Below are 1153433 nucleotides of genomic sequence, written 5' to 3'. Positions count from 1 at the left end.
ACCGCCTAGAGGGGTGAGATAGGGAGGGTGGGAGGGAGGAGATCTGGGAATATATGTATAGCTGATTCACTTTGTTATAAAGCAGAAACTAACACACCATTGTAAAGCAATTATACTGCAATAAAGATGTTAAAAAAGAAAAAGAAAAAGAAAGCGCGGTTAAAAAAAAAAAAAAAAAAAAAATTTGCTGAAGATCCTGGGCCACGAATTCCAAGTTCAGCCGCAGCAGCGCCTGGTCAAATTAGCAATGAAGTTGGTTAGAGCCTGGCCCAGAAGCGTCATCTGTCTAAAGCTGTAGGCAGAGTGATGGGCTCTGATAAGTGTGAATTGCATTTCTTTATTTTTTTAATTATGCTTTAACTTCAAGAGGGCTTGCCAGGCAGCCGTGTCTCATCTAGAATCAATGTCGGGGGGTAGGGGCCCCCAAAGATTATAAAACAGGCACCTCACAACACAGAGGAAACATTTGTACCTGATTTGATTCCAACATGTTAGCAAGCTGTCACTCGCTGGTCACACTGCTCCATCCAAGAGACACACTGTCTAATGACACGAAACTCAAACGTAGTGGCTTGGCCCTGCAAGAGAGCATCCTGGCAAGAGGCAGTGAGATTGTTTCTCTACGTTAGGTGTATGTGAGCTCAGGAAGCCCAGATGTTGCCGGTGATAGCAACGCCCGCCCGTGAATAGGGAGGGAGATTGAAGATGTTGAGAGAAACTAGCTTCTTCCTATTAACCCAGGAACGCGAGCAAGTCGAGTTGGGTCCCTGAAGCAAGTTGCTATCAGCTTCTCACCATACTTTGAATATGAATTGATTTAACTTTGTATCTCCATTTAATGGAGCCAAGAAAGATCTGTATCTGTTCACTTACAGACCTGCTCTCTGGGGGTCTGATACAGGAAATGCTTTCATATCATAGAAAAGCCTAGCGCCGAAAACGGTCTACCCAGAATTAAACAGCTTGAAACACATAATATACATCAATACCCACTCCAGACTCTCAGTAGCTACCACATCCTGTCTATAGACTAACATCTTCCCTCTCTGCTAACTGTGAACACTCACTATCAGTGCTCATATAGCTACTACTGTAGTTATCATGCGTTCGCAGGGAGGGGCTGGTGTAAGGAAATGTGTAGCAAAAAGATTAAATGTGTGAATGAAACAGGCCTGGCTTCAAATCCATTGCCTGTCGGGTGACCTTTGGCAGTGTCTGTATCTTCAGTAAGCTTTGGTTTCTCCCATCTGTAAACTGGGAATTAATAACACGCATGCCCTACTGTTGTGAGGGCTTCACTTATAGGCGAAGCACTTACCACAGTGCTTGATGTTCCGTCAATGTTGGCTCAGTCGTCATGAACAGCACTTCTCTGTGCCTTTACTGTAGTATCCCCACTGTGTCTTCATGGAGTAAGCAGTTAAGAAAGCAGTAGGGATAGGATACAACAATGCATGGGAAGGAGCCCAAAAGTCCAGAAAGAGAGGCCGGGGTACTAGGCCTCACGCGTTAAGCCAGGTGTCTGGGCCCTTCCTCTGATTTCACTCTTGCAGGAGGAGCTCTTTGGAACACCTGGATTCTGTTCCTTTAAGAAGGGAGAACCCAAGGAGCAAGTGTAAAGCAGGGAGGGCGGTAGAAATGGCCCAGGGTGGATCTGACTGCCAACTGCAGGAACGTGGGTGTAATAGACAGGAGAGCCACGTGTGTTTCATTGCATGCCACGTCTGGGGTCCATACTTCCTCTCTCTGGTTCTAGCTGGGCAGTGGCAACTGCATTCATTCATTCGTCCCGAAACATTTATGCAGTGCCTACTGTGAGCTGGCTGTAGCACACGCCCCCTCCCCTCTTCCGTGGGAGCCCCTGGGGCAGCAGGGATGAGAAGTGACTTGCAGAGGGGCGGTTGACAGCCTGAGGAGCTCTAGACCTCTACTGCCTTTTTGACTGCATGAGGCTTCGCTGTTTTCTACCTTGGGACACCCTCCTGGTGTTTCTACCAATATTTTTGGCTTATTTTTCTACACCATGCTTTGTTCATAGCTTCCCAAGGAGATCAATGTAAGAATAGAAGCCCTGTACTTCAAATGGTAGTTTAAATTCCTTTGTAACACAGTGTAATTACATAAAAGGAAGCAGTCAGGTATCAAACTGTGTGGATACACACAAATGACTCCCTCATAAGTGTTAATATTTCCAACAATGGAAGACATTTAGTTAAATCAAATGAAGATGGCAACTCATTAAAATTTGATTTCCCCTCCTATCCTTTTTCATCTTTTAATCCTCCATATACGGCACAGCCTGTTCAGTTAAACAGCACTCATTAATTAAACCTCACCTTCTGCTAGCTGTATCTATACTTTTATTTATTAGGACAACCTTTAGATGCTTATAATCTAATTTAGTTGGATTACTGCTTGGACATCTCTAAGTAAGAAAACTGTGGGGTTTTTCAGGTGGAATTACTGGCTAGAGGAGGATGCGGGAGAAACCAAGTTCTCCCCTGGCAGGAGCTGGCAGACAGGCCTCTCCTCTGCTGGGGGGGGGGGGGGGGGGTGGCGCTTAACCTAGATTTGGATAATAAGGGCACCATGCATTCAGTATCTTTGTTGACTATAGGAAGGGGGGGAGGGCCAAATCTATAGAAGAAGATGTAGATTCAAACACCCCTACGTGGGTGAGGCAAGCCCAGTATAAGTAAGTGCATTAAATAGGGTGTAAAATGGTAAGGATTGGAAACAATCTGGAAACTAAAGGCCCTATCTGTGGAGGGCAGACACAACCCGCCACTGGCTGAATGTTGCCATGTAGAAATGCAAGCCTAGTTTTGCCAAATTCTCCACTTCTTCAGTAGAAGCCAGAGATCCAGATTGGTACGCATACTCTCCCAACGTTTAAATGTTGGCAAGCAACTCAAAATTTATGCAAATGCTGTACAAGCCATTCAGACAAGACTGGGGGCCAAACGAGACACCCATCGACTGGGGGCCAAACGAGACACCCATCTGTGGCCACTGACATCTCCAGTGAAAGCTGAGTGCTGAATGAGGAAACATCATTTGCCTGGAGTGAGACTTGCATAGCTTTGGCTACTTTTCTTTGATACCCCACCTCTCCTGGTGACTGGTTTAAGCTGGTGGGAGTCTCATTATCCTGATACAACGGTGATACTTTGCACTTACATGGTGAATTTTTCTCCAAGGAGCTCAAAGACTTTGTGTTGCCTCAGTCAACCTCACAACAAGCCTGTGAGGCCAGCGGGAGGCTCTTGCCCCCCAATACACAGTGAACAGCATCAGGAAGGATTTGACACGAGGCAGCCAGGTCGACTCATTGGTTTCAATCCACGGTCTACACAATTGGCAAATACAGCATTCAGGAAGCATGGGCAGGGTTTCCAGTACTGCCTCCTCTGCTGCCCTTTTTGGCTTCTATTCCTTGCATCTGCTCCAGTTGACAGCTCAGCCCCAGATCTCAACAGTACAGGCCAACTGAGCCAGTAACTTATTCCTGTGCCGTGCGTGTGAGTGCGTACACGTCTGTGTGTGCATGCATGTGTGTGCACCCATCTGACTTCGCAGCAGGCCCAGCATGGTACATCCGCACCCATTACGACATGTCTCTGCATTGGTCATTGGTCTAATGCCATGCTCTGAAATGCTACCTTTGCAAGTGCTCAAGACCTTGAAACTCCAGATAGGTATCTTCAGGAATCTGGATACCTGTATTTTACTAACCGTGCCTGAATAATTCATGCTGCTTGAGGTCCCTATGTCCCTTTCTCTTCCTCAGTCTGATAGAATTACGATGGTAGAGGAGAAGTCTTTCCCTTACAGAGCTGGCACGTGTGCCCTCTCTGTGGCCACGGTGGATTAGTGGGAAGAGCCGTGTAAAACAGGCGCAAGGGCTAGAGCAGTGCAGTAAAGGGCCAGGAACGAGGATCTTCCCTGAGTTGCCTTGGGGAGAACAGCCAGGAAGTAACACTGACCATCAGTGATTGGAGCTCTGTCACTGCCGTCACTTCCCCTCCATGACTGGGCTCAAGGGCTTTCCTACACAGTCCCCCTGCCCAGCCCCTTCCCCTCGGCTTCTTGGGCATATGTGCTGTCTGTCTTGCTCTCCTCAGGGGAATTCCTTCCATGGGCTTTGCAGGCGTGACCCAGAAGGAAGACTCCAGTACAGCAGAGTGTAAACCTGTTGATCTTTACCCCAGGACAGCAGAGCATGAGTCTCCTGCATTTTCTAGATTACCGTGCTCTTCCCTCCAAGCTGTCTCAGATCAGGCTGCTGATTCCCGGGAACACTTCCCAGCGTGATATTCTACTAACAGTCATTCACATTCTCTGCATGCGAGCATGCCATAAACATCCTTCAGAGGAAGATGCAAAAATGAGAGAAACACCTGGCCATGTTCAAATGCATGTGTTGGGGAGAAAACTCAACTTATTGACATTGGAACGACAAAGGCTGTCCTACCCACCCAGCTTGCCATCTGATCCTGCAAATCAGGACACTCTTCATTAGAGTCAGAGGAAACTGCCTTTACCAGGGATGCAAACTTTCAAGGTCTGCGGGAAAGCAATGGAAATCCTTCCTCAATCTAGTCTGAGCCACAATGGATTGAGCCTCCTGAATCAACCATAATGTTTCAGCTCGTCCAGTAGATCAAAACCAATATTGAATACGTTTAAAGTACGTAGATTAAAAGAACGATTTCTTCATATATGTGAGTATAGCTGAGTATATAAAGAAATGGCTTTTCTGCTGCCTTGGGAGAAATCGACTTGTGCTTTCCATGTGGCCGTTCAGAATGGAAGCTTTCAAAGGTCCGCCGGGGCTGCTCTTTGTCTCCATACATTACGCTTCTCAAAATATTCAATATCATACCAACAAATCATCATTTGTATTTTTAGAACAGATAAGCAAACATACATTTGGGGGAGTTCAAGGGGCACCATGTTGGGGACTCCTCTGTCATAATGGCCTCAGGGTGACATTCTAGAAAGTCAAAAAAGCCAAGGTAGCCACTGGCATCTCAGTGCTGCCAAATCTGGTAAAGCCCAAAGTGCCCACGGTACGGTGTGTAAAATGCCAGGGCAGGTGACGCTCACCGTAGATCTGCCGGCAAATTCAAGCCCACCTGGCTGAACTGGCCTCCGGGTTAAATTTACTCCTGAAGGCAGACACCGAAATTCAAGGGAAGTGCAAGAGGCCAGATGCACTGGTCAGCAGGGAGTTCGGCCACTGCAGTTTCAGCTCGCAGCCCCACTCAGGTTTCGGAAGAAACTGAAGTGAAATTCCAGGTTGAGTTAAATACCTGGCAGGACCACAGGTCGGTTTCAGTGCATCTAACTGACCTCAGCTTCCTGGGATGCCTTTACCTTGACATGTAAATTTCCGCATCCATCGCCAGTGAGATTGGGTTACACTAAGCAATGCAACCTTAAAATATTTTCTGAGCAGTAAAAGCAAACGATGGCAGTGTTATAAAATCCCGCCTTTTAGCAGACATGAAAATGTTACAGGCACTGATTGCAGCGAGGTAAAAAGCCACAGGCCAAGACTGAGGGGAAGGAGGCAGAGCCCCTGGAAACAGCCTGAGGCTGACACGGGAAGACAGGAGTTAAAGCCAGCTGGGAATGGCTTCAGAAGCTAGAAGTGCACATTGCTGGGGATTTTGCTTTTCATTTGTTTTTCTTCCCAGGCTGGGGCTTCACCCCTTTCTATTAAAACCCTGACAGTGGCTCCCAAGAAAGATGACCTCTGGCAGGACCAATTCCTTTGGTTTGGCCAATCCTGCCACCCAGCAGCAAAAATACTACCCAGAAAGAGCCTGAATGATCCCCTGCCCTGAGCAGGAATACAGAATGTGCTCTGTAAGTGCTAGCTGGCTTGAGATTCCCTGGGTATGACCCTCTGAGCCATTTCAGAGAGAGAGAAAAAGAGAAAGTACGTCAGATCTGAGGAGAAAAGCTGGAGAGGAAAAGAGTGAAGAGCCACTGTGAGTTGGCTTCAAAAATCCTGTGTTTCTTCTTTGTTATACAGCAGCAACTAACACAACAATTAAAGCCATTATACTCCAATAAAGATGTTTAAAAACATGTTATAATGTTAAAAAAAAAAAAATACTGGGTTTCCTAGCTGCCCAAACAGCCCACTGGTTACAAAGTCAAGAGCTGGATTGGAAGAAGGAATAGCAAAGGGAATAACCAACACTGAGTAAATGCAGGCTTCCTCCTGAGTTGGGAACATGAGGGCTTGAACAAAGGATGTGCGGGCCTGTAACCTAGTGCATGACACAGAACCACCCCCAGTGGAGTGCAAAATGTTCCTTGGGAGGGTGTGAAAACATCTTACTCTTTATTGTATAAAACAGATTCATGGGGAAGGAAACAGTAACCAAAACTGTTAGGAAATATTCATCTGGTGGAAGAGATGATCAACTGATTCGTTTCAGAGCTTCAATAGAAGTGGCCTCAAGTATCTTTCCTGAAGACACACTATGGCTTAGGAAGCTGTCTTCCAGTTCACATTTCTGTCTTTATCACCCCTTGCCGCAGGCTGACTCAGGCTTACACCAAGTCGGTCTGGGCTGAAATAAGGAGACAGGACAAATAATTGACGTCGTATATGTTTTGAATTTACGGATTGACCGACTTCCCCTTTCGGATAATAATAGCTGATAGTTATTGAGTATTGACCATAAAACCTGCCAGTCCTGGTGCCAAATTCTTAACGTCTTGACCTTCTCTCGTCAAATCTTCACTTCAGTTTTGCGAGGTGGAAACTGTTGTCATCAGCATCGTCCAGGTGAGAAAACCGGCTCAGAGAGGTTCAACAATCAGTGGAAGTCTTAACTGGCAGGGACAGGGGGAGGTGAGCTCTAAATCCAGGTTGACTTGACAGAGACCAGGTGTAACCAGTACACTGTTTTGATCAGCTGCTTTGACCCCAGGTAATTACAACAAGAGGGTTACTATGGAGGCCAGCGATGAAATCAGAGTATATATGGGCACCAGGGAGCCACCCTCACCTACTGGTAAGGTCACCACCTGCAGAAGCATCTGTTTGGTGATGGAGAATGACCCCCCCATTAGTATGCTTTGGGGTTCTCTGCTTTACCAGTGCCCCCTGGCCAAAGAGTGCCCTAACTTATCTCAGATTTCGAAAATGACTTACTGCCCCTCAGCATAGGCGTCCTTGACCAACTCCCCTAAATTTAAGTTGACTTTCTGTCAGAGTTCACATTGCTACCAACTTTTCATTAAACTAATTATTCAAAACAATTCAGAGTTAGCGTCCTCACAGCAACTGTAACTCTGCCGTGACTATATTAAGGTGTAAATCGAACAGCATGTTTTGCAATGAAGTTAATTTTATATTCACCAGAGAACTGAGTTATAGTTGCTGTGGGAACCATCATTTCAAATCTCTTGACTTTCGTGCATTTAAATTCTCAACCACAGCGTTGCACACTGTAGCATATTTTGCATGGACGCTTAATTTGCTTCGCACCGTGGCCTGTCTACCCTGACCTTGGGCGTCTTGTCAGAGACTAGCATAGCAGCCTTCTGGTTTTCCCGTCCTTCTTTCTTATCCTGGTACCTATGACACAGCACGGAGAAATCACCAAGCAACCAAAATGGTTCCCACTTTATCTTTAAAATGTTTTGGAGAGGTAACTTTCCTTCGAAGCACAGTCAGGGAGAGGTACCAAGTCTCGGGCAATGTCGACTAAAGCAGGCGATGCCATTGCATTTGTGTGGAGCCAGGATTCTCATCCAAGGGTAATTTTGGCCCTGCGCTGTGTTATTCAGTACCCACAGGGTGACCTCTGAAAGCTCCAAGACCTTGCAAGTACCATTAATCATGCCGGCATACACAGCCATACATGAGAACTTATTGGAGCTCCGGAAAAGCTAAACAACGTTTCCCAGAGCCCCATAAAACCCAAGCATCTCTAAATCAAGACGCATGGCAGGGCCTCTCTAAAAGGGACATTCAGCAGAACTGGAATAGAACTCGGGCTAAGTCCTGGTGGTATGGAATAGGTAACATGTGCCAGGGTAGAGGCAGAGGCTTGTGTGGGAGGGCTAGCGGAGCAAGTGAAGCTCTGAGATGGTTAGAGACGCGAGCGTTCCATCTACAAGGATTATCGATTTTTGTAGCTTTATTGGAAAAATCAGTCATGCTTTCTGCCTCCCGGGGATTGCTCGGCTGCAATTTGGGAGTGTGTATGTGTGGAAACTCGGCAGGTTAAGCAGCTGAGTAGCCGCTCCCATTCACCATTCAATTATCCATTTAGCGAAAATGTGACAGCAGAAGCATACTGCTGTTTTGCATGTTTAAAATGTATTTGAAAGGAGGGATTTTTTGTTTCTCTGTAAATGAGAGGATTTCCGAGAGGAAGCTCTTGCCTTCCTAAGGGCACACTCGTTATGCAAAACTGAAGAATAGCACCTAACAATAGCATGGGCTATTGTTGGAATTCTATACTCTCACAAGTCTCCTCATTCCTCCTACGGATGGAGACTTCTTGCAAAATTGGTAGATTAAAAACCCTATCATGACCAGCGACCTGCCCCCTAAGTCCTTGATCAGCTAAAATACGCTTTAAGAAAAGGACTAGAACACTACATGCGAGTAGAGTTTCAAAGCACAGGATACGGTCAGGACGACAGGGTTCCCCGCGTCACAGGGACGGGGATTGGTGAATGATGAAGGTGCTGGTTTCGTGAGTAAGGGCGGGGTGGGAGACACCATGCCAGCCAGAGGAGAGAAAGGTGAAAAGCGGAGGGGAGATTGCAGTGTTTTTATTGTTTCTGTACCAGGCAGAAAGTAAAGAAAATAAGACGAAATATGGTTACTGTATGAGGTCATTTGATACGCAGTGTTCTGAGAGCACGCCTTCAGAGGATATGGAGAGATTGTTTGGTAGGGAAAGCTCGATAGCTTAGTAAATAAATATAAATATAGATAGATAAATAGATATTGGATAAGTGATGGGTGGATAGGTAGATGATAGATAGAGATAGCTTTAGTGTGTTTGAGTGCCACAATTCAGATGCGTCAAGCTGACCTATAGAGATAAACAGAATGCAAAGGGATTTAAAGTCCAGGATTAATAATCTGGGAGGATGCTTGGGGGTGGTCCAAGGAGGCCTTAATGCCAAGAAGAACTAGACAAAGCTGGCAGAATACATGCAGCCTGTGGTCTGAAGTCATTATGTTAAGAAAGTCAGGAAGTTCGTTTGCTGGAGCTATTCCACGTTAGACTGCCAACCCTGACTATAGGGACAGAGCCTGGGAGACCCCGTGCTTCTCTGATCTCCTCCACCCATGCTGCCCTTTCCCTTCACTCTGTTTGTTGTCGTTAATAAGGAAAAGCAACTTGGAGAGGAGGGCAGAATCCCGTGTCCTCAACCCCATTTGTTCACTGATTCTCAGCTGAGGACTCAAATGTATTTGCATAACCGGAGTGCTGCATTATGGACGAAGTATTTTATCCTCTGCTTTTGTGTCTCAGAAGTCTTTTCTTTTGGAGGGTATGTGTAGGGAACCCTAAATCCATAGAGAATTAGCCTTGCCACACAGAGCCGTGGTAGCAGGGCACCCCTGCAGCCTGCCTGAGCCACCACGACAGTTACCAAGACCATCCCTATGGCCTCCTCCTGGCCAGCTTCCCAGATCCCGCCCTTGCCCCATCCCTGTGTGTTCTCCTTGCACAAAGGGACCCTTTAAAACTTCAAGTCACATCGGGCCACTCCTCTGCTCAAAATATCCCCAGAGCTCTTGTTACTCAGAATAAAGCCACCATCCTCAGAGTAAACTGCGAGGTTCTGCATATATCTGTCCCCACCCCCCATTACCCTGTCCCCACATTGTCCCCTTGTTCACTCTGCTCCAGTCACACTAGCCACCTTGCTGTCCTTCCAACACCCCAAGCACTCTCTGCCTCAGGGCCTTTGCACCTACAGTTTCCTCTGCCTGGATTCCTGTCCCCCCAGACACTGGCATGACTCTCTCCCTCCCCTCCTTTAGGGTTTTCACTCAAACATCACCCCATCAGCGAGGACTTCCCGGACCACCCCATACATGCCAGCAATCCCCCTCACACACCACCCCCATCGCAGTTCCCCTCCCTGTTTTATTCCCCCCCTAGCGATTATCACCATCTGACATGCCATATTAATTTCTTATTTGTTTACTATGAGTCTCCCCCAGTAGAATGTAAGACCTTTAAGAGCGAGACTTTGTCTCTTTTGTTTACCACTATATGTTCTGTGTCTAGAAAGTACCTGACATTTGGTAGATACTCAGCAGATATTTACCGAATGAATGAAAGAATAAGCTCATGAATTTACTCTGGAAGCTGACACATTATAACAACTCCGTACATGCTGGATGTTGCATTGGGATTTCTCCCTTAGAAGTCCTTTCACTTCCTGATTTCCACACGCTAGACCCATCAAGGGCGTGGGGTAGAGCTGGAGACAAAGGGCAACCCTCTTGACTGGGGACCACCAAGCCACTCAGGCAGGACATCATGGGGTGGCTTCACCCAGCAGGATCCTGTCCGCTTCTCATCTGATTAACAGAGTGGGTCAAGCTGCAGACTGACACCTCACACTACCCTAAACCACCTATAAACTCAAAATGGTCATTAATTAATCCACAGTGAGGAAAACCCACATCTCCTTCTCAGTGTATTGTCTCCCTCAAGAGAAATCTATATGGGAAAGGAAGGTAAGATCAGAAGATCACCCGGGAAGCAGAGTCAAAGCAAGGGGTGTGTTATTCTGATGCCAACCCTGTCCCTGTAGAATCCTCCCTGGTTAGAGGGAAGCGAAGTGCATGGGCCCAGAGTTGGACGGGCCTGGGTGCAAACCCTCAGGCTACCACTTTCACTGATTATGACCCTGGGAAAGTTCATTAACCCTCTGAGCTTCAGATTTTTCAGCCACAGATGATGATAGTAATTTGTACTTTATATGCTCCTTGAAAAGCTTCAATGAAGTAATGAGGTTGTGAAGTGCAGAGCACCGGGACCCGCACTCGCCAGTGGCAAGTGGTGTCCCTTTATATTCCCCCCAGTCAAGCAGGACGCACTCACTGCTGAGTTGACCCTGACTCTCTACTGCTCCACGGGGCTCCCCTTCCACGCCCTGGGCAGACCACCCCTCTGTGTTAACATACTTTTTTGAGCCTGAATGAGATTTCTCAGCCCTGGGACCCTTTACGGTTTCACCTCACATGCCTCTTGCATTCAAGGAGGATTCCGAAGATAACGTGTCACATCATGTGCCCATCTTACTCATGTAACTTTCAGGAAGTTATCTCACTTTTCTCATTTCCATTTCCTCCTCTTGGGAGGGCACCTTCCTGGGGTCTTTGCTCTACTGACTGCGCTGATCCTGGTGTAAACAGTAGCGGACACTCCCTTGCCATCACCAATTCAAGTGCCAATCAGAGGCTCTCCCAAGCCGTACGGGACCCTTCTGCTACTATTTGAGGTTACTTTTTTTTCTTTTTTGTTTTCTTCAAGGTTACTTTTAACAACAACACTAATAATAATGGCTATCAGTTCTGGATCATTTACTATCATATTACTATTTACATATGGTTTACACATCATGCGTATTTTTGCATTAACACCTATTAACACTCATGCTAAGTATGATAAGTAATATGATATGTATCCTCTCTTTTAAATCCCAACAACCCTCTAGGATAGGTACCCTTCTTGCCCTAGTTTCATAGATGAAGAAACTAAGGAATAAAGAGCTTATAATTTTTGCCTAAGATTATACAGCCAAGGGATAGGGCTGGATTCAGAGCCCACTGCCTTCACCACGCTACTGCCACATGGTTACCGGGCTGACCTGGTACTTTGGCCCAAGGAGGCCACAGATACTGCTGGAGGGCCCAACGTCCTCAAACAAGTAACCCAGTATAAAAGTCTGTGCCCTCTCCCTTGCTCTTGGGGGGGTGTTCGCCTCCATGACCACCAGTGAAAAGAGCCCAGCCCTCACTCGCTGACCTTGATAATGACAGTTATCCCAGGTGGCATACGACTGAGGGATTTCCTGGGGCTCAGGACTTTCAGGGCTAAAACCCAGACGGTCCCAGGCAAACGGGGACAGTCGGTCCCCCTAGTTGAGAGCAGAGACTCTGGAGCCCGACCTCACATCCTGGCTCCACCACTAACCAGCTCTGCCACTTTGGTCAAGTTACTTAACTTTTCTGTGCCTCCATTCCCTCTTCTGTAAAATGGGAATAATACTAGGGCCTACACCATAGGGTTGTTGTAACCGTTAAGTTAATGCAAGAGAGGCATATAAAAGAGTGCCAAGGCACACAGAAATGTCTAGTTGAGGAATTGCTATTATTGTTGTCATTCTCTTAAAAGCTTCCTAAAATCCAGAGTTACAGTCCTGGGGCAGGTTCTTTGTCTAGCCCTTTTAACATCTATAGGAAACAAACATTTAGTGATTTCCTTACATTTTCTAAAGTTGGGCTGCAAACAGCAAAAGAATATACAGGGCAATTTATCATCAGCCTGATCTTAACAGCAGTTAAAAGGGAGCCATGAGCCTGCGGTAAGTAACCAGTCCGTGCCCACAGGCCTTTTAGGTGTTATTTGTATTTTTACCAGCCTCCTGTGGCTATAGGGATGCTCAGTGGGTGTAGAAATTGGATGGTTAAAAATAACGAAAAAGAGATCAAAGCCCGTGCCTTTGTTCCTATCTCCATACCAGGGAGGTACCACGTTCATTATTTGCTGGACAGCTGTGGGAGTAAGCAACCCGAGCTACAGTAACTTGATTATCCTCCAAGAACCAAATTAAACCATTGGGCTTTCTGATTATTGTCATCCCTGCCTTTGTGGAACTCTTGTTACCCTCTTCATCTACCAACGTGCCTCTGTCCTCCCTCGCTGGCTGCTCTATCCTGTCTCTCTCAGTCAGGAGGGATCAGTTTATTCCAAGGTGAAAGGCAGGGACTCCTCCAGCACTCCTCCACCGCCTCTGGCATCAGCTCAGTTTTAGACCCTGTACTGGAACCACCTGTCTCTTTTGCTTGGGGAGGTGTCATCCATCCAGGGGCTTGGGGTGTGACCCGCAGGAATCTTCTCCCTTTGCCTGGCTGCCGAATCAAGGGCCCAGTGAAGCAGCAGAGGCACCACATGGTTTATTTATGCATTCATTCAACAAACAGCTTTCATGCCAGGTGCTGGGAAAACAGCCTGTACAACAGAGTCAGAGTCTTTTGCACTCGGGAGGCTTGGAGGCTCCCGGGAAGATGAGCGTTGAGGCTTCTCAACCTCAGCTGCACAGAGGAACCACTTGGGGAGCTCAAGAAATCAAAATACTGATGCCTGGGTCTCATCCTCAGAGATTCTGATTTAATTGGGGGTGCAGCCTGGCGTCCGGATTTTTCAAGGCTCCCAGGCGATTCTAACGCGCAGCCTAGTGGAGACCCACTGCTCTAAACAAAAGAGGAATCAGAATGATGGTGAGTGCTTCAGAAGGAGTAGGTGGTGCTGTGAAGTCATGTGATGGAGGGCGAACCCTGAGCTGCAAGTCAGAGAGCCTTCCCTGAGCGACCGCCGGCTCAGACAAGGATAAATGGCTTTGCCAAGTGAGTGCGGGGAGCGGAGTTTAGGGAGAGGGATCTGCAAAAGTGCAAAAGGAGGAGGATCCAGACTGTGTTCTAGAACAGAGGAGGGCAGCGTGGCCAAGGTCAGAGAGCAGAGACTCAAGTGACAGGAGATGAGAAGGGGAGAAATGGACAGGTTCCTATCAGGCAGGGCCTTGGAAGCCCTTTTAAGGAGTTAGGACTTAAGCCTGAAAGCAGTGGTTCTCACCCAACAGCCATCGGAACCTGCTGGAGGGCTTGTTAAAATGCAGGTTGCCTGGCCCCATCCCCCCAGAGGTCCTGAATGGTGGGTCTGGGATGGAACCTGAGAATGTGCATTTCTAATGAGATCCCAGGTGATGCTGCTGCTTCTGGTGCCAGAACCACACTTTGAGAAGCGGTGCTGTGATCTAAAGCGACGGGAGAAACTCCTGGCACATCGGCAGCGGGTTTCAGCGTGGCCCCAGTTGCTGTGGGCCTTGGCAACCTGCTGATATGTGCGCATCACTACCCATGCCATCCTCCTCTGATTGGGTGAAGTGGGATAAAGAAAGGTGTTGTTCCAGGGGAAGGAAGCAGGCTCCCCTCAAGGAAAGCAAGGCTTGTGTTGGACCCCAGTACTAGCGGGTGATAATGACTCAGTCCCAATTCACTAAGCAATTGACATGGGATTTCCCTCCCAAGAAGAGCTATTCCCAGTTACTGCCGCCTAAACTCTGTTTCCTCCCCTCATGATTTCTACTTTTTTTTTTTAATTTATTTTATTTATTTTTTGGCCGTGTTGGGTCTTCGTTGCTGCGTGCAGGCTTTCTCTAGCTGCAGTGAGCGGGGGCTACTCTTCGTTGCCGTGCGCAGGCTTCTCATTGCGGTGGCTTCTCTTTGTTGTGGAGCACGGGCTGTAGGCGCACGGGCTTCAGTAGTTGTGGCACGCAGGCTCAGTAGTTGTGGCTCGCGGGCTCTAGAGCACAGGCTCGGTAGTTGTGGCGCACGGGCTTAGTTGCTCCACGGCATGTGGGATCTTTCCGGACCAGGGCTCGAACCCGTGTCCCCTGCATTGGCAGGTGGATTCTCATCCACTGCGCCACCAGGCAAGTCCATGATTTCTACTTTTAAAAAAATTGTGTTAATAAGAGTTCGAAGCATCCAAACAGTACAAAATAAGATGCATTTCGTTTTCTGAGCCCAAGGCTGAGCCCGCTGCCTTCCTTTTCCCATACTGACAGAAATGATGCTGATCAATGAGAATCGTGGCGCGTCCACGAAACATGCAGCACTGACACCTGGATCCAAACTTACGTCACCTCGCGGAAGCCCTGCCGTTTCTGTTGCTGCCGGGGTGGAGGGGCATGACTTCTGCCTTATGAGCAAAAGAGGAACGTTAGACCATGGAAAGGATCACTGCCCTTCCCAGCCCTCCCCCTCCCCCTCCCCCCCCACCCCTAGGCAAACCCTTAAAGACATACACACGCTGTTGAAACGAAGAGGAACATCTGCCTCTGGATTTTTCCACAACTTCTCTGACAAAGCAGGGGCAGTTGTTCAAGCTCAGGTTCACGGCTGAGCGTCCATTGCCAGTTTGTGCCTCTTCACCACTCCTTCCTGCTCACAGAGATGAGCTAGAGGACGAGCCTTGCTGTTTTCTGGGGCCAGAATGCTTCTTTGGCAGTCAGTCTTCTCAAATTAGTTGGAGTTTGCCCCGGAGTGTCTCGAAACACCAGATTAATTTTTGAGCGTTTGTCACTGCTGTTTAGTAGAAACGGCCACCAGAGCCCCAGTGATCCCCAACACCTCAGCTGTGTGCAAGTCTAAAGAGTTCTGGAGTGCAGCGGCAGACTCTATTACATATTTCCAGTGTGTGTCCGTTCCTCAGTTCCAACAGTACGCAGCTCTGAGAAAACAGTCGTGTTTAAAACAGTTGGGGGAGGGGGGTTCCCTCATTAAGTTAACAAGCAAAAGTACAATGCCTCCCGAAAGGAAGTCATCACTTATTTCACCTTCAGCTCTCTTGCCCTTCAGAGCCACCCTCAGCATCAGTGGGTTTTCTGAAAACACTTCTAGTGACGTTACTAGATGCTTGGGTGGTGGGCAAAGGGGAGTGAGGATTTCCTAGAATGTGATGCAGTCACACACTCAGGACACCCCAGAAGCCTCCATTTCTTAATTTCAAACAGGCTAGGCTCTTGTTTGTTTGTTTTTTTCCTGATCTGGAGGTGAGGCAAGAAAAAGTGGCCTGCACTTCAAACTGTGCCCCCCCCCAAAAAAAAGCCTGCTGCTAATTATAATATTTGTAATATCAAAAATTATATCAGCATGAACAACTATAAGTACTACACTCTATTGAGCATTTACAATGTGCTCAAGCTCAATGTGCTCAATCCTTGCCTTTATCATTTCATTTTACCCCTCTGACATCTGTATAGAGTAAGTATTACCATCATCCCTCTTCATTCATTCACTCAGCAAACGTTGATTGCGTGTCTGTCATGCGCCAGCTATTTTTCTAGACACTGAGGAAACCTCAGTGAACAAGAGATGCAAAAACCCTAGCCCTCGTGCAGGTTGCATTCTGTTGGGAAGGACACGACATAAGATTTATTAGCAAGATATATAGTTTTACAGACGGGGGTGAAAGGTGAAGCTACCAGCTCAAGGTCACACAGACAACAAGAGGCAGATCTAGGGTTTTTGGGGGTTTTTTTTTTTGCAGACCTAGGTTTTAATCTCAGACCTCTGACTCCGAACTGGGTTAAGGTTTTCCCCTTGGTTCAGAAAAGCCTTCCTACAAGGGTGTAGTCCAGGCTGCAGTAGCTCTCCCAATGCTCTCTTGAACCGAGCACGGACGTCTCCCTTCTCTGGCTTTCCTTGTCATCTGTCTGTGTTGGCATGCAGCCTGTTCTGTGTTTTCACTTGCATTCCCGTCTGGGTGTTGCCCTCTCTGCTTTTCTAAGGTGCGCCTGATGTTGAATGTTAAAATCCTCCTTCTCTTTCCACATCCTTTCTACCGTATTAGCCACTTATTTCTACCTCTCAAGTGCTGCACATGGCAGAACGTTTCCGGATGCTTTTTTAGAAAAGCCTTTTATGGCAAGTATAGCTTTCTTCAAGTACATTTATGCTCCCCTTTTTACTGTGCCGTAGACATTATTTTGCTCATGCCTAATTTTGGTTGGGGCAGAAAGCCTGCCTATCTGGTAACTGTGTCGATGGATTTTTTTTTTTGCCCCAGTCTTTGGAATCTTGTGTGTAGAAAATTCTTGGAAACTATTCCATCTTCACTCTGCCAAAGGCATTAGAGATGCTAATTTCGGTCAAAAGTCATTCGTTCATCCCTCCCCTGACTCTGTGTTGAGTACTGGCAATCCAAGAGTATACAAGATAGACGTGGTCCCTGCCCTGACAGGTTTACGTCATAACAGAAATGCCCAGAGCAGTTGTACACTGCACAGTTCTAGGGGCCCCATTCAAATGGCAGTGAATGACGATGTGTACCTTTATTACGACAATTTTCCTGCAGGTGACAAAAAAATGTCTTAAAGGAAGGACTGCTACAAGGGCTAGCGAGCATCAGGGAGTTGCCAGACAGTTGGGATTCAGTGTGGTGGATGGGATAGGATAGGGTAGGATAAAGGTACCAGGACAGGTGGCGCTAGCCTTGATTTGGGAGCTTTGGAAAGGCTCCCTGGAGATGACTTGGGCGAAGGATGGGTTGAAGTTAGGCAGATAAGGAAAGGCCGAATGGCTTCAGTCTGAACAAAGCCTAAAGTGATATTGAGTTAGGCTGATGTGTTGACAACCAGTTCATGTAAGATCTGGAAGCCAGGGTAGGGACTTCAGACTCTGCCCCAGGGTCAATGGAAAGCTCTAGCAGTATTTTCAGCAATGTCCAGAACAGAGAGAAATGGATGGTGGTGCAAGACCGGAGGCAGGGAGACCAGTTAGATGGCTTTGACCAGAGTCTAAACCAGAGATGAGGATGGCTTAGGTTAACGTAGTAACAGTAGGGGTAGGAGTGGAGAGCAGATTCTAGAGATATTTAGGAAGAGCAGGTAGGGCTTCTTATAGTAAAGAGGAAAATTAGGCAGGACTTGGTTTCTGACCGGATACATGAGATGAGAGAGGAGGTGGGGGAGGGTAATTAACAGTGACTCCAAGGTTTCCGGCTCGGCCAGTGGGGTGTACATGCAGGTGCCACTCGTTGATCAAGGAATCAGAGTTTGGGAGGGGAAGAAAGATCAAGACACTGAATTCTGCTGAGTTTGAGATGCTTGTGAGTGAACAGATGGAGATGCTGAAATGCAAGCTGGAGTCCAGGTCCAGAGATCAGGGAGAGAGCTGAAAATTCAGGAGTCCTCTGTGTGCTTGGCTCTTGTTTTGTTTTGAATCCCAAATTTCTGCATCAGCTCTAATTTTTGTTAAGACAAAAAGCCTGCCTACCTGGTAACTGTGCCAACAGATATATTTCTCCTAGTGGTTGGAATTCTGTGTGTAGAAAAGTCTTGGAAACTATTCCATTTCCACTCTGCCAAAAGTATGGCAAGTGCGAGAGAACCATCCCACGATATCACTGTTGCCCTTGAAAGTTCTCTCTGTGAAGAAGACTTAGATCTTTGAGAAGGAAGTCCCACTAGCTTCTCACCACTCTCAGAAGAGTCTATGGATGAGAGCCAGGCTGAAATGATACTGGCACCACCCGATTGTTTTCCATTCATTTAAGCACCTACTATGTGCCTGACACTAGGGCAGGCGCTGGGATGCAACAGCAAACAGGGAGATCTCAGCTCTCATGCAGCTTTAGATCAAGGGCAGGCTTTCTCAAGCTCAGCACTTACTGACACTCGGGGCTGTATCATTCTTTGTTGTGGGGACTGTCCTAGGCATTTTAAGATGCTGAACATCCTTCCTCTACCCACCAGGTGTCAGTAGCATCCTCCCCTAGATGGGATCATCAAAAGTGTCTCCAGACATGGCCGCATGTCCCCTGGAGGGAGGGATGGGGGACAGAATTGCCTCAGTTGAGAATCTCTAGTCTAGGGTCACGATAGAACCTGAAGTCTCCAACAGCCAGCTCGCCACCTGCACAGAATCAAACAGCTGTGCCTAAGGCCTCCTGTATCGGTGGTCTCGGAGATAGGCACTCAGGGAGGGGGCAGGGCTAGCTAGCCTGAAATCCAGAAGGCTCCATGCAGGAGACCTCATGGATCCCAAAGTATGAGCCCATAAGCCCAATTCAACACCCGTTACAGATTCCTCTCCAGAGAATAGCCACTACCTGATACCCATTTGCCCTCCAGACTAATTACTTGCTACCTTTTGTTTTCCCTTAAGTGGAGGCTGGCTTTGCACTTTAGAAACACAACAGAATCACCTCCTCAGAAGGCCACCAGCAGAAGGAACTTGTGCTGGGGGGTAGCTTGGGGTTGCCTAGCAACGCCACGCATTCACCAAGGCTGCTTTCTTCCTCTTCGAGCTAAAAAACAAAGTCCCGTCCATTAATTCCCAGCTGCCCCAGAACTTCTCAGAAATTTGCGAGCTTCCCACTGTTCGTGTTTTCATCTTCCTCACGCGATGTGGAGAAAACCCACGACTGTGGTCTGTTTATCTCGCTTCAGTGGGTCAGGGGAGAAGGGGGGGAATCGAGAGAGAAAGAGAAGGGGGAAAAAAGCCTTGTTCAATCTAGGAGCGTGCACATTTTGAGTGCGTATCTCTGACTGACATGCTAGTATAGTGTTCTTCGCAAATTTGACTTTTATGTAGTGGACGTGGGTTTCCTACACAGTGAGGCTTCTGTTGAGACTTTGTGCATGATTTTATTCAAACATGAGACCTCAAAGTAGGTAAATAGCAAAGCACATATAATAGATACTGTGCCAGGTGAATGCTGGTAGGTCTCTCATGTAGTGTATTCTGTGTGATCCATTCCCTAAAACTTACTGGTAGAAACTGTAAAGCTGGGGGTGGCTGGAGGTTGAAGATGCTCTCTTTTCCTCGAGAATTTGTGAAATGTCCCTTGGGCTTTTCCTACTGAGTTGCATTTTGCTCCTGCAGAAATATTTGTGGCATTTCTCTGACACCCACTGGGGCTGGCCTCTCTTCCCAGCGCTCTCTCTCAAAGTGTAAAGGGCGAGAGTCACAGGTATTCCAGGTAGGGCTGTGGTCACCTCCTTGGTAAGGAAGGAATGGAAATGTGACTCTTTTTGTGAGGATAGGTGTGGGGACAAGTTAAGTCTTTTTTCAGATATGCAAACACTGATGATTTGCTCACATCCTGGATTTAGTGCCAGGTTCTTCAACTAAAGAAAAGATTCGCTGGTAATCATCTCCTCAGTCCTCCTCTCAAGACAGCTCGTCTTCCTTACAGAGACTTCTGCATGTAGCACGTCTCCTCTGTTGCTTACCTTGTTCTCCCAGGTCCTAACCCATGCATACCACATTCTGGAAAGGATGGGAGGGAATAAGCATTGAGGAGTGAAACTCCTTAAAGAAGTAAATTTCAACTCAATTTCAAACCCTCCAGCCCTTTCTTCTTAGGAGGAGTCCTTTAAATTCCCACCGCTGCCACTTGCACAAATTAGGTTTATTCGCGTTCTTGTAAGGGGTACTCGAGGGAAGAGAGGAAGGCTGCCAGGTGACGGCCTCTGGAACGCTGGAGAGAGAAGTAGGGGGAGATGCACACTTTCGATTCAGAAGATGTGGGCCACAAAGGTTTCAAATCAATTACCTCCATCAATTACAAAGTGCTCCCTCCTGCCATGGCCCAAGCTACCCTGCTCTTTGTGTAGTTTAAAAATAGATATAGAAAGAGATGGAGATAGAGATGGTAGCAGATGTCAAGACAGAGTGAGAGAGAGAGAGAGAGAGAGAGAGAGAGAGATTCAGGAGAGTTATTTTCTGAGGACAATTAAATTAATGGTCTTAAACGTAGTAGGGAAACATACCTAGGTTGCACAATGCCGTAAATTTCCTCGAAGTCATTGCCTTGAACAGTACACTTAAAACGGGTGAATTTTATGGTATGTAAATTACACCTCAGTAAAGCCGTTATAGGGAAGAAAAATAAAAACGTATCTAGGAATTCTTGCCAGCAAGTAGGTTTTGTGAGTGTGGCCACATCCTACCAATCCTGTGCTTCTCTCTACATCTTATAAATGGCGACAGAGGCTCTGCCACAGAGACTCCCCATCTCACTATAGTGCCCCCAGCTCTTTCTCTTCTTTCCTCATCCAGGCTCTCTTTGCCCACGCTTAGGTCAGGAGAGTAATAGCTGCAATTGTTTTGGGTGCTGGAACAATTAGGGAATGAGGTAGGCTGCTGATTTCACACACACACACACACACACACACACACACACCCAAAAGGAAAAGAAAACCACAAAATAGGAATCACTCGAACCCCACTGCCGTCCCCCACGGGCATGAGCATCCCTCTCTCTTTTCCCGATTCATGGCACTCAGCACCTACTCTTTCCCCAGCCTTCCGATCCTGCAGTATTTTAAAATCATGCCATAAATAGGTTGCATGATTGGCAGCCAACATTTTTAAGTGCCCCTTAAAGCCAAATACTACAAAAATATGAAAATAGCCCAGCAGAACCGTCCAGCTCTTGGTCATAAGAAGCTCGTGCTAATCGCATGTAAGTTTAGCTTTAAAATTCTGAAAGATGGAGGGCACTCTGCCTCCACTCTGGGTTGATAGGGAATTTTCTCTCTTCTGCAGAAGGCTCTTCTGAAAACAGAAAGAAAGAAAAGATTTTTCTTGAGGTAGCATCCATCCGGAGCCAGCGGGCTGGAAATAATGGCCTAGCTAGGTGTGTTGTAAGCTCAGGGCTAGTTTAGCTTTCCGGAATGTTCCCCACTTTGGGAAGGTTGCCTCAGACCCCTACGCACAGGTCAGTGTCCTTGGGGATCTTCTGCATCTGGGCCCCTGCTAACGTCTTGCAACCGCATGCGTCGCCTGCTTCCCCGACTCTTCCCAAGGCAGGTCCGGGCCCCACTCCGCGGCTGGCCCAGCGGCTGCCCTGTGGCCTTGCTCCCCCTTTGCATGGCTCCCCTGCTGCCCCAGCGCGGCCTCACGTTCCTCCTTCTCATTCTCTCCATTTCTCCAACCAGATGGCTGCCCCGATTTGTGCAACGGCAACGGGAGATGCACACTGGGTCAGAACAGCTGGCAGTGTGTCTGCCAGACCGGCTGGAGAGGGCCTGGATGCAACGTTGCCATGGAAACCTCCTGTGCGGATACCAAGGATAATGAGGGAGGTGAGCAAGCGTCTTCTAACTCCCAGCCCCTCAAGAGCAGAGCATTGTTTATAGATGGTCATCATGAGTCCTTTATCCTGAAAGACCTCCCCTCAGCTATTGTCAAATGTTGTTGTAACATTTCCTTTGAAGCAAGCGCAGCAGAGAACGGGCATCCTCAGGCCAACGGGGACTCCTGGAGACGTGGGCTGGAGGCACTGGGATTGGATGCTGGCTCTGGTTTCTCAAGTACGCGTTGCCACAGAAAGGTGGCCGGGCCCTGGCTTTGCCTTTGGGTGACCGTCCCTGCCGGGCCTTCCAGGGCAGGGAGTTACAAACGAATCTGTGCTGGTGATGACAATATGTGCTCACCCTGAGCGGAGAGGTGGTGAGCAGTGCATCCCTTCATCCTTCCAGCCCTTTGAGATGTTACTTTTACAAATGAGGAAGCCAAGGAAGGCCTAGAGAGCAATTAAGTAACTTTTTAAAGATAACTTCGTCACCAATAGTAAAATCATGACCCAAACCCAGCTCTGCCTCCAAAGTCCGTGTTCTACCCAGTGGTTGGCAAACCACAGCCCTCGGGCCGAATCCGACCCGTCGCCCGGTTTTGTACCGGCCTGCGAGCAAAAGATGGTTTTTACATTTTTAACGGTTGGGGGGAATAAAACCTAAAGAAGGAGAATATTTCACCACACATGAAAACTATGTGGAATTCAAATTTCAGTGTCCATAGGTAGAGTTTTGGTGGAGCACAGACACGACTATTCATTTATGTTAGTCCTGCCTTCACCCTGAAAGGCAATGTTGGTTAGTTGGCCGAGACGAAGCCTAAAATGTTCACTCTCTGACCCCTTGCAGGAAGTTTGCTAACCTCTGTTCTGTACGCCTAGCTGAATTTTCCTGTGTTGTTTCCTGGTGGAGTGCTAAGATTCTGGGGCTAAGTGGGGGTGCAGTAGCAATATGGACCACCTGATTTCCTGAGAACACAGATTCATGCTCCCGTAACATTAGTACCAGCTTGTCATCCACCCCTACCAAAAGGACTAACTGGTCAGAATCCCCTCAGGGCAGAAGGTATTTCAGGGTATAAGAGGGTATGAGTCTGGTTATCTAACAAAAATATGTATTGTCTTGTATGTGCCAGTCCCTGGGCTCTGGGACTGTCAGCCCCTGCCCTCATGGCCCCAAGGGGTCAGTAAGCTTCACTGATGTCCAGAGTGAGGTGCAGTCCATTGGGTTAAGGCTGAAAGTATCAGACAGACTATTTTTCTTTTTCTTCATCCTCCTGATAGACATTTTACACTTTCCATAACCCATGATTGCAGTTGTAACGTGTCTACAATTTGTAAGTCAACAAATGTGCATGCGCTGATAGGAGTACACCAGTCAAAAAAAAGTTTATAGATTGATGCAGTTTACAGAGCTCCCATTCACTCATTTACCTTCCTGAAACAGAGCCAAAATAGAAGCCACTTTAATTCATTTTTGAATAAAGTGAGCCGTAACTCCATATACATTTTTTTCCCCAAGAGAGACGGTCAAAATTGCACTAGTTTTCCTGGTAATGTTCACTGTTTTTGCTTCCGGTCCCTGGTGGTTTCACCAAGCGAAGCGGTTGTTTACAGATCCACTCCTTCCTCTTCCAGAAAGAAGCTGCTGTCCTAGCTTTCTTCCCTGTCGCTGGCGTCAGCAGCTGAAAGCTTAGCAAACAGGCTGGAACGGTGCGCCCAGGGGAGGGGGACTAAGTCTCCCGCAATGTGCCCTGTACCACCCACTTCCCTCTCCACCAGCCCCCACCCTGATCCCAGCTCCCACCAGGAGAAAACCAAATTCCTGAAGTGGTGGGGCTGGAGAAGGAACCCTGCAAGTCCCCAGCCTGAGGACGGCCCAAGGAGCACAGTTCAGGGCCCCTCCTGGCAGGCAGAGGCAAGAGGTACCCGGAGAGGCAGGGCACAAAAGCAAATGAGGCAGTGATTATGCTAAAGACAATAATGGCCTTGTTATGGGAACTATTAAAGCAACCTCCCAAGGAAGTAATTAACCACCAAGAAAAAAGGGTTCTGCACTGTGTTTATAAAAAGAAACTCCCAGTTAATTCAGAGTTGCTTGTGTCAGGTGAGAGGGGTAGGCATGGATTCTGTCTCACCTGCTGTATGTAAGCAATTCACAATTAACTGAGGTCTTTTTTTGGAGGAGATTCCTCTGTGCAGAGTATCCTTTTTTATGGTTAATTACTTCCCTAGGAGGTGTGCTCAGCACTTTGCTGTTTATTGATAAATATTAAAGTTGTTCCTCATCAACTGCAGATCCAATCCTGTAGCATGCTAATTGCATCACTGTTTTGTTTGTTTGGGGGTTGGGGGGGGGGGGTGGAAGTTCTGCCCCAAGCTCTGTCCTGCTTTTCCAGTTCTCTGAAGAGCTGTGTGGGTCTCTAAACGTAGCAGTGGGTGGGTAAGAGCAGCCGCCCAGGCCTGGGGAGCAGCTGCAGTGAACACATTTGTTGTAAACCTCATGAATGGGGAAAATAATAGAGCGCCCTTCCAAAGTGAGCTGGAAGAGGCAAATCATTTTTCCATCTAGGAATGCTCTCCATTTTTTAAAAATCTCAAGTTTAAAGTGATAGTCTTTTTTTTTATATTTTAAACTGATATAAATATAGATATAAATATGGATATAGATATTCGAAGCCCATAACAGCCTTTTTCAACCTGAGTTCCTCCGTGAGAGAAAGAAACTCTAATGCCTACAGACGCTAGTAGTTCCAAAATGTTAGCTTACAGCAAAACCACCTGGAGGGCTTGATTACACACAGATTGCTAAACTCTACCCCGGTTGATTCCGAAGGTCTGGGGTAGGATGCAAGAATTTGTATCTCTTGTAAATTTCCAGAGGATGCTGATGCCGGTTCTCTTTGAGAGCCACTGACCTAAGCCAGCCATTATGTGGAATGAATGAACTTCTCTCCGATGCATCTAGAATGGTACTAAGTACCTTCCTTGGGAAACTTGGGAGATTTTTCACTGAACTACTTTCTGGATTTTCTGGTACTTAGCCGAGCAACCCTGTTGAAAAAATATCCCCCCAAAACAATTTATGGATTCCTACCTTCTTACTCCCATGGCTTTCAAATTCTCCCAACACCGCCAGCCATATGACCACCAACTTAAACTCAGGAAGCATTGGCTGCTTCTGAAGGGACAAACTTCACCTACCATGGCCCCTGCGAAGTAGTAGAAACGGTTCGGACAGACGTGCCGGGGAGCAAGACTGTCTTTTTAATAGTGAGAGATCTTTACTTGAACTGCTCACCCCAATTTGAAAAAGGAGAGACTCAAAGAAATATTTTTGCTACAGAAGGCAAATACGAGCTCATTAAAGTCTGAGAATACACACAACATGTAGATCAAGTGACAGGCGGATAATATTTCATTATCACCACCAAGACAGGTGTGAGATTTAGTTCATCACAGCCAGGGGTAGGAGAAAGGGTGTACATTTTCTCTCAAAGTGGAAACCTCGAGGTGGGGAGGCGTTGGTAGGCTCTCTGGCCTGGAAAGACAGTCCTTATTCCTTCCCTCCACCCTTTTATCACCCAGAACTTGGCGTCAGGAGCCCCAGCCCTCTGTCTATAGAAGCCCAAGGCTCCCATCATTGTGAGCCAGCCTGGGAGCCCGTCTGAAGCTCCCATGGAATCCTATCAGATGCTGTCTCCAGTCTGTTGGCAGAGGCCCGGAGGTGGAGGGGTGGGAGATGGCCCTTCCGAAGCTGAGCTTATCCACGAGTCGCCATGCCCCATGTCCTTCCTGGCCACACTAGGGAGTTGTATTTGTTTCCCTCTGTTCTGTTTCAACACAGCTCTGAAAGTTAGATGCTTTGCTCCTTCTCATGTCATTTCCCTGATTGCTGAATAGGTGACACTGTAGCATCATATAGTTAAGAGCCTGGGCTCGGGGCTCAGTCTCTGTAGCCCACTTCTGCACGTCAGTTTACCCCTCAAAGTCTCAGTTTTGTCGTCTGTAAAACTGGCGTGGCAATGCCACCTCCGTGAACAGGGGTGAAGTTTCACTGAGAAAATGTGTGTGATATGTTTTACAAGGTGCCCGGCTCATAGGATACCCTCCTGTGTTGGCCGTTGCTAGCTTTAATGTTATTAGTATTGTTGCTGTTATTGTCTAGAATGGATGCTGAATCCACAGAGATGGCGCCTAACCCATAATTTTCCCACAGGACAGAACCACTGAGATTCTAACCAGTGCTCATCAGACTTCAGTGTTGCGTGGCCACACTGGAGAGCTTGTTTAAAATTGAGATTTGTAGGCCTTTGAGATTCTGATTCATTAAGTCAGATATGGAATCTAGGAGTCTGCATTTTTATCAAGCACTCCAGAGGATTCTGACACAAGTGGTCTGCTGACCACATCTGGAGAAAAACTAGTTCAAATGATGGTTTCCCCTGGGTGGGCTGACCCAGCCCAATGTCATGGTGCCTATTCCCAGACCTCTACCCCTAGAATTTCCAGAACACAAGAGGAGTGAAGTGAAGAAAGGGGAATTTTACTTCAAGTAGAAAGAAGTAATTGGAAAAATATAAACACATTTTCCTGTTTAGTTTCTGAGCAAATAACTTTAGTGTGTTTTAGAAGTGCTCTCCATTCCTGGCCGGAGAGGTGGCCAATGTTTGTCTCAAAATTTTAAAATCCTTTAACTCCCTGTCATTAGGGTGTGACTCTATCCATCCATCCATCCATCCATCAGCCATTCATTCATGTTTTAACAAACATTCGTTGAGGGTTTACTAAATGTTAGACATTAGTAACATTAGGCCTTTGGAAATACGAAGACAGACATGACACAAAGTGTCCGCAAAGAGAGCTCACTGAATCCATCTGAAAAGACAAGGTGTATAAACATGGTGGTATTATTATTACAATCCAGTGTGTGAGGGCAGACGGGGTAGGAAGGGACTGTCCCGGAGCATGGGTGTTGGCTGCAGGACAGGAAAGAAAGCCCGTCGCAATCCTAAAGCCCAGGGTCTTCAGCCTTTCTCCTTGTCTCCCCCAGTTCCACGATCTGTGTGATCAGGAGCCCCTGGTAGGGGGTGTTCCATCCACCAGCAGCATCGGCATTTCTCTCTCTAAATTAAGGACTTCAGTCAGGCTGCTCTTCAGAACGGAATTTCCCAGCCCACCTTCATCTGTGAAGCTTGATTCCTTGTTTTGCTCCAAAGGAGGCTGCCTTGGGTTAAGAGATGTGGATGCTGGCCTGAGCTCAGGGCACTCCAGCCAGGTCTAAATGAGGAGAAATAACACTGGAGTCTGTCCAAAAGCACTTGGAACAGACGAAACCCACTCCTCACCGACCATTGCCTCCCCCTCTCTCCCCATCCCATAACCATCCAAATTGGCTTGACATGATTCAGGGATGCTCTCCCGGCATTTATCTCAATTGGTAATTAATAACTCACCTTGTCTGTGCGTTTAGCAGAGCCAAGCTCGGGACTTCAGGGACTCTGCAAGAGTTATGGTTCACAGGTCCAAATAGTCCCATTTCTTCATCTAGTGAGTGGGAAAGCTTGGTGAACCCATTGTAAATGCCTTGATTAATGTGTGCAAATCATGTTGATGGATGGGTTGGGTGGGGGACAGCTGAAAAGTGCAACATTGCTCTATTAATTGGGTTGGATAAGGATTCCCCTTGCAGTCCAAAGACCTTGTGGGAAATGTAACTGGAGCCATAAATGATTAGCTCCGAGAGAGGAAGGCAATATATCTAATGCTTAGAAGGAAAACTTGACCTAGAGGCCACTGCCACCTGGCCAGGCACTGGGGCTCTCTTCTTTGGGAGGGAAGCAGAACTAGCTGCAACTGAACTCCTAGAGGACCACATGGCGACAGGGGGCTGTTATTATTATTCAGGATCTTCCGGTTGAAATGAGATCTTTGATTTCCTAGGCACATTGGATTAGAGAATCTTCTGTTTAGGAGACTGAGAATTGGGGGTTCAGTTTTCTTTTATTCTATTGAGGTTTAAAAAAAAAAGATAGAATCCATTCTCCATTGCATATAAAAGCTATCCTCGGGCTTCCCTGGTGGTGCAGTGGTTGAGGGTCCGCCTGCCGATGCAGGGGACGCGAGTTCGTGCCCCGGTCCGGGAAGATCCCACATGCCGCGGAGCGGCTGGGCCCGTGAGCCGTGGCCGATGAGCCTGCGCGTCTGGAGCCTGTGCTCCGCAGCGGGAGAGGAGGCCACAACAGTGAGAGGCCCGCGTACCGCAAAAAAAAAAAAAAAAAAAAAAAAAAAAAAAGCTATCCTCAGTAAGATTCCAAGAGCGCTGTGCTGGGCTTCAGAGCCACCTCGATCACGGGAACAGGCAACCAGCGGTATCTCTCTGCTGCTCCTCTTGCCCATGTCCTCCGTGCCTCCACACAGCAGCCAGAGGGTTAGTTTTACATTGTAAGTCAGATGATGTCGTGCCCTCTAAGGGCCTCTCCTGTAGCTAGAATCAAAATCAAATGTTTCACCTTGGCCTAGAGGGCCTGCTAGGATGGGTCCCCGCCTTCTCTCTCACTGTGTCCCCGACAGCCTCTGTAGCAGCTCTGCTTCATCCACTCTGGCCAGCCTTCCCATCCTTGTACAAGCTAAGCTTCATCCTCCCTAAGAGCCTTTGCTGGTCCAGGGCCAGCAATACTCTGACCTGGGCATTTTGCACGACTGGCTTCTTCTACTCATTCTTAGGTCTCAGCTCAAAGGCCCCAAAGAGGCCTATCTTGACCTGGAAGTTTCACTTCTCTCTCCCATCACCCTCTGTTGTTTCCTTCACAGCAAAGGTCACGCCCCTAAATTACCCCTTCTTTCTTCTATTTCATCTGTTTCTTCACACCAGAAGTGCAAGGTCTATGAGTCTACCTCTTCATAGTTTTTCCATTTCCCAGATAAGGTACCTCAAGAAGGTCATATTCAAAACAGGCCTTTCCGCTAACCACTACAACATACTGCTTTTCTACCTTAAAGCCAGCATCACATTTCTTCTACAAGACTAATGAAATTTGGAAGTTGTTTCTGAAGGAGGTTCAAATAAGTACAGAATGCGTGCTGTCGCAAAAAGGTCTTCGGAAAAATCACCTCCAAGGTAAAACTTTCCCATAGTAAGAAACTTTCCCCTTTCACAGTAAATTTATTTGACCGTGGAATTTGTCGTTCATGAGTTTACCTAACGTAGCACCTTCAGTCTTTTCGAATCAAATCTTTAATAGTTTAAATGGTTATTAAGTGTCTCTTAAGGGATTATATATTTTTCCCTGATTAGATAACAAATCAAATATTCATCATAAAATTGTAATTAAAATGCATAATCTGCAAAAAAGAGTTAATAATTTAAATCACTGAGGACTTATTTGAGGGAATTAAAGGATCAAAACACAGGTTTAACTGGTGGCAGAGAGGTAACATTTGTATCATTCTGTTGGCTTCCTCTCTTTTTGCCTTGGCCAGAGAAACCATCTAGATGGCAGAGATTACCCTCTTGGTTTCTGTGACCAGCGTCTGAATGAAGGTTCAAGGGCCTGGGTGCCATGATTAGCTCTGTGGCTCCCACAGTCCTCCCCTCAGTCCAGACCAGTTGCTCCCTACAAAGGATGACCTTGCTGTCTGGGGGACATGGTCAGTGTCTGACATTTTATGAGTCACAACAAGGAGAAAGAGAGGAGGTGCTGCCGGCATCTAGTGGGTGGAGGCCAGGGATGCCGCTAAACGTCCTGTGTGCACAGGACAGCCTCACCACAAAGAATGGTCCAGCCCAAAATGTCAGTCATGCCAGGGCTGACACATCTGATGTAGACACTAGCATCTCCCAGGAACGTACCGGAGGAGCTGGACGGTACCAACACAGGGAGTGTCCTTTGGTTCGATGTCAAAGGCCCGATGCATGGAGCACGTATTAGAGGCCAGGCCGGTGCTCAGACGTTACCAAACTGCCCAAATAAATCATGGCAATAGCCCATGAGAGCCCTGAGAGCCTCTTATTATCCTTTACATAGAAGCAGAAACTAAGGGCCGGAGAAGTGAAGTGGCTTACCCAGGTCCCCCAGCTAGAATGTAGCCAAGTCAGGGTTCAGGAAGCAGGTTAAGAGCCCTCCTTGTAGGCCCCTCGCAGCACCTGAGTTTCGTGTCCGGGATCAGAGCAGGGCAGACCTCCTTAACACCCTCAGCCCCTCAGCAGCACGAATTCTGCAGCATTCTGAAAAATAGCCTTGGTGTTAGCTTCCCCCCCCCCCCCCCCCCCCCGCCGCCTCCCCGTTTTGGATCTGGAGTGCATTTTTGCCACAAAGTACTTCTGCAATGGAATGCCGGCATGCCGGCGGGGGGGGGGGGGGGGGGGGGGGGAGGCAGCGGGGGAAAGTGGAGCAGTTGGACTTTAAATAGCTAGGCGTTCTCCACACTGCAGCGAGAACAGCTGCCCCAAAGCCTGTGCTCTTTTCTTTGACTTTCCATCTTCTCAGCCACGAGCTCTGGGGGATTGGAGAGGGGCCAGAATTATGCGGCCAAATGTGAATCCAAAGAAAACTGCAAGGTGTCCCCCAAAGCTCTGTGCCCAGTGCTTCCGTATCTCTCCACACACAGCAAAATCCAAGCCTCTTCCAGGGAATTCCCTCCCTTTTCAATCCTCAAGGTATTTCATCCTTGATCTGCCCAGCCAGTACTACCAGCAGTACCCATGGGTAGGGCCACGCACTGAGGGACGCTATGTCTTCATGAGATAGGAAGATCACGGAGCCCAGGAATGTCAGATACAGAAAGGCTGAAATATGCAGTCTTCAGCAGCTGCAAAACCCAGAGAGGGAAAGTAACTTCTTTAAGGCCACGTAGCAGGGTGGGGCAGATAGGAGCCAGAGGCTTAGTTTCCTGGCTTTAAATCCAGTACATGCTTCCCCCAAAGGGACCCAGTCACTATTCAGAGAACAGGTGCCTGGCATTGCTGGTTTGAGCCAAGATCTATCTGAGACCCACTAGGATGAACGGAGGAACCTCACACCTGAGAGTGAGCGCCTTCTTTAATTTGGCACCCCAGGTGGGCCTCCCTCGCCAGCTCCTGTCCCTGCCCTGCACAGACCTCTTCTCATTGATGGTGATGATGGCAAACACCTCCCCCACAAACAAGCCACACTCTTGGACAGAACCCCCCAAATCATTTAGTCATTCAACAAATATACACCGAGCCTCTCCTCTGCAGGAATGAACGAGACACGGAGACCCGCAAAGAATCCCCAGTCTCATGGTGGGTGAGGCATACGTGAAACCAGTCACTGCAAAGCTGTATCCTAAGTGTCCATGATAGACATAAGACCAAGGGGTGATGGCAGACCAGCAGAGGGACATTGAAGGCTTCCAGAGCCGGTAAAGCTTGAATTTTGAAAGCTACAGAGGAATTAGATTAGGCAAGAGAGAAGGGCATTGTGGGCAAAGAAAATGGCAAAGGCACAGAGGCCAGAGGCAGCAGAGCACATGTGGGGACATCTGAGAAGGCTCAGGGTGTGCAGAGTGGAGGAGGGAGAGGTTGGGGAAGCAGGTCTGGACAGACAGAGACAGGTCGTGTGTGCCAGGCTGGGCAGAGTGCACTTTACCCCAAGTATTGGCTTTACCTCCCTCCACTTAGCATCTTGGTCCCCAGAATCGCAACGACCCCTCTTCCTTCAAACTGATGTGTCTACTTGGATTATTCCTGAACACACATGCTCAGAGCAGGGAAGAAAGAAGGGCCTTTCCTTATGTTTCCTCATTGCCCCGTGGCAGGAGGAAGCAGCCTGGCAGGGTGGTAACGAGGCTTTGGGGTCAGGAAGCTTTGGTTCACGTCCTGGCCCCTCCACTGCTCCACAGTGTGAGCCGAAGCAAGTCATTCTCTCTCCCTCTCTCTGAGCCTCAGTTTTGTCCTCCGTAAAGTGGGGCTAATGACGGTTCCTACCTTATAGGACACTGTGAGGCATAGATGAGTTTATACGTGCAAAACACTTAGCACAGTGCTTCTGGTAGGTCAGTGGGCATCAGAGTCACCGGAAGGCATGAGCCTCTCCCCCAGTTTCTCGTCCGATAGGTCTGGTATGGGGCCCGCTGACGTGCATTTCTAGCGAATACCCAGATGATGCTGACACTTTGAGAACCACTGACTTGGCACAATATGTCCCCTTTAGAGGGGAGCTCGAGAGCCTGCAGTGAGTGATGTCTCCAGGCGTGGTGGCCCTGGGCTGCCTGATGGGGAGACAAGCCCAGATGGTCTGCTTCTCAAGGCAGTGGCGACTTGATTGGCATATGGACGCTGCAGACATCCCTGGGCTCACATCTCTGTGGCAGGTTCCCTGGCTCTCTCTCCTGCCACGTTTGTCCCTGCGTGTTGCCGCACAGATCTGTGGACGCACCCCTGTCTGGCCCCTCCAATCCCTATTCTTAATTATGAAGGCCCTGGTTTCTTAATGTCTTCCCACCTCCACCCAGATCATGCCACCAGCTTTGCTAGGCTGGGCTACTGTTCCTGCAGCTGCCAGTCTATCCCACACAGAGCCCTCAGAAGAATTCTTTCAAGAGTCAGGTCATATCACGCCTCTTCTGGTATTTTCCCAGGGTGTCTCATCTCCCGTAGAATGGCGTCCAGGTGCAACGTTGGCCATTGCTTTGCATCAGCAGATGCCTGCTTCCGTCTGATCTCATTTTGTCCTTCTATTCCTCTCCCTCCACTGGGCCAGCATCCACCATCCTGTTCTTCCCATAGCTCACAAAATACAGCCCAACCCTGGCCGTTTGCACCTGCTGTTCCCTCTGCCCAGAATGCTTTTCCCTCAGATGTTTCCGTGACTTGTTTCCTCATTTCATTTAGGTTTCTACCCAAACATGACTTCTTCAGAGATGCCATCCCTGGCTCCCCTCCAACCCTCTCCAACCCTTTGCCCTGCTTGACTTTTCTTCAAAGCACTATCACTCCTGCAAAGTCTATTATACATTTATTTGTTCATTGTGTCCCCTCTCGAATCTAGACCCACAACCTCAGGGTCCCTGTCTGTCTTGGTCAATTCCTTATTTAATGAATTGAAGAATGAAAGCTTTAATGAGAAGTATCTAGGATAAAAAGCAGTTGTCATTCAGTAGATTATTTTAGGATGAAAGAAACACATGCATACAGACAGTGACACCCAAGTCACTGTATATCACTGACACCATTTTCTCAATGCCAAGAAAATCCAAATGTACGATACACTGTTTGTTTCACTAAGACGTGAACACGTGATTCTGCTGCTTTTCACCTCTGTAGCCGGCTTTGCTCACCCAGTGTATCGGCTTCCTGTGGGCTGATGGCAGTAGGTAGGCAAGCTCCCTCCTCCAAGACAGGAGGAAAGGCAGGGGCGGCCAGGGATGGCTGTTGAGTGAGCCCAGACGTCCCACACGATGGCTTGCTTGGCCAGATGTGGAATAGTGAGGAAGCCAGAGTAAACAAATGGTTACTCTCCGCTGAATGCTTTTGCATAAAGCTTATTTAGTCTTTCACAACAGCTCTATTATGCTGATATGATTATTATTTCCATTTTACCGATGAGGAAGCTGAGGCTCAGAGAGGTAAAGTAACTAGCCCAAAGCCACACAGACAACGTGTTGCCGACCTCCAGATGCTGTGTTCATAACTGGCAATACAATACCAGCTCCTAGTACCGACGCAGCAGAGGGGATGTGAAGATTAAATGAGAAAATCTCTAGGGAGCGTTCAGCAGAGTGCCTGGAGTGTAGTAATGGCCGTGTTTAGGAAATTCATACTTCTGATTTCCCTAGTCTAGCAGGAAGTTTGTAGATAGCTGAGTCTGGTCCTTCTCCCAGTTGCAGGGCTGTGGGTATTTGTCTATTCTTCACACTGGTCATCAAAGCTGCTAATTCTCTCAGCTTTGGGGCCGGTCCTCCCACCTCCCCCCGCAAGAGACGGGATCTCTCCTCAGGCGGAAAGTCCCTGTTCCGGCTTGTTGCTCAGAGGTGTCGGTGGTGACAGCCCCTTTCCTTTCTGAGGGGCCCAGCAGGTCACTGCCTGGCACCCCCCCAGGCTGCCACCCCCGGCCGGGCCTGGACTCCCCGGCCATCGGCTCACTTCTGTCTGACCTGTCAGTGGGCTCTTGGAAATGGTGGTTGATGAGGTCAACAGGCGTGTGGGGTGGAGCAGACTGGGCTGGGAGAGGCCAGAAACAGCAGGGCAAGGGCGAGCATGTGGGGAAATCAGTGGCTGAGATCAGAGGCCCCTGCTCTCTGTTGCCACTGGTTTTTTGTAACAGGAAAGGGGGGAAGACAGCTGCAGGCAGGGTAGAAAGCCCCTGGGGATAAAAACATGGCCCTGGGCTAACAAGGGTGAGACTGTGCCAGAGAGGCCTGTCAGGGATGTCCAAGGTGAAAACTTTCTGATCAAGTGAGATCATTATTCCTTAAGCCTGTATCTGGGTTGTGGAGAAGCAGCAGTGGGAGGGGGTGGGGAAGAAGGGAGAGAGAGAGAGAGAGAGAGAGAGAGAGAGAGAGAGAGAGAGAGAGAGAGAGAGAGAGAGAGAAAGAGAGAGAGAGAGAGAGAGAGAGAAAGACCAAAAGAAATAGCAACTAGAAAAAAAATGTTTTCTGAAGGCTTGGCCTTTCCTTCCCCACATTCTGCAACATTCACAGGGAACCTTGATATGGCTGTGATCACTCACAGCCTCCTATGAAGAATGGAGGGTAGAAACCAAGAGTGTAGGCTTTGGAGGTGGACAGAGTAGGGGTGAATCACTCCTCCATCATTGACTTGCTGTGTGATTGTGGGCAAGGCCCTTAACCTCTCTGAGCCTAAGTTTCTTTATCTGCGAAGTAGAGATCACAGAAGCCTCCTCAAAGGGTTCTTGTGAGCCTTACTGGATGGTGTCTGGATAAGGTTGCATGATGCAGGCTGAGAAAGCACAGAGGAGCTTAAGCTGCTGGTGAGGGGGACAGCCCTGTGGTGGTCCACCCAAGTCAGAAGTGTAAGCTGGTAAACTTAGGAGCTGGGGCAGAGGGCAACGAAAACATTCTGTGTCCCAGTTTTCCAAAAAATAAATCGCCCTTCAGTATGTCTTTAAATTGTCCCTCTTCTGTTTGATGTAGTCCTGCCTTAACTAAAAGAGCTTGGTGCAGGCCCTAAGCATGTCTTAGGGGCAGGTACAACAAACAGCTCCTGTGTATCGGCCACTCGGAATGTTTAACGGTAACAGACCTATCATGGCAGCTGCATGTAGGATGTAACGTTGGAGTGCAGCAAACTGGGTTCAGAACCCAGCCCCACCATACAAAAGCTGCACGGTCTTAGGCGAGGTATTTAACCTCTCCCTATATCTGCGGTTCTTCATCTGTAAACAGCAGGGCTAATGATGCCTAGAGTTCTGGTGGTGATTTAGTGAGAGGATGCATGTAAAGCACTTAGCATGGTGCCTGGCACTTAGTAAGCTTTTCCTAAATGCCAACTATCGACGCTCATAACACATGGTTGCCATTAACACTTCATGGTCGTGCTGACCCCCCCGGGATCCTGTCACCTAGCACAGGACCCCTATGCTGAAATGCATTGGTTTGGGGGAGGCTCTGGGAGCCCAAGGACAGAGGCTCTGAGCTGATGTGCTAGTAGTGATGACATGGTTTGCATTGGGCCTGATCCTGCATTTTATGAGACAGTCAAGCCTGGCGCCGCCACTTGTGACCGTTGAATAGATGAAGGTTTGGCTGGTCCTTCCTGGGATAGAACCCCCAAACCTAGAGCTCTGTGTTCTCATGAAGTGCTCCCCAACCAGTAAGGCTGATTGCAGGGAGACTGTTGCAGGGAGATGCTGCAAGCCAAACGGGGTCCTTGGTCAGGAAGTGCTGCACACTCCATTGCAACAGTAAAGGGTCCTAATGCATATTCACTCATCAAGGGCGCTGAGAACTCCTGGTGTGATTAAACCAGTTGAACTGTGTTTAACCAGCATCTCCCAGACTGCATTTGACCACAGACCCTCCTGTCCCACCTCCCTTTCTATTTCAGGGAACCCCGATTAACATCCCCAGGAGGCGTAATTTGGAAAAGCTGGTTTAATTCCTGAGGGTCAGTTGTGCTGCTGTGGATATCTGAAAGGTGTTTCAATAATTCAGAGCAGGGGGTCTCGAGCTTTAGTGAACTAAGGAATCGTTGGGGCCTTTTCATTAAAATGCAGATTCCTAGTTTCCGCCCTCAGGAATTCAGTAGGTGTGGGTGACAACCGGGATCAGTATTTTAACATCACTGAGGTGATTCCAGGACAAGAAATCAGGGAGCACAACTTGACCAGTAGTGGTTTAGTGCCTGACTTATAGAAGTACGGTGCTCAGAACACCGGCGTCAGCATCACCTAGGAGCCTGTAAGAAATGCAGGCTCTCAAGCCCCAGTCTAGGACTACAGAATTAGAAGCTACAGTTTAACAAGTTCCCCAGGTGATTCTGATGCTGGTTAGAATTTGAGAAGCATTGGTTTTAAAGGGTTTGGTTAATAGTGTTTTGTTTTTTGTCCGTTTGTTTCATTTCTGATGAAGAACCATTCCAAAAAAAACAACAACAACAACTAGACACACACTTCAAGATCATTGTCATAAAATTTCTACCATCCTTTATCCCCACCCCCATTCATGTGGGGTCGACCAGATGCCCCAGTAGCTTCGAGGTAAAGCCAGAGTCATATCAAAGAGAGGTCTTACCTGGATCATATCCCTGCCTTCAGTAACAGTGCCTGGGTTGTCCTAGGAAGCCTTTGCTTTCTTTCCCACATCCATCCTGAGGACTAGGAAAGCCAGCAAAGCATCTCTCAGGGAGGCCTCCACTCTGCCAGATCTCTGGTTGGACATGATGGATCTTCCATTGCTAAGTTATAGGAAAAGCTGGAAGGTGCTTTGGGGGCAAGGATCCCGGGGCTTGGAATTCACAGACTGACAAAAAGAGTTGACAAGAAGCAAGAGGAAAACTTCCAACAGGGCTTCCAGAAGGAGTGCAAATACAATTTTACTTCTTGCAATGTTTAAGGATGGCGGTTGCCCTGTGGAGGGAGAGGCAAGATGCCTGCTGAAAGACAGTCCATCAGGCAGCCAGGGTATCAATGGCAGGTGAAACCTTCCAAATGAGCACACTGTCAGCCAATCTATTGCTTTAAAAGGTTGGCAATGCGGGAGACCTAACAGCGGCAATGAAGAACTAATCTCATATTGCCAGGTTAAATCAAGTCAGCCTTGCCCATTCCTTTCACTTCTTAGTTACATCAAGCCAGAATACTTTCAATTATCCCTCACTTCCAACTTGTCAGCAGGCATTGGGTAAAATGCAAATAGAACAGTGCCTTTCCCTGGTGGAGAGCAGGAAGTATCATCGAGAATAGCCTCCCTTTATTGAGTTCTTCCTCTGTGTTAAATGCAGTGCCTTCATCTTCTCATTTCACGGGGCCCGTCTTAGCATCTCCGTGCTCTCTGGTGACGTAGGTGCTATTAAGTCCATTCTATAGCTGGGAACACTGAGTCACAGGAGGTCAATCACTTGCCAAATTTACATAGCTAATGAATGATAGAACAGGTTTTAAAACCAGACCATTCTGACTCTAAAACCTGTATTATTATGTTATTTGTCTAACTAGGATAGGAGCCCAGTGGTTCCCTGAGCTTTGGAGTGCCCACCTTAAAATTTTCTAAGTGCTGTTCCAGTGGCAGGGACTGGCCAGGATCAGCAATGCTGTCTGGGAAGAGCACCCTCACCCGGACTAGGACCCCCATGAGCCCTGGGCCCTGTTTCTCCCTTTCAGGGTGCTCTCTGACCCTCTGCCTCTCCTCACCTCCACCCCCATGCATGTAGGGTTGACCAGATACCCTAAGGTGTTGGAAGATTTGCAGCTCTGAGCTATCTCAGGGTCCAATGCCTAGCCTCAATTCTAGAGGGCAGACTGGCAAGGCGATTGCTCCTGCTGGCTGAAGGAGTGTATGTTTTGCAAGCTTATGTAAGATCAGGCTGCCAGAATAATGCTGGTATGCTGATTTGGGAAACTCAAATTGTTTATATAGATAGGGGCCGGGCAGAAAAATATCAGCCAGGAGCCCCCCACACTTTCCTCACGGTCCTGCAGGAGCTCACCTTAAAACAAAATAACTCCCGAGACAAAACAAATGCTATGGTCGCCATATTTCTTCTTTACTCAAGAACCCCTTTATGCTGCTGGCTAAAATTCAGGAGCCTTCGGCTTTTGTCAGCCCTCCGAGAAGGGTGCTCTCCAGCGCCCCCTGCTCCCTCTTCATTTCCATCACAAAGAGCAGACAGCGCAGGACTCTCCCTTTTTGCCCCAGCTTGTTGCCTCCTGCCTTCTCGCCACTGCTTCATTGATTTCCCCAGCTCCCCACTGTTAACCGATCTCCCAAATAGCCCTAGGGGGACTTCCCTGGTGGCGCAGTGGTAAAGAATCCGCCTGCCAATGCAGGGGACACAGGTTCAATCCCTGGTCCGGGAAGAGCCCACATGCCGCGGAGCAACGCAGCCCGTGCGCCACAACTACTGAGCCTGCGCTCTAGAGCCCACAAGCCATAGCTACTGAGCCCACGTGCCACAACTACTGAAGCCCACACACCTAGAGCCCGTGCTCAGCAACAAGAGAAGCCACCGCAATGAGAAGCCCACTCACCGCAACGAAGCGTAGCCCCTGCTCGCCGCAACTAGAGAAAGCCCGCACACAGCAACGAAGACCCAACGCAGCAAAAAATAAAGAAAGAAATAAACTTATTTAAAATAGATATATATATAGCCCTAGGGTATATGGCATTCACCACCTTAACTCCCTGTATTTTTCCTGGGAAAATGACAATTTGGCAAGTACCTCACTCTGGGTGCGAAACAGACAAATATGATGCCAAGAAGACTCACAAAGAAGAAAAGAAGTAGAAATGACTGAGACACTTAGTAGGTTACTAGGTGCTCACAACTGTTCTCAGGACCTTATGTGGATTATCTTCTTTAGTCCTCCCAGTGCTCCTTGAAGCACCATCATCACCATCACCATCACCATCACCATCACCATCACCATCACCATCAGCATCCTCATCCTCACCATCATGCCTGCTTTGTACATAAGGGGAACAGGGCACAGAGAGGGTGATTATCTTGCCTAAAGTCAGTCTGTTAGCAAATACATAAAGTGCATCAACTTAAGTATACACCTTGATGAATTTTTATACACATATTCACCAGTGAAGCCAAGTGAATAAGATGAAGATCTAGAAAATTCCCAGAGCCTGAAAAGTCCCCTATATTCTTTTCCAGCTAATACCTCCCCGTTAAGGTGACCACAATTTCTAACTTTCTACTGTAATTCATGAACTTTGCCTGTTCTCGAGCATCCTATGCATGAAAGACTATGTAGTCGTCAAAGCCCATGTTTTACCCGGTCCACCCTACGGCCTCCTGACCCACTGAGTCGGGAAGGTAGATTTGGTGGTTGGTAGCCCCTCTCAGCAAACCATGGTCTGGGAAAAGTGGGGCTCATTTTTCAAATCAGAGCTGCTGCCTAGTTCCCAAACGAGTGCTGCATGCAGACGCTAGCAGCGCTATCCATGGCGCCTGCAGTGAATTGTGGGAGTCGATTTGTGCCACCCTGTCACAAAATAAAACTAAGAAAAGTAAATTTGGATCTTCCTCTGAAGCCTTTACCGCCCAAGGAAACCGGAGAGCTCATGCAGGTTGTAGAGGGAGTCACTTGCATACCAAGCTGCAGGGAACAAAAGGCACCCAAAACTGACCCAAATGCTTCCATCTGGATTCTCCCAAAGCTGCCCAGTGTACGAAGATCAAAGAGGAAATAAATGAAATAAACCTCCTCTCATTCCTGGAGACTTTGCTTCCGTGTAGGAGTGAGGCATGGACTCAGGCAGCCTTCCCGAGGCAGAAAAGCTGTGCATGTTTCAGCCAACTCGGAAATATTCAGATGTTTGCTGTGGCGTCTCTGTAACCTCTCTGTTCACCCGTGACCCCCTTCCCCCGAGTGTAGCATCGCTACACTAGTAGGTGTTCAATTAAGGCTTTGAGGTTAAATCTCTTGACTGTTTAGGAGCTCCTTAAAAAGTCTTGCAGGGCTTCCCTGGTGGCGCAGTGGTTGAGAGTCCTCCTGCCGATGCAGGGGACGCGGGTTCGTGCCCCGGTCGGGGAAGATCCCACATGCCGCGGAGCGGCTGGGCCCGTGAGCCATGGCCGCTGAGCCTGCGCGTCCGGAGCCTGTGCTCCGCAACGGGAGAGGCCGCCCAGAAGTACAACCTTGTGCCAGCAGTAAACAGCTGAAAGGGGCTTTGAGTCTCACAGGTAGATAGTATGGTCCTCAGCAGCCTGCCTTGCAGGGAATGAATTCCCAGGCATGTTGTTTCTCATGTTGATTCCTTTTCAGTTGTTCATCTCAAACAGCCACACACTCCCCCAGCTGTAGGAGCAGACAGGCCTTCAGAAGTGATTAAATCTCATGGCTGCTCACACTTTCCCAGCCTGATGGGTGTCCACTGCCCTGTCTTCAGCCTCCCTTTGGGAAGGAAACATCTCCTCCTTCCAATAATGAAGAAGACAAGGGTGACGATCTCATGGGTTGCCTTTTCCTACTTTTTCTCCAAAGCTGCCGTTCCGCCTCTTGGCTAACTTACTCGGCTTCTCTGAGCCTCAGTTTCCAGCTCTGTAGGATGGGTGATACCGTGATGCGGGGGGTGATATACAGTTGAGTGGGTGCTTGCTACACCAGGCACTCCTCCAAGTCCTGAATATGTAACAACTGCTTTCATCCTCCCAACAGCACCTTCTAATGTTATCATCTTCTTCATTTTGTTCATAAGGAAACTGAGGCACGGAGCAGTTAATCGTCCAAGGTCAGCAGATTGGTAGTCGCTGATCTGAGATTCAAACCCAGATACCCTGATCCAGAGTCTGCAGCTTAAGGGTTATATGATTCTGCTTTGTAAGGTTACCATGAGGATTTAAATCAAGAATAGATGTAAATCCTGTGCAATATATAGCATTTATTATTACCACCCATTATTATTATCTTATCACTATTTGAAAACATAGCATTCTTGCCAAGATGCAACCTACCTATAGCACATACCAGTGAATGGCTCTAATCAGGGGACATTCATTTCATTTATGTTTATGTCCAGTTTTTATAAATTGAAAAAGTGGAAAACTTCAGGGAGTTTCTGGTTATAGTAATACCTACTGTTCATTGAACACATACTGTATGCCAGACTGATACTGTATCTGTCGACTCCCTATCACAGAACCCTATGATATATGCATTGTTGTCACTCAGGTTTTTGTTTTTTGTTTTTTTTTGCGGTACGCGGGCCTCTCACTGTTGTGGCCTCTCCCATTGCGGAGCACAGGCTCCAGACACGCAGGCTCAGCGGCCATGACGCGTGGGCCCAGCCGCTCCGCGGCATGTGGGATCTTCCCGGACCGGGACACGAACCAGTGTCCCCTGCATCGGCAGGCGGACTCTCAACCACTGCGCCACCAGGGAAGCCCATCACTCCGTTTTAAAGGCAAAGAAATTGAGTTTCAGCCAGGTTGATTATCTTTCTAAGCTCACACAGCCAGGGCTTAGAGGATTCCACAGGCCAGGCTCTTACCCCTGACGCTGTATAGATTTTTTGGCTTTTTACCTTGGGAATTCCAATCCAAAGGCTTCAATGTAGCCTTAACCTGATTTCTGCGTCACGTTGCCAGAACTGTTATGAAAGATTCTCTGATTTTCTTTATCAAAAGCAAGACAAAGAATGCCTAACCTACCGTTCCCAGAAAGTTTCTGCACGTCCATATTTCTCTGAAGTGGCCATTACAATTAGCATATGACGTACGTGTGTGGAACACAGCCAGAGCTATGACTTAGCGTGCGTTCTAACAGAAAGCACCTAGATGATAGGCGGCGGCCACATCTCACAGAGTGGAGTAAATGAGGATGTTTATTAAGCAGATGCAGGGCACCACTGTGAGCCCTTGAGGAAGGCCTGGGTCACTTTCCCATAACCGCTGAGGCAGAATGGGGCCCTTTTCGAAGACTCTGCAAACCTCTCTCACCAGGAAAAAAAACCAAGCAGACAAACAAATAAGGAGGTGGATAAATAAAAAAATAAATCGTCCAGTGTCGTAGGGGGGCTGTGCCGCTTTCATGCCCCTGTTGAATGGAGACATTGGCAGCCTCTCAGGTCCTGAACTGGCAATTCAGAACAGTTTGATGGCTTGCTTGATTGTTTGCGAGATAACTGCAAGATTGTCAGTGACAGGGTAATTTACTGAAGATTGCCAGGTCAGACTCCATGCGAGGGGCTTGCTGGCATAAAGATGCGCTTCTCATGACTGACAGGCCACGGGGAGATTGGAGTGCCAGTTTCAAGTTCACAGTGTTGTCTGCAAGTGTTCGGCGGCAGCAGGCCATAATCACGAAACATGATGAGGTCATTACAGGCGTAACGTATGCTCACACTTAGTAATGGATAGAACCCCAAATGCGCCATCTCTGGAGCAGGTAAATGTAAATATGTAGGAGGAAATCATTTCTATCCTTTCTATCCCCTCTTTGTTAGCATTTGCCATCTGCTATTGCTGATGTGTTTGTAGGACATCTCCTGCCAGACGGGCCCTTGAATAAAAAGCCTGGGGTCAACAAAACAGTGGGGAGATTTGAGGTCCATGCTTTTGAAGCAGTCACAGTCACAGAAGGAGTAGCAGACTAGAGGGGGTTGGGAGAGGACAACGTTCAGTGCTTAATAGGCAAGACTGTCTATAATTCATTATTCGCCCCTGATGTGAGGCCCTCAAGCTGGTTGTATGGAAAGGGGTTGGGGGCGGGAGGTGGCACATTCCCAGCTTCAGGAGGAAAAGGCCACCAGAGATGGATGGAACTCCTCATGGGACGAGGCCGGTGGCCTTAAAGAACTCTGTAGAGCTAATAACAGTGGCTTTCTTCTCACCTGAGAAGTTTCTGCAGCGGCTGGATGAAGCACTGCCAGCATGTCTCAGCAGGATATTTTTAAATCTGAAGCAGGCATTCCGTGGTGGATTCCTTCTGTCTAATGAAGGCGCTCCATGGAAGGTGATGGTAGAGGCAGAATACTCTGCCTTTTTTATTTTCTATTCTTTTCTTTTTCTTATTCTGCCAAGGGCCCCGGGAGCCACTGGATGATCTGAACGTGGGTCTGACATGGTACCTCAGCATCATTCTGCTGCTGAGATACACTTCTCCAGCACCGTTTCTTGGGTCTGAGATTTGCGGGCCCCTGGGGGGCACCCGATTCAACCAGCACATCAGGCTGAGGTGCTCAGAGCCATGACTTTGAAAGTCTCTAAATTTCAGGCATGCATGCCTGCTCACCCTCCTGTGTCTGCGTTTCCAGAAAACTTTGTAAATCTAAACGTGTTACGAGGCACACGAGCAACATTTGCCCACGTGGAAGATGAGAGGCTAGTTTTAGTCATTGAAAGCTGAGCGGAACACACAACCTCCTAATTTGTTTGTTTGCTAAAAAGAAAGTAGTGCATTAAAATCATTGTACATTAATTGCTAAGTTACAGTGGAACTTTGGTGAAATTAAGTATGTCAATTTCATTAGTGGAACCAAACGTAAAGGGTAATGCCAAAAAAGTACGCTGTAGTAAATTTAAAGCACACAGCCAGGCCTCTGATTCAGTGTTCCAGTTCAAGTGTTTGTCAAGTCACAGCCCAGGGTTGGAGTGCATGTTTCTGTGATGCTAATTATGGCCCCAAAATGCCTCGCTATCAAATCAGGGAGTTACATGCAAGCAAGTTACTCTCCAAGCTCCTACGCTGTGTATTCAATCAATTCCCAGCAGAGTGAAGAAGGGTTGGCTAACTAATCCATTCTAATAGGAATTCTAAGGAGCAAACACTGCCCTAAACACCCTCATCCCCAGCCCTAACAGACATGTGAGGAATGGGAAACAGTCATTTACTCATTCAACAAACATTTGTTGAGTGCCTGATTCCATGGTTGGCACTAAGCGAGGCATGAATATAAAAACGAATACGACACTGTTCTTTTCAAAGAGCTCATTTTCCAGACAGGAAGGCAAGCATACGGAGACAATTAATTCTAGTACAAGCAAGTTGGCTTTAACAGCGGTCTCTAGTATGTCTTGTGCATTAGAATCACCTGAGAATCATGTTTAAAGTGCAGACTCCAGGACCTGCTCCTGGAAGCTGTGCCTGGGGAGCTCTGGGGTAGGCCCTTGATTCTCCCTACAGGATTGTGATGCAAAACCATTCTCTGAGAATCTCTGATTCAGGGACACACAGAACGGGAATACCTAAGCTAGCTCGGGCAACATCAGGAAGGCTTCCTGGAGGAGGCCACAGTCTGGGTCTTAAAGGATGAGTCATAATCTGTTTCCTCCACTATACTGTCAGCTCCTTAAGGACAGACACCATCATTCTTTGTTCTCTGTTTTATTTCCCGAACAGGGATGACACTCAAATGTTTGTTGAAGGGTAGATGAATAGGAATCAGCTCGGGAAAGAGGCGGAGGGGCAGGAATCTAGGCAAATAAATCAGAATGTTCAGAGTCCTGCAGGTATGGGGAAGGTAGTTTCAGGAGCACTTGGGGAAACTAATGGCTTAGTTTGTGGGTGCTCAAGCTAAAGCCATTTCTCCACATTTCCTGGAAAGTGTCAAACTCATCACCCTGGTTCTCCCACTAGTCAGCAGTACCCTCCCTGGCTTAGAGGGAGAAGGGACGGAATGCGTTTCTCCATTGAAGCAAGATTTAAGGAATCCCATGCGTTTTGACGACTCGCACACCCATTAGCACGGGCCCCTGAGATCTGGCAACAGGTAGTTCTTTTGCGCAATGTCGTTGAAGAGCACCATGTTTGTTTTTATTGCCAACCACTCAAATAATACTTGCTCATGACAGAAAAAGTAGAAATTCCAGAAAAATACAAGAAAGAAAAAGAGAGAAACACACTAATCTACTACCTGGGGATAACCATTTGTCCGCATTCTCAGTTATTTCCTTTCAGTCTTGTACTTCCTGTGAGTATATAGTGGAATTATCCTAGGCTTGCTGTGTGAAACCTGCCAATTCAGACCGTTGGGGAGGGTTGAGGCTGCTCGGGACAAGGTGTTAGCCTCTCAAAGCAGCTTTGTGCCATGATATCTGCTGACCCCTGGCTCTGTCTCTGCCCTTCCAGATGGCCTGGTGGACTGCCTGGACCCTGACTGCTGCCTGCAGTCAGCCTGTCAGAACAGCCTGCTCTGCCGGGGGTCCCGGGACCCCCTGGACATCATTAAGCAGGGCCAGACAGACTCACCCGCAGTGAAGTCCTTCTACGACCGCATCAAGCTCCTGGCCGGCAAAGACAGCACCCACATCATTCCTGGAGACAACCCCTTCAACAGCAGGTAGGCGCCCTTCTGTCCCCGCAGGTGGCTGAGGTCGCTGCTTCCCCTTCCTGTCCAAGCAGGAGGAAGTGCTCCTGGTTTTTCTGTGGGCCTAGTTGGCCTGGAAACTACCCCATGGGAGCAGCTCCCTGCTCTGGTTCATAGAAGGCCCTTTCCTCGCTGTGGGTCAAGCGCCAGAGCAGAGTCCTGGTCCCTCTATGGGATTTGGCCACCTGCAACCCAGAACCTGCTTAGAGACACCTGTTGATTGCCTGGTTTCTAGATCATTTTTACGATCTATTATTTTATGACATTATTGTTACAGTAAATCTCCTTTTAGAATACCTCTCCTTGTGGCTCTTATTTGATCATCCCTGAAATATTTCATTCAACAGAGTATTTTCTAAAAGCAGTTCTAAACTTAATAACACAACTTAGCATTTGCGGCATCTTAGAGTCAAGATGATGCCAGTGGCTAGAATTTACTGAACGCCTGTGATGAGCTAGAGACTTGAAGCAGATTGGCTGTAATCCTCACAGTCACCCACCCCATCAGCGGCATCTGCTAATTGCCGAGTTTGTGCTAGACATTGTGCCGGTGCGTGTCCCCTTCTCATTCCAAAATGGCGGGGGGTAGGGGTGGGATGGGGGTTTCTCTTGAGTTTCCATTTGCTCTCAGTCGCTAATGTGAGGCTTATGAGTATTCTAGAGGCAAATTCTGGATTTATTTTGCAATCAGCTTGGCCTCTCCTCTCCCTCCCACCACCGCCAGGGCAGGTTAGACGTGTACCCCTGGAGAACAAAGCAAGGGGAAGAGTTGGCTTTGAGATACCCCCCGGCCCGTTCTGTCTTCTAGGCACTGTTTCTGATTCTGAGGGCGGAAGGAAGGCTAGGAGAGGCAGGGATGTTCTGCAGGCCTGCCTGCACACCTCTGATCTCACTCTGGGTCGGACTGGGTCCAGATAACGCTGGTGTCCGCAGATGTGAGGCTGGTGGGTGTGATCTTCTTGGGGGCACCCCTTCTCATGGAGAAATAAGAACTGGGAACCTCTAGGAACTAGGAACTTGTCCCTGCCCCCTTACCCCTCTGACAGCCCTCTTCATGCCGTCTTTCTCTTAGTTTTCTTCATCCTCACTTAGGTCTGGGCAGACCCTGAAGCAACTCGGGAAATAACACTGCTTAAGCAGACTTCTCGCTGGCGAAGGAAATACCAGACTTTACTTCTTAGAGGAGCCCTTACCCTTATAAGTGATTGTCTTGGAGCCTCCCTCATTAGACTTTGGGGAGGAAACATCATCAGGCCATGACTGAGACTCCGCTCCTCCCTGGGAGAGCCTGGCGAGGGTGGGACGGGGAAGTGGTGGGTAATGGTACAGCCAATTAATTCTACAGCCCCTTAGAACTCTCTGGGAAGCTGTGCAGCCCCAATTCCCGGCAGCTCTTTGACTATGAGGGTTCTTAATGAGGTCACCGTGGGCCAGCAACTTTAGCCTCTGCCTGTTCTGGTTTTACTAAAAATAAAATAGAAAAGAAAAAAATAATCTCAGCCCTTGTCTATTTCAGCCACCCCCACCCCCGCAACACCCTCTAGCTGTGTCATGTTAGGCAAGTTATTTAACCTCAAACTTTATTTTCTTGATTGTTAAAATTAAATCAATACGTACAGATTATACTACACACAGTAATATTATTTTAATATGAGTAACCCTCAAAAAAATAAACCACAGATCTCGGAACAAAAATATATTTTCTCTGCTTATTAAATCCCGGTTCTGGGACGGGGATTGTGTAGGTATGTTTCTTTTTAATTATGAACATAATTCCCATTGCCAGAGACTCATGACAGGCCCTTGCACTAGTCCATGCGCATTTCGGTGAGGTCTGCGTACAGTTTGCTTAGACTGTAAGGGCATCTTTCAAAGGCTCGTGCTCTGTTTCAGTCGGCTTCCTATTAACATTTTATTATTTCTACCCTAAATCCAGTAATTTCCTCATCTCCTCTTCATATTCTTTCTTCACTTGTGCCTTGAAAATCAGTCTTCTCCTCCTCACCAGTAGTTACCACTCCCAGAAGGCACCCTGAGTTAGAGGCAAGATGTAGGGAGCAGGCAGGGGCTCCGGAATATTTGGTAGACTATACCAGCCCCAGAGATCTGGGCAAAAGAAGCTTGCTTTAGAGAAAGCTCCACGCTCCAGCATGTCGGCTTGGATCCATAATTCAGAAATGCAAAATGTTACTCCAAGACATAGGTTGAAGTTCACCAAGCATGTGAATTTCAGTGCATTATCCTCTGACAAATAATGAAAGACAAAGCTAGGAGTAAAGAAGAGCTGAATTCAAGACTGCTAAGAAGGCGTTTCCCCTAGATAATGGCATACAAAAATAACTAAAATGCCTGGACTCCACCACTATAATTTATAGAGCAGATCTCACTATCTAGATAATGTGATAATTGTTACACACCAATAATCATAAATAGAAACGAACTGATAGCATGTCTTAGCTGAATCTTTTCTGCGAATTGACTGCCTAGAGACGATAGGAAGCCAGCAGCAGTGAAGAATTAGGAAAACTGAGGGTAGAAATCACAGGCAACCCAGCTCCCCTTATTCCCATGGCACTCTGCAAAGTCTTATGCTACAGGAATGATTTGAAAGAAATAACAGTTGTATAAAAAAGTGGAGGGGAAAAAATACTCCACTGTGGGATGTATTCCCAATTTTGTTTTCTCATCACAAGCAGCTTGCACCTTGTGGTCATCAACACACATCACTGATTTTAAAACAGTGTCTAGGAAGGCCTGAAAGAAATCTTAGTCTGAGCTAAGATAAGGAAATGGAATTGAACGAAAGAATTATTTTCATAAATTAGTTTTCCATTTTCAAAAGACTGTATAGCATTGTGGTTGGAACCAGCTAAAAATGGAATTCATTTGATAGGCAGCCAGTAGCAGACAATTAGAGCTGTCAGTGGAACAGTCTAAACCCTCCTGAGATCACCAAGGGGTCGGAGTTGAACAGTTGGGGGGATTGCTAATAAAAAAGAGAGGCGCTTGGAGGAGAGCATCCCTCCAGTTTTGGGTTCACCTGGGAGTGCAGAAATAAGTGCGTTCCAAAAATCGAGCAGACTTGGACAAGATTCTGGCAAAGAACGGGTCAGCTTGATTACCTGGTCCAGAAAGTGGGAGTGTGTCCAAGAATCTGGACGCCTGAGAACCTCTCTGCCTTCTCCAAATTGCCCAGTGGCTTGAAGGCCAACAGTACAGCTGCAAACCTGCCTGGTAGGCTGGAAACTTAGTACAAAAATGGAACTCCTCATGAGCCCATTTCTCTATGAAGTCAGGAGAATTCAGGTGAAGGGAGGCGTGTGCATTCTCTCTGCGTGGATTTCGAGGAGACTATTGTGGCATCTCTGTTGCTTTATGGGATTTCCCAGAAGGAGCTGGTTGAATGCTGGCATCTTTGGGAAAGTTCTAATTACTGTGATCTGGAGAGGGGGGGGCTTTCTCTCATGGTGGCAAAAAGTTGAGAGGTATATACCACCTCCCCGCTCCCCTGCCCCAAATCCTGGTAGCAGGAATTTGATGGAAGAGAAATACATAGTTACATGGAATCCAGAATCCAAGATACTTCTACCAGAAAAAAAAAAAAAAAAAAAAAAATCTCTAATGTTCTCTTTTCCTCAGGATGGCACGGATTGTGAGAAATTTTGCTCTTAAAGGGCAACAGAAAAAATAATGTGTGTATATGTCCCAGCCTCATAGAAAACCTTTGTGTGCTCCCACCACCCAACCCCCCACTCCCTCTGTCATCCCAGCCTGGAGGAGAAGAGTAACAGTGCCTTCCTCCACGGCCAAGAAAGGAAATGAGTAGGCAGATGGGGAAGCTCTCACCCGAGGATAATACTCTCCGTGCCAGGCTAAGGCACAAACATGAGTGATGAGGGGCAGCCTGAAGCTCGGGCCAAGCAAAAGGCAAGTGATGTCAAGACACAGAGTGAGGCTGAGGGCCGAGGGAGTGTGCGCAGGGGACCCCATTGCCCAGCAGAATGACTGAAGATGCTGCCCGTGGATTTCACCCCAGACTGTTGCTCGGGGAACGCCAGCCTTGAGACATCCCTCTGGCCCACATCTCTCATGGAGATGTGATTGTGTGAAGCCAGAAGTTCATGTTTAAAGGTCTCGTCCTTGCCTTAGGGACCAGAGGAGGATGGGGGGGGGGGGTGGGCAATGGGGAAGGGGAACTCTACGACGCTCCCTTGTCCCCTTGTTCTCCTGCCTGGGGCTCAAAAGCTTGTGTTTCTCTTTCTCTCAGCTTGGTTTCTCTCATCCGAGGCCAAGTAGTAACTACAGATGGAACTCCCCTGATTGGTGTGAACGTGTCTTTTGTCAAGTATCCAAAATACGGCTACACCATTACCCGCCAAGATGGCACGTAAGTAGCTTTATGGGGCCCCACTTACTTAGGACTGAGGCTGCAAAGAGACAGATGGTGCTGTTGGCTTGGAACCACGTGCCTCTCCCTTGTGGACCGGGGGGAGACCCACCAGGCCAGATCTCTAGGGAGAATCCCCCCTATATATATATATATATATATATTTTAGTATGGTCTCAGAAATGGAAAATAACTAGAATGGCCAACCTCTCCAGGGCTGCCCACAGCAATGCTTTTTCCATGGCAGGTAAATGCTTTTCCGTGAGAGAGAGAGAGAGAGAGAGAGAGAGAGAGAGAGAGAGAGAGAGAGAGAGAGAGAGAGAGAGAGAGAGAGAGAGAGAGAGAGAGAGAGGGAGAGAGAGAGAGAGTGTGTGTGTGTGTGTGTGTGTGTGTGTGTGTGTGTGTGTGTGGCGGAGGCCAGAAGGAAGGGAGAGTAGCTCTTGGAACCTCACTCCTATTTTATTTTAAATCAAAGGCAGTGCGGGGTGACGAGGAGCCACATGCCACAGTGTCCTGTGGTGAACCCCTTCTGCTTTCATCTGTGGCTTTAGGAGTTGTGTTATTTTTGCTCCTGTTTTGAGGGGGTGGGATGTAATCAGAGAAGCCTAATTAGATACATTTAGCTGTCACCCTGCGGTGTGAAGGAGGCAACCTTTCCCTATTATCCTCTGATTGAAAACCCGCACCCATGCAGCCTCCACCAAGATGAAAGCTGTCGTTTCCTTAATCCGTTGGGCATGGACTTGAAATTTAAAGAAAAAGATAAAAAGAAGAAACGAAATCTGTGGGAAGGGGAAAACAACTCACCCACCCTAGCCTTAAAACACACACAGACACGCTATTGTATTCTATTCCAAATGAAAGAGGAGACGGTGGATGCAAATCTGATGCAACACTTTTTCTATAAAACTGGAACCTGGAAAATCATGAACGTATCATGTGCTGTGAATCTTGCCTTTCTCTGGTGAAGAATCTGGTCTTTTTTTCTAATGTCCTAAGGTAGCCTTGCGGGTAGTTTCAAAAATCACCAGCCCACAGTAGCCCTGCCCTCCTATTTTCACCCGTGAAACCAAATAGTCTCGGTATTCACCAGGCGCAGGCAATCCTAATTAGCTGAAAGCACTAGGACTGTGAAGGTGTACCATGCCGAGCTGCCTCGGTGCTTGTTCATTCTCAGAAGCCAGTGTTCTTGCGCTGTAAGTCCTGTGACGACACCAGAGGACATTTCTGAGTCCTCGGTCTGAGGTTCCTCACCACCTTATGCTGCCCGATCCCCCTCAGCTGCTTCCTGACTAATTATCGCCTAAATCCACTTCCCAGTTCATCTATCCAACCTCATGGATCAGTGATTCTTCAGCTTGTCCAGGTAGCAAAGCCCCGGAGGTCACAGGATGTGTTTGGAAATGCTCCGAGGAATCCCACAATCTGTTGTGTGGTGGTGTGTGCCACAGACATGGGTGGTTTGATGCTATCATCCCAACGAGGAACAATTTCACTTCAAAACATTTGACTCTCCTGTACCCTCTACAAAACCATCCCCGGGCATCCCTGGTGGTGCAGTGGTTAAGAATCTGCCTGCCCATGCAGGGGACACGGGTTTGAGCCCCGGTCTGGGAAGATCCCACATGCCGCAGAGCAACTGACCCCGTGCACCACAACTACTGAAGCCCTTGTGCCTAGAGCCCGTGCTCCACAACAAAGAGAAGCCACCACAATGAGAAGCCCGCGGGCTACAACCAAGAGTAGCCCCCGCTGGCCGCAACTAGAGAAAGCCCACGTGCAGCAACGAAGACACAATGCAGCCAAAAATAAATAAATTTAAAAAGAAAAAGCGTCCCCAGCAGCGTGCGTGTCCCAAAATAAAATATAAACAAACTAATAGAATAAACTCTTCCACCATGATATTTACCTTACTATTCATATGTTCCATGTTCACTCATTTTACGTCTATTGAAAAACACTAAAAGTGTTACCAAAATTCAGTGAAGCCAGTGAGTCCGTATATTTTCACTGAGTTTTTACTGTGATCCAGGAACTCTGCTAGTTGCTGGGGATTCTGAAGTGTATACAAGGGAGTACCACTGCCCTCAAAGAGTTGAGATCCCGGCGGAGGAGTAAAGCACAAAATCGAGAGACTTCTCTCCATTAACGTTCTTTTCCATTAATTGGGGAAGAACTACCTTTATTTTACTTCACTAGTAACGTACTTCCATCCAGCTCTGGAGGAAAACAGGAATATAGTTTAAGAACGATTGTCAAAAATATCAGAAATAGTAAGAACCATTTCATCCAAGTGCCAAGTAAATTTGTGTTTTGGAAAAAAGTATCAGAAACAAGGCAAAATGGATGAAGGGGGTTAAAAAGTCCACACTTCTAGTGATAAACAAGTCCTGGGATGTATGTATAACATGGTGACTGTAGTTACTATTACCACACTGTATATTTGAAAGTTGCTGAGACAGCGTAAAAGTTTTTAGCACAAGGAAAAAAAATTGTAACTAGGTGTGGTGATGAACGGATTTATGGTGGTGATCATCTCACAATATATACAAATGTTGAATTATGTTGTACACCTGAAACTAATACAATATTATATGTCAATTGTATCTCAAAAAACGTTAAGGTTCTGTGAAACCAACAGAAACAGTACAGGTCGATGAAAAGAAAGCTTTCATGAGCCCCTCCCTGTGTCCTAGAATCGAATCATTGTAACTCCACGATGTAGTGAAGACTCCTCTTAGCCTAGCACGATGCTAAATGCTTTACACCTGGGCAGGGGGGAGGAGGGGGACATACATTTTCTGTAAAGGGCCAGGTAGTATCTATTTTAGGCTTTGATGCCATATGCTTCCTGTTAAAACTACCAGGCTCTTCCACTGTAGGTCAGAAACAGCTGGAGAGGATAAGCCAATTAATGGGCGTGGCCGGGATTCCAATAAAACTTTTTACCAAAACAGGTCGTGGGCCGGCTTTAGCTCATGGGCCGAGTCGGCTGACCCCTACTTTGAATTCATCACCAAATTTCATCCTCTCAGCCACACCGGGACATTGGTACAATTATTTCCATTTCACAGATGAAAAAACGGGGACTGAGAGAGGGTTAGCAACTTGCCCACAGTCACACAACTAGTAAGTGGTAGAGTTTGGGTTCCCACGAAGCCCACGTTCTTCTCCTGCCTGCTCTGCCCCTCCCACTACTTTAAGCCTGGAGGTCAGAGCACCTACCTGGTCTGCAGGTGAGTTCACCCCTCTCAGTGAGCTCACTTACCCCCTCTCCAGGTTTGACCTGATCGCCAATGGCGGCGCCTCCTTGACCCTGCACTTTGAGCGAGCCCCGTTCATGAGCCAGGAGCGTACCGTGTGGCTGCCGTGGAATAGCTTTTACGCCATGGACACTCTGGTGATGAAGACAGAGGAGAACTCCATCCCCAGCTGCGACCTCAGTGGCTTTGTCCGGCCGGATCCAATCATCATCTCCTCCCCGCTGTCCACCTTCTTCAGCGCTGCCCCTGGGCAGAATCCCATCGTGCCTGAGACCCAGGTAGGAGCACCGGGTACCAGGGTGGGACTCTCAGTACTGCCCTGCCCCAAACTGGCTGGCTGACTTCCTCCCACCATCTCTCTCTGCCTGGATAAGCCAGAAACTAATATTAAGGGGAGGGGCAAAAAGTAAGAACGCAGTAGAATTTGTAGTCACTGGAGAGAAAACTGAATCTCTCCTGGACATTCCGGATGTTTCCAGACTTTAGCAGTCACTGGAGCTTTTAATAGAATAAAAACAATACACATATGTGCAACGCACCTGCAAATTGCTTTTTATTCCTGTTAGTCACAGAGATACGTGATAAGAGGCGCTTTAATGATCTACATCAGTGTTACGACAGAGGGCATATTACATTATTGCCTCCCTGTTGCTTTATAGCAATTGTCGGTGGAAGTTGCAGGTTCATATAATTACAGCCTCTTGTGGCCTCCTTGCATGCAACTAGCAATAAAGCCTGCTGTTCTTATTTACATCTTTTGCCAACAGTGTGGTTTTAAAAAGAAACACAACAGTGACCAAGAATAATTATTAATCCAAAAATCATAACCTCAGCCACTTTGCTCCGTAGTGCAGGATAAAGTTTTGGCTGTCGGGGGGTTTTTTTCTCTTCTCAGCCATGGAACGTGGTTCTTGCACTGCCCCGTAAGGCGTGGGGGTGGTAGCAGACAGGTAGCCTTGGGTTGCAAGCAGTCCAGCTGCCGGGGTGCCTTTGATGCAGTGTATCTAGCTTGCGTTTCCTCCCCAGGTTCTTCATGAAGAAATTGAGCTCCCTGGTTCCAACGTGAAGCTTCGCTACCTGAGCTCCAGGACCGCAGGCTACAAGTCGCTGCTGAAGATCACCATGACCCAGTCCACGGTGCCCCTGAACCTCATCAAGGTTCATCTGATGGTAGCTGTAGAGGGGCACCTCTTCCAGAAGTCATTCCAGGCCTCTCCCAACCTGGCCTACACCTTCATCTGGGATAAGACGGATGCCTATGGCCAAAGGGTCTACGGACTCTCTGACGCTGTTGGTATGTTTCAGTTTATTGATTCTTGGATTTAGGCATGCATTAAATCAACCTGTATTTATTGAGTTCCTAGTATGTGCCAAGAACTATTCTAGTAGCTAGGGAGGCAGTGGTCCATAAGCAGACAAGCGTCCTCTTCCGTGCACTTCCTATTCTACTGAGGGATCGAAATAATAAACACAGCCTGGACAAGAAAATATCAAGCAGCGTTAGGTGCTAATATGAAAATAAAAATGTGTTGTATACTGGGGAAAAGGGGCAACGGTGGGTGGGCGTTCAGGGAGGGTTCCTCAGCAGATGATGTTTAAACAGAGGCTTGAACGAAAAGGAGCCGTGTGAAAATCAGGAAAAGAGCATTCTTTTCCTGGCAGAAAAAGAGAAGAGGGAGGTGTTTTTGAAGGACAGACATAGGCCAGTGTGGCTGGAATGTAGTGGACAGGGAGACTATTTGAGATGGGGAGAGAGGTGGGCAGGGGCTCGATCATGTTCCAGAGAGAACACTCTCAGGTGGCACAGAACCAGAGAACCAGAAGACGGAGCTAGAGAGGGGCTGAAAGCCACATGCTATGTTTCAGGCTTTGCCTCTGAGGGGATCACGTGATTTCCCACTTGGGAAAGACCAACATAAGAGAAGGGTCGTATCGTTATCGGTCTTTGAAGAGTTGTGAGCTGTGGATTCATGTCAACCTACCCAGTGTATTTTCTTCCTTGTAGAAAGCTGTCTGGGATTCATTAAAATCCAGAATCCTGTATTTTCTTCACCAGTAGGCTTGTGGTTTTCAAGAACGGCAATAAGTTACCAAAATAAGAAACCAGCAAACTCAGAAATTTTCACTGTAATTGACAGCCAGTGTTCATCAGACACTCCCTTGCCGCAGAGCATTGTGCTTAATCCTTTGTCTTGGATTAATAACCCTAATTAATTATTATTAGGGTTATTAATCAATAACCCTATCAAGTAGACCCTCTCATAATCCCCATTGAGCAGATGGGACCTGAGGGAGAGGGTAAGCAAGTTGCCTAAAGTCACAGCCCTAGCAGGCTACACATGCTCAGAATATTGCCCTTGCGGTCTGCTTCGTCAATGGGTAGAGTTAATAACTTAAAGACAGTAGTAAGTTATCGGAGTAACGAGTGCATTTAAATATAAACAGTGGCTAATTTAATAAATATTATGTCAGGCTTTAGCCAATATCAAAATGATAGCCGACATCAAAAAGAAGACTGCATATCATAATGTACCGCATGGACTCCAGCTCCTACCATTATCAACACATCTTGTTTCCTCCTTACCTTCATCCACTCCTCCGCCTCCCATATTTTTCTGAAGCAAGTCCCAAACATCAGATCATTTCATCTGTAGTATATCAGAGTGTATCCTTAAAAAACACTTTAAAAGCATAACAACAATATCACGACAAAGAAACACAATAAGTTCTTAATATCGAATAGCCAGCCAGTCATTGTTCAATATTTCAGTTGCCTCATGAGTAGCATAAAATAAAGTAGTACTTTATTTGTTTGAATCAGAATCCAAGTAAGATCTACCTTTTGCAACAAATTTTTTCTTATTATACAGGTTTCAGGTTTACAGCATTATAATTCGACATCTGTATACACTACGAAGTAATCACCACCACAGCTGTAGTTAGTACCCATCACCATACAGCTGACCCCCTTCACCCATTTTGCCCACCCTCCAAACCCCTTTCCCTCTGGTAACCACTAATCTACTCTCTGTATCGCTGAGTTTGTTTTTGTTTTATTTTGTTTGTTCATTTGTTTTTTAGATTCCACGTATGGGTGAAATCATTCAGGATCTGTCTTTCTCCTTCTGACTTATTTCACTTAGAATAATACCTTCAAGGCCCATCCACATTGTCACAACTGGCAGGCTTTCATTCTTTTTACAGCTGAGTAGTATTCGATTATATATACTGCAATTTCTTTTTTTTTTTAACATCTTTATTGGGGTATAATTGCTTTACAATGGTGTGTTAGTTTCTGCTTTATAACAAAGTGAATCAGTTATACATATGTTCCCATATCTCTTCCCTCTTGCATCTCCCTCCCTCCCACCCTCCCTGTCCCTCCCCTCCAGGAGGTCACAAAGCACCGAGCAGATCTCCCTGTGCTATGCGGCTGCTTCCCACTAGCTAGCTACCTTACGTTTGGTAGTGTATATATGTCCATGCCCCTCCCTCGCTTCGCCACAGCTCACCCTTCCCACCTCCCCATATCCTCAAGTCCGTTCTCCAGTACATCTGTGTCTTTATTCCTGTCTTACCTCTAGGTTCTTCATGACATTTTTTTTTCTTAAATTCCATATATATGTGTTAGCATACGGTATTTGTCTTTCTCTTTCTGACTTACTTCACTCTGTATGACAGACTCTAGGTCCATCCACCTCAATACATATAGCTCAATTTCGTTTCTTTTTATGGCTGAGGAGTATATATGTGCCACATCTTCTTTATCCATTCATCTGCTGATGGGCACTTAGGTTGTTTCCATCTCCGGGCTATTGTAAATAGAGCTGCAATGAACATTGTGGTACATGACTCTTTTTGAATTATGGTTTTCTCAGGGTATATGCCCAGTAGTGGGATTGCTGGGTCATATGGTAGTTCTAGTTGTAGTTTTTTAAGGAACCTCCATACTGTTCTCCATAGTGGCTGTACCAATTCACATTCCCACCAGCAGTGCAGGAGTGTTCCCTTTTCTCCACACCCTCTCCAGCATTTATTGTTTCTAGATGTTTTGATGATGGCCATTCTGACTGGTGTGAGATGATATCTCATTGTAGTTTTGATTTGCATTTCCCTAATGATTAATGATGTTGAGCATTCTTTCATGTGTTTGTTGGCAGTCTGTATATCTTCTTTGGAGAAATGTCTATTTAGGTCTTCTGCCCATTTTTGGATTGGGTTGTTTGGTTTTTTGTTATTGAGCTGCATGAGCTGCTTGTAAATTTTGGAGATTAATCCTTTGTCAGTTGCTTCATTTGCAAATATTTTCTCCTATTCTGCGGGTTGTCTTTTGGTCTTGTTTATGGTTTCCTTTGCTGTGCAGAAGCTTTGAAGTTTCATTAGGTCCCATTTGTTAATTTTTGTTTTTATTTCCATTTCTCTGGGAGGTGGGTCAGAAAGGATCTTGCTGTGATTTATGTCATAGAGTGTTCTGCCTATGTTTTCCTCTAAGAGTTTGATAGTTTCTGGCCTTACATTTAGGTCTTTAATCCATTTTGAGCTTATTGTTGTGTATGGTGTTAGGGAGTGATCTAATCTCATACTTTTACATGTACCTGTGCAGTTTTCCCAGCACCACTTATTGAAGAGGCTGTCCTTTCTCCACTGTACATTCCTGCCTCCTTTATCAAAGATAAGGTAACCATATGTGCGTGGGTTTATCTCTGGGCTTTCTATACTGTTCCATTGATCTGTCTTTCTGTTTTTGTGCCAGTACCATACTGTCTTGATTACTCTACCTTTGTAGTATAGTCTACAGTCAGGGAGCCTGATTCCTCCAGCTCCATTTTTCGTTCTCAAGATTGCTTTGGCTATTCGGGGTCTTTTGTGTTTCCATACAAATTGTGAAATTTTTTGTTCTAGTTCTGTGAAAAATTCCAGTGGTAGTTTGATAGGGATTGCATTGAATCTGTAGATTGCTTTGGGTAGTAGAGTCATTTTCACAGTGTTGATTCTTCCAGTCCAAGAACATGGTATATCTCTCCATCTATTTGTATCATCTTTAATTTCTTTCATCAGTGTCTTATGATTTTCTGCATACAGGTCTTTTGTCTCCTTAGGTAGGTTTATTCCTAGATATTTTATTCTTTTTGTTGCAATGGCAAATGGGAGTGTTTTCTTGATTTCACTTTCAGATTTTCATCATTAGTGTATAGGAATGCCAGAGATTTCTGTGCATTAGTTTTGTATCCTGCAACTTTACCAAATTCATTGATTAGCTCTAGTAGTTTTCTGGTAGCATCTTTAGGATTGTCTATGTATAGTATCATGTCATCTGCAAACAGTGACAGCTTTACTTCTTTTCCGATTTGGATTCCTTTTATTTCCTTTTCTTCCCTGATTGCTGTGGCTAAAACTTCCAAAACTATGTAGAGTAAGAGTGGTGAGAGTGGGCAACCTTGTCTTGTTCCTGATCTTAGTGGAAATGCTTTCAGGTTTTCACCATTGAGGATGATGTTGGATGTGGGTTTGTCATATATGGCCTTTATTATGTTGAGGAAAGTTCCCTCTATGCCTACTTTCTGCAGGGTTTGTATCATAAATGGGTGTTGAATTTTGGCGAAAGCTTTTTCTGCATCTTTTGAGATGATCATATGGTTTTTCTCCTTCAGTTTGTTAATATGGTGTATCACATTGATTGATTTGCGTATATTGAAGAATCCTTGCATTCCTGGCATAAACCCCACTTGATCATGGTGTATGATCCTTTTAATGTGCTGTTGGATTCTGTTTGCTAGTATTTTGTTGAGGATTTTTGCATCTATGTTCATCAGTGATATTGGCCTGTAGTTTTCTTTCTTTGTGACATCCTTGTCTGGTTTTGGTGTCAAGGTGATGGTGGCCTCGTAGAATGAATCTGGGAGTGTTCCTGCCTCTGCTATATTTTGGAAGAGTTTGAGAAGGATAGGTGTTAGCTCTTCTCTAAATGTTTGATAGAATTCGCCTGTGAAGCCATCTGGTCCTGGGCTTTTGTGTGTTGGAAGATTTTTAATCACAGTTTCAATTTCAGTGCTTGTGATTGGTCTGTTCATATTTTCTGTTTCTTCCTGATTCAGTCTTGGCAGGTTGTGCATTTCTAAGAATTTGCCTATTTCTTCCAGGTTGTCCATTTTATTGGTAGAGAGATCCTCGTAGTAATCTCTCATGATCTTTTGTATTTCTGCAGTGTCAGTTGTTACTTCTCCTTTTTCATTTCTAATTGATTTGAGTCTTCTCCCTTTTTTTCTTGATGAGTCTGGCTAGTGGTTTATCTATTTTGTTTATCTTCTCAAAGAACCAGCTTTTAGTTTTATTGCTCTTTGGTATCGTTTCCTTCATTTCTTCTTCATTTATTTCTGATCTGATTTTCATGATTTCTTTCCTTCTGCTAACTTTGGGGTTTTTTTGTTCTTTCTCTAATTGCTTTAGGTGCAAGGTTACGTCGTTTATTCGAGATGTTTCCTGTTTCTTAATGTGGGCTTGTATTGCTATAAACTTCCCTCTTAGAACTGCTTTTGCTGCATCCCATAGGTTTTGGGTCGTCGTGTCTCCATTGTCATTTGTTTCTAGGTATTTTTTGATTTCCTCTTTGATTTCTTCAGTGATCACTTTGTTATTAAGTAGTGTATTGTTTAGCCTCCATGTGTTTGTATTTTTTACAGATCTTTTCCTGTAATTGATATCTAGTCTCATAGCGTTGTGGTCAGAAAAGACACTTGATACAATTTCAGTTTTCTTAAATTTACCAAGACTTGATTTGTGACCCAAGATATGACCTATCCTGGAGAATGTTCCATGAGCACTTAAGAAAAATGTGTATTCTGTTGTTTTTGGATGGAGTGTCCTATAAATATCAATTAAGTCCATCTTGTTTAATGTATCAATTAAAGCTTGTGTTCCCTTATTTATTTTCATTTTGAATGATCTGTCCATTGGTGAAAGTGGGGTGTTAAAGTCCCCTAGCATGAATGTGTTACTGTCGATTTCCCCTTTTATGGCTGTTAGTATTTGCCTTATGTATTGAGGTGCTCCTATGTTGGGTGCATAAATATTTACGATTGTTATATCTTCTTCTTGGATCGATCCCTTGATCATTCTGTAGTGTCCTTCTTTGTCTCTTCTAATAGTCTTTATTTTAAAGTCTCTTTTGTCTGATACGAGAATTGCTACTCCAGCTTTCTTTTGGTTTCCATTTGCATGAAATATCTTTTTCCATCCCCTTACTTTCAGTCTGTATGTGTCTCTAGGTCTGAAGTGAGTCTCTTGTAGACAGCATATATATGGGTCTTGTTTTTGTATCTGTTCAGCCAATCTGTGTCTTTTGGTGGGAGGATTTAGTCCATTTACATTTAAGGTAATTATCGATACGTATGTTCCTATTCCCATTTTCTAAATTGTTTTGGGTCCGTTATTGTAGGTCTTTTCCTTCTCTTGTGTTTCTTGCCTAGAGAAGTTCCTTTAGCATTTGTTGTAAAGCTGGTTTGGTGGTGTTGAACTCTCTCAGCTTTTGCTTGTCTATAAAGGTTTTAATTTCTCCATCAAATCTGAATGAGATCCTTGCTGGGTAGAGTAATCTTGGTTGCAGGTTTTTCTCCTTCATCACTTTAAATATGTCCTGGCAGTCCCTTCTGGCTTGCAGAGTTTCTGCTGAAAGATCAGCTCTTAACCTTATGGGGATTCCCTTGTGTGTTATTTGTTGGTTTTCCCTTGCTGCTTTTAATATGCTTTCTTTGTATTTAATTTTTGACAGTTTGATTAATATGTGTCTCGGCGTATTTCTCCTTGGATTTATCCTGTATGGGACTCTCTGTGCTTCCTGGACTTGATTAACTATTTCCTTTCCCATATTAGGGAAGTTTTCAACTATAATCTCGTCAAATATTTTCTCAGTCCCTTTCTTTTTCTCTTCTTCTTCTGGAACCCCTATAATTCGAATGTTGATGCGTTTAATGTTGTCCCAGAGGTCTCTGAGACTGTCCTCAGTTCTTTTCGTTCTTTTTTCTTTATTCTGCTCTGCAGTAGTTATTTCCACTATTTTATCTTCCAGGTCACTTATCCGTTCTTCTGCCTCAGTTATTCTGCTATTGATCCCATGTAGAGTATTTTTCATTTCATTTGCTGTGGTGTTCATCATTGTTTATTTCATCTTTAGTTCTTCTAGGTCCTTGTTAAATGTTTCTTGCATTTTGTCTATTCTATTTCCAAGATTTCGGATCATCTTTACTGTCATTATTCTGAATTCTTTTTCAGGTAGACTGCCTATTTCCTCTTCATTTGTTTGGTCTGGTGGGTTTTTATCTTGCTCCTTCATCTGCTGTGTGTTTTTCTGTCTTCTCATTTTGCTTACCTTACTGTGTTTGGGGTCTCCTTTTTGCAGGATGCAGGTTTGTAGTTCCCGTTGTTCTTGGTGTCTGTCCCCAGTGGCTAAGGCTGGTTCAGTGGGTTGTGTAGGCTTCCTGGTGGAGGGGACTAGTGCCTCTGTTCTGGTGGATGAGACTGAATCTTGTCTCTCTGGTGGGCAGGTCCACGTCTGGTGCTGTGTTTTGGGGTGTCTGTGGACTTATTATGATTTTAGGCAGCCTCTCTGCTAATGGGTGGGGTTGTGTTCCTGTTTTGCTAGTTGTTTGGTACAGGGTGTCCAGCACTGTAGCTTGCTGGGCGTTGAGTGAAGCTGGGAGCTGGCGTTGAGATAGAGGTCTCTGGGAGATTTTCGCCATTTGATATTATGTGGAGCTGGGCGGTCTCTTGTTGACCAGTGTCCTGAAGTTGGCTCTCCCACCTCAGAGGCACAGCACTGACTCCTGGCTGCAGCACCAAGAGCCTTTCATCCACACGGCTCAGAATAAAAGGGAGAAAAAGTAGAGAGAAAGAATTAGTAGAAGTAGGAAGGAAGGAAGGAAGGAAGGAAGGAAGGAAGGAAGGAAGGAAGAAAAGATAAAGTAAAATAAAGTTGTTAAAATAAAAAATAATTATTAAGAAAAAAATAAAAATGGACGGATAGAACCCTGGGACAAATGGTGGAAGCAAAGCTATGCAGACAAAATCTCACACAGAAGCCTACACATACACACTCACAAAAAGAGGAAAAGGGGAAAAAATCATAAATCTTGCTCTCAAAGGCCACCTCCTTAATTTGGGATGATCCGTTGTCTATTCAGGTATTCCACAGATGCAGGGTACATCACGTTGATTGTGCAGCTTTAATCCGCTGCTCCTGAGGCTGCCGGGAGAGATTTCCCTTTCTCTTCTTTGTTCTCACAGCTCCCAGGGGCTCAGCTTTAGATTTGGCCCCGCCTCTGCGTGTAGGTCGCCGGAGGGCGTCTGTTTTTCGATCTGACAGGATGGGGTTAAAGGAGCCGCTGATTCGGGGGCTCTGGCTCACTCAGGCCGGGGAGAGGGAGGGGCATGGAGTGCGGGGCGAGCCTGCCGCAGCAGAGGCCGGCATGACGTTGCACCAGCCTGAGGCGCGACGTGCGTTCTCCCGGGGAAGTTGTCCCTGGATCCCAGGAACCTGGCAGTGGCGGGCTGCACAGGCTCCCCGGAAGGGAGGTGTGGATAGTGACCTGTGCTCGCGCACAGGCTTCTTGGTGGCGGCAGCAGCAGTCTTAGCGTCTCCTGCCCGTCTCTGGGGTCCGTGCTTTTAGCCGCGGCTCGCGCCCATCTCTGGAGCTCCTTTGAGCAGCACTCTTAATCCCCTCTCCTCGCGCACCAGGAAACAAAGAGGGAAGAAAAAGTCTCTTGCCTCTTCGGCAGGTCCAGACTTTTCCCCGGACTCCCTCCCATCTAGCCGTGGTGCACTAACCCCCTGCAGGCTGTGTTCACGCTGCCAACCCCAGTCCTCTCGCTGCGCTCTGACCGAAGCCCGAGCCTCAGCTCGCAGCCCCGCCCGCTCCTGCGGGTGAGCAGACAAGCCTCTCAGGCTGGTGAGTGCCAGTCAGCACCGATCCTCTGTGCAGGAATCTGTCCGCTTTGCCCTCCACACCCCTGTTGCTGCGCTCTCCCCGCCACCACCCGCAGTCTCCACCCGCGAAGGGGCTTCCTAGTGTGTGGAAATCTTTCCTCCTTCACAGCTCCCTCCCATTGGTGCAGGTCCCATCCCTATTCTTTTGTCTCTGTTTTTTCTTTTTTTCTTTTGCCCTACCCAGGTACGTGGGGAGTTTCTTGCCTTTTGGGAGGTCTGAGGTCTTCTGCCAGCATTCAGTAGGTGTTCTGTAGGAGTTGTTCCACGTGTAGATATATTTCTGGTGTATCTGTGGGGAAGAAGGTGATCTCCGTGTCTTACTCTTCTGCCATCTTCCCCTCGTCCTCCCGCAATTTCTTTATTCATTCATCCATCAGTGGACAGTTAGGTTGTTTCTATATCTTAGCTATTGTAAATCATACTGCAGTGAACAGAGAGGTGTATATATTTTTTGAATTAATGTTTTGGTGTCCTCTGGATATATACCAAGAAAGGAATAGCTGGGTTCTCTTAAATTTTTTTATCTGTAGTTTTCCCTTTCATCACTAGCTCATTTTCCCCAGTTTTACTGAGAAATAATTGACTTATATCACTGTATAACTTTATGACATACAGCATGATAGTTGATTTACTTATATTGTGAAATGATTAGCACAATAGATTCAGCTAGCATTCATCTTCTCATAAAGAAACAATAAAAAAGACGAGAAAAAAGGAAAATTGTGATGAGAACTCATAGGATTTAGTCTTTCAACAACTTTCCTGTATATCATACAGCAGTGTTAACTCTAGTCATCATGTTGTACGTTATATCCCTAGTACTTATTTATCTTGTATCTAGAAGTTTGTACCTTTCCACCACCTTCATCCAGTTTCCCCTTTCCCCACTCTCTGCCTCTGGTAAACCTCAAGTTTGATATGTTTTTCTATGAGTTTGTTTTGTTTTTAGTTCCACATATAAGTGAGATCATACAGTGTTTGTCTTTCTCTGTCTGACTTATTTCACTTAGCATAATGCCCTCAAGTTCCATCATGTTGTTGCAAATGGTAGGATTTCCCATTTTTTATGGCTCAGTAATATTTCATTGTGTGTGTATATATATATACACATATATATACATACATATGTGTATTGTATGTATTTGTATATATATGTATACATATACATACATATATATATATATATATATATATATATATATACACACACACACACACACACATACTACAGTTTCTTTATTCATTCATCCATCAGTGGACACTTACATTGTTTCCATATCTTGAACATGCTGCTATGAACATGGGAGGGGATTATGCTGCTATGAACATGGGACATAGTGTTTCCATTTCTTCAGATACATTCTCAGAAGTAGAATTGCTGGATCATGTGGTACTTTAATTTTTAATTTTTCAGGAACCTCCATACTGTTTCCAGTCCCACCAACGTTGCACAGCGGTCTCCTTTACTCCACATCCTCACCAGCACTTGTTATCCCTTGTCTTTTTGATGGCCATTCTAATAGGCATGAGGTGTTATCTCATTGTGCTTTTCGTTTGCATTTCCCTAATAACCAGTGATGTTCAGCATTTTTTCATGTATCTGTTAGCCTTTTGTGTGTTTTCTTTGGAGAAATGTCTCTTCAGGTCCTTTGCCCATTTTTTAATTGGATTATTTGGGCTTTTTGCTATTGAGTTGTATGAGTTCTTTATGTGTTTTGGATATTAACTCCTTATCAGATCTGCTATTTGCAAATATTTTTCCCATTATATAGGTTGTTTTTTCACTTTTATGGTTTCTTGTGCAGAAGCTTTTTTTTAGTTTGATGTAGTCCCACTTGCTTATTTTCCATTTTGTTACTTGTGCTTTAGGTGTCATAGCCAAAAACTCATTACCAAGACCCATGTCAAAGAGCTTTATTCCTGTTTCCTTATAGTTTCAGGTCTTACATTTAAGTATTTAATCCATTTTAGGTTAATTTTTGTAAGTGGTATAGATATGGGTCCAGTTTCATTCTAGTACATGAGAATATGCAATTATCCTGGCACCATTTATTGAAAAGACTGTCTTCTTCCATTGAGTATTCTTGGCTGCTTTGTCAAATATTAGTTGACCATAGATGCATGGGTTTATTTCTGGGCTGTCAGCTCTATTCCAATTGTCTCTTTGTCTGTTTCTATGCCAGTACCATACTGTTTTGATGACTATGGCTTTATAATATAGCCTGAAACCAGGACGTATGATGCATCCTGCTTTTTTCTGCTTTCTCAGTATTTCTTTGGCTACTCGGAGTCTTTTGTGGTTCCATATAACTTTTAGGAGTGTTTTTTTCTACTTCCATAAAAAAATGCTATTGGAATCTTAATAGGAATTACATTGAATCTATAAATGGCTTTTGGTAGTATTGACATTTTAACACTCTTAATTCTTCCAGTCCATGTACACAAGATACCTTCCATTTATTTGTGTTTTCTTTGATTTCTTTCAATGTCTTGTAGTTTTCAGAGTACAGATCTTTCACCTCCTTGATTAAATGTATTCCTAAGTATTTTTTGATGCTATTATAAGTGGGATTTATTTATTTTATTTCTTATTCAGAAAATTCATTGTTGGTGTATAGAAATGCTACTGGTTTTTGTATGTTAATTTTGTAGCCTGCAACTTTACTGAATTTACTGATTAAGTCTTAACTTTTTTTTTTTTTTTGAGTCTTTAGGATTTTCTATATATAAAATCATGCCATTGGCAAATAGGGACAATTTTACTGCTTCTTTTCCAGTTCTGATACATCTTATTTATTTTTCTTCCTGATTATTCCAGTTAGGACTTCTAATACTATGTTGACTAGGAGTGGTGAGAATGGGCACTCCTGTCTTGTTCCTGATCTTAGAGGGAAAGCTTTCAACAGTTTTCCATTGAGTATGATGTTAGCTGTGGGCTTGTCATATATGGCCTTTATTTTGTTGAGTTGGGTTTTTTCTATGCCTATATTGTTAAGAGTTTTTATCATGATTGGATGTTGAGTATTGTCAAATGCTTTTTCTGCATCTCTTGAGATAATCATATGATTTTTTCTTTTATCTTATTAATTGGATTATCACATTGATTGATTTGCATATGTTGAACCATCCTTGCATCCCAGAGATAAATCCCACTGGATCATGGTGTATGATCATTTTAATATGCTGCTGAATTTGATTTGCTAGTATTTTATTGAGAATTTTTGCATCTGTACTTATCAGGGATACTGACCTGTAGTTTTCTTTTCTGATAGTGTCCTTTTCTGGTTTTGGTATCAGGGTAATGCTGGCCTTGAAAATGAGGTTGGGAAAGTGTTCCCTCCTCTTTGATTTTCTGGAAGAGTTTGAGAAGGATTGGTGTTGATTCTGCTTAAAATGTTTGGGAAAATTCACCAGTGAAGCCATCTGGTCCTAAGCTTTTCTTCATTGGGAGATTTTTGATTACTGATTCAATTTCTTGACTAGCAATTGGTCGTTCGGATTTTCTATTTCTTCCTGACTAGCAATTGGTCATTCAGATTTTCTATTTCTTCCTGATGCAGTTTTGGTAAGTTGTATGTCTTTAAGAATTTTTCCATTTCTTCTAGGTTGTTCAGTTTGTTGGTGTATAGTTATTCAGAGGAGCCTCTTATGATCCTTTGTATTTCTGTAGTATAAATTATTAAATAATATGGCCTTATTCATTCATAATTTTGTTTATTTGGGTCCTCTCTGTTTTTTCCCTAGGAAGTCTAATTAAGGGTTTCTCAATTTTGTTTATCTTTTTAAAGAACCAACTCTTTGTTTGGTTAACCTTTTCTATTGTTTCTCTCTTTTCTATTTTATTTATTTATGCTGCAATATTTATTATTTCCTTTATTCTGCTAACTTTGCGCTCAGTTTGTTCTTCTTTTTCTAGTTCCTTAAGGCACAAAATTAGATTGTTTATTTGGGATCTTCCTTAATGTAGGTGCTTATTGCTATGAACTTCCCTCTTAGAGCTGGCTTTTAATGCATCCCAGAAGTTCTGGTATTTGTGTTTCCATTTTAATTTGTCTCTTTTTATTTCCCCTTTAGTTTCTTCCTTAATCTATTGGTTATTCAGGAGAGTGTTCTTTAATTTCCATATATTTTTGAATTTTCCAGTTTTCCTCTTGTTATTGAGTTCTAGTTTCATGGCATTGTGGTCAGAGAAGATATTTGGTATGATTTTAATCTTCCTGAATTTGCTAAGACTTGTTTTGTGACCTAACATATGGTCTATCCTAGAAAATGTTCCATGTACACTTCTGCCATTGTTGGATAGAATGTTCTATGTATGTTTGTTAGGTCCATCGGGTCTATAGTGTTGTTGAAATCCTCTGTTTCCTTTATGACTTTCTGTCTGGATGATCTGTCCATTTTTGAGAGTGGGATATTCAAGTCCCCAACTTTATCCTATTATGGTTTATTTCTCCTTTTAGCTCTGCTAGTTTGTGCTTTATATATTTACATGCTCCACTGTTGGGTGCATAAATATTTAGAATTGTTATATCTTCTTGATGTATCTACCACTTTACCATTATATAATGGCCTTCTTTGTCTCTTTTTAACACTTTTAGTTTGAAGTCTATTTTGTCTGATATAAATATGGCTACCCCTGCTTTTTGGGGGGCATGGGATTACCATTTGCTTGAAAGTTCACAATGCCTTTTTCCATCCCTTCATTCTCAGTCCATCTGGGTCCTTATGGCTATAGTGAGTCTCTTATAGGCATCATAACATTGGCTCTTGTTGGTTTTATTCATTCAGCTGTTTCATGTCTTTTGATTGGAGAATTTAATCTGTTTACGTTTAAACTAATTAATGGTAGGGACTTAGTATTGTCATTTTATTCTTTGTTTTCTGGCCCTTTTGTGGTCCATTGTTCCTTCTTTCTTTTTCTGCTGTCTTTGGTATTAGTTACTTTGACTTTCTCTCATGTTCCTTTGTGTAATTACTATAGATTTTTACCTGTACTTGCTATGAATCCAGACGAGATCCACCTTGTGCAACTGGCTCATTTCTCTTCAATTATTTTAATCTATGGTTTCTCCTTCCATTTCAACCTCTTTTTTTAGGTTTTATGATTTATTTGTTGAAGAAACTGTATTGTTTGCCTGTAGCATTTCCCATAGTCTGGCTTGTTTTCTGATTGCACACCTGTGGCTGTTTAACATGTTCCTCTGTCCTATATCTCCTATAAATTGATAGTTGGACCTTGAGGCTTTCTAGGTTCAAGTTTGATATTTTATCTATACCAACTTTTTTGAGGTTTAACTGACATACAATGTATACAACATAATGATTTGATATTTGTATACATTGCAAAATGATGACTACAGTAGATCTAGTTAACATCTGTCACCATACATAGTTACAAATTTTTTTTTTCTGGTGGTGAGAACTTTTAAGATCTACTCTCTTAGCAACTTTCAAATATACAGTACGGCATTACTAATTATAGTTACCATGTTGTATATCACATCCCTGTGACTCATTTACTTTTTAACTGAAAGTTTGTATCTTTTGACTTTCTTCACCTGTTTGGTCCACCCAGCCCCTGCCTCTGGCAACCAACCACCAATCTGTTCCCTGTACAAGAGCTTGGCTTTTTGTTTTTTGCTTTGTTTGCTTTTATTTTTTTTAAATTCTGCTTATGATCATCTTTGTTTCATAAACACTTTAAAAACATTACTTAGATTTCTCCAAAAATTTTTTTAATTAATTTATTTATTTATTTTTGGCTGCGTTGGGTCTTCGTTGGTGCATGCGGGCTTTCTCTAGTTGTGGTGAGCGGGGGATACTCTTCATTGCAGTGCACAGGCTTCTCACCGTGGCAGCTTCTTTGTTGTGGAGCACGGGCTCTAGGCGCGCGGGCTTCAGTAGCTGTGGCTCACAGGCTCTAGAGCGCAGGCTCAGTAGTTGTGGTGCATGGGCTTAGTTGCTCTGTGGCATGTGAGATCTTCCCAGACCAGGGCTTGAGCCCATGTCCCCTGAAGTGGCAGGTGGATTCTTAACCAGTGTGCCACCAGGGAAGTCCCCAAAATTTACTATTTATCACAATAAAACATTGAGGCATTTAGAGCAAATGATATTCCTATTTACACAGATTTTTAGATCCACATATAGGTGAGATTATACAGTATTTGTCTTTCTTTATCTGACTTACTTCACTTAACGCAATGCCCTCGAAGTCTATTCATGTTGTCACAAATGGCAAGATTTCATTCTTTTGTACGGCTGAATAATATTTCATTGATTGTATATCACGTCATTTTTATCCATTCATCTGTCGATGGACACCTTGGTTGTTTCTCTATCTTAGCTATTGTAAGTAATGCTGCAACGAATATAGGGGTGCATATATCTTTTCACTGTTGATGTTTTTGTTTCCTCCAGATAGATACCAAGAAGTGGAATTGCTGGGTCCTATGGTAGTTTTATTTTTAAGTTTTTGAGAAACCTCCATACTGTTTTCCATAATGGCTGCACCAGTTTACATTCCCACCAACAGTGCACAAGGGTTCCTTTTCTCCACATCGTCTTTTTGATGATAGCCATTCTGACAGGGGTGAGGTGATATCTCATCATAGGTTTGATTTGCATTTCCCTGAAGATTAGTGATGCTGAGCATCTTTTCACATACCATTGGCCTTGTGTATGTCTTCTTTGGATAGATGTCTGTTCAGTTCCTTTGCCCATTTTTAAATTGCGTTCTTTGGTTTGTGGCTGTCAAGTGGTATGAGTTCTTTATATACTTTGGACATTAGCCCCTTATCCGATATATGATTTGCAAATATTTTCTCTCATTCAGTAGGTTTCCTTATCATTTTATGAATGGTTTCATTTGCTGTGCAGAAGCTTTTTAGTTTGATGTAGTCCCACTTGTTCCTTTCTGCTTTAGTTTCCTTTGCTTTGGGTGTCAAATTCAAAAAATCATTGCAATGACTGACGTTAAGGAGCTTATTGCCTATGTTTTCTTCTAGGAGTTCTATGGTTTTAGGTCTCATATGCAAGCTTTTAATCCATTTGAGTTCATTTTTGTGAGTGGCATAGAGTGGTACAATTTCTGTTTCTTTTTTTTTTTTCCTCATGTGGCTGTCCAGCTTTCCCAACCCATTTATTGAAGAGAGTGTCCTTTGCCCATTGTACATTCTTGGCTCCTTTGTCATAAATTAATAGACTATGTATGCTTGGGTTTACTTCTGGACTCTCTAATCTACTCCATTGATCTTTGTGTCTGTTTTCATGCCAGCACCATACTGTTTTGGTTACTATAGCCATGTAATATAGTTTGAAATCTGAGCGTGTGTTGCCTCTAGCTTTGTTCTTCTTCTCAAGATAGCTTTGACAGTTCAGGGTTTTGTGGTTCCATACAGGTTTTAGGAGTGTTTTTTTCTATTTCTGTGAAAAAATAGCATTGGAATTTTGATAGGGATTACATTGAATCTGTACTTTGCTTTGGGTAGTATGGACATTTTAACAATATTAATTCTTCTAATCCATGAGCATAGAGTATCTTTCCATTTATTTGTGTCTTCTCCAGTTTCTTTCATCACTTTCTTGTCATTTTCAGTGTACAGGTCTTTCACCTCCTTGGTTAAATTTATTCCTAAGTATTTTATTCTTTGATTTTTTTTTTTTTTTTAAGCAAGACAGCTTGATAGATGGTTCTGTCTTCTTCTGTCTGGAGGTGACTAATGTCAGCCTGTCTATTCTTTTGTGATTTCAGCAGCATTGATGCTCATTGCCTAGATTCATTAGGTCATTAGGGATTGCAAAATGATATTTTAATTCTGTCATTGCTTCTTCATTATTTACTAGCTAGAATACTTTTATATAGAGATACTTTCTCATTAACTACTTGGTTATTTGAGGTACAGTTCAAATAAGAAAGAAAGGATAAATGCTTGATTCTTTCCCTTTATTTACCAGTTTTCAACCTAATAAGTTGGCTCCCTCACATCCTCTACTGGTGGCAAATCAGTGTTTTTAAATACCATTATGAACTCACAGGATGAAATACCTCTAATATATCCATTGAAGTTATTATCTTTCCTCATAGTCAAATTGTCTCATCTTTGGTCAGTGGAAGCTTCTTCAAGCTGATTCGCAAATTCTTTCGACGTGGCCCTAGTAGATTGTATTTTCTTCCTTGCTATCTGGTGTGATCAAATCGCCTGGTCTTCTGTTGTTCATTTCTGGTTCCAGCCGTTTCTTCAAGGAGCCCTGATTCCTGTTAATGAGAAATAATATTTCAAGGCCACAAACCAGGCACTAGCACTTCTCTTTGCTACTGAGTTGGTCATTGTTTCTTGGAATTTTCAGAGGACAAGCCAGTACATCCATGGGTTTTTTTAAAAGATAAAATGTACCTCTCCTTCATTTCAACACTCCTGTATCTCAGGATTTAAAAAAAGCTGTGGAGAATCCCCAAAGGTGACACACATAGTTAAGAATTTAACGTAGAAGGAACAGCCGTAATAACAATGCCTCATGTTTCTAAAGCGGCGTTCCAATTAAAAATGTACGGCATCTCGGCGTTTTGTCGCCTCTATCCTCACGACATCTCTCTGAGAAACTGAGGCTTCACTTGCTCTGTTTTACACACGGGGGAGATGGAGCCACGAGGAAGTGTGAGCTGGAACAGAACTGGAACTAAAATCCTTCTTCTCCCACCCCTCTCTCCTATTTGTCCATGTGGCAAATGCAGGATTTTTATAGTTTTTGGATTCTGTTCCCCACTGAATTGCCATATAATTGGCAGGCGGTGTCCCCATGCCTGCCTCACTTGGAACTCTCTGGAGTCCTCAGTGAATGTACAAAGTGCCTCAGCTAACACAAGCTGTCACCTCCAGAATCCCCTTATAAATGAGCCACAGAGCTTCCATAGGTCTTTCTCCTAGTGAGTGAAAATAAATAACACAAAATATAGCGAATGCAGGCCGTGAACAGGCTAAGGGAAACGGTCTCCTGTCCATCTCTAAAGGAGCGCTGTATTCAGTTTCTAAATGATTCATCTCTTCCCTCCCCATCGCTGGGGTCATTTTTGAAAACCACCTGTTCATTGGAAGGTTCTTTCTATCCCCACAGACTATGACTGTGTAAGGTTTCAAGGTTGAGTTCAGCTTGAAATTTGAATTTAATATTGTATGGAATCACAAGGAGAAAAGCAATCAGCCTGCCTCGAGTGAGTTTTTTGAGCTGAATCTGTATTACCGTGAGCACAAGTTTCTCATTCCTGCTGGAGGGCTCTGGAGTAATCAAGGAAACTCTCTCATCTCCCACTCTGCCCCACCCCCTTTTATCTTTCAGTGTCTGTCGGGTTTGAATATGAGACCTGCCCCAGTCTCATCCTGTGGGAGAAAAGGACAGCCCTCCTTCAGGGATTTGAGCTGGACCCTTCCAACCTCGGGGGCTGGTCCCTGGACAAACATCACATCCTCAACGTTAAAAGTGGTATGTGAGCACATTTCCTTTTCCCAAATACGGCCTCTGGAACCTCCTCTCCGGCCTTGACATTTAAGTGGTAGCCCCCTCCCCTTCCCGTAGCTCTTTTTCATCAAATGACCAAAATACTCGTAAATGTCAAGGAATGTTGAGCTGTTTTTTTTCCAGACCATCCACCTTAGTGTACCTCACAGTTCTTCTTCAGTGATCTCTACAAATGTTATCTTACCCCGTACCATGGCCTTGGGGTTTCCCTATCCTATGACAGCTCTCTCAGCATCATGAGGAAGTTGGGGAGCTCCCCAAAGTTGCCGTTTCCTACTGTTTCTCTTCCCTCTGTCACCTCCCCTCATCCTCAGTAAGCCTATAGAAGTGTCCTCCCCAGAGGGCTGCAATAACTGCCCCCATTTACTGCCCCTGCCCCAGGAATCCTACACAAGGGCACTGGGGAGAACCAGTTCCTGACCCAGCAGCCCGCCATCATCACCAGCATCATGGGCAACGGCCGCCGCCGGAGCATTTCCTGTCCCAGCTGCAACGGCCTTGCTGAAGGCAACAAGCTGCTAGCCCCAGTAGCTCTGGCTGTTGGAGTCGATGGGAGCCTCTTCGTCGGTGACTTCAATTACATCCGGCGCATCTTTCCCTCCCGAAACGTGACCAGCATCTTGGAGTTACGGTAAGTGACTGCACAGAAAACCTTCTTTTGCTCTATTGCTCCCAGTGCTACGAAACTTCCTTGGGTAAATGGTGGCCACGTGTGGGGTTCTTCAGAGAATACAGATTCTGTGTGATGGGCTGAGGTTTAAAACCTAGGCCTGGAATCAGATGAGGACTAGGGGAAATGCTTTGTGTATCTATAGAACACTGCATGTGTATCTAGTACAGTGGTCGACACCTGCCTTACAGCAAAGGAGAAAGCCTTCGGTCAAGGTGCTGGGGGTGGGACCTGGGTAGCCGTGTTGTATAAAACCTTCACATTTGAATCTGATACACACCAAATAGTGAAAGGACCACTACTTTAAGCTGATGGTCCATTTCACGGGTTTCTAAAGTGGTACTTCTTAAAAATACAGATTCCTGGAGCCCACCCCCGGGGGCACTGGTTCAGTAAGTCTAGAGAAGGGCCGAGGCATCTCTTCTTTGACAGGCTCTGTAGAAGATTCTGACGCACATCAAAGTTTAAGAACCTCTGACATTCATTTATTAGTTCAGGCATTTATATTGAGCACCTCTGTGTGCTAGCTCACCATGAATTTTCTGGATATCTGTGCACATTTACTAGGATCTGACTTAGAAGTACTGCATAGGCCTTGCTAGGTAACTTCTGTCCAGCCCTGGGAGATTCCTCCTGGCCATTGCTAGCTACTGAGTCTGAAGTCCAGGTCTCTGTGCTGGACAAAAGCTCTTTGAAACTCTCTTTTCAGGAAAGTTGATTCTAGGCCCTCAAACCTAGAGAGGGATCTGTAAGTAGAGGGAGAAATGCAGTCTATAAATAAGGGAAATAATTCATTCAACAAGGCAAATATATACTGTGTGCGGAACTGTCTGGCGAAGGGAAAAAAAACCAAAACAAACAGAGGAACAAGCAAAGCCTCAGTTGTGTTTGTGGTCTGACAGGGCACTTCAGACTACATCATGTGGACAAATTAAAAATTTTTCAAGAAGCACTAAATGCCATAAGGAAACTCTAACGGAGTAAGAAATAGAACCGTGGTGGTGGGAAGGAGGGAGGAAGAAGCTTCGTAAGATAAAGTAGTCAGAGAAACCCCTCATCCTAGGTGATATTTGAGGTGGGACCTGAATGATGAGATCAGCCACCTGAAGACCTGGGGAAAGAGTATCCCAGGCAGAGAAAAGTTGTGCCAAAGCTCTAACATCAGCAAACAGCATATGCTTATTTAAGGGACTGATGGGAGTCCAGTATGGACTTCTGAGAGTGTCTCAGAGTGGGGCAGAGAGGTAGATAGGGGACCAGCGCTTCAGGGTCTGAATGACCATGTCGACACGTGTGAATCGTATTCTGCTTTTAAATTGCTTTTTTTTTTTTTTTTTTTTATTTATTTTTTAAATTGCTTTTATTGAAGTATAGTTGATTTACTGTGTTGTGTTCATTTCTGCTGTACAGCAGAGTGATTCAGTTATACATACATATGCATTCTTTTTCATTTTCTTTTCCATTATGTAATGCACAGCCATTGGAATTTGGAAGTAGGAAGGGGGGTGGAGCTGACATGATCTGATTTGCATTTTTTAAAGAGGACTCTGGCTATTGGGTGAAGAATGGACTGTCGGGGTGTAAGACTACAGTTGGGAGCTGTAGCAGTTGTCCAGGATTTGGGGGATGGTGAGATGGACTAGGGTGGCAGCAGGGGAGATGGGGAGCTTCCAACTGGAATATATTTTCGAAGTAAATCTGATAGGAATTGTGTTTATAGGGTGTAAAGAAAATGAGGGGAAAAAAGAGAGAGGAGAGAAGAATCAAGGGTGGTGCTGGGATTTTGACCTGAGCAGCCAAATGGGCGGTGGTGTTTTCTGAGGCAGCTTCAGCTGCCAACTGAAGGACTCAGAAGAAGGCACAGGGCGCACCTACATTCTGTGTCTCTGAGGCCCCTCCTGGGGGAGAGGTTAGCGCTCTGACCACCAGAAAGTGATGCTGAGTGTTCTGAGGAGCTGAGACCGTGCCGGGCACTGGGAGGGGTAAAAGGAGAGAAGAAAACCCAGCTTCCACCCAAGAAGGTTCCAGCCTCTGTGATCAGTGATCCAGGATGTGTTTACCAAGCATTAGGGTGGGTCAGGCCCGTGCTGGGCTCTGAGGGTCCAAAAGGGGATGAAACCCAGGCTCAAAGAGCACCCATTCGAGGGTGAGAGATGGGGACCTGGGCAAGAAAAGGCAACTCAAGCTGAGTGTTCTAGAAGAGCCAACAGCCAACCATCATGGAAACACAGAGGGGGAGGCCATGGGGTAGAGTAAGAGGGTGTAATCATTGAAAGGCGAACAGTGAGAGGAAGCAGGACGCAAAGTGGAAGAGGCTGGATGATCCTCAGTCCGTCCAAATGACAGTCAGACAAGCCACCCTCCTAGAGCTCCCCAGCTAGGTCCCTTTCCTAATACGTTTACTTCCTTTCTTACCCTAGTAAAGCATCTTCTTCGTAGGCATCCTCTGGGCAGTGGAGAGCCGTGAAAGCAGGCAGGGAAGGGGGTGGAGCTGGCGCTGGGCTTTTCCACATCTGGCCCTGGCTTCTTTGTCACCTCTCTTCCCGCTCAGAGCCACATCAGCCCTTGCCTGCCCATCCCCGCCTCCACACCTTGACTCACTCTACTTAAAATACCTTCTTTCTCTACCTCGTCTCCCTCATCAGTTCCATCTTTAAGTCTGGGCTCTTCCGTGAAGCCCAGTCTCCCCAGCAGAAATAATTCTCTCCCTCCCCTGGGCCATTTAACTCTAATTTTCCACAAAGGTGATACCATCGACTGCCTTGTTTTTTAGCTTTTTCTGCAAGTCTGTAGGGCCCCAGGGTATGAACTTCTGTAGAGCCGGCACCTTTGACATCTTTGTCCCTTGGTGCCCAGAGCGGTGCCTGGCCCACAGGAGGGGGTCAAGACATGTTGCTTGGGTTAAAGGGTACGAAGACCAGCATCCACCGTTTGGTTGGAGTTTGTCCCTGATTCCACGTCTCTGAAGTTGCAGGGGCCACCACATCAATGGTACAAGCTAAGGGCCCACGTGGTGACATTGAGGACAGCTGCGGAGAAGTGTAACCGTCAATTTCCCTTCACGGCTGTGTGATTTTTTTCCCCCCTTTTTTAACCGCCTTTGGACTTGCTCTTGTTTTATCAGCCAGGTATCCAGGCGATTAGAAGTTAAGCTTTAACAAGAACACTGGTTTGATTCCTCTTTTCTTCCCACTACATACCGGAAAACAAAGGGATGTCAATCCCCTCTCTTCAAAACAGTAACCAGCAAAGGGCGGGGAGGTGGGGGGCCATGGGCGGGCAGGGAGAGACCTGTCGTGCTTCTGTCTTTTCTCCATTGTGAGTTGGCAGCTGAACGATCCAGTTTTGGGAGTCGGTGCCCGTCCCTGTCTCACTTACCCAACCCAGAGCTGACCCTCCGAACCCGAATTTTATTTAAACGTTCACTCTCCTCCTTCCTTGCGTCTTCCTTTGCCTAACCAAAACATGCAGGGGCAGAGTTCTACGTGCTTGAAAAACTTCTGATGGTAGAAGGAGCCTTATTCCTAGGTAAACCGGTTATCACCTGGCAGCTCCAATTCCACTGGCATTCAAGACATTCTCAACACCCACCTCCCCAGAAAGCCTGATACCCCACCTCTAGGAGCCCATTTCCCTTCTCATAACTATCACCCTCTTCAGATGGTCCTTGGGAAACCCAGGCCCTGGGGAATAGAGTAAATCTGTCAGTCACTCACATCTTAGGTGAACTTCGGTCAGCGGGAAAGCTTTCCTTTCTCCCCCCATTTGAGACTATCTCAAGACGTGAACCCCAGTGTGAGGCAGTAAATGATGACGGACGGGACAGTGTCGCTCTGCCTTTTCTTAACTTGGTCCCTTTCCATAAACATAAGAATCTCACACTTTCCTTCATGTTTGAAATTCTAATTTTCTTTTCATTTTCCCATTATAAAATTATATTATGATATGAACTATGCTTTTTCCCAACTAAAACACTTCCCCATGCTGAGATTCTGACGGAGGTATTGGGGTAGGTCAGCAGCATCATTGCACCAGGGAGGATGTTTAGGGGAGGGAATGGTCTAGCCCAAATGTGTGAGTGCTAGAGAGGGAAGAGATGCAAGAAAAGTGGGAGCCTAGGAAGGCGGGCAAGGGCAGCAGAAGTTGAAAGTAAGCTTCCCCAAAGGCCGGCTTTGCCTGAGAGTACAGCTCCAACAGACCCTGCTTAATGCCAACGTAGAACATTAGGGAGGAGAATGAGATTGTAGTCAGAGAGGAATGCTTCCTCTGTGAGGTCAGGGTATAAACATGGAGGTCAGGAAACAAAATATAACACAGCACCTACCCAGAGTAACAATGACAACAATATTTCCATACAATTTTGGACAGTTCTTGGCACTGTGTTCAAAGCTCTTTCACCAAGGAGGTACCCAGGTTTCATGGGGCCTGAATCTTATGCAATTTTGGAATGAAACTATCATTTAGGAGAAGAAAAGAAACCAAAACAAATTGCAAATTTTGAAAGTCTGACAATTAGTGCAAACATCACAACATCCAGACAAATAACCTAAAATTTGTTGTTAATTAACTATTACACTTCCACGATATATGGCTTCTCCATTGAGCACGCCACTTTCTGTAATGATGCTAGGTGAGTTGGCACGATAGGGCAGGAGGATTGCTGAAAGCCGTGAGTAGCAGAATGGCCAGCAACCATCTAAAAGATGGTAGAAGGACCACGTATGAGCTGCATAAGCACATCCGCCTAAAACTGAACTATACGTATCTCCACTCACTTCTCTTGAGTTAGAACTAAAACATACAAACAAAAACTCTGGCCGCTCCAACTCCACCCTGTTCTGTGGCACAGAGGGATAGAATTGGAATGAAAAGAGACAACAGTCTCATCTTATTGCAGCTTTGTGATTCTGAGCAGAACGTGAGGGACTGGAACTCATCCAAGGCAGGTCTGGCAGCGCTAAGGGAAGCAGCCTATTCCTTCCTCCACTCAAGAACCCATTTTTCCAGCCCTTACTCTCTCCGGGGCTCTCTACTAAGAATCAGCCGTATGGAGATGAGTCAGTCATGTCCAGATTTACTTACTCGCTTCTGTTCACGATGAAGCTAGGAAGACAAGCACACACGCATAAATCACAAGACAGCCTGCCGAGAGCTCCCTGAGACGAGCGGAGAAGGCTTGGGGAGACCCTGAAGGCTTTGCAGGGGAGTCATTGAGACTCCACAGTGTGAAGAGCTAATCCTTCTCAATTCTCGAATCTGAGACACCACTTTTTCCTCAAAGGGTTGGTTTCTTTGAAGCCATGGACGCAAAGCCTAGGCCTGTCCCTTGTAAGTAGGGCACCTATGCCCTTCTGTTGGGTTGGCCCAAAAGTTCGTTTGGTTTTAAGAAAAATAAAAGACCTTTTTCAATTTCACCAAGGACTTTATCGAACAAAGGATTCATGAACTGAACGAACATTGTGGCCAACCCAGTACACAGACTGACTCACCGGTGCTCTTATTTGGGTTTGTTGCCTGCTAAACACCCACTCTGCTAATGGCCTTGGTCTGGAATAGCGGTGACCTCAGCCTTTCTCCAAAGTTCAGATCTACATGATCATTTGCACTCTGCAGTCTCAGTGACTTAGTCACCCCTGCCTTCTCCTTCCCCCAACACAGGTATTATATTAATCAACTTAAAGCAGATGTTCTTAGCAAAGAAGTAGGTCGGGTCTGCAGACCCAAATCCCACCCAGTCTTCTGACAAAATCTTGACTAAAAAAAAGTGGAATCGATATTGCAATAATTAAGAGCCAAATATGACTACCACTGGCGGCAGATAACATTTCACTTTCATTAAGCAATATAAAATAGATGCGAGAATTCCTGGCTGCCACCCTGACACACCAGGCTTTGCAGAATGAATCTTAAATTGCACTATGTCAGTCAGAGCTCAAGAGTTATCAGCATCATTTAATTAACTTTTTTTTTAATGTAAAAACTAACATGTTGGAATAAAATATAAAAATGTAATCCCTGTGCAAACCCACCACTAATGATGGCCCCCGGCAGAGACCTGAGCCGCACCCAGGCAGGAATCAGGGCATCAAACCCTCTTTGTTCCTTCCCTGAAGCCTCCTCCCTTGGCTGGAAGGTAAAGAGGGGTCAGGGGTTTCTTCCACGTTGGCCTAGGAGCCTCAGGAGTGGGGAGCACTTTTCTATTTAAGGCCCTGGCCTCTCTCCTCTTCTCCTTAATGCCCTTAAGATTCAGCCACTCTCCTGTTGAAACTGACGTGTATTTTTATTCTTAAAAGAAAACAGAAGCAACACTTTGACTAGTTTTCCGAAAAAGAATGTGAACTGGAGTCTTTGGCTCCAATTACGAGAGGATGGTAATCGCCTGTGAGTTTCACTAATGGGTGTTATCTGTAAGAAAGAATGCATACTTGGGGGCCCCCCCGCGTGCGAGGGAGATGGGGAGAGGGGAGGGGGCCAGGAGCAGAGCGAGGAAATGGTTGAGACTCTCAGGGTTCAACAGGGTGTTTGGCAAATGCAGTTGGCTGTGGGCAGGGCCGCGCGCTCTCTCTCTCGGGTGGGACAGACTCTGTAATGCACCAGTGGCAAGTAGGTGGCACAGGCATCACCACACCCAAGGCGGATGTTCCAAAGGCGTCACAGCACTCTTGACGGCTGAGCTTGAATTTGGCTTCAGGATCCTTCCCACTCCCGCCCTCCCAGCAGCCATTACCAATCGATAGGTGCTGGCACTCAAGAGGTAACCTGTGTGCCATCCCTTCATTAGCCTGTTTCGCCTGTTGCCACCTGTGTCACGTGACGCCACATTGCTGGTCAGAGAATTCAAGCTTTCTTGTCTAGATTCTCCAATGGCCGGGAGGAATCCAAGATCAGAGGAGCTTCCCAGATAATTGTGCTGGGAGCCGTCAGCTAGAAGGGGAAAAAAAAAGAAAAAGAGTGCCTTTTGGGGGGGGGCCCATTATATAAGAAACGAAAATGTTATGTTTGCTTTATCATCAGTTCTTCCGCTAACTGTTTGTTCTTTTTCCTTCTGTTTCCTTTCTCTAAAGAAATAAAGAGTTTAAACATAGGTAAGATGAAGAAGTCTTTCCCGTATAATTCGATATGGTTCGTTTGCTACCTTGTGTTTGCTTTCTGTTTTGTGCTTTCTTGTGTCATGTTGTACGTTTTTACGTACCAAACATAGTAACTTTTTATGTGCTAATTGTGTGTTGTGGATATGATAAGCTTTAGCAATTACGAAATTCAGTCAAAAAGGAACCAAATAAGCTGACAGTAATTAGAATTTCCGGAAGATGCAAGTGCAAGGTAATGAACCCTCAGCAAACTTTCATCCCGACTACTCAGTGCGGTCCATAATTGGGCTAAACATTTGAGGCAAACTTCTAGCTTTTGTAAATGCTGGACTGGGTTCACAAAAGCTTTAATGAACTGGAAACGGGTCAACAACTCATTTTCAAACTCCTTAATGATTATTTTTCCCCCCTGGATATATGGTCACTTTAAAAAAGAAAAACAAGTTAATTGCCAATCTGCTGGTCAGAATGAATCCAACAGTCAGATGCCTTGGAAATTGCCATGGAATTCAGTCACTTTGAAGTATTATGAAGGGTGTGAACCGAGTACTTTTTGTCTAAGTAGGCTTTGTCATGCTCTGAGATTATCGCCTAAACCGTATTGGTCCAATTCACATATATGTGCATGTTGCTCTGGGGAGCTTCCTGTTACAACGTTAGGAAAACTCCAGGTTGCACTAAAATAGAAGAAAAGTGACCTCCTTTTTATTTGGAAGAGGAGGAAAAAACAAAGCAATGTATTTTAATACTCAAGGGAATCCTCTTCCCTCCTTGAAATGAAGTTGGCAGAGGCTCCTGCGTGATGTTGGGTCAAAATTAGACAAAGAATAAAGCCGTACAAGATCATCAAAGTCAGTGCAAAAGCCTCGCGTAGGAGTCCTCTGCCTCCTCCATCTCAGGCACGCCCAAATTGGCTGGTTTTAGACACCCCCATTGGGCCAGATGTTTTCAAAGGCAGCAATGCCCCGGAAGGACACCCACTTCAAACTTCCACACTCCATCTGACCTTTGCCATAGCCCCAGTGTGAAAGCATGGCCATCCATCTCCCTGAGCTCCTCTGCAAGAATGTTGATTGAAATGAGTTATGAGACCCTGGGAAGAATGGGCTCCCGGCAAGAACTGACCCCACCCCCTCAACTGGCTGCTCTTCTGCCGGAGATTTTGAAAAGCCTCCTTGAATTGGGCTCCCTAGAGAGCCCAGAATGAATTATCTTGCTCACAGACAGGCACAGGTGTGCAGTGCCCTGATTCTTCGGATGATGGTACCAGCTCCTGTGTGGTCAGTGACAAAGCACAGCGTCTAATTAGAAAATGGCATGAATTTTTTCCCTTTCTGACCTAATTTGTTTTGCATGTATGGATAGTCTCTCAAGACTTAGTAGGCGAAAAAAGAAGGAAGGAAGGAAGGAAGGAAGGAAGGAAAGGAACCCAGGTAGCCTACTCTCCCAGACCCGTTATCTAGGCTGGAATTTTAGAAAGACCTTGATTCTCGTTGATATGCCTTAATAGCGACCTGAGGAGAGGCTGGAATTAAAGACGGTCTGGACGTACAAACTGTTCCTAAAAATGGCTTCCTTGTTCTTTTCTTCCTTAACTCAGGCAAGAGCCCAAATGGTGGTGTTTTCATTAGTAATTGACCAGCTACTGTCTACAGGACAGATGTATCCAACACTACCATCGCCCTCACCTTCCCTTCACCTTTCCCAGCTCCTCTCTTCCCATAATTCCAAACTACAGTTGAAAAATAACTGAAAAAAGGAAAAAAGAAAAGACCTGTGCTCATTTTAGGCATGTGGCGCCCAAACCTAGTCTCCCACACTAGGACAGAGAGGCGTCTGCTGCTTGCATCCTAGGGGCAGTGATGCTAATCACCAATGTGGGAGTAGCATGAGTACCCATTCTGGTCTCAGCCTCCAGCCAGGGACAGACAGTGCAGAGGGATGAGAGTGTAGGGTTTGAGCCCAAAGGGTTGTGAGTGATGCTCTGATTTGACTACTTTATTACCCCAGTAAGGTATCTAGGACCCATCGTGGCCAAAAGACTTCCCTAGGTTCGCCATCTGGGTCCAAGTTGAGTTTAGAGTTTCCTGTGTCTTAGTCCTGTGCCAAGCTTACAGATCTTACCCTGTCCTCGTCAGCAACACATAGGACAGCTGGACGCACGGCAGAGAAAGAGATCCAGGTCTCTGAGGCTTCTTGCTCTCCTAACTCATTTCCCCCACCCTGAGGGATCTCTCTCCTAGTGTGTCTTAGGGTCCTGGCAGATCCCGGGCCATGCCTGTGACCTCGCTGTTACCCAAGATTTGAAAACTACATCTCCTTCCTTTACCGTTCAGATTCTGGACGTGATATCGGCAAGATATCACATGTCATCACACAAGATACCAACTTTGTTCATATCCACACCGAGGAACAGTAGAGAAGATCTGAGGCTGAGGACTGGGGATGGCTCTGGGGAGCCGCCCATCACAAAGTTAGGAAAACGCCAGGTTGCCCCAGTATTCATGATCTAGTACTTTGGAGGCACTGAGGAAGCATCGATTAAGAAGAGGACGTCGTCCCGTGGAAGTGTTCCTCAGCCCCCCTTGCGAACATAGTAAACCCACGGGGTAAAGAAAGGAGGCTGGCACCCACAAAACACGAACACAAAAGCAGTATCAGAGTGAGATCTCTCGCAACGGCTAAATGAAGCAATGGTATTCTAGCATGAAGGGAAGCGATGAATTCTCTGGGAGCGTGAGGAGCTTAAGTCCAATTAGAAGCAGCTAAGAGCCATGATATGTTAGAACACTAACTTATTACGTTAGATTCTTTCCAGTTCACTAAAGTGGAAAGACAGCGGAGGTGGGTAGAGTCTTGCTGGGATTTCTGTCATCTCTTTGATCCAGGAGGCCAGCTGCATAGCCCCGTCTCATTCCTCTCTGTGCTTCTTCTCCTAAAGCAACAACCCAGCACACAAGTACTATCTGGCGGTGGACCCCGTGTCCGGCTCTCTCTACGTGTCTGATACCAACAGTCGGCGAATCTACCGAGTCAGGTCTCTGAGCGGAGCTAAAGACCTGGCTGGGAATTCAGAAGTCGTGGCAGGGACGGGAGAGCAATGCTTGCCCTTCGACGAAGCCCGCTGCGGGGATGGAGGCAAGGCTGTGGATGCCACCCTGATGAGCCCTCGAGGTAGAGTCTGCAGAGGAAGAAAGCCCTTCCCCAAAGGGAGCTTGCCACACGCGTGGCTCCCTCCCTGTTGGAACTGAACTAAGCCCAGGCCGTCCCAAACACAGCTTCCCCTAGAATAATTTAACTCGGCTAGATGGCTTTGGTGTGTGGGTGAATGTTTCTTAAAGAAACCGGATTTATTTATTTGAGGTACACTTCATCACCCGCAAATGTCTTTAGTTTACAAATGGAAAGTGGGGTGGATTGCTCCTGGAGATTGCTGGCTGCCGCCAGTCACAGAGAGTCAGAAGGAAACGTTCGCTCCGCAAGCCAGAGTGCCAGCTGTGTGGGCTGCAGACAGAAGAGAGCCCGGTAGGAGGGCCTCCAACCACTCCGCAGCTGTTCTGTTAGATAATAGTGTATCTAAAGTCAAGAGCACAGTACCTGACATTTTGCAAATGCCCCATAATGGTAGCAATTAAGAACGGGTATCATTTCCAAGGGCCTGGATTTGGGGGCGGGGTGGGGGGGGGGTGCAGTTCTTGGCCCTGACGGATCTCTGTTTGAAAAGGACTAACTGAAGGTTAAGGGCATGTTAAAAAAAAAATTAAAAAAAAGGAAAAAAAAAGAAGGTTAAGGACCCGTCATTTGGAGGTCCAATTCTTGTTAGCATTTTTAGCTATGCTGAAAGCACACAGCAGCATGAAATAAGGATGGGGAGCCTTGGGCTTGCGCACTGGGGTGAAAATGCAAAAGAAATAGAAGCTGCTGTCTGCCTCTTACCAAGGGAGTGCTAAGACCAGCATTCCCCCCCCCAGAGTATCGATGGAGTCAAGGCTTCATTGGGAACACTTCCTGGAGGATACATGTTGACTTAGGAGTTTGTGACTGCAAGGGTCGCTGTTCCCAGCCTCATTGTTGCAGTCAGTCGTGAAGGGTATTCAAGTAATTTACTACCGATAATTTTTTAAGCAGTGAACTTGGGAAATAACATCTTTTCTAAAAAGAGCAGATGCAAAATGATCTCCCCATTCCTTCATCTGCGGCCTCAGTTCATTTGCAGCCCAAGGTTCGTTCTTTGGCTGCGTGGTGAAACAGCCAGCGCCCCAGGAATTAGGCAGATCTGGCACAGTGCCCCCGAGAAAGGGCATCACCTTAAAAGATCGAGAGCCACAGCTGTCAGTGTGCTACTCCAGTCAGGTCCCCACTCCAAGAAGGGAATTCCCCGGTAGGGCGTCCCTACCCCCCAGCCCCATCCTGCCAGCCCTGCTCTTTGCCAAGAGACGCACTCCCACTGTTTGTCTTGCTCAGGTATTGCAGTTGACAAGAACGGGCTCATGTACTTTGTCGACGCCACCATGATCCGCAAGGTTGACCAGAATGGAATCATCTCCACCTTGCTGGGTTCCAATGACCTCACTGCTGTCCGGCCACTGAGCTGTGACTCCAGCATGGACGTGGCCCAGGTGGGTGTCTCTCTCTCTCTCTCTCTCTCTCACACACACACACACACACACACACCAGATCCCAGGTTTGTTTGCAGAAGGCTTCAGGTGAGCTAGACGGCAGGATGGAACGGGACATGTCAGATAGAAATGAGAGAGAAGTAGAAAAAGAGAATGGGAGAGGGAAATTCTGCCCAGAAGAGTGGAGCTGGTGACACACTCCAGCCTTGGCAGGTTATAGGGTAGGAGTTACTGTGTAATTACCTTTCTTCTTCGTCGTTATTGCAGGTTTGAGAATGTACCGTACAGTATTACGTGTCAATCAGAACTTCCCTGTTAATTTGCGCGTAGTAACTAAAGCACATCCCTCTGCGATGTTCCCCCGAGTGATAGTCTTTTAGTCCAGGTTCTTACCTGTTGGCAGAGAACAGAGGCTCACTCGAATGTACCACAGGAGAAGCGGGACTTTATACTTCTTTTCTTAAATTTTTATTGGCGTATAGTTGATTTACAGAAACGGGACTTGAATATAAGGGTCTTCCAACAACCTGGAGTCTATGTTTACTCTTCCAAAAGGGCCTTTTCCACCCTCGGTCAACTTCATTAATTTCAGCTCAAGTTCCTCAACTAACTGACCACTAGTTACTGAGGTTTTCATTTCAGATTCTGCAGAGAAGGGATGTGTTTGGTCCAGTACACTTTTTCAAGCAAACACTCAGGTTGTAGTTCGCTGGCCAGCCTGTGCATTGGCTGGCCTTGGGTCAGGGACACCTTCTAAACCGCGTGGCTCCTTGTCCTGAATCGGATAAAGATGCTAAATGAACCTAGCCTCCTCAGGGCCACAGCTTGGCGAGCAGAGTATGGGCTGCATCACACTAGCCCTCTGTGCTGTGAACCACCTAACTGTATGTGATGACTCTGACCCCGGTCCAATTACCTGGGGCTGTCAAGAGCATCATGGGTAGAACCGGTGACCTACTCTAGCCCTGACCTACTGTAGCCACAGCAAGTGATAGAGCAGGAGATGTCTGTTCCAAGTTACTTCTTCGCTATCGCGTACACCCAGCATGGGCAATGAGCCATTGGTTCCGTGATGGGCGCGTCTCGTACAGTGTGTTAGTAAAAAAAAAAAAAAAAAGTAAGCCTTTTCTCCCAGTTGCATAAAATCAGTAGAAGTGCCCTGCACAGTTAAACAACTGAGCACGCTAGAGGCTGTTCTTGAGTTTGGTGCCGTATCATCCACAGGTTCGCCTGGAATGGCCAACAGACCTTGCCATCAACCCCATGGACAACTCCCTGTACGTTCTAGAGAACAACGTCATCCTTCGCATCACCGAGAACCACCAAGTCAGCATCATTGCGGGACGCCCCATGCACTGCCAGGTTCCTGGCATTGACTACTCGCTCAGCAAACTAGCCATTCACTCTGCTCTGGAGTCAGCCAGTGCCATTGCCCTCTCTCACACTGGGGTCCTCTATATCACCGAGACAGACGAGAAGAAGATTAACCGTCTACGCCAGGTAACAACCAATGGGGAGATCTGCCTTTTAGCGGGGGCAGCCTCCGACTGTGACTGCAAAAACGATGTCAATTGCAACTGCTACGCAGGAGATGATGCCTATGCGACTGATGCCATCTTGAATTCCCCATCATCCTTAGCTGTAGCTCCCGATGGTACCGTCTACGTCGCAGACCTTGGAAATATTCGGATCAGGGCGGTCAGCAAGAACAAGCCCGTTCTGAATGCTTTCAACCAGTATGAGGCTGCATCCCCCGGAGAACAGGAGTTGTACGTCTTCAACGCCGATGGCATCCACCAGTACACTGTGAGCCTGGTGACAGGGGAGTACTTGTACAATTTCACGTATAGTGTTGACAGTGATGTCACTGAGTTGATTGACAATAATGGAAATTCCCTGAAGATCCGTCGGGACAGCAGTGGCATGCCCCGCCACCTGCTCATGCCTGACAACCAGATCATCACTCTCACAGTGGGCACCAGTGGAGGTCTCAAAGTCGTGTCCACGCAGAACTTGGAGCTTGGCCTCATGACCTATGATGGGAACACTGGCCTCCTAGCCACCAAGAGTGATGAAACCGGATGGACAACTTTCTATGAGTAAGTAGGTTTTTAAAGTAGTTCCTAACAGTACTCACCCTACCCTCGCCGGCGTCAGGACTGGCCGTCCGTGTAGCTTTTAGAATCGTTCAGTCGTGTTGTCTTCCTAACTTTAATGCCCCAGGATATTCCTGTCCCCTGACTCCTAAATGCTTTGCACTATTGGGTGTCTGGTATTGAACGTCCTCCCTTCAGGAGTTGGGAATGCCTGTTGCCTGCTTGCCATTCCGATTTCAGGATATTGGACACGCACAGCGCCTGAGACATCAGGTGTTGATTAACTTGGCTGATTATTCATGTTTGCCATGGGTGCGGAAATGAGAAACTAAAAGGCAGGATCCTGGTGGGGCTCCTGTCATTTGCCGATAGGTCCAGCAACACACTTGATTGCACAGACAGGTAGATAAACTCTGAATTTCCTCTTTAGCAGAAGCAGATCAATACAGATAAAGTGCTAGGTATATTAAAAGATGCGAGAGCTGGGCATATTTCCCCTACCAATTATCTCATACTTGATAGTCCCGCTGTTTGTTTTACCAAAAAGCTCTTTTCCCTCGCTCCTGCAGGCGGTTCTTGGTCCAGTTGCCTGCTGCTGCAGGTATTAACCAGTGGCACGCTGGTGGGAGGAAATTGCGAAGGCGTGATTCGCTGGCTGAGACGGGGATGGAATTTATAAGTATCTGGCTCTCCTTGATGGTGAAGGATCTGGCTAACCACTATACATTTGGAGTCGTTGCTTGCTTTCGGTCCAGGTGTTGCTGCCAGCTGAGAGTTTAGTGAGTTGGCAAGGTGTTGTCACAGAAGGAAAGAGGGACAGGGGAGAGAACAGAAGACCTCATTGTGGATCACTTTTACTTTCAGGGATGTGCACTTCCTGTTTGCATTCCAGAGGGTTTGGGAGCATGTAAAGGAGGCTGTTGCCACCTCCTGGAGATCGGCTGCACTGCAGAATTGCTTGCCCTTGTTCTCCTTGCTTCTTTGGGCCAAGCTGTCTTTCTCAGACTTCTGAAGCACCCTGATATCCTCCAGACGCTGGGACTTGTTCACACTTTACCAGCCAGTGACTCTGTCCCTGAAGGCGCCATCTAAGTGCCACCTTTAGCTCTCACACCACGTTAGGCTAAAGCTACACTTTAACCCAAACGCCTCCTAGATTCTCATCTTCTCTTCTGGAAGTTGCACCCGAAGACCCAGTGCACTTCAGAGAGAATTGGTGTCACCCTCAGGAGGCCAGTCTGAAGTAGGCCTGACTTAAGAAGCTGTAGTAACAAAGTTCATCCAGACTGAGGGGCATCCTGAGACAGGAACTCTAACTGGGAGAGTATTTTCCAGAAGGGGCCCCTAGCTGAATGAAAGCAAGGTTAAGGTTTTTTTGGTTTGTTTCTTTTTCTAATGTTCGTTCAGAAGTTACACGGAAGCATCATTTTTTTCTCTCGATATGAAGAGCTGCTTTTCTTTCCATACTGTTGAGTTGGTAAATGATCATACGTTCTCCGTTGCAGGGGTTCAGTGCGTCTGGCTTTCTTGGCCTCCTAAACAAGATGGTAATTTCTTTCCGTTTTGTGGTATGTTTTACACCTGGTCAGCAAGTTGGTCGTTTAAAAATCAGAGACAGGGCTTCCCTGGTGGCGCAGTGGTTGAGAGTCCGCCTGCCGATGCAGGGGACACGGGTTCGTGCCCCGGTCCGGGAAGATCCCACATGCCGCGGAGCGGCTGGGCCCGTGAGCCATGGCCGCTGAGCCTGTGCGTGCGGAGCCTGTGCTCCGCAAAGGGAGAGGCCACAGCAGTGAGAGGCCCGCGTACCGCCAAAAAAAAAAAAAAAAAAAAATCAGAGACAGACTCTACTTCCCGTGGGGACCGCAGTAGCCTTAGCGAAAACTTTAGAGAAAGGAGTTAACAGAGTGATGAACAAAACCACACAGAGGCCTTGAGGCTCTTAGAAAACAATCTGTCCTTCAGTGAGTGCTTGTAAGAACACCTGCCTTCTCCATAGTGCTTTATAGGTAGAGAGGCCTTTCGTCCGCCCACCCGTCACAACGACCTTCTAAGTACAGGTGTGATTATCCTCATTTTATGGATAAAGAAATTGAGGCTCAGAGACGTGAAGCCACCACCACCCCCGTCACCCCGCCCCTAAGGCCACAGAGAGTGTCAGTGGTGCAGCACGACGCAACTCCAGATCTCCAAGTCTCGCCTTCTTGGCGTCACACACCGGTGCCCTGAAGCGGGGCTGTGAGTAGAACTGGGAACTCCTGCCTTCAGAAAGTTCCAGGAAGCCCCAGCCTTGGAATTTAACTTTCCCCCGATGTAGGCCACTGGGTCCTGATAGAAGACGTAGCCTGGTGGGTATATCTCTGAGAGAACACGGGTTTTCACAGCCTTCCCCAGAAGACGGCACAGTATACCAGAAAGCTCCCGGATCTTGGGGTCAGGAAGACAAGGACATGAATGCCATATACTTACTTATTGACTTTGGACAAGTTACTTAACCTCTCTGAGCCTCAGTGTCCGTACATCTGTCAAGTGGGGATAATAATGCAAACCGTATAGGGGCACTGTGATAATTCACTGAGATGATACACTGATACTTTTAGAAATACTTTTAGCAAAGCACCTGGCATATAGAAATTCAACGAAGGGTAGATGCTAATGGCATTGAGAGAAGCAGTGGATTTGTCACACCTCTGTCTCCATCCCACCCCCTCAGATTCCAAACAACCAATTGCGTAGTGGATACAGGAGTCAGGTAGATGGAGATTCATTTTGGAGAAGCAGAATTGAAGAATGCAGTCTTCACGTTGGGTCTTCCCTTACTACTCCACTTTGAATTTATCCCGCTCTCTCCCCACGCCCCGGTACTTCTGCCCCGCCCCCAGCCCCTGCCAGGGCAGAGCCTGCCTTAGTAAACCTGGGGCCCAGAGGAACAGAAAACTCGTCACCCTCAAGGACAGGCCCTCCAGAAGAGAGAAACTGTAAAGGGCTATTCCAGTCCTGAGCAACTCCTCCCAACCGAGCAACTGGGGAAGGAGTGAATATCAGATCAGAGGGACGGAGGGAGGGATGGAAGTTGCCTTTCCATGGAGTAGGGTTCAAGAGTTACTTCCTAGAATAAGCAGGCACTGCAATTCAAGGAGCCTGGAGTGGGTCCCTTTAACTATTACCTTTCTCCCACCTGTTCTTTGTGTCGGGAAGTGCCTCACGGAGAGCTCAGCAGGAATGGAGCAGACATGGGAATGCCTTCTGGAGGTTCTGTGGTGTCTGCTAAGTTCTCGGACTGGGCGAGAGTGGCCTGTATTCCTGACAGTCACAGGACTGTACTTAAAATTACAACCACCACGACACGTGCTCTCTCTCTTCTCCCGCCTTGAGTTTAATCCTTTCCACTTGTCACCATCATACTCTATATATTTGTATTAATTTTTATTGGAGTACAGTTGCTTTACAACGTTGTGCTAGTTTCTGCTGTACAGCAAAGTGAATCAGCTATACGTGTACATATATTCCCTCTTTTATTGGATTTCCTTCCCATTTAGGTCACCACAGAGCACTGAGTCGAGTCCCCTGTGCTGTAAAGTAGGTTCTCATTAGTTCTCTCTTTTACACGTAGTAGCCATAGGGTGTGACATACACTACAGTTTAGACTTCAGTTTATTTTGACTCTCTCCATCTAGCTTGCACACATCATGATGGCAAGGATTTTCATCCATTTTGTTCTTAGCCGCATCCCCAGAGCCTTGAACGGTGCCTGACACATAGTAGGAAGTCAGTGAACAGACGTTGAAGAAATGAGTCAGACGCAGCCTCCAGCCCCACATGAGTCAAGGCAGGACTGGTTCCACTGGGTCACCGTGAGGTCCCATTACTGGAACTCATAACTCCTTGCCAGGATGTGCAGACTTATTTGCAGAGAGACCTGAATCTGGAGATACTCACTGCATGGGTATCGGAAGTGGAATCTCCCTTGAAAGTTACAGAAGACCTGTTTTCTCCCTCTGGCCCCTGAGAGTCTGGCCTGAACCCCAACCTGCTCTTCCCCAAAAGTAGACTCTCCAGTTCCTGCTGTTTATCTCACAATGAAGCGCAGCAATCTACACGTCGTAGGTGTCCAGGTAATACAGTAGATTGGAATTAAATCACTGCCTGGGGCTCCCAGAATACACTTCTCACATTGTCCCTGCTTGGCAGCAAGAGTTGGGGACACTAAGCACCCTATATCAATACACGTAGAATTGTTTAATTTTCTTATTTATTGAGGTAAAATGAACATATAACATTATATTAGTTTCAGGGGTACAACATAACGATTCGGTATTCGTATATATTGCGAAATGATCACCACAGTAGGTCTAGTTAACGTCTGTCACCATATAGTTACAAAAAATGTCTTACCTGTGATGAGAACTTTCAGGTTCCACTCTCTTAGCAACTTTCAGATAGGTAATACAGTATTATTAACTACAGTTACCATGCTGTATATTAGATCCCCATGACTTATTTATTTTTTTGCGGTACGCGGGCCTCTCACTGTTGCGGCCTCTCCCGTTGCGGTGCGCAGGCTCCGGACGCGCAGGCTCAGCGGCCATGGCTCACGGGCCCAGCCGCTCCGTGGCACGTGGGATCCTCCCGGACCGGGGCACGAACCCGTGTCCCCTGCATCGGCAGGCAGACTCTCAACCACTGCGGCACCAGGGAAGCCCACTTATTTATTTTAAAACTGAAAATCTGTACCTTTTAAAATTTATTTTATTGACGTCTAGGTGATTCTTAGTATGATAATCTCTAGTTCCATCCATGTTGCTATTTCATTTCTTTTTTTATGGCCGATTAGCATTCCACTGTATATATGTACCACATCTTCTTTATCCATTTCTCTGTTGATGGCCACTTAGGTTGCTTCCGTGTCTTGGCTATTGTGAATAGTGCTGTTTTGAACATAGGAGTGCATGTATAGTTTTGTCCGGCTGTACATCCAGGAGTGGGATTGCTGGATCATAGGGTAACTCTATTTTTAGATATGGTAACTCTATTTTTAGTTTTTTGAGGAACCTCCATACTGTTTTCCATAGCGGCTGTATCAATTTACATTCCCACCAACAGTGTAGGAGGGTTCCCTTTTCTCCACCCTCTCCAGCATTTCTTACTTGTAGACTTTTTAATGATGGCCGTTCTGACCGGCACCCCATTGGAGTTTTGATTTGCATTTCTCTAGTAATTAGCGACGATGAGCATCTTGTTATGTACCTGTTGGCCATCTGTGTGTCTTCTTTGGGAAAATGTCTACACAGATCCTCTGCTTATTTTACAATCAAATTATTTGCGTTTTTTGCTATTGAGTTGTATGAATTCTTTATATATTTTGGATATTCTTCCCTTATCAGATAGGTGATTTGCAAATACTTTCTCTCATTCAGTATAGTGCCTTATTATTTATTTATTTATTTTGTGGTACATGGGCCCCTCACTGTTGTGGCCTCTCCCACTGCGGAGCACAGGCTCCGGACGCGCAGGCTCAGCAGCCATGGCTCACGGGCCCAGCCGCTCCGCGGCATGTGGGATCTTCCCGGACCAGGGCACGAACCCGTGTCCCCTGCATCGGCAGGCGTACTCTCAACCACTGCGCCACCAGGGAAGCCCGTATAGTGCCTTATTTTGTGGATGATTTTCTTTGCTGGGCAAAAGCTTTTTAGTTTGATATAATCCCACTTGTTGGTTGTGCTTTTATTGCCTTTGCTTTTGTGTTAAATGCAAAAAAAAAAAAAAAAAAAATCACGAACACTAATGTCACAGAGCTTACCGCCTATATTTACTTCTAGGAGTTTTATGGTTTCAGGTCTTACAGTCAAGTTTATAATCCCTTTGGGTTAATTTTGTGAGTGGTATTTTGTGAGTGGCATAAGATAGTGTTTCATTCTTTTCCATGTGGCTGGCCAGTTTTCCCAGCACCACTTTTTGAAGAGACTGTTCTTTCCCCTCATTGTATATTCTAGGCTCCTTTGTTTGTCATAAGTTAATTGACCGCATGTGTGGGGTTATTCCTGGGCTCTCGATTCTGTTCCATTGGCCTGTGTGGCTGTTTTTTATTCCAGTGCCACACGAAATGAAATCAGGGAGCATGATGCCTCTGGCTTTGTTCTTTCTTGATTACTTTGGCTAGTAGGATATCTGTGCTTCCATACAAATTTTAGGAGTGTTTGTTCTATTTCTGTGAGGAATGCCATTGGAAGTTCGATTGATAGGGAATTGCTTTGAGTAATATGGACAGCTGAATTCTTCCACTCCATGAGCATGGAGTATCTTTTCATTTACTTGTGTATTCTTTGAGTTCTTCCATCAGTGTCTTATAACAGTGTACAGGCCTTTTGCCCCTTGGTTACCTTTATTCCTAGCTATCATTTTATTCTTTTCTTGATGCAATTCAGATTTTATATATTGATTTTGTATCCTGCAGCTTTTACTGAATTTATTTATTCCAACAGATTTTTGGGTGACGTTTTTAGGGTTTTCTCCACGTAATATGATGTCATATACAAATAATGACAGTTTAACTTCTGCCTTTCTAATTTGGATGCCTTTTTTTCCTTGCCTAATTGCTCTGGATAAGAAGACTTCCAGTACTATATTGAATACACTGGCAGCCTTTGTCTTGTTCCTGATCTTAGAGGAAAAACTGTCAGCTTTTTACCATTGCGTGTGATGTTAGCTGTGGGCTTTTATAGTAGGTTGAGGTATGTTCCCTCTATACCCACGTCCTTGAATTTTTTCTGCATGTATTCAGATGCTAATACGGTTTATTCCTTCATTTTGTTAATGTGGTATTTCACATTGATTGATTTGCCAATGTGAACCATCCTTGCATTCCCTAGAATAAATCCCACTTAATTATGGTGTATGAGCCTTTTAATGTACTGTTGAATTCGGTTTGCTAATATTTTGTTTGTTGAGGAGTCTTGCATTTATGTTTAGAGACATTGGCTTGTAACTGTCTTTTCTTGCACTGTCCCTAGCTGGTTTTGGTATCAGGGTACTGCTGGCTTTGTAAAATGACTTTGGAGTGTCCCCTCCCCTTTATTTTTTGGAAGTTTGAAAAGAATTGGTATTAACTCTTCTCTGAATGTTTAGCAGAATTCACCAGTGAAGCCAAGTGAGTCTGGACTTTTGTTTGTTTGGTGGGAGGTTTTTGATTCCCGATTCAATCTCCTTACTAGGAATTAGTCTGTTCAGATTTTATTTGTTCATTATTCAGTCCTTTGAGCATAAAGTTGCTGTTCTCACTAACTATCTTGGTTAAGTACCCCCCCTGCCTAAGGTGAAATGTATGTTTTCAGGTGTATCAGTGGGTAGTAGAAAAAAGCATCACCGTTTCTCAGGGCAGGCTGGAGTGTTGTTTTTTGGTTTTTTTGCGGTACGCGGGCCTCTCACTGTTGCGGCCTCTCCCGTTGCGGAGCACAGGCTCCGGACGCGCAGGCTCAGCGGCCATGGCTCACGGGCCCAGCCGCTCCGCGGCATGTGGGATCTTCCCGGACTGGGGCACGAACCCGTGTCCCCTGCATCGGCAGGCAGACTCTCAACCACTGCGCCACCAGGGAAGCCCCAAGGCTGGAGTTTTGATGATTGTGACGAGGAGCCTCAGCGTGCTGCACCATCTGGCCACCCCACCTGCCAGTTTCTCTTTCTCTGGCACCATGAGTCTGTCCCTTGTGTGTTGGGGAAGCCTTCAGTCCCAGGAACTGTGTTTCTAACCAGTGTGTCTGTTCTCCAGCTATGACCACGAGGGCCGCCTAACCAATGTGACACGCCCCACGGGGGTGGTGACCAGCCTACACCGGGAAATGGAGAAATCCATCACCATTGACATTGAGAACTCCAACCGTGATGATGATGTCACTGTCATTACCAACCTGTCTTCTGTGGAGGCCTCCTACACAGTGGTGCAAGGTAAGCCCCTCACCTACCACCACCCCTCAGCCCCAGACTCGGCCAGAGATAGGCGTGAGTTACCAAGCCTGGGAGGACTTCCAGAGCCCTCCCACCCCTCAGCTTGCTGTTTTAGTCCCTAGCAAACTAACTCTGCAAGAGGTCAATCTTGTAGAAAAGGACTTAATCAGATGCAGGAGAGTGTCATCTATACCAAACCAAATATCTGGAAATGTCTACATATTTATATTTATGTGAAAATGTCAGTTTTCATCCCTCTGTACTCTGCCCCCACCTCTCCATCACCAGCACGCAACACACACAGTTACCTTCTCAAAGGTGGTTTTAGTCTCTTGAGCCCACCCTTGTTTTTTGGTCCCATTCTGAGCCTCCCTTTCTTCCAAGGGTTTGTGTGACGAGTGGGTTGTTACAGTCACAGAGCCCTTTAGCGGTCTCTTGCCAAGACCTCAAAGGTTTCTGACCACCTCGTGGTTACTCTTGCTGTTCGACATGACGTACAGTCCCAAGTGCACAGGCTGGCAAGAAAAGGAATTGTGCAGGTAATGAAGATATAATGTCGGTGGGCTAGCCCATTGGCCGAGGATAAACGTGTCCTGGCGCTAGATAAAGGGTGTCATTGCTGGACTGTTTATCCCCCGACAGAGCCATGACTCTATTTCTGCTCTGCCAGATGATTAATGACGTAGATTTTGTCTTTCTGCACGAGGGCTGCAGTCGTGACAGGTGCACACTACCCCAAAAGCCAGGGCCTCAGAGGCCAGGCCAGCTGGACTCCTCTGCCCAAGTAGTCAGGAAGCATCGTATCTATAAAAGGAGTCTCCGACTCACATTTCCTACCTGGAACTTTTCGATAAAGGAAAAGGTCAGAAGTCTGATTGATTGACTAGTGTAGATTCCATTTGGGAAGACACACACGTTATCAGCCCCCACTGGCTCGGTCTCCCTCACGCTAGTTGAGTCTCTTTGGATTCCTCTGGCGTGGAGATGGCATCATGGAGTCAGCAGCAAACGCATGAGGGGCGGGAAGGTTGCTTTTTCTCTTTGTTTTCTCAAAGAATCTTTGCAGTGGAGCTGACCTATGGTAGACCATCAGCCTCAGGTTAGATGGTAGGCGAAAGGAGAAAAAGAATTTTTTTAAGTAGTTTTCCTTTAGTTTGTTCCATTTAAGCTAAAATATATATGTTAAAGATCGGGGATTTGATTGACACGAATTGTGTAGGCAAGAGGCGTCTTTAAATGTACTCTTCAGTGAGTAAAAGGAAAATGTCCCAGCATAATTATTTCTGGAGTGCCACATATTAATAATGTTTTTCTTTCTGTGGAGCAGTGGCCTCTCTGCTACTCACCTTAACATTGCGTGTGTGCTAATTGAAGGCAGCCGTACACTGACAGCTGCAAAGTACCATGGAAACCTATAAAAATAGGGGTTCTGTTCTCTCGTGACTAACACAGTGGATAATTTATTTCCCTCTCCCCGCCCCCACTTACATTTCTCCAGATCAAGTGCGGAACAGCTACCAGCTCTGCAACAACGGTACCCTGCGGGTGATGTACGCCAACGGGATGGGCGTCAGCTTCCACAGCGAGCCCCACGTCCTAGCGGGCACCATCACCCCCACCATCGGGCGCTGCAACATCTCGCTGCCCATGGAGAATGGCCTGAACTCCATCGAGTGGCGCCTAAGAAAGGAACAGATTAAAGGCAAAGTTACCATCTTTGGCAGGAAGCTCCGGGTAAGTCGTTCCACCCAACTTGTCCCCCACAAAGTGGTAGGGGACACCCCCTTTCCTCCAGAGCTGAGGCCATCTCCCAGTTCCCAAGCCTCCATTGCGCCTTTCTCTCTTCCCTGAGAGAGACACGTGAGCCACATCCTGCTGGGACTCAGACCTCGGAGAAAACGTTCTGCATTTCCTAGGACTAGAAAAGCTGGGGATTTACCTTAAGCTATAAGCAGAGATCCCTCTGGTCTTCTTTTCACACTCGCTAGCATCTTCTCTGTCAACTTTCGCTGTTTGCCCAACTCAACACATGAAGTGGTGCCCGTGGCTACTGTGTGGTTTCGGTGTGCTAAATACTGCAAGTTTTATAACGTGCTCTTTCCACTCAAGGAGTGGACAGTCCAGTAGAATGTATAAACCTCAGGATAATCCGATGGGTTAAGTGAGTAGAGAGAGGAACATCCAGGGCTTCGTGGGAATCACAGAGGAGGCGCTACTATCCAGCCTGCAGGCATCAGGGAAGGCTTCCTAAGAGGAAGTAACAAGCAAACTGCAGCAGGAAGCTTTAACCAACTCTAGCTTCCCCAGACTAGGTAGGTAACGTACCCACAAGTTACAGCTTTAAAAACCAATATATAACATTTATTGAGGACTTTTATGATGAGAGCACGACGTTAAATGCTTTACTTGTATTATCTTACTTTCAAGAGCCCTGGCGTGGGCTTCCCTGGTGGCACAGTGGTTGAGAGTCCGCCTGCCGATTCAGGGGACACGGGTTCGTGCCCCGGTCCGGGACGATCCCTCTTCCCACTTGCCACGGAGTGGCTAGGCGCGTGAGCCATGGGCGCTGGGCCTGCACATCCAGAGCCTGTGCTCTGCAACGGGAGAGGCCTGCATACCTCAAAAAAACAAAAAAACAGCCCTGTGGGAGTAGGTGTTATTATCTCCCTTTTTCAGATGAGGAAACAGAGGCTCTGGGACGCTAAATAACCGGTCCAAGGGTACAGCGTCTAGCAAACAAACAGCAAAGCCAGGACTCAGCCCCAGTTCTCTCTGTCTCACTTGCCTCACTTGCCAGGATTCCTAACCAGCAGGCCTCACAGCTTCCTGATTAGAGCAACAGTCATCCAGATAATCTGGTTCCTGCTCTGTTCACTTACGTGGCATCAAGAGGGACTGGTTCTTACCATCAGGCCCTCCCTCGCACTGGGGAGAATCCTCGGGATGTCGGTCAAAGTCAGCACCTATTTATTGAACACCTAACTAGGAGTCAGGCACTGTGCTATGCACTGGAGCTACATGGCACAACAGGGGCCGCAGATAAGTCAACTAACAGATAAAATCATTGCAGGGTGAGATACTCACCAGGAAGACGGTAAACAGCGCCATACGGCAGGGTTTAACGCACGCTTTGCTTTGGAATTCCTGAGATTAGAAGGCTCGCGCTCAACAAAACCTGGGTCGTAACTTCTGCCGTGTTATTGGATTGAAATCCAGCCAGCCCAGGCGACCTCCCTGCAGAGCCAGGCCACTCCATGTTAAGATTCCGCCCTTGCCTTTGTCTGGCTGGAGTTTAATTCTCCACGTTAGGTTATCAGCAGCCTCCCATGTTTTTCTTCCTCTGCTGGTATCTGCAAAGTTGCAAGCTGCAGTATCTTCCTAAAGACAAAAATGAAATGAGATTAGTAGCTAAATCCTTAATGACTGGATTTCAGGGCTGTATAATTGATTTTTGATACACTGCACCATAGAAGTTGATTAGAAATAGTAATCGTGCCTTTTCTCTGATAAATCAGCGATGAATTTTGACTAAAAGTTTTCAAAATAAAGATAAATGCAGCCCTAAAATAAAATGGCTATAATTCCCAACTCTGAATATTAAAAATCGTAATAATGGTACTCATGGTAATTAGCAGAAGTTAGGCACGCAAGTCTCATAACTGAATTTCTGCCAGGGTTAGATTTGCTGGCATCATGTTTATGCAAATCGAAACACAGCTTTATCTATCAACACCTCAACATTTAATTGTCTGGTGTTAGTTCCTGTAACAATAATCACATATCCATTTAGCTCTCTTAAATGAAAATCACTATGAGATTATAACAGGTTGAGTGGACTGAAAATGTAATTTGAAAATGAGGGAGAAAGCCTGGAATTTATTTGCATCTCATTTATTTTAATTCAATTCATAAATCGTTTAGTGAATGAAATAAAAGCAACTCCTGGAAATTGCCAGGGAGCAGGTGGGAGAAGGTAGGGAAAGTAGAGGGTCACACATGTGAGTCGTGTGACGTGAGCTACCCCAGAGGCCAGGATTTCAAGGGAAGGGGTATGTCATTGTATCAGTCAGGGGAGGGTGGGGAGGGTGGGGTGGGTGTGATCGGTTAACAAGTGTGAACAAATAAGGCCTGAAATCAGGGCTTAATGAGCAGGGCTAGACATGGCAGGCATCACTGCCATCCTTCCTGGTTGAGGACACAGTGGGGTGACTTCAACTTAACTGCAAGGAAGCCCAGGAAATGGTGTCTTTCTGCATGCCTAAGAAGACAACGAAAGGAGATTTGGTGACCACGTAGCAGGGCCCCTGCCATCCCGATCAGGGCTGAGGGTTGCTTCACAGAAGAGTTGGAATCAGTTCTACAGAGCAGTAGGAATTAGCCAGGCAAAGATATCAGCAAGGGGTGATCAGACGGAGTGTCGCCTGTAAAAAGGCAGAGAGGTCCAAAAGAAAAGGAGTGTCATTTCAGAAAACTAACTCAGTGTGGCCAGAGAGTTGGTCAGGGTTAGTCAGGGTGGCAAGGGAATGGAAGGGCATATTTTTTGCTAGGCTGGCATTTATCCTGAGGACAGTGGCGGGGCTGTTCCAGGGTTTGGTTAGCAGAGCGACGTGTTGGGATTTGTCGCGTTAGAAAGACCTCTCAGGCTTCCTCGGGTGCAGAGGAAGATAGATCAGACGGGGACAGGATAGGAGGAGAGGGGTAATCCAAACAAGAAACGAAATCATTAGCAGAGAAGACAGAGGGACATCTGAGAGCTACTTAGCACACACAATTAACAGGACTTGGCAGCCAGCAGGGTTGCTGGGTCATGCTCACCTTTTAAGGGGCCCCTTCCATGATCATGTAGACTGGGAAGCCAAGAAGCCCTCCAGACTTCAGGGGCTGGCCTGCCAGGCTCTGTGGAGGGAAGGGGCAGGGAACTGAACCCCAAGACAGAGATGTGAGATTCTGACAGCCCCAGTGCTGCCACTTGCAACGGGGAAGAAACTGAATGAACTTGCAGGTGCTACCACTGAACCAGCACCCCCCACCCCCACCCCACCCCCGTGGATAACAAGGGATTCGGAGAGCATCTCTGGTGTGGTAACTGAAGGTCTCGTGCATTGAGGCAAATCGCCTGACCTTTCCCAGGGACTGGCAAGCTCCCGGCAGCCTGGCCAGTTGAGTGCCGTGAGGGCTCGAGGCTCTGAGCATCCCTGGAGTTTACCGAAAATCTCGGTGAAGATATTACCATAGAACAGTACCCAGTGAAACTAGGTACCCCTTCTTCCAGCATTCCAGCCAAGGGCACCTCTCAGGTGAGGAACGCGTCAGCAGCTCTTACATAAAGGCTGGTGAAATGTAAAATGGTAGATGGATGGACCGTGGCCACCCGCTTCCACCAAAATCTTTGTGGCTTTGTTGCTTTGGCAAAATCTCGAGTGGTTGTCTGTGCCCAAACTCAAGGTAGGGAAGGTCTTCATTATGCCTCCCAAGGATTTCTCCAGGAATCTCACTTGAGAGAGCCCTCCTCCCTCAGGCCCTCACCACCCAGCACTCTTTCCTGTTTCCTCTGGCCTTCGAAAAACTCACAAAACTCTTACATCAGGGTACCTGTAAGCTCCATGAGCACGAGGACCATCTCACCGCTGTATCCCTGGTGACAAGTGCCACGGGATGGGCATTCAGACGGTGGGTGACAAAGGAAGGTATGATGACCATGCCCCCTTCTAAGGCGCCTCCTTGGAACAGGTTTAGTGCATAAATGCCTCCGTATCTGTCAGGGATCTTTCCACTGCAAGAGAGAGACAGGAAGTGCACTCAAATTAGCTCAATTAAAAAGGGCATGTGTTGTCTTGCCTCGCGGGCCCCTACCAGAGAGGAGCTAGCCTTAGCAGCTTCACCAGCTCAAATGATATCATCAGGTTGACATCCTTCTCTCGGCCCCCTTCCATCTCTTAGCAATGTTTCCCTTGACACTTTTAGCCTAATTTACCCCTACATTCGACTGGTGACCTCTTCACCCTGGGAGTCAGGCAGACTTGGCTAAAGATGACTCCGGGCTGATATACCAGTTCAGCTTAGTGACCCAGGGGGAAGAGGGAGCAATCCTTTACAGAATTAAAATCTAAAATCCCTTGGAAGAACTCTGAATGGCCTGCCACAGATAGAATGGCAGTCACACCCCAGGGCCAATCACTGGTCAGGCAGGTGGGGGGGGGTCTGTGATTGGCTGGGTCACACGTGGACACGTGTCTCGTGTGACGGACATCTCAGTAAAAACTCCTAGATGGGGAAACCTTAGAGAAAGGGGGTGCTACACCCACAGAATGGTTAAGTCACACTCATACACACCCAGGTATATTCTTCATCCTCCCTCCCTCCAAAGCCTAATCATAAAGCAAACTCCTGGTCCTGAGGACCTCTTAATGCATTAATACTCCTCCCCTCCAGCAAGACATTTTTCTAGACTTTTGGAAGAGAGAACTGTGAAACCACCTCCTCCTGTTAAGATTTAAAACTTCTGCTCTTTCCTAAGATGGGTTTAGTGCGTGATTCTCTCTGATAAGGCAGGCACATAACCACCCTCTAGGATATTCCCTGATTATGATTTACATAGCGATTGCAAAAGCAAGAAACAGCTACATGTGTAGGTAGCAGAACGAAAGGAAAATTGCTTCCCAGATAATCTTCCATCATGATACCAGTATTAGTGTTATTAGTATTCCAGGAAGTGGGAGTTAGTAATTTTGTTTGGGTTTCTGTATGATTAATATGACATTGCAATTACACGTTGGCTTGTGTTACTTTTACTTTTGTGGCAAATGACAGTGACGCGGGAACAAGGTGGGAGGCGGGTATGCATGTGTGCCTGTGAACACACACACGTGAACTCAGTTCTGCATGGAACCCACTCAGGTAGGTCTGTTAACATATGCAGTCATCACAAGAGCCTGAATTTCATGAGCCCTTCCTGCCACAGTGCATTCATTCTACACCAACCAACGTTTTATTTTTTCAAACACTTATTACGTTCCTGGCACTGTTCGAGGCACTGAGTGTTATGTTAGTGAACAGACAAGACACTGAATTCTGAGCAGTGCTTGTGCAGGCAGAACTTGCTATAAATGTAATATTAGCTTAAATAATATATAATTGGAAGGGTAAGCCTCTGCAAAATATATTCAACAATGTATCCCCCAAGCAAACGTTACTTTCGGATGACTTGCTTGCTGTTTTGATTGGTGTGATGGAAAAGTGGAAAGACCCTCATGGAGCTTTATGCTGTAGCAAGGGGAAACAGATAATAATCAAATAAGTTAGTTACAAATAGTGTAAAGAAATGGTGATGGGTGCTGTGGGGAAAAAAAAAATGGTTGAAATAACAGGGAGTGTCTGATTTAGGTTAAGGCCACTCTAGGAAGATGACATTTGGGCTGAGAACTGAATGAAGAGTAGGAAATTTTCAGGAATGGAATGGCAAGAAAGCCTTCTGTGCTAAGGTAGCAGCATGCGCAAAGGCCCTGAGGCAGAACATGAGCCAGTGTAGCTGGAGCAGACTAGCTGGGGGGGGGGGGGGGGTGGTGAGGTCAAGGGATTGGGGCCTGAGAGGATCTGAGAAGCACAGACGTCCTCCCCAGATGTACCCACTGTTGAACACAAAGAAGCATTCATCTGCAGGCTGGACTGCCTTCCCTGCTTCTGAGAGGCTAGGAGACACGCAACGTACTTCTACAAGTTCAGGCTGCAGGATGACAAGTCCCAGTCCGTTCAGTTCATCTGGGCTGAGGCTCCGTATCAGACACCCCTCCTCTCTGCCACAACCCTACCCATGGACCACCTGCCCCCACTGGAACTCTCCCACAGCATCGGAAGTGAGGCTCTCTGCCTGGGCAGGGCCTTTGCTCACCACCCAAGCTTTCACCTGCTGACTTCCCCCTCTGGAATATTCTCCCCGAGTCATCTCCTGCCCTCACCTGTGAAGTCTCATACTTTGGGCCCCACTGAGGCAGCAGTTCCTCTGGGAAACGGGCCTCATCCATCCAGTTCTGGCTCCATGTCCCTCCTCCGTTCCCATAGTGCCTTCCTCTATTTACTCATCACCACAGGAATGTTTTTCATTGTTGGTTCATGTGTCTTTTTCCTCCTCTGACCTGTAAGGTCATGAGGTCAGGGGCCCTAACTGTCCTGCTCTAGTTTAAATATTGATCACATTAACAAGCACAGAGTAGGTGCTCAGTCAATGCTGAATGAGTGGATGTGATTTTAAGTTGACATCATGAAAATCCTCTGCCTCCAACCTCTGTCTATTAAATTCCAGGTCTCGGGGGTTCCTCCCAGAATGACTCCAATTGCTCTTTAGAATGAAGGAAGAAGCCTTTCAGATACTTGGAAGTCACAAATGTCCTGCTCACATTTTCTCATCTCAGTTTTCTTTATTAGAGCTTAGATCATCAGAGCTGGCAGCGTGCTTATACTCGATCTAATTCAACCCCCTTACTCACAAATGTTTGAGCACCAAGCACGTTCCAAAATACTAGAGACACTAAGAAAAATAAGATAAAGTCTCTACCCACTAGGAGCTCACAGGCCATGACAGATAAGGAAACGGAGGCATGACCAGTAAAGGTTCTGCTTTGTAATGACAAAACCGATCGGTGTTAAAACTGCAACTCAGGACTTCCCTGGTGGCGCAGTGGTTGAGAATCTGCCTGCCGATGCAGGGGACACGGGTTCGAGCCCTGGTCTGGGAAGATCCCACATGCTGCGGAGCAACTAGGCCCGTGAGCCACAACTACTGAGCCTGCGCGTCTGGAGCCTGTGCTCCGCAGCAAGACAGGCAACGACCGTGAGAGGCCCGCGCACCGCGATGAAGAGCGGACCCCGCTTGCCGCAACTGGAGAAAGCCCTCGCACAGAAACAAATACTCAACGCAGCCAAAAATAAAAGTAAAATAAACAACCCAATGAACCGACATTTCAAAAACAAAAACAAAAACAAAAACCCCTGCAACTCAAATTCAGGTCTCCCCACCTTTCTACCTCACCGCCATCCAAAACAGCAAATCATCCAAAAATCATGTTTGCTTGGGGAATACATTATTTAATGTGTTTGCAGAGGCTTACCCTTCTAATTATGCATTATTTAAGCTGATATTAAATTTATAGCAAGTTGTTATGTCTGCTCCATCCCTGATCCCATCATAGCATGGAGTCTTGTATGGGAGCTGCTTTTTAAATCCCAGAGGACTGACCCAGAAAGGAAATGAAGATGTCATCTAGGCCAGGCTTTTCCTCTGGGCGGGTGAATAACTAAACTCTCCAAGCGGGGAGTTCTGCTTTTCGGCCTCGCCAGATGTGGACAATCTCTTGCCCTCCCTCACTCATCTTTTCTGGGTTTCCCAGACGTGACGTGGGATGGGCAAGGGATTCTGCTGTAAGTCCAACTGAGGTCTCTCCTGCTGTGCTACAGTGCCCTTTCCAGGAGGGGATCCAGCCCAGCGTTAACTTCCTCTTTCCAGTTTCTCGATTTGCCAGCTCCCAACATTGCCCCTCAAGCTAAGACAGAGTCGCCAGTTATAGGCCCAGCAGGGCCATTTTAATGACAGCGTTTCCTTTTCTCAGGGTTTTGTACAAGGCTCCTTGTGACAGGCGTGTGCCTGGAGAGATCAAAACGTTCTGGAGGGAGATTCCACATCGGGAAACTACTTCCCAGAGTCTGCCCTCTGCAAAAATAAAAACCATGCTAAATAGCTGAGTTTTATTAACTGGGGAAGCCAGGCTGAGGAGAATACCCAATAATTAAAAAGAATGGCTTCCTTACCAACACAAAATTGTATTAATTTAAAAACTGGTTTCTCTGTCACTGAATACCTACTGAGCTGGCTGGGAAGGGAATTGTGCTGATCCTGGCAGTGAAAATAATTCAGAATAACTTTTATGTTCTCCAGGAAGCCTGAAGGTTAATTTAAATATTTTTAGGTGGAATTCGGAATAAGAACAGTGTGGCTAAATGAAAGCCCGGGCACACTCTGAAGCCGGGGCCGGGTGCCTACGAAGAGATGAGCATGCCTGTCAGACCCTCCAAGATCTCGGACCCCATAGCCCAGGCACCTCCTCTTTACTGAAGGGACCCTCACAATTAAACGTATTTGACTAGATTATACGGCTGGCCTGAACTCCTTGACTCAGCTTCCAGCGAATTTATTATATTTAACTATTAGAAGGATCAGGCATTTTTATAGAAATCACGTATTTCAAAAGTTAACTCAGCGACATCACCAAGATGGGAACATAGGTCATCCCTGACTTTGCCCTCACAAGCACAGCAGCTAACAAGGATTCATGGACAGGAAACCACCAAGAGCGTCCTAGAACACAGGGTGAGGCTGAACCACACCCCACCACCCCCACCCCCCAACCCCCGCGCCTTGCACCACAGAGATCAAGACATGTGTATCAGAAGGGTAACAGGAGCACCTGCACGCTGACTGCATTGCCCCTCCCCCAGGCCAACACAGCTCCACTAGTGGGAAAAGAGAGCTCGTGGGCGACATCTGGGACCCCCCAGCACGGTGAGCTGCTTTGTGAGAGCGGCTACTCCTGTATCACCCCACAGGGACTGCAGGAGAATCTGCGGGGCTCAACCACTGGGAAGCTGATCCTGATGGAGAAAGAGGGAGGGGCTTGCAACAACCAGCGCTCAGATCTCGGTAGACCGAGTCCCTCCCTGCAGCGCCCGGGGAATCCCAGCCAGCAGCTTTGCTCAGCTGCAGAACCAAGTCAGTCTGAGCAGGGAACTTGGCAGGAGTTTTACCAGCCCTGGAGGCTGATCTGCCCACTTCCCCCTCCAAGGCATGGAAACCCAGTAATGCTCAAGCCAGGAGGCGGGCAGGCAGAGCTGATTGCCCCAGAGCAAAGTCAGTACCAGGCATGGAGGGTTCCCCTGATATGCCCAGACAGGGGGAGTTCATTCACAGCCCCATTGCTGCTAAGTGTAGCTCTCGGCCCCTTCCAACCAGAAAGCCTGTTCAGAAAATTTGGGAGGTGCCTGAAATGGACCCTCCTGCCCGACCCAGGCATGGGAGCGGATCATAGGCCTACCAGCTGCTGAGTGTGTCTCCCCACCCTGACTGGCCAGGGGGACTGGTGGGAACACGAAGAGGCTGTATATAGCACAGCAAGCTCAAACAGAGAGGTGGGCAGGCAGAGCTGATAGCCTGCAAAGCAAAGCCAGTGGCCCTATTTGGCCAGGGAACTTGGGGCAGAGGTTGGTTTGAATCAAGATCACAAACAAATAGCCTGACAAACCTTGGAGCTAGTTCTTGCACTTCACCCCAAGCAGGAAAACTAATTTGTAACCCCACTCATTGCTGACTATAGGCTTCAGCCCACCCGACCAAGGAACCTAACCACAGCCCATGGGAAGCTATGTAGCCCATCCATCTGCCCTACTTACAGTGGCACTTGAACAGAGAGCACAGTCTACGGCTTTTCCCATCTGCAGAGCAAAACCTGTAGCCCCCATCTGGAGAGGGAATTCAGTATACACTCTTCCCAAATTCAAGTCCTGAAACAAGCCGTGCAGACCCTGGATTCCATTCTGCTGCCCCACTAGGGCAGGGCAGATACCTACTGCTAAGTACAGTACAGCCCACTGGTCTAGTAAGCCTGACCAGAGAACCCAGGCAACTGCAGAGCCCATCCTACAGCCTCACTTCGGCAGGGAACCAAGACAAGAGTCCTATCCAACTGTTCTCAGTCAGCAGCACACCCTCCCACCCCTGCCCTCAGAGCTCAAGCAGTTGCCTCATCCAAAAATAGACCCTGATAGCAAAGCACCAGCTGCTCGAGGTCGTCATCAGCAGACAGTTGCAGAAACTAAAACTGAGCTAACTGGCGAGGAATTCTCTCTACCAAAGCAAACCTACAAAGTCTAGAAGAGAGACCACTTACTCAAATGCACAGATACCAATGTAAGGAATGAAAGCTCATGAAAAATCAGGGAAATATGATACCACCAAAGGAAACTAAGAGAACTTCAGTAACTGAGCCTACTTAAATGAATACCTGTGAACTGTCAGCCAAAGAATTCAAAATAGTCCTCTTGAAGAACTTTAGTGAACTGCAAGAACACACAGACAAATGAAATTAGGAAAACAATTCATGAACATGACAAGAAGTTGAACAAAAATAAAAACCATGAAAAAAATTCTAGAGCTGAAAAATACAATAACTAAACTGAAGAATTCAATTAAGAGCTTCAAAAGCAGACTCAATACAGAAGAAAAAAAAGTCAGCAATCTGGAAGACAGGACAGTTGAAATTATCCAGTCAGAGGAGCAAAAAAGAAAAACAGCGATGAAAGCCTTTGCACTTATGAGACACAAGTCCCCCACCCCCACACAAAAAAAAGAATATTTGCATTATGAGAATTCCAGAAGAGAAAGAGAAAGGAACAGAAAGGATACTTAAAGCAATAATGGCTGAAATCTTCCCAAACCAAAAAAGAGAAATGGACATCCAGATCAATGAGGCCCAAAGGACCCCAAATAGGCTGAACCCAAATAGGACTACACTGAGACACATTGCAATTAACATTGTCAAAAGTCAAAGATAAAGAAAGTTGAGAGCAGCAGGAGGAAAGACAGACATTACATACAAGGGAATCTCCATGAGACTATCAGCAGGTTTCTCAACAGAAACTTTTCAGGCCATGCGGGAATGGGATGATATATTCAAAATATTGAAAGGGAAAAAAAAAACTGTAAACCAAGAATTCTATACCCAGCAAAAGTGTCCTCATAAATGAAGGAAGGAAAAGACTCATGAGCAAACAAGAGCAAGGGAGTTCACCACCATTAGACCTGCCTTACCAAAATGGTAAGGGAGTTCTTTGAGTGGAAGTAAAAGGTCACTAATTAGCATCATAAAAACAGAAGAAAGTAGCATAAAACTCACTTTTAATGGTAAACATATAGTCAAAATTAGATTATGTAATATGGTAAGAGTAGTGTGAATTCACTTACAACTCTAGTTACAAGTTTAAAAAAATAATAATCATAACTACTATAATCTGTTCGTAGTTACACAGTATTAAAAATATGTAAACTATAACATCAATACCCAAAATGTGAGAAGTAAAAGTGTAAATTTTCAGAGTTATATTAAAGCTAAGTTGTTATCAGCTTAAAATAGAAAATGTTATCATTTTAAGATATTTTACGTAAGCCTCATGGTAACCACAAAGGGGAAAACCTGTAGTAATTACATGGAAGAACATGATAAAGAAGTCAGAGAACACTGGTACCAAAAGACATCAAAACACACACAAAAAAAAGACAGCAAGGGGAAATTCCCTGGCAGTCCAGTGGTTAGGACTCCACGCTTCCACTTCAGGGAGCCCAGGTTCGATCCCTGGTCAGGGAACTAAGATCCCACAAGCTGCACAGCGCAGCCAAAAAAAAAAAAAAGGGCAACAGGATATGAAAAGGGGAACAATGCATCTACAAGAAAGCCAGAAAATGATGAACAAAATGACAACAGTAAGTCCTTACTTATCAATAATTACTTCAATTGCAAACATTACATTCTCTAATTAAAAGACATAGAATGGCTGAATTGATTTAAAAGAAAAGATCCAACAATGTGCTGCCTTATATGATACCCACTTTAGCCTTAAAGACATGTATAGACTGAGAGTGAAAGGATGGAAAAGATATTTCAAACAGATAATAATCCCCAGAAAAGCAAGAGTAGCTATACTTATATGAAACAAAAGAGACTTTAAACTAAAAATGGTAAAAAGAAACAAAAAAGTTCATTATATACTGATAAAGAGGTCAATCCATTAAGATATAACAATTATAAATATTCATACACTCAACACTGAAGCATCTAAATATATAAAACAAAAACAGAGCTAAAAGGAGAAATAAACAGCAACACAAAAATAGTTGGGAACTTTAATATCCCCCTTTCAACAATGGATAGATCCTTCAGACACAGAATCAATAAGGAAACAGCAGATTTGAGCAATGCTATAGATAAAATAGACCTAACAGACATATACAGAACATGCTATCTGACAACAGCAGAAAACACAGTCTTCAAGCGCCCATGGAACAATTTCTAAGATAAACTATATGTTGGGCCACCAACATAGCAGATTAAAGAAGATTGTAATCATAACAAGTTTAAAGAAGATTGAAATCATAGCAAGTTTCTCCTCTGACCACAGTGGTATGAAACTAGAAATCAGTAACAGGAGGAAAACTAGAAAATTTACAAATACATGGAAATTTTAAAACACTCTCCTGAGCAACCAATGGATCAAAAACAAACTAAAGCGGAAATTTTAAAAGTATTTTGAGACAAATGAAAATGGAACTACAACATACCAAACCTTAATGGGATGCAGCAAAAGCAGTTCTAAGAGGGAAGTTCACAGCAACGAACACCTGCACTAAGAGGCAAGAAAGACTCCAAATAAACAACCTAACTCTGTGTCTTAAGGAACTAGAAAAAAGGAGAACAAGCTGAGCCCAAGGTTACCAGAAGGAAGGAAATAAAAGAGCAGAAATAAATAAAGAGAACAAGAAAACAATAGATGATATAAAACAAACTCACAGTTGGTTCTTTGAAAAGATCAACAAAACTGACAAACCCTTAGGTACACCAACCAAGGCAAAAAAGAGAAGGAACCCAGTCAACAAAATTATAAATGAAGGGCTTCCCTGGTGGTGCAGTGGTTAAGAATCCGCCTGACAGTGCAGGGGATTCGGGCCCTGGTTCAGGAAGATCCCACATGCTGCAGAGCAACTAAGCCCGTGTGCCACAACTACTGAGCCCACGTGCCACAACTAATGAAGCCCACGTTCCTAGAGTCCATGCTTCGCAACAAGAGAAGCCACCGCAATGAGAAGCCCACGCACCGCACCAAAGAGTAGCTCCCGCTCACTACAACTAGAGAAAGCCCTCGCACAGCAACGGAGACCCAACGCAGCCAAAAATAAAATAAATTTATTAAAAAAAAAATTATAAGTGAAGAAGGACACATTACAATTTATACTACAGAAATACAAAGGATCATAGGAGGCTCCTCTGAACAACTATACACCAACAAACTGAATAACCTAGAAGAAATGGAAATTTCTTAGAAACGTACAAGTTACCAAGACTGCATCAGGAAGAAATAGAAAATTTGAACAGACCAGTTACTAATAAGGAGACAATCAGTAACCAGAAACTGCCCAATGAAGATAAGCTCAGGATCAGCTGGCTTCACTGCTGAATTTTCCCAAACATTTTAAGAAGAATTAATACCAATCATTCTCAAACTCTTTCAAAAAAATAAAGAGGAGGGGAACACTCCCCCAAGCTTATTTTACAAAGCCAGCATTATCCCGATACCAAAAGCAGAAAAGAAAACTACAGACCAATATCCCTAATGAATATAGATGCAAAAATTCCCAATAAAATACTAGCAAACCAAATTCAGCAGCACCTTAAAAGGATCATTCACCATGACCTAGTGGGATTTACCCATAGGATGCAAGGATATTTCAACATATGCAAAATAGTCAGTGTGATACACCACATTAATAGAATGAAACAAAAAAATCATATGATTATGTCAATATATGCAGAAAACAAGCATTTGACAGAATTCAACACCTGTCTGTGATAAAAACGCTTAACAAATTAGGTATAGATAGAACATACCTCAACATAATAAAGGCTATATATAACAAGCCCATAGCTACATCATACTGAACAGTAAAAGGTTGAAAGCTTTTCTCCTAAGATCAGTATCAAGACAAGGGTGCCCACTCTCACCACTCCTATTCAACATAGTATTGAAAGTTCTAGCCAGAGCAGTCAGGCGAGAAAAATAAATAAAGAGTATCAGAATTGGAAAGGAAGAAGTAAAATTATCTCTATTTGCAGATGACATGATTTCATACATAGAAAATCCTAAATACTCTGCCAGAACACTGTTGGATATAATCAACAAATTTGGCAAAAGTGTAGGATACAAAATTAACAAACAGAACTCAGTAGTGTTTCTATACACTCAGAATGGATTATCTAAAAAAGAAATGAAGAGAATGATGCTATTTGCAATAGCATCAAAAACAATAAAATAGTTAGGACCAAATTTACCAAGGAGGTGAAAGATTTCTACTTTGAAAAATACAAGACACTGATAAAAGAAATCAAAGAAGACACAAATAAATGGAAAGGTGTCCCAGTTTCATTGAATGGAAGAATTAAGATTGTTAAAATGTCAAAACTACCAAAAGCCATCTCTAGATTCAATGCAATCCCTATTACGATTCCAAAGGCATTTTTTACAAAAGTAGAAAAAAAATTCTAAAATTTATATGGAACCATAACAGACCCCGATGACCAAAGAAATCCTAAGAAGGAAGAACAAAGCAGAAGGTATCACACTTCCTGGTTTCAAGCTAAACTGCTAAGCTACAGTCATCAAAACAGTATGGTACTGGCATAAAAGCAGACAGATAGACCAATGGAATAGAACTGAGAGCCCAGAAATAAATTCAAGCTTGTATGGTCAACTCTATTTGACAAGGGAGCCAAGAATACTCAATGGAGAAAAGATAATCTCTTCAATCAATGGTGCTGTGAAAATTGGATATTCACCTATAAAATAATGAACCTAGACCCCTGTCTTAGACCTCTCACAGACAGTAACTTGAAATTGGTTAAAGACTTAAATGTAAGACTTGAAATGATCAAACTCCTAGAGGAAAAAACAGGAAGAAGCTCCTTGATATGGGTCTTGGTAATGATTTTTTTGGATATGACACCTAAAGCACAATCAATAAAATCAAAAATAAACAAGTGAGAATTCGTCAACTATAAAGCTCTGCACAGCAAAAGAAACAATCGACAAAGTGAAATGACAATTACAAAATGGGGAAAAAATATTTGTGAACCATACATCTGATAAAGGATTAACATCTAAAATTTATTTTAAAAACCTCATACAATCCAATGGCAAAAAAAAAAAAAAAAATTAAAAATTGGATTGGGCAAAGGACCTGAATAGAAATTTTTTCAAAGAAGATATACAGATGGCCAACAGGTACATGAAAAGATGCTCAACATCACTAATCACTAGGGAGATGCAAATCAAGAACACAATGAGATATCACCTCACCACCACCACCACCCCCCATTAGAATGACCATCCTAAAAAGACAAGAGTTAACAAGTGCGGTGAGGATGTGGAGAAAAGGGAACTCTTGTGCACTGTTCGTGGGGTTGTAGATTGGTGCAGCCACTATGGAAAACAGTATGAAGGGTCCTCAAAAAATTAAAAATATAATAGAACTACTATATGATCCAGCAATTCTACTTTTGGGAATATGTCTGAAGGAAAAAACACAATGGATTTCTGTTTCCCCATGTTCATAGCAGCTATTTATAATAGCTAAAATATGGCAATATCCTAAGTGTCCATTGACAGTGAATGGATAAAGAAGTTGTGGTATATATATACAATGGAATGTTATTCAGTCATTAAAAAAATGAAGAAATTCTGCCATATGCAACAACATGGATGAATCTTGAGGGCACTCTGCTAAGTGAAATAAGTCAGACAGAGAAAGACCAATACTGTATGATCTCACTTACAGGTGTAATCCATAAAACAAACAAACAAAAATATCCCAAAACTTATAGTAAAAGAGATCAGATTTGTGGTTACCAGAGGCAGAGGTGGGGGAGGCAGAACTGGAGGAAGGTGATCAAAATGCACAAACTTCCAGTTCTAAGATAAATAAGTGCTAGGTATGTAACGTACAACATGATGACCATGGTTAACCCTGCCGTATTATGTGTGTGGAAGTTGTTAAAGAAAAGTATTACATAATGACAAAGGGGTAAATCCAACAACAGGATATAATATTTGTAAGTATTTATGCACCCAACATAGGATAACCTAAATATATAAAGCGAATATTAACAGATCTCAAGGGAGAAATAGACAGGAATAGAACAATAGTAGGAGACTTCATACCCCACTTACATCAATGGATAGATTATCCAGACAGAAAATCAATAAGGAAACGTTGGCCTTAAATGACATATAAGACCAGATAAATTTAACAGATATAAATAGAATGTTCCATCCAAAAACAACAGAATACACATCTCCTCAAGTGCACTGGGAACTTTCCCCAGGATAGATCATATTTGAGGCCACAATACAATTCTTAAAAAATGTACAAGGTTGAAATCATATCAAGCATCTTTTCTGACCACAATGGTTTGAAACTAGAAATAGAACTCAATTAGAAGAAGAAAACTAGAACATTCACAAGTATATGGAGATTAAGCAACATGTATAGATCAGTGAGTGAAACAAATCAAAAGAGAAATAAAAATATACCTTGAGACAAATGGAAATGGAAATACAACATAAACTTAAGGCAGACAGAAAAAGCAGTTCTAAGAGGGAAGTTCATAGTGGCAAATGTCTACCTGAAGAAACAAGAAAAATCATAAATACACAACCTAACTTTATACCTCAAACGAAGCCCAAAGTTAGCAGCAGGAAGGAATAATACAGATCAGAGCAAAAAAATGAACGAAACAGAGATTAAACAATAGCAAAAATTCAGTGAAACCAAGAGCTAGTTCTTTGAAAAGATAAACAAGATTGACAAACCTTTAGCTAGATTTAAGAAAAAAGAGAGGACTCAGATGAATAAAATCTGAAATGAAGAAGAAATTACAATCGATATCACAGAAATAAAATGATCATACTAGATTACTATGAACAATTATACACCAACAAATGGACAACATGGAAGAACTGGATAAATTTCTAGAAACATACAACATACAAAGACTGAATCAAGAAGAAAGAGACCATCTGAACAGACCAATTACTAGGAAGGAGATTGAATCAGTAATCAAAAACCTCCCACGAAACACAAGTCCAGGATCACATGGCTTCACTTGTGAAGTCTACTTAACATTTAAAGAAGAATTGATACCAGTCCTTCTAAAAAGAATGCTTCCAAACTCATTTAATAAGGCCAGCATTACCCTGAAACCAAAACCAGACAAGGACACTGCAAGAAATAAAATTACAGGCCAGTATCCCTGATGGAAATAGATGAAAAAATCCTCAACATAACATTAGCAAACTGAGTTCAACAATACATTTAAAGAATCATACATATGATCAAGTGAAATTTATTCCAAGGATGCAAGGATGGTTCAACATCGATAAATCAATGTGATACACATTTACAAAATAAAGGATAACAATCATATGACCATCTCAATAGATGTGAAAAGCATTTGTCAAATTCAACATCCATTTAGATAAAAACCTTCAGCAAAGTGAGTGTAGAGGGAACGTACCTCAACATAATAAAGGCCATATATAATAAGCTTATACCCAACATCATAGTCAATGGTGAAAGGCTGAAAGCTCTTCTTTTAAGATCAGGAACAAGACAAGTACACCCACTCTTGCCCCTTTTATTCAACACAACATTGGAAGTCCTAGCCACAGCAATGAAGCAAGAAAAATAAGTAAAAGGCATCCAAATGGGAAAGGAAGAAGTACAACTGTCACTATTTGTAGAAGCCATGAAATTATATATAAAATACCATAAAGACTACCAAAACAAAACAAAAAAAGAATTAAAAACTTCAGTCAAGTTGCCGGGTACAAAATTAATATACAGCAATCCGTTGCATTTCTATACACTAATAACAAATTATCAGAAAGAGAAATTAAGAACACAATCCCATTTACAATTGCATCAAAACGAACAAAATACCTTGGAATAAATTTAGCCAAGGAGGTAAAAAACCTGTACACTGAAAACTGTAAGACATTGATGAAAGAAACTGAAGGCGACACAAATAAATGGCAAGGTGTTCCGTGCTCACGAAGTGGGAGAATTAATATTGATAAAATGTCCATACTACCGAAAGCAATTTACAAATTCAATGCATTCCCTAACAAAATTCCAATGGCGTTTTTCACAGAAATAGAGCAGACATTTCTAAAATCTGTATGGAACCACAGATACCCAAATGGCCAAAGCAATCTTTAAAAAGAAGAACAGACCAGAAAAGTTGGGGCAAATAGGAGTGTATGGGCACCAAGAGTGTGGATGAATTCACCTAAGGGAAGAATGTTGGAGAAAAGAAGGAAGGAGCCGATGAGTGGGCCTTGAGAAAGACTGACGTTTGGGGATAGCCAGAGAAAGAGAAACTCACACAGGATACCAGGGGAGGTGAGACAGGAGACCAGGGTGTCAGACTCTCCAGCAGAGTCATGGAAGGGAATCACCATCGGTGCCCCAGCCCCAAGGAGCTAAGGATGCTACAGATGTGATAACGACCAAGAAGTAGTCACTGAAAGGAGCAGCAAGGAAATCGCTGGGGATTTACTGACAAACGTTTCTTCGCTTTGATGGAGTTGGAAGCCAAAATCAAGTAAAAGGAGGAGTGAGTGGGAGGTGAGGACCCAGACACAGCCAGTTCAAACAACTTGGCAAAAAGTGGCCTTGAAGGGGAAGCAAAAGATAGGACTGTCCTGGAGGTGGAGTCAAAGACGGTTCCTTTCCTTTTTAAAGCAAGAAACTAGAATGTGTTTAAGGTTTAAAGAAAGGAGCCAGCCCCAGGAGATTGAAGGAAACAGAGAATGCCTAATTCTCCCCTCTCTGGGGCACCTCCTGGAGCAAAGTGCCTGAGGATGTAGCAGGACCAGCCACCTGAGCTGAGGGACCACCTTTACACCTGAGGAGCCATCCGCAGACCCACCGAGTGAAAGGAAGGAGCTAGGCGGCGCGTCCCGAGCGTCATGGGCCACGGGCTCGCCTCCGAAGTGCAGCAGCTGCTCCACAACAAGTTCGTGGCCATCCTGGCGGACTTGGTCCAGAGGGCCGTGTACAAGGACCTGGTGCTCCTGCTGCAGAAGGACTGCCTGCTCACGCTTAGCCAGCTCAAGGCCAAGGGAGAGTACGGCTTCGAGCAGGACGAGCTGGTGCAGGGGGGCAAGCAGGGCCGCATGCATAACGGCACCCATACCGCGAGGTGCGCTTCTACTTCCTGACGCACGTGTACTCCTGACGCGCGACTACCTCGAAGCCATCCTGGAGTTGCTGCATTTGGGTGAGCACGACCCGAACCTGGTCATCATGAGCTCCTGCCTCTGAGGCCTCACCAGGTACGCAGAGGACTCCTGGCCAAACTACCTGCAGAACCTGGAGAGCCTATTTGGGCGCCTGTGCCAGGTGCTGCCCTAGTCGTGCCTCCTGGTTTGGAACACGGCCATGCCCGTGGGCGACAACATCACCAGTGGCTTCCTCCCACCGGAGCTCCGACCCGCAGCCTCCACCCTGAAAACCGACGTGATTGAAACCAACTTCTACAGCTCTGACGAGGCCCAAAAGCACGGCTCCGACAGAGTGCGCTGGAACAAGCGCGCGCACCAACAACTCTCCCAGCTTCTGCTGCCCCACATGGCCAACGCCTGGGGGGTGGAGCTGCCCCAGCACGACCCAGTGGGCAAGTGCATCAATGACGGCCCTGCCAGGGGAGGACCTGGCAAGAGACTTGAGAGGCAGCCCCCTCTCAAGGGGGGGCTGCAGAGATCAACCAGCCTTCCCTCCTCCCCAACCCCTGCCTCCACCTGGGTGCTGCCCCCTGCCCCCCACACCACCCACCCCAGTTCCCACTCCTGTCCCTACAACCCTGTCCCATCCCCTTTCACGAGGTGACACCCCCATTCCTAGTCTGTCCCCAAGATGCCCATTTTTCTTCAGACCATCCTTTCCAATCGAATCAATTCTCCTTAAACCATTTCCATTCAGATATTCCCCCAAACTACCCAGACAGAATTTGCCTTCAAAGTTGACTTTATGTTTAGTCCCCAGCTGCCTAGGCCTCCCTTCCCCCGACCCTGTTATCAGCAGCAGGCCCCTGTGGTCCACAGGGGTTTTCCCTGGCATCGTCCCTGTGGCCCCTATGTGCCCTGGAGAGGGCGGCCTAGAACTTCCAAGAGAAGGGCCCCAGCCTATGGAGAGCCAAGGCCTCAATAGACTGACTTGGAACTTCCTCCTCATGCACATGGACTGGACAGACCGTCTGCCTCTCCCCAAACAGACTGACCTTGTTAACTGAAGCCTTTGGTCCATCACTGTTATCAGTAATGGCAGGGGAGAGCAGTCTGACCCATTCTGTTGGCTGTGGCCTCTCGCTGCACTCTGGGGGTGGTGGGGGGTGACCAGCATCATTCCTGCCTTCCACTCCCTATTCTCTTTGTCTTTTTGTAAATATAAAATTGAAATTAAAAATTTGTTTCATTGGGGCTTCCCTGGTGGCGCAGTGGTTAAGAATCCGCCTGCCAATTCAGGGGACACGGGTTCAAGCCCTGGTCTGGGAAGATCCCACATGCCACGGAGCAACTAAGCGCGTGCACCACAACTACTGAGCCTGCACTCTAGAGCTCGTGAGCCACAACTACTGAGCCCGTGTGCCACAACTACTGAAGCCCGCATGCCTAGAGCTCATGCTGTGCAACAAGAGAAGCCACTGCAATGAGAAGCCTGCACACCAGATCGAAGAGTAGCCCCCACTCACCGCAACTAGAAAAAGCCCGCAAGCAGTAACAAAGACCCAACACACCAAAAATAAATAAATGAATTTTTTTTAATTGTTTCATTAAAAAAAAGAAGAAGAACAGCAAAGCTGAAGGCATCATGATCCCTGATTTCAAACTCTATTGCAAAGCTATAGTAATCAAAACAATATGGTACTGGAATAAAAATAGACACAAAGACCAAGGGAACAGAATTGAGAGCCCAGAAATAAACCCACACATGTATGGTCAATTAATTTACAACAAAGGAGCCAAGAATATAAAATGGAGAAAGGACACTCTCTTCAACAAGTGGTGCTGGGAAAACTTGACATCGCCATACAAAAGAATGGAACTGTACCACTATCTTATACCATGCACAAAAAGTAACTCAAATGGATTAAAAACTTGAACGTAAGACCTGGAACCATAAAACTCCAAGAAAAAGCGTAGGTTCCTTGACATTAGTCTCGACAGTGATTTTCTGGATTTGACATAAAAGCAAAGGCAATAAAAGTGAAAACCAATAAATGGGGCTATTAAAAAGCTTACACAAGCAAAGGAAACCATCCACAAAATGAAAAGGCAGCCTTTTCATTATAATGTTTTTTAATATTTACAAATCATATATCTGATAAGGGGTTAATATCTAAAATATAAAAAGAACTCATACAACTCAATAGCAAAAAAAATTTTTTTAAACCAATTCAACTAAGGGACTTCCCTGGTGGTGCAGTGCTTAAGAATCTGCCTGCCAATGCAGGGAACATGGGTTTGATCCCTGGTCTGGGAAGATCCCACATGCCGCAGAGCAACTAAGCCCATGTGGCACAACTACTGAGCCTGCGCTCTAGAACCTGTGAGCCACAACTGCTGAAGCCCATGCACACTAGAGCCCATGCACTGCAACTACTGAGCCCATGCACTGCAACTACTGAAGCCCATGCTCTCTGGGGCCCACATGCCGCAACTACTGAGCCCGTGTGCTGCAACTACTGAAGCCCGCACATCTAGAGCCCATGCTCCACAACAAGAGAAGCCACTGCAATGAGAAGCCCACACACCGCAATGAAGAGTAGCCCCTGCTCGCCACAACTAGAGAAAGCCCACACGCAGCAGCAAAGAGCCGACACAGGCAAAAAAAAAGAAAAAAGAAAAAACCCAATTCAACTTCGGGACTTCCCTGGTGGTACAACAGTAAAGAATCCACCTTCCAATGCAGAGGATGTGGGTTCGACCCCTGGTCGGGCAACTAAGACCACACGCCTCAACTAGAGAGCCCACGTGCCACAAACTACAGAGCCCACACACTCTAGAGCCTGCACACCACAACTGCAGAGCCCATATGCTCTGAAGCCTGTGCGCCACAACTAGAGAGCGAAAACCCACACGCCACATGTAGAGAGAAGCCCACACGACACAATGAAGAGCCCACGCGATGCAGTGAAAGATCCCACGTGCCACAACTAAGACCCAATGCAGCCAAAAATAAATAAATAAATAGATATACTAAAAAAAAAAAAAAATTCAACTAAAAAATAGGATCTGTGGGGCTTCCCTGGTGGCGCAGTGGTTGAGAGTCCGCCTGCCGATGCAGGGGACACGGGTTCGTGCCCCAGTCCGGGAAGATCCCACATGCCGCAGAGCGGCTGGGCCCGTGAGCCACGGCCACTGGGCCTGCGCGTCCAGAGCCTGTGCTCCGCAACGGGACAGGCCACAGCAGTGAGAGGCCTACGCACCGCAAAAAAAAAAAAAAAAATAGGATCTGTATAGACATGTTTCCAAAGAAGACGTACAGATAGCCAACAGATCCATGAAAAGGTGCTCAACATTACTGATCCCTAGGGATGTGCAAATCAAACCATAATGAGATATTATCTCACACCTGTTAGAATGGCTATTATCAAAAAGACAAATAACAAGTGTTGGGAAGGTTGTGGAGAAAAGGGAATCCTTGTGCACCGTTGGTGGGAATGTAAATTGGTGCGGCCACTATGGAAAACCGTATGGGGTATCCTCAAAAAATTAAAAAATAGAACTACCATATGAGCCAGCAATTCCATTTCTGGACATATAGATGAAGAAAATGAAAACACTAACTCAGAAAGATATACACCCCAGTGTTCACTGCAGCATTATTTACAATAGCCAAGACATGAAAGCGATGTAAGTGTCCATCAATGGATGGACGGGTAAAGAAGATGTGATATATATATAATATACATATACACACACACACAAACGGAATATTATTCTGCCAAAAAAAAAAGAATGAAATATTGCCATTTGTGATATGGATGAACCCTGAGGGCATTAAACTAAGTGAAATAAGTTGGACAGAGAAAGACAAATGCCGTATGATCTCACTTACATGTGGAATCTTTAAAAAGAAGGAAAAAAAAACAAGATCATAGGTACCGAGAACAGATTGGTGGTTGACAGATGTGAAGAGTGGGGATGGGCACAATGGAAAAAGAATCAAAAGGCACAAGTTTCCAGTTACAAAATAAATGAGTAATGGGGTTGCAATGTACATCGTGGCCCTTGTAGTTAATTCTGTATTGCGTATCTGAAAGTTGCTAAGAGAGTAGATCTTAAAAGTTCTCACAGAAAAAGAAATTCACAGCTACGTACGGTGACTAATGTTAACTAATCTTATTACGGTGATCATTTCACAATAGATAACAATATTGAATCACTATGTTGTACACCTGAAACTAATATAATATTGCATGTCAATTTTATCTGAACTTTCAAAATAAACATAAAAGTCATTGATTAAAAAAGTTGTGAGGGGCTTCCCTGGTGGCGCAGTGGTTGAGAGTCCGCCTGCCGATGCACGGGACATGGGTTCGTGCCCCGGTCCGGGAAGATCCCACATGCCGCAGAGCGGCTGGGCCCGTGAGCCATGGCCGCTGAGCCTGTGTGTCCGGAGCCTGTGCTCCGCAATGGGAGAGGCCACAACAGTGAAAGGCCTGCGTACCCCGGAAAAAAAAAAAAAAAAAAAGTTGTGAGGACAGTAAATCTTAAGTGTTTTTTCCTTTTTCTTTTTTCTTTCATATCTATATGAGATGATGAATGTTAATCAAACTTAACGTGGTAATCATTTCACCATATATGTAAGTCAACTTATTATGCTGTACACCTTAAACTTATGCAATGATGTATGTCAATTATTTCATTAAAATCGGGGGGGAAAGTTAGCTCAAATCAGCGCTATAACAAAATCCCATTCCCAGGGACATGATGAATTTAGAAATAAAATCCCACCCTAAATTATCAATGGCTAATGATTAGCACCTATTACTTTTTTTATGGTTGGTACACCTGGGCCAAGAGACCAAAGGCCTCGATAGCTTTAAGTAATAGTGACAAACCTAAATGGTAGCAGTCTGAGGTTGGGGACCCATCTTCTGTGCTTGCCCACTGTGCTGTTCTTTCTGCATTCTTAGCACCTGCACATACTAATATAGTTGTTTTAATGATAACCATGCTTGTATATTTGATTTACAAGTTAACATCTCCGATGAATACGTTATAGCACTATAAATACATGCAAACATACACATACGTACATACGCACACGATTATATTACGGATATATGATTTGTCTGTTGGTCTCCCCCAGGTAACTGAAGATAAGGCCTTATATCACACTAAGTGTATTTTAACCAATAGTATGCTTCGGAATCACCCAGCTCCTATTCCCTGGGGAGCTGATTCAGCAGCTGTGGAGTCAGCCCTGCAGCCATGCTTTAGAGAGCATCCTGTGTAGTTTAGAATTTCCTGTCTGTTGGCGAACCACTCGTCAGAGCGGGTGGTACAGCCTAGGGGTGAAGAGAGTGAGCTCAGGATTGGGACCCTGGCTCCACCACTTACTATTTGTGTAAGCTTGAGCAGGGCACTTAAACCTGTCTGTGCCTTGCATGTAAAATGGGGATAATAGTGCTTGCCTGGGAGCGTTGTGAGGATTAAACAAGATAAAACATGGGCAGCGCTGAGGACACACTAAGCCCATCGTAAGTTCTTGGGACGTGTTGCTTTGTTGGTGTTGCTCATCCTTGCGTTCCAGAGCAGGCACCATGCCTGAAGGAGCAGAGGTTTAACGTTCAATAAATAACAAATGCACTGGGGGTTGTATGCTATCAGCAAAGAGAAGCAAAAGGGGAAAGAATAAGCAAAGGGACAGAAGAACAGAAGCGTGGCCAAGGAGGTGGGATATGCATAGGCATGGTGGGAGAAATCCTGAAAATCCTTCCTCATTGTTGCCACAGTACTCATTCTGCCTCATAAAATGTTAACGAGGTCTTGAACTGAAACTCTTAAACACATAGGATTAAGAATCTTGGTGGCCTTCTGCTGTTGTCCCAAATGACGCAACCCAGTATGTCCAAACTTGTGTTTCCAGAGGAAGTGATCTTTCTGACGCCAGCTTGTGGTCTGCTCTGGAGCTCTAGACCATATCTTCAACATCTTCAGTGATTCTGACAGCATTAACTTTGGGGCCTGTTGAAAATATCCTACCACACTCACTCTTTGCTTTCTTGAGGATTCTTCCCAGTTACCGCAGGTTTGACCATACGATTCTTCCACTCGAAGCTGGATTGCGTTATAATCCCAAGAACTCACCACCTTTATTCTCTCTCCATGCCTCAGCATTTTTTTCCCCTAAATGTTTATCTCACATGTTCTGTCCCCTTTTTTCTGGGATGACTCCATGAAAACAGCAATGGTTTGGGGGACCAGGTGGTCCTGGGTTCAAATCCTGCCTCTGCCTCTGAGGGTAATTGCCCATATATAAAATAATTTCTACCTACATTGTGAGAATTAAACTGGGATCAGATATGTAAAGTACCTAGCACAGTACCTGTCAAAGCACCAAGGGTTTATCAGTTTAGATTAGTTTCAACTGCTGGTAACAGAAATGAGAAATAACAGTATCTTATACAAGATACAGGCTTATTATTTTTTATGCCCTAAAAGGAGTCTAGCGGGAAGCAATTCATGGCTGGTACAGATGACCTAGGTCATCTTGAAGACACCTAGGTTGACAGGGATCTAGACATTTTCTCTGGATGAACCATTATCTTTGAGGTTTAACATCCTCAATGTCACCCCATATTCACAAAGTGAATACTGGAGCGCCGGTGGTCACATCCACATTCCACCTAAGAAAAGAAGGAAAGTGGGAAGGACAAAAGGGTGTCTACTTCTTAGCTAAGTCTGCTTGCTTTAAGGTTCCCAGAAGACCCAGCCAACAACTACTACTTAAATCACTTTAGCCACCCCCGTCTCCAAAGGAAGCTGTGAAATGTAGTTCTTTACCTGGGTACAATGCTGCTCCCCAATATAACAGGTGCCTGTCGTGTTAGAATTATTCCTTGTCTCCTCCAAAGCCGCAGGGTGGAACCCTCTAGAGTCCCTTACAGTCTCTTCATCATTTGACACATCTCAGGGCACTCAATGCATGTACGATATATACCATGCAGAAAACAGTAAAGCTGGTTCATTAACTAGTCAAAGTCTGAAGACCTGAGTTCCAGACCAACCTAATACTTCATTGCTGTGTGACCTTGAGCAAGTGTATAACCTCTGTTGGAGGCTCAGTTTCCTCATTTGTGAGCATCAACTCAGACAGTGGATGCAAACTGCCTAACACAATGCCTAACACAGTAGCCCTCAGCACACGCCAAAGTTACTATTACTATCAACGTCATCATCACCATCATCATTATTATCGTTAAGTGCTATTGAAGTATTAGGGTGAAGTTAGCAGGTGTCAGACATGTCTCACATCCCTTCCTTCTGCATGTTTACACCTTCCCTCGCCTTCAGCAGTCACCCCAGGGATGTCTGGATTTACAGTCAATTACATTGAAAGAGCCTGGGCTGAGTTGGCCTCATTTCCTTCCCTTCCAGCCATCCACTCAGGGCTAGCTGAATCTCTAGAGTCCCTCTCCTTTCCCCCTACCCAGAGTCTAGTCTCTCAGCCCTGCCTTCTGAGACAGGCTCTCTTCTCTGATCAGATTGACTTCTAAATTAATATTAAATTACATCTGGATGTGTTCCATCATTCCTCTCAAATCTAAGTAAATCAGTTCCTCCCTTTGTTGGAATTCCCCAGGTCTGTTGAGATCACCCCACTGATGTCTTGCATTCTTGACAGTGGCGAGATTTTTCTCTAGATGGGAGAATTAAAGGAGTTCACATAGGAATAAGGCTTCGTATTCCCAGATCTTCGTACAATATGTATATCTGAGACCTTCTCCTCACCTTCCTAGGTACCTTTTTCTTAAGGTTTCGGAAGAAATCTCTGCACCTGCTCTTAAAGATCATTAGCTATTCATTAGCTGATAATGTGCCACAAAAGGGTTGTAAGTGTGCAAATATACAAATCCTCTTGCTTCCCAGGGTGGCCAGTTAGAACCCCAGGGGCCAGGGCTACTGTGTATGGCTCTGTAATTTGTGCACTGCCCAGGTTTTCCCGTTCACAGTCTCTACAACACGATGACACCCCTGTAACTGTGCAGTGCCCAGCCTACCTAACTGCTCATGGCAGCCATGCCCAGATCAGTCATCTCTGGCCATTAGCAGCCTTGCTCTATTCTAGTGCACCCTACAGAAATGACCACTTTCTATGTGTACTACGATGTGAAGGAGTTTAGAAAGCACTCCTCTTCAAGGGTATTTCTTCTTCCAGCGCACACACAGGCCCTGGCCACGCCAGCTGTGTCCTCCATAGAAGCCTGAGCTAACATGCCCTGGTGATGTCTTTCAAAGCAGGCCCGTTGTGTTTTCCTAGGTCCACGGAAGAAATCTCTTGTCCATTGACTATGACCGGAATATTCGGACAGAGAAGATCTACGATGATCACCGGAAGTTCACCCTGAGGATCATTTATGACCAGGTGGGCCGTCCCTTCCTCTGGCTCCCCAGCAGTGGGCTGGCGGCTGTCAATGTCTCCTATTTCTTCAATGGGCGCTTGGCTGGCCTTCAGCGCGGGGCCATGAGCGAGAGGACAGACATCGACAAGCAAGGCCGGATCGTGTCCCGCATGTTTGCCGACGGGAAAGTGTGGAGCTATTCCTACCTTGACAAGGTGGGTGGATGTGCTGCCCTCGCTCATCTGGGACTAGCTCGCTCTCTCTCATTCATGCTTCTCTGTTTAAGCTGACCTGACAGGCTTTGCCATAAGACATTGTAACATCTTTACTTTGACTCTACCAGGGCTCCCCATGCACTCTCACCCTCTGGGAGGGAGGAAGTCTGAAGGAAAATGTTATTCATAGCCCAGCACTGTTACCATTAAAAGCAAAAAAAAAAAAAAAAAAAAGTTCTAGACACTCAGTAATGGCAAAAAGGGTGGACTGTCTGATTTTTACCCCAAAATAACAGTGCTGTTGAAACGGACAGAATCATCCCACTGGCAGCACGGCTAATCACTCCTTATCACTAATCACTGGAAATGCAGTGATTCATTTCTGCCTTGCCCGAAATTGAGCCATCAGGGTAGGGAATTCTGCCTAAAACTCGAGCATGCGGACCAGCACCCTCCCCTACCTGGCCTATTGGCTGAACCAGCCATATGGATTCTTGCTATATATATTTTCCTGTGTCTGCAAGTGGCAGACTCAGGTCACCGCGTCAGAAAAGGTCCAGTTGTAGCAGCGGTAAAAAGGGATGCCTTCAGGTCACGAGTCAAGACTTTTAAAGGCGGCCCTGGTCATCTGGTCATCAGACAGGGCCTTGCTCAGCCTGGGCCTCTCATCTGGACTCACCTCCACACCAGCCCATTTCCGTTTCTTCCTTTCTTGCCTCCCCACGACAGTGGTCACTTGCAGATAGAGCTGTTACCTCCTCTGTAAAGGGGCTGCTGTCTCTTTGGTCCCTTCTGAATAGTGTTCTCATTACGCTACAGTAAGATGCTACAGTGGTTGACCAGGGGAGGCAAGAATCTCTCCACGGCTTCAAGTTTGAGGCCATTCTTTCCCCAAACAATCAATGCTTCTGGGTTACTTAATCTTTTCGGTAGCTTCTAAATGGAGGATGTGGTTTCTCCTTAGATTTAATCAGCGGTGTCCCAAAGACAGTATGTGTATCACACCTGTCCCCTGCTGGGCCAGCAGCAGTCATTTCTAACCAGTCTCAGGATTTCTTGTCATTGAGCCTGGAGGCAAACTCAGTGCCTCTCACCTCAGCCCTTCAAACCCCTTGCAACTCAAAGTTATGGTCCAAGCAACATCAGTATCACCTGGGAGTTTGTTCCAAAAGTAGGTTCTCAGGCCACCTCTCCACCACCCTCCCCCACCGAACTACTGAATCAGAATCTGCCTTTTAACCAGATCCCTGGGTATTTCGCATGCACGTTAAAGTTTGGGGAGGGAGCACTGTCCCAAGTAGCCACCATGATCCGTAGAGTAGCATGCCCGATGAAATCAATTTACCCATAATTTCCGGTCTAAATTTCCCCATCCTTCATGGCTTCTGAATTGCCATTTAGGGAAATGGAATAAATTCTGTCCATTTGAGCACTTGGTCCTAAATGGCCAACTCATGTGTTCCCTTCCCCTTTCCTTCCTCCAGTCCATGGTCCTCCTGCTTCAGAGTCAGCGTCAGTACATATTCGAGTACGACTCCTCTGAACGCCTCCACGCCGTCACCATGCCCAGTGTCGCCCGGCACAGCATGTCCACCCACACCTCCATTGGCTACATCCGCAACACTTACAACCCGCCTGAAAGCAACGCTTCGGTCATCTTTGACTACAGTGATGACGGCCGCATCCTCAAGACATCCTTTTTAGGCACTGGGCGCCAGGTATTCTACAAGTATGGGAAACTCTCCAAGCTATCGGAGATTGTCTATGACAGTACTGCCATCACTTTCGGGTATGATGAGACCACCGGTGTCTTAAAAATGGTCAGCCTCCAAAGTGGGGGCTTCTCCTGCACCATCAGGTACCGGAAGATTGGCCCACTTGTGGACAAGCAAATCTACAGGTTCTCTGAGGAAGGCATGGTCAACGCCAGGTTTGAATACACCTATCACGACAACAGCTTCCGGATCGCAAGCATCAAGCCGGTCATAAGTGAGACTCCCCTTCCTGTTGACCTCTACCGCTACGACGAGATTTCCGGCAAAGTGGAGCACTTCGGCAAGTTCGGAGTCATCTATTATGATATCAACCAGATCATCACCACGGCTGTGATGACCCTCAGCAAGCACTTTGACACCCACGGGCGGATCAAGGAAGTCCAGTACGAGATGTTCCGGTCCCTCATGTACTGGATGACGGTGCAGTATGACAGCATGGGCAGGGTAATCAAGAGGGAGCTGAAACTGGGGCCCTATGCCAACACCACGAAGTACACCTATGACTATGATGGGGATGGGCAGCTCCAGAGCGTGGCCGTCAATGACCGCCCGACCTGGCGCTACAGCTACGACCTCAATGGGAACCTCCACTTGCTGAACCCAGGGAACAGCGTGCGCCTCATGCCCTTGCGCTACGACCTCCGAGATCGGATAACCAGGCTCGGTGACGTGCAGTACAAAATTGACGACGATGGCTATCTGTGTCAGCGAGGGGCCGACATCTTTGAGTATAACTCCAAGGGCCTTCTAACGAGAGCCTACAACAAGGCCAATGGCTGGAGTGTCCAGTACCGCTATGACGGCGTGGGGCGGCGGGCTTCCTACAAGACCAACCTGGGCCACCACCTGCAATATTTCTACTCTGACCTCCACAACCCGACTCGCATCACCCATGTCTATAATCACTCCAACTCGGAGATAACCTCGCTCTACTATGACCTCCAAGGTCACCTCTTCGCCATGGAGAGCAGCAGTGGGGAGGAGTACTATGTTGCCTCAGATAACACAGGGACTCCCCTGGCTGTGTTCAGCATCAATGGTCTCATGGTCAAGCAGTTGCAGTACACCGCCTACGGGGAGATTTATCACGACTCCAACCCCGACTTCCAGATGGTCATCGGCTTCCATGGGGGACTCTACGATCCCCTGACCAAGCTGGTCCACTTCACGCAGCGTGATTATGACGTGCTGGCGGGACGATGGACCTCTCCAGACTACACCATGTGGAAAAACGTGGGCAAGGAGCCGGCCCCCTTTAACCTGTATATGTTCAAGAGCAACAATCCTCTCAGCAATGAGCTGGATTTGAAGAACTACGTGACAGGTGAGGACCTGGCCACCTCAGTTGGGCAGTGGCTCCCCGTGGGGTGGTGGTCCCAGTAGACTGCCGGGGATTTCAAAACGAGGTCTTATGTCCGATGCTAGGAGAATCCTGGAGGGCTGTGTGCGCCGGCAGGACAGGATCTAGAGCCGTCAAGTGACGGCAGTACAGAGCAGTCATCAGGTCTGTCTGAACATGTCCTGACCACTTTCAAGTCCATTCAACTGAAATACCTTTTACAAGAGCCCTTACTACCCCAAAAGAGGAAAGCGGCCTTATGAAGGGGGAGAGAATGGGACTCTGGTCTCAGAAGTACCTCATTCAGATTCCCTCTCTTCTATTTATAAGCTAAAGGACCTCGGGCTAGTTGTCCCGTATCTCTGAGCTGTAGTTTCCTTTTCTGCAAAAGGGCACTAACAAAATCATCTCACAGAGTGATCGTAAGAAGGAGATGAACTTATGTAGGTAAAGTCTAGGGCCTGGCACTTAGACCGAGGATGTTCACAAAAGGGTATCTGCTCACCAGATACGTCACCATCACTAGTGACGCAATGAATGAGAATAGGTACTGAAATGACTGTGACCCAGTTCCCGACCTCACGACCAGGCTGGTGAGATACTAATACAAATAACCAATGATAATGCAAAGCAGAATTAAGTCTGTGCTACCATATAAGTGTTTGTTCAGTTATTTATTCAACAAGCATTTATAGTGGGCCAGCATGCTACATTCTGGGGATACAATGATAAGCAAGACAAACACTCTTTTCTCAAAGTGGGGTGTGTGTGTGTGTGTGTGTGTGTGTGTGTGTGTGTGTAGCACACGTGCAGATGACTTCAGATTTGAAAATTCTGACATAGTACAGAAGAGCCCCGTGTCAAACTGGGCCTGAAGGACGAGGGGGATCTTGTTTGGCAGAAACGAGCTCAAGGCTGAAGAAAGACTATGAGCAGAAGTCAGAAGGGCAAAGGAAGCTTGGACATGGGTGTGGACGGAGGGGCCAAGGAGGGCAGATAATCTACTTCCTCATGATAAGTGAGAAATTGGTAAAAGGAAACATCCATCTGTTTCCATCCATCTCCATCCATCCACCTATTCACGGATATTTTCATCTAATACATAAGTACTAGAAATGCAGTGGAGGGCAAGATAGAGTCCCTATCTTCAGGGAGATAAGCAAGGAAATCTGGATGGATGGATGGATGGATGGATGGATGGGAGGAAAAATACCAACTTTCAGCAAGGAATCTGGAGCCATCTCACTTGTACATGCATTGTAGAGGAGTAACAATGGGGACCCCAATTCCAAGCCCCCCCCAAGTTCCAGGAAACTCTTAGCTCTTGGCCAATGGGCCAGGAAAGCATCAAGCCCAAGGGGTCCCGACCCTCAGGTGGCCAGGGATCACTTGTCCACCCCCAAGATTGGAAAGAAAGCAGCAGCTCCTTGGAACACAGGGCTGCCCTCAGTGCCCCATGCTGCGGAAAGAAATAGATGACCCTAAAGGTTAACTTGTGGTCCTGCTATGCCTCACTGACAAGTCCCAGAGCCTTTGAAGTTGAACCCAGCATCCTCCTACAACTGAAGCAGCTGCTACCTTTCGAGTGCAGGAGTTTTGGCCAAGCTAGTTCCCTCCTGGTCTCCCCAGTGTGCCTCATCAGGAGGCCCTGCCATGCTACTCTGCCAGGGCGTCCTCTCTTCCCCAGGGCTTGGCAGGGTTTGTGTCCCCCGCCAGTTCACTGCAGTTTCAAATTAAAGGACCTCTCGGGAAAGTACACACCCATATGTATATAGTTTCAAATAATGATAAAGCAGGGAAGATAAATGAAGTAGGGAAAGAGTTAGAGAGTGGTGGGAAGTGTCTTGTATCTTTAGGGCACTCACAGATAGGTGGCATTTGAGCAGAGGCCATTATGAAGTGAGGGAGGGAGAGGAAGGGCATTCCAGCCAAAGGAAACAATGTGAATGGGGAGGCAGCCCATGCCTATCTCAGCCATAGGAGGAGAAGGCCCTGCCCCGCAAGAATGCACTTCCCAGAGCCTGGCTTGGCACTGGATACCTTAGGGATGAACCAGCCAAAGGCAAGTAAAAAGAAAGCCCTCGGCGTGGGATGAACACAAGCCCACAGCTGCCAAGACCCAAACAAAACCATTCGCAGAGCACAGCGTGCCTCCCTGCCCCCCTCAGCTACTCTCCTGGTCCTCCTGAAAGGACAAAAAGAAATTCGAGTTTTCTGAATAGCAAGACGGCTTTCCTCATTCCAGGGCTTCATGGAGACTCAATAAACGGGCATCAAATCAAGTTGAACTAAGTCCAACAAAACGGAATCCAGAAGACATTAGAAAGAGTCTAAAATAAAAGGTAACATTAGAGAAGCTGCACGCACAGAGCTGATGTCTGCAGTCAAAGCAAAGTAAGAGGGGCTGCCGCTCAACGTGAGATGACCCCTGGAGACTGCAGCCCAGAAGAGAACACCAAGTCATGCTCCTCCATTCGGATGTTGGCGAATCTGTAAACCCATCTTTATGCGTCTTGATTTGCATCGTAGGAGATGAGCAGAGGGGTTGAACTTGCAGCTCACAATTGAAGAAGGGATTAAGATGGAGTCGGCAGGAGCACAGTGGACAGAACTACTGTCTCTCTGGTGCTCAAAAGAATCTTTGCTGTTTGGAGACAGAGCTCTCTGAATGCAAGAGACAGCTGCTGAGGCTGGAGGAGGCTGTGTCCTCCCCCAAAATGCTGGCACAAAGGACAGCAGCAGAGAATACCCGTTAGGAGCTCAAAGACATCTGGGCTGGACACAGCTGTATCTACCAAGGGTGGGTAAGGGAGGGCAAGAAGTGATTCCTTTCCCACTCACGGGCTCTAAAGCTGCACCCTTTTTACCAGTTATTGTTTAAGGTAATATATTGATGACTGATATATCTGTGATACGAAAGACACTAGAGGAAAGGATATAAAAGACAGACTGAGAGATACAGACCCTCTCCCCAAAAACCTGCAGTGCCCTGGGCTTTTCCAGTGACAGTGAGTCCCAGGAAACTCCTCAGTCCTGGGCAAACCAAGACCTGTGCTCAGGCCCAAGCCTGGCCCGTCCTCAAGCCGGTTCCTTCTGATGTTAGAACCTGAATACATCTCCAGACACCAATCCGGCCTTGCCAATCACTTGCTGTGTGACCCATACGAATGTCTTAACCTTTCTGAACCTTAGCTTCTTCACTGGCAGCACTGTGCCAGTCACAGCACTTACCCTGCAGTGCTGTGAAAAGTAAGTGAATCGTGACACATAAGGCACCTAGCCCTGGGCAAAGGCTTATCAATGCTAGGAATGCATTTGTTACTTGTAAGCAGCTATGCATCTGAAGACAGGGAGTTCGTACGTGAGGAGTGAAATTACCACCTTTGTGTAATTCTCTGGGGTTCCCAGGGGTCTCCAGCTCCACCCTGAAACAGATCCCAACTCTGCTCTGAGTGGCATTGCTTTGGCACATCTGAAACCCCAAATTTGGAGGTAAGCGAACCTCCCATATGTCACCCACGATGACTCGGGTTGGCTTCTCCCCGGCTGTCTCTGGGCTTACAGACCCCCAGGCACACATGAAAGTGAAGTCGGATTTTGTGGAGTTTGATTTCCCTAAGTGAGGAGGGAGGCCCAGCCTTCTTCTTGCTTTACTCTCTTCTCTCTCTGCACTTACCACCTAGGCTGCTCTGCTGACAGCGTGCGTTAGAAAGAGCGTGCGGGCTTCAGCTGCCCATGCTGTGAACAACATGGGGCGGGGGAGTGATGGGCTATTAGGAGGGGCCACATCGCCACTCCTACCTCAAGGACTTCCTCTAGGGAGGAAGGGAGGCTGTCACCAGAGACAGCCAGTGACTTTGAAAGGAGGAGGGGTGTTTGTGTGATGCCAGAAGCGCCTTCTGCAGGATGGAGGAGACAAGCAACTTGAAGAAACATTTTTCAGAAGAGAGTTAGACTTGGAAACCAAGTCATGTTAGAAACATAAAAAGATAGAACAGATAGATGACATGAACTATTACTGTTCATGGGAGCAGCCATTAAAATGTCTGGTCCCAAAGGCAGGGAGGGGGGTGTTAAACATCATCTCCTGGAGACTAGGGAGGGATCCCTGCAGGGGAGAGTCTGTTGAGGGCAAAGACCTCTCTCTTGCCTTTCTTGGGATTCCCTCCATATCCCTCGTGAAAGATGGGCTGAGTTTATATGTTGTTCAGATGAGGTATTAAATAACATGGAAACACAGATGGGAAAAGTTAGTTTCTCTTCAGTGATCTTTTTATTCTCCCAATTCGGCAGAGGAGAAAGCCTCCACTTGATGCTGGTGTGTATGTAACACCTCGTTAACACTTCTCATCTCCTTTTTTAACAGAGAGAGCAGGTCTAAGACTCCCCGGGGTAGCAGGTAACAAAATCGTGCTCCAGCTTAATTGCGTTGTTTTGTTTTAATTTTACAGTTATTTTCTGTTTGCATCAAGTGAGAGTGCTCTCCCACTTATGGTAGTGACATAAAGTTTCTTTTTTATAATGGATGTGCTTAAGTAGACAAAGCAAAACAAGTACAGGTGATCCCCGGATATGGCAAAACCACCACGATAGGTGATCATGACGGGTAACCACAAATACCCAGTTTGGTAACCGCACTGCACCGCGTTCACCACCTGCTTCGCACAGAGGTGCTCTGTGGACATATGATCATTGCTAGACTAAAGCGAGGCTTCTGTCTGCTTGATGCTGACACACTTTTTAAGGCAATTTCAAACCTGTATTCTTAAGTGACATTTTTTATTGACGTATAGTTGACTTACAGTATTACATTAGCTTCAGGGGTATAACGTAGTGATTCAATATTTTTATAGATTATGCACAAAAGTTATTACAGTACTACTGACTATATTCCCTGAGTTGTACATTACATCCCTGTGACGTATTTATAACTGGTAGTTGTAGCTTTTAACCCCCTTCACCTATTTATCCCATTTCCCAACCCACCTCCCCTCTGGCAACCACCTGTTTGTTCTCTGTATCCGAGTCTGTTTGTTTTGTTACATTTGTTCATTAGTTTTGTTTTTTAGAGTCCACATTTAAGTGAAAACATATGTTATTCGTCTTTCTGTAACTTCTTTCACTTAGAATCTCCTCCAGGTCCATCATGTTGTCACAAATGGCAAGATTTCACTCTTTTTTAGAGCTGAGTAATGTTCCATTATATATGTATATAACCACATCTTCTTTATCCATTCATCTGTCCATGGACACTTAGGTTCCATATGTTGGCTATTGTAAATAATGCTACGATGAACATGGGGTTGCATATATCTTTTCAAATTAGTGTTTTCTTTGGATAAATACCCAGGAATGGAATTGCTGGATCATATGGTAGTTGTATTTTTAATTTTTGAGGACCCTCCATACTATTTTCCATAGTGGCTACACCAATTCACATTCCCATCAACACTGCTCGAGAGGGCCCTTTTCTCCACATCTTCACCAACTCTTACTGTTTCTTGTCTTTTTGGTGACAGTGATTCTGACAGGTGTGTGGTACTATCTCACTGTGGCTTTTATTTGCATCTTTCTGATGATTATTGAGGTTAAATGACTCTTAAATGGGCTATCGCTAATACGTGTACTTGCCACGTCATTCAAGGAACTTGTTTGTGTCTAAGGCTGTTAAACACACTGTGGATTCCAGAATCCCTCTCATTAGAGGGTCTTCTAGGCCTGTATGTTTAGTAGTGAAGTCAGCATTAAACCCCTCATAGCAGTCCCAGGGCAGGAGGTGGGTAGACCTTACTCGCCCCTTCAGAAGCATCTTCTCAAGCAGGTACAGGTAGTTCCTCTGTCACACACACTACTCAGGGTGGCTTTTGCCACATATAGTCAGTGTTTGTTCATCCACTCCATGGATACTTATTGAGCACCTATTTTGTGCTAGGCCTGGGGAGACATCAGTGAATGAAACAGATTTTTTAACTCCGGGTCCTGATGGAGCTTACATTCTCGGTGAGGGAGACAGATAGTAAACAATAAATGTCATAAATGCCCAAATGAGACACATGTTCAAGTGTGGTAACTGTTTTGGGGATGGGGGATGAGTGGAGGAAGCGGACTTGGGGTTGCTGGGGGTGGGAACAGGCAGGGGTTAAACATGAAGTTGGCCTTATTGGAGGCAACGTCTGAGCAAGACTTGAAAAAGGGAAGAGTGAGGCAGCCAGAAGATACCTTCAGGGAAGCACACTCCAGGCAGAGGGCTTGCCTGTATAAAGGCTCCGAGATGAGTGTGCACCTGGCATGTTCAAGACACGGCACAGAGGCTGGAGCTGAGTGAGCAAGAGAGAGAGAGGAGAAGACGAGGTCAGAGAGATCACGGGCAAGGTCCTTAGAGACCATTAGAAGGACTTTCATATTTTCATTGAGAGAAATGGGGGATCGCTGGAGTGTTACAAGTAAAGGAATGGTAAGGGCCTTTTCCATGTCTAAAGGTATGTGGAGCACAGAAGTGAAAGCAGGGAGGCCAGTTAGAAATCAAGGCAAGAGATCACGGGCCAGGGCTGAGGTGGTGGAAATGGTGAGAAGTGGACACAGATTCTGGTCTATTTTAAAAGTGAAAGTAAAGGATTTAACCGTAGGACCCAGCAATTCCACACCTAGGTGTATACACAAGAGAACTGAAAAGAGGTTTTCAAACATCAGTTTGTACCATCATCAGAAAGTCTACAAATAATAAATGCTGGAGAGGGTGTGGAAAAAAGGGAACCATCCTACACCGTTGGCAGGGATGAAAACCGGTGTAACCACTATGGAGAACAATATGGAGGTTCCTAAAAAAACTAAAAATAGAACTACCATATAATCCAGCAATCCCACTCCTGGGCATATATCCAGAAAAGATGAAACTATAACTCAGAAAGATACATGCACCCCAACGTTCATAGCAGCACTATTTACAATAGCCAAGACATGGAAGCAACCTAAGCCCATCAACAGATGGATAAAGATGTGGCATATATATACAATGGAATATCACTCAGCCATAAAAAAGAATGAAATAATGCCATTTGCCCCAATATGAGTGGACCTAGAGATTATCATACTAAGTGAAAAAATCAGAGAAAGACAAATATTATATGATACTACTTACATGTAGAATCTAAAAAATAGTACAAATTAAGTTATTTAAAAACAGAAACAAACTCACAGACAGAGAAAAAAACTTATGGTTACCAAAGGGGATGGGAGGAGGGAGGGATAAATTAGGAGTTTGAGATTAACAGATACACACTACTATATATAAGAGATACACAAAAAGGACCTGCTGTATTGCACAGGGAACTATATTCAATATTTTGTAATCAGCTATAATGGAAAAGAGTTTGAAAAAGAATATATATGTAGAGCCCCTCGATTCCAGACAAGATGGCGGAGTAGAAGGACTTTCACTCACTTCTTCTCATGAAAACACCAAAATCACAACTAACCGCTGAACACCAAAATCACAACTGCTGAACAACCATCAACAAAAAAGGTATTTTACCTACCAAAGACAAAGAAGAAGTCACAATGAGACAGGAGAAGTGGTGCTTTCACTCTATAATCAAATCCCATACCTGCTGGATGGGCGACCCATGAACTGGAAAATATTTATATTGCAGAGGTTCTCCCACAGGAGTGACTTCTGAGCCCCATGTCAGGCTCCCCAGCCTGAGGATCTGGCAACAGGAGGAGCAGCCCCAGAGCATTTGACTTGGAAGGCCAGAGGAGCTTGAGTGCAGGAGCTCCACAGGACTGGAGGAAACAGAGACTCCACTCTTGGAGGATGCACACAAGATTTCACATGCACTGGGCCCAGCACAAAGCAGTGACTCCACAGGAGCCTGGGCTAGACCTACCTGCGGGTCTTGGAGGGTCTCCTGGGGAGGCGGCAGTTGGCTGGGGCTCACTGTGGGGGCAGGAACACTGGTGGTGGAGGTCCCAGGGAATATTGATTGGTGTGAGCTCTCCCAAAGGTCACCATTTTGGCACCGAGACCTGACCTCACCCAACAGTCTGCAGGCTCCAGTGCTGGGACACCTCAGGCCAAACAACCGGTGGGGTGGGGGAGAGAACACAGCCCCACCCATCAGCAGACAGGCTGCCTAAAGTTGTACTGAGCTCACAGCCACCTAAAAATATACCCCTTGACACAGCCCTGCCCACCAGAGGGACAAGCCCAGCTCCAACCACCAGTGTGCAGGCATCAGTCCCTCCCACCAGGAAGCCTACACAAGCCTCTGGACCAACCTCAGCCACCAGAGAGCAGACACCAGAAGAAGGAGGAACTACGAACCTGCAGCCTGCAGAAAGGAGACCACAAACACAGGAAGTCAGACAAAATGAGACAGCAGAGAAATATGTTTCAGACGAAGGAACAAGATAAAAACCCAGAAGAACAAGTAAATGAAGTGGAGATAGGCAATCTACCTGAAAAAGAATTCAGAGTAATGATAGTAAAGATGATCCAAGATCTTGGAAAAAGAATGGAGGCACAGACTGAGGAAATACAAAAAATGTTTAACAAAGACCTAGAAGATGTAAAGAACAAACAGATATGAACAATACAATAATTGAAATGAAAAATACACTAGAAGGAGTCAAAAGTAGAATAAATGAGGCAGAAGAACTAATAAGTGAGCTGGAAGAGAGTGCTGGAAATCATTGCCGTGGAATAGAATAAAGAAAAAAGAATAAAAAGAAATGAGAACAGTCTCAGAGACTTCTGGGACAACATTAAACACACCAACATTCATATTATAGAGGTCCCAGAAGGAGAAGAGAGAGAGAAAGGGCCCAAGAAAATATTTGAAGAGATTACAGCCAAAAACTCCCCTAACATGAGAAAGGAAACACTCGTTCAAGTCCAGGAAGTGCAGAGTCCCACACAAGATAAACCCAAGGAGGAACACGCCAAGGCGCATATTAATCAATGACAAAAATGAAAGACAAAGAAAAAATATTAAAAACAAGGGAAAAGCAACAAATAACATACAAGGGAATCCCCATAAGACTATCAGCTGATTTTTCAGCAGAAACTCTGCAGGCCAGAAGGGAGTGGCACAATATATTTAAAGTGATGAAAGGGAAAAACCAATGACCACAAATACTCTACCCAGCAAGGCTCTTGCTCAGATTCGATGGATAAAGTAAAAGGTTTACAGACAAGCAAAAGCTAAAAGAATTCAGCACCACCAAATCAGCTTTACAACAAATCCTAAAGGAACTTCTCTAGGCGGAAAAGAAGGCCACAACTAAAAACAAGAAAATTACAAATGGGAAAGCTCACCGGTAAAGGCAAACATAAAGTAAAGGTAGGAAATCATCCACATACAAATATGATATCAAAACCAGCAGTCGTGAGAAGAGCAGAGTACAAATACAGGATATTGTAAATGCATTGGAAATTAGAAGACCAGCAACTTAAAACAATCTTGTATACATACAGACTTCTATATCAAAACCTCATGGGAACTGTAAACCAAAAATCTACAATAGATACACACACACACACACACACACACACACACACACACAAAGCAATCCAAACACAATACTAAAGATAGTTATCAGATCACAAGAGAGAGAACAAAAGAGGAAGGGAAGAAAAAAGCCCTACAAAAGCAAATCCAAAACAATTAACAAAACGGCAATAAAAACATACATATCGAAAATTACCTTAAATGTAAATGGAGTAAATGCTCCACCCAAAAGACATAGACTGGCTCAGTGGATACAAAAACAAGACCTGGATATATGCTGTCTACAAGCGACCCACTTCAGATCTAGAGACACATACAGACTGAAAGTGAGGAGGTGGAAAAGGGTATTCCATGCAAATGGAAATCAAAAGAAAGCTGGAGTATCAATATCAGACAAAATAGACTTTAAAATAAAGACTGTTACGAGAGACAAAGAAGGACACTACATAATGATCAAGGGATCAATCCAAGAAGAAGATATAACAATTGTAAATATATATGCACCCAGCATAGGAGCACCTCAAAATATAAGGCAAATACTAACAGCCATAAAAGGAGAATCAACAGTAACACAATAATAGGGGGTGACTTTAACACCCCACTTCCATCAATGGACAGATCATCCAGACAGAAAATCAATAAGGAAACACAGGCCTTAAATGACACATTAGACCAGATGGACTTGATATTTATAGAACCTTCCATCTGAAAGCAGCAGAATACACATTCTTCTCAGGTACACACAGAACATTCTCCAGGATAGATCACATCTTGGGCCACAAAGCAAGCCTCAATAAATTTAAGAAAATTGAAATCATATCAAGCATCTTTTCCAGCCACAATGGCAAACATCCTAAAGAAAACTAGTAGAGCTCATCAATGAATTTGGTAAATTTGCAGAATACAAAATTAACACACAGAAATCTGTTGCATTCCTATACATTAACAATGAAAGATCAGAGAGAGAAATTAAGGAAACAATCCCATTTACCATCACTTCAAAAGGAATAAAATACCTAGGAATAAATCTACCTAAAGAGGCAAAAGACCTGTACTCTGAAAACTATAAGATGTTGATGAAAGAAATCAAAGATGACACAAACAGATGGAAAGATACACCATGTTCTTGGATTGGAAGAATGAATATTGTGAAAATGACTATACTACTCAAGGCAATCTACATATTCAATGCAATTCCTATCAAATTACCAATGGCATTTTTAGAGAACAAGAACAAAAATTTTTAAATTTGTATGGAAACACAAAAGACCCCCAAATAGCCAAAGCAGTCCTGAGAAAGAAAAACGGAGCTGGAGGAATCATATTCCCTGACCTCAAACTATACTACAAAGCTACAATAATCAGAACAGTATGGTACTGGCACAAAAACAGAACTATAAATCAATGGAACAGGATAGAAAGCCCAAATATAAACCCACGCACCTATGGTCAATCTCCAACAAAGGAGGCAAGAATAAACAATGGAGAAAAGACAGTCTCTTCAATAAGTGGTGCTGGGAAAACTGGACAGCTACATGTAAAAGAATAAAATTAGAACATTCTCTAACACCATACACAAAAATAAACTTTAAATGGTTCAAAGATCTAAATGTAAGGCCAGATACTATAAAAATCTTAGAGGAAAACATAGGCAGAACACTCTGAAATAAATCACAGCAAGATCTTTTTGGATCCACCTCCTAGAGTAATGAAAATAAAAACAAAAATAAAAGGGACCTAATTAAACTTAAAAAAGCTTTTGCACAACAAAGGAAACCATAAACAGAATGAAAAGACGACCTACAGAATGGGAGAAATTATTTACAAACGTAGTGACCAACAAGGGATTAATCTCCAAAATATACAAACAGCTCATGCAGCTCTATATCAAAGAAACAAACAACCCAATCAAAAACTGGGCAGAAGATCTAAATAGACATTTCTCCAAAGAAGACATACAGTGTGGTCAAAAAGCACATGAAAAGATGCTCAACATCACTAATTATTAGAGAAATGCAAATCAAAACTACAATGAGGTAATCACCTCACACAGGTCAGAATGGCCATCATCGAAAAGCCTACAAACAAAAAACGCTGGAGAAGGTGTGGAAAAAAGGGAACCCTCCTACATTGTTGGTGGGAATGTAAATTGGCACGACCACGAGGAGAACAGTATGGAGGTTCTTTAAAAAACTAAAAATAGAACTACCATATGCCCAGCAATCCCACTCCTGGGCATATACCCTGAGAAAACCATAACTTGAAAAGAGACACACACCCCAATGTTCATTGCAGCACTGTTTACAATAGCCAAGACATGGAAGTAACCTAAATGCCCATCAACAAAGGAATGGATAAAGAAGATGTGGTACATATATACAATGGAATATCACTCGGCCATTAAAAAGAATGAAGTAACGCCATTTGCAGCAACATGGATAGACCTAGAGATTATCATACTAAGTGAAGTAAGTCAGACAGAGAAAGACAAATATCATATGATATCACTTATATGTGGAATCTAAAAAAAAATGAACTTATTTGCAAAACAGACCCACAGACTTCGAAAGCAGACTTGTGGTTGCCAGGGGGAAATGTGGTGGGGAGGGATAAATTAGGAGTTTGGGATTAACATATACATACTACTATATATAAAATAATCAACAGGGACCTACTATATAGCACAGGGAACTCTACTCAATATTCTGGAATAACCTATATGGGAAAAGAATCTGAAAAAGAATGGATATATGTACATGTGTAACTGAATCAGTTAGCTGTACACTGGAAACTAACACATTGTAAATCAACTATACTCCAACATAAAATAAAAATTAAATAAAGAATATATATGTATGTATGTGTATAACTGAATCACTTTGCTGTACACCTGAAACGAATGCAACATTGTAAATCAACTACACTTCATTTTTTAAAATGCTATCCTAAAATAACAATAATAAAATCCTGACAGTGAATGAAGAAAAATCAAGATAAATTTGTCCATGAATATTCATAATAGCATCCATAATAGTAAAAAAAAAAAAGGTGTCAACAACTCAAATAACCATTAACTGATGAATGAATAAACAACATGGGGTATATCCAAAGAACAGAACGTTATTCAGCCATAAAAAGGAATGAAGTGCTGACATAGGCTACAACATGGATGAACCTTGAAAACATTGTGCTAAATGAAAGAAGCCAGACACGAAAGGCCACATATTATATGATTTCGAAATATCCAGAATAGGCAACTCCATTGAGACAGAAAGCAGTGTTGGTTTTCAGGGACTGAGGGTAAAGGAGAATGCAGAATGACTGCTAACAGGTATGCGGTTTCTTTGGGGGTGATGAACGTGTTCTGGAATTCAACAGAAATGAAGGTTGTACAATACTCTGAATGTACTGGAAGCCACTGCATTGTGTCCTTTAAAATGTTTAACATGATGAATTTTATGTTACCTGAAACTTACCTCAATTTTTTAAAAAAAGTAAAGGACTTACTGATGGTTTAGACATAGAGAGTGAGAAAAAGGAAGAGGTCAAGGATGGTAGCTGGAAGGATGGAGTTGCCGTAACCTGGGATGGAAAAGACTACGGCAACAGGTACGAGGGAGGAAGATGAGTTCAGTTTTGGATAGAAGTCTGAAGTGTAATTACATACACTAGTTTGGAATTGAGGGAGAGGTCCTGGATGGAGACATACATTTTGGAGTCAGCATCTGCATGTAAATGGTATTGAGGGCTCTGAGGGTGCATAAGATCACCGTGTTTGGAAGAGTAGATAGAATGCAAAAGAAGTTCACAGACTGAGTCTAGGACATCCTGATATTCAGAGTAGGGAGATGAGGAGGAACCAATGAGGGACAAGGGGTGGCCACAAAGGTGAGAGGGGGACAAGGGAGTGTGCTGTCGAGAAAGCCAAGACAAAGAGAGACACAGGAGTGTTCAAGTTGTCAGATAAATTCTGATAGGTCAAACAAGATGAGGACCACAGTCAGCATTGGACTTAGCAACACAGAGGTCATTTGTGACCTTGACGAGAGTTGTTTTAATGAGTATCTGGGAGCAAAGTCTGATTCAGAGGAGATGAATGGGAGTCAGTGAGTCTAGAAAATTATTTTGAGTTTGAGAAGTTCTTGTAAAGGGGTTGAGACACGGGTGGTGGCTAAAGGGAGAAGGACGGACAAGAGAGGGATTTTTTTTAAGGTGGATTTTTAGTGGCATGTTTGTACGCTGATGGGGTTCATCCATTGGAAGAGGGAGTAAATTGATGGAGAGAGAGAGTTGCTGGAGCGCTGCCCCTGAGTGGGCGAAAATGAACGTGAGCTGGTGCACAAGTGGAGGGTTGATTCCAACAGCTCATCTAGAGTAACAGGAGGAAGGCGGGAATATGGGTGCAGATGCTGGTAGGCTGATAGATATGATGAGGGTTTAGGGACATTCCCCTCTGGCCTCATCGGTTTTCTTAGACTAGAAATTAAGGTCATCTGCTAGAGCGCAGAAGGGAAAGCAGGTGTGGGAGGTTTTAGGCGAGATGAGAAGAGGTTAAATCATCCAGGAGAATGGGAGAAGGACTAAATGGAGGAAGGGGATGTAGTCAGATTGCCAGGGAGCAGGAAGGCACAATTGGGGTTCATTGACAGGAATTTAAAGTAACGCCAGTCAGTGTGGTTACATTCCTTTCTGCTGCCACATTCAGCTGCACAGGGATAAACCTGGAATAGGCAGAGCCTTCCATGATTTAACCAAAATTGTGATTTCACCAAGCAGGTGTGATGAAGGGGCAAGGAGCTGAGATAATACACAAGGGAATAATTCTAATGATTGCCCATGGAATGTGTGCTAGGTGAGAAGAGAAGAGAGACCAAGAAGCTGAGGGAGGGAAAAGAAGTTTAGGGTAGGTTGAAGGTCCTAAGGAGAGGAGAGGCTCGGGGAGTACGGGTGTCAGGTTACAAAAAGGAGTAAACTAGAGAGTCCAGGTGGTGATCAGAGGGTGATGTACATGAAATTGAGATAATGGGGGGATCAGAATTATTGACGATAACAAGGTCCAGAGGATGAGGAGGAGAGTTAGTAGGGGGAGGATCACCAAAAAAAGAAGAGGCCAGGCTGCTGGAAGGATCGACTGCTTGTCTAATGAAATTACTAAGAAGGAATTCAGGAACAGAGATGGAGAGAGTGACAGTGGAGCAGACTCGATCTTGAGCCCTAGCAAGGAAGGGCAGTCGTCCTCTGAGCACGCAGAGCTCTCTCTTGACCTCTCTTTGAAGCGTAGACACCTGAGGAAAGGGTCTCAGGAGCCAGATGACTGTCTGCGTTCCATACACTCAGTTAATCCCCTTTCTATAATGAGCCAGCCTCAGTGCAGCAGCAACCCGCCCCCCACCGAGGTCCTGCACAGTGTTAATCATCACGTCTGCATGTAGCCAGTCGTTGTGTCTCTAGCCTCTAAGCACATTGACTGGCCCGTAATAGATGCTCCCTTAAATACCTGCCAAATGAAGGAGTCCATAGTTATTGAGCAACCCACGTGCCAGGCACTATGATAAGCCCTTGAGATGGATTTTTTCCGTCAATCCTCACGACAGCCCAATGCGATTAGTACAGTTATTATCCCAATTCATATCTCAGGAACCTGAAGCTGAGAGAGGGTCAGGAACTTGCCCAAGGTCACACAGCAAGGGCATCGAAAGTAGATCTATCTTACTCCAGCACCGTCCTAAGTCACCACATGGGGAGGGCTGAGTGGGGGTCAACTGACCAAGTTTGGAAGGGCATCTACTTGCGAGAACCCAGGTAAGCAGCTCTGGGTCCGGGCCAGGAGACCTTCACAGGCTCTTGCCCCCCTCTCCTGCTGGACTCCATACACAACCCCCCATTTTATTTTGTTCTGTCTCCAAGATCCTCTCTGGCTTTCCATCCATCATGATTTCAGAAATCTTTATTTTCGTTTCCACCGTAGATGTGAAAAGCTGGCTGGTGATGTTTGGATTTCAGCTTAGCAACATAATTCCCGGCTTCCCAAGGGCCAAAATGTATTTCGTGCCTCCGCCCTATGAGTTGTCAGAGAGTCAAGCAAGTGAGAACGGACAGGTAAGTGGAGGTCCCCGGCAAGAATCCGATGACCGTCATCGTTCCCTTCGGCAAACAGAACCATGTTGGAGCCAAGGGCATGTCAGTAGCGGAGGAAAACATCGGAGCTGGGTATAAAAGGGGCGTGAAACGTGGTGACTTCGCAGGACAACGAATGTCAGTACTGTTACTTGTCTGGCGCAGCACGTATTTCTTCCCAACCTCAATTATTACCTTAATTGTGGTATCATTATCTGTTCCGTGTGTACCCTTGAGTCACTTCTTGATTAACCACAGCATTGAGAAATCTAGCAGCAACCCACCATCTGTGCTGCCTGTAAGATCATAACCCTTTTGGCTTTTATGGGACGTAATAAAACGGTGGTTTGCAGTTTCTGTCCCATTAAAGAACATTTTTATGCCTTACATAAAACCTCAGCGTTTTATGGCCCAAATGTATACAGATTGAGTTTTCCGAACATAATCTGTGCTTGGGTTTCTTGGTGATGACCGAGACGGTGGTTTCAATTTGGGGGCCGCTGAGACCTCGGCCACACCTGGACAGGGGATATCTGTGTTCAGATATCCCCAGCTACGGAACCTGTGCTCGGCACAATAAAAGTCTGAAAGATCTCACCTGCTCTGAATAATCGTCCAGACTGTATCACTAGAGAGAGACCAGAGGAGCTGCTGGGTAATTGAGAACAGCATTCTCACAGTTCTGCCCGTGGGGACCACTCGGGGGATGAATAGCCATCATTTCGCTCATTTATCTAAGTGCTGTTACCTCCCAAGCACAGCCTCTTCCATTATCCCAGCCTGTCCCCCAACCACCAATTGAGGTGAGCTGTAATTTGTGAGTAGAGAACTCAAGGCCAAGGAGATAATGGGGATTTCATCCCTCTGCAGAAGCAGGGCTAGGATCCAAAGCAAATGACTCAGAAAGCCCAGGGACGGTCCCTCTGGCCCACGAAGCCAGCATCTGTTATTCCGGTGCTTCTCAAGCATTCATACACACGCACACCAGCTAGAGTGTCTTGTTAAGCTGCAGCTTCTCACTCGGTGGGTCAGGAGGGAGGCCTGAGATCCTGCTTTTCTAACAGGCCGAGTCCTGGAGATGTCTCAGCTGCTAGCCATACTTTGAGTAGCCAGGTGCTAACCCAAGGAAGTTAATGAATAACCAGGGCACTGGCCTCAAAGAGAGGTAGGTCGCAGCAGCGGGGTTCACAGCTGCTCAGACAAACACCCTGCCCTTCAGGTCAGGATATTCCTGGGCCTGAAGTGTGTACGGCAGCTGCCGGATCATCAGCGGGCAGAGTGACTCTCTCTTCCGCAGTGATGGAGAGCCATGGTAAGTGGGTAGGCCTGGGTGCAGATACCAGCAATGCGGTACTCCTCTGTACCTCCATTTTTTAGTTAATGGCACAGTTACAAGGTGGAGAGGCCATAGCATCAGAGCACTGGAAACCTGCCAGTCTGTCCTAGTTCCAAAAGGTAGGACTATCTTAGCTCCTATCACGACAGATGCAAGACATATTCTTGCAGGAGAGTCCCAGCCTTCCTCTTTCTGACCCTTTGTCGCTGTGTTGCCCAGCCCGTACACACAGCGGCCCATACCACCTTCTCAGCTTTCTGTGTTTTCTTACGCCCACAGCTCATTACAGGTGTCCAGCAGACGACCGAGAGGCACAACCAGGCCTTCATGGCCCTCGAAGGGCAGGTCATCTCTAAGAAGCTTCACGCCAGCATCCGAGAGAAAGCAGGCCACTGGTTCGCCACCACCACGCCCATCATCGGCAAAGGCATCATGTTCGCCATCAAAGAGGGGCGGGTGACCACCGGCACGTCCAGCATCGCCAGCGAGGACAGCCGCAAGGTGGCGTCCGTGCTGAACAACGCCTACTACCTGGACAAGATGCACTACAGCATCGAGGGCAAGGACACCCACTACTTTGTGAAGATCGGCTCGGCCGACGGCGACCTGGTCACCCTGGGCACCACCATCGGCCGCAAGGTGCTGGAGAGCGGGGTGAACGTGACCGTGTCGCAGCCCACGCTGCTGGTCAACGGCAGGACTCGAAGGTTCACCAACATCGAGTTCCAGTACTCCACGCTGCTGCTCAGCATCCGCTACGGCCTCACCCCCGACACCCTGGACGAAGAGAAGGCCCGCATCCTGGACCAGGCCAGGCAGAGGGCCCTGGGCACCGCCTGGGCCAAGGAACAGCAGAAAGCCAGGGACGGCCGAGAGGGCAGCCGCCTGTGGACTGAGGGCGAGAAGCAGCAGCTTCTGAGCACGGGGCGTGTGCAGGGTTACGAAGGCTATTACGTGCTTCCCGTCGAGCAATACCCCGAGCTGGCAGACAGTAGCAGCAACATCCAGTTTTTAAGACAGAATGAGATGGGAAAGAGGTAACAAAATCATGTGCTGCCATTCCTCGTCTGGATGGCTCAGCGGGAGTCACTGTTCTCTCCTCTCCTAAGGAGATGAAGACCTAACAGGGGCACTGAGGCCGGGCTGCTTTAGGACACCAAGTGGCAAGAAAGCTCACATTTTTTGAGTTCAAACGCTACTGTCCACGCGAGAAGTCCCACCTCCCGAAGTAGACTAAAGCCCGGCTGCAAATTCCTGAGGAAAAACAAAACAGACAAATGAACGATCACACAACCATGTTCCGAGTTCCCCTAAAATATGACCCACTTGTTCTGGGTCTACACAGCAAAGAGATGGAAAGAGACGCAAAATGTCCAAAAGGAAGAACAGACACACGCACAACATGAAGAAAAAACAAAAAACAAAAAAACCCACACACATACACACAAACAAACACACCGACCGCAAAACAGAGACGTGAAGACGAGAAGGCCTCATCTTCTAATACCTCACTCATTCACACGTGAGCGACACACAGACGTCCATGAGGGCCAGCATTCCAGGACCAGTTGAGGACAACAATTCAGACTGCTGGTTGGACAGATACTACAGACGTTTTCCTTTTAACAAATACAGGTGCATTTAAACCACGACTTTGGGGGTGATTTGTGTGTAGCGACTGGGGGGGGGGGATAAAAGTGAAAGAGTGAGCACTGGAAATACTTTTTAAAGAAAAAAAATATATAAGAACACAAGAAAAGAAAGGAAATTGATATCAAAGCGAAATAATACCGTTCAGCACTTAACTCTCAGGTCCCGATCTAGTCTGGCCTGAGCTAATTTATTTGAGCGCAGAGTGTAAAATTTAATTCCAAGGGTGGCTATAATCACTACAGATAAATTTCATATTCTTTTGTCTTTGAAGATTCCATTGTGGACAGTAATACGCAGTTACAGGGTGTAGTCTGTTTAGATTCTGTAGTTCGTGGGTATCAGTGGCAGTAGAGGTGTGGGCATCGTGACACTCTTTTGCTAACGGGCACCACTTCAGATCACCCTGTACATACCTAAGCCTCAAGGCACAATCACTGTTTGAGATTTAAAATTATTAGTGTGTTTGTTTGGTCCAGAAACTGAGACAATCACATGACAGTCACCACGAGGAGAGAAAATAAAAAATTTTAAAAACCCACAAAAAGAAGAAAAAAAGTTTAAAAAAAAAAAACAAAAAAAATGTCTAATAAGAACTTTGGTACAGGAACTTTTTTGTAATATACATGTATGACTTGTTCATCGAGTTTTTATATTAATTTTAATTTGCTGCTAAGCAAAGACTAGGGACAGCAAAGATAATTTATGGCAAAGTGTTTAAATTGTTTATACATAAATAAAGTCTCTAAAACTCCTGTGGACACTGGTCTTCTGTGCAAATGCTTTGAGGTGAGGGCCAGGTCAAAGTTTCTGGAGGAAAGGGGAGCTTCTCAAGATGCTGAGGCAGAGACGGAATTGTGAACTTACGGAGGAGCTGCTGTTACAGGCACCCCCTGCTCCCCAAGCTGCTCTAAATTCTAGAGTGACCTCTCCCTACATCTGCAGCCCCCGCCCTTCACGGAGCAGAGACGGGAAGGAGAGTGTGGGCCTGGGGCTGGTGGGTGGCGAGGCCCGGATGGGTCCCTCCAGCATTCCCGGGACAGTCAGGCTTCTCCCTGATGCCATGTTCTAGTTCCAGAAGGTGCTGCCAGAAAACTGAAGGCAAACACTCTCCCCACATTAGAGGACGTGCCTGTAGTTTGTGTGGCTCTGTGTGTGCGTTCATATGTGTGTGTGTGTGTACTTTCTTCCAGACTGGATCACTTTACCCCAAAACTTGCACACTTGGAGCAGCCAAAGAAGGAAGAGCAGTTATGATCTGGATGAATTTTCCCCCACCAATCCTACAGTTAGAAGAGCAATATTATCGTTAATAGCTCATATTTATTGATGTGTACCGCATGCCAAGGACAGTGCTAAGTGCTCTACACACAATACTTTCATTTAATCCTCATCTTTCATCCATTCAACATTATTTTGAGAGCTTGCCATGTGCCAAGTCTTGTGCTAAGTTCTGGGGATAAAAGAGGTCAGTAGACATACATAGGGGCCCTCGCCTCATGAAACTTACAGTCAGGGATGCAGACAGACAATAGGCAAATAGTTACCCTAAGAAGTGAAAACGACAGGGATGTTCAGTGCCAAGGAGGAGAGATTTACAAAGCTGTGGATGCACATAACTGGGGAGGTGACCTAGACTGAGAATGTAAAGGAAGTCACAGAAGTTTGAAAGTTAAGGAGGAATTAACCAAATGGAAGGAAGAAAATGCATCCCAGACCCAGGGAGCAGCATATGCAAAGGGACTATAGTGGTCACATAGTAAGGCCAGAAAACAGAAGAGGTTGGCAAGGTTCAAAAGACCCACCGATTAAAGACTGATTTTTTTTTTCATTAAAAACAAGAGGGAGGGCTTCGCTGGTGTCGCAGTGGTTAAGAATCCACCTGCCAATGCAGGGGACACGGGTTCGATCCCTGGTCCGGGAAGATCCCACATGCCACGGAGCAACTAAGCCCGTGCGTCACAACTACTTAGCCTGCACTCTAGAGCCCGCGAGCCACTACTACCGAGCCCACGTGCCACAACTACTGAAGCCCAAGCACCTAGAGTCCATGCTCCGCAACAAGAGAAGCCACTGCAATGAGAAGCCCGCGCACCACAACGAAGAGTAGCCCCCGCTTGCCGCAACTAGAGAAAGCCACGCGCAGCAACGATGACCCAACACAGCCAAAAAAAAATTAATTTAAAAAAAAAAAGAAAGAGGGATTTTGTTTTAATTTCATCAACAAGTGCTCCTGATGCAGCGTGAACAGGCAGGGGAGCTGATGTGATCATCTGTGTGAGGTGACAAGGCTAGTGGCCATCGAGGAGGAAATAGAAGTAAATTGAGTGGATAGATTGCAAAGACGAGCTCCTAGTATCATTCGCTTTGCAAGTGGAGAAACTGAGGCCACTTATCACCGAGCTGGGAGGTGGTAGCATGATTCCAGCCCGGCTGCGGCTGATTTCCAAGCCTCCCCAGCAAGTCTGGGTGGCATGTCACCCCGAGCCCTTCAAGGGCTCTGAATCGCCACTGCCTTCCCATCCTCTAACCCGGCCAGGGGCGGCTTCCCCAGGTGGAAGGAGAGGGACAGAGAGACCAGGCTAGCCTGCTTTACACTCATTATCGGACCCCATGGGCCCTGTTGTCAGCAGAGCAAGCTGTGAGGGAGTTAAGCAAAGAGGAGAACAAAAATACGCCAGAGAACTTCCTTCTCAGAAGCACGTGTGAACACCCTTGTTTCCCTGTTTCCCTTCGGGAGGACAGGAAACAGGACACAGGTCCTCCTGTGTGCTTTAGCCCAGCTGCCTTGTTTAATTCAACTGGCGTCAGGACCTCTTGGATATGCGCCCACAGAACAGCCTCTAGCTGGTCATGAGGCCTACTTGAATCCTGGTTTGGTGGGAGCCACACGGGGACTAACCACGGTGTTGTCTCCCAGGATAGATGCAGCCAGGGGGGCTACCAAGACAGGGAGGGGATCGCAGGCAAGAAGGCAGTCGGAGAGGGGGGGGACTTCCCTGGTGGTGCAGTGGTTAAGAATCCGCCTGCCAATGCAGGGGACACGGGTTCAAGCCCGGGTCCGGGAAGATCCCACGTGCCGCGGAGCAACTAAGCCCCTGTGCCACAACTACTGAGCCTGCGCTCTAGAGCCCACGAGCCACAAGTACTGAAGCCAGCGCGCCTAGAGCCCACGCTCTGCGACAAGAGAAGCCACAGCGATGAGAGGCCCACGCACTGCGACTAGAGAAAGCCCGTGCGCAGCAATGAAGACCCAACGCAGCCATAAATAAATAAATAAATAAAAATGTAAAGCCTTGTGCTTCAAAGGATGGCAAGAAAGTGAAAAGACAACCCATATAATGGGAGGAAAAAAAGAAGGCAATGGGGAGCTTGCTCAGCCCAGAGCTTTTCTGCCTCCGCCAGCCTCTCGGCTGCCAGGTAGACCCAACGGCGTGGGCACACCGTGTGGCACACAGGCAATCACATATCACCAGTTTCCCTTGAACGTGAAACTCTCCTCTTTTATGCCAACCATCATTGAATTATCCATGAGTGTTCCGTTACACCCAGGCCAGCGCAGCCCCTCACAACACACACACACACACACACACACACACACACACACACACACACACACAAACTCATAATATGGGAGAAGGAAACGGTCTTGGGTAAAAAAAAATCCTCTCCTGCCTTTCCTCAGGCCAGCCCTACAATGACCAGGATGAAATGTTTGGCCTCTTCCTGAAGTATTTGCACAATAATAGACAATTCTGGAAAGGCCTTTCAGGGAATAAGATTACGTGTGCTCTGAAGACAGCCCGACAGGAACAAATCCTAACTTGACCACTCACGAAACACAGGGCTTGGGAAGGTTACATGTATTAATTAGGGTAAATAGCACTAGCTGCTTTAAGAAATAAGCCCAACAGGGTTCCCTGGTGGCGCAGTGGTTGAGAGTCCGCCTGCCGATGCAGGGGACACGGGTTCGTGCCCCAGTCCGGGAACATCCCACATGCCGCAGAGCGGCTAGGCCCATGAGCCATGGCCGCTGAGCCTGCGCGTCCGGAGCCTGTGCTCTGCAACGGGAGAGGCCACAACAGTGGGAGGCCCGCGTGCCGCAAAAAAAAAAGAGAGAAAGAAAGAAGCCCAACATAAATTAACACAGAAAAAGCTGAGTCCTTACTCATGCCGTAGTTCATTGTGGTCAGTGACGGCAACGGCTCTGCTCCAGCTGGGGGCCCCAGGCTCCTCACATCTTGTGGCTCTGCCTTCTTCTAGGTCCTCAGGATCTTTGAAGTCCTCTGCGTTCAACTGGTTGATGGAGAAGCAAGAGCACATGTGTAACTATTTTATTTTTAATGAGCCACACCTGGAAATATACTCATCCCCTCCACTCACATTCCGTGGGGAGTTCCATGGACCCACCTACTGCAAAAGAGACTAGAAAATGTCATCTATGAATCCAGGAAGAGGAGGGGACTAGGTGTTGGGGAGTCCCAGCAGTCCCTGCCACATAACTCAGCATCTACGAGCCTCCCTTTCGTCACCCATAAATGAGGGCTGATAAGAATGGGGCTGCTTTGATGATTAAATGAGGTTGCATATTTCACCGACACCTGGTAAGTCCCCAGTAAATGTTAGCGTTTATTATTTTTAAATCTTTGCTCCAGGGCTTCCCTGGTGGCGCAGTAGTTGAGAGTCCGCCTGCCGATGCAGGGGATACGGGTTTGTGCCCCGGTCTGGGAAGATCCCACATGCTGCTGGAGCGGCTGGGCCCGTGAGCCATGGCCGCTGAGCCTGCGCGTCCGGAGCCTGTGCTCCGCAACGGGAGAGGCCACAACAGTGAGAGGCCCGCGTGCCGCAAAAAAAAAAAAAAAAAAAAAAAAAAGAAGTCCTTCGATTAGCAAAGTGGAGAGAGGAAAGGAGCAGAGAGAACAGAGCCTGGGAGACGCAATAGCCCGCATGGAACTACCCAGATGAGGACGGAGGCACAGGATTAGGTTTAGGAGTGAAGACGAGGTTCTGTAACTCCCTCCGAGTTGGGGACAGTGTCTATACAGGGTAGTGCACCGAGGGAGGGTCCAGCCTCAGAAGCTCTGGGGGCGTCTCAGCAGGGGAAGTGCCATATACGCCGGCATTGCCTCTCCCCCCCCCCCACCCCGACGCAGGTAAATGGAGCAACGCCTCTGGAGAGGGCCTAAGGAGACGTCTAACCTAGGCTTACCTTCAGGAATCCTCTGATGGGCCCAAGTCGGGACTTGGCGGAAAAGTGCTCATCCACTTTGCTCACAGCCAAGCCCCACCGTCCATCCTGAGCCCTCCCTCCGACGCCCAAGCTGGCCCTCTGGCTGTGGGGCAGCCCTCGAAAAGCAAGTCTGCCCCCACTGGAGTCCTGCCAGAGACTGACTTCACCTGTTGCCCAAGCCCCTCCTTCCTAAGCCGTGGCTTCCTCCTGCTTCATGGTGGGCTTGTTGTTTGGCCACAAGGTGGCGGCCCTTCCCATGAAATCTTTCTGGAGCTGGGCCTGGGCGCCCCAGGCTGGTTTAGTGAAAATGTTGGGCAGCTCTGAGAGCCTGAGAAGTAAGAGAGCGCCAAGAGAGCCCTGGGCTCAGGGGAGAGTCCTGGGCCCTGAAAAGAGGTCCCTGGAATTGGTTCCTGGAAGCAAGATTGCAAAGAATATTCGCCCTGACTCGAATAACAGCCAGACTGGATTCTGAGCCCAGCTCCATCATGTATTTCCTGGGTAGATGTCCATACAAACCTTCCCCTTCCTGAGCCCCCCTTTTCTCGTGTGTAAAATAGGAGAAAAAAAAAAAAAAAACAACTTGCTTTATAGGATTGTTGGAAAAGACTAACAAAAATAACAAGTGCACAGTGCTTGCCAAGTGCCAAATTGGGATTGAAAGTTTTATTTTTTTACTCCGAATACTATAACGCAAAAATGATCCACTATTTTCCTCTAACAGCAGTTTTTTTACCATTTAAATTCCAGCTGCTCCCCTTTCTAGCTAAGCCTGAGTTCTTTACCTAACCTCTGAAGCCTCAGTTTCCTCCCCTGTGAAATGCATAGGATGATCCCATCTCACAGGGTTGCTGTAACAAACACCCAGTCTAGGGCCTGGCAAACGGGGATGGCTATTAATCCACCACTAGCTATTATTATTCTCAGCCTGTGAGGATGGAAGGTGAGGCCCCTGTCCCGAGATTGGCTGCACACAGTCCCAGTCCTGGAGCTTGACCTGTCAAATAGCAAAGGTCTTCAGGACCCACTCCATCCGTCCCCCACATAAACTACGTAAAGCGATAGGCGTTTGCTCGCTAGCAGACCCTGGGACAGGAGGAGAAGAAGAAGCAATGCCTGTACCCCAGTGGCCATCCTGCCAGAGAATGAAATAGGAGGCTCCTGCTGGGGTCCCTCACCTGAGTCCTCAGTTATGAGGGTAATGGAGGTAGGACGTGACCACCTGGCACCTGGCCAGCTGCAGAGCCCTCCCCAGGGCTCCAGGGGCCCCCGGCCTGAGCAGGACAGACCGCATCTCTCCTTACCTCACCCCACCCACCTTAGTCCTCCATAGGGGCGGCTACTTTCACAAAGCATTCCCCTCCATCCTTTCCCCTTCCTGACTGCTCCTCTGTCCTTTCCAGTGGCTCTCCACCCTTGTCCCCTTCCCCCTCTAAACCCAGCGGCAGCAGCCGTGCAAGTTATCAAACCCTTTCACCCAAATTAATTGATTTTCTTTGAATTTTACACCCAATCAGTGAGACAGTCAGGAGCAGATGAGAAACTGAGGCTTAGAGAGAGGAAGTGACCAGAGGAAGTCACACAACACAACAGACCCTTCCTAGTGGCTGGAAATTCCCCTCCTGTTCTCCATCTCCTACCTCGTTATTTCCAACGCCAGGCCCCTCCCTCGACAACCGCTTATCTTAGCGTTATCTCAGCCGACACAGGTGGATTTTATTCTAAGGCAGGAGGCATTGGCCAGAAAGATCCTGCCCCACTGGCTGTAAGTCAACCAGAGACACATCTATCATGTAGGTGACTGGAGGGGAGAGGAGATGAGAAGAGGGACACAGACTAGCTTTGCCCCCAGGCAGCATCACTGTATTAATCAGGATGCTTGTGATGGTAAGTGACAGAATCCGGACACAAAGCAAAAACTGGGAAGTCCAAAGGCATGACTGACTTCAGACATGGTTGGATCCAGGGGCTCAAATGATGTCTTTGCTCCACCTCCAGCTCCTCTTCCCTTGGGAAGTGGCTTTATTCCCAGATAGGTTTTCTCTACGTGTGGGAATGATGACTGCTAGCAGCCCTAAACCTACATCCTTGCAGCACCCATGGAAACAGCAGAGAGACCCTCCGTCTAACTCACAGAAGACCTTGAATTGGCCCAAATCCCATCAGAACTTGGGGGCCACACATTTTCAGCAACATGGATGCAGCTAGAGATTATTATACTAAGTGAAGTGAGTCAGAAAGAGAAAGACAAATACCATATGATATCACTTATATGTGGAATCTAAAATATGACACAAATGAACCTATCTATGAAACAGAAACAGAATTACAGACATAGAGAATAGACTGGTGGTTGCCAAGGAGAAGGTGGGTGGGAGAGGGATAGACTGGGAGTTTGGGATTAGCAGATGCAAACTATTATATATAGGATGGATAAACAACAAGGTCCTACGGTATAGCACAGGGAACTATATTCAATATCCTGTGATAAACCATAATGAAAAGAATATGAAAAAGAATGTACATATGTATAACTAACTTTGCTGTATAGCAGAAATTAACACAACATTGTAAATCAACTACACTTCAATAAAAAAAAAAGAACTTGGGGGCCATAAAGAGAGGGAAACGGTGGTTCCCCCAGGAAAGATAACTGCCTAGACAAAAACATGTTAGCTACTGATATATCCACTGAAATCATGCATCTGTCCATTCTGTCAACAAAGAGTGCCTACACATCTTAGGTGCTCGGTTGACTAAGTCAAGTGCTAGGGATACAAGGATGAATAAACACGGCCATCCAGGAGCAGTCTGGTGGGGAATACCAACCAGCAAATCAACAATAACAATGCAACACGGAAGTGCTGGGGAGAGAACCGTGCAAGGCATGACGGGAACACAGTGGGAGGAGCAGTTAATTCAGCTTTGACGGGGATTTGGAAGAAAGGACACAGACATGTGCACAAATAGTGCCCTGGGAAGATCTAGATTGAACCTTAATAGCCAAAAAGACATCCAGCCCATCAAGTCTTCCCACCAACGTTCTTCCCCTGCCCCACCCCCCAGCATGGGCCTTTCCCTTCCTCCAGGAAGGCAGGAAGCCTCTTCCCAACACCAGCCTGGAGAACTTGTCCCTGGGCAGAACTGAGGGGAGGGGGTGGCTGGGCATCCCCTGCTCCTTCACTCTGGGTCCTCACTCCCTCCCTCCACACATGGGGAGCAGGACCGCCCCTCAGTGTCAACCACGTTCTGTCGGCAGAGGTCATGCTGCCCATTGGACCAGCGCCTGCTCTACTGCAGGGGTTGTCCTTCTGGGCACCATGAACATGTGGGGTCAGGTGGCTCTGTCGTGGGCTGTGCTGTGCATGGTAGGATGTTTAGCGGCATCCCTGGCCTCTATGCACCAGAGCCCCCTGCCTGCATGTGACAACCCAAAATGTCTCCAGACATGGCCAACTGTCCTCTGGGGGGAAAAGCTGCCCTCAGTTGAGAACAGTTGCTCTAGTGCCTTCTCCCCCATCTCTCCTCCACCCCAGACTCCAGTCTTTGGAAGGGGGAAGCCTCCATCCCCTGGTTAGGCAGCCTAGTTCCCCCTAAGGAGACATTTATCAGTACTCACCCATGTTCATCCAAGGGATGAACCCCCCTCTCCAGGCCAGGGGTTCCAGAACAAAAGACTGGGTCTCCGCTCTGAGTCTCCTTCCGGGCTCCACCACCCAGGAGATACTACTCAGTAGCCGAGTTCATGTGCCAGGTGTGGAGGAGAGAATTGATTGCTCCCCACACCCGTCCCAGGTCCTCCCTCTGCTCCCCCAGACCCCCCTGAGGAGCTGCCCCTGCTGGGGGGAGGGGCGAGGGGGAGAGGCAGCAGCACTGAGCACTGCAGGTCTGTCTGACCGAGGTGACCCAAAAGAGAAAGTGACAAGTGGAGAGGAGCCCGGGACCTCTCAAGGGCCTTCCTTCGGGACCTGGGCAGGATGCCAGGGCCCGAGATGACAGGGTAATGTTTGATTTCCTCCTTCCTACACTGTCCCGGTGCTGGAGGTCATGCAGCCCCCTTGAAAAGGAACTTTTTTTTTTTAATAGATTTTATTTAGTTAGTTAGTTATGGCTGCGCTGGATCTTCGTTGCTGCTTGCGGGCTTTCTCCAGTTGCGGCGAGCGGGGGCTACTCTACATTGCGGTGCGCGGGCTTCTCACTGCGGTGTCTTTTCTTGTTGCAGAGCACAGGCTCTAGGCGCGCAGGCTTCAGTAGCTGTGGCACGTAGGCTCAATAGTTGTGGCTCACGGGCTCTAGAACACAGGCTCAGTAGTTGTGGCACACGGGCTTAGTTGCTCTGCGGCATGTGGGATCTTCCCAGACCAGGGATGGAACCCATGTCCCCTGCATTGGCAGGCGGATTCTTAACCACTGCGCCACCAGGGAAGCCCAGAAAAGGAACATCTTGATAGTGACTGATGCTGCCCAGTGTTCTCTGGGCAGGGCTGGGCATGCAGCCATGGCACCCATAGCATTTCTCGAGAGAATGTGAGTTGATGTCCATCTGCGCCCTACCTGTAAGGCTTCAAGGGCAGCTCGGAGGAGGGGAGTTCTCAGGAGCGCAAGTCTGTCAGGCTGTTTTCCTTCCTTTTTATTATTGTGGGAACCTCCACTGATTGGATGTGTCTTGACTCTTGCAGCACAGGGGGTGTACCGGGCATCCTGATGCCAGTGACATTGGGGCGAGGAAAGAGGATGGGCCAGGGAAAGGCATAACTTACTTAGTCCGCCCGGGTGGGTACCACAGACTGTGTTTTTGAGGAATGGGGTGTAAAACACAGGCTCTGCCCCAGGTGCTATGTCCTGCATGTGTGTGTATGTCGAATTGCAATGCACACTGTGTGTTTGCCCGTGTGCAGGGGAGCACACGGTGTATGCCCAGGTGAGTATTGGTTTGTACACTCAAGCACGATTCCCAGTGCAAGCAACATAGAAGAAGGACAAGTACGGCGGTGTTGGGTGTGTGCAAGACACACTGCAAGGGCATGGGAAGGACCACGCAGGTGCAGAGATGCTGAGCATGAATGAAGATATCACGGAGGCGCGTGTGGAGGGGTGACCTGCACTGGGCGGGGAATGCATGGGGTATGACTTGTGGAAATGTGAGAACAACGGAACATGCCGAGCAAGGTTGCGTGTCCAGGAGCAGCCGCACTGGTACTGCAGCAAGCGCTGAGGTGAGGTGTTTGTATCCCTCCGCACTACACACTCACGCTTCTCCCTGTGCCGAGGGGAGGCGGGAAGTTCCCACAGAGTCACACGCAGCGCGGGATATATACTATGTATATACAAGTACAGTAGAAAGGTCACTTTATCCTTCCTCCTTTGACCTTGTAGGATGGGACAATTGACAGTCTCTATGCCTGAGAGGCTATACAGTGAAATGGTTTTTAGCACAAACTCTGGAATCAGTGATTTGAGTTGGAACGCTGCTCTACCACGTACTCGCTACAAGCCTTCGACACATCTTAAACCTCCCTAAGACCCAGCTTCCTCATATGTGAAATGGGGAAAAATAATGCTCCATGCCTCCTGTGGAGGTCATGAGAATTCACTGAGGTCCAGGGGTAAAGCACTTACACAGAGATGGAACAGTCCTACATGCTGGCTCTTGTTAACCATAGGGTACGGACGCCAGCACTTAGCACCATCACAAAATGCCCAAGGGACAGAGAACCGGGGCCCTGCCAAAGGCTCTGCTATCGTACCGAGGGCAGAAGCATTGCCGTGGAGGTCCCTTTCCCCCTCACGGCAAGCCCACCCCTGCTGGAAGCCCTTGCGTTAACCTGCAGGAGATCTGGCAGAGGGGAAGAACTGACGACCAGCACATAAAGAACTGAGATTCCTCTTCCGAGGCACATCCTGTGGATGGGAAAGCATGGGGGAAACAGAATGGAGACCAAGTCGAAGCCATCGGACACTCCAAGCCGGCTCAGGCCCTCAGAACAGAGGGAAGCAGGATAGCCCTTCCCTACCAACTGCAGGCCTCAGCCCACGGCCTCAGGGTCTCAGTCCCTGGCCCCTCCCTGCTGCTACTGCACTCAGGGATGTACTAGATCCCGCTCCCAAGACGGATACATGTCCTTCCCAGCCCCGTGTTCAGTGACGTCACACTGGTAGTTTGACATGAGCCATAGAGGGGATGTCTACACCACGGACATTGACAAATTTCCATGAGACTGGGGTGGGGTTGGTGGTGGGATACAAAAAAGAATAAAGATGTCAAAGAGCCATTAAGAGGAGGAGAGAGAGGAGAAACCCAAGGGAGAAAAGCTTTCTCTGTTGACTTCAAAGATACGGGCACTTGGACACCCAAGGTCAAGAACTCAGGCCTGGCACCATTCTAAAATAAATAAACAATTAACTAATAATAATAACTGTGGTGGAAGCAGCAAGAGAACATTTTCTGTGTTCTTCCAAATTTACAGGGTGTGTTTAACCAGTTCACAATATCACAGTTTAGACCATGATGTGGACCACCCCCTGCAGCAAGTGCAGATCCCTGCCTTTAGCTCCCAGGCATTGGTTCTCCCTGTGCCTGGGAACGCTGCCCATGGACGCTTTGTAAAGCCCCCCTCTGAACGGAGCTGCCCAGGGCAAGGTCACACCGCCTACCCCCCGGGGGTGGTGGTGAGGTGGGAAGCCCACATCCAGGGACAGGTCCATAGAGGGCTACAAAGGTCTGGCTGCTCACCTGGGTAAGCGACATCTCTGAAGAGTTGTCCCAGCTCCAGAGCTCCCAGTGGGATTGGCTGAGGCCATTCCTGCTACAGCACTGCAGCCCAAGCCCCCCCTCTGCCCAATCCTGCCTCCCTCACTCCCTCCTGGGTGCTGTTCCTGACACACTAAGAAACAACCTGCACTCAAGTCTCCAGCCCAGAATCTTTTCCCCAGGGAACTCAACCTAAGACACCCCCTACCCATCTCCCTGTAAACAGACCACTGCCCAGGAGAACTACTGTCCAGTCCCATGTGGTTCTCTGCAGTGGGGGCATGTGCGTGGCTGTGGAAATGCCTGGGACCTGCAGAGCCAACGCAGGTGATTCCTCGGAAGAGGTGCCTCACCGTGTGTTTTGCTGGGGGATGGGGCAAGTAGGGGGAGAAGCATGATGGAGTGTGCATGTGTGTGTGCATGTGTGTGTGTGTGTGTGTACATGTGTGAGCTGCTGTTTGTTTTCCAGGCTGGCATCCCTGTTGAAGGGCACGGCAAGGGGAGGGGAGACAAAAGAAAGCCACCTGCTTGTTGAGTTTAGCAGCACCCAGGACCTCTGCGGCAATAGCCACCTGGCCTGCTGACGACACAGAGACCTAAGCGTGCAGGAACACACGCCTTCTCTACATCCAGGCACAAAACGCACACTGCCCCAAACACACAGCCCACATTCCGGGTCCTGGTTCTTGGCTGGAGATGGGAAGAACTCAGCCCAGCTCACCTTTAGTGCAAGAGGTGAAGCTGAAGAATCAGCCTCTGGGATCAGCTCCCGGTCACAGGTAAATCCCAGCCTCTGGCACATGTCACTGGCTTCTGCATAAGCCCATTCATTCATTCCCCCAAAGACTCGCTGCACTTACTCTTTGCCGTCCTGCTGGCTCAGAAGCCCCCTTCATCATGGGAGCCCCAGCTGACTCTTCTCAAGAGGTTGCTGCACAGATGGAGAGCTTCTCCAGCACCCGGACGAAGGGAGTTCCCGGCCTCCCTGCCGACAAGAGGGCTCTGTTGGACAAACTGCAGGCAGTGGACCTCGTCCATGTTGATGGTTCCAAGCAGAGGCAGAAGTTGCCCCCTGCCTTCCCCCATAATTCTGCTTCCCAATCCTGGCACTCACTGGTAGCCCATGGGTGAACCTTGCCCCTATTGAGGGCCAACCACGTTACTTGTTAACTTGCTGATTGGAAATGAATTCCTCTTCAGCGGCGCCGGAGCTGAGCTAAGGGTGAACACCTGTGGAGGGGAGGGCTTCTGAGTCCTTGCGCCCTTACAGTAACAGTAATTAGATTAATCTAGAACTTTACCAAGCACTCAGACGCGAGATCTCAGGTGCTGGTAGGATCTTCTGTATTCCCAGGGGTGAGGGGTGGTTATGTTACGCCAGCTACTCTGCAGCCTGGAATTTAATGTCAGGCAGGCCTGGGTCTGAATTCCCAGAGTTACTTACATTTTAAGGCTGGATGTGGGACGTGCCAGCTCGATGCCTGGTACAGGGTACGTGCTCAATCCACAGCCACTATCGATACTATTATCACTGCTGTCCCCCAGAGAAGCCACTGTTTACGAGGTGAGCCCCCTTGGAGGCTGTGTGTAGGGCAAACCCATCCTGTGCCTGCTCTCGTGCCATCCTCTGGTCCCTGGGTCCCATGTCAGAGGGCTGGCCAGTCTCTGAAGGCCCGTGCCCCCTGCCTTAAGAGCTGCCAGATGTGAGGGCTTCCCGGGCTGGACCTTATGTTTGATCACCAGGAAATGAAAACATACGATACCAGGAGACTGAGGCCAGGAAAGGCCCACGAATCCCTGTTAATTTCATGCAGGTGCTAGTCTTCAGCCTCCCAGGCAGCTTCAGTTATTGAGTTGGGTCGGGGGTGGACATCAGAGGGGCTGCAGTCCACTGGCAGCCGAGCTCTTAAAGGGACATCCAGAGAGCTGTCCCGGAAGATGAGCCAAAGAGTGTCTCCATCCTTCTTTTTTTTTTTTTTTTTTTTTTTTTTGGCGGTATGTGGGCCTCTCACTGCTGTGGTCTCTCCCACTGCGGAGCACAGGCTCCGGACGCACAGGCTCAGCGGCCATGGCTCACGGGCCCAGCCACTCCGCGGCATGTGGGACCTTCCCTGACCGGGGCACGAACCCGTGTCCCCTGCATCGGCAGGAGGACTCTCAACCACTGCGCCACCAGGGAAGCCCTTCCATCCTTCTTAATCTGGATCAGCTCAGACATGGCGACCCATGGTCACACCCAAACCCAGATTTCTCTTCTCTTATTTGGAATATGGTGGGCAAATTTCTCCCCTACCTTAGCTTGTTTTCCTTTATAAAGACTTTTACAATAAAAATGTTAAGCTGTGTGACATCTATCCAGAGCCCAGGCCATTCGGCTCACTAGGGGAGAGATGGATGTTCGCTGGGCTTTTTAGTTATAAAGCCACTCAAATCCTAATATCAGAAGTTCATAGAGAGGAATTTAACAGATCATCTAAAGCAGTTCAGTGCACATTGTTAGACAGCCTAGCAGTTGTCGCTGCTGCAGTTTAGCTAACATTTATCGAGGTGTATTCCACGCCATCTCATCTCAGAGATGAGAGTTGAATAAAACATAAAATACAGTTCCTTTTGTAAAAAAATTATTTACTGATTTTCAACAATATTGCCACATTTGCATTCTCTTCATCCCTCCCTCCCTCCCTCCGAAATGCTCAAATGGTTCCTGAACCATTTGAAGTAAGTTGTAGACATCGTGACACTTCACCCCTAAATGTTTCAGCTTCTATCTCCTGAGAACAAGGGTTATCCTCCTTCAATAACTACAATACCACCATCACTCCTGAGATAGTTAACACCAACAGGATAATACTGTCTAAAATGCATTCCGTATCCCCTTTTACCCCAGTGTCCCAGGAATGTTCTTTGTGGTTTGCTCTTTTTAAAGCAATCCAGGATATACTCATGGATCATGCACTGCATTTGGCTTCTTCCTAATGTTTTGATAGATGTAAAGAAAGAGATAGAGCTCTCAAAGACTTTTGAGAAAGAAACTTCAGATTCAAAATAAAAAGACAAATCCTTCCATAAGGACACTTGGATGCTGCATAATTCTCATTCCTCACCACAGATGGGCACATTATTTCTTAGAGGGGCATATGGACTCCTAATTATTCCAACAGTTTAATGCCATCTGCTCCCTACGAGCAGGAAAAGTGGTTACAAGGTGGTGTCAGGGAATCTTAGGCCCCTGATCAGGGTTTCGCCCATGTTCTCTAATGCAAATCCAGGTCAATCTGGGCGGGGACTGTTCTGGGTACTGGAAATGTGGGAAAGATGAAAAACAACCCGGTGGCGCTCGGGACTTCCCCGGTGGTCCAGTGGTTAAGGCTCCGTGCTCCCAATGCAGGGGGCCCAGGTTCGATCCCTGGTCAGAGAACTAGATCCCGCATGCACAACTAAAGATCCTGTATGCTGCAACTAAGACCCAGCGCAGCCAAATAAATATTAAAAAACAAAAAATATCCTGCTCTCACAGGGTTTATGGTCTAGCTGGGGAAGGGAAAAACAACAATGAGAGAGAGAGAAAGAGAGAGAAATAGGGAAATCAAATGACGAGGCTGGATTCCTAAAGGGTATAATAGATGGAAGGACATGTAACTCAACCTTGGACGGTGGAGAAGAGGTCCCATCTAAGCTACGAGCTGAAGAAGGAGAATTCGCCAGCTGAAGACAGAAGAGGGGTATCCTTAACAGGAGAAATAGGCTGTGTGAATGCCCAGAGGTGAGAAGAGGTGACCCAGGGCAAGTCACATACACAAGCTCAATTGTGTGGTGTGAGGGGAGAAGGCAAGGAATTGAGGCTCTGGGGGTGGGGGTGGGGGACACGAGGGCCCCCGTAAACTGGTCCTTACAATACATGGTAAGGTGCTGGACTTTATCCTAAGACCAGTGAAGCGCTATTGAGGGCCGGAACACGCCCAGATGTCCTGGCCCACTAGAATGATGGGGCAAGGGGGCAGAGGAAACGCAGTTGGGAAGCTGATGAGGAAGCAGGTGAGGAGTGGCCGCAGCTAAGACAGTGAAAGTGGAGACGGAGAGAGGGGAACAGACAGATTTTGTATTTTTTCAAACTATTTTTTTTTAAATGCAAGTATAGTTAATTTACAATGGTGTGCTAGTTTCAAGTGTACAGCAGAGTGATTCAGTTATACATACATATATTCTTTTTCAGATTCCTTTCCATTATAGGTTATTACAAAATATTGAATATAGTTCCCTGTGTATACAGTAGGTCCTTGTTGATTGTCTTTTTTTTAATCCTTCTTGGTTGTCTTTTTTTTTTTTAATTTTACTGGAGTATAGTTGATTTACAATATTGTGTTTGTTTCAGGTGTAAAGTGATTCAGTCATACATATACATATATTCATTTTTGTAGATTCTTTTCCCGTATAGGTTATCACAGAGATTATCTATGTTATATATAGAAGTGTGTATATGTTAATCCCATACTCCTAATTTATCCCTCCCCCCCTCCTTTCCCCTTTGGTAACCATAAGTTCGTTTTCTATGTCTGTGAGTCTATTTCTGTTCTGTAAATAAGTTCATTTGTATAATTTTTTTAGATTCCACACACAAGTGATATGACATTTGTCTTTCTCTGTCTGACTTACTTCACTAAATATGATAATCTCTATTACAGACGTAGAAAACAAATTTATGGTTACCAAGGAGTAAGGGGGGGAATAAATTGGGAGTTTGGGATTGACATATACACATTACTATATATAAAATAGATAACTAATAAGCACCTACTGTATATACAGCCTAGGGAACTCTATTCAATACCCTGTAATGGCCAATATGGGGAAAGAATCAAAAAAAGAGTGGATATATGTGTGTGTATAACTGATTCACTTTGCTGTACACCTGAAACGAATACAACATTGTAAATTAACTATACTCCAATAAATTTTTTAAAAAAATATGATCATCTCTAGGTCCATCCATGTTGCTGTGAATAGCATTATTTCATTCTTTTTATGGCTAAGTAATAGTCCATTGTCTATATGCACCACATCTTCTTTATCCATTCCTCTGTCAATGGACACTTAGGTTGTTTCCATGTCTTGGCTATTATAGATAGTGCTGCTATGAGCATTGGGGTGCATGTATCTTTTCAAATTAGAGTTTTCTCCAGATATATGCCCAGGAGTAGGATTGTTGGAGCATATGGTAGTTCTATTTTTAGTTTTTTAAGGAACCTCCACACTGTTTTCCATAGTCGCTGCACCAATTTACATATCCACCAACAGTGTAGGAGGGTTCCCTTTTCTCTACACCTTCTCCAGCATTTATTATTTGTAGAGTTTTTAATGATGGCCCTTCTGACTGGTGTGAGGTGATAACGGACACATATTTTGGAGATAGGATCCAAGGCTTTTGTAGTCAGAGTGTACACAGGGAGTAAAGAAAAGTGAGAATCTAGGATGAGACCCAAGTCTCTGTAATTAAAATATTTTAAAACAGGGATAGGCAAATTAAAACCTGAGGGCCAGTGGCCTGTTTTGGAAATAAAGTTTTATTGGCACACAGCCACACCATTTGTTAACAGATTGTCCAGGGCTGCTTTTAGCTACAACTGAGGAGGTGAGTCGTTTTGACAAAGACTGACCATATGGCCTGCAAAGCCAAAGTAATGAATGGCATGGTGATGAGTTCTCTGGGTTTTCTTTTTGCCTCACATATCCCAGACTGAGTGCTGGAGAAACCCACAAACGCCAATGGTCCCAACAAAAAGAAGTTCAACAAAAGCCTGCTCTCTCTAGCCAAGACCTAGCAAAGGGGTAGACTAGCAAATAAAAACTTTTAGACAATAACCACCCTACTCTAGCTAAATACCATGGAAAAAAAACTGTGGCCACACTTTCACCTACACAGGCAAAGGCCAAGTAGGGACTCTAAACTTCCACCCTCAAGAGACTGTGATGAGGGACTTCCCTGGTGGTCCAGTGGTTAAGATTCCACGATTTCACTGCAGGGGGCACAGGTTCAATCCGTGGTTGGAGAACTAAGATCCTACATGCTGTGCGATGAGGCCAAAAAAAAAAAAAAAAAGAGGCTGTGATGAGGTGCCCCAACACTCCCCTGGGATGGTGTCAGAGAAGGCCAGTGAGCAGTGTGGACTGCTCCCCCCACCCCAACCAGGTGTCAACAAGGCCAAGTGGGTAATTGGACTTTCACCTCCACCTGGCAATAATGAGATATGCCCCCTGCCCCATTCCCCTGCTGGAATGGTATCAGAGCAAACCAGCTAAAACTGGTTTACATAAGATCCAGAGTTTCAGAACATATAAAAATGTCCTGGTTTCAGTCAAAAATCATTCGTCATACCAAGAACCAGGAAGATCTCAAACCGAGTGAAAAAAGATAGTCAATAGATGCCCTCCCAGCAACAAAAGAAGAGGTTTAGAATTATCTAACAAAGATTTTAGAACAGCCATGATAAAAATGCTTCAATGAGCATTTATCAACACACTTGACAAAAATGGAGAAACAGAAAGCCTCAGCATGGAAACAGAAAATCTTAGCAAAGAAATCAATGACATAAAGGAGAACCAAATGGAAACATCTGAACTAAAAACAAAACATAACGACTGAAATGAAAACCTCAGTGGATGGGTTCAAGAGCAGAATGGAAGGGACAGAGGAAAGAACTGTGAGCTAGAAGATAGAACAATAGAAATGAGCTAATCTAAACAACAGAGAGAACATAGACTGAAAAAATTTTAAAAATTAGCAAGAGCCCCAGGGACCTGAAGGACTGTAACTAAAGATGAGAGTCCCAGGAGGAGAGGAGAAAGAGCGTAGACTGAAAAAGGACTCAGAAATAATGGCTGGAAACTTCCCAACTTTGACAGGAATCATCAGACCACAGATTTAAGAAGCTGAGTAAATGCCAAAGAAGATAAACCCCCTCAAATCCACATCGAGACACATAACACCTTCTGAAAACTAAAGATAGAGTAAGTAAAGTATCCAAACTTTACTAGGCTGTCTTGGACATTTACAGGCTTCTGCAGCTGAGGAACAGGGGCTGGGGAGCAGGGACTCCGTTTAGCCCAGATCAGGATGTCCATGACCGTGCAGGAAGCCATGCGATTGGGGTCAGAGAACCTTGCAAGATTGTAGGACATCACTGCTTAGCTTGGATCCCTCCATAAAAACAACCTCCTGCAGTTTACAGTGGAATGGAAACAGGGTTCTTTGGATGTGTTGAACACACCAAATCTTTCGGTCCTTTCTACCTGCTGCTCCCTTAGCCTGGAATGCCCATTCTTGGCCTGTTTACATTGCTGGCTACTTCAGGTTTCTGCTTAAATGTCAGTTTCTCAGAAGGGTCTTCTCCTCTGGGCCAGTCCCCACCCTAAGATATTTTGTCATAGCATGCTGTTTTCTTCTTGTTTTCAATCCCAACATGCAAATATTTATTTATTTGTTGACTTGTATATCTCCCCGACTAAACTGTCCTTGCCCTGAGACCAGAAACAACCCTGTGTCCTGAGGGCTTGACCCATTGTCTGGTACAGTTGACAGACAAGAGTATTGTTGAATAAATGAGTAAAGAGCTAAGGAGGTAAGGGACCACCTTTAAAAGAACCCCTGTGTTTCAGTGGCTGAGCTAGCACTTTACATACATCATCTCGCTTAGTTGTCACAAGTTGACAGTGAGGTGGGTATTGTCCTCTCATTTCACAGATGAGAAAACTGAGGCTCAAAATGGTACTGTCTCATACCCAAAGTCACACAGCAACCATGATGGAGAGCCCAATTTCACACACGGATTTTTTTTTTTCTGCCCGTGTATTTTCCACTACTCTACCCAGCCCCCATGTTAAGGCAAGTTATCTGGGTTTTAGCCCCAAACCCTACACCCTTCTTGATAGCATCTTATAAAACTCACTCAGTTTGCTCAACTAAAATTCTGACAATGAGGTATCAAACCGTGAGCAGAGGACAGGTAAAGAGCATTTCATTCCACCAGTCTCTAAGCAGTTGGGCTGGAGTTTAATTTAAGTGCCTGGGTACCATGGAGATGCAAGCTCTATAAGTACCCAAGAGAGGCTTCTTTCAGCCAGCCCACTGGTTACTGTGCTTCCACCCCCTCCCCTGCTTCCCACCAGGGCTCCTCGTCTGTGGTTGGGGTAGATGTGGAGGAAAGCAGTGCTTTGCAGGAACTCCCTCCCTCCGTTCACACCCTTTCTTTCTCCTCCACACCCGGACTCTCAAAACTGAGATTTCATCTTTACCTTCTCCTTCAGTGCATAATTCATTTCGTCGTTGGTGAAAGACACAACAGCTCCCAGTCCCCAGTACACAGAGGCCTCTTGGATGGGAGAGTGGAAACCTCTCCTGCCAGTCCCAGGGTAACCTCCTGCCCCAAAGAAATCCAGTTCAGTGAATGAATGGACCAGCAAGAAAAAGGCGGCATAGGGAGAAAAGTGCCCCTCCTTCCACAGAGACAGCTCAGCCTGTTAAATCCCCTGCTATCTAAGCCCCAGGTGGGCCTTGTTGACAGCATTGGTGGAGGTTGAGAACCAGGTTGGCCTATCTTCAGCTTGGAATTCAGAACCCACACCTCAACTCTGCCCTTTCATTGTAAACTCAGCTATGGCCTCAGCATGCCCTCTCCCACCTGCAACCACTCCAACAGATATGCAATCTGACTGAAAGCAGGAGTTCAAGACTAGTAGTCTCCTGGCTGCTCCTCCACCCCCTTCCAACCAGACTGTTTATAACCTGAAGTTCCTTCTTCATTGGCATTCTAGATCCTACACTGCCATGAATTCAGGAGCAAAAAACCAGTTGGGAGGAGCTGTGTTGGACTCTTGGCTCTATTATTTACCATGTCACTATAGAAAAGTCACTTCGCCTCTTGAGTCTCAGTTTACACATCTGTAAAATGGGACTAATGAGAACCAGGGCAATGAGTCATTATTCATAGAAACTCCATCGATTTGTCAAATGAGGTGACGGTGCTAGACTTATTTCGATGTATTTTCAAGCTCTGTATTAAACACTGAGGACCCAGAGATAAATAAGAAACCACCTCTTCTGTCTCAGCTCTCACATCACCAAGGTTTTCTGCACCCTAATTTTCCCTGGCTTAGGACATGGTTTCCCATCATTGAAAAAAAATAGTTCACTGGTGGCGCAGGGGTTAAGAATCCGTCTGCCAATGCAGGGGACACGGATTCGAGCCCTGATCCGGGAAGATCCCACATGCCGCAGAGCAACTAAGCCCGTGTGCCACAGCTACTGAGCCCGCGTGCCACAACTACTGAAGTCCGTGGGCCACAACTACTGAAGCCCGTGTGCCTAGAGTCCGTGCTCCTCAACAATAGAAGGCACCGCAATGAGAAGCCCGCGCACTGCAAGGAAGAGTAGCCCCCGCTCGTCGCAACTAGAGAAAGCCTGTGCGCAGCAACGAAGGCCCAACGCAGCCAAAATAAATAAATAAAATAAAATAAAATAAATAAATTTATTAAAAAAGAAAGAAAATAGTTCACGGGCCAAATTATGAACCACACATAAGGCACAACTAAAGTAAGGGGACGTTATCGGCTCAGTCACCTAAACGTAACTGTGCATCCTCCAGGATGCGTGGGAGGCAAAGCATGAGGTAGGGAGGAACAGTCATGGAGTCGGAAGAAAAATCTCCGCAGAGGTTTCCACAGCCCCCATTTCCTTGAAGAATGTCGATGCTAACAGGAAAGTACTGCTGGCATATCTGATTTTTTTTTTTTTAAAAAGCTAATTTCTCCTCCTCACCATCTTCATGAAATATGTTACCCTGCCTCTCTGATTCTCTGAGACACGTGTGTGTTCTCCTTTGCTGCCGCGGTGGGGGAAAGGATTTCAGTGGGTATCTTTGACAAAACAAGACAACCTGTTTTCAGGTTCAGGTGGGCGACCCGGTTGTGAAAGCAAACGAAGAAAGCCTTGTCCTGTGGTCCCTTCTGCTCGGCCCCAACTCAGCTCCAGAGCAGCCAGATGCAGCCCAGGAGGAAGGCCAGGAGGGGCCGGGCTTCTTGTCAGATTCCTGCAGTTCATTCACCTGTAGAATAATGTCCAGTTTGCCCTATCACATGGCTGAGCCGGTTTTACCTTTAATCCCTTTCACGTTGGTCCTCAGCCTCAAGGAATGCCTAGGGATGATTCACCCACCATCACATGGGGCAGGCAGTCATCTGTTTCATTACCTCACCCTGCTTGCAGCTTCTGGGAGATAACCCAGGATTCTTCTGCCACGGGGAGGTGGGGGGGTGGAGGTAAGGTGGACAGAGTAAGGCTTTAAGGAGTGGATTCCTGCTCTGGTCTCAATTTCCTGCTTCCCAGCCCAGGTCTAAAGATGTGCAGGAACAAGTCATGTGGAAATGCCAGGGCTAGGGCACCTGGGCTAAAAAGAAAGTTGGATTTGGTGGTCTAAAAGGGGTTTTCCCTTCACAACCAACATCAGCCGGTGGGAAGGCATGGTTGCAAAACAAGGCAAAAAAATGAAAGCAGCAATTACGAAGATTGTCACAAACAACCACACACAATTTTCAGGCGGGGAAAGGACATGGGCTTGTGTTTGGAAAAGAAAATACTTCATCAGTTTCACAGGGGTGTACACGGTGCTCCAAACGTACCACAGGGAGGCCCCTGAGATGACAGCCTACTGTGGAGTGCCAAGCCCTCTACACTTCTCATCTGTAGCCCTTATGACAAGCCCTACAGAGTCTATATTATTATGGTGACTTTCAGACCTAAGACTGGGACTTCAGTTAAGCAAGTTACTCAAGGTCACACAGCTAGAAGATAGGGAGGGTTTAAGACCCACACAGAGTGGTTCCAGAGCTTTTGCTTCTCAGCCAAATAACTATGAAACAAGCATCAAAAGGGACAAGCATGCATAAGCATCCATGATATTCCAGATCCAGACCGTGGGTAGGTCCAGGAGTTGCAGAGTAACTAAAAAAAAAAGAAAGAATAGGTTAATGGTGGAGAGCACGAGTACTGAAGTCAGGCCTAGGTTCACTTATTAGCTCTGTATCCCTGGTCAACAATATAGCATCTTGGAGCCTCAGTTTTCTCATCAGTGAAATGGGTATCATAAGTTGTATTCCTTATTCCAGAGTGGTGTTTGACACTTACATGAGATCCTGCGTGTGAGGCACCTAGCACCACGTTGACTTTAATTTTGAGCTATTGCCCTCATCACTAATGCGAGGATTTTATACATAGTGAAGTTGAGGCCCAAGCAGAGGCGGTGCAGAGGGCTATGGGAATCTCCCCATAAAAGGAGTGGGAATTCCTACTTCTAGGTGTTGTAAGGCCAGTCTGAGGCCCACATTTCTGGACTTTTGTGCATGGCATCTATGGAATGAGGGAGGGAGGGTAAGGCCAAATACTGAGCCCATGAGTCTGGCCTTAAGAAGTAACTGGCTTTGCAGAAGGCATTTGGAGGTGAGGAGCTGCCATGGTGGGGCTTCTCTAACAAAAGAAGATGAGACCACAAACATGGGATTCTCCCTTTTGCTCAGCACACCCTGGCCCATACAACACAGAATGCTGGCTCCTCTGGGAGACTGTGGGGCTCAGACAAAAGGATACACCACACTGGGCTTCATTCCTCCAGTTCACCTCCCCGCTATATATCCAGGGCAAAAAATGGTTAAAGACACAGTCAGAAGACATAGACAGCCAGTTGATCCTTAACTTTAATTAAGTAATTACAAATTTTTAATTTCTTAAGCAATATTGATTTTTAAATTTTCTTCTCATTTTTTTTCAACATGGAATTTTACTTTGCTTGCTTTCTTCTTTTTCGTAACCCCCTTCCCCCAAAGCTATAACATATCAAATAGTATCGCAGAGGAGAACGCAGGGGAAGCTGCCTGGGACAGGTTAAGTATTCAATTTAATGAACAACAACAATGTCATTACTATTACTTTTACAGAGTGCTTCCCTGACACCGCCTGGAAGTCCTCCGGGGTCGAGGAGGGTGGGGTAGATTGATAGCACTCCTAATTTTACGGTCCCGGGGAAAAGCCAGCTACATTTGCAAATACGAGGGGTGGGGGGATGGGTGAAACAACGTGGGGAGAAGAATAGAATAAGAGGGAGACAGATGGTGTGTGTGTTGGGGGAAGGGATCAGAGATCCTGGAAAACTTATGTTCCCCGATTTGCAAGAATGTTTCCATTTAACCACTTCTTGCCTGACTCCTGATTCTACATGAGAGAAGCGGGGAGTTGTAAGATTTGGTGCCACCTGTGCAAGAGCCTGGACCCTCGGAGTGGAGAGAGCCAGGAGCGTTGGGAAGCAGAGGGAGAGCGGGTCTTGCTCTAGCCTCCTGGGGCGCCAGTCTGGGTCAGGAACCCAGGTAAGGGGCGGGCTCCCATTCCTCCGGCAGGAGCAGCCGGCGGTTGGGACTGTCCCACGAGGGGGCGCGTCTCGGGCCCTAGGACCCGCCCTCGCTGCGCTGGGCGCGGGGAGGGGACGCGGGAACCCTGGCGCCCGGTGCTCCGCCTCCCGTTTCCGGGGCAGCGCGGTTACCTGCACCGCCCGAGCCGCACCTGGCGGAGGCAGAAGTCGCAAGCCGAGAGCGTTCGCTGAACGGCGGAGCTGAGAGGAGGGATAGCACCCGGCTGGGGGGAGGAAGAGGCGGCGGCGGGCGGCGGGCGGCGGCGTGGAGGCTGAAGGGCGCCGCGCGCCGCGAAGGAGGGCAGGCGGCAGCTGCGCTCGACTCGCTCTGCCACGCCGGCGGGGCGCGCACCCGGCCCCGCACCGCGCCGCTGCGGACGCACATGGCAGCGTGAGAGGGCCGGCGGCGGGAGGAGCGGGCGGCGCCGGGCCGGGGCCGCAGGGCCGCATGGACAGCGCCGCCACCCCGGCCGGCCCTCACTAGGGCCCCCAGTCCGCGGGCGCCACTCCCCAGATCATGGTGCCTCGGCGGCCGCCCGAGCCGAAAAGAGCCGGCCGGAGCCGTTGAGCCGGGGGCCCCCGCGGCGGCCGGGAGCTGCATGGGGGAGCGCGGGCCGCGCTCGGGAAGATGCCCCGGCCGGAGCTGCCCCTGCCGGACGGCTGGGAGGAGGCGCACGACTTCGACGGCAAGGTCTACTACATAGACCACACGAGCCGCACTACCAGCTGGATCGACCCGCGGGACAGGTAGGACCCCGAGAGGCCCCCTCCTGCCCCACGGGCCACCAGCCGGGATTGTGCAGGGGATGCCGAGGAGCTCGGCGAGCGTCTTCGGTTTCCCGCACCCCACACGCTCCACCTTCATCCCCTTCTGGACCGCCCGGGTGGGCTGCCGGGAGGAGGGGACGGCCAAGTGAGTTGGCCCAGGCTGCCGCCGCCGCCTTCCTCTGATGAGGACTCAGGCCCCAGGCGGCACCTGCCCGGAGTTTTGACCTTAAGCTCTAGCCCCGCCCCCCGCCCCCCGCTTCCCCTTAGTTGGGTCGGGCGGGGGCTGGGGGAGCAACCTAGCCGAGCGATGCTGGGGCTTCCCGGGAAGGCTTTCCCCAGCACGGGGTGGGGGAAGAGGGGGGATGGGGAAGCATCTGGTTTGGAGCGGGTGGCAGGCACCCAGGACTCAGTGGGAGACCGCTGGAGGAAGGACACTGCGTGCGTGCAGGGGAAGGCAGCCTGGAGTGTGGTTTTTGACAGGTGTCTCCGCGGCTCTGAGAGGAGCAGGGGAGCAGTCTGGGGGCCTGGAGGCCGAGAGAGGGAAGGAAAGGAAGGAGCCGGGGAGGTCTGATCGGGGAGACCGGTTCTCCAGGAATCTCACGGCAACTTGGAAGCTGTTAGGATGTAGATGGAGGTGAGAGGCCTCCGCAAAGCCCTGCCCATCCCTCTTTCTCCTCCCTCCCTTTCTCTGGGGACCGCGGCTTCTCAGCCCTGCACCAGCGCGTCCTGACCTTGGTGGGCACCAGGCCGGCTGGAGCACCGGATTTGTTTTTGCTGAGGCAGGTGGAGTGTGTGGCTCTTAGCTTCCAGACTTTCTCCTGGTTTGGACCGCTTGGCATTTCTTTGCACACACGCACCCCCCCTCCCCATGAATATCCTATGGGGAGGGGAGGACCACCCTCTGGGACCGCAGTCGCCTCCGTGGTCAAAGTGCCTCAGGAATGCGGAATTTTCACCTGGTCGCTGTGACCTTGGGTGTCAGTGCCTGTAAAGCAATGGAGGTGAATTGTTTGGACCCTTCATCCCGTGGGGTTGGGATGGAGGTTCCAGAAGTCCAGGATGGGGTGTGTAGCGAGGTGAAGGTTGAGAAAAAGCAGCAAGAAAATGTGAGCGGAGATTCCTCGTGGTTTCTGTGAGCACTTTGGTTCATTCATTCAACATTTACTGGGTACCTCCTCTGCGTTCAGTACCACGCTGAATGTCTCAATTTAATCCGGAAGAGAAATTTTTAACGCTGGAGAGCGTCCCGTGGGCAAGCTGCTTGTACCTCTGAGCCTCAGTTTCCCTATTTGTCAGACAAATGATTTGCTTGGAAGGGAAGGAGTAATAGTGGAACTCTTTTTTTAAAAAATTTATTTAATTTATTTTATTTTTGGCTGCGTTGGGTCTTTGTTGCTGCGCGCGGGCTTTCTCTAGTTGGCGCGAGCGGGGGATACCCTTCGTTGTGGTGCGCGGGCTTCTCATCGCAGTGGCTTCTCTTGTTGCGGAGCACGGGCTCTAGGCACGCGGGCTTCAGTAGTTGTGGTGCGTGGGCTCAGTACTTGTGGCTCGTGGGCTCTAGAGCGCAGGCTCAGTAGTTGTGGCGCACAGGCTTCGTTGCTCCGTGGCATGTAGGATCTTCTCCGACCACGGCTGGAACCCGTGTCCCCTGTATTGGTAGGCGGATTCTTAACCACTGCGCCACCAGAGAAGCCCAACAGTGGAACTCTTCAAAGTTGGAAGGGACATAGAAGAACAAGGCCCAACTCCCACTTTCAAACGTGAGACAAACTTTGAGGCCCGGAGGTGCGATTTGCTTGTATTTTGATCTTTCCACCCCTCTGCCTTATTTATGCCGAGTTCTTTACCGGCTCTGAAGTTCTAACCTCCACACTTGTGGTCCTACTCACTTTCCTTCCCCATGCTCCCCACAGGGTCAGTTGCCCCAGGGACTCTGTTGCTGTGTTGGTGAACTGGACAGTCCCTTGTCCTCTCCTAATACAGGCACAAGTTCAAGTTTCTGTGTCCTCCCATATTTTAGGTCCCAGCAGCTACCGAGTCCAGTGTGCTGTTAGCAGTTGAATGTCGAGGACACTGCTAACTCGGCCCAGGTCATGCATCTAGGAACTTCTCTGGGTTGCTGAGAGGATAACACAGCTGTAGAAAGCTTCTTAAACAACGGTCATTTTTTACCCTTGGAAGAGGGCAAGCAGTATAGCTTCTGTCGGATACTGACTTGACTAGAGCATAATTTCCCAAATTTTAGTATTATGTGGACCACGTTTTTTGCTATATCCACCTGTGTTATTGCTTACTTAATATTTGACTTTAAATCAACCCAATTTGAATTTTTTTAGCCACTTTCATAAAGGGGAAACTAGTAATATCTATTGCCCCCAATACTAGGGAACCTTTAAAAATACAGTGGGGGGGGAACCACAGTGCCATTATATTTGAGTTCACTCCTGGGGCCTGTCCACGGCTCCAGCAACAGGGCTGTGTAGCCTGTGTTTTTAGGCAGATTGGCAGGCATTAAAAACATATTGGCACTTCCTGGAGCTGCTGACTCTCTCCGCTTTGCAGGCCACTGGTTTGAATGCTGCATCTTTGTAGTGATATCTGCTGGTCATCCCACCTGCACTGGCCCGGGGTAGGGCCCCTGAGCTTGGGGCGCTGAGGGGTTCTGAGCTCACTATTGTGGTGAGCCAACTTTGAAAGTTTGGGGAAAGAGCTGAGCAGAGGGTATCCACTTCTGACTCCCTGGAATTCCCTCCTGCACACCCCAGAAGGGAGTTTTGCCTTCTTGTCCTACCTGTGTGGCCTCAGGCAAATCGCTTGACCTCTCTGAGGTGCAAGTGCTCCTTTGGTGAGAGAAGAAGGTTGATGAGATGTCTCTAAGCCCCCTGCCAGTTCTCAGATAGGATTTCGCTGATTCGGGCTTGACCTCGCCTTCTCCCTCCTGACTCCATGGCAGAATTGGGAGGGGGGACGGCAGGCAGGAGGGTGAGGGGACTGAGAGGAGGAGAACATTTAACAAGGCTGAAAAGCGCCAGGCTTCTTTGGGGTGGTGAGGTTAGGGGAGAGAAATTCTGCCAAGGCAGTTACATCTCTGCAGCTGGTTAATGCTATGAAACAAAATATCACATAAAAAATTAAGAAAAAAAAAAGATTCTGCTCCTTGAGTGTGTGTGTGTGTGTGTGTGTGTGCACGCGCGCCCATTTGTCTTGGTTTTTTTCCTTATCTGAATCAAGGAGATACACCTGTCCATTCCCCTGAATTTAAAAGAAGTAAATCAAATGGTCCTTCAGTCAGAAAAGTGATTTCTTAGCCGCAGAGAACAGAATAGCGTTTCGGGTTACCAACCCTGAAGAATGTCCTGGCACGTTCCTCTCTCTGGGCCTGAGCTGTTTTGTGTGCTGTCCGGCTTGGAGGCTGCTGGGGGTAGGGAATCCAGTTTTCAGCTTCCCCTTTCACTGGGGGGTTGCCAGCTCTCTCCCCTTCTCACCCAGGGGAAGACAGGGAGGCCGAAATTCCTGAGGATGGTTGTCCCAACAACCGGAGAGGGGCCAGTGGGCAGCTCGGGCCCTGCCTACTGGGCCAAAGGCTCCAACAGCACCACGGGCTCCTCCCGAGGCAAGGCTGGTCTGAGAAGGTGACAGGTCTGTGGGGAATCAGGTGCTGCATATCGGGTTGTGGAGCAGCGTGCCTTTAGCAGTGCTAAAGTGGGTGCTTCTGGGAGCTTCCAGCAAAGAGCCAGCATTCCGGGTATATTTAACTTAGAGGTATGCAACAACAAACACACTGATTGTTCTCCGAGGAAGAATGGATTGTTGGAACTGGCCCTGCTGGGGAAGGTTCCTGAAACCTAATTCCTGCTCATTGGGGGGTTTGTCTTCTGACCTTCTTCTAGGAACCACCTGGGAGCTCTGTGGGCACAGTTTCTGGGGCTGTGTGATCAGTGCTAGAGGCCCACGTGTCTGGGAGGCCATGTTGAGAGAACCCAGCAACTTCTCCCATGATTTGAGGAGGAATTTTTGCCAACGCTGTTATTTCAGGAGTGATTCATCGTGTAAGACGTTGGGTCTCCAGCAGGCAAAAGATCTTAATCTCCTTCTGGCTACAGACCCTTATAAGAATCTGACAAAGGTTAAGGATGTTTCCTGAAGACAAGCACGAACATGGCTTTTGGCACATAATTTCAGGGCGTTTGTAGACCCCGGGTTCATAACCCCTGCCAGAGATTAACTTAAAAACTGCTCGTCGCTCCCTGGATGCCCTCCTGTTTAGCTAGGTGGGACATAATGAGTGGGCATGTACTATATTCAAGTAGTCTGCTGAGAGCTTTCCACGGATAACTTCCTTTAATCCCCCTGACAACCCTGGGAATAGGTTATCTGCCTGAGAAACCCGAGCCTCAGGGGGGCTAAGTTGGGGGAAAGCCACTCAGCTTCTGAGGACCTGAGATGGGAATGCCAGGCATGCCGGCTCCAGAACCCAAATTTCTAACCACTCAGCTGCCTGGACTCCGTTGCTGAATTAAGACCTCTGCTCCACCGCCTAAGGAATTTGGCCTTGGGGCATGGAGCCAGCACAGGCATGATTTCAGTTACCTGCTGCCATTCTGGTGTCGCCAGGCCATGGCTATCCAGTGAGTGGTGTAGAAAATGGAAAGAGGTTGAGTCTTTGAATCCTGGCATCTCGGATCGGCTGGTTGCTGCCTGAGTGACCTTGGCAAGTTACATATTCTCTCTGAGCCTTGATTTTGTCTTCTCTAGGATGGGGTGATGCACATAAACTGTCAAGGACCATTATGAGCATAAAATAAGTTCAATCACGTGGGGCAGCTAGCACAGAACCTAACATACAGGAGACACTTGGAAATGCCAAAGCTTTTGGCTTTTACTAGGAAGTACTTAGGAAATACTTAAGTCAGATGGAGACTGAGTCTCCATCCAGCTCTGTAGCAGTTTGCAGCTGGGCTGGACCTTTCTGGTCATGTAATCCAGGCCTCTCATTTCACTGATGAAACAGACTCAGAGACTGGTGACTTGCCCAAGGTCACACAGCAAATGTCAACCTTGAGTGTCTAGTAGAGGTCTCCTTTCTTCTTTCTTTTATGTAAACTTTCCCCTAAAAATCAGACCCAGTTTCTTCTCATCCACGGTAATAATTTGAGAATATGTTATGCTTGTGGTTTATTCTTTGTAATCCTTTTTGACTATGCAGACCAGCAAGTTTCTTTCATAGCATTGCAATCAGTTCTGACTCGTGTCGTAGGAATGTGTTATATGTCGACCAGTTAAAGTACCAGCAATTGCAAGTGCATTACTGTTTTTATAATCAATTTAAATAGATTTAAGGTTATTGTCGGACTAATGTCACTTTCCACCAATTTACATTCTGACAAGCTTTCTTAAGTGGGAATTATAACCAGCCTGCCAGGGAATTTACCCAAAGCCTCTATTCTCCATGCTTCTGCCTTTTTTTTTTTTTTTTTTTTTTTTTGCAGTACGCAGGCCTCTCACTGTTGTGGCCTCTCACGTTGCGGAGCACAGGCTCCGGACGTGCAGGCTCAGCGGCCATGGTTCATGGGCCCAGCCGCTCCGCGGCATGTGGGATCTTCCCAGACCGGGGCATGAACCCAACCCGTGTCCCCTGCATCGGCAGGCGGACTCTCAACCACTGCGCCACCAGGGAAGCCCTGTGCTTCTGCTTTTAGTGATCCACTAATACCTTTAGCTTGGGCCTTTACAATTATTAGAGGACTTTTCTTCTCCTTCCAAGGCTTGAATTTATGATCTACACATTTCACGGGAGTCTGCAATGCACGGGAATATCTTACGTCATTCATTAAGAAAGAAATAAGGTTAAAAAGCACTAGTCTAGCTAACAGGAAGAAATAAGAGGCATTGGAACCCACAAATGAATAAAATAATAATAAATGCTAAGTCTCCTAATATGTATTCTGTGCTGCGCACCAAGTGCTTTATATTATGATCTCATTTAATCCTTTTGCCAATCATATACGGTAAGTACTGTTATTTTCTCCATCCTCAGATAAGGAAACAGCGATTTAGAAAGGTTAAGAATTTATATTTGCTCAAGGTCACCACCAGTAGGTGATGTACCCAGGATTGGGGCCCAGCTGGTTGAACTCCTGAATCCACACTCGAATTAGCTATTGCCATTTCAGGGCTCCAGATGCCCTGTTGACAGGCTGGGCTGGAAAGTTACCATTTACTCCTAAATTGAGGCGAGCCTGCTGTGGATCTCCGGGAAAGGTGTTTTGCCAAGGAGGCTTAATCAGAGAAGCCAATGAGATCCACATGGCAGCTTAGGAGACGATCGGGCACAAAGTCTACCTTCTGGGAGCAGCCAGCTAACCAGAGCTCTGGGAGGGAGGGAGGGAAGGAACAGAAGGAGGCAGAGAAACTCTGAAGGATGCGGTGTGTGGAGAGAGAGAGTTCAGAGTCGTTCCCGAGTCTCTCGGGTAAATGCTCCCAAAGGCCAGGGACTTAGTAGCCAAGGCAGCGCCTCCCTGTCACCACCCCTCCCGCTTTTGGCCTCGCCAAACTGACCTGATTCCCCACTCCCCTGGGATCCCTGGGAGCTGTGCAACACTGCCCTTTTGAAGAGAAGCGAATCAGGTTGCCTTGGTTACTGGGAAGGTCGGAACGCCCAGCTCAGGTGCACATAAGGAGAGACGAGGCTAGAATAAGTGGGAGTTGGCACATGGCCGGCATGCTGCTGCAGAACTCTCTGGATGCAGGAAGCCTCAGTCGGGTTTTGGCTGCATTTGCAGGGGGTGCCAACTTCACTGCAGTCAGCTGTCTGTGCCGAGTGTCTCCAGCCACGTCTGCCTCCAGGCTATGGGGATCTGCCCCTGGCTCAGCGAGGGGCCCTGGATAAGAGAAACCCACTCCTCTTGGAGAAATGGCCTGGGGTAGCATCTCCTAGTACTTCCACTTGGACAGGGCTGAGGGCTGGATCGGGGCAGAGTCTGGGTGAAAAATGCATGCCGTGCCTCTCCCAGCACAGAGGGGCCCGTGGGCCACACACCTTTAGGTGGAACAGGTAGAGGCTCTAGTTACTGCTACTGACAAGCTTCTCGGCTGCCCTGAATCCCTGTTTCAGAGTGAGATAAAAGAAGAGAACACTCAGAAACTGGATACAGTGGCGTTTTGTTATTTAACCTTCACCAGCGGGCCATTAAGCCTCCAGCTCCTGGGCAGACAAGCTCCTGCCAAAATAAAGGGGGGGCGTTCACTGTTGTTGTGTGGGGGGAACGCAGAACATTCTGTAAAGATGCTAGACAGGGGAGAGGGAGTGCAGAAGAGAGAGCAGGGAGGAGGGAAGAAAAGGACAAGTGCAGTGGGTTACCTCCACCCCCATTGCCTCTTCAATGCTTCTACCCATGACATCTCACCATTGGAGAGAAATGGGATCTTTCAGTTTCAAATGTCTGCCAGAGAAAAAGGACCGAGGCTTAGGTTCTCGTTCAATGGTCGGCCAGAAAAAAAAAAAAAAAAATGAAGCCGCATCAAGAGTCGGGACACCTTTGTTGGCTTTTTTCTTCCCCTGCTCCATTCATCAACTCTCTGGCAGCCAGGACACCAGGCCAACAGCAGCTGCTGACTTTCCCCAGCCGGCTGCCTGCTGTTGCCGGGCCTGGTTTGGTGGCAGCCAGACTGTCCCCACGCTGGCTTCCTCCCCGCCCAGTGGCGGTTACTTGTTTAATTTGTCTCTGGGATGCCCTTAGGATCCACTGACTGATACCTGACTTGGAAGGATGAAGTATCGAGATCCAGGCATCAGGTGTCTGCCAGGATGAGATGAGCCTGGGACAGCCTTCCAATCCTGCATCTGTCGTGGCTTTTCTTGGATAGTTAGGGCTCCCTGAGCATGGCGTTGTGTAGTCCAGGAATTTCTAAAGTTTTAAAAGTTTTTATGTTAAGTGAAAAAAGAAGCAAACCCAAAAACTGTTCCATGAAAAATATAAATACATGTGGATGAATTAAGGGGTTTTAAAAAATGTTTCACTGGAATGGAAGGGCTATACATGAATCATTTTCTAAAACAAAACTGTGGCACATTATTAGTATATTCACAATATACAGAAAATTGCAGAGAAACGTCTGCTAAATGGAACACGGCATTTACAGACCTTGGAAAGATAAATAAAAAGGGCAAGGTAGGTATAAGAAAAGACAAACACAAAGAAGTCTGGAATTTAATTATGAGTATTACTGCCATTATATATTACGCACATAATCACGTTTTATCTTTCCTCTGAGTTTGGACCTATAAGAGCCATGAGAAAACAATGTTTGGAGAGAGGGAGAACGCTTCACTGTGTTCAAATTTGCTTCTGACACAGTCATTAGGATTTTCAGTTAAATTTAGATGGACTGAATTATTTCATTTTTTTGTTCATTTACTGCCCAACCCTTCACACTTCCTAAATGTATATTTTTCCTAGTTTAAGAATCCCTTTCAAATAATGCATCTAATCAATCCTAATCTTTCTGGTTCTACTCCTTAAAAACAGTAATCCCCTGACCCCAAAAATTTTAATAAAAAATGACCATGTGATCTCTCTTTTCCATTACATATAACACCTATCCTTTAGGTAAGATTGATGCCCAAAGCAGATGACCTAACACTCTGTTTTGAGGTCCAGCCCTTGGGTTTCTAAAACACCATTCGAAGGAGTTATCTGCAGTTTACATATGATTTCAATATCACAGCTAGAAATAGCAGCTCCAAAGCACATGTTCTACTGACTAATTTGGTGGGGCATAGCATGAATGACCTTTGGATACAACGAGGTGGTATCAGGATCATTCATTAATTTCAAAATGTATTTACTGAGGCCTTTTAAGCTCAAGGAGTTTACAGTGTGTCGAGGTGAAGAGACAAGTAAATATGCAATTATAACACAGTGTGATAGTGGTCATAATAGAGGCATGAACTTACTTAACCTGGAGAATTAGGGAAGGCTTCCTGGGAGAGGTGGCCCTCAAGCCCAGTCTTTTTTTTTTTTTTTGATAAATTTATTTATTTATTTTTATTTGTTTATTTTTGGCTGCACTGGGTCTCCGTTGTTATGCACGGGCTTTCTCTAGTTGCGGCGAGCAGGGGCTACTCTTTGTTGCAGCGCACCAGCTTCTCACTGCGGTGTCTTTTCTTGTTGCGGAGCACGGGCTCTAGGCACGCGGGCTTCAGTAGTTGGGGCACGCGGGCTCAGTAGCTGTGGCTCACGGGCTCTAGAGTGCAGGCTCAGTAGTTGTGGCGCACGGACTTAGCTGCTCCGTGGCATACGGGATCTTCCAGGACCAGGGCTCGAACCCGTGTCCCCTGCACTGGCAGGCAGATTCTTAGCCACTGTGCCACCAGGGAAGCCCTCAAGCCCAGTCTTGAAGGGTAAGCAGGACTTAGCCAAATTAATGAATGTTCTGGGAAAGGAAGCATCAGGTGCAAAAGCAAGGTGGCATGAGAGTGCATGAACCCTTCGGGAAGCTGCAAGTTGATCATCTGACTAGCATAAAATGCTTGTCAGAATGGCAGAAGATGAGGCTTTGTCTTCTCCCTGCTCACCAATAACCCATACTTCTCTTGCTGAAGTCTGTGCCTTCAAAACATTTGTAATAATATATTGTAAACTCTGTGAATCCAGATTGCAACCAATTCCAATCACTCGATTTGCAGGAAATGCACTCAGTTTCCACGTCACATAGGTCATGATTTCCGCTGGTTGAGATGCAACGAGCAGGATGCCATGTGGACGATAATGTCCTAGAGCTGCAACAAAGGCTCTGAACATATCCACATTTCTCTGTACCACGTCGAGGTAGGACTGAGAACTACCCAGAGAGTTGACTGTGAAGATCACCACCTTTGCTGAAATTGCTAATGTGCAGGCAATTCCCAGTTCTCCACCGCCAACCGCGGTAATTTTATTGACTGTTTTATTCTCATGATTTGCCCAGTTCTTTGAATTTATATCTGAGACACCTTCAGTGATTTTTGCAATATAGGCCAACAAGTCTGCCTGCTGTGCTGCATCAGATGATGATAGAGAATACAGGGGAAGTTCTTCTTGTAACTTGGCAATCATTTCTTTAATTCATCCAACAATGACAGATTTAGGCCTGATACATCACAGGAATAGTGCCAGTGAAATTCAGCAGGTTTTTCTGGGAACTATCTTTGAAAACATAGGTATCCATGGAATATCTGAAATGTGGGAAAAACATATTTACAGTCTTCAGTTCTTCCATAGTTAGATCCCTGAACTTGTACTTGCCAAGCAGTCACCTCACACCCTCACTGTTGAGCTCCATCTCCAGCCAGGACCACGAGTCGGGTTCTAGTCCAGGAATTTCTCACACATGCATTTGTATCACTAACAGTGACAACCATAACTGGCCTCTGGTGATCACGATGCTAATAGTTATATTTAGTCATCTTTATCCAGTAGCTCGCGTGGGCCAAACACAGTTTGTTGCTCATGGTATTTTTATGGCATTTTGCAGATGAGGAAACTGAGGTTAAGAACAGCCAAGTGACAAACTCAAGGTCATAGAGGTAGAAAGGGGCAGAGTTGGAATCTGAATCTAGGTCCATCTGGTTTCAAAGCCTTACTCTTTTTGCACCACTGCAGTCTTTTTCAGTGAATTTGGAGAGAGGAAGGGAAGAGGGGAAGGGAGCAAAGGAAAAGGGACCTTTGTAACTACAGAGAAACTACATCTATGAGCATATATACCTTGCTCACTGTGGAGGAAAATGTTTGTGTGGTTCCAGCCGAACTTTGGTTTGACATACCACACTGTTCCCTGCAGTAGATAAGGCCTTCCTAACGATCTCCAGAGGACACCAAGTCCCATCTCTGTCATTTACATATAGTAAGTCACCTTGAACAAGTCCCTTCTCTACTGTGTAAAACACAGGTAAGCGTAGGACCTACCTACCCCAGAGGGTTGTGGGGAGATGAAAGGACCTCAGACATGGTGGGTCTTACCCAGTGCCTGGTACACACCAGGCTTTCAGATGGGAGCTGTGACTAGTTAGGCTAGTTTAGCCTTCTTTGCCTTGGTAGAGAAACGAGAACCATTGTCCCTTCCTTGCCAACTCAAGTTTTTTCCTGCTGAAGCAGGGCTCACCTGAGCCGCCTTGACACCAGGGTTTGCAAACCACCTTGGGGCACTCATTGTGTAAATAAACCAATAAATTCTTTTCCCCCTAGTCTTATCAGAGGCAAGCCCTCGTTTGGAATTTCTGAAGTAAAGTGACTCTTGCCAGGGAGCTGGCACCAGGGCAGTGTGTGAAGCAGGGATAATGAGTTGCAGTGGTCATGGCTGAGTGAAAACGGCTACTGTGGGAACTGGAGGTCTCTGGAATCCATTGGTGACTGCTCTGATATCCTGGCCCTTCACTCGTGCTTCCCTGTGCCCTGTTGGAGAGCTGTTTGAGAACCTGCTGATTTTAGCATGGAGGTGGTGCAGAAGGGCCTTGGTGTTTATCGTGTCCCACCCAGCCAGGGGTTGGCCATTCATTCAGCAGGTATTTATTGAGTGCCTACTGGGCTTCAGGCTCCGTTGCCCTAACCAAGGATGAGAGCAAAGTCCCTGCTGCAATGGGGTGTACCCTCGGGCCAGGGAGATGGGCAAACAGATAAATTACATTCTGACTGGGGGCTTGGTATTTGCTAGAATTCTTTGACCCATCTTAGGAAGCTGGAGGGATGGCCCTGTCTAGGACACCTGTTGGTAGTTGCTGTGTGAACTTGGGCTTTGGATCTGAGAGACCTTTGCGCCTTCCCTACGGTGTTACCCAGAGCCTGTTAGGATGAGCTGGGCACCGGGCTAAGTGCTGGGAATGCAAGGGTGACATAAGACAGTCTCCAACTCATATCATTTACTACAAATTAGTGAGAGACAGTCATCAAACTGTGCAAATAGAAATGCCAGGCTCTCTGAACCTTGGTTTATTTCCTCTCCTGTTTCATCTGGACTCAACTTAGAAATATTTATTGACTGCCTGTAAACGAATAGAGTGTCTGTAATATGCCAGACATTGTTCCAGCACTGGGGATTTGGCAGTGATTAAGCCGTCAAAAATCCTGTCCTCACGGAGCTTACATTCTAGAGCAGTGATTCTCAAGCTTGGGGAAGCATCAGAATCACCTGGAGGATTTGTTAAGCCGGGTCCCACTCCCTCACTCCCACCCACACACCCAGTCTGTGTCAGTAGGGCTGCCGTGGGCTTGGAAGTAGGGCTTGGAAGTTGGTGTTTCCAGTGCATACTGCTGCTGCTTTGTGCCCTGTTGCTTTGCAGACCGCTAACAGTTGATTTATTGAATCCTCGCAATAACCTGGGAGGATTGGGGGTTAGGGTGGGGTAGGGGAGTCGGGGGGAGCCCTCTCATCGCTGTTTTACAGACAGGGAACTGAAGAAGGCAGGTGAGGCAACTTGGCCCTCCCTCTTATGCTAAGCAAGCTACAGGAAGTGACTTCAGAAGCAAGCACTGTTTAACTGCCTCGCCGTGATCGCTATGAGCAATTTTGTTCTAGTTCTTTTGCTGACCCAGAGCCTGACTGGTGGCAACATCCAGTCGGGTCTGCCCCCGCATTGTAAAATGAAGGATGGGGAAGCAGGAGGTCTGAGCAGATCCCAGAAGCCAGAAGGAACTTCTCTTTACATTAGAATGTGTGGAGTTATGTATCCATGGTCACCGAGAGGAACAGAGGGCACGGGTCTTCCCTGTTTCTCCCTGATGCTGAGCCAGGAGACCTGTGCCGAGTCTGCTCTTCAGGAAGGGGTACTGGGCTCCTTCCCCCCTAACCCAGTCTTACTTCGAGTCTAGGAAGTGCAGATGAGGTGTGGCGAAGAGGCAAGGCTCTCCTCTCAGAATCCTCACAACAGCCCTCTAGGGAGGCCTTGTTCCCCTTGACCATGACTTGGATTGTACATCCTCAGCCTTGTCACTGGCTGGTTCTCTGACCTTGTTTAAGCTACTTAAAGCCTTCTGAGCCTCAGTTTCTTCACTGGCAAAATGGGAATAAATTAGAAGCTACCTTGTAAGCCACAATGAAATTCGAGGTCTCTCATCATATTTAAGTTCCACTGTCTGGACTGTTCTAATGACAGAGATTAAGGCCTCCTTGATAGCTTCATCTATAGTTCTGTAGTTTCTGCTCAGTTCAGATATTTTGAGCACCAGAATTTTTTTGGACATAAACCTCTTTCTTCTCATTTCTCTGGAAAAATGGATCATACTTAAGCAGATACCCATCTTCCCAGACAACAAAGACTTTTGCTAGACGGGACTACTAAGCGGTATCTTAATAGCTCAAAAAATTTCAAACCAGCCTGAGTAGTTTATTTCCACTGCTGATATAAAACAAATATTTGCTGGCCGCAGGTGGAGGACCCTGGGTGTTTCTTCAGCCTCCTGACTGGTCACCAGGCCTGAGTGGTTCTCAAAATGTGGTCCCAAACCAGGACATCAGCTTCACCTGGGAAGCTGTTAGACCTGCAGACTCTCCTGTCCCACCTCAGACCTACTAATCAGACACTCTGGGGGGTGGAGCCTTGAGAGCTGTCTTTTAAGGAGCATCCCAGGTGACTCTGCTGCCCCCTCAAGTCTGGGAACTACTGGCCAAATGTTTGCAGCTAGAATGACGTGAGGTATTCTGTGAGTGGTCGCAGGCAAAAACTGGCCAGGTTTGAAGAGCCTTCCAAGCACAGGTCGATGCAGCCTGTTGAAATGGTCTTCACTGGCTTGAGAACATTTTATGATCAATCCCCAGACCCTTATTGTCCAAGCGGGACCTCCGCACTTCTTTAACCAGGCCTCACCATCACTTAACATCTTTGCATCAAGATTCAGCTCACAAATGAAGTATAAAAAGGCCTTCCCCTTCTCCCTCGCCTGGGCTCCATGACACCTTATGCTGTAGTAGGACAGCGTGACTACCCGCATCCTCTCCGTTCTTGTTAATAGGCAGCTCAGTGGCTGGCACACAGTAGGACTGCACCAAGCCAGGAAATGGCTGCTCCCCAATTGGGAGTTTTGGATTCTGTTTGTGGCCCTTCCTCATAGCAGCAAGTCCCTTGGCCTTCCTGAGCCCTAGTCTTCATTGCTCTATGACGGGGGGAATAATGACCCTTGGTCTCCTTTCCACAATGGAGTATAGGAGTCTGTGTCTGGATGTCCGGGACAATAGGATCAGTCAGTGATTCTCAAGTTCAGTTGCACATCGGACTCAGCAGAGGGGGAGTGCTAAAAACACCTATGCCCGCCCCACTCCCAGAGAATCTGGTTTCATTGGTCTGGGGTCTGGCCTGGGCATGGGATTTCTAGAATCTCCCCAGTTGACTCTGGAATACAGCCACATTGGAGAACACGACTGTAGGTAAATACATCCCTTCCTCAAAATGCTTGTAGAGTTTGAATGAGATTATGCTAAAGTACCTTGTAAAGCGCTTTAAAATTTAAGAGTTACACAGTTCCACATGGAAAACTGAAGATGATTCAGGAAGTATTAAAAAATAGCTATGGGGGGGGGAGAAGGAGATATTTCAGGGATGTCAGGCACCTTGCAGTTTGGTAATTTCCCCTCTTCTAGATCTGTCTTGCTATTTCTTTCCTGATGTGTTAAGTATCAAATTGATTTGGGCTCATCTTTGCCTTAATGTGAAAATCTTTTAACTTGCATTGCAGGAGTAAATGCCTTTAAATAAATTGGTCTAAGCTACTTTGGAGTTGTAGGCCTGGGGGGTGGGCAGCTGCTGTCTGTCCCCAGCAGATCTTGGTCTGGATTTCGTGCACACGTCTGAGTCCTCGAGACTCCAAGGGAGTGGGGAATGCAGATGTTGTCACCATGTAGATCGTGGCCGGTGGATAAGAACTCATCATAGCCAACACTTGCTGAGACTCTAGATAGTGCAAAGATCTGAGCCGAGTGCTTTGAGTGCATTTTCCAATTTAATTCTCCTAGCAACCGTGCGAGGTGAGAACCGTTACCATCTCCATTCTGCTGCTGGGGAAACTGAGGCTCAGGCAGTTGAGAACTTGCCAGTGATGGCACAGCTAATAAGTGGCAGAACTGGGATGCCACTTTCTCTGCCGCCACAATGCACCCTGAAGGCCAGGCCAGGCTAGGCTGTCAAGTAGAGCAATACTGAATTTGTTCTGGTAATTCAGACCATAGCTCCTTTCACTACTGTGATTCCTTGAGTAGCAACTTCACTCAGTTGCTCGGGGTCTGTCTGGATAGCTAGACCTTTCTGTTTGCTCTGCTCCTATTTTCGGAGATGTCCCTCTCTCAGCGAGCACGGTGAGCGAGCTCTTTTTCTGAGTACAGTCAGTTTTTCAAAATTCCTCCAAGGATCACTTTCCTAGACCACATTCCCCTGTCCTGGTGGTGATGAGCATCTTTGTTTCACCCTCCTTACAGACTCTTGTGCTCAAGGTAGCCCCATCTCTTGTTACTTTGGCATGAAAGACTTAGCAGGAATCAAATTCCCTTCGGACGCTTTGGTGTCTGAATGGCATGTGGGCTTGGACGGCAGCATTCTTGCTTGCCCAGTAGCACATCCTTCAGGACGTTTGTTTGGGTTCACTTCAGATCATCTCAGATCTGAAGTGGCTCTAGCCGTGCACAAATTACCTTCCACTTCTGTTGCGTGTTGGGTAGAATCGAAAACAAAGAATGCCATTACCTTTGTGTGTTTGGTTCCTGGTGGGAACTGTGCTAAGACGAGGGTTCAGCAGTGACCAAAGACAGACATCATTCCTCATAGAGCTTACGGACACATAATAAGAACATGAACAAAAGACTTACGGATTAGGAAGATAAAGAGGATGCTGTATTAGAAAATAACAGGTCTTGTAAATGACACCAAAGATCCAGCTATGGAATTTAAAAGTTCTGTAGTCAGACACGCTGTTTGCTTTTACCTCTAAGTAGGATCCGTCTGTAGTGATCACTGCTCTACCTCTTCAACCAGGTTTTCTTAATTCAAGTCAGGAGATCCTGGCACTCACTGTAGTGGCGACAAGTGTATTTTCTTTTTTTTCGCTTTTTTTTTTTGAATGAAAGATTCTTTAACTTCTGTAGTGCTTCACAATTTTCAAAAGTTTCACACACGTGATTTCATACAATCTCATAATAACCCCCCCCTTTTTTTTTTAATCCCCTACCCCTGTATTGTGCCTTTCCCCTTCCCTCTCCCCACTGGTAACCTGTAGTTTGTTCTCTATGTCTGTTGAGTCTGTTTCTTTCTGTTTTATTCCCTGGTTTGATGTATTTTTTTGATTCCACATATAAGTGATAGCATACAGCATTTGTCTTTCTCTGTCTGACATACTTCACTTAGCATAATGCCCTCCAAGTCCAGCCATGTTGCTGCAAATGGCAAAATGTCATTCTTTTTTATGGCCAAGTAGTATTCCACTGTACATGTAGACCATATTTTCTTTATCCATTCCTCTGTTGATGGATACTTAGGTTGCCATACCTTGGCAATTGTAAATAGCGCTGCTATGAACACTGGGAAGCAGTGCTTTTTCTTTCTTTTTTTAAAAAATAAATTTATTTATTTATTTTTGGCTGCATTGGGTCTTCGTTGCTGCGTACCCGGGCTTTCTCTAGTTGCGGCGAGCGGGGACTACTCTTCGTTGTGGTGCGCGGGCTTCTCATTGCGGTGGCTTCTCTTGTTGCAGAGCACAGGCTGTAGGCGCGCAGGCTCAGTAGTTGTGGCGCACGAGCTTAGTTGCTCCGCAGCATGTGGGATCTTCCCGGACCAGGGCTCAAACCCGTGTTTCCTGCATTGGTAGGCGGATTCTTAACCACTGTGCCAACAGGGAAGTCCCAACAGTGTTTTTTTCTTAACTTTGGCCAAGGAGCTCTGTTCTTCCCCCAAGGCAGCATGATTGGTCAACCACATGCATCTGAATTTCCTAAGAGAGTTACTCAAATGCAGATTCCAAGGCCTGGCTCTGGTCAACATAATCAGAATTTCTGGATTATGTGAAACCCAGACTCCTTTGTAAAAAGAACCACTGAGTGATTTTGCTACCGTCCTAGGTTTGAGAAGTACTGATCAAGGAATAGACTTGTTTCCAAGTGCAAATCCTTCTAGAGACTCGACAGGACTAGAATCCCTTCAGCCTCTTCCACAACCTGGCCTACTTATTTATTGGTCCTCACCTCAGAAACATCTCTTCCTTTCTTCAGGCATCCATGGGTTTCTAGAGTGTGCTCAGGTGCTCTCTCCCCAGGAGTAAGCCTTCAGTCCTACCCCCTGCTCCTCTCTCTGAGGGACACAGAGGGGTTCCATACCCACCCCCCTCACCCCCCATTCCCGCCATACCCTCCATTCTCCTCCTCCCACCCCCATTCTCTGAGCAAAGTTCCAGGAGTGTCACCAGGAGACCTGTGGCGGCATCTTCCTTGACCTCCCTGTAGTGTCTAACCGTATTGCCAGCTCTCCTCCTTTCCTGGCAGTCATTCTTATCCAGGAGAGTAAGGTGTTGTGCAGTCTCCTCCCTAGTGGCGGCCTGTGTCGCCAGGCCTTCGACCACCTGCTCTGCACTGAAACCTCAGGTGCTTATTTCCAGTTTCCAGCTGGACATCACTTCTCTGTCCAGGCGAGCACTGCAAACTACCACAAATCTAAAACTGAATCCAGTCCGGGTCTCAAACCAACATCTTTGCCCATCTGTGTACGTTGAAGCCCCGCCTCCCTCACTGGCCACGTTGGGTACCACTTGCTCCACGAGGCCTTCCCTCATCTGTCATCTCCCGCGCCACTCTGGCTGGAGGGTATCTACTTTAAGCCAGGCCTGTTCTGGTCAAAAGCAACAGAGGCCCACGTGACATGGCTCTAGGAAAGAGAGGCTGCTGTGAGGTCAGAGATTTCACAGGAATCTAAGGATGGGCATAGCGGCCCCCACTACCGGGATGGCAGGAGCTGCAGCTGGAGGCCGTGAAGAACAGCGGTCTCCACGTACGTCCCTCTGTTCCCTCCTGTCGGCCCGCTCATGTCATGGTTTCTGCTACCTCTGAAACCTACAGACAGACTACAACAAATCTGAAATTTGTTCATACGTTCGTAAACCACGTTATGAATTAGTTCTGCCTTGAACTTGCTGTGTGACCCTGGGCAAGCTACTTAATCTCTGTGAGCCTCAGTTTCCTCACTCTATACAAATAAGACGAAGAAGAATAATAGCCAAGATTTTATTGGGTGCCAAGCCCTGCTCTAAGTGTTTTATATTAGCTCAATTAACAGTCACACTAACTTTCTGAGGGAGGTACTGTTACTATCCTCACTTATAGATGAGGAAGTGGAGGCACAGAGAGGCTAAGTAATTTGCCCAAGGTCACACAGCTAGAATGTGGCAAAGCCAAGATTCAAACTCAGGCTCTCTGGCTCCAGAGCTCACGCTGTTAGACCGCCATTCACTTTGAGGGGTTATTGTGAGAATTATAGCGTGGATTCTCTTATTTAGGACACATAGCCGAGAGCAGTACTCAGAATAAGTACTTAAGGATGCTAACAGCCATGACATCATCACAGCATTAGTTTGCAGGTGACCCATATGACCTTCACAACCCCAGCCGACCTCGTAACTCTTCGCCTCAGCAGCCACAGCTAACCCGGTGTCCCCGGTTCAAATTCTTGTGAGAGATGCTGATTTGGAAAGATGACAGAGCTGGCCTTGAACTGGATTCACCTGGTACAAGAAATCACAACAGGGCTCAGGGGTCATGTAGCAACCACGGCAGCTCTCCTCTCAGGAGAGGCCATGGGCAGCTGGCATCCCTAGGTCGTTCTTTCTCAGAACTTCCAGAGTCAACTGTTCTGAATGTCTGGCAAGTTAGGGGACCTGGTGGTTACTCTCGCTGAGCACATGCTCGATTCTGAGCCCTGCTTTTGGCCTCATCCCCTGTGGCAAGCTCCCATTCATTTCCGTGACCCTGACTCTCACTGCTGGAAGTGGGGCCTGTGGACCAGCACATCAGCATCGCCGGGGAACTTGTTAGAAATGCAGAATCTCAGGCTCCACCTCAGACCCACTGAGTCAGAAATCGCATTTAACAAGATCCCCAGTGGTCCTTGCAGGTTAATGTTTGAGTAGCCCTGGCCAGTCAACACTACTTATGTCTGCGTAGCACTGTTTTGTTTTTTTGTTCTGTAGCTGACTGTGCCTCTAACTAGCTCCGATATAGATATCAGATAATATCAGGAAGCAGTGGATTCTTACAACCAGGTATAAACACTGCCGAGGGGTAGGAGCTTCTCAGCCTGTTCCCACAGCCCCACATGGAATAAGGGATTGAAGCCGGATCGGGGATGGGAGTGGGGGAGGGCTCAGTTGAAAGGGGGGGTCACACCTGCTGAGAAAAGACAGGGTCCTGAGCCTGCAGCATGCCCACCAGTGGGGTCAGATGCCAGAGGTCAGAGTGGAGGCAGGCTGTGTAGAAGTCCACCACGGTGGCAGGACGTGGTCTCCGGGGTGCACGGGGCAGTCAGAAGGTGGGAACCCTTGGTGGCAGGGGCAGTGTCTCTCAACTGCAACACAGAATGAGGAGGTGGCCCGCGGGCACCTGGCAGAGATCACAGAGGCAGAATTCCAGCCCTTAGAGAACAGTGGCAAGAGCAAGACAAGGAGGTCTGGGGTCCCCAGTAAGCTTCCCAGGCAGAGGCTTGAGCCAGCAAAATAAATGGCAGGCTCCCTGGAACTAGCTTAGAACAGGGCAGAAGTACCGCCATGAGGGGGCTAGCAGAAACAGTGCCCATGGCCAAGGCTGGGACTGGCTGAGCCAGGACCCCCATGCGCAACCCTGGACCCAGCCAGGGGCAGCCTGAGTGGGGCGGCACTGGGGCAGGAGAGGGCAGGCTCCTGGTGGGGGACCGGGGGCGGGAGGGTCAGGCAGCCAGCTGCAGGCCGGGGGGAAAGTCTGTATGAGGCCCTGTGGACCGCCTTGCCTTCCTGGCATGAGGGCGGTGGGGAGGTGTGGCTGGATGCCAGAGGGCTTTCCCATCACTGCTCCCTGGCCCCGGTTCACCGTAACCGCATAAGCGTGGACCTTGCCCGGACACATTCCCGAGATAACACCCACCGTCATCCCGGGAACAGGGTGACAGCCCGACTGTGTGAGCAAGGCTCCCGACACCCTCCCTGCGTTCATTTCCAGTTTGCTGGATGTTGTATGTGTGTCTATGTAAAATGACAGAAGAACGAGTCATTAGTGAGCCGTCCAAAGTCCCTTTGGGAACATTCCAGGAAAATCAATATCCCATCAAAGCCACAAATGGCTTTTTTCTTTCCCCCACTCCTTCAAGGCAGGGTTTCTCAGAGTGTGATCGGCCAACCTCCTGCCTTCCTCCCCCACGGAGCTTGTAAAACACAGATTCCTGGGGCCCTACCTGAAAACGACTGAATCAGAATCTCAGCAGGGCTTCCCAGAATCTGCATTTTTAACCTGCCACCCAGCCGATTCTAATACCCCTTAATAAAACTGAAAAACCTCTCCTCCCCCTACCCACAAGGCACTGTCTTTCCTTTGCACAAACCGGATCCTTGCCCTGACTGCTGGTGCTCCCTCCCTGTGCTGCTACACCCACTTAAAGGGCCACCTCTTCCCAGGAGCCTGCCTAGCTGTCTTCGTCCCAGCTCAGGTAGGGGGCCCTCTGTGCACCCTTCTAACACGGCTCTGCCACATCGTCATTTCTCTCTCCTGTCTGTGTTCTCTGCTGAATGGTAACGCATCCTGCCGAGCCTCCCCAGGCCCAGCATAAAGTTTTGTGCCTAATTAGAACTAATAAATGAATATGAGCGAAGGCAGCTGAGAGGGAACGGTGACGCCGCAGAGTAGAGGGTGAAAAGTAGATGCTTCCCGCTAGGAAGCCGCCATCTTCCAGTCCTTCTCTCGGTCATTCTGAACTCCTAGGTCAAGTTTTGGAGCCAGAGGGCAAGTATCGGACCCAAGGAGAGCCCAGGGCTCTGGCTGGCCTGGGGCACAGCCCACCTGTTTGGGGCTGAGGCGTCCCCAGTGGAAGCCTAGCTCTCTATCTACATTTTGGAAAAACTCCAGCAGAAAAAAAGGCTCAAGGATGGTTTGCCAGCCCCAAGCCTGACGCCAAACTCAGGGCCTCTAGAATGTTCAACACCCCCCTCCCCTTGTGAAGGCAGGAGGAGTCAAAGAATAGAGCTATCGGACCATGAAACTCCCAAGAGTCCTTTCCCCCAGCGTTTCTCAGAGACCGCTGCCACTGTTTTCTGTGTGAGGCTCCGAATTGCCATTTGCCAAACTGGTAAACGTTGACCCAGCAGAAATCAGGCAAAAATAGGAGAAGCCCGGGACAGGCTGCCTTAATCGTGTTGGTGAAGGGAGAGCCAGGTGCCTGTGAGCTGAAGAATGCTGCCCATCACCTCGCTCTGAAAAACGAAACGTATTTCCTTAATCTTAACAGCTTGAGCACCCCGAAACCTGCTTTACCAGTCCAGGGTGCCTCCTCTGATCTTGCTTGCTTATCTGTGTATATGTGGGGTCGTGGGACAAGGTGACTTTGGGAAGACCTGGCCTGCTTGAGACTCTAGGGTCAGCCCAGACTGCTGTGACCACAGGGGACCTTAGCCCCGGAGACAGGCTGACCTCTTAACACATGAAGTCAGAGTGAGGGCACCTGCTCTCAGTCCAAAGTAGGGTCGGAACCTTCCTGGGTTCTTGGAAGAGAAAGAGGATTGGCTGAATTATAGGTGGCAGGGCAGAGCAGCTGAGGGCTCCGTGCACAGTAGGCCCTCAGCAAATAAATGCTTCTCGCATTGAGCTGGTGAGAAGGGAGCAGCCAGTGTTAAATGTGGGATCTGTCAGAATCCTTCAGACATTTGCTGAAATTCCATGAGGGCGTCAGGGATTATAAGGTTTTAAGGTCATTACTGAGTTTCTTTCGTGATTTTTTTCATAAGGATGTCATTTCTGAATCCACTCTCTTTCTCTTCCCATCTCCCCAAATTACCCTTCCTCCTTCCCTTCCAGGAGGAAGACAGTACGGTGTTATCATTTGGTCAAAATTTCACATTCAGAAAATGGTAACGTTCAAAAATCTTGTTCAGTGCTGCAGCACCCCCTCCCCCAAGCTGGAGGTTGTGACAGCTGTCACTTACTGAGGAATTTTACATGCATTTACCATTTCGCTTGTGCCTTCGAGAGGAGGCAGCTGAGGCCCAGAGAGGCTAGAGAATTTATCAAGGTCACACAGCAAGTTGGCGAGCGAGCGGCTTGGATTTTACTGCGGGCTCTGTGACTCCACGGCCCCGGGTGCTTGTCAGTGCCGCGTCGTTGTCTCCTAGAGGTCATTGGTGCTTGTTGATATAACATCGCTAACCATTTCTCCACCATTTCTCAGAGCGTTTTGTCCACGTGTCCTGATTAGAGAATTAGTTAAGCTCTCGAGCTCTCCAGGGAGCCGTGGCTGGAATCCCTCCTCCTTCCTAGAGTCTGCAGGCAGCCAGATCCCACAGACCCTGCTCTGTCGGGCGGTGAGGACGAGAGATGTGGCCCCGTGGTTGGGGGGCCGGCAGGCAGGTTGTGATGACCCACGGGGCACGTGTTCCCTGTCAGTTCCCAGGCACTGAACCCAGGCACCCCCCCCTCCCCGCCTGGGACCTCCTCTCCTATTTCCCTCTTTGCCTCCTGCCCTCCTAGGATCGACAGCTATTTGGAAAGGTGAGCACAGAGGCCTTTTCAGAAAGAGTCCTATTCTCCCGTCTTCCTGGTACCCTCGCTCACTGGAGAGAGAGAAGCAGGATTGTGTGGGGAGGGAGAGGCAAGTGTACGGGAACAGTTTAGATCTAATTGTTCATGATCCAGAATGTCCTCGTTTGCATTCAGGGATGCTGCCCGCCTTTGTGAGGGGCCACACCAAGTTGAACGATGTGTTATCAGTGCAATGCAATAGCCCGATGACGTCATGAAAATCCAGGCTTTGGGAGAACATGTTCACAGGCAAGAATGCAGCGATGAAAAGATGGAAGGGCCTGGTTACGCTGCATAATCCAGCTTTTACTGTATAACCCCTGGGCTTATTGGCCCCTTGTTCCTGTTCTCTTTGGCAAAGAATGATTTTTTTTTTTAACTTTCTGATTAGCAATCAGTAGTTTAAGCCTGCTAATCACCTCTTTAGCTTGGCATGTGGACCAAGGAAAGGCCACAGCACTTAATGTGTTCTCTCAGATCCAGAAGTTCAGAAATGTAGTCAGCCCCAATTTTTTTTTTTTTTTTTGCGGTACGCGGGCCTCTCACTTCTGTGGCCTGTCCCATTGCGGAGCACAGGCTCAGGACGCGCAGGCTCAGCGGCCATGGCTCACGGGCCCAGCCGCTCCATGGCATGTGGGATCCTCCCGGACTGGGGCACGAACTCGTGTCCCCTGCATCGGCAGGTGGACCCTCAACCACTGTGCCACCAGGGAAGCCCTCATTTTAACCATTTTTAAGTGTACAGTTCAGAGGCATTAAGTACATTCCCATTGCTGTGCAGCCATCCCCACCATCCGTCTCCAGAACTCTTTTCATCTTGCAAAACGTAGACTCTATCCGGGTTAAACACTCACTGCCCATTTCCCCTCCCCCAGCTCCCGGCAACCACCACTCTACTTTCTTCCTGTACGAATTTCACTGTTCTAGGTGCCTCATGTGAGTGGAGTCATATAGGATTTGTCCTTTTGTGACCGGCTTGTTTCACTCAACATAATGTCCTCCAGGTCCATCTCCTCTGCAGCATGTGTCAGGATTTCCTTCCTTTTTCAGGCTGAGTACTATTCTATTGTATGTTTACACCATGTTTTATTTATCCATTCATTTATTCACGGACACACTTTCACCTTTTGGTTATCGTGAATAATGCCACTGTAAACATGGGTGTAAAACTATCTGTTCGTGCCCCTGCCTTTACATCCTTTGTGTACGCACCCAAAAGTGGAATTGCTGGATCATATGGTAGTTCTATTTTTAATTTTTTGAGGGACTGCTATGCCGTTTTCCACAGTGGCTGCACCATTTGCCATTCCCACCAGCAGCGCACAAGGGTTCCAGTGTCTCTGCACCTTCACCAACACACTTAGTATTGTCTGTTTTTGGTTTTTTTTCATAGTAGCCATCCTAATGGGTGTGACGTAGTATCTCGTGGTTTTTTATTTTCACTTCCCTGATGATTAGTGATGTTGAGCATCTACACAGATACTTTTAAAAAAAACGAACTTCTCCTGTCATTTCAAAGCTAAAGGCAGTAAAATGTAAGGTTCAAGGTGCTGAATCTGAGAAGCCGTGCTGCCTGGGTTTAGTGCTAGCTCCACTCCTTGCTGACTGTAGCTGTGGGTCAGTTGCAAGATCTCTCTGTGCTTCGACTTCTCACCTGTAAAATGGGGTAAAAAGTAAACTGCCTCATAGGGCTACTGGGAGGATTCAGTGATCTAATACAGATAAATCTCATGGAAAGTGTGAGACTTGTTATATGTGTTTGATGAGTGCTGGACTTCATTACTCTCAGAGTAGAATCTGCTGCCTTCCATCCTCCAGGGATGGTTTTCCTCTCTGCCTAGTCTTTTTCAAGTGGGGTAACAGCCTGGGGAATTTGAGGTGAGATGGTGGCTTGAACCCAGTAGGTTTTCACACTCCCAGGTTGGGCACGTCAGGAGGAAAAAGAGCAGTGGCACAACTACTGAAGCTCGCACGCCTAGAGCCCGTGCTCCGCCACAAGAGAAGCCATCACAATGAGAAGCCCGCGCACCGCAACGAAGAGTAGTCCCCGCCCGCCGCAACTAGAGAAAACCCGCACGCAGCAATGAAGACGCAACACAGCCACAAATAAATAAATAAATAAATTTATTAAAAAAGAAAGAAAACATGAGCAGTGGCAGCCTCTGAAATCCATCCTGAAACTCGGCAGCATCTGGTTTCGAGAGTGAGTTTGTGTAGAGCTGGCAGCCAGGAAATGGGACTGGGAATCTAGTGCAAAGGTAGTTTCTCTGGTTCCTTCAACCAATAACTATTAGAGCAAATAACCATCTGGATGAGAAATGGCTCCTAATTGCCTTGGAGTAAGGCAGTTAGCTAAGGGTTTGTGTTGCTGCATGTGTCACCATGGGACCCTGCATCCTGACGGCCTGGAGAACTGTCCTCAGGCCTATATCCTCTGCATCTCAGCATTTGGGCCTCCCTATTGTGCCCCATCTGTAGGTCATTAGCCTCCTGGGAGAGAGATTAGGGTTCCCCTGTCCCTAATTCCAGGGGAAATTCCAGGAGTGTCAGAAGGACCCTGGGTCCTTCCCAGTGCAAATCTCTGACTTGGTCACTCTGCCCAAGGGAAGGAGTCATGGGAAAGTTAATCCTCATCTCTGATCCTTCTCTAAAGCCTAACCCAGTTTCCTTAGCAAACATACTGAAGGAAGCGGTGGCGGGGCGGGGAAGGAGTCTTCCCCCTCACCTGCCTTTACCTGGTTAACTCCTTCTCAGGGCCCAGCTTTTTTTTTTTTTTTTTTTTGTTTGTTTGCGGCACGCGGGCCTCTCACTGTTGTGGCCTCCCCCGTTGCGGAGTACAGGCTCCGGACGCGCAGGCCCAGCGGCCATGGCTCACGGGCCCAGCCGCTCCGCGGCATGTGGGATCTTCCCGGACCGGGGCACGAACCCGTATCCCCTGCATCGGCAGGCGGACTCTCAACCACTGCGCCACCAGGGAAGCCCCGAGGGCCCAGCTTTTAACATCAGTTCCTCAAGGGATCATCGCCCTGCTCCTGGAATGGGGCCAGGCGCAGTGTTTATATTCCCTCACAGAGCAATATTCTTTCTCTTTAAATCAGTTGTTCAATGGTTATTAGTTAAGACCTCATGTTTTCTTCTGTTTGATGTCAGCCCAGGACTCTTCTAGATTAGCCATTCTCAAAGAGTGTTCCCTGGAGGCCCCTGAGATTCTCTCAGAAGGTCTGCAAGCTCAAACTTCATAATAATACTAAGAAATTATCTGCCTTTTTAACTTTCTACCTATCATGAGAGGACTGTGGAGTTTCCCAGAGGCTACGTGACATGCAGTTTTGCAACAGACTGATGCAAAAGCAGCTCTTAGGACTCAGCGGTCTTCTTTTAAGCCATTCATTAAAGAGATTTGCAAAAATGTAAAATACTGCCACTCTTCTCACTGATTTGTGGGAGAGGGCTTGGAAAATATAATTAATTATAAGGATGTGATTTATGTTAACATGTGATTGGTTTATTATTTTTATTTTCAAAGGAATTAATATTTTAAAATTTTCTGTTTTCATTTCTAATATGATAAATGTTGATCAACAAAACCCACATGTGGACTTCCCTGGTGGCGCAGTGGTTAAGAATCCGCCTGCTAATGCAGGGGACACAGGTTCGAGCCCTGGTCTGGGAGGATCCCACATGCCACGGAGCAACTAGGCCCGTGAGCCACAACTACTGAGCCTGTGCATCTGGAGCCTGTGCTCTGCAACAAGAAAGGCCACGATAGTGAGAGGCCCATGCACCGCGATGAAGAATGGCCCCCGCCTGCCACACTGGAGAAAGCCCTCGCACAGAAACGAAGACCCAACACAGCCAAAAATAAATAAATAAATAAATCTGTTCTTTCAAAAAAAAAGAATCCGCCTGCTAATGCAGGGGACACAGGTTCGAGCCCTGGTCTGGGAAGGTCCCACATGCCGTGGAGCAACAAAGCCCGTAAGCCACAATTACTGAAGCATGCGCACTCTAGGGCCCACGTGCCACAACTAGAGAAAGCCCACGTGCATCAATGAAGACTCAGTGCAACCAAAAAAAAAAAAAAAAAAAAAACCACCCACATGAACAACAACTCTTGGGGTCCTCAGGTTTTAAGAGTGTGAAGGTGTCCCAAGACCAAAAATTTGAGTGAGGATTGCTGCCCTAAACAGGGATCAGGAACTTTTTTCTGTAAAGGACTAGTGGACCATACCCTCTCTGTCTTACCTATTTAACTCTATAGCATGAAAGCAGCCATAGATAATACGTATACAAATAGGCATGGCTTTGTCCCAATGAAACAAGCAGTGAGAGAGTTCGGCCTATGGACCATAATTTGCCATCTCCTGCTCGAGGTTCCAAGCTGTAAAATGCCAGGAACCCCATCTAACCGATAAATTGCTTTATCCCCAACACCTAGCACAGGGCCTGCTACTTAGTAGATGCTCAGGAATTATAACAGAAATAGTGTTTAGCGGCTGGTTGTCCAAGTCAAAAATAACAATGGCTTAACTTCAAGGTAAAACTTCTTTAGCACATTAAAAAAAAAAAAAAAAAATCAAGAGTCAGGCCAGTTAGGGCCAGGGTGATGGCTCAAGGGACCCAGGTTCCTTGTGCTTTTCTGGTCCACCATTCTTAGCATGTGACTTCCATCATTAAACTCACCTCATGGCTCAACCAACCTTAAAGAGCCTCGGGAGAATTAAGCTGATCTGCCAATAATGAACTGCCCATCAGGACGAAACTTAACATTCTTTAAAGAAGGAACATAAAATCCAGATTCTTGACAGCTTAGTGTTCAGAGTATCTAGCATACGATAGAAAAGGTACTCGACTTAGGAAGAAATACAGTAGAAGCAGACCCAAGGATGGCAGAGATGTTGGAATTAGCAGAAAATGAACTAATGTTTATTATAGATATGTTTAAGGAGTTTTAAGGAAAAGAAATCAGTAGGGAAATGGAACCAAATAAAAATTCTAGATGAAAACTACAGTATCTGAAACGAAAACTTCCCTAGATGGATCTAACAGTAGTTCAGATGCTGCAGGAAGAAAGATCATTGAACGTGAAGTCAGAGCAGTAGAAACTATCCAGACTGAAGCACAGAAAGAAAAAAAAAAAGTTGGAAAAAAATGGTCAGAAGCTCAGTGATCTGTGGGATGTTGTTAATCAATGTAACAAATGTATATTTGGATTCCCAAAAGGAAAGGAGAGAGAGAGAGAATGAGAAAATATATTTGAAGAGGTAATGGCTGAAAAGTTCCAAAGTTGGTGAAAAATATTGACCCACAGATCCAAGAAGCTCAACAAACCCTAAGCACGATAATCATGTGGAAAATCACATGTAAATACATCATAGTCACCTTGCTAAAAACCAAAGAGAAAGAGGAAAATCTTAAAATCTCCCAGAGGTTATATAAAGACATGCTGCATGTAGAACAATAAGAACCATTGCTAACTTAATCAGAAACGATGCAAGCCAAAAAATAATTGAATAATATCTCTAAGGTGCTGAAAGGCAGAAAAAACAGTCTGCAATTCTATATCAACAAAAGTATCCTTAAAAAAATGAGGGTAAAATCAAAAGCTTTATTTTCAGTTATAAAGGCCGAGAGAAATGCTCACCAGCAGACTTACACAATAAGAAATGTCAAAAGAAATTCTTTGGGGGGAAAGAAAATGCTATCAGATGGAAATGTGGATCGGCATGAGAAATTAAGAGCACCAGAAATATAAAAGACTTAAAATTTTTTTCTTAATTTCTTTAAAAGATAATTGACTGTTTAAAGCAAACATGATGATAGTGTTATTTTTATTGAAATTTTTTGAAAGGAGGAAAAGAGAATCAAGAAACAGATGAGACAAACAGAAAACAACTAGTACATTAGTAGACTTCAATCTAGCTACATTAATAATTCATTAAAAGTAAACAGACTAGGGCTTCCCTGGTGGCGCAGTGGTTGAGAGTCCGCCTGCCGATGCAGGGGACACGGGTTTGTGCCCCAGTCCGGGAAGATCCCACGTGCCACGGAGCGGCTGGGCCCTTGAGCCATGGCCCCTGAGCCTGCGCGTCCGGAGCCTGTGCTCCGCAACGGGAGAGGCCACAACAGTGAGAGGCTCGCGAACCGCAAAAAAAAAAAAAAAAAAACCAGACTAAACACGCCAATTAAAAGGCAGATATTGTCAGGTTGGGGGGAAAAAACAAAACTCCAGTGTACAGGTTGCCTACAGTAGATTCACTTTGATGTGAATACACAGGTAGGTTAAAGGTAAAAGGAGGGGGCTCTTAAGTGTGTCGCCTGGGCCATCACCATGGTAAAGCTGAGCAAAGAGGCCAAGCGGAGGCTGCAGCAGCTTTTCAAGGGAGGCCAGTTTGCCATCGCTGGGGCTTTATTCCTCTCGTGACTTACCTGGGATTGAAGAGGGTTGCAGATCCTGGAACGACTGAACCAACTGTTTTGAGCTTACTTTGGGGATAAAGGACTATTTGCTCATCTGGTTTTGGAAGCAGTCAATGCAGAGGAACAACATGGAAGGTGTGCCCTCTGGCTGGGATAAGAGATGGGACATCGTTAGATGTTCACCAGTTGCATGACACAGGCTCTTCTCAGATGTGTCTGTGGCAGAGTGGAACCTCTACTGACTTATTTACGGTAGACCGTACTAAAATAAATGTTTTTAACAGTATTAAAAAAAAAAAGTCAAAGGATGGGAAAGGTATAGCATACAGATACTAATCAAAAGAAAACTGGAATGGCTGTAATGACCACACATAGAGTATACCAAAAACAGGAGAATTAGCAGATACAGAGAATGTTTATAATAATTGGCCAATTCATCAAAAAACCCATAATAACCCTAAACGTGTACGCACATAATAGTTGAGTTCAAAATACATGAATAAGTACGTGACTGGATCCACTCTTCGCAAGGGGAAGGGCTGATGGAGACATCTCCTCATTCCTGGCCCGTCTCCCCTGAGTCAGTGAGGAGGACAGCAGTAGGGGCAGAAGCAAACTGACTCCGTAGCCTCGTTCTGTGTTCCGCATTTGTGTCCTTCCTGTGCCTCTGAGAAGGCAGGCCCTGGGCTCTCCCACAGGGGCCCTTGCAGAGAGTTCCCACAGGCTGCTGTACCTCCTCTTGCCCTAAAGGGTTTTCTGGAACCTGCCAACCTCATGTGGGATGCCAGCCAGGACTAGGGCCCGTGCACCTGAGGTTGGAGAGGACTGGGGTCCTAGAGTGATGGATGGGGTCAGGGTTGATCCTGGGGAACTCCAGGTGTCCCAGGACACGGGATAAGGTGGCAGCGTCTACTACCTTCAGGCTGGCTCCTGCCGTTCAGATACTGAAAGGGGCTGAGTCAGCCCCAGGTGGGGCAGGGGAAGGGGTTAGGGGAATTTTTAAGCAGTAATGAAATGTTGCCTGGAAGGGGAAAAGGAGGTGGTTTCCAGATAAGGGTGTGCCTGGATGACAAAGAATTGCATTATTTTCAGTCCCATTTGCTGACAGTCCAGCAATGATTTCTTTCCCCTTCCCTTCCCTTCCCTTCCCTTCCCTTCCCTTCCCTTCCCTTCCCTTCCGTCTCCTTTCCCTCTCCTTTCCCTCTCCTTTCTTTTCCTTTCTTTCTCCCTTTCAAACTGTTAAAAAAATTGTGACAAAATACACATAACATAAAATTTACAATCTTAAGCATTTTTCAGTGTACAGTTCAGTGGCATCAAATACCTTCACGTTGTCATGCAACCATCATCACCTTACCATCCATCTCCAGAATTCTCTCCATCTTGCAAAACTGACTACTCATTGAAGAACTAGCTCCTTATTCTAGCCCCTGGCAACCACCATTTGCCTTTCTGTCTGTATGAATTTGACTACGCTGTGTATTCCATGTAAGTGGAATCATGTGGTATTTGTGTTTTGGGGACTGGCTGATTCACTCAGCATAATGTCCTCCAGGTCCATCCACGGTATAGCATGTGTCAGAATTTCCTTTTTTAAGGCTGAGTAATATTCCACTGTATGTACACACCACATGTTTCTTTTTTTTTTTTTGATCTGTGTTCAGTCTTTGTTGCTGCGCGTGGACTTTCTCTAGTTGCAGCAAGTGGGGGATACTCTACGTTGCAGTGCGCGGGCTTCTCATTGTGGTGGCTTCTCTTGTTGCAGGGCATGGGCTCTAGGCGCACGGGCTTCAGTAGTTGTGGCACGCAGGCTCAGTAGTTGTGGCTCGTGGGCTCTAGAGCACAGGCTCAGTAGTTGTGGCGCACGGGCTTAGTTGCTCCACGGCATGTACGTGGGATCTTCCCGGACCAGGGCTCGAACCCGTGTCCCCTGCATTGGCAGGCGGATTCTTAACCACTGCGCCACCAGGGAAGCCCACCACATGTTTCTTATCCATTCATCTGTTGATGGACGCTGGGGTTGCTTCCACCTTTTGGCTCTTGTGAATAATGCTGCTCTGACCACGAGCAGACAGCAGTGATTTCTTTGTTGTTTAATTTTGCTTTGTGTTAAGGTAATGAGGTAAAGGCAGGGATAGAAGTTAGTGGTTCAGGACACGGGCAGCCTTATTTCACGCAGGAGACCTAGAAAGTAAGCACCTGGGAGAGTTTATCCCTGCAGATCTGCGTATTTGATGGGACAGAGCTGTCGAAACCTTTCGGTAGTTGGGGGCTTTAAAGTCCATCCCACCCTTCCGCCAGTCCTTTGCCCTTCGTGGCCCCCGTCGTCACAGTTAAGATGTCATTTCTTGCTTCGGCTATTGTAACAGGGTGGCCAGACTCCAAGATCATTTTCCAGCAACTCATGTTGCAACTACTTCTGGAATTTTCTTCCACAGGGCCTTCCAGAGCAAATTGCTCCCCTTCTCAGAAACTTCTCATGGTTCTCCAAGGCCCATAGAAAACCCCGAAACTTCTTAGCATGACTCAGGGCCCCACTGGCCTTCTAGGCCCCTTCCCTTTCCTTCCCTCCATTTCCCTCCTTTATTGATTGGCCCATTTGTTCACTCTGGGGCCTGTATTTTTGTATTTGTTTCTGACGTGCATGTCTGCTACTGACTCATTGAAATAGTGTGTTAAAGGGCCCAGCACATAAGAAGTGCTGTAGTGTTTATGATGAAAAGACTTTTACCTGGGGTCTCATTAGCTCTTCAGTGATAACCTCGTGAGGTCAATCGTTTCATCCCCCGTTGACAAGCTGAGAAATTGAGCTTTAGAACTGCTGAGAAATGAGTTTGGATCAAACTCAGAACCAAGATTCAGAACCAGGCTGTTCCTCTGAGCAAGACTGTGGCTTTATGAGATCCTGGAAAGCCGGAGGCAGCAAGAATAAATGCTCAGGGGCTCTGGATGTGCTCTCTCGCCAAGGAAAGATGAGGTTTTGTGGGGACTGAGTTTTTTGGGTTTTTTTTTGTTTTTTTTTGCCGTACGCGGGCCTCTCACTGTTGTGGCCTCTCCCGTTGCGGAGCACAGGCTCCGGACGCGCAGGCTCAGCGGCCATGGCTCACGGGCCCAGCCGCTCCGCTGCATGTGGGATCTTCCCGGACCGGGGCACGAACCCGTGTCCGCTGCATCGGCAGGCGGACTCCCAACCACTGCGCCACCAGGGAAGCCCTGTGGGGACTGAGTTTGACTGAAGAACCATGAAAGGCCAGTGCTTGTAGATGTCCACTTAGTGAAAGCCTGAGTGTAAAGTAGCAGAGTGGAGCATTGAGTTGGCTGCTTTTCCAACTCTAGAAGGACACATAAAGGGAATATAAGCTCACGATGGAAGGAACACGCTTCTCCCTTTCTAGGGGACCCAGGAACGAGGAAAAAGCCCTACCAAAATCGGTTGCATTCATGCTGGTACAATTCTGAATGCTCAGCTGGATGGATGAGGAAGTTGGAGCAAGCGGGTGGACGCAGACTCCTTCCTCCAATGTGCAGCTTGCTGAAGTGCGGCAGCCGAGGACAGAGGAGAAATCAGAAATGCCCATGGGGTGGTGAGGGACTTGCCCAAGGTCACCCAGCTGAAAAATGCTGAGCTGGGCCTCCCACAATTTAAGAGTCCGGGTCCAGTGGTTCCGGCGTCTCGTGCAGGCTGCTTTGAATACACATCTTCCAGTTGGAGCCCCGTAGCACAGTGCAAAGAGCATGGGCTTTTGAGCATCATTTGCAGCCTTGGCCAGGTTGGCCGGCCTCAGCGCTTTCATCTCTCTGCAAGGCGTGGATAAGAACCCTTTCCTCACGGGGCAGTTGAGGACTAAGTGAGCAGTCAGGCAAAGCTGCCAGCGGGTGCCTAGGACAGAGTCGGGTTACTAATGCGGCCGTTTCCTGGTGAGTTCTTGCTTTATCAGCTCTTCCTTTGCTCGGCAGTGTGTACGACCATCGCCTGGGACTTGCCCCACGTGGTCAAGATTCTTGGTTGACGGCACCTTAGATGCTCTCACCAAAGGAATAGGAGGTTCTGACTGAATACAAAGGTCAAACAAGTACAGCCTCCTTACTCTTCTTGTCAGAGCGTTTCCATTGGCCTACACCAGCAATCGTGGGGTGGGTAACGGGGAATTTCCTCACTTCCTTTTCCCCCAGAGTATCTGCGTGACCTCAGTTTCTGGTGACTGTTTGCCGTGGCGTTTGGTACTTATCCCACCAGCTCAGCCAGCATCCACCCTGGGCTGGCTGTGCCCTCACCCCTCTCCCACCTCCAGTAAACTAGACGTGCCTCACTGGGAACCTCAGCTTTGTCTGGAGAGAGCAGGTGGACCTCAGGCTCTTTCCCGCCTGCGAAGTTGGCCTTGCCTTTTGGCTCCCCCTTTGTGGGGTGCCCTTTTCTTCCTTCCCCCTTGGTAATATCTCAGGAAGAAAGTTCTACCCTAGAGTTTCCAGGAAGCCACTTGATTGCATTACTGATTGATAACTGCATTTACCCTGGAGTGGACAGAGCCATAGTTCTGAGTTCTGCTTAGGACTTAACGTGTGCTGACGTCAAGGCCCAAGTGAAAAACTGAGAAGGCCTGGTTATGCCGAGTGCCTGGCGGACACCACCGGGGAGGCTTTGAGGTCTCTTATTTTATATGTTTCAAAAAAGGGCTCCTTCTTCTTTTGAGACAGAACTTCAAACGAAGCATTCCAGGCCACACTTCCTTTTGGTAAATCTTAACCAGTGTAAATGTTTGCTTTTGTGTTGTAAATCTTAGGAGGTTGGGCTGGGGGAGGGAGGGGGAGGGGAGGGAGGGAGGAATTTCAGAAGCAGGTGTCCTGCCAGCAAAAGTTAAAACTTAATCTGCTGTTTGGGGTGTTTGGGGGAGACGGGTAGCTGGGAGGGGAGCATTTATAATTAACGAGCCATGCTAATGAACTGGAATTTGGAGACAGCTTTTTTGCCAGGTTGTACGAATTCCTGGACCTCGTGCCCGCGGCCCCCTGGAAAGAAAGGGAGTTTAGGAAAATTCCGACTTGCAGGCAGAAACCCCTGTTGGGGAAGTCAGTGAATGAACATGGGAGGAACAGGGCAAAACAGTAATTAAAAGGGTAGAAAGATAAAGGGGAAAGTGAAACGATACAAAGCAGTATTCATTAATAACTGTGGATTTGTTTAAAATGTAAATTCTTCAAACAGTTATTAAAAGAAGCGTCCATTTCCCTGCTTCCCCGGCTGGGTCCCCCTCACCACACCCAGGGGCATAATGCACTGAATCGGAGGGTCTGGGGAATTGGCCTGGGACCCACCCTCTCCAGGAAAAAGACTTCAATTTGCTGCTTAAGGTACACCCCCTCGGAAGAGACCCTTGAAAAACTGGGACATCGCGTGGAGGGAGGCCACGTGTGCCTGGTGTAACTTGGGCAAAGGCGTTCACCTTCTCCTAGGCTCAGTTTTCCTGTCAGTGACATGGAGAGCAGTCGGCACTTCCAGAACGGTGAGGATCTCTTGTGATTGTGGATGCTTGCCCCTGCATTCAGTCATCATTATCGTTAGCCCCACCCCTGCAGAGCCCCTGCTGCGTGTATGGAATGTTCTGGAGGGGGATGGCTTAGTGGGAGGGGATCCTGGGGGTAGTGAAGCTGAGACCTCCCTCCACCTCTACACGTACTCGCTCCCTGAGGCCCCTTTTGCCTTTCTCTTTCCTCTGTTCCTCTAGAAGGAGTTGGGGCTGGTAGTGGAGGGAAAGGGGGACAGAGCTCGGGGAGGAGGATGCAGTGAGGGTTTGGCCGGCAGCGGCTGGGTTTGGGGACCACAGCGCTCTGCGGTTCAGTAAGAGGGAGATGGAGAAAGGGTTGGGCCCTCGTCCCGTCCTCTGCCCTAAAGCTACTGAATCTTTTTACTATAAGAAGCAGCGGTTGCCTCTAGAATCCTGTACCTCAAATCCCCCCCCGCCCCGCCTCCCCAGAGCCTCAAACTGACCTCAGGGCAGAACTGCCAAGAAGTGAGCTGGGTGACTCACAGCCATTCCCCAGTTTGGGGCCATCAGAACCCCCTACCCATACTGGCGGGTCATGCTTCAAACGGCAGCTCTGCCACTTCCTCACTTAGCCTTGAGTGTGAGAGCAACAAAACCGGGAAGCAGCCTAAACATCTCACGCTGGGAGCTGCACACGTTAAGCTGGGGGGCATCCACACAAGGGAGTGCCCTGCAATTAACAGAATGAGGTAGCGCTACACGTGCTGATATGGAAAGAATTCCAAGAAGTGTGATTAAGCAGACAGCAAGATTCAGAATAGTATGTTTTGTGTTTTTAAAATGGGTTTAAAAATACACATCCATACATAATAGAGGCTTATAGAGGGGCTCCAAAGCATCAGGTATTCCACAGAAACACTGGGCCCACAAAGGACAAACATAGCTGCTGGTCCAGCATCACCCTTTGAGCCTCACGACTTTGGAACTACATTGTGTTTTTACAGCCTCGCCTTTCTCACTTCTCTGAATTACCTGCCTGACTCATGTTGTGATTTGAACTTGCAACTCCCAGTCAACGGAGAGTGAGTGGAGGGAGACTGTGTATGGACCATGGTGTAATTTTTTTAAATATAAATTTATCTTACTTATTTGTTTTTGGCTGCATTGGTTCTTTGTTGCTGCGCGTGGGCTTTAGTTGCGGCGAGCAGGGGCTGCTCTTCCTTGCGGTGCGTGGGCTTCTCATTGCTGTGGCTTCTCTTGTTGCGGAGCACAGGCTCTAGGCGCGCGGGCTTCAGTAGTTGTGGCGCACGGGCTTCAGTAGTTGTGGCATGCGGGCTCAGTAGTTGTGGCACGCGGGCTCTAGAGTGCAGGCTCAGTAGTTGTGGCGCACGGGCTTAGTTGCTCCGCGGCACGTGGGATCTTCCTGGACCAGGGATAGAACCCATGTCCCCTGCATTGGCAGGTGGATTCTTAACCACTGCACCACCAGGGAAGTCCCACCGTAGTGTAATTCATCAGTTTTGTTTTGTTTTTTAATTTTATTTACTTTTGGCTCTGTTGGGTCTTCATTGCTGCACGTGGGCTTTCTCTAGTTGCGGTCAGCGCGGGCTACTGTTCGTTGCCGTGCGCAGGCTTCTCATTGCAGTGGCTTCTCTTGTTGTGGAGCATGGGCTCTAGGTTCACGGGCTTCAGTAGTTGTGGCACACGGACCCAGTAGTTGCGGTGCGCGGGCTCTAGGGCACGCAGGCTCAGTAGTTGTGGCTCGTGGGCTCTAGAGCACGGGCTCAGTAGTTGTGGCGCACGGGCTTAGTTGCTCCACGGCACGTGGGATCTTCCTGGACCAGGGCTCGAACCCGTGTCGCCTGCATTGGCAGATGGATTCCTAACCACTGCACGACCAGGGAAGTCCCTCATCAGTTTTGAGATGGACTTTTTTTGTTTGCTTTACAAAAACAAAATGTTAACACCTTCAAATGTTAACCTGCTGACACCTTCATACTAGGGATAAGTCGCAGAAATGCCACTGGCATGGTAATTGCCGACATACGCACACACTCTGCTGCTTCTGCGAGTGTAGCTGGTACCATGGCTCCTCTGTGTTTCAGTCCCAAACAATTTAAGAACTACTGTGGACGGCGGACCTTTGTTCTTATCAAAAAGCCCATCTTCGACATCTTCTGGTAAAATCAAGAAAGCATCAGAATCCAAACTCCAAGTGATTTTCAGCAGCTTGGAAGAAAATCAGAGGCACTATCAGAGGTCTCTTTCAAGAAACGCCACCCCAGCACTCCGTGGCACAAAGAATGGCACTGTGAGGAGCCTGCAGGTGCAGGTGACTCAGAGCTGAGGGGGGTGCAATCTTATCGATACCTGAGCTCATGTCATTTGCTTCTGTTTTTCCTTTTTGCATATATGGAAAAGAGAGCCACGTAATTAAGTCCATATCTGAATAAGCCTAGATAAGCTTTTTCAATACATATAAATATTCCGAGATAAAGAAAGCGTGGGACATAGTTTATTGGCCGTGTTGTTCTTTCTCTGTTGTATATATAATAAAACTTTTGTAAGTGACGCTCGTTCTTAGGTTTGATGAAGTCTAGTGGATGTGTGTGTGTGCTGGGCACGTCACATGATGGTATGTCCATGAAAATATTTCTGGAGGGACAAATGGGAAATCTTTTTTTTTTTTAATTGAGGGTAATTGACATATAACATTATATTGGTTTTAGGTGTATAACATAGTGGTTCAGTATTTGTATGTATCATGAAATGATCACCGCATTAAGTCTAGTTAACATCTGTCCCCATACGTAGTTACAAGTTGTTTTTTTTTTTTTGCTTGTGATGAGGGCTTTTAAGTTCTACTCTCACAAGCTACTACATATAAAATAGATAAAAACAAGAACTTACTGTATAGTACAGGGAACTGTATTTAATGTCTTGTAATAACCTATAATGGAAAAGAATATGAAAAACTATGTATTTATATGTGTACAACTGAATCACTTGCTGTACACCAGCAGGTAACACATTGTAAATTGACTATACTTCAATACGAAAAATTAAGATCTGCTTTCTTAGCAACGGTTTTTTTTTTTTTTAATTAATTAATTTATTTTGGGCTGTGTTGGGTCTTCGTTTCTGTGCGAGGGCTATCTCTAGTTGCGGCGAGCGGGCGCCACTCTTCATCGCGGTGCGCGGGCCTCTCACTGTTGCGGCCTCTCTTGTTGCGGAGCACAAGCTCCAGACGCGCAGGCTCAGTAGTTGTGGCTCACGGGCCCAGTTGCTCCGCGGCATGTGAGATCTTCCCAGACCAGGGCTCGAACCCGTGTCCCCTGCATTAGCTGGCAGATTCTCAACCACTGTGCCACCAGGGAAGCCCTTAGCAACTTTTAAATATGCAATATAGTATGGTTAACTGTAGTCACCATGCTGAACATTATACCCCTATGACTGCCTTATTTTATAACTGGAAGCTTGTACCTTTTGGCTCCCTTTACCCGATCCACCGACCCTCCGACCCCATCCCAGGCAGCTACCAATCTGTTCTTTACATCTATAAGCTTTTTTTTTTTTCTTTGTAGATTTCACATATAACTGAGAAGGAAATCTTAACTTTCCTGTTATTTTAGGGGCTTGCATCCATGGGTGAAGAGGGGAAAGGTTCTTGTTGCCTGTATTTGCAGATAGTGTTTTTGTTCGTTTTGGGTTTTTTAAAAAATACTTTTCATTATATTTTCTCTGATTTTTTTTTTTTTTTACTTTTGTTAAAAAAAAATTATTGGCAGTACCTTTGGAGTCTCAAGCCACATCTCAGACCTCCTGACCTCCTAATCTCTGGGAGTGGGACCCCAGGGGCCAGACAGCCAGGTTCAGTTATCTATCTAGCCAGACTGAAAGCCAGCCAGCATCTCCGCATTTGTGAGACCAAGAATTCCCTGAGGCTCATCAGGGTTTCAAAGAAATTACTAACTAACTAACTAATTCACTGTCTTGTTGCCTTCCCCTCTTTTCTCTCCCCATTCCTTCCTCAGATGTTTTTTGAGCACCTCTCCTGTGTATATAGCATCAAACTTCTGCAGACCCTCCCCTCCCTTCTGGAGTTGTCGGGGTGTCCATTTTGCACTAGAGGGACCTGAGAAATGTGTATGTCATTACAATCCTTGATCATCTCTTTAGAGCCTTTAAGTCTGAGAATGTGCCCTCAATGCTATGAACCCACCCCCCACCCCCCAGGGAAAAAGGCTTCTCCTCCCTGGAGTGATCTTGATGCAAGGCCAGGTGTAGGTTTATCAGATTCCTAACGATGGGCAGCACCTCTGTGACCTTTGCAACCCAGAGAGGCTGCTCTGAAGTGATGTCAGTCTACAAAGGCCGAGCTCAGTGCTGGTGTGGCCGCCAGGGCTTTCCAGAAGGAGAGGGACATGTGGGAAGAGGACAGCTCCCCCATCTCCCCATCAGCCCAGACCCATCATTTTGGGGGCTTTGCCATGGCTACTGAAGTTCCCCAACTGATATACCTGCTTCTTCTCTTCCCTTCTCACTCCACTCTTAAAGATCATCTGAATACAAGGTTCTTATAGAAATTCAATCTGATCATGCCATCCCTTGCGTTAAAAACACTTTGGGGCTTCCCTGGTGGCGCAGTGGTTGAGAGTCCGCCTGCCGATGCAGGGGACCCGGGTTCGTGCCCCGGTCTGGGAAGATCCCACATGCCGCGGAGCGGCTGGGCCCGTGAGCCATGGCCGCTGAGCCTGCGCATCCGGAGCCTGTGCTCCGCAGCGGGAGAGGCCACAACAGTGAGAGGCCCGCGTACCGGAAAAAACAAAACAAAACAAAACAAAACACTTTGATGCTCTAACATGGCACATAGGCCATAAGTCTGACCCTGACTTTGCCTGTCCTGCCCCATCCTGCCCCCGCCTCCTCCGTCCCCCACTGTACTCTGACCACAGGTCTGCAAAGGCCTGGCAACTCTGTGCATTACAGAGTCTTTGCAAACGCTAGTCCCTCTACCTGGAATCTTCTTCCCTCCTTGCTTCACCTTTTAACACCTACTTACCCTTCAGCCCTGTGCTTAATCATCACTTACTCGAGGGAGCCTCCTCTAACATTGCTGAGTAGTTCAGGCCCCCCACAGACAGTCTCATGCCACTGTGTGCAGCTGCTTCGTAGACCTGCTCACATTAGTTGTGTGACTCACTCTCTTCTCCACCTCAAGCTCCCCGAGAGCAGGGGCTCGGGCTGTTTTTCCATAAGACGCTATCCCCAGTGCCTGGCTGCAGTAAGCTCTGAACTTTTATGTTGGACAAATGAACGGCTGATCATCTGCTAAGCAGTGATGCTTCTCCCAAGAGGCAGTGGAAGGCCCCGCCCCCAGCAGGATGTGACCAAGGAGGCTGCTTGGTGGGATGGAACGCAACAGGTCCCTCTGGCATCCTGGATACCAGAGAGGGTGGGAATGTAAACTGGGCCCAGAGGCTGCATTCTTGAAATTTTACTTCAGCCCAGGACGAGTCTGCAGGGAAGTGAACCTGACCTTGAAGTTCTTGCCTTTATATTTTTCTCCCCGTCTCTCCTAAAAAAGCGAGATTAAAGGGGCAATCCCGCAACACATTCTTTCTGAGGGAGCTGCTAGGTAGGAGCTTCTGAGTCATGCTCCACTCATCACCCAGACCTGCTTCTCGCTGGTACAGGTGCGCCTTCCAAGACTCCTTGGCGTCGCATGGCCTGGAGGAGGTGAGGTTGCAGGGGGCATGCTCCCTGGGCACTCGCAGAACAGCTCAGCAGTGGTTTCCCAAATGAGGTGCCACAGAAGGCAAAAGGTGGGCTGACGATAATAGCAGGTGTTTACTGAGCATGTGTTATGGCCTCAGGAAACGTGCTAAGCACTTCGCTTGCTTTATATGATCTGGTCCTCCCAGCACACCTGTAAGTGAGGAATTACTATGCCAGTTAGACAGATGAGGAATGAGGACTCAAAGAATTGAAAGATCTGCCTATATCCATCCATACAGCCGGGGGTGGAAGTGCCAGGATGTGAACACAGATCCATCTAGGAGCTCCCACACCTCTGTTCTAACCACGCTGCCCTCTACAACTTGCCCTGACTGCCAGCCCCTGACCACTTACAGTCTCCCTAGCACTTCACATCTGTTCATTTAATTGTTTACAAATTGGATGAGGAAGATATGATTACTCTCATTTCTCCAATTACTAAACTGAGGCTTAGAGAACTTAATTAAGCGACAGAACCAGGATTTGAACACAGTTTTGTCCACCTGCAGAGTCCTTGATTTCCTCCCCACTAGGAGACCAGGGAAGTCTGTGTTGCTTATAGCGCATCACTTTTCCTCTCTGGTCCTCGGTTTCCTCATCTATAAACCAAGGACACTGGACTCTTATCAGGGGTTTTCAAACGTGTTTTAGCCATGGAGCCATTTCTTCAAGTGGAATCTTGCATTGAACCCTGGTGTATGCACCCCTACCTTTGCTGCCCCCTCCTGCTGTAGCCAGCCTGCCTGGATACGTGCATCCCTTATCCCCCATATATTCTCAAACAGATCCCAGTTTGAGACCTCAGCAGTAGGCGACTTCCAAAGGCCTTTCCACTGTGGTCAGCCATCTCTGCTTCTGTAATTTGGGGTCCAGTAGAAGAGCCAGGGCACATTCTTATTCTTAAAAACAACACTTCGTGTTCTCCCACCCGCTCAGGACCCCAGTTCAAAAGGTGCTGAGCCTCTGCCCCAAAACACCCTTCCTGCATGTTTAGACACTGACTCAGCTGTAGGGAATGAAGATGAAACTCATCGTTGTGATTGTGCAGTTAGTGTTCTGACTTGCTGGGAAATTCATATAGATTAGTAGTTATTGCAAGACAGCTGGAGGTAAACCAAGTGGGTTCAAATCCCTGCACCTTCACTTCACACCTTGAGCCTGGAGGGCAAGATACCAAATCGATCTGCGCTTTCGTTTCTCCTGTGCGTTGAGAAGGCGATGATGCCCACCACAGGTCCTAGTATTAAACAACATGGTGTACGTGCTCAACGGATATTCGCCATTATTCATCATCATGTTTGACAGCACATGCTATTCCTCATGTACCATGACCACAGTTAGAAATTGTCACCCAGATAGGTAACCTTGAGTTATGCAGAGTTTGGGGTGGCATCCTAAGAAAAAGGAGCATCACCCTGCAGTCCCCTTATCAGCATCCCAACCACCTACACCAGTGGATGGTGGTGAAATCGTTGGGGTCCTGCAAAGCCCCAACCTTGTAACTTTCCTCTCCCCCTCCACTCTTACACGTGGCGGTGAACAGCCCTGCTGAGTATCCATACACCCCACTTTCAAACCATATGGCGCTTGAGATGAATTAGTTTTTCTTTACTTTTGAAAAAGTAAACATCTGTTGATGTTTCAGCAGATACATCAGTGGTTCGTAACTGGGGAACATTTTGACAACTCCTTTCCCACCCGCCCCAGGGCACGTTTGGCAACGTCTGGAGACCTTTTTGGTTGTCACAACTGGCAGGGTGCATCGATGGTTAGAAACCAGGGGTGCTGCTAAACATCCTACAATGCATAGTACAATTCTTCCCCTACAATGAAGAATTATCTGGCCCCAAATGTCAGCAACGGCTCATGGTGAAGGCCAAGGTCAAAAAACCGTGAAATCCATGTTAAGCACCTATGGTGCAGGTCTAGTCCTTGCTCACGTGGATCTTGTAGTCTAGTGTGCATCATGGGGGCATTAGGGGGACAGAAATTAAATGACTAAACAAAGAAACAAACATATAATTGCCCATTGTCGTAAGTACCCTGAAGGAAATAAAATGGTGCCCTGGTGGAGAATAAACATCTCATTAAGATGGCTCAGTCAGATAAGACCTCTCTGGGAAGGGCACAGTTAAACTGGGATCTGGAAACCCAGGAAGCCAGCCATGCGGATAGAGGAGGAGCGATTCCTGGCGTGAGTCAGAATGTGTAGGATGGCTGGAGGAGGGGAGCCTTGAAAAAAGTGCTAGGAGCTAGAGGAGGTAGGGGGGCCAGACGTGAGGGGTCTTCAGGCCTGGGCAAGAGTATGACTTTTGTTCTAAACACAATGAAAAGCCACTGAAAAGCCTGTGACAGGGACGTGGCAGGATCTTGTTTAATTTTTTTTTTTTTTTTAAGATTTAAAAATGAATTGGAAGGGATTTTTCCTGTATTTAAAAATGTTGAGAGGTGCTAAGAAACCAGTCCTGGCCATCGTAGGGACGAAGGGATCCAGGGAAGCCTTGACCCTCTGCCGGTGTGAGGACACTTGGAGTTACATGAACGAAGACACTTTGAGAGGGGAGAAGCAGAGCATGTCAGCTGGTCTCCTGGTTAAAACCAGATTCCCCCCAGAACAGAGGGTTGGGGCTGGGGTGGAGTGTCCTGGGACCTGGGGAGGGAGGGAGCTACCCCACAGCTAGCTGCCTAGGGGGAGAGGATGCAAACGAATAGGGGGGTGCTCTCATTTGATGCGAGGGAGAATGTTTGTTTTTGCCAAGTGGTTGCCACTTCAAATCCAGGGAACCCCAGGGTTTGGGGCACGTTGTTCTGTCTGTATGTGATGGTTCAGCACACGGGTTTTGCCTGCTTCTGCCACTTACCAGCCGTGTCACCTTAGGCGAGTTACTTAATCTCTGTGAGCCTCAGTTTCCTCATCTGTAAAGTGGGTGAGTACTTCCCTCCGTGGGCTATGAGGCTGAAATAGTGTACTATTTGTGAAGTGCTTCGTGTGCAGTCAAGGTTCAATGAGTATTAGTTATTACGTTGTTAGTTTAGATAACACTTTCACAAATAATACATTTAATTTAGTCCTTATAGCAGTACTATGAGATAGGTACTATGATTTTTTAAACAGCTTTATTGAGATGTAATCAAATGCCGTACAACTCACCTGTTTAAAATATGCAATGACATGACTTTTAGTGTATCCGCAGAGTTTTGCCACCATCATCCCCACAGTCACTTTTAGAACATTTTTATCACCCCCAAAAGAAACCCAGCACCCCTTAGCCATCACCCCCTCAATTTCTTCCCACCCTTATTCCCAGCCCTAGGAAGCCGCTAATTTACTTTCTGTCTCTATGGCTTTATCTGTTTTGGACATTTCATATAAATGGAACCATATGTGGCTTTTTGTGTCTGGCTTCTTTCACTTAAAGTTTTCAAGGTTCATCCGTGTTGTTAAGTACTGTGTCAGCACTTAATTCCTTTTTATTGCCAAATAATATTCCACTGTATGGATTTACCACATTTTGTTTATCCATTCATCAGTTGATGGATAGTTGGCTTATTTCTACTTTTTTAAAAAAATATTTATTTATATTTTTATTTTTGGCTGTGTTGGGTCTTCGTTTCTGTGCGAGGGCTTTCTCCAGTTGCGGCAAGCGGGGCCAGTCTTCATCGCGGTGCGCAGGCCTCTCACTGTCGCGGCCTCTCGTTGCAGAGCACAGGCTCCAGACACGCAGGCTCAGTAGTTGTGGCTCACGGGCGCAGTTGCTCCGCGGCATGTGGGATCCTCCCAGACCAGGGCTCGAACCCATGTCCCCTGCATTGGCAGGCAGACTCTCAACCACTGCGCCACCAGGGAAGCCCCTACTTTTTGTCTATTATGAATAATGCTGCTATGGACGTTCGTTTACAAGCTTTTGCGTATATATAAGTTTAAATTTCTCTTGGGTACCTAGTAGGGACTACTCATACCCTCATTTTATAAGTAAGGAAACTCAGGCATGGAAAGGTTAAGTTACTTGCCTAGGTCCCACAGCTAGTGTGTGACAGAGCTGTAATCAGACCTCAGGCAGTCTAGCCCCAGAGTCTGTGCTCTCTTGAGAACTTCCTCCATAACTGCTATGATGGAAGGAGGCAGAGAGACCAGGCGAGAAAAGCAGACACATCCCTGCCCTTACGAAGCTCACCGGGAGACCACAGTGCAATCATCAAAGACGCACAAAACAACTAATGCAGCAGCTGTAACAGTAGAGAGTTACAGGTTCTGGTGGGTGGGCTGGCGGGCCCTGGGATGTGTCCTCATCAGGGGTGCCTGGGCTAAGAGCTGCAGGATGCAGAGGTGCTGACCAGGCAGAGATGGAGGGAAGGGAAGTGGCAGCCTTGCACGGGTGCGAGCCCTCCGGGGTAGGGCCAGTAGAGCATGCATCCTTCAGAGGCCCTGCATTTACTTAGCTTTTGTTTAGCCCTCTTAGTCGGCACAGGGCTCCACGATGATGGATCCTAGGACAGTGCTGACAGAGAAATCCCTCCAGCTCGGCACCAGGCGTGAACACATCCTGCTGTCGGCTATTACTGATGTCTCAGTCAGGGAGACCCAGATTTCAATCCCCACCTCTCATCTTAACCATCAAAGGCTGGGATGCTTCAGATCTAAACCTGGGGTGGTGGTTTTCATCTCCTTCCCTCCAGGTAGCTGACCTTTCAATGGCGGAGAAGATCCGTTCCTCTTCAAAGGGGTGCAGGTGTCTTGTGCTGATGAAAACTGGGTTGGGGAAAAAGGAAGGCATCATCATCAGATACACCCCTGCCAGGGGTCTGGCCAGCCAGCTCCTCCCCTGACCCCTTCTTAAGGGAGCCATGAAGGGGACCCGGTGACTCACCCCACAGGCAGCAGAAGAAAGCCCTTGTCATCTCTTGCTGGCAGCAACCGAGCCCACCCCTTTTTTCCAGGTGGGCGCGGAATAGGTGTTCTTAGTTAACTATGACCACCTCATAGTTCACGGCCATGCTGCTCCCTGCTGGGGCCAGACACCAACCTGTGTAATGTCCCGTTATACGGGAAGCAGCTCCCTGTCCCCAGGGCCCTGGGTCCAAGTGCTTCATGAGACCGTGGAATGGCCCCCTCCACATGAGTCGTGGTGAGTGACTTTCAGACGTGGGGGAGATCAGACACAGCTCCAGTCCAGCTGGCCTGGTTTTCTTCTGAATTGTATGGAACAGAAGGAGGGAGAGGGAAAACGTGCAGATCGGGGTAATAGGTCTGGGGCTGATGGAGCTCACCTAGGACAGGGACTATGGAGGGAAGAGTTCCTAAGCAAGAATCAGGGCATCCACAGCTAGGCAGGTGCTTGGCCAGGCGCTTGGCTGGGTCCGCATCACAACGTTAGGTGCTGTGGGTGAATCACAGAGGCAGGTGGCGCATCCCCTTGCTTCCCAGACACTTACAGGTCAGCCAGTGATGCATGTAGTGAAATGAGACTTGCGGTTCCACTGGTGCTGACAGGTTCAAGCAGAGGGAGATTCCCGGGGACTTGGTGGAGGCACTGAAGCTTTTGTAGGTTTTAGAAAGGCCGAAACTGATGTGGTCGCCGGTGGCCCGAGGGGTCGTGGAAGGCTTTCAAAGGTCAAGGCACTGAGGCAGGAAGGGACGCGGTGACTAGTTTCTGTTGCATGGAGAAGGGGACTCGTGGAAGGGGAGAGAACTCAAAGGGTAAATGGGGCTTCCCTGGAGGCGCAGTGATTGAGAGTCTGCCTGCCAATGCAGGGGACACGGGTTCGAGCCCTGGTGTGGGAGGATCCCACATGCCGCGGAGCAACTAGGCCCATGAGCCACAACTACTGAGCCTGCGCGTCTGGAGCCTGTGCTCCGCAACAAGAGAGGCCGCGATAGTGAGAGGCCCGCGCACCGTGATGAAGAGTGGCCCCCGCTCGCCACAACTAGAGAAAGCCCTCGCACAGAAACGAAGACCCAACACAGCAAAAATAAATAAATTAATAAACTCCTAACCCCAACATCTTTTAAAAAAAAAAAAAAGGTAAATGAAGAAGAGCCTTGGAGACTCAGCTAAGGAAACCTGTAAGTAGTGGGAAGCCCTTGGAAATTCCTGAGCAGAGAAGGAGAGGATGCAAACGTGGCCGAGAGCAGGCTGTGTTGCATGTGAATTGAGGGTGCTATTGTGGAGCTCCTGAGCACTGTCATCCCCCAGGCAATGGAGCTTATTCAAGGGCCCACTGCCAAGTACCTGTGTCAGGACCCAGGCAGGGAGCAAAGGGAGTTTTCAATTCCATTGCTAAGTGATTCCTTCTGTTTACGCCCTCCAAGGAATGACCGCCTCCCGGAAGCTTGGCATTCTTGTCCTATAACCACTTCCCCAGCCCTAAGCTCCCCACCCTGCCCCGGGGCTCTACACGAACTTCCCACTGTACAGATGAGGCTTCCAGCCCATACTTGACCAACTTTAGTCCCCTCTTCTGTTTGGACAAACCCTTCATGGTATTGAAGGTATTGCTAGGGGACACAGAAGTACCTTCCTGATGGAGGGACCTAACATTTATTGAGTGCTATCATGTGCCTGGCACTTGACTCTGGGCATGACAGTCTCTGTTTTGAGTGTTTACTACGAAGCAGGCACTGTGCTAACTGTGTATCTCACATTATCTCACGTGCTTTTCACAACAGGTGTGAGTGTTGATCCCCATTTTATAGATGAGGAAAACTGAGCCTCAAAGGAGGAGGTAACTTGCCCAAGGTCACGGAGCCATGCTGCTTGTCGGCAGCAGCACACAGCTGGTTGCAAAGATGTGGGTCACCAGGTGTGTTTCCTCCTTGTCCTCAGAGGTTCAGACCTCAGAGGTCCTCCCAGCACCCCAGTAGGAGACTCAGTCTTCCACTGATGGCATTTCTTAATAATTCATGTGCTTCTTCCTTGGCTCAGTTAGGAATTCGAGAACACTGCTACCTCTGCCTGTAACGGACAAGAAGCTATCATGCAGCGGGTCGCAGCAGTGGTTTGCAAGACCCCTGCATCCTAAGCTTTTGAATTAAGAGTTCCTCTGGTACTTATTTTCCAGCTAGAACAGTCATGATAAAGCAGTGGAAGTGTATTCATTATCACTGTTCTGCTTGAAGACTTTGGGCTATTTATGTGAAAGGCAAGGAGATACGTCTGGGTGTTTTAAATCAGATAGTTTCTCAAAAGACTTCATTGGCCTGAAAAACTGTTCACTAGCCAGCAGAATTTTCATTTGTTCTTCTAAGCTTGAGAGAGGCAGGTATCCCCTGGGAAAGAATAAGCGGTTTAAAGCTGGGTTCCAGTCCTAAAGCTGCCACCAGTGAGTTACGGGGCCTCTGGCATGTTCTTTAGATCTGAACCGCAGTTTCTCATCTGTAATATGGGGGTGTTACTTTTGCCTGGCAGAATTTTCCTGTCAGTCAAGGTGAGATCATAGAAGTGATCAGAGTTTCATAAACTACAAAGTGGATATACATGTGTGGAATAACAGTATACAGTTTCCTTCATTCCTGGAGTTCTTGAAGGCATCTGGTGAAACAGTAGACGGGAGAGTTCTTTGAAGAGTGAGCAGCTCTGAGGCAACGGCATTATGGCTCAGCCCTTCGCAATGGGTCTCCTCCAGCAGGAAGCAGGGAGGGCTTGACAGAAAGCGTCGCAGGGGTTCCTATTCCAAGGAGAGATTGCACTTAGAAGAGAAACTACTTAAAATGGAGATCAAATTTGTAGTAGATATTGGGGAAAAAAGATTTTATTTTGAGAAACAGAACAGAAAGTTTGGATGATAAGCAGACTTTATGTTGTGTTTAACAAAATTTAAGTTGTAGTTGCAGCTATGCCCCAATTCTCAGTACAAATAAAGCGTTGATCTATTTTTTGTGTAATTATTTTAACACAATTCACATTAGCAATAGGGACCGCTTTCTCTTCTCACTTGACTTTCCCAGCAGATGCATAAGGAAGGTCATTTTTGCCAGATATTGGAGAGAGCTTTGCCAGGTTCCCAAGGGCCTCATCTGATCCCTCTTGTCACTGAAGTTCTCCTGTTGTGAAGAACCTGTTGTCTCTTCTTCAGCCTGCTGGATCTTCTCCTCACTTGTTAGCCGGGGGACTCCACCACTCCTCGGGTGTGACTTGAGTAGTAATCTTCAGCATCCCTTTCACCGACTTCCTGAAATCCTGCATCGTTTAGAATATTAGTTATGTCCCCTTTAGATGACGTGTGTTGTACTTGCATCGCTTTGTCAACAGCGAAGACATCCAACCAACCCAGGTGGTTGTCGACTTGAAATGTTATGGGCTGGGCCGGATGTTAAATGGAGAGCGGTATCTGAGTAGGCACTGATTTTATAAGTGCTCAGTTCATGGGTTAAATTTTCAGATCGTGATGACTCTTGCTTCCCAAAGTGGTCTTCTGTGTACAGGGATCAAGATAATAAATATCCGGTTACTGAGTTTCCCGTGATTAAGAGTGCAGGCTATAGAGTCAGAGCACTTGGGTTTTGTTTGTTTCTTGTGGTTTTTTTGGCCACACCACAAGGCATGTGGGATCTTAGTACCCCAACCAGGGATCGAACCCGTGTCCCCTGCAGTGGAAGCACGGAGTCTTAACCCCTGGACCGCCAGGGAAGTCCGCAGCACTTGGGTTTAAATCTCAGTACCTACTTGTACAATCTGTGTGACCCTTGACAAGATAATTAAATTATCAGAGTCTCAATTTTTCCTGCCTGTGTAAAAGGGACAGTGTTACAACCCCTAACTCATAGGGTTGTTAATGAAGATGAAATGAGATAGTTAAGGTAAAGAGCTTGGTTCATTTCCTGAAACTTACTGTAGGTGTTGTTATTATTACCAAATGTTGTTGTTCATGATTTTCACCAGAAGTTTTCCCTCATCTGTGGCCCAGATTTTCCGTGGAGCTGCAGTTCACAACATGAGTGACACTCTACATCCAGTCTAGGGTCTAGCATAAACAAGGCTTCAGCAGGAAGGAGAACCGCCTCAAGGTTGGGGACAGGAGGACTGCCAGCATTCGGGACTCTGTGTGGGGTGGGAGGCTCTACCCAACACCACCTTGGCAGGGAGAAATGACTGACCCGTCTCTTAATAGAACCTGATGGTCAAGGGAGGCACACACCTTCCAGAGTATTGGACCCGGATGCCACCGCCCCTGGAGCTCGCCCCTGGAGCTCGCTGCTCCCTGATATTAATCAGGTGCCTTGTGTCCTATGTAAGAAGCAGAGAGGAAAAGGGCATGGGAAAGGCAAGTTCTTGCAGACCGATACCAGCAGGGCTGGAGTTAGGCTAGGAATCTGTATTTCAGAGGTACAGAAACACTGTAAAGAGACAGCACACACCTTGCACGTAGTAGGCATGCCTGAAATCCTTGTTGAAAGAATAAATGCACGCAGAATACACTAGAGTTCCTCCTGTTTTCGTCAAAGGAATTCAGCTGAGCCATTGTTGAGAAACCTGTGTGACTAGTTAGAATTAGTTAAAAAGTAAAAGCTGGGGGACCTCCCAGGGCCTAAGTTTGCTATGCTTTTTGAGTGATTGTTCCATAAATTGGCAGTGGTTTAGAAATGATTGCCAAGTGTGACGGTGGATGTGTGGGTCCCTGTAAAAGGATTTTCGTAAGAGCCATGTGGTTAAGTCAGGCACTGTGTCTCCCCCTGTCCCCAGATGCTTTCCCTCTGATGTGGGGACACTGGGCACACATTCTGAGGGTCTCTTGGGAATCTCAGGGTGGTTGGGGGGGGCATATGGGAGGAGCTCTGCAGCGCAGGAACAGGCGTTGTTTTCCTAGTGTAGATTTCTGAATCTGTGACACTGGGCTCGTACTCAGGGTCCTCCTTCCATTCCTGATGGGGTCCTCAGAAATCACCCCCAGGCATTGGCAATAACCCCCAATCCACTGGACCAGCCTCCAAGCAACAAGTGTCCTCCCCAGGGGCCAAGGCCATGGTCTCCCCAGGTCAGGCAACAAGTTTGGAGCACTGGGGTGGGCGCTGTTTCCTGGGACCTGGGATGTGGGGAATTCTTGATTTAGCAGGTTTGGGCCACACGCCCTCCAGGGCAGACCCCAGGGGAGAAGCAGTTCCACGGGGACTGCTTATTCAGCCCACCATGTTGGGGGTCCCTTCCCAGCTGCCCATTTGCCTCCCCCAGTGCCCATCCTTGCCTTGCCTGGAGACGGTGCTTGGAACTGGGGGCCCCAGGTCCCAGCAGCTGCTCCAGCATCTCCTTACACCTTTTGTTGAGATGCTGCCGCTGAATAAAAGGTCCTGTGAAGTCCTTGCTCACTCTGTTGGGACCTGTCCGTGGGTCCCCTGCTAAAGTGGAACTAAAACCCCCTTTTAGCTGTTCTGTCAGCCTGTGGCCTGATCTGAACGTAGGCTTTATTTTCTCACGTACGCCCTCCACTCAAGCATCAGGGCAAGGGAGCTGAAGGAAGGGCAGAGGAATCCACGTGGGGATCCATTTTATTTATTAGCCTGGGTGAAATCTAATGGCGACTTTTAAGTAAAGTTGCCAAAGTCAGTCCAAAAAAACCAAATCCCTATATATTCAGAGTCATCATACACGCCAGCATCATTCTGTGCACTGTCCACTGGAGATACTGCAGTGATGTGAACAGGCCTGGTGCCTGACCTTGGGAAGGTCACTGTCTCCAGGGGAGGATTGTAAGTCATTTGAAGGAAGGCTGGCATCTAACCTGGTCTGGAGGGTCAGAGGAGTGGTGTTCGGGCGATGGTGACTTAAGCATTCAACATACCTATCATGAGAAAGAGCATTGAACACCTGATGTATCCAAGCACCGTGCAGACACATGGCAAGCCTGAGCTCCTTTACTGCCATGAGCTAGGTCTTCCTGTCAGCCACATTTGACAGGTGGGCGGTGCAGCAACGAAGTGACGTGTTCAGGGCACACAGCTGCCCAGTGGCAGGGCTGGTCCTGAGCAGAAGGGACGCGACAGCTCTTTTAGGGCAGGGGGTTGGGTGGGGGGAGGGTGCAGCTCAGGGAGACCGGAGCCGTCACCCTCACCCTCTCTCCTGTCTTCCTGCCAAGGAGAGGCACGTCCCCAGGATGTTTGCAGGCTTTATTCCGCCTGGGCACTTACCCAGGCTCCTTTAATCCACAGCCGGATGGGAAGAGCTGCTGGCATTGCTGGCGGAGGGAAGGGCCACACAGCTTTGTCCCTCTCCTGGAGCACACCTCTCAGCAAGTTCCTGGGTGGGGTGGGAGCTTGGCCGGGAGCACAGGCCTGCCTTTATCCCACCTCGACGTCGGATGGCCAGAGAAGAGCCTTGCTGACTTGCCAGCTGGAGGTGATGGCCATCACAAACAAGGGCTTCTCCAAGGAGGAAACGCAAAGGCTCCCTCTGGAGAGCTGGGGACGGGGAGGATGGAGGAGTAGTTGTCTGGTTAGGGTCCACTTGGGAAACACAAAGGAAGATAGAAACGATCCACCTGGGAAAGAACCTTACGAGGGCCCTTCCTGAAGGTGGCCTATAAGGGATTTGGTCAGGGTGGGGCTAGGGGTGACCAGACCCGAAACTACACTTTGGGTTCTTCGCTTAGGGACGTGGGAAGAAAAGAGTTTCTCTTCTGGTGGACAGGTTCTTGAGTCGTCCGAAAATTCTAATAGCTAACGTGCCCCAACTGCTTTCCATATGCCAAACACAATGCCCAGTAGTGTACACACATTGTCCTTGGGGGCTACTCTTATCCCTATTTTACAGAGAAGAAAACCGAGTCCTGGCGAGGTTAACGGACATGCCCAAGGTTCTAGAACTGGTAAATGGAGGAGTGAGCGGTGTTCTCTTCCCAGTTCTACCATCGAGGGACCAAGGCCACGTCACTCTCACTCCCTCAGCCTCACTTCCCCCACCTCCACAGTGCGATGACTGGACATGATGATTTCTACAAGTCCGTTCGCTACCAGGGCCCCATAATTGTGTCACAGGGACCTGCAAGGTCATTCAGTCACAGAGGGGCAGGTCCTCTTGGTCAGAAACCTAGGTTTCTGACACCCCTGCCCAGTTCTCCCCATGCACACCTTTTTCTGAGCCAGCCTCCTGAAATCTCCTTCTGTCTACCGCATCTCCTACCTTACAAACTTAGGGAGGCTTTTATTTTTGTTACGTTTTCTTTCGTGTTAAATGTTTTCCAGCGTGAAGCTCAAGGACCCCCTTTATTCCCTGTGAAAGCTTTCTGCTTCCTGTCCCGCTCTGCGGGGCCTGGTCGTGGCCATTCAGCCTTGCCTTCGGCACAGCCCTGCAGGCAGGCGTTACCAGCCCTCTAAGAGTTACTGAGCGCCTGGCACAGGACTTGCCCAAGGTCACATAGTCCGTGAGTGGCTGCTCCAATCTGGGATGTACCTCCTGGTCTGCTGTTAGGCACGGGATAGGTGCTCAAGGAGTGCAGCTTTCTTTCACCTCGTTACACTGGCTCTTCCTTCCTTTGCTTCTGTCTGCGGACGGAAGTCAGAGCAGGGCTGGGAGCGGGGTTGACAACCTCTGACCCACTGGGCCAGGGTCTCCCAAACCCTCCTGCTTTTGGAAGAGTTGGTCTGGACCAGCAGCTCCACCAGCCCCAAGTCAATGACCGAAAGCAGCCTCCTTGGTGCCTTTGTTTCCTCAAAGCAGTACTCAACATTTCACCAGCAGAAAGGGTGGTAATCCACGCGGGTCCCGTCTTCCAGGGCTCCCCCCCAACATCAGCTCTCCACCTGTGCTGCTCGAAACACCTGCTTCACTGTCCATCTCCAGGAGGTCATTGCCCTCAGCCACATTGGGCATTAAATTCTATAGGGATAGACTGGGCACATACTGGGAAGATACAAGAGAAGTGACTGTTAGCTCCAGAGCTCTGATGATGGCCTCAGGACTTGGGTTCTCTCCATCTCCTGACTCCCTCTGCTGCCCTATCGAATTCATTCTCATTTTCCACATGAGTGGCTTCTAGGATTCAAGACAAGTGCAGAAAGGGGTCTCTTTCCTTCATGGATCAGACAGAAGTCCTGGGGTCGACTCTCACTGGTCCATACTGGGTCACTTGCCTGCCTCTGAACCAGAAGCAGGGTTCAGGGGTTTAGAATGGGGTTTGGTCAGGCCCACATCAAATGCCCATCTCTAGAGCTGGGCTGAATTCAACTTGCCACCAAAGCACATGGACTGAGAATCCTAGAGAGGTGATTTCCCCAGGAAATTTGCAATACGCTCACCACAAAGGGCAGAGATGGGTGCCTGGTGGCAAAACCCAAACAACTGTCCTCCGTACCGTCCCCTGCTGGTCCCCAGGGCCCAGTCCATGCGGGGGCTGCCCACGTGGGCCAGATGGGCACCCGAACAGAGGTTGAGAGCTCCTCCTCTGGACTGACTTTCCCACGTCTCCTTGGGTCCCTACTTTCCAGCAAATGCTCTATTCTCTCCACTCAAAGATGAAGGGTATCTGGCCAAGGGCAGGACAGGGGAGCAAGGGAGTGGAAGAGAGTCTGTCATTATCATGATCATTCACTCATCCATTCATTCATTCCTCTGCTCATTGGATTACTCAGCTATAGGCTCAACACATGTTTATTCATGTCTAACATTGCAGGCAACAGGTTAAATCAGAGTTTCTCAAACTTCAGTCATTGGTGTACCCTCTTCCCAATTTCCCACTTCCCAGTTTTTGGTAAGAGCCTATAGAATAGGTCTGAACCTGGAGTCTGATCTCTTTTTATTAAAAGGGGAGCTTGGGGCTTCCCTGGTGGCGCAGTGGTTAAGAGTCCGCCTGCCGTTGCAGGGGACACGGGCTCGTGTCCCGGTCCGGGAAGATCCCACATGCCGCGGAGCGGCTGGGCCCGTGAGCCATGGCCGCTGAGCCTGCGCGTCCGGAGCCTGTGCTCCGCAACGGGAGAGGCCACAGCAGTGAGAGGCCTGCGTACCGCAAAAAAAAAAAAAAAAAAAAAAAGGGGGAGCTTGGCAGACGCTGGAGGTTGAAGACGCTGTATCACCAGCCTGCGACTCTGTTCTTGATCAAACCTGGAAAGCTGAAGGGGGATTGAAAAGGGAATCACTTTCTCACTGAAAGAGCCAATGCCTAGTCCTGCCTTGTATGTATGCCACATAACGCTGTCCTGTGTGCCACTGAAAAGCATCGTCTACACGTGGGAAAAGTAAAATACTGGAGGGATTCAGAAAGGAATCCAGCGTAGACTTTGCCTTGAAGCAAGTTCCACTCTAGTAGGAGAGAGAGCGGGACACAAATGATAGTGCTACGAGGCAGGACATGACGGAAGGAGGGGTCCAGAGGAAGTGCTGTGGGAGATGAGAAGAGGGTGCTCCCCTAGGGGGGATTCTGACCTCCAGAGAAGGGCGTAGGGCATCTCAGGCAGAGGGGAGGTATGGGAAAGGCAGGGAGGCTGGGGGTTTGGAGAGCAGCACAGAGGCCCGCCCATGGGTATGCTGTTCCTGTGCTGAGTGCCACCTGCCCACTCAGGTGCCCTGTTTACACTCGGATCCTAATGGTGGTGTTTAGTCAACTCTCCACTCAGAGCTGAGACCGGGATGTCTTATCCCCCACACGCTCTCCACCCGGGACACCCTGGTTTGCTGCACGTTCTCTACCCAGTCATCCTGGAGGGGCCGCTGGTGTAGTCGAAGGAGCCCATGTGGATTCAGAGCCCAGAGCTGCTCCTTTCCAGCGGTGGGCTCCTGTCTCCTGGGTATTGGGCGGTCATCCAAGTACCTTCCTCAGAGGGTAGGTGGGAGTGTAAAGTGAGACAAGGCACACAGAGCGCACAACCTGGCACAGGCAAGAGCTCAATAAACATTAACGGACACGGTTTGAAAAATATTTATTCCGGACGCGCTTACTGTGTGTTTTACAACAGAGACACGGTGGGTCTCCCATCCCCATTGCTTCCCGACTCTGGGATCCTAAGAAAGTTAACCTCCCCGAGCCTCGGGCGCTGAAATAACATTTACAGAGAAAGGCACAGTGTACCCTTGGCAGGTGTTTCTTTCGCCTGGGCAGCGTCAGCTGGGCTTTGGGTTTATCCGGTAATTATTCAGGTATCATTCATTGAGCTCCAGCTTGGTTCCAGAGCCTCCCAGACTTTTTTTTTTTTTTTTTCCTTCTGATTGTCAGAATAACTCTGCAGGGTATTCTTATTTTTATTCCCTTATTTATGCATTGGCGGTTAAGAGCACAGGACCTGCTGGCCTGGGTTAAATTCCCAGCTCTGCGGCTTGGCTTTCCTGCTGTAGGGGCTTGGGCAACTGGCTCAACCTCTTCATGCCTCAGTTTCCATCTAAAATGCTACAAAATAGTGTCTTGGGCTTCCCTGGTGGCGCAGTGGTTGAGAGTCCACCTGCCAATGCAGGGGACACGGGTTCGTGCCCCAGTCTGGGAAGATCCCACATGCCGCGGAGCGGCTGGGCCCGTAAGCCACGGCCGCTGAGCCTGTGCGTCCGGAGCCTGTGCTCCGCGACGGGAGAGGCCACAATGGTGAGAGGCCCGCGTACAGCAAAAAAATAAAATAAAATAAAATAAAAAGTAGTATCTTCTCAGGGGATTGCTAGGAGAATTAAACTGAGTTCATACTTGTAACTCTTAGGTCAGTGCCTGCCAAATAGTAATGCTCTATATTGAGAGCTCTTGTTGTTATTAGTATTAATGAGATGAAGTTACTTACCAGGTGAGCAGTGCGTGAACCCAAACTTGAACCCAGACCTGTGTGCTCTAATACCCGTGTCCCTTCCACTCCACCAGCAGCCTCGCTCCCACATGGAAACCTTTCTGTGTATTTTGGGCCCTTCTCGGGTGCCCGGGACAGCCCCTCCCAGCTGCCTGTCATCCCTGGGGCACCCCAGGCTTACCTCTGCAGATCTGCTCACTTCCCTCTCCTGCTTTCCCTAAGAAGAGGCCACCACTGACCTTCCCCGCTCCTTCCCGGGCTTCCCTGGAGCAGCCCCAAGACCAGCCTGCCTCTTCCTTCCAGAATTTTCTTCCAGACCCTGAGGTAGCTCTTGCTCTTTGCATGAGAAGTTCTTAAGCAAAGAGACAAGATGCTGTTGATGTGCAAACATGCGACAGCCTTGTTCCTGGCATCGGCCTGCTCTGACCTTGCTGAGTCTTTCCGCCCCAAAGAATTAGGGTCGCTGTTCCTCCCCTATCTAAGCCCCCAGGGATCCCAGCCCCCTTGGCCTGGACTGTGGTCTTGAGGGCTGTTCTTCCTCAGCTGTATGCCATCACAGCCCCTCTCGAGACCTTCGTTTCCTCTGCTGCACACGCCTGGTTGTGGAGGTTGAAGGACATACCATGTTATTTACTTGTGCTGACTGCAGGCTACTTCCTGCTTCCTTTCGGGGAGCCTCCTGGGAGCAGCCAGCCTGCAGGGCTCTCCTTTCTTTGAATCCTGTGGCCCGTTTCACGCAAGTTTCATTTTAAACAATGTCCTCATTGTTGTCATGCCTTCATATATGTTATCGTGCGTGAATGAATATGTTTGTGTGTTTATTTCCAGCTGGGTGTAAGCTCATGAAAGGTATTCAGTGCTGGGCACCTAATAACTCTGTAAAAGATATTTGTTCATTAGCTTAGGCTCCTTCAAAAATTAATGTTTTTTCATCTTTTGTTTTTCAATATTGATGCCGTCGAGCAGACATAAACCGGGGTTCATTATTGAATCTTTTTGCACTGGTTTGCTTGTTCTCTAAGGAAAAGCAGTATTTCAACTATTTGGATAAATTTCTTTTTTTTTAATTGTTTTAAAATTCTGGGGTTTTTTTCCTTTTTTTTGTATTCTTTTTTTTTTTTTTTTTTTGGGATAAATTTCTGAAACGTATTTTAGCTTACTTTAAAAAAAATCATTCTTTCCTCCATCCTATGGGAGCCTGGGATGTGGCCAGCACAAGCTCTGTCCTAGGTACAAAAATAACTTCTTATTCCTGAAGTTAACAGGACCCTTGGGTGTTCACTGTGGACCGAGTTCCAGGGTCTGGCTTCTGCCAGTCCACAGAGAGATGTTTCTGGAGGCCCATGTCATCCCCTCCATCAGCGAGTTTCTTCTTCATGGACCTGTTCTGGCCCTATCAGTTCAAAGCCTTCCCAAGGAGGGTTCTCAGGGCCTGTTCTTCGGTAGTTTCCAGTTTGCTGTGGACCGTGTGGAGGGCATGGAGGTTCAAGCGTGAGCCTGTGACAGACCCTGGAATGCTTCGTGCCCCTGGAACTCTGTAGGAGTCTGGTGCTGGCTTTGTAAGTGTTAGGCTCAGGGACTGTGCCTCAGGAGGGAGGGAAAGGAAAACAAAGACAAAAAAAGAAACTCAAAAACCTTTCCCCAGGGACTTCCCTGGCGGTCCAGTGGTTAGGATTTCGCCTTCCAGCGCTGGGGGTATGGTGAGGGTTCGATCCCTGGTCGGGGAGCTAAGATCCCATATGCCTAGTGGCCAAAAAAACCAAAAACACATAAAACAGAAGCAATATTGCAACAAATTCAATAAAGGCTTTGAAATGGTCCATATCAAAACAATCTTAAAAAAAAAAACAAAACAAAAATTTCCCCTTGGAGAGGAAGGGATACTCAGAAGTCCTCTGTTTCATTCATTCAGCAGAGAGTAGAGGCATCAGCTAAGGCTGTGGTCTGCCGTAGGGAGACAGTGGTGAGGTCGGCAGGCTGGCTCCGTTTGAGTGGGACCGACAGACAGACAGACAGACAACAAGTCAACAAATACAGTGATAGAAAGTGATGGGAGGGCCCACTCAGGCAGGGCTGCCTGGGAAGGCCTCTTAGAGATGGCCTTGCGGCTGAGAGCTGACAGAAGGGATCAGCCATGCAAACTGTGGACAGACGTGTGGGTGGGGACAGGTAGCGGCATCCCGGGCAGAAGGCACTGTGTGAGCCAAGGTTGTGAGGTGGGCGTGAGGTTGTTGAGTTCTGAGAATTGAATAAGGCTGGAGAGGTAGGCGGGGGGCCGGGCCACAGCAAAAAGTTCGGATTTCCTCCTGGTTTGGGTGGCAAGGCTTTGAAGGGATTGAAGCAGGGGAGTGACAAGATTGGATTTATTTGGAGTTTTTTATGGGGTGGGGTGGGGTTGGTGAGCAGGAAGGGAGAGGGTAGGAGAACCAAGAAAGCCAACAGCTGGAGGAGTGAGGAAAGGGGGCTGCAAAGTGGGGAGGGGGAGAGGCAGGGAGGGGGTGGCTGGGAGCCAGAGGAAAGAGAGAGAGAGAGCAAGATGGCAGTGGTTCCCTTGGGGACCCTGATGAGAGCAAATGGGAGAAAGCTGGGGGCTTTTGGAAATCTAGCTGGTGAAGGTCCAGGCCATGGACTGTGAAAGCGCGAGGCTCAAGGCTCAGTTTCCCCATCCATGTAGGACATGGGGAGCGAGCCAGAAGGGAAGGATCCTGGTTCGTCCACTGGCACTTGACCCAAATATGTTACTTTTCCACCATGAAATCTGGCCACGTGATTTCTACTGATCAGACTTGTTAAGGAGCTAAAAAAGCTTATTTCTTGCAAGGCTTCACTCAGGAGAGGAAGTCGAGGGAAGCGAAGGAACCCACACTTCGTGAGCCCCATTCCGTGCTGGGGGAGCCGGCTGCACGTGGCCCACAGAGGTGAAGAGTCTGGCGCGAGCTGTCACAGCTGGGGACCCAGGTCTCCGTGGTCCCCAAACCCTCGCCCGCTCCCCTGACCTGGTTAAGGCTCTGGGCCCCTCTGTGTTGGTGTCTGTGGAAAAGTAGCCGAAGTACATGAGTGCCAAGCCGGCTTCTAAGTCAGCTGGCTGGGAGTGTTCCCGGCCCAGCCCCTGCTCTGATCTGGGGAGAGCGTGTGGTGATGGAGCCAGCAGGGGCTCCCGAGTAACTGACGCCTATAGACAATCCACAAGGGTCGTGTCCGCCCTCGGGTGTCACCTCCTTCTCCCAGGACTTCTGAGCAGAGCTCTCCAAGGCCTGTGGAATGCATGTGCCAGGGAAAATTTCGCTTCTGCGTGATGATGATTATACTAATGAAAGTGACACAGGAGTAGGAGACAGAGACCTCCCTTGGCTCCCCAGGGGGTAATCCATTCCCCGGGGAAGGAGAACTGGCCATTTCCACACTCTTCTCCAGTTACCAGCTGGGAATGACAGGGGAGAGCCATTGAGACAGTTCAGGAGGGGACCGAGCAGTGGGCCAGAGCTCCCGTGGCCCATGTCCAGTCCTGGCACAAACAGGGACCCGGGAGCCCTGTGGGTTTAGGAGAGTCTCCGAGTATTGGTTTGCTCATTTGTAAAATGGGGGATTCCCAAGATCTTGATTACTAGTCACATCGCTGTTGTGATGGGTATTTGAGAATCAAATATGGTCAGGAATGCAAAGGCACTTTGAAGACCCAATCACAGATTTCTTTGTTGGGTCAAGCAAAACTTGGAACGTAGAGGACCTAGCTCTGAACGCTGCTGGGAATTCCCATGAACCATTTCTTTCTTCGTTTGCTCTTTCGTGAGTACATTTATTCATTCAATGAACATTCAGTCGGTGTCTGCTCATATAAGATGTTGAGGTTACAGCGATGAATAAGATGCTGCTCAAGTCCTTGTGAAACTGATGGTAGTGACAGACATATAAACAAATTCAAAAAGTACATATATTGTTTAAAACAAAGGGAAGGAAGGGAGGAATGTTCTGGGCAGAAGGAACAGTGAAGGCAAAGGTAGGAGCATGGGAAATAGTCTGCAGTGTGCATTGGGTGATCTTGGTGTTGTGTCCTTACCAGGAACATCAGGAAGCTGCTGCCATTTTTCCTCAGCCAGAACATTCTCAGGGCAGAGAGACTGGGGTGAGAGCTGTTTTAACAGCTCCTGCTGCTGAGTATTCTAACCATGGTCTTATAACGGTTTGGGTTCTGATCTCTATCAACTTTCTATTTGACACACAAAATATTTCAAGCTGCCCCTTATTTTTTACCCTCCACTAGCATTCCTCCAGCAATACCTAATTTGGGGTGATTGGTAATCGTTTGGTTTTTCTCCTATGTTCTTCATACCCTGATGTCGGTAGGGAGATTATCTAGAACAGTAAGTCCGTTACATGAGAACGACTTCCATTCCAAGAGCGTGTTCGTAAGTCCAGTTTATTTATTGATTGATTGATTGGCTGCGTTGGGTCTTTGTTGGCTGCGCGCAGGCTTTCTCTAGTTGCGGCGAGCGGGGGCTACTCTTCGTTGTGGTGCACGGGCTTCTCATTGCCGTGGCTTCTCTTGTTGCGGAGCACGGGCTCTAGGCGCTCGGGCTTCAGTAGTTGTGGCACGCGGGCTCAGTAGTTGTGGCACGCGGGCTCAGTAGTTGTTGCTCACGGGCTCTAGAGCGCAGGCTCAGTAGTTGTGGCGCGTGGGCTTAGTTGCTCTGCGGCATGTGGGATCTTCCCAGACCAGGGTTCGAACCTGTGTCCCCGGCATTGGCAGGCGGATTCTTAACCACTGCACCACCAGGGAAGCCCCTGTAAGTCCAGTTTGTTTGTAAGTCCAACAAAGTTAGGCTAGGTACCCAACTAACACAATCGGCTCTATAATACTGTACTATAATAGGTTTATAATACTTTTCACAGAAATAATACATAAAAAACAAAAAAACACAAAAAAATTAAACAGTTTTCATCTTACAGTACCTTGAAACGTACAGTAGTACAGTACAACAGCTGGCATGCCAGGGGCTGGCATCGAGTGAACAGGCAAGAAGAGTTACTGACTGAAGGAGGGAGAGGAGGTGGGAGATGGTAGAGCTGAAGGATCGTCCGCAACAGGAGACGGAGGGCAAGCTGCGATTTCACTCACGCCTGACGTGGATGGCACAGGTTCTGGGCTTGAAATAAAGATACTGTACCACTGTACTCTCTACAGTATTTTATAGTAAAGTACACAAAAGCACAACCACTCGTAGAGGATGCACGCACGTGATAACGTACGCCAGACACGTGACCTAACTTACGTGATTGGACATGTGAACACACATTTGCATCTTTGAAAGTTCACAACTTGAAGGTTCGTATGTAGGGCACTTACTGTAATGATTTTCACATCTCCTCAGGGCCTTTCACATCAATCTCTAGACAAACTCCCAAGCTTGTCTCTTCTGGGGTCTCAGACTTTAGGGAGGAGACCCAGGAGGGCTGCCTCTGTTCCTCTCCCGGCAGCTGGACCAGGGCCATGCTGGGGGTCTCATTGGCCTCCACACTGCTTCGTGGCCCCAATTCTATGCAGGAATCATGTAACTACTGTTTATGCTTGTTTTCTTTCAATATTTTAATGCTTTTCTAGACTCTGAATTTTTCTATAAGAGGAAAATGAGGATTCATTTTCGAACGACTTTTTTATGAAGGGGGAGTAAGAGGTTCTGGATAGAAGGACTGAAAAATGTACTTGGTATTTTTAGGGGTTTTTGTCTTATTTCTGGTTATGAGAGCAGCAACAACGAACAAACAAACCTGAACCTCATCCCCAGCAGTGAAACAGCAAACACTGTCAACATTTTGGCATTTTTCCTTATGGTCATTTTCCCTTCTACTTGCAGGCAGGTAAGATTATGCTGCATGCACAGTTTTGTAACCTGCTTTTTAAATTTCTTTTCAATTCTGTAATATAAACCTTCTCCCTTCTGTCTTTCAAAATGCTTCCTGAACATCCATTTCAAACCATTGCATCAAGTGATTATAACCATAATTTACCAACTATTCATTCTCTACAGATACTGAGGCTGTACCCATTTTTTTCTTCCCATGGTAAATAATGTTGCCTTGAACATCTTTGTGTATAAATCTTCCCACCTGCGTAGGGTCAGAACAGCAGCAACTCGCGGATGCGTTTGTCTTCAAGGAAGTGGATTAAGTTCTTGAGGCCCCTTCTCTTATAGGAACCAGGTGCCTCTCTGACTGCTCCTGTCCTTTGTCAGCTGTGACTTCTGCTCCTGGGTTGGGCGCCGAGAGCGAACATCTCTTTCAATTTGTCTAAAACACGCCTTCTTCTTCTTTTTATCTTCCCCAGCTCTCACAGCCTCACCCACAGCGTTCCTAATAAACATTCCTAATGTTCGTCCCTAATATTTGTAGCCAGAGCAAAAATAGCCCCCTAATGTTCCCTTCTTACCAGACTTTATAGTTTAAAACCACAGGGGATAGTTTTCAATTCCACGGTATTTAAAAACTTACCTCTTCCGGCCTCCCAATTATGTAGATTCACCACCTCCGTTCACTTTCCAAGGAGTAGTCAAGACCTGAATTCAGATCCTCGGTCTACCTCTTAATAGCCGAGCGACCTTGGTCAACTTAACATCTCTCTCTAAGGCTCCATTTACTCTTGGGTACCATGGGATCGTAATGGGAACCACTTAACTGGATTGCTATGAGAATTTAATGACAGTTAGTTCACTTAAAGTGCTGTGTGTTCGTGTTGTTATTCGCTGAAGGTTTTGACTCTGGGTCAAAACAGGAGCATGCACGTCACCTCCACGATGCTAGATTTTCATGACAAAATGGTACCATGTAATGCCAGACCTGGAAGGATGGCGTTGAGATGGAGTCCATCCCCCTGGTTTCGTTGATGGGGAAACTGAGGCCCACAGAGGGGAAGGGACTTGTCCAGGGTCACCTGGATGGGTATGAGATATGACATCACAATGCTGCTCCTATGATCAGGCAGCAGGAGGGGCTGGCTCATGGCTTCAGAGCACAGATACAGCCCTTCCATCAAGCCCGGGGAGGGGGTGGGGGGGTGGCTCATCCTTTATGTCTAGGCCTTGGGTGGGCTCAGTGCGGGATTCAGCTAATTGTCCAGATCCCACCCATTGCCTGTTAAGCCCCCCAGATCAATCCCAGAGCAGCTAGGAAGCTTGTGGAGTATTAGAAACACTATATATGTTCTCTCTTGCACTACACAGGTGATTTCCTGTGACCCACCCCCCATACCGTCCGCGCTTGTGTGACCACACACACCACATATACACACACACGTACCTCTTGGGCCCATTGGAAATTCATATATTCTCCCCTGGCACGGGAGCGGAAGGCGTCTGCCAACCTGTGGGTTTCTTTTCCGTGTGGCTCACCATCTGGAGTGGCCACCTGGCCTCCTTGTGGAGTGTGTGTGTGTGTGTTCGTGTGTTTGTGCACACTCGCTCAGGCACCCATGTCCCAGGGCCAGCGTATTGTGTCCCCTCTCTGTGCCTGAACGGCTGAATGAACAAGAGCAAGAGAACAGAGGCACAGAGGACAATGCCCAGAAGTCATGCTGGCAGCGTGAATGAATAATTCACATTGTATCTGCTGCTTTCCAGGGCTTCCCCAAATAGCTGTTTTAATTGCTTATTTGTTTCGCTGCTGACTTTAATTCAGCCGCCTTCAGCTCAGAACACTTTGGTGTTTAACGTTGACTCGCAGGTAGGGCTTCCCTTTGGGGAACAACGGTCTGTTTTCTTCTTTAAAAAGAAATAATGGGAGGGAGAATAAACCCTTAAAGTTGTACTTTTCAGAGGTAAAAACCATTTTTCTTTTCACCTCCTGTGCAGAGCTCCTTTGTAATCAGTCACTGTAGGCCTCTGTGGTCTTGGAGAATAAAGAAATAGCGGTCACGTGGACAGGCAAGGCGAGCTTCTGGGCTAGATCAGTCGGCACCGTGATGCAGTCGGCAACTTGGGCATCTACAGATTTTGAGATTCTCAGACATGGCCAGGCCATGCTGCCTTGTGCTTTCCTACACATGCCAGCCAGAGCATCTAGGAAAGGTTATCAGGAAGGCCCTACCTGCCTGGGCAGGCAACCTGGGGGCTGCCCTGCCAATGTAGCCCGTAGAATAGTAGGGGGTCCAATGCCATGTCCCCCCGGAGCTCTGGCAGGATGCCTGTAGTGTGAAATGCGTGGCTCAGCTTTGAAAGGGCTTCTGCTGGTGGTCCTGGTGGAATGACCTGGAGAAGGGGGCTGGTTGGAAGCCAGGCATTTGGAGCCCCTTATATATAAATACAAGGGCAGCCAGAGGTAGCAGGGTGTAGAGTGTGGAGGGCCTGGGCCGATAGAAGCCATGTGGGTTACAGCAGGAGGTGACGGGTGTGAATCTGAAGACACAAAGGGCACCCAGGACACCCTTGGTGGTTGCAGAGATGGGGCCAGTGGGCTTTGTGGTCTAGTCCCACACCTGCAGAACAGGGGCACCTGTAGAGCCAGTAGGCCAGGGTGCAATCAGTTACTCCCCCACACCCCCCGCCCCCCAGCTCTGCTTGGCCTTCTGTCTGCAAATGGATGCAGAGGGTAGAGGGCTGGTTTAATGCAGGCGGACAGAAAGTGATGCTCAGAGGATCTACTAAGTGCAGAGGAGCAGAGGGGTTGAGAACCTGCGTTCTCGAATCAGGTCCATGTGCTGCCGTGTGCTCACTGGCTGTGTAACCTCAGGCAAGACATTGTGTGGGACAGGAACTCAGCAAACACTAGGAAAGGGCTGATACAGCTGCTTGCAGGACTGTGCTCAGAGAGAGGCTGGGCGGCCATGACCAGGCCCTGAGAGTGGGATGGGAGGCAGAAAGCTTTGATAAAGAAGGAGAAGGAGAGGGATTTCTCGAACACAAGGTTCGATACCGCTTTTAAAGTTCCTGCAGTTATTAAATAGGGGATGTTATACACCAGTCGTCCTGAGTACGGTGCTGGGACCAGAAGCATTGGCATCACCTGGGAGTTTGTGGGAAATGTCAATTCTCAGTGCAGCCCAGAATCAGAAACTCTGGGAGTGGGTCACAGCTCTCTGTGAGCTAACAAGCCCTCCAGGGGATTCTGGTGCAGCTCAGGACTGAGGACCACTGCTGTATACAATAAGGGGAAGTCAGAAGGGGTGTTCAGAGAACGAGTGCGTATGGGCCAGGGAGACTAGGGAGTGTCAGGAAACCTGAGTGCCAGGAGGATCCATTCCTCTGTGGCTGTGTGACCTTGGACAATTCCTTAGGACACAGTCTTAGAAACTCAGTACTGAAAGGTCCTTTAGCGATCACTGTGTCATCTTCTTATGGTGGGAACGGGGAAGCAGTGGTCCAGGGTGAGGAAGGGACTTGGCTATAGTTACTCAGTGGCAGAGCTGAAAATTGAAGCCAGTTGGATTTGCCTCCTGACAAACTAAGTGTCCCTGGATGTATCAGCTGCCTCTCCATGTCTCAGTTTCCACAACCGTAAAATGGAACTAATAGTAGTACTTAGATTATTTTAAATAAGTTAATATCATATAGTGTTGAATATGGGGTTTTCCTTTATTTTTTTCCTTACAACTGTATTGAGGAATTACTGAAGCACGCTAACTTGTATGTATTTACAGAGTGCAATTTGATGAATTTTGACATACACATATGCATCTATGAACCTGTCTTCATAATCAATATAACAAACATTCCCATCACCCCGGAAACTTTCTTTGTGCCCTTTTATAATCCCCCTCTCCCTCTACTCATCCCCAGGCAACTACTCATCTGCTTTCTGTCCTTAAGGTTGGTTTGTATTTTGTAGAATTTTACGTACATGGAATCGTACAGTACAGTCTCTTTCTTCCCTGGTTTCTTTTACCCCAGTATGCTTCTGAGATTCATCTGTATCGTTGTGTGTGTTAATAGTTTGTTCCTTTTTATTACTGAGTAGTATTCCAGTGTGGATGTACATTTGTCTATCCATTCCCCTATCGTTGGACATTTGGATTGTTTCTAGCTTAAGGTTATTACAAATCAACATAGCATTAATTTTAAGAAGCACCATTATTTTATGTGCCACTAAGAAAAGTGCTACCAATTAAATTATGACCCAATGTTTTTAAATTAACTAGAATGTTTATTTCATACCCATCAAAATAAATCTTTCAAACTTAGGGGTTTTTTTGTTACACACGTATCGCTTTTTTACATCCAAAAAAAAAAAAAAAAGGAATACCTAAACAAAAATAAAGCTCCAGTGTTCCTAATACATCTTCTCATTCGGAATCCAATTCTTTGGAGTCAATTTTTAGCTCAGAATTACTGATGTCTGTGCTTTTAATATCGTCGTCCTCGGTTCCCTCCAGAATGTTGGTGATGCAGCCTTGTTATAGGACCCACAGAGAAGCTCAAAGGCCCTGGTGCTGGGCTCTGCAGCCAGCATGGCAATTATGCAGTGGTAGCCTCCCTTGCACTCCTGCTTTGGGAATGTTGCTAAACGTGTCTGTTCATTGCCTTCTCCACCCTTCCCCACAATCATTTGGTTCCTAGGGGTTAAAAGTGCTCCACTATTGTCTCTGAGATTTTATCCCAAGCCCGTGACACCTTTGATGTCTGTGCACACACGGCCGGTGACAGCTCCATCAGGACCGCAGCCTGGCTGGCAGTGTCGTAAGATGTCAGCAGTGCTAACACACATCCCAGTTTCGGAGATGCTAAAATGTATTTTTAAAATGTGCAGCTCAGAATCATTGAAACAGAGTCTATGTGTACTCTGGAAATACTAAGTGAAGTTCAGCTTTTATTATTATTATTGCATTCCTGTGAAGCATCTATTTCCTGTTGGTCCAATGAGGGTGGCTGTATCTGCCTCACAGAAACGTTGTGAAGGTAAAGGACATGATGTATTTCACATAGAGCATATGGTCCAGTGCCTAGTACTTAATTGACCTTCAGCAAAAGATGTATTGTTTCATTGCAGCCTCACGATGCCCTTGACTTTGGGGACCGGCAAGATAGAAGACTTGTGAATGCTGAAGCTGCAAAGGGGGCCTTAGAAATGTGACATCTCAGCTCCCTCATTTTACAGATGGGAAGCCCAGAGAGGATGGGTGCCTTCCCCCAGGGCCTGGTTCATCTGGTGGCAAAGTCAGGATTCAAACCCAGATCTCGTCACTCCCCTTCCAATGCTCTGCCTAGACTGTGTTGTCATGGAAGGAGCCACAGGTCAGGATCCCAGAGAAGCCTTCATGGCCAGTTCCATTTCCAGAAGGATCAGCTCCTCAGGCTGCATGGCTGGGGTGAGGGTCAGAGCTCAAGGAACAGGAATGGCCAGATTCCAGGGAAGGGTGGCTTTGGCCTCTGTCCGTCAAGCTGGAAGCTCCTGGACAGCCCAGCACCTGGGAGGACCCCTCGGAAACCCAGCTCTTGGGACCGGAAAGGAGCAAAGCTGGGGGTTGAGTGCCCTCAGGGTCATAAATACAAAAAGGAGGAGCTCTGCATGTCTGCCCAGCACCACACGCCAAGGGCTCTATTGAGCTGTTCCCACGTACTAATTCGTTCAATGCTACCAGAGCCCTGTGAGGCAGGTTTTCATGACTGCTTTATACCTATGGGGAAACTGAGGCTTAGAGCTGGGCAAGGGATGCCTAAGATAACACAGCTAAGAAAGATGGAACTGGGAGTCCCATTTGGTTCTGTTGGCCCTTTCTATAGGGCACAGAACCTCCTTAGCCTAACTCCCAATTCGGGAATGAGAATGGAGCTGGGTGAAGGGCAAACATGTATATCCAGTGCTGTGTTCTGCTGTGGTACTGGGCTTTAAGAGAATTACCCTCCAACAAGGGAACAAGCAAAACGAAGGGCCCATCTCCCAACCTTGTCTATCCATGAATGGGAACTTCATAGTTTCATACGGGTTCTGGCACGGTGATAATTCTCCTTCCAGTATAACAGGGTTAGTTAGCCCAGAACAATACTACCAATAACTGTTTCTTGAAGGCTGTTCAGATGATTGCTGTATCTCAGATGGAGCTGAACTCAGCACCAGTCTGACTTGATCTCTTGGTGTCATGAGTGTGATGCAGGCCTGGGGTTGGTCCCCAGGTTTTAGTCTCAGCCTTGCCACTGGGTCCTTGGGTGGCTCTGGGCAAGTCTTTCTCTCTGTGCTTCAGTTTTCTCACCAATAAAACAAGGAGTTGATTAGTCAGATCCCAGATATCACACTCAGTTTTAACATTCCTTAATACCCCTGCATCAGGTGCCTCATTTGGACAGCAATGAAAATAATAATGAGTCGCTCACATTTATTGAGCACGCACTATATAGCAAAGTGATATTTCATCCATTATCTCATCTAATCCTCAAAGAACACTGTAAGGTGGGTTTGAATGGTACTTACCTGAAAGCGTTGTTATGAGGTCCAAGTGAGTTAACATATGTAAAGTGCTTGGAACAGTTCCTGGCACAGAATCCATGCTCAGTCAATGTATTATTATTTCTCCTGTTCTGCAAGTATGAAAACTGAGCCTAATAGAGTTTAAGTATCTTGCCCAAGGTCACAGAGCTAGAAACTGGCAGAGCCGAGATTTAAACTCAAGGAGTCTGGCTCCAAAGCCCTGTGCTCCTAATTTCTACTCTGTGCTGCCTCTTCATAAGACAAGATGCAGGAGAAAGATGTTAGAGAGCAGTGGGGACTATGTGCAGCTAGAGAGTGCCTGCCTTCTAGGCACGCTAGCTCCATTCTTAAAATACAGCACTGTAGTAGACAGACAAACTTATCTATAAGCTGAATTTGGCCACCCCGTAGTCAGTTGGCCATGCCTAGGCTAATCCATGATCTGGTTCTCAGAATCTTAATCTTAAATCCCAGCAAGTGAGATGCAGAGAAATAGCAGAAACACCACTGTGTCAGTGAGCTGGAGGGCATCCAGGGATGAGTAGGCATAAAGACATGGGGATGGAGGCGAAGGAAGGGAACAGGCCCAAGGTTCGGGTGTGTGATCCCAAGAGCTCAGTTCGGCGGGGGCCAGAGTGAAGGCAAGATTTAGCAGGAGGAGGTTAGCCACTGGTGTGTGGAAGCCTGGGTTAAAGACTAGAAGGGGGTAGGGGGAACAGTCTGGAACTTTCCCTCCTCATAGGAGAATGCCAGGAATGAGAGGGAGTGACTAGGCCAAGAAAGCTTCTGGATAAACCAGTCCTACCAAAGTAGGGAAGCAAGGAAGTCTGGGGGTCGAGTAACCAGAATGTCTAGACAGGTGTTTTGAGAGGAGAGGGACGGAAGTGTGTGAGGGAAAGAAAACTTGGAAATTCCTGGTTGTAAATGCCTCCTTCAGAGAACAAATTTTGAGAGCCAGAGCCAATCCCGCTGTCACCTCTTAACTTTCTCTGGTTTAATTTCGCAAAAAAACAGAGAGCTTAAGCAGTCCCAAGTCGTCCAGGAAAGGAGGCGCTGGAATACGGCGCAAGGCGTATTGGCTATTAGCATGAACAAGTCTTTTGCCTCATCATGGAAAGGGATATAAACCCTAACCGATAGGAACAGGTAATGTTGGTTGAGCCCTGTGTGCCGTGGGCTCGAGCATAGCTCATTTTAACAGGTAGTCACTCTGAGCATCCCCGCTTTACTGATGGAGAAGCAAGTTCAGGCAAGTTAGGGTTCACGCCCAAGTGGACAGAGTGAGTAAGTGATGGCGCCTGCATTGCAACCCCTCTAGAGCTTATGATTTTTCTTTTACCACCACTCGTACCTCTCGAGTTGAAAAATGGGGACAGTGATGATGATGATGATGATATGATAATAGCTACCATATCCGACCAGCTTAAGATGAGAGATGACACAATTCTCACGGTGCACAGAGCACAGAAGTCTCTCAGCTGTTAACAGCCCACATTTACTGAGGGCTTATTACATGGCAGGCCCTGCGCTAAGCACTTTACATGGATTATCTCATTTAATCCCTGCAACACCCTATGAGATTGGAATTTCTAAGTTTCACAGAGAAGGAAACTCCTAACAAGGTTAAGTAACACACCTGTGGTTGTAGACGAAGCAGAAAGTGGGTTTCAGCCCAGCATCAATTCCGCAGCCTTTGTGGGTAGCAACTACCCTGCCTCCCCATTAGCTGTGAAGCCCACCACCGTCTTCCCTGGATTACTTCCTTCTCCAGCCTCCCCGGCCTACACCCCGTCGTCTCAGTCTCTCCCTTCTCCCACCCCCTTGGTCTTTCACATCTGTACAGCTGACCTAGCATCTTATTAACTATCCCTGCATCCTCTCATTGCCTGGGGTTCACAGTCTAAGGTAGCAGAACCGCCATACATACTGTCACAGGGATGGGCCACTCCCTGCTGTCAGTGTAAGCCTCGTCTGCCTGGCCAGACCCTCTGCTCTCGAAGGCAGAAACAAGGCTTATTCAAGTGTCTTAGCCCTCGTCGTGTCTGGCGTGGGACCAGTCTGTTGTGTCCATGCAGTAAATTCTTCCTTTTTTTTTAAAGCCTGATTGAGTTTATTTTTTCATTTTTATTTATAAATTTATTTACTTATTTATTTTTGGCTGCGTTGGGTCTTCATTGCGGTGCGCAGGCTTCTCTTGTTACACAAAGCACGGGCTCTAGGCGCGCGGGCTTCAGTAGTTGTGACGCACGGGCTTAGTTGCTCCGCGGCAAGTGGGATCTTCCCAGACCAGGGCTTGAACCCGTGTCCCCTGCATTGGCAGGCAGATTCTTAACCATCGCGCCACCAGGGAAGCCCACGCAATAAATTCTGTTGCTTGGAGGACTGATTGAAAGGAGGGAGAAAGGAGTTGAGGAGAGGGTGAGTCAGAGAGCCTCTCTGGGTCACCTTCTGCAGCTCGGCACTGGGGTGGCGCTCAAAGTCTTAACGGGGACCCCAGAGCCCCAAAAGCCCAGCCTCTGCCCACTCTACCTCCAGTCCATCACTCATAACGTGAAGATATGCGGCTTTCTTTTCTGTTCCTCACACCATCATCCCTACCCAAAGCCTTTGTACTGGCTGTTCCTGTTGCTTCCCACCATCTGGTCTCCCCTCCAAGATCACCTCCTCCGAGAAGCTTCCCTTGACTGCCCTGCCCCACCCCACCCTTACACGTAATCCCACTACCCTGTTGTACTTTTCTGAATACCATGAGTCTCTGAAACGATCCTGTGGATTCATTTTCTGGTTGGGATGTCTCCCTGACGGGAGCGTAGGGCAAGGTCCTGTCTGTCTCGTCCACTTCTGTAGCTGGGTGTTTGCTCCGATTCAGCTGTGGTTCATGTGCTCAGCCGTCCTCACCAACTATGAGATGGTGATTTTTTTTTCATCCCCAGATTCGTTTAAGGAATGAATGAAGGTGTTTGCACCAAACCGAATTAAAGGGAGGAAGGAGAATTGCAAAGATGGCACTTTCTTCGGGCCATCCCAGCCTTGCAGGTGTGGGCTGCTTAGCACTGGGGCTCTGCCGAGGTCCGGTGGTGGCGTGTCCTCAGGAGTTGTGTAATCCTGAGCTATGGGAACTATGCGTGTGAAACACCCCGGGGCGGGAAGAACCGGCCTGGCCATTGTGCCTGGGCTGGGAGGAGAGGTTCGGCTGAAAGTTTGGACAGTTCTTGGCATGCAGTCTGCAGGGCCCTTTAGAAAGCCATCCCGCCCAGTTGGCCCTCGGAGAGAGCACGGTCTGGGGGGGCCAGCATCCCGCTGGACGGCGATAAAGAGGTTACTGTGGGAAGCGTTCAGATTGCTGGGGAAGCACTAGGAACATGAAAGATATGTTATGCGTTCTTCAGTCCCAAGAGAATCACCACCCAGTGTTAGACTTGGCAAAAGGCTTTCTGCTCCTTCTCTGAGCTGCCTCCTTAGAAAAGACGCGCTGTCTGAATACCGAATGCCAGCCGTGGCGATGTGGAGCTGGAAAGAGGACGAGGGGCCTGCGTTCCTGGACAGGTGATCCCACAGAACCCTACCTGTCTCCAAGGCAACACATCCGGGCCCCTTTTTTTTCCAAGAGAGCCTGTTGTGAAACATTCAGGAATGTTTGTGTTCCTTCAGAGATGTGTAATTAAGAAGAGGCAGAGCTAGTTCTCTTTTGGCGCTCTTCCCTCCTTCCCTCTCACCCCTCCGGCATTTGGGTCATTTGATTTCGCGATCTGGGTTTTCAGCAGCCCAGGACTTGGAGGCTGGAGGAAGGGACTGTACCGGGCTGGACTGGGGTGAATCGCTTCAACAGGGGCTGGGGGCTGGGAGTTGCAGGCAGGCCCCCAAGTCCTGGCCGCATCTGAAAGCAGACGTCTCTTCCCAGCTCACATTCTTGGCGCTTGCCCAAGGGGAAGCACTGCAGGCCAGAGAAGCACCCACAGTTTCCCAGGGGAGACTGGTTTAAACGGACAGTTCCTCTCTCTGGGAAGAGGAGTGTGTGCACATGTATATATGTGTGTGTGTGTGTGTGTGTGTGTGTGTGTGTGTGTTTAAATCCTTGTGCAGCTAAAAACGCTTCTCTTCATCCTTATTCTCTGAATGACACGTCTCTGCACACTGAATAATTCATCTCCCTCTTGGCATTTGTTCCAGAGAGAATCTCGCTGTCCAGATTTCTTGTAAGTTGCATAGTCTTCCAATAGAAGCTTTTCTCTTTCCCATGGAAGAGCTCTGGGAGTCTGGATATCAGCCCTCTGGGTTTTTTTTCCATGATCGCTTTGAAGGGAAGCCTGAATATCAAACCCAAAGCCTTCCTTTCTCCTCTTGCCCCCCTCTGTCTCACATTGGGTCCTCTGGATTCCCTCTTCTTTATCCCTGTGGGGCACGATGTCTGTGTTCACCGCAGGCAGGAATCAGCATCTCAGCCCCGGTAGGATATCCAATGTCGGGTACCTTACTGATACTTGTATCTAACATTTACTTCAGGTCTGGCTTCTTGATGTCCAAGGCTGGAACAATCAGTGGAGTTAATGGTTTTCTGGAAAAGTGATGCATTTTGGGTGTTTTAGACCTGCCGCTCCTCCCTCAGTCCCCATCCTCACACACAGAGCTCAGTGAATCCCTTGTCGTGGTAACTGTGAAACAGCTGTCTTTTCATGAAGCAGTCGTGCATCATCCCAGTGTATTGAGTAGCTTTGCACCAAGATATAGAAAGAATACTGAAGTTGCAAATAGGACGCAGCTTGGGTACCTTCTGCCTGCTTCAGATTTCCCCCCTGCCCAGCTTCATCATCCATATCTTGGGCATAGCTTCCTTTGTGTTCCAGGTTGTTCTGAGACTCCCTTGGTCTTGTCAGTTTTTATTAGCAAAGCTCAGGTTCTGTAGTCAGGCAATGGGGCTTCAGGTTATACCTCTGGTGTTTGCCAGCTCTGTGGCGTTGGGTGTGTTTTCTCACTGGTAAAATAGAGGAAGAGTGCCTGTGGCCCAGAGAAGGAACATGATATGTACGTAACTTGTTTTCTAGGCCCAGATTTAGCCATTATTAAATATTTTAATTCCAGCTGATACAGGAATATTACAGAGAAACTAGTTAAAAAAATGATTAGAAAGGAAAAAGTTAAATTATGTTAAAATCCCTATACCAAGATAGCATTTTAATGTATATCTTTCCAGTTCCTCTTCTATAAACATATACACATTTTAGGCAAAATGTCATATACTGTAACAGTATCCTGTAGCTTTTTTTTCTTAATAGATCTTTATTGGAGTATAATTGCTTCACAATACTGTGTTAGTTTCTGTTGCACAACAAAGTGAATCAGCCATATGCATACACATGTCCCCATATCCCCTCCCTCTTGAGCCTCCCTCCCACCCTCCCTATCCCACCCCTCTAGGTGGTCACAGAGCACCACGCTGATCTCCCTGTGCTATGCGGCTGATTCCCACCAGCTATCTATTTTACATTCGGTAGTGTATGTATGTCGATGCTACTCTCACTTAGCCCTGGCTTCGCCCTCCCACCCCGTGTCCTCAAGTCCATTCTCTATGTCTACCTCTTTATTCCTGCCCTGCAACTAGGTTCATCAGTACCTTTTTTTTTTTTTTTTTAGATTCCATATATATGAGTTAGCATATGGTATTTGTTTTTCTTTTTCTGACTTAACTTCACTCTGTATGACAGACTCTAGGTCCATCCACCTCACTACAAATAACTCAATTTCGTTTCTTTTTACAGCTGAGTGATATTCCATTGTATATATCTTGTTCAACAATGTTGCTTTTCCTCATAGTGTGTTAAGAGCATCCTTCCATGTTGGCAAAATATAGAACACACCATTATTTTTTGTTCTTAGGTATTCATTATTGTATTCACCCATTACACAAATATTTATTGAGCACCGATCATGGGGATTCTGTTGCTTAGATGCACCATTGATGAAATCATTTAATTCGTCCCCAGGGAAGAATTTTGAAAGGTAATGATCCACACAGGGATTCAGGGAGCTGTGGAGAGGAGATGAATCTTTATCTTCTTGATTCTCTAGGTTGCAAAGTGTAACTAACAATATTCCCATCTCCCCAGCCAGGCTGGCAGGTGGGGCTTCTCAGGGCTGAGCCCAGGGAGAGGAATGAGTCAGAAACAAAGGTCTGACTGTGGTTGGCTCAGGCATTCCTGTTCCCTCCCAGATTTATCTGTCCGCAGTAATAGAGGCACTTGCCGTGGAGGAGTATGCCTCTGTATGGAGTTTTCCTTCAGAGGTATTTTCAAAGCTGTGTTAGATGAAATGATGTTGGATGAGATTTGGCCATTGGTCACTGGTCTTCATTCTCCATAAGGAAGTGGGAACAAATCATTTACAGTAGTTTGAGGAAGAGGAGGAGGTACTGAGGGACATGGTCTTTTGTTTCTGAAGTCTGGGCGGGGCTTGGGGTGGAGGGGTGGAGTGGACTGAAGACAGCTTTGCAGAAACTTTATCCAGGTTGGCAAAGGTGCTCCTGAATGAAGTGCCTTCTGACCCGAGGAAATCACCTGTGTCTTCCCCACCTCTTCCTTCTTTTACTCCAAGACGGTGCCTTGTAATTTTGCGAGGGGCTCAGGAGATGCATTGAAGATGTCAACTTTCAAGAGAACCTTTCGGCTCACAGCAGGGGCTCTGAGGACAGAGTGCCTTGCTTGAAATCCCAGCTTTGTCATTGTTATGGACATCGAGAATGTTATTTAATCTTTCTTAGTCTCAGTTTCCCCTTCTGGGAAGCAGAGAAGAATGTTCTTTGAGCGTTCATTTGCACCAGCCTCTGCACTAAATGTTTTTACAAACATGACTTTATTTGACTTGACAACCTGGAGAGTTATTATTATCCCCACATTTCAGATAAAAGTACTGAGGCTCAGAGAGCGACAGTAAGTTGCCATACTCGCACAGCTGGTAAGTGATGCTTATTGAATCCTTACTGGATAGGGCTTAGTCTGTTGCATATCATATACGCCTCTGCCCTCATCCTTTGTCTCCCACAATACAGCAGTAAATTACTGACCAACAGAAGCTTTGGGACTATCCATTCCTTCAGTCAATAGATACTTTTCTTAGCCTACCAGACCCTGGATATATAGTGGTCCATGAACACACCAGGTCAATCCACCAGGGGCTCTTTCAGTGTTTCTTTTTCCGCCACATACTTTGCTTTAAGCTTGATTTGGAGTGGGTTTAAGAGGGAAGGGGATTGCACAAGATGGGAGAGTCATTTCGTACGGCTTGGAGGGACGTTCTCGATCAGGAATCCTAGACCCCGTCTCACTCATCTTTCCTCCTGTCCCATGGTACGTCAGTTTGCCAATCTGTCTAAAGAGTGTTGAAGCAGAGCCTTCCGGGCTTCCAGAACTGGGAGGGGATTGGGAGCAGACAGGAGAGGGGGAGTATTAGAATATGTATTTTAGGCAGGTACAGCTATGGGGAAAACCCAAAGGGGCCGTCTGGGGGCGCCGTTCAGGCGGACTTTTGTGTACCTGGATTCCCGGCTCCCTGCACGCTGGCTAAAGTGCTTGACCAAGGGTTTATGGTGTTTTCCAGCCTTGAAAAACCTGTGTGTGTTTAGCTGGGTGATTTGTCTGTCTGTCCATCTGACTTAGCCACCAGGACTGGGTGATTACCACCACCTCACTCCCCACAATATGGTGACTTAGAGGGTGGTTATCGCTAAAAGATCAGTTTGGCCTGGATTTTGCAGGGAAGGACAGCAGTGGGTACAGGCATTTGGGAATCGGCCCAGGAAGCAAAGAAATACGGCCAAACTCACAAGGAGGGAACATCTGCTCTTCTAGATGCTGCAGTTAGCTAGCTTTCCAGAGGGGAAGTAGGTAGGACAGGCATGGGCTAGAGCCGGGGGGATGGCTGGGGCTGTGGTGGACAAGTGAACTGCAGGAGGAGCAGCCAGAGAGGGCTGGAGTTCGAGTCCGGAAGTAAGACTTGACCCTCGAGCCCTTTCCTGTGACCCCCCCTCCCTTAGAGGTGCAGAAACAGAGGCCCAGAGAAAGCAGGTGACTTGCTCAAATCACTGCCCAGTTTGTGGCAAAGTTGGGAGCCGAGCTCATTCCCCGCCTCCCTCCCAGGTGCTCCCATCCCGCTGCTCCAGTTATGCGTTCATCTTCCCCGGGGACAGCAGAGCTGGTGTCACAGTGCAAAGCTTCTAGATCTGGTGGGCCAGCGCAGAGGAGCAGGGAGGTTGAGAGCACCTACGTGTTGCGGGGTCTTGGGGACCGTAGGCTGACGGAGTGTTTCTCCTCTCCCTTGCCAGGTACACCAAACCGCTCACCTTTGCTGACTGCATTAGTGATGAGTTGCCGCTGGGATGGGAAGAGGCGTACGACCCACAGGTTGGAGATTACTTCATAGACCACAACACCAGTAAGTTCCTGGCCGTCCTCCCTTCCCATCCCCTCTGCCCATCCCTCTGCCTCCTGCCCAGCCCCCCAAGTCTGGAAGAGCTACCAGCAGGGACTCATGAAGCCAGATTGTGTTTTGTTTCACGTAGAGTTAGACAGAGATGTCAATGTAGATATAGATAGATAATGTATGCTCATATATAAATAACAGTTCAGAAGGATTTTAAATAGAATCTAAAACTCCACCTCTCACAACCCATCTCCCCGCTTTTACAGAGGCAACCACTGCTATCAATTTCTCGTGTATCACTCCAGAAATTTCCCAGTCATGTGTGTTTATGTGTATATGTACATAGATTCTTTTTTTTTTTTTTTTTACATATATTGATTTCCATGCATACAGATTTTTTTCATATAAGGTAGATGTGTCCTTGCCATTGCCAGACCATTTTGGAGCAGTCACTGCCCCCAAAGCAGGTCCCCAGCAGCCAGCATGCACACATATGTGTCTGTCATGGAGTGGTCTGAGTGTATGTGCCTCTAGCCCATCACACCGTTCAGCCCACCCTCACATCGTATCTGTGCTCCAGGTATCCTGACCCAGAGTGAAGATTCTTAGTGTCTTTGTCTCTCTGACTATGATGGAGGCATAGGTTGATACAGGCAGAAGCATGTTGTCTGACAGGTGGAAGAACCCAGATCGAGGTACCCCAGCTGGGGAGAGTTGATGTGTATTTGGGCCTCATCCGTCACACACCTTCTCGGCCAAGACTATTCCTGTCCTCGGAAATTCGCTGCCCCATTTGTTCATGTGTACAGAGGAAAGAGGATGTTTCTGTCTCGCTCTCCACCTTCTGAACTGTGGGATTCCTTTTTGTCCTTTCAGGCAAGAGGAAAATGGGATGCAAAGGCATGTTTCTGAAGGTTGGGATTAGGGCACCAAATCCCAGTGGTCCCTGTTTCCTGAGTGTGTACTCTGTGCTGTGTGCTGGGAGAGGAACTGGAGAGACACCACTCATTCAATCATCCCAGCTTCCCTGTGGCATGCCAGGGTGATTATCCCCCCCTTATAAATGGGACTCAGAGGTAGAAATCGACTGCTCAACGCTCAGAGTCAAAACATGGCAGAGCTGGGATTTGAACTGGTGCTGGGAGTGGAGTCGGGCTTCTCCATCCACCTCCTCCTCTGGGTTTCAGTAGCACCTGGTCGTACCTCTGCTGTGCCCCTCATCGCTCTGTAGTATAACCATTCACCTACTGAGACTAGCTCTTCTAGAGCAGGACAATGTCTAATTCATCTGTCTAGTCCCAGGCCTTTGCCTGGTAAGGCACTTAGTAGGTGTGCACTTGACCTTTGCTACATAGAAAAGGGCATACGTGCATGAACGCACGACCAAGTGGGTGAATGAGCAGACTGTTGTTGGCACCAAAGCATAGGAGAGTTTCTGAGAGACAGCTAATGGCATTAATTGCATTGTTGGTGGTAGCCGAGGTTTTTATTAGCATTCATGATTGCATACGGGATAATGAGAAGTAAATATGCCTAATTGAGTATGTATGGGGAATGAGGTTAATGCTTGGAGGGCTGCACGGTATGCTGGGTTAAACACTGATGTACAGGACCCCTAATCAGTCCTTTCCTGTTTGTAATTGCTGAGTGCATCCCCCTCATTAAAATCTGATGGTGGGAGTGAGATTTTCAGGTGCTTCTGGGAGTTGTTGGAGAGATAGAAGGACGGAGTATCATGCAGTGGCAGAGTTTATTCTGGAGGGGATGATGGCAGAAATGGGGGTATGTGTTGGGAGGTGAGTAAATGAGAATCACAGTAGGAAGAATTCTCTCTGCTAGTTTTACCAGCTCTCGGGCTACTGGTTTTCTTTTGGCTGGAAGGTGCTCTCATTGGACGGAGGGTACCACCTCCGCAGACGGAGCCGGTGATACAGATGCGGTATGTGTGTGACCATCGAGGCCCAAGCCCTCAGAGCTGTGGGCTCAGACCAATCCTCTGTGTGTCCACTGACTGCAATTACTCTCTTAAGAGTTCTAGACACAATAGAATTGAGCAACAAATTAAATCCACCATCCAGCGTTCATTCATTCAGCAAATATTTATTGGCCTCCTACAGTGTTCTAGGCACTGTTCTGGGAGCGTGGGGTACGTGAGAGTTCAAAATGGCAATGATCCTTATCCTTACAGAGCTTTCATTTTGGCAGGAGAAACAGAAAATAAACAGAATAAGTAAGCAGATTATGTAGTATATTAGACAATGGTCAGTGTTACGGGAAAAGGGGAAGCAGAGCATGGGGCTGAGGTGTGCTGGGGTGCCTTTGTGGGTGGCGGGCAGGGATAGTGGTAAAGGTCTTCAGGAAGAAGACCTTGTCGAGAAAATGAGATTTGAGCTAAGACTTGAAGGAGGTGGGGAGAGCGTTTCAAGTAGAGAGAGCTGATCGAACAAAAACTCCACCGCGTGATCACATTTAGCTTGCTTGAGGGATGGCAAGGACGCAGGTGTGCATATAGCAGAATTTGTGAGGAAGCGGGGAGAAGGGTATCAGGCCAGCAGGGTGTGGGCAGTGGTCCACCTGAAGGGTTCGGGCTTTTATTCAACACGGTGGGAGCCATTGGAAAATTTTAAGCAGATGGGTGGCGTGACCTGTTTTATGTCTTAAAAGGGTCACTCTGGCTGCTTTGCTGAGAATAGACCTTAGTGGAACAGGGGCAGAAGCAGGGAGACTTGTAAGAGATGATTGCAATAGTCCAGGTGACAAAGGACCGTGCCCCAGACCAAGGCCGTAGTGGTAGAGGTGGTGAAAAGTGGCCTGAAGCTGGAGGTATTTTCAAGATAGAGCGAACAAGCCTTCCTGATAGATTGCACATGGGGTGTGAAAGAACGGGATAAATGAGCCTCTCTGGGCCTGAGCAGCTGGCAGGATGGAGTTGCCATTTATTGGATGGAGAAAACTGCAGGAGGAGTGGGTTTAGGAAGGAGGACCAAGGGTTCATTGGGATGTGTCGCATCTTCCATACCTGTTAAACACCTGAGAGAAGATGTCGCTGGTCAGTTTGATGTAGGAATATGGTGTTTGGAAAAGAGATCTGGGCTGAAGATGTGTATATGGGCGTTGTTGGCATATAGAGAGTATTAAAGACATGAAGCTGGATGGGATCACCAAAGGAATAAGTCAAGACAGAGAGAAGACAATCAAAGAATGAGCCATGGGGTCCTCAGACAGGAGAAGGTACAGAGAAGAGGAATACCAGTCATGATTCTGGGGAGTGATCGGAAAGGTGGGAAGGAAAGCGAGAGCGTCTTGGCAGCCATGTGAAGGAGGCATACCGAGGAGAGAGGTGTCAACCCCGTCAAATGCTTCTGACAGATCAAATACGAAGAGGACTGAGAATTGACCGATAGATTTAGCAAACCCCTGTGACGCTGGTGACCCTGACTTGGAGGGCAGCTTTGGACAAGGACTGGGGGCAAAAGCCTGACTAGAGTGAGTCTAAAAAACAACGGAGGGGAGGCATTGGAAACAGCAAATATGGACAACTCTTTCCAAGATATAACCTTCTTTCATTATTTCATTTATCCGTATTCAGTTTTCCCACTGCCGTGTACATCCAGCATGATTAGATGGTTTTAATCAGTGATCAAGTTGTGTGTTCTGCTGTTTTCTCTTCATACTATGTCATGAATATTTGAGAGATGCTGCCTAGTCTTCATATTTGTCATTTTTAATGTATCAAATAGATGTATTGATACATTTTAACACATAATGAGTGTACCATAATACCCCCCTATTGCTGACCTTGTGGGTCCTTTCCATTTGTTTGTTATAAATAAATAACACTAGGGAAGAATCTTTATGCATATTGCTTTTTTCTTCTGTGATACTTTCCTGGAGTTGTATTTCCAAACGTAGGATCGCTAAGTGAAAGATTATGAACACTTGTGAGACTTGTGGTGCCTCTTCCTAGTTTGATAAGTATTTCTAAAAGATCGTATCAATCTGTATTGCCACAGCAATAAGGGTACTATTTTTCTCATACCTTCATCAGTCAGTATGGGGCTAGTTACTTTTCGATAAATTCATCACAGGTTTAAACTGTTACTTCGTTGTTTTTCGTTTGCATTCATTTCCATACTAACAAGGATGGACGTTCTCCAGATGTTCAGCTGTTTTTAAGACAATTGTCGTTCAAGCCGTTAGAGAATTCAGTAGTGTTAGTCACGTGGGTGCGCGTGTGGTGCGCGTAGAAAGCAGGCGTGTGATGGGTAGAGGCGGTGGGGTGAGGGATGTGTGAAGTGCGGTGAACGTGTGAGCTGTATGGAGCGTGAGTGTGGAGTGTGTTTGTAGGTAGAGGTCTGGAGCCTGGGGGAGGCTGAAGAACTGGGTCTCAATGATGGCTGCGCCCAATCGGCTAAATGTTTACTGGAAGTAGCTGCATTTTGGGGAGAGGGGGCATGCGGGGGAGGGGGATAGAGGGATGATGTTGTATGTAGCTGAGTTCGTGACATGCTGAATGATTAAACTATGTCCATGTTTAGCTTTAATAAAAACAAGAACTCAAAAATAGTTGGCCAAGGACATCTCTGAGAACCTGCCCAGGTGTAAAGTTATCTATTCTGGTGAGGTGGACTTAAGGAAGTGGAGCGTCAGCAGAAGGGGCTGGGCTTGGGAGGACCCCACAGAGTGTGACCAGTTCAGGATGAACAGCAGTTAGCACAGCTCATTACAGCCACCTAGGGAGCTGTCCCCAAAGGACAGTCTTTTCAAGAGTTGTTAGTACAACTGGTATCCATGTGGAAAAAAATACATCTCCACTTCTACCCCCACCTCACACCATATGTAAAAATAAATTCAGAACGGACCACAGACCTCAACATAAAAGCTAAGACTATGGGCTTCCCTGGTGGCATAGTGGTTGAGAGTCTGCCTGCTGATGCATGGGACACGGGTTCGTGCCCCGGTCCGGGAAGATCCCACATGCAGCAGAGCGGCTGGGCCCGTGAGCCATGGCCGCTGAGCCTGCATGTCCGGAGCCTGTGCTCCGCAACGGGAGAGGCCACAACAGTGAGAGGCCCGCGTACCGCAAAAAAAAAAAAAAAAAAAAAAAAAAAAAGCTAAGACTAGAACACTTCGAGAAGGAGACTAAGGAGAAAATCTGCAAGATTTTAGGGTAGGCAAAGGTTTTTTGGACAAGGCACAGAAAGCACTAAGCATACAAGAAAAAAGTAATAATTGGGCTTCATTGAATTAAAACTTCTGCTCTTCAAAAGACCATTAAGAAACTGAAAAAGCAAGCTACATATAAGGAGAAAATATTTGCAGTACATATATCTGACAGCAGATCCATATTAAGACTATAAAAAGAACCCTTACACCTTAATAGTAAGAAGCCCAACAACGCAATAAAAAGTATGAGCAAAAGATTTAAATAGACACTTCACTAAAGAAGACATACAAGTGGCCAATAAACACATAAAAATATGCTTTACATAATCAGTCATTAGGGAAATAGGAATTAAATCTACAATGAGGTACGACTATACATCCACTGTAATGACTAAAATGAAAAGGATTGACAGTACCAGTGGTTGGTGAGGAGGTGGAGGAACTGGAACTCTAATTCACTACTAGTGAGGATGTAAATCAGAACAACCATTTTGGAAAACAGTTTTTTAGTTTCTTATAAAATTCAACATATAATTAACATACAAGCCAACAGTTCCACCCCTAGATAGTTTTACCTAAGCAAAATGCAGACATTGCAAAGACTTGTGCATGCATGTTCATTACAGCCTTATTCATAATAATCTCAAACAGCAGCCCAGAAGTTTATCAAAAAGTGAATTATGCTGTATTCATGCAATAGAATATTATTCCACAATAACAAAAAATGGATGACTGATACAACCTAAATGAGTCTCAAAAGCCTTATGCCAAGTGAAGGAGGTGAGATCCAAAGAGCACATACTGCTTGATTCCATCGTCTTGAAGTTCTAAGACAGAACCGGAGGGAGGAAGTGGGTGGAAGTGACTGACACAGGACTGCAGGGTAAAGGAACCATTTACACATTGATAACAAGCTGTAGTTTATGGTGTATGCGTTTGTCAAAACATATCCAAGTCTACACTTTAGATGATTGCGCTTCATTGTATTTAAATTACGCCTTAATAAAGGTGATTTAAACAGTGTATTGATGCCCACTTTAATACTGCAGACCAATTAAATGGAAATCTCTGGGGTAATTTCCAACATGCAACCAGGTTGAAACCAGTGTTCTGCTGTGGGGTTGTGGGTTGTGTTTGTCTGCCTGTGCATCCATCTATCCGTGTTGGTTTGTGCTACAGAAGAAAGCCTGGGTCACCAAAAATGGTAGCCAAGCCAGCCTTCAATTAAGCCTCTCACGTGCTTTTATACTCCAAGGAGCGCGGCCTCCAAAGGGAGGGCGCCACTCTCAGATTAAACCCAGAGCACCATGGGGAGGATCCATCCAGGGGTGCCCCAGGGCAGTTGTCAGGGACCCAGCATTTCACCTAGCCCTCTGGCAGGTGATTCTATCTGGAGCCCAGCATCGCACCTGCCAGCCTTGCCTGCCACCTTCAGTGACTGCTCAGCGCACCCGTGTTGTCACCTCTTAGCAGGTGATATGTTGAAATTGTTTGGGGAGCTTTGCGGGTCACCATTGCCTCCTTCCCACCCCCAGAGATCCTGATTTAATTGGTCCAGGGGTGGGGTTTGAGCATCGGGATTTAAAAAATTTCCCCCAGTGATTCTACTATGCAAACAGGGGTTCTTGGACATGGGCTGCACAGCAGTTACCTGGTGAAGCTTAAAACTGCCAATGCCTGGGCCCTACTCTTGGAAACTCTGAGGTTAGGTGTTCTGGGGGCAGAATTCAGGCTTTTGTTTTTATTTTTGTTTTTTGAAGCTCCATAGCTTATTATAATATGCTGAGTGGACCCAGTGTACTGGATGAAGTACCAACCTTTTTTTTTTTTTTTTAAAGCAATTTTGCTGAGAGTCTGGGGGAAAAGGCAGTCTCATAAGGCTGTCTGTGAGGATAAAAATTGGTACAACCTTTGGGATAATAATTTGGTAGTGTCTGTTAAAATTTAAGATGTGTATACCCACTAACCCAGTAGCTCCTCTTTTAAGGAATTCCTCTTTTTACACTACAGAATTAATAATAGCACACGTTCATAGAAGTATGTTTTTAAGAATCCTCACTACAGCATGGGTTGTGGTAGCAAAAGAACTGAAAACAATCCGGATGTTTCCTGGTAGTGGTCTGGGAGACCACTAAAACCCTATCATAAATAAATCTTAGCACCATACCATGGAATACTATGCAACCATTTAAATGATTGAGGTAAGTAAAAAATAAAAATGAATAAGTAAAAACAGTGGTACAAATGGAAAAAAAGGATAAATTAAAAATTGAGGTAAATCTTTATGTACCTACAAGGGAAAATGAACATGATATATCATTTGGAGATGAAAGCAAATTGCAGACCAATATACATGACATGGGCCACTTTACATTAAAAATAAATTTGTGTGTGTAGATATGTATGTATAAACAGGTTTGTATATAATCATAGGGCAATATCTGTTAGTGTGTGAGACTCCTAACGGCAGTTACCTCTAGGATGTAGGATTGGAGAGATTTAAACTCTCATTTCTTACTTTATGAATTTGCAATGGTGGAATTGTGAGATTTTTCTTTTTTGTGTGTTTTTCCCAAAATGTAAATTTTTAAACATATGACAAACTTTAAAAAACATCTTCACCCTGGCCATGTTTCTCTTCTTTTCTGTGGCCCGTGTCAGCCAGAAGTGCAGGACCCCTGAGGGGAACCCAGGAGTCCCTAACCCTGAGGGAAGCCACATCTGCTGATGGGAAATGGGACCCCACAGTCTTTCAGCCCAGCTTTGTAAATTCTTTCCTCCCGCTTTTTTTCTTCTCTTGCAAGTGTTCCTCCATCTTACTTGGTTGAAGAGTTGCAAAGCTTTCTTTGTGAGAAGCAATTTTTTGGCCCCTGCCGGCCATCTTCTCACCTTGTTTTCTTTCCCAGAAAAAGGGAGGAGGAGAGCTTGAAGAATTGAATAGTTTTGGCTTTACTCTCACCATCATTTGTTTACTTTACCTGGGTGTAAGTACGCTACAGCTTCCTGGGAAGCAGTGAGGCAGGGCCCATTATCCTCTTTTATAATTAGAAAAGTAGACTCAGAGAGGTCAAGCAGCCTGCCCATTGTAACACAGTGATTATTGGCAGGCATGAGAACGTGGCCCTGCTATCTCTTGGATTATTCTTCCCGTCTCTTCTTTCTTTCATTGGAAATACTCATTGGGGCCTATTCAGGAGGATTGAGAGCTAAAGGGACTGCAAAAGGAGGTACAAACTCAAAGCCCTCAGGAGCCACACACATGACGTAAATGAATGAAGCAGATAAATTGTGGACCCACAGTGGCCAGAGCTTCTGAATGATCAAGAAAAACCAGACATCGGGATTTTAATGTATAAATCTCCTTGTTTTTACATACCAGTAATCAGTTCAAAATTAATAAAGTTCTTTGGGCTAAGAAAAACCTGTCTACAGGCTGGATTCACCATATGGCTGTGATTATACAATTTCCGGTGTGTTAGTCGCCCCTTACCCCACCCGCCAACTGGGAAATGACTGAGGAGTTGACAGTCAACGGGCATTGGTTCTTGGACATGGTTTTGACTTCTTTGACATCTGCTCAGCCGCCAGCTACCCTTTTTAAAAAATTTTTTTGTCTTCTGACTTTTTCCCAAGTTATCACTGTACATATTTATTGTACACATAATTTTAAAAAATAAAAAAAGAATGAAGAAGAGGCATCCTACCATCAAGACATATCTGCTGTTGGTAATTTGTTAAGTTTCCTCCTAATCTTTTTGAGAATGTATATATGTATTTTGATAAATACAAAATTATTTATGCAGTTTTGCACCCAGTACTTCTACTCACTTTTATATCATAAGCACCTTTCTGGTTTTTTTAAAATTTTTTTCGAAGACATTATTTTTAATGGCTGTTTTAGTGTATTATGTAAATATAGCATACTTATTTGAGCAGTTATTTCCTGTGTGACCTTGAGCAAGTCACTTAACCTCTTTATGTCTCAGTTTTCTCTTTCGTTTAATGGGGATAATAAAAGACTCTTCCCTATAGGGTTAATGTAAGGATTGGAGGAGTAAATAGATATAAAGTAATTAGAATAGTGCTTGGCATAGAGTAAACATTAAATAAGTGCTTGATGATTATTATGGTTTTGTACAAATGCATTTTTGCCTGAATTTATTGCTTTTTATAATAAATTACTACAGGAGAAATTATTGGACAAAGGGTATTAACGTTTTAAGGCTCTTGATTTTCATGGTCAGATAACCTTCTAGTAAGGCTGTTCTAATTTACATTTCCAACACAGTATTTCTTCATATCCTCTGAAATATCAGTTATTTTACTTTCCTTTACTCTTTGCCAAAACAAATGATCTTAAGCATCTATAATGTTGTTGAGCCTCTCTGTCTAGATTAGAACTCATATCTGGCCCTTCCTCTGGCTGTTCCCAGACAGACTGACTTCAGGTTTGTAAACTGATCCTGGTTTGTGTGTGTGTGTGTTTGTTTGCTTAATCCAAAGGAAGAGTCTCTGTTGTTTAATAGGTAAGTTTAACCCATTCACATTTATTGTGATTTTCTACTTATTAAGCTTTTTGTTTTCTGGTAGTAGATTCTACAGGCCACCAACTCAACAGACATTTGTGAGGTGCTAACCTAGGGTCTCTGGGGTCTGTTCTAGAAACCACTCAGATTGAGGATCCCCGGGTACAATGGCGGCGGGAGCAGGAGCACATGCTGAAGGATTACCTGGTGGTGGCCCAGGAGGCCCTGAGTGCACAAAAGGAGATCTACCAGGTGAAGCAGCAGCGCTTGGAGCTCGCGCAGCAGGAGTATCAACAGCTTCACGCCGTCTGGGAGCACAAGCTGGGCTCCCAGGTCAGCTGTGAGTACCTCCCCTGCCCCAGGACACCCACAAACACAACTACAGGGAGGAAGGAGTGGCCACACTGAGGCTTGCCTCTGTTGCCTCTCAGCGTTTCTCAGATCTACCTATTTTCGTTCATCTCCACTCCTTGTCCAAACCACCACCCTCTCTACTGTTTTCCGGCTCCTACTTGTGCTTTGCAGTGATTCATCTACCATTTTCATTCCATTTCCGTTCATTCATTTGTCATCTCAAAATGCCAGACTTATTACCTGTCTTCTTATTGAAAGCCCTTCAGTGGCTGGGGGCAGTGGGGAGTTCTTGGTTAATGGATAGTTTCAGTTTGGGAAGATGAAAAAGTTCTGGAGATGGATGGTGGTGATGGCTGCACAACAGTACGAATGCCTTTAATGCCCCTCAGCTGTATATTTTAAAATAGTTAAAGTGGTAAGTTTTATGTTATGTGTATTTTGTCCCATTGCTCTTTCCATAGCCCACACAGTCACACGTGATCAGGCTCCTGCTGGCCACTCCCACCTCATTGCAGGCTCTCATTCACTAGGCTCCAGATGCGCTGAGTACGTACATCGTGCTCCTCTCGCCTGCCCTGCACCTTTCCACCTTGGGGCTTTTGAATTGCTGCTCCCCTGCCTAGGAAGCTTTTCTATTGGTCTGTTTGCACAGCTGGCTCCTTCTCACCCTTCCAGTCTCTTCCTTCAGGTCATGTCCTCTGAGAGGTTTGCTTCTGACATGTCCATCCACAGACTCCCTTCCCCAGCATTAGCCTCTGTAATGGCTCTCTGTTTATTTTGTTCATAACACGTATCACAGTACATCCGCTTATACGCTGCTGTCGGTATTTCTGAGTGGAGGAGATTTCCTGTCTCCCTGGTTTCTGCAGGAGGAGAAGAGGCATGCCAGGGTCCCCAGTCCTCATTCCCAACATAGGGAGATGCCAGATCAGTAGCTTTCAAGGAGCCCGTTGACCTTTTTCTGATGTGTTGAGGGTTTTATTTTTTGGTAATTTACCACTTTTTTTTTTTAACTTTTTAGAAATTAAAAATTTTTTAAATAATATTTATTTTCTCTTATTTTTTATTTTTTTGGCTGCGTCAGCACGTGGGATCTTTGTTGAGGCATGCAGAATCTTTCATCGTGGTGCACGGGCTTCTCTCTAGCAGTAGTGTGCGGGTTTTCTCTCTCTAGTTGTGGCGTGCAGGCTCCAGAACGCAAGGGCTCTGTAGTTTGCAGCACGCAGGCTCTCTAGTTGAGGCGTGTGAGCTCAGTAGTTGTGGTGCATGGGCTTAGTTGCCCTGCGGCACGTAGGATCTTTGTTCCCCAACCAGAGATTGAACCCACGTCCCCTGCATTGGAAGGCAGGTTCTTTACCACTGGACCACCAGGGAAGTCCCTACCACTGTTTTTTTTTTGTTTTTGTTTTTGTTTTTTGCGGTACGCGAGCCTCTCACTGTTGTGGCTTCTCCCGTTGTGGAGCACAGGCTCCGGACGCGCAGGCTTCGCAGCCATGGCTCACGGGCCCAGCCGCTCCACGGCATGTGGGATCTTCCTGGACCGGGGCACGAACCCGCGTCCCCTGCATCGGCAGGCGGACTCTCAACCACTGCGCCACCAGGGAAGCCCCCTACCACTCTTTTTAATAACTAATACTTTCCTATTTTTAATGAGTGCTTACTACATGCTAGCCTGCAGTCTGAATATGTTATTTCAGTTAATTCTCATAACAGTTCTATGGGCAAGCACAGTTAATATCCTCCTGTAACAGATAAGGAATCTGCAGCCTAGAGAAGACCAATAACATGCCCAGGGTCTTACAGCTGGCAAGAGGTGATAAGTTGCAAACATATAAGTTCCGTCTGTCCCAACAACACCTGCATTGTGGACCAAAGGGCCAGCATTAGGCCACAGTGTCAGGGTGTCTGTGGCTTGGCTGGGTCCTTAAACACTACCCCTGTCTTTGAGAAGTTTGGTCTGGGAGGAGGACTGTGAGTGGTTTATTCACTGTCCCAGCCCCGCCCCGTACCTTGGCAATTCAAGAAAAAAAAAAACAATCTCAGATTATAGAAAAGAACTGGATTACACTCATTAGCTATTTCTAGGTCAAATAATGTCCTAGAGATCATCATGAGGGTTTTAGCACTTAATCTATCTTAGTCAGCTGGGGGCTGCCATAACAAAATACCACACAGTGGGTGGCTTCAACACATTTATTTTCCCACAGTTCTGGAGGCTGGAAGTCTGAGGTCAGGATGTCAGTATGGATGGGTTCTGGTGAGACCCCTCTTCCTGACTTCTCACTGTGTCTTCACGGGGCACAGAGAGAGAAAGAGAAACAGCAAGCTGCTGGTGTTTCTTCTTATAAGGTCACTAATCCCATCATGAGGGCCCCACCCTCATGACCTTATCTAACCCTAATGACCTCCCAAAGGCCCCTTCTCCAAATACCATCACATTAGGCATTAGGGCTTCAACATATGAATTTGGGGGGAACACAATTCAGTGTATAGCATTATTCTTACCAGAGCCCTGGAGGGAGATATTAATATTGCTCGTGAAACTCAGATTCAAAGAGGTAGAGGAGGGCTTCCCTGGTGGCGCAGTGGTTGAGAGTCCGCCTGCCGATGCAGGGGACACGGGTTCGTGCCCTGGTCTGGGAAGATCCCACATGCCGCGGAGCGGCTGGGCCCGTGAGCCATGGCCGCTGAGCCTGCACGTCCGGAGCCTGTGCTTCGCAACGGGAGAGGCCACAACAGTGAGAGGCCCGCGTACCGCAAAAAAAAAAAAAAAAAAAAAAAGAGGGGAAACTGTTCTAGACTTAAAAAAAAAAAAGCCTAAGGTGGCATAAACCCAGTGAAGTGTTTGTACCTTGACTAGACCCTGGGTGGAGGGGAAAGCTGCCATAAAAGATATTCTCAGGCAATTGGAGAATTTTCTTAGTTATCATAACGATGTTGTAGCTATGTAGGAGAATGATCTTTTATTTATTTATTTATTTATTTATTTATTTATTTTCTGTATTTTTTTCTTGGCCACGTCGGGTCTTCATTGCGGTGCGTGGGCTTCTCTCTAGTTGTGGCACACGGGTTTTTTTCTCTCTCTAGTTGTGGTGCGTGGGCTTCAGGGTGTGTGGGCTCTGTAGTTTGTGGCACGCAGGCTCTCTAGTTGAGGCCCGTGAGCTCAGTAGTTGTGGCATGCAGGCTTAGTTGCCCTGCGGCATGTGGGATCTTAGTTCCCTGACCAGCGATCAAACCTGCGTCCCCTGCATTGGAAGGCGGATCCTTTACCACTGGACCGTCAGGGAAGTCCCGAGAGTGTCCTGTTTTTAAGACACATGTGTGGCATCATGTCTGCAGCTTAAGTCCAAAAAAGTCCGGGGGGGAAAAATGAAAACATTATGGTGTCAGTCTTAAATGAGCAGATCGATGATACATTGATGGTTTTGAATATGGGATAGGTTTTCGTCTTTTGCCACCATTTTCCAGTAATCATTCTTTGAGGGCTTGCTACGAACCAGGCATCCTACTGAGCGAAAGAACTGGAGTGGAGGGAGGGATAGACAGAACATATGTGGGGAAATGTTCAACGTTGGTGGATCTAGGTGAAGGATCCATCAGTAGTCATTACATTATGCTTTCAAATTTCCTGTAGAAAGTTTCCAAAGTATAAAGGTAAGGTGGGGAAGAAAGAGTCAAGTGACAGGAATGAAGCATTCCTAGTGGGGGCTGTCCTGGGTGTTGTGGGATGTTTAACAGCATTCCTGGTCTCTCTACCCACTAGATGCCTGTAACATTCTCCACCCAGAGTTGTGATCACCAAAAACGTCTCCAGACACTGCCCTAGGGGGGCAAAATTGCCCCCGGCCGAAAACCACTGGTCTAGATAAACCACTTAGCGCAATTTCCTTAGAACATATTAATGGCTCAATAAATATTCTCTTGACAGGAAATACATTTTGAGAATGTCGACTCTGGAGCTGGACTGCTGGGGTTCAAATCCAGGATATGTAACTTCCTAACTAGCCGTGTAACTTTGCACAAGTGATGCAGCTTCTCTCTGCCTCAAATTCTTCATCTATAAAATTGACATAATAATAGTATCACATTGAGGTGTTATGGGGCTTAATTTAGTTAAATACAAAGTATTTGGAATAGTAGTTGTCACATTCTTAAGCTCGCAATAAATAATAACAATATTTATTTGATATTATTAATTCATTGGCATTTGAAACGACAAAGATTTTTAACTGATCCCTGGAACCAATAAGAATAAATACATGATTCGTGGTAGGAATTGATACAGTCCTATCATATGACTTCGGACGCTACTAAATGCTCCATCAGGTTCAAAAACACCATCATTTTGGTTTTTCTTTTTCTTTTTTTTTTTTTTTTTGGCCTTGCCACGCGGCATGTGGGATCTTAGTTCCCCGACCAGGGATCGAACCTGTGCCTCCTACATTGGAAGCTCGGGGTCTTAACCACTGGACCGCCAGGGAAGTCCCAAAACACCATCATTTTGAATGTTAAAGAAGGAGTCATCTCGGATCACTAGTCCTAAGATGCAAACCAGTGAGGGATGGCCCAGTCCAAGCATCCCAGTGAAATAGGCATGACCCAAGGCTCCTCATGACTCTCTTTGGATTTTATAAGCCAGGTTTGCCTTCCAAGTCAAGCTCTCCAGCATGTTGATAGACCGGTGAGGTAACATGCCTCCCTCTAACTCAGATGATCTGCTGGGGCTTGTGAGAGTTTTGCCACCTTGCCTTGGCTGCTGTAGGGCTGTGGCTGCAGGTGGGGCCCTGCCCTGGGGATGGAGGCTTTGTTGTCATCTCTGGCGCAATCTCTAGCTCCGTGGGGAAGGAGAAGAGAACTCAAATTTAATGTACACCTATTAAATTTCTGGAGGGCAATATGCCGGCACTCTACTTATGTTTAAAGTAACCTTGCTACACACACACACACACGCACACGCACACACGCGCACACGCACACACAATCTTGCAAGGTATTGTTGTTCCCATTTTACAAATAAAACTGAGGCCCAGAGAGGGAAAGTATCTTCCCCAAGGTCACACTGGTAAAAAGTGGCAGGAATAGCTTTTATACCCAGGAGTATCTGACCTCAAAAAAACCAGTTCTCTTCATTTAATCCAAGTCAGCCAGTCAAATTCTAAGGTTTGGGGGCTCTACTGGGGTCCCTCCATCCTCTGAAAGATGAGAACTTGGGAGAGCTGGGTTCTTTGGGACCTCACCATGCTCCTTCCTCCTCCGGGCCTTGGTTTCCCATTTGAAAAATCAATCACTGGGAGCCTTGCAGCTAAAAATGCCAGTTGAACCACCTACGTGCTTTCACTCATTCCTGAAACTAAGAAAATATCAGATAAGAGATTTTTATGGCATACATGTACAAGGACAGGGAGACTTGGAGAGAAAAGAACAACGGTAAAATATGGAGGCTGGAAAGCAGAAGGTCAGGTGGCAGCCTGTCTGATAGAGTGGAGAAAAGAGAAAATGGGCTGATAGTGAGGGAAAAAACAGGCCTCTAGTCTACCTGGAGCATGCGCAAAAGCCTCGGGAATTGGAGGGAGTGGCTGTCTCAGCGTGGAAGTGAAGTGAGGAGGGCCTGAAAGAAGATTGGAGGAGAGTTGTTCCTGAGACACAGACCACCAGATCTCCTTCCCAGATCAGTGCCACCAGGCCACTGCTCATCCCCAACGTGGGGAAACATTGGAGGTTTCTTTTTTTGAGGTGCATCATACTGAAAACATGGTGATTAAGTGAACATGGACTTGAGGATTGAGACCCCAGCCCGCCTGTACCACTTGACTCCCAGAAGGGTGCCAGGCTATTACCCTGCGGGCTAGACAGTAGAAGAGTGTGGGGAATCGGAGTCTCATCTCTTCAGAGAAAAGAGATGTGAAGAGAAAAGATGTAAAGACACTGACAGTGAGGATTCCTAGATGAAACAGTCCAGCCAAATCACATCCCAAATAACCCACAGTCAATCATGTAACCCATCATCAACAAACTCCACTCCAGCCAGCTTTTTGGGCCCCCAGTCCTAAGTGTGAACATACAGCTGAGATTCCAGACATCCATGGAAAGCCTCTGACATGAACAATAGAGATTAAAACAAACACATGGTGATAGGGAGCCCTTGTAGGAAACAGGGAATATGCAGGGAGAAGAAAACATCGAGAGGAGCTACACAACCATGCAACTAAAACAGGATGCTACATTTTATTAAGGAAAAAAAAAAGGCGTCTTCAGAGAACACAGAAGAGCCTTAGGAAATTAAACTATGAGAGTAGAAATGAAAAATCCACAGGAAGCCTGGAAGGTAAAACAGGAAGTTTTCTAAAAAGCAGAACAAAAATAAAATGAGATGGAAAAAAAGACCATCAGGCCAAGAACTCTCTCTGAGCAATAAAAGCTCCAGATAGAGCAGAAGAAACAGAGGGGAAGAAGCATCAGTGACATAATGCAGAAAAATTTCCCAGAACTGATACGGGAGAGTTTTTAGATTGAAAGAGCTCAGTGAGCACCCAACACAATGGATAAAAGTTAACTCACACCAAAGACATATCATTGTGCAACTTCAAACACTGGGAACGATTCAAGATCCTAAAAGCTTTCAGAGAGGAAAGCCAGGTCACACAAAAATGATCAGGACTCAGAATAGCTCCAGGCTTCTCAACAGTAACACTAGAAACCTAAAAGACAATGGAGCGATGCATTCACACTTTTAAGGAAATTCATTTCCGACCGAGAAGTCTATATCCAGCAAGACTACCTTTAATCGAGGGCTGGCTAGAATAACCATCTTTTTAGACATGCAAGTTTTCCAAAAGTTTATTTCCTTCATGGGTCCTTTCTCAGGAAGCTCCTGGAAGTGATATTCTGCCAAAATGAGGGGGTAGTCACAGAGGGGGAAACATGGTATTTAGGGAGGAGGAGAGAAGGAGGCAAGGAGGGGGGGGGGTCTCAGGATGCCAGCTGTGCAGAGAGAGTGCACTGGCACATGCCTTGCGAGACAGAGCCCAAGAGAGGAACTCTGTGAGAGGAGATTTAGATAACTGGCCAAGTGTGAAGTGGAATCAGTGTTAAATTTGTGGAAAGTAGGCACGCATAAAAATGATCATTATTAACTCTAGGAAAAACAACCCAAAAACTGTGCTGGAAAGAAAAAGTAGGCAAAGTTGGCTCTATGCCTCGGCCCTGAATAGTGTTTGCAGTGTAAAAGTAATGCAAACACTGAAGGTTGCTCTCGCCAGAGTTATCTGATGAGAAGCTGGGAGGGGTGTCCTGTGTGGGGTAGGGGCCGAGAAAGGGAGTGAAGCTAACACTCCATCCTCCAGAGAGAGAAGTGAATAAATCATGCCTAAGACTGAAAAAAATCAAGAAACAGCGAAACATGCATATTAACAGTCTCACAGGGGTGGGCACCCAAGAAACTGGCTGAACCTGTTGAAACAGTTCCTTTTTCATGAGTGAGATAAGCGGATTGGGGAATGCTCTTTTTTTTTATAGCAAATCTTGGGTGTATAAAATATATAGTATTTTATATATACCGTTAAACTGTTCATATATAACTTGAATAAAAACTAAAAATTAAACCTATAAAAAGGTGTCACCTTGAAGGCACACCTGTTTGAATTTAAAATTATTTTGTTGTGGGTTAGTGAGGGGACATGGACACAGAAAGGAAGCTGATGACCTGTTTCTTGATTGGGGTGCTGGTCACTTGAGTGTGTTGCTTTTGTGAAAATTTATCAAGCTGTACACATGATTTGTGTACTTTTCCATTCTCGCATGTATTTTTCACTTCAACAAAAAGTTTATTTAAAAAATAACAGGCCATGGGCTTCCCTGGTGGCGCAGTGGTTGAGAGTCCGCCTGTCGATGCAGGGGACGTGGGTTCGTGCCCCGGTCCGGGAGGATCCCACGTGCCGCGGAGCGGCTGGGCCCGTGAGCCATGGCCGCTGAGCCTGCGCGTCCGGAGCCTGTGCTCCGCAACGGGAGAGGCCACAACAGTGAGAGGCCCGCGTACCGCAAAAAAAAATAAAATAACAGGCCACATCCCACTTCAGCAGCTTTGGGTATAAACAGTGCATTTCACAGTGATTCTCCAGAGGGTAATAATTCCAGCCCCTGCTGGCCCAGTTGGCAGAGTCTGTTCCTTTTTGGGTTCCCTTCCCTGGAAGGTTTCTAAATGTGCCCATGGAACACACTCACTTTCCACAATCAGCCCTGGCAGCGCTGATCCCCACGGCGACCCTCTCCTTCTTAGGGCCAGGACTTGCCATGCTTCACAGGCTCTCCCAGTCTGCTAACAACTCCCCCCCAGCACTTCCCCCTAGTGTAGACCACCCATCCAGCAGCACCGATGAGCAGGGTGTTTAGCAGGATGGGGTGCTCACGGAACGGGCACCCCCCATTTTAGCTGTAGCCCCATCTTATTTCCTCACTGATGACTCCTCTTGTCTTTTTACCATGTTTGCACTGCCAGTCGGTGGGTAACAATTGTTAATTACCTTAAAATTTTTCCAAAAGTGCCTATCTGGGGAATTTGCTTGAGTCAGTGCCTCCAGCTGTGGATCCAGCAGCTAGGTCCCTCCCCTGAGATCCCCAAGTCCAGCAAAGACCAGAGTGCAGAAAATGAAAGCTTCAAATTGGAAACAAAACGTGTGTCTGGAGTCCCTGTTCCATGCTCACGACGAGGTCTCCGAGGTCCTCCCTGTTCAGGTGTTCCGGCCACTCATCTCTTCTGGTAAAGCCTGGCTTCCATCCTCATCCTCATTCTCTTCATCACCACCATCATTGCAAACTCTGCAGAGACGTAATGCTACCCATGGTGCAGAATGACTTGTCAGTTACTCTGCAGGGCAGTTTTGTTTCCCAAACTTCCCAGTGTTCCATTTTAACTTTAACTTTCCTTATGCATAATCAAAAGGTCCGCTCAGGTATTTTAACCAAATCCAAAGAGCAGAGCAGCGTCTCCTTCATGACTGTCCCTTCTACCTCCAGACACTGAAAATTGCTAGCAATCTCCAGATAAGCCTCTCTAGCCTCAGAAAAATTCAGGTCCCAGCAGGTGATGTTAAGTGGAAAGGGGAGGTGATGAAATTGCTCAGAGTATGGGATTAAGGACTTGGGAGAAACGCTTCTCTGGCCTGTCTCCCAAGAATGACTGTCCCTTTCCTGAACAGTGGGGCTGTGTTTACCTTAAAGACACAGTGACTCTTACATGGGGCCGATTTTCCTCCTCACATCAGCAGGTAGAAAGCTCAGAGCCAGGTCTGTGGCCGCGGGTCAGGAAGTGGGACCTCATGGTATGCAGTGAGCTCTAATCTCATGCCACTGGCTTCCTCACTTTCATTGTCCCTTGTCTCGTTTTCCTTACTTTTTTTTTTTTTTTTTTTTTTTGGCGGTACGCAGGCCTCTCACTGCTGTGGCCTCTCCCGTTGCGGAGCACAGGCTCCGGACGCGCAGGCTCAGCGGCCATGGCTCACGGGCCCAGCCGCTCCGCAGCATGCGGGATCTTCCCGGACCGGGGCACGAACCCGTGTCCCCTGCATCGGCAGGCGGACTCTCAACCACTGCGCCACCAGGGAAGCCCTCATTTTCCTTACTTTAAATGGATCACTCTGTTGTGTCCATTTTTGTAAGCCTTAAAATCCTTTATCAAGACACAAAGAAATACTGCTTTTAAAACGCAGTAAGATTACAGCTAAAGGCATACCTCATTGACACTTCACAGATTGTGGTTTTTACAAACTGAAGGTTTGTGGCAACCTGGCGTTGTCAGGTGATGGTTAGCATTCTTTAGCAATAAAGTATTTTTTAATTAAGATATGTACTTTTTTTAGGCATAATGCTATTGCACACTTAATAGACTGCAGTATAGTGTAAACATAGATCTTTTAGGCACTGGAAAACAGAAAAATTCGTGTGACTCGCTTCATTGCAATAATCACTTTATTGCGATAATCGCTTTATTACGGTGGTCTGGAACCAAACCCATAGTATCTCTGAGGTATGACTGCACATGATAGAACTGTAGATAAACGTTGGATGGTAACTTGGAGAGAAGGTAATTGTATTAGGGTGATAGTGTTACAGGTAATTTATTTCCCTTTTCAAATGTACATTCATATTGTAGAGTGCAATAAATATTTTTAGTAATTCCTTCTGATTAAAAATTGTATGTTTGTGTTAGAAAATGTAGCAAAGACAGAAAAATACAAAGACGAAAATGAATGTTATTCATCATTCAAATCTCTCTAGATAGCAGTATTATCTTCTTGCTATATTTCTCTCTGGTCTTTTTCCAGATGTGTGTGTGTGTGTGTGTGTGTGTATTTGTTAACTGTGTATATTTTACAAATTTAACTTATTCCTTCTTTGTGGTTTTTTGTAAATTATTGTTTTTATATAACAGTAAGTTTTGGACATTTCCCAAATGTTCAGTATCCTTCAGCACCATCGTTTCAAATCACTTAAGTTGTATAGTCCCCGTTTGATATGTGTACCGTATTTATTGGACAGATTCCCCTTTGTTGGACATTCAGGTTGCTCACTAATCGTCATTCCTTTCTGGGTTTACCTAGATGGCCAAATAAGCCAACTTGACCAAAATGTGTTTCTTCTATAGAAGATTTTTTTTTTCTTTTTCCTTGCAGTGGTCTCCGGTTCGTCATCCAGCTCTAAGTATGACCCTGAGATCCTGAAGGCTGAAATTGCCACAGCAAAATCCCGGGTAGGTCCTCTTTGCTTATACTATTGATGGGGGTCACTGAGGCAGCCTTAGGCTACTAGCCCACCCACAAGACCAGAGGAGATGCTTCAACCAGGCAGCGGCAGCCAGTGCTGACTAACAAGATTCTAAATAATGACAATAGTAGCAGTAGTAGCCGTCGTTTCTGTAATAGTAATGGTGATAGCAGCCACCCTTTCTCAAGCACTCACTCTATGCCAGGAGTAGCCCTAAATGCTTCACGAGTTCTACCTCATGCCCTTGAGACAGCCCCACGAAGTAGCCACTGTCAATATCTGCATTTTGAAGATGAGCCGACAGTGGCTTAGGGGGGGACTAAGCGACTTGCCCAAGGTCACAGGGACTCAAGGCTTACTTTAAAGTTTTTAGTGTAAGGAGCTATTTTGCTGGGACTTCCCTGGCAGCCCAGTGGTTACGACTTCGCCTTCCGATGCAGGTGGCCGGGGTTTGATCCCTAGGCGGGGAGCTAAGATCCCACATGCCTAGCGGCTGAGAAACCGAAAACATAAAACAGAAGCAATAATGTAACAAATTCAATGAAGACCTTAAAAATGGTCCACATCAAAAAGATCTTAAAAAAAAAAAAAAAAAGATGCTGTCTTGCTAACCACTGCTTATTCTGCAGTACTGTATTTGATTACTTCCTGATTACCTTAGGGGGAGAGATATTTTTATTCCCCCTTGACTGATGTGGAAACGGAGGATCAGCCGTCAAATGACTTGCTCAAGGTGAAGTCAGTGTTGTGAACACCGGTTTAGTGCACCTTCACATAGGTCCTACAAATTCAGATGCCTGCAAGAACGCATGAAAGGGGGGCGGGGGCTGGCAGTGAGGCAGTAGGGAGTAGTGGGGACTGTGTAGCCTAGTGGGTGGGCCCTGTCTAAAGGGGTAGTGGAATTTCAGCCCTACGCTCTTATGGCCATGCTGGAATGTAGGCTCCGCATTGGCAGATCTTCCAGTATTTTTAGAAAAGAACTGTATATCTAGGCCAAGTATATGAAACATCTCAATATTTAATCATTAGCAACTAATTTTTAAAAATTTAATCGCACTGCAAGCCAAACAAAGCAATCCTGCAGGCTGAAGCTGGCTCCCTGGCCGTGTCTTGCCTGTAAGGTTACCACGTTGCCTCTTACCTCCATGCACTAGCATATCCAGTGCCTGCTTTAAGTAATGCACGACCCAGGAAATTGCTGTTCTCCTCGTCTGTCAGAATAGGAAGGGGAGGCTCACAGAGGTGAGGTGGCATGAAAGAGGTTAGCCAGCTCCTGTCCGCTTCCTGTTTCTCTGGCGCAAGGGCAGCTAGGAATGACCTGCAGGACAGCTGGACTGGGATGCCAACCGAATGCGCAGCTGCTGAGACCCAGGCGACATCAGTGAGGGGGGCCCGAGGGATGTTGACCTGATCGTTATGCAGGGGCGGTGGGGGACTCTGGATTGATACCAACCTCTGACCCAGCCCCGTGTGTGGTCTTCTGCCATCCAGGTTAACAAGCTGAAGAGAGAGATGGCTCACCTCCAGCAGGAGCTACAGTTCAAAGAGCGTGGCTTTCAGACACTGAAGAAGTAAGTCCACGCTGCAGTGTGGGGCATGGGGATTGCCCCCAAGCCGTGCTCCCCTCCTGTCCTCTCTGTCCCCCTCCCCTTCAGTCTCTCTCCATCCTCCTCGAAATGGGGCTCTCTAATCATTCGATTCCCGTTCTATTCCACTGGCATTTACTGTCGCCCAACATTGAGGTTTGGAAAGAGAAAAGGGGAATCATTTCAGACCACCTGGTTCTCATCGTCCTCTGAATTCCCGAAGCCGTTAAAGTCTGTTCCATTCAGTTGAGTTTTGCCAGCCGGTCATAGAAACAAGCATCGTTGGGCATTTCTGTGCAGCAGTCTCATCCCCTCCAGTAGATCCGGGAGAGTCTGAGACGCACACAAACGAAACCGCCTCTTTCCATGGCCCCTAAAAGTGAGCAACGACTTCAGCTAGTGAGCTCCCCAGAAGGAACAAGGATCTCCTTCCACAACAAACGAATTATGAGGAGAGGGGGCACCATGCCGTGCATGCTGTGCTTATGGGTGACTGCAGGGGTTTCCAGAACTTTGACCAAATGTAATTTTCACTTTTAGAAGCTGACTTGCAGCCAAGCAAGATACAGCTCTGTTGTTTCCTTAGAGAAGATGTCTTCATGGTCACTCTCATGATCATACTAGCTAAGACTTGTTGAGCAGATACTGTGTGCCAGGGAGGACTTTCAGTGTTTCTGCACGGGTGACCTCATCACAACTCTATAAGCAGTGCTCTTTTAGCTGACCCCATTGTATAGATGGGCACAGAGTCAGTGCCCCTAAGAGTTAGCTTATTGTCATTGTTAACCAGGGGGATCATCGGGACTTGTGCATTGCGTCATGTTCAGTACATCTGATGGGCTTACGGGATGGTCATTACAGAGGTGCCTGGTAGCCCTCGTGGAGCTCCAAGGAGTACAGCCAGTAGGTTTCTCTGTTCTAAGGGACGTCCACTTGGATTCCCAGAGAGGCCACCTCTGTACAGACAGCAGCTTCTGTAGACACTTGCTGTTTCACTCTCCCTGACTGTACCTTTTTTTTTTTTTTTTTTGCTGTACGCGGGCCTCTCACTGTTGTGGCCTCTCCCGTTGCGGAGCACAGGCTCCGGACACGCGGGCTCAGCGGCCATGGCTCACGGGCCCAGCCGCTCCGCGGCATGTGGGATCTTCCCGGACCGGGGCACGAACCCGTGTCCCCTGCATCGGCAGGCGGACTCTCAACCACTGCGCCACCAGGGAAGCCCTGACTGTACCTTTACCTCATTCCCTGGACCTCAGTCCACTCTTCACCACTCTGTGGCCACAGCCCCGAGCCTTTGGGTGTCTGTCTCCAAGTCCAATTAATCGAGCGAACTGTGACCACCAGTTGAGGGGCCGGTTGGTTCTTATTCACATCTCCCCACTCCCCAAACCCCGCCCCACCCCCCACCCCCGCCCATCCCAGAACACAGCGTAGAAGGAAGTATGGCTTTGGATTATAGATTGTGTAGAGTACCTTTTTGTGTTCTGTATTATGGCTTTGTGTTTATATAGATATATGTTATTTCGGTAGGTATATATACATATGCCAATCCCGTCTCTCAAACCGGGTCCTAGTCTCATTAGGACAAGGGGCCGTGCTTTACGCGTCTTCGTAATCACCAGTGGTGCCAAGGACAGTTGAGGGCAGTACTGTGACTTCAGAAAATTCCTTAGTGGAGCAGCTTCCGAGCACATAGTTTAAGGGCTACTCACTCTCAGCGCAGGTGCCCTTCCCTTTCCTCTCCCGCCTCCCCACTCCTCCCCACTCTGGGATCCTCTGGGGCTTCGGGTTAAAACACTTCCCATTATCCTCCGAGCCACCACAAACCTGTTTTACCACTTTGTCACCCTGCAGCAGCATTGAAAATTCTTGTTGCTTGGTAAGCTGACGCTGAAACCCCGAAGACAAGCCTCCTTTCTTTCCCCTTCCCTCGCCCGCCCGTTTGATATGGGGCCCAGATAAGACTGCATCTCGGCTCTGGCTACCCACACTCCTGGCCGGAAGCCGGCCCCGTGTTCACTGTGGAAGAAGTGAAACCATTCTGCTTTAATGGGCACCTTGGCAGAGAGGGTTAGGGATGTTGCCGCAAGGGACAGATGGCCCAGGTTCAAATCTCAGTTCCCTGGGAACGTGGAAAAGTGGCTTAACCCCCTTGAGCTCCTGTTTCTTTATCTGAAAAATAAGTTATTGTAAACATTGAATTGGAAAATCCACATGGAGCGCGTGACTCTGCCTGGCACATAGGGAGAGCCCAGTGAGCGGAAGAGGGTGGTGACCTCTAGCTACTTGCCTGCCTGCGCTTGGGAAGGAACTCAGATGAACTCTGCGTCCTCCCTGGGCTCGAGACCGCGCTGGGTATGTGCTTGTGTACCCGTCTCCTCGTCTCTACTCCCTTTAAGAGCAGTTTTTATTCTGCCTCACTGATGGGGCTGAAAATAGACCTGCGAGACCCCCTAGCTTGTGAGCGTCAGAGCTTGGTTTGGAACCCGGGACTCTTGGATTTTGAAGCTCGTGTGTTAATACCTCCCTTCCTGGTATCATCCCAGATGACCCCCTCCCCAGACCCAGAAAACATCAGGCCCCTTACCCTCTCGCTTGGGACCCTTTTCAGTGTCTAGTGGGGGATGACCCAGTCACTTCGTGGCCTCCTCTCTTTTCAGAACCTGGGGGAAGCTGAAACTCATCCCTCTGTTCACTTCATGGTCAGCAAACCCAGTTTTAAAAAGCAAAAAGGTGGCTGAGGATTGAAGCATACCTCGTAGAGGACCCTGAAAAGAAAAATCGGGCCCAAAGCTTGGGATTTGGCCCTGTCAGCTGCCCTGAGCCCTCATCAACAGGGAGGTCTAGGCCCACCAGCCCCGTGGGAGGAGGAGGGCAGGACAGCATCTTTCTGCATGTCCCCAGGGCCACCCTGCCCAGGTGAGGGTTGTCTGGACAAGTCCAAGAGGAGTCGGCCGCCGTCAGAGCCTTTGCCTTGCGTCTCTGTGGCTGCCCTGTGGCTGCCGGGTGTGTGAGTCTCTCAAGTGCTGCGAGAAAGGACAGCTGTGTAATTTGGAAATCCTAAAACACACCCTCTCCTTCCCACCCACCACGCAACTTTTCTTTCCCTTAAAAAAAAAAAAAAAAAAGATTCATTCACTGGGTGCATAATGGTAACCCTTTGTTCTCCTCCCCCGCTCCCCAGTCCTAAGAGTGTTCCTTCTCCGGGCTACTCTCTGGAGCCGGATTCCAGAGGCTGGGTTGCTAAGGCCGCCGGGAGCCATCAGGTAGAAGGCGCCTGAGGAGGCTGAGGCCCGGCAGACAGACCACGTCTGTCCCTTCCTGAGGATTCAAAGCCACCCTCCCCCCGTTGGCAGAGGACAGCCGGGCACAGACCCTTCCCCAGAGCCCCCAGCCCTGTTCAAGCAAACCGCGTCTCCCCCGCACCCCTTTCCCATTTGGGGCAGGGCCACCTCCGGTCCCAGACACTCGGCTCTGCTGGGAAAAAGCTCCCTGTAGACTAATTTTTCAAACTAAATCTGAGACCAGTCTTAGCCGACCGGGCGGGCTCGCCCAGGCCCAAGTCCTCGAAAGGAACAGACAGGCTATTTTTAGTGGGAAGACATAACTGGGGCTTTGTCTTCCCCACACAGAGGAGGCTGAAATAACGGAAGGGGGAGGGCCGAGCTGAGACCGCATCTTCCCCCCACCCCCTACCAACCCACTCCCCTGCTCACAGGCCCCGACAATGAGGCCAGGATGGCAACCTGTGATTCCCCAGTCAGGTTATTTTTAGCCCAGGACACTTTGGCCTCTAGCAGGAAACCAGAAAGGAATGCCTACGAGTGGTTTCTCATCCTGAAATAATGGGTTTGTGGTGTTCCCGTAGCCTGTAAAACTTCCTTTTCTTCCCCAGGAACTGAAACCTCGGCCCTAGCCTTTGATGAAAGTGTGAAGCAGTTAAATTTTCTCTCTGCCCTTCAGAACCTTTTCCACAGCACAGCCCTCCTTCGCCAGAGGGCTGGGCTCCCCACCACCTCTGATTTGTCTGACCTTCAGAAAACGACACCGTTCCCCTTCGCTTTTTTCCTCCCATCGTCCCCCATCAGAACGAACCTGTGTGTAGGGCCTGGATCAGCTAGGAAGCTCCCAAGGATGGAAGTATTCTAACTCCTCACATTTGCCTGGTGCTCCCTAGTTCCCCACCTGATGTTCCATCCTTATCCCATTTGACATTTCCTCACAGCTCTGTGAACATGGGCCGGGCAAGATGACATTATCCAGGTTTTCTCAGAGGAGGAAACTGAGGCTCCATGTGCGTGGGGGCCATGCCCAAGGTCACACTACTAAGTGGTAGGGCTAGGAGTTCTGCATCCTTCTAACCTTTCCTTCCCTGTGGCCATTAACGAGAGGAGCAAAGTCATCCCTGTGGTTCTCACCAGGGATGACTTTGCTCCTCTCCCCCAAGAGACATGAGGTAAAGGAGGGAGACATTTTTGGTTGTCACAACTCAAGGTCAGGATGCTGCTAGCATCTAGTGGGCAGACACCGGGGGTGCTACCAAACAACCTACAATGCGCAGGACAGCCCGACAACAAAGAAGAGTCCAGCCCCAAGAATCCTGAGGCTGAGAGAACCAGATTAAAGGACATGAAAAGATGTTCAACGTTGCAAATCATCGGGAAATGCAAATCAAAGACCACAATGAGCTATTACTTCACACCTGTCAGAATGGCTATCGTCAAAAAGAACACAAATAACAAATGTTGGTGAGGATGTGGAGAAAAGGGAACCCCTCCTACACTGTTGGTAGGAATGTAAATTGGTGCAGCCACTGTAGAAAACAGTATGGAGATTTCTCAGAAATCTAAAAACAGAACTACCGTATGACTCAGCATTTCCACTCCTGGGTATATATCCAAAAAACACTAATTCAAAAAGATACACGTACCCCAACGTTCATAGCAGCATTACTTACAATTGTTGAGGTGTGGAAGCAACCTAAGTGTCTGTCAACAGATGAATGGATAAAGAACATGTGGTATAAATACTGTATACAATGGAATACTACTCAGCCATGAAAAAGAATGGAATTTTGCCATTTGCAGCAACATGGATGGACTTGGACGGCATTATCCTAAGTGAAATAAGTCAGACAGAGAAAGACAAATATGTATGATAGCACTTATATGTGGAATCTAAAAAATACAACAAACTAGTGAATAAAACAAAAAGAAGCAGACTCACAGGTATAGAGAACAAACTAGTGGTTACCAGTGGGGAGAGGGGAGGGGGAAGGGGCAGTATAGAGGTAGGGAGATAAAAGGGTTATTATGGGATTATATGAAATCATGTGGTACTATAGAATTTAAAGAATTGTCAGGTACTATAGAATTTAAAGAATCTTTCATTCAATAAATAAAGTAAAATAAAACGAAATAACGTTAAGGGGGAAGAAAAGGACTGTTCCATGCCAGATACTAAAACTACACAAACATATTCAAGCCTGTCGGATCAAGTCTAGGACATTACCACATAAATTATTAATTATAGCACAACATACTGAGTGCAGTGTCACAGCTATGCACAACGTGTTATGAGAACACCTAGCCCAGCCTTGGAGGACTCAAGGATGTAATCAGGGAAGGCTTCCTGTAAGGGTTGACTTCAGGAATGGTGTTGCTTCTGCAGCCCCACACTATGGGACATTGGCAGTTTGACAGGGACCTTCTGTGCCTTATCCAATAGGCAGGACCTGGGGAAGAAGGGTATGCAGGGAAGAGAGGAGACTTCTTCCAGGACTGAAGCACTATGGTCTATGCTTTTCTTCTGGGGAAACCCCATCCCTCGGCCCATCTCTCTCTGTCTGACCTTTCCTGTTGACTGTCTCCTAGAATCGATAAGAAAATGTCTGATGCTCAGGGCAGCTACAAACTGGACGAAGCGCAGGCTGTCCTGAGAGAAACAAAAGCCATCAAAAAGGCCATCACCTGTGGAGAAAAGGAAAAGCAAGATCTCATTAAGGTACGAGAGTTCCCAGTGATGTGGGCCCCATCCCAGTCTCTCCTGAGCACCTTCCTACGCCAGGACTCATGTGGGCTGTTTCCACATGCTGCAAGTTCTTTGAGTTCTCCTCACTAGTTCTCTTGGGCTTTCAGTCTCATTTTTATAGAGGAGGAAATGGAGGTTCAGAAGCATGAAGTGACTTGCCTAAGGTCACACAGCTAGTGTCAATGGCAGAGCTGGAACAGGAGCTCTCTGGTCTAGTCTAAAGGCCACCTCCTTGCCACTAGCTTTAGCCATCTGGCTTATTTTGCACAGAACCAAATGGAGGGAGGTGGTTTCAACATTACCTCGACATCAAAATGTAGCATCTTTATAAGCGTTTCATTTCATGTTCCAACTCTGTGCTGGGAAGTGACAAAGGATGACAGATACGATTTAATATCTCTCAGGCAGTAGTGCCAAGCACTTTGCAAGCACTGTGCCTCACTTATCCCTTACATCAGTGCTAGGTTATCTCCGTCATACAGCAAAAGACCGCGCAGATCAGAGAGCAAGTGGTAGAGCCAAGATTCAAACCCATGGACAACTGACTCAGAAGCCCATTCTCTTAACCCCTGTACATCCCACCTACCCTCAAAGGAACTGCCTCCTTGACCTCTGAGATATTCTCTTTTCATTCCCATCGGCAGATGAGCAGTCAAGCTCAGAGACACTGTAAATGAGTTGGTGAAGGAAGCTTCGCACCCTGTGAGAAACAGAATAATTTCATAGCTCCTGCCCAGGACTGCAGCCCAGTGACAAGACATTAGCAGACAGTGAGGCATGTTCCGATCGTGTTTAGCAGTTAAGAGTACCAAGTCGGATAGACCAAAACCAAATCCTGGTTCTCTCAGTTGCCAGCTTCTCCCTGTAACAACTCCCTCGTGGATAAAATGGGGGATAATCACAGGTTACTCCTCGCAGGACCGTGATTAGGATTAAATCAGATCATGGTAGAGCTGACAGTTCTTGAGTATTGACTGAACTAGTGCTTTACACCGGTCATCTCGTTTCATCGATATGATAGCCCTGTGAGATAGGACCCGTGATTATTCCCATTTTGCAGGAGAGGAAACTGAGGCACAGAGCGCTTCATCAACAAGCTCAGACCACACAGCTAGGAAGTAGAGCAGGGGTTCCAGCTCAGTCCGTGTGTCTCCAGGGCCAGTGTCCACACTGGTTGACCCCATGTAAAGGGCCTGGCCCAGTGCTTGGCACCTCCTCACTAGTAGCTCTTTACAGGCTACGTGGGATGTCTAGGGGGAGCATGGGTTCCTAGTAGATTCATAGAGAGTGACAGGCCCAGAGCTCCCTCCCAGGAGGGTGCGTCGCCAACCCTGACCTCCGTTCCAGAGCCTCGCCATGCTGAAGGACGGCTTCCACACCGACAGAGGGTCTCACTCTGACCTGTGGTCCAGCAGCAGCTCTCTGGAGAGTTCAGGTTTCCCGCTGCCAAAACAGTACCTGGATGTGAGCTCCCAGACGGACATCTCAGGAAGTGTGAGTAGACAGCGTGTGCTGCTGCTGTGGGCCCCCAAGGGACAGAGTACCCTTCTTGTGACTCACCTGAGGAGCTGGCTGGTGAATGTCTATGGGCCTGGCTGCTAACTCAGCCTTCTGGAGCTCCGTTCTCTTGCAGACCTCCTGGCCCCCGGATGACATGAGATGATGATGTGGAGAAAAAGCCAGCACTGACTCCCTGGCCACGTGAATGCATCTCTAGATGCTGCACAGAAAGTATGTCTGAAGGACCAGGCGTCTTTCTCTGGTTTCCTTCGTGCTAATTTGCAGCGCCATTCTGTTGTTCTTTCACCAGCTGGGAAACAGGATATTTCCCTCCTGTTCCTCCCAAAACAATGCATACAGCTTTCAGACAGCTGCTTGCCTCCCAGTTCAAAAGCTCAGCCCGGTCAGAGTAATGAATAGTGCAAGTGCTGTCCCAGACGTCGCTCCTGAAACACTTAGAGCAGGACTGACCCACGGCAATCCGTAACTTTGAAGAGCTTTTGTTTTCCTAGAGCAGGTGACATTGAATGAACCAGCCTCCATGGCTAAATGCTATTCTGTCTGGTCTCTATAGTCGTGTTCCCACTTGTGAGGGGAAGCTGTGTTCACGTCTGATGGGGTGAGCCTTGTAGCTTCTTGCCACCCCCGACAGAGCGTGGCGTGGCAAACGGGGCCGCGCTCTCCTTCCCCACACCACCCGTGTGTCCAGCTACAAGCCACCCGTGGGCCGAAGTATTTGTGAAGGAACTGTGTGCCTTCTTCCAAGTTCTGGGACCTTCCTCTCACTCACTCAGTGTTGCACTCCTGACTGCAGGCTCCCTGAGTGTCTGGTGGGCCCCCTCCGCAGCACGCCCAGAATGGCTGTCTTGTGTATTTGCTGTCCGTGTTTCCTCCTGCCCAGCTGTCCGCCATGCTTCTGGTGCTTGAATGGGCGCCAAGCCATTTGGGGCTGCAAGACGATATTCTGGGCCCTCGGCTTCTCTTCTAGAAGTGTTAAATGTCTGAGTTTGGGGCTCTTCCCATGCCTTAAGGAAAGAAAGTGTTTTTCCCCTAACTAGCTTCCCTGCAATTCGCACAGCCAGCTCAGTAATTGGGGACTATTTTTAGCTACTTCCCACACAAGCTGTCAAGTCTCTCATGAGCTCCTGAAACCCAGCTCAGCACTGGCCACAATAGCCATATAATTCCCGACTCGTTCTTTCCTCCAGTTCGGCACCAGCAGCAACAATCAGTTGGCGGAGAAGGTGAGATTGCGCCTTCGATATGAAGAGGCTAAGAGAAGGTAACTAGAGGCTGGGGTCTGGGGGTAGGATGGCCCCAACAATGATAACTACCATTGTAGAGTGTCTGCTCTGTGCCTGCTTTTTACACATCTCATCATGTTTAATCCTCACAAAGACTGTGAAGGTATTATCATCTTCATACCTTAATCCTCTCTGAAACTCAGGAAGTGACTCAACCAGGGACACTTAGCTAGATGAAGAATGGAACTATGCTTTGAACCATACTTTAAACCTCAAAGCCTCGTAATCTTTCCACTTGCCCGCCTGAAAATCAACCTCTAAGATCAAGGTTTACCAACAATCGTACAAGTAGTTTGGTGTGAAGGAGCACAGCTGGGGTTTTAGCAACAGGCTAAAAAGACTACGGATACTACCCACTTCAGTGTCTCCTGCCCAACTGGGAACAAGCTGTGTTTTTAAACTGTGTAGACACCAGGGACTTCAGATGTTCTGTGGCTTCACAGAATCCTAGGCAACTGGGTTCCACTGCCACAAATAAAATTAAAATAGTAATCAAAGCTGACATTTTTAGAGCATCTGTAACGGTCCACGCAATGTGGACAGGAATCTGATAGAAACTATTCAATAGAAGATGCAAAAAAGGAAATTTTTTGGTTATTGAACTCCAAAGTGCTGCAGTAACCAGCTTCAGGCACAGCTGGATCCAGGGATTCAAATGATGTCACATAGACTCAAACACTCTCCTTATCTTAGCCCTGCTTGCCTTTGTGTTGACAGGCTTTCCTGTCAAAGCAGAAAGATGACCCCCAGCAGTTCTAGGCTTACATACTACCAGGTTAGAAACCCCAGAGGACCTGCCTTTCACAACTGTTTTAACAAACTTTGGGTTTGAAACTCACTGGATTTTCTGGGAGAACCAATCATTATTGCAGGGTGGGAGGAATAAGAATTCTGTGAAGGTCCAAGCATGGGTCACATGCACGACTCTGGGAAGGGGACTGAGGTCAGCTTTGTGGGAACCAAGTGACTTGAAAGTACGGGAGGACTGATTTCCCAAAGAACATTTGGAATATTGTTAACAAAAGAAGGAGAAATTGGATACAGTTCAGGTGGGAAGAAACACATCCTGTGCACTATTTCAGCTCCCCCTAGAGGTCCAGCAAAACAGCACGATTTCTACGTTTGGACAACCACTTCTTGTCCCGTCTGAAGGCGACCACTCTGAACCCTGGATCTGTTCCAGTTTGCTGGAATGCCTATCTTAGATGATCTGTTATGGAGAAAGGAAAGGACTGAAATCTTCCCTTTGGGGTTGAGCCATTAAACTTCTCATCACAGAGCTTCCTGGCTCGTCCTTTATCCAGCTTTGTGCCTCCCCCTTCACCCAAAGGTAGTTGAGCACATGATTGACCGTGGGATTTTTTGCAGAAACTAATGCCTGTGGCCGGAATACATCTCCGGTCAAAAATGTGTCAAGTGTAAAGAATAGAGCAGCCTGCTGAATGGGAAAGCAGAGGCTGCAGGTCTTGAAGCAGGGAGGGCAAGTGGCTATATAACGCAAGGTCTGATCATCGTATGCCAAGTTTTGTCACATGTGTGTCTCTTGGCAGAGAGTCTAGCACATTTCATCAGATTCTCCTAAGGATGTATGGCTAAAAGTTTAGGGATCACTGGCATAAGGAAAACGCCACCAGAAAGTACATCCAAGAAAGCATCAATTCCCCCTTCAATGTCCCATGTGTAGTGGAGCCCCTGCCAGACCTGGCCATACCACTCTATCCTTGAAGCAGCTGGATGGATAACAGCAGCTACAGAGTTATCCCAAAGCCAGTTTTGATGGATTGCTGTATATGTGAATATGGAATTTAAATTAATTAACTCTGAGAATCCCTGCTGAGACACTTGGCTGGGGAATGAGCACATGTAGATGTGTTTCTCTGTATGGAATTTTCACTACACAGCATGGAGATCTTGTCCCGAACAGTGTTTTGAGTTTGGTCACATTGTTTGCAGATAAGATTGAACTGTGACGTCCCTGGTGGCACAGTGGTTGGGAGTCCGCCTGCCAATGCAGGGGACGCGGGTTCGATCCCTGGTCCAGGAGGATCCCACATGCCGCAGCACAGCTAAGCCCGTGCGTCACAAGTACTGAGCCTGTGCTCTAGAGCCCGCGCGCCACAACTACTGAGCCCGCGTGCCTAGAGCCTGTGCTCCGCAACAACAGAATCCACCGCAATGAGAAGCCTGCGCACCGCACCGAAGAGTAGCCCCCGCTGCCCGCAACTAGAGAAAGCCTGCGTGCCGCAACAAAGACCCAACGCAGCAAATTATTTATTTATTTAATTATTTATTTAATTTAAAAAAAAGATTTAACTGAGGGTCCAGAGGTCTGGGACCTCAGCAGATATTGACCACGTTTATGACCTGCAGTCTTAGGTGAGCCATATCCTCTCTGGCCATCTGTCCAACAGGGTTACCACCAGGTCCTATCCGCCCTTTAGGGATGGGGTGAGGCTAGGACAGTGATAGCTAAAAGCACTTTGCAGAGACTAAATCCTAAAGGATCACATGATTGCTTTTAAATATTTGAAGCAATACTCTTAGCAATACTGTGAATCTTAATTTGATTCAACAATAATCATACCTAATGTCTACGTAGCACTTGGCATTATATAAAGAGCTCTTAATGATATGTTTTCACTTGGTCCTCATAACCCACCTTGCAGGTACCATCATTATTCCCATCTTACAGATGAGGATACTGTGTCTCAAAGCAGTGAAGGGCTCCCAACTCCTTCCTGTAACACTTACTAAGGGCCTGCAGTGTACCAGGCACTGTGCTAGAAGCTTGTGTTACCTAAATGATTCCTTAAGAAGGTCAGAGCCAAGACTCCAACCCAAAGCCTCTGACCTCAAATCCTCAGCTGTTCACAGGGTATTGCCGCCACTTTCTAGATTGAGAACACGAGGTGAGCAATGGCAGTATTTGCTGTGGTCGTAGTGGGCCCATGACTGCCACTGGTTCAGCACTTATGTGCCAGACGCACTGAACACATAAGTGCTCATTTTCACACCAATTCTGAAGGAGGAGTAACTGTTTCCTTATACACAAGGCTCAGGGAGTGTGCCCAACATTACACACCTAAGAAGCAGCGAAACCAGGGAATAGGCAAGTGGCAGCAGAAACATTCACTGTGTGCTTGTTTAGCATGAAATGTTGTGCTCGGACATTTTACGAATTATGTCATAAAACCTTCAGCCGTTACCCTACAGGGAAGGAAGTTTTGTGATTCCCTTCAGAGAGACGAAGAGACTTGCCCAAGGTCACCTAGCTAGTGGTAGGAGGCTATTGCCTGGTGACGAATCCACCTCTACTGGATCAGGCTTCATGTCCCTGCGGGCAAGGACACTGCCTCTACCCTATCCCTGCAGAGCCTACTCACGGTTGGCACATGGTAGGCACCGCATACGTTTGTTAGATAAAAATCTGTTCCGTGAGACCACACACTGATTCAGAGGAAGTCAGTCACTGTCAAAGAGGATGCTCTGAGAACAGCATGGCCTCCTTGGACCATGTAACCTTGGAAACACAGTCTGTCACGCTGCTCCCGCATTGCCCTGGGCGCACCAGTCACGCTCACCCTCTTGGCCCACAGGATCGCCAACCTGAAGATCCAGCTGGCCAAGCTCGACAGCGAGGCCTGGCCGGGAGTGCTCGACTCCGAGAGGGACCGGCTGATCCTCATCAACGAGAAGGAGGAGCTGCTGAAGGAGATGCGCTTCATCAGCCCCCGGAAGTGGACCCAGGGGGAGGTGGAGCAGCTGGAGATGGCCCGGAAGCGGCTGGAGAAGGACCTGCAGGCGGCCCGGGACACCCAGAGCAAGGCGCTGACTGAGAGGTGGGGCTGGGCGGGGGGCCGGGGGGCCGGGGCCCTACCCTCGCTGCCGGTCCGTCCTCCGGCCCCCAGCGGGGTGGGGAGAGGTGACGGGGACAACCTGGGGTTCCTGGGCTCCAGCCCGAGGACACTCAGTTTAAAGATCTCACCGCTTTCCGAAGTAGCGAATCTGGGGAAGAGACTCAGCATCCAGCTACCCCAGAACTTTACACAGGGAATCGCATTACCAAAAAATCTGCTTACCTGCAGGTTTTCAAAAATTATCTTCTAAGATAAACTCTATGTAATTTAGAGCAGTCGTTCTGCAACGTTGTGACGGTGATTCACATTGTAGTATTATCTCATAGACAACAGTTTCACAAAGCAGTGCATACTCTTTCTCTGTGTGACAGCCCTGTGATATTTTCTTTTATGTTGCATTTCTTTTCATGCTGGTCATGACCCACTAAATTGATTTCGCCACATCCTAACAAATTGCAATTTGCAGTTTGAAATACACTGGTTGAGATGGGGGTCGTGAACTGAGATGTTTATAGGAGTCAAGCAGGTGATATAAATGCCAGAGGCCCACCTGGCCGTGGGCCATGTGAGACTGGAAGGTACAGACCCCACTTGTCTAAAGCAGGCGCCGTCTGCAGCCAGTGGAGGTGCAGGCCCCAGGCTGCCAGAGGCCCCCATATTTCAAGAAAAGAGTTGTTTGGATTTTTTTGTTTTAATATTGGCAACTAATCCAAGAATTTTTTTAAATACCATGAGGGCTAAATCAGCTTCATCTGTGGGCTTGATTTAACCTGAAAGCCACTGGTTTCCATTCTCTGGTTGAAGCCTTATAACAGACTTTACTTCCTTCAGTGTCTCACCAGCCTCCACACCCACATTGCACAGAGCACAACTCCGTGTTCACAGTGGGTCCTACAATCCCCAGTTTCTCAGTCATTCATTCATTCATTCAGTCCATCAGCCCGTTGTTTATTCATTCATTCGTGTAAGAAACATCTTGTTGCACATATTTTGTGTGCAAGGCAATTTGGAGGATTTGGAAATGAATAAGTCACGATCCCTGCCCTGATACCCTTAAAATCTATTCAGTTATTTTCACTTGTTTTTTGGCAGCAGACTTTATTGAACAAGGCCCCTGCCCTTAAGGAGCTGGAGTTGAAGATGGTGATTTTCAAACTTTGTTGGGGGAGGGGGAGGTGGGGGAGAGGGATGAGCAAGGGAATTCCTCTTTCCAGTGAAATCAGAGGCAGAAGCCCAGTTTATAAAGCAGATAAACTTGTCTGGGCCCAGTGGCAGCAGCCCAGGCATCCTAGGTGCCTGGCTGGGCTCCTTGCATCACCCCATCACGGGTCCTAAGATGCCTTCAGGGAGCCTCCCGAGTGCTAAGGAGCGCTGCTTGCAATCCCACCCTAGTAACTGAGTAAGCTCTGTTTGCACATGGTGGGGTGCCAGACGGGGCACGTGGACCAGCCTCTTACTGGCCTCTTGTAATCACATCACACAGTCCATTGACTGGTCCATGGTGGGGAATCTCTCCCCACCAAGCCCCTTGTCAGAACTCCTACCAGGGATATGTCACTTTCCTCTCCTTTATCTTCCCCTGGGAGGGGTGGCTGATCACCACTGACCTCCCACCGGGCAGGTGGGAGAGGGAGGAGGAGAGGGCTTCAGTATTTGGTGCTTTGTAACCCTAGGAAGCACCTTCTAGAATTCTCTCTTAGTGCCAACACTTTGTCCTGCTTTCCCCAAGGCTGTCTGTGCACCTCGGGGACAAGGCCTGTGTCTAGACACCTTTGTGCCTTTCGTGTTAGTTGAATGCATAAATGGTTCGCCAGCCCGGGCAGACCCTTACAGGCCTCTGTATGCATCTCCTGATCTGTCTACCAGTCCTCTGGGCCCCTGACCCTACAGCCATCACTGGAAAGCCCTTAGCTTTTCATGATGCTCACAGCCGGCAGCTGAAGAGAACAGATCCCTGGCAACCTTACTCCTTGTTGGGTCAATAGAGATACCCTTCCCACCACCTACCTTGTGCAAGTCATTGACCAATATGGACTTCAATGGCCTAATAGGAAAAAAAAAAAAAAAAAAAACAGATTGTGAATTGAGGCTCTTCTCTGCTATCATAATTTTGGTTTCTCGAAACTAGGATTGGATATTCTCTTAGAGACCCCTATACTACATGCAAAATGTACCATTAAGTACCAGACTCTGTAAGCTATATCATCTCATTTAAACCTCCCAGCAACCCTGAGATTAATCTCCATTTCATAGTTGTGGAAACTGAGGCTCACCCAACATCACCAAATGGCAGAGCTGGGATCACAGCCCAGGCTTGCTGGCTTTGGAGCTCATGCTTGCCTTAGTCTCCTGCCCACTTAGAAGGTCTTTTATTATTGCCTTCAGCCCCGTCTTTCAAAGGTCTGATTGCTCCCCTGGAACAGTGAGTTCGCACAGCCCATCCAGGGAAGCCAGAACCTCCACGCCGCGGCAGCTGCTGAGCAGGTGTCTCGAGGTCCCAGAGGGCAAGGTCCCCTGGGGGACATGCAGAGAGAAGCCAGGGGGCACGTGGGCAGGAAGAGGCGAGAGCCTTGGGAAGGACAAGGACAGGGCTGACGGCTGAGTCTCCTGCACGAAAGAGAGGAGAGAGCCCACCCAGCCGTCTTCGTCCGTGTTCAGCTGTCTGCCTCTGGCCCCCTGTTTGTCTGTGTGCATCCCTCTGACTCTCTTGTTCTCTCTCTCTAGGTTTCTTTCTCTTTTTGCTTCTCATGCTCCTCTCTCTCTGTCTCTCAGCATGGGAGTATTAGACTCGTCACCTCACACAACAGCCTCTCTGTTCAAGGTGCCTTTGAGAAGGCCAGGAAGAGACACATCCAGGAAGAGCACACCACAGGGCCTACCAAACCCCAGTGTCGAATCAATCAGAAGCACAGACGTCCCCCCAGGACTCCCCGTCCTGCACGCTGCTTCCTCCTCCCTCCCCAGGGGCCCTCCCCAGCACTCCTGAGAGCTGCAGCGCCTGTTAGAGTGCGGACTCCCTGCCCCCAGCCCAGGGACCAATTCCTCAGGCCTGAGATGGAGCCCAGGCTCTTGCATTTTTAACCAGTACCCCAGGCGCTGAGCCGCAGCTGGTGGGGGTTCCAGCCCCACCTCCTGGGTCCTCTGCCTGCTTCCGCGCTTGATGTGTTCTTGGCCTCCCGGCACGTGCCAGGCATCACATGCAAACACCGTATGGCCAGCGAAGCCCAATACCTGTAGGAGGCCGCCGCGGCGTCTATGTGTGGCTGCTGGTAGCTACACCCCTGTGCTCGGGAGGTCAAGGCCATCTGGCTCCCAGTCCCCTCAGCCTCCTGTTGGGGCTCTACTGGGGACCTGCACTTACTGCCAGAGCACACCTCTGTGGTCTCCTCCCAGGGGAGAGGAAAACAAAGGTGGAAATGGTGGCCCAGGCTGCACCTTGACCCCAGATCTCACACCCTTTCAAGGTCTTGCTCTCATGAAGGGTCAGATTCCATAGTCGTGTCCATTGCGCTGAAAACTGGGATTTTGTTCATTATGGGCTCCATCTGCCAGCCCCCCTAGTCCCGGGCAGGGCTCTGGAAAAACAGGGCTGGGGACAGAGCTGGCCAAGAACCATGCCGAGGCCGCGGCTCCCGTGGTCTTTTCTGAAATTTCACAAGGCCAGTTCCCCAGTGACTGGTCCTGCCCCTCCCTTATCACTTTGCAGTTGTGTCTAAAGCAAACTCTGGTCTTCACGGCAGGGCCTGTGTTGGAGGCCTTGGGCGTGTCAGTGGAGGGATGGTGTGGTTAGGTTTTTTCCATGGAAATGAACTCTTCCTCTCAGGCCCCAGGCTGGGTTGGCTGTGCTCTGGGAGCAATGAGTCAGTCATTCCTCCTGCAGCAGGATGGCATAAGGGGATAAGATGCCAACGGTGGGACATATCTGTCCAGGGGAGATTTAACATCCAGGTCTCTCAGCAGAGCAAATGAGCTTTCCCTCCCGTCAACTGGGGAAAAGTCTTCCATTCAGCAGTAACTTTCCAAGCACATCCATGTGGTGGGCGCCATGCTAGGGGCTGAGAGGGTGAGGCGTAGTTCCTGCCTTACAGTCCCCAGCCAGTGCAGCAGCTCGGAAACCTTACTGTGCCTAAAAGTCACCTGGAATAGGGAATAAAGATGCAGATTCCAGGGAATTCCCTGGCGGTCCAGTGGTTAGGACCTGGCACTTTCGCTGCCGGGGCCCGGGTTCAATCTCTGGTTGGAGAACTCAGATCCTGGAAGCTGCACAGCGTGGCCAAAAAAAAAGATGCAGATTCCTGAGCCCTGCCCCTAGACTTTCTGATTCAGTAGATCTAAATAGAATCCAGGGATGTGCATTTAATAAGCACACCTCCCCTTCTGCGGGGGGAGCTCTGTGGGCCACAGACAGAGAGCCACTAATCTAGTGGATGCAGGAGAGCAGCCCAAGTCATGAGTGGGTGATGGAGCTCCTTCCCTGTCAGATCCAAGGAGCAGCACCCTCTCTGGAGCCCACCCAAGCTGCCCCCGTGGGGAATTTCAGGAGAAACTGGGGGCTGAGCAGAGCCTATATCCAGCCATCCCTTCTAAACTCAAGGGTTTTGCCTTCAGGAAGGGAGCTGCTGAATTGGGCTCTGGTGTGGGCATGCCTGGGTGCAGGCCTTAGTTCCCGGGTTCTGACTCTGTCACGCTCACCTGGATCCTCCCCAGGCTCTCTGGAACCGCTCTTTTCAGCTCCTTGGCTGACTATTGCCCATCCATTCAGCCTTGGGATGACAGACTCAGAGCTCAGTCCTGGACCCTCCTTTTTTTTCCTTCTATATTTTACCCTAAGATGGTGCATTCATTTGTTAGGGCTGCCAAACCAAAGTTCCACAAGCTGGATGACTTAAACAACGGTAATTTATTTCCTCACAGTCCTGGAAGCCACAAGTCCAAGGACAAGGTGTTGGCAGGGTTGTTTCTCCTGAGATCTCTCTCCTTGGTCTGTGGATGGCCATCTACACATGGTCATCTACTGTGTCTTCACTTGGTCTTCTCTCTCTGCATGTCTGTACACAGCGTAGGGAGGGATGGTTGGGTGGATTCCTAATTCTGCCAGTAACTCTCTAGCTTTAAGTAAACGATTTAACTCTAAGAGCCTCAGTTTTCTCGTATATAAAGTGGTTAATGGTTAAAAAAAAAAAATTCTTGGGCTTCCCTGGTGGCGCAGTGGTTGAGAGTCCGCCTGCCGATGCAGGGGACACGGGTTCGTGCCCCGGTCCAGGAAGGTCCCACATGCCACAGAGCGGCTGGGCCCGTGAGCCGTGGCTGCTGGGCCTGCACGTCCGGAGCCTGTGCTCTGCAACGGGAGAGGCCACAACAGTGAGAGGCCCGCGTACCGCAAAAAAAAAAAAATTCTTACTATGCCGGGTTATTGTGCAAATGATTTAAGGCAATGTTATAAGTTTCCTAGTCAGCCCCTGGTATATAGCAGGTGATGCATATAGCAGTTACTATAGGATTATACGTAGAGGCCATACCTCTCCAAACATCATAATATAACGCCTCCAGGAAGTTCTTGTGTGTGCGTCTGTGGGTCTGTGCGTACATCTCCATGAGCCCATGCCTGTGATTCCTCTTATGGGCAGATGGAGGCGGGTTCCCTCCGAGCTCTCCACTCATGCCTTCTCTTCCTTCAGGTTGAAGTTAAACAGTAAGAGGAACCAGCTGGTGAGAGAGCTTGAGGAAGCCACCCGGCAGGTAGCAGCTCTGCACTGCCAGCTGAAAAGGTGAGTAGTAGGCAGTGGGGTGAGCGCTCCCCTGGGCACGGCCATATGCAGGCGTCCCGAGGCAGCCCAGCCCAGCTTCTGCCCTTCGCGTGTCCTCCATGGCCTGAGCGTGCCCGTTTAGAAGCAGAGCAGGCAGACGGATGATCTGGGGGACTCGCTCTGAGCCTGGTGTGGCTGGGGGCAGGGCCCTTCACCTCCCCAGACCACAGCCTCCTTGGTCCTCTGACAACACAACAGAAGGCCCCAGTTGGGTGCTAGTGTGTCTTGTTCACGTCTCTCCAGCCCACCTGCACAACACAGAGAGGGTAGGCCTCGGGCTGGGGCCTCGGTAGGCAACGTGGCTGGAATTTTATCACAACGTTCTGTTCTCATCAAATATTTTTAACAGTTGACAATGCTTTTCAAATTACACTTAGGATATAACGTTTCCTTTTTCAGAAAACTATATTAACGTGTAAAAAGTGAGTTGAGTTGAAGGAAAATATTAAGCAGCATTATTGGGGGCTGCATTCAGATATGGAGAAATATGCAAATGGAATGCCGCTGGTGGAGGTTTGAGAAACAGATATTGAGGAGAAAGTGGACTTTTAAGGCAGCTGGCTTGGGTTCGAATCCCAGCTCTGCCGGCTCGTAATTAGGTGGCCTTCTCGGGATATCCTCTTTAGTGAAATGGGGATGCGTGGTCCACCCTGGAGACTGTCAAGAGGGTCTGATGAGATGTTGCATTCTCAGTGCACGTGGTGCTTTTCGGGGGAAGTTCGGGGCGGCCCACCCACTCTGTGTCCTCGCCTTCCCTCCCCTGCCCCAGCCTCTCTGGCAGCATGCAGAGCCTGTCCTCGGGCAGCAGCCCCGGATCCCTCACGTCCAGCCGGGGCTCCCTGGCCGCCTCTAGCCTGGACTCCTCCACCTCAGCCAGCTTCACCGACCTCTACTATGACCCCTTCGAACAGCTGGACTCGGAACTACAGAGCAAGGTGGAATTCCTGCTCCTGGAGGGGGCCACGGGCTTCCGGCCCTCGGGCTGCATCACCACCATCCACGAGGACGAGGTGGCCAAGACCCAGAAGGCAGAGGGGGGCGGCCGCCTGCAGGCCCTGCGCTCCTTGTCCGGCACTCCAAAGTCCATGAGCTCCCTGTCCCCCCGTTCCTCGCTCTCCTCCCCATCCCCGCCCTGCTCCCCTCTCATCGCTGACCCCCTCCTGGCTGGAGACGCCTTCCTGAGCAACCTGGAGTTTGAAGACCCCGAGCTGAGTGCCACTCTTTGCGAACTGAGCCTTGGCAACAGCACCCGGGAGAGGTACCGGCTGGAGGAACCCGGAACAGAGGGCAAGCCTCTGGGCCAAGGTACAGGGCACCACATCTGGAGGGCGGGAGCCTCCAGGAGGGAGGAGGGTGGGAATTGTGCTCGGGTCCGAGTTCCAGACCCCAGTGATAATTATGGGCAACGTGGTTTGGGGTTTTTTTAATTAATTAATTAAGTTTATTTTTGGCTGCGTTGAGTCTACGTTGCTGCGCGCGGGCTTTCTCTAATTGCGGTGAGCGGGGGCTACTCTTTGTTGTGGTGCCCGGGCTTCTCATTGCAGTGGCTTCTCTTGTGGCAGAGCACGGGCTCTAGGTGTGTGGGCTTCAGTAGTTGCGGCATGCGGCCTCAGTAGTTGTGGCTCGCGGGCTCTAGAGCGCAGGCCCAGTAGTTGTGGCACACGGGCTTAGTTGCTCCGCGGCATGTGGGACATTCCCCGACCAGGGCTCAAACCTGCGTCCACTGCATTGGCAGGCGGATTCTTAACCACTGCGCCACCAGGGAAGCCCCTATGGGCAACATTTACTGACTGCTTTCTATGTGCCAGATCTTTACATGGTATATTGATTTATTTATTCATTCAGTAGGTATTTATTATGTGTTTACTATGGTCTAGGTCTTGAGCGAAGGGTTTTCCATGGTGGGTTCATTCATGCAACAGATATTAAGTACCTCCTGAAACTAAATGCCAGGTCCTGTGCTAATGGGTGTACATGGATTCATTCATTCTTTCATTCAACTGATATGCCATGTGGGTTAGTCACAAGGATACAGCGTGGAGGACAGACAAGGTCCTGGTTCCCGTGAAGCCTACATGCAAATGAAGGCACAGACAATAACTGTACAAGCAGACCAATAAAAGCACTAGGAAGAAAATAAAACAGGGCAGGGCTTCCCCGGTGGCACAGTGGTTGAGAGTCTGCCTGCTGATGCAGGGGACGTGGGTTCGTGCCCTGGTCCGGGAGGATCCCACATGCCGCGGAGCGGCTGGGCCCGTGAGCCATGGCCGCTGAGCCTGCGCGTCCAGAGCCTGTGCTCCGCAACGGGAGAAGCCACAACAGTGAGAGGCCCGCGTACCGCAAAAAAAACAAATAAATAAAACAGGGCATGTGATGGAGCCTTTCAGGTTGGGTTAGGGCTGCCAGTTCAGGTTGGGTGGTGAAGGAAGGCGACACTTGAACAGAGCCTTGAGCGGTGAGAGGGAGCCAGCCTTGGGAGAAGCAAGAGCAAAGTCTCTGAGGCTGGAGCAAGGGGCTGCAAGAGGGGCCAGAGGGAGGAGATCACCAACAAGGCAGAGAATTGGGCAGAGTACGGGTTGTGTAAGGTAAGGAGTTTACGTTTTACCCTCATTGCAGCGAGGATCCATGTGACTGTTTGAAGCCAGGGAATGATATGACTCCCATCCTGCATGGGGTCAGAAAAGAGCATTATGGTGTGGACTGAGATTCAGGTCGGAAGCTGATGATGACAGCTAAGATTTATTACAAGAAAAATCTTTAGCAGCAACCACATAATAAATTATAATAGTTAAAATTCATTGGGGTGCATTATGTGGTGAGCAATGTGCTTTATATGATGAAATAGGTTACTTCCATTATACCCATTTCACAGATGAGGAAACAGAGGTTCAGAGAGGTGCTTCCCCAGCAGGTGGGGAAGCAGGGATTGGAATCTGGGTGTTTCTGACCCCAGAGTCCAATCTCTTTATCATCATGCTCCCCTTAGGACATGAGGCAGCTCTGTGTATTCATTCCTAAGACACTCCTGGTGCTTGCTGATGCCATCATGCCTATGGTATGAAGGTCAGGACTGAGCAGGGTGATTTATCAAGTTCAGGTGTGCAAGATAACAGGCACCGTTAGGCATACTTACTCACATAAGCCTCACAACACCACTATGAGGTGGGGGCTATTATTATCCTCCTCTTACAGACTGAAAGGAATGAGACTCAGCAAGGTTAAGTGACTTGTCCAAGGTCATTGTCACTGCTGTGAAGCGGTAGAGTCAGGACTGGCTCTAGGACCACCTGCCCAGAACCCACAATGAGCCACGTGCCAGCTCTGTCGGCAAAGGGCTCCTGGTCCTGGCTCCCGTGAGGCCAGCTAGAAGCTCAACCCACTTCAGCCGTCAGCTCCAGGAATGGGTGGGAGGGCTGCCGCTGCACCCGGAGCTATCAGTTCCTTCGTGTGCAAGGGCCAGTGGGAGCAAGGGGGAAACGATGAGGTTTCCCAGTTAATTAAAGGCTCTGCTGGGTGCATGCCAGCCGCTTCCTTAGAAGAGGAGCTGAGAGATCCCTGGGGCTCCCTCACCGGGAAGGGAGTCTTGCTGAGTGCCCTCAAACAAAAATAAAAACAGGCTTCCTGCCGCAGCCGGTGGCAAGCTGCAGAAAATTGTTCCCTGGAGAGGAGGGGTGTGCAGGTGGGACCCCCAACAAGGCTCAAGAAGCGTTCCCGGCGCTCCCTGTCTAAAGGCTGCGATAAGCTGGCTCGGGGATGCTGGGACCCCAACCGAGTGCAGGGAGCGACCCCCATCCCCCCGCCTCCCGCCACGACGTTCGTGCAGCTTGGGGGCCAGAGCCCGCTCGCGTCTCAGGTCGGCGTTTCTTCATGCCACCTCCAGAAGCGTTCCCCGCTGCCAGATGATGCCGGGCTGAGCCCAGACACTAAGCAGGTTATGCGATTAGTGCCACTGTTCAGTCAGCAGACAAATTAATCTCCTTAAGTGGTTTAGTGGAGGGTGGAGAGGGGTGGGTCCGAAGGCAGGAGGTCTCCAGGGCTGCAGCAGCAGACGTGGGACACAGGCTGGGAAAGCCACGCCCACATGGCCCCTTGGCTTCTCCCAGGCTCACTGTCACCATCCCCATCCCCAGCCCCTTCTCCAGTGTGCCCACCCCCCGCCCATGTGCCTGGCACACAGGGAAGTGCTGGCCGTGAGGCTGAAGCCCCTGAATCTGTCCTTCCCCTGCTGCGTGGAGGTCAGGAGCTGTCCTATTCACCTTAGTAGCTCTGAACTTAGCAGTGGACCTGGCACACCGTCAGCGCCCATTACTTGGGGCAGGAAGGAATGTGCAGTGTGTGCTGAATGCTTGGGCCTGAGCCCCAGGTAGAGACTTCTGAGGGCCTCTGTCAAGGGCAGGAGAGATGGGCTGAGTTAGGAATGGAATGGGATAGGCGAGTAGGACAGCCAGTACTTACTCCCTTCCTCCTCCTCTTGCCCCTCCCAAGGGGGTCCGGGGGCTGTTATTTTGCCCCAGGTGTGTAGGGATCGATCTAGAAGACATCACTGTAGTGATGGGAGTGATAGTCGTAGTAGCTAAGGATGATGGTACTGACTTTTCTAGAGCACTTCCCCTGCACCAGTCTCTGTACTAAGGACTTCCCTTTATCATCACATCCAGTCTTCCCAACAGCCCTGCAAGGCAGGTATTATTATCCCCATTTTACAGATGAGGAATGCAGGGCTGAGAGGGAGTAAATCGGTGTCCCACTGTCATGAAGCAGTATGTGGCAGAACTGCGATTTGAACCCAGGTGGTTTGGCTCTAGAGTCTGAGACGTTAAACACAGAGTCACATGCTACCCTTTCCTTCACCGCAAAAAAAGGCAGAACCTTGCTGTCAGGTTCAGAGATGGCTGGATTTTGGCGGGACCATGTTAGGACAGTGAGGGGATCAAAAGATGTATCGTGACGACAGTATCCTGATGTCTAAAGCCCGCCTTGCCATCCTTCCTTTTTTCCTCTCTTCTCCCAGCTGCGAATAAGGCTCAGGGGTGCGACCTGAAAGTGGCCTGTGTCTCAGCTGCGGTGTCGGATGAATCCGTGGCCGGGGACAGTGGTGTGTATGAGGCTTCCGTGCAGAGGTGGGTCCCAGAGTCTTGGGAACTCTGAGTATGCAAGGCCCGGGCCTCCTCAGGTGTGTGGGAGGGACCCCCAGGAGGGTGGTGCTGGAGAAGCAGAGTGCTTCTCCTCCCGGGGCTGGAGAGACTTCACGTTTGGGAGACTGCTAGTTCCGCAATTGCCATTAAGGGTGTATGGCTAGAGGAGCAAGTATTAGAGAAAGCGCAGCTGCCGCTTCAAGAGAGGGATCCGGAGTAGCTGTGGGAGGCAGGGTCCACAGGGAGGCTGAGCAGACCCAAACCTTCCTCCCTGAGGACCCAGCTTCTCCCTCCCAGAGAGAACCCTGTCTCTGGAAAATGACTTTGGCCCCTGGTCACTACAGGGAAGCCTGACTCTCTTTCTTTCCTGTGTTGCTTTCCAGACTGGGTGCCTCAGAAGCCGCTGCTTTTGACAGTGACGAGTCAGAAGTAGTGGGTGCAACCCGGGTTCAGATCGCCCTGAAGTAAGTGGCAGGGAGGGCGGGGCAGAGGGGCGTGGTCTGTGCAGGGTCTCCTCCTGGCCTGCAGCGTCTGCAGCATTTGCCCTCACAGCTGCCCAGCGAGGCAGGCAGAACCAGCGGGGCCTGCTGGCAGCTGTGGGCTCCTAACTAAAGGGGGTGGAGTGGGGGGGGGGTCTCTTTCCATGCCCCCCAGTTCCCCATTTCACACAAGAGAAAAAACAAGGTTTGAAGACCTCGTAACTTGCCCGGATTCACTGAGCTGGCCGGTGGCAGAGCCAGGCAGGGACCGAGACCTCCTGCCTTTTGGTCTGTTTGGTCGTTGTTGCCACGGCTTTGGTCTTATCATCTCACCTGGACCGAAGTCAACCCCTGGGGGCTGCAGCCCAGATTTATTGTTTTCTCTTGATGCAGGTTGGCCCCGATATTTTTTAAACTAGGAATTAACTGCCGGTGTTTAAATGTCAGGACGTTTTCTACAACCTCTGGCTTCTCTTTAAAAATTCAGACCGACAGCTCTGGACCTGCATCCCTGCATGGCAACAAACACTGGGCCTGTGCTTCCCAGCTCACCGCAGTCCCCAGAGCAGCCAGCAGCCGCGTCTGTGATTATTAAGGGAGAGAGAGAGAAATGCGTTGCTAACAGGTGCTCCATGTGCCCCCTTTTCATTTCAGGTACGATGAGAAGAATAAGCAGTTTGCAATATTAATCATCCAGCTGAGCAACCTCTCTGCTCTGTCGCTGCAGCAAGACCGGAAAGTGTGAGTGTGTAGCTGACGGGCTGTATGTTATCCTCTCCCGCTCTTGCGCCCATCCCAGGGGACACTCTCCTGCTCTGTTCTGCTCCAACAACAGGCCCCGTAAACCTCTGTGGGTATTTAGCGCCCACGACCGTGATGCACGGTGTCAGTGCCGTGAACGTGGATGCAGGCAGGGCAGCAAACACGCTCACTCTAAAGAGGAGGGCCCCAGACAGCGTCAGACCTTCCGCATACGCGTCCTGAGCCCCTACCAGGTGCCAGCACTAGGGAGGGGGTGGCGAGCAAACCTCCGCCCTTGTAAACTTGAAGCCTGATGAAGAGGCAAGTCACGGCCTCTTTCATCTGCTCTAAGCTCGAGTATTCCACGCAGAAGGAGCCGGGCCTGCCTTTCTGAAGAGCCAGCTCCCATCACTGTGCTTCTCTTGGCAGGTAGCGATGGGTGTTACCTTACAGTTGATGATACAGCAAAGACCTGCGCTGTCTGCCTCCCAGCTCGGTCCTGTGCAGACCGGGTTTATGATTCATTGAGCCCGTCTGCCTACATGTTCCTCCTTTGCTAGACCATAGGCCTTGAGGGCAGCAGCAGGAGCTTATATTTCTGTGGCCTGCACCCAGCCAGCGTCTGGGGTGTGACACGTGGGAAGGAGGAAAGCGGGCCGGAAAACAGGCAAAACAGAAGGAAGACAAGATTGACTGGACGCTGGACTTGTGTGCAGTCTTCGCTGTTACAAACAGGGCCGGGATGAATAACCTTCTGTGTAACTCACTGGTACTTGTGCAGCAGTATCTGTGCCTAGAAGCCAGCTGTCTGGGTCAAAGGGTGAATGCATATGTACTTTTGTTAGGATGGTCACCTTCCCCGCCGCCCGAGTTGTGGCATTTTGCCCTCCTACCAGCGGTTGTATGAGTATTCCTCAGTGTTAACAAGCAGCCGCTCAGATCCTTCTGTTCACAACAGTTTGCACACAGTTGGCCTCAGGCTCCACAAGCTTTGAGGGCCTCATGATTGGGGGATTCAGTAGAAGGAAAAGCAGCACATTGTCCTTGGGGCCCCGATGCATCCCTCATGAATAACTGCATAACTACTGGAGAAATTACAAACTCTTGTCCGCTGTTGTTTCCATGGGGATTTGCAGCAGCCGTTTAGCCTAACACCTGAGCCCCAGACCCAGGCTGACCTGACCCAGGCTCTCCTGTGTTCTGTCCCTCTAGGAACATTCGCGTGGCTATCCTTCCCTGCTCCGAGAGTACCACCTGCCTGTTCCGGACCCGGCCTCTGGACGCCTCGGACACCCTGGTGTTCAACGAGGTGTTCTGGGTGTCCATGTCCTACCCAGCCCTTCACCAGAAGACCTTAAGAGTCGATGTCTGCGCCACCGACAGGAGCCATCTGGAGGCGTGCCTGGTGAGGACTGTGTCTGTCTATCTGTGCAGCCTTCTGTCCTTCTGGGAATTGGTCCACCTTGCACTTCAGGAAGAAGGCTTGGAGAAACACAGCTTGTGCTATCAGCCCAGCCTTTCTTGGGTTGTAGGCAGGGGCTCTTCCACAGATGAACAGCGTTGTTCCCACACTTATTGAGAGCAGGGGAAGGGGGAGGGGGGAGCTCCTTTTTCTGCCGTGGAATTGCAGCGCCACATCCCTTGTGCCTGAGGCTGAGTCACCAGCCTTCCCCACTGTGTGGTCTAAGACTCTTCAATTCTGTCTGTTTCCTTATCTGTAAAACCAGCTCACACTGGCTACCTCACAGGTGGTTCTCTGAGGGTTAAATGAAGCACTAAAGCAGTGCCTCTCGAACTTTCATGTGCACGCAGGTTACCTGAGGCTCTGGTTAAAATGCAGATTCTGATTCAGCAGGTCTGGGTGGGCAGGCAGCAAGATTCTGCATTTCTGTCAAGCTCCCCGGTGATGCCAGTACTGCTGGTCCCCGTAGCAAGGATGTAAAGCAAAGTGTCTGCACACGCTGGGTCTCACGGGAAATCGGTCCCCATCCCTTTCCTGCTTGGCTAGGGTTCATAACAGCGTCATTGCCGTGTATGTTGTTGTTACTGCTCACAGTGATGCAATAGCTTGTGTCAACTGGATGCAATTTATATGCTGGGCTCTGAGCTAAGCTCCTTACTTGTATTATCTCTGTTGATCCTCACTACCATCTTATAAAATAGGTAACTGTTACACCAGTGAGGAAACCGAGGCACAAAGAATTTTCCCAAGGTCACACAGTCAGGAAGTGGCAGGAACAGAGTTAGAACCCAGGCAGGTCCACCCATGTCAGACCCTGGATGTTTTCTGTGTGCCAGCACAGTGCTCCCTGGAGCCCCCAGGTGGGATGGTGACTGCAGGGTTTGGCAGGCAGGGTGGGTGCTGCTGAAGGATGGGGCGGAAAGCTTTTCCAGATCCAGGCTCCAGGGAGTTCCCTGGTGGCCAGTGGTTAGGATTCCAGACTTTCACTGTGTGGCCTGGGTTCAGTCCCTGGTTGGGGAACTGAGAAAACCCACAAGCTGCACAGTGCAGCCAAAAAAAAAAGCGTATATATATATATATACACACACACACCTAGATAGATAGATAGATACAGACACACATACATGTGTGTATATACATAAAAGGATAGGGCTTCCCTGGTGGCGCAGTGGTTGAGAGTCCGCCTGCCGATGCAGGGGACACGGGTTCGTGCCCCGGTCCGGGAAGATCCCGCATGTCGCGGAGCGGCTGGGCCTGTGAGCCATGGCCGCTGAGCCTGCGTGTCTGGAGCCTGTGCTCTGCAACGGGAGAGGCCACAACAGTGAGAGGCCCGTGTACCGCAAAAAAAAAAAAAAAAGGATAGAATTTTTATTTATTTATTATTTATTTATTTTATTTATTTATTTTTGGCTGAGTTGGGTCTTTGTTGCTGCACGCGGGCTTTCTCCAGTTGCAGTGAGCGGGGGCTACGCTTCGTTGTGTTGCACGGGCTTCTCATTGCGGTGGCTTCTCTTTTTGCAGAGCACGGGCTCTGGGCGCGCGGGCTTCAGTAGTTGTGGCGCGCAGGCTCAGTAGTTGTGTTTCGCGGGCTCTAGAGCGCAGGCTCAGTAGTGGTGCTGCACGGGCTTAGTTGCTCCACAGCATGTGGGATCTTCCCGGACCAGGGCTCAAACCCATGCCCCCTGCACTGGCAGGCAGATTCTTAACCTCTGTGCCACCAGGGAAGCCCCAAGGATAGAATTTTTAAAATAGAAATGAATAAACAATCCAGGCTCCTCCAGTGAAGCGTTTCCTTAGCCCCGAGCATTCCTAAATGAGAAGAGACTCAATCCTTTTTCTTCTCCTAATTGGATGCCTTTTATTCCTCCTTCCTAATTGATGTCTGGCCATTGCTGGTTGCCATGGCAGCAGCCAAAGCGCTCATCCCGCCGTGGCTTGTCTCCGTCCACGGCCAACGGGAAGCCTCTGTTCCCGTGTCCCGTGGGGACGTGAGTGTTAGGCTGTTGTGTATTGGTGGCTGGAGGAGGAAAGGAAGTGAGACAAGAGGAGGAAGGGCCATAGGCTCCCAAGCACAGTCTCCCCGCACTGCTGGGTTTGTGGAATCCCTGGTCTGTTTTGAGCCATTTAACCAGCCGGGCAAGGACAATAGTACCCATCCTGAGTAGTGTCTGCGTGTCTAGTACTGGGTTAAGAACTTTGTGTGCAGTAGCTCATTTAATCCTCACGACAGCCCTGGGAAGCAATATTAGGATTATCTCCATCTGACAAATAAGGGATCGAGGCCCAGAAAGGCTAATTAACCGGCTCAGATCATCCAGCGAGTAGGTAGAGAAGTCTGGATTTGAACAAGGATTCCAGCATCTTGACGTGTCATCATCACACTATCCTACTGGATTATGGGTTTGGATGAATACTGCCTTCCCCAACATCGTGGGCAACAGTTCCACCAAATGCTTTAGGGTGGCATCGCAGGAGTCACGGGCTTTCCAGCCGGATCCTGGTTACTCAGGCCCTGACTGTGCACGTTCTGTAAAGGCAGCCCCCTGCCCAGGCCCCACTCATATCCCACGTCTCACCACAACCGCCCCCTTGCCCCTTTCTCACTTTGCCATCCCCACTTGGCAAAAACCCAGCCCCATCAAAGTGAACCCTCCCCTCCTCTCCACCCGTGCAATTGGAGCAAAACGCACACACCACCGCCCTGCAGTGTCATTTTAAAATCGTGGTCACGAACCTCCCGTGAGCCCTCTTGCTGCCCAGCGTTTATACTGTGTCTCCCTGGACCACTTACTGTCCTGCTTGTCTCAGTGACACATTCTTATCCTCTCCTCTCTCCTTGCCCTTACTCTCCCTCCGCTGAGGCCCTCCCTTCACACCCAGTTCTGGAAGAGTAGAAGGAACCCCACAGCTGCCACGCCGCATCTACCTGTCCTCGTGGGCTCTGCTGTTCTTCCCGGAGCTAAGGATGCGCCCTCCCCACTCCCATCTAGGGCCATCCTCTCTCAAGGGCGTCACGCCAACCGTTACTCTTTTGCTCTCTCCTGTGTCTCCAGTTTTCCCTCCTTACTGGATCTGGCCTGTGAGTATGCCAACATACAGTTATTTCTCCCCTGCTTTAAAAAAAATTTTTTTAACCCCATTTCTTCCTCCCGTTACTACATTATTTTTTTCCTTTGCTCTCTAGCAACGCGTGAAAGAGGTGTGTGTGTTCTCTCTGTATCTCAGTCCACGTGGGCTTTTGCCCTCATCGTTCCACCAGAAGTGTGCTCATCAGGGACCTCCTTGTTGCTAAATCCGGTGGCCGCCTCTCCATCCTTGTCCCTCTTGGCCTGCCTACAGCGTTTGGCACAATTGCTCACTCCATCTTCCTCAGCATCCTTTGCCCTGACTTGGCTTCCCAGACCGCTCGCTCTCCTGGCCTTCTTCCCCCATCACTGGCCTTCTCTGTCTGTCTCGTTTGCAGATTCTTACTCATTTCCCTAACCTCTCTCTGTTTGGAGGCCGCAGAGCTCAGGCCTTGCTCCTCTCCCCTTTTCTACTTGGCGTGCCCTGCTTCAGTGATCTCGTCCTGTCCCCTGGCTTCGAACACCATCCCATGTGATGGCGCCCTCCTGGGCCTTTCCACTTTTCTCGGCGTTGTATGTCCGCTGCCGGAATCCACATCTCCTCCTGCATGTCCAGTAGCCATCACCAGTGATGTGTCCACAAGCACGCCCCTGATCTTTCCTTCCGTGTCTTCACTGTCTCAGCTGAAGGCAACCCCATTCTTCCACTGCCCAAGCCAGAGACATCAGGGTCATCCTGGACCCCATTCTTCCTCTCATACCCCACCTCCAATCCTTCAGGACCTCCTGGAAGGTCTGCCTTCAGGAGATCCCCAGATTCCAACCACTTCTCTCCGTGCTCCTGACCTACTACCACCTCTTGCCCAATGGTTGCAGAATCCCCCACTGGATCCCCCTGTTTCTATTCTTGCTGCCCTTCGTCTCCTTTCAACACGGTAGCCAGGGGCATCCTGTTAAATTGCAGATGACTGCACGCCACTCCTCTACTTGAAGCCTTAGGATGGCGTCTGTCTCCACCCAGAGTCAACACCTGGGCCTTTGCCTGGCCCCCCAGGCCCTCCAGGGTCTGCTCCTTGTCATCTCTTGGATTTTATCCCCAAGACTCTTCTTCCAGCCTCCTTTTACCCCTTGAATACACCCGCACGCCCCCTTCCCCAGCGCTTCGCACTGCTGTCCTCTCTAACCGGAATTCCCTTCTCCCGGGTATTGATGGGCAAATCTCACTCCCTCCCCTCATTCTGATCTTAACCCGAAGGTCACCTTCTATGTGACTACTTCCTTCCACCCTATTTAAAATCACATTGCCCCCTCCACTGTCTTACCCCCTCCTCTCCACTTTCCCTGTGTTATTTTCTCTGCGGCACTTTACATCACCTCATATTCCTCTATATCGTAGGTATTAGGGTACATGTTATTTTCACATTTTATCACCTGTGAAATCAAGATGCAGTGTATACTAGATGGCAGGTCATAGTCTAATTGGCTATTTTTCTTTCTTAGTGGTACATGAAATAATAATACACTTCATAATCGATGGCATCTTAGACTCTATGAGACACAATATAGAAGTTACTTATTGATTATCTGATTCCCCCAGACTGGAATAGAAGCTCATGAGGGCAGGGATTTTTCTCTGCCTTAAATCCTTCCATATCCAGAACACCCAGAACAGTGCCTGGCACACAGAGGCTCCTTGGAAAATGGGTGTGTGTTGAATAAACGAATGAACAAATGCATAAATGCCATCAGGGTGCGTCCAGTTTACTGAGGTAGACCATTCACGCCTATGAGCCGGCCTAAAATTGACTGTTATCTTGTTGGAATTAATGTAGCCTGGAGAACTCTCTACATCACTACCTAGGGATCTTCCTTATTTTTGTTCATAGCTGTGTAATATTCCACCCTATAGATATATTACAGTTTATGCCTCCAGTCCCCTGTTTCTGGAGCTTTGAGTTGTTTTCCTTGACATCAGTCCTGGTCATGATGTTTTCTGACTCTGACACCAAAAGCAAAAATCAACAAGTGGAACTACCTCAAACAAAAGCTTCTGCACAGCAAAGGAAATCATCAACAAAATGAAAAGGCAACCTACTGAATGGGAGAAAATATTTGCAAATCATGTATCTGATAAATATTTAAGGAACCCATACAACTCAATGAAAGAATAAGTTAGTGAACAAGTGAGTTATTGGAAAATGATCAGCACCTAGCCATTTCTTCCTCCCAGGAAGCTTCTGTCTCACCTGGAGTGGTGTTTTGCATACTGCCCCCAGAGTACCTTGTCACCCCCTGGTTGTGCTTTTTTTACCATTCTCCACAGGGAGGCGCCCAGATCAGCCTGGCTGAGGTCTGCCGGTCCGGGGAGAGGTCGACTCGCTGGTACAACCTCCTGAGCTACAAATACTTGAAGAAACAGAGCAGGGAGCCCAAACCAGTGGGAGCCATGGCCCCCATGCCAGGACCTGAAAGCACGGTGAGCTGGGCCACAGCTTTGCACCCTTCTCCTGCACATGCGGCACCTGGCTAGATGGAAGGAAAAGCCTCTCCCTGAATTGGAGATGGCTGGACATCAGAGGTGGAGTAATTATTAGAAGAAACTGAGTCTCAGAGACATTAAATAATTTCCTCAAGTCACACAGGCTTCCTCACCATAGACACCATTCTGTATGAAGACTCTTCCTCTAGGAAGCCTTCCCTGAATACAGCCCCCAAGCTAGCTTTGCCACCATGCCTCTGTTCTCAAACATCCGGTACTTATCTCTCTCATAGTCCTTCCCAGATTGTTTTGTTATTGATGGTTTATGGGATGGTCTCCCTGACTACACCATGCTCTCCTTACAGCCGGAGACCTATAATTCCGTCTCATGCAAACACTAAACTTGGCTGTCTTCCAAACTCTGTCTGTACATGCAGAGGTTATTCTCCAGAGAACTGCCAGTTCGAAGAACTGAGGACTGTATTTCCAATTTGTGTGACTCTACAGCAAGACGCTTACCCACTCCGGTCTTCAGTTTTACCCTCCGTTCACTGGGAGGGTGACACACTCTGATTCCTGCTGGGTGGAGCTATGCCCATGGTGTATAGATGGACCCATCAGCCTTTGTCTCTGCAGGATGCCGTGTCTGCTTTGCTGGAACAGACAGCCGTGGAGCTGGAGAAGAGGCAGGAGGGAAGGAGCAGCGCACAGACCCTGGAAGACAGCTGGTAAGTGAGGGTGTCCCTGGGAACTGACCTGGCTTGGACCTGGGCCCAAGGATGAGATCCCCAAATACCAGGGCAACCAACAGAAGTGTTCCTCTGTGGAAACGGAGAACCTCTCTCCCCGTGGGTTCTCTATAGGCAAAAAGGCAGTATATAGTCTGATACAGTAGTTCCCAAAATCCCTTCCCAGTTGGTCATTTTGTGTTCCAGGAATTACTCATGCTAGTTCACATCTAATATTAGAGTTTGTCTTGATGAACTTACATTTATTTTGGTTAAAAAAAAAATTCTTAGGAAGCTTTATATTACTAGAAGTGGAAATAAGTATAATTTGTCATAAATTGAAGATTCCTCAGTAAGGAATTCCAGTTGACTGCTAGAAACAGAGAGCAGAAATAATGGGCTTAAACAAGATAGAAGTTTACTTCTTTGTTACTTAAAAAGAAGACTGGGAAAAGGCATTCCAGGGTGCATCTGTCAGCCCCATGATGTTACTGGGAACCCAGGCTCTTTCTCTCATTCTGCTTTGCTGGCCTTATGTGTGACCTCCATCATCAAGGCTGCTAAGCACAGAATGGCTGCGGAGTCACCAGCCATCAGGCAGGCATCAGGAAAGAGGAAAGACAACAGAGTCTTCCTGCGTGCCTTATAACCAAGGAGCATTCCTGAAAGTCCCACCCAGCAATTTCTACTTGCTTCTCATTGGCCAAGCTTAGCTTCTTGGCCTACCTAACTGCAAGGGAGACTGGGAAATGAGGTCTCTTAGTTGGCACAAAATTCAGGATTCTGTTACTAAGGAAGAAAGTAGGAACGGATATTGAGTAGGCCATGAGCCAAGTCTGCCTCAGAAGGTAACTGTGGAAGATTAAGCATAATGAAAATACAACAAGAGTATTCAAGTCTAGCTGGGTATATTGCTTGCCAAGGTTCTAAGACTAAGGTCTCCTCTCCCGTTGTTAAAAAGGAAGGTCAGTCAGTGTTTCAGCAATGTAAAAGACATGCTACTGCCCGAGAGAGACTTTCTCCTTGATGTAAACAGGTCTGAAGGAGAAGTGAACAGGACACAGCTTTCTCACTGTGTGATCAGTGTTCTTTAGTCCCTTGTTTACCCACAAAGGGTCTTATGACACACTTTAGGAAACAATGATGTAGACTAGGGTTCAAATCCTAGCTTCATCATTTTTTGTGTAACCTTAGGCAAAGCATTGTTTTTGTTTGTTTGTTTTGTGGTACGAGGGCCTCTCACTGTTGTGGCCTCTCCCGTTGTGGAGCACAGGCTCCGGACGCGCAGGCTCAGCGGCCATGGCTCACGGGCCCAGCCGCTCCGGGGCATGTGGGATCTTCCCAGACCGGGGCACGAACCCGTGTCCCCTGCATCGGCAGGCGGACTCTCAACCACTGCACCACCAGGGAAGCCCCGGCAAAGCGTTTTTAATCTTTGTATTGCAACATAATGTACATACAGAAAGGTTGACTTAAGTGTACAGCTCAGTGAATTCTCGGAAACAAAGCTACCCGTGAATCCAGTGCCCAAATCGAGAAGCAGAGGGTCACTGGCTCTCCGGAAGCCCACACATGCTTAGTCCCTGCCCTCCCCCTCAAGAGCACCCGCTCTTAGGCAAGCCCTTCTGGACCTTGTCTGATCCTCAGCTGAAAAGTGGGAACATCACACCGACTGTGTGGGGTTATCGGAAGGGACTGAAGGAAAAGCCACTGATGAAGTGAAAGCGCAAAGCTCGTAGCAGCCACGCAAGAAACAGCAGAGATTCTTAGCAGTAACTCGAGGAGCAACACGGAGAACTACCAGCTGGAAATGAGCACAGCCTAGGAACCTTGCCATCTGGAGGAAGTGTGTGTAGTTGTACTTGAGTGCATGTGCTCTGAACGCAGACAGATGTGAATTTGGAGTCTCCCTCATCCAACTCCCTGTGGTAGATTCTAGGGCTGGGTGAGGCCTGAGCATCCGTAAGTTTAGAAACTTCCTGGGTAATTCTAAGGTGAAGCCTGGGCTGAGAACCAGGCTCTAACCCTGGTTTCCCTATCTGTGAAATATAGATTTAAGAAATAGCCACCGCACATGGGGAATTTTGTAGCCTCCAATAATTACGCATGCTGAGCACTTAACACAGACCCTTACTCGCAGGAAGCACTCAGTGGCTCTCCTGTTGCAGCCCTAGATTATATGTCTGGTCTCACACGAAGTCTCTCCTTAGTATCTTTCACTCCAGGGGTGAGCAGGTGTTTTCTGGAAAGGGCCAGATAGAAAATGTCTGCTTCGTGGGCCATACGGACTCTGTTATATCCATTCAACCCTGCCGTCGTAGTGTGAAAGCAGCCATAGATGGTACCTACACCAGCCACCGTGATTCTGTCACTGAAGCTTCATTTGCAGACACTGAACTTTGAATTTCACATCATGTGCACACACCGTGAAATTTCACTCTCTCTTCGATTTTTTTTTTCAGCCATTTAAAAATATAAAAACCATTCATAGCTTAGACCTTGCACTGTCCAAAAACAGGCAGTGGGGGCTGGATTTGGCCCACAGGCTGGGCTTCTCTTCCTCCATGTGATAAAGAATAGGACAAGGTTCCTGAATTTTTGTACGTTCGTACGTTTTAGGATTCTCTCTAAATGGTCTCAGTTTCTCTCTTTCCTTCTTTGTCCCACTCCATCTGTGTCTCCCCGCTTCCTTTCCTTTCCCTCCCCCCCACCTCCTTCTCTCTCTCCTCTCTTCCTCCCACCCCCCCCACCCCACCCCACCCCCCGCTTTCTCTTTCTCCTGTCTTTTTCCCTCCCTCTTCCCTCTCTCTCCTTCTCTCTGGCACACTGCAAAGGTCTGATGCCGGAAATAGGCCCAGGACCTGTCTTCCAAAACCCTGGCACAAGATCAGTGGTTTCCGCCAAATTCCAAGCTTATGTTGAGACTTTTCACGCCATCTCCTAGCAACCACCTTCTGTTCTCTCTCCCTTTGTGGCCCCCTCTCTCCCCACCCCTTGCCATTCAAACTTCCCCAGACACTGACTTACAAAGAGGGCTGGGAATCCCAGAGCTGCTATACTGGGGTAAATCCATCTGCAGCCCCCTCCCCCCAGACTGGAGGCTTCTTTTGGTCCTGGAATGTTAACTAGCTCTGCTGTGCCGGCTCAGCTCTGGAGTGGAGGGCTCCAGAGACTGGCCCTCAGTTCTCATCTCCTCTCCTTCCCCCTCGGCACCCAAGGTCCAAAGGAGGGGTGCCGTTGTTACTCCCTCCTTTTATTTGTTTAGGTTTCTTTAGTGCATATAATCAGAAGACTCGATCTTTTTTTAAGATCCACAAGCAAAACAAAACTCTTAGAGGATTAGAAAATATAGAAGAATATAATCACAAACAATGCTAGAGCGAAAACCCTTGTATTTACCTCCTCGGGGACTCGTGTGTGTTTGTCTAGGACAGAGGTTGAGAAGTGGCCTAGCTGAGTCCCAGGGCATGTGTGTTTTATATTTCACCAGGCACTGCAGAATCATTCTCAAGTAAGATTGTCCTAGCAAATGCTCCACCAGCAGTGACCGAGAGTACCCCTAAAGCTACATCCTCTCTGATACAATATAACTGACGAGTATTTAATCAAGAATATGTACGTTTTGTTTTAGCAGATGCTGCTAAATTGACTTCAGAGTATAAATTGGCTGCTCTAATGAACACTCCCCACAGGGATATGCCTTTTTCCCAAACCCTCACTTCATATTATCAGATACATATTTTTAAATTTTTATTTATTTTTGGCCACTGTTCCAAAGGGTGCAAAGATGTGACTAATTATTTTTCTCTTTACAATTGAGGTTTGTTTTTTTTTTTCCCTTCCTGGAAAATACTTAAATCAGCTTCTTAGTCACAAAGAAGAGACTTCCCTAGTGGTTGAGCGCTTCGTGGAACTGAACAAACTTGGATTGGAAACCTGGCTGCACCCCTGAGTGGCCTGTGACACTGGACAAGGCCTACCCACTCTCTGATCCTCCGCTTTTGAATCTGTAAAACAGAGACAAGAGTGTCTTTCAGTGTGGTTGTGAGACCTCCGCGAAGCACCTGCAGTTCATTAAGCCCACAGTCAATGCTGGTTAATGATGTGGCATCTACGCAATCCTCACCAGGGTGCTCCCTGTGAGCACTAATGTTTAATGGCTCCTTTATGTGTAGATCAAGGTGGCTGGGGGGGACTTCCCTGGTGGCGCAGTGGATGAGACTCCGCACTCCCAATGCATGAGGCCCGGGTTCAATCCCTGTTCAGGGAACTAGATCCCACTCGCGTGCCACAACTAAGGAGCCCGCATGCTGCAACAAAGGACCCGGCGAGCCACAACTCAGGAGCCCTGGAGCCGCAGTTAAGGAGCCCACATGCTGCAACAAAGGAGCCTTGAGCTGCAACTAAGGAGCCCACCTGCCACAACTAACAGCCGGTGCAACCAAATTAAAAAAGAAAAAAGGCCAGTGGGGAGAAGCCCCTCCATAGCGATAGTCCCCATCTAAGTGCAAGGGAGGTTTTCATCGCAGGGCTGGGGATGGAGAGCCAAGATCTGTTCTCCCTGTTGGGAAAATCCTAAGGGAGATTTTATGTTTATCCACAGTCTCACTGAGCCAGCTAACTAGGTGTCAGATTCTCTGCTTTTGGCTGGAATTCCTCCAGCTCAGTATGGTAATACTGTCTCATGCTGATCAGAAGCCTGGCGGTTATGTATGTCTTTGCAAAGTAAAGATGGGAATGGAGATAAATTACTAATTAACAAATTCCGTCCATTTGTCACACCAACTCCTTCCAACCCTGGAGCCCAAGGAGAAAGGATAATTATGAAGAGTATCACCAAAAATAAAGTCTCTTCACCAAATGGTACAGCCACCCCATTCGCTAGCCATATAGAAAAAAATAAATTTTGAGTACCATGGACAAAAATTAATCTGCAATGGATCATAGAGCTAAACATAAAAGCTGAAACTATAAAACTTTTAAAAGAAACGACCAGAGAAACTCTTTGCAAAGATTTCTTAGGTACAGCATGAAAAGCACAAACCATTAAAGAGAAAAACTGATAAACTGGACTTCATCACAATCAAAAGCCTCTGTTCTTTGGAAGACACCATTTAGAAGAGGAAAAGGCAAGCCAGAGACTTGGAGAAAATATTTGCAAAGGATTCCTATCTAGAATATATAATGAACTCTTACAACTCTGTAATAAAAAGACAGCCCAATTTTTAAATGGGCTAAAAATTCTAACAGACACCTCGCAAAAGAAAATATGTATGGTCAATAAATGCAGGAAAATATTCTCAACAGGAAAGTGAAAAGTTAAACCAGAACGAGATATGAGTACTCACTCAGTTGAATGACTAAATTTAAAGATTAATAATACCAAGTATAGGTGAGGAACCAGAATTCTCATAATATTACTGTGAATGATATAACCACATGGGAAAAACATTTAATCACTTATACTTACTGTCTGATCCAGCAATTCTACTCCTAGGTGTGTGTGTGTGTGTGTGTGTGTGTGTATATATATATATATATATATATATCTGTAATAGTCTGAATTGTGTCTCCCCAAAATTCAGATATTCAAGCTCTGACCCCAGTACCAGAGAACGACTGTTTTTGAGGACAGGGTCTTTAAAGAGCTGATTCAGTTAACACAAGGCTGTTAAAGTTAGGGTGGGCCCTAATCCATTGTGACATTCTTATAAGAAGAGGAAATTTGGACACACAGAGAGATACCAGGGACAGACATACAGAGGGAAGACCACATGAGGACACAGCATGAAGGTGGCCATCTACAAGTCACAGAAGGAGCCCTCAGAGGAAACTAAACCTGCCCACACCTTGATCTTGGACTTTAAGCCTCCAGAACTGTGGGAAATAAATTCCTGTTGTTAAAGCCACCCAGTCTGTGGTATTGTGTTATGGCAGCCCTAGCAAACTAATACAACGTCCAAGAGGAGTGAAATCCTATTTCTACACAGACTTGTAGGTGAATGTCTATAGAAGCTTTATTCATAATTTCTAAGAAATGGAAACAACCCAAATGTTTATCACCTGATGAACAAAGTATAGTCTCTCCATCCAATGGAAGATTACTCAACAATAAGAAGGAGTGAACTATTGATACTGTGCACCAATATGGATGAATCTCAGAAGCATGATGCTGAGAGAATGAAGCCAGAGACAAAAGAGCATATGCTGTCTGATTGCATTTCTGTGAAACACAAGAAAAATCAGATTGAATCTTCAGTGACAGAAAGCTGATGAGAGGTGGGCTGGGGCTGGGGAGAGTTTAACTGGGAAAGGGTACAAGGGAACCGTTCAAGGTAATGGAACATTCTTTATCTTGAGTGTGGTAGTGGTTACACAGGGGAATACATTGGTCAAAACTCATCAAACTATACACGAAATGCATTTTGTTATATGTAAAATATACCTCACTAAAGTTGATTTTTTTAAAAAGTGTCCTCAATCCTGAAAATGCTTGGAAGCCCTGCCCTGGATGCACTTAAATGGCAGGTGAACAGATGAAAGTGGGTGCTGTGGGTAACCAAAGTGCCTTGTCATCACAGGAGGTGCGAGGAGGGGACCAGCGAGAACGAGGCAGCAGCTGAGGAGGAGGAAGAGGGGGAAGGGGAAGAGGACATTTTCGCTGAGAAAGCTTCACACGATATGGATGAGTGCCCAGCGCTAAAGGTAGGGAGGGCTGAGGACATGGGAAGGGCTGTCTTGGGGAAATAGCCCTCAGTCCTTGAACCTGGGCAATCAGAAGAGGCTCGGGGCTAAGTCTCATGCTCCAGCATCAGGGGACAGGCCTTCAGAGTGGGATGACCTGCAGAAGGTTGTGTAGGAGTGTCCCTGCCTGGAATTGGGGTCATTTCGGTGACAGTAAGCCAGGAGAGGTTGACTCATCCCCTCGTCTCTCCTGCCCTCTGCAGTTCCCAGTTTTCTGGGCAGACCTCAGTCTTTGCAGGCAGGTGGGTCTGGGTTCAAGGGCCAGCTCTGCTCCTTCCTAGCTGTGTAGCCTTAGGCAGATGACTTCATCCCTCTCCAGCCTTGGTTTCCTCATCTCTAAAATGGACACAGTAATACCAACCTGGCAGGTGGGTTCTAAGATTTTGAGTGAAAGGATTTCTCCATTTGGGTCTGCCCAAAGTGCAGTAGGAAAGAGGTTCTAGTCAAGTTCCCTTCGCCTCCTGCTTCCCTGCTGCACTAGGGTTACATGATATAACAGGCTTCACGCTCCAGAGAGATCTCCATGTTCTTTGACCTGCAGGACTCCTGGAAGTAGAGCGCCCCATTGTGTCTGAGCCGGGCACGTGGGGCTGGAGGGGCTGGAGGTTGTGCACTGCACAAAGGTGCCTGACCCCTGGGGGCGGTGTGCAGCGGGGGTGTGAGAGGAGAACCTGGGCCTGCCTTCTGACTGCCCCGCACCGAGGGGAAGTCTTTCCGTAGTTTCTCCAGCCAAAGGGGGTACCTTTTCCAAAATCACATGAAGGCCCCGTTTTGGTGAATCAAGGCCCTTCATTTGGGTGTTTTTCTTTACCTCTGCTGGTAACTACTGTGAAAGGACAATAGAAAACCTGATCTCCTAGTTTAAATAACGAGATCTGCTAGTTGCCTCCATAACTCCATGAAAACATCTTCGGTTCTTGGCCAGGGCCGTGGAGGCCTTGGCTACGGCTTTGATAAAATACGGTTGGTCTTGAGGGTGTGAAGTCCGGGACTTCGGTGGGTGAGGTACCTCTACTGCTTACGTGAGCTTGTTAGCGGACTGAACATCTCCCACTGGCCCCAGCCCACAGGTGTCAGGGAGGACTGGGGGCCAGTACTCGGGGCCTTGGGCGCTGTCCTGGCTGGGCTGGGGCCACGGAAGCCTCTGGCTGTGACTGAGGACCAGAGGCAAGGTGACAGAGGTGGGGAGCAGCTGCGGAGGGTGCCCGAGACTCTGCGGATACCGATGGCCTCACAGTTGTGACCTCTCCCTCAGGTGGACAAAGAGACCAACACGGAGACCCCAGCCCCATCTCCCACGGTGGTGCGGCCCAAGGACCGCCGGGTGGGTGCGCCATCTCCAGGGCCATTTCTTCGAGGGAGCACCATCATCCGCTCCAAGACCTTCTCCCCGGGCCCCCAGAGCCAGTACGTGTGCCGGGTAAGCAACCATGTGGCGCTCTCCTCCCCGAGAGCACCTGCTTCTCTCCCAGTAGCCGAGAGCCCCGGCTCTCACACAGCTCTGGGTGCAAGTTCCCATCACGCTCACCTTGCGTCCTCATCGGAGCCTGTTTCCTCATAGTGTGAACAGACCGACCCTGTGGGGTTGCTTTAAGGATTTGAATTAGCTAAAGCCTGGGAAAGCCTCCATCACCAATACAGGGCCAGTGATTTTATAATTCCAGCCAACTCCCCCCCCCTCCTTGTTTACACCCTGCCCTGCCACACCCCTTGCTGAGATCAGACTGACCCTCACCATCCCTGATGGGCGGGCAGTTCCTCCCCTTCCAGGGCAATTGCAGCCTGCAGCCTGAGGTTACAAAATAGCAACAGGCCTGTTATTACTGAGTCATGGGTTTAGGGGGGTTTTTAATTGAACTTTTTGCTAACAATGAAAACTTAGGAAATTCAATTAAAAATTTTAAAAAATGAAGAGGTTTCGAATAAAATTCCAGTTTCTCTTGGGAAAAAAAGGGGCTGTCTGGCCCCGTGGGCTACACATTCTGTCACAGACACACCTGGCTGGAGCTGAGCAGTGAGGGCCACTGCCCTTGGAGGGGTGGAAGGGCAGGACTTTCAAGTTCACTGTGGCCTCCACCTGGCCCTGTTTAACCTATTTCGCTTGCTGACCTGCTCTTTCAGGCCCCGCTGGATTTAGAAGCCGTGCAGTAGGCTTGGCCCCCTGATCCCTTTGCCTTGCTATCTAATTAGTCTACCGCGTCTGAGGGGTCATGCTGCTTGCTGGGGCCACAGAACCAAGACCCTGTTCCTGACGCCCAAATGACATATCGACATCCTTCCTTACCTCCTACCTTCCTTACCTCCTACCATGAAGAACCAACGAGCAATAACCAGAAGCATACACAGAACCTTCCTGCCTAGTGTGCCAATAAGTTGTCACAGGAAAGGCCCATGGAACCTGCCCCACCGCATCAACCTGCCACCCACCTACCTATTGTTATTGGGGAGGGGGAGGGGATATGGGGGGTTCAATATCTGATATTCGGTATCCAAGGCCTCCAATTATAAGCTTGAATAGGGAAGGTAATTTTTTCATAACATGACAACTTCACTAATTTACTGGCTACTTTTCAAATTAGTCCCCCCAAAACATTCCCTGTAATACCTCCCAGAAAAAACGTAAACCTCTTCCATCTAGGTCAAGTGTCTAGCTAATATTTGAGCTTGTAAGCATCTGAAAAGACAATGTGAGCACCTGCAATTTAGCTGCATATCTTGCAAAAGGTACAGGGTTTCCTGCAGTCACTGAATGTGACTACTGTGGCCTCTCCCGTTGCGGAGCACAGGCTCCGGACGCGCAGGCTCAGCGGCCATGGCTTACGGGCCCAGCCGCTCCGCGGCATGTGGGATCTTCCCGGACCGGGGCACGAACCCGTGTCCCCTGCATCGGCAGGCGGACTCTCAACCACTGCACCACCAGGGAAGCCCTGAATGTGATTATAACTTGAGGGAATTCGTGAATCACAAGTGAAGAATCCTGCAATTAAGCCAGCACACAGCTGAAGAAGAGGAAAATCCAATCCATGTTTCAAATGTGCATAACTTGAAGGACTTAGAAAAGCCCTTAGGATAATGGATAATCTGTTTCTGGCAAAATTACTGACTTTATGAACGTGCAGTGGAAATCAAACACAAAGTGAAGAATGTCACTTGTTGGAAACATCACACCAAAAGAAATGAGTGTTTGATTCATCCTTTGTCATCAGGATTTAGAATGCAGTTGGAATTTTGTCAAATGGAAGATATGAAATGTAACTTCTGAAAAGTGTTTCTGCTTTCCAGCTAAAAACTCAAACTTTTTTCCCCCAATATTTACAATAAAACTCTAGTCTCCTGTGTAAATGGATTCGCCTTCGGTGGCCTTTTTCAGGATTGGCATCCTTGAATAACAAAGAGCTCCGGTCCCATTTATTATGCATCTTTAGCATGCCTAGCACTGTGCTGGGCCCTTCCCGTATTTTATTATCTGGACCAGTTTCCAACCCTTCAGGGCTGCAGATTAAAAAATTCCTAGTCTGCATGGATCACCTGCCACAGGCAGAAACAACCTTTCTGGGACTTCCCCGGCAGTCCAGTGGTTAAGACCCTGCCTTCCAATGCAGGAGGCGTGGGTTCAATCCCTGGTCAGGGAACTAAGATCCCACATGCCATGGGGTGTGGCCAAAAAAAGAAAAAAAAAACAAAGAAAAGAAAGGGTCTTCCTTAGCAAAGCCGTATATTTTTCCTTCTTTGTTTTCTGACTACACTTGAGCCCAAGCTTATCGGTTTCTTGTAAATTCTTACTTAAGGCTTACTTAAGCCAATGGTACAACATCCTGAATTTTTTCGCTATCATTTCCCTTAAAACTCTATAGGCGTGCAGTCTGACTCTCGAGATACAACAGGTAACAAGTGTATCCCTCTGGTTTGCACCACAGAATGAGCATTCTCAAATTCCCAACAGGGAATATTGGTGTCTGTCCTGTGCCCCATCCTACCTCCAGTACACAGCCAGCTCCCTGTCTTCCGGTCTGTGGTTTATAGCACCCAAGTCCTGTACTGGTCGAGGTTCTTAATAGCAAGCAATAGAAACAGACTGTGGGCAGTGGATGCGGGGAAGAAATGTTTGGAAAGGAAATTGAGTAGTTGACATATTCATCAGAAGGCTGTAGAACCAACCTCAGCAATCAGGCAGGAACAAGGCGGGCCAGACCACAGCCAGAATCATACCACAAAGACAGTCAAGGGAGGACACCCCAAGTGCTGCTGTAGAGCGTGGTCCCAGCTGTCTGTGCCACTGCCTCTGGGGTTCAGCACTGATTCCTCCACCAGACTCCTACCGCTGCAGGAGGCCAGGGAAGCTCTGGCCACTGCTGCTGCTGCCACTCCTCCACCGCTAAGGGCTTCTCCCTGAGAAACCAAGAAACAAGGATGCTCATGGAGCAGAAGAGAATGGCCTGGTTAAATCCAAGAGGCACAGTGACAGAGAATTGGTCCAGCTAGCAAGACCAGAGCAGTTGCACTTCATTGTCAGAGTCTAGTCCCGTGCCTGCTTCTACCTACAAGGGAGGCCGTGAAAGCACGGCTCTGGTACTTTCTGCTTCATTCGTGAAAAGTGGGCTTCGTCTCCCACCAAGAGTCGTAAGAGGATGGTAATTAGATTAGCAACCCCTCCCCCGCCCCCAAATCCCTGTTTTCCTGTGTCATCTAATGTCACAAACAGCCCTGCAAGGCATGTTGTATTAATCCCATTTCATATACGCAGAAAGTCAGGGCACTTCGTTCTGAATACAAGCAATCCCTTCTGGCCTGATGTCACACGTCTCCACATCGAGTACCCTCTGCTGGGTGTCTCCCTTCTTTGGTCCTCAGCATGGCCTGGTGAGTTTCCTGGACTTGGGACCCCACTGGACTTTAAATCCGTGAGGGGTAGAGATGGTATATTATACTCCCCACAGCTCTCCCCTACCCCTGTGTCTTAAACACCTACGTATTTATCAGCAGTGCTGGCACCTGTGTTGGTCGGCTCACTTTGACCTGAAGGATACAGTCCTTCCAAAATTCTCATTTCCCTGTAGCTCCCTCTGACTGCCCGTTATTTCACCTCTCTGCTCCTCAATTTCCCTAGCCATCAGATGGAAATAACAAAAAGGCAATGCTATTCTCCACCATGTCTGAGATCAAACGCAGCACAACATCTTTAAGAAAAAGTTAAATGCAAGGACTTGATGTAGCTTTCATCGCTTTTTTTTTTTATCACATGGTCTTTAGCACATAAACAACTACGACTCGGGATTTCCCTGGTGGCGCAGTGGATGAGACTCCGCACTCCCAATGCAGGGGACCTGGGTTCAATCCCTCATCGGGGAACTAGATTCCACATGTGTGCCGCAAGTAAGGAGGCTGCGTGCCGCCATGAAGGAGCTGGCGAGCCGCAACTAAGGAGTCCGCCTGCCACAACTGAGGAGCCCACATGCTGCAACTAAGGAGCCTGCCTGCTGCAGCTAAGACCTGGTGCAACCAAATAAATAAATAAATATTAAAAAAAAAAAAACAAAAAATAAAACAGCTACGACTTAAGCATCAGTTGTCCTGACGCATATTCTAGTTGGTATGACACATATTCTGTGAGTGTCACCTATGGATTGAAACAATGTAGAATAAATCCCCCTTCTGATATGATATCCAGCCCGTCTATTTGTATGAATCCACCCCCATCAAGATGGTCCACCCCTCTGTCTGTATATTTGTTTCATCTCTGAGTCCTACATGCATCCTGGGGGCCGGAAGAGGACATGGCCTTGGAGTCAAACAGACGGGACCTTGAACGCTTGTTCGGATGCTTACCAGAACATTTCACTGAACATGAATGAAATGCTCACTGCATGACTTATAAAAGTGTGTTAATGTCTCCAGGCCTCCGTTCCCTCAGGATTGTTTGAAGATTAAATGAAACTGTCAGTAAAGCCCATGGCACATAGTAGGGGCTCCGTCCATGTGGTTGTTATGGTTACTGTTGCCTGTTTCTCATTCTGGTTGAGCCTCTGCCTAGTGTAGTAGCTATTTCATCAACGTAGCAGGACTATTAATATCATTATCACTAATAATTATTAATAACCGCAAAAATGCCGATGTGGACAGCCTCTCAGAAGAGACCTGCAGCAGTGAGCTGACAGCCGCCTGAATTAACAGACTGTAGCATCAGCCTGTGGCGATCCCAGTGACTTGAAAATACGACTCCGGAGAGGAGCCCCCGCCTCACACAGCCTGGGATGTGCTGCCATCCTCACCTCCCTCTCCGGTCCTCCCACTGGGGACACACACTGTCAGTGGAAAAGCATCTGCCTCGACCATAGCCCTGATCTCTGGCTATGGGTGAGGAACATTAGCCCTCTGGGGAGAGTCCATATCACTAAGTGACTGAAGGATTTTGAGGAGGGGAGAGCTGTGATCAGCACAGCCCTCACAGAGCGTGTCTGGCCCATCTTCTCCGGGGATGTGGTCCCCCAGGCTTTGCCTGTGGGCTGCTTTTTTTATGTGTATGTCAGTCTTGACAGGGGCTCCATTTCAGCCATGAAAGCGGCTCTCGGGGCAACAGGGAAGAGTTGATACAAATAGGCCTGAGCGTAGGAGGTCAAGTGGTCAGTAGATCCTGGAGTCACACTGTCGGGTGTCAACCCCGCCATGCTGCTGCTACCAGCTCTCCAACCTTGAGCAAATTCGGTAACCCCTCACCCTCCGTCTCCTCCCCCATGGGTTGTTGGAAAGGTTACATGAGATATCGCATGGCTGACACGTAGGGGTGTGCATCACTGAGTACACACTCAGTGTGCCTTCCGCATGCACTTCGACCTTCATGAGCTTACCACGCCTTTTCTCTGGCAGCTGAACCGAAGTGACAGTGACAGCTCCACCCTGTCCAAGAAGCCACCTTTTGTTCGAAATTCCCTGGAGCGGCGCAGCGTCAGGATGAAGCGGGTAAGATGATCACCTCGGAGCTGTGTGTCCACCTGCTCCTCCCTCGTTTCCCCGAGCCATGTGTCCGGCACACACATCCCCTGACGTCTGACCGTTTCTTCTCAGCCACTGGTTGGAAGAAAGTCGCTCTCGCGAGCATGGGGATACTTGCAAATGGAAGCTGATGAACTGTCAGGCCTGGGTAGGCACTGGGGAAAGTGCCAGAGGGTCACTGTATCATCGTTATTATGACCAATAGGGTTATACTTGGCTTTGTTTTCTTGGGTAGAAATCAGAGTCACTAAGAACTAATCAACCCAAGACATCACAGCCACCCATGGGAGCCTGCCTCAGGCAGGACTCTGTTCGGTGTGTGTCGTCTAGCTGACTGGGCAGTGGCAGGTCCTGATGGCCTCCCTGCTGGCGGAGAAGCCGGGCGCGCCCCCCCCCCCGCCCCCCGTGGGCTTCTCTCAGTCCAGCTGGAAACGTGCAGGGAAGAGGCCACAAGCTGTGCCCGCAGAGCAGTCTGGCCTTTCCTTAACGGAGACTTGGCTGAGGGGTCAGGATGGGGCCGTCTTAGACAGTGGCCCAACTCCCAACAGGGACTTTCACCAACCAGTCAGGGCTGCAGGAGGTGCAGTGTGGCTCTCCCCACTTTGGCCTTTCAACGCAGGCTCGACAGCAGTTCTGGCGAGCTTGCAGAACTAGAAGAAACCCAGGAGCCAGAATGTCAGAAAGAGAAGCAGAGAGAGCAAAGCGAAAGAGAAAGTGCAGAGAAAGGAGAGCGTGCTGATAGCCCCACGCAGGGATGGCTGCTCCGCATATCCTGTGGGCCTGCTGCTGACAGCCCCCCGCCCCCCGCCCCAGGTCTCCAGAAAGAACTAGAGAGAGCAGGAGAAAGAAGGCAGTGCAGAAGAGGCGCACGCGGAAAAGAGAGAGTGCTGGCTGCCGGAGAACGTGGACAGGGCCTTAAGTGACAGGCGTGTCCCACCCCAGCCCCACCCCGTCTGCTGTGGCTGGCTGGTGCTGCAGTCCCCGGAACACCACGTCTCCTTGGGAGCTTGTTGATGATGCAGATTCTGAGGCCACACTCCCAGACTGTCTCATCCAGGCAGCTGGGGTGGGGCCCTGGAAACCGTATTTTACTAAGCTCTTCGGAGGATTCTGGAGCAGGTGTTCCGGGATCCACTCCAGGAGAAATGATGCTGCAGCTGCAGACGCTCCCGCCTGCTCCCCCTGCAGTTACCTAATCATAGGAGTGATAGCCCATCATATTCACAGGTCCCACCCACACTGAAGAGGAGGGGATTACACAGCGCTTGTATGTTAGGAGGGAGGAATCTTGGGAGCCATCTTAGAACTCCATCTCCCACAGTCACTTATTCTTTTTTAATGATTAGTGTTTTCTGATAGGAGGAGAGTTAATGATTATAGTTAATCAAGATCTTTTACATACAGATAACTGAAGAACTCAACCCAAATAGAGCTTGAAAGTGAAAAAGGGAATGTATTGGCTCATTTAATGGAAAACTCTAGGATGTTGGACTGACTTCAGGCATGGATTGATCCAGGAGCTGAGCCAATGTCATCAAGCTTCAGTCCCCCTCTCATGGCACTGCTCTCTCCAGATGGCTTAATTCTTAAACAGGGCTACCCCATATGCTGGTGAAGACGACCATGATCGTTTCTAGGTTTATATCTTGCTGGCTCAGTGGCCTCTGTGTAAAGACATTGCCTTCTTTCTCAGTAGGTCAGCAAAAGTGCCAGAACTGAGTGGTACTGCCTGGGCTTGGATAACATGCTCCCCCCTGAGGCAGTCACTGAGATTCTGATTGGCCAGGTTCAGGTCACATTCCTATCCCCGAAGCACCCCCTTGTGAAACAGATGGATTGACTACGGCAGATGTGGATCCCCAAGGGAAGATGAGGATGCTATTACTGTAAGACTAGAGAGGTGGAAGCTGGACAGGCAGAAACAATAGATGTCCATTACAGGACCACAAAGTCGATGCATGGGGAACAGACCTGCATCGAGGAAACGGCTTTAGAGCAGGAGAGTGACAAGAATCCAGTGAAGGAGGGGGTAAATGTTGAGGACACTGTGAGTAGGGAAAGCAGCACCGTGTAGGGAGTGAGTGGGTAGGTTCTGGAGCCAGCTCCTGGGGTGGAATCTCGGCTTTACTGCTTATAATCTGTGTGATTTAACCTCGGGGAGCCTCCTCATCTGTGCAGATGGTAACGGTCAGGACCTCACAGGGTTGTGAAAATGAACTGAGGTAACAGAAGTGAAGTGCCTAGCACCGTGCCTGGGACACAAAAATGCTCAATAATACGAGCAGTAGACATGGAAAACATCAAGACGGGCTCCAGGGCAAGGGCGAGCCCCATTTTTTAAGGACCGGAAGCCCGCAGATGAACGAAGGAGGGAGGGTGTCTGAGGTTCAGACCCGGAGGTCGTGTGGGCTCACTGGACCCGGCCCTGTAATAACAGCTCAAAAACCATCCCCACCTCCGTAGCCTTCGTCTGTCAAATCCCTGCGTGCCGAGCGCCTACCACGCACCTCGCTGGACCTCGAGTTGGACCTGCAGGCGACCAGGACCTGGCACAGCCAGCTGACTCAGGAGATCTCGGTGCTGAAGGAGCTCAAGGAGCAGCTGGAACAGGCCAAGAGCCACGGGGAGAAAGAGCTTCCACCGTGGTTGCGGGAGGACGAGCGCTTCCGCCTGCTGCTGAGGATGTTGGAGAAGCAGGTGAGTGGCGCTCCGCCTGTGCAGAGGGCACGCTGCTGCAAGGGAGGCCAGCCGGACCTTCGAACGGGTCCTGCAGCCCTGTGACGCACTTGGAGCGTTCCCAGGTCCCCTCATACCCATCAGCAAAGAGATCCAGGAAGCCCTCTGCCCGGCAAACTATTAGCTCTTTACCTGGCTGCCAGGTCCTTTTGCTGCATTCCCGTGTTTATGTGTGCAAGACCTTATTGTTTACACGTTTATTCCTCCGGGTGGTCCTTCATCAAACACGTTGGGTACCTAATCTACGCTGGGGCACACGCTTGAACAGAGTAAATACAGAACGCTGACCTGCCCCGGTGGCTGCCCATGCGGTCCCGCAGAGCGGGTGTTTCCAAATGGGAAAGGAGCGGCTCCTGGCAGGACTTTGTCCTGAGGGAGATGCCTGGGAATACAAGCCTGCTCGCGTCCCTGCCCTAGTGTAGTGCGTTTGAGGGATTTCAGCAGTTGCTCAGGGAAGAAGGTATAACCACAAAGTGGCCGGAGCACACAATGAGTTTAATTTGAGTGGTTGCTGCTTTCACAACTTTGCATCTGGGGGAAGTCCCTCACTGCATGACAATGCCCACCGCCCCCTCCAAAGCGGTTCTGGGACCACTACCTAGAGAGGAGGAGGGCAGGGGAAAGGGGGCTGGAAAGGGGGCCTAGGCATCTAGATGATGTCATTCAGAGCACCATGAGGAGTCTCTGGGTTGGAGAACACCAAAGCAGCAGCACTTTGGGGTCTCTTATAGCCCTGGGGTTTATCTTACCTATGACTAGCAGATGTTGGGTACAGCTTTAGGGGGTATGCAAAACAGGCAGGTTCTAAACAGCTAAAAAATCTTATTTGAGCTTCATTTTAAACAGTTGGATGGGTAAAAATTTGACTTTGGCACCAGTGGGCGCTTGAGATCCCGGAACTATGGTGAAGAAATAAATACCATAGGACCAACACACAGAGGCCACCTTCGACTCAGTTTCTGTAATACCTGCCAGGATTGCGGTCCGTGGCAGAAATGATAGACTTTTGCTAGTTTTCTCTGTACACAGCCACGCAGTGCAAGAGCACCGTACAGAGGGTGCCTGCCTGGATTGTTGGGAGGGCCATCAGCTAAAATCCCAGCTCTCAATGCAGGTGACGATAACTTAGAGCAGGAAGGTGGTACTGGGCTTCTTAGGTCTGGACTAATGTGGGAGCTTCAGATTGACTCTGGTAATTCAGAAGTTCCAGAAATGTTTATTTCTTTCTTATTTATTACTTATACCCTAATGTACTTATAATATAGTTATAATAATAGCATTAAGAGAAAATAGAAAGTTAGAGCAAGGTTTAAGGAAGAGAAGGCAATAAATATATCCCTAATCTAATGGTAGTTCTCTATTACATTTATCTTGGAGCTTCCTAGTAGCCAAGGCAAAAAGAGGTAAGAAAACAAGTGCATATGTGCCGTACCTTAAGAAAGCACCAACTAAGAAAACCTGACCTTTTAAATAGAAAAAAAAAAAAGTACATCTGTGACTGTCTGATGATGAGCTTCTACTAAAAAACCATTTAAATGGTAGCTTCATTGACCAAAATTCTGTCTTTATGCAATGTTTTCAAGAGCATAGATATTTTAGGGCTCTCTGGTTTGTTCTCAAAAGTGCTTCCATAGGTTTGTATCAGGAGGGAAGAGTGTAACGTTCCTAAAGCCCTTTAGCACAACTGCATGACTTGGAATTGGGTTTCCACCGTTTCTCACTGGCTTGACGTTAAAGAAATTTCTTCACATGCCTGAGCCTTAGTTTCCTCATCTGTAATACAGAGGTAATTAAAAAATTTACCTTCTTAGGTGGCCCTGAGAATTAGAGAGGCAGCACACATTTTACCTGGTAGCCCCTGTCTCCTTACTTCTGACAGGTCCCCACAGGTATTCAGTTCCTGGCCCCAAAAACCTGTCCTGTCTGACAGATGACGGGATCACTTCCCCTCATTGTTCGGGATAAGGAAGTTCCTATGGTGGAACAGGAAGCGTCAGGGTGCCTATTCTGTGACCCTCAAACCTTTTAACTGCAGCAGACTCCTTCTTTGTGCTAGAAAGTTCCCCGTGGCTGACCCATTTCTAGAGACCCTAAGGACTCTCTACTACCTCACTTTGCCCTCCAGATGGACCGAGCAGAGCACAAGGGCGAGCTTCAGACAGACAAGATGATGAGGTCGGCCGCCAAGGACGTGCACAGGCTTCGAGGCCAGAGCTGTAAGGAGCCCCCAGAAGTGCAGTCTTTCAGGTCAGCAAGTGGGCGCCCGGCCAGCCGGCTTTCCCTTTCCCACCCTGCCTGCCCAGCCTCGGTCTTCTTTGCTCTGCCTCGCTGCTCCCCATCCCACGCTCCCTTCCGTAGCGGAGCCCCAGCTCTCTCTGTAGCAGATGTTCACCCTCTGCCGCGCCGTCCCCGTCAGTCTGTGAGCCCTGCGGTGCTTTCCCTCAGCTGTCTTGCTCAGTCCCCACACAACTCGAGCTAATGTGTTAGATCCTCTTGTTGAATGAATGAGCCACCTGCTCCACCCTTTCCTCTTAGCGTTTCCGTCCCCAGTAATTGCAGAGGATTGGCTGAATGATAAATAAGCCTGGGAGTGATGGATGCTTGCCAGGCCTCCCTAGCTATGCCTGCTGCCTGCTGGGATCCCAGGGAGATGCCTTCTTGCCGCCCTGGACCCAGGTGTGTCACGGGAGGACGCCACCCACCATTCGGCCTGGGCCTCCCATTCACAGAGGGCTTTGCATTTAGACTCGTGTTCTCCTCTCAGAAAAGATACTCATGTTTGTGTATGTGCTAAAACGCATTCCTTTGTGGAACATAAACGTGTAAAATATACTGTCATTTGTCTAACCACATTTGGACATCCCTTAATTTCTAACCAATTGGAAATCTAAAACAAACCAACAGTGGAAGTGGCCCGAGGGCCCTTTTAGACTCTGGAGGCCTCTGATTGGAACTGAAGGTGGCTGGGCCTGCTAATGTCCCCTATAGCAGTGGTTCTCAATCAGGGATGATTTGGGCCCCTGGGGGACGTTTGGCAGTGTCTAGGGACTTTTTTTTTTTTTTCTGGCTGTGTTGGGTCTTTGTTGCTGTGCGCGGGCTTTTCTCTAGTTGTGGCGAGCGGGGGCTGCTCTTGGTTGCGGTGTGTGGGCTTCTCATTGCGGTGGCTTCTCTTGGAGCACGGGCCCTAGAGCGTGTGGGCTTCAGTAGTTGTGGCATGTGAGCTCAGTAGTTGTGGCACACGGGCTTAGTTGCTCCGCGGCATGTGGAATCTTCCCGGACCAGGGATCGAACCCATGTCCCCTGCATTGGCAGGCAGATTCTTAACCACTGCGCCACCAGGGAAGTCCTTAGGGACATTTTTGATTGTCAGAACTGGAAGGAGGGGTGGGAGAGCTTGCAGCTGGCATCTAGTGGGTGGAGGCCACTTACATGCACAGGACAGCCTCACCACAAAAAAATTATCCTGCCCATTATACCTATAAAGTGAGGTTGAAAAACCCTGCTTTAAAGGGATGGCCTCTTTTACAGGGAGAAGATGGCATTTTTCACCCGGCCTCGGTTGAATATCCCGACCCTCTCTGCGGACGACGTCTAATCGCCAGAAAAGTATTTCCTTTGTTCCACTGACCAGGCTGTGAACCTAGACTGTGGCTAAATTTATTTATGTGGTGTTATATGAAGGTACTGAGTCACGAGTCCTCTAGCACTCTTGTCGGTTTGAAGACAAACAGATTTTTTTAGTTTGGGTTCTATTATTAAAAAAACAAAAACAAAAAAAACCACAAAAAAACCAGCATTACAATGACAAGATTGTATAGTTTGTATATTTAGGAATGTATTTTTGAGAAAGAAAATTTAAATGAACTAAAGCAGTATTAAGTTGCTGCTCTTCTTAAAATAAAATAGTTTAGTTTTTTTTTTTTTTTTTTTGTACAGCTCTACCTTCTAGAGGTTTCATTGCAATAAGAAGTAATGTTTGGGGGACGGTAATCCTCAAAGGACGTCCTGCAGATGTCACAGCACAGCTGACCTTTCCTACTTAACATATTTTGTACAATAGTAAAAAAAAAAAAAAGTGCACGGGAACTGTTTGGGGGATTCTGAGGTGCACCCACGAATCTTCACGAGCTGTGATGTGTTTTTATGTGGCCGCCTGACGTGGAGCAGGCAGCGTGGGGCCGGCTGAGCTGCCCATCCTGTGCCAGTGACAGGCCTGCCCACGCTGGCCTCAGATGCCCAGTGAAGCCACTGAAACGAGTGAGGGAGGGCTGTGGAGAACTCCTTTCAGTTTTATCTCCATCAATAAAGTGGCCTTTCGGAACGAACGTCCTCGCTCTCTTTTTCTCCTCCACCCACTCACTTCATCTGTGTTTCCCTGATTTTGACTCTCTGCTTCCCAATCGTTCCCTCCCTACCCATCCCCAGCGCAGGGGATGATTTTTTTCTTTCCTCTGCTCATTTGCTCATTAAGTGAAAATCACTGCTCAGCTGGGGCTGTTGCAGACATCCGAAGTCAGCCGTTACCAAACAAGTAGCAGATTCTCTTCCTTCTTCCTTCCTCTGAAGTTAGCCCGTGCAGTTGTCCTCCGAGTGTTGGGTTGGCCCAAAAGTTCATTCGGGTTTCTCCGTAAGATGTTACAGAAAAACCTGAACGAACTTTTGGGCCAACCGTCTAGAATATGTTGCGCTGCCAGCCACGTCGGAATCACTTGGGGCAGCTTGTTAAAAATACAGACTCCTGGACCCTTCCCCAGACCAGGATGGCTCAGAGACCAGCTTTTATCCGCGGTTCCCACTGTAAGTCTTACGCATACTGCAGTTTGAGGGACCAGCTGGTTTCATATGAATGAAGACCAGGCAGAGGCAAAGTGGTATCACCCCACATCCTACCGGAGAGTCAGGCAGGGGACACTAATAGACATGACCCTCTCCAGGCCACTGGGGACCATTGGGGGAGGGGTAAGGAGGGAGTAGAGCCCCCTTCTAGGCTTTGGGGGCTTTCCCCCAGCTCCTCACTACATTCCTTACATGGCTGTTCCTCGTGTATTATTCCTTATGTAGAAGGAACCTGGAGTGGTGTAGAATCCACCGTTATTCCCCACGTGGCTTCCAGGTCTTTGGACAGCCAGGCCTCCCTCTTAACTATCCAGTCCAGTTCCTCACCAACCCGGGGCTTCACCTCTCTGAACACACGAGTGTCAGATGCGCTCTCCCACCTTCTGTGGAAATCCATCGCACGTGCTGAGGGTTGGCTTGGACGTTTCTTTAAATGAGTATCAACGTTGTCCCTGACTCAACTGTAATGGGTCCAAGAGCACCAGGGTTGCGTCTTGTGCTGTTCCTGTGGCCCTTAATGCCTGCACAGCTTAGAGCATTGAGACAGCTGCTGACCCTGCCCTTCAGTTCAGGGCTCTGGCCGCAGCAATGGGGCAGATGACCTATCCCACTGGCCACCACGATTAGACTAAGGCTAGGCCTGGGGCCCCAGCTGGGCCAATCAGAACTTTTCCCCTGCATTTTCCACCTGAAGGTTGGAGACTAGATTTTCTCTTCCCAAAGCTATCGTGACCGTGGTTTCAGCTTCTGGGACCCAACCCTAAGGAGAAGAGCAGATAAAAGAAGTGGAGAAAGAAGGTGTGTTTGGGGGTCTGAATCCACCAGGACCAGAGGTCAGCTGCATCCTCGCTCTATTCGTAGTCTGTTGGTGAACCAAGCGAAGAGAACTCAGTAAAAACTTGAAGGTCCTGCAGTGGGACTTTTTTCGCTCAGTCACACCTTCATCCGTGTTCAGCTTTCCCGTCAAGGGTCAGCCCCTCCCACCCCCAGAGCAGCAAGTGCTAAGAAGCAGAGCTCTAAATGCCCTCCTTGAGTGTGGGAAAGGCTGCAGCCAGAGAAGCGTGTCTCGGTGTTGCTTCAGCCGATGGAGCATTTGGGAGAAGAAGCAGGCCACCTCTGGGGAAGGCAGAAGGCCCTCTGTCAGCCGTGGCATTGAATTCTCTCTAAAAGCAGTTCACTGGCCAAACACCAATACATCCTGTTGCTTTTGCCTGGCAAGAAATTGAGGAATACATAAGGGATCTTCCATTTGTAATTGTGCTTGTGTCTTCTCCAGAATCTTCAGGAAACAAAAGCTCAGAAATGTGAGATGACTCGCTCAACATCACTCGGATAATAAATGGCCGGAGCTAGGATGCAGACCCTATCTTTGGACTTCAAATTTGCTATTGTCTTTCAGCTCCACTCTCTGTTTCCTGGGGTTACCACGTCACATGAGGTCCTACTCGAAGGGACTTGGCACGTTTGGTTTTGAAGAATGAAGTCATGAAATCCTGTGGTTTCTCTGTATGGGGGTATGGAGAACGGAGGGGTGATTAGGAGACTGGTCGGGGAAAAGTCACTCAGTAAACCTCAGTGGGTCTGACTGTCCTGTTCATAAAGCCGGTAGTTGGCCTTTTGACTATAAACATTTTGCAGTATGCACACTGGCAGCCTTTGTGCCTCCTGCCTCCCAAGAAAGCTAACCAGCAAGATCTGTCCAGTGAACTGTCCCTCTGCTGAGCAGATTCCAGCCACGCTGACCTTTCTTCTCTCCATCCCCACCACAGGGCCTTTGCACCTCTGGTTCCTTCTGCCTGGTACACTCTTCCACCGTGTCTTCATCCCCCCACTATATGGCCCTCTCTTCATCCCTATTCAGATCTCAGTTCAATCCTCACCCCCTTGGAGAGCCTCTCCACCCTGACCCTGGGCCACCCCATCCACTTACCCTCCCACACGTCATTCTGTGACACAGTGTCCTGCTTTGTTTGCTTCAGAGCACTGTTCCTCTCTGCAGTGATCTTGTTACATCCCCCCTGCCTGTCTCTTCCCTCTAGGACATAAGATCTTAAAAGCAGGGACCTTGCTTGCCTTGCTTTCTGTTGGATCTGATGCAGAGTGGGTCCTTAATAAATACCTGCGGAATGAATGAATGAGATGAAAAGTCTGCCCCAGAGGTGTGTTTAATCTCGTCTCCTTTGTCATTCCAAGGAAGTAAGGTAGGTTCTGGGTGGGACAGGAGTACTGAAGACTGCTATGGGGGGTGTCAGGATGCAGGTGTCTCTCCAATCAGGCTCAGCGCACACCCCCAAACACACCCACACGTCACCCTACAACATAAAGAAGCAGAAGTGATGGGGATTGCTACTGCACATGTGCATGCACACAGAGATATAAACACATACACAGTGTTTACGTCCTTTGGAGGAATAGTTAAGAGTCCTCTCTTCTAGCAATTGGTTTTATTATTTTAATGGCTAATACTTACCTACTGCCCAAAGTCCAAAGGGCACTCAAGAGCCATGGTAGCAAATCCTTCCACTACTATAGGCCTCGGCACTGTTCTAAAGCTTTACTTATTGTTAACTCATTTATCCTCACAACAGCCCTATGAGGTAGATAGTATCATGATCATTCCTATTTTACAGTTGAGGAAAGTGACCCAGGGAAGAGTGGGATTAAACCCAGAGTGTGCTCTTAAGACATCTCACTACATTGACAAGTCGTCTTCACACTTCTGTCCCTACCAGCAGCTACTTCCCTCACTAAAGACATCCTGCATTACCAGTTTCTCCCATGTCTTTCCAGAGATAGGCAATGCATAAACAATCTTATATGTGTATCCTTTTTTTTTTCCACCTGAAAGTGCATGCTAGACAGACTGTCCTGCACCTTCCCTTTTCTCAATAAGATATCTGTAAGCTATTTCATTCTTTTTTAACAACCGCGTAGTATTCCACTGCGTGGATATACCACAAATTAATGGAGGGACATTTGTATTGTTGCCAGTTTCTTGCTTTTACAGCGTCTGATTGCTGTCTTTTCCATCCATCCTTTCACATGTATATGAGAGTATCTGTAGGTAAATTACTGCCTACGTTTTAAAAATGCATTTTCAAAGCTCCCCGTGAAGCTGTAGAAGTGCCTCTCAGTCATTTCTTCTCAGCATGTTTGCTGGCTTCTTTAAGTGGCGTGAAGACTCCGGGAGATATACATTACAGGCCCTGAAAAGAATTAAGTTGTTAATGAAAGGTAAGGAAGTTGTTATATTCTAGTAGAAAGTATATTCTTGTTATATCCTCGATGCTCCTGGGAATAACTAAACGTAGAAGTTTGTCCTGCACCACTAATAAGGCTTCTCCCAGGGCACTTGGGACTGAGTACATTTGTTTAGGAGAACCTGGTAAGTCATATATGTACAACCAACCATAAATATACATGAAGCTAATCAGAAGTAACAAAATGACCTAAGCTTAATTTTATAAAAGTTTTTACCACTTGCATTTTTGTATTTGATATTTTGGTTTTGGATCTCTGATCATGAGGATATTGGACACATAGAGGCAGGCATCATGCGTATCTTGTGTACCATGTTGGCCCCAGGGCCAAAGCAGTCCCTGAGAGATAGCAGACCCTCAAACAATCGTTCAGTGAATGAATTAGTGTAAGACCAAAGTTCTGATTCCAGTCCTGCTAAGTAAAAACACAAACCCGGGTAATTTCCAGTGGTTTTCCTTTTTTGTTTGCGGGGGTTTTGGGGGTTTTTTTTTCCAGTGGTTTTCCATCCTTTTGCCAGGCTGTCTTGATAACCAATGATTTCATGCAGTGTTTCCCAAAGTGAAGTGTAGGAGAAGATGCTAGAGGGTACCTAGGTGAACTTTGTATAATTATAATCATATGTTTATTTTAACTTGGCCATTAAACCCATGAATTCACAGCTACTACTTCTTAGGGTGAGGATTAGCAAATACTTAAGTTAAAAAAGTGAATCAATTTAAAGAAAAAGATCGGGAATTCCCTGGCTGTCCAGTGGTTAGGACTCTGTGCTTTCACTGCCGAGGGCCCGGGTTCAATCCCTGGTTGGGGAACTAAGATCCTACAAGCCCCATGGGGTGGGGGAAAAAAAATCACATAATCAACATAGTGGCACAAAGAAATGGCGAAAGTAGTGATGATAGAAGCACATTTAGAAATAATTGAGTTAATATATCTAGAATGGTTCTAGGTATCTGTAAGCTATTTCATTCTTTTTTTTTCCAGTTTTTTTAAAACTTTATTTTATGTTGGAGCATAGTTGATTAACAATGTTGTGATAGTTTCAGTTTACAGCAAAGTGATTCAGTTATACATTTACATGTATCTATTCTTTTTCAAACTCTTTTCCCATTCAGGTTGTTACATAATAGTGCTATACAGTAGCTCCTTGTTGATTATCCATTTTAAATATAGCAGTGTGTACATGTCAATCACAAACTCCGTAACTATCCCTTCCCCTGACACGTCCCCCCTGGTAACCATAATTTCATTCTCTAAGTCTGTGAGTCTGTTTCTGTTTTGTAAATAAGTTCATTTGTATCATTTCTTTTAAAATTTGTTTATTTATATATTTTTTTGGCTGTGTTGGGTCTTCGTTGCTGCGCGCGGGCTTTTCTCTAGTTGTGGCAAGCGGGGGCTACTCTTCGTTGCGGTGCGAGGGATTCTTATGCGGTGGCTTCTCTTGCTGTGGAGCACGGGCTCTAGGCGCCCGGGCTTCAGCAGTTGTGGCACGTGGGCTCAATAGTTGTGGCTCGTGGGCTCTAGAACGCAGGGTAAGTAGTTGTGGTGCACAGGCTTAGTTGCTCCGCAGCATGTGAGATCTTCCCAGACCAGGGATGGAACCTGTGTCCCCTGCATTGACAGGCGGATTCTTAACCACTGCGCCACCAGGGAAGTCCCATATCATTTCTTTTTAGATTCCACATATAAGTGGTATCATACGATATTTCTCTTTCTCTGTCTGACTTACTTCACTCAGTATGACAATCTCTAGGTCCATCCATGTCGCTGTAAATGGCATTATTTCATTCTTTTTAATGGCTGAGTAATATTCCATTGTGTGTGTGTATATATATATATATATATATATATATATATATATATATATATATATACACACATACCACATCTTCTTTATCCATTCCTGTGTCGATGGACACTTAGGTTGCTTCCATGTCTTGGCTATTGTAAACAGTGCTGCAGTGAACATTGGGGTACATGTGTCCTTTTGAATTATGGTTTTCTCAGGGTATATGCCCAGTAGTGGGATTGCTGGGTCATATAGTAGTTCTATTTTTAGTTTTTAAAGGAACCTCCATACTGCTCTCCATAGTGGTATACCAATTTACATTACCACCAAAAGTGTAGGAGGGTTCCCTTCTCTCCACAGCCTCTCCAGCATTTATTGTTTTTGGATTTTTTTGATGATAGCCATTTTGATGGGTGTGAGGTGATATCTCATTGTAGTTTTGATTTGCGTTTCTCTAATAATTAGCAATGTTTAACATCTTTTCTTGTGCTTTTGGCCATTTGTATGTCTTCTTTAGAGAAATGTCTATTTAGGTCTTCTACCCATTTTTTCATTGGATTGTTTGTTTTCATGATATTAAGCCACATATGCTGTTTGTAAATTTTGGAGACTAATCCCTTGTCAGTCACATCATTTGCAAATATTTTCTCCCAGTCTGTGGGTTGTCTTTCATTTTGCTTATGGTTTCCTTTGTTGTGCAAAAGCTTTTGAGTTTATTTAGGTCCCATTTGTTTATTTTTGTTTTTATTTCCATTACTCTGGGAGATGGATTGAAAAAGATATTGCTGCAATATATGTCAGAGAGTATTTTGCCTATGTTTTACAGTGTCCAGTCTCACATTTAGGTCTTTAATCCATTTTGAGCTTATTTTTGTGTATGGTGTTAAAGAATGTTCTAATTTCATTTTTTTACATGTAGCCGTCCAGTTTTCCCAGCACCATTTATTGAAGGGACTGTCTTTCCCCCATTTTATAGTCTTGCCTCCTTTGTTGTAGATTAATTTTTTTTTAATTTCAATTTAATTTTATTTATTTATTTATTTTTATTTTTTGGCTGCATTGGGTCTTTGTAGCTGCGGGCAGGCTTTCTCTAGTTGTGGCGAGCGGGGACCACTCTTCGTTGCAGTGCACAGGCTTCTCACTGCGGTGGCTTCTCTTTATTGTGGAGCACAGGCTTTAGTCACGCAGGCTTCAGTACTTCTGGCACTTGGGCTCCGTAGCTGTGGCTTGCAGGCTCTAGAGCGCAGGCTCAGTAGTTGTGGCACACAGGCTTAGTTGCTCCGCAGCATGTGGGATCCTCCCGTACCAGGGCTCGAACCCATGTCCCCTGCATTGGCAGGCGGATTCTTAATGACTGTACCACCAGGGAAGTCCCTGTTGTAGATTAATTGACCATGAGTGCATGGGTTTATTTCTGGGCTTTCTATCCTGTTCCATTGATGTATATTTCTATTTTTGACCAGTACCATACTGTTCTGATGACTATAGCTTTGTAGTATAGTCTAAAGTCAGGGAGCCTGATTCCTCCAGCTCTGTTTTTCTTTCTCAAGATTGCTTTGGCTCTTTGGGGTCTTTCATGTCTCCATACAAAGTCTAAGATTTTTTTGTTCCAGTTCTGTGAAAAATGCCATTGGTAATTTGATAGGGATTGCATTGAATCTGTAGATCGCCTTGGGTAGTATAGTCATTTTGACAATATTAATTCTTCTAATCCAAGAACATGGTATGTCTTTCCATCTGTTTTGTTGTCTTAGATTTCTTTCATCAGCGTCTTATAGTTTTCAGAGTACAGGTCTTTTGTCTCCTTATGTAGGTTTATTCCTAGGTATTTTATTCTTTTGGATGCAGTGGTAAATGGGATTGTTTCTTGAATTTCTCTTTCTGATCTTTCATTGTTAGTGTATAGAAATGCAACAGATTTCTGTGTATTAATTTTGTAACCTGCAATTCATTGATGAGCTCTAGTAGTTTTCTGGTAGCATCTTTAGGATTTTCTATATATAGTATCATGTCATCTGCAAACAATGACAATTTAACTTCTTCTTTTCCATTTTGGTTTCCCTTTTTTTTTTTTTTTTTTTTTTTTGGCGATACGCGGGCCTCTCACTGTTGTGGCCTCTCCCGTTGCAGAGCATAGGCTCTGGACGCGCAGGCTCAGCAGCCATGGCTCACGGGCCTAGCCACTCCACGGCATGTGGGATCCTCCCGGACCGGGGCACAAACCCATGTCCCCTGCATCGGCACACGGACTCTTAACCACTGTGCCACCAGGGAAGCCCTGGGTTCCTTTTATTTCTTTTTCTTCTCTGATTGCCATAGCTAGGACTTCCAAAACTATGTTGAATGAAAGTGGCAAGGGTGGACATCCTTGTCTTATTCCTGATCTTAGAGGAAATGCTTTCAGCTTTTCACCATCGAGTATGATGTTAGCTGTAGGTTTGTTGTATATGGCCTTTATTATATTGAGGTATGGTCCCTCTATTCCCTCTTTCTGGAGAGTTTTTAACATAAATGGGTGCTGAATTTTGTCAAAGGCTTTTTCTGCATCTATTGAGATGATAATATGATTTTTAGTCTTCAATTTGTTGATGTGGTGTATCACACTGATTGATTTGCAGATATTGAAAAATCCTTGCATCCCTGGGATAAATCCCACTTGATCGTGGTGTATGATCCTTTTAATGTATTGTTGGATTCAGATAGCTAGCATTTAGCTGAGGGTTTTTGCGTCTGTGTTCATCAGTGATATTGGCCTGTGATTTTCTTCTTTTGTGGTATCTTTGTCTGATTTTGGTATCAGAGAGATGGTGGCCTCACAGGATGAGTTTGGGAGCTTTCCTTCCTCTGCAATTTTTGGAACAGTTTCAGAAGTATAGGTGTTAGCTCCTCTCTAAATGTTTGATAGAATTCGCCTGTGAAGCCATCTGGTTTTGGATTTCTGTTTGTTGGGAGTTTTTTTTTTTTTTTTTTTTTTTGCAGTACGCGGGCCTCTCACTGTTGTGGCCTCTCCCGTTGCGGAGCACAGGCTCCGGACGCGCAGGCTCAGCGGCCATGGCTCACGGGCCCAGCCGCTGCGCGGCATGTGGGATCTTCCCGGACTGGGGCATGAACCCGTGTCCCCTGCATCGGCAGGCGGACTCTCAACCACTGCGCCACCAGGGAAGCCCTGTTGGGAGTTTTTAAATCACAGTTTCAGTTTCAGTGCTTGTGATTGGTCTGTTCATGTTTTCTATTTCTTCCTGGTTCAGTCTTGGGAGATTGTACCTTTCTAAGAATCTGTCCGTTTCTTCCAAGTTGTCCATTTTACTGGCATACAGTCGCTTGTAGTAGTGTCTTATGATCCTTTGTATTTCTGTGGTGTCAGTTGTAACCTCTTCTTTTTCATTTCTAATTTTATAGATTTGAGTGCTCTCCCTTTTTTTCTTGATGAGTCTGGCTAAAGGGTTATCAATTTCATTTGTCTTTTCAAAGAACCAGTTTTATTTTCATTGATCTTTGCTATCATTTTCTTAGTCTCTATTTCATTTATTTCTGCTCTGATCTTTATGATTTCTTTCCTTCTACTAACTTCAGGATATGTTTGTTCTTCTTTCTCTAGTTGCCTTAGGTGTAAGGTTAGGTTGTTTGAGATTTTTCGTATTTCCTGAGGTAAGCTTGTATTGCTATAAACTTCCCTCTTAGAACTGCTTTTGCTGCATCCCATAGGTTTTGGATCATTGTGCTTTCATTTTCATTCGTCCCTTGGTATTTTTTAATTTCCTCTTTGATTTCTTCAGTGATCCATTGGTTGTTTAGTAGCGTAGTGTTTAGTCTCCACGTGTTTGTGTTTTTTGCAGTTTTTTTCTTGTAGTTGATTTCTAATCTCATAGTGTTGTGGTTGGAAAAGATGCTTGATATGATTTCAGTTTTCTTAAATTTACCAAGGCTTGCTTTGTGGCCCAGCATGTGGTCAGTCCTGGAGAATATTCCATGCACACTTGAGAAGAATGTGTGTTCTGCTGCTTTTGGATGGAATGCTTTATAAATATCAGTTAAGTCCATCTGGTCTAATATGTCATCTAAGACCTGTGTTTCCTTATTGATTTTCTCTCTGGATGATCCGTCCATTGATGAAAGTGGGGTGTTAAAGTCCCCCACTATTATTGTGTTACTGTCAATTTCTCCCTTTGTGGCTGTTAGTATTTGCCTTATATATTGAGATGCTCCTCTGTTGGGTAGATATATATTTGCAATTGTTATATCTTCTTCTTGGATTGATCCCTTGATCATTATGTAGTGTCCTTCTTTGTCTCTTATAACAGTCTTTATTTTAAAGTCTGTTTTGTCTGATATGAGTATTGCTACTCCAGCTTTCTTTTGATTTCCATTTGCATGGAATACCTTCTTCCATCCCCTGAATTTCAGTCTGTATGTGTCCCTAGATCCTAAGGGGGTCTCTTGTAGACAGCATATATATGGGTCTTGTTTTTGTATCCATTCAGCCAGTCTAGTCTTTTGGTTGGAGCATTTAATCCATTTACGTTTAAGATAATTATTGATATGTATGTTCCTATTGCCATTTTCTTAATTGTTTTGGGTTGACTTAGTAAGTCTTTTTTCTTCCCTTCCTCTTTTGTTCTCTTCTTTTGTTTTTTGATCACTCTAGTATTGTGTTTGGGTTACTTTTTCTTTTTTGTTTGTGTATCTATTGTAGTTTTTGTGTTTGCTGTTCCCATGAGGTCTTGATATAGCAGACTATATATGTACCAGGTCATTTTAAGTTGCTGGTCTCTTTCCTGCCTAGAGGAGTTCCTTTAGCATTTGTTGCAAAGCTGGCCTGGTGGTGCAGAATTCTCTTAGCTTTTGCTTATCTGTAAAGCTTTTGATTTCTTCATCAAATCTGAATGAGAGCCTTGCTGGGTAGAGTATTCTTGGTTATGCTCTTCCCTTTCATCACTTTAAATGTATCATGCCACTCCCTTCTCGTCTGCAGAGTTGCTGCTGAGAAATCAGCTGATAACCTTATGGGAGTTCCCTTGTATGTTGTCATTTTTCCCATGTTGCTTTTAATATTTTTTCTTTGTCTTTCATTTTTGTCAATTTGATTACGATATGTCTCGGCATGTTCCTCCTTGGGTTTATCCTGCCTGGGACTCTACATTTCCTGTACTTGGATGACTGTTTCCTTTCCCATGTTAGGGACCTTTTCAGCTTTTCTCTCTCTCTTCTCCTTTTGGGATCCCTGTAATGTGAACGTTGGTGCATTTAATGCTGTCCCAGAGGTCTCTTAGACTGTCTTTGTTTCTTTTCATTCTTTTTTCTTTATTCTGTTCTACAGAAGTGATTTGCACCATTCCATCCTCTAGCTCACTTATCCATTCTTCTGCCTCATTTATTCTGATATTGATTCCTTCTAGTGCATTTTTCATTTCAGTTATTGTATTGTTCATCTCTGTTTATTTGTTCTTTAGTTCTTCTAGGTCTTGGTTAAACATTTTTTGCATCTTCTAGATCCTTGCCTCCATTCTTTTTCTGAGATCCTGGATCATCTTTACTATCATTATTCTGAATTCTTTTTCTGAAAGATTGCCTAGTTCCACTTCACTTAGTTGTTTTTCTGGGATTTTATCCTGTTCCTTCATCTGGAGGATGCAACATAATCCTCTACTCTTTCATTTCATTGAACTTTCTGTGATTGTGGTTTTCGGTCCGCAGGCTGTAGGATTATAGTTCTTCTTGCTTCTGCTGTCTGCCCTCTAGTGGATGAGGCTATCTAAGAGACTTTGCAAGCTTCCTGATGGGAGGGATTGGTGGTGGGTAGAGTCTTTTCCCTCTGATGGGCAGGGCTGTGCTCAGTAAAACTTTAATCCACTTGTCTACTGATGGGTGGGACTGTGTTCCCTCACTCTTGGTTGTTTGGTCTAAGGCAACCCAGCACTGGAGCCTAGAGGTTGTTTGGTGGGGCTAATAGCCTCTGGGAGGGCTCAGGCCAATAAGTACTTCCAAGAACTGCTGCTGCCGCCAGTGTCTTTGTCCCCACAGTGAGCCACAGCCACCTCCTGCCTCTGCAGGAGACCCTCCAATACTAGCAGGTATGTCTGGCCCAGCCTCTTATGGGGTCACTGCTTTTTTCCCTTGGGTCCTGGTGGACACAAGACTTTGTGTGTGCCCTCCAAGAGTGGAGTTTCTATTTCCCCAGGTCCTGTGGAATTCCTGCTATCAAATACCACTGCTTTTCAAAGCCAGCTTCTCTGAGGACTCCTCCTCCCATTGCCAGACCCCCAGTCTGGGAAGCCTGACATGGGGCTCAGAACTTTTTCTCCCGTGGGAGAGTTTCTGTGGTATAATTGTTTTCCAGTTTGTGGTTTGGCCACCCGGCGGGTATGGGATTTGATTTTATTGCAGTTGCACCCCTCCTACCATCTTGTTGTGGCTTCTCCTTTGTCTTTGGATGTAGGGTATCTTTTTTGGTGGTTCCAGCGTTTTTCTGTCAATGGTTGTTCAGCAGTTAGTTGTGATCCCAGTGTTCTCGTAAGAAGGGCTGAGCACACGTCTTCCTACTGCACCATCTTGAGCTATTCTATTTCATTCTTTTTAATAACCATATAGATTCCACTAAATGAAGGTACCATGAATTAACTGATGGATATTTATGTTGTTGCCAATCTCTTGCATTTACAAACAGTAAAATGCCTTCATATAAAGACTAAGGCTGGTGTGACACTGGAACCAGGTGCTGGACAAGTGGGAATGATGAGGGCCAGGGACCCTAGGACCCTGGGTGACCTCCCCACCATCTCTCTGACAGCAGGGAGGGGACAAGGAGAGGTTTTCAGCTTGGGGAGGACCCTTCTCCTGTTAGGTCAGGACTTTGTGTTGGTCCCATTCCCCTCTGCCCAGAAGTCACTCTGTGCTTGAGGCAGTTCTGATTGTGAGCAGGAGGATAAGAAAGGGGGCCTGGGCTTCCCTGGTGGGGTAGTGGTTGAGAGTCCTCCGCCTGCCGATACAGGGGACACGGGTTCGTGCCGCGGTCCGGGAAGATCCCACATGCCGCCGAGCGGCTGGGCCCATGAGCCACGGCTGCTGAGCCTGCACGTCCGGCGCCTGTGCTCCACAGTGGGAGAGGCCACAACAGTGAGAGGCCCGCGTACCGCAAAAAAAAAGAAAGGGGGCCTGCCCTCACCTAGAGCCTCAGTATGGGAGCTTGGTGCGCAATTTTTTTCACTTCAGAATTTGTTTTCAGTTACTATGTAATTAATACACATGGTTAAAAAAAATACCTCAAATGCTACAGAAAGACGTAAGATATAAAATAAGACACCCCCCCCCATGCTCTGGAATCTACAGTTAATAATTGTTAATCTGGTGGTTTTCAGTTAAATAATTGACCTTTTTTCCTTGTTCATTGTCTGCAGGCAAGATCTGGCCCCTCCCTGCCATAAAGATGAGGAGATTGTGCCACATACTTTCCCTTTCTCCTCAGCAACACCTCCTAATTTTTGTTAGTTACATCATTATTTTTTATGTAGTTTGAAACAGTATCACATTTACATTCTCCTCTGTAATGATCATCAAGCTTCCTGTTATGAGTTGATTTGAAAAATTAAGAACTATTAACAGCATTTACAATACGAGGGTTGAAGTAAACATTATTTCCTATGGAAACAGGAAGTATGTGTGGTCCTGGGTCATTAAACTTTTGTTACTGGAAGCAAAATTCAAAGATCCAGTCATCTTTTCCTTCCCCATAACCTTCTTCACTTCTTTCTGGCCAGACTTAGCTCATTATTTCTCATACCCTGTATCTTCATTTTTGGATTCCTAGTCCAAGAGCAAGTTCTGTCAGTTCTACCTCCAAAATACATCATGAATCTGTCCTTTTTTTTTTTCCTGTTACCACTTTGGTTCATTATCCCTCACCTGGACCACTTCCAAAGCCTCCCGTATTAGTTTGCTAGTGATGCCGTAACAATCTGCCAAACTGGGGCCGGGTTGTGGGTGAGGCTTAGCCAACAGAAATTTATTTTCTCAGAGTCCTGGAGGCTAGAAGTCTGAAATCAAAGTGTTGGCAGGCAAGGTTGGTTATTTCTGCGGCCTTTCACCTTGGTTTGTAGACGGCAGTTTTCTCACTATGTCTTCACATGGTCGTCCGTGTGTGTGTGTGTGTGTGTGTGTGTGTGTGTGTGTGTGTGTGTGTGTGTCCTATCTCTTAAGGACACCAAACATATTGGATTAGGCCTCACTCTCATGACATCATTTTAAATTAATTCCATCTTTAAAGACCTTACCTCCAAATACAGCCACATTCTGAGGTACTAGGGGTTAGAACTTTGACACATGAATTGAGGGAGAATACAATTTGGCCCGTAACACCTTCCTTTTGAAAAACAAGAATTAGACTTCTCTGCTACGCCATCCAATGGTTCGTATTGTGCTTAGAATAAAATTAAACCCCCCTGCCTTCACTTACAAATTCTTATATGCTTTGCTTTTGCCAATCTTTCCATCTCAGCTCACACCCAATTCCCCTCCTTTCTGCTTTCAAGTAAACTTAGCTCCTGTCTCAGACCACTTGCATTTGCTATCCTCTCTGCCTAGAACCCTGTTGACTGAAGAAAAAAAAAAGTACAACCTAAAACTAAAAGCTGAGAATTATGGGTTTTTTTGGCAGATAAAACTGAGGACTTTCAGAAGGAGAAGAACAAATTTTGTACATTAACGCATATATATGGAATCTAGAAAAATGGTACAGATTAACCAGTTTGCGAGGCAGAAATAGAGACACAGACGTAGAGAACAAACGTATGGACACCAAGGAGGGAAAGCAGGGAGGGGGCTGATGAATTGGGAGATTAGGATTGACATGTATACACTAATATGTATAAAATAGATAACTAATAAGAACCTGCTTATAAAAAAATTAAAAAAAATTTTTAAATGCTTTGCTAATTGTAGCTTATTTAAAGCCTCTAGTCCTATAATTCTTTGAATTATTTGAAACTGAAGGAAACTGAAGGAAAAAATTAAAAAGGAAAAAAAACCAACAAAAACCCTGAGGGCTTACACCTGGGATACAGCCTCTCTGTTAGCTCTGAGGGACTGCTCCCAAGAGGTAAGGGGGGAGCCAGGGTATATAGGAGTTTTTGTAACAAAGACCAGGTAGTCAGAACATCAAAAGATCACTGTTACAGAAAACTAGATATCTCAAGTTAATGAAGTTAGTACTTTTCTATATATGGGAAGATGCAAGAGTCTGGGCTCATTGAAATCATTCCTTTGATATGCACCTTAACGATCTAGGGCAAGTATCCTGCTTTTTTTCCATCCTGAATCCCCTCAGGGTGCCCAGCTGGGGGTTGCTGCAGTGGCTTAGGGCTTGGCAGTGGGCAGCCCCTTTGTCTCCATCCTAAGTTCCCCTGGGGTTCACCGGCTGGGGGGCTGTAATGTGATGGCTTGATGGCTGCAACATCCTTTGTTTGCTGATACAGCAGGCAACATTTTTCACTCACAACCCTCCTATTCGTTACATTAAGAAACAGCTTTTTACCAATGTCCTGTAACAAACTGGGTGATATGCACCTCAGGGTGTAGGAAGACATTCTAAGGGGGCTTAGGGCCTGGATACAAGAGAAGAATCCATTTACAGATTGTGAATTTTTGTATACTCTTTCCTAAAATTTCTTTGCGCGCAAATTCAGTTATCCAGTTCTCTTTTTATATCTCGCTTTCCACAGAGAAAGGCATAACACTCCTCCCACTGCCCTGGGTGTAAACTAACAGGAACTGAACAAGGCATACTTTGTCAGGGAGGAAGAGATTTTCCCCTACCCTCTAGGTTTTTCAGGCTGCCTGGTCTAAGAATTAAATTGACATGAGACAGGTTAGCATGAGAAATCACAGAAAATTTTAGTAGTATGTATACATGGGAAAAACTCAGGAGAAATGAGGAACTCCCAAAATGGCCCAAGCCACCACCTTAAATACCATCTTCATCTAAAGACAAAAGAGGGCATTGGGGGTAGTGGTTTGGGACTTCCAAGGGGAGGAAGGCAATACACTTAGAGATGGAAAAGCAAGTGTTGGGTAAATAAACGGAGGTAAGAGTGGACTCTGATCTCTAGGCCCTGCCAAGTTTCCCGCAGTACACCTAGCCCACATTCTTTGCAGATATCGTTGGTGATGGCTCTATTCCAGGAACAGGCCCTTTATCTAAATTCTTTAGGTCACTAAGGGCGAGGTAAAAAGAAAGACTTCCTGAGTCTTCTGTTTCATAAAAATAATCAGCCTAAAATAATCCTCACACCAAAGAGACACATTTTGAGGTGGCAGATTTTGCTTCTCTGCAACTTCAAGAATTTCCCCTGAGTGTAACCCCTTTAGCACCAAGCAAAGGAAACTTACTAAAAAGATGACCCATTTTCCTGCTTTGTTTCAAAGGCCCAAAGGTGGACATCTATCTGTCCATTGATTTGTCCATTCACCAACTCATCCTTCCCTCCATCCATCTTTCTCTCTTAGAGAAGTAAAAACGTGTCACAGGGACATATATTAACACTTGTGTTTGGCTTAAAAATAAAAATAAAAGCAAACTTCAAAATTAAAAAAAATAGGTAAAAATGATATGAAGTATTTGACTTGACAAAGAGAACTGGCTTTGCCAATTAATCAATATGGTAAACATTTTCCATAAATTGGATGAGCTAAATTCGCCGCTCCATGGTTTTGATGAAAATACATTAACAGCACTTACAAAAGAAACAAGATGCCAGAAAATAGTTCATTACCACTATTTCAATTTGTTGCAAGAGCTTTCAGATGTCAACTTTAAAAAGCCTGTAGACTATAGTAAGAATTTTTAAAATTCATTCATGGGCCACAGAGCAAAAAAATTTAGAGACCACTGTTTGAAGCACTGGGGATCCAGGGAAGAGTCAACAAGACAGTTGACATCCCTGTCTTCTCAGAACTTACATCCCAGATTAGCTGTTTAAAATTTTAGTTCAAATGTTACCTGCTCAGAGAGACCTTCCCTGACCCAAGTGACTCTACCACATTACCTTCCTGGCAATTAAAACTCATTGAGGGGTTTCCCTGGTGGCACAGTGGTTAAGAATCCACCTGCCAATGCAGAGGACACGGGTTCGAGCCCTGGGCTGGGAAGATCCCACATGCCCGGGGAGCAACTAAGCCCGTGAGCCACAACTACTGAGCCTGCGCTCTAGAGCCCACAAACCACAACTACTGAGCCCGTGTGCCTAGAACCCATGCTCCACAAGAGAAGCCAGGACAATGAGAAACCCGAGCACTGCAATGAAGACCCAACACAGCCAAAAATTCAAAAAAAAAAAAAAAAAACCCTCAAGATTGTTATTTACTTTCTTTTTTAAAAAAAATTTATTTATTTATGGCTGAGTTGGGTCTTTGTTGCTGCACACGGGCTCTCTCTAGTTGCAGTGCGCAGGGGCCACTCTTCGTTGCAATGCCCAGGCTTCTCACTGCAGTGACTTCTCTTGTTGCAGAGCACAGGCTCTAGGTGCGTGGGCTCAGTAGTTGTGGCTCTTGGGCTCTAGAGTGCAGGCTCAGTAGTTGTGGCGTACGAGCTTAGTTGCTCTGTGGCATGTGGGATCTTCCCAGCCCAGGGCTCGAACCTGTGTCCCCTCCATTGGTAGGTGAATTCTTTTTTTCTTTTTTTTGCGGTACGCGGGCCTCTCACTGTTGTGGCCTCTCCCGTTGCGGAACACAGGCTCCAGACGTGCAGGCTCAGCGGCCATGGCTCACGGGCCAAGTCGCTCCACTGCATGTGGGATCTTCCCGGACCGGGGCATGAACCCATGTCCCATGCATCAGCAGGCGGACTCTCAACCACTGCGCCGCCAGGGAAGCCCGGTAGGCGGATTCTTAACTGTTATTTACTTTCTTGTCTGGTATATCTATTCCCTCTAAAATGTAACTTCCATGAAAGTGAGGACCTTGTCGGACTTGTTTCCAGCTGTGTTCCAGCGCCTGGCATAGTGCTGGCATATTAATGGACATAATAAATTCTGTTGAATAAATTAATGGATTTTGTTAGTTCTGTACCCCTTTCACGGAGGGGTTAAATGAAGCCCTTGAGAGACAAAGGCTTTAGGTAAGTGCCTCTGTCCAAGTCAGTCGAGCGCAGAGCAGCTCTGGTCCGATTTCCCTCAAATCCCTTGCCCTCGTCCCAACATCAGAATCTAAAGGCTGCAGCCCCCGCCCCCAATCCTGGCAGAAAATTCCCGCGGGTTCTCCCCGCAGTGTCTCCTGGATTTCACCAGGGGGCAGCAGAGGCGACACCCACGAGACGGCTGGGCGGGGCCGGGAAGGGCAGAGGGAGAGGGGTTCCGCTTCCGGCGGGGCTTGCCGCTTCCGCTTCCGGCGGCTTGGTGGGTAAGCAGCTGACGAGAGGATGGACGGCTTGGTTGCTCATTGCTCCGCGCGGCTGCTGCAGCAGGTGGGACCGCGTGGGTCCGGTGGGAAGGTTTGGAAGGGAGGCGCCGGGGCCCGGCTCCTGCCCGGGCAGCGATAAGGCGACGGCAGCGAGGTGGGGACCGGCCTGCGCTGCCTCGGAAGCTAATGCCCTCCCAGAAACGCTCTCCCAGAGGTGGGAGAGGAAGAACCCGTGGTTTCCAGGCCCGGGTGACGGTGACGTTCAGCGAGGTGGAGGGTCCCCCTCTCTCTGACTTCCCCAAGCCAGCGTGTCCGGGGGGTGGGGTGCTGGAGCCTGGCGTGTTGAGTACAGCCTCGAGCAGCGCTCGTCTTTTCCCGAGCACGCGCGCGCTCTCGGTGGAAGCGCGGGACCAGGCAGAGGGGCCCTGGGTCCTGTTTGCAGCTCAGCCACCGTTCTCGCCGTGCTGCTGAGCAAGAGGAATCCTGAAAAGCCCGTGCAGTCGTTCATTATCAACCAGGAGTTTGCTCTCTTGCCCTCAGTATTCGTGGGGGGAAGAACTGTCATACTTTGTCAAAAAGTGACAGTTCCCTTACCCTCTAGGCCCAGGTAGGGAGAGGTGGGAGGGGTGATGGGAATGTAGGTTACGCAGTGTCATCTCATCACGGGAACTGCTTTATGCTAAATCCCTCACAACAGTACAAGTTGGTCAGGTAGATTGGCACGTTCTTTACCGCTCTCCTCGCATGGTCTTTGTCCGTGTGGGGCTGTAAGTACCCTCTCGCTGGGTTGTGATAAGAATAATAGAGATAATTTCTGAAAAGTGTTAGCTCAGTGCCTGGAACATAACGTATGCTCATTTATGGCAATGTTTTCGGCTGTAGTTATGTCCAGGTAGACAATCTGACAGTTAAAGTGGGGGCGTGTCTCCCTTAGTAATGCAGTTAGGTTGGAAGCTTGATTTTCTTTTGACTGGACATGTCTTTAGTTGGAGGAGAACATCTAGGCTAGGACCTACGACCCTGGAAACAAAGAGAGGAAAAAATGGGAAAATCCTTGTGTCTCAGAAAAGGCGGAAGGGGTGGCACTTGAGCCAAAAAAAGAAACAAGCGATCTGAAGCTTATCCCCTTGCATGCTTAACACTCCTGTTTCTCCCCGCCAACACACGTGCTTCGTTTTTTCTTATCAAGGATAATATCCTAATGTCATCAAAAACCTCAAGGAAGAAAACTCACAGCTTATCCAAAGGAAACTCCTTCATTCCCATCACCTCTGCCACACCCAGGTGGAGAGGAGGGGAAAGGAGGAAGTAAGCCTGTGGTTCAATTTATCACGTCTTGGGAATCATCAGTTATGACGGACCGAACAAAGTGGCTTTTCTTTCCTAGGAGAAAGAGATTACGTTTCTGACTGCTGAAATTGATCGGTTGAAAAACTGCAGCTGTTCAGAAGCTTCTTCAAATTTGGAACAGTTGCGGGAAGAAAATTTAAAATTAAAGTATCGGCTGAATATCCTTCAAAAGGTGAGTACTCTAGGTTGTAGTTTTATTCTACAATTTAAATTATTGTGTCTTTTTTTAAAATCCTTGTTATCGAAGATTCTGAAAGCATGCCCTGAGGAATTTGGAAAAAGGAGTGAAGAAACCATGTCCTTTCTCCCTGCATGAGACAAGTTAGGACTCAGTTTTTGGTGCAGATAATGGAGTAATTGCTCTTGTCCTTCTAGGGCCCTTTGAAATGTTTCATCATACTAAGTGTTTGGCCAGCTTAATTTTACATAATTGCTTCTATCAAATGGAAATATTTTTAAATACACCCACAGCCCTTCTCTGCTTTAAGTTGGTTATTGTACAGTTTTACTTTTGTATTTTACAACGTCATATATATATTTTTTTTTTCCACTTAAAATTTCAGAACATTTTTTTCCAGGAAGCTTGTGTTGTACTGGTTATTTAATGACTTCATGATCTAACGGTGTTTATAAGTTTTGTCAACATAGTGAGCTTGCTTCAGTTGGGGTTTTAATTTCTTGGCCTGCCTTTCAGGTCTGCTGATGACACATCCTAGAGGATGACCTCACTCCCATAATCGTTCTCCTGTGTGTGTACTACTTTCAGCCAGGCTGCACTGGCATTATACCTTTTTTCCAAAGCTTACCCCATTTATTCATCTTAGACTCTGCCTGCCCCACTCCCGTGAAGTCTTTTTTATTACCTACTGTGATCTCTTCCGCTTAAAATAGCTTTGAGTCTTCTAAAATCACAAAATTCCTTTTCCATGGAATTGCCCCCAAAATATCTCACCTTTCTGATTACCTCATTCATTCTGCACTTACTTCTACTCATTTCCCTATTATTTCAATTCAGAGGTATTGTTAAATGCCTGATATGTGCTAGAGTCTAGGAGGGAAAAGATACAAAAGGAAGTACAATGTATTCTAATACACATTTTCATAATGGGAACTAGCTCTAATTGTAAATAGGAGAATTCTGTCAGTGTAATGTGGAAGGCATATTGGTTCTTTCATAGATACTTTGCCCTACTGAGTAACAGCACTGAATACAAAGTACCCAACAGAGAACAGCAAGCCACAGAAGAATAAATAGTGCGGGATGCCCATTCTCCCTACCCTCTTCCTCTGGCTCACTTTGGCCACATGCTCTGAGTTAGAAACACGTGTTGGATGGTTGTCTCAGAGACATTTTTGCCCTTGTTTTCATTAACTCAACAGCCTCAACTCTTCCGTATACCCCCCCCTACTGAGCTGTCTTCCCCCCCCAAGATTAAGTCTTATATTTACTTAGTACTTATTAGAATTATGGGTACATTTTTCACCAGTGACAATGTTAAGATTGCTATGTGATGGTGCTCTTATTACAAAATCAGAGATTTTGAGTAATCTGCTTCTGATGCTAATTTTCTCATAAGCTCTGTGGTTTTAGGAGGTTTTGTTTTTTGTGGGTTTTTTTGCATAATGTGAGGTGTTTCAGAATGCTTATATTGAGTTATAGCAAAGGTGTTTGTACCGTATGTAATATTTCTTAACCTCATAGAACTTACCATTTTGGGGGAGAAAAGACTTGCACATACGAAACAGGTTGGGGAAAAGTATTTAATTATAGTCAAATACTTAATTGCATGGTGCAGAAATCAAGTACAATGGATTCATATACGTGTGTTGACATATATACACACAAAAACATACACACATCCATACATATATACTGATATTCCCAGCCTTTAAAAATAGATTGAGATTTATCTACAATTGGTTTTGGGTCTTAGGATCATATCTAAATAACTTTAGTATTGTGTCGGCCAAAAAGTTTGTTCGGGTTTTTCCATTAAGATGTTAGAGAGAAACCCGCATGAACTTTTTAGCCAACCTGATATTTGTTATTGGAAACCTTTAGATTGTGATAAGCATATCTTCCCCTTTTTTGAGTGTGGCATCACAGGGGAGTCAATTATTGACTAACTAAAAATTTAAATCAGTATTTTAGTGAGTTTAAAGAATATAATTTCTTCCATATGGTAGAGAGGGTGATGAGGAAGCATAGAACCTGAAATGCTCCATTCCAGCAGTACTGACCATGAATCCTGACTTTGCCACTTGCCTTTGTTATCTTTGGCCAGTTACTTAATCTCTAGCCCACAAGGAAATGATGATAGTAGTCACAAACCGAATTTTTGTTATGTAGATGAAGTAAAATAATGCACATAAATAAATAAAGCACTTGACTCAGTTCTTGAGACTCAAGTTACTCAGTAGTACTCAGTTCAGTACTACTCGAATAATAGTTTTCATTATTGTTGCCATTCATATTGCACATCATTGGCATTTTGACTGATGTAAAGTTGTGATTACTTTGTAGCAGCATTTTCATTTGTATTCCATTATGAGCATATGTGTTCAGTCACCAGTCATCTTGACCTGCTACGTGGCAGGTACAATGCTAGGTGCCAGGGATAGAGCCATAAATAGGACACTTTCTTTGCAATCAGAAGTCTGGTGATACAGACAGATAATTTGGAGAAGGTATGAAAAGTGCAATAATAGAGGTAATTAATTAATTCTACACCATCTTAAATGAATATATTCCACTTCAGAGAAAGTGAGAAATAGGAGGTAGTAGTAGTCCAACATGGGAATAGCAGTAAGACAAAACAACCTGTTATTCTGATATATTAATATTACCCAGCAGTATTTTTTATCTGTTTCATTTCATGCCTTGAAGGGGTCAACATTTTAATGAGAGAATATATTTTTTTATTTCTTTTGTCCATAGAGCTTTCAGTTCCAGCATTTGATAAGAAGTTATTTAGGATTTATTTTGTATTATTTTCTCAGTGCTTTAAGGAAGCTGAGAAAATCCAGTCAGCCCCTTACTCTCTATTGCTAATTTCTGTTCTGATAAAATAACTGTAGAGGGCTTCCCTGGTGGCGCAGTGGTTGAGAGTCCGCCTGCCGATGCAGGGGGCGCAGGTTCGTGCCCCGGTCCGGGAAGATCCCACGTGCCACGGAGCGGCTGGGCCCGTGAGCCATGGCCGCTGAGCCTCCGCGTCCGGAGCCTGTGCTCCGCGACGGAAGAGGCCACAACAGTGAGAGGCCCGCGTACCGCAAAATAAATAAATAAATAACTGTAGAAAGAAAGTACTCAGGACATTTTTACATGTATGTCTTAGATGCTATGGGATAGACTTGTCCTATTAATGTTTGTCAGCATATCCTAGGTATGAGAGCATTACACTATCAGTGTATATTACCTTTCAGTTCTTCTGAAGACATTTCAAGGTTTCGCAAAATATTTGGGAAAATTTTGTATAATAATTTAGAATTTATTGACATTTTCATTCTTTTCTTACAGAGTCTTCAAGCAGAAAGGAGCAAACCAACTAAAAATATGCTTAACATCAATAGTTGCCTACAAGAGGTCTTTGGTTGTGCTATTAAGGCTGCCTATCCAGATTTGGAAAATCCTCCACTGATCGTGACACCAAGTCAACAGCCCAAGTTTGGGGACTATCAGTGTAATAGTGCTATGGGTATCTCTCAGGTGATTATATTATTATAAAGCATTCTTGATGATTTGATTTTCTTAAGCATTATAATTATCATTACCATTTGCGTAAATAATAGCAAATTGTATCCTCAGTGAAAACATTTTCCACGGTTCTGGAAAATCTTGAAGAAAGGGAATATGTATGTTTTTAATTTTTAAAAAGCACTAATTTGAATATTTAAATTATATATATATATTTTATATATATATAATATATATATATTCTCAATGTCTAAGGGTAATAGTTGGTATTGTTTTGGCACTTCCCTCCTTTTGTGTCCAGGATGGCTTTGTGTTATTGTTGAGGGATTAAAAGTTAGCTGTCTAGAACCAGCATTCCCATCAAATATTTGGTGGAGATATGTCTTTGAGGTGGGCTTGTGTATTTCATATTCAGGCAGAGGAGTTCCCTGTTTTTAAGAGCTACATTGTCTAATGTGTTAGTAGTTTATTGCCCCTGGTTTGGGACTTTTTCTTTCTTTTCATTGCTGAATAGAAAGGCTTCATCTGAAGAGACCAGATTTTTTTCTAGATAATTTTTATGTGTCTGCGCTGGGGTTAAGTTTATAAGGGTGCTATTTATTACTCAACTCTGAATATTTGCAAATTAGGAATGTGAGTATCCTGGAAACGGGCATTATGACTAAAGACTTTAGAAGTCTTCATTAAAAAGTTCTAGCTAGTTTTGGCAACTCATTTTCAAATGGAGGTCCTGTGGTTTTGGCACTTTTTTATTCCTTCTGGCACTTTGATGTCTGATGCTTTAATCAATCCCTTTACAAGGTTATTGGTCTCTGCTTTTCTGCCTTTTGATGGGTCTTAGGTCAAATGCATCTGATGCTTTGTCAGTTGTGCATTTCCTACTACCTTGCTGAAACCTGTTGTGTAATGAATCATTTATGTTTTATAGATGCTCAAAACTAAGGAACAGAAAGTTAATCCAAGGGAAATTGCTGGAAACATTATCAAACACCTCCCAGACAATGAATATATTGAAAAAGTTGAAATTGCTGGTCCTGGTATGTCATAATGTTATCTTTCTTACGTAGTTGTATTGATTGCTGAGTCCTTTAGAAATAAGAAAACTTTTTTTAGCCGTGCCACGTGGCTTGTAGGATTTTTACCAATAGTTTCCCGACCGAGGGATTGAACCCGGGCCCACAGAATTGAAAGTGCCGAGTCTCAACTACTGGCCCGCCAGGGAATTCCCAAGAAAACCATTTTAAATATAAACATAGGGTTATAACTTGTATACTGAACAAGATGATGAAAGCACCTTAGATTGAGAGTTAGGAAACTGTAGTTTTAAACTAGACTTAGCCACACTGGTCTTGGATGCGTTAACTTTTTCTCCCTCTGGCTTAGTTCTTCATCAGCAAAAAGGAGATAGATCATGGCAGGTATTCTGTACGAAAGAATCACCTCTTTTCTGTTAAGAGGTAAATAAATCATTTGCTGAGAGTGAAGGGGCCCTGAAGTAAGAAGCTTTCAGGAGAGTGGTGAAAGTTTGAAGTAGAGGCTGAAACAGGGAACTTACAGGAGCGCTCAAGCCAAGGCCCCAGGTGGTGTTGGAAGCCTGAAAAGTTTTGCCAGAACCAGACTAAGGCTCTGGAACCAGCATAAGTGAAATTGAGAAAGGCTTTGGGGGTGAGCAATCCTCAAGTTTGGAGGCTGTCTGATTTTTTTTCTCTTCTCTATTGTTCTTTAGGTTTTATTAATGTCCACTTAAGAAAGGGCTTTGTATCACAACAGTTGACCAACCTCTTGGTGAATGGTGTTAAACTACCTGCCATTGGAGAAAACAAAAAGGTATATGTACAGTTTTTGATTGATATAATAATACATTAGAATTGTGTTAGTTGTAACTAGGAATGGCTTTTACTTCTTATACTGAGATTTAATCATTAATATTTTGAGATTATGAACATAGCTGTGAATTAACTTTTCCCCGGGTCTTGATTGCTATGTGATTTTTCCTTTCATTCCATAAAGCATTTGAGGTAGCCAACCGATATTTATGAGTTATCTCTGAAATAGAGAATAGATTGGAGAATAGAATTTGTTTAAACAAATTTGATTATTTTTCAGTTAATAATGGACAGGTTTCATCAGAAAACCTAACACAATTGAATTACAATGCAAGCTACTGTTTAAGTCTTAGGTTTATTATTAAATGTTATTAATGAATGTGTTAGCAGAATAAAATGTTTATACTCCTTTAAAAAAAATCTTTATTATTTATCCTAGGTTGTAGTTGACTTTTCCTCTCCCAACATAGCTAAAGAGATGCATGTAGGCCATCTCAGGTCGACGATCATAGGAGAGAGCATGTGCCGCCTCTTTGAGTTTGCAGGATATAACGTGCTGCGGTATGTACTCTTGGCTTTCTTTGGAGATTTCTATAGACAAGGGAAAATGTCACTTGAGAAAGAATCTTTGACTAAATCAATGATTCATCAGTGTGGTTCTGCTTCATAATCACCCATTAGGCTTTTAAATTATGTCCTTGGCCCCTCCTCTGGACTAACAGCTTTTAAGACTTGGGGTAGGGGCGGAACCAAGGAAAAAGCTCCCCCATTTGTTCCACAAATATTTCTTGATTGCCTCGTGTATACTAGGGGTATATAGTCTAGTGGGAGAGGTAAGCAAGAAACAGATGGTGCTGGGCCTTGTAGGCCATGGTAGGAAATTGGGATTTTATTAAGTGCGGTGAGAAGTTATTGGAAAGTCTTAAGTTAGTAGGGCATGTAATCTAATTAGAGATTACTCTGGTTCCTGTGAAGAAGCTAGGCAACTAAGGGAGAACTATAGTAATGAATTAGAAGGCTGTTTTAATAATCCAGTTAAGAGATGATCTGGTGGTTTGAGATTAGATGAAAGCCATGAGGAGTGAGAAGTGGTTGGATTGACATATTTTGAAAAATTTTGTCCATTGACATTTGGGAACCACTAATTATACTAAGATAATTAGTTGAAAAGTTAAATTTTCATAAAATTGTGGTAATGACCAACATTGGCCCAGCTGCCATTGTCCCAGTTAACTACACAATAAACAGATCACAGTCCATTGATAGGAACTTCGTTCAGCAAATCCTAGAGGCCTGCTGTTTGCAGCCTCCATTCCTGGGTATGCGATGCCAAACATAACAGACCTGGTCTTTGCCTCTCAGACCAGTTGAGGAAACACCTCCATAAAAATATATTACTAAATGTGATGTACTGGCACTTAATGTTAGTGGTTCCTAATGGAATATAATTCCTCTAATTTAACCATGTTTATCATTTTAAAGCGATTTTATGTTCTGGTTTTGGTATTAGATTAAACCATGTAGGAGATTGGGGAACCCAGTTTGGCATGCTCATTGCTCACCTGCAAGACAGATTTCCGGATTACCTAACAGTTTCACCTCCCATTGGGGATCTTCAGGCTTTTTATAAGGTTTGATTTCATTTATTGTTCTATTATTTGTGTGTTTATCATTTATCACAATTATTTGTTTTCCTTAGGGAGTTTAAAATGGTATTTGAAGCTACTATAACAGTTGCTAAACTCTGTTCCTTAACACATGATGCTTGCTTTTTTTATTGGTGTATGTTAAAAATTTAATTCTTCTACATTACCCATTCTTAAGTGAATTTAGGAGTTTGTTAGTCAAAATACATTTTAATATTTAAAAATTTCTGATGCTGTAGTTTTCATCTTCATTTTATATATTTTGAAAGCGTTGTTAAGTATATATAAACAGTTTTTTAAAGAGAATTTACCATAAACCATAATTTTAAATCAGTTAGTGTGACTCCTTTACTTATCCGTATACAAACATTCAAACATGTATTATATCATTTGTGGTTATAATATCATTTTTGTATTCTGCCTGTTAAACATTTTATCAAACTCTTTCATGTTACTTTATAACAGCACATTATTTTGGATTTGTGGACCAAAGTTTATTTCACTCCCTATTGTTGGATTTTCTTCCCCCATTTGGGGGGGGCTCAAACTTCATACTGTAGGTCTTTTTCCTTTTTAAAATTGTTTCCTTATGATAGACAGTATCCCAAGAATAGGATTACTGCATTAAAAAGTAAACATTTGTGGGTTTTTTGGTTGGTTGTTATTGGGTTTTTTGAAGTTATTTTTGTCTTTTGGTATGTATTTTCTAATGAAAAAATTGAAAATAAATTGTTTACTGGTATCAGGTGGGTGAAATAACTTATAGTCTCTTGGGATTCTGTGCACTGAATATAATGAGGCAAATCTATTAATGCAATAAAATGTTTTTAATACATTGCTAAATTTTAAAACCAAGGTAAAAGCCATATATTTCCAGTTTTTTTAAAACACATAGATCTGTAATTATAAAGAAATGTCTAGAATTTCCATCAAAATGTTATTGCTGGTGAGTTTGGGATGGGATTAACAATATATATATATATTTTTTTAGTAAGCATGTGTTGCTTTCAAAATAGATATAAAAACAATGAAAGCAATTTTATTTTTAATTACAAAAAAATTGCTCATCCAGAATGGAAAATAGAGCCCAGAAAATTCCTCCTCATCTGTTAGCTATTCATTATTACTCTCCTGGAACATAGCATTGGTGTGAATTGGAAAAGTAGAGGTAGCACTGTGGTGAGAATTTTATTTTTTTTTATTTTTTTTTTTTTTTTTTGCGGTACGCGGGCCTCTCACTGCTGTGGCCTCTCCCGTTGCGGAGCACAGGCTCCGGACGCGCAGGCTCAAAGGCCATGGCTCACGGGCCCAGCCGCTCCGCGGCATGTGGGATCCTCCCAGACCGGGTCACGAACCCGTGTCCCCTGCATCGGCAGGCGGACTCTCAACCACTGCGCCACCAGGGAAGCCCAAGAATTTTATATTTTTAAGAAAAATTATTTCAGAGGCAATAATAGGGTTTTATTGGCGCATTCATTTGTAACAATACTCTTTGTTGAGACAGAGCACTTGTTCTGGTGTTCTGAATTTTTACTTCCTCACTCTGGTCTATTTGTGGGGTTTGTCTAGGTCTTTTTGAGAAATGTACAAATTTTTTATCTAGAAATATGGGGGTCACTCTTTACAAACCTTACCTTTTTTTTTTTTTTTAAACACAGGAATCCAAGAAGAGATTTGATACCGAGGAGGAATTTAAGAAGAGAGCATACCAGTGTGTTGTTTTGCTCCAGAGTAAAAATCCAGACATCATAAAAGCTTGGAAGCTTATCTGTGATGTCTCCCGCCAAGGTGAGTTTCTGGGCTTTGTTCATTCATCTAACAGATACTATTGCATACAGTTTCTTGAGTATTCAAAATTGACCTTGAATGACATGTTAAATTTTCAAGGACTAGCAAATAGATTATTTTTCTTAAGTATTTTCTGAAGTTGAAACTGCAAAGAAAGTTTATAAAGACAGGCAGGTGCAAAATTTAACTTCCTCAGAAGTCAGGAAAAATTAGTTAGGAAAGAAAGTAGAAGAGAAAAAGATGCTATTCACAGTAGCATCCAAAGCTATAAAAATAGTTAGGAATAAGTCTATCCAAGAATGCGTAGGGCTAAAATGAAGGGAAATACACAAAAGGATGGAATAGAATGTTTGGACAGAGTGTCATGCAGAATCCCCTAGTTCTCCACATTCATTTGTGGTTTTAAGACAATTTTAACATAATCTGAAAGGTCACTTTGAGGAATAAATGAACAAGAATAGCCAGTAGATCTTTGGAAAAGGCTGATGGCTGTTTTGCCACACTAGGCAGTAAAATGTGTTGTGCTACTGTAGGTTATCTTGTGTCACTAATGCGTGGCTAGAGAAACAGATAAATGGTACAAATTAGAAAAAAACTATATAAGAAAATTCAGTAAACAGTTGAACTCCAAATAGGAAAGGCTTTTCTTTTTTTCTTCTCATTTACATTTTCTAAGAGTAAATTTTTTAAAAATTACAGTAGGTATTTGTTCCTTGCAGGAACAAAATAAATGTAGACAGGAAAAAAGGAAATACATTATCTGTATTCCTACCCACTATTAATAATTTTGATATGTATCTAGCTATATTCTTTCCAAATTTTCAAAGTGGCAGTATGTATGTAATGCTCTGTTTCATACATTTTCATGTAATTAATTTCCTTCCAAATGCTTCAATTAAATAATTTCTTTTAAGGTAAGATGTTTCCTATTTGTTTAAATTACACATTTTCTTTATTTGGTAACTTTTTCCCTAGAGTTTAATAAAATCTATGAGGCATTGGACATCTCTTTAATAGAGAGGGGAGAATCCTTCTATCAAGATATGATGAATGATATTGTGAAGGAGTTTGAAGATAGAGGTGAGTTGTTTTTTTTTTAACTTTATTATACAAATTTTCAAACATAGGCAAAAGCGGAGGGAATATTCTAGTAATCCCCAACTCCATGCACTTGTTACCCAACTTAATTATGAATGCAGGCTGATCTTACTATGTCTATACCTTCCTATATACACTGCTTATATCATATAATTTCATGTATAACTGCTTTGGTTTGTCTCTGAAACAACAGGCCCTTCATCCCACCCGAAAACCACAATACCATTATTATTCCATGACAGTTAATAATTCCTTAATATTAAATAGTCAAGAGTTCAAATTTCCCAAGTTGATTCATAATCTTTTTTAATCATGAGTATTTTTTTTCAGTGTCTGCACATTTGTTTACTATAAATTCTGTAGGTCATGGGTTTCTCTCCATTAGCCCCATCCTTTTTTCTCATTTATTTGAAGAAACTAGGCTGTTTGTCTTACAGAGATTCCCATATAATGTTATGTAACAATTCCTCTATCTGTATTTTCTAAAGAGGTTTGATTAAATTCTGGTTTGTGTTTTTATTTTCTTCCCTTTTTTGTTTTGTCTTGTTTAATTTGCAAGAATGCCAATTTTTGGTTGGCTCTCTTACTATGATGTTAAGATGAATTAGTGGGTTTAGGTGTTGTCAGCCTGATCTATCCTTTAATTTCCCCATTAGACTTTCCCCTAGAGGTTTTAGCAGCTGTTGATTGTCATGACTTTGTTCCATTATTTCATTAGAGATTGGAAAACGGTGGCATTCTGTCATTCCTTTGTTACCTGGAATTCTCATGTGCAGAACTTTGTCACATAATCATTTTGATTATCCTGAGGTACAATTCATAGAAGACAAACAGTATAAATTCTTGGTCCTTTATTTTTCTTTCTTTATCAATTTTCAGAATAATAAATTAATTTCTTAATATCTTCCAGATGTGACAACTGGATTGTTTTTAGCATTATTGTAAATTAGGTTTAATATCTTTTATGTTTTTCGACCATTTGCCTTAGATCTGGATTCAACCAATCTGATATCTGCAAGGAAACTTGGTTCCTTGAATGACAAATGGTATTTGTTAGTCACATTCTGGAGTCTAGGGACCATACTTTTAAGATAATGAATTTTTAAAAAGTTTTTAATTGAGATATAGTTGATTTACAATGTTGTGTTAATTTCTGCTGTACAGCAAAGTGATTCAGTTATATATATATATATGTGTGTGTGTGTGTGTGTGTGTATGTATGTATGTGTAAATACATATTTTTCGTATTCTTTTCCATTATGGTTTATCACAGGATGTTGACTATAGTTCCCTGTGCTGTGCAGTAGGACATTGTTTACCCATTCTATATGTAATAGTTTGTATCTGCTAACCCCACACTCCCACTCCCTCCCTCCCCCCACCTTGGCAACCACAAGTCTGTTCTCTGTGAGTCTGTTTCTGTCCTGTAGATAGGTTCATTTGTGTCATATTTTAGATTCCACGTATAAGTGATATCATATGGTATTTGTCTTTCTCTGTCTGACTTACTTCACTTAGTATGATAATCTCTAGGTCCATCCATGTTGCTGCAAATGGCATTATTTCATTCTTTTTTATGGGTGAGTAATATTCCATTGTGTATATGTACCACATCTTCTTCATCCATTCATCTGTTGATGGACATTTAGGTTGTTTCCATGTCTTGGCTATTACAAATAGTGCTGCTGTGAAGATAGGTGTGCGTGCATCTTTTTGAATTATAGTTTTGTCCAGATATATGCCCAGGAGTGAGATTGCTGGATCATATGGCAACTCTAGTTTTAGGTTATTGGGGAACCTCCATACTGTTTTCCATAGTGGCTGCACCAATTTACACTCCCACCAGCAGTGTAAGAAGGTTCCCTTTTCTCTACCCTCTCTAGCATATTTTATTTGTACACTTAAGATAACGAAATTTTAATAATGAGAAAAGCACAGAGAAGTTAGTAACTTCCCAGAGTTACATAGCTAATAAGTAATAAGTCTGAGATTCAAACTTGGGCAGTCTGGCTTCAGAGTTTGTTTTTTGTTTTGTTTTGTTTTGTTTTGTTTTTTCCGGTACGCGGGCCTCTCACTGTTGTGGCCTCTCCCGTTGCGGAGCACAGGCTCCGGACGCGCAGGCTCAGCGGCCATGGCTCACAGGCCCAGCCGCTCCGCGGCATGTGGGATCCTCCCGGACTGGGGCACAAACCCGTGTCCCCTGCATCGGCAGGCGGACTCTCAACCACTGCGCCACCAGGGAAGCCCCAGAGTTTGTTTTTAACCAGCATTTTATAGTGCCTTCACCTTACTAAGCATCAGTTTCCTAAAGTGTAAAAAAAAAAACAGTAATAACAATATTTACTGCAGAGGGTTATTGTGAAGGTTGAATTTAAGGCTTAATATAGTATTTAGCACATAGTAGCATGCACTCAAAGATAGCTGTTTTTACCATCATGTACTCTCCTGTCCTGTCTTGCATCCAAGAATTTTGTCTTTTTCATTATGAGTGTATGAACATGATTTTATTTTTACTTTTCACTAACCATTCTAAATGCTAAATCCTGCCATGTTTGTTTCCTGAACTCTGTTGCAGTTTTAACTTTAAAACTGTAAATGAATGAATACATTTTAAGAGGTAATGATAAAAATTGCATCCTCCTCCCAAAGGAAGGCTATGACTCCAGCTTGAAAACAAAGCACAGATTTCCATGTTCTGTGTCTGCTGAGCAGGTGGGCTCCAGTGGGATGCTCTATGAAGAGTTTGGGCTCCAGTGGGATGCTCTATGAAGAGTGTAGTGTTAGTCCAGAAAACTGCCAGGATATCTCACCTGTGCCCTGAACACACCCTGGGTGCCCAGACAACCTTGACAATAGCCATTTTCCAAGGCTCATACTAGGTCACATTGAGGGAAAAAATCCTGTGATTTTTTTTTTTTTTTGAGCTCTCTAATAAATATCCTATAATGGCTAAGCATTTATAGTCCTTTAAGATTCTTTTAACATTATTAATAAAGTTTTTTTTTCTTCTAGGATTTGTGCAAGTGGATGATGGCAGAAAGATTGTGTTTGTTCCAGGATGTTCCATACCATTAACCATAGTAAAATCAGATGGAGGTTATACCTATGATACATCTGACCTGGCTGCTATTAAACAAAGACTGTTTGAGGAAAAAGCAGATATGATCATCTATGTGGTAGACAGTGGACAAGTAAGTGAGTTTGAAGATTTGTATATGTTTAGATTGTCCAGTTGGTGAGGCATTTGGCCCTATAAGACCCTATAAATTTCCCTACAAAAATTCAGAAAAGTAATGTAATATAAGGAAAAGAACAGGGTTTGGATTTGGCCAAACTTGTACACTTCTCAGCTTTCCCGCTTGTCTCTGTAAACTGAAAGGGTGTTCCTTTTCTCATGTATAAGGAATAAGAGCTTTTACAACTTTACTTGCCTTACAAGGTGTGTGAGTGATTTGAATTTTACAAATTTTTATTCCTAAGCAGAAGAGCTTTCAGTCATTTTTTTAATTAGAAAGTTTAGCAAGTAACTTTCTCTTTCTATTTCTTTGTAGTCTTTACACTTCCAGACAATATTTGGTGGTGCTCAAATGATTGGTTGGTATGACCCTGCAGTAACTCGAGTGTCTCATGCTGGATTTGGTGTGGTACTGGGGGAAGACAAGTAAGTCTGGAAAATCTGAAGGTGGAAATGACACACCTGACCCCCAGATTTCTTTGAAAGAGGCTATATTTCATTTGATACCATCGTCTACATATGCTTTAGTGGTGTACGCAGCTGAGATGTTTTGTACGTATGTCTTATCACTGCCAGAGAATGTAGCCTTTTAGGGAGAATTCAGAGAAATTTTTAACATCTTATATTTAATATTGTCTTAGGATCACTTAGCTATTTAATCACCATATCATTTTAGATTTGGTGACATGGCCTAAATACTACCATCACGTAAAAGTGGGTGATGTTTCTAAAAACTGCATAAGCTAGCTCAAGATGCTTAACAAGCCAGTGTACAAAAGCCCTAATTAAGCATGTAAAAGGCAGGCTAGGGGTGTCAGGGTATTTATTTTAGATACAAGATTATATGGAGACCAAATACCTTAGATCAGACATTTAATTGTAACGTATGACTCTTCTGTATAGCTGCGCTTTTTTGTTAACTAGAAGACACTGGGTCCTTACCGTGAGCCATGGCCGCTCCGTGGCATGTGGGATCTTCCCGGACCGGGGCACGAACCCGCATCCCCTGCATCGGCAGGCAGACTCTAAACCACTGCGCCACGAGGGAAGCCCCTATTGGTTTTTTTGACTAACATTTAGATGATTATTCCTACAGTTAGGAGAAAATTAACACATTTACCTTTTATGTCTGATATTTATCACCAGTATTTATATATTGGCATTTAATTTATCATGTAATGGCTAAGGAATTTTTTACTTCTTTTTTTGGTTGTTGTTTTATATTTCTGCATTCGGTATCATGTAATTATGGTGTCCTACACCGTAAAAAAGAAAAATAATATCAGTGATAGTTAGCCAGTAGCAGCCTACCGTATTTTAAATATTGACATTAAAATGCTCAGATTCTGCCATCTATTTTTTAGTGAATTTTTCTGTTTTAAGGCTTTTTATAATAAATAACTTATCATTTTATTTGATCATCTTCCTGTTTATTGAGCACCTCATTGGCTGGGTGCTCCACAGTGTGTACATGAAGATAACATAAAACATGGCCTCCTTCCTGAAGAAGAAGCCTGTCATCTAAAGCAGAGCAGTTCCCTGTGGAGCCTGTTAAAATATACATGCCAGGCCCTACCAGGAGAGTTACTGACTTATTAGGTCTACAGTGGGTATTAGGCATCTGTTTTTGAAAGCTCTTTTGGTATTCAGGTATGCATCCCTCTTATTAGAACCACTGGTCAGAGGAGTAGACCAACACAAAAAAACAAAAATTCAAGGCAGGCACAGGTAGGGAATAATGGGAAAGACCAGTTATTGCAAAGTGGAGACATTAAGGAAGGCTTTCTTAGCATTTTGGCTAGGCTTTACGATGGATATCATTTCATCACACAGAAGGTCTGGAAGTTGTTGGAACACTCAAGGAGGGGAGGGGATGGTATAAGGAAAGCTATGGAAGTATTTAATGTATTTTTGGAATAATAAAGGAGTTTTAATTCTATAATGAAGGGCAAGATGATCCTTTTTAAGGCAGCTCTGAACATATAACTTTAACAGGAAGTATCACAATTACTTTGGCAGACTTTGTGTTAGATAGAAAAACATGCTTCCTTTGTACCATTATTGGGATTGAAGGATTTTTTTAACTTAAAAAAAACAGAAAGAAAGAAAAAGACGGACATCATATACTTGGATGTCTTGCAAACTTCTTTTTAATAGGTAAAATCCAATTTTCATGAACTGTTTTTTTTTTGTTTGTTTTTTTTTTGCGGTATGCGGGCCTCTCCCTGTTGTGGCCTCTCCCATTGCGGAGCACAGGCTCCAGACACGCAGGCTCAGCGGCCATGGCTCACGGACCCAGCCGCTCCGCGGATGTGGGATCTTCCCGGACCGGGGCACGAACCCGTGTCCCCTGCATCGGCAGGCAGACTCTCAACCACTGCACCACCAGGGAAGCCCCTCATGAAATGCTTTTTAATAGTGCAGTTACCCAGGGCAGTGCTTATCAGTACTTTTGCCCCATCCACAGAGATTCTGATTTCAGTGAGTATCAATGGGGCCCTGGCATCCAGTTCTAAAGTTCTCAGGCTGATTCCGATATGCTTCTAGGGTTGGTTACCACTGGACAGGTGGAATTACTATTCAGAGAAATGCAAGTAAGATTCCAGTTAAGAATTTGCTTATTTCCCAAGCAGTTCTAGAAGCAAAAGTGTAGTTAATTAATAATTTTCTAAGAAGGTAAAACAACTGAGCCAAACTTTGTGTTCAGAAAAATGAACAAATTAACGGATGTCTTCTTTTTTTCCGTTCTAACGAATGTATTAAAGGTGAACATGTAGAGAATGCTATTAGGGGTCTAAAGCATAGAATGCTTGGAGTTGAGGGTTAATGGATGAAAGACACTTGACTGTATCTACTTTCTTTTGGTATCCTCACTGGTTGTCAGCTGGATAAGGCAGTGTCAAACCTTAATTTTCAAAGATTTCTAAGTTGGAAGGTCTGCTTCAAAATCTGTTTAACTGGGACATTTAAATTTTATTAGGAAGAAGTTTAAAACACGATCAGGTGAAACGGTGCGCCTCATAGACCTTCTGGAAGAAGGACTAAAACGCTCCATGGACAAATTGAAGGAAAAAGAAAGAGACAAGGTAATCCAAAGACTTATTTGTGTATTGTGTAGCATGCATGGTGTTGTGGTTTTTTATTTTTGTCTTTATTGAGAGAACTGGGAAGGATTATAAGGAGTCAGTCCACTTTTGACAGGCTTATAGTACTCAGATTTTATTGCACAGTTTGTTTCTTGAATTGTTGAGTATTTATTGTGAAAATACAGTTCTTGGCTATTACAAAAGGCCATGGCCTTTTTCGCCTTTGTTAATGTGGCATAGAATATCTGCTTCTTATTGGTGGTTCACCTGTCACTGCTTTGAACCAGTGATGGGAGAATATTGAAGATTGAGACGGTCTGAGTGAAGAGCCTGCATTAGAGTGTACATCTGCTGAGCTCCTTTGTCTGGGAACATTTGTAGAATGATCATAGCAGTAAACACCTACCACTCTCGGCCACTGACGAGCCGTCAGAGTAGGAAACATGATGGGCTTTCATAGCACCCTTAGAAAGGACTGTGGTTGGATCTGTGTGGAATTTGGAGGAACTGCATCAAAGTGGAAAAAAAGCATCAAAAAAAATTTAAGATGGGAATAACAGAGGTCAAGGATTGAGATTCAAAGAGTCTTAGGTCTTTTACTCTCCTGCAAGTCAAGTGGTATTTTGGAATGAACACAGTTACTATAAACAGAAGAGTAAAATGACAGAAAGAGACACAGAATAGGAAGAAATGTAGACATCAAAGAGCCAAACAAAAAAAAGGTTCTTTGAGGACACACTGTCTTGTTTGGTTTGGGTAGATCACTGATAATCCAGAGAGCATGAAGGCAGGCTGTAAGGCTACATTCTTCCCATCTGTTCCCTTTCCACTGTTAGCAAAATGAAATGTAAAATACTTTTTTTCTTTATTTCCAGTAGGTGGTTGTCAGGTATACCCAGTTGGTATCTCCAGAATGGTTTTGCCTTTTAGTTCTGGCCTAGGCACAAGTGGCACAATCAGATGAAAAATGGAAAATTTAGTCACCTAATCAATTTGTTTAGTCTGCATGATAACAAAAACTGCTTTGACTCTTTTATTTATTTGGCCATTTCAGCTAGTATCTTTTGATTTGCATACAGTAAAATGTAAAGCTTGATGAATTTTTACACACACATATGTATAGACTTGATAACACCAACCAATCAAGTTATATTTCCATCACCCCAGAAAGTTTCTTGTCACCATAGATCACTTTTGTTTGAGGACTTTAATGAAATCATAACGTGTGTTCTGTTTTCCAGGTGTATCAGTAGTTCATTTCTTTTTATTGCTAGATAATAGTATGTATGTATTTATGACTGCATTGGGTCTTCATTGCTGCTCTCGGGCTTTCTCTAGTTGTGGCGAGCGGGAGCTACTCTTCGTTGCGGTGTGCAGTGGCTTCTCTTGTTGTGGAGCATGGGCTCTAGGTGCACAGGCTTCAGTAGTTGTGGCACAGGGGCTCAGTAGTTGTGGCTCACAGGCCCTAGAGCACAGGCTCAGTGGTTGTGGTGCACGGGTTTAGTTGCTCCGCGGCATGTGGGATCTTCCCAGACCAGGGCTCGAACCCGTGTCCCCTGCATTTGTGGGTGGATTCTTAACCACTGTGCCACCAGGGAAGTCCCTAGCTAATAGTATTATGTTTCTTCTATTGATGGACATTAGGGTTGTTTCTGTTTGTTGACTATTACAAATAAGAAGTTAATTTCAGCATTGCTGTTCAAGCCACCCTATGGGTACATGCACTTTTTCTCTTGGATGTATATCTAGGAATGGCATTGATGGGTTGTAGGGTGGGCTTATGCTTAACTTTATTAAAAATTGTGCCAAGGACAGAGTTGTAACCATTGTACACTCTCACCACTAATATGTGATTGTTCCAGTTGCCCCATATCTTCCACTATAACTTTTTGTGAGTCTTTTATTTTAGCTTTTCTGGTGAATGTGTATTAGCATCTCACTATGGTTAAAATTTGCATTTCTCTGATGAGTAATTTATGTTGACTATTGCTTATTGGCCACCTGGGTGTCTTTTGTGAAGGGTCTGTTCAAGTCTTTTGTACAGTGTTTGTTCTAGACCATCTATTCGTTTATATTTATCCACATATTTACCCTTTCCCGTGAACTTTATTCCTCCCTGCAGTTTTTTTTTATTGCCTAGGTTTGGTTTGGAGAGGGAGTTAGGGAGTTTCCTTCTTTCCTTTGTACTTACCTTGCTTGGGAGTTGCTGAGCTTCCTGTGGGTTGGGTTCCTCATCAGTTTAGGAAAATTCTCAGCCATATTTCTTCAAATATTGCATCTTTGCCCCATTCTATTCTGGAATTCTAAGTACACATATTACGTTAGAACTTTTGACGGTCTCCCAAAGTGTCTTTCACTTTTTTTTTCACTTTTCTTCTCTCCGTGCTTTATTTTGAATATTTATCTACTTCAGATATTTTGCTGTTCTGTATTCCAAGTGTCTATTGAAATTTTGCTTTTCATACAATTTTGTCTCTCTAATTATTTGAATACCTTAATCATAGTTTTCTTTTTAGCTTTTCATTTTGAAATTTTTCTTTCAGCTTTTCATTTTGAAATAATTTCAGACATACCAAAAATTGTAAAATAGTACAAAGAATTCCCATATTAGCTTCCCCAAACATTAACATCTTACAGCCGTAGTATGATTATCAAAATCAGGAAATTAACATTGCTGCAATACAATTCACTAATCTGCGGACCTTAGTCAAGTTTTGCCATTTGTCTTACAGACGTCCTTTTTCTAGTCCAAGATCACATGTTGCATTTAGTTTTCATGTCTCCTTATTCTTTTTTAATCTGGGCAGTTCCTTGCTCTTTCTTTGACTTTCATGATCTTGACACTTACGAAGGGTCAGGTTTTCTGTGGAATGTCCCTCAGCTGGATTTATCTGGTATTTCCTCATGATTAAATTCCAGTTATGCAGTCTTGGGAAGATAGGAGTTCTTCTCACTTTTTTATTTCAGGAGGCACATGATGTTGATATTTCTCATGATTGTTAATATTAATTTTGATCACTTTGTTAAGGTGATACTATCAGTTTCTCCACTGTAAAGTTACTATTTTTCTTCTTTGTAGCTAATAAGTATTCTTTAAACAATTCCAGACTTTAAAGTTGCTGTTGACTCGTTTTTGTTGTTTCTGTTGTCTTGTTTCTCCCTCCCCCTACCTCACCTCTTGGTTTTTAGTCATTTCATCTGACATTGTGGATGAAAAATTATAACGGTTCTAGATAATATCATCATCCTAGTTAGGTGTTCTGGCCGACAGATAGCATGCCAGCTGGTTGTCTTAATGGTGTCCTTGTGTTGATGCTCTCTGGTGACTTCAAACGGTTGTTTCATATAACTTATTCAGCTTTTAAGTAGTTGATTTTGCTGGAAGGGTTAGTCTACTTCAACTACTGCTTCATGTCCAGAACAGAAATCCTTACTTACTTACTTGTGACCTAATAATGCTTCAGAATGTATGACCAAATTTAGCAAAACAATATTAGATCTCCAGTTCTTGACACCCTATTTTAATTCCAGTTAATTACCTGACCCTAATTTTTGTTTTTATTTTACTGTACTTGTTTCCTGTAAGCTACCTCAGAATCTTTGATGGAATGAAGCGGATATAAACTAATAATTGGTGCTTTCCGTTTCTCACTTACTGAGTAACGTATTCAAGCGGACACTTCATAATTTACAAATCAAGTTTCTCATGGAAACATTCTTCGTTATGCAGAGCTGATGAATTGTATTTTCATTGTTCTCTTCTTTGTAGATTGGTCCATGTTTTCCTACCTCAGTGTTGATATTTATTAAAGTTTACTGATTAAAAAGCACCATTAGATGCTCCTTATGCCCATCTTTTGTCTGTGAGACAGGATTATGAAGTATTTTTTTCTTTTTCCAAAAGGTCTTAACCACAGAGGAATTGAAGGCTGCTCAGACATCTGTTGCTTATGGCTGTATCAAATATGCTGATCTTTCCCATAACCGGTTGAATGACTATATCTTCTCCTTTGACAAAATGCTGGATGACAGAGGAAATACAGCGGCTTACTTGTTGTATGCCTTCACTAGAATCAGGTAATTGTGGGTACAACATTGTTTTATTTTGAATCAAATGATGATCATTTCTAGTTTATATCAGTCACTTCTTATTACATGTTTCAATGGAAAAGAATGTACTTAACAAAGGGGAATGATGGCTGTTACCTGATTTTTCAGGTCAATTGCGCGTCTGGCCAGTATTGATGAAGAAATGCTCCAGAAAGCTGCTCGAGAGACCAAGATCATTTTGGACCATGAGAAGGAATGGAAACTAGGCCGGTGCATTTTGCGGTTCCCTGAGGTTCTGCAGAAGATTTTAGATGACTTATTTCTCCACACTCTCTGTGATTATATCTATGAGCTGGCAACTACTTTCACAGAATTCTATGATAGCTGCTATTGTGTGGAGAAAGATCGACAAACTGGTGAGTGGTTCATCCAATAGTCATTTTGGGGATTGGGCACCAACAAGGCATTTATTTGAGTTGGATGTAGGTGGTTTTCAATTTATTTTATTTATGGAAACCACCTCCGCCCCATTTTTCCCCCAGTTACACATTAATCCATATCATATACACAAGACAAAATTGAGCTAGCTCTAATAAAAGGCATAAACGGAATTCTTCCCATTCCCAAACTGACTAGTTTCCCCACCCTCAGGCACATGGGATGGAACCATAAGACTCTAAAGAAAAACAATTAGAAAGCCACTAGGAATAGGATATTTCCAACAAAAGCAGTGTGACTGAGGGTCCCAGAATGAATCTTTGTGGTTCTTGATAACGAAAACTACCCTTGGGGGAAAAAAATGATACCTTTTGTAGGCTTTTTGCTCTACCCTGTTACAGAGTTAATGAAGTAGACTGAATTAATGTGTTACATGGCAAGTAGGCATTTCTGAGAGTCATGCCTAAGAACTAAAACTTCATTAGGAAAAAAATCTCACCATTATGGTGTTAAAGTTTATAGTTAATTCAGACCATGAGGCCTAGGAAAGAACTCTAAAAAGAAAGATAAAATACAATCTAATCAATGCAGGCCTTGTATCTCTTTTATCATCAGTTGAAAACAGATTTCTTGAACAGAACACTTCTATTTCTTAGATTGTTTCCCCTTATAGTTTAAGATAAAGGTGATTCTAATTAAAGCCCCAAAACATCTATGGATTGGGCTATTCACTTCTCAGTAAAATCCAGAATTAACATAGATTCTTTATTAGTGATTTGTAAAAAGAAAATTTACTGTCTTTTTCTATGTTCTCAGGAGAAGTATTGAAGGTGAACATGTGGCGTATGCTGCTATGTGAAGCAGTAGCTGCTGTCATGGCCAAGGGGTTTGATATCCTGGGAATAAAGCCTGTCCAAAGAATGTAATCCTCCTTAGGTTTGAACACTGTGTGTTTTTACCAAAGTGGCCATTAGCATTGTTTGCTTTTTCACAATCATCAATCATGTGGATACAAAAACAAGTAAAAGAAATTTGTCAGCTATCTACAGAACATGTGGTTCTTTATCTCTCACAACTAGGCTTCTGAAAAGAAAAATATTTTCACTAATTTTAATTAAATAAGGAATCCCATTTATTGAGCCCTACTATAGTCCCCAAGAACACAACCTTCATTACCATTTATTCTGAAAAAACAAATGCTTAATAAACATGAATGGTATTGCACCATGCTGTTTCCAAGGGTCTCCAAGCTCAAAGGAGCCTTAGGTATGATCTTAATGAGTTATAACAATAACTACCATTTACGACTGGTATGCACAGAGCCCATGTCCACAGAATAAAGGATAAATTGAGAATAAATATCTAACTAAAGCGAATAGCACTGAGAAGACAAATTATTAAAAAGAAGCCAAGTAGAAGTTCTGGAGTTGAAAAGTATAACTGAAATGAAAGATTTGCTAGAGGGACCCAACAGCAGATTTGAGCAGATAGATGAAAGAACTTAAAAGATAGGCCAAATTGAAATTATACAGTCTGAGAAAGAATTATATTAATGCTTAGAATGAAATTTTTAAAAAATGAACAGAACCTAAGAGATGACCTACAGGACACCATCAAAAGTACCAATATATGTATAACGGGAGTCCCAGATGAGAGAAAGAAGCATAAAATATTTGAAGAAATAATAGCTAAAAATTTCTCAGATTTGATGAAAAACGTTAATCTACATATAGAAGAAGCTTAATAAACTCCAGATGGGATAAACTCAGAGATCCTTTTTGAAATATGTAAACTGTTGAAAGACAGACAAATTGGAAATCTTGAAAGCAACAAGAGAGAAGCTACTCAAATCACATGCAAGGGATCCTCAATAGCAGCGGTCCCCAATTTCAGCAACAATTTTTCCATAGACGGGGGGGTGGAGGGTAATGGTTCAGGCAGTAATGCGAGCGATGGGGAGCAATAGGTGAGGCTTTGCTCGCTTGCCAGCTGCTCACCTCCTGCTGTGTGGCCCGGTTCCTAACGTTCAGTTATTTCGCCTTCATCAGTTGTCTGTGTCACTGAGTGAGAACCGCTAAGGAATGAAAGAGTTTAAACCCTTTACTTCGAACCACACTCAGCCTGTGTACATCCCTCTGATTCAACCACCAAGGGAGGAGGGAGGCGTCCTGGGGCTGCTGCTCCCCACTGACACCCACCCTGTCTAGCATGCTTTTGGTCTCCAGGATTTTACCAGGTTTGTTCTTTTTAACTCTCAACATCTGGGGTAGAGGTGGACAGTATGGAGCCCCAATTTCCCATTGTGTTTGTAAACTGAAGCAATCAGAAACTAGGACTAAAACTTCCTATAAATGAGAAAATTCCCCCAAAGAAGCACTTTAAAGAATTCTCTGAGAAAAGTTAGAGAGCAGAAGTCACTGAGTAATATAAACCCCCCCACACACAAACACACACTCAAATAAAAAGCAAAAGAAAATGCAATAATTAAGTGCCAGTCTCCTCCTTGGTCCACAGCCCAGGGGTTGGGGACGCCTCGTAGTAGGATTGACAACTACAGAAAATATAGGAAGTGGGGGATGGAGCTATATAGGAACAAAGATTTTGTACACTGTTGATATGAAGTTGTTACAAACTAAAGTTGTCTAAACTAGGTTGTTACAAACTAAATTTAGATGCTACTTATTATCCCCAGGGCAATCACTAAGAAAATAACTAAAAAATATAAAGTGAAAGAAATTACAAGGGAAATGTTTAGAGATACCTATTCCTTTTTAAGTTGAATAATATCTGTGGTATGTATATACCATATTTTCCTGGTCCGTTTGTCTGTTGATGGGCACTCGGGTTGCGTCCATGTTTTAGCTATTATGAATAATGCTGCTAATGATCATGAGTGTTCAAGTTTTCTTCAGGACCCTGCTTTCAGTTCTTTTGCGTATATGCTCAGGGGCAGAATAGCTGGCTCAAATGGTAATTACTGCTGCGTTTCCCACAGAAGCTGTACCATTCTACATTCCCAGCAGCAGTGCACAAGGGTTGCAATTTCTCCATCCTCGTCAACACTCTTTTTGATAGTAGCCATCCTGTTGGGTGTGAGGTGGTGTCCCAGTTGTGCTTTGCATTTCCCTAATAAGTTAACATTTTGAAGGCAGAAGGAAGAAAATAGTAAAGACTAGAGTGGAGATGTATGAAATAGAGAATAGGAAAACAATGGAGAAAATCAAACCAAAATTTGGCTCTTTGAAAAGATCAATAAATTTGACAAACGAAACGTCTATAGCTAGACTGACGAGAGCTCAAATTACTAAAATCAGGAATGAAAGTGGGGATATTACTACTAACCTTACAGAATAAAATGTAAGAGATGACTATGTACAGTTGCATGCCAAAAAATTTAGACAACTTAGATGAAATTTTAAAAATTCTTAGAAACACACAAACTACCAAAGCTGATTGAAGAAGAAATAGAAAATCTGAATAGGCCTCAAACAAGTAAAGAGATTGAATCAGTTATACCAAAAAAATTCCAATAAGGAAAACTCCAGGACCAGATGGCTTCTCTGGTGAATTCTACCAAACCTTTAAAGGAGAATTAATATCAATTCTTCTCAAAGTTTTCCAAAAAAGAAAGGAATCACTGCCTAACTCATTCTGTGAGGCCATTATTACCCTGATACCAAAACCAAAGACATCACAAGATAAGAAAAGCATAGATCAACATTCCATATGTATATAGATGAAAACATCAAAAGTACTAGCAAATCAAATTTAACAATATTAAAACAATTAATACATCATGAGCAAATGAGAGGCTCCAATCAAGATGGCAGAGCAGTAGGATGTGGAACTCCCCTCCTCCCAAAAATACATCTACAAATGGAACAATTCTTATAGAACACCTACTGAACACCAGCAGAAGTCCTAAAACACCTGAAAGGATGAGAAATATCTCCACATAACTGGGTAGGATGAAAGGGAGGGAAAAAAAGGGACAGGACCTGCACCGCTGGGAGGGAGCTGAAGAAAGGAAAGATTACCGCACCCTGGGAAGCTCCCTCACCTGCGGGGAGATCAGCTGGGACAGAAAAGGAGCTTCAGAGGCTCAGAGGAGGGCACGGCAACTGGTTTGTGGCAGGCAGAACAGAGAGACTACACAGACGGTCCGAGCCACCGCCCTGTACCCCCAGCCTAATGCACATCCGCTGGTACAGGTAGGGGCTGGGTGCTGAAACATGGGGTTTAGAGGACAAACCTGGGGAGAGGATTGGTGTTGGCTGCTCGGAGACAGACTGAAGGAGCTGGAGTGTGCTACGGCCACAACCGGGGCTAGAAGCCAGGCCCACCATAGAAACGAAGCACCGTTAAGTGGTGCACGAACCGGGGAGGGGGTGCTGCCGTTACAGCCTCTTTCTCCGTGTGCTAGCCCCTGCCCACGCAGGCTCTGGGAGAGCACGCCCCAGCCACCCCACCTCGGCCAGCTCCCACCTGGGCAGTCTTGCAGGCCCCAGATGCCACCTAGACAGGCTCCGAGGCCAACCGCAGCCTCGGGAGCAGACACCAGCAGTTTGCCCGCATTCAGAGGTAGGGCCAAAAGCACAGCTGAGCCCCAGGGGCCACACAACTTAGAAAGCAGGGCTGAAAATTCAGTGCCTGTGGGACATCCGAACAGACAGCGGGTGCTCCCACGGCTGGGACGGGTCTGGCCTTAATAGCTGTGGGCTTTGTGGGTGCATGCACGCAGGGACTGGGCCGTGCCAGGGTCTAAGCTACCTCTATAGCTCCCACAGCAGGTCCAGGTGTGGGACTTGTGCTGTCCTGGGACCTGACTTCAGTGGCTCTGTGCTGGTGTCCTTGAGACACCTGGGTGGATGGCTGGCATACCCATGGTTGAGGCAGGGCCAAGGGCAGTGCCAAACCAGTGTACTTTGTGATCCCGGACAGTGGGTGAAAGGTGACACGTCAGAGCACACTCACCAGTGAACAGCTCCAGCAGAGGAATACTCAGTGGCTCCCCTCCCAGTGAGAGTGCTCCAGTCCCACCTACCTCACACCACAGCTCAGTAGTGCAGCTCAGAAACAGATCTGGGGACGTCTACTCCAACATCTAGGTAGCAGACCCTGCCCCTGACAGGGCAGTGACAAAGAGCAAAGAGGAGGCCCCACTCAACATCCAGTGCAGGCTCTGGCCACCACACCACCAGTCACACCTTCTATCAAGGGGATAATGGCCAGCATACACTGAGGAAAGAGGTGGCAGCCATCTATACTACAAACAGCCTCTGCGCCAAAAATGTTAAACCCACGTAGGCTACAAAGGGACGCTCCCACATTAGTATAGCCCTCCAGGACCACAGTAGATAACTGTTTTTCCTAAACTCAGAGCAAGAGAAATATAAGTAAAATGAAGAAGCAGAGGAACCATTGCCAATAAAAAGATCAAGAGAATTCCCCTGAAACAACAAACAATGAAACAGACCTCTTCAGTCTAATAGACAAAAAGGAGATAATGAAAATACTGAAGGAATTAAGAAAGGCTATTGGCAGAAATGCAGATTACTGTAAAAAGGAACTAGAAACTATAAGGAGGAACCAAGAAAAAATAGTTCATCATGAGCAAATGAGACTTACCCAGGAATGTAAGGATGGTTCAACATTTGAAAATAAATCAAAGTAATACATCATATTAATCAATTAATTAAATAGCAGCCCTATTTACAAGAGTCAAGACATGGAAACAACCTAAGTGTCCATCAACAGATGAATAGATAAAGAAGATATGGCAGATATATATACAATGCAGTATTACTCAGCCATAAAAAAAGAGTGAAATAATGCCATTTGGAGCAACATGAATGGACCTAGAGATTAGCATACTAAGTGAAGTAAGCCAGACAGAGAAAGACAAATATCATATGATATTACTTATATGTGGAATCTAAAAAAAAGGATACAAATGAGCTTATTTACAAAACAGAAATAGACTCACAGGTACAGAAAACAAACTTATGGTTACCAAAGGGAAGGAGGGGGGAAGGGTAACTTAGGAGTTTGGGATTAAAATATACACACTACTATATATAAAATAGATAACCAACAAGAACCTACAGTATAGCACAGAGAACTCTACTCAATATCTTGTAACAATCTATAATGGAAGAGAGTGTAAAAAAAAGAATATATATATTTTTATATATGTATAACTGAATCACTTTACACCAGAAACTAACAATTGTAAATCAACTATATTTCAATAAATTTTTAATCAAATTTAAAAATTTTATTTAATATGTATTGTTGATTGATTAACGTGAAAACTCACAGACGACAGCACTATAACTCATGCCTGAACAAGCTTATGTAACACACTTATTTTCTTTCAAAGGCACATCATAGCCTTCTTGGACAATTTTAAACAGCAAGATCACCAACAAAAAGCACGAAAGTGTCACTAAATAGGCCACGAAAAGGACCATTTTTTTACAGTATGTGAACTGAAACAAGATGGCAGAACAGCACCTTGTTCAACCTAAGCTGGTAATGTGTTCATTGGGTGACTCAAATTTTTCACTGCTCTGTGCATAGCCATGAATGATTGCAAACACTCTACGAGTATCAATTTGGGGGTTACGAATAAATGTTAGCAAGCTGATAAACTCACAAATATGGAATCCATGAATAGGGAGAATAAACTGTTATCTTGCCGGTGACTTGATTTTCTCTCATCCTGTAATGTCTTTTTTTTTTAGAGCTTTTATTTATTTATTTTTATAAATTTATTTATTTTATTTTATTTTTGGGTGTATTGGGTCTTCATTGCTGCGCGGGCTTTCTGTAGCTGCGGCAAGCGGGGGCTATTCTTCATTGTGGTGTGCGGGCTTCTCACTGCGGTGGCTTCTCTTGTTGTGGAGCATGGGCTCTAGTCTCACAGGCTTCAGTAGTTGTGGCGTGCAGGCTCAGTAGTTGTGACTCACGGGCTCTAGAGTGCAGGCTCAACAGTTGTGGCACATGGGCTTAATTTGTCCGCGGTATGTGGGATCTTCCCGGACCAGGGCTCGAACACATGTCCCGTGCGTTGGCAGGTGGATTCTCAACCACTGTGCCACCAGGGAAGCCTCTGTAATGTCTTTAAATACTGTATTATCTCCAATGAACCCGTGCAGCCCTAAATTTCCCAAACACATACACTACTGTATTTTATTTATTTTATTTTTATTTATTTTTGTTTTTGGCTGCATTGGGTCTTTGTCACTGTGTACAGGCTTTCTCTAGTTGCAGCAAGTGGGAACTACTCTTCGTTGTGGTGCGTGGGCTTCTCATTGTGGTGGCTTCTCTTTGTTGTGGAACATGGGCTCTAGGCACGCGGGCTTCAGTAGTTATGGCTCACGGGCTCTAGAGCACAGGCTCAGTAGTTGTGGCGCACGGGCTTAGTTGCTCCACTGCATGTGGGATCTTCCTGGACCAGGGATCGAACCCGTGTCCCCTGCAGTGGCAGGCAGATTCTTAACCATTGCACCACCAGGGAAGTTCCTACACGACTTTAAAAAAGGGAATTGGGGGGGGGGTTGGTCCAGTGGCTAGGACTCGGCTTGAACAAAGATCCCACAAGCTGCACAGTGTGGCCAAAAATAAAAAAGGGGGTGGGGGAATGGGAATGCTGCTGGGTGACCAGCTCATAGTTTCTGCTCTATGGGGCAATCATTCCTTTTATGTTGTTTAGTGTTAGTTTGCTACTGCTGTTATAACAAATTTCCACTAACTTGGTGGCTTGAAATAATAGAAATTTATTCTTCCACAATTCTGGAGGCCAGAAGTCCAAGATCAGTATCACTGGGACAAAATCAAGGTATTATTGCCTCTTCCAGCTTCCAGTGGCTGACAACATTACTTGACTTGGCCACATCATTCCAATTTCTGCCCCTGTGATCACATCACTTTCTCTTCTGTGAAATCCCCTTCTGCCTATAAAGTTACATATGATTGCCTTCAGCGTCCACCCAAATAATTCAGGATAATCTCCTCATATCAAGATCCTTAAGTGCATATGCAGAGACTCTTTTCCCATATAAGGTAACATTTACACGTTTGAGGAATTAGGATCTGATATTTTTTAGGAACATTTTTCACCTACCACACCTAATCTTGTCTGTCCATGTGCTTTGTGGGCAGCAAGCTCTTACTCAGAGTCCTGTGAGAATTCCAGGCTTGCACCTGAGGGTTCACAATCCAGCTGAGCCTGGGTAGAGTGACACACCTCTAAAGAGGCCAGAGAAGTTACCAGGAGCCAAGAAACTGGTCTGTTTCCAGCTCTGCTGTGTACCTTGGACAAAGGGCCCATGCTTACAAAGCCTTGGGTTCCTTATTTCTGAATGCTCTTCTACACCAGGATAGCTCAGAGCTGCTGCAGATGAACTTGCAAATTGTAGCCCCCTCCTTAGTGAAAGACAGTTTAAGGAAGTGATTTTGCCTCATTTCTCTGCTTTGGCTGAGTCCACTCAAGCATAGCCAACAAACATCAACAGATCACCTACTCCCTACCAGGCTTCCTTCTAGGCCCAGGATAACACAGTACCTCAGACATCAAGGAGCCCCCAGCTAAAATGGGGGTCAAAGGGGGGCATGGCATGGGTAAAGGTACCAGGAAGCCCCAGGGTGAGAAGCCTCAATTATACCTCACAGTATTCAGGCTCACTCATTATAGGAATGTTTTTAAGAAACAGATTAGATATGAATAAAGTTAGTGAGTTGCGTTACTTTAAAAGGTCTCAGGGGGCTTCCCTGGTGGTGCAGTGGTTGGGGGTCCGCCTGCCGATGCAGGGGGCACGGGTTCGTACCCCGGTCCGGGAGGATCCCACGTGCCACGGAGCGGCTGGGCCCATGGGCCATGGCCGCTGGGCCTGCGCGTCCAGAGCCTGTGCTCCGCAGTGGGAGGGGCCACAATAGTGAGAGGCCCGCATACCACAAAAAAAAAAATGTCTCAGGCTCTAATCATGAAGTCTAGGGTGCAGTTGAAGTACTCCCCAACCTACTTTTCTTCAGAATAGGTCAGAACAAGAAGAATTTTTCACTTTAGAAAGGAGCAGGACTTCCCTGGTGGCGCACTGGTTAAGAATCCACCTACCAATGCAGGGGACACAGGTTCGATCTCTGGTCCTGGAAGATCCCACATGCTGCAGAGCAACTAAGCCCATGCACCACAACTACTGAGCCTGTGCTCTAGAGCCCGTGAGCCACAACTACTGAGCCTGCATGCCACAACTACTGAAGCCTATGTGCCTAGAGCCTGTGCTCTGCAACAAGAGAAGCCACTGCAATGAGAGCCTATGCACTGCAACAAAGAGTAGCCCCCGCTCGCTGCAAATAAAGAAAGCCCACGCGCAGCAACGAAGACCCAATGCAGCTAAATAAATAAATAATAAAATAAAGTAAAAACTATAAAAGAAAGGAGCTAAGAGCCTCCAGTGTGGTGGTATGAAATGGGACAGATGCATCCACGGAAACTAGAGGCTTGAAGGAGGATATATGGGAAAAATTTCATACAGCTAACCTAGTTGGGAGCCAAAGGTTACCATAGACAAACATTTTTATAATTATCAGAAAATTTGAGTTGCTTCTAGTTTGTCAAGGGAGGGAGGTTTGGGGTATTAAAAAGGCCATCCAGCATTTCTCCCTGTATTCTGCAAGGGAAGGGGAAGGGCAGACCCCACCCCAGGGAATTCTTCACTGAACATAGAGGTTAGATGGGCACCAGGGACCTCAGTGGACTGAGAGGCTACCATGCTACAAGGAGTGTCAGGCCAAGTCTCCTGTGTTGGTGTCTGACTGAGACAGGAGTCCAGAAATTCTGTGTGAGCACCCTTTGCCGACTGGGTACAGAGGGGCTTGTCCTAGACCACCCTCTAGGAGACCCTTGTTTGGTTAGGATTGCTACCCTTTGAAGGGAGGCACTGATCCACTGGTCCTTTCCTTCCCAACTGGCCCTTTCAACATTATTTCTACCTTTCCCAGTGAGCTCTAGCTGTAATTATGAAACTAACTTTAATAAATTTCGTTCCGTAATAGAAATAAATTGTGTTTGTCAAAACCCATAGAGGGTATAACACCAAGAGTGAGACCAGATAGAAACTATGGACTTTGGGTGATGATGACGTGTCAACGAAAGTTCATCATGGGAACAATGTAACAGTGGTGTGGGACATCTATACTGGGAGAGCCTGTGGGTGGGGGGCTCAGGGTATATGGGAACTCTGTACTTCCTGCTCAAATTTGTTGTGAACCTAAAACTGCTCTAAAAAATAGTCTTTTTTTTTGAGGAACTGTATGAGGGCTCTTTGCTCACCTTGACCTCCTTGAATCCCTAGACCAGCATAATCTCCTTCGTTTGTTTTGAATAGAGTATTTGCCAAATATTAAGGGCAAACTCAGTAGAGAGTTGGAGTCAACCATTCAAGAAATTTCCAACTTTCGAGAGTGTCTATTTTTTTTCCCCAAATAAATAGTTAGTTGGCTTTTAATTGGAAAAACAGAGGCTCAGTATTGCATCCTATTTGAACCCTATTTGGTGTTTCCTGACTAGGCCTCTCCCCTAGACAGTGTATCAGAGAAAAAAAAATGGAACCTATTTTTCTGAAGCTGGAATGTAAATTAATTTTCTGTTATTATCCTCCTCACACTCCCTTCATTCCTATGGATATCCAAATGGTTTTAATCAAAATTAGATTCAGAGGCAATATTACAGTTATTCTTTTTAAAAATAATGTTTTTCCCCCTTGCCACAGAACTGACTTTATTTTTATTTATTTACTTATTTGGCCACATGACATGGCTTGCAGGATCCTAGTTCTCTAACCAAGGACCGAACCTGTGCCTCCTGCAGTGAAAGCATAGAGTCTTAACCACTGGACTGCCAGGGAACTCCCACCACAGAACTAACTTCAGAAACTGTGAATTAAGAAGAAAAATAAAACAAAAGTTACAAGTAATCCAAATGCCCATTTATAAATACTGCAGTGTTTTGTTCCTTTTGTGTACAAACACACGCATGTGTGTACATATATAATGGGAAAGGGTCATACTTTAACTAGATTTTTTTTTCAGTTAATATGGACATTGGTCCATGGCTTTGCATATTCTTTCAAAACATCAGTTTTAGGACTCCCCTGGTGGCACAGTGGTTAAGACTCCGTGCTCCCAATGCAGGGGGCCTGGGTTCGATCCCTGGTCAGGGAACTAGATCCCACATGCATGCCGCAACTAAGAGTTCTCATGCCGCAACTAAGAGTTCTCATACCACAACTAAGGAGCCGGTGAGCCGCAACTAAGGAGCCCACGAGCTGCGACTAAGGAGCGCACCTGCTGCAACTAAGACACATAGCAAACAAATAAATAGTAAAATAAATAAAATTTTAAAAAATAAAAGATAATTGGAGAATATTAGAAACAGTTAAAAAAAATCAGGTTTAGTAGCAAATTATATTCCATTTTATGGATATACTACAATTTAAATCAATCTTGTATTGTTGAACACAGAGCTTATTTCTTAACTTATGCTTTTTCAGGTGATACTGCAGTGAAGACTCCTGGGTATAAATCTTGGCACAGATCCATGATCATTCTCCTTCTAGTAAACACCAAGAGGTGGAATTGTGGAGTCAGAAGGTACATGCCTGGTAAAGACTTCAGCACAATTAACAAATGGCTTGATAGGGAGGGAAGCACGTCACAGTCCCAGCAGCAATGCATGAAAACTCCATGTCCTAAATCCTCGTCAATATTGGATATTGAGTTTGACAGGTTTGGCAACACTAGCTTAGTACTGAGAAAATTAATCAGCCTGAAATCACTGCACCCTAACTCTGTGTTAAAACACAGAGAAGTATATGCCCTGGTTCTGAAGGAATTCACAGAATATGGGCCAGGTTTTTCCTGGCTGTACCACTTACTTCCCTGTTGTTTGGCTCTGGAAGAGTTATTGACCCTCTTTGCCTTAACCTTGCCTGCCAGCCGTGAGGATGAGTATCTGGACTGAATTTATCATATTCTCATTTACATTTGTATTATAAGTAATATATAAATGAGAATATATATATGTTCTTATTTAGCCTCCCCAACTAGACACAAATATATATATATATATAAACTAATAACTATAATATATATACAGGGTTCAAAAGCGGTTGTCACTGCCAGTGCTATTACTACTACTGATTATAATAATCATTGAGATGGCTTTGGGTAGACACTTAACAAATGTTAATTACCACTTACAAGCTGTTTAACTTGGCTTAGAAAAGTTACGCCCTCTCTCCAATCATTAGCTTCCCCATCTGTTCAATGGAATTAAAAATACCCATTTCCTAGGATTACTGTGAGGATTATAGGAAATGAAACCATCAGCTCAGTACCAGGAATATAGAAGGAAGTTTTCTTCCTTTAGGAATATTTTAGAAACCGACTTCAGAAAAACAATGCATAATGCCTGATAATAAACAACTCAGTTTCTTTTGTGAAGAACTCTAAGATCAGGGGCTGAATCAGCAAGAGCTGGTGAAACTACATCTTTACCCTTTATCCTCCTTTCTGGAAAAATTACTCTTTCCAAACATCAACTCTTTTGGCCTGATGTTCAGATGCCTGTCACTGGGTTTGCCTGGCTGACGGCAAAAAATCAGAAAGGCTGAGTGCCAATCTAGGAGACCGAAATAAGAGTAGGGATTAGGTGGAGAAGAAGGAAATTCTTTCTCCCTATGTTCTTGCTTAGTTAATACCTAATGGCTTTTTAAGGGGTTGCAAGTATAGTTTAATAAAGATGTGCCAATATCTAGCAGCAAAGGCACTCTGCCAACATCATAAGCCCCTCTGCACCTGCTCTGGCATAATAAGTTTGATAAGAACTACTCATTACTGAGCACCTACTGTAAGACTCTATAATCCTTCCAACAACCTGATTATTCCAATGAAGACATAGCTATTCAGAAGAGATAACAATTCAGAGCCAGGACTGGGACTCATGTCTGTTTGCCTTGAAGTACATGTTTTTCCTTCTGTACTTTCTCTCTCTTCCTCTAGTACTTTTCAGATTCCTGCCTTTTCCTTCTAGCCCACCCGGATTTCAGGCCAGCCTTTGTACCCATACCAGGTGCATCACTGATCCCCATGGCTTTAAGATCTCCTGTTCCCATGGCCCTGCACCTGGCGGACTGAGAGGGATGCCAGCTGCTCTTTCTTTGCAGGGCACAGAGCTCTGAGTAGCACACCAAGATGTGCAGGAACCTGGAAGCTGAGAACCCTTACATATTTCTGAGTCTCTGAGTCATTGAAGAAAAAGAGGTACTTCAGTGAAGAGGGCTCAGCCTTACTAGGAAGTATAAAGGAAATATTAAAGGCACTGTGTTTTTAAATAGTATACTTAGCGAACTTGAATATTTTTGGCTAAAGCAATTTCATATTGTGACCAAGGGAACTGAGTGAGGTAAGTTCAATTAAGGTACTATGAAGAGACAGGAGCATTGCATACAGACCAATGTTTTAACAGTTAAGATTATTTTTTATCTTTGACCGAAAGGAGACAAGTATACTCAACAGGGAAAAGATAGTCTCTCAATAAACAGTGCTGGGAAAGCTGGATATTCACATGCAAAAGAATGAAATTGGACCCCTATCTTACGTGACTTACAAAAATTAACTCAAAGTGGATTAAAGACTTAAATGTAAGATCAGAAACCATAAAACTCCTAGAAGAAAACATAGGGGAAAATCTGCTTGACACTGGGCTTGGCAATAATTATTTTTTTAGATATGACACCAAAAGCACAAGCAACAAAAGTGAAACTAAACAAGTGAGACTATATCAAACTGAAAAATTTGTGTATAGTCAAGAAGCAATCAACGATATGAAAAGGCAACCTATGTAATGGCAGAAAATATTTGTAAACTACATATCTGATAGGGGGTTGATATCCAAAATATATAGGGAACTCATACAACTCAACAGCCAAAAAAAAAAAAAAACATTCCCATCCAAATAATCCAATTAAAAAATGGGCAGGAAAAAAAACAAAAAAAGGGCAGGGACTTCCCTGGTGGTGCAGTGGTTAAGACTCTGCACTCCCAATGCAGGGGGCCTGGATTCAATCCCTGGTCATGGAACTAGATCCCACATGCATGCTGCAACTAAGAGTTCGCATGCCACAACTAAGGAGCTCATGTGCCACAACCAAGGAGCCAGAGAGCCACAACTAAGGAGCCTGGGAGCTGCAACTAAGGAGCATGCCTGCCACAACTAAGACCCAGTGCAACCAAATAAATAAATAAATATTTTTTAAATGGGCAAAGGGTCGGAATAGATGAATAGACATTTTTCCAAAAGATATTCACATGGCCAACAGGTACATGAAAAGGTGCACAGCATGACGAATCATCAGGAAAATGCATTTCAAAACTAAAATGAGATATCACCTCACACTTGTTAGAATAGCTATTACCAAAAAGACAAGAGCTAAGTGCTGGTGAATATGTGGAAAATAGGGGACTCTTGCTCACTGTTGATGGGAATGTAAATTTGTGAAGCCACTATGGAAAACAGTATGGCAGTTTCTCAAAAAATTAAAAATAGAACAACTATATGGTCCAACAGTTCTACTTTTGGATATATACCTGAAGAAAATGAAATCACTATCTTTAAAACTGAGCACGACCCTACAGGGTCTTCCTGGGGAAAGACACCCAACCTGTGTCCTCCATCTCTTATTTTAAAAAAAACTTTAGCCTCCTAGGCCTTGCAAAGAGCAAATATAATCAGAAATACAGAAACAAAGGAAAGCAATCAAGCAAGACAAAATAGTAATAGTTTAACCATAAAACAAAGTCAATGACCTTTAATTCCTCCTCAGAGGCTATAGATAATATCCTGATCCAAATCTTTGAGTTGTTTTTCAGATATTAAAACCCCCACAAGATGGAAGAAGTTGACTGCATGCTGACCACTAGCATGTAGCCCCCAGATGAGCTGGAGCGTGAAGATTGATAATGCTGACCTCTGTGACCTCATCTGGTTGCCTCACCACCCACCAATAAGAAAATTGTGTGTGAGCTGATCACCTACTCCACAACACTTTCCTTCACTTTGTCTTTTAAAACCCTTCCCTAGGGACTTCCCTGGCAGTTCAGTGGTTAAGACTCTGTGCTTCCATTGCAGGAGGCACAAGTTCGATCCCTGGTCAGGGATCTAAGATCCCACATGCTGTGTGATGCGGGAAAGAAAGGAAGAGAGAGAGAGAAAGAAAGAAAGGGAAAGAAAGAGAAAGGAAGACAGGAAGGAAAGGAAGGAAGGAAGGAAGGAAGAAAGAAAGAAAGAAAAAGCCATTTCCTAAAAGCCATCAGGGAGTTCAGGTTTTCTGAGCATTAGCTGCTTGTACTCCTTGCTTGTTACCCTGCAACAAATGTTGTACTTTTCTTCACCAAAACCCCGTGTCAGTAGATTGGCTTTGCTGCAGGCAAATAGACCCAAGTTTGGTTTGGTAATGTCTTGAAGAGATATCTGCACATCCACATTCATTAGAGCATTATTTACATTAGCAAAGACATGGGAACTAAGTGTTCATCAATGGATGAATGGATAAAGAAGTTATACACACAAGTGCACGCGCACACGCATGCACACACGCACACACACACACAGAATGGAATATTATTCAGCCATTAAAAAGGAACTCCTGGGCTTCCCTGGTGGCGCAGTGGTTGAGAGTCCACCTGCCGATGCAGGGGACGCGGGTTTGTACCCTGGTCCAGGAAGATCCCACATGCCACAGAGTGGCTGGGCCCATGAGCCATGGCCGCTGAGCCTGCACGTCCGGAACCTGTGCTCCACAATGGGAGAGGCCACAACAGTGAGAGGCCTGCGTACCGCAAAAAAAAAAAAAAAAAAAAAAAAAAAAGGAACTCCTGGTTGCCATATGATCCAGCAATCCCACTCCTAGGCATCTATCTGGACAAAATTATAATTCGAAAATATACATGCATCCCAATGTCCACTGAAACACTATTTACAATAACCAAGACATGGAAACAACCTAAATGTCCACCAGCAGATGAATGGATAAAGAAGATGTGGTGCATATATACAATGGAATACTATTCAGCCATAAATAGGAATGAAATACTGCCATTTACAGCAACATGGATGGACCCAGAGATTATCATACTAAGTGAAGGAAGTCAGAAAAAGGATGACAAATACCATATGATATCACTTATATGTGGAATCTAAAATATGACACAAATGAACCTAACTATGAAACAAACAGATTCACAGACATAGAGAACAAACTTGTGGTTGCCAAGGGGGAGCGGGGAGGGGAAAGAGAAGGATTGGGAGTTTGGGATTAGCAGATGCAAACTATTACATATAGAATGGATAAACAACAAGGTTCTACTATATAGCACAGGGAAATATATTCAATATCCTCTGATAAACCATAGTGGAAAAGAATATATATATGTGTATAACTGAATCACTTTGCTGTATAGCAGAAATTAACACAACATTGTAAATTAACTATACTTTAATAAAATAAATTTTAAAAAAGAGAGAGAGAGATGCCAGAGACGTTACTTTCTCTCCCTACCAGGTGAGGTCACAGTGAGAAGGTGGCCATGTACAAGCCAGAAAGGGACAGCTATCACCAGAAACCGACCATCGACCATGCTAGCATCCTGATCTTGAACTTCCATCCTCCAGAACTGTAAGAAATAAATTTCTGTTTCTCTGGAAGACCCTGATGTATGCAGCCATCTAAGCTTTTTGAGGATTTACTAAGTGTCAGTCAGTAATTCTACAGGGTAAAATGGAGTGAGAGTCTGAGCCACCCCCAAGAAGAAGTACCACACCCAGTGAGGTAGTGGGCAAATGTCAATGGAATCCCAATTAAGGGACTTGAACTATTCTCCAAGGCCCAGATATTAGAAAAGGAGAGACAGTTCTCTTTTTTACTTAACGTGCCATATTAGACATGTGATTGAGAACGGATTATTACTCTGGGCTTTAGTCATGTGTTAGTAAAAAGGTATTCTATTTTGTCTTGAGGAATAAATTGAAATATATGCACACTGAACAGTAAATTTTATCTGTGATGTTATGTAGGTATACTGATCCAGGTGTGCCAGACTGACATTATGCAGTAGATACCTGTGACAAAAACATTTACTGTTCACCGATGATCCCACCCACATTTCCCAGCTGCCTTTCAGTTAGACAGGGCATGTGACGAGTCCCGGCCAATGGGTTGTGAGTAGACATGACTGTGTCAAACCCTAGGCCACAACAGAGAAAAAAGAAAGTGAGTTCTCCATGCCCTTTCTTCCTGCATGGCAACAATGGGAGCCCTCTTGTTTCTCATGTTACAGCCACAAGATGTTGGTGTGTGAGCCGTGCAGTGTCTATGTGGAGCGAACCTCCCACAGATCTTCAATGGACATTAAATGTAAGCAAGTGGGAAACGTAGTTGTATTAATCCATTGAGATTTGAGGGTTGTAATATGTTACTGCATCATAGCCCAGTCCATCTTGACCAAATACAACTGTGGCTGTCACTAGGGGTAGAGAGGCAAATCCCTGGAGTCACCTTTGGAAGTAGACCACGGCTTATAGAAAACAGGTTGGGGAAGCCTCTTCAGGAGGGAACGTTTAAATGCTAATTAGACTGGGGATGAGGTTGCACAGCCTTCCAGCTGGTTTTACCTAAATCATGACTAGTCACTCCTTAGGCAATTTTCTGGAATGGTATATGAGAGTAACAGAGAAAAGTTTCATATATCTTGTGAAGTCTATGGGTAGGACTGATGTACTCCATGTTACTACTGAAGCCCAGTCACAGATATAATTATGAACATCATGTGAGGGCATACATTATGGAATAATAAGTCAATTGTAAGCAAAAGTTGAAGTGACCATAGTTGTTCTTATTGGCTGTCAGACAGAAGTGTCTGGATCACAATGCCAACTTATCCCTTTAAGAAACTTCTTGAGCAGATGAGACACACTGCTAAAGAATCTTTGAAAATGAGACAGATTTTAATGTTGTAAGTGACCCCAGATGAAAATTTGAGTGGCAGAGGTTTTTTTTGACACCTCAATCTCTATGATGCCAATACTTGGCATGAGTCCCTGCCTTGGTTGCATTCTGGGGTCATGCACAGGAGTTGGTGATGGGTGCTCCCAGGCTAGAGCATCCCAACAGAGAGCCGGTAGCAAATGGCTATGCAAGGTAGGAATCAAAGGCGGGAGACAGAAAAGGTCTCTGTGGGAGTCGTCAAACGTCGTGCTGGGAAAGGTTGCCTCTGATCAGAAACAAGATGTGCAAACTTGGTTTGTACTGATTCCAAAGCTGTCAACAGCAATGAGGCCGTGGGAAAAAGCCTGAGAAAGCCGCCTTTGGCTTGCGGACCTGGATGGAGAGGGATGTTGGAAGCCTTAGCAGATTATTGCAGAGGACATCAGTAATGTGAAGAAACTGATGGGCCACTAGGGGCAGGGGTGGGAAGATATCTGGAGAAACTGTCACTGCTAGAGCGTGGTGGAGGCTGCTTCCAGCCCTGGTATGAAATCTAGTGCGTAGGGCGGGCCACCAAAACCTGGGGAAGTAGGCACCCCCAGCAAGGTGGCACACTCCTACTTCTAGTTTACAGTAGTTACTCCTGCAGAACACTTCTAAATTCATGAAGGTATTGCTCATTACATTTAGAATTTGTAATCACCAGCCACCCCTCCCAATGGATTCCATTTAATGGAATCACAGGGGAAGGCATGAATTGCTTGAGAGGATCAGTTCTGAAATGAACAGCAAGTGCACTGGAAAGGCCACAGTTGTCCACTTAAAACAGAGGCTGTGAACAAGGGCCTCAGAGATACTGGTATCATGGTGAAGGAGAATTAACGACAACATAACAGAAAGTGATAAGAAAAAGGTCAAAATGTGTCAGTAGGTGTGCCCTCTAAGACTTATACGTAGAGTGGCAAACAGAATTATCTAAACTATTTAAGGTAAAGTCTGGCGGATCTCTTGCTGTTGGATTCTGATCTCCTTCAGTAGCCTGGTGGCATAGTGGAGAGGGTTCATTGTGGAGGACTGGGCTTTAGTAACCTGAATAAAATCAAAAAAGGAATAAGGTATTCAAATGTAACTTCAGACCTCCATGATACTGTGCACCAGAGGGAAAAATATTAATGCTTATTGATGAGAGTTTTGTACTGCGAAGTTAAATACAGTTAAATACTACCTGTAATACAGGTAGTATTAGTACATTTATAGTATGACTTTATTACCTGATGTAATAAGCCTTATGAGTCATGTATTTTTTCCAAGTTCTGTTTGCACAACAAAGTTTGGGCTGTATTTGAGATGTAGTGGCCAACTAAAGCAGGCACTATTGATGCCCTATCTAATATCCCCTAGACTCACCTCTGAGTTCACCTGCAGCTGTGGTAAAGAGCTTCCAGCGTGATTGCAGCTCCCCATTCCAAGTGCCTGCTTCTCTGCCTGAGAGCTGTCTGAAGCATCAGGGGAATTTGCTGAGCCACACACAGGAGCAACTCAAAGGATAAGACAGTTAATGTTCCAGAAACAGGGTTTCCCTGGTGGCGCAGTGGTTAAAAATCCACCTGCCAATGCAGGGGACGCGGGTTCAATCCCTGGTCCAGGAAGAGGAACTAAGCCCATGAGCCACAACTACTGAGCCCACGTGCCACGGCTACTGAAGCCCGCGCACCTAGAGACCATGCTCCGCAACAAGAGAAGCCAACGCAGTGAGAAGCCCGTGCACTGCAACGAAGAGTAGCCCCCGCTCGCTGCAACTAGAGAAAGCTCACATGCAGCAACAAAGACCCAACACAGCCAAAAATAAATAAATAAACATTTGAAGAAAAAAAAAAGTTCCAGAAACAATTCCTGATGGTTGGGGAAGGGAGAATGCTGGGTTACTGCCCAGCCTCCCAGCCTGCAGTGGAACAATTCTGAGATGCTCTCTACACAGTTTCTCAGAGAGTAATCAGAACAATTAAGCCCTGGGACTTCCCTGGTGGCACAGTGGATAAGACTCCATGCTCCCAGTGCAGGGGGCCCCAGGTTCGATCCCTGATCAGGGAACAAGATCCCACATGCATGCCGCAACTAAGGAGCCTGCACGCCACAACTAAGGAGCCCATGTACCGCAACTAAGGAGCCCGCCTGCTGCAAGTAACACCCTGTGCAACCAAATAAATTATAAAAAGAACAATTGAGCCCTAATCATGCACTGTGCTAATCTGCTCATTAATGCACTGTTTCTTAGCCTTTCTACCTCCCCTGTCTCATTTTCCCCACACCCACATATGCTTCCTGGGATCACCTGGACCCAAGTCCCTGTATCAGGGTCTGTATTAGTCAGGTTTCTCCTGAGAAATAGAACCAGTAGGATAGACAGATCAGTCTATTTCTCTATATCCATATGTATAACTCCACGTCTATAGCTATATACCTATATCTGCATCCACATCTATATCTATGTATCTATATACAAAGATTATAAGGAAATGGCTCACGTGATTATGGAGGCTAGCAAGTCTAAAATCTGCAGAGCAAATGTTGCAGTTCAAGGACAAAAGCAGGCAGGCTGCTACAGACCCAGGAAGAGTCAATATGCCAGTGCAACGGCTGTCGGGCAGGAGAATTCTCTATTACTCAGGGGAAAGTCAGCATTTTGTTATATTCAGGACTTCAGCTGAATGGATGAGGCCCACCCACATTATAGAGGGCAATCTGCTTTACTCAGTCTACTAGTTTATATGTTAATTTTACCCCAAAATACCCTCACAAAATACTCAGGATAACATTTAACCAAATATCTGGGCATCCCGTGGTCCAGTCTAGTTGACACACAAAATTAACCATTACAGGGTCCGATTTGGGGGCAATCCAAACCAAGGCACCAAGCATAGCTCATCAATTTGGAGAAGCGCCCCTTGTAACGAGAGTAGAAACCTCTAAGGAGAGCGTTTTATGTGGACCATACACCTCAGGAACCATATGCGCACTCTCTGACCCCTTGTCCACGTTCCAACACATAGGCTCTGGCACACATTAAGGAGGCATTTTGGCCAGAAGGGAAAACCAGACCTGGTGTTGCTGTCCATGAATTTGAGACAGAAAGACTCCTGGTCCAGGATGGAATGAAAGCTTTGCTGTGTGGACTCTGCCTGACATTTGCCCTAATATTCAGTTACATTTTGTCCCTCTCTGGACCAGGCACTTAGTCCCACTAATAGGGAGGTCCACCGATTGCTTACACCACCTACCTACACCATCTTGCGTTGCTCCTGGTTGAGCCCAAAGCAAGCGCCAGTAGCTTAACCGGCCCCCATTGGTGTTGCTGTCCGTGGTTCTGACAGAAGGAGCAAGCCTCTGCGTTGACACCTGTTTTGCTGTCCATGGTGCTACCTAATAATTTTTTTTAAATAAATTTATTTTATTTTATTTATTTGTTTTTGGTTGCGTTGGGTCTTCATTGCTGTGCACGGGCTTTCTCTAGTTGCGGTGAGTGGGGGCTACTCTTCACTGTGTTGCGCCTGCTTCTTATTGCAGTGGCTTCTCTTGCTGCAGAGCATGGGCTCTAGGTGTGTGGGCTTCAGTAGTTGTGGCACCCAGGCTCAGTAGTTGTGGCTCACGGGCTCTACAGCGCAGGCTCAGTAGTTGTGGCACACAGACTTTGTTGTTTCATGGCAATGTGGGATCTTCCCAGACCTGGGCTCGAACCCATGTCCCCTGCAGTGACAGGCGGATTCTTAACCACTGCGCCACCAGGGAAGTCCAGTGATTCTTTTTTTATGCTCAGGAAGACGCTGCATATTGAAAGAGCAGGTTTTTGAAATGTAGACTAGAATTCAGTGACAAACATGAGATTTTGGCTCTTGCTGATGTGTGTTATAGGATTTAGTGCTCTGGTGTATGTGTCCCCATTCAAACTGAAGAATCAATATTTTCTTGCTGCCCCATATTCCCAGAACAGGTTCTAGGATTTAGCACAGTTGATGGAAAAGAGCAGAGCTAAATAGAGAGCAACCAGGGCTGAAGGTTGCAGGCTATTAACCACATCAGGGGAGTCACTATCCTTTGGAAACCCCTGGCTTGGAATTTTCCTCTTTTTGATTTCCTATGTCCAACCTCGCAGAAAGTCTTGTGGATTCTATCTTCTAAGTAGCTCTTAGATTAGGCTACTTCACCTCACCTCTGCCAACACTTCCGACAATGATGATCATCACCACTACTACCATCACTACCTTCACTCTTCTAATTACCATTATTTCTGGCTGGGATCATCCCTTTAGGATAAAAATTTCAAAGTGGAATAACTAAGTGGAAGTATAGGTACGTTGTTTAAGGGTTTGATAGAATATCTGTACCAAGGTGCATTTCCACCAACCTTGTAAAAGAGGGCCAGAGACACTTTCAGGTGGCAAAATCTATCAGCAATACATTTCAATTAAAGATTGACCAAAAGAAATACATTAAAAAACTAAACAGGGAGTTCCCTGGTGGTCTAGCGGTTAGAATTCGGCACTTTCACTGGCGTGACCTGGGTTCAATCCCTGGCGGGGAAACTGAGATCCTGCAAGCCAAAATTAATCAATCCATCAATCAATTAAGTAAGTAAAAAACATAAAGAAAACAGCTAATGCTTACAGAGCACTTAGCATGCACCATGGCTGGGCAAGTGTATGTGGTGCTTTAAAACAAACCTTTGTGGTATGTTCTGTTTTCAGATGGAATAATGAGACACAGGTCAAGAAGTTCCAAGTTCAGAAGTCCAAGTTCAGACAAGACCCTCGGAGAAGGTCAGGTAAGCTTTCTGAGACCACACAGCAAGCGAGTGGCGCAGCAAGTACTGAAAGCGATGTTTGTCTCTCCCTCTCCTGCCAAGAAGAACTGCCAGGGGTCCCTGAGAAAGCAGAACATGGGGAAGAGGGAAGGGAGAAGGCTGCGTCTGCGCGCGTGCTGGGAAGCGGGGGCTTCCGGAGCTGCGGGGTCGCTATAGCGGGTGTGATGCAATCACGCCCGTCGCTGCGTCAAAGGGCGGCTCCCGGGATGCGGGGACTGCAGTAGAGGTGGTCCCCACCGCCGCCCACCTCGCCTCTGCCGCCCACTGCGGCTAACCCGGCAGGCAACCGCTGCCGCTAACCTTCGTCCAGAGTCAGGACCACCGACCCGGAGCCACCAGCGACCCCGACAACATCTCTCAGCCACCGGCGACTCTGACAACCGCCCCCAGGTACCGGTGGTCCCTGGCAACCACTCCGAGCCACCGGTAACCCCTGACAACCGCCGCCGGCCCCCCCCCGCCCCGCCCCCCCGCCCCCCGCCGGCGCCCGGGGGCGCGCCATGAAGTCGGCGGTGAGCGCGCGAGGTGGGGTGTCTGGCGGCCGCGGAGGTGGCTGCTGGGGCGGGGGGCGAGGAGGCGGAGGAGGAGGCGGGGGCAAAGGACCGGGAGGCGATGGCGGCGGCCAGGGGGGCAAGGGCGGCTTCGGAGCGCGGACGCGCGGCTTCGGAGGCGGCAGGGGCCGAGGGCGCGGTGGCGGAAACGGCAGGGACCGCGGAGGCGGCGGGCAGCGGCGTGCCGTGGCCAAGAGCAAGAACCGCCGCAGGAAGGGCGTCACCACGGTATCCGTGGAACCGCACCGGCACGAGGGGGTCTTTATCTACCGCGGGGCGGAGGACGCTCTGGTCACACTGAACATGGTGCCCGGCCAGTCGGTGTACGGCGAGCGGCGGGTCACGGTGACCGAGGGCGGCGTGAAACAGGAGTACCGCACGTGGAACCCCTTCCGCTCCAAGCTGGCCGCGGCCATACTGGGCGGGGTCGACCAGATTCACATCAAGCCCAAGTCCAAAGTGCTCTACCTGGGTGCCGCCTCGGGGACCACCGTCTCCCACGTCTCCGACATCATCGGCCCTGATGGCCTAGTCTACGCGGTCGAGTTCTCCCACCGCGCCGGCCGCGATCTGGTCAACGTGGCCAAGAAGAGAACCAACATCATCCCAGTCCTCGAAGACGCCCGGCACCCCCTCAAGTACCGCATGCTCATCGGGATGGTGGACGTGATCTTTGCCGACGTGGCCCAGCCAGACCAGTCCCGCATCGTGGCTCTGAATGCCCACACCTTCCTGCGCAACGGGGGCCACTTCCTCATTTCCATCAAGGCCAATTGCATCGACTCCACCGCCTCTGCTGAGGCGGTGTTTGCTTCTGAGGTGAGGAAGTTGCAGCAGGAGAATTTGAAGCCTCAAGAGCAGCTGACCCTGGAGCCCTATGAGAGAGACCACGCTGTGGTCGTCGGGGTCTATCGGCCCCTTCCCAAGAGCGCCAACAAGTAGCAACCCAGCTTGGGCTGTCCCTGAGATAATGCCTAAGACTGTGCTATGTTCAGTGTTACTATATGTGTGTTTTCTTTGTGCACCACTTTTCTATTAAATGGCATAAAGAAACAGTACCCAGGTGTATCAATGAGGCCAGACTCAGTTATTCCCAAATCTCCAAATCCCCCAAACTCTAAAATAGCCAAGATAACAGGTGATAGGGGTCCATCAAGGATCAGCCTGGGGACTGTGCTTACTCCAGTCACTCAGGGTCCTGACTCTTCAGGGCCCCTCTTCACTCGTCACAGGGGCAGGGGAAGAGATCTGGGAAAATAATGAGCTTATAAATTCCCCTTTGGAACTGAGGGGACACTTCTTGCACATTGACCATGTCACATGACCAAGCCTGACTCCAGGGAGTAGCATTGGATATTGACGGACAGTAGTATAGTCTAACACACCCAATCTGACTCCAAGCCAGAGTCCTAACCATAATATATATTTAGTACTTTACTCTTCAAGGAAGCCCTTTGGCATTCCCTAGTATGTGTAATCAGCACACCAGCCCCAAGATGGCTTTGTTACCATTACCCTTTTACAGGGGAAGCCACAGAGCTTCTGAAGGTAAACTGGTTGCACAGCCAGTAGGGAGGTAGAACTTAACTGCCAGTCTTTGCGCCTCTAAATTCACTGCCATTTCCTGTACACTAATGGGATCTTACCTCTCCCCGACATGGCCCATGCTAAACAGACCACAAGTCCTAACACAAGGACACACACACAGAGCAGGGCCCTCTGGCTCCTCTGTGTCCTTTCTCTGCCTCCCTGTGCCACCCTTTTCTTAGATTTCAAAATAACAAAACAAGGCAGGGAGGTAGGATGTGAGTCCACCTCAAAAAGTATTCCCAGGGCTTCCCTGGTGGCGCAGTGGTTGAGAGTCCGCCTGCCGATGCAGGGGACACGGGTTCGTGCCCCGGTCCGGGAAGATCCCATATGCCGCGGAGCGGCTGGGCCCGTGAGCCATGGCCGCTGAACCTGCGTGTTCCGAGCCTGTGCTCCGCAACAGGAGAGGAGGCAACAGTGAGAGGCCCGCGTACCGAAAAAAAAAAAACAAAAAGTATTCCCACCACAAGGCATAACACACCCAAAGTGGCATCACCAAGTGTCTCAGAAATAACCAGGAAAACGACTCCCAGAAAGTATGTCTCTGAAGGGCATTTCCTGCAGGCCCTGAACCCCAGTCCATTCAATTCTGGCTCTCAAAAGCAGTCCAAAGGGAGCAGGAGGGAGAACAATCCCAGGAGAGCTGGCAATGTTCCAAAACCAAGACTCAAAAAGGCCTTTCATTTATTCATTCACTCATCCACTCAGGAAATCCCCATTGCCAATTGCCAACGCCATCGACATCGCATCCAGGAATGACTGCTCCCTAATCCGTCATTTGGAGAGTGGGTCTACCTTCCTGAAGATGTGCTTGGATAGAGGTTATGGTTAGTTTGTGTTTTCTGAGGGCATACTTCCTTCATACAGTAAGAAGATAAATCAGATTTCTAAAGGGCAGCCTCCCCTCCCCTTCCCACAATGCACACACAAAAGCTATTCCATACAATGCAGGGGGAGAACTACAGTTCAGATTTGCTGGCCAGACTGACTCAGGAAGAAGAGGGTGAACGGCGTAAATGTCTGCAAAATCCCGAACCAGGCATTTCCACAAACAAAGTGAGATCTTCATTAAAACCCTGCAAAGCGAGGATCATTATTCCTGTATAACAGAGGAGGAAACTGCAGTTCGGAGAGGTGACATGACTTGCTTAAGATCCCCCAGTAAGTCTCACAGCCAGAAACCACACCCACAGGAGTCTGACTCCAAAATCCATGGCCTTTCCACTCAGGTCTGTGCTGGCTCCCTTACTTTGAAAAGCCCTCTCTCCAGTCCTAGGCTAATTGATTCGTTGCTGGGATGAAACCCTGAGGCTGGGAATGGACTCCCAGGAAACAGGATGATTCCTTCTGGAATCTTAAAGGGTCCAGTCCTTCCTCAGAGGCAGCTCAGTCTCAATAAGGAGCTCTTGGAGCCTCCTTACAAGGTGTCTGTCCCTCCAGATCTGGGACATGGCAGGGGAAACTTGGCCTCTTTCCTTGCTGTGAGCATTCCCACATACACACAGAGAAAATTTATAGTCCACGTTTGAAGCTGCTTGAAGTGGGAATGTCAATGGAGACATGGCATGAAAAAAACCTCCTGAAGAATGTCTCTGAGCTGCAGACGGGTTCCTGGACCAATGGAACAACATGGTAAGTCCCAGGAGAAGCATAGGAATAAGGACTAAGGGAATATAGGAGGGAAGCTGAAACCTGGTTTTGGAGGATGGGGGCAGGGGAAGTATGGGACTGTAATTCCAGTGGGCAGTGAGGTTCAGGACATACGTAGCAGTGACACTGGGCACCTGGCCTGCTTGGGTTCCTAGAGGCATCAAATTGGGGTCCCTAGGCATCTTAGACTGCAGCGGCTACCCTAACAAAATACCAGTCTGCATGCCTTAGGCAATAGACATTTACCTTCTCATAGTCCTGGAGCCTGGAAGTCCAGGGTCAAGGTACCAGCAGGGCTGGTTTCTGGTGAAGCCTCTCTCCTTGGCTTGTCAATGGCTGCCTTCACCCTGGGTCCACACATGGCCTTTTCTCTGCGTGCACAAGGAGAGAGAGAGAGAGAGAGAGACTGAGAGAGAGAGAGGGGAGGAGAGAGATCGCTGGTTCTTCCTCTTCTTAGAAGCACTCCAGCCCTCTCAAATTACAGCCCCACCCTTATGACCTCCCAGAACCTTAATTACCTCCTTAAAGGCCCTATCTCCAAATACAGTCATATTTGAGAGTTAGAGCTTCAACATTTTGATTTGGGGGAATACAATTCAGCCCATAACACTAGGGCTGGATGGGAACTTTCAGCTAAAATGCCCATCTTGCTGGCTTTTGGAAAGTGACTGGGGAAAGCAACGTGAAACTGAAGTTCCTGCACAAAGCTCTGAGTGTTATCCCTTTCTCCCAACATTCCTCTTATTGTCAGTGTAAAATATCCGAGAATTAACAGTTAACGTAGAGGCCGTGGGTTGGAGCGGGTGGTGGGTGGGGTGAGGCGTGATGGGGAGGGAACTTAGTTGAGCTTCTAAGAGGATTGGTTCAACCTGGGAATTGGTTCAGCTGGGTGGAATTTGCTGCTGAGTTTCAGAGAATCAGCAGCCTGACAAGAGCCACGGTTGAGCCCAGCCCAGCAGGTGCAGTGAGGCTGGAGGCTGATGCTCAAAGACAGGGTGAGATGGACCCTGACTCAAAGAGAGTCAGCAGGAACCAGTGGGAAGAACACACAGACCCCACCTACTGCCTACCCTCACCCTCACCGTGATGTCCCTCAGCCTCCTCCACCCCGATGCCCCTTGGGATAAGGGGAGGAAGAACGGGGAGGGAAAAGAAAACAAAAGGGACTGTTTTAAACTGGAAGAAACCAACTTCTTTTCAACTGGCAGTTTCTCTCCCGGCTGCGGTCCTGCTACCAAGCAAGATGCTTTAACCACATCGGAGCCGCAGTGAGTATGTTTGGACTCTGCAACACTCGTATTTGTCAAGCACTTACGATGTCCCAGGCATAGAGATAAGCATTTATTTGATTGCAAAAAGTGTTGTTTTTAAATTAATAACGGGAACAAACATAGCAGAAGATACTGAAACGTAAATGTTCAGGTTAACATTTGCTGTAAAATGCACACTGGCGTCAGAGCTGCCGGAAATGTCTGTGTGGCCTGGAGCGAGAGAGCACGTGAGACCCCTGGCCAGTGCCCTGCCCCTTTCTCTTCCCACCCCTGGTTCTGCCCCACCTCCTGAAGGGGCTCACACGCATGTATGTAGACTCCCAGCCCTAAAATCCAAGATCCGACCTCCTGCTCTTCAAACAGCCTCCTTTAAGCCCCTTGGGACTGGAGTTGTAAACTGGGAGCGTGGTCCCTTCTTGGGAGGACTGGCCTGGGGAAGATTGATGGAAGCGGACTTGGGCTGTTCAGGCTGGGCGCCTGGTGCCCAGTGCAGGATCTAGAAGGTGGTGGCGTGGGCTCGTGGGGGCACGGCCCTCGGCCCGTGTGGACTCCTTGCCCCATGGGGCAAGGTGCAGGCAGAGGAAGGCCAGAGCGCAGCCCTGTAGGTGCAGGGCCCAGGGCAGGGGCCCTGGCTGACCAGGTCTGAGAGTGGCCCCTTGGCCCGTCCACTCAACCAAATCTCAGTGTTCCTCCTTAAGGAGGCCAGTCTAACTCTTCCAAGTAGTCTTCCTGGCTCTTGGGCTCACAGGAAATTCCTCTTGATTCAGGTTCTGAGGGAGACAACATTTACCGTGCACGTAGTATGTTCCAGGTGCTTCCAGACACCTTGTTTCACTTAATTCCCATAACACCCCCTGGGAGGCAAGTGTTATCCTCCCTGATATCACAGATGAGGAAATTGAGGCTCAGGAAAGTGACAGGAATCACCCAAGGTGTGATGGAGCTGGAGAATGGAAGATCTGGGGTGTCCTGGAGCAGAACTGTATGTATTCATTCTCTAAATCGGTGAAATTAAAACCAGATGCTTTAGGGGGAAGGCCTGGCATTGGTGTTTTTGGTAAGTCCCCCAGGTGATTCTAATGTGCATCCAGGGCTGACACCACTATTTAAAACCCCATACCACTCTTGCTGTTGATTGGGAAAGGCAGATTTAGGTCAGTACTTTGAATAACTGGAAGATGACAGCTGAGCTTTTCTGCAGGGTCTCTGGGACAGCCCAGGATGTCCCCTGAGATTCCTAAGAGAAGGAGGGTTGAAGTCTGTGACTGAAGACAAAGTTACTGGTATTCCTGCCTCTTTGGTCCCTGATTGAGTGCTGCCCACGGATCTTGTTTGTAAGGAGCTCAGCTGAGCTGGGAGAGAGAGCTGAGCTGCCAGGTGTGGGAGGAGCTCAAGATTGAAGGAGGCAAAAATGAGAGTTCAGTCTTTGATCATTAACTGTGATGGAATAAGCAAGAGGCTAAAACTGGAGAAAGCACCAACTCCCCTGTTCCATATTCTCACATGGAAAGGCGCCCCAGCCGAGGGTCAGGGGATCAGAGCTCCTTGGGGATGTCTTACTGCTGAAGGCACCCTTGAAAAAAAGGCTCCAACATTTTACGGACCCTGAGGCTGCTGGTGAGGGGACGAACGGGGAAGGCTGGGGGTGGAAAAGTCTTCAAGGTTCTCCCCTCCCCCACAAGGAGGCAGAGGTCCTCAGATCAAAACCTATGGAGGACTTCCCTGGTGGTCCAGTGGTAAGACTCCGTGCTTCCCCTGCCGGGGGCACGGGTTTCCCTGGTTGGGGAACTAAGTTCCTGCATGCTGCACACAGCCAAACACACACACACACACACACACACACACACACAAAACAAACCTGTGGAATGAAGGTGACGGGTAGGAATGTAAATTTACCTGCCAAGGGCCCTGAGTCCTTTACCGCAAGCCCCTTCAGAAACCGAAGTGCGCCGGCTGTGCCCCAGGTCTGGTGCGGAGGGCAGCTTCTCCTAGTCCCACCAGCTGTGCCGTCTGAAGCCTTCCTAATCGCCTGTGGTCAGGCCTGAGAAATCAGTCACACATGATTTTTTTTTTAGAGAGCTTTTTTTCTCTTTTTTAAAATTTATTTATTGGCTGCGTTGGGTCTTCGTTGCTGCATGCGGGCTTTCTCTAGTTGGCGGCGAGCGGGGGCTACTCTTTGCTGCAGAGCACGGGCTCTAGGCACCCGGGCTTCAGTATTTGTGGCTCGTGGGCTCTAGAGCGCAGGCTCAGTAGTTGTGGTGCATGGGCTTAGTTGCTCCGCAGCATGTAGGATCTTCCCGGGCCAGGGCTGGAGCCTGTGTCCCCTGCATTGGCAGGTGGACATTCCCTGGGCCACCAGGGAAGCCCCCCATGTGTTTCGTACATAAATTGTCAAATGGAAACAGCCTCCAGTGCATGCTACTAACACCACTTTGCTACTTCTCCTAAGGCCACACATCCATTGGCACATGACCTACCTTCCAAGCTGTCAGGTGACTGAAGTTGTACTTCTCCATAACATGAATCCTTCCATCCTCTGATAGCAGTTTTTTTGCCACCTGCTGCCAGTCCCTAATCCAGGGCCTCATTATTTAGGTTTCTATTCTTCAGCGGCATCCATTGCTGGTACCAACGTCTATATCAGTTGGGATGGGTATATCAGACGGGTTAGGCGGTGGTAACAAACTCCCAAAGTCTGTGCCTAAATGAAGTTTGTTTTCTTCCTCACACTATACTACCTTCATTATTTTGTGGGTGGTTGAAGGAGAGGGGCCTCTGTTAATTTTAGTCATTTAGGGATCCAGGCTAACAGAGTAGCCACCATCTTGAATGCTGCTGGCTGTCAAGAGGGAAAAGATGGCTCCGGGAAGTCTCAGGTGATGAAGTGCTCTAGCCATGACATGGTAGTTCCAACCACAACTCACTCACTAGTTGGCCAGAACCAGTCATATGAACCTTTTCAACCACGAGGGAGCCTGGAAGTACAATCCTACTGTGTTGGAAAGGTGGAATAAAGATCTCTGCTGAACAACATGAATGATGAACACAAGATCATCATCACATGTGGGGTGAGAAATTTTCCTCAGGGACTTCCCGTGCAGGCCAGTGATTAGGGATCTGTACTTACACTGCAGGGGGCACAGATTCGATCCCTGGTTGGGGAACTAAGATCCTACCTGCCAAGCGGGGAAGGAAGGGAGGGAGGAAGGGAGGAAGGAAGGAAGGAAACAAATTTGCCTGAGATCATATGCCTAGTGACTAAGAGCAGAATTTGAAACCATGCTCCAGAATACTCGCGTTTAATCACTACTCTACACTGCCTCCCAAGCCATTAGCAAAGACTTTTTTTCCTTTTTTTGGCCACGCCACGCGGCTTGTGGGACCTTAGCTCCCTGATCAGGGGTCGAACCCGTGCCCCCTGCATTGGCAGCGCTGAGTCTTAACCACTGGACCACCAGGGAAGCCCAGCAAATAGATTTTTACGTCATTGTCATGTAACTTAATTGTTATGCTTTGAGAATGTGGCCTTATTTTTTGAAATTTATTGACTTATTCTATGATCTTGTACATGATCAATTTTTGTACATACTCCATGTGTGCTTGAGAATAATGTGCACCCTCTCATTGCTGGATGCAGAATTCAATGTATGTCCATTGGGTCAAGCTTAACCATGGTGTTCAAACCTATTTTGCTGATTTTCTGTTTGCTTGAACTATCACTACTTGAGCGAGGTGTTGAAATCTCTCACTGTGATGACAATTTCATGCCTTAAAGTTTCATCACTTGTAGATTTATTTTCTATTTATTTAGCTATTTCATTACTTGCATATATATTTTAAACTGTGATGTCTTCTTGGTTTGCTTTATGATTACATAATGACCCCATTCCTAATGATGACTTCTGTTTTCAAGTTTATTTTGCTTGTCTTAATATAGCTACATAAGTTTTCTTTTGGTTAGTGTTTGCCTGACCTTTTTTAATCCTTTTGATTTCAAACTGTCCAGGTCCTTTTACTTTAACATCTATTACAAAAAGCATATAGGTGTTTTCCTTTTAAACCAGACAATCTCCTTTAATTGGCAAACTTAGTCCACTTTCTTGGATTCTCGATGCCCAAACTTGGCTCTTGGTGTGTGAAAGATCCTAGGACATCTCTAATCTGAAGCTTGCTCTTAGACTAAGAGGTTTCTTTTTTTTTTAAATTAAATTTTTTTCCCAGCTTTATTATGATATGTTTAAGATTCAAGATAGCCTTCCTTTATTCACAGCAACTGGGAAAATGTCAGACAAAAGCAGGAAAGGAAAGGAACCCAGGAAAAAACAGAATGTTAGTAATTTAGTTTTCTTAAGTGTCTAGAATTGCTTGAACTATAAATTTCATAATCAGAGTCAGGAGAACGAATAGGATATGTTGACAGAAGTGTGAGTGGCTATTGTGTCCACCATTCTAGATGCCATTAGGAACATTTGTGATTCCTGGGAAGAGGTCAAAATATCAACATCAACAGGAGTTTGGAAGAAGTTGATTCCCATCTTTAGGGATGACTTTGAGGGGCTCAGGACTCCAGTGAAGGAAGTAACTGCAGATGTGATGGAAAATAGCAAGAGAACTAGAATTAGAAGTGGAGCCTGAAGATGTGACTGAATTGCTGCAATCTCATGATAAAATGTTAACGGATGGGGAGTTGCTTCTTATGGATGAGGAGAGAGTGGTTTCTTGAGGTGGAATCTAAACCTGGTGAAGATTATTGAAACAACAAAGCATATTTAATATATTACTTAAACTTAGTTGATAAAACACTGGCATGGTTTGAGAGGACTGACTCCAATTTCAAAAGAAGTTCCACTGTGGGTAAAGTGCTACCGAACAGCACTGACGCTACAGAGAAATCACTGTGAAAGGATGACTCAACTAATGCAGTAAACTTCATTGTCGTCTCATTTTAAGAAATTTCCACAGCCACCCCAGCCTGCAGGAACCACCACCCTGATCAGTCAGCAGCCATCAACATGGAGGCAAGACCTTCCACCAGCAAGAGATTACGACTCCCTGAAAGCTCAGATCATGATGGTTAGCATTTTTCAGCAATATTTTAAAATGAAGGTATGTACATTTTTTGACATAATGATATTGCACACTTAATAGACTACAGTATGGTATAAACCTAACTCTTACATGCACTGGGAAAACAAAAAAACTCACGTAACTCGTTTTATTGCAGTGGCCTGGAACAAGCCCGAAATATCTCTGAGGTATGCCTGTAGTAGCTCTAGAAAGCCTTAAAGCTGGGAGGGATGGAGGACTGGGAAATGAAAAAAAGGGTATCTACTGTATGAGCCCACTTATACAATGAAAACTGTAGAAAAAATAAATTGAATGTAGTGACAGAAAGCATTGGTAGACAAGGGATAGGGCTGGGAAGGGACAGCCTAGGGTGGAGGCCAAGGGAACTTTTTGGAATGATGGAAATATCTTGGAAGGGTGGTTACCTGGGTGTATAAACATATTTACTTAAATATACCATTAAATATTATTGTTCTTTAAACCATACCTCAATAAAGTTGATTACAAAAAATAAAGAGGTCCAAAACCAAAAGTAAACAAAAATCAGTAGTAGCAGTTACAAATTCACTGAAATCTTTTTTTTGAGGCATTAAACATATGTCCTGAAAACCGGAAGAGGTGTTCTAGGAAATCTGAAAACACAAGGTATCAGGATTCTTTATTCAAATTGTTAAAATATGATACCTAAAACCAAACAAAAACAAAAACCTACATAACACATATTCACTTAACTTTTTCAAGTTCAGGGCCTTGAATTTCCTGAATGGCATATTTAATATATGATAAAAGTTGGATTTTCCCCCACCAAAGAAATTGGGGGTAGCAGACTCCAAACTCTAGCTGGAGAAAAATGAGCGAAGTGGGTTCTTCAGTCCGAAAGAACATGCCTTTATGGTTTTGATAATTTTTGTTACTGTTTCTAGAAACTGTAAAGGTCACTTTTATAGCCCCGGCTAGAGATGTGCACTTACTTACCTAAATGTAAGTAAGTGTACTGGTGTATTGCTCACCTCTGGGAAAAGCAACATTAAATACCAATTTTTTATGTAAAGAAGGAGATGCAATCCCAGAGATGAGGAGTCAGGTTTTCCAAGTTTATTTTAGAAAACAGAAACAAAAACAAAACTTAAAAACTCTCAAAATCAGAAGCATAGGAATATCTTAAAATAGTTTATAAAGCTTTTTGCATAGGAGGAGATAAGACTTCAGGTGCAGAAACATTAACAATGTTTGTTCAATACACAATACACTCCACTGAGGAACATGTCAATAGAAAAGAGACGTCTTCCTTTCAAAATGTATACACCAGCTCTGTGTATAGAAGTCAATATAAGCCCTTTTCTTTCCCTCCTGGAATAAATTTATTATTTTTTAAAATAGATCTTTGTTGGAGTATAATTGCTTCACAACACTGTGTTAGTTTCTGTTGTACAACAAAGTGACTCAGCCATACGTATACACATATCCCCATATCCCCTCCCCGTTATGTCTCCCTCCCAGCTCCCTATCCCACCCCTCTAGGTGTTCACAAAGCCCCGAGCTGATCTCCCTGTGCTAAGCGGCTGCTTCCCACTAGCTAACTATACATTTATTTTGAATGAAGCACTTAAACTACGCATGTAGCTTTCAATTACGGTTGACCCTTGAACAACCTGGGGAGTTTGGGGGGCCTGATCCTTCGCACAGTTGAAAATCCACATATAACTTAAGAGTTGGCCCTCTGTATCCGGTTCGGTTCCTCTGCACCTGTGGATTCAACCAATCTCAGATCATATAGTACTGCAGTATTTACTACAGAAAAAAATCTGCATGTATGTGGACCCGCACAGTTCAACCCGTGTAGCTCAAGGGTCAACTGTACTTTTGCTCTTCAGTAGCTTATTTCCAATCGCTTGCAATGCACTTGGAGAGCTAAAGTATAGCTCAAATCTAATATTTCCACACCAAACTCGTAACTTTTCACTTAGTCACTGTCTCACACTTTTTTCATCCTACTGAAAAATTTTTTTTAAAACAAAGGGTATGTACCTTCACAAGTTACCTGGTCATCTTCATGTTTTCAACCATTCCTATATGCCTGGAGTCTAGACAATCAGTTTGAAAACTCAGAAGTCAATTTTCCAACTTAATTCCTCACATATTACACAACACCATCGAAGCTTTTAGAACAACGCTAACAGACATTGTCTATTAAAAGAAATGAAGTTTTGGTTTAGAGAAAAGCGTGTGTGACATAACCCTTAACAAACTGTGGTAAGAAAGTACCACACATGTTCTGGCACCTCTGCTGGGAGCGCATCTAAGGGCCACTCTGCTGTCAACATCCATTTCTGGCATAGGACACCATGGCCTCGGTTCAAGGAAAAACAAAGCTTTTCACACGTTAATAAACGTAAGGCTTAAATTTCAGGAAGGTTTGCGTTGCACCTCTGCTAAACTTACATTTGTGCTTTCTAAGGCTGGGGAGAGGAAAGTGGGGAAAAACTTCAATTACATCTTTTTTTTTTTTTTTTAACATCTTTATTGGGGTATAATTGCTTTACAATGGTGTGCTAGTTTCTGCTTTATAACAAAGTGAATCAGTCATACATAAACATATGTTCCCATATGTCTTCCCTGTTGCGTCTCCCTCCCTCCCACCCTCCCTATCCCACCCCTCCAGGCTGTCACAAAGCACAGAGCCAATATCCCTGTGCCATGCGGCTGCTTCCCACTAGCTATCTACCTTACTACGTTTGTTAGTGTGTATATGCCCATGACTCTCTCTCGCCCTGTCACAGCTCACCCTTCCCCCTCCCCATAACCTCAAGTCCGTTCTCTAGGAGGTCTGCGTCTTTATTCCTGCTTTACCCCTAGGTTCTTCATGACATTTTTTTTCTTAAATTCCATATATATGTGTTAGCATACGGTATTTGTCTTTTTCTTTCTGACTTACTTCACTCTGTATGACAGACTCTAGGTCTATCCACATCATTACAAATAGCTCAATTTCGTTTCTTTTTATGGCTGAGTAATATTCCATTGTATATATGTGCCACATCTTCTTTATCCATTCATCCGATGACGGGCACTTAGGTTGTTTCCATCTCCGGGCTATTGTAAATAGAGCTGCAATGAACATTTTGGTACATGACTCTTTTTGAATTTTGGTTTTCTCAGGGTATATGCCCAGTAGTGGGATTGCTGGGTCATATGGTAGTTCTATTTGTAGTTTTTTAAGGAACCTCCATACTGTTCTCCATAGTGGCTGAACTAATTCACATTCCCACCAGCAGTGCAAGAGTGTTCCCTTTTCTCCACACCCTCTCCAGCATTTATTGTTTCTAGATTTTTTGATGATGGCCATTCTGACTGGTGTGAGATGATATCTCATTGTAGTTTTGATTTGCATTTCTCTAATGATTAATGATGTTGAGCATTCTTTCATGTGTTTGTTGGCAGTCTGTATATCTTCTTTGGAGAAATGTCTATTTAGGTCTTCTGCCCATTTTTGGATTGGGTTGTTTGTTTTCTTGTTATTGAGCTGCATGAGCTGCTTGTAAATTTTGGAGATTAATCCTTTGTCGGTTGCTTCATTTGCAAATATTTTCTCCCATTCTGAGGGTTGTCTTTTGGTCCTGTTTATGGTTTCCTTTGCTGTGCAAAAGCTTTGAAGTTTCATTAGGTCCCATTTGTTTATTTTTGTTTTTATTTCCATTACTCTAGGAGGTGGGTCAGAAAGGATCTTGCTGTGATTTATGTCATAGAGTGTTCTGCCTATGTTTTCCTCTAAGAGTTTAATAGTTTCTGGCCTTACATTTAGGTCTTTAATCCATTTTGAGCTTATTTTTGTGTATGGTGTTAGGGAGTGATCTAATCTCATACTTTTACATGTACCTGTCCAGTTTTCCCAGCACCACTTATTGAAGAGGCTGTCCTTTCTCCATTGTACATTACTGCCACCTTTATCAAAGATAAGGTGTCCATATGTGCATGGGTTTATCTCTGGGCTTTCTATCCTGTTCCATTGATCTATCTTTCTGTTTTTGTGCCAGTACCATACCGTCTTGATAACTGTAGCTTTGTAGTATAGTCTGAAGTCAGGGAGCCTGATTCCTCCAGTTCCTTCTTTCGTTCTCAAGATTGCTTTGGCTATTCGGGGTCTTTTGTGTTTCCATACAAATTGTGAAATTTTTTGTTCTAGTTCTGTGAAAAATGCCAGTGGTAGTTTGATAGGGATTGCATTGAATCTATAGATTGCTTTGGGTAGTAGAGTCATTTTCACAATGTTGATTCTTCCAATCCAAGAACATGGTATATCTCTCCATCTATTTGTATCATCTTTAATTTCTTTCATCAGTGTCTTATAATTTTCTGCATACAGGTCTTTTGTCTCCTTAGGTAGGTTTATTCCTAGATATTTTATTCTTTTTGTTGCAGTGGTAAATGGGAGTGTTTTCTTGATTTCACTTTCAGATTTTTCATCATTAGTATATAAGAATGCCAGAGATTTCTGTGCATTAATTTTGTATCCTGCCACTTTACGAAATTCATTGATTAGCTCTAGTAGTTTTCTGGTAGCATCTTTAGGGTTCTCTATGTATAGGATCATGTCATCTGCAAACAGTGACAGCTTTACTTCTTCTTTTCCGATTTGGATTCCTTTTATTTCCTTTTCTTCTCTGATTGCTGTGGCTAAAACTTCCAAAACAATGTTGAATAATAGTGGTGAGAGTGGGCAACCTTGTCTTGTTCCTGATCTTAGTGGAAATGCTTTCAGTTTTTCACCATTGAGGATGATGTTTGCTGTGGGCTTGTCATATATGGCCTTTATTATGTTGAGGAAAGTTCCCTCTATGCCTACTTTCTGCAGGGTTTTTATCATAAATGGGTGTTGAATTTTGTCAAAAGCTTTCTCTGCATCTATTGAGATGATCATATGGTTTTTCTCCTTCAATTTGTTAATATGGTTTATCACATTGATAGATTTGCGTATATTGAAGAATCCTTGCATTCCTGGAATAAACCCCACTTGATCATGGTGTATGATCCTGTTAATGTGCTGTTGGATTCTGTTTGCTAGTATTTTGTTGAGGATTTTTGCATCTATGTTCATCAGTGATATTGGCCTGTAGTTTTCTTTCTTTGTGACATCCTTGTCTGGTTTTGGTATCAAGGTGATGGTGGCCTTGTAGAAGGAGTTTGGGAGTGGTCCTCCCTCTGCTATATTTTGGAACAGTTTGAGAAGGATAGGTGTTAGCTCTTCTCTAAATGTTTGATAGAATTCGCCTGTAAAGCCATCTGGTCCTGGGCTTTTCTTTGTTGGAAGGTTTTTAATCTCAGTTTCAATTTCAGTGCTTGTGATTGGTCTGTTCATATTTTCTATTTCTTCCTGATTCAGTCTTGGCAGGTTGTGCATTTCTAAGAATTTGTCCATTTCTTCCAGATTGTCCATTTTATTGGCATAGAGTTGCTTGTAGTAATCTCTCATGATCTCTTTTATCTCTGCAGTGTCAGTTGTTACCTCTCCTTTTTCATTTCTAATTCTATTGATTTGAGTCTTCTCCCTTTTTTTCTTGATGAGTCTGGCTAGTGGTTTATCTATTTTGTTTATCTTCTCAAAGAACCAGCTTTTAGTTTTATTGATCTTTGCTATTGTTTCCTTCATTTCTTTTTCATTTATTTCTGATCTGATTTTTATGATTTCTTTCCTTCTGCTAGCTTTGGGGTTTTTTTGTTCTTCTTTCTCTAATTGCTTGAGGTGCAAGGTTAGGTTGTTTATTCGAGATGTTTCCTGCTTCTTAAGGTGGGCTTGTATTGCTATAAACTTCCCCCTTAGAACTGCTTTTGCTGCATCCCACAGGTTTTGGGTCGTTGTGTCTCCATTGTCATTTGTTTCTAGGTATTTTTTGATTTCCTCTTTGATTTCTTCAGTGATATCTTCATTATTAAGTAGTGTATTGTTTAGCCTCCATGTGTTTGTATTTTTTACAGATCTTTTCCTGTAATTGATATCTAGTCTCATGGCGTTGTGGTCAGAAAAGATACTTGATACAATTTCAATTTTCTTAAATTTACCAAGGCTTGATTTGTGACCGAAGATATGATCTATCCTGGAGAATGTTCCATGAGCACTTGAGAAAAATGTGTATTCTGTTGTTTTTGGATGGAGTGTCCTATAAATATCAATTAAGTCCATCTTGTTTAATGTATCATTTAAAGCTTGTGTTTCCTTATTTATTTTCATTTTGGGTGATCTGTCCATGGGTGAAAGTGGGGTGTTTAAGTCCCCTACTATGAATGTGTTACTGTCGATTTCCCCTTTTATGGCTGTTAGTATTTGCCTTATGTATTGAGGTGCTCCTATGTTGGGTGCATAAATATTTACAATTGTTATATCTTCTTCTTGGATCGATCCCTTGATCATTATGTAGTGTCCTTCTTTGTCTCTTTTAATAGTCCTTATTTTAAAGTCTATTTTGTCTGATATGAGAATTGCTACTCCAGCTTTCTTTTGGTTTCCATTTGCATGGAATATCTTTTTCCATCCCCTTACTTTCAGTCTGTATGTGTCTCTAGGTCTGAAGTGGGTCTCTTGTAGACAGCATATATAAGGGTCTTGTTTTTGTATCCATTCAGCTAATCTGTGTCTTTTGGTGGGAGCATTTAGTCCATTTACATTTAAGGTAATTATCGATATGTATGTTCCTATTCCCATTTTCTAAATTGTTTTGGGTTCGTTATTATAGGTCTTTTCCTTCTCTTGTGTTTCTTGCCTAGAAAAGATCCTTTAGCATTTGTTGTAAAGCTGGTTTGGTGGTGCTGAACTCTCTCAGCTTTTGCTTATCTGTAAAGGTTTTAATTTCTCCATCAAATCTGAATGAGATCCTTGCTGGGTAGAGTAGTCTTGGCTGCATGTTTTTCTCCTTCATCACTTTCAGTATGTCCTGCCACTCCCTTCTGGCTTGTAGGGTTTCTGCTGAGAGATCAGCTGTTAACCTTATGGGGATTCCCTTATGTGTTATTTGTTGTTTTTCCCTTGCTGCTTTTAATATGCTTTCTTTGTATTTAATTTTTGACAGTTTGATTAATATGTGTCTTGGCGTATTTCTCCTTGTATTTATCTTGTATGGGACTCTCTGTGCTTCCTGGACTTGATTAACTATTTCCTTTCCCATGTTAGGGAAGTTTTCAACTATAATCTCTTCAAATATTTTCTCAGTCCCTTTCTTTTTCTCTTCTTCTTCTGGAACCCCTATAATTCGAATGTTGGTGCGTTTAATGTTGTCCCAGAGGTCTCTGAGACTGTCCTCAGTTCTTTTCATTCTTTTTTCTTTATTCTGCTCTGCAGTAGTTATTTCCACTATTTTATCTTCCAGGTCACTTATCCGTTCTTCTGCCTCAGTTATTCTGCTATTGATCCCATCTAGAGTACTTTTAATTTCATTTATTGTGTTGTTCATCGTTGCTTGTTTCATCTTTAGTTCTTCTAGGTCCTTGTTAACTGATTCTTGCATTTTGTCCAATCTATTGTCCATTCTATCTCCAAGATTTCGGATCAACCTTACTATCATTATTCTGAATTCTCTTTCAGGTAGACTGCCTATTTCCTCTTCATTTGTTAGGTCTGGTGCATTTTTATCTTGCTCCTTTATCTGCTGTGTGTTTTTCTGTCTTCTCATTTTGCTTATCTTACTGTGTTTGGGGTCTCCTTTTTGCAGGCTGCAGGTTCGTAGTTCCTCCTGTTTTTGATGTCTGTCTCCAGTGGCTAAGGTTGGTTCAGTGGGTTGTGTAGGCTTCCTGGTGGAGGGGACTAGTGCCTGTGTTGTGGTGGATGAGGCTGGATCTGGTCTCTCTAGTGGGCAGGTTCACGTCTGGTGGTGTGTTTGGGGGTGTCTGTGGCCTTATTATGATTTTAGGCAGCCTCTCTGCTAATGGGTGAGGTTGTGTTCCTGTTTTGCTAGTTGTTTGGCATAGGTTTTCCAGCACTGTGGCTTGCTGGTCGTTGAGTGAAGCTGGGTGCTGGTGTTAAGATGGAGGTCTCTGGGAGATTTTCGCCGTTTGATATTATGTGGAGCTGGGAGGTCTCTTGTTGATCAGTGTCCTGAAGTTGGCTCTCCTACCTCAGAGGCAGAGCCCTGCCTCCTGGCTGGAGCACCAAAAGCTTTTCATCCACACGGCTCAGGATAAAAGGGAGAAAAAGTAGAGGGAATTAGTAGAAGTATGAGGAAAGAAAGAAGGAAAGGAGGGTAGGAAGGAAGAAAGAAAGAAAGAAGCAAAGAAGGAAAGAAGGCAAGAAGGAAAGAAAGGAGGGAGGGAGGGAGGGAGGAAGGAAGGAAGGAGGGAAAGAAGGAAAAAAGACAGAAAGAAAGAAGATACAGTAAAAATAAAATAAAGTATAATAAAGTTATTGAATTAAAAAATTCTTATTTAGAGAAAAAAAAAGGGACGGAAAGAACCTTAGGACAAATGTTGGCAGCAAAGCTATACAGACAAAATCTTACACAGAAGCATACACATACACCCTCACTAAAAGAGGTAAATGGGGAAAAATCCTAAATCTTGCTGTCAGAGACCACCTCCTCAATTTGGGATGATTCGTTGTCTAAAGGAGGGAAGGAAGGACGGAAAGAAAGAAAGAACGAAGGTAAAGTATAATATTGTTATTAAAATTAATTATTAAGAAAAATTAAAAAAAAAACATGGACGGATAGAACCCTAGGACAAATGGTGGAAGCAAGACTATACAGACAAGATCTCACACAGAAGCATACACATACACATTCACAAAAAGAGGAAAGGGGAAAAAATCATAGATCTGGCTCCTAAAGTCCACTTCCTTAATTTGGGATGATTGGTTGTCTATTCAGGTATTCCATAGATGCAGGGTATATCAAGTTGATTGTGGAGCTTTAATCCGCTGCTTCTGAGGCTGCTGGAGAGATTTCCCTTTCTCTTCTTTGTTCTCACAGCTCCCAGGGCTAAGCTTTGGATTTGGCCCTGCCACTGCGTGTAGATCGCTGGAGGGCGTCTGTTTTTTGCTCAGACAGGATGGGGTTAAAAGAGCCGCTGATTGGGGGCTCTGGCGCACTCAGGCCGGCGGGGACGGAGGGGCACAGAGTGCGGGGCGGGCCTGCGGTGGCAAAGGCCGGCGTGACTTTGCACCAGCCTGAGGCGCGCTGTGCGCTGTCCCGGGGAAGTTGTCCCTGGATCCCGGGAACCTGGCAGTGGCGGGCTGCACAGGCTCCGCGGAAGAGGGGTGTGGAGAGTGACCTGTGCTCGCACACAGGCCCCTCGGTGGCGGCAGCAGCAGCCTTAACGTCTCCCGCCCGCCTCTGGGGTCTGCGCTTTTAGCCGCGGCTTGCGCCCGTCTCTGGGTTCCGCGCTTTCAGCCGCGGCTCGCGTCCGTCTCTGGGGTTCGCGCTTTTAGCCGCGGCTCGCGCCCGTCTCTGGAGTTCCTTTAAGCAGCGTTCTTAAACCCCTCTCCTCACGCCCCAGGAAACAAAGAGGGAAGGAAAAGTCTCCTGCCTCTTCGGCAGGTGCAGGCTTTTCCCCGGACTCCCTCCCGGCTAGCTGTGGTGCACTAACCCCTTCAGGCTATGTTCAAGCCGCCAACCCCAGTCCTCTCCCTACGCTCTGGCCTCAGCTCGCAGCCCCGCCCGCCCCGGCGGGTGAGCAGACAAGCCTCTCGGGCTGGTGAGTGCCGGTCGGCACCGATCCTCTGTGCGGGAATCTCCCCGCTTTGCCCTCCGCACCCGTTGCTGTGCTCTCCTCCGCAGCTTCGAAGCTCCCCCCTCCGCCTCCCGCAGTCTCCGCCCGCGAAGGGGCTTCCTAGTGTGTGGAAACTTTTCCTCCTTCACAGCTCCCTCCCACTGGTGCAGGTGCCGTCCCTATTCTTTTGTCTCTGTTTTTTCTTTTGCCCTACCCATGTACGTGGGGGGTTTCTTGCCTTTTGGGAGGTCTGAGGCCTTCTGCCAGCCTTCAGTAGGTGTTCTGTAGGAGTTGTTCCACGTGTATATGTATTTCTGGTGTATCTGTGGGGAGGAAGGTGATCTCCGCGTCTTACTCTTCCGCCATCTTCCGCCTTCCTCAATTACATCTTATAAAGGGAGACTAGATAGATAAAGACACTTCCTCTACAGTTAATTCACTCAATAAGTATTGTTTACTGAATGCCTTCTCTGTGCCAAGTACTGGGAATACAGAGGTGAGCAAGACTTTACGATGTCCTTTCTCTCAGTTTACACATTCTACTATAGTTGATTTCATTAAAACCTTATACTTATTTGAAGTGGAAATGTGGGGATACAATATATAAACAATAAAAAGATAACACAGTAAACAACTTAACAGAATTTATTTGCAAAGTAGGAAATAAAAATCATGATTTTAACATTTATTTAGAATATGAACAAAACTAGAAAAAGTTAAAACTACAGAAAAGGTAGAGAGTACTGAAGTTGGCTCAGTGGCCATATAATACAAACAAGCAAAACCCAAGTTTCTTTCATGCAAATAAGCCTTAAGGAAAAGAGAACAGGAATGTTTATAGAACAGACCACAACAAGTATTTTAAAAATTTACATAAGAAACTGTACATAAATGAAAAATAAATTAGACAATTTACAAGAAATGTTTTATAGGTTATAATAGGCTATAACTTAGTTTATTATGAATAAAATTTGTAGCACATCATACATTTTTACATCACAGATTCAGTGTTAGAATAATTCCAACATGACAGAGCTCAGACTTGGCAAGAACAATGCAATAGATAGAATAAGGCAACTTAAACGGAAATGGCTTGTATAAGTAAAATTAACACAAACATTTTCTAGGTATGATTTGATCTGTAACTGGGCAGAATTAAGACAAATGCCACTCAATTTCAGTTAAGAAGTCAAAGCTTCACTGTAGTTCAAATAAAAAGTCAAAGCACACAATGTATTAAAAAAAATGATAAAACCACCTTAACCTGACTTACATCCATGTTCCATTAACCGTATTTAGGACAAGGAGACCAGAATATTAATGTTAGGTCTATAAAGTTATCTTTTGTTTCTAAATGTAAACTAAAAAGGGCACCTCAGAAAAAAAGTGGCAGATTTCAAAATGGCTTAATACTCGTGACAACTATCAACTGCGCCAGGTATGAGATCCGTATGATTCAGAGACACAACATAAAGCTAAAATAATCTCAAACTATCTGCATTATTTATGTATGTTTTACAAATTATACAAAACTGAAATGTTTTCTTTGAAAGCTACTGGAACTGTAGGTACTGCAATGTATGAAAGATGTTGAGAAATAGAAAAAAAATCAGCACTATCTTAGACTTGAAATTTAGTTGCACATTTATACAATTCAAAACCTTGGATTTTAACTTTATTCACGCCTTTGAAAAATACATTCCTCATTCGTTCTTTTAAACACAAAATTACTGGCCGCTACAGCAAAAAGACTGAAAATCTAAAAAGAGAAATAGTCTTTTGACTACACAAAGAGCCAGAATGTAAAGATTCTGGGTTTTTTCTTAAGGAAAAAGAAAACTGATTTCCTCTCAAGCACATCATTCAGTACCAACTGTAGTACCTGAAGTCCCAACATCAACTCACTGCTACATTTATTAAGCTGGAAATATCAGACACATGTACAATCTGATTATTCTCAGGCAATCCTAAGGATAAAGGTACTTTAGGTCTTTATCATACTTGATGTAGATGACTACAATCCATGATATTTCAACTCACTTAGAGATAATTAAAATTGTGTTTTATAAATCCCACTATGAATTGTGTTTGACAAAGGCAGTAATTCTAGGAGGGGTTTATCCCACATCTATCCCAACTCACAATGATCAGAAATAAGAAACAGCTTAAAGAAAAGGGCTATTAAAAAAATCCCCAATATATCTAACATTCAAACATCCATAAATTTAGTGGTATGTTTCTTTTTGTACAATGGAAAAGTTATAATGCCCATATAATTTTGAAGTTATAGCACAATAAAAATTCCAGATAGCTTTACAGATTAAAGCACGCGCACACACACACACCCCCTTGATATTACTTTAAGGTATATCTACTACTTGGCCATTACAGGCAATAACAAAACATTATGAGAGAATAACTAATACCATTCTATGGTGAGAATCCAAAAGCTAGTACCTCTCAACATATATCAACACAAATAAAATGAACTCTAAAACATGATGCCACGTATCTGAACAAATTGTTCCTGTCACTTCAAATGATGCCATGAATGGAGCAACTAACTTGTCTTTTGGGACAGTCTGCTTTTCATGGAACCCCTGTTTTCAATAGGCTATTAAAATACCTCAAAGGAAGAAAAATAATTACTCACTTTTTGGGGTCTTTGCTCATCAGTTACTAGGCTCAGTAGAAATATAAAGCTACGGTCTCAAATATTGAAAACAGGCAGTAATATAGATAAAGAACATTACTTTCTGAGATTATCTGATGACAGAAACCAAGTTGGCTGAATTCCTTCTCTATTAGAATAAAACACCCTAAAATAAACAAGCTTATTGGGAAAATAGATCATTGATATTTCATGGCAAATCATGTTAAATAAGGTCAAAGAGTATTGTTACAAAAATGCAGTATGTTTCTAATATTTTGTTTATACATACCACAAAACAGTAAGTTAAATGCAAAATAACACATACTCATTTTTCCGGTGATCATCCAGTTTTTACATGGCTTTAGAAGAGAAAAAGTTTCTAAACTACATTCTCAAATGCAACAGACTAAAAAGCATAAAGTGCTCGATAGAGAAAAAACAAAATATTAAAATATGAAACATTTTGCATATAACAAGCAGAGTGGTTATAAAGGACATTTGGAAACTACTGCCTTGCTAAGCTTTCCACCCAAAAATGCGACCTTAGAAATCAAGGCAAGATGCCTTGATTCAAGGCAAGATGGACTGCTCTTAGAAGGCAAGAGTACCGCTGGACATAGAGGAAAACCTTTTCCCCTTTGAGCTGCCTCATTTTTCTTACAGAAGTGGACTTTCAGGAACTGGTACTGAGAATACAACAATGACATCTGCACGCAAAGGTAAAAAACTCAGGAATCTTCACAGTCTAATATTTGGCAAACAATCTGAACCTCTAGAAGGACTGTCAAGACGCCACATATATTACTGGCAATAGCGCTAACTTTACCTAAACTAAGAGTCCACCTATTTCAACTAGAGTAGCTGAGCAAGGAACGCCCTTGTCAACAGGCAAGGAAGTCTACTAGTACTTTGTCTTTGGAGAAGTTGGGGTGTAGAACTGAAGGCCATTAGTTCTCAAAGTCTCTCTGGTTAAAAGGCAGTCTTCTGGGGGTACGGATGGTGGTAGTGGTGGTGGAAAGTTCTAGACCTTGTGTTCTTTACCAACCGCCCAAGCAAACTGATAGTGATCCTTGCATTTGAAAATGTTATTTTTAAAAATGAAAATTAAATCCACCAAGTTATAAACAAGATTCTCCTTGTGTGTACAGAACTCAATGAAGAATTAAAAAGGTTTCTTTTTAGTCCTTTAGAATTGGCTTCTCAAAGTTCAATTAGATAAGGTGTGTGTGGGGGGTTAAGTCTTTGGAATCATCAAATTTACTGCAGCGAAGGAAATATACATTCTGAAGACTGATGAGGATGCTCAGGATGTGTCTTGGGCAACTTTATTAGTATCATTAGAAAAACGATACCTACTACAATGAGATGGCAGGATGCAATGTAAGATGTTTTTTGGAATGGTCAGAAATACAGTTTGTCTGAATAAAATAAACTAGGCCAAATGAGGTATTTCTTATCCCTCATTACGTATTTAAAAAATAAGGTTCTCACGTGTTCCCTCTCTAACATTCTTTAAAAAGTCCAGATTCAAATTTAAGTTTTAATGAATACATGATAGTGTTCATTTTTAAGAGCTAGTTCTAGAAACTACACTAATACAGTAACCACTACCCAAACGTGGCTGCTGAGAACCCGAAATGTGGTTAGTCTAAATTGAGTTGTGCTGTAAGTGTAAAATACATACTGATTTTGAAGACTAGGTAGCAACAATCCCCCAACCCCAAAAAAACCCTAAATAACTTTTTATAATGATTACATGTTGAAATGATAACACAGCTATACTGGGTTAAATAGAAATATATAATTTAAATGAATTTCACCTGTTTACTTTTTAAATATGTCTGCTAGAAAACGCAAAATTACATGTTGCTCACGTTTATTTCTATTAGACAGCACTGTTCAAGAACATAAGAGCTCTGAAGCGGATTGGGATTAGAACCAAACCTATTTACCACTCTATGCTTATTCAAGCATTTTCCTGGGATCATAATAAAAAACTAGAATCTTGGCAGCCTTCATCCCAATTCTGTGTTCTTATTAGAAATACTTATTAGAATTACTCCAGTAATTCTAGATTGTACAAGAGAAAAGCCAAGAGCTTTTCTCACAGTGGTGAAATAGTTGCTCACTTTATATGCATTTTAGCAGGTAACTTCAGTTTCAAAAGACAAAAAGTATGAATCATAGTCCCAAATTAACCAAAGTACTGATCAAATTAACTTGTATATACTTTTACCATTCCATTTCCTTCTTGACGACAGCCCCAAACCTGTAACTGCTAACGTACAGTTTGCCACAGGTATAAAATTTGAAGTTATCATTTAAAAGCAAAACCTTCTTGTACAGATGCCCAATCATGCAATTCTAAAATAAATTAAAAATATAGCTTTTGGCTGAAATATCTAGTCACGAAAATGGAAACATTTAGTAAGAAAATGTTTAAACACTGTAGGTTTTCAAAATGACCACTGACTGACATGAATTCAAAGTTCTAAATATTCTACATTCTAAAAATTACCTTCACATGCTTTTCCCTCTGAACATAACTACAGGGAGAAATATCTTTATCAAGCACCACCTCTTGAGATTCAATTGAAAATTGTTCTCTACGGAGCAAAACTGTCGTGTGAAAAGACAGCGTAATACCTCTTCCTGTAATATAAAAGTTTTAGGCTCTTCAAAGTACATCCAGATTTACTGTAATTTAAGGAGGTGAACAGTTTTTCCCAATTTTCCCCGTCTTTCAACTTCCTAAACCATAAGTGACAGTCTCAAAAAACTTTGCTGAACTATTGGACCTCCAAAATGTTACTACCAAAATGAAAGTCTGAAAAAATGTATAACATTATAAAAAATGACTTCAAAATACAGAATAAATTCCAAGGCAAAAGGATTTACAAATTTTGGAACTATAATGCTTTTATTACCAGAATGTACGAAACACTGATCCTTTTATAATTCTGCAATACTGCCTCAGATTCCCAGTTTCAAAAACAACTCATCTTTTAAATTTCCATAACATCTGTTTAGAACAAATGATTTTGCTGCTGTTCACAGTAGAAGACAGTCTTTAGCTTTGATGGTTCAGACCTAATTAAACAGAAATGGCTAACTTTGGGCCTAAGATAAATGTGGTATAGAGAGAAGAGCACAGAACCCTACCAATACACATAAACCATACTCCATTCAAATAGTCCTGGGACCTCACTGAACGGACTTTCAAATAAGTAATTAAGCCTCCAATTAAAAAACATTTTAAAATGTACTATCTGATAAACTCAAAATACAAAAAATGCAGTATCACCAATTATGTGCATTTTCTAGGATTCATTTTAAAATTCAGGCTAATGTTTAACAACAGTATTTCAATTAAATTATGGCATTTGAAAAAGGTTATACTTCTGGGGAAAGAGCACATAAACATGATTTTTGGGAGAAGATATGTTTGGAAAACAACAGTAATGAATAATTAATATTGCTTTAACATTTCTAAAATCATATAAAAATGATCATCTTTGATTGCCATTTCAGTAAGTTTCGATACAGGATATGTTACTGTCCACTTACTAGTAACCAACACACACATAGAACAGACTTGTAACAAATATTCAGAATCAATTCTTTTCATGAGATAAACATTTCTGAGACTTTAAGATTCATGTTTGAACATACAGTACTGCAATGTTGGCTACATAAAATAAAATAAATAGAAAATCTTTTTCAGAGGAAGCTCATTAATCAGAGGCTGTATTGCATTTAAGGATTTAACACTGGCTATATACAGAAGGGAAAGCATTTCACTTAGAAATACTTCACATTACTGGAGCTCTCTTTTTAATATGGCAACATATAGCAGCTTACCATATTCTGATACTTAAAAATCAACAGGAATAGTGCTACTCTTTCATCCTTTGGTTCCCAGTGACAAATAATGCAGTAATAACACCTCTGGTTTTCAGTTCCTCTTGAGTGACATTTATTAACAGAGAGAAACCCGATGCTTTAGCTGAAATTTGGCAGCCCAAGAAGTGCACCAACTGCTCCAAAATATCCCTGCATAATTTAAAAGCAATTATTAATGTAGTGCAGCTTCTAAATGAACATGTAATATTAACCACTATTAAGAACACATACTTGTGTATAATCTATTTAAGAACATTGATTCAGAAAGCTACCAATTTGTGTCATCAGTTATTGTAAAAAAAAATTTTTTTAAACTGTATTCTCAATATATACAACTTTTTTTTGTAATTGAATTCCATGTTTAATTGCTCAATATTTCAATCAACAGTCTACTTGAAACAATCTAAGTTTTCTGGTAGTATATATTCTTCATATAGTACAAATTTGGGGTTGACCAATAAGTTTGTTCAGGTTTTTCCTTAAGATGTTGCAGAAAAACCTGAACAAGCTTTCTGGCCAACCCAATACATATATATGTATATGTTTTTGTATTATAATTGAAGCTAAGCATTTTCTAGTTAATTATAATATATATACCTTTGAAATACATATTTTTTTATAAAGAGTGGCTGTTAGACACTAAAGCTTCTAGAATTATTGTTGCAATTCTGGCTCCCCTCCCCTTTCCTGAAGAAAATTCCTTTGGCTCTGCCTGCCATTCCCACAGCAGAGGACACGCCAGGTGGAGCTGCACAAGAGTACACATTCTGACCTCTACAGCGAGAGCAGTGACAATGACACATGGAAGCTCATAAGAGCAGAACAAATACTCAGAATCTGTATTATTAAAATGCTTAATAAAATATTCACTTGACCACAAATAATTCAAGGTAAGTTTACTTAATCCAAAACATTTTGTGAACTGATACTTGCTCCAATCAGAATTTAACTGGATATTGTGATCGAATAGGAAAAAAAAATCTCCAAGAATAAACTCCGAAATGTTAACAGTGGTTACCACTGGAGGTGGGGGTGAGGCTGTGGTGGGAGAATTAAGGAGATTTTCATTGCTAAATCATATATACTTTTATTGTTCATATTTAACATTTGTTCTCTCAGGGGAGGACAAAAAAAGAAAGAGGGAATTCACTGGCGGTCCAGTGGTTAGGACTCTGTGCTCTCACTGACAAGGGCCCGGGTTCAACCCCTGGTTGGGGAGCTACTACTAATATCCCACGTGAGGCACAGCCAAAAAACAATAAAAAACAAAACAAACAAAAGAAAACAATTTAACAAAACAAACCCACTAAGTACACAAGCAGCCCCAGTATTTAATGAGCTCACAGACCTGATACTGCTCTCTCTTTTTCAGAACTGTGAGATTCTCATCTTAATGGGATGTCTGCCAGGTTACAAAAATGCCCACCCCCTAACTCAAACTGAAGTGAGGGATCAATATACTATTTACGTAATTCGCAGCTTTATACTTCACTTATAAAGCACCCGGCAAGGAACAATATATGAAACTGCATTTAAAAGCATGCTATTAAAATTCACAAAACTTTATTTTCATATCATACCTCATGCTCTAGAAACAATGCTTTCAGTTGACCTTTTGACCAATAATCCAGTGCATATGCCAAAAGTTTCATCGAGAGAGTATTGACACGTAAAAAGTTTCCAACAAAGACAACTCTGTTTATTTTCTAAAAGAAAAGAACAAAGAAAATGACTTGAAAAAAGAATTATCAAGTAGATTTTACAATACAATACAGTTTATAAGATCTCTACCTACAAATATAAACAACTACTACCTTTTTTTAGTGCCTACTGCATTCCTGGTATATGCCTTCATAATCCTGAATATTTAAAAATTAGTTTAGGACATGTCACTACACTTGTCAAAACCCATAGAATGTACACTAAGAGTGACCCCAAATGTAAACTATGGACTCTGAGTGATGATGTGTCAATATAGGCTCATCGATTTTAACAAATGTACCAAACTGGTGCTGGATATTGACAGTAGGGGAGGCTGTGCGTCTAGGGGGTCAGTGAACTCTGTACCTTCCACTCAATTTTGCTGTGAACCTACAACTGCCCTAAAAAAGAACGTCTAATTTAAAAAGAAAAGTTCTGGAAAGACCCTAGTTTAATGATTATAGACTTGTTTTTGAAAATGGCCAATAAGTAATACATTTAGCAAAGAAAGTAATTTGGAGAAATATCACTGACGAGATAAAAGGAGACAAACCAAGGAAAAGTATTTTAAACGTGTTTAGGATTAAAAACAAGCTGTAAACTTGGTCAGCATTTTGCAGTTTATGCTCAGTAATGACACAGAAACCGTGGACTTTATCTATAGCACTGGACAGCAAAACTGACTGGGATACTGGCATGCCCACCCAACCCCTAGGGCTTCCAGATGGAGGAACTAATATTTGTTTTGAATCTCCAAAAAACCTATTTCTACTCTCACAACAATGTAAGTACTTCTGAGTGTACATTTTTGCACACTGAGTTTGAATAGCGTAAATTATGGCCTTAATTACTGTTAAGTCAATTGGCCAGTGAAAATCTGGACCTACAGGGGTAACAAAAAAGATCCCAGATTACTGTCTGCCCCCTCAAAGTGATATATTTCCCAAACCTAGGTTAAAATGCCTGCTAGTGGCTCCCTCAACTAACTTACTACACTGTTATTAAGAAACTTAAAAGACAGTATTCTAATTTTGAATTTAGAGTAATTCAGAGGATTAATTCGAGTCTTTGCACAGTTGTTCTCTCTTCTGGAGCCTCCCTTTCCCCAAATATCTGCACCCATGACTCTCTCACCTCCATCAAATCTTTGCCTAAGAGTTACATTTTCAACAAAGCCTTCCTTTAACTACACCCAGTTACTCAGTAATTTGTCCTCTGCCACTCTCTGGTCTACTCTCAATTCTGTTTATCTTGTTTAATTTTCTCCTTTTTAAAAATAGCATTTATCACCTAATACGGAATAATTTACTTGTTTACTACAACACTAGAATGGCTGTAAGCTCCACAAAGTCAGGGATCTTTGTTTTCTTCACTAATTTATCTCAAGTGCTCAGAACAATACCTGGCACATGGTACTCTGTAAATATTTACTCAATGAATAAACGAATGAGTGAACAAATGAAGAATTCCTTTAAAAAGTAAAATTCCCAACACATTTATAAAGTATTTGATATTTATAAAAATTAAATGGGCAAATACCTCTATTACACAAAGGCAAAACTGTATATACAGTCTTCTTCAAATAAAAATAACCCAATTATGAGGTAAATCTAGCAGTACATGCTTTTTATAAGTATACATCATTCAAATTTCATGTGAAGAACGGTCTCAGTGCCTTCATAGCCCTGTACAATGCTGCTTGATCCATATGCAACAAGGCAGCACTGTAAAGAAGCCGAGGGCAGTAAGAAAACTTCCAAGTACTTCACTAATCAAAGGTAACACTAGCAGGAAAAAAATACCCACCCACTTTCAATAGTAAGTTACCTCAAAACGTCTTATTGTTTAGATAGAATTTTTGTTTGACAACTTAAAGATATTTAGGTTGTATATTTCTGAAAAGGTTTCTGGATAAATATGAAATGTAAATTATCTCTTTGTCCTATTTCCGGTTTGAATCATCTGCTACTTTCTTTAAAGGTAGTATCACAATTGGATAGGTAACATATATATTAATGAATCTTGGGATTTAATGGATTAAGAGATCTCGATCCTATGAGGCCTCCTTAAGGAATACGAAGAAGCCTGCTACATGTACATAAAACTCCAACTCACATTTTTCATATAATTAAACAATTTTTTTTACCTCATTAACAGCACACATTCGTGCCACAGAACCAATGTTATTGGTGATAGTAACTAATGTAGCTCTTGCTAGATCTTCTTTACTAACAGATTCTCGCTTCTCCTTATAAATCATATTCCCAAAACTGCAGAGAAATGAAAAACAAAATCAAGTCTGCTGATAACAAACAAATTTCATACATTTTGAGAATACAGCCTACAGATAAATCTACACATGTATAAAATAAGGTATATGTGTACAAGGTTACTTACTGACCCAATGAACTGCACGTAGGAAAATACTGGAAACACCCAAACATCTATCAAACTATGATACATTCATACAATGAAATACCATGAAGCTGTTAATAAAAAAAAGGGGGGGGGAGAAAGGAAGGAGGGAGAGAGGGAGGAAAGGAAGGAAAAAGAGGAAGACAGAGGGCAGGGAGGGAAAGGATGAGGGAAGGAAGAGGGGAAAAAGAGAGAGAGGGAGGGGGGCAGGCAAACAGACTAGGATATACTGCTGTTGCAGACTATACAGTCCTCCCTCTTATCCATGGGGGATTGGTTCCAGGACCTTCCTTGGACACCAAAATCTCTAGATGCTCAGGTCCCTTGTATAAAATGATGTAGTATTTGCATATAACCTAGGTATATACTTTAAATCATCTCCAGATTACTTAATAACACTTAATACAATGTAAATACTATGTAAATAGTTGCCTGTGTGCAGCAAATTCAAGTTTTGCTTTTTGCAACTTTCTGGAATTATTTTTCCAAATATTTTCGATCCGAGGATGGTTGACTCTGTAGATGCGGAACCATGGATAAGGAGACCCGACTGTATACGTATACTATATAATGGTATATAAATGTTACCTTCTAAAAGTTACCTTCTGGAAGGGGAGGATAAGGATATTTATTTGTACTTGTATAGAGAAACAGTGGAAGGATACTCAAGAACTAATAAAAACAGTTTCCTATAGTGCATTCAGGGGAGACTTCTTGATGTATATTTAATTTTAAAACGACATCAATGTTCAAAACTTAGAACTAAACTGGGTAAGAGGAAGCCCCTTACAACTTCCTGATACACTGCTTTCTAAAAACTAAATACGCGGGCTTCCCTGGTGGCGCAGTGGTTGAGAGTCTGCCTGCCGATGCAAGGGACACGGGTTCATGCCCCAGTCCGGGAACATCCCACATGCTGCAGAGCGGCTAGGCCCGTGAGCCATGGCTGCTGAGCCTGCGCGTCCGGAGCCTGTGCTCCGCAACAGGAGAGGCCACAACAGTGAGAGGCCCGCGTACCGCAAGGAAAAAAAAACAAAAAACCAAAAACCTAAATAAGCAACTTTAATTACAATGTAAATGTTAAACTTACCTAGATGCTACAGCCCAACCAGGCAGACCAAATCTTTCATAATCTCCTCCGTAAATATCACGGACCAGCTTGTCAGCTTGGGTGCTGTCACCTTTGGATGCCATTTCAAGAGCCTCTTCAAAACTTTCACAGCCAGTCAATAAACTACATAAACCAAGAAAGGTACCCCCTCCAAGGCTAAAGAAAATAAAGAAACTTGGTAAGTTGCATTTACACACTGTATTCTTTCTCCAAAGTAAAAGGATGGAGCACTCATTTATTCAATGAACACATGCATAGATATTGCTAAACCTAAGAAAAACACATAGCAAAACCAAATTTGTCAGATCAAAGAATAAACCAAAGGAAAAAAATGTCGTCATGTAAACAACAGACACAGAAGACCTTTTGTATCTTCTAGTATCTTCACCTGATACCTTACACTTTGTAATTGCTAAAAATAAATGTTTTTGTGTGCATGAAAAAGGAGTGCTAAAAGTTAATACTGTACAAATTAAAAGGAGAAAAATTGTAATTCTAAATGGTTTCCAGGAAATAATTTTGTGAAAGGCCTATTAGCCTGATAAGGCTGAAATCAACTCAATGTGATACATTAACGTTTACATGACTCCGATATGAATACAGTGAGGACATTTATGTCAGGCTGGTCATCATGTTAAATACAGAAATTAACTTGGTTCTATTATTCTTTTGGATATGCTCACAAAATGAAATTATGCCACTCTAGCCCCTAAAATCAAAACCTCTGCTCCCTAGTCTCACCTAAATTTCTAACAGGTTCTATTCCTGAATCACTGTTGGAATTTAGTTAATAGACTGAATTTCTGTCTTTTTGAATTGATTGAAGTAGGTAGTACTTCCCTGTAATTCTTTGGCATAGAGAGTTTCAACGGAGGTAGACTTTTCAGCCACCACAGAAATAAAATACTAATTAAATTTAAGTATTATTCAAATAGGAGTATTACATTAAAATTAAAATGAGTTTTTTTCAGGACTTCCCTGGCAGTCCAATGGTTAAGAGTCTGTGCTCCCAACACAGGGAACACAGGTTTGATCCCTGGTTTGGGAACTAAGATCCCATATGCTGCAGAGCGTGGCCAGAGTTTTTTTCACAAATCAATCTAATTTAAAGCATCCTAAAATCTTTCTTCCTCAATTAAGTAAACAGGAGCCTCCAGCTTCCTTAAAAGGTGATAAAGGACATATTGGAATCATAAGGAAAAATTTTAAAGCTCATTTCACATTCATATTCCAGGTATTAAAGAAAAGAGTTCATGTTAAATTCATCCTATATGAATTAATTACAATGTTGCCAAATACTCCACTTAAATGTGAATCAAATAAGAATGTTTCAAGCTTTAGGCTTAAATATATCTATATAAAAATGAGAAAAATGCTTTGGAAAATTAAAATGTTATTGGAATCATTCCAGCTAAAAATTCACTCTTTTCATTATGGAAATTTTGATGCCAAATGATGCTAACCAAATATAAACATTTAATGATTTTAGTTTGAGTCTACACACATGCCTTATAAAAAAGTATTATCTGCAACACTTTAACTTATACTTACACATCTACATTTTTAGCTGTTGCACAATACACATTAGATTTCACAATTTCTGTGTAGAAAACAATATGCATGCTGCCTTAAGAACAAAAAGGTTACTACCTTGTCCCAGTTACTCGTTTATAGTTGTCTTTGGAATGGACTGCTAAAATACTGACTCCCGAACCAATGTTTACTACCAGAAGTGGATAGGGATCATCCAGGTTGAAAGGCATCTTTTGGCATCTCTCAGGTTCTGAGGCATTAGCAAAATAATAGCACTCTGCTTGTCCATTGAAACTGACAGAATCTATATACAGCAAGCCCTTTACAAGGCAGTCAAGTTCATCCAGTTTGTGCAGGTGGAGGTTTCCAATCTGTAAAAAAACACCAAAGCGAGTTTTATAAAGTGAACAAAGGAACGCATTCAAAATACTTGACTCGACTATACCATATAATTTCCATGTACTTTACAAAACTTCAAAATCATTTACAACCCACACGTTTTCACTTGTTTTCTTTTGTGTCAAAATCTCTTAGGGACTTCATTTAGTCCTGTGGTTCTCAGTGGTGGTGGTATTACTTCTAGGGGCGTTTTGGAAATCTGTGCGGACTTTTTAGTTTTCACAAAGATGGGGAGGAGGAGAGAATCAAACTAACATTTACTGGGCAGGGACTTGGGGTGCCAGACATCTGCAATGGGTGGGGCAGTTGTGAAAAAAAAAGAGTTAACCCTTCCCTGTATTACCTTTGAACATTACAACAGACATTTTTGTAGGCAGCAGTAGGAAAATTCATTTATAATTATCTGAGCCTATGTAAACAGGAAGTATTTTATCTATATGTGTATAGACACAAGGTATTCTTTTTTTTTTTTTTTTTGCGGTATGTGGGCCTCTCACTGTTGTGGCCTCTCCCATTGCAGAGCACAGGCTTGGGATGCGCAGGCTCAGCAGCCATGGCTCATGGGCCCAGCCGCTCCGCGACATGTGGGATCTTCCCGGACCGGGGCACGAACCCGTGTCCCCTGCATCGGCAGGCAGACTCTCAACCACTGCGCCACCAGGGAAGCCCGACACAAGGTATTCTTTACGTGGTTTCAATACATACTAAATTTGCTAGGAACGCAACCCCCACATAAAGTGAGGAAGTGTACTTTTTACTGTTTGGAACTTTACCTTGTGTTGTTTAGCATCTTCGAAAGTTATGTCACAACAGCAATACCACTTATGGTATTTGATTCTCAAATAAAACATACCATATCAATCTTAGCATTTGTGGCTTTAGAAATTAAGTTCAATCTATGTACATACAAGCATCTAAGTCTGACTACTTCATTATGCCCTCTTGTGTGATCATACCAGAGAATCTACCTACTGATATATAAATACCTTAACTTCCTGTCTTTATATTATAGTTTGGGTACTAATGTGAAATTATTAAATTCATTTCAGGTTAGTAAAGAGTATATTATAAAATATTTACTATAAAAGATCTCAGCTTAGATAAGCTTTTCAATTCTCTAAGGACTTATTAGGTATCACTCCCCCTTGTGTTCCCATGGCATCTCTTTTCATAGCAATAGTATTAATTATAATGCATTGTACTTCTTAATTATAATGCACTGAACTTATAGTTCACTTAAATGTGTGATCTAGGATACTGCACTCTTTGAGAGCTAAGTCTGTGTCTTATTCCTAGCTGACTTCTCAGTGCCTAGCACAATACCTAACACAAACTAAATGTTCAAATATTAGCTTAATAAATAATTGAGCACCAACAAAAACAAATATTATAAAACTTCGTCACTAGAAAATATCAATACTTCTTAAAAAAAACTTAGAACTCCGTAATTTGAATACCAGGGTCTCCAAACAATGGCCAGGTAAGAGCTGGCTTCAAGGACACTGTTTTTGGCAAACACTAAATATCACGCATCCAAAAAAACTGGTTTCGAATTTATGGTCAGATTACTCAATAAACTGAATACAAATCAGTATTACTCATCATAAAAATTTTTAATAAAAACTACCCCAAATTACAAGGTATTCACTTCCGTGAGCCGTATAAGTGATCGCTTATGTTCTAGATTTTCTTATGTGAATCTGAGAAACGAAATGGTCCATATGCATATTTTCAAGAAAAACAAATTTCAGTAAATCCAAGTATAAACTTTTTTTTTTTTTTTTTTTTTTTTGCGGTTCGCGGGCCTCTCACTGTTGTGGCCTCTCCTGTTGTGGAGCACAGGCTCCGGACGCACAGGCTCAGCGGCCATGGCTCACGTGCCTAGCCGCTCCGTGGCATGTGGGATTCTCCCGGACCAGGGCATGAACCCGGGTCCCCTGCATCAGCAGGCGGACTCCCAACCACTGCGCCACCAGGGAAGCCCTAAACTTTTAAATCTTTATTCTAATGGGAAGGACTTGGCAAACCCCTACTAGCACAGAAATCGACGCTTACATAATCCGCCTGCCACATCCAAATGACCCCCTTCAAGACAGAAACATGGTAGGGTCGATGGTATAAAATCCAAGAAAAAAGGGCTAATAGGGACTTTCATTCAGGTGTCTATTAATCAAAAGATACAGGTTTCAGTTAGGGTTTGGGAAGATAGTGGCCTTAGGAGAGATGACTGGATAATACTCAAAAAAACAAGCAAACACAGGATAATAATAGTGAAAATATTTCAAGCCCCATTTATATCTGGCTTTGCACACTGCCAAATTCACTGAAGTCTGCTTTTGCTGTAGCTTTGTAGCAGTTCCTAAACTTAGCAGGTTTTACTCCATATTATGTACGACAGGCCCAACTCTGGCCAGTTTTTACTCATTGTATAAAGGTGTTTAAATGCTCCAATCAAAAGTAAGTCATGAATACATACTTCCCCTGTATCAGCAGGGGGAAGTAGTCAAAGAAACGTATCAGACAGAAAACGAGCCTCATACTTTAAAAACTGAAGAGAATGGGTACCGATTTTTGCCTGTGAGCGAAATACCTACTGTGCGAAAATCTTTTTCAAACTTGTAAGCACCACCTCCTGTAGCACATAGCACCGTGTGTAATGTTGAGAAGTTTTTATCTCTTCCCATTTGGATAAAAGTAGGCAGGTCCTGGGTTGGAAATCTGATAAAGTGCAAGTTCCCTCTCCGGCCAAAAAGTGTTAAATCTTTCAGTTCAAGGTGTACATCCCGAATACCAGTGGATCCATAGGCTACATTAGAAGTCAGATATTTCCGGATACTTTTTAAGCTCTCAACTTCTTCTTGTTCTTCCTCTGCTGTGATATCGATAGGTTCAAAATATGAGAGCTTTACCAGAGTTCCCCCGATGTCCATGCCAAACCATGGGAAAGCTATGGATAAAAAATAAATAAAAATATATATCCTGATTTTAGAAATGCAAATTAGGACCTAGTTAATTAGCCACAAGCTTCATTTACCCTGAATCATGCATTCAGTCAATAATACTTTTGAGGTAAGACAAATCTATGTGAAACTCACCCTTTCCCCTTCAAAGTGTTATTCTGTGTATTTTCTCAAAACCCGTAACTCAGCATGCCTGCGGCTGGACCAGGGCCTTTTAATTCCTGGTCTGGTAGGCATTCCTTTTCATTTATTACATAGTTATCATGTGCCCCAGGAGATTAGGAAAAATTTGGACCAATTTGGTTTTAATAATAGGTCATCACCTACGGCTTGAAAATGTTTCTACGATTTTAATGTAATAAAATTGGCCTATAATCACTTCAAGTAACCCAAGGGAAAAGTACCTCCTTAAAAAGAACTTTTTTTCTTTGCTCATTAAACTTACTAGGCTTCTTTAGTGCATCTGGTTAATAAAATTAGCTGTTGATAACGCTGAAAGTAAATCTACTTGGAAACAGGCACATTTGGGGAGGTAGCATCATCTGGGTTTGGGACTTGGTGCTCTCTCACTAACTGGGCTATATGACATAGGAAAAGCCATTAACCTCTCAAATCTTAGTTTCCTTAAGGTCTGTTTCTATTCTCTGGGATTTTAATCATTATGATAGACTCAAAAATAATTTAATACTTAAGATACATAGATTACAAAATGCCTAACAACATGTATTTAACAGTTTATTATGTATAAGTTGTCAAGGAAATTTAGTTCCCTTTGTTTCTTATATATTGATATTTTACTTATTTGATATGTGTGTACCATTAGAAACCGGAAACATACGATTCAACGAGAAAAGATTCGGTACATTTCTCTATACAGGCACAATGCTTTTGTCACCTATAGATTTGTATAAACAACTAAGATGCCGAAGAAACTAAATTTTCTCAATTTTGTTGGGCAGCTAGCAATGGAGGCCATCTTAAATAAGTAAAACACTTTTATTGATATATATATTTTTTGGCCACGCCCCGTGGCTTGTGGGATCTTAGTTCCCTGAACTAGCGCCCTGCGCCCTGGGAGTGAAAGCGGGGGCTGCAAGGGAATTCCCAGTAACACACTTTTAAAATAAAGGAGAGGCCATTCAAGACTCACCTCACATCCAGCCTGTTAGATACGTCTATGTTCTCTTAGGGGTATCTGCTCTTAAAGGAAGAGTAACTGGAGATGCTATATTGTGGACCATGAACGTCTTGGTTACCTTAATATCCAAACTAGAACATTATAGGTCCCTTCTTTTGCATAGAGATCCTTTCAACTCGGCAGAGTTCTGGAATTCATTTCCTTATGCCAGAGAAATAATCACCATTCAAAAAGTATGGGGGAGGCAACAAGAACACAGAAGACACGTATTCTTAATTACGATCCACTCCTTTGATTTAGCAAGTGATCTAATTTCCAGTGCATTAAAGCAAATACTTATGCTTGTTATTTTGTCACTAACTAAAATGAGAAGGGGAGGGGGCACAAAACTCAAACTTTATTGATTTGTGATGAAAGTACAAAGTTATTAAGGACAACCAGAGGCCCACTAATACTTCCATGAGGTAAGAAAAATACCACTTTCCAAAGAAATCAGGCAAATATCTAAATCTATAGCTTTGCTGCTTCTGGCCAAGGGACAGGTTAAAAGTAGGTCACCAGTGCGTAAGCATCCTACTTCTTGCATACAGCCTAAACATTTCTCATTCTCTCGAGAATAAAACTCTCCACTGTCGAGGTGAAAAAAATGAACCAAAAATACATTTAAAGAACAAAACATACCTTCCATAAATATAAATAAGTACTTTGATGATGGCAAATAAACATTACCTTCTACAAACTTTTGAGCATTTCCTAGAATCTCTCATGATGTTTACGTGGCCTTCCAAAAAAATAGTAGCTCCTATTCTATTTCTCACCCGAGCCTAAGAGAACTGCCATTAGTTCCCCATAAGTAACAAAAATATCCAGAACCAGCATAAGCAGAGTGCTACCAAGAAATTATCTTTCCTACCAGGTAGATTAGGTATGCAAAAGGAGAAACCCACATGCCTGATCACCTCTTTAGCCACAAGGGCAGACTGCTAATTTCTAACAAACTGCATTATAAAAGTTTGGTGTCTTGTTAAGTGTTGGTAAGAGGTAGCGGAGAAGCTTTAAGGAGCTATTTAATTGCTATTGGCCCCATGCAGATTTTAGCCCAAAGGGATCCTATGCCAAACTAGAATTTAATTGTTCTGGAGCAGAAAGAGAAACCAAATGCTGAAAATGCTCAGAAACATTGGTGGATTATTTTAAGGAACAGAATTCTAAAATGAGCACGTGCAATGGTCAATTCCAGATACTGTTCAAGTTCCCGAATAAAAGACAGTTCACTCTTCCCAATAATCATTCCGAATAAAAATGTTGTTTTAAAACAGACTAAGAAAATAAACCATACTCACACCTTCAGTATTATAATTCCTCAGAAGAGCTTCAGAAGACTTTTCCCCCCTTTGGTAAATTAGTTACATCTAAGAGAATATTAGAAACTATCACCTCCAACTGCACCTTACTATCCACTGGAAGTGATCATTCTTAAGTAATGACTCAATTTACAAACAGTTATATAGAAGCAAACGGCACACATATGCTACATACCTCTCTCTGGTCTTGACAAAAACTTCACATACCTTACTGCTTGGGTTAGCAAAGCAGACACCCAAACCTACACTGCACCAGATGAATAAATATATATATGTATATTAAAAAAATCTTTTATTACCACTCTATTAATCATGTTACATGCTCTACAGGTAAGCAAAACAGAGGCTGACCCTTACCTTAAAAAATCACGTCAGCTGAGGTACAGAGGAACACCACTGCTTAGATTTTTACTATTATTTAAGTAGCGTGAAAAACACAAGTAAAGGTAATGCAAACATTGCCACTGTTTGGGTTCTAGAAAAAAATTTTTCATTAGATTGTCTGACTTCATTCTTCTCCTGGAGTTGAATTAACACATAATTTCAAATGCTCATCTTTTAGTTATACAATTTAGAGGGTGAAACCAATTCCTTTTCTTATTTTCTGGTTAAATACAGGCATTTGGTTTATAGGCTGGTATATACTAGTGATGTATCAAAAAGCAATGTTTTCTAACACTTGGGTGAGTAACTGTAAGAAAATGTGTGAAGCCAAAGTCACTTGTTTAACTAGTATGAGATACAGTTTTCAGTTACTAGTGCTGCTCTAAGGATTAAATGACGCAATGCATGTAAAAGATAGTGCTTACATACAAAGTGCTCACTAAATTTGTGATTATAAAAAAAAAGAAACCCTATGCAAGAACTCAAAAACAAGTGTGTCTTTAGCTAAACTGAGTGGTTTGAAACATCAGAAATAATACTTTCCAGTTATATATATATATTTCCATGACAGTTCATAGTTGAAATTCTTTCCCACATGCAAAAGAACAAGATGTTCTTTATTTTTACTGTAAAGAGCTGAGTAGACAGTAAAGTCATCTTTTACATATAGGAAACTGGAAATGTTATTTCAGACTTCTAAATCATATTAACTGACTGGTTTTTCAGCATAACTCTTTTAACATTAATGGTCTCACAGTATACCACAATATATTAATAAACAAATTACTTCTAAAAAATAGATGTTCTTTTATTTCTCAACCTAAAGTTTATTTTATAAACTCTTAATTATCATCTTTACTAGATATGAAACACCTTTGCCAGAGATGGTATTCACACCTGATTATAAGTTTGCCCAAATCTAAGTAATCAAATCGCTGTCAAGGCAAAAATAAAATAATAACATAAGGGTCAGAATATGAGCTTGTCATAGTTAAACTCATTTTACTAAATGGAAATTCTAACACAAGCAGAGAAAACCTATGTGTTGAGGGAAGATGTCCAACTGTTCTACATTACTGCATCTGTTCAAGATTCATTTAATTCAGCAAATGTACAGTAAAATAGTAGTATTTCTATATTACTCTCTCATTTTAAGACTTAACATCAGTATTTCATAGACTCCTGAACGAGAACTCTTTAGCTATCGTTTTTTTTTTTTAAATCATTGTTTAAAAAAATGTTTTAACTGGCAGATAAAACTACCAGATCAGAAAGGTTTGTGCTTCTCTAAGTATTTAGACTACGCCCTACAGGAGCAAAAGAAAGAACACAGGACTATGAGTCAGGTGACTTAGGGCCCTGAACCTCAGTTAGCAGAGTTGTAAAAGGTGTACAAGGTGTACAAGTTGTACAAGATGCAGCCTTGTAAAAGTTACTCTGGGGCTCAGTAAGTTCAGTTTTCCTCAGCAGTAAAATGAGAACCAAATTATCTCACATTTAAATAACAATTAACAGTTTCTGGAGTGCTTTGGTATGTTGCCTCTCCGTGGAGGTTTTCAAGACCGGACGGGCGGGCGGGAAAAGACAGTATCAGTACTCCCGTTCTATAGCAAGAGATTTACTAGAACTGTTGGGAGGATCACACAACACTGCAAAATGGCAAAACACCAATACAATTCTAAGACAGAAGCATGCATTCCTAGTCGCTCTGGAAGAATGAACTTCAAGTATGACAATCACAACGGCTGAGTGATTAAGCCATTCACAGGAGTAAAAGGTTTTAAAAAGGCTAAAAATAAAAGGAAACAAATAAAAGTTGATCTACTCTCTTTCAGTATGGAAAGTTTTTTTTTTTTTTATAAGTATAGGTTATATATAGTCGTAGAAAAATCTCTACGGGTAGTCACCAAAAGATTAATAGTGGTTAGCTCAGAGTGGCGGGAATACGGATGGCTTTGATCTTTTTATCTGTTTTTAAAAAAACAAACATGAACTAGTTGTTATTCTAAACAAGTCACGGCACTTACCCACCGGTAGGTTACATGCCGTGTTTAAAAGCTCTAATTATAACAACAGAGACAACTCCCAGGAACCCACCGGGATTTCAAGGACACAAGCAGAAGGCTCAGAAATCAGTTTAAAAAAATTTTAAAAAAAGAAGTGGTAAATGTCCCCGCGCAACTTGACATCTATGACAACCCATTTTCAACTTGACTTCAGAGGAAGCTGGTAACTCTGGTTTTGCCTGCCAAACCCCAGAACAAAAATTCCCCCTTGCACCTCCCAGCTTTCGAGGAGGAAAGGCTAGGGGGCGGCAAGCGTTCGTCAACCGAGCGTAGGGAGATGGGAGGGAGCCTCGAACCGGGTGCTGCAAAGGTCCCTCCGCCCCCATCCCGTGCTGGGCGACGGCTGGGAGCGACCGGCTTCGAGGCAGGCCACCACAAGGGGCTTCCCGACGTGGCCCAACTTGCTCTCCCAACCCGACGAGCCCAAGCCCCCATCTTACAGGGTTTCTTGGCATCCTTGATCTTCATGGCGTCGGCCTGAGGGGCGAGAGGCAGCCTCGGGTACGGCGCGCAGAGGTTTGCGGCGGAGACTCCGGAGGTAGCTGGGCCGCGCGGGGAGGCCCGGCCGGTTCCTCCCCACGGGCCGGGCGGGGCGGGCCAAGGGCGGGGCGGGGGCGCCTGAGATTAGGCCCCGGCCCAGGGGGCGGCCCCCCCCACCCCCGCGAGGGGCGGCCGGGACCGAGCGAGCAGGGGATGGCCGCCGGCCTCGCCGCTCCGGGGCCCCCCGCCGCCGCTCCAAACAAAAGGCCCCGGTCCCCCGAGCCGCCGCCGCCGCACTGAGAAGCAGCCCGCCCAGGCCCAGCGCCCACGTGACGCGAGGGCCCCCTCTCTTCGCTCTCCGCCCGGCTGCTGGGGATTGTAGTTCCCCGGGTCGCAAGGCCCAGCTCTCAGGCTGCAGCCTTACAGATGGACTACAAAACCCAGGACGCATCGCGGGCCCTCCTCCGAGGCCCCTCCGCTTTCGGAGATGGCCTCAGAGTGGTCCCAGAGAGAAGGGGGCGGGGCCTTAATCACGCCAGCGACGGGGCTACCAATGGTGGCTGATGTGGGCGGGCTCCCGAACCCTAGAGCTGAAGCCTCGCGCCGCTGCCGAGGGAGACGGGGAAGGGAAGTCTTTGCTGGTGCTATCATGGCAGTTCTGCAAGTCGCAGACTTCCTTTGGAGGCAGAAAACCTGGTCAGTGTGCCAGGGAAAGCGGTAAATACAGGGCTCTAGAGCCGCTCTTTAGACAGACCAGTGAATGCATTTGTAAATTAAAGTCATTCACGAAGGAATCCCCTTGCTTAATAGAGACACCGCGAATGCAGGAGTTGGAATGATGATGATAGTAATGGCAATAGCAATAATAGGTAATAATAGGCACTCTGCTGAGCTCTTTTGGGGAATTATTTGATTTAATTAAGTAACTTTGTGAAGTGCGTGCAATTATTATCTATCACTCCTTTTGAAGATGGGACAGGAACTGAGAAGTTAAGTCACTTGGGAACACATGCCCTTTGCCACAGTTCCTTGGTCCCCTCAGGGGCCCTGTAGCCCAGCTCCCTCCTTCCAAAGGGGAAGTTGATCCCCAGAAAAGAAAATTAGGTGCTACAGTTCTCCCTCCTTCCCCTGTGCCTGCTAGATTCTGAATTCTCTAGCTGGAATGGGAAGGGACAGCACAGGGAGCTCTTCTCCTGGCCTCCCCTCCCCCAATTAGCTGACCAGGAATTTAGTGACTTTGGCAATAGATGGTCTGAGAGTTGGCAATGGAGGATTGAGCCTTATTGCACCTTCTTTGTGGAGGATATGACAAGGATTGTGAATAAGAACCGGAAGGGACACAAACGATCATTTAGGGAGCATGAACAAAGAGCTAGCTTGAAATATAATGATTAAGAGCTTAAACTTGAATTCACATCATGGTTCTGCGATTTGGTTATAAATTTGGGCAAATTACTTCATCTCTCTGATTCTCATTGGGAATGATGATGCCTACATCTCCTGGGATTGAGATGAAGATTGAGTTGAAAGAAGGCATATAAAGTGCTTACCTCGTTGCCTGTCGTAGAGATAGTGATCAGTAAGTGATGACTATGTTTTTATTGCCATTGTTATCCTTACTGTAAAGATAAGGGAGAAAGATTAAGTATCTAGACTGTTTGTCCAAGGTAATTATTTAGGATTGGACCTGAGGTCTGATTGGTGCTTTGTGGTTCCTTATCTTTTGTTATTTTGATCTCAGTTTCCACATTTGTTATTTAGAAATATATTTTTATTTATATTTTTTATAGAAACATTCTTCTGAGCTCCCAGATATGTGACCTGATAACTTAGAACCCTGAGTGGGTTCTAAGTTAGCCTTCTTTTCCTCTTATTTTCCCCAAGTCATTCCATCCCACACAGAACACTCGATATTCTTGAATGGTCCTGTTTTCCCACATTTTTTTGGAGTGAGAGCCATGACTTCTGGTTGACATGGCTTCAAAGAGTGTTCACTATCTCATATGATTCACCTGCTGCTTAAGTCTCGTGTGCAACCCTGTTGTCTACCAACAGATATTCCTGCCTCATTTGGTAGCATCTGCTTGGAAGTCAAAGGGGAAGTGATACCTGTGCCTTGTAATAGGCTGGCCATGAACCAAGAGGAAAGTGAGCTGGAAATGAGAGCCATAGGAATTTTTTTTTTTTGCGGTACGCGGGCCTCTCACTGTTGTGGCCTCTCCCATTGCAGAGCACAGGCTCCGGATGCGCAGGCTCAGCGGCCATGACTCACGGGCCCAGCCACTCCGCGGCATGTGGGATCTTCCCGGACTGGGGCACGAACCCTTGTCCCCTGCATCGGCAGGCAGACTCTCAACCACTGCACCACCAGGGAAGCCCGAGCCATAGGAATTTGGGTAAGTTTCTTGTTTTTGTTTTTTTGGCCGTGGGGCACGGCTTGTGGGATCTTAGTTCCCTGACCAGGGATTGAACCTGGGCCCATAGCAGTGAAAGCGTGGAGTCCTAACCACTGCACCGCCACACCAGGGAATTCCCTTGGGTAAGTTTTGGACACAGGCTTTTGCTAGTTTCTGTGGCCATACATGGATAACTTAGTTTAATTTAGCTTCAGTGTTAGGCTTGCACCTGTGTTGTCATGTGTGGGAAAAACACTGACCTTCAAATAGTGAGAATCCTAGCCTTAGATCAGTCATGGAATTTCTGTATGACCCTGGGAAAGTCCTTTCTCCACTCTGGGTTCAAGTTACACATCTGTAAAATGAAACAATTGTTTGAGATTTCTTCCATCTCTGAATTGAGGTTCATTAACATATGCCTCTTTTTTAGGAGCAGTAGGAGATGAGTTCAAGTTTTCCCCAGTGTTACTGAAACTGACAGGTCATCATGCTTCAGTTTCTGGCCAGAATCTTTCTTCTGCAGCCCCTGTTGGCTATCAGCCCTAATCCCTCCCTCCAGCGCTGTCTGGTTAACTGCATTTTCTCTCTTCCCTAGCATGTCCTCAGAATCCTTCAGGCAGAGTGAGTGCAGGAGCTGCAAAGAACATCTAAAGGGTCCAAGAGAAGTTCTTGATCTGAGCACTTCCTGTCTCCATATTTATTGTCTACCAAACACAGTTAATCCGTCCCATCTTGCAGAGTGACAGAGGAGACCTGACACATGCTCATTTTGCTTTTACTGAGTGGGTCTCCCTGGAGACAGGTGGTAGATTGTACCTAATGATGACTGTGAGGTCTCCTGGTATGAAGAAAACACACACACACAAACACACACACATTCTAGCTTCAAAGCCCAGACCAAGCTGGTAACAATGGGTTCTGTCTCTAACTAGATGGTCAAGAACATGCTCCAGGCAGTCCTTGAATCCACAGAATCAAACCAGCGTCTCATCGTGGGGAGCGTCAATTAATATGAGCGTCATCGTCATCATCATCATCATCACCATCACGCTAGTGGAAACACAGTTCTGTCCAACAAATAATAATTGAGCCTTGACTCTGTTCTGGACACTGGAATACATGCCGGGGGAGAGAGAGGTAAGAAAGAGAGAAACAATAATCAAGTCAACAATTCAGTAAACGAGAACAGGCTGTGATAAGTGATGTGAAGGAAGTAACCAGGTGGACGTGCTGGAGGGTGCCTGGGATTGCAGGAGAGGAGGAGGGCTGCACTTCAGCTTGGATGGTCAGAGAAGGCTTCTCTGAGGAGGCGGTGTATGAGCGGAGATCCCTGCAGGTTGCTGGGGAGGACAGAGGTGTGGCTGGTACTGAAGGTCAGTTGGGTGGAGGGACAGAAGCAGAGCACGGGGAGTAGAGAGCAAGGGGTAAAGTGATCGGAGGTGGAGTTGCAGAGGTGGGCATGCTGGGCCTTGAGGACCACTGGAGGATTTTAAGCAGGGGAGTGAGATGATCTCTGATCTTAGAGGGCTACTCCGGCTGCTTCGTGAAAAATGGGTGTGTTGGAGAGGTACCAAGACTTGTAAAGGCTCGTCACCTCGGGCTCCTCCCCCTCCGTCCTGGCCCACATGCAGTCAGTTGCCAAGTGTGCGCTGGAAGCACTCCGGGAACTGTGCGAGGGTTTGAATCCGTGTGGTGGCAGCAGAGAGGGCGAGAGAGAAGTGCTCAGATGCGGAATGTCATTTAAGAAACGCTTATGGAGCTCCTACAGTGCTCCAGGCACTGTTGTAGGGATGAGGGATATGATGAAGAACAGGACAAAGCCCCCATCCTCTTGGAGCTTGTATTCCAATGGGGACATAGTCAGCAAGCAAGTAGACCGACGTAGAGTGTTATATTCAGTAGTATAAATTAGATAGTATATGTAGATAGCATAAATGCTTATGAAGAGAACAACGCAGGATGAGGGATCACGAGTGACGGGGTGTTTGAGAGATAGAGTGGTGGTTGAAGATGAATTAGATGAAGTGGATGGGGGGAGGGAAAGGGAGGCTTGAAGGATAAGTTGTAGGGTTTGGGCTTGAGCTCTAGGGTGTACGGTAGTGTCACTTACAAAGAAGGGGAGCATGGGGAATAAATAAGCGGGACATCAAGGGTTCTGCCTTGGTCTTACTGATCCTCTAGGGCAGCGCTCCCCAACCTTTTTGGCACCAGGGACCGGTTTCATGGAAGACAGTTTTTCCACGGTTTGGGGCGGGGAGGGGGATGGTCCAGGCGGCAGATGAAGCTTTGCTCACTCAGCCGCCGCTCACCTCTGGTTCCTAACAGGCCTTGGACCTGTACTGGTCCTTGGCCCAGGGGTTGGGGACCCCTGCTCTAGGGCCATCCTCTCCTCAGATGCGGGACACAACGCATGCTTTGTTATAGCAGTCAGCTTGTTTCAGTAGTTGACGGTTTGCATTTTAGAGACACCCACAGCTTGGGTGTCACATACTCCTGCCCTGCCCAGGAATGAGTCCTGTCAGGTATTTCCCTGTGGGAACAGAGAAGAGCCTCTCTCTGGAGCTCTGCCCTGCCCGCTGATCCCCACCTCCTGGCTCAGTAACCTCAGCTAGTCCAGATAGGAGCTCGTCGTCCTCCCACCCCCTCTTCTCTTGCCCACTCACTTTCCTAAAGGCCCTGCCTCAGCTCATGGTACCAGCACCCACCCACTCGCCCAGCACAGAAAGTTGGGCGTCATCCTGGCCTCCTCTCGCCCCCTCACAGTCCACATCCAGCCAGTCACCTGGTCCTCTTGTTGTTATCCTTGCATATACTCCTTCCTGTCTAACCTCCCTGCTCTCGCCTGAGCACCAGCCTCTGCATTTGACATTTATACTCTTAAAGGTCCTTCCTGCCTCTTGGCTGACTTTATCCCATCTGGCCTCCTTACTGATGCCAGAGTGAGTTTTCTCAAAAGCAAACCAGACTGTATCATTTCCAGGGCTTAGAACCATGCCTCTCCTGCAGTATTGTCTTCAGGATAAAATCCCATCCTAGGACATAAGACCCATCGTGATTGGATGCTGGGAACCTCTTTAGCTGTGTCTCTTGCCTCTCTGCACCCTTCATTATATGCTCTGATAAGACAAAACTGCTTACAGTAAACTGAGTACATGCTACTGCCCATTGCTGTTAACCTCTTATGCATGTGTAAGCCTCTCTTCTTGAGTTCCCATTGAAAGCCTATTTATACTTTAAAACCCAACCCAGAAATCCCCTCCTCTGGAAAGACTTCCTTTCCTCTATGCTACTTCTGGTCCCTGTACATGCTTCTATGTTTACCACTCATTGCATCATAACATAGCGGTCCATTTACTCACCTGTCTCCTTCAATACCAGATGAAATCTTTGAGGGCTAGGGTTGTGACTTATTCTGCTTGATATCTGCAAGTCTAGTATGGGGTCTGATCCAGGAAGTTGGCTCACAAATGATTAAATTGGATGAGTTTGGGTTCAAGTCCTTCAGATGCAACCTGGAAACTCATCCTTCTAGAAACTTCCAGAACCAATAATTACTGACAACAAAGGCAATTTAGTAGGAGTGAATCATACTTTATGGGCGTAACCCTGAAGAGCGTAGCACCCGGGAACCATTGTGTATTTCCTGACACCATGTTTAATCAGGGACAGCTCTAATTATAGATGGACCTCTTCCTGGCCCTGGGACGCCTATGCAAGTGTATTTATTTATAAAGGCTTTGACCATATTAGAGCAGAGTGCAATGGTTAAAAGCTAGACATCACAATCCAGCAGAACTAGGTCCTGATCTCTGATTGATTGTGAAGCTTTGGAGTGGTACTTTTTCCTCTCTGTGTCTTGGTTTCCTCATCTGTAAAATGAGGATAAAAATGGCTCCCATGCCTTCAGCCTTTGTGAAGACGAAATGACTTCCTGCATCTAAAGTGCTTGATACAGTCGCTGGCCATGACAGCTCTGGTGGTGACTCCTGCAGAGACAAAGCATTCACGCTGATATTCAAGCTGCCATTTAAATGTCTCTTCTGCTCTCACTACCGTATGCAAGCAGACTAGATTAGGGTGCCTGTCTGACATCTTAGAAAACTTTAGGACTTCTGTTCATAGCATTCATCGTGACACTGTTTGCGTCATATTTCGTCTGACTTCCTGACTCAGCTCAGAAAGATCCCAGAGGACAAGGACTGTGTTTTTTAATCCTTAACTCTTAGCACAGTTCCTGACACAGAGAAAGCTCTCATTGAATATTTGAATGACTGAGCAACTCTTTCTTACTAGCATGCTATCTCGGCATGGGGTATTTGTGTGTGTGTGTGTGCGCGCGTGTGCGTGTATGTGTTTGGGGGCGCTATTTGGTGAGGTTAGAAGTGAAAGCACTGATAGAAAGCCCATGGTGATGGAGAATGGGGGCAGATTCTGGTTAGGGAGCTCTGCACCAGTATAATTAGAGATTAAGAGCACATAAGGACAGGCCCCGGCATCACAGGATTTTTCAGGCTGTCACTGCCTTAGGCTGTGAGGCCAGTGTGTATAATAAAAATAGTTTGCACAGTTCTGCTTTGGAAATCAGGACTCTGACTGAGAGCTTAGCCAACTAGCCAGCAAGAATAGCTTTCTGGAGCTTGGAGCCTCATGAAAATTCCAAAACTGGGGAATAATAAAAAAAAATAGGTTTGTTTGCTGGCTTTGAAAAACTGCATTAAAAAAAAAAGCAAAAAACCTTCTCAATATTCTCTTCATCTGCAATACAAATTATCAGACACTTCCTGTGCACCAGCCCACAGAAGAGAGGAAGAAGGAGCCAGGAATAATGCAGGTGCTTCATAGGAAGTCATTGGCTAAGGCATGAAGAAGAGTATGGAGTACGGTGTGGTCGCCAGACTAATGCTAATCTAAGCGCGGGGCACAGGTGAGTGCTGACACCACCTGTTTGTGATTAGCTCCCCATTCGATAGGGAGCTTGCCACAGAATGTAATACATCAACGACATCACTAGGCACACTGTTTGCAGTTCAGCCGCTATTTTTTTCATAGCAAGATATGCTCCATGAAAGTAGCATTGTATTCTTCCCTGTTTTGGTGCAATCCGTCACTGCCTTAGGCTTGGACCGGTAACAGATAGTTCTCTGACCAGCTGCTTTGAGCAGCGCTGGTCTAGAGCATGGCCTTCAAAATCAGTCAGACTCAGCTCTGCTGCTTAAGCGAGTCTCCTGAGCTGTCTGAGCTTTGGATTCCAAGTCTGCAAAATGGAGAGTCATTCATTCAAAACAAAGTTTGAGCACACACTGTATACTAGGCACTGTTCTGTGAGCTGAGGATATTGCAGTGACCCTGGCTGATAGGATTCCTGCTTTCATGGGGCCTACAGATAAAGAAGTGAGATAATTACAGCTTATGATAAGTGCTGTTAAGAAAGTCAACTGACTCTTTGATGTGTGTGTAACAGATTGGATGGTTAGGGAGGTTTAAGAAGGAATCAGCTGTGCGAAGCACTCAAGAAAGAGTACTCTAGGCAGAGGCGAGAGCAAGTGCAAAGGCTCTGAGGCATGCTGGGGGAAACAAGAAGATGGCCAGCCTGGAGTGGAATGAGGGAGGGGAGGTAGAGCATGGGGAGAGGTGAGGGCAGAGAGGATCCAGTTCATGCAAGGCTTAGTAGGGCACAGGGAAGAGTTTGGATTCCATTCTAGAAGCAATGTGATACCATTGGAGGGTTTTAAACCAGACAAAGTTTTTTTTCTGAACCATGTTAAAGAGTTTGGACTTTGTTCAAAGAACAACAGGGACCCACCAAAGATTTAAAAGCCTGAGAGTGTCAGGATTAGAAGCACATTTTATAAAGTTTACTTGGGTTGTGGTAAAGATAGCAGTTAGGTGGGACTAGAGGCAAAGAGACCAGGGCTTCCCCATTGGCGCAGTGGTTGGGAGTCCGCCTGCCGATGCAGGGGACGTGGATTCGTGCCCTGGGCCAGGAAGATCCCACATGCCGCGGAGTGGCTGGGCCCGTGAGCCATGGCCGCTGAGCCTGCGCGTCCGGAGCCTGTGCTCCGCAACGGGAGAGGCCACAACAGTGAGAGGCCCGCGTACCGCAAAAAAAAAAAAAAAAAGAGACCAGCTAGGGGAAGACATGCTGGTAGTGGAATGAGTGAAGAAGTGTAAGAATGACCGAATTAAGATCCTTAACTGGATCGCAAGCTTCCTTATGTCATGAGCCTCACCGCCTCTTGCTTTGGCTGTTCTGTGGCATGAACTTTAGGTCTTTGTGAAAGTCAGTTTTTAATTAACATTCAACTACCTGAATTGACTAGCTAACATGAAATCAAACTAGATCCTCCATCCGCTCTTCAGAAACTGACTGCTTGTGTACAGCGCTGGTCTTGTCCATGGTATAGAAGTCTATCTCCTTTACCTTGTTCTCCTCTCACCTCTCACTTCATACCCACTGATGCTCAAGTCTAGGTGAGCCTATTTCCAACAGCAACCGTACTAGAGGGATTTCCATCTGGAACCAAACAAATGCCTAAGCCCTATTTGGAATGCGTATTTCCACAGTCATCCAGCCAGTGTTGCACAAGGCAAACTGGCACTTGGTCAGCCTGCTTAAAAGAGCTCTTAGTGCTCTTACATGAGAGGCGGGCTGTTCATCACCAGAGACCTTGCTAGCCATCATGTTGGCAACAATGATGAGAGCTGTTTATTGAGCAACTACCAGGCACTGGGCTAAGGGATTTACGTTTATTCTCTGATTCTAAACCTCACAACAACCTTATATGATAGGTGTTCTTAACTAACTCTATTTTAATGAGAAAGGAACTGGGAATCAGAGAGGCTAGGTAGCTTATCTAATGTCATACAACTCATCGGATGCCGACCAGGATTTGAACGTAGTTCTTGCTGATTCCAAAGCCTTGTGTCATTTTAATAGTAAATTTTAATTTATTTTTTTATTTTAGTGACTCCTTATAATTTTTAAAGTTATTTATGGTCATTGTCACACATTCCAACAATTTGATAATATAAACTACTGAAAGTATTTGTTCTGGTTATTGATTGCTGTGTAACAAATCACTCCAAAGCTTAGTGGCTTCAAAACATTCATTTAATTATTACCTCACGTGGTTCTGGGACCTGACTGGGCTCTGCTAGTTGTGTCTCTCTCACTGTCTGTCATCTGGTTGTGGTCGGATATCAGCTAGGGCTGGAGTCATCTTAAAGCGTTTCTTACCCTCAGGTCTGGCCCCTGAGGCTGACTGGGATCTCCCTGGGACTATCTGCTGGAACACATACACTTGGCCTCTCGCTGTGGCCTGGGTTCCCTCAAAGTATGATAGGTGGGATCCAAAAGGAAACGGAAGGAAGTAGAAGCTGCTCATTTCTAAAGATCTGGGCCAGAAATGGGCACAGGGCCACTTCTGCTATTTTCTATGGATCAAGCCAAGATTGAGGGGAAGGAGACATTCCATGAACGTCAAAGAATTTGGAGGCCATATTTAAAAACTGCCACAGTCTGCTTCTGACCACAAATTATTTCTTTTCCTCTTTCAGCAAAATGAACTTGTTCCATCGTGAGACGCTCCCAAACTTCTCATGCCATCATGTTCAGGCTTGAAGTCCAGGATCTCGTCTTTGGTATCATTTCCAGGTATGACTGGAGGTGCCTTGAGTGTGGTTTCTTAGTTACAGCTCTTCAAGAATGAGTCTTTTTTTTTTTAATTAATTTAAAAAAAATTATTTATTTATTTATTTATTTATGGCTGCATTGGGTCTTCGCTGCTGCGCACGGGCTTTCTCTAGTTGTGGCGAGCAGGGGCTACTCTTCGTTGCGGTGCGCGGGCTTCTCATTGCAGTGGCTCCTCTTGTTGCGGAGCATGGGCTCTAGACGCACGGGCTTCAGTAGTTGTGGCATGCAGGCTCAGTAGTTGTGGCTCATGGGCTTAGTTGCTCTGCGGCATGTGGGATCTTCCCGGACCGGGGCACGAACCCGTGTCCCCTGCATCGGCAGGCGGGCTCTCAACCGCTGCACCACCAGGGAAGCCCGAAGCTCAGGTTCTTGATGTCTCATTGTAGAAAGAATTTAGTGAGAGACACAGTGATAGGTAAGAAATGGATTTATTTAGAGAGAAACATACTCCACAGACAGAGTATGGGCCATCTCAGAAGGCGAGAGCGGCCTTGGGAGAAACACACGCCACAGACAGAGTGTGGGCCACCTCAGAAGGTGAGAAAGGCAGCAGGGTATGGGGGTTGTCAGTTTTTATAGGGGTGGGTAATTTCATAGGCTAATGAGTGGGAGGAGCATTCCAGCTATTTCGGGAGGGGGCGGGGATTTCCAGGAATTGGACCACCGCCCACTTTTTGATCCTTATGGTTGATCTTGGAACTGTCATGGCGCCTGTGGGTGTGTCATTTAGCTTGCTGATGTGAGCGTATACCGAAGCTCAAGGTCTAGTGGAAGTCGACTTGTCCACCATCTTGCACCCATTTGGTTCTAATCAGTTTGTATCATATCCTCGGGCTATGTCATTCTTTCAAAGCTTGTGCCCTGCCTCCCTCCCTCCTGTTTCATTTCCCCCACCCACAAGGGTCCCCTTTTGCTTATGGTCCTCAGGCTTCACAAGGCTCATTTAGCCAGTTCTCTGTCAGAGTCTCTCATGAAGTTGCAGTCGTCTGGCTGCGGCCAGAGTCATCTTGAAGAATGGCCCAGGCTGCACCCATCTAATCCCTCCTCTGGGAATTATCACTGGGGTATTGACAGAGGAAGCCAGTTAACTAAGGGCAGCCAAGCCGAGAGACATGGGGACTTTTAGAGTCAAAGTGGGGCTGAGCGTAGTATATGACTAGACTATATGCAAGACGGTTGAGAAGAAAGTCATCTTTTGGGAGAGAAAACAGAGGTAGAGATGACAGAGAGCACTGGGCACTCTGATTCCTGGTGGCTTTCTAAGCCCATATGTTCTGTCTGGGCTTTGTTTCCATAATACCTTTGCATTCTCACCATAAACTTCCATTTTGACTTGATTCTGAAACAGGAGGGAAGGAGGCAGTCCACAACCTTTGAAAGAATGACATAGCCCGAGGACAATGTTTCCACATGTTGCCAAAAGGGCCCCAGGCGGGTAGGGGTGGGCAAAATCGATCCCAGTTGCAAATCCTCACTTTAGATAAAAAGCAGACATTTTTGCATAAAACTACAGACCCCAACGTTGACCTCTGCATCTGACTTCCCAATCCATCTGACTCCTTTCCCCTGGGTTTTTGCCTCCAAAACTAAATGGCATCAGGAGGAAGTAGGTACCAATGCCAATTTTATAATGTTGACACTGAAGAAAGGAAAATCTGCATAGCCCCCTCCTCCCTTCCTCACTGAGGCCAAGCCCAGTCCTGCCTGTTTAATTACCTCCAGTGATTTCAGCATTAACTAGGTCTGCTGATCCACCCTGCTGTGAAGAACAACAGTCTTGACCAGATCTGATAGTGCAGAGAAATGGGAACCTTTCCCTAGTACCTTTCATGTGGGTCCCAGCTTGGGTTGAGGGTCATGGCTTTGGTGGGTCATAGTTGGAACACATTTGGCATTGGCATTGGCATTGTCTTGAGGGTGAGGAAGGGATTCTGTTTCCACCGGTTGCTCTACAGTATCACAGTGGGTCATGGGCATAGCAGTCTGATTAGTGTAGAAACTGAATTTGCATGGCAAGAATATGATTTATCCATAGAACTATAAAAGTACCTTGGTTTTCCAAAAAGTCCTTTGTTTATATAAGTTTGAGAAAGAATCAGTTGTCCTTGTTAAATATTATGGTGATGATGATAATGATTTCATCCGGGGTAGTGGCTTTCTCCTGGCCCTCTGCTATCGGAGCCTGTGGGGCAGGACGGGCCTGGCTCTCTGATCCTCTGTCTTACTACTTTTTTGTTTTTGGCTGCATTGGGTCTTCATTGCTGCACGCGAGCTTTCTCTACTTGTGGTAAGCAGGGGCTACTCTTCGTTGCGGTGTGTGAGATTCTCATTGCGGTGGCTTCTCCTGTCGCGGAGCATGGGCTCTAGGTGCGCGGACTTCAGTAGTTGCAGCATGTGGGCTCAGTAATTGCAGCATGCAGGCCCTAGAGCGCGCAAGCTTCAGTAGTTGCGGCACGTGGGCTCAGTAGTTGTGGCTCTCAGGCTGTAGCACACAGGCTCAGTAGCTGTGGTGCGAGGGCTTAGTTGCCCTGCGGCATGTGGGATCTTCCCAGACCAGGGATCGAACCTGTGTCACCTGCAATGGCAGGCAGATTCTTAACCACTGTGCTACCAGGGAAGTCCTGTCTTACTACTTTCTCTCTTGCTCATTTACCCACCTTCTGCTGTTCTTTGACTACCAAGGTCCTACAAGGCCTTTTTTTTGTTTTTAATTGAAATATAGAATATCGTTGATTTACAACGTTGTATTAGTTTCAGGTATACAGCAAAGTGAGAGACTGGTTCAAGATGGCGGAGTAGGACGTGTGCTCACTCCCTCTTGCGAGAGCACTGGAAACACAACGAACTGCTGAACAATCATTGACAGGAAGACACTGGAACTCACCAAAAAAGATACCCCACATCCAAAGACAAAGGAGAAGCCGCAGTGAGACGGTAGGAGGGGCGCAATCAGAATCAAATTAAATCCCATAACTGCTGGGTGGGTGACTCACAAACTGGAGAATGTTTATACCACAGAAGTCCACCCACTGGAGTAAAGGTTCTGAGACTCATGTCAGGCTTCCCAACCTGGGGGTCCGGCAATGGGAGGAGGAATTCCTAGAGAATCAGACTTTGAAGACGAGAGGGATTTGATTGCAGGACTTCGACAGGACTGGGGGAAACGGAGACTCCACTCTTCGAGGGCACACACAAAGTAGTGTGTGCATAGGGACCCTGGGTAAGGAGCAGCGTAGGAGACTGTCCAGACCTACCTGCTAGTGTTGGAGGGTCTCCTGCAGAGGTGGGGTGTGGCTGTGGCTCATCGTGGGGACAAGGACACTGGCAGCAGAAGTTCTGGGAAGTACTCCTTGGCGTGAGCCCTCCCAGAGTCTGCCATTAGCCCCACCAAAGAGGGGTAGGCTCCAGTGCTGGGTCACCTCAGGCCAAACAGCCAACAGGGAGGGAACCCAGCCCACCCATCAGCAGACAAGCAGATTAAAGTTTTACTGAGCTCTGCCCACCAGAGCAACACCCAGCTCTACCCACCACTAGTCCCTCCCATCAGGAAGCTTGCACAAGCCTTTTAGATAACCTCATCCACCAGAGAGCAGACAGCAGAAGCAAGAAGAACTACAATTCTGCAGCCTGTGGAGGGAAAACCACATTCACAGAAAGACAGACAAAATGAAAAGGCAGAGGACTTTGTACTAGATAAAGGAACAAGATAAAACCCCAGAGAAACAACTGAATGAAGTGGAGATAGGCAGCCTTCCAGAAAAAGAATTCAGAATAATGATAGTGAAGATGATCCAGGACCTCTGAAAAAGAATGGAGGCAAAGATCGAGAAGATGCAAGAAATGTTTAACAAAGACCTAGAAGAATTAAAGAAAAAACAGAGATAAACAATACAATAACTGAAATGAAAAATACACTAAAAGGAATCAATAGCAGAATAACTGAGGCAGAGAAACGGATAAGTGACCTGGAAGACAGAATGGTGGAATTCACTGCCATGGAACAGAATAAAGAAAAAAGAATTAAATGAAATGAAGACAGCTTAAGAGACCTCTGGGACAACATTAAACACCACAACATTCGCATTATAGGGGTCCCAAAAGGAGAAGAGAGAGAGAAAGGACCAGAGAAAATATTTGAAGAGATTATAGTCGAAAACTTCCCTAACATGGGAAAGGCAAGAGCCACCCAAGTCCAGGAAGCACAGAGAGTCCCAGGCAGGATAAACCCGAGGAGAAACACGCCTAGACACATAATAATCGAATTGACAAACATTAAAGACAAAGAAAAATTATTGAAAGCAACAAGGGAAAAACGACAAATAACATACAAGGGAACTCCCATAAGGTTAACAGCTGATTTCTCAGCAGAAACTCTACAAGCCAGAAGGGAGTGGCATGATATACTTAAAGTGATGAAAGGGAAGAAACTACAACCGAGATTACTCTACCCGGCAAGGATCTCATTCAGATTCGATGGAGAAATCAAAAGCTTTACAGACAAGCAAAAGCTAAGAGGATTCAGCACCACCAAACCAGCTCTACAACAAATGCTAAAGGAACTTCTCTAAATGGGAAACACAAGAGAAGAAAAGGACCTACAAAAACAAACCTATAACAATTAAGAAAATGGTAATAGAAACATACATATCAATAATTACCTTAAATGTGAATGGATTAAATGCTCCAACCAAAAGACACAGGCTCGCTGAATGGATACAAAAACAAGACCCATATATATGCTGTCTACAGAGACCCATTTCAGACCTAGGGACACATACAGACTGCAAGTGAGGGGATGGAAAAAGATATTCCATGCAAATGGAAATCAAAAGAAAGCTGGAGTAGCAATACTCATATAGATAAAATAGACTTTAAAATAAAGACTGTTACAAGAGAGAAGGAAGGACACTACATAATGATCAAGGGATCAATCCAAGAAGAAGATATAACAATTATAAATATATATGCACCCAACATAGGAGCACCTCAATACATAAGGCAACTGCTAACAGCTATAAGAGAGGAAATCGACAGTAACACAATAACAGTGGGGGACTTTAACACCTCACTTACACCAATGGACAGACCATCCAAAGAGAAAATTAATAAGGAAACACAAGCTTTAAATGACAGAATAGAACAGATAGATTTAATTGATATTTATGGGACATTCCATCCAAAACCAGCAGATTACACTTTCTTCTCAAGTGCACATGGAACATTCTCCAGGATAGATCACATCTTGGGTCACAAATCAAGCCTCAGTAAATTTAAGAAAATTGAACTCATATCAGGCATCTTTTCTGACCACAACACTATGAGATTAGAAATCAACTACAGGGAAAAAAACGTAAAAACACAAACAAGGGCTTCCCTGGTGGCGCAGTGGTTGAGAGTCCGCCTGCCGATGCAGGGGACACGGGTTCGCGCCCCGGTCCGGGAGGATCCCACGTGCCGCGGAGCAGCTGGGCCCGTGGGCCATGGCCGCTGGGCCTGCGCGTCCGGAGCCTGTGCTCCGCGGCGGGAGAGGCCGCAGCGGTGAGAGGCCCGCGTACCGCAAAAAAAAAAAAAAAAAAAAAAAAAAAAAACACAAACAAATGGAAGCTAAACATATTGTTATTAAATAACCAAGAGATCACTGAAGAAATCAAAGACGAAATAAAAAAATACCTAGAGACAAATTACAATGAAAACATGATGATCCAAAACCTATGGGATGCAGCAAAAAGAGTTCTAAGAGGGAAGTTTATAGCAATACAAGCCTACCTCAAGAAACAAAAATCTCAAACAATCTAACCTTGCACCTAAAGGAACTAGAGAAAGAAGAACAAACAAAACCCAAAGTTAGTAGAAGGAAAGAAATCATAAAGATCAGAGCAGAAATAAATGAAATAGAGACAAAGAAAACAGTAGCAAAGATCAATAAAACTAAAAGCTGGTTCTTTGAGAAGATCAACAAAATTGATAAACCATTAGCCAGACTCATCAAGAAAAAGAGGGAGAGGACTCAAATCAATAGAATTAGAAATGAAAAAGGAAAAGTTACAACAGACACTGCAGAAATACAAAGCATCCTAAGAGACTACTACAAGCAACTCTATGCCAATAAAATGGACAACCTGGAAGAAATGGACAAATTCTTAGAAAGGTATAAGCTTCCAAGACAACCAGGAAGAAATAGAAAATATGAACAGACCAATCACAATTAATGAAATTGAAACTGTGTTTAAAAATCTTCCAACAGGGCTTCCCTGGTGGCGCAGTGGTTGAGAGTCCGCATGCCGATGCAGGGGACACGGGTTCGTGCCCCGGTCCGGGAGGATCCCACATGCCGCGGAGCGGCTGGGCCCGTGAGCCATGGCTGCTGAGCCTGCGCGTCTGGAGCCTGTGCTCCACAATGGGAAGAGGCCACAACAGTGAGAGGCCTGCATACCACAAAAAAAAAAAAAAAAAAAAAAAAATCTTCCAACAAACAAAAGTCCAGGCCCAGATGGCTTCACAGGTGAATTCTATTAAACATTTAGAGCAGAGCTAACATTCATCCTTCTCAAACTCTTCCAAAAAACTGCAGAGGAAGGAACACTCCCAGACTCATTCTATGAGGCCGCCATCACCCTGATACCAAAACCAGACAAAGATACTACAAAAAAAGAAAATTACAGACCAATATCACTCATGAATATAGGTACAAAAATCCTCAACCAAATACCAGCAAACAGAATCCAACAGTACATTCAAAGGATCATACACCATGATCAAGTGGGATTTATCTCAGGGATGCAAGGATTCTTCAATATACGCAAATCAATCAACGTGATACACCATATTAACAAATTGAAGAAAAGAAAACCATATGATCATCTCAATAGATGCAGAAAAAGCTTTTGACAAAATTCACCACCCATTTATGATAAAAACTCTCCAGAAAGTGGGCATAGAGGGAGCCTACCTCAACATAATAAAGGCCATATACAGCAAAGCATTTATATATAATAAATATGAATATATATATGATTCTTTTCCCATGTAGGTTATTACAAAATATTGAGTATAGGTTTCTGTGCTATACAGTAGGTCTTTGTTGTTTATTTATTTTTAAATTTCTTTTTTTATTGAATACAGTGAATTTATAATGTATTAATTTCTGTTGTACAGCAGGCTAACTCAGATATACACATATATACATTCTTTTTTAAAATATTTATTTATTTATTTGGCTGCGCCCAGTCTTAGTTGCAGCATGCAGGATCTTTAGTTGTGGCATGCAGGCTCTTCACTGAGGCATGTGGGATCTAGTTCCCTGACCAGGGATTGAACCCGAGCCCCACCCCCCACCCCTCACTTTGGGAGCATGGAGTATTAGCCACTGGACCACCAGGGAAGTGCCTATATAATCTTTTTTATATTCTTTTCCATTATGGTTTATCTCAGGATATTGAATATAGTTCCCTGTGCTATACTGTAGGACCTTGTTGTTTTCCTTCAGGGCCTTTGCATTTGATGTTCCCTTTTCCTAGAACATGCTCTATTTTAGCTCGAGCCGTCATAAAATACCACAGTCTGGGTAGCTTAAACAGAAACTTATGTCTCACAAGTCTGGAGACTGAGAATTCCAAGGTTAAGCTGCTGACAAGGTAGGTTTCATTCTGAGGCCTCTTCTCTGGGCTTGTAGGTGGCCTCCATCTCACTGTGTGCTCACATGGGCTTTCCTCCAAGTGTGTGTACAGAGGGGCAGGGAGAGCAAGCTCTCTGGTGTTTCTTCTTACAAGGACACTAATCCTATTGGATCAGAGCCTCATCCTTATGATTTCATTTCACCTTCGTTGCTTCCCTAGTGGCCTTATTTCCAAATACAGCCACACTAGGGGTTAGGGCTTCAATCTGGATTTTGGGGGGATGCAAACATTTAGTCCATAACGCTCCATTGGCTTTGTCCCTACCTTGATTTAGCTCTTGGCTGTCTATGACATATCTTCCCCCCTTTTCCCTGTCACTTTCTGTCCTTCTCTTTGTTTTTCTTCCTAGAACTTAGCACTACCTAAATGATTTTACATTTAAAAGAATTGTGTTTCTTGTCTGTCCCTACTTCATAGATTTGTTCAGGATTAAGTGAGCTAGCTTTAATAAGGTATTCACTCAAGAAATGTTTATTGAGTGTCTATAATGTGCAAGGTCTTGAACTAGGTTCTAGGGTTGCAGTGGTCAAGAAAAGCACACACACACTCCTGCCTTCAAGTTGCTTACAGTCTAGTAGGAACATTTATGGAATACTTACTGTGTACCAGGTATGGTGCTAAGAGTTTTGCTTAGATGATTTTGTTTGATCGTCATAAAAATCCCATGACACAGGTCCTATTGTTGCGTTGATTTTATGGAAGGGACAACTAAGGTCCTCAATGGATGAGCTACTTTTTCAGGGTCAATTCAGCTGGTTGGAGCCGGGTCTTGCAATCTGACACCATAGCCGATGCTCTTGACCACGTGTGAAACTGTACGTGGAAGGCTCAGTGGAGCACAGAGCATGTTCAAGGGGATGAACAAAGTCGTGTTTGGCTGTAACCTCAGTGTTGGAAAGAATTCAATACTGATTATTCCCAGTAACCATCAGAGTAACCCACAGGTGCACTTCACTGTAAACAAATTTGGATATAAAAATTTGCATATATGAGATTGATATTCTGAGGCATTATCAAGAATGTTATAAAAAGCATTGCCATGGGATTCCTTTCCTTTAGAGTGTGTGATTGAAAACACAATGGGGGCTTTGGAGGCAGACAGACCTGGGTTCAAACCCTTGCTCTGTCACTTATTGCCCTTGGAAGCTTGGGTAGGTTCTGAGACTCAGTTTTCTTATCTGTAAAATGGGGATAATATGTACTTCCTAGAGTTTTAAAATATTCCTGCAAATAGAGGATACTTAATAAATGGTAGCTAGTTTTTATTATAGTATCTTTTTCACAGTGCATTTAAACGCTAACTTGATTTTTTTTAAAGGTTACTAACCTGTACAGAAGCATCTGTATTATATAAAGTGAGTGGTGTAAACTGATTGGTTGGAAACAGATCCTTCTCCATCAGTTTCCCTGAGCACCTTGAAATAATTCTATTAGTCCCCAATTCCTTTTCCCCCGAAAGGAGGGTCTTTGGGACTAGCAGTTCTCCAAGGTTCTGGGAGGTCAACAGAATGAGGTCCCTTGGCATACCATGTGTCTCCTTTCTCTTTGCCTCTGGTTTCAACAGGATGGAGTCTCGGTCAGTGTCAGTGGGTTGGGGAAGGAAGAAGTAAGAAGAGATAAAAAGGAAAAGTTTGAACTTGAACCCAAGTCATACCCATCTCTCATTGGAATCCCAGAAACCATCTTCCTCCTTTGGAAAGGACAAAAAGACTTAGAATCTCACCGTCATTGGGCTTGTCAGACCACATGGGACTGCATAGTACCATGCTTTTGGCTGTGAGTGTTTGGAAGGCATGTGTGGGTTTTGCCTGCCCAACATCTATTCTCATTTCTTATAAAAATAACTTGACTTTTTTTCCTTTGAGAAACTAACCTTCTCCTGGTCTCAGTCCCTCTTCCAGGTCCAGGTAGGTGTGTAGGCAGGCCTGGCAATCAACGTGTCTCAATCCTCTGACCACAATGGTTGGTTCAAGGATGACAATATGATCCAAATCTGGGCCAGCAGGTCTCAATTTTGATGCTTTTATTGGCCTTATTTTCCCCCAGGGATGGTAAGCTCTGGGGATGTAAGCCTGCTCCTGCCTCAACCCTCTAGAGAGAGCTTACTGCAGAGTGGAGCCAATGTCATGGGAGACCCCCATGCTCATAATGTCGTTTGAGTTCCTCCCTGTCAGGCTTGGATTTTCAGGTACTTGAGCCAATAAATCCAGTGTCTCCTTTTTTTTTTTTTTTTAATTGGCTGTCTTGGGTCTTCGTTGCGGTGCGTGTGCTTCTCATTGTGGTGGCTTCTCTTGTTGCGGAGCACGGGCTCTAGGCACGCGGGCTCAGTAGTTGTGCCTCGTGGGCTCTAGAGTGCAGGCTCAGTAGTTGTGGTACATGGGCTTAGTTGCTCCACGGCATGTGGGATCTTCCCGGACCAGGGCTCGAACCCGTGTCCCCTGCATTGGCAGGCGGATTCTTAACCACTGCGCCACCAAGGAAGCCCCATGTTTTTTTTTTTTTCTTAAATCAGGTTGACTTGGGTTTTTGACACTTGGAATCAAGAGAGTCCTGAGTCATGGATCTGACTTTGTTGGGCTGGAGTGAGTGGAAGAGGCACCCAGGATGTGAGGGGGTCTGGAAGCCATGCCCTAGCGGAAGCTCTTAGGGAGACCAGCAGTGTTCGTCCCCATCTGGAGGGGCTGTCTCTGGGCTGCTTGTCTTATCTCATCTGGTTAGGTGTGTTCTCAGGGCAGAACTAGACCAAAGAGAGGTGGTTATGGAGGAACGGATGGTGAGGACATGATTTCCAATTTGCTGGAGAAGTATAGCTGGAAATTCCTAGTATAGAAGTGAGAGCCTTGGGGCTTCCCTGGTGGCGCAGTGGTTGAGAGTCCGCCTGCCGATGCAGGGGACACGGGTTCGTGCCCCGGTCCGGGAAGATCCCACATGCCGCGGAGTGACTGGGCCTGTGAGCCGTGGCCGCTGAGCCTGCGCGTCCGGAGCCTGTGCTCCGCAACGGGAGAGGCCACAACAGTGAGAGACCCGCGTACCGCAAAAAACAAAAACAAAAACAAAAGTGAGAGCCTTGTCACTAGAGCTGTGTGATTCCAGGAGGCTGGACTGACCCTGCCAGTAATGTTAAGCGGGTTTGGGGGGGTGGGGAAGAGATTTGGACTGAATTTGAGTTCCATCTCTATTTTGGGAGTTTCTGATTGAATGCAGAATGTTTGGAAATATCGTTCAGCCTGGAATACGTGTAAATAGGAACTTGCAGTGTTTGTATTCTATCTTTATTTTAATAATAATCCTATGTTTTGTAAGCAGAAGAAAACAATAAAAGAAAATTTTAAGGAGAAAAAAAAGAAAAAAAGGTGTGCCCTTGTAAGGACCATGTCTTTTGCACCCCTCTGGCTCCAGTGCTAGCACCGGGGCAGCAGAAGCTGGGTAGCCTGGTGATGAAAAGCAAAGGCCCTGGAGCCTAACCCTGGGTCTGTCACTTGCTGGATGAGTGACCTTGGGCTTCACCCCACGAGGCTATGTCCTGTCTGTAACATGGGGATCCTGTTACCTGCTGCTTGGAGTTGACCTGTGGATTGACCATAAGGCGTGGGAAGCACCTGTCGGACACGTGGATCATGCTCAGTAAACGGTAGCTGTTATTATCAGAGAACCTCAGCAATCACCCTGCTGACGCCATTTCAGAGAGGAGCTCAGGGTGAGATGCGAGGAGGAGAAGCTGTGACAGTTGCAGAGACTGGATTCTGCTCTGGCCACAGGACACAATGAATGCCTTGTCTCTTGCTGCTTCTGTGGTTTTTTTTTGGGGGGGGGGGTGGAGAATTCTAGTTTTTTCTTTCCTGGATAAGTTGCATGTGTCTTATGTCAGAGTGCTAGAAGCCAAGTCTGGGACAGGAATAGGGGCATTGTTCAAGTGATTTACTGGAGTCAGTGCTCTCAGGAAAAGGAGAGTGAGCAGGGCCCGCTATGTAATTTGTGGGATCCAGAGCAAAATGAAAATGGGGGGCCCTTCATTCAAAACAAAAAGGGAAAAGTGCTGCTGAAGATACTAACTTATAAAACCTTTTCCTGGGACTTCCCTGGTGGCACAGTGGTTGAGAATCTGTCTGCCAGTGCAGGGGACACGGGTTCAATCCCTGGTCTGGGGAGATCCCACATGCCGCGGAGCAACTAAGCCCGTGTGCCACAACTACTGAGCCTGGGTGCCACAACTACTGAAGCCCACGTGCCTAGGGCCTGTGCTCCTCAACAAGAGAAGCCACCGCAGTGAGAAGCCCGCACACCGCGATGAAGAGTAGCCCCCGCTCACCACAACTACAGAAAGCCCGTGTGCAGCAACGAAGACCCAACGCAACCAAAAACTAAATATAATAAATAAAATTGGTTCTTTAACAAACAAACAAAAACCTTTTCCTTTCTTCCACAATCTCTCTCTTAACCTGCTGTGTTGTTTTTTTTTTTAATCTGGTATTTAATGTAGTTCTAAGTCAAGGAAAATGTAAAGTTTAAATTTAATAAATTTCACCATTCCTCTTTATCTTGTGCAATGCCAGTTTAAATGCAAATATCAGAGTGTTCAACTTGGATGTGGAATCACCGAAATGACACAATTTGTTTTTTTATGGCTCAGCCCCAGAAGGAGCCTCCAGTTAATCAGAAGAGACGGACACAAGCCAGACCCAGGAAGGCTGGAAGGAGGGTGCATGAGGCATAGGGATGCGCTGAGCACCTGACGTGCTGTGTCCTGGCTGGGGAAGTTGTGCCGGGAATCTTCCCTTCTCACAGGCCACCTGCTCCAACGCTCAGGGGAAGGAAATCCTAAGGGTTCACCAACCTCCGTGCTGGGATGTCTAGGTACCTGCATCGGGAGTAGGTGAGAGGCTTGTTCTTGCCCAGTGCCAGCTGAGTGTGCCAAGGGCAGGGATGGCTGCCACCAAGCCCTGCCCCGGGAAGCCTGTGTGCCTGTCCCTACCTTTCCCTGTGCCTGCTCTCAGGCCGCTGCCAGGAGTGGAGGGCCGCAGCAGTCACGGGAGGGGTCAGGGAGGGAGAGGCTGTGCAGAATGTGGGGTGTCAGGGCGTAAAGGAGGTGAGGAGGCAGTGGGAGATGGCACTGCCTCTGAGCCAAGCCTCCAAGTCCCTGTGTATCTCTCTTGTCTTAACTTACAGGGGACTTCCTTTACAAAGCAGATTCAAAGAAAAATTAAGAATTTCAAGCTGGCAAGTGCAATTAAGAATTTCAAGCTGGTGGGAATTCCCTGGTTGTCCAGTGGTTAGGACTCCGCGCTTTCACTGCCGAGGGCGTGGGTTTTATCTCTTGTTGGGGAACTAAGATACTGTAAGCTGCGCGGTGTGGCCCAAAAAAAAAAAAAAAAAGGAAAAAAAAAAAGAATTTCAAGATGGCAAGCACAGAGCATTAAACCCCAAGCACAGGGCCCTTCTGAGCACTGGACCCAGTGTTGCTGCCTCGGTCCTATGCCCATGAATATCTCTGACCTCATTCTTTTGCTCATCCATTCTTGATGTCTTTTGATTGGGTATATTAAGCAAAACCTAGCTGGCTGTCCTAATTTGTCCCCATGATTTCTATGTTTGATGAGCCATCTGCCTGGGTCCCTGCAGGTCAAGCCCCCTGGCTGCTATTCTGACCTTGTTGCCCTTTATGGTAATTGCACCATCTTGTTTCTTAGGCTTGAGTGCTTCCATCGGTCTTTGCTACTCTGGAATTTTATTCTCCAAGTTCTATGGAGCCCAGTTCCGTAACAGCCACTATTGAGCTGCTCGTGATACCATTGCTCCCCCACCAACACTTTTCTTATCTCCGTGCTAAATGGAGAGTTCTCCAGGCCTTTCCAAGGAACACGGGCAGCTTGTGGGTTTTCCTGTCATATACAGTAGGCACGTTCTAGTATGCCCACTCCTCTGAGCCTTTCTGTCCTTCCCTCCAGTTTGCAGTGGCAGTTCTGGCATCTCTACATTATTCAGTTTGGATCATTGCTTTTTTGAATCTTTCAAGTACTGTCCCATCAGCATATTGGAACCATCCTCTGGGGCCCTTGCCAGGGTGTTAAATCCTATATCACTGGAGAGGATCCCTCCATATCAATGAACTCTACTTCCCCAGTTTATATCTCATCCCCCCCACCTTCATCTATCACCCTCGGAATCTTCCACAGGCCAGTTTGGGCTTGTGTATGTTGGCCAGGTCTGCTATGTAATCCCTTTCTTTCCTCAGCAGGCATTTCCTGAGTTGGTCCATGCTAAGGTTATTCCCTGGATATCAGTCTGGTGGCCAGGAAAGGAGGTGGGGCAAATCCCTAGCAGGGCACGTGTTGCTTTGTAAAGCACCTGCTTCATTTTCCAGCAAGGTAAGGCGGCAGTGGGGCTCTGTCTTCCAGCAAGGGAACAGGACTCGTCTGCAGGCCCAGAGGGTTCAGGAGTATCTGGGTTTATCCCTTCAGATAGCCCCTCCCAAGAATCAGGATCCTCTTTCTCCCTTCTGGGGCTTTGTCTTTGGTGTAAAGGGATGCACCTATCCGAGAACTGGCCTTCTCTGAAGTTCTGCCACTCTTACAATTCATTCCTGCACCTGCTCTGCGTGCCCTCCAGTTGCAGGAGATGCGAGTCTCTTTAAATGCTGCCACGCAGGCCCTCTGAAATTGTTGATCAGTGAGCCTGTCATTTTCTCTCTTACAAATCAACAGTGCTGAGCAAGAGCCACCTGATTCAGAGGTCTGTTTGGTGACCACTCCCCCCAGACCTCAGATGCTAGAGACACTGTCTCATCTCACCCCCTCCAACTTTACTTCATCCTGTTCACCGAAGGTGAAAATCAGCAATCGCATGAAAGCGGCATGCAGTTTGTTTCCTAGGACCACTTCTGGTACCAACTGTTTTGGATTGGTTTCACTAGAAGCAGAAGCTGAGATGGCATGTTCATTGTTCAAGCAATTTTTTTTCTTTTAGTAAATTTATTTGTTTGTTTGTTTGTTTTTGGCTGCGTTGGGTCTTCGTTGCTGCGCACAGGCTTTCTCTAGTTGCGGCGAGCAGGGGCTACTGTTTGTTGCGGTCCATGGACTTCTCATTGTAGTGGCTTCCCTTGTTGTGGAGCACAGGCTCTAGGCACGCGGGCTTCAGTAGTTGTGGCATGCAGGCTCAGTAGTTGTGGCGCACGGGCTTAGTTGCTCCGTGGCATGTGGGATCTTCCTGGGCCAGGGCTGGAACCCGTGTCCCCAGCATTGGCAGGCGGATTCTTAACCACTGCACCACCAGGGAAGTCCATTCAAGCAGTTTTTTGAGGGAGCGAAAATGGAATGAGGAAGCCAGACAAGGCTGGTGAAAAGCCCAGCAAGAATGTAGTCCCAGTGGGCGTCTACTTCAGCCGGATCTCCCTGGGGTGCTCTGCAGCACACATGGGATCACAGAGCTCTCCCCACCTTGAGGCAAGGCAACATGCCTGTTAAATCCCCGTACCAGTCAGTCATAGCCCTCCTCTCCTAGCAGGGAGCACAGACTGTGTTATTCCGCCTTCCTTCTCAGAAACGTGTCTCAGAGGGAAAGCAGATCCTAAGCTTAGGGGAGAGAAGCTCAAAGAAGAGGTCTGGCCTTTGGCCCAGTTTCTCTGGAAAATGATTTCAGGCTTGAAGACATTTTAATTCATTGTAATGTGTGTCATTGGCATGGGGACAATGAGGAGGCCTAGAAAATGCGGCTGTGCAGCCAGGTTTGCCTTCTGGGATCCTGTAGTTGGATAATGATGGACACCACAGGGATTGTGTTGCACAGGCCTTCGTCTTTGTCTCCCCTTGATTACCGGAATGTTCACTACAGGTTCACTAATTATGGACTGAGTGAAAGAATCGATATGAAACCTGAAGAACTTGGGATATAGGAACAGATTTTCTTTTTTTTTCTTTTTTTTTTTGTGGTACGCGGGCCTCTCACTGCTGTGGACTCTCCCGTTGTGGAGCACAGGCTCCGGACGCGCAGGCTTAGCGGCCATGGCTCACGGGCCCAGCCGCTCCGTGGCATGTGGGATCTTCCCGGACCGGGGCACGAACCCGTGTCCCCTGCATCGGCAGGCGGACTCTCAACCACTGCGCCACCAGGGAAGCCCCAGATTTTCTTTTTTTCAACCAGATGTTTCCAGTGGATGCGAGAGGCAGGGATGACAGGAAGGAGGAGGGTGAGGTTTAGTGCCTGCTCTTTGGAATAGGGCGGACCTGGGTTAGGATCCCAACTGAAGCCATGTAACTCAGATTGGGACTTGAACCCATGCCCTGGGACTCAAACCGAGCCAAAACCCAGAGTGGGACTTGAACCCATGGTCTTTTAACTGAGATCACACACCTGGTCTCAGGACTTAATGAAGCTCAGGTTCTTAATGTCTCATCACAGAAAGAATTCAGTGAGGGACAAAGTGATAGGTAAGAAGTGGATTTATTTAGAGAGAAACACACTCCACAGATGGAGTGTGGGCCATCTCAGAAGGCGAGAGGCACCGAAATATGGCATGGTTGGTTTTTATGGGCTGGGTAATTTCATAGGCTAATGAGGGGGAGGGTTATTCCAGTTATTTTTGGGAAAGGACAGAGATTTCCAGGAACTGGGCCACCGCCCACTTTTTGATCTCTGATGGTCGGCCTCAAAACTGTCATGGCACTGGTGGTTGTGTCACTTAGCTTATGCTAATATGTTACAATAAGCATATAATGAGGCCCAAGGTCCACTGGAAGTCAAATCTTCCTCCATCTTGGATCTAGTTAGTTTTCACCAGTTTTTGTCATGTCCTATGGCTGTGTCATTCTTTTAAAGTTGTGCCCTGCCCCCTTACCTCCTGTTTCACAACCATGACACTTCACAGCAGCGTGACCTTGAGCTTGGGGCTTGACTTCTCTGAGCCTCAGTTTCCTCTTCTGTTAAATGGGGATGGCACCTGTATCCACTTCATAGGGTTGATATGAGGATTAAATGAGATAATACAGGGAACAGATTTAGCACCGGGCATCTAGTGATGGCTTAGTAAATACTGTTATTGACAGTGGAGCATTATCTGAATTTTTCTGGGCAGTGGGTGTTCTGGGGGCAGCATGATAGAGTAGAAGAAGCCAGGGCTTTGAACTCTGAGAGAATTCACTTCCATTTCTGACTCTGTCACTTCCTGGCTGTGTGACTGTGGGCAACTCACTTCCCCTTCCTGAGCCAAGGTTTCCTCATCTGCCAGGAAGGAGAAATGTGCCTACAATGCAGAATTTCAGTGAAAAAAGCATCTAGCCCAGATTATGGCTCACAGTTGGTACTCAGCTAATACAGTTCTCTTTCTTCTTCTCATTTTACAACATAGTATTTAGCCCACACTGTTATTTTCTCACATGTGACTTGAGGCCAAAGTTGGCGATTAGATTTTTATTTATATTTTTATTTATTTATTTATTTATTTATGGCTGTGTTGGGTCTTCGCTGCTGCGCATGGGCTCTCTCTAGTTGTGGTGAGTGGGGCTACTCTTCGCTGCGGTGCGTGGGCTTCCCATTGGGTGGCTTCTCTTGTTGCAGAGCATGGGCTCTAGGCGTGCGGGCTTCAGTAGTTGTGGCACGTGGGCTCAGTAGTTGTGGCTTGCAGGCTCTAGAGTGCAGGCTCAGTAGTTGTGGCGCTCGGGCTTAGTTGCTCTGTGGCATGTGGGATCTTCCCAGACCCGGGATCGAACCCGTGTCCCCTGCATTGGCAGGCGGATTCTTAACCACTGCGCCACCAGGGAAGTCCTAGATTTTTTAAGTTTCTCAAGGATAAGAAGGTAGGACGCAGAATGTGTGAGAGCATTAATTAAATGCTCACTTTTGAAGGCAAAATGCTCCTGCATTTCAAGAAGCAGTTAAGGATTAATTGGAACAGAAATATGCAGGATCAAATAAGCCAAGACCACAAGCTCTGAGATGCCATTTTAACATCAGGAGATATAACCAGTCTTTAGGAGTGCCTGCTTCTCTTAATGCTTAATTACCATGATATGATGATGAAAGGGAGGATGATGATGGAGGCTAGTATTCATGGAGTGCTTACTCTTTCCTAGGTGTGGTGCTAAGTACTTGACACATATTTCTTTTAATCTTTTTTATTTTAGTGTACAATTAGAAAAATTTTAATGTAAGCATTTGCACCCGAAACCATCACCATAAGATAGACAGCATGTCTATCAGCCCCCCAAAGTTTCTTTATGCCCCTTGGTAATCCCGTTATCTTACCCCTCCCTGCCTCTACCCTCTCCAGGCAACCACTGATGGCTGTCACTTCAGAGTAGTTTGCATTTTCTAGTGTTTTGTATAAATGGGATTGCTTCTTTTTTTGTAGGGCTCTGGCTCTTTTTAACCCTCTTAATAACCCTATGACGGAGGTAAAGAAAGTTGAATTTCAGAAAGGAAACTTCCTAAGTCGTGACTGGTAAGAGGCACACTGGTATTAGAATCGAAGTCTGAGTACAAGGCCCCAGATGGTAAGCAGAACCCCTTACATCACATGACCTTCCCAAGGGTCAGCACTCTGAGGAAATGCCCTGAGAGGCCTTCTCTGAGAAATATTGAATCCCTTACACTTTTTTTCTTTAACTTTTTTATTATGGAAAATTTCAAACAAATACAAAGGTAGAAGGAGTAGTGTTAATAAATTCCCATGAATCCATCCTTTAGCTTCAAGAATTATCAACACATGGCCAATCTCATCTCATCTATATCATTCTCTTGTCCCCTGAATCCCTTACACTTGTATAAAAAGGTATTTACCTAGCAGCTAAAATTAAATTCTCCTCTAAAGGGAGGAATTTTGAAACAATCTTTCATATTGCTTATAAGATTTATTTTTAATGATTGGAGAAATGCTTGTTTCCTCTGGTTAATAGCCTAGACACAAAATTATATCTATAATAGTAAGATCTCAAGGTTGAGAAAAAAAAGTTAAAGTCACTTAGAAAAAAATGTTAATAGTGTTGTCTCTGGTAACCCACTGAGGCGTGACAGGGAGGGAGTGTGGGAAGAGTACAAGTTGACTTTCAAGTTACCTTCTTAGGTGACTGAATAGATGGTGATACCATAAACCTGGTAGGGAGTTCACTAGAAGAAACAGCGTAGGGGGTAGGGCAAGACGATGACTTCAGTAAGATCGTGATGAATTTAAGCTCCAGTGGGAATTGGATGCATGGACATAGGCTTATCTGCAGTACATCACCCCTCAGTTCATGCACACACAAAATGTGTATCTTAGAACTGATGAAGGATGGAAGTTCTGCCAGATTGCTCTCCAGTTTAGCCGTTCTGGCTTTCTCTCCCATCAGCAGTGCAAGAGGGTTGGTTGGTGTTTTCTCATAGCCTTGTCAACACTTGGTATTTTCTTCCTTTTTTTTTTTTTTTTTTTTTTTGCGGTACGCGGGCCTCTCACTGTTGTAGCCTCTCCTGTCGCGGAGCACAGGCTCCGGACGCGCAGGCTCAGCGGCCATGGCTCACGGGCCCAGCCGCTCCGCGGCATGTGGGATCATCCCGGACCGGGGCATGAACCCGTGTCCCCTGCATCGGCAGGTGGACTCTCAACCACTGCACCACCAGGGAAGCCTGGTATTTTCTTTTTCTTAACATTTTTCTTTTTTGGCTGTGTTGGGTCTTCATTGCTGCTTGTGGGCTTTCTCTAGTTGCAGCGAGCAGGGGCTACTCTTCATTGTGGTGCACGGGCTTCTCATTGCGGTGGCTTCTTTTGGCGCCCGGGCTCTAGGCGCGCGGGCTCAGTAGTTGTGGCACATGGGCTTAGCTGCTCCACGGCATGTGGGATCTTCCCAGACCAGGGTTCGAACCTGTGTCCCCTGCATTGGCAGGCAGATTCTTAACCACTGCGCCACCAAGGAAGCCCCTGTGAAGGCTTTTTTAAAAACATGAGACTAACATTTAAATCAGTCGGCTTTGAGTAAAGCAGATTACACCACGTAATGTGGGTGGACCTCATCCAGTCGGTTGATGGCCTTCAGAGAAAAAAGACAGTGGTCCCTTGAAGAAGAGGGAATTCTGCCTCAAGAGGGCCTTCAGACTTCAGCTGCAACTCAGCTCCTTCCTGAGTCTGCAGCCTGTGGGCCTGCCCTGCAGAGTTCCAACTTGCCAGCCCCCAGAATTGCACGAGCCAATTTCTAAAAAAACAAATAAAACCCTCTCTCTCTCTCTCTCTCTCTCTCTCTCTCTCTATATATATATATATATATATATATATATGTATATACACATCTTATTGTTCTGTTTCTCTGGAGAATCCTGACTAGTACAGGGATATACTTAATTTTTTCCCCTTCAACTATTGCAGAGGATGATGTAACCCTGATTCTAAATTTAAGATTTAGGATTCAGTCTCTTAAGTCTGACTAGCTGTGTGTGAATCCTGTCTCAGTCACTTGCTACATGATTTTTTGAAAACTTTAATTGAAGTATTATATGCATATAGAAACACAAACATATAATAAGAGTATAGCTTAATGGATTTTCAGAAAATAGATACACTAGTGTAACTAGCACAATAAAAACCAGAACATTACTAATGCTCAAGAAACTTCCCTTATTCCTATTTCCAGTCACTACCTATACCCTCACTAAGGGAAACCACAATTCTGACTGCTAAAAGAATGTATACGGGGCTTCCCTGGTGGCTCAGTGGTTGAGAGTCCGCCTGCTGATGCAGGGGACACAGGTTCGTGCCCCGGTCCGGGAAGATCCCACATGCCTCAGAGTGGCTGGGTCCGTGAGCCATGGCTGCTGAGCCTGTGCGTCCAGAGCCTGTGCTCCGCAACAGGAGAGGCCACAACAGTGAGAGGCCTGCATACCGCAAAAAAAAAAAAAAAAAAAGAATGTATACGTCTTGACAATTTTTGTACTTTATATGCAAAGTCATGCAGTATGTGTTTTTGTTTCTGTTGTATCTATCTTCTTATGCTCAGCCTTTTTGAAGATTCATTTGTGTGGTTGTATGTCACTGTAGTTTTGTTCATTGTCGTGTAGTATCTTATATAGTATTTCATGATATGGCATACTGCATTTTATTTATTGATTTTAGTTTTGATGAGCATTTGGGTAAATTTCCTGTTTCTTGTTTTGTTTGCGATTTTGAAGAGAGCTGTCGTAACCATTCTAGTGCATGGCTTTTGGTGAGCATGGGTAGGCATTCCTGTTTAGTATGTCAGCTTTAGTCAATAAGGCTAAACAGATCTCCAGAGTAGGCATGCTAGTTTACACCCCATCACCAATGTAAGAGAGTTCTAATTGCTCCACTTTATCACCCATACATGTTATTTTTCCATCTTTTTTATTTTAGCCATTCTGGTTCTGATGGGTTTGTATCACATTGTGGATTTCATATGCATATTCTAATGACTAGAAAAGCTGAGGGCCTTTCATATCTTTCTCAGACATTTGGTTATCCTCTTTTGCAAAGAGATCTTTGATACATTTTTCTATTGTGTTTTTCATCTCTTTCTAGTATATTAAGATAGAAAGTTAGTCTAGAAAGTTAAGTAGAAAGTTGAGGTCTTTCTTCTTTTCTGATATAGGTATTTAAAGGTGTGCATTTCTGACTAAGCATTATTTTAGCTACATCCCAGGAATTTTGATCTGTTATGTCAGTTCAAGATGTTTTCTAATTCTCTTGTGATTTCTTCTTTGACCCATGGGTTATTTGGAGATATGTTGTTTAATTTCGAGATATTTGAGGAATTTTCTTTCTTGTTTTTTGACTGCACTGCACGGCTTGAGGGATCTTTGCTCCCTGACCAGGGATCGAACCTGGGCCCCCGGCATTCCTAACCGCTGGACTGCCAGGGAATTTCTTTTTTTTTTTGAGGAGTTTTCAGATTTCTTTGTTACTGATTTCTAATTTAATTCCATTGTGGTTGAAAAACACTCTTTGTATGATTTCAATCCTGTTACCTTTATTCAGACTTGTTTTATGACCTAGCATATGCCTCAGATTTTATTTGACTTTCAAAAGCTTTTAGCCTAGCTCATTATCCTCCTGCTGCACCCCTAGCCTTTGGAGTCAGCAAATGCGTACTCAGGAAAATCAGATGTGTCTGAGGCTCCTTGTTCTGATTTTGTCATTCCAGCCCTAAGCAATAGCAGAATGCTTTGATGGTTGCCCTTTCCCCTCACAGTGGCTATTTGCCTGGGCCAAGTCCCTAGTCCTCACCCCATGGCCAGAGTTGGCAAATGCTCCCAGGGGAATATACCAGCTGCCTATCTGGCAGGTCTCTTCTAAACTAGTCTGCCCTCCCTGAGATTTTTAGCCCATCCAGTCCTCATTAGTGCCACAGCCCTTTGACACCTTTAGAATGTGACTTTTTGTAATTTGTCTGGTCTTAATAGTTGCTGTTAGTGACAGTGTTGGCCTGTTTCAACCTACATCCTACCCAGAAGTGGAAGTTGTTTGTCCTGTTTTAGATGACAGTATGTTTGCTGTGCTGTTTACTCACCTTTATTTCACATATGGTGTACAGCTTTCCTATGGATTTGTTTCTCGTCTTGCTGGAATATTACCTATAAAATATTTTCAAAGGCGATCTTTGAGTAATAAAACTGAGACTTTTTATATAGATGAAAATTCTGGGTTTGATGTTCTTTTCCTTTAAAACTGTTGAAAATGTTGTTTCCCTTCGTAGTATTATTATTCTTTGAGGCCTCAAATTGGAAACAACCTAAATGTCCTTCAACAGTAGAAGAGATAAATAAACTTTGATATGCTCATACAGAGTAGTGCTGTACAGCACTATACAGCAGTGCTAAGAGAAGACGATGTTACCTCCCTGGAGATATTTGGCAATGTCTGGAAGTATTTTTTGGTTATCACAACTTGTTGGGGCAGGAAGAGAGGATTGCTACTGGTATCTAGGGGGTAGAGACCGGGGATGTTGCTAAACATCCTGCAGTGCATAAGCCAGCCTCCCCATATCAAAGAATTACCTGGCCCACACAGGTCAATAGTGCTGAGATTGAGAAACTCTGCTTTGCATCAGTGAGAATAAATGAACAATTGCTACGTGGGTACAACCACATGATGAATCCTACAAACATAATGTCGAACAAAAGAAGCCAGTTACAAATGAGTATATACAGTGTGCGTCTATTTATATAAAATTCAAAAAAAGCAAAAACTAAGGATAGTTAGCCGTAAGGATAGGGTTGTTTTTAGGGGGCAAATGGTGACTGGTAAGGGCCAAGAAGACTTGTTGGGCGGTGGGTAACATTATCTTTTTTGATACGGGGGTTAGTTACACAGATATGTTCACATTGTGAAAATCAAGCCGTGTGTTTTAATTGGTGTGCTATACTATATACATATATATAATTTTAATAATTATAATTTTATGTATCATTTTATTAATATATATATTACTTGAATAAATGTTTTTCAAAGTTCCATTGTCTGATTTTAAGAGGTGATCTGTTCTTCCTCTTTGGAAGCATTTACATTTTCTCTTTGCTTTTGATGTTCTGAACTATCATTGTAATGTCACTATAAGTGGGTTTATTCATACCTATCTGTTACTCTGTAAGATCTTTTAAAGTCTTTCATTTCTTTCTAATCTTAGGAAAAAAAAACTGGTTATTGTTTCTTCAGAGATTTTCTTACCTATGTTTATTTTTTTCCTCTTCTGGGATTTGCTGACAATTCTACTTCTTTCCTGCATATCTCTTAACTTCTTTTTTATTAAAAAATTTTTTTTTCATTTTATACTTCTTTAGTCTCTTCCCAGTTATCTTGTGGGTGATTGTCTAGACTAGAATTTCCAGTCTTGCTAATTCATTCTTCAGCTTCATTCATTCTGCTCTTCAATCAATCTATCGAAGTTCATTTTTTTCACCATTATATTTTTTCAAACTATTTTTCAACCCAGTGTTGCTTACTGTTCCTATGGTTTTTCAATAGATGTGTTTGTTCTTGAATTGTTTTATGAACTCTGATCCTCTTCTATGTGTTTGAAGATACTTGTTTGCGTATTTGATATTGTTTATTGTGCTTTATCTGATATTCACTGAATGCCCTTTTGACTTTCTTTTATGGTGCTTCCCATCAGTTATTTTACCGTGAGAGCTCACATGCACTAACCTTCTCCTGGGGGGCTCATCGCCTCGTCCAGAGGGAGGGCTGGAAGGCCTGGCCATGGCTTGTGTTCTGCCAGGTGCTGAGAGTGGGAGTGTGTGTGGAGGTGTCCACTTCAGGGTCAGTGCTCTGCAATGACAACCTGGAACGAACTGTCATCAGATGCAAGTTTGCGCGCCTGACGCACAGTGAGGCCACACAGTACAGAAACGTTGGAGTTCGGAGCAGAGAAAGTTTTATTGCAGGCCCAGTCGAGGAGACGGTGGCTCACGCCCAAAAAAACCCTGGACTCCCCGAAGGGTTTCAGCGAAGCATTTTTAAAAACCAGGTGGGGGAAGGGGGTCGCGGGGTATGTGATCAGCTCGTGCACAATTCTCTGATTGGTTGATGTTGGGGTAACGGGGTGGTGTCACGGGGGTTAAATGATCAATCCTTAGGCCCCGGAGGCCTGGGGGCCTCAGGCTGTGGGGCAAGGAGGAGTGCCCAGAGCCAGGCCATCTGTGTGCACCTGCTGTTCTCTGTTCCCCAGCCCAGCCAGTGCCCTACTGCTGCTGTTCTGCCCCAAAGCACTGACTGGCAGGCAATTCCACCCCCAGCCCCTTGGAAACACATGAAAGGAGTGGCTCTAGGATCCCCTTCGGAATCTGTCACCTGGTTGGCACTTGGCTGTCATCTTATTTCCTAGGCTGCTGTCAGATTCATCAACCCCCCTTTCACCTTCATGTGTTCTTCAGGGTTGATTTGGAGAGAGGGAGCTAGCAGCCCTTGTCAGTTTCTCATCTTGCTGGAAACCAGAAGTGGTCATGAGTGGACCTGAAAAGCTGCCTCTTAATAACCGTGTGACCTCAGCCTCGTTACTTAAGTTTGCTTATCCATGAGCTACGACTGATGATGGTACCTGCTGCTTGTTATCTGTTAATAAATATTTATTACTGTTGTTGTTATGACGTGGTTTGGATAGTCATCGGTGGGGAGCTGATACTGGTGGTTGGAATTGTGGATTTGAATGTCATCTCCCCGTGGCAGTGAAGAGCGCAAGGAATGAAGGAGGCTTAGGAAGTAGCCCTGGCATTTAAGGGTTAATGGGGAAAAAAAGCAAAGGAGATGGAGAGGGAGGGTACACGTCAGGAAAAGGTAGGGCCACAGAGGACAGGGGAAAGGAGAGTCTCAGGGAACGTGGGAGGAAGTGTCATCCTCAGACCACGTGCTCGGGAGAAACCTTTTTTTTTTTTCAGTCTTGGATTTTTGCACCTTGATGCTCCCTGGTGAATTTAAATCAGTTTTAGTGGAGAGGAAGGGACAGAAGCCACATTGCAGCCGGTTGAGAAATAAGCAGGAGGTGAAGAAGTAGAGACATATACAGACCTTTCCCCCAAAATGTTTGGCTGTGAAGAAGAGGAAAGCAATAAGGCAATAGTGGGTGGAAGTGTCAAGCCAGAAGACTTGCAAGTGCGTTTGTTGCTTGCGGGCAAATAGGCAGTTCCATCTCTCCCATCTTTTTCTCCCCTTCCTTCCTTTTCTCTTCTCCTTCATCCATTTCCTCTTTCTAATTTTCTTCTATAAGCCTAACTTTCTACCATGCTAGAAATGAATCTTTGGTGACTAGGAAGGTCCAGAAGAGAGAAAGAGAGAGAGAGAGATTGAAGCTACTTGAGGAGGGAGGGAATACATGGTAAATGGGACTTCCCCTGAGAAGCAGAAGGATGGGGTCCAGAGCCCAGGCGGGCCTTAGATGTTTTCCCAGTGTTGCAGGAGGGGAGGAGAGGTATCGGTGTAGTTAAGTTTGCAGTGGGGGAAAATGGGGAGGGGGAAGGAAAGTAAACAGGGTTTCTTCCACTGTAGTTTGGTTCATTAAGAACTGAAACTACGGGCTTCCCTGGTGGCACAGTGGTTAAGAATCCGCCTGCCAATGCAGGGGACACGGGTTCGAGCCCTGGTCCAGGAAGATCCCACATGCCACGGAGCAGCTAAGCCCATGTGCCACAACTATTGAGCCTGCGCTCTAGAGCCCACGAGCCACAACTACTGAAGCCTGTGTGCCACAACTACTGAAGCCCGCGCGCCTAGAACCCGAGCTCCGCAACAAGAGAAGCCACTGCAATGAGAAGCCCGTGCACCACAATGAAGAGTAGCCCCTGCTCACCGCAACTAGAGGTAGCCCATGTACAGCAATGAAGACCCAATGCAGCCAAAAATAAATAATAAATAAATAAATACAAAAAAATACAAAAAAACAAACAAACAAAGAAAAGAACTGAAACTGCACAACTTAGATTGGGACTTGAACCCATGGGCCGGGACTCGAACCCAGCCAAAGCGCAGATTGGCACTTGAACCCACTGTCTTTTTAAAACTTTTTCTTATTTTTGGCTGTGTTAGGTCTTTGTTGCTCTGCGCGGGCTTTCTCTAGTTTCGGCGAGAGGGGGCTACTCTTTGTTGCGGTGTGTGGGATTCTCATTGGGTGGCTTGTCTTGTTGCGGAGCACAGGCTCTAGGCACGCGGGCTTCAGCAGTTGTGGCACGCAGGCTCAGTAGTTGTGGCTGACGGGCTCTAGAGCTCAGGCTCAGTAGTTGTGGCGCATGGGCTTAGCTGCTCCATGCATGTGGGATCTTCCCGGGCCAGGGCTCTAACCTGTGTCCCTTGCATTGGCAGGCGGATTCTTAACCACTGCGCCACCAGGGAAGCCCCCAAACCCACTGTCTGTTCATTGAAATTGCACACCTGCTCTCAGGACTTAATGAAGCTCAGGTTCTTTATATCTCAGTGTAGAAGGAATTCAGTGAGAGGCAAAGTGATAGGTAAAGAGTGGATTTATTTAGAGAGATACACATTCCATAGACAGAATGCAGTCCAGAAACACACTCCACAGACAGAGTGTGGGTCATCTCAGAAGGCCAGAGGCCCTGAAATATAGGATGGTTAGTTTTTATGGGCTGGGTAATTTCACAGGCTAAAGAGTGGGAGGATTATTTCAGCTATTTTAGGGGAGGGGTGGGGTTTCCAGGAACAGAGCCACTGCCCACTTTTGGGCCTTATATGGTTGACCTGGGAACTGTCATGATGCCTGTGGGTGCGTCATTTAGCGTATGCTAATGTATTACAATGAGCATATAATGAGGCTCAAGGTCTACTGGAAGTCAAATCTTCCGCCATCTTGGACCAAGTTGGTTCTAATCAGTTATGTTGTATTCTCAACTCGTATGTCATTCTTTTAAAGGTTGTGCTCTGCCCCCTTCCCTCCTGTTTCAGAACTTCAGGCTTGAAATGAGCATCTTCATCTTTACCAGAGACAGATAATATTCTCTTCTCACAGAGCTCTGCGCAAGAGTGAGATAGAGTGAGGGGTATAGAGGGGCTTTGTGAACTGTGAGCAGTGCATTGCCGACAGGAAAGGCATTCGTCAAAAACATCTATTTTGGCCTGATTATTGGCTCAGATGATGCCAGGACTCAATGACACAAGCTCAGATCTAGTGATGACCTTTGGGGAGACCCAGGCACAGGGGTCATTGACGTGTGGTATTTGGGGCCCAGATGATACTTGTGGAGAGAACACCTCCACCACCTAGGTCTCTTAGACTGTTTTCAGCTACTTGTTGTATTTGTGTGTGTATGGGAAGGGTGTGTGAGTGCGCGCGCGCCCGCGCGCGCGCACACACCTATACATATAGGAATGGAATTTATCCACTATATGCAGATGCACAAAAAAGAGAGGAAGGAAGAAGGAGGGAAGGAGGAGGGTTATGGCACTTTTAAAAACTAATTTGTTTTTCTATGTATTTTTTCTTTTTATTGAGGCTTGAAACTGAGTGGGGCCCTGTAGGACTCCCGGTCAGGGAGGCCCTTTTGTCTCCCATTTCCTGTAGGCAAGACTCCAGCCTCCATGACCTTCCCTGAGTTCCAAAGGGCAGATTTAAACAGTTGCTAATCAAGGGAGGAGCAGCCAGAAAGCACCTGAGGCGAGATTAAAGGGACCCGAGAAGCTCATCAAGATTAGGAGATGTGACCACCCAGGCCCTGCACACACCCTAATCTTGTCAGAGACCCCACCTTTGAACCATCAATTCCTCATCAAATCCTCCCGGGTTGGGACACATAGTTTTCGAGGGCCGGAGCCCACTGTGTCCCCTTTTGCCTGTCAAAGCAATAAAGCTATCCTTTTCTACTTCACCCAGAACTCTGCCTCCGAGATTTGATTCCCCACTGTTACTGAAAGCTCAGCCTCCTTGTATTCCTTTGGAACTCAGGGAAGGTCATGGAGGCTGGAGTCTTGCCTACAAGAAATGGGGGACAAAAGGAGGCCTCTGTGCCCAGGCCCCACTCGGTTTCAGTACCCGTGTACAGAGAAGCTGAGCTTTCAGCATCGTGTGTAGTTGATTTACAATAGTATATTGATTTCAGGTGTACAGCGTAGTGACTCAAAATTTTTATAGATTATACTCTATTTAAAGTTGTTATACAATATTGGCTGTATTCCCTGTGCTGTACAATATATCCTTGTAGTTTATTTCTTTTCTACACAGTAGTTAGTATCTCTTGATCTCTTGCCTCTATCTTGCCCCGCACCGCACACTCCCGGGCATCGTTGATTTTCTAACACTCAGGTTCTCTTGCTCGGAAGTGCCCCAAGAGCTGAGAACAAAATGTGTTAAGAGCCTGTATGGTCGGGCCACTCAGGATGGCTCCTCTCTTGCTCTCTGTACATCCCGTGCCTGACCAGTGCCTGCTTCACCTACACCCTACGCACATGACTGACCTTCCTATGTACTTGCCCCAGACCCCAGCTGGTGATTGTTCTTATCAAAGGGGCAGGGAGGGGCGTGCCCCTCTGCTGGTTTCCCTGGTAACTGAGGAGCCTACCAGATGTCAATCCCCCTCTATCTGGTAATCTCTCCTCCCCCCACCTCCCCCAGAGAAGATTACCACCATGTCCTGCTCACCGTCCACTACACGTGGTGGGGTGTCGCTCCAGGACCTTGCTTCAGACGTGTAAGCTCCCGCATCCATTAAACCATTGATGATTCTGTTGCTGACTCCAGGGCTTTCTTCAGTCTTGAAGCTGGGCAAGTGCAGGCCTTGCAGGCCCGTGGGGTGCAGCCCAACAGAGCCCTTAATATCTAACGGAGGTGATAGACCAGCTGTGCAGGACATGCTAAATGGGGATCAAAAAACCTGGTCCCTTTGCTACTTTAAGAGTATAAAAGAGGCAGGTAGATTGTGGAGGGAGAGCGACCAAGAGTAGGAATTTCTTTGAGAGGTGCTGTGTATCTTCTCCCCCTGCCCACACACACCTTGAATGAAGTGAGGGCGCTCCCTGAGAACCACTGAGGATGTGACAAGTGTCTCCCAGAGTTCAGGGGTCAATCTGGAACAGATGCCTCTTCCTTCCTAAAACTAGAGGCAAGGGGTTGGCTAGAGCCCGCCCCATGGGCACGTGCCAAGCCAGCTGGCAAGGAAGCCCAAAGGATAGGCCTCTCAGGGCACAGGACGGAGACAGCAGGGATTGGGTTGGCTGACACGTGTGAGTGTGTGTGTTCACGTGGGTACACGTGCTTGTGTGTGATCTGGAAGTTCCTCCTCAGTGGGCACCACGATGAGAGCTGCTGGGAGATACTCATCAGCCTCAGTTTCTCCTTCTGAGAGCTCCAGCTGGGCATGGCCTCCAGACTTCCCACTAGAATCCTCTTCTGCCCCCAGAAGTCTCTGGCGGTGACTAAAAGGAAACACGGTGCCTCAGAGACAAGGCATTTCAGCAGCTTCTCCTCATCTTCTTGTGACACTTGTGTAGAAATATAGGGATGGTTGTTAGGCCAGGCTGGGCCTGGTATCCAGGGACATGGCCCTTCCTGACCTCCACTCTCCTGGAGCCTCCAGAATACCTGCCATCCATCACCAGTTCCCTAGCCTGTTATCCCTGGCTAGAGAGATGCGGTCATGGACCAATTGCCAAAGTTGCCCAGTGCTGGGTCCTGGAGCTGTGAGGTCTGCGACAGTCAGAACCCCTGGCAGAGCTGAAACAAAGATTAAAGAAATGAGAAAAAGGGAGTTCCCTGGTGGTGCCCTGGTTAAGAATCTGCCTGCCAACGCAGGGGACACGGGTTCAATCCCTGGTCCGGGAAGATCCCACGTGCCGCAGAGCAACTAATCCCGTGCACCACAGCTACTGAGCCTGAGCTCTAGAGCCTGCAAGCCACAACTCCTGAGCCCGTGTGCCCCAACTACTGAAGCCTGTGCGCCTAGAGCCTGAGCTCCGAAACAAGAGAAGCTACTGCAATGAGAAGCCCATGCACCACAATAAAATGTAGCACCCGGATGCCGCAACTAGAGAAAGCCCACGCACAGCAATGAAGACCCAGCAACGAAGACCCAACGCAGCCAAAAATAAATAAATTAATAAGTTAACTAAAAAAAAAAAAAAAAAAAAAAAGAAGTGAGAAAAGTCATAAGTTACCATAGTTCAAACAAAGAGCATGAAATCCCAGTGCACCCAGAGGGCAGACTGCTTAGTCAAGGTTTCTCCACCCTCCCTGGAAGATTTCACAGAGCCCATGGGCATTAGCACATGTCATGAATCAGGCCAGCATTTCAAATCAAGATGGGACGCACTCACATTAGCCTAATAGTTTGGACCTTCTATCAGCAGATTTGGATTCTAAGCCTGGCTTTATCACATAACAGCTTCAGGGCCGTGGATGTGTAGTGTCACTTCCCCACTCCGAGCCTCACTTTTCTTCATCCTTGGAGATGATCATACCTGTTCTAAAGGGCTGTGTAGGAATGAACTGAAGTAACACACATGAAGTGGCTTGTTTGATGTCTGGGAAAGGACAGGGACATACAAACTGCTTTCTTTCCTTGTCAGCTTTGACCTAGACCCCTGTCTCTAATCATATTATGCAGCAACCACTGCTTGTTGGGAAGAGAGGGGGGGAAGGTTTCAGCCCCATGTCCTTGTAACGCTGCAACGATGGTGGAAAGGATGGGCATGCTTCCTCTCAGCCAGCCACTCCCAATAGGGAATGCCATCCACCTGTAGGATGGGTGCGATGGACTCCGTGTCAGGCACCAGGGGCCAGGTGTGATGCAGGGTCAGATCGATGCAGAGCATAGATAAAAACCCACAATCTGAAAGAAAGAGACCTGGCTCAAGACCCTCTTCTAGGGACCCTCCCCAAACCTAATGGCCTCCTCACCTGATCTCCCAGATCCAGTTTCATTGAATCCATCTTCCACGTTGCCTCAGAGGGAGCTTTCTGAAACCCTAGCCTGTTCAGGTCACTCCTCTTAAAACGCTCAGTGGATCCCTATTGTCTAGCACTGAGATTTTCATATAATGGATTACGACCTTTAGTGGGCCATGAAATCAGTGTAGTGAGTTATAGTCAGCCAACATTTAAAAAAAAAAATTGAATAGACTAAATGTCAGCCTCAATCACATGGATTATTTTGTGAGACAATTGTTTATTTCAGTATGGTTTATTTCAGATTGTTATAAACGCAAGTGCATATTCTAAATGGGAATTTGAGCTCCACATGTTTGACATGTATTTAGGATAGTGTGGCATAATTTTTAACAACTTTGCATTGAGGTATAACATTTATTCAAGGTAAGTGCAGGGTCTTAAGTGTGCAGTTTGATGAATTTTTATATATTCATATTCTCATTTAGCCACTAACCCAGATCTAGATATAAAACATGTCTAGCACCTGAGAAAGCTCCTTCCTGCCCCTTCCCTGTCATAACTGGAGTAGTTACGACACCCCACACCCACCTCTGCTCCCCCTGCTTCAATTAGTTCTGCCTATTCTTGAACTAAATGACATCAAAGAATATATACTGTTTTGGGGTTTGGCTTCTTTAGCTCAATATTATGTCTGAGACACATTCATGGAGTCACATGTAGCTGTAGTGTGTGCATTTTCATCATCGTATTCCATTGTATGAATATACTGCAGTTTAATTATACAGTTCTCCTGTTGATGGACAGTTAGGCTGTTTCCAGTGTTTGGCTATTAGGAGCAGAGCTCCTGTGAATATTCCCGGGCATGTCTTTTTGTGGGCATATCCACTCATTCCTTTTGGCCATACTACCAGGAGTAAAATTTCTGGGTCACAGCGTGGATGTATGATGCCTGTTTAAACTGCCAAACGTTTTTCCAAGGTAGTTACATTTGAGATTCATATGTACATATGGCTACCTCTATACATATGACGTCTATATGTATGTACGTATGGTCCAGGTTGCCATGTGAAATGATTTTATTATCGTGGCTCTTAGTGAGGAAAACACATTGAAAGCTACTCATTAGAGGAAAAAGTCATATTCCTTAGCATGACTTACAAAGCAGCGTATGATCTGCTTCTTTCTGTCTCTCCTGCCTCTTCTCCCACCCATTCTTCCAGTCTCTTCTCTTCACTTGCCTGAAAGATCTTTTCCTTCTTTTTTGTTTGGGGACTCCTACTTGTTCCTGAATATTCATTTCAAATTTTATTTTTTCTAGGAAATCTCCTCTGATCACCCCTTTCTCCTGTCACTTTTTGCCCCTTTATAACCTGCCCATCCCTCTATCATAACGCTTAGTGCCTTGTATTCTGTCTCCTACCAAACTATTTCCTTATACATGAGCTCCTTGAGGAAAAAACTGTGCTCCACCTTTAGAGTGCATGGTGAACATTTGTTCTTTGCCTTCCCTCCTCCACTACCCCCACTTCTTTAGTAACAGCCTCTAGTTTTAATCCAGGGAGCTACCTTTCCTACACTCTCAGTTCAGGTAACTCAGATGTGGTTCCATTCACCTGGTCTCAAAGATGTGCTTGGAATCGCGCCTTTGATCCCTCAGCACATCCTGTATCCTTGCCATAGACCTTGGTTGCCTAGCTGGTTGGAAAGAGCTTTGGGGGACATGGACCACATTGTCTGAGTCTTCTGCATCTCCCGCTCACCCTGTGGTCGCTAGCCCATTACTTACTAGGTACTGTGCTAAGTGCTTTACATTTACAACTTCATTTAGTTTTCCCAGCAGCCCTTCGAGGTGAAGGTACTATTATCATCCCCAGTTACAGATGAGAACTTGGGTTCAAAGAGATAAATAGCACTCAGCTAATGTATATTTGTAGAGCTGGGACTTAGACTAAAAGCTCAGGGCTACCTTTGTATCAATGGTAAAACATTGAACTTTTCCTCTGTTGAGAGCAGATGCTTGAAGAGAATAATATTCATGTATGGGTAGGTTTTTCACAGATGTTGCAGGAGTGGCCCCTTTACTTTTCTTGAAGCATTTTAAAGATGTCATGATGTTGTTTTCTGGCCTCCATTGTTTCCAATGAATAGTAAGCTGTGATTATATTTGTTCCTCTGTATGAGTTGTGTCTTTTATTTTCTGGATACTTTAAAGATTTTCTCCTTATCTTTACTCATCAGTAATTTGATTATGATGTGCCCAGGCATGGTTTTCTTTGTATTGATATTTATCATGTTTGGGGTGTTCTGAGTTTCTTGAATTGTAGATTGAAATTTTTTCCTATTGAATTTGCAAAAATTTCAGCCATTATTTCTTCAGATATTTGCTTTCTGACCAATTTTCTCTGCCCTCTTCTTCTGAGACTCCAATAATACCAATGTCAGACTACTTAAATTTTCCCATCAATGCTCTGTTCATGTTAAAAAAATTTTTTTCTGCTGTGGTTCAGTTTAGATAATTTCTGTTGACCTGCCCTCACTTTCACTTATACTTTCAGAATATCCAGTATGCTGTTATCATAGCTAGTGAACTTTTAATTTCAAATATTGTATTTTTCAGTTTGGGGGTTTATTTTTGGCTTAATTTTTTGTTTTCTGGCTGCACCATGTGGCACGTGGGATCTTAGTTCCCTGACCAGGGATCAACCCATGCCCCCTGCAGTGGAAGCACAGAGTCTTAACCACTGGACCACCAGGGAAGTCCCCTGGCTTAATTTTTTTTCAAGTAATTTTTAATTTTATTTATTCATTTATTTATTCATTTTTGGCTGCATTGGGTCTTCATTGCTGTGCTTGGGCTTTCTCTAGTTGTGGCGAGCGGGGGCTACCCTTTGTTGCACTGCACGGGCTTCTCATTGCGGTGGCTTCTCTTGTTGCGGAGCACGGGCTCTAGGCGCGTGGGCTTCAGTAGTTGCAGCATGCGGGCTCAGTAGTTGTGGCTCGCGGGCTGTAGAGTGCAGGCTCAGTAGTTGTGCCGCACGGGCTTAGTTGCTTTGCAGCATGTGGGATCTTCCCGGACCAGGGCTCAAACCCGTGTCCCCTGCATTGGCAGGTGGATTCTTAACCACTGCGCCACCTGGGAAGTCCCTGGAATATTTTTTTTGTATTGAGGTAGAATTCATATAATAGAAAATTCCCATTTTAAATTGTATAATTCAGTAACTTCTAGTACATTCGTGATGTTGTACAACCATCATCACTGTCTAATTCCAGAACATTTTCATCACCCCCAAAGGAAACCCCGTACCCATTAAATATTTAGTCACTCCCCATTCCCCCTTCCTCCCAGCCCCTGCCAACCATCAGTCTACTTTCTGGATTTGCCTGTTCTGGACATTTAGTATAAATGGAATCATACAATATGTGGCTTTTTGTGTTTGGTTTCTCTTCACTTAGCATATGTTTTCAAGGTTTGTCCATTGCCTGGAATTTTCAGATATTCATTTTTGTATGGACTCCTGTGGGTTTTTTTTGACTTTTCCAAGTTAATTTCTTCTCAGGGGTTTCCTATAGGGAACCGTGGAGAAGTGAGGGGTGGGAGTGCGGAGTTCGTGGGGCACACTGACACCCTTCTGTTCGTAGGTTTCTGTTTCTGCACCCCATTAACAATGCTCTTGAGGCTCTTCTGTAGAAATATCTCAGTTTTTCTACCTGAAAGTCTCCTCACCTGAACTGTGGTCAAAACACTGATGTCTTTCTAAGGTGCCCATTTAAATGCAACGAGGTAGTGTTGTTTAGGAAGAAGTACTTGTGTTTTCAAATCCGGTGTGGATTTGAATCCCACTTTAGAGACTGCATATAGGTTTGGCGAATCCCAGAGTAGAGGAGACCTGTGTCTACTTTGTCGGCAGAACCTGGGCACGTTCCCAGAGATAGCCTGTGCCATAACATGGCATGAAAGGCGTAGAGTAGAAACAGTGGGAGCGCATGAGAATGACTTTTCCACGTGTCTAAGGGTAGCAAGCAAGTGGGTGAACAGCCTTAGCTCCCCCTCATTTCTGATGGTCCCAGCATGGCATCGGGGCCACCAAGGGTTCCCAGACATCCGTGGGGAGCAGAGAGGTGGCATAGAGAACCTGCAGACCTAGAGAAGACCTACTGGTTAGATGAGGCAAAGTAGACAAGACACGTCCAGAGGTTCAGATGAATATCGGGACATCTCAGCAGCTCACGGGAATACACGAGGACAGCAAGGGGCAGACACCTTCGCATAGAATTCACATTCATATAGAATTTAGGTGTGATCCTGGACAAAGTGGCAGAGGCTGAACTGAATGAGATTAAGTTTTTGCTTTGCAGCAGGATGGGGGCTCAAAACAGAGATTCAGTTCAACTTAGAAAAGGCAATGCACGTTTTTAGCACTTCTGAATAAGTAAGCTGAGAATCCTAAATTAAAATTTTTTTTTCCCCACTGCGCTTAATTCCACTTTATTTCATTTTAAGCCCCTGAAATAGGTAGGCCCTCTCTCTTTAAAAACATTATCAGAGAAAAGAACCCATGATTGAGCTGACCATTAGAGAGGAGAACTTTCTAGCTTTAGGGGACAACCAGGTGGTGCAGATGTGCAATTTCTCAGCTGAAGCTCCTTGGGAAAATGCCACAGGCGTGCAGCCTAAGGCTTCCCTCTGGAAAGGGAGGGGTTAACTTAGACTGAGTCCCTGCTGTCCTTGAGGCTGGCTTTTGTGAAAGCCCACTTCAGCGGCAGGGCTTCCTTCCTCATCCCCTTCCCCTTCTTTTTTCCTTCCCTTTTAGAATTTTTTTAGAAATTGTGGTGAAATTCACACAACGTAAAATTAACTACTTTGAAGTATACACTTCAGCTTCCTTTAGTGCATTCACACTGTTGTGCACCCATCATCAGCCTCAAAAGGAACTCGTTAACTATTAAGTAGCCACCCCTCAACCCTCTTCCCCCAAGACCTTGGCAACCACCAATCTGTTTTCTGTCTCTATGGATGTACCAGTTCTGCACACTTTATATAAATGGACTTATACAATATGTGACCTTTTGTGTCTGGCTTTTTTCCTCCTCCCCTTTGCACCTTTCAGTCCTATCTCTTCTCCTGGAGGCTTTGGGGCCCACCCAAGCAGTCCTCCAGGCATTTCCAAGAAAGGAAGGAAGGTCAGAGGGCTTGTGGGTGGGAATTAGATCAGTTTAGGGAAAAAGAAACCCAGCAGTTTCTGATCAGGTCTCAGCAGCTGAATTTGGTTTGGAGGCCAATTATCTCAGGCCACTAGGTTTCAAGTACCACGGCTGGGGCTTCTGAGCCGTGTCATGTGGGGAGACAGCCTTGCCCTGCCTTCTGACTTGAAACAGATGCTCTGTGCCCATGAAGGAGGGTTGAGTTTTGAAAAGAATGCAGCCCGATGGAGACAGTGGTGTGGTTGGATTTTCACAAAGTCATATTTATAATCAAGAAGAAAAGCATGGGGAAACCGCTCCAGGATCAAGTTGCCCCTTAATTCCAAGTGGCTACACCTGGCCAGGAGACCCAGGGACGCCGCGCAGACGCAGTAGAAACGTACCTCATAAACTTGTGGACCGGGTCTGGTACTTCTCTGATTAATACCGCCAGGATTTTGAAACTGTAAGTGAAGGAAATTGTAGGGGGAGGACATCAGAGGTGGTGGCTTCTAACTCTCTGTGTGTTTGGTTAAAGAACTGGCAAGTGACGCACTGCTGGCTCTCTGGTTTCTCTCTCGGGCTTCAGTGATTTTTTTGTGGTGCAAAATGCCCACCTTCTTACGTTCCCTGGGAAGGAGTAATATGGGTTGGAATTGCAGAACAGGCTTTGGGCAGACTCTCTCTGGGTTTTCTTCATGCAGGATGGGCTTATTTGTCTTGATCCGTGAAGGTCTGTCCACCACTGTATGGTCTCTGAAAGTCACACAGTGCCCGCGTCTGTCCTCCTTCTAATATCGTTTATACGCAAAACTGTATGACCTTGGGTAAGGCATTTCCCTTTGTAAAGCCTCAGCTTCCTCAGCTGTACTTGAAGACATTAGATTATGTAGTGGGGTGAACAGTGCCTCCCCAAAGTTGAGATCCACCCAGAACCTCAGAACGTGACCTTATTTGGAATTGGGGTCTTTGCAGGTGTAATTAAGGTAAAGATTGTGCATTACCAAGAAAAATGCACAATGTAAGAGAGTTTCAGTTTTATTCGGACCTTACTGAGGACTGTAGCCCAGAAGATTAGCCTCACAGATAGCTCTGAGGAACTGCTCCAAAGAGGTAAGGGAAGAACCAAGATATATATGAATTATTTATTGGGAAAAACTTGTAGTAAAAAGATTAATGCTCATCACAAAGAACAGACATCTCAAATTAATGATTTTAGTGCTCTTCTGTGTTTGGGAAGATGCAAGAATCTGGGGTCATTGAAATTTTTTCCTTACATATGCATCTTAACTATCTAGGGCCTGCATACCCAAAGCACAGAATGCTTCCTGTTTTTCTCCATCCTGAATTCCCCTCACAGCTCACTGTTGGTGGGCAACTGTTGGTGGGCAACTGCGGTGGGTTGCAACTTAATCCTTGTAGAACTAGAATGGGGGGGGCAACATTTTTTGTTTTACAATTGAGATGAAATCCTACTGGATAAAGGTGGACCCTAAATCCAAGGAGAGTGCCCTTAGACAGAAAAGGACACATAGACACACAGGGAAGAAGGTCATGTGAAGATGAGGTAGGCAGAGATTGGAGTGATACATCTACAAGCTACGGAGTACCAAGGATTGCCAGCAAACACCAGAAGCTAGGAGAGAGGCAGGGAGTTTCTTTCTCGGGCCTCCAGTAGGAATCAATTTTCCTGACGCGTTGATTTTGTGCTTCTGGCTTCCTGAATGGTGTGAGAATAGATTTCTGTTGTTTTAAACCAGTTTATGGTACTTTGTTATAACGATCCCAGGAACCTACTACAGATTAGATACTGTCTCTGGGATTCATCCATATCTTCATGAACTTTATAGTTTTAACAAAGTGTACTCACATAGTGTATTTTTCATGGTAAGTTCTTGCCAAGTGCGATGTTGTGATTTGTAATAAATATATATTTGGGGACTTCCCTGGTGGTGCGGTGGTTAAGAATCTGCCTGCCAATGCAGGGGACACAGGTTCGATTCCTGGTCCAGGAAGATCCCACATGCCACGGAGCAACTAAGCCCGTGCGCCACAGCTACTGAGCCTGTGCTCTGGAGCCCATGCACCACAACGAAGAGTAGCCCCCGCTCGCTGCAACTAGAGAAAGCCCGCGGGCAGCAACGAAGACCCAACACAGCCAAAAATAAAAAGAAATTTGTTAAAAAAAAACCAAAACTATATATATATTTGGTCTTCCTCCCTTTTTCTGGCACAGTGCTCCTAAAAACCTTGGAATTTCCTGTGATAAGTGCCATAAAGATGTATTTTGTTGTGTAATGACGTGACTTCTGGAAAGCACCTAAGGATGGGAGCTGGTTGCCCGTGGAGCCAAACACGTGATAGAGGGTTGGAGCTTTTAGTCCCACCCCCTGACCTGGGGAGGGAAGATGGGCGGGAAATTGAGTTCAGTTGCCAATGGCCAATGACTTAATCAGTCAAACTTCTGTAACGAAACCCGAGAAGACTAGGTTCAGAGAGATTCCTGGTTGTTGAGCTCGGAGAGCATGGAAGCTCCGCCCCCTTTCCGCGTAGCTTGTCCTAGGCATCTGTTCCTTCTGGCTGTTCCTGAGTTTTATCTTTTCGTAATAAACTGATACTCTAGCAAGTAAAATGTATCCTGAGTTCTTGAACCCAAGGTGGGGTTATAACCTCCAAATCAGAAGTACACGTAACAACCTGAACTTGCAGTTGGCTTCTGGAATTGACTGGGGAGCAGTCCTGAAGGACTGAGCCTTTATCCTGTGGAATCTGATGCTATCTCTGGGTAGATAGTGTCAGGACTGAGTGAAATTGTAGGACACCCAACTGGTGTCTGAGAACTGTTTGGTAGCATGTGGGGAAAGTACCTGCCCTCTCCCCCACTGCCCCCATTGGAAATTGGGTTAATGCAGGACATTTTAACTTTTTTTTTTTTTTTTGCGGTACACAGGCCTCTCACCACTGCGGCCCCTCCTGTTGCGGAGCACAGCCTCCGGACGCACAGGCTCAGCGGCCATGGCTCACGGGCCCAGCCTCTCCGCGGCATGTGGGATCCTCCCAGACCGGGGCACGAACCCATATCCCCTGCATCGGCAGGCGGACTCCCAACCACTGCGCCATGAGGGAAGCCCCCTTTTAACCTTTTAAGGTAAGTTTTCTCTGTTGCAAGTGGATTTTATCAGCCCATTGCTTTTTGTTTTTTGGTGCAGATGCTCAGAGAGATGACATATTTACCCAATTGACCTAGCAAGTCAGTGACAGCCCTAGGGCCCCAGTTCATGTGCTTTTCTCTCTGGCGCGGGAGTAGGTAGAGGATATTGTTGATAATATTTCAGTGGCCCCCGTCAACTGAAAAGTTCTGAGTCCATGGAGGATGTATATGATGGAAGATGATCATCACGGGCATGGGCTAAAGGCCCCTTGGGGAACGACCAGCCTTACAAGCTACACCTTCGTGATCCTGCCCGAGGTCTGCCCATGAGACTCAGGCATCAGCTTCCATGGACTCACAACCTTCTCCTATCTTTACAACACCTGTTGCAGTCCCTCCTTCTACCCTTGGAAAATAGAGATTGATTTTGAGGCCACAGGTAGGGTAGTATAGTGGGGTGGAACAATGTATAATTTTAGATTTAGCAGACCTGGGTTTGAATCCTAGCTCTGCAGTTTACTAGCTGTGGAACCCCGAGTAATGACATCACTTCTCTAAGATTCAGGTGCTTCATCTATAATATGGAGATAATAATCCCTACTTGCAGAATTTTGGAGACGGTTGGGGATAAATGTGCAAAACCTCTGGCACACAGCAGCCACTCTGTAAAAAAAAAAAACTGTTCCCATTATTTCCCTGAATAGTTGCATCAGCTCTGTTCTAGTGCTTACAAAAGGTCTGGTTTCAGTCTTCCAGTGAATTTGCTCATCAGCTTTCCTTAATCCCAGGAGCCCCGGTATCTTGCACAAGACAACCCTGTATGTGGGAAGGCGTCCAACAAGAGACTTGCCAAGGGCTTGTGCAAGTCATGGTGTGATCGTGGAAAGGACATGGGCCTGTTGTTCTTAGTTTAACCTGGTTCAAATTACCCCGCTGCCATTTCCTATCTGTGGGATTCAAGTCTTTCTCACTCATTGGTTAAATGGGGAGAAGAGAAGCTTCTGGCAGCATTGCTTTGGTTGTGTATAGATGTGTGTTAACGAGTACGTGCCCAATGAAGTTCAGGTTTTTCACCTCGTTTTGTGAATTCACCTTCTCACCTGTGACTAGGAAATCTTCCACTTCTCCAAACACTGTTTTTTTTTTAAGTTTTGAGTTTTATTTTATTTATTTTGTATACAGCAGGTTCTTATTAGTCATCTATTTTATACACATCAGTGTATGCATGTCAGTCCCGATCTCTCAATTCATCACTGCCCCCCACCGCTTTCCCCCCTTGGTGTCCATACGTTTTTTCTCTACTTCTGTGTCTCACTTTCTGCTCTGCAAAACCAGTTCATCTGTACCATTTTCTAGGTTCCACATATATGCGTTAATATACGATATTTGTTTTTCCCTTTCTGACTTACTTCACTCTGTATGATAGTCTCTAGATGCATCCACGTCTCTACAAATGACTCAATTTCGTTCCTTTTTATGGCTGAGTAATATTCCATTGTATATATGTGCCACATCTTCTTTATCCATTCGTCTGTCGATGGGCATTTAGGTTGCTTCCATGACCTGGCTATTGTAAATAGTGCTGCAGTGAACACTGGGGTGCATGTATCTTTTTGAATGATGGTTTTCTCAGGGTATTTGCCCAGTAGTGGGATTGCTGGGTCATATGGTAATTCTATTTGTAGTTTCTTAAAGAACCTCCATACTGTTCTCCCAAGTGGCTGTATCAATTTACATTCCCACCAACAGTGCAAGAGGGTTCCCTTTTCTCCATACCTTCTGCAGCATTTGTTGTTTGTACATTTTCTGATGATGCCCATTCTAACTGGTGTGAGGTGAGACCTCATTGCAGTTTTGATTTGCATTTGGCTGCACTGGCTGAAGACCCAGTGCAGCCAAAAATAAAATAAATAAATTTTAAAAAAACACCATTCGCTTTAAAAACAAAACCAAAAAAACACAAAAACTTGGTGTTATTTTTTTTAGCTGCCAAATATTGGCATCTGCATTTATCACCTATATTTACTTGGTGTGCTGGACTCCACAAAGTGGATTCTTAGCCTTATCATATCCATACTGTGTCATATTTTAAAACTGAGATATAATTGACGTATAACAAGTTTCAGGCGTACAAGGTTATGGTTTAATATTTGTAGATATTGTGAAGTGATCACCACAATAAGTCAAGTTAACAGCCCGTCACCACACATAGTTACACATTTTTCTTGTGAGGACTACATTTTTTTTTTCTTTTTTTTTTGCGGTTCGTGGGCCTCTCACTGCTCTGGCCTCTCCCGCCGCGGAGCACAGGCTCCGGACGCGCAGGCTCAGCGGCCATGGCTCACGGGCCCAGCCGCTCTGCGGCATGTGGGATCTTCCCGGACCGGGGCATGAACCCGTGTCCCCTGCATTGGCAGGTGGACTCTCAACCACTGTGCCACCAGGGAAGCCCCTAGGACTACATTTAAGATTTACTCTCTTACTAGCTTTCAAATACAGAAGACAGTATTATTAATTTCAATTTCAGGTATATAATACAGTCCTATAGTCACCATTCTGTATATTATATCCCTGGGACTTAATTATTTCATAACTGGGAGTTTGTGCCTTTTGACTCCCTTCACTCATTTTGGCCACACCACTCTGCCTCTGGCAACCACCAATTTGTTCTCTGGATCTATTAATTTAGTGTTTTTTTTTTTTTAAAGTTTCCACATATAAGAGGTCATACTGTTTTTGTCTCTCTCTTTCTGACTGACTTAGCATAATGCCCTCAAGTTCTATCTTTGTCATTGAAAATGGTAAGATTTCTTTTTTATAGCTAAGTAATATTTCATTGTATGTATACACCACATTTTCTTTATCCTTTCTTCCATCAGTGGATACTTAGGGAGAATTCCTTGGTGGTCCAGTGGTTAGGACTCCATGCTTTCATTGCCAGGGCCTGTTTCAGTCCCTGAACTAAGATCCCTCAAGCCTCGCTGAACGGCCGAAAAAAAAAAAAAAAAAAAAGCTACTTAAGGTTGCATCCATGTCTTGGCTATTATACATAATGCTGCAGTGAACATGGGGGTGCATATATCTTTTTGATGTAGTATTTCTGTTTCCTTCCAGTACCCAGAAGTAGAATTGTTGGATCATATAGTTGTTTTTTTGTTTGTTTGTTTTCTTTTTAATTTTAAAAGTACTACATGTTCACTGAAGACAACTAGAAATACATAAACGCAAAAGAGAAAAATAACAGTTACAATCCCTCAGAGATAACCACCGTTAGCATTTTGATGCATTTCTTCCCAGTGTTTCCATTAAAAAAAAAATTGAAGTATTGATTGTATAACTGACCTATGACACTATGTTAGTTCCCGGTGTATAGCACAGCGATTCAATATTCCTGTACATTACAAAATGACCATTGTGGGACTTCCCTGGTGGTGCGGTGGTTAAGAATCTGCCTGCCAATGCAGGGGACACGGGTTCGAGCCCTGGTCTGGGAAGATCCCACATATTGCAGAGCAACTAACCCTGTGTGCCACAACTACTGGGCCTGCACTCGAGCCCATGAGCCACAACTACTGAGCCCAGCTGCCACAACTACTGAAGCCCATGCGCCACAACAAGAGAAGCCACCACAATGAGAAGCCCGTGCAGTGCAATGAAGAGTGGCCCCCCACTCGCTGCAACTAGAGAAAGCCCACGCATAGCAACGAGACCCAACGTGGCCAAAAAATAATTAATTTTTTAAAAAAGTCTCCAAACCTCTAAAAAATCAAAAACAAAAAAACCCCCAAGATGACCATCATGATGTGTCTAGTTACTATATGTTACTATACAAAGCTATTATAATATAATTGACTATATTCCCCATGCTATATGTTTCATCCCTGTGTAGTTTTATTTTTAATTAAAAAAATTCTTTATTGAAGTGTGATTGATTTATAATGTTTCAGATGCATAGCAAAGTGATTCAGTTATACATATATGTATTCTTTTTCAGATTCTTTTTCAACTCTAGGTTGTTATAAGATATTGAATACAGTTCCCTGTGCTATGCAGTAGGTCCTTGTTGATCTATTTTTTATATAGTAGTTTTTTAATGTTTATGTTAATCCCAAACTCCTAATTTATCCCTCTGCCCCTTTTCACTTTGGTGACCATAAGATTGTTTTCTATGTCTGTGAGTCTGTTTCTGTTTTTAAAATAAGTTCACTTGTATCGTTATTTATTTATTTATTTTAATTTTAAAATTTTAAAATTTATTTTATTTATCTTTGGCTGTGTTGGGTCTTCATTGCTGTGCGCAGGCTTTCTCTAGTTGTGGCAAGCAGGGGCTACTCTTGGTTGTGGTGCACGGGCTTCTTATTGCAGTGGTTTCTCTTGTTGTGGAGCACGGGCTCTAGGCGTGCAGGCTTCAGTAGTTGCAGCATGTGGACTCAGTAGTTGTGGCTCGCAGGCTCAGTAGCTGTAGCTTGTGGTCTCTAGAGCTCAGGCTCAGTAGCTTTGGTGCACGGGCTTAGTTGCTCTGTGGCATGTGGGATCTCCCTGGACCAGGGCTTGAACCCATGTCCCCTGCATTGGCAGGCAGATTCTCAACCACTGTGCCACCAGGGAAGCCGAATAGTTATTTTAGTTTCCACATGTAAGTGATATATATTTGTCTTTCTCTTTCTGACTTACTTCACTTAGTATGATAATCTCTAGGTCCATCCATGTTGCTGTAATGGCATTATTTCATTCTTTTTTATGGCTCAGTATTCCATTGTGTTTATATACCACATCTTCTTTATTCATTTATCTGTCCACGGACACTTAGGTTGCTTCTATGTCTTGGCTATTGTAAATAGTACTGCAGTGAACATTGGAGTGTGTGTATCTTTTTGAATTAGAGTTTTCGTCTCTTCCAGATATGCCCAGGAGTGGGATTGCTGGATCATATGGTAGCTCTATTTTTAGTTTTTTAAGGAACCTCCATACTGTTCTCCATAGTGGCTGCACTAATTTACATTCCTACCAACAGTGTAGGAGGGTTCCCTTTTCTCCACACCTCTTCAGCATTTATTATTTGTAGACTATTTGATGATGGCCACACATTTTGACCATGTGAGGTGATACCTCACTGTGGTTTTGATTTTCATTTCTCTAATAATTAGCAATGTTGAGCATCTTTTCATGTGCCTGTTGGCCATCTGTGTATCTTCTTTGGAGCAATGTCTGTTTAGGTCTTGTATCCATTTTTTGATTGGGTTGTTTGTGTTTTTGATATTGATTTTTATGAGCTGTTTGTGTATTTTGGAAATTAAACACTTGTTGATTGCATCATTTGCAAATATTTTCTCCTTGTCTGTAGGCTGTCTTTTCGTTTTGAAACCTCACTTTTTACTGAGTCAACTAAGGGAGAGTTCAGAGAGGAACCGGCTTATGAATTGGGCCTTCAAATAAGGACGTGATTTAATTTACACTTGGTAAGAGGAAAAGGGAAACAGTTCAAGTGAAAGGCAAGTGCGTGAAAGCAGGAAAGCTTCACGGTGTGCAGTAAGGAGCCAGGTTTGGTTATGTAACTCCAAATCTTCCTCAATTTTTTTATTTTGAAGTATAGTTGGTTTATAATGTGTTAGTTTCTGGTGTAGAACAAAGTGATTCAGTTATATATATATGTATGTATATATATTTTTCAGATTCTTTCCTCTTACAGGTTATTACAAACTAATGAGTATAGTTCCCTGTGGTATACACTAGGTCCTCATCGTTTATATATAATGGTGTGTTTATGTTAATCCCAAACTCCTAATTGATCCCTCCCAACATTTGCCCTTTGGTAACCATAAGCTTGTTTTCTATGTCTGTGGATGTATTTCTGTTTTGTATGTAAGTTCATTTTTTTTTAATAAATTTATTTTATTTTTGGCTTCATTGGGTCTTTGCTGCTTAATGTGGGCTTTCTCTAGTTGTGGCGAGCAACAACTCTTTGTTGTGTTGTGTGGGCTTTTCATTGTGGTGGCTTCTCTTATTGGGGAGCATAGGCTCTAGGTGCGCGGGCTTCAGTAGTTGTGGCATGTGGGCTCAGAAGTTGTGGCTTGCGGGCTAAGTAGTTGTGGCTCGCGGGCTCTAGAGCGCAGGCATAGTAGTTGTGGCACATGGGCTTAGTTGCTCTGCGTCATGTGGGATCTTCCCGGACAAGAGCTCGAACCCGTATCCCCTGCATTGGCAGGCAGATTCTTAACCACTGTGCCACCAGGGAAGCCCTGTAAGTTCATTTGTATCATTTGTTTTTCACTTATATATATCACCACATGTAAGTGATATCATAGGGTATTTGTCTTTCTCTGGCTTACTTCACTTAATAGGATAATCTCTAGGTCCATCCATGTTGCTGCAAATGGCATTATTTCATTCTTTTTTATGACTGAGTATTATTCCATTGTATATATATACCGCATCTTGTTTTTCTTTTTTTTTGCGGTTCGTGGGCCTCTCACTGCTCTGACCTCTCCCGCCACGGAGCACAGGCTCCGGACACGCAGGCTCAGCGGCCATGGCTCACGGGCCCAGCTGCTCCACGGCACGTGGGATCCTCCCGGACCGGGACACAAACCCGTGTCCCCCGCATCGGCAGGCGGACCCCCAAACACTGCACCACCAGGGAAGCCCATATACCACATCTTTATTCATCTGTCTGTTGATGGGCATTTAGGTTGCTTCTACGTCTTGGCTGTTGTATATAGTGCTGCTATGAACATTGGGGTGCACGTATCTTTTCGAATTAGAGTTTTTGTCTTTTCTCGATATATGCCCAGGATTGGGATTGCTGGATCATATGGTAACTCTATTTTTAGTTTTTTAAGGAATCTCTATACCGTTCTCCATAGTGTTCTGCCCATTTTTAAATCAGTGTTTGTGTTTTTGCCATTGAATTGTACGAATTATTTATATATTTTAGTTATTAATCCCTTACGAGATAAATGATTTGCAGATATTTTTTCACATTCAGTAGGTTGCCTTTTCATTTTGTTGATGGTTTCCTTTGCTGTGATGAGGCTTTTTATTTATTTATTTATAAAATTTTATTTATTTTTCGCTGCGTTGGGTCTGTGTGGCTGCGTGTGGGCTTCCTGAAGTTGCGGCGAGCGGAGGCTACTCTTCATTGAAGTGCATGGACTTCCCATTGCGGTGGCTTCTCTTGTTGCAGAGTATGGGCTCTAGGGTGTGTGAGCTCAGTAGTTGTGGCACGTGGGCTTCCGTAGTTGTGGCTCATGGGCTCTAGAGCATAGGCTCTAGTAGTTGTGGCATGTGGGCTTAGTTGCTTCGTGGCCTGTGGGATCTTCCTGGACAGGGCTCGAAACCGTGTCCCCTGCATTGGTAGGAAGATTCTTAACCACTGCACCACCAGGGAAGTTCCTGTGATGAGGCTTTTTAATTTGATATAGTCCCAGTTGTTTATTTTTGCTTTTGTTGCCTTTGCTTTTCGTGCCATATCCCCCCCCCAAAAAAAAATCATCGCCAAGATTGATGTCAAGGAGCTTACCCGCTATGTTTTCTTCTAGTTTTATGGTTTCAGGTCTTAATGTTCAAGTCTTTAATTCACTTTGAGTTAAGTTTTGTGTATGGTGTAAGATAATGATCCAGTTTCATTCTTTTGCATGTGGTTTGTCTAGTTTTTTCAACTCACTTGTCGAAGAGATTGTCCTTTCCCCTTCGTGTATCCCTGACTCCTTTGTTGTCAATTACTTGACCGTGTATGTGTGGGTTTCTCTCTGGGCTCTCAATTCTGTTTCACTGATCTATGTGTCTGTTTTTATGCCAATACCATAGTTTTGATTACTATAGATTTGTAATACAGTTTGAAATAAAATATGATACATCCAGCTTTGTTCTTCTTTCTTAGGATTGCTTTAGCTATTTGGGGTCTTTTGTGATTCCCTACAGATTTTGGGATTGTTTCTTCTTCTGTTTCCTTGAAAAATGCCATTAGAATTGTGATAGGGATTGCATTGAATCAGTACATTACCTTGGGTATTATGGATATTTTAACAGTATTAACTCTTACAGTCCATGAGGACTGAATATCTTTCCATTTATGTATATCTTCAATTTCTTTCATCACTGTCTCATAGTTTTCAGTGCATATGTCTTTCACTTCCCTGGTTAAACTTATTCCTAGGTATTTTATTTTATTTTTGATAAAATTATAAAAATGATCATTTCCTTAGTTTCTCTTGCTGGTAGTTCATTATTGTATAGAAACACAACTTTCTGTTGGGTTTCTGATTTTTTCATGTTAACTTTGTATCCTGTGATTTTACTAATTCATTGATCAGTTCTAACAGCTTTTTTTGTGTGGTAGAGGCTTTAGGGTTTTCTGTATATAAAACGCCATCTGAAATAGTGACAGTTCAGTTTTTAATTTTTCCTTCCCAGTTTGGATGGCTTTTACTTCAATTTCTTGTCTGTTGCTGTGGCTAAGACTTCCGATACCGTGTTGGGTAAAAATGCCGAGACAGGGCATCTTTGTCTTATTCCTGATTTTGGAGGAAAAGCTTTTATCTTCTCAAACTTGAGTGGGCTGTTAACTGTGGGTTTGTTGTATATGGCCTTTGTTAGGTTGTTATGTTCCCTCTATACCCACTTTATTGAGAGTTTTAATAAAAATGAAAGTTAAAATTTGTCAGGAATTCCCTGGCGGTCCAGTGGTTAGGACTTGGCACTATCACTGCCGTGGGCCGGGGTTCAGTCCCTGGTCATGGAACTAAGATCCTGCAAGCCACATGGTGTGGTAAGAAAAAAAAAAGTTAAATTTTGTCACATGCCCTTTCTGCATCTATTGAGATGATCATAAGATTTATTTGTTTGTTTGGTTGGTTGTTTATTTATTTATTTATTTATTTTTGGCTTGTTGGGTCTTCGTTTCTGTGCGAGGGCTTTCTCTAGTTGCGGGAAGCGGGGGCCACTCTTCATCGCAGTGCGCGGGCCTCTCACTATCGCGGCCTCTCTTGTTGTGGAGCACAGGCTCCAGACGCGCAGGCTCAGTAATTATGGCTCACGGGCCTAGTTGCTCCGCGGCATGCGGGGTGTTCCCAGACCAGGGCTCGAACCCGTGTCCCCTGCATTGGCAGGCTGACTCTCAACCACTGCGCCACCAGGGAAGCCCCGATCATATGAGTTTTATCATTCATTGTGTTTATGTGAAGCATCACATTGACTGATGTGAGGATGTTGAACCATCCTTGCATCCCTGAAATAATTATAACTTCATCATTATGTATGATCCCTTTTTTTGAGATATAATTGACATATAGCATTGTATAAGTTAAGGTGTACAGCATAATGATGTGACTTACATGTATCATGTACTGATTATTACAGTAAGTTTAGTTAACATCTATCATCTCATAGAAACAAAAAAACAAACATTGAAAACACTTTTTTCCTTGTGATGAGAACCCTTAGGATTTACTCTCTTTACAACTTTCACAAGTACCATAGAACAGTGTTAACTATAGGCATCAAGTTGTACATTGCATTTCCAGTACTTATTTATCCTGTAACGGGACGCTTGTACCTTTTGACCGCATTACTCCATTTCTCCCTCCTCCCAAACCCCTGCCTCTAGTAACTACGAATCTAATATCTTTTCTATGAGATTTGAGTTGGGTTTTTAGTTTGTTTTTGTATTAAGATCCCATGTATGGTGAGCTCATACTGTATTTGTCTTTGTCTGAATTACTTCACTTAGCATAATGCCCTCAAATTTCATCCATGTTGTTGCAAATGCCAGGATTTCCTCCTTTAATTAATTAATTAATTAATTAATTAATTTTTGGCTGAGTTGGGTGTTTGTTGCTGCGCGCTGGCTTTCTCTAGTTGCGGCGAGTGGGGGCTACTCTTCGTTGCGGTGCGCAGGCTTCTCATTGCAGTGGCTTCTCTTTGTTGTGGAGCACGGGCTCTAGGCGTGCAAGCTTCAGTAGTTGAGGCTCACGGACTCTAGAGCGCAGGCTCAGTAGTTGTGGCGCACGGGCTTAGTTGCTCCGCGGCATGTGGGATCTTCCCGGATGAGAGCTCGAACCCATGTCCCCTGCATTGGCAGGCGGATTCATAACCACTGTGTCACCAGGGAAGCCCTGTAAGTTCATTTGTATCCTTTGTTTTTCACTTATATATATCACCACATATAAGTGATATCATAGGGTATTTGTCTTTCTCTGACTTACTTCACTTAATAGGATAATCTCTAGGTCCATCCATGTTGCTGCAAATGGCATTATTTCATTCTTTTTATGACCGAGTATTATTCCATTGTATATATATATATACCGCATCTTTTTTTTCTTTTTTTTTTTTTTTTTGCAGTTCGTGGGCCTCTCACTGCTCTGGCCTCTCCCGCCGCGGAGCACAGGCTCCGGACACGCAGGCTCAGCGGCCATGGCTCACGGGCCCAGCTGCTCCGCGGCACGTGGGATCTTCCCGGACCGGGACACGAACCCGCGTCCCCGCATCGGCAGGCGGACCCCCAACCACTGCGCCACCAGGGAAGCCCATATACCACATCTTTATTCATCTGTCTGTTGATGGGCATTTAGGTTGCTTCTACGTCTTGGCTGTTGTATATAGTGCTGCTATGAACATTGGGGTGCACGTATCTTTTCGAATTAGAGTTTTTGTCTTTTCTCGATGTATGCCCAGGATTGGGATTGCTGGAGCATATGGTAACTCTATTTTTAGTTTTTTAAAGGAATCTCTATACCGTTCTCCATAGTGTTCTGCCCATTTTTAAATCAGTGTTTGTGTTTTTGCCATTGAATTGTACGAGTTATTTATATATTTCAATTATTAATCCCATACGAGATAAATGATTTGCAGATATTTTTTTCACATTCAGTAGGTTGCCTTTTCATTTTGTTGATGGTTTCCTTTGCTGTGATGAGGCTTTTTATTTATTTATTTATAAAATTTTATTTATTTTTCGCTGCGTTGGGTCTGTGTGGCTGCGTGTGGGCTTCCTGAAGTTGCGGCGAGCGGAGGCTACTCTTCATTGAAGTGCATGGACTTCCCATTGCGGTGGCTTCTCTTGTTGCAGAGTATGGGCTCTAGGGTGTGTGAGCTCAGTAGTTGTGGCACGTGGGCTTCCGTAGTTGTGGCTCATGGGCTCTAGAGCATAGGCTCTAGTAGTTGTGGCATGTGGGCTTAGTTGCTTCGTGGCCTGTGGGATCTTCCTGGACAGGGCTCGAAACCGTGTCCCCTGCATTGGTAGGAAGATTCTTAACCACTGCACCACCAGGGAAGTTCCTGTGATGAGGCTTTTTAATTTGATATAGTCCCAGTTGTTTATTTTTGCTTTTGTTGCCTTTGCTTTTCGTGCCATATCCCCCCCCCAAAAAAAAATCATCGCCAAGATTGATGTCAAGGAGCTTACCCGCTATGTTTTCTTCTAGTTTTATGGTTTCAGGTCTTAATGTTCAAGTCTTTAATTCACTTTGAGTTAAGTTTTGTGTATGGTGTAAGATAATGATCCAGTTTCATTCTTTTGCATGTGGTTTGTCTAGTTTTTTCAACTCACTTGTCGAAGAGATTGTCCTTTCCCCTTCGTGTATCCCTGACTCCTTTGTTGTCAATTACTTGACCGTGTATGTGTGGGTTTCTCTCTGGGCTCTCAATTCTGTTTCACTGATCTATGTGTCTGTTTTTATGCCAATACCATAGTTTTGATTACTATAGATTTGTAATACAGTTTGAAATAAAATATGATACATCCAGCTTTGTTCTTCTTTCTTAGGATTGCTTTAGCTATTTGGGGTCTTTTGTGATTCCCTACAGATTTTGGGATTGTTTCTTCTTCTGTTTCCTTGAAAAATGCCATTAGAATTGTGATAGGGATTGCATTGAATCAGTACATTACCTTGGGTATTATGGATATTTTAACAGTATTAACTCTTACAGTCCATGAGGACTGAATATCTTTCCATTTATGTATATCTTCAATTTCTTTCATCACTGTCTCATAGTTTTCAGTGCATATGTCTTTCACTTCCCTGGTTAAACTTATTCCTAGGTATTTTATTTTATTTTTGATAAAATTGTAAAAGAGATCATTTCCTTAGTTGCTCTTGCTGGTAGTTCATTATTGTATAGAAACACAACTTTCTGTTGGGTTTCTGATTTTTTTATGTTAACTTTGTATCCTGCGATTTTACTAATTCATTGATTAGTTCTAACAGCTTTTTTTGTGTGGTAGAGGCTTTAGGGTTTTCTGTATATAAAACGCCATCTGAAATAGTGACAGTTCAGGTTTTAATTTTTCCTTCCCAGTTTGGATGGCTTTTACTTCAATTTCTTGTCTGTTGCTGTGGCTAAGACTTCCAATACTGTGTTGGGTAAAAATGCCGAGACAGGGCATCTTTGTCTTATTCCTGATCTTGGAGGAAAAGCTTTTATCTTTTCAAAATTGAGTGTGACGTTAACTGTGGGTTTGTTGTATATGGCCTTTATTAGGTTGTTACGTTCCCTCTATACACACTTTATTGAGAGTTTTAATAAAAATGAAAGTTAAAATTTGTCAGGAATTCCCTGGCGGTCCAGTGGTTAGGACTTGGCACTATCACTGCCGTGGGCCGGGCTTCAGTCCCTGGTCAGGGAACTAAGATCCCGCAAGCCACATGGCGTGGCAAAAAAAAAAAAAGTTAAATTTTGTCGCATGCCCTTTCTGCATCTATTGAGATGATCATATGATTTATTTATTTGTTTGTTTGTTTGTTTATTTATTTATGGCTTGTTGGGTGTCCGTTTCTGTGCGAGGGCTTTCTCTAGTTGCGGGAAGCGGGGGCCACTCTTCATCACAGTGCGCAGGCCTCTCACTATCGCGGCCTCTCTTGTTGTGGAGCACAGGCTCCAGATGCGCAGGCTCAGTAATTGTGGCTCACGGGCCTAGTTGCTCCGCGGCATGTGGGGTGTTCCCAGACCAGGGCTCGAACCCGTGTCGCCTGCATTGGCAGGCAGACTCTCAACCACTTCGCCACCAGGGATTCCCCGATCATATGATTTTTATCATTCATTTGTTTATGTGAAGTATCACACTGACTGATGTTTGGATGTTGAACCATCCTTGCATCCCTGAAATAATTATAACTTCATCGTTTGTATGATCCCTTTTTTCGAGATATAATTGACTTATAGCATTGTATAAGTTAAGGTGTACAGCATAATGATTTGACTTACATATATCGTGTACTGATTATTACAGTAAGTTTAGTTAACATCTATCATCTCCTATAGCAACAAAAAAACAAAAATTGAAACAACTTTTTCCTTGTGATGAGAACCCTTAGGATTTACTCTCTTTACAGCTTTCACAAGTACCATACAACAGTGTTAACTATAGGCATCAAGTTGTACATTGCATTTCCAGTACTTATTTATCCTGTAACGGGACGCTTGTACCTTTTGACCGCATTACTCCATTTCTCCCTGCTTCCAAACCCCTGCCTCTAGTAACTACAAATCTAATATCTTTTTTATGAGATTGTGTTGGGTTTTTAATTTGTTTTTGTATTAAGATTCCATGTATGGTGAGGTCATATTGTATTTGACTTTGTCTGAATTACTTCACTTAGCATAATGCCCTCAAATTTCATCCATGTTGTTGCAAATGCCAGGATTTACCCCTTTTATTAATTAATTAATTAATTAAAATTTTGGCTGAGTTGGGTGTTTGTTGCTGCGCGCTGGTTTCCTCTAGTTGCGGCGAGTGGGGGCTACTCTTCGTTGCGGTGCGCAGGCTTCTCATTGCAGTGGCTTCTCTTTGTTGTGGAGCTCGGGCTCTAGGCGTGTGGGCCTCAGTAGTTGAGGCTCACGGACTCTAGAGCGCAGGCTCAGTAGTTGTGGTGCACGGGCTTAGTTGCTTCGCGGTATGTGGGATCTTCCCGGACGAGAGCTCGAACCTGTGTCTCTCGTATTTGTAGGCGGATTCTTAACCACTGCACTACCAGTGAAGCCCCAGGATTTCCTCCTTTTTAAGGCTGAGTAATATGCCATTGTATACACATGTATGTATGCCATAGTGTCTTCATCCATTCTTCCGTCTGTGTACACTTCGGTTGTTTCCCTGTCTTGAGTATTATTAATAATGCTGCAGTGAACATGGGTGTGCAGATGTGTCTTTGACATAGTGGTTTTTTTCCCTTTAGATATATTTCCAGAGGTGGAATTGCTGTATCATATTGTTGTTTTATTTTTGTTTTTGAGAAAGCTCCATAGTGTTTTCAGTAGTGGCTCTGTACCAATAGTGCACAATGAATCCCTTTTCTCCACATCCATGAGAGCATTTGCTATCTCTTGTCTTATAGATATTAGCCATCCTAATAGGTGGCTATTTTGTTTTTTTTTTTTTTTGCGGTCTACGGCCGTCTCACTGTTGTGGCCTCTCCCATTGTGGAGCACAGGCTCCGGATGCGCAGGCTCAGCGCCCATGGCTCATGGGCCCAGCCGCTCCGCGGCATGTGAGATCTTCCCGGACCAGGGCACGAACCTGTGTCCCCTGCATCGGCAGGCGGACTCTCAACCACTGCACCTCCAGGGAAGCCCTCATTCCAGTTTTGATTTGTATTTTCGTAGTGATGTTGAACATATCCTTATATATCTGTTAACCAGTCATATATCTTATTTGGAAAAATGTCTTTTCAGTTTTGCCCATTTAAAAAAATTGGATGATTTGAGTTGGAGCTATTGAATTGTGTGAATTATTTATATTTTTGTATTTTAACCCCTTATCAATATATTGAGTTTGCATGTATTTTTTCACATTCCATATGTTGTTTTTCAGTTTGTGAATCATTCCTTTTGCTGTGCAGAGGCTTTAAAATTTGATGTAATCTCACTTGTTTGTTTTTGTTGCTTGTGCTTTAGCTGTCATATCCAAACAATTATCGCCCAGATCCACATCAAGGAATTTTTTTCCTATGTTTTCTTCTAGTCGTTTTGTTGTTTCAGATCTTACATTTAAGTCTCTAATCCGTTTAGAGGTAATTTTTATAAGTGTTGTAGGATAGGTATCTAGTTTCATTTTTTTATATGTGAATATCCAGTTTTCCTAGCACCATGTTTTGAAGAGACTGTCTTTTCTCCATTGAGAATTTATGGTTTCCTTCTCAAATATTAGTTAACTGTATATGCATGGGTTTATTTCTGGGCTCTCAATTCTGTTCCATTGGTCTATGTGTGTGTTTTAAAGCCAGTACTGTACTGTTTTGATTACTATAGCTTTATAGTGTAGTTTAAAATCGGGAAATGTGATGCCTCATGCTTTGTTCTTCTTTCTCAGGTTTTCTTTGGCTATTTGGGGTCTTTTGTAATTTTCGGATTTTTTTTTTCCTATTTCTGTAAAAAAAAAATTGCCGTTGGAATCTTGATAGAGATTGCATTGAGTCTTTGGATGGCTGTTAGTAGTATGAACATTTTGACAAAATTAATTCTTCCAGTCCTTGAACACAGGATACTTTTCCACTTACTTGTTTTGTCTTCAGTTTCTTTCATCATGTCTTATAGTTTTCAGAATAGATATTTTACCTCCTTTGTTACGTTTGTACCATATTTTTTACTGTTGCTATTGTAAATGCGATTATTTTTTTAGTTCTTATTCAGATAATTTTTTTTAGTTTATGGAAATCCTACTGATTTTGTGTGTTAATTTTCAACTTTGAATTTATCGATTAGATTTCAACTTTGAATTTATCGATTAGATTCAACAGTTTTTTGTTTGAGTCTTTAGGATTTTCTGTATATAAAATAATGTTATCTGCAAATAGAGACAATTTTACTTCTGCCTTTCCAATTCTGTTACGTTTCATTTATTTCTTACTTAATTGCTCTGGCTAGAATTGCCTGTACTATGCTGAAAAGAAGTGGTCAGTGTGGGCCCCCTTCTTTTGTTCCTGATCTTAGAGGAAAAGGTTTTAATTTTCCACCATGATATTAGCTGTGGGCTTGTCCTGTGTGGCCTTTATTATGTTGCGGTACATTCCTTCAATTCTTAATTTGTTATAAACAGATACTGAATTTTGTCAAATGCTGTTTCTGTGTTAGTGAGATCATCGTATGATTCTTATGTGTCATTTTATTGTGATGTATCACAATGATTGCTCTGTACATGTTAAACCATTTTTTGTTGCCGAGGGATAAATTCCACCTGGTCATTGTGAATAATTCTTTTATTTATTTATTTATTTTTGGCCGTGCCACACAGCTTTTGGGACCTTAGTTCCCCAACCAGGGATTGGGGAGTGAAAGCCCTTGAGATAAATAAAAGCATGGAGTCCTAACCACTAAACTGTCAGGGAATTCCCAAATAATTCTTTCAATGTGCTGCTGAATTTGGTTGTGAAAGCATGGAGTCCTAACCACTAAACTGTCAGGGAATTCCCAAATAATTCTTTCAATGTGCTGCTGAATTTGGTTTGCTAGTATTTTATTGAGAATATTTAATTAATTGATATTGACATATAGTTGAATTACAATATTAGTTTCAGGTGTACAGCATAGTGATTCAGTATTTTTATAGATTACATTCCATTAAAAGTTATTACAAGATAATTGCTATTATTCCCTGTGGAGAATTTTAATATCTATATTCATCAGGAATATTGGTCTGTTGTTTTCTATTCTGGTAGTGTCATTTTCTGGCCTTGGTATCAGGGTAATATTTGCCTCATAAAATAAGTTTGTGAGTGTGCCATCCTCTTCGATTGTATTTTTTAAAGACTTTGAACATAATTGGCCTTCATTCTTCTTGAAATGTTTAGTAAAATTCACCAGTGAATTTTTCTTCCTGGCCCTGGAAATTTTTGATTACTAATTAAATATCCTTACTAGTAATTGATCTGTTCAGATTCTTCTATTTCATGTTTTCCTTTTTTTTTTTTTTTTTGTGGCTTGTGGGATCGTAGTTCCCCAACCAGGGATTGAACCTGAGCTCTCGGCAGTGAAAGCATGAAGTCCTCACCACTGGACCATCAGGGAATCCCCAGATTTTCTATTTCTTTATGATTCAGTCCTGGTAGATTGTGTGCTTTAAGAACTTTTCTATTTTTTTCTAGGTAGTTCAATTTATTGGCATTTAGTTGTTCAGAGGAGCCTCTTATGATCCTTTGTATTTCTGTGTTATCAGTTATAATGTCTCCTTTTTTATTTTTAATTTTAATGATGTGGATCCTTTTTCTTCTTGGTTAGTCTAGTTAAATAATTCTCAGTTTTATCATTTCAGAGAACCACCTCTTAGTTTTGTTAATCTTTTTTATTATCTTCCTGTTGTCTATTTGATTTATTTCTGCTCTAAGCTTATTATTTCCTTATTTATTATTTATGATTTCCTTCTGCTAACTTCATGTTCATTTCTTTTTCTAGTTTCTCAGTGCATAGAAGTAAGTTATTTGAGAGCTTTCTTGTTTCTAAGGTAGGCATTTACTGCTATGAAATTCTCTCTTTAGAACTACTTTTGCTGTATGTCATAAGTTTTGGTATATTGTGTTTTCATTTTTATTTATCTCAAGATAACTTTTTAGTTTCCCCTTTAATTTCTTCTTTGATACATTGGTTGTTCAGGAGAGCATTATTTAATTTTTATGTATTTGTGGAATTTCCAGTTTGCTTTCTCTTACTGATTTCTAGTTTCATACTGTTGTGGTCAGAGAAGATACTTGGTGTGATTCCAATCTTCTTCTTCTTTTTAAATTAATTAATTAATTAATATTTCTTTATTGTTGGATGCGTTGAGTCTTCAGTGCTGCGCTCGGGCTTTCTCTAGTTGCGGTGAGTGGGGGCTACTCTTTGTTGTGGTGTGCAGGCTTCTCATTTGAATGGCTTCTCTTGTTGAGGAGCACAGGCTCTAGGTGCGCTGGCTTCAGTAGTTGTGGCACACAGGCTCAGTAGTTGTGGCTTGTGGGCTCTAGAGCGCAGGCTCAGTAGTTGTGGCACAAGGCTTAGCTGCTCCGCGGCATGTGGGATCTTCCCAGATCAGGGCTCGAACCCATGTTCCCTGCATTGGCAGGCGGATTCTTAACCACTGCGCCAACCAGGAAGTCCCTAGTTGTCTATTCTTGTAGTTTACTTCATGTCTAAACTTCTTTAAGAGGAGTATTCTGAATTCTTTGTCTGACAACTCATACATCACCCATTTCTTTAGGGTCAGTTATTGGAGCTTCTTAAATTTCCTTTGGTGGTGTCATGTTTACCATGTGTTTCATGATTACATTGGTATCTGCATATTTGAGTAAACAGTTTCCTCTTCCAGACTTTACAGGTTCATTTGGCAGAGACAGTCACCTCACTTTGGGTTTCTGGACATGTCTACTGCTAACATCCTTGGGTAGGTGGGACTTTCTACCAGTGTTTGTTTTGAGGCAAGACCACTGTCCGAGTTCTGAGGCTGGGGTGCAGGGTACTGCTGGCTGGGAGGAGTTGGATGGGTCTGCTGGCTTGATCCCCTGCCTAAGCAAGGGTTTAGGATGGACTCTGTGGTTGCCTGGGTTCTCTGGTTCTCTTACCAGATGGTCTGGACTGGGTAATATACTCGGAAGTAGGTGGGGCTATGAATTAGCTTCTCTGCTTTTGCGGGGAAGTAGGATGGGCCCCAGGCGCTGCATAGCTTGTCACCTGGGGACCCGAACCAGGCAAGACTGTGTACTGGATTCTCTGGTCAGGCAGTGCTACTACTTTTCCTCTGTAGATGGGGAAAGGCACAGGCTCTCTGTTCAAGCCACTTAAGCAGGGCTATTGGATAGGCTATGTAGCTTCCTGTCTGCTCTGGTTAGGTTCCCTGTTTGGGTGGGCTGATGCCTGTAGTAAGCAAGAGGCAGGGCTAAAATTAGTTTCCCTGCCCAGGTGCTGTGGGAGAATCAGCTCGAAGGTGAAAAGGCTTTTTGTGGTCTTGGCTCATTTTGATCAGTGCCCCAAGTTCTCTGGACTAACAGGGCCATTGCCTTTGCTTTGAAGACTGTTAGCTCTGCCTCTTGGACTCTCTGAGTGTTGCAGGACTGCACAGCTTTCCAGGTGTTCTGACCAGGCTTTCTGGTCAGGTGGGGCTGGAAACTTCACTCAGCTGTGAACACTGCTGTGAGTTGGCTCCCCTTCATGGGCAGGACTGGAGAGCCATCTCCAAGTCGCCTCCCAGGATTTCCAGATCAGGCTTTGTGGTCACGAGAGATCAGGAACTACACTGAGCAGTGGGTGGGGCTACGAATTAGCTCTCCTGCCTGAGTGGAGCAGGGAACCCTCCACCTTCTCCCTGGGTCTGCAGAAGATCAGCTCTGATTGCTGTACTGTATGCTCCCATGTTTACAGGCTATGTAGCTTACGGGCTTATGATTAGGCTTTGTGGTTGGGAGGGGCTGGGAGCTATACTCAGCACTGAGTGGGGCTATGAATTACCTTCCTACCTGGCCCAGACAGGGCAGCTGGCTCCAAGCCCAGCAAGACTTTTTTTTCTTGATTCATTCTGCTACGCACCCCAAGTTCCCTAGCCTGACAGTGCTACTGGCTTTGCTCTGCCAGTAGGGCCATCAGCTCTGCCTGGAGCATTGCTGGACTGCACAGATTCCAGGTGTTCTGGCAAAGCTTTTGGGGTGGGCAGGGTGGGAGCTATACTCAGCAGTGGCTGGGGCTGTGACTCAGCTCCCCTGCCTATGGGGGCTGAGGTGTCGGCAGACAAAGTGTCAGTGCAGGCAAGGTTCTTCGTTTGAGGTCCCAAGTCAGGCAGAACTGTGTGCCCTGATCAATTCCCCAGTCAGACTGCACCCTGGTCCTGGTTCTACAGATAGCACAGGTGCTGGTTAGGTCTACTGTTGGGGCTTTGTAGGCAGGAACTGGGTCTGGCAAGATCTGGATGTTGGTTGTTGAAACTCTCTCCCCCTTCTCCATCATAAACAGATTCCCAGTGGTCAAGCCCTGCAAATTCCCCTGCAATTCCTGTGGTGTGAGACCAAAGTGGGGTTCCCAAGAAGTGGCCCACAATGCTGGGACAGCTGGATTTCCACCCTGAGTTCCCTTTTCCCACTGGAGGAACTGTAGGCTCAGGGGAGATCTCTCAGTGTGGTTCAGTGGTGGCCTGGGGGAAGGGCAAACGTGGTCAGTGTGTAATTGCTTCTCTGACTCCTCTAAAGCAGTCTGTCTTGGTGTCTGTGGTGCAGGGGGATGCTTCAGCCTCACCTGCCACGTTCTAGGATTTTCGCAGTGGAGTCTTGTCCGTGAAGAGCTGTTAGTTGTTCTTCATGTGATGGGGAGCAAAGTCAAGAACAACTTAGGTCACCATCTTGGTGATGACATTCTCCTGTATGATCCTTCTAATGTACTGATGAGTTTGTTTTGCTAATATTTTGTTGAGGATCTGTGCATCCATGTTCATCAGAGATATTGGCTTTTTATTTTCTTGTAGTGTTCTTGACTACACTGACTACACTACAGCGTCAGGGTAATGCTGGCCTGGTAAAATGAGTTTGTAAGTGTTCCATTCTCTTCTATTTTTTGAAAGAATTAGAGAAGGATTGGTATTAATTCTTTAACTGTTTGGTAGAATTCACTAGTGAGACCATCTGGTCCTGGACTTTTGTTTGTTGGGAGGTTTTTGATTACTGATTCAATCTCCTTACTATTACTTGGTCTGTTCAGATTTTCTATTTCTTCATGATTCAGTCTTGATAGGTTGTATGTGTCTAGGAATTTATTCATTTCTTCTGAGTTGTCCCATTTGGCATATAATTGTTGATAGACGTTTCTTATTATCCTTTGCATTTCTGTGTTATCAGTTGTAATATATCCTTGTTCATTTCTGGTTTTATTTGAGTCCTCTTTTATTCTTGGTGACTCTAACTAAAGGTTTGTCTATCTTGTTTATTTTTTTCAAAAAACCAGCTGTTAGTTTCATCCTTTATATTGTCTTTTTAGTCTCTATTTCATTTATTTCCACTCTGATCTTTATTTCCTTCCTTCCAATAACTTTGGGCTTAATTTATTCTTATTTTTCTTGTTCCTTGAGTTAAGTTAGGTTGTTTATTTGAGATATTTCTTGTTTCTTAATGTAGGCATTTATTGCTCTGAACTTCCCTCTTAGAACTGCTTTTGCTGCATCCCATAAGTTTCGGTATGTTGTAGTTCCAATTTTATTTGTTTCAAGGTATTTTTTGATTTCTCTTTTGATTTCTTCTTTCACTCCTTGGTTGTTCAGTAGCATATTGTTTAATATCCACATATTTGTGAAATTTCCAGTTTTCTTCTTGTAATTGATTTCTAGTTTCATACCATTGTGGTTGGACAAAATGCTTGATATGATTTTAGCCTTCTTAAATATATTAAAACTTGTTTTGTGGCCTAATCTATGCTCTATCCTGGAGAATGTTTCATGTACACTTGAGTAGAATGTGATTTTGTTGCTTTTGGTTGGAATGTTCTGTATATGTCTGTTAAGTTCATCTGGTTAAGGTGTCATTTAAGGTCAGTGTTTTCTTTTTGATTTTCTCTTTGGATGATCTATCTGTTGAAGAAGGCAGGTATTAAAGTCTCCTACTATTATTGTATTGCTGTCTATTTCTCCCTTTAGGTCTGTGAATATTGACTTTATATATTTAGTTGCTCCTATGTTGGGTGCAGAAATATTTACAAATGTTATCTTTTTGTTGGGTATACCCCTTTATCATTATATAATGACCTTCTTTGTATCTTATTACAGTCGTTGTCTTAAAGTCTAATTCGTGTGATATAAGTGTAGCTACCACAGGTTTCTTTTGATTTTCATTTGCTTGGAATATTTTTTTTCACCCCTGCATTTTTAGTTTTTGTGTGTCCTCACATCTGAAGTGAGTTTCCTGTAGGCAAGATATAGATTTGTCTTTAAAAATAAAATCCATTCAGCCACTGTATTTGATCAGAGAATTGAGTCCATATACATTTAAAATAATTATTGATATATATGTTCTTATTACTATTTTGTTAATTGTTTTCTGGCTCTTTTGTAGTTCATTTGGTCCATTCTTCTCTTGCTGTCTTCCTTTGTTAACTGATGATTTTCTGTAGTGTTATGCTTATAGTTCTTTATCTTTTGTGTGTCTACCATAGGTTTTTGCTTTGTGATTACCATGAGGCTTACATAAGAAAACTTATATTTATAACAATCCATTTAAAGTTGATAACAACTTAAGCTCAAATATATTCTAAAGCTGTACATTTTAACTGTCCCTTCAGGTTTTGCTTTTAATGTCACAATCTGTATCTTTTTATCTTGTATATCTATTAACAAATTATTGTAGTTATGGCTATTTTTATTATTTTGTCTTTTAACCTTCATGTTAGCTTTAGAAGTGATTAACTCACCACCTTTACAACATTAGGTTATTCTGACTTTTACTATATATTTACCAGTGAGATTTATGCTTTCATATGTTTTGCTGTTGCTAATGAGCACCTGTAAGTTTCCACTTAAGTCCCTTTAACATTTCTTGTAAAGCTGGTCTACTGGTGATGAACTCCTTCAGCTTTTGCTTGTCTGGAAAACTTTATCTCTTCTTCAACTCTGAAGGACAGATTTGCTAGGTGGATATTCTTTGTTGGCAGTTTCTTTCTTTCAGCACTTCAAATATATTGTGCCACTCCCTTCTGGCATGCAACATTTCTGATGCAAAAAAACTGAACAACTTGTAAAAACAAGTTGTTAGATACAGTGTGTGCCCTTGTATGTAACAAGTTGTTTTTCTTTTCTTTTAAGATTTTCTCCTTGTCTCTTTTTTGTTGTTTGCTTTTTTTGGCTGCATTGGGTCTTCATTGTTGTAAACGGGCTTTCTCTAGTTGGGATGAGTGGGGGCTACTCTTCGTTGTGGTGAGTGGGCTTCTCACTGCAGTGGCTTCTCTTGTTGTGGAGCACGGGCTCTAGGCACGTGGTCTTCAGTAGTTGCAGCATGAGGGCTCAGTAGTTGTGACACGTGGGCCCTAGAGCATGTGGGCTTGTGGCGTGTGGGCTCAGTAGTTGTGGTGCACAGGCTCAGTAGTTGTGGTGCAGGGGCTTAGTTGCTCCATGGCCTGTGGGATCTTCCTGGACCAGGGATCGAACCTGTGTCCCCTGCATTGGCAGGTGGATTCTTAACCACTCTGCTACCAGGGCAGTCCCTCTCTTTGTCTTTAGCTTCTGGCACTTTACTTACAATTGTCTTGGTGTGGGTGTTTTTGTGTTCCTCTTTTTGGAACTCTGTGGACTTCTCGGATCTGGATTTCTGTTTCCATCCCCAGGTTAAGGAAGTTTTCAGCCATTATTTCTTCAAGTAAGTTTTCTGCTCCTTTCTCTTCTCTTTCTAGAACCCCTATAAAGTGAATGTTGGTTCAGTTGATGTTGTCCCATAATTCCTTTTACTGTCTTCAGTCTTTTTTTATTCTGGTTTCTTTTTGCTACCCTGATTGTGTGAGTTTCACTGCCCTGTGTTTGAGTTCACTGATCCTTTCTTCCACTTCATCTAGTGTGCTTTTGAATCCCTCTGTTGTATTTTTCAGTGCAGTTGTTGTATTCTTCAACTCTGTGATTTCTCTTTGGTACTTTCTTATATTTTCTATCTTTGTTGAAATGATCACTTTGTTCATACATTTTAATTTTGAGCTGAATGAACATGTTATTTTTTTCTTCTTCACTGCACAGCATGCCGAATATTAGTTCCCCAACCAGGGATCAAACCCTTCCCTCCCCCCACCCCCCCACCGGCCCTACAGTGGAAGCACGGAGTCTTAGCCACTGGACCACCGGGGAAGTCCCTGAGTGAATATCTTTATAACCATTATTTTGAACTCTTTCATCAGCTAAATCACTTATCTACATTTCATTAAGGTCTTTTCTGAGATATTAGCTTGTTCTTTCATTTGGAACATATTCCTCTGTTTCTTCATTTTCCTTGACCTCTACGTTTGTTTCTAGTATTAGATAAAAAAGTCACCTCTCCCTGTCTTGAAGTAGTGACCTCATTTAGGAGATGAACCTTATTGTTCAATCTTGGCCTAGCTCTTGGTTGTCCCTCAAACCATTGTGATTGTCCAAGCAGCCTTACCACTTTTAAAAAAAATTTGAAGTATAGTTGATATACAATATTATATAATTTACAGGTATATAATATAGCGATTCACAATTTTAAAGGTTATACTCCATTTATAGCTATTATAAATATGGGCTGTGTTCCCCATGTTGTACAGTATATCCTTGCAGAATATTTTATACATAATAGTTTGTACCTCTTAATCCCCTACCCCTGTGTTGCCCCTCCCCCCTTTCCTCTCCCCACTGGTAACCACTAGTTTGTTCTCTATAACTGTGAGTCTGCTTATTTTTTGTTATATTAAATAGTTTGTTGTATTTTTAGATTCCACAAAGTGATATCATACCGTATTTGTCTTTCTCTGTCTGGCTTATTTCATTTAGTGTAATACCTTCCAAATCCATCTGTGTTATTGCAAATAGCAACATTTCCTTCTTTTTTTGTGGCTGAGTAGTATGTAGTATTCCATTGTGTGTGTGTGTGTTTGTGTGTGTACCACATCATCTTTATCCATTCATCTGTTGCTGGACAGTTAGTTGCTTCTATATCTTGGCAATTGTAAGCAATGCTGCTCTGAACATTGGGGTACATGTATCTTTTTGAATTAGTGGGTTTTTAAAAATTTTTTTGTTTGGATATATACCAGGAATGGAATTGCTGGATCATATGGTCGTTTTATTTTTAGGTTTTTGAGAAACTTCCATACTGTTTTCCATAGTGGCTGCACCAATTTACATTGCCACCAACAGTGTAGGAGGGTTCACTTTTCTCCACATCCTCACCAATATTTGTTATTTGTGTTCTTTTTGATTATAGCCATTCTAACAGGTGTGAGGTGATATCCCATTGTGGTTTTTTTAAAAAATAAATTTATTTTATTTTTGGCTGCGTTGGGTCTTCGTTGCTGTGCACAGGCTTTCTCTAGTTGCAGTGGGCGGGGGCTACTCTTCATTGCGGTGCATGGGCTTCTCATTGTGGTGGCTTCTCTTTTTGAGGAGCATGGGCTCTAGGTGCACAGCTTCAGTAGTTGTGGCTCGTGGGCTCTAGAGCACAGGCTCAGTAGTTGTGGCGCATGGGCTTAGTTGCTCCACGCATGTGGTATCTTCCCAGACCAGGACTCGAACCGGTGTCCCCTGCATTGGCAGGCGGATTCTTAACCACTGCACCACCAGGGAAGCCCCCCATTGTGGTTTTGATTATCATTTCCCTGATGATAAGTGATGTTGTACATCTTTTCTTGTGCCTGTTGGCCACCTTTGTTTCCTCTTTGGAAAAATGTCCATTCAGTTCTTCTGCCTATTTTTTAATCAGTTGTTTTTTTCAGTGTCTATTTTTTAAATTTTGAGTTGTATGAGCTGTTTACACATGTTGTATATTAACCCCTTATTAGTCATATTATTTGCAAATATTTTCTCCCATTCAGCAAGTTGTTTTTTCATTTTGTTGATAGTCTCCTATTCTATGCAAAAGCTTTAAAGTTTTAATTAGGTCCCATTTGTTTGTTTCTGGTTTTATTTCCTTTGCTTTAGGAGACAGATGCAAAAAAATATTACTATGATTTATGTCAAGCAGTGTTCTGCCTTTGTTTTCCTTTAGGAGTTACATAGTATTAGGTCTTATATTTAGGTCTTTAATCCATTTTGAGGTTTTTTTTTTTTTTGTATATGGTGTTACAGTATGTTCTACTTTCATTCTTACTTTTTTTTTTTTTTTTTTGCGGTACGTGGGCCTCTCACTGCTGTGGCCTTTCCCGCTGCAGAGCACAGGCTCTGGACACACAGGCTCAGCAGCCATGGCTTACGGGGCCAGCCGCTCTGCGGCATGTGGGATCTTCCCGGACCGGGGCACGAACCTGTGTCCCCTGTATTGGCAGGCGGACCCTCAACCACTGAGCCACCAAGGAAGCCCTACTTTCATTCTTTTATATGTAGCTGTCCAGTTTTCCCAGCACTACTTACTGAAGAGACTGTCTTTTCTCTGTTATGTATTCTTGCCTCCTTTGTCATAGATTAATTGACCATAGTGCATGGGTTTATTTCTGAGTTCCATATTCTGTTGCATTGATCTATGTGTCTGTTTTTGTGCCAGTACCATACTCTTTTGATGACTGTAGCTTTGGAGTATAATCTGAAGTTAGGGCGTGTGATTTCCCTAGCTCTGTTCTTTTTTCTCAAGATTGTTTTGGCCATTTGGGGTCCTTTGTGTTTCCATACAAATTTTAAAATTATTTGTTCTAGTTCTGTAAAAAATGCCACAGGTATTTTGATAGGGATTGCATTGAATCTGTAGATTACCTTGGGTAGTATGGTAATTTTAACAGTATTTATTCTTTCAATCCAAGAACACAGTATATCTTTCTATCTGTGTTGTCTGCAGTTTCTTTCATCATTGTCCTACAGTTTTCTGAGTAGAGGTCTTTTACGTCCTTAGGTAGGTTTATTCCTAGGTAATTTTTTCTTTTTGTCATGATAGTAAATGGGATTGTATCCTTAATTCCTCTTTCTGCTAGTTCGTTGTTAGTGTATAGAAATGCAAGTGATTTCTGTATATTAATTTTGTGTCCTCTCACTTTACCAAATTCATTGATGAGCTCTAGTATTTTTCTGGTAGTGTCTTTAGGATTTTCTATGTATAGCATCATATTATCTACAAACAGTGACAGTTTTACTTCCTCCTTTCCAATTCGGATTCCTTTTATTTCTTTTTCTTGTCTGATTGCTGTGGCTAGACTTCCAATACTATGTTGAATAAAAGTGGCAATAGTGGACATCCTTGCTTTGTTTCTGATCTTAGAGGAAATGCTTTCAGCTTTTCACCATAGAGTATTATGTTAGCTGTGGGTTTTTTACATATGGCCTTTATTATGCTGAGGTATGTTACCTCTATACCCACCTTCTGGAGAGTTTTTTATCATAAATCGATGTTGAATTTTGTCAAAAGCTTTTTCTGCATCTATTGGGCTGATCATATGGTTTTTGTTCTTCAATTTGTTAATGTGGTATATCACATTGATTGATTTGTAGATACTGAAAAATCCTTGCAACCCTGAGATGAATCCCACTTGATCAAGCTGTATGATCCTTTTAATGTATTGTTGGATTCTGTTTGTTAGTATTTTGTTGAGGATTTTTGCATCTATGTTCATCAGTGAAATTGGCCTGTAATTTTCTTTTTTGGTGATATCTTTGCTTTTGGTATTAGAATGATGCTGGCCTCATAGAATGAGTTTGGAAGTATTCCTGCCTCTGCAATATTTTGGAATAGTTTGAAAAGGTTAGGTGTTAATCTTTTTTAAGTGCTTGGTAGAGTTCTCCTGTGAAGCTGTCTGGTCCTGGACTTCTATTTGTTTTGAACTTTGAAATTACTAATTCAATTTTATTATTGGTAATTGGTCTGTTCATATTTTGTTTCTTCCTGGTTCAGTCTTGGGAGATTGTACTTTTTTAAGAATTTCTGTATTTCTTCTAGGTTGTCCATTTTATTGTCATAGAGTTGTTTGTAGTAGTCACTTATGATGCTTTGTATTTCTGTGGTGTTGGTTGTAACTTCTCCTTTTTCATTTCTGATTTTATTGATTTGGGCCCTCTCCCTTTTTTTCTTGATGAGTCTGGCTAAAGATTTAAAAACTTTATTTTTTCAAAAAACCAGCTTTTAGCTTCATTGATATTTTCTAATGTTTTTTAGCCTCTACTTAATTTACTTCTGGTCTGATCTTTATGATTTCTTTTTTTCTACTAGCTTTGGGCTGTGTTTGTTCTTCTTTTTCTAGTTGCTTTAGGTGTAAGATTAGATTTTTCATTTGAGATTTTCCTTGTTTCCTGAGGTAAACTTGTATCGCTATAAACTTCCCTCTTTGAACTGCTTTTGTTGCATCCCCCAGGATGATTTTGGATCATCCTGTTTTTATTTTCATTTTTTCTAGGTATTTTTAAATTTCCTCATTGATTTCTTCAGTGATTTATTGGTTGTTTGGTAGCATAGTGTTTAACCTCCACATGTTTGTGTTTCTTGCAGTTGTTTTTCTTATTGTTGATTTCTAGTCTCATAGTATTGTGGTTGGAAAAGATGCTTAATATGATTTCAGTTTTCTTAAATTTACTGAGGCTTCTTTTGTGGCCTTGCATGTTGCCTACCCTGAAGAATGTTCCATGTGCACTTGAAAAGACTGTATTCTGCTGCTTTTGGATGAAATGCTCTGTATATATTAATTAATTTCATCTGAGTCTAATGTGTCTTTCAAGTTAATTGTTTCCTTATTGGTTTTCTGTCCGGATGATGTGTCCATTGATGGTAAATGCGGTGTTAAAGTTCCCTACTATTATTGTGTTATTGTCAATTTCTCCTTTTATGTCTGTTAACATTTGCCTTATGTATTTAGGTGCTCCTATGTTGGTGCATGTTTACAGTTGTTATATATTCTTGGATTGATCCCTTGATCATTATGTAGTGTCCTTTTTTGTCTCTTGTAACAGCCTTTATTGTGAAGCATATTTTGTGTGATATAAGTATTGCTACTCTAACTTTCTTCCTTTTTTTTTTTTGATTTTGATTTTATTTTGGTTGCACCGTGTGGCATGTGGGATCTTAGTTCTCCAACCAGGGATCGAACTCATGCCCACTGCATTGGAAGCATTGAGTCTCAACCACTGGACCACCAGGGAGGTCCCATCTTGTAACAGTCTTTATTGTATTGTCTGATATAAGTATTGCTACTCTGGATTTCTTTTGATTTCCATTTGCATGGAATACCTTTTTCTGTCCCCCTCACTTTTAGTCTGTGTCTTTAGATCTTAAGTGAGTCTCTTATAGGCAGGATATATTTGGGTCTTATTTTGTATCCATTCAGCCACTCTGTCTTTTGATTGGAGCATGTAGTCTATTTATATTTAAGGTAATTATTGATATGTATGTTCTTATTGCCATTTTGTGACTTGTTTGGTGGTTGTTTTTGTAGTATTTTTTTCCCTTTTTTCTTTTTGTTCTCTTTTGTGGTTTGATAACTATCTTTAGTGTTATGTTTGGATTTCTGTGTGTGTGTGTGTGTGTGTGTGTGTGTGTTTATCTATTATAGATTTTTGGTTTGTGGTTACCGTGAGGTTTTTATATAGCAATGTATATATATATATATGTGTCATTGTTTTAAGTTACTGATCTCTTAATTTCAAATGCACTTTAAAAATCCTGTATTTGTACTCTCCTCCCTTCATGATTACTGTTTTTAGATTATATTTTGCATCTAATTGTTTTGTGTATCCCTTAACTGCTCATTGTGGATATAGATGATTTTACTATTTTTGTCTTTTAACCTTTCTATTAGCTTTGTGTGTGGATGTTTTCCAACCTTTACTGTATGTTTACCTTTACTGGTGAGCTTTTTTATTTCATAATTTTCTTGTTTCTAGTTACGGCCTCTTATTTTTCACGTAGAGAAGTTTCTTGAACATTTGTTGTAAAGCTGGTTTGATGGTGCTGAACTCTTTTAGCTTTTGCTTGTGTGTAAAGCTTTTGAGCTCTCCATCAAATCTGAATGAGAGCCTTGCTGGGTAGAGTATTCTTGGTTGTGTTTCCCTTTCATCACTTTAAACGTATCGTACCATTCCCTTTTGGTCTGCAGGGAAAAAAATCAGCTGATACCTTTATGGGAGTTCTCTTGTATGTTATTTCTCCATTCCCTTGATGCTTTTAATATTTTCTCTTTACCTTTAATTTTTGTCATTCGAATTACAATGTATCTTTGTGTTAATCCTGTATGGGACTCTCTGTGCTTCCTGGACTTGGGTGATTCTTTCCTTTCCCAGGTTAGGGAATTTTTCAGCTATTATGTCTTCAAATATTTTTTCTGCCCCTTTCTCTCTCTTCTTCTTCTGGGACCCCTGTAATGCACATACTAGTTTGCTTGATGTTGTCCCAGAGGTCTTTTAAACTGTCCTCATTTGTTTTTGTTTTTTTCTGTTCACTGGTAATGATTTCTACTACTCTGTCTTCTAGCTCACTGATCGTTCCTTTGTATCATTTAGTCTACTGTTGCTTCCTTCTAGCATATCTTTCATTTCAGTTATTGTAGTCTTCATCTCTGTTTGGTGGTTCTTTATATTTTCTAAATCTTTGTTAAAAACTTCTGACTTCTTGCTATGTGCATCCATTCTTCTCCTGATCTCTTTTATCATCTTTATGATCATTACCCTGAACTCTTTCTGGGGTAGATTACCTATCTCTATTTCACTTTATTCTTCTTCTGGGGTTTTATACTGTTCTATCATCTGGAACATGTTACTCTGCCACCTCATTTTTTCTAAGTTGCTATCTGTATCTTTATGTATCTTGTATCTTAGTTATGTTTTCTGACCTTGTAGAAGTGGTCTTTTGTAGGAGATATCCTGTGCATCCCAGCAGTGCATTCCCCTCTCATCACCAAAGTTATGTGCTGTAAGGGTTCCCCCATGAGGTCTTTGTGGGTCCTTCTGTTGTGGTGGGCTGACTATGTGTGTGGTCTCTTAGGCTTGGTTGGCCCCAGCCTGGTTGGATGCTAGGTCCTGCCTTGTGTAGAGGCTGCTGGCTGCTGGTTAGCAGTGTCTGATCACAAGGTGGCTGACTGCAGAACCCCAGGGGCCCAGGGGCTAGTGCTGGCTACCTGGTGGGTGGAGTCAAGGTCCAGAAGACTCCAGGGCTGTTTCCCACTCATTGGTGGGTGAAGCCCCATCCTGGGGTTAGTGCTGAACTATTGGCAGGCAGAGCTGTGTCCTGGAGTCTGACTTCAGGGATCCCAGAACTTGTATCAGATCACTGTTGGGTGGGGGGTGTCCTGACACAGTTGGGTATGGGGTCTGGGGTGTCCCAAACCTTGTGTTGACCTGCCAGTGGGCAGAGCTGAGGACCAGCTGGTCCCAGGGCAGAGTCTGGCCTGATATGGGCAGGCTGGATCTGCAGGCTGTGGGGTTGTGGTTTTCTTGTGTCTGGTGTCTGCCCCTGGTGGGTGAGGCTGGTCTAGAGGCTAGTGCAGACTTCTTGTAGGGCAGGTCTGGGGCCTGGCCACTGGTGGGTAGAGCTGGGTCTTGGTCCTCTAGTGGGTAGGCCATGTCTAGAGGTGACTGGATTCAGGAAGCCTTTAGGTAGACTGTGGCTGATGGGTGGGGATACAGTTAGTTGTTCGGCTTGAGTTGTCCCAGCACTGGCACCTACAGACTGTTGGGTGGGGCCAGGTTTGGTGTTAATGAGCTAAGGGGAGGACTCTCTAATGTTGGCCACACACACCAGTGTCCATGAGGTAGAAGGAGCTCCCAAGTATGGCTGCCACCAGTGTCTATGTCCCCAGACTGAGCCACAGCCACTCCCTGCCTCTCTGGGAGATTCTCCAAGAGCGGCAGGTAGGTCTGGTCCAGGCTCCTATCAAATTATTGCTTTTGCCCTGGGTCCCACGCGTGTGAGATTTTGTGCGCATTTTAAGAGTGAAGTCTCTCTTCCCCCCAGTCCTTTTGGGGCTCGCGGAGCCCTGCTGTCTTTCAAAGCCAAATGCTCTCTTAGTTTGTCTTCCTAGCGCAGGACCCCCAGGCTGGGGAGCCCAACGTGGGTCTTAAAACTCACTCCTGTAGGAGAGGCTGTGCAATATGATTATTCTGCAGTTTATGGGCCACCCACCAGTGGGTATGGGACTTGATTATACTGTGAGTCTGCCCCTCCTACCTGTCTCATTGTGGTTCCTTCTTTATGTCTTTAGTTGTAGAAGTTCTTTTCTGTTAGGTTCTGCAGATAGTTGTGATTTTGGTGTGCTTGTGAGAGGAGGTGAGCTCAGGGTCTTTGTATTCTGCCACCTTGGCCAATCTCTGACCGCTTTTTTTTTTTTTTTAATGTGGTTTCTCCAAATTTTAAATGTTGTCTCAAGTCAAACAAAGCATGTCTATGGACCAGTCTCAGTCTGTGGATTCCTGATTTTCTAGTTCTAAGGCTCATTGCCGTGAAGATCTAGTTGACCCAGTTGATTCACGGTGTATGAGCTGCTGATAATCTACACGGCAATTCTTTTTCACACTGAGGATCAATTAAAGCATAAATAAAACTAAAGGTGGTATTAGCTACACACCTGACACACAGTAGACTACAATCATTTAACGCCCAGTTTGTGACAGGTGCTTTGCTTACATAATCTCATCTAATCCCTACAACAACCCTGCAAGAGAGAACTACCTGGTGGGTAGTTCTCCAGGGTAGAGGTGGGTGGTAGTTTTTTGTGGCTTCCAGTTGTTCAGTGTCAGTGTCACAAAGGGGAGGATTGTAGTTAACACCTGGATTCAGGCTGATTGGAAGCCAGACCCTCAGGCAGCAGCTTTTAAAGTATGCTAATATACCTCTTTCAGGGAAAGACAGGAAGATTGACATTTTGTCTGCCCCCTGTGCACTGAGCCCTGGGGTGACAGCCAGTTAAGAACTGCATCTTAGTTTGCTACCGTAATGTTGAACCCATGCACACAAGCCCGGCTTGCCAGTTGAGCTGGGCTATCAAGGGATGTCTTCTCTTGGTGGCAGCCACAAAAGCTGGGGTACCAGGAGTATGCTACCTCCTTTATTGGAGACACCAATGATCTGAGGTGGAGCATAGGGAGAGTGTGAAGATGGTACCTGCCAGGTCTCCTGGGTCTTTGGAGAGGGTTGTAGTCAGCCCCTTGATGCCTGTTGAAGTAGAAGACTGCCTCTCAGTTTATGGCTATGAAGATAAGCTAATAGGCCTCTTTCACAGAAAGGCTGGAGGTGTGTTTCAGTCTGCTATCTCTGTGCTGTGTCCTGGGGTCAGGGTAACCAGAAAAGAACTTTCTCTTTTTGTGATATTCCTATAGGACCCATGAATGTAAGCCCCGCTGGCCACCAGAACCAGGTCAGAAAGAGAAAAACAAATACCGTATGCTAACACATATATGTGGAATCTTAGAAAAAAAAAAAAAAGGTTCTGATGAACCTAGGGGCAGGACAGGAATAAAGATGCAGATGTAGAGAATGGACTTGAGGACATGGGGAGGGGGAAGGGTAAGCTGGTATGAAGTGAGAGAGTAGCATTGACATACATACACTTCCAAATGTAAAATAGATAGCTAGTGGGAAGCAGCTGCATAGCACAGGGAGATCAGCTCTGTGCTTTGCGACCACCTAGAGGGGTGGGATAGGGAGGGTGGGAGGGAGACACAAGAGGGAGGGGCTATGGCGATATATGTATACGTATAGCTGATTCACTTTGTTATACAGCAGAAACTAACACAACACTGTTAAGCAATTATACTCCAATACAAATGTGAAATCAAAAAAAAAAAAAAGGAAATTAAGGGATTTCCCCTGGGCGGCAGCCCCCACAACCAGGGCACCAGATGTAAACTGGTGCACCAGATGTGTGTACAAGCTCCTTTCTGGGAGTTGCTGGGAGGACAGCAGAGGGAGAGCACAAAGATAGCACCTGTCCTCCAAGACTTCTGGAGAGGATTACAGTTGGTCCTTAAATGTGTGTTCAATCAGAAGCCTGCCCCTCAGTCTACATCTATGAAGAGAAACTCATAGGAACTTTTCCCAGAACGACATGGGTACCTCAGTCTGTTGCCTTGTGCTTTGGCCTAGGGTATAGCTGGTTAAGAACTCTTTCTCTGTTCGTTTCAGTCCTGTGGGACCCACAAACGAAAGCCCTGCTGGCCTCCAGAGCCAGGTGATAAAGGGGTGTTCCCTGGATGGCAGTGGCAAAAATCAGGGTGCCAGCTGAGCGCACAAGTTCCTTTCTAGGAGACGCCAGCAACCTCGAGTGAGGCAGAGGGAGAGTGCAAATATGGCTCTGTTCTTGGAGAGTATTCCAGTAGGCCCCTAGAGGTATGTTAATGTAGATGCCTGCCCCTCAGGCTGAAGCTGTTTTTTTAAAATAAGCAAATAGGCCTCTTTCACAGAAAGACTGGGCACTTTTCACTCTGCTGCCTCTGTACTGTGAACTTTCTCAGTTTACCATAGCCTTGTTGGTCTTGTGGACACAAAGATATTTTGGGGGCTTGTATGTCAGGTGCAGGTCTTAAAAGTTGGGATGCCAGATGTGGGGTTCAAACCCTTTGCTCTTCATGGAGAAGCTCAGGGTTGTAAGCTCCCTCCTGATCGTGGGTCACCACATGGGGGGGTGGGATTTCTGGCGAGATTGTCTTTTAACCGCTCTGATTCATTTCAGTGTGTTTTTAAAAAAATTATTTGTTTATGTATGTATGTATGTATTTATTTTTGGCTGCATTTGCTCTTCGTTGCTGCACTCGGGCTTTCTCTAGTTGTGGCGAGTGGGGGCTACTCTTCGTTGTGGTGTGTGGGCTTCTCATTGTGGTGGCTTCTTTTGTTGCAGAGCACGGGCTCTAGGCACGCAGGCTTCAGTAGTTGTGGTATCTGTGCTCAGTAGTTGTGGCTTGCAGGCTCAGTAGTTGTGGCTTGTGGGCTCTAGAGCACAGGCTTAGTAGTTGTGGTGCATGGGCTTAGTTGCTCTGCGACATGTAGGATCTTCCCGGACCAGGGCTCGAACCTGTGTCCCCTGCACTGGCAGGCGGATTCTTAACCACTGTGCCACCAGGGAGGTCCCTTCAGTGTGTTTTTGTGTGTGTTTTTTTCTCTTAGTTACTTTTTGGGTTTCTTTCAGAGGAAATCGTTCTGTATGTAGCTGTAGATTTGGTGTGTCTATGGGAGGAGGGTGAGTTCAGGATCCTCGTATGTTGCCATCTTGAACTGGAACTTATCAACTTTTCTAAATAACTGTCTGTTGTATTTATCATCTGTCATTTTGCCCACCCAGCACCTATTCCCCTTTTTCCTTGGAGAAACCTCCTGTTCGCAGTCTCTCCTACCTGTTTCTGGCTCCAGAGGTGGTCATGTGGTACTGGCTTGGCCAATCAACCCATCTTATTCTCTTGACTATAATGTTTGGTTCAGTGATGGGCATTTGCCTCAAGTCAGGCCAGTAAGAGCCAGTGACGCTTCTGGGATGTCTCTTGGAATTATTGGAAAAGAGAAGCTCTGTTTTTCTCCTGGGCTTGAAATTAGTAGTATGTACTGCTCTCAGTCTGCTGTGGCTGGGAGTCACTTTGCCATCTCCTCATCTCTCTCTTCCTGAGAATGCATCCGATGCAGAAGAAAGACAAGTGTGCACAGGAGACCCCAAGCCCTTCTGACACTGTATGATCTCTAGGGAGCAAACACCCCTGCCTCATGCAGTAAGAACTATCTCAGCTTTTCCAATGACTTGAGACAATATACTTTGTGGCTTTAGTTTGAATTGCTTTTTGCCACTTGTAATCTCCAGAGCCTTGACTGTGTCAGGTATTGTCATCCTGTTCTCTAGATGGGGAAATTGAAGTTCCTGGTGAGGTTGCCAAAGTCAAGCAGCCATGCTGGAGGAGAGGATGTGGTGATCTCCAGGGCAGGTGGAGCTGGAGAGGGAGGCCTGCCCACTTCGATCCTCCCTGCTGTCAAGCCTCAAGGCTTGCCTCACCCCCTACCTCCTGCAGGAGCTGGCAAACAGGGACGTTTACAGAATCTATTTACAGAGTCCTGGTCTGGAGCGCTCCTGTCCCTGCAGCGCTTTCCAGGGTTATGCTGCCGACCAGGTTATCATGGCATCAGTATTGAGAGTTGTTCCAGCACCCTCATCATATCGTGAAGCTGGGCTGCTTGTGACTTCGACTCATACTTTCTTCACTCACCTTTGACAGACCACAGACACATGCTCAGTGCTCAGGTCTCGATTTGATAACCTTCCATGCTCCTTTTGCCGGGGCCTAGCTGAAGGGGAGAGTTCCAGGAGATAGAAGCATAACCTTTTTACTAATCCGTTCTTTATTTCTCTGCCAATAGAGATCCAAAGATGAATGTCCCCTGCCCCACTGTTTTGTGTGTGTGTCACCTAAGCATATTAAGTTCATAATGCATGGCTCTGAATCCTTTTGCAATGACTACATAGTAAGGACAGTGACAGTGGCACCCCATTGCTGGAAATGTCTCAGTCCCAGTTTGCCATCAGTAATGGTGTTCTAAATACTGGTTGAGACCATCAGTCTGCCATGTGTTCCCACAAAGGGACCATCCTCCCTTGAGCGGGCCACTGTTTCTGCCCATTTAGTACCCCTACATCCGTCTTCGTTTGAACATGATTCCAGCCGACTGTTCAATGAAGGATCCGATTAATCCAAGCCAGGGTTACCCAGTCTTAGGATGACTGTACGTTGGGCAGGATAATTCTCTGCGGTGGAGGCTGCTTTGTACACTGCAGGATGTTGAGCAGTAGCCCCGGCCTCCATCCACTAGATGCCAGTAGCACCCTCTGCCCTGGTCATACAAAAATGTCTCCAGGCGTCGCCAAACGTCCCCTGGGGTAGGGGTGGGGGCAGAGTCTCTCCCAGTTGAGAAGCTCTGCAGTGGACTGACACAAAAGGGAACTTGAGAGAGATTGATAGACCCAGAGGTCCCAAACCCGGGAGGAGGGGCTCCTTGGTCTAAGCATGGAAGATGGAGGCTGTGGGCTCCTGGCCAGGGACACCCAGGCTGTATGACATAGCACGGGCTGCCCAAAACCTAACCACCCCCCAGCCCCCTACCGCCCATTTCAGTGTTTTTTTACACTGAAACGTAGGAAGCCAATGTCAAGGGCATCTTGATTGGGGGCTCAGGGCTCCCAGCCTGTGTGGCCCTGTCTTGCTCAGGAAATACCAGGGGAGGAAGTACAGGCCTGGGTCCTTTTCCAACACTTAATGCATCTGCTGCCTACCAGTGTCTTGCTTCCAGTGGGATTCTTCACAGGGGAGATAAACTGTCATCTGCCAGGGAAGTGAAGGTGACCTTCAGCTAGCCGGTAGTGGCCTTTGAACCCTTGGCATTGCTCATTCAGAATGGCCATGGGCTCCCAAGGATGCCCCGGGGCTGGGAAGCTGAGGGGTGAGCTCCGCCCGCCTCCCCTCACTCACTAGTCCTCTCGTAGTGCTGCCTTGCTCTTGGCATCACCTCTGGCCTCCTAAGACGCTTGGGCTACCCACCTCCCTCGGATGCCACCCGGGTGAGAGCAGATAGCTACTGAGTGCCGCAGGGTCAGGCTTCCTGCTTCTTCTGTTTCTTCTTCACCCCACCCCGTGTCTAAATTCTTCAGAGAGGCCTTCCTCGACTTCACTGTGTAAAGTAGCCACCAGCTAATGTGTCAGGTCATCTCTACTTTTTTATATTATCTGATGTTTTCTTTGATTGTTTGCTGATTGACACTCAGTTAAAAATTAAGCTCCAGGAGAACAAAGACTTTGTCTGGGTCATCTTCGTAGCCCTCGGTGCCTAGACCAAAACCTGGCACGTAGTAGATCTTCAGTAAATGCTTGTGAAAGAAGTGACAAGAGGAGGGGGTTTAATTAGGCATTGGAGTTCCCAGGAGGAGTCTTCCTTCACATCTTAGTAAGTGTGCTCTGTGTTGGAGTGGCTCCCCGCTCTGTGACCCTTGGCCCCCTGTCTGTGACCAGACATAACACGTGCCCTGCAGACCTTAAGCCATGTGTTGGAGCGTCTCTCCCATGTCTCTGGGGAACTCTGGATCCATTTTTCCCACTTCATGGTGCAAGAAATCGATTTTTTTCACTTACTCCACACCAGACTTGCCCAAACCCCAGGAATGCAGTAACCTTTGCTCCAGGGAGTGTGAAGGTCAGGAGTAAAAATAAAGCACACACCACAGAGCAGCACAGAGGTTATGGTATTCACAAGAGCATCTGATAGCTCTCCTGTGACTCACCCATTTATTTGAATGATACCAGCATATGACAGTCTGTTGGAAAAAAAAAAACCGAAACACATTATTTATCCCATACTGGGGAAGTGGCGCTATTACATTGTTTTAAGAAAACATCTTAAAATTTTCCCTCTTAGAAATTTGTCGAGTTAGAGAAAGCAGCTTTGCCAAATGCCCCATTCTGGCTTTGCTGGCCTTGCTAGCTGGCATCTCTCATCAACTTTCCCCAAGTGTTTCCTTTGGCACTGTCTAACCCAGACTGGGAAACGTGGATAAGTGTCACCAAACCAGATAGTGCCCCAGCTTCCCGGCCATCTGGGTGCACCGGGAGACGGCGGTGGGGGAAGGTGAAGGATACTTTCCTGGCCACCAAGAAGGTATTGGAGGGCCTGTCTCAGGCTTCCCTCTGCCTGGATGCCCCCTGTGGAGTCACAGGAAGGCACCTGGGTCTCTTCCTGCCCCTGGTGTTCATTTCCTGGATGACCTTGGTCTCCGGTCTGGACACGCCGTTGCTCTGATTCTCGGTGTTCCCAGCCACCAGGGACCCCCTTGGGTCCCTCCCACTCTGATATCTGGGAGCCTGTGGGCCTTTGGGGGCAGGTCCTTGTACACTAGGGGCTTCTGCTCCCAGCAAAGGCACTGTGTGGCCTGAAGGCTCAGCCTGCTGATAGCTTTGTATCCGGTGAAGGGCAAGGTTAGCTCATTCCCCATCCTGGCCACTCCTGGGTTCCTGAGGGTCATCCTGGGGGATTTTCTCCTCTTTCCCTGGCCCTAGGAGACCTCCCTCCCTTTCCTTGCCTCCTTCCTCGTTGTCCTCCTCTCTGTCACCTTTCTGAAGTGTCAGACTCAGGTTCTTTTCTATGAAGTTGAAAAGGCAAAGCCATCTTGTACAGAGGGCCTTTTGGCATGTCAGTAATAACAACAACAATAGTAATAATAACAATAACATCTCACATTGAAGGTTTTTAGTTTACACTTTACAAAGAGCTTTTAAATACATTATCTCACTAACCATTTTGGGGTCCCTTGGTTGAGTCAAGAGGGACACTCCCTTCCCCTTTCCCTGAACCCTGCTCAGGAGGGGAACGCAGCCTGAGCCCCTTCTTCTGCACACGTGTGCATCCTCACGCACAGGCGTTGAACCATCATGTGTGCGAGTTAACCAGCTGAACTCTTTCTGTCCCGTGGGACTTTCTGTTTCTAGAATTTGGCTGCTTGAGAGAGTCTTCATCTCCAGTTGTTAGAGAAACTTCATTTTGGGGAGGATTTTCTTAATGGTTCTGAGTTTGGCATTTCATAAATTCAGGGCTACCAAAATTGAGGGGAAAGCTTAAAATCACCCCCAAGCCACACTGAGAGAAAGAACTCTGCCCTTCGGCTGTCTTGGCTGACTGTGGCTGGATTCGGGGTTGGGCCCAGGGGTGACTAGCAGAGAAAGGCCTCAGATTCTTTGGGGAGGCAGAGGGAAAGCTGTCAGCTTGGTGAGTCCTCCCAGAAAGTCAGGGACCCTGGGTGGGGCTCTCAAGATGGCAGGCTGAGCGGGCTTTGTGCTGGGTGGGGAGAGCTAGCTAGGAGTGCTGGTGGTAGAAGGCGGCTCAGGACCACCTGCCTATGTGAGGAGGGCTGGCGGGGCCTGGGGGATGGGAGGGGTATTGGGCAGATCCCAGGACACCCCTTCCAGGGGTGAGCTTCTGAGCTACCGCAAATACTTTGTGACCCATCTGGAAATCAGCATTGTCTAGCCTCAACAGCAACCAGGGAAGCCCCAAGGCTATTTTGGGTGGCAAAGCCCTATCTGTTCTTCCAGGCCTTTCTCTACTTTGCCACCCGTTCTCTTCAGAGCTTGTTCTGCTATTCCCCCGCTCAGAAACCCCTGCTGGGGCCCTGTGGTCCAGCCTGCCACACACGGCTGTCTGTGGTCGACCCCCTGCTCCATGTCTACCCCATTTATCCCTGCTCCCCAGTGTGCAGCCACACTCCTGCCACCCCAGACCTCTGACTGCTCCCCAAACATGCCAGGTCTTTTCATATTCCCTTGCTTTTTAATAGGGCATTCATGGAAAGTTCAACTCCCTTTCCTGTGCCCAGGCAAAGTCCTATTCATCTTTGAAGACCCAAGATAGGAAATTCCTTACTCTGGACAGCTACTTCCATATAATAAAACAATTGTCTCTTTCCATGATTGTTTCTGCCTCAGACTGTAGGATCCTTAGAGGTGGGACCTTTTTCCTTCCCATGAGGAGCACGTCCTGGAGTTAGACAGGGTGGGCTCAGATCCCGGCTCTGTAATTTATGAGGCATCTGCTCTTGTGCACGTTAACTTCTCCGTGCCTCAATTTACTGAACTGTAAAATGGCTTAGCAATGTCTTTACTACAGGGTTGTTTTGAGAATTAAGTGAATATATATTATATATTAATATATATAAATTAGAATGGTACCTAATGTATAATGTAAGTACTAAGTCAATCAGCCATTAATATTTGAAACAGTCATCATAAGGTACAGTAAGTACCTGGAACATGATGTATAGTACATATAATATATATATTTTACAGTAAATTCCTCTATCTTATCCCTCCCTCTCTCTCTTCATCCCTCTCTTTTTGTTGTTTCTCTCTCCTTCCCCCTTCCTTCCCTGTTTTCCCTCCTTCCTTCCTTCCTCCCTCCCTTCCCTTCTCTCTCTTCTCCCTCCATCCCTCCCTCCCTCCCTCCCTCCTTCCTTCCTTCCTTCCTTCCTCCCTCCCTTCCTTCTCTCTCTCTCTCCTCCCTCCTTCCTTCCCTCCCTCCCTCCCTCCCTCCTTGCCTTCCTATCTGCCACTTGCCTTTTGTTCCTCCATCTTCTTTTCTTTCTCCCTTCTTGATTCTTTGAGCCTTTGGCTCGCCATCAGTCCTCAGAGAACCACTGGGCTCCTCTGGGGATGCTCAGAGCTGGATGGTCCACTGGGCCCTACACTCTCCTCCCTGACTCTTCTGCAGGGGAGGCTCCTGGGGGAGGGAGCAATGGGTGCGAGACGGGGGTCGCTGTGAGCTGCTGAGCCCCTGGACCATCTGCCCTAGCCTGACTGGGGTGGAAAGGGGCAGACGAGGGTGGGGAAGAGGCAGGGGCAAGTCCCCTTCAGGAGGGCTGGCAGTTCCTGGAGTGGAGTCTGGGCTAGACAGGCTGCCCTGGCTCACACCCCCTGCTACGTAAGTCCCCCAGTCTAGAATCATTCTGGATACCAAGGAGGTAGAACAAGGAATGAACAAGGCAGAATGAGAGCAGGAAACATAGTAGAAAAAACCATTTCCTTTTCTGGTAGGGGTTCTCTGATGAACTTAAGCTGCCCGCATCTCCCGTGTTTATGCTGTTCTGGAGAAGGAATCTAGAGTTTTGAGTCTAGGCTCTAGGCTTGGCTCCTTCACTTATCAGAGATGTGGCGTAAGGAGAGGTACAGGGCTGGAGCGAGGCCTCAGTTTCCTTATCTATGAAATGGGGTTATAGTGCTTCCTTTCGCCGGGGGCAGGGGTCGCATGGAGAGAATAAGGTGCAGTGTGGATATGCACGGAAAAGTGGTACAGACGGGCAAGGGGTCTTCGTCATCATGACGGAGGCCTGGAGGTTTAGGTGTCAGAGGCCTAGGTACCCCATGGCAGGAGCCTCCCAGAACTTGCCAGTGAGCCGGGCTGCCTGCTCTCCTAGTGTCGCCTCCCAGTACGAGGTTGGCTGAGGGAGGAGAGAGGTTCAGCACTTCCAGTGGAAGGGCCAGTGCTGGGGCTTGAGGAGATGGGTGACCCCTGCGTTCCTGGAGGAGCAGCAGGGGGACTGCCTTCCTGGGGAGGGGCAGGAGAAGGGCAGCTGTTTTCAGATTTGGCAAAACAGGCTCAGATGAAGCCTGTGGCGGAGTTCAGACAGTCCTGTAATGGAATCAAGGGCAGCCAGGATGGGGAGGGCGTCTGCAGTGGGCTCAGACCCTGCAGGGGCCTGGAGCACATGGGCGGCGGCCGATGCTTTGGGTCCCAGGGAGAGTCAGAGGCCAGTGCTCAGCGGCTTTTCCTGGAAGAACTGGGCATCCTGGGCTTCGGCAACCAGGACTAAAAAGCTGGGTGCTTGTAGGGAAGGAAAAGTCATTAAAAATTGGAAGAAACAAAGAAAAACCTTTTCCTTCGCTCTTTTCCTCTTCTCGTTCCGTTTCCTGAGCTCAGTAAGCAGGTTCTGGTTTCTGCCGACCTAATGACGACGGTGTTTCCTAGACGTATAAACCTCCTCCTTCCTTCTCAGACAGGCTATCACTTCTTTATGCTCATCCTTTCGTTTTAAAACATTTTTATTAGCCTTTTTTCTTAAAACTTTTAACAGCTGTTTGTTTATAAAAACACGACAAATACACAACACAGAACAAAAAGGTCGGTAAAAATAACTCACTATATGGTACATATACTCAGATGGTGTGATATATTTATATAATAAGAGATGAAAATAGTCACTTTCCATAATAAAAATAAGTTCTATTTTTTGTTTATTTTACAATATACTTAATATTCTCTTCTTTTGCTTCCTTTCCAGCTTCTACTGCTTCACTGCGAATCTCGTGGGGGGGTCCCACGTGGCCGTCCCCACCCACCCGGCTGGAGTCCGGGAGGCGGAAGGGCTGCGGGGGGCCCTTAGGAACACGGGCGGCAGCCGCACTCTAAGTGTCTCTCCACCTCTTCCACGAACGAGGAGCCGTCTGTGCACTGGAACACGTATTTCCGCCGCTTGCTGCGGGTGGGCTGGCAGCACTGGGGACCGCAGCCCCCATGACATTCCATTAAGGGCACCTTGGAGGCCGTGGCACACGAGGCATAACCTTTCTGGCGGCGGATCACCTCTCGGACTACCCCCCCCAGGCATGGAGTCTCTGCAGAGGGCGGAAGAGGTAAGGGCAGGGCATTGGGGCTGGAGATGGCTGTCCGGGGTAGGCTGCTCTGAGACACTCGTGGGCCGAAGCCCGTGTGTACTTACTTACTCATTCACTCATCCATCCGTCTCCCTGCCCACCCTCCCATAACCCATCTCACTCTTCCACAAATACTAAGTGCCTTTCCGTGCCAACCTCGATAATAGGTTTAAAACTAAGCCCCGAGGATAGCAGGGTGACAAGAGCAGGCTCGGTCCCTTCCATCAAGGAACTTAAAGATCAAACTAGATGTGGCAGATTGGGGGACTGAGGGCTAAATCCCATCCCAGACCTATGTTGCTTGTGCCACAGACACTTAGAAACCAAATTAAATGCCAACATTAAAAAAAAGAAAAAAACCACAATACCAGGAGATTGCATCTGAACATTGGGATATCTGGTTTCTTTGAAAACCAGGGGCTCTGGCAAAGCTGGGTCTGCATCCCTGCGTGGCAATGATGGGCTGAAGCCGTGGGCTTTAGACGGGGCAGGAGATCTCCAGTTTGCCCCAGTCCCCACCACTCTCAGTAGCCTGTCTCTGCTGGTGTAGAGTCTAGACACTAATTACAGTGTCATTTAAATAAATACATTTGTAATGATAAACTGAGGTGCATGCTACGAAGAAACGGGATGTGTTTATACAAAATACATGGCAAAGGAGCCTGACTAGCCCAGGGGCCAGGGATTGTCTCTGGGAAGTGATGCTGGAGTTGAGATCTGAAAGAGGAACAGTAGTCAGTGAGCCAGAGTCTGGGGGTGGGGTGTGTGTGCGCGCGCACGCGTGGGAGCTTTCCCACAAGTTGTAGAAATGAGGGGAGGGCACCCCTGGATCTGCTTAATCCTCCGGTCCCTGACCCAACTCTTCACCTTGACCCCACTACTGTCCTCAGTACATTGGGAAAGCATCTGGAGCAAGGCACTGAGAGAGAGAGTAACGGATTCAGGACTAGGATCCTCGGCCACACAGCCTTGGATCCCTGAGCCTCAGTTTCCTTGTCCGGAAAATGGTGACACAGGTCCTGGTTCTTCCTGCTTTTTCAGGGGCTGTTATGAGCATCACAGGGATTGTGAATGCAAAAGGGCTTTATGCAGTTTAAAGTTTTAGGTGGTTAATGTGATGTAATGTGAATTCTGTTAAGCTTGATATAGGTTTTTAAAATTATGTGATTGTTAACAGGATCAAAAGAAGCCTAATGATAATAGGTGTGTGTGATGTGCGGGGCAGGGAGAACGCACACTCGGCAGCATGTTAACAGTTGGGCTGTCCAGCTGAAGGGAATGGCAACGCTGTTTATATTCTGGCAATTTTTCTGTTAGATCTGAAATTATTTCAGAATACATTATTTACCAAATTGGTTAAGAATGGTATTTCAACAAGGTATAAGATGTGAAAGAGTCCTCTAGTGACAGGAGGTAGCCTGCCCAGGATTCTGGTGGCAGGAAGGAAGACGAAGACTTCTCAGTTTCCATGCAGGAGAAAAACCTCCAAGGTGAGACAGAACCATTTCAGCTGGAATATAATTTAATTTCAATTTTCCTTTTTTGCACTTACCTCCAAATTAATACACTAAAGGGGTCACTAAGAGAGGTAAGTGATTTGATGTTTTTGAAATGGGATCAGACCAAGGAACTGTCTTTTGTTGACCCAATAATGGCATGAGGTTTGGGAGGAGACTGCAGAGCAACGTCTGAAATGTTAATGTGATTAAGAACCATCGAGGGCTCTTGTTAAAGCAGGTCTGATTCAGAAGGTCTGGACTGGGACTGAGCGTCTCTATTTCTAATAAGCTCTCAGGTGAGTCAGTGGTGCTGGTCAGAGGGCCACTCTGGCAGCTCTAGGGCCGGCAATTAGAAAAGGAGGGGAGGGGAGAGGAGAGAAAGAACAACCCAGACTGCTCACACAGTCCTGGCAGTTTGCAACCTCCAGAGACCCCAGCTGGAACTATCCATCTAAGCCGTTTCTGAATGCTTGACCCACGGGAACTGTGTGGGATGGAGCATGTTTAGTGTGGTTTTGAACTGCTATGTGTTGGGGCTAATTTGTTATACAGCAATGGCTAACTGATACAGGAAGTTATGGTGTTGCCCCCCATATTCAACATGACGGAATTTGAGGCTCAGAAAGTAACTTAATGAAGGTCATGCAGCCTCTAAGTGGCTCAGCCAGAACTGGAACTTAGGTCATCTGAATGTGGAGTCTAAGGCTGACCCCCGCATCCTTCCTGGGCACCGTTGTTTCTCTCCCCACCGCCACCGATGCGCACAGTGGACCCACCTTGTTCGCAGTGTTCCCCACTAAAGCCGGGCTGGCACAGGCAGTAGGGCTCCCCTTGATCTGAGACGTGGCATTGCCCGTGGTGACACTTGGAGGCTGAGCAGGCGTTGGCAGAGTCATTCTTGTGGTCACACAAGGCCCCTCTGTAGCCCTCGGCGCACTTGCACACATAGGAGGTCCCAGTTGCCACGCATCTCCCCTGGCTGCAGCTGGGGGCAGAGGCGAGGAGGAGAGGGGAACCAGGCAGTCAGTGCAGCTGGAGGCTTCCTTTGTCCACCCCAGCCCGGACCAAGGGACACGGAGCTGTGGGACCTTAGGCCTTCTCCACCCCATGGTCCACCCTCCACCGGCCCAGTGGCTGGGCATCAGTCAGCTGGAGGCTGTGAGCCTGATGAGGCTGGCTGTTGTACCCACAGACGTCAGAACCCACGCAGTCTTCTGCCATCTTAACTGATAACATGGTTACTACTGTCTCTACCACCAGCTGCCACTTGCCAGGCACTGAGGTAAGTGCTTTACACCTAGCATCAGTCTTATTTTCTACAATCCCTTCTCCTCTGCTGTCCTGTGCAGTAGATGGAGAAACTGATGCCACAGCCTGGATTCTTAATTGTGCTGCAGCATTCTCTGTACTGGGATGACATTCAGAGGCAGGGTTCATTGTAGACGTATTCGTTACAGAGTCAAACGCATACACACACACTCATAGTCACACACACACTCCAGAGCTACCCAGGAAACTCAACCCCTTTATAGCATCCTTCACTCCTGATCCACAATACCATGTCCCAGCTTGTTCGGCCAAGCGAATTACTAGACATGGCTCTGGTGTCATCTCTGGCCGATTCAGACTTCTGAACACTGAGGGTGCTGGGTCTCCTGACAGGCCCTCAGTAAATATTTCTGGGTCTCCTATTTTTAGCACAAGGCCTGACACACAGTAGGCCCTCAGTAAATATTTTGATGCATAATGAATGCCAGAGCCATGAAATGATTCAGCTGTGCGTGGTTATACACCCCTGGTGCCCTCAGAGGGTACCACTGAGTGGGGAGTCGAGTCGGGCCGAAATGCACCCACTTGCCAAGGTGCATGCACACGGGTGCCCCTTTCGACTTCTGAAGGCCACTTGACAAGTGTTTCTCAGCTAGGCTCTGGCACACTGATGTCTCCTCTGAACAAGACCTGCTGTTTGGACGTGTTAAGCCCCTGACCTTCTAAGCAGCCCCTGTCTACAGTCTGACTGCAGTCCCTCCAGCTTCCATCAGTGCCCACTTCCCGGGCGGGGCAGAGGGGGAGGGACACCGACCTGTGGCCGAGGCAGGGGTCGTGGGCCTCCTGGTCGCACAGCAGGCCGGTCCAGCCTGGGTGGCACTCGCACACCACGCTGTCCTTCTCCACGGCACGGCACAGGCCGTGCCTGCACACGCTGCAGGACTTGCAGCCCGGCGAGACGCCCAGGGCCTGCGGCGGGAGGGCCTTGAAGTCCTGCAGCTCGTTGTTGATGCGCACCTCGTGGATGCAGCCGTGGAAGCCGCCCAGCGGCCGGTCCACACCCTGGCGCAAGGCCGAGAGGCCCGTGGAGGTGGGGATGCCTGCGGGAGGGACACCAGGACAGCGACCTGAAGATACTCCCCTGCCCACCCTGCTCGCCCGAATTCCAGCCCTCAGAGGTGGACTCCTTGGGAGAAGTCTTGGGAACCTCTGATGCCTTTTTTTTTTTTTTTTGGCACATAACCCTTTGAGAACTACTGGCCCAAGGCTGGGTTTCAGGCCCATGCTCTGCCAGACTGGTGGCTCCTTCTCTCTTTGGCCTTTGAATGACCTTAATGGCAAACATACTCCTCTATACACATCAGCTGAGACTCACAGCATCTAAGGGGGTGGCAGAGCAGAGGGAAGCCCCTGTATCCATCTCCTTCCTCCCCATTCCATCTTCACCTTCCACCATCCTCCCTAAAAAACGTGTAGTTTCTCAGAAGGAACCCTGCTCTCTTTCCTTTCCTCTTCTCCTCCCCATGATCTGGCTAACTATTCACATTTTAGGGAGCAGCTTGGTTGTCACGTCCTCCAGGAAGCCTTCGTTGATTAGCTTTGGCAGTGGGTGCTGAGAGCAGCGAGCCTCACCAGTTGGCCTGGGGGTGGGTGCCCGAGCACAGGGGGCAGGTGGGAGGTGGAGGTGTTTGGGGTGGGAGGGGATGGGGCTTTACCTCCAAGGTAGAGGGGGCTGTTGATGCCCACTGTTGGCTGCTTCTGGAGCTTCCCCAGGCTTTTGGGGGCTCCTTTGTCCACCACCAGGTTCAGGGTCTGGTTTAGCATCACCAGCTCCACACTGTGAAACTGCCCGTCATTCACGGTCTCCACGCTGGGCAGGAGAGAAATGGGAGAGACAGAGGATTTGCTGAGTGCCTTCCACAGCCTGCACTGGGCTGTGAACTTGACTAGTATTCCTTGCATTTTGTTTTGTTTTTTATTTGGAAATAATTTCAAACAAACAACATGAGATACTGTGGGTTCAGTTCCAGACCACCTGATGAAGCAAGTCACATGAATTTTCTGGTTTCCCAGTGCACATAAAAGTTATGTTTATACTATTACAGTGTACTCTATCAAGGGTGCAATAGCATTTTGTCTAAAAACAATTTACATATCTTAAATTAAAAATACATTATTGCTAAAAAATGCTGTCACCTGAGCCTTCAGGGAGGCGTACTCTTTCTGCAATAATAACATCAAAGATCACTGATCACAGATCACCATAATAAATACTGTAAAAGGTTGAAATATTATGAGAATTATCAGAACATGACACACAGACATGAAGTGAGCAAATGCTGTTGGAAAAATGGCACCAACAGACTTGACACAGAGTTGCCACAAACCTTCAGTTTGTAAATAATACAGTATCTGTGAAGCACAATATAGCAAAGTGCAGTAAAACGAAGTATGCCTCTAAGGGTATGGAATCAGCTGTCAGAAACCTCCCAACAAACAGAAGTCTAGGACTGGATGGGTTCACTGGTGAATTCTACGAAACATTTAAAGAAGGCTTGATAACAATCCTTCTCAAACTCTTATAAAAAATAGGAAGGAACACTTCCAAACTCATTTTACAAGGTCAGCATCATCTTGATACGAAAACCAGACAAGAATGCCACAAGAAAATTACAGACCAATATCTCTGATGAACGTAGATGCAAAAATTCTTAATAAAATATTAGCAAACCTAATTCAATAATACATTCAAAAGGTTATATACCATGATTCAGTGGGGTGTATTCCAGGGATGCAAGAGTGGCTCAAAATCACAAATTCAATCAGTGTGATACACCAAATTAACAAAATGAAGGAGCAAAATCATGTGATCATCTCAATAAATGCAGAAAAAGCATTTGACAAAATTCAACATCCATTTATGATGAAAACTCTTAATATAGGTATAGAACAAACTCAACCAAATAAAGGCCATATATAACAAGCCCACAGCTAACATTATATTCAGTGGTGAAAACTGAAAGCTTTTCTTTAAAAATCAGGAACAAGACGAGGATGCCCACTCTTGCCATTTATATTCAACAAAGTATTGGAAGTCCCAGCCTGAGCAATTAGGAAAGAAAAAAAAAAAAGGCATACACATTGGAAAGTAAGAAGTAGAACTGTCACTATTTGCAGATGACATGATGTTATATATAGAAAAACCTAAACTTTCCACTAAAAAACTGTTGGAACTAACAAATTCAGTAAAGTTGCTAGACACAAAATTAATATATAAAAATCAGTTGCATTACCCCTCTTACACCAATGGACAGATGATCCAGCCAGAAAATCAATAAGGAAACACAGGCAGAAGAACTAATAAGTGAGCTGGAGGACAGAATGGGGGAAAAAACTGCCAAGGAGCAGAGTAAAGAAAAAAGAATGAAAAGAATTGAAGACAATCTCAGAGACCTCTGGGACAACACTAAATGCACCAACATTCGAATTATAGGGGTCCCGGAAGAAGAAGAGAAAAAGAAAGGGACTGAGAAAATATTTGAAGAGATTATAGTGGAAAACTTCTCTAACATGGGAAAGGAAATAGTCACCTAAGTCCAAGAAGCACAGAGAGTCCCATACAGGATAAACCCTAGGAAAAACACACCAAGACACACATTAATCAAACTAACAAAAATTAAATTCAAAGAAAAAATATTAAAAGCAGCAAGGGAAAAACAAGAAATAACATACAAAGGAATCCCCATAAGGTTATCAGCTGATTTTTCAGCAGAAACTCTGCAGGCCAGAAGGCAGTGGCAGGATATACTTAAAGTGATGAAAGAGAAAAACCTACAACCAAGGTTACACTACCCAGCCAGGATCACATTCAGATTTGATGAAAAAATCAAAAGCTTTTCAGACAAGCAAAAGCTAAAAGAATTCACCACCAAGCCAGCTTTACAACAAATGCTAAAGAAACTCCTCTAGGCAGGAAACACAAGAGAAGAAAAAGACCCACAAAACAAACCCCAAACAATTAAGAAAATGGTAATAGCAACATACATATCAATAACCTTGAATGTGAATGGATTAAATGCCCTAACCTAAAGACACAGACTGGCTGAATGGATACAAAAACAAGACCCATGTATATGCTGTCTACAAGAGACCCACTTCAGACCTAGGGACACATACAGGTTGAAAGTGAAGGGATGGAAAAAGATATTCCATGCAAATGGAAATCAAAAGAAACCTGGAGTAGCAATACTTGTATCAGATAAAATAGACTTTAAAATAAAAACTCTTATAAGAGATAATGAAGGATGCTACACAATGGTCAAAGGATCAATCCAAGAAGAAATAACAATAATAAGTGTTTATGCACCCAACATAGGAGCACCTCAATATATAAGGCAAATGCTAAGAGCTAGAAAAGGGGAAATCAACAGAAACACAATTATAGTGGGGGACGTTAACACCTCACACCAATGGACAGATCATCCAGACAGAAAATTAATAAGGAAACACAAGCTTTAAGTGACACAACAGACCACATAGATATAATTGATATTTATAGAACATTCCACCCAAAAGTGGCAGAATACACTTTCTTCTCAAGTGCACACAGAACATTCTCCAGGATAGATCACATCTTGGGTCACAAACCAAGCCTTGGTAAATTTAAGAACATTGAAATTGTTTCCAGCATCTTTTCTGACCACAATGCTATGAGATTGGAAATCAATTACAGGAAAAAAACTGTGGAAAACACAAATACATGGAGGCTAAACAGTGCACTACTAAATAACCAAGTGATCACTGAAGAAATCAAAGAGGAAATCAAAAAATACCTAGAAACAAATGACAATGAAAACATGACGACCCAAAACCTATGGCACTCAGCAAAAGCAGTTCTAAGAGGGAATTTTATAGCAATTCAATCTCACCTCAAGAAACAAGAAACATCTCAAACAATCTAAGCCTACACTTAAAACAACTAGAGAAAGAAGAACAAAGAAAACCCAGAGTGAGTAGAAGGAAAGAAATCATAAGGATCACAGCAGAAATAAATGAAATAGAAACAAAGAAAACAACAGGAAAGATCAATAAAACTAAAAGCTGGTTGTATGAGAAGATAAAGAAAATTGATAAACCCTTAGCCAGACTCATCAAGAAAAAAAAGGGAGAGGATGCAAATCAATAAAACTAGATATGAAAAAGGAGAAATCACAACTGACACTGCAGAAATACAAAGGATTATAAGAGACTACAAACAACTATATGCCAATATAATGGACAACCACAAAGAAATGGACAAATTCTTGGAAAGGTACAATTTTCCAAGACAGAACCAGGAAGAATTAGAAAATATAAACAGACCTATCACAAGTAATGAAATTGAAACCATAATTAAAAATCTTCCAACAAACAAATGTCTCGGGCCAGATGGCTTCACAGGCAAATTCTATCAAACATTTAGAGAAGAGCTAACACCGATCCTTCTCAAACTCTTCCAAAAAATTGCAGAAGGTGAAACACTCCCAAATTCATTCTGTGAAGCCACCATCACCGTGATACCAAAGCCAGAAAAAGATATCACCAAAAAAGAAAATTATAGACCAATATCACTAATGAACAGAGATGCAAAAATCCTTAACAAAATACTAGCAAACAGAATCTAACACCACATTAAAAGGATCATACACCACGATCAAGTGGGATTTATCCCAGGGATGCAAGGATTCTTCAATATACGCAAATCAATCAATGTGATACACAATATTAACAAATTGAAGAAGAAAAACCATATGATCATCTCAGTAGATGCAGAAAAAGCTTTTGACAAGATACAACACCCATTTATGATTAAAAAAAAAACCTCCAGAAAGTGGGCATAGAACCTACTCAACATAATAAAGGTCATATATGACAAACCCACAGCAAGCATCATACTCAATGGTGAAAAACTGAAAGCATTTTCTTCTAAGATCAGGAACCAGACAAGGATGTCCACTCTCACCACTCTTATTCAACATAGTTTTGGAAGTCCTAGCCATGGCAATCAGAGAAGAAAAAGAAATAAAAGGAATACAATTGGAAAAGAAGTAAAACTCTCACTGTTTGCAGATGACATGCTACAATACATAGAGAATCCTAAAGATGCCACGAGAAAACTACTAGAACTAATCAATGAATTTGGTAAAGTTGCAGGATACAAAATTAATGCACAGAAATCTCTGGCATTCCTATACACCAACAACGAAAAATCAGAAAGAGAAATTAAGGAAACACTCCGATATACCACTGCAACAAAAAGAATAAAATACCTAAGAATAAACCTGCCTAAGGAGGTGAAAGACTTGTACTCAGAAAATTATAAAATACTGGTGAAAGAAATCAAAGATGACATAAACAGATGGAGAAATATACCATGTTCTTGGATTGGAAGAAGCAGTACTGTGAAAATGACTATACTACCCAAAGCAATCTACAGATTCAATGCAATCCCTATCAAACTACCAGTGGCACTCTTCACAGAATTAGAACAAAAAATTTTACAATTCGTATGGAAACACAACAGACCCCGAATAGCCAAAGCAATCTTGAGAAAGAAAACCAGAGTTGGAGGAATCAGGCTCCCCAACTTCAAACTATACCACAAAGCTACGTAATCAAGACAGTGTGGTACTGGCACAAAATCAGAAATATAGATCAATGGTACAGGACAGAATGCCCAGAGATAAACCCACATACATATGGTCACCTAATTTATGACAAAGGAGGCAAGAACATACAATGGAGAAAAGACAGCCTCTTCTGTAAGTGGTGCTGGGAAAACTGGACAGGTACATGTAAAAGAATGAAACTAGAACACTCCCTAACATCATATGCAAAAATAAACTCAAAATGGATTAAAGACCTAAATGTAAGACCAGACACTATAAAACTCTTAGAGGAAAACATAGGAAGAATACACTTTGACATAAACCACAGCAAGATTTTTTTGACCCACCTTCTAGAGTAACGGAAATAAAAACAACAACAAAAAAAGTGACTTAATTAAACTTAAAAGCTTTTGCACAGCAAAGGAAACCATAAGCAAGACAAAAAGACAACCCTCAGAATGGGAGAAAATATTTGCAAATGAAACAACAGAAAAAGGATTAATCTCCAAAATATACAAAAAACTCATGGAGCTCAATTTCAAAAAACAAACAATCCAGTTAAAAAATGGGCAGAAGACCTAAGGAGACATTTCACCAAGGAAGACATACAGATGGCCAAGAGGCACATGAATAGATGTTCAACATCACTAGTTATTAGAGAAATGCAAATCAAAACTACAGTGAAGTATCACCTCACGCTGGTCAGAATGGCCATTTTCAAAAAATCTACAAATAACAAATTCTGGAAAGGGTGTGGTGAAAAGGGCACACTCCTGCACTGTTGGTGGGAATATAAATTGATACAACCACTATGGAATACAATACAGAGGTTCCTTAAAAAACTAAAAATAGAACTACTAAATGACCCAGTAATCCCACTGCTGGGCATATACCCTGAGAAAACCATAATTCAAAAAGTCATGTACCACAATGTTCACTGCCGCACTGTTTACAATTGTCAGGACATGGAGCCAACCTAAATGTCCAGTGACAGATGAATGGATAAAGAAGATGTGGCACATATATGATGGAATATTACTGAGCCTTAAGAAGTTACGAAATTGAGTTATTTGTAGTGAGGTGGATGGACCTAGAGTCTGTCATACAGAGTGAAGTAAGTCAGAAAGAGAAAAATACTGTATGCTAATGCATATATATGGAATCTAAAAAAATACTGTATGCTAATGCATATATATGGAATCTAAAAAAAGAAATGTACTGATGAACCTAGTTGCAGGGCAGGAATAAAGATGTAGACATAGAGAATGGACTTGAGAAAATGGGTGGGAGGAGGAAGTGAGAGTAGCATTGACATATATATACTACCGAATGTAAAATAGTTAGTGGGAAGCAGCAGCATAGCACAGGGAGATCAGCTCAGTGCTTTGCGATGACCTAGAGGGGTGAGAGGGAGACTTAAGAGGGAGGGGATACGGGTACATATGTGTGCATATGGCTGTTTCACTTTGGTGTACAACAGAAACTAACACAGTATTGTGAAGCAATTATACTCCAATAAAGACCTATTAAAAAAAAAGAATGGATCACTGAAGAAATCAGAAAATACCTAGAGACAACAGAAAAGAAAAGCACTATGATCCCAAACCTATGGAATGCAACAAACCTATGGAATGCAGTTCTAAGAGGGAAGTTTATAGCGATACAGGTTTACCTCAGAAAACAAGAAATATCTCAAACAACCTAACCTTACACCTAAAGCAACTAGAGAAAGAACAAACAAAACCAAAGTTAGTAGAAGGAAAGAAGTCATAAAGATCAGAGGAGAAATAAATGAAACAGACAATAAGAATAGAAAAGATCAATGAAACTAAAAGCTGGTTCTTTGAAAAGAAAAGCAAAATTGATAAACCTTCAGCAAGACTCATCAAGTAAAAAAGGGACAGGGCCCAAATCAATAAACTCAGAAATGGGGGCTTCCCAGCTGGTGCAGTGGTTAAGAATCCGCATGCCAGGCTTCCCTGGTGGTGCAGTGGTTAAGAATCCACCTGCCAATACAAGGGACATGGGTTCGAGTCCTGACCCAGGAAGATCCCACATGCTGTGGAGCAGCTAAGCCTGTGCACCACAACTACTGAGCCTGAGCTCTAGAGCCCGCAAGCCACAACTACTGAGCCCACGTGCCACAACTACTGAAGACCACGTACCTAGAGCCTGTGCTCCACAACAAGAGAAGCTACTGCAATGAGAAGCCCGTGCACCGCAACGAAGAGTAGCCCCCCACTTGCCACAATTAGAGAAAGCCCATACACAACAACAAAGACCCAATGCAGCCAAAAATAAATAAATTAAAATAAAAAGAATCCACCAGCCAATGAAGGGGATGTGGGTTCGAGCCCTGGTCCAGGAAGATCCCACATGCCACGGAGCAACTAAGCCCATGCGCCACAACTACTGAGCCTGCCTGCCACAACTATTGAAGCCTGTGCGCCTAGAGCCCGTGCTCTGCAACAGTAGAAGACACTGCAGTGAGAAGCCCACGTGCTGCAACGAAGAGTAGCTCCTGCTCACCACAACTAGAGAAAGCTCATGCGCAGCAATGAAGACCCAACGCAGCCAAAAATAAATAAATTTATATTTTAAAAAAATCAAAAATGAAAAAGAAGTTACAACTGACATGACAAAAATACAAAGCACCGTAAGAGACTACTGCAGGCAACTATATACCAATAAAATGGACAACCTGGAACAAATGTAGAAATTCTTAGAAAGGTACAATCTCCCAAGATTGAACCTGGAAGATACAGAAAATATGAACAGACCAATTACAAGTACTGAAATTGAATCTGTGATTAAAAAACCCCAACAAACAAAAGCCCAAGTCGAGACGGTTTCACAGGCAAATCCTACAAAACATTTAGAGAAGAGTTAACACCTATCTTTCTGAAACTATTCCAAAATATTGCAGAGGAGAGAACACTTCCAACCTCATTCTATGAGGCCACCATCACCCTGATACCAAAACCAGACAAATATACCACAAAAAAAGAAAATTACAAACCAATATCACTGATGAACACAGATGCAAAAATCCTCAACAAAATACTAGCAAACTGAATCCAACAATACACTGAAAGTATCATACACCATGATACATGTGGGATAAATCCCACCATGATCAAGTGGCATTTATCCCAGGGGTGCAAGGACTTTTCAGTATCTGCAAATCGATCAGTGTGATACACCACATTAACAAACTGAAGAATAAAAACCATATGATCATCTCAGAAGATACAGAGAAAGCTTCTGAAAAAATTTAAAACCTATTTATGATAAAAGCTCTCTAGAAAGTGGGCCTAGAGGGAACCTATAGGGGCCTCAACGTAATAAACACCATACGTGACCAACCCACAGCTAACATCAGACTCAATGGTGAAAGGCTGAAAGCATTTCTTCTAAGATCAGGAACAAGACAAGGATGTCCACTCTCACCACTTTTTTTCTTCTACTTCTTTTTTTTTGTTTTGGCCACATAGCATGACATGCAGGATCTTAGTTCCCTGACCAGGGATTGAACCCACGTCCCCTGCAGTGGAAATGTGGCGTGCTAACCACTGGGCCTCCAGGGAAGTCCCTTTCACCAATTTTATTCAACATAGATAGCCACAGCAATCAGAGAAGAAAAAGAAAAGGGACCCACATTGGAAAAGAAGTAAAACTGTCACTGTTTGCAGATGACATGATACTATATATAGAAAACCCTAAAGACGCTACCAGAAATCTACTAGAGCTCATCAGTGAATTCAGTAAAGTTGCAGGATACAAAATTAATACACAGAAGTCTGTGGCATTTCTACACACTAACAGCAAAAGATCATAGAGAGAAATTAAGGGAACAATCCCATTTACCATCACATTAAAAAGAATCAAATACCTAGGAATAGGGCTTCCCTGGTGGCGCAGTGGTTGGGAGTCCACCTGCCAATGCAGGGGACACGGGTTCGTGCCCCGGTCCGGGAAGATCCCACGTGCCACGGAGCGGCTGGGCCCGTGAGCCATGGCTGCTGAGCCTGCGCATCCGGAGACTGTGCTCCGCAACGGGAGAGGCCACAACAGTGAGAGGCCCGCACATCGCAATTTCTGCCCACCAGAAAAACAAGATCCAGCCTCACCCACCAGAACACAGGCACTAGTCCCCTCCACCAGGAAGCCTACACAACTCACTGAAGCAACCTTAGCCACGGGGGACAGACACCAAAAACAACGGGAGCTACGAACCTGCAGCCTGCAAAAAGGAGACCCCAAACACAGTAAGATAAGCAAAATGAGAAGACAGAAAAGCACACAGCAGATGAAGGAGCAAGATAAAAACCCACCAGACCTAACAAATGAAGAGGAAATGGGCAGTCCATCTGAAAAAGAATTCAGAATAATGATAGTAAAGATGATCCAAAATCTTGGAAAGAGAATGGACAAAATGCAAGAAACATTTAACAAGGACCTAGAAGAACTAAAGATGAAACAACGATGAACAACACAATAAATGAAATTAAAAATACTCTAGATGGGATCAATAGCAGAATAACTGAGGCAGAAGAACGGATAAGTGACTTGGAAGATAAAATAGGGGAAATAACTACTGCAGAGCAGAATAAAGAAAAAAGAATGAAAGGAACTGAGGACAGTCTCAGAGACCTCTGGGACAATATTAAACACACTAACATTCGAATTATAGGGGTTCCAGAAGAAGAAGAGATAAAGAAAGGGACTGAGAAAATATTTGAAGAGATTATAGCTGAAAACTTCCCCAATATGGGAAAGGAAATAGTTAATCAAGTCCAGGAAGCACAGAGAGTCCCATACAAGATAAATCCAAGGAGAAATACGCCAAGACACATGTTAATCAAACTCTCAAAAATTAAATACAAAGAAAACATATTAAAAGCAGCAAGGGAAAAACAACAAATAACACACAAGGGTCCCCATAAGGTTAACTGCTGATCTTTCAGCAGAAACTCTGCAAGCCAGAAGGGACTGGCAGGACATATTTAAAGTGATGAAGGAGAAAAACCTGCAACCAAGATTACTCTACCCAGCAAGGATCTCATGCAGATTTGATGGAGAAATTAAAACCTTTACAGACAAGCAAAAGATGAGAGAGTTCAGCACCACCAAACCAGCTTTATAACAAATGCTAAAGGAACTTCTCTAGGCAAGAAACACAAGAGAAGGGAAAGACCTACAATAACAAACACAAAACAATTAAGAAAATGGGAATAGGAACATACATATCGATAATTACCTTAAATGTAAATGCTTAACTGCTCCCACCAAAAGACACAGACTGGCTGAATGGATACAAAAACAAGACCCATATATATGCTGTCTACAACAGAACCGCTTCAGACCTAGAGACACATACAGACTGAAAGTGAGGGGATGGAAAAAGATATTCCATGCAAATGGAAACCAAAAGAAAGCTGGAGTAGCAATTCTCATATCAGACAAAATAGACTTTAAAATAAAGACCATTACAAGAGACAAAGAAGGACACTACATAATGATCAAGGGATCGATCCAAGAAGAAGATATAACAATTGTAAATATTTATGCACCCACCATAGGAGCACCTCAATACATAAGGCAAATACTAACAGCCATAAAAGGGGAAATCGACAGTAACACATTCATAGTAGGGGACTTAAACACCCCACTTTCACCCATGGACAGATCATCCAAAATGAAAATAAATAAGGGAACACAAGCTTTAAATGATACATTACACAAGATGGACTTAATTGATATTTATAGGACATTTCATCCAAAAACAACAGAATACACATTTTTCTCAAGTGCTCATGGAACATTCTCCAGGATAGATCATATCTTGGGTCACAAATCAAGGCTTGGTAAATTTAAGAACATTGAAATTGTTTCAAGTATCTTTCCTGACCACAACGCTGTAAGACTAGATATCAATTACAGGAAAAGATCTGTAAAAAATAGAAACACATGGAGGCTAAACAATACACTACTTAATAACGAAGTGATCACTGAAGAAATCAAAGAGGAAATCAAAAAATACCTAGAAACAAATGACACTGGAGACACGACGACCCAAAACCTATGGGATGCAGCAAAAGCAGTTCTAAGAGGGAAGTTGATAGCAATACAATCCTACTTAAGAAACAGGAAACATCTCGAATAAACAACCTAACTTTGCACCTAAAGCAATTAGAGAAAGAAGAACAAAAAAACCCCTGAAGTTAGCAGAAGGAAAGAAATCATAAAGATCACATCAGAAATAAATGAAAAAGAAATGAAGGAAACGATAGCAAAGATCAATAAAACTAAAAGCTGGTTCTTTGAGAAGATAAACAAAATCGATAAACTATTAGCCAGACTCATAAAGAAAAAAAGGGAGAAGACTCAAATCAGTAGAATTAGAAATGAAAAAGGAGAAGTAACAACTGACACTGCAGAAATACAAAAGATCATGAGAGATTACTACAAGCAACTCTATATGACAATAAAATGGACAACCTGGAAGAAATGGACAAATTCTTAGAAATGCACAACCTGCCAAGACTGAATCAGGAAGAAATAGAAAATATGAACAGACCAGTCACAAGCACTGAAATTGAGACTGTGATTAAAAATCTTCCAACAAACAAAAGCCCAGGACCAGATGGCTTCACAGGTGAATTCTATCAAACATTTAGAGAAGAGATAACACCTATCCTTCTCAAACTCTTCCAAAATATAGCAGAGGGAGGAATACTCCCAAACTCATTCTACGAGGCCACCATCACCTTGACACCAAAACCAGACAAGGATGTCACAAAGAAAGAAAACTACAGGCCAATATCACTGATGAACATAGATGCAAAAATCCTCAACAAAATACTAGCAAACAGAATCCAACAGCACATTAAAAGGATCATACACCATGATCAAGTGGGGTTTATTCCAGGAATGCAAGGATTCTTCAATATACGCAAAACAATCAATGTGATAAACCATATTAACAAATTGAAGGAGAAAAACCATATGGTCATCTCAATAGATGCAGAGAAAGCTTTTGACAGAATTCAACACCCAGTTATGATAAAAACCCTGCAGAAAGTAGGCATAGAGGGAACTTTGCTCAACATAATAAAGGCCATATATGACAAACCCACAGCCAACATCATCCTCAATGGTGAAAAACTGAAAGCATTTCCACTAAGATCAGGAAGAAGACAAGGTTGCCCACTCTCACCACTATTATTCAACATAGTTTGGAAGTTTTAGCTACAGCAATCAGAGAAGAAAAGGAAATAAAAGGAACCCAAATCAGAAAAGAAGAAGTAAAGCTGTCACTGTTTGCAGATGACATGATACTATACATAAAGAATCCTAGGGCTTCCCTGGTGGCGCAGTGGTTGAGAGTCCACCTGCTGATGCAGGGGACATGGGTTCATGCCCCGGTCTGGGAAGATCCCACGTGCCGTGGAGTGGCTAGGCCCGTGAGCCATGGCCGCTGAGCCTGCGCGTCCAGAGCCTGTGCTGTGCAATGGGAGAGGCCACAACAGTGAGAGGCCCGCGTACTGAAAAAAAAAAAAAAAGAATCCTAAAGATGCTACCAGAAAACTACTAGAGCGAATCAATGAATTTGGTAAAGTAGCAGTATACAAAATTAATGCACAGAAATCTCTGGCATTCCTATACACTAATGATGAAAAATCTGAAAGTGAAATACACTAATGATGAAAAATCTGAAAGTGAAATCCCATTTACCATTGCAACAAAAAGAATAAAATATCTAGGAATAAACCTACCTAAGGAGACAAAAGACCTGTATGCAGAAAATTATAAGACACTGATGAAAGAAATTAAAGATGATACAAATACATGGAGAGATATACTATGTTCTTGGATTGGAAGAATCAACATTGTGAAAATGACTCTACTACCCAAAGCAATCTACAGATTCAATGCAATCCCTATCAAACTACCACTGGCATTTTTCACAGAACTAGAACAAAAAATTTTACAATTTGTATGGAAACACAAAAGACCCCGAATAGCCAAAGCAATCTTGAGAACGAAAAACGGAGCTGGAGGAATCAGGCTCCCTGACTTCAGACTATACTACAAAGGTACAGTAATCAAGACAGTATGGTACTGGCACAAAAACAGAAAGACAGATCAATGCAACAGGATAGAAAGCCCAGAGATAAACCCACGCACATATGGACACCTTATCTTTGATAAAGGTGGCAGGAATGTACAGTGGAGAAAGGACAGTCTCTTCAATAATGGTGCTGGGAAAACTGGACAGGTACGTGTAAAAGTATGAGATTAGATCAGTCCCTAACACCATACACAAAAATAAGCTCAAAATGGGTTAAAGACCTAAATGTAAGGCCAGAAACTATCAAACTCTTAGAGGGAAACATAGGCAGACCACTCTATGATATAAATCACAGCAAGATCCTTTTTGACCCACCTCCTAGAGAAATGGAAAGAAAAACAAAAATAAACACATGGGACCTAATGAAACTTCAAAGCTTTTGCACAGCAAAGGAAACCATAAACAAGACCAAAAGACAACCCTCAGAATGGGAGAAAATATTTGCAAATGAAGCAACTGACAAAGGATTAATTTCCAAAATTTACAAACAGCTCATGCAGCTCAATAACAAAAAAACAAACAACCCAATCCAAAAATGGGCAGAAGACCTAAATAGACATTTCTCCAAAGAAGATATACAGACTGCCAACAAACACATGAAAGAATGCTCAACATCATTAATCATTAGAGAAATGCAAATCAAAACTACAATGATATATCATCTCACACCAGTCAGAATGGCCATCATCAGAAAATCTAGAAACTATAAATGCTGGAGAGGGTGTGGAGAAAAGGGAACACTCTTGCACTGCTGGTTGGAATGTGAATTGGTACAGCCATTATGAAGAACAGTATGTAGGTTCCTTGAAAAACTACAAATAGAACTACCATATGACCCAGCAATCCCACTACTGGGCATATACCCTGAGAAAACCATAATTCAAAAAGAGTCATGTACCAAAATGTTCATTGCAGCTCTATTTACAATAGCCCGGAGACGGAAACAACCTAAGTGCCCATCATCGGATGAATGGATAAAGAAGATGTGGCGCATATATACAATGGAATATTACTCAGCCATAAAAAGAAACGAAATTGAGCTATTTGTAATGAGGTGGATAGACCTAGAGTCTGTCATACAGAGTGAAGTAAGTCAGAAAGAGAAAGTCAAATACCGTATGCTAACACGTATATATGGAATTTAAGAAAAAAAATGTCATGAAGAACCTAGGGGTAAGACAGGAATAAAGACACAGACCTACTAGGGAATGGACTTGAGGATATGGGGAGGGGGAAGGGTAAGCTGTGACAAAGCGAGAGAGTGGCATGGACATATATACACTACCAAACGTAAAATAGATAGCTAGTGGGAAGCAGCCGCATAGCACAGGGAGATCAGCTCGGTGCTCTGTGACCGCCTGGAGGGGTGGGAGGGAGGGAGATACAAGAGGGAAGAGATATGGGAACATATGTATATGTGTAACTGATTCACTTTGTTATAAAGCAGAAACTAACACACCATTGTAAAGCAATTATATGCCAATAAAGATGTAAATAAATAAATAAATAACACCAGCTGGATCAAGAAAAAAAAGAAAACCTAGGAATAAACCTACCTACGGAGACAGAAGACCTGTACTCCAAAAAACTATAAGATGCTGATTGAAGAAATCAAAGATGACACAAACAGATGGAGAGATATACCATGTTCTTGGATTGGAAGAATCAAGTTTGTGAAAATGAATATACTAACCAAAGCAATCTGCAGATTCAGTGCATTCTCTATCAAATTAAATGGTATTTTTCATAGAAGTAGAACAAAAAATTTAAAAATTTGTATGGAAACACAAAAGCTCCTGAATAGCAAACCAACCTTAAGAAAGAAAAATGGAACTGGAGCCATCAGGCTCCCTGACTTCAGACTATACTACAAAGCTACAGTCATCAAAACAGTATTCTACCAGCACAAAGACAGACTTATAGATCAGTGGAACATGATAGAAAGCTCAGAGATAAACCCACGTACCTATGGTCAATTCATCTACAAGAAAGGAGACAAGAACATACAGTGGAGAAAAGACAGTCTCTTAAGTAAGTGGTGCTGGGAAAAATGGAGCCACTTGTAAAAAAATGAAATTAGAACATTCTCTAGCACTATACCGAAAAATAAACTCAAGATGGATTGAAGACTGAAGTGTAAGAGTGGATACTATAAAACTCCTAGACGAAAACATAGGCAGAACACTCTGACATAAATAGCAGCAATATCTTTTTGGAGCAGTCTCCTAGGGTAATGAAAATAAAACCAAAAATAAACAAATGAGACCTAATTAAACTTAAAAGCTTTTGCTCAGCAAAGGAAACCATAAACAAAATAAAAGGAAACCCACAGAATGGGAGAAAATATTTGCATATGATGGAACTGACAAGGGATTAATCTCAAAAATACACAAACAGCTCATACAGTTCAATATCAAAAATACAAATAACCCAACCAAAAAATGGGCAGAAGATCTAAATAGACATTTCTCCAAAGAAGACATACAGATGGCCAAAAAGCACATGAAAAGATTCTCAACGTTGCTAATCATTAGAGAAGTGCAAATCAAAACTATGATGAAGTATCACCTCACACCAGTCAGAATGGCCATCATCGAAAAGTTCACAAATAATAAATGCTGGAGAGGGTGTGGAGAAAAGGGAACCCTCCTATACTGTTGGTGGGTATGTAACCTGGTACAGCCACTATGGAGAACAGTTTGGAGGTTCCTTCAAAAACTAAAAATAGGACTGCCATATGATCCTGCAATCCCACTCCTGGGTATATATCCAGAGAAAACCATAACTCAAAAAGATACATGTTCACTGCAGCCCTAGTGTTCATTGCAGTGCTATTCACAATAGCCAAGACATGGAAGCAAGCTAAATGTCCATCAGTAGATGAATGGATAAAGATGTGGTACATATATACAATGGAATACTACTCAGCCATAAAAAAGAATGAAATAATCCCAATTGCAGCAACATGGATGGACCTAGAAATTATCACTGTAAGTGAAGTACGTCAGACAGGGAAAGAAAAATATCATATGCTATCATTTATATGTGGAATCTAAAAAAAATGACATAAATGAACTTATTTACAAAACAGAAACAGACTCACAGGCATACAAAACAAACTTATGGTTACCAAAGGGGAAAGGTGCAGGGGAGGGATAAGTTAGGAATTTGGGAGTAATATATACACACTACTATATATAAAATAGATAAACAACAAGGATCTACTGTATAGCACACGGAACGATACTTAATATTTTATAATAACCTATCTGGGAAAAGAATCTGAAAAAGAATATATATATATATATACACAGACACACACATAACTGAATCACTTTGCTGTACACCGGAAGCTAACACAACACTGTAAATCAACAATACTTCAATTAAAAAAAGCAAAAAAAAATCAGTTGCATTTCTATACACTAATAGTGAACTATCAGAAAGAGAAATTAAGAAAACAATCCCATTTACAATCACATCAAAAAGAATAAAATACCTATAAAAAATTAACTGAGGAGGTATAAAACCTGTACAATTAAAACTGTTAAGACATTGATGAAAGAAAGTGAAGGAGACAAAAATAAATGGAAAGATGTTCAGTGCTCATGGATTGGAAGAATCAGTAGTGTTAAAATGTTCATACTACCCAAAGCAGTCTACAAATTAAGTGCAATCTCTATCAGAAGTGCAGTGGCATTTTTCACAGGAATAGAACAATCCTAAAATTTGTATGAAACCATAAAAGACTCTGAATAGCCAAAGCAATCTTGAGAAAGAAAAAGCTGGAGGAATCACTCTCCCTGATTTTAAACTATATATATTACAAAACTATAGTAATCAAAATAGTGTGATACTGGCATAAAAACCGACACATAGGTCAATGGAACTGAATAGAGAGTCCAGAAATAAACTCATGCATATGTGGTCAATTAATTTACAACAAAGTACCCAAGAATATAAAAAGCAGAAAGGACAGTCTCTTCAACAAATGGTGCTGAGAAAAGTGGGCAGCCACATACAAAAGTACAAAACGGTACCACTATCTTACACCATCTACAAAAATTAACTGAAAATGGATTAAGGACTTGAACATAAGACCTGAAACCATAAAACTCCTAGAAGAAGACATAGGTGGTACGCTCCTTGACATTGTCCTGGTGATGATTTTTTTGGATTTGACACCAAAAAGCACAAGAAACAAAGTAAGTGGGACTACACCCCACTGAAAACCTTCTGGGCAGCAAAGGAAATCATCAACAAAATGAAAAGGCAACCTAGTAAATGGGAGAAGGTATCTGCAAATCATATATCTGATAAGGGATTAATATCCAAAATATATAAAGAACTCATACATCTCAACAGCAAAAACTCAAACAAACTGATTAAAAAATGGGCAGAAGATTTGAATAAACATTTTCCCAAAGAATTCATAGAGATGTCCAACAGGTACACAAAAAGGTGCTCACTAAGTGTCAGGGAAGTGTACATCACAACCACAATGAGACGTCACCTCACACCTGTTAGAATGGCTACCATCAAAAGGAGAAGAGATAACAAGTGTTCATGAAGATGTGGAGAAAAGGGAACTCTTGTGCACTATTAGAGGGAATGTAAGTTGGTGCAGCCACTATGGAAAACAGTATAAAGGTTCCTCAGAAACTTAAAACTACCATATGATCCAGCAGTTCCACTTCTGGGTATTTATCTGAAGGAAACAAAAACACTCACTAAATATCTGCACCTCCACGTCCATTGTAACATTACTTACAATAGCCACGACATGGAAGCAATCTAAGTGTCCATCAGTGGAAGAATGGATAAAGAAAATGTGGTATATATGTATGTGCAATGGAATACTACTCAGCCATAAAAAAGAAGCAAATCTTACCATTTGTGACAACATGAATGGACCTTGAGGGCATTATGCTAAGTAAATAAGTCAGAGAGAGAAAAGCAAATACTATATGACCTAACTTGTATGTGGAATCTATTGTTAAACAAAACAAAATGAAAAAACCTGAGCTTGTAGATTCAGAGGAGAGACTGGTTGTTGCCAGGGGTCGGGGGTAGGCGAAACGGGTGAAGTGGGTCAAAAGGTACAAACTTCCAGCTATAAGACAAATAAGTCCTGGGGGTGTTATATACAGCACGGTGACTACAGTTAATAATATTCTATATTTGAAAGTTGCTAAGACGGTAGATCTTATAAGTTCTCATCACAAGAATTATAACTATATATGCTGATGGATGTTAACTAGACTTACTGTGGTGATCATTTCACCATATACACAAATATCGAATTGTTGTACACCTGAAACCAATATGTTACCCATCAACTATATCTCAATTAAAAAAATTAAGGATTGATTCCAAATGGAAACTTACCATAACCTTGTCTGTGCCAGTAGGTGCTTGTGGGTTAATAGGTCACCTTCTTCCTGGCATATCCTAACCAGGGTCTCCTGGAAATAATGCCTAAAGCCGGTGGTTTTCAAATGGGGTCCCTGGAGGTTTGGTTTGGAACCATTGCAAATCACAATGGTTCCATTTCTACTTTTATTTATTTAAAATCTTGGCCTTTGACGTACGGATGGGAAAAATGGCTTTGCTGCTACAAAAGAGAAAAAAATTGGGAAAAGGAAAACAAACTCAAAACCAACCTGCTCTGAACTCTAAAAGAGATGATCCTTCTGTGGTTCCAAGGCCCAGGAATTAGTCTCCTGGAAGGATACTCAGGGACTTCAGGGGAGAGAGGGGCTCTGACAGTCTTTGTTGTTATCCTCTAAGCTCGATGAACCAGCATCGAGTGGGAGGTGGGAAGCTTTGGCGGTGCCAGGGCCAGGCTGGGCGGCCCCTGGCTGGGACTGGCATGAGAACATATGTTGGCCAAGGGTGGCCCATAGAGTTCTCTTCTGCTTTTAATGACAATTGTTGGGGGCCGGGGGAGGAGACATGTGTTGAAAGCTGAACTAGGCTGGGTACTTGCGTTCTCTCATTTAACCCTAACAACCCCCAGGTGGGATGTACCATTTTTTTCTCCATTTTAGAAATGAGACCTAAGCCTCAGAGACCGGGTCTAGTCTGAAGTCTTAAAGGGGGGCTGGTAGAAGCAGGACTCAAATCCAAGCTCCCAAGGCACAGGACCCCACACCACCCTGGGACGAATGGTCATTCCTCGATGCACTAGGCGTGCTCACCTGGATGCTGAGGTGTGACCACTAGGTGGCGACAGAGCCTCACAAAGAGTTCCCAGGATTCCGGTCAGGCAGCAGCCCGAGACGTCAGCCGGCACCGCAGCAACCCCGGACTCCTGGACCATCGGAGCAGGGCCATACTCCCTCTCTAGGCCCCGCCTTTCATGCCCCAGCATGTGGGAGAGCGGGTTCTGCTGGGAGCCTGGCCTGGATCTAAATCGCAGCTCTGCCACTTCCTGGCCTCTTGTGCCAAGGATGCATCTGAGCATCAAGTTTCTCATCTCTAAAACAGGAGTGATGATGCATGTCCGGGGCTTGCGGATGAGAAAAAGACCTGGCAATGGATGGCTTTGTGGTAATTAAGACAAAGGGAGCATGCACTGCTTGCCAAAGAGAGGTCTCCTGGGGTGTTTTACAATGGCCAACATTTAAACCCTGAAGCATTTTACATAGAAACCCTGAATTTCTAGCTTCTTTTGAGAAGAAGCTGCATCCCACACAGCTGCATCTGCTAGAGCCATACCCTCCAAGCTACCACAGTCCCCACCACTCTCTATTGGGCCTCATTTCCCCCAAGTCTGTCAGCTCACTCAGCCCCTTGGGCCTTGAAGGCAGGGGAATTTGCTCCCCAGACAAATCTTGGAAGTTAGGAACAGTGCGGTCTGTCCCCATTCTGGGGCAGGTAGGGCTTGGGTGGGTTTTTGTGTATTTCCCTCGGGCCTGGAAGAGAACCTCACCACCTGTGACTCCCACTGGGCACCCCCAGGAAGGAGGGCATGGAACCCAGCTGCTCCAGGCCTGTACATCCCTGCTGGGGGCCGCGGTGGGCAGACCGCAGACCAGCCTTGGTTTGCCTCCCTGGCTCTGAGGCTCTGGAGGCCAGAGCTCGCTACTGACTGAGGAGGAGATCTCATTTTGAGGCTGGGATGGCCTCCTGGTCCCATCAGCTGCTTGTGAGCTGGGCCTGTGCCCTCTGTTAACCCCAGCATGGCTTCCTTGTATACCGATGGAGTCTCCCCTTCCCCAGAGCCTGCGGAAATGCTCATGAGCCATAGCTCACATCTCAGCTCAAACATCACCTCTTCCCCCAGGGAGCCTTTCCTGGTCCTCTAAGCAGAACCAGCCATCTGCTGCTGCTTCACTGTGCCCACAGCATGCACTGGCGTCTCCTGTGAGACCTATTTTATCCTGCTCAGGCAACAGGTGCCTGAGCATGTCTGCCTTTCTCCCTGGATTGTGTTTTCCTGAACGCTGCGGCTCCTACACCCAGCCCAGGACCCACACGAGGTGCTGTAAGCAGCTCCTGGCAGGAAAGAACTCTCGCAGGAGGCCCCCTTTGTCTTGTCACTAACCTTAACCTTGCACCCCCATGCTCTACTCATCTCCAGCCCTAGCACACCTTTCAGATCTTTTGATCGCATAATACTCTGCCCAATCTGTTGGTGCTTTCCGTAGATCACAGAAGTAGAAATGAATAAGTAATTAACAGATGACCAGATCTCTTCCCTAGCTTCCCCCTTCAGTCATCTCACAAACAAACTGTGTAAGCAAGATAGCATCTAAAGAAGAATCAAAAGAAGTCGACAAGTCTGCACATAGTCGGAGATGGTGATGACTGTGACTGACACACACACACACACACACACACACACACACACACGTCTCAATGATTATCTGAGACTGCTTCCGTCTTTCCCTTTGAAAACTTTCACGGCCAAGTGAATCTTCAGATGTGGTTTTTGGGGGACACTTGAGTCCACCATCTCCCCAGATTGCCAGCATTCTGATTAAAAGCAACTTTCCTTTCTACCAACATTTGCCTCTCTCGCGAGTATTGATTTTTGAGCGGTAAGCACCTGGCCCTGATCCAGTAACAATGCCTGAGAGACGTTTCTGAGGTGAGTGAAAGCCTGCAGTGTTGGGGCAAAAGCAGGGCTGCCCAGAGAAAAGTATTTGGATGCAAAACCATTTTTTTTTTTTTTTTTTTGGCTGCGCTGCATGGCACGTCGTATCTTAGTTCCCCGATCAGGGATCAAACCCGCCCCCTGCATCAGAAGTTCGGAATCTTAACCACTGGCCCACCAGGGAAGTTCCCGCAAAACCATTTTTAATATGAGACTCTTAGAGACTTGGGCCCTTTAGGATTTGGGGCTGAAGGGCACTAAATATCTGTCACCAGGCTTGGCATGAGGATCCTGGCAGGAACATCCTTTACTTGGTTCCTCCCATGGGTAAGAGAAGGGGCCGGGGGTCTCCCCAGGGCCACCTGCTAACTCTCACCTGACTCCCTGACAAGGGCTGGAGATGGCAATTCTCTGGGTTCCTGATTCATTCTTCCCATCCTGATTAAGACAACAGCAGAGCGTTCCAACATTCCTACCAACAACACACCTCTCTACCAAACCAACAGCTAACATCGGTGTGGGAAGGGCAGGGAAGGTCCCCAAGCTCTGGACAGAGCCCAGCTGCTCCAGAGTCTGGCTGTCACCTTCTGTCCTTCACCTGCCCACGTCCAGGCTCAACTTGCCAAGTGCTTTCTCAACCCTCAGCCCCCAGGAACACCCCTGGAGGGACGTGGTGCTGTCACGCACAGCACACCGGGGAGAACACGGAGGCAAGAGGTGGAGTAACTTGGCCAAGCCCAGATGCGTCTGACGCCCCAGGCTTTATGGAGGGCTGCCCTGGCCCTGCCCCCGGCTCTCTCTCCTCTGCACTTCACCCATGACCAGCAGCCCCAGGAACAGAGATGTTATGTTAGGAGGCCCTGGCCCCAGGGAACTCTGAGGCTCCCGGGACATCCATGGTCCCTGCTGTCCTAACCTGGCTGGTCTTCCCTCCAGCCACCCCCTGTCGTGAAACCTTCTTCTCTGGTCGCTGCCTTTTCATCGTCCCTCAGGCTTGTCGCTGCTGTTCTCCCAGCCTGCCGGCCCCCTGCTCTCCCCGATCACACAAATTCTTCAAGACCCCTTGCAAATGGCTCCTTCTCCAGGAAGCCTTCGTGGGTTAGCTAGCACTTCTCAGACTCACCTAGAGGCCCCTTAAAACCGGTGGCTGGGCCCGACCCCAGAGCTTCAGAGCACATCTGAAGATGTGCATTTTTCTAACAAGTTCCGGGCTGCTGTTGCCGCCGCCGCTCTGGGGCTTCACCTCGAGAACCACTGGTTTGCACCAATGGTTTTCAACTGGGTTTGTTGGAGGTGTATTGGGGGCCTTCGTGAGAGTTTGTGTGAAGGAGGAAACTTTGCTCCCCCTGCCCCAGCCCAGCAGGGCAGCTTTGCTTCTGTGCGTTTAATATGATGGAGTTCCATGTAAAGTTCTGATTGAAGAAGGGATTTAGTTACTGGGAAAAAATGCTGCCCTTCACTCACCCGGATCAAATGTGCTCTCGCTTCCAGAGGGGAAGGGCTGGCCTCTGGGTGTGGGTCTCTCTCACACCCTGTGTTTTCCCCAAGTAAAGGCTCTCCTTCCACGCGAGGTTCTATGTGATTTTCAGTGTAACACAGACAAACATTTCTCACTTGAGGAGCTGCTTTTATAAGTATTATAAAAATATTTATAACTAAAATAATTTTTAAATGTTAATAGTCTAGAATTCATTTTACTGAGAAGTAGGAGAAAATTCTAACATGTTGAACTAGCAGAGCTGTGATTTCACAGATGCTATTACTCAAGCTGAGGCTAAATTTAAAAAGTGAACAGATTTAAAGCCGACGTAAGGTAGCGTGTTAGGTAACAGCCCAGCTGACATACTGATAATGTAAAAATCAGGGTGATGGTTGGAAAGACTGCAGTTTAGGAAAAACTGTCCTTTAGAACAGTTTGAAAGTCACTTGAGGAGTCCTGCTCCCTCCGTGCTCTGGAATATCTTCCCCTTGAGTTCCATGCTCATCTCCCCCTGTTTTCTTTCTTAAACTAATACAAGATTAGGATGACGTTTTGAAAAGGGCATCTCGTAAAGCAGCCTCGTCCCCATTGGAGCGCAGGCTCCGGCCCAGTAGCCAGCTGGCCATCTACCTTATGGTAATGAGGTGTCATCTCCCCACGGGGTCTGCCTTCCGCCCTTCCACTCCTGCCTCTTCCTCTGAGACCACCTCTCTCGCTCCCACCCGCCGCTCTGTGCCAGCGGAAAGTGGGGGGGGGGGGCAGGGAGAGGCGGCACCAAAGCCGTCCTGGCATCTTCTCCTAGTGCTGGAAGCAGGCGCGAAGATGCGAGGGGGGCTTGTGCAGTGGGGGCGGGACTTTGGTCCTCACCTGTACACCGTGGTCGGCGGGGAGCTCAGGCTGTCGTAGACGAGCCTCACGTGGCCCTGGTACAGCTCCAGCGCCAGGGGGTCATTGTCTCCCTTGTAGAGAAGGATGCCGTTGTCCTTGTCCGTGGCCACCTGGAGGGAGTCATGAGGGTCAGGGCTGCCCTGAGTCCCCACCTCTCCCGTCCCCGCCTCACAGAGCCCTCTTCCAGGCGGCCTCTTCTGAATGAGCCCTGGATCTGAATTCATGTCCGTACTTCCTCCTTCATCTAGTCTGTTCATTTCCATAAGGAAGTCCTATACTTAATGCTCCAGCAAATGCTGATTGAGCAATTCAACTCCACAAATATTTATGGAGTCCCCTTTATGTGCTGCTATGTTTTTATGTACGTGTATGTGTGTGTGTGTATATGTATATATACACATATATAAAAATGCCTGGAGCCCTGAGCTCTGACCTAGCCTCTTGGGGCCTTGGTCTCTCTGTATAAAGTATAGTAACAATTATAAACAAAATACTACCAATTACTACTTAATTCTGTGTTTACTATGAACCAGGCAGTGTGTTAAGTGTCACCTAGGGAATTTTTAAAAACATAGCGTCTGGGCTTCACCTCAAACCACTTGCATACAGATCTCCAGAGGCCAGACGCAGGCAAAGATACGAAGTGCCCCAGGAGGTTCTAAAGTGTTGCCAGGCTGAGAAGCACTGGTCTCAAAGCTGCTGCCCAGAGGGCGTCTGTTTGCCAGGCACAGGGCACCAGGGGTGGGGCTCTGTGACCAGCCTCTTGGCCCCCACTGCCTAGCCCAGGAGCAGCTGATGTTGGCCTGGGGCCAGACCCTGGCGGAGCCCAGGTCCACGTAGGAGCCCTTGCCCATGAAGGTGACGGGGAGCAGGGGGTCTGACAGGACACTGGGCTGTCCGGGGCACTGGGTGCTGCACTGGGTATTGGGATGTAACACTTGCGTCCCTGGGTGTCTGGGACTGAGGGACGAAGGCAGGACGGCGACGCGGGGACCAGGGGCGAGGGCAGTGATGGCAACCAGAGCTTCTTTCTTGTGTGCGCCTGGGGTCAACCCCCATCTCAGAGGCCTGCCTGCTGGACTGTAGGCCCCGCGAGGTGAGGCCGTGTGAACGTTCACACATCTCTGCAGCCCCAGTGCCTCGAATGGTACCTGGCAGGGGTGGATGCCCAGTGGATCTTTGTTGAATATTTTCTCCATAAGCTTATACCTGGGCTAGTGTGGCCATAACCAGAAGGAAGAAAGGGCCTTAGCTAATGCTATGTGGCGGAGCCACTAACTGGCCTGCGCCCTCTAGCTGTGTCTCTGGGGTCCCTCCTGCCCACCGAGCCTACAGGCAGGGGCCTGCTCTTTATCATACCCCTTCCCTTCTCCCTCTGCCCCCCAACAGCACTGAGGTCACCCAGAAATGTAGCCTGGAAGAACTAGTCAGGTCCATAGGTAAGGAACTCGACAGAAGTTAGTTGGAAAAGAATTTGGTTCATACTGAACGGTTTCCTGTTCCCTGAAAAACGCCCTGCTCCCTTGTGCCTCTGGGCCTTTGCACACGCTGATCTCTGAGGCTGGAATGCACCACCCCCCTTCATCCTGCACCATCAGCCCCTCACCCTTCCGCCCTTCTCCAGGCAAGCTCCTACTCATCCTTCAGATCTCAGCTTAGTTCTCATTGCCTCTGGGGAGCCTTCCCTGATTCTTCCCAGCAGGCTGGTATCACTGCCCCGCCCACATGCTCCCACAACACCCAGGGTTGTCATCCCGCCCTGGGCAAGGGGCTTTGCCTGTCTTGTCCACCACTGAATCCCCAGTGCACAGTGTCTGGCATGTAATAGTTGAATGAATATTTCCTAGAGACAAGAATGAATGAGGCTGGAGTGGGGGCTGCTCTTTGCAGCGAGAGCTGGTCAGGAGCTGTCTATCGAACCCTCTGGACAGAGCTGGTCCCAGTCTCCCCAAGCTGAGTGTTGTCCCTTACGATGTGTAGGGAAGGGGGCAGGACTGCTGCCATCTGGGGCATCCCAGCTGTTCTCGGAACAGTCAGAGCTTGGGGGCATGTTAGGGTCCTTCCAAGGGCTGGGTGGGTGGGGCGCACCTGCAGGGAGATGTTGGCCTGGGGCCGGACCTTGGCGGAGGCCAGTTCCACGTAGGAGTCCTTGCCCACGAAGTTGACGGTGATGAGCTTCTCGCACCTTGGGCCGGCAAAGCCCGGGGGGCAGCGGCAGGTGGGCTCCTGCTGCACCACGATGCACTGGGCCCCGTTCTGGCACTCGTACTGGTCGCAGGGGCTTGTCTGTAGCAGGACCATGGGCGGGGGGTGCTCGCAGTAGAGCCCGCTGGGAGGGAGGAGAGGAGGATGGGGGGAGGGAAGATGGGGAATGGTGAGAGGAGACATCAAGTTATTTAGGCCAAAGAGCCGCTAGCAGAGACCGTGGCATGAGAGGGAACTGAGACTAGTTCCAGCCCTGCTAGTGACTGGGGCAAGGCCTGATCCTTCTCTAAGCCCCAGATTTCCCTTTTTCTTTTTTTTTTTCGGTACGCGGGCCCCTCACCGTCACGGCCCCTCCCGTCACGGAGCATAGGCTCCGGACGTGCAGGCCCAGTGGCCATGGTCCACGGGCCCAGCTGCTCCACGGCAAGTGGGATCCTCCCAGACCGGGGCACGAACCCGCGTCCCCTGCATCGGCAGGTGGACCCCCAACTACTGCGCCACCAGGGAAGCCCTCCCATTTTTAAAATAATGGGGTCAGACTAGAGCACAGGTTCTCAATATCAGCGTCATCAGAATTGCCTGCGATGAATTTGTTGAAAGTGCGGATTCTCATCCAGCCATGGATCAGTGGATAAGCAAAACGGGGTACATACACACAAGGGAATAACACTCAGCCTTGAAAAGGGCATTCAGACACATGCTACAGTATGGATGGACCTTGAGATTACACTAAGTCAAAGAAGCAGAGAGAAAAAGACAAACGCTGTCTGATTCCACTCACATGAAGTACCCAGAGTGGTTAAACTCATGGAAACAGAAAGTAGAATAGTGGCTGCCGGGGGACTTAGCTGGTGGTCCAGGGGTTAAGACTCCATGCTTCCAATGCAGGGGGTGTGGGTTCAATCCCTGGCCAGGGAACTAAGATGCCACGTGGTGCGGCCAATAAATTAAAAAAGAATGGTGGCTGCTGAGGCCAGGGGAGGGGGAACAGGAAAATGTTTAATTGGATACAGAGTTTCAGTTTGCTAGATAAAAAGAGTTCTGGAGGACTTCCCTTGTGGCGTAGTGGATAATAATCTGCCTGCCAATGCAGGGGACATGGGTTCAATACCTGGTCCAGGAAGATCCCACACGCCGCCTAGCAACTAAGCCCGTGCACCACAACTACTGAGCCTGCGCTCTAGAGCCCGCAAGCCACAACTACTGAGCCGATGTGCCCTAGAGCCCACATGCTGCAACTACTCAGCCCGTGTGCTGCAACTACTGGAGTCTGCATGCCTAGAGCCCGTGCTCTGCAACAAGAGAAGCCACCATGCACCGCAATGAAGAGTAGCCCCCATTAAGAGAATTCAGCACCACCAAACCAGCTTTACAACAAATGCTAAAGGAACTTCTCTAGGCAGGAAACACAAGAGAAGGAAAAGACCTACAAAAACAAACACAAGACAATTAAGAAAATGGTAATAGGAATATACATATCGATAATTACCTTAAATGTAAATGGATTAAATGCTCCAACCAAAAGACATAGACTGGCTGAATGGATAGAAGGATAAGACCTGTATATATGCTATTTACAAGAGACCCACTTCAGATCTAGGAACACATACAGACTGAAAGTGAGGGGATGGAAAAAGATATTCCATGCAAATGGAAATCAAAAGAACGCTGGAGTAGCAATTCTCATATCAGACAAAAGAGACTTTAAAACAAAGACAAAGAGAGACAAAGAAGGATACTACATAATGATCAAGGGATCAATCCAAGAAGAAGATATAACAATTGTAAATACACACCCAACATAGGAGCACTTCAATACATAAGGCAAATGCTAACAGCCATAAAAGGGGAAATCGACAGTAACACAATCATAGTAGTGGACTTTAACACCCCACTTTCACCAATGAACAGATCATCCATAATGAAAATAAATAAGGAAACACAAGCTTTAAATGACACATTAGACAAGATGGACTTAATTGATATTTATAGGACATTCCATCCAAAAAAACAGAATACACTTTCTTCTCAAGTGCTCGTGGAACATTCTCCAGGATAGATCATATTTTGGGTCACAAATCAAGCCTTAGTAAATTTAAGAAAATTGAAATTGTATCAGGTATCTTTTCTGACCACTACGCTATGAGACTAGATATCAATTACAGGAAAAAACTGTAAAAAAATGCAAACACATAGAGGCTAAACAATATGCTACTAAATAACTAAGAGATCACTGAAGAAATCAAAGAGGAAATCAAAAAATACCTAGAAACAAATGACAACGAAAACACGACGACCCAAAACCTATGGGATGCAGCAAAAGCAGTTCTAAGAAGGAAGTTTATAGCAATACAAGCCTACCTCAAGAAACAAGAAAAATCTCAAACAACCTAAACTTAAACCTAAAGCAATTAGAGAAAGAAGAACAAACCCCCCCCCCCCCCCCCGCCAGAGTTAGCAGAAGGAAAGAAATCATAAAGATCAGATCAGAAATAAATGAAAAAGGGCTTCCCTGGTGGTGCAGAGGTTGAAAATTCGCCTGCCAATACAGGGGACATGGGTTTGATCCCTGGTCCAGGAAGATCCCACATGCCACAGAGCAACTAAGCCTGTGCGCCACAGCTACTGAGCCTGCACTCTAGAGCCCGTAAGCCACAACTACTGAGCCTGTGTGCCAAAACTACTGAAGTATGCATGCCTAAAGCCTGTGCTCTGCAATAAGAGAAGCCACCGCAGTGAGAAGCCTGAGCACCACAATGACCCAATGCAGCCAAAAATAAATAAATAAAATAAATAAATGTATTAAAAAGAGAAATAAATGAAAAAGAAATGAAGGAAACAATAGTAAAGATCAATAAAACTAAAAGCTGGTTCTTTGAGAAGATAAACAAAATCAATAAACCATTAGCCAGACTCATCTAGAAAAAAAGGGAGAAGACTCAAATCAATAGAATTAGAAATGAAAAAGGAGAAGTAACAACTGACACTGCAGAAATACAAGAGAGATTACTACCAGCAACTATGTGCCAATAAAGTGGACAACCTGGAAGAAATGGACAAATTCTTAGAAAAGCATAACCTTCCAAGACTGAACCAGGAAGAAATAGAAAATATGAACAGACCAATCACAAGCACTGAAATTGAAACTGTGATTAAAAATCTGCCAGCAAACAAAAGCCCAGGACCAGATGGCTTCACAGGAGAATTCTATCAAACATTTAGAGAAGAGCTAACACCTATCCTTCTCAAACTCTTCCAAACTATAGCAGAGGGAGGAACACTCCCAAACTCATTCTACAAGGCCACCATCACCCTGATACCAAAACCAGACAAAGATACTACAAAAAAAAGATGTCACAAAGAAAGAAAACTATAGGCCAATATCACTGATGAACATAGATGCAAAAATCCTCAACAAAATACTAGCAAACAGAATGCAACAGCACATTAAAAGGATCATACATTATGATCAAGTGGTGTTTATCCCAGGAATGCAAGGATTCTTCAATATACACAGATCAATCAAGGTGATACACCATATTAACAAATTGAAGGAGAAAAAACATATGATCATCTCAATAGATGCAGAGAAAGCTTTCGACAAAATTCAACACCCATTTATGATAAAAACCCTCCAGAAAGTAGGCATAGAGGGAACTTTCCTCAACATAATAAAGGCCATATATGACAAACCCACAGCCAACATTGTCCTCAATGGTGAAAAACTGAAAGCATTTCCACTAAGATCAGGAAGAAGACAAGGTTGCCCACTCTCACCACTATTAGTCAACATAGTTTTGGAAGTTTTAGCCACAGCAATCAGAGAAGAAAAAGAAATAAAAGGAATCCAAATCAGAAAAGAAGTAAAGCTGTCACTGTTTGCAGATGACATGATACTCTACATAGAGAATCCTAAAGATGCTACCAGAAAACTACTAGAGCTAATCAATGAATTTGGTAAAGTAACAGGATACAAAATTAATGCACAGAAATCTCTTGCATTTCTATACACTAATGATGAAAAATCTGAAAGAGAAATTAAGGAAACACTCCCATTTACCATTGCAACAAAAAGAATAAAATACCTAGGAATAAACCTATCTAAGGAGACAAAAGACCTGTATGCAAAAAACTATAAGATACTGATGAAAGAAATTAAAGATGACACAAACAGATGGAGAGATATACCATGTTCCTGGATTGGAAGAATCAACATTGTGAAAATGATTCTACTACCCAAAGCAATCTACAGATTCAATGCAATCCCTATCAAACTACCAGTGGCATTTTTCACAGAACTAGAACAAAAAATTTCACAATTTGTATGGAAACACAAAAGACCCCGAATAGCCAAAGCAATCTTGAGAAAGAAAAACGGAGCTGGAGGACTCAGGTTCCCGGACTTCAGACTATACTACAAAGCTACGGTAATCAAGATAATATGGTACTGGCACAAAAAAAGAAATACAGATCAATGGAACAGGATAGAAAGCCCAGAGGTAAACCCACACACATATGGTCACCTTGTCTTTGATAAAGGAGGCAAGAATATACAATGGAGAAAAGACAGCCTCTTCAATAAGTAGTGCTGGGAAAACTGGACAGCTACATCTAAAAGAATGAAATTAGAACACTCTCTAACACCAAATAAAAAATTAACTCAAAGTGGATTAAAGACCTAAATGTAAGGGCAGACACTGTAATATAAACCCTCAGAGGAAAACATAGGCAGAACACTCTATGACATAAATCACAGCAACATCCTTTTTGACCCACGTCCTAGACAAATGGAAATAAAAACAAAAATAAGCAAATGGGACCTAATGAAACTTAAAACTTTTTTTTTTTAAATTTTAATTTATTAATTTTTTTTTTTTTTGCGGTACGCGGGCCTCTCACTCTCGTGGCCTCTCCCATTGCGGAGCACAGGCTCCGGACGCGCAGGCTCAGCGGCCATGGCTCACGGGCCCAGCCGCTCTGCGGCATGTGGGATCTTCCCGGACCGGGGCACGAACCCGTGTCCCCTGCATCGGCAGGCGGACTCTCAACCACTGCGCCACCAGGGAAGCCCGAAACTTAAAAGCTTTTGCACAGCAAAGGAAGACATAAACAAGATGAAAAGACAGCCCTCAGAATGGGAGAAAATATTTGCAAACGAAGAAACTGACAAAGGATTAATCTGCAAAATATACAAGCAGCTCATGCAGCTTAATATCAAAAAACAAACAGCCCAATCCAAAAATGGGCAAAAGACCTAGATAGACATTTCTCCAAAGAAGATATACAGATTGGCAACAACCACATGAAAGGATGCTCAACATCACTAATCATTAGAGAAATGCAATCAAAACTACAATGAGGTATCACCTCACACCCGTCAGAATGGCCATCATCAAAAAATCTACAAACGATAAATGCTGGAGAGGGTGTGAAGAAAAGGGAACCCTCTTGCATTGTTGTTGGGAGTGTAAACTGATACAGCCACTATGGAGAACGGTATGGAGGTTCCTTAAAAAACTAAAACTAGAACTACCATATGACACAGCAATCCCACTACTGGGCATATACCCTGAGAAAACCGTAGTTCAAAACAAGTCATGTACCATAATGTTCATTGCAGCACTACTTACAATAGCCAGGATATGGAAGCAGTCTAAGTGTCCATCGACAGATAAATGGATGAAGAAGATGTGGCACATATATACAATGGAATATTACTCAGCCATAAAAAGAAATGAAATTGAGTTATTTGTAGTGAGGTGGATGGACCTAGAGTCTGTCATACAGAGTGAAGTAAAGTCAGAAAGAGAAAAACCAATACCATATGCTAACACATATATATGGAATCTAAAAAAAAAAAAAGGTACTGATGAACCTAGAGGCAGGACAGGAATAAAGATGCAGACATAGAGAATGGACTTGAGGACGTGGGTGGGGAAGGGTAAGCTGGGACAAAGTGAGAGAGTGGCATGGACATATATACACTACCAAATGTAAAACAGATAGCTAGTGGAGGGAAGCAGCTGCACAGCACAGGGAGATCAGCTCGGTGCTTTGTGACCACCTAGAGGGGTGGGATAGGGAGGGTGGGAGGAAGGGAGACGCAAGAGGGAGGAGATATGGGGATATATATATACGTAGAGCTGATTCACTTTGTTATACAGCAGAAACTAGCACACCACTGTAAAGCAATTATACTCCAATAAGGATGTTAAAAAAAAAAACAAAACAGAGTAGCCCCCACTCGCAGCAACTAGAGAAAGCCCGCGTGCAACAACAAAGACCCAACACAGCCAGAAAAAAAAAAGAGTTCTGGAGATGGATGGTGGTGATGTTTGCACGGCGATAAGAACGTACTTACTGTACATTTAAAAATGCTTAAGACGGTAAATTTTGTGTTATGTGCATTTTACCACAATTAAACTTTTTTTTGTTTGAAAGTGTGGGTTTCCAACTCCTTCTCCCCACCCCCGATTCTAATTTCGGAACTCTGGGGTGGGGCTCTGGAACTTATATTTTCACAAGCCTGGCATGCAGATGGTCTCAATCAGGCTTTGGAACCAACTGCCTTGAGAACTCATGGTTCCTTCCAGGCTCACGTTCTCAGAGTCTGTGACCAGGGCTCGGCTGCACAGTGAGATCTATACCTCCATGAGTACTGACATGTATACAGGACTGTCCCCCAGTCTGACCCCCCTTACGTGGTCCCTGCCTCCCCTCCAGGCTCCCCTGGGCCCTTCCCTTCCAGTCAGTGTGGGAGCGAGAGCTGGCACCCTCATACCCCTTCCACGTACCCCACAGACATCTGACCCCCTGGCCAGGGCCTCCAGTCTCCCGTTTCTCTCCTGGATTCACTGATTCCAATGACTGACCCCCACACCCTCCCATTCACCTCCATTTTCGTGCCATTAGGGCACCATACTGTTTTTGTTCTCCAGCCTAGAAAGAAGACTCCTGCCAGCGTGGCCATGTGGCTACCCACACCCTGCAAGCTGGGCTCCAGAACGGTGGCATCTTTCGTTAGATGGAATCACGCCGAAGTTTGACATGATATGAGCCGGACCCTAAGTCCGACTTCCACATGGTTGCCTTGGGTACCTCTTTTTTTCCATCTACAGCATGGGGCGAACAAGGTCTGCTCTGGCACTTGGAAGGGCTGAAGAAGGTTTGGGGGAATAAAGGCACCACAGAGACCTAGGGCTAGGGCTGTCTGGGTCGCCACCCTGGCTGCCTGGGCCCACCAGCCCCCAGCCCGCTGCCCCCTGCCATCCGGCCCCCTGACCATACCTGAAGCCCTGGGGGCAGATGCACGTGTAGCCGTTGACCGCATCCACGCACTGGGCCCCATGGCGGCACCTGTGGGCTGCGCAGTCATCACTGTTCACCTCGCAGAGCTTCCCGCTGTAGCCAGGGAGACATTCGCACCTGGAACACAGCGGAGCGAGGCTGTTCTACGGCCTGGCCGGCTTCTAGGCAGCCTCTCCTCTGTCTACCCACGTGGCCAAGTCCCCGCAGCCCTTGCGGGCTCCCCAAAGCCTGGCCTGCAATGGGTCTCCTGGGCTGTCCACAGCCTCTGGTCACTGCAGTGCGATGTCTGCCTGCTTCACGTGGGGCATCTTGTCAGGAGCCGGCTGAGGAGTGCAGGGCTGCGGTCACACAGGCTTTGGCTTGGCTCTACCACTGTCTACATAGAACTAATGTCCAGCTTAGCCTGCCTTTGTGCCAGGCACTGAGCTGAGCACCTTTCAGAGTGCCTTGCTAAGGCCTCCCAGCACCCTGTGAAGGAGGGCCGGTCCCCCTCCAATACCAGAGGAAACCAGGGCTCCAGGAGAGCTGACCTGACTTCTCCGAGGCCCCCGCCGTGTAACACTTACGTGTGTCAGTGATACTTCGTTTACAGTTAACATGTGTCAGACCCTGTTCTCGGTGTATCTGCCACGCACTGCCTCTCTGTGTTTCAGTTTCTTCACTTTTCAACGTGACTGATGATCGATAACTTCACCTCTTATGGTGGTTTTAAAAATTAAGCGATACACTCTGCGCAGGCCACTAGATCCACACTGAGGAAACTGTCAGCGTGATATGTAGAACGTGCTGATAAGGACACTCCCTTTGATTCTATTCTATTGTTTGTTCATTTTTTCCCAGGGATTCGGGCTGATATAAGAAGGTGAATCCCTTTGCCCTTGATAAATGCCTCCTGGTCTCCAGGGGAGAGGATGGGAGCTACTGACCCAACCCAGGCCCTGCAGGCTGGCCCGCCCCTCCCTGAGGAGCTTGGTGTCAGCAGCTCCATCACGTCCCTGCTAGCCCAGGTTTCAGCCCGGCCAGAGACTGGCTGCAGCGGGTCTCCCTAAACATGAGCCTGAGACATACATCTCTGGGCTCCTCTGTCTGGGGTGACAATGTGCCGAAGTCCCAGCAAGGAAGAGACCAAAGGTACCACCTTACTCACAGCGGCTTCAGCACACAGGCACGTGTGAACACAAATGCTTCCTGGCCCCTCTACCTCCGGCAGGGCCTGGAGCCTGCACACCTCTCTGGGCTCACTGGCTGAATCCTGCTGGGCGGAGTGTAAATAATAACCACAGCCTATCCAGGTCAGAGGAGGAAGGTGGTATGGGCAGGGGATGGTGTGGTACGGGTGGCCAGGCGGGGAGGGAAGTGAGACCTTGGAATACTTATGTGACACGGGAGCCTGACGGGAAGCATCAGGACAAAGGGATAGTCGTCCCTCCGCCCTCTCCTCACTCCACCCCCTTTAGGATGGCTGGAAGTGGGCTGGAATCACAAGCAGATCCTGGCAGTGCTGGGGCTGCCAGAACACGGTGCATGCCATGGACTCAGCATGGCAAGGTAAGATACTCAGGGGGTGGGGTGTCCCTGGAGGGGGGCGAGTTCTAGAATCTGAGGATTTACTGGACCTGCGTCCAAAAGCTGTGAAATCTGCTAAGATCTGACCTATTTACCTTTACTTATTTGATGGGTAAATTTGATATATGTGACCTATTGCTGCACCAGAAAGTGCAAACTTTCACGTCTTAGCCCCCATTCCTTCCTAGTCTTTTTTTTTTTTTCTTGCGGTACGCGGGCCTCTCACCGCCGTGGCCTCTCTCGCTGCGGAGCACAGGCTCCGGACGCACAGGCTCAGCGGCCATGGCCCACGGCCCCAGCTGCTCCGCGGCATGTGGGATCCCCCCGGACTGGGGCACGAACCCGCGTCCCCCGCATCTGCAGGCGGACCCCCAACCACTGTGCCACCAGGGAAGCCCCCCTTCCTAGTCTTTTAAAGGAACAGCTCGGGGATGCCTTTTGGGGGCACATGCTCAATATATCACAAGCCAGGCCTCTGCTAGGGTTAAACCTGGCCCCAGCAGGCATCTGTGTTTGTGTCTCCTGAATTCTAAGAAGTACCTGCAGAGCAACTCAAGCTGTATGAGCTTCTCCAAGGCAATACTAGCTGCTCACCCAGCCTGATAAGCATGGAATTCGAGGCTACTGAGCAGGTGTTTATGAGGAATTAGGGAAGCCATGCTCCCTCGCAGATGAAGCAGTGGAAGTCTGGAGGAAGATGTGTTTACATCCTTCTTTCCTCCCAGTGCTACAGCCCTCTCCACACCTGCGCTTCCTAAACGAAACACCCAGGGGTCTTGTTAAAGTGCAGCTTCTGATTCAGGGAGTCCGGGTGGGGCCTGGGGATTAGTATTCCCAACAAGCTCCCATGGGATGCTGATACTGCTGGTTCATGGACCTCACCTCCAATAGCAAGGATCTCTACAACACTTCTTCATCGGCCAAAGACAAGCATCTGGTGGTATAACCTGCATTCCCTGTTGTCCTCAAATGTGTTGCCTTTACCTTTTTTCTAAAGCGTAAGGGTTATGCAATTTTGATACGCATTCGACCTACTGATTCTGGTCGAGGAGTTACCAAGTGACTTCATGAGCCTCTGGATTTAGCCGAGGAATCAGTCAGGCCTGGATTGACTCGCATCCCTTTCTGTGCACGTGTGTCGGCTGCTGGCTCCACCTCCCTGAGCCTCAGCCCCACACAGGAGGTGGGTAACAGTTTCTACATCCTAAGATTGCTGAGTGTTAAGCGAGATAATAATGCACAGTGCCTGACACAGAGGGAGCGTTCAGTGCATGCCAGCCACTGCCATCTTTGTTTCTGTTATTACTTTCAGTGTGTATGGGCAGTGTTCATTATTATTTTCAGGGCTTCAGTATATTATTACTTCAGTGTTCATGTCACAGATACTGATAGAGTACTATCTGTTCTGTTGAGTTGAGGCCTCATTAGAACAGCATACAAGGAAATCCCCAAGGATAAACATCTTCAAACTTGGGCAGAGGTTGCACTGACTGCACATCTCTTTTGTTAATGCCCCTGTTCCCTGCCTTGGGATGTGAGTTGTTATGGTGATGGCAGGGGAGGGCGATAACATTATAAAATGCTGCACTGGGAGAAGGGACTTTTCATTTAAATGCATCTCAAAAAGAAAAAAAAAATCGACATTATTGAGTTGGCCTGTAGACCTCTTCAAGATTCTAAGAGACACTGTGCATGAATATCTCAATATTATCTCAACATTCTGAAAGCGAGACTGGTTTCTATATTCTATATTGTCCTTGAACTCAAGGGGTCTTGGTTACAGCAGAGAGAGTTTCCAGGGACAAGCAGTAGAGAATCGTGATCTCTGGTCCTAAGTCTCTAGCACCCCATTCCCAGACCTGTACCCTGGACCACTTCTGACCAGTCTCCAAGCTCGCCATGCTCGTCCAAGCCAGCTTCCTCTGAGCTTGCCGTCCACTCAGCCTGGAATGCCACTGATCTCCTTTCCATCTACAGATATTCTCCCCACTCTTCACAGCTCAGATGCCCAGTCGCCATCACTGCCCCTTCTTAGGTACACGTGAAGCACTTTTCCTGTCAGTCCAGCCGGCTCAGCTTTGGGTTCAAGTTTGTGTTTTAAGCATCTCTTCCTACCCCTTTGCTCTTCCTTCAGTTGAAGAGCAGCCCTGATCTGAAGTCAAATCCTGGAGTGGGAAAAGCAGGGTGGGGGGGAGGCATCCCTCGCTCTTACTCAAGCTCAGGCAACTCGATTATGTGAAAGCCCACCTGGCACACCTCCGAGGGGACGGGAGCAGGTGAGGCAGACTTGAAGGAGGGTGCACGCACCAAAGGACCGCAGCCTCCTTTGCTCCCTCTGAAGCCAGAGGCCCTACACGCCTCTTGTGTTTTCCCTGGTGGTAAGTTCTAGGCTTGGGATATCCAGATAGAAAAGGAAAACACAAGAAGAGGTGCTTATGGCCCCCTCTCACCCTCACCTACTCTAGACTCTTCTCCCACCTGTGGGGCTCCCTCCTTGCAGCGCATCCCAATTCCACCCATTCTTTGGTGGTCACTTCACATCCCACCTCCTAGGGTGGGGGGGCTTCCCTCTCTGCTCCAGAAAGTTCTCCCCTGCCCCCTCCTCAGACCCCCAGCGGCACTCAGAGCCAGAATCTAGCGCCCTAGGAATTGCTTTTCTTAACCTTTGTTTTGTGTCAACTTTTCCTCCCCCAGGTCCACGGCAAGGGCCTTGGAGGGAGGGAATTGAAAACCTCCTGCGCTACCCACTGCCTTCATTACAGTGAGGATCTGGGGCCTGAGGGAGAGGGAGAGGGAACAGAGAGGACAGACACAGAGGCTCAGAAAGAGAGACAGAGAGAGACTAAGAGGATTAGACCATGACTGGTCAGAGATACAGAAAAGTACACGGTAACAAACAAGTAACAGGCAGAAAGAGAGAGAGAGGAAAAAAAAATGTGGAGGGAGCCCCAGAGTCTCTGCCTCAAACCCAGACTGCTGGAGCCGGGTCCTTGGGACCCGGTGCTGGGCATGAACGAGCCTCACCTGAATCCTCCGTCCAGGGAGACGCACTTTGCCTCATGCTGACAGAGGTTCATCCCGGGCACACAGTGGTCGATCACCTCGTCGCACAGCTCACCTGGTGGGGCGGGTAGAGAGAACCCAGGCATCAGGGAGGGTACCAGGGGGATGCCCTGGCTAGAAGTCAGGTTCATCCAGCCCCTGGCCAGGAGGTCATGGGTATCGGGGGCCCTGCATTTGCTCTTTTGGCGTCTCCTTTCTCCTGTGCCTCAGCCTCGGTTTCCCTGGCAGTGATCATGGGAAGACTGCAGGGCCTCACCCGGGCACGGTCACTGCACCACCATAGGGGCGGCGGCAGCTGCAATCACCCCTGACCTTGGGCTACGCTTATTTATTTTTCCTTCCACACCCATGTGTGGAGCACCTCCCGTGTGGCAGCACTGTGCTGGGGACACAGCCGTGACCTGGCCCTGTCCCCTCTCCCCCGCCATGGCTAGTGCGGGGGGTGTATCTACAAATAAGCAGGCAATTAATTACAACACAGAGCTGTCAGCGCGATGACGGGAAAACTCAGTGGAAACCCAGAGGCTTCCTGGAGGAGGGGACAGCGCTTAGCTCAGTCCACCTGTTACAGATAAGTAATAAGCCCCTTGGATTTTCTCAGAGAAGAAAATATGGAAAGAATGTGAAGTTCTGGTCTCTGGATACATCCCCTTTGAAATTCACAGTGTCAGAAAATGCCGAACAGGCCATAAATACCCAAGGATATAAGCCCTGAAATACTGACACCACCTGAAAGTGTGTTTTGGGAATGTGGGAGGTAAGATAGGACAGCAGGGGAGAGGCCCCTGGCAGATGCATCTCTGAGTTTTGCGCTTCCTCACATTCCACCCCCGGCAAGCCAGGTGGAGAGGGATCTAGAAGAAACAAACTTCCAGCCAGGGAGGTTCATTCAGAGGACAGGCGTGGGCAGGAGAAGGCAGCCTGGGCCGGGCTCCCAGGGGACAGGGCGGAGGACGGCCGGGGAGAAAAAGCATGACAGGCATAGCCCCGGCGTCCGTTCTCTGTTGCGGTGAGGATAAGCTGACTCCCACCCCGTCCTCATTTTGCCCCGGTCTCTCAAGACCACAGAGAGCACTGTGTGCCTTCTAAGCCTCCCCTCACCTGCTGGAGACACCCCGAGAGGTGCGGTCTCTGTGGGGGACACTTTTTGACGTTTTCTGGCACAGACAAAACCACTACGTCCCATTCTCAGGAACAAAGTACAACAAGCCAGAACTGCACCCCGGTCCACGGCAGACGCAGGCGGGAAACCGCCTTAATGCGTGTTTCCTCAGCTCCCTCCACCCGTGCCCATCTGCCCACCGTCAGTTCAGACCCGAACGGAGCGTGACCACAATGCAAGTGCCTCTGTGCTGGCTTCAGACACCACCAGGGCTCCAGGGTTCCCGAAGGAGGGGATGAACATGAACCAAATGAACAGACAGCTGAAAGGGCCCTGGGGAACTGTTCAAAGTGGGGAGGAGCTAGTGATTTGCAGGGGGTGGGGTGGGGGGTGGCAGAGGGTAGACAAGCTAGAAGAGAGAGGGCCTCTGGAAAGCCCCTCATAACACAGTACCAGGTCGTGGGGGTTCAAGACTTTGTCCAGAGGGGGACAGGAGGTGGAGTCTTTGGAAGAAGCTAAGAAGGTGGTGCTCTTCGAATGCACGACAAGCCACAGCCTGCACACGGCAACCCGCGCTCGGGCGTCGGGGCTCACCTGTGTACTCTGGTGGGCACACACACACATAGGTGTTGATCCCGTCCACACAGGTGGCGTTGTTCTCACAGTCGCTGTCCTCGCAGTCATCTGGGTTGATCTCACACCGCTGCCCCTCGAAGCCCAGGGGGCAGGAGCAGCTTTGGGGATGTGTGGGTGCGAAGAGGGGAGCGCGGGTCAGGGAGAGGGGTGGGTTGGAGCGGCAGAGGGGAAGGTGGGAGATAGAATCAGTCAGGTTTCTCCTCTGGATGGAGGTCCCGGACAGCACGGTGGACCCAGGAGGTCTTGGGGTTCTGAGCAGGAAGACCCTTAGGAGCCTAAGAGGGCATTTCATCTAGTCCCCTGTCTCCGGGCAGAATTCCATCTCCCCGGCCCTGGATGGCTACCTCGCCAGGGGGCGATTCCCATTGGCTGTGCCTCCTTCACCGCTCCCCAGCTGGATGTAGTTTCCTGGGTAGAGCTTAAATTCCTCCAGCTGTCTCCTAAGCAGCCTCTGGGTAGTCTCTCTTGTAGACAAGGAGAGAAAGAGCAAAACGAACCCTGCCCTTTTGGTGATTTTCTACTCAAGGGCAGCCTTTGTATCTGCAGCAGGACACAGATCAGGCTCTGCAACCAGGTTTCTTGGAAGTTAAATTCTGCGTCTCAGTTTCCTTATCTGTTGACTGGTGCTATTACCTACCCCCTGCAGGGTGGCTGCAGGCATTAAATGAGATTATACAAGTAAAACGCTTAGAAGGGTACACAGCACAGCGAAAATGTTCAGAACATGTTAGCTAGATTTAATTCTAGGCAAAACTACCCACCTCCTTAACCTTATTCTCAGGGATGCCATTTCTCCCTGTCAGGTATTCCTGCTACTTCTGAGCCCCCTCCAGCTTCTGGGGGCTGAGGGAAGGGTGGGAGGGCCCCTCTGCTGCCAACACTTTCTGGTGAGCCTGGCTTAAAACACCCTAGATGAGTATGATGCATTTCCTTAACCTGTCTCTGGAGTGTTAAACCTCTTGGATAAAAACCTCAACCCCAGTCCTCTGCCCGACCTTGGCCACTTCCCCAGGATTAGACGTGCAAAGTAAGTCGGTTCTGGGCAGCTGACAAGGGGCGGGGTGGAGGGGGGGTGGGGGTGGGGGGGGCGCTGGGAGGATGCAGGTGGGAGCTGAGCGTTTGATTAAAGAAGCGCTGCAGGGAATCTCACTCTTTCTGTGGCCCATCCCCCCTCGTCAGGGACCAGGGACATACACCCCCATCCACAAACGTGTGTTCCAGCCTCAGACCTGGAATTCCAGGCCTCTGTCCATTTCAGAGACTGCTCTGACTTGGGCGTTTAGCTAAACAACGAAACTAAACGAATAGGAAGTGGATTTTTGTGGTCCTAGAGTCCTAAATAACCTCCTTCCCTCTGTGACCTGAAAACTGGGTCACATTTTCTACAAAAGGCTGGGGGAAGGGTCCTCGGGCCTGAGCTCTGGAGCTGGAGCAAAATGACTCTAAGTCCTTTTTGTTTCTCTTAGGGACCCTGGCCATTCATGAAAAAGGTCATTTCTTCAGAGCCAGACAGTGGGTAGTTTTCCAAAGATCTTAAACCACAGTGTTGGCTATTTTCTTCAGATGAGTTACTCTGACTCTCCCCAGAGCTTTAGGACTGCATAAACGTGGGGTGAGAGTGACTGGTCAGGAGAGCTGGGGTTGCTCATGGACTGGACAGAGGGTGGGAAAGAGGCTAAAGTTTTTTTCTGTCCTCGCTGGAAACCTTACGGGAGGTAGGGGCGGTGGAGGGGGTGGTGGTGGAGCTATCAAGGATATCTCAAGAGCAATGTGTGCGCTGTAGGGACAGCTCTCTTTTGAGCAGAGGGACAATGTGTCAAGACTGGAGAAGCATCTGTATGAAGAGGTAGGTGATGCTTCCAGAATTCTGACCAGTAAGAGGTGTCATGGATTGAATTGTGTCCCCTCGAAAAGATATGTTGAAATCTTAACCCCCCCCCCCCAACCCAGTACTTGAGAATGTGACCTAATTGGGAAACAGAGTCACTGCAGCTGTCATTAGTTAACTGAAGACCACATTCACCAGAGTGGGGTGGGCCCCTAATCCTATATGACTGGCGTCCTTATAAGAAGACGGCCGTGTGGAGACAGACACAGGGAGAAGGCCATGTGCAGCTGCAGGCCAAGCAATGCCAGAAACTGCCAGCAGCCATCAGAAGCCAGGAAGGGGCGAGGAAGAATCCTCCCTTGCCGGTTTCAGAGGGAGCACGGCCCTGCTGACACCTTCAGTCTGGGCTTCTGACTTTCCAGAGCTGTGAGAGAATCCATTCTTTGGTTCCAAGCCCCCCAGGCTGCAGTACTTTGTTATGGCAGCTCTAGGAAACAGAGGAGGGACAAGGGAGCAAAGCCTCCGTCCGAACAGGTGGCTCTCCCTTTGCCAGCCTGCCAGGTGCCGCCCTGAGGGGCAGTGCTTTCCTGCTGCTTGAGGATCCCACAAGAGCTATACCCTCCCAGGGGTGTGGGCCGCATTGCCTGCACCCTCCACCCCATTTTCCTAATCCTGTGGGTCTGGGCCATTTTCCTTGAAAATTAAGTCCTAAAACTATTTCCAGTTCCTTTGAAATCCTCAACAACGGAGGATGGAGACAGCTCCTTCTGCTCACCTGCAGAGAGGGGAGCAACACAGTCGCCTGCAGGGGGCCCTCCTGTCCCTTGCCGAGGCGGGTCCCTGGGCTGGGGGTGGCAGTGAGGGGGCACAGGGGGCAGGGGCAGAGCCAGGCTTTCAGTCCTGGAGGCGTGATTCCTGGCTGAGGCCAGGTGGCCACCACCGTGAGATTTCTGGGTAGTTTCTCCCCCCACCCCCCGTGGCTCTCAGTGGGTGAGAGTGTGTTGTTTGGCCTGCTCCAGGCAGGAGAACCAACTCTGCCTAGCATTTCACATTTTAAGAGTTGATTCTGATGGGGCTGGCTTGGCAGATGGACACGTGGGCGGCTGGGTTCCCTGGGGAGAACCCAGAGCCCAGAACCTGATGTCTTTCGCAGAACACGCAGCAACCCTGGTCAGAGGGCTTTTGTTTGCAACCTGAGCGCTAAGACCTCCGCACACAGCTTGCCACCAGATGCCCCCCCCCCTTTTACTGCCTGACCCGCTGGCTCACTGGGGGTGCCAAACGGGCCAATTGCCACTGGTCTGCTTTGCCAGGGTAGGGCCCGGGAAACTGGACATGTGCACACAGCTGGGAGGGTGGGAAGCAGGGAGGGGCCTGAGGTTTGCCAGAGCGGCAGAAGGCCCGCTCCAAGGACAGGGGGGAGAAGAACCTTAAGTGCCTTCTACCCCTTTTCTTCCTGAGCTCTTAATGCCAGGGAGGAAAGAGGTGAGGCTTGGAGACTCAGGAATGAGTGTCAGGATATGGGATCTAGAGCCAATCAATTCTGTGCCTCAGTTTCCTCATCTGTTAAATGGGGATAGTACCTACTTGTACCGGATAGGGTCCTCATGAGGATTTAAATGAGGCTTAGAGTCACTGCCTGGCACATAATGAGCGTGTAATCGATGTCACCTATTATTATTGCTTTTTATAACACAGAAAAGAGTGGTGGAATTACCAGGCTGGCAGGTCTTTGAGCCATTATCCCATCCTACTCTGACTTTAGCCAGCAACTGTGGCTTCCCTTGGAGGGAAGCCAACTGTGGCTTCCCTTCTCCTGGCTCTGGAGACGGACTACCTGAATTCAGATTCCTGTACCGCTTACTGTGTAACTGCGGACAAACGATTTATCCCTTTGATGCCTCGACTTCCTTATCTATACAAGAGGGATAGTAGTAGCTGCCTTATAGGGAGTGAAGAGCCTTGGAGTCATTCACATAAAGGGCTGGGCAGAGTGTGGGCACACACGGGAGGCGCATAGCTGTGCTCCCTCAGCCTTCCCCAAGAGCCTGACCATGAAGACTGAGAGGAGGGAGGGCCCGAGGGTGAGCCGTTACCTGAACCCATCGCTGTGGCTCTCGCTCAGGTGGCAGGTGCCTCCGTGCAGACAGGGGTTCTGGAGGCAGGTGTTGATGGGCATAGTGCAGTCTTTTCCCTGAGGAGCAGGAGAGAGAGAAGCGTGTGGTTAGGGAGGCTTTCTGTGGCTGCCATGACGAAGAGACCCCTGTGGGTTCCCAGCGTCCTTTGGGATGAGGTCAGGGAGATGGAGGCCCTCCCTGGGACAAGCCTGCTGTGTGACCCAGAGAAAGCCCGAGGGAGCCCTTGCCTTTGGTCAGTCCACAGTGAGGAGGGGAGGAACGCTGAACTCAGGAGTCTGGGCCCCAGCTTCACTACTTCCCAGACTTCACCCGCTTTTCGCCATCCTACCATGTAGGCCGAGAGCAGGGGCTTTGGAGCCAGCAAGACCTGGTTTCATATTCCAGCTTCACCTCTTCCTGGTTGCCTGACCTTGATCTTGCATAATAAGCCTTTTAACTTCTACAAGCCTACCTCATAGAGCTCCTACCAGAATTAAAGTAGACCTTTCAATAAGGAAGTGCTTAATATTACATAACACATTTAGCACATAGTAGATGATATTATTACTAGCCTCACTGAGGCTTAACGGTAATCCACAACTTGTAGGGTGGACTACGGCTGAAGTGTGGCCCACAGGCCTTGGCCCTGTAAAGTGACAGCCCCCCAGAGAGTCATCTTTGATTGGCCTGGACGTGGGCCCAGGTGTTGGCATTTACTCTCAAGTTCTGCAGATGATCCTGATGTTAGGCCAGATGGAGATCTCCTGTGAGACAGAGTTTTGGGTGGAGTGGGATTCCTTTGGAGCAGGCCCCCCTGAAGGGGATGTCTGAGCGTGTGTAGGTGGGGAAGAGCGTGTCGGGCAGAAGGAACGGCGAGGGCAAAGGCACCGTGCAGGGAGGCTGAGACAGGGACTGTGGATGTCAAGACCCAGCGTCCCAGGGAGCATTGATCCTCTGCGTCCAGCTTCTCCCCTGGGACCCGTGGATCAGTGCTGCGCCCAAGCCTTGGCCGGCAGTCCTCGGGAGGACCTGGGGGGTCTGGTGGCGGCAGGGAGGCATCTGCTGCGTTTGTTTCTCGGCTGTGGGCTCGGCGTGGGCGCCGTGCCAGGCGGGGTGGATCGCGGGAGTCCTTCCACTGCCACACCACCTGCTCGCCATCTGCCTGAGAAAATCCTCTTCCCCGCTCTGCTGCCGCCGCCAGTGCCCGTGAGGAGCGGACCGGGCTCTGTCGAGCAGTGCCGCCTTCTCACTTTCTCCACGCCGAGCCTCAGGCCCTGTCTCCAGCCATCTGAAGGCAGGCCTGCGTCTGTCTGCTTCCTCTTCGAGCCCCGTCACCAGTAAAGGGCCCGTCAGAGGTTTCTCGGAGGGGACGCGGAGAATGCAGTTCGGGTTGGGGTCTGGTTGTATCCTAAACCAGAGCAACGTGGGATCCCTTTCAGAAAGACCACGTGTCGATGGAAACTGCGAGGCTCGTTCTCACTGTCGTTTATGGAGCACATTTTCTGCTCCAGGCCTCACGCTAAGTTTTATATCGCGTATAATGTGCGTAACACCCCTGCAAGACTGGTATGGTTGTTATTACCCGCGTTCTTACAGAGAGGGAAGGCAGACTTGGAAAGTGAGGTGCTGCACCCACGATCGCACAGCAGTAAGTGGAACAGGCACGGCTGAACCCGACATCCAGTCCCAAGCCAGCGCTGGGCACCGCGATGCTATGCTGGGCACTTATTCTGCCCCTCTCAAAACACGGGCTCTGCAGTTAGGCTGGTCTGAGTGCACATGCTAGTCCGGCTACTGCTACGTGCCTTGAGGAAATTACTAGTTCTCTCTGAGACTTTTCATCATCTGTAAAATGGGAATAAGGATGCCTACCCCACGGAGTTAAGGAATGATTAGAAATCACACTCATATGAGGCACCTGGCAGGTAATGGTAGCTCCACAGTTAAGAGCTATTCAGAGCATGACCATGTGATTGTGGGGCTCTGGGATAGAGCTGAATGGGGGTAATTAAAAGACTTTTTCAGGTCTTTGGTTGTTGCTAAGTAGTTCATGTGTGCGCACGTGCGTGCGTGTGTACGTGTGTGTGTGTGTGTGTGTGTGTGTGTGAGAGTGAGTGTGTTTGTAAAGGTTGTGGCTGGGGCTTCTAGCTTCCTTTACAGGAAACCAGCAACATGACACCTGTTCCTGATGACCCACTCCGCACCCTGGTGTTAGGGACCGGCATACACGGTACAGTTAAAAGGCTTCCATATGACAGCTGCTGAGGACTTACTGAATGTTAGGTACTGTCCTAGGTGCGCTGCATGTGTTTCTGTACACTTGATTCTCCCAGCAAGGCTGTGTGGCAGGTCCCAGTGTGCCGATGGGAGGCCTGAGGTGCAGCCACTGGCCATCACCACCCAGCTAGGGAATGACAAAGCCAGGATCCACACATGCTGCTCTGTGTAAATCCACAGCCTGAGTTTTCTCCACTGAATTAATACAAGGGAGTTTGAGGATCCAGGCGTTTGAGCATGTTTGCTTAATTTCTAGTCTTCCCCTACAATATGTATGTGTGTGTGTACGTACGTGTGTGTGCAGGGGCGTGGGTCTGGGACTCCTGTGGGTGTGAGGCCTGGGGTTGGCTGCCCGGGGCAGGAAGGCTGTCCGACTGGCCTCATAGGAAGCCTTTGGCTCTCTTGTCTCAGGCTCAGGCCCATAGGTGGCACTCTGACACTGTCTATTGGAAGCACAGCTACAGCTGAGAAAGCCACCAGGGAGCCCCGTTCCCCAGAGGCAGTCTGCCCCTCAAGCTTGTCACTATACACATAAATCCCCCTGGGGACAGGACACCCGGGGATGCCAGCTCCCTCCTGCTCAGCTTTACCAGGTGGGTGCATCAGACAGGCTGGGGACTGTCTTGAAATTCTCGACGTGCCTAGTGCCTGCAGATGGGTGCCCTGGGATGGCTGGAATCTGGGAAGCCAGGAGGGTCCTGGGGAAGAGGACCCAGTCACGGCTTTGCTGACCCCAGTGAGGTGCAGTGAGGGGTTCAGCTACTCAGGAAACCTCCAGGAGAAAGTGGGGGGGGGGCTTTGGAATCATGTAGCCCTGGGTCTTAACCCAACCCTACTGCTTACAAGCTTGGGCCAGTAAGTCAAGCCCTTTCAACAGTCTGAGGCTCAGTTTCCACATCTGTAAAATGGGAATCAATAAGTCCTTCCTCACAGGGGAAAAGATGACTAAAATGCCAAGCAGAGTGCTTGACACATCATCCACACTTTATAGATGTTAATATGGAGGCAGGATAATGTTCTAGATGCTGCTGGGTGAGGAGAAAGGAGGGAAGGGTTATTCTGGAATTAGCCTGGATTTCTGGGGAGGACAGGAGAACTGGGATCTCCATCCCAGCCCTTGTTGGCTGATCTGAGCCTGTCAACCGTGAAGGCTGGCCTTTTAATCCTCCATCCCTGTATCCTCCTCAAGCTGGAACCAGTGCTTCCAGGGCTGGCTGTCCTGAGGACAGGGAAGGGAGGTGGGGGGAGGACCTGGGAATCACCCCGGAGGGAGGTCAGTGTGGTGGGTTCAAGGGATGCCTCTACTTGGAGGTACTTTAACTCTCGGAGACTTAATTTCCCCATGTTCAAGAAGGAAAATACAAATATTACATTTCCTCCTTATCTCACTGCATCACTGTCGAGACTACATGGGGTCCTCTATGATGGGTGTGAATGGGATACAACTGGGCAGCCCCCAGCAGTGCTGGGGAGAACGGGAGAGTTGCTGGCAAATGCTGTTCTGGAGTGACCTGTAAAGTGGACTTATCCACTGTCCTTGGGGAAGGGAGAGTCAGCAGTGAACAGTGCCCCTCCCTGGACCGCGGATGGTAGGGGGCGGAGCCTCCTGTCATACCTTGTAGCCGTAGGGGCAGGCGCAGCGGTACTGCTCGACGGGATCCTGGGTACATGTCCCGTTGTTCTTGCACGGGCTGGAAAGGCAGGCATTGCACTTGGCCACAATGTTGATGTCCACTGGCCCTGGACAGCAATACCAGAGTGTTGGTGGCAGGTCCCCAGGTAGGCTCACTGTCACACCTCCCTCCTCCTCTGCTCTGGCCCCTCCCTCAGTCAGCTACCAGCCCCTCCCATCTCTGTCCAGAGGGCAGCTGGCCCTCCGCAGCCAGCACATCCAGTCCAGCTAGAGTCCCATTAATTCAGCCATCATCCAGAGAGGAAAAAAATCACAGCGGGACATCATTCAGAAGCACTTCTCAGTCAAATCAATTACGGTAATTAGCCTGAGCTGATTCTGGTGCTAATCTGCAAACAATGCACCATAATTAGAAACCCCTTGTGTATCTCTTTCTGTTCGGGGAGCTCTCGGCCCAGGCTCCATTTGGACCTCCCATTTATCCTTCCCCAAACACCCCTCCTCATAGTCTGTTCAGGGCTAAGGAGGGCACAGTGCCCGGGCCAAAGGCACACATCACATAGGAAGCTCTCCTTGTAGAACCCTTGAGTCGGCAGGAAGAAGTAAGAAATGGGCCCGGAAGACACAGCAACGATGCTGATGAGGGATTACAGTTTCAACTGTGTCCTGCTCTCCTCGGCCATCAGGGCTGGAGGGAGGGAGGCCACGTCCCTACACAGAGCTTTGTAACAGGGGCTGTGCTACCGCTGCAGCCAGTGTTGACAAAGCCCTGGATAATCAGGCCCTATTTCATGTCAGGACTTTAAATGATCCCAGGATAACAGTCATCAGTTTGGAGATTGGCTTGAGACTGACCGCAGGGTGAGTCTGACCATTTGTGGGTGGGGTGAACAGAATGGGCTGATTGAGAACCAATGCCAGCTGGCCCAACTCTGGCTTCACCGCAGAACAGAGACATCGTCTGTTCCAGGGAGGCTATGTGTTCCAGGGACACAGTGAAGTTTTAGAGGTAAAGTGTATCTGTAAATCAGAATAAACACTGAGGCCTTAGGAGATGAGCAAAGGACATTAACAGGCAAATGTGTAGTACAAACGGAAAGTAAATTTTTGGGAAAAAAAATAGTTCCTCCAATAATCAAAAACAAAACATGAGGGGATATAATATTTTACCTATTGAATTAGCAATGATTACAAAATGAGATAAAATAATGCAAGGGTCTGATGAAAGATGCACTCAAACGATGCTACTGGGAGTGAAAATTGGTTACGACCCTTTCTGGAAATCAATTTGGCGTTAAGTGTGAAAACCTTAGTAATGACCATATACTTTGGATCCGTAATTTCCGTTCTCTGAATCTTATTTAAGGACATAATGTTAAACAGAGAAAGACATTAATGCAGCCGTGGTCAGAAGAAAAAAAAAGGAAATACTCTGAAAGTTCAAAACCAGGAACTGGTTAAAGAAGTTATGATGGAGTGTTACAGCTTGGTGGTTGAGACCATGCACTCTGGAATCAGAAAGACCTGGAATTCTCTTAACTGTGTGATCTTGAGAAGTCATCCAACCTCAGTAAGCCTCGGTTTTCTCATTTTTGAAAGTAAGTCTACTACTAAAGTAGACTCCACAGAGGTGCTGGGGAATTAAATGAACGACTCCACGGAAAGTGAGAATTAAATAATACATGAAAAAGTGCTTAACATAATGCCTGCCACATAATAAGAACCCAGTAGTAGTTTGTTATCATAATAATCATGCAGTCAAATCAAAATCTCATGTGCCCAAAATGTGCTGTAGTAACACGGGAAAATGCTTATGCTCTAAGACTGCTGGGTAAAAAATGCAGGTTAGGGCTTCCCTGGTGGCGCAGTGGTTGAGAGTCCGCCTGCCGATGCAGGGGACACGGGTTCGTGCCCCGGTCCGGGAAGATCCCAGGTGCTGCGGAGCGGCTGGGCCCGTGAGCCATGGCCGCTGAGCCTGCGCGTCCGGAGCCTGTGCTCCGCCGCGGGAGAGGCCACAACAGGGAGAGGCCCGCGTGCCGCAAAAAAAAAAAAAAAAATGCAGGTTAAAGATTTTCTCAACTATGCAAAAATATGTAGAGTAAGAGGTCAACGAGGAATATGTAGACATGGCAGCAGAGGGACTTAGGGGAGCGAATGACAAGTGGACCCTTAGATGCAGGTCCACATCAGTTTCAGCATCTGAGTCTTTGTGTGGCCAGTGCAAGAACAGGGTGACGGTTTTAGAAGTCACACCTGTTGAGATGCCTATAGCTCTGACAGGCTGCTGGGGACACAGCAGACCCTGCAGGGGGCAGGGAGGGGCGGAGGGGTGAGTCAGCACCTACCTTTGCACTGGAAGCGGTGGGTGGGTGTGGTGAGTAGGAGTCGGTCAGCCATGGGCTCGGGGCTACTGCAGCGGGCGATGCCAGGCTCCTTGTACCCGGCCTTCACCCACTCCGACAGCCAACGCAGGCTGCAGTCGCAGTGGAGTGGGTTGGTTCCCAGTGCCCTACGAGGCAGAGCAGGCAGTCAGGCTCCCCCGCCCAGCTTGGCCCATAGGCCCCGTGGTCTTGGTCCTCTGGAAAAGCAGAATTTTCAGACTTTGGCTAGATTGGGGGTGTCTGACAGGAGGACCAGCAGAGACTTCACTGGGGTGAAGTCAGTAACTCCAGACTGTACCTCCAATCCCTGCAGATGTTTCAACCCCACCCAAGCCCCTCCCATCCCTCAGGCTTTGCTCTCACCTACCCTGGTAAGATTCCATCCTCAACTCACCCCCAATCTCAGCCCCTCCAGGAGGCTCCCTGGACCTCTGGCCATTGATTTTCTGGCTCTCTTGCCCCACTAAAGGTTGCACTGGAGGATGTACTTTGCAGAGAAGGTTTTGATACCCGGCAACCTAGGAAGCAGCTTCAGACCACTGAAGGAGCTCAGAACATGCCACCCCCCAATATGCCGCTCTGTCTATTGACTATTTTGAGGTGAAGGCACTTGAGAAACAGCAGATGCTGTTTCTAGCTAAAAGCAGGTCATATTTCCTATGAGAAAGGTACCCTCCCCGGGCCAGGAAGAGAAGGGAGTTGATACCAAAATGGATCTGTACAAACAAACCTCCTAAAATAACGCTGATCTTCCATCAGTTTCTGCATGATTTCCTAGTCCCGGTCCCATGATTTACCGCCCCCAGTCCAAGCTCCTCTGTCGTGTCAGAGCCCCACGCTTCATCATTCTTTGTGTAAAAATGGTATATAAGCTTTGGGGCCCAATGGCTTCTTTGGGTTTTCATTCTCCTTTTGAAGACTCCCACATACACATAAAAATATTAAATACATTTGTATGCTTTTCTCCCGTTAATCTGGCTGATGTCGGGCCGGCCACAGAGCCTAAGAGAGTAGAAGGAAGGTTCTCCTCCCATGCACCACTCAGCTTACAAGTGCAGGGGAGGGAAATGGTATCATCCAGTGCAGACACCTCCAAAGTGCTGTCTGAGGAAGAAAATACGAAAACTTCTGCTGACTTTTAACCATAGCCTTTAACATTTCTATTTTTTGAATGTTTTATGATATGCATACATAATATATCAGTGTTGTGTATGTGCACAATACAAAAATAATTAAATACACAGACAGCAGGTATACGAACTCAAGCATTTTCACCGGCAGGGGTATGCAATACCTAATATGTATGGGCCTCAGTCTCCCCTGTGTAAAATGGGAGGGGCCTACCTGATGCCGAGTGTAGAAAGAATATGTGCTTTGGCATCAAGGCAAACCTGGATTTGAACCAGGTCTCTGCCACCTACTAGCTGTGCAACCCTTGGACCAGTTCTTCAGCCTTTCTTAACTTCAGTTTCATGTCTAATAAGGAGATAAAAATGCCTTCCTGCTGTAAGAAATATGAGATAATTCATCTAAAGTGTTGAGCACATAGTAAGAGTTTTATGTGCGTTCTTATTAAATATTTACATTGTTTACATAATTGATTATGTCTTTGAAGGCATCCGAAGCAGAGAACACACAATGTGCACAATGTGGGTACATTTTTGTAAATAAAACACACTCTATTCCTATGGAAAAAACCATACTGAGGTGGTAGCACTGATAGTATTATCTCTGGCATTATAATCTTTTCTGTTTTGAGGAGATGCACGTGGGGGAGAAACAGGGCTACTTACAGATGGGAAAGAGAGGTCAGGTCATTGAAGGAGCCTTCGGGAACGCTGGAGATGTCGTTGCCATGGAGGGTTCTGAAGCAGAAGCACAGGTCAAAAAGTTAACCCCCAGTAACAGCTCTGAACTCAGTACACCCTCTTGGCGTCCCAGGCTGGCCCAGCCATGCCTCTGAGCACGCAGAGCCCCACTGCAGCAGCAGGAGGGGATCTCTCCTTCATGTCACGTGCACTGATGTTTCCGTGCCCAGATCAGCAGCAGGGATGCTGGGAGTAGAGGGTTAGGGAAAGACAAAGATGAATCAGACGGACTTGGGATGGAATCAGAAATCAGTCCCTTTCAGCTGCGGAACGTTGGGTGAGTTCCTTTCCTTTGCCTGGCCTCCATTTTTGCACCTGAAACATGGAGACAGAGAGCAATCTAGTGAAGGCACTGGGGTTTCAGAGATAATGTGAAGAACTATGGTTGAGACCAGAAGTTCTGGAGCTGGGCTGCTTGCATTCACACCCTGACTCTGTCACCTACCAGCTGTGTGACTATGGGGAAAGTTACTTACCCTCTCTGTGCCTTGGTTTCCTATCATAAAATGGGAATGAAAGAAAGCAAAAAGATTTGCCACAGAAGGTACCTTCGGTTGTGGGTGCACTAGTCCACGTAGAGCCTGGCATTTTCTAAGTACTAAATGTTTAACCTTATTAGTATTTGTAAAAGGTCTTGAACAATGCCTGGTACAGATCAAGAAACTGGTTCCCTTCTTATTCACCTAGAGAGATTTTAGGGAGATTGAGAAATGCTATCAATCCCAGAAGACAAAGGGAAGGGGGCACTCAGCTCCTGGGGAGACTCCCCGGAGCCGGACACTCATCTTTATGGGAAAGGGTGTGGCATTACCCACACACATACGTGGGTGTTGTTCTTGTGTGCACCTGAGTGCATTATCCCACAGTGTGTCCGAGGGGCCAGGCAACCTGCTTGGCTTTAATCATGCCTCTCTCCACCCTGCGGTGTAATAGCTGGGAGCTATGCTCACTTGCAGGGCGGTGGCACACACTGAGCTTTCAATAAGTGCCTGGAGAACAGGTTTCTGAAAAAAATGGAAGGCACGCGGCTCCGCTGCTCAAGTAACAACATGAGCAAATCCACAATTCGTGGGTTATACCCTCCATGGAAGGATTAGTCATCCACTGCACACAAAAAAATCCCCAAACTGCTGACTCACTTTGGGGCTGGCCCGTGAGATGCAAGGAGTGCCATTCGTAGAAACTCAAGGGTTTCCTTAGTGGCTGCCGGGCACCGTCCCCTGGGCTGTGAAGGGAACCCTAGTTAAACAAAGGGGGTGATTAACGTTGACTGTGAAAGTGTAAACAGGATAGTAACTTATGAATCTGCTCTTCTGTTTCCCTTTTAACTGATGTTAGCTTGCCCTGGGTCTTCGGCTGAAATATAGATGTCAGCTTAATTACACTTAACAATGAGCAGGGCCTCTCAAGCTGACTGGGCATCAGGGCTAATACACATGCAGATTTCTGAGGCCCATTCCCAGAGAGTCTGATTCAGTGGGTCTGGGGTGGGGCCTGAGGTTCTGCATTTCTAACACCCACGCACCAGCGCCCCCCCACCCCAGATCCCTGGTCTCCCTGAATGGCAGTGTGAAAGCTTTCCTTGAAGCTGAGACAGCCAGGACAGCAGGATGAGGGTACCCAGTCCCCTAAAGAGTGTCCGTGGAAGCTTCTCACCTCCCTGAGTAAGAAGGGGCTCGAAGCTCTTCCTCACACTTTTATCAGTACCATTTAGTCTCTAATCCATGTGGTTATTTATGAATCACACCGGCTCCCGTCTGCTATTAACTTGGATGACTTCACGGCTGCTTGCTGTTTGGCGAACGCACCCAGCCCCACTGTTAAGCATTTCCGAAGGCGGCTCGGGCCCCGGGAGAGGCACAAAGCCCTAATTTAAAAACACCAAATGACCCAAAGGCAGCTTTGGTACTGTGACCCCTGCAAGTCGCACTCCCATTTATTATGAGCTGATCCGCTGAGGTCTCTATAAACTGCAGAGTAGGGGGGCTGTAATTTACTGGGACAACGCTAAAGAAATCTGCCTACACTGCACGTTCTGGCTCCTGGTTTGGCCCCCAAAGAAGGACTCTTGCATGTCCAACCACCCTCCTAAAGGATGCCAGGGGAGTGGCACAAATGTGCTCTCCCAGGAAGCACTAAGCACGCCCCCTTTCCCTCTCGTTCTCCCTTACACCTCACAGGGAGCGGGTGCAGGCAAGCACCTCTGAACTGGGAATGACTCATCTTCAAGCATCCGGGACTCTTTTTTCCCTCCTGACTCTTAGGAGGTGTTAAGGCAGACTAGGGAATTTCAGGGTGCAGATGAGGACATCATGAGAGCAACTGGAGGGCATAACCATTCCCTGTCAGTTCTGGGTTGCCTGAATCTGGGTCTCCGAATCTCTAGGTGCTCACAGTTTGTATGATAGATGACGGGAACTATCCTCATCCTAAATGTGGGATGGGGTGGGTGAATTCTCTTCTGAGCAACACAGGCCACTCCCAGGTGACCTGGGGTTTAAGGTCTGGAGTCAGACAGCCTGGGTTCGAATCCCTATTCTAATAATCACTGTCTGTGTGACCTGAAACAACTGACATTATTTCTGTGCCTCAGTTTTCTCATCTCTAAAATAGAGGAATTCTTAGTATCTACTTATAGTAGATACATTTTGGGGGGTATGGGTTGATCAACATCATTCTCCTCTTTTCTGTAACAGTTCCTCCCTCTTCCATTAGGGAATCACCCCTCCCCACTTCTGAGTCCAAGTGGTCTGGCCTCACGGGCAGAGCTATGGACCAGGTCTGCCCAATCGGAGTCACAGTGATTGGTTTGAGGTTGAGTATGTGACCTAAGTAGGCCACTGAGAGATATTTCTGGGGCTTTCCTTGGAACTACTAGGACAGAGACAGTTTCATTTTGAGAGGCAGAAAGAGATGCATTTCTGACAGTACCACTGGAGTACCTGCATCCGGCCATAGAATCTGATACCTACTACTGCATTTTTCAGTTACCTGCATCAATAAATTCTCTTTTTCTGCCTAAGGTGGTTTGAACTGATTTTCTTTTCCTTTAGTCAGGAAGGGATCTAATATACTGCTTCCTAAGCTAGGATTTAAAGATACAATGCAAGTGGTTCAGCTGGTGCAGGACGCAGTGCAGGGCCAGCACACGTAAGCCCTCAATCGGGTCAGCCACGATTATCGCAAGCATCGTCGTGACTCCTTCCCCTCTGTGTTCTTGGACATATTTGGGGGCATTCCTCTCAAGGCGTTACCCGCTTAGAGTAGAAGCGTGAAGGTATGCAGCCTATCATCCCAAAGGAGCCCCGTGGAGGATTCCAGGAGACACACTGAACTTTGCCAGAGCTGCCCTGTATCCATCACCTTTCGGCCCATGTCTTTCACGCCACCCCACTCATTAATTCTCATCCCAGGCCTCTCTGGGCAAGGGAAAAAACACTCCATTTTTAAAAAGGCCGTGTCCCCCGCCCACCCCCAGTCTTCAAGAAAAGTCTGAAATGAGAGGCAATAAAAATAGATGATAACCTACGACGGAGCAGGATGGAAGGTGGTAGAACACTGGGCTAGAAGCCAGGAGACGTGGGTTCCAGCCTTGGTTCTACTCCCACCTTACGACTAGTCGGCAGCATCTCCTCCTGTTCTCACACCCAGAAGCCACATTCCCGCCACACCTGGAGCTTCCTGTACATCCCACCCCTCCACCCCCATGCACATGCCCTTCCTGACTTCCAGGCTTCTGTCCAGTGCATTTATATTTTCCCTGCCTAGAATGTTCTTCACTCCCATCCGTATTTGGGTAACTCCCTCTGACATCCCAGACTCAGCCTTGGGAGCAGAAGTTAAGTGCAGTGATTCTGAGAGGAAACAGTCTTGGGTTCAAATCCCAACTTTACTCTCTCCTCGTTGTGTCACTTCGGGAAAGCTACTCAATTTTGCCAAGCCTCTGTTTCCTCATCTGGGAAATGGGGATAATGGTGGTATATTCTTCATAGAATTGATGGGAAGAGTGAATATGACAATGTAACGAAAGCAGTTAGCCCAGTGTGCAGTGCATAGTCAAGGTTTAACAAACGTCAGCAGTGATAACTGTCTCTCAAAGTCTTTTTGATGGCCAGCACTGGCCTCCATGCCTCTCACTCGTATTCCTATGGCTCCTTCACAGGCATCACCCTGTACTGTAGTTGTCTGTCTATTTCCCGTTCTAGACCGTGTGCTCTCTGAAAGCGGGAACTGTGCTACATTCACTATTTGTGCCCCAGCCGCTGCGGTATTTAGCATAGCATTTAGCTCACGGTGGGCATTCAGGAAAGGATGAAGAAGTGAACGATGTTGAGCAAGTCAGTAAACCTTTCTGAATCTGCCTCCTTGTCTTATAAATGAGTGGTTTGGACAGGGTTTCTGAGACTCACTCCCCACTTCTAAAATTCATAATTAAACTTTTTTTTTTTTTTTTTTGGTGGCACAAAAGGGCCAAACCGGGACCACAAGGAGTCACCTTTTGGCTCACCAGAGTCGCCTGATGTTCAACAGCTGGTCAAAAATGGAATGGGGCTGTCTGGGAAGCGAGCGAGCTCTTAGTCTCTGAAGGTAATCCAACAAAAGGGCAAATGGAGCCCTTTGCAGAGATGCTGTAGGGAGGGTCCATGCAACCTGCTGAGCAGTGGGGAATAGCCGCATGTGCATACACAGCAAGCACAGTCTTATTTCAGGGAACAGGAGCTAAAAACATACGGATGATGAATGATAATCCCGCTCGCTCCCTCACAAGCACACACTGACACAGTCCTGGCGCTAACTGATTCCAGGTGGCCCTCCTGCAGCTGGGGCCGGGGGGTGACAGTTGGGACCACACGCACACCAGGCATGTGGCTCGGCGTGGGGCAAAGATCAGGGAACACACAGATCCCCGAAAAAGGACTAGAACGTCCAGGAGGATGTTCTCTTCCGGCTATTTTTAGATTAAGAGTGAGGTAGGAGAAGCACATTTTCACACAAAGTTTTGTTCTCAAAGCTCCTTGACCAATATCCTGTCTCTGAAATGTATTCATATCCACCCACCAACACACACACACACACACTCTCTCTCTCTCTCTCTCTCTCTCTCTCTCTCCCCCCCTCCTTCTCTCTCTCCTTCCTAAATGTCAGGTCTTTCTTGCTGCTTTCCAGAACACTTTTTGGCCTTCGTCTGTGGCTGAACCTTGCTCTTATCCTCCTTCCTCACCCCAAACTGCCAGCATCCCTGGGTCTCCGGTTATTTCTGGAATTCTAATCAAATTAGTGAAACCCGTCAGAAATGAGAAAAGAATATACGAATGACCACATGCAGTTACAGGTACTGCCATTTCTGATTTCCAAAATCCTGTTTTGCTTCCCAACTGCCCAAATTATAAATCTGTTACTGCCTTCATTCATCTTTAACTCTGTCTTCATTTATGACAGAAATGATTTGATATTAGATGTTAGCTACCAATGTTTCTTTTCATTTATGTGCCCATGTTCCCTTACAGTCTTTCTTCATGGTTATCAATGTTATAATTGATATGGTTACAGTTACTAGATAGCAGTGTGGAAACCTGTTTACCACATAGTGTTATGTGGAAAAATAAGCCTAATTTGTATATATGTTACAATTGTACATATATACAGTTATAATTGTAACAATATACAAATTAGGTTTATTTTTCCACATAACGCAATGTGGTAAACAGGTTCCCACTCTGCTATTAGTTTTCCTCTTTCAATAATTGCACTTCATCGACTGGTTGCATCACGCTTTACTTAAATATTTCCCCACTGTGGCCTTCTGGGTAATATTTAAAATTTAGGTTAAAGATAACAGTGCAACCAAGCTCTTAATGCAGAGAACCTTTCTCTCATTTCGGATACCCTTTCGTAAAAATTCCTAGATGTGCAATTACTGGGAGAAAGGATACAAATACCATAAAAGAAACGCAGCCCATAAACATTTTAATTTTTCCTGCCTTGGCCCTTATGCAGAAAATGGTTGCTCCCCACTGAGGTAGATAGTTGGAATGAGGGCCTCTAAGATCCTCTTTTATCTACAAGAGCCCATGATTCTAAAATGATGATGCGAAAAGCCTACTCACTCTGAATTCAAGAAGCAAGCACAAGTGTGTTGGATGTTTTATGTGGACTCCTGGTGAACTAATGACAGCACTGGTTCTGGAGTGACACCAACGAGGTGCTGAGGAAGGAGGAAATCCTGGACAGGGGGGTGATGTGCACCCCACCACCCTGGTAGACAGACAGATGGACAGGAAAACATTCTCTTTCTCCCTTCCACATGTTGAGCTGTCCCAACCAGAACTACTCTAATTATGAACATAGGCACACGGATCCCATTGAAATGGCAGGTCACACCCCCTGGCAGCCAAGCTATGCCCAGAACTGGAAGACTGGGATGGGGGACAATAGATTGGGATTGAGGGGGGATGGCGGGGGGTGGGCAGCAGATCCAGCCTCAGCCAATGAGATGAGCCCATCTCCCGTGGTGTTCAACTCGAAACAGGGAAATGGGTTCTGCTGATGTTTCCATTCTCGAGCTCCCCAGAGAAGATAGATAATAAAATAAGTGACAGTAACAGATTGCACACTGTCAGCACGGGTACTTCTTTGCCCCCCACAGAATTGACTTTTAATAACAGCACAGATGACATGTGGCGGGAGCTGTCGCTGACACTGGTGTTTTGTGGGCCTCAATAAATCACATCAGCCTGGAGGCTCCGAAATGGACCTGCTCATTGGGTGCTGTTTGCCGACCGTAACTGGGTCCTGGGAAGGATCCCGGGGCTCTGAGTCAGGAGGCTGGATTCTGCAAGCTCCTGACTGCTGAATCTTGGGCCAGCGACTTCACCATCTGGGTCTCAGTTTTCCCATCTTTAAAATGGACATAACCCTCTCAACCACACAGCATTATGAGGCAATGACCGTGAAAAGCCCCATAAAATATGGTTTTCACTATTATAGTCATAATGGGCCAGAAGGGAAAGAAGTTGATAGGTTTGGGGGCAGAGTGTCTGGCATCTCTGTTCTCATGGGAATATCATTCCAAGGATCCTCCCTTGCCAACAAAATAGGTGCAAGATGGGCAGGCAGAAATATCAGGTGACAGTGGGCCCAGGGTTGGGGTGGCAGTGAGGTACCATTCCTGCTCTTGCAAGTGCTCATGTGAGAACAGTCACAGCAAATGAATATAAAGTGTCTACCACGGGCCAGAGCTGTGCTAAGTGCTTTACGTACAGTATCTCATTTAATCCTCATAAGACCCTGTGAGGCCACTACCATCGTTATCTGATTTCATGATGAGAAGACACACAGCTAGGGAGGGGCAGAGCCATGCCTGGAAAGCAGGGGACTCCATGGCTATCTTGCCTTTGCTCAGAGCTCATCTGCCTCAGTTGGCTGTCCACTCCCCTTGTGTAGGCCAGGGCCAGGCAGGTATCATAAGGTGACAAGAGATGGGTGGGTGACGTGGAGGCTGCAGACTGCAGAACTCTGTTCAAAGGGGCAGGAGACGGCTCAGCCCTGCAGGAATGCAGAGGGGAGCCCTGGGAGGCCAGGTCTCTCCATTTTCCAAGAGAGTGTAGAAATCGGGATTTATATGAGAAACCTCCTGATATTTAAATGTTGGCAACTTATTAAAACTTTAAGGATGTTTTATGAGCCGACTCGGTTGTGAACGGATGGTTATGTGTGTGCCCTGGCCCTGGCCGCTGGCTTCCAGCTTGGGCTCTCCGTTGCACGAGCCTGGTTTCCTTGCAGAGGTTCACAGTGTTAACATTGCCCTTCTGAAACCAGAGGGACCACTTGTGATGTAATGATCATCAGAAGAGCGGCCAAGTGCTGCACAGTGTGCTCTGCTAGGGTGCAGAATAGAACTGCATAGAACTGCAGATCCTAATCCTTGCAAGGGATGTGCTATGGATCCCATTTTGCACATGAAGAAGTGGGAACTCAGAGGAGTGAGTGATGTGTGCCGGGTTCCACAGAGGAAGTGAGCCGGAGCAGGGAGTGACTGACTCTTAAGTACGAGCTCTCTCCGCCCCATTGAGCAAATTAAGAGTGTTGGGTTAGGGGAGGGACGCATGGCGGGTAGAATGGGCTTTGAGCAAGGAAGAGCAGGCAACAGGAGTGCTCAGTCCTGCCTGCTGTTACCCAGCGAAGCATAAGTAGAAATCAGCGCACTGGGGTACTCACAGCACTCGGAGGGACCGCAGCCCGTTGAAGGAGTGGATGGGGATGCATCGCAGCCGGTTGTAGCTCAGGATCCTGTGGAAGAGGACACACAGGCTCTGTTGGTTCTTCCTGTTCTTAGCTGCTGATACATGCATTGTCCACACTGGACCAGTCAAAGCCAACGGTTTCTTTACCCTCCCAATTTTAATAGACTGACAAAAAGCATCCTAGGGATAAGGGAAAGAGAAACATTCCCCATCACTCCAGGAAGCTCACTGGCTTCATTTCCCAGTTTCCTCATATGTTCCTTAGCAGGCTGGCTCCCTAACCAGCTTTGCCATCACCTCCGTCTATTGTCAGATGGTGAGTGCCCACAGTATACAGAGCTAATGGGAAATAAAGGGGTCTGAGCAAAATATAATTGTGTAGGGAAACCCTCACGGGGAGAGAAAATTCACAAATCACAGAAGGTATTCCAAAGAGGAACTTCTTCAGAAGTAATTAGGTGCTAACTCCTCTCTAACTGCCCAGACAGTGGAGTTCTGACCTACTCTGTTTTCCTTCTGATGATTAAGGTCTGCCCTGTGCTGGGTCAGCCACAGCCCTGAGGATCGCTAGAGCGGAGCATGTAAGCCGGAGGGGACAGAGGAAGGATGCCCTTAGTATGAGGCCCATGTTAATCACAGCAGCTCACTGTACTCACAGGGTGGAGAGGTGAGACATGTTACTGAAGGTGTAGTTGGTCAGCGTGCCAATGCTGTTGTTGCTCAGGTCACTAGGAAAAGTAAGCAGAAGGGTCACATTGTACTGTTAGTTGCATCCAGAGGGGGTCATTCCCAACTTTCACACATGCACGCATGCCTGCTATCCATCCATCCACCCATCCGTCTGCCCATCTGCCCACCCATCCATGCATCCATTCATCCATCCACCCATCCACCTGTCCATATGTCCGTCCACCCATCTGCCCGTTCATCTATCCATCTGTCCGTCTGCCCATTCATCTGCCCATCTGTCCATCTGCCCATCTGTCCATCTACCCATCCATTTGTCCATCCACTTATCTTCCCATCCATCCAACCATCCATCCATCCAACCATCTGTCCATCTGCCCATCCATCTGTCCATCCACTTATCCTCCCATCCATCCATCCATCCATCCATCTATCCATCCACCTATCTGTCCATCTGTCCATCCATGCATCTGTCCATCCACCCATCTGCCCATTCATTTGTCTACCCACTCATCCCTCCATCCACTGGTCTGTCTGTCCATACACCTATCTGCCTATCTGCCCATCCATCCATTCATCCACCCCCCCACCTTCCCATTCATCCATCCATCCATCCATCCATCCATCCATCCACCCCCTCCACCCACCTTCCCATCCATCCATCTGCCCATTCATCCACCCATCCGCCCATCTGTCTATTCACCCATCTACCCATTCATCTATATATACATCCATCTGTCCACCCATCCATCTGTCTGCCCATCCATCCACCCATCCACTCATCCTCCCCATGTCCATCAGCCCATCCATCTATCTGTCCATCTACCCATCTATCATCCATCCATCCATCCGTCCATCTGCCACCCATCTGTCCATCTGTTAGCCCAGCTGTCCATCCATCCATCTTTCCACCCATCCATCTATTCACCTATCCACCCATTAGTCCAAGTGTTCATTTTTTTACTGAAGATTTATTCAATCAGTCATTCCACCCACTGTCGTTCATTCATTCATCTATTTATTCAGCTATTCAAACATTCAGTGGTGTCTATCCATCGATTTGATTCTACCAGCAAAACATAACACATAAGGTAACAATTTCTCCTTGTTGCAGTGCTTCCCCCCCCCCCGATCAATTCTTCTCCTCATAGCCCCTCCACCGTCCCTCTCTTCCAGCATTCATTTATTCCATCTTATCAGATTCTCTCTTGGGGGAATGAGGTTGGTGGGAGTGTGGTCCTTTGCCAACTGCAAGCTCCAGCTTCTCCCCGAGGATAACTATCCAGGGCAGTGGTTTTCAGCATCAGCTGTACATTAGCATCATCTGGGGAGCTTTAGTTCTCTGAGGCCTAGGTTTCATGCCCAGATATTCCGATTTCATTGGTGTAAGGCAGGCTTGAGCATCAGTATTTAAAAGAAACCCCAAACTACTGTGATATATAATCAGCTGAGGTTGAGGGCCATTGCTCCGGGGCTCCCTGCCCCCTACGCAGATGGGGCACCTTTCAACAGCACTTGCCCAAGGATCCTGGGTGCCCTCTTGGCAAGGCAGTGAGGGACAGAGCTCAAGGACTCCCCAGCTTCCTGGGCCCCGCCCATGCCCAGCAGCCCTGCTCCTCATTCAGAGGTTTTCCTGGGTTTTGGCCGACTTGGAGCCAGGAGCGGCTCCCACCTGAAAGAACCTCAATTGGAACCAGCTGCTTAGAACATTTTCTGAGTAACTAAAGGAGGAGGAAGAAGAAATGCCAAATTTATGCTTTTGGCAAACCTAAGTACAGCCACAGCTTGCAAGAAACTGAGGGATCTCGGGAATTTAATTGGAGACCAGAAGGTCGGAGGCTCCAAGCCAAGGAGGAAGGTGCCACAGGTGACCATGAGGCCAGGATGTGGGTACTTCTGCATGAAGTCCTCACTGGGTAAGACCTGGCACATCCAGCCAGCCCATCCTTCCCAGCTGCCTCTTGCCGCTCCACCCAGGGGGAAAAGTGCAGGAATGCCCCAAAGCCTGCAGCGCTGCCCTACCCACCCTCTGCATCAGTTTCCTGCGCTCCCTAACGACAGAAAATGAAATATCCCACCAACGCTGGGCTCCTTACATGAGTGTCAGGTGGCGGAGGGTGGGCAGCTCCTTGGGCACGGCTGTTAAGTGGTTTCCTTCCAGGTACCTGAAAGAGAGGTGCAGAGTCACGTGGGGCAAAGAGACAATGCGCACACTGCCATTACCTCAGATGCCTCTCCCGACTTCCCAGGCTGGACTGGGTCCCTGTTTTGCTCTCTCATGGCTCTTTTTTCCCCCACTTCAAAGCATATACTACATTCGTCATCTAATATTTATTTGTGTGATTGTTCAATTAATGACACTTTTCCCCACTGGGCTGCTAAGCTCCATGATGGCAGGGCTCTTGCCTAAAATTGCCCAGGGTTGGAGCCCCCTAAGACTGTGTACAGAGTGGCACACAGTAGGTGTTCAATAAATTATTTCTTGAATAAAGCACCCACTTTATATCTGGCCTGCACAATACCCTTACACGGCAGGGATTCACAGTTGAGAAAACAGAAGTTCAGAGATGTTAAAACGCTTGCCCAAGGTCACACAGCGAGTGGTTCAGTTAGGACTTGAACCCAGGTCTCTCTGACTGCAGTTTTATCACAGTTCCAAATGGCCTCTATTTAGCTACCGGAGTGTGTGGAGAGCTGAGCCATTAAGAACCCTCATTCCGTGTTGAGTATCTCTGATATGCATCTGGAAACTGAGGAGACAGGGCATGTTCCTGGAGCCCTGTGCTACAGTCCCCAGCAGGAGGACCACATGCAGAACGGGACGGGGTTCAGAATGAGGCCGCACCAACAGGAGACCCCTCCTGAATGGGCAAAGGCTGAGCCTAGACCTGCCTGGACTGCGGGCTTCTGTGCTAACCTGCTCATCAGACACCCGAGCGTGGTTGAAGATAGAGAAGGAAGTCGTGTTTTGATGATGAATTACAAACGTTATGACTACCCTTAAGAGGGGACACGGGCTGATTCATTTATCCCCACCCTTGCTGTAGACCCCTTTCCCTAGGCTTCCTGTTGCTCTCAGGACAAAACAGCAAAATCTTTAAGATGGCTTATAAGGTCTGCTCTCATCTCCGGGGTGAGTCTCCCTTGATATAAAGCTCGCATAGCTTCCTCTCCCGTAACAGTCAACACCCAGCTACTGCTGTTCGTTGGTGCCGTGCCTGCCTCAGCCTCCACGAAGGCAGACCCTAGGTCTACCTTTTTCTAGCTCAGGGCTTCTTAAACTGTAATGTACATATGAATCACCTGGGATCTTGCTAAAAAGCAGATTCTGATCCAGTAGGTCTGCCATCAGGTTGGAGAGTCTGCATCCTTGATAGGCTCTTGGGAGATGGTGGAGCTCATTCATGGTCTACAGGCCACATTTTGAGTAATGAGGTGCTAGCACACTGCCTGGCATCCAGTAGACCCAGCGCAAAATGACTGAATGGGATGAAATGGGTTAAAATACGATATGGGTAAGTGTGTCACAACGACCAAACCGGGCTTAGCTTTAGGGACAACTTGTCCTTACCTTACCTTAAAGGTAAGGCATTGGGCATTACCTTAAATTAAGGCCAAGTGACTTTATTCCCTTGGCTGGCCCTGAGGGATCCTCGTGGCACAGAACATTGGGCAGGACCCCACACGGCCTCTGGTTGCCGTGGCATGTTGGATTAATGTCCCTTTGGTCCTCAATCTTTGCTGTATACGTATTGCTCTAAGAACTATGCCAGATGCTGGGGGAGATACAAAGATGAACCAGACCCCATTTCTGCCTTCAGGGAGCTTGATCATCTGACTTAAAATTCAGCTGCGCACACGCGTTTAGATTATGCCCTCAGGCAGAGGAGCTAAGAGAAATGTATTCACTGATGTAGTCATTTATTCAGGCAGAAATATTTATTGGGCAACTGCAATGTGCCAGGTACCGTATATACTGGTGAATAAGATAGGGGTGGTGCCTATTTTCTGGCATTTAAAAATCTAATGTGTGTGTGGGAAGGAAGGAGGGAGAAGGGAAGGAGAGAGTGAGAGTGAGAGAGAGAGAGAGAGAGAGACAGAGAGAGAGACAGAGAGAGAGAGGGAGAGGGAGAGGGAGAGGGAGAGAGAGAGGGAGGGAGAGAGAGAGAGGGAGGGAGGGAGAGAGAAGAGACACACACATAAAGTAATATAACTTACAAATTGCAATGTGTGCTTTGAAGGAAAGGAACAAGGTGTAGTGACAGACAATGCCCAAAGCTTCCTGCAGAAAGATGTAGGCAAGGAGGAGATGCAGCATAGGAGACTGCAGCCTGGGGAGGGCCCTGAACTTGAAGGAAAGGCTGGGGAGGCCAAAGTCTGGTGGGTGAAGAGAGGACAGCGGGAGGTGGGGCAGATCACACTGTGGTCAGTTCATTCACCTGTCAGAATGGCTATTGTCAGAAAGGCAAGAAACAACAAGTGTCTGCAAGGATGTGGAGAAAAGGTAGCCCTCGTGCACTGCTGCAATGTAAAATGGTGCAGTCACTATGGAAAACAGTACGAAGTTTCCTCAAAAAACGAAAAATTGAACTACCATACATCCAGTAATTCCACTTCTGGGAATTTATCTAAAGAAAACGAACACACTAATTTGAAAAGATACATGTCCACCCCCAGCTTCCCTGGTAGCGCAGTGGTTAAGAATCCGCCTGCTAATGCAGGGGACACAGGTTCGAGCCCTGGTCCAGGAAGATCCCACATGCCGTGGAGCAACTAAGCCCATGCGCTACAACTACTGAGCCTGCGCTCTAGAGCCCGTGAGCCACAGCTACTGAGCCCGCGCTCTAGAGCCCGCGAGCCACAGCTACTGAGCCCACGTGCCACAACTACTGAAGCCCATGCGCCTAGAGCCCGTGCTCCGCAACAAGAGGAGCCACCGCAATGAGAAGCCCGCGCACCGCAAAGAAGAGTAGCCCCTGCTCGCTGCAACTAGAGAAAGCCTGCGCACAGCAACGAAGACCCAACACAGCCCAAAATAAATAAAATACATAAATTTATAACAAAAAGATACATGTACCCCAATGTTCATAGAAGTCTTCTTTAAAACAGCCAAGCCATAGAAGCAACCTAAGTGTCCATCAGTAGATGAATGGATAAGGAAGATGTGGTATATATACAATGGAATACTACTCAACCATAAAAAGAATGAAATTCTGCCATCTGCAGCAACATGGATGGACCTAGAAGGTATTATGTAAGTAAAATAAGTCAGACAGAGAAAGCCAAATACTGTATGATTTCACTTAAATGTGGAATCTAAAAACCAAAATAAAGCAGAAACAGACTCCCAGATGCAGAGAACTGGTGGTTGCCAGAGAGGAGGGGGCCAGGGGACGGATGGAATAGGTGAAGGGGATTAGAAGATACCCATTTCCAGCTATAAAATAAATAAGTCACGGGGAGGAAATGTACAGCATAAGGAATATAGTCTATTGACTATATGTATATGATGTATATGATGTATACACATCATATCATATATCATATCATATATGATGTGTCACATCATGTATATGATGTATATGATGATGGATGGTAACTGGTCTTATTGGGGTGATTTCATAATGTATAAAAACATTCAATCACTATGTACCTGAAACAAACACAATATTATATGTTAATTATAACTCAATTTTAACCCCCCCCAGACTCCCTAAAAAACAAAGTGCAAGGAGAGGCCATGACTGCAGACAGGTGCAGGGGCCGGCGTTGTGGAGAGCTTCCTGAATGCTTCTCGCCCAGCATCACCTGCAGGACATTTACATTTTGTGTGGACACTGGCCCTGCCCCTCATCAGGTGAGAGCGGGTGGAGGGGGGCAGGCATCTGAGGGGAGGCTTCCAGCTCTCTCCGCTGGGCAGGGAGGCTGCAGGCATGGTGGGATTCCGAGGTCTATGCAGGCTGAAGGAGGGGAGACAAGCTGTGCTGGGCCGCCACCTGGTCACCTGCAGGAAGTGCTTTGTGGATGAGTGGCATGGAGGGAAGCTGGGAGGCAGAAGCTGGATGAATGAGCAGGGCTGCTGGGGAGGCGCTGGTCCAGAGAGCATCTCTGCTAGAGGGAGACTAATTAACCCCAGAGGAGGGAGCAGCCTGAAGGAGTCTGGCCTCAGCCTGGCAGCGCTCTCTCACCCTCTTCTGCTTCTCATTCTCTGACTCTCTCTCGTTTGTTTGCTACAGTTACTTAGCAAACTTGAGGCATCTAAGCTGAAACCCAGAACAAAACAGCGAAACCCCAAGTCTCCTTGCTGGGGTCTTTTTAGAAGACCCTGTGGCAAGTACATCAGAGGGTGGGCCTATGGCTTGGGCTTGCTGTGTGGCTTGAGGTACGTTACTCAACCTCACAGACAGCACAATGACAAGGACAATAACAAAACCAAGACAAAATTCACCGGCATTAGCTGAGGTGTACATGCCAGTGCTTTGGGAGAAAGACTCTGGTCTGTTATCTCCTTTAATCCTCTGGCGTTGGGGGGTGTATTTTGCTGGGTATATTTGTCCATTTTGTTGGCAAGAACACTGAGGCGCAGAGAGGTATAAACAGGGAGCTCAGGAGCTGGGATCTAAACGCACATCTGTTGGACTCCAGAGCCCGAGAAGTCAGCCCTCACTAGAATGTAAGCTGCACGAAGCTGGGTGTTTTGCCAGTTTTGTTTCCTGCTGTATCCCAGAGCATAGTATGCTCAGCTCATGGTAGGGCCTCAAATATTTGTCGAATGAATGAATGAATGTGGTGAAAGGCTGTTCACAGGACCTTGGATTAAAAAGACAAAAACCTGCAGTGGTGTCAAGGAGTGCCCTTGGCCTGGCCTAGCTCCATCTGCAGGGCAGGCCGTGCTCCACAAATGCATGCACTTGCAAAACAGTTGAATAAATGCACAAATGACCACCGGGATTCAGGGATGCTGACAGCATCCTCATCTGACACAGGGAGGTTCAGGACCCTGGAGGATGGGCAACATGACACAGATGATTCTGGAGCCTACCATGCCAGGCACCCTGGGCTCTAGCCTGGCTCTGGTTAGGACTATGCTGATTATATCGGCCTCTCTCCCTGCTTAAAATCCTTCCCTGTCTTCCACTGCTTGTTGGAGAAGGGCTACCCAACTCATGCTCAAATCCTGCAAAGCCTTCTGTGGTCTGTCCTGTACCAGTCAGGATTCTCCAGAGAAACAGACCAACAGGAGATACGAATATATTACATATACACATATAGTAATACATACACAGGGGGAGCGGGAGGGGGAGGGGGAGGGGAGGGGGAGGGGAGGGGAGGGGGAGGGGAGGGGAGGGGAGGGGGAGGGGAGGGGAGGGGAGGGGGAGGGGAGGGGAGGGGAGGGGGAGGGGAGGGGAGGGGGAGGGGGGGAGGGGAGGGGAGGGGAGGGGAGGGGAGGGGAGGGGGAGGGGGAGAGAGAATTTATTCTAAGGAAGGTCAGGCAGGCAGACTTGAAATTCAAGCAGGACTTTTATGTTACAGTCAGGAGGCAGAATTCCCTCTTTTCCAGGAAACCTCAGTTTTTGTTCTTAAGGTCTTCAACGGATTTTATGAGGCCCACCTCCACATTAGAAAGGGCCATCTCCTTTCCTTCAAAAGCCAACTGACTGTAGGTGTTGATGCATCTACAAAGTAACTTCACGACAACATCTAGCTCATGTTTGCCCAAACCACTGGGCACCACAGCGTGGCTGAGTTGACACACGAAATTAGCCCTTGCAGTTCCTGCCTGCCTCTCTGGTTCACCTTACAGCAAACTCTGCCTGACCTCTGGTTCCACCTCCAGTGACCTTACCCCTCCTCGAACGCCCCATGTTCCGCTTGGTACAGGGGCAGGTCTTTGCACCCGCTGGTTCCTCTTCTCCCTCCCTGTCTAGTTACCTCACATAGATGCTCAGGCCTCTGCTTGAGCATCGCTTCCCTGATACCATCCCCCGCACCCACTGGGGACATCCTTTATGTGAATTTGTGATGATGGGGCAGAACCATGTCTGTTTTGCTCACTAGAGCATCCTTGTACACTAGCGGGCAACAGTAGATGTTCAAGAAACATCATCTGTGTGATGAAGACCCCAGAACTCTCCAGGTGCTGTTGCATTTGGCACTGCGGAGCCAAGTGGGAGCTGCGAGGGAGCTGTTTTAAGTGCAGAATGTCCCTGGCGACCTGGCATTGAGGCTCAGAAGATGCGGAATCAAAAGGTTTCACTTCAGAAATGCAGACGCGGCTGTGTGAGAAAGCGCTCTTTGTAGGAAGCCCTTCATGAACACTCTGAACTCCAACGTCGCCTCTAGCCTGCAGCCCAGGCCCCGGAGGGACCCTTTCAGAAGACTGCACTCTTGCCCTGCCAGCCTTAGAACTACTAGAGCATTTCCAGCAGGTCAACCTTTGTGTTAATCTGCATTTAAATGCTCTGTTTCAGCCCCAGCGCAAGCACACGAGGACACAGCTGCCTCACATGAAAATCCACACAGAGCGCTGAATGGATTGTTCCCCGTTTCTGTTTCGAGCTTTGTGGTGCTGACGAGGGCCGCATAAAGATTTCTTCGACCTACTGAATGGTGAAGGAGGCGGAGAGCAGCCACCTTCCAGGAGCCCCAACTCCAAGCCAGGAGTCCGACTGGGGGCCTGGGGTGATGCATGGGCAGCTCTGGAGTCAGGCAGCTGAGCCTCATATTCAGGTTCCACTAGCTAATAGCTGTGTGACCTTGGGCAAATTAATTACCCTCTCTGAGCTTCTGTTTCCTCATCTGTAAAATGAGGTTGATAATAATCACCACCTTGAAGTGATTATGAAGATTAGATGGGACTTTCTGTGGAAAGCCTTGGAGCGGTGCCTGGCTCTAATACCTTTGAATTATTCAATACAGTTTGAATATATATATACATATGTATATACTTAACTTCTCTGAGCCTGCATTTCATCTGTTTACATGCACAGACACACTCATACATACACACACATGCACACACACATCTCCCCACCCCTTCTCAGCGAATTAAACTTAATTTTGTTTTGTAAGTTGGCAGCTCTGCCCGAGATAACTAATGAAGCCAAGGGAGCTGGAAAGCCAGTGCTGGAAACACTGAATCTGGACTCAGCCAGTGTCCCTGAACAAACGACCTCCAAGCCCCAGTTTTCTGGGCCTGCCCGCTTTCGCTTTCTCTGGCGTCTCTTTTCTTGCCTCCCTCTGCCCTCCCCAGATACTCCCTCTCCCCTCCAGGAGATGGTTTGGGAATAGGGGTGAGGGCTGCCCTCCTTGGCGAGCTCTGGAACCCACGTCTGGCACAGGGAAGCACCATCATTTCCAAAGCAGGAAATCAGGTCTCCTCCCAAAGCCCTGAAGTTTACCTTATAATTACGGCCAATTATCTTTGTCATTTCAATCTGTGTTTCGTGAGCTTTGGGGAAAAGCGTCCGAGGGCCTGTTTTCATGGCATTGTCTTCTCTTTGACGCGTGACACTTGGCACTCAATTAGCCCAGGAAGGAGGCATGTACCTGGGTCATTTCCTGCAGTCCCCACCCCAAGCCCAGCCCAGCCGGGAAAGGGCGTGGAGCTCATCACACTGCTGCTCGGGCACATCTCTGAGGGCACGGCCCCAGCCCAAACCCAGGGCTGACAGACTTTTTAGTGACTATCCCGACTTTTCCTTCTTTCACTTGGGTTGGCAGCCCTTGTTACAGCCTCGCTGAGTGTCAGGAGACGCCGGGAGCTGTAACACATACCCAGGAACCTCTCAGCCATTCTAGACCGGAGCGTGGTCAGCTTCCACCCCATGAAGCACTGGCAGAGCCAGAGGGCGTGTGCTAAGCTGGCCCAGAGGAGGGGGTGTGCCTGGGGTCCGGGCAGAGAGGGCCAGAGTGAGAGGTGGGCGGTGGCGTGCCCCGGCCGGGCCCTCTGGGTTTCCGCCAGCCCCTCTCCTGGCTCTGCCCCCTCCCAGCACAGGGCCTCAGCTGGGGCAGCCTCCCTCCCTTCCCATCATCCGCTCCTTGCCCTTTAGATTCCAGCTCCACCCCCGCCGCCCTCCCCAGAGCAGCTTTCTCCAATCTTCACATCGAAGTCAAATCTCCCTACTTTCGGATGTCATAGCAACCTTGATTCCTCTTTGTAGTGCTTTTCACGGCTGTCATGTCACATGTGCCTCTGAGATGACTGAGTGAATATCAACCTCCCCCACGAAACCGTGAGCCCACGCGTGGAGGGGTCATGCCTGTTTTGTGTACCGCTGTCTCTCCAGTGTTAGCAGAGTGCCTGACGCAAGCGGCACCCAACGAATATATGTTGAGTGAATGAACGGGAGACTGAACGTGGCTCGCATGCCTGTGCCAGTGCGTGGCGCTTACCGGGCCGCAGCTGCGCAGCTCCTGGGACATTCTCGAGAGGACTCCCTGCGCTTCCCAGGGGGCAGAAATAACGTTTCATCCACAATAGTAAGAGCCCTTCAGGAAGAGAAGGGCCTCTCTTTCATTTAACTGGGAGCTTCTGGGGCAGGAGGAGCCCCTGAGGAGTTAGTGTCAGGAGCTTGGGCTATGGAATAAGAAGGCTCCTGGGTGAAGAGTGAGCAGAACCCAGAACTAAGGTCTCATCTGTAAAATGGGTGTTTTTAAGGTAGAACAGGATCCTATTTGTAGAAGCGCTTGCTAAGCCATAGTGCCTGTGGGCCCATGTTTTGACGATTATCCTGTGCTGTTTCTGGTGTCAGACTGAGGGACTATGTGGGAATCTAGAAGGCACGGCGCAGAGCAGGGGACTGGGGGTGATAGAGAAAACGAGACAACAGCCCTCCCACTTGTACTCTAGATACTCGTCACCTGCCAGGCAGAGGCTTGGGGAGGGGAGCTTCCTGTCCCCGTGTGCAAGCTGCTGCCTGCCCCCGGCTGAGGCTCTGACACCACCTTGCTGGGACCCATTCAGGTAGGGCATCCCCAGGCTGTCTTGCTTGCAGGGGTGAAGTGTGACGGATGCCCGTAGTGGCGGGATGACGGGGTGTCGGTGGTGGTGGGGGGGTGTACTTACAGCTCCGTCACGTCCTTGGGGATGCCTTTGGGGAGGGTGCGGAGCCCCTTGTTGCTGCATCGCACCACCGTCTCCATGCAGGTGCACTGCTCGGGGCAGCGCGGCCCCAGCTGGCAGCTGCTCTCATCATTGCCTGTGGAGAGCCGGGGAGTGAGCATGGCGCAGGGCTGCGAGGCCCATTCCCCGACCCAGCTGCCTGCAGGAAAGGGAAGCTCTCCGCTTCGAGCCAGAAGTGGGAATGAGGAGCTTGCTGGTCTTATCCGTGGTTGGAAGGGAAAGAAGATGCACCTGGGCTGGGGAATAGGGCTGCCCATCTTCTACCACATTTAACATAAAACAAAGACGCTAAAAACTTGATTAACCAGGTGTTAGATATGGAAGAGGTTACTGTTAACCAGATCTGGATAAGCCAAATTGACTGAAGGAGTGGTCAGGGTAGGGACAGGGCCCTATCTACTCCCCTCCTTCTCCCTCTCTCCACACCTCCCACTATACAATCCCTCTGGCGTGGTCAATGTGTCCCCAAGCCCCCATTATACCTTAACCTCAGTTAATCTACAAACCAGTTCATCCGTCTCTAGATAACCTAAAGTTGACCAAGTGAAAACTGTGCTGGCTTGAATTTATGCAAACAAATATGCCCTCTGGAATCCTGACACTCAAAGCCTTGAATCTTCAGGTATTCGTACTGCCTAGCCAGTGACAGGAATTTCCCAGAAGCTCATCTTGAAGTCTGTTTCTCATGAGCACATACTCTCAGCCTCATGATGATGCAGGCAGGAAAACTTCGGCCCAGGGCTCCCATGTACAGTTGTGTAGGTAGCGTACTGCACAAGGGTGCCCCACCATCTAATGGGCGCCAACCTCACTGTGGATACGGCAGATTAAGATATTTGGTACAACAGTGTCTTCACAGATGGCTGTAAAGTACCTTGTTTTAACAAAAGCAGATTTCTGACTGATGGAGGTCAAATGTCTTTAGAAAGAGGCACCTGTTCTTAATTTGCACGACAGAGCCATGTGGGCTAGAAGCAGGCCTGCAGAGCCCTCCAGAGCTCGGGCTGCATGCTGAGGGCAGAGGAGAATCAGATCTCGGGGGGTCCTGACCTGCAGTTACCGCCTGCCTGCACCTCTTTTCTCTTGTAGCGTCCTTGTCTTCCCAGGCGTTGCTCCCCTGCCCCGCCCCCAGCCTTCTTACCTTCACAGGTGAAGTCCTGGATGGCCACGTCCTGGATGGGAATCTCCTTGAGGAAGAAGGGCTTCTGGCACCGGGGGTTCCCACTTACGATTCGCCTCTTCCTCAACCACTTGCCGAGCCAGGCCAGGTGGCAGTTGCAGTTGAAGGGGTTGGACAGGAGGTTTCTGGGAGGAGAGAAGGGCCCTCTCTGAATGGTTAGCCTCTACCCTTGTCCCGTGGGAGCCGGTCCTGGGATCCAGGTCTGCAAGCCTAGGGCCTGGCTCTCCAGGCAGGTCTGCTTCCGGTTCAGGGGAAGGAGAAAGGACGAAGGAGGTAGAAGGTCTGGGAAAAGGAAGGCAGACTCTCTTCTAAAACGCGGAGGCAGTCTTTGCAAGGGTCTCATTCCAGACCTCCGCGGATGGATACAGTCGCCATCCGTCTCTCCTTTGTTTGATGAGCTCCAGCTGAGTGAACTGCCTCAATTCCTCCCCAGAGATTTTCTTACACGTAGAGCCTTCACGTGTGCTGCTCCTCCCGCCGGGGATGAATTTCTCTACGGTGTGCCTGGGTGGCCCCTCCTCTTCCTTCAGCCCTCAGCTTAAATGACCCCTCCTCAAAGAAGCCCCTCATCTCAAGGGAAATGAAAAGTTCTGCCCTGTCCCGTTCTCCCCCCTCATTCCCCTTCATTTCCTCCACAGTATCCATCCGAGCTGGGAACCCCTCCCTCCTTGGGCTCTCAATTCCCGGAGGGGAGGGACCAGGTCTGTCTGTCCTGCTCTGTGTCTCCAAGAGCTAGCAGGACATCGGCATGGGCACTTTATACGAATCTGTCAGATGCAGTGATGGGACAGATGGAGGGATGAGGGCAGCTATCACTTTCTGAGGGTTTTCTAGAGGACAGGAACTGGGCTGAGTGCTTTATAAATCCATTCTCTCATTCAGACTTGTCACAGCAACCCTAGGAAGGAGGGGACAGTATTCTCATCTCACAAATGAGGAATGTAAAACTTAGGGAGGTGACAGAAGAGGGCTGGAGAGCCCTTGAGGGGCTGCGGTTTGACATGGCAATTAAGGTCTCGGGAGTCAGTCCTTCCTGGGGTTGATTCCGGCTCTGACGCTCAGTAGCTGTGAGAAGGTGGGCACGTTCCTTCCCCTGTCGGAGCTGGTTCCCTTCATGCTTTGTGACGCTAGCCCTCTTGGCATCTTTCGTGTCTTTGGATTCCCAGTGCAGAGGCATCCAGGAGGGGTGAGAAGTGGGCTGAGATCAACCAACCCACCCATGCTAGTTCTAACCCGCTGTCCTCTATCTTCATGTCACTCATTCATTCAACTCATCCACGTATTCAACCATTATATAATGGGCTTAGTGCCAGGCTCAGGTGTAGGCACTGAGGATAGAGGAGTGAACAAAACAGTCATATATCCCCGTACTTCATCCTTCTGGAACGTATGCTCCAGCTGATGGGAGGCAGACAATATGTAATTAACAACAAAAAGTACAGTATGTTAGGAAATGGTCAGTGCTATGGAAAAAATTAGAAGAGCAAGGCTGGAAGAACTGGGGGTGATAGCAGAGGGGTGGAATGGGGCTGAGGCAACTGACATTTGAGCAAATAATAGGAGGGGAGGGAGCCAGGGGGAGGGCTTTCCAGGTAGTGGGAACAGCCAGTGCAAAGTTCTAAGGTGGAAGTGGGCCTGGGGCGTGCGCAGAACAGTGAGGTCAGTGGGGCTGGAACGCAAGGAGGTTCTGAGGGGCTAGACGTGGGGCCTTTAGGACGTTCTGTAACTTTGGCTTTTATCGCCAGTGGGGTGGCTGTATGGGAGCATGACCACGGGCAGCAACAGGAGATGCAGCAATGGCCTTTCTCTTCTGTCTTCCCAAGGGTCTTTGGAGAAGGGAAGGGAAGGAAAAATGAACCACCAACTAAGGGTAACAGAGCCCCATAGAAATACTGTGAGAAACCGTAAAAGCTAACATGTGCTGAGTACGTTTTATATCTCAGGCCCCTGCTGTGCATTTCACCAATATTAACAAATTCAGTCCTCATGACAATCCTACGAGGTGGATTATGAGAAGGGACAATTAAAGCACAGAGAGATGAAGTAACCCTTCCAAGGCACACAGCTAACAGGAGGTAAACCAGGATATGGACCCAGAAAATCTGGCTCTAGAGCCCAAAGCTTTCACCATTATTCTAAACAGCCCCCCTTACCAATACAGTGAATACTGTGGGCAGAGATATTCGTCCAGAAAGCTAGATTCTAACTGGTTCTGATGCACATTTAAGCAGTCAGTGACATCAATTTAAAACCCCCGTCACGTCATGTCACCGGCCTGCTTAAAACCTTCTGTTGCTTCCTGATGTGTTTTGGATAAAGACCAAAATGGCCCACGGCAGTCCTGTAGCCTGGACCTGGTCTCCACTCCAGCCTTGCCCACTCTGTACTATGACCACGTTGGACTTTGCTCAGTCCTGCATATCTGCTCTGCTTCAACCTAGCACGGGGCCTTTGCACGTGCTCTTCCCGCCGAAAGAAATACACTTCCTGCTTTCGCAAACAAGCCAACTCCCACTCACCTTCCAGAGCATAGCTCCAGTGTTCCTCGACAAAGCCTATGTTAGGCTCTCATATCACCGTGGACCTCCCTTCTGTGGCAACTCGCTATGCTGTGAGCTCCAGGAAGGAGGGTCCACGTCTGTGAATCCTCAGTAGCAAATGGTGCCTGGCACATGGAGGGAGGCTGCCAAGTGTTTAAGTTGACAGATGGATAGATGACCTTGGGCCAAATATAGTGGGGTGTTGTGAGAGGAGAGGTCTGCAGGAGAGGAGCCCTGAATGAGTGTGCCATTGGTCCAGGGGGACTTACATGGTGGACAGGGAGACGAGCGTGGTGAAGGCTCCGGGGGTGATGGTGGTGATCCGATTGTCGTAGAGGGACAGCAGCCTCACTGAACTCAGGCCAGCAAAGGTGTCATTGCTCACACAGCTGATGAGGTTACTCCTCAGCATCCTGCAGGGAGAGGGGTGGGGTGAGTAAGCACGGGTGTCATCCCTTCCCTCCTATGACTGTGCCACACTGCGTGTGTGCGTGTGCGTGTGTGGTGGGATGCTTCTGCCAAATCCAAGCTCAGACCAGTCACATTGCTGGGGTTTGTCCTGTGATGGCTGGGCCTGGGTCCCCACTGGGGCCACCTGTAAACGTGTATGCACATTCTGGGCTGCAGACGCTGTATTTACAGTAGAAGCAGGTGTCATGCGTGTGTACGTGTACATATATATGTCGTATGGTGGTTAGTGTATGTATGTATATTTGGGGGAGGAGAGGGAAGAATCAAGATGTGGCTGTGGACATCAGCTTGTGTGTATGTGTGTGTGCTTATATGCACATGCTTGTTTGTGTATATCCACATGTTCCATGTGTGTCTATATGCCATTTCATGTACATGTGTAATGCCTATGTTTGTGTACATGTGTGAGTGTGTGCCTGTTTCTGGTATGAATCTACACCTGTGTATACACTAGGGCTAGTGTCTTTTAGTGTCTGTCTCTGTGTGTGTGTGTGTGTGTGTGTGTGTGTGTGTGTGTGTGTGTGTTGGGGGGAGCTTAGCATGCTACGTTCTTTCCCATCCAGGGCTTGGAAATGTCTAATGTCTCTCCGGCTCCAGGATTCAGAAGGCCAGGACAGCGCCCGGGCCTAGTCTGCTGCCCTCCAGCCCTCACAGCCCCTCTGATGCCCCTGCTCTCCCATCTCCCCCCCTCTGGCCTTGGCCCAGGCCCTGGGAACTCACAAGGTCTTGAGGCCGCTGAGGCCACGGAACACGCGCCCATGCACCGTTTCCAGCTGGTTCCCCGTCAGCATCAGCTCCTGCAGGCTGGCCGCTCCGTCGAAGGCACCCTCTCTCACCTCCTTGATCCTATTGTTACTCAAGTTTCTGGAAGGAGGGGACAGAACAGGTCAGGACGCAGGGAGGGAGTGGCTGGCCCTGCAGCCAGCTGGGGACTCTAAAGTGCCCCCTGGCCCGAGGACTGGCTGGTGAAGGCTCCACCTTGGGCTTCCCGATGTTTGGTCTTCAGCATCTGTGCCTCAGGAAGCAGGGAGCCCAGCACCCCCATGGGGTGTGGATGGGTGGATACCTGTGTGAAACAGACTGTGTAGCATTTGAAGTCTTTCAGTACAATTGTCTTTTCAACGCCCCGGGGACTGGCAGGTTTCGAATGGTTCTCAAACTTATTTTCTCTCTTCCACGGATACCCTCACTGAGTAGTGATTCTCAAGAGGAGAGCTGGAGGAAAATACAAAACATGCCTGCTCCCTACGGGGTGAGGCATTTGTAGAACCTTCGACGCTTTCACCATCTGAGATCCCTGATATACATGGACCCTTTCTAGTTACTACAGTCTGTGCACTTATTATGTACTAGGCACCACGTGAGGGGTTTGACCAACAGAATCACATCAGATCCTCCAAACAACGCCCATCAGATGGGCATTATTTTTATCATTGTCCTGTTTTACGGATGAGATGACTGAGGTTCAGAGAGACTCAGTAACCTACCCACAGTCACACAGCTGATAGCACTGGGATCGGAGACCATGCTTTTGGGCACATAGAAAAGCCTCCAGTGAACCGCTTTTCCCAAGTGAATGTTCCTCTGACGATGTGGATGCCCATCCCTTCCATTACTGCTCTGCAGAATTCAGGATTTGGAACGTTGTGTTTTCCTACGTGGGCTCGGTCCTTTCAAGTCTCGGTGCTGCCATTTCCAATACTGCCCTCGAGCTCTGAGAGCGGGCTCTTCCCTCCGACCCCCAGCCACCACGCGGCAGGCTGGATGGGATAACTGAGCAGCAAGCACGTCCTGCAGAACTGTAGGTGCTGCTAGCGGCCGGGGGTCTCCACAGACCACCCGGATGTTCAGGCCTGAAAGGTAGCCCCAGCTGGCTGGCTGGAGCAGAAAGTGATGGAGTTACAGAAGCTGAGGGAAGAATCCAGCTTCCCCAGCAAACATCCTGGGGGGCCTTGTTCTGTGAACAGGAGACCCGTAGGTGGAGACACAGCTGCTAACTGGCTGAGCACCCTGAGCTTGTTAGAACTGAGGGCTCAGGAGAGATGGACCAGCTGGCCCATTGTACTGCTGGACATACTGAGGCCCAGGGAGGGGAGGCCACTGCTCCTGGTCACAGAGCACTGAAAGGGACATAGTGCTCCATGAGTCCCTGGTACTACTGCTTCTCTCAAGTGCCCTCCTTGTGCAGCTCTGGCCTGACTCATGCACCCCTGGGGGTGAAGCCTCCTATAGGGATGGTTCAGAGCAAGTAAAGTTCAACTGGGCACCCAAGGGCTCGATACAGGTTGCCTGCCTGCCCTCTTCCCAAATAGGGACTGGGTGTGCGGGGGTGGCAATGCCCACACCTGTGGGCAGGTGTGGAGGAAACAGTTCCCAGCCTCGCATTGTCTGCTCCCTCTGTGCTGCTGGTCACGGCCTTCCTCGCCTCCCCCCTCCATCCTGCTGAGAAAACAGGTGCAAATACCCCTCAGAATCCCTCCCCTGAGATCTGACAGAGCTGGGAGATTCTCAAACTGGATTTCTGCTCCCTGCCTGACTCTCTTGCAACTCAGCCGGTCATCTTATAAATCCTGGTAGCCCTGGTCCACGATAACTCGGAAATGAAGGCAGTACACAGGGGAGACTGCAAATTACCCCCAAGTTCGACATGGGAGGAGAGAGAAAGACTTTCCCAGCAGCTATAACTCATCCAAATGCTGGAGCTTCTCCTCCAGCTCAAAAGAGTTAGGCTTCTTGGGGAACTGAAGTACATGGGGTGGGCAATGAAGATGAGTTACAGCAGCTATAAGAAGTGGGAGGTTCCCATTTCCTGACATCTTTTTCTTTAAACGAGCAGAATTAACATCACATTACTGTAAGGTTTGCGAACTGGATTTCCTCGGGCTGGGAGAATGGAAAACATAAGGAGAGTGAAAAAAGGGGATAGAATTTTCCAGAAAACCAGGCTGCTGATCTCTCTCCATCCATCAAAGCACCACACAAAACTGCAGGCAGCTTGGGTTGGAGGACAGAGAGACAGCAGCTTGGGGCCAGCGCTCCAGACACAGAACCAGTGCCTCAGGGTTTTGTAAGAGCTCCACCTTACTCAGAGCTGTATCTTCCTGCAGATGCCCCCAGATCCCAGGAAACCTCCAAACGCAAAACTAAGGGCACTGAGCCTCTCTCCATTTTTGTCTCTGCAGACCCACCTGAAGGATTACTGCCTCATCATGGCTTTGACTCCAGTGAGGATGGGAATCTCACATCTGAAAGGACCCAGCCTCAGAATCGCCCACCCTAGGCCAGGGCTGGCTCAGAGTGGTCCACGGCAGGACAAACCCAGTGCTCGGCCACGCCGCCTCGGCAAACTGCTGGGTGTATCTTTCAGAAACTGTTCTTATTGTTCCCGAGAAACACCAAGGCCCCTGGAGGCTGGGGGATTCATCTCTGGGAAGCCTGAGTCTGAAGAGGCGAGCCTGGACTTCTTCCAGGTCTCTGTCTCTTCAGGTTTGTAGGACAGCCCATACATAAACTCTGGCAACAGAGAACCATCTGTAATCCTGTTTAAAAGTCCAGTCCTCAATGGAAATACAGTTGGGAGAGAGCTAAGCGGAGTTTTCTGGAAGCCGAGGATACTGGGTCATGATTGAGCAGCACACTGGCACCCTGTCAGGTCGGGGAGGTCCTGTCTACCTCCCTTATGGACCTCTCCGGCCCCCTGAGGTGGAAATTCTACTTCGAGCTGGGGTTACAAGCTCAAACGTCCACAGGGTCCAGGCAGGTGACCTAAAATTGGAAGCAAGCCCAGTGGGGATGGCAGCGATCAGGAAAGCACGTGGCCCAGCTAGGGGACAGCCGTTGCTCAGCTCAACTCGACTGGAGCCGTTTGGGAACATGGGCTCAGTTTTGACAGATCCTCTGATTTTCCCAAAGGTGCTAGAAATCCACATTTATTTTTCTGCGGAAACTCCTGATTTTTAAAAGAGGGCAGCTACTTCTTATTAAAAACACAACCATCATGGACCTAGAATCTGTCATACAGAGTGAAGTAAGTCAGAAAGAGAAAAACAAATACAATCTGCTAACACATATATACGGAATCTAAAAAAAAAAAAAGGTTCTGAAGAACCTAGGGGCAGAACATGACTAAAGACGCAGACGTAGAGAATGGACTTGAGGACACGGGGAGGGGGAAGGGTAAGCTGGGATGAAGTGAGAGAGTGGCATGGACATATATCACTACCAAATGTAAAATAGATAGCTAGTGGGAAGCAGCCGCATAGCACAGGGAGGTCAGCTGGGTGCTTTGTGACCACCTAGAGGGGTGGGATAGGGAGGGTGGGAGGAAGATGCAAGAAGGAGGGGATATGGGATATATGTATAGGGATAGCTGATTCACTTTGTTATACAGCAGAAACTAACACACCATTGTAAAGCAATTATACTCCAATAAAGATGGTAAAAAAAAAAAAACAAAAACAAAAAAACACAACCACAACCACCAAATCCACCCTTGGGATTTGATTTTGGCTAGAGGGGTGCTAGGTTTCAGCTTCTGCTTGAGATGCTCCTTCAGTGTAAGAAGTGATCTGAAAGTTGGCCCGAGAGAGGCCGTGACCCCACTCTGAGTGGGAGGTCACTTGAAAAGCTACCTTGAGTTACCACAGTCCTAATAACCTTTGTGGGGAACAGCTCCCACCTCTTTTTGCATCCCTTAGTGATACTTATGAAATCTCATTATTCCCACATGACAGGAAGGGGCACAGAGGTTCAGAACAGTCTGGAAAGGCACCGCAGAGTCCAAACTCCTGGCCGTGTGTCCACTCCCCTCTGCCTCTGTGCCCTGTCGGGGTGCTGCCGTCCAGACTGTAACCTTAGGGCCCTGGCTCCACAGTCCCTGAGGAAGCTGAGCGGCCTCGGTCACAGGCACTGCTGGCCTTAACCACTCTGATGGGCAGAATTCCCGCTGACCCATCACCTCATGGGAGTGTAGGGGTGGAGACGGGTCCTAGCAAATAAGGACTGTTTACTTAAAAAGTCTGCCCTATTGGGACACGTGCTTGGTTGGCTGGCACCATATGTCCCTGGATTTAGGCACACACACGTGCACACACGTGCGCTTACTGCCTTCAGGTGGTGCGTGCGCTCCCCAGCTACTCTGCACTGTCACCGCTCCTGGCTTGACTTTTAAACTTGCGCAGGTTACTTCCTGTGTTTCAGCTTCCTCATCTGTAAGATGAAGCAGTCTCAAAGCTGTTTTGTTTTTCTTGGTGAGGGGTAGTTGCCTGAATATCAGCAGAGTCTGGCGCACAGAGTAAAGTGTTTAGTGACTGTTTGTCGCCATTATTATTATTGCTGCCTTGCACCCATTCCCTCTTTCCACAGGGGGTCCTGAAGGCACTTGAGTTTGTAACTCCTGTTTTCAATGTCTAGCCATCTGCTCTGGGTCACTTGACCCAGATGTCCTCTTTCTGTCTTCCAGCACCTTCTCACTGCGGTCCCATGGACAGAGGCCATGTCTTTCCCCTTATCTCTTATACTTACTTCTGGTCCTCATCACACCTTACAAGGAAGGTGGACTTGTTTCTATTATGAAAGGCCCAGAAAGGCTAAGGGCATTCCTAGGGTCACACAGCAGGCATGGGGCAGAGCTGAACTCAGAACAAATGCCGGCCTGCCTGTTCTTCCGCCATACCTGGATCTCCAGCTGCTCCCGTGAAGGGAATATTTGGCAGCTCTGACTTTCCTTCCACCATGGCAGATGATGGGAGGAACTTAGTGACATCTGCCCCTTTTCGTGAGGACTCGGCCTACATTTTGCCACAGTCCGCACCACTCCCTTTTGTGGCTTGGATGCTGAGGCTGGGAGTTGGCTGCGACTCATCATTGCATTTGTGCTGTTGTTTTTGTTGGTGTACAGAAACAGTTCTTCATACTCAGGTCCCTGTCAAAACTAGGAAGATGAAAGACTCAGAGTGCTTGAGCTTCACCTAAAATGGGAGAGCGCATATTTCTTCATGGAAGCAAAGACTTCCATGATCCTGTTTACATGCCTTATCTCCATGGGCATGTAAATTTGTTTTGAGGTTAAAAAAAGTAAGCATTTTCGGGGGTTGAATTTAAAAGGCAGGTGATGGGTGATGTCTGTGCTGGGTTCCTGAAGCTAGAGGTGGGCTTGACCACTCGGGCAGCCATGAACCTCACCAGGACCCACGTGTGTCCTCCCTCTGCTGCCCCCTCAGGTACAGTGCTCTCCACTGCTCTCAGTTACAGAGTTGTCCCTGAGGCCGTGGCCAAGGTGGCAACTGTGGGCAGGGAGGGAATAGCACTGATGCGATCCAGATGCTGCCCAGGGCAGGGGAAGGTCTCTCTCCTACTTGCCTGCAAGGGACTGATGGGTGGAAGAGTGGAGAGCAAAATAAAATAAGGGTTACGATTAATTCTCATTATTCATCGTGGTTAAGCTCTACAAAGTCACTGGGCAAGATGAATTAGTGAATGCTGAACCACTGCTCCTAGGGGAGCCTCTGGTCACCATTTTCATTAACCGATCAGTACCTAACCTTGTTTGATGCATGTTTCTGTTTAAAGACATCTTACTGAATATATATTGTTGATTTATTTCCATTGCGCTCACAGCCAACAGCACTGTAACTCTTGCCTGAACAAAGCTCATGTAACACGTATTTTCTCCGTAAGGCACATCACAGCCTTCCTGTGCTTAGGATCACTAGACAGCCCTCCAGTGCTATGCTATGGGGCCATTTTAAACAGTGAAATCACCCACAAAAGCACAAACATGCAAAAAAAGAAATGTGGCACTAAATATATTGCGGATTGGACACTTGTTTACAGTCTGGGAGCTGAAACAAGAAATCAGAACGTGGCCTTGTTTGCTTTCAGCTGGGGACATGCATGTAGGAGGACTCAAATTTTTGGCTGCCCTGTCTATGTATATGAATGACCATGAAAGCCCTGTGCGTATTGATTCTGAGATTACACATAAATGTTAGTGAGTAAGCGAATCAGCAAATACAGGGTCTATGAATAATGAGGCTTGACCGTTTTCCTTTGTTCCAGAGGCAGACTCAAACTCTGGGGCTGGGACATGTGGAGGATGGGGTGGGAGTGGGGAGCAGGGTCAAGGAGAAGGGAATTAGATGGCAAAGAGCCCCCTGTCCATGCTGGTACCTCTGCTGGCACCCCTGGGAAGGGAAGGGGAGGGGGAAGCAAGGTCAGCTGTGCACCAGCGTGCTTACAGATGAAGGAGGTGAGGCAGCTGTGGTGTCTCCGCTCCAGTGTGTCTCAACCATGTGGAGGCCTTTAGGGTTCATCTAAAAACAGACCTTCTGACTGTTACCTCATAAAAATTACTAAGTGATGTGCACCCTAGATCCCCATGTCCCACTGCTGGTCCTCACCTGAGTCCCTCCGACCACCCACTGGGGTAGACATTGGGTGTGGGGTGGAGGACAGGGGTGAGCAAGGATGGGGTGAGGGTCAGGGATGGTGCAAAATGCGTGCTCTGCCTCTGCATGGTCCTGCCTTAGTGTCTTGCTTCCCAGGACGTGCCCATAGCGGGGTCAGGAGGAGACTGGGAGGGGCTGCAGTGGAGGGAGAGGGAGCCGCCCGTGCCCCGGTGTTCTGCTCCGGTCTGCCAAATTCCTGAGACTGACTTACATTTTCCGCAGGTTGGGCAACTTCTTGAAGATACCAGTGGCCTCTAGAACAGATATCTCATTGTCGTTCAGTCGGCTACATGGGAAGCAAGCAGATGAGGCGGTGGGTGAGCTGTGGATGGGGCACCTCCTCCATTGGTCCCCCATCCCCCCGTGGCTTCAGCTGAATTGCCACCTGGCCCTCACTCAGTCCAGGTCAATAGCACCATAGAAACCCTCCGTGTACTCCATCAGCATGGGGGGCCCAGCAGCAAGAGGAGGGGTGTGAGAAGGGGCCAGAAAGGAGAGGAAGACCCTCTGCCAAAGGCGTATTCAACTTTTTGAACGCTCAGCACTTAACAGTCAAGTGCCAATGATTTGCCTTCATGTTGTAGGGGTACCAATGACCACTTAAACCCCCAGGGAGGTTTCCCCAGGTTCTTCCAACTCTCCAAGCCACTCAGGTCTTTCCTGACCACATTCCTCTGCTCAGGGCAGCTCAGGGACTCCACGCCCAACATTCATGTAAGCTCAGGGAGAGCAGGAGAGAGTCAAAGATAATAATAATAATAATAATAATAATAATAATAATAATAATAATAATAAATAAAGACCACCGTCATTTATGCAGGGCTGAGTCCATGCCAGGATTCAAGATAAAGTCTGTGCTCGCATCCTCTTACCTAATCTTTGTAACCCCCATAGGAGGTAGGTATTGACACCTCCATTCTATAGGTCAGAATCTGATGCTCAGATCTGAGAAGCAACTTGCCCAACCTCAGGAAAACTGGAGACGACAGGAGTCAGGCCCAGATCCGTCACCCCTGCCCCCCACCCCATGCTGTAACTCTGAGCTCTGCCACTTCTGGATAAACCAACATGCCTCTCTATTAGCATGGATAACCAGAGGCTCCGATATACCTGATCGTTCTAGCTGTTTTTTCACTTTAGGACAGTCATTTATGCGCTATCCATCTTTCCGGTTATGTTGTAAGCTTCCTAAGGGCTAGGAGGGGTGGTCTGCTTAGTTCACCATGGAAAAGGGTGGGCCTGGCACAGTGCCTGGCTTGCAGCGGGTGTTCGGAAAATCTTTGTATCAATAGAATGAATGAGCTGTCTTTATTTGTGAGCAAGCTGTCCCCCGCGGATGCCTGGGGGAGTCTGCCCTCGTCCTGGGACGCAGGGGACACCAAGGAACACCCAGGTGACTGAGCTGGGAGGGGGCCACCTCTAGGAGCCCACACCCACCCTGGCTGGCTGAGGGAGACTGGGCGTGGGGACGTGCAGGGGCTCCCGCCTGGGCAGCACTCACAGGTCGGTGACGTATTCGGGGAGGTGGCTTGGGACACGCGCCAGCTTCTGGTTGGAGCAGTCCACGATGGTGCCCTCGCAGCGGCACCTGTCCGGGCACACGAGGTCCATGAAGCACTCGCTGCTGAACCTGCTGCGGTAATCCTCCGAGCCTGGGGGGCGCCAAAGAGGGGGCGTCAGTGGCAGCCGGTCCGGCATGGGGCGAGGTTGTGGGCACTGGAGATGGGGAGACACGGGGCGGGGGGATGGCCCAGTGACAGAGGCAGCATTGCCCTCATTTTTTGGCCACCTTGCTCTGCCTTCCCCGCACCCCAGCCTCCAGTCCGCTTGCTCTCCCTTTGGTCTTTGTCATTCATCACTTTCCATCTAATGCCACAAGCTCCGTGGGCTCTTAAGTTTCTGTGGGTCATGGACCTTTTTGAGGTCCCTGTACAGAATTTGGTCTACGATTTACGGGGGGTACTTAGTCCATGAGGTCCATGATCCATGGGCCCTCTGAATATTCATGAAAATCCAAATGAAGAGATTTTGATGGGGTTTTGATGGGAGCTATGCCAGGGGTGGGAATGAGGTCAGGGAAGAGGGTCATAAACCGAGTTGTCTTCAGGGACAAAGCAGGTAATGAAACGATAAAGGGGGCCCAGCACATGGCAATCAATACCCTTGACACCCGGTTTCATGATTGGGAAGCAATCAGGAGGGTTGGGGTCCTGGGGAATTGAAGCCCACTGCCTTAACATTTGGGATTCTGGCTCAGGGTCGCCTGATAATTCTTTTAAAAAAATATTGGTGATGAATGCAAATGTAAAACACTGTAAAGACAAGTACAACTGTTGCGAGGGTTAGATGTACCTGCTGCCTTTGAGAGGAAGCTCTGTTTAACTGCAGTGAAAAGCCAGTTCCAATGAGCTAAAGGGAGTTGGAGCTAAGATTAATGTTTGAAATCAAATTTTTCTGGAGGTTACGTACACAGTAATGGTAACAGGGCCAATGATGTGCCGTCTTGAGAGGTGCCCCGAGGAGCTGCTTTAAAGATCAGAAATGATCCCCTGGCGCCTGGGTGAACCTCTGTGAGACCACAAACCTTGCCCGAAATAAAAGGGAAGCTCTGGTTCTCCTATCAGACACGAGCTAGTTGACGGGGGTCGGGTCTCTTTTATTTTCACCCTCAGCGGTTCCTCGGCACAATGCCGGGCACGAGAGCTTGGCTCACATGTGTCCAGTGCATAAATGGGGTGTCCTTAGCACATAAATTGTTCCATACGTGCGTATTTCTGCAGTGTTGCAGAGAACGTGAAGGTCATTTGTTTGCCTGGCTAGTTGAGGTGGACCTTGGCCATCTTATGTGTATTAGGAGCAGAACGGGGCATCTGCAGTACAGAGGTTTTAGCAATAGAAGGCGTGGATTTGCCCAGGCTTTGCCACTTACTAGCCTCAATCTCCCCACGTGTAAAACGGGAATCACATACATTGCCCCTATCTCACAGGGGCTGTGAAGATTGGAGGGAGATCAAGGTGGTGGAGAGACTCTGGAAAAGGGTCAAGAGTTGTACAGATGTTTGTGATTCAATGTTTTGGGGCACCTGGTGGAACACTTGGCATGTCAGAAGCCGTTAAAACATCGGCGTAGTGAGTGATGATAGCTGATGTGTACTGAGCGTGGATCACAAGCAGGGCACTGTTCTTTGAACTTCAAATGGGTGAGCCCATTAGACCTTCACAACACTCTGAGGCTATTATGACTCCATGTTATCGACGAGGAAACTGAGGCCTGCAGGTCACTCAGGACGTGGTAGAGAAACGAACCCAGGCAGGCTGCTGCCAGGGCCCATGTGACTAATACTTTGCTTTACTGCAGATGTGCTTTTGGACAGAACCTTAATCCCAGACCTAGGAATGATCATAAAGTCAAGTTGGTGGAGGTGAACTGAATGGCATTTTCCCTCAGTGGGCTGCAGGGAGACAGGAAGCAGATGTCTCCACTGCCCTCTTGGTTTCTCACTCCTCACGTTTTCTCCCCGTGGTAATGCCCGATTGGGGATGGACTTGGTGGGTCTCTGATTCTGAAGTGACATCATCCACCTAAAACAGAAGGTCAAGGCCTGGACCTGTCTCTTTCCCTCTTTGCTCCTTCCCCATTCCCCTCCTCCATCTCACTTTCCACCCGCAGGCTTGTGTGAACAAAATCCAAGCAGGTATCCCAGGTGTTTTGGGCGGCTCCCTGGTCCAGTGCGTTACGCAAATTTCTTGCCCTTGGCTTTTCAGCATCCGTCCCACTGAATGACTCTGACCTGGGCTGTTTCCGGCCCCCCACCCGCCGACGCATCAGCGTGCTGAGTCCTGGATGAATTTCATCGCGCAAACCCTGCTAGATGACAACCCTCTCTCATTCCCCGCGGCGGTTCCCCACGGTGACGGTGTGAAGGGGCTTTGCGTACATATGCACGTATTTTTCCTTTGAGAAGGCGTCTAGGATGGGATCCTTGCAAAGCGGAGGAACCCTGAGTGATCAAAGCCAGAAAGACAGGAGGGAGCACAGTTTGCTCGCTAACACGATGAGCCTGAAGATGTGCACCGGCTGGGCTGCGGCTGGGGACAGCCGCCGATTAAATGCGTTTTCGTTTCAATCAAGGTGAGAGCGTCTGTAGTTAGCAGGAACCGCTCTCTGTAGTATACTTAGATTATAACTGGCCGACCTGTGCAATGGAGCCGCTGACCCATTTTAATGAAATGATTTTGCAATTAGATTCGATGGACTAATGTGTTCTTTCCAACATTTTTCCCCCTGCTGTTTTTGTTATTGCCCTGGTTTGTAATAACGAGGGGGTCGGAGTTCGGTATTTTACATGAGTGGGGCCAGAAATGTTAATAACGGCGTACGTACAAAACTGAAAGAGTGCGTTCCCCAGTCGGAGCCAGCCTGAGATGCCAGGCTCCATCACTTCCTATTTCATTACCCAAACTACTCAGGGTTTCTCGGAGCCATTTGTTATGCCTAATGCTCATAACTACCCCAAAGTATTTTTAACTTTTCCAGAGCTTTAAAAGTCAATTTCAATCTCAATGCATATTTGTCACTGCCAGAAATACTTAGTAGGAGAGAAGTAACTGAAATAGGCCGTTGCTTCTTCTCTTTAGGGGAGTTCAGACAGGAGAGATCTCGGAGGATTCGAACAAGGGCCATAAAACTAGACGCCGGCTGAAATGGGTCTTGGGAGAGCTGAGGTCACCTGGCATCTCCCCTGCTCCTGCCCCCGTAGCCCTCCTCCTCCTTGGTGGGCAGCTCAGAACGACGACACTTGGGACGTGAGCACAGAGAAACTTCAATAGACCAGGGGAGTGGAAGTCCACAGCAATGCGGTTTTATTATGAATCCCTGCCCTGCCGCCACTTCCCAGGAGAGGATGTATGTAATGTTTGGATGGTCAGGGGCTTGGGGCAGGTGGGGAGTCAAAGCTCCCATCCTTTGGATGGACTTGGCTGCAGAGGCCAGCGCTGGGCCCAGGATGGCTGCTGTCACTAGCAGTCTGCATTTTGCATCATCCTCTGGGCAACCAGTTTGTTTAATGGAAGTCACAGATGCACGGTTATCAGAGCACCAAGGACCTGCCAACGCACGTGTCCAGAGTTCTCCTCTTCTACCTCCAATACCCCTAAGGTGGGCGGGATGAAAGGAGGAGGAAAGGAGCAGAAAGAGGAACTGGGGGGGGGGGGGAGTAGGAGGCCTGCCGGGGCTCTTCGGCTTGAAAGGACAAGCAAAGGTTATAGGTCATGAATGGAATCAAGAGAACATTGCTAGGTTCACAGTTATCCACTCGTCGGCACAGGCCAGGGGACCAGACACCAGTTGACTGGAAAACACCAATTGTTTACCAGGAGTTTGGAGATTGGTTGGGCAGGCAGCTGTCCTAGTAAGTTCTCCCTGTCAGAGTCTAACATGAATGCAGCTATGTGCCTGGAAGCAGAGGGAAATGGCCATGGCCTGCAGCCGGTCACTGCCTGGTCACAGCCAGCTGCCGGAGGACCAGGGAGGCACCCGTGGAAGGGCACCCTGTGGACCCACTCCCGAAGGCCTGGCCCTGGCACGGTGGCGGCAGTGCCGAGGAACTCAGAACGCCCTCTCTGTTCAGAGGGAAAGAGAATTTCTCTAGGCCCGAGGACCTGTCCTGTACCAAATGGGTCTTGGTACATTCATGCTGGAGGGGAGGGGCCCTGTAAACAGGGACGCTTGCTCTCTTTCTTGCTCAAGTCATTTTCTATGAGCAGAAGGGAGTTTGAAAGGGAGTGTTACCGTTTTCAAGTCCCTATCGAGTCAAGTCAAGGTCTGTTTGATTTCATAACTCAAGGCCATGGGCCTGTCCGCAGCTGGGAAAGCTGAGGATTACAGTCGTAAAGAGCAGCCGTGCTGGAGTCCAACGACCCTGGGCAAGTTAGCTGGCCTCTCTGAGCCTCAATGTTCTCATCTGCAGAATGGGACTTATAGGGTTGTTGTGAAAATTGAACAAGGTAATGATGTAAACTAGCTCAGCACCCGGTCTCTAGTAAGCCCGTGAGAAAAGAATTCAGAGAGGTAAACAGGACTCTCCGTTCCTCAGCAATGGCTGGGGCCCTGGCTCTGAGGGGTAACCCGAGAGAGAGGAGACAGTGAGAGTCACACATCGCCATGGAAGCCCAGAGCCCGGCTCCTGGCTCAAGCCAGGGCCCTCTCTCACATGGGACAGCACACACATTCCACGGCATGAACCAACAACACAATCTTCCGGTGACACTGGGTCTAGGATTTATCAAGAAATAAGCAGCACGGGAGGTGCCGAGACGCCCCTCTCTTTATTATCAGAGGCGGTGGGCTTCCGCACAGACCCCACATGGCACTGAGCTAGCACCGCTGAGGAGCCCAGCACTTTCGCCTCATGTTAGCTGTGCTTGGAAGGTCAAGGAGACAGCTTGGACTTCAGGCTGCGCGGGGACCAAAGTACTTGTGAGGAGAGGGGGTCAGTTCCAGAAGGAGCCTCAGGTTACGTCCAGTGTCTCAGACTCATGGCAGTTTCATCATTCTCATGCTCACATTAAGTCCTAATGCTTCCAATAAAGATGGTAGGTGGAGGGTGGGTACCAGCAGTGTGAGCTTTGCGTTAACTGCCACGTGGGAAAATGACCTTGGGCTGGGACTCTTCCGTGAAACAAAGGGCATACGCCTTGGGCATACGTGCTCTCTTCAAGAAGAAAAACAGTGGTGTCTGAGCTCAGACCTAGCTACTTTACCACTTGGCTGGCATCCAGACTAGATTTGGGGGATGGCAACTCCATCTGGGATAGAGACATGGACGCAGATCTCAGCTTGTCCCCCGTACGCTTCCCCATCCCTATTTCAGCCCAGATCTGCTACCTGGAGTTGGAGGTGCTCTGTGAATCCTTCGAGACTCCCACCCCCCCCCCCACCCTTCGTGAGGCTGGACCGAGAGAGGCGGGTCTGGCGGGTGGTGGGCTGCGGTGCTCCAGGGCAGAGAAGAGGTGTCCAGCGGTGGCGGGCCATGCTGCAGGAGAGCGCGGTGCTTTCCGCGGTGCTTGACAGAACCATGTTCCGTTTCCATCGTTCCACCACATGGTTAGATCAAGCACAAAGGAAAGCCCCGCGGCGACTGGTCAGAGTCAAGGTCAGGAAGCAGCGTCAGAGAGAGGACAGGAGCGCTCAGAGGAAGCAGCGTGGAGAAGCGGAAGCCGGAGCAGGCCCCCACTGAGCGTGATTAGTACCGAGAGCGGGGTTCCACAGGAACACGTCTGGAGACAGGAGCCCTACCGCCCTTCACACCCCGCCCCGGGGGAGACACAGGAGGAAGGGAGAAGAACGGGTGGGAGGCCACTGGACATCCCTACTCAGGAGTATCAGGGTAGAACAGATCCTTCCCAAGGGCAATTATGACCACAAATGTCTGGGATCGTTTCGCAGGCCTGAACTGAGCCTCTGAACCCCATTCAATCACACCGTTAGATGTGCCAAGACGTCCAACTTAGCAGAAGCATCTTCTGCATTCTCTGCTGCCTAGGGCCCATCCCATAGCAGAGTGGTTCCAGGACAGGCTGTTCCCCCGGCGCCTTCAGTAAAGAGACAGGTCATGGTTCCTAGTGGTCTAGCAAAGCTGCAATGCTCTTCTTTAGAGAAAGTCCCTCTGATGTCTCCTCAGTATCCTTCCAGGCCCCCAGAAACCCCTGGCTGACAGATGTTCCTCACAGATCAATCAAGGTATAGTAGAGAAGGGGTGTGACAGTGAGAGAAAATCCATGTTCCTAGCAGGGAGAAAGTTGGGGAAGCCCCAGGGCCCTGGGTTTGGGACTGAGAAACCCACAGTCACAATGACCATGACAAGGAGGCTCTTTCAAACTAAGAAAAGCAAAGAAAGTGGAAGATACCAGATTCTAGGGTCCTTCCTGACTTCCGCCATGACTGTAAATCATGGAGCGGGCTGGGGAGACCAACAACCGGTTGTTCTTGATGCCATGGGCCCAGGGAGGGTGCCCAGCCTTTACACCCTTATCTGCAAAAGGTCAGCGGCCGTTTTTATGAATTTCCACCCAAGCCATGAAGAGATGTGTGCATCTTGAAGAGACCAGAGTCAGGGCATCTTGAAGAGACCAGACTGGGACCCTCACTGCCCTGCCCTCTGACAGGAGCGACGGGGTCACCGTTCCTCCACAGTGTGTTTTTAGGACAAGGTGGTGATAGCATATTGACGTGTATAGGTTATCTGTGACGACTGACTGGTTAGTCCAAGTCACTCCGCAGCTCCGGATCTGGCTCCACCTCTTGCTAAGCCCTCCCATCCGACCAGCTAGAGCTGGCCACTATAATTTAGACTCAACTCTGCTTGGAGCGCCTCCGGACAGGCAGGGCTCTGCGAACACTCTGGTTTGGGGATTTCGTATTCAAGTTTGATCAGGTCCTCAGCACCAGTGCAGGGAAAATCCAGCCCTTTCATGCCCCTGTCCCCAAGCTTTAAAATTCCCCTCCTTCTGTTTGGTTTCCTTCAACAGAAAGAAATGGAGGGGCCCAGGAGAAAGTTATCAAGAATCTTCTCAGTATATCAGAAGTCCTGGGTTACACATCTTGTCCTGAAAATACCACTCTATAATCTTAGATAAGACTTCCTGCTGTGTGAACCTCATTTTCTTCCTCTCTAGCACGGACTGGGTAATCTCTGGGGGCTCTAAAGTTTTGTGATTCCCTGAGAGGTGTCTTACTCTTTGACATCTTTGTACAGATGAGGACAGGGGTTACACCGCTCTGTACTCTTCACCACCCGTTTCTTCTTGCCAACTGGATCTCCACACACACAGTGGGGGAGGCATGACGGAAGGCAGACAGCATTTTGCAACCGCCAAGGGCTCCCCCGAGGACGGGCTTGGGGTCTCAGGCAGCCAGATGGTGCCTTTTGAGGAGGCCTTAATCTGATGGTCAGATTACCCCAGCCGGCAGCATTCACCTCTAACCCGATCTTGCTGCCCAGGGCAGCGGATACAGCTGATACAGTCAGACACAGTGCAGCTGGGAAGCCAGATGCCCAGCCTAAGGAGGAGCTCTATGCGTTGCAAGAGCAGCCCTCAAATTGGCTCCTAATTACATCAGCTGTCTTTGCAATGGGAGTGCTTTTAGGGGAAAGTAAAAAGCAGACTTATTATCTGTCAAATCCAGTACGTGTCACCTGCCCCTCCTTCTTTCTTCTTGAGCTTCCTGGAAACACAGAGCTTTAGAGATAGGGCTTCTGCATCCCTCAATGCTAAGCAGGTCTGGGCCCCAGTGCCTCTCAAAGCCAAGGCCTTTGGAGTGCACCAGTAGCTAGCTCTCTTGACCTCTCTTGTCTGTAGCTACATAAAATAAGAGCATATAGAATGTTATATGTTAGGATCATCACAGCTCTAACTTTCTCTACCTTTATAGGAATAATCTTTCTGTTTAGTATTGATGTATAAAAACTTTTTTAGACAGGGCCAATCAAGAAACCCTGTTCCTTTTCCTTATTTGTGTCTTTTTAAAATGTCAAGAAAATCATTCCTACCCCACATAGGAAAAGAAGCCAGGGTTCCTCCAGTGCAAAGATAGGTAGGTAGTGGCAGATCTAGAGCTAGAGCTAAGCTCTACTGTTTCTAGGTCTACTGGCTGTTTTCCTCTTTCTCCTACTTACTTCTGTCTGTACCCCATCCCCAAACCCAGCCTACAGTCATTCCGAGGCAATGGCTGATCCCTGGGCTGATTCCATCCCCACCCTATGCCCCAGGGCCTTGGCATCAATCGGGATCTAGAGATCATGATGGGACCACCCCACCACCAGCCTCCAGACTGAGGGATCAGGGGTGGCAGACGGCACCCTGCCCTCCTCGGCCTCTTATCTCCCCTCTTGTTGGGCACAACTGCTGTTAGAGGTAATTAACTCAGCCCCAGCCAGACATGGGTAGGAAGAGAGGAGGCAGAAGGGACAAGAGGTGTAAGTCATGAGGAAAGGGCCCCGGGGACAAGACGGTTGTGCCTCAGGGCACAGCTCTGGGCTGGGAGAGCATTTTCCTCCCTGAGATGCTGCGGCCCCAAGAGGGAACTTAAGGAAAGAGTTCAGGGCCTGAGCTTGGGGGCGGGGCCATGAGGCTGGGGAAGGAAGTCATCCAAGCAGCTGGACCTCCTTCCCCAACGGCCCTTCTCTCCTACATGCCGCGTGGTGTTGAGGGGTAAGCCAGACCTGGGGTCCGAGCCTGCCTTTACCGTTTGCTTGCTGTGACCACGGGGTGCCCCCTCAGCTCCCTCTGCTGCAGCAAGGGGACCTCTCCTGCTCGTCTCACAGGACTATTGGAAAAACCGAGTCAAACTGGAAGCCCTAAGCACAGTGCTCATCAGCGGCAAGGAGCTGCTCTCGTAACTGACATTGTTATTCTGGGGAAGGCAAATTGAGATCAATGTCTCAGACTGCTGCAAAGTCCCTGGGGTCCCTCCAAGCCCTCTCAAGGTATTTGCTTCTGGTGAAAACAATCAAACAGCTCAGGCTGACCATTCTGGAGGCATGGACTGAAGAATCTGACTTTGAGGTCAAGAACGACGTGAAAGAAGCGGAGGTCTGCCTGCCGGTCTTCTCCCGGCGACTAGGGCCGACACTAGCCTTCTCCCCAGGAAAACCCACCTACACAAGATGCTCCGGGCAGGGAGGGAAGAACAGTTCCTGCTGACACACAGATTGTGAGGGTTGGCTTCACCCCATCTCACTACATCATACTATCAACGTCTCACCATTGGGAGCACAAAGCAGCTTGGTGATTTTTTTCCAGTAGCAAACAACACAAATGATAGTCATTTTTAACTGCCTGTTCATCCACCTCTTGCGTCAAGGAGAGCAAGTTCTCTTTCCAAGATGAGCTGAGAATTCCCTCGCCATTCACCAAGCCCCCTCCCCATTTCATTTCTGGGTGCGGTAGGGAGGAAGGTTTCTGGAGAGAGCTTGGGAACTAGAGAGCAAGGCTTTGCTTTCTTTCTGAGCAACACTCTTTGCTGTTCTCTCCATGATCAGAAGGCACCCATCTGGGGTGGGGGAGACAGCAAAAACGTCTGTGAAACCTAGAATACACTGTGGGCCAAGGGCTGTACCGAAGGTGGCCATAGAGGGGGAGAGGAGGCCCCCAAGGCTCCATGCTTCCTGCAGCCTGGCCTGGGGTATATTTATTTCTCTATCTGCCACTTGGGGAGCGTGATTTGGAAACTAACGATACAAAATAAATCAATCACGGCCTCTCAAGACCGCATGTGTCCAGGCTGCCTCAGCCCCTCATTTCCACCTAGCTCGGGAGCTGTGCTGCTGCCTGGGTTCTGTCTCTCCCCAAATCACCCGCCTTCCTCCCCACAATGCTTTTATTGTGTGTGCGTGTTTTATTTTAAATCCATAAGCTAATTGGTTTTCTGCAGGGCTAACTGAATTTCCCCAATTTAATTTGCAAAGATGATCCCCAGGAGCCGTTACAGCGCGCGCTGTCCTCCAGATTGGATTACTGGCCTCCCCGGGGCTGCTGCACTCGGAGTCGGAAGGTGGGGCCCTGCCCCATAAGCTGATTACCTGAGCAGCGGAACTTCTTGCTCTTGATCTGGCCGATGCGCTTGTTGGCCAGCCGGCGCGGGCTGCTGCAGCGGGCCCCGCTGGTCTCGATGGGGTTGTCCTGGAGGTAGTCGGCCAGCCACTTCAAGTGGCAGTCGCACACAAATGGGTTTTGGGCTAAGTGGCTGCGAGAGGGACGGGAGTTAATCAGATGGGACCCCTGGTGCCACGTTCCGCCACCCCCCTGCCTGGTGCTAGGCTCCGGTGCCAGGCTCCCTCCTTCATTGCCCCAGGAGGCCTCGGGGGGAGGTGCTCTCAGACAAGACCCGGAGAGGGGGCCTGAGGTCTGCTGTCTGCAAAAGACAGTCACAGGGGCAGCCGGCATCCCGCCTGGGGAATCAGCCTGCCTTACTCTCCCCACCTGGGTCAGGACCCACCCCTGATCGTCTCCAATCTCACCCACGCCAATTTTGAAGGGCAATGAAAGTTGCAGGCTTAGGGTTTATGCTGAGAGCAGACTGAATTTTATTTCTCCAAGCTCAGGAACACCCGGTGCCTAAAGCAGCTGGCATGGTGTCGGGCACAGGGTGGGTGTTCCATTTATAGTAGCGGGTTTTGTTCTTACCATCCTCAGCATCACAAGGGCAACAACACCATGGGCCTGGCTTCCCCCGGCTCAGTGAGAAAACTGGCCAAAGCACCACACTCAGCGCTCAGCACGTGGTCGGGGTTCAATGCGTAGCAGCTGCTCTTACCCTTTATTGGCTCCCGTCTCTGGCTACAGGGGCAGTAAGTGCCAGATGACTCAGAAGGGCTCCAGAAGCCCCCGGGCTCATGGTCAGGCCCGGGGCTGGAGCTAGGGTCTAAGCTGAGGGGTGGAGCCATCCAAAACACAGGCTGAGATCTGCACTCAGGTGTCATCTCTCTAACGGAACTACTTATGAACGTCTACTACTACTTATGAACTTAAGAACGTCTGCAGTGCTTGGGAGTGAGGAACTGTTCCCTAACGAGGGTGTTGAAATACTCCCGTGTTCTGGTACAGTGTGCCTGGACCAGAGGCTTGGTTTTGTGGGTGTTGCTGGGCAGGAACGGGATAGCAGCAGAGATGGAGCCTGCTCAGAATAAAAGAGCAGGTGAGCAGCCACTCGGCCTGGCTTCAATCCTGCTTCTTACTAGCTGTGCAACCTTGAATAAGTTACTGAACTTCTCCGTGCCTCTGGTTTCCTCACATAGAAATGGGGGATCACAAAAGCACCCACCTCCTAGGGCTGTTGTGAGGCTTAACTGTTTGGATACAGGGAAATCACCCCGTGGGGCGCGGAGCATGGTGTGAGTGATTAGTACAGGTGAGCTAGCCCTATTATGATTTAAAAAAAAATTGTTTTTTCTTGGGCAAGCCATGCAGCATGTGGAAATGGTAGTTCCCTGACCAGGGATCAAACCCACGCCCCCTGCATTAAAAGCACAGATCCTTAACCACTGGACCGCCAGGGAGGTCCCAAGCTAGTGCTATTATTAATATCCCGTTCTCGCTGCAGGCTCCAGGATTCCTCCTGGACGTGCTCACTCTGCCTTCATTTTGAATGTTCTCTGCGACTACGTGTTTGGGGTTGCCGGCTGCCTGGGCACGCGTTGGCACTCGAGGTGGCATACTCACAGCGTCTGGATGGCCTGCAGAGGGGCAAAGAGCCCCTTGCTGATGGTCTGAAGCTTGTTGTCGTACAGGGAGAGCAGGTTGAGGTTCTGCAGGTCCTGAAACGTGTTCACCCGCAGGCAGTTGATCTTGTTGGCATTGAGGAGCCTGCGGGCAGGAGAGAGGCTGGTGACTCACTAATCCTCGTGATGACCCGCAGTGCTCTCCTTACAGCAGGGGCCCCGGCCCTCAGCAGAGAAAGAGAGGGACTTGCATGCCTGTGGCCACCGAACCTCCGGACACGTCCGGGCACTCACGCACCCGGTCACCACGGATGCTGTGTCGCACACCGATCGCTTGGAGACTTGCCCTGCACCCGTGCTCTCGCAGGGAGACCCGAAATGCCACCCTGTGTGCTCCACTTTCTGCTTTAGCATGCAGAGCTTCCAGGACTCAAAAAAAAAAAAAATCATTTGGCACAATTATTTGGATGCTTTAGCTGATTGACTAAGGGTAATTTTGATTCAGAAAATTCCTTAGAGTTCTTTTGGATCACTGATCCCGTTGGAAAACTGACGAAAGTTATAGGTCATCGTCCCAGAAAAAATACAGCCGTGGGTAGGCATGTGTGCACACACATACACATCCTTTCTCTCTCTCACACACACAGAAACACAAACACACACATGGATGGAGTCCCGCGTGATTCCGCAAATACACCACGCATGTTCCGAATACGCTCTTTACCCCTTTCATAACGTGATTCCTTCTCCTCCTCTGTATCTGAGCCCAAATGTCAGCTCCTCAGAGAGGCCTGCCCTGACCCCCTCATCTCCAGTACGACCCCTCCTATTGTCTCTCATAGCCCCCTATTTATTTCCTTCGAAGCATTTCTCTCAATTCATGGTTAGAGGATACTTGTTTGTTTTCCTGTTTATCATTTGCCTCCCACCCAAGACGGTAAGTTCTATGATGGTACAAATGACATTATTTTATTCCTCCCTTTATCCCTAGTGCTCAGCACAAGCATTTATTAAGAAATACACTCAACTCCATGTGCAAATCCAGGTGGTCACTCTCCTCTAAGGTGACACCTATCCCCCAGGGTCAGCCTTCCTATCCACGAGGGACCCCGTTCTGCTATGGTTTTAGTTCTTCAGACCCGCCCCGGCCAACCAAAACCAAAAAAAAGCAAAAAAAAAAAAAAAAGCATAAAAGGAAGCTGCGTTTCTGGTGAAATGCTGGTCCATCCTAGGTGATGGAAGTGTTTTCCAGAATGGGGCTGGCAAGCCAAGCACTTTGGGTCCTACAAATGTCCTTTATGATCCTAGACTGACTAGCTGTGCCCTTGAACCTCATGTAAAATCATTGCTCACCCACTCTTGAACGCAAGTGAGGGGGTTAATAAACTAACCCGCAAAAAGCTGGAATTTTTAAAATTTCTCTTTTCAACGCTGGCTCAGAGCTTCCCTCACGGGGAGGGACCCATGGGATGCATCATGGCTGGCTTGCCTCTGGAGGCTCTTGATGCCAGGGCCCAGGGGATTGGAGCTGGTAACGGAGGGGCTGCCATGGGAGCTCAATGACCCATGCCCCCACTCCCTTGCTGCAGGCCCGTCCTGTGAGGCAGGCAGCTGTGGCAGTGACAAGAGGAAGAAGAACTGATGTTTAATCTGGCTAATAACGGTCAGGGTCCCAAGGGTTCACACAGATGTCCTCCTGCCTCCCAGTGGCAAAAAAAGCTCACGTTGCTAGAATACATTTCCTGTTTTCCAGCGTGCTTTCCTGACATCCTTTTATTCTCACAGTAACCTGGGCAGATGGGCAGAGCCAGCCTTGCACGTTACAGTTGAGGAAACTGAGGCTGAGAGATTGGTGGGCTTGTTCGAGGTCACACGTTTCCAAGGCGCATGCTGGATGCAGTTATGGTACTCTAGGTCTCCGGAGGGTTTAGTTGCTTCTTTTTGAATGCCTCATCTACCCCACCCATCTGTCTATCCCCTCTGTAGCAATTTCCCCCAAGAATTTACTGTGCTTTGTATATTAAATTTTAGTCAAAATGACTCTATTTGGGGGGTATTTCAAGGAGGATGCTTTGGAACAGAGAAACAGGGAGAAGAGCGAGAGGATCCAACAGGGCTAAGTCGCCACAGGTCAGGAATGAACCCTTCACACACACACATTTTGTGGTTCTCTTGTTTAAAAAGAAAGATAAAGTATGCGGTAGATGATTTGTTCCAAAGTTTGATGTTCAGGGCCTTTTGAGGGCATCATCTTGCTAGGAAATACCGAATTATCAGTAAAGAGACCAGGTCAGAAATGCCAATCTCATGACCTGAGGATAGAATCCTCCCTGCAGCATCTTGCAACATCCCACATGCAACTCTGTTCATTCAGCCCTCCCAGTGTGTTAAAAACTGGGAAAAAACTATGATGAGGTATCACCTCACATCAGTCAGAATGGCCATCATTAAAAAGTCTACAAATAACAAATGCTGGAGAGGGTGTGGAGAAAAGGGAGCCCTCCTCCACTGTTGGTGGGAATGTAAAATTGGTGCAGCCACTATGGAGAACAGTATGGAGGTTCCTTAAAAACCTAAAAAAAGAGTCACCATATGATCCACTCCTGGGCGTATATCTGGAGAAAACGCTAATCCGAAAAGATACATGCACCCCAATATTCATAGCAGCACTATTTACAACAGCTAAGACACGGAAGCAACCTAAATGCCCATCAACAGATGAATGGATAAAGAAGATGTGGTATGTTTATATATATATATATATATATATATATATATATATATACATACACACACATACACACACACATATATATATGAAATGTAATATTACTCAGCTATAAAAAGCTGAGTAATATATTATAAAATGTATATATATATAAAATGTAATATATATATAAAGTATATATATTTATATAAAAATATATAAAATGTATATATAAAAAACGTAATATTACTCAGCTGTAAATATATATATATAAAATGTAATATTACTCAGCTATAAAAAGAATGAAATAATGCCATTTGCAGCAATATGGATGGACCTAGAGATTATCATACCAAGTGAAGTAAGTCAGACAGACAAAGATAAATATATGGTATCACTTACATGTGGAGTCTAAAATATGATACAAATGAACTTATTTACAAGGTAGAAACAGACTCACAGACATAGAAAACAAACTATGGTTACCAAAGGGGAAAGTGGGGTGGGGAGAGATAAATTAGGGGTTTGGGATTAGCAGATACAAACTACTATACATAATGGAAAAGAATTGAAAAAGAATATATATACATATATATGTAGAACTGAATCACTTTGCTGTACATCAGAAGCTAACAACATTGTAAATCAACTATACTTCAATAAAAAAAATTGGGACATTTCTCTCTCTCACTCACACACATCATATTTCTATCTTCTCTTGAAAAAAATCAGAAGCTCTAGTAACACTGGGCCCACTGGAGGCAGCCATGGGCTGGCTGCCCCCTTTAGATAAGACATATGCTCTGTTTGCCACAGTCCTCACTATTCCCTATTGATGCCCTTCACAAGTTTATTCTACTGACCTTGCCTGAGGAGGCATTTAGATTTGAGACTCTAGTGTAGATTCATGAGCCCAATTGCTGTACGTGGTTCTGGGGAATGCCAGACACTGGATAAGGCGGATGGCTATGGGGAGAGAGGAGTGCAACTCTGATCTGCCTTGAAAGGGTATCTAGACTGCAGGCCACTCTGGCAACCCTCCTCACCCATCAGAACTATCGAGGCTTCTTTTTCTGCCCACTTTCTTGTTCCCTATTGTTCCTAGATCTCTCAGCATGAGACGTTATCGCAAAGATGTAAGGCATCAAAACAACCCAGGCTGGCACAATTTTGAGGCAAAGATAGCGCATATGCAGGAGCAAAAGGAAACACAAAAGGGCAGAGCCTCCCCATCACTTATTCTCTCCCAGGATGCTTGGCTCCCTAAGGCAAGATGCATCGGTGCAGGGAGAGATAAAATTAAGCTGCTTATCCAGATTTAGATGCCGAGGACAGCCTCACTGATCTCCAGCACAGGCGACATCTAACAGCCTGTCTTTCTGTCCTCTATCCTTTGGGAGGAAGGTTGGCAGCTACTCAACTGGGTCTGGCTTCCATGAAAGGATCTCTGAGCTCTCTGGTACATGGACAAGAGTTGCAGGGGAATTAAACAAACAAACAACATCCTAATCATTTGTAGAGACGTGGATGGACCTAGAGAGTGTCATACAGAGTGAAGTAAGTCAGAAAGAGAAAAGCAAATATTGTATAATAACGCATATACGTGGAATCTAGAAAAATGGTATAGATGATCTTATTTGCAAAGCAGAAATAGAGACACAGAGGTAGAGAACAAATGTATGGATACCAAGGGGGAAAGGGGTGGAGTGGGAGGAACTGGGAGACTGGGACTGACACATATACATTATTGTTACTATGTATAAAATAGACAACCGATGGGAACATACTGTACAGCACAGGGAACTCTACCTAATGCACTGTGGTAACCTAAACGGGAGGGAAGTCCAAAAGGGAGGGGATATCTGTATGTGTATGGCTGATTCATTTTGTTGTGCAGTGGAGGCTAACACAACATTGTAAAGCAACCATAGTCCAATAAAAATTAATTAAAAAAAACCCCTAAAAAATAAAAAAAGAAAAACCACCCTATGATGGAGCAAACAGAGAGTAAACAACTATCTGAAATGGGGTTCAGCAATTCTGTGAGAAGTTCTGAACATATAGGCCTTCTCCCTCTTTCACTGGAGGGATTGATTCTGCCTCTTTCTCCATCAAGGCTGCTTGATCTGTCCCAGTTCATTCCCCTTGGAGAAGCAGTGGTGTAACTGCTGTGTGAATTAATACTAATGCAGCGTCATCTCCAGAGACCACAGCTCTGTGTGCAGCCCTGTGCCAAAGGTTTTCCAAAGCACTTTCCATGTAGTGTTTTCTTTCACCCTCACAGCACCACTATGATTGTCCTCATTTTGCTGATGAGGAAACTGAGGGTCAGAGTGGTGATGGATTTAACCAAGGCTGCCCAGTGAACTTCCAGCCTGTCCGACTCCAAAGCTCCTCTCTCATCCACCATGGAAAATCCATCTTCTCATTCCTGTGCCTGGTGGAAGGTGTCGCCTGTTTCTGGGGAGTGGCTGTTTTTGCTAGCTTCGGAATGCACCTGGGCACACTTCAGGTGGACGTTTGCCTCTTGGTTGTGTAGAGGCATCAGGCGTCCTGCTGACTCTTAGGGAGAACCCGGCACCAAGGTGCTGCGACGGGATTGCTCTTTGAAATGCTCACTAAGCTGCCATTGGCACGATGGCAGGCTCCTCGCTGAGTGGCCTGCACCTGTGTAAAGCAGGCTCTCAACCTTCACGCATCGTTGACTAACGGCTGATTTAGGAGCTGGTATGTTTGGCTCTGTGCTCCCCTCACCCTGAATTCTCACTCAAGGCAGACCAGGGGACAGCGACGAAGCAGAGACAACAGCATCCCTTATGCAAGATGGGCTGCTCCAGCTCGTCTCATTCAGGAGGCTGCCTGGTGCTCAAACTCCGAATTTTGATGCCCCCAACTAGATCTCGGCTTGATCCATTATTGGATCCAGCGAGCGGGGAGGGGTTGGGGATGTCCCGTGTGCATCAATATTTCCCCAGAAGCAGATCCAACCGTCTTGCGGGGCCACCCGCTCCCAGACCCACCTCCCAAAGGAAACGTGGAGGTCATATAAACAGAAGAGAGATGGCAGTTGGGCGGGGGTGGGGCTGAGCTGATCAGGCCAGGTTGAACAGCTGGGACCACATGACCTAACAGGTAATAAGCACTATGTGTGGCCAGGCACTCGCGCAGCTCCTTACAAATATTAACTTATGGAATCTCCATCTGACAGATGATGAGACCCCTGGGACTCAAAAAGCTTGAGTACTTTTGACCAAAGTGGCACAACTAGTAAGTGGTAGGTTGAGATTTGGATCCATGCTATCTTATTTTAAAAGCCTTTGCTCCAGGCTTCCCTGGTGGCGCAGTGGTTGAGAGTCCACCTGCCGATGCAGGGGACATGGGTTCGTGCCCCGGTCCGGGAAGATCCCACATGCCGCGGAGTGGCTGGGTCCGTGAGCCATGGCCGCTGAGCCTGCGCGTCCGGAGCCTGTGCTCCACAACGGGAGAGGCCACAACAGTGAGAGGTCCGCGTACCGCAAAAAAAAAAAAAAAAAAAAAAAAAGCCTTTGCTCCCACTCCCATGCCTGTGAAGGGACTGTGGGAAGCGCCTGAAGCTTGTGGAAGGAGGTAGAAGTATGTTTTTGTAGCCACTCCCATTAACTTAGTGATGATTCTACAATAAGACGAAAGCAAAGAGCCACGCTCCCGCCAGAGGAAATTACGGAGAGTGCGAGTACACATACATCACCTTCTAAACTTACGTCTAAGTGTTAGCTCTACGAGGCACTCTTTCCGCCCGCCCCTTCACCGGGCCCTTTCAGCTTCCACATATGTTCCATGTCAAGAGGTATTAGCACTCAGCCCATTGAGTAACCAACCTAACGATGCGGCGGAGAGATAATCCTCTCCAGGAGCTGTGGCCTTCAGAAAAAGCAAGGCAGGAAACAGAAGCCATTGGGAGCCTCAGAGCTGGAGCGGGAGGCGGGGGGAGGGAGAATGAATAGCACAAGTCCTCAGTCTGGGCTAAGGAGGGCTCTTCTGATTCCAGTCATGCTGGGGGACCGGGCCTGGCCCGGCCAGGAAAGTCCCAGGTGCTCTCATCGCTCGTAGCAGCTTGTAGCCTCATTCACTCAGGGTCCAGGTAATAGGGGGAGATGGGCCACAGGAGGGAAGTGAGGTCCACCCTGACCTGTGAAAAGGACCCCCCACACCCAGTCTCCCTAAAGAGGCCACATGGTTGGGGTTCACTTTGTAGCAGCTGTTCTTACTCTTTATTGGCTCCCGTCTCTGGCTACAGAGGCAGAGGACCACTGAGGCCCCATTTGTAGCTACTGCCCTTGCCCACATCTCCTCCTCCAAGAAGATTCCCCTGAGCTCACAGCCTTTGCCGTAAGGTTTGGAAAACACAAACATCTGGAATCAGGCTTCATGATAAATTGCATCAAAATCACCTAGGTAACGCCAGTGGTTCACATATTGATTCAGTGGCCCCGAGCTCTCATTTGGGTGATATTTATATTCTCCACATCTGCCCACGTGTCTGCGGAAGACAGCGGTTTAAGGCTACTCCTCCTACTTATACGGTGTTTGTCTGCAAACGCCAAAAGCATATTCCAAACCTGGAGTACAAGGTCTTCTCAGAAAACGTGTCAAGAAAGAGCGCAGCAGCCCCTTCCTGCAGAATACATGAAGCCCTTCCGGGAAACACCACGGGATAGGAAGATGGGCCCAGGCTCCCCGCCAGGCGGGGACTTCATGGAGCCTCCTTTTCTTAAAGTGACACTGGCGGGGGGTGGGGCGGGTCATTTTCTGTTTCGTAAACACTCAGATGCATCCAAAGGAAGGGAAAGATGTACCCACAACCCCATGGCATAACCCTTTCTCTGGCTCCTCCTGTAGGGGAATCATTTCTCAGGAATGGGTTACAAAGGCTCTCTGTTATCAAAATAAGTCCTCTGTGTATCCCTGCGAGTATTTCCCACTATTAAGCACTGGCATTAACTATTAGTGAGGATGCCAATTAGGGGAGCCATTCTGGACCTCTGATTAAGCTGCAGGATTTAGAGTTAACCCCTCTCATTATTGTGTCTTTCTCTTTTAAAAAAATTCTTTAGAATTAACCCTCTGCCACCCTGAAATTCTTTATCTACTAATTGTAATAAGGACTGCTCTCCTGCCTTAGAACAAACATGCTATTATCTTTCCCATATGAAATACGGGGGATTTAGTTTGACCTTTGGCAACCTCCTGAGGCTGGACCTGGGGAAGAACCTGGTGACATCTGGTGCCACGAGGTCAAGGACTTCTGACCCCGCCCAGAATCTTCTCTGAGCCTGTGAATGGGTGCTGTGGGCCACGCCATGCTAAACACTCACACAAAGAAACAAGAGGAGCCCTCCAAGTCCCTGGGGGCAATGATGACGCCTTCTTCTCTCCTGATAATGACTGCACTGCTGGTCATGGGCTGTGGGTTGTCATGGTGACTCAAACTGAAGTGCAGCAACAGGGTGGCCTGTCTGAAAAATAGGACCTCCTTTGAATCCACAGATATAGGAGGGCACGAGGAAGAGGGTACAAGCAACGGGGACCTCCTAAGGTAATCAGAGGGAAGCTGAACTTCTGAGAGACCGGATGAAGGGGCCATCACCTGCTCTCAGGAGATCGAGGGCCTCACCTAGTGTGACCTGGCCTGCCCCTTCCCTCCCCAACAGCTACTAGAGTAGAACTTGCCTATCTGACTGCTACCTGGTTACTAATCAGTCCTTTAAGAGGGATAAACCATTCACTCAATGACCAAAGCATGGAATGATTCCAGAATTTAAGTCCCCTCAAGAGCTTTCCTTAGGAAGTTCCAGGTACACAAGAGAGGGAAGAATTCCTCCCTCAAAAATGCATCACAAAGGAAGTCTGCTTCTACTGCTGGGGAGAATTCTCATCATCTCACCTCAACCCAGTCTTTAAGAACAAGCAGCTTCTTTTTTTTTTTTTTTTTTGTGGTACGTGGGCCTCTCACTGTTGTGGCCTCTTCCGTTGTGGAGCACAGGCTCCGGACGCGCAGGCTCAGCGGCCACGGCTCACGGGCCCAGCCGCTCCGTGGCATGTGGGATCTTCCCGGACCGGGGCACGAACCCGTGTCCCCTGCATCGGCAGGCGGACTCTCAACCAGTGCGCCACCGGGGAAGCCAAGAACAAGCGGCTTTTTGATTGCCCTCTTACAGGGCTCAGCTCGAACTTTAGTGGGGTGAGGACAGTCAACCAGAGGAAGTTCCATGGGAGACAGGGGTCTGTGATTTAGACTGAAGCTTAACAAGAGGCGCTGATAAAGCAGCAGTTCCACAGTACTCCCCCCTTGGCTTGAGCCAGTGAGGAATTCTTGTTTCGTGTATCACAAAACTAGCTCTGCAGGTTGGCCCATGACTGCGTCAGAAGCAGATATCTCTGGTGTGGACTCCAGATTCAGACTGCTTGGGTTCCAACGCTCCATCACTTACGTGCTGAGAGACAATGGCCAAGTGACTTAACCCGTCAGTTGCTCAGTTTCTACATCTATAAAATGGGCCTCTGAACAATACCTTTCTCTTAGTGTGGTTGTAAAGGTTAGATGAGATAGTGTATATGAAATTGCTTAGCACAGGTTCTGGAACATATTAAGTATTCAATAAATGGTAGCTGTTGTCATCAGCAGCAGTAGTTGTACTTGCAAAACAGCCGAGAAGGGAAAGTGAGCTATAGGGAGCGGAGTTTTGCTCACTGCCCTGTAACTGGCATGTTGCTTGGAAAACTCCAAGATGCTCCAGTGGTCTTGTCTGCCTTCCAAGAAAATCAAACAACAGGTGCTAGGCTGTCTTAACTTATTCCAGCCCTAAGACAGTCTGGTTTGGTTAAGACCTCCCGGAGCAGGTTTAACATCGACCGGAGCCAGCATTTACACGAAAGCTTCCACCTCAAATGACTGCCTGCCCCACTTGAATCCCTCTTCCGTGCATATGCCGTGCAATCAATGAGTACTAACTGCATGTGCCGATCCCCCGGGGGAGCTGTAACGACGCAGCTTACTGCTGCCCATCAGAGGGGAAAGTGATGGCTCCGGAGACACGCTGACTGCTTGCTTTCCTTGCCTTGGGGAGGACTGACCCCTGAGCTGCAAGGTGACATATCTGGGGGCACTCTGGCTGGCTGCACACTCAGGATCATCGTCTCCACTCACATCCTAGAAACCCAGGAGCCAGGGTGGGCAGGGGAACGGCGAACAGCTAAGCTTTCACTCTGTTTCTGGTGAGGAAGGGCGTGGACGGAGCCTGGGAGAAGAGGACAGGTCACTTCTCGGGTGATCAGAGTTGGGCGCGCATGCCCAGTGGCATGCCTGGTCCTAACCTTGGATTCTGAGATGTCTCTGTGTGGGAAATTTCAGTTCTCTGCAGTTTAGGAGGGAGTCTCTAAACACACTTCTTGCCCTACTGGGCACCTGACTCGTGTTCCAGTAGCCTGTTTTAAGGAAGGAAACTGACAGGCTCCCTTGCATCCCCCGAAGATCATAAGGGTTGTTACTGATAACAAATGTGTGTTTATACAATGAAAGTCTGCAGGAACTGAACCTGTTTAGGATTAATTACAGGGAGACATACTAGCTATTTTCAAACACTTGAAGAATATGAGAATAGCCTTTTCTGAGTTTCCCAAAAGCCATTACTGAGGTTTAGTATAAGAAAGAGCTTCCTAACCTTCTAACTACACTGAGACAACTTATCACAGAAACTTATCAGCAAAAGAGCAGTAGGATTTGTCCCAGGGTGCGTGGGACAGGTTTCCATACCAGCTGGGTGAGAGGCTGTCCTGGAAGCCCTGAAGATTTTGGAAGTCCAACTAAAGGAGGTGACTCTTGTGAGGCTGACACCAAGAGGATAGGGGTTTGGGGGTCCTTCCCAGGACTGCTGAAGCTTGTCCATGGAGACCCATTTGCTGCAGCCTCTGAGAAACTCTGAAGACTGAGACATTCTCCTATCAGCATTGGCCATCTGCCCGAATAAACAGGGCAAGAGAATGACCCAGGAGGGCTGGGTACAGAACAGGCTGGGCAAGTGTGGTGGAATAGCTGAAAAGTTTAGAGAAACAGGGAAAGGGGAGATGGGCAGTCAGGACCACCAACTACAATGCACCTGCTTTACTCCTGGCAGCATCGTGACAAGTGCCAGAAAGGAAACATCCAAGATCATTTTGGGTGGCAGAGACAGCTTGGCTTTGTGATGCGCCCATAACTTGAGAGATGGAGAGAGAAGAAAAAAACGCAAACCTCTTGCAAAACGTCTTCGAGTCAAAGGACAGGAAATTTCCCAGACTAGCAGGGTATTCTAATCAGAGCCTTCTCATCGGAGTGTCTCCAGTCTAACAAGGAGAAATCCAATCTACCGCGGGCTGAACGCTAAATTAGATCTAATCAGGACCTGCTTTCTAACTGCTCAACAGCAGGTCAAAGCCCAATGATGGCTACAGTTGCTGGTTCTTTCTGGAAAGTGAGGTGGCCTGAGTTGTGTCAACTCTCGGTCTCGAGAGAAGGGGGGATGCTTTGTCTTTACTCCCAGTCACTCAACTCCCTCTGCTCAAAATGGTGATACTCAACCAGAGTTGCCTTCCCTGTCCATGCAGAGTCCTGTCAACTCCAGTCATCTCACGACTGCTGTCAGCTTGGAGCTGGGATACATTTCCTTTTTTTATTTTTATTTTATTTATTTATGTATTTTTTGCGGTATGCGGGCCTCTCACTGTTGTAGCCTCTCCCGTTGCGGACCACAGGCTCCGGACGCGCAGGCTCAGCGGCCATGGCTCACGGACCCAGCCGCTCCGCGGCATGTGGGATCTTCCCGGACCGGGGCACGAACCCGCGTGCCCTGCATCGGCAGGCGGACTCTCAAAACATGCATTTATGGAATCTTTGCTACATGCCCTGCACTGTGCTAGGCACTTTGACGCATGCTACATTTCTCCTTAATGCATGCAAGGGCATAGAGCTTTCTGCGGTCAAAACACAGACTGTAAAAGGATATTCACTCCAGCCCAGTGAAACGCACCACCTCCAAATCTAACTCTAGGCCATGCTATTGTTACTCTTCTTGGAAGGGATTAATAGCTACAGTTAACTGGCCTTATAGTGGCCGTTCTAACTTACAGTTTCTTTGCTACAAGCAAAGAATACCATCTGTGAACCCCCCAGCTCCCTGCAGAGCCCTGGCATGTTATTCTAACAAAGAGCCACAAAGGCCCACCAAGGGCTGCAACCTTTGAACACTAGTAGGTAGGGACACAGAGACACAGAGAGTGAGACAGACACGGAGACAGAGGTGTGAGGGGCTGGATGGGTGGGATGCAGAGAAAAAGAACAGAATTTTCTTTCTCTTGCTTTCGGCCTCATTGAAACAAACCTGACTATCGCTGTGGTGGATGTGCTGCCTGGAAACTAGCTGGGCGTCTCATCTGGACACGATTCACATTCTTATATTGTCTTAGGAGACTCTGTCCAGGGCTGAGTCTTAACAGGACATGGGAAGGGTAGGGAGTAAATGTGAGAAGAAAAGGCTAAAGGAAAAGTCTCACTTCCTTTTTCTTTGGATGTCACCACGTGAGATGCGTTGCCAAGCTTCTTCTATTCACCATTGCTCCTGGCCGCCCACCCATCGGAGCCACAACTTGACTACATGGTGCGCAAGCTCATAATGGAGCTTCACGTAACGGCCCACGGGAGCAGGGAGGCCCCAGGCCCCTTCCTTCCTGCCTGTGACTTAGAAGTGATTTTACAATGGCACGCATACAAATGTGCATGCGTACGCACACACATTCACCTGTACTCAGATGCACGCCTCTGGGAACATACGTCTTGTGCTGTTCAGAGGTCCGGGAGGCTTCTGAGCCACAGGACCACATAAGCTCTACTCCAGCTTCCACACCTATTTTGCTGTGTGACTGAGGACAAGTCCTCTCCCTCTCTGAAACTTGGTATCTTCCATCGCTCACAGGATACTCAAGATCAATTCCTAATACCAATAGGAATCGTGATGGTCCCTGAGCAGACATGGACATGCACGCGCGCACACGTACACACACACACACATACACACACACACACACACTCCCCACACCCATAGTACATGCGTGTAGATACTATGGCTACCTGATCACAAACAAGAGATAATTCTCCCCCAGTCATAAAATCTTAAAATACAGGATGAGCTGAATTCCTTTCCTGGCCTCTCCACATCAGAGTTCATTTATCTTCTTCAAACATTTAAGCTCAAATGACCACAATGAAACAAATGCAAATAAATAATCCCAGAGCTTAAAATTTGAGGCAACAAATCTTCCTTTAAATTAAATAAACGCTTCCCATCTCAGCCACATCTTACCCAGATAGAGTCACAGCAGTGATCGATCATGCTCCTTCTCTAATTATTTCACTGCCCCACCCCTACCCTTCTTCAAGGTCTCATGTCTACCGGCAGCTCTGTTTCAGCTTTCGTATTGGAATACGGTGTATGAATATTTTAGTTCCCTAAGTTCCCAGCACACCCCTGCCCCATGCTTCCCTTCGTAGGATTCACCTCTGGCTTAATTTCTAGCCCCTTAAGCCTGAGGTTAGTGATTCATACCTGGGCCAGGCTCCCGAGCTGTATCATCTATAGCTCGTTTACATTGACCTTAGGCTTCCTCTGCCAACTCCCTGGCTCTCCTTCCGCCAAGAAGAGGTGATGGAGGTACGGGGTGGACAGCTCAAAAAAACATGTTTTTTTTTTTTCTTTTAATGGGCATAAAGTCAAAAGAAGAACTCTACGGAGCACGGCTCAAAGTTTGCAGGAAAGAGCCTGCAAATAGTTCCAGAGACACGATTAGTGACTAAGTTCCTACTCACAGCAGCTGTAGGGACACCAGCCCATCAAACAATCCCTTGGCAATCTCGGTGATCTTGTTCCCATAGAGCACCCTGGAAAAGAGCAGAGAGGACAGCGGTCACTGCGGATGAGAGGCCACTGGAACTCCTTCAAGGAGGAGGCCACCAGCTTGGCCCGCTCTGGGGGCCATCTCAGAGCACTGGCTTCCCCAGCCCGCCTCACCTTCTCCTCCCCAGTGAGACAGTGGGCTAGTGCCACTGGGGGTGCTGCAGGGGCAGGCTGTCCGGGAGGCAAGGAGAAATGGGCTCCAACCTGTTCTACCCCTGGGCAGCCCAGCTCAATAAATCACCCACAATAGGAAGACGCAATCGCTTTGTGGTGTCTCCCAGAGCGGCTAATATGACTCACACCCCAGCAGTAAATAAGATGTGTGGGAAGCTGGCCGGCCCTGTGTTTTCTTGTCTTCAATGGGTATTGATCAGGCTGAGCCCAGCCTATACAGAACGTTTCCTTTTAATATCCTGTTGCATCCTAGGAATTCCTGAGCTGAGTCCCTTATCATCCGTCTAGACAGGGCTTTGGGTATCTGGCGTCCCATCCAGATGGCTCAGGGACTGCTGAGTCAAGGACTGGCTCTTAGGAAAAACTAGGGAGCAAGGAATTGTTATCGCGGTACCAGCAGCTTCTACATTACAGCCTTTTTCCCTATCCTCTGAGCTCCAAGAGCTAAGGAACTCAGAATTCTTTTACCCTTTTCTCTTCCCTACAGAGTCCCTCACACTGGGTGTCCTATTCAAGGGCTGGTCTCTGGTGATCCGTGAGGCTTGGGGAAGAAGTGTACTGGGTCTGCCTCCCCCGAAGACACTGCTGGCCTCTCTCTGCTCTCATCCATGGCACAGACTTTGCTGTCTCTTGGGTCCAGCCTCCTCCGAGATGGAGGGAACTTAGCTAAGAAGAATTAAAAAAAAAAAATTCCCTCTTGAGCTCTGGAGTGCCTTGAATGAACGCAGGATTCGATCCCCACTCAGATTGCAAATTCAGGCTGTGATGTGTCATCGAGGAGACCAAATATTAGGATGAGGAAACGGTCAATGGGAGCGATAAACCCAATTCCCCATTTTCCAGACGCCACCAGGAGTGAAGAGCGAGCCTCCCGCTCAGCCTGCGGGTGTGTTTCATGAATGTTTCAACAAACTAACGGCTAAACAAAAGTCAGCACAATGGCTCAGGCTTGCATTTGTAATTCATATTATTAATGTCCCACTGCTCACTGTGCCAAATGCAGTCGTGTCACTGTCTGTTTGCTGATGTTAGAACCTGCAGCGTAGCAGAAGCCGGAGGGACAACGGGGCTGGTGGGGGGGGAGGGGTTCCTCAAATCATGTGTCCATATGGGGCGTCTCTAAGCTTCAGTGGGTCAAAACTACTCTCCGGCAGGCTGACGTGGGCTGTGGGTCCACCTCGGGGCACCTGGGTGTAGACCTGTCTGGCTTTACCCCCAGATCTCTCCTTGACTTTCCTTCCCACCTTTCAGATCTGGGCTCAAACACCTCGTCCTTGGGAAGCTTCTCTTGAATATCTTAGTCAACATTTTCTACCACCTGTCACTCTATTTTTATTTCTTCATCCCTTTTCATTACGTCATGTCATATTACTTATACATTTATTTATTTTAAACAGTTTCTGTGCCTCCCGCACTGGCCCCCTTGAGTATAGGTTCTGTATGTGGTGACATCATGTGGCTTGCTCGTGGCTGGGTCCCTAGAGTCGAAATCTGAATAGGATCTAACACAATAAATATCTGTTGAAAGAATGAACAGCTCTGGGCTCTCCTGGTGGCGCAGTGGTTAAGAATCCGCCTTCCACCGCAGGGGACACGGGTTCGAGCCCTGGTCCGGGAAGATCCCACATGCCGCGGAGCAACTAAGCCCGTGCGCCACAACTACTGAGCCTACGTGACACAACTACTGGAGCCCGTGTGCCTAGAGCCCGTGCTCCGCAACAAGAGAAGCCACCGCAATGAGAAGCCCGCGCACCGCAACAAAAGGTAGCCCCCGCTCACTGCAACTAGAGAAAGCCCGTGCGCAGCAACGAAGACCCAGTGCAGCCAAAAATAAATAAATTAAAAAGAAAAGAATGAACAGGTCTGGGGTAAAGGCTTTCCTGCCCTTTCCGTTGGCCATTCCTGACTTTGGATTGGGTGTGTTGGTATTCAAAGCTCCATGATGTCAAGGGTCTTGTCTGTCCAGTTCACTGCCACATTCTCAGTGCCTATAAGGCTACTCAGTACACAGTAGGCATCTACTGTATGGCTAAATGCACGCAGTGGGGGTGAGAGGCGCTTCACTTTAACAATGCCCTGATATATTTCAGAATTGGCTAGTGGCATGCCAATGTCCTGTTTGGCAACCAGATTTTGAATTTCTTTTCCTGCAAGACAGGAAGCGTCTCACTGTCCTCAGACTGTTCCCAGATCCCAGCAGAGGGACAGCAGACAAGGGGAACAGCAGGGTGGGGACAGGGATAGGACCGCGGTGGCAGATGGCCACTCTCCCTTCTCCTCTGTGAGCTTCAGCGCAATAAGCAGACACTAATCTCACACACAATCCTGTCTTTGATATCCCAGCCAGATGTTCTACCTGATAAACGAAACTACTTTACTCCGCCAGCAGCAGGCAACAACTGAATCAAGAGACTTCCCTGTCTTCAGCCCCTTCCCAGTGGGATAGGGCCAGGTGGGGAAGAATGTGTGTCTTGTTACCTGCCCACTTATCCATTAAACAAACCGGTTGCACAGAGAGACAAAGCATGGACAGCTTGCCTCTGAGCATTCTCACTCTTGCCCGGGTGGGCAGGTCACCAAATAATACAAAAAATATCAACTGATGATACCTTTGCTGTATCTTATACTTTTTATGTTATCTCAGGAGGGCAGCATAGCATGGGGACCAAGAGCACGGTTCTGGAGTCAGACTGCTTGGGTCTAAATCCTGCCTCTCCCGCTTGTTACCGCGGACTTTGGATAAGTTATGTTTATTTATTCAACACATTTTTTTGACACGATAACTACGTGCCAGGTACTGTTTGAGGTGCCAGAGATTCAGCCAGGATCAAAAGAAATAAAAACCTCTGTCTGTGTGGAGCTTAGATCACCCAATTTCTCCAAGCATTAAAGACAGGAGAGGATAGATCCTACATTTTAGGTCATGGTGAGGGTGAAACTTGCAAGCCTCCTAGAATAGTACCAGGTACACAGTAGGTGCTCAGTAAGTACTGCCAATGATTGTTGGGACTGTAATCATGAATGTGTGTCGGGCAGGAAAGGTGTCATCGTCCCCATTTTGCCTGTGAGGGAATGCGTAGAGAAGACTCAAGTGACAGTCCCTGTGCCACAGGGCGAGTCGCTGGCAGAAATCAGGACAAAGCTCTGTACTTCGCTGCCCCTGAGGGTCTCTGAGCCCCTGGTGGGCACAGCTTTGGTTCCATCCACTAGGCTGCTTTAGGGTTTAAAAGTCAAAGAAAAGAAAGGCTTATAGGATGGGGTTAATGCTTTCTCAGGACAATAGCCGTGAGGTTGGTCTGGAGAAAAAGGCTTCAAATCAGAGGAAGAAAATGAGCTCCTTCCTTGACAAGGTCACACGCACGGGTAAAATGGGCACATGGTAATAATCATACATTACGACTCTCTCCCTCCACCTCCCCGGACAGCACTGCCTAGGCATGTGGTATGGGAGTGCGGTTAGAGGAGAAGATGCATTTGAATTAGAAGCCAATAACCAGGAAGGCTGCTGGGCACTTAATCAATAAAAAGAATGCATTTGGGCTTGTAGAAATATTCCCCAAGATCAATTTCCCCTGAAGAAATATTTGTTTCTTTTACCAGGTTGACACAAGTGTGTAAGGGAACATAAAACCTTGATAAACACCCCCCTGAAAAATATGGACGCCCCCCTCGCCCATGCTCCCACCCACACCCTACGCGCTTTGCTCCCCACTTACAGAGATGTGAGTGATTTCAGACCCTGGAAGGCGTCTGGAGCGATGTCCGAGATCTGATTCTTGCTGATGTCTCTGAAAAATTAACCAGAGACTCTGAGAACATAGCTCAAGGCGTGCTATGGCCGTTCCTAAAGTGTGGACCAAGCATGTCAGGTATGCAAGATGGTGAGGATGAATTCATCACTTAATCAATTTATTTATTCAGAGTGTGCGAGCAGGGGCTTAAGGATCATTCAGTTCAACTGCCGCATGACAAAACGCACTCTATTTGTACCACTCTCCTTGGCTTTCAAAGAATGCTCACTCGTGGCACCCTGACTTTGACATAGGGCCATGCACACGCGAGCCTTCACTTTGCAGGTGGGAAATGGAAGCCAGTTAGATTAGGGCCTCATCGTAGGTCTCACAACCGAGCAGTTATAGCATAAACAAAGCAAAAGCTGGCCGTGGCCAAACACAGCCCAAGGCTCCTGTAAGCCTCACTTTCTCGCCTCACGCCTTGGCAAATGCTTATTTTTGTCCCCAGAAGTCCTGAGTCATTTCACCTCCCCAGTGACTTTTCCTTCCTGACCTGAATGGAGGTTTTGAGCAGTGACTTAAGTCTCTGTCTGGTTCAGTGCATCTTCCAGGCCGGGTGATGTAAAGACATCATGAGATTCTCATGGGATGGCTTTGAGATGTGGGCTTGTCGCTGGCGGTCCTCGTGAGACGGGAACAAGCCCAGGGCGATGATGATCAGGGCTTTGGGATAATGTGAGCGAGAAGGATGCTGTGTGTTAGAAGGCAGCGAACCTGGCCTCGTTGGCGCAGAGGAATCTCCCTGACCCAGAGGCTGCTCACTCTGCAGCACCCCAGGGTCTTCTGAGCGCCTGTCTCACTAACAACACTTTCCTGAAGAGGGAGACTTCTCTTTAGGAGTTATTAGCTCAGGGACAGCCTCGGGGCTCCTGTCCCGGGAAGGGGAGATGCTCCAATTTCCAGCTACAATGAACCTCTCTGGTTCCTTTTCTTTACCAAAATAAATCAATGGGTCTTTGCTTTTGTGGAGAAGAGGGAGAGCTGGGGTCTCGGAGGATCAACAAGGAGGAGGGAAGGGAATATCGAGAAGCAAGAACATCTAAGCAGATTCCTCAGCAATTACCTCCAGCGAGGCCAGACGCCCCAGCCCCACAGCCTCTTAAGCTCAGTCCTTCTGCCTGTTTCTCTCCTCCTTCTACTATCCTTCAAAAGGGCCGCCCAACAACCTTTGCCTAGTCCTCTGCTCCCTTCCCTCCTTGTTGCCAAGACCTGCGAGTTGAAAGATACTCCACAGGTTAAGGTTTCTTAGGCACGGCTGTCGAGCTTATCCCTTTAGCAGGCGAGATCGCCTCTAACAAATCCACAGATTGTGCTCGCAAACTAGTCAGCTTACACTGGCCTTTTCTTCAGAGCTCTGCTTTTGTATAAGGGTCTTAACAAGCAAATGCTCCGGATTATCCTAATCTTGCTAGCCCCCAGCCTGGCTGCCTAGCAAGGCATTTCAGGCAAGCGTGCAGGGTCGGTGCTCGGATCAGACTAGTGAGAAAGCCTCATTGGTTTATTTCTTTGGTGTTTTTTTTTCCTGACATTTTTAATGTGATGTCCCTTCAAGGTCCTTGGCCCTCTACCGTGTCAGAGGGGGTTTTGTGACCAGTGGGGAAGCCCTCTGCTTTAGCCTTGTCAGGGCAAATTCATGTTTAGTTCAGAGCTAGACTCCTGCATGCACCCGTCTCTAAGGACAAGGTGAGATGTCTCGTGATTTGGAGATGCTGGGGAATGGAGACTGGAGAAGAGATAGTTTAGCTGGGAACTGACCCTGGTGGTCACTTCATCTTAGTTCTTCATTCTGCAGGAAGGGAACAGCAGCCACAGGTAAAGGACCTGTAGCCACAAGTGACTGGACACAGCGATTTGGGTACAGAGCTGGCATCTCCAGTCTCCCTTCCATTTCACCGTGATGGGTGCAGAAGTTGGTGGCCCTGGACAGGAAGGTAGACCGGGGAAGGCTTCAGTGCCCACCCATCTCCACGCTCAGGTGGTCCCAGAGCTGACTTCTGGTGTTTGGGTCGCCCTCGATGACCAGTGGTTCTCAAACCTCACTAGGGTGTTTATTAAAATGCACCCACAGAGGGTCTGATTTGGCCCTCTGGAGAACTGGGGTTAGAAATCTGCATACGTAACAAGTCTCCAGATGATTCCCAGGCAGGGGGTTTCTGAGTCATACTTTAGACAGTATTTCAGAATCTGGTCTGTCTCAAGCCTATCCCAGTCCCCTGGGGCTTGATAAACCGGATGGCGGAGAAGAAGTGGCCTTTGCATACAGTTCAGAAGAAAGGTGGTAAATTCCAGTGCCGACGAGGGTCAAGCGGGGATTATAAGCGTGAGACACTGGGAACTGGTGGAACTCGTGGAATATTGCTCTACCTTAGAACGTGGGAGGGAAAGAACTCAACACCTTTGAAGGTTTGGCCTTCAAGTGTCGGCGCTCTCGGTGAACCAACCCTGTAAGACTGGGGCATCCTCTGTAACGCCTGCTACTCTCCCTGCAGATGGCGCCTGTATCTTGGTACTAGTTTTCACCTGGAAGTACATTTTTTACACTAAGCTGACCGCTAGAAATTCATCCTCTTCGGGGACAAAGCCATTCAACATTCAATCAAGCCATTCAATCAAGGAAAATTTTTTTTTCTTTTTGTCATTGGAGATAAGAAGAGGATGAGGTTCACTCACAGCTGAGGGAAAACTTTTTTCTGTGAGATATTAGAGATAAACTGGTCACGTATACCTAGGAGGAGTTCACCCTTAGGGTTTTAAATTCCGTTTTCACCAGGGACCCTACTTCTCCAAAGCCCTTGCACTTCAGTCTGGGTTTCTGAAGTCCTGTTAGTCAGAAAAAATTTTAAGTGGTCTGTCTTCCCTACCGCCATCCCCTTGGTTGGGGGGTGGGGGTGAAAGGGCATCATAGTAAATATCAATAGCATCAGAAGTGATCCAAAATGAAATTTACTTCCCAGGTCGTGACGGAGAAGATCTTATGAATTTTGAATGCACAGATCGTGGCAACTCCAATGGGATGGAGAAAGGACAGTAAAACAGAGTCACACTCTAAATTACCTGGACTTCACAAAAAATTAGAGCAGCCACTTAGATCATGTAAGAGATATAGGTTGGGGCAGTGACTGAACTTGTCATTTTTCACTGAAATTACTATCTGGCTGCATAATCAAGCTGGGCTTTAAAAATGAATTGGGGGGGGTGCATATGGGGAGTGAGCTGGAGAAGCAGGGAGGCCAGGAGATTAATGGCCCAAGGTTTAAATATTAAGGCCTATATTTATACAGCTCCTCCAGCAGGAAGGCTGCCAAAGGGAGGGAAGGAGTATGTGCTTAGAGCTGGCGCATCATGTTGGTTTCTACTTCTGGAACTGTACCAGGAGAAAATCTTGTTTGGTGTGGATTTCCAGGGAGATGGGAAGTTGGCCTCCTAGGATCTGAGGGTAAAGCGTACCAATGCCACTGTTTCGCAGGGATGTTTATTTTTAACATAAAAGGAGCAAGCAGACACTTAACCTCTTTAATGCAGGCCCTCCTAACCAAGGGAAACCGATGAATCAGCCTGCGGTGGAAGGGAACAAAACCCAAGTCTATGCATATTTCTACCTGCCCTCTCTCTTTTCTCTGTGTGGGGGGCCAGAGGGAGTAGGCAAGCGCAATGAAAGCAGCACCGTGATTACTGGGCTATAATAAATGATTTCTTAGCCTGGAAAAGGGACAGGAGCCTCCCTCCTAGGCTCTTAATATCTGTGATGGCAATGGCTGGGTTGTTTCTGAATCCTACTAGCCTCCCTTCAGAGCACCCCGCTCTGAGTGACTCACAGATCCGTGCTCAGGGGGGTCACGTGATGGGGAGGGGTGGTGCTGATGACGTTACCACGATGGCAGGGATGAGGGCCGTGAGGCTCAGATGCTGTCAATGGAGTAGGGAAGGTACACTGCAGGGTTGGTGTCAGCAGGTACTGATAAGCTGCAGTGATGGCGTAGTATTGGATATGGTGGTAATGGCCATGCTGGGGATCATCATATGGGCAAGGGAGGTTCCAAGGCTTCTTATCTCACTTAGAAAGATTAGAAAGTCCTTACCATGGTCTAAAGAGCCCACGGGAGCTGGCCCTTATCTACGTCTCCAGCACAATCCCCACCACTTTCTCTTCATTCACTCTGTCCCTCCTCTCTAGTCTGCAAACCATCCATGCATATGCTCCTGAGAACTCCTCTAGACTCACTCCCTTCCTTCATTCAGGTCGCTTGCACACGGAGGCCTTCATGGGTCAACCCATCTAGAGACCACCCCTCCATCAATCTCTAGCCCCGTCCCTTCTTTTGTTTTACTTTCTAGTACTGGTCAGTTTCTGACATTTACTGGGTTTTATTTCTGTGCCCTCCCACTCAAATACACAAGCTCCACCAGAGGAGACTTCGTTTTAGTTCACCCTCTACCCACAGATCCCAGCACAGTTCTTTGTTCCTGATGGACATTGGCTAAGAATTTGTTAGATGAATGCGTGCACGGTGGTAGGGATGCTGGTGACGGTGCTGTAGGATGATATAGGGAAACGGCCACATCTCTACTGAAGCTCCTACTTGAGGTCCGCATCCCCCAAACCAGGGGACAATCAAACGGTGAGATGGGATTGTTTTAGGCTGACACAGCCCCACCTCCCACCCAGATAATTTTACTTCACTCTAGTTGGAGTCGCCCTTCGATCTGAGGTGCCTAAACCCATACACCGCCCCATCTGAATGCAGCACGCTGGTCTTACCTCCCCGTCTTGGGAGCCATTCCAGGTCCGACACTGCACTCTCCTGAGGACTGTGATGCAGCCTCTCATCTGGGCAGGCTGCCCACTACACATAGTACCCCCTGAACTGAAAACATTTGGGCCCATTTCTCTCCAGGGGAGACTCACATTCGCTTCAGTTTCTTGTATTGGGTGAAGGCTCCAGCAGGGATGGATTTGATGGAGTTCTGTTCCAGGCGTCTGAGAAACAGAGCAGAAAAGAGTCGATTAACCATCCACCCATCAACAAATGGTTGCCGGGGGCCTTGAGGACAGGATGGTCTCTCCCATCACGTGGCATACATCCTTAGATGAGGGAGACTTGGTAAACGCCGTCCGAAAGCCAGATACTGGGGTTCTGGTGTGTGGGGCAGCCAGCTCAGGGTCTGATACCCCTGGGAGAAAGCTAGAAAAGATGTCTTCTCCTTGAGCATATTTGGTTCTCGTTTACGATAAGTTGTCTTTGGGAGGCAGCTGTCATCTTCAGAAAATGCTGTAGGAAGTAACCAGAAGGCTGAAAAAGTCAAAGGGATAAAGAGAAGGAAGAGTAAAGACAGATGGACAGATAGCAATGCCTACCTGTTCTGGAAGCATGTCACCATTCAGTGAAAACCTCCACCATCCTGCTGCTGGGGTGCAGTACAGGCAGAGACTGCACTTCTGGGCTTTTCTTTTTTTTAATGGAGGTATCATTGACATATAACTTTAGTTTCAGGTGTACAACCTAACGATTCAGTATTTGTTTCTGGGTTTTTCAATCGGCTGTTCTAATATGATGAAGAAATAGCCTTCAAGTCTCTAGGCTTCCAGCCTGACATTCATCAGACTGGCTCCCTGATATCCTGAGGGCCCCAGGGGCCCCGAATGGATCACTCCCCTGGGTTGCTGCTACAATCTGTAGCTTTATGGCCTTACGGACTTTGCTGAATTGCTCTCTCTCCTATTACTCTGGAAAGAACAAGAGATGCTGCAGGCCCAGGGCCCAGAGCTTCCTTGGAAGAGAAGGAGCATGGGGAGTGAGCAGGCCTTTCCATTCTTCATTCTTTCATCTATCAAATGACTTCCCGCCGCCAAGAACAGGTGTGGTGGGAAACAGGCATGAGCGGAAGGCGGGGCCCTCTATTAGAGGTGATGAATGGTGGCCTGGTCCACATCTCCCGTCTCTCCGAGGTGTGGATCTTTTCATCACCTCCTCATTTGGCATGGATGATCCCCAAACCCTCTGCTGGGAAGACACGAAAAAGTGTGTGTGTGTGTGTGTGTGTGTGTGTGTGTGTGCGCAAGGGGAGGGCTGGGCGGAGCACAAGGCAGACATGGGAGGAACTGGCTCCCTTGGAGGCTCCATTTAGAGGATGCACACTTCTGGCTGGGATGAACCCATTCATCTTGAAGAGTAATCCCTGCTGCAGAAGAGGGGAGACAGTTGTATTAATTTGTGCCTCTGCAATCTCATCTTCATTGGGGGAAAGAGAGTATTTGTTACTGGAACCACTAATGGAGCAGTCTGCCAGCAATTTTCCCATTTCAAACAACATCTCAGCTGCTAACGTGGAATGGTTTGTCAGGCCTACCCATAACACAGACAAATCACTCTCCAGGCCGAAGGAAGGGGGTGAGGGGGGTGGAGACAGAGGAAGGCTGGGTGCGAGGAGAGAGGGAGCATCAGGACAGATCATTCTTGGCTGCCGGATGAATCGAGTCTACAAATGAGGCTGCCACGGTCTATTAAGAGAGCCTCTTTGGGGCCGGAGGGGCCGGGGAGTGTGCTCTGTCGAGCACGTGGGCATAGGCTGGCTGGACAGCGGCCTGGTTGGCCTGTGGTGAGCCAAAAAAGCATGCCACGAGGTCGCAGAGGCTGCAGGCTCCTGGATATAGCCACCCACGGAGGCAGCAGACCCGGGCAGGCTGCCTTGACTGAGAAGTTCCAAGGACATTCTCCTTTTCCAGCTGAGCGAGTTCAGGAATTTCTCAGCCAAGGCAGCAGCTCTGTGAACCTCTGGGGCTGCCCGTCGGGTGGCAGATGCTCTCCAGGAATCCTGGGGTCCACCTGCCATCTTGGCAGGGGGATTGCGGCTGGAGGATGCCTCTGGAGAGAGCCACTGTCTGTAACGATGGCCATCCCCTCAGTTTCTGCACTGCTCCCGGCTGCAGGCCAAGAGCCCAGGCTAGTCAGGTCCGCTGGCTGACCGTGCAGTTCATAATGAATAACGTCCACTTTAGCAATGGGTGCAAGAGCTAAGGGAAGGACGAAACAGTGAGTAGGATGTGATACCCATCCCCAAGGAGTTTAATCATCTGGTGATAGAGACCAGCCCAAGACGGTCCATCACAGAACCAGATTTTATTGCTAACATAACAAGAAGAGTTGTCCTTTGTGGAATCGAGTTGGTTTAGGTCTATTATCTCTGTGAATCCTTACACTTCTGAGGCAAGCTGTGTTGGCCCTACTTTGTGGACGAGGAAAATAAAACCTACATGGATCAAAGAGCCTATCCGAAGTGCCAGAGCTAATAGGGGGCGGAACTGGCATCTTCCTCTTTCCGTCCATTGGATGCACTGCCTTCTCTATTTTTTGAAAACAGAGAAAGTGAAGTCCATATACTAAAATAGCTTTCCCAAAGTCCCAGAAAAGTTTAAGGGGTGAAGACCCCAGTACTCATTCTGAGACATCATGCAGTCTCTGCAGAAGTAGGTATGTTGTAAAAAGGCTGTAGGAGTTGAGGGAAGATGGAATATAGATGCACGTGTGTGTGTGTGTATATATATATATATATATATATACACACACACACACACACACACACACACACATATAACAATATATGTATAAAATATGCAAATAGACTGCAAAGGTGTGTCTTTGAACAAAGAACAAAGAACTCCCATCTTAGCCTGTTAACCCTGGCAGGGACGTTGCTGCGTATCCGGTACGCTCTACCCTTGCACGCTCTGGGGATGGTCTTTATTTCTGCAGTCTCTCTGCCTCTTATGCTGCTGTGGGTACCCGCTGGACAGGCAACACCCTTACAGGGTGCCAAGGCCAGGACATGATGCGGGTGAGCCTTGCCCCAGGGGGCATTAGAGCTTGTCGGTGTACTTCAGATGTAAAGTTAAGGCAAGGGTGAGGATAATGACAGTAAGAGCTACTGTGTATCAGCTTGGACTTGTAAGTCAGGCATCAGACTAAGAGCTTTGCACCGTACGTCTAACTTAGTATTGACACCTCTCTGAGGCAGACCCTGTTTGTTATCACTACTCCCACTTTAAACATGAGAACACCGAGGCTCAGAGATGTTAAGTCACTTGTCCATATTCACAAAGCCAGGAAGAGCTACAGCCGGGACTCAAACTCAAGTTCATCCCATTGGAAAGCCTGCACTCTCTGTCACTGAGCTTTGCTGAACACCGTTCGCTGCTGAGGCACCTCTATTCCTTTAGTCATTGCCCACTTATCCTCAGGAAAACTGCCCCTCGGTCAAGGAAGGAAGTCTGGGGTGTGTGTGCACACGCACGTGTGTGGGCACACACACAGGCTCTACACAGCAGCAGCCTCTGGTGGGGTTTACATGGCTTGGAACAAGCATGCAAAGATCCGTACTCCCAAGGACAAAAATTCAGTGTGAAGGACAAAAAGCAGCTTTAGCATCAGCAAAAACTGTCACATTTAGGGATGTGTCTGAAGCCAGCGGCTGTCTTTGGTCTCTCTTAACTGGCACATGTGTCTTTCTTTGGCAAACATTCTTCCGGCTGCAAACTGATTTAATAGAACTAGCATAAAAACAAACATACAAACCAAACATCTGAGCGTCTTCCGGCGCTGGTAGAAGCAATGCGAACATCTGATGGGGGCTTCAGTCATTTGCGTTCTGTATTGATTTGCCCTAGTTCCTCAGTGCTTCCTTAATGATCTGTCATTCGCAAACACGCGACTGAACACAATATATTTCTAGCAATACATAAGTCAACGTGATGCCAGAGGGACTGGCAGGGGCATAGCTAGTGCAGGGCCATGGCAGCAAGTCACCTGATAAAGAGTTTCTGGAGCTGGATTCGAATATTGGTTGCAATAATGGTGGACATCTACCATTTATTGAGGGCTTTCTATATATCAGACACCGTGCTCTTCACACACTGGCTCATTTTATTCCTTCAGCAATACTACAAAGCAAGTAGTATCACTAATATAATAACAACAGAGATGAGGCATGTGGGCATATGTGACATGAGTCATTCCTAACCAGCTTTGCAGAGCACCTGGCATTGCCTACAGAAAACAGAGGTGCAGACACAGAGCCAGATTTGCTCTTCTTATTATATCCGTATTCTCAGATGCCTCCAGCAGACAAATCTTTGTCGTCAACTTAGAAAAAAATGAGAACTTGAGACTAAAGCATTCTATCATGTCACATATGTGACATGTGCACAAGCTTTTTCCTTTTAGATTCCACTTAGGAGCTTTCAAACGTTGTGCTAACTTTCTATGCAATTAGGTTATATTATTTAATCTTCATGGAGAATCTCTAGTAGGGACGATGAGCCCCATTTTGCAAAGATGGGAACTAAGTGAAACATGAGATGTTAAGAAAGGTACCTAAAGAGGCAGAACCGGGATCCAAACCCAGGACTATCTACCACAAGGCTCTGTTCTTAATTATTCTGCTGCCTGATCAGCTTCACCTTTATCCCACCTGCCCCCAACCCACCCCATGCCCCCTCCTTCCACATGGCAGCCCCCCAGAAACCTCGTGTCCTCAGAAGAAGATGTGGTATGTACATACAATGGAATATTACTCAGCCATAAAAAAGAACAAAATAATGCCATTTGCAGCAATGTGGCTGCAGCTAGAGATTATCACACTAAGTGAAATAAGTCAGAAAGAGAAAGACAAATACCATATGATATCACTTACATGTGGAATCTAAAATATGACACAAATGAACCTATCTACAGGACAGAAAGAGACTCACAGACATACAGAACGGACTTGTGGTTGCCAAGGGAGAGGTGGGGGAGGGAGAGGGATGGACTGGGAATTTGGGGTCGGTAAATGCAAACTATTACATTTAGAATGGATAAACAACAAGGTCCTACTGTATAGCACAGGGAACTATGTTCAATATCCTGGGATAAACCATAATGGAAAAGAATATAAAAAAAGAATGTATATATGTGTAAAACTGAGTCACTTTGCTGTACAGCACAACGTAGTAAATAACTATACTTCAATTTTTTTAAAAAAGGAAAAGAATCCCGGATGTTTATGATTTCCAGAGCCCTCCAGTCCTTTTGCTCTGCTGGCTGCTTTGTTTTTAAACTTTTCTCTCTTTTTAAAAATGTCCCTGGTGGCCAGTATCATGGGGGCATATTTGCTTTGTTTAGCAGATAAACCATTGTTTATCTCCCCACCCCAGATAAACAGTGGGGTTGAGGTGAGGCCAGGTGTAAAATGGGGCTACCTTTTCCCCTACATGCTTTTGATTTAGGATTTGACGTTTAAGTCCATCCACAGCCTTTCTCTGGCAACTAAATTCACCTGTTATAGCCAAGGGCATGAGACTGGGGATGACACTAAGTGGAGGTATAGAGCAAAAATGGAAGAAGAAGGGACAGAGATGAAGATGAGGTTCTAGGTACAGATGGCCCCTCTCGAGCCCTGAGGCCAGGAGGGCAGAACGAAGACCACAGAACAGAAGAACGTGTGGGCCTCTGGCTCTTCCCAGAATCTATCCCTGCTGGAGGCTGGAGCGGGTTCAGAGAAACGACACGGAGCAGCAAGAACAGTGCTGTTGGTGGGAGCTCAGTTTTGAGGAAAATCTGCAGTGAACTGTCTCACTGTGGGTTCTCTGGAAGAAAGCTGTTTTTAGAGGAATTGGCTCTGCTATTCAGGGAGACCAGTGCACACTTCTCTGAGCTGCTTTGGCTTTGAAAAAAATCTAAAAGAGTCTGCCAGATTGCTTTGCATGAGAGATAGACCTTCCTTCCCCTGAATGTTGGGGAGTGCAGAACCCCTCCCAAGGTTCAAGAGCATCACTACCAGCTAAGGATTGCACATATAGGGAACAGAGAACCAGATGTGGTGCAAAGCGACGCTAAAGAGAAGGAGAAATCTGGGTTATATAGGTGGCTATGGACATGAGGTGGAATTCTTGATGGTAAAAAGAGAAGTCATGTTCAGATGTCTTTGGGATGATAAATCAGACACTTCCTGTGCATCTTGGGGTGCATGCTACAGTTTCTACTCTCTGCTCCCTCTTTCTCATCTTTCAACCTCCCCCACCTGCTGGTCTTCTCTCATTGATAAGAGGATGAATTTTAACTGCTCAAAAGACTTTTAGGGGCTTCCCTGGTGGCGCAGTGGTTAAGGGTTCGCCTGCCGATGCAGGGGACACGGGTTCGTGCCCCAGTCCGGGAAGATCCCACATTCTGCGGAGCGGCTGGGCCCGTGAGCCATGGCCGCTGAGCCTGCGCGTCCGGAGCCTGTGCTCCGCAACGGGAGAGGCCACAACAGTGAGAGGCCCGCGTACCGAAAAAAAAAAAAAAAAAAGACTTTTAGACCAACACACAGATCCCCAGGCACGAGCTTCGTTGCCTTAGGGAACAAACAGGTTTCCTCTGCAAAGGTCTCTCTTACATGTCACCTCTTCCAGTACCTAACCAGAGAATCTTGCCTCATCTGCTTTAATGCCTCAGCTTTATTTTATCACAGAGGAGAATGAGGCAAACACAGCAAGAGAAGTTCTAGGCAATCTGTCTGGTGGGTCGTGTGTGCCCGGTCAGCAGGGGCAGCCTTATTTGCATGTCTGCATACATTTGCATGAAGATGCGCTATTGCCACGCTCAATTCACAATGCAAGTGTCTAGCCTAATTCTTGAACCTGTTCTCTCAACCATAGTCTGCAAAGAACTGACGGAGCTTTATGGAGGGATCTTCCGCAGGTAGCTTCAGCTCCCGTGATGTGGTTTCCAACCTTTCTCACAATGCCTGATATAAAAGTGGTGGTAGCAGTAGCCGCAGTTGTAGTAAAATAATATCAGTCGCTGCTGACATAGTATATCCTACGTGCCAGACCCAATACTAAGCGTCTGATAGCATATATTCATTTCACTTTCACACAAACCATTAAGACGGTACCACTAGCCTCTGAATTTGTCAGTTGAGTAAACCAAGACCCAGAAACGTTATTTGCCAATAGCTGAAAGGCAGGGCAGAGCTAAAGTGTGGGTCTGCCTGGATTCACGGTCTACACTCTTAAGACCGTGCTTGCTGTTTGTGGCTGCTTATTTTTAGAGGTACTCTAGCTAGGTTGGCCATTCCCAGACTTCTAGATTTCATAGGCTAGGTGGTTACAGACCTCTTATTTTGTCAATTAAGGCAATCTCTGTATGTCTATTATACATAACATTTATATATAGACTTATATTTATAATTATATAATAATAATGACACATATGATTAAACACATATTTATATCACACACACATACTCATCCTTCAGTGGCCATCATTTTATAAAATGAAGAGTATTTTTAACAACAATGATAACAGAGTAAGGAAGTCCAGAAATTTAAAATAAAGGATACTTCTTGAAATGGAATATTTTTGCTCAATGCAAAAAGATCACATTGTTCTTGTTATTCTTTTTTTTTTTTTTTTTTGCGGTACGCGGGCCTCTCACTGCTGTGGCCTCGCCCGTTGCGGAGCACAGGCTCCGGACGCGCAGGCTCAGCGGCCATGGCTCACGGGCCCAGCCGCTCCGCGGCATGTGGGATCCTCCCGGACCAGGGCACGAACCCGTGTCCCCTGCATCGGCAGGCGAACTCTCAACCCCTGCGCAACCAGGGAAGCCCTGTTCTTGTTATTCTTACTTGACCTCATTTAAGGAAAAACTCAGTAATAATCAGACAGCCTTTCAGAAATAACTAGTCTAGCTTGTCAACGTTCCTTTTAAAATTCAGTGTCCAGGTGTGAGCTCAATGGCCCAGGTATGGTCTGGCCTCCATGGGTCGCATCTCCAGTGGGGACGTCTGTAATTTCCCTCCCCCAGACACCTGAGCTGTGTGCCCGTGAGGCCCAGGCTGGAGGTATAGGGATGTAGAGTGGGAGAAGCAGGTGGGCAGGCCCGAGCTCCTGAATCAGGGCAGGCGTGGGGACGGCTGTGGTCTGAGACCTGGTCAGCGGAAGGTCTGTGGTTGCCAAAGAGAAAAGATAAAAACTGGCAGATGGAAGGGGAAAGGAACAAGGCGGGGCAGAGAAAGAAAGCAAGGTGCTATGGGAATCTGAAATGAGATGAATGTTGGCAGGAATTCTGTCTTGACACCCTTGTTGGGAGGCCCAGAGTCCTACCCTGCCATGGATAGAGGGGATGGCTCTTGTAGTGAGGAGCACAGGGTTAAATGGGTAGAGAAAGAGACCGGGCTGGGGAGGAAGGTGGGAAGACTGTGGGTGCAGAGAGGGAAAGAAGGGGGGTGTGGATCAAGGGAGGGAGAAAAAGAGATGGGGGAACGGTACAGAAAAGGCAGAGAGGAGGGACAGGTGTAGGGTGAAATGGGGGACGAAGGGCAGGGGGTGGGGATGGGCGGGACAGGTGTGAGGTCTAAGTGAAGTCCCAGGAAGGAAGGGCTCTCCAAGGCTAGAGCAAGGGACCACAAGGAGTGAAGGCGAGTCACAGCAAAGCACAAAGGGAATTCACTGTTGGTTTTTGCTAATAGAAGACTGACGGCTGAGTGAAGGTGGAGGAAGGTACAGAAGGTGTGGATTTCAGGGCCAAAAGAACACACGTGGCTGACTAGCTGCTGCCTGTGGGAAGGGTGTGGAGGCATGGGTTGTGTCCACTGGGGCTGGGGAAGAACGTTTGAAAGGGAATCAGAGAAAAGCTGACAAAGCAACTGAAGAAAGAAGAAACAAAGGCTCCCCTGTTGTAAGTTGTATGTTTCTTCTCATCTCAATCAGGGTGAAACCAAAGTCATTAAAATGATCTGGCCCCTCATTACCCCTCTGACCTCATTCCCTGACACTCTTCCTTGTGTTTCCTCCACTCCAGCCACACTGGCCTTCTGGTATACCAGGCACAGTCCTACCTCAGGGCCTTTGTGCATGCTGTCCCCTCTATTTGCAATACTCTCCTCCAGATATCCACTTGCTTTTGCTCTCACTCACTTCTTTATTTTTCTCCACCGAACCTACCATCTTCTAACATAATATCTAATTCACTTTGTTCTGTTTATTGCTTGTTGCACTGTTCCCTCAACTAGAATGCAAGCACCATAAAGGCAGAAACTTGGTCTATTTTGTTCACTGCTGCTCCCTAAGCACAGAACAATGATTGGACCACAGTGGGCTCACAACAGATGTTTGTTGAATGAATGCATGAATGAATGAAAGGGTCAATGGGTCATCTATTGGAATGCATTGGGAACAGAAGGGCATGCATAAGAGGAGAAAGAGGAAGGGGGGAGGGGAAAAGGGAGGAGGAGGAAGGAGAGGAGGGGGAGGGGAGGGAGAGTAGGGAGAGGAGATGATGCAGCAGAGAGGTGAGGGAAATGTATACAATATCTTTTATTTGGAGGGATTTTATCTAATGATGTTTCTAGTTGGGGGGGTTCCATCTAATCATGTGTTTAATAAAGCCATCTAAAGATGAAGGTAGAAATGAAAACAGTTATTGTCATGTAAAGAGTGACCTTCAGGTCAATGTTCACTGACCCTCTTACTCAATCCAGAATGAGACACTGGCCATTTTCTAACATATGAGAGAAGAGTGGACAAGATTAAGCTACGGGGACAAACAAATTTTACTGGAGTTTTGGATACCTGTGCACACACATAGACACACACAATCTTGTCTCATTACCTAAAGGTCTAACCTAGACGACAATAATCTGATTTGAAATGATTAAGAGCTCAGTCTCTTGCTCAGTAACAGTAGCTGTGAAATCAGTTCATTATTTGTATTCTTTCCTCCTCCACCACCATTTTATAGAAGGTTTGCCCTTCTGTCAAGGGCTATATTAAGTGCTTTACATGTGGTATTTCATTTAGTTTTCACAATGACCCGTTCAGTAATACTATAATTATCACATTACTATAAATGAGAATACTAGAGACGAGGGAGAGCAATTGTTTTGCCCATAATCACAAACAGCTAGTACATGGTAGAGCCAGGATATAATCCCGGGGTGACTCTAGGGCAGGGACTGGCCAACCTTTACTGCAAAGGGCCAGACAGAAGATATATTAGGCTTGGTGGGCTGTAAGTTCCTTTGTCACAACTATTCAGTAATGTCCTACAAGAACAGCCATAGGCAATACATAAATGAATGGGTGTGGCTGTGTTCCAATAAAACTTTATTTACAAAGAGAGGTGGTGGACATCCTTGGCCCACGGGCTGTCATTTGCTGACTGTGCTCTAGAATCTATGCTCTTGACCCCTGAGCTATCATACCTGGGAAAGCCTGGAAAGAGAGCAAAGAGATTGCCGAGTACTTTCAACAGTCAGCTCTAACAGCCCAGCATGCCGCCAGCCTGTGGGGGACTGGCTGAGACCAAGAGGCACACTCGCCAGGGACAGAGGGCGGCAGACAGGCACTTACATTTCAACGATGCCCTCTGGCAAGTTGGCGGGGATCTCCATCAAGCCCTTCCCTCGACAGTCCACGATGTTATTACTGCAAGTGCAGGCTGAAGGGCAGGAGATGGAGTTGGCATTGCAGGATGGAGGCTCTGAGTGCGGGCCTGTGGGACCAGAACACAAGGGTCAATTCAAGTCAGTGTCAGCAGCCGCCTGGGCTTCTGTGTCTCTTAACCAGCTTCCCAAGGAGGCAGCGTTACCTGATCAGCTACCTGAAAAATCATCACCAGCGAACATCGGCCCTCAGCTGGGAGACACAGCTGCCGCTGGCTAAACATTCAGCCAAGAGGAGAGAGTCTACCCTTGACCTGACCATTTCTAGATTGTTCCACTCGCTCTGTCATCCCCTCATCCTTAGTCTTTCAGAGACAGAGTTGCTCTCAGAATCAATCACACATGAAAATATGCCACTGGTATGCAAAGAGCATACACTGGGACTACTTTTTCAGGGAGTCCAATGTCTGAATGACATTCCAGGGTTTTGGGCTTTTATCTGGGGCTTGGATACCACATGTAGACACACCTTCATTTCTTTCTCAAGTGGCTGGAAATCACTATCAAAACCAAGTGGGAAGAGAAAAGGTGACAGAATTTCCTCACTTGGGGCACTGATGTTGCCCAAGTGTCAACAGAGCCATCAACAGCGACATCCAAGGCCTTTTCAAACAGCTTTTATGTCCAAAGAACATGCAAATAAAACTCATCTCATTAGAAAAAAAGTGTGAATAAGTTACTATATATTTTGGAATCTTAGTTTTTGTTTGTTTGTTTGTTTGTCTTTGTTTTTTTGCGGTACGCGGGCCTCTCACTGCTGTGGCCTCTCCCGTTGCGGAGCCCAGGCTCCAGATGCGCAGGCTCAGCGGCCATGGATCAAGGGCCCAGCCGCTCCGCAGGATGTGGGATCTTCCCGGACCGGGGCACGAACCCGTGTCCCCTGCATCGGCACGCGGACTCTCAACCACTGTGCCACGAGGGAAGCCCAGAGTCTTAGTTTTGTTTGAGGCGAGAACCCATATGAATTTATCACAAAGTGGTAAAAAACCCAAGAAAATGGCAAGGAAGGAGCTTATTTAGAAAGCCGAATGAAGATAAACATATTAGCAAACTAACTCAAGATTCCAAGAGTCATAAGAATCTTAATCACTTTCTCTGGTGGTCACACCAAATTGCTAACAGAAGTAAATTCAAACATTTTAAAGACGCTGTTTAACAGCTATGACTGTTTCTTCAAAGTAAGGTAAGAATCGCAAACCTGTGGTTAGTCTTTCAACTGTGGACACTGTGGTCCAAAAGGTAAACTCAACCCAATGGCCTTCTCAGGACCTTATCCCATTCCTGGGGATCCAGCTAGCAGGGATGATTTCAATGTCTTTCCAGATCCACCTCCCTGAGCAAAGGGCCATGGGCTGAGACCAAACTCAGACTAACTCTGCAAACATCCTCACTGCTCAGACATGGACCGTCTGGCTGGGGACTCTTGGAGAGAGATTAAATGTGAAGCATGGAAAATATCTGTAGGCAAAGATGATTTTGGTTTGGCCCCTGGAGAGGCTGAGGCTGGGAAGCCAGAGCGAGTCTAGCTACAGTGGTAGAATCAGAGGACTGACCGGGCCTGGGGCAAGTCCTCGTTTGGACAGTGAGTGAGCCTTAAAGCAGAGGCTCCCCTCTCCACGTTCAACAGTCCCTATACTTGGGGGTGGTCCTTCTGCAAGACTCAAATCGATGCCTATGGCTTAATTTGGAACATTTACTTTGCCAGAAAGTGCAACCCAGTGACCAAAGATTCTTACTTCCCTTGGCCTCGCTATCACACACACACACACACACACACACACACACACACACACACACACACACACAATTTTAAAACATCCTCTTAAGTGGAACATTCGAGCAAATATTCTTGTCTAGGGTACAAGGACTTCAAACTCTCCAGTGTCACACTAGTGGATCTAACAGAGAATATGGAAAATGCCAGAGAGATGACAACTTACATTAAAATCTCCAAGTGGAACATTCTCTGAGAGAGAGGTGGTGCTGGCTTTGTTCCCAACTGGGAAAGTCTTTACATTTCTGAGAAAATGACAACCCCAGAGAGCCAGCCTGTAAGAACCTCAGATCAGGAATGAGACTGTTGTGGCCAAGAGTGTGGGCTCTGGAGTCCCACTGGCTCAATTGGAACCCTGGTTCTATCCTATCATCCTTATGTCCCCGTGCCTCAGTTTTCCCTACCTGTAAAATGGGGAAAACGACAATACTTACTTCATAGCATGGCTTTATTGCTAAGGCAAAGGAAATTTAATGCATGTAAAATATCAATATTTAGAAGGGGCGTTGGCAAAGAGTTAGCGCTTAGTCGTGTTGTTATTGTTTTTGTTGTTATTATTATTATCATTATTTTTGGGCTGCACAATGCGGAACACAGAACTTCCCAGACCAGGGATCGAACCCTCACCCCCTGTGGTGGAAGCGTGGAGCCTTAACCACTGGACCACCAGGGAAGTCCTGTTGTTGTTATTATTAATAATGGGTCTGGCTCTGCCACGAATTGTCTACAAGACCTCAGGCAAGTCACAGTACCCCCGCCCCCGAGTTCTACTGCTGCCATCTTGGTGAAGTTTGGACTGCGTGACTTCTGAAGTCCTTTCTGGGTCTAGAGATCGACTGTTGTTCTTCAGAAAAATGGAAACAGAAGGATCAGAAGACACCTAAAAGCTTTCCCTCCTCTGCTGCATCTCTTTGCAGGTGGCAAAGAGGATCTACAGTGGGCAGGGCTCGCGTCCCCTCACCTGCATCCTCCCAAGGAGGCTGGGAGCGCCAGGGCTGCAGGCGTCAGGGCTTTTGAAGTGTAGATGGTGCTCCCCAAAGAAAACTGCCATGCCTGGCCCTGAATATCAAGGGGCTCCGGTGCCTGACCAGCCAGGGAGACACGCCACATCCCGCACCTTCCTGGATGGGAAGCATCAGGGGCTCCATGGAGCCCTGAGCCTGAGCACTTGTCTTTCCATCCACTGAGGCACAGGGCATCAGAAGGCCATCCCTCTTTTGATCTGTCAAAATATTACTTAATGGCGTGTGTCAGAAAAGAGCGGAAGAAAGGCATTATGTTTTAGGGCTCACATGGGCAACAGAAAGTTCTGAAATGGAGTTTCTTCAAAGGTACCCCTTCTGACTTCTGTGCTGAAATGAATTGTTTCAACCAGACCCAGGCTGCAGCCTTGAGTCCCTCTGGGAACAGGCTGTGTCTTTCACAGGGTGGCTCTGATTTGGAAGAAAGGGTGTGCTACATTGCAAAGGATGTTGTCAAGGCCAAACAGGATTTGAAAAGCTTCCTTAACCAGGTCACTAACGACACCTTTTATTACGCAGAGAGAAACAACGGTAATTATAGTCTCTGTCAGCATCCCGGGCTGGCAGCTCCCCAGCTAGGTATTCACACATGGCAAGGATGCTACTCTCTGGTTGAAACAAAACACTTCAGGTTTAAGCCGGGGTTGAAAGATGAGTTTGCTTTCCCTGGCAACACTCCCCCTTAATCAATGCTGGAGGAACCAAGCCTATTTCCCTCTGGGTCTCTGAGTCCTGTGTGGTGGGAGTCCTTCCCCTTTGCTTTCTGTCTCTGGACAGAGTGAGACTAGCATGTAAGTTCTAAAAGGTCAGTGACCTTTTCTGTCTTATTCACTATTATATCCTCAGTGCCTAAAAGAGGGCCTGGCACAAAACACTCAATAAACACACCTTGGGTGAGAGGATGAATACATGAATGAAATTGCCCCAGAAGCCTTAGAGACATGGGGACTGAATGCCACCAAGCTACGGAGGTGAACGATTCTTCTGGAAGGACCGTGAGGGGAGGCGCCCTGAGTTCTGAGTGCCCTGGGCACTGGCCCATAGCATCAGCCTCAGAGTGGGGAAACGGAGTGGAAATGCGTAGACAGGACTCTCATGACTGAAGCTCAGGTCTTTCTATCACAGCAAAGGCCATCTGTCCAGTCCCCTGAGGCCCCCTCTGAGCCTAGCTCACCTGCACAGGTCAGGTGTCCTAGGTCCTCTGTCGGCCTCTGTCAGCAAATCCATCCCTCCCAGCCTTTCCTGTCCACACACATTGAGGCTAAAGAGAGTGACGCAGGAGACAGCAGATTTCCAAGGGGGACAAAGCGAGGAAACACCTACCTTTCTACCCAGAAAATTCTATGACTACGAGCTAGGAAGAAGAGAGGAACGCGAGCAGGGTTTTTATATTGGGGTAGAAGGAGTCTCTGCGTCTCCTTGATGGAAAGGGTCACTCTAGGTGTGTGCCTACCTGCATGCACGTGTGTGTCCCTGTTGTATAATGCGTTCTCAGGGGGGCTAGGAATGCTCATGGTCCTCGAGGGAGCCTGCCGGCTGGTACCACTGCCTCTTCTCCCTGGCACAGCAAGGGCCTTAAATCAGAGCGCATTGATGAACCAGCAAGCAGACCCCCTGTCATGTACTTTCTAAGACGTTCTCTTATAAACTTAGGAGTGCATGTGGGCTTGTTCTTCCTTTCTTCCTTTTAAAATAAGTGCCCAGGGGCTTCCCTGGTGGCGCAGTGGTTGAGAGTCCGCCTGCCGATGCAGGGGACACGGGTTCGTGCCCCGGTCCGGGAAGATCCCACATGCCATGGAGCGGCTGGGCCCGTGAGCCACGGCCGCTGAGCCTGCGCGTCCGGAGCCTGGGCTCCGCAACGGGAGAGGCCACAACAGTGAGAGGCCCACGTACCGCAAAAAATAAATAAATAAATAAAATAAGTGCCCAGGTTCTCTGCTCTCAGAACTCTTCCATTCCCAGTGCTAAAATGCTACTGCCCTGGGGTGGAAGGATGTCCTGATCAGAGTAGGGAGATGGGGATGTGGGCCGAGTACCTGTGTCTCTTCTGGGGGCCCATCTCACCTTTCCTTAATCACTGCAGCTCTGAAATTTCAATCTGGAGCCAAAGCCACCTCTGTGCCTAATAAGGAGGTAGCTGAGATGCCCGGCCTCCCTTCAGATGTCTCCTAAGACTCCCTGGACTGTGGCCTGATGTCTAGAGGGAGGGCAGAGCAGAGCTTGGGGGGAACGGAGGTGCTGGCCCTTCCCGCTCTTACTGGTCATCAAGGGAGCTGCTTCCCAGCCCAGGGGGCTGTTAACGAGCGAGAGGGCAGGAACGTGTTCCCAGCTAGACCTCTCACAGGGCAAGTGCCTGTGGTCACCGGCATGGACATTGTACCAATTATCCTCCCTCTGCTGACTGCACAATTCTCCCTCCGGGTCTGAGAAAGAAGAAAGATGGAGAGGTGACCGGGGATATGATGACTGCCCAGCTCTGACCCCATCTTTGTTCTTCTGCTCATTGGCAAATGGGAACGCTCATCACCCTGAAAGCCAAAGGCTCTAACTTGTCTGCCCAGATGAGTGGGGCAGAGGTCACCGAGCTCCAGACCCAGAGAGGGCCATGGAGATGGTGGGGGAAACAGAAGCCCTGAGAGAGGAGTGTACCTGCCCGTGGACACAGTCGTGGCCAATCTAATAATGACCATCATTCTCATAATAGTAGCTAACGTTTATCGGACGTTTCCTATGCACTGCATTGCGTGCTTTGTATATATCCCCTCACTTGATCCTCATAAAACCCCTGTCGTGGATCCATTATTATTATTCCCATAATAGAAGGGCTCTCCTACCATCTCCTCTGCCAGAAAGACACCCACCTGCCTCTCTATTGCCATGAAGTGGAAAACCATCAAAGCCTTGGAATCTCAGGAAGCAGGAAAGGAGGCTCAGGGGTGAGACACGTACTATGTCAGCTACCCTGGAGACGGCTGGACACTCTTGCATTAGAGCCGTTGTTTCTTTCTGTCTTTAAAGAGGACTTCACCCAGTAGAGTGTGGAGAGTTGGAAAATCAACTGGCCTCGTGAGCGCGTGGAAATAAATTAACTCCAGTATTCAAATTAAGCATCCCTGTTGGCCTCTGGTCTTTCAAAAGCCAACAACAGACTGCAGTGACAATGGGACTTGAGCAATTATGATGAGAATATAAATGAACGTGATTTAAATACCAGAGGCATGATAATTTGGAGAATGCCTAAATAAACCTAATAATCTCATTCCTTCAATGTCCAATTATGGTGTTTTAATTAAAACCTCCTAAGGAAATGGGTGGCTAGTCATGGCTCACCTTAATTAACTTTATACCTAGTAACTAGTCTCAAATTAAAAAAAAAAAAAAAGAAGTAGAAGGGGAAAGTTTCTTGTTTCCAAGGAGATACACCTATTTCATTTTTAATAATAATTGAGGAAGAATTTGTTGAGAGGCTCTTAGGATCCAGCACTATTCTAGGTATTGGGGCACCGGAAAAAAATGTAAGACATGGCCCCTTATTACTAGAAGACAAGATTAATCTTCATGAAAATATATCTCACATTCAAAGGCAAAGGACAGATACATGTGGAATGGGTGGACAAACCAATGGGTTCAAAGATATTCAGAGGAAAGAGATAACTGACTCAAGAGGTCAAATATTTAGCTACTACCCTTGAGTTACAAATTGTAACTGGTAGAAACTTTCTCAGATTAAGGGATCAGAAAATTGACACATGGAAGACAAATCCTAGAGTTTAAACTCCAAAATAAGCCCTTCAGCTAAGGATGGAAAAAAAATTCAACTTGCAACTCACGTGAGCCTAATCATGGCCAAAGCAGAACCTTTTCTCCAATCTGCTGTATGAACTCATAAAGTCCACTGAGGGACCCTTCTAATCCTAGGGCCCTAACTTCCCCTTAAAACAAGGAAAATGAACAGAGAAATCCTTTCAGCAAGAGCTAAAGGAAACCAAGCAGTCCTGTTGCATATCACAGAAAACTGTTAATAATAAATAAAATAAGAGTCTCCCACCCTTGTGAAAAATGCCCAGCTGTCTCCCCAGGAGAGGAAAATAAATGCCCTCGATTGAAGGAGACCGTTGACAGAGGGGATGAATTTTGCCAGAGTGCGCCGCCAGCAAACTTCTGGGTTAGCTGCGGTGATAAGGAACCAGTAGGCCGGACTTCTGGGGAGAAGAGGCTGGGCTCCAGACAGCCAGATTTGATTCAAAGGCAGATATCAGGGACGTGGGCAGGCAGGGCCCTCACAGGCTGAGAGAGATAAAGCTCTTTCCCGTCTCTGGAGTCACGCGTTGGGTGAATTTTTCGATACCATGTAGGGGCGCAGGGAGGTTTTTCTAAGGCTGCCTCAACAGGGGCCACTGGTGATGGATACGCATAGGGATGGTTTAATTGCTGCCCCATGCCTTTCTTTCTCCTGAGCAGACGACTTCTATTTTCTAAGAGATGTCCATGCCCCTCCTTTCCTGACTGAAGTCCTCCTCCTGCGGGTTATGGGAGGAATAGCTTGGATGAGGAGGGACCCTGGTGGTTTTGCAGCTTTAAACAAGGGCCATCAGGTCTGTCCCAACCGCCTCATTCGGATGCCTCGCTGGGCTCTGCCGTGGGGCAGGCCCTGCACCCTCAGAAGTGGGCTGCATCTCATGGTAGGGGGGTTGGTCAGTACATGAAAATAGCCCATCTCTTTGACCTCGTGTGCGCGCACAGGCTGTCTTGCTCCACGCTGCTTCCTCTGGCATCCTTTTATCACAGCCTCACCACCTACCTTGAACAAATCATGAAAGACGTAGTACTTTTGGGAGAGGGTGCTCCTCCTGAACCCCACTAATGAGGGCGGTTGTTCATTCATTACAGATGTTCAATTCACCGGTTCTCCCTGCCATTGTATCTGACTTACTTTTCAGAACGTTGCCCTGCACAGCATCCTATTTTGAAGCCTTGAGAGCCTGGGAAAAGCATCTAAAAAATTCCCCCACGCATAGGGGCCCTAATATGTCACTCCCCTAAATTCATACTACTAGTGAGAGGGTGGAGATTAACGGCATATTCATGTCTGTGAATTAAATTCTCGTGTCCTTAAAAGACACCTGGCCTCGTATGAAGAAGTTACAGCCCATCACTAGCAATGGGCTTTGATAGCTATAAACAGGGGATATGATAAAGGTCATAGTCACCTATGTAACTATTAACCCACCTGTGAGATCCAACTTTTTCAGAGGAGGGAGACCTGGGGCAGTAACATTTCCAGGACCCAGGAGGATCAGCCTCCTGGCCCTGGGTTTTGAGTCCTGACTGCTGCTGGGTAAGCAATGTCTCGGCACTCCCTTGATGGGAAGGTGCTTTCGTGACGAAGCACCTTCGTGTTGGCATTCGTGTTGGTGTGCAGCTTTAAACTTTGTACCCACCCATAATAATGTGTTTTAACCTCCTCCCTAATTAGTTTTTCTCAATAGCTTTTGGATGACTCCTGCACTCTATAATTATTTCTTTCACTGGCACTTATGCCGATATTGTACCCTTTTCCTAATAATTACTGTAATTACAGTCACTATATTTGAGTTGGGTGTCTGTGTGATAAACGGTTTTATTATGTGTTTGATGGAAAGTGATTTCTAAGTGGGCGTCTATAGCAAATTGTTGAGGTACTGCTCTGAGACATGTTAAAATGTTTTTGGGTATTAAATGACTTGATAAAGTTGGAACATGACAGGAGAAAGCAGCAGAGCAGCCTTTAGAAGCCACTGGTTCCCAATTCCAGGACTGAGTTCCTGGATCTCAGGAATGCATCTTTGGGGAACTCCTCAACTGAATACTCTTTTTTTTTTTTTTTTTTTTGAGGAAATCAAGAGATTAGCTTACTTCCTTGCCACCAGAAAAGGGAAGAATGGATGGGATTGGGCAATGTCAATGAAAAGTAAAAACAAACAAGCAAACAACATTTAGGACCCAAGGCAAAGGCGACATCCTCTGGGAAACTTTTCTCAGGTCACTCAGCCACCTCCCGTCCTGGAGAGATGAGCTGCCTTCAGTCATGTGCAAGCACAGCTCTGTTTTCAGCACTACATGGGCACCTGTACTTCTATTACAGTTCGATTACCCACAGATCAAACTCTCGTGTTTGCTCAGCATTTTGTGGGCCCACTAAACTATAATAATTAAGCTCCACTCATTAGCTCTTACCAAGTGCTGTGTATTATGCTAAGTGCTTTATATGCATTATTTCATTGAATCCTCCCACCCATCCCTGGAGTTACGGACTACGATTTTTCCTATTTTGCAGACATGCAGTAACTTACCAAAGTCACACACCATTAAGGGACAGAGCTAAGATTTCCAGCCAAGCAGGCTGACCTCATAGCCTCTATTAGCCTGACTCTCAATTTCTAGGAGCAAATGGGTGATAGGAACGGGTTTGGCCAATGCTAAAGTACCTAATGGACTCTGAGGCTTAACAGGAAGCGATTCATGAGCTCCTTGAGCATTTTCCTTTATCAGATGGCAAGAGCTTCTCTTCTGGAACACACGGAGGCACCTTAGAGTTCTTTAAGTGACTGGGGCAACCTGCAAGCCTCCACACCGAGCTCTGGGGTGTGTGTTCAAGGCCCAGGTGATGTTAAGGAGAGCTCACAGGTGGGCGAGTCACAGGACAGGAGGGGAGGGGAGTGGGGGGGTCACCTCACCTGGGCACACGTACTCCTTCTTCTGCACGTCCGCCACGTTGAAGCCCCTCAGGTGCACAGGAGCCATGCAGAGAGTGAACTGGCCAATGGCCCGCCGCTGCCGCAGCCAATCTGAGAGCCAGGCCAGGTGACAGTCGCAGTACAGGTGGTTGGAGTGGAGGCGCCTGGGAGAGGCAGGGACAGAGGGAAGGTGCCGTCACAGCAGGAAGTGGGGAGGGTGCCACCGTCTGAATAGAGTGGGCTGAACCTCCGTGCCCTTTGCCCAGTGTGGCAGTCCTTGGGAGCCCAGGGGAGCACTGTCCTCTGCACCACGGAATCACCACGGGAGCCTCAACCCCGTGATTGCCAAGCCACAAATGACAGTCATCTTCTCGTGCCGGCCACATCCAATGGAGGCCTCCAGGCTTCTGAGCAATTCCCATTTTTTAATAGTAATTCCACCCTTTTCTTTCCCACTCAGGAAAGGCTCAACCCATAGCAGAGGGAGGGTGACATTATTACAGCGATGATCCTGATTCAGGTCAAACTTCCAAAAGCGTGACTCAGGTGTAGCTTTCCGTACTTTAGCTAGCCCTGGTTACAGATGCTTTACCACAGCTTCTTAATCTCCACGCTCCAGTCTGTGGTGAACTGTGGCAGAGATCTGCTGTTGTCTTTTCTCTCCTTCCTTCGTTTTCTCTCTAAGTGTCCCTTTAATGGACCCCCTGTGTGTCATGCTGGTGAGCCTAAAACCAATACCGCTGTGTGTACTAGCTAGCGTAAGCAGGGAACAGAGAGAAGGGTACTTTCTGAAGGATGCACCTTCTCTTCATCCTCCTGTTTAAATAAGGTGTTTACAGACTCTTGTAATCCACAGCACTTTCTCCAGAGTGCCCTTCACAGCCTTCCCAAGTTCAAGTCCCCCTGGTGTATTTGCTATTCTGCCTGGTTCGGTGCCTCTGAAAAGGCTTTTTACCCATCTTCAGGACTCTCGGGCTTTCTCCCTCTAGTAGCTGTGGTTCCAGCTCAGCTTCTCACCCTGGAGTGGATAAGATTCCTGAGAGGGATCTTCAGGTTCCATGTCTGAGGGGAGCCTCATCTGGTTAAGTTGAATTTCCTTTCCACTGTCTGGAGGGTAACCTAAGGATACCCAGGGGATCCTAAAGGTTCTTCCCCAAGGTTTCTGCATCAGGGGTTTCCAACTGCCACAGTCCCTACAAACTTAGATCATTAGCAGTGGCGGTAGGTGAGTTTTAGTCACGGCAGCTTATCATACACTTGGCTTTCTGATGCAAATTTCAACTGCCCCATCCTGCATCTGCTCATCAGCCAGCAATATCTTGGGACGTTCAAGTACTCTGTGTCATGCCAGTTAATACTGAGTGGCAGACCGAAGCAGTGGCTCAGGCTACATCCATGTCTGAAATGGAGACACCTGAAGGGCTCTTGACCACACTCCACTTAGCGTAAGGTCAACATTGCTAAACATTGGCCAAGTGTAGCTCATCTGCGCTGCCTGCCAGCAGAGTCTCCCTGGCCCTGCACGGGTGCAAACCTCGGGCAGGCCAGGCCCACCAGGGACCTTGGCAGACTCAGGGTGGGGGTCCCAGATCCCATAACATCAGACTGACTAAACGAACCCATATCCCACCTAGAATGTCATTTTTTTCCGCTGAAAAATATTTGAAAAGATTTTTTACGATTTTGTTGAAACATGATTAATTTGGATGTTATAATTTTCTTTTTGTATTTCAGAGCCAATACTTAAAAGTCAAAGACAACTACATATACCCCCAGGACCAAGATACTGCGCCTGTAATGGGCCCCAAGCAATGCTCGCCTCTGAACATCAAAGCTCAGGCCCCGATGCTGTGGAAACAAGCCTGGCTCCCTCTTAGTCTGGCACTCCAGGAAGAGGTACGACAGGTGGGCAGGGGCAGGGAAGGCAAAATCCTAACCTGGAGGGAAGGACCTCATTTCTAAGAAGGAAGGCAAGACCTCTGTGTATTCAACAAAGATGATCACTTTGTGCCCAGGATGGAGGGGGGCCTGGTGTTGGACTTGGAGCTGGTTACTCTTTCCCAAAGAGTATGAAGGGGAGGAGGGAAGTCCTTTTCTGCATCGGGACATTTTGGGAAATTGCAGCATGAGGGAAAATGATCTGTCTCCTGACCCATCAGTGAGCTGCTGAGAGACAGAGAGAGAGAGAGGGAGAGAGAGATGATTGCGCGGCCAGGAATACATCACCAGGTATAAAGGCTGTCTAGGAAAAAAGTGACAGTGGGTCAGTTCTTCGTGACAAGGCAGAGCAGAGGTAGGCTGCAGTGGCATGCCGAGGTCGAGGTGCCAGAATTTTTTGTGTGCCTTTTAATGAGTTTGGCTTTTATTAGGAAAGGCAGTTGCCCTCTTTGGCACTGAGGCATGGGAGCTAAAGAAACAAGGCGGATCAATGCAAACAAATTCCCATCAGTTCCAATCAGAGGTAAGAGACCAATGGAACAACAAAAATGAGGTTTAGGTAAGTCAGATCCTTACTGAGCTGATTAATTTCTGGGATAATCAAAATGTCAGCGGTTTCCCTTTTGGAAGTTTATATAAGGTTGGTTGTTCCTTAATCCCCACTGGCCAGCCCCAAGCTACCTCCTTTTTTTTTTTTTTTGCCTTTGCGGAGCACAGGCTCCGGACACGCAGGCTCAGCGGCCACGGCTCACGGGCCCAGCCGCTCCGCGGCATGTGGGATCCTCCCGGACCGGGGCACGAACCCATGTCCCCTGCATCGGCAGGCGGACTCTCAACCGCTGCGCCACCAGGGAAGCCCAAGCTACCTCCTTTTTTAACCTTGCTACAGATGGCCCTTATCCCTTTGTCCACTTCTGTAGGAATTTCTCCTCTTGTAAGTACGACCATCGAAAAGAGGTGACCCAAACTGCTTTTGAATCCATGTGAAGGCTCTTGTCAAAAGCCCAGGACAGTGGACAGGCTCAGATCTCCCCCTCTTGGAATTTTACGCAGCAGAAGGGCTGGAGACTCGAGCTGGGCAGAGTCTTTCAAGCTGCCTTTTACATCATGTTCCGTAGATCAAATTGAGCAGTGTTATCCCAAACACGAATGTTAAAAGAAAAAGAATCTTGATGATCTTGAAACTTGAGCCCAGACACTGCCGGGAGTGTTTCTAGTTTTCTTGAGTGAGAAGAGACATTATCTTGATTACTTTCAATAACTTTTGTGATGGCAATGACACAGGGAGGGTGGCCTCCAGTGGCCTTTCAGCCATGTGGAAGCTCCGGTCTCCCCTTCCTCAGCTCACCTGATGCTCTTCTGCTTTTGTTCCTACTGAACGGAACAAGCGCAGGTTCTGATGTCATAGTGCCAGAATCTGACGTAGGCTCTGTGCTTTTCGACTTTGACCTCGGGCAGCAATCTAATCCTGGGCCTCAGTGTTACCATCTATCAAATGGGGATATTAATGGTGCCTCCTTGCTTGGGCCATTGTGAGGATTGAAATGATTCACGGAAAATGCTAAGCACAAGGCCTAGGACACCGTAAACTACCGAAGAAATGTTTGCTCTTATTATTCTTACTGTGAGGAGACTAGCTCCAGACCTCAGGCTCTTCCCAACCCAAGGCCCTGCCTGTACAAGGCTGTCATTTCTTAGCCACCAAAGCATCAAGGCGGCTGGGTGGTTCCTGTCAGTTGTTCTGTGGTCTTTTGCAGACAGAAACACCATATTTCATGTTGGCGAAACCACTTTTACAGAAGATAAGGTGAATGAATACAAATGCCAATTTGTAAAAGGTGCCTTTTAGCCACAGATGCTAAATTAAATTTCCAGCAAATCCTTTTAGAGAGGGTCAGCGTTCATTTTCTATAAAATGTGGCTTTCTGAATTCAATATAAAAGCTTTCCTTTAGAAATCCCATTTACGACTTCCTTCCTCTCTCCTCTTCCCCCCTTTCTCCACCACCAGCGCTCCCCCCCTCACCACCGCACTTTAATTACAGTGAAGGGGGATTAGTCAGCTCAAGTCTCTGGGGAGTTCTCTACAGAGCCATCTCTGAAATTAAACTAAAGAGAAAACGGCAGCAGGCAGGGAGCAAAGAGAACAGACGAGATTGATGGATTGATCTGAACTCATCAGATGAGTGTTCAGGACCACAGGGAAGGATGACAGCAGAAACAAGGAGAAAAAACTCTCCTACCCTCTTCCCCCACCCTTACAACAACCCAACAAAGGTCCAGACCTCACCATCTTCCCTGCCTCCCGTGGACCCCTCCCTGCTCTCTTATTGATGCTTTTCAACTGAAAATAACAGAAGGGGAGGTAGAAATCACAAAGCAGCAGCCCACAGGAGCTGGACTGCTGGCTGCGCAGGTGAGAGCCGTACTTCTTCTATTCAACCCACTCGCCTGGGGAGATGCGGGCCCAGCACCCTGAGGACCCAATGATTTCTCCTGCACCATTCCCTTTCATCAATCCATCTATCTATCTGTCTACCTAGGCCGCACCATGCAGCATGTGGGATCTTAGTTCCCCGACCTGGGATCGAACCCGTGCCCCCTGCATTGGGAGTGTGGAGTTTTAACCACTGGACTGCCTGGGAAGTCCCAACACCCTCTTTTAAAAGGAAAGGAAGAAGATAGATTTTCTCGGCTGAATTCTGCTACCCCAGGAGGAATCAGAGGAAGAAATGGGCACAATGATGGAAGCTGAGCTTGGGTCCTCCTTCTATATAATAACTAGTATTTGCTGTGTGGACACCATGACCAGGCACTTTACCTGTTAGTACATGTCATTCCCACCATAACTTTGAGGCAAGCACTTATGAATTCACTATCTATGAAGAACAGAGAGATGAAGCAACTTGCCCAGAGTACGTGGCAGAGCTCGTATTTAACCTCAGGTCTGTCCGACTCCCAACTCTGTCCTTCTGAGGGTTCTCTGTATCAGCTCCTCATCCATTGCTTCATTGACCTTTGCTTCATTCTTACCTGAGATAAGGTCACCTTCTCACTAATGCAGGGGTCTCAAACCTTATAAGTATTGAGATCTCCTGGAGGGCTTGTTAGAAACAGATGGCTGGGTCCACCCCAGAGATTCTGATTCCATGGGTCTGAGGTGGGACCTGCAATTTTGCTTTTCAACAAGTTCCAGGTGATGCTGACACTACTGGTCTAGCGACCCCCACTTTGGAAACCACTGCTCTAAGGATTTTCACATCTGCTTGGATGCAATGTTGCTCAGGGGCCACAGAGAAGCTGGCTGCTTGGTATTTTTAATCCAGATTTCTGGATAAATAGTACGATGATGATAATAATAATATAACTATAAATACCATTTATTGTCTACTGTGTGCCAGGCACTTTACTCTTGGGGGCTGACTCTCCCCTACTGCTGTGATATAAACTCCATTGGGGCTCCACCAACACAAGAAAAACATCAAGTATGAACCTCTTTGGAAAGGCCAGCAGAGTACATTTGCAGAGGAACTGAAAAAGGATTTCTGGCTGAGAGAGGAGAACTTCCCAGGTAACAAAGGCACTAGACCTGCTCTCGGTATGGGGCGCCAGGGGGAGATCTGCTTTCTGAGTACACATTCTGGAAGGCTTGAGCCCACCCGACACATTAAAGATAAAGAATGGAGTTACTGCATTCTGACACCAGAATATCATCCAGGGAGCAGCGAAGTGTGGTGTGTGGCGGGTGGGAGGCTGGGGTGAAGGGGTAGCTAAGACTCCCCCTCCTCTACCGTTCCCAGAGCGGGAAGCAACTGTAGCCTTTGGCAGTAGGATAGAACTGCCAGTGGTACAGGACATGAACTAAACAAATGATGAATCATCACATCCCTGTTCTAAAAGTTCTGTGACGATGTAACACTCATAAACTTTTCCATCCAGGTGGAAAACTCAAAGAAGATTTCCCCAGTCCAGGAAGATTCCCGGGGTGAAGAGAATTGAGTTGGCCTGAAGCAGGATGGTGGGTCAGAACCATGGATGGCTCCGTGACCCTTCCCCAAGTCTGCCCTCGCTCACCAACACACCTTAGTCAGTAGCAGAGGGAGGAGGTGTGTGGATGTAGGAACCAAGGGTGAGGTTTTACAAGCAGCTGAGAGTGATGCTCTGAAGCTGCATAAGGTGGGGAGCAGGTGGGGGAGGAAGCAGGGGACCTTTACTCACAAGGTTCGAATCTTCGGCATGTGGTTGAAGCTGGTGACCAGGATGCGGCTAATGTTGTTGTTATTGAGAGTGCTGCGGAGAGAGAGGAGAAACAGGTCAACAGGGCAGCAGTGTGGCAGGTACCAGGATACTTATGGAAGGTGGGGAAGGGATGGATGTGACTGCAAGAGGGACCATCAATCAACAGCCATGGGTCAGTTGGTGCAGCAGCCGGAGACAAGTCTCCAGATGATAAGAGAATCCCTGATTCCTTTTACAAGTGGATTCCTCCTTTCCTCTGCTGCCCTCTCAGTACTCACTTACCTACCTGGAGCCATAAGCTTGCCTCCTGAAATCCTACTGTGTCCTGAGTGCTTTGTTACAACATCGCTGATTCCCACAACTACAATGCCAGTTACATATTCTTGTCCTCATTTTAGAGAGAAGGAAACAGATACAAAACATCTTGCTTAGCTGCACACAACCCTACAGGGGAGGCTTTATCCTTGTGTTATAGATGAGGAAGCTGAGCTTCAGAGAAGTAAACCTACTTTTCCAAGGACTCACAGCTATTAAGCTGTGGACATGGGATTTGAACCCAGTACTCACTTGCTCTGCCCATTATACATACTGCCTCATGCAGGATGCTATGTGGATAGGTTATTTTACGAGTATTTTCCAGCCATCTTCTGGCTCTTTAAGCACATCTTGTCTGAAGCGAGGCTGTGAGCTCTGTGAGCACAGGGATTCAGTCTCTGCCTGCTTGTGCCTCCCGATGGCCATGGACGGGGACTCCTCCAGTGCAGCATTGACACTGACTGGTATCTTTGTACAGGGAAAAGGGAAGATACGGCTGTGAGCCCCATAAACGGACCAGAATGAAATCAGCCTGTAGGTAAGTACGGCCCTGGGCTTACCCTTCTAGAAGGACCTATTATGGGAGCCCAGGGAAGGCAGGGCAGCCAAGGAAACCATGTGCAGAGGTGGAAATGTTATGTAGCCGAAGGGCCTGTCTGGGTCGGTTATTTCAGTGACTATGCAGACAGAGGCAACCGTTTGCGGCAAGACTGGACCTAGTTCTCAGCTCTCTGACCCACACGTGCCTCACTTTGCATCCCAAAGAGCAGGAGTTGGATAGAGCCCATGGTACGCTCCTTCGTGATGGCCACTTGCTCCTGTGCTCCCCCAAGGCCACATCAGATACCCTCTTCTCACCCATCCCCTCCTCTTACCCTCCCACGGGGTCCCACTGGCCCAGGAAGGAGTCTTTCTTTGGAAGCCTGCACTGGTTAAAACAGACTTCTTTTGCCCCTGGCTCTCGGTAAACACATTATCTTCCTCTTAAAACGCCCTCTAACATTTTCTATCTTATGCATTACTACAGTCCCAAGGCCTGGTCCATACATGGTTCAGATGGAGTCTTATATACCCTAGTTGTGTGCTCTCGGACCAATGATCAACATCTCTTAACCACAGCTTCTTCATCGGCAGAAGGAGGCAGGCAATGGTACCTACCTCACAGGCTGGTGAAAGGCTTAGCAGACAGTATGTGCTCAGTCATTGAGGCTACCGTTTAACTGATGTTGGTGGAGAGAATCTAGTCCTGTCCTGGTCATTCCTGTTCCCCTCACACAACCCCAACCCCCAGGGGAATATAAACAGAGGTGTGTCTGACACACAGTGGCCCCCATACACACCCCACCCCACCCAAGGGGCCCTGCACAGATGCTTTCTCCCCTGGGGACACTAGTCGCGGCAGGATTCCAGGGACCACATACCCCTCACCCCATGCTATTCTTCAAGGCCTTTGGCCAAAAAGGCCAGGAGGAAATCTATTTACGCAGGCACAGAACCTAATAATTTTTCCTCCCTCCCCCCCGTATTTCTTCTGCACCTACCTTGCATCTGGCATTATTTGAGGCATAGAGTATGATAAAGAGGAATGAACCAAATTTACACTGCCTGCTTCTGCCCACCCTGGAACTTTACTAATACACCAATTCAGACACTTGACATTTTATGAAGTTGAACCTACGTAGCTATTTTGTTTCACGTGGCTTATCTTTTCTATGAGTGTGTATGTGTGTGTGCGTGCGTGCGTGTGTGTGTGTGAATCCGTCCTATCTCCATCCACCCGGGAAGTGTTCAGAGCATGTCATCAGACAGGGCGGAAGAATCTGTCCTTCCCATCGGTCCGGGCTCTCCTGCCTTGGTAGGGAGTTTCCGAGGAGCGAGGGTTATGTTCGCCATCCCACCCCCTCTCCAGCGGATTAGCAATGCCTCCAGGGCAGAAACAATGCCTTCATTTCTGCTTCTATCCATCCCAGAGTTCTAGGCTCCACACCTGGGGGAGACCTAGTTAGGGTCGTTGACTCACTACCAAACAAAAATCTGAGTGTCCCCCTTATCTCTCAAAAGCAAAGAGCAAGAAGCCTTTGCAGAAAAGAGGCTTCCTTCCAAACATACCCAGCAACTCAACATCAGGCTGCGTTCACAGGCAGCCCTAATTCAGCTGAATATACAGGGCAGTTATATGCCGGGCTTGGATTCTAACTGCATCCGGCAGTCGTCCGGCAGCGGTGACTTATTAATGTATGACTACACTGATATTTAAACGTGAGCCGCAATGAGGGCTATAAAACATTTACGATAATAGCAATTATTCCCGAACCAAAGTGACTAAACACAGTATTCAGACCTTCATGATTTGCCGTGTGGGGCTGCCCGGCCCAGGGACGTCAGAGGGTTGCTAACCTCTTAGATGCTGATCTCCATGGCAGCTACAGTTTCTTTTTCCCTAACAGACACAGATTTATTCGATTTCCAGTCTTGGTGGCTTTTGCCCAGGCGGGGAGCACTCTGCTCTATCTGGTTCTTGTGTCCCAGCCTAAGCAGCCGGCATCTGATGGAGATGTCACTGTCATAACCCTGATGCAGAAGAGCAGAGTGGGTGAGCATGGCCTCAAAGGCAACGACCTGGTTTAGATTCCGCCTCTGCCACTTACGGCCCGTGCAACCGTGAGTAAGTTTTCATAATCTTATTAAGCTTCCTCCTCTGTAACACGGGGCAGAGAGCAGCGTTGATCTCACAGAGCTTTCCTGGTGATTAAACGAGATGGTACTAATCATTGCCAACATTAACCGCGAGCTTATTTTATGCCGGGCAGGCACTGGGCTGAGGGTCCTCCTTGTCATCTCATTTCTATAACCACCCGATGAGGCAGGCACCTTTCTATCACCTCCATGTCATGGATGAAGCAAGTGGTGGTCCCAGGACTTAAATCCACACAAGCCTGACTCCAGAAATGACACCTGCCTTAGTTGTCTAAGGCTGCTGTAACAGATTACCACACCTTCTGTGGTTTAAAGCAACGTAAACTTATTCTCATACAGTCTGGAGGTCAGAAGTCTAAAATGGGTTCACGGGACTGTGTTTCTTCTGGAGGCCTCAAGAGGAGAATTCATTTCCTTGTCTTTTGCGGCTTGTAGAGGCTACCATATTCCCTGGCTCATGGCCCCTTCCTTGTATCACTCCGACCTCTTGCTTCTGTTGTCACATCTCCTACTGTTCACTCTGATGTCCTGCCTCCCTCTTAAGAGGACCTGTGTGATGACACTTAGAGCCTGACTGGATAATCCAGGATAACCTCCCCATCTCAGGATTCTTAGTCATATATGCCAAGTTCCTTTTGCCACATAAGGTACGATTCATAAGTTCCTGGGATGAGGACATGCACATCTTTGGGGTGACATTATCCAGCTGACCATCACGCCCTTGAAACAGGGCATGGAAAGCACACTTGTTAGCACACTGCCTGGCTCATAGGCAGTGATCGGTAATTATTAGCTATTATTATCTTAGCTTGTGTTTGTTTGGTCTTTTATGGTTTACAGTATACTTTCACATTCATCTTATTTGGTACTTGAAGCACTCTGAGGTTGAAATTATTATCCCCATCTTACAGATGAGAAATTTGAGGCTATAAGACATAAGAGACCTACCCAGGGTAGCAACGAGCTCCTAGAGGATTCAGGACTCACTACTCTTTCTTTTCACAGTTTCTCCCAACTTTATCACTGCCTCCTGTTTTCAGGGCAAGTTTGTTACTCCAGCAAAGATATTCTCTGTCATTTCCACTCAGGGACCCAAAGCCGGAAATAACTGAGCAAGCCTCCCATTGCCTCTTGTTCTAGAAACTTCCTTGAAAATTAATCAACAGAAAAAATAAATGCTTTGGTCTGACAATGACCCACCTCCACCCCCATTAGATGACTGCCCAAGCCTAACCTATGGTGACCTCATCAACCTCACCTTACTTATTACTTCCATTTCCTGGAAGAGTTTTGCTAGTTCTAGAATCTAGCTTTAATCCCACTGCCCTGTTCCTATTGAGAAGATATGCTTTACCCCAAGTCGCCCCAGTTGGAAGCTTTTCTTCAAGTAAGTGCTCTTAATTCAGCATTTTCCATCAGGTTTCAAGCTCAAGTTCAGGGTCACATTAATTCTATGAAACTTCAAGACTGTCCTGGCCTCCCCTTTTTGTACCATGACAAGCTACTGAATGGGCATTTCAGTATGAACTAGAAATAATGCAATTTCCCCCCATCGGATTTATTTATTTAGTTAGTTAGTTATTTTTTAAATTGGGGTATAGTTATTTTACCATGTTGTGCTAGTTTCTACTGTACAGCAAATTGAAGTGGAGTTCCCTGTGCTGTACAGCAGGTTCTTATTAGTTATCTATTTTATACATATTAGTGAATATATGTCAACCCTAATCTCCCAACTCATCCCACCCCCAACCCCCTGCTTTCCCCCCTTGGTGTCCATATATTCGTTCTCTACATCTGTGTCACTATTTCTGCCTTGCAAACTGGTTCATCTGTACCATTTTCTAGATCCCACATATATGCGTTAATATACGATATTTGTTTTTCCCTTTCTGACTTACTTCACTCTGTATGACAGGCTCTAGGTCCGTCCCCGTCTCTGCAAATGACCCAATTTCACTCCTTTCTATGGCTGAGTAGTATTCCATTGTGTATATGTATCACATCTTCTTTATCCCTTTGTCTGTCGATGGACACTTAGGTTGCTTCCATGTCCTGGCTATTGTAAACAGTGCTGCAGTGAATATTGTGGTATATGACTCTTCTTGAATTATGGGTTTTCTCAGGGTATATGCCCAGTGGTGGGATTGCTGGGTTGTATGGTAGTTCTATTTGTAGTTTTTTAAGGAACCTCCATACCGTTCTCCATAGTGGCTGTATCAACTTACATTCCCACCAACAGTGCAAGACGGTTCCCTTTTCTCCACACCCTCTCCAGCATTTACAGTTTGTAGATTTTTTGATGATGGCCATTCTAACTGGTGTGATGTGGTACCTCATTGTAGTTTTGATTTGCATTTCTCTAATCATTAGTGATGTTGAGCAGCTTTTCATGTGCGTCTTGCCCATCTGTATGTCTTCTTTGGAGAAATGTCTATTTAGGTCTTCTGCCCATTTTTGGATTGTGTTGTTTGTTTTTTTAATATTGAGCTGCATGAGCTGTTTATATACTCTGGAGATTAGTCCTTTGTCCATTGATTCGTTTGCAAATATTTTCTCCCATTCTGAGGGTTGTCTTTTCCCCTTGTTTATAGTTTCCTTTGCTGTGCAAAAGCTTTTAAGTTTCATTAGGTCCCATCTGTTTATTTTTATTTTCACTACTCTAGGAGGTCGGTCAAAAAAGATCTTGCTGTGATTTATGTCAAAGAGTGTTCTTCCTATGTTTTCCTCTAAGAGTTTTATAGTGTCCAGTCTTACATTTAGGTCTTTAATCCATTTTGAGTTTATTTTTGTATGGTGGTAGGAAGTGTTCTAATTTCATTCTTTAACATGTAGCTGTCCAGTTTTCCCAGCACCACTTATTGAAGAGACTGTCTTTCCTCCATTGTATATCCTTGCCTCCTTTGTCATAGATTAGTTGACCATAGGTGTGTGGGTTTATCTCTGAGCTTTCTATCCTGTTCCATTGATCTGTATTCCTGTTTTTGTGCCAGTACCATATTGTCTTGATTACTGTAGCTTTGTAGTGTAGTCTGAAGTCAGGGAGTCTGACTTCTCCAGCTCCTTTTTTCTTTCTCAAGATTGCTTTGGCTATTCGGGGTCTTTTGTGTCTCCATACAAATTTTAAGATTTTTTGTTCTAGTTCTATAAAAAATGCCATTGGTAATTTGATAGTGATTGCCCTGAATCTGTAGATTGCTTTGGGTAGTACAGTCATTTTCACAATATTGATTATCCCAATCCAAGAACACGGTATATCTCTCCATCTGTTTGTATTGTCTTTGATTTCTTTCATCAGTGTCTTATAGTTTTCTGCATACAGGTCTTTTGCCTCCTTAGGTAGGTTTATTCCTAGGTATTTTATTCTTTTTGTTGCAACAGTGAATGGGATTGTTTCCTTAATTGTTGTTAGTGTATAGGAATGCAAGAGATTTCTGTGCATTAGTTTTATATCCTGCAGCTTTACCAAATTCATTGATTAGCTCTAGTAGTTTTCTGGTGGCATCTTTAGGATTCTCTATGTACAGTATCACGTCATCTGCAAAAAGTGACAGTTTTACTTCTTCTTTTCCAATTTAGATTCCTTTTATTTCTTTTTCTTCTCTGATTGATGTGGCTAGGACTTCCAAAACTATGTTGAATAATAGTGGCGAAAGTGGACATCCTTGTCTTCTTCCTGATCTTATAGGAAATGCTTTCAGTTTTTCACCATTGAGAATGATGTTTGTTGTGGGTTTTTCCTATATGGCCTTTATTATGTTGAGGTAGGTTCCCTCAATGCCCACCTCCTGGAGAGTTTTTATCATAAATGGGTGTTGAATTTTGTCAAAAGCTTTTTCTACATCTATTGAGATGATCATATGTTTTTCTCTTCTTCAATTTGTTAATGTGCTATATCACATTGATTGATTTGCATATATTGAAGAATCCTTGCATCCCTGTGACAAATCCTACTTGATCATGGTGTATGATCCTTTTAATGTGTTGTTGGATTCTGTTTACTTGTATTTTGTTGAGGATTTTTGCATCCATATTCATCAGTGATACTGGTCTGTAATTTTCTTTTTTTGTAGTATCTTTATCTGCTTTTGGTATCAGGGTGATGGTGGCCTTGTAGAATGAGTTTGGGAGTGTTCCTTCCTCTGCATTTTTTTTTTTTTTTTTATGGTATGCGGGCCTCTCCCTGTTGTGGCCTCTCCCGCTGCGGAGCACAGGCTCCGGATGCGCAGGCTCAGCGGCCATGGCTCATGGGCCCAGCCACTCCGCGGCATGTGGGATCTTCCCGGACCGGGGCATGAACCCGTATCTCCTGCATCAGCAGGCGGACTCTCAACAACTGCGCCACCAGGGAAGCCCCTATGCAATTTTTTGCAAGAGTTTGAGAAGGATACCCCATGGCATTTAAAAGACAGTCCATCCACCTCCCATTTCTCTCTTATAAAGCCCTTACCTACCCCATTATATATACTATATTTCTACTGAGACTAACCTGTATTCTGTCTAGTCTCTTTTCTGTTTTGTCATAATTGGAGCATTAATGTCTAATGAAAAGGGACTGTTTTCCATATTAAAATCATCTGTGTGGACAATGCTACTTCTACCAGTGGATCCCACTCTCTCTTCCTTGTGAGCACTAGAAAGGGGGCATTAAACTTTTTTCCCAGGGCACTAGGGGATTAGTGCACTTACTATTGCTCCTATAGTGCACGTAATTGAACACTGGTAGCCGGACAAAGTTTGTGTTTCCCTGTGTTCCTTAGCTAAATACTGGGGCATCCAGGCAAGACAAGGGCTCCTAGTCGCAATGTATGTATGAAGCAGTGGTACACATACCCGTCTGTTCCAGGGGTTGGCAAACTACTGCCTAAAGGCTAAAGCCCATCCAGTGGGCTTTGTTTTTGTACATACAGTTTTACCCATTTGTTTATGTACTGTCTATGGCTGCTTTCACATTACAGCAGCTGAGTAGTTGCAACAGAGACCATATGGCCTGAAAGCCTAAAATATTTACTAACTGGCTTTTTATAAACCATGTTTGCTGCCCACTGGCTGCTCTAGAACTGGGCAGTTCCGGTCCTGTCTTTGCCAATGATTAGCTGTGATATGCTGGGCGAGTCACATAACTGCTTGGTAAGGAGAGGGGATTAGGTCAACGACTTTCAAAACTTAAAGACTGTAAAACATCGGCAGGAAAGCCCCAATGGCAAGTGGTAGGGCTGCGATTTAAAACCAGGCAATCTCACCCTAGAATCCACACTTCTTATTCCCATCCCATGCTCCCACCTGGGAAGCTGGGTCCCACTGCTCCTGGAACCTGTAATGCTGTGATGGAATGAGAGCCTCGCAGAAGGCCCTGTTCAAGAGACGGGGCAGGAGAACCCACCTTGGGATGGGCAGGGAATGAACTTGGACAGTGGTTCTCCAGGTGTGGTCCCTAGATCTGCAACATCACCCGTGGACTTGTTAAAGACGCATATTTTCAGTATATGCATCAGGCCAACCTACTGAATCAGCAACTCTGGTGTAGGCCCAGCTTTGTGTGTTTCAATGAATGAGAGGATTCTTATGCAAGCTCAAGTTGGGGAACCACTGAACTAGGGAAAAGGCTAAGGACCGAGCCTTGACCTGAATGTGGAGGGCAGCATATGGCTGCCCTGGAGACCAAAGGCCTCTTGTGCGGAGAGCAGAAGGGAGTTGCGTCTCTTCCTGTTTAGGGAGAGGCCCAAGTTCTTAAGTAGTACGCAGTCCTCAGTGGAGGCGGCTGTGATCACTCTTCGAGAGGTCCGACTTGATTTCTGCCCCTGGCTCCCCGATGATCTCTGCTGAGGGCTGAAGTGTGGCTCTCCCTTGCATCACTCAAGATAACCATCTCTGATCTGGAGGAGCTAAGTCCAGCTGCAGCCACGCCACACTGGCAACCTTAATAAGGCTGACATTTCCCTCCGTCTCCTCCGATTAGGCCATTGCTTTGTCAAGCTGTGCTTTCCTGGCTCTGGGTGTAATCTGCGTGTTGCGTGTCCATAACACTATGTAATTGGCTCTAATGCAGCAATATTATCTGTGAGCATGCATCACATAATTGCAAAACCAGGCATCCACAGTGAGTGCCACTGCAGTCTCCCAGAGTGCCAAGCTTCCCGGGGGTGCTCTTGGAACCCCTCTTCTTCCCCTCCGCACAGGTGGGGATCCAGACTCCTTGGGTCAGAGAGACCGTCTTGGTAGCTTGGCCCATTCATCTCCTGTCTCAAGGCAGGCTGACTTCTTCTTAAGTCTAGATAAATAAGGTGGTTCCCTCTTTAAGGGTCACCAGGAAGGAGACTCTTGGTGGGTCATCCGCAGCCATGGCCATGGCAACAGGATGTCTTTTTAAAGTGAGTCTAGAGATTGATTCCCTGACTTGTGCTTACACATGGGGGAGCCCAGTGGCCAGCACTCTAAACTCAGGAGATAGAACTACCTCCCACAAGGCCTACATTGAATTCACAGGGCCAGGCACAACCAAAGTAGGCAGAATCATTTCCTAAAGAGCAGATGAGTGCAAACACTGTGGCTGGACCCTGTGGGAAATACCTAAATGGCTGCCACGGGGGCATGAAAGTACAGAGGGGTTCTGGTAGCATGTAGACCTCAAAGGGAGGGTCTGGCAGGGCTCACTTCTGCCTCTCCCTCTTGCTGTGTCAAAACAGGACTGGCTTGGTGGGTGCTGACTGACAGCTATCATGGTACCAGGAATCAACCATGGTATCTACTGCTGATGACCGGGCCCTTCCACATGCTCCTGGATCCTGGGAATGTGAAAGCTGTTGGCTAGCTCGGCCCATTAGGCTGTGTGTAGGTGGCATCTCTGTGGACTTGGCCCTGGGAGAGCACACACTGAATGCCACTGGGCCTACCGAGGTCGAGAGAGGCATCCCCAAGCCTCTCTCCCAGCCCGGGGTCTCTCCCCAACTGCACTGACTCAGTCATTTTTGGATGAAGTTCCCTGACTGTTTCCTCCTATCAAAGCTGAACTTGACTTTCTCACCCAGCTATGCACTGTTCTGATTTGGCTGGAAGCTCTGGGAAATTCCAGAAATCAGGAAGAATAATGTACCATAATGTGTCCTTCGAGAAACCTAAACTGATGTTATAGGTTCTCCCATGAGCTCTCTGCTTTCCTCCAATGAGGTGGACTAGTAAAGGATACTACTTTGAGGTGAGCTTGCCAAGAACTTCCAATAAAGATGCCCATGATAATAACAACAACAATACTGATGCTATTGATGTTTTTGCTAATTGCATGCATTATCTCATTTAATTCTTCCAACAATCCTGAGATACTCTTGTCATTTCTACTTTGGACCCTGGAAAGATCAATGAACTCTGCCCCGATCACATAACAGTAGAGTTGTGGAGCCAATACTCAAATCCAGGAAAGTGTCACACCAGATCCTATATTTTTTATCATTACACAAAGCTGCCTCTTACAGGACTGCCTTCGGCAGACATCGGCCGTCCAACTTCCCTGCCGTCCAGAGGTGGAGGTGAATCATACGTGTTAGCGGTAGACTCAGACCTGCCTGGCTTCGATGTGTCAGGGACACAGGTGTTTGCCTCGCTGTCAAGGCTGCTCAAAGCAACAGCATCACCCGACCCTCCTCTGGTTCCAGGAATAGAGAAAGCTCAGCACGGACAGGAGGACGGTAGTAGAGGCTACAGAGAAGAGAGGGCAATCGTGGCTCAACGCCTTCCAAGGTCCAGGCTTGGCCGATGAGTCTAAGTGTTGCCAAAAGCCTCCCTGACTGTTGGATTGGCCGACTGGGATTTTTCAGAACACCATGAAGAATCAAGAGTCCAGATCTGCTCCTTGAGAAAAGCTCATCTTTTGCCTGTTTGGAGCAGACAATGAGTCTCTGAGGGCAGATGTGGCAGGAGGAATGAAAGATGGAGGGAGAGAGAAGAGAGAGGAGGGTGGGAAGCCATCTCCCTTACGGTACCTCCTCTCCTGGACTATCATGGGTGCTGCCTAATACCGATTTCCCTCATCTCCCTGAGGACCGTTTAAATTAAAGCTCATAACCATTGTGTGGGCATATAATGAAAACAACTGATGCTGCACTGATTAGTCCATTACTCTCAACTGTTAGAAAACATAATGACCTCACAAGGGGCCTTATTCACTGACGTATAGCAGTCGGGCTCTCATTTGACACCTCAAATTAGCAGCCAAAGCAATAACAGCTGGGGTTTTTGTTTCAATATTTGTACCCGACTCTAAAGCGATCTGGCACTGGGTGAGCCTTATTTTTAAACACAGAGCTCTCACCGCCAAGTAACATTTTAAATGGTCTCCAGGTGTCATGTAAAACCTACAGAAATAAATAAAAACAATCAGCTGCCAGTTGGGGCCTCTGATGATATGGATTCCTTAACAACAGGGCTTGTCTTTGGTTCTGCCTTCATTATACATTCATATTATGACAGGCAGAAACTCGTCTCCATCCACCCTGCGGAGCCTCAGTGTTAAAAAAAAAAAAAAAAAAAAGAGAAAAAAAGATGCCTGCAAAATAAATGTAAAAAGTGGAAGGGCAAAAGAGAAAGATGAATCTTCAAATCCCACCATTGCTCAGTTAGATGCTTGCGGTGTAAGTACTCGTGATGCTCCAGTGTTTTTGGTTCCTGGATTCTGAAGAACGCCTTACTCGTTTACTGAGATCATCACAGATACTGCCTAGCGGTGATGCAGTATGATTCAACTGCCTCCCAATGACCAACTGAATTGTAAAATGTACCTTAAACGACAACATGAATGAGATGGCCTCAGTCTTCTAATTCTATTTCATCATCTGTAAACTGGGAGCCTGGACAATCAATCTTGTCTACCATATTATTTAGAAACCAGGCACTTTCCAGTGTGCAAGATGTCTGCTGGGGGTGAAAGAATGACCTCCAACTTACATGACTGGATAGGTGAGTTTGTAATTGAGAGGGAGAGAAACAGACAATTCCACCTCAGCTGCCTTCGAGCCAGGAAGAGAGGAAGAAGGGGAAAGTTCTTAAATACCCACGAACGTGTACACTAAGAGGCGGAAGACAGCACGTCTGTTTTATCCCCCGCTGTGTAGGCAGGACCTAGCTCTGTGTTTGGCACAAAGAATGACTCAATAAATATTTACTGAAGGAATGGGTGAGTTTCCAAATGCGAAGGGTCATGCTTTTGGCATCTTTCGATAAAAAATAAATTTCCACTCTAAACAGCCTTCTGGGCTGATCTGGGAGTACGAAGTCAATTGCCTACAGGAGCGAGGCTTGATAGCTGAGGAACGGAACTGTGTGTAAACACAACTCTACTACTCGGGACCATCGCTTCTCATTTCAAAGGTCTGCTGCTACGCTGGAATATCGGTGCAGTGCCACCAGTTTTCTCCTTTTGTTAAAGAGAAAGCCAGACATCTAGAATTTTTATGTGAAATCTCCTTGTTCCTCCATATTGGTGATTAAATCGCCTGAAGGAGCTAAAGTCACAAAGGAAACATACCCAGGGGCTGGATCTGGCTTGCAGAAGCCAGTTTTCAGTCTCTCAACCAAACGGATTACTTTAACAATCTGAATCAAATACAGATATTTAACATCTATATAGCACACATGGGCTATATAAATAAATAAATCATCCAAGTATTTTCATGGCATTGTGGTGCTGTGTGGTTAAAGCCTTCTTCCCATACTGCATCTCCTGAAGGGCAGGCTCTGGCTAAGGCACGCTCCAGGAACCTACTATTCAAACCGACTACTTTAAACGGTTGAAAATTGATATTCAATGCTTCCCCCCCAACCATCATTACTCGGGGACAAAGAGCCCTGAAGAAGTGTCTGTTTATAGGGTAAAACTGTGTTCCACCAGGCCTGTGCACTCTTGTCTGGTTTCTGTTTGCTACTCATCAGCTCTGTGGCTAAACACGTAAGTTGTTTCTCGTGGACGGTTTGGAACTTAGCCACTTCAGAGCTGTTAGCAGAAAAAACTGTACAGCGTGCTGGAAGGAGGCTCTGCTCTTGGGCTGAGATGTCAGAGGGAACTTGTTTTTACCTGCTGATGTTTGTAAGGGAAGGACTCTCTCAGGGAACTGGGTATAGTTTACACTTCGGGCTATTTAAGGCTCAAAGATGGGGTCCCTGGTGCTTACTCATAGGGCCTTGGATCACCCCTGCTAGCTGGGATCAGTGATGCAGAATTTGATCTCTTCCCAGACTGCCCTCTGACTGGGGTACCGGTATCCCCCAAGCAGTGGCTGCAGGACTGGAAGGCTCTAGAAAGGGAGGGTGTGTTCCCCGTGTTGAAGGTAAAATGTTCCCTCTGGTAAAACGCTGGAGATTAAGGGATGGTGAGATGGATAGGACATAAAGGCTGGCCCCACTAATTTTTGTTTCCTGCCTGCTGATATAGGGAAAGCTTAGATGGAAATATACAGCATTAGGTAACAGTCAACAGACCCATTTTCTGGCCTGGTTCTTCTGTGAAATTTTCCTATAGCTGTGGGCAAGTCACTTAACCTTTCTGGGGAGTTTCTTTCTCTTCAAATGAAGTGGTGGGACCAGTTGACCTCCAGGGTCTTCCCCCGGAGCCTGCAGTTCCACCCTCCAATTTCACTTGGGATGATGTTGGCTCTAAAATGGCATTTCTGGAAATGGAAATAGTTTTCCAGAAGGTGGTGGAAGGGATTGTGGATGCCCAGATCTATCCAGGTCTGCATAAAGACAGGACATCTGACCAAACTCTGAAAGCTGCAACCAGCCCCCGCTGTGAAGCATCTGAAAATAGTTGCACGGGATCGGCTTTTTCTTTCTCTCTTTATGCAGACACCAGGCTCAGCTTCTGCGGGGTTAATGGGCTTGTTTCCCTAACTGCCTGCCGCATCTTCCGTTTATGTATGGAGAAGCGATGGGTCTAGACAATGGGAGTGATTTTCCTACCTAGTTGACTTTGTGGAAGTCATCTGCAGAGCTGAGAGAAGTGAATAATTGGGATCCAGAAACTAATTCACTCAGAGAGGGTTTTGCTTTGACGGGAGACGGTTTTAATCAGCCTGCTCCTGGGCTTCAGTGAAAATAGGTCTTTTGGGGGTATAAGATCCAGATGTTTAAATTAAGAGAGAGAAAGGGCAGAGTGGGGGGGGGGGGTGAGGGGAGTGGCAGGTATTTCAAAGTACCTAGCTTCAGAAAATATACCGTTTAAACATTGTGCTTATTAATGGATGTGAAATGGCTCCAGGGGTTTGGAGCAGGGCAGGCAGGAGAGCTGGCCTGGGGGCAGCTACGGAGATTTGCAGAGGGCACGCCCTGTCCAAATGCGGTCCTTGCCCCTCAGCTCTAAACCTGCACTCTCCGATAAGGCAGCCACAAGCTACGTGTGGTGATTTAAATTCATATCAAGTAAAATTAAACAAAGCTAAACATTTAGTTTCTTAGTTGCACCAGCCACCTTTCACGTGCTCTAGAGTCACATGTGGCTAGCGGCTATCATACTGGACAGCTCAGATATGAAACGTTTCCTTCATCACAGAGTGTCCTTTAGTGCAGGGGTTCCCAACCCCCGGGCAGCGGAACAGTACCCGGCCTCAGCCTGTTAGAAACCGGGCCGCACAGCAGGAGGTGAGTGGCGACAGACAAGCGAGGGAAGCCTCATCTACTGCTCCCCATTGCTCCCCATTGCTCGCATTATGGCCTGAACCATCCCCTGCCAACCCCCTACTCCCTTGCGTGGAAAAATTGTCTTCCACGAAACCGGTCCCTGGTGCCAAAAAGGTTGGGGACCGCTGCTTTAGTGGACAATGCTGCTCCGGGGCGTCAAAGCCACATGTCAACCCGGGGTTTCCACAGCTTCTAAATATTCAAGGGAAGTTGAAATCATATACTTTCCTATAAAATTACCCAGGAGTTAAGTGTTGGGAATGAATTCTAATTTTTTTAAACATTGGAAAGACCAAAACATTAAAAAACAGAAAGAAACCTCACATTGGCAGGTTTCATTCAATCAATGGATAAAATAGAGCTGATAGCCGGGGTCCTCAAAAGAGAATGGGTTCTCTACAGCTTTTCTACAGTGAGTCCAAATACGGCCTTGGAGAAATAGAACTATTATTCCCTTCATCCCTCCTCCTCAACATCCCTTACTCGTGTGCACCTTCAAAGATAGGAAGTGAACGCTCAGGGAAAGGTAAAAACGATGCTCTGATTCTCCCCAGCTCTGTGTCTCTAGGTCTTCTCCATGCTCTCCTCCCCTCCATAAGCCAAGTGACAGGAGGGATCAATTTCCTAGGATCTTGGCTTTCAGGACCCAGTTCTGTAGAGTAATGGACTCTTGGCCATAGGTAAGCCACGCCAGCCAATATTCCACACCCTGGGTGGAAGTGGCAGCGTCAGTCATAGGCAGGTTTGAAGGGCATTCAAGAGCTGATAAGGGGCAAGATACAAAAGGTGCTCAAACACTGGTCACCAAAGCCACTGTTGGCAGCTGGGGCATGGAGAAAGGGTAGTGTCTGACCATCGGCACAGGAGCGCCTTTTCAAATCAGCACAGAAGCTCTGTTTTGGGAGTGAACTGACCCCTGAATGCGTTTGGCAGCTCTGAGACATTTCCTCACCAGCCACATGCTCCTGAGAGAAAACCCTCTAGGATATTTTTTTCAAAGATGCAAAGGTATCTTTCCATTTTGTTTTAGGTGGGACAAAGCAAACCAAAAGGCTGCCCCCAAACCTAGTTTGTCAGGCCAGAATTTCAGCCCGGAGACCTAGTGGCTGTAGTCTACAGCCCTTGGGGACAGCAAGACTGTTACCTGATTCCACCTAAGTACTGCTCATAGGAGATGCTGACAGCGGGAGTCTTACTGATTCAAGACCCTCTGTTGGTGAAGAACGATTCAATGATCTTCACCATATCCTCTCAATTCAGGAACGAAGAGCAATACATTTTCAATTCAGAAACTAAACTAGCCTTTAGTGAACAGGAAAATGAAATAAAATGGAAACCACTAGAACCCCCCAGATTCTAGTTTCTTGGACTATTAAAGGGCTGCTTTTTTTTTTTTTGCGGTACGTGGGCCTCTCACTGTTGTGGCCTCTCCCGTTGCGGAGCACAGGCTCCGGACGCTCAGCGGCCATGGCTCACGGGCCCAGCCACTCCGCGGCACGTGGGATCTTCCCGGACCGGGGCACGAATCCGCGTCCCCTGCATCGGCAGGCGGACTCTCAACCACTGCGCCACCTTGGGAAGCCCAAGGGCTGCTTATTTAAATGGAAAAGATTATTTTACATTTCAAAGAAATGTTCACTTTTTCCTTAAGCTGATGTTCTCAAAACCAAGTTTGTCATTTTAAGAGCTTGACTATGATCCAGCTCCCAGTCTGGGTGACTATGAAGGAGGGGTGTGCATTTATGGGAAACCCAGTTCTCTTCCTAGTACTTTGAGGGTTGAATGGAAGTTAACTATGTTTTCCACAAAGTACAAATTTAATCCTAATTGCCTCAACAAATCACAATTTGCAGCACAGTACCCAAAAAATTATATTCTGGAGATATTTTAAGACTTTCATTAAGCAATGACAGTTCTGTATTCAAAGCTATGTCAGGATTAAACACCCTGATTCGGAAGGCTGTTGAAACAAATAAAATGTTTGCATCTCCCAGAGAAACCCAGGTGAAACATTTTGTAAATAAATGAAAATGAATCTTGTCTCTGTTAGAAAACACCAAATTTCATTGTGGCTATAATTCTGTTCATTATTAAAAAGAAAAAGAAAAAAAATCACCACTTAGCTAAAGGGATAAAAAACCAAAGGTCATGTGAGAAATGTTTCAGTAAAATGCTACATTGTTCAACATCTAAAATAATTCTGGGAGAACCACAACCTTAGTTCTGTTCAGGGTCACGTCAAAACAGAGAATCTAGAGACTGGGGTGGGGTAAGCTTCAAATTCAGTTAATTACAACCGACCCTCTGCATCCACGGGTGCTGCATCCCGGATTTAACCAACAGCGGACTGATCCGCGGGGATCTGGGATCCGCTGGATACGGCACCAGAGGATGCAGAGAGCCGACTGGTAATTTCAACTCAATTTGGTTCCATGAACTTTAACTGACCACCTACTATGTGCCAGGTTTCTGCAAGGCAGTGAACAGTATAGGAGTATTCTCTGACTTTGATTTTTATGAGCGTCCTGATGCGGCATCTGTTAGACATACGACTGAGGTATCTCCTTTAATCCCCAAAACTGGCCTAAGAATTGGTAAGAACGTTTCTCTTTTTCAAGGAAATGAACCCCAAACCATTCAGTTTGGTGGAGCTGGTTTCGCAACCAGTGCTAAGGGAGGACCGTAACTCCAGCAGCTCAGCCTTTGCCTCCTGCCATGTCTGGGGCAGTCTCATGGAACGGGATGTGACGCTGATTAAGCTGACGTCATAGGTTTAGATCTGAGCACCCTAGGGGGCAACTTTTCAAAAAGAAAGTCTGTGGTTCCTGAATTATTCTGGGCATTTACTACAGTGAATAATCTCACTAATGCATATAATTGTTTCTCTAGGATGTACTTTTTTTTTTCTTGTGTTTCGCGGGCCTCTCACTGTTGTGGCCTCTCCCGTTGCGGAGCACAAGCTCCAGACGCGCAGGCTCAGCGGCCACGGCTCACGGGCCCAGCCGCTCCGCGGCATGTGGGATCCTCCCGGACCGGGGCACGAACCTGTGTCCCCTGCATCAGCAGGCGGACTCTCAACCACTGCGCCACCAGGGAAGCCCCTAGGATGTACTTTTTAATTTTAATTTATTTTGGTAGCAGAGCAGTTAAGTGCAGGGGATTTGATACTGGAAGAGCAATCCCATTCTTGTCCTTATCCGTGTAACCCTGGGCAAGTTATTCAACTTCTCTAAGCTTCAGTTTCCTCACTGGCTAAAATGAGGAAATTACCAGGATCTACCTTGCAAGGGTGTAGAACGGGGTTATGTAAAATGCTGCATTCTGATATCTTATCACAGGGCCTGGAAGATAGAAGATGCTAAAACATGGAGGCTATAACAATAATTATAATAACTATACTACTAATTGGTATGATATCATTGCATTATATATCAACACATTATTATTATCTGTTAATCAGAGCATCTGGTTCCATACCCAGAGGAAGGTCATTGAAGCGGAGGACACGCCACTACTTGCATTAAGCGCTGGGTTTTCTGAACTGGACCAACCATGTCTATAAATGTCCCAACACCCAGTATCCAGCACCCTGCAGCTGGGACAACCACCCTGTGCTAGCAGAGTGAGCACACCCTGATCTGGGTATCAGGACTGGTGTCAATTTCTTTTCACTGCCTTCTTATATCAAAAAAGGACTTTCTTTTACATTTGCTTTCTGTATCTACAAGTAGGGCTCAGGGTCAGGCCATGTCATACTTGCCCAGCGGTGGTTCAAGTAGAACTATGCTACAAGTCTGGTTAATTCACGTCACCGTTTTGACTCAACTCTCTTTTCTCTAAACGTGGACTGAAAGGGAGCTCATTACCCAGGCTGATGCTGGGGTCTAGGGAGCAAGAAACAGGGGGGGAGGTATTTGTCTCTTGCTTCTCATCATGTGAATAAACCCAATTATAATTGTTTTAGAATCAAAGGGAATTTGGAGGCAAGCTCAACTCCTGAGAAGAACTTCCCAGAAGATGAGACATGAGACATCATGTCTCATGGGCACCTGATGGCTTCTGAGGTACCCCTGTCCAGTCTGGGAGTCTTTGACTCCCCATTACTTAGCTCTGTCTGTGTTGTCTATTCAACAATTCTGGTAAGCTCTTGCCTTTAGAGTTTGATCTGCCAGAGGACCTGCTCATTTAAAGCTTTACTGTCCCTGGTATCTGGCACTATGGTGGCACACAGTGCAGCCTTGCTTCTTGGCTGGATTAAAGCAGGGGCTGCGTGGGTTGGCAGGTAACTGAAATGGGGGAAGGTCAGTGGGAAAGTGGTGCCTGCATACCCCATCTATGGAGGGTATGTGCTTTTCAGTCACAGCTGACCGTTGCAATGAAGAAATGCAGCTCAGGGTTGCCAGTGTTTCTGGTTCACCAAAATCCAAAGCTGGAATTCTGGACTTTTACAAAAAATAGCATCAATTTGCAATATGAAATGCTAATTTAAAATGGTAGGGCTTCCCTGGTGGCGCAGTGGGAGACAGTCCGCCTGCCGATGCAGGGGACATGGGTTCGTGCCCCGGTCCGGGAAGATCCCACATGCCGTGGAGCGGCTGGGCCCGTGAGCCGTGGCCACTGAGCCTGCGCATCTGGAGCCTGTGCTCCGCAACGGGAGAGGCCACAACAGTGAGAGGCCCGCGTACTGCAAAAAAATATAATGGTAAAAAACACTCCACGGGTTTAAAAATCCCTCATCTGTGGCCGCAATGTAGTCTGTGATCTAGTTTGCAACCTCTGGTTTCGAGGGAGCTGAAAGCAGAATCTTTCTTTGATTCTGTCATGGACTAAAGTTTGCCCTCCCCCAACCTGCTAAATAATATAAAACATTTAATGATGAGGTTTGAAAGGACAACTGTGCTTCGGATCCCCAGTCTTACCAGGGCATTTCTTCTAAACAGCCTAACTGCCTGCAGGTGCCCACTGTGGGCAAAGAACATGGGATCAGGGGTCCGGAGACCCAGGTTCTAGTCCTTTGCTACTGCTAACTTGCTGTTGCCATTGTCTTGTCTCCTAGACAGGGCTAGGACTTGGGTGAGGGAAGTGGGGTGCCCTGGGTACAAAATGTTAGGAGGCGGGCCCCACTCTAGTCCCGACCCTGCTCTCAACCTCTCTGTGCCTTATCTCAACAAGAAGAGGTCATCCTGGAGACAGCTAAGGTCCTTCCAGAACCAGCCTATGATGATGTCACTGAACTTCCAAAATTGGTAAGTGACATAAATGGGAGTGAGGCTTTCAAAACAGCATTCGTGTGTTATCTGCAGACCTGTCACATCTATGTGAAATTTGGCCAGTACTAGTGATTTATCAAGGGCAGACCACTCACGGAAAGCGCTTTCAGGATGTGTTCCTGACATCTTTAGCCTGGCATTTTTGGCAGCATATCTACTGAACTTCTGATTTGCTACAAGTAGTCAGGAGACAATGTCTGAGAATCTCTTCCCTTCTCCTGCAATACTGTTGAAACAAAATTAAATAATTTATTAACTAGGTTGTCTCATTTTTGTTTCATTTGTCCATACTCTTAATTTTTTTCCCATTAAACATTTTTCCGACCCAAGATGGCATGTCGGGGAGAGAGGAGCCTGGTAAAACTGGTGACACGCCTGGCTGTCCTCTACCTAGCTGACGGGGGCTAGAAACCCAGGGCTCAGAGTCCCTCCACAAATGATTCCTGACCAGCCAGGGAAACGCAGTCTTGGCATATTCGATCGTGGTTTAAACACGCCTTACTCAGAGAAAACCTAGTACGCGAACCGCCAAGTGTACAGATCAAGCAGAAATGAATGGTCCATGATTTGTGTAACAGAAGGGCGTCTGACTCACAGAAAGCAAGGTCCCTCAGTTAAGAACCTTAAGCTCCATACAGAAAGTTGGAGCTGTATTATAGGGAGGTCTAGAGAACGGAGCACCGTGGAGTACCAAAATCAATTGGTGACGTCCAGAAGTGAGAATAAGTCATGGTTGGGACTAGAATGTAAGTCAGTGAAAAAGCAGGATGATTTTCTTTGCCCTGTGAGTCTGATTTACCTTCAACTTTGTGGGGAGCCATCCCTGGGTAAAGGGAATGACAATTTTACAAGCTGCGGGAGGCTCTGGCATTCTCCTCGGCAGGACCACGAGTCACTGATAGCTTGCCTAGACCAGCTCTTGGGGCCAGCTCACACCACCCCGCGGCACACGTCGGCCATGCTTCAGGGCAGCCAACACCACGAGAGCCTTAGCAACACAGATCAGAAAGACAGCTTGGTAGAAGGGTTAATTACACAGGTTCTGCGGCTGGCTAGTTAAGCAGTTACTTGGCTTCTCTGAAATGGGTATCTCTCTGTAAAAGGAGGGTGACACTAACAGTTTCACGGAGGGGTTGTCAGGATGCAAAGAGATAACGATGTAAAAGTACTGCTTTTGGTGTTGGGTACTAGTAACTGCACAACAAACGCCACTATTATCACTTGCTTCGCCCGTACTCTGCTTTCCTTCTCACTCCCTTTTCTGGCTACCTGAAAAGGGGAGGGTGGTGGCTCTCTTCCTTTGTCTACCATACTCTGTGCTGGACATCTGCCATTGGGCATGAGTCAAAAATGAGGTTGAGGTGGGCAGATTTCACAGTCTTTCCTAATGTTGCACAGTTCCTACTGCTAGGGGTTCCCGCCCAGACCCACCCCCTAGGTTCAGTGCAACCAACCTCAGACTGGATAGAAAGAGGTTTTATAGCATTTCCATCCACAGAAAGGATGGAATAACAGGGTGATCCCATGTGAAATATTTTCACTAGTAGTTTTTGTCCCTAAACTTAAGTTAATTTTGAGAGAGCTTTCCATGAGGTAATCAGGAGTCTTTCCTTATTTTGCACTTCATGCTGCCTAGTGTCAGAGAGAAAACACACCCGAAATACTATATTTTGTCTTCTTGACTTGCAGACTTTAAAGGTTTAGATACTTAGAGATGACCTTTGTGCGGACAGAGTGTTTTGAATTCCCTCCTGCCCCCTGTCTCTGTCTCTCTCTCTCTGAAGAATTTATTAAGTTAATGTATGATGCCCTCACTTAGTTTCTATTTATTATTTCATTGTCAAGTTTCTTTATGGTGTCTAAGTTGTGATTACAGAGAAGTATTATACAATGTCAATGCGTAGATGAGATTTGGAAGGTCTGGGGTTAGGGCGGGGAGGTTCTTTAAATGGAGATGTCAGCTCCAGCCAATTTCAGAATGGCTCACCATGAAGACGGATGGTTCCAAAGCTGTGAGCCTCTGCTAGAAATTAAAAACCCATGGAATACTTGATTATGATTAATTTTAAGTGCTTAGCCATGTGAAGCCAAATGAGAGTATCTTTAAAACAAAGCTATTGGGCTTCCCTGGTGGCGCAGTGGTTGAGAGTCCGCCTGCTGATGCAGGGGACACGGGTTCGTGCCCCGGTCCAGGAAGATCCCACGTGCTGCGGAGCGGCTGAGCCCGTGAGCCATGGCCGCTGAGCCTGCGCGTCCGGAGCCTGTGCTCCGCAACGGGAGAGGCCACAGCAGTGAGAGGCCCGTGTACCGCTAAAAAAAAAAAAAAAAAAAAAAAAAAAAAAAGCTATTGATCTAGCTTTGTTTGGAATTGAGAAGATAAACTAATCAGATCCTGGGGGGTCTTTATAACGATGGGGAAAGAGAACTTTTTTTTTTCCATCCTGGGTTTTTAAGCTTCAAGTTTGAGAGACCTGGTGTATCTGCATAAAATATAAATATATATTTTGATAGCAAATATCAGAGTAGAGAGGGGCAATCCAATTCTGTCCTGGACAGGAGTATGATGGAGATGAGGGCATGGTGGGGAGAAAGTTAGGGAGGTGGAGAGGACATCATTTAGAGATCCCCTCCCATGTAGTATATAGGGCATCTCCTCTTAAAGTTAAAGAAACAGAGAGGTGGAGTAGCTTGGCCAAAGTGCCACCACATTCGGGATTCCACACCCAGGCGTGTCTGACTGTACAGCCCTTCTCTCTCCCCGAAGACAGCCTTCCTGGTGAGGCAAGATGACACCACTCTGAGTTGAGAGAACTAACATGTGGGCTGTCAGGTGGTCACAGCTGTTTTGTGGCAGCTGGTGACTTCCATTTCCTGGTCTCTTCCCAGGGAATTTTCTCATCCTTCTCAAGAAGAAGGTGATATGCTCCTAGCAGCCCTCTCTACAGAGGCTTTTTCTGCAGGCAGGGAAAATCGAGCCTACCCTTCTCAGCTCCAGCCTCTTGCTAAGAGGAGTCCTGGGTTACTAAATTTGGGCTGGCATCCTCTCCCTAGCAGACACACATTTGGTGCCGGTTCCGGGGTCAGAGTTTGGGTGAGGAGAGACCATCAATCTTAGGAATGACAACCCGACCTCTCTGGCTGTGGGTCCTGCCTTTTCTGTACCGGGAATTCTCGGTTTTCATCCAATTTCCAGCAGCTTGCAGCATCAGCATCCTCTCTGATTTCCCGTGATTCCTCTTGGAATTACCTTCCCCTCACACAACGTGCAGAGGATGTCTCCAACCCATGGCTACTGTCTGCGGGGCCAGGTGAAAAGGATGGTGGAAGGAGGACCTTCCTTCCCTTATGGACGAAGGGACATGTTAACGTACTTGTTCTTTCATTTGTTTGACATTTATTCATTCTTCTGGAAGTCAGAGATATGTAACCTGGTGACTACGTAATTTATTTATTTAGTTATTTATTTAATTTTCAGGGGGATGCTCAACACATCCTATGCTTATCATTCTGGCTAGAACTGTAGCATCAGAGTTATTTTTAGAAGCAAGCAGTTAACAGAACTTGGAAAGGGGAAGTCACCCCCAAGATAAAGCAACCGTCCCCTTCATTTTTCAAATGAGAAGCTGAGGGTCCAAGCACAGAAGGGACTTGCCCAAGGTCACACAGCTAACCGAGGGGCTGAGTCAGGACCGAACCGCACGTCTCCCGAAGCAAGTTCTGCTAGGCTGTATTGCCTTCCTCTCCAGGTTTCCCCAAATCAGGGACAGCTGGAAGTGTAGTTGGGGCATGCGGGAGGACAATCAAAATGTTTTCTCACACGATTCAATTTGAGTTTGACCCCAGGATGCCTCCTAGCCGACTTTCCCCCTTGGAAATCAGATGTCCTTAGCTGGACCCATCTGAAAATCCAGAACACAGAAGGGCGGCTACACATTTTTCCTAGACAAGGTATGCAGGGTGGTCTTCTGGGGAGGGGTGCACCTCCTCTCATCTCGCCCCCCAGCCCTTGTCACTTTAAGGTTACTGCTTAAAGTTTGGATTTAATCCTGAGATGTGATCTCAAGTGCAACAGCAATGACTGGACTTTACCAGGCTGTTTGGCATTCCCCCTGGTCCCGTGTTAAAGTCGCTTTCTGATTCTGGGTAATTCCAGCCGACCCCCTGGTGCTACCCCTTTCTCATTTCCCAGACCTGTAACCTGCCTCTCCATAAGTAAGCCCACACTCAGACGCTCCCTGATTGCTCTGGCAGGCGCTGGGGGTCTACTCCAGCCCATCTGTTTCACCCAGCAACAAATACCGCGGGAGCATCAGGGGAGAAAGGACTCAACTGAGACTTAATTAGCAGTAACCCCAGTTTGTGGGAGGAGAGAAATCCCACTTTGCTGCCTGCAAACACTTTGGCCAAGGTGAGCCGGAGGGATCTCCCGGTTCGCAATTTTAATAGCACTGCAGCAGAAGACACAGAAATGCATCCACACGGACCCCCCAGGCACACACACTCCCCCTCTCTCCTCCTCACTCGGACACACACACACGCACGCACACGCACACAAGGCAGCGATCGCAAAATCAACTCACAGGATCTCTAAATCACGCAGCGCTCGGAAGGCTCCATCTTCAATGCAGCTGATGCGGTTGTTGTCTAGTTGCCTGTGGAAAAGCAAGGGAAGAGCATGAAGGCTGAGTGGGGGCCGTGCTGAGGAGCTGGGCAGTCTGGGCCGGGTGTCCCTGGTCCCCCGAGCGCCTGTCCCTCCACCCTCGCCGGCTCTGCTCGTCCCCGCCAGGAGCTCGTGCAGAGCCAGCCTGTCTGCCACGCTGCTGTCTCTCCTCTCTGACTGTCTGAGGGAACTACACAGACGAGCGCACCAAAGGCTGTCAGGTCTCAGTAAATATTAATTGCGCATTTTTTTTTTTTAGGCAGAAGGGAGTAATTTCATTACATTAGGGCATCCAATCCATTACGAGCTCTTACCGTCATGTCACTGAAACAATTTCATTAAGCTAAAGGCCTGTAAATCATTGGAGGTCACTGCTCTGCCCTCCGTGACCTCCCAGAATGCTTTTTTTCCCCTCTCTCCCTCTCCCTGTCTCCCTTTTACTGGAAGTTGCGGTCTTCTGCTCTGACACAGTGCTAAATCTCAAGGCTTTATCTGCCCAAGAGCAGCGAGGGTGCATGGGGAATATACCAATTCCAAATTAGACTCAACTAATCTAATTTTATAGTCTTTTTATTATTCTAAGCACCAAATGTCTGTGGTGGTTTGATGTCTCTCTGCTTTGTTATGGGGCCCATCTGGTAGGTCATTCTATTGAAGTCTTTTCTGACTAAATACAGATTCCCTCAAACTGCACCAAGCATCATCGACATTAAAGAAATTCATTGATGGAAGCGTTCTGGATGCAGGGAAAAAGGACTATCCTTATTGCCTTAAAGATATACCACTTAAATTTAAATTGGGGAGAATTAAATGCACCTATTTCAGGACTTTTTTTTCTTATGTCCCTTTCCATCTTCTGAGCACGGAAATCATGTCTTTTAAGGAGATGCCTTGACTCATATATATTCCAGCTGGGGACTGAGGTTATTCTAGTTGAAGGATAACAAATAGATTCCACTATCTCAAATGCCTGACGTGTAAGTCAGAAGATTTACCATGACCACACCCCAATTTAAATATCATCTATTATATATATATATAAAATGTAATTTAAAAAAAAGATGTTATATAGAAAATGGTTATTATCACCAGGCTGTCTTATATTTTGTGTGCGGAACACACACAAAATATAATTTATGCTGGGGGCCCGGAAAAAAGTGTGACTGGAAAAAAATGCTGTAAAGCGATTATACTCCGATTAAAAAAAAGAAAAAAAAAAAACAAAAAAGAAAGAAGTGTGACTGTGTTGAAAAACTCCCTCCTAGGCTCCTTTTTCTTTCTTTTGTCTTAGATAAAATCAGCCCCTCTCAAGTGCAGGGTTCTCCTGATGCTGGAATTTTCACTTGAAACTTGTGCTAATCTATTCCAAGACAACTCTCTGCAGAAGATATATCAAAGCTGCCTCTGGTAGCCCTCTCGGAGCATTTTATATTCTGCCGAAGGAAGGTGGAATTACAATTAAAATCCTATTATCACTGAAAAAATATATAGATGCAGGATTGCATAAATACGCAGGAATGAAACACGTAGAATCAGAGTGATGGAGAACATCACAGCAGACGGGCTCTGCCGCGGTCTCATGCGGAATGGAACCATCTCAAAAGACGCTCCCGATACAACACACTAGGTGTTTAGGATTATAGAATTAGCAGGAAATGGGTATCTCAAGAAGCAGAAGCACTCTGTAGCTTGACAAATTCTACATCTAGCGTTCAAAGTCCTTGCTGACGCCAAATCACACGGCATCTCAGAGTAGTTCCTGCTACCCTGAATTCTTCCCTTAACGAGAGTTTACTGAGCGGCCTTTCTGTAGAGCTCCTGTAAGCGCTGGGGCCACTGATTCCCCGCAAAGGTTCTGTTAAGGCAGCCTGCTACCACTGCCCAACTTCTAGATTTATCAGCGTTTAAGTGCCAATGAATTAACAACCCTTGCTCCACGCCAAGGCCACCAAACCTTACCAAGCAGAAATGCAGTGGAGCTGGCTTTTGGGTCCAAGAAATTGTTCACTGAACATGCTGAATTCGGCAAAAATGGTACCATCCGCCTAAGTAGAAAAGTACCTAAATCATCCAATTGGGAAGTCTGGGGTAGTGCGTAGAGATGGTAGTTTGTGGTGCACCTGCTTTTGTGCAGACATTTTAGAGAGGTCCTGGCTATTGGAATATTATTTATTTGCCGGATTTGTGAAGCGTTTTCTATTCCTTTTCTTTATGAGTGCACCAGAAACCAAACAGGATACTCTAAATGTACACTTTGACATGAAAAGTATGTAACTTGCAGGGGAGAAGAAGCTCATAGAAAGAAGAGAAAACATGAAGTGGTAGAAAGAAATTAAAAAGGGTGGGGGGGAAGGAGATGTGCAAAAGATTTAAAAAAATCCACTAGTCTGGGCTTCCCTGGTGGCGCAGTGCTTGGGAGTCCGCCTGCCGATGCAGGGGACACGGGTTCGTGCCCCGGTCCAGGGGGATCCCACATGCCGTGGAGCGGCTGGGCCCGTGAGCCATGGCCGCTGGGGCTGTGCATCCGGAGCCTGTGCTCCGCAATGGGGGAGGCCACAGCAGTGAGAGGCCCGCGTACCGCAAAAAAAAAAAAAAAAAAAAAAAAAAAATCCACTAGTCAGTCTCCCATCAGGGTCCTGCCACTCAGGATACAGAGCAGTGGAGACAGAGTCTCTGAGAGGACGCGGCTCATTCTAAGGCTAAAAGCAGAGATCTCCAGTACGTTATCAATTATGTGATGTTTAAATAGTTTCACCGGGTGGCACAAGTCGACACCTAGTTCTTCATGAATAATGGGGAAAACCAAGCTTTAATATAAGCATCTCTGTGGGTGTATTTTATAGAGTATTTTGGAACACATGAAATGTATCAAATTTTAAAATATTTATGCTGAAGTGTGCTTTTCTAGAAGACATTTATTATAACCAAGATTGTCTCCTTTCATTCGAGCCACAGATAAACAGTATCCCTGCCTTGGTGGTCAGAGTCCTTCCCAAGATGCATCATTCCTTACAGAAATCTATGGGGTAAAGGCCTGCGAGGGTCCTGTCAGGAAACGAAAACCCGAGTTACTTCACTTCCCAGCTATTACATCTCCATGGCACTGAGCATCAGAGCGTTCATGAAATGCTCATTAATTGTCTGCAATCAATTCTGATATTTCCTGCAAATAATCTAGGTCCCTAAAACAAAGTAAATACACAGTTGGATCCGACAAGTTTTCGTTTTCTTTCAGAATTACATCTCAGACACACACAAGTTAGTCCTGAAGCACGGGAGAGGGGAGGCGAAATAAAAGCAAACCCAGCATCTTTTTGTGGGTGTTGGGAGAGAAGTGAAATAGGCACATAGAGAACCTTCCAGAGCTAAGGCCAAAGCATTTGACTTAGCAGTTTGCTTCTGGGGGTGGATGGAGGCTGCGACTATGCTCTAAGCTCTCAAGTCAAAGGTCGGTATTGTGCCTTTGAAAAGACTCATGCAAAGAACCTCTTAAAAACAAATCAAAAAAGCCCATTGCCCCCTCCACACACCGTTACTCAGGAGGCAGGTGCAAAAGGAACTTCGGAAACGGGAGCACTAAGAACTCAGCCATCTGAAAGTGCCTGGTAGCTCTCTTTCTATTTTTTCTTGGCAATAAGAAGTGTGTTTTGTACTGCTACTGACTCTTTTCTTCTTCTTCTTTTTTTTTTTTTGCTTTAATCTTTTCTTCTTGCCACACGAAATAACCTACCCCCATGCCTTGCCTAGTGCCAGGGACTCCACAGCTGGTCACGTATGGCTGCAGAATGAGTCCTTCTAGTGCAAGTGTGACAGGGCTGGGCTCAAAATATATGGAAGAAAGCTCTAAGCCACGAGCAACACTGTTCTGGCTGTGGCCCTATGGCCCCAGCACTAACAATAATGACGGAGCATTCCCTTCACGAGCACATGGGGGGAGGGCCGCCTTTCTGCCACACAGATCTCTGCTAGCCAGCATTTGGGAAGGTCGCTTGGAAGAAAGGGAGATTTCCATGGGCGCAGAGTAAAGGTGGAGAGCAGGAAGGCAGTGGATAGAGGAAAGGTTGGCTGTTTATGTTTTGGAGGCGACTTGCATTGTCCTCTTACTTCATACAGAATACTCAATGTGATTTACACTCTCCTGCCTGTGAATAAGGCGAGAAGCCCCCAAATGTCCATGATATTAAATTAACTGCTCTAATTTCCCTGGGCAGCTCAGATTTCGGCAAACAATGTGAGTGCTAAAAGGATACCAGAGTCCATTTAGAAAGGAATCCTCCAACAAGAACTAAATGCAGACTCCCCGAGAGGAGCTTTCTGACTACTGTATTTTTATACTCTGAGAATATAAACAAGTCAGAAAGCAAAGTCAGCGTGAGTGAGGACTTAAAATAATCTCCACAAACAGCAGACAGGGAGATAGTGCTTTTGTAAGAATTCCCACTTGTAAGCATAATGTTATCACAATTCATCTCTTTCCATCACAATTTCAAATTTCATCATTGAAGCAGGATAGAAATATTTCTGCAGTTCAAAGATGAAAAGAAAGCACATCTAAATCCTTAAAAAGGGGTTTAAAAAAAGCCTGATTACAGTATCAAGAGGCATCTGTCTATCTCCCAACCACCACTGCACAACAACAAGAGAAGAAGGAAAATTTCATGATTCCAGTGATGCATTTGAGACTCTGTGAGGAATACCTCGAAAATAGAAAGCTCCAGAAATAGGCTTTGGAGAGCTGGAAGAAAAGAAGAATTTCCAAGTAGCTATCTAGATGCAAGGTCTACATACCAGGGTACACCTACCCAGATGTTCACTTCTCATCCTGATGTTCTGTGGGTCCCAAGAATCTCAGCCCATGAATCGGTAAACCTAGCCTCAGGGCACTGTCACCCTGGGCCCAAAATTCAGCTGCAGTGTTTTGCTATAGGACTGCAGCGACTCTAGCTGCAGTCCTCCTAATGCTAAATGGGAGAAGTAGCTAAAGTTCAGCACCCTTTGGAGTTAAGCAGTTTGCTAATTTCCGAGCAAAAGGATCTACATGAAATGCGCAAAACAAGTGGAAGGGCTGCTGCATGAAATTCACAAGGGAAGCCTTACTAGAAATTCAAAGCAAGTCTATGGTCTCGGAATACAACAATTAATGAACCTATAAGAGCAACTGAGTATTATTAGATGTTCACACTGATTAGGTACCGGGGTATAGAATGAAGTGTGAGAAATCCTTTGAAAATATTTGGAAGGTTACCACCTGTGGTTTTATATCTCAGTTATCTTAAAAGGTATAAGAGAATTCTAAAAACTAAACTAATTTGAATTTGTTTTTAATGAAATAGATATGTTCCAACATAAACATATTCGAAGTGTATTTCTTTTTCTACACCGCGGAGAAATAGAATGTTGCAACTATGAAAAAAACAAAACAAAACAAAACCAACCTGGGAAAAAAAGAACCTGCTTTCTTAAAACAAGCCAGAAGACAAAACATGAAGTAGCCTTGACCTGCTATTCCGTTTCTTCCTGTTAGCCAACTGTCCTTTAAGGAGAAAACAAGAAATCCAGTAGTGTTTCTGAAGGTTGCTTTATATGACAGTTTAACATTCTAAAAAATTCATTATTGAAGAACAAATTATAGAAGCAGTTGTCTTCTGCTGGCTGGGCTCTTCAGAAGAAACAAAATAAAGCTCAAGGTTATTTTAACTGGCAAAAGGAAAAAAATCGTGTTCAAAAGAAATGCATACACTTCATATAATTGAGTACTGGTCACACTTTGTACGCAAATCAAACACTTGATCCAAGCCACAGTCTGCTAATGAATTGTCACTATCTCTCATCATTAAGGAGCTACTGTAATTCCACATTAGAACAACATCTCAAATGAGCAAAAAGAGCTGAATCTATTATTTTGCACATTTTGTACACTTGCCCACCAGACCTAAGAATAACTGCATATAGATATGTTTACTGATCCATGAATTATTTACGTATCCACAAAGATTCTTGTCTATAGAACTGAGAACTTTATGCCTATTTTTTCTACATAATAATTACATGTACTATGTACCTATTGTATGCATGTAAATGAAAACGCATATTACAAGATAGGTAAAGAAAGTGATATTGACCTCTGAAATTTAACATGCCTCCATCAGTTATACTTACAGAGATATTTAGATAATTAAGTGATGGTTAGCATTCCCAAACTTCAACCAACCAAATCTACTTTGCAGAGGACAGAGTCCTAGGTTAACTAAGGTCTCTGATCAGAACACCTGCCTAGAACTTAGTGAAAAATTGAAGCATGGATCTGTTTCACCAAGCATCGTTATGCATACTTCGCCACATGGCCAGCATAATACCTTTTATTTAGTATATATCATACTGCTGTTTGACATATGCAACTTCTCAGCGGGAGAATAACTGCATCCACTCCAGTAGATGCTCCTGAAAGCCAGCTCTGCAATAATGCAAACACAGATGATGGATTAGCACCAAAGCGGCACGCCAGACCTTGGAGAATAAAGGCGTGTTTTACACATCACTGGGAAATATCAATAACTCCACTTCTGTGTTTACATAGTTTCCGGTTTGTCAGGGATTTGGCAAATGAATTTGTGCAGAAAAATGTGTGTGTGTGGCGGGGTGTTAGAAATCCCTGCAAATTAATTCAGCAGGAAGGACAGTTGTTGGGAAGAAGCTGAGCTCTCATTTATTCTGGACAAGTTTCAGAAACAAATTTCTGGCTTTTCTAGATAAAACAACAACAACAAAAACCAAGCAGACAAAAAGCAAATCAAACGAAGATATCCCATATTCACAAGGAGAGAATTTCTTTTCTCAGCAACTTTTAGACCAAGGGACCGAGGAAGTTTGGTTATTGTTCGCAAAACGTGCTCTCATGTTTTGAGACATGCCTCAGATCCAGCCTTTCTTGTGTCAACCTGATATGAGGACCAAAGGACTTTATAGCTAGGATGGCCAACTTGCCAAGGTTGGCCCAGAACTTCCCCCATTTTAGCACTGAAACTTCTGAGACCAATCCTGGGAAACTCTTCCGTCCCAGGTAAACCTGAAGGTTTTGCACCTTAGTGTATAACTCTGTTGGAAACATGTATTCTCAGCACATCATCCCTTCACCTATGTCCCTACGCCTTAAAATGTCTGTTGATTCACAAACGTGGCTTTCAGTTATATCATCTCCAAAAAGCTCCTCACTGCAGCTACTGTAAAATGGGCTGTCGCTTTACAAACACACCTGCAACTGGACTGGTGGGGGCCTTCAAAGTGGCTGAAATGTTCCAATGTGATTCTTAACCTTCCTCATTGGCAATTAAAATTTCTTCGTAAGAGGCATCCTTGCTGATGTCATGAATACTCAGAGGCTAAACAAATAAAAGGCTGTCTCCATAGCGATGGGGGGTCGGTTTGTGGTTTCCCTAGTTACACTCCTGAGTGATAACCATCTGGGGTTCCTCCCTGGCAGAGGGGAGAGGGAGTGAGAAGCTGGAAGGATGAAATGTGCTTTTGTTAACAAGCCTGAAAGTTATCTCCCATATCTCTGTGTTTTACTTCTTTTTGAATCAACCAGCACAAACTGTAGTGAGTTTTAACATTTTTTCACCCTCATGGGCATTTTGGAAATTTTTCCTTTGGACTCTAGGGGTAAATTATTCCAGCTGTGAGAATATGACCCACAAGCACAGCAGAAGAGTATTTCTTCCGATACTGAAGTGGCTGCAGGCATCGGAGCCCAGGTGGGACACTGGTTTTCATTCAAATATGGGATGGTAAGCAGTACTACTCTGGTCTGAAGTCCAGGGTGTCCCCCAAACAGTGAGCCTGCATCACAGGAGGGCAGGGACGGCCTCCTAAGACCTTGAAAGTTCTTTGTTTCCCTTTAAAAAAAATCCCATGGATCTCTCATGTAGAAATTTAAGACTTCCTTGAATTTAGTCACATTTCCAATTCTCAACATGTGCTACCCATTTTTTTTTTTTTTGCGGTACGCAGGCCTCTCACTGTTGTGGCCTCTCCCGTTGCGGAGCACAGGCTCCGGATGCGCAGGCTCAGCGGCCATGGCTCATGGGCCCAGCCGCTCCGCGGCATGTGGGATCTTCCCGGACCGGGACACGAACCCGCGTCCCCTGCATCGGCAGGCGGACTCTCAACCACTGCGCCACCAGGGAAGCCCTGCTACCCATTTTTTATAAAATGGAAGACGAGGGCTCCTGTAAATTTCTGGCCATGTGATTGATATGATTCACATCTGCCCCAGTGGGTCTGGAGGGCAGAACATGGGGTCAAAGAAGATTATTCTGGAGTCTTAAGGTTCTGGGCTTGCTTGGGACTTGCCACTCCTTTCTTCTGTCCTATTTCTTTCTTTTGGAACGGGACCATCTATGTGGCCTATACCTGTCCCACCACTGTGTTTTGGAAGCACATATATATTTGATTTCATAGGTTCACAGCTTTTGTTTCAGAATGAACCATAGCTCGAGTCCCACCCATATCTGATTTAGGTGATATTTAGATGAGACTTTGGACTTGAGACTTTTAAGTTGAGACTGGACCGAGTGTGGGTCTATTGGTATGTAATGGATGTATTTAGCACGTGAGAAGGACATGAATTTGGAGGGGATCAGGGGCAGAATACTATAGACTGAATGTCTGTATCTTCCCCAAATTCAGATGTTGAAGCCTATCCCCCAAAGTGAGTAGGTCATGAAGGCAAAGCCCTCATGAATGGGATTAATGTCCTTATAAAAGAGGCCCTAAAAAACGGGCTCCCAGGCTTCCCTGGTGGCACAGTGGTTGAGAGTCTGCCTGCCGATGCAGGGGACGCGGGTTCGTGCCCCGGTCCGGGAAGATCCCACATGCCGCGGAGCGCCTGGGCCCGTGAGCCATGGCCGCTGAGCCTGCGCGTCTGGAGCCTGTGCTCCGCAACGGGAGAGGAGGCCACAACAGTGAGAGGCCCGCGTACCGCCAAAAAAAAAAAAAAAAAAAAAAAAAAATGGGCTCCCTTGCCCCTTCCATCATAGCAAAAAGAAAGCTGTTTAGGAAGCAGGCCCTCAGCACACACAGAATCTGCCGGCACCTTGATCTTGGATGTCCTAGCCTCCAGAACTGTGAGAAACACACTTCTGCTGTTTGTAAGCCACCCAGTTTATGGTATTTTGCTACTGCAGCCTGAACAGACTATGCATCATCCATGCTCCCAAGTCTCAGTTTCTTTGTCTGTAAAATGGAGATAATAACATTTAGCCTGAAAAGAAGTTTTGGGTATGAAAGTTATGAAATGTATGCACTCTGAAAATGTATTTGTGGCCTTGCTTAATTTTCTTTGCTTTGAAATAAAGAATATTAAATATAAGAATTCGTCTTCCTAATCTCAAGGGGCTCTTTCAGCTCTCAAGTTATGGGGCCTGAGGTCAATTTCTTATGAGATTTTTAAGAGAAAGTTCTTGCTCATCTTACTCAGATCCTGCTGTGATTTGAGCTTGTCCTTTTATCCCTTCTTCCTGCATCCCAGACCAAAGAATCTATTATTGAGATATTCAATATATTCTTTCTGGACTGAGGGCAGCAGTTCAGACTCACGTGCTTTTTGCACTTCTCCAGCTGATATGAGATTGAAAGACAAGAAGCCATCAAAACCCTGTAAGGAAGACAATACAAATTTTTCTCTTACCAGGACAATGATATCCATACAGGCCCATATTTATAACTCCCGTAGGCGTGAACCACTAAGAAGGGTAATTACAAAATTTAACCCCATTTCTTCGTGGCCATTTGCAGTTAATAACCGATCAAGTAATGTACTGAGCACCTACACTGATCAAATGCCACACCATCATCTATGGTGTATGACTTCTTCATCTTAACATGGCTTAATCCGTACACAAACCTTGCGGCCTTACGCTGTAACTGTTACAACAACACAACCACAATAATCACTGCACGCAGTACCTGCTCACGTTTGGTAGGCATTAAGTATTGAGCTGAGCATCTTCAATATCTTTTCTCAGTTGGGTCTCACAATAACACCACCCCTATTTTACAGAAGAGGCAAGCGAGGCATCAAGAGTTTCATCTCTAAGCTCGGCTTTGGACCCAGATCTGTCTACACCCATAATGACTGCAGGTGATGCTGTTTCTCTGTAAATGGCCCAGACTCCTTAGCATGGCATTGTTCACCCTCGCTATGCACCAGGGGAGAGTACCACGTACTCACTTTTGCTGGTCCTTTCCCCCTCCTCCGTTTGGGGAATCCCTTCCCCTCCATCAAGGCCCTCCTCAGAGGCCACATCCTCTATGAAACCTTCCTCTGCAAACTCAGGCAAAAGGAACCACTCTCTCCAAAACCTCCTGACCCTTTGGTCATCCTTCCATTAAAGCACTTATTTCACAGCAGTAGGACTAGCTGTAAACACAGGAGGAAACCACGGTTCAGAGAGGTTATGTAGCATTTTCAAGGCAACTCAGCTAATAGATCGGAGAGTCAGGTTCACACCTGTCTTCCTGATCCGGGAAACTTAGGTCTCACCCTCCATGCTATCCCACTTCTCCCCGACTTTCAAAGTGCAAGGATGGGGAGCCTATAAAGTGACTGTGTGGACTTAACTCATTCATATTCAGATAGAAAGAGGCTGGTGAGAAAAGTCAAGGTTTGGTCTTGGCATATGTCACGGGGACCCAGTTGCTGTCATTGGCCTGCAAGCATTCTGACCCAGAAGATGGAAGGTGAGGGCACTGCAGTCAATAGGGTCCCTTCACCTCCCCTGTGTGTCTCTGAATTAGATTCCCTGGGAGCCCTAGGCCACTTGACTTTTAGGATCATTGGAGAAACCAGGCTGATTTTAGCTCCAGTTTCTGGGGATAATGGGAAGGGATCTACACCCTAAAGAGATGCTACAATTCCAGGTCACCTATTGGGACCGATGGGCTGTCTCCTGACCAGGTTGGGACAGCTTAGTGCTTCTTGAGCAGGGGTGAGGCACATCCAGGGAAATGGCTCTCTCTGCTCCAGGCAAGTGGCAAATTGCACAGATTTTAATCAGTCTTTCCTGGGCCTGGCCTTCCCTAGCGTCACACAGGCTTGTCTTCTAAAGGTGTACAAGCCGTGGGTCCTGAACAACTGGGTAGCCCTCACCAGGTCATGTACTCAGATGTACGGGGTCAGTGGCCATTAGCGACGTGTCACTCAAAGGTATCTTTGTGGCAGCAGAAGCCAATTAAAATGTGTCTTGTAAGCTCAGTGTAAGGGGATATCAAGGTCTTCCTGTAATTAACTGCTGAAAAAAGGGGCATCAAAACTCAGCAACATGGGCAGTGCTGATAACTATATTCAATTCGGCTAATGCACAGAACTGAAATACTCTAGGAAAAGGCCAGCTTCTTTTCCTTTGCTGTGACTTGCAATGAATAATGGATGTCTGCACTCATTGGCAACAGGAGAGCAGGGGCAGGATCTGTCTTGCTCACGACTGCTCCTGCCTCACAGCACCTGGCACATAGGAAGTGCTTGGTGCAAAACCCTAGGGGGTCACAGTGAGGTACTGCTTTACACCCACTAGGATGCTATGTTCAAAAAGATGGAGAGCAAGTGCTGGCAAGGACGTGGAGAAACTGGGACCCTCCTACATGGCTGGAGGGAATGCAAAATGGTGCAGCCACTCTGAATGACAGTTTGATGGTTTCTCAAAAAGTTAAACACAGAATTACCCGATGACCCAGCAATTCCACTCCCTGAGGATATACTTAAAAGAACTGAAAACAGGCGTTCAAACAAAAACTTGTACACAAATGTTCACAGCACTATTCACAATAGCCAAAGGCAGAAACAACCCAAACGTCAGCCAATGAACGAACGGATAAACAAGATGTGGTATATCCATACAATGGAGTATTATTCAGTCATAAAAAAGGAACAAAATCCTGATACATGCTACAACATGGATGAACCTTGAAAACATCATGCTAAGTAAAAGGGCCAGACAAGAAAGGGCACATATTGTATGATTCCATTTATGTGACATATCCAGAACAGGTAACCTATAGAAACAGAAAACACATTAACAGTTGTTGGGGACTGGGGTGAGGGGGAGAATGGGGAGTGGCTGCTTAATGGGTATAGGGTTTCCTTTTGGGGGGATGAAAATGTTTTAGATCAGAATGATGGTTGAATAACACTGTGAATGGACTAAATGCCGCTGAATTGCATACTTAAAAACGGTGAGTTCTACGTTATGTGAATTTTACCTTAAAAAATTTAAAAAGAGGAGCTTTATGAGAGCATCACATCGTGAGAGTAATTTTCCTGTGACAACAACACAGAGAAAGGCAGGGAAACCTAGGGCAGATCTCATACTAGGCACAATCAGACAATAAACCCAGTTCGGTCTGGTGTGGAAAAAAAGGTCTCGGTATTTGAAGAGCAATGAGAATGATGGAGAGAAACAAGGGGGATGGGGGAATTATTTACAGCAAATTATAAAACTCTTTCTCCTAGCTGGCTTTGGGGACACTACCACTCACTTTACACTTCGGAAAAAATAAAACTGGTGGAAGCAAAAGAATGAGGATGGTAAGCTTGATGGAAGGGGGCAAAATCATCTGCTCGATTCCTAAGGCAAATATAAGACGTTGGGGGATTAGCCACTATTTTGTATTTTCTACACCACTGCTCTCTCCTCTTCATTGGTACCCAGCACAGATAACTCAGTAGATTGTGTTTGCATTTCAGCAGCTGAGTTCCTCATTTTCTTTTTGCCTGTCCTCAGATTGCTTCTTTGGCTTCCCTCTCTGAGAAGGCTGGAAAGGAGGCCTTGGCTTACCCTCATGGCAGCAAGAGAAGCATCTCTGACCAGAAATCCTTCCCTGCCCGGGCCTCTGGTATGGGTGGGCTATGGGAGCCCCCAGGCAAGGTTTCAGGGGAGGAGATGAGGATGGAGGCCAGGTGAAAATGGCGAGTCATTTCCCTGACTACTTGGCCCCAAATTTCCCACAGGACTCTGGGGCAGCCACAATGGTCTCACTGAGCTGAATAAATCCAAAAAAGCTGGATCAGAAAGAAGAGGCCAGAAAAAGAAAGGAGAGAAAGGGCTGGAAGCCAGAGAGGCCCCTCTGAGATGGTTCCCACCTGGGTACTTAGGTGAGGGCCAGTTTAACCAATAAGCTTCCACGTCTGGAGTTATTGTTTCTGGCTTTCTGTTGTGGCTACTGCTATTAAAGCTGGCCATATCCAGCCTGAAGGAGGTTTCTAATTTCTCTCCTGATTCCAGAAAAAGAAATAAGAACTGAGGATAAGAAACACTACACTAGGGGAAAAAGAAAAACAGAGATTCTCTTTTTCTCATTTGCCAGTAGTAGAGTTTTATCTAAGATTCTGTGGTTTAGTGGGGAAAATAAAAACAGTTTGCTCAGGAAGCAGATGACAAGGATCTTTGACCTTGCTGGGTCATGGTCTAACTTCCATGGGCTAAAATTTCCCTATCAGTCAGACAAAGGGGTGAAATAGATGATTTCTATGCATCTCTCCTGAGCAGACATTCAGGGCTGCAAAATATTAATCCAGCCCCTGAATCCTCATATGAAGATTTCCTCATTTTGTTGTTACAAGGTACTATCCAAGGAGTGAGATTTTATTTTAGTGCAGTACGTTGAGAATGTAAATATGAGTTTCCTCTTGTCTGGAACAGTTAAGACAGGAAACATCCATGCACTGGAGGTCTGAACGGTAGGTTGGAAAAAAATACAAGTATGAATGAAATGTGGCATTACTCCTCTGCCAAACTGCTCCATGGGAACCCACCAAGCTCAGGTGTCCTCACCAGTGCCTGTGGGGTGGAGATTCATGGAGCATGTGGTCGATAGGACAAGTCCAGCTCTCTCAAGTTTCTGGATGCTTCTGGGGTTAGAAATAAGGGGTTAGGCTGTTGCACCTCCTTCTACCTCATCTCCTTGAAATGTCCTCTTTTCCTGGTCAGAAACAGCATGTCTCGGAAACAGTCTTTCCTCCCATTAGTCACAGAGTTGACATTTTTTTTGGTTAACATCTTTATTGGAGTATAATTGCTTTACGACGGTGTGTTAGTTTCTGCGTTACAACAAAGTGAATCAGCTCTACATATCAGAGATGACTTTTGAAAAGCACTGAATACTTTTTACAGTGGTCTCCGAAAGCAATACCACTGTAAAAAATGGATATTCCACATCTAATGGGGGTCTGAAAAAATGGGGAACACAGCCTCTAAAGGCAGAGGGGAGAAAGCCATCCCAGGTGATACCCTCAAGTTGAGTAATTTACCAAGAAGCTGCTGGGAGGTGCCAGGGCAGAGAATCAGTCTTCCAGGATTTTCCCAAGATTTGCCACTAAAGTATGTAAAAAATGGGAATCCTCACCCCCAGAAATGATCTTGGGACTGGCACTGCTTTTTCTGGCAAGTTCACCCTATTTTTACATCCCAGCTAAATGTCAGTTCCCTCACAACTCTTGGAAGTTGGACCTGAGGCGGGAAATGCGTATTTCCACGTCGAAGTCCTATTTTTCTCAGCCATTCAAACTTCAGCTATGGAGTGTGCTGGCCTCTGTGCACAAAGTCCCCAAAGCAGCCTCCCTCACTCATTGGGCGCCCAGAGCTCTCTTAGCCTCCTCAGGTGTTGCTGGTCTTCGGAGGCCTGAGCCCGACGGGTACAAATGCATGAGCTTGTGTCTTCTTACGCTTCCTCAAGTTCTCTAATTTGTTTTTTTCCTTAGGAAATTCCTTTTTGAATTCACCACCCAAGGTTTCAATTTCCCATCCTAGGTTCTTCACATCCTTTCCTGGACACCCACATCCTCAGCAGAGGACACAGCACATTTGCATCCCAGTACACTTTGGTTCCTTTGCCCCCGGCCAGACTGGACGCAGGGGGTTCAGGATTCACGTGGGAATTGTGGAATGGGGTGACCACTGCCATGAACCAGCCTTCTGTAAACAGACGGCAAATGAAGCTTGGGGTGGGATAAACCCAGTGATCCTGCCACAATGAGCGAAGCCATCTCTCAGGATTTGAAAACGGAAAAGTTGAACCCATCCTATCAGAGGAAAGGGTTGGATAGTCAGAGCTAACATTTCCTTTGTCTGTGATGGATAGCCACTTTGGAACTATTTCCTGTCCTGATTTTTCCTTCGGTCAGCACCGCAGGGGAAACGGGGTGGAGGGACGGTGTCTGTTTCGGTCATGATGTTCTATACGAACCCCTCCAAGAAGAGTGCAGTACTAGAACTGTGTCTGTACAAAAGGTTTGCATTAACTGTAATGAAGCAAATGACAAAATCAATAAAGCGAGAATTGTGTGGCTGTCATAAAGATGATGTAAATCCAGGGTTCACGATGGTTATGAAGCTATTTAGAATCGTAATTAAAACCAGTACCATTTTTTTCAAGATAAAAGCCCCTTTGACAACCATAAATGCAAGCTACAGGAAATTTTCAACAAATATATTCAAAATTAATGTATAGCACAAAGATGGCATAAATTAACGGAGGATAATCCGTAAGCCCAGGCTTCAGAATGTAAGAGCACTGAGTAAGGAGATTTTGATTTCGTGTTTGGTGTTCAAGTGATGTGGTTTTCAATTTTAATCAAGTTAAAGCTTGGCAGAGCACTTAGAGACTCTGAATGAATGGCATATTTCTGACAACTGCTCTTCAATGAGACTGAAAATGCTGTCTCTGTGTTTGCACAACTTGAGATCTGACGGCATTTGCTACTTTATGCATCCCACGTATTTTAGAAAAGAATCTAGCGGTGTGTGTGTGTGTGTGTGTGTGTGTGTGTGTGTGTGTGTGTGTGTGTGTGTGTGTGTGTGTAGGAGAAGATGACCTTTTTGTTTCATTCAGGAGTGGGGACGGGATGAGGTGGGGGAGAAAGGGGGTGGGATGTCCAGTCTTCCAGTCCTAATGAGCTATCATCCTTGGACTTTCTTTCTGAGCCCTGATTGTAAACGGTAACACTGAGGTATCTTGGGAAACGTTATGTACCTACCTACCTATCCATCCACCTAACTTTAGAGCATCACTGTTTACTTTCAGATCATGAGCAATATCCCCTATTGTGGCCTTCAGCGCTGCTGAAGGAGATTCCAGCCGTCTGGGTGATTATAACTGTAGAGTCATAGAATCTCAGTATTGGGAGCAATCTCAGATATCATCAGGTCCAAGTCCATCATTTTTAACAGAAGAGAAAAGTGAGGATTAGAGAGAGGAAGAGTTACTTAAAATCTTAAGATAGCATTTGGCAGTATACTCAGGACTTGATCAAGAACACCTCAGGTCACAGTATTTGCAGCAGGAACGGTGACGTACGATATGCCAGTGAAAAAAATAAGACAGTAAGTGATGATTATATTGTATTGCCAACTCTGAAATGCCACTAGAATTCAGAGATGCTTGATTCTTTCAATCCGTTTGGGGCTTCAAGTATGGTGAGGAGATGGTTGGGGAAGGTAGTAAGTAGGAATTGAGGAATCCCAGGAGTATATTCACGTTTTTTTATTTTCCTCATTTCTTGATGGCTTGACATCTTAGGGGATCTTGCTGACTGGGGAGAGACTGCCACTCCTAGAGCTAGTTAATTCCTTAAGATAGTAAGCAATTTATCAGTGAGCCCATCTTTCTTATACAAACAAACCAATCCTGAGTCCCTACCCCCAAGCACTTCCTTTACCTAACTCTCACACACGGAGCAAATATTTCCCCTCCCTACATCACCCCAGGGCCAGGTACCAGACCACTACAAACAGCCTCTGTCCCCCAAGGCCCATTGGAATTATTCAGACTGGCCAGTCCCAAGCTGTTTCCCGAGCCCTGCCTTGTCTTTCCCAAGGAAACCGCAATACAGGCTGTGGTCTACGCCTTCCTTCCCTCTTGCGTCTGTCTCCTGACCCTGGTGCTTCCCTTGGTGGCCCCGCATGGCATGGTGTGCCTCACATTTCTAGGAGAACTCTGAGGAATGATGAACTTTTCTTTTAATGGCATTCACCTCCCTGTGTTATCGCTCAGTCACCTTTATAAATTAAGCCCTGGACGTAGGACAAAGGGACCCAGGTTTAGGTCACAATTCCTGCCCACTGCCTGAACGATCCTGGACAAGTTCAATCACCACATTTTTAAAAAGAGAAGTGTGGACTGTATTTTCTCCAAGTCCTCTCTAGCTTGATAAGTCTATGACTCTAAGTAGAGTGACCTGAATTCTAAGTCCTCTGCTCAACAGGCAGCGAGGCAGGCTGCAGTACAGGAACGGCAACGCTGGCCAAACCACTTAGTATAAAAGCACAGCTCTCACTTGTCTCAGTAGTAAAATGGGCAAAGAAAGGAATTCATTTCAGGAAATCTAATTGCATTAAGGAGCTGATTCCAGAAAACGGTCTTGGATTGATAGTCTACTGAGATGCCTCGTCTCCTGCGATGAACAATCCAGCAGAGAAGATGTGCACATCCACGACTCGATTATACTGGTTGATAGCAGGTTCCCCAAACTGCACAAGGACCGTCTTAATTGCCAGAAAGGTGCGGATCTGGGAAGCAGTTTCATAATGGACCCCAAAGAAAGCTGAATGCCAGATCTCACTTTAAAATGGCCCAAGACATGTAAAGAGGCTCCGGGAAGGTTTGATTCAAACCATTCAACCTCTGGGACACACAATAAGAAAGCCCCTCAAAATTCAAAGCAGGAAGCCGTAGCTTGGGAGCCTTGGGGTTGTTGTGTACAGGGCAAAGATGGGCCTTTTTTTTTTTAAACAGTAGCAGCTGGAGCTGCAGAGAAGGCTACAGGAGATGGAACTAGGAGAGATGGACCTTCTCTTTTGAGGGAAAACAACACAGGACCATTGCTAAAGCAGAGTTCAAGTTTAGAATCTTGGCTCTGTGGTCTACGTGTTTTCCCTGTAGCTGAGTAAGGCTGACACAGGACGAAAGGAATCCCTTGGGATATTTACAATAAGGCATGGGCAGTAAAGCCAGGTTAAAGGGAATGGGGGCAAGGAGATTCTGCTTCAGGGAATCTTTGGAAAACCCCTTTTGTTTGAACCCCTGTGAAATGTCTTCAGTTTTGAGTGCAGAAAACTCCAGAAACTGATTACAGTTAATTGGGGTTTTACTGCCTGGTGGGGTCCTCTTACTCTATTACTCTGGGCTGAATCACCAGCACCCAGCCACACCCTCCTCTGCATTCATTTCTGCCTTGTCTATAACTCCTAAAGTTCACTGAAGAGAAAGCTGGGTTTTATCTTCTTCATTGTCTGGCTTGGGTAACAATGTGCGCTGGGAATGAAGGAAAAGAATGCCACGCATGAAACACCCATGGTATGAGACCCAAAGTGTTCCTAAACCCAAATTAAATGCAGTCTGTTCACAGCACCACAAAGTCTGATTTGCTTGACAACTGAAAAATGACTCAATATTTGTATCTTCCCAATGAATCGATGCATTGGTTGCTTTCAGTGACCACACAGAGCACACTGTGAATTGGGGTGTGGAGTCTTATTTTAGAAAGACTCAAGCAAACATTTGCAGGTTTGTGAGCTTAATGTGCTTAAGTAGACAAAAGCGATATTCAGCCGGTGATCTAATTGACATTTTACTCGGGCAAGAGAACTGAGGCCAGCCCAACGGCAGGCAAATTCATTTTCCAAAGGTCATGGGGTTGGCTGCTGGTGATTCGTTGTTGAAAGATATCTCAGAGTTGGTCAAGGCCACAATCAGAGATGCCCGTGGAATACAAATAGTTCCCCTTATTCAAATCTGGCAGCCAGGACCACAGGTCAATGTGGTTGCACTTATGCAAATGGTAATCATCACAGTTTCCAGTTGAGGAGGGTCAGGGGTGACAGAGACAGGCAGCCCGGGGCTTGGCCGGCTCTAGAGTCTTGTGAGTTCTTGCTTGGAAAAGCACTCTCTGGTATCTCGCCCCAGAGAATCAAGTGAAACGGGAGTGCTCCCCTTCTTTGGGCTGAGATCAGGTGGATTTCTTTAACTCACAGAGAAATTTCAAATATGTAATATGTGCACAGGGTAAAGGAAAGTTCAGAGAGCCTCAGAGTCCAAAGTGAAAAACAACACCCTCTCCTGCCCCGTCCCTCCAGTTCTGCACTTTGCTTCTCCAGCAGCAACTACTTTTAGAAGTTTCTATAAATTTGTCCACAGATATTTCACATATCTAAAAGCCTATGAGAACAAATACAAGCATACTGTCTTAAAAGCACAAATGGTAAAAAACTGCACTGACCTTCCTGCCTTTCGGGTTCTCATTGATCAGCTCTGGATCCTGTTCTGTATCATCTATAAAGATCAGTCTCCAAGAGATGAATGGATAAAGATGTGGTATATGTATATATCTATAGCTATATCTATCTATCTATACACAGTGGAATATTACTCAGCCATAAAAAAGAATGAAAGAATGCCATTTGCAGCAACACAGGTGGACCTAGAGATTATCATACTAAGTGAAGTAAGTCAGACAAAGACAAATACCATATGATATCACTTATATGTAGAATCTAAAAAAATGACATAAATGAACTTATTTACAAAACAGAAACAGACTCACAGACATAGAAAAACAAACCTATGGTCACCAAAGGGGAGGGATAAATTAGGAATTTGAGATTAACAGATACACACTACTATATATGAAATAGATAAACAACCAGGACTTACTTATAGCATAGGGAACTATATTCAATATCTTTTTTTTTTCTGTTAGTATACTGGACTTTATTAGTAACACAGATGAACTAGAGTGAACTAATGTCTAAGTGTGCAGTCTCTGTTAGGATTTTGCAGTTCCATATCTTGTAATAACCAATAACAGAAAAGAATCTGAAAAAGAATATATATGTGTGTGTGTGTGTGTATTTTGTGTGTGTGTGTATATACACACACACGTATATACACACACATATACACATAAAACTGAATCACTTTGCTGTATACCTGAAACATTGTAAATAAATTATACTTCGATAAAAAGATTAAAAATTCATTTCCTAAATTACAGCAGCACTTTTTAAGTACTCGATAGCCATATGTGGCTAGTGGCTCCCATTATTTTGTGCTAATACAGAACATTTCTATTATTGCAGAAAGCCCCACTGAAGAGTGTTGGTCTAGAGAATCACAAAGAAAGAGCACTGGAAACATTAGATTAAATCAACCCTGAAGCTTGCCCTACCTCTGGACTTTCAGATGTGTGAACCAATAAATGCCGTTGTTGTTTAAGCCAGTTGGAACTCGGCTTTCAATTCCCTTCAGCTGGAAGTATCCTAGCTGATTAGACAATTAAGCTGTTTAAATATTAAAAATTAAGATATTTTGTGCAACAAATACAAACTGTGATTCTCTCATGTGACAGCTCCCATCATTTTGTCTGGCCCTTCAGTAAGCACTAAAAGTTTTGGCCAATTAATAAAGGAATAATTAAGTAAATTAAAAAAAAAATCAGTCTCATTGCTCTTAACTGTAATAGTCCAGTGAATGACATACCATGATTCACTTAACTAGTGTCCTACTGATGGGCTTTTAGGTGGCTCCCAAGACATTTTTTCTACAAATGATGCTGACATATACATTTTTGGAGACTTGTAGAAGTTTACCTTTTAAAATAAATTCATAAAAGTTAAACGGATGGATTGAGCAGTATGTGTGTTTTTTATTTTAATAGCTGCTGCCAGACTGCTAGTTAAGAGGGTTATACCAAGTGACACTCTCACCGTTAGTGTAAAATACTGCCCCACACCTTTGCCAATTCAGTGTCTTATGAACTCCCAGCAAGCACTCAAGAAAAGAAATCTCTCTAATCACACCTAAATTTCATGGGAAGAAGCTGGATGCATGGTCCTGGCATCAAGACGGCTGTGGCTAAAATATATGGATTAAGGCTTTCTTTCCTACCTTACGTGAGCTTTCTAAAACAATGGGACATAGCAGGTTTGTTCCTACTCTGGTATTTGTTGTTGATGTTTTTAAGTAATGTATGTTCATGGTAGAAATATTAAAAAACAGGCAAAGTTAAGAAAATAAAACCACTCAGGTATTTACTCAAGAGAAATGAAAACATAAATGAAGGTTCATGCAGCTTTATTCACAATAACCAAAACTTGGAAACAATTCAAGTGCCCATCAACAGCAGAATGGATAAACGTACTATCATATATCCATACAGTGGAGTATTATGCAGCAATCAAAACTGATAGACAATACATAAGATGAATTTCAAAATATTATGCCGAGTGAAAGAAGCTGGATACACAACATACTGTATGAGTCCATTTTTTTTTTTTTTGTGGTACGTGGGCCTCTCACTGTTGTGGCCTCTACCGCTGCGGAGCACAGGCTCCAGACGCACAGGGCCAGCGGCCATGGCTCACGGGCCCAGCCGCTCTGCGGCATGTGGGATCCTCCCGGACCGGGGCACGAACCCGTGTCCCCTGCATCGGCAGGCGGACTCTCAACCACTGTGCCACCAGGGAAGCCCTGTATGAGTCCATTTATATGAACTAGTTGTAGAGAGAAAACTATACAGAGTGACAGAAAGCTGATTGGTGGTTGCTGAGGGTTGAGGTCGGGGAGAGGGGATTGACTCTACAGAGATATAAAGCACATTCTGAGTGGTGATGACATTATGATATACTTGTAAAACTGCACTGAATTGTAGAGTCAAAATGGGTGCATTTTTTGTTAGTACTTTTTTAAATTGAAGCATAGTCGATCTACATATTAACATTTTTTATACACATTTTAAAGGTTACTTTCCATTTACAGTTATTACAAAAGATTGGCTATATTCCTCGTGTTGCATAATACATCCTTGAGCCTATTTTACATCCAATACTTTGTACTTTCCACTCTTCCACCTCTGTATTGCCCCCTCCCCCTGATCTCCCCACTGGTAACCACTAGCTTGTTCCCTATCTGTGAGTCTGCTTCTTTTTTGTTATATTTACTAGTTTGTTGTATTTTTTAGATTTCACATATAAGTGATATCATACAGTATTTGTCTTTCTTTGAGTTATTTCACTTAGCATAAGGCCCTCCAAGTCTATCCACGTTGCTGCAAATGGCACATTTTCATTTTTTATGGCTAAGTAGTATTCCATTGTATATATATACCACATCTTCTTTATCCATTCATCTGTTGATGGAAACTTAGGTTGTTCATACCTTGGCGATTGTAAATAATGCTGCTATGAACACTGGGGTGCATATATCTTTTCCAATTAGTGTTTTTGGGTTTTTTTTGATATATACCCAGGAGTGGCATTGCTGGGTCATATGGTAGTTCTATTTTTAGCTTTTTGGGAAACCTCCATACTGTTTTCCACAATGGCTGCACCAATTTACAATTTCCACCACCAGCGTACAAGGGTTCCCTTTTCTCCACATCCTCGCCAACATTTGCTATTTGTGTTCTTTTTGATGGTCGCCTAAAACGGGTGCATGTTATGGTAGGTGGGTTATACCTTGATAAAATAGCACCTTGGTTTCTGTGCTTCGGACTTTATTTCCCGTGCAAATATATACGTATATAATATACGTATATATAATATATACGTATATATATAATATACGTATATATAATCACACTTTTAAATGTACCTCCCATTTTATTTTTTTCATTAAATGGGGACCTATATGGCTCGGTAATTTGATTTTAAAAAGTCTTGATGACACATTGGCTAGATTCTTTAATTTCTCATCTCAAACAGAAACAGTGGTCAGCTTCACCATCCTGCCCACCGCAGCCTTAGGTAGAAAATCATCCTGGTAGAGTAACCAAGTTTGAGGAAGCACTATGAATTTCGATGTCTCTTGTTTTAGACGCCTTTCTCTTTCTCCCTACACTGTGCGTGGACTAAACTGGCCTCAGGCAGATGGCAACCCTCTCACTGCCCTGCCGCGGTCGTGTTTCACAGTACAGTGTAGTCAGCAGAAACGGAGAGCTGGGCCAGACTCATCCACAGCTGGTAGGGCGCTCACAGGGAGAGACCCAAAAATGCTCCAGAGAAAACCAGAGATCCTCCACCCTCCGCTATTTGGGGAAACAAAAGCCTCAAAGGAACTGAAAGGGAGGCTTTGTTCTCTGGCTTTGCTCCAGAGGAGGCCCTCCCACGTTCTGCAACTCACCCTCCAATACACCCTTAGGACGGGGGACCTCCTCCACTGACAGCCTTCCAAGGGGTTGACAAATTAAGAGCGACAAAGGCTGGGGCGTTAGGCATAAAGGGAGTCAATGCTAGTCACAACCGCCGCCTCTCTCATCCCCAAAGGCACAAAGGGAAAGTCCAACATCACAACAGACACCTGCCTAGCATCGTGTGTGGGTAGGTCCCCCCCACCCAACCTTTAATCCTCCAGGCTTTTAACCCTCATTTTAATTCTGGATGGATTTCCCACTATTGTTTTAAGAATAGTTAACAGTTTGAGTCAGATTAACATAGGTTCAGATTTCAGCTCTGCTGTGTGATCTCGGCAAACTACCTAACCTTGCTGAGTGTACATTTCTTCATCTTGAAAAGAGGGATAATCTCACCAACCCCATGGGGTTGTTATAGCAATTAAATGAAATAATAATAATCAACATTTAAAGTGCTTGCTCTGTGTCAGTGCTAACTGCTTTATAAACATTGTGTGATTTAGGTACTACCTTTAGTCTCCATGGAAAACAAAACAAAACAAAAAACAAGCTTGAGAAGTCGGCCACTTACTCAAGACCAGCAGGGAGGGCTGGGACTCAAACCCAGATTTCTCTCTTTGGTGCTAAATCCTTATTCAGCATGTCAGTGGCTCTCAAACATTACAGAATCAGCTGAAGAGCGGATTAAAGATTTAGATTCCTGGGTCTTGACCCAAAATTATGATTCATTCAGTCATTAACAGGGCTCAGGAATCTGCATTCTTAATAAGGTCCAGGAGATTTAGAAGCAGGTGGTTTTCAAACCACATCTGGAAACATGGAACATGGCTATAATGAAACCGTGTAATTATTATTTTACAATTATTACTTAAAAAAAACAAAAGGAGAGACATTCTAGGGCGGGTCAGGGATAAAGGAAGGAAGGGGACTATAGGATTTGTGAGCTCTGGTCACGTCTCCAAGAACTGGCGATCAATGACAGGGTTGAGATAGTGCGGGCGACGTTGGGGGCACAGAGATAGATGTGCGTGAATTGAGTAAACAGTCTATCTAAATAAATAACCGCGACTCAAGCTAAAGAATGTGCCAGTCCGAGGGGATGTGGAGCCTATGGGATGCTTCAGTGAAGATGACCGCTGGGATGTGACTTTGAAAGAAGCAGAGCAAAGGCATCCACTTCAGGAATGGGTCAGGGCCATACCCTGATGCAGCAAACCCACGTCCTGGCAGAGTATTTGGCCTCAGAACACTATGGGATGTGGTTGAAGGGGAAGTTCAAGTTAGAGTCAGCAGTCTGCTTAGCGCAGTTAGCCACGATCCACATGATACGGTTTTAGGACTTTATGCCCCCCAATTTGTCCCTCTCCAGCCATCTTAATTGTCACCACTAGAGTCACTCTTTCAGGGCTCCTGGAGACAGATGGATTTTAACTGGTTTAAGAAATTACGGCACTACGACCTGCCGACCCATTAGCAACGATCAGGTTATTGAAACGTGGGGCTTCGGGACGAACTACCGGAACCTTTTGCTCACTTCCTATCCTGTGGCAGGCTCACCCAGGGAGGGGGAGGCACCTTCAGCTTGTGGTTGAATCTGACCCACAGACGGTGTGATCTGCCCTGAACAGTGGGGACGCCCAGCGTGTAAAAAGATTTTGCGTTAGATTCCAACATTTCAAAATCAGATGATTTCCCACAGAAATCTAAATTTCTTGCTTCTTTCAGAAAAATGAAAAATAATTGTTAAACCTGGGCCCGTATGCATCCGCTGGAGCCAACCAGCAGCGATGCTTAGATGGAGCCCACGGTCTCCAGTCAGTGAGTTCCCACCACCTCCTGCTACCCTTTACGCAGCACTCAGGCTGAGTCCAACTGTCATTTGTCAGCTCATGGGATACAAGTTTATAATCCCTTACTGAAGGGTTTATCTTCAACATACTGGATCAGAGAAAATCTCCAAGACCACCAAATCAACCCCCCAAACCCTCCCTTCTCTTCCAACCCTGCAGGCCAATAGCACAACTGTGAGATAATCTCTTTTTGCGTCCGTGAAGGTGGAAAGATGTGTGGGGTTAGGGTACAGACTATTAATATTTATTGAGCATCTGCTTTGTGCCGAGCTCTAGGTCTCTTCCACTTATCAGCTCATTTAACTCTTACATGAAAATGTATGGCTTGGTTAAGGGTTAATCATCTTCATTTGATTGAGAAGGAGACGGGGGCCCAGGGAACCGCAGCAGGGCCCAACCAGCAAAGCAGAGAGAAGAAACCCCAGCTCTTGTCCTGGAGACCGGGGATCTTTCCAGGGTGAGTGGTGGGTTGCTAATTTTTTCTTTAAGATGGCTCTGCACAGCAATGGGATCCTCTGGAAGCTTGTACGACTAGTGAAGCAGGCCTGCTGGGGACAGGAGAGCACATGCCATACCTAAGAGGGAAGCTGCAATTCAGCTCCAGTCTGCCGTTGCCAGGCAGGACTGAGCGTTGTAGGATTTTTCCAGAGAAGCTGGAAATCCAGATTTTTCAAGCAAAATGTACAAAGAGGAAAGAAAACCTATCTGGAAGTGGGATTTGGTCCACGGTTTTTGATTTTCATGAAATGCTTTTCTAAGCGTAGGCAGTATTGTATAGGGGTTACAGGTTCTAGATTTAAACTCTCTGGGTTCAAATCCCAGCTCGGCCACTTATTATTAGCATGTGACTGTGGGGAAAGCACGTCTCTGTACCTCAGGTTTATCATCTGTAAACGGGTCACAGTAATCATAAGGTTGTGATGAGGATGAAATGACATAATAGGTAGAAATGAATGACAGTGACTGATACATGGTCAGGGCTCTACAAGAACTTATTACCTGCCAAGAAGAATGAGTGTGTGAGGCTACTACTCCTTTCTCTAGAGAATCTCAGTTTATTCTGGGGGTGGAGGTTGGGGGGTAGATAGTGTTTCGGGTAATATTGGCTTTAGAGGGATCTCAGAACAAATACTCCATCCCTGTGCTCAAGAAATGGTATTGCCTCTAAGAGCAAAAAAAGACGTGTACACTTCCATAATCAAATGCTAATTAGCTATACAATTTCAGAACAGCTCCTGGACTATGCACCATGTAAACCAAGCCTTATTCGCTGGGTACTTATTTGTTTGGCTAGGTAGTTTTCCTGGCAGACCCAGTACCTGAGAACCGATCATCGGCATTTAGAAGTAATTTAGGTTTGTACATTGTGCCTGGGGACTGGTTATAGAAAGAGCTTTAAAGGAGGGTGTTAACAATGGCAAATAATAGCTGTCGTTTTAAATGGACACATTGTAACACACTGTCCATTTACAGAGCTGAACGCTTTTGGCAGACAACCAAGTGCTTTACTCAGGCATGGCAGGTGCCGTGCATATGGATTTGTCAGTTTCAGGACAACAGGGTGCTCTGAAACACCAGCTCCTACAAAGGACCACACCCACCACCAGCAGTGTCCAGGCTATTTCAGGCTCTGAACACCCCCATCCTGCACCCTGCACAAACGGGCTTCTCTATTTACCCAGCAAATAATTTTTTTTAAACATCTTTATTGGAGTATAATTGCTTTACAATGGTGTGTTAGTTTCTGCTGTATAACAAAGTGAATCAGCTATACCTATACATATATCTCCATATCCCCTCCCTCTTGCATCGCCCTCCCACCCTCCCTATTCCACCCCTCTAGGTGGTCACAAAGCACTGAGCTGATCTCCCCGTGCGATGCAGCTGCTTCCCACTAGCGATCTATTTTACATTTGGTAGTGTATATATGTCCATGCCACTCTCTCACTTCGTCCCAGCTTACTCTTCCCCCTCCCCGTGTCCTCAAGTCCATTCTCCATGTCTGCGTCTTTATTCCTGTCCTGCCCCTAGGTTTTTTCTTTTTAGATTCCATATATATGTGTTAGCATACGGTATTTGTTTTTCTCTTTATGACTTACTTCACTCTGTATGACAGACTCTAGGTCCGTTCACCTCACTGCAAATAACTCAATTTCATTTCTTTTTATGGCTGAGTAATATTCCATTGCATATATATGCCACATCTTCGTTATCCATTCATCCGTCGATGGACACTTAGGTTGCTTCCATGTCCTGGCTATTGTAAATAGTGCTGCGATGAACACTGTGGTACATGACTCTTTGTGAATCATGGTTTTCTCTGCTTATATGCTCTGGGATTGCCGGGTTGTATGGTAGTTCTATTTTTAGTTTAGTTTTTTTTTTTTTTTTTGGCTGTGTTGGGTCACCATTACTGCGCATGGGCTTTCTCCAGTTGCGGTGAGCAGGGGCTGCTCTTCGTTGAGGTGCGCAGGCTTCTCATTATGGTGGCATCTCTTGTTGCGGAGCGTGGGCTCTAGGCGCGTGAGCTTCAGTAGTTGTGGCACACGGGCTCAGTAGTTGTGGCTTGTGGGCGCACGGGCTTAGTTGCTCCGTGGCATGTGGGATCTTTCTAGACCAGGGCTCGAACCCGTGTCTCCTGCATTGGCAGGTGGATTCTTAACCACTGCGCCACCGGGGAAGCCCTATTTTTCGTTTTTTAAGGAACCTCCATACTGCTCTCCCTAGTGGTGTACCAGTTTACATTCCCACCGACAGTATAGGAGGGTTCCCTTTTCTCCACACCCTCTCCAGAATTTATTGTTTGTAGATTTTTTGATGATGGCCATTCTGACCGCTGTGAGGTGACACCTCATTGTAGTTTTGATTTGCATTTCTCTAATGATCAGCGATGTTGAGCAACCTTTCACGTGTTTGTTGGCAATCTGTATATCTTCTTTGGAGAAATGTCTATTTAGATCTTCTGCCCATTTTTGGATTGGGTTGTTTGTTTTTTTGATATTAAGCTGCATGAGCTGCTTGTATATTTTGGAGATTAATCCTTTGTCAGTTTCTTCATTTGCAAATATTTCCTCCCATTCTGAGGGTTGTCTTTTTGTCTTGTTTATGGTTTCATTTGCTGTGCAAAAAGTTTTAAGTTTCATTAGGTCTATTTCTTTATTTTTTTTTTTTTTCCATTTCTCTAGGAGGTGGGTCAAAAAGGATCTTGCTGTGATTTATGTCAAAGAGTGTGTTCTTCCTATGTTTTCCTCTGAGAGTTTTATAGTGTCTGGCCTTACATTTAGGTCTTTAATCCATTTTGAGTTTATTTTTGTGTATGGTGTTAGGAAGTGTTCTAATTTCATTCTTTTACATGTAGCTGTCCAGTTTTCCCAGCACCACTTATTGTCCAGCAAATAATTTTTGAGCACTGTGGCTGACCAGGTCCACCCCCCTGAGTCTGTAAGAACTCCCTTTCCCAAACCAGCCATTTCCTTGAGATGCAAAGCAGTAGATCTGGTGCAGGAAGCAGAAAGCCAAGATGGTACAGGAAAGCTGGTTGAACTCAGGCCTGCTGCAGAGATACCTAACCAGTCCCAAGGATGTCAGAAAGATCCCAGAGGCCCTCAGCCTCATTCCAGAAAACCTCTCTCAGTCAACATCCACCTCCCTCTTTTCCTTTCTCTGAAGGTGAGCCTAGCCCAGACCTCAACCTGATATCCCAATTCCAGGCACCAACATCTGGTGTCATTCTGATCCCTCTTTTCCGCGGTCCCTCACCAGGCCCTGGCTTCTTGATTCTGCTGCTGAGTTTTGTCTCAGTGACAAAGCTTCGCTCCTCTCTGATGTGAGGGGGTCTCAAAGAATCATCCCATTAAAGAATATGAATCAACCTGAAAGATTGTCTATCTAGTTCCAGTGATTTTTTTAAGCCTTTTCTTCTTTGAACATAATACTCTTTATTACACAAAATCTCATGCTGAACCTTAACGTCTAAAAGAGACAATTTAAAACATTATCATTATTGAAAGGCTACTTTTTATTTGTGGGCTCTTGAAGGACTAGAGTTTCTCAGTATGCACATTGAAACCCACTGATCGTAATGTGTCAATGACTGATTTTAACAGACTCGGAAACTGAGACCAAGAGGTTAAGTGACAGCCTGAGGGCAGTGTTAGTATGGGTTTCCTATTGCTGCCAGAACAAATTACCCCCAGTTTAGTGGTCTACAACAAACAACACGAATGTATTTTCTTAGCATTCTGGAGGTCAGAAGTTCTAGATCAGTTTCACGGGGCTAGTGTTGAGGCATAAGCAGGGCTGCGTAGCTTCCGGGGGCTCTGGGGGAGAATCTGTTTCCTTGCATCCTCCAGGATAGGTGGGTCCTCATTCCCTGCATCACCTGGTCTTTTCTCCCTCTGCTGCCAGCGCACGTCTTCTTTCTTGTAAAGACCCTTCTGATTACACTGGGTGAACTGGAATAATCCAGGATAATCTATCCATCTCAAGATCCTTAATTTAATCACATCTGCAAAGTCCTTTTTGCCATGTAGTATGCATGGTCACATATTCCGGAGAATAGGATGTGCACGTCTTTGGGGGGTCAATCAGCCTATCTCAAATAGGCAGCAGTTAATAGTAGAGCTGTGACCAAACGCAGAATTCCTGGGCTCTTCGGTACTTTCTGAGTCTCGATGCGGACTGGGGGAGGGAACAGGGTGAGGAAGGTACACCTTCCTTTCATCTGAACTGTTTTGTCCCTGGCCTATTACAAGCCATAAACCAGAACAGGGCAGCCCCACTGGATGAAAGAAGAGAAGGTGTGATGAAGTGACAATGTTCAGAGTCGGGGTTACTTTGGAGCAGAACATCATAAATATAAGTTGTGTTTTGGGGTATGTATTTGTCTAGGAAGGGAAGATTTAGTCCATTAGATATGATAATCTGAGGCAAATTGACTCTCAGAGATGGAATAAAGGCAGCAATAATAAGTTATTTGTAATCTTCATAACAACACCATGATGGGAGTAATATTATTTCCACTTAACGTATGGGGAAACTGAGGCTAAGAAAGAGTTATGTAATTGCTTAAGATCACATAGGTGGTAAAAGTCAGGGTTTGTGGACTCCCGGAAGCCTGACTGAGGAACCTCAATACTTAACCATCATCTAAACATCCTCAGAGTTAATTCAATTTATACGTAACCCCAGGCCTTGGGTAGGTTCTTTGACTCATAGCTCTTCTCTGAAGGAGAAGAAATTGCTATACTTTTTCCTCAGGCTATGAGACTTTCCTGGTCCTGGCTTTCTTGCTGATTTGCTCTATAGCACTTAAACTTGCAGGGTGTCCCTTACCCTCTCTCAAAGAAGAAAAAAGGAAGACTCACACTGTTGAGTAAGCTATTGTGAAGGGCTGTGAAAGATGAAGCGGTTTACCTGTACATTTAAAAGCTCATACTTCAGGGCTTAACAGAAGAGAGGGAGGGATGAAGGGGTGGAACACAGGAGTTTTGAGGGCAGTGAACTCTTCTGTATGTTACTACCATGGAGGATACCAGTCATTATACATTTGTCCAAACCCACAGAGTGAGCCCTCAGGTAAACTACGGATCTTAGTTAAAATGCATCAATATTGGTTCAGTAATTGCAACTAATGTACCGTACCAATGCAAGGTGTTAATGATAGGAGAAACTGTGTGTGGGGGCGTGTGGACAGGAGGTACACGGCAGCTCTCCACTTTCCACTCAATTCTTGCATAAACCTAATAAAACTGCTCTTAAAAAGTAAAGTCTATTAATTAAAAAAAGAAAAAAGAACTCACACTTCCAGACAATTTCGATGGTCTTCTCAGAAATACTGTCCCAATGATGACCATCGCAGCGTGCTTCTGCCTGGGAACTTGGCTGGTGCTGGAAACCACAAACCCTCTTCCAGGGCTCTCCACTGATCTGTACCTGCTGTTTCCTACAAGCCAGCACTCTGTGCTTGTCAAACCTCAGCGCTTTTCCTAGCTAACCACTCAGAAAAGCACTAACCGAGACTCCAGACTTGTCCTAGCCTTGCCACTGACTAGCTCTGTTGCCTTGAGAGAGGTCCTGAATTTCTTTGAGCCTCAACTTCCCCATCTATACCTAGAGGCTAATAAACTCTTCCCTAATGATCTGGCAGGGCTGCTGCATGAGTTAAACAAGATAATACCGATGAAGGCTTTGGGCAAACCGTAAAGTAGTACTATGCACATATGCAGGACACGCAGTTTCCCTATTTTACTTCTCACTAGTACTTTTTCCATTATATAGATTGGGAGACTGAGGCTCAGACAGGTAAGTCACTTCTGAAAGTCACATAAGTCATAGCAGCCAATCTGGAATTAAAAGCAAATATCAAGTCTGACTCCAAAACTCATACTTTTAATCACTCTATTACATTGACTCCGATGACACAAAGAATCAGAACAGCAATAGCTACTAGAGTCTCAAAGTATGATCTCTACTGTAACAATCATCTCCCCTCTTCTTAAGACCCTTTCATTTCTCTTTGGATCTACAAATCTCCAGGCAAAAGCTCAGGTCAACAGTGTACGTCTCGGGACTTCCCTGGTGGCGCAGTGGTTAACAATCCGCCTGCCAATGCAGGGGACATGGGTTCGAGCCCTGGTCCGGGAAGATCCCACATGCCATGGGGCAACTAAGCCCATGCACCACAACTACTGAGCCTACTCTCTAGAGCCCGTGAGCCACAACTACTGAGCCTGCGTGCTGCAACTACTGAAGCCTGCACGTCTAGAGCCTGTGCTCCGCAACAAGAGAAGCCACCGCAATGAGAAGCCTGTGCACCGCAATGAAGAGTAGCCCCTGCGCGCCACAACTAGAGAGAGCCTGTGCGCAGCAATGAAGACCCAACACGGCCAAAAATAAATAAATAAATTCATAAAACAGAAACAAAAACAGTGTATGTCTCATAGGACCGCTAAACCTAACTCAGAGGGGCCCAGAATCACTGTGCCTTCTTGCCAGGACACAGGAAAGATGTGATTCTAGTTTACATGCTTGTTGTAAACCCCTTGTTTGCTGTGCATTTAGTGCTCAGAGGGGTTAAATATCTGTGATGAGTTAAAAAAAGAATTTTGCCGACAAATAAAAATGTCCCAGATAACAAATTTCAGTGCTGGAGCCAGAATAATGGTCTCCATTATCCTGAAAAAACAGGAAGGCTTCTCTGGGCTGGTTTTTGCAGCTTTGCTTTTATTCTTCTTTGCTCTGAGATGTCATCATGCTCTTTAACTCAGGGTTTTAGCCGTCCTCTAAATGCTGGAGCCTCTTTGTTCTGAAAGTCACCCACTTACTCATTGTTTATTGAGCACCTACTATGAACCAGGCATAAAACTAACTCTTCCGAATAAAACAGTGAGGAAGACAGACTCACCTTCTCCCTCTGCATAGCTCGCAGGCTGTTGGAGGGGAAAGATGACTCAGAAAGAAGGCAGTTAGAACTTAGGGTGGGGTGTTATGAGAAATATCCAAAGCCCAACAGAGGACCTCTAACACAATCTATAAAACAGTGTAATCCTGGCCTGGAAGGAATTCTACGTGTTGCCTATACAGCTTCCAATTCTAGGCGCGACTTCTGGGAAAGGGCAATTACCACCACCATCATCCTGCCTTTGGACAACACTGTATCATATCTTTTTCCAGACTGATGGAGTCTAATTTACCCATTTCTTTTATTATTGTTCTCATTTCAGAGGATTTACTTTAATAAATCAACTGGTATTTATCGAGCACTTACATTGGTGGCCAGGGGGCCAGAGAGAGAAGAGTGCTCTAGGGGAGTATTTATCATATTATATACACTCTTTGTGTATCTGTTGGCCTCCCTCTGTGACGAGAAGCAGGGACTGTGCTTATTCATCTTTTTTTTTGCAGGACTTGCTCTGGGCCTGGCGAGGGTAAGGGCTCAATGATGGTTTGTGGAAGGAGGAATGGAAAAATGGGAGAATGGAAAGAAAGAAGGAAGGAGGGGAGGAAGGGAGGGGCGGGGAAGGGAGGGAGGAGGGAGGAAGTGGGGAAGAAGGGAGGGGGGAAGGGGCAGGCAGTCAGGCAGGCTGCTGTGATCCCTTTCTTTACACAGCTTATTTGGGTAGCACTTAGAAAACTGGGGTGACGTCCAACTGCCTCCAGTAGCACCTCTGAACCCGACACACGCAGTCAGGAATGCAAAGAAGGAGAGGGTAGAAAACCTTCTGCACCTCGGGAAGGTGACGCGTCGGCATCCGCTGGCCTCCTGAGAGCAGATTTTCCCAAATCCCCCTTCCAAGACGCAACATTGCTTCCATCAGGAGAGGCAGGCGCACAACTCCGGTCCTCTGGCTCCGCCCCGCTAAGCCCTGGTGAATAAGCACTCAGTTCACCAGTCCGGTCTGCTGCCAGGACCTGCTGGCTTTCTCCCGTGGGTTTCTGTAGTTTGCCGCTGCCTCTTTAGGTCCGCTTTGCCTGCTTGATTCAGGACTATAAGCTTTCATCAACTGCACAAGTCTCCTTGCTGGCCACCCTGACTCCAGTCTCTGCTTCTCAGCGATTCACCCTCCCCACTGATGCTGGAGTTGTCTTTCTGCAATGAAAATCTGATCACACTGCTCCCCTACTAAAACCTTTTTGTTGGATCCCCCTTGCCATTGCCATATGGATCAGGTATTCAAGGTCCTCCCTGACCGTCATTCCCACATCGTCCACCTCCTGTCTCACTAACCTCAACTCTCTTCACTGTTCCTCTTGCGCGCTGTGCTCCAGCCACGAATCTCTGACAAGCCTCAACTCTTTCACATACCTCTGTCCCTTTGCATAGGTTGGTGATTTTTCATATGCTGTTCCTTCTGCCTGGAATGCCCTTCCCCTGGGTGAACTCCTACTCATCCTTCAAGGCCCAACTCATGTCACTTCCTGAGTGAAGCCAGAATCAGGCCTGTCTCTCTGGGCTTTCCCACATCTTTGTCCTTACCTCCAATGGAATCCTGGCCCCTGTCCTGCCACCACTGATTTACTAGTCTGCCCCCTCACCACACTGTGAGTTCTCCAAGTACAAGGACGGTGTCGTATTCTTTTTATAATATCATTTTCATATTAAGCATTTTAACAATAATGCATGATTTTCTCATATGTAATAGGCCAAGCACAAATGCTTGAGGAATGAAAGAACAAATACATTCATTGGATTTGTTCTTAGTCTACCTTATTCTCTGCCATGAGCCATTTGGGCACTGGGGATTCCACAGTGATTGAGAAAGACAGGGTCCCTGTGTACACATGTTCATTCTGTGTGACATCCAGAGACAGGGTGACAAATAGATGAACGAGATCATTTCATAGGGTGATAAGTGCTCTGAATAAATATAACTGGGTAGTGGGATAGAGAGGAAGGGCAGTGGGGGCCGAGGAGCTGCTTTAGATGGGTCAAGGAAGGCCACTGTGAGGAGGTGATGTTTGAGATGAGACCTGAACGATCTGAAGGAGCCAACTGTGTGGAGGTCCGAGGGCTTAGCATCCCACGCAAAGGGAGGAGCAAGTGCAAAGGCCCGGAGGCAGGAAGGAGCTTGGGGTGTTCAGGGATGGACTGGAGCATGGGAAGCACAAGGTGAGTGAGAGGAGACCCAGATCGTGTAGAGTCTTGCAGGGCACGACCAGGAGCGTGAACTCTGTTGCAGGTGCAGTGATGGAGTGAACGGCTGCTGAGATTAGCAGACAGAGATGCCACCGACAAGTGGGCACTTCCTGTCCCTCCCCCTTCCCCGCCCAAACACACACAAGGTTACCGCCTGCTCCTGGGGGCCGGCGGGAGGGCAGTGCAGCAACTCAGACTAACTAGGAAACACAAAGGCCGCCTGCCCAGCTTTGTTTTGAAACCGTCAGTTCCAAACTTTGCTAGCTGGCAGAGACAGGGGTTATTGATTTTCCCTTCTGGAATGCATGTCCTACAGAGTCCTCGCAAATAGAAACTGAAAAACAGAGGAAAACATAACTGCTGAGAAAGATAGAGCAAGGGGGCATTTTTTTAAAAAACAATCTATACTGGTTCTGTCTTTTTCCTATTATGCTTTGTGGGATTGTGGCTTGTCATCTCTCTTTTTGTCCAATTTATTTCCCCCCTATCTCTATGTCTTACAATTGTCTCTCTCTCTCTCTCTCTCTTTTCTCCCTCCCCTTCTTTTTCTCACTGTGTCTTCCCAATCCCTAGCACGGCATTTGCATATGGTAGGCAGGGAATACTGGCATGTCAAGTGTTGGTCTACTGGTCAGTCTACCTGAGTGCCTCTTTCTCCAGATCAATCTATCCATCTCGTCTCCCTTTAAATATAGCACCTTTCCCCCTCCTAGACAGGCAGCAGAGTGGGATCAGCCCATAAAACCAGCTTTTGGTAATTGCAGAGAGTGGTATCCCCAGCTAATTACTTTCTCTTTTCTCTGGAGAAGCAGGAAGCAATTAGGGGCTTCCTTCCGCTGCCTGGGTAGGGGCAGGGCGCCAAATCCCTCCAGCACCAGTATTACAAGGTTCAAACACCCCCCTGGGTCCTTTCTCTTGCCTCTGACAACAGCTGTATGCTTGCCTACTTGCCTCTGTGAATCAGGCCTCCAACTGCCAGCAGCCTCCTTGGTTACTCTTTCCTTTTTCCTGTTGCTAGCACGGCTGAGTAGGGAGTGCTCTGGGTAGACAGCAATGTCTATGGATTGAGTCCAGAAGACGGTTGGGTGGATTACAAAGGGCAGGCTAAGTGCGGAGGCCTAGGCCCAATGGTGCCTGCTGACTTCTACTAAATTATACACACTGATCAAAACTCAATTTTGGGGCTTCCCTGGTGGCGCAGTGGTTGAGAGTCCGCCTGCCGATGCAGGGGACACGGGTTTGTGCCCCGGTCTGGGAAGATCCCACATGCCGCGGAGCGGCTGGGCCCGTGAGCCATGGCCGCTGAGCCTGCGCATCTGGAGCCTGTGCTCCGCAACGGGAGAGGCCACAACAGTGAGAGGCCGGCGTACCGCAAAAAAAAAAAAAAAAAAAAAGTAAAAAACCAAACAAACAAAAAAGCCCCCAATTTTGTCGTCTGGAAAATGGGGGTAACACAGTCTCTTCCTTCTTGAGGGGGACTGACGGGACAAGCAAAGAAAATCCATATCAAAACTACAAAATTATAAACAAGAAATAGCCAATCCTTGCTTTTCTCCTCTTAGTGAAGCATATGGTATCATGAATAGGCCCAGTGGGTATTTCAAGCCTGACATTCCAATAATTTATCATCTTCTCCTATTTTATTTTACTTAAGTAACAAGTAGAAGAGTGTTATATTCCCTGAGCTCACACAAGGTGATGGAGAAGGTTCGAGGGCTGGCAGTTCGTTTATAAACAGATCGATGACAGGGATGTACATTCCTGAGGTTTAAAATTCACTACTCATCACTCACAAAAGAGACAATCTCTACAAGTGGGTAATTGAGGTCTGGTCGGAGGAGGGTGTTTCCTTAACAGGTTTTATACAAATTTAACTTCCGCAAAGCGTCTCGTATTTTACAGGTACTGACGCATATTTCAATGCACAACTTCAGTCATCAACCTCTACCCAGATGCCTCCCTTCTTGAACTTGCTCCTCAGCTTGGGTCCTATACGTCCAATTACCCACACTTCATTTTCTCTTAAGGCCACAGGATTATTTAATTTCACTCCCTCTTAGTCAAACCAGAGATGTAGCTGTGGTCACAGACCAAAGTCCCATAACCAGTAGAAACAGGACAGGATGTCAAGTTCACCAACACATAGAAGACGCTCCGTCCACACTGCCTGTGGAAGACGGGACACTACTCTACACTCAACTCATCGTCTTCCAGCCTGGTTCTTCCCCTGATCTTTCAACCTCTGTGGAGTGGGAGCTCCAAGAAGGCAGAGCTCACAGATACGTATCTTACTTCCCGCATTTACCCCCAGAACTGGCACGTAGTAGGAGCTCGAAAAACATTTTGAGGGCTGCGTGGATGAATGACTATGGGAATGTGCGATCATTCTCGGTGTCCTCCAAATATGGAGCTCATCATTTTCCCCTTCCTTTCCCTGGCCTCCAGTAACTCGTGGATTGCCACTTCCCTTGCCTCCGTCTCCACTGGCGTCTTACTGGGGGCTCCTCCTTTCATTCCTGACTGCGAGCCCTGATCCCTCACGTTGGACCACAGCCTCATCTCCCACCGGCCCCCTCCTTCTTCCACCTTCTCCTGTCCTAGGTTCCTCTTCCAGAATCAATGGTTTCATCATGACCTTTCCCAGATCGGAAGCTAGCCACCTTCTCAGTACCTACATCTAAAGTCCATACTCCTTGCAGGTGAGGCTCGCCACCACCCGGTCCCCACTTCTCTTTCTGACCTGATCACCTATTACTTCGCGTCATAATCCCTCCATTCCCATGAGACGGCTCGGCGTAGGTCCCTTAAAACACACCTTGTATAGGTTTGCCTCCCCACTCTGCACACGCTATTTGCCTGTTCGTTCGGCAAATTCCAATCATCATTCCGGGCTCCGTGAAAGTCTTTACAATGATAACAACAACAAAGGAAGACAGCAGTAATACTAGCTAGAACTTTCTAAGCACCTTCCACATGCCAAGCCTAGTACTGAGTTATTCATACACATCATTTCATTCACCTTCACAAGACCGCTAAGAGGTTAGGTACAATTCTTATCCTCCTCTCCCTCTGGAAGAAATCTAGGCTCAGAAGTGTCAAGTACTGTACCCGAGGTCACAGACTCAGTACGCAGAACAGCTGGGAACCAGACACAGATTAATCAGATGGCCACCCTTTGGGAGACACTGCCTAAAGCTACTGTTCTTCTCTGAGCTCTGACAGTCCTTCATAATGCCTGGCCACTCATTGGACCATTTTGCTGTGGACTGTTAAATTATTAAACTTCCTCTCGTATGCACGTTTCTTGTCCCCAGTTATACCGTAAGTCACCTGAGAATTACACATCTGGGTCTTAGAAGTTCTGGCCCCCCAGAGTATGGAGACTGAACTGATTAGAAGTAGGAAGTAACCAACCCCTTTCGTTTTGTTGGTTAATTCATCCTTTAAGCAGTGAGTTTACTCTCCTCCCCTGTCCCACTAGATCCCTGCTGTTCAGGACACATATCCAGGCGGAGAAGGAGGGCCTGTCCGTAGTTCTTGAGTTTGCGGACTCTTGACACTTTTAGCTCCTGAGGCCTTTGTGAAATTAGAGACAGTACAGGAAAACAACAACAATGACCCCCCCCAAACCCCAGCAACTATTGAGGACCACTGTGACACTAAATCACTTTCTTGAGAATCAAAAATGTAGCTGGTAATTACACAGCCCTGCTTATCTATCACCACAATATGTTTTCTTATTAATTGGCCCATTTAAAATTAGAGCCATGAGATAGGCTAGATATACCACTTTATGTATATAAGATGTTAATTTAGGGCTCAACCCTCAAGAAGCTGGTTGACTTTAAGTTAGTCACTGCCCTTCTCTGGTCCTCAATTTTCTCACTGCTGATCTGTGGGGTTTTATTGGATCTGTAAGTTCCCCTCTCGTCTTGCTTTTCTGGGATGCTAATCAACACAACCTCTTAGTTTTGCTTTATGGGCACCATCTCGAGTCACACTTTCTGCAGCTTTGTCTGCTCCTCCCGGCCCGCTCCTGCTTGTGGGCAAATGCTTCCAGATGAAGCAATGGGTAGCCTGCTGTCTGGAGCCCCTTGCAAAGTGCTCTCTGTTCCCTGCTCCCTGCACCCCAGATGCCTCTGCCCTCTGGTGTGCTTTGCATATCAAACGCCTAAAGCTTTCTGCTCGGTTCTCAGCAAAGGGGAGGCACATAGCTTGTATCAGGAAGCCAATATCAGCTTCCCGGCACGCCAAAATCCCTGCAGTACTTACAGGGAGAACTAAGAGCTAAAGCAGTTTTAAAAAAAAATCTCCTTCAAGACTTCTCAAGTTGGATGCAAGCCTGTGGAGGAGGTCAGTGGGCAGAAATGCCTTCTCTGTACCCCTCTCCAAACACATGGGCACAGTGGTGTGGACAGAAAATTCAGGAGGCGCACCCCTCGCGAAGGGAAGGGCCCGGGAGTCCTGATAAGCGGCAGACAGCAGGGGGCCAGGTAGGGAACGACAAAGGTTATTTGGCAAGTTCAAAAGCGTGGTGATGGAACAGTTCTGCATCAGTTGCAGTAATGGGCAACGGAATCTGCACGTGATAAAATGACACAGAATTGCACATGCGCACATGTGTGCACACAGACACAAATGAGCGTGTGTAAAACTGGGACATCTGAAGAATAAGGTCTGTGGATTGCACTCATGTCAATTTTCTGGCTTAATCTTATATGAGAGTTATACAGGGCGTTGCCACTGGGAGAAAACTGGGCAAAAGCGAACACAGACTAGTCTACTATTTTTGGAACTTCCTGTGAATCAATAATTATTTCCAAATAAAAATTAAGAAAAACCCCAAGCACCTAGTGCAGTAGGTCTGGCTATGTCTCCCCATGATCCTGGGACACAAGTCCTGACTCTCCCTCATAAGATCCTAACAGTGAGATCTTTACCATCTTTGTCTCCCATTTACAGAACACTTACTATGTACGAGGCACTAAGCGTAAAAAACATTTTCTCGTTTGCATCGATACCCCACCAGGCTATCATCCCTATTTTATAGAAGGTGATGACCTTGGGAGAAGCTGAGTTGGGCCCCAGGCCCACAGAGTGCGGCCAGGCTGGGACTCAGGTCTGGGACTCTATGTTCATAGCTGGGGACAAATCTCCAGAGAAGGATAAGACTCCCTGGAGCTGCCGTGGTGTTCGACGTGTGCTCCCTGGAAACCACTTAAGCACACCCCTCAATCTGTCTCAAAGGTGCCTGGACTGAGGGCACAAGTCACGGGGATACCCCCTCCCTGTCCCGTGCCCCTCTCCCCTGCTCTGGCCGGAGAACCACTTCTGCCGCGAAGCAACAAAAACATCACTTACAGGTTCTTCACGTCTGCGATGCCTCGGAACGCCTTCCTCGGGATCCCCAGGATCTGGTTTTCGCTCAGATCTCTAAACAAGAAGAGAAGAGGCACAGGCATGAAGGACCCAGGCCCGGCTTTATCTGCATCTCATTATGAGAACAAAACCCCTCTGGAGGCTGCCTCTGCGGTCAGGAGTGTTTGGGGGACTGTTTAGTCTCAGGCCCCAGGCTGCTTACAAGCCTTCACATTGTTCTTCTAGCGATGGCCTTGCTGAAATGGTTACCAGGCCAGCGGCTCGCCTCCAGGGCGGGCTCTGTGGGTGGTCTCACACCTCCAGGCCACGAGCCAAGTGCTGGGTTATTTGTTGCACACACACTACACCCCATTCTCTTGTTCTGCCACCTCCCAGAGATGACCCCTTCCTCCGCCTCCGCACAGCATCCCTCCCCCACCGCAGGGTCAACACCACTCAATCTCCCATCTTCTCAGGGACTCTCTCTGCCTTTCTCATCTGAGATTGGAATGGAGCCTGGCCATCCTGACTTTCCGATGGGGGATGACCCTCTCTGCTTTTCGAGAGCCCCAGAGACACCCCTGGGGGCCACCTGGATTGTGCTAGTGACAGGCATGATGAATTCAAATTGCATTTCCACAAACCCACCCAAAATGAGGGTCCCACTGCACCTCATGTAGCATTTAGCAATGCTAACATGTTGCTCTGAGTAGGGAGGGGAAGGGACAAAGTGTCAGGTCCTGAAGCTGGCTCAAACCCAAGTCTTGTACCAGGGTCCCCTTTAAGAATCCCCAAAGCCTCAATATCCTTTCCTAAGACCCATGCATTTTTTTTTTTCATTTTGTATTCCAGTTTTATTTTTTGCTGGACCAAACACATGCACTTGTTTTCATTCATACCCCAAGCTTGCTTGGGGTCTTAGTAAGTAATCAAGCATATATATGTGTATCAATCATATATATATATATGTGTATCAATCATATATATATATATATATATATATATATATATATATATATATATCTCCATTATTTTGAAAAGAACACAAAAACCTTCAGATATTAAGGTAAAAAATTACCTACCCAGACACAACCACTGTTACCAATTAGGAGTAATATATATATAAATGTTACCAATCTGATCTCATAGTATGTAGTCTGTTTTAACCTCTTTTTTCGCATACTATATTGAGAACATCTGTTCCTGTCATTAACAGTACATGTATGCCAACATTTTTTTTTTTTTTTTTTTTGCGGTACACGGGCCTCTCATTGTTGTGGCCTCTCCCGTTGCGGAGCACAGGCTCCGGACGCTCAGGCTCAGCGGCCGTGGCTCATGGGCCCAGCCGCTCCGCGGCACGTGGGATCCTCCCGGACCGGGGCACGAACCCGTGTCCCCTGCGTCGGCAGGCGGACTCTCAACCACTGCGCCACCAGGGAAGCCCCTATGCCAACATTTTTAATGGCTGTGTATCATCCAATTCTATAGATGGCTATATGATCCCACGGTGCTAGGTATTTATTTACTTGCCATTTAAGGAAACACCAGGATGAATTTTCCTGCCCACACATTTTGAGGACACTTGTACAGCTACTTCCTTGGTATAAAAGTCCTATAAGGAGAATGTGCTGGGTCACAGGGTAAACGCGTCTTAAATTGCCGTGTTGTCCTAGAGACGGATGGACACTCCCACACTGATTTTCCAGGGGCACCTAATCAAAAGCTATAGATGACTCCAAATATATTTGGAAAGAGAGGTCAGACGACCATCCTCCACTAAAACCTGGGCCCTCTAAACCATCATGTTGCCGGGAAGCAGGAGGAAACACAGGAAGCAGAAGAGAGGAGCCCGTTTTTCTGCTCTCATCGGCTGAGCTGAGCGGGCAACTCTGAGTGGCGGGCTAAAACTCAAGACACGTGGGGATTGTCTGGGGCCGCTGTTAGGTACCAAGGCAAGGCTCAGAGTTGGGGTAGGGTGCAGAGATAAATACAGAGAGAAATCCTGGGGCTGAATAACAGGGTGCTCCCCATCTCAAATCCAGTTTCCTCTGCCTGTGACTGATATAAGTAAATTCAAATGCACAGGGAGCCCCACTGCAGGCTCCCCCGGCTGGGCCTGATTCAATGAGCAGGGCTCCAGCCTGGAGTCGGGGCGCTGAACAAAGCCCACGATGACAGTAGAGGTCAGGCAGTGTCACCAAGGCCACTCCTCTGCTCTCCATCAGCCTCCAAGAGAAAGGGGCCCAGGTCCTGTCATCTGACTAATGCAATTTCCACCAGGCATCTGGGCGATACCCAAGGCTCCGGCAGCCACAATGGGCCCAGTCTTTTCTGCCAAGAGAAGGCTGGTCTCCAGGACAGCAAGCCCCTGCCCGCTAGCCTCCGAGGCTCGTATGCTAGTTTTGGCCGCTCTGGGAAACAGCTCAGGCCACACTTCTGGCAAACGGCTAATGATCAAAATCAGGGGCAGGTGGAGGATACAGGAGAGACGTTTAGAACGATCAGCTCTAAAAACGCTTGGAAGCCAGATGAAGGGGTACCTATCCCAATTATGCATTAACCCTTTGAGGTTAAGGCACCCCGGTACACTGAAAGAAGAGCAATTGTATGAGGGTTCTGGTTTGCAAGTACAGCGGGATGAAGAAAGGACAGCCGTATTTAAGCAGAAAAATCTGATGGCGTTGCCGAGCAGTTTCCCACGGAAGCGGTCACACAGACAAAATCCTGCCCTTGGATGGGACGGCCACTTGGGTTTCCGTTCTCGCTGTAACTATACCCAGGGTTGCTCCTACTTTCAGGAGCCTCGTTGAAAGTACAGCTCTTTCCGTCTCCCTGCCATGGCTTTCCTCCTGCCGCCATTGAGCGAAACAGTAGATTGTAGGGAATTTATCTGCTACCCAGGACAATCTGCTTGTAAATTTTATTAATTTTATTTTCCATTGAGCCTCTCTTCTCTGGCTAACAATACCGCGGCCATCCATCCGCAGGACTATACATTGATTTCATAAATACGTCCAGTGGGCTGACAAACTGACAGCTTTAATGGTGTTACTGATGGGGCGTGGAGGAGGGTTCAGGGCTGGGCGCTTCATTTTCGGTAACTGTCCCTTCACAATTATCTCGGGGCCTTTGTGGGGGTTCCTAATAGTGTGTTTATCTCAGCGTGATGCCAGAGCATGGAGCTATTGTTAAGTACTATCCTTGAGAGAGACAAGAGCCACCATTTTCGGCTGACACTTAAATAAAAATAACAAAATCTATCCATAGTGCCCACGAGCTTAGTTCCGGCCAATTGCTTGTTGGGGGTTTAGTGCCTCCCTGTTCCTGCGGGAAAAGGCTCAAAAGTGACCAGGTTTGAAAGGGAACTTGCTTTTTCTTTTTTTTAACCTTAGATGAATGGGATGAGGTTGGAGTAGGGTGAGAGAAAGAATGGTGAGCTGGGATTTTCTGGGGAAATAAAGGAAGATGGCTGGTGGGAAAGGCTTTCTTGGTTGGGAAGCGGGGTTCCCGACTGGGATGCCTTTTTAAATAATTAGGATTCTGAAAGAAAGGCGAACTGCATTAGCTAAAGTGCATTTTCCTGCTTCTGGAAAATGATTAACTGGCTGATCATTCCATCCAAAAACACCAGACCAGAGAGGACTTATTAAGGAGACAGTAAGTCAAATAGGAGTTGGCAAGAACCAATATATCCCCCTTCCAGCCAACATCCCCCCCCCTTTTTAATTTACTAAAATGCTTTGGACACAGATTAACTTTCTTCGCAAATTTATTATTGCTTCATCTACCTTGAAACAGGGACTGCAGACGTTTTGATAAATGGATTGAAAGGTTGTCTAGTTCCAGTGGAGCTTTTGAAATGCTTCCCGGGGCTCTCCCTGCAATGTCAGACATGCTTTGTTCTCAGAGCAACAGTGAATGACAGTCCCCACCTTCACCCCACCCCTACCTCCCCATGTTTACCAGGCAAGGCAAGAAACAGGTAAATGCTCTCCTTTTTGCTCTGGTGGGGACAATGCGTTTGTCTCGGTCACTTTCATGCTACCAGAAAGTCCTGTCTGTGTTAAATGGAAGTTTATGGCTCCTAGAGGTCCATGTCGAATTATTCCGAAGGTACAGAATGGGACTTGGAAGCTCCTCAAGAATTGGGGAATTCTTGTGTGGGAAGTGGATAGAGCCACTTATTAGCTGTGTGATCACACAAACTACTGAAATGCTCTATGACCCAGGTTCCCCATCTTTACAGTGAGGTTATTAATTTTACCGATCTCTTGCAGATTAATACTGAGGATGAAATGAATTGGTATGTGTATACTTTGCACAGAACCTGGGACCCTGGACGCATTCAGTGAAAGGCTGCATGTATTTCTTGGACTTTCCCTCCATTTAGCCCTGGATTTGCATCGCTGAAAATGTCCCTTTTCACTATCCTCAGGACATATGCCTACAACTCTGCAAAGACTAGAACACATAAACATTGCTAATATTCTTTCCATAAAGTCTGAGGGAGGTTAAACTTCCCCTCATCTATCATCTAGATACGAGTATCCATATTTGACTCTAGATTCTTTTGGATAAAACAGGAGAGGGTGATTCAGGAGTAAAGTTCTGCCTTAGGTTGGGCTCGCTCAGATGCAGACGCTTGGCCAAGTGATGGATTCACAAAGTACTCCTGGGAGAGGCAAGAAAGGGATGGAGGAAATAGGATGGAGAAGGAAATAAAGGACAATGAGGTAAAGTGCTGGTCTTAGCCCCAAACCCTGGGAGCTCCTGTCTCTAACCAAGGGATCTGGGTCTTTGTAGCCCAGCATCAGACAGTCCTTGGTTAGACCACCCAGGAGAAATGCAAATTCCCTGGCTCTGCCTGTTCTCCATAAGGCTGGATGAAGTGACACTAGCAACTCAAGGACAGGTTGCCGAAGAAGTTCCCAGCCACGACTTTCAGCAGCAAAGTCCAAAGAATCAGGAGACGGGGGCCAATGTCAGCAAAGGGAACCCAAGGGATCCAAACCAAAGCATTTCATAAGAAGGCTTCAAGGTCAGTTTTCCTAAATCAGGGAAGATTTTTTAAAAAAAATCTTTCATCTCAGAAGATTAAAAAAAATCACCCCTGAAAGATGACATATCCAGGATCAAGGATCAAGAGGCCATGCATGGTAGGGGGTGGGAAGCAACTGAGCAAAGGAAACTGGAGCAACCCAATCTGGTACCTTCTTTATCTACCTCCCCAAACCCTTTGCACTAAGACGAATCAAATGCCTTTTTAGTAACATTAAAAAGAAAAAATCCATCAACTCTTGATTAGCCAAACTAAAAGAGGGGATGACCTAAAAGCATTTATATTTAGAATCCTTTATTGGATTTGGGATCAGGGCAGTGAATTGCGATTCTGATTCTCTTTGGCCTGAGTATGTATTAAAATTACTTTCCTAGTAATGGAAAGCCTCGTAGGAAGAAACCGCCCATTGGTGCAGTAGGTATCAATCCAAACTCATTTCATTTCTGATGGATAATCTATGAATCTAAAATTTCTTGGACTCTCAATGCTACCATCCTATACAAAGCTGAACCTTGATCCCCTACCCCCAACTCCTCAAATATGGTAACCATGACACATCACTCTGCTCTAGGATCCAAAGAGAAAGATATTGTTTTGCTTACCTTATTTGATACAGCAGGAGGGACAGATATGCAGGAAAAATTATTCCCTGGGGGTTTTAAAATGTGGGCTTCGGGGAGGATTTATCTTAAAAGGTGAATCTCTTGTGCAGGCGAAAGCAAGATTATATGTTTGCAGTTGGGTCACTGTCAAAACCAAATGAGCCCCAAACGTATGTCCCAGCTAGGAAGCCCTGGTACCTCCAGCTGAGTGTCCAGTTAATAGCATCCTCTGTCTGAGGGAGGTTACAGTGGACTACCTGAATCATTTCCTGCAAGAAATGCCACCTATCTCAGAGACCCAGAGACTCAAAGTATCAATGGGGGACGAAAACAATGATTTCCCACTGCTCCGGCTGGGTTTCTAATATCTCACGGCAGCAAGAGTTGACACTGCCTGCTCCCTTGATGTGAAAAAGTTACTGAATGAAACATTTCAATAAGAGCTCCTTCCACTGTGCCCTCTTTGATAAGCTCATCAGAAAAGTCCTAGTCAGAGCGTTCAGGTGTTTAATATTGGTGGATTAAATGCCAGTTCAGATTCTTACTTCACTCAACAAAAAAATGAATTGAGCACCTACTACGTGCTACACTACTGAGACACAGAAATGAACAGAACCAAGTTTCTGTACTCCTGGAACTTGCATCTCATTGACCCCAGATACAAATAAACAGACTCCTTTATATGAACATAAACATCTAGACACCTCAAAAAATAAGAGCTGCAGTTTCACTCTTTTTTCCTTTTCAACAAGAAGGAAGCCTGTATTTAATTCACACTGCAAGACTGTTCCTAACCACCAAGGAAAATAATTCACACTTTTGTTTTACTCGAGGTCCAAAATCTTTTTTGGTTTTTAGGAGCAGGGAAAGGGAAAGATGCCAATCTGAATCACCGGGACTTGCAGAGGTGCAGACTTGTTTCATCAAGTATTTTTGATTTTATCTATCCATCTATCTACCTATCTATCTATCTATCTATCTATGGCTGCATTGGGTCTTTGTTGCTGTGTGTGGGTTTTCTCTAGTTGTAGTGAGTGGGACTCACTCTTCGTTGCGGTGCGTGGGCTTCTCACTGCGGTGGCTTCTCTTGTTGCGGAGCACGGGCTCTAGGCGTGCAGCCTTCAGTAGTTATGGCGCACAGGCTTCAGTAGTTGTGGCGTGCGGGCTCTAGAGCACAGGCTCAGTAGTTGTGGCACACGGGCTTAGTTGCTCCGCGGCATGTGGGATCTTCCTGGGCCAGGGCTCGAACCCGTGTCCCCTGCATTGGCAGGCGGATTCTTACCCGCTGTGCCACCAGGGAAGTCCATGGATTTGTCTTTTAAAGTGGACAGTCTGATAAAAATCAGGACAGTTTGGAAATGTTATTAAGAGTTGGCATGGCACGGGGCAGCTGTTCTCACAGTGGGGCTCACCATCTACCTGATCAGAATTTACTGATGATGCTTTGAAAAAAATACAGATCCCTGGTTTTTAAAATAATTTAGATATGATCATGGTATTGTGTTTTGATATATTTGCTACGTTATTATTGTTCTTTTCATTTATGTCTTTATCTTTGAGAGATACATACTGAAATAATTAAGGATGAAATGATGATGTCTGGGTTTTGCTTCAAAATAATATAGAAGAGGGAGAACCGGGTAGAAGTATAGATGAAACAAGATTGGCCATGAGTTGATACTTATTAGAGCTGAGTGATGGGTATAAAGGGGGTACATTTATAATCTGTGCTTGACTTTTACACAAGAGTGAAATTTTCCATAATAAAATTTTTTGTGTGTGTGTGTGTGGTATGCGGGCCTCTCACTGTTGTGGCCTCTCCCGTTGCGGAGCACAGGCTCCGGACGCACAGGCTCAGCGACCATGGCTCACGGGCCTAGCCGCTCCGTGGCATGTGGGATCCTCCCGGACCGGGGCACGAACCCACGTCCCCTGCAGGGGGACGGCAGGTGGACTCTCAACCACTGTGCCACCAGGGAAGCCCATTCCATAATAAAAAAATTTTAATGCCAATTCCTAGGACCCATCCCAGACTTACTGAATCAGAAACCTTGGGAATGAGTTCTGGACACTTTGGGCAAGTGTGAGAACATGGGTAGAATGATTAGTGTATGTGATTAGGTGTTAAGTTCATGTTCTAGCCGCGTGTCTTTACGAGCATTAATACAATTCTCTAAGCCTCAACTTGTACTTCTGTGATATTAGGATAAGCATTATAGATAATGGACAAGCAAGTGCTTTCTATATTTGAACGCAGGATATAAATGCACATCACTATCTTCATTTCATTAGCATGAGGTTAACAAACATAGCATCTTACTTCTTTATGTATCTAGTCTGCTTGGGTCCAAGATGCAAAGGCCTCCTGTGTCTCAGGTGTGACCCTGCTGGTGTCGGGCGAAATGCCCATGGGATACATAGGTACGTAGGTAGGTAGATGGATAGAGAGATAGATAGATAAATACATGGTTGGATAGGTAGGTGGATGGATGGATGGATGGATGGATGGATGGATGGATGGATGGATGGATGGATAGGTAGGTAGGTAGGTAGGTAGATAGATAGATAGATGATATATGGATAGGGTCTCCTTACAGGGGGAGGCCGAGACGGGCAGAGTGACAACATCTAATCTGTATTTTAGAAAGCCACTCAGGGGCCCAGTTTGGAGGCTGACCTAGGAAGAACTAAGAGTTCATGGGTGGTTACACCCCTCCCTGGGATCTCAGAGATATGGCAGAGGCAAACCAAGCACTCTGTCCCTCCCAAACGCGCAGGTGAGACTATGCCTGACTGAGATGAGGACATTCCTGGTGGGGCCTCACACACAAGTGATTTCCTACAGTTTTCTAGGAGGGCTGCGATCTAGGGGAGAAATCACGGGAGGGCAGGTAGTGAGCCGAACAACGCAGCCAGGCTGAGCGGCAGATCTAGAGCCGTGACTGCAGATGAAGACCTGGGGTTCAAGCACAGTGGAACTTAAGGATCCCCTGAGGGGCTGAGGGCTACGAGCTGCTACAAAAGGCTGAAAATGGAGTGAAGTTATTGGTTTACTCTCTGAGTAGTTACTAGTGTGGGCACCCTTTCTGGGCAGTCGTTCCAGAGACCACAGACTCAAATGAATTAGGGTTTCGCAGGTTAAAGCGAATGAGTAAAGCAGGCTGAATGTGGACAACAATAATAGTGAGGGGGTGAGCTAGGGGAATGCAGGGCCCATTTCAATTAATTTCCCCTAAGTCAAAACCAAATAACCCTCTGTGCTGGCCAACAAAACACTTCAAGGGCTGAAGGGTGTGGAGGCCAGCACCCCTCCAGGGAAGACCCACTAATTCTAGAACAGTGCTGCCCCATGGAAGTACCATATGAGCTACCAATGCAATTAAAATGTTTCTCTCAGCAGCATTAAAAACAATAAAGGGCTTCCCTGTTGGTGCAGTGGTTGAGAGTCCGCCTGCCGATGCAGGGGACACGGGTTCGTGCCCCAGTCTGGGAAGATCCCACATGCCGCGGAGCGGCTGGGCCCGTGAGCCATGGCCGCTGAGCCTGCGCATCCGGAGCCTGTGCTCCTTAACGGGAGAGGCCACAACAGTGAGAGGCCCGCGTACGGCAAAACAAAACAAAACAAAACAAACAAACAAAAAACAATAAAAAGAAACAGTTGAGATGAATATTATAATAAAGTATTTAACTTAACCTGACATACCCAAGATATAATCATTTCAATATGAAATCAATATGAAAATATATTAGTGAGATACTTCACAATTCTTTTTTCATACCAAGTCTTCGGAATCTGGTGTGTGTTTTATGTACATCTCAATTCGAGCCAGCCATCCTCTAAGTGCTCCATGACCACATGCAGCTGATGCGTATTGTATTAGACAGTGCAGTTCTAGGGTAAGGCTAGGAGCTGGAGGCTGTAGCTATGTGTCCACTCACTGCCGAGAGAGAAAGAGTTTTAGATGTTGGAGCCAATCTGAAGGAGCCCAGTGGAGTTCTGCTTGGTGGTGGGGGCACAGCGGGCGGGTTTGGGTTACCAATAGGAAATGTGGAAGGGATCCAGTCAAGATAGAAACTTCTGGATTCGGGGAAGCAAGTCATGAATTGAAATATTCCAGTCATTCAGCCATCCCTCTTGGGAGCAAAGAATCTCCTTCTAGCCACAGGAATTAATCTGAGCCTTTCCAAACCATCACCCTTCTAGGGCTGACAGGATATAACCAATACTTCCAGTCCAAATAGAAGCTTTTTGCATTTGATTATCATATGCAGCTCCAACTAAGGCTCTTTGTGTTCATGAAATAGCATTATATATAATTGACTGATCATCTCCAGCCAGTGGTATAGAGGCTTAGCCTCTCAACGGTATACTAATCTCTGGGATTATCACAATTTAGTGACAAATGAGTTACATTAGACGGGATTGGGGAGTTCTAATTATCAGCCCAATTGTGCCTTCTATTCTGGTCCTGACTTCCCTGTGCCAGTAAATGGTCCAGAAAACATCACCAGGATTCCAACTACTGGCATCTGACTTGAGTCTGTGCGTTCATCACCAACGTACCCTTCAGGGAGTAAAACTGTGATTCAGGTATCCTTACGTCATGTGCAGAAATCTGGTGTTGAAAATCATCTGATCTTAAGGATCTAATCAAGTACCTGAGACAGACCCCTGCCAACTCCCCCCACTCCCCGCACAATGAGATGTTTTGTTTTGATTTGTCAATATTGGTTGGGGTGGGAGGAGTGGTCCACTCGGTTCAAAAAGATGAAGATTGGTGTTTTATTTTCCTTTGTTTGAAGCTGTGTGTCTGGCCAATGGAGTTTGGGAAAGGGAGCCCATTTCTGTGCAATCCATCCTCCTCCCTGGCTGACATACTGTTCCCACCCCCTCCTTCCCCTCCGTCCCTCTCTCTTGGCAACCTCTGAGGCTTTCATCCCTAATTTGATTGTCGTAGCTGACACTGTCAATCTGAAATCCAGTAGCATGTCTAATGCTGGCTGGACAAGGGGCATGCAGAAGGAGTCGAGGGAGAGGCAAATTCATCTTGAGAAGTAGCTTTATGTAAATCGATCCTTTGGCCGAACGCTGGAGCCAAGCATTTGCTGATTAATTGGAGAAGCGTTCTTGTCTTCTTTAGAGAGATGGCCCAAATTGAGTCCGCTCTTATTCACAAAGACATTCCCATGCCCCAAAGCCTTTTGCAATTAGGAGATGAAACCTTGCGAGCGAGGGGGTGGGGGGAGCATTTATGGAATTGTTCTGAAACGAAGCGTGTGCACTTGGCCTGCTTTGTGATTAATTGCTGACCTGAGTACCCTCATTTGCCTCCCAGACGGTGTCCTGACAGCGAAAGTTCTGAGGCACAGCATCCCACAGGTGAAGATCTGCTTGTGCAATAATCAGCAAAAATGAAGAGGGTAGCTAGCGTGCTTTCTACACGTGTTTCTCTTGTGGATTCCAAATGTATATTTTCGGTTACCGCTTGGGCCCATTTCTGTTGGCATCAGAAAGGAGGGAGTGCATCTGTAATGGACGCAATCCCCTTTCCACGTCTTCTAAACTTTGCCAGAAAAAGAAAGCTCCAGTGAGACGGCACATCATCCTCCAGGGTGGTCTTTTTAACTCCGTCCCAGGGCACTGTTTAACTTGCCTTTACCGAGGCAAATGACGGGCCTGCACACAGGTAAAGTGAGTTTGGATCTGGAAAGACGGCTTGTTGCTGCTGACCTACACGCTGACCAGAGGTGGAGCTGGTCAGGTCACATGGTCTTCCCCACTGTCCCCTCCCTCCCCCACTAAATTGTCAGCTTCATGTGGTCAGGGACTTTTGCTAAGCACAAGGCCTGACGCATAGCTTAAAAAATACTTGTTGAACGGATAAAAGAAATAGTTGAAATGATTTCATGCCGTTGCCTGGTTCAAGGATGACAGAGAATAAATCTCAAGCTATGAGGATTTTTTTTCCAAGTCCAGTTTGTCCATTTAGATTAGAAAGGGCTCTGGCCTCTTGTCGTACCTTTCCACCTCCACCTGCCTGATGGGAGTATCATGCGTGTGAAGTAACGCCACTAGAATAGGCTTGCATTCTAAGGAGCCACAGATAAATTCTCCAACTGAGAAGCATTTAGTGAGCTGAGCTAAAGCATGGGAATGAGCAATTATACTGGGAAGGTAGGCTAAGCCGATGAATAATTAGGTTTGGGGGGACAGAGGTTAAACCTGGCCTGAGAGGTTGCAACAGATTTGGAAAGTGGATTCGAACCAGAAAGGGGCTGTGTGCCTGACAATGTTTCATCTCCCCGCTTCTGATTTCTGGCACTCGTGGCACGACTGGGATAATATAAGATAATGAAACTCTGGCTGCCGAAGGAGACACTTTGAGCCTCAAGCTGCAGGAGATGTCAAAAGGGGATGGAGAGATATATCATGTTCTTGGATTGGAAGAATCAACATTGTGAAAATGACTCTACTACCCAAAGCAATCTACGGATTCAATGCAATCCCTATCAAACTACCACTGGCATTTTTCACAGAACTAGAACAAAAAATTTCACAATTTGTATGGAAACACAAAAGACCCCGAATACCCAAAGCAATCTTGAGAATGAAAAACGGAGCTGGAGGAATCAGGCTCCCTGACTTCAGACTATACTACAAAGCTACAGTAATCAAGACAGTATGGTACTGGCACAAAAACAGAAAGATAGCTCAATGGAACAGGATAGAAAGCCCAGAGATAAACCCACACACATATGGTCACCTTATCTTTGATAAAGGAGGCAGGAATGTACAGTGGAGAAAGGACAGCTTCTTCAATAAGTGGTGCTGTGAAAACTGGACAGGTACATGTAAAAGTATGAGATTAGATCACTCCCTAACACCATACACAAAAATAAGCTCAAAAAGGATTAAAGACCTAAATGTAAGGCCAGAAACTATCAAACTCTTAGTGGAAAACATAGGCAGGACACTCTATGACATAAATCACAGCAAGATCCTTTGTGACCCACCTCCTAGAGAAATGGAAATAAAAAGAAAAATAAACACATGGGACCTAATGAAACTTCAAAGCTTTTGCACAGCAAAGGAAACCATAAACAAGACCAAAAGACAACCCTCAGAATGGGAGAAAATATTTGAAAATGAAGCAACTGACAAAGGATTAATCTCCAAAATTTATAAGCAGCTCATGCAGCTCAATAACAAAAAAACAAACAACCCAATCCAAAAATGGGCAGAAGACCTAAATAGACGTTTCTCCAAAGAAGATATACAGACTGCCAACAAACACATGAAAGAATGCTCAACATCATTAATCATTAGAGAAATGCAAATCAAAACTACAATGAGATATCATCTCACACCAGTCAGAATGGCCATCATCAAAAAATCTAGAAACAATAAATGCTGGAGAGGGTGTGGAGAAAAGGGAACACTCTTGCACTGCTGGTGGGAATGTGAATTGGTTCAGCCACTCAGTATGGAGGTTCCTTAAAAAACTACAACTAGAACTACCATATGACCCAGCAATCCCACTACTGGGCATATACCCTGAGAAAACCATAATTCAAAAAGAGTCATGTACCACAACGTTCATTGCAGTTCTATTTACAATAGTCCGGAGATGGAAACAACCTAAGTGTCCATCATCGGATGAATGGATAAAGAAGATGTGGCACATATATACAATGGAATATTACTCAGCCATAAAAAGAAACGAAATTGAGCTATTTGTAATGAGGTGGATAGACCTAGAGTCTGTCATACAGAGTGAAGTAAGTCAGAAAGAGAAAGACAAATACCGTATGCTAACGCATATATATGGAATTTAAGGGAAAAAAATGTCATGAAGAACCTAGGGGTAAGACAGGAATAAAGACACAGACCTACTAGAGAATGGACTTGAGGATGTGGGGAGGGGGAAGGGTAAACTGTGACAAAGCAAGAGAGTGGCATGGACATATATACACTACCAAACGTAAGGTAGATAGCTAGTGGGAAGCAGCCGCATAGCACAGGGAGATCAGCTCCGTGCTTTGTGACCGCCTGGAGGGGTGGGATAGGGAGGGTGGGAGGGAGGGAGACGCAAGAGGGAAGAGGTATGGGAACATATGTATATGTATAACTGATTCACTTTGTTATAAAGCAGAAACTAACACACCATTGTAAAGCAATTATATTCCAACAAAGATGTAAAAAAAGGGGGATGACTGGCTGTGAGGAAGTTTTGATGATCTTTGCGATAATCTGCTCTGTGATCAGTCTCCTCGAGGATTAGCAGAAGTCAAATTGGGGGTGGGAGAGGAGGAAGCGGAGGTGGGAAGGAGAGAAGCAGCCCAGAACAAGCCGTGACTGTAGTTAGGGAGCAGTCGAAGCCACTTTCCAATGTCCACCCCTTGTAACCTTAAATGTTCAACTTGATGATGAGGAAAGAGTTCTTTGCACATTCCTCTGGATGCCGTGTGCGTGCCTGACACTAAGACTAATGTTTTGTGGACTGAACAACTCCTCCCTCCCACACTTAAGGGGACACAGCACTGGGGTTACTCTTCTGCGATCCATCCTGTTTTCTTGAAGACCTGGGAGGCGGCAGGGGCAGAGGAGCAGGCTCTGCCTTGGGCTGCAGCCGTCCAGAGGCTGGAATTTGGAATGCAGGGCAGCAGCTCAAGGAAATGTGGCTTGTATATGCCTGTTCTTTCTTGTAACTTTTCAGAACCCCGTCAAACAAGTGAAATCTCTACGGTGAAGGTGAGATGCTATCCCAGGGGCCATCTGCCAATAAAATCAATGTGGTTTCAGAAAGGCTCGAGATTACCTTCTACCATAGCAGGAAAGCAATTCAGCAAGAGCTCAGTGCTGTGAGTTGCAAAGCCAGCTTCTGGAATCCCAGTGTTGGATGAAGTATATAGCAGCTTAAGGCATTAGTCTATGTTAATACTATAGAAGGACATTTCTCATCATGACCCTTGCACTATTTACTATTCCACTCAAAGCAATTACAGTTATTGCTAATAACTCACACCTGTGGCTGTCCTGGTATTTTTTTTTTTTTTAACATCTTTATTGGGGTATAATTGCTTTACAATGGTGTGTTAGTTTCTGCTTTATAACAAAGTGAATCAGTCATACATAAACATATGTTCCCATATGTCTTCCCTGTTGCGTCTCCCTCCCTCCCACCCTCCCTATCCCACCCCTCCAGGCTGTCACAAAGCACCGAGCCAATATCCCTGTGCCATGCGGGGCTGTCCTGGTATTGACGAAAGGAGAATAGATGCTGTTCTCTGGCTTATTTATGTAAAAATAGATGCAGTTCAATAGATTTACACCAAGTTTGAAGTTAACACTAACATTTAATCCCAGACCTGCTTCTGGCCATTTAGCTTGAAAGGCACCAGACAAGGGATGTGAGCGCTGGGAGAACTCAGCAAACCGCAAAGATGACATTAATTAGTGACGAACGTGAGACTGCCGCCACTAGTCTCATGCCAGATACAATAAACTCCCCTGTCCCAGGCAAAGAGGACAGGACCTCCACGGTAAGAGGTGGGGGAGGGAGAGGGAAAAAAGGGGAAACACCTCCCTGGCCTCTCTGAGACTGTGCATTGATTGCAGCCTGAGCCACACTCTTCCTGGCAACTCAACTCCTTTCCTTTCATACCTGAGCCCAGAAGTCCTGCATATGGTCAAGGTCCCAGGAGGCAGTGAGGCACAGTATCAAAAACATGGCTCAGGAGCCTGGAAGACCTTGGTGTAAACTCCAGCTTTGCCTCTTGCTAGCTGTGTGACTCTGCATGAGTAATTACCCTGTCTGAGCCTCAGTATCCTCATCTGTAAACTGGGGGCAGTGCAGTGTCAGGGGATTATTATAAAATGCCTAATGAGTTCAGAGCTCTTTGCTTGTCGCCATGGCTCATCGTAAGCACTTAATAAATACTAATTATTATGAGTACTGCTTGCGTCTGTTCGAGTCTGCAAACACTCTGAGTTGAAGACAAGAAAATCCCTGCCTCCTTTGTCCCATAAAATATTACACAGGAACTGTAAAACAGCAACTCAAGGTCAAGCTTAATATCAAAGGAAGCAATAATTGTGTTCCACTCAAAGCCGTGTTTCAAAGGTCCTGCAGGGAGACTCCATCTCTTGGAATCTCCCAGGCTCTCCCGAGGATGGAGAGGGTGGGGCGGCAGAGAGAGGAACATAGGTGAAAGCCTCACAGCTCTCTGTAACCCCCCTAGGAAGCTGGCTGGACATGGTTGGCTGTGCAGTCACTGCTGTGCAGAGGAGACGTGGGCAGGAGATTTCCATCAAGAGGAAGAAGAAGAAGGAGAGCCAGAAGGTATCTGGTGGTACAGCAGGGAGGAGAGGCTAAGATCACAGCCCAGGCAGGGCTCAGACTGGGAAGTGGCCTCAACGCAACACAGTTCTGGGCTGTGAGCAGACTGTTGATCCAGCTGCCTCTGCACAGACTCAGCACAAGCCAAAGTAGTCCTCCACCTTCCAAAGGAAGCTGGGGACTTGCGTGAGCTTCCAAGGGGTCCCGAGCCATGCAGGAAACAGCCTTCAGAGGAAAGGCTGAGATCAGTCAAGGTGGGAAGGCCAGTTGACTTTGCTACTAAAGCAGATTCCCGGCTGTGGTTAGTCTCCTGAGAAGAGACTCTTCACCACCCTGTGAAAACTGTCCTGGGGCTTACATTTCAATGAAGGGTCACCATTAATAGGGTGATCACGAGGTACCCAGGGAGTTAGGTGCTGCAGGTCAAAGCTAAGTAAGTGAGAAGACACAGTCCCTGGGAGAGGACGACTTGAGACAGCAAGTATGACGTCACCTCTTAGGAAATGAAGGTCACCCGTGCAGATGGAGCCGGCTGCTCGAGGCAAGACCGTTTTCCTATCTCAGAGTGAAGGCGGTTGCTCAAGGACCAAGGGGGTGGAACCAGAGAGTCAGCCTCTGTTATGCTGGTGTGGAGGCTAGCATGGGTTCTACCTCCACGAATGAGAGATCTCCTTTGAAGTCAATGGTTGGTGGGCAGGAGAACGCAAGCAGAGAGGGATAGAGATGGATAGATAGATGGATGGATGGATGGATAGATAGATAAGATATGAGAGAGAGACACAGGGAAGAGAGAGAGACATGGAGAGAGAGAGAGAGAAAGACTGGCAGGCAGAGAGACAAAAACCAAGAGGGAGGCAGGGAGAAAGAGACTGACACCGTGAGATAGACTAAAACTAGAGAACAAAAGAAAAAAGAAAGCCAGAGAGAAACCCACATGCACAGAGATAGTCACTGAACAGAAGAGACCGCGAAAGGCAGAGACACACAGAAAAAGAGAGCTGCATGGGTATGAGATAAAGAGAAACAGGATGGAGGCATGTTCGCACACACATAAAGGAGACGGGCTGCGAGAACAAGAGACGAGAAAAGCAAGAGGAAAAAGATCCGGCGGAGGCCAGCAGGGGTTTGTGAGGCCGGAAGACAGCCTCCTCTCCGAAAGACCCCAGGGTTTGGGCTTTCCCACAACCAGGAGACCAAGACGGGGAGGGGGTCCGAGGCCTCTCTCACATCCAATGTGGGAGGCTGCTCCAGGGCAAGGAGGTGTCATCCTCCCTGTCTGGACCCTTCCCTGAGTTCACCGCTCCATCTCCCATCCCAGCCTTGTCCTCTGGGACAAACCCCTCTCCCCCAAGGAGGCGAGCTACCCAGACCAGGGGAGGGGCTGCCAGGGCTTCTCCTAAGCTCCCATCTCTAGCGGGTCCAGTGCTTCCTGCCTCCCTCAGCTCTGGAAGCCAGACACAGGGCTTTGGCAGAGAAAACTTGTAGAGGTTTCAAACTTTTTACATTACAAAGCGAGTTTTTAAAAGCTCCATAAAATTTCAAGGCACATACTTAATGTTCAAATGGCAGAATATATCGATCCCTGCCCATCCTCTAGTATCTTAAGTTTACCCAGAGGACTATTTTATTTAATTAACTTGGTGCTTTATTAATATAAATATTCTCCTATTGATCATAAGAGGGCCTGACAGGCATTCGAGCTGGGTATACATCACCTTCCCTCCGAGCAGCGCCACTTAGAGGAGGAGCTGGCTCTGAATCAAGGAAAGTGGCAGGAAGTGGTCCCCTGGGATGTCAGGCACGGATGAATCTACAGCATTTTTATGGAGGGAGTCTTTTCATTTTTTTTAAGATCCAGCTCCTTACTTCTCTTAAAGCAGAAAGCATATGGAAATGAGATATGAATATGGTCTTGGCCTACATGTATCAATTAGGCATGTCAATACCTTAATTAAATCGCTGAACGAGATTTATACCAGTGAGTATGTTTTATAGTTATAATAGCTTTTTTGGCTACTGTTCAAAATGTCAAATACATTGTAAAAAGGGGATTTAAAAAAGACATAATTGACATTCTGAACCGAAGCCAGTTTTTCCCTTCCCTCCTTTCTTTCCTCTTTATTCATGTAATTTTGGAGAATATATATAAAGTAATGGACCTTAGAATGGATTGGGTTTTGGGAAGTCTTTTTTATCCTTCAATTCGAATCCATTTTATCAACTTTTCTAAGCCTCAGATCACTGAACCTGCGAACGCCCCTCACTTTCTTCTAGGCCTTTGGAGCCTGCTTTTTAATAATCTATAACCTATAACCTATAACCCTAATAATCTATAATCTATAATCCCTGGCTGCACCCACAGAACAGAAAACACACTCTCTGCCCTGACGAACAAAACCCCAAACAGGGCATAAGGTTAAAAGGCCTTATGACGTGAGAAGGCTATTACTATAACATCAAAACACTCAGGTAAAAGTATTCTTAATCTCTTATGTAAAAGCCTATTCTCTTTAACTTACGTGGCAAAGAATGTAAAGATTCTCCCTCCTTTCTCCTTATATTCTTTTTCTCTCTGAGCTTTTCTAAGTCATTTCTTCATTTATTTCTAACCATGACCTATTTCCCTAAGGATAGAAAACCGAGAGAAGACCTTCTAGATATGTACAAACAAACACAGAAAAGGAAGAAGAAATGGTTGGGCAAGTTTGCACTCCTGTCACGGATTCCTCCCAATAACAGACAGGATGAGCGAAGCTGCAAGGATTGCCATGTCGGTTCAAGGTTATTATCTAACACTGCGAATGCAAAAAAGAAAATGAAAGAAAAAGAATGTACATGATTTGGGGGCACTCGTCTGAAATGCACAAGAGCACTTCAAGTCTTGGTTAAATACTCCGGTCCTGAGATCTCAGCCAGGCCATGGGTTGAACGCTGCCCTAAAGCAGGGTGACCAGAGGCAGGAGGTGGGCTCCCCTTGGGCTTTGTGCTCGATGATCCCCCTGAGGCTCTGGCCTTTGAGGACTGTGTCTGTGGCCTCCCAGCCAAGCCCCTCCCAATTTCTGGGGAAGAATGACACCAAACAGAGGCTCCAGAGGGAAGCAAGAACCAGGTCGGTCCTCCCATTCTGATTCGCTTCGCTGACATGATCTGGCTGAGATTAGGGGAAAGAACCAAATACCACGACCATTATTGGATTCTATTCCGAATAAAGCATCTTTGCTCAGAACCTATGATTCTTAACAAGTTTTGGAGCCCAGAGATCCAATCTTCTTGGTTTACAGACGGCAAAACTGGGGACCCCAACGAGAAAGGATTTGCCCAAAGTCACACAGTTTGGGGCAAGAACACAGGACCCTGACTCTGTGGACAAGGCCCCTGTCCTCCTTGTGGGTTGTTTCTGTTTAATATCAATAGGCAGGACAGGAGGGAGGTCTGGGTGCAGTAGCTGTCATTTGCCTGGTTACCAGGGAGCACCCTGGCTGATCCAGCTACCTGCGCAGGTGCCCTCCTCCTCTGCTCTCTCTGCGACACGTGAACTGCTTTCCTGATGCTCTGCTTGCATTTAAAATGGGTAGTCTTTCCGGATCCATCCGCCCATCCAATAAACATTTATTGAGCACTTACTATATGCTGGACACGGTGCTAGGCACAGGGGAAGAGGGGGGTGAACTAGCTCTCTGTTCACGCAGCTTATAGACTTATAGGGAAGACAAATATAAGCAAATAATTGTTCAGATGAGCATTTATAATTTAGACACTATGAAGAAATACAAGATGCTTGTATGATAGGAACATGTATAATAAGAGAGCTCAACCCATACGAGACAGCCAGAGAGGAATGAAGCTCAAATGGAGACACGAAGGATGAGGAGGAATAATGCAGGGGAAGAGTGTTTGTGGTTGGAGTTCGGTGTAATGGTTCCCAAAGTACAGTCTCTGGGCCAGTATCATCTGGGAACTTGTTAGAAATGCAGATTCTTGGATGTAATCCCAGACATTCGAAGTTAGAACCTCAGTGGGTGGGGAACAGCCACCCGTGGAGTTTTCTCCCCAGGGAAATCATTGTTTTGTTTTGTTTTTTAATTTTAGTGGAAATTTAAAAACACACATGAAAGTAGAGAGAATAGTATAATAAACATCAACTTAAACAATGATCAATATTTCGCTAATTTTGTTTCATCTATCCCTGCCCCTCTCCTTCCCCCACACGTTGTTTTGTTTTTTTCTTTCCTGGAGTATTTTAAAAGCAAATCTCAGACATCATGTCATTTTATTTATATACATATAAATATATTTCAGTACGCAATTCTAACCAATAAGAACTTTTAATTTAACCATCTAGCAATTATTACACCTAACAAAATTAACAGTCCTTATTGTTTGTAGTCAAGATTTAAACAAAGCCAAGGCATTGCATTTCAGCTACCTGTGTTTTAAAGCCCTTCTGGGACTTCCCCGGTGGTCCAGTGGTTAAGACCCCATGCTCTCAATGCAGGGGGTCCGGGTTCAATCCCTAGTCAGGGAACTAGATCCCGCATACTGCAACTAAGAGCCCGCATGCCACAACTATTAATAAAAGATCCCGCATGCCGCAAGGAAGATCCCGCGTGCCACAACTAAGACCTGATGCAGCCAAATTAAAAAAAAAGAAAAAAGAAAAACAAAACCCCAGCCCTCCAGATGATGCTAATACCCATGGGAGTTTGAGACCCACTGGCGTAGAGCATGCTGGGAAAGAGAACGTGTGGGGAGGATGCTGAGATGGTAAGCACAGGGCGTGCGTGATTTGAGGAGCAGACCAAGGCGAGCGTGGCTCCCATGGGGCAGGGAGAGGGTAGTGGCTGAGGTGGGGCTGGTTGGGAAGCAGGAGGGGAGGGCAGATGGGATCTGGTTTGGACATGATCCAAGGACAAGGAGAGCCACTGAAGGCTTTTAATCAGGGGAGAGGACAGTTCATTGAATGTTGATGAGAACCTCACAACGCAACAAGCAGACCAACAGGAATAGGCCTTCCTTATGCTGATAAATTTTCATTTGAAAAGCCACAGGCTGTCCCTCTCTCACCATACGCTTCTTCCCCATTCCATTCTCCACAGTGAGGAATAAGCCCTGAGTCTCCATGCACACGAAGTGGGGCAGGAGAAGAATGTACAAAGAACTCAGAAGCAGCCGGGCTCCCTGCGGGTGTGAAACGGGCACCCCTGGAAACCCCGAGCTCTTGCTTCAGTATGTTTTCCCGGTCAGAGCTTTACTTGTTTTGGTATTTTGGGGATGAGTTATAAACCTATCCACACCTCAGCGTTTCATTACCAGCGGGAGCTAGGTCCCATTCTCCAGGTCAGAGGACCATAATCCCAATGTCACAGAAAGCCAGGGCAGAACCCCTGAATCCCTCGCTCTTTGTTCTAGCTGCCCAGGCAAAAACAGTGCACTTGGGGGGCATGGAATGAATGACTCGAGAGTTAAAGTGCATTCAGGCCTGGCCGCACTGCTGTGCATGCATGGCTGGAGCACACTGCCCTCCTACTGGCCCTTCTCAAGGTCCTCACCCCTGACCCCAACTCTACACTAGCTATCCTTTCCTATTCTCCATACACATCAGTCATGGTGCTTCCTCCCAGCATCTAGTTCAGTGGGTTTTAAATTATTATTTAAATGCAGAATTGTTTTGTTGAAGGGGTGTCTCCATAGTACCTACAAATTGGCACTTGTCATCTATCTCTACAAGGATTAAATCATGAGCTGCTGCAGCTGCTGACTTTCAGCAGCCCCTGAAAGGAGTTCAGGGTGGAGAGCAGAGATGAGGCGCTCTGGGAAAAACTGGCAGAACAGGTCTTCAGATAGTTAGATATTTTCAGGATCCGACTTTATGAGCCCAATTCTTGTATCTCCTCATATCTAGAAAAGCACTAAGATCCTTCACGGTGACGTCTGCTCCTTGTGACTAGCAGTAACCTTCACGAGACTAGCAGAAACCTTCTGCAAAATATATGCACTTGGGACTTCCCTGGCGGTCCAGCGGTTAAGACTCTGTGTTCCCAATGCAGGGGGCCCGGGTGCGATCCCTGGTCAGGAAACTAGATCCCACATGCCACAACTAAGAGCCTGCATGGCCCAACTAAAGACCCCGCGTGCCGCAACGGAGACTCGGTGCAGCCAAATAAACAAACATTTAAAAAAATGCGCTTGATTGGATGTACTCCCCCTTCGCCCAAATCACATGTATACTGACCTTCTCCCCCACCTCTTCAGGGCAGTTTCTCAGAGCTATCTGAAATGCTGTCTCCCAGGCTACAGTCCTCATTTTGCCCCAAATAAAACTTAACTCGCAACTCTCACATTGTGCATCTTTTTTCAGTCGACAGTACCCCGATGTACAAAATAGATCTCACTGGAGCTTCTCTGACTGAAGTGGTGGGTTGACATGGGAGCCCAGTGTGGTTGTACCCCCAATAACCCAGGGCACTTTGACACATTTTGAATACTACCAACCCCCTCAATTTACTCAGGAGGAAACAGTGTCCCAAGGGTCAATGCCTTGTCGGAGGCACTCGGCAGAGAGGACCCCGAAACACCTACCTTTAATGTTCTACTGCCTCTCACTCCATTTCCAGAAGCTTAGAAATGTTCAGATCAGGGGGAACTATCCTCAGTGAAGACTCCGTTTTACTTCTTCCGAACGTGCCTCCTAGTAACTAACTTGGGGACCACACATTCTATAGAAGAAAAACCACACTTCATTTCCCTCATGGCCTTTCCTGCTCAGTTTGCATGGGGTAGAAGACTAGCGAGAAGGTGACCAGTGAGAAAAAAAACCCAAAGAGCTGAATTCTCCATTCCTGATCATCAGTCTCTGTGTATTTACAGCTGTGAATCAGAGCTCCCCTCAGAGAGAAAGGTACAGAATTTTAAGTTCTGACTTCTACCTCCTCTGCGGGGGCTAGACCAGAAAACTTTACTTTAGAAATAATAATCATAATAACAATGATAATAATACCTTGCACGTACTTAACTAGCACTTAACACGGTGCTAGTATTCTTCTAAGCATTTTTGCAAAGGTTTCAATTTCTCTTTCCTATCAGAACACAGAAAATAACTCCCAGACATCACTGCACAAAATGCTAATTCCAGTTTTGGGGGCAGGCATAATGGCAGGAGGGTGAATTACAATGGAGATAATACATTCTGACAGACACGTGTGCATAATTAGAGGAACCCATAACAAAAGGGACCATGCCACTGGTCCCTGGGGAAGGGCAGTTCCTCTGTGTCATAGTTTTGGCAGCACAAGGGTGCCCTGGGCAGGCACAGAAGTTCTAGATAATTCTGGGGTTCCTTAGGGTTATAATCTGACAACCTCCTTTAAAAAAATAGGGACTTCTAGATCCTGCTCATTGACAGGAATGCATCTATTGGGCACCATGTAATACTAGGAGTCAGGACTTAAGTTTGCACTCATACTTAGAGAAATAAACATTTGATGAACACCTACTATGTGCTCACTCCAACTTTGAAAACGATGATGAGGCAGGTACGGTTGTTCTGATTTTACACATAAGATCATCACAGTTCAAACACTAGGCAACTTGCCCAAAGGCACACAGCAAAGAGGAACTGAGATTGCATGTGTCTGTCCTGACTCCAGAACCTTCTCCTGCCCTCGCCAAACCACAACATTTCCTCGGAGGAGCCTGGTTCGTCACACCCATCCTGCCCATCTTCCCCCCACCCCTCTCCGATATCACCCAGTTAGAAAGAAGGACACACTCAGGTAGGTACCCATGCGCACAGAGATCACGTCTAGACTTTTTGACCTTGGAAAGAAGATATAGCTTCCTGGTTTAATATTGTCAATCATTGTGTATTGTATTATTCTGTCAATTATTGAAATAGTATTTTATTTCACTATATTTCATTTATTGGGGTAACGCTAAAGCTTTGGCATTAATGAGGTGCTGGGGGTACAAAAGAAGTTGAAGAGGTAGTCTCTTTCTACAAGATTCTGCCTGATGTCCCATGTCATGTAGCATAAATGTGGGCATGGAGATTGGTTTCTGGGTAAGTCCTTGGTTGAGGCACTGAGCAAAGCATTAAGAGGGGGAGAGAGCTAAAGAAATACAAGTGTCCTGGGGGATTCCCTGGCGGTCCATTGGTTAGGACTCAGCGCTTTCACTGCCGTGGTCCAGGTTCAATCCCTGGCTGGGGAACTAAGATCCTGCAAGCCGAGCAGCTGGGCCAAAAAAAAAGAAGAAGGAAAAGAAATACAAGAGTCCTATAAGGACTTAGCTAGAGTGCTAGAAACAGCAAGCACAGAACTCAAATTATCAGTAAGTCCTAATTTCTGCTCCACATCCCTCAGAAAGCAGAAATAGTGTGTTTTCTCATAAGGAAAAGATCACATTCCTCTCCCCACCTTACCCCTATACTTAATTTATTTTAAAAATAAATTTATTTATTTTTGTCTGCGTTGGGTCTTCGTTGCTGCACACAGGCTCCCTCTAGTTGTGGCGAGCAGGGGCTACTCTTCATTGTGGTGTATGGGTTTCACATTGCGGTGGCTTCTCTTGTTGCAGAGCACGGGCTCTAGGTGCGCGGGCTCAGTAGTTGTGGCTCGCAGGCTCTAGAGCACAGGCTCAGTAGTTGTGGCGCAATGGGCTTAACTGCTCCGCAGCACGTGGGATCTTCCCAGACCAGGGCTCGAACCCGTGTCCCCTGCATGGGCAGGTGGACTCTCAACCACTCTGCCACCAGTGAAGCCCCACCCCTATATTTTAAAGTTCAATGAAGGAAAGAATGGGAAAAAAATCTTAACACACCATACCATTCCGTTACACTTAAAAATACAGAAAGGATTAAAACGGCCAGACCACATTAAAACTAATGACCGGTTGGTACAACCCTTCGTTGCCTTGGTGTTGCCCATTGTCTCCAGCAATAAAGAAACATCACAGGCAATTTATTGGGAGTTATTCTCAAATGAATTGCATTTGCTGAGAAGAGCACATTTAGCATTTGGTGATTCATATGTGGGGAACATTATTGCTCTGGTAAAGAGCTTAGAATAAGTGAGATTTAGAGCCCAGGGGATAAAAAAACCTGATGGTTTAAGTTTAATTGAAATTTTAAAAAGCACGCATTCATTATGTGTTTGTACGTGGTTATGAATCTGGATAAAAGTGCATCAGGAAAGTTTTGTCTAGATCCCAAATCATTAACAGGGGTTATCTCTACAGTGAGGAGTGGGATTGGGAAGAGGGTAAAGGGGGAATTGTCCACATTCTTTTTTTCAATAAAAATAGAGGAGGGGCCTCCCTGGTGGCGCAGTGGTTGAGAGTCCGCCTGCTGATGCAGGGGACACGGGTTCGTGCCCCGGTCCGGGAAGATCCCACATGCCACGGAGCGGCTGGGCCCGTGAGCCATGGCCGCTGAGCCTGCGTGTCTGGAGCCTGTGCTCCGCAACGGGAGAGGCCACAACAGTGAGAGGACCGCGTACCACAAAAAAAAAAAAAAAAAAAGAGGAATAGAAGAATATATGGCCCAACATATATACTTTATAACTCTTGATATTTCTGTATTTTAAATGATTTTTATAACAACGTATTCATAGGTTATATGTGTCTACTTGAAAGTTAAGATTGAAGGGAGTGATTACACTTTCAAGAGTTCCTTTTTACTGCCCTTCCTCACCAGGTAGTTTAGTCTCTGTCCTCCAAGTGGCTGATGCCAGGCCCTTTGCTCCACCAAGCTTCTGTGTCCGTGCAGAAGCATAGCTGCAGGTCAGCTAGGCAGGGTGGCCTTGGCCCTAGTACCTCACACTAAAAGGCAGATCATGGGAGCATAACTGCCTGCTGTCCTTTCTCCTCATCTGTGTGGCTGGTTTATCAGCATGTAAATTTATCTCCAGCCTCCCAGTTGGAAGACCTTTCTTTCTTATTTTCTTCAACACCTGTGTGCACACAGATGCAACATTCCTCTTTTGAAAGTTACTTTTCAAACTTTTCCTTTCCTCTTTTTATTATATAGGGAATAGAAAAGACATCTTGAATACTTCGCTAATCAAAAGGCAAGATATTCAACTGTATTAAAGAATGATCACGTAAATGCAAAGGCCAGGAAGGTAGCATGCCAGCAGATGAAGTATCATCAACCCTGAGTTGGGGGCTGTGAGAAAATGAGTGACTTTTCTTCTCTTTGATGATTGGTCATGGCCACTTTTGCTCCAGTGACTTTAATGATGGTATTATACTTAAAAAAAATAAGGAAATTTATGTATTATTTTCTAAGAGCAATATACATAGAATAAAGACTTTTTAGAAAATATAGGAAGGTAGAAGCAATTACCTCTAATCCTTGTACTTGAAATAACCACTGTAAACATTCTGCTTATTTCTTTCAGTGTGTCTTCTCTGGATCCATCTGTGTGTCTGTGTCTGTGTTTATATACATATGTATGTAAATGAATATATAAATAAATATACATATCGAGAGAGAGATGGAGGAGAGGCTTAGCTTTATACTCTTCTTTTTTCACTTAACATCACATCACAACCTGGGGGGCTATGCACGCGCCGAGTGGGAGACAGAGGGAAACTTATCATCATCTGTATCATTTGAATTTTGAGCCATTTAACTATACTGCCTATCTTCAAATAGATTAAAATGTAATTCCACATGATATTTAGCATTTTCCCGTGCTACTGCCTTTTGTATACTCATCTTTTTAAGTGGCCACATTATACTCCTTGCAAAGATTCTGGAAGGGACAGCGACCATGTCAATCATCCCATCAGTGGTGGACCAGTCCCCTCGGTCCTCCTGACCTTCTCACACCCTTGCCCGATCTCTCCTCAAATCTGCCCGAAGAACATGCGGTCCACGGCTTGGTCTGCAGAGACGGAGGGCAGGTTTCCAGCAGAGCTGATGTCACTCTGTGGGAACGAAGCCTGATGTCAAGAAGCATAAGTGGTGCAGGAGGACAAGAGATGCCGAAGAGCCTGAATGAACAGTGCCACCAGTTCCCAGACCTCCCACGACCGCACTGCTGAAGTGAGAGGGGGCAGAGCGCTGTGGATGGATCGTCCCTAAGGCGGCTCCAGGGACGTCTTCCTCGTATGACAAGGGATTTTAGGACACCTGTAATCAGGGTAACAAACTGTGCAAGGAAACGCAGCAAGGACATGCACTAAAAACATGAAATTCTGAAGACCAACAGACATGGCTCATTACAGATCCTTATCCTGAAATAGTATAAAAAAGCAGACCAGATAATAAAGTTCACTGCAGTTTTTCTAACCATGATTACCCTAGAGCATGTATTAAGAATGATAAATGTTCTCAACCTCTATTTCAAAATAAAAAGGCTTCCCATGTAAGACCTATGGAGGAATGGCAGTCATTTCTGTGTAAGAGGCTCCCCAGCAATGCTAGTAACACCTACCTAACCCCTACCTTGACTTTCAAGCTCCCTTACAGATACGAAGGTGACATGGAAACCACTTCAGGGTATCCACCCTGTCTTCTTGCCTTTTCTCGCAATACACTCAAGGGCTTTTCTACGCAAACTCGTGTCATACACATAGACTTCTGTCCTCTGGTCACACACCCATCATGCCCGTGTGCTATGTGAATAGAGAGTGCCTAAGATAGCAAGGGTCACTCCTGGAGGCTGTCCTCCCACAGAAGACCAATGTTTAGGGCACACTTTTACTTCTTGTGGATTCTCCCTCTGCCTACAGCAGCTGTTGCAAACTAGTGTATAATTTGGCTTGCATGTCCTCTAAAAAAAAAAAAATCTCAGCCACCATTTTAAAATTGGGAGATTTATATAAACATCTGGATTTGGGGCTACTCTTGAAAACTCCGAATAGCCACCCATTTAGGCCCTCTCTCCCACTGCACAAAGCCCAGCGGCAGCTACCCTCTGTGGAAGGGGCAGGTAATTTTTATTTCGAGTTCAGCAATCGTCCACGGAAGTCCCCGTTGCCTCCTAACCTTGAGGTCCCTGTGTCCACTGCCATTTGTCATCGGGCTTGCATTGTTGTTTTTCTGATCGTAGAGAACTAATTTTATTACACCTGCCCGTTTTACTCAATTACTTTACTTGAAGGCATTTGCGCTGTAATCCCTGGCCTAGAGTTTTGAGAATACGGCCTGAAGATTTATTTAGGCGCTATGAACAGTTAAGAGACACAAAGAACAAAACCATGCCTTCTGCTTTTTCCTCCACTGTGGCGATTGCCCTAACTCAGCTCCTCCTGGCATTAAAACCGGGTTTCTGGTCTGGGTTTGAGCACATTCTAAGGGACTGATGCTCGTGGTCCCCTGGGTCGAGACTCTGGATCTGTCCACCTAGACTCGGTTGTACTTTCCAGCCTTTCCCCAAAGAAGCCCTGCCTTCCCCCTTTGCACGATCTGCTTTAAACCCATTAACTTAATCTGTCACAAATGTGCAGCGTTCCCTTTCTTGCTAAACATGGACAGATAGGTACATGATTTCAAAGCTGAGAGAAGCACATAATCAAATGATTTTGTGCAGAACCAAACCATCTGGGCTGAAAACAAGCTTCTTAAAATAATTTTTTCTCCCCTTATGCAGAGGAAGTCTATTTACTTACACGGTAATGATACTAAAGGTTCACTGTAACTTACCCTCTGCCATCATAGAAAAATCAGCCTCTAGACTAAAAGAGCGAAATGAGCAGAAGTTCCATTACATTAGCTTACTCCAGTTGTTTAAAGAAATATTTTACCCATAGATACACATACACACACGTTTATATAATCACCTATGCACATTCATATGGTGACACATTTACACACATACATGCATGTCTGGCCATGCATAATGGATGGATTAAACCATCACACGACGCTTGCAAAGTTAGATGGTGATAACAAGTGTGTCTTTATACTTGATCAAAATGACCTCTGAGAATAGAACCTCTTTCAAAACAGTTTATGCTTTGTATGCTTCAGAAGGGCACCTGGGGCCCTACCTATGAGACCAGGAGAAGTCATAGACCTCACCCCTATTTTGTAAAGAAAACACCAATGAAACTCCTAGACTCTGGGAAATGGAGCGTGCAGCCTGATATTTTGCACCGGGTAAAAGAGCAAAGGCAGAAAAAGCTGTCTTTAAAACCAAGCAACTTCTCCACTGGTTTGACGAAAGCCTGCCTCTTCTCTCTGGCCCTGTCTCTCAAATCAGCCTGACTTCCCAAGACAAATAATGCACGTTAATTAAATACCAAATGATTATTAAAAACACTTGTGAAGAATAATTATTATGTCTGCAACAGATATATGTATGTTAGACTGCAGTGCATACTTTTGAATAATTTATGGAGTATCTGAGCTGTAGCTATATCCTATTAGTTTCACCCTTTTCTTTACAATCTCCAAATGCTGGTATAACTAGTGCACGGGGGAGAACAGCCGCATTGTGGATTTAAACTTATTTTCTCTCACTTATCATTAGCTCCCAATGAGTATGCTTTTAATGAAGAGTCTCTGATTAAAAATGGGGTTTTGCAAAATCTACATTAAATGCATGGCTTAGGAATTGTTTTGTAAAACAGTCCCACCACACGTAACTCTTGTTAGCATAATGAAAACATATACATGCATTCTATCAACAGCAATAAGAAGTGGCCATCATTTAACCATTGTCAGGCTACCTTTCTAACTAATTCCAGCCCCTGATTTCAGAATAAAGGTGGTTTACATTAGGTGGTGTATTTGATGTCAGGATTATAGTGGGGAAGGTCGGCCGTTTAGAGTATATAGCAAATTCAGGTTCAAGTTTGAGATGCATCACTTTTTAGAAAAACCTTTTTCTTACTGTGTCTTAATTCTCGTCTCACTTAGAGAGTCTTTGAGAGGATTCGATATAACAACGTTTTAAAACCGCCAGACTGCACGATGCTGGCTGGGCTGGACCAGCTCTTTGAGTTGACTTTCATTCACACAACAATCATTACCATTTATCAAGCCCTTAGTATGCACCAGTTTTTTCACCTTCTCCCTATTTAACAGACAAGATAACCAAGGATCCAAGAGGTCAGGGAAGTCTTGTGTCACACAGCTAGGAAGCAGGAGAGTGAAGTATTGGAGCCAGACCATCTGACTTTGAAGTCAGCTCTCTTTGCCATGTTCTGCCTCTACCCTTCCTCTCTTGTGATTTCTCTCTCTCTTCCCATACATACCCCAGAGCCAGGAAAGTCTGGGTGTGTGTTATGAACAGACTCACCACTGAATGTACATTATACCCTTTAATCCTCACGACATCTCTACAATAGATTTTACACATTTCACAAATGTGCATCTATGCATCTATTACACTTGATTTGGCTTAGAGATTCCACCCCTGCCTGTCTTCGGATAGGAGATTCTCTTCTGTATTCTGAAGCACCCAGAGCCTGGAAGCCAAGATCAGCATTTAATTCCAGACTGGCTGCTACTATTGGAGTCATGTGAGGTCTACTGGCCTTTTCTCCCTAGAGGGAGCAAGCTCCTTACCACTTGCGTGCCCCCACCCACTGTACCCTGCTCAATGCCCAGCAAGCACCTCCAGAGCTCGGGACATACGCACAGGGATGCAGTTGGTTGCCGTTGATCTGAGAAGCACTACTGCCCATTTGTTCAGTGACCAAAAGACCAGATTTTTAAACCTGCACCATTAGCTTTCCCCTAACCCAACTGCTTTATTTGAACACTCAAATTTGCTTATAAACTTAGTATTTAACAAATTAATGCATGTCCATGATTTAAAAAAATAAAGATAAAATAAGTAAAACCAGTATCTTTCCCCCCTCGCTCTGACCTCTAGTCTCTTCCTCTAAAAAATATTTTCTTGTGTATCCTTCTTGAAAAATTTTATAGACATACTGGCATTTATCCATATTATTTAAAACAGGTACAATTGAGAAAATAACATACACACTGTTCTACGTTTTTCTTTTTTTAACTTAACGGTACCATTTAAACTTAAGTGTACCTTTCCCATATTTGCACACGCAGCCTTAGCTAACTTTTAAATGACCATATACTAATTCCTTTATAGATGGATGTGCTACGAACTATTAACTGGTCCCTTGTTGACTATTGGTTCCAGTGTTCTGTGGGGAGAGTGAACTTCAAGACGTATATATTTTGAAATATTTTGTGAATATATGTTAGAAAAATTCCTTGCAGTGCAATTGCTGGGTCTAAAAGGATCGACACACTTAAAATTTTGATAAATATTGCCCAAGGGGGCCTCCAAAGAGGCCGCACTAATCCTATTTATTTTGAGTAGTTCACATTGACTCTGTAGGTCATAGTCCCCAAGGAGAGCCCTGAACTAGAGCTATTGCCATGGGCAGCATCATAATCCGCCCAGGGTTTGGGAAAAATTTAATCATGGTCAGAGATCCAATGGCAGCTGTATTAAGCTGTCATCTGCACGTCGAGAATGCAGAGCACGTACTGAATGTGCACCTTCCACTAGCTGCTGTCCTGTTACTTAGTCTTTCTGGGAAGAGCCTCTTGGCAGCCGAGGATGAGCATGACGGTCCTCCCGGGAGGCAGGAAACGTGGCTTCAGGCCCCAACTCTCCCCCTCACTTTGCTTTTTCACCCTCAGCCGCTCCCTTCTCCTCTCTGTACTTTAATGTCCTTACTTATGATATAAGGTAGGCTTGGGGTCACAACCTCAAAAAACGGGGATGAGGCAGAGAACTTAACTCGGTGGCTGGTGTAGATGGTCACCAGCCAGGGAGCACATGCCCGTCTAAGGACGGAGCCAAACTCCACGCCAGAGGACTCGGGGGATGAACGTGTGACCCACTGTCGCTATAGCCCCCAGTGTCCCATGGGAATCCCCAAATAACAGATTTTATGCAACATTTCTAGATTTCTTTTTCTAGATTTTTAAATGCTAGAAACTGATTTAAAAACTATATTTGATATTTAATATTAAAAATCCATGAGTTCACAAATATACTCAAAAAGAGAAAGTTAAAAAAAAAAAAGGAAAATTCACTTGTCACCACTATACAACTCTATTCTGAAAACTGGTAGTTAAAGAGAAAGAATCAAACATTTGTCTCTAGGAACTGTAGGAACTTGTCTGTAGGAACTGTATCTCAGGGTAACCAAATGGTCCAGGTTGTCTGTAGGAACTGTAGGAACTTGTCTGTAGGTACAAGTATCTCTGTAGGAGATATCTCAGGGTAGGAACTGTATCTCAGGGTAACCAAATGGTCCAGGTTTCTGAGCTTTTCTTTACATATGAATTCTAACTAATAGATATAAATAGAATGGTAGATAAAAGTCATTTTGCAACCTCCAATTAAGTAACTGATCCAGGCAACCGTCTGTCAATGAATGCTAAAATCATTACGGTTATAAGTAGACTCAGGGTGCCAATTAGTCACAGATGATTGCTGGTGATAAGGGTAGAAAAACAACTTTACAAAAGACGGATCAGACTGTAACCATCTAAACCCATGGACCAGTCTCAGCCTGAGAACAGTTAAACGATGTTAAGTGCATCCTGAGATACAATGTCACTCATATTCTTGTCAAAAAATTTAAACCTGAATCTAAGCAAGCCCAATTAACCAGTGGCTACAAATATGGGGGACAGAGGAATATGTTAAACTACAGCCTGCAGGAGTCATCAGAAAAATCCAGAAAGTGGGGCATGCTTCAGGATCTGGTTTCTTCCACAAGTCACTGGCATAAGGAAAAAAAAAGGCGGAAGCTTCCAGATTAAAAGCAGAGAGTAATGTTTTAGACCAGCACCATCCAGTGGAAATATATGAGCCCCAAATGCGAGCCACAAATGTAATTTTAAATTTTCTAGTAGCTGCATTAAAAAGCAAAAAGAAACATTAAACATATTTAATTATAAATTTTATTATGCCCAATCATATCCAAAATACTATAATTTCCACATATAATCAACATAAAATTGTTAATGAGATATTTTACATTCTTTTTCTGGTACTGTCTTCGAAATCCGGTGTGTATTTCACACTGACAGTGCATCTGCATTCGGACCAGCCACATTTCAAATGCCTGTTGGCCACATGTGGCCGGGGGCTACGGCAGAGAACAGCACAGTTCTATCTAGACTGAAAGAGGCATAACAACTAAATGTGATGCATGAACTGTGTTTGGTCTGTAGTTTGAACAAACCAATTGTTGAAAAATATTTTGGGGGTAATTGGGAGATGTAATTTGGACTAGATACCAAATGATATTAAGGAATCATTCACTTTCTTAGGTGTGATAACGGTGCTGTAATTTTATAAGAACACATTTTTACTTTTTAGCGAGGTATACTGAAATATTTCGGTGTAAAGTCTCATGATGTCTACAATTTACTTTAAAATACACGGGCAAGACCATAATGGCCACTCACAGATAGCAAAATATCCATAACTGTTAAAGCTAGGTGGTGGGTATACAGGCGAATCTCAATTTAAGTGACCTTTACGGTCTCTTCCAGATGATAAATTTTAGGAGGCCAGTTGCATCTCTGCCTTTGAATTCCACTGTTCTGGGAAAGAAGCAGCATATACAGCAAGCAAGGAACTCTCACTTGAACAGGGCTTTTCTCCTCTCCTCTGCAGGGAAAACCTAGGAGAACCTACAGCCAGGGGAGGCTGTCTGCCGAGCCCTGCTCCACAGAGCTGTGGCTCAGGCAGCAGGACCCAGGGAAGTCAGGGCCCAGCGGAGCTGCAGCCAGAGGAGAGGGGCCCTCCAGGCACCCAGCGTGTCACTTACCGGACTCCAGGCAGGACGCATCTAGCCCCGTCCTTCATTAGCGCTAATGGAATCTCAAGGTCAATGACCAGTCATAAATACCAGCCCTAAATTAAGTGTATCTGAGGCTCCTTGCCCAGAGGATTTTTTTCTTTTTTCTTAAAAGCCAAGTTGCTTGGGAGATAGGCGAGTGTGAAAAATACAGTTAACCTTTCAAGATGAAAACATTATCAATTCTACTGATTTAGATCATACCTCGCTTCCACTTAACTCATCACGAAGGATTGCCAGTTTTAGAAATAATGTATTTCTCAGTCTTACGGAGTTTTCTTCCTTTCCGTCCCCCCCACCGCCCCTCTCTTTCTCCAGGCAACTTTTCTCTCAGCTCCACTGGGGAAGCCTCATACAGGAGACTCACCGGGGTCTGGCTAGATTGCTGACAACACCAAAATGCCGCCCATCTCACCCGCGGTGCTTTATATTATTGATAGCGGCTTCTCTGCCTGTCATTTCTCCCCTTCTTCTGAACAGCTGGGAATACTCTTGCAATCCTCGTCATACAACATGACTAACACGTTCGGCTTCAGAGGTACAAAGGAGATGGAAATAAATGAAGGGATCGCTGAACAGGAGTTTTTCTATCCCTCCGGTGGGATGATGAGTAACTAGGAACAGACAACCACGTGCATCACTGCCTAATAATCATTAAGTAGAGGGCCTGAGAGACTCTAGGAGAATCTGACATCAACACCTTATCTAAGGTCAATAGTATAGTGAGCTTAGGTTCCAGGGCCAGAGTCAACAGTAATCCCTAGCTAAGTCCTAGTGTTATCACACCACGAGGCTTACGAGCCAGGTTTTAGCAGCTCCCAATCCCTCCTGCTCAGCTCTGTGGGATGTTGTGCCTTGGCTGTATACATCAGCTTGTTTCCTCGCCTACTTCTGAATCTGCATGTGGCACTACAGGAGAGGAAAGAACTGGTCTCCTGACTTAAATCGCAGTCAAAGCCCTTTATTTGTTTTGTATTGATACTTCATGCTGAAGAATCCCAGCCCGAACTCTAAACAAGGCACATCTTGCTGCAGACAGGAATGACAATTTTTTATAAGATTCTGTCTGTATTGAAGAAAGATGGCCATAGCCCTTCTACCATGCCCTTGTGGCTCCCTGCCAGCCTTCTCTGTAAATTCTGAAGTCTGTTGTAATGTCTCCTGTTTCCCAGCAAAAAAGAAAAGTTCGGCATTGCTTTTATGTCCATCTTATCTCTGGAAGCATACCCTCCACTATGGAAGGTTTTGGTGTATTTAAATCTAACTCCTCTTTGGAGAAGCCAAGGAAGCCTTTGCAGGGCTATTGTGTATTTCTTTTATTCCCCGGGCTGAAAGAGTTAGCTTTATCAAGCTAATACAATCTCTCCCAAGACAGACTAACCCTGACTTTAAACAATCTGTGAATAAATAGCTGAGGCTTCCCCCAAGTCTCTTTCCATTCATCTGTGCTGAGGAATGAGGGAATATGGATTATCATTTTGGTTACAAATATATTTCTAGCTGGAGGACGATCTACGAAGGGCTAAAGTCACCTCTATTATTTTAAACAGTCTCCAGTTAGTCCTGAAGAGTTAAATCCTCTCTCTCTTTTTATAAATATCCTGGTGCTTCAAAGATGTTATATTAGACAGATGTCACATTGATATAATAAACAGCAATGCCAAATCTAATGAATTAAGGGAAAAGAGAACCACATGGTGAGATTTTCGATGAAATCAGGTAATGACAGGGAAGAAAAACGAAGCCGCATTTAAAAACGGATTGAGAGTCCAAAATTCAAGGTGTGGAAAGACTCATAGCAGGGGAAATCTCACCTGTGCACTACATTCATCTTACATATATATGCATTTCTGCCTGATGTCCTGACTTGGGCAAAAGAAAAAGAAAGTGAAATTTAAAGGCTCCCTAGGGCTAGTAATACTTTGGTAAAGGAAGTTCGTATATCAGTTGTCACTGAAGGCCTCAGCCATGTTGTCAACGGCTGCACTAAGGTGAGAGTTTTTAGAAGATATTTTATAAAAGGTCTGTGAACCCGATTTATGTTTCCAACCACTTCCTTGCACTTGCCATTAATTATGATCGGGTGGAAGAATTCAGCTCTCAGCAGTTTGGATCCGGGGATGAACATGTGGCTACAGCCTCCCTAAGCATCAATGTGGAGTGCACATCTGGGCCTGGACCAGGGATGGTTCTTCCTAAAGCTCTTTAGAAAAGGAGACGTCACAACCTCAGTGCTGCATTCAAGGTTACACACGGATGACAAAGCTCGACTTTTTGTCCAGCTCAAAGACATCTGGCTTTAATGTGTGCCAATTCACTTTTTCTTAAAAATGTTCTGCAGACATATCAACACCCTTCTCAAAACAGAAATCAAAACACCCTCCCTAGGACCATTTAGCCGTACCTACCCAAATAGAAAATGCTTATACCCTTTGCCCAGCCATTCTACTCCTAGAGGTTTATCCTATAGATAACTTAGAGTAATGTGCAAAGATATATGCACAAGGATGTTTACTGCAGCATTACCTTATCAATACCAGAAACAATTTAAATCTCTACCAGTGCTTACCTCGCTAGTGTTAAACTAAATTATAGTGCCCAGACAATAGAACACCATGCAGTTTGTCAAAAAAGAGTCATGTCCTGACATGGAAACATAGCCATGACATATTGTTAGATGAGATAGCAAACTTCAAAACCATATGCAGACTGATTCCATTTGATCATGCATGGAAACATTCTGGAAAGACACCCAAGCTTTTAATAATGGTTACCTCTGTAAAGAGGAAGTCAGGAGAGGATAGGGACTTTTATATTGTAAGATTAGGTAATATGTGATTTTGACTTTCCTGGCGGTCCAGTGGTTGGGAATCTGCACTTCCACTGCACGGGGCACGGGTTCCATCCCTGGTCAGGGAACTAACATCCCACATGCCGTGAGGTGTGGCCAAAATAAAAAAAAATAAATAAATAAAATAAAACAACAATTTAAAAAAAAGACCCTCTGCTTTAAAAAAAATGTGATTTTTTTTAAAAAACAAAGAACATTGTTATTTTTATAATTAAAAACAAAAAAGCCCCTTATCTAATAAAGATAAATTGAGTCATACTTTAGACTTTTCCAGATTAAATACCACCAGGTGCTTTAATTTGTCAACCCTAATAATAGTAGATTATATTTTGGATTCTGCATATTTATTATTTAAGGTTACTTCCTCACTGATAAACAATGGGAACATACAAGCGAAAACCTTCTTCCATGCCGCATTTTGGTGACTTACACTCAATTTGATATGATTCAATATGCTTTCTTTTATTGAAAGACCTTGCTTTGAGGACAGTCAATGTCAATGATCAGCACAGAGTAAGTAATTCTGAGGGGTTAAAATCAAATGGGGTTTTGGCTTCTACTACATGGAAGTGACTGTCATTTTTTTCCATCAGGGATCTCTAGTACCTCGAGTGTCCCAAACAGCAAACTCTCTGTAACACTGACCTTGCTTCTGGACGATAAAGGACTTTTGGCGATGTGGTTCCTTTTGGGCAGAATTCTAGAAGAGGACAATAAAAACCTACAAAATAAGGAGGTCAGCCCTGCCTTCGGGAGAAAATATGCACACTTATTTGATTAATTTGGTTTATATTTGGAAGTCAAAGATTTCAGCCAGTTGGAGCCCCTGGCCCCTTCATGCCAGCCCTCCATCCCGCCTCCCCCCAGGGTCTGTCGAGACCCTGAATCTATGAACTTCACTGGGGTGCTAACTTCCCCTCTTCAGGATGCCTCAGTCTTACAGGTTCACAACAGCTTCATGCACGGGGCCAAATCTTCGTAGAACAAGAGCAACAACTTAACTAGAGGCAGGGAGGATAATCTCAGAATGAATCATTCACCAGGGAGACCATGAGGGCTGCACGGAGAGAATACAGATGCCCGCCGTGGGGCTACATCTCACCAACTGCCTTATTCTCTTTTCATGCCTCTTTCCAACCCTTGTGAATCGAGTGAACGTATCGGCATTCAGGGAGCTTCCGCAATGATTCCAAAACTGCTGCCTTCCCGCTCCATCTTCTAGTTCAAGCTTACTTCTCTGAGGGTCAGTGAAGTCCCTTCTCTTTAAATCCTTTTTTGTCTAAGTCAGTTTCTCTGTCTGTTTCTGTCCCTATCTCTCTCCTTTTTCGGCTTATTTAAACTGACTCTCTCCCTACCACTGAAAGAACAACAACAAAACAAGAATCACCAACACCACCCACTAAGTCTTTCATGTTGTGCTCACTGATACATTAGATACAAGCCATTGCATAAATACCCACACACATCTCTCATTCATTCATTTATAGACTTTGGAATAACTGCAATCTCACCATCATGACGCATTGTTACGCTCCTTCAGTGGGGGGGCTACTTAGCATAACGGCTGAATGCAGAAGCTCTAGAGTCAGATTGCTTGAGTTTGAAACCCAGGTCTCTGATTTAAAATCCTACATTTTTATTTCTCATAATCTGTGTATCTGGACATCATCTGTCACCTGACTTGTGAAAGGAAAAACGATAGGGAACCTCTATCTAAGAGGGTATTTTTCTCTGCACTTGATCTTGCACAGAAAAACAGCTTTTCTTTTTCTTGTTCTTCTCTATAATCTTCTGGAAAACTCTCAGAATCCCAACTCTGCATGTTCCAAACTGCCCTTAATGCCTTCACTCAGAGTCAGATACACTGGGGCTCATCCATTCACCTCACGTGCAAGACGAAGAGGGCCATTTAATGTAGTAAAGACAGATGGGACAAGCCAACCTCAAGTTCACATCCGTTAAAGCATCTCTCTGTTGGCAACATTTTTACAAGCCTCTCACGGCTATATGCCTAATTAAAATAAAAGGGTGATACACACCACTGCACCAAGTCCTTGCTGATGTAGAGGAAGGGAGGGAAGAGAATGAGTGCATTAGTTCCCCTTTATTAAAAGAGTTATTTCAGCATGACATCTCACATAAAGACTAACCATTAGCAAAATTAAAAATCCAGTGAAGTTGATTTTGGGAAATGCACACATGAGTGCTTTCCTCCTGCCTCTGGCTGCATCTCCTCCAGTCCTGTCCCAGCTTCAAGCTGCCTACCTGCCCCACCCACGTGGCCTTCTTGATCTTCTGTTCCCAAATCTGATTATCCTAATAATGAAATGACAAGCAGAAGGAGAACTGTTTGTTTATAATTTCTGCCTGACACTTCCTCAAATTAAATAAGAAAAAAATAGCCAACTTTTACCAAGCACCTACTATGTGCCAGACACTATTTGAAGCTTTATTCATAAATGCTTGCTAAATTATTTAAACCACTCTTGGGGAGTGTGGGGGATGGGAGGCAATATTAACTGAACACTTGCCACTTTCTAAATGCATGATGTGAGTTTTCTCTTTTAATACTCATACTAACCCTGCAAGGTTAATGAAATGAACCCCATTTCACAGATGAGCAAACTGAGACTTTGAGAAGTTAAGTAACTGGCCCCACTCTGCAGTGTTACTAAGTCAAGTGCAAGGTTTCAAACTGAGGTCTTCCTATTTGCAAACAAGATCAATCCAATATAGGACACAGTAGGAGGAGGGTGGGAACCGACATGAATAAAAATCTGCAGAGAAGACCTAAATACACATTTCTCCAAAGAAGACAGACAGATGGCCAATAGGTACATGAAAAGATGCTCATCATTGCTAATTATTAGAGAAATGCAAATCAAAACTACAATGAGGTATCACCCCATACCAGTCAGAATGGTCATGATTAAAAGTCTACAAATAACAAATGCTGGAGAGGGGTGGAGAAAAGGGAGCCCTCCTACACTGTTGGTGGGAATGTAAACTGGTGTGGCCACTATCAAGAACAGTATGGAGGTTCCTCAAAAAGCTTAAAATAGAGTTGCCATTTGATCCAGGGATCCCACTCCTGGGCATATACCCAGACAAAACTACAATTTGAAAAGATACATGCACTTCTGTGTTCATAGCAGCACTATTTACAATGGCCAAGACATGGAAACAACCTAAATGTCCATCGACAGATGAATGGATAAAGATGTGGTACATATATACAATGGAATATTAATCAACCATAGAAAAGAATGAAATAATGCCATTTGCAGCAACATGAATGGGCCTAGAGATTAACATACGAAGTGAAGTTAAGTCAGACAGAGAAAGACAAATATCATATGAAATCACTTATATGTGGAATCTAAAATACGACATAAACAGAAAAGACTCAAAGACATAGAGAACAGACTTGTGGTTGCCAAGGGGGAGGAGGGGTGAGGGAGGGAAGGACTGGGAGTTTGGGGTTAGCTGATGCAAACTATTCTATACAGGATGGATAAACAACAAGGTCCTACTGTATAGCATGGTGAACTATATTCAATATTCTGTGATAAACCATAATGGAAAAGAATATTAAGAACAATACATATGTATAACTGAATCACTCTGCTGTACTGCAGAAACTAACACAATATTGTAAATCAAATGTACGTCAATAAAACTGGAAAAAAAGTGTGCAGAGGTGGGAGTGTGCACGGTGCATTTGAGGAGGACGAAGGGATTAACCAAGACCAAGGGGTCCTGAAGGGGAAGACAGAGAGACCACGGTCACAGAGAGGGGCTGGGCTGTAACTGCAGATGTTGGAAGGCCAGGTTAAAGCCATGAGCTTTAGTGTGGAGGCAGTGGGCACCCATCAGAGGTTTTTAGGCAGCCTCACTAAAGAAGTGCTTCATGAAGGTTGATCAGGCAGTGATACATAAACTGATTACAGGGGATGCTGGTAAGGAGTCTGGGCCTGAGACTGGGCTGGACTGGAGGGGCCACTGAGAATGAATAAGAAACGGAGGATGCTGTTTGATAAGGGAACTATTGCTATCCTAACTCAGGAACTGAATTGATTCAGATAAACATTTTAAGATACCCTTACCACTTGAACATGTATCAAAAGTCTCTCTATTTGAACTAGGAATGAAGCAGATGTGGAAAGCGAGGATATTTGTATTTAAAAGGCATTGAGTAACTGAGTTGACAGATCAGGTACTTAATGAGATGAGAGCAGGACTCATAGGAAAAAAAAAAATCAAGGATGATTCCAGCCTGGAGTCTTCACGACTGGGACAGTGAGAGTGAATCCATGAACGGAAGAGAGATGCCTATACTGAGAATGTTTTGAAGAAATGGTTTGCTTTAACACATCATTAGATGGAAGAGAAAAAGAAGGGTGAGCAAAATGACCCCCAGAACATTCTGTAAGCCAGAGACCTGGGTATCAGTCTTTTTTTTTTTATTCTTTTATTTTTTATTATTCTTTTTTTTTAAATTGGGGTATAGTTGTTTTACAATGTTGTGTTAGTTTCTACTGTACAGTGGAGTTCCCTGTGCTATACAGCAGGTTCTTATTAGTCATCCATTTTATACATATTAGTGTATATATGTCGATCCCAATCTCCCAGTTCATCCCACCCCCGAACCCCCGCTCTTCCCCCTTGGGTGTCTATACATTTGTTCTCTACATCTGTGTCTCTATATCTGCCTTGCAAACTGGTTCAGCTGTACCATTTTTCTAGATTCCACATATATGCATTAATATACGATATTTGTTTTTCTCTTTCTGACTTACTTCACTCTGTATGACAGTCTCTAGGTCCATCCACGTCTCTACAAATGACCCAATTTTTTCCTTTTTATGACTGAGTAATATTCCATTGTATATATGTACTAGATCTTCTTTATCCATTCTTCTATCGATGGACATTTAGGTTGCTTCCATGACCTGGCTATTGTAAATAGTGCTGCAATGAACACTGGGGTGCATGTGTCTCTTTGAATTATGGTTTTTTTTGGGTATATGCCCAGGAGTGGGATTGCTGGGTCATATGGTAGCTGGGTTTCAGTCTTGATGTTTCCCTCTCCTTAATTATTTTTTTTAAATTGAAGTGTAGTTGATTACAATGCTGTGTTAGTTTCAGGTATACAGCAAAGTGATTCAGTTATACATATATATTATATCTATTCTTTTTCAGATTCTTTCCTATTATAGGTTATTACAGAACATTGAATATAGTTCCCTGTGCTGTACAGTAGGTCCTTGTGGTTTATACATTTTATATACAGTAGTGTGTATCTGATAGTCCCAAACTCCTAGTTTATCCCTCCCCTTCCCCACTGTGTCCTTTGGTAACCATAAGTCTGTTTTCTATGTCTGTTTATGTTTTGCAAGTAAGTTCATTTGTATATCCATGTAATCACTAAGTTCTATTTTTTTTTTTTTTTTTTTTTTTGCGGTACGCCGGCCTCTCACTGTTGTGGCCTCTCCCGTTGTGGAGCACAGGCTCCAGACGTGCAGGCTCAGCGGCCATGGCTCACGGGCCCAGCCGCTCTGCGGCACGTGGGATCTTCCCGGAACGGGGCACGAACCCGCGTCCCCCGCATCGGCAGGCGGACTCTCAACCACTGCGCCACCAGGGAAGCCCCAAGTTCTATTATTTTTACTTCCCAACATCTGTGCAATCCACTTCTCTGTCTCCACTGGCCTAAGCCACCATCCCCTCTTTCTGGGCTGCTCAGATCCCTCTGCTCTCTCCAATCAACTCTCCACCTGGAAGTCAAAAGGCTCTTTTATAAACATGAATATAATTAGGTAACCCCCTTCCTAAATATCTTTTAAGGCTTCTCAGCATACTCAGACTAGGCCCAGCATCAGCAAACTATGGCCCGTGGGCCGAATCCATCCTGCTGCCTAAATAAAGTTTACTGGCGTACAGCCATGCTCGTTCATTTATGCATTGTCCTTGGCTGCTTTTATGCCACAGTATCAGAGTGGAGTAGCTATAACAGAGACACTCCGGCCCTTTACAGAAAAAGTCTGCCAACCACTGGATTAGACTAGAGTCCTTAACATGGTCCATGAGGCCCTGCACAATCTAACCCCCACCTACTTCTCCAGTCTCTCTTTGTACCACTGATCCCTTTGCTCTTGGTACTTCAGTCATTCTGGCCAACTTCCAGCTGCTCACAGGGCCACAGAGATGGAGCTCCGTGGTAACGTACTGGCATGGCCCATGGAGCATCCTGATTCCACGTGTTTCTGGGAGACAGGCCTTTTACACTGAGGGCACTTCCAGCTCCGGTCTTCGTCTGGCTTCCTTTTCCTGTGTCCTGCTTCTCTCCCTCCTGTGGACTGGAGTCCAGTACCCTCCACCTCTATCAATCCTTCCTCTTTAAACCCTCCTTTTAGGAGAGGAGCCCAAATCAACCACTGCACCTCATTTCAACTCAAGCCAGTATGATGAATGCAGGAACATTTAATTTTGAGCCTAACTTCTAAGTGAGAAAGTCTTTTCCCTTTTTCAAAACCTTCCAGAGATCAATGAGCAGGTGGGAGGACTCAGCAGAGTAGAGGGAAAAAGGTAGAAAATCCCTTCCTTGCATCCCTGAGATTCTATCATAGAGGAAAGCAGTGGCCTCCTCCACCAAGGTGAAGATCAGCCTGAATTTCAGATTCAGGGTCAACCAGTTTTTACTGAGCATCTTCTAGGAGCCAGGAATGGTGCTAGGAACATTTGCTTGTTATTTTGTGTTGTCCTCCTAAACCTGTAAACTAGTCTGGGACTGGCTGCAGGTGACAGGAGGCACTTCTAGAGAGTTTAAGCAGGAAGACCAACAGTTTTGTAAGCAACTATCAATTTTGTGGCAAATGGGATTAGATGCTTACAAACTTGTTGGGTGTGCTGGAGGAGACGTATCCGGGGTGTGCCTTGGGAGTAGATTGCAGCAATAATACTGCAGAACCGACCAGCCAAGGGAGGTACTTCTATGCACAAGCTGTGGAACCAGGACACAACTGCCCCTATTGCTGCTTCCAGAATCAGACCCTCTTAGCTGCCATGTGGGGATTTGGAAACTACATCCAGAGGCGCTGGCTCCACAGCCACGCCCTACCTGCCAGAGCCACACCAGCAAGGCGGATCCCTGGCAGGCCTCCTCTCTTCCCACCTAACTCCATTCTGGATTCCAGTCATGTACAAGCACATCAGATGGAAGATATTACATCACCCCTAGAGCCCCAGCTGCGGGAGAGTCTGGGAATGGTCATTTTTAGCTTTCCCATCTCTGCAGGATAGGGACGTACACAGGGAAGGTGCTGGGGTGGATGTTGAGTAAGGCAGACTGTAGTCTCTGTCTACAGTCAGAGAAAAAAAGGGGGGGCTGCTTCCCTGATTCTATAGAAGCAGAAACCAAGGGTCCGAGGGTGATGTGTTCAGTCCCAAAGTCAAGTCCAGGTTTGCCAACTCTAAGCTCCATTACTTTTTCTAATAGAGGGAAAGAAAATGTCATTTGTTATATTCAAAGGCAGTAACCAAGTGAGGTCTTGGTCCCCTTACTGCCAAAATGACACATTTTAGAGCTCAGCTAGCTGCTGGGAAACGGATTCAAAGTCAGCTGACAAGGGTTAGCCCGTGAACCGGAATGGGTAGAATCTGGAATCTCTACCAGCTTTTCCAGCAACTCACCATTCAGAAAGTGATTTGCACAGGATATGTTTCATCCCCTAATGCGCTCGATGGCAACAGTGTTTTTCTCCAGGAGCAGTGACTCAGAATCCAGATCATCATAAAACTACAAGCTATAGTTCCCAAAGAGCCAGAAGTCTAACTCCATCTGCCCAAGTGGAAGAGAAGGGTGGATATGAGGTCCTCAGAAGAAGCTCATTTCTCTAGGAGGGAACATAGGTCTCTGGTTCGGGGGACTGCAGTTTTCTAGGAGTGAGTAGATGTAATTAGCTATGCAGTTAGTCATCACCACTGCCTTGGTTTCAGCTCGTGCCATATCTCAACTGGATCATCACAAAGCCAGCTCCCTGGGAACCCAGCTTCAAGTTTCTACCCTTTGATTCGTCTTTCTTGCTACCAGACCTGTATTTCTATTATCTAGATCTAACTCATATAATACCCTGCTGAATAACCTTTTAGCTTGTCATTGCTTAAAAGATAAAGTCCATTCAGCAACAACAACAAAACAACCCAATTAAAAAATGAGCAATGGGGACTTCCCTGGTGGCGCAGTGGTTAAGAATCTGCCTACCAATGTAGGGGACACGGGTTCGATCTCTGGTCCGGGAAGATCCCACATGCCGCGGAACAACTAAGCCTGTGTGCCACAGCTACTGAGCCCACGCGCCACAACTACTGGCGCCCGTGCGCCCCAGAGCCCATGCACCGCTACTACTGAGCCTGCGTGCTGCAACTACTGAAGCCCGCACACCTAGAGCCCGTGCTCTGCAACAAAAGAAGCCACCACAATGAGAAGTCTGTGCACCGCAACAAAGAATAGCCCCCGCTCACCACAACTAGAGAAAGCCCATGCGCAGCAACAAAGACCAAATGCAGCCAAAAAAAACCCCAAAAAACTGAGCAATGGACAAGAATAGACTTTACTCCAGAAAAGATATATAGATGGCTAGTAGGCACGTGAAAAGATGCTCAACATCACTAATCATTAGGGAGATGAAACTCAAAACCACAATGAGATATCCCATTATACACTTTAGGATGGCTACTACTAAAAAATTGATTATTTCCTAATAATAAGTGTTGGTGAGGATATGGAGAAATTGAAACCCTTGTGCACTGTTGGTGGGAATATAAAATGGTGTAGCTGCCGTGGAAAACAAGATGGTGGTGCCTCCGAAAGTTAAAAAGGGAATTACCTACCATACGACCCAGCAATCCCACTCCCGGGCATAGACCCTGAGAAAACCTTCATTCAACAAGAGTCACGGACCACAATGCTCACTGCAGCTCTATTTACAATAGCCAGGACATGGAAGCAACCTAAGTGTCCAGTGACAGATGAATGGATAAAGAGGATGCGGCACATATATACAATGGAATATTACTCAGCCATAAAAAGGAACGAAACTGAGTTATTTGTAGCGAGGTGGATGGACCTAGAGTCTGTCATACAGAGTGAAGGAAGTCTGAAAGAGAAAAACAAATACCGTATGCTAACACATATATATGGAATTAAAAAAAAAAGGTTATGAAGAACCTAGAGGCAAGACAGGAATAAAGACGCAGATGTAGAGAATGGACTTGAGGACATAGGGAGGGGGAAGGGTAAACTGGGACAAAGTGAGAGAGTGGCATGGACATATATACACTACCAAATGTAAAACAGATAGCTAGTGGGAAGCAGCCGCATAGCACAGGGAGATCAGCTCGGTGCTTTGTGACCACCTAGAGGGGTGGGATAGGGAAGGTGGGAGGGAGACGCAAGAGGGAGGAGATATGGGGATATATGTATACGTATAGCTGATTCACTTTGTTATAAAGCAGAAACTAATACACCATTGTAAAGCAATTATACTCCAAAGCAAAAAGGGGGGGAGAATTACCATAAGAGCCAAAAGAATTGAATTGGGTATATCCCCAAAAGAATTGAAATCAGAATCGTGAAGAGGTATTGGTACACCCATGTTCATAGCAGTATTATTCCCGATAGCCCAGGGGTAAAGGGAACCCGAGCCGGTCAGCAGATAGATGGATAAACAAAATGTGATATGTACATACAATGGACTATTATTCATCTTTAAGAAGGAAGGACGGGCTTCCCAGGTGGTGCAGTGGTTAAGAATCTGCCTGCCAATGCAGGGCACATAGGTTCGATCCCTGGTCCGGGAAGATCCCACATGCCGCGGAGCAACTAAGCCCGTGTGCCACACTACCAGGCCTGCACTCTAGAGCCCGGGAGCCACAACTACTGAGCCCGCACGCTGCAACTACTGAAGCCTGTGCACCTGGAGCCCTTGCCCCATAACAAGAGAAGCCACCGTGGTGAGAAGCCCGCACACCACAATGAAGAGTAGCCCCAGGGGCTTCCCTGGTGGTGCAGTGGTTGAGAATCTGCCTGCCAATGCAGGGGACACGGGTTCGAGCCCTGGTCTGGGAAGATCTCACATGTCGCGGAGCAATTAGGCCCGTGAGCCACAACTACTGAGCCTGCGCGTCTGGAGCCTGTGCCCCGCAACAAGAGAGGCTGCGACAGTGAAAGGCTCGCACACCGCGATGAAGAGTGGCCCCCGCTTGCCGCAACTAGAGAAAGCCCTCGCACAGAAACAAAGACCCAACACAGCCAAAAATAACTAACTAACTAAATAAATAAGTAAATAAATAAAAAGTAGTTTCTTTAAAAAAAAAAAAAGTAGCCCCCTGCGAACCGAAGCTAGAGAAAAGCCCGCACACAGCAACAAAGACCAAACGCAGCCCAAAATGAGATAAATAAAATCAATAAATGTATTAAAAAAAAAAAGGAAGGACGTTCTGACACATGCTACAACATGGATGAACCTTGAGGACATTATATTGGGTTGGCCAAAAAGTTCGTTCGGGTTTTCCCATAACACCTTACCAAAAGCCCGAACGAACTTCTTGGCCAGCCCAATACTAAGTGAAATAAGCCAGATACAAAAGGACAAACACTGTACGATTCCACTGACGTGAGGCATTAGGGTAGTCAAACTCACAGAGACAGAAAGCAGAGTGGTGGTTGCTAGGGTTTGGGCGTGGTGGAGGCATAGGGAGAGCTATTATCTAATGGACATAGAGTTTCAGTTTGTAAGATGAAGAGTTCTGAAGATATATATTGAACTGTACACTTAAAAATGGTTAAGATGGTCAATTTTATCTTATGTGTCTTGTACCACAATTAACAAAAAAAGGTACGAAGTCCAAGGCACCTGGTACGGCATTCAATGCCTCAGACCAATGGGTTCCAACCTGCTGTTCTAGCTTCACCCCCTGCATCTTGCTGCGATGAACTGTACTGGCCATTCCAGAAGCTCATCACACCCTTCCATATCTCTGGGCCTTTGCTCAAACTGTTCCCTGGACCTGGAGTGTCCAAATGTTTGCCAGACAACCCCTTACTTCCTCTCCTGGCTTCTCCCCGAGTTTACAGTCAAAGTCAACTCTTAATTCTGAGTTTAGAATCAAGGCCCTTTGCTATTTTGCCCGTGGACCACTTGCCCGCTTGCACCCTGTTCTACAGTCACATAGGCCTTCTTTCAGTTCCTAGAACACCCAGTTCTTTCCTGCCTCAGAGCCTTAGTGCACACCCTTCCCTCTGCTTGGAACGCTCTTGTGCCACCACTCTCATGGCTGGTGGCTTCTTACCAGTATGTTTCAGCCTCACTCTTCAGAGAGACCTTCTCTGATTGCTCCACATAGAAGGGCCCCCATCCTCATTCTGTAGCTTCTTTCCTTCAGGGTGCTTGTCAGAACTTGCAATGGCATCACATACCTCCTTGACCATTAGGAGTCTGCCTCTCTCGCCTACAATAATGTCAGCTCCGTGACATTAGGGACATTGTTCACTGCAGTGTTGAGTGCCTACTACTAACTGGGTGCTGGAGGCATCACCATCAGTCCCTGGTCAAGCGTCATTCCTCTCCGATGCCTGTCCTAGTCATCCCAGCAGAATGGATCCCTCCTTTATCTGGTTTGCTCTGAACTTTCTTCAGCTGCTAACTCATCACCTATCACATCGTGTTACCATTAGCGTGGATGGGCTATTTCTCATACCTGATGGAGAGCTTCAAGCCAGGGAATCATACATTATTAATCACGACATTCCCAGCACCCAGCAGAATGCTTGGCAAATAGCAGGTGCTCAGTAAAGGTTTGTTTAATGTGGCATTTTCCAAACTTTTGTCATTTTTTTCACCTTGAAGATTTCTGTCATATTTACTTACACTTCCCTTTAAGCTGGCTCACATTTAAAAAATTATTTAAAGAGGAAAAACAGTCATACCAGTAAAATCAAGAGTTTACTGTGCTACGTATTTTCTCTATTACACATTAAATTAAATGCGTAATAATAAATTAAGACTTTTTTTTCATGTACCCCTCAATAATGCTGACTATCATTCTTTGGAAAACACTGGTTTAAAGAATGAGCACCTTGATTCCATGCCACTCTGCTGTCCCTCCAGGATCTCTGGAAAAGACTAGATTTGGGCCAAGCCCGGGCAAGCAGGCACCAGAGGCTGCTGTGTGTATCACCTCTGTCCAACTTTCTTTCCCCTGCGTAGAAACCTGGCCCACGGGGACATTTATTGCCCCTTGTACATGCTCAAGTCTTTCTAGAGGAGGAAATGCCAAACATAATTTAAAGATCTCTTCTGTCTGACATTCTACATTCTCCTTTGGAGGATTTCTTCTTCTTATTTATTTTTTTTAACATTTAAACAGTCAGGAGTGAATCTAAGTAATATTTTAGGTGCTACTTCACTTAAAATAGAACTTTTAGAGCCAAAGTACTTTCGTACCTATTTTCCCATTTTCTCTTCATAATATCTCTCGATGGAAGCTGGGAAATGGGTAATATTTTCCGGGCGGAGAGAGGAACCCAGGCTGAGTTCATCTGAGTACCTCTGCCCAAAGTCTCTGGGCTGGTCAATGGCACACATCTGTGACTCTTAGGATAAGACTTTTTCCAGTAGGTTATATGTCATTGGCCTGGACCCAATAATAAATAATAATAAATTATTCATTAAAAGTACTGGCTAGTAATAGTGATAATATAATAGCTAATACCTGGTGAGTGTTTACTATTTCCAGGCACTGTTCTAAGAACTTATTCAAAGCTAACAAAGATCCTGTGAGTTAGGTACTCTTATTGTGCCCATTTCATAGATGTGGAACCCAAGGCTAATAGAGATTAGGTCACTCACTCAAGGTTATACCAGCATGTGCTTCCCCACCCCACCCAATGTCCTGTAATAATAATATTAAGCACGGTTACTATTGTCGTGGTTGTTATCAGGGGAAGAGTTAACATTTATGGAAGGCTTACCTTGTGCCAAATGCTGTGTTAAGCATGTTATGTGACTGAAATCATTTAATCACCATGACAGTCCTATGAGTAGGTGCTATCACGACCTTCATTGTACAGGTGAGGAAACTGAGGCCTAGAGGGGTTAACCAACCTATCCAAAGCTCTGTTGGCAACTGAACAGTGGCAGAAGAAGGGTCAAAGCCAGGCACGCTCTGGAACCAGGAAGAATGAGGGTCAGAGAAGAGCTGAGAGAGGGGAGATTCTGTACTACTGGAAGTGAGGCTTCCCGGGATGAAAACTTTCCCCAGTTACCCTGGAGGGATAGCTATCTCTATTGAGTGGCAGGTTATTTATCTGAAGTCTATCTGATAAGTCCATTTGTGCATGAAGAGACAAAGCCTGGCTCCTATGGGGAGGGGAAATAGCTGCGGAGACTGTCCAATAGTTCACTCTGCCTCTTGGGCGGTCATGGAAAGAAGCTGCTGTAGAATGTGGACCACTGGGAAGTGGCCGAGGCTGGCCTCCATGGCAGGGGAGAAGGCTGCCTCCTCACAGCCAGGCTTTATGCCGTGGGTTTATTCCTCCCTGGGGACCACACCTGCCTTTGCTCAGTGTCTACACTTAGGAAGGCAGGTGTGGAGGAGACATGGTAAGGCCAGGGACCTGCAGCACCAGTCAGTCTCATAAGACAGAAATGAGGTCCTAGTCAGTGTTACACAGGTGGGGCAAGTGGTCCACCTGCATCGCTGGGGAGAAGTGATGTACAGATTCCTGGGCATCCCCCAGATGAACCAGCACCTGCAGGGGCAGGGACTGGGAATTTAAGAGCCCCCTCTCAGCTTTGAGAACCCATGGCTGCATCTTTGCCTAAAGAAAAGGTGGCTGAGACGTGGGGAGAGCCATCCACTGCATGAAGGGCCATCAGTGTGGAAGAGACGAAACCCTTTTTAATTTTCCCTACACAGCCCCGCCAGGGAAACAGGTGTACATTTCACCAAACAATAAAATGGGCAGACACCTGTGGAGGCTGAACGCGTTATTGTTTGGGGCTCCGGGGCCAGGCAAGCTGGTTTCCAATAGGCGCCCTGTCACTTCTCAATAAGTACAACCCTCAGCCCTGTAACTGCTGTTGCTGTGATTAACAAGGAAGTTTGGGGGCACCGCCCTCTTCCCCCTCAGGTCTAGAAGCAGACCCCTGGGGAGCATCATCAGCTGACACCTGCAGCTCAGTTCACATGAGAAGCTGAGTTCCAGTTCGGGAAACTCTCAAACCAGGAGTCCCCTGGAGGCCTGATCCGCCTAGCGCTGTCCCTTGTCCTGTTTCACCGTGCCACGCACCATGAGCAATGTGCCTCCTGGGCAATAACTTGTGGGCTTTTGGGTCCATGGAAGATATAACATCTTATTTCAGAGGATAAATGCTGCAAATCCACAAGGAGCCTGCAAAGCCTCCTGGAATCTCATGGGCCAACAATGCTGCTGCTCGCCCCTGCAAATACCGTCTCCTGCCCTGACGGCTGACAGCCACCCTGGGCCCAAAGACCTCCATGCCCCTGGCAGGGAAAGCCTGGGAGGCCCTCACTAATTGTCTCATTGGCGGTGCCCATGATTTGGCAGGAAAGAAACACAAACATAGATCACACTCCCCAGGGCAAGTCACAGCAGCAGTCGAAAAGCTTCCCCCAAAAGAGAAAGACCACACTTAATTTTATTTTGCCTTTTCTTACGTTATGTATGGAGTTTAGACTGCCTCTTACCCGATACTTTCCTTTTCAGAGAAAAAAGAATCAGATGGAGGATTTGAAATAACATATGATTAATTGATTGACTGACTGACTCATTTATCCATCCATGCATCCATCCATCCATCCTGCAAATATTATTGTACATCTATTATGTGCCAGGCACTGTGTTAGGATCTGAGGATGCAGAGGTGAGGAAAATAAAGACATGGTCCCTGGCATCCCTGAGCCTAAGATTGAAATGGAAGAGAGGCCTTTCCCCCATCTGCCCCTCCACAGAAATGTCAAGTCACGAGTTCAGAGTTCTGATAAAAGTTCTCTCTGAGAAGGAAAGGCACGGTGTGTCTGAGAGCATATAATAAGGGGTGTGTCCTAGGCTGGGTATGGTGGGTGGCACTGGATGGTCAGGGATCTCACAGCCACAGGCCCAGCCTCCTGGCTTCAGTAGTTCTGCCCTGACATTGTGCTGAGTGAGTGCAGGCGACTAAAGCAGGATGAAGATTTGTGGTCGGCAAGTTTGTGTCACAGGTGTCTGTTAGCACACACTTCTGCACAGGGAGAACTGCCCAGGACACGCTGGTCTGAGATGACTCCTGAAGGTTCCCCTCCCATCACCTGCTTTAAGAGCTTCCTGGAGATGTTTTCACCATGTACCCAAGCACTGGAGCCAGACTTTAAAATGTTCCTTGACACTTCTACTCTGAGCCACCGACCTGCAGGGGAGTGAACCCTGCCCATCTGCCAGGCCTGTAGCCAGTGCAATGATCCTGGTGGGATGGTGGTGATTTCAAATATGATGGAATCAAGACCACATGTTATCGCTGAGGATCACAGGCTGGTGAAGAGAGGGGAGGCTGCCTGCTGCAGAGGAGCCTGGCTGCCATATGCCAGGAGTTCCCCGGCAGGTGGCCAGGACCCTTTGGGACAATTTCTCCCAATCGAACCTCCAATCCCAACTCCCTACCCTATTCCTGATACTTTTCTTTTTGGTAGAAGACATCATAAATTTGCAAGTTATTCTTCTGGACCAGATAAGAAGGAGAGAAAGGGGACGAGGAGAAAAAGACACATATGCGTGAGTTTCTTCTCTGTAGGTGTCTCTCTTCCTGGGCCCCGACCTATAAGGAGACAGAAACAGCAGTAGTTCCTGCTGCTTTTTTTTTTTCTTTTTTTGGTTGGCAAAATTCCTTGCAGATAGCAAAGCCCTAGTGTATACTCATCTGTTAATCAACCAACATGCATGACGTGGGCAAGGACCTGCCCAGGGACACCCCATGAGGCAGCATGCTGAGTCACCAACAAACTTGGCGGGAAAGAGCACTGTGGTCAGATCCCAGCCCCTCCATATCTAGCTGTGTGACTTGGGCCAATTCGCACCCTCTGGGTCTGTGTCTATATCCATAAAATGGGGCAGCCTGCCTCCTAGGGCTACTGTGAGAATTCAGCGAGGTCACGCACGGCTAAACCAGCCCTACCTGTGTAAAGACTTCATTCAGCAGCATAGACTACGATCTGGGTAGCGCCCCCTAGAGTTGAACACTGTGCAACATGCATAGCCTTATGTGGGAGTCTGGTCCACAGCAAGAGCTCAATCACTAGCAGCTGTTATTATAAGTTGTTATCCTTGTCTTCGGAAGCTGACACTACAACAGAGCCTTCCTCATGAATAACGCCACCAAGCATACCAGGCAAAGTGGGAGAACTGCCAGCTTATAGAGGTGACAACATTTACTGTCAGTGGATAAAGAGAACCGCACGGATAGGAGAGACAGCAGCTTCAGCAAAGACTCAAGGCAAAGATGGGCAGGTGTGTCAAATAGAGCCACTGGGCTGAAGTGGAAGGTATCTGATCATCACTAGCACATTACAAAGGACTTTCCAGTCTGCTAAGTGTTTCTGAGCAGCATCTCTGCTAATTCTTGCAATTACCCGAGGAGGCAAGAAGCGTGATTGCCTTTTTAGGGATGAGGAAATTGAGGCTTTGAAGAGCTGTGCCCCTGCCCCTAGAGAGCATCATTAGTGAGTTCTGGAGCTAGGACTTGGGTCCAGGGCCTCTGGCTCCAAAGCACCCGTGTGGGTAAAGTGTCAGAGAGAAAATGACAAGGATAATCTGCGGCCAGGCCCTGGAGGTCAGAAAAGGACCAATGGGAGAGCTGGGATTATACTGAGTAAGCAATGGGAGGGAAGCAACAGCTGTCAACAGAAGAGTGACATGATAGAGATGTTTCTAGAGGATGCACTGGGCCAGGATGGGCTGAATGGCATGTGCAGGGGGGAGAGAGGCAAGGAGGAATTCGTCCTTCATTTATTATTCAACCAATGTTTATTGAGCACAGTGCTGCGCTGTGTGGCTTGCCTCATCCCCTCCCTTTCTGACGGGGAGTTTGCATTCTGCTCTCTCAGGCAGCAGTGGCTCTAGAGTTCTGACAAAGCTGGGAACCGCAGGACTCCTGGGTGGGGAGGGGCTCGATGTGCCTCCCAGAAGCTCACCGGGACTTCAGCTCTGTCATCCTCTAAAGAGATCCACTTGCCAACGTGGGCAAGGCCACCTGGCAAATGGCACAGTGCTCATCACCTGCGAGAGCTCCCCGGAGAAATAATTAACCTATTGGAAGCTCCTGCTTGAAGGGAGAGACAGGAGAGAGAGCAGACTGACGATTCTGAGCCACCCAAGCCTGCTTCCCCTTCCTGCTGGCTGGGATTCTGCTTAAACAGCCCGCCTTCAAATGATCTACTCCCGATTCACATTTTCTCTGCACGGAGTAAAACTACAGGGGAGAAATAGCTCATTCATGCACTCATTCATTCAACTAATAATTATTGAACCTATTGTGGGGGGAAACAGAGGTCAGTGTGACAATGTGCGCCTTCAGGAGATGTCAGGCTGGTGGGAGAGACGGGCTGATCCCATGTCACAGTCATGGGGAAGCAGGAGGCTGCGGGAGCACCCAGGACGAGGGGGAGGCTTCCCGCTAGCACTGACGTTCAAGTTCAGGCCTGAGAGAAGAGCAAAGTCAGCCTTTGAGACGAGGCCAGTGTGGTTTAGGAGGGCAGAGAGCCTCTGCAAAGATCTGGAGGCAAGAGAGCCTATTTTGGGAACGAAAACAACAGCAATAAATAATGGCTAATTATCCTTAAGCCCTTATTGTGGGCCATGAGCTATGCCAAATACATTTTATACATTATCTCATATATCTTTAAAAGCCAAACAACAGAAGAGAAAAATGACTTTGTGAAGATCAATCTTGCCCCCATTTTGCAGATGAGAAGTTGAGACTCAGAGAGGATAGCTAACTTGTCCGAGGTGACCTGTTAAAATACGGTGAAGTCGGCATTCAGATGCAGGCCATCTCCTGCCGGGTCCAGAAATGGAAGAAGCCACGCTGTGCCTGCAGGGCCTCTCTGGCCAACCCCGCTCCAGGAAGCCTGCAGGGGTGATCTGCTCTTATCCTGGTTAGCTCTGGATTCCCTCTTATCTCCACCACAAGACAGCCTCTTCCTCAAAGTCAGCGGTGCAACCTCTACTCTGTTGTTTTGGTGTGCCTGTTCACTCCTTTGTTTTAATTCTCCCACAGCAGCCGAAGGAGTATTTGTTGATCGGCCATTCTTTTTGTCCCAGTGCCGTACTGATGAATTGATCTTTCTAAATGACAAAGCCTGGTGGGTCCACCCATGAAGCTAACTCCGGTTGAAAGGGAAGCCTGAGTGTGTTTCGGCTTTCATGGTGTTTTCATAAACACACAGGGATGTAGGATTATGCTGAGGAGTAGGGAAAGAGAGCTTCAGCACAAATCATGACATTTTGTTCTGAGCTCCTAGGGCCCTGGAGAGATTCAGAGAAATCCCATCACAGTGCTCACAGACCCTGTGGTGTGGTTTCTTTGAGAAGCATCCTTTGTATTTATGTCTGATTTTTGTTTAAAGAATATTCTTTCCAAGATGGCAAACATTAAAGAAGCAAATCTGTTTGTATTTGTCTGGCAACTAATAAAACACATCAGACTGAAAGCAAATTTCAAACAATGAAATGAACCTGGCCTAGCAAATAAAGGCTCTGGAATCCCATAGTTACAATTAGTTTCCCCTACACAATTAGGCATGCTTAGCCTAGGGAGGACTACATGGATGGGAAATTAGTCAACTGGAAAAAGGAGATTCTAAAGAAAGCTGCCCGCTGGCACTAAGGTACTTGGATCCCGTTACTTGTAGATGGGAAATCAACAACCATCAGACCAAGACCAAAGATGGGGCCAGCTCATTCACACGCCCCTCCTGGACCACAGCCTTCCCACTCAAAGCAAGTGGTCTTTGCAAAGAACTCCCAAGCCATAGCGTCCACCCAGGAAGAATGAATGTCCACCAGAAGGGAAGAAGTTAACCCTATGAGCAGCTTAGATCATACTGGAATAACAAACACACAGCTTTCCTTGTCCCAGGACTACCTATAATGCCCTGCTCCAAGGCTAGGATCCTCAATGGGTGCAGCGTGGTGTTCAGTAAAGGCAGTGGGCTTTGAAATCATTCTGCCATTTAGTCAATCAACACATATTTATTGAGCACCTACATGCTAGGAACTGGGGCTACAGTGGTGAAGATTTCAATGTAATCCTGCTCTCCTGGAGCTCCCAGTTTGGTGGAGGTACCTGGAGGTGAAAAAACTACACAAGTAGCTCTGTAATTATAACTGGATTTAGTGCTGTGGAAGTGAGCTTATTGCACACAGAGGTGTATATGGGAGCAAGGGCACAGTCAGAGAAGACTTCCTGGAGGAAGGGACATCGAGTTGGGGTCTAAAGAATGAGTAGGACTCAACCAGGTGGAGTCAGGGGAGAAACTCCCATGGGGCTATGGGGTAGGAAGGAGTCCACATATTGGTGGGACAGGGAGAAGGCTAGTAAGCCTGGAGCACAGGGGCTGTGGGGATGAGTGTGTTGATGACGCTGGGGTGAAATCAAGCAGGCCACATGGAAGGACTTTCACTTCTGCCCTAAGAGAACGGGAGAAACCATTACAGTGCTTTAAGCAGGAGAGCGAGGGGATCAGAGGTGCATTTCAGAATAAAGACACCAATTCCGTGGAGGATGAGTTAGACAGGGACAAGAGTGCAGGAGGAGATACTTACCAGGCAAAAGGAGGTGGCAGCCTGGCCTTGGATGGTGGCAGTATGAAAAGATGAAGTGGATTGATTATATGTTGTAGAGATACTCAACCAGACTGATGAGATATGGGGTCGGGGTAAGGGGGATGTGGTATCCAAGGTGCCATCAACCTTGTGTGGCTGGATGGGAGGTTCTGGCTTTCTCTGAGCCCGGAACCCTGGAGGCAACTGGGATTGGGGAGGAAGATACAGACGTGGATGAGGATCCCAGGCTACTGCTCTAGGATGACTCTCTAGCTGTACGACCGTGGGTGAGTGGATACCTCATGCTTTCTTTTTCGAATAATAGGAATATTAACAGCTATGTTTTTTTAAATTAAAGTATTAGAATAAACTTTGGTGTCCACTGGGAATATTTCTGGGCAAAACTATAATTCAAAAAGATACATGCACCCCTATGTTCATAGCCATAATATATATATATATATATATAATGGAGTACTACTCAGCCATAAAAAAGAATGAAATAATGCCATTTGCAGCAACATGGATGGATCTAGAGATTACCACACTAAGTGAAATAAGTCAGTCAGAAAGATTACCATACTACGTGAAATAAGTCAATCAGAAAAAGACAAATACCATATGATACCACTTACATGTGGAATCTAAAATATGATAGAAATGAATTTATCTATGAAACAAAAGCAGACTCACAGACATAGAGAACAGACCTGTGGTTGCCAAGGGGGAGGGAGAGTGGGAGAGGGAAGGACTGGGAGTTTGGGATTAGCAGATGGAAACTATTACATATGGAATGGATATACAACAAGTTCCTACTGTATAGCACAGGGAACTATATTCAGTGCCCTGTAATAAACCATAATGGAAAAGAATATGAAAAAGAATATATAGATGTACAACTGAGTCACTGCTGTACAGCAGAAATTAACACAACATTGTAAATCAACTCTACTTCAGTAAAATAAATTTTAAGAAAAGAATAAACTTTGATGTCCAACACAGTGGCAGGTATATAAGACTCTAACAAATGATAGCAGTTATAACCATCAGTGTTTTTTCCTGAAGCAAACCATCAGATTCACACTAAGTCTCCTGATGAGAAACACCTTAGGTGGTCATTCTGACTTCCAGAACGCAAGTGTACCACAAGGGCATAATCCTAGGGGCTTCCAGCCATGTCAGAGACACTGTAGGTGTGTTTATTTACCACATTCTCCTCCTCAGAGTATGGCAACAAAGTCCTTGTTCTGGCACGTTGGAGCAAACTACTTGCAGGAAGGGTGAACTTCTGAATTCATACAATTTGCTGTGGTTCTATCCATGATGAGAGTACATGAGGTGTATCCTGCCTAATGCTAGGCAAAAAAGCATCTACATTTTTCTGTCGGCATTTAACTGTCAGCAAGAATGGATTTTAGCACCTAAGTTTTATAGAGAATGTTGGATTCTAATACATTAGTGTATGAGAGAAAGGGGCATTTAACAGGAAATGGTGAGAGATGCATATAAAGTGCTCAGCAGGTCGGCTGGTACCTCGTAAGTGACAAATGCATGGCGGCATGATTGTACTGCTGCTAATACTGATATTGTCGTGTTCTGGAATAAACCTCGATATATGAGTATTGTAATTTATAAGAACCCCTTTTCAGGGCATTTAGACACTAAGATTTGATTTTTAATCTCCTCTCTTTATTCTGCTTTATCCCTGGGGATATCGGGCACCTGGGGGGAGGGAGGCAAAGGACAGGAAATAAAGGAGAACCCAAGGCAGACAAATCAGCAGCAGGGCAGGTAGAGGCACCTGGGCAACAAGCCGGCTGCAGGCTTCAGGTGACACACTGTGCTTGGGCACATTTCACCATGGGAAGCCAGCATCATCTGTCCCCCAAATTGCTATATTAAAATAGATAACAGGGGGGCTTCCCTGGTGGCGCGGTGGTTGAGAGTCTGCCTGCCGATGCAGGGGACATGGGTTCGTGCCCCGGTCTGGGAAGATCCCACATGCCACGGACTGGCTGGGTCCCTGAGCCATGGCCGCTGAGCCTGCGCCTCCGGAGCCTGTGCTCCGCAACGGGAGAGGCCACAACAGTGAGAGGTCCGCGTACCGCAAAAAAAAAAAAAAAAAAAACCTTATTACTGAAAAATGCTAACCACCACCTGGGCCCTCAAGGCATCATAATCTTTTTGCCGGTGCAGGGTTTGACACATCTCGAGAATTACCAAAATGTGACACAGAGACACAGAGTGAGCAAACGTTGTTGGAAAAATGGCGCCCACAGACTTGCTCAATGCAGGGTTGCCACAAACCTTCAATTTGTAAAAAATGCAGTATCTTCAAAGTGCAATAAAATGGCATATGCCAGTATCTACACTTATGCAAGGCACTCTGGTATACAAAACCAGAAGTAACATTTAAGACCACGTTTTATGCTGTTAGCATTATTACTGTCCCTATATTAATCATAATAATAACACTTGCCATTTATTAAGCACTTTCCTTGTACCCGGCACTCTGTTAGCGGTGTTTTCATGCGTTACTTAACTGTATGTTTATCCCTGTTTTGCAAATGAGCACGCTCAAGATTTGGGGTTAAGTTAAATAGCCGTGGTTACCCAAGGAGTCGGTGGCAGAGAGGGGATTTAAACTGGATTGGACTAACTCTGGGGCCGCATTCTCAGCAGATGGTAATGCAGTGGGGGAAGGATAGGATAAAAGCTGAGTTAGACTGTCAGGCAATAAAGCACAACTGTCAAATGAGATGCGGGTGATACACGCTAACGGAGGCTAATAACCCTTGGTGAGTGCCACTGGCTGGTTTGGTAATAACAGGCTTGTTCTGTTCAAGTCTTTGTCTTGCAAAAGTATGATGGCTGCCCAGGGCTTAAGAACAAGAAGACTTAAATGATAGAATGCTTCTGGACGGTGCTTCCACAGGTTTGTCATCTTGAATGTCAGATGTCACCAGTCCTTCGTGCAGAGTGGTGATTCCAGAGAACATAGGTGATTTCCCAATGCTGCAAATCAACCGTTAAGAAGAACCACATCCTTGAATGTATTTACCGTTATTTATATTCAAACGACATCACTGATAGCAAAGAAGGAGAAAAAAAAAAGAAAAAGAACCCGGACTCTCCTAGACACATAAAGTTATAAAGTACTTTTTATCATCTCTGTTTAAAAAAAAAAAAAAAGGAAGCAACTAGAGTCTTCAGATTCTTTTACAGCCTGGCCTATTTTGCAAACACCAACCATCCTACTAAGGGTATCAACAGTACGAGGGTGATTTAGTCCCAACCTGGAGATGGGAAATAAACTACTAGTCAGGTTGCATTAAATCAGTCCTGAAATGAATCTTCCAGCTATCAAATCTGGGCTTTTCAGGACAGTTTTATTTGCTAATAAGCCTAATAAATTGAAAGCTGCCAAGTGTTGCTGTGAGACGTGTTCCTTGAAAAGTATAAACGATGTGAAAATGTGGGTTTGCAGCAAGCAGACGTGGCAAAAGATGGGGCTGGGAAAAGGAACGTGGGCCCTGTGTTTCAGTGAAGCTCTGGCTGGTCTGCCCCGTCTCCAGATGGAACCACTCAGGATCCCCCAAGGACTGTTGTCATTCCTGAGTGAGTTACGGGAACAAGTGAAACCCAAGACTCTCCTATGACAGCAAACTAGCCCACAGGGCTTGGACAGTTAAAACCTAGTCAATCTTAACTTTTGCAAATCTTTGAAAGATGATATTCTTGTTTTAGCCTGTAGTTCGCCTGCTTATTTGTTTCTCATTATTTTGGTTTGAAGCCTTTTGAATCACCAGGAATTTGTCTACAATCTAATTTCCTTCCACTTTTGCTGGTCTCTCACAAAGTTGGGGATAGATGCTTTTCTCATCTCCCATCTCTACCCTGTTTTCCAATGATTTCAGTCAGTGACTGAAATTGAAGACATCAGGCCCATTCATCTCTAGGTAGGAAGAATAGCAGAGTCGCATGAGAGCTGGGTTCAAACTCTGGCTCCACGTACTACCTATGTTAGGTCATTTCATCCTTCTGAGACTTGCTTTTCTCAGCTGCCTAACAGGAATGAGAAGTGCTATTCCACATGGCTGTTTCTAGTATTAAATGGGATATTCTTTGTAAAGTGCTTACATGGTGCCTGGCACGTAGTAAGTGCTCAGTAAACTACAGCAGGTATTGTTTCTAACATTGTACCTGAGTACTGATGCCCAGTTGGGGATACAGCTCTCCTTATCATAACTTTGGGGTTCAAGGTTTGTCCCAAAGTGGAGAAATGGAAATCCAGTTTCTGACTTGCCTCTTTCAGGTAAATGAGTGAAGAATTCCAATTTTTCACGGTAATATTTTCACCTATCCAGACTCAGGGATCATAGGGCACAGAATTTGCAGTTGGGTAAATTGAAGGTCAAGGGCCAGGTCTACTCAAGTATGTTACAGAACTCCTCTGAACATAACTGTCCTCGTCTGTACAATGGTAAGTCTAAAAATATTTACCTTGTGATGTTTGTCAGGGTCTAATAGGTTTATTTATATAGAAAGAATCTGCAAATTGTTAAGTTTTAAACCTATCTGTAATGTCTTCTTTTAGTATCTAGCACTGGGTCTGGTATATAGCAAGCAGTTGTTTGAGAGGTGATCAACTTCCCCTCCAAGCCACCATATCTGCATCCTTTTCAATGTGAGTAGTTGATGTGTGGAAGGGGGAGTGGGGCAGGGCTAGTCTCCAGGGAGACCACATGACTCAGGGTGGCCAATGTGAATAGTGCATCCCCCAGAAGCAGTGATTGGTTCAAGGATGGGCACGTGACCATGCCAGAGTAAGTTTCAGAACTTTTACAGGATCTATTGGGGGGAAAAAGAAGCTCTTTTTTTTTTCTTTCTGCCAAACTCCATGCTGAAGTGATAAGTATAGAAATACTGGGAGCCACCATGTAGAAAAAGTCCCAATGACATTATTGAACTGCTAGGTCCAGCCTTGCCTGAAGCCCTTGAATTTTTAGTTTTTTGTGCCAAAAAGTTTCCTTTTCTTTCTTTCTTTCTTTTTTTTTTAATGTCATTTTTAATTTGGGTTCTACTTGCAAATGAGAATCCTGACTATACTTCAACAGTTTATATTGGTTTTGTTTATTTGCTTGTTTTTAACCTTGGTCTGTAAGCTAGATGTGCTTTAGGGAATAAACATTTGTGTAGCATGTTGTGTCTGTGTGTATTTCTTTTTTGGGGGAAGTGGGGGTATATAGAATCATTGGTCTGCAGCAATCTAGATTTCTGCTTATGCACAGACCTTTCTTCTTTGGAAAGTTGGATTCTTCCCTAATCTTTACTGTAACTATGCTATGAATACAGTCACTTCCTAAATCTAAAGCTTTTTTGATCATTCCACATTCTCCTTGACCTTCCGTGGGTGTCTTGAATTGCTGATCACCAAATGAGGCCATAAGATGTTATCAGACATAAAGGGACAGACTGGTTGGTCTGGTTGTGCCTCTCAAAGCCTCTGGAGTTTTGCGGGGTCACCAGAGTCTAGGATCAGAAGGATAAAGAGATGCCATCTTGCTAGCCAATGCTTGACTCTCAGTGGTGGCTGCTTGGAGGTCAGTTTTGAGATGTGTTGGAAGTCCAAGCCCAGGCTAAGTAGAGAAGTGTGTGATGGTCCATTAGCAATGTCTGCAATGGGCTTAGGAGGAGAAAGTGGAAGCACTGCTGACCCTAACAGACATCAGGAACTCAGATTTACCTACTTAGAGTTTTAATTCTTACCAGTTCACCCAGAGGAGTCTGAGGCCCAAAAAACCGTCATTACGTCAAATTATAAGAGGTTGATGGGTAATTTACATATTTCCACTGATGTTAATATCCATGTCTCTAATTCCAGGAACTTCAGAAGGGACTCGGGTGCTTATTCTAGTCTGTCCTAAAAGAGGCGAGACTCTAGTGAATACACCAGAAGAAGGGTTTGGGGTAACCCCCAAAGAAGAGTTCCATGATGTGTTCTGTGTGCAAAATTTTCCTGAGCTCAGGAAGAAGAAGAAAGTACTCAGTAACTAAATTAGTTGTTCAAAACTGACATCTAATTCTCATGGCCAATAGAGGAAGAAAACTGCTCTCAACCAACTTGGTTAATCCAAATATTCAACTGCCATGAGCTGAACACATACTTTGTGCTTAAAATACATATATAAACTGAGTTCACATGTGTTTGTAGAATGTTAGGCTAGGAATAGCAACTGTGAGTGGTAACCTCAGTTCTGGGACCATCTAGCTGGGTGACACAGATTAACCTCTTTGAGTCTCAGTTTCATTATCTGTAAAGTCATTATAATAATGCCAATTTATCCCAAAGCGCTGCTGTGTGGGCCAAATGACAAATGTGGAAGTGCTCTGTAGAGCTATGAAACATTATGCAAATGCAAGTATTATATGGGCACACACTCTCTCTATATGTGTACATATACACAGAGTTTATGAATAATATATGAGCTCTGCGAGTCTCAGCTCCACTCTGATCAATAATCTCACCTCCATGCTCACACAGAACATTAGCGACAAACATCTTGGATTAGTGTTTTGACAATGACTACAATGGCACTAAAGAACAGTGCTGAAAAAAGGAAAACAAACAGGAAACCGCTGACAGTGGCTTTAAGCCACAAACTCTATCTGAACAAAACTCCTTGGCGAATCCCTAAGCAGTAATTCAATAAACAAAGCCATTCACTCAGTTTTACCCCCAAAGTCCTTGGTGGCCCAGCAGTGCACATTCTGAAGGTTCACTTTGTTATGCACAGTCCCCATCCTCGGACTAATCTTTTTATAATGAACTTAATCCAGTTAGAACTCCCTAGAATGGCCACGTGTCAACGTAATTGGATAACGGCCTGAGATTTTGTAATTATTCCTACTCTTCAAGCAGAGCTGGTTTGAGTGTGCCCAGCCCCTCCTCCTAGCACTGACAACCATTTTCCCAGTGATAAAAGCTAATGCTGAGGGGGAGAGCGTCAGATGAGCTCTGTCCTGGGGGTTCGCAGGAGGAAACTGGGATGGAGGGAAAGGGAAGAGTGGTGGAGAGTCAGCTGCTCTGGGTAGACAATCTGTCTCTCTTAATAGGCTACTCCTTGCAATAAAGAAACGCAGACTTTGAAAGGCGTAGGTGTCTCTGCGCCACGGGGAAGAACAATTAACCCAGTTGAGAAAATGGTTTTGAACAATTTTGCAGCTGCTCGGGCACTGCGTCCCGCCTCATTTTCCTCTTTACCTTTCCCCCCATCGATGCACACCAGGCTCGCCTCTGTTCTCCCCAGTGCCCTTAGACATAAAGACACAGAGCCTCTTTGGGGGCACTCGTCCCAAAACACTCTGAAAGAGGAAGTGCGGGTTGAGTCGGCGATTATGGAATTAAGATGCCAAAGTGTTCCCTGAAAACAGAAAATTCAAATGCACAATCACACTAAAAGGGTGCCTTTCCAGTTTCTTCCTTGACCGTCTGTGGGTCAAAGTCATTAGCAAGTCTAGGCTTGGCCTCCCCAAGCTATTTAGTATGGGGACTTGATGACTCTTTAATATCAAATGGGCCTCTCCTGTGCATCCCAAAGTTCCCCTGAGCTGAGAGTGTCGGTCCCACTTCAATAAGCCTATTTCAATACTTAGAAGGGTCTGTACCTCCCATCATCTAAAGGATGCTGATGAAACAGAGAGGAGCGTCACATCCCTAACTGGGAAGGACCTGTGATGCGAGAGGAAAGGAGGAGGAAGGAGGGAAGAAGAGGCCCCCAAGGTGGTACCTCTCTCCAGCTCAGCAGATCTGCAACACTGATGCTTATCTCGTGCAAAGTGAACGGAAACCTGGTAAAACCGGCACTCACGTAAAGGGAACGAGACTGTGGTGAAACTAGCTCACACGGCTCAAGAGCCCCACCGCACTGACTCATATCAGGGAGTCGTCTTAATAATCTACAATTGTGAAATCGCATTCCAGGGAAGGAGACCAAAAGGAGATCAAAGGCTTCCTGATCGGTATTCACTATTAGGGCAAGGGAGAGGCTGACAAATTCTGGCCTCCGTCCGAGGGTCTGTGCCTCTCCTCTCCCTGCTTGGAGCCCAGTCCACACGCTTTCCTTTTAACATGTTCTAGGTCTGCTTTCAGTTATTCCAAATCTATCAACACTGAGATAGGAAACAAACAAACAAAATCCCCTGATTGCTTTAGGGCTAAACTCGGGTGCTTCCTCTCAACACAGGGATCGGAACGCATACATATGTGGCTCGGTAAAGCGGCAGCCGGCGACTTAGGAAGCTCAAATCAAGTGAAGAAAACAGAGGGCATTGGTTCTGTTAGGTCTGGGCCAAATCACTCTTGATTCGTTCTAATCTCTGCACTAGTATTTATTTTCATGATCGGATTAGAGACATGCTTTTCCTCCCGGGCTACGGCCTTGGAAGGTCCTTTGCACAACTCTTTCTAAATTTCTTGTTGTAATAATAGCTGCACTAGATATATTAAGTTTTATGTACACTCTGTTCATTTAATTATTACAGAGCTGTAAGGAGTCCCATGTAAGGTAGGTGATGAAACAGAGGCTCTGAGATGAGATGTGAGACAACTTCCCCAAATTCACCCGGCTGTTGAGACGGAGGCTGGAGTTTGGGTTTCACCACCACACACGCTGGCCTGGAACCCTGTGCCACCACTTCTGACTTGCAAGCTCTGCCTGATGGCCTGAGAGCCAGAAGGAAGGGGGGGCTCTGCTGAGCCCAGTTCTCCTAGCTACCCCAGCCTCTCTGCACTAGAGAATCAGTCCTGCCCCAGGGCTGGCGGGACAGGAGGGCCTTGGTGTCACCACAGCCGCTATCGTGGGGCAGCACTGCTGGCTTGGGGACACTCAGCATCCCCCCAGTACCTGCACATAGGTCTGGTCCTGCCTTTTCCTACCAGGCCTCCCCCAAGAGGCAGCCACTTCCAGGGAGGGTTTTTCATGGTCCCATAAGTTGTCCCCAGCATTGTTCACACAGCACAACAGTGACATCCAGGGGAGACGCTGGGTGATGGCAGGGACTACCTGGCCCCAGCTTCTTCCACAGGTTTTGGGCTGACTTACAAGCACACAGACCCTGACTCATCAGGGGCTGGGCATCTTGGGGCCTGTGGGTCAGCAACTCCCCCTGCAGATTGCCTGGGGTCCTTCTACGACGACTACATGCCCTCTCCTCAGCCTGGCTCTCACCCTCTCATTCCCACCTCATCCCCAGCCTTTGCTCAAGGACTGCAGCGTTTAGAGACGGCGTCTTTAACTTGACCCAGTCAGATACATATCAGCTCCCCCATCCCTCAAACACATCTCCATCCAGTAAGTCTTTTTATCAGCATCACCTGAGGACAGACAAGTGTCTGGAACTAAAAATGAGCTCAGTCCTTCCGTCAGAGAGAAGTTTTCACAAGCTAATGGCAAATGCGCTGGATGTCTTATTATTACTATGATGCCTCTATCATTTTATCATTCATATTCATTGTGCTGTTCCCTTTGGCTTGATCTGCACTAAGAAGAGTAAAGGTTGTCTATGGAAGCAAGGAACAGTCACTACGGATAGAGAATGAGACCCAACACACACACACACACACACACACACACACACACACACACACACACACACACACACACACACACACAGAAATATGCCAGCGTTTATACATCTAAACAGACGGCAGGGGCAATACAAATGGAAAGGTTAAAAGAGAAATGCAACAACAGAGAAAACAGATCCTTGCCTCTGCCAGGGCCACTTTCGTGGGAGTGTTTGGGCTGGTGTCTGCCCATAATGGTCCACGGTCCGTGGGTGTTGTCTCTGCAGAGTGCACTCAGGATGCACCCTGGATCCCTCAGGAGCTGCGGGAAGAGCTGCCACCTGCAGCCTGGGTGCTGGGTCTTACTCACAGTCACCTGCTTGCTACCTGCTTTGGCCAGGAGGTGGCAGGGCAGAGATGCTGTGCAAGACTGAGGCCCAAAGAGGCAGCAGAAAAGGGAACCCAGACGGGGATGATGAGCCCTGGTCCTTTGTGCCCTGCATCCCTGCCACCACCTGTCCAGGCTGAGTGAAGCTTCAGTGCTACCGGTGTTACCACTGGGGACAGTTCCTCTGTATACTTTGTCGGGTTTGGTGAAATCCTTCTCCAAGAATGTGCCCCACATCCAGGGCCAGGGGCAGGGTGAAGCCCCCAGGCCTGGGCAGTGGGGAAGGAGCCTGAAAGGTAGCTTGCATCATCCTGGGAGAAAGGCAGGAGGGAAAGCACAAGGGCCCAGCTGCCTGCTTCCTCTCGCCTGACTGGACGGTCCACCTGAGCATCATGCCTGCCTTGTCTAGGGCCTTACACAGTGCTGGGCACAGGTGCTCAAGCACTATTTGACTTGTAGTCATGACTACATAAGGCGTTGGAGAAGCTGAGGTGAGCTGTCGTTTTCTGGGTGCAGCGGGGAGAATCAGAGAGGGAAGGAGCTCAGTTTGGAGCAGGCAGGATTTAGGTGCAGATAGAGTTCAGAGCCAGAGCCCGTGGGAGCTGCAGAAGGACACACGGCTGCAGGTAACAGCTTTCTCTCAGCTCCTGAGAGAAATGATCGAGAAGACTGGGTGACACTTCGCAGGTTTAGGTGGCAGAGTCCCCCTCTCTGGAGATTTTTAAGAAAAGGAGAATCTGGCAGGAAAGTTTCAGTGGCTTGATTTGCTGCAAGGTCCAGGGATAAGAGCTTCCTTTTTCCATTAGCAGGTACTTTTTCTTGCCTGTTCTTGATCTAGAAACAAAATCTAGCCTGAGCCTAACACACACAACAAACAAAAGGGACGAGTGTGACTGAACAGGGACAAGGCCAGAGCTCAGCTATTTGGACCACCCCCTGGTTGCCATTCTCTCCTCAGAGGCATCGTGTAAAAATCCCAGGGCTCTGCTAACATAGGTTTGGAAACTGTTGGTGAGGACAGATCATCAAGGGCCACAGAATTCCTAGCTGGTCATCCACTGGGTCAGTTTCAAATTCATCTTCCTGAGCTCTCAAGGGAGGGGTGTGGAGTAGATCAGCAGTTCCCACATCTGGTTGTTCTTCAGACGCCTACACCCCACCCCACATCTCCAGGATCAGAACTTCCTGGGGCAGCACCTGAGCATCTGTATTTTTCATAAGCGTGTAGTGATCAGTATCGGGAGCCCCTGGATGAGCTAACCTGTGAGATTCTCCTCACCTGCAGGACTTCCGAGGCTCTGCAGCTCTGCTTTTAACCTGGAACAAACCTGACTGGGTTTGGGTAAGCTGTGCTTCCCTCCCAATAATGTATCCACAGAGCAGAGGCCGCAGAAAGTCCAGGCAGTCATGGGGACCATTCAGCATCTCGACAGACATTCCAAGAGGAACCACACCATGGGAAATATAAAGCAATGGGGTCACCGATGAAGGCTCATATCTGTAGTATGTCACCCACATGTGGCTCCGTGAAACTCCAGCCCCTGGAACACATCACAGGGATGTTCTTGTATAGCCAGCACATCCTCCAGAGAAGGCTTCCTTTGAGAATCCTCCAAAAGCATGTGCTATGACTATATACACATGAGGCCAAAAACAGCTGACCAGACTGGGTAAAAAAAAAAAAAAAAAAAAAAAAAAAGCAAAAGCAAAGTGCCAAAGTGGAGGGGAATCTTTGCTAGACTTAGGTACAGAAGTCAGCGTGTAAGGCAAATTTACAGCTAGTTAAAATTGCCCTTGAAAATTCCTTAAATCACCCATAAAACACTGCATTGGATGGCTTTGAGTATACAGTTCTGTATAGTAATATATACATGTTAATATATAAAGCAGGACAGGAAAACTTTTTCTTAAAGGCCCAGATGGTCAATATTTTAGGTTTAGTGGGTCATACAAACTCTGTCACAACTACCTGATTCTGCTGTTGTAGCAAGAAAGCAGCCACAGACATACAAATAAATGAGCATGGCTGTGTCTTAATAAAACTTTATTAACAACAACAGGCAGTAGGACAGACTTGGTCCTTGGGCCAATTCCCCAGACCAGAGTTTGTCACCCTCCATTATACAATATAATAGAGGGAAGGACCTATTTTACAAAAAATATCTGTCTCAAAACTACCATATAGGGCTTCCCTGGTGGCGCAGCGGTTGGGAGTCCGCCTGCCGATGCAGGGGACACGGGTTCGTGCCCCGGTCCGGGAAGATCCCACATGCCGCGGAGCGGCTGGGCCTGGGAGCCATGGCCGCTGGGCCTGCGCGTCCGGAGCCTGTGCTCCGCAACGGGAGAGGCCACAACAGTGAGAGGCCCACGTACCGCGCAAAAAAAACCAAAAAAAACCTACCATATATGGATGTGGAGTGGGAGAGAGGAGCTGATTCGTGTTTTCTGTCTCAGGTTCACTGGGGCATGCATTGACCAGAATGGTAGGTGAAATCACCCAATATTAAATGATGCATTTGACTCTCACTGCTCACCCCACAGAGCTGAATTCGGACGTTGACTCTTACCCTTCATGACTCAATATATAAATATAAAAACACCAAGCCTGTTTATTTTATTTTTTTCTAATTTCAATTAGTTACACCACATCCCAGAGGTTTAGACTAGGGCACATCTAAATTATGGGTGGCAGCAAGGGGAAATATGACGAAAGTCAGGTTCTATCCCTTCATCTAGGAAGATGGCAGACACCAGGAGAAAAATTAGCCCCAGGGTAGGGCAGCTGTTGGTGTGGGAGAGGGGAGTGAGGGTTTTCTTACTGCCAACATTCAGCGAGAGAATAGCACCACTCTGTTTGCCATGGTCAAAGTGCAAAAGTTCTTGTGAAAGACTTACACATACTTGGCATAGTATTTAAGGCAGAGTGACTTACTGTCAACACTGGTTAAAGGAAGCAGTGATTCCTAGATGTGAACAATGCTTATTAAGAAAAATATCATTTCAGGCAATGGGAAGGAGCTGTACCATTCGATGGGAAAGTCCAAGAAATGAGCTCTCGGCTTACTCCTTAGAGAAGCGAGCCCTCTTTATGATAAGGGGGTCCTGCTGACCAGTGGGCTGACCCCTGGTTTGGCCTGATCTGGCACTCTGTCTACCCCTACAAAACCGTCTCATGAAGTGTGACCTCCACCAAAGCGAGACGCAGAGCCAAGAGTAAAGAGACCCACGACTTAAGTTCATAGACGCACAAGGCTGTTCCAGACGTGGGAAATACACAGCACAGCCCGACAAACCCGGCTGGAAGGTCTCTCTTCACTGCCCTCCTCGACCCTGTCTTCCAGACTCAACACCGCGAGCCCCACCTCGCCCCACTGCTCAAACCTATCTTGAATTTCCTGCTGTTTCCTGGGGAAGTAGGAGGCAGCTCCAAAGACTTGGGAAATAGATTTAATGAGAAATATTCCCCCCAAATTCCCAAGTTCTGTGGGTTATAAATGAGGCCATGAATCCCGGGGCTTCCCGTAATATTTTATTTATAAAATAAATGAATATAAAATATAAATAAATAAAGTATTTTGTAATATTTTTATTTGAAAAAGCAAGAAAGGATGTTGGAGGCATAAATAGATGCAAAGACCAGATTCTGACCCAAGTCTGGTTAAGAGGCAAGGCCTCAGTCCCCCTCCTCCTGGCATTCCCAGCCCTCCAGCTGTAAGAGCTTTATTACTGGAGTTCAGCACGCGTTTACATTCCAGGCTGATTGTTGGCACCAACGTAACATTTGGTATTACTTCCCCCGCGTTGTTGCATTCCTCCCCCCACCCCCTCGGCCCCGCTCCAGCTCCGGCTCCGTCACCCCCGAGAAGGCGAAGTTCCCGCAAACAATCTTGAAGGCCTGAGGGCCCACTCTGTGGGCAGCAAGAGGAAGATGAGAAGGAGAAGGAAGGGGAGAAAGAGGAGGGAGAGAGGGAGGAAGAAAACACGGCTAAAAGGGTAGAAAAAAAATGATACCAAAGGGATGAAGGAAACATTACAGAGAAGGAAGAAGAGATAAGAAAAAGGATAAGAAGAAGAAGAAAAAAAGTGAGAGCCAGCAAAGTGAACGGGGAGGCAAATCCCACAGAAAACACGATTTCCTTCCTAAGAAGCCCATCCATTTAGAGGATTTCTTTGCTCTGACATCTTCTGCGTAGAGATTTAGGTCTAACTCAAATGGATGTTTCTCTTCCCACTGCCATGGCTGTGAGCAGATTCGTACAGCTGTCATTCATTTGTTCATAAAGCTTGCATTTCTGAGGAATTATTTATACCCAGGTCATGAGGGTCATTGTGAGGATTCAAAGAACTAGCAAGTGCTTAGCAGAGGGGCTGCCCCCTAGGAAGGGCCCAACAGCATCTCAGCGATTATTATCACCCCCAGCTACTCCTCGAGGAGCCTACAGTTTAGTGGGGAAGAGGGGGAAAACGAAGTGAGAATATTATCTGTTTTCTCGGCCCATGTCTACACACGCCCGGTCAGAAACAAACTCGGCCTGATCTCCTCTGCAACGTGAAGAGCTGCGGTAGTTAAATGAGATAATTAGTGCAAAGCACTAAGCAGGTCCCCGGGTACACGCAAGCACAGCCTGTTGTCAGCGATGCAGGGCCCAGCGCCTGCACATAGCAGAGGCTTGATATAACCCCACGGAAGGGACGTAGGTGCTGTGTGTACACTCACTCCCACATTCTCTTCTGGGTCCCCTAATTGACGCTCAGCCCGGGGAGTTGGGGCAACAGAATCAAACATTCACTGTGCACAAAGAGCCCTCCTACATAAATATTTATTTGTCCTTCAAAATGTTTCCTCTGCTGCCGCCGGCTGAGAACCAAAGAAACGCTATATTTAAGCATCCGAGTTGACGGCTTCTAAAATGCAGCCATAATGGGCCCTCAAATAGGCTCTGCCTGTGGAGCTGGGAGCTGAGAAAATTTTACTTCAAAGGTGTCATTTCTGCTCCAGGGAAACAGGTGTCACTCCAGAGCCCAACAATTTGCTGAAAATGGTCTTATTCTAGATGATCGAGCATAGCAAGGAAGGAAGGAGGCAGGAGGGTGGTAGAAAGCTTTGCCGATTGCTTCTCCGAAGGAGTTAAGCTCGGGCAGGGTACTCAACCCTCTGGGCCCTAACTGCTCACCCGCCGTGTGCCTAGAGCCCGTGTTCCGCAACAAGAGAAGCCACCGCAACGAGAAGCCCGCGCACTGCAACGAAGAGTAGCCCTTGCTCGCTGCAACTAGAGAAAGCCCGCGCGCAGCAACGAAGACCCAACGCAGCCAAAAAATAAATAAATAAATAAATTTATATAAAAAAGAAAAAAGAAACAGTGGCTTAGCTTTGTTTGGGGTTTGGGGAGCAAAACTGGTAGGAAGCTCCTTGAGACGAAAGGAAGGATATTCCGTTCTAATGCCTTCAAGATGTCTGTCTCACAGTTTAAGTTGGTTATTAACACTCTGCAAAGTAGGTTCCCAGAGATAACGATTCTATCAGTTAATTGACATACTACTATCAGGGTATGTCACCTTCAACTTACAGATGACAAAAGCAAGGTTTGCAGGCAGGATACGACCTTTCCAAGGTCATTTGAAGCCAAGGTTCTATGTCTCCAAAGCCTAAGAACTCGGGGAGTTCAAACCCACGTACCAGCGGGGGCCAGGCAGGTCAGGAAGAAGAGTGACGTGGCCACGTGTAAAGCCGTTGTTTGGTAAGATGGAGAGTTAGGGCCTGCTTACAGGGGGCAGCTCTTCTAGCTGATCGTTGCCAGGAAGGAATATGGGCCAGGGTGGCCAGATCTTCTGATTTTCAAGCAAAACAAAGACTCTGGATTTCTAATGGCAACAACTTAAAAAAAAAGCACATGCAAATAGATGAGAAATGAATATTAAAGATTATGCTTAAAACATTGAAAAAAAAAATCACATGCACCTATGTGTCAGATCTGACCTGAAGTCCTCCCGGTTTCTGCTCCCACCCTCCTTCTCTGCCTCCAAAGACTTCAGAATATCTCTGGGTGTTCTGGGGGAAGGCCTGTTCCCGGGCCACGCTTCTCCGGCCACCTAGTGACACTCCTGTCCTTCCCCACGGTGGGGGGGGGGGGTGCCCAGCTCACCAGGTGTTTCCTATTTAATTTTGATGTGCAGGTTTTAACAAGAGCAATTTATAAGTTTGACATTGTCAGTGGTGGTCTGAATGGCTTCTCAGACTAATACAAAGGCTGCCAGAACCCATTAGCAAATCAATTGGGTAGTGTGGTGTTTTTGAAAAGAAAATTATTTTTCTATTTTTGCAGGTTAGACAGCACTGCTCCCTGGAGGCTCCCGCAGGAGGGACTCCGGGTGGCTGCTTTCTCTAAGTCGTGAATACTAATGGTTAGGACTAAACTGCTTCCTGCTCTCCTGCCTTTCCCCTCCCCTCCCTGCCCACAGCCTCAAGCCTGTTTACTAGTTCAGGTTGAAGCAGTTTATTCAGCCCCTTCTGGGGGGTCAGGCTGTTGTAGGCCCAGAGAGATAGGAGATGCATTTGAACATGAGCTCAAAACCCGTGGACTGTACCCTGGCAGACACACTCCAGTACCGTCCACGTGGCCAGGTGAGCGTGCAAGGGACAAGCTTGGGAAACATCACCATTGGACCAAGTTCCCAAACTGTGTTGGGCCACTGCTGAAGGATTCAGCCTAAGAGTGGGGATTATAGAGGCTGTGTGTCGAGGTGAGGGAGGGAGATGAGACCAAGCAGAGCGCCAGCAAGGAAGAACTCGCTAACGATGAGCCTGTTTAAATTTTGTTTTGTAACATGTGATGAAAGCTTCTTTCCTGCCCCTTTACTCCTTCCAATAAATCCTGTGGGAATGTCTCCATTCGTGGCTAAGATTTCAGGCTTAGGTATGTGACTCCTGCTGAGTCTGATCTTAAGTTGCTCAAGAAGCAAGAGGGACCAGCCAACGAACATGTGGGTTATTTCCATGCCAGCGAAATACCAGGGGCAGCGATCTGCTGCTCTGGGGTAACACACACTCTGCAGGCGGCCACACCATGTGCACGGGCATGAAGCCTTCCTGGCCCGATGGCAAAGTAGAAATAGTACCTGTCTGAGAATCTGGAGGCCTAAGTTCTAATCCTGGCTCTCGCACTAGCTTGCTTTTGACCTCACGCAGGTTATATCTGACCCTGGACCTCAGTTTCACCATCAGTAAATGAAGGCATTGGCCTACATCCTGGAGAAGCTAAAGTCTCTCTTAAGAATAACATCCCAGCTTCTGACAGGCGTTCAAAGCCAGGTGGAGCTCCTCAGGGGAAAGAGGCTCTGTGTTAGTATGACTGCAGGCCAAACCCATGTAAGCAAGTGCCCCTACACGTGAAAACCACCCTGGAGAGGCCACTATTCTACATCATCTGTGACTCTGGGATAAAGTGTCTGTAAGTGGAAGAAAAAACAAACAATTACGTTTGTTTCAATTATGACCGATGCCGCGGGAGAGGCCCCGTCCCGGCCGTCCGGAGCAGGTGACCTCCCCGGAACGAATCCTGAGGTGTAGGGGCCAGGAACCCGTCCTAGTGATGTGGGCAGAGGGATTCAGAGCCTTGAGGACATGGCTGCTTAGTTCTTCTGCAGCTCCCAGGTCTCAGCTCTGTCTGCCCTGTGCCTGGGAGTCAGCCTGGAGCTGCTTCTCCTGTGTTCAGCTCAGACATGAGGGACCCCGGCTGTGGTCCTCAGCAAAATGAAGACATCTGGCCTTAGTGGGAAGCATGTCACTCCAGATGATAACGACAAAGAACGTTTACTGAGCGCTCTGCCTATGCCTTGCGCTGTGATATACGCTTGAACCCTTGCAACAGTCCTATGAGACAGGAACTATTTTTATCCTCATTTTAGAGATGAGGGAACTAAGCCACAGAGAGGTTAAATAACTTGCCTACAGTGACACATGGGTAGAAGGCAGAGCCAGGACTCAATCCCAGGCAATCAGATTCCCAAGCTCTTCATTTTAGCCACGTATTATACTGTTCCCCTAACATGGCCGGTGGCTCTAGACAGAGTCAGGAACTCTGTTGCGTATTTTCTATGCTCTTGTTTAAATGTGTACCTTCCTAGAGCAAGACAAATATCATCGTATGATATTGCTTATATGTGGAATCTGAGAAAAAGATAAAATGAACTTCTTTACAAAACAGAAATAGACCTACAGACATAGAAAACAAACTTTACCAAAGGGGGAAGGGGGGGGTGAGGGATACATTAGGAGTTTGGGATTAGCAGATACACACCACTATATATAAAATAGGTAAACAAGGACCTACTGTATAGCACAGGGAACTCTGTTCAATATTTTGTAATAACCTATAAGGGAAAAGAATCTGAAAAAGAATACATACATATGTATTTTCATATATATGTTTAACTGAATCACTGTGCTGTACACTTGAAACTAACAAGGCATTGTAAATCAACTATACTTCAAAAAAAAAAAAAAATGAGTGTCTTCCCTGCTGGATTAGAAACTCTAGGAGAGCAGGAGTCGTGTCTTACTTATTCACCACTGCACGTGTGGTGCCCAGCAAGTACATGGCATGTAGTAATGCTCAGTGAACCTCTGCTTTATAATGCAGACACAAATAGATGTGTGAATAAAATCCAGCAGGTGAGAGTTAAAAAGCAACACCTCCTCCCTAGAATTCTGAAAAGAAAAAGGTTAAATACATTTGTTAAATGCCCACTTATTTGCCAGATATTGTGCGAAATGTTTTACATGATTGGTTTCTTTAATTGTCCTAACAACAAGGGAGGTACAACGTCATCCTTCCTCGGGGAAAACTGAGGCTCAGGGAGCTTCAGTAAATTGCCCCAGATCATGCAGATTTAAATGGCAGAGCTGGGATTCAAATTCAGGACTACCTGACTACAGAACAATCTGTGACTGTGTGTCACGTGAGTCCAAACTTAAACCAGTTCTGGTCAGAGATACCTTCTTAGGCTTGGATGGTTTGGTTTGGGAGAAAATAATCACCACACAGTACAAGGTAAATAACATAAAACTGAGTGAGTATCAGAAGCTGTGGATTTTAAGCTTGGCACATTTACTAAATTAGTAAGTTTCTCCCCTGTCTTGGACCATCTGTAAAATGAGGAGGCTTGAGCAAAGGATCAGCAAAGTACCTCTCAATTTTAATGGTCTATGATTCAATGGAAGAAACAGAGTCCAGAAGAGAGCCAGGAGATGCAGCAGTGGTCTTGGGGATCTGGGAGTAGGTGATCTCTCTACGGCCTGTTGGAGGTGGTGATAAAGAGGACAGCAATGAGAAGGTAGGTATGATACCCTTAGATTTTTTTTTTTTTTCTAATTTCCCATCCTGCATGAACCTTGTGAGGCTTCAAAGCCCTTGAGTCATTCAGACACTCACTAGCTCGATGTCAGGAAGTGGTGGCTGTTTCTTCAGCGTCCCAGATAATGCTAAGATTTTAAGAGAGAGCCAACAATACAAAGCCAGGTTATGACTACTGGAAGGAACATACCTGAGCGTTTAGCAAGGATTTGTAGTCATGGAACCAGAGAATACTAATAAAGTCAGACCCCTAGAGCACTGGGAGACAGGAACTGGGAGCTCAAAGAAATGTTTTGTTTGGTCCAAATGGTACTTTAATAATAAAATGTAAGCTAAAACCCCAAATGTCCAGATTTTCTTAGGGATAAAAAGGAAAATCTGAAAAGTGTGGGCCTGCATTCCCACATGGTAAATACTGGATAGAGCTGAATTGGGTAAGAATCTTGTTATAATAGAAGAAAAGGAAAACCCAAGCCAAGTACCTGAAAAGCCAGAGGGAGATTCGAGAGTAAGGTTGGTTAAATTTAGAGCCTAACAAGGTCATCAAGGACCCTGTTTCTTTCTGCTTCTCCTTTCTTCCTTCTAAGATATTAGCTTCCTCATGAGGCTGGCTTCCCTCATGGGGGCAAAATGGTAGTGACGGCTCTAGACTTTACAACTGCATTCCGTAGAACAGAAAGAGAGGGAAGCAGGCTTCGTGTGTCTCACATTTTCCAGCAAAGACCCCTGAGCTTTGGGCTGATTGGGCCACCTGGGCTTTGGGAATACCATTCCGTGGGTTGGCTTAAACCTGGATGACCTGAAACATTATGATAGCAAGGTGTACAGGATCTTTCTGATTAGCTTATACCAGTCAGGGGCATAGCATGTGTCTTGGGGTGGGTCCCATCCTAAGCACATGGCTGCTACCCAGTGCGGGGAGAGCAGGATGGATGTCAGAGAGACAGTCTCATTGCTCACTAGATCCTGCTGTCCCCCTTGTTGGGTACCTGCTCTCCAATTCACCGTGCTCCCTAACACCCCCGACTGTCTGACACCTGGCTCATTTCAGCCGTGCTTCCCAGGTCCCGGACAGTGAGTTGAATTAGAGGGCATGAATTAATGCCCTCCTCTCCTCAATTAAATGAAAGAACATGTAGGTGCTCAGAAGCACACAAAAGGCAAAAGCGTTGAGTCAGAATCATTTTACAAAGGGGGAAGTCAAGGCCCAGGAACCTGGGACATATTCCACGGTCGCAGGTCAGGTAGGAAGAGTTAGCTCCAAATGGCATGGCTGAGCCAGGGAGAGAGCCCAGGGAATTTCACGCTGTCCACATGGTGGCAAGTCTGAAGTGCAATGAAGCTGAATGACTTACTGTCCACTTGGACAGGATCAATTCCACGCTCAAGAGTTAACTTTCAGTCCATGTATAGATGGAAAGTGACGGAGAAATCAAGTTAATTCAGTTTTGATGAGCAGAGGCAGCCTTTCACATATGCACGGCTGGGAGAAATCCCTGTGTTAAAGGTGAAATCTAGTGGGGGTTTTTTCCTGCTGAGGACAGGGCTGAACCAACACAAGTTGGCAAAAAGCTCCCACATCGGTTTGTAACAGCATCCCAGGTTCCCACCGCTGAGCAGTTCCGGGAGCTCCGGGTTTGAATATGGGTCTTTACTGAGCTGAACTGCAGAAAAAGGCATGAACACAACTCGATGGTTTGACAGTGGAGTCAGCGAAATTACCAATCAATGTATCGTGAATATAGGACAGGTAAGTTTCTACAATGATAATTAGGTCAGGAAAGGTGGGCAAAGGAAAATCCTCTAGAAGATGCTGGGTACCCCTGGAGTGGAAAGGGGCACTGGACCTGGTTGGGGGTGAACAATGAGACTGGAGAGGAGGAATCCAAGCGGGAAGGGGAAAAGGTGCTGGAGCCTTATTAGTTTCCGGAAGTTAACCTTGCTTTAAGAAAAAAAAGGGCACTGTACTCAGGAAAGATGCTGGACTGAGACGGAGGGCAGGCAGTGTGGCTTATGGTAAGAATCTGTCCTAAGAACTCACAATTTGGGCTGTAAAGATGGATGGTAATCTAATGAGCCTTTGACCTTGAAAACCTTTAGTTTCTCACCTGTATAAGGGGGAGTCAATGGCTAATCTATTACAGCTTTTCCTCAGAAAATCTTCACCCCAGAAAGAATTGTCATCACCTTCCCCCACCCCACCCCCTTCCCCTTTCACTGTTAAAATACCCCGTCAGGGACCAATGCATCTTTGATTGCATAAAAGCCCTGGCAGAGGGGAAAGATTACTCAGGTGTCCACTGCAAGAGGAAATAGCCCCCAGAGTCACTCATTCACTTAAAAAAGTACTGTATTTAGTTTCAACCATGTACTAGACACTGTTTCAGTACAAAGATGAACAAACAGAACAAAACAAAAATAGAATCAGTACAAAAGCTATATACAGACCCGGCCCTGTTTCCTGCCCCAGGACAGATGAGGCAGCAGGGGTGGAGTGAGGACCAAGATTAATCAAAGATTAATCAACAGTAATCAAATAATACAAGGCAATATAAAACTATAGGAGTAATAAGTGCTTTGAAAGAGAAACAAAGGGTGTTGTAGGGATTTAGAGAAGAGAAAATGGGTTTAACTAGGAAGCCGGGTGTTTGAGCTGAAAACAAAGTGAAGAGGTATCTGGAAATAGAGCTCTCCATGCAGAGGGAACAGCACGGACAAAGGTTCTGTAGCAGAAGGAAGCAGGATGGGATGGTAGAATTGATAACTAGTTCAGTGATGCTGGAGAAAAATGCAAGATGATTCTTGGAGAAAAGTCAAAGGCCTAACTATAGGGATATTTTATACTGTGTTGGCCCTTTATCTTAAGAGCCATAGGGTACCATTTAAGGTATACGTATGTGGGTATGTATGTATAAGTGTGTGTGGGTATCTATGTATGAGCGTGTGTGTGTGTGTGTGCACGCGCGCATATGAGAGAGAGAAAGATGGAGAGAGAGAGATGGAGAGAAAAGATGGCTCTGGGTATTGCATGGAGCAGGGATGGGGTGAGTGGGTGGGGTCAGGAAGGTATGATGAGGCCACAGCAGCCTGTGATTTTGCTGCAACCTCCAGTGCCCAGGACTGCGGTGACTAGCATTCTTCCTGGGCAGAGCTATGGATTCCGATGCTCTAGAATCCCTAGTTGTCCACCTGCTCAACTTCTGCCCCGACCAGGGATTTCTGGCCAGTTTCAGTACCTGCAGGGAATTTCAATACCCTTCGGGGTTAGGGGCATCTCTCTAGTGGCTGGCCATGCTGGAGACATGGCTTCCAGATGTAGAAAGCACATGCGTTCTGCTCTTCGGATAGGACCAGATGATGAAATTCTGCCTTGGAAATCAAACAACACACACACACACACACACACACACCAGTCCCTTGCATATCTGTCAGAAACCTTTTCCCTGGACAAATGATGATTTATGGGAGGCTGCTCTATTTCCCGCCTTTCTCTTGCTCTATTTTAGGAGAATATATCCAGACCATGTGTTTTTGCTTAGCCTGACACATTCCAAGCAAGCTTTCTGTTTTCCATGTACTGGTGAAAGGTCCTCCCTTAAGAAGTAGAAGGGAAAGAAAGAAAAAGAAAACGTGAGCCTCTCTGCCCCCATCTTCCCTGGGTGCCTAGAGGAGGGGCCGTTATCCACACACTGGGAGACCCAGGGAGGCCCCCAGGGCAGCCTGAGCCGCTGCTTTCATGGCCAGATTCTGGGGTGCACCAACAGATGCCCCATGTTTCACAGGATACCCTACTTCGGGCACGAAGACAGCTGGGAGGGATGAAAGGTGCCCCGATGGCCTTTCACTCTTCAGACCCACCAAGCACTTTCCCTCCTCTGAACTGCAGTTCTCACTGCCTCAAATCCTCTACCTCACATTGCTGATCTCTCACCTCTCTCAGGACCCAGCTTAAATGACACCTCTACCAAGCCACCTTCCCCCCCCCCCCCAGACTGCCCCGTCCAAAGGAAGTCCCCATCACTTCTATCTCAGCACCCTGCTTCTTCTATGGCAATGATCACACAGGGTAATTATTATATTTAGTTCTTACTTGTTTTCACTTCTTTCTTTCATCCGGCTAGGGGTAGGCAAACTATGGCCTGTGGGCCCAATCCGATCCACTGCCTGTTTTTGTAAAGCAAATTATACTGGGGGACTTCCCTGGTGGCGCAGTGGATAAGATTCCATGCTCCCAATGCACAGGGCCCGGGTTTGATGCCTGGTCAGGGAACTAGATCCCACATGCCGCAACTTAAGAGTTCGCATGCCGCAACTAAGGAGCCCTGGAGCTGCAACTAAGGAGCCCGCCTGCCACAACTAGACCCAGAGCGACCAAATAAATAAATAAACAAACAAACAAATAAATAAATATTAAAAAAAAATTATATTGGGATACGGTCACTCATGCTCACTTCATAGACTGCCCAAGGCAGCTTCTGCCACACATGGCAGAGGGCAGAGTTGAGTTGCTGTGCCAAAGACCACGTGACACAGCAAATGGACTTATTTACAAAACAGAAACAGACTCACCGGCTTAGGAAACAAACTTATGGTCACCAAAGGGGAAGGCGGGGGGAGGGATAAATTAGGAGGCTGGGATTAACAGATACACACTGCTATATATAAAATAGATAATCAACAAGGACCTATTGATAGCACAGGGAACTCTAGTCAATAATCTGTAATAATCTATATGGGAAAAGAATCTGAAAAAGAATAGATATATGTATAACTGAATCACTGTGCTGTACACCTGAAACTAGCACAACATTGTAAATCAACTTGACCTCAAAAGAAAAGAAGAAAAAGACCATATGGCTTTCCAAGCCTAAAATGTTTACTCTCTGGCCCATTACAGGAAAAGTTTAGTGACCTCTGTATTAGACGGCAAACTCCATGAGGGCAGAGACTAAAAAAACCTTGTCTTTTTCAACAGTGCATCCCCTTTTGCTAGCCCAGAGTTTGGCCCGTATTTGGCACTGGATAAGTATTTGTTGAAAGACCCTTGCAAACGTTAGGCTGAGATTTGCTGAGTCAGTGACAAGAGATGACCTGCATCTTTAAACCTCAGAATCTTGTTTCTGCTTTGTTTAAGGCTTGCCTCGTACTTAGTTTGGAGTTGAAAACCAGGAGAAGATAACTTTCATTCCATAACATAGTGTCCTTAAAAGAGAAAAGGTAAAGTTTTAAGAGAGAGAGAGGGAAAAAAACCCTCAAACTGGATTTTTAAAGACCAACAAAGCCATAAATGTTAACAATTCTGATTTATGAGGCCACTGAGTGTTGTCCCTCGTTACAGTAGCAAGCTGGAGGTGGGCAACCCGAATGGAGAGAAATGCAAGGGGCTGAAGAAAAGGGGAAAAAAATTCATTAGCTTGGTTTTTCTCCAAGGGCGCAAAGACTTTCTGCTGATAAAAAGTGAGCATTTGTGTAAATCTTAACTTAATAAAGCATTTGGGAAAACACTTTTGTAAGCACAACCAAGAGTTTTAAAGTCATCCAGTCATGGGAAAATATTAGGAACAATTTCACTGGGCTCAGGGATGGAATACTTTGCGTACTGTAATTTGATCAGAGATATCCAATGCGGGTTTATGTAAGGGAGAGTTTAATACCTAGACTGCTGGAAATAAGTTTCCTTGATAAATTACTACCATGAAAGATAAAAGAGAGGCAGACGTTTACATGCACTTCCCGAAAGCCTGGAGCACAGTTTTGTGTAGCTATGAAGGGATGTTAGGAGACTGCTGAATGCATCGTGCCCAAAATGAACTCATTTCATTTTTCAAGCCCAACAAAAAGTAAAAAGCCAGGTGAATTGAGTGAACGCCACTGTTTATAAATAAAGCAAAAGCTGAAAAAATGTAAAATCATTCAGTTCAACACAGTCCAACTTTGAGAGTTCTGGTCACCTAGTAGTATTCGTTTCATATCTTTTGGCCCAAATATAATGGAGGCAAAGATGTAACATAAACTAGGGTGGACACTGAAGAAATAGCAGTCAATCTGTGTTGTTAGGAGCTGAGCCACCTGGGGATCAGCAAAGAGGGACCTCTGCACCGTAAGACACGTCTGCTCTTCATCACCCACACACCACAAAGTACACGTGCCTTAATAAGTTCCTAGTGGAGAAGCCTCTAAAAGCTAGGTATCATTGATGGGTCCAAAAAAAGCCTGAAGATCATAACTGGGCCCACAGCCAGGACTAGGGTGAGGCTGGTGAAGGGACCACAACCCTATTCAATGAGACTGCTCACTCCCAGGGGCCGACCCTACACGTACACGTCCCCCAGAACGGTCACCTCCTTAAATGGCGTGCCCTGGGCATCCTGCTTATCCCACCCCAGTCCAGGTGCCTCACCTTTTGTTTTCAGCACAATTGATCCCGAATGGATCGCTCTCAAAGAAGAGAAATGGTGATTTCCTTCATTTAGAGTTTTGTGAAAGGGAAAGATCTTAAGATGCTAGATATCTATTAGAGATAAAGCGGTAAGAACAAAATTAAGACATAAGCTCATTCTCCTAACAGTTAGGAGGTAAGTAACACCGTAATTAGGTGTGAAAATATGCTCCACTTTAACAAGGAAGATATGATACCACTTTAAGTAAAGCTGAGGCAGGAAGATGAAGGCTGAGACCATAATAGCTAAGAAGCAAAGACAGATGGGGCGTTTCTCTTTGGACTCCTGCACAGGAACTTGAGATAGCTATAAAACACTAAGTTACTTTGTCCATTCTAGACAGTCCCAAAATATATAACTGTGACTTGCATTGCATTTTGACCGATACTAAGTTAGTTCAGGAAAATAAGGATGCGTTCTGCCTATTCAAGCGTGGTCCCTGTGGATCCCTTGTTGGTGACCCCAGATGAGCTTCATACCAAGAACACTTTGACGCACCAGTGCTGCAAATGGATATGACACGGCTACTCTGAGCACAGACGGGATTCTCCTCTGTCACTTATCAGCTATGCCACCTAACAGTTCACTGTCTTTCTGAGGACAAATCTTCCACTTGATTCCGAGTTAGCACTTCTTATTTCTAGGTAAATAGCTCAAATCACCCCAACTGGAAGGTCCTGTAATGTGTCTACCTTCCCGACGGTGAGCTCGCCCCGGCTCTCTCACTCTGTCTGCCCTTACCCAGTTTAGCTGGGGAAACAAGATCTGCCTTCTAAGTCACCCAGTGGCGAGGTCTCAGAACCTAGGATCTCAACTCGGACAAATAAGCAAGAGCATGTGGTTCCCTTATCAGAAGCAGGCCTGAGCCTAGGTGCTCGTAATGTGCAGAAAAGCCTGAAGAGATGTTATATTGATTATGAGATACAACTGTGAATTTTATTACCTTCTGGGAACAAATAGGAAACATAAAAGCAAGAGTTTTGTGCCAGATGTAAGAACTAAACGCTACGGTTATCTGATTAGCATTAGAGACACGTGCTTTGAATGCGAAACACTTGTAAGTCTCCCCAGGTGAGCTCTCCATCTTCTCTGCACCATTGCTGTCAGACTTTTATATGCCTGCTCGTCTCAAATGGGACCCAGATGAAGTTCATTCTTTTCCCTGGAAGAGACTGAGGTGTTCGGTGGATTTCTTTATTTTAAAGCCAGGGTGATTTTTAGAAGAGAAGGACAACACTCGGGGACCTTGCTTGGCATCATTAGGAAGTAGGAGGCAGGAAGGGGGCAGAGAGAAGTCGGCATGATGCTTCCTCTGCCTGTATCACCATGAGCCTGGTACCCATGTGCACTCTTCTTTAAAGTGTCAGTTCCGATCACAGAAGCTAGCTCTTGATATTAAGACTGACAAGGAGAGAACCTCCCAGTCACTGCCACTGCCCAGACATTCAATGCATTTGTTTACATGTCCTTTGATTTCCCCAAATCCACCTCCGGGGGCTCCAAATGTCCCCAGTGACTAAACCTGTTCTGCCTGAAGAGTGCCATGGGGGGTTCCAGGAGGAGTTAGGTCATGGTGTTCTTTCAAGACTCAAATTTTAACAGCGTCATCTTCTTTTCTTAATGATGATACTCTGTGAACATGAGGATGGGGAGAGACAGATGCTCACATTCACTTCTGGAAGGAATATAAACGGGTAATGCCTTTCACTTGGGCAATGTGGCAATATATCTCCACAGCTCTTAATGTATGCAGAACCTTTTATTTAGCAAGTCTGCTTGTAAGGAAATCATCGGACAAAGGTACAAAAAATTACATGTACAGGGCTGTTCACTGGAGCACTTTTGATGATGGGAAAAGCTGGAAACCACCTAAACTCCCCAACTGTAGGAGCTGGATGTCCGGGCCCATCACTACAGTGGAAGACCAACGGCCACTTAAAAGGAGGGTGTTATTCATAAATGTAGGCAAATGCTTTGCACACATTTTTAAGTGAAAAGGGGGGGTTTCCAAAGAGTATGCAGAGTGTAATTTAATGCTATAAATATAAATGTGGTATGCGTGTGTGAGGGAGAAGAAGGTCTGGGGGGAAATTGCACCCAAATGTTCATAGTGATTATGTGTAAATTATTTTTATTTTTTGGCTCTCTGCAATTTTTCTACGGTGAATATATAACACTTGTGTAATAACTACAAAAAATCCTCGCATTCCTCTGGCATTCCCAATCTCAAATCTTTGAGGGGTTTTTCACGACCTTACTTGCACCCGTCTTTCTCAGAGCTCTACTGCTGTGCTATTTGATGTGGTCAGTCTTCCTCGGCAGGAAGGCTAACGCACTGGTCTCCCACTTTGCTCCCTCCCATGGCCAAGCTGGTGGAAAATGGAAAATATGAGGGCTGCGCTCTCCTCACTCTCGCACCTCCTGCTAGCATCTCCGTGCTGGCGCTGGATTCTCTTCCCAAGCCTTGCTCACCTGCTCTGGCAGGTGTTCAAATTCCTTCCTCACGGCACTCCCTGAGCCTTGGAAAGAGAGTGGGTTTTGAAGATTCCTCGCCACCCTCCTCTCTGAACGTAAAGATAAAGAATTATTTATCTCTCCCCGCCTGTTAAATATGGCATTCCTTCTCTCACAGCCTATCTCCTCCTCTGCTTGCCCAGGTCAGCAGAGCTGAGGCGAAGGTTCGTCACCATCGTTATCAGCAAGCTTTCCCACTCTGTTTCACCCCTATGCCCTTGCCCCGCCGTTACTCTTCTTGTGTCTCCCTACACAACCTGTAAATCTTCTTCTTTGCCTCTCCCTGTTATCCTGGAATTTCAAACTTGTCTCTTTCCAAATATGGCTGGGCTGGGAGCTCCAGTCTCCACGCTTGGACAGCAGCAGGCTCCCATCCCTGTCATCACCCTGGCAGACACCAGCCTTCACTGCCAGCATTGTCAACAGCATCCTTGGAAACTTTGGAAGATATCTTTGTGCTTGGCTCTGCTGGGTGCACTACAAAGGAAAATTTTCTGCAGACCTAACTGTATACTCTTTTGAAGAACTTGTCTTCAAGGAGCATAAAATCTCATTGGGGACATAGGACATAAACCTCGACATCTATAGCCATGCAGCTCCCACCTCACTTGTCAACCCAAACTACTCTCCTGAAGTTAGAGTAACTTCTGTGTTTACCACGTCGATCTCCTACTTCATGGTGTCTTGGCTACATACCTCTGTAGGCCTTTGCCCTACTGACCATGATCTCCTACATGAAACTCAGGAAATTTAGAGGCTATGACTCAGCCGGCCTTAGATTTGTCTCAGCTCTGACTTTCTAGCTGTGTGACCTTGGACGAGTCACTCTACCTCTCTGATCTTCATCTATAAAATGATGACAACAATGTCTACTGTGCTCCGATGTTTTTAGAAGCCAAAGATAACCCAGCTGGAATCTGTAATTGGGGTTTTGCTTTCCTGGTCTAGAGAACTTTGATTCGGAAAAAAATCCAGAGCACATTTTCTTTTCAAGAGACATTAAACCTGAAATTATCATCATCATCATCATCACATTCATCACCATCATCATTAATCATTGGGATGCAGAGCCATTTTCTTCTCAACCAGTTGAGAAAACAAAGACATTTGCAGAATAAAGTGAAAGAACTGTTGTTGCAGTTTTCTGTTTTCGTTTATCTTACTCCCCTGAGCTGATTCTTCTGTTTTCTCTTTAAACAGACGCAGTGGAAGCAGTTAAATGAGCTCAACCTGAATACAGACAAGCAGGAAGTCAGCTTTAGGTTGTGATGAATAAATTATACAGAGGGTTTTGGCTTTAAATTTCTCCTCGGTTGATGTGTTATACCTTGAGCCACTGACTGCCCAGGCGCCAGCGTTTAACTGGACAAAAATAGACACAGCTAACCCCGTGCAATCCGTGGCCGGCCGTAGGCTGGTGAGTTGGCTTCTCCATCACCCCCAGCAGAGGGCTTTGTCGGTTTGTTTTGTTTTCCTCCCGTTCAGGGAAACAGCAGCCGGGAGAGAAGGCTCTCCTTCTCTCGGGTCGTCCCGAGTACAGCCATCCAGCTATCCTCAAGAAAAGCAGCCGATGGGGCTGCCCTGCTCCATCTGGCTGATAGACTCAAACACATCTAGAAGGTTTTCTGACACGTTAGCAGTTGACAGCTTGATAAACGGGAAGGAGTCTCCCTGAATGTGTCTGTGACAGGTGCAGTTTCCACGAGCTTGCTTTCCTTCCCCGTAGCAGCCCCAGCTCCTGGGGATGAGGAAAGGAGTGCTTAGCTCAGGTTCTCTTTGGGGTCCTCGAAACAACATTTCTCACCACGACGGAAGATTAGTTAACACCCTATTTCTTCCTCACCATCCTTCCGCTGAAAAATAAGACCAAAAAAAAAAAAAAAATACCCCAAACAAAACCAAACTCTTCTGAACGGAACTGTGTGAGAAAACCCAGAAGCAGAATCTTTGCAGAGCACAATGCTAAGCTGACTTCCATCTACAAATTACACTGCTTACAGCAAGTAAGTTATAGCAACTTAAAGCAGTTTTTGTGGGTTATCTCAAACTCTCGCACCCTCACCTGTTATTTTCTATGCAGTTTTTTACTCCCACCCCTAAACCAGCAATACTCTTTTTTCTTTTGAATAATCATTAAAGCCGATTGTCATCCCTTCCTGGCTATGTGACCCTGGGAAGGTTACATCACCTCTCCAGGTCTCAGTTTCCTCATCTGCAAAATGGGGAGCCGTTTATTCAGCAAATATCTCTTGAGCACTTATTTTGTGCCAGGCATTTTCTGGGCATCCCATCTGTGCTGGTGAATCACGTCAAACAAGCCCCTTACATTAAATGGGCTTGTAGGCGGGTGGATCATTACAGGACCCACCTCCTTTATTCATTCACCCAGGAGTTACTAAACATCTTCTACAGGCCAGACACTACTCGAAATGCTGAGTGAGTCAATGATTAGAAAGGCAAGTTTCCTGTTCTCGTGCAGATTATGTTTGTACAGAAATCCTGTGGGGACTGACTGAGATAAAGCAAGGAAAGGCGCTCAATCAGAACTGGCCTATTCACTCTACGGTGACCCTTGCTCTGATCATCGGCACCGTCATTACTGCCATGTGTGAATCACCTGCGATCACAGAGCAGTTGCCTTGGACACAGGGTCCTCACGCTCTACGTCTGCCTTAGACGCCAGTAAGATTGGGCGTGTCTAGCCCGTGAGGACAAGCTGGCCAGGTGGTGGCATTGCACTGCAGGGACCAGAGAGTCATTTCCTCCATTCCCCTGCCTACGTGGCTGTAGCTAATGGAAACTAAAATAGATTGGAGTTTTTTCTTTTCTTTGACAATCCTGCCCCTTCCCACCCCTAACCTAGGACCATAGACTTTAAAATTGCATCTCACGGTCAAATTTCAACGTCAGCATCCACATTTCCCGCTACCCGGGATATCTGTTTGCAATCACTGAGAAGTGGATTTTATTTTTAATAAAAGGTGTTCAGTAAATATCTGTAGAAATGAAGGCATGGGAAAGGTGTTCAGATGCTCACAGCAAGTGAGCAGAAAACCAGGGCATCCCAGAGCCCTCTGCTCCCTAGAAATGTCTGTTCTGAAGCTCTTCTTTGCCCTGTGGGGTACCCCCAGACAGCCCCCTTCCACCTTCCCTTCCATGGTCCCTCTCCTGAACATCTTCCAAGGGCAAGACACTGTCCTGGGTTCCAGGACTATCTCAGGGAATGAGAGAATTGAATCGCTGCCCTCCTGGACTTATAGTTAGGGACAGAGCAAACAAATAGGACTACATATAAATAAACTGCAGATTAAGACAAGTGTTACATAGGAAATAATCATGGTGATGGGGAAGAAAGTATTTGGAGAAGGCCATATTAGACGGGCTGCCAGGAAGTCTCTCTGAAGAGGTGGTGACTCCTGAGCTGAGACCTGAAGTACAAGAAGGATCCCAAAGTACGAGAAGGTGAGAAGACCTAAAAGGGCATTCCTGGCAGAGGAAAGCACGGTTGTTCTCCCAGTGGATTGGGAGAAGGGTGAGCAAGGGGCAGAGAATGGTCTAGGATGAACTGGGCAGGGAAGGAGGAGCCAGGGCATGCATGACCTTGACGGACCAGGTGAGGACCTTGACCCAACCTGCCTTCTTGCTGGATGGACCGGTTGAGGGGAAAGTGGGGGGAGAAATCAGAGCATGCAGAATGACTCCTAGGTTTTTGACTGGAGCAACTGGGTGGATTATGGCGGGCCCTTTTCCCAGGTCTGCTTTAGGGCAATGTTGGTGAAGGTCTTACTCTTGGATCTCAGTTTCCCTACTTGTTAATTAAGTGCCTTCTGGAAAGGAACATCACCTCTCTGAGCTGCAGTTTCCTTATTTGTAAAAGTGGTATAATAACACCTACCTTTAGAAATGTCATAGAGACTAAGCGAGAGGACCTTTGTGAAGCACCCAGTGTGGTATGTACTCACGATGAAGGTTTCCTGACTGCTGGTTCCCTTTCTCTCTCTTCCCTTCGCTGTCTGGTCTAGACTCATACCTGTGTCTGCCTACTTTTGCTTGTGCGCTGGGTGTGAGCGGCATGCAACATCTCACCCACACTTCAGGGCAGCTGTTGTCACTCTGCTCTCTCCTCCCATCCACGGGGTCAAATGCATTCTTTCTCAAGTCCTTCCTTCCCCCCAAGCCGTACCACAAATATTCCCCACATGGATTTTTAAGTTCTCTTCTCCTCTCTAGGTGTAATTTCCTGGTAAAAGCAGAGATTAAGAAGTGTCTGGCTGAGCCGAAATGCTGGCAGTGACTGGGGCATATTTTCCTTAGATGACCTTTGAAATTCTTTCCAACTTAAGGATGCTAAGCTTCAGCAGAACATAGATTCTGGATATTGTCCCTGCAGAGCCCAAAGGAATGAAGGGACACAGACAGGTTCCTTCTGTCCTGTTTCTGTGCCTGTCATGAATATAACTACAGTTTTCTAATGCTGTTAAATGGCATTATTGGTACATAATTCAAATACCTTACAATTCATCCATTTAAAACATACAATTCAATAGTTTTAAACATATTTACGAATATGTGCAACCGTCAGTATAGTCAATTTATACAGTTTTTAATCACCTCAAAAATAAACCCCATATGCTTTAGCTATCACCCCATGTCCCCATCTCTGTCCTCCCCCCCACCCTAAACAACCACTAGTCTACTTTTTTTTTCTCTATAGATTTCCCCATTCTGGATTTTCATATGAATTGAATTTTGTAACACATAATATTTAATGACTGGCTTCCCTCACTTAGCATAATGTTTTCAAGATTCATCCATGTGGTAGCATGTATCAGTACTTCATTACATTTTATGGATGAATAATATTTCATTATATGGATATACCATACTTTGTTTATCCATTTGTCCTTTACGAGCATTTGGAGTGTTTCCACTTTTGGGCTATTACGGATAATGCTGCTATAAATATTTGTGTACAAGGCTTTGTGTGGACATGTGTTTTCATTTCTCTTTAGAAATATCTTTTGAAAACTTCTCTTTGATTAACTTTTCTCACTGTTAGGATGTTAATAACCATTATCATAACAAAAATATATATTGTGTTGTTAGTCGGTGTTAGGAACTATGCTAAGTTTATCTCATTGAATCCTCATAGGACTGGCTTGAGATAGGTATGTTTTTATCCCTACTTTATAGATGAGGAACTCGAGGCTTATAGAATCTAAATAACATAAGAGGAAAGAGAAACTCCTAGATATCAACCAGGTTTGTTTCTCTTCTTAGGAGAACCAAACATGAAAGACATAGACGGATCCTGAAACATTTTTCTTCCAAAGGGTTACACGCCCTGTGACACTAAGACACCACTCCCCTGCCCACAATTTTATATTCATTCTTCCAGAAATTATATTTGCCTTTGTACTTTGCATGCAAAGCCACCTACCTGCTCTCTAATGACTCCAGTATAGAAAAATATTGCTACAAAGACTACAAAAATAAATGTATGCATCAATAGATACAGACTCTAGGTTCGTCCCATAACCCTGATAAAACTATGGTCCTAGTGGCCCAGTTTCTACATAGAGTTATATGTAAAGAAGTAGTTGGGCAACCACACATGGTTAAATGGGAATTCTAACATTTATTTGAATCTCTAAAATTATACTTATCTGGAGGAAGACCTTTCATACACCCTTTCTCCTGATCTCCATGTGTTATGTACATCCCTCGGGGATGCTCTGCATACTCTTACTTGCAACACACCCCATCCCTCAGTCAATCCTGCCATGTTACTGCCTCACAGGTCCTGTCTCTCTACTCATTCTCCAGATTTCACATCACAAGAAAAATAGGAACTAGGTTGGTAAAAACAGGACTTTCCTTTGGAGAGTAGGATTCAGGGGAGGCAGCAGGGAATGGTGGAGCAGAGAAACGTAAGCGGGCAGAGGAGAAGGGAACTGTTACGTATAATTACATTTTCTTCTTACAACGCATTCATTTTCCACTTTAGTTTTGCATTAGTAAAAATGGGAAAATTCTAACTTGTTCAAAGGGGTCCCACCCAGATCACATGACTAATAGATTACCATGAAAGGCAAATGGATACATAAAATGTCCTGTGCACATGAACAACAGAATACTAAAATGAATAATTTACCTAGTTTTGACTAGAATGCAAACGGCTGACATTACATGGATAGCTGATCTTCATTATTTGCAGATTCCATCTTTGCAAATTCTCCTACTTGCGAAAATTTCTTTGTAACCACAAAATCAATCCTCGCCATGCTTTCAAGGTCATTTATGGACATGTGCAGACAGGCAAAAATTCTGAGTTGCCCAATGTACACACGCCCAGGTAAGGTCAAACAAGGCCATTCTCTGCCTTCTTGTCTCAGGTCTCACAATGTGGCCGGAGGTGGAGAGTCTGGGGGCGGAGCTGTGCAGTGCAAGAAGATCTGCTCTCAGGCTAGTACGGGGTTTTTCCCAACCTTGGCATCTGTTTAGTGGGGTGGCCTCAGGCAATCCACTTAATACTTCTGAACCTTGTTTTTCCTTTCATAAAATAGAGAAAACAGAATGTACCAGGATGAATTGCTTCTAGGAATTAAGATGATGATTTGTGTGAGGGGTGTGTGTGTGCGTGTGTGTGTGTGTGTGTGTGTACACACCTCCCCTAGGGGCAAACGATTCAGTATTCACTAAATCAGTGTTCGAGGTGACTTTGTAGTCTATAACTATCGTGAGGAATGAGAATCAACTATATATTGGTTTCTTGGCCCTTAGGTGAGTTGGATGATGGAAAGGAACCTACACTCCTTCTTGGAAACTAGCAGAGGGCTGGGTGTTCTGCTTAGGACTCATCTGCCCAGGACTCATAAACTCAGATTTTTGTCTGTTTCTCTATAAACATCACAAAACCTTAGACATGGCAGACCTCAGACTTTAAAGATCACCTGTCTCTTTTCTTTCTTTTTTTTCTTACCATGGACCCTTTATTTAAATGAAATCTCACATGAAACCCTTAATATAAAAATCAGATAAAAGTAGAGCTATATTCTTGCAAGCAGGGGCCCAGGGGAACCTGGAGTCTTGACAGCTAGGAATTTCCTCACCTCCTTTCTCCCCTCCCCACTCCGAAAGGGCCTCTGGGGCATGTGCAGAGAACCTCATCAACATGTGTGAAGACCACAGATTTAGTCCAACAGCCTCATGGTCTAGTTGAGTAAATTCAGCCTCTGAGAAGTAAATTCCCTAAAAGTGTAAATTTTAAAAGTCCTAAATAGTAAGGCCTCCGAGTTCTGTAAGATGGTACCATGCCGCCAAAGTTGTCTCCCTAGGGTACCAAATAGTCAACCAAGATTTGCCTCTGATTTAACTTCTGTATCTCCAACATACGTGGCATCTAGAACAAGAAGGATTTTTCTTGGTTCACAAGGAGGACATCACAAATATTAGCTGATTTCAATTCTAAAATGGGATATATTCAACACTTTGTATATAAATTCTGGCTGTTTGTAATCCAATTCAATAATATCAGAGAGGAAAGGTTAGCTTTCTAGCTCACAGGGCTTTCATGAAAAGTACAGATAATGGTGAAACCGTAATTATACAAGTATCTCATTCTCCTCTAGTTTGGAACACTTGAAATACACATTTTTGTAAAAGCTGGAATCTATTCACCTACTTACCTATCTAAATATTTTCACTGAGTTTGTTCTAAAGTTTGGAAAATTACTATCCAGAGAGGTCAAGTGGTCAAGAGGTCAAGTTCAAGGTCACACAACTAGTTTGTAGTGGAGCTAAACCCAATCTGAGGTCTTTTGCTTCTCAGTTCACTGCTTTCTCCATTCTTGATATTATTTACTAAAGTCACATCAGTAAGCACATCCGCCTTATGAAACAGAACTATATGGCTTGACGAAAAGAGAAAAATCCTTTGCTGACCCCATCGTCTTTCCAGTTCAGACTAGACCTTGGCCTCAACTACCCCAGGGAAGGCTGGATCCCAAAAGAAAACAGACTTTTAAAAAGTAAGTTCCCTTTTTGGCTTTTGAGTTTTGAAGGGACCACGTTCTGGAGATTTATGAGTGATTTAAGGGATTTTTACGGGTACATGTGATTGTACTGCTGACTTTAGAACCAAATGCTTGCATTCAATGCACCGTATTGTATTTCTCCCCAAAATAGTTCCACTTAAAGAGCCTGTTGGGCTCTGGAATCAAGTGGAGAGAAGAGGAGAGGCGGCTCTTTAAAAATAGTTGTTCTGGGCTTCCCTGGTGGTGCAGTGGTTGAGAGTCCGCCTGCCGATGCAGGGGACACGGGTTCGTGTCCTGGTCCGGGAAGATCCCACATGCCGCGGAGCGGCTGGGCCCGTGAGCCATGGCCGCTGAGCCTGCGCGTCCGGAGCCTGTGCTCTGTAACGGGAGAGGCCACAACAGTGAGAGGCCCGCGTACCGCAAAAAAAAAAAGAGCCCAGAATTTAACTCAAGGTTGTAAAAAAAAAAAAAAAAAAAAAAAAAAAATAGTTGTTCTGAATTTGAAGCATTTCTGTTCTTAAAAAATTCAGCCACCTTTCTGCAAGGCTCCATTCGTGCGTTCTTCCCTGGATCCTCTCTTTTGTTTCCCTCTCTCGAAAGAGTCCTCTAGAAACCTGTTCTTCCCCGCCTGCTCCCATTTCATTATTCAGGATGATTTAACTCAGCTGGATCCCCACCTCCAAGGGGAGGCCCTACTTTTGCAATGTGTCCAGACCTATGGGTGGACACGTTCATTCTCATTCCCACAAGAAGAAGGCAACAGGACAGAGATGAACTTCTACAATTGATCCTACTTCTGCAAGAGCCAAAACATCTAGGGTTGATTTTTATTTTAATAGCAATAAATCTCTCTCTGTGAACCACCAACTTCAGCCTTACCCTGGCTTCGTAACCCCATGACCACCACCGAGAACAATGTCAAACACTGTGGGTACCAGGTGCCAGCTATGGTTCTAAGCACCCTTCATTCACATCTCATTCGGTCCTCAGTGCCTCACGAGGCAGGTGCTATCATTGTCTCCTTTTATAGGGAGGGAAACTGAGGCTCAGAGAGAATATGTAACTTGCTCAGACTTCTTGACTCTTCTGTAGCTGCAGGTCACTGATTCTATTGTCCCCCATGTGGCTGCAGAACCAAACTTCCTGGGAAATTAAGGACCCAGAATTCCCAGGTGGGTGCAGAGGAGGTAATGAATGGGGCCCCATATGCTGGGCCTATCACTGCCTAGACATTGCTAGAGAGCCTTTTCACCCTCAGAAAATGCGGCATTCCACGCTAACCAATCATTTGAAATTCCTGCAATAAATAGAAAAAATAAAATGCCTGCAATAAATAGAAAAAATAAACACGCAGCTGAGGATATAGTTCAGCTAACGTCGCTCCCAAATGAGGCTGATTCCAGATAGAAAGCAGATTTTCTTATTTACTGTATGTGACAGCTGGAGGAATTAAATGAATCATCTGTCTATCTCCGTCGCCTCATTCCTCCCGTGCTGTATGTATCATCTCTGGGGTTGTCTGTCTTCCCATTCTGGGAAGACAGATCAGTGTAGTTTCAATTATTAATTCCATGTTTGGATCACAGTTAACACCAGTTCCAGCTCAGTGACCTGCAGGTCCTATTGATTTAAGTGATGAATTATCTACACCGCATTGTATTATTCACTTTACTTTGTCTCTTATTCCTTCCGCATTCATGCATCAAAATAATAAAGCACCATTCACAGGCTAAAAGGACCTGTTTCCCTTCTCACATTTCCCAGGAGGGCAAAGCCAACGCGCACCAGGGAGGTGATTACACAGATCTGGGGATGGGGCTGAGTGTTTATTTTGCCTATGAATTATTTATCTCAGCTGTGAATTTGGGGGAGGGTGTGGGACAGGGATCTTGAGTGGTGGCAGGGATCTGAATGGGGCACAAAGAGGCCCAGGAGGGAAGTTAATGAAGACAAGAGTGGAACCTTGGAAATGCCAAGGAAGTAAAGTAACTTCAACTCCAAAGGTCGAGTTTTAGGAGTCGGTCTGTTCTGATACTGACAGGAGGATGGGTGTGGGTGTGGGTGTGGTGATGGTGGTACCCTGAAGGGAAGGAGGCAATCACCAGTCTGTTGCAAAAGCCTGTGCGCTGTCATAGCAAGACCCACCTAGCAAGGTCAGGTCCTAGAGAGGCAGAGAACTGACTGTTAGGCTGAAATCTGTTGGCTTTGGGCTGCCTACCATCACCTTCCTCTCTGGATAAAAGCACACCGACCTATTACCTGCGGAGGAATCGCCTTTCCCTGCATACAATCTGGTAGGACAGTTAATCGAGACGCCCTACTGTTTCACGGCCAAATGAACGTCCCAAGCTGAGCCAGTGAGATTCTCCTTCCATGGCATTTGAATTATATGTAGGCAAAGGGACCAAAAAACTGAATGTAGTTGACCTCCTTTCATTAGCAGTGGTGCCTGGGTACAACTGCTGAGCGATCGCTGCTCTCAGGACTCTCTGAAGATGACCACTGCCTGTCTTTGTAAGCCCTGTTTTTCAACCTTCTCTCTGATTCGAGACGTCCCACCCCACGTGCTTTCCAAAATCCCCTTTGAATTAACTAGAGTTGCTTATATGTTGTTGCTTTCAACCAGAGAACTCTGGCTAAGCGGCCAAAGGACTTGGCTTTACCTGGAGTGTCACTGAGCCCTGAGAGATGGGAATAGGAAGACGCTGCAGATCCTGTCTATGCCTCTCGCACAATTAAGCAACAATCTCACAGACGGGGAAGGACGGGCAGATGGGAGATGAAAGCATTCCTCTGTTCACGTTCTCGTTCAAACTGAACCCAACTTTCCAGCCTTCGGGATTCCTGTTGGGGCGACTCCCAAAGTTAGGGGGACTGGAGAGACACTCCCACCCCACCTGGCAACCCCACCTGAAGGGAAGACCTCAGTGCGGGTTGCCTGGGGTCAAGCACCGCCTATGAGTCAAACCCAGAGAGGAAGGAGAGACACCCCAAGACCTCCCAGCTTGAAAGGGAATGCAGAGAAGTTTCCATTGGCAGACAATCGGAGGATTACCTGGGTCTCTTTCCTAACTTGATTACACCCAGAAGACAGTGGAAGGAGGCCTCCCCTAAGGCTGCTCCCAGTTTGTGGCTCACAGCTCTCGAGGTGGCCTTGGTATGAAACAGATGTCACGACTGTTTTATTGTAGTTCCCAACTGTCCCAATTGCCAACCTTCATTCATCTGATTCAGACACGAGAGCCTTTGGCCTTCCTTCCCTTGTCTTTTCTTCTTCCTCCCTCCCTCCCCCATTTGAAGAGCACAGGACCTGCAGCGGGCAGGGTCTGATTCTGCTGGTCAGCCCAGCCCCTCACAAGAACCAGAGCATGGCCAGCCATGCTAGAGAAATGAGTTCTTTCTCTTTCCCGAACTTCACCAAATAAGGAGAAGAGGATCAGAAAACCACCATGATTAGATTATATGGAAGAGGGTCAAAGATTAAAAATCCACTGCCTCTCATTATTAGAGGAGGGATGACAGATTCAGACCAGAGCACAAAAGAAAATACATTATTTCAAAACAGGATATGAAACCCAGTCCCAGGTGATTAGTCTCTGTTAAGTAAATTTACTATCTAATCTTTTAACTGTCTCCCGAAATTGCTGGTCCAAGACTCCCTCCCTCCTCGGTTGGAAGCTCAACCTTGGGCGGGTGCTGTCATCTGCCCCGAGCTCCATCAGCATGTTAATGGAACTGGGACTCATCTCCAGGGGGTGGGGTGGGGGTGGTGCTGGGCGGAAGGGGCTGGTAGCAAAATGCACCCCCTAATAAAAACAGGATGTGTGCACCACAGACCAGCCCAACCGGAGGAAGGACAGGGATGGAGGATGGGGGAAATTGTCCTGGCTTTGGTTTCCGAGCCAGGCCCATCAACCAGGAGACTATTCTTCAACATCGCGTTGGGCTCATCCGGGGAAACCAGGCTCATCTCTCTCCACGCAGCCCCGAGGGGCCCACATGCCAAGGAATCCCATGCTCCCGGATTGTTCTCAAACCAGACCAACCTTCAAAGCTTTGATTTTAAATGAATGCTGCTTTGCAGGCCAAATACCACAGGCCTGTTTTGGGACCTGGAGAGCGCAAGATGTGCACTTGGAGGCCAGACAGGCTCACAGCACCCTGCAAGCGATGAGAAAACAAAGAGAAAACAGGACACAGTGAAAACGAGGGTCTGTTTCTCACTATCTTTCTTGTCTTGGGTGCCACTGTGGACCTGGAGAAGATGAATCAGAGAGGTGCAGGATCTCAAACCCAAAGCAACGTCTTCCCGCCTCTATGTACCAAAAGGAACTCTTTTTTTTTTTTTTTCTAGGCTTCCCTATTTTCTCATCGTCTGTTTAGTCTAAAAGGCTGAACTACTGCACAAAGAAAGTTCTCTCCAAGAATGAGTTTTCCAGAGAAAGCTCTTTAGACAAGGCTGGTGTGTGCAGTGCTCTCCACAGCCCGGAGAATGGGGCATGTGTTTCACACGAGTGGGGCGGGGGCAGAGCTGGACTCCCTGAAGGATTCCCGAGGTGCTCTGTTTGTGTGATTTACCCCTTCTGGAAAATCCAAACATACAAAGGAGCCTGCTGCAAAGCAAGGGCAGATGGGGGACTTAGGTTCCCAAACAAAGCCAACCGCATACAGCTCACCTCCCACCTCCCCCGGGGAGCCTGGCCAATTTTAACCTTTGTAGGTTTCAACCGAACAGATTGAAACCTGTTGGGGAGGCGCATGTCCTTTTGCTGGGAGCATGCTTCACACAGAACCCTGGAAGAGAGGGAACTGGGCATAGGGACTTCCCTCAGCTCCTGGGTGTCAGAGCTTGACACTGTCATCCTGTTCATCGAAGAAGCAAAAACACACAACTCTTGAGTCCCCGAACTTCTAGAGGATGGGACGCAACGCTCAGAAGAACCCAAACTCTTTCTATCTAGTAACCATTTTGTTCACAGGGGATTCTATGCGCATTGCAGAAGAGCTAAGACCAGCGCTGCGTGCCTTTGAAATTCCAGCCCCGACACGTTGTCTCCACGGCATAAATTGTACTATGGAGCCATGCCCGGGTTTGCGACTTGTGTGACAGCTGATGGAGGTGGCAGACAGAGTTAAAAACACGTGCTCGCTCAGACGTCATCTGTCCAAGGGGACGGCTGCTTCCTAGGAACTGTGCTCAGGGCTTGAAACCCATGATTTTAGCTGAGCTTCAAGACAGTCCTGTGAAGTCAACGCTTTTACTTTCCTCCCTCTGCCATATGGAGGCGAATGAGGCTCAGAGAGTGTCAGTCCTTAACAAAGGTCACCCAGCAGAGTGCAAGTGAGGACCAAGGCCTATCTTTCTCCACAGTCCAAGGTCTTGTCTCTTCATATTGACTTGGCCAATATGACAAGGCTTCAGGAAGGCCCCAGAATTTTCCATGCCCCTTGATCCAGAGCTTACCAAGCTATGGACTTCACCTAAGAAAATAATCATGAAGGCAGACAAGATATATTTACAAGGATGTTCAGTAACACTATTGATAACAGCAGAAATTGGGGAGAAAAACAGGGTATTGGTTAAATAAAGTATTATATCCATACAAGAGAACATGATGTCGTCATTGAATCACTAGGCTAGAAGACTATTTAATGACATGGTAATGTTTATAATGTCAAGTGAAAAAAATGAACGTATGATCCCATGTCCATTAATAAAGTAACGGATATATCCATTTTCGTATAGCCACACAATGCAATACTTCGACGCTATGGAAAAGAATGATTGAGTTCCAGACAAGCACTGACTTAGAAGGATTTCTTCTTTTTGCTAATTTGCACTTTACTCCCAAACATATTGTTTTTTAAATAAGAAAAAAAGCATTAAAAACCATTTTCAACAATCGTGTGCAGGGCACTATTTTTAGAAGCTGTCTCAGTATACGATTTTGTTCGGTGTGCGATGATGATATTATACATGAGCAAGGCTGCTTTTGTTTATCAATATGTATGTAGTTTGAATCACATTGGTTGATTCCTCAATGTGTACTGGGCACATTGTGGGAGATGTGACTATGCAACAGGTCAGATCTTGGTAAGTGGGGAGATCCGAGGGAGGTGGGGTTCAGATCTGAACAGAGACAGGGTGGAAAAGACGAAGGACTGTGATGAGGCTTGGGGGCATCAGGAAAGGAGGTGGGAGGATTATTCCCTCCTCAAGAACAGCAGTGCCAGTGCATATAGTGGCCGTTCCATACGCTCCCTCATGCCCATCAAACAAAACAAAAAACGAAACGAAACTAAAGCAAAGCCTCAGGTGGCAGAGCCAGCAGCCGAGAGCAGGCCTAATCATCTGGTCCAGTTCCCAGCCAACGCTCCCTGACTTTAATTATTACAGATCAAGATGAACGGGTTACCCGGCACCCCAGGCCCTGCTGCCCCTCCCCCTCCCGCCCTTTACTATAATGACCATAAGTCTTAATTTCTTCTTTGATCCATAACTCCATGCCTGAATTCTAAAGATACATCATCATCTGCTCTCGCTTTCCTCTGATAAATGGTTTGAATCACTGTCGGCCGCATTATTCCTAGAGCCCTGGATTGCTGTATCAAAGGCATCTGGTTTCTCAAGGAGCTTCTAGGACCCTGGATATTGAAGGGCACTGAAGGTTGGAGCCAAGACTGGAGTCCCATAAACTTTCAGGGGATCACTGCCAGTCCATGAACTTTTGATTACTGGTCTCTGAAGACAAAAACACAGAAGCTAAGAGTCAGTTACCTAGAAACTCTTAGAACGATTTGGCATTGCCACATTCTAGTACGTGATGCGAATCACCTATACACACCCTTTCCATGACCAACGTGCACAGTGTTGTAATTATTTTTCCTTTTTCTTATTATGTGTATTCTGATTATACTCTTTTCAAATGTCATTCTATGACTGTTGCATAATTACATGTTTGGGCCTCTATTTTCTATGTCTTTTTCATTTCATTTTTCTAGTAAGTCATTTTTATTATATTTTACAAATACATCAGTCTATAGAGTGGAGATTTTCTTTTTAAAAGAAAACAGTCCAGCTCCACAGATAGTTTGAGAAGCACCAGGGAGGCATGGGCTCAGTCCTCTTAGCTCTTTTTATTAATAGACATAATGAAGAGTTGAATAGAGCTGGCATTTGGGATAGAGCTTCATCTTCAAGTAGAACTCCAGCTGGGTGGCACTTGGAAGGATCACCAGGGCCTTCTAAGAATCTCTTTGGACGAAGCCGATGGGAAGGTCAATGGGCTGAAAGAATTCTGGAGCGTCATCTCCTTATTTTGTGCTCAGGGTTTGTGCTCAGGGTTACTCAGATCCTTTTCTCAAACACAGTCATCACCCCCGCTGCACCCTGCCTTTTTGCAATTTCACTCAAGCTTTCTGGTGTGCATAACTGTGCTCAGCAATATTAAATTTTTATTTGAAACAACCTCTGCTACAAGAAAATTTATATAAACATAGGGGAGGGGAGGATAAGATATTGCCGGTAGCTTTGACTTCCTTGCTCAGCTTCCTCCGAGAAAGAATCGTCATGCATTTTTAGCCATACTATCAAAGCCACAGGATAATCCGAACTGCAAGGCGAGAACTGGTCATCCTGCTGTCCTGGAGACCTGGGTGAATTGATGCCCCCATCTCATGCGACATTTCCATCCGCATTTGAGATGGATTTCAACGTCAAAAGGCTAAGTCAGACTTCCTGATATCTACCGGCCCCAGAAAACTCAGCGATCAAAACATCACTCCCTGGGCTATAAAATGCCCCTTGCTTTGTAGGGATCTTACAAGCCTTATCCCCCCGGTAAATGCCTCAAGATTACCTAAAGCCAGGGATTTCCCTGTCTGGTGCCAATTTATCTTTTCACATAAATCAACAGTAGGCTAGTGCTAAGGTTTTCTCTGCCTAAGCCCTGCAATCCCTTCCCCTAGGATGGGAGCAAATATCTTCTTCATCAGAAATATTGCAGATCCTGAGCGGGGCTTTGATGTTGCCTTATTTCTCTGAGGCTAACTTTCTTTTGAGGAGGTGGCACAGGATGGTGGGGAAAGGCAGAGGCCTGAAGGCTATTCCCTGCTCCACCACCTCTCAGCTGTGGGCCCTGAGGGAAATCCCGCAACTTCTCTATGCCTCAGTTTCCTCATCTGTGAAATGGGGGACATGACTCCTAGCGTTACGGTAAAAAATTAAATTACAAAGTACTTAGAACAGTGCTTGGCACACAGTAAATATTAGCTGCGATAACCATTTAATTGTTTAAGAGGGTCTAAGCTATTTCCAAAAGGTGTTTTGAGGTGCATCATATGGACGGAGAAAGAAAATTTTTCCTTTCTCAAAAGAACCAAAATACCCAAATTTGAGTCTTGGATCAAAACTACTTTAGGAGCTTACTGCCATATTAAAAGGAGACCAAGGAAGAAAGGAAAAGGAAAAGAAAAAAAGAGAAATTGATAGGAAAAATAATGGATAAAAGGAGGGCAAAACATTAGAAAATGCACTTGGGACAAATCAGTATTTCACTTGACTTTGAACCTGAGTACCAAAAAATTAAAAATAATAATAGCAATCCCAAGGTAGGAGAGAAACAGACAAATACCAAGTGACTCTAAAATGCTGGTGAACACAAGTGGGGCAAGAACCCAGCGCCGGGACTGGCTCGGTTGTCAGGGTCTGTTGCAGAACTCTTCAAATTTCATCACCGTCTTTAACAACGGAATTGGTTATTCAATCTAAATTTCCTAAATGAGAGCCAGCTACCCCATCTGAATTGCCCAAATTCAATCAAGTCACCTGGTGTGCTTCCTGTCAATTCCCTCTCTCAGCTGGCTTTTTCTTTTAACCACGATGGCCTCTGATCATCATGAAGTTAGGGCGGCCCCGCTGTTTGTAAAAGGCCAGCAACGGGAGAACACTCTTTGCAGTCCCTGGGAAACAGCCAGGTGTGACTGCACGGGGCCACATGACCTCTTGCTGGGAAAATGTCAGGGTAACTCTGCAAACCTCTTGCTTGCCCTGCTTTTCCAAGAGGAGGGGCCCCATTTATAATGTTTTCTATTCCTTCATGGACCACTTCTAGAATTCCAAGGAAAGCAACTGGAAGATGATGCTGATTTTTCAGTTAAGTGTTGATAAGATGTGAGTTACAGGGGAAATGTGTATGGAACAGAAGAACATCTCAAACCTCTGTAGACTTAGCCACCCAGGGAGGGGGCTTGTCAAACAGGAAGCTTGCTGTTCCCCTGACCCCCACCCCCCATTCTGAACCACGAGGTCTCCAATAGGACCAGTTCTGCACTTTCAAGCACTTAGATGATTTTAATAATAAACTTTAAGAAATAATGAACCAGGGACTTCCCTGGTGGCACAGTGGTTAAGAATCCGCCTGCCAATGCAGGGGACAAGGGTTCAAGCCCTGGTCTGGGAAGATCCCACATGCCGTGGAGCAACTAAACCCATGTGCCACAACTCCTGAGCCTGAGCTCTAGAGCCCACGAGCCACAACTACTTAGCCCACGTGCCACAACTACTGAAGCCCGCGTGCCTAGAGCCCGTGCTCCACAACAAGAGAAGCCACTGCAATGAGAAGCCAGCGCACAGCAACGAAGAGTAGCCCCCGCTTGCCGCAACTAGAGAAAGCCCACGTGCAGCAACGCAGACCCAACGCAGCCAAAAATAAACAAATAATAAAAAAAAGAAATAATGACCCAGAAACATCGCACACAGAAGAGATATGCTAAGACGAAAGCAGCAAGAAACCATAAAGGACTCATCTAAAACTTTCAGGTTTAGGTTTCACAGAATGACAGTGACTTGACCCTCAAGTGCCTTCCCTACTAGATGAGATGTCCTTAAGACCAGGGATTTCCAGTATTGCACCTGCAGCCCCCGGGGCCCCCGTACCCTGCAGGAGGAGTTCAATTCCTGGGCCAGGAGCTCAACTGCAGCCTGAACTCACTTGTACTCTCTCAACAACCAGCTCCGGAGTCACAGCTCTGGAGAGCTGCCATCTGAGCTGGGCCAGGAATAGGCCATTCTGGGCTCCAAGGTTATACTGCCCAATTTTTCCCCTGGATTCTGCAAGGTCTTAGGAAGTAGAAAGAGATTAGGCTTGAGCAATCTCCGCTTTGCTGTCCTTAGAAGAACAAAGTAGCAGTTTGGGTTCTGCAGGGGGAGTCTGTATCCCAAACTGAAGGGCAAGACAGTGGTGGCGGGGTATCTGTTGATGGATGGTTTATCTCCCCGGCATTTCTTCTCCTGTTTTTATTTCAACGGTCCTCCTTTTTGTTGGCAGAGCCAGTCTTCCTCACATTTTAGTTCCTGTGCTTGGGTGGGCAGAGCGTGGCCATGGGCTGAGCCAATCAGAGCTACTCATTTCTCCATCCCCTGACCCAGCTGGAACCCATGGGAGGGGGTGTGTTGGCAGGAATGCTGGAACTAAGGCAAAGGCAGGTATTATTCTCTGTTCAAGTTGAACCTGAGGGATGTGAGGTCCTGAGCTGTGGTGGCCATCTTGCCACAGCGATGGGAGTGCCTGTGTGCAATGCAGAGAAAATTAGGGCAAAGGGAAAGTGACCAAGAGAGAGAAAGACAGAAAAAGAGAGAGAGAGAGGGAAACAGTGTGGTAGCTCATCTGAACCCCCAATCAAACCATCTTGTAGGGTATCCTACTCCTGGGCTTTTCAGATCCATGAGGCAATCATCTTTTTTTTTTTTTTTTATAAACTTGGACTGGCTTTTCCTAAAACTTTGTAACTGAAAGACACCTAACCAATTCAGTAAAGTTTTTAAAAATGAGCTGTCCAACCTCAGGAAGAAATCACTCCTTTCATGCTCTTTGTACAAGATGCTGACACCGAGTTTTCCCCATGAAGCATCTACGTTCAGGTTAGGAAATCAGAATACATCATAGAGCTCAGGTCGTTGACATCTCCTCTTACATTTTATTCTCACCACTTCCCCTCCTACAGTGCGAGATGCTATTTAGGTAAATCCCATGAGGTACAGCAGCAGTGGCGATGCTCACACAATAGAGGAGGCGGCTGAGATCAGGAGAGGTGAATGAACTTGCCCAAGGTCAATAGATCCATGAAGGAGTCATCTTGCTGCATTTCCTGGGGGTGTGGATAAGGGGTCATCAATACTTGGATGGTGGGGTCCTTCTCTCTCCAGCTACGTGGTCCTCCTCTCCCCCTGTAGTACAAAGGCAGCTCTCGGACCACATTGGTAGCTGGAGGGAGAGGGCTTTCAACATATTCACCATCCAGAACTTTGGCATTCAGCCCTCTGTCTCAGGTCCCAGCACCCTCACCCATCTCTCCCCTGCACAAACCCTCCTTTATCGCTTGTGTGACCTTGACTCTTCCAGACATGCGCGAGCATTGCCCTCCACGTCCACGCCAGTTCTGTTTGCTTCCACCAGCAAACGTGTCGTGACTTAGCACAGGCTCTGAGTCAGAAGAACCTGACTCTCACTTATTATCCACACGACTCTGGCTAAGTAACAACCTCTCTAAGGCTCAGTTTCCTCACCTATAAAGTGAGGGTCATAATACTACAGATCTCATGGGGCTTTTGCAAATTAGTGAGATATATAAGACCCTTAGCTTAGGTCTAACTAACAATAGTAAACATTGTTAATAGAAGCTACTGAATAATGTTTATTGAGCATGGACTCCGTCAGCACATCATTGCACGGTCACTAAGCTGTAGCTTGTTCTGTTTATCTGAAACCTTTCTTTTTTTAAAATTTATTTATTTATTTGGTTGCGCTGGATCTTAGCTGCAGCTGGCAGGCTCCTTAGCTGAGGCGTGTGAACTCTTAGCTGTGGCATGCTTGTGGGATCTAGTTCCCTGACCAGGGATCGAACCCGGACCCCCTGAATTGGGAGCGCAGAGTCTTTCCCACTGCGCCACCAGGGAAGTCCTTGATTCCTACCTTTTCACAGAGTGCTTCATATCATGTCTTTCTCCTTAATCTTTATTCCTGAAAACTCTAGTTCTGTCTTCCCCTCTACCCTGGATTCCACTGTATTTGACATCAGAGCCATCCTGTGACTTGTATTCATTCTTTATGTCCATCAAGTGAGTTTCTCCCATATATTCAGGATGACCCATTTTATGTTCATCTTACCTCCAGTACAGACAAGTGGTCAAGGCCATGAGCTTTAGGGCCAAGCTATCCTGGTTTCAAACTCTAGCTTTCTGTTTTGTCACCTTAAAAAAGTGACAACCTCTCAGTCTCAGTGTCCTTCATCTGTAAATGATAACAGTACCAACCTGTCAGGGTTGCTGGGAACAGTTTAGGAGATACTGCCTGCAAATTGCTAAGCATCTTCGTCTATCACGTGGAATCAGCAAGCTCTCCCCATGTTAATCTAATTATAGTCTTAGCTGCACAGCGTTTAGTTTGCTACCTCTTAACGGGTAGGAGCTGAACTGATCTGAACCCAGAGGCATTTCCTTCTCTGTGGTTACCTGCAGTCTCCCACATTCCCTCTTTTGGCCACAAGGTGGCAGCCTATCCATTATAGAGGAAGCTTCTATTCTCCGAATACTGGGAGAGGACGAAATGATTTCTTACGGAATAGAGACGACTTTTCTTTTTCCTTTTTGGTGATGGAGGGGTCAAGAGTGGACTGAAAATCCTCACAAGCTCCTGCTTAAATTTTCTGTGAGTTTAATATCGGTGCACAGCAGTCCGAAGTGGCACAGCAAACAAACATATCAACCAAACTTGAGGGTGTTACCTTTTAGGGAACGAGGTTGGCACCTACCCCCTCGTTCCCTCCGCAGACTCCATCAGAAAACCCGCTGGTCTTAGAAATACCCTCTACGCTGGGCTTCCCCTATCCCACGTCTATTTTACGGTGTCAGGGAGGTTGATGTAGGGCACCGTAAGTGCACCTACGGTCACTGTTTTGTCCAGAACTTTCCTGGTTTTCAAACAGAAAATCCCGTGTCCTGGGAGGTGTTTCAGTCCCAGGCAAAGTGGGACGGTTGGTCACTCTAGGGCATCTCCCTGCCACATAGCTCCTCTAACTCCACGACCCGGTTTTCCTTTTTCTCTTAATGACATGGGTATACAATTTGCCAAAGCCCTAGAATTCTGTAATGGTGTATTTGGAAGGGATCACAGACAACGTTCGGTTTCCTAAGGAAGGGGGAGGATGGAGAGGATGGAATGGGCTTGCCCAGGTCCCATGATTTGCCTGGCACGGAATGATCGATCCAGAACCTTGGGTCTCATCCACAGCTCTTTCCATGGGCTTCCCGTCTACTCGGAGCCACAGGATACAGAAGGAGGGGGTGTCTGGCTTCCTGGCCACTCAGAATAACTTCTGGAACATAGTAACCTAGGGCAGGACGCACCCAGGGAGACTAGAAGCTCTAACTCAAAGCAAACTTCACCCCAGATGCTTAAGGGTGTAATTAATGTGTTCCTCAACACACATATGTTCTATATGATGGGAAGGGGAGGGTTTTAAACTTAACCTGGATGGCAGCCCTCACAGACCTCGCTTTGGTAGGCTGGAGGAGGATTAACTAGGAGATTCCCACCCGGGGGGGCCAGCAGGGCAAGAATTGAGTTGCGAATGCCTTTCTGGATTTCGCCTCCAGAGAAAAGAATGCACCAACTTTCTCCTGGAGTCTATTTGGCATGGCCCATCTCAGCCGTGCCAGCCGTTTGCCCTCCTTGTTCACTTCAGAAAGCCAAATTTTCTGGATTTTCATTAATAAATCCTGCTGAGGCAAACTCCCACTCTCCACGTTATCACACGTTTACATCTCTACCGCCTCAGCCCCAGCACCAAATTGATTTGCCTCAGAGACACACCACCGAACTCAAGTTTTTTTATTAGAAAGCTAAGCTGAACGCAGGAACTCTTTGCAAAACAGGATAGAAAGAATGCCTCTTTTACAAAGCCGAGAGCAGGCAAAGCCATTCATGATTGGATACGGTAAGTACACTTCTATCTTCAAGAAATGATTCTCACAAAATAAAATTCTTATTAGTAACAAAACTTTTCAGACATTGGTTTTCCAAAACAAAGTTTGCAGGAAATGAAAGCATCTACGTGAGGAAGGAACAAACCCAAGCAATTCTCCTACAAAATAGAAGATGAACTGCAAACTCAGATTTAGCCACTTGAAAGGAATCTGCTAAGAACACAGTAGAGAGTCTTCCGGCAAGTCTCCTGTGGGATTTGCCACACTTGTCTCCTTCCCCAGGGTCAATACAAAGGAGAGCCCAACCAGGGGAAGGCTGGGACGACAAGTCACAGCTAACCTCTCTGCATCGAATATAATATAATTCCAAAAGTTCTACGGTGAGCTAGCTGAACCCTAAAAGAGCTAGGGAAGTCTGAGCTGTAACCAACCCCCCGCAGGAATGCAAGAGGCAGATACAACCTAATGCAAAGCCATCGGGTAAAAGACCTGGAAAAGGAAGGGGTCCTCACTACCTCCAGTGCTCCACTAAAACAGGAGGACTGGAGAGAACAGGTGAAGGAACAGATCGCCGGCTGGGTGATCGGAGCTTCATCCCAGGGACGCCAGACACCAGCAGAGGGACCCTGAACAAGTTATTCGCCTGCCTGGGATACGATTTCCTTTTCCCGGAAGCGATGGGGTCAGGGTCAAGGCCCTCTGAGGTCCCTTTTACCTCTGACAGTTCTGTGAATACATATGTAGCTGGCACACAACAGTCAAGAGGTAAAACTGAGGAGACAAGAAGGTCCAGACCCGTTCCCTCAAAATCCCAAGGCCGCTTCTCCCCCTCTGTATGGCAGCTTCAGAATACTGTCCTGAGCTCCCCTAAGCAGACCTAGCCGTGGGTCCCTAAGCACCTTCCCCTGAAGATGTGGAGGAGATGGGCTGGACCAGGGAACTGACCACAGTCCCAGCGAGCAGAGATGGGCCGGCAGGATGTCTGTCTTCTGCCCTGGCAGCTGTGGCCTTGTGGGCACCTCGGTCATGAGCACATCTTCTTCCACAATCTCCTCTCTTGTCCGCCCCACCACCAGTCAACAAAGGAGAGAGAAAGAGGGGACCAGGGAGGGTGGGACAGGGCGAGAAACTCCAGTCCCAGCTCCAAAACGGTCAAGGAAAGCCTTTGTTTTCACGTCAGACATTTTTGTTTCGTTTTGTCTTAAATGATACAGATCCTGTGAAATCCTGTCTCTTCCCTTTCCCTTTTCTATCTAGTCTTCTATCTCCCCGTACCTTCCACCATCACCTGGCAGCCTTAAGAACGTTATCTTTATTACATTTGATGAGACTCAACAAATTGAAAACAAGGATGTCCCTGTCCCAGCCAAAAGCCTGACAAGCATGGCTCCAAAAGGGGAGTCTAGGGGACCCGGGGACAGGGTCCCTCTCGGGTGGATCACTGCTTTTGTCCGTCAGCTGACCACTGGTTCAGTCTGGAGAACACACTCTGAAGAAGCTTCAGGAAAACAAACCCTTAAGTTCTCCTTGGAGAATGCTAGATGTGACAGTTGGCACTAATAAGTGTCTCATTTATTGACTATTTGCAATAAATGCCAAGCCCTGTGCTAAGCACTTATGCGCATTATCATCTTTCATTTGCCACCATTGCCTTGTGAGATGGGCATTATCATCTTTATTCTGCAAATGGGGACAGTGAAGCTCAGAGAGGTCAAGGAATCTATCAAAAATCACACAGCCAGCAACTGGCACAGCTGAGACTGGAACCCGTATCTTTTTTACTGCAAACCATGTGCCTTTACTAAACACGAGATTAACGTGCTCGCTTCCCAAATGAGTGAACTAATGATGGTGGATATTTATGTGAGTGGCTACTATGTGCCAAGGACTGAGCTGAGTCTCCTCTCATCCTTCCGAAAGACTTATAAAGCAGGTGCTATTCGGATCCCCATTTTAGAGCTGAAGAAACTGAGGCTCAGAGGGTACAAAAGGAAAAAGCGGTAGGGCTAGGACCTGAAGAATCCTGGAATCCTGCTCTCAGCAGCACATGCATGGCCGGGCCCCCCCTACCTGCCTGGCAGTGAAGGGAACAGAGGGCCTGCAGCCCCAGGCTCAGGACGGACACGGCAGCCCCAGGCGCCGAGGCTGGGTCATGGCTGCCGTAAACCATGGCTGTCCACCTTGGCTTTTTGGCCCAGCAGCAAACCTGCAGCCAGGTCGCGGGATACACTGTGCCATGGTGGTCTGTCCAGCAAACCAGGAAAAGGCTTGCCCTCCTCTCCTGATTTTGCCTGGGACTCTACGAAGATGCGCTTTAGTCTCTGAAGCAGGCAGATGTTTACAAGAGCCTGTCCTGGAAACCTGAGAGGAGAAAGCCCCTTTCTCAGAGAGGCCGGCCCTGCCTGTCCCTCCCCGTACAAACCCAGCCCAGACTCCTGCTGCCTCTACCCCTACCCTTCCCTCTTGACTCCGCCTTTGCAATTCCCAGCTACTTTTGACCCAGGAGCCTGGGAGCAGGGGTGGGGACCACGCTGTTGTGCGTCCCTTTCAGGGCCTGAGAGGCCCCCGGCTGGCAGACACTCCTTTTTTATTTAAAAGCAAAGCAAACAGCAATATAAAAGGGCCCATATAAGAATTCAGTGTGCAAGTAGGACCTGCCTCGGGCAAATTTCTCTAATTTTCCTGGAAACATGCATTTTACCTTTTGGCCCAAAGCCATGGCTTTTGTCTCTGGACTTGCCCCCTTCCTGCCTCCCTCTGCTGGGCCACCGTTCAGTGGTTGAGAAATTGCCCCTTGCAGAAAAGTGAATGACCCCCTGCGTTTTCTTCAGGCGCTTTAGGAGGGTCTAGCAAAGATTTTTTGAGTTTGCTCCCTTTCCAGCCAGACTCCATGGGAGTTAGTCCCACACAGTGCGAGGTGACCTTATGAGTTAGGAGCGGGGGGGGGGCGGGGGGGGCTCGACGACAGATGCGAGGACCCTCAACTACATCCAAAAGGGAAAAAAGAATTCTGCTGGCTCAGAATCCTGTAGAATTCTGCTGAAGGTTTGCTTTCACTTTTTGCAAGGGCTAATTAAGCTGGATTTGTAAATGGGTTTTTATTTATTTTTTCCTGTGGATATAATTATAGCTTGAATCCTGTGGATAGAACCTCTAAAGCAGTCAGTGGTCTTCAAGCTCTTTTTTAAGAAGCAGTGGAACCTTCTGTCAATGAAGCAGTACGCAGAACCATAGCATAAAGAACGGATGAAAACAGAAGTTCCGGAATGGAGGCAGAAGGCCTGGAGCCTTGGCCACTGGGCTTCCCGTTCCCCTGCCCTCTTCCTCCGGACCCCTGACCCCTGCCTCAGTCCCTGACGTAGTCCATGGAACCTCAGGGTTCCGAGGGTTGCAGTTTGAGAAACACTGCCCTCTATGACTGAATACTCCTTGGAGCCTCTTTTCTAGTGGCTGCCTGCCTCCCGGGATTACTGAACATAGAAGAACTGCAGTTTCAGAGCCCAGTGTCATTCGCATTTCCATTTCTTGGGGTTTGATACAGTGCCCTCCTTGTACTAGAAAATGCCAGCGGGTATTAGCTAAGGCCCTCGACAGGCAGAACAATGACCACCAGAGCTCGGCGTGAGCTTCAAAGAGTTCTCTTGACTGGAAAGGGTGACAAGGTGCAGGATCTCCCCCTGAGCCTCTCATGGAGGGTCAGCCGCTGGGGCTTCAGTAGATGGTTGTTTGGGGGCCGGGAAACCCACGCGGGTCTGTTGGGCCCCTGATGAAAACAGTCCTTCTGTGCTCACTCTGAGCCTCAGGTCTGACATTTAGAGATTCATCTTCCTTCTCTGAGTGAAAATACACATTTCCTCTCCATCTCCTACGGGAGTGAGGAAACCCGAGACGTCTGCCCAGTGCAGAACAGCCAGGTCCTCAGGGAGCTGCCGACAGGCAGATGGGACCGAGCAGGACTCGGGGCTCCGTGCTCTGGTCCAGGCTCCTGGGGTGGGGGAAGAGCTGGATGCGTTAGTCTGCATTTACGCATGGCGCCCACAGGTGAGGATTCTACCCTTGCAAAAGCCGAAAAATCAGAGACGCCTCCCGCGACCCTTCTGAAGCAGGCAGTGCCGACAGGAAGCCACCATAGAGATGTGGAGAACGGCGCAGCACGAGGTGAAAGGTCAGGGAACAAAAATCCCCCAGGTGGGCGATCTCCTCTCCATCCTCTTGAGATGCCCTCATAACCTGCTCCGTATGTGCTTTCGTCATAGAAGTACTTTCCATTTTGGGTGACTACGTACTTTTCCACCTCCTCACTATGATTGATGACAAAAGGTTTTTGTTTTCTCACATACCTTCTAAGTAACCAGGAAAAAAAAAAAATCCTGACTAAATGATGATAGTCAGAAAATAAAAACAAGAAAAAGTGATGCCTGGCACGGAAAGCCACCACCTCGCTCCTGGGCAGTGCCTGTCTTCCATGCTGCACCAACTCCAAAGCCACGTAAGAACATGATCAAATTGTCCTCCCTCTTCCCATTCTGGCAAAGCCCTCGGATTCCTCTTGACGTCGTGTTATAATAGATATAAAAAAAACGAAAGCAAAATGAAATTTATAGAATGCAAGTTTCTAGCAGCAGCTGATGGAGGGTTTTTAGAATCAGCTAGGATTGAAGGGCACCTGGGGGATGTGGAGGAGAAATCGGAGGCTGGGGTTCTCCTTCTGACTCTGCCCCTCACGGGCTACTGTGTGGCTTTGGGAAGAGGTGAAGGAGCAGAAAAGCACTTTACCAGACTGACTGCAGACACCCTTGTCCCAGAGGCGCTGCAGTGGGAAGGCTCCAGAGCCCCACGACCTGTAAGATTCATGACGCTGAGGAACAAACGGGGCACATGGAACCCTGGGTGCTGGGAGAGACGTGATGCTGGTTAAAACCCTCTTCAGGACTTTCTGGGGCATACAACAAATCAAAAGGCATCTTCCAGATCCCTACAGAGAAAGAGCTCTAACTTTTACATCGTCTCCCACCTTTACTCTCCACACTTTCGTATGTGGAACTTGCTGGTACCCTATAAGGTGGAAAGGCAGCATCCCAGGATTCAGTTATCTGTCTGTCTCGGTCTCCTCCCATTCCCAACCAGATTATTTATGTATACATCCGTACAAATCCCACCTCGCCTCCAAAATTAATAGCCCCTCCATCCCCTGGTCAAAATGGTGACAAACACAATAATAATATTTAATGCCATTAAGCTTCTTCATGTGTCAGGCTTCCTACTTTGCATGTCTTATTTAATGCTTATAACAAACCTAGGAACTTAGGAGCTATTATTCACCCCATTTTTACACAAGGGAACTGAGGCACAGAGGAACTGGTGTCCTGCCCAAGATCATATAGTTGGTAGGGGAGAGAGGCACGATTCAAATGAATGTTACCTAAGAGCTCCATCTTTTTTTTTTTTTTTTTTTTTTTTTTTTTTTTTGCGGCACGCGGGCCTCTCACTGTTGTGGCCTCTCCCGTTGCGGAGCACAGGCTCCAGACACGCAGGCTCAGCGGCCATGGCTCACGGGCCCAGCCGCTCCGCGGCACGTGGGATCCTCCCCGGCTGGCGCACGAACCCGCGTCTGCTGCATCGGCAGGCGGACTCTCAGCCACTGCGCCACCAGGGAAGCCCTAGAGCCCCATCTTTTATGCACGCCCCTCAACTGCAGCATGCACGCTACACCTTGGGATACTCACAGTGCAACCAAGCAAACTGACATGGTAAGAGCACACAGAGCTTTCCAGCACACACAGCAGAAAAGTGTTCCCAAAGGAGCTCTTTAGGGCTGGGCTAAAAAGGGGGGCGGTGCGGACAGTACAGGGAAAATTAGCCACTTGGATAACCCAACAGAACAGAGACTCCAAAAGTCACTTATTCTCCTATCAATTAATTACATCTCCCATTCCTAATTGTGATACTTAGTCATGGTTTGTACAAACTAACACGAAACTCAGTCTGTCTTCTCTGGGTACACAATGATTAAGTGACGAAAGGCAATGATTTGAATAGTACTAGGGGATAAGGAAGGAAAAAAAAAACCCTGGTTAATCTACTGTCAGAAAATTGAGAATTATCAGTGTCAAGAAGGCTCTGCCCCCAAGAGGACACACTTGACACATTTGCAAAATAAATGATTCTCATTAGTCGGATGGAAACAGTTCCAATGGACTGGGAACCTGTGGTCTTCAGTGGTGGCTTCTCTTGTTCCTCACCACCTCCTGTCCCTCTTTGTGGCATAATTGCTTACCTGGCAAACCAGCATCAAGCTGGCACCTGCCAACTCTGCACACAGACCAGCTTCCAGATGGCAAGACCAAAACGCATTGGCTATCTGGGCCTCTGTTCTCATGCAGAGCTGCAGAACTACGGTTCATTTCCCAGAGAAAGAATTCTATTGAATCCAATTCCTCCAGCAAGGATATCCTTTCTGGCTCCTCTTGACCAACCAAAAGCGCCCTCACTACCCTGCCTGCCCCATACATTCGACTGGTGACTGCCAAGATCGTTAATGTACATAAAGGCACTCAGTACAACACCAGGCACAGAGCAGGACCACACAGAGCTCGCAGAAGCTCAGTGTGGCTGGGCAGCTGGGAAAGGAGAAGGAGGGAATAGACTTCTGTTCTGGGGCAGCTCTTCCGTTCCAGGGAGGCCTTTGCTTTTGCGGTGGAGAAATAAACACAGAGACATCGGGTCTGCAAGCAGAATGCCCCTCCCACACCCCTCCTCCCCAGACACACACGATTTACCCTGGGCTGAAGTCAACACGGGTCATCGGAGCTACAAATATCCCTTCCCATTTCAGACCGGGGTGACATCAAATGGTTCCATTTTAAGTGGATGGGGGATGGGAAGAGGTTGGATTGGAGTTTTCATTTTTAATGAACACCAATGAAATCTTCTTCCCTAGGTACTTAAAACTTATGCAAGGGAAATCATCAGTGCCTTCCAATGGCCCTGGGCTTGCTTAGACATACTGGTATTTGGGGGCTTCGGTAACAAGGTCAAACCCCTTCACGGTGCCACTGTTTGACTTCTTAAAAATGGTGAATGCAGAAACTCATGAGGAACTCTGTCCACTTTGACCCTCAGCTCTCGGCTTGCAGGAGGAGGTTAACCTGACGCAGGTTAGAGTAGCCCATTTTTCAATGGTCCTTCTTACGTGGTCATGTCACTCTGGGCTGGGCAGTGATTTGGCATCCAGCCAGTCCATCCAATCCTCAGGCAGAGGTGACAGGAAGTAGCGCTCCCGATAGAGAGGGGCCCCAGCCACCCGTGTTTTTATGGCATCCACCGGGATGCGGAAGGCAGTGAGACTTGGACCTGCCTCATGAGGGGGGCGGGCTGAGCTGGGGATGAGCCAATGTACAGCAGGATCTGGCCCGTGGTCTGGTCAAGGTTAGGATCCTTTTAGCCATTCCAGGACCAGCAGGTGACTGCTACATACAGTTCTGCTGGATGAGCAGGTCATCTTCACAGCTGTGGGGCAAGGTTAGAGCCCCCTCAAGAAATCCCAGTGGGAGGGAGGGATTAACTGTCTCACTGACCGAAGATCCCTCAGTCTCCTGGCATTCCCTCTTTCTATCCCAGTGGAACTCAGCTTTCTGCCCCATACACTAGGGATTTGACACCTGCCAGCCCCTTCCCTAAGAGTGACACCTGCACTCTCTAGGACACAGGGCCTGGGAGCTGGTCCCCTGAGAGTTCACATCGAGATCTGGGAAAAGCTGTGCTCGGCGCCTCTGGAGGGCTCGGAGGGTTGGGGAAGGGAACACCGTTCAAGAGGGGAAGCTATGCCTGGGGCCCAAAGATTTGGGAGGGGCCTTGCTCCCTACTGTGCCTCAGGGAGGGGAAAGACCCCAGGAGTCACAGCTGTGTGGCATGTCTAGAGGCCTTGCCAAAAATTCCCCTTCCCAACAAAGCTCAGGAAAGCTGAGCTGCTGCATTCCAAGGGACCTCAGTGGCCCAGGGCAACAGGGTGGGCGTGGGGGGGCAGTGCTGTCACCGTGGGTTTTTGGGCCCCTTTCAAACTCCTAACTCTGCTGGGAGGGATGCTGAGGGAAAGGAAGAAGATCCAGGGAGTGAGTGACGTGGAGTTTCCAACCAGCATGTTAAGATGGGGACTTAAGGGTCAAGATCAGGTTCATGGGAATGGTATTTCGGCACACCTGAATTTGTCCACGGCATTCACACCCACCTATAGCCCCTGTTTGGCCTTATTTTTGGTGTCTATAAAAGACCAGGGGCGCTATCCTTCATCTAATCACCCTTTCCTGAATTTGGAACCAATTTCTTCATGTCCATTCATTCTCTGCCCTCTCTCCCTCTCTCTCTGTCTCGTTCATATTCAAAACCAGGTGGAAGCTGTCAGTAATAAATTCTACGAATCACTTGGGACAAGGGATGGTTCCAGTTTCACAGAGTTCCAAGAAGCAAAGTCATCCAAATTGTCTTTAGAATAAAATGTCACCAGAAAATGTATTTTAAGAATAAAACGCTCTGTCATGCTTTAAAGTGACACGTCCCTTCATCCTTTCCTTGATTCATTTTAGCTTTAGAAAGTACAACCACCTCCAAAAGGCCTTCAACATGATCTGTCTTCTATGCAAGATCACAGATACCTTAGTTAATAATTCAAATCAGCTTACTTTCCTAGTTCTAATGTTTTGCACCAAAATTTTATACCACTTCACGTACTAGTGAACTCTGAAGCTTGGAACTAAGAAATGCCAGTGGACGGTTAAGAGACTGAGCACAGAGCACAGCGAGGTCCCTGGACCTGGGAACTTGTTAGAAATGCAAATTTTTGGACCCCACCTGAGATCCACTGAATCAGAAACTCTGGGAGGCGGTGTGTTTCAGTGAGTCACCTGGGGGGTGCTGGGTGAACTTCCAAGTCTGAGAACCTCTGGTGAGGGGCTCAAGACCGTAAGCTCTGGAGTCCGACAAACCTGGGTTTGAATCCCAGGTCTTAGTTCATTAGGCTGTTCATCTCATGTTGCTGGTTTCATCTCTCTTAGCCTGGTTCTCTGACCTGATATACAGGAGTAATAATCCCTATCTCATAGGGTTGTCAGATCAAGGGAAACAACACAGCTATGCGGAGCCTGGTGTGGGTAGTTTAGGGGTGCTTCCTGGAAACTAATCACAACCGCATCCCTCCCACGTTCCAGACCAATGTAATCAAGCGGATGGAGCTCAGAATGTTGGCTTTATGGCTGCTAAAGCTCCTTTAATAAAGGACGTGACTCAGGGGTGTGGCTGCCCCCAACCCTTGGACTTCCTAAGTGTCGTCTCCCAGAACTCTGGAGGATGCCTCCGGCAGGGGGTGGCAGGAGGGTGGGGTACATGGAGGAGGCATGTTTAATCTGAATCACTGCCTCATGCTGTCAAACCCAGGGGTGTGAACAGAGGGTACACAGGGGACAGTCCCCACAAACCCCAGGGGCAGGCACGGAGCTGATGCCCACTTGTGAGCTGGGAGATTTATATAAAAGGGGACCTGCAGGGCTCACTGCTGCTCTTGAGCTCAGAGACCTTGTAGCCTGAGGCCCGGAGTAGGGAGAAGTGAGTGAAGGGGTGTGCAGACAGCCTGAAGCCCTTCATGATGTTTCTTCTCGGGACCTGTATGCTCCCGCCCCTCTATGGAAATAGGAGGAGTGAGGGGGGGGGTGCTAAAGCATTCCCCATCATTTGCAAAAATTGGTGCTCAATAAATGCTGTGATCATTATTAAGAAGTGATACGATATTTCCAGACTGCTACATGGGAAAATAATGGTAATGCTGAACGCTTCCTAGCAGGTAGGAACAGCAACAGTCAACATACAGGGAGAGAGCGAAGAATGGGCCAGGCATGTATTAACCCACTGACTGTTATTAATACAATGAATTATTGCATTATCAATGTATTAACCCATCAACTCCTACAGCACCGCTATAGTGTACATGTAATATTATTCACATCAGTTCTACGTATGAGGAAACTGAGGCACAAGATGCTCAGGCAGACGCCAAAGGTGACATAGCCAGTAAGTGGAGGACCCCAAAGTCAAGTCCAGGTGCTCTGCATGCAGGGCCCCGGCCTCTTGCCACGGTGCTACACCACCACTCCATGGGCCGGCTGGGGCAAGGCTGGAAATTCTGAAACATGCTTGTGACTTGCTTTAAAAAAATCATTTAAGAACACAAAAAATTGTAAGTTACTAACATGACCTTTTCCAGAGCCGGAAAGTTCTTTCAACTGCATTAATGCTTAAGTCTACAAGTCAGAATTATACCAAGAGAAAAACAATAAAGGGATCACAGACAATATTCAACAACTTAAAAACAAGAACCATAACAAAAAACCTTTAGGTAAGAACTAATAACAGAAATGTGATGGTATTAGAAGTCGCAGCATGAGATGATCCATATAATATAGAGTCGAACCGCAGTAAAGAATGGCCCAAAATTATCTTAATACAAAGAGAGCCACAGAAAGAAAGATACACGCCTGCCGGTTATAACAACCTCCTGCATACTGTAAGCCTCTGATAAATATTCATTGACTGACTGTTCAATAGTAACAATCCTGAGCAACTACTTTTAAGTTTTAGTACTACAGCTTTTCTTCAATAACTTTTCCCGCTGATCTGTCATTTGTTTCAGGAAGCTTTTTTTAGTGAATTCTGTACTGACTGAGCAAGGTCCCTCTAAGAAATCTGTTCCTTTGTCATCTTACTTATTAGCAAAGCTGTGACATGTCAGAGGCATAAAAATAATCCCATTCTGCTGAAAAAAATGCTTTTCTGCAAGTACGTCATACTTCTCACATCTCAAACTACTCACCTTTTTCTAAATGCTTTGCTATTTTTTTTAATTGAAGTGTAGTTGATTTACAATATTGTGTTATTTTCAGGTGTACAGCATAGTGACTCAGGTGTGTTCTTTTTGCAGATTATATTCCATTATAGGTTATTACAAGATATTGAATATAATTCCTCATGGTACACAGTAAATCCTGTTGCTTATCTATTTTATGTACAGTAGTTTGTATCTGTTAATCTCATACTTTTAATTTGCAGGCCCCCTCTCCCCTTGGTAACCACAAGTTTCTTTTCTGTCTGTGAGTCTGTTTGTATATAGATTCATTTGTATAATTTTTTAGATTCTAGATATAAGTGCTATCACGTAGTATTTGTGTTTCTCCAACTCATTTCACTTTAATTGCTTTGCTATGTTTTAATGAATGAATGATGGGAATGAAATGAAAACATCTCAGTCAAAACTTCACAGTTCCTCACATCTAGTGCCTCTCCGTCATTAATTTTTCAACCCTGCATCTTCTCTGCCTAATCCTGAGAAAATAAGAAGCTCTCAAACTAGCCCTCTTTATTAATTTTCAGTCACCCTCCCCTACTAAGTCATTAAAAATTCACCTTCTGCTTGAAATAAAGGGAGCGTGTCCCCCACCACCTCTTTCAAATTTGGCCTTAACAATAAAATGTTAAGATAAAAACGCGAAATAACTACAAGAGGCAGTGCAATTTGCTGCTTATATCTCCATTTTTTTTTTTCTCCTCAAGTGTTTACAGTGGAGCATTTCAACTTGCTATGAGAGTGGGAATGAGAAAGTGAAATAGACTAGAAGCAGACCAATTTCATTTCTCTGTCAGCATCTCCTGACAGGCCAAAGATAAACCTCATAAACTGTGAAAAATGAACAATTCTTGGTTTTGATAACCCAAGCTGGGAGGAGGACCAAGGAGTTACTATCTCTGGAAACCACGAGTTTATCTCACTTGTTTTTCAATGATTAATCCCAAACTTATCCTCTTTCGTCAACAACTTCAACAAGCCAGAGGGAAGGTTTGGACCCCCGGTTCCAGGTCCTCTCTGTGTCCAGGCTTACTGGTGCCAAATGAAGTGGTAATTAACTCGAAGTCCCCTTTTTTTCTGACAGGCAGACTTGCAAGGCAGCAATAGTCCAGAGAAGGGAGACACCGGTGGGAACTGCCAACAACAGATCTGTAGGGCCAGGGGCTCCAGAGAGGAATAAGCAGCACAGGATGTGGAAGTAATTATACCAGCAAAAGCAACGAGGCAGAAATGAACATGGAATGTGGGAGCTGGGGGGGGGGGGGCACGGTGAAAAGAATGGTCTGGCAGGAGAAGAGTTTCCAAAGTAGGAAATAATGAGGGTAACATCAGCTAGGTGGCTGGGCTTGAAAACCCAGTTAGAGGAGTTTGGAGAAAATGTGGTGGCCATAGGGAGCCATCATGTGTTCTAGAGAAGGAGAGTCTCATGATGCGAGTGGGTATTAGAAAGACAATGGTGTGCAGGTGACTGGTGGAAGAGACTAGAATCAGGGGATCTAATTTAGAAACAGCTCAATTGTTGGGACAAGAGGTAAGGAGGGCTGGATTCTCCCATGTTTTTCTTCCTTGATACAAATAGTTCCCTATTCACATCAGTGAATTCTGCCACAGAAGCAGAGAACTTGTACTACTATTTATTTACTTCTTTTATCCTTATCCACTTGACCCTTATGTTTACTTACAAAATCTGTTTTAGCCTCACCTTGATCTGTAATATCTGTGAATCATAAACTTGATATATTAGTTTATATATATATATATATATATATATATATATACACATATATATATTTTTAACCCACATGAAAACCAGTACATGGTTAGTAAAATAAGAAGTTTGTGTGAGCTGTACTTAAAATCACCCCAAACCACCAGTGGGGCATGGGTTCTTAAGCTTACTGAGGTCATAGGCCCCTTTGCTTAGCTACGAAAACCTATAGACCCGCTTCCCAGAAAACTGAGTGTACGTTTGCAAACACATGATTCTGTATATCATTTCAAGCTGTCACTGTCCCCTTGGGTTAAAACCCTCTCAACTTATCTGGGGCTGGTAGAATGTGAACCTTAGCTTCCCAGCAGGCCAGGTTACCTGGCAAATCTTCCCAAAGCTCACTGTGGCTTTGGAGAAGTCCTTCCAAGAGCCTGCAACACCTTCTGGGGGTGTCCGACCCCTCAGCTTCTAGAACGTTTTGTGGCGAAAGCCATTGCTAACGGCTCGCCAGACCCCCTTGCTCTCGTCTGAGGCTCCCAGCAGACAACTGCCCCAAGGAAACTCTTTCTGGGGCGCCCGTCTGCATGGGTCAGAGCGGGCGAGGGCCTGCACGCACCCCCTCGGGTTAACACGGGCACGGCTGGGCCAGCTCCAGGGCGGTGGGGCGCGCAGTCCCGCCGGGTCCCCCAGCCTGTTGCTGAGGGAAGCGTTTGGTCTCACCCATGGCCTGTGATTGCTCTGTCAAATCAATTCGAGAGACTATAAAGATAGAAGAGCCCAACAGCGCCAGCAGGGGACTCCTGTTTTTCTGGAAGGCTCCTTGCCAGATAAAACAAGACTAAATATGAAATGGCTTCATATTCCAAGCATGAACTAATGTTGAGGTTGTGGCCGATAAGTAAGGAACAGCTAAACAGGCGTTGACACCGTGACTCTGGAGAGGGTAACGCTCGCCCTGGAAGTGGGGCTGCCGGGGTTTATCAGGACTGCTGGGGAGAGAGCTGTCTGGAAGAGGTTCCTCCCTCATAAAAAACCCAGGCCCCTGCTGACTGATTCTCACGTTAGGAAAACATTGGTAAATCAACAGCATAATCTAAGAATCATTCCCTTCCTCTGCTCTGAGCACGAGGGCCCGGCTCTTCTTATCTGGTTCTAATTTGCTTCATGGGTGCTTCTCCCTAGTCCATTAATTGAAAGGATTTTTGGCTAGAAGCCCATGACCCGCCTGGAACAAAAACACAGAATCGGAGGGGCTGATCTTCTGTTCATCTAGGAGAAGTAAAAGTCGATGGGGCTGTGGCTTTGGGGTCCCTACTGGGTTCGGTTTGGAGCCCTGAGGCACAGGTCTGGGGAACTGGCTGCCTGGAGATCTTCCCTAGCCGGGGAGCCAGGGTAAATCACTGGCTTTCGGAATGTCCTCTGGAGAACATACAAGGTCACACAAGGCTTTTAAGATCAACCATAATAGACTCTACAATTTGTTTTTCTCTGGCTGCTTTTACTGACCCCTCTGGGCCTCCCTCCAACGCTGGGTCTGATACTGCTCAGCATGACATGAAGGTAAGAGAAGGGGCTTTGGAGTCTGACAACGGGCCTGAATTAAAATACGACTCCATGCCTTCCTAACTGTGTGGCTTTGGATATGTGGGTTAACCCCTCTGGGCTTCAGTTTCTGTGAAAGCCAGAGAAATCGAGTAACCTCATTATATAATGGCTATGAGGCTTCAATGAGATGATGCATGTAAAATGGATAGGAGAGTTTCCGGTACACAGTAGCTCTCAGCTTATGGTAAGCCTCATCATCATCACCAACATCACCAATATCTTCCCTGATGACCTGGGCCAGGGTTGAAAGAGAACAAAGACATTAAGTTCAACTCAACCCAATGTCATTTAGAATGGCTTTGCAAATGGCACTCGTGATAGGACCGGTAAGTACATTCCCAGTTTCATTCTTCAGCTGGACAATCAGGATATGGGAAAACGCACAGCTGTAACATTCTTTCATTCGTTTACTCATTCAACAAATATTGTACCTACCATGTTCCAGATACTTTCCTAGCGTGGTAGATGCAGGATAGCAGGATAGACACAGTCCTTGTCCTGGAAAGTATAGTCCCCCGCTGCCCCATCCACTTGGCTGTAACACAGCCTCGGCGAACACAGTGCAGAATGCCTCAAAGGCAGCCTGAGTTATCACTAAAGGTTAGTTTTGTGACCAAATGTCAGGACACAGAAGCGTCCAGAGCCATAGCAACTTTCCCCAAAATGCCCATAGGAAATTCAACAGGTATTTGCTGACATCTACTCAATACCAGGTACTGTGCTAGGCCCCGGGAATGTCATGGTGAACAAAGCAGGCCCAGATCATGAGATTAGGGCCATCCTCTAAGTGGAGGGAGAAGACAGGCGAGAAAACAATCGTCCTTCCCAATGGCAGTGTCTGATTCCCCAGGCATCTGCCGTGTCACTGTACGTCAGGGCCTTACAGCATAACCGTCCACTCTGCACGCTCCAATCATCTATTTCATTTACAGGATAATCATAAAAATAAGGAAAGCAAAAGACTCATCGATATAGAGAAGAAACTAGTGGTTATCAGTGTGTGTGTGTGGGGGGCAACATAGGGGTGGGGGAGTGGGAGGTACAAACTACTGGGTGTAAGACAGGCTCAAGGATGTACTGTACAACACGGGGAACACAGCCAATATTTTGTAGTAACTGTAAATGGAAAGTAACGTTTAAAAGTTGTATAAAAATGAACAATCTGTAGAGATCTGATTAAAAAATAAGGAGAGCAAAGATTACCTTCCCCACCTAAGAGGTAGGCCAACAGCTAGAGAGTTTAGTAGATCTGCATTGTATTCGACCGTCCATGGGGCTGGCTCCCCTACCCCTTACAGCACGCTTCGTCACAGGATCCATTAGGAATCTGCCTCACGACCCTCTCTTCACTAGCCCCCAGCCTCCCACGCTAGCACGTAAGTCGTGGTCTGGAACTAAGAGGGTTTTGTTTTTTAAACAGTTAAATCTTTCATTGCAGACCAGTTAAAATTTAAAGACTCCCTGTCCTCCGCCAACCTCTCTCTCCCTCCCTGTTTCTCACACACACGCACACACACGCACACGCACGCACGCACACACACACGCACGCATGCACTTCCACCTCTCTGAGCACAAAGAGCTGATGATAGCTTGGGGTTCACTATTAGAAACAGGATTTGAAAACCCAATGAGAGCAATCCCAGCTCTTCACCTCCACTTGTATTTTTCCTGACCAAACTTCCCCGAATGAGAGATTGCTCTACCAGGGACTCCGAGTGCCTCCCACCCAAGCACCCTTTGAGTAGAAGATAAAGCCCACGTCCTTGGCCTTCTCAGCTGTCACTCCCTGGCAGAGGGTGAGGAGGCAAACTCACTGGCAATTTCGGGGGACCCCCCCCGAACGATCATAAGGATGACGGGGAAGGGCATTAAGTTACCCCTGTGGCCCCAACCTCATTCTACATGTTCTTTGATCCCAAAACAATAGGCTTTAAAAATGAGATTAGGTAGAGAGGGTCTCGGAGTTTCTGGATAGGCGGGTAAATGTATTTATTTACATTTTACCAGTGCATGTGTGTGTGCACTTAAAAGTGTGTATTTTGGGGTACACAGTCTGTGTGGCTGCCTACATACACTGCAGCCTGTCTGCCCCACTGAATATGTACCGACTTGCTCTGCTACAATTTCATCCTGACTTTCTCAAAGCAGAAACCTCCTTTCAATAGTTTTTCTTTCCAAGATTTATCGGAGCTGAAGATGGCCTCTTCCCAACGCAGTTAAAGTTGTACACAAGTGTGTGTGTATGTGTGCATGCATGCGCGCGCGCACACACACACACACACACACACACACACACATTTTGCTTTTAGAGCTCTTGGGTTCCCCACGGATTCTCTTGCTGGAACACTCAGAGCCAAGGAAGTCATCCTTGGGTGTTAGTTTGGACATTAATCTTTCCTCCTCACCTTCCTTTTTTCCCTGTTGCCTTAATGGGACCCAAACAGGGTGACTTCCTTGCAGTACAGCTAGCCTGAGGTTCTCGTGCTGGGCTTCATGGGGCCCCATTCCGGGAGAACTGACCACTTTCCCTCGGGATTAGAGGGTAGAGAGCAGTCATCCCACTACGATGTTGGGCGTACACTCCCAGCTCTAGATGGCTCTTGGTGAAGTGATGATAACTTTATCCTTCTCCTGGGTAAAGCCGATATAAGGAAAGATAGAGATTAAAAAGCGAAAACAACATCAATTCCTTGTGATGGAAAGAAATCACCCCTGGCAGGATGTGAGTTAGAAAAGACTCTGGGTCCTGTGGAGAACGGGATCTCTAGACTCCTATAAAACAAGGCAAATGGGGTGACTCATCGTAGGGTCAGCACATAATCTGTGCTGTGGTGCTGTGAGACTGGAAGGAACCCAGAGAAGGAAGAGCACATAGGGAACGGGGCCTGGTTTCTCTGGCCAGAGGAACACGGAGGCTTGGGAAGAGGCTGTCATAACAGCCAGAGCTGGCATTTGGAAGGAGCCAGAGAAATCCACTGAGCTAGTGGTCCCGGCCAGGTCCACCCCTTCACTGAGGAAGGGCTCCCAGCTCAGCTACTGACCTCCCTTGTAAGTCTGGACCAGCCACTTGGTCTCTTTAGGTCTCATCATCCCCTTTTAAATTGGGAAATCTTCCTGCCCTTCCTTTGCCTCACAGATGGATGACTCCAAACACAATAACAGCAAACTTTCACCACACCCTTACCATACACCAGGTGCTGCAGCTAGCACACCCACGCGTGTTATCCCGTGACCCTTGCACCACGTCGCGGTGAACTTACATACGTGCTGTTATCATTTGCTTTTCACTAACGAGGAAGCTGAAGTTCCGAGATGAGCTAACCTGTTTGCGTTCACAATACTGGTTAAGTGGTTGAGCCAGGATTTGAGCAAAGGCAGCTCGACCTTTCTGCACCCCAGGTAACATTTCAATACAAACTTTACTGCTCTTTTTCGAAGAAACCAGGAAAGGTAAATGAGGAGAGAGAGAGATTGCCTTGGAACACAAAGCAAGTGCGAAAGATCCTCCAAAGGTGTCAAAACAGAACACTGTCTTCCTCCCCTTGAAACTTGCATTCCACGGCATGTCCTCCCCATTAACTCCGGAGCCCCTCAGCCTGATAATTCACTTTCCAGACCCCATGTAGCTGTGTCTCTGGGTGATCATAACTTGGTTAAGTCAGCTGACAAACTCTGCAAGCTCTCGGAAAGATATCATTAGTTGGAAATGATGCCAGGTGTCACACAGGGAGTCTGTTTGCAAACACCTCTCTCCTTGCCAAAGAGGTGCATTCTGGGTACCCATCAGCTCCTTTCCATGTCACTTTTCTGCGCCTGGCTCCTCCAGCCCACTCAGCCCATGCCAATGAAGAACAAGCCAACGGTAACCCACAGGGCAGCCAACTTTCCAGAAAGGTGCCTAGGATCCAGATGGGGATAGCCCTGCAGCCGATGCCACACACCAGATCACACTAAGCAGCTATAAGCCACCAAAACAAGTTCAACAAACATTCACTGAGCACTTACTTCAGGTCAGATAGCAGACATGAAAAAGCACGGTGCTTACCCTTCCCCAAACGCTAAATGGAGGGCAGGAAAAGACCAGCAAAGAAATGCCACGCTATAGGGTGTCATTAAATACGTGTTAAATGCACATCATCTTAACTATGGCTGCAACATATTCTGAATGATTAATTTGTGTTTAATTTTTCATCAGTTATCTCCTTTCCTCTCTTCTCCCCTCAAGCAAGTAGCCAATCAGCCTTCTCTTCATTCCCTTAGAAACGGTACATTCCAGAGAGAAAGGAGAGGTTGACTGCAAGACTCCCTGACTTCGATATTCCAAAAGCTGAGGCTCAGGGTTGATCCAGTAGAGTTTATAGAGGAGAAGGCAAAAGAGGATGGGGAGGAAGAAGCAATGCGAACTGGAGAAAGCCAAGGTCGAGAGGGGCTTTCACCCAGAAGAGAAAGAAATATCCCCAGGCTGGGGGCAACGTAGGGTGAGTATGAGAGTGAGAGTGAAAGAGAGGAGAGAAAGAGGAGAGAGACACTGACACTGAGGTTAGGATTGTTGGTTGCCCAGGCAAAGAGGACTTAGACTCAGGATTCCTGCCTAGGAAGACCCCAACAAGCAATGGCTGTGTGGTATGTCTAGGTTAACACACGACCAAAGGTGATCTTGTAAAAAAAAAAAAAAAAAAAAAAAAAAAATCTCATGCTGCCCATGTGACCACAGAGAGCTGCTAGCCCTAAGGAGGGAGCAAGACGCATCCCAAAGGTATCTTGCTTGGTTTCTGCCTTACTTTGATGCTGCACAAGTCCCTAGAAGAGACGGTGGATCCCAAACAATTCCTACCATGGTTTCCTGGTGGCCTGGAGGGATAGTGGTAAGCTTGCCAGACACCGTATGGGATGCCCTGTACTGGGGGGTCCTATATCTTTATTTGCTAATCCTGGCAACCCTAGCTTGGGTTTGACGTTGCAATCAAGGTGACAAAAACGATGTGGAGGAAAATTCATACCAGGGTTTGCAGAACTGAGTTTGCGGACTGAGAATCACTCCTGTTTGAACACAATACCTTTTACTTTTGGAGTGCTCTACGGTTTATGAAGCTCCTTCATATTTACTGTGGCGTTTGATTCTCCCAATAACCTGGGGACATGAGAAATGCGGGTCTTATTATTTTCAGAAAAAGACACGGGGCTTAGGGAAGCTGAGCCTGCTGAAGATGCTAGGTCCGTGTGGACTAAAGCTGTAAGTAAATCCTGCCCCAGCTCCCAGGCTTCTCTGCTCCAGAGCCAGCACAGATTCCCAGCCTGGCCCCAGCTCTGGCACTGCAGAGATGACACCACTGAATTCAGTTCCCAGATGCCTCTCACAAGCTTTCGTGAAGCCTGGACTTTCAGGGGTGCCTGGTTCCAGATGACCCCTCTCTGGCCGGCAAAAGAACCAGAACTAGGAAGTGACTTTACCAGGTAAGGTGACCACGGTCAAGTCTCCACTGTCTATGGGTTCCAGGATGATGAGACTCATGATAGGTCCATCTGTTAACCCTTTGGTTCTTATCTCCCAGACCAGGGGACACCCACCTACCAAAGAGATAGCCTGACTCCACTGCCGCTCAGCGAGGATGGTGAGTTAGGGGAGAAGAGAGCTATGCAAAGAACGGGGCCAGACTTTGGGGGATGCCTTGGAGACCCCAGAGGAGATGAGGCTGAGGTATGCACTGTCCAGCACACTCAAGACAGCCACTGCCGGGGGGAGGGACCCCTCTGTCAGAGCTCAGGTTTTTACACATCCTAAAATCTTTACTTATGGACAGCAGGCCAAAGGGAAGGGAAAAAATACAACCAGACTTGAAAAGTTACCTGGTGCTGTTATCAACAAATGGACTGCAGCTGTTTTTGCCGTTTCACAAGCTGGTGCTTTTTTCTTTAAGTTAGTATGTTGTAGGAAATAAAGAATAGGATTCTGGGGAAGCCTTCACCACCCACTTTGATAAACATTTCATTTTTCACTCTACAGAGGGGACTTCAAGGACAGGGGAAAGTTTTTCTTTCTTTCTTTTTATTTTTTTAAAGTGTTGGAAGATAGGAACCAGTTTTATTGTCGTTTTTTATTCTTTGTACTTTGATATGTTATAAATATTATTTATCATCCCCACTAAATAGTTAATGCAAACAACAGTAACTCTTCATTGTGCATGGAAGCCATTTTTGCTGTGTGAGAAAGGGCATCTTCTAGACTGGGAAATGAGAAAAGGATTTTGACGATCACCAAAGCACTCCTTACAAACGTCTGTTTTGTAATGTTTCCAAAGCAAAATGATGCAAAGCTCAGCAGACCTGTGATAACTGCATCTGAGTATTTCTTTCAAGGGTCTCATCGACTGGCAGCCCCTGACCCGGGGTTATGTCGTCTAAGGAGCTGGGGCCAGTGATGTGTCCATGTCAGGACGCTGTTGCTATATCTGGGCAGGTGTGTCCTACACAGAGCTCCTTCTCACCAGCCTGGCTCAGGACTGAACTCAGCGCCAGGGTCTCAAGTTCCCTTCCTCCACTTCGGGCCAGTGACTTGTAAACGTGGAGGCTCTGCTAAGCACTGAGATTTCATTAGGGGCCTTGTTAAAATTTACTAGAGCCAAATAAAGAAAAGACTCAGTCTTGGAAATCATTCTCCACCCATGTCTCTCCCTCTCCCCGCTTCCCACCTCCACCCCCGATCCCACTTATTCATCCATTAAACGGCTAGCAATTGAGCTAATTCTGGAAAGTTGCCCATATCAAACATCTTTAGAAATCACTTCAGAAAATGCCTTTAGGAACACAGGTCACCTCTTCCCATTTTCCTCCTCTGGCAGGTCTGGCGCCTGTACAAAGAGGCCGTGAAGGTACATTGTGAAGAGTACGGACTCAAGTCAGACCCGGGATACATCCTGGCCATTGCCTGCTCTCTGGATGACCTTGGGCATGGTCCTTAACCTCTTTGAGTCTCACTCTCTGCATCCAGAAAATGGGAATAGTACTATGACTTACTGTATAACATGTTAAGAGGGTTAGACCCAATGATGCACGTCAACTGCACAACCCAGTGTCTACCACACAGCAAGTGACAAAAACGGGAGCTCGGAACAGGGGTATTTCGTGGGCACCGTCTTATCTTCCCGTCACACTGCTTCGACTTGTGTTGAACAGAAGTTTTGCCAGGTGCATGGGAACTAAGCAGAGGGAAAAAGATATTCATGCTTCTGGACTCAAAAGTGGTCTCATCCTTCTGTGATGTCATAATCTGAGCTGCAGCCCACAAATCTGAACTCTCACAGTCCCGGCAACGGGTCCTCACCACTCGCACGATTTTCATCACCCGCTCGCACACAACATCTAGGGCCTCTGTTTCCATCCTGCCATTTCATAAGCCCATCCAACTCAGCTTCCTCATTCAGCATCATCAGGGGCAGCCGGGATCTGCAAGAGGTAAGCACACCGAGGCCCCCAGGAGCTGAGACAGGAAACCCTCCTCCTGGAGAGGCTGAAATTTAGCAAGATGGGATACAGGCAGGGGCATCTCTTTGGTTTCGTGATTAAAACTGAAACTTGATCTCCTGGCTCTGGGAGACCTGGCCACAGGTTTCATCTTTCAAAGGACTACCTGGACGCTTATTAAGGGCTGACTCGTCCCCAAGATTGGGTTACTCCACTTTCAGCAGCTGCTTGACCTCTCACCTCCACCCGTTCTGAGGTGAGGACTCACTTGGAATTAAGCCCGGGCTAAATAGGCAGCCCAGGGCAGCCGGGGCCAGAGGCAGCTCCTTGGTGGACAAATATTTTTTGAAGAAGGCTGGCTCCTGCTTATTCAGGTCTCTGCCTGAATTGCCTTCCAAACCTCCAAATACAGTCACACACCTCTTATCTCTCCTGCACATTTTCCTTTCCTATTTTCTCATGCCTCTTGATGAAATGAGAAAAGCATCTCATTTCTCTATTTGCTTATTTGCTTTTGCTTGCTGCCCCTAGACTGTCAGCTCCACCAGAAGAGAAACTCAGTCTGTCTCGTTCATGCTATAAGCCCAGCATGTGCTGGTTTTTGCATTGAGTAAATGAAGGAAAAGAGTAAAATATTTATCAAACGCCACACAAAAACGCCTGCCTGCCAATGGGGCTTGGGGTATATATAGAGAATGCTCTGTGAAGGAAGGAAGGACAGTTACGTTCTTTTCCTCTTGTTGTCCCAAAGCTTTATGACACACTCTTAGACTGACCACACTCTTTATGACATCATACACAAGGACTGAGCAATTCAAGATCATCTTATCTGAAGTATCTCACGCCACTATACGTTATACGTATTTTCTCTCTCTCGCTATATCTAGTGAATTTTCTGAAACAAAATTGACAGTGGTGCGGATACCTAAGTACGTGGAGCGGAGGAAAGTCAGTATAAATCTGATGCAAGCCAAGAAACCTCTCCCCTGAGACGGGGAGAGAGGATGGTGAGATGGCGGAGAGGAGAGAGAAAAGGAGAAGTGAGGGCTGTCCTCCAGCTGAAGCGTGAGACAGATAAAAAAGGACAGGCCTAGACTTAAGTCCAGCTAGCTTCCCTCCCATGGACACAACTGCTGGCCTTTGCTCCTCTGGGCTGGGAAACAGTGATCTCCATACACAGGGCTACAGGGGAGGAAGATAAGTTGGACAGAGAAGGGGTAGCTATGTTTGCTGGAGGATTAACAAGCAACCCCAGAGGCTGCAACGGCAGAACAAAACTTACAGGAGGGCCAAAAGCAAAACCTGGCCGTTGATGAGGGCTACACATCCGTCCAAAAATAAACTGCAAGCCAGTAAGAATGAAAACAAAGCAACACCCTCGACAAGTTGCTTTATTTGGCCCAGCGTGGATTTTCTCTATGTTATGAAAGAGCAAAACACGAGCAGCTCTACCCACCCCCAGCCCCATACCCTTGTCATGGTAACTGTTGCTGCCCACCCGCTCCAAGGTAGCTGTGCTTATGTTCAGGACAGAATGCTCCTGCAAGGGCAGGTTCAGGGCATGTTTCTGGTGACCCTGAATCAGCAGGAGAGCTCCTATAGGTGTGTGTATGGACCTCTGTGAAGGGACTCCGGATTTCTGAGTTCTAGGAGCCGGTTAGCAATGGGGTTCCAAAAGCCAGAGTTTGGTAATATGCATGCTGCCCCACTCATAGACAGGCAGAAGCAAAGTTATTGCTGTGATTGTCCAAAAATGATACATAATCCCTAGCTGTGTAACTCTGTTACAAAAACGTCTCTGGAACTTTCCAAGGTTATTGATGAAATTAAGATACTGGATAGATACTCTCTAAGAATCTTCCAGTTTAAAAATTCTACACTTCTAGGGACTTCCTTGGCGGTCCAGTGGTTAAGACTCCGTGCTCCCTAACGCAGGAGGAGTGGGTTCGATCCCTGGGTGGGGAACTAAGATCCCACATGCCGCGTGGCACGGCCAAAAAAAATCATTAAAAAAATAAAAATTCTATACTTCTAGATAACCAACAAGGACCTATTGTATAGCACTGGGAACTCCGCTCAATACTCAATAATAACCTAAATGGGAAAAGAACTTGAAAAAGAATAGATACATGTATATGTATAACTGAATCACTTCGCTGTACACCTGCAACTAACATAACATTGTCAATCAACTATGCTCCAATATAAAATAAAAATTTAAAAAGATTCCACACTTCGATGACACACATTACTCTTTCTACACTTTTTTCTTTCTCTTTCCTTTGCCTTTCCCATCTCATCTTCTGCTTTCCTTCTTTCTTCTGTCTTGGCCAAGTCCCTTTCATCTGCCTCACAAGGGCCAGCGGCCCCCGAACAGCCAACCACGGAAGCCAGCACATCGGCAATTGTATTGACAAGGTCTGGAGTAGCTGATATCCCAAGACTGTGATTCAACTATTGAGTTCTGAGGCTCTAAAACAAATCCCCAAGTCTCCCATTGAGCAATGAATAAGAAAAACCAGCTAGTCAGCAAGGAAGGGCCTCCTGATTGAGTCCTGGGGGGGGGGCAGCGCAATACATACAGCCACTGCGCCAAGAAGTTTGATCTAATACAGAAACAAGTGCACACAGAGATGCAACATGTCTGCTGCGGAAATCAAGACGGAGCTAATGGGTGAAATGCCAGCAACTAAGGTGTCATACTGATTATAGGAGGAGTGAATGTTATGGATCCAGAAAGTTTTCCTAGTAGTGGGCACGGTAATGTGGGAGTTTAGCCAAACATAATGAATATTATTCTTCATTAAGCACATCTATTTCTACAAATTGAGAAATTACCTCATTTGGGACGAATCCATTTATTGAAACATATATAATGCAGGTGATTATCATTTACTGAGTACTGTCTGCTACGAATTGTGCTAATAAGCTCCTCGAACACATCTTATTCAGTCCTCATAAAACGGGAGATGGATGTTAGTACAGCGTTAAGAGCATGTTAATAGTCACTCAGATTCTATCCTTCTCTGTACCTCAAGTTTTTCATCTGTGAAATGGTACAAATAACAGCATACACCTCACAGAATTGGTGTGATTTTTCCATTAAAAGTTACATAAAGCACTTAATGCAAGGTTAGGAACTTATTAAATGCTCCATAAACGTTATTTATTGATATTAGCATCCTTTTCCCAAATATGCCTCGACAGCACAAGTGACCTGTCCGAGGTTGAACCAGCTCCGTCTGTCACCATACTCTTGCTGTCCCTTGCGATGTAAACGATCACTGCTAAACTCAGTTTTGCTCAATGGCAACTGCGTTATATGTTCCAGTAAACATGGCACCTTCTGTGAGGCTTGTCCTGCAATATACCTTTAAACATCACCGTGGATCTGCACTTCAAATAATTCTGCCCTGGAAAGGCTGTGCATATTTGTGGCGTATACAGTCAGGTCTTAATTAGAGTTAGAGACGCCTACGGTCTTTACTTTGTGGTGGGTCAGGCCGCTTCCTGCATCGTCTGTGATTCCTCCTTGCCCAGCCCCCATTCTGAACTCTTCTGGTACATTCCTTTCTGCTCTTTCCTAATGATTCAGCTCACATCAGGCACAGGGGGTCCCCAACACAGAAAAGGTGGAAAAGCCAAGAAGATCAATGGCATGGAGTAAAGCTCGAAAGGCACAGACCTGGGAACGCTGGAGGCTCTCACCAAAGGAAGCTTTTAAGGAAAGGAAAGCAACCACCTTGGCAGCTTGGGGAATATACATAACACTCATGGTAGAGTTTGCAGCAGGGCTGGAAAGGACAGGCCACATGGCACACCTTCTGCAGTCAGCTGAGTGCTTCCCAAGAGCCCCTGTACATCCACGGGGCCAAATTCCCGTAGAAGTGGTTGACCTCAAAGGTGTGCGCTGCAGCGGGAACTCTAGGAAGGGTGGCATGTTGGCATGGATAATCGAGCCTAGGAGGAAGTCCTAAAGGAATTTTGTCTATAAGAAAAAGAAAAGAAGAGAAGAACCTAAGGAATGGCTTAGTACCTTTAAGCAGCTCCAAAGTTTTATTTCTGTTTACTTGCTTCTGTGAGGAGAAGTCAGAGGAGTAATCTGGAGCCACTGAGGATCAAAGAAAAAGGAAAATGGGGTGCACTAAAATAAAAATAAAGCTGCCTCCTCCAGGGAAGTGGGTATAGGACCGCCATCCTCTCCTAGAGAAAGAAATCTTAGAGTAATTTATCTTTTTCCCCCTCTTATCTCTGAGTTGGGTGGTGAACTGCAGAAACACATGTATTGATTTGCTCTTCACTCTTCAATGCTTTGCAGTCCTCTCACTAAGGGAATAGGAAACATCCTCACCCATTCGGACGGTAGGCAATAGGCTAATTCTGGGGGAAAGCAGGGGGCTGGAAGCCAGGTTTCTTTTTCCTTCTACTTCTACTTTGGAACATGAACATGCGGGCTGGCATATGGGACTCCCTTCCCTGGGCACTTGCAAGGTGACTCTCTCAAGGTGCATCTTTACCTCTCCCTCTTGGGGCGCCCGGTAGCACCCGGCATTGACACCTAGCCGTGCCTGACTCTCCCAAGCCAATTTGCCTCTGCACACTCTGGGCTGCTGGGTGACAGGAGGGGAAGCTGTGACAGGGATAACGGATGCACAGAATTTTGTGGGGAGGGCAAGAGAAATGACAGGGCATTAGGAACCAGCATTGTCCAGCTGTGTCACTTCATTCCCCACAACTGCGAATCTCTCTCCCCAGCACAAACACCATCCCCTCCCAGATCCGGGGGCTACCATTTTTCAGAGGAGGGAAGCAAGTCATGGGATGCCCAGAGGAAGCCATATGGCCTGCCAGTCAGTCATGGTCTGGTTGGAAGGCTTGACCCTCTGCTCCTTGCTCCTTATCCAATTGTGCCCAACACAATTCATTACTAAAAAGAGTCCCGAGTTAACACACTTAAAAAAAAAGACCTACTTAAAAAAAAAAAGACCTACTTAAAAAAAAAGACCTACTTAAAAAAAAAAAGACCTACTTAAAAAAAAAAAACACACTTAAAAAAAAAAGACACTTAAAAAGAAAGACCTATCAGATCACTCCCATTACCTTTCATTCTGATAACTTCCTTGGAGGAAAAAGAAAACTTGGGCTTACCTAGATCAGTGGATTCGTGTATACCTTGCATCTTATTTTCTACGTACTCTGAAGGCTCATAGCTGGTTATATCCATGAGAGTCAGAAAAACAAATGGCTTAGTGGTATTTAGCAAATTGTGATCACCAACCACTTGCTTAAAACCAGCTGGGGAAGCATGTTGACAATGCAGATTCCTTGGACCCACCCCAAAGGTACTGAGGGCGGAATCCTGAAATCTACATTTTTAAGAAACTTCCTCTTCATAGCTATCACTCCTTTCCTTCAAAGCACAGCTGAAAACATTTCTCTTTTATAAAAAGATTAAATAAGTCATCCCATTCCTTTTATATGGCCTTAATCCATTTTCTTTTGCTGTCTCCAGCACTCAGAGAAAACACACATGCTTTTTTCCAGTTCTTTGAAAATAGTTTAAGAGGTTCCTGCTCTGTGTTTTACTTGGGAACAAGTGTTTTCCCTGGTCTAGAGCAGAGGTTGGCTGGCCCACTGCCTGTTTTTATAATAAAGTTTTATTGGAACACAGTCATGCCATTTTGTTTACATATTGTTTACGGCTACTTGTATATTGCAATGGCAGGGGTGAATATTCCCAACAGAGACAGTATGGCCTGTAAAGCCTAAAATATTTACTTTTGTAGAAAAAGTTTGCCAAATGCTGGTTTAGAAAAGTGGCAGCTGTTCAACACATTTCCTTGTCTTCCTGGACACATATCTTGACTACATTTCCCGGCCTCCCTTGCAGCTAGGCATGGTCATGGGACTGAGTTCTGGTAAGGAGATGTGAGAGGAAACTCTGAGCCAGGCCTGGCCTCTAATGTCTCCTGAAATTGATCCTCCATGCTGCAGACAAACCTAGACTTGGACCTACGATGCCTCCTGCTACATGTGGCAAAGCCTCATGAGGGAGTTTGGATCGCTTAGTCACCACCTGGAGGCAAGCCACTCGCTCAACAGAAAAAGCCATTTTGAGCTGTATATGACAGAGAGATAAACCTCAATCAGTTTGAGTCATTATGCATTATATTAAATTCATCTGTGGCAGCAGTCCAGTCTAACTTAAACTCAGAGCCTCCTTTCCTAGGCTAAAAGTTGGAGAGAGTTAAGGAGTGAGGTGCTTTCCTTATTCAGAATGCCCTCAGCTTCTCCAAAAGCATGGATGGGAAGTGTAGGACTGCTCCTTGTGTACAAGAGAAAGAGAAGGATGGAGGAGAGGCAGACAGGGGAGTGGCTATGGGAACCAGTTTTGTCCAAGGTGTCTACTCCCATCCTACGACGCCAGCATGATGAGCTAGCTGGTCCTCCCCACTGATGACTGGTAGATGCCCTACCATAGACAGTGCCAGAGGAGATGTGCCCCTCTCTCCAGGAAATAGTTATTTCCAGGGGAGATGGAACAGTCTGGCCTCAAGGTCAGCATCCTATAGAACGATATGAAGTGTAGGAAAAAGAGTTTTGAATGAGGTGTGGCAGACCCAGCTCTCAGACCTTTCCTGTAACAGGAAAGGTGTAGCTGTGTAGCTTCAGGCAAGTCACCACCCCTTCCAAGCCATGACTCCCTCATTTCTATGTCTACATCTTAGAATGTCAGAACCAGACTGGATTTTCGACATAACTAGCTCAGTGGTTTCTGAAGCAAGTTGCAAGAACCCCTGTTACCCTTCAGAGGACCCTTACTGTCTTCTGCAATGTTTAAGGGATGGGCAATGGGCAGATTCTAGACTGCCCACTGATTCAATTAGTATAACACAACTTTTTATTTGTTGATGGTGGGATAGTGTTTTGAAGTGATAACTGATGTATTCCACGCTGCACCCTCCAAGACGTGAATAACTTCTTGTACAGAAGTAGACAGGACTTATTCCACCCTTGCCTTAGGGATGAAAGATCCCGGCACAACACAGAGAACAAAGACATGAATTCTTTCATAAGTTTGAAAAATCTAGACCTGTGCTGTCCAGCACGGTGACCACTAGTCATTGGTGGCTACTTGAATTTAAGTCAATTAAATTCAATATTCATTTCATTGGTCACATCAGTCACATGTAGCTGTGGCTTCCAAAATGAACGTTTGTACCATCACAGAAAGTTCTTTTGGACAGTGCCGATCTAAACCCTATGTGTACTCAGGGTATACTTGGTTACTCAGAATTAGTAACCTCCATTTTCCAAACATTTCTCCAGCTGGGGAAAATAGTAAAAGGATGCTGAAGGGAGTCGAGACACAGACAAGCACCTGGTGAGAGACCCCTTTCTTGTCCTCTCTATGCCAAGTACCAGGACTGGAAATGGGTGGGTTGAAGGGGATGACAGAAGCTGAGGTCTGAGCAGACACCCACCCCTCTACCAGCTGGAGCCATGGCGGGTGGCAAGGCCTCTCAGAATTCCCTTGGGTCTGTCCTATGCAGGAGCCCTAGATGAGTAATAGATTCATGGTGGCATAAGCAGCCTCGCTTGAAAGACATCCTTCAAGAGTTTCCCAGAGCCTCTGAGTAGCAGGGAAGTAGAATAAATTCCTGTGTCCTGGAGAATTACAGGGAAGAAGGAAGTGGAGCGGGAAGGGGTTGTCTCATTGGATGCAAGGTGGAGAGACTTCAGTTCCACGAACTAGACGCCCATCACCTCCTCTCTCGTGCTGGGCACCAATTAAACACCCTGGAACTTGGACACAGCCCTGGGCAAGGGGGCAGAGGGACCCAGAGTACCTGAGATTTAGTTTCTGTGGAAAGTGGGACATGAACATGAGTGAGAAATTGGTATATATACTGATGTTTGCAGACTGAGTTTATACCTACTATGCATTTACATTTGCCTTTTGTGCCCCGGGAAACAATGCAAGGTTGAGAAATTAGTGAGTCAGTGATCTCTGTTTCCTGTACCTGAAAGCATCCTATTGGATATAATGGGATTTGGAGTAACAGGCAGATGCAGGAAGTGGTTTCAGGCCCCTCACTGTTTTAGATGAAATGCTGGGTGTAGAGATGACAGAATTCTCCAGCGTGTGTCCAGACACCAATCCTGAAGGAAGCGAGAGCCACGATACCAAGTAAACAACAGAGTGTGTGCTCTAAGCTTAAACACAGAAGCACACCAAGAGAGGACACACCCCATCCAAGCTTAAAGCCCTGCTGTGTTCCGCAAGGAAAGGAGCAAATGGTGAACACGTAGTAAGCAAAAGTGTGTCATCTTCTCGGTAAAAGCGCTGTTTTGTCTGCACTTGTAGTGACACCCACTCTAAAATGACGTTCTCTGCATGTACGAAGGCGCCTAAGGAGACTGAAGTTCTAACTTCCGCTATCCATGCACGCTCTCCCTCTGCATGTTCCTGAATAATTTCTTAATCAAGTTATTGATTGCCACATTTTTACCACTCTGGATGCCCCTCTTTTGGTGAGGACTTGCACAAACATCCAGATGCAGAGAGCTGTGTATCATGCAAACACGCCGAAGGAGGCCCTGAGAGCCAGGACCGGGTGTGAGCGCTTCTGTGGGGCCCTTGTGCTGGTGTCCAGACAGTGAGCACCTCCCCATGGATGTGCCTGGGGTTTCGTTTCCTCCGTTACTGTGAAAGATGGTTTGTTCCTTGTTTAAAAAAAAAATTGGTTGTGTTCTTTTAGGACCCTATTTTAAAAATGGGGGGCATGGAATTTTCATTTAAAGAAGAATGTTTACAAGACTAAAGATTTTCAGAGGCCCTTATCATGTGCTTTAGGGACAGCTCTAGACCTCTGAGTTCCAGGGGGGTGGCATCGAGAAGAGGCTACAATAAACTTTCCCCCAAAACTTAGAGCCTAGTCTAAGCTCACTGGGAGATCTCTCTCTCTCTCTCTCTATCTATCTATCTCTCCCCCCGGCCCCGTCCTCCGACCCTTCTCATTCCTCTCCTATTTCTACCGTCTGTCCTCTGTTCTCCCCACCTCCACCTACCAGCTCTCACTACTGTCTTCAGTAATCCTCACCTTCCCTCCTCCTTTACCCTGAACCCTTGGGCTCCCCCCATCACACTGACGGCCTTGCCTGGAAGGCGCCCACAGCGCTTATAATGTTTGGCTGGGTGTGTATGTGAACAGACGGGGCCAGAAGTTGGGTTTGCTACCTGTGCTTTACCCATCTCTTCAGACAAGATGGGAGCAGGTGTCATACGGGCAGGTGCATCTTCAGAAAGGGGTGAAAGACTGAATCCAGGGAAAGGGAAAAAACTGTTTTCTCTCCCCGTGGAAACATTTATATCCTGAAGTTGGGGGATTTGATTCTGCCAGCAGGTCACGTTGGGTACGTCTTGAGCTGTGGACCTCAGGCATGCTATTTTATTTATCCTCAAAACCCAGCTTTGAGGTAGGCATAAGAACTCTCCTTTTAAGAATACCCAACAGGAGGACCAGAAAGATTACCATTAACAGTCACCCAGCTGGTAAGCTCTGAGCAAGACACTGGGTGTGAAAGCAGAACCGGGAGACGCCGGGATGGCCAGTCCACCCCGAGGAAGTGGAGGGGCATTCAAGGGGGATGTGATAACAGCCTGTATTTATAGACTGCTGTCTGCGTGCCTTGTCTAGTAAGCATCAGGGCTGGGATTCGGTTGAGATTCCAGAATTTGAGCGCTCTTCCAACTAACTACACTGCCCCCAGTGTGAGACGTGGACAGACACGCATGCTCTAATTTCAAGAGGCAAACTTTTCCACTGGGGAGAGAAAGCTATCAGTCCAAAACCCCTCACTGGGCAGGGGGAGCAGATGCACTTTTCCTGCCGGAAGTTGCCAGAACGGCTGTGAGACTTTTCAGGCTGAGTAGGCCATGATCCTACTCTAGCTCATGTTGCTGCTTCAGTTTCCAGAGCAACAGCACACACTTGGGCGAACATACGTGTCATCAGATTTGGACGGGGAGGCGAGCAGCAGTGTCTGTCGGTGGGATCGGAGTGTGACACAAACAGCCTGGGCTCCGTGCCTTGCCCAAGCTGTCACATGCACCACATCCTCCGGAAGCAAACTGGTAACAGCCCAGAATAAACCACCCCCTGCTTGTCTTTAAAGAGTGGCAGAGTAATGGGGGGAAAGAGACAAAACAGAGACAAAGAAAAGACCTAAACCCAAAGCACAGGTTTCAGCCTCAAGCAACTCCTACCTAAGTGTACGGCACCTCACCTGGCCACAGGATTAGAGGACCACACGGGGATTCCTGACGTCTCCGAACACTGCCAAATCTCACCAAATCAGAAGACAATTTGTGAAATTTAATTACTTCTCATCAGGACACTGTTCTGTTCTTCATTACTGATGCTGGTACTCTTTTAAAGAACAGATGTGAAGGGAAGTGTGAGTCAGGGCAAAGCGTTGGAAGTTTCAGAATGCAATCCAGTCTCTTCTGCTGAGCTACAATCGGAGGAGGAGGTTTAGAAGGGACTTCTCTGAATACGGTTCTGGAATCAGGTGGAGAGTTAACAGAGGGAATTCTTAAAAAATTAACTTGAATCCATCTGGACTCTTAAATGATCACTCAAGGAAGGAAAGGGGTGAATTAAGAATTGGCTCCAGGGGCTTCCCTGGTGGCGCAGTGGTTGAGAGTCCGCCTGCCAATGCAGGGGACACGGGTTCGTGCCCCGGTCTGGCTCCAGCCCAGTTATGGAAGCAGCAACTTGGACTCCTGAGTCCCCGGCTCATTCCAGAAGGTCACACTTACTGCATGTCTCCTCCAACATCTCTGCCCTGGGGTGGATTCTGTAGATGTGATGGGTAAGAGACCAAACCAGGTGGGTCTAGACAGGAAGCAGATAGACTCAAAACCATATCCTCAAAACAGATGGTACATTCTTCACTCTTCTTTCTTGGTCTTGTTTTCTTATGAGTTCCTTTTGCGGGAGGGATTGTGGGGAATCCAGGAGCCTAGTTCCATACTGGGTAGAGACCAGGCATACAGGAAACCTGGACCTACCTCTCTACGGTAAAAGAATCCAAGAGATGGTGAGATCAACTCTCTTCTTCATAGAGAGGGAAGCACACAGCTCTCGGGGCCTCGCAGAGTCATGGTACGCAAATAATTCAACAAATGGCTTAACAGCAATGTTGTCAGAAAAAGAATTTCCAATTCCATCACCATGGTGACAGCTCATCAAAAAAAAAATCTAAATCTAAAAATTGCCTTCATTTGACTGATGAAAAATAATAAATAGGGCTCCTGGGGCCTGCGCTTTGTCTTAATTCACTACCACCCCTAACTTTCCCCCAGTTCCACCTTTACACCCTACTGGTCCCAGCATAGCTACAGCCACCTGTGATTCCCCAGGATGCACTCGAGCCCATGAACTTCAAAGGGGAGTGGCTCATGCCCCCAACTTCCAAATGCCCAGCCTGCCTCCTCTCCCCGTGCTCTTGTTGGCATTCACTAACCTTTGACCCCAGGTTTATTGGCTGTCCACAGCAATTTCATAGATGGAACAGTTACAGAAATGGCTCCAAGAACCATGTTGTGGTGATTTCAGGGAGAGAGTGCCCACAGGGGAGGAGTCTAGAATATCCTGATGGACAGATCCAGGAATGGGCACTTGTGACTTCCTTCTATTCTAAGAGCCACGTGCAGCCTAATTTTTATATTAAAAACTGAATCCTGTAAGTCTCGGAGGCATCCTGAAACAGACAACATTATATGCTTTGCCATTTCTAGAACTGTAATCCAAGCAAGTGTGAAGTTTTCAAGAAGCAGGGCCAAGAAGGGGACTGAAAGAAGCACCAAGTTGTAAGTGCAGGAACGCTTGCTGCATCTCTGTAGAGACAAGCAAGTATCAGGGGCCACCAGAGTCCATCCGCTGTGGATGAGTGAATTCAACATTAGATGACGGTGGATCACATTCACTCGGGAGACAGACCTAGTTTGGTGGTTAGAAGGTCCCCATCCGAGTGGATGTGACATGGGTCACGTTGCTGATCTGCCTTGAGGTCCAATGATCCCACCCGAAAGTGGGGTTAATAATAGTAGAGGCTCCACTTCAGAGGGCAGCTGTGAGGTTTAGACGAAGTAAAGACATAAGACCGTACCTGCAGGAGGGACATTCAGGGAAGGCCGATTATCATTATGACTTCATTATCACTTTTACCAAGAGCTCCACGGGAAAGCTACTGTGGGGAGCCGCTTTGGGTAGAAGAAACACTGCCCTTTGCTATAACATCTTTCGGATGGGCCCAGTCATCTGCCTTCTGAAAAACATCCTTCTTTTAGCTTTTAGTGTTTAAACAAGTGTTTCAATTAAACGGCGCTCATTTTCGCAGGAACGTGGCAAGTCTGGCCCACACTTCCTGGCACGGTGCAGTTTTTCTTATAGCGCTGAATCTGTTGGTTCATCTGTTGATGAGACCAATCAATGGCGTCCTCCCCTCTTAAGCAAATGATTTGTGCCACTCCAATCAAAAGGTACCTTGAATCTGATTCCTTTTCACTCAACTCTCCCCCGTGACCCATATGTCATTTCATTCCTCCTTTCCCCTACGAAAGTAATCAGCCTGGTCCAATTTGCTTGTATAAACAAGAGGCCGAGGTGGGGGGGATGTCAGTTGGCCATGTCGGTTCTGCTTTTTATACATCCCTCCGCCTTGTTTCCTGAGACCTTTCAATAGAGCCAGACTTGGAGGAGAGTTATATTAAACAGTTTGACTCCAAACCTAAACAGCCCCTGAAGCATTAGCGGTTCAAAGATCTCCTGGTGCATTTATGAAAAGCCATTGATCTGGGAAGAGGTGTTAGCGGACTTGAAATGCACTAAGAAAACTCCTTTGCTGGCGGGAGGCAGAGTGGTTTTCATTAAGAAACTGCCCTTTATCTCGTCACATTACTGACCTGCCCAAGCTGAGATGGGCTACTTCCCCTTGCCTTGAAAGTAGGCCGCCTCTTGCTAGAAACGATAAGAAAGCCTTCATTTTTCCGACAGACACAAAGGACAGAAGTGGCTTGCTCTCCTGAGTCTGGACACCACATCTCCTTTAAATTCTAAGTTTGGGGACCACCTCTGATGCATAAAAGCCTAGAAGACACCATGGGCCTTTTCCCCAACGTTTGGTTCTTGGGACTTAGAAAAAAATATTGTAGAATCCTGGGACCTCAGAGCTCAAGGAACTTGAAATATCACCTAGAAGAGGATCCATTCTTAACTCGGGGTCATACATGCCAGGGGCTCTTCCCTAAAGAGGAAGAGCCACTAATCTCACTAGACTAACCCCCTCCTTTAACTGATGAATAAAATCCTGCCTAGGGGGTTTAAAGTGATTTCTCCATGGTCACGTGCTAATCCAGATGCAAGGCCAGGGCTAAAATTCCACGTCTGAGGACTCACTGTGCAGTGCTTTGCAAAGTTCTGGAAACATTAGCAGAAGTAGCCCAGGTCTTATCCAGCCTTGCACAAAAGGAGTGATCTGTACATAAACGTGGAATAGGATTGGGATACATACTGGTGGCCTCAAGGCAGAGGGAGCGGTCAGGGGTCTGGTGGTGTGATGTCTGTGGAGTTGCCAAAAGACGACCTGACTAGTTATCACCAGAAGAGGAAGGTGTGCAAAGCAGACAGAAGAAGGAGTGGGTCAGGGCCACCAGAAGGAGCCTGCCCCAGTGCCTAACTCTTTTTCATTTCCTGTGCGAAGCACGTTCATCCATCATCCAGCCATAAGCTTTATAAAATCCAAGAGAATATATGCATATTTGGTGTAGGAAATAAATAATTTTTCACTTCTGAGTGATTGCACCTCCTCTTCCAAGGAGACTCAGCCCTAGCACTTTGAGATTTGCATTGTTCTCTTTTCTTTGACCAGATTCTTTAAAATACTTTAGTATTTCCCTAGTTCTGTGGTTCTCAAAGTGTGTCTCAGAAGCCCCACCACCATCAGTGTTACTGGGAAGCTTGTCAGAAATGCAAGCTTGGGGGACTCTCCTTAGACCTAGTGAATCAGAGACGCAGGGCGGGACCCAGGGATGTGTTTGCACAGGGTCTCCACCGATTCTGAAGCACATTCAACTTTGAGAACCACTAGTTTCAGTCGTCAGATAGAGAAACCGAGCAAGGAAAACGGGCTTGCAAAAGCCTTCCAGAAATCTGAGTCCCTGGAATACTTTATTTTTTTTCTTGGTATGAGATAAATTGGAACTAGCTTAGTAACCTAGTTTCTCTTGTGTTTTGCAAACAAGAGATTTTGGAGGAGAGTGGAAAATCAATTTCAAGGCCTTTCATCTCAGTTACAATGACACGTTCATTTAACATTGTATGGGAGGGAGGGAGGGAGGCAGGGAAGGAGGGGCAGTTGTTAGGCTTTTGGAGGAAAATACACAATTCCAATGGAATCCACTGTAATTTAGGGGCAATTAGCGTCTGCACGTTCTCCAGCCATGAGCCTCCATTAATCCAGTTAATCCTTATCTTCTAATCAAAAACAAACACCCTTGGGTGTTTGTACTTGGGATCCTTTTAACACGTTCTGCCCACCTGGACAGTGTCCTAAGCCTTGTAATCCAGAGCTTTTTGAAGCCACTTCAGCTCCTGGAAAGGGGGGAACAACCCACTGTCGTGGATGGGTCCTGCCAGCCCCTTGGAAGTAAGCCCTCTCCTGGACCTGCCCTGTCCCCTCCATTACTCAAGTCAGCCTTGATAGCTCCTTGCTATTTTGGGCAGCCCTCCCTGACAACTCCTTGACTGCCCCTTGGCTAAATCAGGCAAGTGCCTGGATAATATTAATGCCTTTGCTAAGGCACTTGGCAGTTTCCAAAGGCCTTTCTTAGTGGCTGTTTCATTGGATCCTCCGAACTACCATAATGTCACTATCATTCTCCACTTCCCCACCCACGCCCACTCCCTGCAATTTACAGATTGGGGGGGGGGAGCACTGAGGTTTCCAAGGGTTACGTGACCTATCGAACTCCCACAGCTAGTAACCGGATGACAAGGTAGGTTCAAACGCGGGTCTCCTGATCTGTAGACGAAGATCTTCCTGCTATAGAACACTGTCTCTTTCTGACCACCCACCTAAATCCATAAAGCTAATAAATAATGCATTTGTTCTTTCACTCTGTTTGTCTTTGGAATGTCTTTCTATCTATGAAAATCAGGGCATCTTCCTTCATTTAAAAGCCCTTAAGGAGAAGATATCATATCTGTGTAACTTGGGCTCAAATAATAACATAGAGTGCTTCTACCTATTCAAAATGCTGCCATTTTATCTTATTCTGTCTACAAAACTGTCCAATGAATTAAGTAGGATGAGGACTATTACACCTATTTTAATGGAAAGGAAAATGAAGTTTGGCCAGTAAAAGCAACTTACTGGCTCAGAAGTAGAAAGTGGCATCCTTGGGGATAGAATACTGACTCCCAATTTCTGGTGCTGTATTTATCTACTAGATTTGTAGTTTTAAAATTGTGTTCCTGAGAGCCCTAGCATTCCTATACGCTGCCTCAGGAACTTCTGGGGGAACTATGGAGAGGTGGGACCAGCAGGGCTTTGGGTATTGTACTCGCAGTTTAACTTACAATGTTTGCTCCCTTAAACAGTAGCTTGGAAGCCACTGGCAGTTTCTCATTTCCTGCCTAGAGTATCCAGTATAGTAGTTGTCAGGTGTAGACAGTAGTAGCTTCAGGAGCATACAGTGGCAGGTGGTCCTGATCAGCCTTGAAGCTCTTGCAAGCACTTCATACTCCTGTCTTGCTCTCAGTGTAGGCAGTAAAAACTCACCCTGTCCTCAGGGAGGGTAAGCTACCCCTGTGTCTTTTCATATTCTGCTTGTTAATTCAACAATATTTATCGAGCAGCTACTATGCAATAACTTCTATGCTGAGACTAGAATAGTAGAAGAATATGGGATGATTCCACCTCTGCCCTCATGTAGCTTCACACCAATAAATAATTCCAAGTCATAATAAGAGCTGTGAAGGAAAGATCTGTCTGCTGCAGGAGAGAGGGACGAGGGGATCTCATCCCATTAGAGGATAAGAAATTCCACTCCTTGAGATAACACTGAAGCTAGGTTTTCGGCAGAGTAGAGAGGGAGAGGGAGGACACTGCTGTGGCGTGGAACACGGTCGTCTAGACATGAAGGGACAGCATGTGGCCTGTTTGAGGAATCACGAGGAGACGAGGCTGGCTGGCACCGCGTGAGCAGGACCAGAGCGGAAGGAGATGGGAGACGGGGGCCGGGGGAGTGGGGTTTGGAATTGATGCAAAACAAAGTATCAGCCATTGCAGGGATTTAAGTACGGAGTGTCATGATGGGTCAACATGTTTTCACGGATGATTCTGGCTACTGCCCGGAGAAGAAAAAAAACTGGGGTTGGTCAAGAGTAGAAGTGAAGAGACCTGGGAGGAGATTCTTATAAAGTGCTTTTCCTTTGTATGTGACCAACCTGGCCTGATTTCTGGTCCTGGAAGTAACACGGAATGCTCTTGAGTGCAGAGCAAGTTATCAGAAAGGAAATCCACCGTCACACAGTCAGAGGTACCCTTGAGGGATTTTGTCATTTAATGTGGAAGAGAGAGCAGGCAGCATGGACTGACTAGACTTAGAAGAGTAACAGTAGTTTAAAAAGTAAAAGTTCTACCCTGGGTGGAGATGATGAGATTCCAATCCTGCAGCACCACGACTTAGCTGTGGAACGTGGGACAGGCCATTTAACCACTCCCTCGGGGCCTCATTTTCCCCATCTGTGACAAGGGGCTAATAATCCAACCTCAGCGAGTTATTAAGAAACCCAATTAAGTAATGTAAGTGCAAGTGCTTTGTAAACGGCAAAGTGTTAAAACGCAGGATGTGGTTATCATTAACCATGTCAATATATACGACGTCATTATAATTATAGTTCTTAGTAAATACGGAATAACATTTTTATCTTGGACTGTGTCCTGAAAGTAAATTACTAGAAATTAAGGATTTTCTGTTCTTAGATTAGTTAGAAGTTTCACCGTATTTCATAAATCTATTTTTTCAAATGCTGAAAATTGTACAATTACTGAGTAAAATAATTCTATTCTTTCGAAGTATCACATTGACTCAGAATTATAATCACATTTGTTTCATACAATTTCCCATACTTTAGTCATTTACATAGCAAAGTCACATTTTTACCATCAATGTGTAAATATTAACTTGATATTTAATCTGAATTGATATACATTCCTCTCTACTTTGTGTTTAAAAGAAATTTTAACCTAAAGAATATTACCTGTGAAGTCACAGGGTTGATAATGCTAGTTATACTTTTTCCTAATATGCACTAAAACAGTTGTGGGACTGTTAACATATAACTAACCTAAACTGTAATACCTCCAGTAAATGCTATACTTAGGAAACAACAGTTTATAGCATTCATAGTTCAGAAAGCTTTTTCAATATCAAAATTAACGAGGTCTTCCACTAGCCTAGTGGTTCTTAACATTAAAATCACATGGAGAACTTTAAAACATTTTGATGCCCAGCCGGACTACAGATTAATTAAATCAACATCTCCAGGTATGGGATTCAAGCCTCAGAGTTCCCCAGGATGACTGTTACATGAACCCAGGTTGAGAAACATTGACCTAGATTCTTGGATGCTTTCCAGGACTGCCTAGGCCTCCTAGGATTGGATGGACATTGAGGAGAGACCATACGGGGAGAACTTGGCAGTAGTGGAGTCAGTCTTATTCAGAAGGGGATAGCCATCTGGATAAATAATAATAGCAGTGGTGTTATTACTAATAACACATAGGCAACCTTAATTGAGGGCTAACTTTATGTCAGGTACTCTTCTAAGTGCTTTATAAGAATTATTTCTTTTAACCTTCATAGCAACACCGTAAAGGGAGCACTGTAATGATCTATTTCTGAGATGAGGCATCCGAGGTCCAGAGAGGTGTAGTAACTTGCCCAAGGTCACACGTAGTAAGTGGTAGAGCTGGAATGGGAGGCTCCTTGAAAGCAACCCCCAGTTTCCATCCTTTCTTGGCTTCCTACTTAAAGCACATACTTTAGTGCTTATATAAACTCCAGGATCTCTTTTCTCTGTGCCTTTTTATTAGACTTCTTTCCCCAACCCTAACTTTACAGATGAGCACATTTTTTCGATGTGAAAATGAAGATCTGTAGAGACTGCATTATTTCTCGGGTCATATAACCAACTACATGTGTGGTCTTGTGAAAGTCCCCTAACTTCTCTTGGACATGGCTTTTCTCGTCTGAGTTGCAAAAATAAATGCTTCTGCCTTGTAGCCATTAATGTTGGAAGAAAAAGAGACATCCAAAGTATTGGGTCCCCACCGCTCCTTGCCCGGGAGAAAGCTCCGGAGGGGGGGGAGGATGGCTTCCAGCAGCCCCAGAAGTCACTTTGCTCTTTTGTAGGATCCGGTTACACCCAACAGCCTTCAGTCCGAATAAACGAGACTAGATTAGCACACCTACAGGATCTTTGAGTCCAGCCTCGGTTTTTAGCATACAACCACAGGGAGGTGAGAAGAACCTGTTGTTTTCCAAAAGAGAGATGAAGAAAGCTCCCTTCCATGATGTAGCAGAGTCAGCTTCACCGTTGAATAAGGGGCATGAAATCGGATGTTCCTCAGGCTCAAAATAAAGCAATGGAAAAGCTACTTCCCCTTTCCCTCTATAATGAACATCTAAAGGCACAGCGTTTAACTCCCCAATAGGGCAATGTTCTTTTTAAGGGAAATGTTAAGCGGGGATTAGAGACACGATGGGCTGTGTAACTCTATCCTCACAGCGCTTTCATTGTTAATAGTATTTTTTTTTTTTTTGGCGGCGTCTGTGCAGAGATGTGGGAAAAACCGAAGTCTTATGTAAATGAGAATTGACACGCACTGATAAACCAAGCGCCAGACCTGAGGTCTTAATTACACAGGAGTCTAGATGTCAAAATGAATGTGGCTTACTGACGTGCAGAGATTTCACTCAGTAGTAAGTCGGGCGACCTTCTTCTGGGAGCAGAGAGCAAAGTGCGGGTTGCTCATTAGTCAGGGCCGTGTTCACAAATGATGAAGGGCTAGGTCGTGTCTAGGTGCTTTTCTGGTTGGAATATATCCCTGCACCCTGACAGTTACACTACTTGTGGTGGCACAAGCAAAGCAAGGCGTTTTGAGGTGTTTCCAGCTGTGCGGTAAGTTGCTGCTAATTGGCCAACGGTTCCTAATAGCCAAGGTCTCTAATAGCATCTCCTCCCCCTCCCCTCTAGCCCGCCTACCCCTTCAGCATCGTTCGCAGCATCTAAGCAGTGCCACAGGCGTGATCTCATTTCAACAACTAATACTCCTACGAGATGCATAAAAGCATCAGTAGTCACGTTTTAAGACTAAGAAAACTGCAAAGTCAATAACTGATGAGCATTTATGTCGCTGAAGATGAGGCCACCCGGGGGGTGCAGCTCCCTCACACACGTTGTTCCCGGTGAACAAGAATCTAGTGAGGTTTATACCTCCCAGCTACGGCTCTTTTCATGAACTGACATTATGGCTGTCATCCTGGGGGTACCGGCTGTGTTTGTGAAAGGAGAGAAGGCCGCATGCAGGCTTGGGCATAACCAAACAGTTCTCAGTGGGTGTTAGGGTCTTTGCCTTGAAACAGAAAAATAATACACCCTTTCCCTCTGCCCGTACTAATTAAAGTGTCAGGACGGAGCCCTAACACTGATTTGACACGTGACATGACGTCCCGTGTAATCTGACGTGTTTTACGCTCACATCAAAGCCCCGTCAAGGATAATGGAGCAGGATATTTAGTGCGTGCGCGCTGCAGCCTGACACATAACTCCGTCCGGCTTCATTGGCAGGCCCTCGCTCACTGGGAGGTTAACCCGTCAGGCCGCCGAGTGAGAAGGGACAGAGCAGACCCTGACGGGAGGCCCGGGATGCAGAGGAAGTCACAACAAATCCACCTGCTCAGGGAAGAGTTTTCCCACCGCTGCCGTACCGTGACCTCGTCCTCTTGCGGACTTCGGTGGCACGAGTTATCCCAGCCACTAATATGGCACTGGGTCATTTATGACTGCCTTATGACATTATTTTTCACTATTGTGTTTGCACTCTTGTTTAACAACTTCGTGTAATCGTCTCTTCTTACTTCAAATAAACCTTAGCACCCGGAAGGCAAAAAGTAGCTCAGTATGTGTCTGTTCTAGCAAGCTTCTTCAATGATTCTGTGAAGGGCTAGTTTTTTGTTTATTTGGTTTTGTTTTGTTTTGTTTTGTTTTGTTTTTTTGCGGTACGCGGGCCTCTCACTGTTGTGGCCTCTCCCGTTGCGGAGCACAGGCTCCGGATGCGCAGGCTCAGCGGCCATGGCTCACGGGCCCAGCCGCTCCGCGGCATGTGGGATGTTCCCGGACCGGGGCACGAACCCGTGTCCCCTGCATCGGCAGGCGGACTCTCAACCACTGCACCACCAGGGAAGCCCCTGTTTTTTGTTTTTGCAATCTATCACACACCAAAACTTTTGCAGAATACAATAAAAACGAAGTATTAGAAAAATAAGCACGGGCATGGAGTTCTCAGCAGTGTCAAATTACCGTAAATGTGTCAATGCTTATGCTTCACTTCTGTACTCATCCTGTCCCAGACCAGCAACCCAGTTTGCCAGTTGGTACCCATCTGTGGACCAAACTTTGAGTAGCACTAAACCAGAACACTGGAATGCCTGGAACAAGGTGGAACCTAGGATATATCTCCTCAATATGTAACTGTTGATTAAATATAGATGTATATGTATATATAACATATATACATATATTATCTACATACATATATATGGTACGATCATGCCAAATATAGCCATATGCAAATACATTCAATTAAATTATCCTTTATACCATACATGTCCTAGAAGATAGAATTACAAAATGGAGACCTATACCTAGGAAAAGGAAAGCATAAGTGGAAGACCCCCTTGACGAAAAGGCACGCACGGAAAGAGAATTATGACTGAGCAATGCCTACCCTGTGTCTGTGCTCCACGCTTTCATTCTCCTAAGTTCTCTGTGGATGCTGCATACTTATATTTCACCCAAGGGGCAGTAAAGCTCACCGAGGGTAAGTGATCCAAGGTCACACAGCTCTTTTGGGACAAAGATGGGATTCAAAGGCAGGACTGTCTGACTCCGCAGTCTGTGTTCTTTCTACTGCACCATGTGAATGCAGTGATGTCATGGGTATCTATGTCTTGGTCATATCACAGAGGATACCAAGAGGATGGATGTGTTCCTACCACCACCTCCGAGCAAAGAGGACTTTAAAATTAGCATCTATGGGCTGGTGTAGGCAGGTTTCAAGTGAGAGCGAGTCTACTGTTGAGCTTCTAGGAAATTTACTTCTTCCCAAGAGAAAGGCCTAGACCCCTTCTTCTGCTGGAGACTGAAGCACCAAGATATGAAGGCTGAGACATCCGACAGCCACCTATGACCCAATCAGAGGGTGGTGTCAACCCTCCGAGGAAGGCAGAGCGCCAGGAGAACCACAGAGAAGCAGGGTACGAGCCCCAACATCCTGCATCTGGGGTATCCCCACCTAAAGACTTATCACGTGAGCCACCACATTCCCTTATAAAACTAATTCCAGTGGGGATTGTTCTGTTACTTGCAGGCAAAGACACCCTGTCTAATGCAGCCTCCTCACATGATAAAGACACAACTTCACACTGTCCCTTTTTTTTTTTTTTTTTTGCGGTACACGGGCCTCTGTTGTGGCCTCTCCCGTTGCAGAGCAACGGCTCCAGACGCACAGGCTCTGGAGCGGCCATGGCTCACGGGCCCAGCCGCTTCGCGGCATATGGGATCTTCCCGGACCGGGACACAAACCCGTGTCCCCTGCATCGGCAGGCGGACTCTCAACCACTGTGCCACCAGGGAAGTCCCACACTGTCCCTTTTTAAAAAAGCCAATGTTTGATTCACACTGTTGGGCCAGAAATTGAAAGGAAACTATCATCTAATTTATGGCAGCAACATACATTTTTCAAACCACCCTTTGAAATGAAATTTAGACGCCTTGAAGGCACCATAAAAAGTTTAACCTGGAAATTTAAAAAGAAAAAAGAAAGAAAACCCACAACATGTAACATAATGCTTACTGACTATATCCAGGGTATAGTTCAATTTTCAGGACACAGCACATCAAGGCGTATACAATCACAGGCCATCAGCTGTGTTTAGGAATTCCCCTGCTCCTTCCTGCATGTTTACACAACTTTCATACTTTTCTATATTGGCTCAATAAAGCATTTTTCTATTGAGATGGCATGGCTCATCTGTATTTATCCCACAGTGAGGAGACTGAGCTATCTTAACTGTCCACTTTGGTAACTGTAGAGCTGATAAATTGTGTATAAACAGCTCAGCTCTTTCTCAGGAAATAAAACTGGAAAGCAGATGCTTTTGCTTCACCCACCTAAGAGACAGCCTTGCATATTTAGAGATTAAGGCTGAGGTGTGGGTTTCTTCTTTCAGCTAAACCTCATCCCCGCTGCCCTTGACAACTTAATTTCCTGTCCTCTTTGGGAGACAGACGGATGAATATTTAGTGTAGAACATGATTGTGATTAAGCTTCCAAATGTATCTTCATCTGGGTTCCAGCTGGTGAGGCATCTCAATTACTCCTTCATCTCCCATGGAACTGTCTTATTGATGTAGTAAGCTTTGCATGATGGCACTGGGTTAAAAATCTCCCAGGACTCTTTGAAACTTCTGACCTCAATCAATTATCCCTTAATAAAGAGAAAAAAGAAGTCTTGTGCATACATTGTGACCTGAAGAATCCCCACCAACAGGCATCAGACCCTTGTTGACTAGCTACCCTCAAAGTACAAAAGATGATCGATACCTTCATGTGAGGCTGATAAACTGATGGAGGTGGTGATTAATAGGTGTACTGTCGATACAACGCAGAGAAGGTTGCAAAACATTCAGCTGCCCAGAATTTCTTTACTGGACCAGTATTTCATATTTGTCACTCTTCCCATGATTCCTGGTTGCATTATGCCCAAACTGAATTACACAAGTACAGCATCCTTCTCTGAATCAATTCTGAATATCTTGGATATGCACATATTATTTCTCAGTATCATTTCTTTTGAGAAGAAGCCCCAACTCATTTACATAGCTCTTTCACTCAATCATTCATTCGACATTCGCTGAGCTGTGTATAGGTTGTGTGCAAAGCACTGGGCATAGATCTGTAAACAAGATACAGAACAAGTTCCTTGTTCTCAGGGAACACCGCAGAGTGGGGGTGGTAGACATGCACACAAGTGGACACAACTGAGTGTGAACAGTGCTGGACGGAGCCAAGTACCAGATTCCGTGGGAACACACAGGCGTGGCATCTATCAGACTAAGGAGGACAAGTAGAGAAGACTTTTCAGAGCTTTTCTTCTTATCCATTCCATCTGCAGTGGCCTCAGCACTTAGACAAAGTCTTCTAAACTACAGAACAATACCGGCCCTTCCTCCCTCCCTCCCTCCCTATAAGAGTAAATGTCAGACACTCTTCAACTCTTGCACTTACAATCTGGTGAAATATAACATATTCAAAAAATGTTGGGAAAGAAAGGCAGGTTACGACTTCCCTGGCGGTCCAGTGGTTAAGACTCTGTGCTTCCACTGCAGGGGCACACGTTCAATCCCTGGTCGAGGATACTAAGATCCCACGTGCCGCCTGGTACGGCCTAAAACAACAAACAAACAAACAAACGAAAAGGCACGCTAAGAGGTACCTTCTGTTTTTTTCTTGCCGTGAATATATGTTAGTCGACGAATGGCTATGGGTGATTAAACGCTATACCCAATGTCGCAGACTGTAGAGCTGCCCTAGGAGTTCAGAGGATGAGGGCAATCTGTGGGTTAGAGCATTTGGGAGATGCTTCAGAAAACGAAGACAGGCTAACAGTGAAGTCAGTACTTTCTACTTCTATCAGACAAGACCCTCACTTCCAGCAAGCAGACTTATGAAGGCAGATCCCCTTAGGAACGCAAGTAGGCCAGTCGAGAGCCCCAAGACCCCTGCCTGAAATGAAGAGGAAAAAAATAAGCTATGGATCTCATTCCTCATTCAAAGCTTGCAGAGCTAAAGAAGGCACTTCTCTCCAAGAGGGAAGCTTGCTTCTCCTACCTGCCTTCTTGGTTCAGTGACTATGTGTATATTGTTGGTACATAGGGCATAGCAAGGAAAATGGAAGCTAAAGGAAGAATACTCAGTAGCAAAGTGGGACAGGCCAGCTCAAAGGGCCTACTGAATACTTTTCGAACTCTCCGGAATCACTCTTCCAGACAATGACCAAGGAGAAAATACAGCTCCTCAAATACCTTCATATGGAGACGCTTAAAACAAATCACCCTACGCATCAAAAAACCCTCAGAAACTAGGAGAGGCTGGAATGGTAGCCTGAAGCACTATGAACTCATGAAAAATTAATTCAGTCCTCAAAGTCAGCACCAGTAAGGACTTTTCTACATAACAAAAAGTTCTCGGTTGCATTATTAAAAACACTGAAGTGACCGATTAATTTCAAAGGCCCCACTCTCTGCATTAGAAGTTATCAAAGACAGATGTGCTAAAAAGGTTCCCTCTATCAAATCCAGTGCCCATCTGCTCTCCCAGGGTTATAATTGAGATCCTTGTTATGGTTGGAGCACTTTTGTTTTCATTTTAAAGTAAAGGTTTTTGTGAGATTTCCCTTGAAAGCACTGATGGAAAACAAGATTAGTGAAATCTTTCTTTCACTAATCTTTTTCTCCCAGGAACCAGTACCTGCTTCAGTCCAGGGACCCGAGGCTTGCACACACAGTCCAGTCACATCAAGGGAAGGTGTTGTTTGTTTGCCACACCAGCATTTGCCAACCTGAGAAACTGTAACATTTTTCAAGCAGAGGCAGGAGATGGGGACTTAAGATTGTGGACAGGTAGATTGTGGATTGTGTCCCATTTGCAGAAATCCTACTATCCAAAAATAAAATGTATATAAACCAGATAAAACTAGAAGTGATTCATCCATTTACAAAAGAGGACTCACCGTGGGGTTCCTTAAGAATCGGTTCCCTAATCTAGTTAGTATTTTTCATTGTCCACAAAACAACCAAAAAATGGTGTTTACTTGCACCATTTCTGGGCATGCCTATTATGTAAAGAAAGATATGTCTATTGTACTACTACTGCTAATGGCTTCCCTTTACTGAATGCCTGCTATTTCTGTGACTGTCCCTGTGCTGACATTTTACGTAAGTAATCTCATTTACTTCTCAAAACAGCCCTGTAACCTACATATCAGAACCTCATTTTATACTAGAGAAAAATGACTTGCCAGAGGTCCTATAGCCAGAGCAGAGGTGGAGTTCAAATCAAAGTCTGTTTTGCTTTGCACTCCACTGTTCCAGTCTTCTTCAGAGCCAGACTCAATGGTCAGACTCTAAAGCCTCATTAATTTGGGCTGGTAGAGACACGTGACAGTTTAAATTTGCTGGAAAAGTCTGAACTACAAAATATGCACAGATGACCCACAAGTACACCCCATCAGTTGGTAATTTCAATCTTTGCTGGAGATCCTTCAGGACTTACTTTAACAAGAAGAACTATTGGGCTTCCCTGGTGGCGCAGTGGTAGAGAGTCCGCCTGCCAATGCAGGGGACACAGGTTCGTGCCCCGGTCCGGGAAGATCCCACGTGCCGCGGAGCAGCTGGGCCCGTGAGCCATGGCCGCTGAGCCTGCGCGTCCGGAGCCTGTGCTCCGCAACGGGAAAGGCCACAACAGTGAGAGGCCCGCGTGCCGCAAAAAAAAAAAAAAAAAAAAAAAAAAAAAGAAGAACTATTTATAGGCTGTAATTCCAATACACCACTAAAATAGATGAAGATACTTTGCTCCCTTAAGTTGGTTTAATATAGTTTGATAACATGCATGTCGAATCTCTTTCGAAGATACTTTACGCCAGCTATTTTCAAGGGACCACAAATTCTTGAATAGTAAGCCTGGAAGTGACTATGCCTTGTTTTTCATTTCTTCCAAACCAAAGTTCATTGTATATTTCATTAGCCCCTTGGTTTAGAAATAAAGAGAAGCAAGAGACTGCGTATGAAAGCCAGGAGCTCCTTCCCTCTTCCCTCCAGCTGCCTGGGCTGGAAGGGCGGCTGGTTTAAGAGGGAGTAGCTATCTCTGGCTTAGTGAAATTCAGGCCTTATGACTAGCAAAGAGCAGGAGTAAGAGGGATCTTGATCTTTGGAGGGCACATGAATTGGGAGCTCAAGATTGGGATAGGGCAGATTCAGGCCGGGTTAACAGTAAGAATGCTATAACTGTGAGACACACAAGATACTGAAAACTGCCCATCATCTTTCTTTCAGAGTTTTAGGAAGAATTCTCAATCCTACCTAGGAGGAAACTATGCCGATAGGAGCAATGGGCAGAGAAGTGGAAAAAGCCTAGCGTGATCAAATTAATACACATAAGAAATGGCACCATTTCACACCCAGTAGCCACTAGAGTGGAGATATATCTACCTCCATATAAATATCTACCTCCATAACAAGTGTTGGCAAGGGTGTGGAGAAACTGGAGCCGTCATGCCTTATTGGTATGGGTATAAATGGCACAGCTACTGTGGAAAACACTTTGCCAGTTCCTCAGAAAGTTAAACACATAATGATCATATGACCTAGTACTCCCACTCCTAGGTATATACCCATGACAACTGAAGACATACATCCATACAATATCTTATACACCAATGTTCATAGCAGCCTTATTCACAGTAGCCAAAAGGTAGAAACGACCAAACGCCCATCAACTGATGAATGGATAAACAAAATGTGGTAGGATCCATACGGTGGAATATTATTCAGCCATAGAAAAGGAATGCGGTGCTGTTAAATGCTACAGCATGAATGAACCTTGAAACATGTTAGGTGACAGAAGTCAGATGTAAAAGGTCAACGACTGCATGATTCCATTTATATAAAATGCCCAGAAAAGGCAAATCCATAGGGACAAAAAATAAATTAGTGGTTACCAGGGCTGTGGGGAGGGGAATAGCGGAAGAGACTGCTAATGGGTGGTGGATTTCTTTTGGGGATGATGGATATGCCCTGGAATTAGATCCTTGTGATGGCTGACAACATAGTGAATATACCTACAACTGAATTGTATACTTTAAGATGATGAATATTACATTATTTGAATCGAAAGAGAGAGAAAGAAAGGAAGAAAGAAACAGAGAGAGAGAGAGAGAAAGAAAGAAAGAAAGAAAAGAAAGAAAGAAAGGAAGGAAGGAAGAAAGGGAGAGAGAGAAATAAAGGAAGGAAGGAAGAAAGAAAGAGAGAGAGAAAGAAAGAAAGAAAGAAAGAAAGAAAGAAAGAAAAGAAAAGGAAGGAAGGAAGGAAGAGAGAGAGAAATAAAGGAAGGAAGGAAGAAAGAAAGAGAGAGAGAAAGAAAGAAAGAAAGAAAGAGAAAGAAAGAAAAGAAAGGAAGAAAGAAAGAAAGAAAAGAAAGAAAGGAAGGAAGGAAGGAAGGGAGAGAGAGAAAGAAAGAAAGAAAGAAAGAAAGACAAAAAGAAAGAAAGAAAGAAGGGAAGAAAGAAGGAAAGAAAGAAGGAAAGAAAGGGAAAGAAAGAAAGAGAGGGAGAGAAAGAAAGGAGGAAAGAAGGAAAGAAAGAAAGGGAAAGGCATCTGTTGGAAAGAGAATGGCTCAAAACAGTGGTGTTGTACAGTTTTTCATTTCAGTGGGGCTGAAGAGTCCAGCTCTGTGTTCTGGAGGGAGGCTACTTATTGCTGCATTTCGGGAGCATCAACCACAACAGCAAGCATAACTTCCTCAGCTCCCTACAGCGCAAGCTTATCTTCTCCGGAGAAGCAGCCCCTGTCCATCACGGCATGGGGAGGACTCCACCACAATGCAGAGCTGCTTTGAGGCAAGGTGGCCCCAGAGACGCTGGGTCATGCTAACGTTTAGCTGGGTCAGCGGTTTACAGTATCCTCTTCACTCCGTGTGAAACAGCTGCGGCTGGACAAGTGAATGAGATGGCCAGGTTCTCCCTGAGGAAAAGCTCCTGGGAGCAGTGCATTTTATTTCTAAGAATTTCAAGTATTCAGCAGCAGTGGACGCCTGTAAAAATTTAAGGCACCCAATTTGGTTTTTAGACTATTTCTGACAGCAACAGAGGATAACAGTGAGTTCCTATGTGCCTCATCCGTGCTGAGTGGACCTAAATTTGAGACGGGGGTGGGGAGGGAACTGGTGGTGGGAGAGGGTGACTCCTGTCGAGCTGGGCCAATGGGAGGCAGCCTGGAGCGGCTGGTGAGATGATCACCTGCAAAGTCCAAGTGGGGCGCAGCTACAGCGCTACCTTCTCACTGCCCGGGCTTTCCCTCGCCAGTGGGAAACCCACGTGGTTGCTGTTCCAACAGGCAGCAAAAGGGAACTATTAATACGACTTCTAAGACTCTCCCCAAATGTAGTCCGTGCAGAAGAAAAAGGGCTGAGATGAAGTCATTCACTTCCTAGAATTACTGAGGTTCTAAGACCCGAGCATACCTCTACACACCTCCGAGAACACTGCCTGTCACACGGTGGTACTTGATAGGTGTTTACTGAATGGAGGAGTGAATGAATGAATATGCGCTCTTTGAGCATTTATTCCGTGCTAGCTACTTGACTAGATTCTTAATTCAGTATCACGTTTTAAAGTCACAGAGGTGTTAAGTGACTTGCCCAAAGTAATACAGTTTTTAAATAGTTGATTCAGGAGCTAAGCCATAGCAAGCTCACTCTTACTTCCTATAAGAAGCACACTGCCTCACCAGAGTGAGTTAGGGGCCCATATTCTGTGTTACCATGGCACCTAGCGCGTATCCCCATCTTGGCATCTACCATAGCAGACCGTAAGTTCATGCTCACTTTTCTGCCATCTCCCCGATTATATTGTGAGGTCCTAGAGGCAGGGACTGACTGCGTTTTTTTTGAATTTTATTTATTTTTTATACAGCAGGTTCTTATTAGTTATCTATTTTATACATATTAGTGTGTATATGTCAATGCCAATCTCCCAATTCAGCACACCACCGCCACCACCTGCCACCCGCCACTTTCCCCCCTTGTCCATATGTTTGTTCTCTACATCTGTGTCTCTATTTCTGCCCTGCAAACCGGTTCATCTGTACTATTTTTCTAGATTCCACATATACGCGTAAATATACGATATTTGTTTTTCTCTTTCTGACTTACTTCACTCTGTATGACAGTCTCTAGATCCATCCACGTCTCTACAAATGACCCAATTTCGTTCCTTTTTATGGCTGAGTAATATTCCATTGTATCCATGTACCACATCTTCTTTATCCATTCGTCTGTCGATGGCCATTTAGGTTGCTTCCATGACCTGGCTATTGTAAACAGTGCTGCAATGAACATTGGGATAGGGGTGCATGTGTCTTTTTGAATTACGGTTTTCTCTGGGTATATGCCCAGTAGTGGGATTGCTGGGTCATATGGTAACTCTATTCTTAGTTTTTTAAGGAACCTCCATACTGCTCTCCATAGTGGCTGTATCGATTTACATTCCCACCAACAGTGCAAGAGGGTTCCCTTTTCTCCACACCCTCTCCAGCATTTGCTGTTTGTAGATTTTCTGATGATGCCCATTCTAACTGGTGTGAGGTGATACCTCACTGTAGTTTTCATTTGCATTTCTCTAATAATTAGTAATGTTGAGCAGCTTTTCATGTGCCTCTTGGCCATCTGTATGTCTAGTGACTGTACTTTGCTCACTGCTGTATTCCTGGTGATACAAGTACAGTCTTCAGTGTATTCAGTCAATATAGACATACTGAATCAACCAATGGAAATGAATTGATGAGTGGGAGTTATACAGACTGAACAGAGAAGGCAGAGTATGAGAAGGGTTTGATGGGCAAAGAAGTAGAAGGCAGTGTGTGGAAGGAGACCCTGCCTTGTATCTTGCTTGTGTTGCTTAGCTGCAGGTAAAGGTATCTTGTTTGTGTTGCTTAGCTGCAGGTAAAGGGGCGGTATTGCCGAGAGGGACTGTAACTTGCCGGGGATCTCAAAGCAAATTAGGGGGTACCAGGGTCTGGCAGGGGAACATCTGTACAGCACATTGTGAGCGCCAGATGAAAGGCATGCATAGAAAAGCAAAGATCACAGCACCACTTTTGCAGAAATGAAACATTCCTAAATTAATACAAGAAGGGAGGTGAGGCTCCCAGAATCAGATATGCTGCAGAGGGTACGGGTTCGCTTTGACATTGCTTTCAAAGTAAGTAGGTAAGTAAGTAAAAAATAAGGCACGAGAGAGCAACAATATTCTGCATATTTGACACTCCTCCAGCTCTACAATCTCATGGGTATTCTCAGGCAGATCAGAGTTTAAAGGTGGACTGCAAGCACGTTTAGGAAAGCATGAAGAAAGCCATGGAAGGTTTGGGAATCACTTTCTCCTTGCCCTTCACCCAAAGTACATTCTTTTGAGCACCGGAATCTGTTCGGCAGAAAGCAACAGTGCCCCCCAGCCTCTCATGAAGGGAGGCTCATGCTTATCTCTCCATCTTTCTCCATTGCTAAGCCCTGTTCTTGCAAGTATTATGAGCCCCATGTGTGTAAAATTAAAAACAAAAGTGATTGCTTCTCAGAGATAATTCTCCTGCCCCCCTTTTCTCCATCCTCCCCCAGCACTCCTCTGCTCCCGGCCCCATCTCCAGGCTAAACCCCCTACTTAGCAGCTGGGTGCCTGTCCCAGCCTGCCAAAAACACCATTTGCTTTCTATATTCTGGGCTTTGCCACAGGGGGTTTACTCCGGCCACAGTCAAGACACACTAATTCCGACATTATTTTTACTGGCAACTTCACTTCTTTAAGGAGGATTCAAGTTATATCTGTAGACTGGGAGCAGGGGGTGGGGAACCACAACAACGCATAGCTGAAAAAAATCTCTCTCTCCACTTGGATGTGTCCTGTAGGCATCTCAAAACTCAACACGTCCCAAACTGACTCACAACTACCTCCTCCAGCCACCTCTTTATCCTCAGCCTGGTAAACAACACCCCCATTCCCACTCTCCCCCTTTTCAAATCTGTCCCCAAGCCCTGTGGATCTTACATCTGAAATGTCTTTTAAATCCAACCCGTCCCCCGTCTCTGCTAACTTCTATCCTAACATAGGCCCTTCTGCCCATCTTTATGGGAGTCTTTGCCCTCAACAGCCCCAAAGGTCTTCTGGGCATGGATCTCATCACCTTTCCATTTAGCCTCATGACCACCATTTTCCACGATGATTCCTTCAATCCATTCGGTCTGACCAAACTCCCCTGATTACTTTGTCACCCTCTGAATATGCCATATGCTTTCAGGTTTCTGGGCCCTCACACAAAAGGCTGTCTCTTTTCGCGTTAGGATACTTGCTGCACTCACTTCCCTGGCTGCTCTTGTCCCTGTGCCATGGCAAACCAGGACACAGCTCTACAACGGTCCTCAGCCCACTGTGCCACAAGGATGCACTGCGTCCTCATACCCTCTTCCAGGTGATGAGTGACTTGAGAGCGGGATCAGGTTACAGTCAACTTAGCACAGTGTCTAGTAAATGTTTGTGGAAGAAGAAAGGACGAGGCAGGAAGAAAGGAAAGAAGGAAATGAAAGGGAAGAAAAGGTCAAATTCTGCTCCATCGCTTCTTTCAAGATCCACATACTGTCCCCCAAACTCATTCAGCTTCTTTGAACGCCCCTCAACACACAGACTTTGCAGCAGACAAATGTGTGAATATTCACACTCTGTCCATGGTGGTCTCGGGCTTAACCTCTCAAAGCCTCAGTTTCCTCCTTTTTTTTTAAAAAAAATTTTTTAATGGGGTATAGTTGTTTTACAATGTGCTGTATTCACTGTACAGTGAAGTTCCCTGTGCTATACAGCAGGTTCTCATTAGTTACCTATTTTATACATATGAGTGTATATATGTCCATCCCAATCTCCCCGTTTCCTCCTTCTTAAGCAGGGAATCATCAGCTCTTCGACAAAGACTTGCCTAAATGTTTGACCAGTAGGATAAGGTATAAAACATTCTGATAACAGAACCAGGGATTTGGTACGCATTGAATGATTGATTTTTAATGATTATTTCTTATGGTCCTTAGTGATTTTTACTGAATACAGCTCCTCAAACTATAAGACAATCTCTGCCCTGGTGAAGCTGGTGGTCTGGTTGGGGTGAGAGACGAGGTGTGACAATTAAAAAAGGAGACAGATTTTCTGAAACCATACTTAGCAGAATTGAAGCATCGCCTGATATGGTCATTCACAGCAAGAGTTATTTAGTTTGCCTACAGGCTTCTTCCAGTGTTGCTGCCAAGGATTCAACATTGTTTGTACTTTTCACCTTTGAGTATAAAAAGCAAGGTAAGATCCGAGTTCCAGTATAGTAATACACATTAAATTCCACGATATTTTTTAAAATTTATTTTTATTTTATTTATTTTTGGCTGCATTGGGTCTTCGTTGCTGCGCGCGGGCTTTCTCTAGTTGCAGCTAGCGGGGTCCACTCTTTGTTGCGGTGCGCAGGCTTCTCATTGCGGTGGCTTCTCTTGTTGCGGAGCACGGGCTCTAGGCGCGTGGGCTTCAGTAGTTGTGGCTCGCAGGCTCTAGAATGAAGGCTCGGTAGTTGTGGCGCACGGCTTAGTTGCTCCACAGCATGTGGGATCCTCTTGGACCAGGGCTCGAACCCGTGTCCCCTGCATTGGCAGGTGGATTCTTAACCACTGTGCCACCAGGGAAGCTCCCTCTGCAATATTTTTGCTTCAGATAATAATAATTAAGTGGCTATAGTTATCACTTCTATCTCACCTCTGCAGGTGGCATGAGATTCTTCTGCAAGGAATCACAGTCTGGAAAAGGGAACCCAGGTCCCTTGTCCCAGTGGCTCAGCTGCTTAGAAAAATGCCCCGCTTAGTTAAGATACTGTTCTTGAAATGTGGAGTGTCAGATTCGACTGAGCAAAGAAGAGGCCAGAGCCTGGGGCCCTTGGAAACCGAGTGACACCCTGACAAGCAGAGTGCCTGACCTTTAGTGGCTGACTGAAAATCCAGCTGTTTTAAAATTGAAGTACAGTTGCTGTACAATATTATCTAAGTTACAGGTGTACAATACAGTGATTCAAAATGTTTAAAGGTTACACTTCATTTATAATCATTATAAAATATTGGCTCTATTCCCTGTGTTGTACAATGTTATCCTTGCAGCTTATTTTATACCTAATAGTTCATACCTCTTACTCCCCTACCCCTATACTACCCAGCACCCCCTTCCCTCTCCCCGCTGCTAACCACTTAGTTGTTCTCTGTACCTGTGAGTCTGCTTCTTTTTTGTTGTATTCACTAGCCTGTTATATCTTTTAGATTCCACATGTAAGTGATATCATACAGCGTTTGTCTTCCTCTGTCTGACTTATTTCACTTAGCGTAATGCCCTCCAAGTCCATCCATGCTGCCGCAGATGGCCAAATTTCATTCTTTTTTATGGCTGAATAGTACTCCATTGAATATATATACCTAAGTGTCCATAATGAAAATCCAGCTTGACCGAACAGAGAGGATAGTCAGGCAATGTTCCTGTGAAAGCCAACGGACAGCAAGGGGGCCACTGGAATTGCTATGGCAAGAGGAGCCATTTCCTATGTTAGTCAAAACCTATATATATTCAGGGTATATGAACACCCTGCTTTCTCAGAGTACACAGAAATGTTTGGAGTTGGAAAATGTACTAGCCCCCATATATAAAACCAAAATGATAAGAAGCAAAACTATAAAAAGTACTTCAATTGTTCTGCAAATTTATGCTATTTAATGTGTGGTATGTGTATAATTTACTATGTTTGCTATGGTGGGAGTGTAGGACTCCTCCAAAAATAAGAGCTCTTAGGGATTCTCAGGCCCTAAGATGACCAGAGCAGGTCAGCAGGGATCAATCTACATATTTATTGCATTACTGTATTTACAAAGGTATTGCTTCGTTCGACTTTTGGTCTCCTATGCTATCAACGCCTCCTCTACCCCCTCAAAAAAGCTATGTAAGCAAGAAAAACCAACTAGCAACAGAAGTGGAGAAGCAAAGAGGATAATCCAAAGTGTAGAGAGATTGTAATCTTTCAAATGGTCATGAAAGGAAGTATCAGAAGTACTCATTTCCCCCCCAGGAAGTCCAGTCTAGGGCTCCAGACTCCCTGCAGGGAAGCTGGGAAGTCCTTCATTGCCCAGAGATTTATTGTAGTGGTAAGAAGAAGTGACATTAAGAAATAGAAACTGGCATTTGGGGTTGACAAATGATAGGCAACACACTTCAATCTGTTAGATGAAAACCTACATTCAGAAGTGGGTGAAAGAGAAACAAAGTAAAAGTGCTTCAGTAGGTCCCAGGGTAGGTTTGTGGCACTGTTTTTATTTGTTGTCTTTGGCTCCATTTTGGGCAAGAAATGCTGCCATGAGCATTTGATCTTTACCAGGGAGGTGGCAGCCTTGCAACGTCAGGAGTGGACACTGGTTTCTTGGCATAGCTGAGCCCTTTATTCCTTCTTGGCTGCCTCCTTTTCTCCCCATTCCTCCTTTCTGTAAATGACATGGCTCCAGAAAAGATAAAAGAAGAGGTGTGTGAGTGGAAGAGCATTTTCTCCAGGCAGACCTTTGCTGTCTTTAGTGGAATAAACACATCAGCAGACCCTGGATTTGCTAGACCATACTGCCTGATGTCAAGGGCTCCTTCACCATTCTTCTCACTTATTGTCCAAACCTAACTAAAGGAGAATTATTCAACACTTAGTGATATCTCCTTACATACAAATACCCAAAGCTCTTTCCTGAAAGTGAACATTGTGCCTTATTTGCTCATTATCAGTTATTCTATGTTTGTCCAAAACAAAATCTCATCTCATTTCCTCTTATCTCCCTTTATCCAGTGCATCTATCCATCCATCTATCCATCCATCCATCCACCCATCTTTCCAATAATTACTGTCTGTGACCAGCTTTCCAAGCACAAAGCTGGCCCATGTTTCTTTGAAATCATTGGGTCTGTGCCCAGATCATTCATTCATTCAACAGATATCCATTCAGTATCTATGACATGCCAAGGTCTGTGCTAGGCTATCAGAATGGGATCAGCCAGACCAACACTGTCTCTGCCCTAATGAAATTTATAGTCAAATAAAATGCCAATTAATGTTAGGATTTGCCTAACCACTGCCCCCTTTGAACTGGATACTGAGCAGCCCATAATAGCACTTTTTTTTCAACTACGTAACGGTGTTCATACTGAGCTTGCTGTCAACTGTAATACTTAGATTTCCTTTCTCAGTGGGAGGAATACGCATGGAGAGAAGGGGGTGCCACAGGTATCACAGACAGATCACATCCACCCCTTCTAGCAGTTTCCATGTATCTGACACATAACAGACAGAAATATGTGTTGAATGAATTTGTTGGTTTTATTTCTTTTATGTTTCATTTTTAGGGTCAGCATCATTCCAGCCCTCTGCTATCTTTATGGAGCCTGGTTTTCTATCTGACATAACATCTCTCTTACTGACTTTTTAAAAAAAAATCTGAAAATACCACAAGAAAGCCATCAAAATCTGCATCCAAATCATTGGGGAAAAAATATGGAAAATTCAAAGTTGGCTGTACCAGAAAGTTCATGTCAACTTTTGAACTTGTCAGAACTAATCAAGAAGAGACTTTGTGGGTCCTTTAGAACAGGAAAGGAAAAGGAAATCAAACATTCAAGGGATCAATTTAGATTCATGAAAAATAGAAAGGAAGAAAAGTGCAAGCCAACAGAATTACCTTTAGTTTGATTTAAAAATAAATTACCATTAAAATGTTTTTGTCTAGCCTTTCTCCCCCTCTACAAGACACTGTGGGGCTGTATATAAAAGTGTAAATCAGAACCGTGGGTGCTGAATCTCAGTTCTCTATTTAAGTTTCCTCCTGCCCAGGAGTGACTCCAAGAAGGAAATGAATTCTCAGTGTGGGATCCTGTAGCTGATTAGCTTCTACCTTCCAGAGGAGATGTCAGTCAGGTTAACTGGAATCAAGAGACAGCTGTTCAGGAGCCCAGGATAATTAAGCAAAGTCATAAAGGGTAGAATTGGAGTCCCCTTTAAAAGTGAAAAGGGATCCCACTTTTTTGCTAACATTTTAAGCTACTCTGGCTACCTAAGACCTATTCTGATTTAAACTCACTGAACAAAGAGAGGCCCACTTTTGTGTAGCGGGAGGAAAGGCATAGGCTCATCCTGTGAGAAAGAGGAAGATCCACCCACCGTTCGGCAGTGAACTTGCACAGCACTCCAAGGAGCGGTCTCTTAGTTTTGAGCTTATGAGCCAGGCTGTTCTAGAGAAGTGGGGTGGAGGTATGGGGAGGGAGAAGGGGAGAGAAGGAGAGAGAGAGTGAGCATACACAGTAGTCCCCTGGGCTCTTGTCCTTGTCAAGCTTGCACACCCTGGTGTCCCCTAAGCAACCTACAGAATCCATAATCTGTGAGCCAGGTCTTCCCGGAGGGCAGCACAGAGAAAACTTCACAGAAGCAGAAGGAAAGAAGACATACTGACAGCACGTTACAGTAAGCGGACATCCCCAGCCCCCTTCAAAAAGATGCCCCCCGACCAGAGAACTTCTTCACAGAAATGCATGTGCATTTTTATGCCTCCTTTAAAACTTGAAAGGGAGTTCACATACCACCACTAGCACCCGCTCGCTCCCCCTAAACACACACACACACACACACACACACACACACACGCACACACGCACACACGCGCACACACTTGCTTGACAGAGAGGGGCTCCTTCACCCACATGGCAACATGAAAAGAAAATGAAATTCTGTCCTAGGGCTTGTGAGTTTTTTTTCTTCCTTTTCCTGAGTCAATGAATGCCAGATGTTCTCACAAAAACGTGTTCATTTCTTCAGGACAGCCTGCGAACATACTATTTATTATTGCTCAGAGGTCAAGAGGCCATAACGGATTTATATGAAGACTGTGGTCACTCTTTGTGTCTCCTATACTTCAGAGATATATGTGGCAAGAGTCATAGATGGCTCTTCTCTCTACATAATTTACTTCCTCAGGGTCAATTAGCCGGGTCAGGTTAGGAGTAGAGGTGGTTTCCCAGCCTTAGGCGAAAGTCTGTCAAGGCCAGCAAAGCCATACAAGACTTCCCAACTGTCAGAAGAACTAAGGGAGGGAACACATCCAAAAGAACATGGAGGGTGAGGGCCATGTAAGCCCATCTGTCAACGATCTGCAAAATGTGGTAGGTTACATTCTCTTTGGCCTTGACCTGGCAATGTCTCAGCCCCAATAAGCTATCACACGGTTGAGGTCTTCCAAGGTTGAAGTGGGTTCTGAGAAGAAGGAAGGTAGATTTCATTCTGCATAACCCAAGCTTCCTCCCAGACCACTGCTGAAATAGTGTATCATCACCTCTGTCTGGTGCTTACAAATTCAATCGGCCTTTTCACGGGGATCCTCCACCCACCTCCGCCCCACTCTGTTTCAAAGCGTAAGCGGATGTTGCAGAGAGCCATGGCCTCCAGGTAAACATGCTGAAAGGCACCGATGCCCATGGGAAAGTGGGTCGTGTTTGGTCTGCACATCAAAGAGGCTTGGCCACAGGCGCCGGATGGACCATGTCAGAACAAGGTCCTGGATTCTTGGGGCCGACGCAGAGGGTGCTCTACCTGTAGAGTCTGCTGTTTCCTGTGCATGTGAATGATCTTCTAAAATAAGCTCTGTGGCTAGAGTTGGCCTCCCTTTTCTAAGTTTTTTCCAACCAAACAAGACACTATTGATTTCAACCTGGCTCCCGAATGAATGAAGGGTCAACAGATTTGGCTGGGAAAACAGGTTTCCTTCCTCTTCCTCCACAAGGAAAACTCAGGTTGTGTCTGTGGCTCTAGTTTTCAAGAAGTCAACTGAATTTAGTAACTTGATTTCCATTTTGGCTTCTGGTCTGAATTTTGAGCAAGGTAATATTCCCTCTTGCTTTACTCACACAGTTGCCTTCCTGGTCATTTCTTTCTCTCTAGGGGAGTTCCTTAGGCTACTGAGATGGCTTTGGATGATAGGCTACATGTTTGAAGATGAAGAAAAGGAATTGTGTATAATATATGCTATATTTTAATGAATGGCTCCACCCTCCACTGATTGCATAAACCCAAAACATGGGACGCTCTCTAGATTACCCCCTCTCCTTCCAATTTGCACATCTGGTTAACTTCTAAGACTTACTGAATCCACTTTCATTTAACTCTGGAATTTTTCCCCTTGTTTCTAGTCACTCTCTATTATGGGTTGAATTACGTGCTCCCCAAAGATATATTGAAATCAAAACCCCTGTGCTATGGATTGAATATCTGTGTCCCCCTAAAATTCATATGTTGGAACCTAATGCCAAATGTGATGGTATTAGGAGTTGAGGCCTTTGGGAGGTACATAGGCCAAGAGGGTAGAGCCCTCATGAATGGATTAGTGCTCTTATAAAGGGACCCCGCAGAGCTCTGCAGCCCTCTTTCTGCCATGTGAGGATACAAGGAGAAGTCAGCAGTCTGCAAACTGGAAGAGGGTTCTCACCAGATACTGAATCTGCCAGCACTTTCATCTTGGACTTCCCAGCCTCCAGAACTGTGAGAAATAAATTTCTGTTGTTCAGAAGCCACCCGGTTTATGGTATTTTGTTATAGCAGCCTGAAAGCACTAAGATAACCCAGGGCCTGTAAATGTGTCCATATTTCAAAGTGGGGTCTTTGCAGGTATAATCAAGATGAAGTATTAGTGTGGACCTTAGTCCAACGTGACTGATGTTCTCATAAGAGAAGGAAAACAGCGTAAGAGGACAGGAACACACAAGGAGAAGATGCCGATGTAAAGACAGAGGCAGAGATTGAAGTGGTGCTGCCACAAGCCAGGAACACCGGGGCCACCAGAACTGGGAAGACGCAAGGAAGGCTCCTCGACCTTCCCACACCTTGACTTTGGATTTCTGTCCTCCAGACCTGTAAGAGGGTCAATTTCTGTTTTAAGCCACCCAGTCTGTGGTAATTTGTTACAGCAGCCTTAGGAAACGATGACACTCCCCTAGTCCAGGCCCATAGGGTCTTTTAAGACCAGTATTTTCTTCCTCTGACACATCCTCTTCACTGGGGCCAATGTGATCTTCTTAAAAGCTTACAGTTGTTTAAAGTCCGAACTCCTTAATATTATAAAGGTCCTTCGTAATCTAGCCCTTATCGTCACTCTAGTTCCTTCTTCTCCTTTGTGGGAATCCTTTATTCCATATGGAGGGATGTCTGCGAGGCTCCCCTGGGCCTCTTGATATTGGCTTTTTCTCTGTTTAGAATACTGCAACCCCTTGTTTGCCTAACTCCTATACATCCTTCCAGTTACAGCTCAAGGTTTATCTCCTTTTGAAATCCCTTCTTTGAAGCCCCTAACCTAGGGGTCCATTTTCTGAGTACGTGACACACACCTTTGTTATATTTCTTATCATGGTGAACAAGTATCATGGGGTTTTCTAGCTCCTGAGTTCTTTGAGGTCAGAGCCCGCCTTGTGGCCCCAATGCCTGGCATATAGGCTGGCAAACAGTTGGGAGTTACTGCATGTCTGTTGAACAAATGGATTTTAAAAAATGAATGAACCTCTGGTAAATTTCAATATGGTCGTTTCTCAACTGGTAAAGGAAACCATCAGGTTGGTGGGGGGAGGAGGAATCGGTCCTGTCAGTCAAGTTTCATGGGAGACCAACCACAGGACAAGTAACACTAAGTACTAGGGATGCACAAGAGAGATGAAGTCCTTGCTTTCTGGAACCTTTCATTGTAGGGAGATGGATAATAATTGAATAAATAAGTACACTTCAGATAGAGATATATGCTAAAAGAAATAAAACAGGGTAATACCATCTGTTTCGGACGAGGTGACATCTGAGATTAGACTTGAATGATGTGCTAAGTCAAAAGCTGGACATTCAGGCAGAGGTTGAGCAAAGGCCCAGAGGCAGGGAGAGCACGACCTGTTCTAGTAAGAGCAAGAAGGCCAGAAGAGGCTGCAGCTTAGAAACAACACTGGGCCAAAGTATGGGAAGGAAAAGTCAGAGAAGTAGGTAGTGGTCAAAACTGTAGGGCTTTGTGGACAATGGTATGAGGTGGGGATTTTACTGGAGATACAGTGGGCCACGAGTGGAGGTGGGCTTGAGCAGAGGCAGGACATGATCTGACCTCGGTTCTCAGAAGACCCGCTTTGGCTTCTCCTTGCATATGGATGTAGAGGGCAGTGTGGAGTCCAGGAGGCTGGTTAGGCAGCTTTCACAGAAGTCCAGGTGGGAGCTGAAGGGGGCCTGCAGGAGGCAATGGAGTGGTAGTGTCCCATCTTTTCTCCTAGGGTAAGAGTCTTGCACAGAAAGGGGCCTGAGTAGGTCCCGGAGCCTTTGCTATGAAAGCAGGGGCCTTGCTTTCTCCTAAGCCCGGTGTTTGAAGAGGGGGAGCCTCCTGGATTCAGGGGCCTGTGGATTCTGGGCTGGGCAGGTTTCCCAGCAAGGAGAAGGGTAGAGGCCAAAAGATTCCTCGATTATTAAGCCAGTTTTTGTTTCTTCTGCACTCCATTAAATACATATGTTTATACACAGTTACATATCCATGTGCTGCCTTCCCGAAACACCTTTGGAGAGGCCCAGGGGTGACTGATTTGTCTTTTCAATGTGGGCTGTTGAGTGAGTTCGACACCACATTGCCATCAATAGAGAGGTCTGACTCACAAATTATTTAGTGCTTACAACGGATCGTTGGCCACCTCCCAGATATTCATAGCAGGCAATCTTAAAAAAAAAAAAAGATTAAATGAAGCTCACAGTGACTTCAGCATTAACGGCCGGCTTCCAGGATTTGTGTCTATTTGAGGCAGAATTCCTGCCGTTCTTGCAGCTGTTGATTTCATGGTTTCCACTTTATAATCACTCTAAGGGACAGGGGAGCAGATTGGCAGAGCTGAGGGTACCCTGTGGCTGACTTCACAGGCCCGACGAGGGGAAGGGTACCCTAGCAGGTGAGGCAGGACGCTGCCGCAGAAGGAGCGCTCAACCCAGAGTCAAAACACCCACAAGCTGTGTGACCTTGATGGGTCTCTCCACCTCTCTGAGCCTCAGTTTTCTCAGCTGTAAAACAGAAAAATGCTATCTACCTTACCTGTCCCCATAATAAGAGCAAGAATGTTGTAAGTGAAATGGTATTAATATTATTAATAATGTTAATATTTAAAAATATCTCCTGATACATTTCCCTCTTTTTGGTAAGATCCTCTCACTACATCCTATATACCATTAAGGCCATATTGAGGTTTGGTATTCCAGGAATAAAAAGGGAAGCTACCACTTGTGACCTGGGGAAGGTGACAAGGAAGATATGGCATAGTGGTGAGTTCCCTTCAATCGGGAAAGGAAAAGAATGCTCTTTTGGACAATATGGGAGAAACTCAGAGGGGATAAGACTTGGGGATGTGATGGGAAAAGATGTCATTACCCCATAACCCTGAGCTGAGGTCTGGAAGGATAGGTCAAGGAGTGTAACCCCAGATAGACTGTGAAGAGGGTGAGTACAGGGGGCCCTTTTCTCTCTCTTCCCTTTCCTGGGAGGAGATCGCCTTGCCAAGAGCTCTGGCATGAGGACGGGGCAGCTCGGGAAGCCTGAAAATGGTGGTATGGTGGGCTTAGCCAGAGAGAACTGAGAAATAGAACCCTGAGGGTGGAAAACCAGAGTGTGAAAAGTGCCCATGAGCCCCTGGTGGGGGATGTGGAAGGTGGTGAAGAGTAGGAGTCTGGTGGGTCCATCATGAGGTTATCATGTGGAGGTGATAGAATCCCTTAGCAGAAGCAGAGGGAGGAGTAAGCCAGGGGCTGGAAGGAAAACATGTTGGAGACACAAAGAAACTGCAGAAGGTAGGTGAAGCCCAGGTTCAGAGGGTGGGGTGTGGTCATCAGGACGCCCCGCCGTGCTGACAGAAGACACCACATGTTTCATCAGCCCTAGACGTCAGTGGTGGCTGTCAGATGACCAGGAGGGATGGCGCCAGCACACGGACTTAAGGATCCTCCCTCCACCCCTGCCTTGAGAGGTATGTAAGTTTCTCTCTGTGCCCAGAAGAGACGACTTCAGCAAAAAGAGGTGGTTTTCCTTTTCGTTGGAAAGGCTGGGGAAGCTTCCCCTCCTCTTTCAGCAGAACGGGGGCTTGAGATCAAGACGAGATTGACTACAGAAAATAATGTCACCCTGGTTGTTGCCCTACTGTGTAGTGAATGAAAAGATCAGCCCTATTCCGTAAGGTACAAAGAATGGAATTTCCTTCAGGGTCAAATGAGATGAGCGCTACAGCAGATGTCGTCGTGACTGCCCTGTTCTCACATGCCAGGTCTACTCCTCAGCCTGCTTCTCAAATAATCTGCCTGTCAAAAGGGCTCCAGAGCCTGTGACACCCTCTAGATTAAAGTGATGGAGCAAAACACAGATGCCTATGTATTCACAGCCTTTCTCTCCACTGGCATTCCAACGTAGAGTCTTTGTTGCCTGCTTGCTTTTGCTGCCTGGAGTTCTGGGGAGAGGCACAGACCAGGGGCAGCCAGGAAGGTGAGCCTGATTTGCACGGGAAAGACAGAGTTAGGAAGAAAACTAAATCTGAGAGGTAAGAGAGCAGGTCAAAGAGGCAGGAGCAGCTCAAGCTACATTTGGAAGAATAACTGGGGCAAGGTGGGGTGCGGGGAGCAGCTGCCTGACACCTGAGGTTTGGAGAGAGTTCAGGGAACTTCTGTTGTGTGTTATGAGTGGAATCCTGTGCTGTCATTTTTGAGAAACTGTTTTAAGATCATGGGGCCTTCCTTTTGGGTGCTGGTGTGTGCTTCTGTCTGAACCCTTCACTGTGCTGGGATAGACTGTGGGGCAATTCGGTTTTCTCTGGATTGCATTCATTTCTAATTCTGTTCCACTTCCTACTCTGGCTATACCTCCCCTCGACGAGGGTGCCGTCCACTCTCTCTCACTCCTGTTCTGAGATTCAGACAGTAGGCTGACACCAGAGCGAAGCTAAGACGGCCTCAGGTTTGGAAAGTGCATCTCCCCAGGGAAAGGATTCTCTGCTGCTCCAGAGGGTGGACAAGAAGAGCTTCCAGAATATTCCACACCAGAGAGCCACCACTGCACAGGACCAAACATAGTGAGGATGTTGCAAAGTGAGGAACACAGGTGCTGAAGAGTTTGCCAAGAGAACTGAGGATAAACCCAAACAAGAGGGTTTATTTTAAAGCACGGGCTCCAAGAACACTTGCTTTTGTCCTGGAGCGGGTGCTGAAGGAATAGATCTCAAGCTCATGGCATCCTTTGACCTTCTTGGTAAGGAAGTCACTGTCAGAATTCTCCTGGCAGACAGAAAGCTGCAATTTCTTCAGCTCTAGACTACAGAGATAATAATCGCAACGTTTTTAAAGCATTTATTGCCTGCCAGGCCCCTTACCAGGCATTTCAAAAGCATTACTTATTTACCACGGTAGCAAATCTGCAAGGTGGCATTAGGATCTCCATTTTATCAGGATGTCAAGTCATTTAGTAAACTGCACTGTCAGGAAGCAGAAGAGCAGGGATTTGAACCCAGTGCTGGCTGTCCCAAAGCCCTTGCTCTGATCCATTACTGTACTGTGGAAGTCTCAAACTAGTGGCCCCTGGGCTTCCTTCAGCTCACAGACGTACTTAGTACGCCCAGCACTTAAAAACACTTCTTAAAAATTAGGTGCCAACATTTTAAAGATGGGAGATTCTACCTTTAAAAATCTAAATTTCTGCCTTGACTTAAAAAAATGAAAAGACCTGAGTATATGAGCCCCACATTACCACAGCGCCCAACAAGTGGAAGCTGAGGAACAGCTGCCCCGTTGACGGAAGACAGACTCGCATTTGGCTGGCTTCTGTCCCTCGGAGGACGTGCCCAGCCCCACAGGGACGTGGCTTCTCTAGTCCTGTGTGTTGCCTTATGTCACCACCACCTTGGGTGCAACTGTAGCGTGAGCATCACAAGCTAGGAGTCTGGATCAGGACTCTGCAGTCCTATACTCTGGTCTCCTGCTCTCTGCTGCACCAAACGATGCAGCTTCCTCTCCAGCTCACCTGCAAGATTCCAGCCTGAGGTTGTCCAGATGCACAGCTGCAGGCAGAGAAGAACCTTGGACAACAGGATGAGACAGTGCTCATCAGGTTTTGTGAGGCACCGACCACAACCTGGGGCCTGGATTAGAAAATCCAGGGCTGTCCGAGTGCCGCTGGGAAAATCACAGACCCTCCCCCTGACTGTTTATGAGGAACCGCCCGTTAGCCCTAAGCGGGAACCGCAGTGGTGCCCCAAGGACTGCGGGGCTGGGGATTGTGGTCCCAAGTCCCGTCCGCCACTGTGTCCTGTGCAACCTCACCACCTCTCTACACCCCAGTCTCCTCACTTGCAAACTGGGGATGGTAACAGAAGCCACCTCATTGGGAGGCTGTGAGTATCCCGCGAAGTCATTCACTGGCGTGGCCTTTTGGATAAACATTCAATAAACAGAAGCCACTCTTGCCATTTTCCCATTCGTGTCTCCTTCCTGGACGACTCACAGAGATTTTCAACTCAGCCCAGGGAGGAGAATGCCCCTTTACAAGGGTGCAGAGGTGTGTGTGCCCTCGGTGGCGTTTGGGGGAGTTCTCTTAGCAGTCTGGTCCAATTTGGGGGTTGGGAAAAGAAAAGCGCTGAAGTGATGGTTCCCATATGCTGTGCACGCGACTGGAGGTTGATGGATGACACGCACTGGACTGAACCTGAGTCTGCTTGACCCTCAGTTGTATATTTCTTCTGCATAATTCTCCCCTCCCTCACTGAAAACTATAAATGCCATTCCTCTTAGAAGCCCACCTCCCTCCACTTGGCTCCCTACTGCCCACCCGTCGTCCTGACTGCAGACAGCATCCTGTTAACCACGCAAGGTGAGGTCTGATGGACAAGACGCTCCTATACAGCATTCGATGCCCTGTCCTGTTTCCATTTCACCACATTACAGAGCTCACCTGAGCCCCAGCCCCGAGCTGAGAAGGACAAGGCTGGCTGTGCTTCTGTCATATTTAACGATGTAGCACAAGGAGCCATGAGCGCTTGGATTAGAAAGACTTTAAAGCAAGCATCAACGAGATGCTACCAGCTCTTCCTGGGAAAATGCTGGAACATCATTCATCTAAGGTCATGACTTCTGTTCTGAGAAACAATTCCCCTCCCCTCCAGCTGAAGACCAGTGTCATGATGACAGAAGCATTCCCCACCCACATCCTCCACTCTCTGGGGTCAGAAAGGTGTCTGGAGAGACTGAGCCTATCCCTGTACTATGGGGAAGCTCGAATCTAGGTCACCCCAGGAAAAGCTCCAGACAGTTCATTTGATAGATGTTCACCAGTCAGCCTTCTAGGTAGAACCTTTATTGCTGAAAGAGAAACCCACCCATTTACTCAGTGCTCAGTAATACTTTTGGAACCCTATTATTGCCCACTGAGTCTATACAGATGTCTAGGAATAGACTTTGGTATCTGTTTAATCCTTTCCCTTCCTTCACGGTACAGACAAAATTTACCATCTTCGAGTCCCCATCTTGGCCATAAACTATCTGGCCTCTGCCTCTGTCTCTGGTTTTATCTGCTTCCACCCCGCTCTTCCACTCACTGTGCTCTGGCCACACTCGCCTCCTTTCTGTCCCTTGAATTTGCCAAGCCCCTTCCTCTTGCCCCTGTTACCAGTCACTAGTGTATCATCCTATTGTGTTTTTTAAATATTATTTTACATGTTTGGAAATTATTTCACTTACTCTTGTGTTTGGCTCTTACGGTCTGTCTTTCCCCAAGACAAAGTAAAATAAATCCCGTGAGAGCAGAGACCCTGTCAGTGAGGTTTTGTTACCTGTGAATCCCCTGGCACATGGTTAAGCATAATAAGGTTCTTGTTATCCTCATCTTCCCATTAATGTTCCCTCCCTGCCTTACCCATGTGGAGAAGTTCTCAACATAGCCAGGGAGGAGAAAGATTTTTAACTATGAGTGAGAGAGAGAGAGAGAGAGAGAGAGAGAGAGAGAGAGAGAGAGAGAGAGAGAGAGAGAGAGAGAGAGAGAGAGAGAGAGAGAGAGAGAAGAACCTCTTCAAAATCAAGCCTTTGCTAAGATGTTGCTTACATTTTGAAATGGAAACTTTACTTGTCTGAACTGTTTTAAAATGCACCTGTTGGACTGTCTGCCAAGCTTAAATATGACACTTGGGCAAATTAGCACATTGGCAGCTGCACAGACCCGGAGGGGGGAGGTTTGGAATCCTAAACGCCAGCCAAGCCCCAGCTCCAGCTGTACACGAAGGGCCACGACTTGCCATGGAGCCAGATGTGGGACCTCGACGGTCAGTTCTGTAATCTCCAAGGTCACTTTATTCAATCTCCTCTTAGGGGACTGTTCCTCTGCATCCCATTAGCTCCATCTCTGGAAAGAGGGGGTTGCAGATGTCCCTTCTACCAGGAACAGATGATACCCCTCAGCTTTTCTTCTCCTAAATGTCTCTGCTCCTTCAATCCTCCCACGTTCTCTTAATTCTTTTGTGGCTGACGAAAGGAGTAGGGACAGACTTGTCAGAACCGAGGCTCCCAAACACTGCCACATTCCCATTGGTTTCTGGATGCTCTCTCTTGGTCTTTACACCCTGCTGGTGACGACTAGTTCCCCAATCTACTCCACCTGCAGCCACAATTGACTTCCTCCCCTGCGTGAAAAAGAGGGCAATCCGAGTGAACGTTTTATGTGTGTGATGCGGACACCATAAATCAGGGCCCTGGCAGTATTTAAATCTGTGAAATGCAAAGGGAATTTAAATAACAAGTCAGCCACGCAGGCAGGTGGCCCCTGAAGCTCAGAATGTTCATCTCACGCTAACAGCTTGCACATTTATATTATGGTACTAGAAGCAGCAAGCAGAAGGAGAGAAAGGTGTTAACAACTGCTGCAAAATATTTCTTTAAGGATACATTTCCTCCGTTTCTTCTCAACATACATTCTGACAACACAAATGCAGTATTTATCCATGAAATCATGTATCGGGGAGGACTGCTTTTAATTTATGAAATGATTTGAAAAAATCATCCTTTAATCTGTACTGGGAGCAGTTGGTTAATGTGGTGTCATTAGCAGGGTAAATTATTTTCATAAGGGAAAGGTTTAAGGCACGAAACCGGCCCATTACAAATGAACACCTTTCCATTCTGCCTGGTGCCGGAAAAATGGATTCCGTCGTTCTTCTTTAAACAGATACCTAGATGCACAACCTTGGATTATGAAAAGGCAAACTTAACTCTTATGATTCACCTGTGACTTCCCGGAAGGACCCTAACTGAGGTGGGAAGGGGAGACAGGTGACAGAACAAACAACCTTTGCCTTTGCTCCAACGCTTCTTGGCTCAGCGCGCCTCGATGCCTTGCGTGGCTGGAACAGGAATTTGCCTTCTCTGCCTTAGTCCAATAATAGCGATGGTGGTCACATCAGTGAATGCCTGCTGTGTGTGAGGCCCTATAACATGCAGGTATTTTTAGGCACATGATCTTATTTGCCACTCACAAGAGCCAGAGGATGTATTATCCATTTTTTTTTTTTTTAAACAGATGGGGGCTTCCCTGGTGGCGCAGTGGTTGAGAGTCCGCCTGCCGATGCAGGGGACACGGGTTCGTGCCCCGGTCCGGGAACATCCCACATGCCGCGGAGCGGCTGGGCCCGTGAGCCATGGCCGCTGAGCCTGCGCGTCCGGAGCCTGTGCTCCGCAACGGGAGACGCCACAACCGTGAGAAGCCGCGTACCGCAAAACAAACAAACAAACAAAAAAAAAAAAACAGACGGAACCTGAGGCTAGAGAGGTGAAATAGGCCATTTTCAATTACAGAGCTAGAAAATGACAAAACAAGATTTGAACCCGGGTCTTTTGCTGCCAAATTTAATGTACTTTTATGCAACGCCGCCTGTATGCTGAGTGTTAACTGCTGCCTGTGCCCGACTGCAGCTACGAGAAAGGGCAATCTCTCCCCTCTCTGCACATCTTCTGTCCTGTGAAGCTGGATTTCCTTCAACAGTGACTCAGTCCTAAATACACTGTTTATATTCTAGGGATGTGCTGGTGATGAATCCTTTTGGACATCTGATATAGACCCCCAGAATGTTACAGCTGTAAGAGACCCAGTTCAACCTCTTCATTTTAAAGACGGAGAATAAAGGCTCCAGAGGGCTTTTCTCTGGTAGTTTTGAAACTAAAACCCAGCCTAAATTGCTCACCTTGACCGTATGAGCTTTGAGCTTTCACTTCTACTATTTAATTTTATCCTCGAAAGTTTCCCTTTGAGGAAGGCGTGAAAATTATTACTATTGTTCTTGAAGAAATGGAAGCCCAGAGGAGTCAAATTCACATGGTTAGAGAGTCGTACGTAATACTGATGGAAATGTTCAAAGCTGGACCTGTAGATCCTACCCAAAGTGCTCCAAGAGGATCCTTAAGAGAGTCTCATGTGTTCATAAGAAGTAAGATTAATGTCTCTCTCAAACTAGCTTCAAAGGCAGTCACATCATCTCTCCGATTACCAGACAACATTTAGCACCCACCTTTATAGCAGTTACTCTTTATGGTGTGTCATACAGGATACTGGAATCAAAAACGACAGAAGAAATTCTCCCTACTCGGTCCCAAATGGATAATGCAAAAGCCATCAAACAGAGCGGGATCCAAGGTTCATGCTGGGGTCTTCGGTTTTTCCCTCCACTTGGGTGGCCCCTCTGAAGTGCCTGTGGAGTTGAGCTGATGACTGGTGTCCCCAGAAGTTCTAAGCCTGTGTCCCTTGGGAATGAATCAGAGAAGCCTGACCACCAAAGCGATCCTCTTTTTGACTTGACCTTTGTCTTGACTTTTGACCTGACCACACCAGGCATCCCACTCATTGCTGGGGCACGTGGAGGCCAAGTCATCCTCCCCAAGGTGTCCCTGGGTCCTGGGAGCACTTCTATTCCCACGGCACTGTGGGCCAGGACGGATGTGGGATATCTGCAAATCCCCAAGAGTGCTCAGCCCACGGGAGCTGGAAGACTTTCTAACATAGCATGCACCCCTCCTCGCTCATCCCCTCAACAAAGAGTGACGGAGAGAGGTTGAGGGAGGTCCCAAGGGTTACATCAGGGCTACTCAAAAGTGACATGTTGCAGCAGAAAATTGGACACTGCACAGTCTCTTAAGTGATAATAATGGCATCTCTCATTGGCACCATCTTTGTGCCAAGCACTGTGTTTTATAACCTTTATCGCATTTTCTCCTGGAGAAAGCCCTGTGAGACGGGGGTCATTATCCCATTTGACAGACGAGGAGACCACTAAGGTTCAGAGAGGTGAGGCAACCTCACCTGAGTTCACAAAGCTAGTAAATGGCAGAGCCAGGACTAAAACACGGTCTAACTAGAATGACGCAGATAACACCAGAACTGGCAATACATTTTTAAATATCTTTGGGTAGTCTGGAATTTGTTACGTATACTTTGCTAGACTTGGATGCAGGGGTACCATTATACTTTCCCCAATTCCAAACCCAGAGTTGATGCTATCTTCCCCTTTAGCATGCAGCAAGACAGCCAGTCAGTGACTTTTTTTGGTAATGTAGGACACTCTGAGCCGCTCAAAAGATAATCACACCAATATTAGCATCACAACACAAAATGCACAAAGGACAAGAAGAGGTAATTCACAAAATAAACTCAAATGACCAACACATGCATGAAAAAACATTCAAACTGACTTGTACAGAAAAAAAAAGCTCAAATTAAATCAACTACCTTTCCCTGTGCCTTGAAACCTAGAAAATACTAATCCTAAAAATGATAATTCCCGGGACTGATAATTCCCACCAGGGGGTGGTCCAGTGGTAAAGAATCCACCTTCCAATGCAGCGGATGTGGGTTAGATCCCTGGTCGAGGAACTCGGAATCCCCATGCCGCGGGGCAACTAAGCCCTCGTGCTGCAAACTACAGAGCTCACACGCTCTGGAGCCCGCACACCACAACCAGAGAAGAGAAAATCCGCACGCCACAACTGGAAAGAAGCCTACGCGCCTCAACGAAGAGCTCACGTGCCACAACTAAGACCCGACGCAGCCAAATAAATAAATTAATTAATTAATAATAAAGATTTTTAGAAAATATTTTTTAAAAATGATAATTCCCAGTGTTGGAGAACATTAACAAAAGCATTAAAATTCTCCACTCCCTTTGACCAGCATCTAAAACTTTTGCCCAAGGAAGTAATCAAATATATTTCTAAAAGTGGGATATTAATTGCAGTGTTGCTTTTAATAATATAAGCCTTGAAAATAATTCAAACGTCCAACAATTGGCATAGATTAAGAAATTACGGCACATCTATGTAATGACATACTTTGTGGACCTTAAAAAATGATTTGGTAGAAGATGGTTTAATGACATGGGAAAATGTTCATGATATATTGCTAAGGCAACAACATGATGCCATTTTTGAAAAAAAGAAAGTAGAGATAAATATATGTCTAGAAAAAGACAAGAAGAACAAACACGCAATATTAACAGTAAAACAAATGATGGCTGTTATTCTGTTCCTCTGAGGCATTTTCAAAAATTTCCACAGTTACCACTTCTTTGTTTATAAAATACATATTTTTTTAAAAGGGTGAAGAGTGAAGACTAATTACTCCACATAGGCAATGGGGCTCCCCACATCCTACACAGGGACAATTCATTCTCTTCTGCACCTCTAAGGAGAGAGAGCTGGCGCATAGAGGGAGGATACTGCACATTTTAATCCTCCGCCCAGCGGCCAATATGGATGAGTCTTTGAGTCCGCCATTTGCAAGCTCACACACCTCCAGCTAGTCGGGCTTCCCAACTTACATCCCAGCTAGAGATCGAAACATACCCAGGGAAACATTCCAATTGGGTGAATTGGGTTAGCTGCCAGAAGCCTCTCTTATCAGGGGAATGCTGTGGAGGGCGCTGCGAGCAGTTCTCCATGCAACCCAAAGGCAGGAGCTCTGAGAGACAGCACCCTCTGTCCTCTGCGCTTTCCTATGTCTGCAAGCTTCCCGGCCTCCAACACAAAACAGCAGTTCTGTTGCGCACTGCAGAGAAAAAGAGAGAGGCTGAGGCCAGCTACAGTACCGCTAACACGCAGGGCATCGAACTGGGCTGGAACACTTGAGGAAAATTATTTAGTTATGATTATTATTAGCTGTTTTTCATCACAATAATGAACTAATACAGCAGTACTTATGCCTGGGAAAGTAAAAGAGGATCCATTAAAAATCTAATTAAAAGCCAGTCCTTAAGAAGAATCATGGCTTATTTATCTCTCTGTTAGGTAATATAAACTAGTGAACTGTGCAGCTTGGAAATTTTCCACCAGCAGAGCTGGTAAGGACTATTCCCTGTCCAGCTATAAAAGTACAATAAATTCTGCTTTAAAGGAACTCTCGCTATGTTTTAAGAAGAGAGAAAGTAAAGAAGGAGAAAGGAGAGTCTGTTGGTAATAGAGTTTGGGAATAAGACTGGGGTTAAAAATTCTTTACTATGGGTCAGGCATTGAGTTTGTGCCGAGGTAAAGAGACTAAAGTAAAAGAAAAATAAGGTAGGCCACTAAGATGAAACCTGGGGTAAAGTCAGAAGATGATACTGATCGCCAGAGGGACTTGTTTAAGGTGAGCTAAATGGAAGTTCTACTCTGAGCTTCCTAGTGGCCAAAGCAAAGAGAGATACTAAAGTTTAAGACATAGCAAACATTCTACAGAAATAGAGTCCTTCCTGGCAACCAAAGGCTGAAAGGAATTGCTTCGGTGAATGTCCAAAACACAATGTCCCCAACAATAACCTTAGAGAGGCAGTATCCTGGCAAGTTTCACAGGTCTTGCCCACATGATGCTCCTGGGTGTCTAATGCATCTTATGACGCCCCTTGTTCAGCGGCAGCCACTCTTCAAAGGCCTAAAGCAACGAGGTCCAAATACTTACATGTTGGATGAGACAGGCAAGTGAGGAGACTTTTGATGGCAGAGCACACCTGGGCGTGTGCACGTGTGCAGAATGCACGCACGGCCCACCCAGCTGGAGAAGCTTCGCCATAGTGCTTTTACTCTATTTGTTATTACGGGGAAACTCCTATTAAACATCTAAATTAGCAAAGCCTCAAAAGAAGAGTGCAGAATCCTTTTCGTATGATCTCACAGGAAAAGACTACCTTCTGAAATAGCAGCAGCTCAGGGGCAGTTCAATTTCGGTTAGTAAGTTTGCTGGGTTTGTTTTTAGGCTCTACGACATGCAGGAGAAATAAGTGGATAGGCAGAAACTCTGCTGCCACGGAGTAGAAGGCACGATGGGAAATAACAGGAGGGGCAGCTACCCTTGGCTGACTGGTGAGATATGGGCTACCTGCTTTATGCAAATTGTCTCCATAATCCTCACCACAACTACCATACCCGATGGACAGAAGAGGCACATATCGAGAGGCATGGACAGCAAGGACCTACTGTATATAGCACAGGGAACTCTACTCAATACTCTGTAATAATCTCTATGAGAAAAGAGTCTGAAAAAGAGTGGAGCTATGTATAACTGAATCACTCTGCCGTACACCTGAAACTGACACAACACTGTAAATCAACTATACTCCAATATAAAATAAAATTTAAAAAAAAAAAGAGGCATGGAAATCCTCAGAGTCAGAGACTGGCCATCACGGCCAGGGACTATCTTCCAGATGCCCCCATGTAAGGAGGGGCAGAGGAGGGACACGTGGCTGGCAGGGGAGGGGTGTGAAGAGGAACTGCCATGGAAGGCCCCAGTGGGCACAGGCAGGAGATTTGCAATGAGTCGCTTTAGGACCAGAGTCAGAAGGATTGAGCAGTGGCATCAAAGGCCCATTCAGTCTCCATTTGTTCCACTGACGGCTTTCAGCTTTTACCACGTACCAAGTCCTCTGCAATTCACCAGAGAAACAGAGCTCGTGCTCGTGGTCCCTGAGGAACGCAGACTTGTAGGAATGGTCCCAGAAGGCTTGAAAGCCTGGGAGAAAGACGTCTAACTTCCTCTGCGGGCTTAGCATACTCTACGTGTAGTGAGATTATTACAGGTAGAGGCAATATAACATGCAAATGTGTACGAGAACATGGCCCATTTGGGGTTTGGTCAGAGGAAAAAGAGGGGGCAGGGGAGGTGTGGGGAGCCATACAGACAGAGTGAAATGAAAAAAAAAAAAAAAAAAAGGACCGTGGAGGATGTGTGACACATGAGGATAGAGAAACTGGCAGGGGCCAGTCCAGTCCACGGAAGAGCATGGGCTGTATTCTGAGAGCATGGGAATTCTGAAAGATTTTGAGCGAGATTCAGTCAAGGTCACGTGGGCCTTCTAGAAAGGTCATTCCACCCAGGTATGGAGGAGGCACAGGAAAGTGGGATGCAGACAGGCCAGGCCAAAGGCTATGGGATGTGCATGAGGGCAGCGGCAGTGGGAACGGAAAAGGAAGGGAAAAGAAAAGAGATCTTACAGAGGCAGACAACCCTATCAGATGCTGAGTGAGAGGACAGGTTGGTTCAGGTTCCCAGGGCTCTGGCTGAAGGTGATCCAGACGAGAGAGGGGGCTTTAGGGAGCTTCAACAGGGTAATATTTGGGGGCTTGTGGTATGTTCAGATGGTGTGTCTGGGAGGTAAGTGGATGTTCCTGGGGCTCAGGGAGCATCGCAGGGGAGTGATCCATGTAATGGGTCGAAGAGATTGCCCTTGAAGAGCCTGCTGCCTGTCGCTATGCCCCCTCAGCCCCCGTACGAATGCCTAACCCCGCTGCTGGCCCAGAGGAAGAGAAATTTTTGATCACCGCACATTCTGTGTCGAGTCTAATCTCAGGCTGCCTCCTGTCACTGACCATATGTTGCAAAGAGGATGAAAATTTGAGGTTTCGGCTAAAACTCTCACCAGGGAAAAGCAAAAGGCAAGCCTGAACGAATTGCTCCACCGACTGAGGCGGCCCTTAGAGACAAGCCTGAACTTTTGTCAGTGTGTTATCAGTACCTCCATCAGACCAGCTAACGTTTGCCAACTGGGAGGACCAAGTGTTCGGTTCAGCCTCAGGGTTTCTGTGCTAATCTGACCTTCTAAGGTATTTAAAGATGCAAAGGCCAGATTCATCACTTGAGCTCCCAAACCCATCACCTGAATGCCATCGTGCTATGTCTACCAGCATGTGCCCAGACTTTCTCTCTACCTTTTCCTCCAAAAAAAGCCTGATGCCCTAACTTTCTCACTGACCTTACAAAGCTTCTAGAATCCCACGCTGCTGAGCCACCTTCATCATCATCAACTCTCTTCTGCAAAAAAGAAGCATGTGTAGCAGTTGGGTACTTGGGCTCAGAAGCCAGCCTGCTGGGTTTGAATCCTGTCTTCAGGATTCCTTGCACAAGCTCCTTCATCTCCTTAAGGCTCAGTTTCCCCATCTGTAAAATGCAACTTGGAAGGGAAATCACCTTACAGGGAAGGTAATTATGAGGCTAATACAAAAAGGGCCTTGAGAGTGTGCCCATCACCGGTGGTGGCTCATGGGGAGTTCTTGATGTGTTGCCACCACGATCCAAAAGTCTTTGTTACGCTGAATCACACAGAAGGTGCTGGGTTAGTTTTAGTCCCTGATGGGGGCCCATGTAGCTGACACAAAACCAGGGAATGTGCTTGTCTTCCTTCTTCTTTATAAGCAGAAGCAACAGATGAAATCACTTCTGCACAATCTAAGTAGCAGCAGGAGAAACCCAGAGTTTAATTCAACTCTTATTTTGTGTAAAATAAGGGAGGAGAAAGAGGCTTCAAGGGAAAGGGAGTCCATAAAACACTGACTGCTGCAGTGGGGGACACACAGAGTGACAAGGACCATACCAGGAAAGGGCATTTGAAGAGGACTTTTCCCACTCTGGAAGTTTTCCCTAGCTCGAAGGCCCCCTCATGAAGCTGCATCCCTTTAGAACATTCTGTGTTCTCCACTTTCCCCCAACAATACAAGCCTGCACATTGGGGGAGCTTCTGTGGTAGCCCTTTGACGGGGAGTCATTGCTGGGGGTAGGATCCAGGATTGCGACTGGAATTGAAACTCTGCCCACCCTGTCTCTTGCCAACACGAAGGCCTTGTGTTCTTGAGTTACCACCATGACTGACTTGGCCTCTTGTTCAGGAAACAGCCAGCCTTGCCTTCTCAATTCCTTGTGTGAGCGGTTGGGAGGGTGGGACAGGGCAGGCGGAGGAGAGGGAAAGGGTCGTGATGGTTAGGGGTGGAAGGGGGGGGGAGTGACAGGTGCAAGGCTCTCGTAATGTCATGGGGAAACACTAGAAGGTAACAGAAGCTCCCTTTGATGTTTCTTGGGCCTGAGTTGGCTTGAGTTGGGACTAGAACAATAGCTCAGTTTTGATCCCCAAAGAGTTCTTTATTAACAGGTATGAGAACTGCTACCCCCAGATTCCAGAAACCAGTGAGGGGGAGAGGAAGATGGCCCCCACATGAAAGTACTGTATCAAGACAGAGGGGACTTTCGGCAGTGCTGGAGGTGTGGTGATGGGTCCAGATATGCGCCAGAGAATAATGATAAACAAGAAAAATAAGAATATGACTGAGAGCTGTCATTTGACTAACCCTGTGCTACGTGTTTTACGTGCATCATCCCCCTTAACCCTTAGAGCAACCTAGGCAGGCTAAGTCCAGCCCCAGGGCTGTCAAGCACTGCACCCTCCCTCCTCCTACACTGACGTGTCTCCAGACAAGGAGAGAGACAATTGCACTGGTCCTGCACCGGGAGACAGGAGACCTGAGATCAGCCCTCTTCTTGCTGCTGTGTGACCTTGGAGAAGTCACAGAAGCTTCCTGAACCCCACACGCCTCGCTCATCTATCAAACGAGGTTGGTAAATATCTGCTGGCCCTTGAGAAGAGCAAATGACTTAAGGCAAGTATGTCTCTGTACAATATCATCTCTTCCATTATTCATATCAGGTCTCTCCAGCTCCAAACGGACTGTGATGAAAGGTGAGTACAAATGAAGATGTGACTTATTATTCAAGGCTAAGGAGTCTCCGACGGATCAAACGGAGCCACTATGCTGGGTCTAGCCTGTCTGAAGTGGCTTTATCATCCTGACACAGCCACCCACGGAGAGAGTTAAGGATGTTTCTAGATTCCAGCTGGGCAGAGGTCAGTCCAGAGCAGCGGGGGCCTACCCAGGGAAGAGAGAACTCACACCAGATCATCTACACAGCTGGGTCACTGGCCAGAGTAGTCCCCCGGGCAACCTTATGCCCAGCCCTGGTCTAAACATCTGGACATTCTTTCTGCAGCCTCTGGCCATGCTCAGCCTCCACCTCCCTTCCCCTTGCTGAGCAGCCCTGCACTCGCCGCACTCACAGCAGCCTTGACGTTAGTTCCAGTAAAGGGCACCCATCACTTGCTAAAACGTTGCCGGCTTCCACAGCAGACCCCAGCCTACCTCGAACACGCCTGTGACTTCAGGTGGCCAGAGGACTCATCTGGTAGTCACAGTGCATTCATTTAATATTTACTGGTAAATGCTCATGCAGTGTAGGGAGCATGGAAAGCGCTGGAAAGTTATCCTTCAGAACTGACGTTTCATATCCCATTGTTAGGCTCAATCCCCTGATTCTCCTGTACTTCCAGAAGCACCAGCACACTAAAAGGGGGGTGGGGATCGTATACATGACAGTCACCACCACGCACAAGCCCAACCCTGCACATACCCCATCCTTCTTCCAATATGTGGGGACTTCTCCGAATTTTGAGCCTTGGTGGGAGGCCAAGCCTGTTTCTACAGTAAAACCAGACAACGCCAGACGCTTGCTTCCTAGATGCCCTTGAAGGAATGACAGCTACAGGCCACTGGGACTCTACCAATCAGAGCAGATCCACAGGTGAATGAGGAGTGGGTTCCTCAAAGAAGTGGGGATTTGGAGGAATCCTTTGCAGAGGCTGAGCAAGACGGGCTTGTGGGGCAGTGGTGGCTGGAGCGGGCGGTGGTGTGCACAATGCCATCTCTGGAGCTCGGTGGGGGCAGCAGTGTCGCCCTCAAGGGCAAGTCTCCAGGGTGATTTGGGGTGTTATTCCTGGGTAGGTGGTCTCCAAGTCTCATTTTCCATCTCTCTGAGCAAGTCTGTAGAGCACCCAATATTATTATTTTTGTTTTTATTTTTATTTTTTTGCGGTACGCGGGCCTCTCACCGTTGCGGCCTCTCCCGTTGCGGAGCACAGGCTCCGGATGCGCAGGCTCAGCGGCCATGGCTCACGGGCCCAGCCGCTCCGCGGCATGTGGGATGTTCCCGGACCGGGGCACGAACCCGTGTCCCCTGCATCGGCAGGCGGACTCTCAACCACTGTGCCACCAGGGAAGCCCCCTAATATCATTTTTAACGCATTCCTCTTCTGCTCCAATCGGCTAAGTCTGATTTTGTAGCTTGAAACCAAGAATGATACAAATGGTCATAATATTTCCATAATATTTGTATTTCCACATTCCAGACACTGTCCCGAAGTTTTTCATATCATAGCTCATTTACTTCTAAAACACAGCCTGTGAAGTAAGTATACGATCAGCAGTCCAATTTTACAGTGGAAGAAGCAGAAGGTCAGAGAGGCAAGTCACAAAGGTCTCGAGAATCACCCCTTCCTTTGACCACCTCCCAAGGAGCAGGCTTCAGTATTCAAGGACTTCAGAATTCAAGTCCTCGTGCTCGGGGCTCCTAACTCTGGCTCCTTTGTGTTTGGACCTGGGGTGAGCCTTCTTAAAGGGGGAGAATCCACACCATGAAGTGTTCTCTGCAGTGAGGCTGAAACTTCTACTACAGGGACCGAACTGTGGTCGTTTGCCTTGGTCAGCCTTGCTATACACAACGGGGCAAGGCTCCAAAGTAGGTCAGGCTCCCAGAGCTGCCTGAATCCAGAGCCCCCTGTGGGGTTGGGAGCCCTGGGACAGCTCGTTCCTGGAGGACAGAGGGTGCTCTCTGGACTTGTCACTGTTGACCTCTTAATCACCATCCCGTGATTGGATTAATTGGGCTGTGAGCTCTGCAGATTGAGCTGTTCTCACACGTGGAGTAGGTTTATAACGCAGGAAACTCACCGCCGAAGGCCACCTGTCGAGCCGGAGAGTCAGATATAAACACGATACATCACAGAGAGGCTCCGCTTATGGCCGGGTCAGGATTCGTCACCTGGGAGTGATGGATGGTCTCCTCTCTGTTCTAATTTTGGACCGTTCAACTTTGGGATGATGGTTGGGTCTGACATTTTAGTCGTCTTTTCTCCTCCCAAGAAAAAGTCTAAAGTAATTGTGAGTGCGGTAGGAAACGGAGGAAGGAGGGAATCTGTTGATGCCAGAGTTTTATATTTATTTTTCTTGAACCAACTACAATACGTGCATACTTGGGAAGTAAAGTCTTCTGCATCGGGGGTGAGGGAGGGCCTGGCACTTTCTCTGTTGGTCTGCTTTTGGTGCTGCTGGTATATGTGTGTCTAAATCCTGGGAAATCATAAAAGCCGAGTCCTCAAGTTTTGGGGGTTGAAGGCATTTTGTGAAGAATTTCTCCCTTCTACAACTCCAGAGTGAGGAAAGTGTTTGCCTAAATTCTAGCTATGCTAGGGTGGGCTCTACGAAAGCTTTCTTCACAGACTCCCCCAACAATTTGTGATAGGTTGACCGAGCTTGGTTCATGCCCAGAAACATTCTAGACAGAAGCACAGGAAAGACTTGGTTTCCTGTGTACAGACAGAACAATCAAGGGAAAAACTATTAATGACAGTATTCTTTTCAGTTCCCACTGCCTTTCACGCAAAGCCCTACATGATCTGCTCTTTCCTGCCTCTCTCTTGGATCTCATCTAGTACTTTCTAGTACTTTCTCCAGCCATGCCCGTCTGCTTTTGATGCTCCTAACAGGCCAAGCTAGGTGCTTGCCTGCTTTTCCACTGGCTATTTCCCTGCCTGGAGTGCTCTCATTCTACAAGAAGGTCTAAAGCACCCTCCTAGGTGGGGCAGGTTCTTCCCTCATTGGCATTTAGAACCAGGCTACTCAAAGTGTGGTCCAGCTCACATGAAAGCATGATGTCAGCATCCCCTGGGAGGCTGTCAGAAATGCAGAGTCTCAGCCCCACTCAGCCCTTCTGAATTGGAATCTGCATTTTTAAGAAGATTCCCCAGGGGATCCTGTCCGGGTGAAAATGTGAGAAGCACCAAATTAGAACTTAGTTTGAATGTCACCACCTTCCTTTCACCTTAACCACCTCCTCCAAGTTTATTCTCCGCATACTACTTATTAGAACTTGACGTTTCCGTCTTACTTTCAGTCTGTCTGTATGGTTGTAGTCTCCGAAGCCTCAGTGGGACCAAGGAATTGTCTGTTTGGTTTACCTGGGTGTTCTCAGGGCCAACACGCATAACTGGAGTAGGTATTCCATAACTATATTTTTTCTAAATGAATTACTTTATTTTGTCAACTTTATCGAGGTATAGACAAAGCTGTCAGATATTTAAGGTGTAACTGTCGTGATTCGATGCACATATACATTGTTAAAAGATTCCCCCCATCTAGTTAATGAATGCTTCCATCACTCACAGATTTATCTTGTCTTTTCAATAAACATTTCTTGAATGAATGGATGAGTCAATCAGTCTGCTACTACAAGATGCATCCTTCCCTCCCTTCCTCTCTATAGATAGATCAATTGATCTATCTATCTAATCTGTCTCTGGGGACTTTAATTCAACAAATCCCACCAGAGGAGTAAGGGGAAAGGTATCAGGATCTTGGGGTGGGGTGATAGCTCCACCCCCTCTTTGTGCACCTGCCATGTGGTAAGAGGTACCCCAGGAAGGCTCCTTAAAAAAGCGGAGTCCCAGTTTGCCCTGGGAGAGAGTTCCCTGCAAGAGGCCCACCAACAAGGGCAGGACCCGCAGGGGAGGTCTCATTCAGGAGAGGACAGGCCCGGTGCTGGCCTTGGTGCTAGGTTGGTCTGACCCTGGCTGTAGGGAGTTGCAAGGGGATTACAGGACAGAAGATAAATTGAGTTTCTCCATTAGTATATGAAGAGTGCTATTCAAAGGCCAAGAGGATTGAGGGTCCTTTTCAGACTTAAGAGAGATCAAAGAGACCATATATTATGGCCAGGGTTTGCTCAGGGGGCTGTGATTATTACCCAGGGCTGGCCTTTGGTGGGCATTCAATGAATATTAGCAAATGAACAATACTGCAGGTCCCACACAGCAGAAAAGCACTGCCATGAGCCCCCCTCATTTCTCTGCCCTCCTGCTTCCACTGTCTTTACCATCTCTCTCTCTTTCCTACCTCCTTTTCTTCCTCATTTACCCTCTCTCCCCACCTCTCTCTCCAGCTTGCTAAAACCTCTTTTCATAGAACACATCCCGGAAAGAAACAGTCAAAAATCAGGTTTTTCCTGCTTTCATACTACCCTAAGAGGGGAGAGAGGGCGGAAGAAATTTGTCTTGTGAGCCTAGGAGAAGGGACATAGTAGAACTCAACCCTTGGAAATTCCAGTCTTTGGATATTCAAGAATAGATTGTAGAATATAGCATTAACACTTCCCAAGAATATTCTTTTTAATTTCAGGGACTTGAGAAAAGCTAATCAGAAATAGAATCTAGTTCACTTCACTGAGTACAGGATCTGATATACAGTCAATGAAATAAATTGAACTGATGGGTCTTGGGAAAACTATCTAAGTACTTAGAAAATAATAAAAAAAAATACTCCAATTTTACACCACCCTCACCAAAAAGAAAGGCACGTGCAGGTATATACATCAAAGAGTCAAGGGTGGATCATCTCCTGCTGGGCTTAACGGTATTCTCTTCTACGTTTTCCCAAATTTTCAGAATGAATGCCCACAACTTCCTTAATTACTAGAAATGAAAATGGCATTCTAAAAATATTAAATATTATTTTTAAAAATAGCAACACTTCCCAGGAATGCTTTTTTCACACTGTGTCTCTTTGGACACACGGCCAACGTGCTGCCTGGATGGCTAGGCCAACTGACAACGGCAGCCTCCAACCCGCACAGGATCAAGACAGCTGCCTGCAAGTTGCAGTATCTGGGAAACATCATTTTACTTTCTAGGGACATGGTCTGGGGTCCCACGTTCACTGTGCTTCGCCCCCAGGGAATGTATCCCATGCATACATGACTCTCTCTGGATCCCAACCACCCACTGCTTCACTTGAGTCATATCAGGTTACTAAAGAGAAGGTTTAGCATTAAGGTGATGTCCAAGTGCAATGACTTCTCAGGCCCAAGTCCAACCCTCACTGGCCAGACACAGCAGGAAAGGACTGGATTTTGAGACAGAAACTCCAAACTCCTCCTTTTCTCTCCTTTTGCTTCCCCTGCTTCATGTTCTGCTTCTTTCTAGCTTCTTTACTCCTCTTTTCCTCTCCACCTTCAGATTTCATGCCATTTTGTACCCAAGGCACGCCAGGAACTCTGGGAGCTGCCTGCCTTCGTGAATGTATGTCTCCTTGGAGACATGCCACCAGTAAATGAATGTTTTCATTCCCATCTTACAGACAAGGGACCTAGACTCAGAGCATATGGCCAAGTGGAAATCTCAGACCTAGGGTGTAAGCCAAGGCCGGCCTCCTGCAAATCCAGAGCTCTTCCTATCCACCATCTCTCCCTTTCCTTCTACAGTTATTCTCCAGCATCCCCTTCCCATCACTTTCCTTTCTTTATCCTTCCTCTTTCTCTAAGGAGCACGTCTAAAATGAGAAAAGAAAAAATAAACATACAATGGACATAACTGAGCTAATGGCTTTCACACACCGTATCTCAATAAACAATTACAACAACTCAGTAGGCAAGTGGCTTGCATTCATTCAAATACTTACTGAACACTAACAGGGTGGCAAATATCACACTAGACACTCAGAGTGAAATAAGTTTAAAAAAGGACACAGTCCCTGACCTCAAGTCACTTACCGTCTAGTAGATACTCCCATTATCATTGTTTTCAAAAGATAAAGAAACTGAGGATTGGAAAAAAATTAATCGGCCTCCTCAGTGTCACAGTTCAAACCCAGAGTCCTTCTTTTTGACCCCAGATTTCAAGTTTTCTAATGGCACAGAATTCTGGGGGATATGAGAAAAATCATAGCTTCCCAGAATCAGCCTTCACCTTTAACTCCTTAAATAGGAAAGAAAAAAAAAAGACAGAGTGAGAGAGCAAGAGAGACAGAGGTGGGGAGAGAGACAGGAAAGCAGATGCTTGGCCCTCATCCCACTGTATCCCAAGGCAATGACTCACTGATGAATTCCTTCTTTTTCCATCTGGGAGCGAACATACTTCAAGGGGCCCAAGGCTTTCAGGCCAGGGTTTGCCCAGGTGGTCGTGTAAATGAGAGGATGAAAGGGTGAGGCGTGTCATTATGCACCTGCCTCCTTTCAGCTGTTTTGTTTTCAGATTTCACAGCCTCTTGCTAAACAAAGAAGCTTTACTTCTCATCCCGGGTCTCTGGCAGAGAGAATTTCAATTCTTTCAACAGAAAGGAAGACGCCCATGGACCGGGTGGAGACAACAGGGTCAGAGACGGGATGCCCAGCTTCCGGGCCCCCGTGAGAAAATGCTGATGATATTGAGGATGAGGGTGATGGGAGGACCGAATATTTGTTGAGCATTTGTATGCCAGACACTGTGCTAAGTGCTTTTGCATGCGGTCTCTCATTTAACCCACAATGAGCTAATTCTGTGAGGTAGGTACTATCATCATGCCCATGGTAAAGGCAAGGAGCCTGGCGCTGGGAGACCGGACACAACTTGCCCAAGATCCCATCGGTCGGTGACGGAGCTAGGATTTGACCCCAGGCTGTCTGGTTCCCGGACCTGTACAGGCACATCTGTTATCACTCCCCGGCGAAAGCTCTAAAGCCCATGGTAGGCACTCAGTAAATGTTAGTTTCCTCTTTATTTTGGTAAAACACCTCTGGGGAGGCTGTTTTTCATAAACCTCCCCCTTCCCCAACCCATGGGCCACTCTACCATTCTACCATACAGCCAACTCCGCAGTTAGGCAAGGAGACCTTTGTAGTGTCTAACCACCATCCATCATGCTGCAGATGAGCACTCAGAGTCCCCAGCTGGCTGTCCCCAAATGTCACCGTGGTGCTTTCAGCTTTCCCTGCTACGCCCAGGTTGCTGGGTGATGCGCAAGCCCATGAACGTTTAAGAACCACCGCTCTAGAGAACATTTGCGCTTGTCTTCTCTGAACAACGATTTACCATATTTCGCGGCTTTAAAGAAAAAAAGAAAACAAAAACATAAAAAGCCAGGCACCCTGGAGGAGCTGACAGGATAACCTCTGACCTGTGGCTTAGGACAGGAACGAATGCACAGCTAGCTCTGTGGCTGTGCTGCCCTGCCCCGCCCTGCTCCCCTCCCTCCTGGTTGTGTGGACTTGGAAATGGCCTGGAGAAGTGGTGGAGGACGGGAGAGGGGTCCGCACAAGTCACCGAGGGCCCGGGCCAGGCCTGGTCAGCCAGGTGCCTGCCACTTATAAGAAAATAATTTTCTCAAGTTGAACTCTGCCTCTAGCTCTGGGGACTCCCTGGAGGGGTCGATGCCTTTCTCTTTCATTAAACAAGGGCAGGGGGTGCACGGGCAGGGTGGGAAGGAGTCTGGGAGGGGAGGAGAGGAAAAGGGTTTTATGCTGTGCAGGTAGGGGGCCTGCTGGGCCTCCGCCTCCCAGCCTGGGCCAAATTGAGCCAGAGAGACCCACGGGTTCATAATTCATCTTAATGAAGGGCCTCAGTAAACCTGCCATGCCCTTGGGTTTCGGCAGGAAGCTCCCGGCCATTTTGCTGACACGGGTCCCCAAACGTGCAGGTGCTAATGGGCTCTTTCCTCCTGGGGCTTTTATGGCATGTTCTGGAGCGACTGGAGGCTTCAGAACTCTCTCCTATCAGGGCCTCTGAGGAGAGGGGGATGCAGAACTGAGAGGTCTGCTCTGGGAAGGTCCCAGAAACCACTAGAAGCTCTTCCACTCAGTACACAGCTAGTGGAGGGGCAGCAGTGGTGGACATGGGAAGGAATTATATTCAAAGCAGCTAAGAACACTCCAAATTTACCAAAAATTCATTCTAGGCCGGACCCTGCACCGGGCTCTTTTATGGACACTGTCTCACTCCTCACAATAACACATGTACTCAGCACAGATTTTCAGCTGAGAAAACAGAAGCTCAGAGGGGCCAAGTGATTTGCCCAAGGCCACACAGCTGGAGAGTTGTAGAGCCAACATTAGAGCCCAGGTCAATCTGACTCCAGAGCTCCCCACACCGTAACACATTTAGTGAGTATTATACAAGGTAACGTATATTCGATTTCTCTTTTAACGTAAACAACCCTCTGTAAGGTCCTTATTCTTAACACATTTTGCAGATGAGGAAGGTATCGCTCAGAGAGGCATCAGGATTTGCACAAAGTAACACAGTAAGTGTCCTTTGCCGGAACTCTACAGCCTGTGGTCTTTCCAGCGAACCGGTCCGTGAGTTGAAATCTACACTAAACCAACCACTGCTTTCTATGGTTTAGTTGAAAACTCTCAATCTTTTCTAGCTTTTTTTCTATTTTCCCCTATCCTCTCAAGGAAGCGCACAGACACTGAAGATACAGGACTTGTATATTATGCTCCAGAACTTGTAGTTTGAATTTTTGGCTAAAGATCGCGTTAGGATAATGATGACATTTTAAAAATACTGTATGCCTCACCTATTTCCAAAAGAGAACAAGACAACTTATTAAAAAAAAAAAAACAACATGCAAGCCTCCTCTATCACACTGTGTACTCAAGGTTGGATATGTCTGTTGATGGTCTGTATCCTGCTTTTCTGACCCCAGTGCCCAGGGTTTTAGAAAAGTGTGTGTGTGACAAAATCATGTGAAGAATGGAGAAATGACTGCACCAGGGCTAAGAGTCTGCACTACAATTTGCCATTTCATCAATTCAGAATATCCTGGAACCCTGGAAAAAAGTGAAGAAATGATAGAAATGATGTCACTTAACACTTTTTTCTGTAAGACCCACTGGTTCTCATTTGCCTCAGTCTGGTAACTTCATCAGCAACTGTATGCAGGTTCCGACTCCTTCTGGCTAAGTTTATCCCTGCTCCTTCCTTGCTTCAGTAACACCATTCACAGGTCGTTGATAAATGTGCTCCCAGCAGTTCAATGCAGGGCAAATCCACAGTTTGAACTCATCCATTTCTCTTACAGCTCCAAAGAACATGAAGTGATTGCATAATCAGATAATCTGATCTTTACTGAATGACTACCATATGTGACATAACTTATCCAAAACTGGAATTTGATTCCCTTGCATGCACTGTCTTTCGATGCTATTTGGGAACCAATTAGTCACCTCAGAGGGGGAACGGAACACACAAATGCCCCAAACCATAGATTCTACCTCCATTTATATTATGTGTACTTACATTTACCTATCAAATGCGTATGGTAATCTGGACACACGTGTGAATACCCATTTATGGGCAGAAGGACACATATCTGTTCCTTTAAGAGAACAGATTCATATGAAAAGAGTCTCTGGGTTTACTGGGCCCTGAAAGCTTGACGGATCTAACACCACCACCCCCTCCAAGGCACACACACCTGAAGATGAAATGCAGGGGCGAAAAGAGATCGCCACCAATCCATGATTAGAACTTTCAGCAAAAGTGTTAAATGCCATCAACATGCCTTAGTTAAACTCAACACAATCCCAAACTGATGAGATCTGGGGTTGCAAACTGGCAAACAGGAAATTGTCCCTGTGATCTGCTCTTCAAAGGGGAGCCTCTCCAGCCTGTTTGTCAGTTCAGAGTTTAATTAGCCATCCCTATGTACTCAATCTGGGCTCAGCGGGGAGGACCAAACACTGTCAGGGCTGGAGTCTGCCCTCGCAGGCCTCTGGGAAGCACAGAGTATTGCTCAGAGCTCTGTCCACCGGGGAGCTGGTGTGCCAGCCACCCGCCAGGAATTCCTCCTTCCCCTTCCCAATTTTTAAGGGCCCAGGGGCAGACCTGGAATCCTTCTAGTCTGCCTGGCAATTAAAGAGGGGAAACTCATTATAGGCTACAGAAAATACCCACCTGGAGCAGAACTGTCCCTCTTGTTAACTCTGCTTGACTCAATGAATAAACCCCATCTCTTCCGGGCCCTGCATCCCTTGGGATTTTACTCTCTTCTCCTGGAGAACAGTCTCTCCATTGCCAGTCTCAACGTGCTCAGGCCTGGCATTTGTTCTTTTCAAAAGTGTGCCCATTTTGGTATAAGAATCAAAAGAAAAGAATTCGAGAGCCTCAAGTGTTTTGTTTCGTGTGTGTGTGTGTGTGTGTGTGTGTGTGTGTGTGTGTGTGTGTGTGTGTGTGTGTGTGTGTGTGTAGGAGCAGAGGTGGTATATGAGTAACTCATCTACAATGTAATATCAGAGTCCGCAAACTTGGAGCCCAATCCATCCCTCACCTATGCCTTGTTGCTTCACTCTAACACTATGTAGGAGAAGCAAAAAATGTGGCTTACATTTTTATTTCTTTAAGATTTTTTTTTTTTGATATGGACCATTTTTAAAGTCTTTATTGAATCTGTTACAGTGTTGCTTCTGCTTTATGTTTTGGTGTTTTGGCCAGGAGGCATGTGGGATCTTAGCTCCCCGACCAGGGATCAAACCCACATCCCCTGCATCAAACCCACATCCCCTGCATCGGAGGGCAAAGTCTTAACCACTAGACCTCCAGGGAAGTCCCTGGCTTACATTTTTAAATCAGGATATTTCACACACAAAAATTCGATTTCCAGTTTCCTTTAAAAACAAAAATCAGAAGGTGTTAGCAAGCTGGGTCCACACTCTTGCATGACAAACGTTGCCTTGAGCGAGCCCCTTTCAGGTGGGCGGGTCACTGCATTTGGATGGGTGGGCTGCGTGTCTGGAATCAAAGCCGGCCCAGTTGGCTTCCGTGGGGAGGAAGGGGCCCCTTTTCCTAATTCACACAGAGGCTCCCTATGGGCCAGAGTGGCCCAGTTCCCTCCACTGGCCACCTGACCAAATTCACCCATTCCTGTTACCTGCTTTTCCCAGCAGGAGCATCTAATCCCCTCTACAGACAAGAAGGACTTACAGCTATAAACTTTTTACAAGTTCAACAGCACTGATACATAGATTAGATTTCTACCCAGGCTTCGGAGAAAATTCTTACTGGGTTGCCGTCCAAGTCCAAACTTATCTAGACCCCAGGTTGCTTGCTTTCTTAAATTCAGCACCCCTCCTTCTTCTCAGGCTTACTTGCTTCCCTGGGTCCTGGAAAAACACAAAACCTTACTCTTGGAGCCAGAGCAGGTCAGCTGGAAACATATGCGGCTTATTACACCACCGAGTTATAAAGAATGAGAACGGCCGGTCCAATTTCCTTGTGGGGCAGCCTGCTGTCTCTGAGGTTGTCAACAACCTTGGGCTTCTGCTTTTATGACATCTTCTGACCCAATGAGCAGATCTGGGCAATAAAATGCAAATCATTCCGACAGTCAATTAATCCCACTGAAATCGCTTCAACTAACACAGCAGTAAAAGAGTGGGGGTCGGAGGGGGAAAGAGTTTTTCTCTCCTGTCTTTCTCAGAGCTAACCTGCAAAACTTAAAGGACTTTTAATTTTCCAGATACACCGAAATTCCCCAAATCCAGGCCACATGCATGGCTGTTTAAGCCTTAATGAAAATTAATGAAACGGAAACAAGGAGGAGGTTACTGCTGTGAATCACCACTGTCTGGTGTCAACACCCAAACCAAACACTGCCTGCCCAGCTCAGCAAGACTGATCACAGTGTTAAAGAGACCAGCCAGTGGGATGCAATGCTTACCCCAGCCCTAATGATGATCCGTCCTCTCCCTGGTTTCTGGAATAATGAAAGGTCTGTGAGTTCATAAAAATGTCTTCTGTGATTTTCTCGGCTGGATAGAGAGAGCACGTTTAAGCCACAGGCAGAAATGACATGGGTACTGCCAAGCAGCGCCATCTTGCCCCTCTTCTTTCAAAGCTGGTCCAGTGTTGGCATCTTTGATCTCCAGCTGACCCAGCCACAGAGCACCAGCCCGAAGCCCGGGGAGTCAGCAGCGCCAACCCGAATTCCATGGGTGCCCCCGAAATCACTTCTCAGAGGCCTTGATTTGAGGTATAGTCAGTTACCTCAGCAAAAACTCCAACCCTCCTCTAAAGCCCACCATATTTCCACTCTTAGCCAGGAGATGTCCTTCAGAAGCACAAGAATCCTATATAATTGATTTTTATTCTCCTGAGAGAATGACCAAGGCCAAGGAGCACAAACACTTTTTATTTTTAAAGAGCTTAGAGGTTACACAGGTCAGCTACCCCATTTTACACATAAACAAAGCAGAAATGTTGCAGGAGGGCAAAGAGCTAGGATCGGAATTCAAGAATCCAGAATCACGATTCAAGTTCTATAAGTGTGTTTGCATCTCCCCAGTTCCTCCCGCGTTCTTTTTATTCTCCTACCATCCATCCTGGCTTTCCAGGCCACTTACAAGGAGGGGTGGGGGGCATCCCTGGCTTCCAAGAAGGTGGGACAACAAAAGCACAAGGGCAGGAGTGTCCCTAGATGCCAACATCCACGCCTCTCTACATCTGCAGATGGTGTCCACTGCTGTTCTCAAGGCAGATACTCCCCAGATTCTCTAACAAAGGACAATAGCTTTAGATAAGGTGGGAACTAAGCAACCAAATCTCCTATAGTGTGTGTGTGTGTGTGTGTGTGTGTGTGTGTGTGCGCACACGTGTGTGCCTGTGTGTGCGTGGGGGGTGGCTTTCTGGTACTGATGAGTGAGAGAAGCCTGTCCTTCCTCCTAAGTTGTTTTCATCTTAGCCAGGAGCTACAAAGCGCTTCAGAAGTTTCCAAAGACACAACGTGTGTTACAAAGGGTCCAGCAGGGAGTTTGCAAAATGCTGAGATCAACGTTGCCCCCTATTTCCCTGTCAATGTTTTTCCTTAAAATAGCTGTCCTTTGCTGTCACCACAGCAACAATAACACCACCAAGAGCAGTGGGCACTGGAACAGCCAACCCCAAGAGAATCACAGCGTCAAGCCAGCATCTCTGAAGCAGGAATCTGCAAGCAGCCCAGGAGTGAGGAGCGTGGGGGGAGAGAGCATCGCACCACACGCAAGGGGTCCCGGTAAGGATCAGCGTGTGGGCACTGGCTGCTAAACCTGGCTGTGCATAAAAATCTCCAGGGAGCTTTGAATACTGTAGATGCCAGGCCCCTCCTCAGAAATACTGAAACTAAATCCCCAGAGGTAGGGCCAAGGAAACTGTGTTTTAAGGAAACGTGCCTAGGATTCTCAGGCGGCCAGCCCCGGACTCCTGGCCTGTGTGCAAGTGCTAAGGAACCTTAGGATTCCTTCCTAGGCACAGCCAGAATCCTCTCCGTCCTTCACTCTGGCTGTCCATCATTGAGTTCAAGGGCTTCTGGGGAGGTGACAGGCCCCTCTGTAGCTGGAAAGTTCTAAAGACTTCTTCCCGGCGTCTGAATCCTGAGGTTGTTTCCCATGGCCTCTGTCTCCAGTATGTGCTACCTCGTTACTTGGGAAGAAATATGGCTGCTCAAACCCCACAGCTGCATTCGGGGAGTGGGGTGGCATGTGTCCCTGACCTCCGGCTCAGCTAAGACCTACCTCAGGTAGCTGCCAGCCCAGACTATATTCCCTTCTGCCCCAAGGACACAAGACCATGAACTCCTTTTCCTGAACCCAAATCCCACAAGGCCCTGCACGACCCACCTTCTGTCTTTCCTTTCTGCCCTCCTGGTGAAGCCTTTTACTTGGGCTGCTGGTGCTCTAGTCACACCGATCTTCTTTCAGACCCCTGAGAGCTCCCTGCTGCATCAGGACTTGTGCATATGCCCCCCCCCCCCCCCCCCCGCTCTCTGGAATGTCTCAGCTGGGTCGCCTCCTAACTCCAGATCTCAGCTCAAACGTCACTCCGCAGGGAGCCCTCATAACCCTCCATCCTGGACTGCATGTCCCATCACTGTATTTTTCTAAAGCTCTCTTACTTCCACTTCATACACTGACTGTTGTTCGTAATCATGATTTGGATGGTGAGTTGATTAGTGTCTGTCTTTTCCATTCAACTGAGGGTTTCAAAGAGGCAGTATCTGGCCAGCTGGCTCACCACTGTAGCTCTTGGCACAAAGGTCCTCATCCTAGAGTAGTCATCCTTCAAATCTCAGCTTGGACTTGGCATCGGTCAGGGGCCTACCAAGAAAACTGAAAACACTTTAAGTACTTCCTACAGAGGGAATTTAATGCAGGGCACTTGGTTGTGCAGGTGATAGAGGAGCTGAGAGCCCAACAGTGGATGCTGAGCTATCCCATAGCAACAGTGGAAGCTGTTCTCAAGCCTAGGCTGGAGGTACAAAGGGAGCAGGTGATGTTACCAGAGCTCATGGACCCAACTGGTAGGAGATGCAACCACCAAGGATACACAGACACTACCAGAGAGGCTGTTACACAAAAAAGAAGGCAAGGAAGAAGAAATTACCCTGATTCTCCCTCCCAGTCTGCTCCTCGCACATCTCCCATGAATGACTCTCCTTGGTAGGATTCAGATGGAGGCCAGTTGACACAGGAGTATGGGAACCACAGCCTTCAGGGCTTGGACCCCCTGAGACACAGAGCAGAGCAGGGAGGGAAATGGGTCCAAAAGCAAACAGGCCTAAGACCACTGGTCCTTAATTCCTCTAGGAACTCTTTCTTGACCCCATCCTAGGCTGGATTGGGGGGCTTGGTCAGCTGAAAAAATGGCCCCCCCAATATATTCATTTCCTAATCCCCAGAACCTCTGAATATTACCTTATATGACAACCTTACCTTATGTTTCAAAAGATGTGATTAAGTTAAGGATCTTAAGAGGAGGAGCTTATCCTGGATGTTCTAGATGGACCCTAAAAGCCATCATAAGTATCCTTATAAGAGCGGTAGAAGAAGACAGACACACAGAAGACAAGGTGATGTGAAGACAAGATGGGGGCAGAGATGGAAATGAATCAGCCGCAAGCCAAGGAATGCAGGTAGCCACGAGAAGCTGGAGAGACATGGAACAAATTCTCTCCTGGAGCCTCCAGAGGGAGTGCAGTCCTACCAACACCTTGATTTCAGACTTCAGGCCTCCAGGACTATGAGAGAATACAGTTCTACTGTTTTAAGCTACATTTTATTTGTTATAGCAGCTACAGGAAACGAACACAGTGCCCCTCGATTGTGTTCCCAAAACGGCATCCCCTGCTTACCCCCATGGCCCACTGTCCCTTTGCACTGAAGTGGCCTATTCCACTGTCTTATCTGTCCTACTAGACTGACCTCCTTTAGGACAGGACTATGTCTTGAGGGGTTATTTCTCTAGTTCTCCGCATAGTGACAGGAATATGATGGATGCCAAGTACATGTTATTGAATTAAGTTCAGGTTTAAGCCACATCAGATCTTTGATCTCTTATGTAGGACACTATTGCCCAAACCAAGAGGTTTGGCTCATTCTAATATTGCTAGCAACTTCGCCAGACTCTACACTGCAGGTCTCTCTACCCTGTAATCCAGCCCCCACCTCCCAAGGCCCTGCAAGGAATACTCTCTGCTTCAGGTGGCAGGAAACAGACTCCCAATGGCAGCTGTGGTCCCACTCTTCCTACCTATCCAACCCATGGTCCCTGAGCGTGATGGTGAGCCATGGGGGAAGAACGTTCCTCTTCCATGCAGCTTTTCTCTGAGTCATCCAGCTCACAGCCCTGGGCCAGGGCAAAGTTTCCCCAGAGTTCCCTGTGTTGACAAGCTGGAAGCCAAACAGCACAGTGTCGTACAGCATTTTTCTGAGTAGTTAATTAATGAGGGGATAAGCTACCTTGACAATCACTGGAGCAAGCTGCCTCGCTGTGCAGTCATCAAGAGGGACGGGATTAGTATCCAGGGAGACAAACAGGGAAAGGACAAGGGGGGCAGGCTTGATGGGACCTGTGGCTTCATTGGCACTGCTCCCTGCCCAACTCGCCTTCTGCCCACAGTGCAGAGCAGACATGTGCAAAGCCTTGCGGTGAGGCTGGACTGGCCTGATAATTAGTCGTCACTCAGTGCTGTGGGTGGCTTTAGAGTGTGCTCACAGGTAGCCTGAGACAGATGAAGGACTTTCTGCCCAGGGAGGTGATGTGTCCCAGGGAAATCACCGAGTGGGCCAGGGAAGTGCCTCAGAGGTAGGCAGAGTTGCTTAGGTCATGGGTTCTGGTTGACCCACAAAGGACAGGAGGTAAGCTGTGGCAGTTGCTAAGGGCCAAGGATGATGAGCAGGTGCCCATGCAGGGTGGCTGCATTTCTAGGAAAGGGAAGATGGACCGTAGTGGACATGTGCCATTTTGTTTCATTTACTTCTACTCTACTCCATGTCACTCTACTCCATTCCATTCCATTGTTTTCTGCTGCCCAAAGTCTCAGGGGGAGGTGCAGTCCGCCTTCCACCCAAGAAGTCAAAATGGCCAGATCACTCTCCCAGCCTCCTTTGCAGCTGGATACAGGCACGTGACGTAGGCTGAGCCAATCAGATGCACCTGCCTGGGATTTTTGACTCCAAACTTTTTTTTTTTTTTTGCGGTGCGCGGGCCCCTCACTGCTGTGGCCTCTCCCATTGCGGAACACAGGCTCCAGACGCGCAGACTCAGCGGCCACGGCTCACGGGCCCAGCCGCTCCGCGGCATGTGGGATCTTCCCGGACCGGGGCACGAACCCGTGTTCCCTGCATCGGCAGGTGGACTCTCAACTACCGCGCCACCAGGGAAGTCCTGACTCCGAACTTTTAATGAATAAGCAGTGTCAGTCAGCACATAGAATTCTTGCAGGGGAGGTAGCACACTCCATTTTTGGGGCAGCAATGCCAGGACAAGGCTGTCTGCATCCAGGACAGCATCCAGTGTTGCAGTGGCAGTAGCTTTTTCTCCATCCGGCCCTTTGTGGTGCTGGTGTACCAGTTTCTCTTGCTCCCAGCCCCGTCCTGAGCCCCAGTTCTTCAGACCTCTTGCAATGCTGAGATTCACCTGATTTATTTTCTCTAAATCAATCTGCTGTTTACTTTAGCCAGTGTGGACTTCTGTTCCTTAGTACTATTAACCTGGCCTGATTGAGAGTGTCTACCGGCTTCTTTTTTTTTTTAATTAATTAATTACATAAATTTATTTTACTTTTGGCTGCGTTGGGTCTTCGTTGCTGCGTGTGGGCTTTCTCTAGTTGTGGTGAGCGGGGGCTACTCTTTGTTGTGGTATGTGGGCTTCTCATTGTGGTGGCTCCTCCTTGTGTGGAGCAGGGGCTCTAGGCGCACAGGTTCAGTAGTTGTGGCACACGGGCTCAGTAGTTGTGGCACACGGGCTCAGTTGTTGTGGCTCGCAGGCTCTAGAGCGCAGGCTCAGTAGTTGTGGCACACGGGGTTTAGTTGCTCTGCGGCATGTGGGATCTTCCTGGACCAGGGCTCAAACCTCTGTCCCCTGCATTGGCAGGCGGATCCCTAACCATTGAGCCACCAGGGAAGTCCTAGTGGTTTATTTCTAAGTGGTTGGAGGAAGTGAGAAAAGTGTGCCCTGTTTTATCCAGAACAGAGTCCTAGAAAATGATTTTCAAATTTTTTTTTTCTGTCACGGCATAATAGGTTGGATATATTTGTCAGGCCTCTTTGAGGTACAAGTAACAGAAACTGGTTTAAGAACAATGGGGATTTATTTATAACTGTGAAGTATGGGGGTGAAGAGGACCCAGGTACAGCTGGATCTGGTGAGGTAAGTAATGTCAAGAATGTCTCTCTTGCTTTCCTCTTTCCTGGCCTCATTCTTGGGCAGGTTCTGCTCATGTAATGGTCTCTGGCTCTTCCAGGCTTGTATCCTACCAGCTTTGCAAGGCCAGTAGAAAAAAAAAAAAAAAGACTTATTTTCCCAGAAGGTCCAGCAAAATCCTGGGTAAACTCGAGTCACCTGTCCACTTGAACCTACGGCTCAGGCTGGATGGGGTGAGGGGCAGAGGCTGACTGGCCCAGGGCTAGATTGTGCTGTGTGGGTTCAGTGGCTCATTCAGTTAAACATTCTCAGATTTCACTGGAGACACTCGCCTCCCACCCTCCCTACTTCCCCAGTTTATGAGAATTAAAGCCTCTCAATAGAGTAACTCAGGTTTTTAAAATTTTTATTCTTTTACAATTAACATATTATTAGTAGAATTTAGTTGCTTCCCCACGGGCTGTGCCAGATATAAGACAAGCAGCTGATTAAAAGCTGATGCTTCATTTGTTTCTCATCCTCTCAAAAAAAATAATAAAAGAAAACTGCAGTGCAAGTGAATAAGGGGGACCTTATCCTGAGGATAGCCTTAAATTAGCTTTCATTTATTAATTTTTTTACTTTTATTTATTTATTTTGCAGTACGCGGGCCTCTCACTGTTGCGGCCTCTCCCGTTGCGGAGCACAGGCTCCGGACTCGCAGGCTCAGCGGCCATGGCTCACGGGCCCAGCCGCTCTGCGGCATGTGGGATCTTCCCGGACCGGGGCACGAACCCGTGTCCCCTGCATCGGCTGGCGGACTCTCAACCACTGCGCCACCAGGGAAGCCCCATTTATTAATTTTTAAGGTAGGTGAAAATCTATTACTATTTAAAACAAAGTGCTTATAATAGAAGCAATAACTAGCACTTACTACCAGTAGTACTATTTTCCCAGAACTACGCTAAGCTCCTCCTATCTGTCAACTCACATCACAGTCCTAACATACTATGAAGTAGGTATCCTTATGAATCCCATTTTACAGATGATGAAACTGAAGAATAGAAATAAATATAAAGAACCTGGCCCAAGATTACACAGCTAATAAATGCCGGAGCCATGACTGGAGTCCAGTAAATCTGCATTCTATATTCTTAACTACTACGCTAACCTTCCTCCATTCATTAATCTAACGATATTCAAAAGAGCCCAATGAGGTGGGCATTATTCCTATTTTTACAGATGAGGACACTAAGCCTCAAGAGGTAACACCATTTTTCCAGTCACAGAGCTATAAAGGCTTTGGGCCAGAATTCAAAGCTGCTGTCCACAACCAGCTCCCAGCATACTGCAAATCTGGGGGAAGAACAGTGTCGACACCCCAAGGTGTAGAATCTTTGCTTTAGAACAGAGGTTGGCAAACTGTGGCTCATGGGCCAAATCTAGCTTGATGCTGTCTTTATAAATAAAGCTTTATTAGAATACAACCATCCTCATTCATCTACGTACCATCCGTGACTGCTTTGTGGTCACAACGGCAGAACTGTGACATAGACCACAAATCCTAAAATCCTAAAATATTGACTATCTGATTCTTTACAAAAGCAGCTTGCTCACTGACCCTTGTCTGGGAAACACCCACTGGTTCCACCTAACACCACAGGGACCACCACAGGGACCACCACAGGGTGGAGGCAGCCAGCAAGCAATGACTGCTTCCCTAATCCCAGAGATGAAGTCTAAGAATCATCTCTGTGGCTTTGAAACTTTATTTCCCTGCCCTACTTCCTGTTTCCGCCCAGCACTCCTAGCCAGGGCACACCCTTGTCTTAAACAAGAGCCACAAATCTGCCCACCTACTCAGTTTCTTCTTGTCTATTGTGTAACTACTGCTCATCCTAGGACGCTCATTTAAATTCTTCTCCAGCTGCGTGGATTTCCTAATGTTAACACTATGAATGCAGAGTCATCTGGCCCCAAACCACATCTGACTGGCACGTGCACATTTTTGCAACTGTTTCAGAACAGGCATTTTTTTTTTTAAATCCTAATGTTAACAACCAAAGCCAATTGCCCAGTCAGTTTTATGAAGCCCTGGGAAATAGAACACATTCTCTGGTCCCCTCCTGCTAGAACATAGTCTGAAGAAATTAAAACATTAAAAGGGGGGAGGAGGAATTGAGAAGAGCAAATGCCACCTCCTAGTCTGACAGGCCAGATGGATCCCAGGGCTCTGTCCAGCCTCCTTGTAAGTAGGCATGACCTTCCCACCTGCTCCCTCTCTCGGGAGGGGCCCACTGTGGCATCAGGTGTAACACTGTAATTCCCCTTTATGACCTCTACTGTGATAAATGGCATTCCTCCCACCCTGTGCTAATTGTCTGTTTCCCTTCCGCCACCCTCACCTTCTCCTGACTTTCATGGGGCCACATCAGTCACTGTTGCCACTGCCCAGTGACAGCGGTGCCTTTCCAGCCCCCACTGTTTTGCTCTTGTGGTCCCTCTGCCTGGCATCATCTTCTTCCTCCATCATTCCACCTACTGGAATCACACCCATCCCTCAATGTTCTGCCCATGTGTCTTACAGTTTATATACAATGCACTTTCAATCAATCTTAATTAAACAAGAAACACATGAATGAATTCTCCTGGCCATAATGTGGAAGCATTACAGATAGGCCTGAAGTCTCTATTGACAAAAACCTGCAAGCTCTATTCCTCCTCAAAAGCAAGTACTATTATCTGCGTGTTGCATATTTTTCCAGAGTCGTTTCCATGCATTTGTATATTTATATATGAACTGGTAGAACACATACAAATACATTTTGCATGTTTTACACAAATGGTAACATCTTTGCTTTTTTTCACTCAACAATCCCTACTGGAGATTTTTCCACATTACTCAATACAGACAGAACGCATTCTTTTTATCTGCCATAGTGTGAGTACAGCATTCCTCTTCTGATTGACATTTAGATTGTTTCCAGCTATTTGAGAGTGAAATGATGATGTTATAAACATCTTTGTCTATGCCTCCTTGAGCACTTGTGTGTCTCTCCAGGGTAGATTATATATTATTTATTGTTTTCTAATTGTTTAGAGCAGTGGGTGGCAACTGCTTTTTTGTAAAGGGCCAGGAAGTAAATATTTTAGACTTTGCAAGCCATACGGTCCTTGTCACAATACTCAACCCTGCACTTGTGGTTTGAAAGAGGTCACAGACAATACATAAATGAATAGCTGTGGCCATGTCCTAATAAAACTTTATTTACAAAAACAGCCAAAAACAGTCCTTTGGTTTAGAGCACATAACATCTGTGGTATTTTAGGGGTATTTCTAGGCTATCACACCAACGCGCCAACAGTTACTAACATTAATTGAGCCTCTTAGATGTGCTATGCCCATTGCTGCATGCTTTGCCTGGATTATCTCATTTAATCCAAGCTCAGTAATATTAACTACTAACTCTTTAAGGTCACAAAGCTGGTAATGGTTAGAGCTGGCCTTCCTATTCAACTGGCATGACTCCAGAGCTCATGTTTTTAACTCCTAAACCACTATATCTTCCTACTCTTAAAGGGAGAAGATGTAGAGGGAGGACAAGTCAAAACAGCTAATTGGTAATTTAAGTCCCAGGTGGTTCTGACAACTAAGAATCTGATGGTTTTGGTGGACCATTTTCCTAGGAATGTGTACATTCTTTTGGCCCCCAACTTCAGGTCATTTCAGAGAGCTCCTGAGTGCCCATCCATGAGCCTCAGGTTAAGATTCCTTATGTTAGGACCCAATGTGGCTGAGCATCTATCCCATGCCTTCCCAGCAGTGTGCATCACACCCTGCCTACAGGGCTGAGACTCTGTAACTCTTAACTTTTTTCTTTGAATGGAGATCCTCACTTACCTTCCCTACGTGGTCCAGTAAGTTTGAGGAGTGGCAATAAAGCTGGCTTGTGCTTCACCCACTAAGATGAAAGGAGGATGGATGGATAAATAGATGGGTGGGTAGGAGGATGGAAGGGAGGGAGCGAGGGGAGGGGAGAAGGGAGAAAAAGGAAGGGAGGGAAGGGAGGAGGCAGAAAACAAGGAAGGAAGGAAGGGAGGGAGGAAGGGAGGGAGGGAGGGAGGGAGGGAGGGAGGGAGGAAGGAAGGAAGGAAGGAAGGAAGGAAGGAAGGAAGGAAGGAAGGAAGGAAGGAAGGAAGGAAGGGAGGGTGAGAGAAGGGAAAATAGAATTGCCTTGTTAAATGCATGTGCCCTTTTAACACTATTTACCCAATATGCTTTCATCGCTTAGGGACAGTTTGGGGACCCATTAAGACTATCAGGGGCAGACGACCAGGGAGATATTGATTCTACAAGAAGACTGGTTTTGGGAGGATGTGATCTTAGCAGTCCTGGGCAGGCTGGCCATCAGGGGCTCTCAGGGGAAGTGGTCAGGGGAGGTGGCATTAACAGGCATGCTGCCAGTTGACCCTAGGGTTTTACAGCTTGCTCTGGAGCCCCCAAAGGTCCCCCAACGCTGCTCCTCCTTATTTCATCTGCCCTTTGTTAGCTCTAAACCCAGATCCCCAAGGCACAACTCGGAGGATCAAGTGCATTTTCCACTCTGTTTCATGCCAACTGGAAAGCCAGCCCTGCCAAGGACTGAGCTGTTAAAAACATAAGTGGGAAACTCCCAAGGGGCCTGAACCGGGAGCCATGCAAAATGTTTTCTTCCTTTTAAAAAAAATTTAATATACTTGACAAATGCTTACTCTCAGTTTGGGGAAAACCTGTCAGAGGGATGCCCAGAGCAAAGGAAAACTCAGTCTGGGCCGGCTGCCCACACCTTCGCGATGGTTATCACTGGGCCCAGCTTGGTTTTATTTCTTTTGGAGAGCTGTTTTCTTCTCCCCCTTGGTGTTTCACGACTTGGGGTTCATTACTGAGTCACAATTTACTGCAGAAGAACTTCCCTTCCCAAGGAGCCAAGTGACCAAGTATCTTTCCTTCTACAAAAAGAACTTCATCTGCTTTCACAGGGGCACCCCCTGCCCAAACCATGTCCACGTGCCCATGGCATGCACACACCCCCTACAATGCAATCAACGAGCAAGCACAATCTTCGGCACATTTTTGGCCTGAGTGTGAATCCATTCGTAGCAGATGCAGGAGTTTTCTTTCCCCTAAACCCGGAGACTCAGCAGAGACCATTTTTATGACAGTAAACGAGATCTGAATAAATGCTGGTAGGCAGGGAGGATTCCGTCTCTCAGTGGTTTCACCATCTATTTTCCCACACATCACATGGCTCTAGTTCTAGAGATTTACAGCTCTGATCACCGCAGAAGGGGAGACATGGCATACAACCTGGTAGACACGGATCAGCTCAGGAAACGAGCACGGCAGCGAAAGTGGATGAAGTTGACATACCCACCTACAAATGCACCACACGATATGAGAGTTACGTGTGGATGGCTTCTGACAAAGATGTCATTGGAAATCCTAGACTTTTACTTTGCTGCACGGGGTCACTGCAGTGAGGCAATTGTTCAGGCCCAAGAAGCAGGAGTCACATTTTCCTAACCTGCTTGTATCTCTCCCTCCCAGAGGGGCATTTCTTGAGAAGTCAGAGGAATTCTGCTGATTACATCTCCAGCACAGCCACATTCCAGGGGGTGGGAGGGTCTCACACCTGGGCAGGCAGGAGAAGGCCAGAGCACAGGGCTCTGAGGTCAGATCTCGGATGTCTGCTCCTCCTAGCAGCACGAAAGCTCGGGGCCTGCTCCCCACAGCCCGGTGAAGGTGTCACAAATCTGCTGCCTCTGCTTGATATGATTCCACTTCACAGGGTTGCTGTGGGCACAAACAGTGGGAAGAAAGTGCTTTGTACAGGAGAGCAGGTAAGGTGCTCCACAGTGTAAGAGAGTCAGGAAGGCGAGGCCATGATCTCTCGTGGGCAGGGGAGAATAATGGTAGCTCAACAAATGATGTGTGAGGTCCCTTTAGATGCTGGGTCATTCCTTCAGACACTGAGGGTGGGGAGAAGAGGGAAACAAAGACACCAAAATCGCCATCTATAACCTGCATTGTGACCATCTGATTCAGAGCTTCCATTCCTGAGCCCGTGGTGGAGGGAAAGGCTGGAGCGGACACTGCTCCTGTGGCTAATTCCAGGCGCCTCCGTTCTCACCAATGGGCGAGGGATGCCTCCAGGTTTAGAATTAGGCTGACTCATCAGCGTTCTCCATGGTCACTGACAGACGACAAGCGGATACAAGGAAATTCCATTTATCAACAAAGCCGGCAGGCAAGAAAATGCTAGTTGCTGCCTCTCCAAATGTCCTCCTGTTTTCAAAACAAATAGCCCAGCATGGGAGCCAGAGTGAAAGTTGACAATGAAAGCCCTTCTCTTAGCGTCTCATCCTGGCTAACTGGTTCTGATTTCTGTTTGTTTTGACCAAGGAAAAGTTAGTATCCAGCATTCAGTCTCATCCCAAGTCCCATGGATGTCTGAAATTACTGTTTTCATTTTAACAGTCTTAGGGAGCAAAGGAAAACTAGTTTTCACCTTCCAAGAAGAAAGCTACGAACATGAGCATCAGGGGGCAATGAGACCTTGGGTTCACTGTACAATGTTTAGTCCAGAAAAAGAGCCAATACATGTCCCACCCAAGATCGGTAAATGTTACTGAGCTCTTCAATGGTCCCTCTTCACAGGATAGGACCTGGGCAAAATCGTGAGGCAGGTGGACCTTGTTTTCAGCGTCCTAGTGTCACAGAAACTTGCTCTTGGGGAAGGTCCCTGAATTCATTCACACTGAAGTGTGATAAGAGATTGAATTCTTATCCCATACGTACACAGTATGGTAGGAATCCAAGCTTTAACTACTAGAATGGAAATCTTAGACTTCCAGACCTCTGCCACAGAGACTCCCTGGTCACCTTGCCTACACCTTTCATTCTCCACAATACAGCTGAGTGATCCTCCTAAAATGGAAATACTTCTGTCATTTCTTTGCTAAAAAACCCCTCGAGGGTCTTGAATCATTTTCAAGAAAATTGATCCTGATGATCCTGCCTCTCCTTACCTCTCTGGCCTCCACCTGAGTGTCATCATATGCTCCAGCTATGGCAAAGTGTTCTCTAAATCCATTCTGCTTCCCTTACCTCAGGGCCTTTGCACATGCTACTCCCCATGAATCCTGTATTCTGAGGGGCAGCCAACTCTCCCAGTATCCCTCAAAAATTTTCTCCATGGACTATGTGGAGCTGGATATAAAAGGGACTATGTGTGTCGGGGTGGGAGGTGAGAACGAGGGATCACGTGCCCTGTCTGTCTGACGGGGACAGTTTAAATCACCTCCAGCCGATTTTAAACTACTGCTTATTTTTCCAAGAACCTGGATATTTGGGTTATTTTTAACATGGAAACACGTAGACAATCATACATACATACACACATGCCTTCACAGATGAACACACACTGCTGAGAGCCAAATTTGGCCCGTAGGTCATACATTGGGTTCTCCAGAGAAACAGAACCAATTGTGTGTGTGTGTGAATTAAACATATATAACATACATACATATATATAAAGAGAGATTTATTATATGGAGGCTGGCAAGTCTAAAATTTGCAGAGCTGATGTCCCACTTAAAGGCCAGTAGACCCCTACAGACTCAGGAAGAGCCAATGTCCCAGTTAGAAGGGCATCAGGAAAGAAAATTCTCTCTTACTCGGGGTAGGGTCGGCCTTTTTGTCCTATTCAAGCCTTCAATTGATTGGATGAGGCTCATCACATGAGTCACTCAGTCTACTGATTTAAATGTTATTCTCATCCTAAATTACACCCTCACAGAAACATCCAGAGTAACGTCTGACCAAACATCTGAGCACCTCAAAGCCCAGTCAAGTTGATAAATAAAATTAACCATAACAGGCCACTTCTGTTCCAAATCAGTGACTATCAAACATACTATGTCCCTCAGAAAAATCCCCTTTTTCTTCAAACTGCATGTCCTCCACCCCTCTAACATGAGGATGACCATGGTAAATAAACAGTAGCGGTAACACTTCTGGTGATTATTATGTCCAGGCCCTACTCATAGTGTTTTTGTACACATTAACTCATTGCCTCCATAGCAATCCTGTAAATCTAAGTTATTAGACATAAATACTATTATTCTTCTTGCCCTTTCACAGAGGTGGAAACTGGGGGGGGGGGGGGGCAAATAGAAGGTTGGATAATATATTGAAAGTCACACAGCTCCTAAACAGAGAAGGCTGCATTTGAACTCAGGGAGTAGAATTTTTTCCCAGCACCTTATGTAAAACAAACTGGTGGAGGTGTGGCCCCTTCCTCCCAGCAATGGCCCTGGAATTGTAGCCCTGACTCAGGTGATCTGCAGAGACTATGAGGAAAACCAACCTGAGGACATGCAACCCTGTGATCCCCAGCACAAGGGAAGGTCGACTCTGCTTGGCAAGTTCTGAAAGCAAGTGGCTGCCAGCATCCTGAGGTGTCCCCTGGGCCAGGGCCAGGAGCATATGTGGAGAGTGAGACCCCCTTTCCCATTCTGGGCCATTCCTCTTCCATTTGAAAAAATGCAGGGATTAAATTACACACCTCAAAGCCCCTTCCCCGGAGCCCCCGTGCTGTGACTGGGAGATGAGAGGGTCGGCCCCTTTTCTAGGCTTGGATGGAATCACTTCCAGCCTGCACTACGGGAGCTTTCTGCAAGCATGACCTGGCAGCCCACTCCCACCCATGTCCGCCCCTCCTGGCAGGGGCAGGCCTGCACAGGCATGGGGTGGGCCACACCACCCAGAAGCCTCTGCTCCCAGCCTCTGTCTCTCACGGCAGGAAGGGCAGCGGGACATAGGACACAGTAAGCCGGCCGTGCGTCCCGCCCCTCCCACCAGAGTGGACCTGCCACTTGGTGCTCTGTGTTGGGCTTCCTCAAGATTGGTCTGTGAACTGCCACAGTCACTCGTTAGCAGGGCTGGCTACAACTTGTCATGGATCCTGTTACTCCCGAATCCAGTTCCAAAAACAATACGGGGCCTGATATATTAGCCCTGATTAAACTGGCCCACAACATGCTTTTCACTTAATTCACCTATTTTTCTTCTTGCCTCTCCTTCCCTGGGCTCCACCCCTCGAAGCTCCGTTTGGAAATAACCCCACATTTGATCCCAAAGCGGGTCCCCTGGCCGAGAAGCGTACCCAGGAAGCGGTACCAGCAAGGAGCCAAGAGCCGTGAAATCACCGGCCTTTCGTGCATTTTGCAGTTAAGCCCCAATGAGGGGGAAATGCCCCAAGAGCAGATGCACAAGGAGTAAATAAGCCTGTGCAGAAACGCCCGGGAAGAGGCAGCACACGCTCGGCTCCATCACATGGTCCAATTTCCTCTTGTATATTTTTCCTGACATCTCGCCTAGGGTAATTCTGATGAGGTTTTCACCTGTCAAAATGAAAAGGCTTTAAAACTAACCACCCAATGTCACAAGGGCCCTATTTAACCTTAAATCGAAGGCCCACTGAACGCAACTTCACACGGATGCATGGACCCGTGGGCCGCTTTCGCAGCAGTCGCTGAATGCGCACATTCATTCCGCCCCGGGCCACGGCTCGGATACGTATCACCTTCTCCTGGTCAGGAGCCCCGGTGAGTTTTTCTCGTATTTTGGCAGGGGCACTTCAGGGAACCATCCGCTTCCCCCTTTGCCTGGTCTCCTGGCAACCAGGAGCCATCTGGGAGCCCGACAAGGACAGCCCACCTCCGTGCGGTGGTCAAAAATCAGCAGCGCCAAGGAAAACTCCCAGGGGAGAAAGGGAAGAAAATCACAGAGGTCAGCCCAGTACTCTGCGTCTGCGCTTCCGACGTGTGCCCTTCTTGACCGGGTGCAACATTTTGAAAGCAACGTGCACGAGACTTTAATGTCAAGAGAAGAATTAGTGTCTCAGAAAAGCCTCAAGTATGCTCACATGTAATTGTTTTATAGGTGCTGGCACAGTTTCAGGGAAGAATGGATTTTTAATACCGAATCTTTCCATTTCTCTTTGTTTCCCTGTGATCTGTGGGCTCTTTGAGTGGCAGGTTTCTGGCAGATCCACAATTTCGATTTCCCCTTTGTTTTCTCACGCTCGTGGAGTTCAAGGTTTCTTTTCTTTCCTTTTCTTTTTCCATGCATTACAAATACTATTTAATGGGGGTGGGGGGTGGTTTTCTCCCCTCTGGAGACACATCGTTTGGTTAAACTGCACATAAATTTAACCTCTCTCCAAAGAAACATTAACGATTCTAATGCACGTATATGTACATGATCACACAGATTGAGAAGGCTTTTCTTTTTCCTTTTAAACCAAGGAAATACCCAAGGAACAACTTCTTGCCCCATCTTGGTCCTCATGGAAAAGCGATTTTCAGGCAAAGTAATGCAAGAGGACCATACTCAACTGTGTTCTCCTGACCTCCCACAAAGGCACGCTGTTACTGAGGTTTGGGGACACCTCCTAGAGGTAGAAGGCAGCCTCCGGGGGCTCAAGCTGTGAAGATAAAACTCATCCACCAGAAAATGCCCTCAAAGGCTATTCTTGGATCTCCCAGCATGCTCCAGAGCAGAGGGAAGTAGAAAGGACAGGATTCCAAAATGAGGGTCAGCGGCCTTGGGTTTGTAACAGGATGCAGAAGCCAAGGATCCTCTTTTATTTTTTTTTATTTATTTATGTGCTTTAAACGTCTTTATTGGAGTATAATTGCTCCACACACGACGGTGTGTTAGTTAGTTTCTGCTTTATAACAAAGTGAATCAGCTATACGTATACAGATATCCCCTCCCTCTTGCGTCTCCCTCCCTCACACCCTCCCTATCCCACCCCTCTAGGTGGTCACAAAGCACCGAGCTGATCTCCCTGTGCTATGCGGCTGCTTCCCACTAGCTATCTATTTTACATTTGGTAGTGTATATATGTCCATGCCACTCTCTCACTTGGTCCCAGCTTACCCTTCCCCAAGGATCCTCTTTTAAACAGATGTGTTTCAGAAGAAAATCCCTCCGGCTACAACATGAAGGGCAGACCACAGAATGACCAGTGCTGGGACTGCTGCAATATCACGAGTGATGGGATGCTGAGGGTCTAGGCCAAGGGTGTGAAAGGGGAGGAGGGGTGGGGGAACTCCATGAAGATTTCTGTCAAATGGACCCTTCCTCAGCATCACCAATGCAAAGTGGGTCTTTCTGACATGACCATCTTGGCAGTCACTGCAATGTCACAATTGTTGTATTAACATGCAAAACACTGTTTTACATATTGCCAGGATTGAGCGCAACCAGCATCTTATCCCTGATTCTTTACTATCTCTGACCTCCTCATTCTTCATCTCAGTCCTGAGCTTCCCCCAACCCCGATGCTCCTGCACATGTCCTGTCACCCCCTCCCTACCTTTCTGCAGCAGCTAAGGCATCATGACATGTGCTGACAATCTGATGGCCTGATTTCTAGGTTATGTCAAAATGACCTGGTGTCAAAACACCTATAGGTCAAAATATACCCACCCCTGTGCAGAACTTCAAAAGAAGCAGAAGTCCTTCAGCTTTTGCAGATAAAACCCTCCAAAGAGAGAGCTGGGGAGATGGTAGTGCCCTGCACAAAGCAGTCTCCAGAACCTTTAGCCAAACTCAGCTTCTCTGGGCCTTCCAAGGTCACGGGCATCTCGAGGTGAGCTGTGGGAGTGGGTGTGGTGCTGCCAAGAGTCTCAGAGAAGGCAGCACCTGAGGGCCTCCTCATCCAGGGCTGCCCACCCTGTGCAGGAAGTAGTCCCCGCTGGGCATCTTTGCAGCCACCTCAGCCGGGCCTTAGTTTGCTCTTGAGGAGTGCTAAGCAGGGCACACAGCCCTTGCCTCCTGACGACGGCCCAAATGCTCCTCGCGGCTAGTGAAGAAGGTGAGGGAGACTGTCTCCCGTTCTCTTCTTTCAGAGATCAACCCTGCAGTCACAGCCCACCAAGATTTTACTTCCAAACCCAAAGACGTTGGGGCGGGAGCGGGGGGCACACAGGGTAGAAAATCAAGCTTCCCTCTCCCCCTTTACAAACCCACATACACTTGTTGACTTTAATTTCCTAAGAGCCGTGGCCTGCATACTTCCAGGGTGCTCAGAGCTGAGACGCTGCTCTCTCATTCCAAGTAGATGGGGGTTTGACACTTCTGAAGCCTTGGAAAAAATGTTATTTTTCTAAGCTGTGTGCCTCGAATGTGGTAAGAGGATTGGCTGGGTCTCTGCATGGAGATAACCTCTCCCAGGGGGTGAGAGCCCCAGGGAACAGGCATGGCGGGGCTCTTCGGAATGATGAATGCGAGGGCTGGCGTGTGGGGATCACAGAGAGCCTGGGAATGAGGAGGGCTCGGGGCCTGTGCACGCTCTCTGTTTGGGTCCGGCTGTCTGACTTCAGACTGAGCACAAACAACCACCTGGCTCTCTGCTCTCCAACCCAACTCGCCTCGTGAGTTCCTCCAAACTTTCTCCCGCGTCAGGGCCTTTGCCCACTGTTACACCCTCTGCCTGGATTACTGCTCTAACTGCTGCTTCTCATGCCTTGGCTTCACTAACTTCTTCATCCTCCTAATTTCAGCTCAAGAAACCTCGAAGCAGGGGTGCCTTCCCTGACCTGGCCCACCAGCTCAGATGCTGCCCCCATGGGCTCTCCCATCACCGCATTCTGCTCACTTTTAACATTTATTACAGACGGAATCGCATGCCATCTCCGCTTATGTGTGTTCAGTCCACACCTGTCTCCCCCACTAGACTGTAAGCTCAAGGGTGTTTTCATCCCAGGGCATCCCGTACAGGGTCCGGCACCGAGCAGGCACTCAATGAACACCTGTGGAATAAGTGAAAGGTCAAAAGTTCTCCAGATGGAAGGCAAGGACAGGGGCTTTTCATCCAGACAGGAAAGTGCTCTGGAAGAGAAGGGTGGCCTCCAGGTCAGGCGACCTGGATCCAAGACCCCACCCTGACATTCAGGCGTTCAGTTACACAAGACTCCATCTCAGTGGATGGCATTCAGTGATACAAGACTCCATCTCAGTGGACTGGAGAGAGGTTCTCCTCGTTGGTGTGATGAAGCCACGCACGTTGAGGAGGCCCCCTCGGGAGGAACCGCCAGAGGCCTCTAGGACACGGGGGTGGCCTCTAGCCAACAGCCAGCAAAAAGCAGGACCTTCAGTCATACAGTCACAAAAAAAATGAATTTTGCCAACAATCGGCAAGAGCTTGGAAGTGGACTCTTGCCCAGTCAGGCCTCCAGATGAAAATGCAGTCCAACCAACAGCTTGACTGCAGCCCTGTGAGATGCTGAGCAGAGGCCCCAGACGAGCTCTGCCCAGACTGCTGACCCCATAAACTGTGAGACAGCAAGGGCTGTTTTGAATCAGTAAGTGTGTAGTAATTTGCTACACAAGAATAGAAAAGTAATACAGCTACCAGGACTTAATTACGCTGCTTCTCTATCTGGAAAGGTGGGACTAAGGGACTCTCATCTGAGTAAGTTTCTGCACCACTTCCTCCAGGAAGCCTTCCCGATTCTCACTCTGCTCTCACCTTAGGAGTCTCTCATCTGTGCTGCTACAAAGCACGGATGTTTGCTCCATAATAACACGCTTGGCACTATATTGTTTTTTATATTTGCACATTCATTTCACTCACTGAGCTCCTCAAGGGGAGAGGCCCTGTCTGTTTTTCCATTTTCTTTCCTCGCTTCTCCTTACCTCTGGCAGAGCTCACAGGGGGCCAGGCAGTGAGCTAGCTGCCAGGATACAGAGGCAAACAACAGCAGCAGCAAAGGGATCATGTTCTTATCTCACAGAGTATCTGATCTAATGACAGAGAGACATCAATCCCAGAATCACACACTCTCCCAGAGGAGTAAGGTTTTGGATAAGCACCAGGATGGTGCTGTAAAGCCAATAATGGGTGATGTGACCTAGTGAATGAGGTCAGGGAAGGATTCCTGAGAAAGGTATGCTTAGGAGGCTCTATGAAGGACAAATAAGAGTCAAACACAGGCAGAGGTGAGATGAAGAATGGCTTAGGCAGAGGGACAGTTTAGATAAAGGTCCTGTAGAGGAAGGATGCTCAGCAAGTTTGAACAACTGAAGGAAGACCAGAGAGGCTGCAGCAGAGACAGGGCGAAGGCACGCGGGGCACGAGGAAGCAGTAAGGTCCCCGGGGCAGACCCCGCAGCACACTGCACACTACGTTAGAGTTCAGGCTTGACCCACTGGGTGTGCATCGGAGGGTTTCAAACACAACAGTGACATAATCTCATGTAAACTGAAACGATTCATCTGAGATGTGGACAGCCGGTGTAGGATAGGGGTTGAGGATGGGGTGGGGTACCGCGCAAAAATGGCTGTGAGGAAACCACGTAGGAAGCTATTGTATAGTCCAGGTGAGAAATCATGTTGCTTGGTGTTATGGGCTGAACTGTGTGCCCCACCATCCAAATCCTAACCCAGTACCTGCGGATGTGACCTTACTTGGAAACGGGATCTTTGCAGACCATCAAGTTAAGCTGAGGTATGAGGATGGGCCCAAATCCAGTATGACTGCCCAAAAGAGAAAATGTGAACGTAAAGGCACACGCAGCGGGAAGACGACGTGAAGACACAGGGAGAACACCGTCTGCAAGCCAAGGAATGCGTGAGGCTACCAGAAGCTAGGGGCGAGGCTGGGAAGAGCTCTCCCTCCCAACCCTCAGAAGGAACCAGCCCTGAGGCCCTGTCATCTTGGATTTCTGGCCTCCAGCTGTGAAACAATAGATTTCTGTTATTTTAAGCCACCCAATTTGTGGGACTTTGTTTAGGGCAGCCCCAGCAAACTAAGACCCTTGCTTTAGGTCAGGAGTCGGCATGCTTTTTCTGCAAAGGGCCAGGTAGTAAACATTTTGGTCTTTAGGGCCCGACTGTTCCTATAGAAACTACTCAACCTAGCTGTTATAATGTGAAAGCAGCCCGCAGGCAGCAGGTAAGCAAATGGGCCTGACTGTGTAACACTTGATTTCCTAAAACAGGCAGCAGGCCCGGTCATGTTTTGGACGCTGGGTCTAGGGGATGGTGGTGCAGACGAAAAGAAGGGGATGGCGTGTGACCTACCAGGTCTGCGTCTTGGGTCTCTCCCATGTCTAGTTCAGACTGGACACCAGCGAGGTGCTCCGCGAATGCTGAACTGTTGAGCTGAACTCACACTGGACTAGTGGGTCCTTCTGGCCCCGGCAAAATGCGGGGGTCGACAGCTGGTTTCGAACGTCCCTTTCAGCTCTAGCACCCTGGGGTCTGCTGCGGGGGGGCGGGGGGCGTTTTGTGTCCGCGCTTAGTGTGGTTTGTTATAAAGTTGGTGCCTTGGCCTGAAGGCTCAGTGCGGGTGGGAGAGGCACGGGGTCTGTGCACAGTAGCTCCCTTTGTCCAGACACAAGGCACAATGCAGCCCTTGCTGCATCAGTGACCGCGTCCTGATGCCGGCGATAATGGTGGTGACAGTGAGTGACTGCCTAGCTGAAGGTCCCTGCCGTTGGTGGAGAGAGCTCGGCTTTGGAGTCTGAAATCCTGGATTTGCTCCTTATTAGCTGCCTGACCTTGGGCTAGTTACTGAATTAAGTTCTCTGAGTCTCTGTTTCCTCACTCATTTGAGGAAGAGAACGCACAGGGCCGGGCACATCGTTGACCTTCATCACATTTTAGTTTCTGTCCTCTCCCTCAGGAGACTCTGGGGTTCAAAGCCTGCTTTGCATTCACTACTCGTGTGAGCTACTTTACCTCAGTGTTCTCATCTGTAGAGTGGGAACAATGGTAGCTGTGCCGAATCTTTTCTGGTCGCCCCACCCACCCCTCTGCCTTTCTCTGAGCCCTGGGGAGGCTAACTCAATGGAGGACATCATCAGCTTCCCTTGCCCTCCGATTTCAGCTGGTGTGGCCGAAGGAATCATGAGCAGCAGGACAGAGGTCAGGGTACTTATCCCCTGGCTCCCATCTGCTGGGCTGTGGTTTGGCAGTGCTGAGTTCCCATAGCTAAAGCCACAGCTCCTGTTGGGCGGCCCTTTCCCCACGGCTACTGCTCTCACCTTGTACTGGTCACCGCTGCTTCCACTCACCCCTCAGGCCTGTGGGTGGCTTAGCTTCCTGTGGTTGCTACTTCTTCTGTGCTGAACCTCATCGCTCATTGGCATTTATAACCCATCTAAATCTTTGTAAATATCCCTTTCCTTAAACCCTCTTTTAAAATTATTTTTAATTGTGGTCAAATACACATAACATAAAATTTACCATTTGAACCTTTTTTTTTTTTTTTTTTCGGTACGCGGGCCTCTCACTGTTGCGGCCTCTCCCGTTGCGGAGCACAGGCTCTGGACGCGCAGGCCCAGCGGCCACGGCTCGCGGGCCCAGCCACTCCGCGGCACGTGGGATCTTCCCGGACCGGGGCACGAACCCGTGTCCCCTGCATCGGCAGGCGGACTCTCAACCACTGCGCCACCAGGGAAGCCCCCCATTTTAACCATTTTTAAGTGTACAGATTAGTGGCCTTAAATATGGTCGCACTGTTGTGCAACTATCACCACCACCCATCTCTAGAACTCTTTCATCTTGTAAAACTGAAACTCTACACCCATTAAACAAGTATTCCCCCTGTCCTCCAGTCCCTGGCAACCACCCCTCTACTTTCTGTCTCTGAATTTTCTACTCAAGGTACCTCATGTAAGTGGAATCATACAGTATTTGTCTTTTTGTGACTGGTTTATTTAGCGTAATTATCCTTAAGGTTTATCCTTAAGGTTAATCTACGTTGTAGCATGTGTCACAATTTCCTCCCTTTTAAAGGATGAGTAATACTCTATTGTATGTATATACCACATTTTGGTATCCATCCATGCATCTGCTGATAGACATTTGGGTGGCTTTCTACCTTTTGGCTATTGTGGAAAATGCTACAATGAATATGAGTATGCAGATATCCTTCGACTCTCTTTAATTGTCCCTTTGAGGGTTCCACTGGGTTCCTCCCAAGACTCTCACTGATACATAATATACACTTGGTATCATCATGTCATTTTGAGTCATTAAGTTAATACATGCAAAGCACTTAGATCAGCACCTGACACCTGGCAAGCACTCAATAAATACCTGCTGCTACTAAGAAGGTTCCTCTGCGTGGCAGAGGCTGGGTGGCAGTGCATCATCATCTTAAGCTCTTAAGCACCAGCTAACTAACCTACCCCAGCCTGCTTAGGGACCACAGGACCGCATTCTAGAGCATGGAATGTGACATCCCCCTTCTAAGCCTGGCCCATCAAAACCTCCCCCACCCAACCCTTCAGGCATCTATCTCCCTTTCTGTGGGGCAGACATCCACCTAGCAGGAAGATCCTGGATGCCACGTGTGAAAGATGGCAGAGCCACCACCAGCCTGGGTCCCTCCGTGGGTGGAGCAGAGGCAGGTGCTAGTATTATCATCATGTTTTACAGATGAAAAATCCGGAGATTTGGTAACATGCCCAGCAAGTGGCAGAGCCTAGATTTGAACCTAAGCAAGGAGTCTGCCCCAGGGTCCACACTCCAAAACACTGCTCTGCACTGTCTCTCTTTCAAACTTAGGAATAAGGCTTGGCAATTACATTTTCCTTTTCCCAGACAACCCCCAGACCCAGTCTAAACTCATGCCTGTCATGGTGGAAATTCATGGAGCTAACCACTGCGCCGCAAGGCCAAGGTGCCCAGGTGGATGTTCTAATTCATTGCAGGTCATTCCCAATGGGGCATGCGGGAAAGAAGGGAAACACATCAGTGCTTGCAGCAGTGTCCTTGGCCACCTCTGTCCTGCTCTCTGATGTTCTTTTCTCTGAAAGCCAGTGGTCTGCTCCAGCCAGCCAGTAAGTAGGCTGAAGAAAGAAGGGTGCTCCCTGGATCCACGGCGGCAAAGCTGGGATTACCCACTGACATGACAGCTAGCAGCCTCCAGCTGCTGGCACCCTTTAAAAGAGAACGTGATGGGAATTTTCCAGCTAAATTCTCCCAATTAGGCAGTTAGAGAAACATTATCCACCCTAGGATCAAGCTGATGAAATGGAGGGGGCAGGGCTGGGGAGGAGGGGTGCTAATCTGTGTGTGTTGGATCGCACAGCCCAGGGTGTGTATTTCTAGGGGTGCTCGTGGGGAGGCATTTGCTGGGTCTGAGGAGCTGCCTGGGGCCAAACAGGCGATGCATCCACCTCAGCCACTTGACGGGCCCCACTTTCCTAAGTTAGGAACACAAAACTGTCTCCAAATCCCAAAGCTTTCCCAGCTCTGGTCTGGACTGAATGGACAAAGGGTAGGGGTGGGGCAGAAGAACAGACTTACGTAAAGTCCGAGCCCAAAGGAAGCTTCTCTCTCCCACCCCAACTAGACTCAAGGTGGGGACCGGGGAAACTGAGGCCCAACAAGGCAAGCCTGAGGCATGACAAGGGCCAGAATTCCTGACCTTTTTCCCACCGTGATCCTCTGAATCCCAGGGGTTTCTCATTTACCGAGCCTTTCTGAAGGGCAGGCATTTTACACCACCATCATACTTAATTCTTACAACCCTGGGAGGTGAATACTCCTGATCTCCCCTATTTACACAGGAGGAGACTGAGACTTACTCAGGTTTACAGAAGCAGACCAGGGGTTCCACACACAGACTGAACCAAATGTTCACTCCCACAGAAAGGCCCTGGATTTCACCACCAGAACTCTGTTCAATACATGCTGATTTAATGATTATGAGAAGAAGAAGAAGAATAGCACATGCAGCACCATGCCAAGTGCCTAACCCAGAATATCGAAGTTAATCATTACAGCTATTTCTGTCAAATAAGTTGTCACTTCCCACTTTGCAAATGAGGAGACTGGGCCAGAGAGAAAAAGGGACTTGCCCAGGGTTGCACACTATGGTGGGACTCAAGCCTCAACCCTCCTGACTCGGTCCAGTGCCCACCTCCACTTTGGACAAGGTCCACCCGGCACAGCAGGCACAGTGGGCTCTGCAGAGAGCAGTCTCCACACTTAGGGCAGGTGTCCTATAAAGTGGTGAGAAATAAGCTCCCAGCCTGCAAGTGCTACAGGAGTAGAGAGACAGACAGACAGACAAACCTGGGGTTGGGGCTATCAGGGATGCTCTGTGACGGATGAGGATTTGAACGGAGCATCATTGCAGGGCAGTACAGTCAAGGGATGTCATTCTGAGCAGGGATATGCCTCAGGGGCCAAGAGCTCTCCGGTCTGGTTTCCACAGAATTAGCGTGGGACATGCAGCCATAAGATGGGCTGAGACCCGGCTGTGTAGGGATCTGGATGTCAGATACAAAGTTAGGACTTTACTCTGGGGAAATAGGGAGCTATTGAACGTGTAGGGGCCAGGGGCCAAGATATCGCTTCAGGATGAACAACGCCGTTGTGTCGTTCAGGATGGATGTGAGGAGGGAAAGGCTAGAAGTCTGAGACATGATAACGGAATGGAGGGGGAATTATAAAGGCCATGCTGACAGAACATGATGGCTGACTGGAAAAATACAGGTAACTGGGCCTATTATCATCACTGATGAGAGGACAGTTCATGTACATACTCTCTGTGTTAATTACATTTCTTTTGGCCACAAATATTTCTTCCCCTCAACAAAAGGTTGAAGTTGGAGGGAGAGCCAGGCTAATCAAGCCTAGATTATGAGAAGAGGCTCCAACTGCTTGGCACCAGCGCCGGAGAAAAGTCCTCAAGCATGAAACGGCCTCCTGTTCTCCCAGTCCCATGGCAATCATGGCCTAGCTGTTTATAGGGAATCTAATAAAAAAGCAAGGGGTCGCTGATTGGTTGAGGTTTCCCTGGGCTGGCCTCAAAGTCCTCGCAGCCTTTTAGATGTACATAACCCTTCAGGGAGGGATGCACCCTCAAGGCTTCCTTCATGCCCACAACATCCGGGATGGGTTGGGGGACCCTCAGCCAGAGACACTCAGCCAATCAGAAGCTGCCCTGGGTCCAGGAGGGGCGTGGCTTCCGTGAAAGGCTGGGAGGGACCGTCGTCCTGGATGAAGCAGGGACAGCGCGGAAGGGGAAGGCACCGCCAAACGTGTGTGTGCCTGCATGGTCCTGGGTCACCAATAAAGATAAACACCACAAACTGCCTGGATACAGAACTTCACAATGGACTTACAGTCTATAAAAATGCGGCTCGGTGCCCAGTGCTGGGAGAGCCAAACCGGAAGCGGGAGAGCAGAGATCTCGTGAAATTACTTCCTGGATATAGATCCCCATCACTGGGCTATTCACAGCAATTACTCTCGCTTTTCTCCCCCACACCCCTCCCTCCTCTACCCCCACATGTCTTGCCAGCCCTCTTTTGCCCATCATTTTGAAAGCCATGGATATGTTTCCCTGGGACTTGGCTCAAGTCTGCCAGGAAAAGCAAATTCGGGCCAGAAGTAGTAAAATTTAGACATGATGGCAGAGCCAAGCTGCTGCCAACCCGAACTTCACCTCGAATTTGATGTGGGAAGGAGGAACGGAGGCCTTCTAGGCACTGATGGGTGGTGTGAGCCAGAATTCTGTTTGTTTAAAAACTTTTACCCAACTCACAGCCAAGGTAAGGGTTCCCATTCCCTGGAGATGTCTGATGAATGCTATTCCATGGCACCCAAAGATCTCTATTCTCAAGAGAAGTCTCTCGTTCTCCTATGCAAGGTGAGTTCTGAATATTGCCAGTGAATTCAGAAATAGATCTAACACAGATTTGAAAACTCTGGCCTCTCTTTCTTGGCCCTTGAAAACATTCCAGCGTGTTTTCTAAGTATGAGTTGGCACAACAAGGAAAAGATGCTCTGATATGGGCCCGGAATGATGTTGTAGGTCTTTGATTCTACAGTGTATGCTTTCCACTTTAATATTTTTGAAATGTGTACCTTTCCAATGTATATGTATAACAGAGAGTTCATTTCCCAAATAATTTGTACTAGTTTGTGTGATACATTCAGTAAAGTCTTAAAGGAAGACATTTGTGGGCTGGGGGATGAGCGTTTGACAGATGGCACTCAGTCCATGCATGGGTTTTTGAGTTTGCCTCTCCTGTGACAGTGTCTCGAGTGGCCTCTGGCTTGAATGCTCCCCTTCAGTCTTTGAGGGTTCCTTGAACCTTTGAAATAGCCTTTGAGAGACCGGGTGAGATCAAGAAGCAGAAAGAAAATTTGCAATTAGCGGTTTTGTCCTGCACTTCTTGAAATCCTAACCAGGCCAAATCAGGCTGTCAACCCAGCAGAAAAGGGTCAAGGAGCAGGGTTCCATCTATGCTTTAAGTTAAAGGTATAAGATGTGGTCTCCCACGTGGTCTGCTCTGGATCTCTAGAGAAGAGATGACCCAGGAATCTGAATGATATATAGGTCTGGGGGCCTTAGGACCTCGGCCATCACTAGGATATGAAACTTAACAGTTGCTAAAAGGGGTAGGTGTGTCATTTGGCACCTGAAGAAACCTGTTTATGTGCAAACCTGCTATTCTGATAGTGACTCACTCTGAGAGTAGGGAACACTAGCCACCTTTTCACCTGACAGCATTTATGACATTTTTTGGTTTGTTTCTGCCTCTCAGAATATACTCCACGGTGCTAAAGTCCCAGAAAACAGACTGGGGATTTATGAATTTTTAAAAGCAATTTCAGTGGCCTCAGGTTTTAAACTATCATTTATGATTGTTTACTATGTACCAGGCACCATGTTAAACTATTCTACATAGATTATTGTATTTACTCCTCTGTTAAAATTTCCCAAGCTCCCATGACCAGTTAGTACTGAAGCTCATATATGAACCCAAGTCTGTCCAGATCCAAAACCATGGTACTTGGAATGCCTGTGTAGTTATTAAAAGCGTCAAAGCCAATATATATGGATGTCAAAGACACTGGCGGACTCAGAGCAAAGGTCTTGAATTCCACCACCTCAGCCTTGTCCACCCTTGCCTTGCCTTGCAGATGACCCTTGGAAACTATCCAGACTGAATCTCACACAGGAACATTTTCCCTGTGAGCACATGTGGCTCTCTTAGGAAACAGCATCCACCATAGAATGTTTTTCCAGTCTTCATGATGGTTTGATAAAGGAACCTGCAATTGGCATCAAATCTGGTTATGTTGTTAATGACTAGAAACTGTTATCATGCTGATTAATGCTGCCATTGTTTAGAATAATTATTAACCCGGCTGGGAGGACCCATGGGAATGAAATAGTGACTAATCAATCTCGAAGGAGTTGCCAGGTGATGTTTATTTCATGAGAACTGGAGGGAACCAATCATTTTTCCTTGACATTGATGTTCCCTCCAACAGGTGGGCAGCAGCAGCAGTCAGAGCCCATTCACATCCCACTTCAGGTGTACAGTCGGCAATACTCATGCAGGGGAGCAGGAAAGGGATGGGGGGATTTGTCTTTGGCTGACACCCGGGGTGTGCTGCCTGTGCGGGTCTCCTGTCTTCCTTCCAATCTTAACATCCACTTTCTCAAGAGTGGGCACTCACCTGAGTTGCTAATTAAGTAATTTTCTTGTTCATCTGATGGATGGTTTTCTTGCAGCATTGCCAAGTAAAAATGGCTCTTAATTATGTAAATTCATGAAACCACACCAAAGACAACCTTATCAGAACATTTGTTTGTCATACTACTTAAAGAAAGAAAAAAAATCAACTAACTGATGGGAGGCCAATAAAATCCATTTTCATCATAAAACTCTTCATATTTGCACCACTTCTCAGCTTCCAAATCCAGCCTTGGATGTGACTATTTAAAACCCTACTCTATGTGCAGGAACAGAACAGAACCAAGAAGGATATCTTCTTAAGTAGGAAGGTAAAGAGAGTCTTACCTTTCTTCCCATTTAAAATTAGACTTAATTTGATCTTTCAAGAAACATAACTGATCACAGATATAAAGTCAAGAGTGCTCAGCTTGGGGATAATGGCGTTAAGACATAAGATGGAGAAACAACAGGGACCTAATTTTCTAGCCTTGTCCATCTTCTTCATATAGTTGCTCTGGGAACACGTGCTTTGGAGAAATCCTGTGGGAGGGAAGTGATTTCTATCTAGTGCCACTCACCAGGGTTCCACCCCTGACCCTGGAGGAGAGAGAAGGCAATGTGACGATAGAAACAGAGAGTGAGATTTAAGTACTATGCTGCTGCTTTGAAGATGGAGGAAGGGGCCATGAGCCTAGGGTTGCAGGCAGCCTCTAGAACATGGAAAAGGCAAGGAAATGGGTTCTCCCCTAGAGCCTCCAGAAGCAGCATGGCCCTACAATGTCTTCATTTTGGCCCAGTGAAATCCATTTCAGACTACTGTCCTCCAGAACCGTCAGAGGATAAATCTGTGTTGCTTTATGCCACTACAGTTATAATAATTTGCTACAGCAGCAGTAAGAAACTCATAGACGTGATCCAAGACTTTTCCTACCTTGCACACATACCTGCTCTGTGCCCACCCCCATAGCTGCATCTATCTGTGCTTAGCTTCCCACTGGTGTTTTTCTACCATGGTCTTGGTTTACCTGCCTCTGACCTACCACTCACAACCCAGCATCAGTCCCCTTCTCCCTGTTTTAGTGCTGCTGGGTTTGATCCTAGTGTTTTGGTCTCAGGATTGATACAGGATCTTCTCTCATAATTCTATGTTCCATTTCTTGGGAATTTACCATGAGATCTCTTACCTCTCGTAACTCTTCGCTATATGCAACATACTGTTATCTCCCCCCCACCCCATATTGCAACAAGGAAGCTGAAGTTAGAGAGGTATTAACTTGCCCAAATTTACAGCTACTAAATGGTAGAGCCAGGACTGCAATCCAGATCTGTCAAACTCTAAAGGCGTGTTCTCAAAGACTCTTCACCAGAGCCACATCTCTTAACCACAATGGCTCAGAATTAACTTCAGGCACTCCAAAACCTACACCTTTCTGAGGACAGCTGAAACTGACTTAATCTCTACTTGATTTTGTTCGAGAGACCCAGATTAAGTCCAAGTTCTAGAGTGGCATACTCTATATAACTTTAGACTCATCGACAGCAGTAATGCAAAAAAATACCCCCCCAACCCCCCACCCTTGCAGACATGTGTCTGTTGTGTCTGTGCCTCGAACCTGACTCTCCCACGACCCCCGATGGCCTGGCTACCCCAACTGCTGACTGACACTAAGGCCGTCCCATCCTGTCCGTGTCCAACCTTCAGAACTGAAAGAGCTTGGCGTTCATAGTTCGCCAGTGTTCATGGGATCACTCATCTCAATGTTCCTTGCTGCTCTGTATTTACCTTTGGAGGTTATTCTCATCATTATTATTATTAACCTCATCATTAACATTTAAAAAAAACCCCGCTGTCTGTAAATATTAGAGACATTTATTCTGCAAAGAGAGACAGAGAGGGAAAAACAATCAACACTTCTTTCTGGTCGGAAGGCTTTTCCTCGTGAGTGATTTTTCTCTCAGGCATCCTTAGCTGGTGGTTCTGTTCACAAACCCTGGGGTTTTACAACAGGAAGGGCCCCTAGTGACGGGCTGGTAATATCAAGGCCAATGAGGTACCTGCGGTTATCGAGGAGCTGCACAGATTCCTAGTTCAGTGCTTTTCCCTCTCCCCTAAGTCACCACCTGATACTCCAATTCTACTGACTTCTCAGAGCCGCCCTGGGACATAAGCCGCCCTGGGACACTCCCTTTGCTTCCCAAGTGTTAACTCCTTTTACCATCCTCCAACATGCTGAGGTGACTTCTTGCTGCTTTTCACCGAGCTGAGAGTGGGGAGCTGACCAGCTTGGCCCCGGACTGCCCTGCAGATGATGCTGCTTCTCAGTTCCGCCTCACTAGGGCCTATGTTTAGGTGTTTCCAGATAGGAGGGTGTTCTGAACTAGAACCCAAAGTAAAGGCGGTCAGAGCACCCGTGGGAGCGCAATCAGATGTCATTACACACTTAGACTACACAAGGCAAGGTCTCAGACCACGCTCTCGGGAGGGGAACTTGGAAGGACTGTTTGGTGGTTCATAAAACTGTCATTATTCCAACCCTGAAATTAAAACAAGGCTGCCCCAGTCTCCGGGGCCAGGGGAGCTATTTTTGGAACATGCCTGCCTTTTTGCATGTGCATTATCAAAGCCTTGGGCTCTGGTACCCAGCGTCCTCCTGGCTCATTCCAGCTTTCCTCTGACTCGAGGAAAGAACTCTGGGAGCTATTTGGTTCCAATATTTCATGCCTATTGGATATATCACGCTACTGTATGTAACAAAGGTGAGACCATACCATACAAAGAGATGTAGACTGAAAGGAGGATGAAAGAATTTGACCATCTTCCACTCTAGAGCATAGCCACATGGTCATGGTGTCCCTTTATCTTAGGTCACTGGTGACACCATCACCACCTCCTAGAACAACGAGGGCTACCTGCAACCTATTGGCATCTGAGGGTTACTTGGGTCTTTCAGTGGTCAGTGTCTATTACTGACATTTCAAAGTCAAATATTCTTGCTCCTCTCCCAACCCATTCTCATCCCAGGAAATATGAATTTAAGCACATAGGAGGATAGCAGCAAGGCCCAAAGAAACTGGTCCTTCTGAATAACCCTTGAACACCTACTCTTATAGAAAGCCATTTTTAAAATCTGAACCTGAGTATGAAGAATCCTGCTACAATTAGACTGGGAAAGAATTCCCTTTTATATGGTAGTTATATGGTAGTTATATGAGATGGCTAAAATGATTAACAATGCACACAAGCACACACACACACACACACACACACACACACACACACAGAGAGAGAAGCAGAGCTGCTACAAGAAAATCCGTCACTGTACGAACTCAAAAAGGACACCTCTTCCGGGCAGATAAATTATAGAAAAAGGCTCCCTTTCCTTTGGGAAAGCACAGCCCGGGGATGGTTTTGCAAGTTGTTCAAGAGATGGATTTCAGACACCACTCACCCCTTCTGAACCAGCGCTGGTGCAATGCACAATCTGTCCCATTGTACAGAGCAACCCTAGAGAAAAGTATAGTTGTAGATATGGAATATAAACATAGGTAGAAACTGCTAGAACTAGAGTGATTGTGAATCATCAGAGGAAAGAAAAAAGTTTGGAAAACCTGAAAAGAAAAATAATTACCGGTAGCAATACCCTGAGAAATGACGACTATTTAAATCTTTGGTGTATTCCTTTCCACTCTCCTTTTTCAAATGCATATATCTAAAGAATACCAACATGGAAATGCACTCTGCATACTGTTTATGGCCCTTTGAGTTTTGCCTGTTATATTCTGCCCATCTTTGCAAGTGAGATAAGATATATCCCTGGTATCACTTACAACAGCAATGCGGCATTCTCTTGAACTGTAATGCATTTGGCCGGTCCTGTGGTCAGAACTTCAGATTAACTAGTTCTCTTAATTCCTGTCTTAGCCACCTGCTTGCCCTGAAAAGCCTTCTGGCTAGAAACAGAAGCAAAGGGAACACCAAGCATCACAATTAGCATGGAGCTGTGTCTGACTAACAGTGTGGGCTGGGAAATGCCCTTCTTTGGGAGAATATATCCAGGGCAAGCTTGCTGCTGGCTTGTAGTGAAGGTTTCCCTTGCCTCCCACTGGTCGCTTTGCCTCCACCATTTTCCTGGCTTCTGTGCTCACCGAGTCAGATGCCATTGTTGGAATCCATTGACAAGCAGCAGCTTGTAGAAACTGAGATAGCTTGTTCTGCACCCCTCTCTCCCTGCAGAGTGGCCCCCTCCACCATGGTTTTTTCCCCCAAAGCAGAGAGAGGACGGGTAAGAACGTGACTTCCATTTGTTCCCCGGGCACCATCGAATTCCTGCCAACAAATGCATTCCTTCCATACCTGTCCATCAGCTTGAGAGGAACAAGGCCTGGGAACAGAGGCTCACATTTCCTGAGCAAAGTTCTTTATCTTTCCTCAGGTAGAGATGAAACCAGTTTGCTAAGAGATGAAATAGGCTTCTAGCCTGGCTGTTGGAAGAGCGCATCAGCTGGGGGCCCAGAGTCCCCAGACTCCTCGGGGACTTCATTTCGGTGAGCTTGCCTTTGAGCTCATCTCATGACTACATGTTTGCATGGGGACCCACAGAGAGAAATTACACCGGGAGACACTACATTCACCAGGGGGAGACTGGTACCAGAGGCCATGCTAGATTCCAGCGCTCCAATGCACACCGTTTGACCTCAAAACACCTTATAGGAATATCTTCTCATGGAAGATCCTGTGATACATTTTTATTTTAAAAATCGTTCACCTTGGACATCCTATTTAGGTTCTGAAGTGACAGGTACTCTGAAAAATTAAAAGGCAAATGTATATAGATAAAAGAGAGAGAGTCAGGAGAGTGGGGGAAGGAGACAGGAAGAGGAAGGTGGAGAGGGAGGGCGGGAGGGAGGGAGAGAGATGCAAGACCTCATCCAGGGAACACCATGATATTGCTAAAGGTAAAGTATTCAATAATCTTCAGGGCCTCTTTCCTCTCTTATTACCAATTAACAACAACAAAAAGTTAACGTAAGAGAAACAACTGAGACTCAGAGCCAAGGGATTTGAACGGTGATATCATGAGGAACAGAGCCTGAGCCGGGCTGACCCTCACAAATGACATCATGGTTTATGTGGAGCACAAGCTCTCCATGGCAGCTCTGCTCACAGACACAGGCTCTGCTCTCTTGACACAGCGATATCAACCACTCAGGGCACCAGGGGGCAAGGGGCAAAGCTGGAGATGCATGAACCTGCCAGTGTGTCTGCAGCTTTCCTCTAACGAGGCTGGGGAGGCAGGCCCTGATGAGACAGAGTCTTCAGGTGACAGAAGGATGCAGCATTTGCTGGAGGTCGGCCACAGATGGCGACTGCCTCAAGCCTTGCCCTTCCTTGCCCAGATTTTTCTCCTCAACTTAACCACACGACCCCGTGATCCATCAGTCACTTTACTGAGATCCACTGAGAGGCACAGGACTTCATGATCCACATAATTACAATGAAAAGTCTGTACTGGCTTCAATGATTCAAGTGATTTAGACAAAACGTTCCCCAGACAACTGACTGTGGCTTCATCATCCGAGCTAGCTGTGAGTTATTCCTGTTGGCCTCAGTCACAGGCTGCTAAGAGACGGACATTTGTTCCTCCAATCCTACTGGGAGGCCATTTTAAGTTGGTACCTCTTACACCCAGTCATCATCAAAAAAAAAAAGAAGGAAAAAAACCAAACGAAAACCCTGTGTATGAGGTTAAGATGACCAGTGAAGAGGATCAGAAGGGTAGAGGCATAAAATCAGGGGCTTTACCTTCCAATGCAGAGAACAGTAAAACAGGCACCGCCCTTAAAATCATTGGAGAAACCCTCCAGACTGCACTTTCCATTGCTGTCACAAGTCTTAAAAGTGCATTTCAGTTACTAAAAAGAAGGCAGTAGCAGCAAGGCCTATGAACATCAGCCTTCTAACCAAGATGGTTTGCCCATGCACAGAGAAAATGCTGTAGTTTTGTCTCCTGGGCTCAAATCAAATGTCTCTCAAATCGGATGTGGAGAGGCCATCTTTCTCTAGAATCAGAAGAGCTTAGTTAGAAACACAAAACCGGAAGTAAAGAATCAGCATTAAACCATCAAGCCTCTACTGAAAGAGATGCTTTCAAAAAGGGTCTACCTAACTTTTTTCTCAGCCAAATCAGGGTCTTCTTGAGCCAGATGCTGTTCTGGACATGAGAACAGGAGCTCTAGTTTTGTTTAGCATCTTATCCTCAGCACCTGGTAGAATGCCTGACATCTAGACTCGTATCAGTGAGCGAATGAATAAATGAATGAATGATGAATGAATGAATGCATCAGGACTTGAGTTGTCCTGGCTAAGTCAAAGTTTAAGTCCAGAGAGCAAGCAGTGACACAGGACAAAGTTGGGACAACAGCATTATTACTTGGTTTCTATGGAGCTCTGATACGACGGGGTCCCTCCTACCCCAAAATGTATCAAAAACTTAAAAAATGTTTATAATAACTGAGTAACTCCACTTTCAGGATTCTGTTTTATAGACATAATCTAATATATAAGGGGAGGAAAGCCCTACTTTAAAAAATACTTCTCTCAGCGTGAAAATTAACCAAACGTATCATAGAATGGTTACGTGAAATAAAGACTACTTAGATAAGAAATTATTAGGTACTTATTTGCTAGTTACATAAAAGAAACAGGTAGAATGCTTATGATGGCACTGTTTAAAAATATTAAAAAGTATATAACATGTTCTGAGGCAAAAAGCATAAATATGTAGGAGACAGTTAAAATATCAACAATAATTGTCTTTGGGAAGTGGAGGATGAATACATTATTTTTAGGTGCTATTTTCCGAAAAATTTCTACAATTTTTACAGTGAACATTTATCATTTATTTTATAATGGGGGATGAATGTAAACATAATTTTAGGTATATATACTTTAAATATATTTTAAAATAAATTTTAAATAAATATATAAAACAAGATTTAATTTTAAAACACAAAGTATCCCGAACATTGACCTTCTAAGAAAGCATCTGGCTCTAAGAATTGATCCTGTCTGGGCTCTTCCATCCTGCAGCCTAATAACTTTAAACCAATAATTTGGATATTGCTTCAAAGAGTTCCCTGATACCTCCACGTTGCTAGCCAACACGGACAGCAGGTGTGGCAAATGTAATTATTAAATTCTCTCTTGTGACTGCATCACAGAACCCAGGCACAGGAAGCTCACTCTCATCCCTTTGTCACTGAAGAAGGGCTTTCATTTGGAGTCATCAGAAGTAAGGACTGACAACTGAGAGACACAGATATTCACAGGAAAAGGCAGCACTGAGGGAAATGGAACAGCATCACACTGTGGCCACAAGACACTTGGAATTGGAATTGGAATTGGACATTGGTGGGTAGGAGGTTATAATTCCTCAGTAAGCTGCTTGGTCACCAAAATCTATCAGCTGCCACACTCAGCAAGCATCTGGCCCTTCCGGCCTCAAGACGGTGTGTCACTCCACTGTTTCCTGGCATCCCTGCACCGGGACAGCACCCAGGCGGTAGTGTCAAAAAGATGTCCCTTTCTGATGTGCTGAGATGGCAACTTTCCTCCACGGCCAGGATGCCCCAAACCCTCTCAGATGAGTCGGTTACGGCTCTCTAAATTCTCGATACTGCCTCATTTGGACATTTGTGATAAACTACGCTAAATCAAGGCCTCAGTACACTGATGGTCAAGGTCATGAAAAACAAGGAAAGATTGAGAAGCTGTTGCATCAGAGGAAACTGAGATGATGACTTAATGCAATGTGGTGCCCTGGATAGGATCTTGGAACAGGCAGGACATTAATGGGAAAACTGGTGACGTCCGAATAAAGTCTGGAGTTTGATTAACAGTAACAGACAAATGTCAGTTTCTTAGTTTTGACAAGCATTCCATAGTAATATGTTAATAATGAGGGAAACTGGATTAGGGGTGTATAGATATTCTCTGTACTATCTTTGAAACTTTTCTGTAAATCTAAAATTATTCAAAAATTTAAAACTTTATTTTTAAAAGAATCAAGGCCTCCAAAGAAGATTAAGATGAGGAATGGTAACTGTTATTAGTCTCACTGATATTAGACTCACCAGAAATTCCAGCGAAATTAGCGTTTTGGAACTGGAATGAGACGATTTGATTCAAAACTCCCTGCTCTTTTCAATGGGAACCAGGATGAGTCACTTAAATTCAGAGAATTTCAGTTTCCTCATCTGTAAAATGTGAATAACAGCACCTGTCTGAGACACTTGTATCAAGTGTCACTGGAAGTAAGCATCATGAGAGAGGGAGCGAGTTCATTCCCTGCTAAACCCCTGGTGCCTAAAACAGTGCCTAGCACAAAGTAGCTACCTGACAAATCTGTGTTACATGAGTGAATGTATGAAAAGAATTCAAAATGGCATCCCACCTCAATATACTATTGGTATTCATAGCAAGATCAAAGCCTATTCACCCTATGGAAAATAACTTGAAACACAGGGGAAAGACAAACGCATTATGTTATATGAAAACAGAACACCATGAAGCAGTTAAAATAAACTAGATTGAGATGTATCACCAGGACTAGAGTTCAACATATCGTTGAACAAAAAAATGTAAGTTACAGAACAATATATATGGTACGATACTACTTCCGTAAAACGTTTGAAAATATACAAAAGGTTGCCGTGTTCAGTTCATAGATACTACTGATTTACATGGTGAAAAAAATGGAGAAACACAGACCAGAAAGGTTCACTAAGTGTGTGGCAGTGGTCATCTCAGGGAAAGGGCAGAATGACTGAGGACGAGCCACTGTTCATCCTGTTTGAGGCACGGCCAAGTCATAGGAGCAAAGAGACTGCCTCCCCAAAAACGTGACCCCTGACAATTCCAAGATTGAGGTTAGCTGGCCCGTTAGTCACATTCATTGTCCGCGACTATGCTGTTTGGTTGCTAAAGAACGCACAAGGAAGCACAGATTAAAATAGCATAATTTAGGAAAGTCTGTCATGGGACTACTGGTTGCAAATTGCATGCTTGCAATTGGTTGGCAGAGTGCTTCTCAAAGTGGGGTTCCTGGACCAGCAGCATCCACATCACCTGGGAACGTGGTAAAAATGCAAATTCTCAGACCCTCCCTCAGACCTACTGAATCCTGACCTCTGGAGATGGGGCCCAGCAACTGGCATTCTAACACGCCCTGCTGGTGATTCTGATGCTTACTCCAAAGGTGAACCACTGGACTAGTAGGGTCTGCTGAGAAGGGTTTTTTTCTGGCTCAGCCTTGAAGAATCCCCTTCATCTCAGACTTAGTTTCTTCATCTGTTAAAATATGGACAAATGATCTCTAAATTCTTTTTCAATTCTACAAGTTTAGTAATACATCAACTTACATAAAATGATACGGTTCCCTTTTAATACCTACTTTCTCACCTCGGAGAACACGATGACAGAGATCACTGTCTACACTTCTCACTGTCTTCCCCCTTGGCTAGTTCTGGCTTAGCTACCCCCGAACCATCCATATTCCAGTCCTCCCTTGCCTTCCTCTGCTGTTGAGGCCACAAAGGTAAAACATGCTGTCTCTCCACTCCCCTCACAGCCAGGTACACCCACGGGAAACAGTTCTGGCCAACGTGATGTGAGTCAAAGGGTTTCACTTCCTAAATACAGAACACAGTCTAGAGGGAAGGAGGGCATCACTTCTGTGTAGATGGAAGGATAGAGGCCCAGGACGAGAGAAGGAGCCTGGGACTTTGGCATCGTCCAGAACAGCTGCATCAGCTCTATTCTGTCTCCTTCAGAACTCAAAAGCCCCCATTTCTTTAAGGCACTGCAGGACTTTTCTGTCACCACAGCTGAACACGTTCCTGATTGATGTTCCCCACGTGCCCAGGAATGCCTGTGGGAGACAACGGAGAAGGAAGAGGAAGCAGGGGAGGACCAGAAATAAAGAAGTAGGACAAAGAGGGTTAAAGACAGGATGGGGTTCCTGAGGATGGGGTGCCTCAAAGGGGAAAGTTTGAAGCACATATGTAAAGTGAGTAAAAAAGCCTGGGAGAGAGGAAAAAAGAAGGCATGCCAAACCTGTATGTATACAAGAAACTTTATTATATCCATTAAAACATTGGTTTGATGTGCTGCTTCTACATATTCTAATGCACACTAAAATGAATACATAGCTATTAAAGTAAAAAAATATATATTGGTCCATGTGCCACCAATAATCATCTTGTGAGCTAACAGAAGCTCGCCTAGCACTCCCAGGGAGCGCTGACGTATGCAAATTCCTGGCCAGAGGGTTTGCAGCTCTGGGTCCGAAATAGCAAAAGGTAAGCTGGAAGGATCCAAACCAAAGACTGCTTGCACTGAGCAGCGACCAGTTCTCCTGAGAGAGGACATTCTGTACCAAGCCAAGGGTCTTTAGGTCTAACCTTTATTTCCCTAAGGTGCACCAAATTTCTTGACTGATCCCAGGTATACAAGGAAATATAATGCACACCGAGGGAGGAATGGTTCCTGCTCTAGCCTTGGGAGGGCCCCCGTGATCTCTTATCCCCCGGGGCATTAACTTTATACCCGTAGCAGGTAGCAGGGTTGTTGTGTGTGTTTCCATGTGCCTTTGCTATATGCTGAGATACAGAGTCTTGTCAAAAGGCACATTTTTTAAAAATCCCTTTTGGTGTTCTGCTTGCTTTCATTTTCAAGCCATTCCTTTCTTTCTTGTTCTGCCCTCACAACTTCTTTTCTCTTTTCAACTACGTCCCTCCGGCAGAGCGGCACAGACAGCCCTCTCCTGTTCATGGAGAGGCCATTACAGACACACCAGCCAAGATGACAGACCAGCAGGAGGTGCTCAGGTGCCTCTCGTCTTCCTTTTCCTCCCCTTATCCCAGCAGAGATTTTGCATTTCTGCCCTTCCCCAGCCCCCAGCCCTCAGGCCCATCTCTGCAGGCTTGGCCAGACACTCGGCCTGACCCGGCTCTGATGACCTTGTCAATGGCACCCTCCAAAGAACACACCGCAGCCTTGGTCCACAGCCTTGCAATCTTGAGTGGTGAGCCCACTTTTGCCACCTTCCCGTGAAGGTAAAGTTGGAGCCTGTTTGTCTACCACCCACAGCTGCTGAGCTGCGTCATCTATACACGGGACCAAGGGAGTCAGCTTGCCAGCCGTCTCCAAGGAGAAGGACAGAGGTCACCAGAGAAGCCACCAAGAGACGTGCCAACATATCAAAGGATGCTCAAGGTTGACAAGGATCACTTTCCTTTCTCAAAGTGAGAGGAAAAAAACCCCATACAATCTCTATAGTAGGACCTAGATCGAGGGGGAGGGAGAGGCAGAACGGGAGTGTGAGAATGACATCTGTGTCAACTGTTTATTTTGGTGATTGTCTGCAAGTTGCTGGCAACATGGCTGAGCTAAGCTGTCATGGAAACACGATTTCGTCGCAGATGACAAGTTGGCATAAAGACAATGTAGGTGGAAAAGAGGTACGGGAAACAAAACTACCTGTCAGGCAGGCAGAGGGAGGAAGAAAATCTACCCTCACACACTTTCCCATAATTAAATGTCAGATGTACACAATGCAGTAAAATAATTACCGTGGCATAATTACCGTTCAGATGGAGTCCCGTGTATATGCCAAACACATTGCTGTACTAGAGCACAAGCTGTTAAAACAAATTGAGTTACTTAATTTTTACATGTAGCAGCCTGTTTTATCATTTCCTAAGATGCAAATGTTTCATTAATGATGCAGTCTTTCTAAGTGTGCAAAGCTCTGGGCTACTGCAAAAGCAGAGCCTTTGGCTCCCCTGTGGAGACTCTGTAGACGAAAACCCACTCATCTTTCTCTTCCACACTTGCCCCCTCCAATCTCTTCTCCACATAGTAGCCCAGGGGATATTTGAAAGCCATACATCTGATCACGTCACATACATGCTTTAAGGTCTTTCAATGGCTCCCACTTAGAATAAAGTCCGCCTTTAGGAGTGAGCTCCTGTGTCTCTTTGTGAACATCTCGGGCCTCTCTCTCCCCGGCACTGTGTTCCAGCTACACTGGCTTTCTTTCAGTTCAAGTTCAATTCTTCTTTGACCCAAGGTCTCATACTTGCCTCTCCCTTTGCTCAAAACACACCTCCTCCACTCTGCCATCTCCTGCCCTTCCCCTCTCCCATCCCTCCAGAATTGCCTAATTCTCTTAAATGTTGCATCTTCAGGGAGACCTCTTCGGTCCACCCTGTAAAAAGTAGACCCTGGCCCTCCCCGCCCCTCCAGCTGGTCTCCCCTAGAGCTCTCGGCTTACTTCCCCCCTAGCACTGATCCCATTTTGTACTATAATTTTATACACTAGCCTGTGTTTTTGCTTCATGTCTACCTCCCCCATGAGGCTCTAAGAATCTGGAGGGCAGAGATCACATCAGTTTTGCTCTCCACAGTACCACGAGTGCCTCGGGCAGTTCATCGCAGGTAGCAGCTGTTAAATAAATCTATCCAGATGATGTGTGATCCTGGGTAAGTCATGTCCCTTCCACTGTGCCTGTCTTCTCCTCTGCAAAATGAGGGTGTGGGCTACATCAGTGTTCTTTCAACCTGTGCGTGGTTATCTATTCCTGGCAGCATGAGACCAACCGTCAACTACTGTTAGCACGGATACTTTCAAAACGAGAAATAGCGTAGGAACCACCAGCAACATAGAAACAATACTTGCCCTCACCACCAGTGATTCCAGAAGGGTAAGTTTGGTTTCACGGCACACTTCTTTCCATATTTATGTGTTTACATGCATTTGTTTACTGGGTCATGGTACATAGCTCTTCCTGTGGGGCACAGACAAGAAATACCAGCGTCTTCAAAACACTGGAGGCTGGGAAAGGGTTGGACTAAAGGAGCTCTGAGATCCCTACGCTGGCTCCCAGCCTTGGCCTCCTCGGATCCTTCCTCCCACTCCCCCTTCACCACCTCAGGTGGGCTGGGAGGGTCTCCCTAAATGGGATAGAAGCTCTCTTTGCTGCCAGTGACTGTGAAGAGACTTGAGGCAATGGCCTTGGTCCGTGGGAAAGCATGGCCCGGTCAGTCCTGCCTTTGGCCACCCCACCAGTGCAGTCTTCCGCATCCCCAGCAGGAAGAAACAAACTCCTTTCTCACCCCTGCTCCTCTCAGGAAAGTCTCCTGAACAGAAGGCCAGACAAGGAGAACTAGAAATAAAGTTGATTCTCCATTTTCCTACCACTTGGGGAGGAGCTGAGCCGGACATCACAGTCAGAACCCAGTCCTGGGGAGGGGAATCCTTTCCCCAGAGCATTTCCCCAATGTGGCAGACTGCTCAGGAGTTTACCCTGATAGGAAACGTTAGAGAAAACAGCATGAAATAGGAGATGGAAAGAGCAGCGGTGAACTGAAACACTTCTAAACAAAAGGGGTCCGTGGGCATCACCTCTTGCAGGGGCCTTGCTGCTTTTCCCAGCATCCCCTCCAGAACCCACACCACCGAGCCGCGTCTACCCTCTGCTCCTCTGCTCTGGCCAGACTGGAGGAGTGGTGGCTAGAACTTTGCTCTAACTGTCCTATGGCCCTGGACGATCACATGACCACCTTTACTCCTGAGGTGGCAGAAAGCGGCAGTCCAACCATGGGTGCGACTGGACCATGTGTCAACAATGCTGTGGGTGGGGGCGGGTTGCTAATTTGACCATTTTGGAGGTTAAACTTGGCGACGCTTGGCCTCTCCTTTCAACTCCTAAAAATAAGCCTTACCCCCGAGTCTGGGCTTCGGCTGCAGTTCCCCATCTGGAGAATGGGCCAGGGTGTTTTTCTGGTTAGAAGGAGGTGTGTGGGTGTGAGCATGTGTATACGCCCATGCATGCGTGTATACGTATGTTTATATACACATGCATATATGTGTGCCTATATACGTACCTACATATGTGTTTATATACCTGTATTACAGGGATTACATACATATGTATGAGAGTTGAGACATTACAGCCTAACACTCAATCCTGGGGACCCAGGACTCGCTTTTGCTTTTAGGCTGTTGCACCTCAGATCCCAACCACCCATTCGCCCGTTACCCAGAAAGCTGCATCAAAGGCCATGATTATTCATGAGTTTCGTGGCTCCTGGCTTCCCGAGAGCTTCTCGTGTCAAGTCTGCAGATAACTCAGACTCAGATGATTGGGCCTTTCAAAAGTACAAGAGCCTACTTCACCTCACCCAGCCCTACGGACGGATAGGAACTTAACAGGACGACACTTACTCATTGGATTAATTCAAATGTGCATCCTCCTTTCCTCTTTCTCCCTTGCACTCGCTTGCCCTCTCTCTCTCTCTCTCTCTCTCTCTCTCTCTCTCTCTCACACACACACACACACATATCACAAAACAGCCTGCTTCAAAGCAGGAGACAGGAGAGGGGTATCTATTTCTGGCAAGCTCCCCGAGGGGGCCTCAGGGGACTGGTAACTTACTCCCGTCCCCTTCTCCGATCCAGCCAAGTCTCTCCTCTCATTAGCCCACCCTGGATCTCAGACCACCCTCTCTGCTCAGCTCCTGGCCGGGATACCCTCCTTTTCCTGGCTTGCTCCCCCTCACCCCCTCACCCCCGTGCCCTAATCAGCCCCTAGCTGAAGCTGTGACATCAGGAGCCCTGGGGAATGACAGCTCTGATGGACTTTAAACTGCCTCACTGGCACCCCACGGCACCATAAATACAGTCCCTCACATCCTTACCTTGTTCCCATCCAGGAGGCTACGCTGACCAGCTGTCCCGAGTTGCCTGGGACTGAGGGGTTTCCCAGGATGTGGGACTTTCAGTGCCCAAACTGGGAGAGTCTTAGGCAAAGCAGGATGAGCTGGTCACACTACAGGGGCCTAAAGTCCGGTGTTGCCCCTTGGGCTCCTCTCATGACCTCTAACCTTCTTTGCAGGCCTCCTGAGCCCGTGTCTCACCTCTGTCTGGTTTACTGGTTCCTACCTGGCCCTTGATTGGGACACATGAGTTATCAGGGTAGAGAGTTTAAGTCATGCAAGACCACAGACTCTGGAGATAGATGCCTGGGTTTAACTCCTGCCTCCACACAGCTGGGGGCCAATTACCTAAATACTCTAGGCCTCAGTTTCCTCATCTGGAGAATGGGCCTATTAATTATACCTACAGTAGCAAATGCTGTTGGGGCCCCACCCAGTTTCCCTTTCCTGTCCCCCAGCGGCTGTAAGGCTTGGCTGCTGTCAGCTCAAAGCTGTCCTTGGAATATGGGAGTGGCTCTCCCAGAAATGCAGGGGAAGTTATGTCCCACCCTCTCTGGGAGGAGTGAGCTACAGCTCATGACTGACGTGAGAAGAAAGCCGCCTGGCCCCAAGCGAGAGGAGGCCTCGGGGGCCATTCACATGCCAGCACTGCCCGTGGGATCAGGCTGAGGCAGGATGCTTCCACAGCTTTGCTTGGCTTGCTCCCCGTCCCATCCTGCTTCCCTCACTTAAAGTTCTCTCTTTGAGCATATCCTCATCAAATCACTTGCAGAAGAATCCCTAGCTCAGGTTTGCTCCTCTGGAGCGTGACCCAAGACACCTGCCTTACCAAATTGCTGCAAAGATTAAATGAGATCACGCACATAAAATGCTTAGGCCAGAGCCTGGCACATAATAAGTTCCCGTATTGTGGCTGTGCTGTCCTGACCCCTGACCCCGTGACTTAGTCTTGTCCCGTGAACTGCAGGACTGGCCTCTTCCCCTCGCTGCGGCACCACATTTCCTATCTAATGCCCTTGTGCACGACACACTCGCACGGACACACCCAGGGGTATGCCAAATGCCGGGAATCCCAGCTATTACACAGTCCCTAAAGTGCTTCAGAATGGAAATGACCTAAAGTAACATAGTTACGGGGGAAATTGTTCTAATTTTTTAAAAAATATATTTATTTATTTTTGGCTGCGTTGGGTCTTCATTGCTGCGTGCGGGCTTTCTCTAGTTGCGGTGAGCAGGGGCTACTCTTCGTTGTGGTGTGCAGGCTCTAGGCACGTGGGCTTCAGTTGCTGTGGGGTGCAGGCTCAGTAGTTGTGGCTCGCGGGCTCTAGAGCGCAGGCTCCGTAGTTGTGGCACACGGGCTTAGCTGCTCCGCGGCATGTGGGATCTTCCCGGACCACGGATCAAACCTGTGTCCCCTGCATTGGCAGGCGGATTCTTAACCACTGCGCCACCAGGGAAGTCCCTGTTCTAATTTTCCAAGTAACCGTTTGGAAGCGTCAGTCGCATGATAAGCAGCAAACTTCTCGTCGTTCCATTGATACAGTTGAGAACTGCTGCCTACATCTCGCCCCCACTGTCCTAGCCCTTCCTGGAGGGAATACGTGCCCCAAACATCAGGCCCGAGTCTTCTTTAAATCCGCCTCCCAGAGAGATCACAGACAGAAGGGTTCCCCTCTCGTTTTTCACTGGATAGCCCTGTCCAGGCACAAGTTTTCTGCCTGGTGTTTGTGGTTACTCCCTGGATGCTTCTGCCTTTGACGTAGAGCACTTCGATTACAACCCCAAAGTTGTAGGACCTTTCCTGTGTACCCAGCATGGCACTGTTAGAAGAGAGACAGAAGAACCACAGAAGAAACAAGAAGGTTCAATCCCTGTCCTCAAGCAGCTGAGGGCAGGCAGAAGGATCCAGGAATCACCAGATATTGACTGAAAAACAATGCTTAACAAGGTCCCACTTTTTTGAACACTCACTATGCACAAGGTGTTTTGCTAACTGCTTTGCTAACCCTTACAGCTCGTCCATCTTCCTTCTCTTCACTTCCCAGAGGGATATCTGAGACCGTGAGAGGTGCGGAGCTCGCCCAGGTGTGTGTCTCACCAGCAAGCGCAGGATTCGGCCCAGGCGGCCTGATTCCGGGCCTACGCTCTCAGCTTCTAAGCTCTACTCCTCTGAGCGCAGCCTGAGCCCCAGGGGCTTCCAGTCCAGTGGTGGAAAGAAATGTGGGTATAAGGACCAGAATTCTAGCAGAGGGGGAGGTGAGTGAGATATGTCGGGAAACAGGGAGTGACGGGAACAATGTGAGGCACTGACAACGTCACACGGGGCCAAGTTGTGAGACTGAGGCGCTCATGGGAAAAGCGGGGCTCCTTCTCTCTGCCTCTTGTCAGCGGCCAGGCCCGCCCGCCCACCATCCCTGCCCAAACAAGGAAGAATGCTGCGAGAGAGGCCGTCTATCTGCCGGCGTCCTGCTCTGTGCCAGGGGACCTGCTCTGTGCCAAATACCCTCCCGAGCAAATATTGATCTATTAACCACAGCTCAAACACTGTGAGTGCAGCGAGCATGCCTCAGCAGGGAGGAGGCAGCTGGCCCACTGCCACCTCCCCACAGGGCCCTTGAGCCAGGGCTGGCTGGGGGTAAGAGACCAGGAGATGCTGAGAGCAGTCCCCCACCGTTGATGGGAAGGTGGCACAGGCAGGCTGGAGACGGAGCTACAGTCTGTTCAGAAAGGGCTCCCTCTGGGGACTGCCATCACCTCCTCCTGCAGGCTTCAGGGATGTGCAGATAAGGCCAGGAGCAGGGATCAGGAAACGAGGAGCTTGAGAGATGTGACGATGAAGGTCTACGTGGAGACCCCGCACGGAGTTCTGCCTGGTTACGGATCACAGAGCTCTTACTTATATTGATATACATACAGTAACAAAATCCAGAAACCTGTTTTACCTCCATCCCTTGTTATTTCCTCCACCATTAAAGGTCAGACTGCAACTTCGTTTCTTAGATTTAAAAGGGAAATATTTCACGAGTTGGATCCAAAGATGCCAGAGCCAGAAGGGATACGACTTCACCCAAACTCTTGTTTCAATGATGAGAAGACCAAGACCCAGGCAGGTAGGTCTGCCCGAGGTCCCAGCCAGCAAATGACAAGCCTGGAGTAGGACCCAGGCTTCCAACTCCTACAGCATGTAACTCATGTAACCCCTGCTGCCCCACCACCGCCAAACACCACTGCCAGTTTCCAGTGGTGGCCAGTGTGTCTTCTCACCTTTGAGTGAGCATAGGAGGGGCTGGGCGGGTGGAGAGATGAGGGGAGGGGGAAGCAGATGGGGTGGAGTGTGCAGGCGCCTCTGGGCATGCCAGACAATCACATGTGCAGAAAGTTGGGCATGCCCAGCTGGTATTTACTAAGGACGTCAGACATGCAGGAACAATCCTAGGAGCCCACTCTTTTTCTTTACCATCTTTATTGGAGTATAATTGCTTTGCAATGGTGTGTTAGGTTCCTGCTGTATAACAAAGTGAATCAGCTGTACGGATACATATATCCCTATATCTCCTCCCACCCTCCCTATCCCACCCCTCTACGTGGTCACAGAGCACCGAGCTGACCTAGGAGCCCACTCTTACTCACTGGAAGTTGCTGCCTGGAGCACTGTGTCAAGAATGATTCTGAAGCATCTTCCAGGCTCTATGAGACAGTGTTTTGTGACCTGTTTGTGTCGTTGGCCATGGGCAGAGGGGGAGTCTCAACAAACATGCCCGTCATTTGCCACACCTTTCTATATGTATAAGGATAGTGACGATGCTTCAGGCTGTGCTCTTTTTTTTTTTCCCAAGAAACCCTTCTGGATCTCTCCAAGAAGAAAATGGGCCACTCCATGCAAAATGCCAAGTACATAATAGGAGCTTAATAAATACATTCATTGGAAGAAAGGAAGAAAGGGAGGGAGGGAGGGAGGGACGCAGGGAGGCAGGGAAGAAGGCTGCAGGCAGGATATCCCTGGCATCTCCTGGAGTTTTACTGCCTTGAAAAACTCTGCTGTCACTCCTGGACTTCTCTTCTCCTTCGCAAGGCTGCTATAGGAAGATCCCGAAGAACTGTTCCATCCACTAGGCATCAAAGTTTACTTAGAAACGCCTGAAGCACTAGAAGGTCTTTGGTAAGAAATTCAGAGCCCATTCATTCCACAGAGGCCCTGAAGTTCCCCCTTCCTTCCTTCCAAGAGCAAGCCTTCACACAGAGACCACCTCCACCTGGGACTGCAGCAACCACAAAGACAGAAGAAAGGGAGGAAGGGTGAGGGTCAGGGAAATCAGGAGAGAGATGGGGGCTGTTCTTCCAGGGTTCAGGGAAGACGCTGGTTAAAAGAGGAGAGATCATTTCTGAGGGGTGGGACTAGCTGGAAGAATCATATAAAAGGTAAGGTGAACCACGCTCCTCCCTGAGTCAAAACCTCAGTGGTTCCCCACTGCCTTCTAAGTCAAGTATAAAACCCTTTGCACCAGGCCACCATCCTCCAGAGGCATCCAGTCCTTGAATCTATCTACTCTCCCTTGTGTCATTTTCATGCCTTCTGCAAACTGATCCTCTTGCAATCCCAATTTTTCCCCTTCGCCATGAATTTGACTCATGTTTTTTCCTTCCTGTTTGCTCTTGAGTTGCTCAGAATCTGACCCATCCTTAAAGACTCAGCTCAGTGCCACCTCCTCCAAGAAGCCTTCACTATTCCCTTGAGTTGCACATTGTCCGTCTGTCTCTGTCTCTTTCTGTCTGTCTCTGTCTCTCCCTCTTTCTCTCTCTGTCTCTCTCTCTGTCTCTCTCTCTCTCTCTCTCTCTCTCTCTCTCACACACACACACACACACACACACACACACACACACACACACACATTCTCTCAAACAGAAATAGACTTAGGTCTACCCCAACTCCATCCCCTCAATCATAGAACTGTACCCAAAGACATTATGCCTGCTATAATGTCAAATAAACAAATAAAAACAAAAAGAAACTAGAGAAAAAAAAACAATCCACCACCACAAAGCTGATTTAAAAATCTTAAACTCCTCCACCCCAACCCTCTTTCCCTTGGAAAAGGTTTTGTCCAGACCACAGAGACCTTTAGCCATGTTTTTAATAAAGTCAGGTCATGAGTGCGCATAATTCTGTGGTGTGTGCCCATCCATTGCATATTCACTGTGAATGTAAACTAAAACTTAACCAGTTAACTTTATTTAGACTCTGGATGGAGACTTCTCTTTTAATAAAACAGAATCTGTTAAGGATTATAAACAAACAGTGTTTTATGAACTAAAACTGCAGTGTACTAGTCACTCAAGGGCAAAAACTAGGCTCTGGGAGGCTCAGCCAGCTATAAATAAAGATGAGGCCCTGCCAGGCATGGGCAGAGTAATTGCTGATCCATAATCAGTCTCTCCTCTCCTCCTTCAGGCGCACAAATCACTTGGGCGTTGGGTCACTGCCCACTGGATTCAGCCCAGAGACAGAGAGAAATGGCAAAGCAGTTCATTAGCTCCAAGACTGAGTGTAAACCGGGACTCGTGAAATGTCTAGGTCCTCAGTCAATGACTTGAGCCTGTGCTACACTCTGGGCATGGGCCCTAATAAGGGGGTGTCTCTGCTAAACTACCCCACCCTCTCTGGGTGAACCTGCTCCGACATCCCGACTCCCAGCCCTCGACCATAGAGTGGGGGGCTGCCAATCACCCCAGGTCAGATTCTGGGCTGCTGTCGTTAGTCCATAGGATGGGCATGTGTGCAAGCAGAGCCAATGAGAGTCCACTTTGGGAGCCGTGCAAATTGGAGCTGGGAGAGGACATCCCTTTCCAGGTTGATCATCCCTTTCCAGGTCTTTGGAGCTCCTAGAGACCATCTTTCTGTTATATGAAGAAAGCCCACCTACAGTGAAAATACCCTGCATGATACTACAATGATAGACGCATGTCATTGTATGTTTGTCCAAAGCCATAGAATATGCACCACCCAGAGTGGTGTAATCTAAACTAGGGGCTTTGAGTGATTGTGATGTGTCAATGTAGTTTCATCGCTTTTAACAAATGCCAGACTCCGGTGGGGAATGTTGATCCTGGGGGGAGCTATGCGTGTGTAGGGGAAGGGGTATATGGGAAATCTTTGCGGCTTCCTTTCAATTTTGCTGTAAACCTAAAACTGCTCTAAAATAATAAAGTCTTGGGAAAAGAAGAAAAAGATAAGAAGAAAGCCCATTTGTCACAGAGAGAATGAAGCTGAGATGCAGAAAGACACAGAGAGGAAGAGGGGATGCGTCCTAAAAGCCAGTAAATCCTCATTTTTGTGTAAGTTGTGTCTGTGCCTCTTTACCCTAAAGCATCCTTATCAATACTATTCTTAGTAACGACATCATTTACAGAGCACCTACTAGCTGTCAGACATTGTACTGAGCCATTCAGTACTAATAATGTTGTTACTGTTACTATTTACTGAGAGTTTACAGCTTGCTAGGGGCTTTTGTTGTGTTTTGGGGTTTTTTTGTATGGGAAAACTGAGGTCCATCCTGGGCAGCCTCTGTCTGTTACGTGTGACATGCACCTCTGTGTTCTAGTCCACTGACTGTATTTTCTTTTTTTTGGGGGGGGGGCGCTGCATTGCACGGCTGTTAGGATCTTAGTTCCCCAACCAGGGACTGAACCCGGGCCCTCGGCAGTGAAAGCACAGAGTCCTAACCGCTGGACAGCCAGGGAATTCTCTATTTTCTGTGCTTTGAAGGTGTCTCCTTTGCCCTTGGCTCAGAGCCCTTGTACCTGCTCCTCCTGGGACCAAGATACTCCCTCCCTCCCACATGGGCTGCTAACCTGGGTTCCTCTCCTTCTCATCTCAGGTCAAAGTCCTTTTCTTGGGGTCTTCTTCCCTGACCACTTTCATGCCCCCAGTTTATGGTCCCATAGCCCCCTTTTCTTGCATGGCATGTTTCAGTGCTTCTCAAGATGTATTTGGGTTTTTGTTTCACTAACATCCAGCTGGCCCATCTGACTATAAACTCCCAAAGGCATGGGACGTGCCTGTGCTCACCATTGCATCCCAAGAGTCTAGCGCAGTGTCTAGAATGCTCTCACAAACGTTTGATGGAAGATGAGTGAATGAATGAACGTGTGTCCAGGATGACACTGGAATTAAAAGTGCCCTAACATGTAAATCCTAAGGGGTGGGGTCTGGTCTCTTTGGGAAGCCACGCCCATCACCCAAGGGCCCCTGCCAACTGAGCTCAGCCTGGGCCTTCTGGCTGACTTCAATGGCAGAAGGTCCACTGGCCAAGACCTCAAAATCAAAGACCCATGAGATGCCACGTCTTGTAACCTGGGCAGAAAAAGACAGGCTATTCACACACCCGACCCTGTAAGAGCAGAGGCAGTTGTGAACTGGGAAAAGAGAAACCCAGGAAAGAAAATGTCGCCTGCCTGGAATACCAGCTCCTTCCCTCTCTCCTCCTGAATCTGCCAGGGAGCACTTTTTACATCCAGCTGATTATGTTTAACCACGGCTTTTGTCCTCGACTTATAATTACCGCCTTTTAAAACCCAGTCACCAAATTAATTGCCCCTCAATGAAGCAGGGTAGCAATTAAGGGCAGCGAACCTTATGAAGAAGGAGAAACACACACTTTGTTCGAGGTGTATGGTCAGGAGCCCGACTTTGGAGGCCACATCATTACGGTCGTAATTATTTTGCAAGGCTGTGTGACACCTCCCTAGACCCGACTGGAACTGCCAGGCTCTGGAGAAACCCATTGTTCCTTCAGAGTTAATTAGAGTCCAATTTGGAGCTTCCTGTCTCCTGCGCTCGAGAGGAAATAAATTCTATCATTGCTCAATGCCCACTAAGGTCCGCTGAGGATAAGTGGCCTTCCCAGGAACGCCACGGCACTGCATGCCGGCCTCTCCCCTGCCGTACTGCTCCTAAGGTAGGAATGTGCAGTTGCTGGAGAAGCCCACAGCTGCAGGCAGAGCCTGAGGACCGCCACTCGGGGCGTCTCTCCATGTGAAAGGAAGCACATGTGCGTTATTAGCACTGTATTAGCCAAAGTGCTTCATAGCCAAGCGGCCAGGTCACATTGGTTGGGCTTCCCGTCACCCTTTAGCAGAATTAATGCCCTTGATTAGACAGCTGAGAAGCAAAGAGACAGGGATAAACCTGCATACTCTTAGATGGTCTGCCCCTGGCGTCCTCTGGGCTGTGGAATAATGCTCGGGTCTCAAAGCTGAAGGTGAGAATGATAAAAACAGAAACAGTAACAGCTAACACGTAACTGAGGACCTCCTGCATGCCAGGCACTTTGATTCTTACAACAGCTGCACCAGAATGTACCGTGCCTCCCTTCTACAGCACAGGAAAGACTTAGGCACAGAGAGACTGAGTCGCTCTTCCAAAGGCACACAGCTAAATGCCACAACCAGAACACAAACCCAGGCGTTTGCTCCCAACCGCAAAACGTATTCCCTCTCCAGCACAGGCTGGTGGCACTGTAAAACAACAATGACACAGTGGTTGGCCCATAAGCCTGCTAACTAATGGCAGCTTCCATCTTTAGGACAAGGGGATCTATGGCCCTGAGGGAGCCTGGCGCCCATCAGGATTCCACCAACCGCAGCGCTTTAATGACTTCATTTCCCCTCGTGCTGGTTTGGTGACAGTGGCTTGACGTTCAAGGCCCTCCACGAGCCAGCTGGCCCCAGCCATACTCCTGCCCTTCACACACCCTCCTCTGCCACCCATCTCGGATCACCCCAGCTCCTCCTGTCTCCCCAGACACCTGCACAACTTCCTCCAAGAGGGATGCGCTTTCCGCTCGTCTCCACATTTGTAAGTTCTTCCAAACCCAAGTAGTGCACCCCGTGTCTTACGACACATTTGCCAAAGACCCAGCTCATGGAAACTTCTTCCTCCTCGAAACAGCTACAGTCCTGAGTTTTTTCAAATTTCACATATATTTGCCAAGCTGGAACGGAGATATAAATATATGTATTGATACACATAAATATATATATGTATTTTATTTACTTATTTTTTTAATGCATGATACTAGAACATTATCTTTTTGTGCAGCAGAACCCCTGAGCTGCCACTTACTAGCTGTGGGAACTTGGGCAAGCGGCTTAGCTTCTTTGTGCCTTAGTTTCCTTGTCTGGAAAATGGGGATAATGACTGTGCCTACCTCAGAGAGTTGTTTGCAGTTAACACAGGGGAACCACTGAACCTAGTGCCTGGCTCAGAGTCAGTGCTCAGTCCATGGCCACTGGCATTATCTGTCACACTGGATGATAGCTCCCTAGGGATGGAACCATGTCTGATGCTCGTGTCCAAGTATGACTTGCAAGCATGTATCTATGTGTGGACAGACAAGTTTGAGAGAACCTGCCCTCTGCAACTTTCTTTCTAACCTTTGCACTCTCTAGCCTGGTGCCTTTGGGGCTGCCAGGGTGGGAGTATGGAGAAACGTGGAGCCTGCTTCTTCATGGATGGTGTCTAGTCCAGCCTGCGCCACGGGTAGTGTCCCTGGGCCTTGGGTGTCTATGCACTGAAGTCTTCCTGACACTGACTCACCACCCGCTGCAGCCCGGGCAAGCAGAGCTGTGCGCCTTTCCCTCTGCCTCCCTCCATGTCCCCCCTGCCCCCCACAGGGCTGGCACCCTGCATTCCTGAAGCCGAAAGGAAGCCCCTGTACTTCTGGAGAAAGATCCTAAGCTGATACATCCCTGTCTATTTCTGCAGGTCACAGTGAAACAAGAAGAGATGTGGGTCCGCAGCTTCGGAAGCCAACCATCAGATCTCCCTGCACCCACTGTCTGGTCTCCATTGCTCCTTCCACGCAGCTCCAAGGTCCAGGGACTTCTAGAGCCTTCCAGGCTCTGGTCCACTACTGCTGCTCACGTTCAGGGTCAGGGTCATTCAGGTACGTTTTGATGTTGCTGGAAAACCCCAGTGGGTTTTGAAAAATGGAGGCGGCCCCAGCAGCCAGCGCCGGGCCCGTATTTAACCAATTTAACTCTGCAAAATGTTCCAACTACACACATGCTTGGGCTGTTGCTCGGCTCCTCTTTTTAAAAGGCCGGAGAGGAAATAAAAATGAACGATGACAAAACGTCCTCATGGGTAGAAAAAGAGAATAGCTTGAAAGCTCCAGGGCAGGAACGGACACAATTTAATTAACTATTTGGAATAAACATGTTTGCTGCCTGCCGCTGGCAGAGCTGTTTGTTTGCCTTCACAAAATAATGCTCTTAATAAGTCTGAGTTTAAACCTTCTAGAGAGTAATTAAATGCAACACCTTGACTTGAATAGTTAGGAATGGCCGAGAAGGCATAATATTTTCCTTGCATGTTGTTGGGTGGCTGCTGTCATCTTGCATAAACAGTTCCTGACCTCTGTTATGCACTGTATACAAATCGTCACTAATTGTGACTTGGCACAGGCATCCTATATAAAATACTTATTTCTTAAATAGTCTAATAAACGCTTAACAAGGAAACAGGATGGATCAAGTTTAAATCGTGATGGAGTGGAACTGACGCGTTTAATTACATCCTGGAAGTCCTCAGTTGCTCTCCAAGGCAGATCAATGATGTTTGTGACTAACAGTGGCACTGAAAAAAGTCAAAATAATCATAATATCTGCCATTTATTGAAAAGCTACTATAATCCCTGACATTGTACTCACTGCATATCTGCTATTCACAGAAGTCCTTTAAAGGAATATCAGCATTCCCATTTTACAGAGGAGAAAACTGAGGGTCAGAGAGGTTACATGATCTGTCAAGAGCTAAAACAACTGGTAGGTGGAGGAAGCTGGGATTTGAAGCCAGATCTCTCTGACTCTGAAGTTCACAACCACCAGCCATCTAGCCTCCTAAAACAGAAGAAACATAGTCTGGGAAATCCCAATCACACGCTAATTGCATGACAAATTAAGAGGAAATGATACTAACAGATTTTATTTGATTGCATAGAGAAGGGCATTTTGTACTCAATGATTGTTTGGGGGTAAAATCATTGTAAACGTTCTCGTTAGAAAAAGATAGCCTAACCTCACAAAGGAACACAACACGGGATTTTTTTTTCATCATGTGGTAAGACTCCTTTATTAATTCCAGCTCCAAAATTCTGTTTCCGTCATCTGCACTGCAGTCTGGCTTTTCCCTAATGAGGGTTCTACAACGATTGACTTTTGGCTTTTCAGTTGATCAGTAGAAGACCCAGACTCCAGAGACCTCTGGTGCACCCTCTAGTGGCTATCAGCACAAGCCCAGGGAATCCAAGAAACTGGGACCTGCAAGGGGCTACAATTTAACTATTTTTGTTTGTGCCCATAAAAGTGAAGTGGGGCAAATTGTCTGATACTGCACAACTTGAAAGACCAGGGGCACAAATAATGTAAGATGATCTCAAAACTCTGGTTATGCAATGGTGTACCAAACTAGGAAGGTCTTGGGGTACTCCTTTAACAATTAAATTCCAACAGATTCTTTCCTCCTGAGTCAGGAATGATCAAGGTCAGATGACCCCACTTCAATAGGAATCTGAGCTGTAGGCACAGATTACCACCAGGCACTGGACGGCCACGGCATGCTGGACAGGACTGCCTAGTTTAGTTGACTTCCCTGTATGCCAGGGACAGTGCCAAGTACTTTAACTGAGTTATCTCATTTCATCCTTGTTTCACATTCCTGTTTTACAGATGACAAAATTGAGGCTCTGAGAGAGAAAGAAACTTACCCAGAATCACGCAGCCAGTGAGTGGAATTCCAACCCTAGCACTTAGACACCAAAACCAGGCTCTTCTCCATTAGATTTTGATTTGCAATTAGGTATTGCAAATATTCCTTATACAAGCAACAAATAAACAAATAATTGGTTTCTGTTTTTTAAAGTCTTCTGCAAATTAGTATGGGCTCTTCTGATTTTTCCCCTCATATCCTGTTATATTCAAGCTCTCGAAGTTACTCACTACACCAGACACTCCAGAGCTGAGATAAACATCAAGGCCCCTTGCCTTGTGTGCCTGCCCTTACGATCTGGCCCAGGCAAGCCTGCAAATGGCTAATGAGGTTAAATATAAAGTAAGATAAAGCTGTGAGGCTGTGCAGGGTCTCAGGGACTAGCAGATGACACTTGTGTCTAAACAGTGGTCTAAATAAGGAAAGAAAAATGGTCTGTGTTCCAGGCTGGGATCAAAGAACAATTTCCCATCCACTCGATGAACACACATACATGTACACACACACGCACACACACACACACCCTCATTCTCTCTCATACACACACTTACTTTTTCTCACCTACACACACCTATGTCACATCACATAGGGATGTAAGGATTTTGGGTGGAGTACACTGTCACCTCTTTGTCTTAAGGAGGTACCAGGATATAGAAGGTGAGCGGTCTGGCCTGGGAATCAGATAACCTGGCTTCTGTTCTTGGGCATTACTAAAGAAATGTGACCCTGAACAAGACCTTGAACAAGAGCTCCCATCTGAATAAGAGTGGTCCTATCTACCCATCTCCAAAGGACATAGGGATGTAGAGCAGCTTCCAGATATCACTCTGTAAATTATGTCATTCTTGAAGGACTCCCTTTGCACGTGGCTTTGGGAATCGGCAATTTGAACTCATGCCAGAGATGCTGGAAACATCTACCGAAATTGAGTCCCCAGCAGTTTGGAGAAAGCAAAACTCAAACCTTTATTTCCCCCAAGAGAGAGGAACCGTAAGCATTTTGCAGCTGGACTTTGGGATGTGAGGGGTCCAGCAGTAGAAGAAACCCCAGCAACAGAACTTGGGACACGGGAGGCAGGTGGCAGGCCAGGAATAAGGCAGGGCATGAGGGAGAAAAGCTAAGTGTAAGAGACACTGGGATCAATGCTTTCAACGGAATCAGCAATCCGCGCCCCCTGCTGCTTCCCACTGAGCCAGAGGCTCCTGGCCTGCCCATGGCCATCTCTCTCAGCACAGTAGGTGGCCATTTCATTAAATGCACAATTTGCAGCCTTCCCTGCCTGGGAGTGTGTTCCCTCCGCTGTGCATGGCTCTGCTTCGGCCTTTATTGGGATCAAACCTCCTGCCCTCATTTCTGAGACTTCCCTGAGCTCCATCCACTGCACTATGGGGCCCGGATCTAACGGCCCAATTCCACTGAAGGTGCAGCACTCACTCCAAAGAGCTACCTCGCTTGAAAAGTCAGTCTGGAATAACAGCTTTGGTGGGAGGAAAATGAATGCTGGGACAACCCTCCTGTCAGGACGCAAATGAGCTTCCTCTACAGAGTGTAGAGCGTGCTGTATCTGAGGAATGTTGTTAGCACGGGCAGAAGGGGGGCTGGCCAGGATTTCACTTGGCATCGGTGTCATACTTCTTGGGAACTTTATTTAGTCAGATGACAAGGTCATTTGCTACTAACTTCTTGCAGGTCCCAATTAAGAGCAAAGCAGAGAGCCCAGGGTAAGGCACTCACATCTGATCCTTCTACCTCTGAAGGGCTTGTGGGCACGTGGCTCTGTGGTCAGGGAAAAGATGAGAAAGAGGCCGAAGAGCAAGGTGGTTAAGGGTATGGACTCGGGAGCTGCCCAGGTCTGGGTTCAAAACCCACGCCTGGTGCTTTCAAGCTCAGTGACCCTGCTCAATCTTTCTGTGCCTCAGTTCTCCTTTCTATAAAATGGGGATAATCAGAGCCTCTCTCAGGGTGTTGCTGGAAGAGCAAAGAAGATAAAAACATATACAACACTTGGCGCAAGGTGAGATCTCAATACTTGTCGTTGCCATTGTCATCATCACCATCATCGTTACTGAAAGGTCAGCACACAACGGTAACATCGGACTGTGGGAGGCCCTGGGATGGAGGTATAAAGAGGCCCAGGTTTGAAGTCGGGGGCCTTGGCTGGAATGCCTGCTCTGTAACTTATAGCACATTTCCAGCGCACGTTCATGTCAATTGGGCAAATTCAAGTACGTGCATTTGTTACAAAGAAGAAGAGAGGGGAAGTCAACAGCTGAAACAGCTGCCTGTCCCACCGCTCAGAAGGCAATGCCCCCGGAGGCGGGAGCGTGGAAGGGGAGACTCAAACCTGCCGCTCCCTCAGGTGTCTCAGCTCCTCCACGCTCCTGTGTGGGCATCTCAGCAGGCTGAGAACTAAGAAACTCTCCTTTTTCATAAAACATGTCCTCAAAACGCAAGTCAACTACTTCAGCTGGCACTCCACTCAAGAAACTGATCTCTTCCAACCTTGGAGGGTAAACTGGGTGGACACAGCTCTTGGGGTTGGGGGTGATTTGTGTTCTTTTTCAGGGTCACTTTGACTAGACATCATTTTTTGGCCTCATGTGCTGAGTGTAGGGGCTGAGGGTCTCCTGCCGAGCTGTGAGGACATAGGACGTGAACCTCGAGATCCTCATCAGAAGACTAGGGGGGCAATAGGCTTGACCAGTGGATCCAGTGCTGCCAGTGACATCAACTCTGTCCACGTGTTTTGTAAACCACATTCGCAAACACAGGGAATAATGATCTACCCTGACACTGTCGGTGTCCCAGTCCCAGGCTAAATGGGCGGGGGGTTGCTGTGTTTAGAGCCATCCCCTGCATGTCATATTCCCAGAGCTTAACAACAGGGACTCCTCCCTCCAACCCCAGGGAGCAGCTAGGGTGCTTCCCCCAATGAGGTATTAGCCTGCTTTAGCTATGAGCCACTCGCAGCTCATGGTCTCCATAAAGGTAGCACTTTCCCTTTTTCAGGTTAAAAGCATTCTAAAAATACCTTCAGAAGGCTCTGAGGTCCCACAGCCTTCCCTGCTCTGATTTTAATCCAGTTCACATCTCCTATGGCGTGTGTGTGGATAAGACATCACTTTTCCTCATGTGGGCCGGGTTCCTGAACTCACAGCTGAAGACTGACAAGTTGCTTCAATTCAAGTCCATGGCCCACCCCTTGCTCCACTTGGGCCCAGAAGAGAGCAGAAGGACTCCCTGACCCAACTGTGACTCACAGCAAGTTTCCAGTCTTTGGCAAATGGACAAACAAGGATTTTTCTCTCCCTGAACCACCCCTGAAGTCCAAAAGCCTTACATCCAGCCTCCAGACTTCACAAAGCAATGGAAGTTATATTGGGCAATTTACAGGTCCCTTTGTAGAAGGCCCATTCTCTCAACAGATACTGTATCCTGTAAACTGTGGCAGTGACAGTGTTTTATTTGAGTGAGTGGCTAGGTGGTATTGCAACACCCCTGCTGTTTTCCTATCTCCACTAACAGACTGTCAGACAACATTCAGATACTTGGCGGTTTTTTTTATTTTTTTGGAAACGCCCAAGCCTGGGTTTTCTCTTTGGCTCCAGGACAGGCTGTGTGTCGGGCACAGCCTGCTTGCACTCTGCCCGGGGGGCTGGTCCTGAATCAATACTAGGAGTTAATTATCACGTGGGCAGAGAGGATCTTGGGATCTCTGCCTCACAGTTTGGGACGCCCCATCATCAACACAGCATTGACTCTGGCTCTAAACCTGGCCTTTTAGCTCAACTTTTGCCTTTGGACTCTGCTTCTGGTCATTGGTTCCAGATGTTTTCCTTTGGCCTGAGCGTATCAAGGTGAACTATGTGGCCCCAGAGTCTCTTCACTTGCGGGTGTTACCTCTAAACTCTACCCACCCAGCTGAAACCTTGACAAGGGCCCCTGATGCTGCCAGCCTTTCCAGATCTCTGGGGAACACTGACTCCTGAGTCTCCATCACTGAGTTCTGCTCCCATCACTCCTAATTACCTCCCCATGCTGACAGCTCTTTGGCATTACCTACGTTACATACACGGCCATACTCTCCACTTCCTAGGGTCTGCCTCCTGCCATCACCTCCAGCTCAGCTGAGCCCAACTCTGCCCCTTCTGCAGAGTCCTAGGGTGCTAGGTCCAGCCGCTGCCTGCCTGTCTCATCTCACTGCTGGGAATGAGGTCATGTCCAGGTGAGAGAGAATGCACAGGCTCCAGGGTTAGACTGCTGGCTTCAGATCCCAGCCCCAGAGCATCACTGGCTGGGCAACCTTGAACACGTTCCTCAGTCACCCTGTGCCTTACTTTCCTCATTGTAAAGTCAAGCTAGCCTTATAGAGTTGTCGAGGGAGTTAAATCTGATAGTGATTATAAAGGATAGCATGGTGCTTGGTAACTTTTAAGTGCAAAATAAACAGTAGCAGGCCTCCCTGGTGGCACAGTGGTTAAGAATCCACCTGCCAATGCAGGAGACACAGGTTCGAGCCCTGGTCTGGGAAGATCCCACATGCTGCAGAGCAACTAAGCCCGTGCGCCACAACTACTAGGCCTGCACACTAGAGCCCGTGAGCCACAACTACTGAGCCCACGTGCCACAACTACTGAAGCCTGCACGCCTAGAGCCTGTGCTCCACAACAAGAAAAGCCACCAAAATGAGAAGCCCGCGCACTGCAACGAAGAGTAGCCCCTGCTCGCCGCAACTAGAGAAAGCCCGCGTGCAGCAACGAAGACCCAACAGAGCCAAAAATAAATAAAATAAATAAATTTATTGTAAAAAAAAAAAAACGGTAGCTATTGTGTTAATTATGTCGTGTTGACATTCAGGAATTCTAAAATTTATCTTGAAATCTGGAGCAAACTGAGAATGAGGATTAGAGAAAATGAGTGTGATTTGTGGGAACGTTCCTTTTGAACATGTAAGCTCATCAAGGCTTTTCCAAATTAACCTTCAAAGCAATCCCACACCAAGCCATCTTCGGGCCATATCTCATGGCAAAAAGAATGCTTTACTTAGGAACCTTAACAGAGGATCAGCTCTAAGAATCAAACAGGTTGAGAAACTAAAAACATTTGACCTACCAGCTTCACCAAGACCTGGTTAAAGTAACTAAAACAAGCAGCTGCAGTTTTTAGTAGCCTAGTGTCAGCGGCTGGTGTTTGAGCTGATCAGCCCTGCGTCTGTGAGTCAGATAAGGACCAGTTTACAAAGCACATCCACATATTTGCCTCGACAAAAGGACAATGTGCTCGAGTCTTCCCTATCAACGCGGTCAGCTTTCGGAGGTTGCATTCCTACTCAGACAAAGCGAGACTGTTCCAAGCACTGTCAACACCTCGGCGTCTGCAACTGATAGCATCAGAGCCGTACTCCTGGCTCAAGTCACGTTTACATGATGCCACATCACGAACAATTTGGATCTGAAATAATTTATTGAAAACCCCAATTCCCCACAAGCTGCTAAAAGTATAAACCTTTTGTCCTAGGTAAAATCGAATCACAGGAGCAAATGGTCCCTAAATGAGCAGAGATCTGAATTCTAACGTGGATACAAGGCTACAACTGAGAGAAGGTAAGAAGAGGATATAAACCTTGGTCTGCACAGCAGAGGAATGAGCCTGCACGGCTGTGTAACCTGGGGGACTTGACTCTTTGGAAGAAACCTAAGGCAGAGCCTTGGGACTTTTCCTTTCCTTTAAATAAGGTTTTACAGGGGACATGGATCTGACTAAGATATCACTCCTCAATTCCCCAAGTGACAGATGCAAGTTGGGGCTGCCTTTTTTGAAGGCACAGAGGTGGGCACGGATAGGGAGAGAGTTTGCTTGTGCACCTTGGTTAGAAGGACCATTTTCTCTTCAAAGTTGTGAAATGCTGAACCTTGTCTAAAGCAGCACTTCCTATAAGATGTCTCTCCAGGACACTAGTCTCCGGCAATGCTCCATCATAAAATGGATTCATGACCGGGTAAATGTGGGAAACACTGCAGATTTGACAATGCACGTCAGCACATTAAACGTTCTTAGAAGTCCCACAAGAAAGAAATGTATTTCACTTATTTTAACCTAGAATTTCTCAAATGTTTTCGGCCACGGCACTTTTTAATTTACTAGCCTACAGAAACTTCAGGAAACACTCTGGGAAATGGCAGGCTTATTATTATAAGCTGCCCAGTTCATTCTTCTGACTGCTAAAGAGGGAAACAATGACTCTCATCCCAGCTCATTCTCTCCTCGCAAAGAGTGAGTAATCAACATGACGGTAAAGGGAACACTTTGAAAACATGGTTTCCTCTAAGACAGCTGTCCTGCAGACAGCCATAAAGCACACATGTAGTTATGCACACACACACAGACCAGGCGACATCTCATTTAATGGCCCTTAAGACCTGAACTGAGGACACCCTGATTGATCCCCACCCCCAAAGGCTTCTCTGACAAGTGTCCTGCTCAGCCTGTCAACAGTCTTCCTGCCCCAGCAGCCTGGTCCTGGGATCAGCAGGAAGAGGGGCATCCCCAGGCTGTGGAGGTGGGAAGGCCCAACCGTACCCCTTCTCTGTTCTGCCCTGGGCTGTTTCCTCTCCTTGAGGGCAGCTTTCCATTATGAGTTCAGTGGAAAGCATCTTCCAGCACTTTTCTAATGGGCACCAGGCAAAATCTTTAAGAATGATCACTAGGGGATTCAGGGGTGGATTTATAAATGAACAAACCATGGCTCAGGTCAACTGGCTCAGATCTGTGTTGTCAGAACCATTGAGGTCCCTGATGAGATGCTTAAAAAGCCATCTTAGTGGACCTCCACTTCTGGGAAGGTGGAGTAGATAGTTTTCCTTATTTCTCCCACTGAGTTCAATTTAAAGCCCTCAACATAAGACGAAACAAATCTCAGAAGCCAGGCAGTCTGGCTAGGAACCTGGAACCCAAGGAATGACATGATGGTGAGTTCCTTGGGTTTTCTTTTTGCCTCCCCTATCCCAGACCTGGTACTGGTAAAGCCGGCAACCCCAAGATATCAATGGGCACAGACCAAAAAAGCCTGCTACCCTAGTCAAAGGAGTAGAAAAGAGGCAGCCTAGCAAGCAGAAAACTTCTAGACAATAAGTGCTCTACTCTAGCCACTTCTGTGGCTTCATCGCCACCAGCACTGGCTGAGTGCGGAACCTAGACTTCTGCCCACATCCGCCTGACAAGGCACCCCAACCCCTTGCTGAGGTAGTATCAGAGAAGGCCAAGTTATCTCTGCTGAATGGTAATGAAATCCCTCCCCACGATGTCAATGGAGATCACGTGGGAGGCCTGGTCTTCTAGACTCACCTGATGACAGGTAACAAGATGGCTCTTCCTAATGCTAACCACTGGGGTGGTGTCAGGGAAGTCCTAGGGAAGGTCTGTACTTTCAGCACTGCCCAGAGATAATGAGGCCAACTTTACCCCCCCCTATGGTGTTGGGGAAGCCATGTGGGGAGCAGTAGCAAGTTACTCTTGCTCTCCCAGCCAGGTGGTATCAACAGAGGGCTGGGGGAGTGGAATTCCCACTTTCATCCAGCCATACAAGGAGCCCTCTCCCCCAGGTATCAATAACGAATCAGGACTTCCACCCCCTCTGGCAGTAACAAGGCAATGTTACCCCCTTCCACTGCCACAGCAGGGTCAGGAGCCAGATAAAACAGAAGGCTTAAATAAGATCCAGAGTTCCATTATATAATACCCCAAATGTTCAGTTTCAATAGAAAAGCTACCCATTGTACCATGAACAAGGAAAGCCACAACTTAAATTTGAAATGACAATCAAAAGGTGCCAACACTGATGTTTCACTGATTTTTCAAGCAGCCATCATAAAAATGCCTCCATGAGCAATAAAGAATATGCTTGGTACAAATGCAAACCTAGAAAGTCTCAGCAAAGAGACCGAAGATGAAAGAGGAACCTAGTGGAAATTTCAGAACTGAAAAACACAATCATCAAAATTTAAAAACTCAATGGGTGGGCTCCACAGCAGAATGGAATGAATAGAGGAAAGACTAAGTAAGCTTCAGGATAAGCCAGTAGAAATTACTTAATCTGAACAACAGAGAGAAAATACACTGAAAAGAAATGGACAGTGCCTCAGAGATCTAACATTTATGTCATTGGGAGACCCCAAAGAAGAAAAGACAACAGGCTGTACTTGAGGAAATAACAGCTGAAAACATCCCAAATTTGGAAAAAGACATAAACCCACAGATTCAAGAAGGTGAGCAGACTCAAACAGGATAAACCCAAAGAAACCTGCGCATCACAAACTTCTGAAAACTAAAAACAAAACAAAACGAACAAACAAACAAAAACCTTGAAAGCAGTGAGCAAGAAACACCACCTTACCTATAGGGAAAAACAATTCAAATGACAGCAGATTTCCCATGAGAAACCATGAAGTTCAAAAGGAAATGGAATAAATTTTTTCAAGGGCTGAAAGAAAAAGCACTATTGACCCCAAATTCTATACAGCAAAAGCATCCTTCAGAACGAAGGGAAAATCAAAACATTCTCAGATGAGAGACAACAAAGAGAATTTGTCACCAGTAGCCTAAAAACCAGCTAAAAGAAATTCTCTAAATAGAAATCAACATCAGAAAAGAGAAAGAATAATGGGGAAGGTAAAAATATGAGTAAACTTATTTCCTTCTCCTCTAAAGTTTTCTAAATTATGTTTGTGGTTGAAGCAAAAATTATAATACTGCCTGGTGTGGTTCTTAATGTACAGAGAGGAAATATTTAAGACAATTATATTTTAAATTGTGGAGAGTAAAGGGACATAAATGGAGGTAAGGTTTCTATACTTCACTCGAACTGGTAAATTGTCAAAACCAGTGATAAGAATGTGGGAAGTACATATAACATAATACCTCGAGTAACTACCAAAAATGCCATTGGAGAGACATTTGAAAAACACTTATAAATGAATCAAAATGGAATTCTTTTAAAATGACTGTGTAGCCCACAGGAAGACTCAGGGAAAAAGAAAACGGAAACAAAAACCGGAACAAACAGAAAACAGAACATAAAATGGCAGACTTAACATACCAATAATTACACTAAATGTAAATGGTCTAAATATACCAATTAAAAGACAGAGATTTATGGATTTTTTTTTTTAAGAAGCATGATCCAACTATATGCTATTGTGATGTGTGAAAAATTGTTATGTGGCTACTTTCCTTAAAAGGCAGCTGGCACATGTCCCCCTTTGCCTTCTTGGGTTTTCCTCCATCCTGCTTCTTGGAAAATGTATGCTATGGCTGCCACACCAACTTAAGACTATTAGGGAAAGGCCACAACATAGGGATAATGGAAGAAAAAGCTACAGCAACTGGCTCTCTGAATACTTGTTAGAGCAGAGCTGCTGCTCCAACTCTGGACTTCCCCTCCATGGATTCTTAGTTCAGAGAAAAAGAAATCTCTACTCTGTTTAAACCCTGTTACTGCATGGTTTTCTATTCCTTGCAGTTGAACATAATCCTCACCAATACCGGAGAGTTATACTTACTGAGAGCTACTATGGGTCTAACACTGTGCCAAGCCCTTCACAAAGATTATTCTAATGAACTGAGGAGGAAGGTACTACTTACTCTTTTCCTTATTTTATAATGCTGAGGAAACTACTGCTTAGAGAAGTTAAGTGACTTGCCCAAGGTCACACATCTCATCTGCCCAGTGCAAACTTGTTTAGTCTAACTCTAGGGCTTGGGCTGTTAACCTCAAGAGTGTACTGTGAAACCTCCTCCCCCCAAAAGAGGCTTGGCTGAAAGGCTTCCTTCCATAATCACACAAAACGATGATGAGCTCAGAGAAAGCTTGTATTGATCAGGCATTTCTGAAATGTTGACTGAGATTCTTTTTGAATCCATTATCCTCTTGGACGTAATCAGTCTATTAATCAATCAGCCCTCATTCAGTCAACAAACACTTTTAAGGGCTTAATGGTGCCAGGCCTTGAGATAAGTCAGGGGAATGAATCAAGTGACACAAACCTATCCCTCCAGGGGTCCCCAGTACGGCACTGAGTTCATTTACTCTGAAAGTTGATTTTTCCATATCTCATTGCTCAGCTCCAAGCCTAAGATGTCAGGCAAGCAGACTGCAGGGGTTCACTGGTGGTCAGTTCTCCCAGAAGCCCCACTGTTCCATCCCATCTACACTTTGAGGATTCTGCTCAGTTTTTCCCTCTTATGTCTCTAACATGGCAACGGAGACTTTGATGTCTCACCTTGCAGAGAGGAGAAGAAAGGGCAGAGATGCTTCAGAGATGGTGGCCAAAAAAGCTTTGAGATCATGCCAGGCCCCAGCAGCATGGCTTGGTCTTTCCTCTAGGTTCCCTGGAATGAAAAGTGGATTTTTCCAGCTTTCCTCTCACTCCCACGTCCCCACCCAGCTCTCGGCCCCTGGTAGTGCCAGCACTCACATCCAGGGATAACAGTCAAAATCGCCTCCTTCTTCTTTGACAATAAAATACAGCAACCATTTGGCATCCCAGCAGTGCCCCAGTCTCCTGACCCCTGGCTGGGTCCCAGGGGATTTGTGGTCGGCTGCTAATCAGAGCCCTGGCCATAGCCATTTCCCATGACATAGCTGGAATTCTCCCACTCCTTGCCCTCTCGGCTTCAGTTACCCAGCCAGGCTGAAACTATTTGCTCCCCTCCCACCCTGTCCATCACTGCCCCTTCCTTAGGCCGCGCCTCTGCACCCGCCCACTGGCCAGACTCCTCAGGCCCTCAGCGGGGGGAGCTGCAAACCTCTCTCCACTTTTATTACTGACCCGAAACCCACCTCCTACACTCCTTCAGCCCACAAGCCTTCTTTCAAGCACCCCCCGCCCCCCGCCCTTGAGCAATGATAAACCTCGGTGCCAGGGAAGTTTAAAGAGAAACAGCCACTCCCGAGTGACCAAACTGATATCAAGAAGGGAGGTCAAGTGTGTGATTTTCAAGCTGTGGTCATGAAACAGTTGTCTTTTCTTTGTCATTTCTGGTTAATATGCCTACAAACTAGAAAACCAGTCTCTCTGCCCTTTTGGAGGGCTCAGTCTTAGCCTACCTGGGAACAGGAAGGAATGTCTGCCAACCACAGGGCGGGTACCGTACACTGCGTAGCACTGAGTGCATGGATCCTGCAGCCAGGCTGGCGGGGTTGTAGCTCAGCTCCTCAGACTTAGTAGCTAGGGGACCTTGGACAAGTCTCTGGGCCTCAGTCACCTCTCTGGACAATGAAGAAAATGAGGGCCACCTCCTAGGCTTGTCATGGGTATCAAATGAATTCACATTTGTAAAGGATAGGAAGAGTCATATCTGCTTTTAGTAAAGAAATACTACGCATTTATGTGATATTCATTTTCATAACAGCTTGATGAGGTTATTATCCTCTCTTCAGAGAAAACTCCATTGGATGTCACAGAGTTGTAGAAACTTGCCTGTGGTCAGACAGTAAGTGGCAGAGCTGAGACTTGAACTTGGGTTGTACTTCTTGTTATGACAGTGGTCCTTACAAGCAAGGTCCCAGACCACCTAGGAGTTTGGTAGAAAAGCAAATTATCGGGTCCCACCCAGATCTCCTCCTGACTCAGGATCTCTAGGGGTGGGTCCAAATATATTCCAACCAGTCCTCCGGGAGGGCATGATACCAAAAGGTTAAGATGCACTATCACCACGTTCCCCTCACAGCAGGAGCAGGGTCTCCCTTGTTTTCCGTCACCTGGTAATTGGTACAAAGTGAACACAAGCTGTACACACCTCTTAAACAACACATGAAAACACAGGTCTTCTCTGTGCAAAGTGTTGTGCTAGATGCCATGAGGACACAACGAAATGTGAGCTTCTTGCCTGTAGATACTTCCCTAATTATCAAGCTCAGATAAACACGTGCATGAAGTTAGCCAATAGCATGGACCACACCAGGAGTCAGAAGCATCAGCATGCAGAGGTTGCGGGCAGTCAGACAGAGCTGGGTGCAAATCCTGGCCTCCATTCTCACGAGCTGGGACTTCAATGAAGTCACGTGACTCTGCTGTGTCCGGCTTCCCTCCCCTCCTCATGGGGCTGCTCTAAGGATGAAATGAAATTAAGGCAACCGTCTTGTATGGTGCCTGGCACATAGTACAGGGCTCAGTTACTAAACGGCTGGAGTCGTTAAGATCTGTCACCAGATGATACGGGCGTCATTGCCAAATCATGACAGAAAGGTAAGGTTGGTGGGGGGCGGGGATGGCACTGAGGGAGGAAGACTTACAGAGAATGGGGAGTTGAGCTTGATTTCAAGCAGGGTGAAAATCTCACAGACGAATACAAGGGAAAAGAAAGAAATGGTGTCATTGATTACTAAAAAGGGAAATTAAAAGGCATACCAGGCCGAGAGTCCGTAGGCCAAATCACTCTTACTTGCATGACTTTCACCTTGAGTGTGCAGACTCAAACACAGGAAACCCAAATTGTACTCAAGATCCCAGAGTATCACGGCCCCAGACACAGGCTTTCCGAGCCAGGCCTTGTTTAATCACCAGGGGTTTAGGAAGAGGTCTGCGGATATCCCTATGGCTGCTCCTTTTAATCTGAACATTCTCCAGAGGAACATCTAAAACATAACTTACATGCTGAGAAAAGTCACTGAAAAAAATTGAAATTCCGATTCTTCTCCATTTCCTCGCTCTTCTGGAGGCCTAAACCTTCATAAAAGTGATTAGACAGGCAGCGTGGGCTATTAGCTCAAAGCAACGGCAAAAAGTCTGGAAGCTTCATTTTACCTCTGCCTGGGGCATACATGGAAATACTAAAGGTGTCCGGGAACAATCTCCTGGACCACAGAAGGATGGGTGGCACGTTCACTCCCATCCCCTCCCAATCTTGTGACTTGCAGGCTAGTTTCCCTATCAAACTCACCGAGGCAAACTCCTCAGACTTGTGCCCAGTTAGTTCCTTTGGGGCCTGGGCTTGTGGGCCCAGTGAGAGCAGTTCGGGGGCGGAGAGCAGAGCGTAACCGGAAGACCATGGGAGATGGGCACTGGGTCCATCTCAGGATGAGCTCGGACAGCACCCAACGCCCTCCAACCCTCAGCCCAGTGATTTATGTTCCGGGAGGATTTTAGCAAATCAAGATGTTTTAGCTGCCTCCTTTTCAAAGCCAGGGTAAGGCAACCCAAAACATCTCAACATGACCACATTTTTGAAAGTCTAGTGTATTGTTTTAGAATTTCCCTTGAAGGCCCTCTAAGTACCACCCTCAGACTCCCCACCAAGACCAGTAAACACAAGTCAATGGGAGGGAAAAGGGATCTGAAATATTTCCTGCTCATTGACTACCCTTGGAGAAAGCTTTGCTTCCAAAGGTCCCACTCTAGAAGCTGGGGGTGGGGGCTCAGCACCGCAGAATCTTTTCCCGAAGAAGCAGCAGAGTCTGTGGTTCCCTTCTGCTTGATTGTTTTAGTACAAACGACCTCTGTGGCTTCAGGGTGTGCTTCCACTCTGGGTGGGATGGTGAAGGGACTGATTGTCTGTTACATTACTCACCCCAAAGTATATGCCACTGGGGGCAAACTTGGCTTCTGCATTTTCCCTTTTTCTCTGGGCTGTGCTCTCATCTCTTGTGAGTCAGCCTTTTCCTGGGCTGTACCCAGCCAGACCCTCCAGGCCCTGGCTCTGCTGGATCAAGAACAGTTGTTTGGGTTGGGGGCAGTGACCGTGCCCTTTCCTGCTGGTATGTGGAGCTATTGTTCTCTGAGCCCAGGGCCGCTTTTATCCCTGGCATTCCTACGATCAGGATTAGCAGATCTGTGCCTGTCTCACTGGGTTGCTTTCTACTTCGCTTAACTGCAAGCCGACCACAGACCCTGTCCCCTGGTTTCTCATGCACGGTTGGCCACCCAGAACTGGCGCCCCCAAGCCCTCACACGCGGACCAAGGTGGGGGCCAGGCAAGCCGCAACGATGTTGCACCACAGGACACCTAGGGGTCAGCCCCACAGGGCACTCGCTGTTGTGCCTCTCGGGGCCAGTCACAGACCCAGCTGCACCGTGGTTTTCCCACCTCTAACAGTAGTGACAACTAACGTCCTCCTGGGCCTGAGGGACGATGGAGGGAGGCGACATGCAAATGCAAAGCAATTGCAGAACACCTGGCACACAGTAACTGCTCAAGAAACGCTAGATCCCTTTGCCCTTTCTAAGCTAGACGGGCAGCTGGGAGCACCTGCCTTACCTACCCCACAGGGCTGTTGGAAGGAATAAGTAATGCAAAATATATAAAAGCGTGAAAAACCTCCAAAGGGCTACACGTATAAGGGAACATTGTTATGATTCACGTATGTGTGATGAGTCTTAGTTTGAGTCCAGAGAGGTCCTATTGCACAGTGTCTGCCAACAGTTCAGAGGAAGTTCTGTGGCCTTCCTTTCTGCACATCTTGAAAACGACGTTTCTGAAAGCCACAAATAGGGGGTGTGGCAGCAGCTTCATTGCTTCATCTGCTAAATATAAAAATAGCTAACATTTATTGAGCACATACTACGCGTGAGGCACTACTCTAAGTGCTTTACGCATGTTAAGATTACATTTCATCCACACAATGCCATCCATTCACTCATTCATTCACTCGATCACCGGTCCTCTTCCCCCAGACATCCACATGGCTCTCTCTCACCTTCTTCCAGTCACTACTCGAATGTCACCTTCCCAGCAAGGGCTCCTCTGGCCACCTTATCTAACATTCACCTTGCCACCCGCAAGCATCTTTGCTGTGTAATTGTTCTCCTTAGCATGTATCGTTATCCAATGGACCAGTTGCTTTATTTGTTAAACTTGTTTATCTCGTGCATCCCTCACTAGAATACGAGCCCACTGAGGGCTCACATTTTGCTCTGTTTCATTCCCAGCTACCTGGAACAGAAAAGAGTCTGAGTGTCTAGCTCAGAGTGGGTGTTCAATGGACATTTGTCAACCTAATGAAATATATATATATTTATATATAATATATATAAATATATATATTCTTTTTCAGATTCTTTTCTATTATAGATTATTACAAGGTATTGAATACAGTGCTATACAGTAGGACCTTGTTGTTTATCTATTTTATATATAGTAGTATGTATTTGTTAATCCCGTACCCCTAATTTATCTCTTCCCCTCTCCCCTTTGGTAGCCATAAGTTTGTTTTCTTGAGGTAGATAGTATTAGCATCATCACGCCTGTCTCACAGATAAAGAGACTGAGGCACAGGGAGGTTAAGTAATTTGCCCAAGGTCACACAGTAAAGATCAAAGGCAGGTTTGGACTCCAGAAACCACGCTCTATATTCTTTCACCTTTTGATCTAAGCTTTGCGTCTGCACTAACACTACCATTTTTTATCCTCTTCCTCCTCCTTCTCCTCCTCTTCTGGGGTCACTGCTTTTGTGTCTAGCTTGCTTTTCCATGGAGACCAATGACTCCCCCAAAAGACTTGTTCATGCTGAGATACAGACTCATTTGCTGACACATGTTCTTAATGAGAAAACTGCTGCCTGGTAAATGATTCGCTCGGCGTATTCATGCTCAGATGCTTCATTTAGCAGTGGACACATCAAGGTACACGATAGCAGTATTATTGCTGGCAGGACCGTGGAGATCTTCTTGAGCAACAGGGCGGGGATATAAGGTGGCAGAACTAGCCTGGGTCCTAGAGCCACACACAGCTCAGTCTGAACCCTAGTGAGACCTTATTACAACGTAGCTGTGGGATCTTGGTCAAGTCAGTTCACCCCTCCTGGTGGGAAACACTTAACCAAGGGCTGGAAACACGGTAGGTGCCCCATAAATGTTATTTCCATGCCACCCTCTGACCCCCAGCCCAATATCGCCTTCTCTAATGCTACAGGTCTCATCTTTTCCGGTTTCTGCTTTATTTCACAACCAGCACTGAGAGTTCAGGTGAGAGAAACTCAGGAATGGTAGAAATGAGAAAAATGACACTTCCTATCCAGAAGAGTCTGTGTATGTCTCCAAATCACTCAGAGAATCTGCAGTATTCTCCAAAGTGACTTTCCTACCTCCCTCTCCCCCCACTCCCTGGTGTTAAGAACAATGATACAGGCCAACACGAAGGGAATGCTTACTTGGTTCCAGGTTCTGTTCTACACACTCACGTGCATTAACTCATTTCATGCCCACAGCAATCCTGTGAACTAGGTACTGTCAGCACGCCCATTTCACAGGTGACAGAGTTGAGACCCTAAGAGGTTAAATAATCTGCCTGAGGTCAGTAGCAGAGGATTCAAATCCAGGCAGGCCAGCTTCTGGCACTGGTCCTTCTCATCCCACCTGCGGCCTAGCATCTGGGACCTCACCAACCCTTGGGCAGCACTAAGGAGAGATGAGTGATGGGGGGAGGGGCAGAGGTTGGCTGGACTCTGAAAAGTGCTCTGGCCTGGGTTGGGGGGGAGAGCACACAGCCCCCTTGGAACACTACCTGAGAACTTCCTAACCTCTCCACAGTGAGGATCTGAACTTTAATGTTCTGTTGAGGTTTCTGGCAACGAAGACGGGCAGTAATGAGGGAATATCCCGTGGGAGCCCCTCGTCATCTTTTCAAGCACTTCTATCCTGTAGGTCAACAGAACCCAAATCCCTCACATCCTCCTGGGCCACTCATTCTGAGCACGGGTCAGCCCCCTTCTACAACCTCACAGTAATGAAAACAGTATCCAGAGAGGAGACTACGTGTCTTACGAAACTGCGACTTAGTACTTATTTCCAAAATTGTTCACCCAAATCATTTTTAATTAGGTGAAAAATAACTTTTTAGAAAAGTATAAATATGTGACCATCTTGTTTTCTATTGTTCTAAGACTGCAGAGTCTCAGAGCCCCGGGACTACTCGATAATCTGGTAAATTCTCTGCCTTGGAGACTTTTGACAGGGGAAAATGTGCTCCACGGAGGCAGATGGTAAAAATAGCAAACATTTGCTGAGACAGTGTTAATTAAATGCTGTGCACTGTGCTGGAAGCTTTACAGGCATCATCTCATTTAATTTTTACCACAGCTCTACGAAGTAGGTGTTAGTATCATTACTTCCAAACGAAAGAAAACAAAAGTGAAATCTCTGGCAAAGAAAGGAACTTGGGCAAGGAGCCCAAAGTGGCAAAGTCAGGATTCAAACCCAGGTCTGTCTAGCTTTGAGTCTCAAACCACTCAGTTATACGGACTCCCCTTCCAGCCTATAAGGATGAAGCACCTATACGGATGCTCCTAACAGCCGACGGCCAGTGTCTGACCTGTCTTCATCCTCAGGAGGAATAATGGGAAATAGAAACGGGAGGCAAATTGCATAGAAGCTCCCTGGACCCTGGGATGCGGCCACTGGCCAGAGACCTTGCTGGGACAGAGGGTCAGGGGGCCGTGCAGCTCTACGCCGCCCCTGCTCCACCATGGCATTGGGGGACCTCTTACAAGTCATTCACTTAAGATTCATCCCAAATCCCGTGACTCTGGAACACTGTCAGCTCAGAGGGGGGCTCCTTTTCCAACTCAGGACTGTTGTAAGGGCTGGCAGAACCCTAGTTGCCTCTGGTTTCTGGGCATAGTTTCCTCGTCTGTAAAGTGGGGAGCGTGAACTTCATCAGGGGTGGCTGTATCTAGGAAATGTCCTGCCGGTCGCTGTCCTGGGTCCACGCCAACGGAGCATAACATATCCCAGGGCGCCTTCCTGAGCTTGGATGGGTCTCAGAATCCTTTTCAACATATTACCCTGGGCACCATTTATCTAATCACGGTTGGCATTCAAGATGTAATCAATTTGCCATGGCTAAACTAGGAGATCTCAAAGGGCCCTTCCAGATTAATATATCATTTTATGGTATGTCTACACATGAAGCATATGAAAACACGCATTTTTCTGGAAGAAATAACGGAGTCAGTTTTCAATGACGTAACTCGGGAAAATAAATGAGCTGGCTTCTCCCAAACCTTTCCATGAGAAGGTCCTGAGCGCGGGGAACCTAGAGATGTCAAATGAGAGAGAATGGAAGAAGGTTTCACGATGCAGAAAATTAGAGAGGGCATCCCTGGCAATGGAAGTCTCCCTATACCACAAATTGCTCCCTGTCAGAGAACTGCTGGCCGGTTCAGGCGGTCATTAGCACTCCCCAAATACTTGCTAGCAACGGCAGCACTAAGATGCGGAGACAGAGGCGCCTAAAACTTGAGAGAGAAGCCGTGTCACCACAAAAACAGGGCCCTGACCAAGGGATGCTGGGATGAAGTGAAGTAACTGTTTCGATTAAAAACAGACCTACCCGTTTCTCTAAACCCCCTATTTGCAAAGCCCCACCAGGCAGAGGAGCTTCAAGGCCTATCCTGACCGTGTGACGCTGGAGGCCTCATGGAGACTGAGCCCAGCCCTCCTCCTGGGTGGAAGGAAGCCTGTGATGTGGGGCAGGCAGCTCAGGCGTGCCCTTCCTCAGAGAGGGAACGTACACGCAGGCCAAGGGCTTCCTGGAGGGGTGCCGAGCTGGAATTCTCTCTGTGCTCCCTGACTGCACCCACATGACAGGATTTGGCCTTGTGGACCGGAGGTGGCAGACGTGCTGGCAAAGTCCACAGGCTACAAGGACACCTGCGTTTGAAAGGCTCAAGATATCTCCCCACCCCCAAGAAGAGCATCTGAGGACCTCCGCTTCGCTGGGCATCCTATTCTATGGAAGGAGATCATCTGCCCACTTCTCAGGGGCGAAAGGGATGTGGAAACCATCAAAGAAAGGTCCAGTAGAGTCTTCAACAATTTCCAAACCCAACAAAGGAAAAAGGAGCCCTGCTGGGGGCCCACTCTCCATCCAGCAGCCTGATGGCCAGCCCCCCTCGACGGTCTCCACCATCACTGACCAATCGGTGGCCCTGGCCTTGTAGGCCTCAGTCACCTCTTCTGTGACTGCTTCTGGGCAATGAAGAAGGTCTGGTCCCCAAATATAAGACTGCAAAGGTTATGAAAATAAATGAGCAGGGCCAACATGGGGCAGTGAGAATGATGGGAATTTTCACACATTGGAGAAAGCGTGCTCCTTGAAAAGGGTACCCAAACTCGGCTCTGAAGACTTACTATATGGGAATCGGGGCCCAGCGCAGCTGCCAGAGCTCCCACTCTGGGGGCAGGAATAAGTCATCTGGATACTTAATATGAAATCTCCCAATTTTTAAATATAGGCAACTCATTTTTTTTTCAAATTATGCAGGCCAAACACAATACATCTGTGGGCAGGATTCTACCTGTGGGAGCGCCATTTTGCAGTCCCTTTAAATGAAAGAGTGGTTGCAAGGGAAGAATGGGGGTGATTTTTCCAAATCCTTGAGTTTTTTTCTTTTTAGCCAATCAGGTGGCTCGATGAAACAAACGAGTAAATCAACCAGCTACTCTGTGCCACATACCCTAGCAGACAACATGATCACCAACCATGCGGTTGAGAGAAAGAGGCAGAGACAGAGAAAGTGTCCTGTTTAATAACACCAGAGATGAAGAGCAGTCCACAGAACAATGCCAAAAATATCACTAAACGTCTCCTCCATGTGGTTCTGATGCTCGTGCTGAGGAACTGCACGAGGGGGGACTGATGTGGGGTGAGGCTGCCACAAAGTCTTCGCTGAATGGGGAGGATTTGAGGCTTGAGGACTAGATACAAGCAACTGACGTTTACTGGGCATCAGGCCGTGTGCTAAATGCTTTATAGAAGATTGCTTCTTCTAACGTTCGCAATCATCTTCTAACTTAGGACTCACTCTTAAGCCACTGTCTCTAGATTTGGAAAAGCCTTGGAAGAGAAGGCAGGGCATCCCAGGCAGGGGAAATGGGCGCGAGCAAAAGCGGGGAGGTAGGAAGGGGTCAGACAAGCGTGTGGGTGTAAGGGCAGGGGAAAGCATGAGTGTGCCCAACACCAAGATGCCAGGGGTGGCAGCAGCCCTGAGGCTGGTGTAGCACTCCCTTGATCTGAAGCCTCAGAAAAGAGATTTTTTAAGAGGGTCCTCAGATGATGATGGGGTCCTGATCCTGTACCCCCTCCTGTGATGGGGTCCTCACAGGAGGTACAAGGGTCGGACGACAGTCCCGAGGAACAGAGAGGCAGAAGGGAGAAAGGTCCCTGTCCCCAGGCTGGAATGCAGCCCACCAAGTGAAGGCATGAATATTCATTGCTCTGCAGAAGCTGCTGAATATCTGTAGGCATCCATCTCCTCAGACTCAGCTGGGAAGAATCCACCCACCCCTGGAGGGAAAGGGGCGGGGTTGGGTGGGGATGTCGGGTTCAGGCAGGGATCTGGATCCCAACAACCCACCCAGAATGCCTAAGCGGCCTGCAGCTATTCCCTGCTCTTGGGGCCAAAGGAATCACCCCCAGATAAGAGTCAAAGGAGAAGCGTTGAGGGTGGTGGGTGAGGAGAGAGGGGGAGAGGACCAGCGAGTGCAGACAGGGTAGGCATGGAGGGAAAATGCCGCCTTTCCTTTAGCAGATCAGGGAAAGCTTTGAGAAAGAGGTGGGATGTGCGGAAAGCCTCTGAAATGCTTCTTGGCCTCAGCGGGAGGAAGTGCCCAGGGAGGGACCCTGTCACTGTGTCAGGACCAAGAATAAGAAGGCTCTCGAGGGCCAAGCTGAGATGACAATCAAGCGGGGCTTCAGAGCCCCCAACCTGGACCGACCAACCTTCGATCCACGTTGATTAAAAGGTTCCCAGGGGAAATACTGAATTACTCTCAGATAGTTCTTTCACAGTCCTTTTATGGTCCTTTCACCTATGAATTAACCCAAGTTTTACAAAGTTCTAACCTCACATTTTCTCAACACCAGTCCTATACAACCCAAGTCCCACCAACCGTGCCATGAACACAGATCCCACAGTCAAAAACCATTTTGGGAGCTACCTGTGTACTAATTTTCACCTCTTGGAAATTTCCAATGCATATTAACATTGTAAAGGTTCTGAGCGATCCTACAGTCAAAAATCTTTCCATATTTCCTTTAGCACCATGTTTCCCAGACATATATGATGAGGATACTTTTTTCTGAACATATATTAAGATGGCACACATTTGGGAAATGTACGTCTAGATGTGAAGCTGATGTTCAGATCCTCTACCTCAAATACCTCTGAGGCATGAGTTCCATAAAATCAATAGCTGCTCTCTGGCCCTACTTCCCATTTGTTATGGACTTAATGTCTGTGTCCCCCTCAAAATTCATATGTTGAAGTCCTAATCTCCAATGTAATGGTATCTGGTTGGAGGTGGGGCCTTTGGGAGGTAATGAGGTTTAGATGAGGTCATGGCGGGTGGTCCCCGAGTTGGGATTAGTGCGATTAGTGCCCTCGTAAGAAGAGAACAGAAAGCACTCTCTCTCTCTCCATCTCTCCCTCTCTCCTGTTCTCCCTCGACTTCTCTCTCGATCTCTCTTCCCATGTAAGGACACCTCATGAAGATGGCCTTCTGCAAGCCAGGAAGAGTTCTCACCAGAACCCAACCATGCTGACACCTTGATCTCATGCTTCCTAGCTTCCAGAACTGTGAGGAATAAATGTCTATCATTTAAGCCACTGATCTATTGGATTTTGTTATAGCAGCCTGAGTTAAGACACCATTTATTCAGTTTTTCCATTAACAAAATAGTTCAGCACTGTACTAAACCCTGCTAATAAAAAAATAGAAATATAATTCCCCACTCACAAGTAGCTCATAGTCTGGTGGGAAAGGCAGACAAAATATCAGCCTCAGAGTTGGCATGGTTGATGATCAAGTGGCAGGACCCAGAGGCAGTCTTTCTAATAAATAAGACTAGCATCATCAGGGAGGGCTCCCTGGAGGAGGAGAGATGAGAGCTGAGTTTTAAAAAGTGAAATTTAGTTAGACAATAGGATGTGAGAAATGCCTTCCAGGTATGAATAAGAAGGCATAAAGATGCAGAGAAAACAAATCATGGTGAATTTCTGAACTGCTAAAGGCTAGCTACAGCAGGATTGAAAGGAGTGAACAAAGACATGGCAGGAGTAAGAGCCAGAGAGGGAGGCAGAGGTGAAATCCAGAATTCCATAAAGTCTCCTTTGTTCTCCTAAAGTCCTGCCAAGCTTCAAGGATGCTGCCTCTTAGATCTGGAAACAAAGGCATGGCTGTCCTGACTTTGCAACCCTTTTCCACATTATTTTCTCAGCCTATGAATTCACATGCTCACTCATCCTACAGTAGCCTTGATGTGTCCTCAATTTTTTTTTTTTTTTTTAGCTCCCTTGGATCTTTCTGGGAATAGCTGCAGAGGCGTTTTCCCTGTGTTAGGGAGGACCCGGGAATGAAACTGCAAGGCATTCTAGGCATGACTGTTGTCTTGAAGCAGCCTACCATTCTGGACAGAAGGCTGGCTGCGATCTTTGGCCTGCCTCATAATCAGAGCTCCTCCTGGTTGAGGCATCTTGGCTCTAGTCTCTGGATGCCTAGAACCCACCCAGCTCTTTTCCAGTATGTGGCCCAGACTGAGCAAATCATAGGCCCTAGCCTCTGGCCACGATGATTGGTCCAGGGAAGGGCACACGTCTCTAGCTAGGCCTGATGGGAGTCCTGCCCTGAGAATCTTCTGGGATGAACACCAGGGAAGACTCTTTCCTCTCTGGTCACAAAGCTGTAAGGATATGGTGCCAGTCTGCCAGGGCATCATAAGGGGACATGAGGGACGAAGCTACCAGGCAGAGAGATGTGAGATGACATTTGGAGAGTGGCAGACACCAAGTGGGCTTCGGGTCAGGGTCCTGGTGACCTTTAACACCAGCCCTACATCGTGGCTTTGTGTTCTCATCATTGACACTGGTTTGTTTTTCCTTATTCTACTTTGCTTCAGATTTCTGTCAGTGGTAATCTTGAGAGTCCTAAAAAGCCAGGTTCCTCTAGGGTGAAAGTGGTCAGGCCCCAAGAAGCCACACACAGTCCCTGGAATCATTTCTAGAAGTCTTTGGAGACAGTTGGGATGTCATTAGGAAGAAGGGAAGAGAGTATCTCCTCCTCACAGTATGACGACAGATCATTTGATGTGTAGTGTATAATGAGCTCCAGAATTGGAAAGAAGTGGGTTCTGATCTTGATTCCATCTCCTCTTAACTCTGAGACCATAAGTTCTTTAAACCCTTTCCCTCAATGCAAATGGAGATGACTAATACCCACCTCACAGGGTTGGGAGGAAAAAAATAAAGATGCTGGAGAAAGAACTTGCCCAGAACATAGTACAACACCAAACAACATTAATTTTCTGTGTTTCAAATTCTTCTACAGAAGGCCAACTCATCAGTACATCACAGTCCATGCCAACTCCAGGAGAGGAGGAGACTGAACCAAGAACTTTTACAGCTTGATCAAAAGAGAAGTGACAGCTGGCCCTCACCTGTTCCACCTGCGTATTTCCAAATCTCTCTCTGCCTTCTATTCTCCAGAGTAGAAGCTCAGCAAAGATGAATGAATTGCAAAAAAGTTTTCCTCTAAAACGCAACTTCCCTTGGCATGCATGTGATGCAAATGCCTTTTGCTCCATTCCCATTTGGTGGGATGTCCTCTCTCCCCGGCCGCATGGTCCATTACTGTACATCCACTGATGCATGGATAAATATAATATATACCCATCTTAGACAGAAAATGCCTCAAAGGGAGAGGTTGGGTCTGTGTATCCCACTCCCTGCAGAGCTCAGCAGGACATCATAGACAATGATGGTAGTGATAGAAAAGCTTGGGTTTGTGTCTTATTGCCATGGAAAGAGAGGAGAAAATGGGGAGGGGCCCACTGAGCTCTTACTATGAGTCAGACGATAGCTTTACGCTAAAAATACACCATCACCCGTGACTGTCTTCACAACCCTGGCTGTCACATCCATTCAAACTTTGGACACTGAGGCTCAGGAAAGAAAAATTATGTGCCCACCTGGCAGAGCTGGTCTATGATCATTTGACCACGCCTGTGGTTCTCCTACCTCCCACCCCTAGTACATGGTCAGGCAGATTGGGTTCTCAGCTCCACCACTGACACATTAGCTTGAGCAAATTATTTATCATCGCTGAGCTCCATTTCCTCTGCAATAAAAGGGACTAGTTAGACCCACCTCACCAGATGATTGTGAAGATTAAATGAGATCATGAAGATGATTGTGATGATTGTGATGATTGTGAAGATTAAAAGAGATCATGAAGATGATAGGGTTTAGAACAATGCCTGATGCTTTGTAAACACTTAATAAATGGTAGCTGCTGTGACATGGCTGTGTTATTTACTATTATTTCCACTATACCCTCTTGCCGTTTTAGGTTCAGAGGCCAAACGCTATTTTGCAAGAGGTACTTTTGCTCCTGTTTTCAACCTGAGATTTCTACAGCTGCACCAGGCACACTGGTAATGTCTGCAGGCCTGTGGACAAAACCACTTTTCCCACACCCACTGCAGAAGCTCAGGGCATCCGGGTCTGGCTCCAGGCTGCCCCAGAGCCGAAAGAACTTCTCCCAGAGGGTACGAGAGCCAAGGCTCTCCTTCTACCCTGGCTGCAGCAGAGCTGGTGGCGTCCACCTCCCCCATGAGGAGGACATATGGACCGTGCTCTCTCTCTGGCAGTCAGCATTGCACAGGCAACGCAGGCCATGAAATAAGCTTTTTCTCACCCAGGTCTTCTTCTCTTTGGTTTTCTCTTGCTGCCTGACAAACAATTGTTATGTTTCATGATAAAGCACTCTTGGTTCTGCTCCGCCAGCCACCCCACAGTGAGTGTGGACGGAAGAAAACAAGACCCCCTCACTTCTCCTTGAGCTTTGGTGTGTCTTGTGACTGGGCTGCTCACATGTTCCCTTTCAACAGCCCTTCTGCAGAGAGAGGCAAGGCCGAGATAAATCCTCCCCCACTGCCAGTACCTTCATCCTTCTTTTTTGTTGAGAGGCAGTGAGGCTTAGCTGAAAGAAGACAGAATTTGGAGCTAGACAGGCAAGGTCTGAATCCCAGTTCTGCAAATTCCTTACTGAATGACCTTGGGCAAAACACTTCACTTTTCAGAGTCTCAGTTTTCTCTTCTGTCAAATGGGTTCATAATCCCTACCTAAGCCACACAATTGTTGAGAGAAGCCACATGAATAGAGGCAGAAGCACTGCAGAGCGAGTGATGGCTATCCTAGTTGCCATCCAATTTCCTTGAAATGGGATTGAATTGTCTGAAAAAAGAAAGCTAAGGGGAGTGATCCAAATTAATCTCTCCACCTCCATATAAAATATTTGTCTGAAGGTTCTTCTGGCAAAGCAAGGATTGGCAAACTTTTTCTGTAAAGGCCACACTATAAATATTTTTGGCTTTGGGGGGCCAAACAGTCTCTGCCAAGAACTAGGCCCCTCTGCCACTGTAGCACACATAGGGCCACAGACAGTATGAAAATGAGTGGCTGTGGCTATGTTCCAATAAAACTTTATTTACAATAGCAGGTGGCAGTGGGCTGGATGGGCCTGCAGGCTGTGGTTTGCCCACCCTGGCCTTAGCTGTTTAGAGTTTGGGGCTGGAGAACAGCATCTTCCTTGCCAAGCAAACCAGCATGCCGACATCCTCCTTCTGCCAGCACCCTCTCAGAAACCCACCTGTCAGAGAGTCAGAGCCCATGCCAGCTGCCCGAATTCCCTCTCTGCCTTTGAGACACTGGAGGTTTAGATTTATGGGCATGGCAATTTGTCTCACATAATCCTGTCCGTAATTACACCAGCAGCCATTAGGTAAATGATTTGGCCCTTTCCCCTGAGTGATATCTCCCCCCTTGAAATAAACAGGGGGGGACTTCTCTCCCATAAGTTAAGCATATTATTTGCCTCATCACACAAGGCAAATGCGGTAGCTCCGAGCTATTAGTCTATCACTGCAGAGATCAGACTGCCAGGAACCAGAAGTAATTTACAACAGGGAAGTAAACAGGACCCCAGATAGATAAATAAGAGGCCCGGGCTGGTCTGGGGCCTGAAAAGATTGAGTAATGAGAGTATCTAGCGAGAGATTAAGTGCTAAGTGAGCTAGGACCAGAGCAGCCTCCTACGAAGGAATCAAATTATATCACTGGAAAGAGAGATTATTGAAGCCCCTCATGCGGAGCTGGGAAATCAGCACTTCTTGGGAGGGGAGGTCTGCCATCATTAGCATAGCAACTGGGGACTCTGTGCTGAAGTCTGGCTAATTAGCTGCAGGTAAATGGTTATATATGACAGGTAAGCAGGGTGCGGTGCCCCTGCCCACTAGGAAAACCTGGTCAGTTCCTCAGTGGCTGCTGGGTTATAAGTAACAGGCTGGGGTCTTTTTTCTCAAATGAACAGGCTCTTTATAAAGATGTGTCCTCAGAGAGGTAACTAACTACCTGGAACGGGAAAAAAAAAATGTTGCTGAAGTTGATACCAAGTTGACTCTGGCCTTTTAACTTCTGAAATTCCTAGTAGGTGGAAATTCAGATGCACCAGGCTGGCTGTCCCTGGGAGGGCTGCCAGCTCTGGGAAGCAGTCCCCATCACCACACTCCAAGGAGACTTCCTCTTCGCTTCCCTTTGATGGTACCGCCATTCCTCCAACAGCAGGATGGAAACCTTAGGGGATGGCCTCTACGCCTTCCTTTCGGTTGCCTATTTTGTTGATTCTTTTCGAGGAACGGCTCTCAGGTGAGGTTGGTCCCTTCAATCCCCTTCCTCAAGTATGTCGTGACAATAACCACATGGAACTCGCAACAACACTTGCACAGGTAAGAACTGCTCATCCTTACTTGGATGAACAAATCCATCACCAATATCACCTCTTTCAAAAGAATATCCTTTTTCTTTTTTTTCTTTTTTTTTTTTGCGGTACGCGGCCCTCTCACTGTTGTGGCCTCTCCCGTTGCGGAGCACAGGCTCCGGACGCGCAGGCTCAGCGGCCACAGCTCACGGGCCCAGCCGCTCCGCGGCATGTGGGATCCTCCAGGACCGGGGCACGAACCCGTGTCCCCTGCATCGCCAGGCGGACTCTCAACCACTGCGCCACCAGGGAAGCCCAGAATATCCTTTTTCTTAAAAGAGAAACTGCTACCCCAGGCAGCCTGACCCCTGGAAACACCAATCCTTAATCCCTTGTAAGCCAGTGATCCTTCTTCCATGGTTTTTCTTCTTTGCCACTTCCTGAGAAATCATGGCAAAGGTAAGAACGTAGCTTTGGGCTGGGCCCCCAGCACCAGACGAGGAATCCTAGGGCTGGGGTTTGTGAGTTCCCTGCAGCTCTGTGCCTCTATTTCTCCAACTGTGAAAGAAAGGCATAGTTCTAGAAATTCTGAAAGTGCCGTCCAGCTCTGGGATTCTAGGAAGACGATGTTCTTGCCTCCTGAGGGGTTGCTGTAGAGACGAGAGTTGACACAGAGCTTGGTACAGAATGGAGAGGCACATGTGTGATCAGAAATTCTTCCAGCTGCCTTAGGAGGAACCAGGAAAGGATGAAAAGAAACCTGAGATACACTTTCCCCCAAAGCTTCTTATTTTCTTTCTTTCCTTGCTCCTTCGCTGTATCTTTACCATCTCTGTTCCATGGTTACTTTTTGGTGATTGTTATTCTTTTTTCTCCCTCCCTCTCTTCCTTATTCTAGGGTTTCTTCCTTTCTCTCCATCCTATCTCTTCCCTTTCTCCCACTCATCTAATGAAAAGACCCCTCCTCTTTTCCTCATGACATGGAATTAAAGGTGGTGAGTGGATCAAGTCACTCTGAACAGTAGCATCTCTCCTGATCACAGCAGCAGTAAAGCGAGTCTCGAAGGTCTGCATTCCCAGGGCAGCAGCAGCGATCACACATTGCTGATTGATGCCAGGTTTGCAGAAAGGAGGAGTGACAGGTAGGGGCAGAGGGCTGGGAGGGGGAGAAGAGGAACAAACAGTAGGTTGGTGCTATAGCTACGCCAGCCAGAGACCCAGAGACAGTCCGTTTGGAAACAATATTTTGATGTTCCAGTGTGGCTCTGGTTCAATTATTTTAGAAGACATGGTTGACTTCAGGTTTGGACTAATTCACCAGATGTCTTTCAAACAGCCTCTGGTTTAGATCTCAGATCAAGAAAAAAAAAAATAATTTGGAGGTTTAGGTCAATGCCCAGTAAATTAGTGTAATCTATGCTTTTCTTTTCCAGACTAAGATTTGGTTTTGTTTGAGCCCCCACAGGTCTCTTTTTTGGAAAGCCTTCACTGAGCTGGGCCTTCCAATAGCTACACAACTCCTTTCAATGCCCAGTAGAATTAAAACAATCAATGAGGCCTGGAGATGAAGCAAACACAGTTTATCTTTTCATTTCATTGTATCACAGAATATTATTCCCGGGTCTTTGAAAAAAGTGTCAAAAAATAACATTCCCTCCCTAACTCAGTCTCGGACACTGGCTCACATCTGCTAGTGGAGGACCCCAGCATGGGCTGTTTCTCTCTCTCTTTGGTGGAAGTTTGAATTCCCACCCCGGTAGCCCTTGAAGTCAGCTCACCTCCATGCTGCGTGGTCCACCTGTGTGTGGATGGGCTCATCCCATGAAGGCCCTCTCAGGACCCCAGGGCAGGGTCCTTCTACTTTTTAAACCCCAGTAATTTGTCTTGCAAAGAGTGAAATAACTAGAGGCTAGAAACTGCGGGAAGAAGTCCAATGTGTTAGTTTTATCTTCACTCTTGTGTGTGTGCTTGTGGAGTGTGCGTGCATGTGTGTATGACTGTGTGTGCCTATATGCGCACACATCCTATTAAATATCATTTGGGGCTTTTTCAGGGCAATGAGGAGAGAGTGCCGGTTTAAAGCAGAAGCTGCCTTTGACCATATATTGAGAGTACAAAGCGGATTGTGGAGAGACCAAGTTCCTTCTCTCATTTACTCTTTTATAGAATACTCACCAAGTACCCACTGTGTGCTAGATACAGCGGTAGACAATTATAGAGTCAACAAGACAGACAAAATCCCCGCTCTCAGGAAGCTTAAAATCTCCTGGGGGATGCGTGAGCAGAGAGTAAACAAATAAATGAGCAAAAGAATTTCGGGTAGTGATAAGTGCTATGAAGAAAATAAAGCTGGGTCACGTTACAGACAGTGACTGAGAAAGGAAGGGATGTTACTGTAGGTAGGGTGATCAGGAAAGGCTCTCTAAGGGAGTGATGTTTGAGCCAGGACCTGAATTTCAGGTAGGACCTGGCCATGCCAACATCTGGGGTCAGCGTGTACCGGGCAGAAGGAACAGCAAGGCCAAAGCCATGAGTCGAGAAAGGGACGGGAGTGTTGGAGCATCAGGAAGAAGGCCCAGGAGGCTGCGGCGTGGTGAACGTGGGAAGCGTGGCCTAGGATGGCACTGGGAAGGATGGTGGGGCCAGACTGTATAACGTGGGCGCTCGGGTTTATTCTTAGGACCGTGGGAAGTCACTGGGAGGTTTAACTGGGAGAATGAGGAGATCTGATTTGTCTTAAAACAATCATGGCGGCTGCTGGATGGATGATGGATAATGAACGAACATGAGCAGAAGCAGGAAGATTTAGTGGGGAGGTCCTTGAAGTCATCTCATGGAGAAAGGATGGTGGCGTGTACCAGGGTGATGGCAGCAGGTGGTAGACAACTGATAATGCCCGGTGACAAACTCTGTGCAGTCGCCTCACCACTCCTATCAGTGACTCTCCACGTGGGGAAAAACTGGCAGTAGGGTACTCCCTGGGCAACTGGTCTTTCCCTGCTACTGCTTTTCCGGCCTCATTAGGCCTAATGATCTCCCATCCTTCACTCTCACTTAAGCAAAGGAAGTGCCTTGCACAGGGCAAGAGGATCTGCAGAGAGCGCCATTAGCAGTGGAAACCATAACAATTATTTCCTAAGATAATGTTGTTCAGTGGCTGAGCCCTTGGGAGCTGGTAGCCGACCAAGCTCTGCTTTGTGTTGTAAAATGGAATGAAAGTCTCTTCAGGTCTTGGGTAGAAGCCTGACCCATGCACATCTCTTCCAGGGAAAAGAGGAGCTCTCTCTTGAGACCAGAAAACATTTACACTAATAATTTCCTGTCACTGACACAGAACTGCCACTACCATCTCTGTGCACCAAAAACACCAATTATATGAGCCAAGGAGACAAAGTGTCTCCTGTTCCACCACCGCTGCCACTTTTCTGACCTCTGATATCTCCTCACAGTGTTGCTCAATAATTTGAGCTAATTTAAAAGTCAGTATCTTGCACTAAAGTGAAATTATATCTGTGCTTTCATTCCACAGCCTGGAAGGGATCTTCATTTATCTGTCTGGGATTCTCATATAGAGAGAAGGCTTTATGTGTTTGTGTGCGGTATGTTACGTGTATGTGCATGTGCTTCTGAAATAAAAGGGGGAATAGAGGAAGAGACGTGGAGACACAGGAAGGAGATGATTGGGGCCGTGATATTAATAACATTGATGATTCAGGCTTTCTTTCTATATTGCTACCGCTGATTTTCATTTTTTAAAAATCATTAAAGTTAGGTCTCTCTGAGCATCTTGATCTATGGCTTAGAGTTTCCTAAATCCCAAATTCAATGAAATTGACATGGAGGGGATCAGTCCTCGGCTACCCTTTCACCCTCTTAGAAATGCAGTTTTCTCCCCTAGACAGAGCATTCTGACCTCCCAAAGTCAAGATGCTTTTCACTGGGAGAAAAGTTGGCATGACTCTGTGTATATTTCAATCAAAAGCTGACTCACTGATGAGAAATTTGAGTCCAGAGCCCTAGACATGCCAATGAGAGGCCAAACTATCAGTTCCATAGCTGAATACTCCACTTAGCCAACCACGGGGAGGATTTTTGGCTACACAACAGGCAGCACCAATCAAGACAAGTCCAGACTTCCAAGCAGGCTACATCACCATAAGCAGGGTGAGGAGAATTAGAGGAGGAATGATGGGAAGAAAGGAACATCATGAATAAAACATTAAAATATTCTTCTAAACCATGAATCAAAAGCTCAGGCCCAGCACACCACATTCAGGCAAGGAGCGTGAAATTTACTTAAACGTCTCCATTTCTATTTGGTTTGGACAGTACTGTGTTATCATAGTTTTGCTGTTGTTAATACTGTGTCAACACGTTCATTACAAGCTTCAGTCTCCAGGACTTTGTAAATGGACTGCAAACCTTACAAATGGAAATTAATGCTCAAAAGCCAGGATACTGAGCCCACAGGACAGCCAGAAGAGAGCCAAAGTTACAGACTTTTGTGTACGTGTGTGATTTGAAATTATGCTAGAATTTAGGACATCAAATTAAAATGCTCTTTCCCCTGAAGAGATTCCCAAATGTTAGCTGAAAATGAGAGATGATTAGGCCCTTTAGAAAGGTTTCTGTTGATGCTGAATGTGATTCAAGAACAAATATTTCAAGATTATGAGATGCGGGTACAGTAGCATCATTCAGGCAATTGAAGAATGTGTGTTTGGGGTCTGCCCACCTCAAAAGGCTGATAGTTTTCTATATGCAACGTGGCATTTCCCTGACATTTTCAATTCCCCTGACAGTTTCTAACTCCAGATAAGGAGAATGAGGATCCCCAGGGTGTGGGTGAAGGCTGGTCTCTGGTTCTCATCTTCAGCAAAGGGCTTTGTTGCCAACGAACAGCACGGTCTCTCTTCGAGCACCCTTGGTGATGTCCGCACAGCCCGGCCGAGGCTGGCCAACTCCACCGCATGCCACAGGCTGCTGAGAGCAGCACATGCTCTTCTGCAGAAAGGTTCCAACTCTGCAGGTGGGTCCCGGACAAGGAAGTGTGAGAAGGAGCCAGGTGGCGAGAAGCCCACACCCACACCCTCTGGGCTGAGATTAGACACGTCTGTGTTCTGGACTCAGCATCCCAATAACCAGCATATGGCAGTGACACACTCACGCAGTAGGTGTTCAACGGATGCTTGAATTGCCCCTGGTCACACGGTTCTCCACCTGGGAATTGGGCAAGAATGTCCCCAGTAGGGAATTGACCACATGCCAGGTAACAGCCTGGGTGTTTGTTTCATTTTTCTATTTTCCCAACTCACGGTTTTCATATCCAGGACAGAGAATGCACAGATGTACCAAGGCTTTTGGCTTTGCAAGAACTTGAGTTCTTCTTGCCATCAGCTGTTTCATGAACCAGCTGAGCTCAGATTCAGGAGGTCTCCTGAAGCCCTTACACAGATAACCCTTTCTCCCTACATTTTTCCTTTTTCTGTAGCAATTCAGTTGGCACTCGGGCTTCACCATCATCACTAGTGTCCAGTGTTTTTCGCCAAACGTTGGTCTGACTTCCTGCAAAGCGTGGCTTTTTCCACCCTGATCCATGGCCTGACTCTCAAACGTTAACCCTTTCCATACATCCTCAGAAAACCATCCTGGAATCCCCACCAAGTAGACCAGCAAAAACCCTTACCTTCAAACCAAAGAAAATACTAAATCCATGAAATCACTTAAGCCACCCGTCCAAAGAGAGGGAGACTCAAAATGTTTTATACAGCAACCTATAAGAAACTCATTTTGTGGGATGTTTCACATTCCAGCCCATGGTTTATTCCCCCATATATCCCTGCCAGTAATATCAACCAGATGTGGCAAAGAAGTCTGTGCAGAATTGTAAAAATTACGAGCATATTCTGTAATTCCAAAGCATTGTAAAGTCACAGCTTGGTTTTCTTTCTTTCTTAAAAAAAGAAAAAAGAAAAACTTTCCAAGCTGGCAGAATGTTCTCAAGTACAAGTATTGCCTGATCACTTTAGAAAATTCTGCTGCTGGCCCGAAGGGCTAAAGAATTTGAAGATGTAAAACCTCACTCTACCTTTGCTAAATTGTAGGGAACTTAGAAAAGTCTACTTGCAAACATGCATTTAAGTCTATAAATTTTTCTCTTTTAATGTTTCAAGTCTTAATATCCTAGATCTCAGATATGAGCATATGTTCATATACACTCACATGAGCATAAAAGTACAAATACTGAACCTTGAAAGCCATAGAGGTCCATGATTTTTCTCTTATTCTCCCGTCTGCCCAACCTTCTTTTTCAAGATGTATTTCAGCACAAGCAGCACATTATAAAGCAGAAAAATATACAGAATTGGGGGTCAGAAAGACCTGGGTTTATTCCTGGTGAGTTAGTTAAAACTCCTCAACCCTCAGTTTCATCTTCTGTGTAGTGGGCATAAACATACCTACCTTGAAGGAGGACCAAAGAAGATGGCAAATGCATAAGGTGTGCAGCACACAGTAGGTGCTCATGAAATGTTTGGTTCCTCCTCTGATCCCAAATCTATAAAATAACAGGGGTTGTACTAGATCAGTGTTTCCCAAAATATGCCCCATGGGTGACATACACCCAAGTCACCTAGGGTGCCTACTTACAGAGTCAAATCCCTACATCCATTCCAGATCTAATGAAACTAGAGTCCTTCGGGACATAGTCTGGGAATCAGCATTTTAATTAGAACCTCAAGGGATTAGTTTTTCTATATGCTAAGTCTGAGAACCACTGCAGTCTGGATCCTCTCGCTCTGCAAAGCGTGGTCCTGTAGAAATGCAGACTCTTAGGTCCCACCCCAGACCTGCAGAACCAGAGTCCACATTTTAACCAGATTCCCAGGTGTTCAGATGCACAGTAAAGGTTGAAAAACACTGGCCCAGATAACCTTTATTCCTCGTTCTGAAATTCTATAGTATGAGTCCATCAGGCAATTCAAAGTATTAGCCTTATAATCAACTCTGTGAATAAGGCAACAGGCTTCTGTGCTCAGCTGGATAAAGGCTCGGTGGAGGAGAGAAGAACAGAAACCTTCCCTGCCTGCCTTCTTTCTTCGCTCCAGCTTCAGGTACTACAGAGAGTGCAACTCACACAAAACAGAAATCCCAAGAGTGACAGGGCACCCACTGTAATCCATTATCTGTCCACACACAGATTAAAGCTAAACCCGTCTTCAAGCACATGACGAAGCATGCAGGTGACGAAGCCTGCCATAAGGCAAACGGAAGGCTGGCCTAACCACAGTGCTCGGTGATTGGGGAAGTGTTGGAGAAGGAAATGGAGCTCCAGTCTGCAGGGACTTTTTCCATGAGCTTTAGGCAGCCATGCCCCTGGAAAAAGCGGCCCCACGCCTGCAATAGTGAGGCTGGTCTCACCATCCGTCCCCTGGCCTCTGAAGGCTGTGCCAGCCCACACCAGAGGCGGGGACAGGTCTCTGAGATCCAGCTCCAGGTAGGCAAGCAGGCAGGCAGTCTCTGAAGGCCCTATCGTCCCGATGGATTGGTTTTCCCATCGTCCTATGATCATTTCACCACATCGGATGACTCTGCTGGAAAACGGAATAGTATGGTTTTTGTTTTCTTCACTGATTTTTCACTGTTAGAGCATCGTTTCACATCAGTACAGAGTTTTATGGAGACACATATTGCATGTGGTTATGTGTTAAAGGTTAGTGCAGAATTGGAAGACTGAGGTGGGTACAAAAGGAGCTCCGAGTAGCAGAAGGTACGACCTAGAAGTACAGGGTTCCAGTCATTCAACAGATCTGGTCTCATTTAGGGCTTCAAAGAGATAAAGGCACTAGAGCACTAACTGAGCTTCTACGAGGGGGTGCTGGCCCTTTAGTTACTGACTTCTCATAAGTATGGAAATTGTGGTAAGGATGTGGGCTCTGTAGTCAGGCAAGCCTGGGTTTAAAGTTTAGCTCTGTCAGTGACTGGCTCTATGACCTTGGGCAAGCTGTCTAAATCTCTAGGACTCGGTGTGTTTATCTGTAAAATGGGGCTAATGTAGTATCTAACCTCCCAAGCCTGAGATTGAGGAAGAGAATCTACCTAAAAGCAGTTCGCAGAGCACTTGACCCACGGTAAATATGCAATGCACACTTGGGAACTATTATATGCTAATGTGTTCATTCGTACACATTACGAAGCCCTTGCCCCCATCCTTCAGAATGTAACTGTATTTGGAGATTGGGTCTTTAAAGAGGTGACTAAGTTAAATGTGGCCATTAGGGTGGGGCCTAAGCCAACATGACTGGTGTCCTTATGAGAAGAGGACAGGACACCAGAGGTGAGCGTGAACGGAGGGACAACCATGTTAAGGGGCAGCAAGAAGACCATCAATCTGCAAGACAAGGAGACAGCCCTCAGGAAATCAAACCTGCCAGAACCTTGGTCTGAAACTTCTGGGCCGCAGACTGTGAGGAAACAAATTTCTGTTGTTTAAGCCATCCAGTCTGAGGTACTTTTTTTTTTTTTTTGCGGTACGCGGGCCTCCCACTGTTGTGGCCTCTGAGGTACTTCTTTATCACAGCCCTAGCAAACTACGACAGGAACTATGATGATTATCCCTATTGCACTGCTAACCAACCAGAGACTGAGAAAGCTGAGGTCACTTGCCCAGAGTCAGTCACCAGAGGGTAGGATCCAAACCCAGGCCTGGACAGTTCCAAAGCCCCTGCTCTTTGCTCTAATATTGGGTTACTTCAAAGAAACATTAGATCACCTTGCTGAATGCAGCTTCTGGCTTGTTTGGGGACACAGGGCATGGATGCACATGGCTGGTGATAAGGGCAGAAAATGCTAAATACGAAGGAGAGGTACAAGGTAGCAGAAATGAGAGTTCTGGGGATGGCCCACTCATTGCAAGTAAGTTCCTTGGAAACTGAGGTCTCACAACTCTTTGGGAGGGAAGCGGCCCCACCAGGACAGCAGCCCCAGTGACTTGGGGCTAAGTTGGCTGGTCACATTTCATGTTGTTTTCAGCTGCCTGGGGATTAACTTCCCAAGTCTCTTGCAACTCCACTGACCCAAGTGAGCGACAGCGGTTTAACCCCAGTGGCATGTTTTAAATCTGCCAAATACCTCGAGGAACTGTGTGAAGAATAATTGGGGGCCTCCGTCCTGCTGCTAGCACAACTGCTTCTTCAGCAACAGGCTTTAAACCACTACCAAATACGTAACGGACTCTTTGGACATGAATCCAGGAGATGTGGAGCAGAAGGACCCCAGTGGTCTGCTCATCCTCACACGGCAAAGTCAAATTTTTAAAAACAACAGTTGTGAACCACTGTGTGCCTCTCATCCCCTTCAAAGCTCCCTAATCTGGTGCAAGGCAGACAGCTTTTAATTACTGTTTTCATCTTGTCTTTTGCTTCTTCTAAGGAATTTCTGGCAACATTAACCACTTAACTTCCAAATCACCAGAAATCCTTCCCTCCTTCCCCCACGTGTAGGTAAAAGAGAAAGCTTGAAGGAGAGGTCAAAAAGGAGAAATTAATAACTTACAGACCACGCTTCATCTCAGCCTCTCTAGATGAGGCCCAGAGAGATGAAGTAACATGCCTAAGGTCACACAGCTTGTGGGTGGCAGAGCCAGTATGAGGATCAGGGTCTTCCCACTCCCGGTGCAGTCCCCCCTCAACCCTCATTTATTTTGGAGACTGAACTCTTTGAGAGGTGCTGAAATATTTACACCAGAGATGCCAGAGCCCCAGCATATGCACCATTCCTATCAGTCAGCCAGCAAAAGTTAACCATAGCCATCTTTCACTGAGCACTTTACTATGGGCTATAGCCAATGCTAAAGGTTGTCCCTGGGCTATTTCCATTTACCTCACAACAACCTGGAGAAGTAGGTTCTAATATTGTCTACTTTACTGATGAAGAACCTGAGACCCAGAGAGGTTAAGTAATTTGCCCGTGGTCTCACAGCGAGTAACTGGCAGCCCCTTACCCTTTTCACTTTACTGCCATCTACTGTGCTCAGTCACGAGTGATAGGAAACCTGGAAAGAGCAGAAGTACAGGCCTGATCCTTGAAAATCTTATAATATACATCAGGACAGGAGTGAGCTACTATTTATGGAGTGCCCCAAGCAGGATAGAGACCTTGCTGGGTGTTTTACAGACCACAGTGGTATTACCTAACCCTCAGGGTACTTCTGAGCTCTAGGATTCTACGGCTCGTGCTCTATGCGCTACAGGACAGAGTAAGAGGGTAGATACATCAGTACCATACACATGCACCAATGAATCAGATGGTGCTGCGTCTAAGGGGGGTGGGGCGGGGTAACCAGCCAAGGCCTGACAGAGCACTTGGATGTATGACAGGTCCAGCACCAATCCTTTTTAGCATGACTTCGGCTCTCCACAATAGTTAGCACAGCAGCGTGGCATGGTAGAAAACAGAGGTACTTTGCAGCAACACACATGCATTTCTTTCCCCATTCCGTTGTATTCTGGTTATATAGCTATGGGTAAGTCAGATAACACTTCTAAGCTTTAGAAGTAGATTTTTTTAAAAAAATAAATTTACTTATTTTATTTATTTATTTTTGGCTGCGTTGGGTCTTCGCTGCTGTGCAAGGGCTTTCTCTAGTGGCGGCGAGCGGAGGTAGAAGTAGATTTAATAATGATTCTCTTTGCAGGATTGGTGTGAAGGCTAAATCTGAGTATTGAGGCAGAGTGCCCCGTGCTGCTGCTTAGAAATACGGGTACGGACAAGTAATTTAAACTCTGGGCCTTAGTTTCTTCATCTGTAAAATGGGAGTATTGAGGCAGGGAGTTAATTGTAGTAGAACAAAAGCACAGGCTTCGGAGTCAGATTACCCACATTCGATTCCTGGTTCTGTCACTGAGTAACTGTATGATGCTGGGCAAGTTCTTTGACCTCTTTGAGCCTCAGTTTCACATCCACAGAATAGTACTCATAGTTCCTACCGCATAGCATCATTAGGAGTATCCAACAAGTTCTATGTGAAGTGCTCAGAAGAGCACCCAACACTCAACGTGTTTGCTATTGTTATTATCTTGAAGTGTTATTGTAAGGATCCAAACCACTCAATGAAAGCACAGGGAACTGAACAGACTAGATGCTCAATAAACTTGTAGATGTCTGCCGTGTTCAAGCCTAGTATGTCTTCCCCTGTCCTCTGATAACAGAATTACTCTTCCTTTTGGGAAACCCATTCCCAGGCCCCGCACATCCTCATCTGCAAACAACTGTGATGGACGCATGGCCCAAACTTGGTCAATCAGAGGACACCATCTCACCAGCAACAGCATCTGCTCAGAGCTGGACGTGCGACCAAGGTAAGCAACTGACCCTCAGTTCTTTCCTGCAGGACTGTTGTCGAGGACACCCTCTCCACCCTGGTTGCTAGGTTACTGCCCTCAGAGTCTTCTGCTTTTGCCTGCCATCCTGTGCTCTCTTCCTAGGGCTGGGGGGAGTGAGATGAAGTCCCGATGACACCGCCATGCTCCTGGATCCAGCTGTTTCTAAAGCCAACCATAACTACCACTGGCCTTCCCATGCACATTAACTAACATATTTCCCCTCTGAGTTAAACTAATTTGTCACATTTCTGCCACTTACTAGTTAGTGATAATATTATAATCATATATATATATATAATAGGTTCTCAATAAATATTGTTTCCCTTTCCCATCACTACATGTCTTATTGTACGACCATAGCCTTTCCAAAAGGTATTTTTCAGATAATCATTGAATATTAAGCAGTCTTCGTCTATAGATCTAATAAGAAAAGGTGCGTCACAATTGCTGTTTAAACCACATGGCCGACTGTGGAGGAGACGGCCACCCAGCAGCCCCATTTAGCATTCCCTGGAAAACGGCTCACTGCATCTATTGAGATGCAGTGCTCTTTTAAAACAGAGCCAGTGGCATATGTATACACACTCATGATTGCACATTTATTGATTTCTAATTTGTACCCTGCTTACTTCCAAAAAGGCCCTGGAGTGGCTGACAAAATGAGACAAAGACACAATAGGGTCATTAAGAAAAATGAAAGATCAAGCCCAGGGAGAAAAAGGGATCGCTGATTATAGCCCAAACCTGGGTTAATAGAGCTGCTTCAATGAACAGAAATATGTATTTAGCTCTCAGCTCTTTGGCGGCCATTCAGTATGTGTCGTGACGGGGCACACAGAGAACTGGGCAAACTTCATATCTGCAGTTTAACACCCAGCACAGAGGCCAGGCTGGAACAAGCACCTGGGAAAAGCTTACTGAATGAACGAATGAACAAACAAACGAATGAGTGAATGAAGGAATGGTGGATAAAAGATTCAAAGTTCCCTCAGAACACGGTTCATACCCTGAGGCCTGTATCATTCATTTATTCATCCACCCATTCCCGAGTGCCTATATGTCACATTGGGCCTGGCTGGGGACCTGGAGAGGGACAGAAACCAAAATGAGCCAAACGTCCTCCCTGCCTTCCCAGCTGCAGCTCTCTGGCCTGAGGACAAAAGCTCCGTGTAACAGATCTCAGGGCCCACGGCAGCTCCCGGTTTCTTCATGTCTCCCAGTGAAAGGAGATTAGAAACAAGTTGTGAAGATGGGAATTGTAGGAGTAACAATAGCTATCTTGGTAATTGCACTCACACAGCACTTTAAACCCTAGAAAATGCATGCCCACCGTAATCTCATCGGATACACGTACAGCTCCTTGGTGAGGTGGGTAGAAGGGAAGATGAGGCATCTCCCATTTACTGATGAAGACATTTAGGCACAGAAGGGAAAGTGGCTCTCCCGACCTCTTTCAGTTAGAAAGTGGCCTTTAGGACACTGGACTTTCCCATGCCCCTGTGCTACCTGCCTGGGCCTGGCCCCCAGCAGGGCAGAGGCCTGTTATCACGGCCTGAAACTCCTCCTCTGCCTGGATCGAGACCAGCCCCGCCTGAAATGGGCCTCACCTGATGGCCGCGGGGAGCAAGAATCAGCCCCCCTGACCTCCTGCAGCAACTGGAACTCTCAGACCTACCCGCTCAAAGCTGCCCAGCAGCCCCAGTCCCATAAGCACCTTTTACTTGCCTCGAAAGTGACGCTGAGATTCCAGATGAACAGCATACAGTCTGCGTTATTTAGTTAAAAGCAGGTTGAAAAGCACAAGGTAGTGCTGGGTGGAGAGATGGCTATTAGGTGAGCATTTAAGGAAAGAACTGTAAAGGGAAGAGGAAGTTAAAAACCAGAGTGGTTTCCCCGTCTGCCCAGTTGCTGTTGCTCATTCGGGCCAGCAACAGCACCTCATGCACCCTCACGTCCATCAAGGTGGATTCAGAGCCGAAGAGTGGAAAGGGAGGCATGCTCTTTCCCTCATTTAGCACAGTCAGCCGGGTGGACTGGGCAAGAGAAAGGGAGGGCCAGCAAGAGGAGACCGTGACGAAGTACAGGTGTCCCCCAGAGAAGGCAAGCAAGGCCGCGGTACCCTTGACACCCCAGCCAACCCCAGCCCGTTCCTGTTGCAGCCAAGTGTCCTTGAAAGCACATTTATGTATATAGTCTCTGTGTGTGTGTACAGAGAGAGATACAGATTCCTAATTCAGAACTCATTCTTAAGTGCACATGCAAACATGCGTTTCGTATTTCCCAATTTATCTCCATGCATCGGCGGACTGCATACGGAGGTATTAAACACGGCCGTTGGAAATGAGAAGGGTGGCTACCACTTTGCAGCCTCCCCAGTAAGGTTAGAGTCCTCCCAGCCAGGCCGTAAATCTCACTGCCTGACTGCTAAGCAGTCGGACACTTGTTGCTCCAGCCAGAAAGTCAAGCCTTGGGCAACCAATTCACCCCATAACGTACACTAGTTACTGCCGGTAGGACTTTCAGGTTCGAAGTCATGGAGTTGTTCACTGTCAGTAATTAGCACTTGCCTAATAACCCCAATCTACGAATCACAGTCTCCATCGCGACGTGCATCTCCAGCTCTTCAGTATCCAAACTCTCACGCTGAATAAATACACAGAGAATCTGCAAGTCTCCCCCCACCCCCCATCATACCCTGGACCATTCTGAAGATAAAGCAAAATTCAAAGTGTTTCTTTCTTTTCCCACAAAATCACAGATCTCCAGACCCAGGGTTCCCGGACTGGCAGCGGTTGGAAGCAGGCAAAGGGCAGGAATCCTTCTAGCCAGCAAGGAGGTGAGGTTGAAATGCTTAACCCAAACCACTGCCCTCCTCCGAGACCACTGGCAGTCTTGTGTGAACCAATTCACCTCCAAGCCTGCCCTCAGGGCATTTCCCTGAGGTTAATTCAGACCCAAGTCAAAAGGAAGAGTTTCTCCTTGCAAAGGAGAGATGCACTACCGCAGGTCCACAGCCCTCACCGGCCAATTAAGCGGATGATCTGGGAAGGACGGACGCAAGAAAGGCGGGCTGGAGGGGAGTGTGAGGACCCAGCACGCTGAAGCCTGGCTCCAAGCGCCCACGTGCGCGGACTCACTGCCAAGGTCCACACGGCTCAGGGCTCCCCACGCTAAGGCAACCGCATCCTCGGCGTCAGCAAAGCCGGGCAAGACACCAGGTGGGGAACACAACTCCATTCTACTCACAGTCTGGTGAGCTTCGGGTTGCTCTGGAAAAGCAGTTCCGGGAGGACCTGGAGTTTATTCTTGTTCAGGCGCCTGAAGGGGGAAAAAAGAATGAAAAGATGTCAAGGGGACATGAAACGGGATCAAGAGTATTTACAGACACCCCTTCGGCCAATCGATCAACAGGTATTAAGAGGCTTCTAGATCTTTCAACGTGGGATGCTCAGCACGTGTAAGGCACACTCTTAACTCGCGGAGCTGGGAGTCAAGTTGGCGATAAAAAGGCAAAGGTCAGTCGGAAGCAGGAACGCAACACGCTTGCTGCCACACCCCCCTTCACGAGCCACGGAGAGGCATCACTAACTGATCATGACATTCTTTCCCACGAACCTCAGACAGGCTTTTGAACTTTTCTCAACATGTGCCTGCGGTAGCTAGCTATCGCCAAGTGATGGAAGGGGCATGTGAAATGGGTCTCTAAAAATAAACAAAATACCAGAGAGAATATTCCAGATCCTAAGTGGTGAGGACAGGTGGGACAGATAGCAGTCGTTATAGGAACAGAGAAGAGGGTGGGGCAGATCACCAGGGGTTAAAGGGCCAAATGTAGTCCCTGCCAGCCTGGCTTTTCAGACCAGAGCTGGGCTGCGTTATGACTGCCATGGGCCCTGGGCATTTTTGCCTTTGTGGGCCCCTTCCCCTATTTAAAAAAATTAAATATTGTATTTTATAACTGTTGGTATAAAAACAAATATATTAATATTACATAACATTTACTTTGACCTGAACACTCATTCCTTTCCTCTAATTTTAAAAGAAATTAAACCATTTTCATGGGTCCCTAAAAAGTACTGTCAGCCCTGGGTACTGTCCCCGCTGTGCTTAGATGGCAAAGTCGGCCCTGGGTCAGGGATCACGGTCCAGGTGTGTAGACCCGGAGGCAAAACTCAGCCCAGGAGGGGTGTCCCACGTTGGGTGGTGGCAGCAGAGCCAGACTCTCCCCTGAGAACGGTCCATGCTGATGCCCACAGAAAAGAAGGCCATCTGAGTTTCCGAGGGACCGTAAGTCACTGTGGTCTCCACGAAGCCTGCTCTCCCGGGAGTGTGAGGCCAAGAGGGAAAGCCTGCCCCGTGCTCATTCCCAGGCCTCTCTGTCCAAGCATCTTTACGCAGCCTAATCGGGGAAGCCCAAACCAGTGTCCCCAAATCTCCTGTCCCCAGAATGCTCAGAATCTCACTCTTCAGAATCTCCTCGTGCAAAAGAGCAGTTTACAGCCTGGCTGAACTTCTCCGCTTAAATTGTGCACATTTGGCTACGTGGAAAAAACGTATTATCCCATCTTAGAGCTAAGGGAACTGAAGAGAAGAAAAGGTGAGCGTCTTCCCAGCTTCTGTCCCCAAAGCCCACACTTCGTCCACCACATCATGCAGACACGATCCGCTGGGGGTCGGGGGGATTGCTATTTTCCCCTTTTCGTTCCAGGTTGAAGGACAAAAACTTCAGAGGGATAGGGGACTAGAAGGAAGTTTGAAAGGGCAGAGCACGTGAGAGGAGCATTCACCACCTGAAGTCAGAAGTGTGCAGCTCAGCCCTGAAGGGGTCCACGTGGTGTGGGGCAGGGGTGGACCAGCGGAGCTGTTGGTGACACTCCTGACTGGAAGGAAGCCTGAGAAAAGGCTGGCAAGTCGGACAAGATAAGCTCAAATGCCCTGCCCCACCGAAACGGCGACCTGACTCCCTGTGCTCTTTTTTGTTTTGTTTTGTTTTCGTTTGTTTAATTGTGGTTAAAACGAAAGCCCTAACATAAAATTGACCATCTTCACCATTTGTAAGCGTCCAGTTCTGTAGTGTTAAGTATATTCTCACTGCTGTGCAGCAGATGTCCAGAGCTTTTTCATCCCGCAAATCTGAAACGCTGTACCCATTAAACACCACCACCCCAGGGCCCCTCCCCTCGTCCCTGGCAGCCACCATTCTATCTTCTGTCTCTATGGATTTGACCAGTGCTCTTTTGATCACTCCCAGTATCTGATCTTTGTGTGTTCCTGTCACCAAAGTGGGAAGAAAGGGGGGAGCCCAGAGGAGAGGAGGGGGAGTCTAGCTCCTTGTCTAGAGCAGTTCTCATAGAGCCAGTGATAAGCCCCTTTCTAACATGGGGAAGCACTGGTCCCAGAGAAGGCGTGGTGCTATGACTTTGGGGTTGGTCACGCTGGGTTCAGGTCTGGCTCTATCATGCTCTCGCCATGGGACCTTGGGGAAGTTACCCAGCTCCTTGAGCCTCCGTTTCCCATCTGCCTAATAACCCTACTCAGTGAGTTACAGTAAGTTTTAATGACACACTGTATGCATAAGTGTCTAGCACTGCAATGAGAGCATGGCAATAATAACTGAAACGAGTTGCGGCACAAATGCATGTCAGGCACTACGCCACGTGCTAGAGGGGTAGGATCTCAGGCAGCGCAGCTCAGAGGCTGGTGTCATAATTACCCGCACCTCACAGATAAAGACAGCGAAGCCTGGAGCGGTTGAGCCCGTTCTGCAAGGCCACTGTGACAGGATGTGGCCGAGGCAGGATGTAGACCCAGGGGGTCTGCCTCCAGAGCCTGGTTCTGAACCACTGTGTTCCTCGAAGGCTTTCAGTCTGTGACAGCTGCCTTCCCCTTCTTTTCTCCCCCCCCAGTCTTCTTTTTGCCTCTGCTTCCCTTCATCCAGGGTTGCCACCTCCACTGCCCCAGCCCAGGCAACCATCCACCCTGAGTACATTTCCCTCCCTGAAAAGGATGCTCTTGGAGTCCCCAGGAGTAGAAGTGGGTCTCCAGGTGGGTCTGTCTGGAACCACCCTCTATTGCCACAGCTGCACAAACCCTGGTAAGAGTTACACTCAGACAACCAACGCTCCAGTTTAGGCAAAAGTCCTGAAATCGGCCCACTGCTGCCCGCAGTGGGGAGGGTATTGAGTGTCCTAAAAGCTCAAAACCAGAGTTGAAGCTAAAAATAAAAGCAGCTTGGCTCCGAGGCTCCAGGAAGGGAAGGAATCGTTTTCAGTTCTTTGCGGGTATTTGTGGCTGGACAAAAATAAAAACACAACCATATTTAGTCATTTGTGTGCTGCCTGCTGCTTCATAAACCCTGAAGGAGGATTTCAGGGTGGCTGAGCCGGGCTCTTCTCCCAAAAGCCTCAGGGTCTTTCCACTTCGGCTTGGGCGGGCCGCATGCTGGTTCTCTGTATCAAGAGGAGCTCGACACGACATTTCATTTCTAGTTCATTCCATTCCAGGATTTGTTTGTGTTTATTTAGTGAACCAAGTCGGCCTGAAAGGTCTTCCTCGAAGAGCTAAGAAAGGCTCCAAGCTGCGTAAGGTGAACTTCTCACGTGGCTGCTCTAAGAGCAGCTCCTGAACAGGAAAACGAACAGAGTGAAACGTGCTGTTCTCCTGAGAGGAACGGGTAAGCGCTGGGCCGCACACAGCGGCTATTGGTCAAGGCATCCTCCGTACTCATGCCATCTGCTGCTCTGTCACCCTGGAATCAGAGGCGGAAATCTGCCGTGGTTCAAGCTGGGAATAAATCCATGATGCCTGGATGAAGAAAAGGACTGAATGGGACCCGTATGAGGGCAGACCTGAGGAGGTCGGCAGAAAGGCTATAGGTTGGGTCAATGATGGGATAAAGCCCACCTGGGTGTCCTCTCTGCCTCTAGGATCAACACTCCTTCTCAGCCTTCCTGCTGGAACAATGGGGAGAATCCAGGTCAAAAAAACCCCACTGGCTGCTAGTTGCAAGGTCATTCTGCTTTTCGGCCTGAACTGTGACGCTCCAAGAAAGAGAGCCTTGTCTCTGCAGTACCACTGACGGCCGCGAGACCTAATTAGAGGTTTTCGCCACTTTACTGAATTCCTTCATTTATCTATCCATTATCCATTCATAAATCCACCCTCTACCCATCTGTCTGTCCATCCGTCCGTCCGTCCACCCATCCATCCATCCGCTATTCTATGCAACCATTCACCTATCCATCCATCCACCCATTTGTCCATTTATCCATCCATCCATCCATCTTCCTAGTCATTTTTCAAGATGAACATACAAAGATGAATAAGATACAGTCCCTTCCTGCACCTGCATGAATAAGATGTAGACGAAGAAGGTCAGATGCTCGTGAAGGAGACAGACACGAAAACAAAAATCTGCAGCATGATCTTGTAAGCAAAGCTACTGTGGGAGCACAGAGGAGGGGCAGCTAACCCAGACCTGGGAAAGGAAGGCTTCCCAAAGAAAGCGGTTCGGAGGGTTTTTGTTTTTGTTTTTTTAAGCATAATTTTGACTCTTCGGGAGATAGGGACAAAGGGTTCTAGACTTCGAGAGGTGTATGTGCATGGTCATGGAGGACCAGGAGACGGAGAAGAATGTGGGGTACCGGGCTGCATTGCTGGGACTTGGAGGTGACTTGAGAATCACAAGCGATGAAGCTCTAGAGGTAGGCAGGGGTCATATCAATGAGGGCCCTTGCGGGTCATGACCAAGGATTCGGGCTTGGCTGATAATTGAGAGTCAGAGGGAGCCGCAGAAAGAGTCTGAGAAGGAAATGATCATCTGTTTTGGACTTTAACACGTTCTCCTGAGCAGTAGTAAGGCTTGTTCGGAAGAGGGTGAAATCAAAAGCAAGGCTAGCAGTTAAGAGGGCTCCTGAGTAATCAGTGTGGCTGTGTGAGGACCCAGTTAAGGGTAGGAGTCATATTGGAGTGGAGGACATAGATGTGAGGTCTAATCAACAGGGTTTTGTGGTTAAATGCCTATGAAGGCCCCAGGGGCTCCAGCTTGGGTAACTGATCAGTCAAAATGACCAATCAGTGCTGAAAGAAATAAAGACGAGAGGACCATTATGCAGAAGGGGGTGTGTTTAGATTCAGGATTTCTAAACTACTGGGGTCCCTCAAATATATTTTGACAACTAGTAGCGGTAGCTGGTAGTAACCCTAAGACCATGAGTCAGGCACTGTACAAGGCGCTTCACGTGTGCCAGCTCATGTAATTCCCCACAGAAGTGCTTGAGGCTAGTACCCTTGGTCAACCTATAATAAGGAAACAGAGGCCTAAGAAGGTTAAGGCACTTGCCCAAAGTCAAACTCAACCAAAATGATGGTGGTGGGATTTGAACCCAGACACCTAATGCCAAACCTGGGCTCTTAACTACCATGGATAATGATGGTATTTAATTTAGCCCTCATTACAGACTGTTGTGATTTATTACCTCACAAGTGGGTCTCGTCTTTCTGTTAAGTTCTGAAGGTCCTTGAGAGTGGGAAATAGGTCTAATATCTACTCAGTGACCCATTGTGAGCCGACACAGCCCCAGGCATGCAAGAGGGCCTTCAGTAAGGGCCTGTTGAATTTCATGAGTAAATCATAAAGTGGGAATGGCCAATGAGGGGAGCCTGAAAAAGCAATAGCCTTCCTCCCCTGGGTGAGGGGAGCCATCCTGTTTGCAGATGAACAGAACTCCCAGAGGGCCCAGTTGCTTGAATCTGTCTACATCCTCCAGAATCTTCTTGAAGACTCGGCTTCCAGACCCACCTGCCTCACTACTGACCTACTGGGAAGCAAGGCAAGAAAGGACGGGGCCAGTTCGTCCCCTCAGTCGGTGCAGGACGGGTGAGAGGCCTCCAGGCCGGAAGGAGGCATGCTTAGTCAGCAACAGGCCCCAGCACCCACTCAAAGTGCTTCCCCTTTCTCAGGGAGGTGTGGAATGTTCAGCTGCCCAGCGAAGGCCTGAGGGAGGGAGGAAGTCAAAATATGCTAATTCCCAAAGGTCACCAGGACTGTTTGCTTTAGTAATGAAATCAAGTGAATCCCCTTCTCCAGGCACTTTCCTAGGCAGCCTGGACACCTTCCAGGTCTACTGGTATTTTCAGAAACACCAACAAGGACCAAAGCGGCTTTGCTATTCGGAGCGGAAGCTCCAGGCCTTCCCCAAGTGGAGGGATGGACAGGCCCAAGACGTCCTGGCAGACCCCAAGAGAAGGACAGAACCGAACTCAGAGGCCTCGAATCCCAGCTCAGAGGTGGCACCCTCATTCATGAGGGTGTGCAGATGTCACTATACATCAGGGGCACTCTGAGTTGAGCAGAGTCAAAAAAGCAGAGAGCCTTGAATAGGGGTTGTTTCCGTAGCTGCTCGCTGTAGCCACTGACGGCCTCATATTTTCTTGGTTTCCTCATCTGCCGGACAAATCAGATTCAGGTTTTTTCCTGCTATGCAAATTTTCGTAATGCAAATTGGATGTAACCTGATCAGTTCAGCAAAGAACTCAATTCGTGCTCCTTGTTGGTCTACACCACTGTCATTATCAGAGAGGATCCCTGCGTGGATCAGAGGAAAGCCTATTGGCCTCCAGCTTCAACACCCATGGGCCACTTTAATGGGTGACTGTCTGTTCTTTGCCATTGGGATTTCCTTTTTTTTTTTATCATGTATTTTTAGGGGTTTTTTTGGTTTTTTTTTTTTGCAGGGGTGGGGGAGGGTAGCAGCTTTATTGAGATCTAATGGGGCTTCCTTTTTACTAGCACTTCTGGACAAAGCCACAATTTATTTTGATGGTCTGGAAGCAAGCTGACCTGAATCTTGTCTTCCATGGAATTCAGCATTTGCTCAATGACCTTTAGGTTGGCTTATGTCAGTTTTGAAAATCTGTTATTTGTAGTTTGTAACTTCAGAATGTCCTAATAGCAATTAAAACCCTTTACTTTTGACATTTCTGTAAGAGAAATAACTTTGTTGTCATAGTCTAAAACTCTTGCCCTAAGCAGTATTTTTTCCTCACTGAAGTTTTTAAGAGAACCCTTTAAAAAAATAAAGTTTACTTTAGGAACACAATTATTATGAAATAGCAAAACATGAACCTCGTGAGATACCTGAATAGTTTAACATCTGCCATGGGCTTTGCAGTATTTCTCAAAGGCTTGATAAATGGTAGCTGTTACAGCCACTGTTATTATCATTATCATCATCCCTAGATGCCCCAGGAGGTCAGGAACAGGGGAGATGTATTTCTCCTTCATAGATGACTGTATCGGTCAGCAAGGCTATTAGCAGTAACAAAGGAACTCCGAAATCTCACTGGGTTAACACAGACTCCACACTCACATAAAGGCTTGGCTCTATCTCTAAGATGCCACAGAGCAGGGGTCCCCAACCCCCGGGCCGTGAACCAGTACCGGTCCACAGCCTGTTAGGAACCGGGCTGCAGAGCAGGAGGTGAGCAGCAGGTGAGCCAGCGAAGCTTCATCTGCTGCTCCCTTTTGCTCCCCATCGTTCGCATTAGCGCCCGAACCATCCTCCCCCTCCCCAACGTCCGTGGAAAAACTGTCTTCCACGAAACCGGTCCCTGGTGCCAACAAGGTTGGGGAGCACTGCCCTAGAGGGCATGTGGCCCCCAAGGTCAGTGTGTTGGGGATGAGAGGGAGGGAGGAGCCACACCGGCTCTTAATTTCCTTGACCTCACAATGACTCATATCATATCTACTCTCAGTCTACTGGCCAGAACTAGTCACATGGCCAAACCTAACTGCAAAGGAAGCTGGGAAATCTACAGGGACACCTGAATATTTGGCGAGAACCATCATAATAACCAACTCGCTTTAGAATCAAAGCAATAATAATGATCTCTTTGATCTTGTTGTTCTTCCTTCCTTCCTTTTTTTCTATCAAAGCAAGGCACTTACAGTGGGCTAACTGCTGTGGGAGGTGCTTTATATCCATTATCTCATCTCATCCTTAAAGCAACACTGCTAATGTCATTATGTTACACAAGGAAACTGAGGCTCAGAGAGGTTATGAAACCTGTCTAAAGTCACGCAGCTGATAAATAAGGTTTGGACAGAAGTCTTTGACACTGAAACCTGAACTTTGAACCCCTTCACCATTCTGCTTCCTTAACCCTTTGGTGCTTGGTTGACCAGGAGGCCTCCCAACAATCCTATGAGGGAGGCCAGTAATAAGAGTATTTATTCATTTTATAGTTGGAGAAACTGAGTCAAAGCAGACTAGAAAACTGACCCTGTGCTTCCCTGGCCTTACTGTTCAAAGCCTGTTTAATGATCCTGCCCCTCTGGTTTCTGAAGAAGGCTCTGAGGGTCCCAGGAAATCACTGCCCCCAGGCCAGGGGGCAGGAATCCTGAGCCATCTCTTAAGAGCATTTATCCTTCTCCTCTCAGACCTAAAAGGTCTGTTTATTCAGATGTTCCCCAAGGGCATCCTCAGCCCCTGCCTGTCCCGAGATTACTGTCCAGTTCTAGAGAGCTCTGGGGCTTGCCCAGCATCTTGCTGGGCTCCAACTCAACACTCCAGCATGAAAAGAAAACAGGCACAAAGACCCTGAAACAACCCTTTTTGAACTTTCCAGCGCCTCACATTGGGCCAATTTTCCTCCAATTACACGGTTGTTAGGGATAAAGCAGAGCACGTCGGTGGCCTGAGCCTGCCTTGCCTTTGACCCCTGTCCCAGCTGCTGCCATGTGCCCAAAAATACCCCTGTCTCCAGAAGACCCTGATTTCAGGAGGAGAAAAGAGGGTGGGGGGAAGAAGGGCAGGAGTCCTGGCTCTGCAGAGAAGGAGCCAAGGGCTCGGAGGGTCATCTTGTTCCATGGTGACCAACCCATAAAGCCCATGTTTGCCTAGAACAACGCAAAGAACCCCAAAGGTCTGTGAACAAAAAGACTGCTTCATCTAGGCCTAAAGTCATGAGCAGGGGTTTCTGGGGATCCCCCAGCAGATTGGACATGGAACTACATTAGTACACTGATGGCTCAGAGTCCAGGAAAAGATGTCTGGAGTGGGAAAAAATGCATACCTAACGCACGCATATGAACACACACACAACATACATTGCAGACGTAACGCAGATGCAATTAACAGAATCATGTATATCCCTTAGAGCTGGCCAGATCCATTCCAGACAGCCAGACTGTTTGGCAGTGGCCAAAATTCAGATCCCCATAGCGATTGCTTCAACCCTATTTCATAACGGGGCCAATAGGGCAGGCGACTCCCCAGACTCAAGAATCATGCCTTTATCCCTTCAGAGATACTCCAGTCCTGCATCTTCCCCTGCCTCAGGGTTTCTGCACATGTTCCTTCCTTCTCTGGGAACTCTCTTTACCCTGCTACCAAGGTGGTAGCTGCAGAGGTGTGAAGATGAAAATATTTTGAAGGTGGAGTAGACAGGATTTGCTGATGGACTGGAGGTAAAGCTTGAGAGAGGAGAATGAAGGATGATGCTGAGGTTTTGGCGTGTGCATCTGAAAGTGTGGATCTGTTGTTAGCTGAGCTGGAGGAAGACTACTGTGGGCAGAGCACGTGTGGCGAGGGGCCAGATTGGTCATGTTAAATTTGATATGCCCATAAATATCCATGTGGAGATACCCAATAGACAACTGGATATGCAACTCTGGGCTTCAGGGATAAGACCAAAATGGAGATGTAGATGGTATTTAAATACAGGAACCACAGCCACCATGAGAAACGAAGAAAAGAAGGGAAGAGGGTTTAGGACTGAGTCCTGGGCTGCACCATCCATTAGAGACCAGAGTGAGGAGGAAATGGTAGAGTGTGGTCGGAGGAGAAGCAAGAGAAGGTGGAATTGTGGAAGCCAAGTGAAAATGGGGTTCCAAGGAGGGAGAAGGGGAGGGAGGGACTGGTTGGTCAAATGCAGCCACGAGGTAGAGAAAGATGAGGACAACACTGAACTGAGCAACATGGTGACTTAGAAAGAACAGCTTGGTAGAGAGTTAGGCATCAACTATTAACTGGAGTGGCTCAAGAAAGAGTGGGTGGACAAAAGTCAAGGGAAAATAATAATTTGGAGGGATTTCGCTATAAAGGGGAACAGAAAATGGGTTGATAGTTAGCAGGGGAAATGGGGTGAAGAAAGGTTTTGTTTTTATTTTTTAGGATGGGGCAAATTGCAACATGCTCCTATGCTGATGAGACCGATGCAGGGGATGAGGGGAAAATTTTTAGAGTGAGCCTCCTGAATAGGTGACGGAGGAGATTCCAGTGCACAGGTGATGGCAGTGGCCTTTGACAGGGCCAAAGACAGGTCATCTGTGGCAAGAACAGGGAAGGTGGAGGTTAGGGGACAGTGTATGGCAGGTCTGGTCCTAAAAGTCTGTGGAAGGCAAGACTGGGTAAGGCAGTTGAGGGAATGTGCTTATAGTACTTAGGAAAATGAGTCAGGAGATCTGTTGGTTAAGGAAGTAAGGGAGGTCACTATGGTCTCAATGTTGGTGTCCTCCTCTCGCCCAAATTCATATGCTGAGATCCTAACCCCCAAGATGATGGCATTAGGAGGTGGGGCCTTGGAGAGCTGATTAGGATATGAGGGCAGAGGCTTCATGAATGGGATTAGTGCATTTATAAACGAGGCTCCAGAGAGATCCCTTGCCCCTTCTACCATGTGAGGACACAGCAAGACGTTGGCCATCTGCAACCCGGAAGAACCAGAGCATGACCACGATCTCAGACTTCCAGCCTCCAGAACTGTAAGAAACAAATCTCTCTTGCTAATAAGCTACCCGGTCTGTGGCGCTTTGTTATAGCAGCCTGAATGGACTAAGACAGAGTGACAGTGACAAGATGGCAGATCCAGTGAATCTTAGGCCACTGTAGGGTCCATGCACTCATGGACAGGGCCCCGGGGCTGGGACTTGGGAAGCTGGGCTATGGTCCTAGCTCTGCCCCCCAAAGCTGTGTGACTGTGTGAACCACAGCCCCTCTCCGTGGCTTGGTTTTCTGTATCAACAGAATCAGTTGGTTGGATGAGATGAGTCCTAAGATCCTTATTCTATTCTTATTCTGGAAGCTGGTTAGGATACTTAGATTCTAAATCCAGCTCTAAATAAGCTGTGTGTCCTTTAGGGTTTAACCTCTCTCTTTTTCTTGGTTTCTTCATGTGAAAATGGGATAATGATCTCGATTAGAATATCCATTCTAAGATGAAGTATCCTGAGAAGAGGGTCTTTGTCTCTTTTTTTTCACTGCAACTCAGAGCTTAGAATAGTTTCTAGCAACTAAGAGGTGCTCAATAAATATTTGCTAGTTGTTTAGTTGGTTGGTTGAATGGATGAACGAATGAGTGAGTGATACCTACTTCACGGAATTAGAGGAGCAAAGGAGACGAAGACGGTCAAACTGGTGGAAAACTTAAAGGGCTATAAAGTTGCTACGCAACTGCCGCAAACCCCCGTACTGGCTACTTCACTTCTGGTTATTAAAACCTGAGTAGCCTGTTAGAGACCTTCCAGAGTGTTGCAACCGGGTAACAGGAGGGTTGCAATCACAATAGCATAAATTAAACACTTTTGCCACAGTGCTTGAAAGAGGGGCCTGAGAATACGGAGCCGGAGGCCTTCGCCATCTGAACTGTACAGTGGGGTGAGGGGCAAGCAGGGGCAGTTTCAGAACCAAGTGAAGCCAGAGTAAGCGTAAGGGTCCCTACGCCAGGTGGGGCATCAGAGTGAGGTTTCTATATGAGTAAAACAAAGGTGCTGAAACAAAAGGCAGAAGGCCCCCAAAGGCTAACTCTCTCTTGTCTGTGCTGCCTGGGAATAAATATGGGAGAGCTGTGCTGGGTAGGGAAGGGGGATTGAGAATTCCTTAGAAGTTAGTGTTGTTCTCTAAAAACATGCTCCTCCAAGACATTAAGTCATGCCTTGAGCAGCCTTGAGTTAATGTTGAGTCATTTCTACTAGGAACTAAGAGAAAAATACTTCAGGTAGCTATGGGATTTCCCCTGAAAATCCTCAAACCAATGCAGCAAAGCTGGTTCTAAATAGGATGGCATGAGCACAACTCGCCACAGATTCTCCATGTTCTCTCTGGGTTATTCTAGGCCCTTCATCTGGGTCTCCAGCCTCTTCAACCCACTGGTAGGAAAATGACAGATGCAAACTGAAGGAGAAATACTCTGGTCGGTAGATGTCACCAAGGGCAGGTGCAACTCAGCACAAATTTTCTGGAAGGGTACTGTTTAAAATGATCCTGTTTGAACCCACTGAACTTTTGTTTTGAGAAAGTTCGAAGTAAAAAAAAAAAAGAAAAAAGGAAAGAAAAACAGAAAAAAGAGGCCTGACAGTGAACGATTCAAACATTCCTGGCTTGTGAATGACAAATTTCCCTTTCATTTCTGTTCTAAACACTTGCGCTCTGCAAGATCTGTTAATGACGGTGAGCTTCTCTCTGTGTTTATCTAGTTATCTAGATACGTGTCTACATAGCTAGCAACAAAAAAAAGATCTTTCAAGCCCTCCCAGGCATGAGCCAAGGAATGTCGACTAATTATCTGTGACCAATTCTCATCTATAACTCATTAGAACTTTACTTTCTCATAGCATTTCCTTTCTGGTCAAGGTCCAATTTTTTTTTCTTCTTTTTTTTTTTTCCTAGTAAAGGAAGATACCTGGACATTTTTAGCACTATGGGGTGGAGAGGGAACAGGGTAAAAGGAGAAAGGGGACACTTTTCAGATTGCATAATTGCTTTGATCTGACTGAATCTCCTTTGGTTATCCTACCCCCACCCCATCCCCGCTTTTTTTTTTTAATGCTTTTCCAGCCTGGGAAGGCTTTCTCAACCCTCTGGCTATTGCATTTGAACTGAAGTCTGCAGAATAGTTTAAGAGCCCCTGCTCACCTCTCTCACTCCCACCTCGGGCGAGCAGTCCCTCATCCCAACCACGGCTTTGAGATCCCATCCAAACTTGATGGTGTCTCAAACTGAATCCCAGATGTTCACTTAGCGAGAAATAAATGAATGGTCCAAGCTGTGGACTGAACCAGTGATCCTCACAAATAGATTCCAGGTGTGTTGGCATCAGGACTGCTATCTCTCTTTTTCTCTGTTTTACACACACACACACGCACACACACACAATACCAGTTCCATCCTGAAAAGAATTTAACACCATCTCCAGATGCAGAGCTGATATAGAAGAGACAGGACTAGGTACCTAACATGAATTGCATCTTTCCTTTCAATCATGAGCAAAGGCAAAGGGCTCCAACACGGCCCCATTTGCCTTCAGTTATCAAAATCATGATGCATTTGGTGTTCAAAATCAGCTTAGGCCTAAAAGAGCTTAGAATTGCTAAGCTATCTTAATTGGCACCAATTTTCATTGTCAACCATAGCCACCTCCTGTGTTTCCTACAAAACTCATCTTGCTGCAGACTTAATAAGCACCTACTGTTTGCCTACCTGGGGCAAGAAACATGGGGGAGGAAAAAGAGAGAAGACAAGATCTCTGCCTTCAAAGAATGCCTAGTCCCGTTGAAACAGCAAAGTTCAAGTCACTTTAATTCAAATTTAAATTGATGGTGAAATTCAACGTTTACTAAGTGCCTATTCTATGTCATGCTCTGGGACACAGATCCACTCCTTAAGGAGCTTACAGTCAGTCTAGTGGGGAAGGGAGATAAGTACACTGGTGACCACGGGCACATGTGACATAAGCTGAGAGAGAAGGACATACAGTGAGTTGTGGGAGGAGACTTTGTGGCTTCACAGAGGAGGCAATATTTGATTAGCATCTCAAAAGAGAAGGAGGAATGAACCAGGGGATGAAAGACAGAGAAAGAGCCGAGAGGAAACAGTCAAAGACTGCGATGGGGCACCACGGAAACAGCACCTGTTTCAATATGCAGAGTGAAGGATGAAGAATCCCTGAGGGCTGGATGGAAAGAGACTGGGCAGGCACAAGCCATGCGAGGCTTGGGGCACTTGTGAGCCAAGCTGGTGAGATCGGTACACGTGAAACGATGAGAAAAGCCTGAGCTGGGACTCTGGGTGATGGGCCTAGACTGTAAGCAAAGCGGAAGTGAGAGCCAGCTAACTAGGGGGGAAGGGGGTTCATAGAAGAGGCACGAATCTTGAAGGATAGACAGGCAGAGAGAAAGAGGTAGGGTCTTCCAGGCTCCGAGGGCAGTCTGACCAAGGCTAAGGGTTAACACTCTTCTGTGACAGGTGCACAGACAAGGAAGAGACCATGATGAGCCCAGAAACAGAAATATGCAAAGATGAGAGTGAAGGTTAGACAGGTGGGATGAAGTTGTGTAGGAGGCAAGTGGGTCCCTGAAAGCAATCATCATACTTCTAGTGACTTCAGAGGGTAAATGCACAAGCAGGTTTATTTTAATCACAATGTATTTTTATATTTTTAGAAAAATGTAGTTTTCTCGTGGTCACTATGATTTAACACGAGGCTAAGAAAAGAAAAACGTAAGTTGACTTAAAGTTAAATGAAAGAAAATATTAAATAATAGTAATACAGGTGGAGACGTCCTTGGTGGTCTGGTGGTTAAGACTTCACCTTCCAATGCAGGGGGTGCAGGTTTGATCCCTGGCTGGGGTGCTAACATCCCAAATGCCTTGCTGCCAAAAAACCAAGCCATAAAACAGAAGCAATATTGTAACAAATTCAATAAAGACTTTTAAAATGGTCCACATTAAAAAAAAAAAATCTTAAAAAAAAAAATACAGGTGTTCTACAGATTGACCAACACCATGAAGAGGGTACAGAAATTACTGGCACTTGAGGAACCCTGTGTTGCTGAACGGCTGGTCACTGAAGTTTCTCAAGCAGGATCAGTGTGAAGAAAGAAACACTGTAGGAGGAAAACTCAGGCGGAGGCACGCAGGATGCATTGTCGGGGAGAAACAAGAGTTGATCAGGGGAGATTCTATGAAGGAGACCATTGTGTGAGGCAGTATGTGAGTCGAAGGGGACCAGAGTTAGGAATGGATGAAAGAAACAGAAAGATGACGGGCAACACTTGGCGACACTGGATGAGGGTAATTGCAATAGAGAGGATGCGGTAAATTGGTTTATTGTTTCTAATTTCTTCCCTCCTGCTGCACTATAGAATCATCCATCCCAGGCTTTGGCCATGTGTCTTCGCAGGATCTCCCATTCAAGTGGGCAGCGTATACTTCCTTGCCCCCCTGATGTCGGGCTTGGCCGTGTACATTGATTTGGCCAGCAGAAGGTTGGTGGGTGTGATGTGAGCAGAGGCTTTAAATGTGCTTCTGGGACCTGGCTGGACCTCATCTCTTCTTCCATCTGCCATGAGAAAAATGTGCCTCTGGGAGCCACCAAGCCAAGGAGAAGGAGAAGTCACAGGAAGGACCCTGACCCCCATCTACAGCCCGAATCCGAGCCCTGCTGAGCTCAGCTCAGCTCAGCTGCAATCAGCCGAAGCCGGCCAAACCATGACCCACCAGTGAGGAAAATAAATGTTTATTTTTGGCAAGCCACTGAGATGCTAGGGCTGTTAGGACAGAAGGGAAAACTGACAAATACAGAGGAGGAAGTGCATTCAGATTTGCAGTAGTCTCCCAACCGGTCTCCTGGTTCTACCCCAGCTCCCTGACACGCTCTTCTCCACTAGCAGCTAGAGCGATCCTTCCAAAACCCTCATTAATCAAGGCATTCCTTTGCTCAAACCCTCCAATGGCTCCCACATCACTCAGAGCGAAAGTGAATGTCCTTGTAATGGGCCACCATCCACACATGCTCTGTCCACCTCCCCCCGCTTGACCCCTCAGTCTCGACCTCCTTCCACTCTCCCACGTGCTCACTCTGCTCCAGCCACGTGGCCTCCCTGCTACGCCTGGGCCACGTCAGGGTACACCCTCCCTTGAGCCTTTTCTTGCTTTCCCCTTCCTAGAAAACACTTCCTTCAGATATCCAGTGGCTAACATCTTCGGCTGTTGCCTTAAAGCAGTGGAATGAATGGCATGGGCTGCTCTGAAAAGACTCAGCACACACACACACACACACACACACACACACACACACATACATGCTCAGTTAACCATAATACAGTGTTAGTACAAAAAATAGATGTAAAATACCATGGAACTGAAAAATGGAAGGCAATTACTTCTTAGGCTGGGTGTGAGTTGCTGGTAAGGGAAAACTGCACTGAGAAGTTAATACTTGAGTGGGGTCTGGAAGGGGTTTCTTAAATGGACCAAACGGGGGATATCATCCAAGCAGGGCACGACACAGGCAGCTGCTGTGTGCTCTCCCAAACTGCCAATAATTCTAGCCCTGACGGCGTGCCCAGCCACTGTTCTATGTGCTTTATATGCATTATGTCATCTAATCCTCACAGTGGCTCTGCAGAGTAGGCACTGCTATGCCATTCACAGACGCGGTAACTAAGGCACAGGGTGGTGAAATAACCCGCCCAAGGTCACACTGGTATTGACACTGGCTAGCAGAGCCAGGCTTCTGGCTCCAAAGCCCATGCTCTTCACCCCGGCGTATGCCCATCCCAGTGCTCTGGGAAGGCTGGGTCCCAGTATACACAGGGAAGAGGAGGAATCACAGCCAAGTCTGCTGGGAGCGCTGCTCTGCCTTGGTCAAGGGCTCCGCAAGGGCCATTTAGGGAGCTTGAAGCTTGCTTTTTGGTCATGAGAAAAGCCATCGTGGGTTTTTAAGCTGGAAAGGGCTGTGATGAGAACTGTGTCCTGACGGTGACTCTGGAATTGATGTGTAGGCCAGAATGGAGGTGAAACCGGTTGAAGGTTTCCATGGTGAGGAGGAGACGTAAGAGAGAGGGCGAGACCCAGGGCCTGAGGGCCTCTGGCTCATCTCAATGCCTGGTATACAAAAGGCGTCCAATAACGTTTGGTTAAATAAACGTCTCCTAGTTGTCTTAGTTGGCTTCCCCCGGAAGCAGACTTTGAAATAAGGGTTCCACTATGAGAGGTTTATTTAGGAGGCCGCATTCGGGGGCATCTGGAGCTCAGTCCTGCGGGGCAGCTGTGGGGGACAGTGCAAAACACACCCTCAGAATCATCCCGGGAGGAAAGCGAGGGAGTTGGGTGTTCACAGACCGATTCGGTTAGTAGTTGAGGGTTGCTGCTGGCGAGTGTTAATCTCCTGGCACCGGGGCAGTAGAAGTGTGTCACCTGGGGAAGGAGAGGGAGGCACAGGGGTGTGGCTGTGTGGCACCCCTGGGGTGCGCTGACCATCAGGTGCGTACAGATGGGGATGAATAGGGTCTGCTATAAAATCAATCTTGGGCCGAAAAAGGGAACAGTAGAAACTGAATTGTGAAACTTACCCCCCCCATGGGCATCCCACAGGCATGTCCAACATGGACACTGTCATCTCCCTCCACCCCAAACTTGCTCTTGCCCATGTGGTCCCCTTCTCAGGGAGTGACTCTCCTCCATGCTTTCCTCCTTTTCACTTGACACTCGCCATGTGCAATCAATTGCTATTGTGCTGCTAGCACTGCCTCTTCAATACGTCTGCAAACTGTTCTCTTCTCCTAACTCCACTGCTACCCCACAGTTCAGACTACCATGCTCACCCCTGCATTACTGAAATGGGCTCCCCACCGGCCTTTTTTTTTTTTTTTTTTTTTTTTTTTGCAGCACGCAGGCCTCTCACTGTTGTGGCCTCTCCCGTTGCAGAGCACAGGCTCCGGACGCGCAGGCTCAGCGGCCATGCCTCACGGGTCCAGCCGCTCCGCGGCATGTGGGATCCTCCCAGACCGGGGCACGAACCCGTGTCCCCTGCATCAGCAGGCAGACTCTCAACCACTGCGCCACCAGGGAAGCCCCCCACTGGCCTTTCTTGACCCCAGTCTTGATCCTCACCCTCCACTCAGCTCTTTAATCCAGCTTCCATATTCCAGGTGGACTGATCTCCCTATAATACAAGGCTAATTATGTTCTTTCCCTGAAGAAAATTCTTTAATAGCTCTCTACTGCCCTCAGAAAATCATCAAAACTTCCTCCTACCTGTGAAGCTCTATGTCACCTGTCCTTTGTCCCTCCAGTCATGATGAATTTCGTTCGGCTCCTGGACATACCCTGCTCTCTCTTACCTCTGAGCCTTTGCTAATGTCGTTCCCTCTATCTGGAACAATTTTCCCTTCTCCTCTACTTCATTAACTCCTATTCAGCCTTCAGGTCTCAGCTGAGAGGGCATGTCTTCTAAGAAGCCTGTCTGATCCTCTTTTCTACATACATGATCCCCTGAAATTATTTTATTATATTGAAATTGACTTGCTTCTTTCAAGAGAGTTGAGGACCCGCTGAAAGGTCTCCCTAGATCAGGCTCAGCAAATGTTTTCTATAAAGAGCCAGATGATAATTACTTTGGGCTTTGCAGACTCTATGCTGCCTGTCACAGCTACTCAATTCTACCGCTATAGCATGAAAGCAGCCATAAACAATACACAAATGAATGGGCATGGCTGTGTTCCAATAAAACTTTATTTACAAAAACAGGCATTGAGCCAGATTTGGCTCATGGGGCCACAGTTTGCCAAACGCTACTCTACGTTGTCACTGTATCCCTGGGCCTAGAACGGTGCCTTACACATCAGAGGGGCTCAAATATTTCTTGACTGAAGAAGGAACGATTGAATGAAAGTGAGCTCGGTGGTTTGTGACCACCTAGAGGGGTGGGATAGGGAGGGTGGGAGGGAGGGAGACACAAGAGGGAAGAGATATGGGAACATATGTATATGTATAACTGATTCCCTTTGCTATAAAGCAGAAACTAACACACCATTGTAAAGCAATTATACTCCAATAAAGATGTTAAAAAAATTTTTTAAATAACTAAGAAAAAAAAAAGAAAGTGAATGAATAAATAGTACATTTCAAAGGACAAGCTAACATAGTTTGAAAAACTTCTTTCCTGTAATATACTCATGTTTATACTCATGTTTTAGGACTATCTTTTCTGGTTCCCTCATGTCTAAACCCTTGCCTGGAAATAATAACCAAATGTATTGAGTGCCAGTCATTTAAACACTTTATAATGATTAATCTATTTTATCCTCAAAATAACCCTATAAGCTGTGAACTATTACCTTCAATTTACATAGGAGGAAACCTCAGAGAGGTTCCTCAAAGATGGGGCCCTGTCTTGCCTTTGGCAGACCCCTCTCTCCCTAGAGACCCTCGCTCTGTGCCTGTAATCTAGCCCCTTGGTTGGCCTGAGTGTTTGTGGTTCACCTGAATCCATGTATCTCTTTGGCTGGCTCTGCCCATGTGCCATGCACCCAGCCTGGGGTTGGACATCCCTAATTCTGATCACCTGCCTGCCTGACCCTCTAATTCCCTTGCCCACAATCTACAGTCTGATGCTGCTTCCCTGTTTCCTAAGGGTTTATCTCTGCTCTGGGCCCCACTGACCCTTTGAGCTCCATTCTATCACTTTTTCCCTTTCTCACCTTTTTTCTGCCCTCCAAGGAAGTTCTAATACCAGCATGACATGTTTCAAAGGCCAGTGCACAACTGATTGTATCTAGAACTTGAAACGTGTGAGAAAAATCCAAGTGATGAGCAGTGCTCTGATAGAAGCAGTAGCCAGCTCAGGGGTCTTCCTACGGAGATTCAGCCAATTACTGAAAACACTTTCTTCGGCTGAAAAGCTCACCATTGAATCAGACTTGGGGAAGAACACGACGTAAAGTTAAACCCCAAAGGGCCGCTCTTTGCTCCGTGGCTGGCCCTGGTTTCATCTGTAATTCCTCGACGGTTATCTGAAGTATGTTCCCCGTGAGGATTTAAGGGCTCCCCACAAAAGCAGATCCCTCGTGGAGAAGCTGGAGGAAGGAGCACTTTGAGTCTGAATTTGTCTTTTCTGCCCTTTTCCAGACATGGGTCTCTGCCTTTCACCCTGAACTCAGTAGCCCCCCCGGCAGCTCACAGCTCTGGCTTGAATCTGACTTATGAGGCGATGGGCATCTCCGTGGCGGGACGCGCAGCTCGGATGTTAATTGCTCGTTAGCCATCTGTGCGTGCTGCCCCTCGGCTGAGACAAGAGAAAGAATGTGAGCTGCTGATACCTGGGAGTCCAGCTACCAACACACGTGGAAACCATCCAGGGAGACCTCAGGTTCAATCTGCAGCTTGGCCACATATTTATTTCTCACTAAAAAAACATCTGGCTTTCATTTTTTGGTGACAACTCGTTTGGACAAGACCTCAAGTAGGTTGAAAAAAAAATTAGACTTTCCACCCTTCCCCCAGCCTTGGGGAACTAAACTTTGTTTAAGCTCTTTCATGAGCCAAGAGTGTGAATAAGGACCGAAAGCTGGGGTGTAAACAAGGAGTTATTTGTTTCTTCTTCTTAAAAGATGATGCCCGAGGATTTCACACACTCCCCACTGGGATGCAGGGCAGAGTTCCTGGGGAGAATATAAAACAAATTACATGAAATTCCCAGTAGTCCACAGCCAAAGTGCTTGGCAATCTTAGGGCTCAATCCCATGGCCGAGGCATTTGGGACTGCAGTGTAGGATGACTGGGTTTGGGGATTGTGTTTGAGTTGTGCAGTGACCCAGGAGAACATGACACATTGCCTCAAACACTGCAGGTTCCATGAAGAGCTGGTGGCCCTGGCTGCTACAGCCTGGGGTACCTGGGGGTCCCCACCACAATATTAGCTCTGTGAGGTCAGGGGCATTATCTCTTTTGTTCTTTACTGCATCCTCGACACCTAGCAGAGTATCTGCTTTTAGTAGGTACTCACAAGTGTTTGTTGAATGAAAGAACAAATGACATGATACACAGATTCTACTGGGATTCCAGTCCCTATACCTACAGCCACATCTCTTCCAAATTACAACAAGAGTATTTCCTACAATACTGAGAGATGGGAGGTTACCAGCCATATATATGGTAAAGAAGGTTCCTTGGGACAAAAAGACAAGGGCCCTTACTGACTGGAACCTCCAGAGCAGAGATGGAATGGGAGCCCTGGTTCCTGGCTCTCCAGCTGGAGCATTTCTTTTCTTTTTTTTTAATTTGCATTTTTAAAAATTTATTTATTTATTCATTCATTCATTCATTTATGGCTGCATTGGGCCTTCGTTGCTGCGCACAGGCTTTCTCTAGTTGTGGCGAGCGGGGGCTACTCGGGGGCTACTCTTCATTGTGGTGCGTGGGCTTCTCATTGTGGGGGCTTCTCTTTGTTGCGGAGCATGGGTTCTAGGCGCACGGCCTTCAGTAGTTGTGGCATGCGGGCTCTGGAGCGCAGGCTCAGTGGTTATAGCACAAGGGCCCAGCTGCTCCATGGCATATGGGGTCTTCCCGGACCAGGGATCGAACCCGTGCCCCCTGCATTGGCAGGCGGACTCTTAACCACTGTGCCACCAGGGAAGTCCCAGCTGGCGCATTTCTGAGGAAGAAATGGATGAGGTTGCATAGGAACTGAGGCCTTGGCATCACACATCCAAACCCGAAGTTTAATTCAGTGCAGAACGTAGTGCTAAGTGCTTTGGAGATTTCAAGGAAGAGGGAAGAATGGTGTTTGCTCTTGGACTCTCAGAGATCTTCCCGTAGGCCATGCTCTTTTCTACCACAGACCATTTGCACATGCAGCTTGCTCATCTGCATGTGTGCCCTTAATGCTGCCTACACTCTTTTGAGTAGCTTCAGAGTTTGCTCAATCATGACTATGTCAGGAAAGCCTTCGCTGACCACGAGCACCACCAGGTTAGGTCAGATCCCCCCACTACGCCTTTATGCAACTGTGTACTCCTACATGCCAGCACTTATTACAACTGCAGCTTCCCATTGATTTTTTGGTGATTTTGATTAACAGCTCTCTTCTACTACCTGCACTGTCTAATGCAGTGTCCACCAGACACATGTGGGTATTTACATTAGAATTAATTAAAATTAAGCAAAATTTAAAATTCAGGAATTTTTTAAAAAGATACAAGTGAACTTATTTATGAAACAGAAACAGACCCACAGACACAGAAAACAAACTTATGGTTACCAAAGGGTAAAGGAGGGGAGGGATAAATTAGGTTACCTTAGGAGTTTGAGATTAACAGATACACACTACTATATATAAAATAGATGACCAACAAGGACCTACTGTACAGCATAGGGACTATACTCAGTATTGTATAATAACCCATAAGGGAAAAGAATCTGAAAAAGTATACAAATATTCTGAAAAAGAATATTTACATATATAGTCATATATATATGCACACACACACATATATATATAAAACTGAATCACCGTGCTGCACACCTGAAACTAACACAACACTGTAAACCAGCTATACTTCAATTAAAAAAAAAATTCAGTCGCTCAGCTACATTAGTGACATTTTAAGGGCTCAGTAGCATTAACATACGGTAATAGTGGCTAATGGCTACCATGCTGGACACTGCAGAGATGGAACATCTCCGTGACTGCAGAACGTTCTGTTGGACAGTGCTGTGCTAGACGGAATGCTCTGTGAAAGCAGGCCCCATGACAGCTATTACCTCCCTCGCACATCGCATGGGGAGCACAGTGCCTATCAGAGAGTGAGCACTCATGAAGTGTTTGCTGAACGAGTGAGGAACCTTATGACTGAGCAAAGGAGACAGGCTTCTAAACTAGAACACAAGGCAGCATGATTCAGTGCTACGTGGGAGTGCAGAGGACAAAGGTACTGTGGAACAGAAAGCTGTTCTTACAGGTGAGACTGGTGAAGGCTTAGTGGAAGGGGCAACTTTTGTGTTGGGCTTTGAAGAGTGGGTAGGAGTTTGACAGTGGAGAAGAGGTAGGGTGTTATAAACAGCAAAAGAAAATAGCATTCGAATAGAGTCATGGAATCAGCAAAAGCGTGTCATGCCTGGGGAAGAGCAATGATTCATGGGTGTCTGGAATGAAGGTCTTGGAATGGCATGCTGAGGAACCTGGATTTAATTCACATGCAGTTTCAGGTAAGATTATTTTCCATCTACTATCTGCCAGGGCTAAGTGCTGCACACCTGACCCCATCTGATATTTGCAGCATCCCTTTGGGGTAGGTACAATAATGATCCCTATTTATAGCTGTTAAAACTGAGGTTCAAATGAGCCATATGGGTTAAATAACCTGATAAAAGTCACGCAGCTAACAAGGAGCAATTGTGTGATTACTGACATGACCCTCCATACAAGTAGGGAATATGGCTATCTCACTCTCCACTGTATTACCAGCACTTCACATAGTGCTGGAACACACTAGAGGCCTAACAGGTAGCTGTCGAATGAATAAATGATCAAACGTGTTTGACAGTGATGCCTCTTGCTGTAGCGGAGATGGAGAAAAAGGAGAGCGTCGCAGTACTGCAGTATTGCAAAGGAGTTAGGAGTGACAGTGTTAAGTTAGACTCTCTGAGTTCAGTCCTAGAGCCAAACTTACTTTCTGGGTGACCTGGAGTGAGTCTTTTAATGCTTGTACACATCATCACACTAACAGCAATAATAATAGCACCTTCACTGGATAGTGTTAAGAGCTTAATGAAGTAGATAATTCACATATCGGCTATCGGGGATTCCCTGGCGGTCCAGTAGTTAGGACTCTGCACTTTCACTGCTGAGGGCGTGGGATCAATCCCTGGTCAGGGAACTAAGATCACACAAGCCACAGGGCACGGTCCCAAAAATAATTTACTTCCACATATAAGCTATCAAATAAATAATGGCTTATGTTATGAAGAGGTGACCAGGGCCTTGTCCCTTTCCCTCAGTTTTGGAGGGCACAGATGTCAGCAGTATTACGCAGGTTGAATCAATTTGGGACATGACAACCAGAGGAAAGCTGGGGCTAAGGAAGGAATCAAAGACTCCTGAAAGGATTTATCCTGGGGAGAATGAAAGGCTAAATGAGACCATGATCAGAGATGGGGAGCACAGGAAGAGAAAGAGGTTTGGGTTCAAAATAAAGGTCAGGTGACTTCCCTTGGACCCCAGACCCAGGAACCCAGCAGAGACTAGGAAAACAGACACATCCAGGGGTGCAGAGGGGCCCTCTCTGTCAGTCAAGTAGGATGGATTTAAGACAGAAGGGAGAGGAGCTATCCTGCTTAACTTCTAAGAGAGGGACAACCGCCTCATCAAGTACATCCCGCAAAGCCTCACAGGGCTTAGCCCTCACTGGCTGAGAGCCCCACATGACACCGCCTTTGCCATGAGTGGTGAGCCAACGGCTGCCAGGCAACAGTGCATGAGGTCAACCCTTAGGCCCAGCAAAACAAACAAGACAACACATCAAGCTGTGTGGATTCCTGGTTTGACGCCATGTCACTCAAAGCAGCATCAGCATCACCTGGGAGCTTGTGAGAAATGCAGCATCTCAGGCCAGGCCCCAGATCTGTGGAACCCGCCTCTGCCTGTCAGCCACATCTCCAGTGACTCGTGAGAACATTAATGTCTGCACACTTAGAGCTCTGCAGGCAGACGGCCTTAGTTCTGGTTCTGCACTTACTAGATCTGTGACCTTAAGGAAAGTGATTTAACATCCCCAAGCCTCCATGTCCTCATCTAGGCAAAGGGAAAACAATCAAGTTGACTCATCGAGTGGTTCTGAGGCTGACCCAAGAATATGCATATGGAAGTGGTTAGCACAGAGCTTATAACTGGTAAGTGCCCAATTAATGACAGTAGCAGTCATTAAAAACTCAGTGCCCTAGGGATTTCCCTGGTGGCGCAGTGGTTAAGACTCCACGCTCCCGATGCAGGGGGCCTGGGTTCAATCCCTGATCCAGGAACTAGATCCCACATGCATGCCGCTACTAAGAGTTCGCATACCGCAACTAAGGAGCCAGTGAGTCACAACTAAGGAGCCCGCCTGCCACAACTAAGGAGCCCACGTGCCGCAACTAAGGAGACAGCAAGGCACAACTAAGGAGTTCACCTGCCACAACTAAGGAGCCCATGTGCCACAACTATTAAGTCAGAGAGCTGCAAATAAGGAGGCTGCCTGCCACAACTAAGACCTGACGCAACCAAATAAATACATAAATAAATAAATATGAAAAAAAAAACCTCAGTGCCCTAGACAGAAGGCAGAATGATAGTGCAGTTGGCCACTCTCTAGATAACAAGATGTTCTCCAAGGACTGAATTGGTAAAGCTAACATGAACCTACCAGCAACCCAGCCACCCTCCCCAGATGCATTTATTTATCACTTCAAGTGCTGGGGAGGCTCCACCCTGCAGAGTACTCAAACCAGATCAGGCCCATCTTCTTGAACGTCAAGATAGACAAGACTAGGCCCAGAGCCAACATAAACATAGGAATGGGCCCTGAATTTCTCTCCTGATTAGATCAGCAAACACACTAGGGCCACTGTAGGACACATTCCCGCCGAGGACACAGGCAGATAGGAATCAGGTCAACCTCAGGCCCTGCCCAACAGGGGTTTATGGCCAGAAGGAACAGAAAGACCTTATAGGTTGGACTGACCCAGTCCGGCCCAGACCGCAAGCTGACAACAGAGACAGAATATAAGGTTCCAGAAGAACAGAGCAACACTACCTAACCTTTCTGGAGTGTTTACCAGCAGTGTGCTAAAAGCTTTACAGGTTTCACTAATTAAAACCTGGATAACCCTATAAGGTACAGACCATTATTAATCCCATTTTACAGGTGATAAAACTGAGGCTCAGGTTGATAGATGCAAACTATTACATGTGGAATGGATAAACAACAAGGTCCTTCTGTATAACACAGGGAACTATATCCTATCTCCTGGGATAAACCGTAATGGAATAAAATATTAAAAAAATAATGTATATATGTGTATAACTGAGTCATTTTGCTGTACAGCAGAGATTGACACAACATTGTAAATCAACTATACTTCAAAAAAAAAAAATTTAGGGCTTCCCTGGTGGCGCAGTGGTTGAGAGTCCGCCTGCCAATGCAGGGGACACGGGTTCGAGCCCTGGTCTGGGAAGATCCCACATGCCACGGAGCAACTGGGCCCGTGAGCCATGGCCGCTGAGCCTGCACGTCCGGAGCCTGTGCTCCGCAACAAGAGAGGCCACGATAGCGAGAGGCCCGTGCACCGCGATGAAGAGTGGCCTCCGTTTGCCACAACTAGAGAAAGCCCTCGCACAGAAACGAAGACCCAACACAGCCAAAAATAAATAAATAAATAAATTAATTAATTAAAAAAAAAATTTAAAAACCAAAAACCATAAAACTGAGGCTTGGAGAACTTCAGTTACTTGTTATATAACTTAACACACCATTAGTAAGTGGCAGAACTAGGATTCCAGTTGGGGTGCAGAATGGGCCTCTCACTTCCTCTGTGCCTTAGCTGAGCAGCCTTTGCTCTCCTGCTGTCTGTCCATCCTGCATGGCCGGGAGCTATCTGTACTGCCCGGAGGAGGCAAGGGTAGGCTGCCTCAGGCATGCATCAAGGGGCTGCCCCACCTTGGGAGGGATGGAGTCCAGACCCCGCCTGGGGGAGGGCTTTTCACCTTACTCAGCCTCAGCTACAAGCAAGTGGTGACACTTTCTGGGACACTTCTACTGCAACAAGGAGATTCAAATGTGGAATCACAGAAGCAGCTGATCACAGAAGCAGCACAAAGACAGGCATTTGTCACAAAGGTACACAATTATAGGTGAGCGTTCACTGAGTGCCTCTTCCTCTGTTGCTCTCTAGCCTTTCGAGACCTCAAGTTGTCCAGAAGTCTCTAGTTGCAGAGACCCGCCATCTCTGTGAGCACTGAGACAGCCGCAGAGGCAAACACGGAGGCTGTGATCTCTGCTCTGTGCCTGCCTCTTGGACCACCGTCTGCTCGCTCGCACACCAGGCAGCCAATCAGAATGAGCCCAGGCTCCTGTCCTGGACCCTAGGGCTCCCGTAGTCTTCTGGCTCCCCTCCTCAGACTTGGCATCACTCTAGCCCTTGGTTCCAGTTGCCTCATGGCTTTCTCATTCAGCCCTGGCCCTGTCCTTAGGAGCCCACACGGCTCTATAGGGATGTTGATAATGGGGGAGGCTACACATACACGGGGGCAGAGAGCATACGGGAAAAGCTCTATACCTTCCCCTCAATTTTGCTTTGAACCTAGAACTGCGCTAAAAATAATCTTAAGAATTTTTTTTTAATCTAAAGAATAACTTTCAAAGGTTAAAAAATGATCTTGGATCTATGGCAGGCTTGGGGATGATTTTTTGGCTTCCTTCAACCATACCAAATAAAGAATTATCTTCTCCATCTATGGATAAAGCCCTGACTGGTGTATGAGATCTCTCTCTTTCTCCCTCTTTCACACACACACACACACACACACACACACACACACACACACACTTTTATAAATTTGTATAAGGATAATGTCTGGAAGCGTATAAAAGAAACAAGACAATGGCTACATTTGGGAAGGGGAACCAGGAATCAGGTAAAGCAGTGACACACGTTTTACTGACTTTTAATCCTTGATAACTTTGTACCATGACTATGTAGTCCCTGCCACTTTCAATTTCAACAATAGTCGATTATAACAATAAAACATGGGTTTGGTGAGAGAAATATGGTCATGGCACATGCTCACTCTCTAAACTGGTTCTTCAGACCAACCTTTTCCCCCAAAGCACAAAGCAGGGTCAACAATGAGGAAGAGCGCTCACCCTGTACATCCAACTCAATCCCGTCACCCACAACTGCTTCCTTCTATACCAGCCCCTCTGGCATCTGACCCCGCACCAGGCCTCTACTTCCTGCTCCCAGTCTTTCTATTAATCGACAGATCTGGTTTCCTGGGACAAAGGACTTTGCCCAAGAAATGCCCTCAGGCTTTTCCTTAGAGTGTGATGTCTTGTGCCAACTCCTGATATCCCAAACCCAGGCAGCTCCACCCCAGTCACTGCAAGGGATCAGGACACGAGAACTCACTTTCTCTATCAGGCAAAGATGCTTCTGTGATTTCCTTGTGAAATCAAACGGGAGCTCTTTGGAACTGCAAGGGTAAAGTGAACCTATGTACTATCAGGGTTCATGATCCCGGCTCTCAACGACTGAAGAAAATCGCATGACTGACTCTGAGCACACGTGGCTCAGAACACAAGTGCTTCCCCTCCAGCTCGGCTGCTTTGTTTACGCACTACTTCTTCCCATTCAATAGGCTGTCATTAAAGTGGAGGAATCGTGGACACAGTATATCACTGTTCGGTGCTGCCAGAACTGCAACATAAAGACCACTTAGTTCAGAACAAAATCAGGGAGCCGGGCTTCCCTGGTGGCACAGTGGTTGACAGTCCCCCTGCCGATGCAGGGGACACGGGTTCGTGCCCCAGTCCGGGAAGATCCCACATGCAGCAGAGCGGCTGGGCCCGTGAGCCATGGCCGCTGAGCCTGCGCGTCCGGAGACTGTGCTCCACAACGGGAGAGGCCACAGCAGTGAGAGGCCTGCGTACCACAAAAAAAAAAAAGAAAAAAAAAATCAGGGAGCCCACACATTAGTCACTGCAGAGATGCCAAGACGATGTTAGTCTATTCCCTGCATTCAACAGTCTTACACATCTGAACAGGTTTTTTTTTAGAGCTCCTCAGAGGGCACGTGGGTTGGGTTTCTTTGCTGCTTCTATGGCAGGGGATGGGCTGTCAGTAGCCCATCAGAACAACAGCCCCCATGCCTCAAGACATCCTTTTCCCTCTGTCCCTCCCTCCTCTGACAACTAGCCTTCAGCTCTCGGTGCTGTGTCTGCCTTTTGCCAGGCCCCCAGCATCCATCCCCGTCTCAACGCCAATGCAGAGTGGGATGTGCAAAGTCTAACAGGGAGCTTATTTTTTCCCACCCAAACTCCTCCACATCCAGATTTGTCAAGGTTGCAGGGAGTGGTCTCCATCTCAATGTTACCGTTGTATGGACAGTGGGAAGTGCACAAGGACGTGTGTGAGAGCTGTTTCATTAAAAGTCCATCATGGGGCTTCCCTGGTGGCACAGTGGTTGAGAGTCCGCCTGCCGATGCCGGGGACACGGGTTCGTGCCCCAGTCCGGGAAGATCCCACATGCCGCGGAACGGCTGGGCCCATGAGCCATGGCCGCTGAGCCTGCGCGTCGGGAGCCTGTGCTCCACAGCGGGAGAGGCCACAACAGGGAGAGGCCTGCGTACCGCAAAAAAAAAAAAAGTCCATCATGGCTCAGCTGTGCAGTGAGCCGCGCAAGCTAATGACCAGGTATTGTCAAACACTCAAAGGCCCTTGGCTTACCTCCCTGAATAATAAACTGACTTGCTTCCTTAGGGATGTGTGTTTAAGTCCATCTAGGATACTGGCTTTTGAGTTTCTAATCATCCACATACCACCTTGTTATCATTTCTAGGTATGATCTCTATCAAAATTTAATTAATATATTTCTGTAAGTTAACTCACCTTTTTAATTTTACTTAACTGCCTGCTTCGTTCTCATTCTAAGCAAAAATACCCATAAGGCCATGCATTCAAAGAGCTATCTATCTAATATACATCACAAAAAATCCATGAAAATTAAAATGTTATGACTGTCACACCTTGGCACTCTTGGAAGGAAAATAATCACTCAGAAATCAAGAGACTCCACTGTGTCTTGAACTCTTATTTCCCACCATTCTTAGCAAGGACTCCTGCACACAATAAGCGCTCAATATCAATTTGCTGATTTGAATTGATCTCAGGTGCCATTTAACCAAACTTATCAGGATTGTGTTGAAAAAGAAAATATTCCAGAATCAAATTATTTCCCTGAGTCCTAGGCCCTGAGACCTGGAAGCTACTGAAGAAAACATCTCAGCCCTGAACTTCTTGGTTCAATGAGAAGGGTCTAAGGAAACTGACAAAGTTATGCCATAAGTTATTCTTAGCAAAATGAGAAAGCACTCAGGAAAGTGGAGCTTGTAAACAATGAGGCAGAGCTTTGCTTTAAGTGTCTTTAGGAGGAAGAATGTCTGCAGATTCAGGCCCCTCATGTAGAGCTGGTATATGCATGGCAATCCACATGGGTGGATGTCAGTGCTTCAGCCATCTATAAGCATCAAGGGCCATGGTGAAATCCCCCAGCCTACTCTTAATCAAAGCTGGTTCTTAACCAAAACGGCCAAGGCGTGCGTGTTCACTCAACAAAGACACCAACAAACCTGCATGGGCAGGTCTCCTTCTCACCGGAGAAACAGGACTTCGCATGGAAAATTCCATACCACAGTTCAAAGGGGCACGGTGACCTAATAAATTTAGTTGCATGGGTTATTAAAGGCAACTGTAAATTCAGCCTGAGTTTTTTTTTTTTTTTTTCCGCCTGTGCTTTTCCCATAGCTGAAACACATGTTAAAGTGGAGGAAGTTCCCAGGGAAGCCTGGTGCCTGTTTTGACTGCATCTAACATGCCATGTGCCAGGATGAGGGATGCTTCTGGTAAATGGACTTGCTGCCGACACGGTGACCCCAGGAATCCTGGCCTGGAATCTCTGCTGAAGGCCTCGGAATGGGGCCTCTTGGACCTCCAGGTAAAGAACCCAACAGTAATTGAATCTGCAGCCAGCCAGAGCTGGGAACATTTCCTTTCACTGGCTGGTTGTAACACCTAATCTCAGCAGAGAAGCCCCATTGGAGAGTGAATAATTCCTGTGCTCTTCCTCTGCCGGGTTTAGCAACGTAGGTGTCCTGCCAAGTCAAACAGCCTGATGAAGACGTGTCTTTAGGGATTAGTGCAAATCGTACTCCTACCTGATGGGATTTAGCTCTGCTCAACCTCTATTCTGCAACTTGTGTGATCTCAGGGTCAGAAACTAAAGTAAAAAGGCAGAGTTCAGGGTTTAGAAAGCATTGCACAGGGAGTAGCACACATAGCCTCTCTTTTATTTCTTCTTCAGCTTTTTGAGAGAGACCTTTGGAGATAAAAAAAGATTCTGAAATTCCAAAATGATGTACAGAACGGGTCCTTGTCAAATAAATCAACCAAGAAAAATAAAACCAACAAAGAGATTTCTTTTTTTCCAGGGCTGACTCAGAGATTCGTTTCTGTAGCAATGCCTGCGTATGTGTCTCCCAGGCCATCTGCAGGGATATTTAGGAGGGAAGGGGGAGGCTGCGGAGAACAGGGAAGGCTAAGAGATAGGTCCTCCCCCTTTGGCGCTACCTCCAGAGCCTGTTTACCAGGTACACAGAACAAGTGGGCATCTTGCTGTTACCAAGGATTTAAGAAGATGCACAGGAGCAGACAGTGGCAAGATATCCACTTTGGAGCCAATGAGAGCTGCTTTCTAATCTTGCCTCTACATCTCATAGCACTGAGACGTTGGTTAAATCACTTAATCTCTCTGGACCCCAGTTTTCTCCCTGGTAAAATGGGAGGATAATAATAATTACTCCGTAGGGTTACAGTAAACATTACATAGGGAAATGTACGGGGATTCCCTGGCTGTCCAGTGGTTAGGACTCTGCACTTCCACTGCAGGGGGCACGGGTTCAATCCCTGGTCCGGGAACTAAGATCCTGCGTGCTGCACGGCACGGCCAAAAAAAAAAAAAAAAAAAATTAAGGAAATGTATGAATGCAAGACGCATAATGGGATATCACTACAGAAATTAGATAGTATATAAAAAATTACTATGATAGGAAATTGTCCAGCTTACCGACGTACTATAATTACTTCACATGGCTCTATTTTTTTAAATGAAATGCACTATTAACTCTAACAAGTAATATCACACTCAGAATGCATATATTTTATTTCACATAAATCGAATCTCAATTTTAAAAATTGCTGCTAAGAAGAATGAATGTTCAAAGTAACATGCTGCTGAGCACCCAGCAAATGTTCCCAGAACACCTACTACGTGCTGGGGTTTCCATCACTGCCAGGGGAGAGGTGACGGCAGCTCTAGAAGAGATGCTTCACAGGCGGGCTCCTCACTGGGATAAGTGTATGGACTCACATGGGAAAGACTGTAACAGGTAAATAAAGCAAGTTCTAGATGTCTGTCATTCCCATTGTGGGGGGGGAGGGGGTTGGAGGAGAGCCCAGCAGAGCTTCTCCAGCTGGAGGTGGAAGGGAAACGGCTGGGGTAACCACAGGAGCCTCAGTCTGGCCACACCTCTATCAACATCCTACCCGGGTTTCCAAAGCACAGAAGTCACACCGCTCACTCACACGACCAATGTTACCCAGCACAGGCTATGCCCAGGCACGATGTCAGGTGCCAGCGATGCTGAGCTGGGTGCGAACACGCGCTTTCCATCTCGGGGATGAATAGTCTAATGAGGGAGACAACACCAACCCAGCATCACTAACAAAATCATAAATACAGACAGACATGAGCAAAGGGTCAGAACCCTGTAAGAATGTGTAGGAGAGGAATTTAACAACCTGGAGGGGCACAGAAGGTTTCCCCGAGTAAGTGACCTTGTTGCTGGGAGCTGAAAGGTGAACGGTGGTTACTAGGTGAGGAGGGGAGTGGGGGAGGGGGGCCAGACCCCACAGCCCTGAGGGTCGCGATGGGGAACCGAAGTTGATTTTAAGAGTCAAAGGAAGCCAAGGAAGGATTTTAAGCACGGTCTGTATTTGAGAAGCTCACTTGAGCTTGATCCACTGTGAACACTTTCCTTGGGGCCTGAGTGGAGATAGACAGGTAAGACCAGAGGTCTGTGGTCCTTCAAGCAAGAGATGCTGATGGCATGGGTGAGTTCAGTGGCAGTGGGGATGGAGACAAGGGGAGAAGAGAGAAACCACAGTTAGAGGCAGCCCCCGCCCATGTCCCTCATTGCTCTGCATCCCCCCTTCCAGTCCCTGCCACCCCCGGTACAGCGATGTGCATGTGGAAGCCCCACCCGCACCTGCTAACCACTTTTAGCTGGGCCACGGGAGCTCCAGAGGTACAGAGCTAGGCAAACCCCAGAGCTCTTGGGGGATGGGGGGAGGACTAGAGACAGAAGCTGAATGGTGGGCTGTGCGGGGGGGGGGGGGGGGGGCGGGTAGGGGCGGGGGTGGACAATCAGCCACCTAGATATGCACCAGTCCCTGCTCTGTGGGACGGAAGGCAAGTGATTCACCTTCTTTGAGATTCTGTGTCCTCATCTGTAAAATGCTGATAATAACCCCTGCCCTGCAGGCTAGCTCAGAAGATGCAGACAGTATCTGTAAAGCCCCAAGCGCTGTGCCTGCCTGAGTAGGTGTTTAATAAACATCAGTACTATTCATTATTCTGCAGGCGAGGTTAAGGCCCGTCATTCTCCTCAGTCCCTTTTCTCACTTTGTCACAACCTATAGAAGAGGTGGTAATGGGGGGTCTTGGGATACTCAAAGCTTCGAGCAAGATTCATCTTCAGTTTTTGCTAAGATCCAAGCCTAAATTCCCTCTGGTATCATACAAAGTGGAGGCTGGAAGGGGCATTTTAACATGAGCTGGATACTAAGACTGGAGGAGTGGCAGGGACTTTATCTGAACTCCTCACATCCCTGGGCTCTGCATCCTTAGTCCTGTCACTACAGTCTCCACCCTGTAGGAAGCGAGGACCAGCTTAGGAAAGGGTGGGACCCGGGCAATAGCAGTTCTACAAGATCACAGGTAAATGGGAGGCATGGAGACCCCCGGGGAGTTGGAGTGTCAGGCATAGGGGGTGGGGGTGGCTGTCTCTGGATGGGCATCAGCACACATGGGACGCATGTATACACATGAGCACTCGCGAATGAGGGAAGAGCTGAAACCATCCATCCTCGTGTTTACACTTGCTTCCATTCTTAAAAGGATTCTATAACTAAATTATGTCACTTCAGTCTGATCATAACAATGATGATGTAATTAACAGTTCATATGTATTAAGCACTTACTTTGTTTTGTGTCAGATGCTTTGCTAGACACAAGACATGCATTATTTCGTTTAATCCTCTCAATAACGCAGGTAGGTAACTCTATGACCCTCTTTTACAGATGGGAGATTCAGGCACTTGCATAAGGCTGCACAGCTGGCCAGTGGAGAACCCCGCGATTCCCAGCGAGGTAGCCTGAGGACACAGCCTGTGCTCCTAATCACTAATCTCCAACAAAAATCGAAAACTGTCATTTTAGCAACACAACTTGGGTAGCACTCTACAATCTTCTACAAAGGGCTGCATTCCCAACAGTTGTCTCATTTGATCCCATAGAAACAATGTCATAGTACATGCCCAGGTTCCCAATGAAGAATCTGATGGTATACTTTCCCAGAAATGACCACAATTGCCCTACTTAATCAAGTATAAATGGTATATTTGTACACTGTACAGTAGAAAGTTCTCTGGTGTGTACATAGATCAAATAAATACAGCAGTACAAGAACCAATCCCATACATTTAATCACATTTTATTTATTTAGGTGCTCCTGGGAGAAGAGCCTAGCCGTGCTGAGAGGAGGCGGTGGGGCTTTGAGGAAACAGCTGGAAGAATCTCGGGGAGAGGGTCTGAGGCCGAGAGGCAGGGAGAGCCCCCAAGAGAGGGGAGTGGCCATTTAAGAGAGATTTCCTAAATGACAGGACCAGGAGAACATGCTCTGAAAACAAAAGAGCTGTCAGGGAGTGAAACTACTGGGTGACAGGGAGTAAGGACTGCCAAACAGTCCTCTCTAAGTAATGACATGGGTGCAGCCGACAGGGACCTCTAACCATTTGAAGCACACTGTAAAGCAAAGGTGTTCTGGGACAATTTTTTTTTTTAATATATTTGTTTAGGGTATCAATCTCCTTACAGCACTCACATCTCATAGATAGATTCTTTAACAACCTATATTTAATGTGTGCCTGTTGTGTGCTGTTTGGTCTTTGGGCCACTCAAAGTAAACTAGCACACTCAAAACAAATTTAAAAAGAAAAGAAAAGGAAAGCATCCTGGAATGTCATTCTTCATGTTACCACTCGAAAGCTCTTAGGATCTTCCTGGTTAGAACCTTAATTATGGAAGTCCTCACTTGTGTTACATGATTTATTTAAAACCCTGTCTTTCCAAGAGAATAAAATCCAGGTTTTGAAGTACCTCTCAAAACAATTTATTCTTCTCCACTGACTAACTGCTTGGCCAGCAATTGTAAATTTATAGTACACTATGCCAAAGCAAAAACATTCTAATAACTTAATCAAACATTTAAAATCCAGCTCACAGCCATATAATATACAGAAGCCATTCTCTCAGCTCTCTCGTTAAAGGTCAATTACCATTTTTATTCAAAACCTCCACATCTTGGAAAAGCCACACACACACACACACACACACACACACACACACACACACACACACACAAAGAGAGGAAGACAGAGGGAGACATTAGCATTTTGAGATTCAAAACTTGGCTAACATATTCCCAGGCTTAGAGCAATTCTCCTTGTTACATTTCGAAATGAGAAAATTGATCCTTCAGATTTTTAAAAAAATTCTAGCCAAACAATATGGATGTAAAGAAAGAGAATACAACAAATGAAACTGAAGTACTGGTTCTTTTGATTTTCAAGGCATTCAGGGGAAGAACTGGGCACAATTCTAGACTGGTGATGTGGCCGTACCCCCACAAGGACAGTATTATCGAAAAAAAGATGATAATTTGCATTGTTTTGACTGTTTGCCTTTTTAGAGTGCTTTAGCAGATACATACTTTCTGACAAGCCCTCACTGCTATCAGACAGAAAATACTATTAAGCTCGTTTTTCAGATGAAAAAACACGCTTCAACAACTTTTGATGACAGAACAAGGACAGGAAGGAGATTTGGCGTGGTTTTGGCTTGGGGCGTATGATCTCAGGATGGAAAAGAGCCAATGAGTGAAAATGCAGTCATTTCGTTCACTTGGTCAAAGAAATTGCTCTCTTTCCTAATTGGTCACTCTTGGCTTATGATGATGACGAAGAGAAGGAGGAGAAGGACGGTCCAGGAGATGGCTGAAGATACTGTGATAACTGTGCCAATCACTGTGTGAAACACTTCACATAGATAATCTGATGACACTCTGGTGAAGTGGGTTAATTGAGTCACGCCATGTATGCATTTAACCTGTGAGTGAACCAAAGTGCAGGCACTCAGCAAAAATTAAAGAAGAATAAGGTGAAAAATATACGAGGCAGAGGGTCCTACCAGCCATTCTTCTCAATGAACCTGTGCCTCCAGATGACCTTGGATGAGAGATGTGAACCTGCTCTCCCCACAACTTCTCAGTCCTCATGGGCTACTCATGTCCAGCATTTTCGTTGGTGGGGATTCCAGAGGTCAATGGTACTTCTCGGTACAAAATGGTCCCTACGTGTCTTGTTTATGAGAGAGATAACTGTCAATAATTTTGAATATTTTCCATTTTTATTTTTCACGCCAACTTCAGAAACAAGCCTTTGTTTAAAAGGCAACTCTACTCAACAATGATTCTCTCTATTTAACAGATGGTACTCGGAGCTATTAAGAAACTTTCCCAAGGCCTCAGAGCTGGTAAGTGAAATGAGAAGATGGTTACAGATTCAAATCCAGGTCTATCCTAACTCTAGGGTCCATGCTCTTCATCTTGTAACCATTAGGTTAAGTGTCCACCACAGATTCACTCTAACTAAATTAGCAGATCAAAAGGCCTGTGGAAAATGCTGAGAGCAGATAACCCATCCTGAATGACCCCAGATGCATCATTCTTTGCTAAACTGGTGGTCACGATTTATACTCTTATTTGATCTTCAAGACTCGGTTCAAATGATGCCTCCTTGGTAAAGCTTTCCCTGAGCTCCCCAGGAGAGGCAGTCACTTCCTCTGTACTCTTGAAACTTCACTATTCGCCGTGTTGAAAAGATACAAGTTTACACACTTGCCTTGCTAGTGGACTGTAAGCTCCTTGAGGGCAGGCCCCCTCTGGAGGTGGGTGGGCTGCAGTGGGGTGGGTGGGGGAAGAAGTTGCTGAAAGGAAGTACGAAAATCTCTGTCTTAGAGATTCCCCAGGACCACATAAACGGTCGTTTTTTTCCAGTCCTGCTTAAGAGACTGAAGTGAAATGCTTATGAGCACCTATGACAAACCCGATACTATCCTAAATTCTTTGCGTGCGTGCTACTTAGTTTTCTTCAACAGCCCTATGAGGCAAATACCCAGATGTCTTATAAATGAGGCATCTGAGGCTCAAAGAGGTTCATTAATTTGTCCAGTGTCAAACAGTGTATAAATGTGAGCCAGCAGGGCAGAGTTCAGCTTCCTTACTGCTCCGCTATACTTTCTTCCTATGTAGCTCCTTACATTTCCGCCACCACCAACCCTATATTCCTGAGTTTTGTTCTCCACGGAGCTAGCCCCATCTTCCACTATATGGCAGTTTGAAGTGTTTAGGCCTAAGCCTTCCAACATCCTCTTCTGCCTTAGACCTTTTAATGCAACCAGAGAAAAGTGAGCTTGGTGGAGGGAATCAAGCAGAACTGGCTGACAACTGCAGGCTGACAGTCTTGCCTGGGCTTTCTGATGGCCGTGAAAATCTTCTCCAGCCTTTTTTCCCCCGAATACTTCCTTAATTTAGGTTTTTTTTAAAGTAATTTTTAAAAATTAATCAATTAATTAATTTTAGTTTTGGCTGCGTGTGGGCTTTCTCTAGTTGCTGCAAGCTGGGGCTACTCTTCGTTGTTATGTGGGCTTCTCATTGCAGTGGCTTCTCTTGTTGCAGAGCACGGGCTCTAGAGCGCAGGCTTAGTAGCTGTGGTGCACCGGCTTAGTTGCTCCGCAGCATGTGGGATCTTCCCGGACAAGGGCTCGAACCCGTGTCCCCTGCATTGGCAGGCGGATTCTTAACTGCTGCGCCACCAGGGAAGTCCCCTATAAAACTTCCTTAGTTTTATAGCTTCCCTTCAGTCTTCCTTGTAATTCTTAAGGAACCAATGGAGAAAATATTCCAAGACAGACGATTTTTTTGTTTTGTTTTGTTTTGCATAAGGAATAATAACGTAAACCAATCAAAAATCTGTCAATAGTGATCTTTCTGGTGTTGGCAGCTTATACCCTTACAGACACTGGGGTTTTTTTTTTTCAAGGACTTAGAGTAAATTAAGTGTTGACACCGTAGGCGATAAATCTCACAAAGAAAACCCTGTCCATAATTCTGAGTTAATAACAATGCTCAGGCTTTGATGTTGATATAAATGACGCCAAATGAAGAAAAAGCCACATTCATGGGCTGTTGGAGGGTATATGGCCTGTCAATGATAAGCTTAAGGGACATAACACATGTTAGTGATGGTGCGACAAGCAAGGCTCTATCTACCAGGAACAAAATAACTCTTGCAGTAATATAAATACACACACACACACACACACACACATATATTTGCTATACATATGTATTTAAATATATCCATATAATCTAATTATTTACTTCAGATCTAATTAAATAGTAAATGTGAACTCTAGGTTAGAGCTAAGGACACCACTGTGCTCTGCTCTTTGGAAAAACCAAGCTAATGACAAGGCAGCTCAACACTTCAAACACGGCATGCTGCATTAACATTTCATGGAAGTCAAATTGTTCTCTAGCCTGTTTTCTTGTCTGCAAAATGAGGAAATTGAATAATACAATATCTCAATCTCCTTCCAGTTTGTGACGGTCATAGTTTCTTTTCCTAACTCCTAAATTCAGAATAGTCCTGGATTCAAATCTCAGCATGGAAGTTACTTTAACTTTCTGAGCTTCAGTTTTTTTTCCTCTGTGAAAAGGTTATGATCATTTTTTAAAATGCATTAAAAATTTTCTTTATCAATAAAACGTTCAAAAATACAGAAAAGGAAAAATGTATTTTGAACGTTCACATGAGCACCATTTAAGTTCAACAATTGTTTTCATTTTGCTCTATTTGGTTTTGTTTGTTTGCTTTCTTTACTGAACCATTTTAAAGTAAATTATCAACATCAGGACACTGGATTCCTAAATACTTCAGCATGCATCCCTCCCCAAAATTAAGGAGATTCTCTTCTTTAACTAGAGTACCATTATCATACTTAGCAAAATTAATAATTCCCTAACAACATCTGATGCCCAGTCCACTTTCAGATTGCTCCATTTCTCCCCAGAATTTATTTTATACATTCATTTCTTCAAACCAGGCTTCAATTAAGAGCCATGTAGTGAAGTTGGTTCTCACACATCTGTCTCTAAAATCTCTTTTTAAAATAAATATTTTTTTTAGTGTAACGCATATACAAAAAAATGTACAAATCAAAATTGTATGGCTTGAAGCAATTTCACCCAATGAACAGATCCACAAAACCTCTACCCAGATCTAGAAACAGAGGATGATACACCTCAGAAACCTAAGTCCCCTTCTGTTTACAATCCTCCAAAGATAAATACTATCCTGACGTTTAATACCATAGATTGCTTTTGCCTGTCTTGAAGATTATATAAATTGAATCAAGTAATTTCTACTCTTTTATGTCCTGCTTTTGTTGCTCATTCTGCTTCTGAGATTTCTCACGGTGTCACACGTAGCAGTAGTTTTTATGTGTTGTTTCCATTCTCCATGGTGTGAATATACCACAGTTGATTTTTTTCTCATGTTGGTGAGCATTTGGTTCGTTTCCAGTTTGGGGCTATTACAAATAGTGCTTCTATGGACATTGTTGTTTATGTCTTTTGTGGGATGTAAATCCAGGAGTGGGATTGCTGGGTCATGGGGTATGTGTATGCTCTGCTCTAGTTGACACTGCTGAAGAGTTTTCTGGAGTAACTGTATCAATGAGTCCCACAGCAGTATATGATGAATGTAGTTTGTTTCATATCATCATAAACACGTGTAAGTTTTCTTATGCTTTTCAGATGAGTGTGTGATGTATGTCATTATGGTTTTATTTTATGTTTCTCTGAAGACTGATGACACACTGAGCATCTTTTCATATGACCACTGGCTGTTTGGACATCCTCTTTTTTTTGAAGTACCTGTTGGAAACTCTTAACCATTTTTCTACTGGGTGCCTTTTTCTTATTGATTTGCAGAAGTTCTTTACATATTCTCAATATAAGTTCTTTGTCAGTTACATGCACTGCCAATATCTTTGACCACTCTGGCATGCTTTTTCACTCAGTGATGTATTTTGATGAACAAAAGTTATTTATTTTAATGTAGTCCAAGTTACCTATTTTTTTCCTGTAAAGTTAATGCCTTCTGTATCCTGATTAAGAAATGCCAACTACTGCAAAGCCATGAAGATATCCTGTTATATTCTAGAAGTGTTATTACTTCATCTTTCATGTGTAAATCTACAATTCATCTGTAACTGATTTTGTGAATGGTATGAGCCGGGGGCAAGATAATTCATTTTCCATATCCAATTATTCTATCACAATTTATTAGACAGATCACCCATTTCAAGCTGCTTTACAGTGCCATCTTTGTTACAAATGAAGTGTCCTTCTGTTACCTGGGTCTTCAATCTGTCTTGGCTCTTCTTGGCCAACTGCATTTCCATACAAACTTCAGAATCATTTTCACAATTTCCACAACAACCTAGTAGCATTAGGACTGCCCTGAATCTGCATATCAATTGGGAGAGAACTGACATACCTGAGATATTGAGTTTTCCAATCCATGAACATAATGTATTGCTCTATATATTTGAGTCAACTTTCATTTTTCCAGTAATGTTTGTTGTTTTCTGTGTTAAGGCCTCGCACATCTTTCATTAGATTTATTCCTGGGCAGTCGATGTTTTTCGATGCTGTTAACACACATCATTTTTTTAAATTTCCTAATCATTTGTTGTTAGTATACAGAAGTTACACTGATTTTTTTGGTACATTGTGTCCAGTGACCTGAGGAATTCACTTAGGAATCCTGAGAGTTCACCTGTACATTATTTTGCATTTTCCATGTATTTAATCATGTCATCTGCAAATAATGACATGGATATTTCTTCTATTCTAATCCTTATACCTGTTCTTTCTATTTTCTTCCATCCTTCCTTCTTCTTCTTCTTTTTTTTTTAAATCATGGCCAGGACCAGGATTTCCAATACAATGTTGAATGGGAGTCATGATGACAGGTGTCTCTCAAGAGGAATGTTTTAAATATTTCACCATTAACAATGTTATTTGATTTAGGTTTTTTTGTAAAAAAGTTCCATTTTGGGCTTCCCTGGTCGCACAGTGGTTGAGAGTCCGCCTGCCGATGCAGGGGACACGGGTTCGTGCCCCGGTCCGGGAAGATCCCACATGCCACGGAGCGGCTGGGCCCGTGAGCCATGGCCGCTAAGCCTGCGCGTCCGGAGCCTGTGCTCCGCAACGGGAGAGGCCACAACAGTGAGAGGCCCGCGTACCACAAAAAACAAAAAGTTCCGTGTTATTCTTAGCATTTTAAATACTTTAAAATCATGAATTAGTGTTGAATTTCATTAGATATTTTTTTCTACATCTATGGAGATGAAATGACTTTTCGCATCTATTCTGTTAATGGGATGAAATACATTGTTGTTTTTGAAATAATAGAAATTTATTTCTTGTTCATGTCAGAGCCACATGCATGTCAGCAGGGGCTTAGAATCCTTTCACTTTGTGTCTCTACATCCTTTAAGTTCTTACAGTCCTGTCCATTTAGCCACCATAGGAGAAGAGAGCAAGGATGGAGGACCATGGAGAACACAGCACTCCCGGTCTCATTCCATGGAAGTCCAAGATTCAGTCACAAGACTCCACCTAACTTGCAGGTGTTTGGGAAGTGCAGATCATATCTGTCCTTAATGCCAATACCTCTCCGGTTGTATGAAATGTGTTCTCTGGGAGATTCCCTAAGAAGGGATCCATGGAAGCCATGACGTCTGAGTTTCTGAATCCTCGTAATAGGTTTTCTGTAGTCATTACGTTTGAATATATGTAGGGCTCTGGTTCACATTTTATAAAATCTCTGCTTCACAGTTTATTTCCTTAAAAAATTATTCAATTGTATTCTAGCTTTGGTGTCAAAAATATGCTAGCAATCTGATTTTCTTTTCCATTGTAAGTGTCTAATCCATTGAATGCTTAAGGATGTTTTTTCTCTTTCAAATACAAAATGCTTTTATTAGAATATTTAGTTTTGAACCTGGTCTATTTTTCCAGATGTTCAGTTATCCTTTCAGTACGTACCTTCAAATCATCTTTTATTTCAAAAGATTTTCATTACTATTAGTTTTGTTCCACTGCTTTAGTTTTCTTCCTCAGAGATTCATATTATAAGTGTATTAGAACTTCTTTGACTGACTTCCATATCTACCACTTTCTCTTAAATCCTTTTTACCTCCCTATTAGTTTCTTACTGATTTTAAAAAATACTAAAAATACTCCTTTCCATTTTCCATTTCTCTCTTTTTCTTTAATTGGGGTACAGTTGTTTTACAACGTTGTGTTAGTTTCTACTGTACAGCGAAGTGGAGTTCCCTGTGCTATACAACCGGTTCTCATTAGTTATCTATCTTATACATATTAGCGTATATATGTATATATGCCAATCCCAGTCTCCCAGTTCATCCCACCCCCAACCGCCCGCTTTCCCCCCTTGGTGTCCATACATTTGTCCTCTACATCTGTGTCTCTATTTCTGCCTTGCAAACCAGTTCATCTATACCATTTTTCTAGATTCCACAAATATGCATTAATATATGATATTTGTTTTTCTCTTTCTGACTTAGTTCACGCTGTATGACAGTCTCTAGGACCATCCACATCTCTATAATCCATTTCTCTTAAAGCATTATCCATTACATTTATCTGCTCTTGAGTTCCATCTAGGTGAGTATGCATGAATGCGTTTTTGGTGTAAACCAATAGCATTTATTTTGCTCATGAATCTGTAATTCAAGCAGAGTTTGGCACAGTCCACTTTTTAAAAACTAATGGTTTATATTATTTAGATTTACATAAAAGTTGGGAAGATAGTACAGAGTGATCTCATATACCTCACGCCCAATTTCCCCTATTCTTGACATCTTACATTAATATAGTACATTTGCCATAATGAACTAATATTGATACACTGTTATTAATGAAAGTTAATACTTTATTAAGAGTCCCTTAATTTTTACCTGTGACTTTTTTTCTGTTTTAGGACTCCATCCAGGATGCCTCATTACATTTAGTCGTCACGCCTCCTTATGCTCTTTTTGGCCGTGACCGTTTCTGACTTGTCTTGCTTTTGATGACCTTGATAGTATTGAGGACTAGTCACATGTTTTTTAGAAACAGCCCTTGATTGAGACTTGTCTGATGTTTTTCCCATTAGACTGGGGTGATGGGTTTTTGAGATGAAGATCACAGATGGGAACTGCTATGTTCATTACATCATATCCAAGATACATACTTTTGACATGACTTACCACTTTTGATATAGACCTTGATCACCTGGCTGAGGGAGTGTGTGTCATATTTCTCCACGATAAAGTTACTATTCCCCACCCTCCCTTTCTCATACTCTTTTGAAGGCAGTCACTATGCAAAGCCCACACATAAGGAGTGAAGAGTTACGCTCTACCTTCCTGAGGGCGGAAAATCTGCATATATTCCTTAGAATTCTTCTGGATGGGTGATTTCTTCTCTCCCCATTTATTTACTTATTTATTCAATCATTTATTTATATTAGTGTGAACTCATGGATATTTATTTTATACTTTGGTTGTAATCTGATACTCATTTATTTTGTTGCTCAAATTCTTTCAGCTTCGGCCATTAGGAGCTCTTTCAGCTGGCTCCCATGTCCTTTTGACATTTCCCCATAATTGTCGTGTTGTTGTTGTTCTGAGCACTTCCTTTCTGGCACAATTTATCTCATGCCCTCATCCTAGAATCAACCCATTTTTCCAAGACACCTTAGTTACTTTTTATTGGAGAACTGATTAGAAGCCAAAATCTGGGCTGCTTCTAGGCCCTCTCGCTAACAGAGCAAAGAAATATTTGCTTGTATAAAAACCTATGTATATTCACATATCAATAAATATTTCTATGTATATGTCCACCTATATTAAGTGAAAGTATCTATATTAGGTTAAACATTTGTTCATACTGGTGTCTCTAATCCATTACCACATGGGTCATTATAGCTTTCCCCATTGCTAGTCTGTAACGATATTGCTTGTCTTTCCACTGTTGAATTCTAATATACATGTGTAGTGATTTCAGAATTGTTCACCCATACCTCTGTGGGAAACAACTCTGTCAACCAGAGTCCAGTTCTTGTGTGCTATTCCTTTTGACTTTAGTCTCATAGACTCCAGTCATTTCAAGTCCACTTTGGTCAGCACCTTTTTCCCCATCACCTTCAGTGAGGTTGATTCACACATTCATCACAGTGTGCATTCCATTGCGGGATCCTCCAATTTCCTAAATGATATTTTTAATTTGCATGCATTAAGGTTCACTCATTGCACTGTCAAATTTTATGGGTTTGATCAAGGCACATGTTGTGCATCACCATTTCAATATCACACAGTATAGTTTCACCATTCTCAGCGACCCCCTCTCCCATGCTTCACCTATTTGACCCTACATCCCCTCCTCTTCGCTAAACCCCTAGCAACCACTGATCTGGATTATAAGATACAATTATTTTTAGCTTTGTAAGAAACTGCTAAACTGTCCTCCAAAGTGGCTGTACCATTTTGCATTACCATCAGTAATAAATGAGAGTTCCAGTTACTCTACCTCCTGAGCAGCAATTAGTATTGTCAGTTTTTAGTACTGTAGCCATTCTAGTAGATATGCAGTGGTACCTTATTGTTGTCTAATTTGCATTACCCTAATGAAAAATGATGTTCAGGATGTCCTTATATGCTTATTTGCCAACTGTATATCGTCTTTGGTGTTGTGCCTCTTCAAATCTTTTGCTCATTTCTTTCTTTTTTTGTGGGTAGGAATGTTTGTTTTCTGAATGCTGTGTTTTGAAAGTTCTTTGTATATTCTGTATACAAGTCCTTTACCAGATGTATGCTTTGCAAAAATTTTCTCCCAGTCTGTGACTTGTCTCTTCATTTTCCTAACAGTGCCCTTTGCAGAGCAGAAGTTTTTAATTTTAAAACAGGTCAAAAAAAAAAAAGTTCAATCGATCAACTTTTTTTTTTTAACATGGATCATGCTTTTTGTATCAAAAAAACTCATCCTCAAACCCAAGTCATGTAGATTTTTTCTCTTATGTCTTCTTCTAGACGTTACACAGTTTTACATTTTACATTTAGGTCTACGATCCATTTTGAATTAAATGTTGCATAAGATGTAAGGTTTGTGTGGGTTCAGTGTTCTGTATATAAACATCCAATTGTCCCAGCACCATTTGTTGAAAACACTATTCTTTCTCCATTGAGTTGTCTTTGCTCCTTTGTCAAAACTCAGCTGACTATTTTCGAATGGGTCTATTTCTAGGCTATGTATTCTGTTCCATAAATTTGTATGTCTAATATTTCACAAGTACCATGCTATCTTGATTACTGTAGCTTTATAGTAAGTCTTGAAATTGGATAGTGTAATTCTTCCAAGTTTGCTCTTCTTCAATCTTGGCAGTACTTACCTTGAAATGAATTCTTTTATTTCTAAATTGTTTCTTGAGTTCTCTGCCCTTCCTTTCAAATCCTACTCTTCTCTAATCATCTAATTTCTGAGTTTTTAAAATTCAGATTTATGTTGTTCTTTTAGAGTTTATAAAGTCTTAAATTTGTGTAGCTAGTTTTGAACCGTCATTATAGTTTTCGTCTGTTTTGTGGGCACCTCTTTCTTACATGTTTTCATTGTTTCTATGGAGATTATTATGTTCTTATTCTTCATTTTTCTTATAAAATTTTTTTGTATGAGCTTCAATCATAATCCTCTTGGTTGCTTATTTCTTTTCTTTTTTTAATAAATTTATTTATTGTATTTATTTTTGGCGGTATTGGGTCCTCGTGGCTGCGCGTGGGCTTTCTCTAGTTGCAGTGAGCAGGGGCTACTCTTCTTTGCGGTGCGCGGGTTTCTCATTGCGTTGGCTTCTCTTGTTGCGGAGCACGGGCTCTAGGTGCGCGGGCTTCAGTAGTTGTGGCGCAGGGGCTTTGCTGCTCCGCGGCATGTGGGATCTTCCCGGACCAGGGCTCGAACCAGTGTCCCCTGCATTGGCAAGCGGTTTCTTAACCACTGCGCCACCAGGGAAGTCCCGGTTGTTTATTTCTTAAATGAAAGAAATTTCCTTTAGTCTTATGAGGTAGGGGTGGGAAGTGATAGCTTTTTTAGCTTTAAGAGTCTAGAGAGCTCATTCTTGGGGTTGTTTGTTGTTGTGGTTAAACTAATGAAAAACATGGGTTTGTATTTTCTAAGATCTGCCTCTTCTGGTGATTTCTAGCACTTTCATCGAGAAGGTTTCTTTTCATTTCTACTACTGTACCTGTTCTGATTGACTGGTCCCCAAATTTTCTTATCAACGTTAGGCCTTTCTTTGGAAAAGAGCCTTGTTTGTGGCAGTTTGAAGAATTTATAGGACCCAGAATACTCCAAGTACTATCAGTCATTATCACATCATGATTCCTTTGTTCTCACCATGAACTGGATCTAATCAAACTCCCTTCTGATTTGGCGGCTTTTCTCAGTTTGACCAGTGTTTTCCAGTGAGTACGTGTTGGTAATTTTATCAATCTCCTGTTCTGAAGGACTTCCCTCTGCTTTCTTCCACATAGATGAGACAATGCAACAGTCTTATAACCATCAGCTGTGCCCCCTTCACCCCCATCCACGTACACTCGGGAGGCAGGCGTTTACTGGGATACTCTGTCAACTAGCTTTATTGTAGATGCTGTGTGTCTTTGGTTTTGCTAGCCTAGTTGTTCAGCATGTTTTTATTTGAGAGGGGAGATTTTCAAATATTTAACCAACCCTGCCTTCCTGGAATAAGCCAAACTTGGTTGTAATATATCCTTTTCAGGTACTGCCAAATTCATTTTGCTAATATTTTGTTAGGAAATTCATACAAATATTCATGAAATATGTTGGTTGATATTTTCTCTTGAAATGCCTTATTGGGTTTTGCTATAAAGGTTATGCTATCCAAATGACAAAGTCATATTTTTAATAGAATGAGTTTATGATAAATTGATACTATTTATTTCTTAAAACTTTGGTGCAATTTACTGGCAAAGCCATCTGAGCTTAGAAAGTTCATAGTGAAATATTTTAATTAAAGGTTTAATTAGATTTAGGACTATACTACTTTCTACTCCTTCTTGTTTCAGTTTTTAATTTCACTTAATCTCTAAAATCATTAAAATAAAGTTCTTCAAAATCTGCTCTTACTATCATTTTAATCTTTGTAAAATCCATAGTTATGTCCCCCATTTTATCCTTTATGTCAGTAATTTAGTCTTCTTTCTTTTTTGTTTACTAATAAGTCCTGCTGGTTTTTATAATTTTTTCAAGAATGAAAGTTTGGTTTTTTAGAGTTTTTCTATTTCACATACTTCTGGTATTATTGATTTTCTCTCTTCTACTTTGTTATTCTTTCTCTAGCTTCTTATGATGGGTATTTTAATAAAGATTTTAGCCTTACTTCATTTTAAATATATACTCTACACAAATCAAATAACATGCTTAAAGGCTATACATTTTCCTGTGGGCATGGCTTTGACCGCAATCCACACTTTGTGATATATTGTGTGTTTATTAACATTCTGAAAAATATATCTTCCAATTTCAACAGTGAAATGTTCTTTGATTCAAAGGTTATTTAGAAGAATATCATTCAATTTCCAAATATTTTGAAAATTTCCACTTACTGCTTTTTGTTGATTTCTGTATTTCTACTGTGGTCAGAGAAAATACTCCTTATGATTGTAATCTTTTGATATTTGTTGAGACCTGATTTCTAGATCAGTATTTGATAAAAGTTCTGTATGCACTTGAAAAGAATGTTTATTCTACACTTGTTGGTTGCATGGTTCTCCTTGTTTCACTTAGGTCAGGTTTGCAAACATTGTCATTAAAATATTCTATATTGTTACTAAAAATTTTGTCTGCTTGTTCATCAACTACAAGAACCATATCTTAAACGAGTATGAACTTGTCCATTAGTTCTGTTCAATATTTGTTTTCTGTATTTTCAGAATATGTTTTTAATATATACTATACATAACACATACACGCACACTATACATAATACATACATACATACTATACATAATAGTACATACAAACATAGATTTGCTGTACCTTCCTGGTATATTTACTCCTTTATCATTATGAAATATCCCTCTTTATCTCCATTAATGTTTCTTGTTTTGAAGTCTTTTATCTGTGTTAATACAGCCACACCAACCTTCTATTGGTTAGTGTGTTCATGGTATCATTTTCTATCCTTTTACTTTCAGCTTTTCTCTCTCCTTATGCTTAATGTTCATCTTTTGAAAGAATCATATAATTATTCTTTATTTTTTAATCCACCCTGGAAATCTGTCTTTTAATTAAAGTATTAATCATTTTCATACAAAATAATTATGATATATTTTTATTTAAATACATCATCTTACTATTTGTTTCCTTTGTCTCATTTTGTTCTATGTTCCCTTATTTGAATTAATCACATTTTTGGGTATCATTCTATGTCATTTCTCCCTCTATTAGGTTATACATTTTTTAACTATTCTTTTCAAAAGCTATCTTACAGATTACAAAATGAATCTTTGATTTAATAAGGCAATAAACATTAGCACTATTATCACTTTCTGCATAATTCAAAGATCTTCAAACACAAACTCCATTGACCTTTCCAAGTTTTGTGCGACTATTTCTATCCTAAGCTTCTTTCAATATAGAACAGTCAAGTCCCACCTCCTTCGTAACACTGACTTTTTAAAGAGACCAGGGCAGTTATCTTGCAGAATGTCTCAGCTACAGGATTCACTTGTTTCCTGCTGGTTTTAGTTAGCTTGTTCCTCTATCCTGTTCACTTCCTGGAAGTCAGACGCGAGCTCGAGCTAAACTGGCACATTTAGCCAATGCTTTGAAATTTATATTTTGTCACATCAGGGACATGATAATTCTAACCTCATAATGTTATATGGATTAAATGAGATGGCCTATGGCATCTGACACATAACAGGGAAAGAGCAGAGTTTCTCAACCTCAGCACTACTGACATTTTGGACTGGGTAATTCTTTGTTGTGGGAGCTATTCTGTACATTGTAGGATGCTTAGCCACATTCCTGACTTCTACTCAGTACATGCTATTAACATCCTACAGTTTTGACAACCGAAAATGTCTCCAGACATTGCCAAGGGTCCTCTGGCGGGGAAAACTGGTCCCAGTTCAGAACCACTGGTATAGAACAAAAACCTAGGTATTTGATAAATATTCTACAAGTGCTTACTATCACGCTTTGTGCAAGGCTTAGAGATTAACAGTTAAATGGAACATAATTCCTCATCTCCAAATACTCATAGTTCTGCGGAGAGACAATGAGGCAAACAGGGAATTAAAATATGGTATAAGTGCTATGATATGGCCCATAATGTGTTGTCATGAGGAAAGGGGCACCTAACTCAGCCTGGAGCAGAGGTCCTTTCACAGAGGAATAGAGAATTCCTGAGTAGAGACCTGAAGGACAGGATTCTCTGCCTTTTCCCTGTAAGCCTCAAGAGATTACACCCGTAATGACCATTCCAAATGAAAATAAACATTACAGAAATGATACAATTTCCAGCCTCTTTCAGAGTATGATGAATAAAGATTAATTTACTACCAAATATAGAGACACAGGTAAAGTAAGCCAGTAGTGAGAGCCAGGGGTGATGGCACAATCAGCCCTCTACCTCTTCCCTTGTTAATAGCAAATACATTGTAATTTCCCACTCTATAGTCCTCGGTCTGCGGGCAGACTGGATAACCAAAACCAGATAAACACTAGTCAGGATCACATCACACACACTGACACTGAAAGGCCTTAAATGAGAGAGCCTGTCCAGCTGTACATACTAGTCCAGCTACCTATACTTCCCTTCTTCTTCCTGACCAAGTGCTTCTCAGCTCACTCGCAATTTAAGTCAGAAACTGGCTAGCTGTTCACTAAGCCTGTTTCCTCTACTTCCAGGGCATATAGCTCGACTAGTTTCCTAGCCTCCCCTGCAGTTTACTGTGGCCACATGACTCAGTTCCAGCCCAAGGTATGTAACAGTAGAAGTAACATGTAGTCCTTCCAGGTCTTTTCCCATGAAAACCTCCCATGTACAATCCTTCCTGCTGTTTTCCCTTCCACTAGCTTGATGCCGACAAACACTGGTACCTTGGAAGCCACGATTTAAAGATGGCGGAGCCAGGGAACGGGAGGAGCCCATGTCCCGAAGTCTCCCCTTGGAGCAGAGAGGCCCAGAAACCAGGAATGCCCTTATTGGGTTTTATATGAATAAGAAGTAAACTTCCACCCTGTTAAGCTATGAGATTTGAGGGTTTATCTAGTACAGCAGCTAGCATTACCCTCTTAATACACCAAGGCAGAGAAACAGCCAGGTTTACCCTACGACTGTAATCCTCTCAGTCCTTCAGACGTGCAAGGTATTTCAGCCATGTTGACCAAGCCAAAGAAAAGCGCCTTTTGCTAGACTATTCCACGGATATTCCCTGGAGTTCAATGGGTATGTGAGAGGCTATTTGCAGGGCCATTGCTAAAGATCACACTTCATCGAATGCTTGCAGCAGAGAAATATGAAAGGACGTGGGCTTTGAGGTCAGACAGATGTGGCTTTGAATCTTGGCTCCCCCCACTGACAATTCTTTGGCTTCATCTCCCTCAGCCTCTGTTTCTTCATCTGCAAAATGAGGGTAATCACACCTCACAGGAATTTTGCGGGGATAAAATAAAAGATAGCATATAATATACTGGCATAGTTCCCAGCATGTCCAAGGTACTCAATTAGCTCTTTCCCAACAACCATGAAATTAATGAATTGGAAATTTATTTATACTTCTAATCAGAAGACTAAGCAAGAAGTGGCCTTCTCACAAAGGATTTTGTATTTATTCTTCCACGTAAATGTTGAGTATTTCATACAAAGGAAGCAGGTTCAACAAGTACTTTTATTTTTTTTTTCCCTGGGTCTAAATAAGGAGAAGAGTTAACATTTTAAGAAACTTAAAAGTATAGATAGAGTCAACATTCATTATTTTTATCTCTATTTTCCCTTATAAGAAATTAAAATCATATTTTCAAACCAACAAGAGAACATATGCTGACCTTTGACCCAGAAGGAGAGCAATGAATGAGACAGTTCACAACACAGAGCGGGGAGTAAAGGCTTTTGCTGGGTAATATTCCCTCAGGTTGCCCCAGATGGAATGCCTCCAAGGGAAAAGATGGCACATTACAAAGCTCACAAGTTGGTGGAAAGTCCTATACTTTACCCAAGCCTATCTCTGTAGATGAGATTTGGAAACAGGACAGGTAAAGATGGGAAGATCCTTAAGCTGGAGGAGCAGAGAGCTGTTGCAGGCCCGTCGCCCGAATGCAGGAGAAGGAGGCTGAAATATCAGGTCAACCAGGATACAGAAAGAAGCGTGGAAAGAGCCGCCCACCAGCATGACTAAGTGCTCTTGGGGACAATCCCCTCTCAAAGGGCAGAAAGCAAATATCCAGATGTTATGAGCTGCCAGATGTGATTAACCGAGGAAAGGGGAAGCTGCCCACTTAACTATCTGAGCAGCCTCCCTCATCACAGTGACCCGAGAGTTTTCTGCAAAAGCGTTAATCAACAAAACGAATGGAGGCTCCATCCATCTCCCATCCCCACCCCTTTTGCTCTCTCCCTCTGTCAGAGTCAGAACAGTGGCCTATTTTCAAACCACTGGCAATGCACTCTCTCATGAAAATATGTGGGCTTCCTGACACAGGCTGATGCTCACTCAGAGAAGATACAGGCACACCGAAGGCCTCGCCTACCCGCCTGTCCTTCCTCTCCCACGAGAATGGGGCAGAGGGGGCCCCCGAGGAGAAGGCCTGAGGAGGGAGCCTGCTACCCATGTATAGGAGTAGGGAGTTTCTGATGCTAGTTTCCATGACAGGGATAGCTAACTGAGGTCCTTCTTCCCCCACAGAAGGGAAGGCTGAGGCTTGGGCAGGAACAAGCCCCACGTACAGCTACCAAGACAGAGCTCAAGGCTGGGAAGCAGAAAAACAAGCCCCAGATGCCAATTCTAGCATCTTTTAAAGAAAAAAAGTTTAAATGGGTTTCAGTGTCTCTTTAGCAGGCATCTAATGTGCTTTAAATATAATAGCAAACATTTTATTAAACACTGGAGCCCTTTTTTTTCTTAGCAAGCCCACAACGAAGCCAATTTACAAACAAACAAGGCTTTTCAAGAAAGGAGGCTGTGCTGTACTTACAATCGCTCCAGCTGCTTCAGATCCTGGAAGGCGCCTCTCTCGATGACGCTGACCTGGTTGTCTTCCAGATGCCTGGAACCACAAAGGCAGCAATGGTCAAGGACAAGCGGGCCTCAAGGATCCTCGTACTAGGCTGCAGGCCATGCAGGCATGGTCACTCAGCCCCTCCCTCGACCCTCGGATGGGCCCCCTCAGCCAGGATCAGTCTGGGGGGACAAGATAATTCACATCCCAGCTTGGTGTCACGGTAACCAGGGTTTCACCGCCTGCATACTTCTACCTGACAGATTGGTTTCCAAGCCTCTATTTTAAGAATGTTCTCAGCAAATACCCTCCCAAGCACTGCAGGATGTTGCACAGAAAAAGAAGAGGTAAAAGCTGCTTCTTATAAAAACCACACATATATTCAGCATCTCTTCCCTCGGAGCTCCCTCCTCCAAGGATTCAAAAATACTTCATTGAAAAGGGCCTTCTCTGCTCACTCTGTCTCTGGGTCACCTCGTAGAAAGGTGAAGCTATTGTTGGGTGCCTGCCTGTGCCGGAAACGTCACAAGCCCAGAGCCTGGCTGCTCCCAACATGAAGGTGATGGTCACAAAAGCTAAGTCCTCCCAGCCACAGGCTCTGCTGACCTCCAAAGTCCTCCAAGCAGATGATTAAAAGTTTGATTCATGCATGTGGCATATCCTAAGAATTGAGCAGACAATGAAACATTTGTTTCCCTAAGTTTGAAAAAAAAAATGGCAGCTTCAAATGGATTAGCTGAACAGTAGGAAAGAGAAGAAGTGAGGCTGCATAGTTTCCATCCAGGGCTGACCCTGGTGGCTGAATGGGACTTAACCGGGATGCAGTTGTGATTGAAGGATGTTTCTTTGGTAGATGGAGTTTAGAAGGGCTGTGTGGGTTCCTCTGGATCAGGCAGGAGGACAGGCGCCCTGAGGCACCTGACGGAAAAGCAGAAGGAAGGAAGAGTAGCCTTGAGGAAGCTTGGCCTTCACTTCAGAATAACTCCTTGCACGCCAGCCCTCCACCTCTGAGATATTTCATAACCCACTGCACTTCTTAGGCTTAACACTCAGACCCTTGTGTTTATTTTCAAGTCCATCTTCCTCGCTGTGCTTAAGGACCAAGAGGGTAAGGTCTTCTGTTCATCATCACAGTCCCAGCCCTAACACAGGTGCCCAGCACAGCAGCCACTTCATAGACTTAGTGAATGAAGAAAACACTAAAGAGGACATTGGACCACAGCACGTACTGATTTTACATCAAGGAAAAGGCTAGTCCAGGACACATGAAGTTTCCGACTATCAGGGCGATGGGGATATTTTGTATGGGCTCAACGATATAATTTTGTGAAGTTGTTGCAAACATTTAAAAAAATCGGGATATTACACACACATACACACCCCACAGAAGAAACTCCAAAATCAGCTCTCATATTTCCAAATATCAACAACTTTGGATGAGGCCAGAGTCCTCATCCACTCTGATTCACACATTTATGTTCCTTCTGCCCCCTGTAGGCTGGTCTCATATAGGCTCCTCACTTAACATACATGGGCTCCCAGGAACAGCGGTTAAGAGACTTGCCCAAGGAGAAATTATTTGTATGAAGTCACACAGCTAGTGAGGGTGGACCTAACTCCCGATCTGGTGTGCTTATCAAATTTGGTTGAGAATCCCTTTTCTGATTTCTTACTAGCTGATGGCGTGCTTTTGAACTATCTAGCCAACCTCTCAGAGACTCAGTTTCCTCATCTGTAAAATAGCACAGATAAAACATTTCATAAGTCCTTGTAAGAATAAAAGTGGAATAAAGTATATAAATTATCCAGCCCAGGATCTGGAGTACAATCAGAGGCTTAATAAATGTTCTTTTCCTTCCCTTTTCTTCCTTTTCCATCCCGCCATATGGCAAGGAGGGCCTTGGAATGCTAGCAGACTCACACTAGCACATCTTGCTAAACAGGGAACCAGTTCAGTACTTGTGACTGGGGGTTTGTTCAGCTGGGTTTTTACTATCAATCAATCCATCATAGAGCTTGCTGTCATTACTTCCCAATTGTTACAAGGGGCAACACTATAGGGTGGCTTAGCGTCACATTCCCTCAGGGTTTCTGAAGGAGTCTAACTCCAACCTCCCATGAGGAATCTCTTAATTCTGTCCTAATTAATCTAACACTACCAGCTTCTTTTAGAAAGGGGAGTAGAAGGGATGGTCGATACCTGCCCCTCCTCCTCTTTGCTCAAGCCCTGGGAGGCTAACTTTTACCGGCTTCGTCAGGAAGCTTCCTTGACTCTGGTTTCCTATTGGGTTCAACCAACCAGGAGATGAGAGGGTGGGAGAAGAGGGAGTGAGGTGGGGGTTTATTCCCAGCTCCCTCCTTCCCTACCAAGTCACTGCAGGTGGACTGCATTCCTCTACCTAAGACCCCAGGTGCTAACAGGCAGTCCTTCCTTTGCTGGGCTCAGGTAACCACTCCCTCCCGCTGGTCCTTGAGGCTCAGAGGGGACTAGCGACCGACGGTTGTTGCTAGCCTCAGGGAACTGCGCCAACTAACTCTACCTGGTTTCTCTTAATCTCACCCACACCTTTGCAAATAAATCTTTATTTAGCTCTCCTCATTTGTCCTGCTGGGATCCTGACTGGTAAGGTAGCTAGGGTCTCTTCTTGATGTACTTCCTAGACCGATCGGAATCCAGCCTAGTACCCGGTCTTTAAAGGCTCAAGAAATAACCAACACTTGATGAATAAATGGATCACTGAATGAATGAGCTGTGGACTTCCCATCCAGACTTCTAGGCTGCGATGCAATTCAGGAGTTTGTGCTAAAACCATCGCTATCACTCTCACTTTACTGAGCAGATGCAGGAGACCCGGGGATCCAGGAGGGGCTGGACACCCAGAAGGGCTGACTATGGCTTGAATCTGTTCTGAGTTAGAGCGATACAGACCGTGCTCATTTTCAGTTCTTTCGGCATTGTTATTTTTTTACTTTTAACACTGGATCAGAATCGGAAATCACCCGCATGTGATGATGGCTGGGGTGGAGTTTAACTCTTTAATTAACCCCATTTGGGATAAAGCTGGTTCCCACATTGTGGGCATACTTGCAAGAGTTCTCGCAACAGACTACTAAGAAAGGGAATATAATTGATACCACTAGAAGAGACCTTTTCCTATTCCTGCCCCTTGGAAGAAAGAATTGTTATAAGCAATTCTTATATCTTCCCCCCGAATGTACTTTATTTGGGGAAAACCTCTGGATGAAGCCAAAGTTCCCCAATCTCCATTTTATTTGCTTTCGCCCATTCACCTGCACCGTATTAACAGTTCCGCATGGAAATGGGTGGCAGGCTCCAATTATTCAAGATGACCTAGTCTTTTCTGGTTTCACTATAAATTGTAAATAAGAAACAGATACAGGGAATACGCCGAGGTGTGATGAAAGCTTTTCAAAAAGATAGTTGTCTAGGTTACTCAGCTAAAAAGAATAGACTGAGGGAAAATATGGTTTAAACGTCTGGATACTTTATTGGTGTCAGTTAGAAAGCATTTCAGCTACCCCACGTAGCAGATTCTTTCACACTAATAAAGGGCCACTTGAATGGGATTGTCTTTGAGTTGCTAAGGAAGATAATGAAACACAGTATATTAATAGAGTCTAAGAAGTGAGGGGAGGGGGAGGGTTTCAGCACTGCTTATCAAAATAAGAAGAATGTACCAATTAACTGAAAAGATAAACTGTAGTCAAAGGAATGTTGTAGACCATCCAGAGGATATTAATATGATCTTTTGTGATTATTTTAAACTTTCTATTTGCAGACAGCAGATATGGAAGCTGGAATTTTTACTAGTCTTTCTGATGTAATGGTAAGAAAATCAAAGGGTTGTTTTTGACTTTGTTAGAAAAATGAAGCATTAGGTGAAATTTCTGACTTGTATGAAAGGACATTTCTCACAGATTCTGGGGGAAAAAAATGGAAAAAAAATAGAGAAGTTAAGTGTTTGTTCTTTAAGTTGGGAAGTGACCTGGAATCAGGAGTTTACTGCCTATATCTCTTTAATAAAAATCACCCTAAAACTGAGCCATGAAAATCCCCCGCCTTTATCCCAATCTCCATTCTGATCCCCACACACTTGTCGGAGCTGCCAGTCATTTGACGGACACATGACTGCTTGGGGCAAAAGAAAGACTTGGCAGAGGGTAGGGTCTTCCCTCCAGGGATGGGGGGAGGGGGGGTGCACTGGCCAAAGACCAGAGACCACATCGAGGGGAGAGCATCTGCTAGCTGGAGGCCCAGCACTGAGATCCTAGCAGTGCCACACCCTGTTACTCAGGGAAACTCCGGTCGGCCACTTGCACATCACACCGCACTTACCAAATTCCTACACTATCACCTTCCTGGTTTTCTAAACTTCCTATAACACAAATGAACAGAGGCACTGCATGGAGGTTAGAAAGCACACATTCTGGCTTCTGAGTCCTCCTCCTTCAGTTCCCTGCTATGTGGAGTTGGGACCACTTAACCTATCTGTGCCTGTTTCCTCTGGGCAGATAAGGGTTAATAACTATGTAACAGAGCTTGGTCTGTGGAAGGTACCATATATACATCAGTTATCATCATCATCATGACCATCTACTTCTCAATCAGGAAAACAATGAGACACAAGTAATGTTCCACAGGTTTCAGTGAGAATAAACACATTGTTCGTGAAAGTGTCAAAATCATAAAGCATTATATGTGTAACTATTAGGGTTAGAAGGACTTCTAAATACTTGTTATGGGTCAAACTGCATGCCCCCCAAAATTCATATATTGAAGCCCTAACTCCAAATATAACAAAAAGTGACTTTATTTGGAGACAGGGTCTTTACTAAGTAATCAAGTTTAAATGAGGCCATTAGGATGGATCCTAATCTAATAGGACTGGTGTCCTTATAAAAAGGGAAAATTTGGACACAGAGACAGACGTGTGTAGAAGGAAGACAATGCAGAGAGACCCAGAGACAGCTATCGTAAAGCCAAGAAATCCCTGAGGCCTCCAGAAGCTAGAAGAGAGGCCTGGACCACATCCTCCCCTCAGAGTCCTCAAAAGGAACCAACCCTGCCAACACCTTGATTTTGGACTTTGGAAACTGAGACGATAAATTTCTGTTGTGTAAGCCCCCCAGTCTGTGGTACAAAGTTACAGTAGCCCTAGAAAACGAATATACTACTCATTCCCTATTTTACAGATGAGAAAAGTAAGGCCCAAAGGAGTACGATAGGGTACGAGGTCACATGGGCAGTTAATTCTGAGTCAGGACCAGAACCTAATATTTCCAGTCCCCAAAATACAACTCACTGTATTATAACCGGCTATGAGTAAAAAGAAGGAGGTGGCTTTAGATACCAAGACTTTAGCTGCTACTTCTAGCAAAAAGCTGCCAGCCAAGATTCCAGGACACGACAAACACCAAGGCAGTGGCCCGATTGCCCAGGCTGCACTCCAGGTCTGGAGTCACATGTATGGGTCAAAATCACCTTCTGAGTAAAGAAGGAAAGAGGGTCCAATTCCTCCTCTCTTGTACCTCTGAATGTCTGAGACTCGTCAGTGCCCAAGAATTTGGGCAGCTTCTTATCACTCAGATTTAGGGATGGATGAAAGTGTTCAATATTTAGCAATGAAACCTGATATTTCTTGCTCCCCTGCTGCACCAATGCCCCTCTCAAATTTTGCTACCTGTCTGCACAGCTGCAAGTGTTCAGCAAGAGCTCTGGCCCTGTCTGACTCTCTCCCTCCTTCCTCCCCTCCTCTCCATTAAGCAACAAGATAAATAACTTCTGTCTTGACTGATCTTTTAATTCACAGGCTGAGGGAGAAATTATCATCTCTATGGAAGGGAAGCATGGTTAGCCAACCTGACCCTGCTGTCATCCTAGAAGCCGGGCATGGTGATTTATTTGTGTATAACCTTCTGTGTTCCCTGTCACTGGAACTGACTTCTTCCATTGGTCTAGCCCAGCCTACAGCATGGAGACACAGAATGAGACAGCTGGGGAAGGAAACCTGGATGTACTAATGAAGGGCTTTCTGCTGCAGAAGGGCGAATTCTTGTTATCCAGTGCTTGGGGGTGTGATGTCAGGGCAGTGGGACATTTTCACAAGGCTGAAGAGCTGAGAGTGAAAATGCATTGGAGAGCCACGCATTACTTACAAGACTCGGAGGTTCTTGAGTCCAGCGAAATCGGTCTTGGTGATCCTGGTGATGTTATTTCTGTCCAGGTCACTGCAATGGAGAACAAATGTGGGTCAGATTTTTGCAGGTTACACTTATGGTCTATTTAACCCAGACTGGCTTAAGCTGGAGGGACGTTGCTTGTTAAGGACAAGGCAATTCCCATGATTAATGATATTCCCTAGAGCATGTCCAACCAACTCAAAGGACATTGTATGGAATAAGCTAGCCATTATGTACACAGTAGAGCCCTGGTATGTTTAGCTGCCTGGCTTCTCTTGCCCCTTCTTCAGATAACAAATTTTTCTTTGGAAGCCCCCCTCCCCCAGCTCTTGGATCATATCATACAAGTGGGGCTGACTCCTCTCCCCAACTCTGGAGATGGGCACCTGATCTAGGCCAGGGTTATAAGCATCTTCACTCCCTGTGACCACAGTAATTGTTTCAGGAGTACACACACGACTCAAATTCCCAACAGCTTTCGCTCCACTGGAGTTGCCAGAAGCTATCTAGCTACCATGAAGAGAGAATATCCAGAGTCAGGAGATGAAAAGAGACTGGTTCTGGTGCTATGCTATGAGTAGCTGGATCCACCCATGCCTGATGCCAGAAACCTCTGTATTTTGAGATTATGTGAGCCAATCTATCCCATCTCCCTTATATTTTGTCCGAAATCAGTTTGAGTTGAATTTTCTATCACCTGAAACCAAAGGAATCTTGACCGACTTTGGTACCCACCTAGGTACTTGTCTATTTTCCAGCTAATCTGCAAACTCTGAAGGCAAAGACCATATCTCATTTAACTCCATAGCCCAACATAGTAGAACATGTGCCTGACAAGAGTAATCTCATACAACAGGTAAAAGACAGCTTCATGGATTAATCCTGCCCCAATTTGTAGGCTGAAGCTCCTGAAAATGGCCCTAAAGAGAAGAATTTGCCATGGAAGAGCTCAAAGCATTATGGTGGCGTTGGTGTCCAGGAGAAGGAGGCACCTTGGATGGTAGAAAACCAGAATTAGAGAAAACCAAAGTCAAGAAAGAACTTGTGAACAATCATATAAATACTGTGTTCACTAAAGCTATCTACGAAGACGGGATACAAAAAAAAATCTTTTTAAAAAAGAACCATGAATAATATGTTACAGTTTTTAATAATGGAGGCTGAACAATTAATTCCTATTTACCATGTCTCCTTGATCAGAAACTTTTCAAGGTTTTGGCCAAGTTGGAGTTTAGCTTTGCTTCCCGCCAGAACATTTAGGTACTAAAAGGCCATTTTCCCAATGATGGACCCCCATCCATACGTTCACTACTTCTTTGGTTCTCCTACTCAGGTCCTCAAGTTGCCATCCTGTTATTACGCCTCAGAAAGACCTGTGAGCTCTCAAGTTGCATAAAATGAAAAGGGAAACAATTTTCAGATTCTAGCACTCTGTATAAAGAAAAATCAAATTGGAGGAGGGATTACTCTCCTGATTTCAAAAAGTCATACTGAAATAAAAATCAAGTGAGTCCTGGAGCCCCCTCCCTGGGGAACCACCTCCCTTCGTCATCCAGTTTTCCTGTATATAAAGTAACAATCATTTAGGTTATTACAGAATATTGAGCAGAGTTCCTTGTGCTATACATATACAGTAGGTCCTTGTTGGTTATCTATTTTAAATACAGTAGAGGATATATGTATATGTATAGCTGATTCACTTTGTTATAAAGCAGAAACTAACACACCATTGTAAAGCAATTATACTCCAAAAAAGATGTTTAAAAAATAAATAAATAAATCCAGTAGTGTGAATATGTAAATCCCAAACTCCCAAAAAATGTTAAAAAATACAGTAACAATCAAAGTTGGTTGTTTTTTTTTTTTTAACATCTTTATTGGGGTATAATTGCTTTACAATGGTGTGTTAGTTTCTGCTTTACAACAAAGTGAATCAGCCATACATATACATATGTTCCCATATCTCTTCCCTTCTGCATCTCCCTCCCTCCCACCCTCCCTATCCCACCCCTCTAGGTGGTCACAAAGCACCGAGCTGATCTCCCTGTGCTATGCGGCTGCTTCCCACTAGCTATCTACCTTACCAAAGTTGTTTCTTAACCAGCTTGTGCTGGAGAGAGGCAGCATTTAGACTTCTCAGACTAAGCTGAGGGCTGGTAAAGGAGAGCAAGAGTCACACGGGGAAATAATGAAAGCTGTTCACGTGAGGAGTGGACACCAGCACACAGACAGGAATCTGTGTGTGCTCATCACCACCCCGAGTTCCTTCTTACCCCCCATCTCAACTGGGATGGATGTCTGGGGACCGTGACAACTGAGAATATGACAATGCAACCAAGGGTTTAATCACCAGGGCACAGCGTGGTAACTCAGCAGCTTGTGTCAGCGGCTGCGGCACTGATATTTTCAATTAATATTTATTTATGAAGGGGCACAAAGTGTGCCGCTGAAATGCCGAGGACTTGGAGGCATGTGTTCGGGTGGGGACTGTGGGGTTGCCTCAGGCACAGAGTCAGTGTGTGGGAGGCTGAGCTTCAGAGGGAGGCAGCCATGAGTTTGAATGCCTGCCCTGCCACTTCCTGAGTGACTGGTGGGCAGTTCGCTTCATCTCCAAGGCTCAGTTTCTCCAACACCCTCTAACTGACGGCGACAATCCTGACCTCAAGAGTTTTTACGAGGGTTAAATGAGATGACGACGCATACACAGTGCTTATCAGGCACTCGTTAAATAATCGTGGCAGCTACCGTTACTATAATTAGTTGAGTGACAGCACCAAGAGTGGTCCCCTTCTGCTGCCTCTCCCGTGCAGTGTGTCTAGGACACCTATTTCCCTGGTATCTGGCTACAGAGAGAGGGTAGGGAGGGAGCTCTGTTGTCTGTCTGCCCCAAACCCCACCACCACCCCTGCCCAACGCGCACACTGCCAGGGAGGCCAGGGAGCATGTGGGTTTTGGGTGACACAGGTCAGGGTTCAAATCTCTGTCCCGCTCCCCACTCCTAGCTGTGTGAATCTGAGTCACTGACTTAAGTTCTCTGAGCTTCCATGCTTTACATAACCCTCTCCTGCTTGCAGACCTTGGTTTGGTGAGGACAGAGCCTGGATTGCCAACCCGCTTGGCTGAAAATGGGAACTAAGGAAACTGACACTGAGAAGAGGCTGCACCACCTCATGTGCCGTCCCTTCCCCAGCCCCGTCATCCCAGGCCAGGCTCCTTAGCCAGATTTCTCAGCCTTCAGCTCTGTCCTTTGAAGCAATCAGTCTACTTTAGCTCAGTATGAGCTCTGAACCATCTGCAGGCACGAATGATCCCATCTGGGGTGATGTTAGACGGGGAAGCCATTACAGCATCTAGATCGGGGGTAGGGTGGGGAAGTGGGGCCGTTTCATCAATAAAACATGTCTACAAACAGTTCCTTTGACACACCTGTCCTCAAGAGGTAGAGTCTCTGCCCCTTTCCGCTGAGCCTGAGCAGGCCTTTGTGACTGCTTGGACAAAGAGGATTCTGGCAGAAGCGATGCTGCAGAACTTCTGAGGCTAGATTAGAAGCGGCAATAAGTGACCGCCTGGCTGCTTCTCAGAGCACTTGCATTGGAGCCCTGAGCTGCCACGTGAGGTCAGAAGACCTGAAATCCCCAATGGTAAGATCACGTGAGGGGACGAGAGAGAGAGAGAGAGACAGAGAGAGAGAGAGGCAGGCACCTGAGGAGCCCCATCTGGTCCAGCCCTGGCTGTTTGAGTCTTCACAGCCTAGAGGTCAGGCGTATGAGTGCAGACGCCTTTGAGATTCCAGCCCCAGCTACCATCTGACTGTGACTTACGAGAAATTCTGAGCCAGATCGCCCAGCTGAACCACTCTTGAATTCCTGCCCACAGAAACCATGAGAGGCAATACTAAAGCGAGCGCATATCTTTAAGCCATTAAGTTTTGGAGTGATTCGTTTTGCAACAATAGAGAGATGGAAGAGAATGGAAGAGAAATATTTAATGTCTGAAGAGTTAATTTACCATGAACAACAGAACTCCATTCATATGACTCTCAATGGCATGTCCTTTCTGAGGCTTGCCTGCCACTCTGGAGACCCTCAGTCCTGCCATTATGGCCAACGATGGTTCAGAGGGGCCAAGGATGGCTCAGAGGGGCACATGTCACTGTAGGGATGAGATGAGAACCGGCCCTTCTCTCAGGCTCTGAGAAGAAGAGACTGCATAATTAGGGCTGCCCATCCCTCTAAGTGGGGCTTAGGATGCCATGGGAATCACCATGGTATTATATTAGTGTTCACAAATGTGGTTGCCATGCATTGAACACTGGGGCAGAGACTGGCAAGTTGTCCACCGCACCATTTTCCTTCTGTCCAGTGCACAGAGATAGACCACATTTCCCAGCTTCCCTTGCAGGGAGGTGCAACCATGTGACTGAGTTTCATCATTATTACATGAGCACAAGTAATATATGCCACCTTCAGGCCTGTTCCATAAAACTTCCTGCCCAATCCTACATGGCAGCTAGAAAGAGCCTGACTCCTTGAATGACTGCATGCAACTGAGATCTTCTTCCCCTGTCTCCCCATTTACCCATATTAGACTCAGACATGTTCCAGAAATAACCCTTAAGTCACTGAAATTTGGGGACTATCTGTTACAGCACTCTACAGTGATGAATGCAGTATCTTTGAGTCAGGAGCTTTCTAACCTTTTTCTTTTCCTTCTCTTTGCAATAGTTCTGAAAGGTAAGTATTACTACCTTCCTTCAACAGATAAAAAATACTGAAGATCAGCCTTAAAAAGATACTTGCTGGGCCCAAACTATGCACCAGGCACTGTACCAAAAACTTTATGTTTATTCTCTCTAATCCAGTCAGCAATCGTATGTAGTAGGTACCTTCATTATCCCATTTTTCACATGAGGAAGCACCCTAGCTTAGAAGATTTTATCGGTAAGTCAAATTGCCACGAGGTCATACAAGCAGTAAGTGGCAAGGTGGGGATTTGAACCCAAGCTCTTTGAATGCAGAGGCCATGTTTTTAACCATCACATCATGCTGCCCATCTCCAGCTAGGGTCTAAACATATTCTACTATATCAGGGTAACCAATGACTGCCAGAAAAATGAATGAATAAATAAATAGAACAGAATAGAATTTACCATCATATGTCTTAAAGAAAGTGAAGGGATACTCCTAGTGGCTTTGCTGCTCCCCACTCCAGCCAAGTTGGTGCATTTTTTATCCCATCTCCCCTGTGAGATCTGGACCCGTACAAGCGCTGAGCCCCTCTGCAAACTCCAGGGGAAAGTGCTTTCTTGCTGTTTTTGCCCATGTCTGGTTTCTACCATGTTCCTCATCATCTACCACCTCGCTTTCATAAACAGGCATCACCATGGTAAACTCCTGCATTATTTTTCCCCATCACAATCAGTGAATCATACACCAGTGCTGTGACTTGGAGCTCTGCAGTATTTCCACATCTGTTTGACACCTTTGGTGGGGTGGGGAGGAAGTGCAATTCAGAACAACATTGGAAAAAATGAAACAAAAATGTTCCAGGGCGGACCACTGTCCTTATCTTGGCATGTGTATATTCATCCTTCTTTTGATTCATTATCTGGCAGCCTTGCAAAAATTTTTTTTGCCGTGGCACATTCAGGAAGGGCAAGGAGCAAAAAACAACCCGCAGTGAGGCAGCATGGGCTTGGAGAAAAGGGCTTCAACTACAAACTCAGAAGATGTGGATCTGAGTCTCCACTTTCTCACTTCTTAGCTATGGGACTTTGAGAAAGTCACTTAACTTTATAGAGCCCCAGTTGTTGGTACTGTTGATGAAACTTTTATAAAGTATGACCCAAAATACCAGATGCACGGGATTGCTATGAGGCTCAAGAGCTAAAGTATGTGAGGAAGTGCTTTCTAAACAGCACTGGGAGTGGTTAATTTTCACCCACAGCCAACAACTGGTAGCGAGAGGATGCAGAGGATAGATTAGCACTGGCTTCACAAAAGATGTTTATCTGTGATGGTGAAACATACGGAGTTAGAGAATACACCATCAGTTCAGATCAGACTTTAAGACCACCTGCCCTCTGTATGACCAGTGTATACAGAGCACCGCCTTCTGGGTTTCAGGAAAGAAGATAAGGTCTCAACATACGGTGAACTTGTAAGGGCTGCCCTACAACACAGTAGTCCCTAAAGCAGGGGTATACAAGCGGAGATTAGTCGTTGACTCGTGTTGAGCATGATGCCTAGGGTGCCCTTGCGACAGGCAGGAGGCTGGATTCACGACCCATAAAGTCCTGACCATTTTGAGATCTCCAGTTCTCATATCTGGGGGCCCAGGCCAAGTGGGCTTAAAAATTATGGCTTGGTTCTTGCTGTCAGAGAGCTTGCAGTCTAGCTGAGGAGACGGACTAAGATTTATGACTTAGAGAACGATGTAAGAACATGCAAAATCAAATGTTGAGAGATGTGGTCTACAGTCGGTGGGGAGTGGGCAGTCAGAGATCTGAGAGAGACGTCACAGCAGGAACTCAGGGAGAAGATCCCCTGGAGCGGATGGGAAGGAAGTGAGGCGGAGGGGTGACAGCAGGGGCCGCGCAGGGGTCACAGAGAAGTGGCGGGTCTGAGGAGGGGCCGGGCGGCAAGCCCCTGAACAAGCCTTCAGAGGGTGTGACGCGCTCACATGAAGATCGCGTCGCCCGATTTGGGGAATCCCACTCGGGAAAGGGCAGGAGGGGCCCGAATTAAGATGTCTCTTGCCTAGCCTAACCCCTTGTCTATCACCAGCAAAGAAGAGGTTCCAACCAAACCAGAAGAAGCTGGCAAGGGGGCTGTGGCCTCAGTTGCAGTTATTCACCTCTCTCCACGCTGGGAGGCTGACCTGAATGGACCACATTGCAAGGCTGGCTCCTGGGCCCTGTTCTCTTTGAGCTGGGCAGGAGCTGGGAGGAAGGGAGAAGAGGGAGGAAAGGCACTCACTCTCCCGGCTGCCACCCTGAGAGGTCACCCGGGTTAGCCAGTGTCGCCACCCAAGGTCACAGCTCCCCTCATGACTGACGGCTTCCTGCCCCAGAACACTTGGCCTCCCCTCCTCTCTTCTGGTTTAGGCGACGGTAGCTCCATCGCCTCTAGTCCTGACGCGATTGAGCCCTGGTTCCCTGAGCCACACCCACACCTCTGAAATAGCCCCTTGTAAATCGACCCTCCTCAAATAACCCTAATTTGAGTTTTTCTACCTGTTCTCTATTTCTGACAGATTTACCATTCACTCATTCATTCATTCAACAAACATATCTTGACCATTAAGTTTCAGGTCCTGGACTAAATGCTGGGAACCAAGGGTAAACTGGCATTGTCTGTGTCCTTAAGGAACTCAAGAGTTTAGTGGGGAAGAAATAAACAAAGGGTCAAATACCACAGACTGTGGTAAGCATCCTACACTAGGGGCTCACAAACATTTTCTTTAAAGGGCCAGATAATAAATAAGTTAGATTCTGCTGGCCATGTTTCCTGTTGCAACATTTGACTTTGCTTCCTAGCATGCAAGCGGCCACAGACAATGCACAATCTAATGGGTGTGGCCATGCTCCAATAAAACTTTATTTACAAAACAGGATGAAGGTTGGATTTGGCCTGGAGGCTACAGTGTGCAGACTCCTGCTCTAGACTGTGCCAGACAAGCACAGGGCGGATAGGGGAGGGTGGGATGCATTGGGAGATTAGGTTTGGCATAAATACACTACCCATGTGTAAAGCAGATAGCTAGTGGGAACCTGTGGTATAGCACAGGGAGCTCAGCTCGGGTGCTCTGTGATGACCTAGATGGGTGGGATTGGGGGCGATGATGGGAAGGAGGCCCAAGAGGGAGGGGATATATGTATACGTACAGCTGATTCACTTCGTTGTACAGCAGAGACTAACACAACATTGTAAAGCAACTATACTCCGATTAAACAAAGAAAAAGCTTATGGGAGAGTATAGAGGAAGGAGTACTGAGTTATCCGGTTCTCAGGGTCAGGAGAGGCTTCTCTGAAAAAGTAACATTTTAATTGAGACCTCAAGAATGACTTGGCCATAGCCAGGTTGGTTGGCATGGGAATATGTGGGAGGGAGAAAAGAGGATTTCAATAAAAGAAACAGCATGTATAAAAACCCAGAGGCATTGCCTCAGGATAACCACGAGCAGATTTGTTTAGCTGTTACTTTTGGCATGTTGCAGGGGAAAGTGGGACATTCCTTCTTTCCCTCCTTCCTTCGTTACTTCCTTCCTCCCCCTCTCTCTCTCCTTCCCTTGCATCCTTCCTTTCTTCCTACAGCATGCCTTTATTAAACACCTACTCTGAGCCTGGCACTGTGCTCGTGGCTAGGGTACTGCACAACCCCCGAAAGAGTCCTTTCAGGAACTCTGTGATTCCTGCCATGGCCCCTGCTGTCACTTTTATTCTCTTGGAGAGTGTGGCAGACAACTTCTAGGGCAGCCTCCGGATCCCTGCTCCCTGGTGTCAGCACCTTTGTGTAATCCCCTCTCCTTGAGCGTGGGCAGGGCCTGATGGCTTGCTTCCTGCCGACGTAATACCGCAAAGGGGACAGGAGGTCTCTGCTGTGGTTACATTATGTATGACTGGAGTGCCTGCCTTGCCAGGGGACCCTTTCCCTTGACACCTGTGATGAAGTGAGCAGCATGTGAGGGGGGCCAGGCAGGCAAGAAACTGAGGGCAGCCTCCACAACAGCCTAGGAGAACCTAACGACAACCCGCAAGAGCCTGAAGCCCACAGTTCCGACGGGCTGCCAGGGGCTGACTTCTGCCAACAACCTCAAGAGTCTGGAAGTGGGTCCATCCCCAGCTGAGCCTTCAGATGAGACGACAGCCCCAAGCAACAGCTGAATTGCAGCTTTGTGAGACCCTGAAGCAGAGGCCCCCAGCTAACTGTGGGGTAATAAATGGGAGTTGTTTAAAGCTGCCAAGTTTGTGGTAAGACTGTTGAGCAGTGGGACACAGGCAACCACAAATAGACAGCGGAACTACAGGCTACAAGGAAATAACCAGGAAATCATGCCAGGGTGAGGTGACGAGAAGAAAGATGGGGGTGGGAAGAAGCAGGAGCACTAGCAAAGGTCGCCAGGAGGGGCCTCTGTTAGGGGGAGAGATTTGGTCCAAGACTCAGACAAAAAGGAGGAGCCAGATGAGGGGACGGGCTGAAGGCAGAAATTTCCAAGTGGAGGAACAGAAACACAAAGACTTTCTGAATAGAGAAAGCACTTGAAGGGCCTAAGCAACAGAAAGGAGGTCCAGGTGACTGGACTGCAATGGCCCCAAATGGGACATAGAGGCAGGTGGCACCCAGACTGTGCAGCAGTGACGGGGCAGGCTTCAGGTCTTCAGCAATCAGAACCGCGGGGGGGCGGGGGGGGGCATCAAGCAGCGAAATGACTTAACAACCCTCAGCCTCTTTCTCTGACATCAAACCTGCTCCCTACAACTAGATTAATCTCCCCAAAATGCCAGCTTCTCTCCCAGTGCAAGAGCACAGCAGCTGGTGGGTCTCATTGCTGTTTTCAGCCTGCCTCGTTTAATTCTTTTCCTTTGTTTTTATTTTTGTTTTTTAACTTTTATTGGAGTATAGTTGATTTACAATGTTGTGTTAGTTTCTGCTGTACGGCAAAATGAATCAGTTATACATATACATATATCCACTCTTTTTTAGATTCTTTTGCCATATAGGCCATTACAGAGTATTGAGTTCACTGTGCTATAGAGTAGGTTCTTATTAGTTATCTATCTTATATATAGTGGTATGTATATGTCAATTTCAATCTCCCAATTTATCCCTCCCCCTCCCACACCCGCCCCGCTTTCACCCCTGGCAACCATAAGTTTGTTAATTCTTACTTCTTTCACTCCATAGACATTTACCGAGCACTCATCAGATCAGGAACGGTACTAGGCACTCCATCAACACCTATGTCCCTGCTATTTGCTGGCCTCGAAAGTCCTCAACATTCTCCCCTCATCCAAATCCTACTGTTCTGTTATGGGTTGAACTGTGTGCCCCCAAAAGATAACGTTGAAGTCCTAACTCCCAGTACTTGTGAATGATTTTATTTGGAAACAGGGTCTTTGCTGATGTAATCAGGTTAGAAGAGGCCATTAGGGTGGGCCCTAGTCCAATATCACTGGAGTCCTTAGACGATGAAGAGACAGAGACACACAGAGAAGACATGTGATGACAGAGGCAGAGACTGGAGTGATGAAGCTACAAGCCAAGGACCACCAAGGATTGCCAGCCACCACTCAGAGCTGGGAAAAGGCAAGGAAGGACTCTGCCTACAGACTTCAGAGCAAGCACAGCCCTACCAATTCCTCAATTTCTGACTTTCGCCTGCACGACTGTGACAATATATTTCTGTCGTTTGAAGCCACCCAGTCTGTGGCATTTTGTTACAGCAGCTCCAGGAAACCGATACACCCTCATTCCAGGCTTGGTGAAGCCTGCCACTCCTGCTCTCTGCAGGGCTCCCAGCCTCTCCATCCTACGCTGATCTGTCCCTGCCCTGAACTTCTGCATCATTTAGCCTCTGCACAATTCATTCTGGTCTTTCGTCACATTTCCTTCCACCTCGTACGTTGCTGCCTGTTTCCTGTGTGTTTGCCTCCTCTCCCAAAGGAACACAAAGCTCCGTGGGAGCCGAGACCACAGACTCTACTCCGCCCCCCTTCCGCCCCAGACACCTCGAGTGAAATGAGGCCCCTTGGAGACGCTCAGAGAAATGTACACTAGTTTTCTTTGGATCCTGGGGTGAAGAGTTTTCACATTTTGCTCATTAGTGTTGTCAATGTTTTCCACAGTAAATCTGTATTACTAATACACCCCCTTTTCCTTCTGGAAAAAAAGAAACACTGAAAAAAGTGGTCCAGTTGAAATAAGACACTCCCCATAGCTAAAGTGACCAGCAGAACTAAAGCCATTCAAGACCCTGGAAATCTGGCCAAAGGAAAACATTCCTTGATGAGTCCAAGGACAGTTCTTAGGAGCTGCTCAGACTGCCCTGTCCTAATGGGTGTCTTTCTTTCTTTGCTCCCTCTCCCAGCCCCAAGGGACCTAATGTCATCCATGCATCTTCCCCGATGGAAGAGAGAAAACAGCATGTGTTCAAGAACTGTCAAATTACCATCCCACCAGGTCACAGACAGCAGTGTGTCCCCGCGGATCAGCCATCACAGAGCCCTTACCTCCTGCCTTACCTCTCCCGACTAGCACAACAGGAGGTATCATTCAATTATTCTGCGACTTTTATACTTCATTCTCATCATAACCACATACAAGTTTAAAAACACAGACAGGCAGTCGGGAGAGAAAGGACTGAATTCGATTTAAAAAACTAGCTTCACACTACCTCACTTGTTTGGGAACTAAGCCTCCCTGGGCTAAATGTCTGGCTTGGCAACACTCTTGCATATATAATTTTACACCTGCAAAAGTTTGCAGCCAGCGCCGTGCAGACAGCTACCTGCAGGGAGGAGAACGGGCCAGACAGAGGGGCAGCCTGGATGCTCGTATGCAGTGGAGGATGTGGTGGAAGTGAGGGTCCGTGGGAAGGAGGCTCCAGTCTTCCTCTCCTTGAAGCAGGAGACCCCTGTCTTGCTCTGTTCAGCTTCATCCTCCAGCAGGAAGAGGCACACCTGGGGCATATCCAGCTCTTGGCTGGAGACAGTAGAGTAGAAGTTGCAAATGGATAGCCCACGGGCCAATTCTGGCCCACAGAGTTGTTTAGTCTGGTCCTCAGCATGACTTTAACATTTGTAACTCAACTGCCAATTTGGGAGCTCTTCACATACAAATCTGCAATTCTGGTTTATCTCCCCCAAATCAGGTGATGTGACAACCCTGGGCCTTCATGGCCACTGGAAACTGGAGCTAAGAGGCAACAGCCCATTTTGCTCTGGTATTCATCAGTCCCATTCATCTGCTTCCCTCACCTACATCACCTGCCTGTTCCCTACTGGCATGTGAGTTTGAGATCCCTGCTCCACAGCCTAATGCTTAAGAAAGCAGGCCCTGGAATCAAACAGTCTCAGCTCAAATCTTACCAGAGAGCAGTGCGATTTCAGGCAAGCTACTTCCCACCCCTAAGCTTCTGTTGCCTCATCTGTAAAATGGATATAATACCAGTAGTACCCCGCTCCTAGGATGTTGTGGGGATTCAATGAGATGATAAAGTGATTCTACCACAGGGCTGGTGACACAGTAAGTACTCAATAAGTAGCCATTACCACCAATTTGATGATTATTATTCACGCAAAACGTGAGCACAAGTAAGATGTAGAAAGGGCGGGTGGGACCTTGGTGCTTAACTAACCTAGAAGAGGCACCTGGTCTTCCCCTGATTTTCCTAGTCTACCCAGACACATCATCCTTCCCTAAAGCATCTTGAGATCCAAAGCGGATGTCCATATTTCATTTATAGCAGTGAATGTGGACACCAGTTAGAGCCAGAGTGACCATATCGTTTATCATACAAACTTGAATGCTTTTGTGAATCAAAGGGGATGCCATTAACAATAATATCAAGAAAACAGGAAAAAGCTGGGACTATCCTGAGCAAATCAACATAAGGTTCATACTCGCTAGAGCCACAAAATACCCATGACAGAGGCGGGAGACAAAGGAAGTGCTCACAAGGGGGCCTGGTTGCCCACCATGTTGTTGTTCTGAAGGAGCCCCCCCCTTCTAGTCCACTTGGGCCACTGACCAAAGTCTATGTTATTTGCACGACGCGTCGTGGTTAAGTGTCATTCTCTGAACGATGCACGTCTCCAAGCCTGACCAGCTACAGAATCCACACACGATTCACTTTTAACATAGGTTCAGTAATCGCTTTAAGAAAACAGGAAGGAGCAGCCCAAGGAATGCAATGATTGCTCCACGAATATAAACACGGATTGCATTGGAACAGACTACATACTTTGTATAAACATTAATAAAGTGAGTTCAGGCCGAGCTGTGACTTTAAAGGAAACTCTTCCCCATAAACATGTCCTGCCATGCCCTAATAACTCTTTAATTTGATGCACATTTGGGGAGGATGACGCGAAGTAATCATAGAATAATGTTAAGTTCTGTTGTGAAGCTGGAGTGGTGGCGGGGGTGAGGGGGATTGTGATGCAACCTGGACCTAACGTGATAAACCAGAGAGTTGGCTCCGTTGCTCATTTCACACATGGAGGGAATTTGCTGAGTGACACGTAGGAAATCAGAGACAGGTCTTTGCAGGTTCAGCACAAGAACATTCTGGGTGTCATCTGATGGCGCTGTATAAGACTCCTGGCTAGTGGATTTCTGGCCTAATCTCTCTTGCTGGAGACAGCAAAAGTGGCTTCCACTTGTATGTGGACTCTCTACTTCCTAGACGGGGCTCTTCAAATTTCAACTAGACTCTCAGCTCCTTAAGAGCAGAGAACACTTGTTGCATACCTGGGCACCACCCACAGGGCTGACACGGCCCCAGGCCCCTGCGAGAAGGCAGAATGACACATAGTCATTGATGACCAGACCAGACCAGAAGCTGCAGCACTGGGGCTCCCAACCTGGTTCCATAATGAAGTTCCAAATTGGGTAGTTTGGGTAAGCCACTCTTCTCATCTGCAAAATGGGTTAATAGCACTCGCTGAGCCTCAGAGGGCTTTTGAGACAATTAAATGAGGTACTGTAAGAGAGAGGACTTTATAAATTAAAGAAGAGCTGTACAAATGTAGGAAATTATTCTTGCTAGGAAATAACAACAACAACACAGTTTTACCATGCACTGAGATCTTACCATGTATCAGGCACTACTCATCTCCTTTGAGTCCTCACAGCAATCCTATGAGGCAGATACTATCATTAACCCCATTTCACAGGCAACAGGTCCTGAGAGGCTAAGTAACTTGCCCTCAGTTAATGTCTTCTAAGTATTATCTACAGGGTAACAAGACTGGAGGACACAGCTGGATTGCTGGGGCTCCGTGCTCCTTGTTCCTGTATCTCTCAGGGAATTGAAGGAACGGAATCTGTCTATTTTATTACAAGCAACTAGAGAGCAAGGGCTGGGTGGGAGTCCTGTCCACGACTCCAGAACCCAGCAAAGAACTGAGAAGTTAAGGCTTTCAGATCAAATGGATGCAGTTTCCCCCCTCTCCCAGCCAATCTTAGATGTATACCAACTCTCGGCATCCACTCCCAGCAGCATTTGGCCAAACACAAAGCTGATTTGACTTTCATCCAGATACGTGGCACATGGTCCCTCTATCCATCAAGGTTCTCCACCTCCACCAAGATGAGAGGCCTCAGCCCTGTAGCTGGCTGCCTGGAAGTATAGCCCAAATAGCCAATCCATCCAGGCAGGTCCCCCTCACCCACCAGGCTCGTTCCAAGCACTGTGCCTTTGCTCGGGGAAGTCTCCCATCCGTCATGCCCTCTCCCATGAGCCAGAATGAACTGCAGCCGTTGGAAGCTTGACTGTGGAGAGAGGACCTACTTTAGTAGCATGCTGAAGAGGAGCTGGAAAGGAAGGGAATGTCTTTACAGTGAGACACTGGGCCCCGGATGGGCCCACCAACGCCCATGCGGGCAGGAGCCACTCACCCCCATCTGGTGCTGATAAAATGCCAAGGGGCAGGAATTAGGCAGGGATTGAGAAGGGCCGATCTGATCCTCCAACCAGTCCTGCACATCCAGGCCCAAGGAAGGCAAACCTCCCTTTCATCATTCGTGAAACCATATCTTGCTTATTATTATGACAATTTAAAAAACTTCTCTGATTATTCCTTTGAGAATCCAATTTGTTTCCTTTGTAAAGAGGAAACAATCCTCTTCTCAGTTTGGGAGGTGGGGACATTCCATTTATCTTCGGGGAAAATCTGTTTCCTATTACAAATCATGCTCTTTAGGTCTCTTTGCGAAGAATAAATCCCTCCACTTTATGTAGAAAAGAAATTCTCTCTCCACTCTCCTACAAACATCCACGAAGGGAGGCTCCTGCCCTCTTCTTGGACATTGTGACAATGACTGCATTTCCACCCCTTGCTTTCAGAAACTTTTTACTCATGCTCTGAAAATCAGCGGTATCCCTGAGTCATCGAGCGTACCTGGGAGAGCTTACCATGGGGTCATTCATTCAGTCATTATTTGCAGATGGAGACAGAGTCAGGACTGAGCGAGATCCTGGGGAGGCACAGGCTATAATCAATCCGTAACCCTCCACGTCCCTGCCCTCTAGCACAGATGTCCCACAGGCCAAATGGAGCCTTCAACCTGTTTTTGTTATGGCCCATGAGCTAAGAATGGCTTTTATATTTTTAAATAGTTGAAAAAAATCAAAAGAAGAATAATATTTCATGACATAAAAATTATATGAAATTCAAATTTCAGAACCCATAAATATAGTTTTCCTGGAACACAGCCTGCTCATCTGTTTATAGATGGTCTATGGCTGTTCTCGCACTATACGGACAGTTGAGTATAGTTGCAGCTGGGACTGTATGGTCCCCAGAGCCTAAATATTTACTATGTGGTCCTTTACAGAAAATGTTTGCTGACCTCTGATCTAGGAACTTGTAGAGTCCAGTAGGGTTGAAAACGAGGAAATGGCAGTGTTATGACTGAATGTTTGTGCCCCTCAAAAAAAATTTCATACGTTGAAGCCCTACCCCCCAGTGTGATGGTATTTGGAGGTGGGGCATTTGGGAGGTAAATAGGTTTAGATGAGGTCACACAGGTGGAGCCCCATGATGGGATTAGTGCCCTTAGAAGAAGAGGAAGAGGGACTTACCTGGTGGCACAGTGGTTAAGAAACCACCTGCCAATGCAGGGGATGTGGGTTCGATCCCTTGGCTGGGAAGATCCCACATGCCACGGAACAACTAAACCCGTGAGCCACAACTACTGAAGCCCGTGCACCTAGAGTCTGTGCTCCGCAACAAGAGAAGCCACTGCAATGAAAACCCGTGCTCCGCTATGAAGAGTAGTCCCCTCTCGCCACAACTAGAGAAAGCCCGGGCACAGCAACGAAGACCTACACAGCCAAAAAAAAAAAAAAAAGAAGAAAAGGAAGAGACACCAGAGCACCCTCTCCACTATGGGAGGACATAGAGAGAAGGTGTCCATCTGCAAGCCAGGAAGAGAGCCCTCACCACGCTGGCTTTGATCTTGGATTTCTAGCCTCCACAACTACGAGAAATCAATGCCGTTTAAGGCACCCAGTCTGTGGTATTTTGTTATAGCAGCCCGAACTCAGACAGACAGTAATCACAATAACAAGAATAAAAACCACAAAATATTAACATGGAAGGTGATGCATAATCGTTCAGTGTGGGCACTGGGATCATACTGACACTTACTCTGCACTTGGTACACTGACCTAGCAACACGGCTCTGGAGAAGTAACTTAAACTGTCTGCGCCTCCACTTCCTTGTCTGTAGAATGGAGCTAATCACAGTGTCCTCCTCCTTGGGTTGGGTTAAGAATTAAGCAAGTTCATTCATGTCAAGAGGCTAGAACAATGTCTAGCCCAGAGGTGCTCAATATCTCTTTGCTCTTATTATTACCAGTTCCGTGTCTTACACAACGCCAGGGGGAGTTGTTCAAGACCATACAGTTAGAATGGCACCCCTGGAACATATAATGTGCACAGTGCCCCAAGAGTTCAGCAACATGGTTGCCCTGATTATAGCTAATATGATAACGACGGCTGCACAGAGTTGTGAGAAAGAGGGGGAGCAAATACTCCATTCCAGACGGAGGAGGCAGGTCCCATGTATTTTTACTGCCACATCATTCACTCTTCCATTACGAAAGACACCCAAGATGACAATGTCAAATGAGCTGCAGGGGCCTCCAGCCCAGACTCTCAACCTCTATGCCTGTCTTTCTCCCAGCCCACAGCCCCTGCTCGGTCATCCTGGGGCGGGTCCCCAACACCCATTCCTGCTATGACACCTTGCTTCTGATCCCTCAAACTCTCGGGCTATGGGCTATTTTAAGCCCAAATTAAAGACTCCTCTCTCCTGAATGGCTGCAATTTCAGTCTGTGGTTTGTTCACTGTGACGTGGCTTGGGGCCATGGTGTCGGTATGTGAGGTGCTTCAAGGGGGTAAACTATTCTAAGAAGGAGGCAAGGGACTTTGCAGGAACCATCTGACTGCAACCCACTCTCCATGGAAAACACAAGCACATAGATGGACAAATAAGAAAAAAACAATGGGAGAGTCCCATATATCTGGATAAGGAAGCTAAAAACAGCACTACATAAGAAGCGAGAAAGGCTTGGAAGCTATGGAAGGCTTCAGACCCCGGAGAAAAGGATTTGTCACTCTAATTCCATGAGCTCAAGTCTGTGTTTCTTCGTCAGTCTCTCGTAAGAAAGATCTCTGAGCCTGATACAGGCCTTTCGATCTACAGCAACCTTTCCATAGATTTTATGGCACATGGGGTAGAGCTCAGGAAGCTGAGACCACAGGCAAAGCTTCCAGGGCCACCCCCTGGGGGATCTGGGTCTGAGTCTGGTGGTGAGCAAATGAGCACAGTGCTGGTGAAAGCAGGCAGGTGAGCACAGAGGGAAACCAGAAGGAAACTGGGTGGGAGCAGGGCAGAAGCCCACCAAGCTCCCCAAGTCAACATTCTCTGTCTAAGCTGGAGGACACACAGACAAGAGCAATCAGGGCCCCACTCTGTGCCTGCCTCCTCCTGTTCCTAAAGGGACAGATGAGCCTTCCAGTCATACCTGGAGGGCAGGGTCACCGCAGTTTCTTCCCTGGTCCCATTTGCAGCCTCTTCAGAAGCCTCCACACTAACCCACTGGCCCAGGTCAGTTCCCGACTTGGCCAGTTGCATTCTGCAGGCTTCCCCAGATGCTCAGTCAGCATGGGCTCCTTAAGCACCCTCTGCAGATGAAGCCAGCTCCAGAAGAGAACATCTCCAGAATCCTGAGTCCATCCTGGGCTTTGGGTTTCCAGACCCTCACACAGACATGAGGGAGCCTGTGGCCCTTTAGCTGAGTGCTCACAACTTAAGTGGCTAGAAGGTGTGACACTGGCTGCCCACCACTAAGTCCCACTGTACAGACCCTGTTCTGCTTGCTTGGCAGTGAGAGTTTTTTAAAAACGCCCTTTTGGGGCTTCCCTGGTGGCGCAGTGGTTGAGAGTCCGCCTGCCGATGCAGGGGACGCGGGTTCGTGCCCCGGTCTGGGAAGATCCCACATGCCGCGGAGCAGCTAGGCCCGTGAGCCATGGCCGCTGAGCCTGCGCGTCCGGAGCCTGTGCTCCACAGTGGGAGAGGCCACAACAGTGAGAGGCCCGCGTACCACAAAAAAAAAAAAAAAAAAAAAAAAAAAACGCCCTTTTGATGCAGACGTAGAGAATGGACTTGAGGACATGGGGAGGGTGAAGGGTAAGCTGGGATGAAGTGAGAGAGTGGCATTGACATACATACACTACCAAATGTAAAATAGATAGCTAGTGGGAAGCAGCCGCATAGCACAGGGAGATCAGCTGGGTGCTTTGTGACCACCTAGAAGGGTGGGATAGGGAGGGTGGGAGGGAGGGAGACACAAGAGGGAAGAGATATGGGGATATATGTATAGCTGATTCACTTTGTTATAAAGCAGAAACTAACACACCACTGTAAAGCAATTATACTCCAATAAAGATGTTAAAAAATAAAAATAATAATTTAAAATGCCTTTTGACTGGGCATGAGTTCCCCAGTTCACTTACGGCCCCTATTGGCCCCCATCACTCCCTGTGGCTTCACAGGCAGCCCAACTTACCCATTTATACAATCTCCCTGGCCCAAGGCGGTCATTGGATTTGCTTCCAGACTCCGCAATGACTAAATGCTTTCCTACCTAGTGTGAAAGCTCCGGCGCCCAGCGCACTGCATTACTCAAGACTACCTCTCAAACAACAGCGGGTGATTTGAACGTAGTGATGTGATGGCATCTCCTACACACAGCTTCTGAGACCACGTGAGGAGAGAAAAAGGAAGGGGAGGGAATGAGAATTACTCACCCAAATATCATTCCAGGAGACTTGATTCTGCCGGGCTACCGAAGCGTACCCCAGCGGCTCAGGGACAAACTGATGGAGATGGCTGTAGGTGAGCCAAACCCTGGCTCCAATAAAATTGAGAACAGCTGGCCCTTCTGAATCCCCTGGTCCCTGGGGACCCGGGCCGAGTGCACGCCAATAAGCACCAGCCCTTTCCCCTTTTCCTTCTTGTCATGCCTAATTACACCAGGATTGTGCTGAGTCAAGCAACCTGCTGGGGTGGGGGCCCAGGCGTGACCTTTCCCATTGCTCTCAGCCAGCGCGTGGGGCTCAAGTAGCCGTGTGCATTTCCACCAAGAAACCCAAGAATAAACTCAGCGCCGATGCGCACGATGCCAAACGCTAAGCCCCCCACCTCAGCCCCTGGGAGGACGGCCCCTTCTGAACCGAGGGAACAAAAGGGCCTTCCAACAGCCACACCACCTGCATTCAGCCCACCACCTCCTGCCCTCAGCCTTGAAACAGAGCCCCCTTGGCCAAGGAACATGGCGACCAGCAGTCAGCCAAAGGCGGCCCCAGGAAAGGGAGGCAGGCATGCTCGATGCCCTCAAGGACCCTCCTGTCCTGGCCAAGCTTTTACCCAAGGCTTGATTTCCAATCCCTGCACCCTCATCCTAGAGTCAGAGATGCCCACTGTGCATCACTCAATAAGGAATGTCCAGCCTCACCCTTCTCTACATGTGCACCCACAAGCAGGTACATGCATAGCCCTCTGTAATGACCCCGAGAAAACCATGCAGCCAAGTGCTCTAGGTCAGGGTTCCCAACGTTGGCTGCATATTAGAATCACCTGGGGGAGCGTTACAAGTCTTGCTTCCCAGGCCACGCTTCAGAGCAATGAAATCAGAATCTCTAGGGGTAGGTATCAGGCATACATGTTATTTTAAAGCACCCCAGATTCCAGTGTGCAGCTAGGGTTAAGAATCATTGCTGTAGGTGAACTGAAAGCCCTGGAAAATTCCATCCACCAACCTATGCCTTGAGGCTGAGCTCCCAAGCTGGAACTGAGCTCAAGGTAGCAGGCAGACCCTCAGGCTATCGGCCACAAAGCCACAGAGACTGGTGATATTCATTCAACAAACATTACTAAGCACCAACAATATACTAGGCCCTCTTCTAGGGACCTAGAGATTGTTTCAAGAGGTGTACTCCCAGAGTTCAATTGGCTTGCTATTTGGGTCTTAATGAGGTTGGTCTCTGAATTATCAACCAACCAGCCAACATTTATTTACCGAACACCCGGTGTGTGCAAGGTTCTGCGAAAGGTGCTAAAAAGTATAAGGTGAAATTCCTGATCCCTGGGTGTTTAAATCCTAAATGGCAAAGCCTAAGAATTTGCACATTTAGAAATAAAAACACAACATGGTATAAAAGGAAAAATGAAAGTGCGATTGAACAATTCAAAATAACAAATACGTACCAAGCAGCAACTCTGTGCCAGGCACTGTGTAATGCTAGAGGAAAAACAAAGACAGGATCCCTGTCCTGAAAGAATCTGGACTAGAGCAGTGGTTCCCAAAGTGGGGTCCCCCAGGTAGGGGCATCGGCATTACCTGGGGACTTGTTAGAAAGGCACATTCTTGGGCTTCATCCCAACCTACTGAATCAGAAGCTCTGGGGGCGAGGCCCGTCAATCTGTGTTTTAACAAGCCCTCCAGGTGATTCTGATGCCTGTTCAACTGGAAGACTAATTAATGCTATAGGAGTAGGAAAAGGAAAGACATCTTTTTGGGTCTAAAGTTGATGAGGGCCTTGAAGGATTTGAATCCTGGCTCTGACATAATCCTTAAGCAACCGCTTTAACCTCCTTAGGGCCTTTGTTTCATCAACTGTGAAGCAGTAATAGGCAGCAAGTGGTAACAAGGTCTACCATATAGAGTTGTATGAAGATGACATTGGACAATGTGTGAAAGTCACCAGGACGGTGCCTGGGGCCTAGTAAGTACTCAGTAAAGGATCTCCAGCACTAGCAGTCATAATACAAAGGAGCTGGTCAGCAAAATGAATGCTGATGGAATCAATGAAAGAATGAACTAATTAATGCATGATTGATGGGGACTGAGTTTGGCAAGCTTGGAAAAGCAACAAAGAACGGGGACTCCATTCAATGGGCAAATGGGGAGATGTTCAAGATAGGACAAGGGCTTCTGAGACTGAGTGGTCAGAACACATGGCAGACCTTGACACCAGCATCTCCCTGGCTCACCCTCCAAAGTGACCCCAAGGAAGGCTTTTGTGCCCCAGCAGCTTGTGTGTTGCTTATGCACTTGGGCTCTGGAGTCAGATGTCTGGGTTCAAGTACTTACCGGTTGAGTGGTCTTGGGTGAGTCATTTAACCTCAGTAAACCTCAGTTTTCTTTTCTAAAAATGGGTATAATAATAGTACCAACATTACAGAGTTGGGGTGAGAATGGAACATGATAATGCGTATAAAGCAGCTTGGTGCTTTAAATACAGCGATTGACCTCTAAACATTAGCTCTTTGAATCATGGCACACAGCTGGGTGCTGTCGTGACCTCTGCTACATTATGGCTGCCTGGGATTTGTCAAGCAGAGCGGCAGCTGTACGCTCTAGTGCAAGATCCAAATGACACAACATGGCTGTAGGTTTCCTCATAAGAGCAACAACTGCCAAGGAGTGGGCAGCTGCCTACTTGCAGGTGGTGTGCAGGTGCTTCTCATGTACAGGTGCTATACACATGAGCCCTGGGTCGTAAGTATCACTGTGCCCATTTTGCAGATGAGGAAACTGAAGTTTAGTGACTTATCAAAGTTATACGACCATCAAGTATCAAAGCCTGGATTCAATTTAGCCCTAATTCCAAACCCCATGGACTTTGTATTACCACAAAATCATCCCCAGATTTCCCCCAGAGGCTGCCTAAAGACCTTGCCAAATGGGATTCGCCCAGTGGCAGTGCCAGAGGGCTAGGCTCTTTCATGGTGCCACTGTGTCACACAACACATCAGAAGGGGATAGGGTTCAGAACTCTGAGTCTGGAAGAGGGAAGTCATAGGTGGGCTGAGGACAGGATATGGTGGACCCTGCAGGACATCAGGCTCTTGGATTCTAAGACTGCTCCCTGTTTGCTAATAACGATTGTTTTTATACTGTATGTCTGTGTATCTGTGTGTGTTGGTGGGGGGGAGGGGTGTTAGAGGGGAGGGGAGGCAAAGACTTTCCTTCCCAATCCAAAAATGGTTACCTAAGCCTGAACACAAGGGAGAACAACTGACCACAACACACAATTCACATCAGCTTTTAGAAACCATTTCCTTCTAAAAGAAGCATTCCAGCCTATGAAACAACACAGGAAGACGAATCCCTTTTATCTCCTCCCAGGTTTATTTCCTTAAATGTCAAATTATGGCCTTCTTTCTTCTTCCCCCAGATACCAGCTGTGACTCCGCTAACAGTCAAGGGGATCCTTAGACCCACAAAGGCTCTTCCTGAGGATTCAAACTGTGCCATGAACGAATGGAGAGAAGTATGGTTGGCCTCCTGTCGTCCCTTGAGAGCTTCTAGCAAAGATTCCTGGAGTCCAATACCAACTTCATCCTCTTATCCCCTTTGGTCCAAAGAGCTGCCTGGATGCTCTCAACCAGAATAAAGAGGACACAGCCTGGTTGGGATTCTGAATTTTTATAACAATTACTAACAATTCACGCTCCCTCAAACCTTACATTTACCTGCAACAGGCCATGTTACCTTCAGCTGACCCCACCCGCCAAAAATACCACTGAATTTTCATACGTATCATCTTGGTGTTCCACAGTTGCCATGGCAGTAAAATTTACACTCAACAGCCTCACTGCCATTTCCGACTACAAATGGAATTAGTCTGTTCCCAGTTTGGTTCAGCAAAAAAAGAAATATGCATCTACTATATGCCAGGCCCTATGCGAGGCATAATGCCCCGGGTGCTGAGGGGAATAAGAAAGGGATTTCTATAAGATGTTACTCCTTTACAAAGCAGACTTTTTCTTTCTCTTGTGATAAGATTATTTTCATTAAATTGCAGTAAAATATATATAAAATTTACCATTTTAACCACTGTTAAGTACACAGTTCAGTGGCATTAAGTACATTTACAACGTTGCACAACCATCATCACCATTATTTCCAATCTGTTTCGTCCACCCAAACAGACACTCTGTACCCATTAAGCACTAACTCCCTATTCTCCACTCCCACTAACCTCTCATCTACTTTCTGTCTCTATAAATTTGCCTATTCCGCACATTTCACATAAGTGGAATCACATGATATTTGTCCTTTCGTGTCTGACTTATTTTGCTTAACACAATGTTTTCAAGGCTCATCCTGGTCGTAGCATGTATCAGAACTCCATTCCTTTTTAAGGCTGAATAACGTTCCATTGTACGTACATATCTCATCTGTTGATGGACACTTGGGTTATTTCCACCTTTTGGCTATTGTGAATAATGCTGCAATACTGACATACAAGTACCTGTTTGAGTCCCTGCTTTCACTTCTTTTTGAGTATAAACTTCCTCCAAAGTAAGTGGAATTGCTAGATCATACGGCAGCTCTGTGCTTAACTTTTTGAGGACTCGCCATACTGCTTTACACAGAGGGTGCACCATTTTACACTGCATTCTCATTTCTCCACATCCTTGCCAATACTTAATTTCTGAGTTCTTGGTTTTTGTTTTATTGTTTCGATTATAACCATCATAGTAGGTTGTTTTTTGTAAGAGAAAAACTGGCGAGATAAGAAATGGTTTGTTCACCGGAACAGCACAGGCGCACATGGGTGCACTCAGCACAGCTTTGTTGAATGAATGAGTGAATGAATGAATGGGCTCTCCTGGTAATAGTACTGTGTTACTCCCTTGAACCTGTACAACTCTTCCTTTGATGGAATTTGGAACTGGCACAAGGAAGTCCAGCTCCACAAAGGAGACCCAGGCAGCAACTGAGACCACAAGTATCTCAGAGCTTTAATTCAGGGACCATCGGCACCATCTTTCTGCAATTGTTTTCCACGTCTAGGAATCAGTAAAACCTGCTGCTTTAGAATCAGGGGAGCCCACTTGGTGGAAACTCAAAAGTAAGAAGACTCTAAGCTATAGAGCGGGGTGGTTAAGAAATCAAAGCTATGGGTCAGACTGGCCTGAATTATGGCTCTACCACTGGCACATGTGTCAACATGGCAAACTATTCTCTGTGCCTCAATTCAGACCTAATCCTGTTCTTGTAAGGATTAAATGAAACAATAAGAAACACTTTGCACAGTGCCTGACGCAACGTGAGGTCTCAATCAAAGTCAGCTTTTATTATTACTATGAAGCTCCAGTATCAGTGCACAGACCCAAACACCCCCACCCCCTCAGGTACTTCCTCTGATCCCCAAGACCCCTGGGGAAACAGAAGGGGCTCCCTCCAGGATGAGGGCAGACTTAGTCTCCTGATGATTTTCCAGACTGACTGGAAGGACTGCTGATACCATCCAGAGGCACTGCCAGGATTAAAGATGAGGAATTCAGCCTTGTTTCTTCTCTGCTTGGGCCACCAAGCCCTCCAAGCTCATTTTGGCAAGGGGTTTCGGGAGAGAGCAGGGCCATCACCACAGTTCCCCTGCAAAGACCTAGAACCTTAGGAGGTCAGAAGGAACTTTCACTGTATTGGACTGGAGTTGGGTAGAGTTTCCAAAGAGAAGGTTGACTGACAAGCCGAAAATTCAGGAAGAACAGCAAGGGGGGCTGTCCCATGAGGACCTGAGAGCCAACACGGAAGGAATGAGCTATGAGGCCGGGCAGGGTGGTATTTCATGCTGGCAGCCCCTTAATTCTTATGTGCGTGGAAGGCAACAGCGTTCCGCCTGGCCTGACAGGAAGCTTTGTATTTGACTGAAGCATGCTGAAAATATCAAAGTCCTGTGGAATAAAAATACAGCTCCTGGGCCCAATACTTCACCTATAACCTGAAAGTTTTATTGCATATGAAGACCCTCAAGCTGAAAGCCAAGCCACTGGGGGTGGGAGGAGTACTAAAGAGCAGGACCCTACAGGTGTGTGGGGAGCCACGGCTGTAATCAGGTAATAACCATGGATCTTACTTATTGAGCACTAGGCTAGATGCTTTCCACACACATTGTCTGACTGACACGGTATAGCAGCACCACTTGTGAGGGAGGTTAGCCCCATTTTGTGGAGGAGGAGACTGAGGTTCAGAGTCAGGAACCTGCTGAGGAAGGTGAGAGAAGGAGAAATTTCTGTGACTGGTTTGGCACATATTAGGATGAACTCTGTGAGACGACTACTTTCAACCTTTCCTACCAACAAAAATGACAATTCCATAGGGTTCAACCTAACAGAATGCATTTTATATATAAATTATTTATACAGTAATTACTTTAGCATATAATTTAATTAATTTATTATATAAGTTATATCACACATAAATGTCCTATATTATTTACTGGTTATATAATGGTATCTATACATCACATCATATGCATAAGAGGCAGAGTGCTTAATGGTTGAGAATGTGGATTCCTGACTCGGACTACACCGGAAACTTGGCTCTGCCACTTACTAGCTTTGGGACATCAAATAAATAATGTATCCTCTCAGTGTCTTTGTTCTTCATCTACACCATGAGCTAATAATAGTACCGACTCCACAGGACTCTTGTAAAAAAGTAAGAGAACACAGGCCACGTGCTAGAACGGTGCCTGGCACACAGTACTGATTAGCAGTCACTGTGCCTGCTTTTGTTCACCGGTACCTTGCTACAGCCCTTGGCAATAGTCAATGCTACCTTGATTTCACAGAGACTTGTGCGGGTTTACACATCCTGCAAGAACGCATCAGCAATTCAAACGCAGGTCTTTCTGAGTCCCAAGCCCTGCTGTTCTTTCTAAGCTGTTGGCTTCTCCTGGTAGTCTCTCTGAGCCTTCATTTGCCATTTGGTGAAAGGAGAGGTTGGGTCAGCTGATGTTATGGTTCTTCCCAGCACCCTTGTGTATCAAAGCAACAGCAGCAAAGACAAACAAACAAACAAACAAACCACGATCAAATGTTTTCAGTTCCACTGAATGCAGTCTCCTTAGCCACGTGGCTAGAAGCTTTCTGTATTTAGGGTTCCAATTTTTTTTCCTTTTCTGCTATTTCTTTCCAGAGTCCTCAGTACATTTCCTAATTAATCACTCCCACTTAATTTCCTAAAGCAATCACATCCTCCCCACAGGCAAGCAGCCTCGTCTCAGGCAGAAGCACACACACCAGCTGGTCCCACAGCTACGTGGGAGTGTGTGAGCAGCTTTTGGACACAGACCAAAGAGTGGCACAGACGCAGGAAAAACGCAGCTTGAGAGCTACACTCAGAGGACACTCTTCCCGTCCCAGTGACATGTGGGTTTCCTGGTGATCAAAAGGACACTGAGATTTGGTTCTCCAAGGAAACCCCAAGATGCAGAAGATCCGGCTAGAGCATCCCAGGATGCAGGGAGACTCTACCGGTGGCTACTTTGTGATTCCAGGCAGGGCAATGCTGGCGAGATAGGAAGGCTTAGATTCTGCTCTCAGCTTTTCTGCTTATCTGTTGTATGAATTTGGACAAGAGCTTTCCTTTGGTTGAGCCTCAGTTTTCCCACCTTTAAAATGAGAACGGTAATATATGCCACACAGTGTGGTGTACTGTAAGGAAAGAGCCACAAATGCGACAGCCTAGAGGAGCCTGGAAGCTGATATCAATGAGGGAAGTTGGGCTGAGCCAAAGAAAAATAACATGATGCCAAATGGCAGCTGACACACAGTCTCAGGGTTGGAGTCACAACAGGGAGTGGTGGGGACTGCGGTGAAATGGAGACATGCCTCATCTAAACACTAGTCAACCACTGCCACAGAGCCAAGCTGAACCCCTGTTGCCAAAATTTCCAATTTTTTTAAAAAAGAAGCCAGAAACGGATTTTTATATGAATTCACGAATCTTAAAATGTTGGCAAGAAATTGACACTAAAAAAAGCAAAAAACAGAAAAACACCAATATGTGAGTCAATACCATGTGAGCCAAGCACAACACTTTGGAGGGTAGTTTTGGCCCACTGGCCACTGGTTTGCAAATTATCTCCATGTAAGTATTAATTGAGACAATGTAATAATATATCAAGCACTTAGCTATGCACATAATACATAATAAACACTCGATAAATGGTAGCCGTGGTTATTATTATTATTATTGCAGTTAACTTCTCTGTAACTCAGAACCCCCATCTGTGACAACGGACATAAGGCTCATGGACGTCTGAGAAAATCCCTGAGGGTACTACAGAGGTTAACCATTGTGCATACATATTGATGCTGCTTTATTAACTGAAACGCACTTCGTTGAGATTAGATAGGACAGTGGTTCTCAACCAGAGGTGATTCTGTCCCCCAGGGGACATGTGGCGATGTCTGGAGACGTTTTTTCGGTTGTCAGACTAGGGAAGGGTGCTACTGGAATCTAGTGAGTAGGGGTCAGGGGTGCTGCTAAATATTGTAAAATGAGTAGGACAGCCCACAACGACAATAAAACATCCCGCTGAAAATGTCAATAGTACTGAGGTAGAAAAACCCTGTGTAGACGGAAGTTTCCCTTTGCATCTCCTTTGTAGAGAAGACTTTATTAAGACAGAGGTGTGGACAGGTTCCTGCATGGCAAAATACAGGAAAGGCTACAGGGTACAGGGAAAGAGGGACGGCAGTTGGGAGAACAAGCAGATATACAGATAATTATCTCCTCTAAGAGTCCGAAAGCCCTGCTTTCACTCTGCTTCCTATAGAACTTTTTCATCATTGTCTTAACAACTGTCACGTCAACATATTTCCTTAAAAGATACTGCTGAAGCTGCACCAATTGGAAAGTAGGATCTGGGGAGACTGAGAACTTGAGAGAGAAGCTGCTGGAGGCAAGGTCACTCAGCAGGTTGCAGGGCAGACCTGGGAGAGAATCCTCTTGGGTCCTGGTCCAGGTCCCTCGGGAAGACATCACTCCATTTTGCTGTTGTCATAGTAATTATAAATCAATTCTGTCTACCCATTAAAGCAGTTATTCCATAGAATGTTCTCACAAAGCATTGCTGACCTCGCCCTAGCTATTTTATGAATGTAAAAGTAATCAGATTTTTGTATATTCTATAATTCCAGCTACATTTACCATCGGCCTTCACCTCAAATGGTAAAAATAATCTGGGTTATATTACACCGTGGTTGTCATGCATTGCTATGACTGCTCCAAACAAAGAAAACTGCTAGAAGCAAAAGCAAGCAGTTCTAGTTCACCTTACGAGGGGAAGGGAAAGGAGAGTGACTTTTATCAATTCCTACATAATGCTAAGTGTTTTATATAACGTATTTAATAGTCTCTATAATTGGGAACTTTTCTTTAGATCAGTTTTCTCACACACTGCTGCACATCAGAAATACCTGGGAGCTTTACAAAATCACAACATCTGGGAAGCACCTCAAAATCATTAAACCAGAATCACTGGGGATGGGACCCAAGCATCAGTAATTTTTAAATCTCCCCAGGTGATTCCAACGTGCAACCAAGTTTGAGAATCAGGATTTCAGGACTCATTATCATTATTTTACAATGATGCTGACATCCTAAGAGCAAAGTGAACCTGCCTAAGGGCACCCAGCTGGTGAATGGTAAAACTGTGATTCAGACCGGGGTCTGCCTTTCTGCAAATGCCAGGCATAATCTTTCTCATTATGCCACTTTCTCCCAGAAGTTTGCTATCTGTGGCTTTCTCAGGTAGAGTTATTTGGTTGTAAGTTTGTGAACTTGAGCAAACGGGAATTCACTAGAAGGCGATCAGGGTCTTCTGGATTCAATGGGAATCTCAAAAGCAGGTCTGGGAAAAAGGAAAGCAGGCACGTCTCGTCCCTGCACAAGTGCTTAGATGATCTGGCAAGCCATCATGTCCAGTCTCTTTGTCCCTCTGGTTCAGATTCCAGTTCCAGGGAGGAAGCACCAGACAGACCTGACTTGGGTCATGAGCTCATCCCTTGACTAGGAGAAGGCAAGGTCCCTGATTACAAATCCACCAGACTGTATCCTGTGAGTGCAAAAGACAATATTCCTCTAGGAAGCAAGACTGAATCCTGGGCCGCCACAACACAACACGTCTACTATGATGGAGGGAATGGAGGGACTTATGCAAGTAAGCAAGAAGACATAAGACAGTCTCACAGGTACACTATGAACTTCAAGTAGAACTCAGCAAAAACCCGGAAGCCTCTGTAATCAAAATCAATGAAACAGACAGGGTCATTCAGAAGAAAGTTGCCATCGGAAAAGTGGCCATGAATGGCCTCAAAATCATTTGCAAAATATTGTGAGTTTGTGCATTTTTCTAAGAACACGGTCAATTTATTTTATCAGATTATCTAGACTTTTTTTTTTAAAGGATTTTAGGAGATCTTAGGGAAGAAAAGGAGAAGCTCTTAACAGAGCTCAGGTCCCAGAAACTACCTGGAAAAATGAGACCTGGTGTCCTAGCCTGGCACCACACAGACAAGGCTGGTAGAGCTTTGCCAACTTTGACCCAGGAAAACAACACTTTTCAAAAAAAGCAAAAACAAAAACAGACACAGGTAAGAGTTAGCATGTTTGCCTGTAGTTACACAGCAGTAAGGAAGAGGATAGTCCCAAAGGAAAAAAGAAATCAAGGAAGCCGAGGGCGCTCCGGGGTCAAAAGCGAACAGGGGCCATTACAGTTCAATTGCAGATGTGTTCAAACAGAGCACTCTCCCAAGCTGGCTCCTTGACAAAGGGCCAGTTCTCTATCCTGTGAGGCTTTCTTCCCAGATCTAGGTATCTACAGACCCTAGTATGCAGGGACTTGAAAAATGAGGCTACTGTGTAATTAAATATATAATTACAATTAAACATTTAATTGTTCAATGCATAAATTCATGGATGAATCAATATACAAACAAGAGAACTATAATTGTTAACTGTGGTTACTCAGTATACAGGTACCATGTATTAAGTCCCTACTAAGAATCAGGGACTGAGCTATAGTAGCTTTAGATGACACGTTACCTAACCTCACAATAACCCTAAAAGGTACATACTATTATACTACACCCATTTTATAGACGAGGCTCCTAGGACTCCAAACAATGAAAGGACTGGTCTGTTGAGAGTAAGCGATGGGATCTGAAACCAGATCTGTCAGCTTGAGCATCTGTGTGCTTGCCGCGGCTCCAGGATGCCTCACAATGTTCATGAGCATCAACTATGTGTTGGGCATTTTGCTAATTCTTACAACAATCCTTGAAATAGGTATTACTGTCTCCGTTTTTTTTTAGATGAGGAAACGGAGTCTAGAAAGACAAGTAACTTGCCAAAGGGCACATTGTGAATACAGATTTTTTAAATCCAAATCTCTCTGGCTTTAAAGCTCAGGGACTTTCCAGCAAACCTCCTGCCTATCTAATTCAATTTGATTTTTTTAAATGTGTTGACTTAGTTTGATTTTCACAAGCATTGTACAAAGCCCATAGAGAAACATAGCTCCTGCCCTCAAGAAGCTTTTAATCTAGTTAGGAGATTAGCTACACAGTATAGAAAATAACGATGATAATTACACGGCTGTAGAGTTTTTTAAACATGGCCACAAATTCTTTAGGACTTCTTCCTTGGAGAAGTGGTTCCTACACGTTAACCTGGACTAGCTTGTGTTGCTTAGAGCAATAGAATGCAGCAGAAGGAATACTATGTTCTTTCTATGACCAGTTCATAAAAAGCCAGGCGACTTCTGGGTTGTATACTGACACAACCATTCTTAGAGCTCTGAGCCTCCATGTAAGATGTTAGGTCGCTCTAAGGCTGCCATGCTTCAAGGAAGCTCAAGCCACATAGAGAGGTCACATGTGGGCACTCTGGTCAACACCCCCAATGGAGCCCAGCCTTCGAGTCAAACCACCTGGGTGCCAGACATATGAGTGAACAGCCTACAGATGATTCTAGGAGTCACCCATTCGAGTCTCCCCCAGTCATTCCCATTCTCTAGATGATGCCTCATACATCAGGGAGCAGACACAAGCCACCCTACTGAACCATGTCTTAAACCCTGACCCAAAGCATCATGGAGCATAATAAAATGGCCATTGCCTTACAACACTAAGTTCTGGGGTGGTTTGTTAATCAGTAATAGGTAATCAGAATAATGGCTTTTTGAGTGGATATTTAATGCCAGGCACTGTCCTCTAAGCTTGACATGTATCACCTCATTTGATCCTCCAGCAGCCCAAGGAAGCAGGTGATTGTTAAAGAACATGCCCAGGATTGCTTTAGCTAGTGATGGCATTCAAGCCCAGATCACACTAATTCCAGCGTCAATACTGTAAACTGCTCTGCTATAGAGGAAGGGAAATTCTGTCTTTGCAGAAAGTCTACAAAGCCCAAATCCAATCAGTCTTAAGAAACATGCTATTTTTGAAACTAAACATCTTTTTCTTTCTTAATTTCAGAAGGCTTACTGTGGAACTGAGCTAATTATTTGAGCCTTAATCAAGGACCAGCCACTCCCTGAAGCAGCTGTCCTGGCCTCTCTACTGCCTCCAGAAAGTCCCTTGGGTTGGTTGGATATTGGCTCCAGTTTAAACCCCAAATCCCAGCCCCTAGAAGTAAAGATGCATAGGGCTAACATGATCCTTGGAGATCGTCCAGTCTACTCCCTTCATCCCCTTATAAGACGAGGAAACTGAGGCCCAGAGAGATCAAGTGACTTGTCCAAGGTCACACGGTATGTCAGAGGTACAGCCAGGTCTCCAAATTCCCAGGCAAACATTCTTTCTACTACACCATGCTGCAGTTGCTAAAAATTCCCCAGAGCTGCCTCCCTCGGCCCTCCTCTTGACAAAGCCGTTTTCCCCGCCACACGCCCACACAACTACACACAGTCACATTTGGCGAAAGGTGCCCTCAGCCCCACTCTGCTCATGAAATGCTGTTTTGCAATGGGGCCTCTTTGTTCGTTAGCAACACAAAGAAAACTGTAGTGCAGTCTTCTCAGAAGGAGATGTTTCTTGTTTTAAAGACGGAAAGAGAGCTTCCTGGCTGAATATGGCTCGAATCAGCATGCAGCTCCAGTCGGGAAAGAACCCAGAGGAGATTTAGGTCTTTGCAAAATTTCTAGAACACACGAAGAGGGCACATGGCAGGAAGAAGCTTATGGGAAATGTTTCAGAAAGTATTAAAAGGTACGCCTAAACAGAGTAAACAGAGCAGATTGGTTACCATCTTGTGGTATGAAGTAATTAGAAGGAGGGGGCGGCACTAGAGTCGTTAAAAACTCTCATGAAGCGACTGGCCTTCCCATTTTGGATTTCTGCTCTAGTCCTGTTTCCCAGCTGTCTTTTTGATCAGGGATTTTCCCTTTCTAGACCGTAATCAAGCTACCTCGGTGCCTGGAGCCCTCAGGATAGGCTCTGAAATCCCAAGTCACCCATTTGGTGCCTTTCCTTTGGTTCCACATTATTCCTCATTGTTTGTACTAGATTTGGTCTCTCTTCCATCTCCCTAGTTTCCCTGATTGGCAGAGGCCTCCTTCAGCTCTGAGTGATTGTTATCGAGGCCCAAATGCTGTGATCAAGGATGAAATGAAAGCAGGACAAACTTCTCATGAGGGCAGCTCACGCCACAAAGCTGAGGTCCCCACCAATCACAGCTCTAAGACATGTCTCTGTCCAGGTGGGTTGAGAGCAGTGGGGAGTGGGTAGACCAGATGATCTCCAGAGATACTTCAAAAGCCTGAAACCCTCTTGGCTAGGGGAGGAAATGAGAGAGGGAGGGACAGAACCAAGTTCCATGGCAGAAATTCAGGACTTGTAAGCTGGCAGCAGATGGAAAGAAAAGTGCCAACTTCTAGCAGGAGGAGATGTAGTGCATGCATTTCTTAGGGCTACTGCAAGCCCCAGGTCCTCCCTTCCGGAGGATCAGGTGAAGGCCACCCAGGAGCCACCCTCCTACACCCATGCACAGCACACATCTCCAGGCACAAGACAAGATCTCCAAAAAGAAACTGGGCCAAATGAAAGTTCTCAGACCCCTCCCCCCAAAGTGATAGGTCTTCCCTATCACCTTCCCCACGCCTAGGCAAACCTGCCCAAACAGCCAATTTCCGTCCAAAGCCCCCCCACCTCATTTTCCCCTGGGAAATCTCCTACCTGCTTTGTTAAACCTAAGAGAGAAGAATGAGTGAGTGAGTACCACAGGGAAACAATGGCCAGTGGTCTGGTTACAGCTGGACTGGCCCAGGAGGGGCAGCTGGCCTCCCAAAGGAGGCCCTGTATCTCTTCATGGCCTCAAATACTGCTGCGCTGTGCGTCAGTGTTTATGAAATGCTTCTCAAATAAGGTCAGTGTTCTACACAGAGTTAGGACTCTAATAAAATGCAGAACTTGTGCTGTTTGCCAGCCAGCTGCGGAGGCATACTGGAATTCTTTCTCGGATACAATTGTTCTCAGATTAATATTTTCCCCATGAGTTTTTTTTTTATTCTACTTGTACTGTTTTTTTTTTATGATGTGTGAGGTTTTCTACATATTTATACCCACTAAAAGGGATGAGTGGGGCTTGCTTTCATCAGTGGTTCCTGAGGGCTTGGTGTCCCATCCTTCATCTCCCGCAACACCCCATAAATGTCCTCTCTGAACCTAGCGTGGTGGCCTTCGCCTTGTCAGTCACTTGGTGGGAAAGGATAGCCCAGATTGATTTCCACATTATTTTGAGCTCCTCCAGTGATGAGGACATTTCACTTGCCTTAGTCATCATTGAAGGCACTCAACAAATAGCTCCTTTAAATGACTGCATCCTTCACAGAGCCCCTCATTTGGTTCTACTTTCTTTTTTTTTTTTTTAATAAATTTATTTTACTTTTGGCTGCGTTGGGTCTTCGTCGCTGCGTGCGGGCTTTCTCTAGTTGCAGCTAGCGGGGGCTACTCTTCGTTGTGGTGTGTGGGCTTCTCACTGCGGTGGCTTCTCTTGTTGCGGAGCATGGGCTCTAGGCGCGCGGGCTTCAGTAGTGTGGCACGCAGGCTCAGTAGTTGTGGCTCGCGGGCTTAGCTGCTCCGTGGCACGTGGGATCTTCCCGGACCAGGGCTTGAACCCATGTCCCCTGCACTGGCAGGCAGATTCTTAACCACTGCGCCACCAGGGAAGCCCCTGGTTCTACATTCTTGGAAACTGCCACTTATTAATTACTAAGGCAAAAAGTCCTCTCAACTCCACGCACTTGGATTGCCAACATTGGTGTGAGGCTATGTGTGCATTTGTAAAAGATGCGTCTTGATAAATGAAAAGGAAAACCTCAATAAAAGTTCGAAAACATGGGTGACCCTGAGCAAGGCCTTTGAGTCCGCTGAGTTTCCTCACCTGTAAATATAAGATTCTAAGATGAACCCTGATCATCTTTCAGATGCAGGATTTAGATACTGTGGGTGGAATCAGTAAGGTATTCCCACGGCACTAGATTTAGGAGACATTTGCAGACATCTGATCTCAGTTAAACCTTGCATCAGATCTGTGAGAGAAGTGTTATTCCCACCATTCTAAAGGTTACAGATGAGATGATTAAGACTCAGAAAGATACTCCTATAAATTTCTGCAGTTAAAAAAAATGGATGGAACCCAGGATTCCACCTAGGTCTTTTTCCTCATTAAAGGTTATATCACACCATACTCTCCACTGGTTTCCCATTCAGACCCCTTCGAAACCCAATGTATAAAACACTTTCTACCTATGTTCTAGAGCTTGGCAGAGATGCAGAGGAGAAAAAGAATATCAGGAAAGTGCTAGATGGTCCAGAAACTTTTGTAACACATTTCTGAGCAGGACAGCTCTCCAATGAAATCATCATTGCTGAGCTTTTCAATCACAGAAGAATCTGCTCTATTCTCTGCTTGGGCTGCAGGGAGTTTAAGAGCATGTTGTATGTAATTCATCATTCACAGAGTCCAGCCCCAGAGGACCTCTACACACCACCCTGGGCATCATAAAAGGCTTCAGATGGCCATGAAGATGAAGTCTGAAGTTGTTTTCCGGACACAGCCATGGATTGGGAGTCTCCAGTCTCCAATGAAGATCCTACGAAAATCCAATCTCAGGAATTGAAGCTTAGATGGTCAAAGTCCAAATTCAGTACTAGGCAATGGAGAGCTACACAGAGGGCAGGATCGGGCAAGAAGCCAATCTGGAAGGGTCAAGGCAGGGGCCAGGAGCTGCTCAGGCTCCAGGAGAGATACACAAGATGCACAAGTCCATGGTCAAGCCCATAAGCCTCAGATTAGAAGAGGACCATGGACACATTATGCAGACAGACCCGAGCCAGGGTATACACTAATTGAGGGCAGGGGAGCAAAGAGTGGGTATGCTAGGTAGCAGACAGTAACTAGGGAGGCTGAAAAACTCAAGAGGGAGTCAAGCTGGGTGGTTAAATGTGCTGGCAGACTTTCAGGAATGACAACGCACACTGCTGCCAAAGTGCAGAATGAATCAGGGGTCAGGAACTCAGACTGGCATTTCGGACAAGAGAAGAGAAGTATGAGCCCACACAAGTAGTGATAAGACCGTGAAAAGTGAGGTCACATTTAGTCCAGCCAGGATGCATCTTATACGCATCCCGCACCAGCAGGACCCGATCTCAGGGTGGCAGGAGTCCAGAGATCATGGCGGAAAGAAGGCAAGTAGTACAACTAACTGAAAAGGAAGGCGATCCCTGGCAAAAGCTAGGCAGATACTCGTGGGGGAATATATTGGTCAAGAAGGCTCATCAGAACTGTTCCTGGAGAGTTTATCCCCTCAAATCCAAAATAAAAATTCATAATAATTAGCCACATAACTATGGTGATATTCTTCCTAAGACTGGATTCAGCCCTAAACTCCCGTTAGATAAAACTGCCTTAAGCGCAGCTCCTGTCATTTTAAATGGGGCTCAGGCCCTCTTAGGTTCCATGCAACCGTGAACTTCTGCGAATCTAAACCACGTTCCCACTTCTACCCATGGGAACCCTATTCACCCTCAAGCTCCAATTCGAATGTCACCTACTTCCCCAAGCTGGACAGGATGGCTCCTTTGCCAGGTGTCCAGAACATAGCCATGGCACCCCTCTCGGGATGCCTTACATCAAACAGGTTCTCCCTGATTCGACTGGATATCACTGTTGTTTTCTTTTTCTTCTGGTTGTTCTTTGAGAATTGGGTTTAGAAGAGAGGTAAGGGTGGCTGACAACCTGGGGGAGGAATGACATGACCAGTGGTTGGAGCGCAGACCAGAGACCAGCCTGCCTGGATAAACCCTGGCTCCACTTCTCCCACCTGAGGAAGTTACTTCACCTCTCTGACTTTTTTCCTTACCTGTAAAATGGGGACACAATGAGTTCCTGTCTCACATGATCGTCCAAAGATTGAGGCCATGCATATAAAGGGTGAGAAAAGCGCCAGGCGCAAAGAAGGGCTCCATAAATGGGAGCTGTCATGGTGGTGGTGATTGTTGTTGTTATTATTTACAAAGATGTCGGGAGTGCCTCAGCCCTCTCTGCTTCATCCTCCATCACATTCATTCCAAGCACTACTCAAGCAAATGAGCCCTGTGCCAGTGGGCGCCCCGGATGGTAAAGGAAACACTCTGAGAAACTCAGGCTTCTCAGGTGAGCCATGCTGCTGAAAGAAGGGCCCAATTTCTCAGGCTCAAATATTTTACAGGAGAGAATAACACACATATACACATCAACACACACACACACACACACACACACACACACACACATATACACACACACCCCACATCCCATGCTGATGGGGCTTCTGGCACCAGCCTGACAGAACAAGGATGAAGCAAACGTTATGAAGGAAAATGCTACAAGAAACCAAGAGTTTCGAGAAAATGCAACAAACGGGAATTAAACATTAATAGGAAATCATTCCAGAGAAAATACGAACAGAACCCCAGGGAAAGAAGATGCTACAGGCTAATAAGACCGCAACATTTTTATCTACCCCAGCAGGAAAGAACAGGACAATGTATTTTTGTAATCCACACCCCAGACCACAGAAAGACTTGGAAAAAAGCAGAGAGAACTCTTGTTGATTATACTGACAACCTGGATAAAGATCTGTAGGGCAAGCTCACTAAAACTGCAGAGGAAATGAGGAGAGGAGTGGTTATTATGCTAGAAGGGAAAATCAAAATAAAAATGTTCCTGAAAAGCTGATGAAATGAAACTATTTGCCAAAATTTAATTAGGATAAATGCAAAGTGTTGCACTTAGACGCCAAAAGGTCAAGTGCACAAATCTGGGATGGGGGGGGGAAATAGGATCAACGGCAGGGAGGGTTGGGGAGACACTGGGGATGCAGTGAACAGCTGGGTCAAAATGAGCCAACGCAGGGGCGGTGGCTGTCCAAAGCGAAGAGGTCCCTTTAGCATGCACTGATAGAAGGTAAGATAACAAGAGAGTGCAAGGTCTCATCCCAACTAATAAAAGGCAAAGAGAATTGGAATCTATTTAGAGGAACATAACTATTTAGAGGAACATAACTGGGAATAGGGAGACTGCCTGTCTCAAAGTCTAACACGCACAGAATAGTTGAGGTGATTATAAAAGTTTATGGAGAAAAGGGAAGACTTGGGTAAGTGGGTGGTGAGAAATGCAAGAGCAATAAGACGTTTGAAATCCTATCATTTGGGAAAAGGATTCTGCTGGCTCTATGTAATAACAAGTGATGGGAGATAAGTTCAACCCCCAAACAAAGAAAAATTTCTTCTTAGAACTGCTTTTAAAAATAGAATAAATTGCCCTAGAAAGTACTGAGTGCCTCACCACTAAATGTAATCAAACCAAGGAGAATGACCACTTTCTCCAAAGTCGTGCTGGTGGAAGATCAACCTGTACATGGTTGGAACTTGGACAAGAGGACCCCCTTCAACCTTGAAAATCCATATTTTTCCAAATCAGGTTTTATCTTGAGCATGCTATGGAAGGAAGACTACAGTCAGCAAGAATTATGGTAATCAAAATGATAGGAATATTTATGGAGGATGCACTGTGATTCAGGTAGTCTATATATTCAATACTCACAGCATCCTATGAAGGGGTATTATTATTATTCCCATTTTATAAATGAGGAAACTGAGGTCACCCAGCTAGTTAAATGGTAAATTGAGGATTTTTAATCACACACTCGTGACAATGTTTCCCAGGGAACGGCTGTATCAAACATGGTGCTAGCAACAGACCCACGGAGACCACAGAGAGTGGGAAGGAGAGCATAGCCTTTGGCAGACCCGCACTAGCAAGATACCAACCTAGGTCTCCAAGCAGAGGATTCTTATTATGAGCTCTTCCCACCTGAGTAAGATGGGTTTAAATTTAAGGCTGGAGAATCACGAACAATGGAGAGCCTTGAAAACGCAACACCAGAAACCACAGCCGGGCACCCTCTGATCTACTGTATCCAGAATGAGTGGTGGTTCAGAAAACCTCTCAGGAAAAACCATACCTTGTTATTTTTTTGTTTTTGTTGTTTTGTTTTTCCCGCAGTTCTAAAAAGGGTTAAGACCACCTTACATAATGAGGGTGGAGCATGCTAGTAAATACAGCTGTTTCAAGTAAAAGCAGTAACAGAGGCAGACACGGGAAGTCAGTAAAAGGAGGTATTTAGGGAAAGATGGAAGGAATGAGCATTGAAAAAAAAAAAAAGTCAGGGCCAAAAATTCCCCATGAAAATCTGACCCCCCAAAATAAATAAATAAAACGCATTCCTTATTTAAATATACCACAAAGCAGCATGCCCATGGAAAAGATATAAACCACTTCAACCGTAATCCCCGTTTTATGGAACAGAGGCCAACCTGGGCTTAGCCGGGGAGGAGAGGGAGGGAACCAGGCACAGGGAGACTGGGCAGAGCCTACGTGCAGGCGAGGAACTTGCCTCGACAGGCACACTTCAAGTGGCCATCTCCAAACTTCCAGCTGGATGGGGCCCGAGATGAAGAAATGGAAGTAACAGCTGTGGTCACTATCATTAAGAGTTCGTGGAGGCCTATGTGCCAGGTACTGTGTTGAGCACTTCCTGTGCATTATTTCATGTAATCGCCCCCCAGAGGACCATTTACTTGTCACCCTTTACAAGTAAGGGAGGGTAGGTGGAAAAGCAACCTACTGGGCCTTGTGCTGAGTGCATCACGTGGACTGCCTCGGGCCACATTCACAGCATTTCCGCAGGGCCAGTGGGATTACCATCCCCCTATTATAGGCATGGAAATATGGTACAAAGGGATTCAACAGACAGCAGCCCAGAGCAGCGGAGTGACCCGCCCCAGGTGCAACAGCAAAGATGTAACAGAGCCAGAATTTAAACCAGAGCTGTCTTATCTCCAGAGCCCAGGCCTGAACCAGAAGGCATGGGGGCTCTGAAACCTTCTTGCACGTCCCACTCAGTGCAAAAGATCCCACCGCTCTCGGACCCACTGTTCTCACTTTCCAGGGGAGAAAGCACTCAGTGACAACAAACAGAACTGGGAAGAAACAAAATAACAATCGAAGTGGCAAAAATGCCCAAATAAACATGGCTCAGCTCATGGCAAAAGCAAAACTTAATAGTGAACCTAATACTTCGATTAATACAAGCAGAGCAGCAATCAAAGACCACAGAGAGTGCAGGAAAATGCTGATGAGCTCCTGATTAGAAAGTCGCATGGTTTAGGTGCTCAGGATTTCTAGCTCTTTTCATGGGCATGTGCACAGTAGGAGTTTTGCAAGGTTGCTAAGCAACGTCTGGCAACCAGACTCCAGAGTGGATCGCTCATTATGAGTCCTTGGTAACTCTAGTAAGGCAGTCATTTTAGTTCATGAAAGACAAATTTTAGAAACCCTTAATAACTCATATAATAGGTTACTAATAAGAGGCCCTTAGCCATACATAAAAAATGCAGATCTATAACTGCCCAGCTTTCACTTGTAAGAACTAAAGGCTCGTACTTTTGAGATTCATCATTCATTTATTCAACACATACTTGTTGAAAACGTACTATGTGCCAGGCGCTGTTCTATGCTATGGGGAAGAGGCCCCTGACAGTTCACCAGTGAACTACAGACTATACACCAAAAAACCACAGACTATACTAGAATTCTACTTTTAGGAACATGAGGCCCAGAGAGGTAGAGTAATCTGTTCAGTGTTGCACAGCACACTGGAGGCGGATATGTTCAGCTGCTCACGTCCAGGCCAGTAGGCTCGGCAGGAGAACACTGCTTCCCGGAAAGGCCACGTCCCCATGGTTGGTCAAGAGAGGCCCCCTGATCCACCAGCTTGCCCCTGGTCCGCTGAGCTAGCCCCGAGGGCTGGCAGTACCAGGATGCAGGGCTTGGCTGTTGAGCATCTTGGAAAGTCTCCCACTTGACCTCAGGACCTCTGTGGTCAAGTAAGGGAAAGCCTATGACACGGTGTTGGTTTTTATTGGACCCAACCACCGGCGAAGCTTGCCGTCATCTGGAGTGATGGAGAAAATTAAGTTACCACATTCTCACGTTTCAGCCTTTAGCCCGTATTCCTTCGCAAACAGGAAATGTTTATTTAAATACAGCAGTCTCCAGCATGTTCCAGAGCCAAGTGAAAAACCAAAGATGTCCACTCTTGCCCCGCTCCACTGTTCAGGCCACCACCTCGCTGCGGGTGAGAAGTAGGCCTCTGCCTGCCTTTAGGCAGGACGAGGCAAAGGGGCCCTGCGTGACAGTTCATTTTCATCTGTCTCCTCTTTTTCCAGGCCGAGATTGTGGTTGGAGAAGAATTACATCTGTGGGCTCCTTTTGTACTCAGAAGGGTAAACGCAACATCTGTTTACTCTATGCTCCATGGTAAATGTTTTGTTTCAGGCACCACCATTCACTTCCTCTCCCCTTGTCCTCTCTCTTTGCTCCACGGATAATAAATTACACTGAATTCTCCTCTGCGTTTATTTAGCTTTCTTGTGGGTGTCACCTCCCCATTGAGGGGAAAAAAAAAAAAATGTCGGTAGTTTATAAACAACAGAGAGTTTCTCTGTGTGATGTGCTGACATGATGGAGAATATGCTAGAACACAGACCCCTAGCTCTGATACCAGCTTAATTATGAACAATTTAACAGGCCCCGTTCCAGGCCTGAAGCAAAGTCCAAATGGTGACCACATTATCCCATTATCCTCATGGACGTTTGCTTTAATGGCGTGCCATGGGTGGACAAGGCCTCACAAGTCAACACTACCAGAGCAACAAACCCTCCCTCCCCACACACACACACCTCTTCATAAAAGCCTCTTTGGGAGACAGAACAGCAGGAACAGAGAAGGGAGAAAATGTTTCCTCTTTGTTATAAAACACAACATAAACATCTGAGATCAGAAAATGGATCTTAGGAAGGTCCCGAGCACCTGACGGCAGTGCTGACAAAACTTAGCCACATGAAAAAAATGAGCCCTGAGAAGTTTAAGGGCTCACTGAAGGAAAGTTCCTTCTCCCGTCGTTTGCTTACATTCTTTAAGTTGGATTGCTGGTTTTCTTCTGTATATGCCATGATTTTATACACAGTTACTGGAATGCAGTGGACGCTCAAGTCATGTTTGTTGAATGAATGAAGGGAGGAATGAATGAAAAATTCCTCACTAAAGAAATCCTTAGCATAGCTCAGAAATGCCACCGCCCCACAAGAGTTTGCAAAATTGTAATGTTACAGGTGAGTTGACTGAGACAGGGTGTGGGGTGATGAAGGAGTATTGGGACTCTTGGGAGACCGCACCTAATCCCTGCAGTAACTCTGACCCAGCCTGCTTGTACAGGCTGCCCCCTCTCCTGGGGAGGGAAGAGACTAGAATGAGAAGCCAGCCGCATCACCTCAACGCACCCCAACCAAAAAGACATCAGTGACCAGAACAAAGGCAGAGGAGACTCAGATATTCCAAAGCACCTCCTACTTCGCCAATGCCTGCCGGTGGCCATGGCAGCAGGGGACCCATGGGAACGCCCAGGACTCTACCCAGTCTCTTCAATTATAGAGCAGATGTCCAGCCCCCAGCTGCCTGGGTCTCCTGGGAGAGGTAGCACGGTGGCATGCTGGCTGCAATGCTGTGCCTGCAGCTTTTGAAGACCTCCTACATGCTAGAAGGAGAGGGGCCCACTCTCCTTGGTGTCTCAAACATGCAACACGATTCTGAATATCAAAGAGAAGTAGACTCAAGACCCCAAAAGGAGAGCTAATGTCAAGGCAAGTCAAATGTTTGCAGGGTGTATCTGAAGCAGCAGCAACTGCTGCCTATTTTAAGACCCCAGCCCACAGAGAACCCTCCCAGGACCGTCTACGTATAGATCTTGGCCCAAGCTGAACCTTGTTCCAAGGATGTCCAGCAGCGTGGTAGGGGGTATGGACTTAGGAGCCAGACGTGCTCGAGTTCAGACACTTAACTAGCTACTACATGACCTTGAACAAATGACAAAAAGGCTTAACTGTAAAGTGGAATAATAAGCATTACCTTTGTAACTAATGATCATTGTAGAGATTCAGTAAGATAACACATGTAAACAAACTGAGGCACAGAAAGCATTCATTAAACATTAGCTACAGTTATTATTTCACTAACTCATGTGGCTGGCCCTGGTGTTGAGGAGGGAGAGGAATTTAGCTTATAAGTTACAGGTTTCCAAAAATACCACTAAAACAAGATTTTCACTGGCATGGTAGACTATAATGTCTGAGTGAAGCTGTAGAAACCTGGATTCTGCCCTTTTATTGCCATCCCCTGGCTGTGTGACCTTAGGCAAGTCATTTCACATCTCCGAGCCTCGTTTTCTACACATACTCATGAAGGTTCAGCTCTAACCCTCAAGGATTGTTTGGTTCAACCCCACAGAATAATCACTGCATTTGAAAAAAATGTCTTGAGCCAAAGGAAAGCTCCAGGAAAAAGGCAGTTCTACTGAGTCTCCGCTCAGGGACACATAAAAAGTAAGCGGAAGAGAAGTGGAGTGACAGGAGGTGATTAACAGGAATAACACACTCTAGGACAATACATCTTAGTCTCTGGCCCACTCTCCTCCAGACGAAAGTCAAGAAGGCAGAATCTTGAAAACCCATGCACCTACTCTAAGACATGTGCAGAAGGGGGCAGCGGGAGAGCAAGGCATGCAGAAATCTACCAGCTAGAGCAAACCCTCACCCACTTCTGGGCTGTGTTCCCAGTCCAGTTCCACCCCCCTCTACCATTTCTCCCTCCTTCCCCACTCCCCAACTGCAGGCTAGGAAGAGCCCACCCCAGAGTCCAAGTTTTGAAATTGGTCCGAGGATCAAAATGATAAACGTTTCCAAAACGTTGACATATGAAAAGTAAATATTTGGTTGCACAATTGGGGTTAAAACGAGGGTCAATCCACCCCACTCTCCAAGCGCCTCTCCTCTTGCTGCCAAGCCCAGGATCCGAGGCTGAGTGCGGTTTGTAAAATTATAGCGCTGGGTCTCATTTAAAGGGCTGTCAGCATTTCCATTCTCCGGCCCGTTTGGGGAGGCATTTATAACCGAGCCATAAAAAATTCACCGGGGCTGCAACTTGGCATCTCCGAAGCCGCGCTCCAGGCAGGGCGGGTTTTGCAAGCACCCACTCTGAATTGGTTCGGTTCCTCAGAAGTTAGACCTTCAGACACACTCTCAACTTTCCTCGCAAGGGCAGCCAGCGAGCGGCTGGCCCATTCTGATCTCCAAGCCGGTCACAGTTTCTCAGGCCCTCTCTCCTGTCTCCGTGCCCTGACGCCCCATCACCCTTCAGCTTTCTCCTTCGCCCCCTCTTTAATGAGCGCGGACCCCTTACCCTCACCCTACGACCTCCCTGTCTGCAGTGTCATCTCTCCTCGCCTCCTGCCAGCATTCTCCTTGGAAGCTGTCAGCTGGCCCTGCGTCTAGCACTCTCACCCCTGGAGAAACATTGCTCTTTGCTCATCACTGGGGTCCTCGAGACCTCTCTCCCCAGACCTGCCCAAAGCCACAGACCCCCAACTCAGAGAGTGAAGGACCCGATGCAGGAGAGGGTGAAGGCAGAGAATGCAACTAGCGCGGCCAAGGAGAAGGAAGGATCTGGCGCCGGGGGGGACCCCTCTGTGGGACCCAGGTGGGTGGCCCGGGTGAGGCAGGGCGGGGCGGGGGTACTCACAGGCGCTCGGCGTTGCGGGGGATGCCCCGGGGAACCGCCCGGAGGCCCAGCCCGTGGCAGTCCACGCTGGCGGCGGAGCAGGTACACTTGGTGGGGCAGGCGGCAGCGGGGGGGCCGCTCAGAACACTCGCCAGCGCGAAGGCCAGCACCAGGCGGGCGCGCACCGCGGCGCCTTCCTCCGTCCGCCCGGGGGCCATAGTGTGCAGGGGCCCGCGCCCGGAGGAGGTTGCCTCGGCGGGGCAAGACGCGTGGAGCCCACGGAGGTGCGCTGGGAGCACGGGCGGCCTGGGGAGCGAGCGGCTGAGTTGGCGCGGAGGAGGAGCGAGCTCGGCGCTCAGGCGCACGGGGCGCGGGCGGAGCGGGGCGCGCCGGGCGGCGGCGGCGGCAGCAGCAGCAGCTCCATCGGCGGGGCCGGCGCTGCCCCGCTGCGCATCGCTCGGAGTGCCCAGGTGCCGAGCGCCCCCTGGCCCCGCTGGCCCGCGGCCCGGGGCGCGGGCCGGGTTGGGGACCTGGGGCGAGCGCAGTGAGGCACGGGCGCCCCGGGAGGTTCGGCTTGGGGCTGGGCTCGGGAGCGCGGCGGCAGTGGCGGCGGCTGAGGCACGGGGCGACCGGGTGAGCTGGCCGGCGCTCGCTCTCTCCATTCACTGAGCCGGGCAGACACCGGAGACGTGGGGCCCACCCCTCCCGCCCCCCAAAAACGCCAGCTCCGCCTCCCATTGGCTGCGCCGCGCGTCATGTCGACTAAGTTGGGAACTTTGCTGGAGCAACCGAGAGCTCGAAGGGAGGAGGCAACGGAGGAGGGAGCTCGGCCAGCAGGGCCCCAGAATTGAGGCTTACTCACGCTGAGGAGCCAAGGACTGATCAGGCTGGTGTCCCTGAGCTGCGCATGCTACTCAATATTCTTTCCTTCTGTCCCAACACCGTCCCGCAAGGGGGCATTTGAGTACCCCGACCTTATAGATAAAAACTCAAAGTTCGGAGAAGTGAAGTGACTTGCCTGGTCACAGCCACGAGGGACCCCAAGCCGCGGCCCTCTCATTCACCCATGTTTCACTTCACAGCCCATCGAAGCCCATCAAGCTACCTCATCTACAAAGATCCTACCTCATCTTGGCCAAGATCCACTTCTTCCCGAAGGACCTACTCTATTGACATTACTGCACTCCGCGGTCACAAATGTCACAGAAAGTGGTCATCTGAGTGGTTCAGGACGCTGCTGGTAAACCCTACCCGTAGGCCTGTCCTTCTTTGCCCAACCCCAATGCCTGCTGTGCTGTAAAAGTAGGGATGGCAGGGCCTTGGACCCCTGGATTGACAATGCTGTGTTCCTAGTCCTTGAGCTTCTGCCTCCTGACCAGGTGACTCTGGGTCAATCGTGTCACCACTGGGCTTTGATTTCCTCAAAACAAGGAGGCCACAGCCCTGTCTGGGCCCACCTCACTGGGCTGTTCGGAGCATCAAAGAAGAGAAAGTGTTTTTTTCAAAAGAGTCATTTGCATGCAAGGCATCCCTTCTGCCCCCCCCCCCCCATGCCTTCCTCTTCCAGTGGCCGCTCAAAATTGGCCAGGTCTGAGCTTTTCCAGATGCTGTGGGGAGGGACGTGTGTTAGAGGCTCCATAAATACTTGTAGGAATGATTCTGTTTGTTTGTTTGGAGGGAGAGGGCAGGAACTGGAGGAAGTATTGCCCAGACTTCCTTGAGGTCTGCTCACACTGGAAAAATCTGAATGAGCCCTGTACACACACACACACACACCATCACATATACCCACTTGTACACAAGCATGCTTACACACTCACTCTTAGACACATTCACACTCGATCACATATAACACATGTGCACATGCACGCTCACACACACACTCACATACCCCGTGTCGTTGACAACAACTCCGCTCCTGAGAGCTCTTCCCTTTTCTTTCACATAAATGCTATTCTGATTCCTTCTACTTCATTTTCCTTCAAAGGAACTTTGAACTGCTTGGACCACATTCTGTGAATATATAGTAGAGGTGCAGATTTTATTTTATTGTACTTAGCAGATTTTCAAAGTTTCAGCTGCAGGCACCCAACTGTACGTACACACACGCACACGCACACACTTCAGCCCCTTCATTATTCATAAACACATTAGGTGCAATTTACTGCTGTTATTCTTGGGAGCAGCTTTCAGTACAGATGCTGTTGTCATCGCCCTCTGGTGGTCATAGAGGGTCTAGGGGTGACTTCAGCATTTAAGAACTCTAAACATCCTTGCCTCTGAAGCTTTCCTCCAAACCTTGAACCAATTTAGTACCAGGACTGAGGCAGATGAGAGAACTGGGCAAAGGCCCAAGGGCACACAAGCGTCTCAGACTGTCTGGGGCAGAAAAGCGTAGGGTTTTCTTTGTTTTCCCAAATGCACACTAGAGCATGTTTTGCAATCCCTTCAGGCTGGGCCTGGGTCTGGGCTGTAAGCACAGTATATGTGTGTGTATGTGTGTGTGTGTTGGGGTGATGTGGGTTATTTTCCATTTAAGCTGCTGGGAGGGGGATTCATGAACCTGACTAGATCTTTAAGTGACTTCACAGGCATTCAAGTTTGCTTTTCCCTGGGAGGGCCACCTTAGAACAGAACCCAGAGTCAATTAACCCAAGGAAGGAGCAAATGGAAGAAACAGGAGGTGCACAGGACACTGGAAGCCCAGAATCATGGAGTATTTGGGCTGGAACAACCTTAGACATCACCTAATCCAGCATCTCTACAAGTGTCTTCTGATGATGACTAGTTCCACATGTTTCTTCATGGGGGGAAAAGCTTCCTTGGGCAAAAATAGAGTAAGAAATGCTGTTCGCGTTCACCTCTCCTGGTGACTGCATCACAGATAAGTGTATTTAAGAGTCCTAAAATAAAGAAAGTGGCTTAAAGTTTGTTTAATTCAGTTCCCCAGTATCGCGGGCCCTTTTACGTGTAAACTTAATACTCTTTTGGAATTTTTGGAGAACCCCCAACAAAATTCAACGCTTGCATTTAATAACATGGAAACTAAGTCTCAGAGAGGGGAGGGCACTGGTGCAAAGTCACCCAGCGGACCAATGAGAGAGCCAGAGCCAGAACCCAGGGCTCCCCATGCCTAGAATGGAGCTCCATCCACTGCCCGCCCTTCACTGATTCCAAGGAATCTGCAGAATGTGTCAGCCTCCCCATGGAAGAATTACTCTCCCTAGAGAAGTCTAAGTCCTTATGAGGTCAGGCTATTGGGTAGGACTTTTTATGTCTAAGTTCCAGAGATGGCTTTTATACTCTGTGGTATGAGTTTCAGAGTTCTACACAAGTCTCCTGGGATTTTTGGATTTTTTTTCCTAATTAAAGAAAAATGTTCCCTTTACTTTTCCATAGATGTCTCAGAAGCAAACTACCCACCCATTCCCCCAGGAAAAGCCACCTCAGACTTTACCTGTTTTTTGTCTCTCGGTGTAAGGCACCACCATTCACATGGCCGCTGTAATCGCTTGAGGTTTTCTGGTTGCAGCAATAACTAATTGAAGTAAAAAATATATATATGACTTTTTAAGCAGGCTTTTGGGTGGCATAAAAATTTAAGGAAAAAAATGAAGAGGGAGGTTTCAAGAAAGACAAGAACCAAGGCAGGAACTAGGTGCCAAGCCTAAGACTTCCAGGTACCTAGGAGGAAAAGACTGCTTGGCCTGCTTACATCACGTGATCACCCTCTTGGCCAGAAAAGACAAGAACCCATGGGTGATGGTTCTTTGCAAACTACACTCAGCAGGGCAGGCGGGAGTGGTGCTCTCAGAGGAAAATCGGGGAGCTATTAGCTAAGAAAAGTAAGGGGAGGCAAAACAGCACCGAAGCATCTTCCCTCTGCCTCATACCACAGCCATTCAGTTCCTGAGTCCTGTTAATTCTTCCCCATGATTATCTTCTGAATATGTCCCCTCTTCATCTTTGGTCCTCCTGCCACTGTTCAGATCCTGTTTTCATACCTGGCCGTTGTTCACATGGGTCCCACATTAATTCTCTAACTTTGTTTTGCTCTACCAATCCATCTTTTGCTCTGACGATCAAGGGACCTTTCTAAAATGCAGATCTGACAGTGCAATCTTGAACCTTGAAATAGATTTCTGTCATTGCCACCTCATCTCCCACCACTCTCCCCACACCCACTCAACATCCCTCCTGTAACATCCTTTCCTGTTCTTTCCTATCTGGCTCCCCCAGAGTCAGTTTAGCTGTCAATTTCTCTAGGAAACCTTGCTGGGCCAGACTATTAGATTCTCTAGGGCAGTCACCATATATAATCCATTTGTTACAACATTTTATTATAAAATTTTTCAAACATTCAGAGACATCTAATCCATTTTTGCATGCTTGATGCCTAGAGGTACAAATAAATCTTTGACATTTGATGAATGAATAAATGAACAAATCCATGAATGAATGATCTTCCCAATCAGCTAGCATATTTGATAGTCTTTTGTTGCAGTTTTACTTACTTTGATCAACATTGCTTGATCTTTGGGGGAGAAAGAGGTTACATTCTTTCAGAATTTCTGGGAGGGTTTTTTACTAACTATATACACTCTCTCTTTATGATATGTTTTCTCCTACCCCACTGAAACTTAGCATTTATGCTGGTCATTCTCTAATGGATTGCCCAGATCACTCTCTGCCCACTGTCACCTGGTTCTATTCCCAAGGAGGCTGACCTTAATGGACTGTATCACCTGCACTTCCTTGGGTCTGGTCATGTGGGGAACTAGCAGGATATCTGAGAGCTGGAGGAGGGAGGCCAGGGCTTCCTCCACAAGGGCTTCAGTCTGGCAGTGGCTGCCTTCCTTGACTGAAGGTCATAATTCATGTCCTCTAGACCTCCTAGTCCCATCCCCTTGCCTCTTTGGGGGTAGCAGTAAGAACAGCTTCCTGTTATGCTAAACCTGGCAGTCCCCATCCCTTGTTGATTCCTTAACCTTTGCCTCATCTTTCTAAATAGTCCCCTTATTAAACTTTCTGCAGTTACTCCTTTGAGTTGTGTCATCCATTTCCAACCAGGGACCCTGAAACTAACACACTACTCGCTGAGCCAGTAAAGCAGATCTCTGAGGAGTAGTTGAAAAGGGAGGGGAGGGAGAGACGATGAAAACTCCAATTTGAGATTAAGACTGTGATCCCTATTAAATGCTCCTGGGAGAGAGAACAATGCATGTATGTGAATTTTAGGTCCTTTCTGGAGAACAGGTTTAAGGGAAAGGTACCATCAATCAGACCATGTTTTTCAATGCAAAGTCTTCTTTCTCTCTCCTGAGAAAGAAAGAACAATAAAGGTTTACTGACAGTTAATCTATTGAGCCTCCCCAAGGAGCAGGATCCACTCTGACTAGATAAAGATTTGATGAATGAAGATCTAATTTAAAAATAATCTATTTTGGGGGCTTCCCTGGTGGCGCAGTGGTTGAGAGTCCGCCTGCCGATGCAGGGGACACGGGTTCGTGCCCCGGTCCGGGAAGATCCCACATGCCGCAGAGCGGCTGGGACCGTGAGCCATGGCCGCTGAGCCTGCGCGTCCGGAGTCTGTGCCCCGCAACGGGAGAGGCCGCAGCAGTGAGAGGCCCGCGTACCACAAAAAAAAAAAAAAAAAAGCTATCTTGGAGAAGATGAAGAAACAGAATCTTCCAAAATCCAGGTACACCTGTAGTGGACAACTGTCACTCTTTACTCCAACCATTGTGATTGTGGTTCAGAACTTTCTTGTTCTCATATAATCTTATTTCCCTCAAGACTGATTTTTTTAGGGGTTCAGCACATGACTTAAATGAGCAAATCAGAGTCTTCCCTAGGATTTTTCTAACTGGAACTGGAGAAAGAGATCCAGTCCCTCTGTGATTATAAAGCTGGAACATGTGAGGAACATGAGTGAGTGGTCATATTTTCAGCTGTGTGGCTCCAGCCGCTACAATGGAATAGATTTGAACCATTTTCCCGAAGTGTAAGAGTGGCATCTAGCTTAACTGAAGCAATCAAACAACCACTTATTGGGACTTTCATATATGCCCAGGAGAAAACACAGCCCACAGCTGCCAACAATCCAATTAGGAAGACAAAATTAGGATACATGAAAGAAGAGAAAAGACATGGCATATAATTAAATGCTAATTGACGTGGGTCCTATAGTAATTGCTATGAAAATTCTACAGTGAAAGAAATCACTTCAAGCTGAATTAGAAGGGCTGAGGAATACCATTTGGCTTTTGAAGGATGCATAGATTTGATGAAATCAATGGGAGGGAAAAGGGTCTTTGCATTGAGGGAAGCAAAGGCAAGGAGGCAGGAATAGAATGAATGGTGTATGGGTTTAGGGAGAGGGCTTTGCGAATGTGGTATATGAGAGTTTGGGGGCAGATTTCTACTGATCTGAGAGCGAATTTGAGAGAAAGAGCTTTGATGCCTGATTTGCCCTTGGAGGTGGCTTGGTCACCTTGCCATGGAAGTTGGAGGGCTCTGTGTAGATACAATGACTCTGACCTTGAGAGATGATACAGTTTGAAATCCCCAGAAGGGAACCATGAATGTACCACCAGATCAACTTTGCCCTGGTCTGAGAGGAGGCCAGATGATCTGGGGCGCTTTTGTTTCCCTAAACTGGTGCATCTAGATGGCGACTTAGCCAGATGCGGGATCAGCCAGAGTGATGACCTGAGAAGCCTGGCAGACAGGTGAATGCAATCACACACCTCTCCAAACTATACAATGAAGATTTGTCTCATATTTGAGCAAAACAAGAACTGTCACTGGGGAAATGGCTCTCTAATTTGAGGAGTATTAATCACCTAATTAACCAGAACACCTGCTTATAAAACTTCTCCCACCCAGGGAACCAAATTAAACAAAGCACGAGGATGTGCCACACAGACTTGGTGGTGGTATCTGCATCTTTGGCTGGCCTTCTTGGGCACTGGGGCTCACAAAACTCTCCAGCCAGCTGTTGGTTTTGACAGAAATTTTTAGAATATCAGCCTCGTTTAGCAAGCAGTAATTAGTGCAAACTCAGAGAAACCCCTCTCGCAATTTCCCTGGAATTACGGGTGTCCCTGATGTGCTGGGTACTATTCTGAGTATTTTGCGTACATTAACTCTATAATCCTCATGGTAACCAGTTGAAGTCCCCTGTTGTAGGAGAGGCTGGCTCCATGCTCACAGATCCAGTTTCTTTTCCTGGGCACACAGGAAAACTTCATTTCCCAGCTTCCTTTGCAGTTACATGGGGGCCATGTGCCTCATTCTGACCAACAGAGTGTGTGCAGAAGTGATGCATACCACTGCCAGACTTGGTCTTTGAAATCTCTTACATAACCAGGCAAGACTTCCCTCTTTGAATGTTGGCTGGATAGAGGGGATCCAGTGAAGGACCCCGAAGTGTCATTGAGAGAGTAGTAGAGCCACAAAAAGACACTGGAATGCCTGAATTATCACATAGAAGGCAGTGGTCAAACAGTCTAGTCTGTAACATGAGAAAAACCTAAAGCCCCCCGAGATTTTGGGGTTGTTTATTATATCCATTAGCATTAATTACCCAGGCTGATACATCAGTGCAATCTTGGCAATTATGTTTGTGCAATCACACAGGACCAATCTTAGGGAAAGCTACTACCTGTGTGTTATGATTTCAGAGACAACAGGGAATTCCTCCCATCCTAAAATAATACTTTCTCCTATTGGTTCATTGATGAAATGCTTTTTAATAGTAACCTTCATTATCTGCTCTTTATTTCTTATTCACTTAACATATCTTTACAGAGTTCTTTCTAGGTACAGGTAATATTATACATGTTAGAGTGAAGACAAAGTAAACATGATCGCCACTCTCATAAAGTCTTGTATGGGCAACAGATGCAAAACAATCCATTGAACAAGGAAATAGATAATTACAAATTACAAGGTGTTGGGAAGGGAATTAATAGGGTGATATGATAAAGACCAATTGAGGCTAACAAAGTTTCCAAAAAGTGGTTAGGGAAGGAGACTCAAAAGAAAAGAAGAATCAAGCTATGATATAATAAAGTATGGAGTGGGGTAGATCATATTCCAAGAGACAAAACAGCACGTGTAAAGGCCCTACAATATGGCTTGACCAGTTAGAGGAACGTAAAGAAGGGCACTATGGCTAGATCCTAGAGCATGAGGGAGACCTGTTCTGGGAAGGTCAGAATTATTTCTCCCTCACCATTGCATTGACCCCCGTCTGTGCAAAGTACAGCAATGAGTGGTATTACCCCTAACATTTGTAAATGATATGAAGAGAAGCCGAAACTTTTGGATTAATCTGACTTGACATAGAATCTATTGCAGTTCCAGAGGTATTTGTATATAGGGGGCTGATAAAAGGCAAACTAGTTAAGGGAATTGTATTAAAGCTATCTTGTATAGGCAGCATGATATTTTCCTACAGCTTTCAAGTTTTTCGATGCAGCTGGTAGGTGGGAGGAGACTTGATAAGGACCATCAGGGTAGGAGATTAAAACCCTTCTAACCTACCCTTGGTACCACCACCTCACAGAGTGAATATTCAGTCCCAGGGAGGGCATGTAAAATATTTTATTGTACAAATTTCTATTTTCCCAAGTTTAGCTAATGGCATCACCATCTCCTCAGATGGCCAGGCCAAAAAGCTAAATGCCATCTGTAACTCCTCCCTTTTCTACCTCTTAACCCACTCCATCCATCAGCTCACCAAGACCTCTTGATTTCTCAACTTAAAACTTTGTGAGATCCTACCCACCAATGCTCCATCTCCTTGGCTTTGTTCAGCCTCGATAGCTTCTTACCCAGGCCCTTTAATCGGCTTTCCTGTTCAACTCCCCCAGCCACATTCCAGAGCTTAGAAGCATTTCCCTTATTTACAGAATAAAGTCTAAAATGTATACATGGTAAAGAAGGGTCTTTATCAGCTAACGTTTTGCTTCATTTCTTCATGAAACTCTTGCTTCATTTCTTCACAAATCTCCATTTCCACCTTAGGCTGAGCCATGGAGAATTAATGTTTCCTGAATGTGTTGAGGTGTTTGCCATCTGTCACAGTATCCCATGCTCTTCCCTCTTTCTGCAATGCCCTTGCCCACCTCCTCCCTCTGGGGAAATTTCCCTAGTCCTTCACCATGCAGCTCAAGCGTCACCACCTCTGTGAAACATTTCATACTTCCTTTTTAAACACCTCACTATATTAGAGATTTCTTCATTTGACCTGTGGCTGTAGAAATCTATTATTGCACACCTTACACTAATGTAAGTATCTCTTTATACTTCTCCATTCTTCCCCAACTAGATTGTGAGTCCCTTGAGAGATGGCATATGATTGTCTAAACTCCTTGAGAGAGCTTTCTATCTTCATTGTGTCGGAATCCTCTTTTGCCATTCTTTCTTCAATCCACCCCTTTCAGAATTTCTTCCCAACGTTCTACTGAAACTGACCTCCCCATTCTTCTGGTTACTTAAGCCAAAATTCATCCTTCACTTCTGTCTTCCTTTTATATTCAACATCCAAACCATCAGCAAATCCTGTTTATTTTTCCTTCAAGTCCAGACAGCCTAAAGATAATTTCCAGGCTGAAGCACAGCATTCTCTCTAAGTTGAAGAGACAGAGATTGGAGAGGCCAATGAGTCTAGAGTTGTGAGACTGCATACCTGAGAAGTGGGAGCTGAGAGAGTTCCAGATTCTAAAACCTACAGAGAGGTTCCTCAGAGAGGTTCCTCTGAGTCTCTGACTGAGTGTTTGTGAAAGAAAACTACATGAGGCTGGGGAAAGAACCACCAGAGAGCAGTAGAATGACCCTAATTTCCAGAGTTCACACAGGACTGGAAATTAAGGGTTTCCACCAGCCACAGTGAAAGTCCCTCATAGTACATAGGCCATTGGGAAGAAACCTCAGAAGAGTATTGCCTTTGTAGTAGAGCCAAAGACACTACAAAGTGGGTGTACCTAAGAAAAGCTTAAAAACAAATCTCAAAAGGATTCAACTGATGCCATATAACTTAATTGTGAGATAGAACAAAGTTCCATACTCTTAAAGAAACATATACAACATGAGCACCCAACAATGTAAATTTCATAAAGACCGCCATCAAATAAAAAGTCACCAGGAACACAAAGAAGCCTGAAAATATGATTTATAAAAGAGAAAAAAATAAAATCAATAGAAACAGACCCGGAAATGGTAGAGATGATATAATTAACAGACAATGATGTTAAAATAGCCCTTATAAACATACTTGGTATATTTAGGAGGTAGGGAAAAATAGAAGATATAGAAAGAATCAAATAGAACTTGTAGAGCTGTAAAATATAATATCTAAAATGAAAATGCACTGGAAGGGATTAACAGCAGGTAAGATCCAGCAAAAGGTCTTGCATCTAGGGTTGTTTTAAGTGTTACAACTTTATAATTAAAAGACAAACAGCCAAATGAAAACTAAGCAAAAGACCTTAAGATACATTTCATCAAAATGTAGAAAGAGATACAAATAACAAGTAGACACATCGAAAGATGCCAAAAATCATTAGTCATAAAGAAATGCAAATTAAAATCACAAGCTACCACTATACAGCCACTAGAATGGCCAATATCGAAAGGAGTGAAATTACTAAGCATTGATGAGGATATGGAGGAACTGGGATCCCAATTCATTGATAGTAGGAGTAAAAATGCTACAACTGCTTTGGAAAACAGTTTGGCAGTTTCTTAAACATTAAACATATACTTATCATATGACCGAGTAATTTTACTCCTAAATGCCTACCAAAGAAAAAGAAAAACATGTGTCTACATAAAAACCTGTACAGCAGCATTATTCATAACCACCAAAAATTGAAACCATCTATATGTCTATCAACTGATGATTGGATAAAAAACTAAAAATAATATATCCACACAATGGAATCCTACTCATCAATTAAAATAAATTCAAACAATCTCCTGATATATGCAATGATGTATACAAAACTCAAAAACATGTTAAGTGTAGGCAGCAAGACACAAAGACAAGACTACATATTGTATGATTCCATTTACATTAAATATAAGGAAAACAAAAACCATAGATACAGAAAGCAGACCAGTGGTTTCCTGAGGCTGGGGGTGGGGTGGGATGGGCAGTGGGAATTGATGGCTAACAGGGAATTTTTGAGGTGATGGAAGTGTTCTAAGGCTGGATTGTGGTAATAGGTACACGATTGTAAATTTATTGAAACTCTTCAAACTGGATTTAAAATGGGTGATTTTTACTGTATGTAAATTATGAATCAATAAAGCAGCTAAAAATGAAAATTGCTTAAAGTAAAATAATAACAATGTACCAAGGGGTTTATAACATATGTAGAAATAAAGTATATGAAAATAATAGCACAAAGGACAGAAGGAAGATAATAAAAGTATACTGTTCAAAGGTTATAGGTAGAGTGGTATCATATTATTTGAAGATAGACTAAGATAAATTTAAAATACATGTTTTAACCACAAAAAAAAAATACATGTTTTAAATCCTAGGGAAGCCATCAAGAAGTAAAACAAAAACATAGAGCTAAAAGCCAATAGGGGAAATAAAATGAAATCATAAAAAATAATTCCCACTGCATCTAAAATAAGGTAAGAAAATAGGAAAAAAGCAAAGAAAGAATAGATGGGACAAATAGAGAACAAATAGCAAGTTGGTAGATTTAATCCCATATAGCAGTAATTACATTACATATAAATGGTCTAAACAAACCAAGTAAAGCCAGAGATTTGTCAGACTGGATTAAAAAATGTAAGACCCAACTGGACGCTGTCTATAGGAAATCCACTTTAAATACAAAGAGGTTAAAATTAAAAGAATTGAAAAGAATACAGCATGAATATACTGGTCAAAGAAAGAGTGACTATATTAATATTAGATAAAGTAGATTTTAATCTAATCATTATTTCCCTGGATAAAGAGGCAAAATTTTATCTTGAAAAATGGGTCAATTCATCAAAGGACATAACAATCCTAAATGTGGATGCACCTAACAACTGAGTTTCAAAATACATAAAAATGGAAACTAGTTGAACTAAAAGAAGAAATAGACCAATCCATAACTATAGTTGTAAGTATTAACACTCCTATCACAGTTGTGCTAAAACAAGCAGACTCCTATCTAACAAATTACTTAAGGATACGTGTATTAGAGTCTTGAAAAACACTAGCAACCAAATAAGCTTAATTGACGTTTAGAGAATTCTCCACACAACAATAGCAGAATATTATTTTCAACTTGGAACATTCACCAAGATAAATCACAGTCTGGACCATAAAGCAAGGTTCAATAATTTTAAAAGGATTCAAATGATACAAAAATATCCTTGATCACAATAGAATTAAACTAAATATCAAAGACAGAAGGATATGTGAAAAATCAAAAAATTTGAGAACTAAACATCACTCTTCTAAGTAAATCATGTCAAAGAAGAAATCACAAGAGAAATTAGAAAATATTTTAACTGAATGAAAATGAAAAGAAAACATATAAACAGGGCTTCCCTGGTGGTGCAGTGGTTGAGAGTCCGCCTGCCGAGGCAGGGGACACGGGTTCGTGCCCCGGTCCGGGAAGATCCCACATGCCGCAGAGCGGCTGGGCCTGTGAGCCATGGCCGCTGAGCCTGCGCGTCCAGAGCCTGTGCTCCTCCTCTCACAAAAGTGAGAGGCCCGCGTACCGCAAAAAAAAAAAAATATATATATATATAAACATTTATGGAATGAAGCTAAAGCAGTGCTCAGAGGGGACATTTTGGCATTAAACACACATATTAGAAGAGAAGGAAGGTTGAAAACAATAACCTAAGCTTCCACCTTAATAAATTAGATAAAAAAGAGCATTTCAAATCCAAAGTAAACAGAAGGAAGGAAATACTGAAGAATAGAAATCACTAAAACTGGAACAAGAATGCAATAGAGACAAGCAATGAAATCAATATTGCTTCTTTGAAAAGATAAATAAATTTTAAAAAATTCTAGCCAGAATAATAATGAAAGAAAGAGAGAAGACATAAATGATCAATATTCGGAATTAAATAGGGAACACCCTGTTTAATTTACCCCTATAAAGCCAACTATCATGAAAAGTATAATAAAAGAATATTATGGGAAACTTTATGCCAAACTTTTGATAACTTAGATGGAATGGACAAATTCCTTGGAAGACAAAAACTACAAAAGCTCACTCAAGAAGAAATAAATAACCTAACTAACCCTACATCTATTAAAAAATTAAATTCATAGTTTAAAAACTTTCCCACAAAAAGAATCCAGTTTAGATGATTTCACTGGCAAGTATGACCAATTCTAAACAAACTCTTCCAGAAAACAGAAAAGGCGAGAACACTTTCCAACCATTAATGAGATCAGAATTACTCCGGTACCAAAGCCAAAGACATTATAAAAAAAATAAAAATTATATACCAATTTCCGTCATAAAAATTAACTCAAAAAGCTTTAACAAAATATTAGAAAATGAAATTCCATAATAAACAGAAAGGATAATACATCATGACCAAGAGGAGTCTATCCCAAATATGGAAAGTTAGTTCAACACTTGAAGATTAAGCGATGTCATTTACTAAAGTAACAGGAAAAAAGAAAAAGTAAATGATCATCTGACAGACGCAGAAAAAGCATTGGACAAAATTTCACGTTTATTCATGATAAAAATTCTCAAAAAACTAGGGGACAAAGGAAATATTCTCAACCTGATAAAGGACATCTACAAAAATCTTTACAGCTAATATATTTACATATAGAAAGAATGATAAAAGAATAAACGCTTTCTCTTAAAATTATGAACTAGGCAATGATATTTGATCTCACTGCTCATTCCAACACCACACTGGAGGTCCTAGCCAATTAATTATATGAGAAAAAGTAAAAAAGGCATGGAGACTTGAAAGGAAAAAATAAACCTCTATTCATAGACAACATGACTGTCTAGATAGGCAATCCCAAAGAATCTACCAATAAGTATGTTTAATATGGTTGCAGGATATATGGTCAATATATGAAAATCAATTGTTTTCTTAGATACTGGAAAAGAATAACTGGAAATCGAAATAACGAAAACGGTACCATTTACAATATAATTAGAAACATGAAATGCTTAGAGGCAAAAGATGTAAATGCTCACAATGACAAAATGTTGATGAAAGAAACCAAGAGGGCCTTATAAATGGGTAGATATAACTGTGCTCATAGGTTGGAAAATTAACTACTAAGATGTCAATTCACCTCCAATTGATTTATACATTCAGTGCAATCCCAATCAAAATCCCAGCATGATTTTTTGGGGTAGAAATTGACAGGGAAGTTCTAAAATTTATATAGAAAAGCAAAGGAACTAAAATCACCAAAATAGGTAATTTTGAATAAGAATAGCAAAGTTGGAGGATTCGCATTACCCGTTTGAAGACTTACTATAAAGATACAGTAATCAAGACTGTGTGGTATTGACTAAAAGAGAGACATAGATCAAGGGAATAGAATCAAGAGTTCAGAAACAGACCCACATATATACGGTTATTGATTTTCAACCAAAGTGCCAGGGTAAGTCAATGGATAAAAGATAATCTTTTCAGCAATGGGTGCTGGAACAATTGGCCATTTATATGCTAAAATAAGTAAATAATCTTGACCTTTTTTCTGCACCATATACAAAATTAACTTGAAATGGTCTGTATCTAAATGTCAGTGTTACATGTGTAAAAACTTCTAGAAGATGTAGGAGAAAATCTTTTTCATCTTGAGTTAGGCAAAGATTTCTCAGATAAGTCACAGAAAGCACAGACCATAAGAGAACAAATTAATAAGTTGAACTAAATCAAAATTCAAAGCATCTGTTCTTTGAAAGATATTGTTAAGAAAATTAAAGACAAGTGACATATATCTGATCATGGCTTTGTGTCCAGAATAAAAAAAAAAAAACTCTCAAAATTCACTAAGACAAGGAAACTAATAAAAAAAACAGGTAAAAGCTTGAATAGACACTTTACCAAAGAAGACATATAGATGGCAATAAACACGTGAAAAGAAACTAAACATCATTAGTCATCAGGGAAACTGCAAATTAAAATCATAGTGAGAAACCACTACACACTCATTAGAATGACTAAAATTAAAAAGTGCCATTGAGGGCTTCCCTGGTGGCGCAGTGGTTGAGAGTCCGCCTGCCGATGCAGGGGACACGGGTTCATGCCCCGGTCTGGGGGGATCCCACATGCCGCGGAGCGGCTGGGCCCGTGAGCTACGGCCGCTGAGCCTGCGCGTCCGGAGCCTGTGCTCCGCAACGGGAGAGGCCACAACAGTGAGAGGCCCGCGTACCGCAAAAAAAAAAAAAAAAAGTGCCATTGAGAATGTGGGGCACCTGGAGGCCTCGTACACATCAGTGATGGGAATGTTAAATGGTCAGGTCTTTGGCAATTTCTAGTAATGCTACACATTCACTTACTACGTGACCCATAAACCCCACTCTTGGTATTTTAACCAAGAAAAGTAAAAACCTATGTCCACAAAAACCTGTTTACAGATGTTTATGGAAGCTTTATTTATAACAATCAAAAATTAGAAGCAACTCAGATGTTTATCAACTGCTTGAATGGATAACCAATTTGTGGTATGTTAATGTAATGGAATACAACTTAGTAATAAAATAAAGCATCGATACAGGCAACAAAATGGATGAATTTTAGAAGCATTCTATTAGTGAAAGAAGTTACCAAACCTGCACACTCTACATATAATTACACTTATGTGACATTTTATATGAAAAGGCAGAGAGCGGATCCAAAACCAGATCGATCATTGGTTTCTAGGGACTGGCTGTGGGGGAAGATAACTGACTACAAACAGACACAAGGAAACTTTTTGCAGTGCTGGAAATGTTCTACATCTTAATTATGGTTTTGGTTACAAAACTATATACATTTGTCAAAACTCATCATACTACACTCTTAGAAAGGTAAAATTTTATCATCTATAAATATCTCAATAAATCTGACACCCTCCCCCAAATTTCGCTTAAGCCTCAGTTCCTTCATCTATAAAATTATGGCCACTGTTATTTTTTTCCTTAAAAATGATCCTTTTCCATGCAAATATTATTCTGGCCCTGATTTCTAAGCCATTCTTTGATTATCATTTGCCATTTTATATCACTGGTAAACAAAGGCGAAATACATTCATGACGAGCATCTATTATCATGCCCCATATGTACTGATAACTTGTGCAATACTTAAAGTATATGACATTTAATAAAAGAGGCAGAAAGAGTCCATTTTTTCAGGTTCCAAGCATACACTACAGACTCCAGACCTTGATGAGAAAAATTTGCTTTTCGAATTCACACCCTGCCCTCTTTGCTCAGTTTGCAATGGGAAGAATTCTCAAAAATGGTGCTAGTTATTTCTCAGAGCCTAGGGGGTATCAGGGTTCTGACATAGAGCAGTGGGACTTGTAAATGTATTTTCATAGCTGACATGATTACATTCAGAGTAACTGGATCCATTTTGGGTTTCTTCCCCTTTGTTTCTTGTGGAAGTGGGGTAACCTCTTCACTTGGCCTCAGAACTCAGCCTGTGTCTACCTCCTATTACAACTCTAACGGTAATTCTTGTTGCTCACCCTTAGTGTCTACTGCCTTCACAAACTTTCTCCTCCACTGTCCTGATGTAGACAACCCTATGGAAACCAATTTCTAGTCTTTTATTTCAATTGGGGACATATTCTCTAAACCTACCTAGAGCTGAATTTTCTAAACCAGACCTGTCTGCAGACTGCACCACCATTATCATTATTTTGCTTTTTAATAATAATCATAACAACAACAATAATAATGCTAATAATGTAGCAATATTACCATTAATTAGCAATTGGGCCCAGGTCAGTGCTAAATACTTATAACTAATCCTCACATCTCTCAGTGACACAGGTATGGTCCCCATTTTACAATGAGGAATTGAGGCACAGAGCATCTCAATGGCTCTGCGCTGGCCATATAGCCTATGAATGGCACATCTGGGCTCCAGCACAGGTCTGACTCCAAACCCCACATTCTTTCCCTGGCTGACGAGGCTCAAGAGCTCACCTTGCCTATCAGCCAGGACATACTGGCACAGGGATTAATTTAGGTCAAATTTTTGAAAAGAGTGAAAGAAATGAGACCTCAAAAGGAAATACTTGGCAAAATTTTCCTCTTAATCAAGCCACTGACAACCTTTAGATCTTCTCTTTAATTACAACAGGGTTACTCACCAGACAGCTGCTTTTCCTGGATGACTGCTGACAGGCAAATCCTGGTGCCAGGTTGGTAATTATGCACCTCACCTGTTTGACCACTTACTTACAGCCAACCCATGGCAGACATCACTAATCAGTCATAGCAGTCTCACCACAGTGGCCTTGGGTGGCTTTACAATCATTCTCATTGTTCTGCTGAGGCAGCTTTCAGCAACTGATTACCACTGACAGGTAAGTTAAGAATCATTTGCCTTCCCAGTCCTAGCTGAGCTTGTTTGTCTTGTGTTTTGATTCTTCCCTTCCACAGGTAAAAGCATAGACAGAAGTGGCAGATGAATTGCAAAGGTGTCATCTAGTGACCAGTCTGCCTTGAGATCTCTCTTCTGAGAGACCATATCCATAGATATCCACAGCCGCTCTTGAGATCTCTCAGCCCTAGAACACCGAGGCAGCACCCTCAGTAATCAGGATTTTACGCATCTAGTTCAACATTTATAAAGTGAAGAGGCGGGTGATAATTTAACTGTACGTGAAAAGGATAAAATCTAGAGCAGCAGTTCTCAGCCCCAGCTACACACCAAAAGCCCTGGGGAGCCTTTAAACGATACAGATTCCCAAACACCATTCTAGACTAATTAATTTCACATCTAGATACACATGCTAAAGAACACAGCAATTCTAAATCTAAGGGCATACATGGGAAAAGATGCTAATTAGGGCATTGCTTGGAAGTGCAAATTATTGGGAAACCCTAAGTGTCTACCAAAATAGTGGATAATAAATTGTGATTATATATACAGTGGAAAATATGCAGCTATTTAAATCAATGAAATCATTACATATCAACATAAATATACTTTTAAAACACACATGGAAAATGAAGCTCAAAAATATATGAAGTATTATGTCATTTACATAAAACTTGAAACAAGCAAAGTCAATACTGCAATTCAAATGTCATATGTTCCTCATGGACAAATTCATGTGAACAAATTAATTAGAAAATCAATAGCTATGTAAACACTAACTTCTGGATATTACTCACCTTTGGGGAAGAAGGGAAGGCAATGGGATAAGGAGCTTCAACTCATCTGTGATATTTTATTTCTTTAGAAAATTCTGAAACAAATATGGCTATATATTAAGATCTAGCAAGGATGATGAGTCAGCTCAAGAGTGTTGTTTTTATATCATTTTAAAACTTTTATATATGCTAAAGTATATAAATATAAAAATTACTTTTTCTGCCGTTAAGATCAAATGAGATGTATGAAAAATCATTAGCACAGAGCTCCATAACTGGTAGTCAGTAATCAGTCATTAAATGGTAGATAGCTTTATTACGAATGCATCAATTATGCTCAAATACACCCAAAGACATTCATAACAGTAAATTTTAATAACATATTTAAAGCAATTTAAACATCCAATTAAAATTGTTGTGTAAAATATAATACATTCATTTACATGAATGGACACATGAAAAAATATGCACCCATTGAAATGATGGCTTTGAAGATTAACATTATGGAAAATGCTTAATACATAATGTTAAATGAAAAAAACAATATGTAATATTGGCTGTATATGTGATATCTAATTCTGAGATTGGAATAAAAGTCAGCATGAAAAAGTAAAACACCAAGGAGAACTGGTAGAATGATGAATGATTTATTTCCTTTCTCTATTTGTAATTTTTTGTTCTCATTTCTTATGATTAAAAAAATTAAGATATCAAATTGAGTTCATACTTTTCTAGGCAGCACACAAAGAAAAAAGTACCACATGATGCTTATTGTTAGATAATTGAGGGCCTGAGAGAGAAGCAGATACACACGCTGATGCTTATATCTGACTGATCAATGAGTCCTGAACTGACCATGTTACTTAATACAGCAATCTCTACCTCTGCCTCCAACATCTTCTCCTGACTCATCCTTACCCTGCTCTATTTTTCCTTTTTTGCTGAGCACTTACGTATTTTTGTACCATATAAGTCATTTGTTTTTCATGTTTATAATTTATTGACTATCTCCTGTGCTAGAATGTGAGCTTCCTGAAGAGAGGGCCCTTTATTTTGATTAGTTATGTAACCCAGGGCTAAGAACAGAGCCTGACATGTAGGAGGTGTTCAAAACAGTGTCATTGAATGAGTGAATTGATAAGCAAATTGCCTAAGTTCACAAGGTAGGTTATAGAAGTGGGTCTGTCTGATTCCAAAACCCAAGCTTTTCCACTAAGCCTGTGCTAATATAAGTTACTCATATGCTTGAAGGAAACCATTTATTGAAATAAATCTATAAAAAGAATAATAGACATGTTGTATTTCAAAGGACTCTTAGAAACCTCTGTTCTCTTCCCAAATGTGCCCTGGGGAAGTATCTTCACATTTTTAACTCTGGATTTAGGCTTTGTGATTCTTGAAGGTAGATCCTTGAAGCTATATCATGTACACAGGAAAGAGCTTATTCCACCAATATTGTCCATTAATCTCTGAACATAGGTATGTGAGAAGGTTGTCCATGGAGTGGGTGTAAGCAATAAAATATCTTATGGTGACTAGAATGAGAGACTGAAAACATTTTAAACCCATGAGACTGTGCTTAACCTTAGTGAGAAGAGCCTTGAACTCAGGGAAGCAAGCAGGGTGGCCCCTCATAGCGTGGCCTCAGAATCAATCAGACTTGGATTAGAGACCCAGCCTTTCCATTTGCTAGCTGTGTGACCTAGAGAAAGTTACTTAATGAAAGGGAGTTTCATTTTCCTTATCCATAAAAAAAGGATACTGGTAGTATCTGTTACATAAGGCTGTTGTAAAAAAATTAAATTCTGTGATACAGGCAAAGGGCTTAGTGCAGTGCCATTTACAAAGTACACCCAATAGATGCCGAGATGCTGGTTTATACGGCTAATATTTGTCTTTGGCCAAAAAATATGATGTTAGTTGTCGTTTTTAAAATGTATTATTACTAAAAGAATGAACACTTTCTCAAGAACAAAGTGAGGCTATTCATTCTCATGACTCCTATTTAACATCCTATTAGAGGTCCTAGCCAGTGAAATAAAGCAAGAAAAAAAGCTTTCATATTAAAAGAAGAAATAAAACTGTCTATATTCACAGATAACATGATTTTTGTATACAAAATCTCAAAGAATCTCCAAAAATCTACTAGCAGTAACATGTTGCAGGATAAAGGATCTAAAAATCTATTATCTTTCTATAAACTAGCAATGAAAAAATGGAATTTTAAACAATAGTATAATTTACAATATCACCAAAAAGCATGAAATAAATAGTATACATCTAACAAAATCTGTGCCATATATGTATGCTAAAACAACAAAATATTGCAAAAACAATTTTAAAAGACTTAAAATAAAAGGATACATTAGAGTTATACATTGATAGACGCACTATTCAAAGACAGCAATCCTTCCCAAAACTGACATATAGACTTAACATAATTTCAACCACATTCTCATAGAAATTGACAAGTTGCATCTAAAATTTAAATGTAAAGGCAAAGAAACTAAAATAGTCAAAAAATTTTGAAAAAATAACAACAAAGTTGGAGAACTTACACTACATGATTTCAAAACTTAGTAATAAGCTATAATAATTATTACTATAGTAATAGTAAGCTACAGTACTTAAGACAATGTGGTGAAAAAATAGACACACAGATCAATGGTATAGAATAGAGTGTCCAGAAATAGATCCATACACATTTAGTCAATTGGTTTCAACAAAGGTGTGAAGGCAATGCAATACAAAAAGATGGTCTTTTCAACGCCCTGCAGCGGAATAATTTTGGATAACCTATAAAACAAATCAAAACCCAAAACCCTGAGCCCATAACTTGTACCAGAGACAACAATGAATTCAAAATGCATATGGACCTAAATGCAAACCTTTAGGATATGCACTCCTAGAAGAAAACATAAGAAAAAAGTTTTTGATCTCAGATTAGGCAAATATTTCTTAGGTATGACACCAAGCACATTATGTATAAAAGAAGAAAATCATAAATTAGTTTCACCTAAATAAAAATTTCTGTTCTTCAAAATACAGTTAAAACAATTAAAATAGAAAACCAAAAACCCAACTAAAAGGACAAAGATTTAAACATTTAACCAAAGAATTATATCAATGGAAAATAAGCACATGAAAGGATACAAATTAAAATGGCAACAAAATATCATTACACACAGATTAGAAGGGAAAAAAAGGGATGTTACAAAGTGCTGGTGAGGGTGTGGAGCAACTAGAACTCTCACACGTTGCTAGTATTAATGCAAAATGGTACAGCCACTTTAGAAAACCATTAATTTCCTCATACAGTTAAATATACACTTGCCATATATGATCCAGCAGTCCCATTCCTAGGTATTTACCTCAAAGAAATGAAAGGATCTGTTCACACAAAACTTTGTATGCAGATGTTTATAGCAACTTTATTCATAAATGCCAAACACTGAAAACAACCCAAATGCCCTTCTACTGGTGGTTAGGAAAATTAATTGTATTGCATTTATTCAATGGAATACTACTTAGCAATAATAAATGAACTACAGATACATACAACAGCTTAGATGAATCTCAAATACATTATACTGAGCGAAGTTAGTCTGTTTGAAAAGGCTACATTCTCTATGATTCCATTTATATGATATTCTGGAAAATAAAAATTATAGGGACAGAAAGCAGATCAGTCGTTGCCATGGACTGGGGTGGGAGCAGGCCTGACCACAATGGGGCATGAGGGAATTTTTTGTGTGATGGAACCATTCTGTATCTTGACCATAGTAGAGATTGCATGACTGTATACATTTGT

The 1153433-nt window shown here is 46.1% G+C and overlaps 6 protein-coding genes and 3 pseudogenes across 12 annotated transcripts in view; 6 read left to right on the top strand and 3 right to left on the bottom strand.

Annotated features, from left to right (window-relative positions):
* The window catches only part of TENM2 (teneurin transmembrane protein 2), a gene marked incomplete at both ends in the record, with an annotated part of 1201679 nt that extends 1055952 nt beyond the window's left edge, over positions 1-145727 (top strand). For 2 of the 3 annotated variants that reach the window (XM_082835729.1, XM_082835731.1), the window contains 17 exons: positions 21742-21888; positions 45101-45311; positions 49606-49725; positions 53005-53266; positions 54015-54282; positions 72301-72444; positions 72862-73111; positions 80215-80235; positions 83183-83415; positions 84706-84860; positions 86085-86959; positions 94719-94894; positions 96393-96628; positions 124314-124610; positions 126095-127709; positions 143202-143332; positions 144966-145727. In XM_082835729.1, the coding sequence (XP_082691855.1) occupies positions 21742-21888; positions 45101-45311; positions 49606-49725; positions 53005-53266; positions 54015-54282; positions 72301-72444; positions 72862-73111; positions 80215-80235; positions 83183-83415; positions 84706-84860; positions 86085-86959; positions 94719-94894; positions 96393-96628; positions 124314-124610; positions 126095-127709; positions 143202-143332; positions 144966-145727 (5903 nt within the window). The remainder of the gene's footprint in view (positions 1-21741; positions 21889-45100; positions 45312-49605; positions 49726-53004; positions 53267-54014; positions 54283-72300; positions 72445-72861; positions 73112-80214; positions 80236-83182; positions 83416-84705; positions 84861-86084; positions 86960-94718; positions 94895-96392; positions 96629-124313; positions 124611-126094; positions 127710-143201; positions 143333-144965) is intronic. The other variant, XM_082835730.1, reaches the window with a different exon arrangement.
* On the top strand, positions 115733-116972 carry LOC309959452 (PC-esterase domain-containing protein 1B-like; annotated as a pseudogene). The gene has a single exon. The product of its transcript is annotated as a PC-esterase domain-containing protein 1B-like (transcript).
* Positions 145728-171372: 25645 nt separating the features above from the next.
* On the top strand, positions 171373-324167 carry WWC1 (WW and C2 domain containing 1). The gene is made up of 23 exons (XM_082835734.1): positions 171373-171510; positions 248354-248463; positions 258280-258483; positions 269165-269241; positions 270747-270826; positions 276715-276844; positions 278219-278365; positions 279580-279653; positions 283272-283514; positions 289211-289300; positions 290109-290644; positions 294351-294459; positions 294858-294938; positions 295608-295694; positions 296907-297099; positions 302545-302697; positions 303337-303428; positions 310010-310133; positions 311428-311592; positions 317037-317129; positions 319626-319859; positions 322024-322145; positions 323427-324167. Exons 1-23 carry the CDS (start codon positions 171392-171394, stop codon positions 323491-323493), a joined length of 3330 nt encoding a protein of 1109 aa, XP_082691860.1. The 5' UTR covers positions 171373-171391; the 3' UTR covers positions 323494-324167.
* Positions 180167-181854, bottom strand: LOC309958998 (ubiquitin-conjugating enzyme E2 variant 3-like; annotated as a pseudogene). The gene is made up of 2 exons: positions 181663-181854; positions 180167-181526 (listed from the first exon to the last, which is right to left on the bottom strand). The product of its transcript is annotated as a ubiquitin-conjugating enzyme E2 variant 3-like (transcript).
* On the top strand, positions 200492-200867 carry LOC309959770 (mitochondrial import receptor subunit TOM7 homolog; annotated as a pseudogene). The gene has a single exon. The product of its transcript is annotated as a mitochondrial import receptor subunit TOM7 homolog (transcript).
* Positions 324168-342134: 17967 nt separating the features above from the next.
* RARS1 (arginyl-tRNA synthetase 1) lies at positions 342135-365421 on the top strand. Its single transcript, XM_082835735.1, has 15 exons — positions 342135-342232; positions 343556-343690; positions 347036-347224; positions 348141-348249; positions 348939-349039; positions 349478-349599; positions 350549-350669; positions 352343-352472; positions 353448-353552; positions 356583-356761; positions 357122-357231; positions 359786-359891; positions 363796-363968; positions 364110-364357; positions 365196-365421. The coding sequence occupies exons 1-15, from the start codon at positions 342188-342190 to the stop codon at positions 365303-365305; spliced, it is 1983 nt and encodes a 660-aa protein (XP_082691861.1). The 5' UTR covers positions 342135-342187; the 3' UTR covers positions 365306-365421.
* A 22363-nt stretch (positions 365422-387784) lies between these two features.
* On the top strand, positions 387785-388777 carry FBLL1 (fibrillarin like 1; the record flags this gene model as incomplete). The annotated part of the gene is made up of 1 exon (XM_082835118.1): positions 387785-388777. The coding sequence occupies one exon, from the start codon at positions 387785-387787 to the stop codon at positions 388775-388777; it is 993 nt and encodes a 330-aa protein (XP_082691244.1).
* An 18956-nt stretch (positions 388778-407733) lies between these two features.
* On the bottom strand, positions 407734-429496 carry PANK3 (pantothenate kinase 3). Its single transcript, XM_082837330.1, has 7 exons — positions 429168-429496; positions 423410-423762; positions 420534-420787; positions 418863-419039; positions 417504-417627; positions 415237-415362; positions 407734-413806 (listed from the first exon to the last, which is right to left on the bottom strand). The coding sequence occupies exons 1-7, from the start codon at positions 429193-429195 to the stop codon at positions 413756-413758; spliced, it is 1113 nt and encodes a 370-aa protein (XP_082693456.1). The 5' UTR covers positions 429196-429496; the 3' UTR covers positions 407734-413755.
* A 91353-nt stretch (positions 429497-520849) lies between these two features.
* SLIT3 (slit guidance ligand 3) lies at positions 520850-1131507 on the bottom strand (the record flags this gene model as incomplete). 2 transcript variants are annotated; one of them, XM_082835732.1, is made up of 36 exons in its annotated part: positions 520850-521262; positions 523577-523785; positions 524884-525169; positions 525785-525939; positions 549299-549429; positions 551408-551648; positions 558812-558949; positions 563423-563516; positions 565158-565297; positions 569124-569221; positions 573037-573209; positions 575400-575563; positions 577229-577300; positions 585521-585592; positions 586203-586274; positions 588330-588398; positions 597302-597434; positions 598500-598663; positions 601348-601491; positions 602270-602413; positions 609209-609283; positions 610499-610649; positions 620580-620743; positions 622219-622362; positions 635801-635872; positions 639779-639850; positions 644763-644834; positions 655225-655366; positions 664829-664992; positions 670984-671055; positions 695528-695599; positions 735632-735703; positions 1028713-1028784; positions 1080803-1080874; positions 1087004-1087075; positions 1131311-1131507. In XM_082835732.1, 36 exons carry the CDS (start codon positions 1131505-1131507, stop codon positions 521027-521029), a joined length of 4620 nt encoding a protein of 1539 aa, XP_082691858.1. In that variant the 3' UTR covers positions 520850-521026. The 2 variants fall into 2 exon arrangements, with proteins under 2 accessions (XP_082691858.1, XP_082691859.1); XM_082835733.1 differs by having other exon boundaries at positions 573037-573161.
* Between the last annotated feature and the right edge of the window lie 21926 nt (positions 1131508-1153433).

Source organism: Leucopleurus acutus (assembly GCF_964270905.1).
Source record: "Leucopleurus acutus genome assembly, chromosome: 3".
Classification (NCBI taxonomy): Eukaryota; Metazoa; Chordata; class Mammalia; order Artiodactyla; family Delphinidae; genus Leucopleurus; species Leucopleurus acutus.
This window is presented reverse-complemented; position numbering and strand designations above follow the sequence as displayed.

Excerpts from the sequence above, each read along its gene's own strand:
- WWC1 (XM_082835734.1), top strand. The coding sequence starts at position 171,392 with ATGCCCCGGCCGGAGCTGCCCCTGCCGGACGGCTGGGAGGAGGCGCAC. Across the intron at positions 294,939-295,607 it reads CGGGTTCAGATCGCCCTGAA|GTACGATGAGAAGAATAAGC; the intron begins GTAAGTGGCAGG and ends TTTTCATTTCAG. Across the intron at positions 319,860-322,023 it reads TGAGGATGTTGGAGAAGCAG|ATGGACCGAGCAGAGCACAA; the intron begins GTGAGTGGCGCT and ends TTTGCCCTCCAG.
- RARS1 (XM_082835735.1), top strand. The coding sequence starts at position 342,188 with ATGGACGGCTTGGTTGCTCATTGCTCCGCGCGGCTGCTGCAGCAG. Across the intron at positions 350,670-352,342 it reads ATCTTCAGGCTTTTTATAAG|GAATCCAAGAAGAGATTTGA; the intron begins GTTTGATTTCAT and ends TTTTAAACACAG. Across the intron at positions 357,232-359,785 it reads GTGGTACTGGGGGAAGACAA|GAAGAAGTTTAAAACACGAT; the intron begins GTAAGTCTGGAA and ends AAATTTTATTAG.
- PANK3 (XM_082837330.1), bottom strand. The coding sequence starts at position 429,195 with ATGAAGATCAAGGATGCCAAGAAACCCT. Across the intron at positions 423,763-429,167 it reads CAAGGATGCCAAGAAACCCT|CTTTCCCATGGTTTGGCATG; the intron begins GTAAGATGGGGG and ends TTTTATCCATAG. Across the intron at positions 415,363-417,503 it reads GAATGTGTGCTGTTAATGAG|AAAATAAACAGAGTTGTCTT; the intron begins GTAAAAAAAATT and ends CTTTTCTTTTAG.